The following is a 1,153,433-nucleotide window of genomic DNA, read 5'->3' on the forward strand; positions in this document are numbered from 1 at the left end:
GCTGTCAGCTAGTTCTGTACACTACATGCTGGAGGATGACAAGGGGAAAGAGCCCAAGTTGATTGAAGACTTAATTGTGTGTTGCTGTGAAATAAAACTTCAAATGTTGGTTTTCTTGACAATCAGAAATGTGTACATTATGCAGCATTCACTTTGGCAAAAGCAGCACATTTCAAAAAAGATCAGTCAAATTCTCCTTTGTGTTCTAGCCAACATTTTATCCCCCAAACAAAATCATTAGAATAGATGATTTGATCGTTATTGTACTGCGCACAGCATGTTCTTGCAAGCAGAGCAAATAACACATTTTCTACATCAGAACAGATTTACTTCAAAAGTACCTTATTGGCATTAAAGTGCTTTGGACTCCCCAAGGTACTGAAAAATGAATAAAAGTTCATTTTGAAACTCATTTTAAATACACCATAACATAAAATAAAACCATAAGACATAGGAGCAGAATTGGGCCATTTGGCCCATTGAATCTGCTACACTATTCCATCATGGGTGATTTATTATTCATCACAACCTCATTCTCCTATCTTCTCCTCATAACCTTTGACGCCCTGACTAATCAAGAACATATCAACTTCCGCCTTAAATATATTCAATGACTTGGCCTCCACCATCTGTGGCAATGAATTCTACAGATTCACTACACTTTGACTAAAGAAATTCCACCTCATCGCTGTCCTAAATCGGTGTCCCTCTATTCTGAGGCTATGCCCTCTGGTCCTGGACTCACCCACTATAAGAAACAAACTGCCTCATTCTTCTAAACATCAGTAAGTACAGGCACAGAGCCATCAAAGTTAATCCTTTCATAGCCAGTCATTCTCATTAACCACCTATGGACCCTCTCCAATGCCAGCACATCTTTTCTTACATAAAGAACCCAAAACTGCTCACAGTATTCCAAGTACGATCTGACCAATGTCTTAAAACGCCTCAGCATTACATCCTTGCTCTTATATTCTAGACCTCTCAAAGTGAATGTTAATATTGCACTTGCCCTCCTCACTACCCACTCAACCTGCAAGTTAACCTTTAAAAATTCCTGCACAGGACTCTCAAGTCCCTTTGCCCCTCTGATTTTAGAATGTTCTCCCTGCTTAGAAAACAGTCTGTGCCTTTATTCCTTCTATCAAAGTACACTTGCCTACTTTTCTCCGCCACTTTTGCCCATTTTCCCGATGTATCGAAGTCCTCTGCTGAGTCCCAGCTTCGTCAACACCACCTGCCTCTCCATCTACCTTCGTATTGTCCGCAAACTCTACCACAAACCCATCTATTCCAACATCCAAATCATTGACATACAACGTGAAAAGAAGCAGTCCCAACACTGACCTCTGCAGAACACCTCTATTCAGCAGCAGCCCACCAAAAAAGGCCTCCTTTATTCCCACTCCTTGTCTCCTGCCAGTCAGACAGTCTTCTTTCTATGCTAGTACCTTTCCTTTAATACCATGGACTCTTATCTTGTTTAGCAGCCTCATCTGTGGCACGTTTGAAAGGCCTTCTGAAAATCCAAGTAAACAACATCCACTGACTCTCCTTTGTTTATTACTTCCTCAAATTACTCCAACAAATTTGTCAGGCAGGATTTCCCCATTAAGGAAACCATGCTGACTTTGGCCTACTTTGTCCTGTGCCTCTAAGTACCGTGGAACATGATCCTTATTAATAGCCTCCAACATGTTCCCAACCACCAAAGTCGGGCTAACTGGCCTATAATTTCCTTTTGTCTGCCTCCCTCACTTCTTAAAGAGTGGAGTGACATTTGAAATTTTCCAGTCCAGAATCTAGTGATTTTTAAAAGAACATTATTCTCCACAATCACTTCAGCTACCTGCGGTGTAGTCCATATGGTCCAGAGGACTGATCTGCCTTCAGAACTTTCAACTCCCCAAGCACCTTCTCTTTAGTAATAGCAACGACACTTATTTCTGACTCTTGAAATTCTCAAATATATGGAATACTGCTTGTGTCTTCCATAGTGAAGACTGACACAAAATACTTAAGTCAGTCTGCCATTTCTTCATGCCCCAATACTACCTCTCCAGTCTCATTTTCCAGCGGTCTAATAATCACTTCTAAAGTTTCACACAATATTTTTTCTCTGTCAGCCGTGGGTGATTCAATGCACATGTAAACACATATGCAGACAATCTCGCACCAGAAATTCTTCAGTAACATTTAATGTATGCTTTGCTAAGGAATTTAATTGGAAAATGAATTGTGATATTGCCCCTACCATGAATCACTATTGGGCCCTTCATAAATATCTTGTGCTAATACATAGTGTGTAACAACAAGAGGAGAAGGCTCCAATGGTGTGGGCTAAATATGCCAAAGGACACCTTGAATGTGAATGTGAGACTTACTTTGCCATTATTTCAAGGGGTTTTACCTGCAGAGATCCCAGCCTGTGCATTTATCTCTTGCTGTGAGACTCTCTCTTCCTTTCTCATTAACCATGACAATTCAGCATCACCACCAGTGCCTTCATTTACCTCATGATATTCTAATTATTTCCCCTAAACTAAAGGGCATGGTCTCAAAATTGAGGGGTGACCTTTTAGAACAGAAGTAGGGAGAAAATCTGTTTAGCCAGAGAGTAGCGAGTTGTGGAATGCTCTGCCACAGATTGTGATGGATGCCAAGTCTGTGGGTATATATATACACACACACACAGTATTTCTCTTTTTGCACATTTTAAAAAATCTTCAATATACGTAATTGATTTACTTGTTTATTTATGTTTTATTTAATTTTTTCTCTCTCTCTGCTAGATTATGTATTGCATTGAACTGCTGCTGCTAAGTTAAATTTGACGCCACATGCTGGTGATAATAAACCTGATTCTGATTCTGATGTGTTATGATTATATGGTCTACTGCAAAGAAAGGTATTCTTGCTCAGAATCAGAATTAATATCACTGACATATGTTGTGAAATTTGTTGTTTTCTGGCAGCAGTACTTTGCAATATGTAATTATAAAAATCTATAAATTACAATAAGTATGTTTATATGTAAAAAAAAGAAAATTGAATTAATTAAGTCATGAAAAAGAGAGGAAATATATTGATGTAGTGTTCATGAGTTCATTGTCCATTCAGAAATCTGATGGCAGAGGGGAAGAAGCTGTTCCTGATACATTGAGTGTATGTCTTCCAGCTCCTGTGCCTCCTCTGTGATGATAGCAATGAGAAGAGGGCAGGCTTCTCAGAAGGGTGATGGGTTCCATAATGATGGATTTTGAGGCATCACCTGTTGATGGTGTCCTCACTGCTAGGGAGGACTAGTGCCCAGGGTGGAGCTGGCTGTGCTTGGATCTTACTGCAGCTTTTTCTGATCCTGTGTATTGGCTCCTCCATACGAGACAGTGATGCAACCAGTTAGTATGATCTTCCTGCTACACCTGTAGAAATTTGCAAGTGTTTTTGGTGACATACCAATTCTCCTCAAACTCCTCATGAAGATGTTGACACCCAGGAACTTGAAACTGCTAATCCTTTCCACTTCTGATCCCTGGATGAGAACTGGTGTGGGTTCCCCCAACTTCCCCTTCCTGAAGTCCACAATCAATCCCTTGGTCTTACTGAGGTTGAGTGCAAGGCTGTTGCTGTGGCACCACTCAACCAGCTAATCTATCTTGTTACTGTATGCCTCCTTATCACCACCTGAAATTCTGCCAACAATAGCTGTGGTGTGGACAAATTTATAGATGGCATTTGTGCTGTGTCTAGCCACATAATTATAGATGTAGAGAGCAGAGCAGTGGGCTAAGCACCAATCCCTGATGTGTGCCAGTGTTGACTATCAGTGAGGAGGAGATGTTATTTCCAATCCATACAGACTCTGGTCTCCCAGTGAGGAAGTCAAGGAAATAATTACAGGGGGAGTAACAGAGGCCCAGGATTTGGAGCTTGTTGGTTAGAACTAAGGGTATGACTGTGTCAAATGCCTGAGCAGTAGTCAATAAACAGCAGGTTGACGTAGGTATTGCTATTGTTCAGGTGACCCAAGGCTGAGAGGAGAGTCGGTGAGATTGCATTTACATTCCACAAAACTGAGTGGTGGATCTGTGATCTTTTTTTCACTCATTCTATGATGGTGAGAGGTCTTTTGAGTGGACTAGCTATAGAAGACATGTTCTATTGTAAAGGGTGTCTTGAGCATAGGGCAAATTATCATACTTTCTGTCCTATCATATACCATCCATTTTAAATGTCTTTTGAAACACTAAACAGATATGAATCTTGAATTGCATTGTGTGCTATTAATAACTATGATAATGTAAGGATTGGCAGGTTAATATTCAAAGGGCAGAGATTCAAATTAATGGATTAAAAAATGTCAAAGCTAAGTAGAGCATGTAAAGGATTTAAATTCACTGCCTCTTGAAGGGTACGTTAAACAAATATTATACCAATAGATGTGGATGTAGACATCCTTAAAGAGCTTAGATAATGGGGAACTTTATACCTGCCAAATGACTTTTGATACCCATCCCAGAAGGTGAGATTTTTGGTTAATGGTTATGATCTGGAATGCACTACATCAGCATCAGAAGCAAATTCAAATGCCTCCTCCAAAAGTGGATCAGATATACACTCACTGGCCACTTTGTTAGGTACAGGAGCGGATCCTGGTGTGATCTTCTGCTGCTGTATGCATCCACTTCGAGGTTTGATGCATTGTATGTTCAGAGATGCTCTTTGGGACACCATTGTTGTAACACATAGTTATTTAAGTTACTGTCATCTTCCTGTCAGCTTAAACCAGTCTGATCATTTTCATCTGATCTCTCTCACTAACAAGCCTTTTTTGTCCACAAAACTGCCACTCACTGGATTTCTTTTGTTTTTTGCCCTCCTCTCTGTAAAATCTAGAGACTGTTATGTGTGAAATTTCCAGCAGATCAGCAGCTTTTGAGATATGCAAGCCACCTGGTCTGGCATCAACATCATTCCATGGTCAAAGTCACTTAGATCACATTTCTTCCCCATTCTGATGTTTGGTCTGAACAACAAGTGAACCTCTTGAACATATCTGCATGTTTTTATGCATTGAGTTGCTGCTACATGATTGGCTGATTAGATATTTGTGTTAATGAGCAGGTATACCTAATAAAGTGGCCTCTAACTGTAGATGTAAAGCAGAGGGCATTGCAAGACCATGAGGAAAGTTCAGTGGCTTTTTCAAAGAACCAACACCAACACTATGGGTTGAATGGTCTCCTGTAGAAGGAATAAATAAACCTAATTTATTGGATTTTACAGTGAGGCTGCCAGAGTGGACTGCATGAACAAAATGAAACACAGGACCTTAAGCCCCCACCCCGCCGCACTATCCTTCTGGCTAAATTACAGTCTCTGGAAAATAAAATTAAAACCTCAGGACAAGATTGCAGCACCTGAGGGACATCAAGGACTGCTGCGTACTCTGCTTCACAGAAACATGGCTCACCCCCAGCATTCTAGCTCAAGGAACCTTCCACTGCATGAATTGGTTAGCATGTCAGGTAAAGGCAGAGGTGGTGGCATTTGCTTCATGATTAATTCATTATGATATACAGATGTGGCAGTCCTGTCTCAGTTCTGGTTCTCGAAGCTGAAACATCTGCCAGTCAAGTGTCATCTATTTTATCTGTTGAGGGAGTTTTCCACCATCATGCTGGTTGCAGTGGATGTTGCCCAGCTATGCATCCCATACAGGCAGGCACTGGAGGAGCTGAGTATTGTGACCAATAGTCATGATATAGCGCACCCCGATGCCTTCCCAATGATTGTGAGGGCTTCCAGCAGGCCAGCTTGAAGATGTTTCTAACAAACTACCACCAGCATATCACCTATGGAACTCAAGAAGCCAACACCCTTGAACATTGTTACACCACCAAAGTGTACTGTCACACTGCACTTTGGCAATTCCGATTGCTTGCCTACACTTCTACTCCCAGTGTATAGGCGCAGACTGAAAACCACAGCACCAATGGAAATGACCACAATGGTAAGGTTATGAGAGGTAGAAAAGCACTTACAGAACTGCTTTGAATCATTAGACTGGACCATATTCAGGTATTCATCTTTGGATCCCTATAAATATGCCACAGCTGTCAGAAACTTCATTGAGGACTGTGTGGATGAGTGTGTACCTTCAGCAACATACCGAATGTACCCAAACCCAAAGCTATGGATGAATCAGGAGATTCACATTCTGCTAAGGGCAAGATTTGTGCCATTTAAGGCCAGTGACTCAGACCCCTACAAGATAACCATGTATGATCTACAGAAGGCCATCATGAGAGCAAAAAGGAAATTCCATGTGAAGTTAGAGATACAATTGGATGCACGTCCTGTATCTAATAGAGTGGCCACTGAGTGTATCTTCATGGCCTTCTGCTGCTGTGATCCATCTGTTTTTTTTTGTAACTTCAAAACTAATTCAAAGGATAACAAGAGAGCCAAGAGATCAAGGCTTACTTCGTTCTTTAGTTTAAGCAAGGCATGCACATATCATATAGTAACATCATGACATAGGCAATTCCGATATCTTTACAAATAACCTGTAGTGAATTATTTAAACAAAGAATGCTTAATCAGCAACATACCTACAATATTACTCACATATCACTGAAATATTAAAGACACAACACTCCTTCCTGCTTAGCTATAAACTCTAATTCAATTGACAATGCATCGTAACTATATGCACAGAATACTATATTATACAACTGCAATATGCAGACATCCACAGCATTGTAAATGTTAAGTTGTCCTATTCATGCCTAGAGATTTAATCACTGTGGTGGATTTCTTACTCTTGTGGGACAACATCTTTCCTAACAAGGGGGATCACTCTACTTGGCAGGTGAGACATGGCTGTGAAACAATGTCAGGTTCTGGGTCCTCCTCCATTGTAGTTGTAGGAGTTGGCTCCGAGACTGCAGGAAGTGGTTGTGATAATTCTGGACACCTTTCTTCTCCTTCCCTTTTCTTCTTTTAGTTTATGCATCTTGATTTTGGGAAGATGCATTTAGTTCACTGGAGTATACTTTTATTAACATTCTATTGCTCCCTTTATGATCTCATCTCTCTGCTTGGTTTCCTCATCAACAACATCATCTGATGAATCTTCAGTTTTCATATCAACATTGACTCCTTTATTTTTGGTCTTCCAATCATCCAATGTACTCCACAAAATTGGTACAGTACAGGTGTCCCCCATTTTTCGAATGTTCGCTTTACGAAACCTTGCTGTTATGAAAGACCTACATTCGTTACCTGTTTTCGCTAACAGAAGGTGTTTTCACTGTTACGAGAAAAGGCAGCCAAGCTCCTCCCCCGGAACTGCATTCTAGCCGACATTGCTTAAACACGTGCCTGTGAGCAGCCGTTTGCAAGATGAGTTCTAAGGTATCGGAAAAGCCTAAAAGAGCTCTTAAGGGTGTTACACGTAGCGTAAAACTAGACATAATCAAGCATCTTGATTGTGGTGAACGAAGTAAGGACAAAGTGAGTTTGGCTTGTGGATGTTGACGAAGATGATGTTGAAGAGGTTTTGGCATTTCAGGACCAAGAGCTGATAGATGAAGCGCTGATGCAATTGGAAGAGGAAAGGATAACAATCGAAACCGAATCCAATAGTGAATGGACCGAAAGTGAGGTCGTCCAGGAACTGAACGTGAAGCAACTGTGTGAGATTTTCACTGCAATGATTGCAGAAAAGTACGACTTTAATTTTGAAAAGGTACGTCAGTTTAGGGCATATTTGCAAGATGGTTTGAGTGCTTACAAAGAACTGTACGATAGAAAAATGCGCGAGGCTAAGCAGTCAAGCATACTGTCATTTTTCAAGCCTTCCACATCAGCCACAGCAGATGACGAACCTCGACTTTTCGACATCGAGGCAGGCAGACATAGAAGAAGATGACCTGCCTGCCCTGACGGAAACAGACGACGATGAGATGACACCCCAGTGTCCCACCACCCCAACCCCCGGGCTGTGGACCAATACATTGCCGTGGAGAATGCAGCGGTAGCCGGGACGCAGCCAGCACATCTTTATGAAAAAAAGCTGAAATATACAAGCTAATTAATTAGGTGCCACCCAGCACGTAATTGTCGGCCCATATCAGAGGCGATTGCCGGTTGCGTCGCCTTTGATTTGGGCCGACATTTACATGCCGGGTGGCACCTAATTAATTAGTTTGTTTATTTCGGCTTTTTTTCTTAAAGATGTCACAGTCACAACACGCTGGAGGAACTCAGCAGGTCGGGCAGCATCCATGGAAACGATCAGTCAACATTTCAGACTGGAACCCTTTGTCAGGACTGAAGAAGGAAGGGACAGAGGCCCTATGGGTGCATCCCGGCTACCGCTGTACCACTGCATTCTTCGCAGATCGGTATCGGACGGTGGCCTGGAGGTTGGGGACCACTGCACCTCCCCAGCCTCCGACGACTCAGCCTAACACACCATCATCAGTGTGCTTGGCGCTGTCCCAATTCCAGTAAGTGATACTACACTGTACATACATTATTTCTACTTTATATAGGCTGTATATTTTTAAGCATTATTTGGTATGATTTGGCAGCTTCATAGCTTAAAGGTTACTGGAGAGAGTGTTTCTGCCCAGAGCGCTTGCGCCGTGTTTCTGCCGAGAGTGCTTGCGTGAGATTTTTGCTACGGAGAACAGTGCGGCAATGATTGTAGAGAAGTATTTCTACTTTATATAGGCCGTGTATTTATCATATCATTCCTGCTTTTACTACATGTTACTGTTATTTTAGGTTTTATGTGTTATTTGGCATGATTTGGTAGGTTATTTTTTGGGTCTGTGAAGGCTCACAAATTTTTCCCATATAAATAAATGGTAATTGCTTCTTCGCTTTACGACATTCCAGCTTACGAACCATTTCATAGGAACGCTCTACCTTCGGATGGCGGGGGAAACCTGTACTTGTTTCTCATTGCATATTTCATTTGCTTAATTACTGTTTAATTAGCTCAATATACATTCAAGCCAGTTATCTGTTGAGCAATCAAACACATTTATCTTTCCTAGGTAGCCAGCCATTTCTGTTCTTTTTTATTTATGATTATCACCCAGTACTCACTTTATATGAACCCGTGAATTCTTCCATTTTATTTCCTTGTTTTAAAAACCCAATTGTGTTTTCCCTTCTGAAGAACACATGCTGCACTGCTTTTTTGTTTGAAAACTCGTGTCTTGCTGCACTTCCACAGGTAGGTAGTCATCTCAGGTTTGTTTTAAAAATACCTCTTTGCCACTGTTATGTTTTGTAGCTCCAAAACAGTAAACTGATTTGAAAGAAAGCAAGTGAGCGGAGAGATGCGAGTCTTACTTTGCTCTTTAGGCGAAATGTGCATGCATCACGTGGTAGTGTGATGACACATGCATTTCTTGTACTGTTAGATATAACCTGTAATGAATTATTTAAACAAAGTCTGTTTAGTCAGCAACATATTTACAAGATTTCTCAAATATTTCTGAAATATTGAATACACAATGCTATCTACAAAGTTCAATAAATGGTGCATTCAAAGGTGCTCTTCTGCACACTACTGTTGTAATGAATTACTACTGCCTTTCTGTGAGTTTGAACCAGTCTGGCCATTCTCCTCTGACTCCTCTCATTATCAAGGCATTTTTGCCCATTGAACTACAACTCACTGAATGTTTTATTGTTTTTCACATCATTCGTTGTAAGCTCTAGGGTCTGTTGTGTGTGAAAATCCAAAGAGCTTAGCAGTTTCTGCGATATTTAAACCACCATGTAAGGCACCAATAATCATTCCATGGTCAAAGTCACTTAGATGACATTTCTTCCCAATTCTGATGTTTGGTCTGAGCAACAGCTGAACCTTTTGACCATGTCTGCATGCTTTTATGCATTGTGTTGCTGTCACATGTTTGGCTGATTAGATATTTGCATTAATGAGCAGGTGTACGGGTGTACCTGATAAAGGCTCTGATTATATGAGGCAAAACCTAACAGCATAATTGGCAGAGATGCTTCACTCTCTGAAGAGCTCAACACCTTTGATGCACATTTTGAAAGGGAGTATAACAATACACCAACACGAGTCCCCACAGCATCTGGCAACCCTGCGATCTCTGTCTCAGAGGCTAACGTCAGAACATCTTTCAAGTGGATGAACTCTCAAGGCGTCAGACCTCAATTGTGTACCGGGCAGGGTACTGAAAACCTGTATTAACCTACTAACTGGAGTGCTCAAGGACATCTTCAACCTCTCATTGCTGCAGTCAGAGGTTCCCACCTACTTTAAAAGGGCATCAATCATATTGGTTTTCAAGAAGAGCAGCATGAGCTGGCTCAATGTCTATAGTCTGGTAGCACTCATATCTATTGTAATGAAGTGCTTTGAGAGATGGTGATGGCCAAAATTAACTCCTGCCTGAGCAAGAGCCTGGACCACCGCATTCTACATTCCACCATGACAGGTCTCCAGTGGGTGCAGTCTCACTGTGTTTCATCTGGTCACTGGACCACTTATGTCAGACTGTTGTTTATTGATTGCAGCTGAGTGTTCAACACCATCATCACCTCAGATCTAATCAACAAGCTTCATATCCTGGGCCTCTGTACCTCCCCCTGCATCCTGATTCTTGACTTTCTCATTGGAAGTCCATATTGGTGTTAACATCATCTCATGGACAAACAACACAGGCATACCTCAAGGATGCGGGCTTAGCCCACTGCTCTGCTCCCTGAACACTCATGACTTTGTTAGCTAGGCACAGCTCAAACACCATATATAAATTCACTGATGACACCATTATGGCTGGCAGGATCTCAAATGCTGGAGGATGAGACATGGAGGAGCAAATCAGAGTGGCAACAAATATTTGCGCTCAGAGTCAGCAAGACGAAGGAATTTGATTGTAGACTTTAGGAAGGGAAATCAAAAGAATGCATATTGGTCCTCATTGACAGATTCGTGGTGGTAAGGGTGAGAATTTTTAACTTCCTGGGCACCATCAACATCTCAGAGGATCTAAGCTGAGCCTATCACAGGTCAAAATGGTGCCTGCATACAACAGTCCTTCAGTCAACATCTCTGAATAACAAAACAAATTATTTCACTTCTTTTACATCTGTTTTTCATTTTGAGAGTGTTTCTGGAACTGCTGGAGCCTGCAATTTCCAGTTTGGAGATAGATTGAGTGATCCAGCACTTTGCTGTCTCTATGAGAAGATTCTGGGAAGCAGCATGTGTGAACCTTAAAGCAAAGAAACTACAAGACAGGGTGCAAGCCAATGTTTGACAACATTTTGCCAATTAAAACTTCCATTATTCACTGATTAAAGCAACAAGGAAGATAGAAACATCGAGGCGATTGCAGAGGGTGAGCACCAATTGGTTTCTGATCGCTGGTGGGATCATTCTGCTGCCTGTGTGGCCTACCGCAGTGCTTGTCTCTCTCTTTCGACATTGCTTATGGATATTACCGAGGTTTCTGTGTATGGATTTTGGACTATAGACTATGGTCTTTTCTTCAGTCTTATGATTTTTATATTCTGTGTTTTCGCCGTTCTTTCTCATTTCTTTTTTGTGCAGGGGGAGGGGGATTGGCATCGGTGTTTTTGTTGCATTTTGTGCAGGGGAGGGCGGTTTGGGGCATTGGATGTTCTTGATGCATTTCTGTCAGTTTTTTGTGTGGAGAGAGGGGATGATTTTGGGGCTGATATTCCTGTTGCGCTTTGTGAGGGGAAGGAGGGTTTGCGGGGTTGATGAGTGTGTTGGTGGGTTTGCTGATTCTCTCTGACCTGACTTCCATGGTTCTTCTTTGTTTCTTGGTTTTCTGGAGAAGAAGAATCCGAGGTGTATATTGCATACTTACTTTGATAATAGATGAATCGTTGAACATTCATAACGAATGCTCACCAGCAGCTATACTTCGTTAGGATGATCCTTTGTTTTCAGTATCTGAAGATGACATGCGGACTGCCTTCGAGAGAGTGAATCCAAGGAAAGCACCCAGTCCAGCTGGAGTACCTGGCCAAGTACTGAAAACCTGTGCTGACCAACTGGCTGGTGTGTTCAAACTCTTGCTCTGGCAGTCTGCGATACACCCCTGCTTCAATCATACCAGTGCCCAAGGAGAGCGTGGTAAACTGCCTCAACTACTAACACACAGTGATAACATGTTTTGAGAGGCTGGTGAAGCTTATCAGCTCCTGTCTGAATGGTGACTTGATCCTCCCCATTTTGCCTACCAAAGCAACAGGTCTGTAGCAGATGCCATCCCATTGGCTCCTCACACAACCCTGGAATATCTGGATGCTCTTTATTGATGGCAGCTCAGCATTTAACACCATCATCCCATCAAAACTAATCAGTAAACTCCAAGACCTGGGCCTCAATACCCTCTTGCGCAATTGGATCCTGGATTTCCTCACTTGTAGGCCCCAGTCAGTTTGGATTGGCAAAGGTACTGCCTTCACAATCTCCACCAGCACAGGAGCACCACAGGGATGTGTACTTAGCCCCCTGTCCTACTCGCTTTACACCTATGACTGTGTGGCTAAGTACAACGCCACTACCAAACACAAGTTTGCTAATTACATCACTGTTGTGGGCTGTATCAAAGTGGTGATGAATCAATGTACAGGAGGGAAATTGAAAATTTGGCTGAGTGGTGTAATAACAATAACCTCTCACTCAATGTCCATAAAACCAAGGAACAGATTGTACACATCAGGAGTAGGAAACCAGAGATCCATGAGCCAGTACTCATCAGAAGATCAGAGATGGAGAGAGTTAAATTCCTGGGTGTCACTATCTCTGAGGACCTGTCCTGGACCAATCATATAAATATAATTGCAACAAAAGCATGACAGCACCTCTACTTCCTCAGGGGTCTGCAGAGATCCAGCATGTCATTGAAAACCTTGGCAAAGTTCTATAGATATATGGTAGACTGTGTGCTGACTGGCTGCATTACGGCCTGGTATGGGATCAACAATGCTTTTGAGTGGAAGATCCTACAGAAGGCAGTGGATTTGGCCTAGTACATCATGGGTAAAGCCCTCCCAAACATTGAACACATCTACATGAAGTTTTACCAAACAAAAGCAGCATCTATCATCAAAGATCCTCACCACCCAGCCCATGCTCTTTTCACACTGCTGCCATCAGATAGAAGGTACAGGTATCTCAGGACTTGCACCACCAGGTTGAAGAATAGTTACTACCTTCATCCATCAAGCTGTTGAACAAAAGGGGATACTACACTCACTTTATTTCTGGAGTTTCCAGAACTAATGATCTCACTTTAAGACTCTTTATCTTGTTGTTTCATACTCGTTATCTATTGCTATTTATTTATATTTGTATTTGCACAGTTTGCTGTTCATTGATTCTGTTTACAGTTACTCTTCTATAGAGTTGCTGAGTATACCAGCAGGGAAAAGAATCTCAGGGTTGTATATGGTTACACGTACGCACTCTGATAATAAATTTTACTTTGCACTTTGAACTTTGAGTTTCAGGAGATTTGGTATGTCACCAAAGACTCTAGTAACTTTCTATAGATGCACCGTGGAGAGGATGCTTTTCAATATTTTTATTAATTTTCTACATCGGAGAATACAGAGTTCAAGAAAAAAATTATATCAAATACATTATACTGAATCGCACATACAAACTCCTTACTCTATATTCATACAAATTGATTAATTCATAATATTGAAATATAGTAAATTTATTATATGGGAAAAAATCTCACCCACTACCAATACCGAAGCTGATTAGTAAAGAAGAAAAGGGAAAAAAAGTATATTAACCATCAACTGTGCTTTAATGGCAAATCAAATGTTTTGATAATAGTTCAAAAAAGGTCCCCACAATGTTTGAAAGTCTTGATTAGATTCAGAAATTGCACACCGAATCTTCTCTAAATTTAAAAATGACGTCACGTTACGCAGCCATTGAATGTGAGTGGGCGGAACCGCATCTTTCCATTTAAGCAAGAGCCATAAGATAAATAAAAGCCAAAATGTGCAACTCAGATTTCTCCAAAATAATACCCTTTCCTCCAACAATACCAAATATAGTGGTCAAAGGATTAGGCTTAAAATTTACTTTAAAAAGTACCGAGAAGGTTTGAAATACTTCTTTCCAATATTTTTCAAGACTCGGACATGTCCAAAATATATGAATGTGTGAAGTTTCTCCAATATTACACTTATCACAATAAGGAGATATATCCAAATAAAAGCGAGACAACTTATCCTTGGTCACATAGGCACAATGGACCACTTTAAACTATAGGAGAGAGTGGTGGGCACATAACAATGAAGTGTTAACCAATTTTAAAAATTCATTCCAAGTTTCCTCAGAAATTGAAGTCTGTAAGTCTTGTTCCCAAAGATTTTTAATTTTATCTAAGGGAACTCTTCTCATTCCCAGCAACATATTATAAATATTAGATATAGATCCATTATAAAAAGGTTTCAAATTGAAAATTACATCTAGTAGATTCTTATCAGGACTTTTAGGAAATGTACATTTTGAGACCGTAAGAAGTCTCTTATTTGTAGGTATCGAACATTGGGCTTCAGAGGTGGAGAGTATTCTGACCAATTGAACCGCAGTCAATACTTGCCAAAGCACAGGATTGTAAGATGCTTCAGCAATGTTCCCTCTACGGTGAATGTGTATGCATGGCACACATCTTTTGCTATTAGCGCACAAAGGAACTTAAACTGTGCACAAAATGTGGCAACCTCTAACTCATATTTCACAATCATACACAATCACATTTCCTTTTCTGGTTTCTGATCCAGACGTTGCTGACAATATGGAGTTTGCGATGATTTGTCTGCAGACTTTAAAACTGGCTTATTTATACCGTTTTTATTAAAGAAATTATTCAGTGCGCACATGTTGTCGCTGAGCGAAAAAACACACAGAATAAGATTTTTGGACACAAAGTCTTTACAAATTAGAGGGAACATTGGGCTTCAGAGGGTTTTAGATTCAGCCAGCTCCATCACAGGCATAAGCCTCCCCTCTATCAAGGAGGTCTTTGAAAGTCAATGTCTCAATAAAGCAGCACCCATCATTAAAGATCTTCACCATCTGGGACATGCACACTTCTCAGTACCACCATCAGGGAGGAGACAGAGGAACCTGAAGACCCACACTCAACGTTTTTGGAATAAAGTTCTTTCCCCTATGACATTAGATTTCTGAAAGGTCCATCACTCCGTGGACACTATTGCACCATTTCTCTTTTGTTTTATTTTATTTCTACTGCAACTTAAAGGAATTTGCTATGTCTGCACTGTACTACTGCCACAAAACAACAAATTTCATGACTTATGTCAGTGACAATAAACCTGACTCAGATTCTCTTGACCCTTTTCGCACTTGATTCAATATTATACACTCTACTGCACTAACTTCCTCGCTTATGTTCTGTTTATCTTGGGAGCTTCAAACTAATGAGTTTTATTGCCCATTGACAATTACACATATGCATATTGGTGTGAACTATTTGTCCAAATCAAACTGATGGTCTTAGAGCATTATACAGTGGCCATTTGTGACCCACATACAAGTTTTAAGACGTTTCTTCCCTGCGAGATAATACATTAGGATTAGATAACTACATGTCTTGTATTCAATCTGTTCTCCATGACAACTCCAATACCCAATATGGAAGAGGAAACTAAAATGAAGTAATCTTTTTTTAATCATAACCAGATATCTCCTGCTACACAATATGTCTCCAAATTAAAAACAAAATTAATGGACTCCACATTGAAGATCCCGTTTAATCCTGATCTAATCTGTAAACTAACAACAAACTGAAATGAAAAAGCACATCTCAGAAAAATGAATTAGTCTGATTGCTATATAATAAAAAAATTGTAAGCAAGTTTTTTTTGAATCCAGTAATAAACAATATGGATACAATTAATGACGTGTTCCCCATTTTCAAACAATAACTGGGATTTCCCACATCTCAGCCCTTTTCATACATGGTCTGCGGGTTTCCCTGGTGAATTACTTTCAAGAGTGATGGCGAGTTGTCACTTTGTAGTACTGCAGTTTATGTGAGTGAAGGTGCTTGCACAGAGCTGATTAAAGGAGAATTCCACGATTTTAGCCTATTAAAAACAGAGGTGGTCATATTTTCCCAACTCAGAAGAATGAATGACTTAGAAGAGATTTTTGGGGGCATGGAGTTTCTCTACTGTCTTTACACTTTGGAGGTCATAGGTTTAAGGTGCATTGAAGAAGCTTTGGTGAGAGACAACAATGCATTACAACCACAAAATGAGCTTGTTGCAGTCAAGAATGTGTTTCAGCTAGGGAATGAAGTGTAGGTCAAATGAGAACTTGCAGCCCCATGGCAAATCCAACCCCCACCATCCCTTTGGTGTCACAAATGCTTCTATGTGTATAAGGGCTGTCCATAAGCTGGCCAATGAACCTTCAAATCATCTTGACAATAGTTGGGCTTGAATTCATGCCAGCAAATGGAGAGTATCTACTTTGTTTCCTGATTTGTACTGTAGAAATGATGGAGAAGCTCAGGAAAGTTAGGAGCAGAGTCTGCGATCAAAAGGCACCTAGCTTCTGAGCTCATCCTAAGCATATTCCGATCGATTTTGCTCACATCCAAAATCCTCCATGTTCCAAAAATCACCCTTTGCTGGCTGACTAATGCCAGCTCCTAGGTAAACAATTTAATTTTTTTTTTAATTCTCATCTCATTGTCAGACACTTTCATGGCTTCACCTTCCCTGTACTTGTAATGTCCTCTAGCCTTATAACTTCCCATTTCCTGATCCTCCAATATATAGCTTAAATTTAACTGTTCTACTGTTATTCACTATGTACGTAGCTGCCAAGGTTTTGAACTCTGGAATTTCACCCACCAACCCTTCCTGATTCTTTTTCCCCCTATTACTTTGCATGCATATAGTCTTGTATAATAACTTCATTGGGCAGAAACTAATATATTCTTAGGCATCTGGAGCTATTTCTGGCAAGGCTTTCTATGCTTTTAAACTCGCTGGGATAGACTGTGATTAAAAGATTGCACATTTTACTTTGGCACAGTGGCTCCACTATTGCAGCTACCATCTCAGTTTCGGTGACCCAGGTTTGGTCCTGACCACTGAAGCTTGCACGTTCTCTAAGATCGTCTGGGGTTTCATCCGTATCCTCCTATACGTCAAAGATAAGCAAGGTGGTAGATTAATGGAGCAATGTAAATTGTACCTCATGTATAGTTGAGTAGAATGGGAGAGAGTTGATGGGAACATGGGGAAAATAAAATGGCATGAGTAAACAGGTGCTTAATAGTTGGCATGGACTCAGTAAAAGGGCAATGTCTCTGATCCTGATCATTCTATAAAATGTTGGTGTAACTCAGTTCAGTTGGTGTGACTGACTCGGTGTACCTCAAGAATATTCAGTCCTGAGTTGCTCATTCCTATTTGAATCTTAGTTTTATGGCATGCAAATCATGAAATGACTCCCTCAGTATGAAAATGGGACCTTGATTCCACAAGATCTGTGTAACAGATGTCCCTACCATTTTTACAGCAGGTAGATGATGAAAATGAAACAAGCTACCATTTCCCTAGTGCTGGTTCTCTCATTGGCTCCCACAAATCTAATCTGCCTTCAGGATTTAACTAACTTGGTCAGCAGTACTGTTAAGTCCTCAACTTTACAGTGTTTCCTCAAAGTAGTGGCCAACATGAAGACAAGAAGTCCTTCTCCATGTTTGACTGGTAACATGGGCATGTGGCCGTGGTTAAGGCATTCGTCTAGTGATCTGAAGGTCGCTAGTTTGAGCCTCAGCTGTGGCCACATGTTTGTGTCCTTGAGCAAGGCACTTAACCACACATTGCTCCAGTGTCTGTGCAAGGAGTGGCGCCCCACACAGACTTCCAATCTGCACCTTGTAAGGCATGAAAATGCTCGACGCAGGCCTCTCATGTTCTGAGTCGACGTTCCCTCCCTCCCGCCCCATGGAACTCAAGTTAATACTGAATATGCTCCATAACTTGATTGATAGCACAGCACTGTACCTAGATCTCTGCTTGCTCTGTCCTGACAGATAAATGGGTGGTGTCCAGCCATGAGAATAGGGCAGGACAGGGCATTGGCTGAAAGCCATGATTTTCTGAGCATCACCTTCTCCGGTGTTTGCTTATCTAGTTGTTGAAACCTTTCACTCAGTATTGGCACATACATAGAATACTGTGAAATGGCGCTTGATACGACTGAGCAGCTTGCTAGGTCCTTTAAGATGTCTGTTAAGAATCAATGACGTTGTTGGCAGTTTAGGTTGGCACAGAAAAGGCAGGGAGGAAAATCATCCCTCAGAAGGGCAAAAGTGTTTGTCGTCAATACGTAAGCTTCACAGCCATCATTACTGATACGTGAAATGGCCAGGGCTGTGTGGCCTCTGTACCCATATTTCTCCCCGCGTCCTGCCGTTTGCCTTGCTCTGTATGGAACCGTCAGTGGTACTTGCCGCATCCCTGTGTTACACTACAATCACCGGGAGTGAGGGCTGTCTCGGAACGGGGAGAGAAAATGTTTCCAGAGCAGAGTCAAGGCTAAAATCTTCATTTCCCTGGGCAGTGGCAAGTTAAAGAGACGAGTGTGTCCAGGATGAATGTTACGGGCAAAACCTTCCTTTCACTAGGCCACCGACGTTCCTAAATTCTCTGTTCAAAGCCAAGTAAAAAGTGACGTCATTTGGAATAAGGATTGTTATCACTGTTTCTTTTAGTTTGAGCTGAGGATTAATCGCCGATTAACGGGGAGAAGAGAAAAGCTGCGACTTTGATAAATCACTACTACTTACTGGGTGCGCAATGGCGCGACCTGCACCTACACTTAACCCACAACGGATGTGGGAAGGGAGCTCGCAGGAAAATATTGAACCGTAGCAACATAATTGGAAAAAGTAGCCTAACTTCTACGTTGCCTGCTGAATCCTTCCCCCACAGTTCCAACATAATGTGGTTTAGCCCAGAACAGAGGAGGCGATTCCCCAGCTCGCCCCTTGAGCGCACCGTCTCTTGCAGTTCCACTAGCTTCCGCTGGAGTGCGCTGTCCGGGCGCTCCGCGCCGACACAGGCTAGAGCCGCAGAAAAGTTTAGTAAGACCTAGTTCAAGAGTGGGAATTTTTTTAAAAAGGCTGAAGGATTCATAGCACAATTTAGCTGAGGAGGGAAAAAGAAACTGTCATGATCTTATCGAAAAGGCACATCGGACAAGAGTCGAATGATCTCAACCTGTTACTTAAGATCTTATCTTCTGACAAGTTAAAGATTGATTGAAAATTAACTCAATAAAAAATGTTTCTGGGTCCTCAAATAATCTTATAAACGAATGCATATATATTTTTCACTTTCCCCCATTCTACTATTGTCCACTCACATTGGCTCCTGCCAAAGTTGCGTGCAGTATTACTGTGCAGACACTCCAACAGGTTACAGTCTAAACAAAATGCAGGTGAAATATAATTGCCCTGTCATTCTGGGACACTGAGTGATTGTTCCCCCACCCTCTCCCCGTTTCCCTGAATAGCTCTGATTGTGTTTCCTGGAAACCTCTTCGCTTTCCGCTAGCATAGGTTTTAATTATTGCTGCGTTTGCCAAGCTCTCGCCTGTTTGGCATCTAATGGTGTGGTAGAGAGTGCATCTTCTTTTTATCAATCAATAGATCTTGCAAGAATCAGTTACAGGAATAATCAGCCGGACGCTTACAGTTTTCCAAAGAGGTGGATAAAAGTTCTTTTCCGCCGCATGTCATGGCAATACACAATTAAAATACAATATTATTGAACAACTGGGGTTTGATATATATTCTTATACGGTGTGCTTTTTACAAGAACAAATCGCTTCTCGATCGGGAGCAGAGCATATGCACAGTTTTGGCATTAAAGCGAGTTCAGTCTGATTTTAGTTCATATTACTTGACCCGAGTGCATTTCCTCAATTGAAACTACGAAATGTTGTTTGGAATATAAAGCACCATGAAATACCTACAGAGTGCTGTGGCGAAGAGGGGTCCATGCATCAAAGCAGACACTTTCAATGGGTGGTTAATTTAATCAATTGTAGCACCTGTTGTATATATTAATCCGTGATATTTTTTCGCGTGCGCTTAAGAAAGAATGAAATTATTCCAAAAATACCAGTAGAAAATTAATAACGGGACGGATATTTCATGTTTTCCAGCTCAAAAATACCACAATAAGACCTACATTCCGTGGGAAAGGTGTCCGAATTAAAGATCATTTAGCCGCAACAACAATAAAGATACATAAAGCAACCATTACTAGAACCGAAAGCTTGGCGGGAACTTCGAGGGAGAAGTTACTAAGTGTTTTCCAACACACTTCACCATCAAACTAGAAGTTATACCCCGCCCCCCAACACACACACACACCCCAAGAACCGACTTGCACGTAAACCACGTTTTTCTCTCTTTATGGATTACAAACTGTTAACCCGAGAGGCCTTGTAAACAGAGGGGTGGCCTCAAGCGCGTTAATCTTTAGGACCCACCTTTATTCAAGTTCAGTGAATGGCGACGCCTTGAGCTTCTCTGCGAGGAGAGCTCCGTGCAATCAGCCTCTCCTCCTCGGGATAAAGTGAACTGTATGACTAGCATGAATTTCACCGGAGTTGGAAATGATCATTTGCTGCTGCTATAGCTCGTTGCCAGCTCTAGGCGATAATTAGCCAATAAGTACCATTTTCACCGCTGACGGCAGAATCACAGGAACGACCCGCATAATAAAAAGAAAATAACTATTCACCACCCTCCTATGGACACTGTCCTTCCCATTTAGTTGGGCAGTAGTAATGCACAATTAACATCCACCAGATGAACCATTTCTCCCTGCTTTTGCTCCGTAATTCATTGCTATCTTATTCATTCAGTACATTCGACACTTCCAGGTTTGAAGTCGAGAACCGTTAGTTAATATTTACGCAAATAGAGCTGTCTGAAATTAATATATACGAGACAAAGGCATTTAGTATCTTTCGTTATTGTGACTTTTAACAAATGACATCTTTTTCAACAATCGTGCTTAAGGACCTACGGGGCTTTCTTTTCTCGTCTAAGTAAATATTGCATTATTTTAACATTTCTTATAAATTATTTAAATATATAATTCGACTTAATCGAGAGGTTGATCTGTGAGAATCCCTGTCTAGAAGTAAAACCACCCTGTAAGGAACTTTGTGCCTACTGTCAGTTCATTGAAGTCACTGACGTAATAGCGTTCCGAACAAGCAGCCTACAGCTTCCCTACAATAGAAAGCGGCCGATCAGCCCGCGGAGTCCATTCCAGCTCTCGGAGTGCTATCTAACTGATCCCACGTCTCGGTTCGTTCGTCGCAAATGTAAAAATCCACCGAGTCTCTCCAGTATAAAGTATCGTGTAGCTTTCTGTTTGGGCCGCTGGGCAGATAGAGATTTAATAGCAAATCGTGGCTTCATTAAAATTGTCAGTAATAAACTCTGGGTTTGCGTCAAACCAATGAAGAAAGCTGATACCTTGTATGAGGAACCAGTCATTTCAATTGTCTTGGTGTGTCCTTGTTGATGTTACAGACCACATTTTATTTACACAAACTCTTCCTATTTCTGTTAGTCCCATGAAAAAATGTAGGGGCAAAATAATTTCCCTTCTCTCGCCAAAAATTAAAATATATTTGAAGAAAGCTCGTTAAATGTTAAGTTGTTTTCTTACTGTTTAAAACTGCCTTTTAGAATATCCAACTTTTCTCACCTTAGCGCTCTGTATGTGTTGGTGTTTATACCTTCAAACGAATCGCCTCTAACCCACTTTATTCACTATTCATTTTAACTAGCGTAACACAACTGAAGAGCGAAAGGGACAGTTCGCCGCATTATTTTTGAAAAAAAGAATTTGATATAAAGTCGGTCACGCCATTCCACAGACAATATTTCTTTTTTGTTCTAAAGATTCCCACTCTCCCACCCTTCCATTCCACTCGCAGCACCAAATCTCTACCCCGCCGTTAAAACGTGCGCTTCTACTCAAGTCTGTCAGCAGCACAAAGCAAGTTGTTTAAATTTGCCATTACCACAACCACATGAAAAATGCTGGAGGTTTTTTTTCCCTCTCTTGAATTGCAATATATAGTGTCCAGCGTAACTACAGCTCAAAGCATATAGCATAACGATATTGAGAGGTGTTAGTCATAGAGGTTTACAGCCGGAAACAGGCTCTTCGGCCCATCGAGTCGGCGTCGTCCCACAAGCACATAGTTACATTAACCCTACGCTAACCAATTTTATTCCCATTACGCCAATTTGAACATAATTACTTTTGTGTAATAGGGCCGGAAGTTATATCAAGTTAACTTCTAAATTATTTCACTCATAAATCAGTTTCTCAAAACAACCAGAAACTCACAGTAACTAAAGAATTACGAGAATTTATTTGATCACCATAAGATACATCGGAGTCCCGTCGCAATGGTTTCTCTTCCTGGTCTGTATAGACCATTTTGTAGCGTAAGAAGGAAGGGAGCCGGTTACTTTTACATGGAGACAGCGAGCGAGCGATCAACTTAACAACCCAGACCCAATTTCTCCGTTTATGGCTATTGAGCGCGAATCTAATCAGCGATTAGATGAAAGTGGGAAAAAATCCAAACGGACAAAATCCATGCAGCAGCAAACGAATAGAATCCAAATAAATACATTAAACTTTTTTACATCTCTCCGAAGTTGAGATGAATTTACTTTTTGTCCCGAACTTTTCAGATAAAACTCAACAATCTCCATACATGAGTCTATATTCATTTCTGTATATAATATAATTCTGCATGCAAAGTTTTTTTTAAAGGAGTTACGGCATTTATATATGTCCGTGCATATCTGTAAGCCTCATTTCCGAGGCTGTTCATCCAATGGAAAGTCTGCGGTAGACGAACGAGATCCTGGGCCGTTATCGTGTAACTTCCTGACGTGTTTTTTCAGATCAAAGTTCCGGCAGAACCCCTTGCCACAGGTGGAGCAGGTGAAGGGTTTCTTGTCGTTGTGGGTGTGCATATGGAAGGTGAGGTTGTAGATCTGATGAAAGGCCTTGTTGCAAATGCTGCACTTGAACTGTTTCTCCCCGCTGTGAGTCAGTTTGTGGTTCTTGTAGTTACCTGCAAGATTGGGATTTAATACTGAACAAAATCCAAAGTAAGATTCTTTAACAAATATTAATACTACTTTTAGCTGCACGAAACTGAATAAATGAATAAATATATCTGTGGCTTTTTTGAAACTCACAATCTCTGAAAAATGCAATGAATTGAATTTTCATATAAGATTCACGCAATATATCTGTAAGACTGGGTATACAAATTTGTTTTAATTTATCCTGTATAAAACTCAGCATATATGCATTACTTTAGTAAGTCCAATACAGTATATCTGCTGCGTTTAAGTGCCTCCTGTTCACTTCTGGCGCGGATGCTTTGATATTCTCCCATCAGTGTGATTACCTTTTTGGTGAAATCCCTTCCCACAGAACTCGCAGACAAAGGGTTTGTAGCCGGCGTGGATTCTGGTGTGAGTGTTGAGTGTGGAACTTCGGTTGAACGCTTTGCCACACTGGTTGCACTTGTGGGGTTTTTCCTGCCAAGTGATGCAAACATAACATCAGTAAATATGCTTAGGATTTAGCTGCGGAGAACATTCGTTCGGCTCGATATTTAGAGCCCTCAAATGCTCACATCTGCCCTCAAACAAGTCCCGCGCATCTTGATATTTTCGAGTAGACCGACAGGACGGACTATCAAAACAATGTAGGGCATCAACATTGAAGTTACACGGGTGTAAAATGCCCCTCTGGGTACCCCAGCCATGTTAGGTGCAAGGTTTCTGCTAGTTTCGCACATTACCGAGTAAACGTCGGAACATGTCCCGAATCGCTCCGCGCCACTGACGCTGCTTTGAATGCGAGCGCCAGGCGGTCAGGGGTTATCGAACGGGAGAAGGGCAGAAGAGCGCGTTGGTCGAAGATGGGTGCCCCCCCTTAATGTTCTGCCGAAACTCAGATCATTTCATGTTTACTTTGCAACTGTTTCGTATTTTAACCACAATAAATTAGCTAAAGTCCAGAGTTCTCCAGCAATATCACTGATGGCCACATCACCACATCATACAATGCAAACTCAATCACGTCAGTTTTAAATCGTGGGCTCCCCTTGCTTCGGCTTTGCCGGAACACTCCAAATGGTTAATGTGTCCCGTAACGTTATCAAACCTGATTACGGGCTACGCCACTAAAGAGCTCAGCGAAAGGACCGTGCATCTGCACAGATCCGCTCCCACATTTTAAGGCCGGCACGTGAACTTATGAGTTTGCGATTAGGCGTTCAAACGGAGTAAGGGGACCAACGTACCTGGGTGTGAATGATCTTGTGTCGGCACAGGGTGCTGGCTTGACGGAAGCCTTTGCCACAGACTTTGCAAACGAATGGTCTGGCCCCCGTATGCACCGGCATGTGACGGGTTAAATTATAATGTGCGTTAAAAACCTTTAAAAACACAAAAGGTGCCGGGCAACAGAATTAGACTCGCTGAAATTGGTCGCTTTTGAAGGCAAGAGACGGAGAGTGGAAGAGAGCGAGCCACTTACCTTTCCGCACACTTCGCAGGTGAAAACTTTGGGTCTGCTGTTTGGGGAGCTGCTGTTAAGTTTGGACGAATTCTTCAGGGCCAGTTTTTCCGACAGAAAGTGCGCGTTCTCCTTCACGCAGTGCTGGAGTTGGGACGAAGTGAGGTCTTTGAAAGCCGTCGGATACCTTTCCATCCCCAGTTTGTTCTTATCGCCGAGCACGCCGAGGGGGGAGCCCAACAGATAGGAAGCCATTGGGTGCACGTTGAAGATGGTGGCGGCGGCTGGAGGAGGGCATGGACCATCGCCGCAGTTCAGATAACATAGAGCTCCCATGGCGTGAAAGGACGATTGGTTGACCACGCGTGGCCGAATGAGCCGGTACTGCTCCAGTGGCGGTGAGAGACTAGCCACGTCCCCTTTGGACGACAAGCCGCAGTTGACCAAGTGATTGCAGTCGTAGGAAGTCTCCAGGTGGCTTTTGCGGTGCTCGGCGCCGGGCAGGCCACCCTTCGAGCTGTTTTCATAAGCCAAGGACAGGAGTGGGATCATGCAAGGTACCGAAGAATTCAGGTGGAACACGTGCTTTGGTTCGCCCTTGGCCACCGCTCCTTGCAGTAGATTCGGGTAGGGGGCACACTTTGGTTCTGGAGTTCTGGCCATAATTCGCTCGATGGAGAAAGCCAGGGGTTTAGACGTGCTGATCATGCCGTCTCCGGTATGTAGGCTCTCTCTGCCAGTAGAAGTTGCTCCCAGTATCTTATCAGCACGATAACGATGGGAGTAAATGTTGTCCATATTTGTTTGTATTACTAAGGATCTACTTGCTCTTTTTATGCTGTGTATGATTTCGTGGACGCCCCTTTTTCTCCTTGTGACAGATTTGGACGGGAATACAGACACGACCGGCATGCAGCAAGTTGGTGGCAGATTCTGTGACAGCCGGTGACCATTCCTACTGGTCTTTGCCCATTAAAATGTGTTGTGCCAACAACCCTCCAAAGATCTTGCTCATGATCCCTTCTGGAGATGAGGAGATAAAGTCAATAATTCACTGGTAGTAATCGGCAATGAAGTTTTTATTTGTGTTTGGTTAGTGGGCTGGCGTTCCGTTTTGATCGTCACTGGAAATCCGACTCTCGCCCGCCTACTTAAGGGATGAAGGAACACCTTATTCGCTATCTCTTTCTTCTGCTCAGCGGTTCCCGTCAAATCAGGAGAGCGCCGCAAGCTGCTGGGTGTCTGACTGACATCAGCGAAGATCATTGGAACAAGGTGGCGAATAGTCATAGGAACAGCTCTGAGCGAAAGGGCGGCACAACTCTTCGCACGGGAGCTTTCAAAGCCCGCCAGCAGTTTATGCAATCGCCTCCCTGAGAGGCTAAATGATTTAAATCCTGGCAGTTCCTACAGGGGGAAAAAAATATCGGTCAATAATTCAGTTTCAGTGAGGAATTCGGAAAATTCAGCGAGGTGCTGGAAAAGGGCTAGGAGCATCATGAAGGATTCCGCGACCCTGATCATGGACTGTTAGTCCCACCGCTCCCCCCCCCCACCCCGCCACCCCCTCCCCATCAGAGACGAGGCTACGTAGCATCCACGCCAGGATCATCAGACTTAAAAAACAATTACTTTCCCCCAAGCAGTAAGGCTGATTAACACCTCCACCACTACTTTATTAATTCCCGTCAGAAACCTTATGTACACCCTAGCGTCAATTTATGGATACAGGATCAATATATTAACTTATATATACTTATATTTTATTGTGTGTTTTGATTATTACTGTTGAGTTATTTATGTTGCATTGCATCCGGTGTAACAATTTATTTCGTTCTCCTTACAATTGTGTACAGAAAATGATATTAAACAATCTTGAATCGTCTCTCGGTTTAGAGACGCCTCAGTTGAAGAAACACTTGTTCATAAAAGCTGCAAGCACACACTAGGCTGAATTCACCATATTTCGCACTTTAAAAAAAACAGAAACCCTTGTCGGACAAAAAATATGCTTTAGTTTTAATATGTAACCAGTAAGTAGATCTAGTTTTTACAATTTTAAATATATTTAGAAATTATCTAGACATTTTTAAAAATTGTCACTTGCTGACAAGAGCGACTACGCTCTAAAAATTCCACACACTTGGCGTATCCGGTGGTCATAAAAGGGCAAGCGAAAAAAACGTCGATATGGTGGGAAAATTCCGATGAGGCGAAGTTGGGATAGAACACACATTCAGATAGACTGGAGAAATGAAATATTTTGATCAGAGTGTCTGGATTCCCTTTTTGTTCAAAGGTGTTCAGTGTTCTAGGCTAGGAGTTTCAGTCCATTGTCTGCTCAGTAATGTGGTATTCGTTAGCGATGCGCGAATTCATTATCGGAAACATCAATTTAAACAGTGCTACAACAGACCGTTAGCAAATCATTGTGCGCTCCACTGATGAGGTTATACACTTTTTTCAAGTGCTTTTATGTAAATAATGTGTTTTTAATTGGAGGAGTGATATAATCTATTTTATCGTTTGCTAACAATTCCAATATAGTGTTATAAATAGACGTCCATTTATGCAAATTCTCTTTCAGTTCAGAGGAGAAAAGGAATTGAATCCGAATGGAGGTAAAAGAAAACGGGCGGCTGTAAAACTGAAGCCAGAACACAAGATGCAGGCACACCTGTCACACGCAAGAAAAAAATAAATTAAGATACTAGGGGAGATTTTGTGACTGAGTATGGCGTGTGATCCTCGAGCAGACTTGCTGCAATGTTGGTGAACGCGACGCGCGAAACTTCAGTATGATATTTCCCGCGGTCGATAATTTCAACAGTTAGTCACTTAAACGTCCAACTTCTCGTGGAACACGCTGTATTCCAGCGGAGCTATAAACAAGCCTCGAACTACAATCCCCATCCCCAGACTGATCAATTGTCTGTCTATTTCTCTTCATCTTTCTTTTATTCTTCGATGTAAACGAGGAATACCGTATATTTGTTCAAGATTCTGCAATCTACCAAACGCTACAGAGACAGTAATGAAAGGTGATGCTGGTATAGAATTGTGCTATTACACAGAATGGAGTCGGCGGTGGTGGGTGTCAAAGTAGAGCCTGGGGGTCAGTGTTAGACCTAACTTATTTAAGCAGAACTTAAAAGGAACTTTTAGATTGTACTCTGAAACCGAAAACTTAACCTAAACTGGGAATGCGTGAGATATGCAATCAGCAGAGGTCAATAAACATTTTTTTCCCAATTCCTCGTTGTCAATTGCACACTCTGTAAACCCGGAACATGTGCTTTATTTGTAGTTGGAAAGCTAAAGCATTGGCAACTACAGTCTGCGACCCGGTGTAATATGTACACCCAAACCAGTCCTGGTTTTGTTGCATTGCTGACTTTTATTTGCACAGTATTTAAAATCAATGGATATCATATCTAGTTTACATTCTGCTTTAAATACATATGAACATACTGTATTTGGTCACTCTGCTCATGGTCTCTACTCCGCCACGTGATAAGATCATGGCTGACTGCAGTCCAAATGCTGTTTTCTCTTTTTGTTTCAGTACACGGTACTCTCGCTGTGTTCTCAACAATACTCAGCACAACTGAAGCATAATCACCCGACTTTTGGGTTCAATTCTGCTAGAAATAAATAACTTTTCTGATGAAGGGCCTCGGCCTGAAGTTTTTTTATTTCCATAGATGCTGCCTGACCTGCAGAATTCCTGGAGCATTTTATGTGTGTTGCTCTGGATTTCCAACATCTGCAAAATCTCTAGTGCGAGTAAATAAATCCCTGTTTGCTTTCTAACTATTGTATAGTACAGTACCTGCATACTAGCTTTCTCCAAATTATTCAAGAGACACCAAGAGCTCCTGGAATCTCTCGTTATTTTGATATTTTACAATTTTTCCCTGCTAAAGTGGGCAACTTCACATTTCCCTACATTACATTCCCATTTCTCAGCTCTTTGCTCAATCATTTACTCTATATCTTAATACAGCATCATATTTCTTTATTTTCAATCTATATCTCTTAAGCAAATTTAACAATCATACTTCCTGCGTTTCTTGCATGACTGTTTATATAAATTCCAAAAAAGTTGAGGTCACAGATCGATCCTCATGGCATGCCAGCCGTTACATCTTGCCAACCAGAAAACATCCTACCAATGTTGCCTGTCTGTTTACTCGTTATCCAGCCAATCCTTGATTCATACCAATATATTTCTTCTCCAGCATGAGATTTCACGTTCCACAATGATGTGCGTGTGAAGAATGGGGATAGAATGAGAAGGCGCCCGACAACATTTTAAATATTAAGGGATTCTTCTGTGAATACACTTTATTTTTTATCTTTAGATTATCAGTCTACTAATGGAGAGCAAGGGAGATTCGGGAGAGTATGAAGTTCACTCATATAGGTCACTCTTTCGAGAGCTGAATTCGCTTTATGGTATAATAGCAGACAATTGGAAGATCATAAAACAAACTGCTGGAAGAACTCAGCTGGGTAAGCAGCATCTGTGGAAGGAAAGAAATGGTCAACCTTTCGGGTCGTGACCCGAATCGGGTCACGAGACCTGAAGTTTATTCCAGCACTTTATTTTGTTTTTGCGCCAAATTTCAGCTTCGGCCGTCCCTTGTGTCTGCAGTTGCAAGGTCAAGATGGACGTTGCCTAGGCAACAAACGTTGATGTAATTCGTTTGCGAAGTCTCCCGCCGTGCACGGTTATGGTCCTTGCAGCGTATTCAAATTCTGATATGTTTTTTTAACTGTGTACTTCCCTGTGTGTCGGACAGAAGGATGACAAATCACAGCTCGGATCATACCCGAGGGGAAAATGTAAGACCATTTTTTGAAGCCTTGTACCGCTCGAACCTCACAAATGTTGGTATAACACTAACTTCTAGTCGAAAGTATCATTTTGGAAATTCCTTGGACTCGCTGAAGATTTCAAAATAAATAAAAACAGAACATGCTGTAAATTAAAAAAAAATAAAAACAGAACAGGCAGATCAGGTAGCACTTGAGTAAAGAGAAACTGGAATTAACATTACATGTTCGAAGAACTTTCGTCTGTGTTCTTCCCGTGTGTTCGACCTGGTCTGCAGAGTATTTCCAGTACTTTCTGTTCTTTTTTTTCTACTTTGTATTTCCATCAGCAGAAGTCTTGTTTTACTTTTGCCAAAAACTTCATTAACTTTCCTTTGATCATTCAAAAATCGCGACAGCGTCCAACTCCACGGGACGGGCCATGTGTGAACGCAGTTCGCGCTCCTCTCTGCCCTGTTGCATTATAAATTCTGAAGTTTGAATGCGAAGATCTCTCCGAATCAGTTAAAAACAGTCTTAGACTTATCAGACTCACCACATCCTTTGCCACAGTCAATGCGCTTCAAAATAGTTGATTGGCAGCAAACATTTTGGCGCTGCCAAAAATCACTAACATCACTACACAAATGCGACGTTTTCATTTTCTGAGATCGGAAAACTGCCGCGAATATATTTTGCTATTTACAAATTTCCCAAGAGTGTAAACGAATGCATTCAATACATAATGCAAAATTGTGGTGTGGATCAAAATGTAGACCTCCGAAGTTGTTCTTTGCTTAGTGTGAAACACAAATCTCTGATGCAAAGAATTTTAGCAGATGCTGTCCCTTGGGTCTCCATGCAAGGTCAAGGTGGACGTTTCGGCGGGTATTTCTCAGACGTTCGCTTCATTTACTTTTGCACGTCTGTTTGATGGAATAGGATCTGCTGATGGAATAATTATAGATACATCGTCATAATACACGGAGACGGACTCTTCGACCCAGCGAGTTGGTGTCACCCATTAAGCACCCAGTCAATTGCACTAATCCCATTTTATTTCCGCTCATTTTCCCGTCAACTTTCTCCTATACACCAGGAACATTTAGATTGGCTAATCTGAGAGGAATGCGGCGTACTTGGTGGATGGGGGGGAAACCAACGCGACCACTGGGAGAACATGCAAACTCCAGGCAGAGTCCTGTATAATTGCAAACTATTTAAACTTATTATGGTAATTTGCCACTTTTTCATTCAAATAAATTCAAGTGTAATTTTGTTAGATTAAAATCAGAACAAATATGCACTTGTACGAAATTTCTCAGCGTGATGTGGGAAAATTGGTGAAATACCAATGGAACACATCCAGATGGAAATCGCACGCAGGTTAACACATGTAATTCAAATTCGGCACCCTCCCCGTTTGACAAATAAAAGCAAGAGCACCAGTGAGCATAATGATATGGTTCTATGTTCCAATTCTAACCCAGCAAAGGTAGTGTTTAGATGGCCTGATCTAGGAGGTGAGTTTGGGATGGACAGGAACAGTGAGCATTATTTACACTTGTGATAGTGTGGATTTTCCAGAAGTTGAAACTGAAGTCAATTGAACATGGTTAAATGAAAAAAAAATACTATTTTTTAGACGAGGCACATTGAACTTTGTACCTATGAATCTAAGTTGTCACATTGCTTGCTCAACGTCCAGGAGTGGATGTGTAGAATTTTTCTCTAATCGGGAAAGCTAAAATCATTGCTTTTTGCCCCTGCCATTGACTGTCTCCCTTGTAACTGACTGAGTTGGACCCGATTGTTAGATCTTTGAATCAAACTATCTGCCTGTCATAATATTACCAAGGAAGAGGTATTACAACATCACCGGACTCAGTTCAACCTCCGTTCATTTGCCGACAAACATCACTACATGCTTTACGCTGATTAAACCATACACTTCTTTCCTATCTACATAACCTCTACACCCCTCCAGATTTTGTCTCATCTCCAAATATAATCTGTCCTCTATTGATACTTATGTCTTAAAATAGCACATTCCTTCCAAGCACGAGGAAATCTGCAGATGCTGGAATTTCAAGCAACACACATAAAAGTTGCTGGTGAACGCCGCAGGCCAGGCAGCATCTCTCGGAAGAGGTACATCTCTAGGAAAACGTCGATTGTACCTCTTCCTAGAGATGCTGCCTGGCCTGCTGCATTCTCCAGCAACTTTTATGTGTGTTGCTTGAAATTCCTTCCAAGACTATTTTCTTGAACATGAGAACCTCGTGTTCGTGTGATTGACTTCAAGAATTGACTGTCACGCGGTAAGCCTGATCTCCCGTTCAGCGTTATCACGGCGGACAGTTTGGCCTCAACGCTTTCTCCTTTGTCTTCTATAATCCCAACATGTATCAACCTCAGGCTTGACCGTATTGTATAACTCAACCTCCTCAACACTCTGGGCCAAGGAATCAGAATGATTCACAACCCTGGGAGAGAAGAAATTCATCTTCAACTCTGTCTTAAATGGTTGGCCCCTTATTCTGAAACAATTCTCCCAAATTCTAAGTTTCATCATGAGAAGAAACGTTATTTCAATATTTACATAATTAATTCCTCGCTGAAGCTTATATTGAGTTAGATGTAAACTTTCAATTTTCCTGGCTCCAACAAATACAGACATAACCAGTTCAACCTCTCCTCATAAGATACCCCCTGATTTCATAAATTTACCCAGTAGACATTCCCTGAGCACATAGGACCAAAACGTTAAGCCTTTCTCCAGATGTGTTCTCACCAATTCCTCAGAATTTGCATATCTGGAATGAAAGCAAATGGTCCGCTACCCAAGGGACTGCTTAAAATAAGCGCGGCGTCCAAAAGTGAACGCGGCGATAGGACCGCGCGGAATCCCCGATGATCAAGCCGGCGAGTTGCAGCTCCACAGATCGAGGGGCGGGATATTTGTTCGGGTTTAGTGCATGCAGACAGCGCTCATTGAAAGGATCCTTTGGGTCTGCTAGCCGGGATTCCCGAGAAACCACAGTCCCGTGCAGATCTAGTAGGGTTCCGGTCAGAGAGCGCAAGGAAGTCCGGGTAAGTAGCAACACATCTTCCTTCTCCTAACCTATTGGGAGCTTTAACAGAGAAGATCATCAGCAGTCTAAGGGTCATGTTAACATCTCTATCTGTTCTTGTCAATTAAGTCTGGTAGAAGATTATGTTCTACTCGTTGGCCAGGGGAATGGGATTGAGAGTGTGGAGCAGAGACAAATCCGTTCTGTCGAGCCCTGTATGTTGTCCAGTTAAGTCGGTCGTTGGCCACCAGACCGCATCTGGAACCCCAATGGTCGATAAAACGCACAGTTGTTGTACTGTACTAGTTCATCACTTTTACTTTAATTCGTAATTGCGTTTTAAACAACTTATTTAATATGTAATTAGATTCCCTTTCCCTCCCTCCCTTTCTCACCCAACTGGCCAACATCCACCACCGGCCTGAGAATTCGGGACGGATCTCCCATCAATTCGGTCTCATATCTATATCCTCCAGCATAATCAGGGTTAAACTAGACAGAATCGACCAAAGCGAGGAAATCCAGAGATGTGCCGATTTACATTTTAAAACAACCTCTATTTTCAGAATTTACAGGTTTGTATATTAGCCTTTCTGCACTTTCCCAGTTCAAAGCCTCTACTTCGTAGGTAAATTCGACACTGATGGAGCTTCAGACGGACTATTACGGAATTCCAGCTACTTATCTTTACGTAAAGATAGGTAGAGATGTACAGTCAAGCTTTGCTCATCCCGCGTCATAAAATGTCCATTAAAAACAAGCATCATTCGAAGTACACTAAGTAAAATATTTATTTGTAATTTAAACATCCTAATGTACAATTTATATAATCGCTGCATTAAACACTAAAGGAAACTGACATGGCCTAGTTCTGAAACACGGAGTAAGTATACCTCGAAATTCCTTTCTCTGTGGCATCCCACTGATACCTACAGCCAGCCAACTATGGTTTTAAATATTTATACGGATTAATACTTTAAGAAAAAAATATTCAAGGCTCTGAGTCACCGCGGTCAAGTTTATAGGAGTACTTTGTGGATGGTTGGTCCCAGCACTGGTGGTGCTGTAGTGCGGAGAAAGGCAGCCGCAGAGCGAACAGATGGGCTTCGCTTTATTGTATTTTAATTGCAGTCATTGTGACTGGGGAGGGTGTGAAACTCCATCTTCGGTTAATGTGCGCAATGTCAATTTGCTTTAAACTGAAAAATGAAAGTGGGAGGTGCACCTTTCACTGGACTCCAATAGAGCTACGCAGTTAACCCGAGATCCTTAAGCGGCTGCAGACTAAATGCATACTTCCTATTCGATTCAGCCTTTTAAAAATAACGCAAAGCCAAACGTGCAGTAGCGAATTAAATTAAATCAAATTACCGATCTCCTCAGGATTGCGCATCACAACTGCATCGGAGCAAAACAAAATTACATCGAAAATCACCAGATACGGTTAAAAACAGAGAAAACGCCAATCGATTAAAATGAAATATATTTGAATGAAATTGTTTTTCCCAGTCACACCTCATTGCCTGATGGGATATCTGTGACCCAGTGTTGCAGAAGGTGCAAACTGTGGGCGTTGAGAACTCCCATCCGTCTGGTTTGGGTTTCTGATCCGGGCATTGCGTTAATCCTGCTGCCAAGGATACAATATCCATATTTGTCTCGATCAATCCCAGAAAGACAATCTGTTTCCAGAGTAGATTTATGATACTCAGCTACTGAAAGTGTGTGAGCAATATTGGGCTTCCGTGTGCTGGGAGATAGCTTGATTGGACACCTATACACCTCCTTCATTCGCAGTCATGCAGAACATTTTCGGAGATAGCATTAACATTTTAATCTCCAAGTAGTCGCTTCTTTTCTAGATCGGCGACAATTAGAAACAACTATGGTTGTTCTTTTAAAGGAAGAATCCTTTTAGAATATGTATCTGCATCACGATGACCAAATGGAAGTGAATGCCAACATCACGTATAGACCGTGTCATGTTATTGGCCAGTATCAAAGTTTCATGAAAATATTAATTTTAATCACTAATGCAAGGAGTATATTGGGAACAGCAGAAATTTAGTTGTTTCCAACGAGATCTAATTTAGATTTTACCGTCGGATGTCGTTTACTGCCTAGTCTGGAAGTGGCCAGGTGACGGAATACACCATGTGTTATATTAACAATATATTGAAACATTCGGTATTTTGTAACTACTCACCTCAGACTAGATAGCGGGTTAAACCTGTTCTGATTTCCCCCCAGAACAGGTCTTCTCCGTGATATTGTACGCTGGTAAACATAATCTAAATTTCTGTTTAGAATGGACCTTTGGCTCTCACGTCCATCAAAAGGCTAATTTCCCTTTAGTCAACCCCGATCAGTCCAATAAGAGTAACTTTCTTAAGTTTTGGTTATATTTATATATGTTATCAAATATGAGCAAAACGATTTCCCACCCCTTTCGGGAGATCACTATAATCCAACGTCTGTAAAAGAAAACATAAGAAGTAATACACACAAAGTGCTGGAGGAACTCAGCAGGCCAGGCAGCATCTATGGAAAAAAGTACAGTCGATGTTTCCGGCCGAGACCTTTAATTGGAAACCATAAGGAAATATGATTTAAGCTATTTTATATCGAAATGCGTGCTTCGAACCAAGCAAAAACCATGAAATTGGAGCATGTTAATTGGAAACTTGTTCTACCTGTCGCCGGCACTTATCCCGATGCACCTGCCGCCAAACACAGAGCATCTAATCTTCCCAAAGTGGTCGTAGGAATGGTGTTAATCGACGTACTTGGTCTTTAATTAAATGTGTTATCCACTACACCAGAAAATTCACACAGAGCACCACATCAATAAAACTGAGATTCATTTACGTTACATATTGTACCTAGCCACTTGAAATCTTTTATTTGTTCTTACATATTTTAGATTAAAAGTTTAAAATATGTATAAATAATCCCAATGTGAGCTGTTCTATCAGGACAACGATTCTATTGTATTTGATAAATAGCTTCAGAGATGTCCCCCGTCCAGAACAGAGTTTATAGTTTCCTTAAACTTTCACGAGGGAAACTGGCAATTTTCAACTAGTTCAAACAAGTTGAAGAACTTCAAAACAATGATACTCAATTGTCAAAGTCATTCCAATCACTGTCAAGAGAAAGCATTTTTTATGAATGCCCCAGTGGCACAGCACTATAATTTAGAGTCTGGATTTAAAAAAATACAATCGCATGCTTTTATAATTTTTCGTGACAATTCTAAAATTGAAACGTCTTGGATTCGCGTTTCATCGTTCATTTCGCGTTTCCATGTTGATCGGTATATAAGGAAAACCTCGGAAAATACAAACCTATTCTGACGTTGTTCTTCAGCGCTGTAAAGTAATTTAATCCACCAAAGCTAAAATGACATTTTTTTAATGCTCAGCCTGGAAACTCATCCCACTTTTAAGTATTTAACCTAAATGACGATTATGTCTACCCAAACAGATCATCTGGATGGATGATAATGGGGTGATAAATTCTCTTTGTGTGTATTCATTTAAATTAACACGAATGAATATTCTTTGCAAAATGCCAGGTCTCTGCGAGCGTTCAAGAGTGTGAAGGAGATGCAGCTGGCATTTACTTGATTAAACCCAGCGCTGAGCACTCGTAGCCTTCTCGGCAGGAGCACTCTGCCCATTAGTGCTTCGTTTTGCACAATTCCTAGCACTGAGAGAAATGAATCGCAAGCCCCCAGTGGTAAAAACTTCGAGGCTTTAACAAAGGGCTAAATTAGCCAGTCAGTCACCAGCAGTCTCCTGGAGCTCTGCAGACCTGCTGACTCAGGTATTAAGTTACCAAATCTATCAAGAGAACTGATGCAATTCTATTATCCCATTGGGCGGAGTGTCCTTTGGAAAATAACTCACTCTTAAGTGACTTTGAGTCAAAAAAGGACAACCACTGGTTGTGAATCCAGAAGTGAACCCCTACAGTGTTATGGTTAAAACTTTTATGTTAGTTGTTTGAAAAGAAGCTAATGATATAAACTTGGAATATACATGGTACTATATAATTTTTTCTTCCAAAACAAGGACCTTTTCAGAGGCAAGATATTTTTACTCAGAGGGTGGTGGATGTTGTAGAATGCACTACCAGAGATGGTGGCTGAGGCAGATACATTCACTACTTTTAAGAAACTCTTAGAGAGGCACATGGATGATAGGAAAATGGAGGGCTAAGTAGCATAGAAACATAGAGGAAACATGTAAGAGGAAAGGGTTATATAGATTGTAGAGGAGGTTAAAAGGCCAGCACAACATCATGGGCTGAAGGACCTCTACTGTGCTGTAATTTTATGTTCTAAATTTCATATTGAGATAGAAAAGCAGAATCAAATTACCAAAGCCACAATGGCCAAGTTAACTCCTACATTCATTGAAAGTATGTTTCTAACCCACATTCTAGGAGCTTCTTAAATAACTTTACATTGCTAATAAGTAATCTCTAATTATTTTAAATAATAACATAAAAAGCTGTTAAATTCATGACTGGGCATTTCTTTAATCTATGTGAACAAATATCAACCAGCTACTATCTGCTGTATCTTTTCCATTACCTAAGAAAATCTTCTACTAACAATTTAACACATGAAGTTGCGGGTGGACAAAGGAAATAATTAAGGATGTCATATTAAATTTAGAGGATATTTTTGGTAGCTACATGCTATTAATTTTTTTTTAATTTCCTTTATCAGTGCCACTTCTTTAATAGTAATGTTTTCAGGTTTTGATGCCACATTATATCATTGTATTTGAGAGTCCCGTTGTTTCATTTTTGTGTGAGTACCTGAAGATAAGTTAGAGCCATATCACTTTCACTTCTGGGTCTCTTGATCTATGGGCTTAGCAAATGGAGATAGGGTATATTTAAACCTCATCATAAGACATTAAGATATAGGAGCAGAATTAGGCTATTTAGCCCACCAAGACTGCTCCAGCATTTTGTCATGGCTGATCCAATTTTCCTCTCAGTCCCAATCTCCTAAGGCTCATATTTCACTTGTATACACAATAATACAAATTTTAATTTTATATTAATTCTTATTTTTTGTGTTGGGTGGAATTCTGTTGCACTGTCTATGAAACTGATGTGAGACAATTTTCTGCAAACACTGTCATCTGACCTGCTGACATGCAATGGGATTTGTACAATAGATTGTGGAAAGTAAAATGCACATCACCTGACAAAAATATTACATTGATGTCAAATGCTTGGCAGGAAAGGCAAACCAGCTCTGCCACATTATAATCAGCTCTTCGACATACTTCAATTGATGTCATCTCCAAAGACAAAGGACAAGAAAAGATATTTTAAAGGGTAAAGATTATCTTAATTTGTCACATGTATCTTAGAACATACAGTGAAATGCATCATGGTGTCAATGACCAAAATAGTCCAAGGATTATGCTGGGAGGAGCCTACAAGTTTTGCCATGTTCTGGTGCCAAAATAGTATATCCACAATTTACTAACCCTAAAATTAAATCTTTGGAATGTTGACTTCAGAAGAGAAACCTAACATAGTGTCCTTTAGACTAATAAAGTTATGGTAATTTTCCAACCCATTATTGTGAACTGAGTTAATAGGCATAACCAGGCATCACTCAGTGGGGAGTGCAGGAGACTGTAGATGCTGGAAACTGAAGCAAAAATTACAGACTGCTGGAGGATCTCAGTGGGTCAGGAACTTGTGGAGACAAAGGCATAGTTGACATTTCAGGTCCTGATGCAGGATCTAAATCCAAAATATTGATGATCCCTTTACCTCCAAAGATGCTGCCTGACACACTGAGTCTACCAGCAGTTTGCTTTCTTAATCTCTCAGTGGGAATTTTTATGTCAAATGCATTAAAACAAGTTAGAAACAGAACTGCTCATAGACACAATTAAATCATATATATAATATAATCCAATCATGAAAAACTAAATCAGAAATACAGTTATAAATTTGGAGATTAACAAAATAACAAAAGGAATAGACAAGAAAGTATTTTTACTATTAGGTATGTAAAAGATTTGGTGGAAGCAGAATTAATAAACCCCTTAACACATGGAAATATAGTCATTAAAAATAAATATATATAAATATATATATTAATGGGGTGTGGGGCAAGGGAAGCAATATGAGACAAAATGGGCCACTTTTTAAGAGACCCTTGTGCAAGCACACTGAGCCAGCTGAGCATTTGATAATTCTAAACAAGTAGCTCCAGGATGAATATGAAAATGTTACAGTGGGATTTTGCTTGTTTCGTTACTCTGAGAGGGCAGACTTCAATGGGTATGATAACATGGATGATGGTGAAAAGTTCAAAGTAATTTCATTGTCAAAGCACATATCTGTCACCATATACAGCCTTGAGATTCATTTCTCTGCAGGGATACTCCATAAATCCAAGAAGAATAATAGAATCAGTGAAAGGCCCCACCCAACAGGGCAGCCAAACAACCAATGTGCAAAAGACAATGAACCGTGCAAATACAAAAAGTAATAATAATAATAAATGAGCAATAAATATCAAGAACATGAGATGAAGAGTAGGTATGACATCTAAAACTTCGAAAAACTTCTATTGATTTGTGGTGGAGAGTATATTGACTGGTTGCATCACAGCCTGTTATGAAAATACCAATGCCCTTGAACAGAAAATCCTACAAAAAGTAACGGCTACAGCCCAGCCTATCATGGTAAAGCCCTTCCCACCCTGAGCATGTCTACACAGAACAAGGTTGCAAAAAAGCAGCATCCATCATCAAAGACCTCCACCACCCAGGTCATGCTCTCTTCTCATTGCTCCATCAGGAAGGTGGTACAGGAGCCTCAGGACTCACACCACCAGTTTCTGGAATAGTTATTATTCCTCAACCATCAGGCTCTTGAACCCGAGGGAATAGCTTCACTCAACTTCACTCACCCCATCATTGAACTGTTCCCACAACCTGTGGATTCACTTTTAAGGACTCCTCATCTCATGTTCTCAATATTCATTGCTTACTTATTCATTTACTATTACTGTTTTTCTTTCTTTTTGTATTTGCACAATCTGTTCTCTTTTGCACACAGGTTGTCTACCCTCTTGGTGTGGCAGTTCATTGATTCTATTATGGTAATAGAATTTACTGAATATGCTCATAAGAAAATAAATCTTAGTGTTGTATACGGTGATATATATGGACATAATAACATTTACTTGGAACTTTGAAAGTGGGTCAGTAGGTTGTGGGAACAGTTCAGTGATGGCGCAAATGAACTTAAGTGAAGCTATCCCCACTGGTTCAAGAGCCTGATAGTTGAGGGGTAATAACTGTTCCTGAACCAGGGGGTGTGTGTCCTGAGGCTCCTGTACCTTCTTCCTGATGGCAGCAGAGAGAAGAGAGCATGGCCTAGGTGGTAGGAGTCCTTGATGATGGATGCTGCTTTCCTGTGACAGTGTTCCATACACAGTAGATGAAATCAATGGTGGTGAGGCCTTTACCCATGATGGACTGGGCCATATTCACTACTTTTTATAGGATCTTGCATACAAAGGCATTGGTATTTCCATACCAGGCTGTGACGCAACCAGTCAATATACTCTCCACCACACATCTATAGAGCTTGTCAAAGCTTGCCATGTTATGCCAAATTTTTACAAGCTTCTCAGGAAGTAGAGGTGCTGCTGTGTTTTCTTTGTAATTGCAGTTACATGCTGGGCCCAGGACAGATCCTCTGAAATGTTAGTATCGGGCAGCAAGGTACATGTCCTTTGATTAATAACTTTATTGCAATGAACTGTTACTAATGAAGTTTTGATGCCTTGAAAATAGGTAGTTCAATGCATGTCATTTAGGTAATAATGGTGTAAATTTAGTCATTTTCCTGAGTAGAATATGCCAGTGAATATTTATAGATGTGGCCACCAGTCTCAAAATTGGACCAAGAAGGTGTCAGACATTCATCGAATGATGTCATTATTTAAGAATGATCATTTCTTTACACAAGAGAAACTTTTTATTTTTGCCAGTATTCTGTTGATATTGAATAAGCTACATGGGCAGCTGCAGAACTCATTGCAGACTGCACAAACAGCATCCAAAGTCTACAAAGTGCTTAAACTAACAGGCAGAGTTTTCTCCAGCACTTCACTACTAAGATGGCTCTCTCAGTCATGGCACAGCTGGCAATGCCCATTACTGGAAGCAATGGCCACTTAGTGGCCATCACTCATCACTCATTTCCCTTATTTTAGCATCCATCAGTTTCACCACAGTAAAACACAGTAAGCCACAGAGTGTGGATCAGGGATTATCGACAGGAGGGAATGATACGCTCAGCTCTGAAGAGTCAGCTCCTGCTCGCCATTTGAAGATGTCACAACCTGAGCCTCTCTGAGGAACAATGAACTTGCCAGTCCACATTTCGTAAATAATAACAACTGAAATATGCACCAGATTGCAGGAAGTCCTTTAGGCATCCATTCATGGCTAGACTGCTGCCTTCATGGAGGTCACTTTCACAGTGATTATGATCTTCTTTATCATAGAAGTCAAACTAAAAGTCAAATTTATTTCTGAACTATGTATATATCACTATATGTTACCTTGAGATTCATTCTTGCTGGCTTTTACAGGAAAATAAAAGAAATATAATAGAATCTATGAACACCAAGACTGACAAACAACCAATATGCAATAGAAGACAAATAGTACAACTGTATGGCTAAGCACAGCTCAAAAACATTTATAAATTTGCTGATGATGCAATTATTTTTGGCAGAATTTCAGATGGTGTGAGGAGGCATAGAGGAGTGAGGCTGATCGGCTGGCAGCAACAACTCTACACTCAATGACAGTAAGACCATAGAAATGATTCTGGGTATTGGTTTTGCATTCTATTCAGGACATTTTTCTTCATTTCTGGAGCTCTTACTATCAGACACTTGCTTATTGATGGGAAATATTTTCTTTGCTAAGTTTAATTAAATAATTGCTTTAAAAAACTCTTATGAACTATTTACAGTTGAGCTACTCCCATACCTTTGCTTCGGGGAGACATAAATGTCCTTTCTAGTGAATAGTCAATGGTATAAATAATTTTTAGTATCTCAAATAACACAGCTCTTACCAAGCAAAAATATGACTGCATTTTAATACTCAAGTTCTCACATGACCCCAAAAGCCAAACAAAACAAAGCAGCGAACAAACAATATAATAATTGGTGCAGAATAAAATCCCACAAATTTCAATCTGAAGTGGCTAGATAATTTATAACAGTGGTCTTGTTAAGCATTAGACAGCAAACTTCTTTGATTAGAGTACTGAGGTCTTTTAAATCTCTCTTAGGGTGGAGTCTAGACCTTCATCTAAAGGCACTACTCCAACAGAGAGAACAGCCTCAGTTCTGTGCTGGAATGTCAACTGACAAGTTCAAGGTTCAGGAGTGTAATCTAATGTGCTGCTTTCTGACGCAGTGTTGGGAATGATGAGATTAAGTGCATTAATTTTGTCAACTCCACATTTTGCATGCATGGAGATTCCTGCAACCCAGGCATGACATTGTTTTCCAGTACACATCTTAGCCAGAGGGTTGAAGGTTGAGATCTCAGGGTCACTCTTTCCATCTATCTGAATGACTCGCTGCTCATCAGAACAGAAAGAGAGCCTTTCACTCCCTATTCTTCTCTTCCTCCTTTTTTACCCCTTCCATCTTTTGCCTTCTGCTTACATTAGCACCCTCCCTATCCTCCCTCTGTCCCTCACCTTTTCTTCCTTATCACTCCTCAGCCTTCTTCCACCACTCCCCCATCTAATTCTCTCTTCTTTTGTGTCTCACTGTCCTCGGTGGATGCATAATGTGCAAGGTGACCTGCATTCTTTCCTTAACTTATTCCGTTCCCTTCCACCTACCCATGTTCTCTCTCCCTTCCCCACCCATTTACTCTTCCCATGAATTCTTGTTGCTCACAGTATCTCAATGCAATTAAGTTATTTAGAGGTACAGTATCATTAAATTTTATGTAATATTTGCTGCAGGTAAATTGAGGCTCTCAATTCGGCCTTCATATTTTATTCATAGACCACTGTAGAACCCTTTTGGAGCAACAGTCATGAACCTGTAGAGTCAGATAGAACAGAAACAGGTCTTTTGGCCTATCATGTTCATGCTGACCAACAAGCATCATTTACCAGCTATGTTCTGTAGTCTTCTGTGCCTCAACAATATCAAAGTGCTCATCTAAAAACTTCTTAAGCATTGTGACTGTGCCTGTCTCCACCACCCCCTCAGAGAGTGTGCTCCAGATAACAACCACGTCTGAGTAAAAGTTTCTAAGATCCCTTAATATTTTACCCCTAAGGCTCTATCCTGGTTTACCATGAAGGTAAGCTAGACAATAAAATAAAAGAGGATACCAAAAGTTGTTTTTCTTTCTGATATATAGGTAAAAGAGAGGTGAGGGTGGATATTGGATGCTGGAAAATGGCACTGGAGAGGCACCAATGAGGACAAAGGAATGATGGATGAACTTAAGTGTTCTGTGTCAGTCTTCCCTGTTGACACCGGCAGTATGCCAGAAATTTGAGAGTGTCAAGGGGGCAGAGGTGAATGTAGTTGCTATTACAAAAGAGAATGTGCTTTGGGAAGCTGAAAGGTCTGAAGGTAGACAAGTCACCTGGACCAGATTGACTATACCCTAGGGTACTGAAAGAGGTGCCTGAAGGGATTGGAGGCATTAGTAGTGACCTTTCAAGAATCATTAGACTCTGGAAGAGCTCCAGAGGACTAGAACATTGCAATTTCCAGTCCACTCCTTAAGAAGGAAGTGAGGCAAAAGGAAGGAAATTATGGGTCAGTAAGCCTGTTTCCAGCACTGAGAAGATGTTGGAGTCCATTATTAAGGATGAGATTTCAGGGTGCTTGGAGGCACATGATATAACAGGCTGAAGTCAGCGTGGTTTCCTGAAGAGGAAACCTTTCCAACCAAATCTATTGGGAATTCTTTGAGGAAATAACAGGCAGGATAGATAAAGAAATGACAGTGAAACGCCTTTGACAAGGTGCTGCATATGAGGCTGCTAAACAAGATAAAACGCAAACACGAGGAAATCTGCAGATGCTGCAATTTCAAGCAACACACATAAAAAATGCTGGTGAACGCAGCAGGCCGGGCAGCATCGCTAGGAAGAGGTACAGTCGACGTTTCGGGCTGAGACCCTTCATCAGGACTAACTGAAGGAAGAGATAGTAAGAGATTTGAAAGTGGGAGGGGGAGGGGGAGATCCAAAATGATAGGAAAAGACAGGAGGGGGAGGGATGGAGCTAAGAGCTGGAAAGTTGATTGGCAAAAAGGATATGAGAGGATCATGGGACGGAAGGCCTAGGGAGAAAGAAAGGGGGAGGGGGGAAGCCCAGAGGATGGGCAAGGAGTATAGTGAGAGGAACAGAGGGAGAAAAAGGAGAGAGAGAGAGAAAAAAATTTTTAATAATAAATAAATAAATAATGGATGGGGTACAAAGGGGAGGTGGTGCAATAACGGAAGTTAGAGAAGTCAATGTTCATGCCATCAGGTTGGAGGCTACCCAGACGGAATATAAGGTGTTGTTCCTCCAACCTGAGTGTGGCTTCATCTTTACAGTAGAGGAGGCCATGGATAGATGTATCAGAATGGGAATGGGACGTGGAATTAAAATGTGTGGCCACTGGAAGATCCTGCTTTCTCTGGCGAACAGAGTGGACGTGTTCAACGAAACGGTCTCAACAAGATAAGAGTCCATTGTATTACAGGAAAGATAATCTAGCATGGATAGAAGTTTGGCTGACTGGCAGGAGATAAGTGCGGGAAGAAAGGGTGCCTCTTCTGATTGGCTGCCAGTGGTTTTCCACAGGGTTTGGTTTTGGGACCAATTCTTTTCACATTGTATGTCAATGATTTGGATGATGGAATTGATGGCTTTCTGCCCAAGTTTGTGGACAACACAAAGGTAGTTTTGAGGAAACACGGAGTCTGCAGAAGGAGAGACAGATTAGGAGAATAGGCAAAGAAGAGGCAGATGGAATATAGTGTAGGGAAGTGTATGATCATGAACTTTGGTAAAAGGAATAAGGGCGTAGAATGTTTTCTAAACAGGGAGAAAATTCAGGTGCAAAGGGTCTTGGGATTCCTCTTGCAGGATTCCATAAAGGTTAACTTGAAGGTTGAGATGGTGGTAAAGAAGGCATATGAGCTGTTAGCATTCATTTTGGGTACTAGAATATAACAGCAAAAATGCTGAGGCTTTGTAAGGCATTGGCAGACACACTTGGAGTATTGTAAACAGTTTTGAGGCCCCCTTATCTATTAAAGGATATTCTAGCATTAGAGAAAGCCAGAAGTGGTACATCAGAATAATTCCAGGAATGAAAGAGTTAACATGAGGAGCATTTGATCGCTCTGGACCTGCACTTGTTGGAGTTCAGAAGAATGGGGCATGATCTCTTTGATACTTATTGAATATTGAAAGGCCTAGATAGAGTGCATCTGTAGAGGATGTTTCCTATGGGGTGGGAGTCTATGACCATAACAGAACAGGAGTTCTTTTGTTATGCCATGGACCAATGTCATTAAGCAAGGGTCCGTGGACCCCAGCTTCAGAACCTCTGGAATAGAAGGATATGCCTTTAGAACAGAGATGAGGAAGAATTTGTGAACCAGAAGGTAGTGAATCTGTGGAATTCATGTCCCAGATGGCTATAGAGGCCAAGACATTAGGTATATTTAAAGTGAAGGTTGATAGGTTTTTGATGAGTAATACCATCAATGGTTATGGTGAAAAGGCAAGAAAATCCATTTGAGGGGGATAATAAATCAGTCATAATGGAATGACAGAGCATGGAATGGCCTAATTCTGTTCCTAAGTCTTATGGTTTATCCTTTAATACTTTTTCAACTAAAGGTATTCTCAAACTCATTGTGTTCATATTTTTCAGATTTTGAGAAGTTTTTGAAATTGAAGAAATAGACAATTAATTAGGATATTTATGAATAAAACACCATGTTTATGCATTGCAGATTAGATGGCAGAGGTGTTTCTTGTTCTGAATTACATAGGCAGAAGGATGTAACTTATGAACAAGAAGATTCTTTGAGACATTTTAAATGTTCCTGAAAAAGACTGACTCATTTTAATGCTTACTACTACTTGATTCTTACAAATTTGTATGCAAGTCAAATGTTTATGACTAAGGGTGGAGATGTCCTATGCATTTGGACGTGAACAGGACGTACTTGTTTTGCCTGTTGAATACCTGCATACTCCTATTCCATTATAGCTTTTAAGCATCATAAGTATACTGAATCATTTTACACTACAATTATGTTGGGACCAGCATTGAATCAACCCCTAACTCTTGTAAGAGGCGCTTCCTGGAAAATGTCTCTACTGGGCCAAAATGAAATCCATCATTTTCTATGCATATAGAAAAGTGATATAGAACATTGCTTCTGTGAAATGTGTATTCACATAAAATAACAGCACAATTAAAATGGACAATGTACAGTGATTTTTATCAATTGCTGGATACTCCATAGAACTGGTACAATTAAAAATACATATTTGCTTTTATGGCATCAATGACAACAGGCATTCATTGCCCATTCTTGATTACTCCAGAGCTCTGTTGGTAGACCAAATAATGCCTTTTTATGCCACTGTAGAGAGACAGAAAGAATCCATGACTTTATGAGACTACTTACAACACTTAGATTTACTTCCTTTGAAAATGTTAGCAATTTATTTACAATGCCTAAAATAAGTATTCACCCTCCCCCCAGAAGTTTTCATGCTTTCATGTTTTATTGTTTTACAACATTGGATTTAATTTGGCTTTTTTGGCACTGACCAACAAAAAAGACTCTTCTGTGTCAAAGTGAAACAAATTTCCACAATTTGGTCTAAACTTACTACAATTATTGAACACAAAATAATTGATTGCATAATTACCCTCCCCCTTCAAGTCAGTATTTAGTAGATGCACCTTTGGCAGCAATTAAGGCCTTGAGTCTGTGTGAATAGGTCTTTATCAGCTCTACACATCTGGCCCTGCAATTTTTCCCCACTCTTATTTACAAAACTGTTCAAGCTCTGTCAGATTGCATGGTGATTTGAGTGAAAAGCCCTTTTCAACTCCAGCCACAAATTCTCAATTGGATTGAGGTCTGGACTCTGACTTCGCCACTCCAGGACATTAACTTTGTTGTTTCAAGCCATTGCTGTGTAACTTTGGCTTTGTGCTTGGGCCCATTGTTTTACCGGAAAACAAATCTTCTCTCAAGTTACAGTTCTTTTGTTAGACTGCATCAAGTTTTCCTCCAGGATTTCCCCGTATTTTGCTACATTTATTTTACCCTCTACCTTTACAAGCCTTCCAGGGCCTGCTGCAGAAAAGTATCCCCACAGCATGATGCAGCGACCACCATGCTTCACGGTAGGGATGGTGTGTTTTTGATGATTTGCCGTGTTTGGCTTATGCCAAACATAGAGTTTAGTCCAATGGCCAAAAAACTCAATTTTCATTTCATCAGACCATAGAACCTTCTTCCAACTAACTTCAGAGTCTCCCACATGCTTTCTAGCAAACTCCAGCTGAGATTCAGTGTGAGTTTTCTTTTAGCAATGGCTTTCTCTTTACTACTCTCCCATAAAGCTGCAACTGGTGAATTATCTGGGCAACAGTTATTGTAAGAGGAGTCTCTCTCATTTCAGCCACTGAAGCTTGTAACTCCTCCATAAGTCTCTTGCTAGCCTTCCTCACTAGTCCCCTTCTTGCACAGTCACTCAGTTTTTAAGCACAGCCTGCTGTAGGCAGATTTACAACTATGCCATATTCTTTCCATTTCATGATGATTGACTTAACTGTACTCCAAAGGATATTCAGTGACTTGGAAATGTTCCTGTATCCATCTCCCGACTTGTGCTTTTCATCAACCTTTTCGTGGAGTTTCTTGGAGTGTTCTTTTATCTTCATGGTATAGTTTTTGCCAGGTACTGACTCACCAGCAGTTGGACCTTCCAGATAGAATCATTTGAAACACCTTGACAACACATGGTAACCTCAATTTAACTAATTATGTGCACCAGTGATGACTTATGTGTCATTTTAAAGGGGATGAATACTTATACAACCAATTATTGTGTGTTTTATATTTGTAATTAACAGATCTTTATAGAGATCTGTTTTTACTTTGACATGAAAGTCTTTTCAGTTTATCAGTGTCAAAAAAGCCAAATTAAATCCACAGTGATTCAATGTTGTAAAACAATAAAACACGAAAATTTCTGGGTGGGGGTTGGGTAATTACTTTTTATAGGCACTGTATGTTTAAACATTTTATGACTTTTATATCACTTGCATCAATTTTTTAATTCAATAATTTGTGAAACCAATTTTAAAATTTCAAACTTCTCTGATAAGATTTGAACATGCAGTCCTTGGACTTTTAGCCTCCCAGTAACATATTCTTTTCACTTTCCCAACCACTGCTAAAATTTATAAATGTGTTAGTCTCTGAACCAAATCCCATCCACAGCAAAGTGCTAAAGCTTTGCTTCCAATAACTGCTGGTAGCAATGCTCCATCAATAGGAATTTTTATTCTTAACATTCTATTACTCAGAGTTCTTATTTTTGTGGCTTTATTGAACCATTTTGTATTCTACACCTTCGTTTGCAGTATGATCAAGTTACCTTCTATTTATCCTCACTAAATACTCATTTAGGGTAAGATGTGCAAAATTCAGCTGGGATAGTTTTACAATGCATTTAAACTGATTTGCACTCAACCCAGGCATTAAGCTGGTTTATTTCACTGTTCCTAATATGTGACCTTGGGAGTAACCCAGATATCATTTTGTGATTCCTCTATTTAACTGTTTCCAGACCTATTGATGCCCTAACAGTGATAAAATTATTCATTCCTATATAATTGGTTGACATTGGCCAATTCATATTATTCCCCACCCAACCTTTTGTACACTTCTCAATAATGCCTTCCCCTTAGCAACATCATTATCATGTGCCGTGTCATATGACATGGGCGATCACGGTCTCATGACCATGATGGTTCTTGACAAATTTTCTGCGGAAATGGTTTGCCATTGCCTTCTTTTGGGCAGTGTCTATACAAGATGAGTGATCCAGCCATTATCAATACTCTTCAAAGATTTCCTTCCTGGTGTCACTGGTTGCATAATTAGGACTGTTGATATGCACCCGCTGCTCACAAGACCATAAGATGTAGGAGTAGAATTAGGCCATTTGGCCCATCGAGTCTGCTTCGCCATTTCATCGTGGCTGATCCAATTTTCCTCTCACCTCCATCTCCAGTCTTCTCCCCACATCCCTTAGACCATCCACCACCTGCTGCTATGGCTTCACGCAACCATGATTGGGGGCTAAGCGGGTGCCACACATTGTGCAACGGTGATCTGCAGACTACCAGAGGGAAGGAGTGACTTACATCTCCTTTGGTGGAGACATATCTCCACCCTGCCATCCAATAAGAAAGCACCATACAAAATATAGTTGCAGCATCTGTGACTGTTCTCCTGACAAATTAAATCTTTAAGATTGCTGTATTACTTGTGTTTGATGTCTGCCTCTGTGCACCATTGGTCTCACAAGATGTAGATTTGCCCTAGACTGCCCCCATTTCATGGTGTCATCAACCCATCTCCAAACCTTGAAGCTGAAAACAGGCCGGAGAGTGTTTTGCAACATTAGTACAGTACAGGTCATAAAATTTTCTAGGAGATAAACAAGAAATTCTGCAGATGCTAGAAATCCAAGGTAATACACACAAAATGCTAGAGGAATTCAGCAGGTCAGGCAGCATCCATGGAAATGAATATTTAATCGACGTTTTGGGCCAAGACCCTTCTTCAGGACTGAGAATGAAGGGGGAAAAAGCCGGAATAAAAATGTGGGGGGAGGGGAAAGAGGCTTGCTAGGTGAAGCCAGGTCAAGGAAATGTCAAGGGCTGGAGAAGAAGGAATCTGATAGAAAATGAGAGTGGACCATAGGAGAAAGGAAGGAGGGGACCCAGGGGGAAGTGATAAGCAGGTGAGAAGAAGTAAAAGGTCAGAGTGTGGAATAGAGGTGGGGGGAGGGGTGGAAATTTGTTTACTGGAAGGAGAAATCGATACTCATGTTATCAGGTTGGAGAGTACCCAGACTGAAAATAAGATGTTGCTCCTCCACCATAAGACGGACCTCATCTTGGCACAAGATGAGCCCATGGACCAACACGTAGGAAAGGGAATGGAAATCGGAATGAAAATGTTTGGCCACTGGGAAGTCCTGCTTGTGGCGGATGGTGCAGAGGTGCTCGATGAAGCGATCCCCCAATTTACGAGGGGTCTCACCAATGTAGAGGAGGTCATGTTGGGAGCACCGGACACATTAGAGGACCCTATCAGATCCACAGGTAAAGTGTTGCCTCACCTGTGAGGACTGTTTGGTGCCTGAATGGAGGTGAGGGAGGAGGTGTATGGGCAGATGTAGCACTTTGGACACTTACAGCGATAAGTGTTGGGGGGGGACGAATGGACAAGGGAATCGCGGAGGGAGTGATCCCTGTGGAAAGCAGGGGGCGGGGGGTGGGTGGGAGGTAAAGATATGCTTAGTGGTACGATCCCTTTGGAGATCAGAAGTTGCGGAGGATCATGTGTTGGATGTGGAGGCAGTATCCACATCAGGACCACCAGGACCACCAGGCTCAAAAGCAGTTACTTCCCCCAAGCCACTAACTCACGCCACACACTCCAACAACATGGCTTTTCATTTCCTGTCAGAGTCACCTTATGTACAGGTGCTCCTTTATCTAGCGTCACCTCATCTACATACAACCTATGTATATCAGCTAATCTTATGTACTTATATTTACTGTGTTCTTCAGGCTTATTGTGTTTTTATTGTGCTGCATCGGATCAGGAGTAACAGTCGTTTCTTTCTCCTTTACACGTATGTACTGATGAATGACAAACAATGGTGAATCTTGAATAAAGTTACGAAATAAATAACAATAAAGATTAATAATGAGGTGGTGTTCACAGTTCATGGTCTGTCCAGAAACTTGATGGTGGAGGAGAAGAAAGTCTTTTGAGGTTTTTCTCCTAAGATTAATTGGTGATTGGATGACAATTTCAGACATTAATTTTCCCAGTTTACTCTCTTTGTTAGAGGAAAAGTATCCCATGGCATCTTATGGGTGTTATTAAACAATTGTCTACTTGTGCAGAACAGTTCAGAGAGTGAGGATTGGCTTTAAGAAGGAACTTCTGTATTGACTTTGAATGGAAAATAGAATTACACCTAAAATGCAACATATTTTATGTTGATTTCCTAATGACCATAAGATATGGGAGCAAATTGAGGACATTTGGCCCATTGTGTCTGCTCTGCCATTTCATCATGGCTGATCCAATTTTCCTCCCAGCCCCAGTCTCCTGCCTTCTCCCTGTATCCCTTCATGCCCCGACCAATCAAGAAGCTATCAACCTTGCCTTAAATATAAATAAAGACCTGACTTCCACAACTACCTGTGGCAAAGAATTCCACAGATTCACCACTCTTTGGCTAAAGAAATTCCTCCTCATTTCTGTTCTAAAAGGATATCACTGTATTCTGAGCTTGTGTCCTCCGGTCTTAAACTCTCTCACCAAAAGAAACATCCTCTCCACATCCACTCTATCAAGGCCCTTCACCATTCAATCAGGTCACCCCTCATTCTTCTGAATTCTTGTGAATAGTGGCCCAGAGCCATCAAACACATCATATGGTAAGCCGTTCAATCCTGGAATCATTTCTGTGAACTTCCTTTGAACCCTCTCCAGTTTCAGCACATCCTTTCTAAGATAAGGAGCCCAAACGTACTCACAATACTCAAAGTGAGGCCTCACCAGTGCTTTATAAAGTCTCAACATTACATCCTTGCTTTTATATTCTAGTCCTCTTGAAATGAATGCTAACATTGCATTTGCCTTCCTCACCACGGATTTAATCTTCAGGGAATCCTGCACAAGGACTCCAAAATCCCTTTGCATCTTAATTTTTTTGTATTTTCTCTCCATTTAGAAAATAGTCAACCTTTTCATTTCTTCTACCAAAGAGCATGACCATACACTTCCCAATACTGTATTCCATCTGCTATTTCTTCGACTATTCTCCTAACCTGTCCAAGTCCTTCTATCACCTCTCTACTTCCTCAAAGGTATCTGCTTCTCCACCTATGTATCTTCATATCATCTGCAAAGTTTGCAACACAGCCATCCATTCCGTGATCCAAATCATTGATATATAACGTAAAAAAAAATCGGTCCCAACACAGACCCCCTGTGGAACACTACTAGTCACTGGCAGCCAGCCTGAAAAGGCTCCTTTCATTCCCACTCTTTGCCTCCTGCAAGGTTAGCTTTATTCAACTCTGGATTAAAGAAAAGGCTGGTGCATTAAAGCTGTTGAATTGATTGAACCAGAGTATCTGTGAAACTAAACTGACTTGGTCACATGATATACTTTCCTCTCTAAGCATTACTGTTAAGAAATATAGTTTTGTTCATACACAGACAGAGAGCAATGGTTACCACGAAGCTCCAAAAAGAAAAGCCTTCCTAATGGCCACACCCAAGCTCACAGTAAATAAAATACTAATTTTGATTATGTGAATGAATGTCAAAAACATGGGAACTTTTAAGTTTCCATTATGTCGAAATTCATCGAGTTAATAGACATTATTATTCACTTGTATTTACAGGGACGAATGTCACAATTGGTGCTCACCTCCTGATATTCCTTTGCCCCAGAAGTCCATTCTGTGTTGAAGGTGAGAATTGCTCGTCCTTTGTGAGACCACTAATCTCCATATTCAACCCATAGCAGTGGAGAGGTGCAGCCATGACATTTGTGAGATTGTTATGAAAGTGTGGTGAGTTCTAAATTCTTCAAGCAGCAGATTAGCTGCTGTATTTCCCCTTTCAAATTCCCATTGAAAAGAGATTTTTCACAAATATGGATCTTTGCATCCTATGCCTCACCCAGATTTGATCTGATGAACACTCATGAAATGGTAATGAACTGCAGGTCTGCCATTTAGTATGAGCATTGTCATCTTACCAGTGGTATAACAGCTAAAGCAATCAGCTCAGCTAGTTAGTTTTACTGATTGTTATTTTGCAGTGACCACTGACTTAAGATCTCCAATTTTTACTGGTTTGCTCATGTACTTGCGATTTCAGCTCTTGGCTGCAGAGGAGAATGGTGCATTCCTACAGCTATAGAAAGCTATTACGTTTTAATTTTCCTGAAGACCCAGGTAATAACGGTTCCATTAAGAAAATGGTCGACCATGACCAACGGAGGCCACACACTCACAGTTGAATGCTTGATGTACACTCAGTGTCTACTTTATTAAATATCTTCTGTACCTTATAAAGTGGCCAGTAAGTGTACGTTCCACCCATTTTAAGGTTCAACACGTTGCACATTCTGCGATACTTTTCTGCACACCATTGTTGTAACACGTGCTTATTTGAGTTACTATTATCTTCCTGCCAGCTTGAACCAGTCTGGCCAATCTCCTCTGATCTCTCTCATTAACAAAGCATTTCACCAGTCTCTACCACTCACTGGATGTTTTTTTTTTGTTGTTGTTTTTTTACACCATTCTTTATAAACTCTAGAGATGGTTGTGTTGGAAAATCCCAGGAGATCAGCAGTTTCTGAGATACTCAGACCATGATATCTGGCACCTAGATTACATTTCTCCCCCATCTGATGTTTGGTCTGACCCACAACTGAACCTCTCAACCATGTCTGCATGCTTTTATACAATGAGATGCTTCCATATGACCAACTGAATAGATATTTACATTAATAAATTATGTACAGGTGTACCCATTAATGTGACAACTGAGTATATGGTCATAGGACTCTGAATAAAGAGTCTGACTCTGGTTAGCATAACAACTCAAAAGTTGGTGCATTTTATAATTTTAAAAAATATTTGTGATATGTTCCAATTTTGTATTTAGAAGCCAGATTAAAAAGAAACAGAGCAGTATCTGCAATAACATAAACTTTTGCTTATGTTTGACTTTATATGATCTTGGGTCCGTATATGAAAGTTAGGAGGGAACTATAAATGCGAATTTATTTTAAGCACTTTGGTGAGGATGTTACTTACTAAATTTATTTCTATTTTCTGCCTCAGTTAGAGTCAACTTTGAAGTCCAAACAACTGAATGAAATGATGTGATACAACCAATCAGAAAATCTTAGCCTGCATTTGAACAAGATGAAACCTCAGCAACAAATATCTTTTGTGGATGTACCAATGACAACCTTTTCTTCTGCAGCTGTAGTTTGATGAGTGTAAGTGCACAGAGATGATCAAGTAATATTAAAATAATGTCAGTGGGACTATGAGAAGTTTACTTGTGGAATCAGAGTAGATGGAGTTTGAATATGGAGTTAACCGCATTATCCTAAGACTAGTGAACATTTATAGGCATCTCAGGAAGTATATTAACATCTTACCTGTGGTTGGGTTGATTTACTTTCTCTAACTGTAAACTTCAATGGACTGAATTCACAAGGTATTGACTTCAGGTCCAGGGACTAGTTGAGCCAAACTTTAGAAATAGGATGGACTCTTGAGGTGAAATTGTTATTGAGCTTTTGGATTCTAATGTTGAGAGTAACTGCTGCATCCTATGGAAGTAACCACAGTCCATAAGCAGATAAACTCCAGAAACATAAAATGCCAGTGTCAAATTCAGTAGCATTAATCTAGACGGGATATTAAAGTGAATTTAATCTGATTGCTAGGCTAATTCAACAATATTTCCAGCCCAATGAGGTTGAATTATAAATAAAGTATTCCGTGGCTTAATTTGGTTGAATAGCATGATGAACTGGAACTGAGAGTTCTTTTTTGCACACTGATGAGTGTGTAAATATATTCAGAATGTACTTGATCTGGAAAATCAAAAAAAGTCTGGGACCAGTATTAGACAAATATTGGAGTGTAATGTTCAGTGAACGAATACAGTGGGCTCAACTGCATCACAGATCATGAGCTGACATTCTGTTCAACTGAAGGTTAAATTTGGTGCTGGGAAACTAATTGGAATCAATTTTAAGAAACAGTGTAAAATCTTTAAGTACAAAACCACAAAATAATTAAGGACAATCAAACTTGCTCAGGGAAGATCATGTGGATCAACTTAATTGAGCTTTTTGATGTGGTGACGAGTACGGTTGATCAGGACAATGTTTAATGTGCGTACATTTTAGTAGGATTTACACAACAGATTAGTCACAATGTGAAAGCTCCTGCAAACCAGGAGAAGGTGGCAAATTGGATTAAAAACTGGCCCAATGCAGATAACAAATAATAATGGTTAATAAACAAGAGAAAATCTACAGATGCTGGTATTCTGAGCAACACACACAAAATCCTAGAGGAACTCAGCAGGCCAGGCAGCATCTAGGCAAAAGAGTACAGTCTATGTTTTGGGCTGAAACCCTTCGGCAGGACTGGAGAAAAAAAGCTAGGGAATGGGATAGGTATTTTTCTATCTGGCATGCTGTTACTGGTTGGATTCCATTGGGCACAGTGTTCAGTCGCTTGCTTTTGCTTTAGACATAAATGCAGGAAGTATCTCCTCCACAATCTCCATTAGCACAGATGCAACACCAGGACATGTGCTTAGCCCCCTGTCCTACTCAATTTATACTTATGACTGTGGGGCTAAACACACCTCCAATGCTATTTTTGTTTGCTGATGATACCACTGTCGTTGGCCAAATCAAAGGTGGTGACGAATCAGCAAATAGGAGGAAGATTGAAAATCAGGCTGAGTGGTGCCACAACAACAACTTCTCACTCAATGTCAGCAAGATCAAGGAGCTGTTTATTGACTTCCAGAGGTCCATGAGCCAGTCTTCATCAGGGGATCAGAGGTGGAGAGGGTCACTACTTTAAATTCTTTGATGTCATCATTTCAGAGGATCTGTCCTGGGTTCAGCACATAAGTGCAATTATGAAGAAAGTATATCTACTTCCTCAGAAGTTTGCAAAGATTTGGCATGACATCTAAAACTTTGACAAACTTCCACAGATGTGTGGTGGAGAGTATATTAAGTGGCTGCATCATGGCCTGGTATAGAAACACCAATACCCGTGAATGGGAAATCCTACAAAAAGTAGTGGATATGGCCAAGTCCATCACGTGTAAAGCTCTCCCCACAAGTGAGCACATTTACACAGAATGCTGTCACAGGAAAACCACATCCATCATCAAGGATCCCACCACCCAGGCCATGCTCTCTTCTCACTGCTGACATCAGGAAAGTGGGTCAGAAGCCTCGGGGCCCACTCCACAAGGTTCAAGAACAATTATTAACCTTCAACCATCAGGCTCTTGAGCCAGTAGGGATAACTTCACTCAACCCATCGCTGAACTGTTCCCATAACCTATGGCCACAAGGTCCATTCAAGGACTCTTTATCTCATGTTCCAGATATTTATTACTTATTTACTGTTATTATTTTGTTTTTGCACAGCTTGCTGTCTTTTGCACATTGGTTGTTTATCCATCCCATTGGGTGAGGTCTTTTATTGATTCTATTATGGTTCTTGGATTTACTGAGTATGCCCGCAAGAGAACAAATCTCATGGTTGTATATGGTGTCATACATGTACTTTGATAATAAATTTACTTTCAACTTTTTAAGATAAAGTCTGCATTAAATTGGTATCTGTTTTACAATGAGGAAGGAGGTTTTATACTGCAAGAAATTAAGATGATCTGGTCAGCTGAGAAAGTGGGATTCAAACCAAAGGAATATGAAGTCATGAATCTGGGGTGTGAAACAAGGCAAGGGTATTTATACTCCCATCGCCACAGAGCTGCTTTGGATATATATTGTTTACTGTTAGTTATCAGCCTTTATGTGGACCTTGTAACATTCTTCTGGTCATTTAGTGCTGATGATGTTAAGTAATACTCGAGTGTTTATTTTTGCAATCAGCCTTGGGAACCAGGTGACTTTTGTTAGCTGAATTCAATGAAAAGATGAAATTGTAGCTTTGCGATTCTCTTAACTTGCAGGTCAGCAAACCACTTTCATTGCTTATTTAAGAAACACTTGTAGAACATCATTTGGATGAATATTTCTCATGTTGAGAAAAGGCTGTTAAAACTTAAAAACATTCAATCTTTGCTGTTTGCTTGCGAGCCAGTCTTCTTCGCATTTCCTTGTAATGCTAATTACAATTAGAAAGGGCAATGATTAAAGAGATAAGTAGATAAATAAATAAATTAGTAATCCTGTTTGTAAAAAGCTGATAACTGTGCTGTATTCCACACTTACACACAAAAAAAATCCAAACCAAAGGTAGCTGGGAAGTAAGACGCAATTGATTGCTGTTGCATAAAGCACACATAGATTTGGATGGCCTGTGTAACCTCCCTTCATACAGAACCCTATCTATAAATTTGGAAACAAAAAATGGGAAGACCTTGGAATCTATACTCACAGATTGCCAAAAGGAAGCAGCAGGACAAGCCAATATGGTGATTAGAAGCTCATATAGGTTGATTTATTTTTACCTTGTGTAGAGATGCAGAATGGTAAAAGACCCTTCTGTCCTAATGGGCCCCTGCAGCCCAATTACACCCATATGACCAGTTAACCTACTGACTCGAGTGTCTTTGGAACGTCGGAGGAAACCGTAACACCCGGAGGAAACCCACTTGGCCAAGAGAACGTACATATTCCTTACAGACAGAAGCCAGAATTGAACCCAGATCGCTGGCTCTATAAACGTTATGCCAACTGCTTGCTTCCGTGTTGGTTGTATTCTTCTGTTAGTAGGGGTTATAATTTCAGAAAGGAGGTCACACTGGAACTGAATACAGCTCTAGTTTGAGTCCACTGCACACTTCTGGTCATCACCTCTCTGAAACAGTGTGGTTTCATTGGCGAAACTGTGGGGGTGGGGGGATTTCTATTCAAAAGGCTAGAATATTTTAGTCGAGGAAAGGTTGGTAGGCAGAAGTTGTTTGCTTTGGAACACGCCAGGGGCACCTAAATAGGGTTTATTACATTATGTGGACCTAGATAAGTAGGAAGGACTCATTTCTCAGCAAAGGGGACAAAAAGTAATTGGTAGAAGGATGAGAACAGAGGTGAAAATTACACAAAGCATGGCAAGTATCTGGAACTCTCTACCTGAAGGAGTACCAAAAGTAAGAACGCTCATCACATTTAGTTTCTTTTCTGTGTATCTTAGGAGACCTGACCTACAAGGTTGTGGACATAGTGCTGAGGATCGTTTGGTGAGCCTTTTGAAAAAGCATAATAGCCGCCTTTCGTGCAGTACATGTTCTGATTCCACAGCTATACTGTGCCTTTGAATAAACCATCCATATTCCCAGTCTGTCTCTTCCCTCATAGACCTGAATTTTAAAACTTCTGGTATATATCAAATTCACCTATGAAGACTGAATTTTCCCTCACGATCCTTCCAGGTAGTACATAATAAATCTTTTTAACAAATCGATATAAGAAAAGTAACATCTGAGGGAATCTACAGGAAATTATGTGACCCATAAAGGAGTTACAATGCAAACTCTTCAATGTTGGAGTCCACTCCGAGCAGGGGAGTCGAGCTCGTTTTTTTTAAAATCAGGCACACTAGAGATTCACGAAGCCATACAGCACACAAAGGCCCTTCAGCCCACGGAATCATATGTGCATATTTTCTTGTCCTGTCACTCCCCCATCCCCATATTTCACCCCTCAGTCACCAATTACCAACGTATATCTCCTGGAATGCGCGAAGTCGGGGACGGCGTGCAAACTCAGGCACAGAGGGGCACCAGATGTCAGGGCCGAACTCGGGACTCCGGCCCCACGTGGCACCAGCTCCGCCCCAATTCTGGACTGATAATATATAATGCAATGTCCTCACCCAAAACGAATTAAGCGCACCGGCAAAGCAAAGACAGCAAAATGAACCGCTCTAGCTCAGGTTCACGCAATTATTTCCTAATCCCTCTTTCTTGTGTAATAGGATTGAATGCTCTACATTATACGGCTGCTGTTGATCTACCGAAAATAAATCCCCATTCCGTTTCAGGCTTTTAATAAACAATTTCCATACTGCTGGTTCGACTTGTTATATTTTTACATATTGTGTGCTACTCCTGAATAAACCACAATACACAGTGAGACTGCGGCGTGTGTGAAGAGACTACTGATTTGATGAAAGGAACGCTGGTATGTGGTTGATAAATTGGAGCGGTAATCCAGTCATCGCTCTACACTTTGAATCAAATTGCCTCTGCAGATCGATAATTAAATACACAATTAAAATATGAGTATCCATGTTTCATAGCATAATTTCAAGGTTAAGCTTCGAGAAGAGTTTTGTTAACATGAAATGGTAGCTGATTATTCTATAATAACGATCATGAATCGGTAACAGGAGTGGATGAGGGAAACAGACAGCAACGTCAAAATTCCAGCCCATTAGTTATAACTGAACACATGTTCTGAGTACATTGTGTTAGCTTGCCGCAGAATTGCATTTACGAGTATTTATCATTAAATATCATCACCATCTATTTGCACCTAGGAAAATGGATACATCTTCGGCATTGGGCAATCCCCGCCTTCCCTTGCATCCAGTATTTACTGGTGATCTACCTCATTAATTACATTAAAAATTGCAAAATTTAACAGATTAGTGTGCGATGGAGTGAATGTCGCTTGTAGTCCACATCTCGCCCTCGGGCAGTGTTTTCTCGGCTCATTGGCCCAGGTAACGTTTGGTAGCTTCAGTCCTCGTCATTCTGCTTGTACTGGGATGTGTTGGAAACTTCAGCACCGACCAATTTATAAGAATCAAAACAGACTCCAAAATTACAATTTGCAGGTTTGATTTGATTACTTAAAATTAAATAACGCATCAGTGTTTTCCTCGCCATTTCCCCTTTCAGACTCTACATCGAGACACAAACTATTTTCTTGATGCCCGATTCGCCCCCTTTATTCAGTGTGATGTTACACACACATCTGAAAACAGATGGCCACTAAATTGCAGAAATCTGGGAATTCCACGCTGAAAAATAGATAGATTTCCAACGTGATCCACCAATATCTTCATTATAATTGGAATAGTGTATGTTACATTCCAAACAGCGATTTTAAAACAAGACCAGACACAGCAATGCTGGACCTCTTTGCCAGTTCGATTCTTTTTATACATAGCTGTACCGATCTCTAAACCTTTCACACGCGTTCAACGTCGCCGACAGCCTATCGCTTAACACCTGGCAACTCTAACAGGACTAGAAACGCTTATTAACAAAACGAACAATCCTTAATTAAAAGCCCGTTACCATGTTTCAGCTGCAAACACAGCTTATGTGTAATTGTTTCTGTCGCGTTTTCGCAAATGTTGCATCACTGTTTTCATTTGAATTTCGTTTGTTTTGAGGGTGCAATGCATATTTAATTTATGAAATAACTATTTTCCCTTGGTACGTTCGAATTTCATTTGGATCTGTTTAACATTGTTTTTTGAAAGGATGACACCAATGGGGCAAAACTGCACATGTTGGTCTCTAGTATATAGCGACCTATATCTCCAATCAACTCAGAAGAACGTATTGCTCTCGTCTGAAATTGATCTACAGAATACACAACTGAATAATATTCACAAAAGGTTCTGCAGATGTTGGAAATCCAGAGCAAAACGCACAAAATGAAATGAATAAACAGTCGACGTTTCGGAAGGTTCTCGGCCTGAAACGTCGACTGTATTTATTTTCACAGATGCTGCCTGGCCTGCTGAGTTCCTCCAGGATTTTGTAGGTGTTGCATTGAATTACACAGTTGTGATTAATATGATTTTGAAAAATAAACAACAGCCCTTATATTAATTCACGCCCTAAATCTCTTGCTATGTACTTATGTCTTTTGGTGGAATTGAATAATGTTGAAAAGTGGAAACAATTATACACGAAAGGGTACCAATTGATATAGCACTTATTTTGCATTTAAAATGTTATCCCGTTTTATCTCGACTGAAGCGCCCCACGGCTTGCGAAAGAAAAAAACTCCATCAAAGGTTTCCTGATGTCCACTTTGGAGTTGCAGGGTGGTTTTGTCTGACTGTCCATTAATGGGTGAAATAATAATTTGGGGAAGAAACAAAACAAAATGCCTAAAATTGGTTGACTTAAGTATTGCAAAGAATGTCCCATTCAAGCACAGTGCGCAAGAAAAGACAGAGTTGAATTAGCGGTGCTAAATAAATAAAAATGGTAAATCAAATCTGCAGTAAAATAAGCTTTAACGACCCTCGAGATGAGCGGCGAGCACAAAGGTAGCGAGACAAACGGGAGAACATTACAATTCACCAAAACAAAAATCAATATGTTTGAAAAGTTTTTAGCCCTCGTTGACTAACTGGATGCATGATAAATTTCTGATGGATTCATCGCCGTTGAATGCGGTCGTCTTAAACAACCACAAAAGGGGAAGTGGGTGGACGGGAGGGGAGCGCAGTGCTAGTTAAAAGGCGATGTGTGGTTGGAGGAGCCACGGCTACTTGTTTCTTGTATTATTTGCATACTGCGCTCCCCGGGTGGTGCAGATTTTTCTTCAGTTCCTCTGTTGCTCAGCTAAACTCAGACCGCATTAAATAAATGACAGCGGCATTTCTCTAGGAACGGTTTTATTTGCATTTTCGTCAGCGGTGAACATAAAATATATCACCCCTTATAAATTCGACAACTTCACGTCAAATACACATGGTTGAAATCTGTTCGGGCTGATGAGAAAATACTGAAAATATCAGCGTGACCTGCATTTCCAGTATTTCCTATTTTCATTCTACAATTCCTTTGTGTTTGATAAAGTTAAATGACCTTAGTTTTAGTGAGATATACACGAGCCTGTATAGGATTGGTTTGCTGTGTGGGCGGATGTACTGACAATCACTTATATTAATGGCATATGTCAAGACATCACGTTCTCAAATTAACGAATTAATTATGGAAAATAAGAGAGGATCGCAAATTAAGGAGGGTAATAATGAAATAATAACAAAGAATTGTATTAAATGCGATCTTCTCATAATATTAAAATATTTTGAGCACCTTTTTCATATACGTTTTGTCTTCGTCGATTTCAACAACGCCTCTAAAAGTTCTCAAACCATTCCCTTCAATGAAACGTTTCAGCAATTCATTTACGAGTAAATTGAAAACGTATTTACCCCCAGTGAAACACCATTTCTCTGGGCAACATGCTGTGAATACAACACAATCAAACTGGTGGACCGGGATCCTCTTGCATTAAAACGCTATTATGTTTGATCTTTTAATGTAGAGTTAACACGACGTTTAACTGCTGTTTCTCCTTGTTACCAATTAAACATCTGAAGTGCTATCACGTGCACTCTGCACATTATCGGTTACTTCTCTCGAAGAATATAGACTGGAAAAGTGGGCTTTGATATGAAGTCTGACAGAAGGAATTGTTGACAGTGTCTCACAGTACGAGGCCACAGCAGAAGAAAACAAATAGGGCCTGAATCACTAAAATGTTATATATTATTGATGGCAGTCGAGAAGCAGCGCAATTACATCCGCATCAGAAAAGTCGCCAACATCAATAATACCTTCTATCTGACAACTTTTCTGCCCCAGTTTCTGAATCTATGGATTGCCCATTAGTGTCTCAAAGCATTTTAAAGCTGACAATGTAGTTGAACTGGAAGCACTTCAATTACAAAGCACTGACAAAAGAATGTACTTACTGATGGTTACTACACTCGCATCATTGTGATGTGCATTACTGCAGCGCCATTCCAAGTTGTACTATATGCGCCGTTTCAAGGCTGCATGTATACAGTTTTCTACCTCGGGACATTTATACTTAAACGTGCCTGAAGGCCTTTTGTTTATTTTTGAGAGAGAGGCACCGCGTTAAAACAAATAGATTCTTGCTCTTCTCCTTCTCCGGACACCAGCTTTCATCATTGCCATCCATAGGAAGGCAATAACTAACTTGATCAATGTCGCAAAATCGTTTAATAATTGTACAAATAACACGAACTTCTAGATAAAATTCTTTACAGTGACTTATTTTTACGGAAATAGAATCTGGCTGAGAAATTATTTCCTTTGATTTTGACACCGACATTGCAATCCTCATGCTCTTACTCCCCAAAATTATTCCATAATTATAGCTGAGATACATCACAGTAAAAATTAATATTATGAACTGGTGTGATACATTTTTTGCGTGTTTTGTAGTTTATACCAGCAAAATGACGAAACACAGGCATTTACCTGAATTTAATTTAGAACGTCATAAACCTGAGGCGAGAGCCGATTTTGGACTTAAGACATATTGGAACGAGAACTATGCAGAAATAATGGCTTATTAAAAATAAATCAGTCCGCACCATTCCCTTAATGAGGACTGACTCTGTCCCTTACTAATTTTAACCATTTTGAGCTAATCAGTCGACGATTTGGAAATCTGCCGGTGCAGTATTTCTACAATTAAGCCGTTCTCCTTTGTACAGGAGCAGTTGTGATTTTTGCAAATTTTTAACTCCGGAAACCCACATCTTTCTTTAATTTAAACTATTTATTGTATATATACACATACATATATGCTGTATTTGTGTAATATATATATTTACACAGATCAGTCTCTAGCTCTGCCGGGGCAGTCTGCGACTCTGCGTGAAACCCTCCCATAGGATTGGTGCAACCACACTGCTGCCGTTCTTTTTTTCTCTTTCATCACACTTAAAATACCGCAATGTGTGAACAAAACGGAAGAACCGAGCGAAGATACACAGTCATTTACATCTACACGTATGCGTTCTAATGGGATAATTTCTGACAGGAAGGAAGAATTGTCAGGTAATGAATCACTTTTATGGTAGGTGTGTCGGGAAGGACTGCTTATCCACCAGCATCAAATTCATCTGTTCAATTTATAGGAAGTCTCATGGACCAGATCAGAACAATTTCCGAAATAGTCCGAATGGCGATAACATTAAAAAATATGCACGGCTGCTTTTACACTATTACCCGATTCAAGGACATAGACACTTAGAGGCAATTTCATTTAGAGATCGGATCATTAGCGGTCAGCAAATTGCCGAATTCTTACTAAAACGAGCCCTGAACGCGAAGAGTTGAGAAAGTAACAGCTAAATTTAAGGGAAACCAGACCAGCACAAAGGGACGACGGAATATAAAGCCAGACCAAACGGGTAGGAGGAGGAGATGTGTGAAGAGGCTTGCATGGAGTATAAATGCAGTACCTGCAGAGACCCGTTAGGTCGAATCGCCTTTCTCAGTTATTGTAAGTTCAACCACGAACATTCCATTGACCCAAATGTCAATAACAACAAATAACCATTGATGATTAAAACGGGGCGGGGATCAGAAAAAAATATTTCGCATTATTCAAATTGTAAACAATAATCTTCGACGTCATGACATTTTGTCCCATTTTCAGTTAAGATTCTGGTTTAAAATTAAAATCGATATACTGCAGGGGCAATTCATAATTAAGGCATTAAGAGTAAGCATGGTATTGACACATAAGGAGGGTGTTGGTGCATTTTCATTTCCATCTGTTCTCACAATTATCAGTGCAAGTTCAACAGAATCATTCAGCAAATTGAAACGAGTTTGGAAAATGGGTAAAACAGGATAACCATTGGATCGGAACTCCCAATGCAATATATATCATAAAAACCTTAGTCGCAGTTTTTCCTGCGTTCAGTAAAATATGTTTATGCAATTGGGTCGTCAATTTAAATTAAACAGACCAACACCCTATTAACTTAGTTGCTCTTGATGCAACCGTTCCCACCCCGCCCCCCCCCCCCGCACCCCGTATCTGAGATTGTTCACGGGCGTGCCCAACGCAGGCTAAAGTTATTAAAATTACATATCATATTTCCATCAAAATTTTATCAGGGCTCATCGGGATTATACAATTTCTGGGGCTATTCTGCTCACTCGTTGTGTTTGAACATCAGTCAGCAGGGTTATGTTACTTTCGTCCTAAACTGGGCTAATAAAACATTAGAAATAACACATTCTTTCAGTTTAGTGGTTTCTCCACAGCGATATCCAATAGGTATGGCATCGAGATGTGAGATGATATGTGGCTTTTGATGAGCATTTGAAAGTGCAATATCGGGCGACATTCACAATGTTTTAGGCAATATATTCATTTATTTTAATAGTGGGTTTATGACTCCGACCAAACGTATCCTTATACATATCATGTCCTTGAATCAAGGATATGTACGGCATGAACTAAAATCAGAGAAAAATATGTGCAGCAGCTCCAGAAGTTTATGGGATCCGCGGTGTGTTTAAAGCTCCAATCGAACTCGCCCAGAATCTCTTGCGCATTTTCACATGTGCTGTATTTAATGTGAGATTGTACACACTTTATTCAGTTGAAATAACCAGTCGCGGCACAGCTGCAGCTAGGGAAGTGCCAAGCATTATTTTGTTCCGCTCACTGGTTGCTTGATCAAACGGATTTTGCGTTCAATCGGTAGATGTGAACACGGTGTGAATTCAGGTACAGTATACGGCACCAAAACGCTCAATTACACGACTTGGAGAAGCGAATGTCGTTCTCTTTCACCAAACAAATGCTGACTAATATTTACGCTTTGGATTAGAAACAACGCGTTTAGCGGCACTCTCACCAAAAGTCATCCACACACACCCCGACCTTTTAAACGCTATCGTGCCAAATAAAAAATCGTATCACTTCATTGCGCTGTTGTAAATGATGGCTTTCTCCCTCAGCCCCAACAGACATCCAACACACACACACTTGTTTTTTTTTTGGATTTTTTTACAGAGTAACTTCTGTGTGTGAGAAAATAATGACACCTTTACCCCAAACCTACAAACTCGCAGCCGAAGCAAGATAGCCAAATAAATATAAATTGGAAATAAAGACGAGTTTATTACAATTAAAGCTTCAATATAAACGAATATTGAAGATATATTTTTGCCGTCGTTCAGTGTTTCGGAATGCTGAAAACATTCGCGACTTGCTAGCACATTGGGAAACTTTCACCCACATTCGTAATGCTGGTTCAGATTAAACACTTCACCATCCTGGGCGTTTCATCACCCTCCCGCGGGCGGATGCAGCTCTCTGACAACTCGGGACTATGGCGCAGACAGGCTAGCGGGATAGAGGCGGCGGAAAGAGGAATTGCTGAAACGGGAATTCTACAAGCATTATTATATTTACAAAGATGCCCAGAACATTAGGCGTGAAACACATCTCAACATGACACGGCTGTATAATTCTATCAAGCCGCTTTATCTCACCAATTAAGACCACAACAGCACATTTAACATATAGCCCCGCAACGCTTCCAAAGGACAGTGACCACAGTGTTTGATGGTAGTTTCTTCGCCGAGATTGGGTACACGGTTCGTATGCCACATTATCCTGACAACTGGACTGTGGGGATCGTTTCCAACCATTAGGGACCGCTAATACGATTGTTGTTTTCTTTGCCTGGAGGAGTCAGATCCCAACTTCCTTTGCTCCCCCTCTCAGGACCAAACAGTTCCTTATGATGGCTGAGAGAAATTCACAAGGTGCTGCTGTTGCCTGGTGCGGGAACAGAGGGACAAACTCCGCAAGGTTTAGCACAGAGTCCAAACACAACCGTGCCCCTTCTTTCCTACCCACCCATCCCCCGCTCTACGGCGATGTTCTAAAGTTGGACGACTTCATTACACCTGATTGATGTTTATCATCTCTGAAGAAATGGTACTAACAATGGCTGAAAAAATAACGAAACCAAGGGACCGGCCGCGTTCCCCTTTACTTTACATCCTCGGTCTCTTCGTCACTATCTTTCATGGTGATGCCTTGGAGTCCTCCGCTCTCTGACACCGAGGCCGTGGCTTCCTCCACCGTCAGCCGCGTGTGGACAGTTTCATACGTTTTACAGTTCAACGTCCCCTCCAGGACTCCCTGCAGTCGAAAGTCTCTGTACGATTTCTAAAGCAAGGGAAGATATCTTTAGAAGACAACCTGGGGTTTTATGTTTCAGAACTGACGATTGCCGGACATGCAAACATAATAGAACATAGAATAGTACAGCACAGTACAGGCCCTTCGGCCCACAACGTTGTGCCGACCCTTAAACCTTGCCTTCCATATAACCCCCCACCTTAAATTCCTCCATATACCTGTCTAGTAGTCTCTTAAATTTCACTAGTGTACCTGCCTCCACCACTGACTCAGGCAGTGCATTCCACGCACCAACCACTCTCTGAGTAAAAAAAACCTTCCTTTAATATCCCCCTTGAACTTCCCACCCCTTACCTAAAAGCAACGTCCTCTTGTATTGAGCAGTGGTACAAGAGGCGCTGGCTGTCCACTCTATCTATTCCTCTTAATATCTTGTGTAACTCTATCATGTCTCCTCTCATCCTCCTTCTCTCCAAAGGGTAAAGCCCTAGCTCCCTTAATCTCTGATCATAATGCATACTCTCTAAACCATGCAGCATCCTGGTAAATCTCCTTTGTACCCTTTCCAATGCTTCCACATCCTTCCTATAGAGAGGCAACCAGAACTGGACACAGTACTCCAAGTGTGACCTAACCAGAGTTTTATAGAGCTGCATCATTACCTCGTGACTCTTAAACTCTATCCCTCGACTTATGAAAGCTAACATCCCATAAGCTTTCTTAACTACCCTATCTACCTGTGAGGCAACTTTCAGGGATCTGTGGACATGTACCCCCAGATCCCTCTGCTCCACCACACTACCAAGTATCCTGCCATTTACTTTGTACTCTGCCTTGGAGTTTGTCCTGCCAAAGTGTAACACCTCACACCTCTCCAGGTTGAACTCCATCTGCCACTTCTCAGCCCACTTCCGCATCCTATCAATGTCTCTCTGCAACCTTCAACAATCCTCTACACTATCCACAACACCACCAACCTTTGTGTCGTCTGCAAACTTGCCAACCCACCCTTCTACCCCCACATCCAGGTCATTAATAAAAATCACGAAAATAGAGGTCCCAGAACCGAACCTTGTGGGACACCACTAGTCACAATCCTCCAATCTGAATGTACTTCCTCCACCACGACCCTCTGCTTTCTGCAGGCTGGATCCCATGCCTTCTGACTTTCCGAATAAGCCTACTGCTGAGTTCCTCCGGCATTGAATGTATGTTGCCAAGACAGAAATGCATAGACGGCTATGCTTGCTTTTCGTGGTTAATTAAAATTGCCCCATGAAGACAAATGTAAAAAGATCCCAGAGCACTATATGGAAGAGGACAGCCTTCCAGGGCATCCTGATCAAAAGTCACCCTTCAACCAGCATCACTCTCCAGAGCTTGTCCTGCACACATTGGCTACTGCATTACAAAACCGCACCTTCACGGACTCTTGGGTGCTGGTCACTAGTCATGGAGAAGGTCTAGAAATGGAGATCACAGGTAACTTTACCCTGCCCAACTGACCACTCTCCATGTGCGAAACAGCAAAGTCAGGAGGATTTTACACTAATTCTGCACACACTTGGTGTGAACTCACTGCTACTGTCCCAGAGAGGATCCTCAAGAGCAAGTACAAGGCCCTCTTTCACAAAGTAGCTTAAAACCAACACAGAGAAATCCATTTCCATGTCAGATAGTAGGCAAAAGCAATGGATTGTGTGGGAAGTTATCGGCAGGGAATCAGGCCCTTCTGCCGACTGAGTTCATGCTGACCATCAACAATACAAATATTTCATCCCAAGTTGCCAGTTCCGATGGTGTCAGTACAAGGGGATGGTGCTGCTGTGAACAATAAATGAGTGTTCCTGCCCTTAACCTCTGTACAGACATCCTTAGTACAAGACAAACATGAAATGGCATTGAGCTCTGATAGTTCATTAATGTCATAATGATACTCACACCATGGGTTCACATGGAGTCATAGTGCTAAACAGCATGGAGACAGGGCCTTTGGCTAAAATGGTCTGTGCCAAATAAGATTCCCACTTAAGCTAGTACCTTTTTCCCACATTTGGCCCATATCCCTCTACACATTTTCTATCCATATACCTGTCTAAGTGGTTTTTGAATGTGACTGCATTAACATTTCCTGGCATCTGTGGCTCAGTGGGCTTTTGGGTGATATAGCATGGTTTGATCAAGGTGAGAGCAAAATAAGAGAAAGGAGCCATTCAGTTCTTTGTGGCTGCTCATCCATCTAATAAGATGATGACTGATTTTTACCTTACTATCACATTGCTGTATTGACCCTTGATTCCTTTAATATCCAAAGCATCTACTGTATTAATTGCTGCCTTGAACTGAGCCAACACAGCATCTTGGGGAGAATTCCAATGATTCATAATCTTCTAGCAAAGGCAACTCTTTAGTTTGAGACCGTAATCTCTGTTTCTATTCACAGCAGCTAGAGGAAACATTATACCCACATCTACCCAGAAACTTCGAAAGGGTACAAACTTTGATGCTAATCTCTTGGTTTTGCTTTCACCATACTACACCATTTGACAGTGCCAAGTGGCTTAATGACAGATAAATAAGAAGCTGTTTATACCTTCACTATTTTGATGAGTGTCTTCAGCTGGTAGAGATGGAGCTGTAAATCCATTCGGTCTGTGAGCCAGACACAGATGACTTTCATTGAGGTGGTATACCATCGCTGGGGAAAGAAAGAATATATTTCTACAGCAATAAAAGCAAAAACATTATGAATCAGAGAGCCCACATCCTTTTCACTGGTAACCTAATATTACCTTGTACAAGTTATGACCTGTTAAATACCAAATAGTTGACTCTTTATGTGCTCATATTTCCTCCTTTGCAGCAGATAGAAAATTATTTGTCAACAAATCTAGAATTTGTCATCAACTCAATTAGCACACCAACTCCTACTACAAAAGTTTCATGACATTCTTATTTGATGGTAAGTTGGCTAAAATAGAAAATTACTGTATACACTTCAGTAAAATAGATAAACACATCCACATTTAGACTTGGCATTCCCTTTTATTTTTAAAACGCTGATTGGTTAACCCTACTCATTAAACGACCAAATTCAACATGATCATAGGGAAGAGATACCATAATTTTTTTGGACAGGTCTGTTTGACTTCAACAGATAAGCTTAATGAAACAACTAAGACTTAGTGTTATTATGAACTCTAAACAATATTAATTTGTATGGACAGGTAAAATAGAACTTCAAAATTAATCTGCAATTCTGCAAAATATGTTACCACAGACTTAGATGAAATATTATGGTGCTTTCCAAGACAACTTCAACACACCATAACACACACATGACTTTGATACATCTGATATAAACAAAGTATCTATCAAATTTTCTTGAAGTCTTTCAGCTATATATAAAATTAGAAAACAATGTAAAGCAAAGGTAATTCGGAAATTAGGAATAACATTAGAGGCAGGTACGGCACACTAAAATGCTTTTCTTTAATAAATGCCAGTTCCACCATATTCTCAGACAAAATCTAATCACCTTTTCCAAACCATAACAGACACGGGTTGTCACAGGAAGTAACAGAATTTTGGTGGTGGGAATTGAACCTTGAACACAGAGTGACCTTGTACTTCCCTTGAGGCATCATGCTCTTTGACAGATGCATCAAGTATTTAACTTAAATATTTTCTCATCTCAGTTACTTTCACCATGTAAATGGAGTCATGCTTATAGTAGCAAAATCAGTTTGTATTATTGAATTGTTATTACCAAGCATTAAGGACTGATACCCGTATTTCAAACTTTCAGTCCATTGTTAGTAATACTTGCAAAAAAATCAAAATTAAAAATGCAAAGTTTTAAGTAAATGAAATATCATATCACAACAAAATAATAAAACCTGAAGGGTGCACTCAGATACAAACTGTGATACATTAAATCAAATACTGTCAATTATTAAAAACTTGTTACCGTACTGATTTCTCACTCATCATTTGTAAGGGCTTGTATCATCTACTTCATTTTTTTAAACGACATCTCTCCTGAATCATAGAAAACAAGGAAGAGTTGCTGTGTTTGACACGGTATGACCTCTGTATTTCTTCACTCCATTTGAGCATGACTCCAGGCTGGCAAGGCATATTAGCAGCCCATTTCCTCATCAAACCTCCACTCGCTTTCAGTCCAGAAAGGTTCAACAAATCAACAGGAGTGCAGAAAACAGAACATCAGTCCAATCTAACCATTTAAGATGCATTTTCAGACCTGATATGATCAAAGGTTTTTAATGGTAGTCTAGAACTGAGGCCGGAAGGATGGCTAAGAAGGTGGTTTCAACAATATCTGCTAAAATAATGCCATTTATGCATTTTTCATATAAAGGAGAATAGGAGTGCAACGTCCTCTGAGTTCATGATACTCAGTGAGTAGGAAAATTGCATTAACAGGGTCAGAAGGACTATGAGTTAATCTTTATGTCCCTCACACCCCAAACCCATCCCTGCTCTTCCCCTTCAAGGTTGCAGCCCTTTAGTCTTGAATTCATCAGCTATTTCAATGAAAGGAGGTGTGGCATGAATGTCTAGATCTGATCCCCAACTGCGTTCAGTATCACTAGAGGCACCAAAAGATTTTCCCCGCTTTTGTCAGTGAAGAGTGACAAGGCCAGCAGACTCTACTTGCCTAAATACAACAGCTAAGCCAAGCTGGGTCCCTTGCAGCTGTGGAGGTTTCACTTGCAGCCTGTGAGTTACACAATAGCAGGCATGAGCTCTTTGTCTGACCCAGACTCAGTGATTCCCCAACGAAGATTACAGGGGTTGCTGTGCACAGCATCTGAAGCAGGGGTTTAGCAACATTTTTGCTACAAGCTACACTTACCCAAGAGAAATACAACTGATCCAGCACTGAAATTAAAACTTTAGTCTTAATTTGTCTTTTAGATATATTTATTCTAGTCTTTCTTTTATTTTATAAACAATAGCGTCTATTTCAATCCGGACTATCTTTGTGTCTGTCTTTTTAAGGGCCTCTCAATACACTCTTGACAACTGCCACTCAACAACAAATTAATTACAGTGGAAGTTCATTAACGCCATTATAATATATTTAAATAACTCTTGTCACAAAATGTTGTGAGTACAGAAGCCCAGCAGCCTTTTTGCTTCCAACCATTGCTATTTAATGCAGTGGCTTCAGCAAGTGTGATGGACTGGTAAAGGGGAGTTAAGTGGACGGTGTGCTGGAAGTTGAGATTTTTCCTGCTTTAACTAACAGGGAGAGACTGCTAAATAAACAGACTGTGCTTGGCTGAGCTGTTGGACATGTGTCACCCACTATGCCAGTTATGTGGCCACTTTCCCAGACTTTTGCACGTAACATTTTCATGCTTGCTTAGGAATTTCTAGATGAAGAATAGTGAGAAAGATAGTGACTTGGAAATATGGCCATGGAGCATCAAGTTCTCTGGCACCAAACTCCTAATAGGGAAGAAAGGAGGAATACTAGCGTCGCATGCCTCACTGGACACAGATCCAGCCTTTATCCTCTAAAATCCATCGTGTGTCAGGTTATGAATTGTCTATGGTGTGTCTTCGTGATCAGTTTCTCCACAGCCTGGCTGCTCTTGGCTTTGTTGAGATAAAAAAGGACAAGGAAGGACATTTTGCAGGGAGCAGTGTGGAAGGACAAGGTAAGACAAGAGTGCAGTTGTTGGAATCTGGTGCAACGTAAAAGGTGCTCAATGGAGAAACTTGGTGGGTCAGAGGGCATCTGTGAAGAGCAATGGACAGTTGACATTTTCAGTTGAGACCCTTCATCTGGACCCTAAAAATCTAGTCCAGATTTTCAAAGCTGAGACATCAGAGTCTGAACCTTAAACATCAACTGTCCATTTACTTCCACAGATGCTGCCTAACTTATCGAGCCCCTCCAGCATCTTACTTGTTGGAAGGAAGAGGTGTCTGCTTAAGATGCTTATACCACCTGTAGTCTGGACAAGAGGTTGGTTATGGGAAGGAGAATCATCTAGGCCTTCCGTTGGTTGGGATTGACCATGGATGTTGCATCCTAGCTGTCTGCATCAAAGCTGATATGTAAGCCAGGGCAGTCCAATATGGAGAGCAGGTTGATGCCCATGTAGCAGGCTACCCCTCTCTACGCAGCTGATGAATCCAAAGGAATGGTAGATGCTGATTCAGTTTGGCACCAGCAGCGTTGCAGGAGTTGCTAGTCAATGTTGAACTGAACATAGGACTGTCTTAGGGACACCAGCACCAGAATTTTCCCTTGAGGTTTATTCCCAAAGCTTTCCCCATGAGTGGGTATAACCGCAAGGCAGCCGAGATTTGAGATCAGAGTTTTCTTTCTCCTAGATGAGCTGCAAACCATGGCTGAGGAGCTCCATCTGCCAGAAATGACTAGTTTTAAGGTACCAGTATCCTGTCTTCACCCCTTCCCTTCTCAGTAGAATCGGTTCCACTAGGCTTAGTAACTAAGCCACATGTGAAGACTAGGAGCTGGACTTAGTTGTCAGAGGCCATTTGAGACCTATGCCATTGGGAGAATGTAATAGGTAATGGGAGCTTACCTCCACTACCCCCTGTTATGACAGCCTTAGGAAACAGAGAATCATGAATGAGGATAACAAAATAATATCAGCCCATCAGCAGATCAATAAAGTCAATTACACAATCTGCCCTGGCAGTTAGAATAACACAGACACTTTTGACATCCCTTACAAAATCTTTTCCTCTTCCTCCAGACAGGCAACCCAAAGGCCATCCACCCAACACGCTATGGTTAGTTTCATCTGAGTACCACCTTCCTCTGCAAGAGTATGAGAGGTATGTGAGCATATGTAGTGCACCATGTTTCGGGCGGTGTGACTGCATTGGTAGTAATGACAGGTAACATTTGCCGCTGTGAGACGTACGACTCGCTGGGACACATAAATGTTAGCTCCAAGTCCAGATTGATTGGTTATAGTCAGAGAGTGATGTGTATGTATCTGAAAATACTGGTGCAGTATCCCCCCCCCCCAAATATACTTAATTCAGAGAACGTAGATTTATACAGACAGGGTAAGGCATGAGCTTTATTCACTTCGCACTTGTATTCTTACATGCGCTTATAATATCTACACTACATCAGTATTGTTGATACCCACATATTGCACAGTGAAATATTTGGCCCAGCCCCTCAGTTATTCAACAGTGGGAAGGCCCTATACTGAGGTTCTTCACCATAAACCTTTTGGTGGCTGTACCGAGCCTCAGTGTGTCCCTAAGCATGGATTTCTGTATCTCAGAACGTTCCAAAGGGTAGCATCTGCTGGCCGATATCTACACCTATGGGAAGACTGACAAATTATTGTCAGACCAAGGTATGCCCTTCATTGTGTGGATAAACTCCCAGCAATCACCAGGTTTATAAAGTTCACTTCAGGATGCTTTGCTGGAAACAGCTGACAAAGCAGAGTCTTGTATTGAGCAGCTGCTCGGGGCAAAGCTTGACAAAGACCCTTCTCCATGCAAACACACAATCTGCGAGGAGGTGGGCAATGGACTCATCCACAGCTGAGCCCACCTCCAAGGCAGGTTGTGACGGTGCTAAGACCTCACTAGTGTGGGTTCAATTAACTTGACCACACCTATTAGCTTTCTTATCAAAAGCCTGGCACCATGCTGTCCTAGGACAATGGACTCCTTGCAGAGGGAGCACGCGGTCACGGCGGGCACATTGGGCGATTTCCGTGAGCAGTGGTCCCCCCGCGGTATAGATGTTTTATAGACAGTAATAACCGTATAGTAACTTAAGTGTAACTACTGTTTTGTAAATATTGATTGCCTTGTGTCTATGCGTTGTAAGTAAACTTTTATAGTTTTGATACAAGTAGAGAAGGCTTGCATTAAGGAGTGTAGGCTAGTTTTAACTGCTGTCAGCTCCTCATATCTTCTATTTGCTGCTGATGCCCTCAACTAATGAACAGTATCACCAGTACTGAATGGACCCGAAAATCTCACAGTTAGTGAGTTCCCATGTTTCCATTCCTCCAGATGGGTGCAACTTAACTGCGCACTCGAAACCTTGCCCCACTTTTCAGGCTTTCCTGAATTTAACCCCAAATGACAAATTGGCAGGAAGTTTCCAATAACAGGACCCATGCTGATCAGCAGATAATATTTTGTGTAGTACACAGAGCAAAACACAAATTGCTCATGCAACTGTGGTGCTAAATAGAGACTTGACAAGCAGAAAGTGACAGGAAAAACATTTGTCTTCACTCGTGGAGCTTCCTCTGAGCTCTTCACAAACAAGCAGAGATGATGCAACAGCTACCCTGATATCAGAAATCTTTCGTAATGGCTGCATTGAAAGGTGATCTAGTTCTCTCCCCTATTTCAGTGCAATAAATCCAGCTACAGCCCATGTGCTCCTTCACTGTTCCATGGCTCCCTGCATAGTTTTCAATAGTGGGAACATTTCTCTTAATTAGTCACAGCTAATTAGTGTTCTGGCATAGAAAAGGAGGCAGAAATGTCAGAGGTACAAGGCTACATCTCCTTAATCCTTTGATAATAATTTAGCCTCCAGGGAGGAGCTCAAGCTGTGGTAAGTAGCGACTGACAATAAGGCGAAATTAGGTGGGCAGCAGACCATTAGAAGCAGAGAATGAGAAGTGCTACCAGCTCCTGCTGAGCACCAACAGGCAACTAACTACACTGGCAGATGAGGTGCCTGTTTAAGTCTGCCATATTAATTAGCTGAATTCTACCTTCCCTGCTACATATGGCCAGCTGCAACATGTGGACTTGTGTATTTTTTTTGGCTCATGCCAAATAATAGCTCTGATCCAGAGAGACATTCTCAGGTTTCAAGAATTTACCTCATCGTTTAATTTGTCCGCTTCATCTAAAAACCGTCTCATCAGCACAAGAAATATTTCCAATGAATGCAACAGGGATCAAAATAATTTCTGGCTGCAGAACAGATTGCTCCAATGCTCAGGAAAAGGAACTGGTGAATAAACAGTCATAAAAAAAACAGAAATAATTCAAAATGTAGCCTCCATCTAATTGAATATAGTGTTGTGTAAGACACGTCTGCAGTAATCAGTGCTGCCGAAAGGTTTCTTCTCATGGCCTGACAGGAATTATTGTATTAAAGACATTAAACTGGAGGATTTCAGCAGGAGTTCAAAAATCATTAATTCTTGCAGTAGGATTTTTTGCATCTCCTCTTATTTAGCCACCCTTTTCTGAAGCTGCTTAATTTATACCTCTTTGTTCAAGTATTAGTGCCCCTATCTTTGGCTTAAGCTGAAATTTTATCTGTTTGCTGATGACACCTCTTCAAACGAGTTAAAACTGTCGCATTAATTCAAGTTGATGTTGTTTTACAGAATTGCTGCATCGGTAACTGCAGCACAATACCAGCAAGAAGCCCAGTTAACCATACCCAGCATACTGAAGAGTACAATCAGAAAACCCTGCTGTTCTATTTATTGGTGCAGCAATCCTTCTGCTGTCAGCATGTGACACTTGTCTAATTATAAGATCATTATCAAGCCAAACAAACACTTCTGCCTCCACAGTATGCACATCATCCAGTGTAATAAGCTTCATACTTTTTCACTAAACTATCTTATGCTGAGAACTGCATGTTCAAGTTACGGTTGTGGCATCCCAATCAAAAGGATATCATTGTGAATGGCCTCTCAAAGTTGGCAGCACAGGATAGCCTCAACTGGCGTCAAAGAGTTCTACAACTGAATGTCTCTGCAAAGTCGAATCTATTACTGATATAGAAGAATAGCAGCTAGTAAGAAATGATTAATCAGCTTGACTCTAATCAGTCCAAAGTTCCTTCTTAAGGAGCAGGATATCATCTGGATTCTTCTGTCTGATTACTCTTTGCATCTCTTTCGCTTCCACTAAACTATATTCCTTAAAATTTCTCTGGTACTGCTGACCGTGTCCGTGTTAATTACTGAAGGACATTGACAATCCTCTGGCACCACATGAAATTTTGCTTGTGCAAGTCTGCACAGTGACTGTTGAAAACATGTTAAGATTTACGGCAAATTTAATCCTGTCCATCTTGAACATCTACACATGCTCACAGTCTAGAATAAAAAAATACAAAGTAACTTACAAACCTTCTCCAAGTATTTCACAGCTGAGACACATTTCTCACCTTGCTCTTATGGAGGCAAATAAAGTAAACAATTTTCACTTATCAAGTTCACACAAATAGTGAACAGATGAATGAATGAATAACTAGTAATTTGTTTTGCTGGCGTTGGCCAAGGGACAAATATTGACTAGCACACCTAGCCTTTCTTCAAATTGTTCGAGAACCCTGGCGAGCTCTTGCATTTACTTACACAAAAAGACTGGGTGTTGGTTTAACATTGTATCTGGAACATCTCACCCATGCTCTCACAATGAAGTTGAAAAATAACATGTGGGAACAGCACCTTGTGTAATTTTCTTTTGGTCCCCAGCTGATCATGGCAAAAAGCCAATGGCGTCTATACATGTCAGTATCTATCTGCTGGGAAATGAGTCTAGGGTTTTATTGCTCATTAGCCCAGTTCATGAAAGCCAATCTCTGGCTTAACATTTTGTTTTTAAATTATTTTTTGAATATAAAATATGGGTATCACTGACAATACCAATATTTACTGTGTCCATTCCTAAATACCCTTGACACATATCATAGGAAATCAGCAACACAGAAGGAGGGAATTCCACTCGTTACATACGTGCTGGCCAGTAAAGAGTGGCCTGTTCCCACCTTCCAGCACTGGGTTCATAGCCCTGCCTGTCCTGGCTCTTCAAACACACATTATGCACTTCTTAAGTATAATGTGGTTTTGAGTCTCCATTATTCTTATAGGTAATGGGTGCCACACTCTCTGTGTAAAAGCAGTTTTACTCATCTGCCCACTAATTTTCCATCAACTAATTACTTTAAACCTATAACTACCTCCCTGCCCACTTTTGACTCCTTCCCTAATGATAATAAATCCTTTCTATTTACTGTATTAGACCAAACATAATTTTATATACTTCCGTTAACTATCCACTCAGCCTCCTCTGTTCCTAAAAAAGTAACCTTAGTTTACTTATTTTATCCTCACAGCTCCTGGTTTCCAGCCCTTACAATATCCTTGAAAATCTCCATTGTGCCTTCTCTGGTGCAATGAGGATGTTGTTGAGATGCCTTCTTAAAGAAGATAGTCCCACAATGCTTTTGCTTAAGCAGTTCCAGGATTTCGTTAGAGGATCTTATAATAAAAAAGCAATCATAGAACAAAAACAAAACTGATATCATATTAACTCTGCATGGTGACACTTGCAGACTGCTCCCAGCACAATGCAAATGAAACATTTCACTGTATGCTTCGATTTATCTGTGATAAATAAATCTGAATCTGATCCTGAACTCTGGAACCAATATCCTGAATTTCAGGTCCGGAATTTAAACTCCAGACTAAACTCTAGATAAGAAAATCATGACTGCAGCTGTAGCGGGTTAAACTTAATGAAAATAACTTTAAGAACACACCTTTAAAACTGGACAAGAAGCTGGAACTTTATGCTTTTGATTATTTTTTCAATATTACTTGCTCAATAATTCATTGCACTTTCATGTTTAATACAAAAAGTTGGATGAAATTGAATGTGGTATAACCATATAACCATATAACAATTACAGCATGGGAACAGGCCATCTCGGCTCTTCTAGTCCATGCCGAACTCCTACTCTCACCTAGTCCCACCGACCTGCACTAGGTCCATAACCCTCCATTCCCTTCCTGTCCATATATCTATCCAATTTAACTTTAAACGACAATGTCAAACCTGCCTCATCCACTTCTGCTGGAAGCTTGTTCCACACAGCCACCACTCTCTGAGTAAAGAAGTTCCCCCTCATGTTACCCCTAAACTTTTGCCCTTTAACTCTCAACTCATGTCCTCTTGTTTGAATCTTCTACACTCTCAATGGAAAAAGCCTATCCACGTCAACTCTATCAATCCCCCTCATAATTTTAAACACCTCTATCAAGTCCCCTCTCAACCTTCTTCGCTCCAAAGAATAAAAACCTAACTTGCTCAACCTTTAAAATTTAAAGTTTAAAATTTAAAATATGAATTTCTTACTTAGTAAATTTACAAACAACACAAAAATCGATGGAATTGTGGATACAGTGGGATATAGATCAGCTGGAAATTTAGAAGAAGAAATGGCAGGACCCTTACCATAGACCCAACATCCCTATTTATATTCATGGGGATCTCAGGGTGCAAGTTTCTCTGACCATGGTGACACAGCTGGATATGGTGTAAAGAAGGCATACACATTCTTAGCTTCATGAATCAGGGCACTGAGTATAAAACTTAGAAAGTAATTTTGCAGCTGTGTAAAACTTCTATCAGGGCATATTTGGAGTGCTGTGCACAATTCTGGTTGCTACATGACAGGGAGAACATGGAGACTTTGGAAAGGGTGCAGATGGGGCTCACCCTAGGATGTGGTCTGGATTGGAGTATATATTAGTTGTATGCAGCGTCTCAAAAAACTTGTATTGTCTCTAGAGAGTCAGATGCTGAGGGGTGACCTGACAGAAATATGTAAAGTTACAAGAGGCATAGAAAGGGTGGATAGTCTTTTTGCTGGGGGGTGTCAAATTCTAGAGCTTATAGGTTTAATGTAAGGGGGGAAAGGTTTAAAGGAAATTTGTAAGGAAAGAGTTTTTGCACACAGAGGAGTATGCGTCTGGAACTTACTGCCGGGGAGGTGACAGAAGCAAATGTAATTGTGTAAGAGGCATTAAATAGATACACAAAAAGGCAAGGAATGGAAGGATATGAACCATGTGTAGGCAGATGGGATTCAGTTAGACTGGGGCAGAGATGGTAGGCTGAAGGGTTTGTTCCTGTACTGTACTGTTCTCTGTTCTGATCCCCTTCAAAGTTCAATTGCATCATGTTGAAGTTCATTTTGGTATTCACCACTTGACATTACTGAGGTAGTAGGTTGAACATGTTTTGTTGCTTTTCAGAACAAATTGGCAAGGTGGGTGAGTACTACAGGTGTCCCCTGCTTTTCGAACGTTCACTTTACGAAACCTCACTGTTACGAAAGACCTACATTAGTTCCCTGTTTTCGCTAAAAGAAGGTGTTTTCACTGTTACGAAAAAAAGCAGCGCGCAAAAAAAGGTAGTGCGCACCCCGAGCAGCCGCTCACAACCCCCCCCACCCCCGGATTCGGAACGGCATTCTCGCCAGCATTGCTTAAACACATGCATGTGAGCAGCCGTTTGCAAGACGAGTTCTAAGGTATCGGAAAAGCCTAAAAGAGCTTGTAAGGGTGTAACACTTAGTGTAAAACTACACATAATTAAGCGTTTCGATCGTGGTGAACGAAGTAAGGACAAAGTGGGTTTGGCTTGTGGAAGCCGACGAAGATGATTTTGAAGATGTTTTGGGCATCCCATGACCAAGAACTGGTAGTTGAAGAGCTGATGCAGTTGGAAGAGGAAAGGATAACAATCGAAACCGAATGAGTAATGATAAAGTATGACTTTAATTTTGAAGGGGTACATCGGTTAAGGGCATATTTGCAAGATGGTTTGAGTCCTTACAAAGAACTGTATGATCTAAAAATGCGCGAGGCTCAGCAGTCAAGCAAGTCTTCCACATCATCCACAGCAGACGACAAACCTCGTCCTTTGACATTGAGGCAGGCAGTCATAGGAGAAGATGAGCTGCCTGCCCTAATGGAAACAGATGACGATGAGATGACACCCCAGTGTCCCACCACCCCAACTCCCAGGCCGCAGACAGATACTGATTCGCGGAGAATGCAGCGGTAGCCGGGAGGCACACAGCACATCTTTAAGAAAAAAGCCGAAATAAACATGCTAATTAATTAGGTGCCGCCTGGCACGTAAATGTCGGCCCAGATCGGAGGCAAAGCAATCGGCAATCGCCTCTCATCTGGGCCGACAATTATGTGCCGGACGGCACTTAATTAATTAGCATGTTTATTTCAGCTTTTTTCTTAAAGATGTGCTGTGTGCCTCCCGGCTCCCGCTGTACCCCACATGCTTCGCAGATCGGTATCGGTCGGCGGCCCGGAGGGTGGGGGCCTTCTGCACCACCCAAACTCCGATGACTCAGCCTAACACACCATCATTAGTGTGCTCTGCGCTGTCCCAATTCTGGTAAGTGATTCTACACTGTACATACATTATTTCTACTTCATATAGGTTGTGTATTTTTACATATTATTTGGTATGATTTGGCAGCTTCATAGCTTAAAGGTTACTGGAGAGTGTTTTTGCCGTGTTTTTGCTGACGACGCTTGTGTGAGATTTTCGCTACGGAGAACAGTTCAGGCAATGATTGTGGAAAAGTATTTCTACTTTATATAAGCTGTGTATTTATCATATCATTCCTGCTTTAACTATATGTTACTGTTATTTTAGGTTTTATCTGTTATTTGGCATGATTTGGTAGGATATTTTTGGGTCTGCGAATGCTCACAAAATTTTCCCATATAAATAAATGGTAATTGCTTCTTCGCTTTACGACATTCCGGCTTACAAACCGTTTCATAGGAACGCTTTACATTCGGATGGCGGGGGAAACCTATACCAAAGGCTGTTCTGCCATTTAACTTTGGTGGCTTGAAAGTCACAGGTTTGAAGTTGTAATAGACATTTATGGAGGCATTCCCTGTTAAAGTACAGATATGGAAAAATCATTTTTCCTACAGAAGGTGATTCCTGAGTGAGGAAATATTGAAATAAAAAGTGAAACCATGATTAGTTAGTAAAAGACTGGAAAAGTCTTCCAGAATCTATGGCACGATTCTCTTAATGAACTGCAATAATTCCCCCTCTTGTCTCAATTGATGGTACAAGTGATGACATTCAGATGTTTGTACATAATTGCCACAATTCTATCACAGTTTTGCATCATGTACAGAAAAGAGCTTTAAAAATAGACAAATCCTGGATTGTTGAACTAAGACTGTGTTGTGGCTTTGGCTAACATTATCCAGATAGCAGGATGGTTAATCTTACATAGCAGATGTACATTTTTCCTTGGTATTCCTAGAGCCCAAATAGTGTTTCTTTGACTTCTGAAATTTTAAAATAAAATGGGCAGTTCACTGGCTTTCTAGGAAGGCTGCTTGTGAATAGGAATACACTAACCTGGATATTTATCACCATGTGCCTTCATGTATGAAGGAGGTCTGCATTAAGTTTCAGCACCAATATTCACATTGTTGGAGAAAAAATGTCAAATCTCAGGCTTGCCTCTGCATTCCCCAAAACTCACTGCTAACCTCACCCCAATAACACCCAGCATGGCAGAAGGGGAAATTAAGGGAATGTTTTAGTTTGGGAAGTGAGCAGAAATCATTGGTGTATGGGGACTGCTGAACTTGGCTGGATCACTCTGAGGATTACTGTACTTTGCTTTCACTTGCCAAAACACCGATAAAATGCAAAGATAATTACTGGGTTTTCTCTTCACCACAAATATTTTCCTTAAACTATATTCCTCCTTCTTCCTTTATTCCCACTTCCAAAAACAGGTGTGAGTACCTCATGGATTTTCATATCAAAACCTGAAATTATTAGCTATCTGCTTCCACCAATTCCCTTCCTTCCCCTTGGCCATCAGGCCAAACTGCCCCTTTTGCTTCTGTTCCATAATCATGGCTTTGTCTCTATTCTGGCCTAGAATTCAACAAGCCCATCTTTCCTGAGGCCTATTCACTTGATCCATTTTAGTCAAGACATTGATTATCTTGCTTTTCTTCCCACTCTGAAAATCTGATGTTTTAATGATTCTCTTTCTTCAGCTACATTTTTATTAAAAATGCCATCAGCTCCCTTCTATTTAAATACTGTGCTTGATCTTAGTGTTCTTAATATTAGTGTTCTTAATATTACAGTCCTAAAGTTTTCTAATGTATTGATAACTTTCAATGCTGAAACTATCTTTTCCTCACTTATATTTTCAGAAGCATCCAACTTGATTGCCTCCTCACCACAGTCCTAAAATAGAATTCATGCAAAATTCATAACACTGGTGGCCTTTAATTTCCTGTTCCCCTTATTATATTTCTTGACTATTTTAGCTAACTTTGAAATCTTACCACTAATGCCAAAGGTAGACTGTATTGCTTTAATTCCAGTGTATCACTTGGAATGCTTTGACTCCCAATCACACATCTTTTATGTCTTGAGCTCCTCAAAGGTCTATTTTTAGCCTCCTTCCATTTTTCAACTGTGTGCTGTTCTGGAACATCATTCAAAGATGTAATGTCATGTTTTACATGAATGCATTGTTTCCCAGATCCCTCCATGGGATGCTACATTGATTTGGATTTGATAGATCTGACATCTAACATTATATTTGTAGAAACTTTCTCAAATTCAATAGAGGTAAGACTAAAGCCATTTTTTTCTGTCCCTGCCACAAAATCAGTTCGTGCCCATCATTTTTAGAATTCTGAAGTTAAGGCATGCCACTGACAACAAAAGGCTAAATTGGATCCATTTTATGATTGACATCAATAACTGCAGGGCCCACAGAGGCAGCACTTTCCAGTTTCCACCTAGCTAACAAGAGTCACCTGCAACTTGTTTTCAACTCATCACCTGCAGCCTATTTAAACCCCGCTCTCATCCACTGTCCTTGTTCACCTATTAACTCAGCCAGCCTCAATCAGTTGATCTTAGCCTTCAGTTACTTTGTTGCCTTGACATGTTAAGTCTCCATTCTTTCCTGTTTTGTGGCCCCTCATTGCTTGTTATTTATTAAAGTGATTGCACACTGTCAAATCGCCTCTACTACTGCACGTTCGCATCAAGCCTCCTCTACATTTTCTGACCATAACTAAAACTGCTAACATTTTCTCTTTAACATTATTTTTATGTTTCATCACCGTACGACTTGCTCTTCAATCTTCTACCACGTATACATGTCCCCAACTGAAACTACCTGTATGTTAAAATCGTAGAGAACAGAAGCAGTCCCTTTGACCCACCATGTCCATGCTGGTCATTGAGTACCTATCAATACTGACCCCTTTTATGTGTACTTAGACTACTGCCTTCTATGCTTTGGCAATTTAACTTTTGTCTGGATTCTTTTTAAAATACTAGGAGTGTCTACCTCCCTTACACCTCACTCAAGGCAGATCCTGCCTTTACACATATGCTTGTCATTTAAATTGGCTCCTGATCCAACAATATCATGATTTGAAAATCATAACTCTCATGTTCTCTCTTTGTGCCTCCTTGACCTCTGGCACATTCCCCCATTTTATATCTGTAACTCACTTATTAGGTTCTTTATACATGCAGGAGATTAGTATTGGTTGTGCTGCTGGTGGCAAGCAGACTGACTGTGGTGGTGACTGAGGAAAGAAGTGAGGTTACTGGTAGCTCTGGCACCTGGAGTAAAGCCTCTTGCTTCTTCTGGGCCATAAACTGATAAGGTAATTACCTCATGGATTCAGCCTTGCTGTCTCCTTTCCTCCTTGGGAAATCTACCTTCCTCTGGTAAATAATTGAAATCAAATGGACTTCTGTTAACATATCTAATAGGCGGATTCTTGGCAAGTTTGTTCCTGTTTCAGATATTTTCCAGAGATGCAGGAGACTGCAGATGATGGAATGTGAAGGCTCAAACAGTCCACTGGAGGAACTCAGTGGAGTGAGCAGCATCTATAGGGGGACAGGAATGGTCGATGTTTTGCATTGAACCCGTCCCCATTAGTCGGAGATTGATTATTCCCTCAGATGTTTTCCATACTTCCTTATGATACAACAGTGGTCAGTTAGCTCAAGTAATTGCTGGCTCTCACACCATCCCCATGCGATCATATTGGGTTTGCTGACTGCAAAGTTCTGAACTCAAACAAAGGTATAAAGCCTTATCTGATATAGATAGTTAAAAATACCCTCACATAAAGGGAGGTTATACTCTACCTACTCTTCAAAGACTAGTTCACTTCCCTGTTTATCCTCTATGCTTGTTTAGCTATCACTGGCCATTACTTGAGTGGTGGGTCCCCTTTCCCTACCCAGGAGGAGGTACTTCCAGCTACAAAGTAACTTAAACACATTTGGTTTATTTTTAGTGGTACACATTTAAATCCAGACAAAAATTCGTAACAGATTTAAAACTTCCGGCGGTTTTCTATCTCATAAAAGATTTCCAAATTACAAATCATTTCTAAAGCACAAACGATTTCAAAAAACAGATACAATTCCTATAACCTAAAAAGACATACCAACAAGTTGCCGGTGAACAATTTATTCATCACAGAAACTGAAGGCAGAGGAATGGGTTCTCATCACTCTGGCTTTCTGCCATTCTTCGTGCTGCTCCTTGACCATTCCTAACAAGCTTGACTGGTCTTTACACTTATTCTGCTTCTCTGCCACTTGGGTGACTTCGCACATGGGATTTTTTTTTCAGATAACTTTTTACACAAATGGTCTAAAAGCTTCTGGAGACAAGAGTTCCCAGGTTCACACAATTAATGCTGTGAAACTGAGCACAGAAACCCTCCTACTATTAACAGATCAGCTATTTGATGTACTAAGTGGTAGTATTAATCTGGTCTGCAAGCTTCCTTGAACTCAACAACTCAGCCAGCATTTTCTAGTTTGAAACAAGCCAATTAACATAACTCATTGTCTAAGCTCTATAGATCAGCGGTCCCCAACCACCGAGCCACGGACTGGTACCGGGCCGCAGAGCACGCGCTACCGGGCCGCGAGGAAACAATATGATTTGGCGATATGAGTCAGCTGCACCTTTCCTCATTCCCTGTCATGGCCACTGTTGAACTTGAATGCACGCGAGGTCATTACCCGCGCGACATCCATGTCAGGGCAGGAAGGAGATCAACTCTTAGAGCTTGCAAATGACGGCAGGCTGAAAAGTATGTTTGACATAACATCTCTGCCGGCATTCTGGATCAAAGTCAAGGCTGAATATCCTGAGATAGCCACGAAAGCACTGAAAACGTTGCTTCCATTTCCAACATATCTCTGCAATGAATGCAATGAAAAGTAAATTGCGGAATAGACTGGACATAAGAAACCTCCTTCGAGTATCGCTGTCTCTCATAACCTCTCGATAGGACCGTCTTGTTGCAGGAAAACAAGCCCAGGGCTCCCACTGATTCAGCGATATTGGTGTGTTGCAATGATTTTATATGTTCATACTGGGAAAATATGCGGTGTGTTTTTAATATCCAAACGTTACTTAGACTGTTATGATCCTATTGACTTATAAGTGACTTATATAACCATATAACAATTACAGCACGGAAACAGGCAACCTCTGCCCTTCTAGTCCGTGCCAAACATTACTCTCACCTAGTCCCACCGACCTGCACTCAGCCCATAATCCTCCATTCCTTTCCTGTCCATAAACCTATCCATTTTTTCTTTAAATGATAATATCGAACCTGCCTCTACCACTTCTACTGGAAGTTCGTTCAACACTTACTTCAAGTTCCCCTGATAATTGACTTATCGCTATATTCATGCGAGGAAAATATGCTCTGTGTGTTTAATATTAAATTCGTTAGATAAACCCTTTTAGAAACAAAATTGAGTGTATTAGCCACTTATCACCTATATTCTGGTTGTGATTAACCACCCCCCCACCAAAAACGATTAGTAAAAAAAATCAGCACATACACGCATATGCAAATCACGCTTGCGCACTGGTGCCCGTGCAAGGCTTCATGGTCATTGTAGTTTTTCTCGGGGTAAATCCAACGTATTTGACTGATACTCTTGTCCGTTGGCAACCCTACCAGCCCCCCCCCCCCCCCCACCCACCGGTCGGCCGGTCCACAAGAATATTGCCAATATGAAACCGGACTGCAGTGCGAAAAAGGTTGGGGACCCCTGCTATAGATAACGATGTTTGTTTGCAAAACTGTCTTTTTAACTTCAGATTGATCACTACCTGTCATTTACATTATAAACGGAAGACTGGCTCTCGTTTATGACAAGAAGCTGAATAAAGAATATTGGTTAGAAGTTTAACTTACTCAAAAACAACTCTATGATCTTTACAACTGTCAGCTGGTATGTTAGAAAGCTGAGCTTAGCAAAAGAGAAGGCCTTGTGGTCCTGGACAGTGAATATCTATCACCACCATTTTCCTACTAGATTTCCTTGTAATTTATTTTCCTCACATTGTGCTTTGAGATTCTACTGCTATACTATGCATTGTGATCAATTTAGAGTGGCCAATTAACCTGACAACCTGCATGTCCTTGGACTGGAAGAGGGAAAACAGAGTACTCGGGGAAAAACCTATGAGATCAAAGGGAGAGCATGCAAACTCCACTCAGAGAACACTCAAAGGCAGGACTAAACCCAGGTCTCTGGACCTGTAAGGGCACCCTTTGATACTGGGTTGGAAAACTGCTGAGGATAACGGCATAAATAGCACAGGATGGTTTTGTATTATGATCTGATCTCAATTCATATGATTTCAGGGGATGAGATTCAGGCCATTGTTGCCAGCAACCTCTGCAGGATCTCTTCTGAGCTTCCATTTAATTTCTGCATTACCACCTGTTCTCTGATCTTTTTGATGAGAGATAACGCAACTTCAATGCTTGCATATACACAAACATATAACAATAGTCTCTCTCACACAACATGCCAACCAAATGACCATGAAATAAGCTGATGTCCTAATTTAAAACACAGGGAATACGTGCAACAAAACAAAGGGCTGAATATGTTATAAGGTAAGAAAATGATGTGCCAAAAGGAGGGAAAATAAGAAGACAAAAATGTGGATCACGGGCTATGTACAGAACAGGTGTGCAGGATTAAAGGATTCTCACTGGTCAAGGCTAATCAAGTGTTAATAAATACAGTGTCAATAATGGGTAATTCACAAGAAGATGAGTGTGAACAGATGAATGCATATTATCTTGTTCAGTTCATTTTATCTATGGCTGGTTTAGATGCTGTGATTATGGCTGTTAAATGAGTGCGGGTTTGGATATGAATGTCAGTCCATGGACTGAAGTGGTTTGGGAATTTTTGCATTCAATCTTAATGATTATTTAATTGTATTTTTCAGCTGGAATGGAGATTGTTCATGGCATTTAATTTCTATTGCATTTTGACAAAGGAATTAACTCCATGGACAAAGAACAACAGATAATTACTTCATCTATGAACACTTGAGAAATTTTATTCTCTACTTCAGGTTGTTCTCACAATCAAGTGACTAATTAAAATAACATATTGTTTTTTTGAAAACTGGCCTTGAACACACTGGTTGGCTCCCACACTTGAAAGAAGGGTGGATGAAGGGGTCTGTTACCATTCTGAAAGTCCTGCAAACTATACTGGATAAGTCCTGCTGCATTCATCATGTGTCCTGACCCCTGCAACCACACTATCTCCATGCTTCTGGTATTGGTTATCTGACATATCCATTCCTATGGCAAGCTTGCTTCTCACACTAATTGGAGAGAAAACAAGCTCTCTGTTGGCCAGGTCCCTGCCAGTCACCATTTGCCTTCAAAACTACCCCCGCCATCTACAACCTACAATAAATAATTTACAAAAGAATAAAAAAAAGTCCGCAAGAGTGTTCAAGATATTCAACCTGAATTCTACAAGACTTAAGTATTGTTGTTATCTATATAGTTTATAGCACTGTCAACTAGCTGTTGACATTTTGTGTTGTGTTTTTTGGTGCCTCTGGTAACTGTTCTCCATGTAAAAGAATGATTGACCTTGCCATTATTCATATTTTTGTCAACCCCGGTCAGGCTCACAAGCTGAAGGAGTCCTGGAGCAGATCAGTTTACTGGGAATAATTATAATTATAAATTATATAATGTATAATTTTCCCTAGACTTCAATGAGAGGACCATTAAGAGGAAGCTCTCTCTGCATATAATTCATTATTGTTTACTCTTTCACTTTGTTTCTGCAAGAAGTTCTGAAAAGTAATCAAGAAATTAAGGTAATGGAAAATTAAGAGAATGGATCTTAATCAAATTTTTCACACACTTTCAAACTTTGTGCCCAAATAAGAGTAATCTTCCTTGAAATAATTGGATGAGCATGTGTCCATTTGGGTCTGATGAAAAAGCACACACAATTATTGAAGCCTGAGTTTTAATCAGTCCCATGTTCAATTAACCCTGGTCTTCCTTCTACATAATTCACTATAGTTCAAAATGAAACCAATAATCATGTTCATTATTTGCCAGCCCATCTCTCCAGTATATCACCCCACCCCCACCCCCACAAAAGCCTTTCTTGTGGATCCTTGGAGTGCTGAAGAATGAGTTTAAACATCAACATTACAGTTTTCTCTGACAAGCACATATGCATTCTCTGTTACAAACTGATTAGACACTCACACAACAGTGGATGCACCACTGAGAGAGTGAGGGCCAAGATCATTGGTTGCTAGTGTTTTCCAGAATGGGATGTGTGGTTGTAAAACCATCATCCTGTTCCTATGGCCAACTACTGCAGGTAGTCCAGGTGAGGACTTATTGTGATACCCTGTAGTGGCTGGAATAAACTCCTTTGGCCAAATGGCGAAATAAACTTTGAAGTGACAAGAATCAAATATTAGATTTAAAGCCAATGAAAAGAAAAATGTATTGAATGGTATTTATGTTCTAATTCAACTTCATGCATAAAACACCTCACAGCATACTTCTATGATAATATTTTTGATCAACAGTTTAATTTGCTCAGTCAGAGTGTCAGCTGAATTTCAATCTCCTTCCAAAGTACTTTCCTATCTGGTGATTCTGTAGCTTGGCTTTTAGAACAGCAGCATTCATGTGCCAACTACATATTGTCATTGTCTTCTTTACTTCATTGGCACAATCGCTGATCCACAAAACATGGATCTATGACTTAACCACTTACCATTTAATAGTGTCATTTACAGCACAGGTCTATGGCCATTGGTCTATGAAGCCTATGATGATATTTCGGCAACTGAGTTCAAATCTAATCTCCCTTCTCTATTCACTACCACTGTCATGAGTTTTTAAGTTTACACTATTTATTCTTCATTTGTCAATGGTTTTTAACTCATTCTATGCTGAAACATTCCATGCTATTTTCTGAAACTGCCCACACAAAGTTCATTGCTAAATCTACTTGGGCACAAACTTTTCTCAAGGCATCTTAATTGACCCCTGTATTAATTAAAAATCTCAATCAAGTTTGTTTTGGCAAAAACTCTGCAATTCCTATATTCCAATCCAACTCACCTTTGAATAAACAGAGAACACATTTAGGCCTGATACTGGACCAGTAGGTGTACCTGTCCCATTTGGATAACTCTGTCAGCCTTGACATTCACTTCTGTACTCCAGGTTTGAAACATGTCATGGACTTTAGCAGATAACCTAGACAGGCATTTGGAGCAGTTGTGAAAAAGTACTGATTTGTTGAGATGGTGAAAAACGGAAAGTTAATAAGAATCCTCGTCTATTCACTCAACATAATGTGGAAGATCCCACGGCATTCGATTTTTAAAGAGGAATTGAGAATGTCTCAACCCCACCCTTATTGTACAAATGATTTATTGTAAAAATTACTTCCAATGGCATCTTGTGGAATAGCTTTTGAAAATCTATTTAATTCATTTGCATTGCCCTTATATAGGCAATGCATCATTTTTCAATAAACTAATGTATTAAAAAATCAATCAACAAATACACAGCAGCTGTTCATGATTATTCTTAGAGTTCTAAATGACAATCATTTTACCTTGAATTATTGGTGAGCATAATCTCCAAACCAATATAAACCAATAAATCTATAATTAACATTTTTTTTCCTTTCTTGAACTGAGGTACTACATTGACAACTTTCCTATCCTGAAATATCCAAGTACAAGCAAGAAATTATGCTTACAGCTTCCATTACCTCTTGTCTGATTTCTTCCAATGGCTCATGCTGCATGCATCAAGGGAGTAGTTTCAGTTATAAAAAGGCATTGAGCCCTCTCACATTTGTCACTTTCCCAGAATTCGAACTGAAGTACAATCAGACGATACTCGTTGTTGCTCAGAGGGTTGAGGTATGAGGTATTGCCAGCTTCTGCTTGGCACCCCTCCCAAAGGCAGAGCCAAGATCAAAAACTCAACATGGCAGCTTACGCATTAATTTTTAACTAGTTTTAATTCCGAGCTTATTGTTCGCTTTTGGGTCAATTCTGAGCTTGAAGTCAGACAAACACATCTTATCAGATCAGTTGATAAACAAGCTCTTTTCTCAGATGATAAAAATGCTGTCTAACAAAACAAGGTGTGATTAATCTTCTAAACGGATAACACTGTTAAGTGGATAAAACAACTTTGCACGGAAGTTATGTGCTTAACGGTTTTTGACAGTTACAATTAGGAAATGCCAATTCTATTCTAGTTTTCTTGATGTGTTTAGCCCGTCTGCCTCTTGAGGATTTGGCACTAAACAAATTGCAGCTCAGACAAAAATAAAATGCTGGGGAGATGAAGCATATGCCTGCAAGATTCAGTAAAAATACCAAACCCAAGTTTGAGCTGCTAATGTGGCTTTGGTGTCTTCTGAAGAGCCAGCTGGATGGATGCTAATTATTCTACCCCTGCAGGGCATCACCACTTCCAGAAAAATCATTGTCTTCGCACATCTTAGCAACGAGTCTGCTTGAAACAGCTGACAATATTTCCGTTACAACTGCCTAGTTCTGTCTTCAAAAAAATGTTGGCGCGAGACATCAGTTTCACTTTGGTTGCCCATATTCCAACAGAGAGAACTGTCAACAAGACTTATTTGGTACAAAACCTTGCACACAGTACAGCTAGCAAGTGGAGCTGATGACTGTGAGCCGCTGTTATCAAAATATTTGCAATGGTGCACATATTTAAATAAATTGCCATAATGAAACTGGTTAAACTGGAAAGAGCGCAGTGAAGATTTCAGGATGTTGCCAGGACTAGAGGAACTGAGTTATAGGGAGAGGTTGGACAGGTTAGGTCTTTCTTCCTTGGAATGTAGGAGAATGAGGGGCAATCTCGTAGAAATGTGCACTATGGATGACAACAGTTACCAGGCATAGATTTAGGAGGGAAGAGATTGAAAAGAATGCTGAGGAGCAAACTTTTCATGTAGAGGGTGGTGATCGTATGGAATGAGCTGAAAGAAGAAGTGGTTGAGGCAGGTACTATAGTATCATTTAAGAAGAACTTTGATAGCTGCTTGGAGGGCTGGGACATAGTGGGATATGGACTGAATGCAGGAATTTAGGACTGAATTTAGGACTAAATTTAGGCACAGTGGTTGGCAAGGACTAGTTGGCCTGAAGGGCTTGTATCTGTGATGTATTGTTCCATGACTCTATGACCAAAAAGGAAAGCTTTCATGAAGGAAACTACAATTAGAACAAATAATCTAATGGATTCAGTGCTGCACTTGGGTGGTGAGGTGGAATACGTCTCTACTAAAAGGGGTGGCAAGCACTCCTCCCCTGCGCTAGCTTGCAGGTTATCCTTGGACAAGCACCTGCTCACCCTGCCTAGTCATATGAAGCCATGAGAGCAGGTGGTGCATATCACAAGTCCAATTTGTTGGCAATTGGAAGCTTTACATTATGAGCAGGACCTTTCTGGCTAACCTTCTCTAAAAATGGAGGCACTTTGCTCCTCTAAGATTTGCATACTACTTTGCTTGGACACTGGTCACTTTCAAAGTGAAAAGTATTACAACTGAGTCCTTGTTTAACTATAGATTGCATCACATCTGATTCTTATCCTGTACTCATACACACCTGTAACTTCAGAAGCAGGTATAGTCCAGCTTTCATTCAATAAAATTTGATAAGTTATCAAGAATGGCAACAGCAAGTTGAAAGACACTTAGAAGTGAGCCTGGGATGGATATGTTCCAGGTATTAGACGATAAGGAACGATGGGAAAAAAGCGGGTTAGTCCCTGTGCAGTTAACCAGTTCAAGCTGTTTTTGATATAAGCAGCACTCACAAACTGCTGGAGGAACTCAACACATCAGGCAACATCTATGGAGAGAAATCAACAGTTGTCATTTTGATCTCAGTCCAAAACATTGACTATTTATTGCTCTCAATAGATGCAGCCTGGCCTGCTGAGTTCCTCCAGCACTTTGTGTGTGTTCCACAAGATTTCCAGCATCTGCAGAATCCCGTGTTTATGATTTGATGTTGGCAACATGTCATTTGTGCATTGCCCACCAATTTATTGGCTTCAGCATCAATTCAGTGCTCATTGCACTACTTAGCACTATCTACCTTAGCAGACTAATGCTGTGAGTGGTTACTGTGTTCAGTTCTAGTCACCTCATTACAGGAAGGATGTGGATACTATAGAGAGAGTACAGAGGAGATTTACAAGGACGTTGCCTGAATTTGAGAGCATGCCTTATGAGTATAGGTTGAGTGAACTTGTCCTTTTCCCCTTGGAGCAACGAAGGATGAGAGGTGACCTGATAGAGGTGTATAAGATGATGAGAAGTACAGTTCATGTGGATTGCCAGAGGCTTTTTCTCAGGGTTGAAATGGTTACACGAGGGGGCATAGTTTTAAGGTGCCTGGAAGTAGGTACAAGGGGGATGTCAGAGGTAAGTTTTTCACACAGAGATTGGTGGGTGCGTGGAATGCACTGCCAGTGAAGGTGGTAGAGGCGGATACAGAAGGGTCTTTTAAGAGACTCTTAGGTAGGTACAAGGAGCTTAGAAAAATAGAGGACTATGCAGTAGATGAATTGAGGCAGCTTCAGGAGTAGGTTACCAGGTTGGCAAAACGTTGTGCGCTGAGGGCCTGGGATATGCTGTAGATTTTCTATGTTTCTAATGCTTAAGGCAAGCCTGCACCATTTAAAGCCAGAATGCACCAGAAGGAGAAGTGCATTATGGCAATGTAAGGCTCTGGCAGGCAGCCTGGGATTAAAACTACACACATAAAAACTGCTGGTGAACGCAGCAGAAGAGGTACAGTCAACCGTACCACTTCCTATAGATGCTGCCTGGCCTTCTGCGTTCACCAGCAATTTTTATGTGTGTTGCTTGAAATTCCAGCATCTGCAGATTTCCTCGTGTTTGGGATTAAGACTGTTTGGGCATGAATGAAGAAGTTCTTAATGAGTTTTTTTTCTGGAACTCTTCTTGCAGGAGGAGAGAAGCCACGTTTTACACATGAATAGCCAGGAGATCTTCAGAAGACAACCATGACCATCTATGCCAGGATTCAAGTCTTAATCATCTAGATGCAGTGGACCCATGCATCATCAAGGTCAGCTAACATATCTTGAAGTGTTATGACTCCAACTGTTGCACTACGTATATCTAACAATCATGGGTACTCACCATCATCACACACTTAGCACTATTGAAGACATCATACTTCACTGTCGACACATGTTGCCATTTCATTCAACCGCACCAAATGACTTTCACTAGCACATTTTACTCTCTTTTATGGGGCAAAGCGTGTATATTCAGAGCAGGAGCCTTATCCCTGCTCAGCTTCTCCAGCATTTTCTGTGTGTTACTAAGAATTCTTATCTCCTTGTTTACCTTCATTGGAGCAGAAGATATAGCCAGCAGCACTGGAAGTGTTGCTGTCCAAAAATCTAACCACACCTTTCACTTCATATACCTCCCAATCCTACAGTCTTTCCTTGGTCATCATGTGCACATGGCATGAGACTGGATTTCTTACCTTCCCTGTTCCAACAGGACACATTTACCTTTATGGTTGTTTGGTCTTTTAGATAGCCAAGGATTGAAATACAGTCACACAACGGCAGATGATCAGGAAAACAATCTGAAGTGACATTAACATTTAAATTCACATTTACAGTCCACCAGCTCAGACACAGGCTGTGCGTTGAGATAAGTGCTTGGTGGTCGATTCAGACGCCTGGGTCAAGGGCCTGCATCTGCCCTGTATTTCTCCATGATTTATGACAGTTTCAAGGTAGGATCTGCACGTTGTGAGACACTGTTATCATGGTCCTGTAACTAATTCAGGGATTAAGGGCTGAACATTTGGAGGGAAGTCACAAGAGAGCTTGCTGCGGAGGTTTTGAATTCCTTGGTCAGTAAATGACCACGGAATTGATTGTGGACTTCAGGAAGGGCAAGTCAGTGGAACAGAAATCACTCATTGAGGGATCAGCAGTGGAAAAGGTGAGCTGTTTCGAGTTCCTGGTTGTCAACATCTTTGGAGATCAATTCTGGGCCCAAGATATTGGTGCAATTGCAAAGAAGGCATACCAGTGACTAAGTTTCATTTGGATATTCAGGAGACTTGGCATGTCGCCAAAGGCTAGAAAATTTCTGTAGATTTACCATCAAGAGCATCACCATCTGGTATGGAGGGGCCATTGCAGAGGATTGGAAAAAGCTGCAGAAAGTTGCAAACTCAACCAGCTCCATCATGGGCATTAACCACCCCAGCATCAAGGACATCTTCAAAAGGCGATGGCTCTAAAAGGTGGCATACATTTTTAAGGAGTCCCATCATTCAGGACATACCCTCTTCTTATTGCAAAAATCAAGAAAGAGGAACAGGAGCTTGAGGGCACACACTCAGTGTTTTAGGAACAGCTTCTTCCCCTCCACCATCAATCTCACTGTTTTTTTTTAATTCCTTTTCCTCTCTTTTTGCACTACTTATTTAATTCCAATTTCAATATATATTTCTTATTAGAATTTATAGTTTTTATGATTATGTATTGCACTGTACTTCTGCTGCAAAACAAAAAAAAATCCCAACATATGCCAGTGATATTAAACTGGATTTTGATTCTGATTCTGAATGAGCACTTCAACGGGGAGACTACCACAAGAAGCTGGGAATACGTACAATATGAAATGATGCACCAGACTTCATACAGAGGTTGGAATCCACCCATCCCAGCACAAAAGCATTTCATTCTTCCATTAGTCCACTCAACCAACTTACATTAAATTGATCAGCCTAATTGAGCATCTTTTATACAAGTTAATAAACAAATTGATTGAATGGCGTGTGCAATTTCAACTGGGAGCATCTGATAGACAACTCTGAAGCAACTTGTCAGAACTGAGAAATCAAAGTAGCTGGTTAGGGCCATTAGAAAAAAATAGGAAACTACCAGGGAAGTAAAAGAAACCTTTGTGAGTAAAGATAAAATCAATTAAATTATGGGAGTAAATATTAAGTAATCAGAGTGGGGAATAATGTGTAGAATTAAGAAAGAAAAACACCTTCATTGGGAATTAATTGCAGGACAAGGTGGTAACCCTTAAGCCACAGAATATATCAATACAAAAATCAGCAAGCAGTTACCACGTGCAGATTGGTTTAAATGGGAAATTTCATTCAAAATGGATGGGGCAGGCAAACAAGCTCAAGGTGGAAGGGGTGCAAATTTTTTTAGTGTGCTTCAGGATAGTTTTCCGCATACTAGATTATGAATGAAGAGCCAGATTTTTAAAAATAACCATTTTTTTGCATCAAGATTTAATGATACTTGTATATAACATGGAATATTTCAATGTACTGGCTGAAAGAGTGAACTACAGAGCATCCAGTAGTTTCTAGATTTAAATTAGGCTGACAATGATATAGATGGTATCCTTGGTGCACCACGTAAGCATACTCAGGAGCAGAACAACAAAGGTGCTCAAAAAGAATGTAATTTTTGACAGAAGTAGTTTATTTCCCTAAGGAGGGTGAATTCAACTTGCCCAAAAAAATTTTATTTATGACTATGGAGGTATGAGACAACATATTATTACAATTAAAAATAATACAAAAAGATGGAAACCAGCTTAAATTTTGGTAACTGTGAAAAATACAAAAACAACAAACAGACAGGAAGAGCTATAAAAAGGAAATTTGCAAGCAATATCAAAATCGACACGAAAAATGTTGTCAATTATAAGCAGGGAAAATTAACAATGCTAAAAGTGGGAAAAACAATAAGCATAAGTGAAAAATAAGGGAAAAATGAATATGTTGAATAATTACTTTAACGTTACAACAGAGAAAAAAGTTAGCATGCTAGATATCTCAAGGAAACTAATTCTGACTCAGAGAAGAGGGGTGCCAAATTAAATGTAAATAAAATAAAATGATTGTATAGAGTAATTGCATTAGGGAGTGACTAATTCCTGGAATTGATATTTCCATTCTAGAGGTTGAAAGGAAGTAGATGAAACATTGCAAATGCTCTGAATATAATTTTGCAGAACTCTCTCAATTCAGAATTGTTCTTTTAGATTGGAAATTATACATGTCACTCCCCCATTTATGAAAAGTGAGAAAGGGAAATTAGTAAATTATAGACCAGTTAACCTAACATTTGTTGCTGGGAAATTACTGGAGCCTATAATTAAGGACAGAATGACTGAATACCATGAATTTTTTTTGTGATTGGATAGAGCAAGCATGGCTTTTAAAAGTGTTGGAACCCTTTGATGAATCTTTTACTGAATATCTTGTAAAGGCAACTAAAGCTGTTGATAGCGGAATATTGAGGGGTTTTGTTTATATGGCCTTTCAGAAGATACTTGACAAAGTGACTCATGTGTGGAAGCTGGTTGACATTGAAGCTCATGGAAGTCTTGGTCAGAAAAACAGCTAAGAGTTAGAAGCCACAGAGTCAACAAAATGGGAGTTACTCAGACTGATTGAAGTACCACAGGAATAGGGGCCTATTTCTCACTGTACTTAGATAATAGGCAGAGATTCACACATCTAGAGTTGATAGACAAGATGTGGGAGCATAGAATTATGAAGATAATTAATAGGGTAAGCAAATGGGCAAAGTTAAGGCAAATACACTACAATGGGAAAATGTGGGGTCAGTTACTTCGAAATGAAAAGGATCTAACAAAGTATTTTTTGAATGGTGAAAAGCCAGAGTGATGGAGGTTCAAGAGGCTCAGATGTTGATGCGCATTGATCACTAAAATGTATTAGGTACGTGTAGAAAATCTTACAAGGTTTAAATGAATGGCAGATTTCATATCTAGAACATTAAAATACAAAGAAACCTCTACAAAACCCACGTTAGAATATAATTGGAATGCAGGGAGCAGTTCATATCAGAGACCTAAATTATGCAGTGACAGCTACAAACTGTTGTATTCCTGGAATTGAAAGGTTAAGAGGAAAGTAGTTTGAAGTTTTTCATGGTATTAGAGGAGCTAACGGATTTGAGAGAAAGAGGCTATTTCCACTGGTTAGTGAATCTAGAATTCGAGCGAAGCCTCTCAGGAATGAAATTAAAAAACACTCATACATAAAGGAAAAAGTAGCAAAAAGTTGGAACTCTTTTCTTCAAATGGTGCTTTATGCTTGGTCAACTGTCTGCCAAATCCAAGACAGCTGGATATTTTTATACAGGTTTATTAAGGATTCACAAAGACATTTGCAAATTTCTACAGATGTACCATGGAGATCATTTTAACTGGCTGCATCACTGTCTGCTATGGCAGATGGAGGTGGTGGGGGATACTGCACAGGATCAAAATAAACTGCAGACAGTTGTGAACTTAGTCAGCTCCATCATGAACACTAGGTTCCGTAGTACTCAGGATGTCTTGAAGGAGTGATGCCTCAAAAAGGCGGTGTCCGTCATTAAGAACCCCCATCACCCAGGTCACACCTTGTTCTCATTGCTACCATCAGGAAGGAGGTAGAGGAGTGTGAAGGCACACACTCAATGATTCAGGAACAGCTTCTTCTTCTCCACCATCTGTTTTCTGAATGGACATTGAACCCATGAACACTACTTCACTACTTTTTTATTTCTATTGTTGCACTACTTACTGTAATTCACAGTTTTTTTCCCTATTTATTGTGTTATTGCAATGTCAAAATATTTCACGACCTATGCCAATGATATTAAACCTGATTCTGATTCTGATTTTGAGGATGGTACGACAGTGGAGTAAGTGCACCCATTAGTTCAATGTATGATGGAAAATATTTAAGGAAATAAACAGCCAACTGTTCCTATCAGTTTATAATAATGCAGAAATTGACGATTGACATCTCAGCTTCATTTATCAGCTAATATCTAGGACTTTCAGTGGAAGTTAAGGCTGACGAGGAGATAGCATTGGCTTCCTGAAGTCCCCTCTAGGCACGATAGCAGCTAAACTGCCCATGCTTTTGACCGTCAACCTATGAGCCTAGAAGCAGCAGGTTTTGTCCAGATGATACAATACCTTCCTGCACAGGGGTTGCATGATTGTGTTCCAAGGCTGTCTGAAGCTTCCTCTATTGAATAGTGGCTGTGGTCTATCAGCCACATTGCAGCTACCTGGTGTGGTTCTAATTGGGACACCACAAGTAGTGACCAGTGTCATAGCAGCAGATCCTGAGACCCCACCCTCAGACTGGATTGATGGCCTTTTGATTGGTCACTGCCAACAAATGACTTTCAACTGCCTATAAATATCTCAGATAGATAATAACATTAAAAATTAGTTCCAAAAGATTTAAACAATTTAAAAACAGGATCATGAAAAGAAGTAAATTTACTTTAAGAAATTTTAGCCAATTTATTCAAGGCTTTAAAATTAATCAAAAATTGCATTTTTCTACACTTAGCTGCTCAATCAAGGTCATTAATCCCATTTAATTGAATGGTCCATATCTTGCATCACATACACACCAGACACTATTTTAGAATTCGTCATTTTTGGCACCTGAAGAAAACACATATCAATTCAATGAAGTAAAAACAGAAAACAGTGGGGAATGTTTAGCAGGTCAGTCTGATTCAATGTTATGAATCTGGGATTCCAATTCGGAACTTTTTCTTTCCATTTTCCAAGAATGTCACTTGACCTACTGAGTATTTCCAGCCATTCCTGTTTTTATTTCAAATTTGCAGCCTTTGCAGATTCTTAATTTTCATTTACTACAGAAGGAATGTTGGCCACATGTGTGAAGTGAAAGTACTGATGTGAAGCTGAAGGTTGGATCTGACTCCTCAGCGTAGGATGCCTATGGTTTATCCCTGTACTCAGCACTGACTCTTGCATTTGTTGACCTTCCACCTTCACCTGCTCAGTGAGATTACATCTGAATCAGGTTGAATATCACCGGCATGTGTTGGGAAATTTGTTAACTTAGTGGCAGCAGTACAATGCAATACATAATATCGAAAAAGAAGTAAACCAGTTCCAGTAAGTATATATGTACAAACGTATATTAAGCAGTTAAATTAAAAGTAGTGCAAAACCAGAAATAATAAAAAAAAATGTGAGGTGATGTTCATGGGTTCAATGTCTATTTAGGTATCAGAAGGCAGGGGGGAAGAAGCTGTTCCTGATTCACTGAGTGTGTGCCTTCAGGCTTCTGTAACTCCTTCCTGACAGTAACAGTGAGAAGAGGCCATGTCCTGGGTGATGGGGCTCTTAATAATGGACAACACCTTTCTGTTCAAGATACAGGTGAAGACTGTTTTCCTCCTCGCAGACCTGCTCTCTCTGTTTCTATGTATGCGCCTAGGTCGAAGGTTGCGAGAGATAAAAGGATACAGGTTGGTATCACTAGTGCACGGAGAAGTCCTGGGGTAAAATTTATGTTATATTTTTGAAAGGTATAAAAAAGGGCACCTTTTTGGTGTAAATTGGAATCATCCCTTAGGCTGGGTCATGACTGGTGTAAAGAGACAGAGAGAAGATTGCATGAAATGCTGTCAGATACCTCAGAATCCCTCCAGCGTTATATAGGTCAGTTCATTGATTGGTTGAAAAAGCATTATTTTGTTTCCTTCTGTATTTTGTTAAGAATCTTTCTTTTTTCTGTATTTTCTTCTATATATAACTCTAATAAAGCAGTTCCTGTAACTTTTAACACGTGTACAGTGCCTCCTTTGTATGCAGATACTGCTTGGTACTGAATCAGGAAAGAACATGGACCGAATTTTAAAATGCTTTTAATACAGAGAGTTGGTGAGAATGTAGGAAGAGTAAAAAATGGGATGAATGTAAGTGGGGGTTGATGGTTGCTGTATGCTCAGTGGACCAAAGTGCCTATTTCGGTTTCACACAACCCATTCAGGTGTCAAAATTTAATACAGCTACTGTATTTTCATCCATCTAGTAAAATGTCTTGATGATTTAATTTTATTCTTTCCTTAGCCAGTACATGATGCTGTCTTTTAATGCTTCATTTCTGAAGGTAAAGAATTACGCAGTGGATGTACCCTTGGTCTTTACATCACCATTTATGTCTGCAGTGCACCTTTTGACATCAGTTCTGTACAGCGATTCTAGGTATCATGAAAAGAGATTATTCTGTTCAGTGACAAACACTCTTGTCTAAGAATTAGCACATCACAATGGTTTATGAAAATAAAGGAAGCGCTCTTTCATGTAAAAACTGAAAAACAACTAAAACAGGGTAGACTAGACTACATAATTATGCAGAGAATTCACTTCTCAATTATCACATCACAAAGCAGTCTACAATAATTTAGGTTTTCATTCTATTGAAAATGGTGATACTAGTATGATGCTTCAGTTGGAGAGATTGGTATTTTGGTGAAAAGCAGAGAGATCATAAACCACGTGTATCCTCAATACGACCATCTCTCAGTTCTTTGCATTTAACATAACCCCTGAAAATTAGTTATTTTCAAGATGTGCCGATGATGTCAGTGTTGTGCACGACTTCCTAAAAAAGTCACTTCCAGTGTGGCCATTTCTACCTTGAAATTGCTGTTGAATGGTGGGTTTTCATTTCATTTAGAAAATTCAGAATTATGCTTGCTCCAATGCCCCCTATGAGAAAGAGTTACATTTATAAGTAACTGATCATTCTTCACTTAGCAATTTTATTGATATTCCTATCGTGAAATGCTATATCTTTTAGTTGGTATTACAGTTGCTGGGTGTTCCTCTATAGCACCTAGCAAAGTTACTGATAGGGTCAACAAGTACCAGAAGAGCACCTACTCGACTTTTGCTGAGAAAGAACACTAAAAATGTTTCCTTCATCTGTCAGTTTACTTTGAAACAAATAGATCAGAACCGAGGTGCTGGCACAGAGGATTATCTCAATTTCTGGAGTAAAGCAGGAGCACCCTAATACTCTACAGCTGAGATGACAGCCTGTTAGAAAGTGGCCACTCTTTTATGGAAGTTATTTAATGGAACAAGCGATAAAAACTGCAAAGAGGAACAAACGGTTTAAGTGAGCTATGATAAATTACCTTACAGTATTACTGAGACGAGAAAGGATTTTCAGAAGGTATATTCTATACCTCTCCAATGAAACAGTTTCGAAGTATAATAATCCATCACTATTTGTGATTTAATCATTTGAAATGTTTTAATCAATTGTGGATCACTTTGACCACGTAGGATAATGTCCAGCTGAATCAGAAAAGCATTTTATCTCCCTCTTCCATGTCTATTCATACCAATTTAACCAAGGTTATAAATCTAGTCAGCTCCATCTTGGGCACTGCCCTACAAAGTACCCAGGACATCTTGAGGGAGTGGTGTCTCAGAAATGCAGCGTCCATTATTAAAGACCTCCAGCACCCAGGGCATGCCCTTTTCTCACTGTTACCATCAGGTAGGAGGTACAGAAGCCTGAAGGCACACACTCAGCGATTCAGGAACAGCTTCTTCCCCTCTGCCATCCAATTCCTATATGGACATTGAAGCTTTGAACACTACCTCACATTTTTTTAATATACAGTATTTCTGTTTTTGCACATTAAAAAAAATCTATTCAATATACATAATTGATTTACTTCTTTATTTATTATTATGTTTAATTTTATTTATTTTTTTTTGTTTCTCTGCTAGATTATGTATTGCATTGAACTGCTGCTGCTAAGTTAACAAATTTCACGTCACATGCCGGTGATAATAAACCTGATTCTGATTCTGAAAAACAGAGAAAAAAATAATTGAGGTTTCTGATTCACTAAGTCCCAGTTTACACAAGTGAAAATGATCTTCTTGGATACTTTGTTGTTCCTCTTTGATATTCTCAATGGAATATAGTGGCACATACTAATTAGAATGTACAAACGCTGATAAAGGCAGATCTAAATGAAACATTAAAACTTGAAATGATAAATCAAAAGCAGTGTCTTCAATGAAATAAACAGAAACATCAGACCAACTCATTGACACAGTGAAAGCTAAAAAGCACCCATCAGATAAAAAGTCACCCACTTAACAGCTTATGTGGCAAAATCTCAATGATGAAGTGCCAATGCCATGAGGGAAAAAACACTGAAGAAAAGGCATGCGAACAAGCAGCCACACAGTAAGACATTATTTTTAGTTTTAAAAATGTTTTAGAGATACTGCACAGAATGGCCTTTCTGACCCTTCGAGCCACGCTGTCCTGCAATCCCCTGATTTAATCCTAGCCTAATCACGGGACAATTTACAATGACCAATTAACTTACCAACTGGTACGTCTTTGGACTAAAGGAGGAAACAGCAGCACCCAGGGGAAACCCGCAGGGTCATGAGGAGAAACTACAAACTCCTTACAGGCAGTGGTGGGTTATGAAACTGTGTTGCCTGTTCCGTAAAGTGTTATGCTAACCACTGTGCTACATTAGGTGCTGTCCAAAGGGACTACTTTAATGTTTTTTATTGTTTATTGAGGAAGTATTCAGTACATGCAAAGCTAAGGCAGACAAACTGGAATATATTGCTTAAATTGGTCAAGTATTATTTACAAATGCAGACTTGACTACTTAAAAACAATAGCATTGGATACCTGAAAGCCTACAACCAGGAAATCCAGGTGGAAAATGAGTCTTCTAGGTGATTAGGAGTACCAGATCAAAGACTGGCTTGTCAGAAGCTACGTCAGTTTTTCTTAAATATAGCTAAATATAAGATAAAATATACTTCTTAAAATACAGCTAAGCATTTTTTCCTATGATTGTTGAAAGCCTACTGATTAAATCCTACGTGTTATTGCAATAAAGCAAACACACACATTCTAATGGGTCCTGTTATGCAGGAGACAAAATGGTGAATGCATTGGATAGCTGAAGTACTGGATGCATAGCCTTATGATATATTCTACGTGATTGTCATCAAGACCAACAAACGTTAATCAAACAAAATATTTTTGCTCTCTATTAAGAGATTCAGAAAGGCTCATTTTCTTATACCAAACTCTTGAAATGCAGATCAAATCAACCTCCTCAATTCTAATCTCCATCAGAATAATATCTCAGCATGCAACTTGATCAGATTAAAGTGAAAGAAATGAGTGACAGAAAATAAGGAAGTAATTTACTTAAGTAGACTGAGACATATTATTTTAAAGCATTATGATTTTAGACAGGCTGGACTTGCATAAAATCATTCTTCACCATTATTACGCAAACACGACGAAATCTGCAGATGCTGGAATTTCAAGCAACACACACACACACAAAAGTGAGAGGGACAGAGGGAGAAAAAGGAGAGTGAGAGAACAAATTTAAAAAAAAAATAAAAAATAAATAAATAACGGATGGGGTACGAAGGGGAGGTGGGGCATTAACGGACGTTAGAGAAGTCAATGTTCATGCCATCAGGTTGGAGGCTGCCCAGACGGAATATAAAGTGTTGTTTCTCCAACCTGAGTGTGGCTTCATCTTTACAGTAGAGGAGGCCATGGATAGACATATCAGAATGGGAATGGGATGTGGAATTAAAATGTGTGGCCACAGGGAGACCCTGCTTTCTCTGGCGGACTGAGCATAGGTGTTCAGCGAAACGGTTTCCCAGCCTGCGTCGGGTCTCGCCAATATATAGAAGGCCGCATCGGGAGCACCGGACGCAGTATATCACCCCAGCCGCTCACAGGTGAAGTGTCGCCTCACTACCCTGAATGGTAGTGAGGGAGGAAGTGTAAGGGCTGGTGTAGCACTTGTTCCACCTACAAGGAAAAGTGCTGGGAGGGAGATTGGTGGGAATGGATGGGGGGACGAATGGACAAGGGAGTCGCATAAGGAGCGATCCCTGTGGAAAGCAGAGGGGTGGGGAGGGAAAGATGTGCTTGGTGGTGGGATCCCTTTGGAGGTGGCGGAAGTCACTGAGAATTATATGTTGGACCCGGAGGCTGGTGGGGTGGTAGGTGAGGACAAGGGGAACTCTAGTCCAAGTGGGGTGGCGGGAGGATGGAGTGAGAGCAGATGTGCGTGAAATGGGAGAGATGCGTTTGAGAGCAGAGTTGATGGTGGAGGAAGGGAAGCCCCTTTCTTTAATAAAGGAGGACATCTCCTTTGTCCTGGAATGAAAAGCCTCATCCTGAGAGCAGATGTGGCGGAGACGGAGGAATTACGGGAAGGGGATGGCATTTTTGCAAGAGACAGGGTGGGAAGAGGAATTGTCCAGGTAGCTGTGAGAGTCCGTAGGCTTACAGTAGACATCAGTAGGTAAGCTATCTCCAGAGATAGAGACAGAAAGATCAAGAAAGGGGAGGGAGGTGTTGGAAATGGACCAGGTAAACTTGAAGGCAGGGTGAAAGTTGGAGGCAAAGTTAACGAAGTCAATAAGCTCAGCATGCGTGCAGGAAGCAGCGCCAATGCAGTCGTCGATGTAGTGAAGGAAAAGTGGGGGATAGATACCAGGGGGGTGCTGTTGTAGTCTGGTGTACTGACCTCTACCTTTCTTTCTTTCTTTCCTTATTTCTTAATTAATTAATTATATATTTCTCTCTCTCTCTCTCTCTCTCTCTCTCTCTCTCTCTCTCTCTCTCTCTCTCCTTTTTCTCCCTTTGTCCCTCTCACTATACGCCTTGCCCATCCTCTGGGTTTCCCCTACCCCTTTCTTTCTCCCTAGGCCTCCTGTCCCATGATCCTATCCCTTCTCCAGCCTCGTATCCCTTTTGCCAATCAACTTTCCAGCACTTATCTCCATCCCTCCCCCTCCTGTCTTCTCCTATCATTTCAGATCTCCCCTTCCCCCTCCCACTTTCAAATCTCTTACTATCTCTTCTTTCAGTTAGTCCTAACAAAGGGTCTCAGCCCGAAATGTCGACTGTACCTCTTCCAAAAGATGCTGCCTGGCCTGCTGCGTTCACCAGCAATTTTTTTTTGTGTGTGTGTTGCTTCACCATTAATACACCAGTTTGATATCCACATTATATAAAAATAGACTTGAATTTGCTCACTGCAATGATGATTTATGAGGAGAGCATGTTTGCTTCTGATTGAAAACCAATATGAAAAGAAGTTAGTAAAGCTGCCCAATCTTTGAAATCCATGTGAACATTTAACACAATGTCGGGCACTATGTACTCGAATACTAACAGCCCTCTTAAGAAAATAGCTCTCATTTTCCTTTTTGGTACGTCTTGCAAGGGAAATACTTACATCAAACAAGTTTTCTATATACATTTCCTCATTGACCTTGTCACGGAGTATGTCCTGGTTTTGTCGTACAAACGTGATGTAAGTGTCTGCCAGGTCCATTCCAGGTTGCTGGAAAGAAATATACAAACAGAAAATCAAAATTGACACAGATGTAAATTCCCTTGGTAAATTTTGTTTCGGGTCTCTCATTTCCCTGTCCGCATTTTGCAAATTATCTTTGCAAGAAACACCAGACCAAGGTTAATCCGTAACCACCATTTTCGTAATAGACACAAATATTACAAAATGAAACCAACAATGTATGATCTGCTGCCTAAGGTAATTATTTCCCCCATTGAAACCAATGAGCGGTTAATGGTCCCATTGGAATAGAATGGAATTGTGATCCTCAGTAACGAACCTATGCTAATTCAGGTAATAGAAGTGTCTTTGAAGGGATTTTTTGCTGACTCTCTATTCAGACTTGAACAGTGAGACAAGGTCATGAAGGAAATGCTGGTCTGGAATTACCAGATCCTAATTTCCCACCCAAATAACAGAAATTTGTGATAGACATCGGAAAATGTTCAGGATCTTTACTGAAGAACAATGATCCTTTATACTCATCACTGATATTAAAATAAGTTTCTCAACTATGCTTCAAATAGATTGATTTTAAGGATGTTCCATTTCTTTAAAAAAAGAATAATGTCAACTTGAGTGTCAAACTTGCAATTTGAAACAAACCATTTCACCCATTTAGCAAGTTGAGGGAAAGGTCCAAATTTGATTGAAAATGGAAGACCAGTTCACCAGTTTGCACTCATTCATGCTTTGAAGACTCCTTGCACATCACATAAAAGAGTTTAATTGCCAAAGAAAAAAAATACTGTGGAACTGAAAATCATATTTAATTATTGGAATACTTAAAATTCCATAGATTCTCTAGACTGGAAAACAGAAAAAAAGTCATTTTTCAAGGAAGGAAAAGATGGAAAACAGAAAACTGAATAGTCCTTAATGTTATTTATTTATTTATTGAGCTAAAGCGTGGAATATGCCCTTCCTGCCCTTTGAATCACGCTGCCCAGCAACTCCTGATTTAACCCTTTAAAAGTATTACATCTAAATATTTATGCAACAATGATCTCCCTACCTAATACAGTATCAGTTCATGCTCTAATATATTTGAAATTGATTCCTTGGCAGATAGCAAAGTTCAAAGGCAGTTAAGTCATTACAGATGGAAACTATTTTAATTAGATATCTGCATAAGGCTGAAGAAGATATTTGTGAGGGATGGATGCTCATCATTGGCAATATTAGACAACATGGTTCAGCCAAGGGCACCTGCAGCTTCATTGGTTATACATCAATCTTGGGTTTAAGAATAGAGGGTAAAAATGAAAACAATACTTAGCTATTTTATAATAATAAAATACTAAATATATATTTAGAAGCAAAAGCAACTAGATGACCAACATTTCTTTGAGGAAGAGAAATCTCAAAACAGGGTTTTCCAAATTAGGTCATTGGCAATTTTTTTTTCAAATAGACATCTTGCCCTTCATTTGTTCAATCTCACCCAAACTGAATGACAGACTTGCGGTTTTTGTTTTAATAAAAGCCAACAGAATCTATTTTGTTACTGCAGCTATTTCCCTCTTCTTATTGCTCATCTACCTGTCGCAGGCTAGGAGACATATGGGAGTTTCACACCTTGAGAATAGATTTTCACATCCAGTCTGCAGTCTTGAGACAGTAACTAATTATTACAAGAACACACATAACTTGGATAGATTTACTGCAGCAGCTGGTGACATTTACCAATTAGAATTGCAGTTCTTTAAAACAATTTCTTCTATATCGCAACTTGCAAAGGGTAATTATTTATAATGAATAGGGAAGAGATATATTCCTTATTAGCACACATCTTGTACAACTGTCATGTTCTCTGGTTTGTCAGAAGGTGCTGAGTACCAAGAAAGGAAGCAAACAACTTTTTCATTATTAGCACCATTAAACTTCATAGCTCAGTTCATCAGACTGCACGGGTCATCTTTATATTAAAGTAAAATGAAGAGGAAACAAATTTCCTTCTCATGCTGAGTTAGCACTTATTAAAAAAACTACAAACAACTTGAACTTTAATTTAAAATATATCACCTATTTTTCATGTTTTATTGTCTGACTGTCCATAGGAGTACACTGTAATCAGCACAAACGTTTTTTTATATCACAGGGAATCAACACGGTGTGAAGACTCAAACTTAATATGGGATTTCAGCCTAGGGTGAAGGTTTATGTCAGATCTGATTTTTCTGTGAACCATCAACATTTCAAAGACCTCTGAGAGGATATAATGCTCTGAATTCATGACAGGCTTTTCACATAATGTTCAAGATTTCTTGGTTTTCATCCACTACTTTCCAAAAATGAGGATTCTGTTGTTTCTATTTCTTAACACTTCATTTTACAAAGTCATTCTGCCTGACCAATAAATCCAGCCAATGATATGGTAAACAAAGCCTTCAATGCCAGATCACAATGCCACTCTCCACTGTGTTCTGTGGTATCATCACTGTACGAGCAGAACTAACTGCCTAAAATTTGGCATCCATAAGGTGCTGTTTGCCATCAGCAGCAGTGGAACTAACTTCCACCACAATCTGTGCTCCCAGTCATGGCATATTCTTTACTCCAATATAAATATTAAGCTCAGACCCGATCTTCATAGGAGGAATATCGAAATACACATCAAGAATACTGAACTGCTGAGGTTGTTAGACACATGCTAAGTGGCTAAAAACATCTAAAACAATGGCACAACCAATGGATCAAATCAAAACTCCTGTAGTCCTGTCATACATGCTACAATCTTCAGACAGTAGTTACAAGTAGATCTTCATTTCCTCCTCTGGCAACTGCCATCAGAGAAGCCTTCAATCCAGTAATCTTCAATTACTACGAAGAAATAAACTGGATTCAACATAACTCTACAGCTGCAGCACTGAAGACCTATAGTTTATTAATAATGGCAACTTCTAGTACAGCTACATAAAACTGGCATCCACCCAACTTTGTGAAAATTTGTCCAAACATGACCTATCCACAAACACAACCTAGCTAGTTATCATTCCATCAGCCCACACAGAGGAAGATACTGTGGACAGTTCTTACCACCAATAACCAGCTCACTGATGCTCCCTTTGGTTTCGCCAGATCAATTCCTTCCAGTTATGGACATAATATCTCTGCTTCAAACAGGGATAAAAGAGCTGAATTCTAGATCTGGGGTGAGAGTGACTGTCACTGACCTCAGGGAAGTATTTAACAATTTAACATCAAAGGGCTCGGTTACCACTGAATTTAACGGGAATCAAAGGTAAAGTCCTCCAGAGATTTGTTACTGGATGTCATCCTGCCCAGATATTCTCAGCTTGTCCTAGACAAGCAAAAGTTACAACTAGCAATAGAAACCACCTAAACAAATTGTAATTGAAACTAAAATTAAGTAAGGCATTTCTGCACCAAAAATAGGCCCTTGGCGCACAGAATAGAAAACAATCTATATTGCAACTTTTATGACTGATCAATAAAATGCTTCTGAAATGTAGCAAAACTATGACAAGTTACCAGATATTTTAGCATTTGGTTTAATGATAACTATTGACCAGTACATCAGAGATAATGCCTAGCGCAACACACACAAAACATGGAGGAATTCAGCATTTATGAAGGTTGATCTTTCAGTCAAAGACCCTTCATCAAGACTAGAAAAGAAGGGGGGAAGAAACCAGATAAGGTGGGGAAAGGGTAAGGAGTAAGGAGGGAGGGAAGAGAAAGTTAGAAAACCTACAGCACAGTACAGGCCCTTCAGCCCACAATGTTGTGCCGAACATGTACTTGCTTTAGAAAAGTACCTAGGGTTACCCATAGCCCTCTATTTTCCTAAGCTCCATGAACCTATGCAGGAGTCTCTTGAGAGACCCTATTGTATCCACCTCCACCACCATTGTCGGCAACCCATTCCACGCACTCACCACTCTCTGCATAAAAAACTTACCCCTGACATTCCTGAAATTACCAGAAGTTAGAGACATTGATGTTCATGCCATCAGGTTGAAGGCTATGCAGACAGAATATTGCTCCTCCAACCTGAGTTTGTCCTCATTGTGGCAGTACAGGAAACCAAGGACAGACTTATCAAAATGGGAATAGGAAGTCAAATTGAAATGGGTAGCCACCAGGAGATCCTGCCTCTTGCAGCACACAGAGCAGAGGTGCTCGACAAAGACATCCCCAAATCAACATTGGGTCTCACCAACGTAGAGCAGACTGGATACAATAGATGACCCCAACAGTTTTGCAGGAAGTGTCACATTACCTGGAAGGACTGTTTGCTGGTGTGGGAGGAAATGAAGGAGCAGGTATAAAGTAATAAGTGCCAGGAGGGAGATTAGTGGGGAGGAATGTGGACAAAGGAGTCGGGGGAGGGGCAGAGGAAGAAATAACTCCTAATTCTTTTCTGAAAAATGCCATATAATCTGCCAAGGAAGTCAGCGCCTTGGTTTAAACTCTCATCTGAATTGGAAGACTTCCAACTCTGCAGCACTGACTCAGAAGGGCAAGGGCTGATAGTCTAGGTGCTGATAGTCTAGGTGTATGATAGTCTAGGTGTATGATAGTCTAGGTGTATGATAGTCTAGGTGCTGATAGTCTGGGTGTATGATAGTCTAGGTGTATGATAGTCTAGGTGTATGATAGTCTAGGTGCTGATAGTCTAGGTGTATGATAGTCTAGGTGCTGATAATCTAGGTGTATGATAGTCTAGGTGCTGATAGTCCAGGTGTATGATAGTCTAGGTGTATGATAGTCTAGGTGCTGATAGTCTAGGTGTATGATAGTCTAGGCGTATGATAGTCTCGGTGTATGATAGTCTAGGTGCTGATAGTCTAGGTGTATGATAGTCTTGGTGTATGATAGTCTAGGTGTATGATAGTCTAGGTGCTGATAGTCTGGGTGTATGATAGTCTAGGTGTATGATAGTCTAGGTGTATGATAGTCTAGGTGCTGATAATCTAGGTGTATGATAGTCTAGGTGCTGATAGTTTAGGTGTATGATAGTCTAGGTGCTGATAATCTAGGTGTATGATAGTCTAGGTGCTGATAATCTAGGTGTATGATAGTCTAGGTGCTGATAGTCTAGGTGTATGATAGTCTAGGTGTATGATAGTCTAGGTGCTGATAGTCTAGGTGTATGATAGTCTAGGTGCTGATAGTCTAGGTGTATGATAGTCTAGGTGCTGATAATCTAGGTGTATGATAGTCTAGGTGCTGATAGTCCAGGTGTATGATAGGCTAGGTGTATGATAGTCTAGGCGTATGATAGTCTCGGTGTATGATAGTCTAGGTGCTGATAGTCTAGGTGTATGATAGTCTAGGTGCTGATAGTCTAGGTGTATGATAGTCTAGGTGCTGATAGTCCAGGTGTATGATAGTCTAGGTGCTGATAATCTAGGTGTATGCTCTCCAGTTGGATGTGTAATTGTTCCCATTGAAGCAAGACTGATATTTTTTGTGCCATGGCTAATACTTACACAAACCTCAGATCGGTGAAAAGACGCACATTTAAATCTATTTAAATATCACAATCAAGCTCTCAGATGACATCTTACTATTTCAGTGTCCAATTTGAGAATTGAAGAAGTTATATTATTGGATATTTTCTATGAAGCTCATCAGCTAGTCAAGTGCTCACTGTACAGAGTGGAATATAATTTTGTTGCACATTCAGTCCTGGTGAAGTATAGTCCATTTGCTGAAAACAGTATTTCTACTGATCCTTTCCTTTGTTGAAAAAAGAAATGTATATGGATGCCCTTGACTATACATCTCAAGGCCCTCTGTACACTGCCTTAATTCACAAAGCAGCATGGTAACTGCAATATTTAGGGACATATCCTCCTCATTGTGCTGCTAACATTTCTATTAAATTCTCCCACTATCCAGATTCAAATTTGGTATGATGAAGATCCATTAACTAGGTCCCATTTTTATAATGAAGCAAAATGTTCTATATTGATGTTGGCAAGTTTCCATTTGTCTGTTCAAGCTGCGTGGTACCACTCAAGGTTTGAACTTTGGATCTGGATAAGCCCTCCTTTGAACTTCAGTTATTGCTTAACAGGACAGGCTGCAACAGAAAGAGATGCAGCCCCCTTCATTTATAGTGTTCCATCCAGTGACCCAGTCGAGTAACTTTAAAGCTAATCGCCCATGTAATAGTTGAGATGGGGTGACAGGCCATCTAAAAAAAATCTAAATTTAAGACGCTTGATACTAAGCAGTAGAGATGACTCCAACAGAGCTTGTTTCTGCAGGCACTATAAATGAAACCTCCAACTTTCATTTCACACACTAAGTGATCTGTTCACTGCAACGTACAAGCAGATTCTGCTTGCACACATTTCCAATTAATCCCTTGAATATGCTTTTAATATTCAGGAGGCTTGAGCCCCGACTGAATTCCTGTGTTGTGTTTCCTTATAATCGTGCATTGAAAAGAGACACCATGGAGACCAAAGAGCTGATTATTTATTCCTACTTAGCAAATACAATTTATGCATCATGTTGCATTATTTTTTTTGAAATATATCTAAATATATGCCATTTGAGAAAAAATAATCTGCTTCTCTGTTAAATCCCTGAAAGCCAATGTTTTCGGCATTAAGGTGCCGATGTAAAATTGGACAAGGAAAAGAACTCTAGTGATTTGGGTCACAGCTCATAAAAAAAGGTGGTTGTGATTGCTGAAGGAAGATGATTTCTGCCCCAAGGCACCAATGCAGATGTTCCTCATGGCAGTGTTTTCTGCTGCTTTATCGATAATCATCCTTCCATCATAGGGTCAGAAGTGGTGAAATTAACTGATAATTACAGCCTGTTCATCTCCATTTGCAGCTCACAAGATCATGCAACAATCCATATCTTCATTTAGGGGGACCTGAGTAATATTCACTATTTTCTTTAGATGATCTACATAGGTGTGTAGTTGCACCCCAGATGTAATATTCTACTGCTGTCTAATTTATGACATACATGCCCATGCAATATCAGCCCTTTTCAGATAACTAAGCTTCCAAAATACAAGAAAGAGACAAGTAAACATGAAAAATAAACAGAAATAAACTTGAAGGGCCAGATCTATCATCATAGAGCATTAATGCTTCCGATGTTATGAGAAGTAAGAAAGAGGTATATTGAACATACTCTGGCTGGAAGTAATTGACAAATTAACACATGGAACTTTTTCATGGCATGATGAAAGTGGTCTTTTAGTTATGTGGAGAGAAAGGTTAAAAGAATGAGTCTTAGAGCTGTTCACTGTTATGGCCAGTTTTGTTCAGGTAACAAGAAACTTCTATGGCAGCATATTAAAGATGAAACCAGAAAGAAGATGACAAACTTTTGAAGAAGGGTAACATTCTCACAGTTGGTGAACAAAATTATTGAAAACTGCTGTTATTAAGCTCTCATTCTCAGTGCAGGATATATAAGAATATTGATTGCTTACTCTGAATGCTGGAAAAGTGATTTAGCATTGTGACAAGAATACACATAGATAAGATGTTAACTGTCCTGTGTGATCAGCAGTTGGTCTGCCACCTGTCTTCAAGAGAGAGATAAGGAAAACAATGGAGCAGCATTTGGAGATGTGTAATGAAGGGACGGGAGAGAGAGCTGTCTAGAGCGGCTCCCCCTTTGAACCCTGAACTGTTTGAAGTGATGGACAGGCGATACCCCAGCAGAGGGATAAAAAGGGACAGGTTCACTAAGGCAGGACACACATGACACCCGAGGTAATGAGACCCTGGAAGCGGTGCGCCTCTCACAAGTCGGTGGGAGTCGTTTTGGAAGGCTGGTTGCGGAACCAACCTGTAGACTCACAGGGTGGAAAGGTACGATCAGCGGGAACCCGGTGTGTGTCCACCCTTGCTTGGGTGCCAGGTTCACTGCAGAGGATCGACCGCATCTGGAGGAGGGGGTCACAGTCGGTGACCTCAGGTGACATCACCAAGGACTCGCCCGAAAGCTGCTTGTGAGCAATATCGCAGGTCTGTGTGTGGAAGCCGTTTTGAATGATCATTCGTTCTTGTTCTCTCTCTCCTTCCTCCCGCATTGTCCATCGCCATGGCAACGATTACTGCGAACTGAACTAAATTGAACTGGACTTTGTGTCACTTTGAAATTGGTCATTTACCCCTAGACAACGATAGAGCTTGATTGATCCTGTTATCTTAATTCTGTGCACATGTGTGTTTATCATTGCTGAACTGTTGCATTTATTATCCTTTCGATTGCTGTGTTGCTTGTTTCTTTAATAAAACTTTCTTAGTTCTAGTAATCCGGACTGCAACTGAGTGATCCATTTCTGCTGGTTTGGCAACCCAGTTACGGGGTACGTAACATAAGTGGGGTTCTCGTCCGCGATTTTGAACGCTAAATTTGGGACGGAGTAAATTGATTGGGTTAAAATTCCCGAAAGAAAGAAAAGACAAACAGCAGAAATGGAGGCTGAGGAATTTATAAAGGCGCCGACCTTGGAGGCATTAGAGGATGCCAGGAAATCGGAATTGGTAGCTGTGGCCAAACAGTTGAATCTTGCTAAGGGGAAGTCGACAATGAGGAGAGAGGAGATACACAGAGCTATCGTAGAGCACTATGTATCTAAAGGTGTGTTTCCCCCAGGTGAGCTGGGGGTGGTGTCTATTGAAAAACCTGCTGGAGACGCGGTACAGGTGCAGCTCGAAAAACTGAGACTCGAGCACGAGTTCTGGGTACGGCAGTCGGAACGAGAAGAGAAAGAGAGGGACAGACAGTTGCAGCGAGAAGAGAAGGAGAAAGAGTTAGAAAGGCAAGAGAGAGAGAGAGAAAGGCAGCTGGACCGAGAGGAGAAACAGAGGGAAAGGGAATTAGAGCTGGAGAAATTAAAGATAAGGGCCGAGCAGGGGCTCATGCCGAACCAAGGTGGAGGGTTCCGGGCGACCCAGGAGGTTAGGCTGGTTCCCCCATCTGACGATACCGACGTGGATTGGTACTTTCTCCATTTCGAAAAAGTGGCTATAAGTCAGGACTGGCCGAGGGATAAGTGGGCTGTTTTACTTCAGAGTGTACTGAAAGGGAAAGCCCAAGAAGCTTACTCGGCTTTGTCTGCAGACGATGCCCAGAGGTATGAGGGGGTGAAAGAGGCCATCCTTGGGATTTATGAGTTGGTCCCGGAGGCATACCGGCAGAGGTTCCGGAATGCGAGGAAGCAGTGGGACCGCACGTATTTGGAGTTTGCCTGTGTGATGCAGACATATTGTGAGCGTTGGTGCGCCTCAAAGGGGGTAGAGGGGGATTATGACAGACTGCTGCAGCTGATCCTGATTGAGCAGTCTAAAGGTTGTGTCCCTGAGGGTATGAGACCCTACCTCGATGAGAAAGAGGCAGCCACATTAGCCGCAACTGCTAAGTTAGCGGATGAGTATGTGTTGACGCATAAAATGAAGTTTGCCCCGAGTAAAGGCTACCAGAAGGGTAGTCAGGACGGCAGGGAGAGTCCGCCGGAAAAGTCAGAAAGTAAGCCGGGGACTAGTGAGAAGGATAAGGTAGACCAGGAGCAGTCTGGTAGGAAGTCTCCTGGGGTCGTCTGTTATAATTGCGGGAAAGTCGGACACTTTGCGTCCAGGTGCTTTGCCCCAAAGAAGGAGACGGGAAAAGGAAAAACGGCAATTTTGACTGGCTGTATCGAGCTGGTACACGAACCGCTAGGGAAGGACAGGTCTGCCAAAGTTCAGGAAGGGCGCGAGAAGTTTATCTCGGCCGGGTTGGTGTCAGTGAAGGAGGGATTAAAACCACTTCCAGTGTGGATCTGGAGATACACGGGAGTGTGTCAGTCACTAATACTGAAGAGTGTATTAGAGTTTAGCTCAGAGACCCAGACTGGGGAGGTAAAGGTCAAAGGTGTTGGGGAAGGGACAGAGTCAGTCCCTTTGCACCAGATACACTTACAAAGCAACCTGGTCTCTGGACTAGTCACGATCGGGGTGAGGTCCAAATTACCGATGAAAGGCGTGGAAGTCTTGCTCGGTAATGATATCGCCGGGGGAATCGTGTTCTCAGTTGTGAGATTGACAGGTCAGCCTGCCAGCATTGAGGCCCCGCCCATGGACTCACAGGTTCATCACGGGACTGTGGTAGTGAATTTAGCTGAGACGTTTCTGCCAGTCTTGTATGAGACGGGGGTAGAAAGTGAAAAGAAGGAGTGTAGTGAGACAAGAGGTAGTGAGGGAGCTGGGACAGACGTAGCATTAGCCAGGAAAGAATTTGTGCAGACGCAGGAGCGAGACGAGGGGCTGATGGTTTTGGCAGAGACAGCTCTCTCTGACACAGACTTGACAAGGGAACTAGTAGGCTATTGTGTGGAGGAGGAAGTGCTAAGGAAGAAAAGGAAACCAAGTACCGTACCTGCAGATGAGGAATGGGGGGTGGTGCAAAGGAGTTATGGGGATGAGGTTTTTAACCTGGCCCACAAGGTACCCCCCGGTGGACATTTTGCAGTACTGGAGGGAACAGTTGGTGGAACCATGAAAGAGGTTTACCGGCTGCCCAGGGGGAAGGATGTTATTGATTATGACCGACGCGAACTGAGACGGTCACAGGCTTTTGATATGCTAACAAACCTTGTCGGGTTTAGCGTGGAAATCAATGAAGCTAGGGTCCCCCCGATAAGAGAGAAAAACCATTTTGAAAAGATGAGTATGATATCGACCAGATGGGAGAAGGCTATTGTTTTGGCCAGGTCTGCTGATAAGGTCTCTCCCTTAATCCCCGAACAAAGCGACTCTTTAGGAGAAGTAATTAAACGACTCGCACCCGTGTGTTTGACTGTCCCGAGGTGATGCAAAGAACTGGGACGTTGGGTGGTGTCTGTTACAACAGGTCAGTCTAGCAAACAACATCCATATAGAATGAGTAATTCAGTGACTAAAGGGCTGATGAACACAGAGGTGTGTATTGGCAATTTAATACGGCTGTCTGAAGTCAGCTTGATGGTGAACCTTGAAAAAAATGAGTTCGGCCACACGAAGGTCGCTTACCTGGGAATTGTGGTGACACAGGGGCAGCTGGCAGCGATGCAAGCTACAGTGCAGGCTATCGCTGACCTCCCAACCCCGACAGACAAGAGGGCCCTCAGAAGGCTCTTGGAGATGGTGGGGTACTGTAGGAAGTTTTGCCATAACTCTGCGGTCACTACCCCTCTCCCTCCTACTAAGCCCTTGCGAGAAAAAACTAAGTTGGAATGGGACGACCCTTGTTATTGTGGTCCGGGACAAAACCAAATGAGAGGTTACATTGATCGCAATTCATCAGTGTTTTTGGCCACTATGAAGTTTGCTAAATTGGAGCCTGGTCTAAGGGATTATTAATAACACATATAAAAGGAACAGCAAATGTGATGGCTGACTGTCTGTCAGGTGTTGACAACTTCAAACTCGCTGTATTAGCCAAATAGCTGATAAAGATGTATATTTGTGTGTGTATCAAATAATGTATTCATGTTTGTAATTTTTACCCCCGGTAAAAATCCTTAGAGGGGGGGAAGTGTGACAAGAATACACATAGATAAGATGTTAGCTGTCCTGTGTGATCAGCAGTTGGTCTGCCACCTGTCTTCAAGAGAGAGATAAGGAAAACAATGGAGCAGCATTTGGAGATGTGTAATGAAGGGACGGGAGAGAGAGCTGTCTGGAGCGGCTCCCCCTTTGAACCCTGAACTGTTTGAAGTGATGGACAGGTGATACCCCAGCAGGGGGATAAAAAGGGACAGGTTCGCTAAGGCAGGGTACACACGACACCACGAGGTAACGAGACCCTGGAAGCGGTGCACCCCCGCAAGTCGGCGGGAGTCGTTTTGGAAGGCTGGTTGCGGAACCAACCTGTAGACTCACAGGGTGGAAAGGTACGATCAGCGGGAACCCGGTGTGTGTCCACCCTTGCTTGGGTGCCAGGTTCACTGCAGAGGATCGACCGCATCTGGAGGAGGGGGTCACAGTCGGTGACCTCAGGTGACATCACAAAGGACTCGCCCGAAAGCTGCTTGTGAGCAATATCGCAGGTCTGTGAGTGGAAGCCGTTTTGAATGATCATTCGTTCTTGTTCTCTCTCTCCTTCCCCTCACATTGTCCATCGCCATGGCAATGATTACTGCGAACTGAACTAAATTGAACTGGACTTTGTGTCACTTTGAAATTGGTCATTTACCCCTAGACAACGATAGAGCTTGATTGATCTCGTTATCTTAATTCTGTGCACATGTGTGTTTATCATTGCTGAACTGTTGCATTTATTATCCTTTCGATTACTGTGTTGCTTGTTTCTTTAATAAAACTTTCTCAGTTCTAGTAATCCAGACTGCAACTGAGTGATCCATTTCTGCTGGTTTGGCAACCCAGTTACGGGTTACATAACAGCATGCTTCAGAATGAGTTAGACACGTTTATTTTATCTTTTCCTAAGTATTGTCTGGCTAAGGAAAGCTTTCTGCAACCAATATTAATATGCTTGCATTGGCATCAAGCCATCCATTCCCCTTGAGCAACTGTGTGATGTAGAATCCTTCACTTTTGTGGAGGCAACATCATGGAATTCATGAATTGTAGATCTTGAAGAAAGGGGTCCAAACTTTTATTTCATTCTAAGACAAGCATCACACTCCACTTGGATCAAACACGAGATTTTTGTGCAATATATTATTTCAGTACTTCTCACCTACACCTGTAAATCCCGGGTATTAATTAGTAATGAACTCATTCACAGATGTAGTCACTAGGAAACGGCTCTAAATAACAAGGTGGATGTACTGCCAGCATGAATGAACTTTTGTTAGTCAAAAGGGAAAAGTTTTGTTTTGTTTTATTTTTCTTAAGCAGCCTTGTTATCCAAAAAGAATGGCTTTTTACAGGTAGAAAGGCTCGTATGAATCTAATTCTGGGTGTAGACTTCAGTAGCTTTGGTGAAGGTTAATCACTCGTTAACCTGACCAGATGAACACATGGTGCAAAAGAACAAAAAATTTCCTACTTAATTATATACTGCAAATTCTCACACTTCCTGCTGTTAAACCTAATCCCACAGGTGCAGCTTCTGTATCTCAGGCTGTTTACTGTTAGGTGGGCTGGACTCTATAGCCTTTTCACAGCAACAGATTTAGCTTGAGAACTAACGGATTAACCTTTCATTGAAGGTCAAAGTACACTGTGAGATTCAACATTGTCAAGGTTTTATTTTCTAGGAAATGGGATGGAATATAAAACACACCTTCCTTATTTGATTATAATGCTCTAAACTTCACTCCTCCCTGTCATAATTTGACAATTTTAACAAAGAAAAGATAATTATTTGCTGTCGGTTCCTGGTTTATTGATAGCTCTGGAGATTTGCCGCTTAGGTTCCCTTTAATTCTAGCCATTTAGATGCCGAAAAAGAAGTCTGAAAATTCACTTTTACCCCTTTCAATTTAAAAGTTGAGATAATGCTGGCCATACCATCAAGGAAGGTGACACATACCTAGAAAGCTGACAGATGAAAGAGCTCTTATTAATGTTTAATGTGAAAAAGAATGAAAGAGAGGTTTATCATGTTATTCACCCTGCTGCTGCAAAACAAAGCAAAGAAATTGAAATTTAGATTAAAAATGCTTTAAAAAAAAGAATACAGAAATTTTTAGAGGAGAATTATGAAAATTGAAAAACCTGACTTTTATTATTATGGATGGAATAAAATCCCTTGCAAATTGTTGACTTTTACACTTTCTAAGAGTCAATTCAGCATGTTGGAAAATAATGATTAGAGCACCTTATACAAGCAGAATGAAACAGGTGCCACTGTCATTTGGTATGTGGCGATATATTAAAATCAGAACATTATTGAAGCCAGGCATAAGAAGAGATTGGAATTAAAGAATAGCATGAGTGAAGTGCACATTATTGTTTCTTTCTTCTGTGTTTACCCGAATGAATATTAAATACAAATGATCATGAACTACTGGTCTACTGCTTTTGAACCACGACAATCTATGCCAGGAGACATGGATGGCAATTTCTAGGCATTCATTTACAAATCCAAATACTACATTTATTTTATTTCACCGGCAATTGATTTGTTACTAGCTCCAGACTAACTTTCATATCATTAAAAGCAAGTCAAAATTACTACTTTTTCTCCAGCCCTTTACACTTTTCACATATCACCTCCCCACTCCACCGCCTATCACCTTCTAGATTGTACTCCGTCCACTCACTACCCGCCCCCCCCGACAATCTTTTCATTCTGGCATCTCCCTCTTCCCTTTCCAGTCCCGATGAAAAGGAAATTTCAACTGTTTATTCACTTCCACGGATGCTGCCTGACCTGCTGAATTCCTCCACCATTTTATGTGTGTTGCTTTGAATTTCCAGCATCCGTAGAATTTCTTGTGTTCTAAATTACTAGCCCTGGTGCTACAGTTTTGAAAATATATTTTACATATATTATACAACATATTACACACACACACACACACACACACACTCGGGTTAGCATATCTTGCAGGTGGACTTGAACGCAAGACAAAAGCAAATGTTAGCATAATTTTAAAAGATGTTGCTAATGCAGAAGATAAAGATAAAGATACAGTCCAAGGTGCACTGTATGTGATATTACATTATGCCATTATATTTAGTTATATCAAGGACCTTAGCCTCTACACATTATTCACCCTCTGCTGCTGCCTGATGGCAAAGGGGATAATTTCACTTTACTTTACTTCTTCACTTGCCCCATCACTGATCTGCTCCCATAACCTACCGGCTCACTTTGAAGGACTCCGAATTTCATGTTCTCAATATTTATTGCTTATTTATTTGTTACTATTTCTTTACCTTTTCTCTTTCTTTTAGTATTTGCACAGTTTGTTGGTTTCTTTTGCACATTGGTTGTTGTCCACCCTTTTCGGTGCAGTTTTTCATTTATCCTATTGTGTTTCCTGTATTAGCAGTGATTTCCCATAAGAAAATGAATCTCAGGGTCACATATATATGGTGACATATGTACTTTGAAAAGAATTTACTTTGAACGTAAATATCTTGTACGTCTGGACTTGCTATTTCATTGTGGTTGAAAGAAAAGCTCATTAAAATTGGGTCTTCAGCTGGCTCTGTGTGCCGCATTTTCACTGACATACAGCTACAATGATTCCTGCAGCGTTTTAACTATGCTACCACTTCAAGATGACAGCTCGACCACTCATCTCCTTTTCAACACATCAGATATTGGGGCGTTCTCACTCTTCACCACATGAAAAGCTTGCCCGTTCCTTGGAATGTAATCCTTTAGTTTTAAAAAAGATGTATGTTAAAAAATGGTTCAAGAAACCAGTGAAGGAGGCTTACAGCCGGGTACATTTCCATTTTGATATAAAATTGCTTAACCAGAGGCTAAGAAAACCAGTTCATCATTTGTAACATAATTAATTGGCACATTCTTATGTTGGCCCATGACAATGTTACACTTTGAACTGTGAATCTGTGAGGAGGCTCTCATAGCTTCAAATTTTCGGTCACCCTTTTGCATCAGAATCTATTTGCCTCCTGTCCAGAGGATCAAATTGTCATTGAATGATACAAGAATAGAGTGTGGACTGTGGACTCTGTTAATCCATGCTTAAGTATAGCATTTAAGTAATATGTTTTGTCAGTGCCCACCGGTAGTGACCAGTTGTGTCTTCACTGGTGGACTTGGTGGAAATCAAATGTCACGTATCTGGGGTGGGGTGGGGGGGGTACAGGTGCCCTCTTTGCATGCACTTAGGAGTAGGTAAACATAACATACAATGCCAGGAGTCAATTCCCAAAGATATGAATGTAATACTGCAGGAGCTGCAGAAATAGTGAACTTATCTTCAAATGACAGATATCAGTTAACTACATCGCTGACATCAGACACTGCTTTCAGCCCCACATTTTAACTGCTCCCTCATAATGGGCAGCTTCCTGTGAGACCACTGAATGGTTAAACATGGCCATTGCTGTCTAAACAACTCTGTAAGAGCCCTAACAACACCAGCAGTGCAGGTTTTAGGATTTCTGGTGCAGTCTGCGTACACTGCACAGACTTGTCAAATTGTTAGTGCCCACACAGCTGAAAAGAAGGCAGAGGACAGAAAATAAGTAACGAAAGAGGAAGAATGGACGCAATCCTGATGTTTCTTTTTCAGCTCGGCAAGCTCGTCTGAATGTGAATCCAACAATCACCAATTGTCTCCTTGTGCTTGCCTTCTGATGTGGATCATCACTGGTCACACCACTGGATCAAAATCAAGATACTAAATTATACTTATTAATCAAACCATGCCAAAGAATGTCCTTTTGCACACACTGGTTACCTACACTTTCAACGTCTTTGCCTGATCCTCTGCTCTGACGCAATGGATAAATTGGTCAAAGTTTGTGAACTCAAGTTCAAGTGTCACATTCCAGCAATTACACCACTAACTTCAGTAAGCAGTGTGCCACATCCCAATCACTCACTCATGCAATGAACAGCTTCTTGCAACATAAGAAGTAATAATGGAGACCAGTGCATGCTTAATCATTGACTCCGAGTGGCTGTAACATTGCTGCTGGAAGGTTGCTTACTGTCAATGGGGCAAGTGTGTGTTCTGGATAGACATGGCTGTGCCACAGTTTGAAACTATTGACTGCAAATAGTAGACATCATGCAAAAATGTAGCTTTGTAATAATGTGATGCTGTAATCACTGATAAACCTTCTTTGAAAAAGAAATAAAAAGATGAAACAGCTTGTCAGTTGGTTTTGTAGGGCGTCCATACAACCCTAACAACAGAAGGAACTTTATCTCAGTGAAGCCTCAGGGCAGAGTTGGGGATGGCCAGCCAACAAAGTAACAGGAAGCTCTGGCTATAGTGTCTATCACTACAGGACACAGCTTTTCCCATTAACATCCTTTACCGAAGGAAATGTTCTGTCCTTGGCCAGCCTATCTTATACGTGGACACAGATGAATTTTATTTATTTCCAGATACAGCATGGCAACAGGTTCTTCTGGCCCAATGAGCCTGGTTGCCCAATTACATCCATGTGATCAATTTCTCTACTAATCTGTACATCCTTGGAATGTGGGAGGAAACCGAAACACCCAGAGGAAACCCACACAGTCACAGGAAATATGTACAAAATTCTTATAGACAGCAGTGCCAATGAACCCAGTTCATTGCTACTTTAATACCCTTAAGAAATACACTCAAAAACTTCTATAGATGTACCGTGGAGAGCATTCTGACAGGCTGCATCACTGTCTGGTATGGAGGGGCTACTACACAGGACCGAAAGAATCTGCAGAAGGTTGTAAATCTAGTCAGCTCTATCTTGGGTACTATCCTACAAAATACCCAAGACATCTTTAGGAGCAGTGTCTCAGAAAGGCAGCGTCCATTAGTAAGGACCTCCAGCACCCAGGGAATGCCCTTTTCTCACTGCTACTATCAGGTAGGAGGTACAGAAGCCTGAAGGCACACACTCAGTGATTCAGGAACAGCTTCTTCCCCTCTGCCACCCGATTCCTAAATGGACATTGGATTTTTGGACATTACCTCACTTTTTTTTAATATACAGTATTTCTGTTTTTGCACGTTTTTAAAAATCTCTTCAATATATGTAAATGATTTACTTGTTTATTTTTTATTATTATTTTAATTTTATTTATTTTTATTATTTTTTTTCTTTGCTAGATTATGTATTGCATTGAACTGCTGCTGCTAAGTTAACAAATTTCAAGTCACATGCCGGTGATAATAAACCTGATTCTGATTCTGATAATAGTGCTATACTAACCGCTATGCTACAGCGGCACCCTAACTTTGATTATTGAAGTGACATACAAGCTACTTGGTTCAGGAACAATTAGATTTGATTAGCAAATGGTGGCCTGACTGGCAAGCTCATGAAAATATCAAAAAACATCACATTGTGCTCCCTAACAATGAAAATGAGACTTCAGATTGCCCAGCAAATTCTTCAAACATATACTTATCCATCAGTCTCCTCCAATGGACTGCCAGTCAATGTTGTCATCTGAGTCCTCTATGGCAGAACTCGTGCAAACTTACTCTGTATGGAGTTGGCACCTATGCTAAATTTTCTTCTAGAATTCATTACCGCTGGTGTCTGGAAGGGTTAAGTACCCTGTCAAAGGACAACACATCTAAAAGAACAGCATTTCTACTGGAGCATTAGCCATGGTTATATACCTGAAGTTGTGAATAGAGTTTCAATTAATGATCTGATTGAAAACTGAGAGCTTTACAAAGTCTTAGACTTAGTCTTAAACACCAAGCCTTAAACTTTCATCACAGAGAACGATGATGAAAGTTAGAAAGTACTCTAGAATATGATAAGAATATGACTACTTCAGATAGATATCATGCCTTCTGGAGTGGAATGGAATCACTTTTCTAAAATATAGAGTATATACAAACATACAGTGAAAGAAGGAAAATGGGTCTGAATTAGATACTTCCATTTGCAAAGCTCAGATTGATAGGGAAGTGATTGTCTGAACGGCCACTGGAGCAGCAATTTCAATCATTCTATTGTTGCCAACTAGAGTAGGAATCTTACCCAACTGATGTGTTGAAATTTTCCTATTTATCTGTTGGTTTCTGGAATTGAAACTGATACAGTGGCACGCAAGGGTTTGGGCACCTCTGGTCAAGAATTCTGTTACTATGAATAGCTAAGCGAGTAAAAGATGACCTGATTTCCAAAAGGCATAAAGTTAAAGATGAAGTAACACACATCAAAGTTGCTGGTGAACGCAGCAGGCCAGGCAGCATCTCTAGGAAGAGGTACAGTCGACGTTTCGGGCCGAGACCCTTCATCAGGACTAACTGAAAGAAGAACTAGTAAGCCTTCTTTCAGTTAGTCCTGACGAAGGGTCCCGGCCCGAAACGTCGACTGTACCTCTTCCTATAGATGCTGCCTGGCCTGCTGTGTTCACCAGCAACTTTGATGTGTGTTGCTTGAATTTCCAGCATCTGCAGATTTCCTCGTGTTTGCGAAGTTAAAGATGACACATTTCTTTAATATTTTAAGCAAGATTACTTTTTTATTTGCATCTTTTAGTTTCAAAATAACAAAGAAGGAAAAGGACCCGAAGCAAAAGTTTGGGCACCCTGCATGGTCAGTACTTAGTAACACCCCCTTCGGCAAGTATCACAGCTTGTAAACGCTTTTTGTAGCCAGCTAAAAGTCTTTCAATTCCTGTTTGGGGGATTTTCGCCCTTTCTTCCTTGCAAAAGGCTTCTAGTTCTGTGAGATTCTTGGGCCGTTTTGCATGCACTGCTCTTTTGAGGTCTATCCACAGATTTTCGATGATGTTTAGGTCGGGTGACTGTGAGGGCCATGGCAAAACCTTCGGCTTGCACCTCTTGAGGTAGTCGATTGTGGATTTTGAGGTGTGCTTAGGATCATTATCCTGTTGTAAAAGCCATCCTCTTTTCATCTTCAGCTTTTTTACAGACAGTGTGATGTTTGCTTCCTGAATTTGCTGGTATTTAATTGAATTCAGTGAAATGTTCCCCGTGCCACTAGCTGCAACACAAGCCCAAAGCATGGTCGATTCACCCCCGTGCTTAACAGTTGAAGAGGTGTTCTTTTCATGAAATTCTGCACCCTTTTTTCTCCAAACATACCTTTACTCATTGTGGCCAAAAAGTTCTATTTTAACTTCATCAGTCCACAGGACTTGTTTCCAAAATTCATCATGCTTGTTTAGATGTTTCTTTGCAAACTTCTGACACTGAATTTTATGGTGAGGATGCAGGGAAGTTTTTCTTCTGATATTTGTGCAGGTGTCGCTGCACAGTAGAACTGTGCACCACCACTCCAGAGTCTGTTAAATCTTCCTGAAGGTCTTTTGCAGTCAAACGGGGGTTTTGATTTGCCTTCTAGCAATCCTATGAGCAGTTCGCTCGGAAAGTTTTCTTGGTTTTCCAGACCTCAACTTGACCTCTACCGTTCCTGTTAACTGCCATTTCTTAATTACATTACGAACTGAGGAAACGGCTACCTGAAAGTGCTTTGCTATCTTCCTATAGCCTTCTGCTGCTTTGTGGGCATCATTTATTTTAATTTTCAGAGTGCTAGGCAGCTGCTTAGAGGAGCCCATGGCTGCTGATTGTTGGGACAAGGTTTGAGGAGTCAGGGTATTTATAAAGCTTTGAAATTTGCATCACCTGGCCTTTCCTAACAATGACTGTGAACAAGCCACAGCCCTAACCAGCTAATTAAGGTCTGAGACCTTGGTAAAAGTTATCTGAGAGTTCAAATCTCTTGGTGTGCCCAAACTTTTGCATGGTGCTCTTTTCCTTTTTTTCCACTCTAAACTTGTACAAAACAAAAATAATACACTAGTCTTACTTAAAATGTTGAAAAGAATATTTCATCTTTAACTTTATGACTTTTGGAGATCAGTTCATCTTCTACTCACTTAACTATTCACAGTAACAGAAATTTTGACCAGGGTGCCCAAACTTTTGCATGCCACTGTATATGGCATTTCGGTACTGTCTGTCCCTTTCTACAGTGTGAAATCCTCAGTACAACATTCCTATAACCTGACACAAATCAGCACTAGATGAGTAATTATATAACAGAATAGAGTGCAAGAAGTGTAAAAACTCATGCTGACTTTGGAAACCAGGCATATTGTTCATGTAATTGGAAACCTTTAGCCATTGGTCTACCTGACTCAGAGGTGCTTGACGCTGACAAGGTGCTAAGATGTTCCAAAGTAATTTAAATGGGCACAAATAAAAGGAAATGATTGGAAGCTTTAAAAAGCTTTGGTCTTTCAGTTCAACTGTGTCCAATCTCAAAATGAGGGATAAGCAGAACCGAAATCAAAGCAACTGAACTAGTCAAGGATTGAAATCCAAGTTTCTTTTACGGAAAAACTGCTGGTGAAATGTAATACTCACACTTAATTATTAGGCTCCAAATACCGGTTCACACTTGTAGTTCATGCATCAACAAAGAAAGCAAATGGGGAGGGAGATTGGGAGCAGAAATGTTTATAATGAACATTTACAGACAATATATTGGCTGATTTGTATGTAAGTTTTATTTAGATTCACTGGATATGCACCTTGGCCCTGGAGGTAATCTCAAGCACTGGAATTCACTGTTGCCCTATCAGCAACCTATCTTAAACAAAGGCAGTTCATAGTCAAATGGTTAATTAAGTAATGGCATGTAATGAGAGTAATCATCAGATGTTGAAACGCAAGCTATGTTGCTTGCCCAGTTAAGGAGAACATAGAGCATATTGGATGAATTGCTTGAATATTAGCTTGCAAATTTGAAGCAACAATAAGCTCCAGCATCCTATCTTTCATGTCCAAGATCATCTTCCTTGAATGATAAGTGCAATAATGAACCAGATAACAACAGGGAACTACAAGCCATTCTGGTGCTTTGCCAGTGCAGGAAGATGGTGATGCATGTACTTTGCTTTTAGCAATTGCTAAACACAAGGCAAAGATCCTCCACTGACCTATCCCTTTGGCACTACACTGACCTCTGATAACTGAAGTTCATGGCTACACCCTAGAAGGCATTGCTTGGAGAAGGTAGACATTGATAGAACTCACCACCCCCTTTGATGTGCTTGTTTTGCCATTGGTTAATTGATGGAAAGGGTGTTTGAGAATCAAGCCCTCACAGCTGGCACAAAACTGATAGTCTACCAGGGAGCAGTCCTTGCAGTCCTCTTGCAGTCCTTCAAGACCTGGACTGCCCTACAGCAGGTATCTCATATACTGGGATAATACCATTAATATTGTCTCTGCAAAATTCTCCAAATTCACAGAAAAGATGTACATTGTTTTCACAGGCTGGACTTTCCATTGTTGAAGCCCTCATTACTCGCAATTGAGTGGGGCAGAACACAACATCAAGTGCCCAACAGTAGGTTCTCAAAATAGACATTCTATTCTGAGCTGTCATGGAAAGAGACTACCAGATGGACAAACACAAAAGTTTCAGGTACATGTTGAAAGCCCTCTTACAGAAACACAGCATCGCTGACTTTGGAAATCTCTGACCCTGTCTGCTTAACATGGAATAGAACCCTTGGTAATCTTGAGGCTATGCATACGTGATTGAAGGAGTGGAGCATCTCTCAAACTACCAACTCTCCCATTAACTCACCCCCACCCCACTCTACTGTCCCACTGTGACAGCCACTATATGCCTCATCTGCCATTCTACTACACCGGTCTTATCAGCCACCACAGAAACCTCAAAACCAGTCAGTAAGCCAATCTGATCCAAGGAACTACTTAAGTATATGAAGATAAGATGCATTTTTATTCACGTGAATGGGATCATTGATCTTCAATGAAACTAAGATCATTTCCCCTTATTTTAATTAAAGTTAAAGTTAATGTTCTTAATTAATGAGAATTAATATTCTTATTAATTAAGAACATTAATATTAATTAAAAGGGGGAAATTTTATTTTTAATCCAACTCAAATTTTTAAATGTTAAGTACTTTAAATGTTGATACATGTCTCTGATCATCAAAGACATTTTGTGACATTGAAGAAGGTCTCCGACAGAAAGAGTTGTCCTGAGGGTAGTGCTTGTAGGGCGTCCATTTTCAATGTCTGACTGAAAATGTAAATATTCTGAAAAGTGAGGCAAGCAAGAGGCAAATATTCGGTGATGCAGGATCCAGCTATCATATCCTTGGAAAGCTTGCTCAAGGATTCCAGTGCCACTTCCACTACTGGTGACATCCTGATAGTTCATGTGATCCATAACATTCTAGTGAAGTGTTCTGGGAGTTTGTATTTTTATTAAAAGCACTCTATAAACAAATGTTGTTTTGTTAATATTTTTGTTACTTTTATCAATGCACATTATAATAGAACTAGTTTGAAATATGGAATATATCTTCTATTTGAATACTCTGTTGCAATGAGTATGCAAGGCACTCAACACATTCGCTTGGGTAAATTATTACAGGTACTGATGGCTAGCACATGGCCAAATACTACTACGCTCTAGACCAGCAACAGTCAACCTTTAGTCAGGTGGAGAGGCATTGAATTTAACCTTGATCTACTGCTTCTCAGCAGGGGTATTCAAATTTTGAAAAGGAGCTTCATTCTTTCCTTTGCTTGATGATACTGTTATCAAAATCAACCGATCTGGCACAAATCAAGGGTGATCTTGTAACTAGCTGTATATAGTTTAGTACTAAACTAGTTACCTAACTTACTTTCATACAAGTCTTCCTGTAACCCACAAATGACATGAAGATTGATAGGAAAGTAAATTGATTCCTGGTAATCTCAGGATTGCTCCCTATGCCACATGAAAGTGAGGCTGGACCCAGAGAAAATGGGTGAAGTATTAAATAAAGAACTTTGCATTGGCGTTCATCAAGAAGGAGATGGAAGGTAGTGAGATAAGGGATGGATATCCTAATGTTATAGGGCATGTTAGTCCTTTGAGTAATATGAAGGTGGTTAGGTCCCCAAGGGCTGACGGACATATCCCAGGTTATTGAGGGAGATAAAAGAGCAGATAGTTAGGGTTCTGACAGAGATCTTTGTCTCCTCTATAGCCATAGACAAGGTCCCAGGGACTGAAGAACAGACAACAATCTTTTGTTTAAACAGGATATAGGGACAAGCCTGGAAATTACTGGCTGGCTAGCTTTAACAGTGGTAGGGAAATTATTGGAGAAGATTCTTAAGGATAGAATTTACTCCCATCTGGATTTATTAGGGATAGTCAGCACTGCTTTGTGCAGAGAAGATCACTCCTTACAAACTTGCTTAAGTTGTTTGAGAACATGAAGAAGATGACTGATGGCAGGATGACAGTGAATGTTGTCTATGATATAATCGCATATAATTTGTGAAAGAAGGCTCCAAGTCAAGGGTGTACAGCGCAGGCTCACGATCAAGTATACTTTCTTCAGCCAATGATTGGTGTATCAAGGCCGACCTGGACGGGAAAGGCAGTTTCCCGGAGCAAATAGCTTTCACCACATTGCGTCCAGATATAATCGTATGGTCTGACACCAGTAGAGAAGTGGTTATTGGTGAACTCACAGTCCCCTGGGAAGACAACATTGATGAAGCCCATGAGTGCAAGTTAACCAAGTATGCAGAATAAAGATCAGAGTGCAGAGACAGAGGGTGGAAGGTCTCATGCCATCCATTCGAAGTAGGCTGCTGTGGGTTTATTGCGTTCACTTTCCAGAAGTGGCTGCATGACCTTGGCTTCACTAGAAGAGAGATCAAGTCAACCAGCAGGGCTGTAGCTGAGGCAACAGAGAAAGGATCAGCATGGGTGTGGACCAAGTGTGTCCAGAGGGCCAGATAGTCAGACAGCGTATACACCTTTTGCAAACCCTTCAGTAGTTGCATAGACAGCTGAAGAGCAGGCTATCTGTTGGATGGAGGTGACCAACAACTCTGATAGAGGCAGATGCCAAGTTTTTAAGCTCACCAGTGGGAGGTGGTGCTTTAGCACTGCTGGCCCCAGGGAGTCTTGATCATAAGCAGGCCGAAACTCCTGAAGACAGGTGGCAGATCAACTGATGATCCCACTGGTGATAGCACAGGACAGTTAACATCTTAGTCCAAGTGTATTTTCAATTCTTATGTTGACTTCAGTACAACATTCCACATGGTCTGTCATATAGGGCTGATCTAGATTAAAAGGCATGGAAGCTTGGAGGATTGGAACATGTATGATGCAGTTAGACAGGCATGTGAAAAGGCAGGAATGAAGGGATATGGAACATGTGTAGGCAGATGGGTGTAGTTTATGTTGGGATCATGGTTGGCATAGTCATTGTGGGCTGAAGGACTTATTCCTGTGCTGTAGTATTCAATGCTATATGTAAACCATCCATCATCTACGGTCACAAACAGGGAGCACACGAAATGCACGCGTGTGTACTGGGAAAACTTAATTGTCCCCTGCCTTTTCCCTCAGTTTCTCTCATGAGGTAGAACCAGTAAAGAGGGTAGACAATGTTGGTAAATACAGAGGAAGATGCCAGTGAGAGTACCTTAGATTCCAATAATATGTGGTAGCACTTCTTAACGTGAAATGAGCAGCTCAGACCATATCTGAACTAACTGGGGGAAAGAGAATTCACTCAAAGCATTCTCCTTCTACAGGAGCGGCCGGGACTGGGGGTATTTTTGCATTTTCTGTTTCTACCTTTGACTTTCAGTCTCTGCAGTTACTTTCAGGGAAGTTTACAGATCATCACTCAGCACTGCCACCTCCTACTTAACTTAAGCTTGCAAAGGAAAACTTCCAGTAATTACATTCGAATTCACCAGCAAAGTGACTGCAACTGACAATGTCACACTTCGATGCAAAGAACAATCTGCATTGAAAAAAAAAGTTAAGAAAAGAACAGCACTCAATCCAGCAGTCAAAAATGGCTCTTGAAGGAATGATTCCAGAAACACCTTTGAACACTACTTAACACTCAGTGGTCACTTGTGCACCTGCTTGTTAATGCAAACATCCAATCAGCCAATCATATGGCAGCATTTCAATGCATAAAAGCATGCAGACATGGTCAAGAGGTTCAGTTGTTGTTCAGACCAAAGATCAAAATGGGGAAGAAATGAGATCTAAGTGACCTTGACCTTCGAATGATTGTTGGTGCCAGATGGGGTGGTTTAAAACTATTGATGTCCTGGAATTTTCACCCACAACAGTCTCTGGAGAAGATGTTGCCAGACTTTTTAATACTATGGGGCCTTACCGAGGGATCAGTGCACCCCAGATTGGGAACCCCGCACTAGAGTTTATAGAGGATCGAGTGAAAAATAAAAATAAATATTCAGTGAGTGGCAGTTATGTGGGCGAAAATGCCTTGTTAATGAGAGAGGTCAGAGGAGATTCAAGCTGAGAGGAAGGCAGCAATAACTCAACTAAACAAGTGTTGCAATAGTGGTGTGCAGAAAAGTATCTCTGAATGCACAACACATTGAAGCTTGACGTGGATGGACTACAGTGGTGGAAGACACTCCTGTACCTAATAAAGTGGCCACTGAGTGTAAATACAATGTAACACTGCAGGGCAAATAGGACTTCTCATCTGTGTTCACCAACATTAAATGAATGTTGAATTGTTTGTTTAAAGTACATTCTGTATGTCTTGTGTGAAAATGATTATGGTTTCTAGTTAACCAAGTAGGAAAATCTTACTCGAAATGTTTAAACTGGAGTTGGTGATTTACATTATGGCCGTTTTCTGATTCTAGGATCCTCGTTCTTCATCTAGCCATATATGTCTCATTTCCAGGATGGTAGAGCTCGACAGGATACTTTGCCCATTCATAAGTCATCATAACTTCATTGTCTTCAGTTATATGCCACACCGATGTTGATTTCTGAAGATGTATGTGGTATTTTGCCTTTTTATCCAAAAAGCATCATTTCACAATGTTTGCTTGAATCCAACAAATGCAGCAACTCTCAATCCCTGAACAATTACATCAGAGTGTGAAGCACAGATCCTTACTATGACTTCTGCAGTTCCAGAAGACAAACCAAAAATACTTCCTTCAAGTACTACAATTCATTCTAAAGAAAATTTGCTGGTCTCATCGGTCACCTGAAGAAGATGCCAACAATTTCAGGTATTCAGCAGAAAGCATGATTTAATTATATGTTTATCAGATTATTTTCTAGTGAGTGGATCTGATGACATACCATCACACTCCAGCAGATTGATTAGCTTTGAATTTTTGTACATTCAAAGTGTAAGGCCAGAGATCCAACTGAAATGGGCAACACCTGTGCTGTCTGGCCAACTCATGACACCCAATAAAGAAAAAGCATAGTTTTGGGAAGCTGCACGCAATCTCTCTGTTGGTGCCCATGATCTAGTGAAATTTACTTCAGTACAATCTCCATCAGCCTTCTGAGGTGTTCCAGACCAAACCCCAGGCCTGAAAATACACATATATGAGCCGCATTCCCATTAATCTCCAACATAGTATTCCCAAATCCTGACAGTTTATGTATTGTCAAGATTTGTTTCAACAAATGATCTAGTGGGCAATAGCTATCAGTTCAGCTCCACTCTATGACATCAGAGTTCAGCCAATATAAAAATGGGAAAAGCCAACCTTTATCCAGCTGTTCTGTCCAAATTATGTTCCACCAGTTACCATGTTTAAATTTCTGTCCCAGGAATGTGACTGAGCGCAAGGGAGTTAGGGTTTCATATAACACCATGATTAAGCCAATTGAGTGAGTTACAGTTGTACATTGATCTTAAAATGGCAATCATTGAATGAATCTGTTCAAAGGTTTTGCTGTTGCGATATTTGATATAATCAAAATTTGAGCCTAACGTTCTGTTTTGTGATACAATTTGTGGTATCCACTTTTCGCTTAACTTCCTCTGTGATAGTATACTATAAAGAGCAAACATTCGCTAGTAGAAATAGTGCTACACATCAGAAAAGATGAATCTATTAAATACACAAACACAAATAACCCTTCACTCCTCTCAACTTTGACATTGGGCTGATATTGAATTTGCTCCTCCTTGAATTGTCAAACAAATATATAAAGCCAATTTTTAAATTAAATAACTCTGGTTCTCTATCTGGACCAATTAAATATGATTTACTTCCCATTACTTCCCCAACTAATGATAAATTACTAAACATGAAATAACAACTTAAAGAACATGATCAAACATATGAACTAGCGTGTAAAATTTTCAGCCGCAGCAAACATTTCAGCTTTCTACAAATTAATGCTAGAGTGAATATATAAAAATATTCAACTTTACCTTCTGAGTCAAGTTCCCAAGCCCCTCAGCCAGTCTACCTCCTTCCCCGTTATGAAAACATAATTCATTCATGGATTCATATTTTCCTGAAGACTTAATGTCTTAGAGCCTGGTCAATCCAGCAGTAACCAAGGAAGGGTTACACTTCATTTTCTTTCCTATTTCTTCATCAATGAAAGCCTTTATCAGCTTTCAGAGCTCTCCAATCAATCTGATTCCCCACTTATTTCCCTCTAACCTATTCTCTGTTACATGCCCGTCACCTTCCACCTAATTTCCCCATGACCCAACCACGCCATGGAATCAATACCCAATCAACATGCACGCCTTTGGTATTTGGGAAGAAACCAAAGCATCCAGGGAAACCCCATGAGGTCACCAGGTGAGCATGCAAACTCCACACCGATAGCCGTTGGAGTCCCAGAGCTGAAAGGGGGCAGCAGTGCTACCCTCCACATCACTGGGCTGCCCTGATTGGAAGCTAAAAGACATTTTAGATAATGAAGTGAATCAGCACAAAATGTATTTTCTTTCTCTACTTACTTTAACACACACTTCCAAGTCAGAGGTGTTAAGAACACAGTACTAATTTCAAGCACACCTAAATTTCAGCTCATGTATACTTAATCAGAAGTTTAATTTGTCCGATCCAAGCATTCTGCTTCATTATATTGCATGAGATCACCTTCAGACTTTTATACTGCTTTGCTTCACATATCAGTTAAAATCACTACTATTTTTGAACATGTTAACCAATGCCAGGTTTGTAAGTGGGTTTGTGTTCACCATTTCAGCCACAACTGGCTGGTTCTGGCACCTCCCAGTAGGAAAGATGTGGACTTGAGGGGGTGCAGAAGAGATTTACCATATTGATTTCAGGGCTGAGGAGTTTCAGTTGTGTTGATAAACAAGAAAACCTGGGGTTCTTCTCCTTGGAACAGGGGAGTTTGTATGAAAAACTGATAGAGAAATTTTAAATTGTGAATTGGATCATTGGAGGAAGGATAAGGAACAAGGGGTCATAGAATGAATGTGATTGGTTAAGAAACTGAAAGGGTCCTGAAAAAAAACTTGTACATAGTGAGTGATTAGGGTCTGGAATGCATAAGCAGGGGCACATGATGTATTCAATGCTGACATTCAGAAAGGAGCCACATACGTACTTGAAACTTAAAGCTTCGGGGGTCTCAGGGAAGAGAGTGGGGAGGAGGAGAAATTGAACTGGCTGGAATATGCCTGTATAGACTCAATGGATTGAATGGTCATCATCTGTCTCATGGTCCTGTAAACTGGAATAAAACTGCTCAAGCTCAAGTTGCATGGGCCCCTAAAGCCATCAGACTAAAGGCACTGAACCTGGTTGAAAATGAAACACCTGTGTATGTGTCTAACTGTAGCTGTGGTCACGTTCCCCTCTAGAGAGAAGAGATAATCAAACAGATCCACTGTGTTCAAAAATGTTGTAACATCTTTTAGGGATGGGAATTCACATTTAGATAACAGGTCTAATCAATAATCTAGAAAATGAAACTGAAATTGCAAGAAGAGCAATACTCACAGGTACATCAACGTACTTTGCTGCAGCTTTCACCTTAGGGTAGAAAAGAACAAGAATTGGCCACCGGCAAAATTTTCATGTGTAGGAGTGAAAAAAAGGTTACAGTTGCTCTGTGAAAATCAGCTGACTTCTTGAATTCTTTTCTACCAAAGTGAGCTCCCGGTTGGCAACTGCAAGATTGCATCTGCTGCAACCTTACAGTTGATCCCAGCAGCTAGACATGAACTCAGTGGTCTTGAAATACTTTGATTGTTGTTTAAAATTAATCAGTTCTACGACCAGCCAAGAAATTATTCCATCATAATGTGACAACTCCTTTAGTATAGGTCTTGTTTGCATTACAAGTCATAGTACATAAATCAATGCAGCACACACACACAACTCCTATCAAAAGGATATATTCAATGTCGTGTCCTTCCCTTGTTGGGACGTAATATGCAGCAAGATTCTGGAAAGAGTGACGGACAGGAAATGAATTTCAACTTTTTTTCCCTCCCAAAACCCTGCTGTAGCTTGCTGGAAAATGGGGTGACTCTAAGTTGGAGTGAAAATCAAGTAGTAGAGGTGAATTTCCAAGTCTGGCTCTTGCTAAGGGAACTTCATTAATCACATTTCAGAAATAATGGCCGATTGGATTTCCCCCTGTTGCTTGTAGGTGCAGAACAAGGGATGACTGATAATTTGACAGAAAAAAAAAGGTATGATCTGAAAATTGGACTGTTGGAAGAACTGCCTGTTAACCACTTCATGGGAGACTTGCAAACAGGCATTGCAAGTGCTAAATCCTTTCAAGTGAAAGGCAACATCTAATATGGAAATTATGGCAAATGCAATAGAGCTACTGAGTCGTGGAAACAGGTCCTTTGACCCTTTGACTGCATGCTAACCATCAATTAATCACTAATGCCATTTTATCCTCTACACATTCCTATTGACTTTCTACAATTTCAATCCCACGCTCCTCATATGCAGGCATCATGGAAGGGGGCGGGTCGCGAAGAGGATCTACTAGTTGGCTTGCTCCTGGGCCTGGCCAAGATGGCCATTCTTGGGTCTAGGCGGCAGAAAGTCGGGGGCTACGCTAGGGCCTCTTGTCTGAGGATACGTTTGTGCGCGGTTGTCCTCAGAGAGTGAGCGTGCGATCACGATGAGCACAGTGGCGGGGGCGGGGATTTCCAGGAGCGCCGCCCCCCCCCGGGAATTGACTGTTTTATAGTCAGCAATAATCATATTTTAATTTGAACTTATTTGATATCTTCTAAATACTGAATCTGTGTATTTGTTGTGCAAAATAAACTTTTCTAGTTTTGTGATAAAAAACCATGCAGTTGTGAACTCTACATGCACACAGTACCCAAGATCAGGACTAAACCCAGGTCACTGGGTGCTGTGAGGCAGTAACTCAGCAAGCTGTGCCACTGTGCCACGTAAAGTCATTGACCACATGAATCTGTGTGAAGAAACTAAACAAGTATTTTCTTTCAGATCTGCATTCAGTTCATTCGATTATTTACAGTGAACACAAGTGACTTAATCAGATTACTTACAGTGAATGACAGTATCGAAGAGAAGAAGGTTCCTTCATCATATCTTGACAACTTGGATAGTACACCTTCCAGTACAAACACAAACTTGGTTGGGCGTGGAGAGCAGAGAGAAAGAAGAGTAATTCAATGCTGGATTCTTCCAACACAAAAAATACACATAACATGCATGTATGTGCCAGCAATATTGCTGGGAATGAACACTGCACGCCAAAAGTTTATCTTTTCAGTAAATTGTAAAACATTACAGATAAGAATAGGCAGTGGCATATCATCCTGCACTTTCAAACAACGTTAAGTCGTAAGTTATTTCACACAGTAGAGTTTAATGCTCCACTCCGTTATGCACTGAATTCAGCAGCTATTAGTGCTGTTTGCCACAGGCTCCACTGGCCAAGGTTCAACACCAACTCTGGAGATTGCAAGTGTGAAGTTTGCATCATCTCCCTACAACCGTCTCCTTAGCTGCTGCAGTTTTCTCTCACATTCCAAGGATGCAAGATCGTAGATTTCCTTTGTGTCGGTAGTGGGGGATGAGGGGGCTGACAGGAGAGCTAGAAGCGAAATGATGGGAATGTAAAAGAGCGTTGGAAATAAGTGATGGAGTACTTCCAGAGCAGGCAGAGACACAATGAGTCAAACGGCTTCCTTCTTTCTTAGGAAAAATACATAAAAAATAGCATAGCATTGAGTCAGGAAGGAGAAGACGTGCTATTCGTTGGCTCATTGCACTCAAGCCTCATGTTAAATTTTCTTCTCTTCAGTTATATTGGGTTAGTACGTTGTCCTGAATTTTCCTTTCAGCCATTATGCTTTCTGCAGATGTCCTGACTTGGACTGAGTGGTTGGTGACTCAACACGGTCAAAGTGACATCAACCAGAAATAAACTCTCATTATTTGAGAATCAAACTAAAGAAACAGGAAGTGAAGATAGATTACAGACTGTGAAGTCATGTTTTTGCTGACAATTGCTTCCTTTCTTGCACCCCTGATCCTTACTTCTCAGTGTGCAAAACTGTTTCTTCAGTATCCAGTCCTGGAGGAGACGAGTGTCCTTCAGTCAAGTGTTGCCAAGGTATCACCTTTGGCCTCCAACCTAAAATTCTTCATGTCAGCATGCAGTCTGTCTCTGTCTACATCTACCTCACTCGTCGATATTTTATGTAGATTCAGTACTGAACCAATTCAATACAAACTAGCTTTGTGTCTGTCTATTACTAAACCTCTCCACTTCTATCTTTATTGCACCATTTGCCTCCTCCTTACTCCATATGCTACTCCAATCTTTACTTATTCCTTTGTTGTTTCCAGGCTGGATGCTGCCCTCCCATCCTTTACCCTCTGCAACTTTCAAGCCTTCTAAATCTCTACCTTTCACTCACCAAATCCTGCTTTTCCTTTCCTGCTTTCTGCCCTATGAACTCCAAATATTACACTTTACCCTCATTTGGCTGACTTCCTGGTTGATTTGATCCATTCTCTTGGATTCTCTTCCACAATGAGCTCCTCTCTTCCCATCGTTCATATTTTTTTAAGGTCCTCCTTAAAACTCACTACCCTGCCAGAGTTACTAACTGGGGGTTTGGCATTCATCTCATCAGTGCTTCATTTTAGGACAGACCTCCAATTTAAGGACCCGATATAAATGGAAGTTTCATGATGACTTTTGTTTTAGTGTGGTGCGGTGGAATATGAATGTGTGAATGGGAGGTGGTGTAATGTTGATTGTGGTGAGGAGGAATGGTTCTGTTTGTACTAGTACTGCTTTATTTACACATTTAAGTGTCCTTTTCTTCTTGTGTCAGTCTAGGCAGGAACCAATAATAAACTGCATTTTTAAAGTTAACATAATGTTGATGAAAGTTTTGCTCCTCTAACAATCCAAACACTAAAATGTTCATTGGAAAAGTTTGCCCATTTTATCTTCTATGAAATACAAGCACTGTGAGATAGATGGAGAATGGATATCGTCTTCTTGTTTCTTATATAGATTTTCTTGGTCTATATTAGAATGATCAAACTCATTCCAGGTACAAAATTCACTTGGCACCAATTTGTAATGAAACTTCTTTAAACTGATGGGAAAACAGTAGCATAACTGTTTTATAATGTCGTTCCCTCTCACAGGGTCCGAGGCCAGCATTCTAGAAGGGCAGCACTTGTACAATTCTGATCAACTTTGTAACAATTAAAGGGACATGCTGCTGCTCACAAAATGAGAAGAGATACTGTCATCTATTTCTTTAATTGAGATGGAAAATTTAAATCTCAATTAGCCCTTCAGATGCTAAGAAAAATATTTTTGTATTACTGTTGGCTGCCTTGAGCTCTCACTGCATTGAGAATCAGCTCTGTTTGATTAATGACAACTAAATGATCAAAAGCAACCTCAATTGATTGCCATTTCTGCAGATGTTGAAAAAAAACAGCAAATGACAGTATTCTTAGAATTTCCGGTTAACAATCCCAGGATTTTTATAATATTGAGTTCTAAATGAATTTGAAAGAGAGGAAATTTTAGTTCATTGTACAAAGGTTACAGGTAAAAATGTGGATACTTTAGAGGCTATAAAATTCCCCAGTGAACCACAACATGGTCACATTTTAACCCAATGCCTTGCAAATAGAGACTCTCAGCACCTTTATACTTTTTGGGTGGTAAGTGTGAAGAAACATTTTTCAATGCTCGAGGGGATATCGGCAAGTTCCTCAATCCATTTCTTACCTTTGAAACCAGAAGTGAAATCATTTCTTTGAAGGTTTCTTCAATCAAATCATCAATCTTTGAGTGATACTGCTGCTGAAATTTGAAAAAGAGAATAATTTCTTGCAACTTAGAGGAAAAAGGGGAGGACTGTGAAAACAATGTCTTGTAACACATCAAACACAATTAAAAACTATAATTGGGGGACTTCAAATAGAAAACCTTGAACACAATCTCCACACCCAAAGCTGATTTACATTCAGTACTAAAAAGCTTCCCATGTACACTGTCGAGTTAAGCGGCTAATAGGTCTATTATTTGAATGAATTGAGTTGTAGACCTCATTCAGGCAGAGGAATGTGAAGGATACTTTTTGTCGGCTTCATTGCAATTAGGACAACCATGTGCATTTTCTAAAGACCCATCTAGTTGGATGAGTGAAAGGCTAGGAGAAGATTCAACTAATGCAACATTTTATGTCTGACAACTCTCATTCATAAGTCATTTAAGCTGTTCTGTGAAAAAAAAAGAGAGGCCGATTGTTCACTGCACAAGGAACCATGCATTCAGATAGCAAACAGCAGTTCACTTGGGTTCACAGAATTCTTGCTGACAATAAATTTAGCTTAAGATGAAATTTTTTTTCTCTGACAATAAAACAGAAACAAATTAACAGGTGATAGGCAGTCAAATAAAGCATCCCCCAAGAATTATAATCTTCTTCTTTGTGAACTGTTTGGCTTCTTATTGTTCTACTTAATAAATAACCTATAAATCCTTCATTTTTTTAAATTACTGGCAGCAACGTCATTGTCTTTGTGGCCCACAGTATATTTGTGGGCAATTTTGCTTCGAAGGGCTAACCCGTCGAAACTGAAGAAATCAGAGTATCAGCTTGTAGATGGTCTGCAGGACTGCATATTGAAAAACTTAATCTGCCATTTAACTTCAGTTTCACTTTAAGTACAGAGACCCAAAACATTTAAGAGTTAACATTTAACATCAGGTCCCTTTCTACAAATTGGTCTCCTTCTCAGCAGATGTCTCTGCTTAACTGTGCATTTTCTCATCTGTCTGATCAGAGTTTGACCATTCAAATAGTATGACGCTGTGCTCTGTAATTTTCTTCCAAAACCAGTTTGCTTTCCACTGCCCCCCCGTCACTCTGCACACGCTTTCCCTCCTGCCTTCAAAAGCCTCCTGAAAACCTTTCATTTACTTTGTGCCTTTGATTTCTCCCTTGCTAATTCCTCCTTTTCAGGCCCCGTGTCCACTTTTCTGCCTTGCTGAGCACTCAGAGATGTTTCTTTTACACTTGGAGTATAATACAAATGCATGTTGTTGCCTTTAAATTCCAACAGCACAGACCTGTGCCCAGTGTTTTAAGCACATGTTACTGTGTTATAACCACATTTCGACTGAAACATAGTCAGTTTTCCTTTCTATAAAAGGGGTTCCCTATTTCTTCTTCTTCCTGTAGAACATTCAAGCAATGAAAATATAGCCCTGGACCATTTATTTTGAAGTTAACTGCAGAGAGTTGAGAATCACAAGTAAATCTTTGATTTCTGACTAGTTTCAAAATAGTGTGTAATTCTGTATAGGATTTTTGTAAGTAGATAAAACTTTCATCAGCATAAATTGTCTCCAAAAGCAATTTTTGTTCTATACCTATGGTGTGGCACTCCTGACATTTGATGATTTGCTGAACAATGGGATTCAGGGATAAAATGGCACAGATTGGCATTCTTGATACATGCACCAGCTGGTACGGTACTATGGATGACACAGAGGTGCAGCTGGTGGAGCTGCTGCCTCACATCTCCACGGGCCTTAGCTCAGCCCCTACCTTCAGTTCTGACAAAGTGGAGTTTGCACTCTCTTTCCTGCGGGCATGGGGATTCCTTTGGGTGTCCAGGTTTTCTCTCACATCCCAAAGATGTGCAGGTTGGTGGGTTAATTGGCCAGTTAAATTGCTCGTTGTGCATGGGTTAGTGGTAGATTCCTGAAGATGTTAATGGGAATGTAGGTTACAGGGAAAAATACTGAGGAATTGGACTACTCTATGAGCCGGCATAGATCTGATGGATTGAAATGGCCATCTTCTTTGTCCTGAGGAAAGAGGGGAAAAATGCACAGGGCAGAAGGTCTTGCCTGATACAACCTCAGAGTGAAAGTAAGGACATTATAATTGACCTCAAACATCTTGAAAAAAGGAATGGGAAATCAGTGCCCCAAGTACCGAACCCTACTGGAAACAAATATACATGGACACTTAATTGTAATACTTAATGCTTCAAACTTGCACCATAATCCAAACTAACGGTTCTCTGGACCAATACATTCACATTTGCATGCAGGTATATAATGGACAATACTTAATTTTCCCATTAGTCCCAATCCCAGAATCAAATGTTAACTTTTACTTTCACAGCTTTTGACCGCAGTTAACTCAGCAAGGACAAAGCAGGAATCAACAGGTGCAGAACATGAAGGAAACACTGGGAGCTTCATGGTCCTTTCCTGAGTGCAGCACATACCACTAGAATAAACACCTCTTCCCTTGTTGGTTGTAAGGTTCCCAGAAGACCCAGGAAAGTCGCACAGTATCAGTGATGAGAATTTAGAAAAATCTCAATGTCCTCAGAGTTGTAATACCAACATTGACAATATTCATGTACATACAGCATTGGAACCCGTTGAACTAAAACTAAGATATAGTATTAAATTTAATATAGGAAGCTTCAATTTCTACCTCATGTGATACAACTGGCTAACCCCAACATTGGTTGAGAAAGAAATTGATCATTAGTAATTTAACAGTGTAGGCTCTGAAACATCTGAAGTCTAAATGTAACCACACTTGCTAAGCTATTTTAAAATAATATATAGTTTTAAGTTCGATCATGGCAAGTTCATTAAAACAGCTATCAGAGCCAAAGGCTCAATATTCACTCTGAGACCTAAAACATTTTGTAGAAAGAGTAAGGAACAGGTTAGAGCAGAATGTGAACTACTGCATAACACGGATAGACATGTTATTGTATGTGAGGTGCAAAAATGCAACAACAATAGTTATTTTCAGAATAAGCTGCATAAAGGAAGTAATTTTTTGTCATGAAATATGATAATAAAATACAGTTGTACAATGCTGAATTTATCTTATTACTGTCCTATAAGCTGTACATAATTATGCACAGTTGTGATTGATTACAGAATGACAGAAACCATTGTCAAACAAAAATGAGTACCTGGGTTTGAGCACTGGCAAAGACTTGTTATTTAGGTTTTTGTGGAAGTCAGTTTTCATGAACTATCTTGATGTGAGTCATTTCTAAACAATTTCATCAGAAAAACAAACGTTTGCTTTGGCCTTTCAAAGCTGGAGTTCCCACCCTTGTTTAGAGTTAACACCCAACACCTGTAATTTTTAAGGAGGAAATTTACGTAGAAAATGTCATAGAAAATGAATTATAAAAGTTGATACTTACCCATTGCTTACTATACTGGATCCGGAGATGAGAAACATAAATGAAGAAAACAAGCCAGAACACGGAGAAAATAAAAAGGACAATGGTGAAAATCAAAATAAAATTCAAGTCAAACTGTATATGGACACATCTTGAATTAAAATACACTATGCTTAAATGATGAACTTAAGATCGCAGGGAAATGAGAACACTTTACGAAACACATTCAGGCCCACAAAATGGGAATGTGACAGAAAACAATTATGTTTCAACTTTTGTGCTGTGGAAGCAAACAATTGCTTCATTTCTTCCCAACCATGATGAAGTCCCACTCCACCAGGTTTAGGAGCAAAGTTCAAAGTAAATTTATTGTTAAAGTACATACAGTACATGTTACCATATACTACCTCGAGATTTGTTTTTTGCAGGCATTTATAGGGAAAAATACAATGGGATTCACAAAAAGCTATACATAAACAGACAAAGACTGACAGACGAACAAAGTGCAAAAGAAGACAAACTGAGCAAATAATAATTAAATCTGAGAATATAAGTTGTAAAGAGTCCTGAAGGTCAGTCCGTAGGTCATTGAATCAATTCAGAGTAGTAGTGAAAGGTGAAAAGGTTAAGGGGAATTTGAGGGGAAACTTCTTCACTTAGAGGGTCATGAGTGTGTAGAACGAGTTGCCAGTGCAAGTGGAGCATGCAAATTTGATTTCAACGTTTAAGAGAAGTTTGGATAGGTACATGGATGGTGGGAGTATGGAGGGCTATGATCCCGGTGCAGGTCGATTAGAGTAGGCGGTTTGAATGATTTAACATGGACTAGATAGGCCGAAGGGCCTGTTTCTGTGACTCTCAGCAGGTCACAGCACATCAGTGGGTAGAGAAAAAGAATTAACAATTAATGTGAAGGACCCTGCAACGGATTGTTTCTTGTCCCACAGATCCAGCCCAAGCCACTCAGAATTTTCTGCATTTTTTGCTTTTATTTTAATTTTCCAGGAGCTGCCGTTTTTATCGATTTTTAAGTATTGAGAAAATTATTGGGGCTGCAGCCGTCTGGTCTCTGAATCCCATCTTATAAGAAGTGGCCCACATATACCTGCGCATATGATATCTGGGCAATGGAAAAGTACTCTACGTTGTTATGTTGAGATCATGCTTGGCATATTTATTTACAGACAGAAGTGGAATTGAACCCCATCACTCGCACTCTAATAGCGTTATGCTAACCACTATGTTACCATGCAATCATTAATTGGAATTTTTTGAAGAAATGCAGTACAGTGCAAAAGTCTTAGGCACATATACATAGGCAGGGTTCCTAAGACTTTTGTACAGTACAGTAGTAATTCTATGCATTGCACTGTACTGCTGTCACAAAAAAAGACAAAATTTCATGACATATGTGAGTGATGATAAAGCTGATTCTGATGTGGGTCTCTATTGTGGACTGTGAGTGGAAGCAAGCAGGACGAGGGGAATCATGGGTGGGAACAGGGGAAGTGAGAGGGAAGCATCAGAGCAACATTCTGTAATGATCAATAAACCAATTGTTGGGAATCGAATAACCTTGCCTGGTGTATCAGAGCTGGGTGTGTCTCCACTCACATCAGCTCCACCACCCCGAACCCCTGGCACTCTTTCTCTGCCACCTGTCCCACACTCCACCTTGCCATTTCCAACACCCTTTGCTGCTGCCAGATTTACAAACTCGCTCTCCACTCCAGTACTGTGCAGTCCATATACAGGAACCAGTGGATGCATTACATTTAGATTTCCAGAAGATAGTTGATAACATGTTACATCAGCAATTATTATGGAAAAGAAAAGCCCCTGTTGTGGGATGTAACAAATTGGTGTGGGGAGAAGGTTGTTTGGTTAACAGAAAGTAGGTATTAATAGGTTTCTTCCTGATGTGCAAAATGTAATAAGTGACGCAGTGCGCATGGCCTCTCTGGTGAAATGATATCGTATTTGTTAAATAGGGGCCATGCACAATTCTGATTTGATGGAGACAGACGTGAGAAGCATGGAGGAACATCTGGAGAAACTTCTGAAATGCCCGGTTCACTGCCGCTGCTACTGTGCAATCGAGAACCTCTGGAGGGAAGGCCCCAAAATCCTCGGCTTTGCCTGTTGCTGGCGGCCGGGGTTGGGGTCGAAGCGCTCGGCAGAGATGGTGCTCGGTGCTCGATGGCTCGAAGTTTTCGGACGACTCAGGTCGGACTGTGGTCGGGTGCTTCCAGGATGCTGCATCGGCAAGTTTGCGTCGCTGGAAGCTCATGGCAGGGAGAGTTTTCTTCCTTCTCCCATCTGTGCGAGATGATGGGATCTTAGAGAGACTTTGAACTTTTTTTACCGTGCCCGTGGCCTGTTCTTCGTCAAGTTATGGTATTGCTTGCACTGTTGTAACTATATGTTATAATTATGTGGTTTTTGTCAGTTTTTCAGTCTTGGTCTGTCTTGTGTTTCTGTGATATCACACCGGAGGAACATTGTATCATTTCTTAATGCATGCATTACTAAATGACAATAAAAGAGGACTGTGTGTCCTTATAATCATAATCTAAGTGCTGATCAATATTGGTGTCTTGACTATTTACAATTTATATAAAAGACCTCAAGTAAAGGTTCCTAAATCTGCTGATAACAAGTATGAAACCAGGAGATCAAATTGTAGAGACAAAAATATCAAGAGACAAAAGAGGGATATATATGAGAATTAAATGTATGGACAACGGACAATGAGCACAAAGTGCCAAAATGTGAAATTGTTTACTTTGGCAGAAAAATAAAAAAAGAGATACCTAAAAGATGAGAAAATGCAGAAATCTGTAATGTAGAGGGTTTCTATTACAAAAGACTAGTATGTATGTGTAGAAAGCAATCAGAAAAATATCAGACAACACACATAAAAGTTGCTGGTGAACGCAGCAGGTTGCTGCCTGGCCTGCTGCGTTCACCAGCAACTTTTATGTGTGTTGCTTGAAATTCCAGCATCTGCAGATTTCCTCGTGTTTGCGAGAGAAGTATCAGAATCAGGTTTAATATCACCAGCATATGTCGTTAAATATGTTAACTTTACAGTAGCAATACAATGCAATACATAATAATACAGGAAAAAACTGTGAGTTACAGAAGCATATAAATGTATTAAATTGTTACACTAAATAAATGGTGCAAAAATAGAACTAACAAAGTAGTGAGTTAGTGTACATGAGCTCAATGTCCATTTAGAAATCAGATGGCAGAGGGGAAGAAGCTGTTCCTGAATCGCTGAATGTGTGCCTTCAGGCTCCTGTACCTCCCTCCTGATGGTAACCATGAGAAGAGGGCATGTTCTGGGTGATGGGTGTCATTAATGATAGACGCTGCCTTTTCGAGACATCGCTCCTTGAAGATGTCCTGGATGCTATGCAGCTTACTCTGAACCTGTGCAGTAGCAACCCCTCCCCACCCCGCCCCAACCATACCAGATGGTGATGCAGCCAGTTAGAATGCTCTCCATGGTACATCTGTAGACATTTTTTAACAGAACTTAATTGTTTATTGTGAAGAAAACAGATGACAAAAGTGAGGAGATTCTTCTTCAGTTACACTGTGCACTCTATTGGACTCATTTAGGAATGAGTTCAGATAAAATTTCCTGGACTAAGACCTGGAATGTGCAGCCATCTTATGTGGAAAGGTTAAACAATTTGAACTTGTTTCTATTCACTTTCAGAAGACTGATAGGTGACAACCAAAAGCTGTAAGATCTTTGAAGGTCTTTATAGGATAAATGTGGAGACATTGTTTCTTCTTCTGGGAGATTCTAGAACTAGAGGTTGCTCTTGAAATAAAGGATGTGTCACTTAATCTGACATAATTGTTTCTTTCTCTCTCTCTCTCTCTGGGAGAGTTGTGGGTCTTTGGAACTTCCTTCTCCAAAAGGTGGAAATAGAGTAGGGCAGAGGAAGTTAGATGTTGGAAGATGATCAGGGGTAGGGGAGATTGTGGAGTTGAAGTTACAATCATATCAGCATGATCTCATTGAGAGGAGGAGCAGACAAGAAGGGCCAATTTCCCATGATGTAATTGAAATTGTCTTAAAATCATACAATTTGTGCAACATTTGTTGAATTAAGTTCCAGTGGCAAAAGACATTTGGAAAAAACACAAAGCAAACAGAGTGAAAAACATAAACTATAACCGAGGTTGTAATGAAAATTGAAAACCTACCTCTTGTGCTCCTTCCAAAATGCAGAGTTTTGTTGATTGTTTCTTTGCATCCACAAGCACATTGAACATTGTACAGACAGGAGGAGGAACACGCAGATCTGTTGACTTGTTCAATTTTTGTAACTTGACTTCAAATGCAATCCTTGTTCTGTTTAATGTAAAGAAAGAGCAGTTATTCAGAGTGAACAAATATTAGAAACTTAAGAGTCATAAATGACCTAGATGAAGGGATAGAAGGTATGTTTGTTAAATCTGCTGATGCTAATGATAAATTTGCTTAGAAACCATAGAAAAACTATAGCACAGAAACAGGCCTTTTGGCCCTTCTTGGCTGTGCCGAACCATTTTCTGCCTAGTCCCACCGACCAGCACATGGACCATATCCCTCCATACACCTCCCATCCATATATCTGTCCAATTTATTCTTAAATGTTAAAAAAGAACCCGCATTTACCACCTCGTCTGGCAGCTCATTCCACACTCTCAACACTCTCTGTGTGAAGAAGCCCCCCCCCCGATGTTCCCTTTAAACTTTTCCCCCCTCACCCTTAACCCATGTCCTCTGGTTTTTTTCTTCCCTTGCTTCAGTGAAAAAAGCCTGCTTACGTTCACTCTATCTATACCCAACATAATTTTATATATCTCTATCAAATCTCCCCTCATTCTTCTACACTCCAGGAAATAAAGTCCTAACCTATTCAACCTTTCTCTGTAACTGAGTTTTTCATGTCCCAGCAACATCCTTGTAAACCTTCTCTGCACTCTTTCAACCTTATTAATACCCTTCCTGTAATTTGGTAACCAAAACTGAACACAATACTCCAGATTGCTTGTGACTCCTTTTGCCTTAGTTTGGAAATAGTCATGCCAAGGCCACAGATAATCAAGGAGCAGTGAATGTTGGAAGTGATAAATCAAACAACAAGAAATATACACCAAATCCAATGTGGAATGAAGGAATGCCATCACAATCACTTCCATTCGACCAGCTAAATCTCTTTTCATACAGTTGTGTAAACGTTAGGGGTCACGTCTCAATTCCAACCCACTGTCTGGATGGCACGTTTCTGCGTCTTTCACAAGTGTGACCAGGAATTGTGCTTTGCTGATGCTTGGAAGAAGTGAGCACGGGAAGAATGATTTTTCAGCTACTCTCTAAAATATTCCTCCAGCAGGTAGTCGCTACAAGAACACAATCAATAAAGGAATAAAATTTTGAGCTCAGATTTAAATAGAAAATTACTCAAAACCTACTAACCCCTGCTTGCTTTCAGTGTGCTCTAATGTATATTGTGCTGTGGTCTGGTTGTGAATTTAGTTACAGTGTGGTCTGCATTGTAGAGTGGCATATGTTGTTTTATAGTGTGAGGTGTTTTGTTACAGTGCACCCTGTGTTCTGCTGTATTGTGGCATGTGTTACAACACCATTGCATCTTATGCGTGCATTATAGCTTGAGATACATTATGGCAATATGCACATTCAGTTATTCAGTTGTGATATGGGATGCATTCCCTTATGATGTGCCAAGTAGCATGGTCTTGTGCGTTTAGTGTCATAGCGCATATTTTGACAATGGTATGTATTGTGTAATGTCCTGGTTTGCCATTTGCTGGTGTGGTTTGCCTGGTGGTGTAGTGCGAATGGTGTTGTGGCATGGATCATGCTGTGGCTTGGCATGTGTTGCTTTATAGTGCTGTGTTGTGGTCTGAAATGTACATGTAGCAGTATTGTGTGTTGTATTATAGCGCAGCAGGTACCGTGGCACGAGTTACAGCGTAATGTGTTGAGGCGTGGTGTGTATTGTATTAGGGTATGAAGCGGCTTGTGTTGGGTTTGATACGCAGATATTGCAATGTGTTTTTTGTTGTGGCATTGTGGTGAGGAGCGTGTTGTAATGTTGTGCTGTGGAGTGCTGGGTGTTATTGCAGGGTATGTGACGTGCATATGTATGTGTACTTTGCCTTGTGAAAATACTAATAAAAATATACAAAAGGTTTGACATTTAAAACTGAAGTTTTTGTTGGGATTTTCCTTTCAGAGACAAAGATCCAATACAAGTTCAAGTATACACTCATTGTCATCTGACTGTATACATACATATATATACACACACACAACCAAATAAAACAGCGTTCCTCCAGACCACGGTACACCCACAAATCATAAATCACACACAGCACATAAAACATGAATACATTAATAAAGCATAATTCAAAATGCATGTAGTACTAGCACAGGTAAAGAGTAAATAGTACATTAAACAGATTTCTGTCCTAGTGATGAGACCTCGGTGGTGGCAGGGTATTCATTAGTCTCAGAGGCTGAGGGAAGAAGCTGTTACCCTGTCTGACTGTCCTAGTCCTGATGCTTCTCTACCTCTTTTCTGATGGTAGTGAGTCAAAGAGATTTCGGAATGGGTGGTAGGGATCCTCAATAACGTTTTGGGCCCTTCATCTACAACGCTGCCAGTAAATATCAAAAATAGTGGGGAGGGAGACCCCAAAGATCCTCTTGCCAATTCTTACTGTCTTCTGAAGGGCCGTACATTCCGATGCCTTACAGCTTCTACACCACACAATGATGCAGCCAGACAGGACGTGCTCGGTGGTGCTGTTAGAATGACGGTGAGGAGCACTGCATGCCTCAGTCTCCTCAGAAAGTGTAGACGCTGCTCCGCCTTCTTGACTACCAAGGAGGTGTTGTGGATCCAGTTTAGATCACCCATTACATGCAGAGCAAAAAACTTTATGCTATTCATCCTGCCCACAGCAGAGTTATTGATGTGCAACGGAGAGTAGACAACCTGTGCCTTCCTAAAGTCCACAACCACCTCTTTTGTCTTGTCCACATTGACACACAGGTTGTTATTCCCACACTACCTGACAAGCCTCTCTACCTCCTCTCTGTATGTCAACTCATCATTCCTGATTGAAAAGGACAGAACCTGGGTCTCTGTACCTCCCTCTGCAATTGGATCCTTGACTTCCTAACCGGAGGACCACAGTCTGTGCGGATTGGTGATAACATCTCCTCCTTGCTGATGATCAACACTGGTGCACCTCAGGTATGTGTGCTTAGCCCACTGCTCTACTCTCTATATACCCATGACTGTGTGTCTAGGCATAGCTCAAATGCCATCTATAAATTTGCTGATGATACAACCATTGTTGGTAGAATCTCAGATAGTGACAAGAGGGGGTAGAGGAGCGAGATATACCAACTATTGGAATGGTGTCGTAGCAACAACCTGGTACTCAACGTCAGTAAGACGAAAGAGCTGATTGTGGACTTCAGGAAGGGTAAGATGAAGAAACACGTACCAATCCTCATAGAGGGATCAGAAGTGGAGAGAGTGAGCAGCTTCAAGTTCCTGGGTGTCAAGACCTCTGAGAATTTAACCTGGGCCCAACATATTGATGCAGTTATAAAGAAGGCAAGACAGCAATTATACTTCATTAGGAGTTTGAAGAGATTTGGTATGTCAATAAATACACTCAAAAACATCTATAGATGTACCATGGAGAGCATTTTGACGGGCTGCATCACTGTCTGGTATGGGTGGGGGGGGGGGTGGGCAGCTACTGCATAGGACTGAAAGAAGCTGCAGAGAGTTGTAAATTTAGTCGGCTCCATCTTGAGTACTAGCATACAAAGTACCGAGGACATCTTCAAAGAGCGGTGTCTCAGGAAGGCAGAGTCCATTATTAAGGACCTCCAGCACCCACAGCATGCCCTTTTTTCACTGTTACCATCAGGTAGGAGGTACAGAAGCATGAAAGTACACACTCTGTAATTCAGGAACAGCTTCTTCCCATCTGCCATCCGATTCCTAAATGGACATTGAACCCTTGAACACTACCTCACTTTTTAAATATATATTTTTACTGTTTTTTGCACGATTTTTAATCTATTCAACATACGTATACTGCAATTGATTTACTTATTTGTTATGATTATTATTTTATTTTTTTCTTCTATATTATATAATGCATTGAACTGCTGCTGCTAAGTTAACAAACTTCACGACACATGCCAGTGATAATAAACCTGATTCTGATTCTGATTCCTTGTTGCTGATGAGGCCAATGACTGTTGTATCATCAGTGAACATTATGACACGGTTTGAACTGGATCTGGCCGTGCAGTTGCGAGTCAGTATCGGGAACAGCAGTGGGCTGAGCACACAGCCCTGGGGGGCACCAGTGCTCAGCGTGATGGAGCTTAAGATGTTACTGTCAACTTGTATGTGGAAAGGTTTCTCCATACCCAGCAGATGCAAGAAGCAAACACTGTGCTTGATGACATCTACATATCTCCACATAATTTCCCATTTCAATTCCCCTTTACATAGAGAGTTAACAGAGCTTGGCTGAACGAAGACATTTACAGTAGGGATCGTGCCATTTGGAATTAATAACTGAAATTTCCACCCACCCCTCCCCCCACCATTAATACCTTCATGGTTATGAAAGGAACATCACCACAGAAAACTCAAGGCACATTCTCTGAAGGACACCAGCAGTTAATTAAGCTGTAAATGAATTTTCTAGTACACAAAATATAAGTGGGACCGGTTGGTAAAATACATTTAATTTCTGGCAATTTTGCTTTAATTATTATTTTGTTTCTCTGGTTCCTTTACAGCTGTCAGAAACCACCGCCGAGGCTCAGTGGCAACAGAGATTTCCTCAGGCTGGTGTGATGAACAGGAGTGTGGCTGACACCACAACACCTGTTACTGTCTCAGATGGGTTCCTTCAATTACAGCCAACTGTCTTTGATCAGGTTTGAATGTGGAACGGGACCCACAGCTGCTGCTGAACACCTCTGATGGATGTGGCTCCACAGCAGCACATGCAGAGGCACACTACTGATTGTCATCAAGCACACATTCAGGAGGTAATTCCCCTGAGCCCACCTCAGAGAGAGGAAGTGTGTTCGGAAACTGCTTAGGTCGCAAGGTTCCAAGAAAGTAAAGGCAAACTTTGCAGCCATAACTGTGGAGTAGGGTCAGAACCTTGCGGCCAATTGTCTCAAAGATTCAGAACCAATCAATTTACAATCTTTCCAGGCTACAACCATGGATGCCACCAATACTTCACGTTTGCTCTGCATGGGCCTGGGAGTGGAATTTTCTTCCTTTTATCTAGACAGAGAGAAGCAGAGAGAATAATTGTGGACTTCTCTTTGTGTGGGATGCCATTGATATCACCAACAACACACTGAAGGTGCCGCATTTTTATAGTGCGGTGTATCATAGTCTCCTTGAATGCAGAGCTAGTCTGTGCAGCGTGATTGTCACCGCCTTGCATGCAGCGTAGCAGTGACTTGGATGTGCCCAGCATTTGCTGTACACTATCATGCAAACAACACCAGCAAAGGACACACCATGAAACTACAGAATAAACACCATGTCAAAAGATATATCATGACACAAAACACAGAAGACCACTAAACTTGCCATATCCCTGCAGAACACATTGCAAATCGCAAATGAAGACACACAATGCTCCATGGCACACACAATGAAATGCGTTGAGGTATGGCATGCTATAACACTTGCCAAAAACTACAATGGAACTCGGGGCATACTATAACAAAACATCTCACACTATAAAACTCCATGTGCCACTCTGCAATACACACAGTGCCTATAAGAAGTATTCACACCCCCCCCTTGAAATTTTCATGTTTTATTGTTTTACTAAACTGAATCACAGTGGATTTAATTTGGCTTTTTTTGACACTCATCAACAGAAAAAGACCCTTTTGCGTCAAAGTGAAAAAAATCTCTACAAAGTGACCTAAATTAATTACAAATTTAAAACACAAAATAATTGATTGCATAAGTATTCACCCTCCTCAAGTCAGTATTTAGTTGCACTTTTGGCAGCAATTGCTCCCGTGAGTCTGCGTGGATAGGTCTCTATCAGCTCTGCAAATCTGGATACTGGAATTTTTCCCCATTCTTCTTTCCAAAACTGCTCAAGCTCTGTCAGATTCCATGGGGATTGTGAGTGAATAGCCCTTTTCAAGCCCGGCCACAAATTCTCAGTTGGATTGAGGTCTGGACTCTGGTTTGGCCACTCCAGGACATTAACTTTGTTGTTTTTAAGCCATTCCTGTGTAGCTTTGGCTTTATGCTTGGAGTCATTGTCTTGCTGGAAAACAAATCTTCTCACAAGTCGCAGTTCTCTTGCAGACTGCATCAGGTTTTCCTCCAGGATTTCTCTGGATTTTGCTGCAAATTTACCCCCTACCTTCACAAGCCTTACGGGACCTGCTGCAGTGAAGCATCCCCATAGTCTGATGCAGCCAACTCCATGCTTCAAACACAATGTACAATGTAGTGTACAGGACACTGAAAAGATTACAAGGACTATCAGCACCTGACTTCCACACACTATTCCTCACACAAGAGGATTCCCAAAATTACAAAAGCTATGCTACAACCCATAATCTCTTTGAGCAAACACAGATATGTCTGCCACATGTTGGAGGAAGTTTGCAGTGTACAGCATGGGCTTTAGAAATCAACTGCCCAACCAGGCAATCCTCCCAGCTCACCACCTCTGTCCTTGCCAGCAGCCACATTGAACAGGAGGAGGAAAATTAGGAGTGGAAAGAGAAAGGAAAGGGAGGGTGGGAGAGGGCAAGGGAGAGGAAGGAGAGGGGAGGGAGAGGTAAGGTGGGAGTCAGAGGCAAAGAGAAAGTGAGAGTGAGAATGAGAGAGAGAGAGAGAGAGAGAGAGAGAGAGAGTGTGTGTGTGTGTGTGTGTGTGTGTTTGTGTGTGTGTGTGTGTGTGTGTGTGTGTGTGTGTGTGTGTGTGTGTGTGTGTGTATGTGTATATAAAGGGCTAGGTTTTCCACTTGGTCATTCAACAAATAACTGGTCAGCCATTCCTCACTCCATCCATTATAAGGCAGTAGAATCTGGAACTACAATGCACAGGTTTAAAATGAGAGGGGAGAAATTGAAAAGGGGTATGAAGGGTAAGTTTTTTTTAACACAGAGGGCAGTTGTTAATTGGAATGAACTGCAGAGGAGATGGTAGAGGTAGATGTAATTACAATATTTAAAAAGCATTTGGAGAGATACTTAGATAGGAAAAGCATATGGGCCTAATGTAGGCAAATGGAATTTGCAAATGTACAGATTACGATCAAGTTGTATAAAATGGGTGAAAGGGCTTGTTTCTCTGCTGCACGCATTGTTTCCACAAAGTTGCGCAGCTGTGCAGTAACTTAAATGCTCCCACACACATAGTCTTTGTTGCCGGGCAACTGCAATTTTCTTTTATATTACATTAGGATCATTTTGAAATTGTGTTAACATATTTGTGAAATACCTTGTAATTAGTTATGTGTTAATGAATGTGATCCATCAATTTTCTAAATAATAAATGCATCACAACTTTTACTTTGAAATATTTTAGAGCTTCAACATATTTATATTGTCAGAGTTTCAAGTTACAACATTGTTACAAATTGTAACAATAAACACAGAATGGATGTTAATAAACCATCAACCTGCTGAATGCCAACATGTCTAAATTTTCTTTGTTGTACTGTATTTCATTATACCCTTCAACAAATACATAAAATAAAAATTGCCCTCTTCCAATTTTCATTCCAAATATTTATCATATACACATTACAAAAACAATATTTAAAATGCTGACAAGAGGAATTCTGCAGATGCTGGAAATTCAAGCAACACACATCAAAGTTGCTGGTGAACACAGCAGGCCAGGCAGCATCTCTAGGAAGAGGTACAGTCGACGTTTCAGGCCAAGACCCTTCGTCAGGACTAACTGAAGGAAGAGTTAGTAAGAGATTTGAAAGTGGGAGAGGGACGGGGAGATCCAAAATGATAGGAGAAGACAGGAGGGGGAGGGATAGAGATAAGAGCTGGACAGGTGATTGGCAAAGGGGATATGAGAGGATCACGGGACAGGAGGCCCAGGGAGAAGGAAAAGGGGGGGGGACCCAGAGGATGGGCAAGGGGTATAGTCAGAGGGACCGAGGGAGAAAAAAGAGAGTGAGAGAAAGAATGTGTGTATAAAAATAAATAACGGATGGGGTACGAGGGGGAGGTGGGGCATTAGCGGAAGTTAGAGAAGTCAATGTTCATGCCATGAGGTTGGAGGCTACTGCCCAGATGGAATATAAGGTGTTGTTCCTCCAACCTGAGTGTGGCTTCATCTTTATAGTAGAGGAGGCAGTGGATAGACATGTCAGAATGGGAATGGGATGTGGAATTAGACACGTCAGAATGGGAATGGGATGTGGAATTAGACATGTGAAAATGAGAATGGGATGTGGAATTATGTCAGAATGGGAATGGATTGTGGAATTATGTCAGAATGGGAATGGGATGTACTCACGTTGGAGGAACAACACCTTATATTCCGTCTGGGTAGCCTCCAACCTGATGGCATGAACATTGACTTCTCTAACTTCCGCTAATGCCCCACCTCCCCCTCGTACCCCATCCGTTATTTATTTTTATACATACATTCTTTCTCTCTCTCTCCTTTTTCTCCCTCTGACTATACCCTTTGCCCATCCTCTGGGTTCCGCCCCCCTACCTTTTCCTTCTCCCTGGGCCTCCTGTCCCATGATCCTCTCATATCCCCTTTGCCATTTAAAATGCTGTGCATTTTTCAGGCTGTATTAAATTTTATGCTCAGAGCAATGGTTGTACTGCATGGCTCTAAAAATCAATTAGATGGAACACTGGCTGTACAATTCCATGATTCCAAGAACAACATGTCAAAATTTGGTGCATGATACTAAATACAAAAGGCCACAACACACTTGCCACATCATAGCAGCACACATGCCATACTGCTACTGAATATACACAAGGAGCTTCGACTGCATTCCAACCATCTTTCTCAAGGTTTACCCTGAATTTGTAACATTTTGCATGCAATTAATAATCTATTACATGGAACTTGGTCCAATGCTTTTTATAGGTCTAAATAAATAATATCCCACTTCTTTGCACAATCCACTGCTTTGAAGAAGAAGAGGACATTTCTAAAAAGAATTGCTTATGAATATTGATTTTTACTTACTAGGTTATTCTCATACAGATGACCAAGTGTTTCTAATGATCAATTTGGTTACTTTCCTAAAATGGTAGTAAAAATGTCAACAACAGGAATTCTGCAGATGCTGGAAATTCAAGCAACATACATCAAAGATGCTGGTGAATGCAGCAGGCCAAGCAGCATCTGTAGGAAGAGGTGCAGTCGACGTTTCAGGCCGAGACCCTTCATCAGGACTAACTGAAGGAAGAGTGAGTAAGGGATTTGAAAGTTGGAGGGGGAGGGGGAGATCCAAAATGATAGGAGAAGACAGGAGGGGGAGGGATACAGCTGAGAGCTGGACAGGTGATAGGCAAAAGGGGATATGAGAGGATCATGGGACAGGAGGTCTGGGAAGAAAGACAAGGGGGGTGGGACCCAGAGGATGGGCAAGGGGTATATTCAGAGGGACAGAGGGAGAAAAAGGAGAGTGAGAGAAAGAATGTGTGCATAAAAATGAGTAACAGATGGGGTACGAGGGGGAGGTGGGGCCTTAGCGGAAGTTAGAGAAGTCGATGTTCATGCCATCAGGTTGGAGGCTACCCAGACGGAATATAAGGTGTTGTTCCTCCAACCTGAGTGTGGCTTCATCTTTACAGTAGAGGAGGCCGTGGATAGACATGTCAGAATGGGAATGGGATGTGGAATTAAAATGTGTGGCCACTGGGAGATCCTGCTTTCTCTGGCGGACAGAGCGTAGATGTTCAGCAAAGCAGTCTCCCAGTCTGCGTCGGGTCTCGCCAATATATAAAAGGCCACATCGGGAGCACCGGACGCAGTATATCACCCCAGCCGACTCACAGGTGAAGTGATGCCTCACCTGGAAGGACTGTTTGGGGCCCTGAATGGTGGTAGGGGAGGAAGTGTAAGGGCATGTGTAGCACTTGTTCCGCTTACATGGATAAGTGCCAGGAGGGAGATCAGTGGGGAGGGATGGGGGGGACGAATGGACAAGGGAGTTGTGTAGGCAGCGATCCCTGCGGAATGCAGGGGGGGGGGGAGGGAAAGATGTGCTTAGTGGTGGGATCCCGTTGGAGGTGGCGGAAGTTACGGAGAATAATATGTTGGACCCGGAGGCTGGTGGGGTGGTAGGTGAGGACCAGGGGAACCCTATTCCAAGTGGGGTGGTGGGAGGATGGAGTGAGAGCAGATGTACGTGAAATGGGGGAGATGCGTTTAAGAGCAGAGTTAATAGTGGAGGAAGGGAAGCCCCTTTCTTTAAAAAAGGAAGACATCTCCCTCGTCCTAGAATGAAAAGCCTCATCCTGAGAGCAGATGCGGTGGAGACGGAGGAATTGCGAGAAGGGGATGGCGTTTTTGCAAGTGACAGGGTGAGAAGAGGAATAGTCCAGATAGCTGTGAGAGTCAGTAGGGTTATAGTAGACATCAGTGGATAAGCTGTCTCCAGAGACAGAGACAGAAAGATCTAGAAAGGGGAGGGAGATGTCGGAAATGGACCAAGTAAACTTGAGGGCAGGGTGAAAGTTGGAGGCAAAGTTAATAAAGTCAACAAGTTCTGCATGCGTGCAGGAAGCAGCGCCAATGCAGTCGTCGATGTAGCGAAGGAAAAGTGGGGGACAGATACCAGAATAGGCATGGAACATAGATTGTTCCACAAACCCAACAAAAAGGCAGGCATAGCTAGGACCCATACGGGTGCCCATAGCTACACCTTTAGTTTGGAGGAAGTGGGAGGAGCCAAAGGAGAAATTATTAAGAGTAGGGGCTAATTCCGCTAGGCGGAGCAGAGTGGTGGTAGAGGGGAACTGATTAGTTCTGGAATCCAGCGTAGAGCTTTGAGACCTTCCTGATGGGGGATGGAAGTATATAAGGACTGGACATCCATGGTGAAAATAAAGCGGTGGGGGCCAGGGAACTTAAAATCATCAAAAAGTTTAAGAGCGTGAGAAGTGTCACGAACATAGGTCGGAAGGGATTGAACAAGGGGTGATAAAACAGTGTCGAGGTATGCAGAAATGAGTTCGGTGGGGCAGGAGCAAGCTGAGACAATAGGTCGGCCAGGACAGGCAGGTTTGTGGATCTTGGGTAGGAGGTAGAAACGGGAAGTGCGGGGTGTGGGAACTATAAGGTTGGTAGCAGTGGATGGGAGATTCCCTGAGCGGATAAAGTCGGTGATGGTGTGGGAGACAATGGCCTGGTGCTCCTTAGTGGGGTCACGATCGAGGGGTAAATAAGAGGAGGTATCCGCGAGTTGTCGCTGTGCCTCAGCAAGGTAGAGGTCAGTACGCCAGACTACAACAGCACCCCCCTTATCGGCGGGTTTAATAATAAGGTTAGGATTAGTGCGGAGGGAGTGGAGAGCAGAGCGTTCCGAAGGAGTGAGTAAAAATGTCAGGTCTGTTCGCAACTGCATTTGCACCTTTTTTTTAAAAAAAGGGGATACATTGAAAGCTATTTCAAGGGCGTAGACACTTTCTCATATCTGTGCCTTTTTGGCCTTCCCTTGGAAAACCAAAAACACCTCCTGGTTTTGTGCCCTTTCAGACAGCTCACTTGTAGCACATGTTGACTTGTACAAGTTCTTTACATGGATGGAATGTTGCTTCTCTTGGAAACCCAGATGGGCTTAATCATTCAGAATATATGTTTTTTTATTTTAAATTCTGTCTTTCTCGGCTATCCTGAATGCTTTTTCATGTTCCAAAAGATCTTTTTTAGATCCTTGTATTCAAAAACCTGCTTTTCTTTTTCACAATTTTTCAATTTACCTGTCCAAAATCCTGTCCTTCCCTCTACAGTCTTGATGCAGATTTTTCTTTGTTAATCTGTTTAGGATACTATGGCCTAAAAACGTGAGAATATTACTGTGGGATGTGTGATTGACTGTCGTGGTCATTGATAATGATAAATGCACTTTCCTCCTTGTGAAATGTTGCTCAAAGTCAACCTATTCCAATCCATTTGCTTCAGGCTCTCTCATTTCATTCAATTTACTGTACAACATTATGTACTTTATTCTGGATTAATGCCAAACTTGAAATTACAGTGGGCATTCCCCCAGGGCATTCCAATTTCTTAGAAGTTGACTGAGTTGCTAACTGATATTGCATCAAGATAAATCCTGAATTTGTGTTTCCTTTGACACATTGGGTTAAAGAAGCCATTTTGAATCCTGATCTAATCAATGGGACTTTTTCAGTTAAAGTTTAGCACAATAAAAGATCCCTTTAAAATATTATTCTTGCATCTACACCTCTTTACAAAATGCAAACTGTCTTCTTCCTTGTATTGACTTAAAGTTTGTCTTGCAATTCTGGCACATGTATGGAACTTCTTTTTTTTCTATGTGTGATGTGGATGGCTCTCCCTGAAGTCCACACAGACCCATTTACCCCATGCTTTCAGGATCAACTTCACCATTTATAATCCAGGCATGTTGTAATCACCTGTTGAACCTCAGCTGCTGCACCATTTGCAATCAGTTTACTCCGTAGGGGTCAAACTTGCCATTTTTTCTGATCTGAATGACCCAATGGCTCAGAGCGACAGAGAGATCTGAGTGCAAGGCCACAGATTCCTGATGATAGTAGGACAGGTGGGTAAGGTGATTATGCATGCACTCAAGATGTTTACCTATGTAATGCCCTGGTTAAGATTTCTATTACTATGCTGTGAGGCATTTTATTTTAACAGTTTTCAAAAAAAGCGGTGTGTCCTGCTGGTAAGAGTGTTTTGGCTTTGGCTAAAGATAAGGAACCATGTTGTCCAACTTCAGAATGTTTGGTCAGCCAGTTGTAACTTTCTGTCCAGTGGAAGATTCGGGAGAGCTGGACTGGATCAGATTTCTGAAGGACTGTAGACTGGTTGGGGTCTTTTGCGAGGAGCTGCAGAGTGGGCCACAAGGGAAGATGCTGCAGAATGCTGTTTGAAAGAAGAGTCCCTGTTGCAAGAGGTGCTTTGTGCAGATGAATGGCTCCAAGGGGGAAGGGCCCATACTCCTCAGAGAGCCAGTTTGTTCCAGATGGTCTTTGAGGAAAGCTTGGAATGTGAAGGGTGCTTTCACACAGACTATGCACGTGAGCAATGCAATATGCCTGACTACCCCAGAAATGAGCTCCAATGTTTATGTGTACATGGGACTGGTTTAACTGTAATGGGCCCTTTTATTTTTCTTTTCTTTTCCTGAAACTGTTAAAGTTGAAGATTCAGTAAATATACTTTATAATCTTATGCTGGTGTACGATCTGTCATTTCTGAGCTACTGATAACAGGGTATGGACAGTATTTACACAGCATTAAGGAACATCCTAACTTTCCTGTTTGGTTGAACCCCAAATCATACTGACTCTAGACGTATATTGTTTATGAAAGGTGCCTTCTTACTGCCGAGTCACGTGACTGTTAGCAGAGTTAGCAAACGAGCCAAGTTTGTATACGAGCCCCAGTGAGAGGGTTGCACCCATATCAGCTGAGGCACAGAATAGACGAACAGAGACAGCATGATAATATTTTATAAAACACTATGCCAGCCCACAGCTAGGGAGCTGTTGGTCACAATATAATCTGAAGAACATGATATTTAGGTAGACGATGGAACCAGGATTGGAGACATTTCATATTGCCAAAACTGGATTTGTTTTCTTCAAAACAAAAAAATTGATAGATAGAACTTAATTGATCTATTTGGGATTAGGACAGGGCAGGAGGAAGGGCAAATTTCTCTTGGTAGAGAGATGTAACCAAAGTAGATAAATTTAAGGTGATGGGTAGAACGATTAGCAAAGAGTTGAGGAGAATCTTCACTCAGATAATCCAAAACTCACATCTTAAATTATCAGTTGTGGTAGAAAGCTATCATGTTCACAAATTACCTGGATAAGCCCTTGATGAGCCATCATTTACAGGACTGCAGGCTGAGAGATGGGAAAAAGGATACATCAAAAAAAATCTTTATCTGATAATATGGACGTGATGGACCACATGACCTCCAATCAGCGCCAAAGTATTCTGCGGTACAATGATCATCTCATTTAGCTCTCAGGGGAGTGTACTGATCCAGCAGAACAGAAACAAACACCTTTTATACACACGTAACCAAGCCTCAGAAGCTTAATGCTTTCATTAACTTGTCAATCTAGCACCACTATTCCTTACGTACATTTATGGGAACTGCAACTGAATGGATTATATTCCAAAAAAAAACATTTCCCTTTTGTTGTCATATATGAGGGGAGAAGAAAATTTCCAATTGACTTTATAATTACAGCTTGGTTTGCAGAAACATGCTTCCTAGTGAAGGTGGATTTGTTTCAAGTTGCACATTCAGAATCATTTCTCCTACAAAATCATTCCTTCCCATGACTGTATAAATTAGAAAGGTTATAATGTATTGCTCACTGTCTGTGCTGGGGATAGTGGGGTGGTTAGATGGTTGATTAGGAAGTGGGGAATCAGGCAATGACAACATAAGAGTTTCGGAAATTAAAGGAGGCCCCCACCAGGAGGAGGATGGATATCATGTACTCCCTGACAGCTTTCCAAGCAGCTTGGGTGCCTTTAATTAATATTGAAGAAAGTCCTACCACTATGGTGAAGACCTACTTCAGGGTTCTTGAGGGACCTGTAGGACAGTAGAATTTCATGCAAATGATAGCAAACAAGTGCTGTGCGCTATTTGATGTCACAGCAAGTGCTCAAATATTTCTGGGTGCGCTATTTGATGTCACAACAAGTGCTAAAAAAATGTTTCTGGGTGCTTGTGTCTCAGGCTTACTTCAGTCCATGGTCTTCAGCGGAGGTTTGAAACTGGTTGTGCAGATATATAAGTTTGTACCCCTGGTTGCAAAGTGTGCAGCTTTTGCATTAATCTGTGATATAACTCCTGTTTGGCCAGTCACACCTACCTTTTCACACAGGCCTCAATCATGTCACTTGCCATGAGTTTGAGTCTTTGGTCCAGATGTTGGGAAAATTCGGGCTCTGGCCAGTGTAGATCATAGACGAACATCTGTAGAGCATCCAGCTTCCAGAAGAGATCTTCCGATGTGGAAGAACCATTCCTAAAGCAAAAGAGCATTGTGGCATATGAAACATTTTGTTCTGCAGACAATGCCTTCAAAACAGCGTAGCCACAAGCACACAACAGGAAAGTCACACCAGATACAAACATAGATATTCAACACAGTTACTAGCGGTCATCATGAACAGATTTACTGTTTGGTCTTTGTTATTGTCATTGTGCTGGTGATATGGGATGGAATACAAGAACATGAGAAAATCGGAGCAGGAATAGGCCTCTTGACCCTTCCAGTCTGCACTACATACAAAATAACCGTGGCTGATCTGCCTCAGGCCCCATCTCCTCTTCTGTGTCAGTTCCCCATTGGCATCAATTCCTTGATCTCTCAAAAATTTATTCACTTCCACTTCAAACACTTCCAGGAACAGTCTCCACAATTCTCCAGGAGAGAAATTTTCGAAGGTTTACTACATTCCACAAGAAGACAGTTCTGTGCAGCTAAGCTTTAAATGCCCACTTTCTTACATCTATGTTAACTCATTTTCCATCAGTGAAAATATCTCAATCTCTTCTGTCATGCTCCTGCAAAATCTTACGGGTTTCAATGAGATCATCCCTTATTCTGTTAACCTTCAAAGATCAGAGATCCAATATTTTTAGCCTCTTAGGATACGACTATTCTTTCATCCCAGGAATAAGCCCTGTGTATCTCTCTTACCTCCAGTGCTACCATATCCTTTCTTCAATACAGTTTAAACTATTCCAAATGTGGTTTGAATGCTCACTGGACTATTGCAACAATACTTCCCTGTTTCTAAGCTCCAACCCTTGCAATGAAGGTGAATGTGCTGTTTCCTTTCCTGACCATTTGTTGTAGAGACCTGTGCACATTTATGATGCACAAAAACACCCGTTTCCCGCTGTTATGCTCATTTGTAGGCACGTGGCCAAGTGGATAAGGCATTGGACTAGTGACCTGAAGGTCCTGAGTTCGAGCCCCAGCCAAGGCAACGTGTTGTGGCCTTGAGCAAGGCACTTAATCATACATTGCTCTGCGACAACACTGGTGCCAAGCTGTATGGGTCCTAATGCCCTTCCTTTGGACAACATTGGTGTCGTGGAGAGGGGAGACTTGCAGCATGGGCAACTGTTGGTCTTCCATACAACCTTGCCCAGGCCTGCGCCCTGGAGAGTGAAGACTTTCCAGGCGCAGATCCATGGTCTCGCAAGACTAATGGATGCTCATTTGTGGTCTCCCTCTATTTAGTCGACATATTGACTCATTTTACTAAAGTGCATGAAACTCGGTCACACAAGATTTGACCATTCACCTATCCATAAACTGTTAAACAATTATGAAGCCCTCAACAAGCATGAGTTACCAATATTATAGAAAGAATTATTTTCTGACACATTATTTATTACTTGTGATCATCTGGTGAATGGAAGGCTGAATCTTGAGGACAAGGAGAGGTTTAAAATGAGCAATTGTTATTTAAATTCTGAATGAAAATTTTCTGGAATGTTCATCTGTTTGGTAATTCATCATGTCATTATCATATAATGATAGCAACACAATTTTGTAGGTGTAGTCTAGTATTTGGTAACAGTCTACAGAAATTGATTAATCTAAAACTGATCTGTCAAATTTTATTTTATGAATTCTTAGAAACATAAATACATAAAAACAAAAGCCACTTTAGTAAGGTGGTTGTAAAAATTCCTTCAATAGTGTTCTGAATATTAAATAAATGAATGGACAAAAATTGTTCAAGTTGGGCAGAATCAATGGATGCTATAATCAATCACGCTGTTTGCGATTGGGAGGAAGTATTGGGCTAGGATTCACATTCAATATGATCATTTTAATGTTGCTGCCAAAGGCAAATATGGATGTCAGTTGTAGACAGGATCAAGGCCAGTTATAAAAATGCACAATGAAACATTTCTCAATCTCACTGTTTAGATTTACACAGTCTGTACAAGAACTTTGGTGAAGTTAAATCTCATGAACCATATTCAAGCAGTGAACAGGATTCATCCTTTTAAGGGGGATGGAGGCAAGTTTAGGGGAGATGTCAAAGGAAGGTTTGTTTTTACTCAGTATATGGTTGGTGCCTGCAACGCACTGCCAGCAGTAGTGTTGGAGGCTGATAAAATAGTGACATCTAAGAGACTTTTAGATTGACATTTGGATGTATGAAAAATGGAGGGTTTTGGGCTATATAGGAAGGAGAAAAGGTTAGACTGATCGAGGAGCAGATTTATATAGGTTGGCTCAACATTTTGGGCCAAAGGGTCTATGCTGTCCTTGATGTTCTGAGTTTGTAGAGAAGGTAAATAATCTTTAATCTGTTTTGCAGAAATAATGATTATTCTCAATTCTGGATTCAAACTCTAAATCAGGGCTTGGAAACGTCAGTTTCTCTGCAAATAACAACTCAAGGTTCAGAAAATATTTTGAATGACCATTTGTCTGCACAGATCCAACCATTCACCCTCAGCAATATGTGTATAGCGGCCTGATGGTTACCAAGCGAAATGGTTGATCTTAATATTGCCATATTCTGCCCTCCTTCCACTGCCTTGACTTCTCCAGTTCTAAATAACGATGATCAACAAATTATTGTTTGTCATTGTAACCCATCAGGACCAATTACTGATGATATTCAAAATCATGAGAAAAAATAAAACAAATCTGGCAAAAATAAAAGAAGTGATGGAGAGAAAGCTTAAGGGATGTTGAGAAGCAGGTGTTAAGGGATTAAAGGATTAAGTCAATGGTCAGGGTTATTCAAACACTCGCTTAATCATGGACACATCTACAGGGCAATTTACATCTTGGTTAAGAAAGGTACCTTCCTTTGAATTATGATTAAAGGGTTGGTGGTTTGATATGTGAAATGCAGTGATCCCTCAACAATATCCTGATAACATGGTATATTGGTTTATTTCTCTCAGCCAAAGTCACAAGTAGTCAGAGATACTGCACACACAACTGGCTTACATCTGCTACTTATTTAGACATCCATGTCTCTGCATATAATGTGGAAAATAATCAAAGTGATTACCAGGCAATAATTTAATCAAGTGGCTCAAACATCACAAGAGCAAAATTCTCAAGGCTTGCAACTCAAAGCATAACACAGAAATTACTCCATGGATTTGAAATCAGACATTGCTGTCTATTGCAATGATGCAATCATATAAATGGGGTGCAGCTAAAGGGTTATTTTGATTTTGGGTTGGTTCTTGGCCAGGCAATGGTTGTTAGTTTCAGTTATTTACTTATTATTTAGATATACAGCATGGAACAGACCCTTTTGGCCCAATGAGCCACACGGCCCTGCAACCCACTGATTTAACCATAGCCTAACCACAGGACAATTTACAATGGCCAATTAACATAGTAACCGATATGTCTTTGGACCGTGGGAAGAAACCAGAGTACCCAGAGGAAACCCACGGGAAAGTCATACAAACTTCTTGCAGAGGATGCCAGAACTGAACTCTGAGCTCCGACATCATAAGCTGCAGTAACATTGCATTATCCGGAAGGCTACTATGGCACAGCTGTTATATATTTTAGTCATATTCAACAGTGCACACATCATCATTTAGTAAATCTGCCACTAATTCACTTGTTGGGTGGGATTCTACATAAACATACATCTGAACTTGCTTGGAATTTAGAAGGATGAGGGTGAACCTTATTGAAACCTTTTGCATGTTGAAAGGCCTAGACAGAGTAGATGTGGAAAGGATGTTTCCCATGGAGGGGGAATCTAGGACAAGCGGGCACTGCCTCAGGATAGAGGGGAGTCTACTTAAAACAGAGATGCGGTGATATTTCTTTAGCCAGAGGGTGGAGAATTTGTGGAATTTGTTACCACAGGCAGCTGTGGAGGCCACCTTGTTGGGTGTATTTAAGGCAGAGCTTGATAGGTTCTTGATTGGACATGGCATCAAAGGCTACGGGGAGAAGGCTGGGGAGTAGGACTAAGAAGGAGAAAAAAGAATCAGCCACAATTGAATGGCAGTGCAGACCCAATGGGCCAAATGGCCTAATTCTGCTCCTATATCTTATGGTCTTTACATTGGCTGGATACCTGGAGATAAGCAGGACATCATTTGATATTTTATATTTCTGCAACAAAAAAGTGTTTCATTCCAATTAAACATTTGAAGAAAATCATATTTTAGAAATATACAAAAATAATTTGTTTAGAGAAGTAGGCACCTCCTCAACAGATCCTATGGGTCAGATTCTCACTGGATAAATCAGTGAAAGCCATTTGAGAAAAGAACATGAAACCAGAATGCTGCACCATCTGAAGTTATTATCAAAGGCGAAATACACCATCAGGAAAACAGAGACAGCAAGAACAGTTCATGAAAATGTCATCTAACTCCCATAGTGCTGATTCTTCTGTACTGAAGACTTGCTCAGTAGGTGAAAAATTCCTGATGGAAGACTGCATTGTTCTTGAGTGACTGTGTATTTTGCCATAGGGTGAAATTTTTTAAGTGCCTTAAATTTTCACTGGTCAAAGAGTCAAATACAAGGGACATAGCTATAAATAAGGAGCTGATTATTTAGGAATGAGGAGCAGAGAAATTTCTTCTCTAAGAAGGTAGTTGCTCTCTGGAATTCTCTGCCTCGGAAGGCAGGGGAGGACAGGTTATTCAATGTATCTCAAGTGGAGATAGATAACTACTTCAAGGATTGAGGAATTGTGGGTTATGCTGAATAGGGACAGAAGAGGAAGGTGAGTTGAAGTCAGTTTTGATCAGTCACAATCTTATTGAATGGCAGGGAAGGCTTGAGTGGTCTGGTGGCCTACTCCTGCTCATATTTTTATTATTTTCTTGTCATATTTATATTAGCCAAATGGTTGCTGGATGAATAAAATCAGATTTGTATGCACCTGCTTCAGTCCTGGTCCATTCACTCCACATATTCCATTTCAGTGATGCTAAAGTGCAGTCAAGACTCCCTGCTCTCCACTAAACTGGATTGTTGTTCGTCCTCTTCACCAAAACTTCCAACTGATATGCTTTGACAATGGCAATGAAAAACACTTCAATGCAAATGTACACAACCTTTTGATATTCCTTGTCATAACTGCTTCAAGAAAATTAAAAATAAGGCAATTTTTATTTCACTTGAGTCTTTAGTGTTAGGGTAAATTCACTGAAAAAGATAGATAGAATTATTTACTTTGTTGGTAGAGTCTGGAATAGGGAGCTTCACCTTAAAATCAGAGCAAGGCTATTAATGCCACCATTAAGAACACTGCTGCACAGGTAAGTGGAAATGAGGAACCCTTCCTAAAAATCTGCTGCAGATAGGACACCTGAAAAGATCAGTTAAGTCTGAGAGACAATTATTGTTCTATTATCAAATGTCCTTCACTAATCAATGAGCAAATCTGACACAAAGGATCTGTTGAGAAGATACAAGGAACTTTGTGACTTATTGTAGAGGGTGAATGGTGGTAAGAAAGTGGTGTCTCTTCTTGGGGAGAAATTATTTTTAATGATCTTGAAGGGAAGTAAATATGTCCTATATTTATAAACAAGTTATTCTTGTAATTTTCCAAATACATTTTTTCTCCAAGTGTTTGAATGGTATGATATGCTTCATAGCCTGGAAATGTATCCAAAGTGGACATACAGTATGAAGACAGAGATCAGCTGTGGTCAAAAGAAAGAAAAGGGGCTGAGTGGCTAACTTCTGTCCCTATTTCTAGATGGCTTGCACATTGCATTAGTACAAACTTCAATCCACACAAATTGTCACCTTGCGAATGAAACTGATTGACTTCAAATGAAGCAGCTGGCCCTAACATGGTGTAGGAGTGATTAGTTATTAATACCAAATATACTATATGCGAAGGAATTTTTTTAGTCAGATGGAATTATGGAATTTGTTGCCACGGGCGGCTGTGGAGGCCAGGTCATTGGGTGTATTTAAGGCAGAGATTGATAGGTATCTGAGTAGCCAGGGCATCAAAGGTTATGGTGAGAAGGTGGGGGAGTGGGACTAAATGGGAGAATGGATCAGCTCATGATAAAATGGCGGAGCAGACTCGATGAGCCAAATGGATGACTTCTGCTCCTTTGTCTTATGGTCTTACTAGAAATATGGAGGAAATAAAAAACAAAAATGTTGGAGAAACACAGCAAGTCAGGCAGCATCTATGGAGGGAAATGGACACTCAATGTTTTGGGTTGATATCTTTCATCTGGACAGGGAATATGGATTGTCTAGTAAGTTTAACAATCTAAATTCTTCACTGTGACTATCATCAGAATTAGGTTTATCCAAATATGGGAAGATTATCCCTGGTCTGAATATTTCTTTCTACAAACCGTCTACAGATATGTTATTGACATGGTGATAATTTTGTTGTTTGTGCATCACAGAAAGGGGATTTGGATAGACAGTAAAAACACCCTACCATAATACAGAAATTGGTGAGCTTTTGCAACCCTACAGCAGAGTCAAAATAAAATCTCTTCAACTTGATTTTGATATTCTTTTGCATGTAAATGACCCCAGGCAATGTTTTCATATAACCACTTGATGCACTCATATCAAGTTCCCATTTCCATTATTTTAATAGAAGCATTAAACCATTTATTTTCAATGCATATGTCCAAATAATAGACCAAGGAATTTGATACCACTACTTTAAATGCTCAGACGATTATGTTGTTCATGGTGATTTCCAGATCATATTGTTTAAATCTGCAATGTGGAGCGAGGCCAATCGAACCACCTTCACCCTGGATGATGAACTTTGGTTGATTGGGGTGCATCACAATTTAATACAGTGTAACTCTTCTTTAATATCAGATGAATGGTCTCATATTGATCATTAGAATTATTATTTTGAAATTGCAGGCTACTTCATGGACATTTCTCTTCAAAATTACAACTACTGTGTTGATAAACATTGATGCTAATCATTTCCTAATGATGATCAGCTCACATTAAAGAATGCTTTGTCAATGAACTTTTGGTTACAAGTTCACTAATCCCAATACAACTGAGAAACAGAACAGCAACACTGGCAAGCAAATTATGACTGTGCAGGTACTATTTTACATTCTAAAAATGTAAAATTTTAAATGTAGCCTTCTGTAACATTTTAAAAGGTTTGAGCCAAACTACCTACAGATGGGAAATGGCTACAGGCGAAGAACACACATGGGTTCTATTCTGGAACAGGGATTTGTGAACTAATTAGAGCATTAAGTTTTTACCCTCATATTTAATTAGCTCTTTGTCCCTCATGTCAGCATTCAGTCTTTGTGTTGACAAACATGTTAAGAGTTTGCCCAACTTTAGCAGGCTTATACACCAATGTTCATTGTGAAAACAATGGAAACCTAAATCTCCTAAAATGAACTGAAACCTATTCAGAAGGGGATCAGCAAAATACAAATGCTAACCACATGGATCCAGATTTGCGTAAGGAAATATGAAGCAATCAATTTCCTTGCAAAGACAGCGTGCAAAGAAGACAAAAGACACATACCAAACATATGCACACACATTCAGAGTCATGTTCTTCATGGTGAAAGAAGGATACTTGATAGTTCTACCTGGCAGACACTACAGATATCATGTGACAGCAGGTGATTGGCAACCTCGACTATATAGATACCAAGTGAACTTTGGTAAGTTAACCCTGTCACTCAATACAACATATGGATCTAATCATTTCAACATCTTGATTTGTGAATTAATTAAGAATTGCCTCTTTAATGTTTCCAGCATCTGTGGTACTTCAGTTTTGAATCTCTTTAATGTTGTTAGGTTTAGAGTCTGGTCTACAGAACTCAAGCCAGCAAACCAGTGAACAGGCCGTCAAGTTGTTTCAAACTATTGCATTATGCATGTTGCTGGCTGTGAGAGATAGCATCTTCTAATTGCAAGCCATCCACAGTTTTGATTAGTTATCAACTGTACAGGAAGTGTTTCCAACAACTAAATTCCTCCTTGCAATTATATCAAACATCTGTACAGAAAGGCATCGAGCCAAAATAATGATTCTTCCAGCTCACAGATTACCTACTTTTTAAATACCGTGAAATTACTGATCTTTTCATTCCACCCTGTTCTTTTTACCTCAACAAAAATACATCACCACTCTAATGCAATATTTTCAGAGTAGATTTTGAGCACCAGCCAAATGAATTGAAAACTTTTGGCTCGATTTTATTCAATTAAAAATAAAATGTGAATGAAAAAACAGAATTTGTTTCCTAAACTGTTGGAAAGACATAGTGAGAAGTAACTTGTTAGGCTGGTTGGGGCTTGTGTTTGAACTGGAAGCAACGTGCAAAGTCAGCACTGCATACTTAGATCAGTCCAAAGAGGGAACACTCATCATTTTTACTGTTTTATACATCACTATGTACAACTTCATAATGGACTTTTTCTTGCAGACTGTCTCAATGTAGATACATGTGGTTGGCACTATTAATTGGCCATTAGCAAAACTATCATGTTTCTCTGCATCAGATATGCAGTGTGTAAAATAGTAACATCACTTATCAAATGCAATTCCCTGTGCAATTCATCTATCTAGATAGGTTTTCTGTGTTCTCTTTCCTTTTGTAGTCTTCAATGCCTTATTTACTTTCTCCTTTAAATATATTCTTTGCATATTCCTGGTTCACACTCTTCATCAGTCATCTTTAAATTTTCACTGTTTGTGGTTTTTGTTTGAATTATTTTCTTAATTTGATTGCCTCAAGTGACCTCTCCCTTTCTAAGCTCTGAAGAGGACCTTTGGCTGATATCCAGGTAATTGGTAGCAGACACAGGGTCAGATAGAAGCTCCTGCCATCACACTTCTGCCACTAGTTGTAAGATGTACTGTATGCTCATGTGTGCTCTGACTATGGTATACAGCAGGATAAACTGGAATTAGAGAGAATACAATGACGCAGATTGGGAATTAGATATCATACAGAAAGCAAAGAGTGGAATAAATGGATTGTGCTCAGCTTGGCAGGTTGTGAAAAGCAGGGTACTGCAGGTGGGATGTATTGCATTTTCAGAAGTCATTTGATATGCTCCTGCACACAAAGTTGGTCAACAAGATTAGAGCACAAGGAATTTTACTGACATGGAATGTGAACTAATAGTCAGACCATAAGGGAAGAGTGTGGATAAACAGAATGTTCTCAGGTTTGCAGAGGGGTTGGTGCTTGGGTCTCAGCTTTTCACAATCTAGATCAATGATCTGGCTGAGATGAGAGATTATTATATTTCCAGGTTTTCTGCGGTCATTACAGTGGATTGTGAGTGTATAAAGAGGCTTCTTGGAAATATGCATGTTGATTAACTGGGCAAGAACATCGTAGATGAACACAATTTGGATAAATGAGACCTTATCCACCTTGGTGTACATAAAAGAAGAGCAGAGTATTAATGAAATAGTGCGACATTGGATGGCACTGATGTTCAAAAGGACCTAGGTGTGCTTGTGCCTAAGTGGTTGAAGGCCAATATACAGGTATAGCAAGCAGGAAGGACAGTAGATGCTACATTAAACTTCATTATGGCAGAATTTGAATACAGGAGTAAGGAACTCTTATTGCAATTGTATGGTGACCTGTTGAGACAACGCCTGGTACATTTCATTCAGTTTTGGCCACTTACTTAAGAGCTTGCTATTGAAAGAGTGCTGCAAACTTTCACTAGACTGATTTCAAGGATGGTGGGTCTGCCATATGAGGTGTCATTAAATACTACATATAAAATGCTTAAAGGGCTTGGAAGCTAGGTTGAAGATATTCCCTCTGGCTGAGGAATTAAGCACCTAGGATATGGTCTCACGATATGGGGGCAGGCTGGTTTGGACTGACTGAAGATTAGTTTCTTTACTTGGAAGGCTGTGAATCTTCGGTGTTTTCAAGTCCAGTGGGTTGTGAGTGCTCATTGTATTCATTCAAAATTTAGATTGATAGATTTTTGCAAATTAAAGGAATCAAAGAAAGTGGGATAGTGCAGGAAAATTATGTTTAGATAGAAGATCAGGTATGATTTAATGAATAGCAGAGAAGGCTCAAAGGTGTAAAGCTAATGTTTCTTATGTTGTTTTGTACAATTTTACTAAAAAAAATCAATTAAGTTTATGAAGCAGTAAAATCAACTAATGAGTTAAGCTGATGACTATTGCAGAGTTGGAAAACAGAAGGGAAATGAGACATATAATGCTCTAACTTTTGATTTGAACTGGATTTGTATTGAGCTCCCTGAATATTGATCTAAATCAATGCTTTGCTGCTAATCACCCATCTCCCTTGATTTGGGCTCGATATCTAAGAAAGAGGGTGCTGGCATTGAAGAGTGTCGGGGAGGTTTATGAGAATGATCCCAAGATTGAAAGGGTTAACGTATCAGCAGTGTTTGATTGCTCCAGTCCTGTACTTACTGGAATTTAGAAGAATGAGGTGGGTTTTATTGAAATCTACCAAATATTGAGAGACATAGAGTGGACCTGGACAGGATAGTTCCAATAGTGGGTGAGGGCACAGTCTCAGAATAGAAGGATATCTCTTTAGAACAGACAAGAGAAGAAATTTCTTTAGCCAGAGGGTGGTGAATCTGTTGAAATCATTGCCACACATGGCTGTGGAGGCCAAGTCATTGGGTATATTTGGAGCAGAGCTTGACAGGTTCTTGATTAGTAAGAGTGTCACAAGTTACAGGGGTGAGGGAGGGAATGGCAGGCAGATAAGTTTGAGAGGGAAAATAAATCAGCCATGATTGAGTGGCAGAGCAGACTCAAAGAGCCAAATGGCCTAATTCTGCTCCAATTTCTCTGCCTTATTAACTGAAACTCATTGTTGCTTCACATGGCTTACTCAACTGGAACAGGAAAAAGCATGCTTTCATGCAGCTCTGAATTTACTGTGTATCAAAGTAAGCTCAGCCATTTTGTTCTTTCTTCTGCTCGGCTACTTTTAAAACCAACAAAACTAATCACAATTGGAATATCCACTAAATTAAGGACATTCTACATATATAAAAAAACACTTGCTGCTAGCTTTTCAACTGTAAAGTCAGTGGCTACCAGAATCAACTCAAGGAGGAGGGTGAGGGAAAATGAAAATTGACTTGTGTGGCTCCTGCAGTTTCCTCATTTCCCAAGGCATTCAGAGACTTTGAGGGATCAGCATTTTATTTGCTTATAAAGTACAGTGGATTTCAGTTAATTGGGCCATCAGTTAATTGGGGCAGCCACTTATTTGAGACAACTCTTAGAGAACAAAAAAAAAGAGAAAATAGCCGGATTCCCTTCATTTATATGGGACACTATGGCGCTTAATTGGGCCAAGAGATTGTTGCCGAACACTTTCTAGCTCGTGTCACACATTGTGTGGCCATTAGACACTGCACTGTGCATACAGCGAAGTTTTTAAATAGCTTCTGTTGTGTGTGCTTCTATTCAAAAAGCAGTGATTTTTGTCGCTAATAGTTGCGAGTAGTGAGCAGTAAGACAATTCAAAACTCACTGTTTTGCTCACTGTGCTTTCAAGCATTCTGGCTTGGAGATTCCAGGATTGGCTGGGAGTGAAAATGAAACAATTTCTCTGCTTCAACAAGGTAGGAACTACAGAGAATTTGAAGTAATCGACAATCATCATGAATTTTCCAAGGAAAATGAAGATTTGGAGGATGCAGTTGTTGAAAGCATTTGAAGGCAATCCATTATCTGCATCAGGTGCCTGCACTGATTTTGTTCATTTACAGTCAATCAAATGCACACGGCAGTGTACACAGGATTAATTCCTCCATTGATAACTATTAGGAACTAATATACAGTTTTCTGGTTCTGGGGGAGAGTTTTGGTAGTGTTCTAATTTGTTCTTCATTTCATTTAAATACATAGATAAATGGTAGTTTATCTTTTTTATATCTTTTTAACTATTTCCATCAAATTTTGGCTAATTGGGGCAATCACTTAATTGGGCCAGAATGTGTTGGTTCCATTATGTGGCAACTAATCGGAATCCACTGTAAATAAATGTTGTAGGGCAAGGAGTTTCTCCTTGTATTCTGCAAAAAAGTTATCACTTGCTCTCACCCTCCTCCACATCACTGCCCCCCAACTCCTGTATCTGTTTCCCACAGCAGGTCTTAAATGTTGACGGGATCTTTATCCCAACAGACCAATAAACTGCTTCTATGTCCCTATTTGGCAGCTGCAGCTTACTGAGAAAATGAGCTCTGATGCTGAGAGAGCTTTGAGCTTCACGTACATCATCACAAACCGATTCTTTTTGGCAATTTCAGTATAAGAATAAGGAATCCCCTTCTTGGTAACACACTCTGAAAAAGATCAAAATTTTATCATGGCTTATTACTTTTTTGCTAAACTAAATGTCACTGATGAAAAGAAAAATGAAGCATTTGAGTCTAGTTTAAACCGCTCTAAGGTGTCATTTTGTGATGACACATAGGGTAGATTTGTCAAGTAAATACCTGTAAACTGAAAATCAGTTTTGCCCTTCGATGTGTACTTTACACATTAAATATCAATAACCGGATAATGAAGCATTGCAATTCAGTAATAAAATGGAGAACAGTTTCATTTCCTTTGCTTCTATTCCCAGTAGCATTTACATGCACAGAATCTTCAATAAACAACAAGTAATCCTCCATTTACATGCAATGCACAGGAGCCAGAGTACTATCTAAAACATAATAGCTTGCTTCATGCCTGCAACCAACCACACACACAAGACACAACAGCAAGTGTACACAAAATGTAAACTTCACAAGCAAGAGGCTATCCAATTCTACAGAATACACACGTGGAATCATATAAAGAAGCCATCCAAGATGATGGAGAGAAACTAGGCATTTGCGGAAGATTAAGAGGCAGACTTGGGACTTTTGGCAGGCTCACGCTAACAAGATTATTGGTGAGGTTCCTGTGGGAGAAAGAATCAGGACAACATCAGAGAAATCATATCGTAAAAATTAAGTAAAAATGAAGTTCATTCAATGCTGTAGAGGGGTTGTTCCCCAGCTCAAGAAACCAGCTGCTTCTTTGTGATAAAGTGACTCACAATATTTAATTTTTTTGAATTTATATGTCAGTTACAATATTTGAAAAAGAAAAGTCAAATTATCAGAAGATATCACCATACAAGAGAGGGGAAAGTCCTTATCATGATGTTTAAATTACTATTGTACCTAGTTAAGACTAATGATGTAGTATAAGCGATGAAATTGCATACTAGAGCTGACAATTAGCAATCTGAAAGCAGTAAGATTGCTGGCCACACTAATGATCACCATGATCTACAAGATTGTTTTAAGTCCAATGAGTTTACTAATGTCCCTAGGAGAGGAACACTAATAGTCTGTCTTATAAATGAGGTAATAAAATAATTATGAACTTGGTGGGTTTTGATCCCTTTTAGTAAAAATGTACACTTGCCTTTGAGGGACTGCAGTGAAGATTTAGCAGACTAGCTCCCAGAATGGTAGGTTTACTATATGAGAAGAGATTAAGTAGAATGGGCTGATATTGTTTACTGTTTAGAAAGATAAGAGGTGATGTTACTACAGCTCATTAAGCTCACTAAAATTCTCAAAGAGCCTGACCGGCTGGATGCAGGGAAGATGCATCTCTGGGTAGAACCAGGGGCATAGTTTTGAAATAAGGTGGAAACCATGTAGAACTGAGATGGAAAGAAATGTCTGCATACAAAGGTAGCAAATCTTGTGAATTCTCCAGAGGTTCAGTCACTGAAATTTTTAAAAACATAGACTGTTCAGAGTTCTGGACAAGAGGGAAATGGGAATAGGTTAGGAAAATGGAAATCTTTTTCAAATATTGTAACTGACATATTAGCCATGATCTTGCTCAAAGCTGGCCCAAAGGGCCAGACAGCAAACTCCTGCTCCTACTCTCAGGTAACACAAAATTGTGTGTGTGTGTGTGTGTGTGTGTGTGTGTGTGTGTGTGTGTGGTGAGACTACACCTTGACCTCTGAACTGTCTTAGCTTGTATCAAAAACAGCAATATTAAAACACACAGAGGAAAAGCAGGTCAAGGCAAAATAGGGATAATCTCACTGGTGACATCCTCAACCCAGAAAAGGATAAGAAAGAAAACTTAAAAGTTGATAAAAAAAATAAGGCTGACAAGAGTGTTAATATAAGGTAGTCTATAAATTTAAATTGATTCAGAGTACGTGTTGATGATCCCTTTTGTTAAATACATATTTTTAATTAATTTACTAGATGGGGAAGTTGCATTTAAAGCCAGCATTTATTGCCTGTTCCTAATTTTTAACTGAGGAGTTAACCATATTGCTGACTTTGGAGTCATGTACAGGCCAGACTGGGTGAGAGTGGCAAACTGCTTTTCAGAAGGGCTTTGGTAATCAGATTGGATTTTAGAACAATCTGTTGATTTCATGGATACTGATTTAATTGTTAAATGTTTCAGATTTATTTTAATTATTAGAATTTAAACATTTTAGTTACCATGTTATGTGCCATATGGGCCTGGTACATGGATGGTAACTCTATTTTTGACAAAGATTTAACTCTTTTTTCTCTGAACTGTGCCCTGGAGTGTTTGGCATCAACTTGAAGACACAAGCAATGTTTAAATACCATCCCAAAATTGGCATTTTGGTCAACACAGTATATTTTCAGTGATTAAATTATCAATCAAGGTTGGAAGCTTGCAAACTAGAGCTAACTTGAACTCAGAATTTTAGCAAGTGGCAAGAATTTTACCAAGTGAGGCAAAATCTCATTGGATAGAAAACACTTGCATTTCACCCTTTGGTAATTGGTTATGCCAAATATAATTGGAAAAATTAACTCTATCGATTCAATGAGGTTTTGTAATTCAATCTGTTTGTTGTAAATTTCATATTAAATGTCATTCTCTGTTACTTCCATAGATATCAATTTATTTTAAATGAATGTGTTAAGTACCACACATTGCACTTTCAAAGCAACGTAGTTCTAATGTATATCCAGGAAAGCACAGCAACATACAGAGATAATATATTTGCCTGCCAACATTTCAGTATATTACATTGACCCATGAGCTATTAATTATAATGTTACAAAGAATCAGTATCTAACCCCCCTCCCCATTCCTGTTATAATCTGTTTGCAATTCATATAATGTACAAGAAATGAAACAGTACTATGGAAATTATGAACTTTAAAGTTAAAAAGGCAGCATATTCTACAAAAAATTCTGACAGCTACCTTTTCAATTTTTTGATTTAGATTATTAAAATGAAGTTAATAGCTGCCTCTCTGTGTGAACTGCTCCACTAAACAATTTGGTTTTACAATAGGATGTTTTACATAAATATAGGAAAACATTAATCTGTGGCAATATCATTGGAAAGACAATTGAGAACCTTGTTATTTTATAATTAATACACAATGAAACAATATTCAAAAATTATGAAATTACACTTAACACTCTTTAAAATGGCACTTCTAAAACTATAAGCAAATGTTAGAAATTCTATATTCTGGCTTTGTTATCTTTTCTGTCTTAATACTGAAGAAGAGAATCTAAAACATGAAAGGATGCATTTAAGCAATAATTGCAATTCCAGTCACCTGTGTTCTTATAGTTTTTGAAAACTCATCATTGGATCTTTTGGGATTCCTCTAACAAAAATCCCCATGTAATGCACATATGCTAACTGCAAACTCATCATGATGATTACAGACCCTGTTTTTAACCTGGCACAACATATGATCTTTTAATCTTTCTCATTCTCACCAACTGAGACTGGGGCCAATGTGTATGGCGCCTTAGAAGTGAGTTTGACTGTCATTAATATTGTGAAGATGAAAATGTAATAGATTGTATTGGTGGTATGTAAACAATAAACTTTGCTACAATTGCAAAAAAAAAAATCTTAAATCTAGTTCTGAACCAGCATTAGGTATCATTAGAGGAAGGAAAATTGTTGAGTAGAAACACCTCCTGGGGACTTACTTCACAGGTTGCCATGTTTCTTGTTCAAAGCTTTTATGAATGGACTGAGCAATTGCTGACTCCATCAGGTCAATGTAACGAACCACCAAAGGAACAAATAATTCTTGCAAATGCTTGTGGTATTTCCCATTGCATAAATGAGCTTTGGAGAAAAACATTTAATTAATTATATTGCCGATTTATTAGATAAAAACACAATTATTCATTCCAGGGTTCAATGGAAAATAAAGATTTTAAATAAACACAATTGCAGAAGCAGCATATTTCTACCACTAATCATAAGGAAAATATGGCAGCCTAATTATACTTGGAATGGAAATGTGAAAACTGCTGGAGTTGAAATATTTTTGACACAAACAAGTGCAATTGATGCCATTATTGTGCCTATGGTTATATAAACTGAGCTCAAAATCCAATGATTTTTTGTGAGAGTTCTGCAACGGTGCTACTTCAATAGAGCAGAAAATTCACAACAGATTACTTTTGTTACAGCCTGTTTCTAAAACGGTTGCACTAGAATTGACAGTTGATTAAGAGTTCAAGGGTTCCACATCCAAATCTTTGGAGCTTCACATATGTCTTTTCAAAAAAAAAGTATTAGTTCTGTGAACTGAGAAAAGGGATGACATGGCTCTGACCTGCAGAGCTATTTAAGAGCATGAGCAAGAAAGTTATCAGAAGCAATCGACTGAATAAACGGATAAATAATAAGGTGGGGGAGGGGAGAAGCATACACATTCTGAGGAGTGAAAAAAGAGAAGTTACCCTGTAGTCAAGATGAAAAATGAATATGAAAACATCTAAAACAGGAGAAAAGCAGATAAGGAGACAGACAGATGACATAAACAAGTGAAGTAGGTAGGGCAAGTGTAGAACACGGAGGAAAAAACCATTGGATTCCTATATTGCAAATTCCATATAATTCAATATAAGCTACTATGTTTGCAGCAAGTTTCTCTCTTTGCTTCACTGGTAGAGAATAAGTTAGTTGGCAACTTTGTGGGGATAGTTGAGAAAAAAATTTAAGATAATCGGTTAAACACCTATACAAGTGTTATCAGGAATTTTCAGACTTTTACATCATTTATTGCTCCATATTATTTCCTCCTTTAACATCAAAATTGTCATTCAGTTGCCTTGACTCTGATGTTTATTACACGGTTCTGAACATAAATATTGTACTTGTGCTAACTCTAGACAACCAACGACCATTGCAATTTCTACTTTTCTTGCAAGAAGCAGGAAATAATCTTTCCATTTACTCCCCTCCTTTTGTATGCTTTTAATGCTTTGTCGTTCTTTCATGGCTAATAGATAACTTAGCTCCTTTCTTGGTTAGATTGTACATTTAGGTTCACTTACTCAGTGTGCTGTTTCTACAGATTTACTTCCTCCTGCCAAGCGAGTCTAACATAATGACCCAACTCATTATTAGAAATAATTGCATATAAAAATATCCTTGGGCGGTAGCTCTACAGAACAATGTCAGTATATTGTATCCACCCTATAAAATTCTTTCTATTAACTTCAATTTTGGAGATTGAACATATTACACTCAACTCTGTGTTTAGTTCTGCGAGGCAAGTACGAATTTTCACAAAAGGATATTTTTCATTGAATCGTTGGAGGGATATATATGAAACAGTGCAAAAATTAAGGCAGTTTCTTGCAATTTTGTCTATTGGCCCACAGGATTGGGCCAATAGGACAGGAGTACAGGTTGATTCACGAGAATTAAACCTGGGCTAAAACTGAAAGGACAATCTGCAGATACATAGCTTCTACTCAATCTGTGTAAAATGCTGAGGAACGACCTGATTGAGTTCTTTAGTCACAAGAAGATTTGATGGGGAGAGGTGCAATTTCCTCGATGAGACAAGGATGAGAGAAAAATTTTAAAAAACACACTCAGACTAAAAATAAGTGAAACTAGAAAGTGATACTTTGTATAGAGGATATTGGAAATAAATGCTGTCAAAACATTAGGCACGAGGTTTATGATTAGCACATTTGAATCAGTTCAGAAATTCATTGAAATAATTCACACATTGCTAAGATGTGAAATATATCAAAATAAATCACAAAACTCTTAGTTCATCATATATATTATGTTATACTCATTAGTGGCTATCTGCCTCAGATTATTAAAAATAATGATTGAAAGAGCTAGATGACTTAATTTTAAATGGATTAAAAAGAAACAAATCTTTTTCTTTAAGTACAGAAACTGCATTTATAAGGCTATTTTAATAATTATACTATGATAATTTTCTTTTATTACTGCTCTGTCAATTATTTCATGCCAAACAAAGTTTTCATTAAATTAAACAAGAGTCTGATTCATAAATTCTAATAAGCCTCACAAACAAGTGAAGGGGCTGTGAAGGTTGGAGAAATGTGGCAATACAAAAGGTAAAATACACAGTCTTTGTATTTCCTCAGGTGTTATTTTCCATTTCTAGATGCACTGGCAGCAAAAGCACACCACTTCATTGTTATAAAAACAAGGCTGCTTCTACAAAAGCACACTGTATGTGCTTTGTGTGTTTCAGCAAGCATCACTGTCATTACTGTTGCCATTGCCACCCACTGAGACATAGTGACTGCTGCACCGCCTTCACAGTTGCTCTAACTACTTATCACATCCCTTAAGACCGGGCAAAACAAGTTCTTCTGCAGAGTAGGCACACATTATTTTCCACACAGATGTTACTTCTGCTACGGTGAAGGCAAGCATGGAGTCCAATTTCTAATGTGATCTGACTGAATTAAATGCTGTGGTACCAGTCACCCCCTCTGTTTCCCTGATTGCGTATTAAGGCAGGGTGTGGAGTTGAACTTCAGGCAGTTGAAAACTAACCAGCGACTTCATGCACAACATTAAGGGTGCATGTGCTAATCACCTCTTTGATGCAGTGATCACTTCCACTAGTACACTTGGTTAGCCGGGGACAGGCTGTCAACTGAGTTTAAGATGGAGAGCTGCAGCTAATAACTTCCTAAATTACCGAAATCATAACAGGTTTCTTCATCCCTACAGCAGATTTGTATTCTTATTCAATAACATTACTGCCTGTCCTTGAGACCAGGGCTTATTGTCATGATCAAATGTTGCCGACTTGTTGGTGCTTAGCTGTGTATCTATGTATAGTCACAACACATGTATAATCTAATTAGATATCTATCCATTAAGTACTTTTGAATGACATTTGGTAAATGAGAGATCTGTATGATTTTATATTTTATTTCTCTGCCTGTAACAGTAACTGCAATGGCTAAGTGACCAAATATGTACCATGATAGATGGAGAATTACAGACTTGTTAGATAGCACCAAATGTTACAACAATTGAGTAGAAATTCTATGCGAGTGTTGAAGGTGTGATAAAGTTAGATCACCAAAGAGCAACACGATAGATTCAAAAATTTTGTCTTCACTTGCAAGTCCCTCCATTGGTTCATTGCTAAAACAAGTCTATATCCAATTCCATTCTGATGTATGCACTTGTACCCTTACCCATCCAGTGTTGTAGTCCAGTGCCCTACCATTCCATATCACTTCATGCAAGCCTAGTATTCTACTTCAGTCCCCTACGCTCATTACTACCTTTCCACATCAGGCCCGGCAAAGGTGGTGCAAATCATTCAGAACTACTTCATTCCACATCAGTCAGACAGACAAGACATGCATTCCACTGCATCTCCTGCCTTCCCTGCAGCTTGACTCTGCGCTCTGCTCATCACTCCATTCAACGCCTTTTGTAACTTTGGAACAGACAAGGTGCAGCATGGACTATCCACTTTGAATAGAATGGCAGGGCACAGAACATATTGCTCTTGTCCATGATGGAGTTACAGTACATTCCATCCTACTATGTACCTTCTCAATCCATGTCTCTCCACTTCTGCACCCAACATAGAGCCTTTCATAGTCCAAGCTCATTCCTTGAATTCTTTTCCTAAATATTCCACTGAGGTATCCTTCTTACAAATCTATCTTTTAGACTTGTTTCTGGCCAGCTTTCAGAACTCTTCTATACTCATCTGGCACCTCGGTGAAGCATCATTTAGAAATGCAAGTAATTTTTGCAGGTTTTAATTTGGGCCTCATTTAAATCACATTGAATCTACAGCAAATTTAGAAATTAATAATGCAACACATCTTACTGTATTATTGACATGTACAAAGTTCCTTGTTCAATGGAGTCCACAGGTCTAAATTTTCCTCACTAGAATTCACATCTGATAAAAATGCACCTTCTATGTGGTAAGATATCGCGATAGACTGGTGTCCTATCTGGGGGCGGGGGAGTCTCGTACTCTCAGTCACTTCACGCCACAGAAACTGGCGTGAGCACCAGCCTGATGGGCCACAAAGGCTCGGGACAACCTTTGACATTTTTTTTGGTAAGGTAGCTAGTGAAAAAAAAAGCCCCTTATGTAACAAACGGCTGGCTGGTGGTATAGTGGCATCTGCGCCGGACTTCGGAGCAAAGGCTCCCGAGTTCAAATCCAGCGGCTCCCTTGCATGCTTTCCATCCGTGCTGGGTTGAGCGTCGAGCTAGCAATTTGGCCTCGCAAAAATAAGAAAGCCTGCTAAAAAAAACACCGTCGTGATGGCGTCCCAATGACTCCACTCGGAGATAAGGGCTTTCTTCTTCTTCTTCATGTAACAAATGACAGACCTTCCCCAGAAGGCGTTTGGAAATACACCGAGACTTTGTGGGGAAGTATTGCAATCAGGAGTCCTGAAACCACTGTGCACAGAGGGTGTATTGTTCAATGAAGCCATGAGAGTGGCATTGGTGCTTTGTAATCAGAATATACTGACTTAAGAGCACAATGAATGAATTGACGTTATAGTACTATGAATGTGTTGGCTAGATGAACTATGAATGTATTGGTTTGATGAACCATGAATGCAAAGAGAGCCAGGTACTATCCTGACGAAGGGTCTCGGCCCGAAACGTCAACTGTACCTCTTCCTATAGATGCTGCCGGGCCTGTTGTGTTCCACCAGCATTTTGTGTGTGTTGCAGGTACTATTTTGTCATTTATTTGATTGAATAACATTCCTCATTTGCTTTCAAGCCAAAAGTTAAGTCAAATAGAAACTTTGCTTGCAAGATGCCTTTTCCTTCAAGATGCCCTGTGTGCAATGTCTTTCTAGTTTCCAATGATCATTTCATGAGAGGATGCACGATGCTATTCTCCACCTATTGCAGAAAATGAGGTCGCTGAACTGATCTTTGCGATCATCTTAAGTACCAGGTAATGAAGTATGAAGTGTTGAGCAGCAGTGCTCATGGTGGAACTCCAACAGAATATGTTTTGAAAGAGTCCCACAGTCTATTCAGAGACCCATCCCAAACATGTATAAGAAGTCGTAAAAGATGTTGGTGAGGCCTAATTAGGAGTATTGCATGCAGTGTTGGTCACCTATCTATAGGAAAGATGTAAATAAGATTGAAAGAGTACAGAGAAATTATATCAAGGATGTTGCTGGGTCTGGAGGACCTGAGTTATAAGGAAAGATTGAATAGGTTAGAACTTTATTCCTTGGAATGTAGAATATTGAGAGGAGAGAGAGGAGATCTGACAGAGATATACAAAATTATGAGGGGTATAGATAGGGTAAATGCAAGCAGGCTTTTTCCACTGAGGTTGGGTGGGACTACAACCAGGGTTGAGGATGAAAGGTGAGAAGCTTAAGGGGAACATGAGGGGAAACTTCTTCACTCAGAGGGTTGTGAGAGTATGGAACAAGCTGCCAAGGAAAGTGGTGCATTTGAGTTTGATTTCAAAGCTGGAGCATAGGTACATGGAAGGGAGCAGTATGAATGTCTGGTGCAGGTTGATGGGAGTAGGTAATTTAAATGGTTTTGGCATGGACTAAATGGGCCGAAGGCCTGTTTCTGGACTGTGCCTTTCTATTTCTCTATGAATGTACATTGCACTGCGACAGCATCAAATCAGTGCACCCTGGAAATTCTGCAATTATAGTTACGACTATTCTCCAAGAGTAACATGATGATAACTATTTAAATATAATGGGTGGATTCACTTCAGAATCTCAGCAATATCATATAGATAGACCAAAGTCTGTTCATTTATTTCCAGTCGTCACTGAGAATGCTTTAAGATCACAAAAAGGTAAATATCAGGAATGCAAGCAGAAGCAGCTGGTCTTATAAACTGCAAATACGAGGAAATCGGCAGATGCTGGAATTTCAAGCAACACACATAAAAGTTGCTGGTGAATGCAGCAGGCCAGGCAGCATCTATTGGAAGAAGTACAGTCGACGTTTCGGGCCGAGACCCTTCGTCAGGACTAACTGAAGGAAGAGCTAGTAAGAGATTTGAAAGTGGGAGGGGGAGGGGGAGATCCAAAATGATAGGAGAAGACAGGAGGGGGAGGGATGGAGCCAAGAGCTGGACAGTTGATTGACAAAAGGGATATGAGAGGATCATGGGACAGGAGGCCTAGGGAGAAAGAAAAGGGGGAGAGGGGGGAACCCAGAGGATGGGCAAGGGGGATAGTGAGAGGGACAGAGGGAGAAAAAGGAGAGAGAGAGAAAAAGAATGTGTGTATATAAATAAATAATGGATGGGGTACGAGGGGGAGGTGGGGCATTAGCGGAAGTTTTTTCTCCTTTTTTTCCCTCTGTCCCTCTCACTATACCCCTTGCCCATCCTCTGGGATTTTTTCCCCCCTCCCCTTTTTCTTTCTCCCTGGGCCTCCTGTCCCATGATCCTCTCATATCCTTTTTGCCAACCAGCAGTCCAGCTCTTGGTTCCATCTCTCCTCCTCTTGTCTTCTCGTATCATTTCGGATCTCGCCCTCTCCTTTTAAATCTCTTACTCGCTCTTCTTTCAGATAGTCCTGACGAAGGGTCTCGGCCTGAAACGTCGACAGTACCTCTTCCAATAGATGCAGCCTGGCCTGCTGCATTCACCAGCAACTTTTATGTGTGGTCTTGTAAACTGCATTAGATGAGCACAAAATTTTCTATCAATTAGAATGATTTAATTTTTTGTTAAATGTCAAGATTTAACCCAGATAAGTGTGAGGTGGTTCACTTTGGTAGGTCAAATATGATGCCAAAATATAGCATTAATGGTAAGACTCTTGGCAGTGTGGAGGATCAGAGGGATCTTGGGGTCTGAATCCATAGGACACTCAAAGTTGCTACATAGGTTGACTCTGTGGTTAAGAAGGCATATGGTGCATTTGCCTTCATCAGTTGTGGGATTGAGTTTAAGAGCCGAGAGGTAATGTTGCAGCTGTATAGGACCCTGGTCAGACCTCACTTGGAGTACTGTGCTCAGTTCTGGTCGCCTCACTACAGGAAAGACATGGAAACCATAGAAAGGGTGCAGAGGAGATTTACAAGGATGTTGCCTGGATTGGGGAGCATGTCTTATGAGAATAGGTTGAGTGAACCCGGCCTTTTCTCTTTGAAGCAACGGAGGATGAGAGGTGACCTGATAGAGGTGTTCAACATAATGAGAGGCATTGATTGTGTGGATAGTCGGAGGCTTTTCCCAGAGCTGAAATGGCTAGCATGAGAGGGCACAGTTTTAAGGTGCTTGCAAGTAGGTAGAGAGGAGACGTCAGGGGTAAGTTTTTTTACCCAGAGAGTAGTGAGTGTGTGGAATGGGCTGCCGGCAGCGGTGGTGGAGGCGGAAACAATAGGGTCTTTTAAGAGACTCCTGGATGGCTGCATGGAGCTCAGAAAAATAGAGGTCTATGGGTAAGGCCTAGGTTGTTCTAAGGTAGGGACACGTTCGGCACAGCTTTGTGGGCTGAAGGGCCTGTACTGTGCTGTAGGGTTTCTACGTTTCTATGTTTCTATTTACAGAAATGACAGACATATCCAGTCTACCCCCACCACTGTGAATTGATGTGCAGAGATCACAATGGAGCAAACCTGTGATTTTTTGTTACATACTTGCTGTCACCGTTTTGTATTTGTTAACTGAGTTTCATAATTTTCTGCTACATTATTTATAAAAATATAAAGCCAAAAAACTCTTCATTTTAAAAGAACCTTGTGGAGTAACGTACTTCATTGTTTTTAAACGCAAACAACAGGAATTCTGCAGATGCTGGAAATTCAAGCAACACACATAAAAGTTGCTGGTGAACGCAGCAGGCCAGGCAGCATCTCTAGGAAGAGGTGCAGTTGACGTTTCAGGCCGAGACCCTTCGTCAGGACTAACTGAAGGAAGAGTGAGTAAGGGATTTGAGAAAGTTGGAGAGGGAGGGGGAGATCCAAAATGATAGGAGAAGACAGGAGGGGGAGGGATAGAGGATACGAGAGGATCATGGGACAGGAGGTCCGGGAAGAAAGACAAGGAGGTGGGGGGGGACCCAGAGGATGGGCAAGGGGTATATTCAGAGGGACAGAGGGAGAAAAAGGAGAGTGAGAGAAAGAATGTGTGTATAAAAATAAGTAACAGATGGGGTACGAGGGGGAGGTGGGGCATTAGCGGAAGTTAGAGAAGTCAATGTTCATGCCATCAGGTTGGAGGCTACCCAGACGGAATATAAGGTGTTGTTCCTCCCACCTGAGTGTGGCTTCATCTTTACAGTAGAGGAGGCCGTGGATAGACATGTCAGAATGGGAATGGGATGTGGAATTAAAATGTGTGGCCACTGGGAGATCCTGCTTTCTCTGGGGGACAGAGCGTAGATGTTCAGCAAAGTGGTCTCCCAGTCTGCGTCAGGTCTCGCCAATATACAAAAGGCCACATCGGGAGCACCGGACGCAGTATATCACCCCAGCCGACTCACAGGTGAAGCGTTGCCTCACCTGGAAGGACTATTTGGGGCCCTGAATGGTGGTAAGGGAGGAAGTGTAAGGGCATGTGTAGCACTTGTTCCGCTTACACGGATAAGTGCCAGGAGGGAGATCAGTGGGGAGGGATGGGGGGGACGAATGGACAAGGGAGTTGCGTAGGGAGCGATCCCTGCGGAATGCAGAGAGAGGGGGGGAGGGAAAGATGTGCTTAGTGGTGGGATCCCGTTGGAGGTGGCGGAAGTTACGGAGAATAATATGTTGGACCCGGAGGCTGGTGGGGTAGTAGGTGAGGACCAGGGGAACCCTATTCCTAGTGGGGTGGCGGGAGGATGGAGTGAGAGCAGATGTACATGAAATGGCGGAGATGCGTTTAAGAGCAGAGTTGATAGTGGAGGAAGGGAAGCCCCTTTCTTTAAAAAAGGAAGACATCTCCCTCGTCCTAGAATGAAAAGCCTCATCCTGAGAGCAGATGCGGTGGAGACGGAGGAATTGCGAGAAGGGGATGGCGTTTTTGCAAGTGACAGGGTGAGAAGAGGAATAGTCCAGATAGCTGTGAGAGTCAGTAGGCTTATAGTAGACATCAGTGGATAAGCTGTCTCCAGAGACAGAGACAGAAAGATCTAGAAAGGGGAGGGAGTTGTCGGAAATGGACCAGGTAAACTTGAGGGCAGGGTGAAAGTTGGAGGCAAAGTTAATAGAGTCAACGAGTTCTGCATGCGTGCAGGAAGCAGCGCCAATGCAGTCATCGATGTAGCGAAGGAAAAGTGGGGGACAGATACCAGAATAGGCACGGAACATAGATTGTTCCACAAAGCCAACAAAAAGGCAGGCATAGCTAGGACCCATACGGGTGTCCATAGCTACACCTTTAGTTTGGAGGAAGTGGGAGGAGCCAAAGGAGAAATTATTAAGAGTAAGGACTAATTCCACTAGACGGAGCAGAGTGGTGGTAGAGGGGAACTGATTAGGTCTGGAATCCAAAAAGAAACGTAGAGCTTTGAGACCTTCCTGATGGGGGATGGAAGTATATAGGGACTGGACATCCATGGTGAAAATAAAGCGGTGGGGGCCAGGGAATTTAAAATCATCGAAAAATTTAAGAGCGTGAGAAGTGTCACGAACATAGGTCGGAAGGGATTGAACAAGGGGTGATAAAACCGTGTCGAGGTATGCAGAAATGAGTTCGGTGGGGCAGGAGCAAGCTGAGACAATAGATCTGCCAGGACAGGCAGGTTTGTGGATCTTGGGTAGGAGGTAGAAACGGGAAGTGCGGGGTGTGGGAACTATAAGGTTGGTAGCAGTGGATGGGAGATCCCCTGAGCGGATAAAGTCGGTGATGGTGTGAGAGACAATGGCCTGGTGCTCCTTAGTGGGGTCACGATCGAGGGGTAAATAAGAGGAGGTATCCGCGAGTTGTCGCTGTGCCTCTGCAAGGTAGAGGTCAGTATGCCAGACTACAACAGCACCCCCCCTTATCAGCGGGTTTAATAATAAGGTTAGGATTAGTGCGGAGGGAGTGGAGAGCAGAGCGTTCCGAAGGAGTGAGGTTGGAAATTTGTGCCACGGAATACAATAGCTGGTGGCGTAATTGTAATACAGGCTTTAAAATATAAGGAAATGCTCATGAAGGAAAAACTTTTGAAGGCAGCTGTCATCACAAGCAGAAAGACTGGACTATTGAGATCAAAAACAGAGCAGTCAAATGCAAACAGATTAGAGAAGAAAATAATCAAAGCAAGTGATAGACTGAGCTGTGCCATATTGTTCTTCTAAGGCAGACTTTTGGAATCATATGCTTGTTTTCCTTGGGTGTAAGAGTCCGGTGCCAGATTACAGGATGATGAATACAGGTTTGACAGCAATTGACAGTGGATAAATAAGAGACAGTGCCCAGCATTGGATTCCTGTGGTGCAAATTAAAAGGACACGGGATAAACTAATTTTCTTAGACACAAGAGGTACTGCAGATGCTGGAAATCTGGAGCAATACACATAACGTGCAGGAGGAGCTCAGCAAGTCAGGTAGCATGTATGTATGGGAACAAACAGTCAATGTCTTGGCCTGAAATGTTGACTGGTTATTCCCAACTAAATTTCCTAGTCTTTCTTCTGTCTGACAATTGGAAAGTATTCCAGTTTTACTTGCTGCTTTCCGTACACATCAGATGAAAAGACAGGAAAAGAAAATCTGCCAATCACTTGGACCAGCACAGGTAATGACACTGCAATCTGCTCCCACCAACAGCTGGACTCAATTACAAACAAAAAGAGTCTAGGTAAATACAAGGAAAATAACCAGGAAAACTTATTTGTTTCCCATTCCTATCCATTCCTGAATTTTAATTGAACAATTCAGGTGATCACAGACTTGCTCTTCATACTATGAATTTGTGCAATTTAATTTTTGCAGCAATGGGTTACTCATGATCAGTGTCAAAGGTCATCTGTATTTAGCCCAGTTCTCTACTTCTATGGTAACCATATGCATATCCTGATCTTGCGTGACCTGTTCAATTCAAATTACTTATTGACTCAGAGAAATTTGAACACTCAATTAACTTTCCTTATGGTCTATGTTTTCTAGAATAAATATAAAACGCCTTTAAAGCTCAGAATCAACCAAATGGCCTTCTGAAGTTTTCCAAGACTTTTAAAGTAGCAACTGTGAGAGGATCAAACTACATGAGCATCAACTGCATGCCCATGCAAAGACAGTACAGTATTCATTTTTATTATAAGTTAGCTTGCCCTTATAATACTGCCCAATGCTGCAAGTTATTGCTTATGTCCCAAGGTTCCGTGCCACAGTGATTTTCTCCCACTCATCAGTGTTAAGAGCAAAACCATATTTACATATGAATCAGAAGCAACGGTCAGTTACTGAGACCCTCGAGCCTGCTCCACCACTTAAACCACTTCATAAGATCACGGCTGATCCAATATTTAGTGTATATATCCTTGTCAATGATTCTGCCCTTATGCTTAACACTAGATTGGTCCAAATTAAATTACAGATTCTCGATGCAACCCTATTGCACTTTCGCACCGAGGCATTCTGATTTACCTTTCTTTTATCTCAGTATAAATTTTTATTCTATTATAAATGTATAGATTGTTTCCTCAACAGCTATATCACTGATATGGATAATATTGTCGTAATACATTTTGAGATTCATAGGCATTCAATAAGGCCCCACACATGGGGCGTTTACCACATGGGGCTTGGAGCCTAAAAGCTTGGACGATAGATTGCTAAAAAACTAAGAACCTGAAATGGGAGAATACATGTCATTTTGGTGTTGTAACCAGTATGATTGCTGCAGAAGATTTAGTGTGCAGACTCTGCTATTTACTACCTCTTTCAAGGACTTCTATGAGGGGACTGGGTATAGACAAAATGGTAAAGGTGAACTTTTGATCTCTCAATCTACCTGGCTGTGTCCGTTGACCTGTTTACTTACTGACACTACACTTTCTCTGTTAACTGAAACTCTGCATTCTGCACTCTGTTCTTGTATCAGTTCGACATACATACGTATGGGAGGATCTGTTTGCACGGCATACAAACAAAAGGTTTTTGCTGAATCTTAGTAAATGTGCTGACAGTAAACCAATTATCAATTTGCTGAGAAACAAGAGAGAATGGAAGAGTAAGCAGAAATGAGGAGGCAGACAAAAGACAGGCATAGATTAAGAGACTGGGAAAGCAGAGTACAACAATGGGAAATAGTACCAAGTGGGTGTTGTTCCACAAGATATATTGGTGAATGTCAGTACCTGGAAGGATTTGAATGTTTGTATAAAGAGCTAACAGAAATTTGACATTCAAGTTCAGTAAAAATTGGAAGAAAAAATGGTATGGAGAGTTTTACAAGGTTGTTAAATTATATGAACAAACAAGCTTTGCTAATATCTTGGAGTACTGCGGTCAGTTTTGATCTCTTTGATTAAGGAAAGATGCACTTGTCTCAGAGGCTATGCAATAGATGTTCACATTATTTCCGGGATGAGAATGTTGTTCTTTCAGGAAGAGGATGGCTGGAATGGGCATTTATTCTGTGGAATTAAGATGACTTCTATAAACACAATGGATTCTGGAAGTGTTTGACAGGTGCTGAGAAGTTGGTAACCTGGGTGGAAAAAAGAAGTTGAGATCAAAATCTCAAAATAGGTGCTTAGGCATTTGGAAATAAGATGAAGATATATTTTGGAATTTTTGACCCAAGGCGATGGTAGATGCCCAGTCACTAAGTATTTTCAGGATTACCATTTGGATAGATATTCACTTTCCAGGCCTTAGAGAGTTTATTGCTAATCTCAGTTTTTGAGCACACCAGCATGACCTTTCAAAAGCGTCAGAGTTGTCTGTGACAAACTCAAACTTCCAACCAATATTCTTTGCTCAGCTGGTTAAGAACCAGTCCTCAGCTCTTAATGTAAATTGCAAGCAATAAACAGTCTGAAGTTGAAAGGACAGTTTAGCAAACAAACAGCACTGTCTATAGAGCACAGGCTCCTGGCCCAGAGCATGGGGACTGGCTGCTCAAGAGATATGGTTTACATAGTGAAGTGACCATGAACGTTCAAGTCTGCATCAGCCAAAAGTAAGACAAGAGGGTTATCATAATTGGCCTACAGCAAACCAGGCAACCACAACCAAGTTAATTGCATCATTTAAGACCCAGTTTAAGATGGTGCTACCGAAGATGTGTGACAACTTACTGGTAAATCATAAGGCAAGAGAATCAACTAAAATCATTACTATTAACATCTTTCATGAAACAAATTGTGGTTAAATATTACTACGGGCAGTGAGGAGCAGGCAGAGATGAAGCTGGTTCGGGGGATGAGTTGTGCTGGGGCATTGCAAGGCAGAACACGTTCAGGCCACCAGGTTCGCGGACTGTTCATATTGCTTCTGGACATGGAGAGAGCTTTTTGGAGAGGAATCAATGTGGAAGAGTTTCACTGCCTGTCTACCTAACCCGAGTGCAAGTTTAGATTGCTCCAAGCGCTGAGCTGATTTGGTGAGATCAAGAATGGCTTCAGGTGGGGTGGCCCAGGCATATCGGGTCCTGGAATGTGGCACTACTTGGCGCTTGGGCAATTTAAACATCAGCCCAGATAGACTGGAAACCTGAGTATAGGGTACAGAGGCAAGGGTCGAGCTGATTTCGCTCACTCTCCCACAAATGTTCATTCCTTTCTCCACAGCAACTGATCCGACTGCTGCGCATTTCTGCCCCACTGGTGTGAAAACTGGGACTGAGGCCGGCCTTTGGGCCTACTCTGGCTGCTCTGGGAGTGGATCTGGGACACAGTCTGATTCAGAATGCTGTTGGTTGCTTCTACTGCTTGCACAATGTTTTTTTTTTCTCTTTATTTCTCTGCACAGTGGTTTTTGTTTTTTTTAATTTTCTTGTTTTTTAATTTTTTTAATTGGGTTATTCGAGTTTCTTGCTTTGTTGCTGTCTATAAGCAGGCAAATTTGAAGGTGTATAATTTATAAATTCTTCAATAATAAATGTGTTTTGAATTTGAATCATTGTGATAAAGATCAAGAAAGGTTCCAGATCAGATTTCTTTGGTCACTTATAACATCAAACATGGTCACAGGTAAGATTAAGCGATAATTGGGACATTTGAGTACTCAGAGAGTCAGACCTCACAACATTAATTTTGGGTGTCTGGGATTTCTGTCCCCAGAAGCTTTTGGACCATCAGTGTGAATTACTTTGTCTGAAAACATCACATGCAAATACTAGTAGCAAAACAGTGTACATGTTATGAAGCATTGGGAATTGTTTGGAATAACAAAGAGAATGACTGAAAGACAGGATGACAGAAAGAAGAATTTAAAATTGTATAAGATGCCGAGAGGCATTGATCGTATGGATAGTCAAGAGGTTTTTTCTCAGGGATGAAATGGCTAACGCAAGAGGGCATAGTTTTAAGGTGCTTGGAAGTAGGTACAGAGCAGATGACATGAGTAAGTTTTCTTACGGAGAGTGGTGAGTGGATGGAATGGGCTGCTGGCGACAGTGGTGGAGACGGACACAATAGGGTCTTTTAAGCGATATGGAGCTTAGAAAAATAGAGGGTTATGGGTAACCTTAGGTAATTTCTAAAGTAAGTAAATGTTCAGGAATTGGAATCATTTCTTATCTACATCTTCCTCTCAGTCATCTCTTCAGACTTGTTAAAGAGTATTTCAAACATGAACTATGCTCTTTTAATGTGAAGAGAGAATGAAAGCTTAGGATGGAAGACTAAGAGCCACACAAACTAATAAAGGCACGCGTGCCATATGCCTTCTTTACTAACATGCAGCCATTTTCAGGGAGCAATGGACTGGGCCAGGCTGTCTTCTGGCAAAGGTGTACTTGGTAAGTGGGAGGCCTTCTAAAAGTGAAATTTTGAAAGTACAAAGCTTGTATAGTATATACCTAAAAAATGGTAAAGATAACAGATTTAGGTAACCTTTGTTTTCAAGAGATATTGAAGCCCTGATTAAGAAAAAAAGGAGGTGCATAGCAGGTATGGACAGGTAGGAAGAAACGAGGTACTCATGGAGTATAAGAAATGCAAGAGAACACTTAAGAAAGAGGGCTAAAAGAAGGCATGAGGTTGCCATAGCGACAAGGTGAAGGAAAATCCCAAGGGCTTCCACGGATATATTAAGAGCAAAAGAATTGCAAAGGACAAAATTGGTCCTCTGGAAGATCAGAATGGTAATCCATCCGTTGACCTGTTTACTTACTGACACTACACTTTCTCTGTTAACTGAAACTCTGCATTCTGCACTCTGTTCTTGTATCAGTTCGACATACATACGTATGGGAGGATCTGTTTGCACGGCATACAAACAAAAGGTTTTTGCTGAATCTTAGTAAATGTGCTGACAGTAAACCAATTATCAATTTGCTGAGAAACAAGAGAGAATGGAAGAGTAAGCAGAAATGAGGAGGCAGACAAAAGACAGGCATAGATTAAGAGACTGGGAAAGCAGAGTACAACAATGGGAAATAGTACCAAGTGGGTGTTGTTCCACAAGATATATTGGTGAATGTCAGTACCTGGAAGGATTTGAATGTTTGTATAAAGAGCTAACAGAAATTTGACATTCAAGTTCAGTAAAAATTGGAAGAAAAAATGGTATGGAGAGTTTTACAAGGTTGTTAAATTATATGAACAAACAAGCTTTGCTAATATCTTGGAGTACTGCGGTCAGTTTTGATCTCTTTGATTAAGGAAAGATGCACTTGTCTCAGAGGCTATGCAATAGATGTTCACATTATTTCCGGGATGAGAATGTTGTTCTTTCAGGAAGAGGATGGCTGGAATGGGCATTTATTCTGTGGAATTAAGATGACTTCTATAAACACAATGGATTCTGGAAGTGTTTGACAGGTGCTGAGAAGTTGGTAACCTGGGTGGAAAAAAGAAGTTGAGATCAAAATCTCAAAATAGGTGCTTAGGCATTTGGAAATAAGATGAAGATATATTTTGGAATTTTTGACCCAAGGCGATGGTAGATGCCCAGTCACTAAGTATTTTCAGGATTACCATTTGGATAGATATTCACTTTCCAGGCCTTAGAGAGTTTATTGCTAATCTCAGTTTTTGAGCACACCAGCATGACCTTTCAAAAGCGTCAGAGTTGTCTGTGACAAACTCAAACTTCCAACCAATATTCTTTGCTCAGCTGGTTAAGAACCAGTCCTCAGCTCTTAATGTAAATTGCAAGCAATAAACAGTCTGAAGTTGAAAGGACAGTTTAGCAAACAAACAGCACTGTCTATAGAGCACAGGCTCCTGGCCCAGAGCATGGGGACTGGCTGCTCAAGAGATATGGTTTACATAGTGAAGTGACCATGAACGTTCAAGTCTGCATCAGCCAAAAGTAAGACAAGAGGGTTATCATAATTGGCCTACAGCAAACCAGGCAACCACAACCAAGTTAATTGCATCATTTAAGACCCAGTTTAAGATGGTGCTACCGAAGATGTGTGACAACTTACTGGTAAATCATAAGGCAAGAGAATCAACTAAAATCATTACTATTAACATCTTTCATGAAACAAATTGTGGTTAAATATTACTACGGGCAGTGAGGAGCAGGCAGAGATGAAGCTGGTTCGGGGGATGAGTTGTGCTGGGGCATTGCAAGGCAGAACACGTTCAGGCCACCAGGTTCGCGGACTGTTCATATTGCTTCTGGACATGGAGAGAGCTTTTTGGAGAGGAATCAATGTGGAAGAGTTTCACTGCCTGTCTACCTAACCCGAGTGCAAGTTTAGATTGCTCCAAGCGCTGAGCTGATTTGGTGAGATCAAGAATGGCTTCAGGTGGGGTGGCCCAGGCATATCGGGTCCTGGAATGTGGCACTACTTGGCGCTTGGGCAATTTAAACATCAGCCCAGATAGACTGGAAACCTGAGTATAGGGTACAGAGGCAAGGGTCGAGCTGATTTCGCTCACTCTCCCACAAATGTTCATTCCTTTCTCCACAGCAACTGATCCGACTGCTGCGCATTTCTGCCCCACTGGTGTGAAAACTGGGACTGAGGCCGGCCTTTGGGCCTACTCTGGCTGCTCTGGGAGTGGATCTGGGACACAGTCTGATTCAGAATGCTGTTGGTTGCTTCTACTGCTTGCACAATGTTTTTTTTTTCTCTTTATTTCTCTGCACAGTGGTTTTTGTTTTTTTTAATTTTCTTGTTTTTTAATTTTTTTAATTGGGTTATTCGAGTTTCTTGCTTTGTTGCTGTCTATAAGCAGGCAAATTTGAAGGTGTATAATTTATAAATTCTTCAATAATAAATGTGTTTTGAATTTGAATCATTGTGATAAAGATCAAGAAAGGTTCCAGATCAGATTTCTTTGGTCACTTATAACATCAAACATGGTCACAGGTAAGATTAAGCGATAATTGGGACATTTGAGTACTCAGAGAGTCAGACCTCACAACATTAATTTTGGGTGTCTGGGATTTCTGTCCCCAGAAGCTTTTGGACCATCAGTGTGAATTACTTTGTCTGAAAACATCACATGCAAATACTAGTAGCAAAACAGTGTACATGTTATGAAGCATTGGGAATTGTTTGGAATAACAAAGAGAATGACTGAAAGACAGGATGACAGAAAGAAGAATTTAAAATTGTATAAGATGCCGAGAGGCATTGATCGTATGGATAGTCAAGAGGTTTTTTCTCAGGGATGAAATGGCTAACGCAAGAGGGCATAGTTTTAAGGTGCTTGGAAGTAGGTACAGAGCAGATGACATGAGTAAGTTTTCTTACGGAGAGTGGTGAGTGGATGGAATGGGCTGCTGGCGACAGTGGTGGAGACGGACACAATAGGGTCTTTTAAGCGATATGGAGCTTAGAAAAATAGAGGGTTATGGGTAACCTTAGGTAATTTCTAAAGTAAGTAAATGTTCAGGAATTGGAATCATTTCTTATCTACATCTTCCTCTCAGTCATCTCTTCAGACTTGTTAAAGAGTATTTCAAACATGAACTATGCTCTTTTAATGTGAAGAGAGAATGAAAGCTTAGGATGGAAGACTAAGAGCCACACAAACTAATAAAGGCACGCGTGCCATATGCCTTCTTTACTAACATGCAGCCATTTTCAGGGAGCAATGGACTGGGCCAGGCTGTCTTCTGGCAAAGGTGTACTTGGTAAGTGGGAGGCCTTCTAAAAGTGAAATTTTGAAAGTACAAAGCTTGTATAGTATATACCTAAAAAATGGTAAAGATAACAGATTTAGGTAACCTTTGTTTTCAAGAGATATTGAAGCCCTGATTAAGAAAAAAAGGAGGTGCATAGCAGGTATGGACAGGTAGGAAGAAACGAGGTACTCATGGAGTATAAGAAATGCAAGAGAACACTTAAGAAAGAGGGCTAAAAGAAGGCATGAGGTTGCCATAGCGACAAGGTGAAGGAAAATCCCAAGGGCTTCCACGGATATATTAAGAGCAAAAGAATTGCAAAGGACAAAATTGGTCCTCTGGAAGATCAGAATGGTAATCCATGTGTGGAGCCAAAAGAGATGGGGGAGATCTTAAATGGATTTTTTGCAACTGTGTTTACTCAGGAGACAGACACAGAGTCTATAGAAGTGAGGCAAAGCAGCATCTACTTCATGAAGCCTATGGATTAGAGAGGAGGAAGAGAAGGCATTTGTTGTCTTGAGGTAAATTGGGGTGGATGCATCCCCAGGACCTGACGAAGTGTTTCCTCAGACTCTGTGGGAGGCAAGTGCAGAAATTGCAGGGGCCCTAGCAGAGATATTTAAAACATCCTTAGCAACAGGTGAGGTACCGGAGGATTCGAGGGTAGCTAATGCTGTTCTGCTGTTAAAAGGAAATTATAGGCCGGTGAGCCTGACGTTTGATGGCTCTGGGCCTGTACTCGCTGGAATTTACAAGGATCGGGGGGATCTCATTGAAACTTTTCGGACGTTGAAAGGCCTAGACAGAGTAGATGTGGAAAGGATGCTTCCCCTTGGTGGGAGAGTCTAGGATAAGAGCTCGCAGTCTCAGGATAGAGGGGCACCCTTTCAAAACAGAGATGCAGAGAAATTTGTTTAGCCAGAGCGTGGTGAATTTGTGGAATTTGTTGCCACATGCAGCTGTGGAGGCCAGGTCGTTGGGTGTATTTAAGGCAGAGATTGATAGGTTCTTGATTGGACATGGCATCAAAGGTTACGGGGTGAAGACCAGGAAATGGGGTTGAGGAGGAGAGAAAAAAAAGGATCAGTCATGATTGAATGTCAGAGCAGACTCGATGGGCTGAATGACCTAATTCTGCTCCTATGTCTTATGGTGGTGCGAAAGTTAGAAAGTTAGAAGGCATTCTAAGGAACTGGATGTATGAGTATTTGGATAGACATGGACTGATCAGGGATAGCCAGCATGGCTTCGTGTATGGTAGGTCATGTCTAACTGATCTTATACAGTTGCTGAAGGCAAGGTCATTGATATTGTCTTCATGGACTTTAGCAAGGCTTTTGACAAGATCCAGCATGGGCTTTGGTCAAGAAGGTTCTGTCGTTCAGCATTCAAGATGAGGTAGTAAATTGGATTAAACATTAGCTTGGGTGGGGGGGAGAGGAGCCAGACAGTGGTAGTCGGTGGTTGCCTCTCTGAGTGAAGACCTGTGACTAATGGACTGCTGCAGAGACTGGTGTTGGTTCTGTTACTGTTTGTCATCTATATCAATGATCTGGATGTTAATGTGATTAACTGAATCAGCAAATTTTCAAATGACACCAAAATTGGGGGTGTAGTGGACAGCGAGGAATACTAATAGAGCTTGCAGTGGGATCTAGTCCAGCCGGAAAAATGGGTTGAAAAATGGCAGATGGAGTTTAATGCAGACAAGTGTGAGATGTTGCTCTTTGCTAGGACCAAACAGGGTAGGTTTTAAACCAGGGTAGGGCACTGAGGAGTGATGTAGAATAAAATGGTCTGGGAATACAGGCCCATAATTCATTGAAAATGGTCTCACATGTAGATAGGGTTATAAAGAAAGCTTTTGGCACATTAGCTTTCATAAATCAAAGTATTGAGTACAGGAGATGGGATGTTATGTTGAAGTTGTATAAGACATTGGTGAGGCCTAATCTGCAGTATTGTGTGCAGTTTTGGTCCCCTACGTACAGGAAAGATGTAAATAAGGTTGAAAGTATACGAGGAAAATTTACAAGGATGTTGCTGGGATTGGAGAACCTGAGATACAAGGAAAGATTGAATAGGTTAGGACTTTATTCCTTGGAATGTAGAAGATTGAGGAGACATGTGATAGAGGTATACTAAATTATGTGGGGTATAGATAGGATAAATGTAAGCAGGTTTTTTCCACTGATGATGAGTGAGACTACATCTAGAGGTCATGGGTTAAAGGTGAAAGGGGAAAAGTTTAAAGGTAACATGAGGAAAAACTTCTTCACTGAGAGTGTCATAAGAGTGGAGTGAGCTGCCAGGGCAAGAGGTGCACGAAAGCTCAATTTCAATGTTTAACAATGTTTAAGAGAAGATGGGATCAGTACACGGATGGTAGGGATATGGAGGACTATGGTTCCGGTGCAGGTTGATGGTTCAGCATAGACTAGATGGGCCAAAAGGCTTGTTTCTGTGCTGTACATTTCTATGACTCTATGACTAAGTTTGATTGCTCCAACCAAACCAGTTGAAGTTAGCTTTGCTTATATCATGAACGTAATGCAGGAAAGTTTAGAACTGAAACCATTGTTGAACGCAGAACGCTTCAGGTTTCATAAATGGAATCAAAAGGAAGAGGAATCCATTTCAGCTTACGTGGCTGAACTGAAGAAATTGCCTGAGCATTGCCATTTCTGTGATGGGCTTAATGATGCTTTGAGAGATTGTTTAGCTGGTGGAAGTCTTACAAGAAAGCATTCAAAAATGGCTCCTAACTGAAGCACAACTTACGTTTAACAGCAGTTGGAATCACTGTATCAATGGAAACAGCAGACAGAGATGCAACTAAGTTGCAGTCAGGAATGAATGTGATTATGAAACAAAATTGTAATGGCTAAGCAGAAACCTGCTTGGCCAAGTAAATTGTGTTACCATTGTGGCAGGGGCTCACGTACACCAGAGCAATGCAAGTTTAAAGGCGAAACTTGCAGAAAATGCAACAGCGTAGGACACATACAAAGAGCATGTCAGGCAGATGAAAATATATGGACTACACAGGGATGAGAAAAAGATAAAAATTCAAGCTGCAGTTTCAGAAAGAGCACTAATCTGCATGCTGTTGATGAAAACTCTGACAATGATGAAAGTGATACAGGAGTGGGTAGCCTTCAGATTTGCATTATGAAAACTGACAAAAGACAAGCCATATGGCTTACACCAGAAGTAAATGCGAAATTAATTAAAATGGAATTGGACACTGACTCAGCTGTTTCAGTCATTACACAAAATGAGCTTGAAAAGCATTTCAAAGATACTGAACTGAAGCCTGCAAGAAACTAACTAAGAACTTATACTGGAGAAAAGATAACTCCTGTGGGAACGACATTCCTAACAGTGAAATACAACCATCAACATACTGTATACCACATTGGGCTTGTATGTGGTAAAGAAAAGGAGGGCCAGAATTATGGGGCCATAGATGGCTGAGACAACTGCCATATGATTGGAAATCCAATCACCATTTGCATGCCATAATCCCCTGCAATAGAGTCAACTGAAAATAAAGTAAGAAAGGTACTCGATGCTATCACAGCAGTGTTCAAGGATGGCATTGGAAAACTCAAACATATCAAGGGTAAAATAGTGTTAAATGAAAATGCTACACCCATGTTTTCCAAAGCCCGACTGGTTCCTTATACCATTCACGATAATGTAACCAATGAACTAGATTACATGGAAGCTGAAGGAATTTTTTCCAAGGTTCAGTGGAGCCCATGGGCAATGCAGTTGGTTGTAATAGCTAAGAAGGACGGGCCTGTCAGGATCCATGGTGATTTTAAGGTTATTATTAACCCAGTACTGAAAGTAGATCGATACCCACTGCTCAGGCCAGTGAGTATCTTTGCAAACCTTTCTGGAGAGATACACTTCAGCAAAGTGGAATAACTGAGGCCTACCTAAAAATGGAGATGGAATAAGGGTCTAAAGTGTTTCTCAACACAAATACCCACAAAGGGCTTTATTGCTATAATAGGCTTATTTCTGGAGTAGCATCTTCACTTGCATGCTGGCATAAGGCTGTGGACTAGGTGTTGAAAGGCTGCCCAGGTATTCAGTGTTCATTATTATTGGTGAATATGACAAGCAGCATGGCATAGGCGCAATGATGTCACATGCTACAAGCGCTGGAAGTGAATACCTCATAGCCTTTGCATCACATTCTCTGCTACAGAGAAAAGCGAGGCACAGATTGACAAAGAGGACTTGAGTCTGGTTTGGGGTGGAAAATGTTTCAACCAGTACTTCCATGGGAAAGTGTTCACCCTCAGTACTGATCGTCAACCACTAGCATCCCTTTTCGATCAACAGTAGGGTGTTCCCCTATCAGCAACAACAAAAATGCAGAGGTGTGCTCTGTTTCCTGGAGGACATAATTACAAGATCAAAATCTAGTGGACAACTAATAATGGAAATGCTGATGGATTGTCCCATTTACCCTTGGAAAAGAAAATAACTGAAAATTTAGAAAAGAGGGCACTCCTCTTTGTTGTGTATTTAATACTATAGTAATATTTGAGTAGTATTGTAAATGCATTGTTTGATTAAGTATTCTTTTGATGCTTACATAATTCATTACGGGTTATATGTAAAAGTACACGGATAGCATATGTCATCTTAAGGGCACAGGACCATAAGAATTAGGAGCAGCATTCGGCCATTCAGCCTATCGAGTCTGCTCCACCATTCCATCATAGTTGACCCTGGATCTCACTCAACCCCACACACATGCTCTCGCCATATCCTCTTGGTGCCCTGACCGATCAGGAAATGGTCCTCGTGTGTGGCACCTTATCAAGCACCTTCTGAAAATCCAAGTAAATGACATCCACTACCTCTCCTTTGTCCACCCTGCTCGTTACTTCCTCAAAGAACTCTAATAGATTTGTCAGGTAAGATTTTCCTTTACAGAAAACATGTTGACTTTGACTTATTTTATCATTAGTCTCCAAGTACCTGGAACTCTCATCCTGAATAATAGACTCCAACACTTTCCCCAACCACTGAGGGCAGGCTAACTGGCCTATAATTTCCTTTCTTTGCCTTCCTTCCTTCTTAAAGAGTGGAGTGACATTTGCAATTTTCCAATCCTCTGGAACCATGCCAGAATCAAGTGATACCTGAAAAATCATGACCAATGCATCCATTATCTCTTCAGCAACCTCAGGACTGCGATGTAGATCATCTGGGCCAGGTGACTTATCCACCTTAAGACCTTTGAGTTTACCTCGCACTTTTTCCTTTGTAATATCAATGGCACTCATTCCTGTTCCCTGACACTCATGAACCTCTGGCACACTGCTAGTGCCTTCCACAGTGAAGACAGATGCAATATACCCATTAAGTTCATCTGCCATTTCTTTGCCCCCCATCACTACCTCACCTGAAACATTTTCTATTGGTCTAATATTAACTCTCACCTCACTTTTACTCTTTATATAAATTCATACATCATGGCACCACGTCATAAATATGAATCTTGTTAAAGAAAAGAAATGAACATTCACATTTGGCCGGTCTCTCTGTATTTTGCTTTTGATTAGTTTTATGTTTTTGAGTTGCAAAATATAACATTTGTCGTATTCTCCCTAATGCAAATCAAAAGTCTCCTTATTCCGGCAAAGATGATCCAAAGGGAATCCAAAGACCCCAGACTGTTTCAGGTCCACATGGCAACCCAAAATAGTTGGAACGTGCGCAGAATTTCCAGTTACCCCATTTTTCCCAGTGCTGGGATGAACTTGCCCTTGACAGGATTTGCCTTTTGTAGGGATTGAGAGTTGTTTTACCATTCAAGCTGAGAGTTAAAGTGTCGGAGGAGCGACATGGCAGTCATCTAGGTGTGGTCAAAATAAAAGAATTGGCTCAAAGTTTTGTCTGGTAGCCTGGGATGGATCAGCAGATTGAGCAGCTTGCAATGTACTGTTCAAGAAGCCAATACATCCAGAAGGTGCCAACTATAGTGCCTCTCCATCACGCCTTGCACTGCCTTGGCAGAGGATTTGTATCGACTTCGCTGGGCCTTTCATTGGCAAATATTTCTTGGTATGGTGGATGCATCTACAAAGTGGCCAGAAGTGTTCCCAATAGTCTCCACTTAAGCCTCGCATACTATTGATGTGTTGAGAACAGCAGATACCTGGGAAAACCACCACTTGGAAATCCCCCTCTAAGTCACTCCCCATCTTGACTTGGAAGCATATCGCCGTTCCTTCATTGTCGCTGGATCAAAATCATGGAATTCCCTACCTATCAGCACTGTAGGTGTACCGACACCTCATAGACTGCAGCAATTCAAGAAGGCAGCTCGTCACTGCCCTCTCAAGGGCAGCTAGGGATAGGCAATAAATGCTGGCTTAGCTGGTAATGCCCACATCCCTTAAATGAATAAAAAAAAGGTGTGAGCAGTTTCAAGTTCCTGGATGTCAATCTCTTTTAAGATCTATTCTGGGTTAAACATATTGGTGCAATTACAAAGAAGGCACGACAGTGGTTATATTGCATTAGGAGTTTGAGGAGAATTGGTATGTCACCAAAGACTCTGGCAAATTTCTACAGGTGTACCATAGACAGCGTTCCAACTGGTTGCATCACCATCTGATATGGAGGGACCACTGCACAGGATTGGAAAAAGCTGCAGATAGTTGTAAACTCAGCCAGTTCCATCATGGTCACTAGCCTCCCCAGCATCGAGGACACCTTCAAAAAGCAACTCCTCCAGAAGGCATCATCCATCATTAGGAACTCCCATCACCTCGGGCATGCCCTTTTCTCATCGCTACTATCAAGGAGGAGGTACAGGAGACTGAAGACATACAAACAATGTTTCAGGAACAGCTTCTTCCCCTCCCCCATCAGATTTCAAAATGGACAAAGTACCTAGGAATACTTACTCACCGTTTGTTTTGGTTCTTTTTTAATTACTTAATTTAATTTTTAATATATACTTCTTTTTGAAAGTGATAGTTTTTAAATTATTATGTATTGCAATGTACTGCTGCTACAAAACAACAAATTTCATGACACACGAGATTCTACAGATACTGGAAATCCAGAGCATATTGCTGTAGGAACTCAGCAATTCAGATAGCATCTATGGAAATGAACAAACAGTCAACACTTCAGCCTGAGACCCTTCATCGGCCATTTCACGACACATGCTGGTGATATTAAGCCTGGTTCTGATGTCTCTGTTCTTCCTGCTAATGGTTTGCTTTCTCTCTCCCTGTGAATGCACTCTCCACTGTTCCATTCACTCTCCCTCTATCGTTCTCTGCTGATCATTTGTTCAGTCCCACTCCTCCTCTTTCCCCTACTATTCCCTTTATTCTTGCTTTCTCCTTCCCTTGCTCTCCTTTCATCCTCGTTCTTTGGATAGACTCTGTCCTTCTTGCTCACTTCCATTTGTAGTGATCCACTGTGAAGCTGCTCTTTCATTCAATCACCTTGAATTTTCTCTCTCTGTTTGTTCTCCATGTCAATTTCTCCTTTTCTCTCTCTCTCCCTCTCTTGACAACGCTGCACATTGTGCTCTTCTCTTTTTCTCTATACATCTCCTTATGGCATTGAAGTATATCGGTAGGTCCATCACATCTATGTTGGTTTACACAGCAATCTCGGTACTCCACAAATATTCCCTGCAACATCTCCTTCTCACATTAACTGATTCATATTCATTTTCATTCATTCTCTCCCTGTCTCTCTCTCTCTCCTCATTCTACCTAGACTCCATCTCCCTCTCGACAGATCACCTTGTTCTTTTATCCTTCCTTTTCCTACAGTCTTCTCATTCTCGGTACACCTTCCCATCACCTTTGATATTTTCTATCTCTGACCCTACTTTTTCTATTAATCCCCTCTTTCTGTTACGGTCTGTATCACCACCACTGTTCTTTCTACGAACTCCCTAGCTCTCTCTCTCTGCCAGCTGCTTCTCTGATGTCATCCTCTCTCTTGCTTTTGCACTCTATTGCTGCCACTTCTACAGTTCGTCTGTGCTCTTTCTACTGTTGCCCATGCTCATTTGTGAAGGTTCCTTGTGTTTATGTAAAGCCATCTGTTTTCTACAGGTCTCCTTATTTATTCAACCAGTGTCCTTTATCTTTCAAATGACAGTTTTACTCTTCCTATTACACACTACTTTGTTTACTTGAAGTGGCAATTAGCATATGCAGAGATAAAATAAATGAAGTGAGTTTTTAGCTAATTAAGTGAAAAATACATCAGATGATTTTTTTTCTCTACCTTAAATAATTCACAACCTCATTAGTGGCTGTCAAAAAGATTTAGTATTTGTGAAATGGGACTGGTTTATTTCATGGAGAAAATATAATTTGTTGACATATAATTTGCATTATTCTGAAACGTGACTGAAGAGTAATTGTCATCATAAAATCCATATTCTGAGCAATTTTTTTTACTCTTACACTACTGTCCATTTTAATTTCTTTAATATGCCGTGGAAGTCAAACGGCATGTGGAATATTTCTTAAATTTTATCAGATATGCTTTTTATATCATAGAGTTGTACAGGTGAAAAAACATGCTTTTCAACCAATTTGATTAACACCGTTTAACTACTGAAGCAGTCTTCAGAGCACTGAGCTGAAGAAGGAAGATTGAAAATTAATGTAATTTAAAGATACATACAGTTATCAGAGATTGTTATTAACATGATGCAAATAGCCAAGGACATCATATTATTACTCAATAAGCCTTCATGTCAAGTAGATGGACAATTTTTCTTTACTGACTATATACTCAGATTGATTCTGAAATATTTAGTAGGTTACTTCTCTCGCCATGTCTCCAACTGTAGTATCCATTTTGCCATGAGCTTCACAGTCTTAATTTGACCACTGAAAACTCATACTTATACCCCACAAGAGGGAGAACAGAAGCTGAAGAGGTCTGCTCTGAGTGTAGATACTTTTCACTTATACACTTCTCTGATTTGGAATCTTGAGTTGAATCAACTTGAAAAAGTACTATCTTTGTCACGGTTTCAACACAAAAGTAATCCATTGAGAGCATCTCTTTGTTCATTTCATAATTAGTTTCAGATAATGAGAAATGACTTTCTCAGTCACCCAGGGTTTTATTATGACTAATTTGATTCCACTTCACTTTCCTTGCTAATTATTAACATTTGCCTTTTTATTGTCATGAGACCATGTTACATCATTCGCCTATTCATATTTTAAGCATTGTATTGCAATGGAGAAGTCTGTTGGTTTTGAAATGATGCATAGAAGGGGTAAATATCTGCCCAAGTATTTTTCTTCCCTGGGGTTCAGAGTGACTCTACCTGCTTTTCTACTTTCTTTAAAAAATAATTTCTTAATTACAAAATGAGTCTTTGAGAAATAAACGTGGGAGTTGACTCCCCCAAGAATGGTCATCTCATGATTGCAAACAATGTGTTTTCACAGTTGGTACAGTAGAGTAGTTAAATGCTCTTGAATATGGGGTAAACTTCCTCCACTGCTTGCATTCTTTCCTTAGCCTAAGTACATAGTAGATTAACAGGTAATTCTAACAATGATTTCTGTCATTGTGTGGGTAAGAATAAGCACATAAGGGCTTATAATAATTTGACTACTGTACAGTTTTTTGTTTGTAAACTCCACAGAATGGAGCATATTACAAACTCGTAGCAATCCAAATTGATCTTCAGCTAACTTTTCATTTCTTGAATGAGGAAGGACGAATAAATGGAAAGCTAAAGTTACCCTGTTTAACAAAAGTACACATCCCAAGACTTCACTATGCTCCATTGTCAAGGGGTTCCAAATCAGTTGTATAAATATCTATTTGTAGCCCTGCTTTGTGAGCCTAAACAGTGCAGGAAGAAACCATACAAGTAAAATGTAACTGACTCAATTTATAAAATTCATATATACAATGCCAACTCTAATGGTAATCCAGATGTCCCTTTTCTCCATTTATTTCCCTGTAACCTGTTTTCTTTCATACCTCTATCTTCCACCCCACCCCCACATCTTCACCTAAACTAGGGATAATTCATAGTCATCAGTTCATCAGTTAACCTACCAGCAGCTGGGAGGAAACAAAAGGAACCAAGGGAAGCTCATGAGAGTGAACGTGCAAATTCCACAGACAGCACTTGAGTTATAGAGTCATAGAATCACAGAGAAGTACAATACAGAAACAGGTCTTTCAGCCCATCTAGCATATGCCAAGACTATTTAAACTGCCCACTCCCATTGACCTGCACTGGGACCACAGCTCTCCATCCCCTACTATCCATGTACCTATCCAAACCTCGCTTAAATGTTGAATCGAACTCGCATGCACCACTTGTTCTGGAGCTCATTCTACGCTCTCATGATCCTCTGGGTGAAGAAATTTCACCTCATGTTCCCCTTAAACTCTTCACCTTTCACCCTTAACCCATGATCTCTAGTGTAGTCCCAGCCAATCTGAGTGGAAAAGCCTGCTTGCATTTACTCTGTCTATACCCCTCATAATTTTTGTATACCTGTGTCAAGTCTCCTCTCAATCTTCTATATTCTAAGGAATAAGGTCCTAATCTATTGAATCTTTCCTTATAACTCAGGTCATTCAGCCTTGCAAATCTTCTCTATACTTTTTCCGCCTTATTTACATCTTTTCTGTAGGCAGGTGGCCAAAACTGCACACAATACTCTAAATTAGGTCTCACTAACGTTTTATACAACTTCAACATAACATCCCATCTCCTGTTCTCAATACATTGATTTATGAAGGCCAATGTGCCAAAAGCTTTCTTTATGACCCTATCTACGTGTGACGCTAATTTCAATGAATTATGGACCTGTAATCTCAGATCCCTTTGTTCTACCACTCTCCTCAGTGCCCTTGTTGATCATACGAAGTGTAACACCTCACACTTGTCTGCATTAAGTTCCATCTGCCATTTCCAGTCCATGCTTTCAGTTGATGTAGATCCCTCTGTAAACCATGATAGCCTTCCATGCTGTCCACCAGACCTCTAATCTTGGTGTCATGTGCAAATTTGCTGATACATTTAACCATATTATCATCCAGATCATTGATACAGATGACAACACATCAATGGAGCCAGCATTGGAGACCAGATCTGAATCCAGGTTACTGATGTTATACAGAAGCAACATTAACTGCTTTACCGCCTTCAGTTTAAAAAAATTACCATTTTAATTGTCATTAGTTGCAATTGGTAAAAGAGGTTGATAGAAAGAAAATCAAGTTAACTGGTTGAGCGGTCCAAAATGTACAACTGGATTTTCAGAAGTGATGTTAAAGAAATGTTTTCTACATTCAGAAGATGGCAACATTTCTGCACGTATCCATTAAATCCAATTAAAATAGTTAATTTTACACCCTAGGTTAATAGATCTTTGCTGGTTGCAGCTATTAAGAGATATGGAGGAAAATGTAAATGTAGGAGTTAGGCAACTTAATGGAATTTGGTGCTGGTGGTGTAGTTACAGTTCTAATCTTGTAACGTGGCAATTGGATGAAAACGCCACAGATCTTAACTATGACATCTTTGAAATTTAAATTTTAGGAAAATAAGTCATCAGTAATATATACCTATTGTTGTAAAAATACATCTGGTTCACTCATGCTATTAAATGTTCCAAGCTAAAATTCCAATTATTTGATTTTTTGTTAATGCCACAGAGTGGGTACACAATTTATGGAATATCTTCAGTTTGACCAATTACCATGTGAACTTATAGAGAACCTTAAATGCCTGAAAAGTACATCACTGAAATATAATCAGAGGAAAGACAGCAAAGACCCAAACCAGGAGGAACCAAATAATGTTTAAGTGGCAATTAAGAAGAAGGTTCAAGGAGGCTGAAGCCAAACAACCAAGAGTGGGATGAAGAAATAGGGGGAAGCATACAGGCCCAAAACTGGAAAAGCATAGAGGTGTCTTTTCAGACTGAAGAAGTTTAAGGAGATATGGAGTGGAAGCAAATGAATGTCAGTGATTAAAGAGCTACAGATGATTGGGATTTGATGCAAAGTTGGGTTTATGCCACTGAACCCCGGGTAAATTGAAGTTTATAGATACTGGAGACATAAGGCTGATTAAAAAACATCAGAATAACCAAAATTATGATGCGATGGAAGCATACAAGCTGGCGCTGGTTTCAGAAGCAAATAAGCTGATGGCATATGAAGATCCACAGTGACTGGAAGTGGAAAGGAGTGTCTTTCTGGCAGAGCAGTTATGACATCAGAAGTTCAGCTTCAGAAAAATGCGTAAGTTTGAAATACCTGGGGTATTTTCAACCACTGCTGGATAAAATTGGCATGAACAAATTCTGTCGATGGCAGGACGTTATATGGATGATTTGTATATCCCGATCTTAACATCTCAATTGATATGCTTAAATAGTTGCTTTGAAGGTTTTATCTAACATGGCATATTAACGGAACTATAAATAGGGAAAAATACCACCGACATCCAGAGTCTGAGTTCCGTGCCATCCTTGCTGTTACAGCTCTATTTTCACTCTGTTGCATACATCTCACAATTGATGAAACATTTCAACCTACTTGTGGTTATCATATATTAAAAACATCCAAAAGCCCTTGTTACAAGGATTTGGATTTATAGCAAATTCTCAAAGCAAAGTAGGAATGAAATGTAACCACAATCACACTACTAATTTTGCAGAATTCTCCAAAAGAGAAACCTCACTATTTTCAAACAGAGTAGGTTTTATGTACTGTATCTGTGCAAACAACTTGAATCTTCTACTTTAGAATATGATTTCCACTGATTCCAATGGGCAGAAATATTTAGAGCCAGCTATCTGCTAACTCTTTTCAGCTTAAAAATTCATTGTGGTCTTCCGAGAGGCAACGTCTCCTTTTACCTTTTTTTATTTGCTAGTTCTTGCTGTTTGAAATATAATTCAAGAAACTTACAGGCCAGCAGTATTTTTAAGGGGAAGTTATTCCATAAAAAATAAAATAATCAAATCAGGAACAGAGTAAAGCAAGAAAAAATCCAGTAGGTACTCACGTTCATTCCTCAGATAATTGTTGAGAAGTTGAAAAAGTGGAAAGGTGTCCCAAGAGTCTGACGGTTGTGCCTCAAGGGTCGCATCCATGTCGACAGCAAAGAGTGACCAAAAGATCTCTGCATGCTCTGCCATTAGATCAGGCCACCATGCAAAAGCCTAGGAGACAATTACTAAACATAAATGAAGGGCACAAGGTGAAGAGTCAGCATACAATTCTTCAATAGCATCTTACTGTGGTCTCTTGATAGGCTGTTTCTGCAAATAACTTTCATTAAATGACATGAGAGAATGCATAATTTACTTGTTTAAAATATTCCAATCGTAACTTCAAGTTCAAATTTATTGTCATGCAACCGTATACATGTATGCCACCAGATGTGGACAAGGGGCACAACACAGTACATAAAACATGCACAACACAAAGTAATATTACCACAAATAACTTAAAAAATAACAAAATATATTCCAGAAGAATAACCTTCTACATTTGCACTACCAAGTGCAGAACTGTACATTAGTTTTCAGATTCAGCAGCATTCTCAAGCTTTATAATATTGCAAGTGGTTTCCCATCTTCATTAGATTTGCAAAATTTTATTTCCTGGAAATTGTTTACTCTAACATTGGGACTGTTTAAAAATTAATGCATTGTGCACAGTGGCATGCTATCTATTTAAAATATGGCTAACCAGATTGAAATTTAACCAGTCATTGACTGCATCAGCAACTGAGTTGTGTCTGGCTGCTGCTCCCATAGTGTGGTCTGCTGGGTGTTGCAATTCTTTAGCTCGTAAAGGGTGTTAAAAAGGTAACAACTTTATTCCTATTGTGTTTTACTCAGATTGTTATCTGACACTTTGTGCTACATGTACTTCACTATTTTATTTATTTATTGAGATACAGCACGGAATAGGCCCTTCTTCGAGTCATACTGCCCTGATTTAATTTACAATGATTAATTAACTTACTAACTGGTATGTCTTTGGACTGTGGGAGGAAACCCACGCGGTCATGAGGAGAATGTTCAAACTCCTTACAGGCAGCGGTGGGAATTGAACCCCAGTCCCCTGTACTGTAAAGCGATGTGCTAACCACTATGCTTCCATGCTACCAATATATTAGCAAGAAGAAAAAGTGGAGTAACTTGGTTAAGAAGTGGAAGAAGACAGATGAGAATTTAAGTTTGACAGAAAAAGAGACTGCTGGGAAATTTTGGTGACCTTGTACTTAGAAACAATTCTTATGCTAACTGACACTGCATGCCTTGCTGTCATGTCTCAAAAGCTATCTTTAAGCACGTGGTGATGCAGCTAATCCAAACCCTTGAACCTCAGCTTGAACTGTAGAGGGCTACACTTCCTGATATCTTTAAGTGGGCCATTGCAAGGGTTCCTTCAGTTAGTCCTGACGAAGGGTCTCGGCCTGAAACGTCGACTGCGCCTCTTCCTATAGATGCTGCCCGGCCTGCTGCGTTCACCAGCAACTTTGATGTGTGTTGCTTGAATTTCCAGCATCTGCAGAATTCCTGTTGTTTTTGTTCATTGCAAGGGTTCACTGGCTTTTCTGACATGTCTCTGTTCAAGTGAAACAACTACCAGGGAAAACTGGTTAACATCATAGCTACTGATAAATAATGCTGCATTTTAGTATATTTCCATATAAATGATTTCACTGATCCTAATAAAAAATAAGCTCCGGAAAGTGATGTAGATTTCTGCAACAGAGGCTCTTTATCACAACAACTTCAAGGCAGACATCCAGATATACATACAACCTAGCAACAAAAATATTTAATTTTTTAGAAGCAGTCATGGCTCTCAGTGGTCATTATTGTTCAAGGCATCAAAGGGAACTGGGTGAATAAAAGGTGGCAGAAACATTTACTGAGAGAGAGAAAAAAGTGGTTTTCTTTCAGGTATGGGGAGATAATCAGAGCTAACATTTCAGGTTGAGACTTCTCATTAGATTGTCAACCTGAAATACAGATTCTAATTTTCTTTCCACAGATAGTATCTACCATTGAGAATTTTTATTACTTCTTCTCTTATCTTGCATTTCCAACATCCACAGCTCATTAGTTTGGTTCTCATACATATATTCTATTTTGGGTCCATTCAGGAAAAAATAGAGGATAAACATTTAAAAAATGAAAGGTAAGACCATAAGTTATAGGCGTAGAATTAAGCCATTCAGACCATTTATTATGGCTGCTTTATTATCCCCTTCAACTCCATTTCCCTGCCTTCTCCCCGTAACCCTTGATGCCTATACCAATCAAGAACCCATAAACCTCAGCTTTAAATGTACCCACTGACTTGGTATCCACAGCAGCCTGTGGCAATGAATTCCACAGATTCACACCCTCTGGCTAAATAAATTCCTCCTCAACTCTGTTCTAGGAAGATGTCCCTGTATTCTGAGGCTGTGCCCGCTGGTCCTAGACTCCCCCACTATAGAAAACATCCTCTCCACATCTATTCTATAGGCCTTACAATATTCAGTAGGTTTCAATGAGATCATCCCTCATTCTTGTACACTCCAGTGAGTGTAGGCCCAGAGCTATCAAATGCTCCTCATTCATTAACCCTTTCATTCCCAGAATCATTCTTGTGAACATCCTCTGGATCTTCTCCAATGACAGCACATCCTTTCTTAGATGAGGGATCCAAACTGCTCACAATACTCCAAGTGCAGTCTGACCATCTTCTGTGACTTAATCTTTTCACAACCTAATTTAAGCTGAAGAGACCTATATGTATTGGAACAAATAACAAGTTTTAAGGACAACTGGCCCTCACAAACTGCTGTGAGTTACTGAGGCACATAATTTATTTTGTATTTATACCAACAGTGTACAGGAATGGCCGGCAATAACTGGAAGAAAACTACTCAATTCTTCTCCCTCTGCTATTTATGGCTGCCCATGAATATTTCATAATGTTGGTGATACACAAAAGCAGATTATAGGGGATTATAGGGGATGGTAAAAGGAAATAAGAATAATGATTTGGAGAGAAATGGCAAATCATACTTTCAGCATATATAACTTGTAAATAGAACTAATATTGAAAATACTCAGTACACACTTGGACTAACTTGTCATTTATTACTAAAGATATAGTCAACGTAGGGAAAGTTAATTCTTCTTTATTAGTGAAGTTATTACTTATTTTAATTTAAAAATAAGCCAGGTGATATTTCAGAGAAGGGTTTTCTATTGAACACATGTTATTGAGTACAAAATGCAAATCAGATTTCCATTGCAGTGTCTATCACCCTGATATAGTAAACTTAAGAAATTGAAGAAAATGGTAGATTATCTTCCTGTTCAGATACTGCCCTTTTAAAATCAATTGTGAATCCATTGCATGCAACATTACAAATGTGATGAAATATCCAATGGTGGATAACACTACTGGTCACGTACCTCTCTTCCCTTTTATGAATCCGCACATGTAAAAGAGGTTGTAGAATAAAAGAAATCCAAACATTTATACAAATGTTAATATCTATAATTTTAGAATCACATCATACACTCCTGCAAGCATACGTCATTATACAACTGTGTATTAGAATATTAATTATATCAAAATCAAGCCATTAATCCAAAGCTTCAGGAGCTTTATTCAATGAGATCTTCCACGTGAAGTACTCTGTGAAGAAACACCTCACACTGTATGTCGTAATAATGCAATTAACCTCCGTATATATTTCCTTTATTGCTAAATCAGTTCTATTCTGTTGCAAGTATGCCTAAGATGTGTAAGCAGACATGAAAAATAATGAATATTTCTCATTAATAGCCTTGACATTTGCTGATTTTTTAAAACGAAGGTTTCAATTAATTTAATTATTTGTTTGACACTTTCAAAATGCAATCATTCTTTGCAGTGATTATTGCCTAATAGAATAACTGAAATATAGGTGGGTTCATCAATCCAAGTTTATGAGTCATGACTGATGCTTCATGTATTAATATCTGCAGTCTGCATATTTTAAATATCTCTATCTATATTATATATATAAGAGTGCAGCCTTTATATTCTGATAAAAATAAGCCACTCAGTCACATTTATTTTGCATTTATGTTTCCTTCCCCTTCAAATTTTTGTGACTCACTCTACCTGTGTACATCCAAAAATTTTAAAAATCACATTTAATACCAACACAGCTAATTGTTTTTGGAATATTAACATCATTTTGCATCAAATAAATGGCAGTGATTTCCAGATTTATGATACTGACTCAAAATGGGGATTGTGGCTACGGGGATCAGGGGGTATGGAGGGAAGACTGGTGCAGGGTTCTGAGTTGGATGATCAGCCATGATCATAATTAATGGCGGTGCAGGCTCGAAGGGCCGAATGGCCTACTCCTGCACCTATTTTCTATGTTTCTATGTTTAAAACACAAATACTGTTTGGGATGTTTTAATCACCATTATTAATTGTCTTGACATTCAGCTTTTCCACGAGCTCCATAGTTTCATTACACTGTCATTTGTAGAATGTCCAAATTTGTAATGAAAGCATAGTGAAAGTGCCTTTACTTTAAAGTTGTCATATTTCTTTCACAATGCAAATAATTCATGATTTCTGAACTTATTTAATTCAGAATATTTGCTCTTATCTCTACAAAATTATAAAGAATAATATCCAAGACCAGAACCATAAAGAAGCTTTACATAAAGTATATGTATCAGATTTCTCATAAAATTTCAATTAATTTTATAAACAACAAATTGCTCTCATTGATTTGAAATGGTATTTCCTTTTGCAAGTGTCAAGGTGAATAATCTCTATCAATGCCATCTGTTGTTAAGGGAATAAAACTGGACAGTATATCTAGAGTTTAATGAGATTTTTAATGAACATCTGAACTAATGCAAAACCAAGTGTGCTGTTCTGACCATGTAGAATCTTCTTTTGCTGAAATCACGTAACGAAATAGAAATGCACAGTAGTACTGAAATCTCCTCTAACTCCCTCACAATGCCCCTATCCCCAGTTTCATGCTGCTTACCTTCATACTGACCTTTTAAATCCACCATCATGTGATTACTCTTCTACAATTATAACCATAACTTCCTCACTGTCCATTTACAACATCTATATTATCTCCAAAATCATCAAATGTGACAGCCTTTTCACTACATTGTGATTAAATCTGCCCAATACACTGCCCTTCACTGCTTTAGTAAAGCAGGTTACCCTGACCTTGGCGGGAGGAGAAGATGGCGGTGCGCCTGCGTGGGCACAGCCCTCCGGTGAAAAATGATATCGTATCTGTTAAATAGGGACGGTGGACAATTCTGATTTGATGGAGAATGGACGTGAAAGCACAGAGGAACATCTGGAGAAATTTCTGAAACGCTCATTCGCTGCTGTCGTTACTGCGTGGTCGGGAGTCTTTTGGAGGGTAGGCCTCAAAATCCCCAGCCTTGCCTGCTTTTGGTGACCGAGAAGGAGGTCGAATCGTTCGGAAAGAGATGGCACTCAGTACTCGGTGTTGGAGAGCTGATCAGAACTCGAAGTTTTCGGATGACTTAGAGTCAGATTGTGGTCGGCATGGCAGGGAGAGTTTTTCTTCCTTCTCCCGTCTGCGAGAGATGTGGGACATTTGAGAGACTATGGACTTCTTCATCAAGTTGTGGAATTGTTGCACTTTTGTAACTATATGTTATAATTATGTGGTTTTATCAGTTTTTTTCAGTCTTGGTCTGTCCTGTGTTTTGTGATATCACACCGGAGGAAATATTGTATCACTTCTTAATGCATGCATTACTAAATGACAATAAAAGAGGACTACGTGTCTTCATAATCTAAATCATAAATGAACTTTTCTCCAGTAATTTACCCCATAAAATTCACCTCTGACCAAAACACTTCAATCTCTCTTCTACGATCCCCAATGCCTTAGCTTCCATTTTATAAGTGCCCTTTGTAAAATTGATTGGAACTTGTAGTAAGATCACTGATCACAAGAAAGTTAGCGTTGGCTTCTAGATGGATGGCACCACTTTCTGCTGTGGAGGTGAAAATAGCGTCAACTGAGCCAATCTGACAGCTGAGTGACATCTTGGAAAACAAATTTCCATTCAAAAAAAGTCATATATCAGGCCTTCAAAAGTATCCTGTTTTGACTGACTCAAATTTCAATAAATACTACAACTCCAGCTCCAAAATCAGTGTCCAACATCAACCTTCCTCAAAGTGACAAATCCCAACTTCAACCAAATTAACAAGCTAATTTAAAGTTAGGTAAACATGAAAACTGTTTAAAGATCCTGCAGTTATAAAGAAGTCATGAGAGGAAGGATGTTAAAGGTGTTCATACAGGCAGAGAGAAACTTTGATAAGAACAAAACAGCTGAATTTAACTGCAAGAATAAATAATAAATCAGCAACACACATGGAGAAGGTAAGAGCAAATGCATTAGTAACTGAAAACAGCACAGAATAATTTATGTCTTTAACTACTTCCTTTTTCAGATAGGCACGTGAATGATATACACTATCTGACAAAGAAAAATTAATAATATGTTCTAAATTAAATGAAAATTCTTCAAAGGCTATTAGGATCCAAAGTAAGCAAGTTTCATAGCCATAATGATGCTGTCACTAGATGCTTTCAAAAACTAGTAGATCAGATGCATACACATCAGCTACAATATAGAACTAATGAAATTGGTTTTCAGGATCAATCATGAAGGCAATTACTTTAAATTCAGTTGCACAATTGGACATTAGTTGGAGAAATGAATTTGAAGACTTTTCAGTACGCAAAAGAGTCAGCATTTGGAATGATTTTCCGATGAAGGGTAAAAACTGGAATTATTCAAGAAATATGAGATGCTACTGCTGGAGGCACAGGTGCTTCCGAATTGTGATTGCTACCAGTGATTGATTGATTAATTGTTGTAGAACCAAAGGCATCATGAAGGCTGAAGAACAGTTCTTCAGCCTGTCTCCCTTCGCAATGCTTGGTTCAGATTCAAGCACAATACAACAATTCAGGTGTACTTTGTGGATTGTTGTTTAATGTAATGAGGATTCCTGCATCGGCCACCTTACCAGGCAGTGAAGTCCAAAACTGCTCCCACAGAACAATACCTCACCAACTAACCTTTCTACTGTTAAATTTAAATAGAGAAAGTGGTTGTTGAGTGCAGTGAGATGGCACATTTAATGTGGGCGAGGTGTTGGAGCTAGTTGCTTGAAGATGGTTTTGGCTCCTTTGGATATATTGATAAATTTAATAGATGTACTCTCAGAAATTAATAGCATTTCTGTCATTAAAATCCTGGTTTGTGATTTGATTCACCTGTACTTTAACCATTACTTTCCATGATCCAAATCTACAGTGAAAAAAAGCATGTGATTTTCATCATAATTTGTAGGTACTGTCCAACAGTTTAGGAGCGTTATACAGTATTTTTCACTGAGGAAAAATCAAGCCTTACCTCTGAGTGATGCTCCTCGTTTTGTTGCAGAACCTCAATGCATAGCTCTGCCAGTCGAATCACATCATCCAAACGTTTGGCTGGAGTTCCTTGGCTTAATGCTTCTGTTATCATTGAATGAAAAGAAATTCAACACAGCTGTTTTATACGTTGCAAGAGTGAACAAAATCTTCAATGCATAGCAGCAGTTTATGAGCGATATTCTGCTGGAAGCCAACCTGTTCAAGCTAGCGGATGGATAAATGTGCTTGGGACTGTTCCATAGGTGTCTTGTTACTCTCAAGAGTAAGAAACAACAAAACAGAACAACCTCCTGATGGTCCAAAGGGAAACACTATGACTGGATTCCCTGTGCTGAATACACTCCTGTGGTGTATGCTTCCTCCCCTTTTCCAGCTCATGCCTACATAGTGGACTGCTGATATTAACACTCACTCCTTCCTTCCCAACAGTTAAATTAAACAGTCCCATCATCCATCACACTGGCCATCACTTGCCTGCACAATAAAGGAGGGGAAGGCTGTACACTCTACAGGAAGCTTCTCACGTGTAAGCCATCTCCTAGATCTACAGATGCTTTCCTTTTGAGCTTACATCTTCTGAAGGGAGGGGAATAACTGTAGATGACCACTGTGGATACATACACCTGTTTTCTTTCAGGCATTGCGGCTCCGCACTGGCTCCTATCCCCTATATTTTCCCTGCAGCCAGCCAATTATATTTTTTCATCCCAATCCAATTCCCTTCCGAAAGCTATGGCATTAATGTTAAAGGAGGAGGAGAAATCAACATAGCTACAGACAGGAAATTGGCTGACACCTATTTACTCTGGCTGTAAAGAGGATGAGTGACACTATCCCAATATTACAGGGTGTTGATTGTAAACTAGGATTCACAGTAAAGCAAAGCATACCAAAATCATTCTGCCTTAGTACTGCAAGCTATGCTAGTGATTACAGGGATTGTTGGCAGGACATTAGTTAGTGAAGCAAGTTTTCCCATCAATGCTATCTCATCTCTCCAGTATCTATTATTTGTTTTCCATTTGGCCCATCAAGGGTATACTGGTGCTATGCAAGAGAAATCTAACCAGTTCCACCCCCACCTCATCATTTGGTCCTACAAATCCTTCATTACAACTGAATCGACCTCACTGTTGTACCTAGCACTGCATTCCAAACCTTCACCTACACTGTGTAAACATTTCCTCTTGTGTTACCTTAGGTTTTTTGCCAATCATCTTCATCCCATATCCACTGGTTCTTGACCCTTCCGCTCCTGGGAACAGTTTGTGACCCAGAATCCCTCACATCTTCACCTCCTCCAGTTTGTCCAGCATTTTCTGTTTGTATTTTAGATTTCATCCACATTATTTAAATATTTTGATGCCAATTGTATGCTTAGAACATGGAACCGTACAGCACAGGAATACACTGTGTCTGTTTCAAACACAATGCTGAATTAAACTATATTCCTTCTGCCTGTACACAGTTCATTTCCCTCATTGCTTGTATGTTCATGTGCCTTTCCAACAGTTTCTTAAACACCATTATCACATCTGCTTCTGTAAGGTCAGGTTGGTATCCCCATTTCCCCGTCCCTACGTTACACAAGGTGTTTTGCAATTACACACAGTTCCATCTAATGGCTTGTGTGAGGCAGCAGAATCTCAGGGCCACAACCAAGATTGAGAAAGAGTTCCAAACCGTTGACCAATAGCTTTGTGATGGCTTGGTTCCACTTCATGTCACAAGGAAGAGACATAAATAACTTATTCCAGTACCACTACAACTATACAATCATTCAGTGGAGGCTTCCATGAACAAAACATTGCTGCCAAAATTATGAAGTTAATAACAATATTCAGCAATCAAAACTTGTGGCAGTGGTTCATTACTCAGTGACATTAACTACAGGCCATCTGCCGGTAATAAACAGATATCTTTATGTCAACCTGTCCAAAAATACTCAAAAAAAATTCAATATGGCAACCATACCTGCACAGTATTGAGATAAATTGGCATCAAAATCACATAATAGAAAGAACAATTCAGAAGTGGGGAGAGAGAAAGGAAACTAGATCTATTGTTCATACACTGGCCTTTGAATTTATTAAAATTACATGAGTTTGATTTTATGTAAGGGCGTCCATAAGTTGTGTACTCATGACTTATGAGGTGGCACGGTAGTTTATTGGTTAGCACCATGCTTTGCAGTACAGGCGACCCAGGTTTGATTCCTGCTGCTGCCTGTAAGAAGTTTGTAAATTCTCCCTGTGGCAGCATGGCTTTCCTCTGGGTGCTCCAGTTTCCTCTCACAGTTCAAAGACGTACCCACTGGTAAGTTAATTGGTCATTATACGTTATTCCGTGATTAGGCTCAGATTCAATCAGGGGACTAATGGGCGCCTTGGCTTGAAGGGCCGGAAGGGTCTATTCTGCATTGTATCTCGACAAATAAATAAATATAATTAACTTGGACAAACCATAATTTTTTTCACCAATGCTTTGCTGAGAAATGTCACTCACCACTATTTTTGTTCATAACCTGCAAGAAAGGTTCGGGAGTTGGCCAATAAACTCTTTGACCTTGTAAATTATTAGTACTGTATATAGATAATAAGAGCCTCAGTTTAATTTATCGACACATCTTACAAGGACCCACTATCTTAATCTTCAACAAACAAGAAATAATCCGCAGATGCTGGAAATCTGAGCAACACACATAAAATGCTGGAGGAACTCAGCAGGCCAGGCAGCACTTATGGAAAAGTGTACAGTCGGCGTTTCGGCCCGAAATGTTGACTATACTCTTTTCCATAGATGCTGCCTGGCCTGCTGAGTTCCTCCAGCATTTTGTGTGTGTTGCTCAATCTTCAAAGCCTGAATTGTCTGAGGGGTACAAATGTTTTCCAAATTCCCCCAAATGCTCTAGCAATAACCCCTCCGTCCAACGCCATCTCAATTTTTCATTCAGCTGCCAAAAGAAATAGATTTTTAATCAAATATCCCAAGTTCTTTTCAAATGTTTTGATTAGGTTTATCTGCTATACACAAGGGAAATGAATTTTAAAAGAAAATGCTTTGAAAGCTTTCAATACATTGCACTGCAAATGTTTCTGACAGGTGTTAATCGAAAACGATAGGCTAAACAAATATGGTCTCATTAAAATATCCAGCTTCAGTTATATACTGATCATTAACCTTTTGACAGTGTAAGGAATCCATCTCCGTTTGTGCTGAAGACTGTAATAGAATTAATATAATGTCCAAAAGTCTCATTTCAACATTTTGTAGTAATTAGAAAACATTTCTTAACTCTTTGGAGACTATAATTCAAACATTATGAAAAGCAAAGTATTTTTCTTCTAACTTTGGTGCCCTTCCATTGACAGAGATACAATATCTGGCAGCTCCTCGATTCTGGGAAAGGTGAGTTCACGAGGTTGGGCCAAAACAGGTTTTGCGAGGGTTCTCTATGGCAGAATCTGTTGCCTGTGAAGTCAGAAGAATTGAGCAACAGAAACCACTAAGGACTTACATTAACCAACAGATGTTATCAACACTTTATCATCATGACAACCCCTTCATAACCCTCTCAGAAAAATTCTTATTCTTACCCCATCTTCTCTATATCTAAAAGCTTTTTTTCCTGGCTGAAGGGTCTTTGACTTGAGATGTTAACTCAGTTTCTCTTTCCACAGATGGTGCCCCAACTGTTGGATGTTTCCAGTATTTTCTGTTCTTCAGTCAGAAGTATTACCACACAGCAATATAGTCATTTTGGCCCTTATTTCCAAGCTATCTAATTGGTGCCAGAAACACTCAACAGGCCAAGGGATGCTATGTTAACTTTTTTTTAAATATAAGAAATATGAAGATTACTGGTAATTTGTGAAAGCTACTAAGACTATTTCCCTGAAAAAAAATCCCTGGGAGAGAAAAACACATTCCACGTCAAACTGTTGGTGTACTGCAGTGGTTCCACAAAATGTATGAATGTACCTGCATATGCCAACATCTGGAGAGACTAAACTTTGACCCACCAAGATTGCAACCCAATCGGTAACTGAACATTTGTCATCTGAGCCCGTGACCTGAAGGAACTCAAGATTAGCTAAATTCAAACGCACCTACAGTATGTATACTAAGGGATTTACCTCTAGCTTGGAACCTTTACTGCCTATTTAGATATTTGAGAACTGCAATTTCTAATTCATGCCATGTGGACTACTGTATTAAATTTTCACATTTGTGGGGTATTCAACTTTCTTTTCAGTTAATAGATACCTGTTGTAAACGTCAAGACCATTCTGTGTTAATAACATAGAATTCAAGCAATAAATTACAAATTACGAAGAGAACTGTCACTAGAATTACGAAGAGAACTAGTATGCACCAAAAAGGAAGTTCTACAGCCTACAGTTGATTACGGCAAAGCTTTTCTTTAACTATTCCCAGTGTATAGCATTCTACCAAAGCAATGAAAGTTCAAGCGACAAGGCTGAATTATATTTGCAAAAGTAGCAGTGAGACATCAACTTTTATTTCTATAGTGAGGAATAGAATAGAATTCTGCTGTTCAACGTTGGAAGCACAGCACAAGGCTAGCTTCAGTGGGAGGCCCAAAACTACTCATGTAATCACATTGACCTGAGGTTCATGGCTTACGTTTCCTGAGTCAATGTAATTGCTAGCAATGGACTGCTTGACGCAAGTCCACAATCTTAATGCTATTATCTCTCTATTCAGCTAAATAAAATTTAAAATAACCCTATGACTACAGAAGCAATATATTACATTCAAGTATTTCTTTCTCTTCTCTATTTTAATAGCTAGCTTTTTCAAAATCTACACTTCAATATACTTAATCTGCTTTAATGTATTTAATGTTTTATTGTTCCTACTCTACTGTTATCAATTACTTTACTCCTTAATTTGCAACTTTCAAACATTTCTCTAGTGCCAATTACTATTTATCTAAGAGATTTATGCATGATTTTTGTAAAGTAGGGTGACTAAGGTGGACATGTGTTACAAGATTCTACTCCTGACATGTTGGATTCAATCTGGGATTCAGAATGCTTTCTTTTACAATTAGAGCTTGTTGCTAACTCATACTTAAGCCTAATGCAACAACATGATCATATTGACCTGCAGATCATGGCTTATGTTTCCTAATGAGAAGCACAATTTGACCAAAGCCCAGAATTTCCATACCATGGTCTCTCTATGTAGCTGAAGGCCTTTTTAAAATAAGATAAACATGATATTGATCATCATAGATGATAGAACAGTACAGCACAGAAACAGGTCCTTTGGCCCACAATGTTGTGCCGAACCAGCTAAAAATTGAATTCAAAAACCCCAGTAACTAATTGTCAATGTAATTCCTGATGCAGACAATAAACTGCTCAGATCAGCAAAGATCTGCATTTGTAATCATTTTTACGGACTGAATTTGGCTCTTAACAAGATGCTGACATGACTAAAATGTGGAAAACTGGTTTAGCTTTCACTACAACCAAGAAAAAAATCATCTTTTGGCTCTTAATCAGTCTGATCACTACTTAATCCAATACTCTTCATTCTGTAAGATGTTTAGCAATGTTATGTCCCTATCAGAGCAAGTGCTGCTTTCTATTCAGTTTTTTTTCTTATAGTTAATAGCCTTTCTACGTCTTCATAAAGGCAGTTTTAGGTCACAGACTCTCAAAACAGCTATTCCAAATCTCTGAGAGCCATTAATACTTGTAGTGCATCAACCCCACTGTTAAAGAAACACATGGAAACCATTAACACGTGTTATGAAATAAGTATTGACCTTGGTTCTGATATAACTAACGTTATGTTCCCAAATGGTACACTCTTATGAGAGCATAATAAATCTAACACTAATCTTCATTTTATCACCATTAGCAAAAGATTTAAAACCCAATTATATTTGCCTATTGCCAGCTTGTTAACACTAACTTTTAAAACATTTAGTCCCAAATAACTGCTTTTATGTGGGAATACTGCTATAGTGGAGCCCTCTTTGGTTTGAACTTTGTCGACATCAGGGAAACAAAACGACATCTCAAACAGCAATTGATTTTGAAGAGATTTCTTTGGGATATTGTGTTAAATAAGTTTAAGGAAAGAGAAAGATTAGCCTTGGCACTTGCCTTACTAAAATAAATGACTTTTCTGCTACAGAATACATTATGAGGCAAGATGAACATATTTCCAACGTGCAGAAGCCACACAAATCAACTACACTATGCATCAATTGCACTGTCAAAGGCAGCTGGAGACAAAAGGAAATGAGTACGGTACTTGTGTTTTGTTTAGAAATTCCACTTTGCTTCAGATCGGATGCGTTCGTCTGCTTTTTGGCTGGCAAAAGCTGCCATGGAGGCCGCTTAGACTTGGGTGACTGCACTGTGATATTCAGGCATGGAAGATGGGGTTTTAATATATATAAAAAAGAACAAGGGAGAGGGAACAAACCATAACCATGTAATAGAATAATGAAGAGGCTGATGCAAAGGAAAGCAATGAGGCGGAAACACACAATATCTTAAAAGAATGTATTCTGCTGAACTGCACTAAGGCCACTGGCTCCAGGCATTCACAGCAGTTCAATTAGCAGCACAGGCAATATAATGGAGTGTTGGTAAAAGGGCACTTTGAACAACTATATTAATGGAAATGTGAGTCTCAACATAGCTGTTCAATTATTGTGAATACTTCAGAAACAAGCATGGACAAAATAATAAAAAAAAAGCACTTATATGTGCAAATGGATGACCAGTGCAGAACAACAGGCCAGCTAGACCACATAACAAGGCCACAGCACCACTCAAAAGATGCAGCTGAAATGATAAATTGGAGAGAGTGAGACTCAAGTGGTTGATGCAAATGATCAACCTTGGAGTAAGTACAAAGCTAACAATACTTTTCAGTATTTCTCAATACTGTCTAAAAGACTGCAGTGTGGGTTCAATCCCACCACTGCCTGATTGGTATCTTTGAGAGGGCTGTCAATGGGGGAGTGTTATATAAATCATCCAATTCACAACACAAAAAGGAGTATGCACATACCTTACAGCGTTTTGCATCCCACCCTCATAGATTTTATAACATCTGTGCAATATTGATTGGGCACATCACTATTGAACAATGATGTGCTTCAGAAATTTTCCCCGACTGCCCCCGGATTACAACATTTGGACTCCATAAGAGGTTAGTTTTAATTGCCATTTTAAATTAGCTGTGGTATTTTGGAATAGTCTTGGAAGAATGCTTTTTAAAGTTTGCTTAAAATTTTGACCCATACTGTGACAATGGGAATAGGGGAGTAAGAGATTTTGATCTCCAGCATATGTAATTTCAAGTCAAAAAGAACAATGATATATTTGCCTGGAAATGTGTTTGCATAAACACTACTATTTTCACCATTGTGCAATTGAAAACAGATCTTTACATTTGTGTTGTTTTGCATCATTTTGAATATTTAATATCTGATGTAACTTCCCATACAACACTCTTTTTGAATCATTGTGTGGGGATTTGTCCTGTGGGTACTTTCAGTGAAAATGGTCCTCACACCACATTTACAAATTGGGAACCTTGCAATGATTATCTAAATCTCTGGCAAAGTACTCCTCTTCAAAGCTTATTTCCAGCACCATAGCTACCAACCCTGCCACTGAAATCTCCCCAACCCCAACTGAATTTTGATGTTTAGGAGGTGTTAAAATGTCTAGGCAATTATGTTCTTCAGCTTGCAGCTGGTCATGGGTTGGAAACAAAAATGGAAAATTAGCTCAGAGGTAAGTTGCTTATTCTGTGCGATGAAGAAACAATTACACTTAAAAAGTAAGTGGTAAGTTCTGATGAACTGGAGCTAACATACTATGTTTATGCTCCTAGGGCTTCCGATGTGGTGAGTTTATAATTTGGAAATTTTGAGTGTAGATTAGAAATCAGGTCCCATCATAAGTATCACAAACACACCACTATCAATGGCACTGGGTAAAAGCCTATAAAATGATCAAATGCCCATTCCTTGCGGGGTAGCTAAAAGCTGAAAAGCAACCTGAAAGGTGAGCAGAAATAAATATTAAAGGAGGAACAAACCCTGTTAGGTTTGGATCAAAAGGATGAAATGAAATTGAAAGTAAACAGAAAAATATACACTAGAAAATTTAGCTTCACGTTCAAAGGACAGGTAATTGGATTCTTTACTTCTTTGTTTTGTAAGAATAAATTCGAACAGTTGTTCAATAACATTGACCTGACTTGCTTCTGACTGTTAGTCTATTGGGTTACTCACATAAAGTCCTCGGAGTTACAGCTCAGAAATTGGCATTTTGGCCCATCGCTTCCATGCTGACCATCACACACTTATTTACATCAATCCCATTTTGTTTTACCATCTACACATTTCCACTCCACCCCCCCCCAAAAAAAAGTTCTTGTACTCACCTACACACTAGGGTCAATTTACAGTGTCCAATTAATCCACCAACTTGCATGTATTCGAGATCTGGCAGGAAAGCAGAGCACCAGGAAGAAACCGAACAGTCACAGGGAGAAAGTGCAGAGTCCTGAGGTCAGGATTGAACCCTTCACTCTGGCACAGTGAGGCAGCGACTTCACTGACCATGACATTGTGCCACCCGAGGAACTTTAAATGGACCTTTGCACTGAATTACTAGCAGCAGCAACGGAGACGGGTTCTTTCAGTTTGGGAAGAGTGGATGATGTATTAAAATCGATTACGCATTAAAGTGTAGTTCCAGAAATCTTGGTCCCATGATAGGTAGCACTGTATGAAAATTCAGTGCATTTTCAATGTTTTCAACGAAACCCAAGCCCAAAAGAGAATATATTTTCTACTATACGATACTATCTCAGCAATGTATAACTGTAAACCCTTCGTTTTCACTCATGGCTACAATGTCATATGAAAATTATCAACAGACTTCAAACAAGAGTCATTGTTTGATGAATCTTTATAAAATCAAATTGTAGATCAACCTACTTTTACTGTATGACTTAACTTTGAACTACATGTACCTTGGGAGTCATACTTCATAATAAAGAGGCCTGAATTTAGTGCCCGCAAGAAGGATCCCACTCTAGAGTTCCTGCCCTAATTGGCCTAGACTTCCGTAGCGTTTTACAAGTGGAAATTCCTCAGTTCCCTGCTAACAAAGTTAAAGCACATCAGCCCTGTCACTTCAGACATTGTTTTTAATGTAGTTCAAAGTCTGGCCAATAAAGCAATGCTAAAATAATATTAGTATTAGTGCTTCTGTGGCAAGTCCCCTCACATCACTGACATAATTAATGTGTATTACAGGTACATGCAAATGGCAGTACGCCATTAAGCGCATCGAGCTAGTTCTGCCACTCAGAGATCATGGCTAAACCATGATCCAAATCCTTAAAAATGATTATACCTCATAATCCTTCAGAACTTTCATAAACAGAAGCCTAACAATCTTAAATTCTAAGCTAGCAATTAATATAACAACAATTGTTGTTTTGAGTGAGAATTTGAATTTTTTTAAAGCCACCTTTGGCAAGTAGAAATGTTTTCCACCTGTCCTGGTTTCAATGTTTATGCTACAGGCCTATAATCGCCAATCTGCAACACCTGTTTCTGTCAATTTACTCTATCGGCCCCAATCCAAATCTTGATAATTTATTTCAAACTATCCCTTAATCCAAATTTTCAGGAGTAATATCCAGGTTTATACTGGCCTCATGCCTTGTAATTTAACATTTTTAAAAATGCACCACTTAGGATTTGACATTGACTTTTTGACTTGTTGCCTTCTCTCAGTTTTCCTCTCACAATGCGTTAGTCTAAAATCTTTTTATTTTAACCGATGTCCCTGTTTCTCTGTATATTTTGTACATTGTAATGAACACTGGGAAAAAAAGGATTTCCATGTTTTAAATCCCTTTAATTGCATTGAATTCCTCTGTGGAAAATGTTAAATGAACCTTTTTAAAATAAGCTGGATAATGAGGGAGCTGAAGGAGTGAGCAAAGTAATATTGCACAAACCTGTTAAGTAGCGAACTATTGAAAGGAAATTAAATTTATGAGTTTAATCTCACTAATGGATCAAAGTGTGAGCTAACACTCATTAATATAGTGAAGCTCTAATAATTAACATCATTTGATAACATTTTTGGCTTTAGCCAATTAGCACACCCAAGTCATTTTCGTATACCACATTATTCAACAATTTATTTTTCATTGTAGATTCACGTTTACTATATTTAGCCCCAGTGTGTTTCACCTTGTACTTCTCATGAGATGTTGTTAATATGCCCAACTGTTAAATCTCAGTAGATTTTGCTCAATTATACATGTCTTCTCAGAACATCCTGTTTACCAATGAATTATAAAGATATGCTTTAATTTCAACACCAACCTTCATGCTAATATTGGGAACAGTATCAATTCTTCAATAAGGGCCCAGACAGACCTGCTCCTCATTGCTATGCAACTGCAAGTCTTGATAAACACACACCTCAACATCTATTCATCACAAAATATACAGTTCCTTCTCAATACTATAAGCTTCTATATATTGTGAGGAAACTTGCTCTTTTCTATGATTTTTCTCATAACCCACCAATTCAATTTTATCTTCCAGATATGCCAGTGATGCTCTGGAATTCTAGAAACAAATGTTTTCAATTTTATTTGGAACTACACAAATTTACCTCTATAACTGTCAGAGGCAGCCAGGTGCTTGCCAGCTATTTTTCCTCTCTGCTACGATGCTGAGTGCAGTGATGGCCAGCCAATATGCTGCAGATTCCCAATAAATCTGCACATTTGAACCTGCACTAGGTTCAACTTGGCCCATAGAACACAGAACAGTACAGCATAGGATCAAGCTCTTCAGCCCACAGTGTTGTGCCCATCCAATTAAAGTAGTTATCAAATGGCCAACTTCTGCCTGCACAATGTTCATACCTGTCTATTTTCCTCACAGCATGTGCCTATCAAAATATCTCTTAAAAGTCCCTGGGTCGGTGACTTCACTCCATTCAATGAAAAGAACATTTGTGACGGAAATGGATAAGTTTCAAATAAATTGCTGTATTTTAATTGCATAGGTATCTTAAGCAAATTTATTCAGTAATTGTAAATCATATTTTCTTAAAGTATAAACATTACTATTTACTATTAAATAAAGAACATTAAAATAAAACACTAATCCATAAAAAGTTAATTGCAAAGCCAATAAAATATTTAAAACATATTACCTCTAATTTATTACCACTGTCACTGTTCCGGTCTACTGATACCGCTGATGGGGAAGAACAAACTTCTCTAGGTATAACCTTGCACAAGATTAATGAATGCATTGCCGAGGGCAGGTGTCAGGGAACTGCCACAGGTTGGCCATGGGGCACATAGAGTTGGGGAACAGTTGGCTAATTGCAAGTGAGGTACTGGTAAATTCAGAACTGCAGCATCCGGGTGAGTTTGTAGGGAGATCCCAAATGCTTGGAAAATTATTATGATTATTAATAGGTTATGAAAGTATGGAAAGCAGTCTTTGTTTAAATATATCCATTTTACAACCAAATGGGGCCTAGGTTAGGGCCATGTGGAAACCCACATTTGAATTATTGTACTGTAATCCTATATGCTATGACAAAAGCTTAAGATTGTTTTGATTTGATACAACAATAAATAAAATATCATGACATTGATAAAACTCCAGAAATCTCTTCAAATGAGGTTTTTTACCTGGGGGGGGGGGTAACATTTTCTGCTGTACTGATGTTAATATGGAATTTATACAAAAAGTGATTACTTACTTGATTCCGGAATAAATTCCCTACAGATCCATGTGATTATATGTGTCCTAGGGTTTTTTATTGACTTTTCCAAAATAAATAACAGACAGATATTTTTCTAAAAATGAAATGATTCACTCTACTGAAATTGGACACTGTACTGCGAGTGCCACCAATGACATAATTTTCAACATAGAATTTTAAAACAACAGTTGATGAAAAGTGCTTGGACTCAGCTGTCATTGTAACAAATTTCAATGTTGAGGGATCACTGGTGACAAAATACCACTAGGTTGAATATATATGTTGTACTTTATATTGGCCACTTTTCAGAAAATCTTATTTTAGGGTAGTGTTATAAAATGCATGATAGCAAACATAAAGCTACCACTGGTGCAACGCTATCACATATTTTCTAACTCTAGAGATGTATACCTTGCCAAAAATCACTATGGGCATTATTCCCCTCAATGGTACCGACCAACCCTACTGGCTCACAGACTAATGGCAAAAGAGCTGACAGCAATGCAAGAGGAAGATAATACTTTCCTGAAACATCCTGTCGTCTACTTCAGGGTACATCAAGGACCAAGGATGAAGGATCAGCTTTAGTTACCATATACATTTACTGATATTGGGAATGTGCTGCACTGTGTTGGGTCAACATGCAACAAAAATGACAGCATTCAACAATTATAAAGAATAGAGATTTATAAAATAATTAGTTACAGGTTAAAATGGAATAAAATATGCATAATCACATAAATACCAGCATGTATTTATAACGTAAACAATAACATAAAATGCGATTTATAGTGTTTGCAGTGCATTGCAGTGACAAAGGAGAGGGTAGGAAGGCTAACTAGAATAATTGATCAGATTAACTGCCTGGGGGAAAGAAACTTTTAAAATATCAATATGTTTTTGTTTTAATAGCCCTGCAGCACTTTCCAGAAGGGAGCTTTTGGAAAAGGCACTTTGCAGGTTGGATAATGTCCACAATGATTTATGCATCAAGGTATTAATAATAACCCTAAAGAAGTTAAAAAAAAGACTTGCTGAACTATAATTTGGGAGGAACATTGGGGAGATATTGATTGATTGAATTTGTTTAAGAGGAACAATCATCTATTGATGCATGCATCCATTTACCTGGTTCCTTTCCATTAGCTGCTTGAAGTGGCAAAAAAGGAATATAAAGGAGAGAATGTGAATTAGTTTATGATTAAAAGGAGACCACAAGTTAAGACCATGCAAAAATAATTAAACAATTTATTTAGCAAGGTTTCACAAGAGACTGGAAAAGAGAAAAGCTCTGGTGAAAGGTTTTCAGCACTAGAAGGAAATGCTGTGAGGCAGATTAAAGCCATGAATAGAAAAAGACACTGCAGTTCACCAGTTGAGATTTTAATGAGACATTTGCATTGCAGAAGGTTTGCTCAATGGGAGAAAAGATCTGTCACAAAGTGTTTACTTAATGGACCCAGTTGGCTCTCTCATCTACACAGATGATTATATTAAAAGCACCAACCTTCTATTTTGGCATATTCCGAAAGGTGAGAGTAATTGATCAAGGCAGCTTTCTCCAGACACTTCCGCACCACTTTCTTGACATCTTCAGGTGGCACTGGGGTGGCTATATCTTTCATTAGTACCTTTGTCAAAGGAAACAATCATTCTGATAAAAATTAATAAGTTGAACTCACAAGTTTATTGACATTATATGAGGATGATTCTGGGAATGAAGGGGTCAACATTTAAGGAGCGTTTGGCAGCTTTGGGCCTGTACTCACTGGAATTTAGAAAAATGCACGGGGATCTCATTGAAACTTACCGAATGTTGAAAGGACTAAATAGCATGGATGTGGAGAATTTGTTTCCTATGGTGGAAGTATCCAGAACTAGAGGGCACAGCTTCAAAATTGAGGGGCAACCCTTTAGAATATCGGTAAGGAGGAATTTTTTAGCCAGAGTCTGCGGTGGAGGCCAAGTCTGTGTGTATACTTAAGGTGGAAGTTGATCGCTTCCTGATTGGTCAGCTCATCAAAGAATATGGCAAGAAGGCAAGTGTATGGGGTTGAGTGGGATCTGGGATCAGCCATGATGAAATGACAGAGCAGGCTTGATGGGCTGAATGGCCTAATTCTGCTCCTATGTCTCATGTCCATAAGACCATAAAATAGATTCAGTTCTTAATGTTTATGTTTGCAGGCTTATAGGCACGACATCTAGTCAATCCAGCTCACCATCTGCAATATTCCTTTGCTACTTTTCCAGTAATAGCAACTCCCATTTGTTGACTCAAATCTTCTTCATTCCTTAAAGGCATGAAGGCTTCTTTATCCCCAGTCATGCTTTCAATCTTTTCCCTATATTTGTATTTGTAAACAAAAATTTCCAACTTACAATTCCTATTTCTGTTTATTAAATTTTTATTTTATTCTTTGTGAATGATTGTGAAGTAATCATTCACAAAGAGAGATTACTTGTCCTTGAATCTTGCACAAATCATAAACATAAATTCTTCCCTCATATTCTGTCTCACTCTTAGCTTGTTCACTAGCTCCTTAAACTCAGGGATCAACCAAAAAGCTTTAGGCACACATTCTGATTGAAATCTGAGAATCAAAAGTATAGTCAGTCTTCTAGATAAGCTACAACCAGGACTAAACACAGTTTTAAAATTGTTGTCATTTTTTTGTATTTCGAATAGGTGTCTAATCCAAATAGCACAAATCCAAAATTGGAAGACAAAAACTGAGACATCGTTGCTTAAGCAAATAGTCATCATCATGAATTATTTCCCTTCAGGGGTATTAAATCCAGGGCTGTGCATTTCATTCGTGTAGCTACTTGAGACAAAGGCAGCTACCACTTCTTAAATATTAGAGATCCTGGAAATCCGGAGCAACACGCGCACAAAATGCCAGAGGAACTCAGCAGGTCAGACAGCATCAATGGAGAGGAATAAAGAGCTGGCGCTTCAGGCTGAGACTCTTAATCAGGACTGGAAAGAAAGAGGAAAGATGCCGGACAAAGCAGGTAGGGGGTGAGGGGTGGGAGAGGAGTGATAACTAGTAAGTGACGGGTGAAAGCAGATTAACGGAAAGATGAGTGGGTGGGGGGGGAGATGAAGTAAGAAACTGGGAGATGTTAGGTGGAAGAGGTAAAGGGCTGAAGAAGAAGGAATCTAATAGTAGAGGACAGTCGGCCATGGGAGAAAGGAAAGAAGGAGGGCCATCAGAGGGAGGTGATGGGTAGATGAGAAGAGAAGGGGAAAGAGGGAAGCCAGAATGGGGAATTGAAAAAGATAAATGGGGGAGGTGAAAGAAATTACCAGGTTAGAGAAATTGATCTTCGTACCAACAGGTTGGAAGGCTGCCCAGTCAGAATATGAGGTGATACTCCACCAACCTGAACGTGGTCTCACTGTGGCAGTAAGTAGGTGCCATCGCCAGACGTGCGAGAATGGAAGTGGGAAGTGGAATTGAAATGTACAGCCACTGAGAAATCCCACCTTTTGTGGCGGAAGGAGCAAAGGTGCCCGGCAAAGCAATCCCCCAACCTACGTCGGATGTCAGCGATGTGCAGAAGGCCACAGCAAGAGTACTGAATGCAGTAGTTGACCCAGACAGACTCACAAGTGAAGCATCACCTCATCTAGAAGAAATGTTGTGGCGCTCAATGCTGGTGAGGGAGGAGGTGAATGGGCAGGTGTAGCATTGGTCCCACTTGCAGGAATAAGTGCCAGGAGGAAAATCAGAGGGTAAGGATGAGTGGACAAGTAAATACAGAAAATGGAGAGTGCTTGGAGGGGTGCTGGGAAAGATGTATCTAGTTATGGGAAGCAACATACATCAAAGTTGCTGGTGAACGCAGCAGGCCAAGCAGCATCTATAGGAAGAGGCGCAGTCGACGTTTGATCCAGTTTCTGTCATGATAAGCCATTTATATTGGTGACATCATCACATGCAGGAAGCACTGATGGGACATAAAACCTGTGTGCTCCTTGTCTGTTTTCCAGCTGGGTGGGATTCCAACATGAAATAGGCACAAACATTTCAAAACATCATTTTATGTACAAATAACAAAAAAAAAGATGCAAAGGGTCCAATTTCCATGTGTGTTTCTCTTACACTACCTGCTGAGTTCCACCATTTGTTAATAGTGAACACTGCACTGTTGGTCTGGGTAACCCAGGTATTTAACTGTAAGAGGGTAAGAACTCTGAAAATGTTAAACTAATTTATTGTGCTCCAAGATACAATTATTGTACTAAAAGAAGAGACTTTTCAGATTCAGATTCAATTATTTATGAAATGTACATTGAAATATGTTGCAAAAAGCATCGTTTGCATTAACAACCAACTCAACTGCAACTGGGTATGGTGACACCTGCAAATGTGGCCACACATTCCGGTACAAACTTAGCATGGGTTAACAAAGCAAGTATTTACTGGAATTAAGAGTAAAGAGGGAATTTTCATATTTAGCTGAAGTACAACTTGGTCTCATTTTGCATAACCAATAAGCAGTTTGAAGATATTCTTTAAGGTGCTCAACTCTTAGAAAGTATCTGGTCAGCCATGAAAGAAATACCTTCCACAAATGACAACCCTGAGCATTCTGGAACACCAATTATAGTTTCATAGAGTCATACAGACAGTAAAAAACAGGCCATCCGGCTCACCATGTCCACGTTGATCAGTGGAAATCCATTCACGTTAATCTATTCTTTCTGCAGTTTGCCTGCAGACTTCGATGCTAGATGATTCAGTACTGATGCAGGGTCTTAATCAACAAATCAAGCATCCTTTTCCCTCTACAATTCATCTTGATCTGCTGAGTTTTCTCAACAGCGTATTTTTTTGCTCCATGTTCCAGTATCTGCTATCCATTGTGTCTGCACTTCTTAAATGTTGAGAGCAACTCTGCTTCCACACTCTCTCAGGACAAGCATTCCATGTACTCTGGATGTACAAAGTCTTGCTCAGATCCCTCCTAAATCTCTTACTCTTGGTAAATTTATGTCCTCCAGGACACGTGGGTCCCTCTTTTCCTCAATATTTCCTCGTACTTTACCTTTCATACATATATCTTAGCCTCATTAGTATACCCAAAACACATCACTTCACATCCATCAGGATTAAACTCCATCTTCAATTCTCAGACATTTTCAGAAACACATTGATATCACACTGTAGCCTAACACTATCCTATAGTCGGTCAACCACTCCACCAAACTTTGCTTCATTTATGAACTTACTGATCTTGCCTTCTACATCCAAATCCAAATCATTCATATGTATTGCAAACAATTCTGACGTATTGCTACTAAGCTGTTTAAACTGATCTCGGCAGTACAATTATTTTTGAACTAGCTTTTGTGGCGGTAGGTATGCAATAAGAAACATGTAAAAAAAGTCGAGAATTGACATATTTCATTGCACTTACCCTTTCAAGCAATGAGAGAGTGGCTTTGAGTGCACCTTCTGGTCTTCCAAAAGGGAAGCAGTATCTAGAAGAGCAACACAGGATTGAGATGAATAAAGTTAAACAGCTACAATAACAAAGGTCCGGTCAGACTTAAGCAAGGCTGGTAACAAAACTTCCATGTAATGGGCTACACCAGCACTGAATCAACAAAGAACAGATTGTATTTGATTAAGATAAATTACATTAAATTTATGTTTGTATGTGTGCAACAGAATAGCTTTTTTACTTTGAAGAATCAAATCAATGACAATTAAAGTCTATAAGATGTACTTTAAAGCTAGTTAAGAAATTGTTAAAATAGTTAAAGGATGACATCTCAGCATCCCAGGAGACAGGATGGAAACATGGATCTAAAAATAATTCACAAATTGGAAGATTAAGTTGTATCAGATCATGCAGTTCAATGATTGCAATGATTGATCAAAGCTATGAGATCTCTTTGAAGCTCTGCTACTGAATGTTTTTTTTGTGCGTATTCAAATTTTCACTCACAGCTATTAGTCTATATCCTTGCGTTATTGGCAACCCTCACATATCAGACTTATTTCTAAATGTGAAATGTCAACACTGTTTGCTTTGTAGACAAAAATCAGTAGCCCTTCCAGGAAACACTGCAGTATTGTATTCCTATTTGTGACATGTGTTCTCACTCCTAGCTCCCTGTTGAACTATACGCCAGTATTTAATGCCTTTGCATCAATCGGCCCTTAGCACACATAATGAATAACCAAACACCTCTTGTGGTTATATGTATCAGATGAATTTAGAGAGGTAATTTAAAATATACAATATATTGTATATTAGGAGCATGAACACCAAATGAATTTGCTTGCAATTTCAGGTTGGTCAGATAAGTTGAAAAAACATTTGTTAAATATAGCAAGAATGTAATATGCAGAATAAGATGGGAATTGAATGGTGAAGATTACTTTATTTAAATTGTACTTTTAATGAATATTGCAGATCAATATGTTTAACATTATAGGATACCAGTCAATTACAGTGTCTGAAAGATATATTTTCCTGCAATGTTAAGCGCCATCATTTGAACTGAAAATATTTGCGTATGTATGACAAGAAAATTGATGTTTCTCTGACATGGTTTTTATTCATACTCCAAACCACAACTGTTGATACATCTTCATGTGATTTATATGATTATTTCTCATATTGTAATGAAGACTTCCATTGCAAGCTGTGTAGAAAGAGCCTGCCCAGGAAGAATGCACTTTTGTACACTTCATTTGTTGCTACTTAATTGAGTGATGGAAAGATATAATAAAACAGACAAAACTCAGTGCACTAGATAAGAGAAGATCTGCAGGTGCTGGAAATTCAAGCAACACACAAAATGCTGGTGGAATGCAGCAGGCCAGCCACCATCTATAGGAAGAAGTACAGTTGACGTTTCGGGCTGAGACCCTTCGTCAGGACTAACTGAAAGAAGAGATAGTAAGAGATTTGAAAGTGGGAGGGGGAGTGGGAGATCCGAAGTGATAGGAGAAGACAGGAGGGGGAGGGATGAAGCTAAGAGCTGGAAAGTTGATTGGCAAAAGGGATACAGAGCTGGAGAAGGGGGAGTATCATGGGATGGGAGGTCTAGGGAGAAAGAAAGGGGGAGGGGAGGCCAGAGGAAGATGGAGCGCATGCAAGGAGTGATTGTGAGAGGGACAGAGAGAGAAAAAAGAGAGAGGAAAAAAAAGGAGGAATAATAAATAAATAAATAAGGGATGGGGCAAAAAAGGGAGGAGGGACATTAACGGAAGTTAGGGAAATTAATGTTCATGCCATCAGGTTGGAGGCTACCCAGACAGAATATAAGATGTAGTTCCTCCAACCTGAGTGTGGCTTCATCTTGACAGTAGAGGAGGCCATGGATTGACATATCAGAATGGGAATGGGATGTGGAATTAAAACGTGTGGCCATTGGGAGATCCTGCTTTCTCTGGCAGACAGAGTGTAGGTGTTCAGCGAAATGGTCTCCCAGTCTGTGTCGGGTCTCACCAACATACAGAAGGCCACACCGGGAGCACTGGACGCAGTATATCACACCAGTGCACTAGATTTTGGCTTTATAAAATTTTTGTGCACATCCATGGGTAGAAAATAATAAAAACAAATCAGTATATATTCAAAAAAATATGTACATGAACCTGCAATTTACTGTATGTCAGAATCAATTAAATGTATGTCACGAAAAATTACTCTGCCAAAACAGATATTGAAGCATCTATTTCTATACTCAGTCATTCAATCAAGTATATACCAATGATTACTTGTGCTTTAATAGCAACCCTTGGGGTATGAGCCCATTAGTAAAATAACCTTAATCAATATCCTCCATCCTGCTCTGGTTAATCTTTCTTTATGTATCAAGCAATAAGTTTTACTGTTGGTTCCCTTCCTCCAGTTTGTTTTTGCTTTTCAGATAAGACATAATCTGTGTTTTGTTTAGCCCATTATTTGCTGCCTTTGGCCCAGGGGAGATACGATGTCAGACAGAAAGCCACAAATCCCAGGGATTACCTTTCCTACAGCAAATAAAGAAGATCCCAATGTGGATGTTCTGGAAGTTGTTCAACACCTGACGATTATGCAAGCAGCACAGATTATTTTCCGAATGGGATCAATCCTTGACCACACAAATAAAGTCGGTGTTTGGTATAGTTCAGATGCTTTTCATTTCATCCACTGATTTCCCATCGTTGCTTCAGTTTCTCCTGATCTCAGCATTTTAACACTTCTGCAAATTGGTACTGCAAATATTAAAATAATTCTGTGCATCTCACCCATAAGCAAACTGCAGGAGCATGTCCTTTTAAAACATACATTGGATGTGAGGGATTTGTTGAAATAAGGAAAATTCTGACAAGGTGACTGGCACTATATAAAGGCTGCTATTCAGTAGCGACTAACTTTCAATGTATCGTAGTTTTTTTCTGTGGCAGCGTTTTGACCTGAAGTGTTGCCAATTCCTTTCCTTCTACATATGCTGCTTGACATGCTGTGTTTCTCCAGCAGACTGTTTGCTGCACCAGGTTCCTATAACTGCACTCTCTTCTGTCTCTACCATAGAGCTTCCTCTTGGTTCTTCTTGACTCCAACACCCCAACCACCTTCGCTTCACCTCCTGCCCCTTCTAACTTTTAACTTGCTTACAAAATGTTAAATCTGTAACAACAAGTTCCCATGCAAGAAACGTATGTTTCCTTCTCTACATATGCTTTCCAGCACTTTCTGCTTGTACTTCAGATTTTGAACATCAACAATATTATACTTGTTAAACTATTACAGATTTTGTTTCAGCTTCTCATTCACTTGTAAAGGGCCCCTGTATTGTAATCTTTCCTTAAAGTGACAACTTCCCGTCATCATTCCATGCTAATGTGAAGGCTAACCTGCAACTTGCAGATCACGAATGACTACAACAAAGATTCCAGAACCTACGGATATATGTTTTTCTGGACAGAATTGAATGACTTAAACACCAACTCTTCAAGTAGATGTTGGGAGCTTCTTCTATGACTCAAGGATTATTGGCTTACATGACGGCTCTCACTTTGACAGATAGCTTGTATAGTGATGCAGAATCACAGTAAATATTTAGAAGAGAACTAGGCAAGTTTATAGAGAATGCTGCTGTTAGTGTGCAAAAATTATCACTGGAATGCTGAGGAATATTATTCTTCTTCTTGGGATGTCCCTTGGAATTTGGGTTAGCTAATTTCCATTACAAGATACCTGTGTGTGATTTATTTTAATGTGACACACCAGCTACTATAAGAGCAAGATGAGGTATTGTCCTTTACGCGAGGAAGCCCAAAACTGCTGTACTCACTGTATACCCATGATTGTGTAGCCAAGTTTCCATCAACCTCAATATATAAGTTTGCTGATGACACAACAATTGTAGGCTGTATCTTGGGTAATGATGAGTTTGAGTACAGAGAGGAAAGTAAGAACCTGGTGGCATGGTGCAAAGGCAATAACCTATCCCTCAACGTCAGCAAGACGAAGGAATTGGTTGTTGACTTCAGAAGGAGTAGCGGACCGCACAACCCGATTTACATCGGTGGTGCACAAGTGGAACAGGTCAAAAGCTTTAAGTTCCTTGGGGTCAATAGCACAAATGACCAGACTTGGTCCAACCAAGCAGAGTCCACTGCCAAAAAGGCCCACCAGCGCCTTTACTTCCTGAGAAAGCTAAAGAAATTTGGCCCGTCCCCTAAAACCCTCACTAATTTTTATAGATGCACCATAGAAAGCATTCTTCTAGGGTGCATCACAACCTGGTATGGAAGTTGTCCTGTCCAAGACCAGAACAACCTGCAAAAGATCGTGAACAAAGCTCAGTGTATCACACAAACCAATCTCCGTCCTTGGACTCACTTTACACCGCATGTTGTCGGAGCAGTGCTGCCAGGATAATCAAGGACACAACCCTCCCAGCCAACACACTTTCCAACCTTCTTCCCTCGGGGAGAAGTGTCAGGAGCTTGAAGGCTCGTACAGCCAGATTTGGGAACAGCTTCTTTCCAACTGTGATAAGACTGCTGAATGAATCCTGACCCTCCAAATATCCGGACCTGCCTCTCGGTTTTTTTTTGCAATACCTTACTTTCCCTTTTCTATTTTCTATTTATGATTTATAATTTAAATTTTTAATATTTACTATCGATTTGTAAACCAGGGAGCGCGAAGCGCAGAATCAAATATCGCTGTGATGATTGTACGCTGTAGTATCAATTGTTTGGTGACAATAAAGTAAAGTAAAGTAAAGTAAAGTAAACCTGGAAGAAAATGGTATTGATGAGTACTTTAATAGTCAGCATGGACAGGATAGGTCGCAGGGCCTATTTCCATGTTGTATGAATGTATTAATCTCTGATAATTGGTGGCCAGCTTTTGATACACTGACTTTACACGCTCTCACACATTCTGAGTACACAGAGATGTACTCTGATGACCCGCTGTACCTTATGATCATTGCTATCTCTTGGAATAGATATTGACTGTCTTTGTGGACTGTAGGGAAATATACCAGATTTTAATTTCCCATATGTTTGGTATGGATTGACTGCATTGGCCTCATTACATTGCTGCACTTTGCTGATTACGTGTATTGTACAATTGCAATATTCCTGAATGAGAAAGGATCAATTGTCCAGTTGCATTTATTTAGGTTCTCTCTCCTGGTTTAGAGCAGCCAGTTAAAAATTAATCCCTCTTCAGAATATTTTTCTAAAAACTAATGAGGCAGTGAGAGTGAATTCATTTTTTTCACTCTTGCTAATCTACCATGCCTCCAATAGCCACAGTCAACATGCTCAGCAGCAGACAGCCTTGCTACACCCAGAATGTCCTTAGATATTCCAGTACAGAGGCTCCACTCCTAACAGCTGGCAAGGCTGGGGTTTGGGGTGATGCCTTTATTGGCTATTGAAGCTGTTGTTACTTTTGCCAATTTTTTAAACATGTTTCTCATTAGGAACATTTTGAATTTCAAAAAGCTGAAAAAAAATGACTAAAATTTTAAAGGTCAAAATTAACCAAATATTATAAATGTTAAAACAAAACAAATTTATCTTTAAAAGGTAACATCCTCTCCTTTGCCTCGTTAATCTTTACTCTACAATTGGCACTGAAATCAATGGGGATTCAGACTCTACTAGAGGCAGGTAATCTGAGAGGCAATTCCTTCAAGGTTCAAAGTAAATTTATTAGCAAAGTACATACGTGTAACCAAATACTACCTTGAGATTACTTTTTTCTTCCGGGCATTCACAGGAATAAACAAATACAATAAAATCAATGAAAAACTACACACAAAGACTGACAAACAACCAGTGTGCAAAAGACAAATTGCACAAATACAAAAGAAAATCAATCAATCAGTCAATCAAATAAATAAATAACGCTAAGAAAATGTATTCTAGAGTCCTTCAAAGAGAATCCATAGGTTGTGAAATCAGTTCGGGGTTGAGGTAAGTGATATTATCCACGTTGGTTCACTATCCTGATTGGTTGAAGTGTAATAACTTTTCCTGAAATGGGTGGTGTGGGACCTAAGGTTCTTTGGCTTAAAATTGGGGAATCCCAGCAAGATTGGCTCTAGCTATCGTAGCAAAAAAAGTGACAGAGAAGCTGACTGGATTGGCCTTCAGAATTTATCTGCTATTTCTGACACCTTTGTTTCCTATTAGGATGGCAGATGATAGCCAGCAAAACCTGATCCATTAATTTAAAAGTACAAACAGTGAGTGATGGAGATGCGTGCTGTCAAGTTACATTTGTGCTTGTCTCACAGCCTGCTGCCAGGTTACTGAGGAATACAGTCATTACAATGCAAGGCATTTAGACTGAATCTGCCAGTAGCTGGTGATTTTATTGAAATAGCAAGAAGTAAAAATCCATTCATTTGACACAAAATGTTGAATTTAAAGAGGGCCCCAAACTGAAGCTCATTTTCTAAAGATTACTGAATTGCGATCAAATGAGCAGAAATTGAGAAACACACAACATTCAATCCTCTCCAATTCACACTAACTCTTTTACTTGTAACGATTGCAGAGACTGTCATTATTTTAAATTGGACAGAGAGTCTAGTGTTGGCTTAATTGCCAGGGTAAGTGCTGGAAGAGAGGCTTGTCAATTTAACAGTACACTATTAAGCTTATCATTCTTCCATGCTATGTGGCTTTGTAAAAATAGTATTTACATGAAATGACTTTGGCTGATACTTTAATATATACACTAAAAGCCTTCATTAAAATACTTAATGAAGTAATTTGTATGAATGTATTAAATGCTTGTACACTAATATTCTGCTCTCATCTCTAGGGTTACAAGCAAATCAGAGATGAACACAGTGACAATAGATAGATACATACTTTTCAGTAGAATTGTAAAGAATCAGATTAATTATCACTGACATACGTCGCATCCTTTTACAATTCTGTGCATTGGAACCTCCATACTGGGCAGTGATGCAACCAATCAGAATGTCATCATTTACTTTAATGTCAGTGAAAGTTTAAAAAAAAATGCAGGTGCTGGAAACCTAAAACAAATATCAAAAAAGGTGGAAGCACTCAGCAAATCAGGCCATCATACAATGGCTGAAAATGTGTTAAGATGCCACATGAAAGTAACTTTAATTTTTCCCGAGCCGAAGTGTATTCCATATTTTAGGCAGTAGTAAACACAGCACTTCCAATGAGATTGCTATATCTAAAGCTGGATGCAAGTGAACACAAGATTCAGAACAAGAGAGATGGCAGACGCTGGAATCTGGAGTGAAAAAGCAAACTGCAAGAGGAAGTCAGTAGGGTTAAGCAGTATCTGTGGAGACAAAGGAATTACTGGCATTTCAGGCTGAGACCCTATATCAGGACTGTGAGAGTGGAGGGCGGGTTGTCAAAATGAAGAGATGAGAGATGGGATAAGTTGGTGGCTGACACGTAATAGGTGGAATTCGGTGAGATGATAGGCAGGTGCAAGTAGAGACAGAGGTTAGAAAAGTAAACAAGAAGCTGCAGATGTTGGAATCCAATAAATAAGGAACGTGACAGGTGGAATCAGGTAAAGAAGGAGAGATGGGGAAATCAAAGCAGTTGGGAATAAGATAGGAGAACTAGAATGCAAAGGGTGTGGGTGATAGGCAGATGGAACCAGGTGGGGGAAGAGAATAAAACTCAGGTGGGAGGTGGTGGAGGGCGGGGGCTGGGGGTGTAGGGAAGTCAGAGGGGGCCAGAAGGAGAGAGAAAGGAGCACAGGGAATGGGGGGGGGGGGTACCTGAAATTGCAAAATTCAATGCTCAAACCTCAAGTAAGTCAACAGCACGCAAACAGAAAACTGGTTACCTGAAGTGAGTGATCTGATTCTCAAGAAGGTGTAGTAGTCTTTCTTTAATCTCATTAAATCTTTCCTTCTCTTCAACTGTTACTGTTCCAATTCCATCAGGCCTGAAACAGAGAAGATAACACTACAGAAAATTACACAGGATTATGTAGCATGTGCAGCACAAGCCATTTGACTCAAATTGTCCTTACTACAACTTATGCTTCACTGGATCTTCCTCTCATCTAGGTCTATCAGTATAACTCACTGTTACCTTCTCCGTCAAAAGGTTGTCAAGATATTGTCACCCGATGAAGCCCATAGAGTGAAGGATATCTATGCAAACAGCTGTTAATCCAGGGCCAGCATATAGCCTTCAATTCTGGCAATTTAACCAAAGGGATCACTACACCAGTAATAAATTGGCATAAGATAGTTTCCCTGCACATTTACATGACCAAAGGGCAGTTTGAACGTTAGCCAAAAATATTCTTCAGTGAACACAATGTACCTTTCCTGCTGAGTGTGAGCTCGTGCTGTGATAGAAAGCCAAAATGAGGGAGTCATTTCTTAATTCCAGCATCTTTAAAATGTCAATGTAAGTTGAAATTTGTCTGTTGTATATAGTTTAGTCTCACATTTCACATCGAAAAATAAAAAACAGAAACAGGAAAGACTGCCCTTGAGAATAACCTGGAGTTTTATCCATGAATCCATGCTACATTTAACTTGCTGCTGTTTTAAATGCTAACAGTTATACAATCAATGGCTATAGATTGCTAATAAACTGAGGAACCTTAAAACTAACTCAAGCGGCAGCTGTTTTCCACAGCGATAAGAAAGGAAGCTGAATCCTTATCCTTTGCTAAGTGGCTGCTATACACTGGCATTGTTTGTTAAGAGGTGAAACGTTCTTCTCATCATTGCAGAGTAAATCCCTTTTCAGGTGCCCTCAAAAAGAAAGATATGCATGCTTCATTCAGTCATCCTCCCAACTCGAAACCTGCTGAGAAACAAACTCCTCCAAACACAGAGTCACTTTACAAAGCTCAGAAACAAGAGAGGGGCAGCCAAATACATGCAGTCCGACAAAGCTCCACTTGCTTTTTTTTTTCGTTTACATGGATTATGATCTAGGATTGGAGAGCAATCTATATTTTGAATAGACAGTAAATTTTTAAAATAAAATTGATTCAATTCATGTATTTAATCCTACAGTGTAATGTTATTTCATCAGTTTGCATGGATTAGATCTTGATTAGTGGTGCTTCATTGATTAGTGGCGGAGATATGATAAAGCTGAGGGAAGCAAGAAGACAAATAGGTAAACATTAATGTAAACTTATTATGGAAATTTCAATATGTAGAATGAACAAGTGGTGCATGTATGCTTTTTCTCCTATTGTGAACCAAAATGTTTGATCACTTTCTTCTTGTAAAATCCCAGAAAGAGCCTTAAACCAAAGTACATAGCACTGTTAAAACTTCACTTACCATTGCATGTACCAGACTTTACTTTTTCTGGCATATCAAGCTGGTAATGCATGATAGGTCCCTATCATCATGGTGATTATTTTCAACACTGGTGCTCCACAAAGGTTGTGTCCTCTGCCTTCTACTTTGCTCCCCGCACACTTATGATTGCATAGCTAGATTCCGCACTGACTTCATCTATAGGTTTGCAGATGAAATCACTGTAGTGGGTTGTATATCAAATAATGATAAGTTGGAGTACAGGAAGGAGAGCTCAGTAACCTTTCCCTCAATGTCAGTAAAACATAAGAGACTGTCATTGGCTTCAGGAAGGGGTGCGGTACACATGCTTCTGTCGACATCAGTGGTGTTGAGGTTGAGAGGATTGAGAGCATCAGGCTCGTAGGAGTGAACATCATCAATAGCCTGTCTTGGTCCAATCACTAATGTCACAGCCAAGAAAGCTCACCAAGCCTTTACTTCCTCAGGAGGCTAAAGAAATTTGGCATGTCCCTGTCGACCCATATCAATTTATGTCAATGTGCCCCAGAAAGTAACTTATCTGGATGCATCACGGCTTGGTATGGCAACTGCACTGTCCGTGACTGCAAGAAACTGCCAAGAGTTATGGACACAGCTTAGCATATCAAAGAAACCAGCCTCAACTCCATGGACGTTAGCTATACTTCTCATTGCCTCAGTAAAACAGCCAGCATAATCAAAGCCCTCATCCATCCCAGCCATTCTCTCTTCTTCCTCTTCCATTGGACAGAAGATACAAAAGCCTAAAAACACATACCACCAGGCTTAATGAAGCTTCTACCCCACTGTTGTGGGACTAATGAATAGTTCACAAGTATGCTGAAATGGACTCTTGACCTCACAATCTACCTGTTATGACTTTATACCATTTTTCCTATCTCCGCTGAACCTTCTTTCTAGCCATAACACTTCATTTGGCATACAGTTATAACTTGTACTACTTCAGTGCATTCTGTAATGAACTGACCTGTATAAACAGTACGCAGGACAAGCTTTTCTCTGCATCTCAATACACGTGACAATAATAAGCCAATTCCAATTCCGATGCTTTGCAAAGATTTCCATTCCAATGCTAAGACTACTGGCCAAGTTTTGGTGAAAGTATCAGTGTAGTGCAGCTTGTGGTGAAGAGAGGCGAAACGGTCTGCAAGTTCTCAGTTTCCACTTTCAGCCATGCACGACCGTCCTTTTTAATTTGTCTGATTGTGCCATCATAATAAATTAATAACCATTCAATGTCATATGGTGCTAAGGGACATTGGGCTGATTTGGCAGTGAATTAAATATTATCAGCTTCTTAATGACAATTATATTATACAAAAGTTCCATTGTTATTTTCACTGTAAAAACCCTGACAGTCATTACTCTACCAAACAACATTTGAACACTTTTCTGGTATTTTCTATAAATGCACCAGACAGGAGCCACTGTGAAGCAGGAAAGTTACACAACAATTTCAGTCTCATTGCTCAAATAGATGGACACTTCAGTGTCCTGAAAGATTGAACATGTGGAATATCCTTCATAAGTGTAAGGCAATATATTTTATACTTTATATACAGTTGGAGTCACAGGTTTGTACAATCACAGTGAGGGGGCTCTTCAGCCCCTTATGTCCATGCTAGCCCAAAGATCAGCTCTTTAGTTAACCCCACTTCCCAGCTGTTGGCCGATAACATCTAAGGGAATTCCCTTTTCAAATGTGACGATAGATTCCGTCTCTACTATCCTTTCAGGAACTGAGTTCTAGAACCCTATTCTTAATCTTATTCCCTGTAAACTTTCACCAAATTTAATTAAATTTACATATCCTGGATATAATAATCTCTTCACTAAGAGAAATCGGTACTTACACTTTAGTTAAATCTTCCCTCAGTTCTCTTATAAAGAAATTGTTGTTGTCAGGTCAGCGTCTCCTTCTAACTTCTCATACGGGACAACAATATCACAGTCTCTCATATTTTTATATTACCTTATGACTTAGAAGACGACCTCCACTTATCACCTGGTTTGTTGTTTTCTTTCACATCAGCTCATCCTGATTCTCCTATCATTCACTACTCCCAGTGAAAATTAAAATAAAAAGACAATAACTACTATCCAGCATGTTTTTGGGATGTCAAAGGAAAGTACATCACGTGGGAAAAATATTTGTCCATGGGGAGAACCAAAAGGTCAGGATCGAATCCAGGGTACAGGAGCTGAGGGGAGGCAGCACTACCTTGCTGTACCTGTATACAGTCCCTCAGCAGTTTGTCCTCTGCAATCTGTTCACTAGGTTACATAGTCACTGAAACCATACATAGTAGTTCCACCCATAGCTGCCTAGAGTTTGATATAGTTCTAGTATGACTTGCTTGCTTTTGAATTGACAACTAATAAGGGTAAGTTTCCTGTATTCCTTAGCAACACACACACAAAATGCTGGAGGAACTCAGGCAGAACCACTGGAAATGAATAAACAGTTGTCATTTCTGGCTGAGACTTTTTTTCTGGACTGGAAAGGAAGGGGGATGACACCAGAATAAAAATGGGTGGAGGGGAAGGAGGGTAGCTAGAAGGTGATAGGTGAAGAAGGGTGGGTAGGAAAGATAAAGGGCTGGAAAGGAAGGAATCTGATAGGTGAGGAGTGTGGATCATAGGAGAACAGGAAGGAGGAGGGGATAGCAGGTGAGAAGAGGTAAGAGGCCAGAGTGAGGAATCGAAGAAGAGGGGAGTGGGAGGGAATTTTTTTTTAACTGGAAGGAGAAATCGATATTCATGCCATCAGGTTGGAGGCTACCAAGACAGAATACTAGGTGTTGCTTCTCCACCATGAGAGCAGTCTCATCATGGCACAAGAGGAGACTTACATGTCTGAACACAAATAGGAATCATAAATAAAAAGTTTGGCCACTGGAAAGTTTCGCTTTCGGCAGATGGCGTGGAGGTACTCGATGAAGCAGTACGCCAGTTTATGTTGGGTCTCACCAGTGTAGAAGAGGCTGCATTTGGAGCACCAGATACAACAGACAACCCCAGCAGATTTGCAGGAGAAGTGTTGGCTCACCTGGGAGGACTGTTTGGTGCCCTGAATGGAGGGGAGGGAGGAGGTGTATGGGCAGGTGTAGCACTCCGGCCACATACAGCGATAAGCGCTGGGAAGGACGAATGGACAAGAGAATCACAGGGAGGAAGGATCAATTTTTCCCACAGAGATTGCTCCCTCTGTAATTCCCTTGTCCATTCATCCCTCCCCTCTAATCTCCCTCCCAGCACTTATCCCTGCAAGTGGCCAAAGTGTTATACCTACCTGTTCACCTCCTCCCTCGCTTCCAGTCAGGGCCCCAAACTATTTTTACCATACCAGGTGAGGCAAATCTGCTGGGGTTGTCTATTGAGTCTGGTGCTCCCAATGTGGCCTCCTCTACATTGGTGAGACCTGTTGTAAATTGGAGGACCACTTCATCGAGCATCTCTGCTCCATCTGCCAAAAGCAGAACATCCGAGTGGCCAAACATTTTAACTCCAATTCCCATTCTCGTTCTCGTTCTGACATGTCGCTCCATGGTCTCCTCTTGTGCCAAGATGAGGCCACCCTCAGGGTGGAGGAGCAACAGCTTATATTCTGTTTGAATAGCCAGATGGCATGAATATCCATTTCTCCTTCCGGTAAATATTTCCCCTCCCACTACCTTCTTCTTCTATTCTCCATTCTGACCTCTTACTCAACAGCCTATCCGCCCCCCCCCGCCCCTGGGTCCCCTCCTCCTTCCCTTTCTCCCTTTTCTCCTATCATCCACTCTCCTCTCCTATCAGATTATTTCCTCTCTAGCCCTTTACCTTTCCCAGCCACCTGGCTTCAACCGTCACCTTCTTGCTATCCTTTTTCTTCCCCCACCCCAACATTTTTTTCTGACGTTTCCCCCTTTTCCTTTCCAGTGCTGAAAAGGGGTCTTGGCCTGAAACATTGCTTGTTTATTCATTTCCACAGAAATCTGAAATAAAAACAGAAAATGATGCAACCACTTGGACAGCATCTGTGGAAAAAGAAACATAGTTAATGCCTTCACTAATATCTGACCTGCTATTTCCAGTGATCTGTGAATATGCTCTCTGAAGCTCTACCCTGCTCTGCACCCTTCCATTTATTATCAGATTAGATTAGCTTGATTTGTCACATGGACTTTGAAACATCTGGTGAAATATGTCATTTCCGTTGATGACTAACTCGATCTAAGGATTGTGCTGGAAGTAGCCCAGGCTTCTGGTGCTAACATAATAAGCCCGCAACTCACTAACCCTACTGTGAATCTTTGGAATGTGAAAGGAAACCCACATGGACATGGGGAGAACGCATAAACTCCTTACAGGTATTGGCAGGATTTGAACCCTGATCAGAGATTGCTGCCACTGTTTGTGTATTCCTTTGCTTTCTGCCCTCCCACTTCTCCAGGCTGAATTTATTTGCCACTCTAATGATCAGTTAGCCAGGAATCTTGTATCTCCCTATACTTTTAACTTCCTGCCTTGTAATCAACTGTTTTGCAAACTTTATCAGCCTGCAGACTTCCTGAAGATGGTTCTTACACTGAAGTACAAATATGTGATTACATTGCAAAACAGGCAAAGGATTTAATTCTGACTCTATCAGAATCACATTACATACATCCTTCCTGTCACTGATCATTACCTCTTGCTTTCTCCTAAAGAGCAAAACTTTAATTGCAATTGCCACTTCATCTGAGATCCCATGGGTGTTTAATGTTCTGATCAAGTGCATGGCTAAAATCCGTGCATATCATGTCACATGTGCTGCTGTTGCCAACTCATCTTGTTAACCATCTCAAAAATTTCAACACATTTTTCAATCTTCTCAGAGCTAAACGACATGACTGTCCTTAAATTAAATATACAACTCTCCCATTCTCAATTACCATTTCTGCTCAACCTCAGGAATGTTTCCAATAATTTGCTGGCTACTGCCAGCAAATAATGGTCTATTTCTTTCTCTCATTTTAAACAATGCTATGAAATTTGCTGCCCTCCAGTTCTCTGGCAGCATAGCTGCAGTCAAAAAGGATAAGAAAATTGTAATCACAGCTTGCATTATTTCCTTCCTGAAAGTCAAAATCAACCTGCAGATGCTCAAAATCTGAAAGAAACACAGAAAATGCTGGAAAACACGCAGGCCAGGCAGCATCTGTGGATAGTAGTTCTCCTGTCTTATTTATACAGGTCTAGCTTCTGGGAAAATCCTACCACTTACTATCAACAACTCATTCCACAGACCATAAAAATTAATGTGCTGGCAACTACTATCATTAAGCTATTTTGACTCATCCTATCACAAGCATTCCCTTTATTCAACACGTCCCTCCCCCATTTTCTTTCCTATTGAAAGCTAACTTGTATTCCTTTCTTTTCCAGTTCTGACAAAGGAAGGAAGCATTTCCTTTCTTCCTTTTTTCAAAAGACTGATACATCTTTTCTGGACAGCAATTTATTCATGGAAATTATTTTGGAGCCCTTAATATTCCTCTAACTCTACATTTGTAATTAATTTTATATTTTACTGCACATTCTTTGTTCTTAATGCCATCAGCAATATCATTGTCTGTGTATATGTAACATGCATTTACAATACAAAATTTTGATTCCACATCCCTCAACACCCCTCCACCCTGTGTACTTCCTTGCAAACACGTCAATGTGAATGAGACACTGTTAATTTAACTCTTTCGAGAGAAAACATTTCAACATCAAACTGGGTCTAGAGCTTAATGAACAAAGGCATAGATGATACAATATTAGAATAAAGAGTTACTTTCATTATCTACAAAAACTTCACTGCTTTTTGATTGGCAAGAATCCATTTACTAAACCCATCAAAATAAATTTTGGAGACTTAGATTATCTAAAAATATCCCTGCAGCTGAAAATAATTAGTTTCAACAGGTCACCATGCATGATATCCATCAAAACAAAGCTTCAGAACAAAAAGTAATTATGAATTCTAAATATGTGTTTAATCTCTGGCGTTTTGTCTTGGTTCTTGGTTTTCAGCAAGTGTAGAGCAATTTGTGCTGATTTAACACACTACAGATGACAGTCACAACAGAAGTTGCAGTATATTTGAATTTCAAAGCAAATAACCAACAGTTTGGTTCACTGAAACACCCTAGTGAAGTGAAGTAAAGTTGTCTTGTCAGAATAACAGAACAAAGCACAGAGAAGGTCATGCCAGGTCAAATGGTGGCAGTGATATAAATGCTCCTTTAAGCTACAGAAGGCATTAAGCTACTGATGATACAGGTTGTCACCTCATAATGGTAAAATTGTTCACGAAATGTAAAGAGCTGGTATATATTCTGATTTGATTGACCTGCCCAGTCATCTGAAATGACAAGCTTCAAGTTAATATGCGAAAGCAGAGCAGTGATGGGTACTGCATTCAAGCAGCGAGATAAATATGACTTGAATTAGCCCTGTCCCTGTGCAGATAAGTTAAGAGCATGTCATCTCCCTTCAGCTCAATGACCAGCATAAGATGATAATCCTTGATTAATGTTTACTTTGTTTTTGAACTGTCAGAAAAAAATTGGAGTCAGTGCTAAGATGCTGGGGGATACTGTCACATTCAAGCTCATTCTAGTGGGTGACAGTTCCAAGCCAGGCCTGTCAAGAGCCAGCTAAATGGACGTAAACTGACAGGTGAGAAAGGTAAGCTAGGAAGATGTCACTAATGAAATCTTTGAACCAAGTATCACTTTGTGTCACATTGAAACAGGTATCAGAAAATTATTGAAAATCTGTCACTTCAGCCATAGACTTTGATTGTCCCTTGGACAAGCTATGTCATCTCATATAACAAAACCAAGCTTTCTGCAATGGAAGCAACAAAACACACCTGTGCTGTTTTCCTTTGATTGTCCAGAAAGGACTGTGACACTTTTAACTGGCAACCCCCCCAAAAAAAACTTAAGTAAAGATCTGCATTCATGCAACCTTTCATGAAGCCAGGTTACAGGAAAGCCTTTACAGTCAGTGGGTCATTTTCTCCCTCTCCCATTGGGCAAACAATACAAAAGCCTGAAAGCATATACCAACAGGTTCAAGAACAAATTCTATCCCATTGTTTTCAGACTCCTGAATGGACCTCTTGCCTGGTGAGATGGACTCAGGGTCTAGGAATCTATCTTGTTATGATCTTGCACTTTATCATTTACCTGCATTGTCCTTTCTGAGTAGCTTTTATATTTTATTCTTCATTGTTATTGTTTTACCTTCATAAAGCTCAATGTATTATGTATTGATTTGATCTGTGTGAACAATATGCAGGACAAGCTTTTCACTTTATCTTGGTACATGTGACAATAATAAACCAACACAAATACAGCCAACAAGGTTCATTGAACTGTTGACTCTGCCGTAATGCAAGTGAAGTATACAAATCAGCAAGTATCCTAATTTCGTTTCTGAATACACACTGGTGATAGGAAGCTGAATTTAGCAGAATGACCCAATCCTGCCAGGAATGCAAATCAGGAAGATGCAAACATGCCTGTCACATTTCTCCATCCAATAAATTAAATGGATGCAGAAGGAAAATGAATGCTCCCTCCCTTACCTGATGTCCTTTTCCATCAGCAAAGTAGACTTGGAAGGTCTCCCTCAATTTTTTCCCAACTTTCAAGTCCTTAGAAGCATAATCCATTTGGGCTGTTAGGATTGGGAGCAGGACTGTGGGGTTGGGCATTGTGGAAGTGACAGACGGAGACTGTGATATGAAATCTTCAAAACACTCCCTTTCAGACTTCCAGCCTCAGAGAACAATGCATTAGAATTGCATTTCCCACATCCTGTTCCACAGCATTGGACACAGCTTTGTTCCCCCACCAGCTCCACGATCCTCAGCGTGATAAATTGAAAACTTCAGCTCTACTATACAAAATGGTCAATGGCCTTCTCCAGCAATGGCTTCTTTAACCCAAGCGGTAACTCTCGGTGATTTGGTTCTGGTCTCCTATGCAGCTTCTTCTCCTCTATCCCCAGTTCAATAATGGTTGCTGCTGCTCACATTCTATAAAAGTATTTGTCAATCCTTAGGTCATGTGCTGAATTTAAAAGACTATTCTGACAATACTCTTAAAAGTTAGTTGGCTTTGGTCAATCATTCCCAATATTTCCATAAAAGATCATTGACTTGAGTACAAACTTCATTTTTCTCTCCATACATGCTGCCTGCCTGGCATTTTAAAATTTCTGATTTCCAGCAATTCAAGTGTTCTGCTTTTAGAGTCATAGAATAATATAAGACAGAAACAGCCCTTTGCCCCAATTCATCCATGCTGACCAAGGTGCCCACTGCATTTGGCTTATATCCCTTTAACGCTTTTCTATTTACGTATTTATCCAAATGTCTTTTAAAAGTCATTATTTAACCTGCCACGATTACTTTATCTGACAGATTATTCTTTTTTTGGTTATCTTTCCCTGGGAATGAGATCGAGTCTATTCAATCTCAATCAATGAGATTGAGTCTATTCTCCAAATCTATGCCTCTCATAATTTTATACACTTCCATAAAGTAATCCCTCAGTCTCCTACCTTCCACTGAATAAATCCTTGCCTGTTCGAACCCTCCCTATAACTCAGACCCCCGAGTCTTGGCAAATTTCTCAAAAACCTTCACACTCTTTCCAGCATAATGACATTTTTCCTAAACAGGGTGATCAAAACTGTACGTAATATGCTATGTATATACCCTAAGTTTACCACACTGTTTGAAATGCTTCTCTTAAATCTTTTCTATTGCTGAAGCAGCAAGTGAAGGCAAATTGTTCATGATTTGTAAGTTGCTACAATGTAGATTTAACCTCCAGAACTGTTGCTACCTTGAAGATCCTCCTGTGCTTTGTTTACTCAGTTCCATTTGGACCTTGTGTATTTCAGGGCTCTTTCATACAGAAAATGTTTAATTCTGATTCAAGCCAATGCAAACTATTCAGTCAGTTATAAGCTTTCACCAAGCACAATGGGCAAAACAGCAGTATTGTGCTAAATTTGAATGGAGGAAGATTTTTACAATAAAGAATTGTTCATTTGAGTATCTCCATCCCTTTCAGTTGTAAGGCACATTTTCTTACAAAGTAAATCAATTCGCAAGAATTCCACCATCTTTCACTTCAATGTATTGTTCTAAAAGTTAGGAATGTCATTTTTAATTGCTGGTGTCTTCATTGAGGAATAACATTCCACAATAAGTATTGAAACATGGTTACTACATCATTAGAAATTATGATCTAATTTTTGAACAAAAATTGCCTCTGTTAATAACCTTTTCTTTTACAGGATAAGGGACATGCTTACAATAAATTAAAACATTTCAATGATTCACAGCTATATCTCACAACTACAGTTGGAATGAAGGCAAGGTTTCTCCGAGTACCATAAGAGAGCATCAGGAGGGTTTAGGACAGGAGTGGCAAAACTTGGAACGTGTGCACTCAAACTGGCGACAATCTTCCACAAAGACCTCTCATGTGCCATGTTAATTTTGATACAGATTATCATTGATAAGTGAATTAATAACAATTGTTATGAAGTGTTTAAGGAAAAAAGATCAGTTGTGTTGCTTATTTAAGTGTATTAATTGTTTTACTGTCAATAGAAGAATAACAGAAAGAATGAAATAAACAAATTATTCCAGAAAACCTGTTCAAAAATTATGAATATTAACTTTTTAAGATGATTGCAAAATAACATTAGTTCAAAATAGAATTGTTATTTTACCTCATATAAAACACAACAAATAGAAATATGAAGTTAAAAACTTTGGTATATATTCATGAAAGATCAAGGAAATGAAAATAAGCACAATGTACTCTCAGTGGGACTTTTTCACTGCACTAATGATGACAAATATTTTATACCCAGCATATGTTTATTTGTTTTGAGAGCTAGGTAGCACTAATTTCATCAGTAAGTCTACTCCTATAATTAATCTTAACTAAGTTCATCACTGAAAACAATGACTTACATGAATATGTCAATGAAAATACAGGTAATATTTCCACTGGAATATTTCTCAGACAATTAAAAGTTTCAAGAATGGAATCCCAGAATTTCAGAACCTTATTATTTGGTTGTTTATGGTATGACCCAGTAACTAACTGATTTCTTTCAACAGTTTCTAGCTCTTAAATTAACATTTCTTTTACCTCCAAGTTGTGCAGCTTTGTAAATAAATCAAATATATTTCAAAATTATCCAAATCAATCCACTGTATCATTTCCAAATTCAGTTTGGCAAAAGTTACACTGTCTGCATACTTCATGAATTTTGCACTTTCTTCAAATGACATGAACTTAGAGAATCTTAAAGAATGTTCAGTAGTTGAATCAATGATGCTGAATAGTACACTGGTAGGCTCTGAATGTCTGCCTTTTTTCAGGAATTTCAATATCTGTCATCTGTTTCTTTAGATTTGGAAAATACTTAAAAGTGCCATTCTTGGCAACATGTTGAAGTATATTCAGTTTGATTTCAAGGCTTTTACATTATCAAATGTAACATCAAGTGTTTTGCCTGATCCATGTAATTTGTTGTTCATCACATTAATTTGAGGAGAAATCTACAAAAAAACAATCTGCAAATCCCCACAATGTTATATAATTCTTGACAAGAATCTGCTTCTGTCATCAAAAACAGATGTAATTCGTCCAATCACTAAACAAAGGTTTAAGGACGAAACCACTACTAAGACAATATTCGCTTCACTCAGTAAATTCTGAAATTATCGTTATTTTTCAGAACACACCCAGAAATAAAATTAATTACAAAAACAAAAACAACACGAATTCTGCAGATGCTGGAAATTCAAGCAACACACATCAAAGTTGCTGGTGAACGCAGCAGGCCAGGCAGCATCTATAGGAAGAGGCGCAGTCGACGTTTCAGGCCGAGACCCTTCATCAGGACTAACTGAAGGAAGAGTGAGTAAGGGATTTGAAAGCTGGAGGGGGAGGGGGAGATGCAAAATGATAGGAGAAGACAGGAGGGGGAGGGATAGAGCCGAGAGCTGGACAGGTGATAGGCAAAAGGGGATACGAGAGGATCATGGGACAGGACGTCCGGGAAGAAAGACAGGGGGGGAGGGTGACCCAGAGGATGGGCAAGAGGTATATTCAGAGGGACAGAGGGAGAAAAAGGAGAGTGAGAGAAAGAATGTGTGTATAAAAATAAGTAACAGCTGGGGTACGAGGGGGAGGTGGGGCCTAGCGGAAGTTAGAGAAGTCAATGTTCATGCCATCAGGTTGGAGGCTACCCAGACGGAATATAAGGTGTTGTTCCTCCAACCTGAGTGTGGCTTCATCTTTACAGTAGAGGAGGCCGTGGATAGACATGTCAGAATGGGAATGGGATGTGGAATTAAAATGTGTGGCCACTGGGAGATCCTGCTTTCTCTGGCGGACAGAGCGTAGATGTTCAGCAAAGCGGTCTCCCAGTCTGCGTCGGGTCTCGCCAATATATAAAAGGCCACATCGGGAGCACCGGACGCAGTATATCACCCCAGTCGACTCACAGGTGAAGTGATGCCTCACCTGGAAGGACTGTTTGGGGCCCTGAATGGTGGTAAGGGAGGAAGTGTAAGGGCATGTGTAGCACTTGTTCCGCTTACACGGATAAGTGCCAGGAGGGAGATCAGTGGGGAGGGATGGGGGGGACGAATGGACAAGGGAGTTGTGTAGGGAGCGATCCCTGCGGAATGCAGAGAGATGGGGGGAGAGAAAGATGTGCTTAGTGGTGGGATCCCGTTGGAAGTGGTGGAAGTTACGGAGAATAATATGTTGGACCCGGAGGCTGGTGGGGTGGTAGGTGAGGACCAGGGGAACCCTATTCCTAGTGGGGTGGTGGGAGGATGGAGTGAGAGCAGATGTACGTGAAATGGGGGAGATGCGTTTAAGAGCAGAGTTGATAGTGGAGGAAGGGAAGCCCCTTTCTTTAAAATTAATTACTTTGGTTCCTTAAGGCCAGCTTTTGCACACAATGTTTCCTTGTGTACTATACAATGAAAGCCTATCAGTTGATGTCCAACATACTTTACAAACAGCTTGACAAAACCTGCCTCTTTACCAATCATTCTGGGTGTACCACTAGTAGTCACGGAAATTATTTTTGAAAAGTTAACTTGTTAGCCAGACAATTCTTTTACAGCTGCCTTACATATTTCTACCCCATGTTGTATGCAGGTAATGTTATCAAGTTAACATATTTCATCACCTCTAAAAAAAAAAGGAGCAATAACAGCTACCCTTGCTTATGATGTAACATCAGTGCTCTCATCAAGACAAACTGAAAGAAATTTACATAAATTAATATTTTCTGTTAGTTGTTCTGGTTCCTTCAGGTTATTATAGCCAGGCGTGGTAATGGGGACAAGTTCTCACTATCTATTAAATGCTCCCAATGGCATGTTCCTCAAATAGCCTCCGTCAACCAAGTCCAGCTTCTGGCCTTCACCTGTGGCTTAGCTAATAAGTCCAGCAACATTTTTACTGACTGGAGAAGGGGCAAAATTTGGTTACTGGTGCCTTAAAACCAGTCTCTTCAGGCAGATGGGACTTGGCAACCATGTTGGCAGCTCAGCTAAGAGAAGAAAGGGTCTGATCTCAAACCTCTGCTGCCTTGCGGCTATACACACTCATGGGGAAGGCTTCGGGAGTAAACCCCGAGGGAAAAATCTGGAGTTGGAGTCCCTAAGGCAGTCCTACATTGAGTTCCACTGGCAACTCCTGTGACGCTGCTGGTACCAAACTGTATCGGTCTCTACCATTCCTCTTGGTTCATCAGATGCTTGGAGAGGGGGAGTTTGCTACGTGGGCAACAGCTTGCTCTCCATATTGTACTGCCCAGGCTTCTGAACAAGCTAAAAATGGTAAGCACAATTTAAAAATACCTCACTATTAAACTTAAATAACATAGTTTTACTAATTTTATTGTAAAAAAATAAATATTCATAGAGGTGCTAAACCAGATACATTGGATGTTGTTATCACTGAACATCCAATGTTCGCTCACAAACAACAGAAGAAAAATCTTAAGCAGAGTGAAGCCAGTGCCAACTGGACCAACCGTTTGCTATCCGAATGTTGATCTGTACTCCAGGTCTGCGAGGTTTTCAAAATGTATCGTGCAATGTCACATGTTCTCACAACTGTCTGGCTGGTGCCAGGCTGACGTGAGATCTTTCCTATGAAAATATGCCACTTCTCTCGCACTGTCAAAAAAACAAACTGGCTCTTCATTTAGCAGTAAAGATAATCATTGTTTATCTTTATCTTATGGGTGGGATTACTGCATGCCAACAAAATATTTGGGCGTGGCATAGGTTCGCTATTCGTCCTTATGTTGTCAATAATCAAATAACATTGGTGGTTGTCATATTTTTGAGACCTGTCTTTCAGAAAGAAACCAAGTTGCAACAGAGTACACTTTGACTTCCAAATCATGACTCAATTGCTTCTCCTCTCTAAGCTATGGCTGTAATCTGTCATTACACATTTCCTCATTAGGAAAATTTATTGCGGTTTAAGAGCTTTGAACACCTTGTGATGTTCACATAAATTTTTGACTAGAAGCCAAAAAAACTTGAATATAAGGACTGGAAAAGATCACCGTGGCTAGTCTATCAACTTGACACTTAAGGAGCTTTACAACCATGCACTCCACCCAGATAGTTATGCCTAAAGCAGGAGCTCCAGTTTCCTATCACAAGCCATTGAATGGACAATATTGTAAAATAGGCTATTTCATCTCTCTTATACTTTCTTTTTTTTTGCGTGTACGTCTGCGTGTCCGTGCGTACGTCTGTGATGATGGATTTTTCATGACTTTTTTTTACAAGGTGCAGAGTGAGAGAGAGAGACTGTGGGGCGGCCACTCCTCACACAGACATTTTCGCAGTATTTTCCCTTTGTTTTACGAAGTCGAGTTGCGATCTCGACACTCAACCCGACACGGATGGAAAGCATGCGCGAGGGCGGACCCGACTAGTTTCGAACCCGGGAACCTCTGCTCCCGGGTCCGGCGCCGATGTTGTTGCACCACCAGCTGGCCCGAATCCCTCTCTTATATTTTCATTGATTTCAACTCAGTATCACACATTTCATTCTTTCTCCCTGAAATGCCTTGGACTAAACTAGATTTTCCCAATATGTTCCATTCAGTTGCCAACTGAATCCCAAAAACATGGATTTTTCCTTACAAAAATGGCTTACTTCCATCATGAAAACATAACTTCTTGAACCCAGCCTGCCACTGATACATACACAGTGGCCACTGAGTGTTTGTTCATGGTCTTCTGCTGCTGTAGCCCATCCACTTCAAAGTTTGATGTGTTGTGCATTCAGAGATGCTCTTCTGCACACAAGTGTTGTAACACATGGTTCTCTGAGTTACTGTTGCCTTCCTGTCAGCTTGAACCAGTCTAGCCATTCTCCTCTGACCTCGCTCATTAAAAAGGCCTTTGTGCTCACTGAGTGCATTTTTGTTTTTTGCAATATTCTCTGTAAACTCTAGGGACGACTGTGAGTGAAAATCCCAGGAGATCAGCAGTTGCTGAGATACTCAAACTACATCATCAGCCACACAATCATTTCATGGTCATACTCACTTAGAAAATTTTTCTAGAGATTCCAGAGATGAGGGGGTTAGACTATGAGGAGAGATTGAGTTGTCTGGGACTGTACTCGCTGGAATTCAGAAGAATGAGAGGAGATCTTATAGAATCATATAAAATTATGAAAGGGATAGATAAGGTAAAGGCAGGAAAGTTGTTTCCACTGGTAGTTGAGACTAGAACTAGGGGACATAGCCTCAAGATTCGGGGAAGTAGATTTAGGATGGAGATGAGGAAGAACTGCTTTTCCCAGAGAGTGGTGAACCTGTGGAATTCTCTGCCCAAAAAAGCAGTGGGGGCTGTCTCAGTAAATATATTTAAGGCAAGGTTGGATAGATGTTTGCATAGTAGGGGAATTAAGGGTTATGGGGAAAAGGCAGGTAGGTGGAGATGAGTCCATGGCCAGATAAGCCATGAGCTTGTTAAATGGTGGAGAAGGCTTGACAGCCCTGATGGCCTACTCCTGCTCCAATTTATTATGTTCTTATATTCTTCCCCCTTCTGTTGTTTGGTCTGAACAACAACCGAACCTCTTGGCCATATCTGCAAGCTTTTTTGCAATGAGATGCTGACACATGACTAATGCAAATACAGATACTGTATTTGCATTAATGAGCAGATGTACAGTTGTACCCAATAAAGTGACCGCAGAGTGTATGTATAGTTTCGTTTTTGACTGGTGTAATGCAATGCTATTCTAAGTTGCTTCTTTTTGTCCAATCATCAGTTAACTATATCTTATCCAATACCTGGCTGCCCATAACCTATCCTAAGCCTACCTTTGCTTATTAGTATTGACTCTCGATATGAAAGCACTAAAAATAAATTATCCTCATGTTTCTTCTTTTTAAAATCATTTGTATCACAAGTCTTGACTTCAAGTAACCGCTATCTAGCCTCGTCATCTGTGGTTGTTTATTATTAACCTCAGTGTTTAAATATGAGTTAGTACTGTTACTTGCACTGATGCGCTGATTGTTTCAATGAGCCACTGTTAGTGTTGCACATTCTTGCTTATTTCACAATTATTATCATATATCTTACTTCCCAGGTGGTGAAACGTAGAAGGGGTTGAATGTAGAACTAGATTGTTACCTTTGTGAAGAGCAGAAACTCTAGGCTAGATTGGTCGGAAAGCTTATAGATCAACAGTTCATTAAATTTCATCAATTTAAATAGAAACAAAAATCGATACTGCAAGCCTATGGTTTCCTGACCAGCACTGTTCCACCCTGAGTACATTCTACTGGAGAAGTGGACTTGCAGAGCACAGTGAATGAACCAAGAATGCTATCTTCCAGCCAGCAGAAGGAGCAAGAGTATTAAATACTTGCACAGTTAATGCCAAAGGGGAGCCAAGACCCTCCTGCTCATGCAATTAAAAAGTCATTTCTTTGATTGTGAGCTTTGCTTTAACAGATTACCTGTTGCCATGAACATGGGAGGCACAAAAAGCAAAGCTGTAATGCAGAAGAGTTGGATCAATCATTGTGCCTCCTTCTGCACGCTCAGTCAGCTCTCTGAGATAGCAGAGATGACGATGACACCCTCGAACTCCATAGCGTGAACAGTATTCATCCAGCACAAACACCTGTCCGGGGCTAAACCAACCCTGTGGAAAACAGAAGTCCAGGTTATAAGAATGTTGCGATTTAGCATTAATCTTGTCTGCTTCAAGCTGATATTTTATCAACTTTACAGTAAGATTGAAACAACGCTATAATGAAAAAAGATATTTAATTTTTTGAATGATTCTCCAAATTACTTGTGAACTATTCCTGGATTATTAATACACTTGAAACTTTAATACAGTAACCAATGGGATCTTTGGAACATCAACACTGACATTGACCTTACTGTTTCTGCACTGTTAATTCACAGATACTGTATAATGCATCTCAGCATTACACAGGGGGTGCATTTCTAGAAAACTATCTCTATTGTGATTTTCCATAATATAAACCAAATTGGCAAGATTTGTTGTTTCTTTCACATGTTGTATTTACCTAGTTATTTTTTTCTCTCTCACACAAATTCTCTGAGAGTAAATTTTTATTCCACATCGTAAATTTTTGGTAATGGTTTCTAAGTTCCATTAAGGGAGAAATTCTATTACCCCAAATGCCAAAAATGCTGCATTTAACAAAACTGATAACAAAACCAAAGATGGAAATAATGGAACAGGTGGTCAGGGACAAGTTTTCTAGAAATGTTTCATAGACTAAATGTTGCTGATATAGTACAGATATTTAATTTTGTTGATATATTTCACCATGTGATATGACTTGGCTGTTAGGTACGATTGAAGATCCCAACATGGCATGCTGCTTCAGGATAATGTCACCCAAGTGAATTCCATTGAAGGTCTATCAGGTAGAACAGACCTCATTGCACTGTTTTCCAGAAGACCTGGTGAGCTCTCCCTGGTACCCAGAGCACAACTTATACGGGAGGAATATATGATCTCCAATACTTTATTGCTGTGGAATAATATAGCTGCCACGTTAACATTGTAGACAGTACTCTGGAGCAGGAGTTCCCAACCTTTTTTATGCCATGGACCAATACTATTAAGCAAGGGGTTTGTGGACACCTGGTTGGGAACCCCTGCTCTAGAGATTATGCAATTACAATATGTGAGAAGTGTTTTGTCCCTGCTCAGGCACACGGAGTTGTGAAGGGTGACTGCTGCAGAACCTTTAATGGATAGTCCCACACTTTACCCAAAAATTTAAGATACTATCTTTGTCATGGGTACAAAAGAATCCTTCTTGTTTGAAAATGTAAAGCACGATATTTCCATTGGAAAACTTCATATATCAGCATTGCAACAGATAATCTTTGAGTTAAGTGCATGAGTTACACAAGACTGGTGATCTATATAAAAAAAACTTCAAATATTTACCATTCTGTGGCTCACTTGGAGACTAGAAACTTCCATTTACCTGCATTCTTCACTTCAGAATATTGTGAATGTCTAGAGTACAAGGACAGATTCCCAACTCCCATTCTGCCAGTATTTTCTGTCCTTGAATATTAAAAAGGGCTGCAGAGAATTCTGAACAAAAGCCATTTCTTGGCTGTAAATGACCCATTAGAGAATAAAACTGTTCATAAACCTTTTGGCTTTGTTCAGAAATTCTCTCTGGTTCCACACTCTCTGAGGTGACCTGTGCAAAAGCCAACAGACCTTCTTTAGATTCCTCCAAAAATGGGTGCCTGATCATGAAGACTGAAGCAGGAAATGTGAAAGCAGCCCCATACAATCCATATGTGCCTGTAAATCACCGACCCCAGAGAAGATTATCAACAAACCTATCTCCTTTACCATGTACATACAACATTCAAAAAAGGAAATCTGGATTGCATCATATAAAGAAATTCCAGTACTGTATTGACAATTAACTTGTAATTCAAAATAAGTTCAAACATAAAATTTGAATCTCAAACCAAAGAAAAAAATCTGGAACTTTTTGTGCAGCAGTTTTTCTTATCTGTAAGCACAGCCTGGCTTAATGGGTATGGCCCATAATCCAGCCTTTTGCAGCTTTTCACATTCCTTTGTTTATATTCTCACTTTCTAGCTCCCTTCAGCTCAAAGTTTCTGTTCACTTTCCTTCTCTCTTTAACATACTATTGCATGGCATGACCTCTACAACAGAAATATTCCCTTGATCCAGTCCAACATTCTCTTTCACTTAAAACTGACTGACTTTCACTGTTTCCCTGTTCCAATGCTCTTTGACCCAAAACGCCAACTCTGCTTTTCTTTCCGCAAGATGCAGCCTGATTGACAGAGTTTTCCAGTACTTTCTATTTTTATTTAGATTTTCAACAATTGATTTGATTTCCCTTTACTGGGACATCATACGCCAAGCCATCTAGATAAATTCTCTGGGATAAAAAACATTAGATAAAAGGCAGAAAGATTAAATTTTCCTGAGGAAAATAAAAAGAAATTTTAAGTTTTGAGTATTTGCATAACATATACTTTTTAAAAAAGTGGTGTCCATTGTGTTCTATGTGTAAAATGTTTCCAAAGTACTCTAGACCTTCGATAATCATTTATTAATTTGAAACTGAGTCTATTTTATCCAATGAATTCCAGCCTTGACAAAACAATGACTAGCTCTTTGTCTGGGAAAAGAACACAAAGAAAAAAAATATCACAAGCATCAGAATATTTATACCAGGTACAAAAGAGACAAAGATGCAACATGTACTCATGTTATCGCTACCATTGATGCTCATGTGGGCTAAATGCCACATTTCCAATTGGACCATTAACTGTGGCATGGTAACAATTGACATTGAGTAAAAACACAATCAACACCCATATGCGACCAATAAAGCTGCCTCTGTAATTTCTTTCTCTATATGCCAAAGGCAGAAGGAGAGAAGGAAAGAATATTTTTCAGCTTTTTCAGTAGGAATGTACTGAATTAAGAACTTTCAACATTCAAGCCTTTAACAAAAGAATCAATCATTTAACCAAATGTTGTATTGCACTAGAAAATATTTTATTCAAACATGATGCAGATGTGAAACATTTGTTACAAAGTGGAGAAGTACAAGAGGCCATTGGTATGAACACCGGAAAGCTACCTCACTTGCAAAGTGGAAGTTGTGGATTAAACTTGAATCACAGCGGGATGCTCAACAGCTGCGGCAGGGCTTGAATGCCATCACATCCTATAAAGCTAAACCAAGCAACATAATGACAACAATCTTTTGCTCCCAGATGAGCTCAATGACATTTATGCTTACTTTGAGCAACAGAACATGGTGGCGCCATCAGAAATCCACACACTCCCCAACAATCATGTGATTTCAGTCTCTGAGGCCAACGTGTGAGCATCACTGCGGAGGATGAATCGACAGAAAACATCTGGTCCAGATGGTGTACCTGGTCAAGTACGCAAGACTGTGCTAATCAACTGGGTGGAGTGCTCACAGACAACGTCAACCTCTTGCTTCGGCAGTCTGAGGTACCTACCTGCTTCAAGCAGGCTTCAATCATACACCCTATTCTCGTTATATGCGGGGGATACGTTCCTAGAAGTCAACGCATAATATGAAAATGCATAATGTGAATAATTATTTAAATAGAGAAAATAGGGATACTTTCTGGAAGGTTTCCTAAATGTGTTTTATCTGTAATTTATTCACATTTTCATACCAATATGACACAAAAGCAGTACCACAAGGCAACATTCATATTACATTTCATCAATTTAAGGTAATATTCAATGTAATAAATCATAGAAAGTTCACATACTAGGGTGTACAGTACTCACCAACAGTGGATCTCCAGGAGATGAGTGGTTGTTGTGGTGTCGGACAGCTTTACATGGATGAGGTGGATGGTTGTGTGTCGTCAGGATCATCAAGGACAGCAAGGGGTGAAGGAAGACTCACGGAACTCTCAGTACTGCTGGCAGCAGGAGATGACACTGGTTTGAAGAAAGTGGTGAGGGTTGTTTGCTTGGCAGCATTTTGTTTTTCAGCATAAATTTGCTTGTAGGGAAGAAGGCTTGACTGCAGAGAATGACTGAAATGCTGACTCCGTTCTAAACTTGGGTCCATGTCCATCGCCATTTGTGCCAATTGTTCCACAGCCTTAAAAAATTCTGCCAGTTGCTTCACCATAGAATCCTTCACCTGCTACTCGACACTTTCTTCTTCATCGTTATCATCTTCAGTCTGAGTTAAACGCAGAAGGTCATCCACACTTAATTCTTCATCATGAGAATCCAGGAGTTCTACCATGTCAGCAGTCTCAAGATCTGAGAATCCTTCCCCACCAATTTTACAGCTCAGATGCACACAATCCTGGACAGCTGCAGTAAAAGCAGGAAACTCCTTGAGGGTGTGCACACACTCCACCCAAATTGATTTCCACGCCCCATTGAGAGTGGAAGACTTGACCTCTTTCTAGGGTTCATCAATGTTGTTGATGGCATGTCTGATGTTGGAGGACATCCACCATTCCCTCATCGTTGGTAAACTGGGATTTTCAAAATCGTCTGTTGCTTGAATGTGGATCTATGCCTTGAATGTGGATATCATACCTTGGTTAAGTGGTTGAATCAGCGATGTTGTGTTAGGCGGCAGGAAACGCACTGTTATGTTAGGATGAATGTTGTCCAAATGTTTAGGATGGGCTGGCGTATTGTCAAGCAATAAAAGAACTTTAAAGGCAAGATTGTGTTCCCGGCAGTAGCATTCAACCTCAACAGCAAAATGATTAGCAAACCAAACTTCAAAGATTTGACCAGTGACCCATGCTTTCTTGTTAGCTGCCCAGTGGACAGGAAGCATATTCTAACTCAAACCCTTAAGAGCACAGGGGTTTAGTGAATGATAAACTAAGAGAGGCTTCATCTGACAGTCTCCTTCGGCATTGGAACACATAAGCAAAGTCAATCTATCTTTTGCTGCCTTGAAACCTGACGCAGATTTTTCATCCTTACTTATGTAAGTGTGTTTCAGCATACGCTTCCAAAAAAGCCTGGTCTCATCTGTATTAAACACCTGCTTTGATGTGATGCCTAACTCAGCTATCATAGCCCACAACTGCACAAGGTAGCATCCCAGAGCTGTGTTACCTTCACCTGATGCCGCCCTGTTTATAATTTCCAACTTTTTTTCAAGTGTTGAAGCAGTTCTCTGCTGCTTGGCTGATGGCCCAGGAATTGACATCGGACGCTTGGGAGGCATAGTTAAATATTTCAAGCACAAAATCGCTGCACCGTAGTTAAAAACAACAAAAGTTTAAGAGCGCAAGATCACACATCCACACCTTGCCAAAACCAATGCGAGACTGGCGGGAGTGAGACTATGAGGCCCGTGCATGTGACTTGTATTGGCGAGAAAACAGTGTTTCTCGTCCCAACAGTGAGACTGTGAGGCGTGCACACGTGACTTGTATTGGTGGGAAAGCAGTGCTCTTTGCATAACTGTGAGCTTTGGACACATAAGGAGAAGTTGGTAGAAATCGGTTCCTCGCATAACTGTGAATCCACATTGTCTGAAGACGCATATAACGAGGATAGGGTGTACTGGTGCCCAAGAGGAACACGATAACTAACGCCAATGACTATCACAGAGAAGCATTTACATCCAGTGTTTTGAAGTGCTTTGAGAGGTTGGTCATAATGAGTATCAGCTCCTGCCTGAGCGGTGACTTGGACCCACTCCAATTTTACCAACCATCAAAACAGGTCAACACAAGATGCTATTTCATTGGCTCTTATCTCAGATCAGGAACATTTGAGCAAGGAAGGTACATACCTCAGGATGCTCTCCATTCAATACAGCTCAGCATTCAACACTATCGTTCCCTCAAAACTAATCACTAATCTCCAAGACCTGGGCCATGATACCTCTCTGTGCAACTGGATCCTCGATTTCCTCACTTGCAGACCGCAGTCATTTTGGATTGGCAACAACATCTCCTTCACAATCTCCACCAGCAGAGGCACACCACAGGGCTGTGTGTTTAGTCCCCAGCTCCACTTACTTTATACTTACAACTGTGTGGCTAAGTGCAGCTCCAATGCTGTATTTAAGTTTGCTGGTGACACCACAGTTGTTGGCCAAATCAAAGGTGGTGACAAATCAACGTACGAGAAGCATAACGAAAATCATGTTGGGTGGGGCCACAACATCATCGTCTCACTCAATGTCTGCAAAACCAAAGAGTTAATTGTTGGCTTCAAAAGGAAGAAGCTGGAAGTCCATGAGCCAGTCTTTATTCGGGTATTGGATGTGAAGAAGGTCAATAACTTTAAATTGCTTAGCAACACACACAAAATGCCCAGCAGGTCAGGCAGCATCCATGGAAATAAATAAGCAGTCGGTGTTTCAGGCTGAAATCCCTCTTCGGGACTGGAAAGGAAGGAGGAAGACATCAAAATAAAAAGGTGGGGGAGGGGAAGGAGGGTAGTTAGAAGGTGGTACGTGAAGCGGGGGAGAAGGAAATATAAATGACAGGAAGGGAAGGAATCTGATTGGAGAGGAGAGTGGACCATAGGAGAAAGTGGCACCAGGGGGAGGTGACTGGCAGGTGAGAAGTGGTAAGAGGCCAAAGATGGGAACAATAGAAGAGAGAAGGGGGAAGGAAAAATCTATATTTATGTCATCAGGTTGGAGGCTACCCAGATGGAATATAAGGTGTTGCTCCTCCACCCTGAGGGTGACCTCAATGTGGTACAAGAGGAGGCCGTGGACCAACATGTCGGAACAGGAACAGGAATCGGAGTTAAAATGTTTGGCCACCAGGAAGTTCTGCTTTTGGCGGATGGAGCGGAGGTGCTCACAAAGCGGTCCCTCAATTTACAATGGGTCTCACCAATGTAAAGCAGGCCAGATCGGGAGCACCGAACACAACAGATTGAACCCAGCAGATTAGCAAGTGACGTGGTGCCTCACTGGGAAGGACTGCTTGGGGTCTGACTGGAGCTGAGGGAGGAGGTGAATGGGCAGGTGTTGCACTTTGGCCACTTGCAGGGTTAAGTTCTGGGAGGGAGATTAGCGTGGTGGGTCAAATGGATAAGGGAATCACTGAGGGAGTGTTCCCTGTTGAAATTTAGGGGAAGGGGGAGAAATAAAGATAAGCCTGGTCGTAGGATCCCCTTGGAGATGGTAGAAGTTACGTAGAAACTTGTGTTGGATGTAGAGGTTCATGGGGTGACAGGTAAGGACAAGGAGTACTCTATCACTGTTAAGGCCGTGGGAAGATGGGGTGAGCACGGATGTCAGGGAAATGGAGGAGATGCGAGTGAGGACAGCATCAATGGTGGAGGAAGGGAAACACCATTCTTTGAAGAAGAACATCACTGATGTCCTGGAAAGGAAAGCTGCATCTTGGGAACAGATGCGGCAGAGATGACGGAACTGAGAAAAGGAAACAGCATTTTTACAGGAGATTGGGTGGGAAGAGGTATCGCCAAGGTAGCTGTGGGAATTGGTAGGTTCATAAAAGATTTCGGTTGACAGCTTTTTGCCAGAGAAGCAGACAGAGAAATCATGAAAGGGGAAGGAGATGATACAAATATACCAAGTGAATTTAAGGACAGGGTGAAAGGTAAAGGCAAAGTTGATGAAATTGCCAAGCTTAGCATGGGTGCATGAAGCAGCACCAATGCTGTGGATAATGCAGCAGGAGAAGAGTTGGGAAGCGTTACCTGGGAAGGCTTGGAGAATGGACTGTTATATGCAGCTAGCAAAAAGACAGGCATTGCTGGATCCCTTGCAGGTGCCTATAGCTACCCCAAGTCTAGAGAAATTGGGAGGAGCCGAGGGAAAAATTGTTGAGGGTGATCATCAGTTCTAGAGAAATGCACAAAATACTGATGACTCCAGATGAAGAGGTTTACAGAATAAGATGTGCTAAAAGATAAAAACAACAGGCCTTAAACAAGATATCAAGAAACTTCCAATTGGAAATGGAGCTTCATGATATTGTTGGGAACATTTGAAAACATCTTACAGCCAACAAAAATACTTTTTTTTTGAAGTGTGGTCACCAATATCATGTGGGAAATGCTGTCAGAAATTGGTGCACCACCTAAAGCAATGTAATACTGATTAAATTATCTGGTTTTCTACCTTAGAGGTGTGAGCTAAATATCACAGGGGAGAAATTTCCCAGTCCTCTTCAAAATTTTCCACATGATCTTTGGTGCAAACTACAGTGAGGCAAGGGTTAAAGGTAACGTCCAGGCAAGAATAGCCTGTGGTAGTTGTAGTCAAGTGAGACATTTGAAGTGAGACCACCGAGGACATCTCTGCTTACTATAGATGAGAAACATAGGGTTGTCTATGGCTGTGTGTACTCAAGCCAGATGGGTGAAGCCTCTGTACTGAGATTTTTCTATAAAGGTCTTCCAAAATAGCTTTTGGGGTGCTGGAGACAGGTGAGATAGGAATAATGGAAGGATGTGAAACACACCCAACAACTATGGGACAATTGTTTTACTAATTCAAAATTATCATCTGTTTAATATCATCATATTAAACTAATATGGCAGGGCGATGGGAACCAGTATGATCGAGCTGAGGATGAGCCAGCAGGATTACAAGTAGATGATGGTAGTAATAAGGAAGGATAAGCCAATGACTGGGTACAAATGAAGATAGAACAAAGAGTTAAGTTGCACCACAGAGGCAAAATTCATAGGGGTAAAGAATGCAGGACTGAAGGTGCTGTATTTAAATGCGTCTAGTATTCGGTATAATGTGGATGAACTCGTGGCACAATTTAGAGATTGTTCAGTATGACGTTGTGGGATTCACTGAGTCATGGCTGAAAGAAGGTCATAGTTGGGAGCCTAATATCAATGGATATACTTTGTATTGAAAGGACAGGCAAGAAGGCAGAGGCGATGGTGTGGCTTTGTTGGTAAGAGATAGAATTACATCTTTAGAAAGAGGTGACATTGGGTCAGAGAATGTCAAACCTTTGTGAGTGGAGTTAAAAAACTGCAAGGATAAATAAAAACATTATGGGAATCATACATAAGCCTCCAAATAGTTGCCAAGATGTGGGACTGAGATTGCAAAGGGAGCTAGAAAAGATATGTAATAATACAGGTGTCCCCTGCTTTTCGAATGTTCGCTTTACAAAACCTCGCTGTTACGAAAGACTTACATTATTTACCTATTTTTGCTAACAGAAGGTATTTTCACTGTTACGAGAAAAGGCAGCGCGCGAAAAAAGCAGCGCACGAGAAAAAGGCAGCGCACACCCCAAGCAGCCAAACTTCTCCCATGGAACTGCATTCTAGCCGGCATTGCTTAGACACGTGCCTGTGAGCAGCCATTAGCAAGGTGAGTTCTAAGGTATCGGAAAAGCCTAAAAGAACTCGTAAAGGTGTTACACTTAGCATAAAACTAGACATAATCAAGCGTTTTGATTGTGGTGAACGAAATAAGGACAAAGTGAGTTTGGCTTGTGGCTTATGGAAGTTGAAGAAGATGATGTTGAAGAGGTTTTGGCATCCCATGACCATGAACTGATAGATGAAGAGCTGATGCAATTGGAAGAGGAAAGGATGACAATCGAAACTGAATGCAATAGTGAAGGGACCGAAAGTGAAGACATCCAGGAACTGAACGTGAAGCAACTGCGTGAGATTTTCGCTGCAATGATTGCAGAAAAGTACGACTTTAATTTTGAAAGGGTACGTAGGTTTAGGGCATATTTGCAGGATGGTTTGAGTGCTTACAAAGAACTGTATGACAGAAAAATGCACGAGGCTAAGCAGTCAAGCATACTGTCGTTTTTCAAGCCTTCCACATCAGCCACAGCAGATGACCAACCTTGACCTTCGACATCGAGGCAGCCAGACATAGAAGAAGATGACCTGCCTGCCCTGATGGAAACAGACCACGATGAGATGACACCCCAGTATCCCACCACCCCAACCCCTGGGCTGCAGACCGATACATTGCCAATTGCGTTGCCTCTGATCTGGGCTGACATTTACATGCCGGGCAGCATCTAATTAATTAGCTTGTTTATTTCGGCTTTTTTCTTAAAGATGTGCTGGGTGCATCCCAGCTACTGCTGCATTCTCTGCAGATCGGTATCGGTTCGCTGCCCAGAGGTTGGGGACCACTGCAACACCCCAACCTCCGACGACTCAGCCTAAGACACCACCATCAGTGTGCTCGGTGCTGACTTCTCGATTCTGCTAAGTGATACTACACTGTGCAGACCATTATCTAAATGGAGAGAAAATTCAAACATCAGAGGCAGAAAGGGACTTAGGAGTCCTTGTGCAAGACTTCCAGAAGGTCAATTTATAGGTTGAGTCTGTAGTAAAGAAGGCAATTGCTATGTTGGCATTCATTTCAAGGGGAATAAAATATAAAAACAAGGCGATAATGCTGAGGCTTTATAAGACACTGGTCAGGCCGCACTTGGAGTATTGTCAACAGTCTTGGGCCCCATATCTCAGAAAACACATGTTGTCATGGAAAGAGTCAAGAGGATCTTCATGAGGATGATTCCAGGAATGAAGGGGTAACACTTGGGGAGCATTTGGCAGCTTTGGGTCTGTACTCACGGGAATTTAGTAGAATGCGGGGTGTGGGGGGGGGGGAGTGCTAATCTCATTGAAACCTACCAAATGTTGAAAGGACTAGATAATGTGGATGTGGAGATGTTTCCTATGGTGGAGGTGTCCAGAACTAGAGGACACAGCCCCAAAATTGAGGTGCAATGCTTTAGTACAGAGATAAGGAGGATTATTTTTTAACCAGAGAGTAGTGATTCTGTGGAATGCTACAGACACCTGTGGGGGCCAAGACCGTGGGTATACTTAAAGCAAAATAGATACTTCCCTGACTGGTCAGGGCATCAAGGCTATGGCGAGAAGGCAAGTGTATGGGGTTGAGTGGGATCCGGGATCAGCCATGATGGAATGACAGAGCAGACTCAATGAACCCTATGGCCTCATTCTGCAACTATGTCTCGTGGTCAGCCTGAAGTTTTGATTCACTTTTTACATCTCTGTTGTGAATGGCCAGTCCTGGGTACGTCTCTAAACTGCAACTGGTGATGAGGCTCTGACTGGGGACTTTCAGAGCTTTGGGGAAAGTGGAGTTACCCCTTAATCATTCATTGCTCCCAGGGCCGCTCTGACCTGGAATGGTAGCACCTGCAAGGGTTCCTGCTCAGGATACGAGCGAAGGCCAACAGCAGATCCGGCAGGTTCAGTAACTGAACTTATGATGGAGAAGGCGGATGAGCTATGACTTCAAATGTCAATGGCTATAGTATAGGTGGATGAACATTTGGGAATAGAAATGGTAATTTCTTTAATTCGCCCAATGGTAGGCAATAGCAAACCACCGTTGCAATTTGCTAAGAAAACCATGGCCAAACTCACAAAATGTATCACACAACAACAGTGTCAAGAGGATCTTCAAGACAATTCTGCAGATGTTTTGCTCGGTAGGGTTGATTCTGGCCAGCAGGAGATCCCTGACCATCATCAAGTTACTGCTCATAAAATTAAAGTAACACGAAAGAAAATTATTGCCACTTGGAATGTAAGAACCCTATATCAAGCAGGACGATTGGACAATGTGATAAATGAAAAGGAAAGACTAAAGATTAACATCATGGGAATTAGCGAAGTTCGTTGGAAAGGCGCTGGAACATGTCAGATTAGAAATAAAACACTAGTTTATTCTTGTGTAACATCCCATACTAATGGAGTAGGAATTCTTATGGATGAAAATATGGCAAAAAGTGTTTTAGGACATTGGGTAATATCAGAAAGAATACTCCTTGTTAGATTCAGAGGACAACCATTTGATTTAGAAATTATACAGGTATATGCACCAACATCAGATGGAACAAATGAAGATATAGGTAAATTCTATGAAGAGCTTGAACAAGCAAAGAATGGACGCAAATCTCAAGATATTGTTATTGTCACGGGAGATCTAAATGTTAAAGTAGGACAAGGTGCTGATGGAAATACCATAGGAAAATTTGGACTGGGGAAAGAAATGAAAGAGGTGAGAAATGGTGCAAGATGAATAATCAGGTCATTATGAATACCTACTTTAAAAACTATCCAAGACGCTTGTGGACCTGGAAAAGTCCAGGTGATAACACTAGAAATCAAATTGACTTTATTACTATAAACCAAAGATTTAGAAACTCAGTGACTCAATGCAAAACATATCCAGGTGCAGACTGTAATAGTGACCATAACCCAGTATTATGTTATGTTAAAGTAAAACTTTAAAAACTAAAGAGGAAAAAACTTGAATAATCCCTTGACTACATGCAGTTATTTAAAGAAGAAAACTTAAGACAAAAATTTACAATTGAAGTAAGGAACAGATTTCAAAGTCTAGAAGTAGAATCTGTTGAAGATGATAGCAATCATGTAGAAATGAAATTTAACTCTCTAAAGGATGCCTTGGTAGAATCAGCAAACTCAGTGATTCCTAAAATAGAAAAAAAGCACAAAGAATAAATGGATGACAAATGAAATCAAAAATCTAATGGAAGAAAGGAGACAGAAGAAAGCAAATCCTATAGAATATAAGTCCTTAGATAAAAAAATTAAAAGCTTATGTCAAAAAGCCAAAGAAGAATGTGAGCAAATAGAAAGAATCCCTATTACTGTTCCAAAAAGGTTACATCAACAAATCAAGATTATCACTGGTAAAAAGCTCCTCTGTTCTTCAGGTGGATGTTTGAAAGTAAAGGACGGTACCATTACCATGGAAAAAGATGAGATTATGAACAGATGGACTGGGTATATTCAGGAATTGTTTGAAGACAATCCAGGCAAAAAACCAGAAATTAAGAAAAACATTGAAGGTCCAAGTATTTTAAAATCTGAAGTTTGCAATGCAATAAGTAAAACAAAGAAAGGAAAGGCAGCAGGTCCTGATGAATTAGTAATAGAACAAATTATAGCCCTTGAAGATTATGGAATTGAAAAGCTTACTGATTTAATCAATGACATTTATGAGACTGGAATAATACCAGAAGAGATGAAAAAATCAGTATTTATCACTCTTCCTAAGAAAGCTGGAGCAATAGAATGTGAATTACATAGGACGGTAAGTTTAATGAGTCATATCACCAAGATACTTCTAAGAATTTTGATGACAAGAGCTAAAAGTAAGATACAAGCTGAAATAGGCAAAGAACAATGTGGTTTTGTGAAAGACAAAGGTACAAGAAACGCAATATTGATGTTAAGGATACTATCAGAACGAGCTATTCAAGTGCAAAAAGATTGTTTTATCGACTACACAAAAACATTTGATAAAGTGAAGCACAATAAGTTACTTGAAATATTACAGAAAACTCTAGATCTAGATTCGATGGACCTCCGCCTAATTAGAAACCTGTACTGGGAATAGTTTTCTGTGAGTGACAGGAGCTGTTTTCCCTGTGCACAAGTAAAATAAATTATATTTGAGCCATTAGAGTGTGTGTGTTCTGGACCCAGTTATCTTAGTTATTTTATTTTTGGCAATGACATCTGCCTGACTGGGAAAGGAAGTTAGGCTCTAATTGAAGATATTATTTAAAGAAACTGTACCTCTAAACAAATGCACAGGTAGCCACAGGCTAAACCATTTGCTCAAATACCTGCTATGCACCTTGAACCAAATACACTCTGAATCAAAAATGAAAATGCTATTTTTAAGTACATCTGTTTTATTTTATATTTGTAAAAAACATATTGTTGCTATCTATCTACTGTCAATGCAATTTTCTAATAAACTTGTTACTGCATATCCTTTGTATGTTAAGCTTTCAAGTGAATCACTAGATGCAACAAATTATTCATTGTCCATCCCCACAGCAAACAAATTCCTCAGAAATTACTTATATTTCCAGAACACAATAAAAAACAATTGTACAATTTTATTCTGACCATTATAAAGCAATATAAATAATTCATGTCTACTTTTGATCACCTCTGGGATCAATCAGCTCTGCATCATAAATCCAGTTTATGGATTTATTTTCTATTTGAAACATCACCCAGCAGATTTTGAGGGACTCTGTTGTTGGTGGTGCTTTCTGTCAGGAGCATATTAGAACAAGGTCCTCTCTGTTCTGTAGGGTGCTCGTAAATGATTCCATAGGATTATTTTAAAGATAAGCAATGGTGGTTGTACTGGAGGCCTGGCCAACATTCCTCCTTAATCAGTAACTGTTGAAGAAATTTCATTGTCATTATGATGCTGCCGCTGTAAAATACTGTTTACTAATTGTTTACAGCAGTTCCCACATTATAACAGTGTCCACACTTTTTTTTCTTTCTTGCCTTGCTTACTATATTGTTCTCCCTTAGTAACCTTACTTGAAGTACAATCTACATACTCAGTGATTCTACATTTTATATATAGTAGGATATTTCAAACTCAAGAAAGGATATTCTTTCAGCCTTTCAGCCCATCATACCTATACTGTGGTATTCTGTAACACAGTTCAACTCCACTCACTTCTCTCTCTCCCCCAACTCCTCTTGAAGTATTTATCTAATTTTTCTTCAAAGGTGAAATAATGTCCAATGAGTTAGACTCCATAGCTCTTCCAATGATTTACAACTATAAGAGAGAACAAATTCTTCCTCAACCCTATCTTAAATGTATGATCCCTTATTCTGAACCTACCATTCCTCATTCTAGATTCATTCACCAGAGGAAACTTCTCAGCATCCGTCCTGTCATATCTAATTAGAATCTTGTATGTTTCAATAAGATTTTTCTAAACACTAATGAGGAAGTCCAACCTTGTCAGCCTTATTTCAAAGGACAACTCTTTCATTGCCAAAATTAGCCCACTGAACTCAAACACCCTGTATTGTTGTTACAAGAATTTCATACTTTACCTCTATACCCCTTGCAATTAAGGCCTATTTTCCATTGCGTTCTAATGTAACTGCACACAAGTAAACTTGTTTCAGAAGTTTCTGCAATATAGCACCCTATATTATCTTTTCACAACTTTTGTATTCTATCTACTGAGGCTAATAAGCTCCAGTTTATACTACACCTACCAGATTTTAGCCCACTCATGTGATCTATCTATACCCAACAACAGATCTTGCTTTGCTGTAGGCATATTGAAGGTATATTTAACTCTAATACACATAGTTCCTTCACCCAAGGCCTTTATGTAGACTGTTACCCTAGCACAATTCACAATGATACCCCAGCAGTAGTCAATGTGGAAAATTATCTAAACTGTTTTATTGTCAGATAGTCAATTTGCAAATTCTACAAACTTTTATTTTTTTATTTGATATTCTATCAAACACCTTTTTAAAATGTTACTCTTCAACGAGACACCTTGAGTGGCTCAGCAACAGCCCAGGCAAGGAAGTCAAATGAAATTCGATGCACGGTCACACAAAATAATCCAACTCACTCTTACTCTTTTCTCTCCATTTTCTATTTCATGTAAGTGGATAGCGAACATAGTGCAAGAATGTCCAATTGCACATGAACTCATTTGGCCATTCAAAGGCTTCTTTTCCCCTGTTACACCTGTATGTTCAATTAAATACCTTTCTATAAGTCTTCGTACCTGAAGCTGTTGTATTTTTGCCAAGAAACTGCAGGAGATTAGCTATGAAATCATCTAAAATGTCAATGTATGTGTAATCTTTCCCTATAAATATGTTAATTTTCATAATAACATAGAATTTAAATATAATTTCAGTAAGATTAAATAGCACTGGTAAAGAATCCTGTTTAGCTATTCATAAACTTAAGTGGAATCCAAACATTCTGCACAGTAAACCGCAGAGTGTCTGCTATGACACAATCAGAGTTTTATAGAATAGTGTCAAAGGTAACCATAAGACACAGTGCCTTGAAAAAGTATTCATCCCCCAAAATAAATAGGTATTATAACCAGAGATTTTGATCATTTTAACTAAGAATGTTTTTTTATTTGTGTGTCACATGCTCTTTTTTCTCCCCACCCCCCACCCCCATAGTAGAGCCCAAAAATCAGGGGAAATTGTAAAGCACAAAGAACTAAAAATTCAAAAATTGATACGTCAGCAGATCAAAAGTGTTCATCCCCCTTTTCTCAGTACTTATCTGAATCACCTCTCATAGCTATTACAGCCGGTAGCCCTTTCCGATAAATAAGTCTCTATTAGCTTTGCCCGAAGTGATGGAGCAAGGTCTGCCCATTCCTCCTTGCAAAATTGCTTGAGTTCTGCTAGGATAGTTGGGGAGTGACAGTGGGCAGCAATTTTGAGGTCTTTCCGGATGTTCATTGGGTTAAGATCAGGACTCTGACTGGGCCACTCGACGACATCAATTATTTTCATTTAAAGCAACTCCACGATTGCTCTGGCAGTGGTTATTGTCCTGCTGAAGGACGAACTTCCTCCCCAGATTAAGCTTTCTGGCAGAGGCTGGCAGGTTTTTATCCAGGATCTCTCTATATTTAGCAGCATTCATCTTCCCTGACTCGACTTTAAGTCCCTGCTGCTGAAAAGCATCCCCATAGCATGATGCTACCTCCACCATACTTTACAGGAGGGTTGGTGCACCTGACTGATGCACAGTATTAGATTTATGCCACACGTACCACTTAGTGTTGAGGCTAAAAAGTTCCACTGCAGTCTCATCAAACGACAAGACCTTCTTCCACAGCTTTACGGTGTCTTCTAAGTGACACTTTGTAAAGTCTTTACGTGCAAGGATATGCTTTTATTTAGCCAAGGCTTCTTCCTTGCCATTCTTCCATATATACCCTTTATGTGCAAGGCCTTAGAGACTGTGGGGCCAGGAATTTCATCCCCATTTGCAGCCACTGACTTCTGCAGCTCAATCAGAGTGGTTTTTGGTGTCACAGTAGTGTCTCTTACAAGTGCCATACTTCTGTGGCAACTAAGTTAAAATGGGTGACCTGATCTCGGCAGCATGGCTGTGGTTTCATATCTTTTCCACTTTTTCATGATGCACTGAAATGAGCTCTGAGGTATGTTCAATGCCATTGAGATGGTCTTGTACCCTTCTCCAGATTTGTGCTTTACTATTATCGTTTCCCTAAATTGTCATGAATGCTCTTTTGTCTTCATTAGCGTTTGATCTGTTGAAAATCTATCATACGTATGGATCTTACAGGTAGAGGTAGTATTTACAGTAATCTTATGAATACATTGAAAACAGGTGATCCTCCAATTTTCTACATCAGCAATTTGGTTGAGTTGGTTAGGTAATATATTGCTGCTGAGGAAAGTTAGTGTAGTAGTAACAAAGATCTTGACCTACTTCTCACCTCTTGAAATTAATGCTAACATTGCATTTACCTTCCTCACCACCAACTCTACCTGCAAGTTAACCTTCAGGGTTTTCTGCACAAGGACTTGTAAGTCCCTTTACGTTTCACATTTTTGGACTTTCTTCCCATATAGAAAATAGTCTGCACATTTATTTCTACTACCAAAGTGCATGAACATGCATTTTCCAACATCGTATTTCATTTGCCACTCTCTTGCCCATTCTCCTAATTTGTCTAAGTCCTTCTGCAGCCTACCTGTCCCTCCACCGATCTTCACATCATCTGCAAACTTGGCAACAAAGCCATCTATTCCATCATCTAAATCATTGATATACAGCATAAAACGCAGTCCCAACACCCCTGTGGAACACCACTAGTCACTGGCAGACAGCTAAAAAAGGATTCTTTTATTCCCACTCACTGCCTCCTACCAATCAGCCAATGCTCTTAACCATGCCAGTAGCTTTCCTGTAATGCCATGATTTCTTAACTTGCTAAGTAGCCTCATGTGTGGCACCTCATCAAAAGCCTTCACAAAGTCCAAATATACAACATCCACAACAACCCCTTTATCTATCCTACGTGTAATCTCCTCAAAGAATTCCAACAGGTTCATCAGTCAAGAGCTTCCCTTAAGAAAACCATGTTGACTTTGTCCTATCTTGTCCCGGGTCACCAAATATTCCATAACCTCATTCTTAACAATTGACTCCAACACCTTCCCAACCACTGAGGTCAGGCTAACTGCTCTGTAATTTCCTTTATACTGCCTTCTCCTTTCTTTGTATATCTGTACACTTGTAATGCTATGGTGGCACTTTAATTTCCTTTGGGAACAGTGAAGTATCTATCTATTTAACAGAATAGACAAATAACCAATATGCAAAAGACAACAACCTGCAAATTGAAAAAGAAAAAGAAATAATAATAATAATAAATAAACAAACAATAACTATCGAGAACATGAGATGAAGGGTCCTTGAAAGTGGGTCCATAGGTGGTGGGAACAATTCAGCAAAGGGGCAACTGGTTGCGTGCAGTTATCCCCATGTGTTCAAGATCCTGATGGTGAGGGGTAATAACTGTTCCCGAACTTGGTAGTGTGAGTCCTGAGTCGCCTGTACCTGATGGCAGTAGGGAGAAGAGAGTATGACCTGGGTGGGGGAGGTCCCTGACGATGGGTGTTGCTTTCCTGCAACAGCAATCTGTGTAGGTGTGTTCAATGGTGGGAAGGCTTTATCTGTGATACACTGGGCCACGTCCACTACTCTTTGCAGGATTTTCTGTTCAAGGCCATTGGTGTTTCCCTATCAGGCTTTGATATAACCAGTCAATACACTCTCCACTACACATCTATAGAAATTTCTCAAAGTTTTAGGTGTCATGCTGAATCTTCAGAAACTTCTAAGGAAGTAAAGGTGTGGCCATACTTTCTTCGTAATTGCGTTTACATGCTGTGGTCCCAAGACAGGTCCTCTGAAATGATAACTCTGAGGAATTTAAAGTTGCTGACTCACTCCACTTCTGCTCCCCCGATGAGGACTGGTTCATGAACCTGTGGAGTTCTCCTCCTAAATCAGCACCTTGGTTTTGTTGACATTGAGTAAGAGGCTGTTGTTATGGCACCACTCAGCCAGATTTTCGATCTCCCCCCATATGCTGATTTGTCACCACTTTTGACCTGGCCAATGACAGTGCTGTCATCAGCAGACTTACATATGGCATTGGAGCTGTTCTTAGTCATACGTGTAAAGTGAGTAGACCGGTGGGGGGCGGGGAGGGGGGAGCTAAGCACATAGCCTTATGGTACACCTGTGCTGATGTAGATTGTGATCACATCTATAACAACAGAATTTAGCACTGAAGGATGTCCTTGGTCCCAGCAATTAACTTGCAGTACATCAATCTTTAGTTAGGTTGTTGGGGCCCGAAGTGAGGGATGGGCCAGTTCAGATCGCTGTTCCACCAGTGCGCTCAGAACTGAACTATGTATTAGACCATGGGACTCACTTTACAGATGCCAGTTCAGAAAGCTATTTGTTTGCAGTTATTGTTTACATGGTGTTTTTTTTTCTCTGCAAATTGGGTGTTTGATGGTCTTTTTTTTAAAGGGTTATTTTATCTTTTTATGGGTTCTTTTTTTAGCATGATGTGCTTTTATTCTTTGTACATATATGGTTTCTTTGTTTCGCGGCTGCATGTTAAAGGAGACAAATCTCAAGGACGTATAGTTGCTGTCTGGCCTGCTGTGTTCCTCCAGCATTTTATGTGTGTTGTTTTGAATTTCCAGCATCTGCAGATTTTGTGTTTGTGGTTGTCTAATGTATACATACTCTGATAATAAATGTACTTTCAATTATCCAAGGTGCCTCAGAGAGATGGCAAATCCTGCCTGGCCCAGGACTAGCAAGCGTAGCAAAGCTAATTGCGGAACAAGCTGAAGAACATATTGGCCTATATTTTTCAACCAATGCTGAAAATATTTCCACTAATCTCAAAGAAACTTGCCTGCAAAGCCCTAGCAATTCCTGATGCATGGATTTCATTTACTTTGGCATGAGTTTACCTCAGATATCATGATGAGGTGACTACCGACATCCAGCCAGTGTGATGTCATCAAATTGGCTAAACAGCTAATTACTTTCAAAAATCATCACAAACAGCAACTAAAAAGCAAAATTTTATTTAACGTTCATAATGGTCTGAAGTAAAGTTTTTAAATCCATGAAGTTAAAGTAGAAGATGAAATATCATAAATAACCTTTAAAAGTTAAAGAAATGTCTACTTGAAGAAATTACAATCCACACAAAGTTTTAATTATGATCAGAGAGAGTGATGAACTATAACTATAGCTTTGTACATCTCGTGCAATGGAGTACACTATTTTCAGAATTTAAACAATGAAATTAGTTCCCAAAGATCTTGTCAGCTCATTGAAAAATATACAGAAAATTGCACCGTGTGGAAAGCATCAGATCATTAAAGGAAACTACTGGATTTATTTGTAAAACCACACTTTTGAGTGTTCAAGATGTCATTGTCATATTTCTTCCAATGTAAAAGAGAACACTAGCAACCTTATGTTTAATTCTCTTTGCAGTTTTTTTAAAAAAAAGATTAGATTGATCTGTCACATATACATTGAAACGTGCAATAAAATTTGTCATATTGCATCAAATCCAGTCAACGAGGATTGTGTTGATAAGCCTGTAAATGTCACCACATATCTGGCACCAACATACCATGCCCACATCTGACTGAGCCTAACCCATATGCCTTTGAAATATGGGAGGATACCAGAGCATGTGGGGAAAGCCCATGCGGTCATGAAGAGGACTTACAGGCTGTGATGGGAATTGACCCCCAAACATACAGCCAATGCTGTAAAGCATTGCACTAATCATTACGTTACTGCTTTTGACAAGGTCCCACACAGGAGATTAGTGTGCAAACTTAAAGCACACGGTATTGGGGGTAAGGTATTGGTGTGGGTGGAGAATTGGTTAGCAGACAGGAAGCAAAGAGTGGGAATAAATGGGACCTTTTCAGAATGGCAGGCGGTGACTAGTGGGGTACCGCAAGGCTCAGTGCTGGGACCCCAGTTGTTTACAATATATATTAATGACTTGGATGAGGGAATTAAATGCAGCATCTCCAAGTTTGCGGATGACACGAAGCTGGGTGGCAGTGTTAGCTGTGAGGAGGATGCTAAGAGGATGCAGAGTGACTTGGATAGGTTGGGTGAGTGGGCAGATTCATGGCAGATGCAAGTTAATGTGGATAAATGTGAAGTTATCCACTTTGGTGGCAAAAATAGGAAAACAGATTATTATCTGAATGGTGGCCGATTAGGAAAAGGGGAGGTGCAACGAGACCTGGGTGTCATTATACACCAGTCATTGAAAGTGGGCATGCAGGTACAGCAGGCGGTGAAAAAGGCGAATGGTATGCGGGCATTTATAGCGAGAGGATTCGAGTACAGGAGCAGGGAGGTACTACTGCAGTTGTACAAGGCCTTGGTGAGACCACACCTGGAGTATTGTGTGCAGTTTTGGTCCCCTAATCTGAGGAAAGACATCTTTGCCATAGAGGGAGTACAAAGAAGGTTCACCAGATTGATTCCTGGGATGGCAGGACTTTCATATGAAGAAAGACTGGATGAATTGGGCTTGTACTCGTTGGAATTTAGAAGATTGAGGGGGGATCTGATTGAAACGTATAAGATCCTAAAGGGATTGGACAGGCTAGATGCAGGAAGATTGTTCCCGATGTTGGGGAAGTCCAGAACGAGGGGTCACAGTTTGAGGATAGAGGGGAAGCCTTTTAGGACCGAGATTAGGAAAAACTTCTTCACACAGAGAGTGGTGAATCTGTGGAATTCTCTGCCATAGGAAACTGTTGAGGCCAGTTCATTGGCTATATTTAAGAGGGAGTTAGATATGGCCCTTGTGGCTACGGGGGTCAGGGGGTATGGAGGGAAGGCTGGGGCGGGGTTCTGAGTTGGATGATCAGCCATGATCATAATAAATGGCGGTGCAGGCTCGAAGGGCCGAATGGCCTACTCCTGCACCTATTTTCTATGTTTCGATGTTTAATATACCGCTAATCATATCCTGCATCTGAAAGTTCAATGGATAAGCTAAGCAAAGCAAACAGCTGTACAATTGTCTAGTTGAAGTCTTGCATCAGAAAATGAGGTATAACAAGTTTCAACTGCCATGTAAACCACAAACTTTACATTATCAATTCAATGACAACAAGCATTTAAATCCTGACACACATTTTGGATGTGGGGAAGAAAGTGAAAAGGGTTCCTGTCCTGTTCGTCCATTGTTGAGAAGATTAACTTAGGAGTACAGTGTTGGGCATGTGAATGATGTGAACTTCACAACAGGTCTCCAAACAGTAGCTGGGATGTGGCCTACAGGTTACAACAAGAAATAGAAAGCTGTGTCAAAAGGGCGAAGTTATGATAGTCATGGGAGGTTTTAAGATGTGGGTAGATTGGCAAAACCAGGTTGGTAATAGATCTCAAGAGCGTGAATTTGCTGAATGCCTACAAGATGGCTTTTTAGAGCAGCTTGTCATTGAGCCTAGTAGGGGATCAACTGTACTGGATTGGGTGTTATGTAACGAATCGGAGGTGTTACATACCCCGTAACTGGGTTGCCAAACCAGCAGAAATGGAACACTCGTTGGAGTCTGGATTACTAGGAACTAATAAAGTTTTATTAAAGAAATAAGTAATACAGTACACTAATCGTAAGGATATAAATGTAACAGGTTAGCAATGATAATACACAAATATACACAGAACTAGGGTAATAGGGTCAGCCAAGCTCTATCGCAGTCTAGGGGTAAAATGATCAGTCTCAAGTGAAGCAGAGTTCAGTTCAGTTTAGTGCAGTTCGCAGTAATCGCTGTTGTCGTACCGTTGGAGAGAGAGAGAGAGAGAGATGCAATTTGGTTTCAGGCAGACCTTTTGATGTCTTCGCAGTTGGTTTCGGGCAGACCTTTTGATGTCTTCTATCCCGCTGTGACCCCTCCGTTCCGGATACGATCGTTCTTCCGTGGTGAACCCGGCACCCGGGCAAGGGCAGACACGCACCCCAGATTCTCACCGATCGTACCTTTACGCCCTGTGAGCCTCTAGTTGGTTCCCGTGAACCGGACCTCTAAACTCCCGCCACTTGTGGGGGCACACTGCTCTTTCCAGGGTCTCGTGGTGTTGCGTGCCTTAGCAAACCTGCTCCTTTTATCCCCCTGCTGGGGTATCACCTGTCCATCAAACTTCAAACAGTTTAGGTTCAAAGCAACCGGTCTGTCAATATCTGAATTGTGTTTCTTTCCCGTTAATCTCTCTCTTCTCTGTTATTAGCATTTTGAATGTTTCTCCATTGTCTTTCTTATCTCTCTCATTAGCATCATCCGTCCAGTACCTCTGCTTGGCGTCACACATGACAGAGGCGATTAGGGAGTGTAAGGTAAAGGAACCCTTAAGAGGCAGTGATCATAATATGATTGAGTTCAACTTGAAATCTGATAGCAAGAAAGTAAAGTCTGATGTAGCAGTGGAGTAAAGGAAATTACAGTGGCATGAGAGAGGAGTTGGCCAAAGAAAATTGGAAGGAATTGCTGGCAGGGATGAGTTTCTGGGAAAGTTGGGATGAGTTTCCCGGTGAGTTTCTGGGAAAGATGAGGAAGGTGCAGGATGGATGTGCTGTATTCCAAAAACAAAGAAATACTTATAATGGCAAAACAGTACAACCGTGACTGACAAGAGGAGTCAAAGCTAATGTAAAAGCAAACATGAGGGAATACAACAAAGCAAAAATCAGGGGGAAGATAGAGGATTGGGAAGCTTTTAAAAACCTACAGAAAACAACTAAAAGAATCATTAGGAGAGAAAAGATGAAATATGAAAGCAAACTGGCAAACAATATCAAGGTGAATAGCAAAAGGTTTTTCAAGTATACGAAAATAAAAGATGAGAGTGTACACAGGACTGTTAGAAAATGAGACTGGGGAAATAATAACAGGGGACCAGGAGATGGCAGATGAACTAAAGGAGTATTTTGCATCAGTCATCACTGTGGAAAATACTAGCAGTGTAACAAGTGTTGAAGGGTGTGAGGGAAGAGAAGAACTATTACAAGGTACAAGGTGCTCAAAAAGCTGAGAGACCTTAAGGTACATAAGTCACCCAGACCAGATGAACTGCACCCTAGGGTCTTGAAAGAGGTAGCGGTAGAGATTGTGGAGGCATTAGTAATGATCTATCAAGAAGCATTGGACTCTGGTAGGGTTCCGGACGACTGGAAAATTGCAAATGTCACTCTACTCTAAGAAATGAGAGAAGCAAGAGAAAGGAAATTATAGACCAGCAAGCCTGACCTCAGTGGTCGGGAAGATGTTGGGAGTCAATTGTTAAGGATGAGGTTATGGAGTACCTGGTGATACAGGACAAGATAGGATAAAGTCAGCATGGTTTCTCTAAGGAAAAGTCTTGCCTGATGAACCTGTTGGAATTGTTTGAGGGGAGTACAAGTAGGATAGATAAAAGGGATGCATTGGATGTTGTATATTTGAACTTTCAGAAGGCCTTTGACACATGAGGCTTCTTACTAAGTTAAGAGCCCATGGGATTACAGGGAAGTTATTGGCATTGTTAGAGCACATACTGATTGGTAGGAGGAAGACAGTGGGAATAAAAGGATTCTTTTCTGGTTGTCTGCCAGTGACTGGTGATGGTTCCGCAGGCATTAGTGTTGAGATTGCTTCTCTTTATGCTGTGTATCTGTGTATCAATAATTTAGATGATGGAATAGATGTCTTTGTTGCCAAGTTTGCAGATGATACAAAGATTAGTGGAGGGGCAGGTGGTGTTGAGGAAACAGGAAGGCTGCAGTAGGACTTGGACATATTAAGATCATGGGCAAGAAAGAGGCAAATTAAATACAAAGTTGGAAATACAATATCATGCACTTTGATAGTAAAAAATAAATGTACAGACTGTTTTCTATATGGGGAGAAAATCCAAAAATTTGAGATGCAAGGGGACTTGGGAGTCCTTATGCAGAACATCCTAAAGGTTAACTTGCAGATTGACTTGGTGGTGAGGAGGGAAAATGTAATGTTAGCATTCATTTCAAGAGGTCTAGAATAGAAGAGCAGGAATGTGATGCTGAGGCTTTATAAGGCACTGGTGTGGCCTTACCTTGAGTATTGTGAACAGAGTTTTGGGCTTCTTTTCTACGAATAGATGTGCTGTCATTGGAGAGGGTTCAGAGCAGGATCACAAGGAGGATTCCAGGAATGAAAGGGATATCATATGAGAAATATTTGATGGCTCTGGACCTGTACTCACTGCAACTCAGAAGGATATGGGGAGATCTTATTGAAACCATTCGAATGTTGAAAGGCCTAGACAGAGTAGAAGTGGAAAGGATGCTTCCCATGGTGGGGTAAGTCTAGGACAAGAGGGCACTGCTTCAGGATAGAGGGGCACCCATTTAAAACAGAGATATGGAGAAATTCCTTAACCACAGGGTGGTGAATTTGTGGAGGCCAGGTTGTTGGGTGCATTTAAGGCAGAGATTGATAGGTTCTTGATTGGCGTGGCATCAAAGGTTACGAGCAGAAGGCTGGGGAGTGGGGCTGTGGAGGAAGGAAAAAAGGATCAGCCATAGTTAAATGGCGGAGCAGACTCGATGGGTCAAATGGCCTAATTCTGCTCCTATGCCTTATGGTCTTAGGTCTGGTTTAAGATGAAGCTGGTGAATCTCAGTGACTTCTGGCTGGTGTCTAATGAAATAAAGAAAACAACTAAATACTTCGTTAATCACTTTTTTTCTGGTAAGCAATCATTGTGAGCAATAGCCTGTAACTTCTCTTTGGGGACTTGGAGGCAATTTAATGTGGCAGATCTGAGGTGAGTTGAGGCAGCGGCCTGTCACTGAGGGCAAGGAAGCCTCGAGCTTCGATTGATGTTAGCACCAGGCTGAATCTAGGCCCCAGAGCATATCAAAGTGACTGAACTGAGCTTTGGATGATGATTTAGGTACCGGGCCAGATTGAAAAGGTTAGGGTACTGGGGTCCAAGGTGAGGGACAGGCCAGTTCAGCTTGCTTCTCCTGAACTGAAGGTCTGAGGATGGACTGCCTTTGAGGACTTCAGTTTAGAATGCTATTTATAGTACTTGCATTTATTGTTTGCATGCTTTTTTTTCCTCTGCACATTGAGTGGTTGACAGTCTTCCTTGTTATGGGATCTTATGGGTTTCTTTGTTTCCTAGCTGCCTGTTAGAGGATGAATTTCACGGTTATATAACTGATACATTGATAATAAATGCACTTTGAAGTCTGATTTTGATCTGAATTTTGTAATGGAGTATTCATTTATTTATTCAGTGATCCAGTGCAAAGTAGGTCCTTCCAGTCCTTCGAACCACATCACCCCAGCAGCCCCTGACAAACATGATTAACTCTAACCTAAAAATGGAGTAATTAACCAATGATCAATTCACCTACACGGTATGTTTTTGGACTGTGGGAGGAAACCAGAGCACCCGGGAAAACACATGCATTCCACTGGGAGGACGCAAGTCTCCTTGCAGATGGCGCCGGAATCGAACTCCAAACTTCAGAACACCCTCAGCTGTAATAGCACTGTGCTAACCACTACACTACTGCAGCACCCAAATGGTTACATTTCATTTGTAACTGAATAAAGTTGACCAGCAAATGAAGCTACAGTTACATCAACTCAAGCTCGACCCTGTGATTTTCATGAGCTCTTCCCTATCTTCCAAAATAATATCTAATCGAAGTTTCCACTGTCATTCACTTTGTCAAGAGAACATGCAAACTGATCAAACAGCAATGACTCATTGCTTCAGTTTACTGGTGATCAGGAGGTGGTTGATTTTGGGGCAATTCAGCTGGTCTTTAATACCCTTTACCAAGATCAACCCTTTCAGCTACTTTTTAATAATGAGTCAGCTGGGAGAATTATTGATGGCAGCAACTGCTCAGTTTGGGAATGAATTCTTCGATTGCTCAGTGATGAATCCTGAAGCAACTCTGTGACCTGTAGACCAATAGGATCTTCACAGACACCGTGGATGTCTTCTAAGTGGGAGGGGTGCTTATTGGCTGGCTTTTCTTCTTTTTCTCCACTATTTTCTCAGTATTTTGTTTTGAGAGTAAAATCAATCAGGCTTGGAAAGCGCTGAAATGCCATTGCTCAATCACATCTTTTTAAAATCGGTTAAGATGCTTACAACCACTTCATACTTAATGTTCCACTCCTACGGACCAATGGTCCTTCACCTTGTTATTAGTTCACTGTCTGTACACCACTATTTTATGCCATAAAGTGGTGGTGCAGTGATGCTGCAGGTAATGCAGCTGTCACACAGTTTCATTCTGATCTCTAGTGCTATGAGTGTGGAATTTGTGTGTTCTTCCTGTGACTGTGCGGGTTGTCCCTAGTTGCACTGGTGTCAGAATCTGCTGGATGGGCAGAAGGGATAATCATGAGTTTGCACATGAGGACAGGTTGTGGGGGAAATGAAAATAAGAATGAGAATACTCTGGGGTCTGTGAAATGAGAAGCCAAATGGTATCTCCTTACATCACATAGAAATAGATGTGCTACACTGAGAAAAGAAGCTGCAGGTTAAATATTTATCAACTTTTTCATTGCTAAGAATTCAGCTGCATGATTTAACTTGAAACTATTTTCAATAGGTTAGTTTAAAAAATGTTCAGCTAGTAACTAACTTTCAACTTTATTTGCTATTCCTCAGCAAAGGAGGCGGTTCATGCAGCAAGACTGAGAAAATATTTAGGGACAAATGTGTAACTGATGGATAGCATATCCACCACAAAATGCTAGAAAATGCCAATCTCCAGCAAACCAAAACACCAAATTTTGATACATCGTTGGGTTATAATTGACCCCATCAACATACTGGGATCACCACAGATTGGAAACTCAAATGGATCAGTGTAATGAATGCTGTGGTTACAAAAGCAGTAAGTAATTCATATCCTGACACACGAAAGACATTTCACTATTAGGCACCATTCCTGGTACTCACAGAATGCCCTCCACTTGACTGAACAAGTGCAGCTCCAACAACACTCAAGAAGTTTGACATCTTCTGAGACTGAACAGCCATTAGATTGAAAGCCATCTATCACCTGAAACGTTCTTTCCATCCATCGCCATTGTGCCTTGACAGTTATTGTTACCTTTGCAAAATGCACCCCAATTATTTGCTGAGACTACCCCGAATATGCCTTTCAATCCCACAGCCTTTCCATCAAGACACAATTCACCTAAAAGTTCTCCTTCCATTTGCACAGCACACTCATATGGAAATCGATCCAGATCCCTTCATCATTGCTTGGGCTAAATTCTTGAAGTTATTTCCCCAAAACATTAGAGTCATAGAAATGTACAGCATAGAAACAGGCCCTTTGGCCCATCTAATCTGTGCTGAGCTATTTAAATTGCCTACTTCCATTGACCTGCACCGGGACCATTTCCCTCCATACTCCTACCATCCAGGTCCCTATCCAAACTTCTCTTAAACATTCAAGTCGAGCTCGCATGCACCACTGGTGCTGGCAGCTCATTCCACACTCTCATGACCCTCTGAGTGAAGACATTTCCCCTCATATATTCCTTAAACTTTTCACCTTTCACACTTAACTGGTTGTAGTCCCACCCAACCTCAGTGGAAAATGCCTGCTTGCATTTATTCTAACTATACCCCTCATCATTTTACCACTGTGAATTCTCCTCTTAATCTTGTAGATGCCAACGGATAAAGTCCTAACCTATTCAATCTTCCCATGTAACTCAGGTCCTCCAGACCAATTAACATCTTTGTAAATTTTCTCTGCACTCTTTCAACTTTATTTACATCTTTCCTGTAGGTAGGCGACCAAAACTGTACACAATACTCCAAATTAGGCATCAAGGATATCTTTTACAACTTCAACATAATATCGCATCCCCTGTACTCAATAATTTGATTTATGAAGGCCAATGTACCAAAAGCTTTCTTTACGATCCTATCCACCTGTGGCGCCACTTTCAATGAACTTTGGACATGTATGAGGGGTGATTGATAAGTTTGTGACCTAAGGTAGAAGGAGTCAATTTTAGAAAACCCAGCACATTTATTTTTCAACATAGTTCCCTCCTACATTTACACACTTAGTTCAGCGGACGTGGAGCATACGGATCCCTTCTTTGTAGAAGTCGGTGTCTTGGACCTCCAGAAAGGGGTGATTGATAAGTTCATGGCCTGAGGTAGAATTAGATGAGTTATACAGCTCTTCTTATAGGCACGTGCAGTTCAACTCTTTGAGTGATTATGCAGAAAGTTTGAAGTTAATAACTCATCTCCTTCTACCTTAGGCTACAAACTTATCAATCACCCCTGCTGTGGACCACTTTCTGGAGGTCCAAGACGCCGACTTTTACAAAGAGGGGATCCGTATGCTCCACGAATGCTGGACTAAGTGTGTAAATGTAGGAGGGGACTTTGTTGAAAAATAAATGAGCTAGATGTTCTAAAATTGACTCCTTCTACCTTAGGCCACGAACTTATCAATCACCCCTCGTATTCCCAGATCACTTTGTTCTAGTAAATTCCTCAGTGCCCTACAAAACACTGTGAAAGACCTACACTGGTTGATCCTACCAAAGTGCAACACCTCACACTTGTCTGCATTAAACTTCATCTGCCACTTTTCAGCCCATTTTTCCAGCAGATCCAGATCCCACTACAAGCCAGGCTAGCTTCTTACTGTCCACAATACCCCTCAAACTTTGTGTCATCTGCAAATCTGCTGATCCAGTTAACCACCTTATCATCCAGGTCATTGATATAGATGACAAACAACAAAGGACCCAGCACTGATCCCTGCGGTTTTCCATTAGTCACAGGCCTCCAGTCAGACAGGCAACTATCTACTACCACTCTCTGGCTTCTCCCATAAAGCCAATGTCTAATCCATTTTACTACCTCATCTTGAAAGCTGACTGAGTGAAATTGCTGGACCTTGTCAAATGTGTTGCTAAATTCCATGAAGACACAATTCACTGCCTTGGCTTCATCAACTTTCCTGGCAACTTACTCGAAAAACACTATAAGATTGGTTAGACATGATCTACCATGCATGAAGCCATCCTGACTATTCTTAATCAGTCCATGTCTATCTAAATACTCATATATCCAGTCCCTTAAATTACCTTCCAATAACTTTCCCATAACTGATGTCAGACTCACCGCCTATAATTTGTTGGTCTATTTTTAGAGCCTTTCTTAAACAGTAGAACAATACTGACTGTCCTCCAGTCCTCCGGCACCTCACCTGTTGCTAAGGATGATTTAAATATCTCTGGTAGAGCCTGTGCAACTTCTGCACTTGTCTCCCGCAGAGTCCAAGGGGACAAGCCCTGGGGATTTATCCACCCTAATTTGCCTCAAGACGGCAAACATCTCCTCCTCTGTAATCTGTATGGCGTTTGTGAAGTTGATGCTATTTTGCCTTACTTCTATAGACTCTATGTCCATCTACTGAGTAAATACAGATGCAAAAAATGTATTTAAGATCTTTCCCATCTCTTTGTCTCCACGTATGGATTACCATTCTAACCTTACAGAGGACCAATTTTGTCCTTTGCAATCCTTTTGCCCATAACATAGTCTGTAGAATCTTGAGGATTCTCCTTTACTTTGTCTGCTAAGGCAACCTCATGCCTTCTTTTACCCCTTGTGATGTCTTTCTTCTGTTTTCTCTTGCATTTCTTATATACCACAAGAACCACATTTGTTCCTACCTGCCATGCAGCTCTTTTTTTGCCCCCTTAACCAGGGGCTCAATATCTCTTGAAAACCAAGGTTCCCTACACTTGTTATCTTTACCCTTTATTCTGACAGGCACATACAAGATTTGTACTCACAAAATTTCACTTTTGAAAGCCTCTCACTTACCAAGTACACCTTTGCCAAAAAATAGCCTGTCCCAATCCACACTTACTATCAAAATTTGCCTTTCTCCAATTTAGAATCTCAACCCGTGGATCAGATCTAAATTTTTGCATTTTTACTTTGAAGCTAATGGCACTGGGATCACTATAAGACCATAAGACACAAGAGCAGAATTATGCCGTACAGCCCTTCGAGCCTGCTCTGTCATTCCACCATGGTTGATCCCAGATCCTACTCAATCCCAAAAACCTGCCTGCTCACCATATCCTTTGATGCCCTGACCGAGCAGGAAACTATCACCTTCCACCTTAAGTATGCCCATGGATTTGGCCTCTGCAGCAGTCTGTGGCAGAGCATTCCAACACTAGATGCAAAGTGTTCACCTACACAGACTTCCGTTACCTGCCTTGTTTCATTCCTTACTAGCTGATCAAGTATCGCACACTCTGTCATTAGGACTTCTATGTACCGATTAAGAAAACTTCCCTGACCCGTTTGACAAACTCTATCCCATCTAGTCCTTTTAGAATATGGGAGTCCCAGTGAATATGTGGAAAGTTAATATCACTTACTATAACAGCCTCATATTTCTTGCAACAGTCTGTAATCTCTCTGCAGATTTGTTCCTCTAAATAGACTATAAGACCAGAAGATATAGGAGCATAATTAGGCCATTTGGCCCATTGAGTCTGCTCCACCATTTCATCATGGCTGATCTAATTTTCCTCTCAGCCCTAATCTCCTGCCTTCTCCCCATATCCCTTTATGCCCTGACCATTCAGGAACCTATCAGCCTCTGCCTTAAATATACATAAAGACGTGGCCTGCACAGCGGCCTGTGGCAAAGCATTCCACAGCTTCACCACTTTCTGGTTAAAGAAATTCCTCCTCATTTCCGTTCTAAAAGGACGCCCCTCTATTCTGAGGCTGTGTCCTCCAGTCTTAGACTCTCCCACCGCTGGAAACACCCTCTCCACATCCACTCCATCAAGGCCTTTCCCCATTCGATAGCTTTCAATTAGGTCAATCCTCATTCTTTTGAGTTCCAGTGAATACAAACCTAGAGCCAACAAACACTCTTCATATGACAAGCTGTTCAAACCTAGAATCATTTTGTGAACCCCCTTTGAACCCTCTCCAGTTTCAGCACATCCTTTCTAAGATAGCCGCCCAAACTTGCTCACAATACTCCAAGTGAGGCCTCACCGGTGCTTTATAAATCCCTTGGACTGCTGGGCAGTCTGTAATGTAGCCCCGTTAATGTGGTCATAACTTCTTATTACTCAGTTCCACTCATAACACTTCACGAGACAAATTCTTCTGTTTGTCCTGACATAGCACTGCTGTGACATTTTCCTTGACCAGAAATACCACCCCTCCACCTTTAATCCCTCCTGCTCTGTCATGTCCAAAACATCAGAACCCCAGAATATTGAGCTGCCAGTCCCGCTCCTCCTGTAAACAAGTCTCACTAATGGCTAAAATATCATAATTCCAGGTGTTGATCCATGCCCTGAGCTCATCTGCCTTTCCTACGATACTTCTTGCATTGAAATGTACGCAGCTCAGGACGCTAGTTGCACTGTGCTCAATATTTACATTCCTGACTTTTTCTGAGGTCTTAACAACATCTGTCTCCACAACCTCTCCACTAACTGTTCTGGCATTCTGGCTCTCATCCCCCGGCAACTCTAGTTTAAACCACACCGCCTCCCCCACCCCTTGCAGCACTACCAAACCTTTCTGCTAGGATATTAGTCCATCTCCAGTTCAGGTGCAAACAGTCTCTTCTGTATTGGTCCTTTCACTGAAAGAGAACCCAATGATGCAAAAATCTGAAGCCCTCCCTCCTACACCAACTCCTGAGCCACATGTTAACCTGTATAATCTTCTTATTTCCTGCTTCAGTAGTGTGTGCCATGGGTAGCAATCCTGAGATCACAACCCTGCAGAGCCTGTCCTTTAACTTAGCACCTAACTACCTGAACTCGCTTTGCAGAACATCGTCACACTTCCTGTCTGTCATTGATACCTGCATGGACTACTACGTCTGGCTGTTCACCGTCCCACTTAATAATGCTGAGGACTCATTCCAAGATATCCCGGACCCCGGCACCCGGGAGGCAATACACCATCTGTGAATCTCTTATCATCTACAGAACCTCTTTTCCATTCCCCTTAACTAATGAATCCCCTATTATTCTATTATTACAGATCAGTTCTTATCCCCCTCTTCCCTTCTGAGTCATAGAGTCAGACTCTGAACACAGTGACTTTTCCCTACTATAGTGGTCACCAACCTTTTTAAGCCCAAGATCCCCTACCTCGACCTTAGTGAAAGGCAAGATCTACCTACTAAATCGTTTAAAGGAAAAACAGCTCAGATTGTACTGCCAATTTGAGGCCTTTTATTTGGGCTAATTGTATTTGAATTACACAAAATTTTGTCAAACTTTCAAACTAATTCAAACAAGAAAACACTGTAACTAGCATATCTTTCTTTAAGAATATTACAATTCCTCACACCTTTAATTCTGTTTAATTATTTAATTTTATTTCAACACAAAAAATAAATGAATAAAAATTGACTGTTGCACTCAGTGTGATGACTGGGGCTGAATACTTATTGCTAGTTCCCTGAAATTTGGCTCATAACTACAGACAGCCAGTCTGAGACAGTCTGTGAGGTGTCTGTCAGTAAGACAGCTCCTGTACTTAGATTTAATAATTTTTCATCTGTGAAAATGCAATTTCACATAGATAAGTTGACCCGAAGTAGGCACTGACTTTTATTGCCATAAAATCAACGCGTACACTGCGCATTGCTGGGGCCCCATCAGTAGTAATTGCCACCAGTTTATGAATGGGGTTGTCATTTTCACAGACATATTTTTTAAACTCATTGTAAATATCCTCACCTCTCGTTCTCTCCTTTAATTGCAATAGAGTGAGCAAGTCTTCCTTTGTTGTAAAATCCTGGAAAGCCATTCTGACAAATACAAGCTGAGCTGTTTGCATTACATCCAGAGATTCATGAATTGTAGTGAAAAATATCCACGTCCTCTGACAGTGACTCTACCCTCCTGGTCACTGTTGCAGGCCCAAGCGGTATATTATGTATTGTGGTTGTGATGTTGTTTTTGTTTATAAAGTCATTAAAAACAGTCTCTGCGGTAATGGCCATTGCTTCCTTAAATAAATTGCCATTTGTAAAAGGCTTCTTGTGTTTAGCCAAAAGGTGACTTACACAAAATGATGCTTCAATAGCAGCCTTATTTTGAGCAGCATGTTTTGTGAAAAACGATTGCTGAGCCTTCAACCCTGATTTCAGCTCCTCAACTTTCCTGGCACGAATTGTGCTCTTTGGGGGGTAGGTGTTTTTAAATTTCTGGCGGTTGGTGTTCCGGTGCTGCTGCAGATTCTCTCTTTTAGTCAGTGCTTGTGTTTGGTGGCACAACATACATAAACACTTGTCTTTCACCAAGATAAATAGAAATTCCTCTTCCCATTCTGGATTGTACAAAACAATCTCTCTTTACAAACAGCTTTGTAGCAAAAGTATTGCTATATTACCGTTATCCTAATTAGTATTACTTATTTTTATAATGCTCACATTACAACAGTATTTGTGTATTTACTTTTGATTTTTTTCGGGATCTACTGGGGAAGTCTCAAAGATCGACCAGTCGATCGCGATCAATGGGTTGGCGACCCCTACCCTACTAGGTTATTCCCCCCCCCCCCCCAGTAGTATGCAAACTGGCTTACCTGTTGTTGAGGGGGATGGCTCTGCCCTGGCTGCTTAACGGCGATATAGGACCCTGGTCAGACCCCACTTGGAGTACTGTGCTCAGTTCTGGTTGCCTCACTACAGGAAGGATGTGGAAACCATAGAAAGGGTGCAGAGGAGATTTACAAGGATGTTGCCTGGATTGGGAAGCATGCCTTATGAGAATAGGTTGAGTGAACTCAGCCTTTTCACCTTGGAACGACGGAGGATGAGAGGTGACCTGATAGAGGTGTATAAGATGATAAGAGGCATTGATCGTGTGGATAGTCAGAGGCTTTTTCCCAGGACTGAAATGGTTGCCACAAGAGGACACAGGTTTAAGGTGCTGAGGAGTAGGTACAGAGGAGATGTCAGGGGTAAGTGTCTTACTCAGAGAGTGGTGAGTGTGTGAAATGGGCTGCCGGCAACGGTGGTGGAGGCGGATACGATAGGGTCTTTTAAGAGACTTTTGGATAGGTACATGGAGTTTAGAAAAATAGAGGGCTATGGGTAAGCCTAGTAATTTCTAAGGTAGGGACATGTTTGGCACAAATTTGTGGGCCAAAGGGCCTGTATTGTGCTGTAGGTTTTCTATGTTTCTATGTTCCCCCTCCCTGACCGTCACCCAATTTCCTGCGTACCGCACCTTGGGTGTAACTTCCCTTCTGTTTGTCTTATCTATCATCACCTCAGCCTCCTGAATGACCTGGAGTTCATCCAGTTCCCGCTCCAGCTCCTTAACATGGAGTGTTAGATGCTGCAGCTGGATGCACTTCTCGCAGGTGTGGTCATCAGGGACACTAGAGGTCTCCCTGCCTTCCCACATCCCGTAGGAGGAGTACTCCACTATCCTGCCTGGCAGCTCTACGGTTCCTAACTGAGCAACTACAAAGAAGGAAAATCAAACTGTGGGGGAGATAAAAAATCTCTACCTGCAGCTCGTTTTTCCTTCTGCGACTGAAGTCTCTCCTCGCTGAAGCCTCGAAGAGCTAAAGCCCCTAAATCTGAGAACTCCAATAAAGGCTGCTCTGCAAGCAATATATTTACTATTAATTAATAAGTCAATTTAGAACTGCAGGGGATGGATTTGTAATAACTCACTTTTAGAAGAGCATTGTCTTACAATTCTATCGCTTCATTGCGGATAACTTGTTTTGTGTATATGTGAACTAAAAATGAAGTGACACTTCAGTGCTTAAAAGCACAATGAAGATAATATCAAAATACATAAGCACATGGAGAAGGTCACCGTTAGTTTAAAAATTGCTTTCAACCAACATGCCGTCACCCTTTGGAAAATACCCACTGTCCCAGGAAGAGGTGCAGTGACACCTTAAAAGGAACAAGAGTTCCAGCAGTTGCCAGGATTAACAGAGCGAAACCGCCAATCTCATCACTTTCACAATGCAAACAAAATGTACATTGGGTTTGCAGCAACTACTTTTTTTCTCCCTTTTGAAGTTAGAACAACTAAAGGATTACAGCAGATATAAGCAACAGGCACTCACAGACTGAACACTGGACATTAATACAGGCAAGCAATTGTTCATAAAGCCAACACCTGCATCTTATTGGTTTCCAGTCCTCATTCAACTCCTTCTCTAACTTGTACATCCCTTTGCTGAATTCTTTTCACCATTCACTGACACAGCAGTTGCCTTCAACGATGTAATTTTCAAGTCTGAAACCTATTGGTGAGAATCCTTTATCTTACTCCTAGCAGGAGGTTTTTAAACTACAAGTCTGGTGAGATGAGTCATTTTGTCCCTAACACCTTCTCTCTGCAGGTTACTCACCAGACAGGAATATGAATCGTTCAGTCGGTGCTCTAATGTTTTCCTTTGAAGCATTTCGAACAGGGCCGAATGGTCAAATTTGCAGGGATCAGCAGCGATGAACTCATCCATTCCATGCTTCTGAGTTCGGTCTGCATCTACAACAATAATGGTAAAGTGAAATTCAGTCTGTGACTTGCTTGCTTTATATCATTTTCAAACGGTGGCAATGACAACATTTAAATGATTTAAAACTAAGCATTTTTCGTCAAGAGAATCCTGATTTCAAATATTAAAGGTAGTATTCAAAAATCTTTTGCTCGTTTCTTTTCTTCTCCCTTTCTTTGTGTTGCTTCCTCTGCAGTGATTTAAATTTTATTTCGATTTCAATGTTTGTACTCTGTGGTCAGGGTCCTTTAGTCTATTGGATGAAGAACCACAGATCATTTCCACGGACAATGCTGTTTGTCTGAATGAGACGTCTTTTTACTCTAAATCTCTGCTGATATTCCTGTTAAAAATTCTGTGGGAAGATGAAAGGCAAGAGAGTTCCTTCATATTCTCAAGAAATTCTGGGTTTGTATAAATTGGACAACTAACTCAGACTTAATCTTTTATGGAAAAATACATAAGCACACTGTAGAGACTACGTATATAACTAACTAAACCTCAAGTACATTGATTATTGAAAGAGTAAGTACTCATGGAGCTTGTCTTCAGTAGGCTTTCAAAGTCTATCACATCTGATCTTTATAACATGGCCAAATGGCTAGAGCATGCTGCAGCAACATAACTAGGACTGCAACCTCCACACGTGTGGACATAGTCTTCATATTTTTTGGAGGCATCGTTTCTGTTTTTTCTGTGGGGATAATGTCAGAACATAAAGGCAACTCTAGATTCCACTGATGAATAAAATGAACAGCAGTATTCATCACCAAAATCCATGAATTATCTAAGTCTCAGAAGGAGACTGAGGGCTGGCATATAACAATGAACAATATGTAATTTTTAAAGTTATTTTTCTTGAAAACATCACCTCTCTAGTTTCTCTGAACTATGCAACATTTGACTTCTGGCACGATTACTATTCATGGTTGATAATTACAAAATAATAAATTGCTCATGTACATTTATTTCCAAAATAACTTGTTTTAGTTTGCTATGAATCCTTTGAATTGCCTTTCATTTCTACATAACGGTTCTGACCTACAATATCCTTTTAACCTGCAGCTGCCCAGTGTCGCTGTTCCTTCACACACATCCATTGATTTTGTGCCTTTTGAAGATGTAGTTTTGGGTGCTTTCAGCCCCTGTGGGTTTATCAAGAAAAAAAGAATCACAATAATTGCTCTGATTGGTATTACCTATTTGTCCACACTTCAAATGCGCATTAGCTGTCAACCAATTTATAAAGAAGGTAAAGCATTCCACTGCTGCTTAAAAGGGGAAGCTATTTCCAAGAAACTCATCTCTTATTGGATCTATCCTAGCATAAGGCAATTTGTCATCAGCTTTGAATTGATTTCACTGCTGAGTTGACTTCTTCCTTTAATTCCAAAGTAGGTCAATTTATGTTCATTATTTAAAATGTATAATCCTTAATGTGCTTGCGTTACTTTGGTGACTTTGGATTCCTGGATAATTGCTTAATGAAAGTGCACTGAACTACTTCTCACAAAAATATTTTTCAGAGAGGGAGACAAAAGCTTATAGATAAACCCAGAAACAGCAAATTTTGTGATAAAACTCATTATTGATCTGCAGATGTGATGTTAACATATTCAGTCACTTTCAGAAATTTAGCCCCAGATCATATTGATCCATGTCAAGTCTAACATTCAGCACTGAGTGAGGATGGAAGACATGTGTAATACAATCTGAAGGATCCTCAGTGCCACATGTTTGAAAGGACTGACAAAATAATCTATCCCACTCAGCTTTGCAGCATCAAAGCAAGAGTCAAATCTATGTGACAGATCTTTCAAAGGTGGATGTAGCATGTAAAAGCTCCTGACGGCATTAACAGCAGGGCTTAATGGGATTTCAGGTATGAGGATGATTCAGTGAGAACACAAGCCGTGCTTGTTTGACTCTGTGTCTTAGACTTAGCTGATTTAAACTAATAAACAAGGACACACTTGAAGCCAAGCAAATAGCCTGAAATGGTCTGCTGCATGTTCAGTCTTTCCCTCTGACATGGAGGGCTGTCTGTTCATTGCAGTGGGTCTTTCATGAAAAGTAGGGTGATAATTTTAAAGTTAATTCTGGTTATCCCAGTCCTGAAAGTATTTCAAGTTGCTCCTGTTTTTCCAGACTTTAACAACTATCTTCTACAAGAAAACTTCGGCTGCAAAGATTTGATCTAAAAATATGGAAGCACTGTGCAGACACAGCGAGCTGCTGTTGGTCCAAGTCACTGCACCACCCCACTAATCTCTCAGTGCAGAACATCTAGGAAACACGATGGAATTAGCAGAACTTCAAGGAACACGGACCATATCTTAATTTGGAGTTAAACTGGATAATGGCTGCATAGAAATGTTTATTATGCAACACAATTCATTGGATCTGAACAATTCTTTTATGATGTATTGAATTTATCAAAGAATCTTGGGCTATTGGACGACGGTACTCTGACAAGAATAGTCAGCATGTGGATTGTCATCAGATGACATTTTATTTTGTACTGATCTTGGGTGCAAAACATCTGAACGAACCAGAAGCAAGGCAATGAAATATGGGTGGGGTTGGGGAGAAGTACTTGCCACGATGGAGACTGCCCAATTTCCACCCATTCAATTACAGGAATGGAAGATAGATGACAGCCAAACAGAGGCATCTAATTGCCTCAGATAGATTTTCTTTCATACTGTATACTCAGGCAATTATTAAGCAATTCATAGCAAAACATTATCTGTGAGGAATTGTTCAACGTTCAAATGAACGGATCAATGTCATCCATTTGTAACAAAACAATAAATCAAAGGAAACTCTGCCCGTAGTTTTGCAGTATTACATTACTTGCAGCTCGTAATGGGGATTAGAGGTAAGAGCTGCAGTTGTGGCTAATCTGTGCAAAGGCAAAACTGAGCACTGTCAAGATCAGAAGGGATATAAACATTTGTTCACTTTGTTCATACAGCCTGCAATGTTGGAATGGATTCAAACACAAAATAGAAATAAAAAGGTGAACAGATTAGAAATAATGGTCCAGGAATTTTCAGGTACTTGGAATAAATGGTGTGCAACAAGCACATGGTTCATGAAGGTCATTCTAACAATGACCCAAATCATCAAATAGCTCTAACCCAAAAGCAAAGTACTTGAAAACTGAATAAAGACGGAGAAAATGGAAAAATACTTAAAAAGTCTGGCAGCTTCTCTGAAGAGCTACATACATAAATATGTTATAAATACATAAAATAAATATTTTTGGTTGTTAACATTTCCTCAGAACTTCTGGTGGAAGATCATCAGCCTGAAACATTAACAATCTTTTTTCTCATTTTTCCTGATCTGTAGAGTATTCTTGGTATTCTCAGTTTTATTTTGTCGGCTTTTGAACTTACTCAAAGGCTTTTTCTTCATATGCTTCACCATTGTGGAGCAAGTGAACAGAGACGGGTGGTTCCTGGGCCACATGGATAATCATGAGGCAGGGAGAAGATCAAGCGTCAAATGGGTTGGGTTTGTAACGGGGTAAAAGTATTGGAGGGTGGGGAATGCTTGTGTGCAAGTGGTCTGCTGTGTCTGTTGGCTGCATGCATGCTCAAGAATGCTGTGGATACAGAACTCAGAAAAGATGCCTCTGCACACTTGAGGTTGCTTCCAGGTATCAGTGAATCATGCACACTTGCAACTAAAAGCAAGTCATAACCAGAAAGTATACATGAAGTGCCATATGTTGGGGTATCTCATGTAATTCCATTGTGCAACTCACATAACTGATGTGCTGCACATCAGAGTTACAAGGCAAATGACTTTACAGTGATAATCTTGAAGGTAAGAGATGAGGGGGCCAAAAGCAGCTGGGAAGAATTAGAAATGGTGTGTGATGATGGGAGCACGATGGAAGAGGAGATGATGATGAATTACTTTCAGGAGAGTAAAGCAACCTTCAGACCATGGTCTTAGGAATGTTGTTCATACTTTCTGGACTGGTCTTCTGCGTGACTATGGCCCTTTTCATTAGCGTGAATGATCAGAATGAACTTGCAGATGGATCCTTGACAGCAAACCGAATCAGCACTCAACTATACTTAGTATACAATTCAAGAAGGGCTGGAGAAAGAAAATAAGGAACAACAAACTTGTCATCCTGATGAAAGGTCTTGGGAAACACTGTAAGCTTTTATTAAGAAAGTTGTGGGCATTAATTTAGAAAATAACAAAATACTTGGGCAGAGTCATGGTGGATTTATGAAAGGGAATATCACAGCAGTCTGCGTTGGGAAGCCATGTGCACGACATAATTAGAGCAAGTGTAATATAGACAGGTTTGTTAATAAATCATCCCAGGTCAGTGTGGGTTGATAGCAAGATGCAGAGATACTTCAAGGGAATATGAACAAGATGAGTGAATGGGCAAGGACATGACAAATTTCATAGAACAGGGTGAAATATGAAGTCATTCACTTGGGTAGGAAAAATACAAGAGCAGATTTTTTTTTAGTGGTGAATGATTAACAAGTTTTGGTGTTCAGAAAGATTTGAGCATCCATGCACATGAATCAATGAAAGTTCACATGCAGCTGTAACAGAGAAATATAAAGAATCATAGCCATTCAGTCCATCGAGCTTGCTCCATCATTTAGGATGATCATGGTGGATATTTCTCAATGTTATCTGGACTTTTCCTGGTTTGGTTTCTTAAATTTATAATTGCTTAAGTATGCATGAGTGGGCAAGTTCATTTATCTCCATCAGCATGGACGCTGCTGCATTCCATGTTGCATTCTCGTCTGGATATTATTATATTATTGCTTTGGGCACATGCATTTATTTTCAATCAAGTGGATTAATGGAAGTTTGTACCTGAACATCACTGTCAGGTAAGACTTGGAACTACTCTGAGCCACTTGGAATCAGTGATAATGGAATGTCTTAGCTAGAGCAGTCAGGGTCAGTTGGAGCAGGATCTCCCCCAGTCTAAAATGGAGAGTGGAAAGGCCCAGCTTAAAAGAGTTCCTGCTCGAAGTGTGAGTAGATGGCAAAAATGCTTCGAATGACATCCTCCATTTCAAATTTCCAACTGAAGAAATAAATCTATTCTAATAGAGTTTAGGAATTCTTCTTTAGAATAATTGTCCGAAAACACTGGGGCCACTTTATATTACTTTCAGATTTACTTAGTGCTGGTGCATGGTAGTCAGTTGCATACTCCGCTTTGCAGATCTACTCATTTAAATCTAATTTCCTACGACTCTAAGCTGGAACTGGAACAGTTAATTGTGCATTCTTTTATTGTTTTTTTCTTGTACTACCATGTGTACTGTACCTTGACACATGTGACAATAATAAACCCAACTTACCAATTTATTTACATCATGGATTCGCGACAGAAGAAATTAACATTTCTTGATGATAGATTCAATACAACGTCGAACAGTTTTTTGTAATTTCAATTGATAGTAGATGCCACCCTGTCTCATCTATTCTCAATCTTTGAACATGATTGCGATTTTCAGACACAGAGGGAAACATGAGCAGAAGGGTGGCTGTGCATTTGTGGTTTTCCTTACTTTTTGGATTTATTTCAAAGACCGAACATAAAGGAGGCTTGGATATAGGTTGACCTGAACCCCATGACAGATTTTCATTCAGCTGCTCAAGATTTACCTTAACATTCCTGTAGCAATTTCTGAAAAAAAAATCAACTTTAGGCTCCTACAGAACAAGTGAAATTCACAAATTTTTTAAAGTTTCTCTGGCATCAGCTATTCCAGCATTTTACAAAAGGGTGTGTTTAGACTCCTTAATTGTTAATATTCAGCAGATTTAATTCCAATTGTGGCTCTATGGAGCCTCTAATTCGTTTGATACTTATATTAGTATGAGCGGCCCTGATGTAAAAGTTCAGCCACTGAACAAAAATGAGAGATAGCAAGCGAAGCAGAGCCATGTGCTGAACTTATCCTGGAGGCATCTCAGGGCTATGCCAGTGGGAGGGTTAAGCGCATAGCCTGGTAATTCCTACACAAAATACATACTTAAAGCAGCAAGTTAATACCCTATATTGTCAGCTTTACACATGCTTATCGATTTACTTTTACTCAAGTCAATTTTAACTAGTCAAAGTGCATGCTTGTTGAAGTTTGACAGGACTGCACACTCGGAGATATGGAGACTTAATGAAAATTAGAGGAAAGTCAAACAAACGAATCTTCATATTTTCACCTGAGTTTGATTGTTGCTAATTGAAATTTTGGTTGATAGGTGCTTTTTAAAATAGATGTAACAGTTGATCAACTGATAGAATGTTGGTAATGTTATTTGACTGGATCTTGACCATAACTACTAAAAATACAAAAAGTGGTCATTTGGTCCATCAGGACAGCATTAGTTTTGAAGATGCTGTCTAACAACCTTGCACCATTTTGGATACCTTTACTTTAATTTCATTTAATTGCACAATGAGGCATTTTGCATTAATCAGGATCCAAAGAACTTTCAAGATTGTTGTAGACAGTAAGAAGAAAGCCCCCTATTATCTCAGGGCTATTCTGCTCTCATTGACCCACCTGTTTTATTTCAAACTTTCATGATTCAGAAGTTTTCAGTGTACTTCAGGCAGGATTCTATTACACAATTATTACAAATTAAAAATGTGGAAACTTTCTCCCAAATCAGTTTTGATCCCCTTATCTGGTGAACTGAATCAATATAGTATGAGCCTGAGAACTTTATTGCAAGTTTGTTCATGAGTAAGGCCAAATATTCATTTTATTTTAAAAATGAACAAACAGAATACTTGAGTAATCCTCTATTAATATTGCTGGAACCATAATATAGTTAACCTAGAATTGGCTACATCCACAAGATGATAATTGGACAATTTCCTCCAGAAATTGCATGGCAATGAAAACTGACACATAAATATTAGTGTCTTTGAGTAAAACACACTATCAGGGGGATTAAGTTGCTAACTAGTTGCTGCATGAGCGAGTTAAAAGCACAAATGTGACAAGACAGAGAGCCACAGCATGAAGACATGTAAAGGAGCATGCAGTGCTTAATAGACAGTGGTAAAGCAAGATGTTAACATAAGCCTGCAATGTTAACTCACAGAGCCCATCAGAGAGAGAGAGAGCGAGAGAGAGGGAGAAACAGTTGGCAGCTCACACCTAGCACTTACCCTTGGCTCCAGCTACATGTTAGCAAAGCAAGAAGAATAAAGCATATTGAGGTGAAACAAATCAACAGTAGATTAATACAGGGCTGTGCCGATCAGACGTGACTCAACTAATTAAAGGCTTTTCGTGCCAGTTTGAAGTAATTGGCAGAACACTTTGGCAAGTCCTTGGACAGGGGTTGCCACAATGAGCAGCATGAAACAATGATGTCCAGCTGCTGATTGTGACTGGTATCACAAAAGTAATTTTATTTTATTACTTTAAGGAAAGTCTAAGATTAAACCCCACATTCTATTAATGCAATATCATTCAAAGCAAATACCATAATTGATAACAAGGCAATGATGTGGCAGAATTGTTGATGTGGGCTTTTGCTGAGCTCATCTGGAAGTTAAGAAGCCCAAGGCTCCCTGTTGAGTGGCACGGCCCTTTTGAACATTACAGACAGAAAGAGAAACACCTAAACAATTAATTGAGTTAGTCAATGAGTTACTGATAATGACTGCATGAAATACTGTGCACACATGTGCACGCACACACACACACACACATACACTTAAAAGTTCTTACACAGGAATATACTACAATCATAACAACAATTCAAATGACTTCAAATGCATCTTGGAATTTGAATGATTTGGTGTGATATCATTGTACAGGCATTGAAAACTGATTAATACTGTGAAGACCAATAATTTAATTATTTCAAGTGAGCTTAAACTATGATAGTATACAACTAAATAGTTCATAAACTGAACCAGTATACAGTTCTGCAGTAACACTGGATTAATATGATAATTTTAATGCACTGACATACTAGCAGTAGATATAATGTCCTGGAAAGCGAGGAGGTTAAACGCAGATAAAATAAAAATATACAGCATTTTTACCAAGTCACAGCACTAGACACAGAGGTAAACATAATTTTTTCACAAAGATGTAATTTATCACATTTGGCATAAGACATTCTGGTCTCATATCAGTAGAATAAGCCTTGAATATCTCAGGTTAATACTTACCGCCCAATCGTGCTACTGATTAGTCATTACTGTTCTGCCAAGGTCTCTGCTTTCAGAGACCCAGGAGACAGCCTGAAGCAAATGGGTGGCTAATTTTAATATTTAAATCAGTGCCTGATGACATTCACAGCACCCCAGTCCATACTGAGACTGGACTGAACAGCACATGCTCAGTAATCAATTTGTCCAAGGTCAGTAGTGGTCCTGCCAAAGGGAGCTCAAAGCAAAGACCCCAACTGTGTGGCCAGGAGTTGCGTTATGCTTCCTTATACTGTGGCAGACAGAAGCCAGTAGACCTGTTTGCATCAGTGTCAACACTTTGCAAGATATATAGAATTTGCAAACATTCAGGAATAGAAGGCAACATAACTATCTCTGGTAGATCAACAAAAGTCTTCAAACTTCTTGGTATTTTTGGGTGATATCAGATGTGGGTTAATGAAACTTTAATTTTTATTTGGCCACCATCTGTATCAAAAAAAGGCATGGTACAAGATCAGACTGCAGTACATCCAGAGATTCCTCTACATCTCCAAACATAGGCAAAGCCTCATGTGATTTCCAGCAAAATTATAAATTATTTCATGATTCTGCAAACTGCTCCCCTGAGGTACTGCAAAAATTTCCATTTCTCACAACACTATTCTTGCCCTCCTCTGTGAATTCGGCTTATTTTAAGATGATAAAGTTCAACTGGTTCTACTCATGGATATTCATGTATGATTGAATACTGATTAAACTTGAACTTGAACTCTTCCCACCACTTTCACCCACCATTTCTAGTTCTCAGACACTGAACTTAAATGAGGATCGTTTCCTTTGTATGTGGTTTATTTATGAAAGCTGGATTTGATATTCATCTAAGGAAAAGGCAATTTCCTCTTAATAATTGAGAAGTACATTTAACTTTTTAAAAGGGATGTTTACATTTGCAAACAGATTTTTTGAAACAGTAGCATACAACGGATAATACTGTGGAATAAGTCATTGGTACTTATTTGGGACTTAGTCCGGTTTACGATAGTGCTGGCGAAGCACAGTGACGACTTACGGCAGCAAACAAAAGTATAAACTACTTTTTTAATCACACATTTTCTCAAAAATGACGACTGCAATCAATAGCCTTTAACATCCCTTCTGAGCTGAGATTTTGAACCGCTTGTACAACCTTATATTTTTGCAGTATGATTTCTCAAAGATGCAGGATGGTTGTGGTGTGGTTTCTTCAGGACGAATTGAGGCAGCAGGGTATGAGAGTGGGGAATAAGCCAGTGCTTGGCCATTGCTGGAGCGATCTTGGAGGCGATTTGAAGCAGCAGAACCAAGGCGAGGTGAGCCAGCCCTGAAAGTGAGGAACGACCAACTGACTGGCCGATTTAAGCACTGGGCCTGATTGGAAAGGTTGGCTACGGGTCGAATTGAAGTGGTGGGGTCCAAACCCAAGAACATATCAAAGTAGCTGGGCACAGGTCGGAGAGTGAAGCACAACCTGAAGTTTGACTGATTTAAGCGCTGGGCCATATTGAAAAGATCAGGATGTCGGGGCCAGAGAAGAGGGATGGGCTGATGTTCAGCTCACTGCTTTGCAAGATATACTCATTTCTGCACTGATCTGAGGCTGAGGCATGCAACTGATGGGCTGATGGATCACCTGAACTGATGACTGGCTTCATGGCTGTGGACTCAGTTTTGTGAACTTCATTTCTGAATACTACTTTCTTACTTTTATTGTTTGCATGATTTTGTTTTTCTTCTACACATTGGGTGTTTGACCGTCTTCTTTTTAATTGGGTTTCTTTTTTCTGTGGCTGCCTGTAAGGAAGCGAATCTCAAGGTTGTAAACAGTATATACATTAATAAATAAACATACTATTGATTTCTGTCTATCGATTTTCCATTACAAAGCAGAAGAACTTAAAATGGGAAAAAATTGGAACCATGTCTTTGGCAAGAATGTGAAAAACACTTAGCGCTAGTACAGTGACCAAGACTAGTTGCTCCAATCTTTTTTTATAAATTTGTTGTAACTATGGTTTGAGTAACCTGGACTGTGTCATCTGACAGTGTGCAGCAGAGTGACAACAGATCACAGCAGGTAAAAAAGCTTGAACCTTTTTCTTTTTAGAACATGGGTGAAAGAGATGATGAGGTATCTTTAGGAAACAAGTTAAGACTGTATGGCAATACCATTGCATTACATCAATGTTCCAAGTTTGCTTGGTTCAAAAGGTTACATGCCAGCCCATGGCTATCTGCTATGTAAGCTCTTTTCACATTCTGCTTCAATGGTGAATGAAGTTCTGCAAGGCTTGGTGCTGGGCCGGCAAATGTTCACAATATATCTTAACGATCTGGAAGAGGGGGTGGTGTATCACATTCCTAAGTTTGCTGATGATGCCAAATTGAGTGGAAAAGCAAATTATGCAGAGGATTTGAAGTTCCTGCAGAGAGATACACTGGGGGGCCACATTTTTTTTCATTTTTTTCTATACCTAATAAAGTGGCAACTGAGTGTGTGCTCGTGGTCTTCTGCTGCTGTAGCCCATGCACTTAAAGTTTGACGTGTTGTGCGTTCTGCACATCATTGTTGTAATGGTGGCTATTTGAGTTATTGTCACCTTCCTGTTAGCTTGAACCAGACTGAACACTCTCCTTTGACCTTGCTCACTAACAAGGCATTTCTGATCACTGGATGTGTTTTTGTCTTTTGCCACATTCTCTGTAAACTCCAGAGACTGTGCTGTGTGAAAATTCCACGAGATCAGCAGTTTCTGAGATACTCAAACCAACAATCATTCTTTGATCAAGGTCACTTAGATCACATTTCTTCCCCATTCTGATGTTTGGTCTGAACAACAAGTGAACCTCTTGACTATGTTTGCATGCTTTTATGTATTGAGGTGCTGCCACATGAGTGGCTGATTAGATATTTGCATTACTGAGCAAGTGTACCTAATAAAGTGGACACTGAGTGTATATTTAATGAGGTAACCACCACTACTTCCCTCGGTGGAGATTTCCAAAGATTCACTATACTTTGGGAAAAGCAGTTCTTCATCTCTTGCCTATATCTGCTCCCTTGATTCTTGATGCTACGTCTCCTAGTTCTAATCTCACCTACCAGTGAAAACAATTTTCCTTCTTCTATCTTATCTATCCCTTCCATAATTTTATAGACCTCTATATGATTTTACTGGAGTCCAGCCTATACACTGCAGCACACACAAAATGCTGGAGGAACTCAGCAGGCCAGGCAGCATCTATGGAAAAGAATACAGTCGACAGTCGACCCTGATGAAGGGTCTTGGCCCGAGATGTCGACTGTAATTCCAAAACACAAGCTCTCCTCATAGGCTAACTCCCTCATCTTTAAAATCAATCGGATGCACTTCCTCTGCACCACTTCCAACGACAATTAAGGAGACCAGATGTCACACAGTAGTCCTGGTACAGCCTCATCAATACCTTGTACATTTGCAGCATATCCTATCGGTTCTTAAATTCAATCCTTCTGGAAATTCATTGCATTTGCCTTTTTGATAGCTTGTTGCACCTGCAAACTTACCTTTTGCAATTCATGCACAAGCACTCCCAAACCCCCCCCCCCGCTTAACCACATGCTGCTATCTTTCACCATTTAAATAATAATCTCATCCTCCATTATTTCCTTCCCATGCAGATGACCTCACATTTGCCAAAGTTGTATTCCATCTGCCAGACCCTTGCTCACTCACTTATCTACACACTCAGTGGCCACTTTATTAGATACACCTGCTTGTTAATGGAAATATCAAATCCACAAATTACGTGGCAGCAAGTCAATACATAAAAGCCATTGCTTGAGTGGCCATTGTGTGATTGGGACGGTGTTAGAGTGGCAAGTTCAGGTTTTGGCTTACAAAAGCTTTGGCAAGGAGAGGTGGAAGCAGTAGGCAGATTTTTTTTTCTTTAATTTTTCTCTCTTTTTTCTTTCTTATTGCACAATTAGAGCAGTGAAGATGCCATACAGGATAGTGGAATGCTCCTCTTGCTCCTCTAGTATCCCTAACATCTACACCCAGCTGCAGCTTCCTTCAGACCATGTTAAGGAACTGGAGCGGGAGTTGCATGAACTCCGGATCATTCAGGAGTCTGTGAGGTAGACCAACAGGTCACACAGGGCACAGGTAATTGGGAAACTGTCAGGAGGGGCAAAGGGTACAAACAGCCAGGGAAGAATACCCCTTTGGCCATTCTCCTTAACATCAGGTATAGCACTTTGCATACTGTTGGGGGAACGGGTGGGTAATGACTTAGCAGAGGCAAGTCACAGCTCTCAGGTTTCCGGCACAGAGTCTGGCTTTGTGCCTCAGAAGGGAAGTGGAGAGAAGAGGTGAGCTGTTGTGACAGGGAATTCATTGGCTAGGGGAACAGACAGGAGGTTCTGTGAATGAGAACGTGATTGCTGGATGGAAAGTTCCCTCAGGAGTGCCAGAATCAGGGACATCTCGGATCAATAGCATTCTTAAGTGGGAGGGTGAGCAGCAAGAGGTTGTGGTCCACGTCAGCGCCAATGATGTGGGTGGGAAGGGTGAGAGTTCAGGGAGTTAGGTGCTAAGTAGAAGGATATTAACTATATTTAATAGTTTGGTAATATTCGAATAATATTGTAAATATATATTTTTGATTAAGCATTCTTTGTTTAAATAACTCATTATGGGTTATATTTAAAAATACATGAATTGTATATGTCATAATGCTACCATGCAATATGTGCATGCATTGTTTAAAGTAAAAACAAAACTAAGACCGATTCTCCTGGGCTCCTGTCTTTTTCTTGCAATTAAATTTACATTTTAGAGTTACAAAAGATATCAGACAGTACCACGTGCTAGTGAGGGCAGAGAAAGGAAGATCATACAGTTTAACACTTGTCTGAGGAGATGATCCAGGAGGGAGGGCTTTAGATTTTTGGATCATGGGGCTCTCTTCCAGGGAAGCTGGGACAAGGGAAGGAACGGTTTGCACCGGAACTGAAGGGAGACCAGTACATTTGCAGGAAGGTTTGCTAGCACTAAACGGGGAGGGGGGGGGCTTTAAACTAGAGTTACAGGGGGATGGGAACCAGAGCAAATAGTGGAATGGCTGAGTGGCCTGAGTGGCTGTGGCGAAAGATGTTAAGCCTACAAAGAAAGTCAGGAATCAGAAGTTTGAGCATAGTGTGACTAATGTTCTGATTTATGCAACGCTCACAACACGCTGGAGGAACTCAGCAGGTCGGGCAGCATCCGTGGAAAGGATCGGTTGACGTTTCGGGCCAGAACCCTTCGTCAGGACTGTAGAGGGAAGGGGCAGAGGCCCTATAAAGAAGGTGGGGAGAGGGTGGGAAGGACAAGGCTGGTAGGTTCCAGGTGAAAAACCAGTAAGGGGAAAGATAAAGGGATGGGGGAGGGGAGGCAGGGAGGTGATAGGCAGGAAAGGTGAAGAAGGAATAGGGGAAAACACAACGGGTAGTAGAAGGAGGCGGAACCATGAGGGAAGTGATAGGCAGCTGGGGGAGGGGGCAGAGTGACACAGGGATAGGGGAAGGGAGGGGGAGGGAATTACCGGAAGTTGGAGAATTCTATATTCATACCAAGGGGCTGGAGACTACCTAGATGGTATATGAGGTGTTGCTCCTCCAACCTGAGTTTAGCCTCATCATGGCAGTAGAGGAGGCCATGTATGGACATATCTGAATGGGAGTGGGAAGCAGAGTTGAAGTGGGTGGCTACTAGGAGATCCTGTCTGTTTTGGTGGACGGAGCGGAGGTGCTCGACGAAGTGATCTCCCAATCTGCGTCGGGTTTCACCGATGTACAGGAGGCCGCACCGGGAGCACCGGATGCAATAGATGACCCCAACAGACTCACAAGTGAAGTGTTGTCTCACCTGGAAGGACTGTTTGGGGCCCTGAATGGTGGCAAGAGAGGAGGTGTAGGGACAGGTGTAGCACTTGCGCTTACAGGGATAAGTGCCAGGTGGGAGATCTGTGGGGAGGGACGTGTGGACCAGGGAGTCGCGGAGGGACCAATCCCTGCGGAAAGCGGAGAGGGGTGGAGAGGGAAAGATGTGCTTGGTGGTGGGGTCCTGTTGAAGGTGGCGGAAGTTGCGGAGGATAACGTGCTGGATCCGGAGGCCGTTGGGGTGGTAGGTGAGGACAAGGGGAACTCTGTCCCTGTTGTGGTGGCGGGAGGATGGGGTGAGAGCCAAAGTGCGGGAAATGGAGGAGATGCGGGTGAGGGCATCATTGATGACAGCAGAAGGGAAACCATGATCCTTAAAGAAAGAGGACATTTGAGATGTCCTGGAACGGAAAACCTCATCCTCGGAGCAGATGCGGTGGAGACAGAGGAACTAGGAATAGGGAATGGCATTTTTGCATGTGGTGGGGTGGGAAGAGGTACAGTTGAGGTAGTTATGAGAGTCAGTGGGCTTGTAGAAGATGTCAGTGGACAGTCTGTCTCCAGAGTTGGAGACCGAGAGATCGAGAAAGGGGAGAGAATTTCACCTGGAGCCTTCTCCTTCCCACCCTCCCCCCACCTTATTTATAGGGCCTCTGCCCCTTCCCTCTACAGTCCTGACGAAGGACTGTGTTCTGATTTAGGTATGTTTCCATGCAAGGAGTATTGTAGGAAAGGCAAATGAGCTTAGGACATGGACCACCATGTGGAATTCTGACATTGCAGCCATTAGTGAAACTTGGTTGCAGAAGGGGCAGGTCTGGCAGCTCAGTATTCCAGGGTTCCTTTGTTTTATATGCGATAGAGTAGGAGTGATTAAAGGGGTGTAGGGGTGGGTGTATTGCTGATAAGGGAGTTAGGGAAAATTTCACAGCAGTGCTCTATTAGGACACACTGAAAAGTTCATCTAGTGAGGCTTGGTGGATAGAACGAAGGAACAGGAAAGGGATGACCACCTTAACAGTATTATATTAGAGACCAATTTATAGTCCATGGGAGTTAGAGGAGCATATTTGTAGAGAGATTGCAGACTGTTGCAAGAAACATTAGGTTATGATAGTACGCGATTTTAACTTTCCATGCATTTACTGGGACTCCCATACTGTAAAAGGGTTGGCTGGAAAAAAAGCTTATCAAATATGTTCAGGAAAGTTTCTGTAATCAGTACACACAGCTGGAATAAATGGGCTGAAAAAAGGTAGATGGAATTCAATGTAGAAAAATGTGAAAAGCTGCACTTTGGGAGGATAAACTAGGGCAGGACTGTCACATGAGTGGTAGAGCACTGAGGAATGTGGTAGAACAGAGGGATCTGGGAATACAGGTCCATGATTTATTGAATGTTGTGTCACAGATAGAGAGAAAGTCATAAACAGAGCTTTTGGCACGTTGGCCTTCATAAATCAAAACATTGAGTGAAGAGTTGGGATGTTCTGTTGAAGTTGTATGAGAAGTAGGTGCGGCCTAATTTGGACTACTGTATGTACTTCTGGTCTCCTACCTAAAGGAAAGGTATCAATAAGATTGAAAGAGTACAGAGAAAAGGATGAGGACCTGAGTTATAGGAAGAGGTTGAATAGGTTAGAACTTCATTCCCTAGAGTGAAGAAAAATGGGAGATTTGATAGACCTATACAAAATGATGTGCGATACAGATGGGGTAGATGCAAGCAGGCTTTTCCCACTGAGGTTTGGTGAGACTAGAACTAGAGGTCATGGGTTAAGATTGAAAGGTGAAATATTTAAGGGGAACATCAGGGGGAATTGTTTTACTCGGAGGGTAGTGACAGTATGGAACAAGATGCCGATGCGACTGCTGGATGTAGGTTCCATTTCAACATTTAAGAGAAATTTGAATAGGCACATGGATGGAAGGGTATAGAGGGCTATGGTCCAGGTGCAGGTCGATAGGACTAGGCAGATTAAGAGTTGGGCACAGACTAGATGGGCCAAAGGGCCCATTTCTAAGCTGTGTTGTTCTATGACTCAGAAAAACTATTCAGACATGGTCAAGAGATTCAGTTGTTCAGAACAAACATCAGAATGGGAAAGAAATGCAATCTGAGTGACTTCGACCATAGAATTATTGTTGCTGCCACACAGGATACTTCGAACATCTCAGAAAGTGCTGGTTTCCTGCGATTTTCATGCACAACAGTCTCTGGAGTTTATGGAGAATGGTGCGATGAACAAAAGCATCTGGTGAGTGGCAGTTCTGTGAATGAAAGCTCCTTGTTAATCAGAGAGTTCAGTGGAGAATGGCCACCAGTTCAAGTTGGCAAGAAGACCTATTAGCTCAATTAACTCAATTATTTATTTATTGAGATACACTGCAGAATAAACCCTTCCGGCCCTTTGAGCCGTGCAGCCCTGCTATCCTGCATTTAACACTAGCCTAATCACGGGACAATTTACAATGACCAATTAACCTACCAATCGGTAGGTGTAGGAAACTGGCGCACCTGGAGGTATCCCGTGCAGTTACGATGAAAACATACAAACGCCATACAAACGAGGTGGGAATTGAACCCAGGTCGCAGGCACTGTAAAGTGTTGTGCTAACCACTACATTACTATGCCACAGACACAGTTAAACAGATGTTTTGCATAGTGGGGACATTAAACATTATGGGTAAGGATTAACTAACGGCAGATGTGGGGAGCTGAGTCCACAGCCAGATCAGCCATGATCTTATTGAATGGTGGAGCAAGCTTGATGGGTCAGGAGGCCTAATCTCTCTCCTATTTCTTACGTTTGTCCTGAATGGTCGCAGAACGATAAGGAACTAATACAGATTGCAGAATACAACCAAAACCATAAGCACACTTGAATTTTCAGTAGGTTTTCATGTAAAATTCCTGCATACAACCTTGTTACTTCACGAATGACTAACATACAGGGTAGGGCAAATGACAACAAGTCTTTTAATTTGCTGTTTAACCCATTGACTTGAGTGAAATATATGGATTGCAGTGTGTTTTCAGAAGTAAAAATCAACATGAATGTAAATCACACATGCTTGGCATTATTTGCACCATCCTGTACCCATTATGTGACAAATAGATCCAACAATACGTTAATAATCACATTTACAACTTTATTAAAAGTAAGTAGAGGAGGAAATCTTACAGTTTGCATATTACATCACAACTAAGTGAAATTATAAGGGTGGTTTGGCTAGGTATTCGGATACAGAGGGAGAGGTTATGCGTAGAAGGGATGTGCTGTAAGAATTGTGCTGAGGGGTGTTCTTTCAGAAAGACTAAACCTTCGGACCAAGGAAGCATTTGGAGGGCTGTGATGCGGTGGAGATTAGTGCCACTATTAGTAGGTCTCTTGGGTGTTACTGACTTGAGGAACAGGCCACTCAGATGGCTGTAAAGAGGGAAATGGGCAGAGTGGGACCAGGGAATCAGAGTATTGATGGACTGAAAAGTCAGGATGACTGAAGTTTGGGGAGCTGGGCTTGGTAGGATTTGATGGTGGTAGGATTCTGGAGTTGAGGTGACGATCAAACGACTTCTCACAGAAGGAGACCAGTCTGCCCAACAGTGTACGTTAGTTCTCAACAGAGAAACCCCATCAGTTCCATTCCCCTGTAGACATGTAACACTTATGTCTTTTACTCTGTTTGTCAACCTGACCTAAGATCATGAGGCTCACAAGCCTATTAGACCATTTTTTCGATTCATAATCTATATTTGGAAGAATTTACAGCAGCCCATTAACTCAAAATTATACTTTGTATGTGGGAGGAAAGCAGAGCACCAATACATTCACGAGAAGTTTCAAGCTCCACACAGAGAGCATCAAAGGCCGAAACCGAACTTGGAGAGCTTACTGGTGTATCACCCTGTCACTCACTGAGGTGTACATGGGTGAAATTACTTTGGGTAAATCCTGACATTCTGGAGTAACATGGAAAAATCCAGAACTAATTTTTAATTGTGCTTCAAGCAAGTGAAGTCAAATTTCAATTGCCAACTCTGGACAGAATTACAGTATTATGCAATTGAGACCCAAAGGATAGCAACCAACTCCTTTCCCTCATGAAAGCCAGCAGTGTTTGTCACCAGCAGCATTCATCCAGGAGGGAGGAAACAGACCAACTAATCTCTCCCTCCTAAGCCAGAATCAAGACAGATGAACATAGCCCGTGACTGGATAATATTGGTGGATGTCAAAAAAAACTCATCTTTCCTCTGGAAATTGTTATCACCAACCTTAGGCCAGATTTGGTTGTCTGGTCCAAATCCTTACAGATCATCTACATCGTGGAACTCAGTCCCATGGGAGGACTAAAGCTTAAGAAGCACAGGAGCGCAAGAGATGACGCTATGCAGTTCTAGCAGCTGAGGCTCAGCGATGGGGTGGAAAACCAAAGTTAGTCTTGTGGAAGTGGGTTGCAGGGGATTTATAGCCACATCACCGTCAAATTGCTGAAGGAGCTAGGGATCCACGGTCAGACTGTACTGCAAACCGTCACAACCACATCAGAGTCGGTGGAAAGAAGCAGTCAATGGCTTTGGATCAAGCGAAAAGACCTCTCCTGGGCTCCAAGATAGCATCAAGAGAGTGGGAGGACACAACCGGGGTGGGGGGGGTGGTGACTCTGGGATGTCAGAAGTCATCGTCAAGCCCTCCAGAGATGTAGTGGGCAAATCGATGGAAGATCGAAAAAGGAGGGTGCCCACTTGAAAACCCCTGTGTGTCAGCCCTGTGCCACTCCCAAAATCAAAGTGGTCTTGCACAAGTGCTCACGACCTATTGGCAGGAGGGATATTAACATCTTATCCTGTATTTTTTTAGATTTTTCAAATTTTATTTTCTATGCCATAGTATTTACTGAGCTACTTACTATTGTCCTCTGAGCATCACCTCAGGAAACTTTGCTGTCTACATTTGATAATCAAGTGAAGTCTACCGACATATGCACGTATGGTGAGGTACAGGAAACTGACTTGCTGCAGCACCATAAGCACGCTGATTCAGAATGCAAACACATATAGCTTGAAATGTGCAGTGAACCATCAAACAGTACAAAAACATTGTTTCAATAACAATTGTGGCTAAAAGAGAAGACTTTTAGTATGTTTCTCCAAGAAGGTTTCTGATCTTTTAAATCGTCATTGAAGATCTGTTCAGACCTCTTTCACTGTCCTCCCATTCGAATATCCACAGTTGCTGCTAAACTAGCAAAAGCTTAAATTCCTCCCATTAGCAAAAAATATATACACAAAGAATAAAAATTAGAAACTTTAACAGTGTCAGCACATTGCAGTAGTTGAAAAGGATAATAGAGTCTCACTATCTGTTGCCTTCAGACACTTAAGCATTGTTTGATTGGAAAACAGCGTGAATGAAGCTGATTCAAAATTAGAATTGAAATGAAATGGTTTCTGGCATACTCACAGAACTGAGAGATAGGCACATCTGGTAACTGTGCACTTCCTCCCTTTGCATTCAGTTTCTGGATCTGTGACGGAGGGACGGGTTTGTAGGACTGGCCTGTAGCTCTGTACATAGCTTGAACCCACAACACTCGGTCCTGCTCATCATCGCTTGCAAACACAACAGTGTCACCTTCTTTCACTGCATTAAAGAATGCCCGACCACCATTAAGGCCTGTAAGTAAAATGCAATAATGAGGCAATGCATTAATTTTGTACATACAGCTCCTGTCTAAAACGTTAACTCTTCAAATTCTTCTGGACTTGGGATTTGTTTAATTTCCATTTCCTGCATCCTTTTTAATTCAAGAAAACATAGTAATTTAAGGATAATTTGTCCAGTGCATTGCACACCCTCAGCACATTCACTGCAAATAAGCTTTCCACTGCTTAATCCTTCATTCACAGAATGAAGCACACTCTATCTGTTCAGTTAGAAGGTTATGCAATTAACTCCCAATATGGGAACTTTAACATGAAAATCCAGGGGGATGCTTCTGTGTAGTGCTGAGGAAGAACTGCACTCCCAGAGGTGCTGTCTTTCTGAGGTGATGTTGTGAGAGAAGTCCAATCTTCACTCTTAGAGATCCAATACATCTACTCTGAAGAGGATCAGGAGATCTTTTCTCTTCAGCCACTTTGCTACTTGTAGAAGCCTGTGAAGCACGAACAGGCTACTCTGTATTCCATATTATAATGATGATGATGATGTCGACTCAGACCTGAGGCCAGCGCCGGGCATTTTCATGCCTTACAATATTATAATACTGGGGCTATAAATGTAAGTTGTTCTCCAACACAATATGTTGGCTGAAATTTCTTGAGTAGTTTTTACCTGTTTTGTCATTGTGTTAAAAATTTGATTGTGAGCAGTTTTAAGTTTACTTAAGCTTATCATAATTGTTTAAGTGAACTATGATTATTTTTCCTCACTTAGTAGGTAAAGTGACTGATTTTATTCCCTTACTCACCCTACATTTAACAGCAGAGGCCTGCTAAAACTTGGCAATGTAATCAGATAAAAAACTGATTTAACACTCAGTAGTCCAGAGAATGTTTTATTAACGGAAGGATTTAACCCCACTTTAGAAACATTTGTCATTACTATGACATTTTTATACTTTTTGACAGTGCTGTCCAACTAATGATAACTCAGCAACTGTCTCCCTACTGGCCACCTCCAACTCACACTCCCAACTACTTTAGCAATTGAAAACAATATGCAGCTTTGATGAGAAACATCACAAAATGTACCACTTATATTTCTTTGTTGTACAGAACGCAATTGTACAGATCCAAAAACAGCAGCAGCAAACAAAACGTGTGAAGCTGCTGAAGGTAGCAAATTTGCACTTTGCCACAGAAAAAGCACAGACCAACTGTGATCCACATGCCTCTTACACCAAGAAAAACACTTCAGAAAGCAGAATCTCCAGTGGATTCTACCCCCTTCTATTGCAATGAAACATTCTTATTCACAAGCACAAATTAGTCAATTGTTTTTTTCCTCTGACAGCGATACCTGGCTGTGGCTCTGTGTAGTCCACTGTGTATCCTTCCAGCTGCATTAACTCCTGGGGCTCAGATTTCTTTTCTCTGTAGCTGCACATGGCAAATGTGTATTGGCTAACCTGAAACAATAAGCAACACAAATTTAGCCTCAAGGACACCAGCTCCCTTAAGAACAGAAAACAGCACAAAAATAATACAAGAACATTTTCTCATTTGCAGTATTATACTGAATAATTACAATGTGCATGTTTATCTCCTTTGATTAAATGCTTTGATTGGCAGAGTTGAAATGCAAAGGTATTACATGTTCTTTCATTCACACAAAAGTTTTAGGAATTTCTGCATCCAGATCATCCTTTTACACAAACGATTCCCTCTCCCTCCTGATGGTATATTGTATTCCTCATACTTTATTGTGAAACAGTGAATTATTATTCCTCGGGTACTAGCGTTAATTCATGCTGATCCTCATTTCTAGCATGATGCAGAATGGCAAGATAGATTCCAAAAGTCAAAGTAAATTTGTTATCGAAGTACATATATGAAATCATATAAACCCTGGGATTCATTTTCTTGCTGGCATACTCAAAAGATCCATAGTAGAATAATAATCATAATAGAATCAATAGGCAAACAAGAGAAAACCTGCAGATGCTGGAAATCAAAGTAATACACACAAAATGCTGGAAGAACTCAGCAGGCCAGGCAGCATCCATGGAAAAGAGTAAACAGTCGATGTTTTGGGCCAAGACCCTTCATCAGAACTGCCCTGATGAAGGGTCTCAGCCCAAAACGCCAACAGTTTATTTTTTTTTTCCATAAATGCTGCCTAGGCTGCTGAGTTCCTCCAGCATTTTGTGTGTATTACATAGAATCAATGGGAGAAGTATAAGAAACTGACACTGAAGTAAAAGATCTCTCATGATCAAATGATGGATGAAACATGAAGTCTGACTAATACTCCTGATTCTACATGTTTGCATTCTTAAAAGATGAAGCACAGAGTGTCTCTCCTTCAACTCATTCTTCCCCTTGGTGCAGGGTTATCAGTGAATTGAAACAAAAGGCACTGGAACAGTCAACAGGGCAGGAAGAATCTGATATGCTCATGACTGTGTTGAAATTATTTTGTTGCTCATGAATCAAACAGAATAGAAAAAAAACACCTAATATGTTCATCTTTTCCAAAAATTCCAAGATAATTGCAAAATCATAAGACAACCTTGGAAGAAAAGATGCATTTAACTGAACAGCAGCTTACCATAATCTCTTCCAGGGTTGTTAGCGATAAGCAGTAAATATCAGCTTTGCCACCAATGCCCACATCCCAAGAATTGAATAAGAAAGCTAACCTGAACGAGGACAAAATATCTCTTCTTCCACCTCTTCCAAACCTTTTGCCCAAATGCATATAGGTATCTGCAAATTGAGAAACATGATTTACTCCATATAGACAACAACCCTTTTTGATGTGGTAAATAATAAACATTTTTTTCTCCAGGTACTTGTTTATGTCAAGGAGATGGTCAGACGGAGATTTCAGAAGATTCAAGGGATTACTCAATGATGTGAGCTACAATGGTGCCAGGCCCAGCGATCAATCTGGAAAAACCTGGTTAATCTGCATCAGGTACTGACTGCGTGCCCCAGTCATTTGGAGGCAAAGCTAATTTGCAGAGTGTTCTTACTCTGTCAAGACAATAGGAGGAAAGTCATACAATTGTCAATGAGATCGTCATTAATTTTTTTACTTTGATGTCTACTTTGTGCAAAACATGATTTTTTTCAAAGTGTTAATTTGTAAATAGGGATAGTGTTTTGCACAGAACACACAAAATAATGGGAACTAACATCTTAAGGAAAGGATGGCAGAGGAGCAAATTATGAGTCAAGAAATATTGGATGGAAGTATCACATTATCATTACATACATGGCAAAATCTTACAAAAATAGAAAAACAGAGACAAAATCATTTTAGAATGCCCTTCACACTTCCACTATCATTGCAGTACGTTATATTTCAAACCTATTATTGAAATGCTTGAAAAATACAGAGCATTACTAAATGACAATAAAAGAGGACTGCGTGTCCTCGCAATCTAAATCTAATCTAAGCTTTAATTATTGTTCCATCTCTTTTTCTGGTGGCTTCCGTTGTCTTGGCTCAAGTCAACCCACAATGGGTAAGATACTGTAAGCATGGGCAATCGACTAGTTCTTACAATGGGCTGGATTGTGCTTGTATTCAGACTTCACACTATTCCCATAACCACATGACCCTTTTAGTGCTCCTGCGGGTCATATCAAGCTACCACAGCTATCCTGCAAAGTAGCCTGATATGAGGTTTCAGGTGAATCTTGAGGCCCTGGCTTGGACCTCTTCACTAACCTTTGACAGCCTGCTGATAAAGGCCCCTTTAACTGTTCTTCAGTATGTAGGATGATCAGTGATACTGCTTTAAACTTGCTTGTTAGGGAAATTAAAGAATAAAGCATTAATATTCAATAAAATAGGGAAACAATTTTTTTTCCAATCCAGGCTGAATGAAGTTATGCTGCACAAGCCAACCATGGCTCATTTAACGACGTCGAGGCAGGTACAAAATGTATCCTATTTTGTATCAAGTTCTCCAGATCAGTATGATTGAGCTCTGCCCTTGCACTAAGTCAAGGGTAGTGGATGTCTTATCTGAGCCTTTTCTTGAGATTTTCACTATAACAGAACTTATTGCAATTCTCCCCATGTAAAATGTAAATCACTACTAATTGGTGCTCCGTTTGGAGTTTGCAAAGACTACTTTGTTACAAGCCTCATTATGATCTCGGTATAAACATGGACAAAGAAGTTGGATCCTTGGCACGATACCCGAGTTTCATGCTTTCTTGGGCAAGTTTCACATATAGGCGATTTTTTAAAATTGAGTCCAACGGAAAGCACAAGGAATACTGAGAGCTGATGCAACAAAAGTACTTGTGTTTGTGGGAGGCCAATCACTTCAGCACCAGGGCAATGCAAAGGGAGGTTATTAGGTAGTGTCCTATAACAAACCATTTTCAGTTGGCTAGTATTTTCTCTCCATCACTTAGTCAGAAGTGGGATTATTCAATAAGAACTGCAGGACATCTAGACTGTATCTCACATAATGAAGCAATCCATGTTAGGCATCAAAGGATGGAAAATATTCAACCTTGCATGACCTGGGAACACTGAGGTTACCTTTACAATCAATGTCATGGAGCTGGATATGGGTTGACTACTATTTGGCAAAAATTCAAATGTCCCAGCTTTACAAAAATACTGAAGCACACTGGAGTATCCTGTATGAGGAATTCATATCCAGCCTCTCCCACCAGGAGGGAGTGTGATGAACTACCTGCTGTCTGCTCTGGATGAGCATGGTTCCAGCAGCACTGAAGAAGCTCAACATCACAGAGGAAAAGAAAAATGCCTGCTTGATTAACACCCCATCTACCACCCTACAGCCACTGTTTCCACTACAGCTCCTTCGTGCAAGTGATATGTCCCACTTACAAATGATTTTGCAGCAATGTGTTGACTCTTCTTCAACATAGCTTTGAAGCCTTGAATTGTAGAAGCGTAACACTGGTAACTCACAAAATATCCAGGTTTGATGCAGGTAAAGGGTTCAAAATGCTGATACTCCAGACCTACCGGAATGTCCAAAATACCATGCCCACTCAGAAATGCAACCATTCAAGGATTCACACCATGACCACCTTCTTCAGTACAATTATAGGTTAGCAGTATCCATTAACATTGCCAGCAATGCCCACATGCAGGGTGCGAATTAAAAATATATTGTCAAATGAACTGACTGACAAACGTGTACATTAAGTCACAAAAGTGCACTGGAAGTGGTTTAGTTGGATTTCTGAATCACCTATGGAAATTGTGTATTTCTACTGAAATTTTAAGCTGAAAATTCACAATAATTTCATCAGAAATGACAACCTCTTACTATTTTCAGGCTATCGCTTAATCAGGATGAACATTAGGTATGAAACTGCTTGCATACAATGGGTGTTTTGGGTTTCTGTGGTTTTGCTGTAGAGGGAAGTGCAGAGAGAGAGAGAGAATATAACATGAAAATCCTCTCAAGATGTTTTATGTGATGAAAATTTGCTAAAGGTATTTCTGGAGCCTTCTCTTACATGTTTTCCCCTGTTGTCACTTAGAATTTGCATGAGTAACTACAGAAATAAGTCTATGTCGACTTTTAAAAAATCTTCATTTGAAAAACTAATTCATCAACACAAGAGTTCTGTAGATGCTGGAAACGTTGAGCAACATCCACAAAATGCTGAAGGAACACAGCAGATCAGGCAGCATCTATGGAGGGAAATAAACAGTCAATTTCTGGGCTGAGACCCTTCAACATGATTGGAAAGTGAGGGGGAAGAAGCCAGAATAAGAAGAGATTGTAAGTGTGGAGCCACAGGAGATGGGTAAAGTTTTAAATGAATGTGTTCTGTCTGTATTTACTGTGAGAAGGAAATGGAACATACTGAATTCAGGGAATAGAACAGTGCTACACCAAAACATAACTACATTCCAATGGAGGTGTATGCAGTCCAGGAGCAGGAGCCCTGACAGAGATCTTTGTTAGCCACAAGTGAAACTGTGGAAGACTGCAGGATGGCTAACATTGTGCCTTTATTTAAGAAGGGCTGTAAGGACAATCCAACAAACTACAGCCTGCTGAGGGTTAGGAATTATTTGCATCTGGGAAGGTAAGGACCAATCAGGGATAGTCAGCATGACATTGTTTGTGGGAAATCATGTTTCACAAATTTGATTAAAATTTTTGAAGCTGTGACAAAGAGGGTTGACAAGGGCAGGGCAATGGACACGGTATTTGTTCACTATAACAAGATAATTGATAAGTTCCTACATGACAGACTGGCCCAGAAGTTTAGAATACATGTAATCCAGGGTTAAGTATTAGAGTGGATACAAAATTTGCCAGAATGGTTGGAGGCAGGGGCTGGCAGTGGAGAGTTGCCTTTCGGATTAGAGGTCTGTTGACTGTTGGAATTGGTGCTGGATCTGTTACCTTTCATCGTACAAATTATGGTGAGCATTTGCTCCATAATGACAGACGAGGAAGCTTGTTAACTCAACAACCGTTTTATTGTGATAAACACAAAACAGACCGGGCACCCTGACCTAGAGAGTGAACTCAACCAGTCTCATACAGACGGGGGAAGTGACCATCACACACCCCAGTTACAGTTAGGGTGACCCACAAATACACAAGCAAATAACCGTATAACCCAAGCTACATTGTAAGAATAAATGAACTGGAACGTCCCACCATAATCCCACGAAAGCATTTAAACACAAGAACAATAAACAATAAGAAATTCAGGGGCTGGCTGTTGACCACATCCCCCCTCTACCCTCCCTCCACCCCTGAGTGTCACAATATTAATGATTTGGAAGAGACTGATTTGTAAATTTGCAAGTGACACCATTGTAAATAGTGGACAATGCATAAGGTTATCTAAGGTTACAAAAGGATCAAGATCAACAGAGAAAGTGGGTAAAGGAATGGAATTTAATTCAGACAAGTGCAAAATAATGCATTTTAGGAATTTAAACCAGGCCAGGACATACACAGTGAATGACAGGGCCTTGGGAAGTGTTACTGAACAGGGAGACATTGGCATACAAATACATAGTTCCCTGACACAGTTAGACAGAGTGATGAACAAGTCATTTGATATTGTTGCCTGTAATCAGTTGGGGCATTGAGTATAGGAGATGATACAATTTCTTACATTTGTACAAATTATTAGTGAGGAGACAAACGGAATACTGCGTGCATTTTTGCTTACCATGCTCTTGAACAGATGTGATTAAGTTAGAGAAGGTGCAGACAAGAGTCACAGGAACATTGCTTAGACTGGAGTGACTGAGGTAAAAGGAGAGATTGCAGAGGTTTTGCAGGAGAAAAGAGGGCAGAGGGGTGACCTTACAGATCTTTACAAAGTCATGAGGGGCTCACTGAGGATGACATAATAACATCCTTCAGGAGAATGAATCAATGGAAAGCATCTGGCCCAGTGACATACCTGGCTGAGGACTAAAGACCTGGACTAATCAAATGGCTGGAGTGTTTACAGAAGGCTTCAACCTCTTGCTCAGGCAATCTGAGGTACCCATCTGCTTCAAACATGGTAACCTTCCTCAATGACCATCATCCAGTAGCACTTACATCTTCTATGATGAAGTGCTTTGAGAGGCTGGTGATGAAGCATATAACTCCTGCCCTAGAAGTAATCTAGATTCACTCCAATTTGCCCACCGTAACAACAGGTTAATGCCATTTCATTGCTCTTCACTCAACTCTGGAAAACATGGACAATAAAGTTGCATATATCAGGATGTTCTTCATTGACTACAGATCAGCATTCACCACCATCATCCCCTCAAAACTCATCACAAAGCACCAAGACTGGGTCTCAATATTCCCTGGTGCATCTGGATCCTTGATCTCCTAATTGGTCGACGCCATTTGTAACAACATCAGCTGCACCAAACAGGTGCACCACAAGGCTGTGTACTTAGCCCACTGCTCTGCTCGCTTTATACTTATTATTGTGAGGCTAAGCACAGCCCCAATGCCATACTCAAGTTTGCTGACAACACCACTGTTGTAGGGCGACCCCAAGGTGGCTATGAATCAGCATATAGAAAATATCAAATATCTGGCTGAGTGGCGCCACAGCAATTCCTGCTCAATATCGGCAAGACCAAGAAGTTGATTACTGACTTCAGGAGGAGGAAACCAGAGGTCCATGAGCCAGTCCTCATTGGTGGAGAGGGTCAGCAACTTTAAACTCCTTGGTGTTATTATTTCGGAGGACTTGTCCTAGCATGTACGTGCAATTACAAAGAAAGCTCGGCAGTGCCTCTACTTCCTTAGGAGTTTGCGAAGATTCGGCATGACATCTAAAACTTCGACAAACTTCTATAGATGTGTATTGGAGAGTATATTTTCTGTCCGCATCACGGCCTGCTATGGAAACACCACTGCCCTTGAACGGAAAATCCTACAAAGTGTACTTGTTACAGCCCAGTCCATCATGGCTAAAGCCTTCCCCACCATTGAGCGCATCTACACAAAGCATTGTCGCAGGAAAACAGCATCCATCTCCTGCTTATTTCACTTTATACTTGTGTGGCTAATTTGGGAGGCTGATTGACAGAATGTACGAGGAGGCTGTTACACCCAGGGTGCAGGACACAGATAAATGGATGACCGTCAGGAGGGGGAAAGGGGATAAATAGCCACTGCACAGTACCTTTGTTGAAATTCTCCTCTACAACAGGTATAATGCTTTGGGGGGCCGGGTGGTTGACGGAGCAGAGGAAAGCCATAGACGTCATGTCTCTGACATTGAGTCTGTCTCTGTGGCTCATAAAGAAAAGGGAGAGAAGAGGTGAGCTGTAGTAATAGGGGATTCATTGGTTAGGGGAAGAGAAAGGAGGTTCTGTGGATGAGAACGAGATTCCTGGATGGTTTGTTGCCTCCCAGGTGCCAGGGTCAGGGACATCTCAGATTGAGTCTACAGCATTCTTAAGTGGGAGGGTAAGCAGCCAGAGGCTGTGTTCCACATTGGCACCAATAACATGAGTAGGACGGATGACAAGATCCTGTAAATGATTATGAAGACACGCAGTCCTCTTTTATTGTCATTTAGTAATGCATGCATTAAGAAGTGATACATTATTTCCTCTGGTGTGATATCACAAGACACAGGACAAACCAAGACTGAAAAACTGACAAAATCACATAATTATAACATATAGTTACAAACAGTGTAACAATACCATAACTTGATGAAGAAGTCTGTGAGCACAGGAAAGTCCAAAGTTTCTCAAATGTCCTAAATCTCACGCAGATGGGAGAAGGAAGAAAAACTCTCCCTGCCATACAGACCACAATCCGACTCTGAGTCATCCGAAAACTTTGAGCTCTGATCAGCTCTCCGACACCGAGTACTGAGCGCCATCTCTGTCTGAACGATTCGACCTCCTTCTCGGTCGCTAAAAGCAGGCAAGGCCGGGGATTTTGAGGCCTACCCTCCGAAAGATTCACGACCACACAGTAACGACAGCAGCAAATGGAGTTCAGAGAATTAGATGCTTAGTTAATGGATAGGACCTCCAGGGTTATGAGCTTGTGATTGCTATCCATGCCACATGCTGGTGAAGCCAGAAATAGGTAGATCATACAGTTTAACATGTGGCTATGGCAATGGTGCAGAGGACGAGGGAGGGCTTCAGACTTTTGAATCAGGGAAGGTGGGACCTGAATAGAAGGGACAGTTTGCACTTGAACAGAAAGGGAACTAAAATCCTTGCAGGAAGTGCCAGTGCTGCACAGGGGAGTTTAAACTAGAGTTTTGGGGGGGGGGGGAGTAGGAACCAAAGCGGCAGAACAGATACTGGAGTGGGTATGCGGAAAAATTTTGTTAAGCCTACACAGAAAGTTGAGAATCTAAAGGTTGAGCGTGTTGGGACTAATGTTCTGAGTTGTGTGTATATTTCAATGTGAGGAGAATTGTAGCAAAGGCAGATAAGCTAAGCTTAGAGCATAAATCAGCACACATTGTAGCATTAGTGAAACTTGGTTTCAGGAGGGGCAGGGAGTGTGAGCTCAGTGTTCCAGAGTTCCATTGTGTTAGACATGATAGAGCAGAAGCGATTAAAGGGGGAGGAGTGGCATTACTAGTGAAGGAAAATGTCACTGTAGTGCTCAGTCAGAACAGACTAGAGAGTTTATCTACTGAAGCTATACGGGTAGAATTGAGGAATAAGAAAGGGCCGACTACATTAATGGGATTATATTGTATTAACGACGCGTGGGATTTAGAGGAGCAAATTTATATAGAAATTGTAGACTGTTGCAAGAAACATTAGGTTGTGATAGTAGGTGATTTTAACTTACCACATATTGACTGGGACTCCCATCTTGCAAAAGGGCTGAATGGGATAGAGTTTGTCAAATGTGTTCAGGAAGGTTTCCTTAATCAGTACATAGAGCAAAAGGGTAGCAAGGAATAAAATTGGTCCTCTGGAAGATCAGACTGAGCATCTGTGCATGGAGCTGAAAAAGATGGGGGAGCTCTTAAATAGATTTTTTTGTGCATCTGTATTTGCTCTGGAGATGGATGCAGAGTCTATAGAAGTAAGGTAAAGCAGCACGAAGGTTATGGACTGTATACAGATTACAGAGCAGGAGGTGTTTACTGTCTTGAGGAAAATTAAGATGGATAAATCACCAGGGCCCGACAAGGCATTCCTGTGGTAAGTTAGTGCAGAGGTTGCAGGGACCCTAGCAGAGATATTAAAATCATCCTGAGGCACAGGTGAGGTGCCAGAGGATTGGAGGATAGCTATTGTTCAGATGTTTAAGAAAAGCTCAGAGAATAGGCTGGTGAGTTTAACATCAGGAGTAGCTAAGTTATTGTAAGGTATTCTAAGAGTGTATATTTAAGTATTGGATAGACAGGGACTGATTAGGGATAGTCAACATGGCTTTGTGTGTGGTAGGTTGTGTCTGACCAATCTTATGGAGTTTTTCAAGGAAATTACCAGGAAGGTCGATGACAGTAACAGTGAGGACAGTGAATGTTTTCTACATGGAATTTAGCAAGGCCTTTGACAAGGTTCCACAAGATTAATCAAAAAGTCTCAGTTGCCTGGCATTCTAGATAAGGTAGCGAATTCGATTTAGATATTGGCTTCACAGGAGAAGCCAGAGAATGTTAGTAGGTGGTTGCCTCTCTGACTGGAGGCCTGTGACCAGTGGTGCGCCAGTGGGATCAGTGCTGGGTCTGTTGTTGTTTGTCATCTGTATCAATGATCAATTAAATGTGAAGTGGACAGGGAGGATGACTATCAAAGCTTGCAGCTGGATCTGGGCCAGCTGGAAAAAATGGGCTGAAAATGGCCAGGTGGAATTTAATGCAGACAAGTGTGAGATGTTGCACTTTAGAAGGACAAACCAGGGTAGGACTTGTAGGGTGAGCAGTAGGGGTTGACGAGTCTGGTAAAACAGAGGGATCTGGAAATAAAGTGACATCACAGGTAGAGAGGGTCTTAAAGAAAGCTTTCAGTACATTCACCTTCATAAATCAAAGTATTGAATACAGAAGATGGGAGATCATTTTGAAGTTGTATAAGACAATGTTGAGGCCTAATATGGAGTATTGTGTGCAGTTTTGGCCATCTACCAACAGGTAAGATATCAGTAAGATTGAAAGAGTGCAGAAAAAACTTACAAGTGTGCTACTGGGTCTCGAGGACCTGAATTATAAAGAAATGTTGAATAGTTAGAACTTTATTCTCTGGAGTGTAGGAGATTTGATAGAGGTATGTAAAACTAAGAGGGGTGTGGATAGGATAAATGCAAATAGACTTTTTCCACTGAGTTTGGGTAAGACTAGAACTAGAGGTTATGGGTTAGGGGTGAAAGGTGAAAGTTTAAAGGGGAACATGACAGAGAATTCCTTCACTCAGAAGAAATGAGCTGCCAGTAGATGTGGTATATGTGGGTTCAATTTCAACATTTAAGAGAAATTTGGATGGATGTAAAGGTTTAGAGGGCTATGGTTGGGTGCAGATTGATGGGACCAGGCAGATTAACAGTTTGGCACAGACTAGATGGGCTGAAGGGCCTATTTCTGTGCTGTACTGTTCTACGCCTCTATGGCTGTAAGTGCAACTTCAATGTCATATTTAAGTTTGTTGACAACACTACTGTTTTTGGCTGAATCTAAAGTGATGATGAATCAGCATATAGGAGGGAGACAGATCAAGTCAAGTCTATTGACATTTAACTACATACATTAATTAACATATATAACCATGTAATGTATATAGAAATGAGACAACATTTCTCCTAACCAGATGGCTTAAGTGTCATCACCTCTATTAGTGAGTCGTTGAGGCATCAGCTGCATACCTTAATATTAATAGCCCCAGTGACTCTGTAGAAGACTCTGAATGGGCTTTGCTGGATAGCTGTTGAAACGATGATCTCTCTGGTGGACATGCCTAAAACTAGGAGACTTTGTCAGAAGCTCGAGTTGAGGAGGAACTTCCCTTAAAGGGAATATGAGTCTTTGAAATTGTCCATCCCATGGAAGGTTACATATGCTAAGTTCAAGGATAGGATGATGGGAATGTTGTGGGGAAGTTGGTTGAGGCCAACGGTTAGTTTAGCTATAACCTTATTGACAGGCGGAGCAGACTTGAGAGACTTGTTTTCTAAAGGAGGTGAGATTTAAACCATTAAGGTTAGATAAGGTTAGACAGCAAAGAATGCTTCTATTTTCTTAGAGGTTTGTGCAGATTTGGCATGTCATCTAAAGCTTTTACAAACTTCCATAGATACACAGTGCAGAATATCATAACGGGCAGCATCAAGGCCTGGTATGGAAACACCAATGCTCAGAAATGGACGAGGAGAAAGAAAGAGGTGGATACAGCCTACTCCATCACAGGCAAAGCCCTTCCTGTCACTACGCACATTTACAAGGAGTGCTGCCACAAGAAAGCATCGTCAAAGACCCCCACCATCCAGGCAATGCTCTTCTCTTGCTACTACCATCAGGCAGGAGGTACAGCAGCCTCAGGACCCACACCACTGGGTTCAGGAACAGTTGTTACTCTACAACCATGTGGCTCCTGAACTGGTGTGGATAACTTCACTCACCACAACTCTGTACTGATTCAACAACCTACAGACTCACTTTCAAGGATCCTTTACAATTAATGTTCTCAGTACTTTTTTTATTTGCACAGTTAGACTTCTTTTGCATATTTATTATCAGTTTATGTATGTTTTTCACATATGCTATTACTTTTTTATATTTTTCCTGTAAATGCCTGCAAGGAAATGAGCCCCAAGATATTCTATAGTAACACTGTGCTCTGATAATAAATTTTCTTTAATCTTTGAGCTGGTCAGTCATTTCCCCAAGTTAAGGGAGAGGAGAACTTCAGTGCCAAGGGGTTAGCATAACACTATTGCAACACCAGAGATTCAGGGCCAATTGCACAACTGTCTGTTCGGAGTTTGTACTTCCTCCCTGTAACTGTGTGTGTACACTCTGGTTTCCTCCCACATGCCAAAGACGTGCAGGTTGATAAGTCAATTGGACACATGGGTATAATTGGGCAGTTTAGGCTTGCCACCGTGCTGCATCTCTAAATAAATGAAATAAAATACAACTAGAGGGAATAGGTTTAAGGTGGGGTGGGAAAGGAATAAAGGGATTTGGAGTGGCACCTTTGTCCACACACAGTGCGGTAGATATATGGAACAAGTTGCCATAAGAGGTAGAAGAGGCAGGTATAATACCAGTAATTTGATGATATTTGGACAGGTACATGGATAGGAAAGCTTTAGAGGGATTTGGTCCAAACACAAGCAAATGGGATACCTTGGTTGGTATGGACAATTGCGCTGAAGAACTGTTTCCATGCTGTATAACTTTTCTGAATCTACAGTGGTACATGTTTATAAACATCAACCACATCCTAACTGCACATATCAACCAAAGTACCATACAGATATCATTGCATCCATCCAAGCTGCTACTATCATTTCAAGCCATCAGACGTCACACTGTTCCATCTGCTATGGGATGAGATTCAGATAGCCTCACTGTATCCTGGGCAAAGCACGTGATAATAATCACCAAATGTGGCCTCAAAAGCCCGACATCATCTTGCAGGCATGCTGCATTGTTGACTTATGAGTCTATACAAAAGCAACCAAGACTGTCCTTCACATAACCATTGGAGCAAAATCAGCCCCTTGGCTCTCTAACACTTATAGGCATCCCATTCTTCTTACTGTCTCCTTGTTTTTTTGTTGAGCCTCAGTTCCTTCTCACTTTAGCTTTATAAAAGCTTAACAAAGTTAGTAACCTGCTTTGCCCTTTTGAAAGAGAGCATGATGTATTTTCCAATAGTACTTTCTCTCAATATTTAATCCACACAATATTTTGTACTCCTATAAGCCGCTCACCAGGCTCGTATGCAAACTTGGCTCGATAGCTAATTCAGCCTACAGCCATGTGACTCAGTGGTGAGCTGGCCACCTTTCATAAACAATATACATCTAGGGTTGGTATGATTTGGGGTTCAACCAAACAGGAACATTGTGATGCTCTGATTAACAGAACCTCGATCTGAGCAAATACTGTGTAAATACTCCCCAAACTCAACTGTCAGTTGGCAGAAATAACAGATTGTACACCACATAAAAATTATAAAGAAAGTATATGTGCCAATTTCAGCTTTTTCAAACAGTTGATAGGAAAAAAGAAAAGAAAAGGGCCGATTACAGTTAAACTAGTATAATGCGCACATAACCATTGGAGCTCATGGGTTTTTGGGGGTGTTTCTCTTACTCAGGCGTTGGACCCACGGTCTGTGTGAAAACACCCGCCACATTTTCAAACTCCCCTCGAAGACCATCTCAAGCAAACTGGTTCTCTCTCTCAGGAGTATTGTCCTTCCTCTTTGGAACCATCATCTGCACAAACCATCATCTTCTCGCAACGGGACTCTCCATCCAACAGCATTCTGCAGCATCTTCCCTTCTGTCCTGCACCACGGCTCCCACCAAAAGACCCCAAACCAGACTACTGTCCAGAAAATACTTTGCCACAGCTCTCTAGAACCTTCTTTCACATCCCACAATCCTGATTGGCTGACTCACATTCCTAAGCTGGACAACCTGGGTCCTTATCTTAGCCAAAGCCAAAACACGCTTTCCAGCATGGTACACTGCTTTTACAGGAAACTGCTAATATAAGCTATCTCACAGCTTAGCAGCAGAAATCTTAACCAGGGCATTACACTCCCATTACTCTTCCCTTCACCCCTTCACTCCATCTCCCAGCCACTCCCACCATCATCACCAAACAAATCCAGACGTAACAATCAGATTAGAGCAAAATTATGACCCTGGAACTTAGTTGTTGAGTGATGGAAGTTGGTTTACTTCTCGTTAAGGTGGCGCTACCGAAACAGTGATGGGGGGCGAGCGATGGTGAGGTGAGTTTGGGGGATGAGCTGAGATGGTGTGTTACAGAATCGATGTAGATGGAGAGAGACATTCAGAGAGGAGAAGTTGGGGCAGAAGACATCTGATGTCCGTATAACTGGCCTAGGTGCGAGATTGGATCACTCCGGGCATCGAGCAGATTCGAAGACCTTGAGAGTGGCTTCAGGCTGTTCGGAGAAATCCAGGCCCGGACGAGCCACTGGGTGGCATGGTCTAGGCCCAAAAACGTCACAGTAGCCGGGGTCTTAGTTTGAGGTGCGATCTGCTGTTTAGACAATTTAAATGCCGGTCCAGTTCAGGAGCGAGCGTCGATTTCGCTTGCTCTCCACAATGTTCACTCCTCTCTCCAGGGTGCCAGAACCTTTCACTGTTCCATGCTTGGTCAACTTCAACGCTGGCTCAGCTAGACTGAAAAGACAGGGTGTCAGGATCTGAGGCAAGAGCTGATTTCGCTTGTTCTCCGCGATGGTCACTCCTCTCCCCATGGCGCTGAGGCTACAAAGACTTCGTCAGCTGCTGTACTCCATGCCCTCTAATATGATGAACTGATTTACGAGGCTTTGGGCCTCCTCCCGGCTGTTCTGGGGTTTGGATCTGAGGATTCAATTTGGTTCAGAATGCTGCTGTTCGCTTCAATTGTTTGCATGATTTTGTATTTTTTTTTTCCGTTTCTCTAGCGCATTGGGTGTTGGTCTTTCTATTTTGTTTTCTTTAATTGGGTTCTTTTGGGTTTTTGCTTTATGACTACTTGTAAGCAAACAAATCTCAAGGTTGTATAATTTATATGTTATTTGATAATAAATGTTTGAATCTTTGATGGGAAGTTGTGAATGAGATGCTTGTATTTTTGAACTGTTTTCTATTGGGAGAGTGTAGCAAATCACCTTTTGCTTGTCAAAATGGTTAACTGATGGAACCAGACTGAACATTGCAATGACGAGACATCACTGGTAGTAATATGCCTTTGCAGCTGCATTGACTATATCACATTGCCTCTCTTGCTTAATCTTCCCTGACAGTGTCCATTTGCCTTCCCTCTTCTTCTTCCTGAAGGTCCAGACATTGCTGTTGTAGAATTCTGAAGATTCTGATGGCGCACAGAAGAGACCCTCAATATTACTCTGGCAGCTGCAACATTTCTTCAGCATGCCTGTGCCATTTCAAATGAACATTGTACTCCTGTGCTTCACTGACAAGGTTTCATGGAGCTATAATCAACCATATTTAATGAGGCACTAAATGTTGCATTTAGTTTTACAGAGCAATACAGTGTGGATACAGATTTTTCAGCCCAATGAATACAGTGCTCAGGCAACTAATCCCAATTTCCTGCTTTTAGCCCATATCCTTCTAAGCCCCACTCCTCCATGCACTTATCCAAATGCTAAAACTCCCCCCCAAACAGAGGAGGTACTCATATAGTTACCTGGGAATCAGGTGTTCATCTGCTGAAAGATCTTATATCAATGACATACATATAGTCAATGACTCTTTGGTCAAATAGGAAGATTGCCAGAGAAATACAGCAGGTGGGTTTTCTCTCTCTCAAGGCCAACTTATATTTGTGTGTCAAATCAACGCTGTAGGTATGGCGTAGCCGCGTACCCTACGCCGTACCCTACACTGTAGCCTGACGCGCACCCCCCCAAAAATGTAACTACGCGTCGTGGCAACGCAGACCGCAACAGCTGTGATTGGTCCGCTTGGTAGCATCGCATTTTTTCCTACGCTGCAATAGCTTCCCATTGGGCGACTGTAGGACAGGGAAGGAACTCTGGCTGCAATGCTTTCCATAAAGCTTTACAGACCTCCGAAATTATGGAGGACCCTGTGCTTGGCGCTAGTTTGTAGCTAGCTGCTACAGCCTGTTGACTTCCACCTGAAGCTAAAACTCGAATGGTGATTGCCAGTCTCTGAGTATACTGTGCGTACACTGATGCGAAATAAATGGTTGGAGACCGATGAACCAAATCGTCAAATCTACCTGCCGACATCCAAAAATATTTGAAATGCATTTCCTTGTCTATGTCTCTCAGTGGCCGGACAAGCACAGAAAATTCACCTTCCTTCAGTTTCAGTCGCCATTGTTCGAAGTTTGAGAATCTTCGTGTTGAGATTCAACACGAAGAATCTCAACGCAGTGGCACAGAAACCCCACCACCAACTAGCGTTTTGGCGGTGAATTGCAGAGTGATGCAGACACACCAACGCACAAGTATAAATACTCACAACGACATAGGCCACTTGTGTAGGCTACGGCGTAGGCTACTACGCAGAAGTATAAATCAGCCTTAACTGGTAAAGAGAGGCACCAGGTCCAGTTGGCACCAAGAATTTAGGCTGCAAAGGTCTGGCATCAGCTAATATGAGACCCAGAGCAGCCCGAGATACCTGGTATCCAAAGATTATCCTTTACTTGCGTATGCTTCCAGTTCCCCTCATCTACTCTCTCCTGCGGAAATGCAGTCCTCTGAGGAGAAGTCTGATAATAACTGTCTGGCTCCTGCTCAAACCGGTGCTGATGCTACTAATCTTGTGGTTGGCGTACCTGCAAGCAAACCCTTGTCCCTTTACTGCTGCTTCTATCAGATATCATCCAAAGCAAATTAACACAGTGCCAGTAGCACTGTACTGATCTTATGGGTCAGAGGTCCAAAATAGAAATGGAATGATACACCCCATCCCCACCCCACCTCAGAGTTATCAAAGCAACCTCTCACATTGACACAATAACAGATCCCTTCCAACCTGTTGACCAGAAGCAACTGAGAATTCTCTGGCGATTTTACTTACTTATCAGTCAAGTGTTCTATCCCTTCAACATACTGAGTTCCAGGCAGACCCAGAAACTGTCGAGATTTGAAAAAGTCTTTAACATTTAAGTTTAATGTCTAATTGTCTCAAACGTTTGTGTGCAATAGTTTTTTCTGATGTAGTTAATTTCACTAATTTTAACCATCCATCCTACTTGCCTCCCCCAACTTCCAATCTCTAACCGAATTCATGCGCTTATTGATATAGGGAGGGAGGAGAAGATGGCGGCGCGACACAGCGCACGTGGCCGTTCCGAATGATATCGATATGTGTAAATAGGGGGCCGTGCACAATCCAGATTTGATGGAGACAGCCGTGAGAAGCGTAGAGGAACATCTGGAGAAACTTCTGAAATGCCTGCTTCACTGCCGCTGCTACTGTGCGATTGAGAATCTCCGGAGATGAAGGCCCCAAATTCTCGGCTTTGCGTACCGCCTGTTGCTGGGGCCGGGGTCAAAACGCTTGGCAGAAATGGTGCTCGGTGTCGAAGGGGTGGTTGGAGGCTTGGAGTTTTTGGACGGACTCAGAGTCGGACTGCGGTCGGATGCTTCCGGAATGCTGCATAGGCAAGTTGGCAGCGCTGGAGGTTTACCGTCTGCGTGAGATGATGGGACTTTCGAGAAACTTTGAGACTTTTACTGTGCCATGGTCTGTTCTTATCAAATTACGGTATTGCTTTGCACTGTTGTAACTATGTTATAATTATGTGGTTTTTGTTAGTTTTTAAGTTGGTTTGTCATGTGTTTTCATGATACCATTCTGGAAAAACATTTTATCATTTCTTAATGCATGCATTACTAAATGACAATAAAAGGGGACTGCGTGTCCTCATAATCATTAATCATAATATTGAACTTCTCATTGTGACTGCCACTATTCTGGATCGATATGCTCCATTTCACAGCACAGGAACCTGAAAACCCCTGTGAAATGTTTTAGGAAAAGTTTTTTTCCTTCCATCATCAGATTTCCAAAAGCTCCATGAACACTACCTAGTTGTTACTCTTCTGCACTATTTATTCCTTTTTATAGCTTATTGTGTTTTTTTTAATGTTTTGCTCTGTACTGCTGCAATAAAATAACAAACTTCAATACACATGTTAGTATATGATGTGGTAGTACGGCAGCGTAAGGGTTAGCGTAATGTTATTACAGTGTCAGCGACCCAGGCTCAACATTTTCTGCTGTTTTTAAGGAGTTTGTACGTTCTCCCCATGACTGCGTGGGCTTCCTTTGGGTGTCCCTGTGTCCTCCCACATTCAAAGACGGAAAGGGTTAGTAGATTCATTGGTCACATTGGTGTAATTGGGCGGTGTGGGTTCGTTGAGCTGGAAGGATCTGGTACCATGCTGTATCGCTAAATAAAATAAAGTAATAAAGTGATTCTGATTCAGTAACAGTGCCTGAATCTAGCACAATAAATGCTATCTCGGACACCCAGAATGGCCTATGGTATTTGGGGATTTCACCAGTGTATGGCTAGCAATGCAAATGGGACAGAAGAGTGTAACAATTATCTTCCTGTCACAGATACTTTCCGTTTCATGGAAGGCAATATAAGCTGAAAGATCTGCTTTTAGAAAGTAAACATTGATTAATGAGCTGTGTAAGTAAGGTAGCAGCCAGATGGAGAGATATATAGAAATAAACTAAATCAGATCACCATTACTACAACATGTGTAGCCTGGGTCCAGGTAAGCAAATGTGCACTGACCATTTTTTATTTGTATCAAATAGCATTCATTGGGTTACACGATCACTATAAGGAACAATTGCCATGTTAAATTTGCTCCTGATATACTGTTACTCACCCAGACAGCTTCTGTATAAACTGGTCTTGACATCCTGTCAGAAAATGTGACTATTTCAATATCTAAACTGCATGTATTACAAGTGTACACAGTGACAGGACAGACTGGGTGCCAAGCCTCAAGCTTACCTTGAACACAATTGTTATTAGCTCATTTGAGGGCAGGTCATCTTTGTCACCGGAAGAACTAAATGTGTCTGATACCTTTGCTGAAACTTAAATTCAATGAACCTATATTTTGAGTGTCGCTTCACAACTACATTTTACCTCCAAGTTTCTACTTCCAGAATTTATTCAGTATGTAGAGCTCAGAAGCTGTTTCTTATACCTGCCACAAGTAAAACAGACAAAGCGCACAATTCCAACCAGTCCTTTGTTTGCCAGTAGGATTAAGATAACTGGTCTCAAGTGCCCATTTATTCCTCATGGCAGTCTGCCTAAAGCCTGCAATCTGCTTACTTTACACAGGATTAGCTAACAAAGAAATTAGCACCATCCACACAAAACTGGGATTTAACACGGCTCACAGTTTTACAGCTCAAGGATTTTCAAATTTAGTATCAATATAGCAAGATAATCCCAGGGCTCAAATCCTTTCTCACACTCTCACAATTTACATGGGGTGGACAAAGTTTCCCTGACAGTGCAGAGTCTTCTAAAGTTATGTACACAGTGTTTTTCTTGATGTTCTAGGAAAGAGAAGCTCAGATGGAGTGATATAGTTTACTTAGATAACTGTGAAAAAAATTAGTTATCAAATACCAAATTATTTAGTTATCTCAGCAACTATTTAAAACAAAGACTTCACTTAACTATATTTTTGCTGAGTATGTTATGTTTTATAGAAATTTGCTTGTGAAGCAAATAATTATGATTAATCCATTACAGTTCAGAAGAACATAATTTCTCATATAAAGTATATCTGGAAAGTTGCATCACATATCTGGGTTTGCTTGTGTAGTGCTGTGAGCAGTTCTTGCCAGTAGAGTACCAACGTCAGGGATGGCCTAGTCTCGACCTGAAACATCGACTGTACCTCCTCCTATAGATGCTGCCTGGCCTGCTGCGTTCACCAGCATTTTTTATCTGTGTTGCTTGAATTTCCAGTATCTGCAGATTTCCTCGTGTTAGTGTTTTTAAATTCACTACTACGAAGCCTCTTCCAGTGATGCCTGTACTGAAGAAGTTTAAATCTTCTCTTCGACAGGAGTTTAGAGAAACCCTCTCTCACTGCTCCCCATCTGTAAGTTCTTTGGCCCTTCAACTTTTATCCTCTCCCTTCTCCAGCCTCGTAACCCTTTTGCCAATCAACTTTCCAGCTCTAAACTCCATCCCTCCCCCTCCTGTCTTCTCCTACCATTTTGGATCTCCCACTCCCCCTCCCACTTTCAAATCTCTTACTATCTCTTCTTTCAGTTAGTCCTGACGAAGCGTCTCGGCCCAAAACGTCGACTATACCTCTTCCTATAGATGCTGCCTGGCCTGCTGCGTTCACCAGCATTTTTTATGTGTGTTGCTTGAATTTCCAGCATCTGCAGATTTCCTCGTGTTTACTTAGAAAGAACTATAACTTCAAACAGACTTTTGCAGGTTCAGACATTATGTTGAGGTTCTACATGAAGAAATATATCCTCTCCTTAGAGTAATCTTAAGTTTAATATAAAAAAAAACTATTAAAATTTGGGATATGTAAAACCGCACAAATTGAAGAGCGATCAGGTTGAACCTTTTCCCCCCTATATTTTCTATTACATAAAGACCATGCCTGGCTTTTCTCCCAGTAACTGGATAGAACATTAATTCCTTTTATAACCAAATTATACCCCCAAATACTTCAAAGTAAAAAAAATGTACTCTATAATTGTACAGACAATTGTTTTTTGCCAAAATCAAAATAAATTTGTTTTGCAGTGCAGGATAAAACAGGAAATAAGGTAACAACACACAGGTAATGAAAATTTTACACTTAATATTAAGAAATTAATTTTGGTCAGATCTTTGTTTTGAAATAGTATTATGAATTTTTTATATATCCACTAAAATATCCACTTAGCACTGAGTTACTGGTTCACCCAGAATACATTGCCCCCAGTTGTCCACCTAGAGAGCTTTCACAAATGTGCCTTAGGTTTTGAATCCACATCTGACTAAGTGAATGACAACAGTACTAACCGGTGCATCAATCACTCCACAGTGTAGGAAAAGGATCTCAACCCAAATGATTTATTGTTTATTCCACTCCATAGATGCTGCCTGACTTGCTGCGATCCCCCAGCACTTTATGTGCATGATTCAAGATTTCCAGCATTGGTGGAATCTATTGTGTTTATGGTGCATCAATCATTCCCTCCAGACCACTCACTCTCGCTAATCACTATCTGTTATCCTTCATTTCAAGACTTGTAATTGAACAGCATTCCCTGCAGGATAGGGTTTATTGAACACACAAACTTGCCACCTAATTGCAATGTCTATTTCAAAATTCTTGCCTTTGTTTTAAAAATAACCATATAAATGAACTTCTTGCTATGATTTTAGACCATAACACATAAGAGCAGAATTGGGCCATTCAGCCCATCAAGTCTGCTCTGCCGTTTGTTCATGGGTGATTTATTATCCTTCTCAAACCCATTCTTCTGCTTTCTCCCCTGTAACCTTTGGCACCCTGACTAATCAAAAACCTTCAACCCCCGCTTTAAGTTTACCAATGACTTGGCCTCCACAGCTGTCCATGGCAATGAATACAGGTGCACTATCCTCTGCCTAAAGAAATTCCTCTTCATCTTTGTTTGAAGTGGACATCATTCTATTCTAAGGCTATGTGCTCTGGTCCTGGACTCCCCACTACAGGAAATATCTTCACCACATCCTCTTTACCAAGGCCTTTCAATGTTCATCAAAGTTGCTGGTGAACGCAGCAGGCCAGGCAGCATCTCTAGGAAGAGGTACAGTCGACGTTTTGGGCTGAGACGCTTCGTCAGGACTAACTGAAGGAAGAGCTAGTAAGAGATTTGAAAGTGGGAGGGGGAGGGGGAGATCCAAAATGATAGGAGAAGACAGGAGGGGGAGGGATGGAGCCAAGAGCTGGACAGGTGATTGGCAAAAGGGATACGAGAGGATCATGGCACAGGAGGCCCAGGGAGAAAAAAAAGGGGGAGGGGGAGAAAAAAACAGAGGATGGGCAAGGGGTATAGTGAGGGGGACAGAGGGAGAAAAAGGAGAGAGAGAAAAAGAATGTGTGTATATAAATAAATAACGGATGGGGTACGAAAGGGAGGCGGGGCATTAGCGGAAGTTTCAGAAGTCAATGTTCATGCCATCAGGTTGGAGGCTACCCAGATGGAATATAAGGAACACTGACTTCTCAAACTTCTGCTAATGCCCCACCTCCCCCTCGTACACCAGTGAGTACAGGCCCAGAGCCATCAAACACCTCTCATACATTAACCTTTTCATTCGCAGAATTGTTCTCATGAACCTCCTCTGGACCCTCTCCAAAGCCAGTCAATATCTCTTCTTAGATAAGGGACTGAAAGCTGCTCACAATACTCCAAGTATGGTCTGGCAATGGCCTACAAAGCTTCAGCATCATATATTTGCTTTTATATTCTAGTCCTCTTGAAATTAACGCTAACATTGCATTTACCTTCTTACCATTGGCCTATCCTGCAAGTTAACCTTTAGAGAATCTAGCAAAAGGAGGCCCAAGACCCTTTACACCTGAATTTTGAATTTCCTCCCCATTTCGAAGATAGTATATGCTTTTATTTTTTCTACCAAAGTGCATAACCAAACACTTTTCTACACTATATTCCACCTGCCACTTCTTTGCCTAGTCTCCCAATCGGCCTAATCCTTCTGCAGACTCCTTGCTTCCTAAACAGTTCTGCCCCTCCACCCATCTCCATATTGTTCACAAATTTGATGACAAAGCCATCAATTCTGTCATACAAATCACTGACGGTGGTCCCAAACCAAACCCTGTGGAGTACCACTAGTCACTGGCAGCCAATCAGAAATGGTCTGTTTTATTCCCATTTTTTGCCTCTTGCCAGTCAACTTCTATTCATGCTTGTACAGTGGCATGCAAAAATTTGGGCACCCCTGATCAAAATTTCTGTTATTGTGAATAGTTAAGAGAGTAGAGGATGAACTGATCTCCAAAAGTCATAAAGTTACAGATGAAACATTCTTTTCAACATTTTAAGCAAGATTAGTGTATTATTTTTGTTTTGTACAATTTTGGAGTGAAAAAAAAGGAGCACTATGCAAAAGTTTGGGCACCCCAAGAGATTTGAGCTCTCAGATAACTTTTACCAAGGTCTCAGAACTTAAATAGATTGTTAGGACTATGGCTTGTTCACAGTCATTGTTAGGACAGGCCAGGTGATGCAAATTTCAAAGCTTTATAAGTACCCTGACTCCTCAAACCTTGTCCCAACAATCAACAACCTTGGGCTCCTCTGAGCAGCTTCCTAGCACTCTGAAAATTAAAATAAATTTTGCCCACAAAGCAGGAGAAAGCTATAAGAAGCTAGCAAAGCATTTTCAGGTAGCCGTTTCCTCAGTTCATAATGTAATTAAGAAAAGGCAGTTAACAGGAACAGTGGAGGTCAAGCTGAGGTCTGGAAGACCAAGAAAAATTTCTGAGAGAACTGCTCGTAGGATTGCTAGAAAGGCAAATCAAAACCCCCATTTGACTGCAAAAGACCTTCAGGAAGATTTAGCAGACTCTGGAGTGGTGGTGCACTGTTCTACTGTGCAGTGACACCTGCACAAATATGACCTTCATGGAAGAGTCATCAGAAGAAAACCTTTCCTGCATCCTCACCACAAAATTCAGCATCAGAAGTTTGCAAAGGAACATCTAAACAAGCCTGATGCATTTTGGAAACAAGTCCTGTGGACTGATGAAGTTAAAATAGAACTTTTTGGCCGCAATGAGCAACGGTATGTTTGGAGAAAAAAGGGTGCAGAATTTCATGAAGAGAACACCTCTCCAACTGTTAAGCACGGGGGTGAATCGATTATGCTTTGGGCTTGTGTTGCAGCCAGTGGCATGGGGAACATTTCACTGGTGGAGGGAAGAATGAATTCAATTAAATACCAGCAAATTCTGGAAGCAAACATCATACAGTCTGTAAAAAAGCTGAAGATAAAAAGAGGATGACTTTTACAACAGGATAATGATCCTAAACACACCTCAGAATCCACAATGGACTACCTCAAGAGGCGCAAGCTGAAGGTTTTGCCATGGCCCTCACAGTCCCCCAACCTAAACATCATCGAGAATCTGTGGATAGACCTCAAAAGAGCAGTGCATGCAAGACGGCCTAAGAATCTCTCAGAACCAGAAGCCTTTTGCAAGGACGAAGGGGCGAAAATCCCCCAAACAAGAATTGTAAGACTCTTAGTTGGCTACAGAAAGCGCTTACAAGTTCTGATACTTGCGAAAGAGTGTGTTATTAAGTACCGACCATGCAGGGTGCCCAAACTTTTGCTTTGGGCCCTTTTTCTTTTTTTGTTATTTTGAAACTGTAAAAGAGGGAAATAAAAAAGTAATCTTGCTTAAAATATTAGAGAAATGTGTCATCTTTAACTTTATGCCTTTTGGAAATCAGGTCATCTTTTACTCAATTAGCTATTCACAGTAACAGAAATTTTGACCAGGGTGCCCAAACTTTTACATACCACTGTATCTTTTCTGTAATACAATGGGCTCTTACCTTGTTAAGCAGCCTCATGTGCGGCACCTTGTCAAGGCTTTCTGAAATTCCAAGTAAATAACATACACTGACTCTCCTTTGTCTATCCTGCTTGCATTTCTTCAAATAATTCCTTAAGATTTGTCAGGCAAGATTTCCCCTGAAAGAAACCATGCTGATATTGGCCTAATTGATCATGTGCCTCCAAGTATCCTAAAACCTCATCCTTAATAATGGACTCAAACATCTTCCCAACCTCTGAATTCAGGATAACTGGCTTCTAAATTCTTTTTTTTTCCTGTCTCTCCCGCTTCTTAAAGAGTGGAGTGGCATTTTCAATTTTCCAATCCTATGGAACAATTCCAGAATTAGAGATTCTTGAAAGATCATTACTAATGACTCCACAATCTTTTCAGCTACCTCTTTCAGAACTCTGGGGTGTAGACCATCAGATCCAGGTCCAGACCTTTCAGCTTCCCAAGCACCTTCTCCTTAGTAATAGCAACTACATTCACTTCTTCCCCCGACATTCTTGAATTTGACTGGCATGTTGTTAATGTCTTCCACAGTGAAGGCTGATGCAATATACTAACTAAGTTCATCTGCCATTTCTCTGTCCTCCATTACTATCTGTCCATTGGTCCGATATCTACTTTCACCTCTCCTTTACTCTTTATATATCTGAAAAAACTTTTGATGTCCACTTTTATGTTATCATACTTAATCTTTTCTTTCCATATGGCTTTCTTAGTTGCCCTCTGTCTCTTTTTAAAACTTTCTAATCCTCTAACATCTCACTAATTTTTGTTCTATCATATGCCCCTTCTTTTGCTTTTATACTCTCTTTGACTTCCCTTGTCAGCCACAGTCACGTCATCTTCCCTTTAAAATGTTTCTTCATCTTTGTGTTCTTTCTATCCTGCACCTTCCATATTGCTCTCAGAAACTTCACCCATTGCTGTTCTACTGTCATCCTGCTAGTATACCTCTCCAATCAATTTTGGCCAACTCCTGTCTTATGCCTTTACAATGTCCTTTACTCTCCTCTCAAACTGCAGGGTGAAGTTTATTTTACTACAATCACTGTTTCATAAGGGTTCCTTTGCCTTAAGCTCTCTAATCAAATCCGGTTCATTACCAAACACCCAAGGCATAACTGCCTTTCCCCTAGGGGGTTCAACCATAAGTTGTTCTAAAACGTCATCATGTAAACATTCTACAGATTCCCTCTCTTGGGATCCAGCATCATCCTGATTTTCCCAATCTACCCACATATTGAAATCCCCCTTGACTATTGTAGCATTGCCTTTTGAAAATACCTTTTCTGTTCCCAATGTAATTTGTATCCCCCATTGTGGCTTTAGTTCAAAGGCCTGATATAACTCCCATCAGGGTCTTTTTACCCTTGTAGTTTTTACCCACAGGGATTCTACACCTTCTGACCCTATGTCACCTTTTTCTTAGGATTTGATTTGATTTTTTTAATATCAGAGTCACCCCACCCACTTTGCCTACCTGTCTGTCCTTTTTGATACAAAGTGTATCCTTGGATGTTAAGCTCCCAACTGTGATCTTCTTTCAGCCACGATTCAGTGATGCCCACAATGTCATACCTGCTAATCTCTAACTGTGCTACGAGATCACCTACCTTATTCCTTATACTGTGTAATTCAAATACAGAACCTTCTTACTACACACTCTGCATCTACTTGTATACCAATTACCCCATCCTCCACCTTATCATTCCAGTTCCCAATGATCCTATTCTTACCCTCACTGGTGCTTAGCACAGGCAGCAATCCAGAGATTACCACCCTGGAGGTCCTGCTTTTCAGTATTTTTTTTTACCTAATTCTCTATATTATCTCTTCAGGACCTCCCCCCTTTTCCTACCTACGTCGTTGAGATCAACGTGTAACTCAACTTCCAGATTCTCACTCTCCCCCTTTAGAAAGCTGTGGACCCGATCTGAGACATCCCTGACCTTGGCACCTGGAAGGCAACATATCATCTAGGTGTCTCTTTCACATCGACAGAATCTCCTGTCTGCTTCTCCAACTACGGAATCTTCTATCACTGCTGCACTCTTCTCCCCCTCACCTCCTTCCCTTCGGAGCCACAGAGTCAGAGGCCCAGTCTCTGCAGCTTCCCCTTTGTAGGTTGTTCCCCGCACCCCTCCCCCCACCACCAGTATCCAAAATGGTGTACTTATCATTGAAGGGAATGTCCACAGGGGTATTCTGCACTGGTTTCCTATTCCCTTATCCTCTCTTGACAATCCCCTAGGTACCCTCCTCCTGCAAATTAGGGTGACAACCTCCCAGTAGCTCCTACCTATCACCTCCTCATTCTCCCATATGAGCCCAAAGTCATCCAGCAGCCACTTCAGTTCCTTACTCCAAGGAGCTGCTGCTGATGCACTTCATGCAGATGTTGTTCTCAAGGACAGTGGAGGGAGACTCTGGAGGTCTCCCAGTATTCCCACATCCCATGTGAAAAACATACTTCCAAACCTGAAGCATTCTCATTACATTAGATACATACTAGCAGACAAAAAAGAGGGAAAAAAAAGCTAACTAGAAGGTTACTTATAACTTCCACCTGTTCTTGTCCAAGCCTCTTGAGCCAAAGCCTGACCATTACAGCACTACCTAAAATGGCCGCTCTGCTTACACCTCGCTTCTTTTTATTAGCCTTTGCCGAGTGCCTAATAGATTATTGATTGCAGTCTGCCAAAAAGTCCCAAAAGGCCCAGACACAAGAACATACAACGTAACAGAGTACTGCAGGACCTTCATTCAATGATGTTGTGCCGAGCTTTTAACTATTCTACGATCAATCTAACCCTTCCCCTCCCATAGCTCTCCATTTTTCCTTCATCCATATGTTTATATTTAGAGTCTCTTAAAAGTCCCTAATATATCTGCCTCTACTACCACTTCAATTTCTCCCACAGACCAAAGAAGTACTGGTTAGTTGGCTAATTGGTCATTGTAAATTAAACTATGATTAGGCTGTAGTTAAATTGGAGGGTTGCTGGGTGGTGTGAGTAGTTGGACCGGAAGGGCCTGTTTCACGCTGTATCTCTATATAAATAAATAGTCCAGGCAACATCCTTGTAAATCTCCTCTATACATTCTCTAAAGCTTCCTTATCCTTTCTACAATAAGGCAACACAATAGAACGGAACACAACGTTCTAAGTCTGGTCTAGCCAGAATTTTTTAGAGCTACAACATTACCTCAAGGCTCTTACACTGCATTCAAACCCCTGACTAATGAAGGGCAACACTCCACATGCCTTTTTTAACATCCCATCAACTTGGGTGGCAATTTTGAGGGATCTATGGACATGCATCCCAAGATCTGTCCCTTTTTCCACACTGCTAAGAATCTTGCTATTAACCCTGTATTCTGCCTTCAAGTTCAACCTTCCAAGGTATATCACTTCAAACTTTTCCTTATTAAACTCTATTTACCTCTTCTCAGCACAGCTCTGTATCCTATCAATATGCTGATGTAAACTAACACAACCTCCTACACCATCCAAACCACCAACCACCTTCATGTCATCGGCAAACTTACTAACTCACCCTTCCACTTCCTCATCCAAGTCACCTATATATAAAAAAAATCACTAAGAGTAAAGGTCTCAAAACAGATCCCTACAGAACATCACTGGTCACTAATCTCCAGGCAGAATACACTCCACCTACTACCATCCTCTGCCTTCTGGGGCAAGCCAATTCTGAATCCACACTGCCAAGTTTCTGTGGATACTATGCTTCCTAACTTTCTGAATAAACCTACTGCGGAAAACCTGACACCACTTCCTCTGCTCTGCCTTCATCAATTTGGTTTTTTCGCACTTTCTCAAAGGATTCAATCAGGGTCTTGAGGCATGACCTGCCCCACACAAAGCTATGCTGACATCTTAATAAGACTATGCTTCTTCGAATGCTTGTAAATCCTACCTCTAGGAATCCTCTCCAATAGTTTGCCCATCACTGACTTAAGACTCACTGGCCTATAAATCCATGGTATCCTTGTTAATTTTCTTGAATAAAAGAATAACATTTGCCAACCTCCAATCTTCTGTTACTAATCCTGTGGCCAGTGAGAACACAAAGATCATCATCAAAGATGCAACAATCTCTTTCCTCACGTCCTGTAGTAACCTGGGGCACATACTGTCCGGACTGGATCTCAGTCTGAAGCATTGACTGTTTATTGACTGTATTTCATGGACTGTTTATTGACTGTATTTCATTGCAGAGATGCTGCCTGACTTGCTGAGCTCCTCCAACAATTTTGTATGTTGACTCACACCATAATGGAGCAAGGCTACATTCACTAAGAGGAAATAAAAGTGTTGGAAGTGTAAAATTTCTTTTCACATTCACATTTAAAAAAGGGTTTTTACATTTATTTATATCTGAGCTTTTTTTTTACTGAGGAATGCAGAATCTAATTTGAATTACTGGCTCATTGTTTGCACAACACTTCATAAACTCAAATGATGAAAGAAAGAAATGTACTGAAAAATCAATGCATGTAGAAATCAATACAGATAACAATTTCACTTTGATAAGAGTACCCACCCTTATAGAAAATTTCTCAGTCAAGGTCCAAAGAGCAATTAATGCAGTCTAAGAAATCTAGGACATTCTGATCGAGTTCAGTTAACAGCTGGCAAAAGTAATCATCCACTTGTGAAAATGATTTTCAGTTCATTCTCAAACACCTTTCAGACGCTCATGATTCCATTTAGCTGATAACAATGCAGGATATCTCTGGGTATTGCAGCATTCAGTGTTGGAACCAATGGGGACTGAATGCCTGGAGGCACTTTCAGTCCTCACTGCACATTCTATACTCGGTGCATGAAAGGACCCGTCCGAATACTGCATTGCTTCTATTATTTTGCTGTCGCAAAAGTAAGCATAAGAGAGCTTGAAATAGATTCACAGAATAAACAAAGCCAGGACACTGAATAATCAATGCTCAAATAATTTCACCATGTTTAAAAATTCAAAATGCTGTTTGAAATAAGGTTGAGACAAACTTTCAGGTAGAATATACTTTGTTCTGGCACCAGCCATCTGAACTGATACTCAGAGGTCAGGATAACTAGTTACCACAATTCTACTGGGATTGAGAGGAAAAAAGTTTTAAAAATGTATCTCTTAGTGTTGAGCCTCCTTTGATGAACTGTTCTTCCACTGTTTCCTAGCAACCAATGACAAAATGACAGAAGGGACATAATAGGCCGATGCACACTCATGTCCTTGCTTAAATTGGACAAGCCAATTGTCATACTTTATAACAAATTTAAATACATGTATTTAATTTGCTAATCCTGAAACTCTTACTATAAATCAAGATACAGTGCTTTAGAGCCCTAAGGCTAAGGATGTTGGTTGTCTAGGGCAGCAAAATCATGCCTTTCACTTGTGTTTCAACAAATCTGTCCCTTCTATGTCTCCTTCCTATATGTTCCATATTGGAGCTGTTATTGCTGAACATAAAGCAAGCAGGACAGGTCTCTTAACCAGTCAGGGGTGAAGGATGTCAAATTTAGATAGTGAAAACAGTGGTTTTGGAAGAGATGCTACGCTTGATATATTGCAAATGAGTCGGCCTTTTTCTCTGATAAAGATTCAGACTAACAGAAGCTACCAATCTTCCAATGCGGCACAAATCAACGACAGTAGCCCAGTTACAGAGTGTACGTTTCTGCTACACATCTATATTTAATCTTAAAAAAAATCCAAAGTAAACACAATGTGACAACTCCAAAAGCATTTAAATGAATGCAGAGAAAACTTCCATTTAAATAAAGAAAAGCAATTCAATTATATATATTATGAATTAGAATATAGTATATTTATTATAAATATAAAATTATATTTTAACTGTTTAGTTTAATGATCAATTTGATTGGATCAATGTTAAGAATGATCGATTAATACTTGAAAATGCCTTCCTTTCCAAGGTAAAATTCCATTTATGTAGTGCCTTCAATGTGGAAAACATCCCAAAGATGTGAGAAAAAAATTGCCAATGTACATATGGAAAGGTTAGGAAGCAGGTCAACTGCCTTAAACTCTCTCATTTCTGAGCCTTCAGGTTTCGGCAGAAGCTTCACCTTTTCCCAGTCCTTTAACACTTGAATGCTGAATATATTGGAAAAGAACCAAAATCTCATCTCATGTTAGCAAAAGTGATGTAAGACTGAAAAATTCCACACTCATGTTTGCTGATACTTTACATCAAAGACTGGCTGAAAAGTCATCCAGTCAATACAGTAAATTAATCTTCCATTTCCTTTTAAATCAATAAACATTAAATAGCATAATAAGTAGATAGCAGCAGTGTAACCATTTTCTGTTGAGTTCCAAAGATATAACTTTGTAATTTATTCTATTTGAATCAAATATTTTTAAATTATTTATTATCTTTTCATTTTACTGATAATCCAGTTTTGTGAAAACAAGAAGTCTTTGGACTTTACTCTGGCCTTTCCTAATTTTTCTTGAATGTAGGAAACTTGATTGTTTGGTTTACATGCCAAACATGCTGCCAAATCTACCATTCTAAACCAAAATAGTCTTTTGTGTATTGTTACACTGGAGGTGAATCCTCTCTAAATCCTTTGTCAACAAAGTAGTTTTATTTCATCCATTACTGGAATGTGAGAGATAGAGCACTTGTCACAATTTCATCGTTTGTATCAGAATGGAACTTAGTTTCCATCACCAACTTTTATAAGCCTAAATTTGCATGAATTCTCTGAATTTACTCACTGGAGTAATTGTTTAGAATATCAAAGTGGTATCATGGAGTCTGAACATATTAGCTCAGACAGGCTAGATTTGCATCACTGTATGATTCTAAGAGATGCAACTTGATTGGAACTGTAAAAATCTTAAGTGGTTTTCAGTGGGCAGAAGTACACTATTTCTTCTTCTGGGGGAATCTGGAACCATTGCTACACAGGAGGGTTGCCCATTTGGGACAGAAATGAGGCACATATTTTTCTCTCTGAGGGTCTTGAGTCTTTAGAGTTTACTTCCCTAAAAGGCAACGATAGAATAGTCTTCAAAATATTTAAGGCAGAGCTGCATAGATTCTTGATAAGCAAGGAGGTAAAAGGTTTGTCATATGTCACAGAAAATATCAGTGTACCACAGTCAGAGTTGATTTCATGAGACAAGTTCTGAGATTATTTGGGAAAACTTACTAAATCTTTTCTTACTCCTGGTAGCACTGAACTGTATTTGAACATGTCAGTAATTTTTCTTGTTTGCTTGCACCTGCCTATAGCCCTCGTTTTGGTAAATGCAAAAAAAGTTGAATCTTAATGGCACCTCTCATAACCTCCAAGCATGAATATTTTTTCAATGTGGAAAACAGGATGCCCAAATTTTAAATATTAATGCATGACAAGCTATAATGAAATAGTGTTTGATTGTTGGTGGTTTAGTGTTAAAAGATGGCTAGACAATGTATAGAGCTCTTCAGAATGTATTTGAGCCCCCATCCTTTCGATGAAGATCACTTCAAACAAACCTTCAAATCCACAGATTATGCAGAAATAATGAAAAATTAGTTTGAAGGAATAATGGTATTGTAACTGATTCAACAGTTGGACATAGATTCAGGAGCTCAGAGGGAATAGGTTAGTCAGAAGACAGACAAGTAGGAAGTGTGTCCCTGGCTAAATAAGCGCTGAGAGCTGATCCAATTCACCACTAGAGCCTGTTAAAAGACCTCGTGATGTGGCCCAAGAAGTGCCAATGCAATAACATACTCCCCTATTTAAAACTTTGCACTCAGTTCTTGATATAGCGCAGATGCCAATTACTTTTGCCACAAACATGAAAAGACAGCTGCAATTATTAAACAATTCCTGCATACACTGGAAAGCAAAATTCTTGTTCGGAAACCAATATTCCCTTTGGATTTGGATGCAGCAGGAAGATACATCTGTTGAAGAAATACAAGCTACAGGGGAGGCTTTGTTCATAGAATGCTGACTTTCTGTCTTTAAAGGTTAGTCCCGCCTAGGTCATGACAATATACAGTATTAAAACAAAACAGATTTTATGACTTTGTCCCAGGACAAAAAGGAATTAGGTTCCTTCTCTTGTGAGTTTAATTTATTCATTAATTTGGGCAAAGAAACCAACTGCTGGATCTTGGTATAAATGATGAATGTGTCTGTCTGTCTGTCTAGGTACCATATCCGATGCGGACTTTGGTGACCATGGTTTCCCATATAGACCTATCCTTCGTTTTTTGGATGACTTCCATTTCCTCAATGTGTAGCCACCTGGCTATGCTTTTGATGTACGTAAGCCGAGGTCTTCCTCTAGGTTTACTCCCCTCAATCTTTCCAGAGAGTATGAATTTTTCTAGTCCATCTTTCTGCATGGTGTCCTAGGAATCTGAGTTGTCTTTCTTTTATTGTTAGTATGAGTGATCGAGCTGCTTGGGCTCTTCTGAGCACTTCTTCATTTGATGTGTGTGTGGTCCATGATATTTTTAACGTTCTCCTGTAGAATGTGTCTGCTATGCACAAAAGAGCTTCCTAAAAGAGTATCAGAAACAAGATCTGGTTTATGGTGAAAAGAAGGATTTTAAAGGCTATTTGAGACACAGAACTTGGCCAAGATCTGGAACACACTGCCAAAGGAGGTGGTGGAATCAGATACAATTGCTTCATTATGAGGCAATTAGACAGGCACTTAAATAGATAAAGCATAGGAGGATACGTTCCTAATGTGGGCAAATAGGATTAGTGCAGGTGTGTATAAAGGTCAGCATGCACATGATGGGCCGAAAGACCTGTTTCTGTTCTGCATACTCCTATACTTCATGATTTTAGTTTAATGGTAATATCCTGCTCATGATCTGCTGACAATCCACTTGCAATCTGAAGAAAAATGATAAAGAGCCATCTATTGGCCTACTTTAATTACTACAAGGAAATATCCACAACATTGATGTCACTGAGCTAAACGGGTGGGCAGCAATGCAAAGGCTAAACTGAAAAATGAAGCTGAACTAACCATGCAAGTTAATTTCCCTAACTTAACTGTTCGAGGTTCATTCTTCAAGCCTTTAATAGGCCGATTCATTTTATGGTCACTGTGGACCTTTTTTCACATCCTGTTGATGTTTCTCTTTTGCTTGTAAAGGTTAAGGAGATAGATGAAGAAGCTGCAAAACAACTCTGTCCTGCATTGCCAAGTTCTACATTCAGCTTTCTTCTGCAGGACTACCTGAACCTTTACACACCTGAAGCAAAATGAAAGGAAAGCCCAGCAAAAATAAAATGCTATTCCACAACAGTGCCATTGAGAACACTGACAAATATTAAACTCAGCACCCGAAAACAACTGTGACATTTTGGTGTGTAATGAAGAATAGAAATGTGAATGTTTTTGATAAGTGTTATTATAAGTTAGTGTTAAGTTGTATTTGGGAACATTAAAATTAACTTAGAAACATGTGACAATGCAGAACAAAGTGCTTAAAACAATAATTCACCACAATTTTTAAACTAAACTGTTTAAATAGCAATCACTTTGGCATAATATATGCAGGAAGCGAAAAGGACACTAATGATTCCATTTCTATATCTAATTTAGCATTTTGTGGCAACAGTTCAGCTGCCAGGCTGCATTCTCACTGATCTGCATTAATGCTCTAATGAAGCACAAAATGAGGTTATTAATTTCTCCTGTGGACCAACGCTACAGACAATTGCATTTGTCCTCATATTTTCACAATCACTTTTGACAGTTAGCATTCTTGCAGTTTCAATACAAAGCTGCAAAGTATTTTACTATTTAGTACTCCACAACCACATTTTATTTGCTTTCTTTATGGGGTACCTTTCATGTGTAAATTGATTATTCCCTTTCCATCCACCCACTCTGGGTAATTGTTTCTTGCGTGGATACATGATTTGGCCAGGACACCAGACAGAAATGGTGGACATGATCCAGACTGTTACCAATGATACAAGCCTACACAGAGATGGTTCCTTGACCTTGGACATCCTTCTGTGGGAAAGGCAGGAGCCTCCATAGCAACACACACAAAATGCTGCAGGAAAATTCAGCAGGTCAGGCAGCATCTACGGAAATGAATAAACAGTCGACATTTCAGGCTGAGACCCTTCATCAGGGCTGGAAAGGAAGGGGGAAATTGCCAGAATAAAAAGGTGGGCGAAGGGGAAGATAGCTAGCTGGAGGGTGTTAGGTGAAGCCAGGTGGGTGGGAAAGGTCATGGGCTGGAGAAGAAAGAATGTGATAGGAGAGGAGAGTGGACCACAGGAGAAAAGGAAGGAGGAAGGGACCCAGGGAGAAGTGTTAGGCAGGTGGGAAGAGATAAAAGGCCAGAGTGGGGAATAGAGAAAGTGGGGGGGGGGGAGGAGATTTTTTTTAATGGGAAGGAGAGATCAGTATTCAGGTTAGAGGTTACCCAGTTGGAATATGAGGTGTTGCTCCTCCACCCTGAGACTTCAAAGCTTGTTATGACTGAAGTAAAGGTCAATCAGTTAACAAGGAAGAACACAAAAAGGAAAAACATGGAGTGTTTAGGTTTGTCAAATTTGTAGCCTTAATTTTTTTTCTGAAAATTACTGAAAATTTACTACTTTATTGAAAAACAAAAAAATTACATGCGTAGAGTTTTCTTCCTGAAATGCAGTAATTTATCACCAAGGCGATTATCTGCATGTGGTCGGCAGAGATTTATGTGCACAGGGAACTCCAGTGTCCCAATCCTGTGGTTTGGCACCTTGTTGCAAGTTCACCTTCTCCTTCTCTTCCAGACACAGAGTGCATGACCTTGACATAGAGTAGAGAGATGGGAATGCCAGGCATCAACCACTACTCCAGCTCCTCAATGAAGGGCTTGCAATGTGTTGGACTATGTTCCCCCCGCACGTATTTGTCTCTTGATGACCATAAACAGAAAGCTAAAAAGATCCAAAAGTGGATCATGCAAAGGGAGGTTCAAGTATGAGGTGCACCTGCTCTTCAGCACTCTTTTGGAATAAATACCCTCTATCTTATGTCACTCCGACGTGCTCATTGATTGGAACTTTATTTCAGCTCTAGGCACCACTTTAGCATGGTTGATGGGTGATTTGGAGAACGTATACGAAGAAATGGAGCTCAGTAGTTCAGGCCATGGGCATTTGTGTCCACTTATGAGCATATCATCCATTGGAATGGTGGCATAGTGGTTAAGGTACTGAACAAATCCGCAAATAATAATCCTGTTTGGATCTCTCGATGATGCTGGAAAGTTAAACTGAAAATTTAGTCATCTCAACTTTCAGAAAATTTAGCCTCAGAAGTATTACTGCCACTGTGTGTCATTCTACATTTGATGTTGTATGACACACAGTAGCAACTTGGGGTGCCACAGTCGCAGAGCAGATAGCACGGCACTATTACATCTCGGCATGTCCAAGTTCAGAGTTCAAAGTTCAATCCCGGCATGCATTGTAAATTGTCCTTTGATTAGGTTGGGGGTTGTTGGGGCTTGCTGGGCAAGGTGGCTGATGGGAAGTGGCTGTCTCTCTAAATAAAATAAATACAGTAAATTATACATCTGTGCTGTTGGTTCACTGATTTCCTATAGGAAAGGAAAACTGCTGCCCTTATCCAGTCTGGCCAATATATGAATCCTCTCTTTTCACCGTCTACTGAGATGTCCTAACAAACTTTTCAGCTGTATTAAAATGGATATGCTGAAACATAATGAGTATCAAACTAGACAATATAGCATCTGCCAGACATTGCCTTTGAACAAGGCAGTGTTACTTACAGCAGAGTTCAGACCATAAAATTTTCCTCACAAAAATCTGGAGACTAGCTCATCAATTTGGAGAGCTTTCACAAAGACAAGGCAGTGAAGTCTGATTCAGCAAGACGAGCATTTTTTAAACTTGACATCTTTCCCACCAATATTAACAGTTAACTGAAACAGGATTCCCTCCAACTCTGGAGAGGAGGTTCACCAGGCTGATTCCAGAGATGAAGGGGTTAACCTATGAGGAGCGATTGAGTCGCGTGGGACTATACTCTCTGGAATTCAGAAGAATGAAAGGGGATCTTATAGAAATTTATACAACATTTTGAAAGGAGCAGATAAGAAAGAAGTAGGAAAGTTGTTTCCGTTGGTAGGTGAGACTAGAACTAGGGGGCATTGCCTTAAGATACAGCCTCAAGATTCAGGGGAGAAGATTTAGGATGGAGATGAGGAGAAACTGTTTTTCCTAGAGGGTGGTGAATCTGTGGAATTCTCTGCCCAGGGAAGCAGTTGAGGCTTCTTCACTAAATATATTTAAGATACGGTTAGATAGATTTTTACATAGCAGGGGAATTAAGGGTTATGGGGAAAAGGCAGGTAGATGGAGCTGAGTTTACGGACAGATCAGCCATGATCTTATTGAATGGCGGGGCAGGCTTGATGGCCTGGATGGCCTATTCCTGCTCCTATTTCTTATGTTCTTATGTTCTTATATACTGATAGAAGGATACAAGATCACAAAGAGCATAGACAGGACGAAAATGCATAATCTTATTCCTGGAGAGGGGATACTAAAAACAAGAGGGCATAGATTAAATAAAAGAGGCAAGAGATTTAAGAGAGACATCGAGGGGAGCTTCTTCACCCAAAGGGTGGAATATTTTGAATGAACTGCCAGAATTAGTGGTTGAGGCAGGCACAGTAGCAATATTTAAAAGCCATCATGGTTAGGAATAGCTTAGAAAAGTTTGGGCCACTTGCAGCAGACTTGGGACTAGCTTTCTGGGTAACACAGACAGTATAGGTGAGTTAGGTCGAAGGACCTGTTTCAATGCTGTCTGACTCTCACTTACACATCGGAGGCAATTCACAGTGGTTGATTAACCTACATGTCAATGGGATATGGGAAAAATCTGGAACACTGCAGGGAGAATGTGCTAGCTCCATGCAAACAGCACACCAGGTGAGAGTTGAACCTGGATCTCTGTCACTGTAAGGCACTTGCTCTATACACGATGGGGTGGCCTGGTAGTGCAGTGGTTAGCACAATACCAGCGACCCGGATTTATTTCCTTCCGCTCTATGTTCCCCCTGTGACTGCATGGGCTTCCTCTGGGTGTCCCGGTTTCCCCCCACAGTCTAAACGTGTACCGGTTGGTAGGTTAGTTGGTCTTTGTGAACTGTCCCATGATTAGGCTCGGGATATATCAGTGGTTGCTGGGCGACAGAGCTTGAAGAGTCAGGAGGGCCTACTCCACACTGTATCTCAAAAAATAAATTTAAAAAATCTTCAGTAAGTCTTTTTGGCAACAGTGGCTGCAGTGACTTGACACCTTAAGGAATTAGAGATGAGCACTAAATGTTGGTTTTGTTGTCAGTGTCTTTATCTGTGTATAAAATAATGATAGTGTTGGCGTGTGGCCAAGTGGGTAAGGCGTTTGTCTAGTGATTCAAAGGTCGCTAGTTCGAGCCTTGGCTGAGGCAGCGTGTGTGTCCTTGAGTAAGGCACTTAACCACACATTGCTCTGCGACGACACTGGTGCCAAGCCGTATAGATCCTAATGCCCTTCCCTTGGACAACATTGGTGGCGTGAAGAGGGGAGACTTTCAGCATGGGCAACTGCTGGTCTTCCATACAACCTTGCCCAGGCCTGCGCTCTGGAAACTTTCCAAGGCGCAAATCCATGGTATCATGAGACTAATGGATGTGTATTAAAATAATGATACTACCTAGTATTAAAATTTTGTTACTGTAGGTATTAAACTTTAGCAGATATATGCTGGAAATGCCAGTATTAGATTGCATTACACAACATACTTTTCTGGATTGTGTCTGCCTTCAGCCAGACAAATCAATGATCATTAGTTGCAGTCTGTCTACACCTGCCCTTAGCTGGACCTAATGTGGATGGCTGAACTCTTTGGGTCTTTCCACCTTGGACTGTAGTGACAAATTCTAGACAAGGCCACTGGCATTACAGTGCCAAAGCTCATTACAGCAAATCACATGGTGACCCTTTGCCAGCCGTGAAAATTATTACCACATACATGCCTCTGATAAAGACATTTACAAGCTATTAAAATTGAAATAATTAACTAAAAATGTAATAAATTGAATTACAAGGACATATGCATACTTGTACACAGTTCCCTTTGAATCAGTTGGGTCTTGAATCTTGTGTCAGGTCTGGTGAGCATGGACATACTATACGACTATAAGAAGCATCATGTCAGATGCAGCCCTTTGAATCAGCCAGGGAGTGCTGGCTTGTTGGATTTTACAGCACAGACACAGAAAACAAGGACTTCAGTGTCACTGCTGCGATCTGCTGGCAAAAGTCGGCATGATTCAGTAATCCATCTGTATCAGGTGCTTCTCTCACTATTTCAAAATTAGGGCTGCCTGGCATGCAGAAAAATTCTACATTACCTATGCAGACGAGAGCACGATAGCAGGTTACTTTATTTTGACATATTATGACTTAGAAAGTAATTTCTTGCTGAGAGTTATTAATACAAACTGCTTTAGCACCAGAATGCAGTTTGATTTTATTGATGGCAATGTGTAGGTGCACATCAAAACTTTCTCATCATATCCCACTACCTCCAACCTGGCAACATAATGAGACAGAATGATAGCTAATTAGTATCAAGCAGTTTCCTGAGCATTTGTCAAGGTCCTGGTGTTACCTTATTTGCAATTAGCAGAAGATGAAAGAACTGTCTTTGGTTCTATTATAGTGTTGATTTCTTTGCACAATTTGGATTAATGAGTCTTTTCAGGCTATTAGTTATTTCAAACACAGGCCTGAGACTGAACCCTCATTTACAAGGTCCTTCATACTGTCTGAATTACTTTATGCAATTCATAACTCCAATCCTTGCACTTAATAACTATGTAATCAAAATTCTCAAAGTCAAAACTTCTGATAAAATGATTTAAGCATAGTTGTAAGTACTGTTTAGCTGGGAATTTTCATATAATTCTAACTTCACTATAAAACTTAGGAATGATGAGAAAAAGGGCTGCTTTGTTCTCAATATTTTCTGCAGTTTCATTGCATTTTCCTTTCGCAGTCCTCTTTCCCCATGGATGCATATACTTTTCAAATGGTGTGGTATGAAATCTCAATAAATCGATTCCTGAAAGGAAATGTTGATTGGGCCAACTTGTACTTTCTGAATTCTGGAAGAATGCAAGATAGTCTCTGCTAAAAAAAATAATTTATCGCAGAGGGTTTGGAGCGAGTATTCAGTTGATAAGGGCTGCAAGGATGTTTCCTGTTCAGAGCGATCAGAGATGTTGGCCATCATCAAAATATAAATACTCATTTACGACTGAGGATACCTCTGTGGAATAAAGGATTGCTGATCTCTAGGTATGGAAGGCCAGGGTTGGTGTGCATTATACAAGATCTGCCAGAATTATATTAAAGGGTAGAATGGGTTCCAGAAGTCTCCTCCTGCTCATCTATCTGATGTTCTTTTATGTAGATTCCTCTGTGGGTTGTGGGTTAAAGTACAGAGCGAAGCACAATAATCAGGAATTTCTTTGGATATGGAGGAATTCCTTTAGCCAGAGGCTGGTGAATCTGTGGAATTCTTTGCCATGGATGGCTGTGGAGGCCAAGTCATTGGGTATATTTAAAACTGAGGTTGATAGCTTTTTGATCAGCAAGGGTGTGAACGATTACGGAGAGAAGGCGAGAGAATGGGGTTGAGAGGTATAATAAACCAGTCACGATGTAATGGTGGAGCAGACCCAATGGACCGAATGGCATAATTCAGCTCCTGTGCCTTGTGGACAATCCTGCATGGTCGCAATTACACTGACAGGTGAGATAACATTGAAAACTTAAATTTGAGGCCTTGCCTGCTTTCGCAAATGGGGCATCATCTGAACAAAGGCACATCAACATCTCATTCAGCATTCTGAACCTCTGATCATTATCACTTTGTTGCAAACTGCACAGTTGTTACACATTAGCAACATTCCACTGGTTGCCAGCAGTTTTGTAACTTCTGAAGGATGCTGTATTAATGTAAGACTTGTCTCAAAACTGTACGTGCCTTTGCGGGTACCCAATTTACCCATCTTTTTAGTGCATACCTATAAATGGTATGGAAAAAAAAATTCACACAATTCTGCCCATGATAAGAATTGGCAGCAATAGTTCTAATGTAAACAGATGAGATTTCTTTTCATTGCTGCAGTGCACCTGTGTTTGCTGCACATTGCCTCTGAGAAAACCAGCAACTTTAACAGAAATTAAAGAAGAAAAACTGCAGAGCAAACATATGTTTCAGGATGTTTTTCTATTGAGTCAAATTGCCAGGGAAGGCAATAGGTTTGAGTTCCATTCCTTCTTGAGTTGGCTGCTGAGCTATAGTTGGCAATGGTGTGGGTTCACCACGGTTCACACTGAGCCCGGGAAAGGGTCAATATATGAGGAGTGTCTGATGGCTCTCGGCCTGTACTTGCTGCATTTTAGAAGAATGAAGGCCAATATCATCGAAACCTATCGAACATTGAAAGGCTTGGACAGAGTGAACGTAGAGAAGATTGGTCTGTTTTGTCATTCTATCATGGCATTGCTTTCCCCTCTCAAGCCCATTATTCTGTCTTTTTCATAATCTTTGACACGCTTACTAATCAAGAACTCATCAGGTTTGCTTTAAATATAGCCAATGGTTTGGCCTACACAGCCACCTGTGTCAATTAATTCCATAGATTCATCATTCTCTGGAAAAAACAAATTCCTCCTCAACTCGGTTCTAAGAGGACATATGATCACTTATATTTTATTCAAATCACTCAAGTCCCTACCATTAGGAAGTGGCAGGGCCATGATGAGCTGTGGTGAGATCCTTGGTGGACTTACACCAGTGCCAACTTTGGGTCAGCAGCTAACTCACAAAGAGTGGAAATTAAACCCGTTACCTTGTTGGGTAGAGGGGCTCATTAGAGAAATATTTGAATAAATCACTTACCACTTATTATGTGGAGTTTTGGTGTCTGTACCAAGAAAAGATATACTGTGGATTCCAGTTAATTGAGGCACATCGGGACCAATACATTTTGGCCCAATTAAACAGCTACCTCAATTAGCCAAAGTTTCATGGAAATAGTTAAAAAGGTATAAAAAAGGACAAAGTGATTAACAAATAATGAGTTTAAATAGAATTAGATTATATTATGAGAACACTCAGCCCTCTTTTTATTGTCATTTAGAAATGCATACATGCATTAAGAAATGATACAATGTTTCTCCAGAGTGATATCACAGAAAGCAGGACAAACCAAAGACGAACACTGACAGAACCACATAATTATAACATATAGTTATAGCAGTGCAAAGCAATACCACAATTTGATGAAGAACAGACCATGGGCACAGTAAAAAAAAAGTCTCAAGGTCCCGAGTTGATCGACTCCCGAGTCCCCGATAGCAGGTGGCAAAAGGGAGAAACTCCCTGCCATAAACCTCCAGGCACCGTCAACTTGCCAATACCTTGGAAGCAGCTGACCACAGCTGACATTGAATAAATAACAAATTAGAACACTACCAATACTATTACAGTATTATAAAACTGTGTATTAGTTCCTAATAGTTATCGACAGAGGAATTCATCCAGTGTACACAATGAACAAGATCAGCGCAGACATCTAGCACAGATAATTCATACAATGTTATCAACGATTACATCCTCCAGATCTTCATTTTCATTATAAAATTCAAGGTAGTTGTCGATACCTTTAAATTCTTCGTAGCTCCTAACTTATTGAAGTTGTGAAATCATTCCATTTTCACTTCTGGCTTATTCTGGCATCTCCAAGCCTGAATGCTTGAACCCACGGTGAGCAAAACAGTTCAGAATTGTCTTACTGCTTACTTCTCACCAACTGTCAGTGATAAAAATTACAGCTTTTTGAACACAAACAATCACAACTGATGCTATTTAAAAACTGTTCGCTCTCAGCATGGTGTAGCATCTTAACAGCACGACTGACTCCAGTTAGAAACTGTTCGGCAACAGTCTCCTGCCCAAACTAAGCAGCATTGTGTCCCAAATAACCAGAGGAAATCCTGGTATTTTTCTGCTTTAGTTAGAGTTGTCCCAAGTAAGTGGCTGCCCTGATTAACTGATGGCCCAATTAACCATAATCAGCTGTATTTGACAATAATTACAGTGAAGATTTACCATGAATGGTAAGTTTGCCATATGTGAAGACAGTAAGTAGATCCTGATAATATTATCTTGAGCAGTAGCTCTCAATGGGAGAGGGTCCAACCTCTCAAGGAGGTGGTTATGTGTTCTAAGGGGGCTTTAGGGGAAATAGAAGTCATTAGGGACTGTTCCAGATTCTTGAAGGGGAGGTGGTAAGTGGCACCTTAACTTGAAGCAGGAACCTGACTGACCATGTCAACTCTCTGCTGACATCAACATCTGATAGAGGTTCCCAGCTTACGTTAAATTTTTATTTTAATTTAGGCCTGTTAACAATGGATAAATACATACGGCATGATCCTTGAGTCTGAGGGCAGCGAAGCCTTGAATTCTAATCCTGCTAAGAAATGGAAACTACAGAATGTGTATAAATACAATGTTACCTACCAGGAGTATGGTTTTATTCCATTTCCACCAGATCAGTGACGCCCCATGTGTCTTATTTGTAATACTGCACTGTATAATAAAGCCGTGAAACCATCAAGATTATGAGAACACTTCTGTAAAAGACACCTTGAAAAGGCTACTTATGGTATTACTCAGTTCCAGAAAAAGAAACGAGCATTCGAAAAGCATTGTACACTCAGGTCATTTGCCAAGAAAGCTAAAAATAACCTTTTCAAATCTTTTTATTGTTATATTATATAGGAAAAATAACATGAGTACATTGAAGTAACAACACTTACAATGCCTCAAAAAAAATTATCTTAAAGTTTGAAAAAAAATTTTGTGATAACAAAAAAAACCTAAGCAGAAAAGTGAGAGAAAAAAAAGTAACAACACTTACATTGTCTCAAAAAAAACATTATCTTGAAGATTGAAAAAAAAATTTTGTGATAACAAAAAAAAATCTACTAAGCAGAAAAGTGAGAGAAAACAAAAAGAACTCATTAGGTGTACAACCCTGGAGTCATGCATCATAGAAAAAGCTTCTAAAAATAAACATCAAACTGCCAGCAAGAAAAGAAAATATACTAAAAAATTTACAATTAGATCATGGAAAAATTATATCAATTAACTCAAATGATAATAACGAGCAAATGAGCCCCATCTTTTCTCAAAATCAAATAAAGGTTCAAAGGTTCAACTTCTAACTTTCTCCAAACTAAGACATAGCATCACTTGAGAGAACCATTGTGACAAAGTGGAAGCTGATGTATCCTTCCTCTTCAACAAAATGGCCCTCCTAGCTATCAATGTAACAAATGCAATAACATGTTGGCGTGACTGCCAGTGACGGCTGGGTATGGGCCCGACACTCCAGTGCCATCCATTTTCAGGGCTAGTTGATTCGGCAGGTGAGTTGTTACACACTCCTTAGCGGATTCTGACTTCCATGGCCACCGTCCTGCTATAAAAATAACCTTGATGGTGGTCTCATTGCTTCTTATAACATTTCCAAAATAACAGCAAAGTGTGGAAATCTCATACAATTGGTGAAAGGTTAATAATACCTGCTGTATCAGAAGTATTCAGCACTGTTCACAAAATGGAGACCAGTATTTTAAAATTAATTCATGTGAGTAATAACTCTGTAGCTTGTCACATTGATGAAATGAGTGAAGACATTATGTATCAACTATACACAGAGTTACAAAAAACAGAATTTGGGATACAGCTGGATGAGTCAACTGCGCAAGACAATGAGGCATTGCTAATGGCATATGTACAATATATCAAAAATGGAAAAGTTTATTAAGTGATTCTCTTCCGTATGAAGTTAAAAACAAATATCAAAAGAGAATCAAGCTACAACAAGCTCAAAATGTATAGCGAGGATAAAATTATTCCAATTAGGAACATGATCTCTTGTGTAACGGACGGTGCATCAGATATGACAGGTCATCACACTGGTTTAGTGGCATTTATGAAAAATGAAATTCCAAGTCTGTTTACAATCCATTATGTAATTCATTGTCAACATCTTGCAACCAAAAACCTCAGCCAGTGACTTTTGTAAAGCATGACTGTTGTAATATCTGCTATCAACAAAATTAAAGCTCATCCATTAAATAGCGGAAAATTTCACCAGTTATGCCAAGACAACGATGAAGAGTTTGAATGCTTGCTTCTTCACACTGAAGTGTGTTGACTGTCAAAAGACTCTTGCTTAAAATGCTTCTTTGATCTTTTTGACACTGTGGTTAATTTTTTGCTCAAAGTCAACAAGAGCTTGGGAAACAAGACTGAATTTCTATCTGGAGATGAGTCATACCTTGCCGATCTCTAGGACAAAATGAACATTCTAAATATGAAACTGCAGGGTGAGAATTCCAATTTAATCCAGACAAAAAGTATAGTGTCCAATTTTATTGGAAAATTGAAAATATATAAGCAAAACATTGGGAGAATGTTCTCAGTTTCCCTGCATAGAAAGTACCCCCTTTCACAGAGGGTAACTTGCAAGAGTACTGCTTACACCTGCAGTCACTGAAGAAGGATTTTCAGAATTGTTTCAAGGATTTGAATGATCTGGAAATTCCGACCTGGGTGATTAACCCATTTCTTTGCAAGGTGGAAGAACAGGAAGAGAGCTTGCAAGAAAAAAAATTACTGTAATTCAGAATGATAAAGAAGCAAAAATGCTTTTCTAAAATGTTGGCTTTTGTAGTATGTGGCTACACTGTCAAACAAAGATGGCGGTGCTTGCGGACACAGCAGCGGCTCGGCTCACTCTCGGCCTTGTAATTTTCTTAGTTCTGCTAAGTACCCTAAGAATAGTAGCAGCTCTCACCAGTTACGATCAATCCCAGCTACTGTCCATTGGAGAACACTACGCAGATCCCAGAGTTAACACAACTCTCTTCCCACCAGAGATTCTACGCACCCCGAAGCCCTTCGGAATTACCATCCCACCGGCGAGGCGGTGCAGGCGTCAGAGGGAGAGGAAACAGAAGCAGGGAAAGCGGGCCGGGCTACGGGCTAGGCTAAAGGCTAACCCGTACAGACCAGCACTACCAAGCCTGTTTCTCACTAACGCCAGATCCCTCACCAACAAGGTGGATGAGATCAGAGTGAGAACCATTCCTCACTGTGCGACTATCATCACGGAGACCTGGCTGAACCCAAACGTACCTGACGCTGTTATTGAGCTGGCCAGCTGCTCTGTTCACAGGGCCGACTGCACGAAGGACTCCGGGAAGAGCAGGAGAGGAGGACTATGTGTCTATGTCTATGTAAACAATAATTGGTGCACAGCTGTGAACATTGTGGATGAACACTGCTGCACGGACTTGGAGCTCCTCGCGCTAAGGTGTAGACCGTTCTTTCTCCGAGGGAATTCACGACGATAATAATTATGGCTGTATAGGTTCCCCCGCAAGCTAAAGCTAAGTTAGCATTGGAAAAGCTACATGATAGCGCCAACAAACAGCTCATGGCTCACCTGGACGGAGTGATCATTGTAGCAGGGGACTTCAATCACACAGATCTTAAACTGGTCGTGCCCAAATTTTACACAAATGTGAAGTTCCTGACAAGAAAATAACATACCAGACCAAGTCTACACAAATATTCCAGGAGCATTCAAAGCGACCCCATCTGCACACCTAGGACAATCAGACCATATCTCCCTCACCCTGACCCCAGCTTATAGACCACAGATCTGCAGAGTAAAACCAACTATCAAGACAGTACATGTGTGGTCTGAGGAAGCCACCTCAATGCTACAGGACTGTTTTGACAACACAGATTGGGTCTTGTCTGCAAAGGGAGCAGACCTGGAGGAATATGCTGGTTCAGTCCTACGATATATTAAGTTTTGCACAGAAAATGTAATAACACAAAAGACAATTAAGGTGTTTCTCAATCAAGAGCCATGTGAGGGCACTACTCAGGGAGCGCAATGCAGCCTTCAGGTTAGGAGACAAACAAGCCTACAGTGAAGCACGGGGGAATCTCCGTCGGGGGAATCAGGGATGCAAAGCGCAATTACAAATTGCGCATTGAAAATCAGTTTGATAACAACAACTCCTGCAGTACGTGGAAAAGCATCAAGGCGCTGACAGACTACAAAACCAATAATCTGCTGCCAGATGATGATGCCACACTGCCTGATGTCCTAAACCAGTTCTTTGCCCGCGTTGATACTCAGAGGGAGGAGGCTCCTCCACTCCTCAACCCACCTGACGATGAGTCTACACTGGTCCTTAAGCAACATCAGGTGAGATCCACCCTGAGGAAAGTGAATGCGAGTAAGGCAGCTGGCCCAGACGGAGTGCCCGGCCGGGTACTGAAAGCATGTGCCGACCAGCTTGCTGAGGTGTTTACAAGTATATTTAACCTATCACTGCAACAAACTGTTGTTCCAACATGCCTTAAAACCTCCACCATCATCCCAGTGCCCAAAAAAGTCAACACAAGATAATCTGCAGATGCTGGGGTCAAAGCAACACTCACAACACACTGGAGGAACTCAGCAGGTCGGGCAGCATCCGTGGAAAAGATCGGACGACGTTTCAGGCTGGAACCCTTCGTCAGGACTGTAGGGGGAAGGGGCAGAGGCCCTATATAAGTCAGCTGTGAAGTGCCTGAATGACTATCGCCCTGTAGCGCTGACACCCATAGCCATGAAGTGCTTTGAGAGACTTGTGCTGTCACACATTAAGGCTATAATCCCACCTGATCTGGACAAACACCAGTTTGCCTACCAGGCAAACTGCTCCACAGAGGATGCAATCACAACAGCCCTCCATATTGCTCTGACTCACTTAGAGGAACCGAACACTTATGTGAGGATGTTATTTGTGGATTTCAGTTCTGCATTTAACACAGTCACCCCCCATAAACTGGTCAGCAAACTGAACACTCTTGGCCTTGGTTCCTCCCTGCACTCATGGGTCATGGACTTTCTCACAGACCGACCACAGCAAGTCAGAATTGGTCAGCACACCTCCACCACCCTCATCATAAAAATAGGCACCCCACAAGGCTGTGTGCTGAGCCCTATGCTCTACACACTCTTCACACATGACTGCACCCCCATCTATACCTCCAACTCCATAATTAATTTTGCAGACAATACCACAGTGGTTGGCCTGCTCTCGAATGAGGATGAAACAGCCTACAGGCTTGAGGTGGATCATCTGCTGGAGTGGTGTAGGGATAATGACCTGGTCCTTAACATTTCTAAAACAAAAGAGATGATCATTGACTTCAGAAGGTCAAGGCACAGAGTAAACACCCCCCTCCATATACATGGAGAGGTAGTGAAAAGTGTGGAAAACCTAAAGTTCCTTGGAGTTATGTTGTCAAAACAGCTGACATGGACCACCAACACCTTGCTGCTTGTACAAAAGGCACAACAAAGACTTCCTCAGAAAGCTGAAACAGGCCAAACTCCCACAAAAGCTGTTGCTTAACTTCTATAGAAGCACAATTGAAACCATCCTGACCAACAGTGCCACTGCGTGGTGTGTGGTATGTCAGCCGCACAGCCGCTGAGCGACAAGTCCTGCATCATGTGGTGAAGGCGGCCCAGCGAATTGTCAGGATGGAACTCCCAGGACTGGACACCATCTATTCCAGCAGACTCAGGAGAGCAATCAGCATAACCAGAGACACCACACACCCCGGCCACTCCCTGTTTGACCCGCTGCCGTCCAGCAAAAGGTTCAGGACACTAAAAGCCAGAACAAGTAGACTGAGGAACAGCTTCTGTCCCAGAGCTGTGGCCTCCATCGCACCACTCCCACAGCACAATGACTGAAACTGTGAGCACACACATGCACACACACGAGGACTCAAATACTTGCACTAACGGCACTTTGTGCATTACTGTGATATTCTGGCGCTGCTGCAACTTATTTTCTGCTACTTATCCATTTAATACTGTTTTTCTATTGCTGTCTTGTTTTTATCTACCGCTTCATTTAATTGCCTGAGAGGAAGCCAAAGAGCGTTTCATTGTACCTATGTATAATGACAATAAAGATCATTCAATTCAAAGTTTCCTGGTCTTTGGACAAGAGCCAAACTGCTCTCCTTTGCATTTCCATTTTCCTACCAAGTTGAAAGAGGCTTTAGTGTAGTGAACCACATACTCACAAAAAACAGAAACCACTAGGACGTTGTTACACGTGGGGACTTAAGGTTTTTGCTGTCACAACTTGAACCAGAAATTTCAACTCTTGCTAAAAACCACCAAGCTCAAGGATCACATTGATATTGAAGCCGCTGTACAGTGCACAGGCACAGTGTAAGCTAGGTTTAAACACAAATAAAAATTTAAAGCAGAATCGTTTTTCTCATGTTAGCATATAGTAACATGTTTTTACACTATGGGGGTGCCTGAAAGTATATTGTGCCTAAGAGGCACGTTGGCAAGTATGAAGGTGATTTGGGGGGGCGTTGGGTTAAAAAAGGTTGGGAAACACTGATCTAGAGTTTAGAAGAATAAGAGGAGACTTAATCAAAACTTCAAAAATGTCTTAAGATGTTAGAATCTAAAAGGATGTTTCCTTAACAGAGGAGTCTAGTGCTGAGGGTGGGGATGACACAGTTTAAGAATAAAGCATAAGGCTGGGATAAGAAAACATTTCTTCACTCAGAGGGTAACAAACCCGTGAAGGAGAATCAAAATAAAACATTATCAGTGTGTTGTTGATGGACTGAGAATGTCTGGGCAGAAGTATTTTCCTTAGTTCTGTTATCTGCTATCTATTATAAATTTCTCTTTTTGTAATAAAATATAATTTTTACACACTTTTACAAGCACTCCATTGTTAAGAATTATTTCCAAATCATTCATAAAGATCTGTTAATTTTATATGTGATGACTTCCAACGAGTAAGAAAGGCAAATGCCATGTGAGAATTCATTTCAAGAGGTCTAGAATACAAGAACAAGGACGTGATGCTGAGGCTTTATAAGGAACCGCTGAGGCCTCACCTTGAGTATTGTGGACAGCTTTGGGCCGCTCATCTTAGAAAAGACGTGCTGGCATTGGAGAGGGTCCAGAGGAGGTTCACAAAGATGATTTCAGGAATGAAAGGGTTATCATACGAGGAACTTTTGATGGCTCTGGGTCTGTACTCGCTGAAATTCAGAAGGATGGGGGGATTCTCATTGAAATCTTTCGAATGTCGAAAGACCTAGACAGAGTAGATGTGGAAAGGATGTTTCCCATGGTGGGAGAGTCTAGGACAAGAGGGCACAGCCTCAGGATAGTGGGGGGGGGGGGGGGTGCTCTTTCAAAACAGATATGTGGAGAAATTTCTTTAGCCAAAGGGTAGTGAACTTGTGGAGGCCGGGTCGTTGGGTGTATTTAAGGCAGAGATTGATAGGTTCTTGATTGGACATGGCATCAAAGGTTACGGGGAGAAGGCTGGGAACTGGGGTTCAGGAGGAGATAGAAAAAGGGATCGGCCGTGATTGAATGGCAGAGCAATCTTGATGGGCCAAATGGCCTAATTCTGTTCCTATGTCTTTGGTCTTATGGACTTAAAAAATTGTTCAAATCTTCCAAACATCCAGATCAGACGATGGGCCGAATGACTTTCCCCAAAGCCTCACATAATGATACAATATAATTTCATATTGCAATAAACTCTGCAATTCCCTGAAGAGTGGAGACACAGTACTGATGTTAAGGTTGATCTAGACCTGGTAAATGTGTGAGTGCCTGCATCTACAAGGGGAGGTGAGGCAGAATTCTATACAGGAATCCAAAAGGATGAATCTTTACTTTAATGGGGAATACAGGAAGTCCAGGTAGGATAAGAAGTGGGAACAACTTGTTTTCTACTTTCCTGAGTCACCAATTCTTGCTTTGATGGGGGAATGCAATGCTCCAGTTGGGATGCCTACCTGCTTGTATCAGTGCTAGGTCTTCTGGAAGAAATTCAGGATGACTGAAGGTGTTCCTGAGGTTTTCAACATAGCAAATATACTAAAACTAAATTTCCAGATCATCAAAACTGACATTGATGTCATAAACCTCTAACAACTTCTGGCTGACATTGTGGTAGCTGTAAACAGGTTACTTAAGGCTGTCATAGCTGGCAGGAGGCGGGGGGGGGGGTGGTTGGTTAGTGGGGATAAGCTCCCACTAACTATTAAATGCTCTCAATGGTGTGCGTCTCAAATAACCTCTGACAACCAAGTCCAGCTCCTGGCCTCCATGTGTAGTTTAGGTACTGAGCTCAGCGGAGCCATTTCTACTGACAGAAGGGGCAAAGGTAGGTTACTGGAGCCTTAAAGCCAGTCACTTCGGGGAGATGGGGTCATCAGCCTTTGTTCGCAGCTCATCCAGAAGGAAAATTCTGATCTCTAACCTCCTTTGCCTTGCGGCTATACCCACTCATGGGAAAGGCCTCCAGAGGAAGCCAGGAAAAATCCATTGCTGGAGCCCCTACGGCAGTCCCATGTTGAGTTCAGCACTCACTGGCAAATCCTGCGATGCTGCTGCTGCCAACCTCTATTGGTCGGTGCTGTTCCTTCGGATTCATCAGCTGCATGGAACAGGGGAGCCTGCTGTATGGGCAACAGCTTGCTCTCCATATCGTACTGCCCTGGCTTGCGTATGGACACATAAGGCAATTAGGATGCAACGTCTGTGGTCAACCCTGATCAATGGAGGGCCTTGGAAACTGTAAGTACCAGTTAAAAATGTTTTGCCAGAGAGTAAACCATGTCATTGGAAAAGGAGGCATTTGTACTGAGAAGGCAGCAGATACACCCTAGATGGTGCTGTTGTTCCAGCATTAAACACTTAGCTGAACGTTCCTCAATAAAATCACAATGCAGGATTGAGATTTAAATTGGGAATTGAAACTCTAGGTTCACTTTCTGTATTTATCAGTCACTATGCCCCTCTCCTTGCACATTAATCTCCTCTGCTTACTGCAAATAGGCTTCATTTCTCTTAACCCGATCCAGATCCAGACATCTTCAAGGAGTAATGCCCCAGAAAGGCAGCAAACGTTATTGAGGACCGCACCCCCCCATCACCCAGGACCCCCCCCCAATCATCTTCTCATTGTAACCATCATGAAAAAGGTACAGAAGCCTGAAGGCACACACTCAGGGTTTCAGGAACAGCTTCTTCCTCTCTGCCATCCAATTCCTAAATGTGCATTGAACCCATGAACACTACTACCTCACTTTTTTATATTATTTTTGTTGTTGCACTATTTTTAATTAAACTGTTTAATATACATACATATATTCACTGTAATTGATTACTCATTTTTTTCTCTATATTATCACGTATTGCATTGTACTGCTGCCACTAAGTTAACAAATTTCATGACATATGCCGGTGATATTAAATCTGATTCTGATTATATGTATTTTAATGATTGTTCAATATTAACATTTTCCACTTGATTAACTTGTATTTGACAGCTTTTCTGTAAGTTATACCATATATTATTCAATCCTTCTGATTCTGCCATATAAAAAATGAGACTGACATTTAGGTTATCTGTACTTAGTCATCCTTAATTCTTTCTTTGACTTTTCTTCCAACAGTCTGCTATCTACAACAAAGGGAATGCCAGAGACATACACTACAAACTGATAGGTATTAAATACATACCTTGTTTCTCATAAAAGTTCCATTTACACCTCTCAACTGACTCTGAACCACTTCTAATTAGATTGCTTAACGTGGCACATTTTATGAGATCTTTCAATCCTTCCCTCCTGAAATTTTCATTGAGTTATGTTGACTAGAGAGTATCACTGGCTCTGCTTCACTTTCTATTAATGTCCTTCCTATAACAATGAAAGGGTGCCTCCAAAGGGTTAATCCATGCCCCACAGTTCTCTGACAATTATTCACCACAATCATCAAGACCTCATAACCAAAAATTTCCTTTTCTTGCTTTGCAGAAGGCCTATTCCTTCCTGGATGCTTCTATCCCTCTTTTCATGATCCATCTTCTGATTTCTCCTCTTCCAGAACTTTTTGAAGAAATCTAAGCAGATGCTATGTTTATCCGTTCTCCACCTCCCACTCACTATAGCGCAAACAATCCCAGTGCTGAATACAGCAACCGATATGAACTTTCCCCAGTTCAGACATCGCTACAAAGGAGGATGCAAATTTCCCTCTAATGGAGAGACCACAGGAGAGTCAAGTGTCCAATTGTTAGTAATCTCTATCCTGATCAGAAGTTTGATCTTCATTTCTGATGGACATTTCCAGTTTGTCATCACACCCCATCTAACCTTTTCAACTCTGACCACTTACTTTGTTGGAAATAAGCACAAAGTAAGTACAATATAAGCTGCAGAAGCAACCAAAGGACTAATGCAGATTACAGGGGTGTAAAGCACTACAGCTCCTTTCAATTACTGTACTTCATTGCTTCACAGATATTTATTATGTATCATGTTCTAATGTAGAGACTTATCAAGCCCCTAGCTGCTGTTCATTGAACCAGGTAACCTGTTTAATTTGATAATACTCAGCAATTGTGACTAGATATTTCCTTGTTGTTCTCTTGGTCATCTTTCAACCAATTTTTTGAAAAAATTAATTTTGTCTTTCAAATTTCATAATCTGCATTTACTGCTTTCATTTGCATTTGCACACAGTTTATATCAGTCTGTAACATTTGCAAATCATCTCTTCTACCAGACATAAATCTGACAATTGCTTGATAGTTTGGCACTAGTTACCTTTAAAAAGAAGAAATTTATTACATACAGTATTCTGGAAAAATTCTGTTTTTGCTACATGATCACAATAATGTCTTAGGCAGCATGTCTCAGGAATGCAAATAAGGGATATTAACACCTAGTCCTACACAACATAACTTTACAACATCTAATCATTAGGTGGTGTCAACACTTCATTAAAATTTCCTTTCAACTTGCTTATCAAAACAACATTGGTGCAACTCAGATTATACCTGCATCAACATCATTTTCCCTGAATTTGTTGAATGAAAAGCAATTAATAATTATCTTTCACCATAAATGAAATACTCGCTATTTACCCGACTGGCATTATAGACATTCCAGAAAGAACTGTCTTACCAATAACTGACTTTAAAGGTGAGAGTGAGGAGAAGAAGAGTGTGAAAGGAAGCACACAAGATAGTTCAAAAAACAGAGAAAAAAAGAGCATCTGAGTGCCAAGCAGAGGGACAGAATGAGAATGACTGATTAAAGACAGTTAAAATCTTAAAGTCAGATTAGTTGGACCCTGGCAAATAGGAATATCAAAGATACAGTTGATATAATGGATTCTAAGCTACAGGGATAATGATCAGGTTACCTGGATACTTTGTTTCAGGAGGCAATAAGAGTAGTTAGATTATAAAGCTTCCAGCTACATTGGACCCTTTCCAGTTCACCTATCGCTCAAATTCGGTTCACTCATGATACCATAGCCTCAGCCCTCCACTCCGTCCTGTCCCACCTAGAAAAGGATTCTTCATACGCCACGATGTTGTTCATTGATTTCAGCTCAGCATTTAACCTGATCATCCTGCAGAGTCTGATCGCTAACCGGTCCTTTTGGAACTCATTACCCCTCTCTGTAAATGAATCTTGGACTCCTAGACAGAAAAACACCCATCAGTCCGAGTTGGCAGTAACAGCGCAAGTTCCAAAGTTCTGTCACGCAGAGCGCTGGTGCCCCACTGGGCTGTGCGCTTAGCCTGCTGTCATTCACACTGCTGACTCATCATTGCACTGCCAGTTCACTGATGATACTCCTGTGTTTGACCTCATCAGCAAGGATGATGAATTGGCATGCAGAAAGGAAATAGAGAGGCTTGTCAAATGCTTTGAGAACAACAACCCGAGTCTCAACATGATCAAGACAATTGAGATGATAGTGGACTTCAGGAAGGCACAGGTCAATCGCTCTCCATTGTACCTCAATGGCTCTTCTGTTGAGGGAGTATAGAGCAACCGTTGAGAGCATCCTGCCTGTCCTGTGTGGTACAGAAGCTGCATGGCATCAGACCACAAGACCCTACAGAGGATAGTAAAAGCCACTGAAAGGATCACCGGTGTCTTCCTCCCCGCTCTTTGTGATATTTACCAGGAGTATTGTACAAGAACGGCTTGAAGCATTGTTGAGGATCTTTAACACCCATCCCACAATACTTTTGACCCACTACTGCCAGGAACTACTGGGACCAGACAGCATCCATCAGAATAGAAGGAGAAGTGAGTGAGTATGTGAATATCATGAGAGGAGTCAGGCAAGGTTGTGTCTTTTCGCCAGACTTATTCAACCTGTATAGTGAAAATATCTTGTATCAAAGATATCAAAGGATTCACAATTGGAGGCCATAATATAAATAACATCAGATATGCTGATGACATCATACTAATAGCTGACTCAGAAACAAAACTTCAAGAACTACTCACTATCGTGGCAGCAGAAAGTAATTGCAGAGGCCTCTCAATCAACACCAAGAAGACAGAAAGCATGATCATCTCCAGAAAGACAAACATCCCACAATGTGTGATCAAGATCGGAAATACAAACATCAAACAAGTCAACAAATTCAAATATCTTGGCAGCCTATTAACAAGTAATGGCAGGTGCGACACAGATATCAAATACAGAATAGCAATGGCGAAAGAAGCTTTCCAAAAAATAAAGACTATATTAACAGACAGAAAGATGAGCACGTACACTAAAAACAGAATACTGCAGTGCTACATTTATTCTATCCTGACTTATGGAAGTGAATGCTGGACCATTTCTCCAGCAATTGAAAAGAGGCTAGAAGCAGCTGAGTTATGGTTCTACAGGAGAACGTTAAAAATATCATGGACCACACACACATCAAATGAAGAAGTTCTCAGAAGAGCCCAAGCAGTTCGATCACTCATACCAACAATAAGAGAAAGACAACTCAGATTCCTAGGACACATCATGCGGAAAGATGAACTAGAAAACCTCATACTCTCTGGAAAGATTGAGGGAAGCAAACCTAGAGGAAGACCTCGGCTTATGTACATCAAAAGCATAGCCAGGTGGCTACACATCGAGGAAATGGAAGTCATCCAAAAAACGAAGGATAGGTCTATATGGAAAACCATGGTCACCAAAGTCCGCATCGGATATGGTACCTAGACAGACAGACTGCCAGGAAGGAGGTACAGAAGCATTGAAACTCCTACTTCTAGACTGTAACAGCTTCATCCCTCAGGCTATAAGGTTAATGAATACTCTGCCACCATCGCGGTTTTGTCACTCTGACAGCAAGCTCCTTACTGTACTGTTTATCTGTGCTGCACACTATATGCACTTTGAATTATATTTTATTAACTTATTTATGGTAATATTTTGGTTTGAGTGTAATATATGTTTTGTAGGTGCACTGTGGTCCTGAGGACATTGATTTGTTTGGTTGTACATGGGAACAGTCAGATGTCAATAAACTTGTCAATAGTTAATCTAATAGCACTTGCATTAGAATTTATCAGTGATCGAAGACATAAGGACATGTATTGATCTACTGCAAGAATCTCAGCCTTTGCACTTATCAAGCAGGTAGAAGGGACTTGCAGCCTACTTGGACGAGTATGGACTGGAGGACAAATGAAGAAGCTGTCCTTTATGCCACGATAGAAGGGGGTCATTTAGTTGTGTGATATTAAAAGTAGTCATCGTCATACTTTATTGATCCCGGCAGGAAATTGGTTTTCATTACAGTTGCACCATAAATAATTAAATAGCAATAAAACCATAAATAGTTAAATAGTAATATGTAAATTATGCCAGGAAATAAGTCCAGGACCAGCCTATTGGCTCAGGGTGTCTGACCTTCCTAGGGAGGAGTTGTAAAGTTTGATGGCCACAGGCAGGAATGACTTCCTATGACGCTCCGTGTTGCATCTCAGTGGAATGAGTCTCTGGCTGAATGTACTCCTGTGCCCACCCAGTACATTATGTAGTGGATGGGAGACATTGTCCAAGATGGCGTGCAACTTGGACAGCATCCTCTTTTCAGACACCACCGTCAGAGAGTCCAGTGTGGTAGATGTTGGGAATTGTGGATTCAGCCACATGTGTGGATCCCAAGGTGGGCACTGCCTGTCTGCTTCCTGGATCAAGGTCAATAGTCCCAGGGTGGAGAGGAATGTGTAGTGGGAAGGGAATCTTCATATTGAAAATCACGATCAAGGTAGCATTAAGAAAGAGATTCAACTGGGAATGATGAGGAACTAGGGCCAGCATTAATATGCAGAAAAACAGATCTCTGAAATTAAACTGAGCTACCAGAAACTTAACATCAGATCAAATAAATTAGACAGTCACACAAAGAAAATCAAGAGCTTCAATTCACAGAGCACTGAACCAGCAGGGAGGAACATGAAAGTTCTTCTCCAGAGAAGGAATTCATTTGAGTTCAGCTAGGACCAGTGGCCTGGCAAATCAGATAACCAGGACTATAGACGGATCTCTGTAGTAATGGGGGTGATTGGAGGAAGCAGCAACGGGTAGCAGGGGTCAGAAAATTTTAGAAAAAATTCAAGGTCATAGCAGACTGTTGCAATATGGTGATAAATGGAGACACGGACAAATAATGGAAAAATTTTAAAAATCAAACTAGAAAAAAATCATGAATAATAAGTGATTTCTTTATCAATTCCTTATACATCTGACAAATGACAGGACACAAATGGGTTTGATTAAAAAGTCATGAATGGGGAAGTGGCTATGAGGTAACCAAGGCTTGGAAGTGAATGAAGGATTGTGAAAGGATAGGCCGAATAGAAGAGGTGTGGGGACTGGAAACAAAATAAGAAATAAGGATGATAGTGAGGAAGAGCCTTGGCTGGGAAGATCAGGGTGTGGGCCATACTGGATCTGGGTATGCGTGCTAAAATATGATTCATATGTAATTGCACTGTAAAAGTCTCCATAAAGAAGAATGAATGTAGTGTAGCAAAATTTCACATTTAATTTGAGGATCAGTAATAGTGAACTCAAAGTTTTGGACTTCAATAAACATCACCATAAACACAAGAGATTCTGCAGGTGCTGGAAATCCCAAGTAACACATATCAAATGCTGAAGGAACTCAACAATCAGACAATATCTATGGAAAGGAGTAAGTCGTCAATGTTGAATTGAGACACTTCATCAGGACTGGCAAGGAATGGTCCCCAGCCATGCCTGCCTTTTTGTTGGCTACGTGGAACCAGCCTACGTGCAACATACTTGTAAATTTTCTCTGCACTCTTTCAATCGTAGAGACACCTTTCCTGTAGGTTAGTGAACGCAATACTCCAAGTTAGGCCTCACCAAAGTCTTATACAATTTCAACATAACATCCTAACTCCTGTACTCAATACATTGATTTATGACGGCCAATGTGCCAAAAGCTGTCTTTATCACACTATCTACCTGTGATGCCACTTTCAACGAATTATGGATCTGTATTCCCAGATCCTCTGTTGTATCGGACTTCTCTGTGCTCTACCGCTCACCATGCAAGACCTATCCGAGCTGGTCCTCCTAAAGTGCAATACCTCACACTTGCTCACATTGAAATCCAGCTACCATTTTTCAGCCAATTTTACTATCTAGTCCAAATCCAGCTGCAAGCTTTGATAATTTTCTTCACTACACCACCAATCTTGGCATAAACTGCAAATTTACTGATCCAGTTTGCCACATTAGCATTGAGATCATTGATATAGATGAGAAACAACAACAGACCCAGCCCCCCTAGTCACAGGCCTCCATTCAGATATGCTACCATCTACAACCACCCTCTAGCTTCTTCCCCAAAGCCAGATTCTAAGTCAATTCACGACCTCATCTTAAATGTTAAAAAACTGCATCTTCTTGCCCAACCTCCCATACTGGACCTTGTGAAAAGTCTTGCTGAAGTACATGCAGACAACATCCACAACCTTGGCTCCATCACCTTTCTTTACAAATGGAAGAACATTAGCCATCCTCCAATCCTCCAGCATCTCTCCCGTGGCTAAGGATATTTTAAATATCTCTGCTAGGGCCCCTGCAATCTCTGAACTATTCTCTCACAATGTCAGGTGCTGGGGATTTATCCACCCTAATTTGCCTCAAGACAGCAGACACCTCCGCCTCGGTATTGTGTATAGGGGTCCAAGAACTCGCTGCTGTTTTGCCTCACATCTATTGAGTCTGTGTCCATTTTGTCAGTAAAATCCACAAGACCTATCCCAACTCTTTAGGCTCTGCACATACATTACCACTCGGATCTTCTAGAAGACCAATTTTGTCCCTTGCTATCCTTTTACTTTCAATATATCTGTAGAAGCCCTTGGGATTCTCCTTCATATTATCTGTTAGAGTAACCTGATGTATTCTCTTAAGACTCAGGTTGGAGGAACAACACCTTATATTCCGTCTGGGTAGCCTCCAACCTGATGGCATGAACATTGACTTCTCTAACTTCCGCTAATGCCCCACCTCCCCCTTGTACCCCATCCATTATTTATTTTTATACACACATTCTTTCTCTCTCACTCTCCTTTTTCTCTCTCTGTCCCTCTGACTATAGCCCTTGCCCATCCTCTGGTCCCCCCCCCCCCCGTCTTTCTCCCCGGACCTCCTGTCCCATGATCCTCTCATATCCCTTTTGCCAATCACCTGTCCAGCTCTTGGCTCATCCCTCCCCCTCCTGTCTTCTCCTATCATTTTGGATCTCCCCCTCCCCCTCCCCCTCCCACTTTCAAATCTCTTACTCACTCTTCCTTCAGTTAGTCCTGACGAAGGGTCTCGGCCTGAAACGTCGACTGTACCTCTTCCTAGAGATGCCGCCTGGCCTGCTGCGTTCACCAGCAACTTTGATGTGTGTTGCTTGAATTTCCAGCATCTGCAGTATTCCTGTTGTTTGCGTCTTCTTTTAAGCCCTTCTTTAATATTCTCTTGCATTTCTTATACTCCTTAACTGCCCCATTTGTTCCTGCATGCCTATGCCTGTTATACACACCCTCCTTTTGCTTCACCAGGGCCACAATAGCTCTTGAAAACCAAGGCTCACTAAACTTTCTATCTTTGCCTTTTATTCTGACAGGAACATACAAAATTTGTACTCTCAAAATTTCACTTTTGATGGCCTCCCACTTACCTAGTACACATTTGCCAGAAAACAAGCTATCCAATCTACATTTGCCAGATCCTTTTTGATACCATCAAAATTGGCTTTAAATATTCTTCTGTTGTGTGCCCTGTCTCATTCCTTAATAGGAGATCTAGTATCTTACTCTCTTTAGTGAGGTCTTCTACCTACTGATTAAGGCAGTGGTCCCCAACCACCGGGCCACAAAGCATGTGCTACCAGGCCGCAAAGAAACAATATGATTTGGTGATATGAGTCAGCTGCACCTTGCCTCATTCCCTGTCACACCCTCTGTTGAACTTGTACGCACGCAAGGTTATTACACACGCATCATCCGTGTCAGCGTGGAAAGAAGATCAACTCCTCGAGCTTGCAAGTGATGGTGGGCTAAAAAGTATGTTTGACATAGCATCTCTGCCGGCATTCTGGATCAAAGGCAAGGCTAAGTATCCTGAGATAGCCACAAAAGCACCGAAAATGTTGCTTCCACTTCCAACACATCTCTGCGAAGCGGGGTTTTCTACAGTGAACGCAGCGAAAACTAATTTGCAGAATAGACTGGACATAAGGAACCCTCTTCGAGTATCGCTGTTTCCCATCACCCCTCGATAGGACTGTCATGTTGCAGGGAAACAAGCCCAGGGCTCCCACTGATTCAGCGATATTGGTGTGTTGCAATGATTTTATATGTTCATACAAGGAAAATATGTGCTGTGTGTTTAATATACAAATGTTACTTAAAATGTTATGATGCTATTGACTTATAAGTGATTTATAATTGACTTATCACTATATTCATGTGAGGAAAATATGTGCTGTGTGTTTAATATTAAATTCGTTAGATAAACCCTTTTAGAAACAAAATTGCGTGTATTAGCCACTTATCAGTGACTTATAGTTGACTTATCACCTATATTCCGGTCGTGATTAACACCCCCCCTCCCCGCCCAGGGTTGCCAACTGTCCCGTATTAGCCGGGACATCCCGTATATTGGGCTTGGTTTGTCCCATACGGGACCGCCCTTGTCCCGTATTTCCCCCGCTAAGGTAGAGCATTCCTGTGAAACCTTTCGTGCCGAAATGGTGTAAAGCAAAGAAGCAATCACCATTAATTTATACGGGAAAAATTTTTGAGCGTTCCCAGACCCAAAAAACCTACTAAATCATACCAAATAACACACAAAACCTAAAATAACACTAACATATAGTAAAAGCAGGAATGATATGATAAATATACAGCCTATATAAAGTAGAAATAATGTATGTACAGTGTAGTTTCACTGAACAGAATCGCCAAAAACGATTTGTAGAAAAAAAATCGACATGTACACGCACGCACACAGGTGCCTGCGCAAGGCTTCATGGTCATGGTAGTCTTTCTCGGGGTAAACACAAATGTCCCCTATTTGATTGCTACACTTGTCCATTGGCAACCTTACACCCCCCCCCCCCCACAACCCTGCTCGGCCGGTCCGCAAGAATATTGTCAATATTAAACCGATCTGCGGTGCGAAAAAGGTTGGGGACCCCTGGATTAAGGAAGCTTTCCTGAACACATTTGACAAACTCTTTCCCATTCAGCTCTTTTACAACATGAGAGGTCCAGTCAATATGAGGAAAGTTAAAATCACCTACTATCAGAACCTTATGTTTCATGCAACAGTCTGTGATCCCTCGAAAGTTTACTCCCCTAAATCTTGTGGATTGTCAGGTGGTCTATAATATAATCCCATTAACGTGGTCGTACCTTTCTTATTCCTCAATTCTACCCATAAAATCTTACTAAATGAGCCCACCGGTCTATCCTCATTGAGCACCGTTGTGACATTTTCCGAGTAGTAATGCCACCCCTCTCCTTTTAATCCCTCCCGCACTATCACAATTAAAACAACAGAACCCGGAACATTGAGCTGCCAGCCCTGCTCCTCCTGCAAACAGGTCTCTCTGATGGCTACAATTTAATAATTCCATGTGCTGATCCATGTCCTAAGCTTGTCCCCTTTTGCTACAATACTCCTTGTATTGAAATTTATGCAGCCCAGAACATTAGTCCCTCCATGCTCAACATTTTGATTCCTGACTTTGTATGTAGCTTAACAACATCTTTCTTCACAACCGCTCCACTATCTGTTCTGGCGTTCTAGTTCCCATCCCCCTGAAACTCTACTTTAAACTCCGCTCTGTAGCACTACCAAACCTTCGTGTTAGGATATTAATCCCACTCCTGTACAGGTGCAAACAATCCCTTCTTCCCTAGAAGAAAGACTAATGCTCCAAAAATGTGAAGCCCTCCCTTCTGCATCAACACCTTAGCCATGCATTAAACCATGAAATCTCCCTATTTCTGGTCTCATCAGCGTGTGGTATGGGTAGCAATCCTGAGGTCACAACCCTGGAGGTCCTGTCCTTTAACATAGCACCTAAGTCCCTGAACTTACATTGCCGGACCTCGTTACACTACCTATCTATGTCATTGGTACGTGTGTGGACCACAGCCTCCGGCTGTTCACCCTCCCACTGAAGAATGCTGAGGACTCAATCTGAGGTATTCCTAGCCCTGGCACCCAGGAATCCTGTTCTTGTCCACAGAACCTCCTTTCTGTCCCCTTAACCAATGAATACTCAATCACTACAGCTCACCTCTTCTCCCTCCCAACCCCACCTTCCTTTCTGAGTGTCAGAGTCAGACTTAGTACCAAAGCCCTGACTACTGTTGCTTTCCTTTGCTAGGCCATTCTCGCCAACAGTAAAAAAAGTGGTATGCATATTTGGAACTGCCACAGGGGTACTCTGAACTGGCTGCCTATCTCCATTCACCCTCCTGACAGTCACCCAGTTACCTATGTGTGTCCTGCACCTTGGGTGTGACTACAACCCTCTATGTTCTGTCTATCAACCCCTCAGCTTCCTGAATGATCCGGAGCTCATCCAGTACCAACTCATTAGCACGGTCTGTTAGAAGCTGTAGCTGGATGCACTTCTTGCTTGTAGTCATCCGGGATACTAGAGGTCTCCCTAACTTCCTACAAGAGGAGCATTCCAGTATCTTGTCTGGCATCCTACTGCTCTACATGTGCAAAAAAGAATAAAGAAGGAATAAATAACATAAAATAAAAATGACTTTGACAAGTGCTTAATTATGCACAATCCAATGTCTCCTTAGGACTGTGGCATGCAAAATATGCTGACTGCCCCTGCTCGCTTCCTTTAAATGCTCTCTCTCTCTCTCTCCAAATATCCAGTTTCTCCTCAGGACTGTGGTGTGCAAAAATGGGATAGAATTCCTCTTGTCCTACCTACCACCCGATGAGCCTCTGCATCTAAAGTTCAAAAGTTCAAAGTTCAAAGTAAAATTTATTATCAGAGTACATACATGACACCACATACAGCATGAGATCCTTTTTCCTGTGGGCTTACTCAGCTAGTCTATAGAACAGTAACTGTAAACAGGATCAAAGAACAACAAACTACAAATGCAAATATAAATAAATAGCAATAAGTAACAACATGAAATAACAAGATAAAGAGTCCTTAAAGTGAGATCATCAGTTGTGGGAACACTAGAAATAGAATGAGTGTAGTTATCCTCTTTTGTTCAAAAGCCTGATGGTTGAGGGTTAGTAACTGTTCTTGAACCTGGTGGTGCGAGTCCTGAGGCATTTGTACCTTCCACCTGATGGCAGCAGCGAGAAAAAAGCATGGCCTGGATAGTGAGGATCTTTTTAATGATGGATGCTGATGTTCTCTGACAACATTTCATATAGATGTACTCAATGGTTGGGATGGCTTTACCCGTGATGTACTGGGCCCATTAATATTTCCATACCAGGCCAAACTGCAGCCAGTCAATAGACTTTCTACCACACACCTACAGATGTTTGTCAAGGTTTTTGATAACATGCCAAATCTCCACAGCCACCTACGGAAGTAAATACATTGTTGTGCTTTCTTTGCAATTACATTTATATGATGAGTCCAGGACAGGTCCTCTGAGATACTGACACCTCGGAGTTTAGAGTTATTGACCCACTCCACCTCTGCTCCTCTGATGAGTTTTGGCTCATGGATCTCTGGTTTCCCTTTCTTGAAGTCTGCAATCAGTTCCTTGGTTTTGCTGAGATTAAGTGAGAGGTTGTTGTTGTGACACCCCTCAGCCAAATTTTCTGTCTCCCTGCTGTATCCTGATTCATCACCACTTTTGACATGGTCCATAACAGTGGTGTCATCAGCGAACATGAATGTGGTATTGGAGTTGTACTTAGCCACAGAGTTATAGGTGTAAAGTGAGTAGAGCAAGGGGTAAACACACATCCCTGTGGTGCACCTGTGCTGATGGAGATTGTGGAGGAGATGTATTTGCCAAGCTGAACTGACTGGGGTCTGTAAATGAGGTAATCCAGGATCCAATTGCACAAGGGGGTACTGAAGCCCAGGTCTTGGAATTTACTGATTAGTTTTGAGGTGATGAAGGTATTAAATGTTGAGCTGTAATTGATAGAGGCCATCCCGATGTATACATCTTTGGTATCCAGATGTTCAGGGTTGTGTGAAGAGCCAATAAGATAGCATCTGCTATAGAGCTGTTGCTTCAGTGGGCAAATTGGCATTGATCCAAGTCATCACTCAGACAGGAGCTGATTTATTACAACACCAGCATTTCAAACACTTCATCATTGTGGATGTAAGTGCCGCTGGGCAATAGTCATTGAGGCAGGTCACCATGCTCATCCTGGGCACTGGGGTGATTGAAGCACATGGGTACCACACACTACCGAAGCAAGAGGTTGACAATATCAGTGAACATCTAGCCTACTATTCTCCACAACTTTCACCATCTTCAATAGGATCTTACCGCCAAACACATCCTTACCTACCCCGAACTCTTCACTTCCTGTGGGATTGTCCTCTCCGTGATTCCCTTGTCCATTCGTCCCTCCCTACTAAACTCCAAACTGGCACCTATCTCTGCAAGTGGAAGAAGTCCTACATCTGCCCATTCTCCTCCTCCCTCGCCTTCATTTAGGGCCCCAACAGTCCTTCTAGGTAAGGCAAAACTTCACCTGCAAATCTGTTGGGGTTGTGTACTGTATCTGGCGCTCATAATATGGTCTCCTCTACATTGGTGAGACCCGATGTAACTTGGAGGACTGCTTTGGCAAGTATGTTTGCTCTACCTGTAACAAGCAGAATTTCCTGCTGAGCAACCTTTTTAATTCGTATCCCCACTTTCTTTCTGAAATTTTGGCCAGTGGCCCCCTCTTCTGCCACTATAAGGTCACTCTCAGGTTGGAGGAGCAAATCCTCATATTCTGTCTGGGTAGCCTTCAACCTGATGTTATGAACGTCAATTTCTCTAACTTCCAGGAATTTCCCCCTCCCACCCCTTTCCCCCTATTTTCACCCCCATCTCTGGCTCCCCTCTTACGTCTTCTCATCTCCTCATCTGCCTATCACCTCACCCTGGTGCCCCTCCTCCTTCCCTTTCTCCCATGGTCACCGCTCCTCTCCTATCAGATTCCTTTATCTTCAGTCCTTTACATTTTCCATCTATTACCTTCCTGTTTCTCATTTCATTCCCTGTTCCTCACCCACTTGGCTTCACCTATCTCCTTCTCGCTTGTATACCATTCTCACCTCACCTTCTTCTTATAACGTTAACTGCTTATTTCTTTCCATAGATGCTGTCTGACATGATGATTTCCAATAAACACCATCATGTAGTTATGAAGGGCCAATTCACTAAAATAGATTGAAAATTACTCAAGGGGTAGTAATGAAAGATATTTTAAAATATATTTTATAAACCACAGCAATTATGTATTCCACTGACAAGCTTAAACTCCATGGGGTGAATCGTACATCTGTGATTAGCTAAGGAAATGAACAATTGCATTAGATCAAAAGAAAACATTGCAACGGTTTTTCTGTTTTCATATTTCAGAATCAGGGCATGACTGGGAAGAGCAGCATTTATTATCTGTGTCTAACTGTCCTCCACACGGTGGTGGCAAGTTGCTGCAGTCACCTGGGTGAAGATATTCCCATAATGCTCTGGATAAGGAGTTCCAGGATTCTGACCTGGTGACCATATTTTCCTATTTTCCTGCATTAATTCCATATTCTTCTTTGCCATGCTCATTTAAGTATCTGTCTTAAATGTTGTTACTGGTTCTGTCTTCACTTTTTCTTCTGGCACCCCATTCTAGATACAAACTACTCTGTGTAAATATTTTACCTTTCAGATCTCATATAATCCTCATCTCTCTCACTTAAGTCTATGCCCTCTAGTTTTAAATGCCCCTACCATTGGAAAAGTGATTAGCTATTTAACCTATCATTATCTAATCTATCATAACGTTGCCTAACCTCACATAATTGTGTGTACCGCTATATCATCTCTCAGCCACCTTCTCGTTGGGTGTAAAAAAAATCTCAGAGCCTATTCAATCTCTCTTGAGGACTCCAGCTCTCATACTTCCTCTATGGATCAACTGGATTAAAACCAAACTGATGGCCTGTATCTGGAATTCCACAAAGGCAGCTGTTGACATTGTTCTCTGTAGCTTTCCAAAATTCACTAGATTTTCAAGGGATCTCAGTGGATTGGAAAGCAGTAAAATTAATATCACTCTTTTAAAGAAAGAAAGGAGAGAAAACTGGGATTTACAGGCTAGTTAGGAGGTGTAGCAAAATATTCCCCTTTATTGATGCTGACTGACCTACTGAGTTCCTTCAGTATTCTGTGTTGCTCTATATAAACTTCAATCTATTTTCAATGCTTTGTCTAACATTGTTGATCTCTCAATGGCCTAGAAAATTTTATCATAAAAAATAATTCTAAATTTTCATAAATTCAACATAATAATATTAATCTTTATTGAAGAAACCACTTAATTTTGAATTATCATAGCCTATCCGAATAGACTTATGTTTTGTGTATGTTGATACAAAGCTAAGACAAGAAACGTCACTGAATATTTTTGCCATCAACTACGGTACTTAGTCAATTCCTTGGTGAGGAGCTTAGGTGAAAGGTTGAGGATTTGTCTATTATTCATTGGTATCTACACTCAGTGGCCACTTCATAAGGTACACCTGTAGACCTGCTCATTAATGCAAATACTTAATCAGCCAATCAAACGGCAGCAACTCAATACATAAAAGGTGCTGACATTCTCAAGAGGTTCATTTGTTGTTCAAGGCAAACATTAGAATGAGAAAGACACGTGATCTAAGTGACTTTGACTATGGAACAATTGTTAGTGCCAGATGGGGTGGTTTGAGTATCTCAGAAACTGTTGATCCCCTGGGATTTTCACACACAGCGATCTCTAGAGTTTACAGAGAATTGTCGAAAAACGAAAAAAAAAACATCCAGTAAGTGGCTGGTCTGTGGACAAAAATGCCTTGTTAATGGGAAAGGTCAGAGGAGAATGGCTAGACTGGCTCAAACTGACAGGAAGGTGACAGTAACTCAAATAACCACACGTTTCTTCTGGTGTGCAGAAGAACATCTCTGAGTGAACAACACATGTAACATTGAGGTGGATGGGTACAGCAGCAGAAGATCATGAACATACACTCGGTGGCCACTTTATTAGTTACAGGAGGTACTTAATAAAGTGGCTACTGTTATATCTTTCTCACAGTACTGATTCCAGTATTCTTAAAAAAACAGTAAGAACAACCCCATTGTAAAACGTGAGAGTTTATCTGTATCCCGATCCCATTATTGCCACTCAATCTTTGCCATTATGATCACTAATGAAAAGATTCATGTCTGATGGACACAGAAGTGGGAAGTGTTCTCACAGTATAGATTTGGTTTGGCTCCAGATATCTCATTAAAATCCCTAGTGAACACTGATTCAAAGTAGAGACCTTTCCGCAATCCTTAAGAGATTACATTATGATGTTTGTCATTCTACATCGTCCATTATTTAATGTAATATGCTGCTTGGCGCAAATCAGGACAATTAGGGGGGGGATCTCATAGAAACATTACAAATGTTAAAAGGCCTGATTAGATATGGCAAAGTTATTTTTCATGGTAGGGGAGTCTAGGACAAGAGGGCATGATGTCAGGATTGAAGGACGTCCATATAGAACAGAGATGCGGAGAAATTACTTTAGTCGGAGGGTGGTAAATCTGTGGAATCTGTTGCCACGAGTGGCTGTGGAGGCCAAGACATTGGGTGTATTTAAGACAGAGGTAGATAGGTTGTTGATTAACCAGAGCATCAAAGGGTATAGGGAGAAGCCAGGGGAGTGGGGATGACTGGAAGAATTGGATCAGCCCAATGGCAGACTCAATGGGCCAAATGGCCTACTTATGCTCCTATATCTTATGGTCTTAATCTCAAGAGCTTGTCTCTTACTTTCATTAATAGCAATCATATAAGGAAGAAAAGTGACCTAACTCACTCATTGCAATATTCCAGGGATTTTTTTATCAATTTATGTATAGCCACATTTTATTTAATTTCTTGAGAGGATTGCTGAATTGTACTGAACTGGAGGTCAGCTACTACTTCCAGTGTTAACAACACCTTGAGCTATCTCTAAATATCACATTAATCTACTAAATATCCTAGAAGTGTTACTGATAAAATTCAAGACTGATTATTTTCAAAATTGGTATCAAAGGTTCCATGAATGATAAGCAAGGATCAATGGCTGTCAGGAAGCCATATGGATGGGTGATGAACTGAACAGTGATGGAGAATGTCTAACCATCACACAGTCGTGATCAAAAACTTCTGCCAAATGACCTTCCAAGTTGCAGTTCTGTTTTGGCAAAAAATCTCAACCCATTTTTCTGGACTAACTTATAGATCCCATTCATAACCATTAAAGTTCCTGTCTTCCAATAACAAGTCCTCTTATTAATTTCTTTTATTTAGAGATACCGTGCAGAATAGGACCTTCCAGCCCAATGAGCCGCATAGCCCAGCAACCCGCTGACTTAACCCTAGCTTAATCACAGGAAAATTTACAATGACCAATTAGCCTATTAATTGGTATGTCTTTGGACTGTAGGAGGAAACTGGAGCATCCAGAAGAAACCCATGTACTCACAGGAAGGAATGTGCAAACTTCTTACAGAGTACACCGGAACTACAATAGGATTGCACTAACTACTACGCTACGGTGATGCTCCAAGCACTTCAGAAAATTCTTACACCAGCACATTTTTCAAATCTGTTGCATTTAACAAAAAGTATTGTGAGAGTCAATCTGGCAGTGATTCTGAATGTGTAATAGCTTTTCACTGTTTCAATTTCTTTGCATTCAGTGTACAATTCCTTAATGGCTTTTTAAAATGCAGATGGCAGCAGTAAAAGCTGGCAAGCTGTTGGGCAATTGCTTGTGTGAAGATGATTGTGGCGAGGCGTAGCTCAAATAACATCTATAAATTTGCTGACGATACAACCATTGTTGGTAGAATCTCAGATGGTGACGAGAGGGCATACAGGAGCGAGATATGCTAACTAGTGGAGTGGTGTCGCAGCAGCAACCTGGCACTCAACGTCAGTAAGACAAAAGAGCTGATTGTGGACTTCAGGAAGGGTAAGACGAAGATACACATACCAATCCTCATAGAGGGATCAGAAGTGGAGAGAGTGAGCAGCTTCAATTTCCTGGGTGTCAAGATCTCTGAGGATATAACCTAGTCCCAACATATCAATGCAGTTACAAAGAAGGCAAGATAGCAGCTGTATTTCATTAGCAGTTTGAAGAGATTTGGTATGTCAACAAAAACACTCATAAACTTCTATAGATGTACTGTGGAGAGCATTCTGACAGGCTGCATCACTGTCTGGTATGGAGGAGCTATTGCACAGGACTGAAAGAAGCTGCAGAGGGTTGTAAATTTAGTCAGCTCCATCCTGGGTACCAGCCTACAATGTACCCAGGACACCCTCAAGGAGCGGTGTCTCAGAAAGGCAGCGTCCATTACTAAGGATCTCCAGCATCCAGGTCATGCCCTTTTCTCGCTGTTAAAACCAGGTAGGAGGTACAGAAGCCAGAAGACACACACTCAGCCATTCAGGAACAGCTTCTTCCCCTCTGTTATCCAATTCCTAAATGGACATTGAACCCATGAACACTACCTCACTTTTTTAATATATGTTATTTCTGTTTTTGCATGATTTTTATATCTATTCAATATATGTATACTGTAATTTATTTATATATTTATTTATTATTATTATTTTCTTCTATATTATGTATTGCATTGAACTGCTGCTGCTAAGTTAACAGATTTCATGACACATGCCGGTGATAATAAACCTGCTTTTGATTCTGATTGATTTATTAACATGTTGCAACTGCTGCAGTGCAAATAAATTTAAACCAATCAATAACTGCTGTAGAAGCAAAAAGACTATCAAGTCACTTACTATGCAAGCCAACCATCTGCAAGTCAAGAAACTTTGATAGTGAAAATTTTGGTACATTCCTAGGGCCTTATTTATATTATATTTCTCACTCTTAACAGAGTAGATGGAGAGATGGTAGAAGTGTTCTGGGAACATTGTGCATTACGGAGCTTGTTTGACTTTCTACCTATTTACATTAATGGATCACAAGTGGGTGGATGCTCTGCCTAATTTTCCTCTCAACACTCCAACCAGATGATTTACACCCAAGTAAACTCAACCATGCAGTAACAAACAGTGTACTGGTACACAATGAGTTGTGAAGTTTATAGTTTCACCTCTCGATACGCATTAGACTTGTGTCTGCAATTTCCCAGACCGTTTGTGTCCATGATTTGCACTTAAGAATACTCAAGCTATCCCAAAAATTTCAAGTACTCTCAGTCCCCTAATAACCAAATAGTACTACCTGCATAACGTCCAAATGGTTTCACACCATTGTGACTATATCAGAATCATACACATGATGACCAAATTGATCCGCGCCCCTGATAACCCAACAAATTTAAGTCTATGATACTTCTGCTTGCTGTGCTCTCATTCCTGGATAATTTGTATCCAGGAAAGACACAAATTAAAGTAATTCAGTACAGACTGGTACAGCTTAAAGCATCAACCATTTGCTGCATGTTGTCAGAGTATTCTGAAAATAGATCACAAGTGACGAAAGTTAGTGGCACTGAAAAAAATGGTGATAGGTAGTAAAATGTGATGACGAAAAATTATCAAGAGCAATGTAGGCTATTGTTTAAGAGGATTTAATATGAACTACTATGGTTTCTTCTTTCTGCAGTGCTTAATCCTTCTTTGAGTCAGATTTCCAAGTCATTTTCAGTTTAAAAATCAATCATGTCATAACAGAGTTAATGGTTGTGGGAGGAAGAAGGGAAAACATATGTTTACTTATAGTATTTTGAATATCCTCAAAGTGGCACACACAATCACCACCAGTATTTTCTTTACCATATAAATACAGTATATTCGAAGACAGCAATTTGTATTTATACACTTAACATAGCATGTGGCAGCATTGAATATCAGTAAACTAAATTGGAACTCAAGGCAGATATTAGCGAAGAATGTGTGTAGAATTAAGTGATTAGGATTGGTGTAAATGGGTGGTTGTCATTCAGTAAGGATTCAGTGGCTTGAAAGGTCTGTTTCTTGTGCTGTACTCAGAATTTAAATCCTTCGCAACTGAATATGTGGCTGCCATTGGTGGAAGGATTGAAATCAAAGATGAGCAAAAGGCTAAAATCTGAGCACCACAGATGTCATGGAGAATTATAAAATGAGAAAATATGGCACAGAAGAGCATGGAAAGATGAGAGGGGTGTGGAGATGATGGGATTGTAAAACTAAGACTTTAGTTTTGAAATTAAGGCATTGACTGACTGTGAGTCAATGTAGACCAATAGACAGAACAAGGTTTTCTGAATGGGGACCGTATTTTCTGAGTTTGGTTTGTGTCCATGAGGTAAACAATGGCAAGTTCCTTTTCCTGCTATTCAACGTATTTCAATGGAGAGCTAGATGCTACTTTTAAGACCTTGACAGATGAAAATTAATCAAGTTGTTGAGAAGGTCACTAATTTGACCTTACCTGATGCTTCATATCTAGGGAAATAGATAGTGGTTCTATTTCTGAACAAAACTACTTCATGGTTTTATTGAAATTTACATTTGAGGGAACTTCAATAAACTTCTACAAATGTCCATTGGAGAGTATATTGACTGGTTGCATCATGGCCTGATCAGGAAGCAGCAATGCCCTTGAACAGAAAAAAGGCAACAGATACAGCCCAGTCTATATTGGTAAAACACTCCCCACTGTTAAGCACACCTGCTAGGAGTGCTGTCGCAGAAAAGCAGCATCCATCATCAGGTATCTCACCACCCAGGGCATGCTCTCTTCTCATAGTAAGGAGATACAGGAACCTCAGGACCCATACCACCAGGTTCAGGAATAGTTATTACCCCTCAACCAACAGGCTCTTGAACCAGAGGGGATTACTTCATTCAACTTCACTGATGTTCCACGATCTGTGGACTCACTTTCAAGGACTGTCATGTTCTTGATATCTAAAGCTTATTGATTTATTGTTGCTAGTTTGTTTTTTTAATTTTTGTATGACACAGTTACAGACATTTTATTTTTTGTTTACACAATTTGTCTTCTTTTGCACATTGGTTGTTTGTCTGTCTTATTGAATGTGATTTTTCATCGACCCTATTGTGTTACTTTGTATTTCCTGTGAATGCCCGCAAAAATAAGAATCTCAGGGTAGTATGTGGTAACACGTTTGTATATGTACTTTGATAATAAATTTACTTTCAACTTTGCATACCAACTGTACATATCAAGAGACCAAATGTGTCACCTACGTTTATAACTCTAAAAGGACGGACATCTACAACAGCCTTCTGACGTTCTTAAAGAGCAATGTTGAGAAGTGAAGCTTTTCTGCTCTTTTGCTGTCTTAGACACTGCACCTTAGCTTCCACTATAGCCGGAGCTCTCTTGAGAAGAGGACAGGAAGTGCTACTGTATGGCAAAAACCCTCTAAGCTTTACTCTATGTACCTTACTAAAATATTCAATCATGAATATTCTGTCCAAGTGTTTCATTAGTAACTGCATAATAATCAAGAAGATCCAACTGCAGTGTTGTGCCTAATACAGCTTATACTAAGTATTATTAGAATAGATACAAAGCTGTATTTAACTCAGTGTCTAGGAAACTCAGTATTATGATATAGGAGAAATCTAGTAAAAGCAAGCAACACAGTGCCATTGCACAGTTTCTTAACAAAGGCCTTTAAAATTGCTGTATGCCATAGTACTTTAGAGATACAACATCAGTTCCTTTTAGTTGGCAGTCAAATAAGCACTAGAAGGTTGTTTATATTCTTATATTGTGACAATCTTTTAATAAACTTATCTCCCAATAATATAGCCCTGAGCATTGCTACAATTTCAAGATGTCCTTTCAACATGCAATGATTCCAATTTTGATATCAAAGTTGCTCAAATTTAATTGATTTGATAAAGCACTTAAATGCATGATCTTCCCCAGACCACAGCACAGAATAAGTTAATATTCTTGCCTGATGAACAATCTTAAATTATTTGCTCAGTTCAAACACTGTGCTCAAAACAAAAGATATTAGAGATTGTTACCTAATATCTTTGTTATCTAATATACAGTATGTTATCACTAAATAACAAAAGAGAGAAAAAAACACAAATGGCTTTAGAATTACAATGTGCTAGGAACATTAAGTAGCACAAGATTGACAAATTAGGAAAAATAAGTAGCACAGGACTGACAAATGAAGCAATCCCGCTGATGCTTGATGCACGAATCAACGTTTTGCTCAACTAATCAGTTAATTCCATGCAGTCCTTTCAGTCTCAGTGGAAACGAGATCTGTGGCTGGACTAAAAGACTAATCAGTTTACTGACTGTGCTTTCACCAAGCATCTGGCAATATTAAGCTATTAATCAACACACAAAAGGATAGCCTAATAGACATTTCCCACAGCACAAAAGGGGCGGCATTATTTCAATGATTTTAACATAGATATCATTTATATTAATAATTAACTAAAACTAAGTTAATTTTACTATTTAGAAACATACAAAGAAATATTTTCTGCTAAACCATTTTAAAACTCAATTACAATAAGTTTAGTAACTTTAAACATTTGCTCTACTCCATTCCTTCTGTTTGTCACACATATCAACATTAAACTTTGCAGTGTTGATGTTTTTGAGTGCTTCCGTTTGCACTAGTTAAGCCTCTATCAGGGGAGATCTGATACAGGTTTATAAGATTATGAGAGGCGTAGATAGATTAGACAGACAGTATCTTTTTCCCAGGATTGGAATGTCTTACACCAGAGGGCATACGTTTAAGGTGAGAGAGGGTAATTTCAAAGGAGATGTGAAGGACAAGTTTTTTTTTACACAGACGGGTGGGTGCCAGGAATACACTGCCGAGGGTGGTGGAAGACGTAGAAACATTGCGGTCTTTTAAGAGACAATTAGAATGTGAGGAAAATGGAAGGACATGGACGTTGTGAAGGCAGAAGAGATTAGTTAGTCAATTGATTACTAATCTAATTAGTTCAGCACCGTAGTGTGGGCCAAAGGGCCTGTTCCTTTACTATACTGTTCTATGTTGCATCATGTTATCATGGTTCCTTGGGAACCAGGCATGACTTGCTGGCATTCTAGTTGAGATTTCTGAGGCTAATAGGGGAGGATTTAACTCTGCCACAGACCCACCTGGGACATGAAGCATTTGAGAGGGAGAATGCTGAATAGCTAGTGTGCTCCTCCGTCCATTTACACAGAACTTCTTTGAGTCCTTTAAGTACCACTCAAGGTTTTCATTGTCACCCTGAATGCTCCTCCTGCGCTCTGAGTGGACAAGGGCCATGCGTTCCTAGAGATCAGTGAGAATGCTGCAATTTCAGGGAGGCTTTGAGGATGTGTTTAAATACTTTTGGACTGGAGTGTCTGTTTTGTGAATCTAGTGTTGGGCAAGTGCACAATGTGGTCCAACCAATGATTGACTGACTGTAATTAGGGCTCAGTGTTAGGATTTTTGGGAATGAATCTATGTCCTGAGCTCACTTGAATTTCCTACGATACTTCTGCATTGAAATATATGCAGCTGAGGACACTAGTCACACCATGCTCAACCTTTTGATTCCTAACTTTGTCTGGGGTCTTAACAACATGTTTCCACAACCTCTTCACTAACTGTTCTGGCTCTCTGGTCCCCATCTCCCTGCAACTCTTGTTTAAACCACACCATACAGCAGTAACAAATCTGCCCACTAGGACATTAGTTCCCCTCCAGTTCAGGTGCAAACAGTCTCTTCCGTACAGGTCCCACCTTCCCTCGAACAGAGTCCAATGATCCAAAAATCTGAAGCCCTTCCTCCTACACCAACTGCTTAGCCAAGTGTTGAACCGTACAATCTTCCTGTTTCTGTCCTCATTAGCACGAGGCACAGGCAGTGATCCTGAGATCACAACCCTGGAGGTCCTGCCCTTCAACTTATCACTTAACTCCCTGAAATCACTTTGCAGGATCTCGTCAATCTTCCTACCTATGTCTTGGGTACCCGCATGGACCATGAACTCTGGCTGTTCACTCTCTCACTTAAGAATGCCAAGGACTCAATCCAAAATGTCCTGGACGCTGGCACAAAGGAAACAACATACCATCTGGCAGTCTCATTCACAGAGCCTTTCTGTTTCCTGAACTAACAAATCCCCGATAACCACCGATCAGCTCTTCCCCACTTCCCTACTGAGTTGGCAGAGCCAGACTCAGTACCAGAAACCAACCGCTGTGACTTTCCTCTGCTATACCTGTTGTTGAAGGGGATGGCCACAGGGGTAATCTGCATTGGTGGCTTAACCCCCCTTTTCCCTTCTTAACTGTCACCCAGTTTCCTGTATTCTGCACCCTGCCCTGGGTGTAACTACCACTCACTATGTCCTACCTATCACCCCCCAGCCTCTAGAATGTTCCAGAGTTCATCCAGTTCCAGGTCCAATTCCTTCACGTGGATTGCTAGAAGCTACAACTGGGTGCACTTTTCGTAGATGTCGTCGTCAGGGATACTGGAGGTCTCCCAGCCTTCCCACATCCCGCAAGAGGAGCATTTCACTATCCTGCCTGGCATCTCTACTGTTCTAACTGAGCGACTATAAACTGTGCAAGTAAAAAAAATCTACCTACAGCTTTTATTATCTTCTCTGACTGAAGCCTTTTCTTGCTGGAGCCTCGAAGAGTTAAATCCTAAAAAATCTCCTCTTTAACTCTGACCACTCCAATGATGGCAGCTCTGTTTGCTCCTGCCTTACTTTAGTTTGTTCTTACCAATCAATCTTGAATGTTGATTGGCTGCTGCTCAAAGCACCAAACTGCCACGAGGTGCTGTCCTTTTGACTCAGTCGGCGAACTTGAGTGAGCTATGTCTTCTAAGGCTTACGATTAGGCAATGATCAAATTTAGAGAAAATTCCATCCTCTCCAGCAGGGGATACTGAATATGGTGTCAGAGAAGGGAGAAACAATAAAGGATGTAAGGGAACTGGTGAGACATATGTCAACTGTGTCAACATGAAAACTGACAGCACATTTTCTAATAATGTTGCCCAAAAGGGTTAAGAATAGATCACCTGAGGACATTATATTCAATGGGAGCAGGAGCTGTAAAATAATTAGTACCATTGATACTTAAGAATAGAATCACAGAGAGAGAAGGTCAACTGAGTGTAAAATTTATCTTTGCTGTTGAGTAGTTTATTAAAATGACTCATGAATCTTTGCCTTTGATTATAAGGTTAAAATTCAAATTCCTGCATATTCAGTGAAATCAAAATTGTGAAGGGAACATGAACCACAGACTGTAACACATTCCTTTTTCAGAAAAGCTTCAGCTGCTAGAGCACAAACCCAGGGCTGATCGAACTAAATGATCTACACACAGGCTCTGCTGTAAATAAGAAAACAACAGTCATATCCTTCACCCCACCCCCTGTAATATGTCAATTGACTCATTTTATGGGCTGGACAAATGACTTTTTAATTCACAACCATATTCAGAAAAATAAAGAAGCTACAACACCTTCCTACAACATTTACAAGCGTTAATTCAAAACAACTGAAAATCTTGTTATGCTAAAGATAATCTATTGATTATAATATACAAGATTCAAAGTATATTTATTATCAAAGAACGTTTAAATTATACAACCTTGAGATTTGTTTGCTTACAAGTAGCCACAAAGCAAGAAACCCAAAAGATCCCAATTAAAGAAAAGGGAACAACACCCGATGCGCGAGAGAAAGGAAAAAAACACAAATTATGTCAACAATTGAAGCAACAACAACATTGCAAGCAAAATTGAAACCTCAGATCCATACCCTGGAGTAGGCCCAAAGCCTCCCTTATCAGTTCATCATATTAGGGGTACCGAGGACAGCAGCCTTCATAGACTTAGCACCATATTCACAGATATATTTAAGACTGTTATTGAAGCTTTCATCCTACCCTTACTAATTTCAATTACCATATTCTAATCAAACATCTCTGTACATTGTTGTTTATTATTAGACACTTATGTGCTTTACATTTCTAGTGATGCCTCCTACAGCTTATATGTATTCATTAGCCCAGATAAAAACTGAACCACAATATACCAGAAACTGTACCATACAGAGACTTAGAAATTACCACCTTTTAATGGTGTTAAAACAGCATTATAGGTTATCATAATGCTGTTTGTAAAAGTCACATAAGGAATAATAGATTAAAATTATTTGCTTCACAGTATTACACAGTGTAATATATGAATCTGTTTCTTTCATGATAGCGCCTCTAGACTTGAAGAGTGGTATCAGGTTTGGTAGATGTCTTATCTAAGACAATGTTCTCGGTTTCCTGTGTCATGTTGCTGCCAGTAACGCCATCACTGAGAGGCAAGACTGGTGGCTGTAATGTGGCCGTCTTGTTGGATACAGTCGACTCTGGTGTGTTCTTAGGTTGAGCATGCAGTATCTGGTCCACATGACATCTCCAGTTCTGATCTCCAACAGTCACTGTGTACACTGAATCCAGTTCTTGTTGCTATCCTACTGGGAGTCCACTTATCTTCTCGGTAATCAAGCGCTAGGACTTTCTGCCCAATCTTGAAGCTCCTTGCTGCTTCACCTGGCAACTGGTTGAACTGTTTCTTCTGTACTTCCCTCTGTAGATCTGACTTCAGGAGCTCTATGCAAGATCTCAGATTCTTGTTCATGAACAGCATTGCAGGAGTTTGATTTGCCGTCGCATGAACAGAGTTCTGATACACGGAAAGGAAGTTGTCCACCTTCCTTTAGAGAAATGACCTCCTTGTCCATTGCTTTAATGGATGTCCACCTTTAGAACTGTGAAGTTAGTTATGGGCTGTAATTGTGAAAGCATATTTATTTGGAATATGTGTTTATGAAAGGGAAATTGTATGTTTTGTACATATACAGTTTTATGTTGCATTAACCTAAAGGTGGAGGAAGTGTAATGTATGGATCTATTTATTTTAGAGCAGTGACCCCCCCCCCTTAGCCCTACGTATTGATCTGTTGTCTGTACATGTGCTGTTGTTTATGCATGTGCATTATCCTCTCTCTCGCTGTGCAAAACTATCTCCCCAGTGCATGTTTTTACTTAATATATATGTAGTTGTGCACAGACACAACACACAGTATCAGTTTCAGCACAACAGTACTCTACTGATCTACAGCAAGTTTTCTGTGGTCACTTCTTTAAACGATATCACACAGTACAAGCTATATCCTTCCCAGCGGGGTTTGCTGCTGAATGAATGGATGCTGCAATGATGGGCAGAGTGGGAGAGTGCTGCCTAGGGGTCAGATGATTTGGGCAGGCTGGTGAAGAACAGTGTCATCAGCTGGAATGTCCTTTGTGCGAGAGAGGCATACAGCCATAGTCTAACACAACATGGAAACGGGTTCTGTAGCCCAACTCAACCATGCCAATCATGATGCCCAACTCATCCATGACAACCACGATGCCCATCTAAGCTACTCCCATTTGCTTACAATTAGCTAACATCAGTCTAAACCAGGGGTTCCCAACCTTTTTTATGCCATGGACCCCTACCATTAACTCAAGAGTCCGTGGTTCCCATTTTGGGGACCCTTGCTCTAAACCTGCTCTAACCTTTGTACCTGCCCCAATATATTCTAAATATCATTATTGTACTGGCCTCAACCACATCCTCTATAGCAGCTTGTTCTGTATACCCACCACCTTCTGTATGAAGAAGTTGCCCTTTTAAATCTTTCCACTCTAACCTCAAAACTATACCCTCTAAGTTTTCCAGCATCTGCAGATTTTCTCTTGTTTGTGATTGGACACTTTAAGTTTTGATTCTTGGGGAAAAGGCTGAGTGCATTCACCCTTTCTTTGCCTGTATGATTATATATACTTCTGTTCGGTCACCCCCTCAGTCATAATCAAGCTTCTGAATGATTATGGGTAATCCATGTTGAACTTAATCATGTTGGACCACCTGCTTGGATTGTCTGTTTCACTGGGTCTTTTACAAATTTCACAACTCCATCATCACAAAAATACTCAGGCAATCAGAACAGATCAAAAGTTGTACACAGAAGATAGAAGAAATAATATAGGATGATCTGACTATCATTACAGAGTCAGTGCCTGGTGTTAGGTGGATTCTTAAGGGGCTGGAAAGGTTGATGAGGTGGGCAAAGATGTCCTTTAAGCCTGCAAAATCAAGATCTGTAGTAACTCATAGAGAGTACAGGAGAAATTTTGTTTCTCTATTGAGGACATTCCAATTCCTACCATCACAGAGAACCCTGTTAAAAGTCTTGGGAAGATGTTTGATACAACACTCAGAGATAAGGTGGCAATAAGAAACACCTGTGGGGAGTTTGAACAACGGTTGCAAGAGGTTGACAGGACTGGCCTTCCAGGGCGGTTTAAGGCATGGATTTACCGCACGGTATACGACCAAGAATCCCCTGGCCACTGCTTCTCTATGAGTTTCCAATTTCCACTGTTGCTGAATTAGAGAGGGTAGTCAGCCGGTTCCTGCAAAGATGGCTGCGTTTACCAAGGAACATCAGCAGCATCGCTCTGTGCGGGAATAACTGTAAACTGAGGCTCCCCCTGAAATCCATTGAGGAAGAGTTCAAGGTTTTGCAAGCAAGAGAGGTGCTGCTGTTCCGGGAATCTTCAGATCCAAAGGTTGCCGGAGCGAGAGTGGTGGTGAGAACTGGAAGAAAGCGGAGAGCAGAAGCCGCAGTGGAAGAAGCTGAGGCACAACTGCGCCACAAAGTGCTGGTGGGGGCAGTCGCCAAGGGAAGAGCTGGACTTGGAAGCCTTGAAGTCCCCCATTTTGACAAAGTACAAGGGAAAGAGTGACGAGAACTGGTCCAGAATGAAGTAAGGGCAGCTGTGGAGGAGGAGAGAGCCAGCAGAGCAGTGGCAATGAAACAGCAAGGAGCCTGGACCAAATGGGAGCAGGTGATCGAGCGAAAGATCACGTGGAACGATCTCTGGAGGGTGGATCCACACCACATCAAGTTCCTTATCCAGGCTGTTTATGACGTCCTTCTTAGCCCATCCAACCTGCACTGCTGGGGCCTTGCAGAACGACCAGCTTGCCCCCTCTGTAAAAGGACCGGTATGCTAGAGCATATTCTGAGCTGCTGTCCCAGAGCTCTTGCCGATGGCCGTTATCGGTGGTGGAATGATCAGGTCCTCCGGACAATTGCTGAGACAATCTGCAGCACCCTTAACATCTGCCAGAAAACAAGCCCTGTCAAGAATACCATCTGCTTTGTCAAAGACGGGGAAAGACTAACAGAACACCAGAAAGCAACCAGGTTGCTCTTCACTGCACAGGACTGGAAGCTAAAAGCAGACCTGGGAAAACAGCTGCAGTTTCCTCCCCACATCACAGAGACTACATCGCGGCCCAACATTGTGTTGTGGTCCGACTCATCAAAGCACATTCTTATGTTTGAGCTTACCGTGCCGTGGGAAGAACGTATGAGGAGGCCTATGAATGGAAAAGAGCCGAGTGTGAAGATCTGAAGAACAACTGCCAAAGAAGAGGCCAGAGAGCAAAGCGTTGGCCTGTGGAGGTTTGGTGTCGTGGCTTTGCAGGCCAGTCACTCTGCAAAGTATACACTGCACTTGGAATCAGAGAGAAGAAGGAGAGCCATTTCTACCACCATAGATGCAGCAGAGAAAGCGTCAAGATGGCTCTGGATAAAGACGCCAGATCCATGGGTTGCTGCTAAGACACAGGCCGGGGTCTGATCAACCCCGGTCGGGTCGCCTGGGCGAGGGTGTATGATGTTGAAAGACCTGAAACACCTGACGAACCCAGGTAACATCACTGATGATGTGCCCTAGCTTAGCATCATGCAGATAGAAAGATAGAAACAGAAAACCTACAGCACAATACAGGCCCTCCAGCCTACAAAGTTGCGCTGGACATATCCCTAACTTAGAAATTACTAGGCTTACCTATAGCCTTCTACTTTTCCAAGCTCCATGTACCTATCCAAAAGACCCTATTGTATTCACCTTCACCACTGTTGCTGGCACCAATGCCACACACTCACTACTCTCTGAGTAAAAAACTTACCCCTGACATCTCCTCTGTACTTACTCCCCAGCACCTTAAACCTGTGTCCTCTTGTGGCAACCAGTTCAGCCCCGGGAAAAAGCCTCTGACTATCCACACGATCAATGCCTCTCATCATCTTATACACCTCTATCAGGTCACCTCTCATCCTCCGTCGCTCTAAGGAGAAAAGACTGAGTTCACTCAACCTGTTTTCATAAGGCATGCTCCCCAATCCAGGCAACATCCTTGTAAATCTCCTCTGCACCCTTTCTATGGCTTCCACATCCTTCCTGTAGTGAGTCGACCAGAACTGAGCACAGTACTCCAAGTGGGGTCTGACCAGGGTCCTATATTGCTGCAATATTACCTCTTGGCTCCTGCAGTTACTCTCCTAAGCTACTCTAGCAGCATCTTCCAGACTCACAACCTCTGTCACCAAATATTACAAGGGCTTCAGATAAAACACCACCACCTGCAGTTTTCACCTCCACCTCTCCATCCATTAAAGTTGAGCACTATCTGGACTTGGAAAAAAAATTGCTCTTCCTTCATCTTCACCTTGAATAATTCTAGCACTTAACAACCAACAGTATGTGGAGTTGTTCACCAGTAGTCTGCAGTGATTCAAGAAGATAATTCACCATTCACCTCCTCAATGGTAACTAACATAAATTCTGGCCTGGATGGTAATGCCCACATCCTTGGACACAGAAGAAAGACTGCAGAGGCTGGAGTGGACTATTGTACAAAAGGTGCTAGTGGAACTCAGCAGATCAGACAGTGTCTGTGGAGGGAAATAAAAAGTGGATGTTTTGGGCCAAGATCTTGGATGGGAAGTGGAATTAAAATGGCTGGCTATGGAGGAATCTGGGGTGTTATGATGGGTGGAGCAAAAATGCTTAAAGAAAAGATCCTCCAATCTGCGTCAGGTCTCATGACGTAGAGGAAACCATACCATGAGCATCTGATGCAATAAGTGATCCAAATGGATTCAAATGTGAAGTGATGCCTCACCTGGAATAATTGGTTAGGGCCTTGAATGGTGGTGATGGTGGAGGTGTAAAGGCAGGTGTAATATTTGGGACCATTGCAGGGATAAGTGCCTGGGGGTGATTGGAAGGGAAGGGTGAGTGGATAAGGGAGTTGCAGAGAGACTGATCCCTGTGGAAAGTGAAGAGCGGAACAGAGGGGGTAGGTGTGCCTGGTGGTGCAATTTATGGAGAATTATGTGTTGGATGCGAAAGCTCACGTAGATGATGACAAGGACTGCTATGCTGGTGGTGGGGAAGGGGTGGAGATAAAATGTAGGGAGATGTGCAAAAAAAGGAGGAGATATGGGTGAAGCAACACACGTCAAAGTTGCTGGTGAACGCAGGAGGCCAGGCAGCATCTCTAGGAAGAGGTACAGTCGACGTTTCAGGCCGAGACCTTTCGTCAGGACTTCGTCAGAGTGAAGGCAGCATAGACAGTGGTGCAGGAGAAACCCCATTTTCTGAAAAAAGGGAACATCTAACATATCCTTGAATCAAAGCCACATCATGAGAAGAGACAGAGTGGAGATGAAGTAACTGAGAAAAGAGAATAGCATCCTTGCAAGTGACAAGGTGGGAAGAGGTGTAGTCAAGGTAACTGTGGGAGTGAGTACATTTGTAAAAGATGTTGGTACATAACTGGAGACAAAGAGTTCAAGGAATGAGAAGGAGGTGTTGGAGATGGACCAAGTAAATTTGAGGGTGGGGTGGAAGTTGATGGTGAAATTGATAAAATTGACCAGCTCTGCTAGGCACTAGAAGCAGCACCAAAAGTGTTTGCCAATGTAATGGAGAAAGAGCTGTGATGTGTTACTGGTGTGGGGTTGGAACACAGACTGTTCCGCATAGCCAACAAAAAGGGAGGCATAGCTGGGCCCATGGCAATACCTTTGCTCTGCAGTAAGTGGGAGGAGCTGAAAGAGATGTTGTTGGGGGGGGTGTAAAAGAGATGTTGTTAAGGGGGGGGGGTGTACCAGTTCTGCCAGATGGAGGAAAGGCCTGATGAAGGATCTTGGGCTAAAATGTTGACTGTTTGTTTCCCTCCACAGATGCAGCCTGACTTACTGTGTTTCTCCAGCACTTTCTAGGGCGATATAAAGATAGGGTCATTAAGTGAGGAAAAGTTTTTCCTCAAATAGCAAACAAAGGAAACGTTGGTGATGTATGTTTTAAGTAATTTAACACATCAATGTTAAATTAATTACAGCATGTTGGCCTTTCATTTGTTGAGTCAATATCGAGAGGTCAGGATCAAGCAGTCTCAATAGAGGATGTCCCATCATTTCTAACATTAAGAGTAAGGCAGTATTTATGAAAAGAATCTGCAATGTCTCTCACCAGGTACATTATGTACAACCTAAATACTTCTAAGAGTTCTCTGACTTCCTAAATCTGGTGCAATTGAATGTGATACTATGAACTTCTGCGAATGGCAAGAACTATTTCCCTCTAATACCCCCAGATTTCATGTGTACCAGAAAGCAGCAGTAAAAAGGTCATTACTATTGCAGACTTACCCACAATGCTTCATGTTTGGAGGTTTATCCATCCTTACTGCTAGCCGTATTTTCAGATCTGAATCTTGGCTATTTTTTGGAGTAACCATCTTGTGCAATTCGGGTGCCTTTGGACTATTGGAAGTCGGGTAAAGAATTACCTGAAAAACAGTGACAAGCTTCATATCAGCAGAATGATAAAAGACACTCACGTCTTCAAGAAGTAAGAAGTTGAGTGCAGAACTGGAGAGTCCCCTTGACATTCCATTCTGATCAGCCCAGCTTCTCTCAGCTGCTGTTGATACCCCCTGCAGCAGATCTGACTTCAAACTACATATTAACATTGCAGCAGCTTCCTATGATGCCCTCAGGTGTAAAAGCCCGTATCAAAAGTGAAAGAAATGTCAATTCCATGGAAAAAGATTTTTAAAAATTAGTTTTATTTGTCACATGTACATCGATAAATTGAAACATACAGTGAAATGTGTCATTTTGCGTTGACCAACACGGTATGAGGATTATGCCTGCAAGTGTCACCATGCTTCCAGTACCAACACAGTATACAGACAGTGGTGGGTATTGAACCCTAATTGGTGATTGCTGGTGCTGTAAAGTGATTTCACTTATCACTATGCTGTCCTAGGGTCTGTGGAAGGTTTTTTGAAAACTGTGATAAGGCAATGTTGCTGTGTTGTTACTGAAAACCAATTGATCCATAGAAATTTGCCACTGTCAAAATAAGATTTGGTGTAAAGTCAAATCAAATCAATCAAATCAAGTTTAATTATCATTCAAACCATACATAGATACAGCTGAATGAGACAGCATTCCTCTGGGATCAAGATGTAAAACATTCAAAATAGCAAGCAAACATTCAAAAATGGCAAGTAACATAATTCAAAATAGCAACCAAAGAAGCATATTCACTCAAAAGAAAAACATAAATATGGTCCAAGACCCTGAGTGACAGTGTCCAGCAATCGATGCTATAGTCTCACAGCAAGTGTACAGATGCACACAATCCAGCCTGTCGTTCCACCGCTCAAACGTGGGAGGGCAGCACCGAAGGGAGAGGCCAGGCCCCAGCCGAGTTCAGATGCCATGCTGTAAACACTTCCATGTCTCTCACCTGGTCTGCAGCAGTAGGCAAGCCTGAGGCTTGAGGCCTACAACCGAGGCTACATAGCTCCCATGTCATCTGTCCCTCCACCAGACAAGGGAATAGGCCTGCTGCAACTTGCATTATCGCTGTCCAACAGAGTCTTGTATATCAAGTGATATGTCTGAGATAATCTCCCACAGTTATACTGCACCAAGTTCGATACATCTGAGTAGCGGGCAACAACACAGTCTGCAGCCAGGTCAGCTCTTCCGAATCCACCAGCTCCTCTGACACACCGGCGGAATCCTCCGATTTTCCAAAGGGCTCCTCAACACCACAGCCAGCTCTCTTCCAACATCCCGGCCCTCTCGCTCTCCAACATCCGACACTAGTCCAGTTACTCTGACCAACGAGCAGCTCACTGATGGAGTAGTACTGTGGTACCTGATATTTTTGGAGTACAATTGTCTTTGAATTGTAAAAACTAAGTTTACAAAGAATAAAAGCACCTTTGATTGGCCCCAGAGAGGAGCTGCATTCATACACTCTGCCATCTTACCAGAAGGGAGAGAAACAGAACCAGAGGTCATGTACGTAGCCTTGGAAGGATTAAATCTGTCCTCTGGAGAAGAAACTAGTTCAGATCAACAAGATTAGAAATGAAGGAAGTACTGAATTTAGTGGAGATTACATTATCACATAAGCATATCTGAATGATATCAAGTGATCACTTGTGTCCTAGGGTACATTATGATTGTGACCAATGGGGTCACTATTGGCTGTCAGGTGAATGTAATGGATGAAAAGACAGAACAAACAATGCAACTTCATTGATTTTATAAAGCTGTCTGGCAAAGTGAACTACAAAGAGATGAAGTCTGCAAAGGAGGATAGACAGAGCAAGAAGAAGACAACTGGTGTACAATGTGAGAAAATGGGGAGAAGAACAGGCAAACAGTATACTTTACAATGGTAAGAAGCTTGTAAATGTTGGTATGAAGGGGATTTTCACATGGCTAGTTCATGAGATCTGAAAGTGAATATGTAGGAACAGCAAGCAATTAGGAAGGCAAATGGTATGCTCACCTTTACTGTAAATGTCTTGCTGTGATCGTACATGGCTTGGGTGAGACTGCATTTTAAGAAATGAATGGCCTCTTTACTAAAAGATCTATTTAGCTTGGAAATTAAAAAAAACAGTGGCAAAGAGTGGAAATGTAGAATGAAAGCAGAAAATGCTGAAAATCCTTGGTAGGTCAGGTTAATCATGTGGAGAGAATTAATGTTCAGGTTGAAGACCTTCATCAGAACTAGGAAAGAGAGATTTGCAGTTTGCTAAACTCTAAGGAATCAGGGGGATTAGAGACATCTCTGGGCTGACAATGGGATACATTTCTAAGAATAGGGTTTCTGGTTAAAGAGTGAATGGGAACTGTTTATTTATTGATTGGGTGCAGAATAGACTCTTCTGGTCCTTCGAGCCACCACACCCAGCAATTCCCCAGTGTAAATTTAGCCTAATCATGGGGCAGTTTACAATGATCAATTAACCTACCAACTGGTATGTAGGTCTTTGGATTATGGGAGGAAACCGGAGCACCCAGAAGAAACATTTGCGGTCATGGGGAGAAGGTACAAACTCCTTACAGTCAGTGGAGGGAATTGAACCCTGGTCACTAGTACCGTAAAGAGACATCCCATTTAGATTCTATTCCATTTAGATGTGGCAATCTACAGACCATATTCTGGGTGCAGCAAACAAAACTTGAAAATGCTGAAAATATTCCGGTCAAGCCAGATCTGTGGGAAGAGACAGAGTCAATAATTTGAGTTGGAGGGTCTTCTGACCTGATGAGTCTTTTCTTTTCTTATTATACCCAGAGTTAGATAAATTCACGAGACTGATTACTACAACGAAGGAGTAGTCCATTAGAGAAAGTACGAGAAAGTGTTAGAATAGGATGTGATTGCATTGAAAAATAAAAGATTCATCAAAGGTTGCAGAGAGATTGTTTCCTCTGGTTAGGTCCAGAAATGAGTGATGGCAAGTTCAGTGGGAGATATGGCAATGAAGATAGTCTGAAGTTGTCTTGAGTTTCTAAAGTGGCACTTGAGTAGCATTGGATAAGGAGTAACAGAATTATCCATTATGACTTCACATTTTCAAGCATACACAAGGACAAGTGAACTGGCTGTTAAAGTGGCTGCTCAGAGTCAGAGAGTGACTCAACATAGAAACCAGCCCATTTAGTCCATTTGGTCTCTGCTGACCATCAATCACACATTTTACACGAATCCCCTTTCTTATTTTCCCCACATTCCCATCATCATCCCCCTCTCCAACAGATTGTATTCCATAACTGCATCCTCGAGGCAATTTGCAGTGGATAATTAACCTCAAAGAAGAGAAAATCTGCAGATGCTGTAAATCTGAGCAACACACACAAAATACTGGAGGAACTCAGCAGTCAAGGCAGCATCTATGGAGAAAAGTACAGTCGGCCCAAAATGTTGTCTGGCCTGGCCTGCTGGGTTCCTTCAGCATCTTTCTTGTATGTGTTGCTTGGATAATTAACCTATCAGTTCGCACATCTTTGAAATATGGGAGGAAATGAGAATGGTCAGAAGAAACTCGTACAGTCACACAGAGAACATGGCAACTCCACACAAACAGCATCTGAGCCAAGGGTTGAAGCCAGGTCTCTGGCATTATGAACCAGCAACTCTATTACTCTGTCATGAGAGGAGATTGCTAGATGGACAGAGAGAAAGTTTCATGGATATATTCAAATCTTTCTTGAAGAAGTGTAACATCTCTGTTGTCTTGTGGGAACATCTGGTCCTCAGTCACTCAAATTTGAGAAGATTTGGGATGGATTTGAGAACATCGAGACTATTCACTGGATGTTCACAAAAGCTTATATAAGTCATAGAAACAGCCATTCAACCTCTCAAGTAGCTCCTGACCTATCTGTTGAAGTGTCTTCTGTCCCCAAACTGGCTCTTCATACAACCTCAGAATCTAAAAAAGGGCATTGGAAGCAAGTAACCTTCGATTCTGTGGACTGACTAAGACCACTCACGCCAAAGCCTGCAACAGTCTTCCAGGCAGAGGAGTGCATTAGGAAGACTGTTTGGTCTGAGTGCAAACATCTGTTCTGTGCATCAATGATCAGGGATTACAGTTACCTGGATAGAATGACAGAGCTGAGATCAATGGCCTTCAATCTGGTTAAAAGGAAATTGTGGTGTTAAAAAACTTGGTTCACGCAGAGTGAATAATGGGGAACTGATGCTATTGGCACAAAGCTAAGATCCGCTAGAGACAAAATGGCCAAAGATAACATGAGATGCTCTTTTACACAATAAGTGGTTAGGACATGGGATGTACTGTCTGATAGGACAATGGTTATTAATAGGAAACTTTGGAAGTGAAATTGGATGAAAACATAGAGGTGAGAAAAGAATGCAACAATGTTAGGAAAAGGACCACATTGCTGGCGAGAAAGAACGACAGACTACAAATCAGTGAATTTGAATGACAGTGGAAACAGACAGACAGACAAATTGTCTTTGTTCTTGCCACGTGCGTAGGGATGGAGACTGCCATTTTGTGAAGACACTTTGTTCTCCTTTTTGCGAGTTTGAAGTGCTTGGCTTGATCAATGTTTCACTTGATCACTTCCAAATAAGAGGTTATTTGTGAGATGTTCTTTGTTTGGATATAACATGCAGGTTTGTCAATGTTGGGGATGGTGCTCGCCTGGAGTGACTCGAGTTGGTTGCTGATTAGGAACAAAGAGCGATAATTTATTGACTGTCGCAATGGGAAGAGGGCAATAAATGGATGCTATCTTGCAGCATAGCCAATAACATGGTGTAAAAGTCAGACACATGACCTGTGGCCAATGACACTGGAATGCATATCTGAATTGATAAAAACGGATATAAAAATGGATACTTCATGTGTGCTGGTGGCAGTAATTTTGAAGAATAACCATCACATACTAACCTTCCTTTTAAAATAGTAAGAAATCAATTTACCTATTTGGGTGTAACAATTACTAAGGATTATAAACACCTACTCAAATAAAATTTTCTTACCCTACTGAATTATGCTAAAAGGGCACTATCAAACTGGCCGCCCCTTTCGTTATCGTTAGTTGGCCGAATTAATTCTATTAAAATGAATATCTTACCTAAATTTATATACCTTTTCCAGCCTTACCCGTTTTCATTTCTAAATCTTTTTTTGATTCTCTTGATTCTATTCTATCTTCTTATATATGGAAAAATAAACATTCTAGATTAAATAAAGTTCACCTTCAAAAAGCTAAAAAGAATGGAGGTTTAGCTTTACCCAATTTTAGGTTTTATTACTAGGCAGTCAATATACGAAACCTTACGTTTTGGTCATAATATTTTAATTGTGAGGACTGTCCGGTATGGGTTGTTTTAGAAGCTAACTCTGTTAATACATTTTCTATCATTTCTTTTCTTGGATCCTCACTTCCTTTATCTTTAAGTAAACTAACTGACAATTTGGTAGTTAAACATACTTTGAGGATCTGGGTACAATTTAGAAAATAACTTGGTTTATTGAGATTTTCTCTTTCTAGTCCCACTTTTTCTAATTTTTTTTTAAACCTTCTATGACTGATCTAGTTTTTAAAGAATGGGATAGATTGGGTATTAAATGCTTCCAGGATTTGTTTGTTGGAGGAAGTCTCTTTTCGTTTGAGCAATTGTCAGCTAAGTATAGCTTATCAAAAACACACTTTTTTCAATATCTACAAATTGGAGACTTTCTGCGATCTCAATTATATACATTTCCTAAAAATCCCAATAAGAACTTATTAGATGTAAGTTTTAATTTGAAACCATTTCATAATGGTTCAATATCTAATATTTACAGTATGTTGCTGGGAATGAGAAATGCTCCTTTAGAGAAAATTCAAAATCTTTGGAAACAAGAATCACAGACTTCAATTTCTGAGGAAACTTGGAATGAAATTTTTAAATTGGTTAACACTTCATCGTTATGTGCCCGCCACTGGCTCTTACAATTTAAAGTGGGCCATAGGGCCCACATGACCAAGAATAAGCTATCTCATTTTTAATCAGATATATATCCCTTTTGTGATAGAAATAATATTGGAGAAGCTTCACTAATTCATATGTTTTGGACATGTCCGAGTCTTGGGAAATACGGGAAGGAAGTATTTCAAAATTTCTCTGTACCTTTCAAAGTAAATTTTAAGCCTAACCCTTTGACTGCTTTATTCGGTATTGTTGGAGAAAAAGATAATATTCTGGAGACATCTGATTTGCACATTTTGGCTTTTATAGCTAGGTGGACACTCTTGCTTAAATGGAAGGATGTGGTTCCGCCTACTCATACTCAATGGTTACGCAATGTTATGTCATGTTTAAATTTAGAAAAGATCCGTTGTTCAATTTCTGAACCTAGTCAAGACTTTCACACATTGTGGGGACCATTTTTGAACTATTTTCAAAATCTTTTGATTTGTTGTTAAAGTACCGATGTTGGCTAATAACATATTTCACTATAAGGATTTTTTTCCTTCTTTCTTTCTTTAACAATCAGCTTCGATCTTGGTAGTGGGTTTAGATTTTTTTTCTGTATAATAATAAAATTATCATATTTCAATATTACAATTTAATTTAATTTACATGAATATAGAGTAATGAGGTTGCAAGTGTGATTCAAATATGTACTGCTATTTTTTTTCTTATAATATATACTTCTTGTACTCTGTATTCTTTTATGTAGAAGTTACTAAGAAAATTATTGAAAGAGAAAGAAGAAGTCTAACCATCACAGATACAAGAGAGAGCGACCCAATGTGAAATACGTGGTGAGTGAATCGGGACTATGAGGAATGCCTGGCCAGTGTAGACTTCTTTGCCCAGGTTCTCCTCTGGAGAGGAGAAGATGGCGGCGCGACGCAGCGCGTAGAGGCCACTCCTGGGATGAATATCTGTTATTTGTCAAGTAGGGTGCCATGCACAATCCTGATTTGATGGAGGCAGACGTGAGAGTACGGAGGAACATCTGGAGAAACTTCTAAAATGCCTTATTTGCTGCCGCTGCCACTGTGTGATCCAGAATCTCTGGAAGGGAAGGCCCCGAGTCCTCGGCTTTGCTTGTTGCTCGGCAGCCGGGGCGGGGTCGAAGCACTCGGCAGAGATGGTGCTCGGTGTCGGAGGCTCGAAGTTTTCGGACGGACTCAGAGTCGGCTGTGGTCAGGTGCTTCCAAGGTGCTGCATCGGCAAGTTTGCGGCGCTGGAGGTTCATGGCAGGGAGAGTTTCTCCCTTCTACCGTCTGCGTGATATGATGGGGCTATCGGGACTTTGAGACTTTTTTTTAGCGTGCCCATGGTCTGCTCTTTATCAAATTACGGGTATTGCTTTGCACTGTTGTAACTATATGTTATAATTATGTGGTTTTTGTCAGTTTTAGTCTTGGTATGCCTGTGTTTCTGTGATATTATACTGCAGGAACATTGTATCCTTTCTTAATGCATGCATTTCTAAATGACAATAAACGAGGACTGAGTGTCCTCATAATCTAAAATCTAAATACCTTTGCTATTCTTTGACTGTTCAGGAGAGTCAGGGATATTTAGCGGGTGTGCACACAAGGTATGTACTGTATGAGTTCACGTACTTGATAGTTTAGACAATAAAGGTACTTGTTGGTAAATACTCTTTGTGTCTCACTAATCACTGTTATAAGGGGTGATTCTTATAACAGGGACGGAGTTGGGATTAATTTCATCACCCCTCAAATAAGACAGGTGGTTTTCAAGGATCACCTCTGCATTATAGATAAAAGTCATGAGCTTAGGAATATCCAGGTCAGAACTTGTGATTACGTCATCTGCGAATGGAGAGGTTAGTGAACTGTGCAAACATCTATTTTAAAAAGCTTCTAAACAATATTTACTTATCAATATTCTCAACAATCATGCAGTTAAGAAGTCTTTTAAACTTTTGAACTAATATCCAGATATACAGAATATAATTGCAAAGATTCTAACAATACCCAGAAATTCCCTTAGAAATAGTACATTTCCACTCAATGACCACTTTGTGAGGTACACTTGCTCATTAATGCAAATATATAATCAGCCAATCATGAGACAGCAACTCAATGCAAAAGGCATGCAGACATGGTCAAAGGTTCAGTTGTTCAGCCCAAACCTGAGAATGGGGAATAAATGTGGCCTAAGTGACTTTTACTGTGGAATGATCCGGTGGCAGACAGGGTGCCTTGAATATCTCAGAAACCCCTAATCTCCTGGGATTTTCACGCACAACAGTCTCTGGTTTACACAGAGTGGTGTGAAAACCAAAGAAAAAATATCCAGAGTTGCAGTTCCATGGACAAAAATACCTTGTTAATGAGGGAGGTCTCAGGAGAATAGCCAGACTGGTTCAAGTTGACAGAAAAGCAACAAATAACTCAAACAGTCAGGCATTACAACAGTGGCGTACAGAAGAAAATCTCTGAACGTGCAACACGTTGAACCTTGCAGAGGATGGGCTACAGCAGCAGAAGACCATAAACATACACTCAGTACCCACTTTATTAGGTACCTCTTGTGCAGGAGATACCTCATAAAATGGATACTGAGAGTATATTTAGACACTGCTCATTCCAAAAGAAGTACAAATGGTGAACCTCTGTAAATTGTAGATTAAAGTTTACATTTGCAGGTCAACCATTCATAAAGAAACAATGAATACTTTTACTTTGATATTCAGAGAACTAAATTAAATTCATGATCTACCTGGCAATAAAGTCCTTGTATTTTAGATTTACACAAAAGTGATCTCTTCCACTGCTGTTAAGATGTAACTACAGTAAACAAGGGATTAAGGTATCAAAAATGTATTTACTCAGTTTGTGTTTATGCATTAAAGAATGTGTTTAGTAGTGTGTTTTTATGATAGTTCAAAGAACCTCTCATGCCTGAAGATATGGAAAATTCTGAAAGTATTTTTCTCAGTACCATGGAGTTCTAGTGTACTGTTTGTTAAGTTTGTTTGATAAGTTTCCTTTGCAGATCTTTGTACAGGGACTCAATTAGCCATTGTTAATGTACTGGAAGATATACTCATCATTTAATGTAATTGTTAAAGTCAGAAAAGGTATATCTCTGTTAAGCTCACCCTGAAACTACTCAACAATTGCAATGCAATATGCAGTGCCAAATCTAAAGAACACTATATCATTGATTTCTAAAACATAAATATTCATTAAACCAGATGATCTTCTGAGGACGATGCACACATCATTTCTTCTTCATCATCGACCTTTGCAACATACAAGAAAGGCAGCTGCCTTATTATTTCATGTCACGTGCCGGTGATAATAAATCTAATTCTGATATGATATGCGGCTGAAATTAAGCTCCTCACATAAATCTCACTACCTAATACAGCGGATTCCAGTGAATTGGATACATCATATGTTTGGATTATCCCATTGACCACCTGGATACATTAGTGTCTTACTTCATCTCCCTTAGTCAAGCTATTGTCCCCAGATGCTTCAAAACCTCCACAATCATCCCTGTAGCAAAGAAATCAGTTGTAGCCTGTCTGAATGATTACCGTCCCGTTGCCTTGACCCCCACAGTGATGAAATGTTTTGAACGGCTTGTCAAGCCTCATATCACAGCCAGCTTCTCCTCATCACTAGATCCTCTGCAGTTTGCTTATCGTCCAAATCGCTCTACGGAGGACACAATATCCACCACATTGCACACAGTTCCCTCTCACTTGGACAACAAAGACACTTATGCCAGAATCCTGCACATTGATTTCAGTTCAGTGTTCAATACTATCATCCCGCAGAGACTAGTGGAGAAACTGTCGCTGCTTGGTCTTAGCACTGCCATGTGTCGCTGGATTCTGGATTTCTTGACAGAGTGACCACAGTCAGTCCGTGTTGCCGGGAACATCTCTGACTCCATCACACTGAGCACTGGATCCCCACAAGGTTGTGTGCTTAGCCCATTGCTGTTTACGCCGCTAACACATGACTGTGCAGCCAGATTCAAGGAGAATCTGATCATTAAATTTGCAGACGATACCACAGTGGTGGGGCTCATCAGCAAAAATGATGAAACAATGTACAGGGAGGAGGTCAAACACCTAGAGAGCTGGTACAGGGATAACAACTTGATGCTTAATGTCACCAAAACCAAGGAGATGATCGTTGATTTCAGACTGTCTCAGCCTGAGCACACACCCCTCAGCATCAGCGGCTCCACAGTGGACAGAGTGGAAAACATCAAGTTCCTTGGGGTGCAGATCTCGGACAATCTCACCTGGTCCAAGAACACAACTGGGATTGTGAAACCGGCCCAGCAGAGATTGTACTTTCTGAGGAAGCTTAAACAAGCATCACTCCCCACTAACATCTTAACTACATTCTACAGAGGCGTGGTTGAGAGTGTGCTGACCTTTTGCATCACAACCTGGTACTCCAGCTGCAGTGCTGTCGACAAAAAAGCCTTGCAGAGGGTGGTTAGGGGAGCAGAGAAGGTTATTGGGGTCTCCCTACCTTCTGTCCAAGACCTCTTTCAGCATCAATGCCTCCAGAAGACACGGTACATCACTAAAGACCCCTCACACCCTCTCCATGAACTGTTTGTTCTTCTGCCATCAGGCAAACGTTACAGGAGCATCAAAACTAAAACCACAAGGCTACTAAACATCTTCCTCCCACAGGCAGTCAGACTGCTAAATAGCTGCTCTGCTTTGGACACTTTTAACTTGCACTGGACACTTGTAACTGATTTAACTGACATGTGGCTGTTGTGTTTTACTATTTATTGTTATGTTTATTATTTAGTGTTGCATTTGTTATGTTATGAATGCACTGCCCCTGAGGAATGCTGTCTCATTCTGCCCTGCAGAGCTGATGTATGGTTAGAATGACAATAAAGTTTTTTGAATCTTGAATCTTTGAATCATTTATATCATGCCTGTAAATGTGATGAGCAAACTGCAAGGTGACAATAGACTCTAACTTTACCAATGGGTAGCAGATGTGTTCTTAATGTGAGCTCATTTATTTTCTGAAAAATGGGTGTTTGGCTGTTTTATGCTAACAAGACCTCTTTTGACACATCATACTGAATTAATAGCACAGCAGGGATCAACATATTTGATAGTTGCAAGATGTATGATGGAACAAGTACGCTGAATCTCAATAGATCTCTTCAGTTCATAGAGAGCAAGATTATACGACTCAGCTATTAGGAGGAATGTCAATTCTACCAACAAACTAATCACAGCATGCAGTAGTTACCTCAGGTGACTTACTGCATAATTATATTTCATTATCCTGATGCAAATTGAAAAAGGCAACATCCTAAACTCCTATCATTTTAATGCACTTTTAGAGATTAAATATGCTACTCTCCAAAGAAGATATTTTCCAAGCATGGGTTGATTTTTGTTCATTTTTAATCATAACGTATGTTAGACTGCAGGAAGTATTATTTTTAAAGACATCCTTGATAGTTAACAAGTTGCTGGAGTTAGACAGCATGCAAAAGAGTGAACAAATTGTTCTAAATATGCTTGGTAATTGGACAAACTGTTGAACATCCCAGAAGCAGCAAATTATTTCAACCTATTGTATTCTGACTTCATTATGTACAGCATATCAACTGGTTTGTTGATGCGAGGAAGGATTATGTCTGGGCAGATATCCAGCTTTTTAAGATGTGAATAATTCTGAATAGGCATGCTAAATAAGTTGTTGAAGCAATCTATGCAAGATAACTTTATTTCAAATATGCTACATTGTTAATGTGCTGAGAATAGTGTGAAGTGAAAAACAATTTCCCATTACATTATCGTACATGGACTAGAACTATGTAAGAAGGCTGCAAATTCAGGAGCAGATGTGCAGTTAAATGCAGATATCTAACAGCATCTATCCAAGTTCTGTTCCTCTACTGTTAGATTCACAGAGGGTGGCAACTTTTGTACAATCGACTCACGAATGACATGCAATGAATAGCGTGAAGTGCTGTGTTTGCATGGAAGGTCAAACTAAATTTGGAATAAACAGCTGACATTTCAGGTCGACTCTTTTACCAGGACCATGCAGAGTTTGTGGTTGAGTGATCCGTTGCTGAAAATTCTTTACAATTACATTTTTTGTTTATTTTCTCCCCTTTCTGACTTCATCCCATTAATACAATTTCAAGTTTCCTTTCTTATTTTTTGGTAATTTAATTTAGCGTTGAAATTAACCACACACATTTGCATCCTTCTTTGTACTTTCATATTATTATATTTTGAGGTTCGTTTCATAATCTTTCAATTAGATTACCTGAACTGTGGGTACAGTTAGTCTATTTTGCTCCTTAATATATTAGCAATTTCCTTAGCAAAAGCCTAAATATTTTTGAATTGGAGCCTTTATAAACCCTTGAATACCCAATTACCCAAATAAAATTTTGCAAGTAGGACACTGCACTGTGGCAAATGTGGAAAATGAAAATTACCCCGATTCTTTCAGACTCCACATACTCGGAAGAGCGTAATCTGACTGTTTAATTGACCTCATTATTGCAGGGTTCTCTGACGGAGTCAGGAAGAGATGAGGTTTTGCCACTTGATATGTACTGGCAGAATGTGGCCTTTAAAGTACCCAGGACTCTGTGCTCACTTGTGCTCATTTAACTAAGGATCCCCGGAGCTGTATATCGAGAAATATCCCACAGCCACAGAATATTATCTGCCTTTATACAACTAACCTCTCACCTTCCATCCTCATTACATGCTTTTTAGAGATCTCTCTTATTCCTTTCACTTGCATTCCTCCTTTGCTTTTTGCTTTCATTTGTTCTGTTTTCTGACGAGTATCTTACCTCTCTTTACTGCAGCAGAACTTTTGTCTACCGTATGACCATGAGAAACATGAGCAGAATTTATGCATTCAGCCAGGGATTGCTCCGCCATTCTATCCTGCCTGATTTATAATTCCTCTCAACCCCAATCTCCTGCCACCTTCCTGTTAGCTTTAACACCCTTACTAATCAAACAGAAACAATCAACCTCCGCCTTAAATATACCCAAGACAGCCTCTATTACCATCTGAGGGAATGAATTCCACAGATTCACTACCCTCAAGCCAAATAAATTCTCTCTCATCTCTGTTCTAAATGGATGCCCCTGTATCCTAAGGCTGAGCCTTCTGCTCCTAAACTCCCCCACTATAGGAAACATCCTCTCCATGTCTATTCTATTTAGGACTTTCAATATTCAATAGGTTTCAGTGAGATCTCCCTCATTCTTCTATCTTCCAGGGAGTACAGGCCCAGAGCTATCAAATGCTTCTCATAAGTTAATCCTTTCATTCCCAGAATCATTCTCATGAACCGCCTCTGGACCCACTTTTTTCTTAGATGAGGAGCTCACAAATCTCCAGGTGCATTCTGACCAATGCCTTATAAAGCCTCAGCATTACAGCCTTGCTTTTATACTCTAGTCCTCTTGAAATTAATGCTAACGTTGCATTTGCCTTCCTTGCCACCAACTCGACCTGCAAGTTAACCTTTCGGGAATCCTGCACAAGGACTCCCAAGTCCCTTTGCACCCCTGATTTATTCACTTATTTATTTATTTATTTATTGCGATACACTGCGACATAGGCCTTTCCGGCCCTTTGAGCCACACTATTCAGGAAACCCTGATTAAACCCTAGCCTAACCATGGGCCAAGTTACAATGATGAATTAACCTACCAACCAGTGTGTCTTTGGACTGTGTGAAGAAACAGGAGCAGCAAGAGGAAACACACACAGCCACAGGGAGAACGCCCAAACTCCTTAAGGACAGCAGTGGGAATTGAACCTGGGTCGCAGGTCACTGTAAAGTGTTATGCTAATCACGATGCTACTATGCTGCCCCATTTAGAATTGGAATATGCTCCCCATTTAGAAAATAGTTTATGCCTTTATTCCTTCTACCAATGTGCATGACCATACACTTCACTACACTGAATTCCATCTGTCAATTGTTTGCCCATTCTCCTAATCTGTCTAAGACCTTCAACAGACACCCTGCTTCCTCAACACTATGTATCCCTCCATCTATCTTTGTACCATCTGCAAACTTGCAGACAAAGTCATCAAATCCATCATCCAAATCATTAGCAGTTGCAGTAATATAGACAAAATGCTGGAGGAACCCAGCAGGCCAGGCCTCCAGAGCCACTCCAGAATCTAGAGATTCTTGAAAGATCATTTCTGGTGCATCCACAATCTTTTCAGCTACCTTGTTCAGAACCCTGGGATGTAGTCCATCCGGTTGAGGTGAGTTATTTAACTTCAGAACTTTCAGTTTCCCAAGCACCTTTGCCTGAGTAATGGTAACTACTCTCATTTCTGTCCCCTGATGCTCTTGAATATCTGGCATACTGTTGGTGTCTTCCACAGTGAAGACTGACAAAATACTTATTAAGTTCATCCACCATTCTTTGCCCCCAAAACTAACTCTCCAGCATAACTTTCCAGCAGTCCGATATTCACTCTCACCTCTCTTTTACTCTTTATATATCTGTAAATACTGCTGGGGTTCTATTTTATATTAGTGAATAGCTTACCTTCATATTTCATCTTTACTCTCCTTGTTGCTTTTTAAGTTGCCCTTCACTGGTTTTTAAATGCTTCCCAGTCGCCTAGCTTCCCACTAATTTTCGTTACATTTTATGCCCTCCTTTTTGCTTTTAAGCAATCTTTGACTTCCTTTGTCAGCCATGGTTGTCTCATGCTCCCTTTAGAAAACTTCTTTGGGATGAATCTATCTTGTGCCTTCCAAAATTGTTCGCCTTTCTGCTGGCATCCTTGCTATTGTCCCCTCCCAACCAACTTTGGCCAGCTCATAACTCCATAGTTCCTCAATTCACCTGTAATTCTGATACATCTGAATTCAGCTTCTCCTTCTCAGATTGCAGGGTGGATTCTATCATATCATGATCACTGTCTCTTAAAGGTTCCTTTATCATAAGCTGCTAATCAAATCTGGTTTATTACACAACACCCAATCCAGAATTGCCTTTTCCCTAGTGGGCTCAAGCTTTTCTGAACTATTTGGCCCTGTTACCTAAAATTCATTCTCACATCACATCTTTGCTCTCTTTAAGACACACTTTGGGCTAAGTACTTGCCATGCTTTTAACCATCTCAACTAATCTGCCTTGTAGGTTGTCATTCTTTCCTCTCTATGCAGTGTATTTGGATATATATTCCTTTGAAGATGCTTATCTTTTCTTCAATACCTTATGTTCTTAAGAATTTTTCTCTCTGATTCCTCTTATTTCATTTTCCAATTAATGCCTAATTTGAACTCATATGGCAAAATGTCAAGAAGTGCTCAGAAGAGTGCCTTTAGACCATAAGACCTGAGATAATAGGAGCAGATTAAGGATCTTTAAACCACTGAGTCTGCTCCGTCATTTCATCATGGCTAATACATTTCCCTCTCCGTCCCAACCTCCTGCCTCCCCCCGTATCCCTTCATGCTCTGAACATCAACATCAACATCAGCCTTAAATAAACCCAATGACTTGGACTCCACAGCTGCCCGTGGCAACAAATTCCACAGAATCACCACTCTCTAGCTAAAGAAATTCCTCCTCATCTCCATTCTAAATAGACGTCCCTCTATTCTGAGGCTCTGTCCTCTAGTCTTAGACTTCCCCACCATAGGAAACATCTCTCCACATCCACTCTATCGAGGCCTTTCAACATACGATACATTTCACTGAGATTCACCCCCCCCCACCTTCTGAATTCCAATTTGATGGCCCAGAGCCATTAAACACTTCTGATATGATAAGCCTTTCAATCCAGAATCATTTTCGTGGAGATGGTTCAAATCAGATTCAATGTCAGCACATCCGTTCTCAGAAAAGGGGCCCAAAACTGCTCACAATACCCCAAGTGAGGCCTCTCCAGTACCTTATAAATCCTCAACATTACATCCTTGTTTTTATATTCTAGTCCACATTAAATGTACGCTAACACTGCATTTGCCTTCCTCACCACTGACTCAGCTTGCAAATTAACCTTTAGGAAATCCTGCAAGAGGACTTCCAATTCCTTTTGCATCTCAGATTTTTGAATTTTCTCTCCATTTAGAAAATAGTCTATCCTTTTACTTCTTCTATCAAAGTGCATGATCATACACTTCCCAACACGGTATTCCATCTGCCATTTCTTTGCCCATTCTCCTAATCTGTCCAAGTCTTTCTGTAGCCTTTCTGTTTCCTCAACACTACTTACCCCTTCACCTATCTGCATATCATCCAGAAACCTTAGCCAGAAAGCCATCAATTCCATCATCCAAATCAGTGACATATAACATAAAAAGAAGCAGCCCCAACACAGACCCCTGAGGAACACCACTAGTTATTAGCAGCCAACCAGAAGAGGTTCCCTTTATTCCCACTCTTTGCCTCCTGCCAATCAGTCAATTCTCTATCCATGTTGTGTACCTTAGTGTAATACCATGTGCTTTTAACTTGTTAAGCAGCTTCATGTGTGGCACCTTGTCAAAAACCTTCCAAATACTGAAGTAAACAACATTCACCAATTTTCCTTTGTCTATCCTGTTTGTTATTTCTTCAAGGAATTCCAACAAATTTGTCAGACAAGATTTTTCCTTAAGGAAACCATGCTGACTTTGGCCTATTTTATCATGCGCTTCCACGTAACACAAAACCACATCCTTAAAAATCGACTCCAACATCTTCCCGACCACTGAGGTCAGACTAACTGGCCTATAATTTCCTTTCTTTTGTCTCTCTCCCTTCTTGAAGAGTGAAGTGACATTTGCAATTTTCCAGTACTCCAGAACCATGCCAGAATCCATTGATTCTTGAAAGCTTTATGCCACAATATCTTCAGCTACCTCCTTCCGAATCCTGGTGTGTAGACCATCTGGTCAAAGTGACTTATCTACCTTCAAACTTTCAGTAACTCAAGCACCTTCTTCCTAGTAATGGAAACTTCACTCACACCTGCCCCTGACACTCTGGAACTTTCATCATGCTGCTCATCTCTTCCACAGTGAAGACTGATGAAAAATACTTATTCAATCTGTCCATCATTTCATTGTCCCCAATTACTATCTCTCCAGCATCATCTTCCAACATTCTGATATCAACTCTCACTTCTCTTTTACACTTTATATACCTGAATTTATTTTTGATACCCTCTTTAATATAATTGACTCGCTTATCTTGGTATTCTATTTTCGTTTATTACTTTTTTTAGTCGCCTTCTGTTGGTTTTTAAAAGCTTCCCAATTCTCTAACTTCCCACTAATTTTTGCTCTCTCTTTGGCTTTTATGTTGGCTTTGATTTCTCTAGTCAGCCATGGTTGTATCATCTTGCCTTTAGAATACTTCTTTTTCCTTGGGATCTATCTATCCTGCGCCTTCTGAATTGCTCCCAGCAACTCCAACCACTACTGCTCAGCCGCCATCCCTGCTGGAGTTCCCTTCCAATCAATTTTAGAGAGTGCATCTATCATGCCTCTGTAATTCTTTTTACTCCTCTGTAACACTAATACATCTGACTTTAAGCTGCTCCTTCTCAAATTGCAGGGTGAATTCTATCATATTATGATCACTGGGCACCTAAGGGTTCCTTTACCTTCAGCTCTCTAATCAATTCTGGTTCACTGCACCCAGTCCAGAATAGTTGATCCACTAGTGGGTTTAACCACGAGTTGCTCTAAAGAGACATCTTGTTGGCATTCTACAAATAACCCCTCTTGGGATCCAGCACCAACTTGATTTTCCCAAACTAACTGCATATTGAAATCCCCCATTGCCCTTATGATATGCATTTTCTTTCTCCCATTGTAATTTGTAGATCACATATTTGCTACTGTTCAGAAGTCTGCATATTACTCCCTTAGCACTACCCACAGCATGCTGCACCATCCGATCATATGTCACCTCTTTCTAATGAACTGATTTCCTTTTGTACCCCTAACCACCACACCTTTGTGCTTAACTGTCCTTCCGATACAATGTGTTATCTTGGACCTTAAGCTTCCAGCTACAATCTTCTTTCAGCCATGATTCAGTGACGCCCACAATGTCATAATTCCAATCTGTAACTGTACTAAATGTTCACCAACCTTATTTTGTGTACAGTGTGAATTCAAGTATAACATCTTCAATTCTGTATTCAATACCCTTTTCGATTTTGTCCCCCTCTTACATTGCAACTCATCCCATTGACTGCGAACTTGTCATCATCCTCTCCTTGGTAGCAATCTCACTACACACTGCCTCCATTTGTAAACCAACTACTCCATTCTCAGCCCTATGACTCCAATGCCCATCGACCTGCCAAATTAGTTTAAACCCTCTCAAAAAGTTCTAGCAAATCTGCCCACAAGGATATTGATCCCCATTGGGTTCAGGTGTAACCTGTCCCTTTTATACAGATCAGACCTTCCCCAGAACAGATCCCAATAATCGTGAAACATGACTCCCTGCCCTCTGCACCAGTTCCTTAGCCACACAATCATCTACCAGATCATCCTATTCTTATCCTCACTGGTGTGTGGCACAGGGAGCAATCCTTATATTATACCATGGAGCTCCTGCATTTCAGCTTTCTGCCTAGTTCCCAAAAATCTCTCTTCAGGACCTCCTCACCTTTCCTAGGTCACTGGTGCCGATATGTACCAAGATTTCTAGCTGTTCATCCTCCCTGTTTAGAATGCCATGGACCTAATCTGAGACATCCTTGACCATGGCACCTGGCAGACAACATACCAACCGGGTGTCTCTATCACGTCCGCAGAATCCCGTCTCTATTCCTCTAACGATGGCATCTCCTGTCAGCAGAAAATCTGCAGATGCTAGAAATCCAAGCAGCATACACAAAATGCTGGAGGTCTTAATGATGAGTCTCGGCCCCAAACGTCGACTGCACTCTTTTCCAGAGATGTTGCCTGGCCTGCTGAGTTCCTCCAGCATTTTCTGTGTGTTGAGGTTCCACACAGTAGGCTTATTCAGGAAGTCAGAAGGCATGGGATCCAGGGAAGTTTGGCCAGGTGGATTCAGAATTGGTTTGCCTGCAGAAGGCAGAGGGTGGTGGTGGAGGGAGTACATTCAGATTGGAGGATTGTGACTAGTGGTGTCCCACAAGGATCTGTTCTGGGATCTCTACTTTTCGTGATTTTTATTAACAACCTGGATGTGGGGGTAGAAGGGTGGGTTGATAAGTTTGCAGACGACACAAAGGTTGGTGGTGTTGTAGAATGTGTAGAGGATTGTCAAAGATTGCAGAGAGACATTGATAGGATGCAGAAGTGGGCTGAGAAGTGGCAGATGGAGTTCAACCCAGAGAAGTGTGAGGTGGTACACTTTGGAAGGACAAACTCCAAGGCAGAGTACAAAGTAAATGGCAGGATACTTGGTAGTGTAGAGCAGCAGAGGGATCTGGGGGTACATATACACAGATCCCTGAAAGTTACCCCACAGGTAGATAGGGTAGTTAAGAAAGCTTATGGGGTATTAGCTTTCATAAGTCGAGGGATAGAGTTTAAGAGTCGTGATGTAATGATGCAGCTCTATGAAACTCTGGTTAGGCCACACTTGGAGTACTGTGTCCATTTCTGGTTGCCTCACTATAGGAAGGGTGTGGAAGCATTGGAAAGGGTACAGAGGAGATTAACCAGGATGCTGCCTGGTTTAGAGAGTATGCATTACGATCAGAGATTAAGGGAGCTAGACCTTTAGTCTTTGGAGAGAAGGAGGATGAAAGGAGACATGATAGAGGTGTATAAGATAATAAGAATAGATAGAGTGGGTAGACAGTGCCTCTTCCCCAGGGCACCACTGCTCAATACAAGAGGACATGGCTTTAAGGTAAGGGGTGGGAAGTTCAAGGGGGATATTAGAGGAAGGTTTTTTACTCAGAGAGTGGTTGGTGCGTGGAATGCACTGCCTGAGTCAGTGGTGGAGGCAGATACACTCGTGAAGTTTAAGACACTACTAGACAGGTATATGGAGGAATTTAAGGTGGGGGTTATATGGGAGGCAGGATTTGAGGGTCGGCACAACATTGTGGGCCGAAGGGCCTGTAATGTGCTGTACTATTCTATGTTATGTTCTACGTTCTAAATAGTTAACGTGGTATGAAGGTTGAGAAGATCTGACTTTCCAAATGTTACTTCAATTCTAATGTTGGTCACTTAGGGTAAATTATATATACCTGGAGGCAACATTATTAGGTACAGGAGTCACTTAATAAAGTGGCCACTGAGTGTACTTCTGTATGTTCACGGCCTTCTGCTGCTGTAGCCCATCCAATTCAAGGTTCAACGTGTTATGGGTTCAGAGATGCTCTTACGTACACCACTGTTGTCGCATGTGGTGATTTGAGTTACTGTTGCCTTCCTGTTAGCTTGAACCAATCTGGCCATTTTCCTCTGATCTCTCTCATTAACATCCACTCATTGGATGTAAACACAAAATACTCTGCAGATGCTGGGGTCAAAGCAACACTCACAGCACGCTGATCGTTTCCACGGATCCTGCCCGACCTGCTGAGTTCCTCCAGCATGTTGTGAGTGTCGCTCATTGGATGTGTTGTTTTTTGCACCATTATCTATAAATTCTAAAGACTGCTGTGTGTGAAAATCCCAAGAGATCAGCAGCTTCTGAGATGGTCAAATGACTCTATCTGGCACCAATCATCATTCCACAGACAAAGTCACTTAGATCACATTTCTCCCCCATTCTGATGTTTGGTCTGAACATCAACTGAACCTCTGGACCATGCAACACACACAAAATGCTGGAGGAACTTAGCAGGCCAGGCACCATCTATGGAAAAGGGTATAGTTGATGTTTTGGGCTGAGACCCTTTGGCAGGACTGGAGAAAAAAATCTGAGGAGCAGATTTAAAAGGTGGGGGAGGGGAGAGAGAAACACAAGGTGATAGGTGAAACCTGAAGGGGGATGGATGAAATAAAGAGCTGGTTAGTTGATTGGTGAAACAGATACAGGGCTGGAGAAGCGGGAGTCTGATACAAGAGGACAGAAAGACATGGACATATCTGAATGGGAAGGGGAAATAGAACTAAAATGGGTGGCCACTGGGAGATCCTGCTTTTTTGTCAGATAGAATGTAAGTGTTTGGCAAAGTGGTCTGCCAATCAATGTTGGGTTTCACCGATATACAGGAGGCCACACTGGGCAGCCACCCATTTTAATTCCACTTCCCATTCCCATTCTGATATGTCTATTCATGGCCTCCTCCACTGTCATGATGGGGCTACACTTAGGTTGGAGAAACAACACCTTATATTCCATCTGGGTAGCCTCCAACCTGATGGCATGAAGATCAATTTCTCGAACTTCTGGTAATGCCCCTCCCCCTCACCATTCCCCATCCCCCTTTCCCTCTGTCACCTTAACTCCTTTCCCGCCTATCATCTCCCTTTGGTGCTCGTACCCCCTTTTCTTTCTTCCATGATATTTTGTCCTCTTATATCAGACTCCACATTCTCCAGCTCTGTATCTCTTTCACCAATCAACGTCCCAGCTCTTTACTTCATCCCTCCCTCTTCAGGTTTCACCTATCACCTGGTGTTTCTCTTTCCCCTCCCCCCACTTTTTAAATCCACTTCTCAGCTTTCTTACCTCGTCCAGCTGCAGGGTCTCAGCCTGAAATGTTGACTGTGCTCTTTTCCATAGATACTGCCTGGCCTGCTGAGTTCCTTCAGCATATTGTGTGTGTTGCTTGGATTTTCGGCATCTGCAGATATTCTTTTGCTTGTGCATCTCTTGCCCATGTCTGCATGCTTTTATGCATTGAATTGCTGCTGCATGATTGGCTGATTTGATATTTGCATTATTGAGCAGATGTAGAGGTATACTAGTTAAAATAGAAGTGGGGAGAAAAAGCCAGAGAATGTAAGCCAGTTAGTTACAACTACAGCTTTTGACAAGTCTCCAATGACAAACTGATTTTCCATTAAGTAGTTTCTATTCCACTGGGCATGTGAAGTATTTATCAAAAGAAACTGTTGTTGGATCAGGGTTCAATTTGTCATATTTTTCAGGTCTGTCAAGAGAAATGTACATTCACACATCCCAGCTTGTTGACACAGTAGCTACCATAGGATCCTCAGATGCCTTCCATTCAAGTATGAGTTCTGATTAAAAGACGTGTGTAATGCCAAAGGGATTTTGTGTCCTTCATTTCATAAACAGAAATGAAGCATGCACTGTGCAGTCAATTTAATTATTGATCAAGAGAATAACCAGACCATGAAGACTCCAGGCAGGATTCAGAATCCTAAATACAAAAGTTAGCCTTACCTTCCCCAGCTCTTTATCTTCCAAGGCAAGAACTCCTGTGCTCTCTGTGAAGAATTTAATCTTGACAACTGGGCGAGGATGAGTGGTAGTAAAATCTCCCTGCGTTCCCCATCTGAAATAGAGAGGGTGGAATAATCTTCCATCATTTTGTTGGTAGAAGGTGAATGTGGGTAGAATTTTATATTGTAAATTAATCACCCAGACACAAAGAATACCTCAACATATGCATGGAGAATCAAATGCACAGACAATTGACGCTGCTGAGCGAAGATATCTATAAACCAATTTTTCTTATTTGGCACCCAGCAAACCCCACCCACAAGTCTGCCAGCTGTCAAAGCTGTAACTGATCTTCAATAGTTTGTAAAGATCTCTGACATCAAGATACATAAAAAAACTGTTAAAATTGAAAGAAACATTTTAATACAATATTTTTTTAACATAGATTGTTATGGATTATTTAAAAAATTAAATATAAGCAAAATAACTTAAAAAATCATTGCATTTGCCTTTAATCCATGGTCCTGCAATTCCAAATTAAAATCGATGACATTATTGATTATGTTCCACATGCCCCACACAATCATGCATCTTGCTAAAGACTTTCAGGAGTGTTTTGGCGATGGGATTCTCCACATGATGCTACCTGACATCCAGATGCCATTCAGTTCTTGCAACATCAGGTTCTCTTCTTCTAAACAAAATAAATTGGTGATTATGTGTAGCGGGTCTGGCCCTTTACTTCCAACCAATATCAAAGTTAATGTTTCAATATAAATAATTCAAAGTAAGCAGAATTTCAGTAATAGAGTACCAATGCTGAACATCCAGCCACTAATCTTAGCTTGTTCATCATAACTACATATTCATCTAAAAGATACTGCAATTGCTTCAGTATAGAGAATGAGATATTTCTTCAAAACTGTCCCTATATTTTCATGACAAATAAAATGAAGTTAAATTCTTCAATTCAGTTAAAGGAAATTTAAAGAAATACACAAACAGAATCAGAATCAGATATGGCATATGTTGTGAAATGTGTTGTTTTGTAGCAGCATTACATTGCAATACATAATAATAAATTAAAATGAGAATATATTAAAAAAATAAATTAAATAAATAGTCCGAAAAGAGAGAATACTGAGGTCGTGTTCCTGGGGTCATTGTCCATTCAGAAATTTGATGGTGGAGAGGAAGAAGCTGTTCCTGAAACGTTGAATTCATCTCTTCAGGCTCCTGTACCTCCACCTTGATGGTATCACGATAAAATTGTATTACTAAGAGGAAGGCTTTGATTTTATTATAAACACTCTTGCCATTTGGAGACAGTTGAGCTAAGTAACCAAGTGGTTCTGATCTATGTTCTGAATGGAGGGGAAGAGAGATGCCCACCCTGCCCCCTTGATGTGTGACATATGCAGTACCCAGATGTGATACCCCAATGACACTATCAGGGTACGTACCAGCACTGGCAAATGTCAAGCTGCCACTGGAGGAGCTGAGCACTGTGATCAGCAGCATATCCTGATGCCTTTCTGAGTATAAAGAACAGCAGCCTAAAGAAGTCTCCGACAAGCTACCACTAATATGTCACCTGTGGAACCAGAGATGCCAACACACTCAATCACTGTTACACATCCATCAAGAATGTTTACTGTGCCACCCTGTGCCTATACATTGGCAAGGCCAACCACATGGCTGTACTTCCACTTCTGCCACATAGGGGGAGACTGAGGACGGCAACACCAATGGTAGGGACCATGCAGGAATGTTTGGAGAACTTGTCTGAATGGGTGGACTGGATCGTATTCAGGGATTAATCTTTGGACATGAATGAATATGCCACAGCTATCACCGACTTCAGCAAGATCCACGTGAGTGAGTGTATGTATGCCTTTGAGAGTTTTCCCAAACCAGAAGCCCTGAATGAACCAAGAGATTTACAGTCTGCTGAGGACCCAGTCTGTAACATTCAAGACAGCTGATCTAGAATCCTACAGGAGGTCCAGTTATGACCTCCTGAAGGTCATCATGAGAGCTAAAAGGCAGCTCCACGTGGAATTAGAGACACTTTTGGACGCATGACAGCTGTGGCGGAGTTTGCAGACCACTACTTCCTATAAGGTGAAAACTAACAGGATAATTGGCAGCGATGCTTCACTTCCCAGTAAGCTCAACATCTTTTATGCAAGCTTTAAAAGGGAGAGTAACACTACACCTATACGAATCCCCAGCACCCTGTGATCTTGGTCTCGGAGGCTTATGTGAGAACATCTTTCAAGACGGTGAACTCTTGCAAGGTTTCAGGCACTAAAGGTATTTCTGGTCGGGTATAGTTGCCTCAATGTTTATTGCCCAACAATACTCACATCTACTGTAATGGAGTGCTTTGGGAGATTGGTTATGGCTAGAATTAACTCATGCCTAAGCATGGCTGTGGGCCTGCTACAATTCAGCTACCACAACAGGTCTACAGGGACACAACCTCATGGCTCTCCACTCTGCTTTGGAGCACCTAGACAACAGAAAAACATACATCAAGCTACTGTTTATCAATAACACCTTGATGTTCAACACCATCATCCCCTCAGTACTAATCAACATACTTCAAAACCTTGGTGTCTCTACCTTCCTTTACAACTGGATCCTCAGTTTCCCTTTTGGAAGGCCACAGACAGTGCAGATTAGTAATAAAATCTCCACCTTGCTGATAATCAGACAGGCACATCATAAGCCAACTGCTCTACTCTCTCTAAAATCATGTCTGTGTGGCTCAGCACAGCTCAAATGCTAACTATACATTTGCTAATGACACCGCTGTGTTTGTGAATTCTCACGTGGCAACCAGGAGACTCACAGTTCAAAGTAAGTTTATTAACAGACGCAGGGTGGCAAGAGGCTGCAAGGGACGTAGAATCAGCCAGCTTCATCACAGGCACAACCATCCCCACTATCGATGGCATGTTCAAAAGGTGGTGCCCCAGAAAGCTGGCATCATCATTAAGGACCCTTAGCATCTAGACATGTCCTCGTCTCATCACTACCAACAGGGAGAAGATGCAGAAGTCTGAAGACTCACGTGCAATGATTCAGGAGCAGCCTCTTCATCTCCATCAGATTTCTTAGTGGTCCACGAACCCCTTGGCATTCATCAACCGTGGAAATGAGTTCAAGAGCCGTAAAATAATGTTACAGCTATATAAGACCTTGGTCAGCCCCCACTTGGAGTACTGAGTTCAGTTCTGGTCACTTCAATACAGGAAAGAAGTGGATACTATAGAGAGAGTGCAGAGGAGATTTACAAGGATATTGCCTGGTTTGGAGGGGGTACCTTATGAGAATAGGTTAAGTGAACTTGGCCTTTGCTTCTTGGAGCGATGGAGGATGAGGGGTGACCTGATAGAGGTGCCTAAGATGATGAGGGGCATTGATAACATAGATAGCCAGAGGTTTTTTCCCCAGGGTTGAAATGGCCAACACGAGAGGGCACAGTTTTAAGGTGCTTGGAAAAAGGGGATGTCAGGGTAAGTTTTTCACACAGAGAGTGGTAGGTGCGTGGAATACACTGCCAGCGGCAGTGGTGGAAGTGGATACAATAGGGTCCTTTAAGAGCCTCTTAGATAGGTACATGGAGCTTGGAAGAATACAGGGCTGTGTGCTAGTGAAATCTTAGGCAGTTTCTAGAGTAGGTTACATGGTCAGCACAACCTTGTGGGCTGAAAGGCCTGTAATACACTGTAGATTTCTATGTTTCATGTAACCCATAAGTATTCCTTTCAATTTTACATTTTTTATTTGTTCTGTAATTGATAGAAATTTTATGTCTTTCAACAATACTGCTGCCACCAGCTAACAAATTTCACATCATATAAGTATAATGAAACCTGATTCAGATTCTGACATGCATCATAAATGATTACCGGCTTCAATTAAACCCATACTAACCTATGGCAGGAAGCAAACTTGTTAGTTTACAAATATACACATACAGTATATGCTGCAAAAGTATAAAGCCGTTGTGACAGAAAGAAGCTATGTTCAAAATTTTGCATGCCAGAGGGAGTATTTTACCAGTCTAGGAAATGCTGAGAAGATTCCTTATGACAGAATGGTGAACTGTACCATTAAATCCACAGATATTGTAGTTATGTTGGTAGTCTTCCCAGGTCATAGGTACAAGTCCCATTTCAGAGATGTTGTAATATAATACAATCTGATGCTTTAGAAGCAATATCGCTTCTCCAGATTGTAATTAACATTACTGTGAGCAGGCCTGTTGTAACTATCGTATGTAAGATCCTCATTGGCTGTAAGATACATTAGGATGTTATGATGTCAAATAATATTAATGTAAATGGAATAATTTTAAGTTACAGGCCTGACACTTTCATGTCAAACCGAGTCAAGAAAAAGGCACGAGGGAAATAATTACAACCTGAAAACAGTATTAAAACTGGTAAAAAAAAACTACTCTGCATTTCCAGCATCTCTTGTGTTTATGATACCATCAGGAGAATGTTGACATAGGTTCTGACAAATTCAGGTTCTTCAGTAATGAAAGGAGATGAGTTGAAAAGAAGCATGCAGAAAGAAGCAGAATATTAAGTATAAAATTTGATCTTGGCACTGTTTTATGTTTCTTTGTATCAAACAGTAATTTGTGCATAATATGCCACAAAACAACAAATTTCATGACATATGTGATAATAAACCTGATTCTGACCTGGTGAAATGGAAGTTCAACAGGAAGGAGCCACACTTTCATACAAGTGTACAGTTACTTTACTCACTAGGTCTTCTACATAGGACTCCAATGAAAAAAGCTCTGGGATAATCAAAGTGTAAGTGGATACTATGATGAAGAGCAGTAGGATTTTATGGAAGGATGAACACACTGGACTGCTTCTGCAAAATTAGTTTGCTGAAAAACATTGAGTATTGTGGCAATCACAAATGACAGCTAATCTTCCTTCCTGCTCCAGATTTTTTGACTTTACCCCATCTCACTCAAGAGAGATTGCGGAAAATGCATGGTTATGCTCTACATGACTGTGGAGAAAACCATGGGGGCCGATCGCTGTGGAGGACCTGTGGCTACTGGTAGCCATGGAGGACCCATGGGTCCTCCAGAATGATCGGTATCCATGGTTTTCTCCACTCGGTGGTGAGTGGGATGCCGCAGGGGTCGGTGCTGGGTTCGCAGCTGTTTACCATTTACGTTGATGATTTGGAAGAGGGGACTGAGTGTAGCGTAGCAAAATTTGCTGATGACACTAAACTGAGTGGAAAAGCAAATTGTACAGAGGATGTGGAGAGTCTGCAGAGGCAGACATCCCACCCTGCAAAAACTCAATTCAGGGAGGTAGCACCCGCCCCCGCCGCAACCCCATATTCCCCCCCTAACCCTATATTCTGCCCTCCCCCACCCCGTCAACCTCCAAGGGTGTATGTAATACTTTGTTTAGTGATTTTGTCTAATCTGTAAACCAAGTTGGGTATATGCAGCAAATCTGACATTAAAATATGTACTTATATTATATTATATTATCATGTTTATTCTATTATAACTTTAAGCAAGTCTACAGGGAGTTTGGCCTCATCACGTAGGACATCAATAGCGTAGCTCCTTAGCAGCTAGCCAGCTAGTTTAAATAACGTTAGCTGTGCTGTAATGACACCTGTTAAACTCACCTCAACATGTCTTTTACATTTTAACCCACTATGGGCAATAGAAAAGTCACTGTTGCAAACAGTGCAGCGAGCAACACTGTTATTATTTTTGAGGTTGACTGTAAAGCCCGCCCACAGAGAAAACTGATAGGTTTACTTAGCAGGGGTCCCCAACATTTTTTGCACCGCAGACCGGTTTAATATTGACAATATTCTTGCGGACTGGCCGACCGGGGGTGGGGTGGCGGGTGTTAATCATGACCGGAATATAGGTGATAAGTCAATAGCATCATAACATTTTAAGTAACGTTTGGATATTAAACACACAGCGCATATTTTCCCCGTATGAACATATAAAATCATTGCAACACACTAATATCGCTGCATTAGTGCGAGCCCTGGGCTTGTTTTCCTGCAACAAGATGGTCCCATCGAGGGGTGATGAGAGACAGTGATACTCGAAGGGGGTCCCCTATGTCCAGTCTATTCTGCAATTTAGTTTTCGTTGCATTCATTGCAGAAAATTCCGCTTCTCAGCGGATGTTGGAAATGGAAGCAACGTTTCCAGTGCTTTCGTGGCTATCTCAGGATATTTAGCCTTGACTTTGATCCAGAATGCTGGCAGAGATGTTATATCAAACATACTTTTCAGCCCACTGTCATTTACAAGCTCGAGGAGTTGATCTTCCTGCGCTGACATAGATGACGCGCGGGAAATGACCTCGCGTGCGTTCAAGTTCAACAGTGGGCGTGACAGGGAATGAGGAAAGGTGCAAATGACTCATATCGTTTCATATCGCCAAATCATATTGTTTCCTTATGGCCCGGTGGTTGGGGACCACTCTTAGCACAAAGAGAGACCAATCAGGATGCTTGCTCTCCCTCTCAAAAAAATCTATTTCCGGGATATTGTATATAATTTCCGGGCGTCAGGGAGCAACTATCGATATGCGGGAGACTCCCGGATCTTCCAGGAGAGGTGGGATGTCTGCAGAGGGATACAGATAGGTTAAGTGAGAAGGCCAAGGTCTGGCAGATGGAATACAATGTTGGTAAATGCAAGATCATCCACTTTGGAAGGAATAATAGAAAAGCAGATTATTATTTAAATGGTGAAAGATTGCAGCATACTCTTGTGCAGAGGGACTTGGGAGTGCTTGTTCATGAATCACAAAAATTTGGCTTGCAGGTACAACAGGTTATTAAGAAGGCAAACGGAATGTTGGCCTTTATTGCTAGAGGGATTAAATTTAAGAGCAAGGAGGTCATGCTGCAACTATACAGGGTACTGGTGAGGCCACACCTGGAGTACTATGTGCAGCCCTGGTCCCCATACTTGAGAAAGGATACACTGGCTTTGGAGCTTTGGAGGCAGTGCAGAGGAGGTTCACCAGGTTGATGCCAGGGATGAAGGGGTTAACCAATGAGGAGAGATTGAGTTGCCTGGGACTATACTCTCTGGAATTCAGAAGAATGAGAGGGATCATACAAAATTTTGAAAGGGATAGATAAGATAGAAGTAGAAAAGTTGTTTCTATTGGTAGGTGAGACTAGAACTAGGGGACATTGCCTCAAGATCCAGGGGAGAAGATTTAGGACTGAGATAAGGAGAAACTGTTTTTCCTGGAGAGTGGTGAATCTGTGGAATTTTCTGCCCAGGGAAGCAGCTGAGGCTGCTTTACTAAATATAATTAAGATACAGTTAGAAATATTTTTTACATAGTAGGGGAATTAAGGGTTATGGGGAAAAGGCAGGTAGATGGAGTAAAGTTTACAGACAGATCAGCCATGATCTTGTTGAATGGCAGGGCGGGCTCGATGGGCCGGATGGCCTACTCCTGCTCCTATTTCTTATGTTCTATGTTCTCATGTAAAGATAACCTGGGACTCAGGTCGGCTGGAGTTTACAGGTTTCCCTGTATTGGCTAAATGAGACACATGGTGGAAACCTGCATCAAGGAGCACAGGAGGTGTATCTATTTGGTTTACTCAGAGAATTTGGTGGTAATTCGCAATGGCCAAAGGTTTGCCTTCAACAGCATAAAACTACTGTGCTGCACCAATGGCTTTTGGGACCACCTGGTAAAGGAAGCAATTGAAATAAAACTAGAGGAAAAGAATTTTAACAAAGATGAAGGTCTCACTTTAAGTAAGAATTGGAATTCGATTGTAAACAAGGTGAGAGAACGGACACCTAATTGGATGAGGACTAACTAATCAGGAGGGACAGACCACCGGGGTACATATGCCACTGGACTAGACATGCCCAGACATCATCCCTGAACAGAATGGCAGAGTTTGTCATAAAAACATCAGTTATAATTGACACCTGTACCCAGCTGGAAACCTGAGAAGACTGTATTCATCATATACACAGGAAAAGCACTAGATCCAGTTTCTCATCAGGTTTATAAGGAGTATTCTTTAACTGGGGATTTATATGACTTACAATATACAATTACAATGGCATGTCAAAGAGAGAGAAAGCTAAATGTAGATTATCCCAGCACCCTATTGAGAGAAGCGGATTTTGTTCGTAATGAGTGCAATTAGATCAGGATCCAATTGTAGTCCAAAGCCTGATGGGTGTTCTGATTGTACTGTGATGTCACTGCACAAGCTGGGAAATAAGTTGTTGGTACTGATAGGTTCCAGGCACGTTTAGGCTTCAAAGACCATTGATGTAGCTTATTGTACTGATTTAGCAACTTAAGAGCCATTAAATGTGCAGGTTTTCCTGCTGCTATGTGTCACCTTGTATGTTTCCCATATCATAACCGTCAAAAAGTAATCAATCCCAGCAAATTTTCTAAACACTAAACCACGTTGGAGACAAAAAGCCTGAAAGACCCAAACAGTTGCTCCACCACAGAGCTCTGTTGTTAATTCCTGTGATCATGCTGATAACTACCGGAATAGGGAAATTATTCTCTTCAAGTTTGTCAAGGAACCACTGATAACAGCTGCTCATGAACCTGCAACCAACAGACACGCTACATTGTGTGCAACTGAAAAAACTAACAGACCAATGCTTTCATTTTCAAACAATACATGATGTAGGCCTTGATACACAGATGCAAACAATTCTCTGGTGGCTTAGCTTAGTGGCTATTCCTTTTCTGCATGGACAGTAGTGTACTATTCAACTGCATTTGTAACTTGCTTTTCTTCAAATCTTCTTTTCAAGTGGCCAGTGTTATGGAATCCTAGGTGCAAACTTATTAAGCTGCCTTCCACTTTCTCTTCTATATTATTTATAAAATTACAAAGAGCAGGGGCCCCAGAGCAGACCCCTGTAGATCACCACGAGTCACTGACCTCTCAGTATAAAATGCGTCATCTCCTACCATCCTCTGCCTCCTGAGGGCAAGCCGATTCCGAACCCACACAGCAAGGTTACCCTGGATTCCATGCCTCCTGATTTTCTGAATGAGCAGACCATGGAGTAACTTTTCAAATGCCTTACTAAAATCCATAGACATCACATCTTCTGCTGTAGTTTTGTCACTGCCTCGAAGAAGTCAATCAAGCTTGTGAGGCATGAACTGCCTCCACAAAACCATGCTGACTATTCCTAATCAGTCTATGCTTCTGAAAATGCTCATAAATACTATCTCTAAGAATCCTCTCCAATAGTACGGTCACCAGTGATGTAGGACTCACCGGTCGATAATTCCCAGGATTATCTCTATTACCTTTCTTGAACAAAATATGACCAATCTTCTGATACTCATCCTGTGACAAGTGGGGATGCAAAGATCATTGCCAAAGGCACAGCAATCTCTTCCCTTTCTTCCTGTGGTAACTGGGGTATATCCCATTTGAACCCCCAGGACTTAACTATCTTAATGTTTTTCAAAAGTTCCAGCACACCCTCTTTCTTGGCATGTTACACCATATTAGCCTATTCTGCGATGACCCCACATTTGTCAAGGTCCCTCCCATTGGTGAATACTGATGCAATGCATTCATTAAGGACTTCCTTTACCTCCTCCGACTCCAGGCACACTTCCTCTTTTATCCCTGATCAGTGCTACCCTTACTCTAGCCATCCTCCTGTTCTTCACATACCTGTAGAAAACTTTGGGTGTTTTCTTAATCCTACTTGCCAAGGCCTTTGCACGTCCCCTTCTAGCTCTCCCAAATCCCTTCTAGCTCTCTCAAGTCCCTTCTTAAACTCCTGGCTACTTTCTCTCAAGAGCCCTGTCTGATCCTGTGGCTTCCCAAATCTTAAATAGGCTTCCTTTTCCCTTTTGATTAGAGGTTCCATTTCTCTTGTCAACCACAGTTCAACCATTTCTTCCCTTCCTTAGTGGGATAAATCCTATCCAGAAATCCCATGCAGGTGCTCCCAAAACCTGCATGGTGCTCACCACATTTATATTGTACACTTCCCTGAGTACATCTGTTGCCAATTTATGCTCTCAAGTTCCTGTCTAACAGCATCATAACTCACCTTCCTCCATTTAAATACTTTCCTATACCATCTGCTTCAATTCTTGTCCAAAGCTATACTAAAGGTCAGGGAGTTGTCAGTAACTCCACCGAGACCTGACACCTGACGATATTCATTGTCCAGTACTAGATTCAGTATGGTCTCTCCTCTAGTCGGCCTGTCCACATAGTGTATCCAGAATCCTTCCCAGAAACAACAAATAAATCCTATCCTGCTGAAGCCAAGGAGGTGCCAAGCAATATCAGGGAAGTTGAAGTCACCAATGACAACAACTGTGTTATATTTGCAACGTTCCTAAGTGTGTTCACCTCTCTGCTCCTCAGTGTCTCTGTTGCTATTGGAGGGTTCATTGGAGGGTGATTGCTCCTCTCTTGTTTCTGGCTCTCCGCCCCCCCACACTAACCCAGTAGGCAATCCTTGCACAAAGTCCTCACTTTTTTTCAGCTGCGATACTATCCCTGATTAGAAATGCCAGTCCCCAAAACTTTTTACTTCCTTCCCTGTCCCCTTTGAAACATCTAAACACCAGAACATCCAGCAGCTATTCTTGCACCTGAGACAGTCAAGTTTGTGTAATGGTCACAACATCAGAGTTCCACATACTGTTCCATGCTCCAACTTCAGCACCTTTGATCCTGACACTTCTCACATTCACGTTGATACATTTCAACCCATCCAACTGACTGCATTTGTGCCCTGTTCACTGCTTATCCTTCCTCACAGATTCTTAAGAAGCATCTTTTTGTCCCTTTCCCAGTTCTGATGAGGGTCGTTGACTTGAAATATTAACTCAGCTTCTCTTCCCACAGATGCAGCCTGATCTCGAGTATTTCCAGCATCTGTAGTTTTTTGATTTACACATATGGGGGGGGGGAGGAGCAACTGGAGAACACCTCCATTCGGATAAAAAGGAGGATCCTGAACATTCAGTTGCTTGTCAGTTCAATTCTCCAACCCACTCCTATTCTGATCTCTCTGCCTCTAGTCTCCAACATTGGAATAAGAAAGCAATACAGAACAAATCACCTTTTGGTCCAACAAATCACACCCAGCTAATCCCAGTTTCCTGTGTTCAGCCCAGTGAAATATCAAGTTTGGCTCAAATTTTAAACTCGATTAATTTAAGTTATTAAGTCAATTTTGCCTTCAAATGCAATTTTCTTTCACTCACAGATGCTCAACACAGGATTGCTGAATGGTTGGTGCTCCATTAGTCAGTGAAACTTCCTCCCTGGAGCTTGTTTCCTCTCCAACTCAACAGCTAGTGCACCTGTACAAGCTTTTGACGTAACTGTGAAAATGTATGATATTGAAATATCTATTAATCGCATGGCTTCCTGTAGGCAATAGCTCTGACTGTCCATCAGAGAATAGTTTGATGCCAAAAAATAAATGTGATTGGATCTGCAGATGCACATTTTGGCCGAGGTCATCAGCTGTAATTAAATTAAAGGGAGGATTTTGGTTGTGTACACATTGAATTCAATGCCTTAATACACTCATTAGCTTACAGCCCTACATTGTCTAGCCCTGATACTACTGATTCTTATCTTTTAAATTATCTCAAGAACAGTACATTCATTTGTTTTTTATGTTTTGTTAACTGTAAACAGTTTTGTTTTACAATGCCAAGTAGCAATTGAAAAAAAAGGATGGTTAGATTAAAGCCAACAGTTTCAGAAATTGAGAGCTCAAGGAATGAATTATTTTTGGACAGTCACACTATGCAAGCCTTCGTATAGAATACAGGAGAGTGAGACCGAGAAATATGACTGTATTAATCCTCCTTAATGTCATTCTAAAAAGCACTACAGAATTCTGAAAAGCACTACAAAAGAAGGAAAATCTCTGAGACCCCTGATCACTAAAAAAAAATGCAAATTCTTATACCAAAGTGATCATCCTTTTTGCTGTTACCTCAGCATGTGTGCACCAAAGTGATTAACACATTATTTGTCTTGCAATAATAGCTTTTGCCTGTTACATGAATTTCCAGACCACGGTCTGTGTCGTATTTGACAGTTTTCTAATATTGCTTGGCATTAGCATCTCAGAAAAACCTGATAAGAAGGGTGAGCCCAACAATTACAGGCTAATTAGTTTAACCTTGGCAGTGAAGACAGTCTTAGAAATGACAAATAGGGACAGAATTAGCAGGAGCTTGAGCAAATGTGAATTGATTAGAGAAAGCCAGCACTGATTGGTTAAAGAAAAATCATAATTAACTCAATTTATGGTATTTTTTGATGCGGTAACAGTATGCTAATGAGGTAAATGGTATTAATGGACTTTCAAAAGGAATTTGATGAAGGGCCACATCATACGCCTGTCATGAAGATTGAAGCCCATGAAATAAAAGAGACAGCAGCAGCTTGGGTAGAAAATTGGCTAAATGATAGGAAATGCAGTATAGACAAGGTTGTCTTTTTCAGAAAGGAGGGGAGTGTGGAGTGAAATTCCTCAAAGGTCATACCGCCATGGCTTCTCTTAGGAAACACCAGTCTCAGAAGAAAAAGGCATAATTTCCAATTTGCAAACATAGATGGATAGATAGATAGATAGACATACTTTATTGATCCCGAGGGAAATTGGGTTTCATTACAGCTGCACAAACCAACAACAGAGTACAAACATAGCAATACAAAACCAGAAACAATCAAATAATAATATGTAAACTATGCTAGATGAAAATAAGTCCAGGACCAGCCCATTGAAAAACTTTGAAGTATACTGACTGATGTGGAACATAATAGTCCAAGAAAATATGGGGAGGCTAATGAAATATGCAGACAAAAGGCAGTTAAAATGCAAAATGTAAAATTATTTCAAGCATCCTGAGTTTTTTGATTTTGATTTACTGTTGGGTATACTACTTTGCTTGCAAGAATGTCAAACTCGAAGCAGTTCTTCTCCATTCTCCTGTAGGATTTCCACTTGGCTCTTTTGCCTTGTGCATCCTCTGTGATTTTAATTTTTCTTCTTTTCTTTAACCATGTTTTCAAATCCACACCCCTTTTCTTAGCAAATCGTCGTCATCGTGGCTATCCTTCGAGGTTGAGGTTGATGGTCTTCGTTCCGTTGATATATTCATGGGCTCTCAAGTGGCTTATGAGTCCAATCTTGGCTTTGAAAGTTCTTCCGCATTCAGGACAGGTAGTTCCAGATGGCAGATTGTGCTTTGGTTGCTGCTGCCTCTCTTTTCATTTTCTTCTCTTTTCTTCTAATTCTGCACATCTGTTGGCTTCGAAAATTGCTGTTCCTTCTCGATGATGGCTTGCCAGAGTTTCCTGTCCTTAGCTTTGGTTTCCCAATTGTTGATATTGATGCTACATTTCTTCATGTTGGCTTTTAAGATGTCTTTGCACCTCTTCTGTTGTCCGCCTCTTTTACGTTTGCCTTCTTTAAGCTGGGAGTAGATTTATTTCGGCAGACGTTCGTCTTTCATCTGAACAACATGACCACTCCATCTTAGTTGGTTCTTGATGACATAGGCTTCAATGCTTGTTGTTTTTGCTTCATTTAGCACACTGACATTGGTTCTTCTATCTTCCCAGCTGATATTTAAGATGTTTTGAAGACAGCGTTGATGGAACTTTTTTTTTTGGCGCGTGCCTGCATGTGTGCATCTGTGTGTGTGTGCGTGCGCATCTGTGCATGTGCGTGCGTCCCTGATGATGTCTTTTTCATGGCTTTTACAAGGTGCAGAGCGAGAGAGAGACTGCGTGACACGCCACGTCTCACACAGACATTTTCACAGTATTTTTCCCTTTATTTTACCAGGTCGATTTACGATCTCGACACTCAACCCGGCACGGATGGAAAGCGTACTCGAGAGTGGACCTGACTGGTTTCGAACCCAGGAACCTCTGCTCCCGGGTCAGGTGCCATTGTCATTGCGCCACCAGCCGGCCCTTGATGGAACTTTTCAAGTGTCTTCAGATGTCGTCGGTATGTTGTCCAGGTTTCTGATGCATACAGGAGCGTTGGGATCACCACTGCTTTGTACACTAACATTTTGGTGTCTATTCGAATGTCATGATCATGAAAGACTTTTGTTTGGAGACATCCAAAAGCTGCTCCAGCGCATTTAAGAAGATGTTAGATCTCGTCATTAAGGTCGACATTGGAGGAGAGGTGACTTCCAAGATACGGACAGTGGTCCACGTTTTCCAGGGTTGTTTCAAATACCTGCAACTTCTACTTATTCCCATTGGAATCTGGAGGAAAATAATAGGAATGTGGGAAGACTTAAATGTTATTAGTGTAAATGGGTATTTAATGTCAGTATGAAATTAGTGGGCAAAATGACCATAAACTACTCCTGTTGTGGTTGAACCAAGTTTTATTAAGCTTCATCATAACTTTTATGTCTTTTACATTTTTTTTTCTCTTGAATGTGATTTTGGAACTGTTGGAGCCTATAATTTGCAGTTTGGGAATTGTCTGGGTGTTTCAGCACTCTGCAGTCTCTGAGAAAATTCCAGGAGTCAAAGGCAGTATGCGCGAACCTCATGGCGAGATGACAGTGGGACAGGCATGAGCCAATGTTCGACTCCATTTCATTGATTAAAGCTTCCATTGTTCGCCGATTAAAGTGACGAGGGAGATTGAAACATTGAGGCGAATGCAAAAGGTGAGCACCTGCTGCCTGCCTTTTGATCGCTGGTGAGATCGCTCTGATACTGGAGATGGGAGACTGCCTTTAGATCGCTGGTGAGATCGCTCTGATACTGGAGATGGGAAACTGCCTGTAGATCGCTGGTGAGATCGCTCTGATACTGGAGATGGGAAACTGCCTTTAGATCGCTGGTGAGATCGCTCTGCTACTGGAGATGGGAGACTGCCTTTTGATCACCGGTGAGATCGCTCTGCTGCCGGAGAGGGAAGAGCCTGCTACAATGCCTGGAGAATGTTATCCAGGTTTTCTGTGTTTTGGATACGGACTTTTTTTTCCCAGTGTTATAATTTTTTATAGTCTGCGCCTTTCACCTGATCTTTCTCATTTTTTTGTGTGTGCTGGGGAGGGGGTTTTGGGGGGAGCTGTGCCCTTTCAATTTTTGTTCATTTTTTGTGTGGGGGTGGGATTTGGGAGTTGAAGATAGCGCTGCTGTTCTTTTCTTTCTTGGGTGTGTGGCTATTTGGCAAAGCAGAATTTCAGAGTTTTACACCAATAATAAATGAAATTTTGAACTTCCTTGCTCTTCTGATCAGTGCCACTATTTTTAGTCCTGGTTCTAACTAACTTGATTTTCCTGTGTTCCAGATCTAACAAAGCATTTTCAACCTTCTGCTTCTCCTTCCACAGACACACTTCTGTTAATAATGCAAAATGTTGTATTTGTGTTTTTTATACTCTACTGCAACAGAGAGATCAGAGAAAACATACGTGTTTTAAGTTGCAATGGAGGTTGGAGAGAAGAGAGGGAATGACTCTAATGGGGTGCAGGCCAAAATTGTCAAAACAATATATTTAAAAACGGGCTTAAGAAAGAGGCAATAACATCTTGTTTTTGTTCCGTAGTCAACACAGATTTCTGCTCCTTGATTTTAAGGTTCAATTTTGCTGATCCCTCCACGGCCTCACCCATTCCTTTTCAATATCCACTTCTGGCCCTCCAGTCAGCAAGTTGTTTTTGCCTTTGCCTATAACTTTTTCTCCATTCCTGAGTGACTCTGGTATTCCATCTACAAATCCCCAGGCACTCCAACCCCTTTTAAGACATGCAAAAATAAGCATTATTTTTGTACAAGTGTTTAACCAGCTGTAATGACACATAATTATAGAGCTCAATGTCCCGGTTTGCTTGTTGGTAGTCCTGAACCATTGCACCATGCTCAGGAAGCATTGTAAATGCTTGTTGTTACTGGGCATGGCAGCACACTTAATCTAGCTGATGCTGTCAGCCGTGGATTGGAATAAGTTGATAGATGAAAGTTGTTGTAGACCATAACTTCCATTAAGTGGCAGAGCTTGGCTAGTAGTTAGTTGCCAATGAAGGCCACATTCCAAAAATGTACAGTTAGAGTTGGTGAGTTGTGGGCACGCTATGTTGGCACAGGAAGTGAGGTGACACTTGCAGCCTGCCTAGAACAATTCTCACTGATTTGACGCAAATGGTGCATTTCACTTTACATTTCAATATACATGTGACAAACGAAGCTAATCTAATCTAAACATATTAGCTTACACTATACATGTCATGTCCAGCAATTAAAAATAAAGTTCAAAGTACATCATTGTTCTAAGAGGGCGCCGGTAACTGGAAACTCTGCGCGTGCAGTCCCGAGCAAACTGCCCTCTCCATTATCCTATACCCGAGAAACCCTTCTAAACCTCCAATCTGCTACATCTAGCAAGATCAACAACACCCTGATGAAGCTACTGACCCAGCTGGAGACCACCACACCAGAACTGCTTCTTAAACTCTAGACCGCACCCAGACCCAACCAGCAAGGCCCACCACGTTCCCGGAGACCCGCAGTCTGCTACTGTGCCAGAGCGTTAGGAGACACGGCCCATTCCGACCAGCACCTCTCCGGAGCAGACGACCACACAGAAGTGACGACGGAGACCTCAAGGTGCCCTAGACGCTTCCCCGGAGCGACCACTGTAAAGCCCCGTTGGTGGTCATCCACAGCTGCCAGAAGTGAGGCCTCCGGCGCTGACCTCGGAAATCGAGCCCGAGGCTCGGCTGGAGCAGAGGCCTCCGCAGCCGTGGCTCAGTTTACGGACTTGTTTCAGCCAGGAGCCCGGCCAACCGGGATTAAGTGTCGGCTTCGGGGCCCGACCCAATCGACAGCCCAGGCCCCCGGCAGCTGGAAGTGGCAGCGGAGCCTCCTCCGTCACTCGGCCAGTCCCGGAGCACCTGACGACACGACCCACCAAGCAATCCCCGCGGGATGCATCCACCAACCTCAAAGGGCTGACAACAACACACTGCATCGAAGGAAACCTGGAAAGATGCATTATTTACCGAGGAAGCGTGGGAAAAGAGCTGGGCTGTTGGTCAGATTGAAGCTGAGGGGCTTCAGGGTCCATATGCCCACCATCCTACTAGCTAATGTGCAAGCCATAGAGAACTAGGTGGATGATCTTAAAGGGAGACTCACTTACTGCAGGGAGATGCAGAACTGCTGTATATTCTGCTTCACTGAGACCTGGCTCTCCCCTCCCACCCCCGACTGTGCCATCCGACCGGAGGGATTTTCGATCCATCAGATGGACCGCACAGCGTCTTTGGGCAAGATGAGGGGAGGTGGTGTCTGTCTACTGATCAACACTGCATGGTGCTCGGACACAGTGGCACTGACAAGCTCCTGCAGCCCGGACCTGGAACAACTGTCGGTGAAGTGTCATCCCTATTATCTGCCATGGGAATTCACCTCGACCATACTGACAGTGGTCTACATTCCCCCCCAGGTGGACGTTGAGTGTGCTCTGAACATACTGTATGCCAACATCAGTGAACGTGAGACCAGGAATCCGGAGGCTTTGCTCATTACAGCTGGGGACTTTAACCAGGCCAACCTCAGAAAGGCGCTGCCAAAGTTATACCAACTTATCTCCTGCCCCACTAGAGGCCTGAATATACTTGACCACTGCTACACAGCAGTCAAGGATGCCTACCGTTCCGCCCACGGCCTCACTTCGGAAAATCGGACCATCAGGCCATACTCCTCCTCCCGGCTTACAAACAGAAACTGAAGCGGGAGGTCATGGTGTCAAAAGTAGTGTTGCGTTGGACGGAGGAAACGGATGAGGTCCGCCGTGAATGCTTTGAATCGGTGCACTGGTTAGTATTCAAAGACTCAGCAGCTAACCTCGTTGCGTATGCCTCAGCTGTCATGGACTTTATTTGGAAATGCACGGAGGACTGTGTGTCTCGCAAGATGATCCGGGTATTCCCTAACCGGAATCCTTGGATGAATTATGAGGTCAAGTCCCTTTTAAAGGCTAGAGCTGCAGCTTTTAGGTCCGGGGATACCAGTCGCTACACGGAATCCAGGCGTGAACTCTGGAAAGCCATTAAGGGCGCCAAGAGGCAATATCGAGCCAAGTTGGAAGCCCAGGCTAACCAGAGGGATGGCAGTAGACTATTGCAGGGTCTAAGTGAGATCACTGGGCGCAAAGTAAAGGCTGGGAATATCAATAACTGTGGCGCTTCTCTTCCTGACGAACTTAACGTATTCTACGCAAGATTCGAACAGAAGAGGAGTGTCCCGCTTCCTCCGGATGAACCAGACCTGGTGGCATCGAGATTCATCATCACCGAGGAGAACGTTAGAAGGGCCTTCCTGAAGATAAATCCAAGGAAGGCGACGGGCCCAGATGGCGTCCCAGGACAGGTTCTCTAGGCCTGTGCAAGCGAGTTAGCTGGAGTTTTTGCTGACATCTTCAACTGCTCCTTGCTTCAGTCTAAGATCCCCTCGTGTTTTAAGAAGTGCCGAAGAAGAGCAAAGTGGCATGCCTGAATGACTATCGACCTGTGGCTCTAACACTGAGAGCGGTAAGCGTAAAGGAGTTGGGGGATTACTGTTCTGGTTAACAATGGATGGTGCAATCCTGGTCATATTACAATCAAGGAATGTGTTTGTAGACCGGATATTGAACTTTTTGCTGTTGGACTCTGGCCATATTCCACCGAGATACAACACTGGGCGTCACAGGAGGTTGTTCCTGCCTGTGGCCATTGAACTTTGCAGCTCCTCCCGTGGAGGGTCAGACACCCTGAGCTAATAGGCTGGTCCTGGACTTATTTCCATCTGGCATAGTTTGCATATTGTTGTTTGATTGTTTGTGGTTTTTGTATTGCTATATTTATGCTCTATTCTTGGTTGGTGTGGCTGTAACGAAACCCAATTTCCCTCGGGATCAATAAAGTATATCTATCTATCTATCTATCTATCTAACTGCTACGAAGTGCTTTGAGTGATTGGTTATGGCACACATCAACCACAGCCTACCAGTCAACCTCGACGCTTTGCAATTCGCATACCGGAGCAACAGGTCAACGGCAGATGCCATCTCTCTGGCCCTACATTCCTCCTTAGAACACCTGGAGAATAAAGATGCATGCGTAAGGCTCCTTTTCATTGACTACAGCTCTGCCTTTAATACCATCATTCCAAATAAACTGATTCCTAAGCTCCAGATCCTGGGCCTCAACACTCAGATCTGCAGCTGGATCTTCAACTTCCTCACAGACAGGACCCAGGCTGTAAAAATAGGGGACAAGCTCTCCTCTACAATCACTCTGAGCACCGGTGCCCCACAAGGCTGTGTACTCAGCCCTCTGCTGTACTCACTGTACACCCATGTTTGTGTAGCCAAGTTTCCATCAAACTCAATATATAAGTTTGCTGATGACACAACAATTGTAGGCTGTATCTCAAGTAATGATGAGTTTGAGTACAGAGAGGAAATTAAGAACCTGGTGGCATGGTGCGAAGACAATAACCTATCCCTCAACATCAGCAAGACGAAGGAATTGGTTGTTGACTTCAGAGGGAGTAGTGGACCGCACGACCCAATTTACATCGATGGTGCGCAAGTGGAACAGGTCAAAAGCTTTAAATTCCTTGGGGTCAATATCACAAATGACTTGACTTGGTCCAATCAAGCAGAGTTCACTGCCAAGAAGGCCCACCAATGCCTTTACTTCCTGAGAAAACTAAAGAAATTTGACCTGTCCCCTAAAACGCTCACTAGTTTTTATAGATGCACTGTAGAAAGCATTCTTCTAGGGTGCATCACAACCTGGTATGGAAGTTGTCCTGTCCAAGACCGAAAGAAGCTGCAGAAGTTAATGAACACGGCGCAGCACATCACACAATCCAATCTTCCGTCCTTGGACTCACTTTATGCTGTCGGAGCAGTGCTGCCAGGATAATCAAGGACACCACCCACCCAGCCAACACATTTTTCGTCCCTCTTCCCTCCGGGAGAAGGCTCAGGAGCTTGAAGACTCGTACGGCCAGATTTGGGAACAGCTTCTTTCCAACTGTGATAAGACTGCTGAACAGATCCTGACCCGGATCTGGGCCGTCCCCTCCAAATATCTGGACCTGCCTCTCGGTTTTTTTTGCACTATCTTACTTTCCATTTTTCTATTTTCTATTTATGATTTATAATTTAAATTTTTAATATTTACTAATTTTTACTATTTTAAATATTTAATATTTGTAATACAGGGAGCGGAAAGTGCAGAATCAAATATTGCTGTGATGATTGTACATTCTAGTATCAATTGTTTGGCGACAATAAAGTATGAAGTATCTACAAACGTTTGTATTTTCAAGGTATGAATACATCATACAACCTTGACATTCATTTCCTTACAGGGAGCCATAAAACCCCAGAAGATCCCAACAATACACTGATTGGTAGGTTAACTACTCACTATAAATTATCTTTAATGTTGAACCTATTAATGGGAATGACAGGGGAAAAAATGGGAGTAACACACAAAATGCTGGAGGAACTCAACGGGTTACGGAGCATTTGTAAAGGGAAACGGACAGTCACTACTTCAGGTCAAGCTCTTCATCAGAACTGCCCATTTTCCTCCATAGATGCTGCCCGACCTGCTGAGTTCCTCCAGCATTTTGTATGTTACTCCAGACTTCTAGCATCTGTAGAATCTCTTGTGTTCAGAATTAGCATTGATGGGTCAGTGCAGCCTCGGTGGACTGGTGAGCCTGCTTCTCAGCTGTATGAACACAGAACTTAACTTTTCTAGTGTCAGACTGACAGCCTGACTTTCATTCTAAGGGATATTTGAACAAAGGCAGAAGTCAAACCTGTTGAGAGGTGCTTGTGGTTGTCATTCTGACTGCATCCAGCATTGAACAGGAGTCAGCACCAGAGCCTGATCTTCCTGACGTCCCCCAGCAATTACACTGGGAAATCCTCCTTTCCTCTCTGCAGCTCCGACAATATCAATAGATTCACTAGACACGGACAGCTCCAATGTTGGCAAGTTACAGGCAATTTACTTCTGCTAAACCAATTAATTTATGTTTACTTAATTGTTAATTATACCTATGTAATTGTTTTAAGGGCTTACTAGTTATTTTAAGTGTTCTTGAGTATTTTAAACAAATTTGCTGTGTGATTAAAAGAAATTTGACATGATTACTTCCAATTATAATATTTTTGAATAGTCCAAAGCAGAAAGCTACGGCTTTGAGAAGATGAGAGAGTGAAGATTGGGGACGGGTGGAGGTGGGGGGTATTGAAAGATAGAGAAAAAATAGAGTTAGCAAGAGATACAGTAATAGAGGGCAGTTGTGAGAGAAGGGTGACACTGAGGAGGGGAAGGAAAAGTAGAGAAGAACAGAGAGACATGGGGAGACAGAGAGGTGGAAGATGAGAAGAAATAATTTTGAGAGGATGAACAAGAATCTTGCCCCACGTTAGATGCTAAAGAAGCTCCAATTTTCAGTCAAAGATTCCCTTTCACCGTTTCCCCTTTCCCTCTGTACATAATTCAGCACAGGAACAGGCCCTTCAGCCGACTATGGGAATGCTGACCATGACGCCAACTTACACTGATCTCTCTGCCTGCATATGGCCTATATGCCTCCTTTTTGTTTTACCTGTTTACATGTTGTCTACAAACCTCCTAAACATTGCCACTTTTTCTGCATGCACCACCTCCCTGATGCGCATTCACTGTCAGAGTAAAAATACTTGCCTCATAAATCTCCTTTAAATTTTCTCCTCCCACCTTAAATCCATGCCATTTTGTGTTTGACATCCCACTCTAGAAAAAAGACTTGACTATCTAGCTCTTTCATAGAGTTTAGATACTTCTGTCAGATCACCTCTCAGACTCCTGTGCTCCAGGGAAGACAATCCAAACCTTTCCTTATAATTAATACTCTCTTGTCCAGTTATCATCCTCAGCATCCTGGTGAACCTTTCTGTTACCCTCTCCAAAGCCTCCACATCCTTCTGGTAATGTGGCAAAGAGAACTACACACATTACTCCAAAGGAGGCAGAAGAGTGCAGATGTAGCATCTGGAGCTGGTGGAATTCAGTGGGCTGAGCAGAACCTGTGTGAGGAAAGGAATTGTTGACATCAGGACTGATGCAGGGTTTTGACCTGAAAAGCTGACAATGCTATTCCTCTCACAGAAGCTGCTCGACCTGCTGAGTTCCTTCAGCAGACTGCACGTTGGGCAATGCTCCAAATGGGGCCTAACCAACATTTTACCCAATTGCAACATGTCTTTCCTGCTTTTATACTGACCTGTGAAGGTAAGCATGTGTTTTTAATATATACATAAAATGCCTTGGGATTTTCATTAAACCTACTTGCCAAAGATATTTCATGGCCCCTTTTAGCTCTCCTGGTTCTTTGTTTATTTGTTCCTGCTTCTTTTCTATTCCTCAACGACCTTGTCAACCTTACCTATGTTTCCTTCTTCTTTCTGACAATTAAGAACCTTGCCATCCTTGACTTTCTTTTTCATAGGAACAAGTTGGTCCATAATTATGGGCTGAGTGCAGGTCCGTGGGACTAGGTGAGAGTAAGAGTTCGGCACGGACTAGAAGGGTCGAGATGGCCTGTTTCCGTGTTGTGATTGTTATATGGTTATATAATGCTTACCTGCTGGTCTTTAAATGACTCCCATATGTCGACTTACCCGGTAAGAGCCTCTCTCAATCCATTCTCCCAAGTTCCTGCTAAACACTGTTGTAATTAGTCTTCCCCCAAGTGAACACTCTCTCCTGTGATCTTTACCTACCCTTATATTAAAACATACGGAGTTATGAAAATTATTCCCAAAATGCTCTCCCATCTGGCTGGCTCATTTCTCGATACAAGATTAGTATGGCCCCTTCCCTACTTGGACTATTCATAAATAGCTCCAAGAAACCCTCCTGGATGCACCTAACAGATTCTACCCCATCCAATCCTTTGGCCATGAGGAAGTTGCAGTCCATACTGGAGAAATTAAAGTCATCTCCTACATCAACCTTGTTGGTTTTTGCACCTTTCCAAAATTTGCCCAGGTAGCTGTACTTCTACCTCCCCCTAGCTGTTGTGAAGCTGTAGTATAACCTCATTACAGTGAGTGCACCTTTCCTATTTCTAAGCTCCATTCAAATTACTTCACTGGATGAACCCTCCTGTCTGTCCACACTAGGTGCAGCTATAACATTCTGCCTGATCTGTATTGCATCTCCATTACCTCTTTCATATCCCTCTCCATCACAGCTGTCATGTCACTCTTTCTCTCCTTCCTCCCTCCCAACTCTTTCTATTATATTCTCCCTCACCCTCTTCCTCCCACCACTCTCCCTCATTGCCTGGGAGCAGGAAACAGGGCCAAGACTTGCTTCCTGTTCAGCCAGGTTTTGCTATTACTCCTATACCCAAGACCAACTCGGGCAGTTGAAGCACATACGTCAGGGCAGACAGTTCTGGAAACAGGAGTTGGGGTCCAGTTGTAGGCATTGCAGGGAATAATGGAGGAGGGATATCAGATGCCATTCGGTGGAAGTTTGCCTGTTTTCTGGAAATTTAAGTATCATTACTTTTCCCGTCAGTATGTGCACTTAATTTTCCATTGTGTTAACCACCCACAGCAATACAGATTAATTGACTGTCCTAGCTATAATTAATTTCAACTCTTCCTAAATGCTGTTAATGACTGAAGAGTGAGATTAACTTTTAAAGCTTTTGAATATATCTTGATATTTATAAATGATAGAAACATTAGACATCTTTTAATTAGAAAGTAGAAGAATTGCAATTGCCAAAAATCTGAGTAAGAAATAAAAGATGCTGCAAATGCCAAGCCAATTCTGATGAAAAGGTGAATATGATATATTATCTCTGCAATAGATCATGCAATATTACCTCTGTACTTCTCTCCAGTGTTACTGTCTGACCTGCAAAGAATTTCTAAACTTTGGAGTGGAGGAGGAGGAGAAGATGGCGGCGCGACGCAGCGTGCAGCAGCCACTCCGGTGAATGATATCCATAATCTGTCAAGTAGGGTGCCGTGCACAATCCTGATTTGATGGAGACAGACGTGAGAGAACGGAGGAACATCTGGAGAAAATTCTGAAATGCTTTCTTTGCTGCCGCTGCTACTTTGTGATCCAGAATCTCTGGAGGAGAAGGCCCCAAGTCCTCGGCTTTGCTTGTTACTCGGCGGCCGGGGTGGGGTCGAAGCGCTCGGCAGAGATGGTACTCAGTGCTCGGTGTCAGAGGCTTGAAGTTTTCGGACGGACTCGGAGTCGGCTGTGGTCAGGTGCTTCCAATGCATCAGCAGTTGTCAGCACCTGGAGGTTTATAGCAGGGAGTTTCTTCCTTTTGCCGCCTGCTATTGGGAGTCGATTGGAACTTTGAGACTGTTTTTACCGTGCCCATGGTCTGCTCTTTATCAAATTATGGTATTGCTTTGCACTGTTGTAACTATGTGTTATGATTATGTGGTCTTGTCAGTGTAAGTCTTTGGTTTGTCCTGTTTTTTTTTGTGATATCACTCTGGAGGAACATTGTATCATTTCTTAATGCATGCATGCATTTCTAAATGACAATAAACGAGGACTGAGTGTCCTCATAATCTAATCTAAAACTTTTCTGTTTTAATTTATGATGATGTCAGCATTTATTATTTTTCCCTAATTCCTGAAATGAGGAGACTGATAAGAATCATTCACACTGATGGGCCTGGGGTCATATATGGACCAGATTAGTAAGCATGGCAGATTTCTATCCTTGAAGAACATCAGTGAACTAGAAAGATACTTATAATGACTTAGCACTTCTGAGTATTAGTGGGTTACTAATTCTAGCTTTCTTTTGAAACAGTGCAGATTGATTTAATTTCTTGAACTTGAATTACATAGCCATTGGTGGGCATTTAAACTCATATCAATGAATCAACCCTTCAGATCTTTGGTAGCAAGTTAATTAAGTTACCCAGTACTAGACCATTCCATATCTTTCTAATAAAGAAGGTTTGAACTCGTTAATCAGGAGAAAGATTTACGGTCTAACTTGGGTCTGTAGGTACGTGTGCAGAAGGAGTAATGAACAGGGAAAGCTCAAAGTTTCCAAAGGCAGGCCAGAGTAACCTGTCCTCCTGGCCATGTTGTATAACATGCTGACTGATATTTGTACTGGATTTCTTCCTCTTTGCCAACCATATCATTTGCTCAACCATCAAAGAAATGGAAAATTTACTCTTGGGTGTCTCAAACACATAAGTGTAGCATTGAGAGCACTTTTCTCTATCATCTTGATGAGCAAGTATGCATTTTATGTGATGAAAATAATTTCTAGTTAATTACTTTGTCTACATTACAAGTGTTTTTTTTCTTATCTAGATGACCCATTCCTTAACGTATTTACAACTGGCAGAATCAGGTGTAATAAATACAAAATCCTTCTCCCTTACATTATGCAGAAACCCACACATGATTAATTTGGATTCTGCGGTGAAGCAATGATATTAAAAGCTAATTTGTACAAGAAATTACCAAACATGTTTATTTGCAATTGAGCTGCAGACTGATGTTGTATTCTAAATTTAGTTTGTAAAATTAAGCCATGCCTTTTTGCTTTATCATAATGTCTTATCCTCTATATTAACCTCTTTATTTCTAAACTGATTTTTTTTGTAAATTCCTTGGGATTGACAATGATTTACCACCAGTCTAGTTTTCTGAGTTCTGAGGTGACTAACGAGGCCAATATGGGGGCCTCGGACTTTTCCACAGATGAGGCAGGTTCGTAGGTGGCTAGCTAGTGAAAAGATGCAGACCTTCTGCCCATTTTGTAGGGCATCTGTGTGTTCCCAATGCTTGAACTCAATACGTTCCTGAATACCCCTTCACCATTTGAGTGGTTACGGTCCAGAGATTTCCCAGAAGGCCTTGATGAACAAATACATTATGCATGGGGGGGGGGGGGAGAATAGTCTTGTCATTTTTGGCATCTTTATTTTCTAGTTAAAGATTTCTGCAATCCTGAGAAGAAATGGGCAATTCCTCACAGCAACAAGAGTTTAGAAAGTAGCTGCAAGATGCTAGAGCAAAACATAATAGTGGTTTAGTATTGCTGGGGAAGGCTATCCATGAGGAGATAAGAAAGGAGACTGGGTGTGGATCATATCAGGATGGAGAATATTGTGGAGCTCTGACTGATTATGTAATGGAGGAGCACTTACTCAGGAGCTGGGCTGGGGATGATTGGGTATAATCCACAAGTGAGCTTTGCTTGGGGATACAGTAAGAAAGGCCTTTTGCCACAAGGCGTTACAATTTTTAGTCAGTAAAGCCACTGTAGCATTTCCATAGACATGCCAGAGAATTATAGACTCCCTTAAATTTTAGTTATAAAAGAAATGAAACAAGATAAAGAAAATGAATCACTTAAGCTATTTTTCAATGCAGCAAAGGCTTAAATGTAGCATATTAAAATATGACATATTATTGTCTCAGCTTCTGAATAAGTTGCCCCTCATTTTATTTTTCAATCCAGTGCATTTTTCCCTTTCGTATTTTTCCCATCTATTTTTGGAGACTTATAAAGTAAGGGGAGGAAAGCAGTGCATATTTCATAGCTCTGATATTGTTTTGTTAGGAGACAGAAGTGACCCCTTTGAGCTCTTGCATCTCTGAAACCTGCAGTCTGCACAGCCAGCCATGAATCCCTCCTGGAGAGTGCAGGTTATTAGGCACCTCTTACTGGGAAGCAACCTTTAGAATAAAAGACAACCTCAATGGTGTTACCTTATAGACTCTGTGCTCATGGGACCTTAGTAGAAAAATTATCGGTACATTGCCTGATTAGTTGTGAGAGGATGTTTTATTAACGTTGGAGCAGATTGATACTGTGGTCCTGTTTTCAGAACCACTGGCCGAAATAAATGACATTTCATTTCATTTGTTTCTGTGATGTTGTCATTTCAGAAACCAGTGAGCTATTTTGAGCCACTATTAGATTAATCTAAAAGGATCTGCATTAATTTTTTAGCTGGGCATTTTTACTTGTAGCACTTGGTGTTTCCACAGCAACTCTTGACTCTACCGTCAGCCGCCGCAATGTTTAATTTACTTCATACCGGGTAAAGCTTTATTACTGGGGTTTTGAGTTAATCCACGTCCATTGACAAATTTAATTTACAAAGTCAAAGTAATCTTTTGAGAGAAGGGACACGCACACTTTTAAGTGAAACAAAGAGAATTAGCACAATTTATGTTACTAGAATGAATATCGAGAATCAACTCTTCTCAGGCTTCCAGCTAGATACAGGTATCCATTTTAGCCAACATTTCGATGACATACTCTGCCATCTTCATCAGGGATGATGCCTGAGCCTGTCTAGTCCAGAGGTATTTATATCCCTGTCGTCTGTCCCACTTGATTGGTTAGTCCCCATCTAATCATGTTTCTGCTCTCCCACCTTGTTTACAATCGAATTCTAGTTCTTACTTAGAGCGAGACCCCCACCTCTGTTCAAATTCTTTTTCTCTAGAGCATTTCAATGGCTTCCTTTACCAGGCAGTCGCAGAAGCCAGTGGTGCAGCACAGTATTTTTGTGCTGTCAAAGTCAATCCTATGGCCATTGTGAATGCAAGGTTCTGCTACCACCAAATTGTCTGGAATTAGCTTGGGGCCTTTGCCTATTTCAGGCAAGAAATAGGAGCAACTTTCTGGAGAACATCAGCTGCAAATGCATTACATGCTCAGTGATTCCCAGAGTTTGTTGTCAACTTTGTAAGGCATGATACAATTTGATTAATTGGTTTATTACGGTCACATGTACTGACATACAATCAAAAACTAATGTTTTGCATGCCTTCATAAAACATCATTTTATTTTATCAGTGCATCAAAGTAGTACAATGGAAAACAATAACAGAAAGCAAAATAAAGTGTTACACTTATAGAGAAAGTACGGTGTAGACAGATTATAAGCTGCAATTTCTACAGATCTACGGTGGAGAGCATTCTAACTGGATGCATCACCTTCTAGAACGGAGAGGCCACTGCACAGGATCGGAAGAAACTGCAGGAAGTTGTAAAGTCAGCCAGCGTCATCGTAGCCTGCCCAGCAGACAGGACACTTTCAAAAGTCGATGCCTCAAAAAGCATCCATCGTTAAGGATCCCCATCACCAAGCACATGCCCCCTTCTCATTGCTACTATTAAGGAGGAGGTACAGGAACCTGAAGATGTACACTCAGCATTCCGGAGTAGCTTCCTCTGCCCCCCTCCCACCATCAGATTTCTGAATGGACACTGAACCCATGAAAACTCTTCTTGCACTTGTCACATACCCCGTGACGGGGATAAAGAACCAGCAGAGATGGAAAACACTTTGGAGTCTCGTATTGCTATAAACTAATAATATTTATTAGTAACTACACAATACAGTAATATAAATGTAAATAAATCAAACAGGTGAGCAATGATTATATATAAAAGTAAGTGTGGAATATATATGTATGAAAAAACCAAGCTTCTTTAAGTCTAAGGGTAAAAAGATACAGTCTTACGATGTTGAGTAAAGTTCAGTTCAGTTCAGTTCTTCGTGGTATTTAGTTGAGTAGTGATGGAGAGAGAGAGAGAGTTGAGTCTTCAGGTGAGCTGATGCCGTCGATCTTCTTGTCGTCCTCTGAAAACCTTTACAAATCACCGACTGTGACTTTAACCGGGGGACTGGTCTTCTGTGGTGGAGCTATCACCCAGGAGAGGGTGGACACATAGACAACTCCCCACCAGTCAACTCCTTCTCCTCCGATGGAATAGCAATTTGGATCGATCCGCCTGATCGATCCTCCAAAACCCACTTTCTCTGCGGGCACAACAATGCTCATTCAGTGTCCAGATCATGTGTCCTGAGGTCTGTATCATCTGACCTCTCATTTATTTCACCAGGCTGAGCATCACCTGTCATTCAAAGAGTCCCTCCTTCCTTTGTCTGCAAAGAAGTACACAAGCAGGCAACATGTCCTTGAAAGTAACATCAACAACCAGCTGAACATCTTAACATCGAGTGTCCACCGCCTTCGGTCACCATAGCAACTTACGAGCCGCTCGGTGCTGTCTCCAACTCCAAACTCAGTAGAAATCCAAAGTTACTTCCAATGCCTTAAAGTGACAGTCCAACCGTTAATCTTCGTGTCTCTCTCTCTCTCTCTTTTCAAAAGCAACATATCAGTGGTAAATAACTCTGTCTCTCTCTCCTTTCCAAACAAACCATCAATGATGAATGTCTCTCTCCAAACAGTTAATAGGGGCACTCCAGGATCCCCTCACACACTACTTAATGGAACTTTTCTTTTACAGATATTTCTTACTGTAATTTAGTTTTTATTATTATGTATTGCAATGTAGCGCTGCCGCAAAACAACCAATTTCAGAACACATATTAAACCTGATTCTGAAGGTCATGACAAGGTAAGATTTTGAGGTCAAGAGTCTATCTTATCACATAAGAGGCCCTATAAGAACAGGATGAAAGCAGTCCTTGAGCCTGGTGGTATATACTTGCAGGATTTTGTTTTACCTTGTGTCCAATGAGGAGGGTAAATAAAAGAGAATGTCTGCGGTGAGAGAGGTCTTTGGCTGCATAACTGAGGCAGCAAGTAGTATAGACAGTCTATGGAGGAAGGCTGAGCTGTGTACACAACTCTGCATTTACATGCTGTAACATCCCCTAACTAGAAATATTAGTGGAGCACAAGAACAATACGTCAAAGGATGGCAAATCAGTGGGGTGCTGCTTATTTTGATTTTCAGTCTGACCTCAATCCTGGCACAAGAGTTCCTGCTTGATAAAGCCGAGAGCATCACAAGAAAACAGCAGGAGCAGAAGTAGCCCACCAGGCCCTCAGGCCTGTCCCATCATTCAATTTGAACATGGCTGATTGCCATTGGCCTCAACTCCTCTTCTGTGCTAGTTCGTCACATTTCTCAATTCCCCAGTCCTTACAATAATTTATTTGCCTCCCCTTTAAATGTTTTAAATGATCTGGTCTCCACAGCCCCTTGGAATAGAGAATTCCAGAGATCTACTAGACTCTATGAAAAGCACCTGCTGCACAAGTAAAGGGAAAGATTTGGGAAAGGGATAAAAAAAAAATGAAAAAATTAAGTAAATAAGTACATAGGGATTGGATAATTATGTCTGCGGGCAGGAACAAGCATGAACAAATTGGGATATAAACACCTACAATGGTTGGTATATAGGCTTGTATGCAACATTTTGGACCAGTGGAAATGGTCCAGAAGGGTTGTATGGAAACTATTATTACCATTTTTCTTAACAACTAATTTCATTACTTAGCCTAATAGGTTAGATTTACCAAAGTACATAATTATCTATTTAAATGTTTATTTTCCATTTATATCATCTCAATGTGTACTTAAGAATGTATAAATAATTGTAGTTTTATACATATAAAAAAATGGAAAAGGTGATATGTGTGAAAAAAGTACATGATAATTGTGAATTCCTTATCCAAATAAAGATAAAATTAAAAAAAAAGAAAAGCACCTGCTGGGAAGAAGAGTAGAGGGTCAAATGCTACATGGAACAGAATTCTCAATGGCAAACTTTACCAACTCCTTCAAATGAGGGCAAAGGTGAAAAAAGGTATAGAACCCATACTAATCACGAACTGAGATATCCTTGTAATAGCTGTTTTTTTCTCATTCCCCAAATTCGTTCAAAATACAGTTGAAACTTTGTACATATAAAAGGATCTATGTGGGCTCCACTGGGAGGGACAGCTATGTAAACCAGGATAACAGCTCCTGTCCCTGAACAACAGAAGCTTTCAATTACTTTGAAATTTCATGACCAGCCCCGTTATATAGGGAGAATTACATGACTTTATCAACGCCATTCTTTAATATCTCACACCCCATCACTGTCTGAGCCGAAGAAACCACAGAGATATTTGTCACCCCAGCCTCCTGCAAATGATGTGCCTTCTCTCCAATCCTGCAATTTTAGGCCAGCAATGACAAACACTAAATCCCCCTGCAATGATGGCCTGTGCAATTTTAAGGTCTGCACATGCATGGTCTCCTGTTGTGAAAACATGCCCTACCCAGGGTAGAACTCACGTAGCATAATACTGGTCCAGGTATAACATTTTAAAAACGCAAACAACAGGAATACTGCAGATGCTGGAAATTCAAGCAACACACATCAAAGTTGCTGGTGAACGCAGCAGGCCAGGCAGCATCTCTAGGAAGAGGTACAGTCGACATTTCAGGCTGAGACCCTTCGTCAGGACTAACTGAAGGAAGAGTTAGGGATCTCCCCCTCTCCCTCCCACTTTCAAATCTCTTACTAACTCTTCCTTCAGTTAGTCCTGATGAAGGGTCTCGGCCTGAAATGTTGACTGTACCTCTTCCTAGAGATGCTGCCTGGCCTGCTGCGTTCACCAGCAACTTTGATGTGTGTTGCTAGGTATAACATTTGTTTCTTCCTCATTAACCAAAACATCATGACTTATTAAATCATGAACTAACAGGCTTTATTTTCCCTCTTTCATGAATGGTAACAATCAAAGATGTCCCTTGTGAAGACATCACTATGTAGATGACTCTGATCTGCACTCTAAAATGGCCTGGTAAATAAGTCAGCTAATGCAGGCCAGTGATAGCCATATTGTCTGAATGACATTTTATAATTTCACATGACACCTCCATCACCAAATTTACATTGATTATTTTACACTTGTTTTAACATACACTCAGGAGGGGCAGGGTTTTAAAAAAAAGCAAACCACAGACTTTCTTGTACTTGGAAGCTCTTAACAGTCTTCGCACCACAAAATGTGTCATATCAATTTCAAATAATAATCCGCAATATATTATATACCTTTGACGGAAGGAGAAGATGGCGGTGCGACGCAGCTCGCAGCAGCCACTCCGGTGGTGATGTCTGTTATTTGTCAGGTAGGGTGCCGTGCACAATCCTGATTTGATGGAGACAGACGTGAGAGCACGGAGGAACATCTGGTGAAACTTCTGAAATGCCTGTTTCACTGCTGCTGCTGCTACTGTGTGGTCCAGAATCTCCGGAGGAGAAGGCCCCGGGTCCTCGGCTTTGCTTGTTGCTCGGTGGCTGGGGCACGGTTGAAGCGCTCGGCAGAGGATGGTGCTCAGAGAGGCTGTGTCGGAGGGGCTGGTCAGAGGCTTGAAGTTTTCGGATGGACTCAAGAGTCGGCTGCAGTCAGGTGCTTCCTATGCATCGGCAAGTTGTCGGTGCTTGGAGGTTCATGACAGGGAGGTTTTCTCCATTCTGCCGCCTGCGTTAGATGATGAGTCTATCAGGACTTTGAGACTTTTTTTTACCGTGCCCATGGTCTGCTGTTTATCAAATTATGGTATTGCTTTGCATTGTTGTAACTATATGTTATAATTATGTGGTTTTGTCAGTTTTAGTCTTGGTTTGTCCTGTTTTTTTATGATATCATTCTGGCGGAACACTGTATCATTTTTTAATGCATGCATTTCTAAATGACAATAAGTGAGGACTGAGTGTCCTCATAATCTAATCTAATCTAAATATATGAAATTTCCTTACACAGTCATTTCTTCATAATGAATAGATCACACTAAATCCACATGTTGTGTATCTGCACTGAAACTAACTCCTGTAGTTTAGAAAAGCTTAATTTCCTCAAACAGTTTAGCATATTTAGCACTTAAACTACCTATGGCTGTTGTGTCTGACTATGCATCGCACTAGGAGCCACCTAACTAACAAAGTGGGGCAGAAAGGATCAAAAGAACAAAGAAATTAAATGAGAAGCAAGGTGCAGTGATTATATTATCATGTCTTTACAGCTGTAATAACCCCACATTTTACATTCAATGGTGTTTAATTCCTCTCATCCATCACTCTAACCACACAACTTTCAATTCTAATTAGCAGAGCAAGTGTTTATTGAAAAAAGAGCTTTTAAAAGATTGTAGTTTCCATGAAATCCATGAATTTTCTTCCACTAACTACAAATAACTACAGCAATTGAGCCTAATACCAATAGTGCGATAATTACTAAGCGGATTCTGAGGGGCAGGATCTACCTGCATTTGGAAAGGTGAGGGCTGATTATGGATAATCAGTATGGCTTTGTGTGTGGGAACTTGCCTCTCAAGTTGTTTAAGGTGAAAAAATAATGATACACAAATATATGCATACTTGCTCCACTTAAAATTGAGGCATTGTTAGTGAAAAAGAACTTAAATAGACCCGATGTAATGAGGAAAATATGTAGCAGTAGCTGCTATTGATAGAAGCAAAGTGTTTATGCTATGTTATGAATCAATATTATAGTCAGTTCTTAATGAAGATAGCTGACATTTAACTCAATATTCTATTTCTTACTAAACATTAAGCACAAGTGAAATACATTTGAAGCATTTAGGGAGTACTCGGTTATTATATAAGAATCCTATGTACTGTTTTAATGGGAAAAAGTTTATAATGTTTAAAACAATAAATATAAACCACAAATGACTCATGGGGGTCTCATCTTAACCAAAGGAAGATTGTTGTTTTGTATTGATGTCCCACTTATAATATTATTAAGATGAATTGAGATGATGTGGCTAATCATTCTAATTGGAAACACAAGCTTCAGGCTGTGACCTTTCTTCACGACCTGAAAAGAAGAGGGAAGATGCCAGAATAAAAAGGTGGGTGGTGGGGAAAGGAAAGCGGGATACGTAGATGATAGGTGAAGCTAGGAGGGTGGGAAAGATAAAGGGCTGGAGTTGAAAGAATCTGATAGGAGAGAATAGTGTACCACAGGAGAAACAGGAGGAGGAGGGGACTGGCAGGTGAGAATTAGTATGAAGCCAGAGTAGAGAATAGAAGAAGAGGGGAGGCAAGGGATTTTTTTTACTGGAAGGAGGAATCGATATTTATGCCATCAAGTTGGAGGCTTCCCAGACTGAATATAAGGTATTGTTACTCCACCCTGAGGGTAGTCTTAACGTGGCACAAGAGGAGTTCCTTACACTCAGCCATTGAAATTGCATTTATCCATAGATCTGGATCTTTACAGGCATGCAATGAAATGTATGACTGCAGGATTTATAGAGAAGTTCTTCATGGAAAGTAATATTTTTGTAAATTATGCAGTGAAATTTTACCTTGAACCCAATTGCTCAATATTGTATGTGGCTCACGCAACTTGTCAATCTTGCTGTTGTTCCTCTCTCTGTACGATGTGCATAAGCACAAAAGAAGTGCAGTGACATCAAACATGGCTTTCATTTTGATATATTCAGGATTTATTTCAGCATCCATAGCCTCAATCATGGGGAGCTATTCAACAAAAGTTTTTACACACCCTTTTCTGCACTAGTCAAAGTCAACCAGTCTTACCAACGTGATCCTCCTCAAAATTTTCTTAAAGGTCAAAAAGATTGATGAGGTCAATGCTGTAAACATTATGCACGTTGTACTTCGAAAAGTTCAAAATAAACACACACAATATGCTCATTAACAAATACACATAAGATTAAAAGGACATTTGAAGAGAGATTATGAACTCCAATTGCAATTAAGTTGGAGTTTAGAATCAGCATTGCTACTCTATACAAAACCCTTGTGAGGTCACACCTGGTCTACTGTTCACAGTTTTGCTTCCCTTATTTAAAGGATATTGTGGCATTAGAGATTGTCCTAAAGAGATTCACAATGCTAGGTTCTGTAATGAGGGTATTCTTCTATCATGAGTACTACATAAATCAGATCTATATTCTTCAGGCATAGAAGAACGTAGGATGGCATTATTTAAAGGTACAAAATCCTAAACAAGCATAACTGCACTGATGTGAAGATGTTTCCATTCACGAGAAAATCTGCAAAGAACGGGGACAGCTTCAAGGTTAAGGGACAGTTATTTACAACTGAGGTGCATTGAAACTTCTTCTCCCAGAGGGAGATGAACCTCTACTCTGGAGTGGAATTTTCTAGTCTTGAGTGCTGTGGAGATAGATTATTGGCAGTATTTAATGAAACAATATATTTTTTGAAAGATTGGGAAACCGAAGGCTGGAACATTGATATTTGATGTCCGAAGATCAGCCATAAGAGGATTGAATAGAACCAAGTAGCATATTCCTGTTTCAGTGTTACATTCATATGATTTTGGCATGTGAATACAAAATTGGCTCAGGGACAGAAAGGAGAGATGAGGTGAACGATTGCTTTACAGACTGAAGGTAAGAATACAGCAATGTCTCACAGGGCCTGTATTAGAACCCCTGCTCTCTTTGATAATCATTAATGATTTGGACATTGGTATCCAGGGAATGTTTCCATATCTCAAAAAAAAACAAAGCCTGCAAACATAATACGTGGAGAATAGCAACAGACCTTGGAAGGGCATCAAGAAACTGAAAAATTGTTCAGACACATAGCTAGTGAATTTCAATACAGAGAGATATGAAATGATTCATTTTTGTAAGACCAATGAGGGGAGACAATATGGACCTAGTACCCAAGGCATCAGCCAACTTATTTAACGGTATATTCTCTAAAGAGTCAACCAGAAAGAACAATGATTTTTCTCACTGATGTCAGTCTACAAATACATATAGGTCACCGCCTCCAGAAATTAAAACCAATTCTAATGTCCGGTGGGCAGACATCCCACCCTGCAAAAACTCATTTCAGGGAGGTATCACCACCATTTTAGGGAGGTAGAACCCCCACCCCCCCTGCAACCCCATATAACCACCCCTCCCCCCCCACCCCCTGTCGACCTCCAAGGGTGTATGTAATACTTTGTTTAGTGATCTTGTCTAATCTGTAAACCAAGTTGGGTATATGCAGCAAATCTGACATTAAAATATGTACTTATATTATATTATATTATCATGTTTATTCTATTACAACTTTAAGCAAGTCTACAGGGAGTTTGGCCTCATCACGTAGGACATCAATAGCGTAGCTCCTTAGCAGCTAGCCAACTAGTTTAAATAACGTTAGCTGTGCTAATGAACGAATGACACCTGTTAAACTCACCTCAACGTCTTTTACATTTTAACCCACCATGGGCAATAGAAAAGTCACTATTGCAAACAGTGCAGCGAGCAACACTGTCATTATTTTTGAGGTTGACTGTAAAGCCCGCCCACAGAGAAAACTGATAGGTCTACTTAGTAAGGGTCCCCAACATTTCTTGCACCGCAGACAGCTTTAATATTGACAATTTTAAAGGGTGAGGGGAGACAGCGATACTCGAAGGGGGTTCCTTATGTCCAGTCTATTCCGCGATTTAGTTTTTTTTGCATTCATTGCAGAAAACTCCGCTTCGCAGCGATAGGATGTTGGAAATGGAAGCAACGTTTTCAGTGCTTTCATGGCTATCTCAGGATATTTAGCCTTGACTTTGATCCAGAATGCCGGCAGAGGTGTTATGTCAACATACTTTTCAGCCCACCGTCATTTGCAAGCTGGAGGAGTTGATCTTTTTCCCGCGCTGACATGGATGACGCGCGGGTAATGACCTCGCATGCGTTCAAGTTCAACAATGCGTGACAGGGAATGAGGAAAGGTGCAAATGACTCATATCATTTCATATCGCCAAATCATATTGTTTCCTCACGGCCCGGTGGTTTGGGACCACTCTTAGCACAAAGAGAGACCAATCAGGATGCTCGCTCTCCCTCTCCCTCTCAAAAAAATCTATTTCCGGGATATTGTATATAATTTCCGGGCATCAGGGAGCCACTATCGATATGCGGGAGACTCCCGGATCTTCCGGGAGAGGTGGGATGTCTGGTTGGGTTGCTGTTTAAGTTGATAAACCTAATACTAGACTGCAAATTCAATTATCCTTGCAACAAAGCTTTCAAAAATGGGCTGGCATGTTAAATACATACCAAAAGTATGTATTCAACAACTGCCCCCCCGCCCCCCCCGCCAACCTTACAAACATTTGAGACACATTTTTCACCCTGTCAGTGCCCTCATGTTACCAGGCAATTAGGTGTACGGAATAAGCAAATACTTTCTTTGCTACTAATGTGCCGAATTACTATCAGTTAAAAGGACCATCTTTGAACAGTGGACGCTTTGTTTAACATTAATCTAAAGTCAGTGGTTCATTAGTATTTTCATTTCTGTGTCTGGTGTAAAGAACTCCCATTCCAAACATTGCTTCAAAGATGCCAGGCAGCAATACAACCCAAATGTTTAAAAATGTGTATATTTTCCTTAATTTTTATTTTTGCCCCTTGTGTCAAGTGAAACCTTACATTATAATTTAGTTTTGTTTTAGCACCATAAGCTACATAAGCTAAGACACTGTCTACAAAACGCATCAATGGGCTGATGCTAGATAGGTTAGGCACCATAAAGGATGCTTTGCTCCCTACCAGATGATAGACATGCACATACGCTAAAAGAGACTAAATGCAAAAACGTTTGGGAGACCTGATGCATTACAGGGACAGACTGTCCAAAGCGCATTGCATTCATAGGCCCAGACATAGGATATGTATTTGTCTGGTTGGCCATAATAAAGTCAGAGTTATACAGCACAGAAACACGTCTATGCTGAAGTACTCAACTACCCTAATCCCGTTTCCCAACACCTGGATCATAGCCCTTTCTGCCTATGCGATTCAAATGCCCATCCAAATGCTTCTGTAATCTTGTGAGAGCATCTGCTTCCCGTCTTCTCAAGCAGTCAATCCAAACTGCAACCACCCTTGGGGTGAATAAATTCTTCCTCCGATCCTCTCTAAGCTTCTTACTCATCAGAATCAGGTTTATTATCACTGTCTGACAGGACTTGAAATTCATTGTTTGGTAGTAGCAGTTCAGCACAGAGACATTTTTTTTTATAAGTAAAAATACAAATAAATTGTTCCCATTACTTTGTACTGTCAGGTAAAATTACAGTGCACTCAAACACAATGGCCTCTACGGGGCCAACCAGAGGTGTTATTGTTTTTCTTAGACATATATTTGCACTTGCAAGACCCTGCTGGACATTAAGAACTTAAGTACTACAGGTCTATCGCATCAGTGAGTTGCTCATCAGTGGAGGAAGGAGCCGGACGGTGCAGACTGTGATGCTGCCTGTGACAGAGAGGCATTGGAGCGGGTGTCTGAAGAAGCTGTGGATTCTAACGGCGAGTGATAATCTTAGTCACATTTCTTGTGATCGCAAGACCCTGTTGGACATTGTTAATGTGGAATGCCTCAAGCTTGATTCACTGGTTTATTGGTGGACAGCAGGGGAGCTACACGGTTGCAGTGAGGACCAGCCCTCAAGCAGTCGTGCTGCCCGCTTGCAGCCACCTAGAGGGAGACATCAGAGTCGGACATTCCAGCAGAGTGTCCATGCTGGAGTTGGTGCTGCTCTCCAGTGCTCACTCAGCAGAAGACAAGCTGTATTGTGTTCAACTGCAGACTGTTGCAACATTCGTGGACTCAGCAACTTGGGTTATATATATTTTTGTATAACTGTATTTTACTGCTATCCTTATGCTATATGTGCCTTGTGCTACGTATGACTGTTGATATTGTATTTTGCACCTTGATCCTGGAGTAACACTGTTTCTTTTGGCTGTATTCATGTATGGTTGAATGACAACTAAACTTGAACTTGGACAATGAAGTACTGTTTAAGGATCAATCATATATCTGATGGTGTAGAGGAAGAAGCTGTTCCTAAAACATTGAGTGTAATCCTTCAGACTCCAGGATCCCCCGCATGATAGCAATGAGGAGAGGGCACGTCCTGGATGGTGACCGTCTTTAATAAAAGATGCTGCCTTCTTCCGGTGCTGTCTCTTGACTATGTCCTTAAACCTGTGCCCTCTGGTCCTGGACAGCTTTGCCTCATAAATGAAACATTTCAGCCCTGACAAGATCTCAGTAAATCAGCACTGCACCCTCTCAAATGAGATAGTTCCTTGAAAATTGCCCAATAACAACAATGCCATGCTTTCAAAGACTCTATGAAATCAGGCACATCAGGATGATTGATATCCAGTGTTATTTAATTGCCAAACATATTCCTACAGGTTCTGGCATTTGTAACTATCTTTCAAGGTTATGCATCTGGAAAGGTGCACAGGCAGTATTGTGATTGGTGCTCTTATGACCCACAGTATTATCAAAAGCCAGGGCTGCCTCACCAACCAAATCATCTTGCAATCAGAGGACACAACTTTATTGCCCCATCAGGAGCTACCCATCAAGTGACTGGCCAAATCTGCAAAACCTTTTTGATGTTTTCCTGAGGCGTTATCTGCTTCATTCTCTCAAAACTGACAAATTCCAATTTTCACTTTCATTATCTATTTTCTTATTTTTTTCCCAGACCTGCACTTGCCATGCTAATTATGTCTTAGGGATCATTATGTTCCGCCACCTCCAACGGGATCCCACCACTAAGCATATCTTTCCCTCCCCCCCTCTCTCTGCATTCCACAGGGATCGCTCCCTACACAACTCCCTTGTCCATTCGTCCCCCCCATCCCTCCCCACTGATCTCTCTCCTGGCACTTATCCGTGTAAGCGGAACAAGTGCTACACATGCCCTTACACTTCCTCCCTTACCACCATTCAGGGCCCCAAACAGTCCTTCCAGGTGAGGCATCACTTCACCTGTGAGTCGACTGGGGTGATATACTGCGTCCGGTGCTCCCGATGTGGCCTTTTATATATTGGTGAGACCCGACGCAGACTGGGAGATCGCTTTGCTGAACATCTACGCTCTGTCCGCCAGAGAAAGCAGGATCTCCCAGTGGCCACACATTTTAATTCCACATCCCATTCCCATTCTGACATGTCTATCCACGGCCTCCTCTACTGTAAAGATGAAGCCACACTCAGGTTGGAGGAACAAAACCTTATATTCCGTATGGGTAGCCTCCAACCTGATGGCATGAACATTGACTTCTCTAACTTCCGCTAGGCCCCACCTCCCCCTTGTACCCCATCTGTTACTCTTTTTTATGCACACATTCTTTCTCTCACTCTCCTTTTTCTCCCTCTGTCCCTCTGAATATACCTCTTGCCCATCCTCTGGGTCACCCCCCCCACCCCCCGTCTTTCTTCCCGGACCTCCTGTCCCATGATCCTCTCGTATCCCCTTCTGCCTATCACCTGTCCAGCTCTCGGCTCCATCCCTCCCCCTCCTGTCTTCTCCTATCATTTTGCATCTCCCCCTCCCCCTTTCAAATCCCTTACTCACTCTTCCTTCAGTTAGTCCTGACGAAGGGTCTCGGCCTGAAACGTCGACTGCGCCTCTTCCTATAGATGCTGCCTGGCCTGCTGCGTTCACCAGCAACTTTGATGTGTGTTGCTTGAATTTCCAGCATCTGCAGAATTCCTGTTGTTTATGTCTTAGGGATATTGCATCTAAAAAGCTCACCACTGTTTTTGCCGTAAGTAGCCAACATGTGGACAATTATGGCAAAAGAGCAAAGCTTCAACATTAATTTTTCTCCAGTCTACTATCCTCCACTGGCCACTGGAAAGAAGTAGTTTTATTGACCTCTATTATAAGTGTCAGTTGAAGAGCCTACTCAGATTTTTTTTTTGTCTGTGATTCTCGCACAGCATAAAACTGCTAACTACTTTTGCCTAAAGCTAAAGGCAAGGTAAAAAAGAAGAATTCAGTTCAAGTCTGAAGAACATCCAGCACAGGTAAAGTGAGTAAATATTTTTAAGACACAATAGAGTGCAGCTGAAGGAATCAAGAGCAAAAAGCAAGCTGTTGGAAGATCTCAACACATCTGTGGAGACGAAGTGCTAGTTGATGCTTCAGGTCATGACCCTACATTGAGATTAGGATTGGAGAAGTGAGGGGGAGGAGTGAGAAAGGAGCTGGCAGGTGATAGGGGTTGGGGGGGGGAGGGAAGGGTGGAACAGCAAAAGAAGCTGCATGGTTTTCTTGCTGTGTAATTTTCAGTCTTAGGGCAATCTCCATGACTTCTGATCCCAAGGCCAAATGCATCCCATCACAACCCTACAGCCTGATTTCATCAAATGCTCAGTTATCAGGGCATAGCATTGCCAATCAAATACAAAAACAAAGCCAGATTTGTGAAAGCCTTAATGATTTTAAATGCTCAAAAGAAACACCATAGAAATCCACCTCTAGTCTCTTGTTTGTCAGTGACAATGAACTATTGGTGGCATGTATTCAATTGCTAAGGCCTTACACTGCAAAGTTTCCTTCACAAAACCCTTTGAGATGCTCTGTCTCCAGGACCCATGCTAAAACTTACATTTCCTAACATCTTTACAGTCCACTATCGAATTTTGTTTGATAATAATTTTGGTAAGCACGTTAAGATGCTTTAATATTTAATGGTGCTTTATAAAAGTGAGTTGTTAAGTCCCCTTCTGGAGTACACTTATCCAAATCCAATTTTTCATTCATGCACCATGTCTATCTAAATCCCAGGAGAGAAGACTATTACACAAAGTGAAACAGAATGAAAATTCAATATTGATGAATCTCTTTATCTTCCCCTGCATTGTACAGACCTCCAGACGTTGAAACACAGAACTGATGTCACAAAACTGCTATTTGTTGAGCTTCTTCATCTTCTGCCTTTTAGACTTTGAGGAAAAACTGCCTTAATCTTTTTCCTGGGCTTCTCAATAAAATGAAATGCATCTTTTTTTTTACAAAGAAAATGAATGCAACTCAGGTTGTGTTTAAAGGAACTTCAAAACAACGAGCCTGTTCATAATGACTTCTTATCTTTCCATCAAATCTGGAGTTAATTTAAGACTTCACATCAAAAATTCTAAATGCACTCAGGTTTTCCCCTCATGATTATACGCCATTCAGTCTATGCATTGCAGTGGACAATGTCATGGTTTGTAATTAAAAGAAATAAACTAACGTCAGATGCAGAATTGAAAACAAATTTAGGTTGTGACCGTATTGCGTTCGACAAAGGAAAATTTCAGCCAAGTTAAAATAAGAATTCTCTGCCTCTGTGTCTACTGTTAGATCCCACAAACAGGAATATAAAAGTAGTCCCTGGTTACTATGATGTATTGTTAACTTGACTGTGAAAGATAGCACACTAGAAACAATTTCACAATCTCTTCATCCAATAGTGCCTGTTATTGGTGCAATAAATACATCCTGTTTTAATTCTAATAAATCTCTCAATTATAATGGCACCAAGAAAATGAAGTCAGTGCACTGAGTTCACAGAAGTAATTGCTTCAAAAGGGCTCAATTCTATATTTACTGAGATAAAAAAGGGAAAATAACAAGCACTTTAAATAATAATCAGTGTCACTTTCCAGGCTCAGGACTGGAATGAAAGTAAAAAATATTGGAACAGGAAAGGGTCTCTCAGTCAGCAAAACTCTTTCTACTATTCAGTAGATAAATGTTGATTCTAAACTTCAGTCCAACTGAAACTGGAGGATGGTAGCAACGTCTCTGATTAAGCTTGACACTTATGTTGCCAGTCATCGTAGCTTGAAATTGCTACGGTAACTCTCCATCTTTTCATATGAGAGTAATGCATAGAAAGAACGGATGCAATAGCTGGGCTCAGCTGATTCACAATGGAGGCTTTAAAGAATTGCCACATTTCACTTGTAATGATACAAGCCATTGAAGTTTCAGGCAAATCGAGACAATGGAGACTGTGTCTTGCCATCATGGAAGGATTCACCTATTTGGTGGTTAGTAGCCCACATTTTGGTTCAGAAACCATTTGAAAAGAGAGCTCCTGAGAGATTACCAAGGAGGACATTAGAGCTTTCAAGGAAGTGCCGTTTTTCCTTGGGGATATTTCCTGAAGGCTTAGAAATGATTGACTGGCAAGTCTCAGGACTGAATTGTGGGTTGGCTTGACCTGGCATCAGACACCAATGTAATAGATGTCGAGTTGAAGCTATTACATAAAAGCATTGTTTGGTGGTACAAAGAAAACTGGACTTTACATCATTGTCTGCCAAACACATTATGAAGCATAAACAAAACTGCAAATCTGCCTGGCCTGCTGAGTTCCACAGCATTTTGTACGTGTTGCTCCAAATCTTGCTGGAATCTGATTGCTTGGTACCTAGCTAATACTGTAGGTATAAATTTTTAAAGAATCTTCTGACTATAAAGCATATGGAAATATTGAAAATGCACTATGAATGAATTTTATTTCTTCTTCTTTCCACATGCTCACGAAACAGTGCTCTAAAGCTATCATCATACCCTACTTATGCATGGCATGGCTCCAAACAGTTTGTAAGCTTCACAGAGAAGCAGACAAAATCACAGGGACAAAAAAAAACAGCAATCCCTCAGGTGTACCACATTGTGGCAAAGGAGATGGTGTTCACCTCAAACAACACTGTCCATTAAGTCACAAGTGACTGCAGATGCTGGAATCCGGATCAACATACAATCTGCTGGAAGAACTCAGAACGCCAAGCAGCATTGGTAGGAGGAATAAAAATGCCAAGGTTTCTGGTTGAAACCCTGCACTGGGGCTGAGAATGGAGATGTAAGTGGCCAATATGGAAAGGGGAAGAGGAGTGCCAAGAAAGGATTCCAGGGCAATTGGTGGACTGAGGAAGGGTGCAAGGGGTCAGGCCGTAAGTGCCAGGTAGGGGAGGTGAGCAGGTATGGAGCTGACAGACCATGACTGGTGTTAGATGGAGGCAAAGAAAGGGGGGGGGGGGGGAGAACAAAAACCAATAGGTGGAACAAAATGTGAAAGAAGATTGGAGCCAGCTACTAAGATAAGCAGGAATTTCACTGCTGAATTCTGATAAGTTCTGAATTCTGAAACCATTAGAAGAAAATGGAAAGTGAACGAAAATTGGATAAGAGGTGTTGCGGGGATGGGAGCCTGTGCATGGAATGGATGAACGGAGGGAGGGGCAAAGGGATCAGAGGAGGTGGAAGGGAACGAAAGGATGGCAGGGCCAGCAGAACAGAAGGAGTTAGAAAGGGAGGGGTGGAAAGAGGAAAAAGGAAAAAGAGTGGAGAGTTACCCAAACTTGGAATAATTAGTGTTCATGCCACTGATTTGCTGACTCCAGGCGGTAAATAAGATATAGTTCCTCCAGTTTGCATTTCTCCATTAAAGTATAAGGATGGACAGGCCAGAATGAGATTGAGGGGGGGGGGGAGTTGAAATGTTTCTCAGCTAGGAACTCAGGATGGCCGCGGTGGGCTGAGTGTAGGTGTTCTGCGGAATAGTTACCGAGTCTGCACTTGGTCTTGCTGAAATAGAAGAGGCCGCATCGGGAGAACCGAATGCAGCAGACAAGGTCGGAGGAGGTGCGTGTGAACCTTTCCCTCACCTGGACAGACAGTTTAGGTCCCCGGATGGCGGTGAGGGAAGCGGTGTAAGGACAAATGTTATAGCTAATGCAAAAGCAGGGTAAAGTGCCGGATAAGAGAGGGAATGGTGTGGAGGAATGAGTGAACCTGGGCATCACTGAAAAAGTGGTCCCTGTGGAAGGTGGAAAGGGGTGGAATGAAGATTAGATTGCTGGTGCGATCACATTGCAGCTGACAGAAATGCTAAAGGATAATATGCTGAATGTGGAGAGTGAAAATGTAAGGACAAGAGGATCTCTCTTACCATTCTGTCTGGAAGAAGGTGGGATCAGAGTAGAAGTACAAAGAAGATATGAGATCGGGCTGAAGATTATAAAGCGTCAGACCATATAGAGGAGCAAAGAATCACCAACAGCGGCCTCTGACTTAGGAGTCATAGAACATGGAAATATGCCTTTTATCCTTTTCATGACATGACAACTATTATGCACCCATTTACACTACCCTTGTACAATTTTATTCGCCAATATTTGGACCAACACCACCAGACTCTGAGCTAATCACCTACACATTAGGGGCCAATTATAGTGGCAGTTAACCACTGTTCCCTCTAAGTTGTATGGGTACATGGCCACACAGTAACTGAAATGCTCCTGTGCACATAGCCTTTGTTACCATGCAGCTGGAATTTTCTTTCATATAATGATAATGTAATTTTAAAATTATGCTAACATAATTTTGAAATTATGCTAATATAATTGTGAAATATCCTGTAATTAATGTTAATGAATATAATCTATAAATTTTCTAAATAGTAAATGTACTACACCTTTACTTTGAAACATTTTAGAGCTTTAACGTATTTACACGGTTAATGTTTCAAGTTATAACACTTACAAACTGTAACAATAAACTCAGAATGGAAGTCAGTAGCTCATTGTTAATAAACCAGCAGCCTGCTGAACACCAACACTGCAATATGCAGATTACAAAAATAGATTATATTGCTGTGCAGTTCTCAGGCCGTGTAAAAATTTCCTGCTCAGAGCAATGGCTGGTCCGCACAGCTGTGCAAAATAAATTAGAGGAAATATTGCAGTTAACCTACCTACCCACATGTAGGTGGAAATTAGAGCACCTGGACACCCAGTGTCACAGGAAAATCATGTACTCACTTCAGCCATTCTCCCTTCTCTCCTCTTTCATCGGGCTGAAAATACAAAAGCCTGAAAGTGCAAGCACCAGACTCAAGGACAGCTTCTACCAGGCTGTTATAAAACTATTAAATAATTCCCTAGTACAATAAGATTCATTCTTGACCCACAATCTATAGTGACTACAATCTACTTGACTTCTCCAGTGCGTTCAACACCATCCACCCTGCTCTGCTGGGGGAGAAGCTGACAGCGATGCAGATGGGTGCTTCCGTGGTATCATGGATTCTTGATTACCTGACTGGCAGACCACAGTACGTGTGCTTGCAACACTGTGTGTCCGACAGAGTGATCAGCAGCACTGGGGCTCCATAGGGGACTGTCTTGTCTCTCTTTCTCTTCACCATTTACACCTCGGACTTCAACTACTGCACAGAGTCTTGTCATCTTCAGAAGTTTTTGGATGACTCTGCCATAGTTGGATGCATCAGCAAGGGAGATGAGGTTGAGTACAGGTCTACGGTAGGAAATTTTGTCACATGGTGTGAGCAGAATTATCTGCAGCTTAATGTGAAAAAGACTAAGGAGCTGGTGGTAGACCTGAGGAGACCTAAGGTATCGGTGACCCCTGTTTCCATCCAGGGGGTCAGTGTGGACATGGTGGAGGATTACAAATACCTGGGGATACGAATTGACAATAAACTGGACTGGTCTAAGAACACTGAGGCTGTCTACAAGAAGGGTCAGAGCCGTCTCTATTTCCTGAGGAGACTGAGGTCCTTTAACATCTGCCGGATGATGCTGAGGATATTCTACGAGTCTGTGGTAGCCAGTGCTATCATGTTTGCTGCTGTGTGCTGGGGCAGCAGGCTGAGGGTAGCAGACACCAACAGGATCAACAAACTCATTCGTAAGGCCAGTGATGTTATGGGGATGGAACTGGACTCTCTCACGGTGGTGTCTGAAAAGAGGATGCTGTCTAAGTTGCACGCCATCTTGGTCAATGTCTCCCATCCACTACATAATGTACTGGGTGGGCACAGGAGTACCTTCAGCCAGAGACTCATTCCTCCGAGATGCAGCACAGAGAGTCATAGGAAGTCATTCCTGCCTGTGGCCATCAAACTTTACAATTCCTCCCCTGGAGGGTCAGACACCCTGAGCCGATAAGCTGGTCCTGGACTTATTTCATAATTTACTGGCATAATTTACATATTACTATTTAACTATTTATGGTTCTATTACTATTTATTATTTCTGGTGCAACTGTAACGAAAACCAATTTCCCCCGGGATCAATAAAGTATGACTATGACTATGACTACACTACATCTTCATTCTGGAGTGTTATTGCTTTATATTTTTGGCCTCAATGTACAGTGTAATGATTTGATTTGTATGAACAGTATGCAAGACAAGGTTTTCATTTTATCTTGGTAGATGTGTCCATAGTAACTAATTCCAAAGTCCACGCACATAGCATCATGTCAGGAACATGCCTGGTTGTTGGAACAGTTCATCGAGCTGCACCACTGTGTGAATCCCGTGTTTAACTGCATACTTACATATTCCAAAAGATGCATTAGTTTTCCCCCAATGAGTACTGACAATATCACTGTAATTTTTCATTGCAAATTCTGGGTCATCAACCTAAAATCCTTCAGGATATTATGATAAAATATTACTAAGCAAAACTTTCATGAAGCAAGATTAAATCACTCAGTATCCAAAGGAACTGAACTAGATTTCACAAGCATCCAATGATCATGGAGAAGGTAAAGCAACTGTAGTAGAGATGGCTCATTAAAGCCTTTTATAAATGAAAATAATTTCCTAAAAGTTTTTAACCCTGTTCCAAAGAGAAGGCAGTTGATCTGAAGGAATTGAAATAATGGAATCAATTATAATTATTAAACAAGAGTTTCTGCAGCAATCCTCTACTTATGGCTGTAGCACTTAACGCAAATCATCCATGATATGCTGTCTTCTCGCTGTTCAGGAACAGTTACTACCCCTCAACTGTCAGGCTCTTGAACCAAAGGAGATAACTTCACTCAACTTCTTGCCCATCATCGAAATTTTCACACAACCAATGGACTCACTTTCAAAGACACTTCATCTTATGTTCTCAATATTTATTATTTATTTATTATTATTATTTCTTCTTTTCATATTTGCAGTTTGTTGTCTTCTGTAATTTGGCTGCATACCCTAGTTGGTCAGTCTTTCATTGATTCTATTATGGTTATTATTCTGCAGATTTATTGATTATGCCCAGAAAACAATGAATCTCAGGGTTGTATATGGTGACATATATGTACTTTGACAATAAATTTACTTTGAACTTTCAAGTCCTTAGCCTCAGACACTATGAGCATTCTGGAGTTGTGTCTCTTGTGAAGAACTGAATAACAAAAAAGGAGGGTCTTTACTCTGATAACTAATTGTTAATAGAAATAACGATTAGATAAATAAATATTGATCGAGCACCTCTGCTCCATCCAGCAACAGCAGACTTCCTGGTGGCCAACCATTTTAATTTCAACTCCCAATCCTGTTCTGACATGTCAGTCCATGGCCTTCTCTTGTGCCAAGGTGAGACCAACTTCAGGGTGGAGGAGTAACACCTTATATTCCATTTGGGGAGCCAACCTGATTTCTTTTTCCCTTTAAATTTTTCCCCTCCTCCTCTTCTCTTCTTCTGTTACCTACCTTGGCTCCTTACCTCTTCTCACCTGCCTATCACTACCTCCTGAGTCACCTCCTCCTTCCCTTTTTCCCTATGGTCCACTCTCCTCTCCCATCAAATACCTTCTTCTCCAGCCATTTATCTTTCCAACCCACCTGGCTGCACCTACCACCTTCAAACTATCCTCCTTCCCCCCCGCCACCTTCATATCCTGGCGCCTTCCCCTTCTTTCCAGTCCTGAGGAAGGGTCGCGGCCCAGAACGTCAACTGTTTATTCATTTCCATAGATGCTGCCTGACCTGCTGAGTTCCTCCAGCAATTTGAGTATGTTGCTTTGAATTTCCAGCATTTGCAGACTTGCTCATGTTATAAATATTTATTGATGTTTTCCTTTCCCAGTCGTTGGAATTGGTTTGTGCAATGAAATAAAGAATGATGCATATATAATACATCATTCTGAAAAACCACGGTTATATAAATCATTGACATAAAAAAGAAAATTTACATTTAAAACTGAACTTCAACATGTTCCAGCTGACTTCTTTGCACTAATTTCTGTTTCTATTCAACACAGACATTAAAAGTACAATACCTTTTGTTTAAGTAGTGAGCAGTGTAAACTAATCCAATGTGCATTGGGACACCTGCATGCTCTTCCGTCCAGATAACATAATTAATAGTTCTAAATTAAACAGTTTGAATGCTATGTTTAACAAAGGGTAACTGCTCTTTACAACTGCCTTGACTATGCCATCGTAATACTCCAGGGCTTATTAACACTTTGCTGTCTAAGAATTTGGGAATCATTTGATGCGAGATTTCACAAATCTCTCTCTCTCTCTCTCTCTCACACACACACACACACACACACACACGATGGTTCAGCAAGTTTATACAGTGAATAGTGATGCTAATTCAATTAGTCTGGACCCAGAAGAAATTTTTACTGTGGAACCTGATCTTGGTTGGTGCCACAGACATGCTGCTACAATTAGGCTAAGGGTACTTGAAATTTCCATGGCAGCGGGAGGAAGAAAAAGAGGAAAAGAAGAGAAAGAGGGGATTAAAAAAAGGGAAGAGGGATGAGGGAGGTGGAGGAGAGAGTGAGGGTGGGAGTTTGGATGGGGGGTTCAGGGATGGGGGAGGCAGGGAGTGGGGGCGAAGAGGGGGCAAGGAGAGTGGGGAGAGATAGAGTGTGGGGGGAGAGATTGTGGGGAGAGAGTGTGGGGAGAGAGAATGAAATAGAGAAAGAGCGATAGAGGCTGATGGAGAAAACAAGCAAAATGCTTGTTCAATTAGCCTAATCTGAAAAGAACCACCATCAAGTTACCAGAGGATATTCATGAAATTATGTTAAAACAAAGAAATTACACTTCTAATACAAAAAAAAAGGCTGAACTGAAATCTGCAAAGCAAACGGGGAAATCCAAGATAAAAATGTTCATGGAACTGAAGGTAAGGACCAGTAACAGGCACCACGTGGCTTCAAGTTCCAGCCTATTTGTTGAAGGAGGAGATTTCAAGTTTAAGTTGTTGTCATAGACAAGCATTCACAAAGTACAAGTGCCATTAAAGTTAGTTTTTTTTTGCAGCACCTCAGTACAGTACAAAATCAGGGAAAAAATTGACATTAATATTGATTATAGATGTTTTGTACATCACAACTGCAAGAATATTACAACTTGTAGAGTAAGTCATGCCCCACTTGAGTGTAAAATGTATTAATACTGATGAAACATTTATAACATCATATTGGGCTTTATGCAGTGAGAATTAATGGTCAATGATGGTGACATCAGAGAAGATGCAGATGCTTGTCGTCCCGGAGCAACACATAAAATGTTGGCCTAACTTGATGGTTTAGGAGCATCAAAGGACAATAATGAACAGGCTACATTTCACATTGATACCCTTCATCGGGATTGGAAAGTGGGGAGATAGCCAAGTATAGAAACGTGTGCGGGACGGATGGAGCAAGAGCTGACTTGACAAAGCAATTCCCGCCACCTGTGTTAGGCTTCACCGATGTAGAAGAGGCTGCATTGGATGCGAAAAATGACACCTGTGTATTCACATGTGAAGTACTACCTCACCTGGAAGGGCTGTTTAAGGCCCTCAGTAGTGGTGAGGGAGGAGATGGAGGGGCAAGTGCAGCACTTAGCACAATTGCAGGGATATACAAGTGCCTGGAGGAGATCAGCTGTGAGGGATGAGTAGACAAAGAAGTCACAGAGAGACTCCCCTGTCTGCTCGTCTGGTGGGAGGATCCTTCTGAAGATGGGAAAATGATGTATTGCATGCGGAGGCTTGTGCGGTGGGACAAGCAGGGAAGGGAGTCCCTGGGGAAAGTGGAGAGGGGAAGGGAGGGAGGGAAGATGTACTTGGTGGTCAGATCCTGGTTGGAGATGGTGTAGGTCATGGAGATGAAATGTTGGATGTGGAGACCTATGAGGTGGGACGAGCGGACAAGGAAGGCAGTCATGGCTCCCCACCTCCCCACCCCCCGCCACCGCTTTGAAGCCTTCATGCACATCTTTTCTATTTCCCACAAATTGGTACTCATGTAATTCAACAATCCCCACTCTCTCCAGACATAACAAGGGTTTCCCTTGTCCTTACTTACCACCTCACGAGCCTCTCCAGCCAACATATCATTCTCAATAACTTCTGCAAACTCCAACAGGATCCTGGCATCATGCACATCTTCCCTTCTCTGCTTTCTGCAGGTATCACTTTCTCCATGATTTCCTGCCAGCTCAGCAATGCCCACCGATCCAACTTAAGGAACTTATCACTGCAACCATGTTAAGCACCATACTTGTGCCTGCACCTCCTCCCTCACCACCTCAGAAAGGCCTGCAAACCCGTCAGTGTCATTCATTGCATCCGGCACGGCCTCCTCTGTGTCAGTGAGGCCCAAGTGAGATTGGGGAAAATCACTTTGTCACCCCACCACTGCTGTCCACCAAAATAGCCAGGAATTCCTAATGGCCAGCCTCAAGTGGTCATCCACATCCCATTCCCACACTGTCATATCTGTCTTTGGCCTCCTCTATTGCCAAGTTGAGGCTAGATACAGATTTAGAGGAAAAGTGTCTCATATTCCATCTTGGTAGTCTCTAACCTGACAGCATGAACATCAATTTCTACGATATTCAGTTACCACCTTCCTCTGTCATGCTCTTTGTTTTTTCTTATCTCCCTGGCCCCTTTACCCGTTCTCTTTCCCCTCCCCTACTCTCTCTATTTGCCAACAACCCACACGTTCCTCCCTCTGGTTCCCCATCCCATCTCCTTCCCTTTATTCCACGATCCACGTTCTATCAGAGTCCATCTTCTTCAGCTCTTTGTCTTTTCCACCTATCACCTTCCAGCTTCTTATATCATTCCCACTCACCCCTTCTTCATCTGCCTGTCATCCCCCTGCTCAGCTGATTCCACATATCCAATGCCAGCATTTCTTCCCTCATTCTCCTACCTTTTTTATTGTAGGTTCTCCCCTCTTTCTTTCCAATCCTGATGAAAGGTCTTGATCTATATTACTGACTGCCCTTTTCCCCTCTATGGATGCAGTCTGACCCGTCGAGCTCCTCCAGCATTGTGAGTATTGGGTCAGTAGTCACCATGGATAAAATTAAGTGTGCAAGACAAACACCACATTACTTACTGTGGCCTTGAAGCTTCTGCTTGGTCAGTCTGAAGCTTTTCCCCACCTTCCACTTCCATAGTGCAATACACAATGCGATTCGGGGCCACTGATCTCAGCCCTTGTACTTCCATTATAACAATCTGAAAATGCAAGAAGGAAACTTCAGGCTTGGCAAGAATTTTGAAAATGCAGACATTTCTTCATTCTTTAAGACAATTTGCCTGGACATAATGGAACTGATGCTTTCACCAGTGATGTTTCCCTGTACTTGATTTGAAGAACTGCTGAGAGTGGAGGTCAGAGGGATGCTAAGAGAGGAAGTTAGAGGGATGCTAACTCTGATTTCTCTGGACTAAACATCCCATGAGGAACCAAAGCAAGCAAGCGCAGAAACAACAAGGGAGCAGCCAGTGGACACAGGTATCAAGTTTATAGACTGATCTTCAGAGAAATATTTCAACTGAACTTTGCATTCTACTTCAAATATCCTAAACTATTTTCCTTCATTGGAAATATAATGCATCAGGATTTGTACTTAACCATGATATTCCTCAGACCAGTTCAGAACAAATTGCTGATTGTGCTTGCAAACATACAGGTAGGGGCAACAACAGACTAAATCAGTTTTACATCAGCTTCAGATGAAAACTACTCGACAGAAGCAAAAGGTAAAGTTAATTACTCTGCTTCTCAATAATTTCTCTCCTAGAGGCATATATTGATTCTTAATTTGTAAAAGTGACCATGGGTGGAAATCCATCCTTCCTAAGTAAACAACACAGGGATTGATTCTACATGAGCATCAAATATTGGTTTCTTCTGCAAAATTATTCATTACATATACATAGCTTGAAGCATTGAAATATACAGTAAAATGTGTCATTTGCATCAATAACAAACAAAGTCTGAGGATGAGCTGGGGGCAGCCTGCAAATGTCACCATTCTGTCAGTGCTACATGGTCATGGGTAGAACATACAAACTGCCTTACAGACAGCAGCAGGAACTGAACCCTGATTGCAGGAGCTGTGAAGCGTTATGCTAGCAACTCCACTGCAGTGCTACACTATGATATATAATCAATATTCCCAATCTTCAGATATGGACCTAGGTTATTCAACAGAACGCAAGTGGTCCTGGACGGGTGATGGTCTTGCAGAACGTATAGGAGCAATGATGGATAGCGCGAAGGGGCAACTGACCAAGCGATATACAAGAGTAACTGGGCGCAGCATGATCAGAGTGTGAAGCATGAACAGCTAAAGATAGCAAGATGACGCACAATCGTACCACTTGGGACACAGAGGCAGCAGACAGTGTAGGGCAAACAGGATTATATGTGGACAGGGTGACGGGCAACTAATCTGAGAATTCACAAAAAGACTCGGCCGCAGGGTGATAATAAACGGACTGCAAAGTGTGGAAAGGTGCAGGGTGAAGGAGTTAGCACCCCAGGGAGGATGAAGTATTAGTAGTCTGTGTGCACGTGGGCCCAGTAGTGTGGAGCTCAAGCGGACCAGAAAGGGTGAAGGACAAGTGGAGCATGTCAGGATGGATTCAACATTCAAGACAGCTTAATGTCATTTCTTTCTTTCTTTTTCTTTTTAAATCTTTTTATTGAGTAAGTATACAAAAAAGGTAAGCCATATAAACATTAATACAATGTTAAAGTACAATAAAATTCCAAAAGATAACAATACCAAAATGTCATTTCCAGTACACAAGTGTAACGGAGAATGAAATAATTGTTACTCTGGATCCGAGGCAGCACAAAAAGAAATGTGACAACATAAAGAACACAATAGTAATAACACACAATAAATATAAATACATAAGATAGTTTGTATACATGGATAGATTGTGTATCCCAAAAGTGATACTAGGCACAGGAATGTCTGTACATAAGGTGAATCTGACAGGACATGATGAAGTAGTGGATGACACTAGGGGGTAAATTAGCAAAGCTTTCTTACAGCAATTGGCCACGGGGGAAGAAGGACAATTGGACCTCATTTTGTAAAGAGGGTGTTGACATGGAAGTAAACATGGATAGGTAAAAGGGTGGCATGAAAAACAGCCGGCAAGCTGGAACTCAAGCTGTCCTGAAAGAGTGTAGCCCTGGTGGATTATGTAGGGTGCACCAGGAATAGATGGACAGGGTGAAAGGCATCTCATCAGAGAATACGTGACACCAAAGGGCCACAGGGGTTTGGAAGTAGAATGCAAAATATGAAGAGTTGACGAGCCATCTCACCAGGGAAAGTGAAGTCAGATCAGGCAGAGAAAGTGAAAGAATCACGTGGGAGTGTGCAGCGGGGAGAAGTGCAGAGGCAGAAGGATGACCTGGAATGGATCTGGCAAATGGAAAAGATATAAAAACCAATGCACCACACTATTTTCCCGTGGAAATGCACCCAGGTTGTTTGAGTTGGTCTATGCACAATTAGACAATCCAGTAGAAGGCAGTAGATGAAAAGGTTAAAATTCAATGTGAGATGGACAGCAAACACACTGGATACTCAGTACCCGGAGATCGGGCACGGAAGTGTGCTCCATTCTCAAGAACAGGCCACTCTTAGTGACTGTGCAAACCTGTACATAGAGTCTATTGGTCCTCCAAGATATCCAAATTGTGTGACACTTTCACATGAACTTGTACAGCTCTCTGGCAGAACAAAATAATTAAAGGGCACCATCCTGAAATTTCTACCTACACCCTCCGCCCTGTCACTGTATCTAACATCATCAACAAACTCCATGTGTCCTTTACTGCCTCTCCCAGAAATTACTTCTGCTCAGCACCTCGGGTTCTGTCAATAGCAAATCGATCTTTGAACTTTTTGTTCTGGGGAACATTTGATCTGTGGGCTTTGGAATCAAGTGCGGTTTGGTCTCAAACCTTCGAGTGAGGGAAGCTGCTGAGATAGCTGCTACTGGTAAAAGTGTGCAAATATAGCAGTAATGACAATTATACGCATATTTCTATTTCAACTGATTGAGTAAAGGCTCAAATCATCCCAGAAATACAAGCAGCTATACTGAGTACTTTTATTTATCTACAGTTTAACAAATCTCAATTTTAATGCTGCAATTCATGGGAAAACTGTTAAGCGTTAATCAGGATTTAGCAGCACTTCAGTTACTATGGTAATATCCGCCTTGCTGTTCAATCCATGTAATTACATATCTCTGCTCTTCGCTCTGGCCTCAAACATTTCCTTTTCTGTCAAGGAAAGCAAATTGACAGACCTGAACAGCCTGCTGCTCCACAGCATCATCTGTGTGATGGGCCAGCTGTCTAAAGGTATGAAACTGCAGTTAATCTACAAGAAAATAATGGACCTGATACCTTACTTAATTTTAATTTTTGAACAATTCCTTCCCATTTCTAGGTTTCAAGAAATTGTTATTCACTCCAGTCAGTTCCTTAAAGGAGCAAATATCTAAGACAAAACTTGCTCCTCTTCATTCAGCATACCCTTCTTGCTACAATTAGCTCTTGGGCCAATGAATTGACTGAAAAGACTGAAATGGTTACATATGGCAGAAAAGCATACATTACTGCCAACATGGCATGAGTTTTGGTGAATGAAGAGTAGACTCATCAGCAGGGGGCACGTTAGATACTGCATTACTTCATCATATTCTTCTGATTTTCTGAGGAGAATAAAGTGGTGCAGTATGTCTCAAAGGACTGGAACGTGAGCCCTTCTATCCAGAACCACAGATTCGGATCCTCCTGGTATTTGAATAATTATGGAAAACATTGGAAGTACAAAACTACACAAAACGCTGGATGAACTCAGCCAGTCAGGTAGCATCGTTGGAAATGAATAAAAAGTCAATGTTTCACTCTGAGACCCTTTGTCAAGCAACTTGATGCCTGCCTAAAGACAAAGAGACACTTGGCAGACCAAAGTACTCCTTTCATCGCCACCAATTCCAAGAAGAACTGCAAAAAGGGCATGGCATTCTCTTGCGTCAATGTTATGAACAATACAATGTACTTTTGGTAACAATACGGGAAAAGTGTAAGTGACATTTCTCGGCCAGCCCAATTATGTTAAAAAAAAATGTTGTCTTCAAAAGGCTTAAAGCGAATCTCCAAGTGCGATGACCTAAGCAGACTGTGTGGGGTGAACCAGGAGCAGGGATGGACAGAGCAAAAAAGTGAGGAATAACTACAAAATGTACAACAGGAATCAGCTGCAAGGTGAAGTACGGCACTAGGAAGATGATTGCAAACTGTGAAAAGGATGTGGACACAAGAGCAAACAGGGCTAGTACAGATAGACGTAATGTGTGGCCTGGACATGGTGGGCTGACGGGACTGTTTCAATTCTGACTGATACCATGACTATATAATTTACCTTTCAATGCAAAAACGTAATTCACACCTAACAGTCTTCTAATAAATAACCTTTTCCTGTCCAAAGGGAACAGGAATGACCATGAAAATGTGATAAGGATGAAATGATAATAAGGAGAACCCACTCTGCTGAGCTGATCTATTACCATAGAAAATATTCTGCTCACATTTATTAATGAATTAAAACCCTGTTTGTTTCAGGAAAAGCCTGGTTATGAATGAGCTTCAAAAAATAGTAGATTCTGATTACTTGCACTCTGGATTCTATAGAAGAGTGATCACGACAAAAGACAGTGAGCATCAACACTGAACTTCCCCACTAACCCATGTGATGATCCACACAGATGCCTTTATTGAAGTTCTTCTTGGGCTTTACGAGTCACTACCCCAATAATCATCACTGAGGAATCTCAAAACTTACGGGGTTTGACCAATTGCTATTGTTCTTGAAGAAACCTTTCCATCAGAGATGTGCAAATTTAATAGAGGTTCCATTCCCTCCCCCACCTCCACAGTGATTTAGATTCTATTTGCAGCTTCTTATATGTTGCAATTACACAAAACTGAGGGCAACAGTGAGCAAGTCAAGTTTTATCTATTTCATGATATGGCTTCAAGCTAATGACAACAATGCACACAGTTACTACACAATTAACTTAAGAGATAGAAGTTGAGGACCCTTTCTCATCTTTACTGAACCTCATCCCAGTTGGAGGTCAACGATGAAGGCCTGAATATCTTAAGTTATGTACATCTTTATTACTGTGTTCCTCTCTCCAACAACCCATTGGAATTCTGCTTTAAGAACATTGGGAAAGAGTAATCCTGCAATTTAACAGCCACTGACTGTGTTTGTCTTTTACTCTGCTGGTAATTTACCTCAATTCAACGCATTTCCAAATGGCCAAACAAAAAATGACACTTCCATTCTCCACACTCTCAATTCCAATAGTTCAACTATCAAATTAGCACTAAAAATGTCAAATCTGTCACTCTGCACCAAAAGAAATGGATTCTGACTAATCACTTGCTTCATTTGCGCCCAGTAAACCAAATCAAGATCCACATTGGTCTCAATTCTATTCAGTCACAGCTGTCAGCAGCTCGTAGCAAAAACTCCAAAGCAAACACATTCATTCTTGTCCTTGATACAAATGTCAACAAGATAACAAATCATTTAACAATTTGGCAGCACCTAATTAAAAATTATAACAGTATATGGATTCCCAATGGCTCCATAATTTTCTCACCTCTAACGTGAATGACAGCACGACATCCGACTTAGAGAGCTGAATTTCATTTTCGTCGCCAATATCCAGAAAGGAGGAGTTCTGAGACCGCTTCAGCTTCTGCAGTTTAAACTCTGGGCCTCCCTTTGCCACTGGAAGACTCTCTAGGTTAGCCATGAGCAGGTTGACAGACGATTTTAGTTCTTCTATATACATGCTTTCCATGTCCTTTTGTACGAACTTTAGGAATTTTCGTTCCTTGAAAAAGATTGAGTTGTTACAGTAAATGTATAGCTAATGTTAGAAGAGTTACCAGTTTAAAAGAAGGTTAAAGGGCTCGTCATGATTGGATATTTCCCAGAGTTAACTCAGAGTGAGCCTGGAAGAATCTGGCTTGAATTTTGCCCTAATTTGTGACTTTAATTGATTATCTAAAATCCAATTCCAAACAGATGCAGGCACAAAACTGGAAATGGGGCATAGAAGCAGTACAAAAATAAACAAAGACCTAAGATTTGTAGCAGAACTTACGGACATTAACTTTGATATAATCTTAGCTAACCTTCTCAATTTATCAAATCCTTGGGACCTCAAAATAAATCCTCATGATACAGCAACCCAGGAGAATATTCAGGAGCATCCATAAAATATTTATTTACTTCATTTCTTTGAATAGTTTTACAAATTAATTAAAAAAACACTATTGATGAATGGGGGGGAGGTAAAGAAGGGCCATTGACTGACCATCAAAACTCATCTGATGAGGTTACTCAGGATCTGCTGAGTTCATCTTTGATGAGGGTATTGGTGGGCAAGTCAACCAGCCAATGCCAATGCTGGAGCTTGGGCCAAAGAGACTGTAAAGATAGTGCTCATCCACAGCTTGAGCAAGAAAAAGAAATTTGTGTTATTTCAATCCCTGACTACCCTTCCTCACATTCACCACTCAGAGACTTGCCCCTGATAGATTCCTTTTCCCTCTGAGTGACTCCAGAATTAGCATTTTTCCAGGACAACTTGAATCTCCCACCTGTTTAAACTTCTAAGCATACGCTGCAATTTTTGTTTATTTCAAATTTGAATTTTATTCATAATAACAATACTTACAATAGAATAAACAGTACAAAACCTTTCACATTTCTTGTTCAATACATTCAGTAGTGTTAACTTTGTTTAAACTATAGCACATTGTGGCCCCAGAGGTTACCATTTCGATATTTGAGAGGCTGCTCTACACGGCTCAGTCCCTTTGTGTGTGGTAGCAGAAGCAGCCTAGACTTCAGGCCTTCCCCCTCAGAGCCTTTATGTTGGTTGCACCGAGCTTCAGTGCATCTCTCAGCTCATCCTCCTGCAGCCCAGAACATGCCAACTGCAGCATTCCTTTACAGTCATCTTGCTCTGCTGGAAGTTTCGGGCAGCAAGGGACGTCCTTCACTGAGTTGAAAATCTGATGCCTGTCTCAGTGTGTTTCCCTGGGAACAGCCCACAGATCAGAGATTGTTGTAATCAGTTTCTAACAATTTACAAACTGCGCATTGCAAGTATAAAAGAAAGCTCACTAGACTTTTCCTAGCTGGCTCTGTTTCTGATTTTAGTCAACAGTGCAAAATATTTTGAAGGATACGATGGTTGTGGACTGAGGATTGTGCCCTGTGCAAGACCTTAAGTGACATTTAGAAATATCCTGTCACCTCAGTGCAAGTGCCTAAAATTACTCTACCTATTTTATCTCATATCTCAAGCAGTCCAGGGAGAATGCAAGTAGAATAAGCAATTAGGAAAGCTGACAGAATTTTATTGTCTATCTGTAGATAACAGGAGGGCATCATGTATATAATATTGGTCTCCTTACTTGTGAAGAACATAAACATACGGAAAAGTTTTACTCATTTAATACCTATAACATGTAGGTTGCTGAACGAGGAAAGATTGGATCAGAGAGGCTTGTATTTGCCTGCATTTGGAAGAGGGATATTTTTGCAGAAATGTATATTATCCCAAGTGGTCTCAACCAGGTGAGGATATTTTCTTTCTTGGGTGAATCTGAAATGTGGGGTCTGCAGTTAAAAATGAGGCGCAATTTAAGACAAAGATAAAGCATTTTTTTTCTTTACGGTGTGAGTCTTTGGAAATCGCCTTAAAAGGTTGAGGAATCTTTGAGTATTTTTAAGGTGGAGATAACACAGTATTTGATAAGTGAGAGAGTTAAGTATTATTGTGTGTAGACGGGTTAAGGTTACAATCAGACCAGGCGTGGTTGTACTTAACAATGGATCAGGCTTAAGAGGCTGAATTATTTGCCATGTCTAATTTGTATGTTTGTGGTCATTTTAAAATGAGCCCAATGTTTTAACAATCCTAAGTATAAGCATAACTCGACAGAGAACACTTACCTTTGCGAGCTGCTCAGCCATTTGCAACCTCCCGTCCAGTTCTCGGCGAATCTGAGCCGCTTGTTCATCAGCATTGTCCAGCTAAAGTCAGAACACATGACAGAAATTAGTGTAGGGTAGGGCAAAACAACCTGGCTACTGGAAACTGGAACTAAAGTGAGATGATGCTGAAAATATCCAGACGGCCAGTCATCATCTGTGGAGACTCATGTGACACAATTTTCCGTCTCCCACTGTTCCACCCATAAAGCTGCTAGCATCTCTCACCAAGGCTGCACACAGTGCTTCTCAGGAGCTTAGTCCAGAATTCCTGGAAAATCTAGCGTCAATGGAAGGGCTGCAAGAATTAGTGGTTTGACAACTAAAGGTACCATTTCATGAAGTACCTTCTAAATATTGTCAGGTAAAAATAAAATAGCTGTACATTCATAAACACATGGAAATATTTTATACTTCACATTCTTATTCTTAAAACAAGCATATTTGAGCAAAGTAATAGAGTTGGATAGCACCAAACCAAGTCTTTCAGCCCATCGTGACCTGCTGACCACTGGACTTATTTATACTACCTCCATTTATCCATATTTGGTCCATATGGATTCTACATGCCGATGATGCAAGTGCTTGCCTTAGATGCTTCTTAAATGTTGAGAATGCCTGCCTCTACCACCTCCTAAAGTAGAATGCTCCAGATTCCAAGCACACCCTCAAGACACCACACGCCCTCTTAATCCTCACCTTAAACCTATGCCCTCTTGTTTTTGACACTCTCACTAAAATTCTCATTATCTAATCCAGCAGTCCCCAACAACCGGGCCGCGGACTGGTACTGGGCCACAAAGCATGTGCTACCGGGCCGCGAGGTAATGATATGAGTCAGCTGCACCTTTCCTCATTCCCTGTCACGCCTACTGTTGAGCTTGAACGCACCCGAGGTCATCACCCACGCGTCATTCATGTCAGCGCGGGAAGGAGATCAACTCCTCGAGCTTGCAAATGACGGCGGGCTGAAAAGTATGTTTGACATAACATCTCTGCCGGCATTCTGGATCAAAGTCAAGGCCAAATATCCTGAGATAGCCACGAAAGCACTGAAAACGTTGCTTCCATTTCCAACATATCTCTGCAATGAATGCAACGAAAACTAAATTGCGGAATAGACTGGACATAAGGAACCTCCTTCGAGTATCGCCGTCTCCTATCACCCCTCGATGGCACAGTCTCATTGCAGGGAAACAAGCCTTTCCTGTCCATATACCTATCTAATTTTTCTTTAGATGATAATATCGAGCCTGCCTCTACCATTTCTACTGGAAGTTTGTTCAACACTTACTTCAAGCTCCCCTGTCCTCCCCTGATAATTGACGTATCACTATATTCATGCGAGGAAAATATGCGCTGTGTGTTTAATATTAAATTCGTTATATAAACCCTTTTAGAAACAAAATTGAGTGTATTTGCCACTTATCACCTATATTCCAGTCGAGATTAACAGCACCCTGCCACACCCCCCCCCCGAACAGAATCGCCAAAAGCGATTTGTAGAAAAAAATCAGCATGGACACACATGCACACACAGGTGCCCGCGCAAGGCTTCATGGTCATGGTAGTCTTTCTCGGGGTAAACCCAACGTATTTGACTGCTACTCTTGTCCGTTGGCAACCCTACCCCCCCCCCCATCCCCTGTCGGCTGGTCCGCAAGAATATTGTCAATAATAAACTGGTCTGCGGTGCAAAAAACGTTGGGGGCCCCTGATCTAATCCAATCTATTTTCCATTATTTTTCTATTATTATGCATTGCACTGTACTGCTGCCACAGAGACACCAAATTTCATGAAAATTGCCAGTGATATTAAACCTGATTCTGATTCTATTTCTATCATAATTCTGTAGTCAGGCCTTTTTTGTCTGTAAACACAATTCTTCTGCATTCCATGTACAAAGCACAAGTCTGCAAAGTTCTCACCCAGAAACAACTGCAGTATTATTTTACACATTGAAGACAAAAGCAGGAATGTTTTTTTAAGCATGCCTTTTATTCATATTCATTAAGTTAACACAGAGGAGGTGATAAATACTATGCATTTTTTTAAAAATACACCACTCAGTTCAAACCAAAATTGAACCAAGTGAAGATGATGATTTGACTACTGAGAAGAAACATTTAGGAAGTAATGCGTAATAAGAAATTGATTTAAAGGACACTGACAAAAGCATGGGCATAGATTAGAACTGAGATATCAGTTGGGACCACCAGTAGTCATGTAGGGTTGATGGATGAAATCATTTCCTTCTGAGCTGAAATTTTCACAGTTCTGCCTTTGTTATCCCAACATAAATAAAACTGAAGCCATGTTTAACAATATTCATCATGAATGAAAAATAAATGAAAAGACAAATATTATTTTATATTTCACATTCTTTCACTAAAGCAATATGGATTTTTCTTCTTTTTTCCTGATCTAACTTGAGAAAACATAGTTTTTGCATAAATACCTAACCTGCCTGAAATAAAGTTGTACTATTTACTTAGCACCTTTTATGATTCCATTTATCGCAGATGTTTCAGCTAAGTGTAACCACTGTGGCGGTCTGGAAAGTTTGTGGATCTTATGGAGAAAGACTCAGTAGAAGAGTCCAAACTAAAGCCATCCAACATTGCAAAGGTCTGCAGATGACCACAACAAAGCTTGTCTTCTGCTGAGCGAACACTGGGTTGGGAGCGGTGTGGAGCAACACCAACTCCAGCCTGGAAGCCGCGCTACACCATCCCTGGTGGAGTGCACTGGCTCTGACGCCTCTCTCCTGGCAGCTGTAAACAGGTGACATTGTGGCTTGAGGCCTAGTCCTCACACACAGAAGATGGCAAGCACATCATGCATGTATTTGGGCATCTTTGTGCCATTTAGAGAATCTGACTCCTGATTTCACAGCAGAGTTTAATTTATTCTCGTATTCTTTATCCCCTCCCTCCCCCCCCCCAGTAAAACTTCTTGCAACTGCTATCAACAGCAATACAACATGCAAACTTTATCTCCACTGAGATTTCAATCTTATGGCTTAAGAAATGACTTATTTATTTGATGAGCAGCCAAACTTCAGTGAATCAATTTTTCTCTATTATGTGTTATCTACAGGGCAAACACACAAACTGTATATCTTGTAACCTCATAAGACTTGATGTTTAGCCTCAAAGGTTTAATTGCATTACCCTTGGAGAAAACAAGTCACGTATGACCTCTAATCTATATCTTATGCACACTCAGTGGAAAAAGTCACGGCATTTTCAGCTCCCTTGATTTTGGGTCATTCCAGGTTCCTGGCTCACAGTCTGCTGTTCATTACTGCATTGGGCAGGTTATCCCAACCCCCTGCTCAAGAAGAGACAACAATTTTAGCGTGTAGAAGCAGGCAGAGTGGATACGGGTTTAATCTGCATTTCAGTCCTGCTCAATGTGCCCATGTTCATTTGTGTTTTGATAGAGAACTCCCTGGAAACCTGTACCTCCAGATGGTCTCCATAATCTGTGTGCACAAGGAACAAGCCTGCTGAAGGCACTGTTCGTCACCACCATGTTTATGCCCCTCTAACCACCTGGATTCATTCTTCCAGTCGCAACACTCCCCTGTGTGGCAGAGCAGGTCTACCATAAGTAATTTCTTCCTCCCTCTCCCCACCGTAGACCTGTAATTCTGATTACCGCTGTCTGGCAGTGCTGACATTATGCTTATTGGGTAGAAGGCCCTAGGCTAACGTGCAGCATGGACACTTTTGTTTGTACTTGAACTGTAAATACTTTTGCATTTTTTCTAAAAGTCTTCCAGCTCTGGCACACCACAAACACACTTGCACTGAACGTGATATTTTGCGGCCTGCCATCTGATTTTTTAAATGTACACCTTCATAAGAGCACGTGACCTTCCCCAAAGCCACGGTGTGACACCCTGTAACTGGAAGGGCTACAACATTGTGCGATGCCCTTTTAAGAGCTGCAGCAGAGATAACACCTGTTGCAGCTGCCAGAACTTGGAACAGATCAACAGAGAAAACTGACATTGACCTGGTGTGGTGGTAACCCAACAACATTGACCTCTCAGCCTCACAACTGGAAATGTCAGTTCTGACAAGGACTTCTCCAGTGTCAAAGTGACTCATTATGTTACTTTAACATTGTTAAAGCAATTTTTGGCAATTTAATGTCTCATCTTAATGAATTTCAAGTACTCCTTCGACACTGCACTGGAAAGTTAGCCTCTATTATGGGAACTACCTTGAATTATCAACCTGCTGACTTCCGTAAGAACATCACTATTGTGCCAAATAGGACAAAATGCAGCCCCACTCCTAAACCAAAGCACATCAGATATCTCTTGGCAGAATCAATGCACGTCCTGACTCCTACACAAGAATTTGGATTGTTAAATCGGTACGGTTCTCTGATTGGCAAATTAATAAGAATTAGCTGTTTATAATATTAAGGTACATGAATATTTCTGAAATAGATTTGTAAGTTCAAGTACTAATCATTCTTAATGATAATGATCACAAAGCAAGCATAAATATATTATTCCATCAATAAGCAGGCCTGGAACTTCCTGATCTTTCCAAAGCCTGTGGATTAATGAGTTAGGAATCTATTTGTACATAATGCCTAACTTCTGGCTAAGAATAGCAAAACATGGATTGACAGCATTGGTGCCTCAGATAATTAACTACATGTCTACCTAAAATACAGTTACCCTTTACTTACAGGCCCATGGAATCCACTTACACTGTGGGAATACTTCAAGTAAGCCATTACATGTAGTGACCCTCTTCCAAGAAGTGTCGTGTTACCAACCATGGAACTCCTAAGTACTGCAAAGTGAAAGCTTTCTGTCCCCCGCCCCAAGAACAAAGGCCTGTATTGGACATCTAGCAGCTGCTTCAACTTAAATTCACTCTGGACATGGGTTGGCATACTTGACAGCAATGACAGCATAGACAAGTCTGCTCTACTGTCATCAGGAAGCACACTCTGCCAATCCACTTTGGCTCTCTATAGGACACAAAGGTACCACATTAGTTAAAGGAAATTGCTGGAATGTGTGGCAAAAACAAACAAAGTCAAAAGAACAATATGTCCCAGTTTCTCCTAAAGGCAGTCTTGCACAGATTGTTGGATCGTAACGCTGCAGTTTCCTTTTTCTGTGTAAACTTTAGCAGTAAAACAAGGTTCGGTGGTTGAAATGAAGTCATAGTGTTGCTAATCCTCCCTCAGAAATCAAAGAAGAATGTTGCTTTCTGTTTATTGCTATTTAAACTCCTGTGCCATTTAAAAAATGCAGATTCAAGTTGGTGAATGGGTGTCTGGAGAAAGTACACAATATTGAAAGCAGTACATTTTTATTCTTAATCACCGATGACATTGTTATTATTTAAAAAAAAACATGTTCAGCAAATGTTAGCTGGTAACAGATGTGCCATTACAATTAAAGGGACACTGAGTCCTTTACAAAACTATCAAATTTCCATAGACCAGTGTAAAACGTAGTTGGGCTCCATAAAACAAATGTGCAATAACTGTCCATAATTAATTTCTAATCATCTTCTTTGGGATATACTGGAGTAATTTAAAATCTTCATTCTCATTTTCAAATTCTTCTACAGCTTCATCTACTGAGAAATGGCATACAATCTCCAACCTCTGAGGTATCTCCACTTCTCCACCACTGACTCAGTATCTACCAAAGTTCAATAATTGTTTCACTTGGAATTATTGGCTCAGATATTACGGTGACATCTCAGAAGGACACTTCCTGGAATAACTGACTACAATGTTGTGTGTCATCCACCTGTAATGTCTCTCTCTCTCTCTCTCTCTCCCCACAGACGCTGACTGTTAGCACTGATGTCACTGTCCGCTAATTACAGTAAAGATGCTGACTGCACTCTGACATCATCATTGCACAGATCTCACTATGACAGATGCAGCAAACCTATATCAGACATCACACCCTGCACAAACTGATTTCAGGGAGGTAGCACCCCCCCCCCCCAGTCGACCTCAAGGGTGTATGTAATACTTAGTTTAGTGATTTTGTCTAATCTGTAAAACAAGTTGGGTATATACAGAAAATATGACATTAAAATATGTACATATTATATTATCACGTTTATTCTATTACAACTTTAAGCAAGTCTACAGGGAGTTTGGCCTCATCACGTATGACATCAATAGGGTAGCTCCTTAGCAGCTAGCCAGCTAATTTAAATCACGTTAGCTATGCTAATGAACGAATGACACCTGTTAAACTCACCTCAACATGTCTTTTACATTTTAACCCACCATGAGCAATAGAAAAGTCACTGTTGCAAACAGTGCAGCGAGCAACACTGTCATTATTTTTGTGGTCGACTGTAAAGCCTGCCAAAGAGAAAACTGATAGGTCTACTTAGCACTAAGAGAGACCAATCAGGATGCTCGATCTCCCTCTCCCTCTCAAAAAGGTCGATTTGCGGGATATTGTATATAATTTCCGGGCGTCAGGGAGCCGCTATCAATATGCGGGGAAACACCTGGAACTTCTGGGAGAGGTGGGATGTCTGCTATGTAAGCTAGTTTGCAATCGGGCGTCCATGTGACACATGCTTTTACTTTGATCTCATCAGTGGCTGACTGCAAATTCTAGCTCATTTAATACCTCAACATCACACTTATTAACCTGTGCATACAGAATTACTGCAAACCAAACATTAACACAAGTCGAGAGGAATCATCCATACAATATTTGAAATAATGTAACAGCTTCTGGGCTCCCAAATGTGTACAATGTCAGAAGTTCTGTTCCATATAGTTTAGTAGTATCAGGGCTGAGTACTGGTAGAATCGGTCAAATGTGTATCTGTTAGCTTTCTCAAATGCTTTACCATAAGAAAGATAATTTTTTGAAAGATGACTGGGTGAGCAAGTATTCCCTGATGTGTTGCCATCAAAGATTCTTTCCCTTGAACCAAGTACATTTAATAGTTCAAAGGTTCCAATTAACATCAGAGAATGCATACAATATAAAACCTGAAATTCTTACTCTCTGCAAACGTCCTCAAAACAGAAGAAAAGCCCCAGAGAATGAATGAGAGAAAGAAGTAGGAACCTCAAAGTCCCTATACCCTCCCATGCACGTTCCTCCTTCCCCTGCTTAGTCCAGCGGAAATCATCAGCACTCCAACCACCTACCATGCAAGCAACAGCAAAGCCCCAAAGAGAGGCTATAGTCTACAGCCCATCAAAAACTATCTGTTCATCCCAACAGTTCGATATCTCCACCTATGTGAAATTCTACTAATGTTTAATAGAGATCAGGGGCACCTCAGTTTAATCTGATACATGTTGTAAAAGCCAACATTGGAACATTGCCTTGAATATTGACAGCAACCACTCATGCACAACCCAAAATAATCAGAGAGAAAATGGAGACTAAGTTGGAAAAGGTAACTAAATGATTGGAATGTGGGGGTTGGGGGAAGAGGGGGGGAGAGGGGTGTTGAGAAGGGCTCTGAAGGAATAAGGAAGGGGGCAAGTGTTTTGCATCCTGAGGTCTGTGTGTGAGTGCTGTTAGAAAGATGAAGAGCCATGTCCTGATTTTCTCTATCCTTAAGCTCACAGACAGCAACACTGGAAACATCTGACATGTCTGAGAGCACCCGCAGAGAGTGAAAAAGAACAAAATTAACTTTGCGTCATGATCTGAAAGATTACATATGTTTCTCTCCCCACTTGCCTCTCCTACTGAGTATTCCCGATATTTTCTGCTTCTACTTGAACTACATCATGCTTTTCAGATAGGATCACTTTTAGCTGATCCTTCTTCTTTAACTTGGGCTCCCCTTGATCTGTGCATTATCAAGGTCATCATCCCCTCAGATCCCTTACCTCATCATAAAGTGTTGCTGAGGTCTGCTTTGAATTGTCCACATGCTCCTGCCCCTGCTTTATCTGCTAGTGTGTCTCTACACTTCAGTGCAATGACTCTGAGACAGAGATTTCAGCAAAGACATTTACTTCCTCATGCATATTTGCTAAAATTAGGATTGTTATCCACAAACTCCATGTAATGCAGTCCAATTTCACCCCCTCTCTGCTGTAATTTAATCTAAGTCACTTCTGTTTACTTACGGATCTGTTACAAGATATCCTTCTTTACAGGTTGACTTATTCTAGGGGCTAAAACACCAAATATCTTTTTTTTTAAATGTCAAATGTCTTAAACTTACAGAAACTATACAGATATTAGATGCAAAGAACTATATCTCTTGCCAGTTTACATCTAACCCCCAATCACCAACCACTTGGCTTATACCTTAAGGGAAAAATATTTCAAAGAAGCTTTGAAATTAGACTAAAAGTTGAAATTCCAGTTAAAATTTATCATTTATACTATTCCATTTCTCTTGAGATATTTCTTTTGAAGATTTCCTCAATGCTGCAGCCAGGTTCTTTTTTCATTGAACTGTTTGAGAGATCAAGGTCAATACCAGCTGTTATAAAAGTGCAAAGGGAACTGTGAATACATTTTAGAATAAATAGCCAATTACATTAGATTAGATTAGATTCAACTTTATTGTCATTGTGCCGAGTACAGATACAAAGCCATTTAGCATCTGACCAGAAATGCAAAGAATAGTGTTACTTACGGAATAACTGTGAATAAAAGAAGTGCTACAGCACACAAATATAAAAGTACTGAGACAGTACAATACGGATGCAATACTGCTTGGCGCTGTGATGAGAGGTTCAGCAGCGTCACAGCCTCAGGGAAGAAGCTCTTCCTGTGCCTGCTGATGCGGGAGCGGAGGCTCCTGTAGCGCCTACCGGATGGGAGGAGAGTAAAAAGTCCAGGGTTAGGGTGAGATGCATCTTATTTATGTGAGTGAGGAAGCTATAAGCGAAGTTTGTTAAAATGAATAGGATACGACAGCAGCTCACTTAGGCTGTTTGCAAGGGAGATTTCTGGATCAACATTAGCACTGCATTTTCTGATTACTGGTAACTGTTTCCAACTAAACCCTTCCATAATTGTACTGGACATGCTAAAAACATTGTATTAATGGCTTGTCAATCTCATTCTCTATTCCTTTTAATCACAACCAAAGGCATGGTGACTTACAATTGCACATTTGAATAAAATATTGACATAAAATATCATTGTTTAACTGCACTGACTGAATGAATGAGATTTGGCTGTATCTTTGTAGTAACGTGATGCCCACAGTTGTAAGGGTACTTTTCATATAACAGTGCATGTAAAACTTACATGAATCTGTTCCTGAATATTCTACATTGAAAATCAACATAAGCACATCCAAAACTGGAGAGAGCTCAGGTATACTGCTGTCAGTTGCTTTGTTAAAACTTGCAGGTTAGAGTACAAGAACAAGACCAAACAAAATAGAAGTAAAAATGGGCTATTTATCCCTTGTATCTGCTCTACCATTCACTAAGGGTATGGCCAAATCATTTACTAAAGTGCTACTTTCCTCCACTAACTTTATATCCTTTAATTTTCCTCAATATCCAAAAATCTATTGATCACTGTCTTGAATATATTCAGCAACAGTCTTTACAGGCCTATACGGTAGAGAATCCTAAACAAAACACTATTCTTCAGGCAGACATCCCACCTCTCCCGGAAGTTCTGGGAGTCTCCCGCATATTAAGAGTGGCTCCCTGATGCCCGCAAATTATATATAATATCACGGAAATCAATTTTTTTGAGAGCTAGCGAGAGCACGCAAGTGAGAGCGTGAGAGCGACCACGAGAGAGAGCAAGAGCAAGCAAGAGGGAGCAAGAGAGAAAGCAAGCGAGAGAGCTTGAGAGCGCGCGAGCGACCACGAGAGAGCGTGTGCGCAAGACAGAGTGAGAGAGAAAGCAAGCCAGAGCACGCGAGCGAGAGAGAAAGCGAGCGAAAGCACTTGAGAGCATGTGAGCGACCACGAGAGAGACAGAGCGCGCGAGCGAGAGCGCGCCACGGCAGAGTGCTCCAAAAAAAATATAAAACGTACGTCACCCCAGACTACACTAGAGAGTATCCCTGCCTAATAGAGGTCAAAATAATGACAGTGTTGCTCACTGCACTGTTTGCAACAGTGACTTTTCTATTGCCCATGGTGGGTTAAGACTGTAAAAGACATGTTGAGGTGAGTTTAACAGGTGTCATTCATTCATTAGCATAGCTAACGTTATTTAAACTAGCTGGCTAGCTGCTAAGGAGCTACTCTATTGCAGACATCCCACCACTCCCGGAAGTCTCCCTCAAATTGATGGTGCTACCTCCCTGAAATAAGTTTTTGCAGGGTGGGGTGTCTGTTCAGGTGAAGAAACTCTTCTGTCTGTCTAACTTGAATGAGCAAATCCTTACTTTGAGAGCCTGATTCCTGGTTCTTGGCACAACAGCTAAGGGGACTATCCCTGTATCTATTCTGTTAAGCCCTTGGGGTATTTTGCACCTTTCAATAAGATCACCTCTCTTTCTTCTAAACTCTTGACTGCACAGCGCCACTCCTCTTAACTTCTCCTCATTCAAATCAAAGAATCCATCTCTTGAATGAACACAAGAAAATCTGCTGATGCTGGAAATCCAAGCAACACACATAAAATGTGGGAGGAACTCAGCAGGCCAGGCAGCATCTATAGAAAAGAGTAAAGAGTTGGCATTTTTGGTCAAGACCCTTCATCAGCACTGCGTTGTGTTGCATCTATTCGGAGAATCTCTCTTGTACTTCCTGCATCACAAGTATATTCTTCCTTAGACAACAGTTATACTGCACACCATACACCAGATGCACTATCAGCAGAGCCTTGACATTGCAGTAAGGTATCTATACTCTTGTACTTAAACATTTTTGTGATAAAAGCAAAATAATTCTTGTTGCCTTCTGAGTTATTTGCTGTGTCCTCGTATTAATTTTCGGTAATCTGTGAAAAAGAGACTTCTGAACAATGGCACTATTCAATCTTTCACTACTTTAAAAATACTTGGCTTTTTTTATATTTTTCTACTGAAGTGAATGACCTCACACTCTTCCACATTATATTCCATCTGCCTTGTCCTTGCCTATTCTCTTAGCCTGTTTCCATCCTATTAAATTTCTCTGCATCGATGTTAATCCTCACATTGTTATTAAATATAATTGTTCACATGGTGCACATTATTCTCCAATTTTCATTATTGTACATGCATTTCTTTAGGCAAAAACTTTAGTTTGGAGTTGGGATATCCATGTGACTTTTGAAATCAGATGTACAAAATTTCAAATTTCATTGCAAATTTTGAAGTACATATACTACCTTGAGATTCACTTTCTTGGAGATGTTCATAGTAAAACAAAGGAACACAATAGAATCAATGAAAAACTACCCACAATGATGGATAACAATCAATGTGCAAAAGAAGACAAATGGTGTAATACAAAAAAAATCAAACAAATAAATAAATGCTATAGGAACATGTGTTATAGACTGCTTGAAAGTAATTTCATAGGTTGTGGTATCAGTTCAGTGTTGAATGAAGTTATTCACTCTGTTTCAGGAGCATGATGGTTGAAGGGCATTAACTATTCTTGAACGTGATAGTGTGGGACCTATTCTTCTTCCTGTTGGCAGTAGCAAGAAGAAAGCATGGCCTGGATGGTGGGGGACCTTGATGATGGATGTTGCTTTCTTCTGGTAATGCTTCTTGTAGATGTGCTCAATGGTGAGGAGGGTTTTTTTTCCTATAATGGACTGGGCTGTATCCACTACTTTCTGTGGGCTTTTTCATTCTTGGGCATTGATGCTTGCATATTAGACTGTGACGCAACCAGTCAGGATATTCTCAACTGTGTATCTACAGCGGTTTGTCCGGGTTTGAGAAGACGTGCCAAATCAGCGTAAACATCTGAATAAGTAGTGGCACTGCTGTGCTTTCTTCATGCTGGATCCAGGATAGGTCCTCTGAAATGATAATGCCGAGGGATTTAAAGTTACTGACCCTCTCCACCTCTGATTCCCTAATGAGAACTGGCTCACGGACCTTTGGTTTCCTTCTCCTGTAGTCAAAAATCAACTCTTTGGTTTTGCCAACATTGAGAAAGTGGTTGTTATTGTGGCACCATTCGACCAGATTTTCAATCTCCTTCCACCCCTCCACACCCCCACCACCTTTAACATTTCCTTTCAGGGTCACCTTATGTACAAACACTCCTGTGCCTAGCATCACTTTACGCACATATAATTAATCTATGCATACAAACGACATGATATACTTATATTTATTGTGTTTTTTAAATTATTTTTTCCTTTATCTTGTGTTTTCTTGTGCTATGTTGGATCTGGAGTAACCATTATTTCATACTCCTTTACATTTGCCTTTGCGAAATGACATGAAACAACCTTGAATCTTGAAGATGCTGATTCATCACCACCTTTGATTCAGCCAAGAACAGAGACGTCATCAGCAACTTGAAATCTGCCATTGGAACTGTACTTAGCTTCACAGTCATAAGTATAATGTAAGTAGACAGGGGGCTAAGCACACAAGCTTGTAGCGCTCCTGTGTTGACGGTGATCATGGAGGAGATGCTGTCGCCAATCCAAACTGACTTGTGTCTGCAAGTGAGGAAATAAAGTTCGCACAAGGAAGTATCGAGTCCCAGGTCTTGGAATTTATTGATTAGTTTCAAGAGGATGATAGTGTTGAATACTGTGCTATAGCCAATGAAGAGCATTCTGATGAATACATCTTCACTGTCCAGATATTCCAAAAGAATACATGTAGTCTTTCCATTTTATGATTTCATCCAGCTCCTTTCTTTTCCTTTGTGCTTCTAGAATGATAATCCATTATTAGTCTACTGAATATCTTCCCACTAAAAAGGCATGTTGGATACCTTGACAAGTCTGACTAAAAAGGCACATTAATTATGTGTAATTCTTTCTTTCAGCGTTATTATTGATGGCAAAACAAACAACCATCACTGCTCTGAGCAAAATCTCTCTCCCAAGCTGCTGCATCTTGCCACATTTTGCACTGACTTTAAAAATATTATTGACCTTGTATACACTTGTTCTTCATTTGGTCCCAAGTCACTATTCAGTGTTGCTTCACTCATCCAGTAACCTGTGGCTACTTTAATAATGATGTTTATTTGCAAAATCTTGCAGAAGTAAACAACAGCACAGTTGCAAACCAGCAGGTTACTGAGCCTCAAGGATCTACTATGGCCTGATGATCATCGCATTCCCATTCCCTCGCAGCAATTAAGGTTTAAAAAAGATGCTCACTTCCTGGACATTAAATGCATGTCAAAGGAATTAGAATCAGGTTTATTATCACCATCTTTCATGACATGAAATTTGTTCTTTTGTGGCAGTGGTACAGTGCAAAGTCACAAAATTACTATAAGTTACAACATTAAATAAACAATGCAGCAAAAATAAATAATGAAGCAGTGTTCATGGACCATTCAGGGATCCGATGGCAGAGAGAAAGAAGCTATTTATGAAATATTGAGGGTAGGTCTTCAGGCTCCTGCACCTCTTCCCTGATGGTAGAAATGAGAAGAGGGCATGTCATGGGATGTTGAGGGCCCTAAGTGATGGAAGCCACCTTTTCAAGGCACTGCCTCTTGTAGATGTCCTCATTGGTGAGGAGGGTTGTGCCTGTGATGGCACTGGCCAATTCTACAACCCCTCTGGCCTCTTTCGATAACGTTATTGGATTCTGATGTTTTTAAATCCAAGGTTTTTTCAAAAAGCAGGAAAGAGGCATGAAACTTGCTGCTTCACAGTCATTCTATTAAGCACTAATAGAACAAAGAAAGTTGAGCAGCAGGCAGTGATAAAGGTCTAGTAAGTGAAGAGAGGGAGAGGCAAAGTCAAAAGGAAAAGGAGATAGTGCTGCTTCATGGTCAGCTTTTTATATACATATAGATAAGAAACATCCCTTTCAGATTTGCAGGTGAGAGGTGAGAGTCAGCCAATGACATACCCACTATCAAATAATGCAATACCATGAGAGGCTTCCAGAGGGTTCCAGAACCATTCAAATGTAAACACTATGGGACATACTAAATGAGATAGATAGATTAGATACTTTATTGATCCCAAAGGAAATTACAGTATCATAGTAGCATTATAAGTGCACAGATATACAAACAAACAAATATTAGTAGAGAGGCAAGAAAGAATAAAACATAAGTTACCTCAAACAGTCTATCAGGAGGGACATCACTTCCCTGGCTATAGGTTGACTCATTATAGAGCCTAATGGCTGAGGGTAAGAATGACCTCTTGTAGTGCTCTTTGGAGCAGTGCAGTTATCTTAGTCTATTACTAGATGTGCTCCTCTGTTCAGCCAAGGTGGCATGCAGAGGGGGAGAAATATTGTCCACAATTGCCAGGATTTTCCATGGGGATCTTTGTTCTACCACAGCCTGGATTCGGTCCAGTTTGACTCTTATAACAGAGCCAGCCTTTCTAAACAGTTTATTGAGCCTGTTGGTATCGTCCGTGTTGATGCTATTGCTGCGATATTCATACTGTGACCACTAGGAAATATACTAATCAGGAGACAATTAATTATAAAACTGCAAAAAAGTTAAATTGCTGGATCCAACACTGTCCATTGGAACATCTGTACAAGTGGTGATGCAACCAGTCAGAATGTTCTCCACCATACACCTGTACAAATTTGCAAGAGCCTTTGGTGACATACCAAATCCCCTCAAACTCCAAATACTGTAGAGTAGAGGCATGCCTTCCTCATGATTGCATCAATGTGTTGCGTCCAGGATCGGACACTGACACCTAGAAACTTGAAGCTCCTTACCCTTTCCTCTACTGATGATTCAAGGCAGACTGCCATGTGTTCTCCCAACTTCCCATCCTGACACCTACAATCAGTTTTCTTGGACTTGCTGATACTGAGTGCAAGGTTGTTGCTGCGATACCACTCAACCAGCCGATCTATCTCACTCCTCTACACCTCCTCATCACTACCTGAGATTTTATCAATAACAGTGTTGCATCTGAACATTTATAGATGCCATTTGAGTTGTGCTTTGCCACACAGCCATGAGTGTAGAGAGATAGAGCAGTGAGCTAGGCATGCATCCTTGAGGTCTGCCTGTGCTCACCATCAGCATGGAGATGTTTTCACCAATCTGTAGTAACTATTTCCATCCATCATAGAAATTAATTGGAAAGACTTGAACTCCATTTCTCTTCTCAAGTTCCATACACTTTCTGTCAGTAGAGCTACTTGGACTTGATGTTTCAATCCCCATGGTAAATTGGCACTCTCGATGTTGGCAGTGAGCTTGGAGTTCTGACAAGGAGGGGAGGGTAGGTACGTCATTAGGGTCATCAGGTGGGCTCATTGATAAACCCACAATGTTTCCAGAGGGCTCAACGGTGCTACCTGGCGTCCCAGATACACCTCCTCAGTTCCATACCCTCCTGTCTGCATCTTGCAGCCCAGTTGTTGTCTTTCCTTTTAATCCAAATCCAATTGCTGCTTTCTTCTGCTGCATTTGACAAGGACTTGATTGCTTGTTGGAGGGAGTGACCCCTCACCCCATCTTCTTCAATAGACTGGTTGTAGATGTAGCAACAAATCCCCTGCGTCCCACTTCTACAGGGAAAATCTTGATCTTCCAGCCATTCTGGGCAGCTTCAGTTGCCAGTTCAGAGTACTTGTTCTTTTTCCTCTCATAAGCTTCTTTGACACCATCTTCCCATAGTACTGTCAATTTCACAACATATGCTAGCTTAGCTGTTGTGGACTACAGGACTATGTCTGGCCGGAGTGTTATAGCCACAACATCTGGAGGAAACACAAGCTTTTTTTCCAAGTCCACGTCCATTTTCCAATCCTGAGCAACCTGCAGAATGCTTACATCTTTTGATGTTATACGGTGCTCTGGAGGTTGGCCTGCTGGTACAAATCGTGTGATGTGGACATTTCCTGCCGATCTTTGTGGGAGAGCATTTGTGATGATTCGCCTCTGTTCCAAGATTGATGCCAGCTTTCTGAGAACTTGGTTATGCCGCCAAGTGTACCACCCCTGGGTGAGGCTCGTGGTGCATCCTGTTAAAATGTGCCTTAATGATGTAGGTGCTTGACAAAGAAAGCAAGCGGGGTCTTCTCCCCACCACTGGTTCAAGTTCTGGGGTGTGGGTAGGAGGTCATAAGTGGCTCTGATGACAAAACTTAGCCGAGATCCCTCCAACTCCCAGATGTCATGCCAGCTAAGTTTCCTCTCTTTTGTGCTCTCCCAATTAGTCCATTGGCCCTGTTTGGCCATTGAGATGGCCCTGGCATGTTGCTCACCTCCCCCAGCACAAGCCATCTCTTCTGCACTGATGTTGCCTTGTGCCATTGAGGAGCTTTTGGGACGAGCCCGAGCCCGGCTCTTCCATGTTGTACTTGGCCAACCACATCCCTGAAGCGAAGAGCAGACTTAGCACTCTGAACAGCTTCAGTTAGGTCCACTTCCTCCCCGTTGCCACACAGGGGGCCGCTGTTCGAATAACAGTATCTTCCGATTCAGTGAGGTTCATGACCAACCTTGCTTTGGTGCATTTGAATTCTTCCAGGTATTACCTTTCTTCCTCAAATTTCTTTTATTATGCTTTTTTTGGTTATTCTAGGGATTAGAGATACCCTTGGCAACATTCTTTGTCATTTGTGAACTATATTTAACTTCACTTACTAAACACTACACCACTGTGAAATATTTAGTTATTTTTAAAGTCTGCACTTTGTACAGAATCTAGTGTCACCTGTTTGCTCAAAGATAAACCTACATTTATGTGAGTGAAGGTGTTAAATATTTAGTGCCGTATCAATCAAACACTAGACTTAAGTGACAAACAATTTGTTTCAGAATAAGGTTGTTATTCAGGTATATGAAATGATAATTTCAGTTTCGCTCTGATACATACAGAATGCAGCTGTCATCTAAATGTCTTCCAAGTGACTAGTTCAATTTATCAATGAATTTAAAACCTGTACAAATTTTTGAAACATTCCGTACGTGGTAGGAAGACTGTCAACAATGTATCAGAGATGGAGAATAGCATCTCACATATGTTTGAAATGTAGCCAAAATAAATCTAGTTTATGTTGCACTGCTTCAGTTATGAGGACAGATTCACAATCTTATCAACATTAACCAGAATATTAATTGTTTTCAAGCACACACATCCTTGATCTATTAAAATAGCAAAACTTTATGCAAACAGTAACATCCATACTTTACAATTTCAAGGCCTTTCATTTTCTGTGTAGTTGTCTAACTCTATACTGCACAGTCCTTTCACATATACTTGTGTGATTGAGTGCAACCAAAGCCAACAAAAGGGATTTTTAAAGTTTTTTTATTCTTTGAAGCTGACATTTTGCAGATTCATGCGGCAACATGGGGTATAAAAGGCAATTCAACCTATCACATCTACTTCAACACATTGAACTAATAAAAATTACTCCCTGTTGGTCCTCCCTTGCTCTGCAAAATTTCCCTTTCAAATAGTCATGTGCAATTTCACACCCCAACAATCTTTACCCCTAGGAGTACGAACCAACACCATCTGCAAGAAAATTCATCTGCTGGAGGAAACACAAGGTGAATCTGTGCCATTTATAATTCTGATATGAAAAACTGAGGTTTGTCACCAGAGTCTTTTAGAAACCTCATCGGAAAATGGAAGCATAGCAACGATCATTAGTATGGTGGCATCCCCTGCATTTTGTGTCTTCATTTCACCTCTCCAGCCTCTGTGGTGTATTTTTTATTTCCATTCTCTGCCAACAGTCTCCCTTTGAGAGCGTAAGATTAAATTTAGGGCCATAGGGCCTTCTAGTTTCACATTCATATAAATTTGATGATTCTCCAGGTCAGAAATAATACTGAATGATATTAACGGACACATGCTCTGGACTTCACATCCCCAATCAATAGAATTGTAATCCAATAATCTACATAGAGAAGTTACAGCATAGAAACATACCGTTCAGTCCCAAAAGGTGACTGTCAATTATGTTTTATGTGGGAGCTACCTTTCTGAGAATATGGGAAGAGTAGGTTTTCTTGGTGCTTTCTGATCCCTTGGTAGAATGATAAAGTCCACTGAAAAGCAGATCATGACCTAAGTGGCACATGTCTCTTTCCTAACAATCAAGTGCTTGAAACATTTCCATAAAGGGAATAAGACACAGTTGAATGGCTAGTTCATACCACAAGCATCATCTATGTGTGGACTACATATAATTTGTGTTTTAAGTTGCCAATGAGTAAAAAGTCCATTGAAACAAACAGCTGGTGGCTTGTGTTTGCAAAGCAAAAAAAAAAGGCTTCTGAAAATCTATGTAGAATAGTGTCACAAATGGTGACATTTCAACAGGTTTTTGTTAGCATCACCACCGTGTGAACATGCTGTGTGTTGGCAAGGATCACTGGAAGCATGGCCCAATATCAAGAAGAGTCAGAGTGTTCATCTAGTCAGTTTAAATCCAAGCTTGGAAACCTTTGATTTTGCTAAAAACAGCAAATTCAAAACAGTGTCTTATCGAATATATTTGACCATATATTTTTCTGAATCATTCAATAAAGTACCCAATGCAATTCAAAACTCTTTGCAGATCAATATTACAAGTATCGGATCACACTTTCATGCATTGATACTTGCTTTTCCTCATCATTTGAGAGGACATGATTGGTATATAGTACTGATTGCTTTTCCTTCCTGAGTAATACTCAATGAAGCAAAGGTGCTTTCAGCTATTCTGGGCCATGTGTGGATGCATTCAGTGCCTTTGGTTATCTGGCATTGAAGTATTGCAGTACCATCTATACAATCAAACAAGGGGAATAAAAGGAACAATAGATTTGGTCTCAAACTTCATCCTCGTCTTTAACTACGATCTGTAACTGATTAATCTGAATGGTTTTTATAAACAACAATGTTTTTTTAAATAAAGATACTGTTTTTGGAAAAGGTGCAGGAGCATATTAGGAAAGCTCCATAAATAAATCCTGATCATAAATTTTGGCTCACTTATTTCCTTCTTCACTTCACTGACATGGTTCTTTGGACTTAACTGGCCTATAAATTCAGTTTACTATTTATTTACTTAGAGCTACCTCGTGGAACAAGTTCCTCTGGCCAAGCAAGTCACACCACCCAGAAAACATCCTGCTTAACCGCACCCTAATCACTGGACAATTCATAATGATCAATTAACCTACTTACAGATGATGCCAGAAATGAACTCCAAAATACAATGCCCCGAAGTGCAATAGTGTTGAGCCAACTGTTACACGTTAGGAATCTGATTACATCATAACCTTTTTCAGTAATGGGATGAAACCAGCTCAGTTTTATCACGTTAAAACTAGAGCAAATCCATGACAATACAATCATACTCTCATTTTTAATCAACAAGCATCAAATCCTGGGTCTCTGTACCTCCCTCTGCAACTGGATCCTTGACTTCCTCACCAGAGACCACAGCAGTGGAAAGAGTGAGCAGTTTCAACGTCCTGGGTGTCAACATCTCTGGAGATCGATCCTGTGCCCAAGATATTGAGGCAATTACAAAGAAGGCACAATAGCAACTATATTTCATTAAGAATTTGAGGAAACTTGGTATGTTACCAAAGACTCGCACAACTCTCTACAGATGTACGGTGGAGAACATTCAAACCTGGTGGCATCAGCTTCTGGTATGGAGGCGCCACTGCACCCGCTCAGAAAAACAGCCGCAAAAAGTTGTAAACTCAGCCCTCACCATCATGGGCACCAGCCTCCCCAGCATCGAGGACACCTTCAAAATGTGATGCCTCAGAAAGGTGGCATCCATCTTTCAGGATACCCCATCACCCAAGACTTGCTACAATCAATGAGAAGACAGAGATGTCTGAAAACACACTCTCAAAGTTTCAGAAACAGCTGCATCCGATCCACCATCAGATTACTGAATGGACAATGAACTCATGAACATTACCTCACTATGTTTTAGAAACACAGAAAACCTACAGCACAATACAGGACCTTCGGCCCACAAAGTTGTGCCGAATATGTCCCTACCTGAGAAATGACTAGGCTTACGCATAGCCCTCTATTTATCTAAGCTCCATGTACCTATCCAAAAGTCTCTTAAAAGACCCTATTGTATCCGCCTCCACCACCGTTGCCAGTAGCCCATTCCACGTACTCAACACTCTCTGAGTAAAAAACTTACCCCTGACATCTCCTCTGTACCTACCCCCCAGCACCTTAAACCTGTGTCCTCTTGCAGCAACCACTTCAGACCTGGGAAAAAGCCTCTGACTATCCACATGATCAATGCCTCTCATCATCTATACACCTCTATCAGGTCACCTCTCATCCTCTGTCGCTTCAAGGAGAAAAGGCCGAGTTCACTCAACCTGTTTTCATAAGGCATGCTCCCCAATGCAGGCAACATCTTTGTAAATCTCCTCTGCACCCTTTCTATGGCTTCCACATCCTTCCAGTAGTGAGGCGACTAGAACTGAGCACAGTACTCCAAGTAGGTTCTGACCAGGGTCCTATATAGCTGTAACATTACCTCTTGGCTACTAAATTCAATTCCACAATTAATGAAGGCCAATACATCTTGTGCCTTCTTAACCACAGAGTCAACCTGCGCAGCTGCTTTGAGCATCCTATAGACTCGGACCTCAAGATCCCTCGGATCCTCCACACTGCCAAGAGTCTTACCATTAATACTATATTCTGCCATCATATTTGACCTACCAAAATGAACCACTTCACACTTCTCTGGGTTGAACTCCATCTGCCACTTCTCAGCCCAGTTTTGCATCCTATCAATGTCCTGCTGTAACCTCTGACAGCCCTCCACACCATCCACAACACCCCCAACCTTTGTGTCATCAGCAAATTTACTAACCCATCCCTCCACTTCCTCATCCAGGTCATTTATAAAAATCACAAAGAGTAAGGGTCCAAAAACAGATCCCTGAGGCACACCACTGGTGACCAACCGTCATGCAGAATATGATCCATCTACAACCACTCTTTGCCTCCTGTGGGCAAGCCATTTCTGGATCCACAAAGCAATGTCCCCTTGGATCCCATGCCTTCTTACTTTCTCAATAAGCGTTGCATGGGGTACTTTAATCAAGTGGCTTGCTGAAATCCATATACACTACATCTACTGCTCTTCTTTCATCAATGTGTTTAGTCACATCCTCAAAAAATTCAGTCAGGCTCATAAGGCACAACCTGCCTTTGACAAAGCCATGCTGACTGTTCCTAATCATATTATACCTCTCCAAATGTTCATAAATCCTGCCTCTCAGGATCTTCTCCATCAACTTACCAACCACTGAAGTAAGACTCACTGGTCTATAATTTCCTTGACCATCTCTACTCCCTTTCTTGAAGAAAGGAACAACATCCGCAACCCTCCAATCCTCTGGAACCTCTCCCGTCCCCATTAATGATTCAAAGATTATGGCCAGAGGCTCAGCAATCTCCTCCCTCACCTCCCACAGTAGCCTGGGGTACATCTCATCCCGTCCCGGCAACTTATCCAACTTGATGCTTTCCAAAAGCTCCAGCACATCCTCTTTCTTAATATCTACATGCTCAAGCTTTTCAGTCTGCTGCAAGTCATCACTACAATCACCAAGATTCTTTTCCATAGTGAATACTGAAGTAAAGTATTCATTAAGTACCTCTGCTATTTCCTCCGGTTCTATACACATTTTTCCACTGTCACACTTGATAGGTCCTATTCTTTCACGTCTTATCCTCTTGCTCTTCACATACTTGTAGAAGGCCTTGGGGTTTTCCTTAATCCTGCCTGCCAAGGCCTTCTCATGGCCCCTTCTGGCTCTCCTAATTTCCTTTTTAAGCTCCTTCCTGTTAGCCTTATAATCTTCTAGATCTCTAACATTACCTAGCTCTCTGAACCTTTTGTAAGCTTTTCTTTTCTTCTTGACTAGATTTATTACAGCCTTTGTACACCACGGTTCCTGTACCCTACCATAACTTCCCTGTCTCATTGGAACGTACTGATGCAGAACTCCACACAAATATTCCCGGAACATTTGCCGCATTTCTTCCTTACTTTTCCCTGAGCACATCTGTTTCCAATTTAAGCTTCCAATTTCCTGCATGATAGCCTCATAATTCCCCTTACTCCAATTAAACGCTTTTCTAGCAACACACATCAAAGTTGCTGGTGAACACAGCAGGCCAGGCAGCATCTCTAGGAAGAGGTACAGTCGACGTTTCAGGCCCAGACCTTTCGTCAGGACACTTTTCTAACCTGTCTGTTCCTATCTCTCTCCAATGCTATTGTAAAGGAGATAGAATTATGATCACTACCTCCAAAATGCTCTCCCACTGAGAGATCTGACACCCGACCAGACTCATTTCCCAATACCAAATCAAGTACAGTCTCTCCTCTTGTAGGCTTATCTACATATTGTGTCAAGAAACCTTCCTGAACACACCTAACAAACTCCACCCTATCTAAACCCCCTGCTTCAGGGAGATGCCAATCGATATTTGGGAAATTAAATTCTCCCATCATGACAATTCTGTTATTATTACACCTTTCCAGGATCTGTTTCCCTATCTGCTCCTCGATATCCCTGTTCTTATTGGGCAGCCTATAAAAACACACACAGTAAAGTTATTGACCCCTTTCCTGTTCATAACCTCCACCCGTAAAGACTCTGTAGACAATCTCTCTATGACGTCCACCTTTTCTGCAGCTGTGACACTATCTCTGATCAACAGTGCCATGCCCTCACCTCTTTTGCCTCCCTCCCTGTCCTTTCTGAAACAAATAAAAACCTGGCACTTAAAGTAACCATTCCTGTCCCTGAGCCAACCAAGTCTCTGTAATGGCCACCACATCATAGCTCCAGGTACTGATCCACACTCTAAGCTCATCTGCTTTGTTCACAATACTCCTTGCGTTAATATAGAACATAGAATAGTACAGCATAGTATAGGCCCTTTGGCTCACTTTGTTGTGCCGACCCTTAAACCATGCCTCCCATATAACCCCCCACCTTAAATTCCTCCATATACCTGTCTAGTAAAATAGACACATCTCAAACCGTTGGTCTGAGCGCGTCCCTTCTCTATCACCTGCCTATCCTCCCTCACACACTGTCTCCAAGCTTTCTCTATTTGTGAGCCAACTGCCTCTTTCCCAGTCTCAAGTTCGGTTCCCACCCCCAACAATTCTAGTTTAAACTCTCCCCAGTAGCCTTAGCAAACCTCCCCACCAGGATATTGGTCCCCCTGGAATTCAAGTGCAACCTGTCCTTTTTGTACAGGTCACACCTGCCCCAAGAGAGGTCCCAATGATCCAGAAATCTGAATCCCTGCCCCCTGCTCCAATCCCTCAGCCACGCATTTATCCTCCACCTCATTCTATTCCTATACTCACTGTCACGTGGCACAGGCAGTAACCCCAAGATTACTACCTTTGTGGTCCTGCTTCTCAATTTCCTTCCTAACTCCCTGTAGTCTGTTTTCAGGACTTCTTCCCTTTTCCTACCTATGTCGTTGGTACCAATATGTACCATGACCTCTGGTTGTTCTCTCTCCACCTCAGGATATCGTGGACGCGATCAGAAACATCCCGGATCCTGGCACCTGGGAGGCAAACTAAGATCCGAGTTTCTTTCCTGCATAAACAGAATCGCCTGTCTGACCCCCTAACTATAGAGTCCCCTATCAGTACTGCCTTCCTCTTCCTTTCCCTACCCTTCTGAGCCACATGGCCAGACTCTATGCCAGAGGCACAGCCACTGCTGCTTCCCCCAGGTAGGCTGCCCCCCACCAACAGTACTCAAATAGGACTACTTATTGTCAAGCGGTACAGCCACAGGGGTACTCTCTAGTAATCTGAATCTTCCCCTTCCCTCTTCTGACTGTTACCCACTTGTCTGTCTCCTGTGGCCCTGGTGTAACCACCTACCTATTACTCCTTTCTGTCATCTCTTCGGTCTCCCTGACTAGACGAAGGTCATCGGGCTGCATCTCCAGTTCCCTAATGCGGTCCCCTAGGAGCTGCAGCTCGACACATCGGGTGCAGATATGGCTGTCCGGGAGGCTGGGTGACTCCAGGACTTCCCACATCTGACACTGAGCACAGAAAACCGGCCCCACACACATACTTCCTTTCCGCAATTAACCTACCTTGCCTCGTTACCACTTAATCCCATTGAGCCAAAGCCCTATCACTCTGCCACCTCTCACTCCACTGCCCGCTCCGAACGCTGCCTGCTGGATATGGTGGTCTTCTTTTTAAATTTTTCCCGCTCTACTGGCTGACATTACACGCCTGCACAGTCTTGCTTGTCTTTTAACCTGAGGAGTAAAATGCCTTCGCCCCGGAAATCCTTAGCCATTCCACTCGCAGCCTTCTTGCTCTTTTTAATCTTCTTAAAAAGATTTTAAAATCTTCTTTTTTGCTCTCTTTATGCAAAACTTATTTAATTTAATTTTCAATATACATTTTTTATTGCAATTTATAATTTGTTTAGTACATGTTGAGTACCCTTTATCTAAAATGTTTGGGGCCAGAAGTGTTTTGGAGTTTTTTGGATTTTGCAATATAATGCGATCACCATCATTCCCAACTCTGAATTTATTTGCTACTGGCAAGTAGTCTTTGTCTACACTTGCTCATCACACATCTACTGATGCAGGCATTCAGCATGTTAGATTTTCATCAGCGATGATCTTGGTGAACTCATCAATGACTTCCTCTGCTGTTTCACGATCAGCAGGCGGGTTATCACCACACAGCTTTAAAAATGTAGTGTTGTACCTTTTCCTAAATTTCTGCAACCAGCTTGCTGAATATTCAATTTTCAGATTGTCATGATATATCCAACGATGACATCTCTTTCAATACACCAGTGATTCCCAACGAGGGGCAGTTATGTGTCCTAAGGGAACAGAAGTCATCGGGGGGCATTCAAGATTCTTGGGGGTGGTGGTAAGTGGCACCCTAACTTGAGGCGTAAGACCTGACCGACTGTGTCAACAAACACACTTATGGGCACTAGTCTTCCCAGCATTGAGGACCCCTTCAAAAGGCGATTCCTCAAAAGAGCAGTATCCATCACCCAGGACGTGCCCTCTTCTCATTACCACCTTCAAAGAGGAGGCATAGGACCCTGAGGACACACAATCAATGTTTCAGGAACAGCTTTTTCCGCTCTGACATCATTCAGATTTCTGAATGGACAATGAACCCATCAATAATACCTCACTATTTGTTTCCCCTCTGATTGCACTACATATTATTTTATTTTATTACATATATAGTGCAGAGAGGAATAAAATATTCTAATTCTGTATATTCAAATTCTAATTAAAATTATATCTATACAAATATAAAAATATGGATTTATATAAATCTTGAATCCATCCCACAATGTAAGGGAGTAAAAATCTTTGCATTATGACTCCATCGTAATGTATAGACATGTCAATTAATAAGTCTAATGGCTTGTAGAAAGAAGCTCTCCCATAGCCTGTTGGTCCTAGCTTTAATGGTGTGGTATGGTACTGTTGGCCAAATGGAAGCAGCTGAAACAGTTTATGGTTGGGCTATGCATGTATCTTTATAGATATAAATAACTGATCTAGATCATATATATCTGTAACTGATCTATACTCAGTGTATCCTTCGGTAAACTTCTGCATTATTTATAACTATAATTTTTGTATAATCAGCACACTCAATAACCCACCCATCTATATTTTCATCCGAGTCATGTGTATCACAGACAGCTAAGGTTCTAGTATGGACCCTGTGGAACACCACTAGTCACAGACCTCCAGCAAGAAAATTACTCTTTGTTCACTGCTCTGTCATCAATGGGAAAACCAATTCTGATCCAAGTAGCCAAGTCACTGTGAATCCCAGGCATCTTAATCTTCTGGGTGAACCTTCAGGGGGAACCTTGCCAAATGCCTTACCAAAATCCACACGGACATCAACAGCTCTCCTGTCATCAATCACCTTCGTCACCTCCTCAAAAAATTCAATCAAATCTTATGATCTGCCCACACAAAGCCATGCTGACCAGCCCTAATAAAGACATGCTTTTCCAAACACTCATAAGTCCCATCCAGAATCAGAATCAGGTTTATTATCATTGACATATGTCATGAAATTTATTGTTTTGCAGCAGCAATTAAGTGCAAGAATATCAAAAAAATTCAAAAATAAATAAATAGTGCAAAAGATGAATAATGAGGCAGTTATTGTTCATGGATTGTTCATAAATTTGATGGTGGAGATGAAGGAGCTATTCTTAAAGCTTTGTGTGTTACCAAGAATCCCCTTCAAAAATATCCCTGTCACTGATGCAGGACTTACCAGTCTATGATTTCCAGTATTGTCCCCAATCATCTTTTTGAATAAAGAAGCAATATTAACTGGCTGCATCCCAAGAGTTGTAAGGCACCAAGCACTGATTGGTGCACTAGTACAATGTTTACAACCATCTTCAAGCTAAATCTAATTGTAACAATTGCAGGGGGATCTCCTAGCTACCTGCCACAGGGAACACCGTTGAAAAGATCTTTTCCAACAGTGGCAATAGGGCTCCTCCTGGTGTTGCAATGAAACCCGCCTATCAAGAGCTACCATGAACATAACCTTCATGAAGTGACACATACAGGAAAAACAGAGGGTTCTGCATCAACCTCATTCCAACAAATTCCAACAAGCGGTATTGATCTGCAGGAGAAATATAACACCTTCTAATCAGAACACTGATCACCCAACTTCAGTCTGTGATTTGACAGTGGTTGATCTGGGCTCATTCGAAAAGTGAACTCCACACATCATTGACTCTGCCACTGAAGAGCATGGGATTTACAGCAATCACCAGACAACAGAAGTCCTCTACTGGTCTGTTGCTCTTGCTCAAAACCATCCACCCTGAACCAACAATCTAAGATCCTGAAAACCTTTAAAATCTTTGTCCCAGTTAATGCAGATGTTGAGGACAAAACTCACCTGCACTTTCAATATGCTAGCTGCAGTAAACATTGCTCAAAGCCAAGACATCAGGCTGTGCAAAAAAAAAACACTCACAATTTGATAATCAGCAGTTGTTTCAGATCCTTTCCCTCCTTGTGCTTCAGAAATATGGCCAATCCACAGGAAGCACCCCAAAGCATTGGAAATATATATAAAATCACTGTAATTAACAGCTTTGATTTTCTCTCTCTATTATCATGTGTGGCATTGTACTGCTGCTGCAAAGTTAACAAACTCTGATTTTGATTTTCCTGGCAAGAATTTCCAGGTGAACAAAACAACTCCTTGAGGACGTTCTCAATATCTTCTTGAAAAAGAGTGCCTCGAGGACTTCCGGGTCAGCAAGGGAATGGCGGCGTAAGGAAAAGGTCTCTCGACAAAAAAGAAGGTAAACTGCCCCAAATTCGAATTTAGACAAATACTTAATATTGCATAACTATATTAATAAAAGGGGCAAGGATGATGTCTAAGAACAAGAATAAAAAGTCCGCTTCGAAGGCTGATAAACATAAAGAGATGCAGCAAGGCGATGGGCCTAGCTCCCCCACGGCAAGCCAGAACGGAGATAATGAGGGGGAATCGGTGACTCTGTCTTTGATTCTCGGAGAGATTCGCGAGTTCCGACAAGATAACAGCAAACAGCTGTAAGATATTAAAGGAGAAATAGTAAAAACTAACTCGCGGATAGATGAAGCCGAAGCGAGGATTGTTGGAATTGAAGAGAAGCTACAAAACGCCGAGGAAGTGATAGCAGAAATGCTGAAGCTACAAGACCAGCTCCAGTGGAAACTAAAAGATCAAGACGACCGCTCGAGAAGGGAAAATGTGAGGATCTACGGAGTTCCCGAAGGAACCGAAGGTAAACCCGGATTGATGATTCCCTTCATGGAGAAGCTGCTTAGAGAGAACCTTGATATACCGGCCGCAAAAGACCTACAGATAGAAAGGGCTCACCGCGCGTTGGCACCACAGCCTCCGGCAGGCGCCCAGCCCAGATCGATTCTGATCAGATTTCTCAGTTACAGAACGAAGGAAGAGGTGCTTAAAAGAGCATGGCAAAAGAAAGGTTTCATGTGGAACAACTGCAAAATCAGTTTAGACCACGACTACGCACCGGGGATTCTTGCCAGATGGAAGGAATATACGGAAACACGGAGAGTCCTGAAGGAAAACAACATCAGATTCCAGACCCTGTATCCAGCTCGGCTGAGAGTCTTTTACGACGAAGGGACAAAAACTTACGCTACAGTGGAGGAGGCAACGTCGGACCTAGCGGACCGGGGACTACCTATTAAAGTTATCACCCAACCGGAGTCGCTACTGGAGAGGATTCGGCAGAAGTCGTGGCAGTTAGTGGGGCGAGAATGCTCCACTCGAACCAGAGTGTCAAACTACAAGGAAAAGCTGCAAATATTCAGACGCGAATGTACAGAGAATACAGATTAATTAAGAGAAATGACTGAAAAGAGTAAATCGGACTTAAAAGTAAAATGAAAACTGGTAACTGAAAATAAACTAGGCGGAATAACTTGAATGATAGCAATATGGTCGAGACATAAATAGGAGAAAATTCTCTATGATTATTCAAACTGCTGAGGGCCCTCTAACACAGGGTGAAGATAGAGGTTATCCCTCTGAACTGAGGCGGGTCGGTGCTCAGGCCTCACTGTGGGAAGTCGGGAAAAATTTTCAAATGTTATACGTTCAGAAATGTCTAGGGTGTGGTTATATGTCTTGGTTTACTGTTGAGAAGGGATTGCTTACTGTTTGGTTAGAAAAGGAGAGTGCTTTTTTTCTAAATGCAAACTGAATTGGTAAAAATAATTTCCTATAATGTTAATGGGGTTTTGAATCCAATTAAAAGAAATAAGATTATGTCTAAATTGAAAAAAGAGAGGGCACAAATAGCTTTCCTCCAGGAAACACATATGAGCCAATCTGAACATGGAAAATTAAAAAGAATGGGCTTTAAGCATGTATTTTATTCATCATATAAATTGAGTCACAAAAGAGGGGTAGCTACTTTAATATCAAGTATTCTTAATTATGAACATATTTCAGAGACTAGAGACAAAGAAGGACGGTTTGTAAAAATCACAGGAAGAATAGCAGGTACAGAAATAACATTGCTGAATGTTTATGCTCCTCCAGGTAGTGAATGGTCATTTTATAGACACATTTTTGACCTAATGGTCAGTTCTCGAGGGGTAGTAATTTGTGGAGGGGATTTTAATATTAGATTAAATCCTATTCTTCAAGAATAGTTACTCAGAATAAACCTCTGACTCGGAAAGTGAATTCATTGATGGAGGAGTTGGGAATTATAGATGTCTGGAGGGAATTACACCCTACTAGTAAAGATTATACATATTACTCTTTCCCTCATTCAGCCTATTCAAGGATAGACTATTTCTTTATCTTTAATACAGATAGACTCAGGATAAAAAACTGTAATATTGCAACAATTGATCTGTCGGATCATAGCCCAGTCTCTATGTCTCTAATCCTGGAAAGGAAAATGAGGAAAACACTATGGAGGCTAAACTCACATATACTCAATAACCCGAAAGTAATGGAGAGATTAAGGGGAGAAATCAAAGAATATCTAGACCTTAATGACACGGGAGAAACATCACTAGTGATTTTATGGGATACATTGAAAGCTGTACTGAGAGGGAAAATTATTTCCATTACTACTCACATGAAAAAAATCAATGCACAAAAATTAGCAGACCTTCAAGGAAAATTAAAACAACTTCAAGTTGTAGATAGCAACAAAAGTAATTCAAATCGAAAACAGGAAATTAGGAAATTGCAAAGTGAAATTGATGATATTTATACGTTGGAAACTCAAAGAAATTTTCTTTACCTGAGACAAAAGAATTATGAAGTAGGAGGTAAATCAGCTAGATTATTAGCATGTAAATTAAGAAAACAACAAGCAGACAATACAATTCATAAAATAAAGAATCCAAAGACAAAGCTTGTGGAGTGTACAATAGGGAAAATTCAAGAGAGTTTTGAAACGTATTATCGAGAGCTGTACTCCCAACCCCGGGCCCCCAATGAGCCCTATATAGACAGTGTATTGAATTTTTTAGATCTACCTAAACTTACAGATTTACAAAACGAAAGTTTATTAGAACCAGTAACTTTCAAAGAACTGAACGTGGCCATCTCTAGGTTAAAGGCTGGAAAGTCCCCGGGTTCTGATGGGTTTAGCTCAGAGTGGTACAAGTCCCTGAAGACACAGTTAGCCCCATTACTACTTAACATCTTTAATTGGATCTTGCAGCGAGGAGAAATTCCACCTTCCTGGAGAGAAGCGATTATTTCAGTTATTCCTAAAGAGGGTAAAGATAAACTAGAATGTGGCAATTATCGGCCAATTAGTGTTCTTAATTTAGATTACAAACTATTTACATCTATATTAGCGCGCAGATTGGAAATGCTTTTACCTGGCCTAATCCATTTAGACCAGACTGGATTTATTCAACAAAGACAAACACAGGACAACATAAGGAGAACTCTGCACATATTAGAACAGGTTAATAAGAACGAGACAGAGACAATGGTAGTAGGATTGGACGCTGAGAAAGCTTTTGATTCGGTTAGTTGGGCATTCCTATACAGAGTGTTAGGAAGATTCGGCTTTCAAGAAAGGTTTATTAAAGTAATTCAGACTTTATATGACAGCCCTACAGCCCGAATTAAGATAAATGGGGACCTCTCTGACTCCTTCATTTTAGAGAGAGGCACTAGACAGGGATGCCCAATTTCTCCTCTCCTTTTTGCGCTATATATTGAACGACTTGCCCAACTAATAAGACAGAGCGAAATCGTAAAAGGTATCAAGGTGGCAGGGATTGAACAGAAAGTGGTGTTATTCGCAGATGATGTTTTGGTCTATCTGAGTGAACCAGAAAAATCATTTATAGGATTGTTTACACTGTTGGATGACTTTGAGAAAATATCAGGTTGTAAAATAAATGTAAAGAAAACGCAGGTTATGTCCCTAAATTATACACCATCCAAAAAATTGCAGGATACATACGATCTTAAGTGGGAAGCTAAATCATTAAAATATTTAGGAATAACCCTGTCGAAGGATCTTTCAACACTGTCACAGGTAAATTATGGGCCATTAATCTCAGAGATAAAAGCAGATATGCATAGATGGAATCTTATCCCCTTTTTAAGTTTAAATTCAAGGATAAATACTATAAAAATGAATATTCTTCCTCGGTTATTATATCTTTTCCGTACTTTAGCAGTGGAGGTGGATGATAATCAATTCAGGGAATGGGACAAATGGATTTCCCGCTTCATTTGGCAAGGGAGGAAACCTAGAATTCGATATAACACCTTACAGTTAGGGAAGGAAGGAGGAGGTATGGTTCTTCCTTGCCTGAGAAATTATTTTTATGCCTCACAGATAACCCCTCTGTTATATTGGTGTAATAGGGAATATAAGGCTAGATGGAAGGAAATAGAATTTGGATTAGTTGACAGTTTTCCTCTTCAGGCCTCAATAGCTGACAAAGGATTGATGGCCCAGTTGGAAAAATTTAATAATGCTTGGATAAATCTTACATTAAAAGTATGGCAGAAGGTGGTTAATTCATGTGGAATTAATAACATGTTAAAACTCTTTAGATGGTGTGCATATGATACCGAATTCCTTCCCAACAGAGGAGATAAAAGATTTGAGCTATGGATAAAGAAAGGTCTTACAACCTACCTCTCATTTATAGATAAAAGAGTATTACAAAGTTTCCAAATCCTGCAGGACAAACATGGCCTAGAACATAATGACTTTTTTAGGTACCTTCAAATGCGAAACTATGTTAACCAGAGTTGTAGATATACAGACCTATCAACAGTAGAATTAGAATTTTTCAAGATTCTGAATTCGGCTTGCAGTTCAATACCTAGTAAATCAGTTTCTCGCCTATATAATGCACTCTCCCATGCTAAAAATGTAAATACACTGTATATTAAAGAGAAGTGGGAGAGAGAAGTGGGAGAAAGAAGCGGGGTTTGTACTTTCAGAGGAGGCTTGGGGGAAAATCTGCAGCTTTCAATGGTCCTCGACTAATTCTTTGACCTGGAGAGAACATTGTTGGAAAAACATTATAAGATACTTCAAGACCCCATATCAGGAAAAATATAAAGATACAAATGTGATGTGTTGGAGAAGGTGCGGCTCCAAGGAGGCAAATCATTTTCATATTTTCTGGGATTGCCCTAAATTAAGTCTATTTTGGGAAGGTATTCATAGAACATTAGTTAAGGTACTTAGGTCGCAGATACCTCTGAACTTTGAGACGCTCTATTTGGGGCATGTATTGTTCCTTGAACAGAAGGAAGATATAAAGTTGCTGCAGGCCCTCTTAGCGGCAAGTAAGAAATCAATCACTAGAAAATGGCTAAATCCAATACCACCTACATTAGAAGATTGGTACGAAATTATCTTGGAAATATTTAAAATGGAAAAGTTGACTTACTCCCTGAGAACTCAAAAAGAAACATTTGATCAAATCTGGAATAAATGGATTGAATATATAACCCCAATGCGAGCAGACTTTAGATGACTCTCCTAATGATTTATATTGCTCTTCTCATCAACACAGTAATATTGCAAACGTAAGCACCCCTAGTCTAAATGTTTGTTTTTTTTTTGGAAAATAGAGAATTAACACAAGTAAAGGGAAAGATTTGGGAAAGGGATAAAAAAAAATGAAAAAATTAAGTAAATAAGTACATAGGGATTGGATAATTATGTCTGCGGGCAGGAACAAGCACGATCAAATTGGGATATAAACACCTACAATGGTTGGTATATAGGCTTGTATGCAACATTTTGGACCAGTGGAAATGGTCCAGAAGAGTTGTATGGAAACTATTATTACCATTTTTAACTAATTTCATTACTTAGCCTAATAGGTTAGATTTACCACAGTACATAATTATCTATTTTAATGTTTATTTTCCTTTTATATAATCTCAATGTGTACTTAAGAATGTATAAATAATTGTAGTTTTATACATATAAAAAAATGGAAAAGGTTATATGTGTGAAAAAAGTACATGATAATTGTGAATTCCTTATCCAAATAAAAATAAAATTAAAAAAAAAAGAAAAAGAGTGCCTCACTGAAAATCCTGGCCAGTCACCACCCAAAAAGGAGAAGGGGTGTCTTGGAAAGCCTCTATAATAGACATGAGTAGGCCAAATACAAATGAGGGGTGAATGACATCTGATTGTACGTTACTTTTCCTCAATCACCATAGACTCCATCAACCCCGTGGCAATGTATAGACATTCTGAAGCATCTTCAACTGCCTTCGAATCCATAGACCTGGACTGGAAACTCAGAGGGTGATGAATCTGTGGAATTCATTGCCACAGGCAGCTGTGGAGGTCAAGTTATTGGGTCTATTTAAAGAGGAGATTGATAGGTTCTTGATTATTCAGGGCATGGGATTGAGAGGGGTAATGAATTAGCCATGATGGAATGATGAAGCAGACTCAATGGGCCGAATGGCATAAATTTGCTCCTTTGACTTATAGAAACAGTCTAGCCTATATCCCAGCATACAAGTAGCATTCGCAATTATGGATCCATTGAGATCAACAAAGGACAATATTTATATATTGAGATACAGTGCAGACAAGGAGGGAGGAGAAGATGGCGGCACAACGCGGCGCGCGCGGCTATTCCGAATTGATATCGATATGTGTTAACTAGGAGGCTGTGCACAATCCGGATTTGATGGAGGCAGGCGTGAGAAGCGTAGAGGAACATCTGGAGTAACTTCTGAAGTGCCTGCTTCGCTGCCGCTGCTACTGTGCGATCGAAAATCTCCGGAGATGAAGGCCCCAAATCCTCGACTTTGCGTATCACCTGTTGCTGGGGCCGGGGTTGAAGCGCTCGGCAGAGATGGTGCCCGGTGCTCGGTGTCAAAGAGGTGGGTCGGAGGTTTGGAGTTTTTCGGACGAACTCGGAGTTGGACTGTGGTCGGATGCTTCCAGTATGCTGCACCAGCAAGTTGGCGGCGCTGGAGGTTCACCGTCTGCGTGAGATGATGGGACTTTCGAGAGACTTTGAGACTTTTACTGTGCCATGGTCTGTTCTTATCAATTTACGGTATTGCTTTGCACTGTTGTATCTATATGGTATAATTATGTGGGTTTTGTTAGTTTTTAAGCCGGTTTGTCATGTGTTTTCATGATATGATTCTGGAAAAACATTTTATCATTTCATAATGCATGCGTTACTAAATGACAATAAAAGGGTCCTCATAATCATAATAGACCCTTCCAGTCATGCTGCCCAGCAATCCTCTGGTTTAATCCTAGCCTATTCAATTTGCAATTACCAATCAACCTACCAACTGGTACGCTTTTGGAATGTGGGAGGGAATCAGTGCACCCAGAGAAAACCCAAGCAATCACAGGGAGAAAATACAAACACCTTACAAGCAGTGGCAGGAATTGAACTCGGGCTGCTGGTACCATAGAGCGTTGTGCTAATCACTTTGTTACTGTGCCACCCCACAGCTCATACAATATCACAGCTCACAAAATGAAAGCCCCATTGTAATACAATTGTGTTACAAGAGAAGACAAAGAAAACAATGGCAGAAAGCTATATTTTCTATGGAAGTGCTAATCTACAGGTAAAAGTTGCACTGGGTTGAAATTATTTTGTTCGTCCTATCTAAAAGCGATTTATACAGGCAAGATGTAAAACATAATATAGAAATCATTCAACCATTTGCAGAAGGCTGTGGCTAATAAGAAATAGGAGGAATAATTGGATTTGCAGCTTTCAGCCTTGCTACTTGCAAAGAAATGCACAATTTAGAAGAAGGATTGTGTTGCCTCTCGATATCAGGTTCATTGCTTGTACTTTACATCCACAAAACCTTAAGCCCAGGCAATAAATTACACATTTCTTAAATCAACACAGGAATCCACAGAAATCATGAACCAAGATACAGGAATCAAAATTTATGAACATGTTAAACTAATGCTCAGAACTCAAAACTAACAAGGACCTTGCACAAATCAGGCAAACTCCACCGAGGAACTTATTAGACTGAGACATTGGCATCAGACCATACCTCATGGCAATCAAATCTACAAAATATTAAACTAAGATATGGAAATCAAATGCATTAAACTGAAGCATTAATAACCTCCGCACATCATAGTTACTTCTGTATTTTTTGCTCAACTTATTTGATCTTGGACTTCTGCGGATAAATTTACATGTCATTTGCAACGAAGAGATACCCTGCTGGATACAGTCTTTCATTTATCCTATTATGATTCAATGAATACTCAGTAAATCCAAGGAAGAAAACAAATCTCAGTGTTGTATATGGTGACATACATGTACTTCGATAATAAATTTATTTTAAACTTAGAACACTAAAATATCCATTGTTATGATGGATAGGTTTGCTAAGATTTGTGCAACACACATCAAAGTTGCTGGTGAACGCAGCAAGCCAGGCAGCATCTCTAGGAAGAGGTACAGTCGACGTTTCAGGCCGAGAGCCTTCGTCAGGACTAACTGAAGGAAGAGTTAGTAAGAGATTTGAAAGTGGGAGGGGGAGGGGGAGATGCAAAATGATAGGAGAAGACAGGAGGGGGAGGGATGGAGCCAAGAGCTGGACAGGTGATTGGCAAAGGGGATATGAGAGGATCATGGGACAGGAGGCCTGGGGAGAAAGACGGGGGGGGTACCCAGAGGATGGGCAAGGGGTATAGTCAGAGGGACACAGGGAGAAAAAGGAGAGAGGGAGAAAGAATGTGCGTATATAAATAAATAAATAACAGATGGGGTACGAAGGGGAGGTGGGCATTAGTGGAAGTTAGAGAAGTCAATGTTCATGCCATCAGGTTGGAGGCTACCCAGACGGAATATGAGGTGTTGTTCCTCCAACCTGAGTGTGGCTTCAGCTTTACAATAGAGGAGGCTGGGGATAGACATGTCAGAATGGGAATGGGATGTGGAATTAAAATGTGTGGCCACTGGGAGATCCTGCTTTCTCTGGTGGACAGAGCGTAGGTGTTCAGCAAAGCGGTCTCCCAGTCTGCGTCGTGTCTCACCAATATATAGAAGGCCACATCAGGAGCACCGGACGCAGTATATCACCCCAGCCAACTCACAGGTGAAGTGTCGCCTCACCTGGAAGGACTGTCTGGGGCCCTGAATGGTGGTAAGGGAGGAAGTGTAAGGGCATGTGCAGCACTTGTTCCGCTTACAAGGATAAGTGCCAGGAGAGAGATCAGTGGGGAGGGATGGGGGGGGAAGAATGGACAAGGGAGTCGCGTAGGGAGCGATCGCTGCAGAAAGCGGGGGGGGGGGTTCAGTGGTTGGATCCCATTGGAGGTGGAATTTTAATTCCACATCCCATTCCCATTCTGACATGTCTATCCACGGCCTCCTCTACTGGAAAGATGAAGCCACACTCAGGTTGGAGGAACAACACCTTATATTCCATCTGGGTAGCCTCCAACCTGATGGCATGAACATTGACTTCTCTAACTTCCGCTAATGCCCCACCTCCCCCTTGTACCCCATCCGTTATTTATTTTTATAGACACATTCTTTCTCTCTCTCTACTTTTTCTCCCTCTGTCCTCCTGACTATACCCCTTGCCCATCCTCTGGGTTCTCCCCCCCCACCCCCGCCTTTCTCCCTGGGCCTCCTGTCCCATGATCCTCTCATATCCCCTTTGCCAATCACCTGTCCAGCTCTTGGCTCTATCCCTCCCCCTCCTGTCTTCTCCTATCATTTTGCATCTCCCCCTCCCCCTCCCACTTTCAAATCTCTTACTAGCTCTTCCTTCAGTTAGTCCTGATGAAGGGTCTCGGCCTGAAACGTCGACTGTACCTCTTCCTAGAGATGCTGCCTGGCCTGCTGCGTTCACCAGCAACTTTGATGTGTGTTGCTTGAATTTCCAGCATCTGCAGAATTCCTGTTGTTTGCTAAGATTTGTAATTCTTTTAGGAAGTGTCTATTTCTGCATCTTCCCATTACTGGGATGGCAGTGACAAACTTACTAGGATTGCGACTACACTTGAAAATATGGTCGATTTTATTTCAGAAGGTATACTGAGGACGTTCTTCAGCTTCTCCAGAACCTGTCTCTTTTTTTTGCAAGGACATCGTGCTTTGAAACATAGGCTATAATTCTCAGTAGAGCTTGGACAATACCCTGCCATCCTGTGGATAACTTGCTGTGCAATGTGTGCTTGCACATTTGAAGCACAATATCATGGTTGCTGTCCTATCGGGAAGAGGGCAGGTGTGTGCAGATTAGGGTAGGCAGATTATGACACCAAAGAGTGAGCACCACCGACTTAACAGCAGCACTGTTAAACTGGCCCACAGTAATGTTGATAATGCCATCTGTACAATAAACACAGAGATTCAAACATTTGGCAGCAGGGAGATCTCCGCCTCTTCCAATACCATCTCTGCAATAATGCTACTTAAAAATATCCTAAATTAAATTCAATTGACTTGCTGATTTTGAGCTGTGGATAGGAGTAAAGCAGTTAAGTCTATGGGACGAGTGTTCCAGCAGCTTACTGAGTCTGTGTTAACTTCAAACTCTCTGTAACAACAGAATGTTGGCAGATGTGGATGCATCCTGCCTATGATGGCAGAATTTGATAAGTGAAAGAAAAAAAACAGCTGAAATGAAAAGGGGGAAAAAGAGAACAAAGAGATCTCGAGAGGTAATGTCCACCAAGAGTATGTCCACTTCAGGGAGAAAAACTGCATGAGATTCCTACAACACAGCAAGGATATTTCACTGAAAGTCAATAAGATCCAGTTGCAACTACACAGTTAATTGAGGACCACTTTGTAAGAGGCTATCAATGTCACAGCTACATAATACTCTCAACAGAACCATAAAACCATAACTAAATCAGACTGCAGCATCACTCATTTTTACTTTGAACTTATAGGGAATGTAACCTGGACTTGGAAATTTGCATTAATTGGACAGCTTTCCAAAAACTGACCAGAAACCTGGAAGTTAAAAGACTAAGGGGAATGTGACTGACGTGTGTAAGAAGAGCAAACTTACTTACCAGTCAGGGAGTCTGGTAGCAGGGGTAGAGTTTAAAACTTTGAACCGGTTATTCAGGGGTGAAGTTAGAAAATACTTCTACACCTAAAGAGGTAGAGGGGTGAATGAAGACTGTAGTTATGCTCATAAGAAGGCAGACAATAATTTGTCTGGTTCCTGCACCAGTAACAAATAGTTTGAATTAATTGCCAAATGCAAATTCTCATACACATTTTTCAGAAGCATCCAATTTATTCCCAGGGATTGATGGGACATTTCAAAATGCGAAGACACGTTCAAACTTGGCAATGTTTGAGGGGGCCAACAGCTGGCCAATTTTGTCACAGACAGTACTAATTCTCTTGACATCAGGGTGAACAGGGAGTACAAGGGCCTTGGTCTTGTAGTTGCCATTCCAATTTCTAATTTCACAGTGCTTTCAACTTCAAAGGAACTAAAATCTGTCAGTAAAGCACATTTCTCTCAAAGAATCAGATGGCTTCTAAAGATATGATGATGAACTTTGCAACATTTGGCTAAATTTTATGTCCTTTGTTATGCTACTCTGTGAGCGGTCCTGAGATCAATGACAAAAAATCATATCTAGACTCACACACAGAAACACTAGTCTAAGTTTCAGCATGAGACCTACTGTATATAAGTTTCATCCTATGCTAGGAGGTACTGGAGAACTAAACCAACATTAGATACCCTCCAACACGAGGAAATCTGTAGATGCTGGAATTTCAAGCAACACACATAAGAAGTGCAGGTGAACGCAGCAGGTCAGGTAGCATCTATAGGAAGATGTACAGTCGACGTTTCAGGCTAAAAAGAGGGAAGCCTTCATCCATCCCACATTCTGTATATTATTCCCTCTACGAGTGATCTTATACAGTCCACATTATTAGATACCCTCCAGCTTTGAGTTCAGCAGCAAGTGAGAATGGGACATGCCTTGCAATACCACCCCTTTTGCATTAATGCACATCCAAGAATCTGATGCATCAATACATAATTAGAACTAAAAGACCACTGTCTGAAATAAAACTCAGGCAAAACTGGCAACAAATAATTCTTCAACATGGAAAAAACTTGCTCTCATCTGGCTCAAACAAATTATACTACATATGTAACTTAGTTCAGGTAACAATTTGTTAGTAATTTCATAAAATTGTATCAAACTTTCTTCAGTGTGCCTGACTGCATGACTTCGATGGGAATTACAACTGCACTAATAGTATCACATAAAAAGAGGGAAGCCTTCATCCATCCCGGATTCTGTATATTATTCCCTCTAGGAGTGATCTTATACAGTCCACATTATTAGATCATAAGACTGCACGTAATTTATCAGACTACATTTCTTAAAATTAAAAACAATCACTTGTTAAGACTTTTAGATCAACAAAAGAATGTCTTGAACCTGTCTTCACAGAAGAACTGATTGCATTGCTTTTGACTGTAGGGTTAAAAAAATATTAAATATTTGAGATAATAACTTGGACAAAGAGCAGAAATAGAAAAGATAGGATAAAATATAGATGAGGTTCTAAAAAGAAGCCAGGGAGGAAATAGCAAAGGTTCTAAGCAGTATCATCCAATCATCTTTGGCCTCAAGCATGGTGGGAGAGGACTGGAAGATGACTAATCTGCTGGTATTGTTTAGAAAATGAGAAAGAGATAGATTGAGTCAATCAGAAAAAAACATAGCTGGTGGATAAATTACTGAAACAAATTTGGAGGGAAAAACATAAATCAGCATTGAAAGCTGCAGAGGTTAGTCAAGGGCAGAGAGCATGGATTTGTTAACAGCAAGTCATGTCTGACTAACGACTGGGTTTTTTCAAGAGGTAGCAAGAAGAGATGATGAAGGTAGCATATTGCATGTGAAATTACAGCAAGACATTTGACAAAATGCCCATGGAAAATCGATCAGGAGAGTAAGAGGCCAGGGACCAAAAGTACAGTGGCAAATAGTGATTTGTCTCAGTGGAAGAGAACAAATGGAATGTTTCATGGGAGCCTTAGTGACAAGGGGAGATATTCATGCAGTGCAATTCCTCGGGGTCCCTTGTTTATCCAGATTTTGCATGAATGATTTGGACAAGCGCAAGAGCTACAATTAAGCATTTTCCCAATGACACCAAATTTGATAGTGGTGTTATTTGGGAAGAAGCAAGCTCTGGGGAGCAGGAAAACATCAATGGACTGGTTGAGCTACACACAAGTGGCAAATGGAACTCAATCTGAAGAAACAGGAGGTAATACATTTAGGGAGAATAAATAATGCAAGAAATTATGCATGTACTAAATACCCGTTGAATGGTAGAATACTAAAATACAAAAAGGAAGAAAGGGATCATGGATTGCATGCCCGCAGATCCCTGAAGGCAGTGGGGCAGGTGGATCAATTAAATTGGGGCCATAGCCCAGACACAATACAAGAGTAGAGAGATTATGCTCAAGCTGTGCGAAATCTAATTAGGCTACAACCAGAATATTATGTACAGTTTTGGACACCCAGATACAGCAAAGAAGTGATAGCACATGGATGAGTGGGGTTGAAGGGCCTTTTTCTATGGGGTATAACTCTGAGTCTATGACATAGAGAAGATTTATGAATAGAGATGGGGAATCATGGTAAAATAGAAGAATGATTGGATACAAAATAAAATGACCTGAAGAAAGGATAATGATATGAAAAGCAGAGGAGATCAGCAATGACCCAATAGCAAGAACTCAGTGTTGTAAACTCCAAGCAGTCAACCAACCATCACTAACAGCTTAGATCGATTCAAATTTTGTGAAAATAGTCAGCACCTGCTAAAAAGAGCTACTTGAAAATCTCCTTAACCGATGCTTTGTTTTTAATTCAATGCCTATCGACCCCCTTCTATGACATAATATCCACCGGAAAGTCAGCCCTAACCCTAAGAAGCTAAAGTCGCAAAGCAGCCAGACTTCTGGAATGGAGAGCGTCTCAGCAAAGCTACTAATCTTTGCCAGGCAAGTACATCTGGTAGAAATTCATGAGTTTATCTGCAACAAATAGGAAGATGAGAACACGCCAGTGGACCTCAATGACATTATGCTCATGACCACTGCCAGGAAGGCAGATGCCCATTTGCAACAATTAAATCTCTGGCTAAGCCACAGGAAATGTCTTTGTAAAAATCCTCAACTGTCAGTATAATTTCCCAGGACACCATTTACAGAATGAATGCTTTGATTATGCCCAGGGCAGTAACTGAGCCCTTTTTCCTGTGTGCCCAACCTGGAATCCTGAGACAAGCATCTTACTCAGAGAAATAAATCAATTGCTGATATTCCCTCCCATCCTGAAACACCATCTGCCCTCAATATGGCAGTGACTGCGCATCCCATAAAGGACTCTTCAGCCACCATAGTACTGCAAAAGAAGAAAATAATCTTCAACTCTTGCTCTTGCCTTACTAAAAGAAGCATCTTAGGAATGTGTTATCCTCAATGATGTTTTATTCTTACCCTCTCCATTTTGCTTAATTGCAGCTGCCCATGTTGTTTGTATCTGGCTTCATATTCCATGGTGATTCAATCTGTACCAGCATATAAACTCATCACTTTGATTGCACAATCTTTTCCCTTGTTTCATTTGTGTCCAAAGACTTCTCCTCTTAAAGAATAGGGCTTCTAAACTGATTAGATTGTTGCAGATCACAGAAATGTAGAACATTACAACTCTTTGTCGGATTTCCCTGCAGTTTCTCTTTCATCCAATTTCCTTTAAGTTACTATTAAATTTGTGCCCACCTCCTGATCAGACAGTCAGTTCCAAATCTCATCCATTCTTCACTTAGAAATGTTTCTCTGCCTGTCACTTTTCATTCTTTTGCCAATAAATCTGTGGTTATTGGCACTTCAGCCATCACAGTTTTTTCTTATTTATTCGACCTAATCCCTTTCTTCATGATTTGGAGCAGCCCTATCCTCTTAAGCCCTCTCCACTCCAAGTGAAGCAAACCTAACTTCTGCAGTCTATTCCACATTCCAGTAATTTGCTTATTTTGTTAGTAACTTTCCACCCTTCATACACTCGGTGGCCACTTTATTAGTTACACCTGTACAGCTGCTTGTTAACCCAAATATCCAATCAGTCTGTCACGAGGCAGCAACTCAGTACACAAAAGCATGCGCACAAGAACAAGACGTCCAGTTGTTGTTCAGACCAAACATCAGAAATGGGGAAGAAATGTGATCTAAGTGACTTTGACCATGGAATGATTGTTGGTGCCAGATGGGTGGTTTATGCATCTCAGAAACGGCTGATCTCCTGGGATTTTTATGCACAACAGTCTCTAGAGTTTACAGAGAATGGTGCGATAAACAAAAAAAAGTCCACTAAGTGGCAGTTCTGTGGGCAAAAATGCCTTTTTAATTCGGGAGATCAGGAGGGGATCGTCAGACTGGTTCGAGCTGACAGTCATTCAAGTGACCGTGTGTGTGTGTGTGTGTGTGTGTGCAGAAGAGCATCTCTCCATGCACAAGACCTTGAACCCTGAAATGTATAGGCTACAGCAGCAGAAGACCACTTTATTAGGTACAGGAGGCAAGCATAGTGTACAAGGCCAAATTTGATTTTAATGCAGACGAAGCAAAATGTGATTTTTAGACAAGAGATTTCATGGTGCTATGAGAGGCCATTTGATGGATCTGTGTGTAGTAGGCTAATAAATACTTTGATGGAGGGCCCATTTGTAGTAGCTTCATTTACTATTAACAGGAGTTACTCTATCAGAGGTCTATTCTTCACCAATTTTTGGGGTGGAAATAGCAGTTCAGATGCATCCTCAAGTCTTAAGGATCTGGATGCTACAGGGATCAATAAGTGTGTTCATACAATGATGGGGCATGTGGTTTGGGGGGTTGGGCTAACAGATCAATGTTACAAGGGGAGAACTGACAGCAGATGGGTACCCATGAGTTGTGAGCTGGGAGAATTGCCGTTTGACGAATGCATGAAGCAATTTCAAAGGGTTTCCTCTGGCATTCCCAGACAAGAACACAAGAAAATCAGAGCAAGCAACCCTCAAGCCTTTTCTGCCACTTAATATGATCTTATCTGATCTTTACTGGCCTCAATACCTCTTCTGCACCAATTTCCCCAAGCCAGAAATTCCACCTTAAATATATCTAATGATCTGGCCTCCACAAGCTTCTAATCTACGCACTCACTTTAATTTCCCACTTGAATTGTCCGCAAGAAAAAGAATCTCAGGGAAGGGACATATATGGTGACATGTACATATGTGCTTTGATAATAAATTCATTTTGAACTTTGAACTAAATATCTCAGTAGCTACCAGTCAAGCCCTTTTAGGATCTTATATGTTTGGTTCGGTCACCATTATTTTAACCTCTACAGAATATAGACCAAAAATGCCTTGCCTATTTGTACAACTTATGAAGTTGTATTTCTTAGCTGCTCTTCTTTCTTTTCAATTTTGTCACCAATATACATCACAACCAAAGTTAATTTCAATATTATGTTCAGTGCAATTTAAAATTGTGCTCTAAGCTTCCAATGCCTCTCATTAATTTAAGCCTAAAACACAGTGGTTTGAGGCTACTGATATAGACATCCAAATGATGATGGCCACCAGCCATCTGCCTAAGATCAGTAGGTTGTACTATTTTATTGCTCCGGTGCAGGAATTTACTTTGGTTGTGTCCTCAACATATCTAAGGCATTGAACTTCATTTTTAGGGTGGCCATTGAGGACAGCGTGCATAGGTTCTATAAATGATAGCCCAATCTGCACTCAGTCTCAACAATGTAGTGGAGCCCATAGCGAGAGCACTGAACAAAGTGGACAAGAATGAAGGAGGTGCACATGAATCCTTGCATCACCTGTAAGGTGATCAACAAGAGAACTGAGGAATCATTCTTATGCTTTAAATATTTAAATTTACTTCCTGTCAGAAGACAATGCAGAATCTTTTCATTCGGGTGAAAGGATTAGCAAGAAGCCATTGTTATTTGTCAGTGTCTCATTTTGTAAATTATTTCACCCCTGAAGGTGCTGTGTAGATAAACAAAGAATGATTTCTACTTGAAGTGTATACTGTTCCTAGAATCATATCAGTAAAATTATGGGTCAGATTTAGCTAAGAATATAATGGGAAATAAGCAACATGTGCCCTTCTTAATGCACAGATCTTGTGGTGAGGAAGTTATATCCCATGGTTTGTGAATTGCTACAAATTCCTGATGGATTTAGACCATCTGCTGTTAGATTCACAGATACGGAATGGGCACATAACCTCACCATGATTATCTCTATGATTTCACTTTAATTGAAGCAAAATGTTTTATAATTGACAGAACAATTACCTTTCTAGCAATGTACCAACCTCACATGACTGACATTCTTCAGGGCTCCAGGGATCCATACACATTTCTGTGATATTCATAAATGGTTACTATTCCCACTTTGCCCATTCACAATTTTCAGGAAAAACTTCAGTTAGTTCTTAAGAAATCAACCTCCTTTGGCCAAGGTGGAGTCTCATTCCTTCAGATTGTAAATTATTTCAAGGGATTGCACAATTAAAAAACAATTCTTTCTTTTTCCTTTCCCTCTCTCACTCAAAACTTGCTTTCCCGGTTTTCTCTCTGTAATTGATTCGACCATGAATTAACTCGAGTTATTGTACACACAAGAGATTCTGCAGGTGCTAGAAAACCAGAGCAACACACACAAAATGAAGAAATAAGATGAAAACAGCAAGCCAGTTAGCACCTATGGAGAAGAATACAGAACCATTTCAGGCCAAGGCCATTTGTCAGGACTGAAGGAGTCCTGATGAAGGGTCTCAGTCTGAAACATTGATTCTTTCTTCCTCTTCATATGTGTTGAATGTGCTGCTGAGTTGCCCCAGCAGTTTGTCGAAGTTATTGTTCACTCCACTTTAGAATCTCCACCATTTGCATATTACTGAAGTCTCATTGTGTAAGAAATACTTTGTTCTGCTGTTCATTGTGGTCCCAAGAACCCCAAGGACATTATGTCCATTTACATCTCACACTTGTGGTAAATTTGTTAGCAAGGATTTTCAAAACCCACATGTGCATGAACAAATCTGTTAGTGAAGGGTATTCCAAGTAAATTGGGAGAATTAAACACTCTCATAGGTTTATGTAGGTTTGAATCATTTGGCATGACAGAGACATGGTTATATGAGGACCAAGGATGGGAAGAGAAGTATCAGGGCTGTTCAGTGTTTTGGAAAGACAGACAAAAAGGAAGAGGTGAAGTAGTGCTGGTTATTAAAGAGGAGGCTAACATAATAGTGAGGAAGGATATTAGTTTGGACTATGTGGACTCCGAATGGGTAAAGTTAAGAAATGCCCTTTTTAAGAAAAGGTCCATTGAGCAGAAATGACTATAATATAGTAGAATTCTTCACTAAGGTAGTGACTGATGCAGATGAGGTTGAGACAAGAGTCGTTATTCCAAATGCAGGAAACGATGATGGTGTGAGGCACCCATTGACGCGATAGGTTGGGGAACATTACCTTTGGGACAAATGGTAGACTGGCAGTTGAATAGCATTCATTACAGTTCAGGAGAATGAAGAGACCTCACCACATGGTCTGGTACGGTAGCCTAGCTGTTAGCACAATCACTTTAGAGCGCCAGCTGTAAGATCGGAGTTTGATTACTGCCACTGTCTGTAAGGAGTTTGTATGTTCTCCCCGTGAGATTGTGGGTGCTTCAGTTTCCACCCACATTCCAAAGACATATGGTTACAGTTAGTATGTTGGCACTGAAAGCATGGCGAATTATTGTTGACGACCCCTACCACCCATCCAACAATGTCTTTGACCCACAGGGGCATCAGGACTAGGTCTGCCAGACTGGGTAACAGCTTCTTTCCTCAGGCTGTGAGACTAATAAATACCCTGCCACCACCAAGGTCTCATCAATAGGACAGTGAGCTGTTTACTGCTTACTTGTTTACCTGTGCTGCGCGCTGCACACATTTTTGAATTATATTTTATTACCTTATTTATGATAACATGTTATTTGATGTGCTGTATGTGACATCTGTTTTGTGGGTGCACATGGTCCGGAGAAACAGTTTCATTTGGTTTTATATATGTACAATCTGATGACAATAAGCTTGAACGTGAGCTTGACATTTGTGGGCTGCTTTGCAGAACCATCACTGATTTGATCTGAAGGAAAACGACACATTTCACTGTATGATTTGACGTGTGCAAAGGACTTAGGCACGTGTAAAAAAATCTGTAAAGTGAAGATGCTTTCAAAAATAATGAAATGGAAGGTTTCTAAATATGAAAGAAATTACTATAGAGAACAATAAACAGTAAAAAGCTAAATCAAATCAATATCTGGTGTAACTGCACTGTGCCTTTAGAACAGCATCAAATCTCTTAGATACACTGTCATGCAGTTTTATAAGGAAATCGGCTGGTAGGTTGTTCCAAGGATCTTGAAGAACTTGCCGTGGTTCCTCTGCAGACTTTCGCTACCCTGTTTGCTTCTGTCTCTCCAGGTAATCCCAGACAGCCTTGATGATATTGAGATCAGGGCCCTGTGGAGGCCCTAGCATCTGAAACTATTTAAATAATCTAGGATGTCTAAGACTTTTGTACAATATGTGTGACAAATAAAATCTTATCTCTATAAATTAACATCTGTCAGGACTGAACAGTTTACTTGCAAGAATGATGTTCTCCTTGGTGGGAAAGTCCAGAGCCATGGGCCACAACCGAAGGAAATTGGCTAAGTCAGTTAGGACTGACATGAGCAGACATATCTTCATCCAAATGCTGTAGAATGCTGCTGTACCAAATCATTAAGTGCAATGAAGGAGTAAAGGGATTATGGGATATGGGGAGAGAGGAGGAAGAGAATAAAAATTTGGATGATCATATTTGAAAAGCACAGTGGGTTCAGAGAGCTGAATAACATATTCCTGTATTCTTTGTTTTCATTGTGATGTTACACACCAGCTAAATGATAACTTCATGATGAATTTGTTCAATAGATTTCACATTCTGCACAAACAGTACATGTGAAGCCTTGAAAAATCAAAAGAAATGCCTTCGTAGAACTACATTAAGGCATGTATTTTTCTATTAAATATCAGACGCTGCAAGTCTGAACTAAAACAGAAAGCAGGTCTGTCAGCATCCCTGGAGAGAGAAACAGAATTATTTTTCATAATGGGATTCTGACATATTTCATTGCAAGTTCTGGTGAAATATTATCAAAAAACCTAAAACATTATTAATGTCTAATTCTGTTTCTTTTCCCTGAGATGCTGCCTGGTTTGCTGAGCAGCTGTTGTTTACAGTCCTTCATTGAAAACAGGCAGATGTTTTTCAACAGAAATTATGTATCCACAAGTTTATTACGGTCCTACATTCACACTCCTGTTAATGCCCAAGAAAAGTCATGCTCAGAACATTTTTCTAGTGCATTCTCTCTGAATCGATAGTCAACTAATTTTTTGCTCTCGTCCTATTCTGCATTGTCAGGTGTTAACCAACAACTTGCTTCAGGAAACAGTATCCTTTAAGAAAAATTCTTTCTCCACAGAAGAACCAATGTACGAAAGGTTACATTTTCATTTGTTTTTGAAGTTGAAATTGAGCAGGAGTAGCCCAGTGCTGCCTCTTCTTTCATCCACTTTTCATTTCAAACATGACCCCATGCCCCTTTTCCCACTCCCTGGAAACTGAAGATTCTCTTCAGTGTGCATATAGAGCTGAAAACCAATTTAGTCAGTGAATTCATAAAATTTTCCTGCGACCATAACCCCTGCGACAAACCTGACAGATGTGATTCACTCTTTCAGCGACTTCAAAATAAAAATATTTCTAGTTGTACCGACTTCCCATATATTACCCTTAGTCATCTGATGCTTATGACCTCTTTTAACACCAGAAGTCCACATACACAAGGTCCAGTTATCAATGTAGACACATTTAACAACTATCAAAGCATCATTGAAAGCTGACAGAAAGGAATTGGTCTTAAAGGCATTGTTCTGCAAAACTTTTAAGAGGCCACCACAGTCCTCACTGTGGTTCCCTGCACATAATATGGCCTAGACAACTCGACACTGCCATCAGCACTTGCGTCCTCACCTTACTGTTACAATCTTAGCAGATACAGTTAACAGTCAGTGGATTGATATGAATTTCACGTTTTTTTTTGTGTTAGGTTCTTCCTGCACAACCCTAATTCAAGAGATTAGACCTGGTGGATTGATGTACTGGTGGCCTGACAACTAATTTTAAATCCTTGGATTGCTTTTCAGGATAATAATTGAAAATATTATGATTTGAAGAACTAAAATCTATGCGTCAATGACTATTGTGACATTTTAGCCAGAACATTGATTCTTAACATGCCTGACAAAATCGCAGTATGATGTTTAGACGGTCATCTAAATAATGCTCTTTACTTTGCGTGTGTTACTTGGATTTTATCTTGTCAATGCTCTTTATTTCCTGGTTTACAGTGAGTATTGATTAGTAGTTCAACCAAACTGCTGACACCACATTTAGAAAAGAAATGGAAGCAGGAGTGGATCATTCATTAACAGGATAGTTGGTTACCTCAATGCCTTTTCTTTTTGCATTAACTCCATATTCCCCTATTGTCTTGATATCCAGGTGTTGAATACAATCAGTGACCAAGTCTCCACAGCCCTTGTGGGTAGAAAATTACAATGATTCAATACTCTGGGTAAAGCCCATAAAAATGTTCTGATGAGAGCACTATTCATTCTTCTAAGCTGAGAGGAAAGATGAATTTTCTTAATTTCTCCTCAAAGATCAACACCCCATTTCAATAATCAATCTGATAATTCTTCATTGCACTCCCTCAATCACAAGCGTAGGCTTCCTTAAGTCAGGAAACTAGACCAGTACATAGCCAGCTGAAGTCGCGCCAGTGTACAAAAAGTAGCAGTAAAATGTACTCAGGCCACCTTTTAACAAATTGTCTCCCTAATTACTTGCTGTAATTACATATGAACTTCTACTGATTCGTGAACTACAACAATTACAGAATGCCATTCATACATGTATATTTTAAATGTTGCTTATTCATTCTTTAATCTTTTGTTTTAGTTTTCTAGTCTACCATAGCAAATTCCTTCTTGTACCTTTATACTTTAGTTTGTTAAGATTTAAGATCCTGGTTTCAGTTCGTACCAAATACGTTTCAATCTTCAAATACAATTCTGTCATATTATGACTTTCAAAGGTCCCTAACTATATGACTATTGTTTCTCATTGAGCTTCTTATGCTGTTACTACTCACTTGTTTTGTCAAGTCTCCTGTCTTAATCCATCTATTGGCCCACTGTTTCATCCTCTTTCCCTCCCGTATTTGTACCGACAACCTTCCATCTCCACTCACTCCTGATGCAGGGTTTTGACTGGAAATGTAGACAATTCATTCCCCTTACTCACATAGACCTCCCTTGGCTCTGCTTTTCAATGTGACCATCAGCTACACATTCTCTTTCAGAAAAACTTCGGTTTTCAAAGTTCAAAGAAAATTTATTATCAAAATAATATGTCACCATGACTCTGAGATTCATTTTCTTGCAGGCATTCACAGTAAATACAAAGAAACACTAATAGGATCAATGAAGAACTGCACACAACAGAATTGGACAGACAACCAACATGCAAAAGACAACAAATTGTGCAGATGCAATAAAAAAAGAAAAATAAGTAAGTATTATCGAGAACATGAGTTGTAGAGCCCTCAAAAGAGTGTTCATAGATTGTGAAATCAATTCAGTGTTGGGGTGAGTGAAGTTACCCACTCTGAGTTCAAGAGCCTGATGGTTGTAGGGTGATGCTCCTGAACCTGGTGGTGTGGGTCCTTTACCTCCTTCCTGATGGCGACAGCGAGAAGGGAGAATGGCCTGGGATGTGGGGGTCCTTGAACATGGATGCTGCTTTCCTGTGATGATGATCCTTGTAGATGCTTTACCTGTGATGGACCGGACTGTATCCACTACTTTTTGTATCCTATCTGCAACGTGGATTCACAAATGATCCACAGATACTGGACCTTTCCACTCCCACTCCAGTTTCCTCTCCAGAAATGAAGCAATGTCCCCGCTCCTGCACAAGGAACATAAACTTCTCTACTCGTTTTCACTCCTGCTAGTTGAATGCCCCCCACTCCTGCACCACTGTGCTGTGGTCAGTTTGTTTACCCTACATCTCAGCTTTTGTCGACGTGGATAATTTCGATCCAGTTGAACAAATTCAAGACCCAAGATCCTCCAGTACTATCTTTGGGATCCACACCTCTCCTCACATGTAGTCAATTTTTTTCCCCCTGTCCCTACTGAGTGTTGAGTTCTATGGCATTTAACCTGACATATGTTTCCAGAGGCAATGACAAAGTGTGCAGAGAGAGTTACACCTTCCTGATGCATCTCAGTATTTCAAACTGTGGGCTCCAACTCATCGACTTTGCAGGGAACTCAAAATCAAGGTCAAGTTTATTACCTTATGCAGAAGTATATGCATACAGAGGCGCATGGAAAAACTAATGGAATAGCATCAGAGGCATGTAGCAGTTGATATTGTTTCTTAATCTGTAGCCCTGGAGCATCTGACTGCAAAGAACCTGCATTAGACTATTGTTTATTAACATCTCTACGTTCAGTAGAAGGAAACTCATCTTCAAGCTTTTCCTGGAATTCAACAATTCCCTTTGCAACTAGATCCTTGACTTCCTGGCCAACAAATCAAAATCAAAAAGGATAGGCAGCAATACCTCAGCCATAATTATTTTCATCATTGGTGCACCACAAGGCTGCGCCCTCAGACCTCAGCTTCCTCCATCCACGAGTTTGCAGGTGGCACTGCTTCAATGGGTTGCATCTGAAATAACGATGCGTTAGAGCACAGGAAGGAGATACAGAGTCAGGTGCCATGATGTCATGACAACAACCTTTCCTTCAATGTCAGGAAAACACAGAAGCTAATCATCGACTTCAGGAAGAAGCAGAAGTGGTAGAGGCAGGTTCAATATTCTCATTTGAAGTAATTGGATAGCCATATGGACAGGAAAGGAATGGAGGGTTATGGGCTGAGTGCAGGTTGGTGGGACTAGGTGAGAGTAAGCGTTCGGCACGGACTAGAAGGGCTGAGGTGGCTTGTTTCCGTGTTGTAATTGTTATATGGTTAAGAGGTATGGTCCACGTGCTCCTTTTTACATTAAGGGTGCTGAGGTTGAGCTAGTGAATGCTGTTGGTTCTGAAAAGTAAACATCACTGATTGCACATCCCAGTCCAACTATGAAGTCACCACATCCAAAAAAACACACAGCAATACTTCTACCTTTCAGGATGCTTCAACCAGCTTTTACAGATGGTACCAGGGAATGCATCCTACCCAGATGCATCATTGTTTAATAAGGCAACTGCTCTGCTCTAGTACACTAAGATGAACTCTCGTTCTTGTTATGGCCTTCACCTTAATGTTTACCGGCACTTTCACTGCAATGGTAACATTTTACTCTATTATTCTGCCATCTCAATGCACTGAAGTAATGAAATGATATATATGAATAGAATGTAAAGCAAAGTTTTTCCACTGTACCTCTGTACAATTGACAATAATAAACCGATGTACACCTACTGCTGATGTGATCAGAATGGCTCACTTTGGTGCCTATCATTTCCCACTTAATACAAATGGACACATCATCTGCCCTGCCACACTACAACTGAATTAATTTAAGTAACGTATCATTCTATGAACTTAATTCTTTAAATATAAAGCTGCATCTTTTCTTTTGTTACACTGAACCCTTACTCAAAGCACTCTCCCCATGCCTAATATCAGAAGGCATGAAAGGGGATAAGCTCAAAGGAGGCATGAGGGGCAAGTTTTTTTTTAAAAACAGAGCAGTGGTGCCCAAAATACACAGCCTTGGGGTTGGGGTAGAGGCAGATACACTGAGGATTTTTAAGAGATGTTTAAGTAGGCATGTGAATGTGAGTGAAGTGCAAGGACATGGACATCGTGTAAGCAGAAGAGATTAGCTTAACTGGCCATTTGATTACTAATTTAAATGGTTCAGCAAACTTCATGGGCCAAAGGGCCTGTTGCTTCTATTCTACATTCAATATTCCATTGACACTGCATGCTTGGGTTCAAGAGGACCTTCAGACGTAAATGGAACTCACTGTGAAGAATCAATGCTGAACATCCAAGACTACTAAATTTTAGCACAGAGCTTTTTCTCCCCCACCCCCCCAGATTGGAAGTAGTAAGGTATTTACTCAGCACTGCCCACAACTTTTGAATCAGAATCAGGTTTATTATTGCGACATGTATTGTGAAATTTGTTGTTTTGCAGCAGCGGTATAATTGCAGTAGAGAAAAACGATCTTATAAATTACAAAAATAAATATAGATAAAGAATAAATAGTGCTAAAAGAGAGCAAATATAGTGAGGTAGTATTCATGGACTGCTCAGAACCCGTATGGCGAGGGCGAAGCAGCAGTTCCTAAAACATTTGCGTATGCGTCTTCAGGCTCCTCCTCCATGATGGTAGTAATGAGAAAAGGCCAGGCCCTGGGTGGTGGGGGTCCTTAATGATGGATACCGCCTTTTTAAGACATTGCCTTTTGAAGATGTCCCCAACATTGTGGAGGCTACTGTCTATGATGGAGCTGGTGGAGTTTACTACCCTCTGTAGCTTCTTCCAATCCTCTGAAGTGGCACTGAGTAGAAGGTTGGGGTGCATACAGATGATGCTGTCACAACCACAGCTACACTAACACATTACTCTGATCAAGGAGAATGAGTTGCACATTTTATTTCACTCCCTAGGGGAAATAGAGATTGGTGAACCATCACAATGCATGGAAATGAATGATGTAACTTTCAGTGCTCAAAATGTCAGCTATTTGAAGATAGTTGTGATTGTGATGACTCTAAAAGATTTATGCTGTTGCTTCAAATGATCCCTTCTAGGAATCATTCAACAACACCCTCATTATTCTGCCCATAATGATGATCTAAAACATGGATTATTGAAAACCTGCTTAAATGATCTGTGAGAATCAGTAATGGCAGGCTTGAATTTAATTAGGGATTGTCATCATCATTTCACTACAACAGCATTACTTAACTTTTGATGTACAAGATGCTGATCATTCATCCTTATGATTGCTATTTGTAGTCACTCAACTAAATTTCCATCTCCCACACCGTACCAACTCACCTCCTCACTCTAAGAAATGGCATTCAGCCCAAAGCCTTTTGATAAATTTTTGCAGTGTCAAATTGCCTTGTTTTCAACTCGGTTAATGATGAAAAGCTGACTGATTTGGCAAATATTAGTGTTCCAGCAGCAGGTAATCACTGTCACAAGCAGTCACTACTGATCACCGCATTTTGTACTTTCAGTTCTAATACAGAATACAGAGGCTTCATGTTTCACTCCAAGTAACTGACAAGTGAACAGTAAATCCAAGATGGCACATTGGTGTCGTACTGAAGGAGTGTAACCTCTGAAGTCAAAGTACATCTCCACAGCTGAAAATCACAGTGAATAATCCATGTTCTATCACCTTCTCTGTAACTGTGACAACATCCTGTTTCCTTTTTACTATCTTGATGTATTTATTTTTGGTTGTACACAAAAACTTCTCACTGCATTTCAGTACCCGCAGTACTAATAAACAAATTTAATTCCCAGTCCCTTTAAGACATTGAAGTTATCGACAAGTGCAGTTGTACATTCACCACTACCTTTAAGATATTTTCACCAAGTTATTTTCTGATACATTATTCATTAGCCAGAGCATTGACTATACGAACTGGGAAGTCACATTGCAGTTATATAAGATGTTGGTGGGGCTGCACTTGTGTATACTTTTGGTAACCATACACAACCGTACATTTAGGGAAAGATGGTCCTAAAATAGAAAGCGCACAGAAAAAAAAATTACTGGGACCTCAGGGCCTGAGTTACATAGACAGATAGAATCGACTAGGACTTTATTTTCTAGAACGTAAGTCATTGAGGGGTGATCAGAGAGATATACAAGATCATGAGGGGCATAGATAGGGGTTGCTGAAAATCAGAGACTTAAAAAAAGAAGTGCAGCTTCTTCATGCAAAAGGTGGTGCATATTTGGAATGAGCTGCCAGAAATGGTGGTTGAGGCAGGCACATGAACAATATTGAAAACCCGTCGAGGTAAGTACATGGTTTAAAGGGTAGTGGGCCAAACACGGGCAGATGCGACGAGTTCGCTGGGCCTCACAGTTGGCATGGATGAGTTGGCCTGAAGGGCCTGCACACATACTGTACGACTCTGTGACTCTTATTTAGACACAAATTTGCACCTCGCCCGGTCCTCAGGTTAAACCCCAAGTCCCCAGATGTTGAAGGGTCTGAGTGCAGCTACTATTACAAGAGAGAAGGTGCTCAAAAAGCTGAAAGACCTAAAGCTACATCAGCCACCCAGACCATATGAGCTGCACCCCATGGGTCTGAAAGAGGTAGCAGTAGAGATTGTGGAGACATTAGTAAAGATCTTTCAAAAATCATTGGACTCTGGTATGGTTCAACTTGAAATTTGAAAGGGAGAAAGTAAAGTCTGATGTAGCAGCATGTCAGTGGATTAAGGGAAATTACAGTTGTATGAGAGAGGAGCTGGCCAAAGTAAATTGGAAGGAGATGCTGGCAGGGATGACAGCAGAGTAGCAATGGCTTGAGTTTCTGGGGAAAATGAGGAAGGTACAGGATAGATGTATTCCAAATACAAAGAAATACTCAAATGGCAAAATAGTACAACTGTGGCTGACAAGGGAAGTCAAAGCCAAGGTAAAATAAAAAGAGGGCAAATAACAAAGCAAAAAAAGTAGCAGGAACATACAGGATTGGGAAGTTTTTAAAAACTTACAGAGAGCAAATAAAAATCATTAGGAGGTGAAAAATCAAAAGATGAAATATGAAAACAAGCTAGCAAACAGTATCAAGGTGAATAGTAAAATCTTTTTCAAGTATGTAAAAAATAAAGAGACATGAGTGTGGATACTGTATAGGACTGCTAGAAAAAGTGTCTGGATAGATAATAACGAGGGACAAGGAGATGGCAGATGAAATAAATGAGTTTCCTGCATCAGTTTTCACTGTGGAAGACACCAGCAGTGTGTCAGTTTTGAAGGGTGTAAGGGAAGAGAAGTTAATGCAGTTACTATTACAAGGGAGAAAGTGCTCAAAAAGTTGAAAGACCTAAGGGAAAATCTTGCCTGACGAACTTGTTGGAATCCTTTGAGGAGATTACAAGTCGGATAGATAACAGGGATACAGTGAGTGTTGTATATTTGGACTTTCAGAATGCCTTTGACAAGGTGCCACACATGAGGCAGCTTACAAAGTTAAGAGCCCATGGTGTTATAGAAATGTTACTGGCATGCTTAGAGTGTTGGCTGATTGGAAGGAGGTAGTGAGTAGGAATAAAAGGATCTGTTTTTGGTTGGCTGCCAGTGACTAGTGGTGTTCCACAGGGTTTGGAGTTGGGGCTGCTTCTGTAGGCTGCAGAAGAACTTAGACAGATTAGGAGAATGGGCAGGAAAGTGGCAAATGAAATACAATGTTCAAAAATGCATGGTCATGCACTTTGGTGGAAGAAATAAATGTGCAGACTATTTTCTAAACGGGGAGAAAATCCACACATCTGAGATGCAAAGTGATTTGGGAGTCCTTGTGCAGGACACCCTAAAGGTTAACTTGCAGGTTGAGTCGGTGGTGAGGAAGGCAAATGCAATGTTAGCATTCATTTCAAGAGGTCTAGGATACAAGAGGAGGGATGTGATGCCTAGACTTTATAAGGCACTGGTGAGGCCTCACCTTGAGTATTGTGAACAGTTTTGGGCCCCTCATCTAAGAAAAAATGTGCTGGCATTGGAGCGGGTCCAGAGGAAGTTCACAAAGATGGTTCCAGGAATGAAAGGGTTATAATATGAGGAATGTTTGATGGCTCTGGGTCTGCACTCGCTGGAATTTAGAAGGGCAGGGGGGAACTCATTGAAACCTTTCGAATGTTGAAAGGCCTAGACAGAGTAGATGTGGAAAGGATGTTTCCCATGGTGGGAAAGTCAGGACAAGAAGGCACAGCCTCAGGATAGAGGGGCGTCCATTTAAAACAGGAATGCAGAGACATTTCTTTAGCCAGAGGTTGGTGAGTTTGTGGAATTTGTTACCACAGGCAGCTGTGAAGGTCAGGGCGTTGAACATAGAACATAAAATAGTACAGCACAGTACAGACCTTTCAGCCCACAATGTTGTGCCGACCCTCAGACCCTGCCTCCCATATAACCCCCCACCTTAAATTCCTCCGTATACCTGTCTAGTAATCTCTTAAACTTCACTAGTGTATCTGCCTCCACCATTGACTCAGGCAGTGCATTCCACGCACCAACCACTCTCTAATATTCCCCTTGAACTTCCCACCCCTTACCTTAAAGCCATGTCCTCTTGTATTGAGCAGTGGTGCCCTGGGGAAGAGGTGCTGGCTATCCACTCTATCTATTCCTCTTATTATCTTGTACACCTCTATCATGTCTCCTCTCATCCTCCTTCTCTCTGAAGAGTAAAGCCCTAGCTCCTTTAATCTCTGATCATAATGCATAATGCATACTGAGCATATTTAAAGCAGAGATTGATAGGTTCTTCATTGGACACGACATCCAAGGTAATGGGGAAAATACCGGGGAGTGGGGCTGAGAAGGGGATAAAAGGATCAGCCATGATTGGGCCAATGGCCTAATTCTGCTCCTGTGTATTATGGTCTTAAACAAACTAAAGATAAGAGAATGATTTTGTCAGTATCACAGTTTCCTCCATCACTGCGCAGGTGCACGGCCGCACAGCAACTGAAATGCTCCCGTGCACATAGCCTTTGTTGCATGCAGCTGGAATTTTCTTTTATATCATGTTCTATTAGAGGGCTGCACAGTTTTCAGGCCATGTAAAAGTTTCCTGCTCAGAACAATGGTTGGTCTGCGCAACTGTAAAAAAAAAGTAGAGGGAACTCTGGTCAGCACTGAGAATTAACGGCACAAAATTGACTTTTAAACCTTCAGAGCATGTACCCAATTATCAGCCAGTCTTGTAGCATCCATGGGAAATAGAAACAGGGTTACCAATTCAAGTTGATGCCCCTTTCATCTAAACTGTTTTGGACCTAAAATATTAACCCCGCTGCGTTCTCCATAAGAGCAGCCTGCTCTGCCAAGGGTTTCCAGTATTTTGTTGGAAATTTAGATTACTAGCATTTGCAGCAATGTGCTTTTGAATTAAAACCTAAATAACTCAGTCTCAGTAAAATGGTTCTGTTTATATATTGAATCATCCTCTTAAATGCAAAACAAATCTGACAATAAGCCAGAGAGTTTTGTAATATTATTTAAATAATTTAAGATAATTTAAAACCTTCTCAATTATTCTAGCAATCTCCACACTTTATGCAATTTATTTGACTGCAATATACAGCTATATGTGCTTATTCTACTCTGCGATATCCATTTAAAACAGCTTCAATTACACTGTCATACAAAGAAAATCATATTATTTAGGGAAGTCTTTGAGACAGTGTGTCTGAATCTCCTCTGCAGAGATTGGAAGCTTTCTACTTCACTAACTCACATAACCGCATACACGAGCAACAGCAAATTCTTTGTTGTGCACCAGAGATATTTAACGTTAATTAAAAAAAATCTGTGGAGTTCTACAGTGAATTTATCTATAACATTCTGAAAGTTACTGAAATAGGTATTGGCAAGAAAAAAGAAGATGTGCATCTTACAGGGTGAACAAGGAAGATACAATGGCATGGCGTCAGAATAACAAACTGATGAAATTATCAGATTCAGGCTTGTGTCTGAACCGAATATCAGATGTGGGAGTGACCACTACCAGCTGAGATAACACATGGACAGGCACTTGGAGGTGACAAATTTAGAGAACTGATTGAGAAAATACAGGATGGAACAAAGTTGTAGAGATGCTGGACTTCTAGGCAAGAAGCCTGTTTTAAGAAGGGTTAAATAAGGATGATAGAATACTGAGCTATCCAATTGAAAAAGAGTGTGATTTGCAATTGCCTTATTTTGAACATCAAGTAAATTCTAGTTGAAATTGTGTGCAAAAGTCAGTAATCTAGAACTTTGACAATGATCACTGAGCATTTATACAAACAACATCTTCTTCTTCTTCTTCTTCTCTGCCTTGTTTTACAGCGGTTGGCACCCAGCTTAATGGTGCATTACCGCCACCTTCTGCTCCAGAGTGTGCAACAGACTTACATTCCAAATCTCTTCACCCAATCACTCACACACACATACCCTAACCTACACTTTATCCTTCCATATTTGGCCATCCTAGTACCCAATTCCTGCTTACCCGTCATATCCTATAAAAAACCCTGTACCTCTTAAGAAAGCTAAAAAAGTACCCTGACCTGTGCTCTCTCACCATGCCCAGCAACCCTTTTAATGTGAATTCCTGCATCCCCAATTCCCTTAGATTAATTCTCATCATCTCTCTCTGTCTCTCATACTTCCTGCAACACAAAATTATATGTTCTACTGACTCCTCTTCCTGTCATTCCTCACACAATCCTGTCTGGTGTTTCCCTATCATTTTCAATGTTTTGTTTAATGTACAGTGCCCCAGCCTTAACTTTGTCCACATAGTTTCCTCTATTCTATACCTACCCTAGTACCTGCAACACTTTTTTTGTATTTGATATAAATGCCTCCCTTTCCCCTCCCTGTCCCATCTTTCTTGCCACATTTGGTTCACTTTTTCCCAGATTACACACTTAACCTCTGCTTTACTGATACTAATGTGCATTTCCATATTTTCTTTCTTTAACGCCCTCTTTGCCAATTCATCCACCTTCTCATTCCTCTTCACCCCTACATGTGCTGGAACCCATAGAAATTTTACCTGACCTCCCTGATTTGCAATTCTTGTGACTGACTGAAGGACTTCATAAAGTACATCTTGCCGACTGTTTGTGTGAAAAGACCTTAAACTTGCTAGAACTGAGGATGAATCTGAGCATGTCAACACTTCGACTTGTCTGGCTTTCTCCACCCATCGCAACGCAACCAACACTGCCAGCATCTCCACTGTATACACGCCTAACTTATTAGATGTCCTTCTGCTGATTCCAATTTCTTTTGCTGGTATAGCCACCCCAAACCCTGTCACTCCTGTTTCAGGTTCCTTAGCACCATCCATATAAATCTGAGTATAATCACTATACTTTTCCATCACATGACAGTTAAATGCACTTACCAAATCAATTTTATATTTTCCTTTTCTTTTTACTTCTAACAAATGCCAGTCTATAGCAGGCCATACAAGCTTCCATGGAGCTACATCCGGATAAACTACTGAAGGACTTATCCTTAGATCAAACATTCCACATTCTTTAGCAATATCATTCCCTACCCAACTAAAGTTATCCCTCTGAAACCTCCTATTTTCCCAGCACTCCTGCAACACTCCTTTTGCAGGGTGAGAATCATTGTGCCCCTGCAAATTAGCCCAGTAATTTGCCATCAATTGCATCCTTCTTAGTTCCAAAGGCATTACTCCCATTTCTACCTGTAGGGCTGATACTGGTGATGTTTTAAAAGCCCCACTGCACACTCTCAAAGCCTGAGCATGAATCACATCCAGTTTCCTTATAAAGGACCTAGCTGCTGATCCGTATGCTATATTTCCATAGTCCAACACAGATCTTACTGAAGCCATGTACGTTCTCTTCAACGCTGAACAACTTGCTCCCCATTCCCTACCAGTCAAACATCTCATCACATTTATTACTTTTTTTTACATTTCTCCTCAACTTTCCTGATATGGTCTGCCCATGTTAATCGTGAATCAAATATAACTCTCAGAAATTTAGATGATCCAACCCTTTTTAATTCAATCCCATACATCCTTAACTTCTTCCCTACCACAATTCTTCTCCTGGTGAAAAATACAGTGAGTTTTTCCGACTGAAAATCTACATCCCCAATCATAACCCCACTCCACCACTTCATCAATTGCTCCTTGTAGTTTCCTGATCATATGCTCCACGTTCCTGCCTCTTTTCCACAAGGCCCCATCATCCGCAAACAGAGACCTACCTATATCAACTGATACCTTTGTGAAGACATCATTGATCATAATGATGAAAAGTAACGGGCTAATCACACTACCTTGAGGTGTGCCATTTTCCACTATGTACTGTTTTGATAATTCTGATCCAATCCGAACTTGAATTTTTCTACCAAACAGAAAATCTTTAACCCAATTAAAAACTCTCCCACCAACCCCCATCTTGTGCAGTTTAATTAATAATCCTTCCTTCCACATCATATCATAGGAACAACATTTTTAACAGTTCAATGACTAAGTACTTTTAACTGCATGCCTTGGAATTACTGTATACCAACAATAGTGATCCCACGCTAAGCCCCTTGACTACTCTAAGTTAGTCCATCGAGCCAATCTGGCCATGCTATCAGTATATGTGGAATCCAACAGAGAAGAGGAGAAAAGTCATGTCCCTTCAGGAAGAACTACAGGTACAGCTACCCTAAGACAGATGTATATGAGGTACTTGAGGGTGTAGGTATCATACAAGCATGTATAACTGTCTTGATAAATAACTGCCAAAGCCATAACTCTCCACCCAAGGCCACCTCTAACCTCGGTGTTAGATATATGCTGTTTATACCACAGAAAATGGAATCATTGCTACTATGGAGGTTCTATAAAGTAAACATGATGAAGAAAGCTACCCCAAGCTTTCTTGATAGCATGGCGGGTAAACTGAGTGAACCTTTAGTTCCTCCAGTTTAGCGTTTCAGAATACTCAGTGCTGATGGTCGCCCAGTGTGACTGACAATGTCAGAAAACCTGCACGGTAAAGTTTTTAAACTGGAAAAGCCATTGCACTGGGGAAGTTCCATTCCCTCAAACTCACAGGTCTGAATCCAGTGGTACAAACAACTGTAACAAACTGGGGTCTTCCTTGGTTGTCGTGGATGACCATGAGGTCTTCTGTGCCTTCCCACGCCCATTGCTCTCCACAGAGCATTGCAGTACCACTTTCCTGGCTGTTGGACCTCACAGTAGATCTCATCTGCCCAGTTGATCAGATATACAGATTATACAGTCTCACACTCGGTTTCCTCAGAGATTCAGACAGCATGGAAACAGGCCAATTGGCCCATTGAATCCATTCATTCATTCATAGAGTACAGTGGAAAGGTCTTAGGTATGTACCTAGTGTGCCTAAGACTTTTGCACAGTACTGTAATAATTTTACGTATTGCACTGTATTCATGCTGTAAAAAAAAATTCATGGCAAATGTAAGTGATGATAAACCTGATTCTAATAAGGGTCTCTATTGTGGACTGAGAGTGGGAAAAGGGCAGGGAGAGGGGAATCATGGTTGGGGAATAAAGAAGGGAGAGGGAAGGGAGTGGGAAGCACCAGAGAGATGCTCCGTAATAATCAATAAACCAATAATTTTGAATCAAATCACCTTGCCTGGTGTCTCAGGGCTGGGTATGCCAATATCTGTGCCACCCCCGCCCTGGCAATCCTTCTCTGCCACCTGTCCCACACCCCTCCTGCAGCGCTCGATCCTTACCATTCTCAATATCCTTTGCCCCCGCCAGATTTACAAACTTGTTCTCTGCTCCATATTAACAAATACATATGGGCCACCCTCCACTCATCTCCCCCCGCACCCCCCACAAGATTTTACTACCAGATAACTTTGGAGCCAATTAAGCAATGCACTCACCCATCTTTGGGACTTGAGAGGCAACAGGAGTAGCCATAGGAAATCGATGTAGTCAGAGGAAGAACATGCAAGTTCCACACACAGCACTGGCGGTCAGGAATGAAGGCACACCTTCATTAGTGCCGTGTGTGTGTGTGTGTGTGTGTGTATAACAGTTCTGCAAGGTGTGCCACTTGCTCCCCTCAAAGATGTTAATTAGACTAGGAATGCAACAACTGCATTTCCTGGAACAAGAGAAAACAATCTTGGTGATGGACTCTATTCCTAGTCTGTACCCAGAGTAGTTACAAGTAGGACTTGATTCTGTTAAGGCATCTACAACTATTAAATACCCTTTGATAATGGACACTTGGGCAAACAACAAGTGCCTATTATCAAAGGATACTTAACAGTTGTTAGAGGGCGATAAACAGACATTTGAAAATGTTGATGTTAGTACTTTGCATTGTCTTCTTGAAGAATTAGTGTGTTTGGCAGAGTGAAATTATTCATCTGGATCAATGGGTAGATATGATGACTGTAATAGGATATGCGTTAACAATTGGGGGCAATCTACCAGCATGGCAATGCACGCTAAGCATCTCTGTGATGGAGGAATTTCTTTAAATGACACAAATCAGTTGTTCTCCAGAAGATTATAGCTTTCGGTCTCAGTGCAGGGAGCTGAGATGCGGTGCCTCCTTCCAGAAAATATTTTGAGAAAAAGACTAGATTAACAGGTTTTGTAACTGAATGCATAAAAATCATAACAAAATAAATGAACAGTGAATAGAGAGAACACAAAAAAGCTGACAGATATGATCCAATAGCTGATATACAGACATCTCTGCACGATTTTCAAGGTCACAGTTAAATATTCTTGGATACTTAACATCTAAACTGATCAGGTTATATGGAAAAGTAGGTAGAGGTTGGGTTAGGGTACTTAATAATAAAGGATGATTTAAGGAAGTACTGAGAATTAGTTTTGGCTAAGGAGAAAGCAGATTCAGGATGAGTGGAGATGAGAGATAACGAGTGCTAGAATAGTTTACAAGTCCCTTAAACAATGCTGATGTCGGGAAAATTAATCATCTAATAAGAAAAGCTTAAGCAGTGGTAATACCTTAATTTTGAAATACATTAATCTTCATATTGACTGAATAAATCAAACGGGAAAAAGCCGTTTGGAAGATAAATTCACACAAGGCATTTGGGGCAGTATTCTGCAGAAACATGTCACAGATCCAAGCAAAGAATAGATCATTTTAGATTTTATCTTGTGTAACGTGATAAGGTTAACTAAGAATTTCATGCTAAGGAATCCTCTGGGAAAAGTGATCGTAGTATGATAGAAGTTTGTATGCAGTTCAAGGGAGACCATGATGATTCAGGATCCAAAACGCTGAATTGAAATAAATGCAATTCTAAAGGAACGAAAGCTGCACTAACTAAAATACATTGGAAAATTAGATTTGTGGATGTTATGGTAGATGAACAATGGCAACCGTTTAAAGACCGGCAAATTTTTCTTCACAAATTTCAATGGGAAATAAAAGCTCTTCTGGAAAAATTATCCATTCATGGCTAATTATGGAGGATAATATAATGTTTGATTAAGTGTCTGGTAGAGCTTTAGAAAGCTGAATGACAAAAAATGAATTAAAAAGGAAAAGACAGCGTACAAGAAAAAAATTTGCAGGAAATAAAAATAAAGTCACAGTAGTAAAAAGAAAATGGATCCCAGAAAACCAATGGAAGGGTCTGACAAGACTGAGAGTAATATATTAAAATGGAAAGAGAATTAGTTAAAAAAATAGTTAAAATCAGAAATTAGAAATGAATGGCCAAATGATATCTATCACAATAGTCAGCACTGGGGTTCTAACACTTCAAGACATATTATAATGCAACTAAATCTGGTCATGATATAAATCTAGTTGGGGAAGTGAGCCATGAGGAAGAGGTGAAAAGTCTGTGAAGGAACACAAACAAGCTAACCAGCTGGGCAGACAGGAGGCAGATGGAGTATGAGGTGGGAAATTGTGAGTCTGTACTTTGGAGAGAAGAATAGTAAAACAGTATATTTTTAAACTGTGAGGAGCTAGCAAATGTTGCTGTGCTGGTTCATCAGATTCAGAAAGTTAATACACAAGAGCAGCCATGACGTAGAAAGGCATGTTAGTCTTTGTGGTAGGGTGGCCGGAGTGCCAAACAAAGAAAATCTTGCTGAAATTTACAGACCTTGCGGGATTCCATTTGGAACGCAATATGCATCTTTAGGAAAATTTCCTTAAAATAAAGTTGGACTTGCATTAAAATCAGTAGGTTTTACGTTAACTTACTTGAGTACTGTTTGAAGAGTTTGTCCATCTGGATAGATTGAGGAAGATCAGTCAGAATGAAGTTTAGGACCATAAGAGAAAATCTCATTCAGACACTAAGAACTAATTAATGGTCAATGCCAAATAACAGTTTGCTCTAGATGAGGGTCAAAAGGTAGAGGGTAATTCTCTAATGGACACTTAAGACTGAGCTGAGGAAAAACATCTGCATACACCGAATTAGAAATCTTTTGGAATCCTCTTCCTTAGAGAATTGTGAATGCTCAACCAAGTTAAGAATGTGATCGGTATTTGGAAATTCTGGGAACTGTGATTTAGAGGGACCAATTGAAGCTCTGCATTAGTCATGACTACATTAAATTGCAGGGAAGACTTAAGGAGCTGCATGGTCTCCTCCCAGGATGATCCTCTTAAGCTACACTCCAATTTGCTTACTTAGGTATTAATAATCGTTCATTCAGTATTCTGACAAACACAGAAGAACTATTCTTGATCTCCTAGTCAATACTTAGCTCTTGAGAAATACTTGAAAACATGTCCTATAATTATGTTTTTTTTTTGCTTTCTTGTGAAACCATTCTGTAGGCAGACTGGATGGCTGCAGAGAATCCTGCATGAGAAGGGTGAACAACAACAAACATTGGCACCACCTTCAGTGGCTAGAAACAAAAATGGATTAAGGTCCTGGAGTTCAGAGATACATAAGCAAGACCTCAAAAGTCTCACATGAATACTCCCATGATAACATTTCAAGTACAGGTTAAAACAAATGGAATTATATGAAAGTATAATTGGAGAAATGATGCCTGGGGAAAGGCTTTAGTTTTCTGGGTCCTTGGGACTATTTCTGAGGCAAATGGTATCTATGCCTAACAGATTAATTTCAGCTCTGCAGAAACCAGGATCAATTTCAAAGAGGCATAGCGAGATACAGCAGAGAAACAAACTCACTGAGCCTGTGCTGCCCATCAGCCAGTCATTCACTTAAATCACACTGATCCCCATTGAAAAAATATGTTTGCAGGGAATCTCACTGGGATGTTAGGAAGGGACTCTAATAACGTGATCTGGGAATAGGAACTCCAAAGAGAATCGGGAAGGAAAGAAACAAAACAAGAAGGAAAAGCTGAAAAACCAGTAAGCAAAATATATAGACAGAGGGGAGGAGCAAATAGGTCAAAAAGTGAAAAAAAAATTGAATATTCAAAATCAACGGTACTACATCCGAGGGCATGCAGCAAAAGGTAGATGGAGTACTGGCACAAATAGAAGCAATTAGCTATGATTTAATTGCCACGAGAGGGAAGCGGTTGCAGGGAACTGAACGTGTAAGGTATTTGACCTTTTAGTGCTAGAAGTTAAAAAAAGTAAAGGGAGTGTGATAGTTCTTCTAATGAGAAATGAGATTAGTACAGAGGTGAAAAGCCTTCTTGTCTCAGCAGGTCACTTTATAGAAGTAGAACCAGTATGGGTCACCCTTAGAAAGGGCAACAAGCACTAATCATTGGCGGGAATAAAGTACTACGAAATAGTAACTGAAATATCGAGCATGACATAAGCAGAATATTAGAGATTCGTGTAGAAAGGTATCATGAGAGATACCATTGAGATGGAGCCTGAACAAATTAAATTAGTGATAGTAAAGCTGACAATGTATTTGTGGAATGTTGACAGACTATCTGGGGGAAAAGGGCAACTTTAGAGCTATGCAGTGCAATGAAAAGGGGTTCATTAATATCCCAGCAACTAATATTGGTTTTCCAGAATCTGCAGAATCTCTTGTGGTTATAATTAATGCTCTCTTGCAAAGTAGATCTTTAGGAAAAAGTGACTTTTACCTGACCACATCTTGAGCTTAAATGCAGTTGAGGTCTTAGGTTTAAACAAAAGAAATATTGAATGAATGCTTAAGGGCAGAATGGCTATAGTTAACTGGGAACATTGAGAGGTATGACAGTATACAGGCAATGGTCAAACCTAACAGAATTAATGTATGAATTGCAAAAAAAAAATTTCAACACAGAAATCCACCAGGAAAAGTGTTTTGGCTGTGGGCTATGCGAGGAATTTGGAGTAGTATTAAAGGAAAAGAAGAAGCTTATAAAGTTGTCAGAAATAGCAGGAGGCCCGAGGACTAGAAGAATTTTAGAACTCAGCAGATGAGATCTTGAAAATTAAGAAAGAAAGAGACTACAGACTGAGAAGGAAAATTGCTGAGAACCATGAAACACAACATGAGTCACAGATCATGTGTAAAAAAGAAAAGCGGAGCGAGGGCAAATGTTGGTGGCCTCCAGAGACATGAGCATTTATTAACGGGTATAAGGAATTATCAGTGAAACTCAAGAAATACTTTCTATCTATCATAGAAACATAGAAAACCTACAGCACAATACAAGCCCTTCAGCCCACAAAGCCGTGCCGAACGTGTCCTTACCTTAGAAATTACCTAGTGTTACCCATAGCCCTCTATTTTGCTAAGCTCCATGTACCTGTCCTGGAGTCTCTTAAAAGACCCTATCGTATCCACCTCCACCATTATCGCCGGCAGCCCATTCCACGTACTCACCACTCTCTGCATAAAAAACTTATCATCATGCTACAGAACATTGAAAAAACAGCTAGAAGTAGTAGAGAACTATGGGTTTACTGGGAATGCGGAATTAAAGGGAATTAGTATTGGTAAAAACAATGCTCTAGAAATATTTGTGAAATTGAAAGCTGATAAATCACAAGATTCAACAATTGATATTCCATAACTTTAAAAAAGATCCCTATTGAGTTACAGAATGCATTATTTATCATCTTTCAAAGTATATTAGGCCCCGAAGTGCCATTTGATTACTAGTTTAATTGGCTTGGCTCAACATTGTGGGCCAAAGGGCATGTTTCCGTGTTGTACTGTTCAATGTTCTAAGTGGTTCTTGCTGATTAGAGAGTAGCTAATGTGACCCTATCATTTAAGAAAGGAGGAAGAGAGAAATCACAGAGCTACTGATTTGTTAGCCCACATCAGTATTGGAAAGGAGTTGAAATCTATGATGAAAGGTATAATTCCAGAACACCTGTAATGCAACAGTAGGACTGAGCCGCATAACCATAGGTTTATAAAGGAGAAACTCATGTTTTATTAACCAACTGTAATTCTTTGAGCAAATTGATCAGACAGAATCAGTGAATATGGTACACTTCAATTTTCATAAAGCTTTTGAAAATCTCCCAAGCAAGGTCATAGTCAATGTGGCTAGAAGACAAAGAATTGAAGATAAGATACAGGTATAATTGGAGACTGATTAACAGACAGAAATCAAGCAGTGAGAATAAACATACTTTAATAAGGAGAATAGTGGGATGGTTCTGTGGCAGGAAAGATGAGACTTTGTAGAGCTGGTACTGTACAGATATAGATTGAAACAGTTCAAGTCAACCCGATTTGATCAACTGGGCTGGCGGTCGCTCTTTACAGAAGGACTAAGCTTGTGTGGCTGCTCTCCTCATATGCAGCGAAAAGACATTCCCATATTCTGAGATTTATAAGATTATTGGACTGTACTTTACATTGGTTTCTTTCAGTTTTTCAGTGTTTTCTTTCTTGTGGTTGATTTGTGGGTGGGTGATACGTTAATTTTTTTATGTGGGGGGGTGGGGATTTGGTGCTACTGCTGCTGTTCTTTTCTGCGAGTTGGGGGTGGGCGTGGGTTGGGGATTTTTATGTGTAGAGGATCTTTGATCATTTTTGTGGCCGTGTTTTGCTCTGGGCAAGGGGGAGGGGATGTATTTTAGGGTCTGCGAGTTTTGTTCCTTTTCTTTTTCATGCAGATGGTGGGGGGGCAGTTGATGTCTTTTCTTTCATCAGCAGTCATGGCCTTTCTATGTTTATCAAAGGTGTACTATATATGCATACTTTGACAATAAAATTAACCTTTGAACCTTTCTTTTGAACCACAAGTTGCAAGCTATGAAGAACTATAGTAAACCTATGCCTAGTTACCAACATAGCAACCATCCCATAAACTACTGAGCAGAAGTTTACCATTGCACATATAAGACAAAGACAAAACCAATACAGCTCATGTAATCAAAGGTTAACATTGCAAAAGGCTTACCACACTGTGTATACACAGGCCACCAGGTTCGAGATAAGGGAGAAAAAGGTAAATAAGAAATAATAGGAATAGTGGAAACTTTTGATCGGAGAGCAGGGGTACATTCTTTCCTGGATGACCAACTCCCCTGTTGTGCCAGCTTATAGTGAAGTTTGTTCTGAAGTTAAACCTTGGACTCTGGGTGAATTCTTTCCGTCTACAACATTTTTCTCAGGTTGGCAGGTTTTGATTAATCGGGCAATGCAGGAATCAGAATTTGGGCCCTATCAATGACTTAACTAAAGGAACTAAATATCATTTTCAAAGTTTTCTGATGATAGAAAGCTAGGGGAAATTGGGAGTAGGGAGGAAGATGTAGAAGAGGTTGGAAGAGGACACATACAAGCTAAAAGAGTGCATGAGAATATGGCTGATGAAATATAAAGTGGGAAATTGTGAGGTCATCCACTCAGTATAAAAGCCAGGAAAGCCAAGTATATTTTAAGTGGTCACAGAATTGGAAATGATGAACAACATTGAAATATAGATGTCGTTGTCAGCATGTCACTGAAAACTTAACTGCATTTGCAGAAAACAATTAGAAAGGCAAATACAAAGTTAGCCTTCATAATGAGAGGATTTAGTGTAGTTGAACAGCCCTTGCCTTAATTATGTAGGGCCTTGGCAAGACATCTGGAATATTGCATACAGTTTTGGTCTCCTCACCCAGAAAAGTGCATAGTTGTTTGCCACAGAGAGAATGCAACAAAAAAAATTATGAGAATGATTCAATCAATGGCAGGTTTGCCATAGAAGGAGAAACTACACTTGTACTCTGTTTCTAGATTTCTCAACCAGCAGAGGTGTTCTCCCCGAATCCACCCTTTTTATCCATTTCCCCACAACGATTATAGTCTCAAAATAATGAGTCAGCTACTTAGGGCTAAGATGATAAATTCCTTCACTCAGAGAGTGGCGAACGGTTGGAATTCTGCACCCCAGGTGGTTTTAAAAGCTCAGTCGTTGAGTTCATTCCAAACGGAGTTTGATAGATTTCTGAATAATATATGGAGTTAGTGCGAGAAAATGGCACTAGTGTAAAAGGTCAACCATGAACTTCATTAGCAGAATGGGCTTGAAGGGCCAGGCGATCTATGGCAGGTTTTCATTCCTATTCCATAAATCAAAACTATTGAGTATAGGAGTTGGGATGTTATGGGGAGGTTGTATAAGACATTGGTGAGGCCAAATTTGGAGTATTGTGTACAGTTCTGGTCACCTAACTATAGGAAGGATATCAGTAAGTTTGAAAGAGTGCAGAGAAGATTTACCAGGATGTTGCCGGATCTTCAGGAGTTGAGTTACACGGAAAGACAGAACAGGTTAGGACCTTATTCCTTGGAGCGAGAAGAATGAGGGGAGATTTGATAGAGGTTTACAAAATTATGAGGGGTATAGACAGAGTAAATGTGAATAGGCTCTTTCCACTTAGATTAGGAGAGATAAATATGAGAGGACATGGCTTTAGGGTGAAAGGGGAAAGGTTTAGGGGGAACATTAGGGGGAACTTCTTCACTCAGAGAGCGGTGGGAGTGTGGAACGAGCTGCCATCTGACGTGGTAAATGCGGGCTCACTCTTAAGTTTTAAGATTAAATTGAACAGGTACATGGATGGGAGAGGTCTGGAGAGTTATGGACTGGATGCAGGTCAATGGGACTAGCGGAATAATATTTCAGCATAGACTAGGAGGGCTGAATGGCCTGTTTTCTGTGCTGTAGTGTTCTATGGTTCTATTTAACATAGCATTAACGAGGATGCTGCCAGTTATTGGGCGTGAGGCAGAAAGGTTAGAGGATCAATGCACTCAAGTAATTGCTGCTTTCTCAAGGGAGCAAGAAGCATTTTCACTCATCTGATGAAACCCAGCAGTAGTTATAGAGCCTAGTGCGTGTGACATTTTGTGGCCTTTAAGAAAGTCTTTTAGAAAGATAATCAGTGCCCGTTTGGACAACTATTCATTTATTAAAGATGATCAGCATCAATAGTCTCACATGGCAACAGTGCTCATTAGTAGTAATAATTAAATTGGTACCTCTGGCAACATAAGTGATATCACTGCCCATTTTAACCCAAGCCAAAGCTACAATCACCAGTCTGCTTCAACTGTTTCAGGATGTTTAGTCTTGGAAGTTTTGAATCTAACAGAAATCAAACAAAATACAGTAGCAAAGGAAGGAAATGAGATCTATCATTTATAAACTGCCTTCCAAACTCACAAATGTTTGAAAGCACTGCACAGCTAACAACTTACTATGAAGCACAGTGAATATTGTGACATCGAGACATATCTGCATTGACACTGTTTCAGTGCCCCCAGTTATTTTAATCCTCCTTACCACAAAGTTGCAACTAACCTCAAACGAGCTATTTGCTGATACAGAGGCAATCTGCAGAATGGATCTTACATCTAACGTCCATGGAACAAAGGTCCTGTGCCAACCTGTCAGTACTGCTCTCTGACAGTAAACATCCATGACAGGATTTTGGATAACACTAACCAATTCCCATTATGTCGGGAGCAATTTCTCAGTGAAGACAGATGTCAATGATGAAATTTAACAGAGTCTTCAATGTGCCAGCAGTGTTTCTGGGCATCTGAGGAAAAAATATTTGAAGATTAAGATACCCAATTGAACACAGAGCTCCAAATATTTCTGCCTTTCCATAAGGTTCTGATACATAGTCTAGCACAACAACCACCTCCAATAATGATAGGTACCATCAATTCTGTCTCCACAAAATCCCTAGCAGGATAAGCAAACCAACCCCAGCATCTTTTCCCAGGCCAATCCAAGCTATGAGGGCCTAATTATACTCTGAAGATCAGGTCACATTGCTGGCATGCCCACCAGTTGCCTCTCAGCTCTGAACTCTCAAAAAAAGATCACTAAATGGACAGAGGTAATGGTTCTTGAATGTCCTTTAAGCTTCCAAGAAAGGTGGGAGGAGAAGAAGGCGGCGCTACGTAGCGTGCGTGGCCTCTCCGGTGATGAATATCTGTTATCTGTCAAGTAGGAGGCCGTGCAAAATTCTGATTTGATGGAGGCAGACGTGAGAGCACGGAGGAACATCTGGTGAAATTTCTGAAATGCCTGTTTCACTGCTGCCGCTACTGTGTGATTCGAAATCTCCAGAGGGGAAAGCCCCGAATCCTCGGCTTTGCCTGTTGCTTGGCAGCCGGGGCCGGGGTCGAAGCGCTTGGCAGAGATGGTGCTCGGTGTCGGAGGGCTGATCGGAGGCTTGAAGTTTTCGGACGGATTCAGAGTTGGACTGTGGTCGGGTGCTTCCAGGATGCTGCATCGGCAAGTTTGCAGCGCTGGAAGCTCATGGCAGGGAGGGTTTCTCCCTTCTACCGTCTGCGTGAGATGTTGGGGCTATCGGGACTTTGAGACTTTTTATTACCGTGCCCATGGTCTGCTCTTATCAAATTACGGTATTGCTTTTCACTGTTGTAACTATATGTTATAATTATGTGGTTCTTGTCAGTTTTAGTCTTGTGTTTCTGTGATATCATACTGGAGGAACATTGTATCATTTTTTAATGCATGCATTTCTAAATGACAATAAACGAGGACTGAGTGTCCTCATAATCTAATCCGATCTTAAAAAAAAACAAGTAACATTCTTTTTGGCTCATGGAAATTCCTAACATGACATGGCTCAGAATTTGAGAGCACATTTTGTAGTTCCAATCCATGTGTTGGGAGTATGAAGAAGGCCAGCATACTGCTGGATGGAGTACACCACACTCCCAAACTACCAGCTGTGTGCCCCATCACCCACTTCCGGTCCCACCTGGAGCCAAGTCTGAAGATCCCTGTTTGGCATCATTAACCCCAGGACATACACAGCTCAGGAAAAGGCCTTGTGGCCTATGATATCTGTACCAACAATGATGCCAAACGAAACTAACCCCATCTGCATGCACATGGTCTATATTCTTTCCACTTCCCCCCGCCCCCCGCATTCCCTCATTCCCTGCCTGTTCATGTGCTTATCTAAATAACTCTTTCATATCTATTTACTACTTATCTAAACAAATCACGCTTGTATATCTTCTTTAAAACTTCCTCCCTTTCACTTTTGAATTATGCCCTCACCTATTTGACATCCCATCCTTGGAAAAAGACTGTGACTATCTATCCTATCCTTGCAACTCATGGTTTTAAATACTTCCATCAGATCACTAGTCAGTCTCTGATGTTCCAGAGAAAGCAATCAAGTTCCTGTACTTCCTTATAGCTAATATCCTCTAATCCAGGGCTTCCTAACCATTTTTTATACCATGGACTAATATCATTAAGCAAGAGGTCTAGGGACCCCAGGTAGGGAACTTCAATCTATGCAGCCTCCAAGTAAACCTCTTCAGAAACCTCTCCAAGGCCTCCACAACCTTCCTGTAATTTGTTCACCAGAGATGCACACAACACTCCAAATATGGCCTAACCAAACTTTTATACAGCTGCAACATGATGTCCCAACATCTATGCTCGATGTCCCAATTGATGAAGTCTAGTCTGTTAACCTACTTTATTTACTTTATTTTATTGTCACCAAACAACTGATACTAGAGCGTACAATCATCACAGCGATATTTGATTCTGCACTTTGCGCTCCCTGGAGTACAAATCATAGTAAATATTAAAAATTTAAATTATTTATCATAAATAGAAAATAGAAAAGGGAAAGTAAGGTAGTGCAAAAATACGGAGAGGCAGGTCCGGATATTTGGAGGATACAGCCCAGATCCGGGTCAGGATCCGTTCAGCAGTTTACCAACCCTGTATGGGGAGAGACCTCAAACGCAAGGGACCTCTAAAAGAGTATGAGGGAGACATCTTGGTTGATGTATGCATAACAAGATTCCAAAATGAAATGGTGATAAAAGGAATAAATTATGCTGGAACTCTTAGACATTTTTTTTCCAAACAGGAGCAAGGGATCTCTAAAATTTATCTGAAAGTATGTGAAAGGATTCAGTTTAATATTTAATTCAAAATACAGCAGTCCCAAAAGTTTAGCTCTCTCTTAAAATTTAAGGATATATCTACACAATGTATCCAAGTCCCTAATGACATCAGCAAGTTCAAGAAGGACATGCAAACTAAATAATCTTATAGGAAGCAATTCCAGCTTCCCACTTGATAGCATCAACAGGAAAAATAGACTTTCAATAAACATAAATGGAAATGTCTCTTCAGCATCAATTAAACAAGCTAGGACTGTGAAGAGATTATTCATTTCTGCTGCAGGCCACTTATAATCCAATGCATCATCTACATCTTCCCTTCTGTTGCTAATTCTTCCTGCGAGTACCAAACCAGGTAAACCTTATCTTTAATTCATTTGTTCCATCACTTCCTTTCAACTTTTCTTGACTCACAGGCACCAGATGGAGAGAACACATCCAGGACACGTCATCAATCCAATCTTTTTTTCCCCAGTCTCAAATTCTGATCAAGTTCTTTGGAACAGTCATGAACCTGAAGGGTTAGTGTTGTCATTCTCGTGTTCATGTTTTTCTCTTTCTCTCTCTCCCTCACACACACTCTCTCTCTCTCTCTCACACACACTCTCCCCACAGATTACTGCTAGCACAATCTGCTCCCTTAATCTAAATTGCACTTTAGCACAGCGACTTGAGAGACTCCCAGATTTGAATTTGAGTCTCAAATATGGGTGATTACAAACAAATGAAAATACAAATTTCTATCAGGAGTAGGTCAATCATTGTTTGTTTCTTAGCTTGTCATCTCTTGTTTGAGGTAATCACTGTCTGACACTGGCATGGAATGAATATGGCGAGAACTCCCCAGGTTCTCTGTCCCCTGGAAAAAGCAGTTTCTCCTCATCTCCATCCCAATTCAGTTACCTTGAAACCAGTGGAAACAACTTTCCTGCCACAACCTCAGTCATTGTGTTCATTCAAGGCAGATCATGATATTCTGAAGAGTAAGTGAAAGAAAGGGTTTTGAGATTCATGAGACATTACTGAACATGTTCGATTTAAGATATTGGTCTAGCCTTGTTTTGTTCTGTTTGCTTTTTTGGGTTTAGTATTTAGTTCTCTTTTTTTGGTTTATTTTGGGGGTTTTTTCTTTGTATTTATTTCTTTTTATTTCTTTTTTTCTATGATTAATTACATCATGAGTTTGGAAGTCTATTATACATGTGTTATCTGAAATCTTTTCTGTATATGTTCATTAACAATAAGATTATTCCAATCCCTTTGTATCAACATTGTTATTTTGCTTATAACTTCAGAAAAATTTAATAAAAAGATTTAAAAAGAAAGAAAAAAGATTCATGTTGGAAAGTGGAGCTGAGGGAGAAGATCAGACATGACTTTGATCATTGGCAGAACAAGATGACCTACTCTTGCTCTTAAAAGTATGACTCCAGTCCATGAAATGTCTTGTTCCTGACATTTGTGGTTTTAATTTTACTAAGGGCCTTGGTGTCACACTCAGTCAAATAATACTTTAATGTTTAAGGCAGTCAGCCTTCCCTACCTTCGGAAATTCAACTTTTTGCTCCCTATTTGGACCCAGGTTGTGAGAAGGGCTAGAGCCAAGTGGCCCTGAAGCAGTTCAAAATGAACATTAATCAGCAAGGCATTGGTGAGTGTGCTCTTTGGTGGCACTGCTTTCCACACTGTAGACTGCACGAAATGACAACACGTCAAAGTAGTGCAGACCAACCTTTGAAACCAATGGATATGGAAGATAACAAGGTGCAGAAGGCAACAAAGCATGGAAGAAGATTTGTAGTAGGAGATTCAATTGTTAGGGAGTATACAGGCTTTTTTTTCCATCACTACCCTGAGGCTTGCTTGGTGCTGATTCCCTGACAGGGCAAACAACACTGGGAAGACACAAAATATTCTGTAATGGGAAGGGAATAGCCTAGAATTTGTCAATAATGATGACATAGACAGAGCATATATTTACATCCTGTAATCTGATATGAAGTCAAAAAAATAGATGAAATCCAAAAAAATATTCAGATGTTTGAAGTATGAAATAAAAACAGAAAATGCTGGAAAATTAAGCAGATGAAAGTTCTTAGTCCCAAAATGTTGACCATTTCTCTTCTCACACATGCTGAGTTTTTCCAATAATTTCTGTTTTATTCCTTGATAACTCATGCAGAGTGTGCTGTTATAAAAGCAGTTCCATTACTCCAATGGTGGGTTAATTGGCTAAGCAATTCATTTTCCATTTTGATACTAATACTGTCTTAATGGAGGCTCCCCACTTAGATGCAAAATCTGCAAAATGAAAATTTAATTGAGATAAATGAGCTGGGTAGCCTGCAAATGAAAAAAATTGGAAAATATTTTAATCAGTCAGAAATTAAACTGGAATCAATAAATTCACGCAGAAAGGTAAGAAAGCTGAAATGGGTGCCACTTCACCATTATGTAGCTAACAATGACTTAATGTTAGATGAATTACATTCTGAGAGTGTGAAGGAGAGAGAAGAGGGAGCAAAAATAGATAAGTATGTGATATTAAGTCTTATTCTATCTCTAAAGAATTCAAAAGTTTTCAAAGATATGCTCCCCAGGTAATATTAAACGTGAGAGCTGGGAAGGAAGGCACTTACCCCTTGAAATCTGTGGGGTGCTAACTCTTCAAGTAGATATTTAGGTTAAGGCTATTCTCACTGCATTTTATGTTCATAATTTTGTTGTAGATTTTGTTTAGTTCCTTGTATGTGACATCCCCACCTCAGTAACTTTGTAGGTTCCAATGACTGATTCCCTGGAAGGATGATGAGCAGTTACCAATTTACCAACTGTCATAATCAAACTTATGCCACCCACGCCAGGGAAACTACAACAGCCCTAGTGAATTATATTTCAATCCTTATAAACTTTACTGCGTCACCTGGAGGATGAAGAGTGCCCATGTGACTGTGTAAAACTACCTGCAATTCAGCGCTGTAGTTAGCGACCTCAGTCTGACAGGCTGCAGCAACGTCAGGGGTGGAATTAGTTTGCAATGACACAGTTAGAGATGCTCACATGATACTAAATCAGAGCACTTCAAATTCAACCTCCAGCATCTTGTCACCCTGTGGTGAATTGCGTTAACTTCCACTGTTAGCAAAACAAAATTGTAAAACGAAAGAACACTGACATCCGAGCTCCATGACCTGACCCAAGGAGACGAGCCTGGAGTTTTGGGCCTCAACAGCAATGTCTTTGCAAGCTTACTTTGAACTGGGGTCAAGGAAGGCAGCAACTTATTGTAGGGCTTCGGCATCTGTGAAAGGCGGGAAAAAGAAACTGCAAGGAAGCTGCTGCCGTGAACGAGCTGTGCCTTTGCTGCAGTCGCTGTCTCAAAGAATATTACCAAATGCTGGAGTAACTTCTTCTGCCACCCTACCTACAAGATGGAAAGCAGCACCTCCCCACACACAAAGTTGAAAGAACTAACTTGGGTTAGTCTAAACAGTACAGCTGCTATGTCAGTACATTTTCAATAGCCTTCACAAGTTACCAACATGACTACTCTCCTGATCTATGTCTTGGCTATCGAGTCTCATCTTTACAGCTGACACAGAAAACACAAACTGCTGTGTTTGCTCACATCTGCGCTCTTCAGTGACCATAACAGATCCCTCAAGCATTGCCTTGATGTCGAGCTGAGAATTTCATCAGCTTCCCCGACCTATGCTTTTCTTTCATCCAGCAAAGTGATAATAATCATTTCACCATTGATAATATCTGAAGCTTGCAAGCTCTTGCTCTGCACACTCTTCTCTTCTGTCCCTAAGTTCAAGAATGTTCTGAGCAGTGGAAAAGTCTTGCCCATGATCTTTTTTTTAAATGTTAAATGGACTTTACCATAGAGATTTTGACAGACGTCCTCTTGGTCCAATGGCAAAGAGGTTCAAGGCTATTGGAGACCAAGCTCTACAGACTTTGCATTTACATGGATGTGGGCATTCAAAAATCACAAAGACTGTTTTATATATAAACTATCAGACCTCTTGATTAGATTCCAGCCCATACCAGCTATCAGTTTTTTTTATATAACTCCTAAACCCCTTAACTGGATTGCAGCCCGTAATTCCACCCTGGGTATCTATTATTTGACATACCTCCTTGTACTTACTCCCAGCTGGTGTAACCTCTCCTGCCATATGTAGTGGTTTCACACAGAACCAGGGCTCTGCAGCCAAAGATTTGACCAAGCAACACCTTAAAGTCATTTAATTGGTTATGTATCATTTGTGTTCGATTGGGGCCTGTAAGGATGCATAGTTATAAATCCTTCCTTTACTTTAACTACACCTTAAAGAATTTCACAATAAACAATCTGACTGATAAATGTTAAAAACTGTGTATTTTACAATCAGTATAAAAACCTGATATAGCTGCTTACCTGACATGCATTATAAAGCAACTGGTGTTCAATTTTCTTAATCCCAAGGATCTGCTGGAACATTTCATACAATTGCTCTTTGCTAAGAATGAGCTCAGACACTGCACTCAAGGGCATCCGGGCAGGCTTACTACGCAGGTCCTCTTCACCTCTGTAAATCGCATCAAACTTGGCCATCCAGGAACTGAGCACCGTTTCCTTGCTAAGCCCATCGATTTCTGGTAAACTTCGAACCCGCTTCTCAATATTCTTTTTGAAGACATCTCGAAAATCGTTTGCCGAGCACCCTCCACTATTAACCATCCTGGACACACGATCACTTCTGAGAAAAATCTGGTGCATGAAAACAAAAGGAAAATGTCAGCAAATTGGAATCTAGTAATATGCAGCTTTTGTGACCCAATTCAGTCTCTTCCCATCCACCATCCAAACCTTCAGCAGAGCAAGACAAATAAAATTACAAACACTGAAATTTGAAACAGAAATAGGAGTACTAGAATAACTCATTCAGTCAAGCAGCAGCTGTGGTGAAAGAAATCAGTTATTGTTTCAGGAACCCTTCCTCCCAAATAAGGAGGGAGCAGAATGTACAGTTTTCAAAGTAGAGTTGGTGGAAGAAGTGAACTATATAAACGGAAGACTTTACCATATTTTATGTATCAAGATCAAATTCTCTTCATCTGGCTTAAAACTAAAATAAGGTACAAACATGAAATTCTATCATTTGTCAAGCCAGTAGCGACAATCAGATAAGTCTTTCTCTTCATTATTCTGAACACATTGCTGAAAGCTTGCCCAATCATTTAGAGATTGTGTTCATTATTATAACAAAGTTAACGTTCTAAGAATCTATTTTGACTGCAAAATCAGTAGCATAGGACAGCGGTCCCCAACTACCGGGCCGCAAAGCATGAGCTACCGGGCCGCGAGTGGCGCCCACTGTTGAGCCATTCTGCATGCGAGGTCATTCCCCGCGCGTCACCCACGTCAACGCGGGAAGGAGATCAACTCCTGGAGCTTGCAAATGACGGTGGGCTGAAAAGTATGTTTGACATAACATCTCTGCCGGCATTCTGGATGAAAGTCAAGGCTAAATATCCTGAGATAGCCACGAAAGCACTGAAAACGTTGCTTCCATTTCCAACATATCTCTGCAATGAATGCAACGAAAACTAAATTGCGGAATAGACTGGACATAAGGAACCTCCTTCAGCCGGTCCGCAAGAATATTGTCAATACTAAACCGGTCCGCAGTGCAAAAATGGTTGGGGACCACTGGCATAGGAGAATGAAAGTATGTAACTTTGGACATAAAATGAAAAGCTTTAAAATGTTTTTTTTAAAAATCAACTTTCACCTTGATAGATTCCTTCTGTTTTGATTGATAAATGGCATGTGCTTCTTATGAAATATAAGCTTGCTTTTATTCTTAACCTGTAACTATTGCTGAAATGTTTGCTAAACATTTACAGGTTTCCAACATTTGGACCTTCTTTTCCTTGTCCTGTTAAAAGACTGAAGGATCAAAGTTTATGAGGAGTACAATGCTCACGTAAGGTAAGATTAAAGATTCTGGGATAATTTTAATAAAGAAAGCCATTGATGAAGCAGCTGAGGATGGTTGGGGCCAGGTCACTGGCCTGAAGAATTCTTGCACTGATATCATAAATCTGGAATGGTTGCCTACAAAGACGTTTCGCTCTGTGAGGCAAACCTTCTACTTTTAAGTCTTTTCCCCTTGACGCCATTGGATTTCAGTTTTATCAGACTATCTTGACACCACATTCAGTCAAATGCAACTTTGATATCTAGAAATGTTTCCCTCAATTCAGCTCTTTAGTCCAGGATTGTGATAAGGTCTGGAGCTGGGAAGCAGTTTGTCAGCACATGACTCTAGGCAGCACTGTTGATAAATACCTTCAGTCATGTGCTCATGAGTGAGTTTGTAAGTATCCAAATTGGATTTGTCTTTCTTTTTGTGAACAGGATAAAATGAACAATTTTGAACACTGCCAGGTGTCTGCCTGTGTTGGAATATGGCAGTTTAGCTGCAACAGTATCAGCTGTGAAGCAAGGCCTTCAGTACTACAGCTGCGATGTTGTCTGGTCCCATAGCCTCTGCTGAATTCAGTGCTCTCAGCTGTTTCTTGATACCATGTGGAGTGAATCAATTTGGTAAAGACTGGCTTCTACCACAGCGGGGATCTCAGGAAGAAAGAGGTCAATCACCTGCTTGACATTTCGGGCTGAACCAGTGACAAGTGCTTCAGCTTTGCTTTTGCACACAGCTCTTGGGCCCCGCCAGTGCATATTTCCTTCTACTGTTTAGTATTATGAATTCCTGTGTTGCAGCTTTAAGAGAATAGATAAAGCACTACTGCTCCCAGCATGCCATTCAGTTTATACTGAGCCATGGATCCTGCTAAAGATGATGGTCCACAGCGCCTCATGGATGCCCGGTTCACCAGATCTGTTCTGAGTCGACACTTCTCAGAAACAGATGACCCCAGTGTGAAGGCAAGACCCTGTTCCCCATGAGTTCTTTTCTACCAGTTCTACTGTGAACAGATGCATCTGCTGCAGGTTCATCAATGAGAATGGGGTCATTTTAGTTCGCAGCCTGGCAGCTCTGCCCATTATGAGCCACTAAGTTACCAAGCCCCTGTTGGTCATGGACCTTGAAGCTCCCCACCAACTTTCAATACTTTTCCAAAGAGCTGTCGAACATGGAAGAGCATTGGTTCACTGGCTGAGGACAGCAGTAAGTTGAGGGGGGGGGATGGAGATTAACATATCCATGTCTGAGCTGGTACCATTAGTTGTCATAGGATCTGAATCAATATTGAGGGTTTCCAGAATCATGCCCTCCCATTTATATACGTACCAATGTGTTACCATAGTCCTGACGAAGGGTCTCGGCCTGAAACGTCGACTGCACCTCTTCCTACAGATGCTGCTTGGCCTGCTGCGTTCACCAGCAACTTTGATGTGTGTTGCTTGAATTTCCAGCATCTGCAGAATTCCTGTTGTTTAATGTGTTACCACATTAGGTGAGCCCGTTCGTCCCAAGGGACAGAATGCACCCAGGATTGTAACAGAGGAAATTAGCAGGTTGTTCCCTCTGAATGATTCTGTGACTACAGTAACATAAGCCTGTTACTTGACCAATCTGTGATACACCATGCTTGGGGAATTGAGTATAAGAGGAAGGAAGTCATTTTGCAGCTATATAAAACTTTTGTGTACAATTCTGGTTCCCCATTACGAGAAAGGTGTGCAGATTTTGGAAAGGGTGCAAGAGAGGTTTACCAGGATGCAGCCTGGATTAGACAGTATGAGCCATAAGAAGCTGAAGAAACTTATTTTGTTTTCTTTGGAGTCTCGGAGACCTGATAGAAGTATATAAAATTCAGAGAGGCATAGATAAGGTATTCAGGTCCTTACTCGTATAGTAAAAATGTGAAATACTAGAGGATGTGCATTTGAGGTGAGAGGAGAAGAGTTGATAGCAGGCGTACAAGGCAAGTTTTTCTTTGCATAGAGAGTGGTAGATCCCTGGGACTAGATTCTGGGCATGATGGTGGCACAGGAAACAATAGCGGTACTTGTGGCTTTTTGATAAAAGCATAAAATGCAGAGAATAGCCGGTTATGGATCATGTGCAGGAAGGAGAAATTTTGTTTAATTTTGCATCGTGTTTGGCACAGACATCATGAGCTAAGGGGAAGTTCCTGTGTTGTACAGTTCTATGTCCCATGACAGCTCACCCAATTTTGACCCCAGTCCCCAGCTGTTTGCAAGGAAGTCCTTGCCTTGGTTGACTGCAAGTGGTCATTTGCTTCCGTTCCCCATTTCAATGTCAGGTCATGTATTACAGAGTGGCTTGTTATACAGAGTGAAACACATTGGTGACTCTGTAATTATGTATAGGCTATATCGGTTGAGAATAGCAGATTTCCTCTGCGAAGGGCACAAATGAAACAGATTAAGTTTTACAGCATTCTGGTAGTTTTATGGTCATTACTAATGCCTAACTTCTGTTTTAAATTCCACAGATGTCATGGTGGGATTTGAACTTGGGTCTCTGGGTAAGTAGCTTGATAAATTAGCTGCACTATAATGCTTCACAAATGATTGTAAGAACATCCAATGCATAAAAGTGGATGAAAAATATGAAAAACTGTAAGGTTCTGTAAACAGTTTTTTAAAATTATGTTTTTGTTGTACATTACTGTATACAGTATAAGTGTAATGACAGTTCAGCTCCTTACTGGACAGCCAATTGGATGGTGACAATTATTTGATTCAATAGCTTAATTATAACAACTGTGACGAGAATACACATAAATTAAGATGTTTGCTGGCCTGGGATAGCACCAGTGGCATCAGCAGTTGGTCTGCCACCTGTCCTCAGGAGAGGGAGAGATAAGGCACACAATGAAGCAGCACTTGGAGGTGTTAATGAAGGAGCCATCAGTCTGGGTATTGTCAAGATCGGCTCCCCCTTTGAACCCTGAACTGTTTGAAGTGATGGACAGGCGATACCCCAGCAGGGGGATAAAAAGGGACAGGTTCGCTAAGGCAGGACATGACACCCGAGGTAACGAGACCCTGGAAGCGGTGCGCCTCTCACAAGTCGGTGGGAAGTATCGGGCCTTAAACGCACAGGGTGCAAAGGTACGATCAGCGGGAACCCGGTGTGTGTCCACCCTCGCTTGGGTGCCGGGTTCACTGCAGAGGATCGACCGCATCTGGAGGAGGGGTCACAGTCGGTGATCTCAGGTGACATCACAAAGGACTCGCCCGAAAGCTGCTTGTGAGCAATATTGCCGATCTGTGAGTGAAGCCGTGTCTGAATGACCATTCGTTCTCGTTCTCTCTCTCCTTCCCCCCACATTGTCCATCGCCATGGCAACGATTACTGCGAACTGAACTAAATTGAACTGGACTTTGTGTCACTTTGAAATTGGTCATTTACCCCTAGACAACGATAGAGCTTGATTGATCCTGTTATCTTAATTCTGTGCACATGTGTGTTTATCATTGCTGAACTGTTGCATTTATTATCCTTTCGATTACTGTGTTGCTTGTTTCTTTTATAAAACTTTCTTAGTTCTAGTAATCCAGACTCCAACTGAGTGATCCATTTCTGCTGGTTTGGGAACCCAGTTACGGGGTACGTAACACAACCCAGACTGAGTAGAGAATTAGCATAGCCATTATATCACCATCAGACTGTTGTATGAAAAATAGTCTGCATAATAAGTTGTCATACTTTAAAAGTAGTTCACTGTGTGACATGTTTGAATTATTTTAAATTCTGGCTGTTCAAATATTATTAAAATAGTGATAGCTAGCTTTTAGAAAGGGAAGGATACTTCCATGGCCATTGCATTATGAATGAAAAGTCTGAACAAGCACATACCATTCAGAATACTTCCTCAAGGCTCTCTGTATTAAATGCTGTATATATTTATTCAGTTCAATGCCTGCAGACATATTGAATTGATAAGGGGCAAAAACAATTCTCCAGTCTGAGCTCAGTTATTATCAAAAAATTGAACATTTTCTGCCTATTAAGAGGAAAATCTATTCTCCCCAGACACTAATGTGTATTTACAACACAGTTATTTAAGAAGTATTTTCTCCCAACCAATCTGAGCACTAGCATTAAATTTCCTTTTCAGTGGGGTCCTGCCTGGATCATTCCTGGTCCCACTATGATAGCTCAAAGGATGCCATGCCCGGCTGCTTGGCACATTGCGTTTCCATAGCAACACTTCAGTAGCAAACACAAGACAGCCAGTGAAATAGCTGTGCCTGAAGAGCACAAGATTGCCTAGTCTGTAGGGTGGACCATACAGTAAACAGAAGGATATTCTCAAAATGAGGTCTCCTGCAATAATTCTGCATTTACAACCCAATACTACAATTTCCATTCAAACGCACAACAAATTACTTTCTTAAGGGTAATTTCAGTGTGTACTGGTATATTGAAAATAAAATACACTTGTTGCCTTTCCTATTAATAAACATAACTTATCTGTTTAAATTAGAGCAACTACTGTATCTATTCCTACTGTGATGCCACAGGCTAAAATAATTCCAACAAGTTCAGATTTTATAACAACTACCTAAGATTCAATTTGTTTTTGGAGGTAAGTTTTTTTAAATTAATGCTTGTAGCTCCATGACGTCTAAATGAACAAAATTATCCAAATCTGGTTTAATATCGCTGGTATATGTTGTGAAATGTGTTAACTTTGTGGCAGCAGTACGATGCAATACATGATAATAGAGAGAAAAAACTGGATTACAGTAATTATGTAAATATATCTTAAATAGTTCAGTAAAAATAAGTAGTGCCAAAACATAAAGTATTAAGATAGGTTCATGGGTTCAATGTCCATTTAGAAATCAGATGATAGAAGGGAAAATGCTATTCCTGAATTACTGAGTGTGTGTCTTCAGGCTCCTGTACCTCCTTCCTGATGGTAACAATCAGAAGAGGGTATAGTCTGTCTGGGTGGTGGGGATCCTTAATGATGGAAGATTCCTTTCTGAGACACCGCTCCTTGAAGATGTCTTGGATACTATGGAAGCTAGTGCTCATAATGGACTTTATACTTTACACTTTATTGTCGCCAAACAATTAATACTAGAACGTACAATCATCACAGCGATATTTGATTCTGCGCTCCACGCTCCCTGGAACTGACTATTTCACAATTTTCTGCAACTTACTTCGATCCTGTGCATTGCTCCCTCCCCCCTCGATACCAGACAGTGATGCAGCCTGACAGAATGCTCTCCACAGTACATCTGTAGAAATTAGAGTGTTTTAGGTTACAAACCAAATCTCCTCAAACTCCTAATGAAGTATAACAGCTGTCTTGCCTTCTTTATAGTTGCATCAATATGTTGTGACCCAATTAGGTCCTCAAAGACATTAACACCCAAAAAATTGAAATTCATACAGTATTTTGAAAAAAGAATTCCATAGGACACTCAAAGCTGCTGCGCAGGTTGACTGTGTGGTTAAGAAGGCATATGGTGCATTGGCCTTCATCAACCGTGGGATTGAGTTCAAGAGCTAAGAGGTAATGTTACAGCTATATAGGACCCTGGTCAGACCCCACTTGGAGTACTGTGCTCAGTTCTGGTCACCTCACTACAGGAAGGATGTGGAAACTATAGAAAGGGTGCAGAGGAGATTTATAAGGATGTTGCCTGTTGCCCTACGAGAATAGTTTGAGTGAACTTGGCCTTTTCTGCTTGGAGCGACGGAGGATGAGAGGTGACCTGATAGAGGTGTATAAGATGATGAGAGGCATTGATTGTGTGGATAGTCAGAGGCTTTTTCCCAGGGCTGAAATGGCTAGTAAAAGAGGGCATAGTTTTAAGGTGCTTGGAAGTAGGTACAGAGGGGATGTCAGGGGTAAGTTTTTTTATGCAGAGAATGGCGAGTGCGTGGAATGGGTTGCCGGCGACTATGATGGAGGTGGATACGATAGGGTCTTTTAAGAGACTCCTGGATAGGTACATGGAGCTTAGAAAAATAGAGGGCTAGGTAATTTCTAAAATAGATGTTTGGCACAGCATTGTGGGCCGAAAGGCCTGTATTGTGCTGTAGTTTTCTATGTGTCTACTTGCATTATTACGACTAATTTATATGGATATAATTTCTATTGCAAGCTTGCTGGAAAACTTATGAGGATAGCTTTTTATGCATAGTTGGGGCAAACAGCATCAATGGAGGACAAAGGGCAGTCAATATTTTGGGTAGATACTCTTCATCGGGATTGAAAGAGATATTCAGTATAAAGAGATGAGGAGATGGAATAGTGCAAGAGCTGGCAGGCAGCAAGTGGATCCAGGTGTGGAGGGATGATAGGCAGGTGGAGAAGGAAAGTGTGGAACTAGCAACAGCGTTCTGAGAGGTGATTTGTGGATGTGAAAAGAGGACTGCAGATGATGGAATCTGAAAGGAAAGGATGGTGGTGAATGGAAACAAATAAGTAAGGTGGGAAAATGGGAATAGGCGGTGGAGAAATGTGTGGGTGATGAGCAGACAGAGTGTCTGGACAAGGAGAAAGAAAAAGATGCATGATAATGGGAGGGGAGCGTTGTAGAAACTGGCCTGGGTACAAGAGGAATTGGGTTGATCAGAAGGAACCGAGAGGGAAAAGAGACAAAGGGGCAGCAGATTGCCTGAAATATAAAGGATAAAGTATAAATAGGAGAACTCAATATTTATCCCATCGGGATGCAGAATATCTAAAAGGAATATGATGTGCTGCTCCTCTAGTTTGCAATTGGCTTCAACCTGGCAGCACAGGAAGCCAAGAACTGTTGTTGCCCAACCTGCCTGCTGCCAACCACAAAAGAATTTGATAACTTTATCTAGCTCTGAAAGTCAACAATTGTATTGAGAGGAGAAGATGGCGATGTGACGCAGCTTGCAGTGGCCACTCCGGTGAATGATATCTGTTATCTGTCAAGTAGGAGGCCGTGCACAATCCTAATTTGATGGAGACCGACGTGAGAGCACGGAGGAACATCTGGTGAAACTTCTGAAATGCCTGTTTCACTGCCGCTGCTACTGTGTGATCCAGAATCTCAGGAGGGGAAGGTCCCGAGTCCTCGGCTTTGCTTGTTGCTTGGTGACCGGGGCGGAGTTGAAGCGCTCGGCAGAGATGGTGCTCGGTGCTCGGTGTCGGAGGGCTGGTTGGAGGCTCGAAGTTTTCGGACGGACTCAGAGTCGGCTGCGGTTGGGTGCTTCCAATGCATCGGCAAGTTTGCGGCGCTTGGGGGTTCATGGCAGGGAGAGTTTCTCCCTTCTACCGTCTGCGTGAGATGATGGGGCTATCGGGACTTGAGACTTTTTTTTAGCGTGCCCATGGTCTGCTCTTTATCAAATTACGGGTATTGCTTTGCACTGTTGTAACTATATGTTATAATTATGTGGTTTTGTCAGTTTTAGTCTTGGTTTTGTCCTGTGTTTCTGTGATATCTTTCTGGAGGAACATCGTATCATTTTTTAATGCACGCATTTCTAAATGACAATAAATGAGGACTGAGTGTCCTCATAATCTAAAATCTAAAAAAAAATTTGATGCTCATGGATGAAAACCCACTTTTAAAAAAAACATAAAGACCCTAAATGTGAGGACCGGGTAGAAACTTGATCAGTGATGACTGTATTAGTTATCAAAATGAACCTTACTGAATCATTTTAACCATATTTAAACCTATTTAATGTCAATTTCAAATCTGGATGCATGTGGTAGGAGTAACAGTAATCCACCAAGCCAGCAATAAAGGGTTTAATTTAGAATCCATTTGCAGAAGTATCTATTCAGGGGATATTTTTATATTTTCTCTGATATAAAATGAGGCATTTGGCCCAATGAACCTACACTGGCTCTTGGGGTATTCCCATCAATCCTACTCTTGCAACATATTGTTTCTCATCTGTCCTTCCAGTCCTCTATGATTCTCTTGTCAGCCACCCACTTGGGGGGTGGGGGGGTGTGTAAGTTATAACAGCCAGTTAAGATTTTAGCTTTGATAGAGGATGAGAATCCTCAATTCAATCACAGGTGGTGAATGAAAAACTGCTAGTTGAAAAGTGGCCTGAAGATTGAGTTATGCTCTGCAGCTCTTACATGGACCAGTGCTAATAAACTGGATGCATGCAGTCTAATTGAAGGAATGCACAATTCGATTTTCTTTCAAATATGGCAGACTACATCATTCTGTTGGAGTGTGAAACAGAGAACTAACCGTATATTTCTTTTAAACCAAGCAAATAATAAACCAGGAAATAGACATAAATTGTAATGAAGTTTGAGTGGTAAATTAGATGAAGAAAATTCCAGCAGGAATTTATTGCTCGATCAAATATGCAATACACTCGGCCTCTAATTGCTTGCTAGAAAACAGTGATTTTGCACTATATCCATTTGCAATTTTTATGAATAAACTGCATTAGGGGTCCAAAAAAAAGTAGGCACCTGTCTTATAACTCCTTTTAACTGAAGGAAAAAAATTACAGCTCCACAAAGGAAAGAACAAGCCAAAGGCTAACATACATCTCTGTCAACTTGCCAGTACTGGCATTAGAGGTTGACTAAACTCCTTGTGTTCGGTATCATTCAAATATCATTTAAAGTACAGCTTAAGAACTGTAGTCGAATAGTGACAGGGAAATCATAAATACTTAACCTTGTTTTGATGAAATATCCAGCAAATAGGAAGTGTTTTCTGAAGACAGAGAGAGCTCACTAGTTTAAAGCCAAAATAGACTGCAGATGTTGGAATCGCTCCTGAAGCAAGGTCTTGACCTGAAGAGTTAACTTACACCTTTTGCCTCCACAGATGCTGCTTGACCCATTGAGTTTTTCCAGGGTTCTATACTTTATTCCAGAGCTCATTAGTTCATTATATTTAATTCAATTTTCTCTCTGACAAGGACATCAGTGCCCTGGATCCATTGGCTGAAGTACTACTTGCAGCCTATACACTCCTATAAAATATTCCAAAAGTGACCCCTTTGACTTGAGAACTTCACAATATATTAGCCATATTTAAAGTTTCTTTGCAACTTTCCACACTGTGTGTACAATTATAACGACTACAGGCAACAAAAGTGGTTGCTCTCAAAGGGAGGATCTCAGCCCAAAACATCAACTGTTTATTCATTGCCATAGATGCTACTTGGCCTGCTGAGTTCTTTCAGCATTTTGTGTGTGTTGCTTTGGATTTCCAGCATCTGTAGAATCTCTTGTGTATAAAAACATAAGATATAGGAGCAGAATGAGGCAATTTGGTCCATTGAGTCTGTTCTGCCATGTCATCATGGCTGACTCATTGTTTTCTCTCAGCCCCAATCTCCTGCCTTCTTCATATCCTGGCTAATCAAGGATCTATCAACCTCTGCCTTAAATATACCCAATGACTTGGTTTCCACAGCTACCTGTGGCAATGAATTCCACAGAATCTCCACTCTCTGGCTAAAGAAATTCCCTGTCTTCTCCATTCTAAAAGGACACCCCTCTATTCTAAGGCTGTGTCCTCTGGTCTTAGACTCTCCTACCATAGGAAACATCCTCTCCACATGCATTTTATTGAGGCCTTTCAACATTTGATATGTTTCAATGAGGTCACCCCTTATTCTTCCAAATTCCAGTGAGCAGAGGTTCAGAGGCATCAAACGTCCTCATATGACAAGCCTTTTAATCCTGGAATCATTTTCATGAACCTTCTTTGAACCCTCTCCAATGTCCTTGCTAAAATAATGGGCTCAAAACGGCTCACAATACTCCAAGTGAGACCACATCAGTGCTTCATAAAGCCCCAAATTTACATCCTTGCTTTTATATTCTAGCCCTCTCAAAATGAATGCCAACATGGCATTTGCCTTCCTCACCACAAACTCAACCTGTAAATTAACCTTCAGGGAATCCTACACAAGGACTCCTAAGCCCCATTTGCATCTCAGATTTTTGAATTTTCTCTCCATTTAGAAAATAGTCCACACTTCTATTTCCACTCTCTGCGCATGACTATACACTTCCTGACACTGTATTCCATCTGCCACTTCTTTGCCCATTCTCCTAATTGGTCTACATCCTTCTGTAGGCTCTCTGCTTCATCAAAACCACCTGCCCCTCCAGCTATCTTCATACTGTCTGCAAATTTAGTCACAGAGCCAGGGGAGTATGACAGTATTCCCATGTATGTTTCAATTTCATTCACTGTACTAACATTCAAGTCAGCACATATGCACGTGAGCAGGCTACTGAGCAAATTTTGCAAGCTCTGGATTTCTCATTACATTCCTGTCTACCAAACGTAATTTTCTGTTAGTGTTCAGCTTTGACCCAGTAAAGCCACCTGCTCCCAGCAAAAACAAGATTTGGGAACTAAGCAGCCTGTCAGTTGACCACTGTAGACCTTGAAAGCTAAGAAGGTAAATTACAAATTACAAAAACAACACTTGGAAAATAGATGTTCAACAAACAAATTTATCCCATTATGCACTTTTTCATTTTAATAGATGTCAGTTGGCTTTTTATGGCTCAGGAAACACTGCAGGTGAAAACAAATAAGAATGAGTTAGCTCATAAGCTAATTACAATTACAGCAGGGGTTATAGGCCACGAGTGTTTTCTTCAAGGAAACTCTTCTCAGACACAGAGAATTATGAATTAATAGCTTTCCATATTCTTGCAGTATTCCCATTGCATCCAACAATCTAACCCCATACACCCTACCAATTCCCACCTATTCCCCCCAAGAACACCAATCATCACACTGATGTCTCTAGTTTCCCTTCTCTGCTCCAGCTACAATTTCCTGTGGCTTTCCAGACAAACAGCAGGCTAGTCCTTCTGGCAGACAGTAAGAATGGAGAAGTAAATTATCACTTAAATTGAATGAGGCTATAAAGCTTTGTGTTCAGAGAAACCTCGGTACAAGACAGTTAACGGACAGGTAGAATAAGTCATTAATACATGAATGGAATGCAACAACAGTATGGAATTTTGACAAGATTACACCTGCAGGAATGCATGTAGCAGTATTTGTGAAAAGATATGCTTGTTCAGAGGTAATAAGGGAAGATACACAAGGTCAGACCTGTGGAGTTGAGGAAAGATTGAGTAAGGTGGGTCAGTCTGTGCTCTCTGGAGTTTAGATGAATGGCAGAAAGGTCGGGGAAACACGGAATTCTGAGCTGTTCAATGTAGTGAGCACGTCTTCCCAAGAGAAATCCACAACTAGGGGTAACCTAGAACCAGGGTGGCACGGAAACATAATGGTCAGCACAGTGCTTTGCAGTATAGGTGACCCAGGTTCAATTCCTGCTGCTGGCTGAAAGGAGTTTGTATGTTCTCACATGACCACATGGGATTCCTCCAAGTGCGCCAGCTTCCGGCCACCTTCCAAAGGCAAACTGGTTAGAAATTATTGTAAATTATCCTGTGATTAGGCTAGGATTAAATCAGGGGATTGCTGGGTGGCATGGCTTGAAGTGCCAAAATGGTCTATTCTGCACTGTATTTCAATAAATAAATTAAAACGTGCTGACCATTTTAAACCTGAGACCTGGAGGATTTAGAACCTTTAGAATTCTCTATGTAGGAATTGAGTTATTGAATACACTCAAAGCTGGCATGAATTATTGAACTGGAAGAAAATACAGTCTTGAGATTGAGCAGGAAGATACCGAGCTCAAAGCTCTGGTCGAACGTGATGAATGATGGAAGAGCAGATAGGATACGACATATGACCTGTGCCTCTCCCTACTTCTAACACATTAAGGTGTAATATTTGTTTTAATATAAAAAAGGCTCTCTTTGCTATATAACTGATTCATGCTATACTTAGTTCTCTTAGTTCTCTGTGGCAATCCTACCTGCTTCACAGCTTTATATTACCCAATCTCCACAGCAAATGCTAAAATCAACGTGCAAGGAAGCAAAATGCATTGCATTATAATGAGCCACAATAATTAAGACATTCTAAAATCACTCAGATTGTTGAATACTGAATGCTTGATTTTGGAATTGCAGCAGTTTGTGAATGGTATTTCAGTATGCATTGGTAGGAGAGAAGCTAACTGGGATCTTAAAGGTAAAGTTCTTATCTATTCTTTCAGTTTCTTTTTTTTTATTTAGAAAAGGGATCAATACTAATTATTCATTACAGGTGTCATTACCAGCAGCATGAAGACTTCATGCCAACTGAATGAATGTGTCTATCGTTCTGCACATGCATTAAAATCTGTTGAGAAAGTATTTCTCAGGAAGTTTGAAAGTCAAGTTTTCCCTGGAATACTTAGCTGTCATACTCAGAGCAACAGACACAAACAAGGTAGCATTTCAAATTACAAAAGCAATACCATAAAAAGTTGTCATTAAAAAGACTCATATGAAGTGTGAGATTATTCCCACCGTGTAGCCCAGTTGGAAGCCCTCATCCAAGCATTGATTTTAGTTATAGTTTTGGGCAAAACTGCTGGGAGTCTTACGTTCCCTTTGGCCATACTTTGTCTGGCATAGACAGGTCACAGAAGTGAAGTGAAGATAATCCACTTTTTAATCACAATGATGTTTCCCTAGTTGAAGAAGTAGTCAACACAGACATATTTTCCATAAATCCAAAATGAAAAGTATAAGTGTTTGTGGTCACAATTTACAGCCCATTAATAAAATTGCTTCAGTGCACTACTCTCAGTTAGCTAGCAGCCTATCACAACACATCAGCTATAATATTCCTCTTAACACTTCTCAAATAGCTAATGAGCCAATTGCTCAGTTTGTGTCAGAAAATTCATTAACAGAGCAGCAGCAGAGATAAATGAGGATAATGGCTCAACGGTTGAGAAAACCCAATGGTTGCAGAAGACCTTGCTTGCCCTCTGCATCTCAACAGTAGGCTATTACTTTGAGAGACACGGAACACTCGATAGATGAACAGGTCCTGAATCAACAAGTAATTCATGATGCACCAGCTTGTTAGTGTAATATAAAATTCACCCGTTGATTGAAACAGTTGTACTTTAAAAGCCAGTTAACAAAAAAGGTTCTTACCATGATTTAAGAACAGAAAGCTCAATAGCATGAGGTCAAGGTATAACAATTTGGCAATTATCGCTGCAAAAAGAGTCCAGAATAAAAAGGACGATGCAAGTAGAACTATAGGAATGTTTGAAAGTGAGAACAGTGCTGATAATTTCATAAACACAACAGATTCTGCAGATTCTGGAAATCCAGAGCAACACACACAAAATGCTGAAGGAACTCAGCAGGTCAGGCAGCATCTATGGAGGGGAATAAACAGTCAGTGTTTCATTCCGAGACCCTTCATCACGACTGGAAAGGAAATGAGCAGAAACCAGAATAAGAAGATAAGGGGACGAGAAGGAGTACATGCTTTCAGGTGATGGGGAAGGTGGCTGGGTGAGGGAGAGAGGATGCAGTAAGAAGCTGGGAGGTGATAGGTGGAACAGGTAAAGGGCTGAAGGAGGATTCTGAAGGGGAGGAGTGTGCACCACAGGAGAAAGGAAAGGAGGAGGGGTAAGAGGGGATCCAGAATGGGAAATGGAAAAAGAGAGAAGGGGGAGGGTGGAGAATTTCCTGGAAGTTAGAGAATTCAATATTCTTGCTGTCAGGTTGCTGGCTTCCCAGATGGAATAGGAGTTGTTGCTCCTCCAATCTGAGAGTTGCCTCATACTTCACTCCTCTCACCTTCCTATTCTGCTTTCTTCCCTCTTCCTTTCCAGTCTTGATGAAGGGTCTTGGCCTGAAACGTTAACTGTCACTCTATCACCTCTTATAAAGTGAAATCAAGCAACATAGGCAAGAACAGGGGAACCATCACGAACTCCAACAGCCCCTTGCGATTCTGTGATTTCAGTCTCTCAGTCTGACATGCAAGCAGCCTGCAGGAAGGTGAACCCATGAAAAGCTTTGAGCTCAGACAGAATACCTGGCCAGGTACTAAACACCTGTGTAGATCAACTGGCTGGAATGTTCACTGATATCCTTAACCTCTTGCTTGGACAGTCTGAAGTACCCGCCTACTTCAGGCCACACTTAGATCCCCTCCAGTTCGCCTAACAGCCCCGACTAGGAGTTGAGGATGCCATCGTCTACCTGCTGAACCGTGTCTACGCCCACCTGGACAAGCCTGCAGGCACTGTGAGGGTCATGTTTTTTGACTTCTCCAGTGCGTTCAACACCATCCGTCCCGCTCTGCTGGGGGAGAAGCTGACAGCGATGCAGGTGGATGCTTTCCTGGTATCATGGATTCTTGATTACCTGACTGGAAGACCACAGTAGGTGTGTTTGCAACACTGTGTGTCTGATAGAGTGATCAGCAGCACTGGGGCTCCACAGGGGACTGTCTTGTCTCCCTTTCTCTTCACCATTTACACCTCGGACTTCAACTACTGCACAGAGTCTTGTCACCTTCAGAAGTTTTCGGATGACTCTGCCATAGTTGGATGCATCAGCAAAGGAGATGAGGCTGAGTACAGGGCTACAGTAGGAAACTTTGTCACATGGTGTGAGCAGAATTATCTGCAGCTTAATGTGAAAAAGACTAAGGAGCTGGTGGTAGACCTGAGGAAAGCTAAGGTACCGGTGACCCCTGTTTCCATCCAGGGGGTCAGTATGGACATGGTGGAGGATTACAAATACCTGGGGATACGAATTGACAATAAACTGGACTGGTCAAAGAATACTGAGGCTGTCTACAAGAAGGGTCAGAGCCATCTCTATTTCCTGAGGAGACTGAGGTCCTTTAACATCTGCTGGACGATGCTGAGGATGTTCTACGAGTCTGTGGTGGCCAGTGCTATCATGTTTGCTGTTGTATGCTGGGGCAGCAGGCTGAGGGTAGCAGACACCAACAGGATCAACAAACTCATTCGTAAAGCCAGTGATGTTGTGGGGATGGAACTGGACTCTCTCACGGTGGTGTCTGAAAAGAAGGTGCTGTCCAAGTTGCGTGCCATCTTGGACAATGTCTCCCATCCACTACATAATGTACTGGTTGGGCACAGGAGTACATTCAGCCAGAGACTCATTCCACTGAGATGTAACACAGAGCATCACAGGAAGTCATTCCTGCCTGTGGCCATCAAACTTTACAACTCCTCCCTTGGAGGGTCAGACACCCTGAGCCAATAGGCTTTGGTCCTGGACTTATTTCCTGGCATAATTTACATATTACTATTTAACTATTTATGGTTTTATTACTATTTATTATTTATGGTGCAACTGTAACGAGAACCAATTTCCCCCGGGATCAATAAAGTATGACTATGACTATGACTACTTCATGCAGGCGTCAATTATACTGCTGCCTAAGGAGAACGTGGCAACCTGTCTTGATGACAATTATCCACTGGCACTGACATGCAGAGTGATGAAGTGTTTTGAGAATTCAGTGATGAAGCATGTCAACTTCTGCCTGAAGTGACTTGCATTCACTCCAATTTGCCTACTTGAGCAACAGATCCACAGCAAATGCCATTTCATTATCTCTTCACTGAACCCTGGAACTTATGGACAGCAAAGATGCATATATCGGGATGCTCTTTATTGACTACAACTCAGCGTTCAATATCACCTTCACCTCTAAACTAATCAAAAAGGTTCATGACCTTGGCCTCAATATCTCCTTGTGCAATTGGATCCTGGATTTCCTCACTTGCAGAGTTTTCAGATTAGCAATAACATCACCTCCACAATCTCCATCAGCACAGTTGCCCCACAAGGCTGTGCGCTTGACCTACGCACGCGCCCCCCCCCCCCCCACTGTTGTAGGCCAAATCAAAGGTGGGGACAAATCAACATATAGGAAGGAGATTGAAATTCTGGTGCCATAAGGACAACCTCTCACTCAATGTCAGCAAGACCAAGGGGCTGATTATTGAATTCTGGAGGAGGAAGCTGGAGGTCCATGAGCCAGTCCTCATCAGAGGATCAGAAGTGGAGATGGTCAGCAACTTTAAATTCCTCGGGGTTATTACTTCAGAGGTCCTGTCATGGTCCAGCACGTAAGTGCAATTATGAAGGAAGCACAGCAGCACCTTTACTTCATTAGGCATGAAGTTCTTTCGGGATGACATGTAAAACTTCAACAAACTTCTGTAGATGTGTAGTGGAGGCTATATTGACTGATTGCATCACAGCCTGGTACAGAAATACCAATGCCCTTGAACGGAAAATCCTGTACAAACTAGTTGGTACAGCCCGGTCATTCATGGGCAAAGCCCTTCCCACCCTTGAGCACATCTACATGGAGCAGCATCGATCATCAGGGACACCCACCACCGAGGACATGTTCTCTTCTCACTGCTGCCACCAGGAATAAGGTACAAGAGCCTCAGGACTCACGCCACCAGGTTCAGGAACAGTTATTACCCATCAACCATCAGGGTCTTGCCCCATAATTTCACTTGCCCTATCATTGAAATGCTCCCACAACCTATGGACTCACTTTCAAGACCACCAACTCATGTTCTTTATATTTATTGCTTATTCATTATTATATTTTTTCCTATTTGCACAGCTTGTTGTCTTTTGCACACTAGTTGAACACCCAAGTTGGCATTATCTTTCATTGATTCTTTTACAGTTATTATGCTATTATGGATTTGTTGAGTATGCCCACAAGAAATTGAATCTCAGGATTGTATATTGAGACAGATAGGTACTTTGGTATTAACTTTGGAATTAGTTCATTCTTCTCCATAGATGCTGCCTGAAATGCTGATAAATTGCTGGTGATCAGAATTAGAGATGGTGGCTAAGACCCAGTGGTCTTAGCATGAAATCACAGGCGCAAGGACACTTTTCCTCCCTGTGTTACATTGATACAGCGACAGACATCCCGCCTCTCCCGGAAGTTCTGGGAGTCTCCCGCATACTGATAGCGGCTCCCTGACGCCCGCAAATTATATACAATATCCCGGAAATCGATTTTTTTGAGAGTGAGCGAGAGAGAGATAGCGAGACAGAGAGAGCGAGTGACAGACGTAGTGAGAGAGTAACAGAGAGCATCCTGATTGGTCTCTCTTTGTGCTAAGTAGATCTCAGTTTTCTCTGTGGGTGGGCTTTACAGTCGACCCCTCTCTTTCATTGTCCATCAGTTCAGTTTAGTGCCCTGCAGTGCATGGCAGAGTGTTCCAAAAAAAGAAAATATAAAACGTACTTCACCCCAGACTACACTAAAATGTACCCCTGCCTAATAGGGCTCAAAATAATGACAGTGTTGCTCGCTGCACTGTTTGCAACAGTGACTTTTCTATTGCCCATGGTGGGTTAAATGACTGTAAAAGACATGTTGAGATGAGTTTAACAGGTGTCATTCGTTCATTAGCATAGCTAACATTATTTAAACTAGCTGGCTAGCTGCTAAGGAGCTACTCTATTGATGTCCTACGTGATGAGGCCAAACTCCCTGTAGACTTGCTTAAAGTTGTAATAGAGTAAAAAACTCCATGATCATGTAACATAATATATAACATGATATAATATAATATAATTGTGAATCTTGTGAATCTGATGTCTTGCAAAATTAACAAATTCACTGACACAGACTGCTATGAGGTTGAGACTTCTGGCAAAATGCTCAAATCTGCCAAGCAAGCCACATCACAGTACATATGTGTGTGTGTGTGTGTGTGTGTGTGTGTAAAATAGATTCAATATGTGATCAAATAGATTGTTGTGTTCTTTCATAATCTCATAATCAAATGCTCTGTATACATACACCCTTGGAGGTTGACGGGGGTGGGGGGCAGTGGGATATGGTGTTGCAAGGGGTAGGGGTGGTGGTACTGTCTCCTTGAAATGTGTTTTTTCAGGGTGGGATGTCTGCAGCTAGGTTCAAAAACCACATTGACAATGCTACAAGCACAAACCATCAACTGCCTCTTTACCGCATCAGTTCCAATTCAAATGCCAGCTTGATGCTAAGTGTCACAGAAAGCCGATTTGCAATGGCTTCTTCCCACATTTCCTTCAGCATTCTGCAGCTGTCTTCAGCTCTTAGAGGAAAGTATCTGTCGGGAACAATACTGCCCACAGCCACAACAAAAAAACATTGTCCTCTTAAAAGCTTCACTGAGTGCCCATTTCAGAAAGCCTCTTCGCCGATTTGAAGACAACTGTCAGCTATTGTCAGAGCTAATGGAACAGACAAATAGTGTTGTATGCTTAGGTGCCAATGGTCACAAAGTAGTGGACATTCAGAATATTAGACAATCTTTTCCCCGAGGTGGCAAAACTTCAGCAAACTCTGACAATGCGACTGCCATCTCAAAATGTTTCCCAGGATGTACGGACTGGCGTCGAGCTGACGGACTAACTGGAGAACGCTTAGTTAAAACTCTTTACTGACAGCTGGATGGTAACGTGGAAAAAGATAGGAAACAATATGACTGGGGCAGAAAAGGGTACTTTTTGATAGCAGGATCTGTGTAAGATACAGCTACTGCTTGAAAATTAGTCAGCCCACTAATTACCCCTAAAATTGGTTCACAGTCTTTTGGGTAGCTAGGAAACAATAATTAGCTTTCCCCTTTAATGTTCAAAGTGATTAGGGGTTTTTTTTTTGGAGTGTCACTATTAGCTATACCTGGCTAGATCATTGCTAGCTGCAAGATCTGAGTAAATCACCGTTCACAGAAAATTGTGTGGTACTTGTGTCGTATGGCAAATGCACACAAATATAAGTAGTTTTTACATAGTTAGATAATTTAGATCATAGATATGTTTTTATGTGAAATTCAAGGATATGTAAATAAAACTCCACAGTTTGTTACAGACACTCATGTGTTACCCCACACTGAAAAAAGGTGGTTCTCCCCCTTGGCAAATCCAAGTAAGTAATCTGTAAAACAGGGATGGTGGCTGCTGAGTAGTAGTTCAATGTTTAGTTCAATCAGTGGTTGTAGCAAGACCAGCTAATGCTGTTTCATTTCAATGGTGTAATATCATGTCCAGTTTACAACACTTACAGTTGGGAGACCTCTTCAGGAGTTCAAATCCAGTCCTGATGAGACTTGATGTAAAGTCTGAAAATCTGTTATTTATAGTGATGATTGCATGTTTCATGGAAGAAAACCAAGTTGTACTGTTTTCAATTATTTGCATTTTGCATTAGATATAATTGCTTCAAGCATCTTCAATTGCTTTCTGTTAACTTTATAACTTTAAAGCAGTGCACAGCAACATTGATGACAGGAAAACACATACAGTATTTGGACTTCGCTGACTATCAAAGAATTACGAAGAGATTTTGTAGGCAAGGATTGTTCTGGCTTTCTAAATTACAGAATCAAAGTCAGATGTCTTCCTGAAGCTTTGAGCTTGTTGTTTGGATCTGTGACCATCTGAGACTAGGCAATTGGCAGTCCAGATTCAGGAATCTAGGGGAAAGCGGAGCTAAGAAAGGAGGAAGGCAAAAGAAAGGAAATTATAGGCCATTTAGCCTAACCTCAATGGTTGGGAAAGTGTGGAGTCTATCATTAAGGATGAGGTTTCAGGGTACTTGGAGACTAATGATAAAATAAGTCAAAGTCAGCATGGTTTCTGCAAAGGGAAATCTTGCCTGACAAATCTATTAAGAGTTCTTCGAGGAATTAACAAGCAGGGTGGACAAAGGAGACGTAGTGATGTCATTTACTTGGATTTTCAGAAGGCATTTCATAAGGGTGCCACACGAGGCTGCCTAACAAGATAAAATCCTGTGGCGTTACAGGAAAGATACTGGTAGGGATAGAGGAATAACTGACAGGCAGGAAGCAGTGAGTAGGAATAAAAGGGGCCTTTTCTGGTTGTGTGCCAGTAACTAGTGGTGTTCCTCAGGAGTCAGTATTGGGATCGCTACTTTTCACATTGTTTGTCAATAATTTAGATAATGGAATTGATGGCTTTATGGCAAAGTATGCAGATGATACAAAGATAGGAGGAGGGGTAGGTAGTGCTGAGGAAGCAATGCGATTGCAGCAGGACTTAGACAAATTGGAAGAATGGGCAAAAGAAGTGGCAGATGGAATACAGTGTTGCAAAATGAATGATAATGTATTTTGATAAAAGGAACAATAGTGCAGACTATAATCTAAATGGGGAGAAAGTTCAAACATCAGATGTACAAAGGGACATAGGAGTCCTCGTGCAAGACTCCCCCCAGAAGATTAATTCACAGGTTGAGTCTATGGTAGAGAAGGCAAATACAATGTTGGCACTTATTTAAAGGGGAATAGAATATAAAAGCAAGAAAATATTGCTGAGGCTTCATAAGACACTGGTCAGGCTACACTTGGAGTATTGTCAACAGTTTTGGGCCCCATATCTCAGAAAGGATGCATTGTCATTGGAGAGAGTCCAGAGGAGGTTCATGAGGATGATTCTGGGAATGAAGGAGTTAACATATGAGGAGCATTTGGCAGCTTTGGGCCTGTACTCACTGGAAATTAGAAGAATGCAGAGGGATCTCAATGAAACCTACCGAATGTTGAAAGGACTAGATAAAGTGGATGTGGAGAGGATGTTTCCCACGGTGGTGGTATCCAGAACTAAACGGCACAGACTCAGAATTGAGGGGTGACCTTTCAGAACAGAGGCAAGGTGTAAATTTTGATGGTCAGGGCATCAAAGGATATGGCAAGAAGGCAGGTGTATAGGATTGAGTGGGACTGAGGCATCAGCCATGATGGAATCACAGAGCAAACATAATGGGCTGAATGGCCTAATTCTGCTCCTATATCCTATGGTCTAAGTAGCAATTAGAAGCATTGAACATTAGCTTCAACCATGAAAGAGTATTCCCAAATGCTTGTATGTACTGCTTGTACTTGCATATAAAACTGCAATTAGATTTGGTGCTATTAATTTACATATTTGGTGGGGCAAATTCTATTCTCTGCTATTCTACTTGATGCAGTAACACAGATTAATATATACAAGCTAGCATCAATTACATATTGTGAGCATCAGTATTATCTTCTTCAAATGCCTTCTAAATCCACAATATTCAAGACTTCTTTTAATCCTTCAAAGGACATGTCAGCTAAATCTAAAAATTACAAAGTTATGGAGCAGAAGACTACCTTTTCCAGTTAATATGGGAGTAATTCCATTAGAAATAATTACAGTTCTGTGATGACAATTTAACTTGATCAATTAGCAGAAAAGCTGACTTTGTCTTGTTTAAGTCATGGTCAGTTATGATCAGGAAGAGACCAAGCAGACATTCAGGTCCACTAAATCCCCACTGACTGTTAACAACCTATTCTACACTCATTTTATTCTCTTCCCATTCCTAACAACTCTGCCCCAATGGAAATCAATGGAAATCACAATGGAAATCATTTACAGCAGCTAATTAACACTAATCTACATGGGGGGGGGGGGTGTTCTTAAACGATTTAGCTTTCAGCAGTTCAGACAAAAAAATAAAAAGGTTGATAGATCTTTCTTATTTAGTGGAACATAAGGACACAGTATCAAGGTGTGTAGATGGACTGAACTATGATTAGACATGAACGAGCAGAATGGTGGAACGGGAAGTGGAGGGTGATAGTTACACTTGGTAGGAATATGGAACATGCTATTTCATCCAGAAGTGTGATGGGTAATCTACTGCAGGTTCTAAATTAAGGAAAAGTAGGACAGATATGAAGAAGATATTTTCACTTGTGAACATGACCAGAATCTGGAAACAAATACTGGATCAGAGGCCATCAAAATAGTTACATTAATACATCCAGAGAGACTTCAGATGAGATTTTCCACCTAGAGTGCTCAAAAAAAATCAAAGGAACAATGTACTTAATCTAGACAAGAGGGAGAAAGGAATCAAAGATTTTAGTGAAGGAAGGTGGCAGAAAAATCTTGTGTGGGATAAACATCAGCATGCACCTGACACATGCCCAGTGCCTTGTCCTGAGTTACAAACACATTTTGTGGGTGAACCATTCCCAAAGCAACCTTCACTTCAAGATCTGCAGGCTGCATCTACACTGAGAACACTACAAAGCTAACCAGCATGAAGGCACTTTCCCTGATGTGTTTAAAATTGCTGTAAATGGAGCAAATAGCTGGCAGGAAGCTGGGCACCACTAAAGGTTAATGTATTTGAACTTTGAAGCAATTTTGAAAGTGGAGAGGGATGGGAGATACGAGAGGTTAGCGGAATCATTTCAGAGGATTGCGTTGAGAAATTAAGCCATGGTAAGTGATGTGTAACTGGCCCTGCTAACATTTGCCTTGGGTGGCTATTTTTCACCAGAGGTGGTTTTAATTAATCAGCTACCCACAACTGTGATAATCAGCCTTCTGTTGCCATGGTGCTGAATAAAATGTTTAACTGTTTACTTGGATCCTACTCTTCCTTCACTTGCGTTGGTCAATTTTAGCTCCAGCAATTAATTCTCACAAATTTACTGAATTCAATGCAAAATATTCCAAATTAATTTCAATGTATAGCTAATAATTTTAAAAGACTATTCCTTCAGTGAAAGGGCACAGTGATTTCTAATCAAAGCATAATGAATTCCCTTCTCTAATAAACAAAGACAGAAAGGCAGAGTTAGGCCATTCGGCCCATTGAGTCTTGTCCACCATTCTATCATGGCTGATCTGTTTTCCCTCTCAACCTCATTCTCTTGCCTTCCGTCTGTAACCTTTAACACCCTTGCTTATAAAGAACCTATCAAACTCCACTTTAAATATACCCAATGACTTACTCGGTCATCAGACTGAATAATAAATGTGAACTGCATCCACATCCAATCTTAGGAATCCAATATGTATTCAGTTTAGATCAGAAAGTAGTATTTTTCTTTTAAAAAATATGATCTTCATGAAAAAAAAGCCTGATATTTTTGACTAAAAGAAGTGGGAAACTTAAGGAGTTATCATGCATTTAATTTTCTATATATGAATATTACTGGTATTACCTGCATTTACTGTACGGATCAAGTTCTCCTCCTGAAGAGAAAGTTAAGAATCAGACATATTGATGAACCTGAAGTTGTGCATAGGTCTGCCCACTTAAAAGCTGCAGATTATCTTTCCAAAAGCACATTAGTGAGGCAGATATTTTTGTTTCTATGGCATTCCAGTGGTTCCATAGTTACCACTTCTGGGGTTAGCTTTTATTTTAAAATCCAGATTTATTTAACTAGTTGAATTAAAACCAGTTGATTTGCACCCAGGTCTCTGCTACCCAGTTGATTTGCACCCAGTGCCTGCTATGACCTTATTTTGTAATGATAGCTTCACTTAAATAAATGATAAATCCCTGAAATCGCTTATGTTTTTAAGTAGTTCTCATTTCAGTTATTCATTCTCTTCTACATTTTTGTTAGTTCTTCACCTTCAAGAATTTCCCTGTGAAAGTAATACACATTAATAGATCTTTTTAGGTTCTGAATAGCCGGGGGAAAGAATCTCTTCAGAAGCACAAACAAAGCAATATTTATTCCTCTTGATAAAAATAACTTAGGAACTATGGTGACTTTTTAAAAATAGAACATATTATGATCTGGAAAGCACAAGTGTGGCGGAAGAAAAGAATTCGGAAGGATGAAAATTATAAAAAGAGAATCACAATGAGACCAATGAATGGCTTATTCAAACAGCCGGTGCAGACATGATAGGCAAAATGGCTCTCTTCTTCACTGTTAAAATTATTTTAACATTAAAAATTGGGTGATCCAGAAATTTTGTTTACAGCCTCAAAGAGGCTTCTGTATAATATAACTAAATTCTAATCACTTTCACGGCATTAAAACTTTGTGAAATTTATCTGAAGTCTCTGGTTACTTATGCTAAGTGTTGGGACTCTGGGAATTTCCTGTGAAATTGAAAACCCGGAGTCCTCCTTGCCTATACTTGTTTCTCTTCCTTGCAGTAAACCCCAGTGTTTTCTTTTTGTCTACTTTTCAACGGGCAGTACAACATTCACCTCTCACAGATGACCTGCAACTGCTTGTGAGTGGTCCTCTGAGTGTTCAGTAATAAAAAGAAAAATAATTGTTTCAGATGTCTTTGTTTCGTACTGCATGCATTCTTATTAAAGAAGAATACATTAAGAATGGACTAATTAAACTGGTTGAAATCAAGCTACAATATGGCTTAATAAGACAATTAAGCACACAGGTCCTGAAATTTTTACTTTGGAGCATGAACAAGGTGATAGGCCAGGTCAAAGAACACTTTTGAGGAAGAAATTTCCTAATCAAAAGGGTGAATGCATTCGTTATTTTTTTTTACTGGTTTGCATTCACCTCTGCACATTAACTCCCTTAAGACCAAAAGTGCAGAGGTTATTATATCTGGCTACCATCACCCTTGCAAAAGTTTAACACTGGCAGCTGAAGGTATATTTCTCTCAATATCCATTGTACATGATTCCTGAGAAACCTTTTGCTTTTGTCCAACTTGTTATGATCCCTCTGTAAATGAAAGCTGCTGTTATTGTCACTGAGCATATGACCTGAAGGATTTGAGGATCAGCTAAATGCAAAGTATGAAAATGGGTGCTTGGGAAAACTTAAAGAGGAAAAAAAATTCCTGGGCTAGTGAAAATCTGCAGTTATTGTATTTGAGCCCTGCTTTGAGCAAGGAAATTTCATCACATGAAGTCCACATGGATGAGTAGCTTATATTATTTATGCCCAGAAAAGGAGCAATAAGATTATATTCAAATTTAATTTGAGACCAAGACACGACAGAAACATTAGAACAAGTGACCGAAAGATTAATCAGTGAGAAACACTTTAAGGGACGGTCTTGAAAGAAGGAGAGGGTTGAAGAGGTGTGTGAACACTAGAACCCACACAAGACTGAAACTGGAAGAGAACAGGTGCAGTAGGACTGGAAATCAATGGAAAATGCAGCAGCCAAATCATTGTGGGACTTCTAAACTAGGATCATGGTGGTGCATCAACCATCAGCAAGTGTTGGTCATTCTGCAGAGAGATGATGGTGAAAAACAGTCTGCCTGTACAACAGTTTTTAATGAGCTTGTTTAGGGAGGATAAGGCATAATACAATTGGTCGAACTGATACTGTTACTTTCCTAAGTAGAGGAGGACAAAATTTTCCCTTGAGGTTAACTGCTCATTCTCTGTCCTTGTTGTAGGAGCCATTTTTCTTATGATTCTTCCTGTGTGCAGACCTGTCTTTCTTCCCTGATAAATTTCATTTTTCCCCCGCAGGGATTGCGAGACGTGCAATAAGTTCCTGTAGCAAATCTCTGCCTGCAATTCTAACTGATGCATTCAACCATTTTAACTAGAAAATCTGCTATTGCATTACACACAGAAAAAAATGTTTCTTTCTCCCTTTCTGCCTTAATTATCATTGTATCTTTATTGTTCCCATCTCATCTTCCACCGTCTCTCTTCTGTTCTCCCAACCTCTCTCCCTCTGTGCTGTTCTATATTGTATTCAAATCTTTCCTATTTTGCACCCCCAGTGGAAGATGCTGCATTCTGTTGTGGAGTTCAAAATCAGCAATTACCCTCCCTTATGACAGATGCTTCCCATCACAGTGCCCTAAAACCATTTATCTTTCCCAATAATCCAGATATTTGCTATTGTTATCTTCCAACAACATCCCAACATCAGCTCAGAGGGTTCACAGGGATGATTCATTTGTGAGCACAAAAGAACCTTGTATTAGTTTTGAGAAAGTACTACTCTGCGTCGATCTCTCAATCATTACTGGCTTAGTTGGCCACAGCACAATGATCAGAGACTCTTTAAGATACTATGATCCGAACCTTCATCCCCTTCTTTAGCTCACACCAACTGAACTCACTATCTTTGCACCAATGCCACTACATTTCCATGCACAACTTCAATGAACCAGTCTCCTCATTTAAAACCCATCCACATGTTCCCTTCATCTATCTCCCTCAAATACTTTTTTTTCTTGTTCTCAGTGTAAAGTTGTCAAATTTGGATGAAAAGTAGGCAGTTTTCATTTGGCTAACAAATACACTTTCCAAAATTTGTGCATACGACTACTAGAGCAGCTTTGCCCGGTACAGGTGGTTAACAATTATTTCAGTTTGGATTTTCGTGTGATACATTTTGTCTGGGGCTTTTGTGCGAGGCTTGCAGAGTTTCCAAAACTTTATTCTGAGTTGTCTGTGCACATGATGAGTCCACACACCTGGCATATGCAGTGGCCAAACAAGAATGCATTGCGCACTTTGACATCAGTTTCACTATTATGTGATGCTTCAAATAGTACTTAACTCATTCCCATGCATGTAAGTGGAAAATACTCCACTGTACCCTTGTCGTGTCCTTTGCAACAAATGAAAAGGTTTGAGGACTCAAACGACATATCATTCACCCCAGATTATCCAACTTCCTGAGCTTCTGACAAGATTTTGATGCCACATGGTTTAACTGAATGGCACTGGCAGTCTTCATCCCACCATTCTGCCCCTCCAAATTGGGAACATGTCATAGGAAGATGGTCATTGCCTTACACTTCTGTGGTATGAACATGACTTGCCACTTAACAGGCCAAGCCCGAACATTCTCAGATCTAGTTACAAGAAATCTATCTTGCTGATTACAGTATTTGTAAAGAAAATAGGTTGCCTATCCTTTGAAGACAATCCTGGCTAAATATAATACAAATTGCACATCATATTTGCTCATTTTGCAACTTAATGGCATTATTTGAGAACTTTTCAGCATCATCTTTCCAATCATCTATACAGAAACTCGGCTTAATCAGCTAATCAAAAGTGATGCACAGTATCTGCATTCCTCAAGACTTTATAAGACTTTCCATTCCCCACTGATGCAGTTAATTTTGAGAATGTTCTGTCTCATCCGTAGTTCACTAAATCTATTTGAAGTAAAATTATTTCAGAGATGCAATGGCCACTGCCTCTACTTCCTCAGGAAGCAAAAGAAATTTGGCACGCTCACATCAAACCTTACTAAATTTTACTGATGCAGAATAGAAAGCATTCCATCTGAATGCACGATGGCTTGGTATGGCAATTGCGCTGCCCATGACCACAAGAAACTACAAAGAGTAGTGGTCACAGCTTCGCATATCAATGAAACCAACCTCCCCTCTATGGACTCTCTGTATACTTCTCGCTGCCTTGATAAAGCAGCCAGTTTAATCAACCTATCTCAGGCATTTTACCTTCTCTCCATCCCATCAGGAAGAAGATACAAAAGCCTGAAAGTATATACCATCAAGCTGAAGGACAACTTCTATCCCACTGTTTTACAGTAATACCATTGAATGATTCTCTAATACAGTAAGATGGTCTCCACTTCTCAATCTACCTTGATATGTCTTACACATTATTATCTAACTGTAGTGCACTTACTCTGTAACGTTAACAGTTTATTCTTCACTCTGTTATTGTGTTACCTTGTACTACCTCAATGCTCTGTTGTTATAAACTGATCTGTGTGAGGCATGAAAAACAAGTTTTCACTATACCTAAATACTTGACAATAATAAACCAATGGAGAAGTGCCTTTTTTAGCTTTTGATATACAAAATATTCAGTTATTGTGCATTCTCGCAGCACATTAACCCCATAACACCCCATTACGGCCTAACTTTTAGAAAAGCTATCTTGTTGGAATACTCTTTTGGGTCCATTCTGTGACGTAGATACCACTGCCACCTCTAAACTCCACAAAACATCTTTTCAATCAGAACTGTAGAAGCAGAATGGTGGTTGGGGTGGGGAGGGCAGAAGGAGGAAAGGTGGGGTAAATAAAACCTTCAACTTACACATAACTCCTCTCCCCAGCCAATATGGGCCATGTTATAACATTCGTTGGCTGCTACATTTCCTTCTGCAAAAGTAATTGAAAGTGCAAATCTCTTACTATCTCTTCTTTCATTTAGTCCTGACGAAGGGTCTCGGCCCGAAACGTCGACTGTACCTCTTCCTGTAGATGCTGCCTGGCCTGCTGCGTTTCACCAGCATTTTGTGTGTGTTGCTTGAAAGTGCAACATGTAGTGAAGTAAAAATGACAGGTATGTGCACCAGCCTGCCAATGTCCCTTCCAATCGCATACATTGACATCTCCACAATGTCTAGCCACAATTTCAGATTTAGATTCATTTATTTATCACACGTGCATTGAAACATACAGGGAAATGTGGCATTTGCATCAACAACCAACACAACCCAAGGCTGTTCTCAGGGCAGCCCACAAGTGTCACACATTCCAGTGGCAACACAAATGCCCACAATGCTTAACAGAACAATAGCATTCAAACAACAGTAAAACAAGCCCAGTTCCTCCTTTCCTCTCTCCCTCACACACACACACACACACTCTCACTCCTCCAACCCTAGGACAGAACACCTCTTGGCCTTCAGCCTGGTAATGTTGTCCCTGTCCCTGTGTGGCTGTGGTATACTGAAGTATCACTAAAGTTTTGACCACAAATGTGATATCTGCGTGACAGAATAACATGCAGTGTTACTTGTGAATAATGGTGAGGTTTGTTACAGTTGGGCCCACAGCAAAAATAAAAAGTTTCCATGGAACATCCAAGATGTGACATGCATGAATAGAAGTTAGATTGGGATAGTTTCAGATATTCCAAAAGGTTTCAGATGATAATTGCACTTCCGGTCCAGAACAAGGCATGTTATATCTGTGTTAAAGTGCACATGCTGCCTTATACAGAACAACCAATTTACACTGATCTTGACGCTGTTTTGCTATTAAAGAGCTCTGAAGCTCACTCATTGTGCTTACTTGCTCTGCCACCTCTCTCCACATAGCTTGGTCAGTTTACTATTCCAAGCCTCCAGCACAAGGCTGTGGCATTCCTTTCATCATTACTCTGAGGAGAATCTCAATCCGACAAGGAAGCAACCCTTTGTCTTCAAGCCCCAAGCAAACTCCACAACAACTTTCCATGTGCAGAGAAACAAATTGCACTCAGAATCCCTCTAAAGCAATTGTGCAGGTACACTAAAACCAAAGCAGTATAATGGAAACTCCATTCCCTCTTCCGACATCAACCGGAACATTGGGTGGAACTTCGGCAGATGAAATTTAACCACAATGAGTGTGAGATGGTGCATTTTAGGAAGTCATTTAGGGGTAGGACATATCCAGCAAGTGGTAGAGGACTAAGAGATGTTGATGAGTAGTGAAGCCTTGGGGTTCACGGCCATAGGTCTGTGAAAGTGGCCACACAGATCAATAGGGTAGTAAAGAATGAATATGGCATCTTTGCCTTCATAAATTAGTGCTTAGAATGTAATAATTGGGATGGACGTTGCATATTTACAAATAACCTGTTAAGTCACACTGGGGGTAGAATGCGCTGTTCTAGTTGCCACTACATAGGAAGGATGTAGTTGCACAGAAGAATGCAGAGGAGATTCAAATAGATATGTGCTTGTGAAACACAGCTATGCTTTGCGGGCAGCTGGCATCATTTTGAAATAGACTTCTTCTGAACAACTGTCACTGCAGTCTGCAACCTCTAATTTTCCTTTAAGTGATGTACTTTTGAGCCACCTTAATGAATTAATGATTTTAGGACCTTCTGAAGGACAGCAGACTTAAGGCATGTAGGAATGGTCCCTTTAAACTGATGAAGGTACATCACCATGGCCAGAAGAGAGGGAAAAGGGGAGGACTCCAAGCCAAACTTAAATGCCAGCGTGTAGAATTTCCCCCATCCAGTATCTTGTTAGAAAATGTACAGTCACTGGAGAACAAGATTGAGGACCTAAGGGCATGATTGTTGCATTGGAAGGAAATGAGGGATTGCTGTGTTCTGTGTTCATGGAGACATGGCTCACTCAGAGCATGCTGGATACAATGATAAGACACAAAGGCTTCTTGATACAGTGGATAGACCAGACTGCTGATTCGAAGAGGGCAAAACATGAGGGTCTGGGTTTCATGATAAACACTTTATGGTGCTTAGAATTAGCGGTCTTGTTGCACTCTTGTTCCCCTGACCTGGAACATCTAATGATTAAGTGCTGACCATTCTACTTACCAGGAATGTTCTCCTCCGTGATGCTGACCACAGTTTACGTACTGCTAAAGGCCGATGTTAGTCAGGCGCTTGATGTACTGAGAGCAGCCTACCCTGACACCTTTGTAATCACTGTCAATCAGGATGGTTTGAAAAAATCTCTGCTCAACATTATCAATATGTTACCTGCAGCACAAGGGGTCCCAAAACACTTGGCCACCCTTATACTACAATAGGGAATGCCTAGCAATCCATTCCTGGACCACATTTCAGAAAATCTGACCAACTGGCTGCCCTCCTTCTAACTGCATACAGGTAGAGGCTAAAGAACAAGAAGCCAGAGATAAAGTCAACAAAGACATGGTTGCGGGAGGCAGAAAAACGGCTACTGGGTTGCTTTGAGTTGCTGGACTGGGTGATGATCAAAGACTCAGAAGATCTGAAGAAATACAGAATGCTGTGGATTTGATAAAAAAAAAGTTATAGATGAGTGTGTCCCCACAAAATCATTCAGTCTTTGCAACCAGAAGCCCTGGCTGAATCAAGAGAACCACAGTCTGCTGAGTGTGGCAACCAAGTACAATCTTCAGCAAGCCATCCTACATGTGAAAAGATATTCTGGACCAAACTTGAATCATTCTATGCTCAACAGCTGTGGCAGGGCTTGAATGCTGTCACTTCCTACAAAGTGAAACCAAGTGACATAGGTGACGACAAGGATTCAGTCTCCCACAGCCCTCGATGACTCTGTGATTTCGGTCACTGAGGTCGACGTGAGGAGGGTGAATCCACAGAAAACAAAGCCCAGACGGGATACCTGGCTGCGTACTGAAGACCTGCACTGACCAACTGGCTGGAGTGTTTACTGATATCATTAACCTCTGGCTTTGGCTGTCTGAGGTACCCACCTGCTTCAAGCAGGCTTCAATTATACCCAGCACCTAAGTAGTAACCTGCTTCAATGACCATCATCCAGTAGCATTGACAACCACTGTGAAGAAGTGCTTTGAAAAGGTTGGTGATGAAACGTATCAACTCCTGCCTAAGGAGCGACTTGGATTTACTCTAATTTGCCACCGTCACAACAGGTCAATATCAGATGCCATTACATTCGCTCTTCGTTCAACACTGGACATCTGGACAGTGAAGGTGCGTTCATCAGAATGCTCTTCATTCGCTCAGAATTCAACACTATCACCCCCTCAAAATTAATCAATAAGCTCTAAGACCTAGTCCTCAATACCTCCCTGTGCAACTGGATCCTCGATTTCCTCAAATGCAGATCCCAGTCAGTTCAGATTGGCAACATCTCCTCCACAATCACCATCAGCACAGGTGCGCTACAAGGCTGTGTGCTTAGCCCCCAGCTCTACTCACTTTATACTTATGAGCTCCAAAGCCATATTTAAGTCTGTCATTGGCCGAATCAGTATATAGGAGGAAGGTTGACAATCTGGCTGAGTGGTGCCACAACAACAACCTCTCTCTCAATAGCAGCAAGATGAAGGAGCAGATTATTGACTTCAGGAGGAGGAAACCAGAGATCCATGAGCCACTCCTCATTGAGGAATCAGAGGTCAGCAACTTTAAATTCCTCAGTGTTATCATTTCTGAGGACCTGTCCCTGGCACAGAACGTAAGTTTAATTACAAAGAAAGCACAACATTACTTCTACTTTATTATGAGCTTGCAACATAACATCTAAAACTTTGACTACCTTCTATAGATGTGTGGTGGAGAATATATTGACTGGCTACATCACAGCCTGGCATGGAAACACTAATGCCCTAAAACAAATGATCCTACAAAGACGGCTGGATATGGCCCAGTCCATTACAGGTAAAGCCCTCCCCATCACCGAGCACATTTACATGGAGCACTGTTGGAGGAAAGCAACATCCATCATAAGAGACCTTCACAATCCAGGCCATGCTCTCTTCTCACTGCTGCCATTAGGAACAAGGTATAGGGGCCTCAGGACCCACACCTGGTGGTCAAGGTTCAAGATTGTTTAATATCATTTCCAGTACACAAGTGTAAAGTAGAAGGAAATAATTGTTACTCCAGATCAGATGCAACACAAAAAAAACACAAGAAACACAATAATAATTAAATGAACACAATAAATACTAATACATGAGAGCCTAGAGACATAAATTGATTGTAGGTCCATAAAGTGACACTAGGTCGTGAGTGTCCTCACGAAGGGTCTCGGCCCAAATCGTCGACTGCTTCCTCTTCTCCATAGATGCTGCCTGGCCTGCTGAGTCCCTCCAGTATTTGTATGTGCTGCTTGGATTTCAGCACCTGCAGATTTTCCTAATTCTGTACATAAGGTGACTGACAGGATACGATGAATCAGTGGTGGTTAGGGATGTGGAATGGTTGGTTGGTGAGCAGAGGTTTTGATCAGACTTACTGCTTGGGGAAAGTAACCGTTTTTGAGTTTGGCGGTCCTGGCCTGGTTGCTACGTAGGCTCCTCCCTGATGGGAGTGGGGCCAAGAGTCGATGAGCAGGGTGGGTGGCATCCTTCATGAAGTTACTGACCCTCTTCTGGCATCTTTCTGTATACATGTTCTTGATGGCAGATAGGCTGGTGCCACTGATACGCAGGACAGTTTTTTGACTATCTGTCGTAGAGAACTTCCCGTCCGCCGCAGAGCAGTTTCCGTACCATACGGCGATGCAGCTTGTTAGGATGATCTGCACATCTGTGAGTATGGCTGTCATAGACCAGCTCTCTTCAGCATCCTCAGAAAATAGACGTGTTTGTGAGCTTTCCTGATTGTGTATGAAGTGTTCTGGGACCATGAGAGGTTGTGCTAGATGTGCACCTCCAAAAGTTTTAAATTGTGTACTCATAATTCAATGACTCTTCATGTCAACTTCTTGATATTTGTTGCTTATTTATTTATTCTTATTATTTTGCTTTTTTGTTGTTTATTTGTATTTACTGTGAATGCCCAAAAGAAAATGAAGCTCAGGACTGTATATGATGATATATATGTACTTTGATAATAAATCTATCTCGAACTTTGAGATGTTGCCTGAATTGGACGACATTAGTCATGGGCGGGTAGAGGTGAGGGGGAGATTGTTTAAGCTGAACTTGTTTTCCAATGAGCAGAGGAGACTAATGATGACTTGATAGAAGTATACTATATAAGATTATGAGAAGCATAGATAAGATAGATGCTCAAAAACTTTTCCTGGGGTAGAAGCATCAAAAAAAAGGGCATAAGTATCATGTGCAAGGTTGAAGCCATAAAGCAGAGCACGGAAGCACTTATTTTTTTATTTACAGAGATTGGGTGATATTTTAAACACACGTCTAGAGGAGGTTCTGAAATCAGATATAATTACAACATTTAGGAGGCATTTAGACAAGCACACGTATGCAAGGCATAGAAGGATATGGTCCTAATTTGGGCAAATGGGATGAGCACAGATGGGCAAAATGATCAGAGTGTTTCTCTGCTATACCACTCAATAAGAAGCAAAAAGTTATTGGCTAAATGATGACAGAGTACAGAAGAAAAGACCATTCTATCATCTCTCTGCACTTGCAACAGTTATAATGCTCCTATCCAGCAAAAGGCCAGTTACAAAACGTAAGGACTGAACAAATATTCTAGTACCAGAAACCGTACAACACGGAAATATCTATTTACAGCTGCTACAGAAACTGCTTGTTATGTTCTTCAGATGACATAATTACTGCAAATAAAAAAATTGTAATAGACTTCAGAAGATCTATGCTGTAGAAAGCTCTGAATTTATTTTAAGTGTTACCCACTATCATTTTACTTCAGATCAATGAAAAGCATTGTTTACTTCTGTCATGAAACAGCATCACTCCAGAAATATATGTGGAATATTTTAATGAATGGATAATTACTTTGAGACACACTCCATCAGCTTACAACCGTAAAGACCAGCACGTCATTATTTCAAAATAAGTGCCTTCTGCACACGGGGGTAGCTGCTTTTTCTCGAACGCACTCTGCTTCCAAACAATCACAGGTATTCAGAAAATCCAGAGTTTTAAGAAAAGTTTGTTTATAGGCACTTTACACAAACCCAGTAAATGAATCAGAATCAGATCTAGGTTTATTATCACTGACACATGTGCAATTTATTGTTTTGCAGTTCTGTTGTTTATATGTAAAATTAAGCAAGTAGTGCGAAGAAGGAGCAAAAAAAATAGCGAGGTAGCATTTATGGGATCATTATCTGTTCATAAATCTGATGATGGAGAAGAAATTGTTCCCTAAAATATCGATTGTGTGTTTTCATGCACCTGTTCCTCCACTAGTGATGTGGAAAGCAATCTGTACATATCATTGAGGAATGAGTTTTAGCCAGGACACCAATTTTAAAATAGGGCATCATGTTTTTTTTCTTTTTTGGAGGAAAGATTAATGAGGAAGATCTGCCAATAACCAGGCTATTCCAAGATGTTGCCTAGTTGCTTCTTTCTGCTGGGCACAGTACCAGCACCGGGGCAGCTGCACACGGACAGGGAGCTTCACCAACAAGCTGGTGTCAACCAGCTGATTGCTCAAGTCTCAGGCAGTGACAAACACCCTCTAGACCTCCACCAGATAGAGTCCTGCTGAAGTGCAGCAGCCAATTACAATGAATGAACCGGCTGCAGAGAGAGAGGGAAGCATTGTTGTTATTTGATATGTGCAGGCAGATGGGATTAGTTAGACTGGTGGCAGGGTCAGCACAGACAAGGCCTGTTCTACATTCTGTGGCAAATTCATGACATCATTTTCTTCATCTTGTCCCCCGTCACAAGGAAAGTAACTGTTGGAATCCTTTACAACTGTCTCATTCCTGTGGCCAAAGAATTCCTTCTATAATTGCAATAAGGGTTCTGTCCTATGGGCATTCATTATAGAAAGTGCAGAGGAGATTTACAGGGACGTTGCCTTGATTGGAGAGCATGCCTTATGAGAATAGAGTGAACTTGGCTTTTTCTTCTTGGAGCGATAGAGGATGAGAGGCATTGATCGTATGGATAGCCAGAGACTTTTTCCCAGGGTTGAAATGACTAACACAAGGGGACATAGTTTTAAGGTGCTTGGAAATGGATACAAGGGGGATGTCAGAGGTAAGTTTTTCACACGAAGAGTGATGGGTACGTGGAATGCACTTCCAGTGAAGGTGGCAGAGGCGGATACAATAGGGTCTTTTAAAAGACTCTTAAAAGCCTAGAAAAATAGAGGGCTATGTGGTAAGGATATTCTAGGCAGTTTCTAGATTGGGTTGAAGGGTCTGTAATGTGCTGTAGGTTTCTATGTTCTATACCACAAAGATTAGAAATAAACATACCTTATAAAAAACATTCTACACCATCATATAGGATGGATTATGAAGAGTGGCTCCAAAAGTTAGCTGTCTGAAGTAATTCACCTTCATTCTTCATCAACTGAAGAATGAAATACAAATTATGATCCCCATAACAGAGCTAGTCCCAGTGTAAACTGGAGTAAAACTGTATTGCTACATTGATCATTTTTATCTTTTTGTTGCACTTTCCATCCAATAAGATTCCCACAGAACAAAGGAGAAACCATACAACCTTCAGTGTCTCACTCCAGAACCAAGACCATCTCACATTAAATCAATTTGCAACATTTGCTGATATGTACGCTTGGAGGCTTTGATCCATCAATATCTGCTGCTTTATCTTCACTTACACTTACAAGATTATGGAACTTACATAAAGGATACACACCCACCCTTATGAGCCGCATAACCCAGCCCTGCCCAAAAACAAAGATGTCAACCAAAGCTCTTGGAATCCATAATTTCAGGAGCCATATTTCAGCCAAGACAGACTTTACTAACCAAATTCACCACTGACTCTAATGTTTCAATGTAGTCTTCAGCCAAATGAAGAGTGAAGACCAAGGCCTCATACCACCTTATTTGTAGTCTGATAGTCAGCAGAGATTCACACCCTCCTCCACATTCATAGGCACTGACAATATCTTGTAAGCATCTCAAAGAAATAGAGCAGTACTACCAACAACATCCTTCAAACGCATTGTTAGAATAGGGAATAAACATTATCTAGTTCACCTCCCAAGCACTGGAGGTGTGATCATGCTCAGCTAGATTATATTGTTTTCAACACTGCCAGCCGGGTCTTGAAACAAGCTATTTGCTCCAAGCTCTGTCTGGACAAAGATTTCCAGTGTGACAGAGGAAGCAATTCAATAAAGTCTTCCCGAGAAATTTTAACTTTCTCTCCTTCTTGTGGAAATCCCTGGTCAATGAATACTCAAAATGCAGACAAAGAATGTGAGAGCCCATCCAAGAAGAGCATGTGGAGGCTACGTGTGTTATGTTTTGTAATTCCAAAACACAAATCTAATTGAAAGAAAAACAAAGGGAGACCAGGTGAATGTGCACACTTTATTTCTTACTTTTTAAGTGAGGCACGCACTTATGATGAGATGGCGTGATGATGTACTCTATGCCATTCATGTACTTTTACATATAACCCTTAATGATTTCTTAATCAAATTATGTATTTACAATATTACTCAAATATTAGTGAAATATTAAATATACACAACACTCCTCTCTGCCTAGCTATAAATTCTAACTTAATCAAGATTGCACACAGTATACTTTACAATACAACTACTATAGACATCCACAACATGTCAAAGACAATCACAAATAAGAGAAAATATGCAGATGCTGGAAATCCAGCCAGAAACATTGACTGTACTCTTTTCCATAGATGCTGCCTGGCCTGCTGAGTTCCTCCAGCAATTAGTATGTGTTGCTAAAGATTTAATCGCTGTGGAGGATTTCTTAATCTTGTGGCATAACATGTTTCCTGACAAAAGGGGATCACTTTCGTTGGCAGGAAAGACTTATGGCTGTGAGACAATCTCAGTTCCTGGGGCCGCCTTCGCTGTGGTTGTAGGGTTCACTCAGGGACTGCAGGAAGTGATCCTGTCAGCTCTAGACACATTTCTTCTGAATGTGCTAGCATCCTGAACAGTGCATGGCACACTGCTTGATCTGCTGATCTATCCCAAGCCATCAAAGCTTTGAACCAAGGCTTTCATTATGACCACAACTAGATGACCAGCATGTAGTTTCTCCAACACTTTGGCTCTCAGCTTTGAAGGTACACCACCATGAGGCCAATACCATCAAGGGCAAGTTCATCCCAGCACTAGTAAAAATGATGGTACTGAGATTTCTGCTGTAGATTCCAGCCATTTTGGGTTATCATGTAGACCAGATAAAGAGTGGGGTCTTCTAGTTTCTCTTTGGATCATTTCTGCCTTAATGGGGAGACTTTTGCATTAAGGAGAATACGTCAATGCTCACTTTTGTAAATTTTTCAGATATTTCCATTTCCAAGGGTAAATAGGACAATCCACCAGCATTTCCATGATTAGTTGTTCTCTTAAATTTGGGTTAAAGTCCATCTCAGCATTCATGCTTCTGTTGTTAGTGGAACACCCTTCTGTGGATTGAAAATGAACACTAGTAGTCGAAGATCAGTTATGAGGGTAAAGTCTCTTTGTCAATTTGTGTGTAATTTTGCAGCGCTTGGAGGTTCATGGCAGGGAGAGTTTCTCCTTTCTATCATTTGCGTGAGATAATGGGGCTATTGGGACTTGAGACTTTTTTTACCGTGCCCATGGTCTGCTCTTTATCAAATTATGGTATTGCTTTGCACTGTTGTAACTATATGTTATAATTATGTGGTTTTGTCAGTTTTAGTCTTGGTTTGTCCTGTGTTTCTGTGATATCTTTCTGGAGGAACATTGTATCATTTTTTAAATGCATGCATCTCTAAATGACAGTAAACGAGGACTGACTGTCCTCATAATCTAATCTAACTTTTCTCTGTAGCAGTAAGGGGCTGTCATGCAAAGGTTATTGGGTGTTCACTTCCATCACTCATAACAAGTGACATGATTGCACCTATACCATAAGGTGAGGTTTCACAGGCAAGCTTCACTGGATGATGTGAATCAAAATGTATGAGTAGTGTCTGACATGACCATTTCCTTTACTCTTTGGAAAGCCACCTCACATTCCTTTGTCCATTGTCATTTCTTCCTGATCTGTAGTAATGAGTTCAAGGGGTGGACAGTAGCCAGATTTGGCAGGAATCTGTTATAATAATTGACAAATCCTAAAAAAGGACCACAACTGTGACATGTACGTTGGCTTTGGGGCACCCACAACTGCTTGAATTGGCTCATCATACTTGTGTAAATCTTGTGCATCAATGGTGTGACCACAGTAAGTGATGCTCATTTCAAAGAATTCACACTTGTTGCATTGTGTTCAGAGCCCATGAACTTCAAATCTTTTTAACACCGTCTTAAGATTTTGAGTATGATTCCCACAGGAGTTATCTTTTCAGCATTACAAGTTCTTAGTTTGATCACAGCAGGATTCAGTTCTTTGATCTTTGAGATGCTGTTCAAACTAATTTTGTGGAATGACGTAAATAGTCAAGCCAGTGTCCAATTCCATTTTAATTAATTTGCTAACTTTTGGTGTAAACTATATTGCTTGTCTCTTGGTAGGTTTCACATAAATGTCAAGGCCATACAGTCTTGTGTCAATCTCATCACTATCAGATTTTTCATCAATAGCATGCAGATTAGTGCTCTTTTTGAAACTGCAGCTTGACTTGATCTTTTTCTCTTCCCTGTGCTGTCCTTTTGTTTTGACTGCCTGACATGCTCTTTGTATGTATCTTACTTTGTTGCATTTTCTACAAATTTAACCTTGAAAACTGTATCGGCCTCATGTATGTGAGCCCCTGCTACAACGGTAGCACAATTTGTTCATTTAGACAGACTTTCATCTAGACGTTGCCAGTTTGTTCATGCTCACTTTCTTTCCTGACGGCAACTTAATTGCATGCCTGTTTGATGCCTCCGTTAATATAGAAATATCTACTACTCTTTCAAATTTGAGTTATGCTTCAGTTAGGAGCCATTTTTGATTGCTTCCATGTAAGTTTCTGCAAACTAAATGATGTCTCAGTGCATCATTATGCCCATCACTGAAATGTCTCTTCTCAGACAATTTCTTTAGTCCAGCTACTTGATTCTGCTTATGAAAACTAAAGCATTCTGCAATCAACAATATATTTACAATATTACTGAAATATTACATACATAACAATGTGAAAGGAGAAAGAGTGCACAATGCTCCAAAGACCCCAGATAGGATTCTTCAGAATCCACAGAAATAGAGTGGAATAATTCTCCTCAGCCATAAAAGACTGCCCAAGAAGGAAGAGTAGTTATCCTGAGAAAGGCCCTGTTTTGCACTTTGCCTCACTAGGCCACACCATTGTGCTGAGGTGCTGGCCTCTTAAACAGGGCTCTGCCCCCCCCCCCACCCCCCAGGTAATACTGACTGGAAATGTCCAGGACAGGAGGTCAATATCTCAGATTCCTCCCACTGTGGCTCTAACACTTCTATTAGCATTACTCTGAAATGTCAACATGCTTAAATCTTTGCTGTGGGATTTGAATCCAAAGCCTTAGATTGCTACATATTATCAGATTAGCATTAAATAAAAAATAATAAACTTAGCAAGGAATCCTTTAATATCTCAACCACTTAACAGCATACAAAATTCCAGGTGATGCAGTGGGTACAGTTTTACTTTCCACAGAATGTGATGAATATCCATTTTTAAATTCATGATTCCATTTATACCGCTCTCATAAATTAAGTAGGCTTTATATTCTGGAGTTAATTCTTAACAAAAAATAACCATAGCCAAGGGTATTCAACCTTAAACGCTAACTCTGTTTCTCTTTCCAGATGCCACTTGCTGATTTTCCCAACATTTTCCATTTATATTTCAATCTGATTTTCTTTCATGGTCAGTATTTCTTTGAGTTAAGACACATCAAATGTGCAACATATTTAACAGATCAATTGTAGAACTGGTTCATGCTACTAAATTAATTTCATCAACATTTTCTTCTGTTCTTTGCTGCTCTGTGGAAAAGAGTGAACAGTCGACTTCTCATGTCAAGAGCCCTCATCAGGACTAGTGAAGGAAGTCGGCCGAAATGTCAGTTGTTTACTCCTTTCCATACATGTTGCCTGGCCTGTTGAGTTCCTCCAGCATTTTGTGTGTGTTATTTTGATTTCCAGCATCTGCAGATTTTCTTTTCTTTGTTTCTCTATGTTTCTTTAGCTTTCCTTTTTACACACCTGGGCAAATCCTCTGTTTTTTGCATTATTAGTTTTGATCTTCTGTCTGATGCTCTTGACTTAATCAGCCTCACAAGAAGAAATGTTTTCCCAGTTATTGCAGTCTTCTTAAAACCTATATACATATATTGACACTGTCACTTGGGACAGGGATGTTTTTTCTGTCCAGCAGTAAAACATTCCCTTGTGCAAGTGTGAGCCAAGTAATCTTTCAGATGCTGTAGAAAACAAGAAAACTTACATAAATTGTGCCTGCAAGCCTCTTTTGCCTCACAATCTATGCATCATAGCACACTGAACTGAAGCTATGCTGATACATACAAATGAGCTCTATTTAGAACCCATTGCAGAAAATAGACTGTAACACAGGCTCTATCCCTGCATAGCCTTCCTGCTTGCACCTGAATTTAGTCTCCAGGCAATTGCAGATTTAAGCCCAAAGCTCTTCTCTTAAAGATTAAGATTTCTGGTACTACATAGAACCAAGAGTGGCACAAATACAAAACAACTACATGTAGTATTTAGCAGGTGTCCCCTTTCAATTAACTTTGGCCAGCTCCTCTCTCATGCCTCTGCAATTCCCTTTACTCCACTGTAATACTGACATTTCTGACTTTATCTTCTGCCTCTCAAACTGCAGGATGAATTATGATCACTGCCTCATAAAGAAACTTTTACCTTTTAACTCCCTAATCAAATCTAGTTCATCATACAACACCCAAACCAGAACTGCCTTTCCCCCAGTGGGCTCAACTGCTCCAAAAAACCATCTCGTAGGCATTCTGCAAATTCCCTGTCTTGGGATCCAGCACCAACCGGATTCTCCCAATCTACCTACATATTCAAATCCCCCATGACTACTGCAACATTGTCCTTTTGATATGCCTTTTCTATCTCCCATTGTAATTTGTATCCCACATCCTGGCTAATATTTGGAGAACTGGATATAACTCCCATTAGTGACTTTTTACCCTTGCTGAATCTTAAGTCTACTGACAAGGATTCTACATCTTCAGATCCAATATCACCACTTTATAAGGATTTGATTTCAATTTTTACCAGCAGAGTCCCCCACTACCTCTGCCCTTTTGATACAACGTGTACCCCTGGATGTTAAGCTCTCACTATGATCTTCTTTTATCCATGACTCAGTGATACTCACAACGTTTTACCCACCAATCTCAACCTGTGCTACAGGATCACATTTTTTTTAACCTTTTCTATCCCTGTACCTGTCCAAGAGCTTTTTAGATATCACTAATGTCTCAGCCACTTTCTCTGGCAGATCATTCCACATACAGATAAATATCTCGTAAGCCACACATTACCCAAGAACCATTAAGTTAACTGAAGGTGTAAACTTACAACCGGTGATTAAGCTTTCTAAAGGACATCAAGGCTGTGTACCTGCGAGCAATAAACCTTGAAGTGCTAACACAGTCTTTTCTTTAATGAAGCCTGTTAATGCCAATAGATTTCCGTTTTTAAATCTGGAAAAAAATTGCTAAAGAAACTAACTTTTAATGTGTCCAGTCCAACATTACACTCCTGGGGTGGATAAATCACATTTTCCCTGCTGGCTTAAGTTCACCAAGTACAAGGTATGACAGAATCCCAAGTTTCAATGAAATGGCCGACAGAAATAGGAAAAGAACAATACACCAGGGAATTCTCTTTTATATAAATTACAAGAAATATTTTTGAATTGTAGTCACTATTTTAAATAAAGGACGCATGGGAGCAAATTTAGAAACAGCAACAAATAGATAGAGAACAAATAATCTGCTTTTATGTGTTGGTTGGAGATAAATACTGTCCAGGACTGAAAATAATTCTCCAATTATTCTGAAAGACAGCCCAGAACACGGAAATCTAAATGTCTGATACAAGTGGGTTTTTTTGTTCTTCTCAGCTGTTGTCAATCTCATCAAATAATCCACCCTTGACAATGGAGGGATGCCAATATATTCCCAAATCAGTGTGATATGCAGCTCAGAGGGCAGCCTCTTAGTGGTGGTGTTCCATGTTCTTGCTGCTCTGGTAGGGGCAGAAGACATGGATTGGTAGACGTTGGTAGAATATCCTAGGTTAGTAGCTGCAATGGTAAGACTCCAGAAAGTTCCAATTGGCCAGGTCATGCTGGTGGCTGGTTAGTGAGTCTGTTCAAAAGCCCCAGCTAGATGCAATGTACATTGCCAAAGGACTCTCGGTCTCCAGTTCCAAGTGCCGCAAGATGGAAGTTGGGAACAAGGGGGAAGGTCTAAAGCACAAACACCTGACCTCATACTCTGCCCTGCTCACTGTTGGGGAATTCTATAGATCAGTAAGTAGAAGACCCGTTACACTCTGTGCTTTTTTGAACGGGTCATCATTCATTTAAAAGCTGGGTTTTATTTGTTTACACAAAAGATTCTGCAGATGCTGGAAATCTTGATCAACACAATATGATGGAGAAACTCAGCAGGTCAGGCAGCATCTATGGAGGGAAATGAATAATGAACAGTTGGTATTTCAGGCCCAGACCCTTTGTGAAGAAATTTTTATTTATGCTCCTTTAATTGAATATATATTCATGTTTTTAATTGTTTAATGTTTGTTTACTTTTAAATAACCTTCTTAAACATTCATTTTTTTAATCAGCAGTTTTCAAACACCTCTGATCACAAAAATAGTGAGAAGCCTTCAGACAGTACAAGCTGTCTGGTCCAAAAGATTGGTCTGTGGGTGGGATCCCGTTCTCCATCATTTGATATCCAATCTTAACTCAAGGCACGTTCCACCTACACCAGTAGTATCTTGGGCCTCAAATGATTTGTTAGGTGACAGCTGATAGGGATGGCAATAATAAGATATAAGCCAGGATCTGCCCTATCTGGGTCAGTAAGCCACAGGTCAAGACTTAGTCAATGCATTGCATCATTTATTCCAACCACTCTGGAAATTGAACTGTAATTTTTCCAATGTCCTGGGTTTTTAATTGGTAACATTCACCAGATGTTCTGTTGTCTCCTGAAATGGCATCTATAGATATTGTTATCTGGGGTGGCTGAGATGCCCTTTTCCATAATTCTTACCATTGAGACAGATGTATGCATTGCATTGAACAGAAAGCAACGTTTCGCATATTTAATCACATTTCTCAGCAAGAAATCAACACTCTCAGAAGGAAGGGAACGAAGAAACTGGTATTTATGTCATCAGCTCAGCGAGACCACTGGAGTGTCATGATTCACAGCAGGAAGGCAGCACAAGGGAATTTGTCTTCTGATCTATAGCAGGATTACTTAAAGCACAATTGTATTACAATGCTGCTAAAGGACACACATAATAAAAATTGAATATTTATCTGCCTTTCAAAAGTGGTCACATCATTCCAAAATGGCTTCTTTCAAAATCTCTGTCAGCTTTTGCCTCTTACTTTTCCTGTATATTTACCATGGAAACTATGTCATACTACTCTGAATTTCCCATCCGAATCAAACCATTCCTAACTGTCACTTCAAAATATTTCTTGTTCACAGATGTTTGTAAACTATGATTCTAATCTCAAAGCAACCAAGGCTGACTTCAACAATAACTATTGACACAACCTTGAATGACAGCTGTCACAACGTACAAAAAGATGCACCAAGATCATGAGTGACCACATGTTATACACTCTGAATCCTACCTATTGGATTCCTGACAAAACCAGCAGCATCGCACAGCTGAAAAATGTAGAGGGAGTGGGAGGACAACTGTGTTTGCAGTTGATATCTTTTTTCAAAGAGAAACAAGGAATCTATGAATAAAACATGGATACATTAAGTTGAGGAAAAACATCATGTTCTTTATACAAGTATATAAAGCAAAGGAAAATGTTTCTGAACTGTAGATACAAACTGTTTTTGCAGTTTTTTGCTCCAGTTACTTGAACTAGCTTTTTGATCAGACGTTGCCATGTTCTTGCACTTGTAAATCACAGTCCAGGTTGAAATGTGTGGGTAATCTTTGTACACTTTATGATGATTCACATATTACCAATGAAGAGATTTAAAATGGGGATTAATACAACTAGTTGGCTCTGGTTTCTAAACAAGGAAGATAAATAAGCTGTAGTCAATTGATGTTCTTGGCAATAAAGCTCCTGAAGACAGATTTGTACGTGAGACTGAGCAAGCCTCAAGTGTACATAATTTTCACTGCATCAATACACACAAAATCCAACAACAGCATCCAAGCAAGTCTCCCAACCACAATGTTGCACAAGGGATTTACGAACGTTCATTGGAAGTTTTTGATATCCACTGGTCTTTGCAGGTTTTTTCATTGACTATGCACGCTTGCTGAAGGTAATTTAATTCCTTCAAAATTTCTTAAAGTGTGCAAAAGGTCTTTCATCACACCAAAGCAGTAAAGAATACAAATAATGTCTCAAAGAGTAAATATATTCAAAAGTATTACTGTTATGTTGCCTCAGTGAATGTTTTGTTTTATTCATCCATAGTATTTGGGTCTCAGAGGATTTCAGCCTTGCTGGCAAAGCCTGCTTTTTCTTGTCCATCCTTACTGCAGTTGGCACAGTGGTGCTCAGCCACCTTGCTGAACTGTTAATGTTTGTGTGGCGAATCAATTCCTAAATGTTTATGGCTTCCAAGACCATCTAATTTTAATGTAGTAACAGCACGACATTTCCAAGTGAGAGTGGTGTTGGATTTGGATGCAAATTTGCTTGTGGTGGAGCTCCCATGCGAGACCAGGCCTTCTCTATCTAGATCAGGGGTTCCCAACCTGAGGTCCACAGACCCCTTACTTACACTTGCTTAATGGTATTGGCACATGGCACAAGCAAAAGGTTGGGAACCCCTGATCTGGATGGTGAATATCATGGATCTGAGAGACGCTGTAATAGAAACCTTGACTCATTATGATGAGATTTTATTAGCAGTTTGAAGAGATTTGGTTTGTCAACTAAATCACTCAAAAACTTCTACAAATATACCATGGAGATCATTCTGACAGGCTGCATCACTGTCTGGTATGGTGCCGGGGGGGGGGGGGGGTGTGGCTACTGCACAAGATCGAAGTAAGTTGCATAAACTTGTAAAATTATTCAGCCTCCATCATGGGTACCAGCCTCCGAAGTATCCAAGACATCTTCAAGGAGCAGTGCCTTTGGAAAGCGGCATCCATCATTAAGGATCCCCACCACCCAGGACATGCCCTCTTCTCATTGTTACCATCAAGGAGGAGGTACAGAAGCCTGAAGTCACACACTCAGCGATTCAGGAACAGCTTCTTCCCCTCTGCCATCTGATTTCTAAAAAGACATTGAACCCACGAACACAACCTCACTACTTCTTTTATTTCTTTTTTTTTGCACAAATTATTTAAACTTAGACCATAAAACATAGGAGCAGAAGTAGGCTATTCGGCCCATCAAGTATGCTCTGCCATTCAATCATGGGCTGATCCAATTCTTCCAGTCATCTCCACTCCCTGGCCTGCTCCTCATACCCTTTGATGCCCTGGCTAATCAAGAACCTATCTATCTCTACCTATAATACACTCAATGACTTGGCCTCCACAGCCACTCGTGGCACGAATTCCACAGATTTACCACCCTCTGACTAAAGTAATTTCTCTGCATCTCTGTTCTAAATGGATGTCCTTCAATCCTGAAGTCATGCCCGCTTGTCCTAGACTCCCCTAACATGGGAAATAACTTTGCCATATTTAATCTCTTCAGGCCTTTTAACATTTGGAATGCTGATGGTAGCCATTTATGCAACCAGGTGACCAATGAATTTTTTTTATTGTTAAAGTATACTTGTGTATTCACCTTGGTAATGCTAAAATAGCTGCCTGTGCCTTTAAGAGAAAACAGTGATGTCATTTTGCATGGGTGGAGTAGAATGAAGAGTTGCCATGTTCTAGAAAGGACGACTTTCAAATGCTTTTTGCAGGTTTGGTGAGGAAAGGAGAACAATATTTGATGATATCCATGTAAATTTGATAATGCTTGTTTGAAAATCTAGAATCAGTAATTTGACATGTTTCACATGTGGATGCTTTAGATTTTTGCGAGTAAATTGATCAGCGCTAAACAGTGTGATTGTGAAGTTCCGTAATCGTCCTAATAGGTTCGTCTTTTTAGTAATTCTACTACAAGGCTACATATTGTAAAAGTTTATTTGGCTTTCTTTATTGTTTCATGACTGAATGTGAATGGAACTTAATCTCTGTTCACGTAGCGTGAGTGAGGAGAACTGATTTCAAGGTCTAGCCTATATGTGTTTGGAAGTTAAGCACATGTGTGCCAAATGTGAGTATATCTCTTAGTTAAGAAACATAGAAAACCTACAACACAATACAGGCCCTTCGGCCCACAATACTATGCTGAACATGTACTTTAGAAATTACCTAGGGTTACCCATAGCCCTCTATTTTTCTAAGCTCTATGTACCTGTCCAGGAGTCTCTTATAAGACCTTATCATAACAGCCTCCACCACTGCCGCCGGTAGCCTATTCCGTGCACTCACCACTTTCTGTGTAAAAAAACTTATCCCTGACATCTCCTCTGTACCTACTTCCAAGCATATTAAAACTGTGCCCTCTCGTGCTAGCCATTTCAGCCCTGGGAAAAAGGCTCTGACTATCCACACGATCAATGCCTCTCATCATCTTATACACCTCTATCAGGTCACTTCTCATCCTCCATCGCTCCAAGGAATAAAGGCAGAGTTCACTCAACCTATACTCAGAAGGCATGCTCCCCAATCCAGGCAACATTCTTGTAAATCTCCTTTGCATCCTTTCTATGGTTTCCACATCCTTCCTGTAGTGAGGTGACCTGAACTGAGCACAACATTACCTCTTGGCTCCTAAACTCAATCCCACAATTGATGAAGGCCAATGCACTGTATGCTTTCTTAACCACAGAGTCAACCTGCGCAGTGCCCCATAGACTCAGACCCCAAGATCCCTCTGATCCTCCACACTGCCAAGAGTCTTACCATTAATGTTATATTCTGCAATCATATTTGACCTACCAAAATGAACCACCTCACCTATCTAAGTTGATCTCCATCTGCCACTTCTCAGCTCAGTTTTGTTTCGTATCAATGTCCCGCTGTAAACTCTGACAGCTCTCGACACTATCCACAACACCCCCAAACTTTGTGTCATCAGCAAATTTACTAACACATCCCTCCACTTCCTCATCCAGAACACTTATAAAAATCACGAAGAGTAGGGGGTCCCAGAACAGATCCCTGAGGCACACCACTGGTGACCAACCTACATGCAGAATATGACCCCTCTACAACCACTCTTTGCCTTCTGTGGGCAAGCCAGTTCTGGATCCACAAAGCAATGTCCTCTTGGATCCCATGCCTCCTTACTTTCTCAATAAGCCTTGCATGGGGTACCTTGTCAAATGCCTTGCTGAAATCCCTATACACTACATCTACTGCTCTTCATCAATATGTTTAGTCACATCCTCAAAAAAATTCAATCAGGCTCAGAAGGCACGACCCGCCTTTCATAAAGTAATGCTGACTACTCCTAATCATTTTATGCCTCTCCAAATGTTCATAAATCCTGCCTCTCAGGATCTTCTCCGTCAACTTACCAACCACTGAAGTAAGACTCACTGGTCTATAATTTCCCGGGCTATCTCTACTCCCTTCCTTGAATAATGGAACAACATCCTCAACCCTCTAATCCTCCGGAACCTCTCCCATCCTCATTAATGATACAAAGATCATTGCCAGAGGCTCAGCAATCTCCTTCCTTGCCTCCCACAGTAGCCTAGGGTACATCTCGTCCGGTTCCAGTGACTTATCCAATTTGATGCTTTCCAAAAGCTCCAGCACATCCTCTTTCTTAATTTCTACATGCTCAGTGTGCTGTAAGTCATCCCTACAACCGCCAAGATCCTTCTCCATAGTGAATACTGAAGCAAAGTACTCATTAAGTACCTCTGCTATCTCCTCCAGTTCCATACACACTTTTCCACTGTCACACTTGATTAATCCTATTCTCTCACATCTTATCCTCTTGCTCTTCACATACTTCTAGAATGCCTTGGAGTTTTCCTTAATCCTGTCTGCCAAGGCCTTCTCATGGCCCCTTCTGGCTCTCCTAATTCATTCTTAAGCTCCTTCCTGCTAGTCTTATATTTTTCTAGATCTCTATCATTACCTAGCTTTTTGAACCTGTCATAAGCTCTTCTTTTCTTCTTGACTAAATTTACAACAGCCTTTGTACTCCACAGTTCCTGTACCCTACCATCCTTTCCCTGTCTCACTGGAACATACCTATGCAGAACTCCACACAAATATCCCCTGAACATTTGCCACATTTTTTCTGTACATTTCCCTGAGAACATCTGTTTCCAATTTATGCTTCAAAGTTCCTGCCTGATAGCTTCATATTTCCCCTTACTCCAACTAAACTCTTTCCTAACTTCTCTGTTTCTAGCCTCTCCAATGTTATGGTAAAGGAGATAGAATTGTGATCACTATCTCCAAAATGCTCTCACAGAGAGGTCTGACACCTGACCAGGTTCATTTCCCAATACCAGATCAAGTACAGCCTCTCCTCTTGTAGGCTTATCTACATACTGTGTCAGGAAACCTTTCTGAACACACCTAACAAACTCCAACCCATCTAAACCCCTCACTCTAGGGACATGCCAATCGATATTTGGGAAATTAAAATCTCCCACCACAACAACCCTGTTAATATTACACCTTTCCAGAATCTGTCTCCCTATCTGCTCCTCGATGTCCCTGTTACTATTGGGTGGTCTACAAAAATCACCCAGTAGAGTTATTGCCGGCTTCCTGTTCCTAACTTCCACCCACAGACACTCCATAGACAATCCCTCCATGTTTTCCACCTTTTCTGCAGCTGTGACACCAACTCTGATCAACAGTGCCATGCCCCCACCTCTTTTGCCTCCCTCCCTGTCCTTTCTGAAACATCTAAAGCCTGGCACTTGAAGTAGCCATTCCCGCCCCTACACCATCCAAGTCTCTGTAGTGGCCACAACATCATGCTTCAAGTACTGATCCACACTCCAAGCTCATCCGCTTTATCATTATACTCCTTGCATTAAAATAGACACATCTCAAACCATCGGTCTGAGCATGTCCCTTCTCTATCACCTGCCTATCCTCCCTCTTGCACTGTCTCCATGCTTTCGCTATTTGTGAGCCAACTGCCTCTTCCTCTGTCTCTTCAGTTTGGTTCCCCCCCGCAATCCTAGTTTAAACTCTCCCCAATAGCCTTAGCAAACTTCCCTGCCAGGATCTTGGTCACCTAGGATTCAAGTGCAACCTATCCTTTTTGTACAAGTCACTCCTGCCAGAAGAGAGGTCCCAATGATCCAGAAATCTGAATCCCTGCCCCCTGCTCCAATCCTCCAGCTACGCATGTATCCTCCACCTCACTCTTTTCCTATACTCACTGTCACGTGGCACAGACAGTAATCCCGAGATTACTACCTTTGTGGTCCTGCTTCTCAACTTCCTTCCTAACTCCCTGTAGTCTGTTTTCAGGACCTCCTCCCTTTTCCTGCCTATGTCATTGGTACCAATATGTATCATGACCTCTGGCTGTTCTCCTTCCCACTTCAGGATATCGTGGACGCGATCAGAAACATCCTGGACCCTGGCACCTGGGAGGCAAACTACCATCCGTGTTTCTTTCCTGCGTCCACAGAATCACCTGTCTGCACCCCTAACTAATAGAGCCCCTATCACTGCTGCCGTCCTCTTCCTTTCCCTACCCTTCTGAGCCACAGGGCCAGACTCTGTGCCAGAGGCGCAGCCACTGTTGCTTCCCCCAGGTAGGCCGTCCCCCTCAACAGTACTCAAGCAGGAGTACATATTGTCAATGGGTACAGCCACAGGGGTGCTCGCTAGCCTCTGACTCCTGCCCTTCCCTCTCCTGAGATGAGATGTATTTATTCATATTGTTGATGTTGTGTATAACATACAGGGTTGGTGGGATTCTAACATTGTATTTTTTTTGAATTGCCACTACTGTATTGGTTTTGTATATTTTGTTTTAGTCATTTTCATGCTGCATACGTAACAAGGCTGTGGTCCGAAGTTAAGCTGAGATTGTAATAGCGGGAACTATTTAAAAAAAAATTGTCATTTTTATTTTGATACCCTCTTTCTGCAATAAAACATCTAAAACAGATAAAGGAAGTTAAGACCCGAAAAAGTGTTTGTTGTCCTGCGTGTGTATTTTTCCCCAGGCTACATTTAATAGACATATACTGCATGTATTTAATGTAAGTCAGTGTTTTCTCTCCATACCTGCATTGTACTGCTACTGTAAATTTAACAAATTTCACAATATATGCCAGTGATATTAAACCTGAGTCTTTGTACAGTGCAACATGCTGCTGGAAACTGCACCAACAGTGCCCTGCTGACAGGGTTACTGGATGCTCAGGATGCTGAATGTTGTGCTAAGCACGTGTCTTCTCCACTGATGAGCATTGCAAATGTTACTGGAGCTTCCAATTTCATGCCTTGGAGGAGGAAAAGCATTTGGGTTTTAAGAGCAGAGCCATTCACTTCAGGGCATCCTACTCCTGACATGCTCTTGGAATCACATTATTTATGTGAGTGATCCAGTTATTGTTCTGCTTAATGGTGCCTCCCCACTTCGGGGTTTCGATGATGGCAATTCCTTTGCATGTCAACGAGATAGCGATTAGATATGCTTTTTGTGCAGATAGCTGTTGCAAGTAATTTTACTGCTCATCAGGCCAGATGTCATCTGGGACATTCTGCATGCAGGCACAGACTTCGTTACCCAAGTTCCAAACGGGACGTCACTTTCTGCAATTACGATGAATATCGCTACATCTCGTCTTTGATGGCAAGAACATTTTTGAATAGAATGCCGAGGAAGTCCATAGCTAGGTATGGCTTCAGTCAGAGAATTTTCCTCAAATTCTTAATTACCTTCAGTTTTGCTCCTTAACAACACACTTGGTCAGACGTACTCACATCAGCTGCATTATTCAGCTCTTTCCAAGGACGCAATGAGACCAGAAGCAATATAATCTTGTCAATACCAAAACTTTGAACTGGAAATCTGTCCTCAGGTAAAAGGCTCAACTTGTTCACACTGTTAATCAGTACTCCTTGCTGTTGATTATATGCACACTGACTGGCTGATGATTTCTCCTAATTTTTGCTGCTACGACTATTTTCTACTATATTATTTATTACAACAACTGTACTGGAGTGGTTCAGCTGTTAGCACAGCTATTTCTGCTGCTTAAGTCTTAAGAATTACAGTTAGGTTGTTGTCAAGGGCCAAAGACTTTGTTGCAATAATTGCACTCAGTTATAAATCAAAACAGAAAATGCTGTAAATACTCAGGTGGTCAGGTGGCATCTGTGGGAAGAGTAACAGAGTCTCATACTAGTTCAAGAAGTGCATCAAATTAGCTATTAACTGGCTTCTTTAATGATAGGAAATCTTGATGAATCAAGTAAAGGATCATGCATTCAGTACCTCAGACTGAAGATGGGAGGCAAATGCTTTACCCTCCTCTTTTGCTCTATCAAGGACGAGGAAAAGCCAAGAACTGCCTCCCTCATTTAGGGGTTTAATTGTCTGCCATATTCACAACTAAATTTGGCAGTGCTCTGTAGGCTTCATGTGAACCCCTGTTTGCAAGATGATAGCGCACATTCTAAAGAAGCTTCTTCTGTGTCTCAACATGGATGTGGAGCTGTACTGTAGCTTCACCATAGGCAAATACATCTATATTGGACAGATTGGTGAGGGTGATCAAGTTGGATTTTCCTTTATATCGGTTCTCTTATCTCCTACCGTGGGTCCATTCTGGCAGCCACAACCTCACTCAGACATTTCATTAAACATTGTTAATACTAAGTTACTCCTAGTAAAGGACAATCAAGCCCTTTACCTATGCTGAATGTAAAGCAGAGACAGCAGGTTCAGAGCACTTGCTGTCTGTGCTTTACATAGATGACTAGTTATTCATTAGATAGGAAAGGAATGGACAAAAATGAAGACGGGCTTCCTCGCATTCTGACTGGTTGCATCACGGTCTGGTATGGAGCTGCCAATGCACGGGATCATAGGAGGTTGTAGATTCGGCTGGTTTCATCACAGGCACACGCTCCCCACCAAAGACATCTTCAAGGGGACAGTGTCCCAAGAGGTGGCATCACAGATTTCTGTATGGTCCATGAACACCACCGTGTTATTCCCCTTTTGCACTTAGTTTTGAAACTTCTAGCAGTTTTAATGCCTTGTACAGTACTACAGCTGCAAACAATGAAATTCATGACACGTTTTCAATAACAACAACTCTGAGTCTGGTTCTGATTCTGTTTACTTTTAATTTGACACCCAGGGACCAGAGCCAACGTTGAGGAATTCCAGGGCCACTTTTGTGCTGCTGTGTACCACTGCATTTGATGGCTCTCTGCCTCTGGTAGGACGGGAGATACTCAGGGTTAGTCTCACACGCAAAGTCTTAGAAATGAGCTGAATTGTATAATTCTTGTTCGATTAGTCTGTGGATAGCTCTCGTAAATACTGACATGGCCCTAAATACTATTAATGAGAATTTTGCTGAATTGACTTGCCTATGGGTCTTTGAATCCAATGAATAGTTATATTCCACATGGTTTCGCTACTTACAACACGCTGGAGGAACTCAACAGGTCGGGCAGCATCCGTGGAAAAGATCGGTTGACGAGTCGGGCCGGAACCCTTCGTCAGGACTGAAGAGGGAAGGGGCAGAGGCCCTATAAAGAAGGTGGGGGGAGGGTGGGAAGGAGAAGGCTGGTAGGTTCCAGGTGAAAAACCAGTAAGGGGAAAGATAAAGGGGTGGGGGAGGGGAGGCAGGGAGGTGATAGGCAGAAAAGGTGAAGAAAGAATAGGGGAAAACACAATGGGTAGTAGAAGGAGGCGGAACCATGAGGGAGGAGGTAGGCAGCTGGGGGAGGGGGCAGAGTGACATAGGGATAGGGGAAGAGAGGGGGAGGGAATTACTGGAAGTTGGAGAATTCTATGTTCATACCAAGGGGCTGGAGACTACCTAGACAGTATATGAGGTATTGCTCCTCCAACCCGAGTTTAGCCTCATCATGGCAGTAGAGGAGGCCATGTATGGACACATCTGAATGGGAGTGGGAAGCAGAGTTGAAGTGGGTGGCTACTGGGAGATCCTGTCTGTTGTGACAGATGGAGCGGAGGTGCTCGACAAAGCGGTCCCCCAATCTGCGTCGGGTTTCACTGATGTAGAAGAGGCTGCACCGGGAGCACCAGATGCAATAGATGACCCCAACAGACTCACAAGTGTTGCCTCACTTGGAAGGACTGTTTGGGGCCCTGAATGGTGGCAAGAGAGGAGGTGTAGGGACAGGTGTAGCACTTGCGCTTACAGGGATAAGTGCCAGGTGGGAGATTCGTGGGGAGGGAAGTGTGGACCAGGGAGTCGCAGAGGGACCGATCTCTGCGGAAAGCAGAGAGGGGTGGAGAGGGAAAGATGTGCTTAGTGGTGGGGTCCTGTTGAAGGTGGCGGAAGTTGCGGAGGATAACGTGCTTTATCCGGAGGCTGGTGGGGTGGTAGGTGAGGATAAGGGGAACTCTGTCCCTGTGGTGGTGGTGGGAGGATGGGGTGAGGGCCGAAGTGCAGGAAATGGAGGAGATGCAGGTGAGGGCATCATTGATGACAGCAGAAGGGAAACCATGATCCTTAAAGAAAGAGGACATTTGAGATGTCCTGGAATGGAAAACCTCATCCTCGAAGCAGATGCGGTGGAGACGGAGGAACTGGGAATAGGGAATGGCATTTTTGCATGTGGCGGGGTGGGAATAGGTATAGTTGAGGTAGTTATGAGAGTCAGTGGGTTTGTAGAAGATGTCAGTGGACAGTCTGTCTCCAGAGATGAAGACCGAGAGATTGAGAAAGGGGAGAGAAGTGTCCGAGATAGACCAAGTGAATTTGAGGGATGGGTGGAAGTTAGAAGTAAAGTCGATGAAATTGACGAGCTCAGCATGGGTGCAGGAAGCAGCCCCAATGCAGTCGTCAATGTACCGAAGGAAAAGTTGGGGAACAGTACCAGAATAGGTTTGGAGCACAGACTGTTCCAGATAACCAACAAAGAAGCAGGCATAGCTAGGGCCCATGCGAGTTCCCATAGCTACACCCTTAGCCTGAAGAAAGTGGGGAGAGCCAAAAAAGAAGTTATTGAGTGTGAGAACCAGTTCCGCCAACCAGAGGAGGGTAGTGGTGGTGGGGAACTGGTGAGGTCTATTATCCAGAAAGTAGCGGAGGGCTTTGAGGCCTTCTTGATGGGGAATGGAGGTGTATAGGGATTGGACATCCATAGCGAAAATGAAGCAGTTGGGACCGGGGAACTGGAAGTTATTGAAGAGGTGGAGGGCATGGGATGTATCCCGGATGTAGGCGGGGAGGGACTGAACTATGGGTGACAAAATGGAGTCCAGGTAGGCAGATACAAGTTCGGTGGGACAGGAGCAGGCAGAAACTATGGGTCTACCGGGACAGTCAAGCTTGTGGATCTTGGGGAGGAGGTAAAACTGAGCTGTGTGGGGTGTGGGAATTATGAGTTTAGCGGTTGAGGATGGAAGGTCTCCGGAGTTGATAAGGACGGTGATGGTACGGGAGACAATGGGTTGACGGTTTTTGGTGGGGTCCTGTTCCAGGGGTAAGTAAGAGGTGTTGTCAGAGAGCTGCCGTTTGGCCTCAGTGAGGTAGAGGTCCATCCGCCAGACTACTACAGCACCACCTTTGTCAGTGGGTTTGATGGTGAGGTTGGGATTAGTGCGGACAGAGTGGAGGGCAGTGCGTTCAGAGGGAGTGAGGTTGGAACAGGAGAGAGGAGTGGTGAAGTTGAGACGGTTGATGTCTCGGCGACAGTTGGAGATGAAGAGATCGAGTGCAGGCAGAAGGCCTGGGTGGGGTGTCCAGGAGGAGGAGGAGGGTTGAAGACAGGAGAAGGGGGTCATCAGTAGGGGGAGGGGAATCCTTGCCAAAGAAGTAGGCTCAGAGACGTAGGCGACGGAAGAAGAGTTCAGCGTCATGGCGGGCACGGAACTCACTGAGGTGTGGACGGAGGGGGACAAAAGTGAGGCCCTTGATAAGAACAGAACGTTCTGCCTCAGAGAGGGGAAGGTCAGAGGGGATGGTGAAGACACGGCAAGGGTTGGGGCTGGGGTTGGAGAAGGGTGAAGGGCGGGAGGTGGGTGGTTTCGCTACTTTACTGTCATTATACTTGGCTAGTTTGGTAAGCCTGTCAAAGGATAGCCATGAAGTAGTCACATTGTTGTGGGTCTACAATCACATTAGACCATAAGACATAGGAGCAGAATTAGGCCTGCAGACTCACTGTCTAAGTAAATTCCTCCTCATCTGTGTTCTAAAAGGACACCCTTCTAACCTTGACTCTCCCACTATTGAAAATATCTTCTCCACATCCACTCTTTTAGTAGATTTTAATGAGATCCCTCCTCATTCTTCTAAACTCTAGCTAGTATAGGCTCAGAGTCATCAAATGTTCTTCACATGTCAACTGATTCATTCCCAGAATCATTCTCATAAACCTCCTCTGAACCTTCTCCAAAGCCCACACATCCTTCCTTTGATATGGGACCCAAAAATGCCTACAATACTCCAAATATGGTCTGACCAACACCTTCTAAAGCCTCAGCATTACCTCCTTGTTTTTACGTATATTCTAGTCCTCTCAAAATGAATGCATTGTATTTGCCTTCCTTATTAAGAACTTAGCCCGCTAGTTAACCTTTAGGGAATCCTGCACGAGGACTCCCAAGTCCGTTTGCTCCTCTGATTTCTGAATATAATAGTCCATGCCTTTATTTCTTCAACCAAAATTCATGACCACACACTGTAATGAAGTGTATTCCCTCTGCCACTTTACCCATTCTCCCAATTTCTCCAAGTGCTTCTGCAAACTCCCTGCTTCCTGAATACTATATTCCCCTCCACCTATCATTGTATCATCTGACAACTTGGCCATAAAATCATCAATTTTGTCATCTAGATTATTAATCTATAATGTGAAAAATAGCCATTACTCCTTGAGTTAACCAGAAAAGGCCCCTTTTATTCCCACTTTCGCCTTCTGCCCGCCAATAAATCCTCTGCCATTGTTAGTATCTTTCCTGTAATACCATGGGCTCTTATCTTGTTTAGCAAATTCATATGCAGCACCTTATCAAAGGTGTTCTGAAAATCCAAGCAAATAACATCCACTGCTGTCCTTCATCTATCCTTGTCTATTAGTCAGGCATGGTCACAATTGGATTCTATTGATTAACTTAGATTTATTTAATGGACTGTAAGTTACCCTACTCTTCTGGTGTGTCCAGGTTATAAGTGCAGTCCATGGGAATTGCTGTAACATTCTTATAAGCTCCCATTCCCAATAAACTTTACTTTGAAAATGTCGAAAGCAAACAGCCTGGCTGTCTGACTGCTCACTATTTTATGAAAAGTTGATCCTGAAATGCTGAACAACACAGTTTCATTTTTATTAACTGTATACTCAGTAGCACAATATGAAATACAACCAGCAATGCAAGCCATTAACTGATGTTTGATAAATAGTACACAATAAAAGAGCCAATTAGATCAACTGTAAGATACATTTCCAACAAAGGAAAAGTGAAGCCATTAGTTAAGTTACCTTCCCTTACCAAGATACTTCAAGTACAAGTACAACACAGCACGTCTGAACTCACAAAGAGATCCAAGTCTAAACTGACAGACACTTCACATTATAATCCTTGGCACATCAGTTGCTTTCCCCTCTAGTGGTCACTTCTCCTGCATAAGCATTTAAACCCTAGAAGACTCCTCACAGGAGCTTCATCTGATGTTTGACTGACACTACGCACAAATAGTTTGGCTATTGAGCAAGAGATTATTTCCTTTGAAGACACAGATACACCTCCATATTTAATGTCCCAACAGTCTTAAGTAAACATTCCCTCTCATACTAATTATTCCATTAATCACAATCTTCACCTTCACTCACTTAAGCTTAAAGGATGTGCCTTGGAATATGGAGGTATTCACCAGCTGACATGCCTAGACTGCATAAGCACCATGAAGCCTTGTTCTTGTCTGCAAAAAGCACCGTCTACTCCAGCACTGAGTTTTATATTCAGCCTGACTAAATTTCTCTGCTGTGACTATTTTACTAAATGCAATTTAAGTGGAAGCTCTGGTCCATACAGAATCTGCAGAGCACACGGCACTGCATCTTGTGCATGAGCTTCTGCGCACCGCACTGCACAGCAGAAGTCAGGAATGCGCTGAAGGCTAGATGCAGATGCTTCTGACCAATTATACTGCCTCGGGCTCATCATTGGACTTTATTAGTTACTGAGCCAATTGATAGAGTAGAGTTTGTACCTGGACCTCCATTTTTTCTTGCCAGTACAGGAGATGCATCCATCACATGAAAGGGGGTCACAATTCCTTATTTATAATCAAAGATTTTGGAAGTTAGGTTGTCTATTATTGTTTAATTCAATGTATATTGAAAATACATAAACATGATTTCATGTATTTTTAAACTAGTGTTTCATTTTATAATTACCTTACTTCAACTCTGCCACCCATGGTCCACTCACTACACTAGACCCACAGAAAGGGCCACACAAGCCGTGCAATGCACCCACAGGACAGACATTAGTGGTGACTGTGGGATGCAACCAGGATTTGCACAATCCAGTTCACCAAATCACATTGGGTTATTTTCAGATTGTTAATGGGCAAACTATGGCAATGGAGTTTCAAAACAGAGAAATGTTAAGTCCTAAACACAAGAGATTCCGCAGATTCAGGAAATCCAGAACAACAGACACAAAATCCAGATGCAAAGGGACTAGGGCATCCGCGTGCAGGATTCCCAAAAGACTAATTTACAGATTGAGTTGGTGGTAAGGAAGGTATATGCAATGTTAGCATTCATTTCAAGAGGCCTAGAATATAAAAGAAAGGCTGTAATGCTGAGTCTTCATAAGGCAATGGTGAGGCGGGTCACTTGGAGTTCTGTGAGCAATTTTAGGCCCCTTATTTAAGGAAGGATGTGCTGACATTGGAGAGGGTTTAGAGGAGGTTCATGAAAATTATTCCTGGAGTGAAAGGGTTATTATATGAACAACAGTTGAAGACTTTGAGCCTGTACTCACTGGAGTTCAGAAGAATGAAGGGGGATTTCATTGAAACATATCGAATGTTGACAGAGTGGATGTGGAGAGGAAGTTTCCTACTGTGAGGGAGTCAAGGACCAGAGGGCACAGCTTCAGAATAGAGGGACGTCCATTTAGAATGGAGATGAAGAAATTCTTTAGCTAGAGGATGGTGAATCTGTGGAACTCACTGCTACAGACAGCTGTGGAAGCCAAGTCATTGGTTGTATTTAAAGTGGAGGTTGATAGGTTCTGGATTAGTCAGGGCATGAAGGGATATAGGGAGAAGGTAGGAGAACGGGGTTGAGAGGAAAATAAATCAGCCATGATGAAATGGTGAAGCAGTCTCAATGGGCTGAATGGCCTAATTCTGCTCCTATGTCTCTATGGTCTTGTGGTCTTAAAATGCTGGAGGAACTTAGCAGGTCAGACAGTATCAGTCAACATTTCAAGCCAAGACCCTTCATCAGGACTGGAAAGGATGGGGAAGAAGCCCAATGTTAAGACCTATATTTTAGCTCTAAAAGTGATAGAATAAATCACTTCCTAAATGGTGAAGTTTTCTTTTTAAATTAGTGGCAGTTCACACAGATGTAAAGACCCATATACAGCATTCATTAAACCATTAAAGACAGAAGCAGAAAATAATCAAATATGCTGGTAGAACATGTGGCAGAGCAAACTACATTCACTGAGCTCCATTAACTTCAATGAAACCCAATTTTAGAACAGGATTCAACATGCTTATATTGCTGCAATGCACTCTTAGCCAATATAAGGACCTATTTCTACCCTCTGCAGTTCTGTTTTAAGCTTGATAAGTACCAGTTCCATTAATTATATCCACCTTCATGTATTCATTAACCAGTCATTTTCTAATCCACTTTAATAAGATTCACTACCTATAATTTTGCACTGAAATCCATCAGATGATACTTAAAAAATTCCCTGAAGCAACACTAACTGACTTCAAATTGCATTTACATTTTTCGGAAGAAATCGGTCATGCAATTGTCCGAACTTTATATACGAGTTGCCCACATTTTCCCTTCTCCCAGTAAACTCACTGAACACCATTGGAGAAACCAGCCTCAAACTGTTCAACGAACTTGCCACAGCAGAGAGTATCCCAAATGCAAATCCCCTTTGAAGCAGTTAGAGAATCATCTTTCAGCAGAATTAGCTGTCAAAATACTTGATTATTCATGAATATCTCTAACATCCCCAAATAGTAAAGACCTATTAATAATGCTAATTTAAAAAAATAAATATTTTAAAACCTTTAAAATAGGAAGAGAGAATTAAATTCATTTCATTAAATCAAAAAAGATAAATTAGCTATGGTTCTTCCTCCTTGTAGTCATTTTCCAATCAAGTGAATTCCTTCACTTCACTCTGCTTGTACCCGATCAAATCCACAGCGGGTCCAGGTAGCAGATTCCTCAGTTTATTTCTGGCTTCCATTGAACGCACAAGCAGAAAATCAGTGATCAGTTCTGTAGAAATTCAAATTTTGCATGTGCATACTCAAATCCTAAACTTCCACCCAATCATGGATGCAAACATTGCATTTCCACGGAGAACATTCCTTGGATAATATTTCTGTGGAAGATCTGGGCCAACTTGCTGTTAAGGTGAATTTACGGAAGCAAAGTGGGACTTAGTAATCACAATATTAATTGCAGTCATTTCATTTTAATATTGTGATATTGTGATTCAATCAACAGTAAATTCACACAGCCAGGAATGCATCTGGCAATATTATTGTGGTCATAGTGGAAATGCAACACTACCTTGTGTTATCCAGTTTAGCTCGGGTAAATGGGTCATAATTCCTACAACTGATTGGTGTAAGGAAACCACAACATGAAATGTAAAAATGAAAAAAAGAACAATTTTTAAGCAAGTACTAAAATTTAATATTTATAAGTTGAAATGCACAGATGAATTGCTTGAAAATTATAAGAGAAACCAAATACAAAATCAAAAACAATAAGGATGAATACAAAATATTCTGCAAATGCTGGAGGAACACAGCAGGTCAGGTAGCATCTATGGAAATTAGCTGAGAGCCTTTGTCGGGACTGGAAAAGAAGGGGAAAGATGCCAGAATAAGAAGGTGGAGAGACGGGAAAGAGGACAAGCTAGAAGGTGATATGTAGGGCCAGATGGGTGGGGGAAGGGGGATAAAGTAAAAGGCTGGGAAGTTTTAATTGGAAAAGGCAAAAGGCTAGAGAAGGAATCAGATAGGAGAGAAGAGTGGACATAGGAGAAATGAAAGCAGGAGGGGCACCAGGGAGAGGAGATATACAGGTGAGGAGAAGAGGTAATATGCCAGATTGGGGAAAGGAATAAGAGGAAAGGGGGAGGGTAAAAAATTACCAGAAGGAGAAATTGATATTCATGCCATCAGGTTGGAGGCTACCCAGAAAGAATGTGAGGAGTTGCTCATCCAACTTGACAGTGGCTTCATCGTGGCAGAAGAGGAAGTCATGGATTGACATGTCAGAACAGAAATGAGGATAGGATTTAAAATGGTTAGTCACGGGGAAATTCCACTTTCTACAGATGAAGCAGAGGTGCTTGACAAAGCAGTCGCCCACTTTACTTCAGATTTGTCCAATGTAGAGGGGACTGCATCAGGAGCACCGGACACAGTAGGTGACCCCAACAGATTCGCAGGTGAAGTGTTACCTCATCTGTAAGAACTCTTCTGAGGCCCTGAATGGTTTCATGAGAGAGGAGGGAAGGTGACCAAAGAGTCAATTTGAGAGGTTTTTCCACATACCTCATAATAGCTTTGAATTGCATTCCAAAATGCTTCATCTGCAATAATCTGTGTTTCACCATTCAGGAAAGCCTGAAATCGTTCCTTAACTGTCTGGAGCTGTTGCTTGTTCATCTGCAAAAGAGAAGTGAAGGTTCTTGATTTTATCAAGGAAAATTATTTTAGATCTGAAATAATGTCAAATTAATTATTAGAAATCTTATATATAAAGTTACATTATCTAACGGAGATCTGAGTGAATGTCAACACGACTCTTGCATGCCCAGCAACACAGAAATTTAAAAAAGTGTTGGACTAGAAATATAATCTCCCAACTCAAAAGGTTCTGTGCATTTGAAAATTTGGTTAAACTTATATTCAACATTTTTTCACATACCTATATATGATACAGCAGTCATCAGGGCATTTATCTCTTGTTTTGTTGGTTATAAGGCCACAAGGCCATAAGATATAGGAACAGAATTAGGCTATTTGGCCCAAGGAGTCTGCTTTACCATTTCATCGTGGCTGGTCTATTTTTCCTCTCAGCCCTAATCTCCTGCCGTCTCCCCATATCCCTTCATGCCCTAGACCAATCAAGAATCTATCACCTTTTTGCCTTAAGTACAAAAGACTTGGCCTCCACAGCTGCCTGAGGCAATGAATTCCACAGATTTGCCACTCTGTGGCTTAAGAAATATCTCCTCATCTCCATTCTAAAAGGATGCCCCTCTATTCTGAGGATGTGTCCTCTGGTCTTAGACTCTTCCACCACAGGGAACATCCTTTTCACATCCACTCTATCAAAGGCCTTTTACCGTTCGATAGGTTTCAATTATATCACCCCCTCATTCTTCTGAAGTCTAGTGAATACAGGCCTAGAGCCATAAAACACTCTTCATATGACAAGTCGATCAATCCTGGAATCATTTTTGTGAACCTCTTTTGAACATTCTCCAATGTCAGCACAAACTTTCTAAAATAAGGGACCTCAAACGGCCTCACCAGTGCTTCATAAAGCCTCAAAATTCCATCATTGCTTTTATATTCTAGTCTTCTTGAAATGAGTGCTAACATCAGATTTGCCTTTCTCACCACCAACTCAACCTGCAAAAAAAACAACTTTAGGGAGTCCTGCACAAGGACTCCGAAGTCCCTTTGTACCTCAGCTTTATGTTTTTTTTCTCCATTTAGAAAATAGTCTATCCTTTTGTTTCTTCTACCCAAGTGCATGACTATCCACTTCTCAACACTGTAATTCCCTTTACTCTACTGTAATACTGATCTACCCGACTTTGGAACTCCTCAGATTTCAGGGTGAATTCAATCAGATTATGATCACTTACCCCTAAGGGTGCTTTTACCTTAAGCTCTAATCAATTCCAGTTCCATAGAAAACCATAGAAACCATAGAAAAACTACAGCACAGAAACAGGCCTTTTGGCCCTTCTTGGCTGTGCTGAACCATTTTCTGCCTAGTCCCACCGACCTGCATACAGACCATTATCCCTCCATACACCTCCCATCCACGTATCTGTCCAATTTATTCTTAAATGTTAAAAAAGAACCTGCATTTACCACCTCATCTGGCAGCTCATTCCATACTCCCACCACTCTCTGTGTGAAGAAGCCCCCCCAATGTTCCCTTTAAACTATTCCCCCCTCACCCTTAACCCATGTCCTCTGTTTTTTTTCTCCTCTTGCCTCAGTGGAAAAAGCCTGCTTGCATTCACTCTATCTATACCCATCATAATTTTATATACCTCTATCAAATCTCCCCTCATTCTTCTATGCTCCAGGGAATAAAGTCCCAACCTATTCAACCTTTCTCTGTAACTGAGTTTCTCAAGTCCCGGCAACATCCTTGTAAACCTTCTCTGCACTCTTTCAACCTTATTTATATCCTTCCTGTAATTTGGTGACCAAAACTGAACACAATACTCCAGATTCGGCCTCACCAATGCCTTATACAACCTCATCATAACATTCCAACTCTTATACTCAATACTTTGATTAATAAAGGCCAATGTACCAAAAGCTCTCTTTACGACCCTGTCTACCTGTGATGCCAGTTTTAGGGAATGTTGTATCTGTATTCCCAGATCCCTCTGTTCTAAGGCACTCCTCAGTGCCTTACCATTAACCCTGTTTGTTCTACCTTGGTTTGTCCTTCCAACGTGCAATACCTCACACTTGTCTGTATTAAACTCCATCTGCCATTTTTCAGCCCATTTTTCCAGCTGGTCCAAGTCCCTCTGCAGGCTTTGAAAACCTTCCTCATTGTCTACTACACCTCCAATCTTTGCAACATCAGCAAATTTGCTGATCCAATTTACCACATTATGATCCAGATCATTGATATAGATGACAAATAACAATGGACACTGTGGCACACCACTAGTTACAGGCCTCCACTTGGAGAAGCAATTCTCTACTACCACTCTTTGGCTTCTTCCATTGAGCCCATGTCTAATCCAATTTACCACTTCTCCATGTATACCTAGCGACTGAATTTTCTTAACTAACCTCCCATGCTGGACCTTGTCAAAGGCCTTACTGAAGTACATGTAGACAATATCCACTGCCTTCCCTTCATCCACTTTCCTGGTAACTTCCTCGAAAAACTCCAATAGATTGGTCAAACATTGCACAACACCCTATGCTGAATAGCTAATCCCCTAGGGGGCTCAACCAGGAGCTGCTCCAAAATGCCATTTCACAGGCATTCTAGAAGATCCTCCTCTTGATATGCAGCACCGACTGGATTTTCTCCAATCTACCTGCATCAATTGTTACAATAGTCTTGGGGTAGATTGGAGATTGGATTTTCTCCAATCTACCCCAAGACTATTGTAACAATAGTTACAAAGTTTATGGTTTTCTTCCACGTTCAATCGCCCCTAACTGAGCCTAAAACAGCAATCTGTACAGAAATTTACAACTTCACTGATCTAAGAAATAAATGTTCTTGGCCATTCACTGAGCAACCATGTTTTACTAATCTCTGTCACATTTGATTATAGGCATCCGTTAGTCTCATGAGACCATGGATTTGCGCCTTGGAAGGTTTCCAGGGCGCAGGCCTGGGCAAGGTTGTATGGAAGACCAGCAGTTGCCCATGCTGCAAGTCTTCCCTCTCCATGTCACCAATATTGTCCAAGGGAAGAGCATTAGGACCCATACAGCTTGGCACCGGTGTCGTCGCAGAGCAATGTGTGGTTAAGTGCCTTGCTCAAGGACACACACGCTGCCTCAGCCAAGGCTTGAACTAGTGACCTTCAATTCAATAGATGAAAGCCTTAACCACTTAGCCACACGCCAACATATTTGATACCCTCTGACTTGAAAGGACCAGCACTCAAGCTGCCCATCCTGAAATATGTGACCTCAAATCATTTCAAATGCATCTTCACATTCATAAATTAATTTCCATATGGAGGTTAGGGTCATGACTACTATTACGTGGAGTCTGCACATTCTCTTTCTGACAGCCCAAAAGGTATGAGGGTAGGTACATTCATTGAACACTGTACACTAACCTCAGTACATGTAGTTGGTAATATCTGGAGGTAATGTTGATGGGATCAGGGGGAGAATAAATTTGGATTAACATAAATAGGTGCTTGACAGTTGGCATAGACTCAATGGACTGAGAGCTATTTTTCTGTACTGTAGAACTCTACGACTCAGGGAGAGAAAACATCGCCTAATATTCCAAAAGCCCACAGTGTGGACATGGACATTTGTCCGGACTTCAGGCTTGCAACACTAGCAAGGCGTGCCTGGTTTTAGCCCTAGAGGAGCTCCATGGTCTCCAAGCGCTAAGAACAATTCCTCTGCGGGTACAATCCTTCACCCATCTGTTCAAGAGTGCTGAGCAGCTTCTGCTGACTCTCAAGTGCTCCTGCACCAATTGTATCCACTGAGCTTCTTGCTAAGTGCAAGAGCGTGCAACACGTCAAAAGGAACAATGTCAGTTTTAGCATGGCATCGCGCAGGGAAAATTGGCTATATAATTCAGTGAATTCATTACAGCAGGTAGATCTGGAAGATCCTACAGTTTTATGGTGAACTGCTATGCTTTTTTATTTACAGAAAATGTTAGTATGGGACAATCTCCACACCTTGGTCTCTCTTTCCTAAAAGTCATCCCTTCTGTTCATCACTCATGACAAGTATTTTGCATGCATGCCACCTCAGTTACATGTCTTCACATTCTTCACACTTGATCAGCTATGACTAACTACATGAACTTCCTCTCTGAATTTCTATTACATCACTATCTTGCTAATTTTAGAAGGCTCAAAGTATCACCCTTGAACCATGAACCTTAACTTTCTGACCCTGACATCTATCTTTTTCATTAATTCCACATTGCTTACTCTCTCCAATCTTTGAAATGCTTTGGAATATCACTCTCTATTAAAAGCCCAGAAAGAATCAGGAAGTGGTGGGGGGGGGGGGGGAGGTTGGAAGAAGAGAAAGTTGTAGCAAAGAAGCACATTTACTTCTTCACATATACATTTTGTTGGTCAGCAAAGCTTACAACTCAATGCCTTATCTTCATCTGACAAAATTCCCACACCTCTAATACAACAAGGAGTAGCAGTCATTCTGACTGGTAACATCACAGCCTGGTATAGAGGCTCCAGTGTATAGGATTGAAATAGGCTGCAGGCTCAGCCAGCTCTATCACAGTCATCCATCACTAGGGATACTCACCATCTGGGACCATGCCCTCTTCGTGTTAGAGAAGGTGGTACAGATGTCTGAAGACCTACGGTCAACAATTTAGGAACTACTTCTTCCTGTTCACTGTCAGATTTCTGAACGGTACATGAATTCATGAACACCATCTCATTACTCCTGTTTATGCACGATTCGCTTTATAATTTATAGTCATTTTTATGATTTTGCACTCTACCACTGCAGTTTTATAAACAGATTTTATTAGGAACTTAATTCTGATACTAATGATTGTGTTTTCAGGATCATTAATTATGTTAAAATATCATCAGAACTAAAGTATCAGACTAACTAAAATATTTTGAAAGGCCAAAAATAGTAAGAGATATTTGAACAAATCAGCAAGAGATTTACAGAGATGTCCAAGAGATGTATTGGTGATAGAGTGACATGCATGGACATACAGTATGTGTCCCCATAGGTTAATACAGTCTTCCCAATCAGAAGCCCAAGATGAATCAAAAGATCACAATCTGCTGAGGGCTAGATTGCTGGTGCTTAAGACTGATGACCTGGGAAAGAACAAAGAGGATCATGTATCGTATCCAGATGGCCATTTCATGTTCAAAATGGCAATTCCAGACTAAACTTGAATCCCAGAGGGATGCTTGACAACTGTAACGATACTTAAATGCCATCAACTCCTCAAACAACATAAAGGGCAATGAGGTGTCACTCTCAGATGAGCTCAATATCTTTAATGCTCACTTTGACTAACAGAACATGGAGATGCCTTCACACTCCTGCACCCCCAATGACCCTTTAATCTCAATCTCTGAGGCCAAAGTGAGGGCATCCTTCAGGAGGGTGAATTTACAAAAAGCATTGGGTCTAGACAAAGTACCTGTCTGAGTATTGAAGACCTGTGCTAATCAACTGGCTGGCATGGTTAATGTCATCTTCACTCACTCGCTTTGGCAGTTTCAGGTACCCATCTGCTTCATGCAGGTTTCAATCATACCAGTATCCAAGAAGAACATGGTAACCTACCTCAATGATTATCATCCAGTAGCACCTACACCCACTGTGACGAAGTGCTTCAAGACAATGGTCTTAAAGAATAGTAACTCCTGGCTGAAGAGTGGCCTGAATCTGCTCCAGTTTGACTACCATCACAACAGGTCAACAGTAAATTCCATTTCATTGCTGTTTCTGGATTTCAGTTTGGTATTCAACACTTTGTTCCACAGACCATGGTGAACAAACTCCTACTCCTCAGTCTGTTACAAGGATTTAACACTCAATAACAATAATCCTTGTTGCATAGAGAAAATCTGTATTTACTGACAAGAACCTTTATTGGCTCATTTCACAAGCATGTGAATTTACACAACTGAGTACCTATTTCCCAGAACCTCCATGGACAGTCAAAGAAGAAAAAAAAACGTAATGCCGATGAAGAGTAGCCTTCGCCGGCCAGGCATTCTTCTTGATCCCAATGTACTCGTCATGTTTCCAAAATGGGGGTCATCCAGTTCCGCAAGGTTTGGTCACCACAGAGTTGTTGCTGCCTGTGCTCCCAAAATCCTCCAGACTTATTCTTTTCCTTATCAGATCAATTTATGATGTTTCAATTTCATTGGTTCAAGGTCATCTGCTGACTTGTGTCAGTCTTTCATTGGATGTGCCCCAAGGCTACAAGCAGTATCGCTTTATGGCTCTCCCTTCAGCCCTGTGATCTAGGTAATACTTTTAGTTCTATCCTACCTGAACGGTTTAAACCAGACTAAGCAGAACAGCCAAACACGTGGTCCAGATGACCAAATTACAGGCTGTCCGTTCTGCACACCTGCCATTTTATATAATAGACAGCTTCTTATCAGAGAATGGTCTCAGGTTTAGCAGATCATTAGCTGAAACTTCTTGTGTCCCTGTTCAACTGCTCTGATTAAATTATCTCAGAGCAAGAACCAGTTCACCAAACTGTTCACAAAATGGTGGCTGCAAGGACAGTCTCACAAAATGGCCACATCCTTTACTGCAATGACATGGCAAGAACAAAGACTTCCGTTTTTGGCAGTTTCCACTGCCCTTGCCTCAGCCCTGATCACTGATCATTTCTGTCCAGCTGGTCTAAATACACTCCTGTACAAATGGGTGTTAAGACTTCCCAACCAACAGACCTCAGATAGTGAGAATGCACAACTGCTCCTCCTTACCCATCATCCTCAGAATAGGACACCGCGCTGGCTGTATTGATGTATGCTCTGTTCACAAATGACTGCACAGCCAAACACCTGAGCAATCACATTGTCAAGTTTGATGATCACACAACAGTGGTGGGGGTCACCACCAACGATAATAAGATAGCCTACAGAGAGGAGTAGCCTTAAAAAGAGGAATAGGAAGAGCTAGAGGTCTGCTGCCAGGCAAATAACCTCTTCCTCAATGTCCACAGAGCAAAGGAGATTATCAGCATCAGGAGAATTGCACCACTCACACCTGTTTACAGTGGTGGCATAGCAGTAGAAACTACAAGCAGCTACAAACTCCTGGGAGTGGACATCTCAAACAACCTCTCATGGTCCCAGAATGATTCCGGTAAGATGGTGATGCGCTCAGACGCAGCGGCCTTTTTTAAGCATCTATTTTAATATAATCGCAGGACACTGCTGAACATCAAGAACTTCAAGGGCTGCAGATTTACCCCATCAGTGAGCTGTTCCTTAGTGGAGGAGCTGGACTTGGTACGGATTGCGGTGCTAACTTTTACAGAGAGGTGGAGTCCGTGCACGAAGGCAGTATGCAGTCTAACAGCGAGGAATTCTCTTAATTGTTTTTCTTGTGATCGTAGGACCCTGTTGGACATTAGCAATGTGGAGTGCTGCAAGTCCACCCACCAATGACATACGGTATATACAGAAAGGAGCCAGTAACACCATGAAGGATCCTACCCACTCTGCTCACTGACTGTTTGTCCCACTCCTATCAGGGTGAAGTTCATGCTAAGACCACCAGACTCAAAAACAGTTTCTTTCTCCAAGCAGCAAGGGTGATCAACACCTCCACCCATTAACCCACCTCTCGACAACTCCAAACATCACTATGTTATCATTTCCTGTCACACACCTTATGCACTTATACTCCAGTGTCTAACATTATTTTATGGACAAAAAATGTATATAGGTTATCTTATGTATTTATATTTAGTGATTCTTCTTAATATCAGGATTAGAATCAGGTTTATTATCACCGGCATGTGACATGAAATTAGTTAACTTAACAGCAGCAGTTAAATGCAATACATAATATAGAAGAGAAAAAATAAAATAAAAACCATAATAAGTACATCAATTATAGTATACGTATATTGAATAGATTTTAAAAAGTGCAAAAACAGAAATACTGTATATTAAAAAAGTGAGGTAGTGTCCAAGGGTTCAATGTTAAATTAGGAATCGGATGGCAGAGGGGAAGAAACTGTTCCTGAATCGCTGAGTGTGTGCCTTCAGGCTTCTGTACCTCCTAGCTGATGGTAACAGTGAGAAAAGGGCATGCCCTGGGTGCTGGAGGTCCTTAATAATGTATGCTGTCTTTCTGAGACACCGCTCGCTGAAGATGTCCTCGGTACTTTGTAGGCTAGTACCTGATTAGATTGACAACCTTCTGCATTTTCTTTCAGTCCTGTGCAGTAGCAATCCCCTGAAAGAGTAATGCAACCTGTCACAATGCTGTCCACAGTACATCTATAGAAGTTTTTAAGCGTATTTGTTGACATGTCAAATCTCTTCAAACTCCTAATAAAGTTTAGCGGCTGTCTTGCCTTCTTTATAACCACATCGATATGTTGGGACCAGGTTATATCCTCAGATCTTAACACCCAGGAACTTGAAACTGCTCACTCTCTCCGCTTCTGATCCCTCTATGAGGATTGGTATGTGTTCCTTCGCCTTACCCTTCCTGAAGTCCACAATCAGCTCTTCCGTTTTACTGACATTGAGTGCCAGGTTGTTGCTGCAGCACCACTCCACTAGTTGGCATATCTCACTCCTGTACGCCCTCTCGTCACCACCTGAGATTCTACCAACAATGGTTGTATCGTCAGCAAATTTATAGATGATATTTGAGCTATGCCTTGCCACACAGTCATGGGTATAGAGAGAGTAGAGCAGTGGGCTAAGCACACATCCCGGGGTTCACCAGTGTTGATCATCAGCGAGGAGGAGATGTTATCTTCAATCTGCACAGATTGGGGTCTTCCAGTTAGGAAATTGAGGATCCAATTGCAGAGGGAGGTACAGAGGCCCAGGTTCAGCAACTTATCAATCAGGATTGTGGGAATGTTGGTATTGAATGCTGAATTATAGTCAATGAACACCATCCTGACATAGGTGTTTGTGTTTTCCAGATGATCTAAAGCCATGTGGAGAGCCATTGAGATTGCATCTGTCATTGACCTACTGTGATGATAGGCAAATTGCAATGGGTAAAGGCCCTTGCTGAGGCAGGAGTTCAGTCGAGTCATGACTAACCACTTAAAACATTTCAGCACTGTCGAAGTGAGTGCTACCAGGCAATAGTCATTAAGGCAGCTCACATTATTATTATTATTATTATTATTGGGCTTTTTAATGTTTTTATATGCTGCATGGGAGCCAGAGTGACAATTATTTTATTTTCCTTTACAATCCTGCACTGGAAAAGACACTGAACGATCTTGAATCTATTCACTCGGCTTTGGAACACCTTGGCAATGAAGCTGCGTGCATTAGGGTGCCCTTCATTGACGATACCTCAACACTATCATCCCCTCAAAACTCAGTGAGCTTCAAGACCTGGGCCTTAATGCTACCTTGTGCAGATGAATTCTCTTATTTCCTCACTTGCAGAGCCCAGTTAGCATGGATTGGCAATAATATTTCATCCATACTCATCGCCACAGGTGGACCACAGGGTTTTGTGCTTAGCCCCTGCTCAACTCACTTTATAACAGTGTGGCTAAGTGCAGCTCCAAAGCCATACTTAACTTTGCTGAAAACAGTACCTTTTTTGGCTGCATCAAAGGAGGTGACAAATCGGCATAAAGAAGGGACACTAGAAATCTCATTAAGTGATGCCACAACAACCTCTCACGCAACGTCAGCAGAACTACAGAGCTGATTATAGACTACAGAATGAAGCTGGAGGTCTGTGAGCCAGGCTACACTAGGGGACCAGAAGAGGAAAGGGCCAGTCACTTTAATATACTTTATGTTACTGTATCAGAGAATCTGATACAAGACCATAAGACACAGGAGCAGAATTCAACCATTTGGCACATTGAGTCTGCTCCACCATTCATTCACGCCTGAACCTTTTCTCCCCTCCTCAACCCCATTTCCAAGCCTTCTCCCCATAACCTTTGCTACCGTGTCCAATCAAGAATCTCTGCTTTAAGAATATCCAACGACCTGACTCCACAGCTGCCTGTGGAAACAAATTCCACAAATTCACCACCCTCTGGCTAAAGAAATTTCTCCACATCTCTTTTTAAATGGACACCCCTCTATCCTGAGGTTGTGGCCTGTTGTCCTAGACTCCCCCAATATCAGAAACATCCATTCCACATCTACTCTGTCTAGTCTTTTGAACATTCAAAAAGTTTCAATGAGATTGCTCCTCATCCTCCTAAATTCCAGTGAGTACAGACCCAGAGTCATCAAATGTTCCTTGAGAGATAACCCTTTCATTCCTGCAATCATCCTTGTGACCTGCCTCTGGACACTTTTGAAGGCCAGGATATCTTTTCTTTGATGAGGAGCCCAAAACAGTTCACAATACTCAAGGTGAGGCCTCACCAGTGCCTTATGAAGCCTTAGCATCACTTCCCTGCTCCTGCATTCTAGACCTCTTGAAATGAATGCTAAAATTGCATTTGCCTTCCTCACCACCTGCAAGTTAACCTTTAGTGTGTTCTGCACAAGGGCTCACAAGTCCTTTTGCATCTCAGATTTATGGATTTTCTCTCCATTTAGAAAATAATCCACACATTTATTTCTACTACCAAAGTGCATGACCATGCATTTCCAACATTGTATTTCATTTGCCACTTTCTTGCCCACTTTCCTAATCTGTCTAAGTCCTTCTGCAGCCTGTCCATTTCCTCAACACTATCTGCTCCTCCACCAATCTTTGTATAATCTCCAAACTTGGCAACAAAGCCATCTATACCATCATCTAAATTGATAAAAAAGTAGCAGTCCCAACATTGATCCCTGTGGAACACCACTAGTTACTGGCAGCCAATCAGACAAGGATCCTTTTATTCTCACTCACTGCCTCCTACCCATCAGCCAATGCTCGAACCATATTAGTAACTTTCCTGTAATACCTTGGGATCTTAACTTGCTAAGCAGCCTCATGAGTGGCACCTAGTCAAAGGCCTTCTGGAAGTCTACATATGCAACATCCACTGCATCCCCTTCATCTATCCTGCTTGCAATCCCCTCAAAGAATTCCAACAAGTTCATCAGGCTAGATTTTCCCTTAAGGAAACCATGCTGACTTTATCCTATCTTGCCCTGTGTCACCAAGTACTCTATAACCTCACCCTTACCAATTGACTCCAACACCTTCCCAACCACTGATTGTTGGTCTATAATTTCATTTCTGCTGCCTTCCTCCTTTCTTCAAGGTAGGAGTGGCATTTGAAATTTTCTGGTCCTCTGGCACCAAGCTCAAGTCCAATGTTTTTTTGAAAGATCATTGCTAATGCCTCCACAATCTCCAACGGTACCTCTTTCAGAACCCTAGGGTGCATTTCCTCTGGTCCAGGTGACTCATGTACCTTTAGGTCTTTCAGCCTTTTGAGCACCTTTTCCCTTGTAATAGTAACTAATATTCACTTCTCTTTCTTCACACCCTTCAACACCTGGCACACAGCTGGTGTCTTCCACAGTGAGGACCAATGCCAAATACTCATTTCATTCATCTGCCATCTCCTTGTCCCCCTTGATATTTCTCTGGCCTCATTTTGTAGCAGTCCTACATGCATGCTCATCTCTCTTACGTGGTTAAGTGCCATCACAAAGGCGGCATGACAGCATCTCTACTTACTTACAAATTTGTGTGGATTTGCCGTGTCTCCGAAAACTTTTACTATAGATGCACAGTGGAGAGTGCCCTAATTGATTGCATCACAGCCTGCTCAGGACACACCAATGCCTACTAATGGAAAAGGCTGCAGAAAGTGATGGATAGTGCCCAGTCCATCACAGGCAAAACCTCCCCTGCCATTAAGTACATTTACATGGCGAGCTACCACAAGAAAACAGTATCTATCATTAAGCACACCCACTATCCAGGCTATGCCCCCTTGCTTCTAACATCAGGAAGAGAAATAGGAGCCACAGGTCCCACAACAAAAGACTCAGGACAGTTACTACATTACAGATATCGGGATCATGAACTGGTGTGGATACCTTCGATCATCACTATTTTGAAATGATTTTATAATCTACCGATTTTACAATTTGTGGGAATAAAGGGATCCTATTCTGGTTGGCTGCCGGTTACCAATGGCGTTCCACAGGGGTCCATGTTGGGGCCGCTTCTTTTTACATTGTACATGAATGATTGGGATTATGGAATAGATGGCTTTGTGGCTATGTTTGCTGATGATACAAAGATAGGTGGAGGGCTGGTAGTGCTGAGGAAACAGAGTCTGCAGAATGAATTGGATAGATTGGAAGAATGGGCAAAGAAGTGGCAAATGACATATAATGTTGGAAAGTGTATGGTTATGCACTTTGGCAGAAGAAATAAACGGGCAGATTATTATTTAAATGGGGAGAGAATTCAAAGTTCTAAGATGCAACAGGACTTGGGAGTCCTTGTGCAGGATACCCTTAAGGTTAACCTCCAGGTTGAGTCCGTGGTAAAGAAGGCAAATGCAACGTTGGCATTCACTTCTAGAGGAATAGGGTATAGGAGCAGGGATGTGATGTTGAGGGTCTATAAGGCACTGGTAAGACCTCACTTGGAGTACTGTGGGCAGTTTTGGTCTCCTTATTTAAGAAAGGATGTGCTGACATTGGAGAGGGTACAGAAAAGATTCACTAGAATGATTCTGGGAACGAGAGGGTTAACATATGAGAAACATTTGTCTGCTCTTGGACTGTATTCCTTGGAGTTTAGAAGAATGAGGGGGGACCTCATAGAAACATTTTGAATGTTGAAAGGCACGGACAGAGTGGATGTGGCAAAGTTGTTTCCCATGATGGGGGAGTCTAGTACGAGAGGGCATGACTTAAGGATTGTCATAGTCATAGGCATACTTTATTGATCCCAGGGGAAATTGGTTTTCGTTACAGTTGCACCATAAATAATAAATAATAATAGAACCATAAATAGTTAAATAGTAATATGTAAATTATGCCAGTAAATTATGAATAAGTCCAGGACCAGCCTATTTGCTCAGGGTGTCTGACCCTCCAAGGAAGGAGTTGTAAAGTTTGATGGCCACAGGCAGAAATGATTTCCTATGACACTCTGTGCTGCATCTCGGTGGAATGAGTCTCTGGCTGAATGTATTCCTGTGCCCACCCAGTACATTATGTAGTGGATGGGAGACATTGACTAAGATGGCATGCAACTTAGACAGCATCCTCTTTTCAGACACCACCGTGAGAGAGTCCAGTTCCATCCCCACAACATCACTGGCCTTACGAATGAGTTTGTTGATTCTATTGGTGTCTGCTACCCTCAGCCTGCTGCCCCAGCACACAACAGCAAACATGATAGCACTGGCCACCACAGACTCGTAGAACATCCTCAGCATCGTCCGGCAGATGTTAAAGGACCTCAGTCTACTCAGGAAATAGAGACGGCTCTGACCCTTCTTGTAGACAGCCTCAGTGTTCTTTGACCAGTCCAGTTTATTGTCAATTCATATCCCCAGGTATTTGTAATCCTCCACCATGTCCACACTGACCCCCTGGATGGAAACAGGGGTCACCGGTACCTTAGCTCGCCTCAGGTCCACCACCAGCTCCTTAGTCTTTTGAAGGGCGCCCATTCAGAACAGAGATGCTAAGAAATTTTTTTAGCCAGAGGGTGGTGAATCTATGGAATTTGTTGCCATGGGCAGCAGTGAAGGCCAAGTCATTGGGTGTATTTAAGGCAGAGATTGATAGGTATCTGAGAAGCCAGGGCATCAAAGGTTATGGTGAGAAGGCTGCGGAGTGGGACTAAATGGGAGAATGGATCAGCTCATGATAAAATGGCGGAGCAGACTCAATGGGCTGAATGGCCGACTTCGGCTCCTTTGTCTTATGGTCTTACAGACTTGATTTTGACAGCTCTTTACACCTCATATTCTAAATCTTATTTTTATTTTCACAGTTTGTCTTCATTTTGAACCTTGGCTGTTCATCAGTCTTTCTTTATGCATGGAACACCACTGCTTACATGTTGCTCTCCAGGTCATATTCCATCATAACCTGAAAAAAAACCAGTATTTCTTTATTATTGTTGATATAAATTATGATTTCCTACTCAGCAGTACAGTATAATTGGAGTACCTTCACCGGAGAGACGGCAGCAGTTTTGAGCAGAGGCTCAATGGCCACCTTTCAAAGGGCAGTCAGGGATGGACCATAAATGTTAGGCTTGCCAAGGAAGTAGCAGCTGCAGCAAGGAGTGTGGAAGCAATTTTATTCACCACAAAGCCAGCTGGTTATCTAGTTCACAATTTTAACTACAGTTCAATCTGCAATTTGGCAGCCATATCCATAGGATGACAGAAAAAAAATCTAGCTCTTAAATTTATTGAAGGATATGTGAAAAATTTAATGGCATTTAGCTTTTTTCATGCTTTTAGTACCTACGCAATGGAACAAGACCAGAATAAATAATGTGATAGTTCACTAGCAATGAATCTAATCTCACATATAGAACGACTGCAATTTTGTCATTCAAGAAACAGTACTCCAAAATAAATGGTGATGTCAGGAAATTAATCTGTGCCCAACTACAAAAGTATCTGAATCTTGGATTAACATTTCAACTGTAAGACTCTAAGATATAGGAGCAGAATTAGGCCATTTCATTATGATTGGCCCATTTCCCTCTCAGCCCCAAACTCCCGCCTTCTCCCCATATCCCTATATGCCCTGATCATTCAACAATCTATCAGCCTCTGCCTTAAATATACCCGATGGCTTGGCCTCCACAGCCACCTCTCACATTTTCCACCTCTTGCAGCTACGGGAGGAAGTTCCCACTTGCTTCAAAAAGGCAACAATTATACCAGTGCCTAAGAAGAATACTGCCTTAATGACTACCGCCCAGTAGCACTCACATCTACAGCGACGAAATGCTACGAGAGGTTGGTCATGACTAGGATGAGCTCCTGCCTCAGCAAGGACCTGGACCCAGTGCAATTTGTCTGTCGCCACAATAGGTCAACGACAGATGCAATCTCAAAGGCTGTTCACATGGCTTTAGATCACCTAGACAACACAAACATCTATGTCAGGATGCTGTTCATTGACTATAGCTCAGCATTGAATACCATCATTCCCACAATCCTGATTGAGAAGTTGCAGAACCTGGGCCTCTGTACCTCCCTCTGTAATTGGACCCTCTACTTCCTAACCAGAAGACCACAATCTGTGCAGATTGGTGATATCGTCTCCCCCTCGCTGATGATCAACACTGGCGCACCTCAGAGGTGTACGCTTAGCCCACAGCCCACTGCTCTACTCTCTGTATACACATGACTGTATGGCTAGGAATAGCTCAAATACCATCTATAAATTTGCTGATGATACAACCATTGTTGGTAGAATTTCAGGTGGTGATCAGAGGGTGCACAGGAGTGAGATATGTCAACTAGTGGAGTGGTGCTGCAACAACAACCTGACACTGAACGTCAGTAAGACAAAAGAACCGATTGTGGACTTCAGGAAGGGCAAGATGGAGGAACACTTACCAATCCTCATAGAGGGATCAGAAGTGGAGAGAGTGAGCAGATCTCTGAGGGTCTAAGCTGGTCCCAATATATCGATGTAGTTATAAAGAAGGCAAGACAGCGGCTATACTTCACGAAGAGTTTGAAGAGATTTGGTATGTCAACAAATACACTCAAAAACTTCTACAGATGTACCGTGCATCACTGTCCGGTATGGGGGTGGGGGGAGGGGGGTTGTGCTACTGCACAGGACCGAAAGAAACTGCAGAGGATTGTAAGTTTAGTCAGCTCCATCTTGGGTACTAGCCTACAAATCACCCAGGACATCTTCAAGGAGCGGTGTGTCAGAAAGGCAGCATCCATTAAGTACCTGCAGCACCCAGGGCATGCCCTTTTTTTCAGGTAGGAGATACAGAAGCCTAAAAACACACACTCAGCGATTCAGGAACATCTTCCCCTCTGCCATCCGATTCCTAAATGGACATTGAACGCTTGGACACTACCTCACTTTTTTAAAAAAGGGAAAGTACTTTTGTTTTCTGCACAATTATTAATCTATTTAATATGCTGTAATTTATTTATTTGTTATTGTTATATTTTATGTTTCTTTTCTTATATATTAGGTATTGCATTGTACTGCTGCTGCTAAGTTAACAAATTCCACATTACATGCCAGTAATAATAAACCTGATTCTGATTAATGGCAACAAATTCCACAGATTCTCCACTCTCTAGCGATATGCCTAAAAGCTGTATGCCTAGTACAATATGCACAAAGCTGGGATCAGAGGTGTGTGGTGTGCAAATAAAGTTAGATATAGAAATATTTGATATTTATATGCAGAACCTATTCCCAATGCTAAAAAGCCAAATGAATGAAGTTTTGAATTTAAATTTATTCTCTTTGTTGAAGTTTATCTGTGACTGCATCTTAAAACATCTTTAAATGCAACATTCACTGAAATATTAGATCCCGTATTGCATTAAGTTATCTTAAGATTCAGTTAAGATTGAAATCAAACTCTACTTAAAGCTACAGAAAAAATGCATAACTGGATCAACCTGTGGGTAGGCAATGACAGACTTTTTCCCTGAATCGCCAGTCACACTTCATTACCACGTAAACCATGAAGAGCAGCATAAGTTCTTTATTTCGCTGATTCCATTATGTGTTAAGGTAATTAAGTCAGGAAAAAAATGAATTTTTCATGTTAATATCTCTCAGGTACAGTGGTAGGATTTATAAAGAATAAAACTTGAGACATTTTGTAGATGAATAGCTTACTTGTAAATTTTTTACCCAAGAGCAATTTTGATTGTGTCACAGTTGCTCATTATTCAGTGCAGCATTTCAGTATCATTGCTGGCACTGGGAACTCCCAGAAAGTACTTCAAACGGAAGGTGGTGTGGAATGAGGCAACAGGTACTTTTCCTGTTTGTGGTGGTAACAAGATACAATCCAAAACAAACCAAAAAAAAACACACATTATAGTTTAAAGAAGGAAGATTGCTCCCATCTCCATCCTCCAGACCAACAAATTAGGTGATCTGAGGAGTTTCAGATAATTTCAGAATACTAGATGTAACAATGCAGCAAGAGGGGCAACACTTAAAGTGATGCTAATACCATAGTCCACGGGAAGCAACAGATTTGACTTCACAAGTGGCTCAAGGATTGAAGCATCAGGAGATATCGGGACAAGTGGGCTAAAGGACTTCACAAGTCGGGATTTCAAACTAAGTAGGGAAGACTTGAAATTCTGGTCTAGAAGTTCGCAAAATCTAATTGGTGACAAAGGCAAGCTGTGATTCCTGACATTGAAATAGGAATCGGAGTGGGAGAACTATCTGGATCCTCACTCATATTGCTCTAAAGTGCACTATATTAGGATATTCTACCTAATTCCTGGCAGAGGCAAGATTATTAAGGTTTTAGACAAGAATTAATATTATTTTCAATACAAACAATGGCTTAAAATGAGTAATAAGAATAAGAAAATTATCAAAGAATGGAAATTAAAAATCTTCTTTGCTAAAACTCAGAATTTCATCCGATGAGGCTTCGAAAAAATGAATGTGAGATTCAATCTCCAAAGCTGCTACAAGTAGCATGATTGAGAAACTGAAGTTTGGCTTAAACAATAAAGGGTAATGTTGTATATGCTGGAATAAACACGTAGCTGGGAGGATCTTAATACTTTCTCACTGATTGACAAATATTTTTTGTAAACTCTATAAATACTCCATTGACAATTCTGTTTTCATTTTTAAGTTAACCATTTTTTAAAAAGCAGAATGATACAAGTTCCCACAACTATAAAGACAACTTTTCCTTATATTCGGTGTCAATTAGTTAGCTGAAAAAAGGCAAAATGTCATTGAATTTTTTTTAATTTAGTGTACTTTATTCAGCTCTGTGTTACACTAAATGCTGCTAACCGACTAAGCAGTGACACTACACTACCCCCACAGTGCACCTAATGAAGGAACAAATGTTTAGGTCAGTTGTGGGTGCCAGCCTTGCAGGTTGCTTTGTCTGAATGACAACAGAGAAAAATATGGAAGCATTTCGTAGGTTGGGTGGCATCTGTGGAAGGAGAAACAGTTATTGTTAGACGTCATTTGACAAAAGGTCCAGACTTAAAAGTGTAACCGTGTTTCTCTTTCACCAGATGCTGCATGTTGTGAAAGTAATACTTCCACAATAGTTGAATATAGTTATATATTGTATAATATATTATTATATAGTTATATATTGTATAATATATTATTATATCATATAATATTGCAGTATTATTTGATTAAGCATACTATGTTCTTTGAATAATTACGGGTTATATGTAACTGTATGTGAATGGTATACATCATTATGCCACTATATCAGTAGGTGCGCATCTCACTAAAATAAAAGCAAAACTAAAAAACACATGCGCGGCTCCATGTTTCCTTTCAATTAGTTCTATGCTTAGGAGTTGAAAAACCTAACAGTAGTGATGAGGAAGTTTCGAACAAATCAGCGATGGCTACTACTTGTTGAAGCATAGTGAGGTGTTTTGAGTTAATAAAAAACAGCACAGCACGTGCTTCTTTGGGAAGGGACAGAGACATTCAAGTAAAAAAAAAAAGAAATAGCAGAAAATAGACAAATTCACAGGTTCATAAACAGTGAGTACTGGGTGATAATTATAATTTTTTTTTAAAAGCTGAAATGGCTGCTTACATCGGAAGACAGATATGTTCAATTGCACAAGAGATTACTAGAATATGTTTACTGTGCAAACCGAGCTGTATTCTGAAGCAAATGAAATTGCCAATGAGAAGCAAGTGCCAACTTTGCTGAGTGCATTGGGGTTAGAAAGCATACAGTTTGCTTAGAAGTTTGACTGCTCTGACCAAACCAGTTGAAATGATCTTTGTTAATATGTGAAAGTAATACAGGAATATTTAGAACCAAAACGGTTTTGTTTGCAGAATGCTTTAGGTTTCATAAACATTGTATCAAAAGGACAGGCAGGAAGGCATTGCTCTGTTGGTAAAAAATGAAATCAAGTCATTAGAAAGAGGTGACACTGGGTCCGAAGGTGTTGATAGAGGTAAGAAACTGCAAGGGTAAAAAGACCCTGATAGGAATTGTATACAGATCCCAAACAGTAGTAAGGAAATGGTCTATAATTTACAATGGGAGATAATAAATGCATACCAAAAGGGTAGTGTTACAGTAGTCATAGGAGATTTCAATATGCAGGTCGATTTGGAAAATCAGGTTGGTGCTAGATTCCAAGAGGGGGAATTGTTGGAATGCCTATGAGATGGGTTTTTAGAGAAGCTTGTGGTTGAGCCCAATAGGGGATCAGCCATTCTGGATTGTGTGTTGTTCAGTGAAACAATTGATTAGAGACCTTAAGGTAAAGGAACCCTCAGGGATAAAAGATAAGAATATGATTGAATTCACCCTGAATTTTGAGAAGGAGAAGCTAAAGTCAGAAGTATCAGTATTACAGTGGAGTAAAGGGAATTACAGAGGCATGAGAGAGGAGTTGGCCAGAATTTATTGGAAAAGAACACTGGCAGGGATGATAGTGGAACAGCTATGGCTGGAATTTCTGGAAGCAACTCAGAAGGCACAGGATATACATCCCAAAAAGGAAGTATTCTAAAGGCGAGATGACACAACCATGGCTAACAAGAGAAGTCAAAGCAAACATAAAAGCCAAAAAGAGAGCATGTAATACAGTAAAAATGAGTGGGAAGTTCGAGGACTGGGAAGCTTTCAAATACCAAGAGAAGGCAACTAAAAACATCATTAAGGTAAAGGTGGAATACGAAAGTACACTAGCTACTAACGTTAAAGAGGTTATCAAAAGTTTCTTCAGATACATGGTGTAAAAGAGAGGCAAGAGTTAATATCAGACCGCTGGAAAATGATGCTGAAAAGGTTGTAATGGGGAGTGGGGGGGGGGGACAAGGAAATAGCAGACAAACTGATTAAGTGTTTGGCTGTCTTCATTATGGAAGATTCTAGCAGTACGGGGGAAGTTCCAAGTATCAGGGGTCATGAACTGTGTTTGAAGTTACCATCACTAAGGAGAAGGTTCTTGGGAATTTAAAAGTTCTGATGGTAGATGAATCAACTGGACCAGATGGTGTACACCAGATAAATCACCTGGACCAGAAGTAGCTGAAGAGATTGTGGAGGTATTAGTAATGATCTTTCAAGAATCACTAGATACTGGAATGGTTCTGGAAGACTGGAATTGATGGCTTTGTTGCAAAGTTTGCAGATGATACAAAGATATGTGGAGGGGTAGGTAGTTTTGAGGAATTAAAGAGGCTACAGAAGGATTGAGATGGATTAGGAGATTAGGCAAAGACGTGGCAGATGGAATATAGTGCCAGGAAGTGTACAGTCAATTACTTTCATAGAAGAAGTGAAAGTGTTGACTGTTGTCTAAATGGAGAGAAAATACAGAAAAAAACTGAGGTGCAAAGAGACTTGGGAATCCTTGTGCAGGATCACTAAAGGTTAATTTGCAGGTTGAGTCTGTGGTGAGGAAGGCAAATGCGATCTTAGCTTTCATTTCAAGAGGACTAGAATATAAAAGCAAGTATGTAATGTTGAGACTTTATAAAGCACTTGGAATATTGTGAGCAGTTTTGGGCTCCTCATCTCAGAAAGGATGTGCTGAAACTGGAGAGGGTTCAAAAGAGGTTCACAAAAATGATTCCAGGTTTGAAACCTATTGAATGGTGAAATGCCTTGATAGAGTGGATGTGGAGAGGATGTTTCTGATGGTCAGAGGGTCTAAGACCAGAGGACACAGCATCAGGATAGAGGGGTATCTGTTTAGAATGGAGATGCGGAGGAATTTCTTTAACCAGAGAGTGGCGAATCTGTGGACTTCATTGCCACAGACAGCTGTGGAGGCCAAGCCTTTATGTATTTAAAGCAAAAGGGTGATAAGATTCTTGATTGGTCAGAGCATGTAGGGATACGGGGAGAAGGCAGGAGATTGGGACTAAGAGGAGAGATGGATCAGCCATGATGAAATGGAGAAGCAGGGCCAAATGGCCTACTTCAGCTCCTATGTCTTACAGTCTGATAAATGGAATCAAAAGGAAGGGGAGTCCATTTCAGCATACATGACTGAATTGAAGAGATTGCTCGCGCATTTTCAGTTCAGTGATGGGCAAAATGATGCACTGAGACATTGTTCAGTTTGTGGAATCTTACAAGAAAGCATTCAAAAAAATGGTTCCTATTTGAAGCACTACTTACATTTAAAAGAGCAGCTGAAATAGCCATATCAGTGAAAACAGCCGACAGAGACACGATTGAGTTGCAGTGACTAAAGAAAGTGAGCATGAACAAATTTGCAGGGTCGAGAAGCCTGCCTACCTGAACAAATTGTGTTACCGTTCTGGCAGGAACTCACATACCTCAGACCAACGCAGGTTTAAAGATGAAACTTGCAACAAAGTACAATACAAGTTAAGTGCATGGTGGGCAGACAAAAATAAACGGACTGCACAGGGAAGAGAAAAAGATAAAAAGTCAAGTGTCAGTTTTGAAAAGTGCACTGATCTGTATGCTGTTGACAAAAAAAAATTGATCCTGATGAGATTAGAAATTTGACTGCTCCAACCAAACCAGCCAAAAAGAGCTGTGCTGATATTGTGAAAGAAATGCAGGACTGAGTAGCCTTGAGATGTAGAATGTGAAAACTAGACAAGCAATAAGGCTTACACAGGAAGTGAATGACAAATTAATTAAAATGGAATTGGACACATACTTGCCTGTTTTAGACATTCCACAAAATGAGTATGAATGGCCTTTCAAAGATACTGAACTGAAGCCTGCAGATATCCAACTAAGAATTTGTACAGGAGAAAAGACATCTCCTGTGGAAATAACATTCGTAACAGTGAAATACAACAACTAAGAAGCCACATTGGGCTTGTAGGTGGTAAAAATAGGAGAGCCAGCACTGAAGTCTGTGATTGGCTGAGACAACTACAATTTTATTGGAGATCCTTCCACTATTTGCACACCACAACCTTACAATAGTCAACTGAAAATGAATTAAGAAACATACTGGATGATGCCACAGTAGTGCTCAAGAATGCTCTTGGAAAACTTAAACATATCAAGGGAAGAATGAAAATACCACACTGAAGTTTTACAAAGATGACTCAGTTCTTTATACTATCTGTGGTAAAGCAGCCAGTGAATTAAATTGCACGGAGACTGAAGGAATTTCTTCCAAAGTTGAGTGGAGGCCATGGGCAATGCCAATAGGCTCAATATCCAAGAAATATGGGGTCCGTCAGGATCTGACCTGAGTTTAAGGTCACCATCAATCTAGTACTAAAATAGATCAATATCCCCTGCCAAGGATAGAGGATATTTTTGCAAAGCTTTGAGAAAAACACTTCAGTGAAGTGGACTAAGCTGAGGCCTACCTACAGATGAAGATGAAAGAAGAGTCCAGAGTATTTCTCATCATAAACACGCACAAAGGGCTTAATCACTATAATAGGCTTGCTTGCTTTTTGTCAGTAGCATCTGCACCTGCAGTCTGTCTGAAAGCCGTGGACCAGGTGCTGCAAAGCTAACCAGGCGCTCAGTGTTAACTGGATGACATCATTTATTGTTCCTGGTTAGGATGACAAGAAACAGCTCCAAAATCTCAAAACAGTGATAAAAAGACTAGAAGATTATTTGTTCAGAGCAAAATGTAACAAGTATGAATTCTTTACACCAAGCATCACTAATTGTTGCTACACTGTTGACACACAATGATTAAAAATGTGCTGAGAAATTTCAAGGAGTGGTGGATACCCCAAGGGCAAAGGGCATGTCACAGTTGATATCTTTTTTAGGATTTGTCAATTACTATAACAGGTTTCTGCCAAACCTGGCTACTGTGCTCCACCCCTTCAACGCATTACTACAGATTGAGAAGAAATGGCAATCGTCAGGAAAGATATCATCACAGAAGAACAAGAAATCCTCCACAGTGATTAAATCTTTAGGCCTGAATGGGACAATTTAAGATTTACTATGCTGTGGACGTCTAAATAGTAGTTGTATTATATAGTCTACTATGTATAGAGTTGAGATGCATTCTATATTGAGTTGGAGTTTATAGCTAAGCAGGAAGTGGTGCTGTGTATTTAATGTTTCAGTATTAGTTGAGTTAGGTTGGAAATATATTGTTTGATTAAACATTTGTTTAAATAATTACGAGCCATATGTAAAAGCACAAGTGATTATGTCACTACCTCACAAGTGTGCACCGCACTAAAGTAAAACCAAACCTAAGACAGGCATTCACGGCTCTGTTTCCTTTCAATTAGTTTTCTGTTTTGAATTGACAAAGCATAACACTGCTCAGTTAGCCCTGTGTTTTCACCATTTTCTATTTCTATTCTAGAGTTCAGCACCTGCAGTAATTTTTTTTTATTTCAGTATCTGAATGTTGTTGAGCTAATTTTATATTACATGAGCTGCTCCCATACAAGTCAAATGGAACATTTTCTACCATATCATATTCAATCACCCTGTAGACAGTGGAAATGTATGATATATTAAATGGAGTGAAATTCATTCGAAGTTGAGAGGGGATGTGTCAGTACCTCCAGTTAACTCTGCCTCTAGCTGTCAAGTCTGTGGTTTTGTATTGTCAATGTGCACCTGTCCCCGCTCCTGATCTACTCCAGCCCCTGTATGACTGAGTACTCCATCTCTCATCTGTTTCTCATTATTACCTGTACTGCTGCCACCTGTGTCTCACTGTGCTCCACCTATCATCTGCCCCTCTGTTTATTGCTCAGTGTGTTTCAGTCCTGTGTTTTCACCTGTTTGTTGCCAGATTGTGTCAGTGAATTTTCCTGAGCCTTTCCAGCATTCGTGTCTGTACTCTGTCTGTCTAAATATCGACTCTGCCTATTTCCCGATTCTGATTTTTGGATTTCCCTGGATGTTTTGATCTCTGCCTGAACTTTGATGAGGACTTTGCTTGCACTTCGGGATTTGTTACCCAATTAATTCACTGTGTGCACAGTACTGGGTCTGCGATTGGATCCCTGCTCCAGTGCCCTGACAGGATGAGTAGACGCCCACTTATTTATAAATTGTTGTAATGTGAGCATTATTAAAAGTATGTTAATAATAATTAGGATAATGGGGGGGGGTTTTACTTCTGTTCTAAGCTAGCCAGATGCTCCACCTCTGTAGCCCCCGTGATCAAAATATCATCAAGGTACACTACTACGTGCGGAATCCCCCGCAGCAAAGTGTCCATTGTCCTTTGGAAAATAGCAGGGTTGGACGCTACTCCAACCACCAGGCAACTGTACTTGAATAATCCTTTTTGCATATTAATTGTGACGTACTCCTTTGAATCCTCGTCGAGCAGCAGATGTTGGTAGGTGTGACTCATGTCCAGCTTTGTGAATAGCTTACCCCCTTACAGAGTTGCAAACAGGTCATCCACCCGTGGCAATGGGTACTCCATTTTTTGTGAGAGACACCCCATGCGAGAGAGACAGTTAAAACCGGATGACAATGTCTATGTGAGAAACAATCAGCAATGGCTGCCTAGGGTTATTCTTAAGCAGAGTGGTCCCATCTCCTATGTTGTTAAGCTGACTGATGGGTGTGTTTTCCACAGACATCAGGACCATGTATGCCTGCATCATGATATCGGCTCAGAGGCAGACAATTCCATGGAGTTTCCATTAGTGAGACAGACTACGGTGGAAGCATGTCCACCAGTGACTTTGCCAGAGGGCGAGATGCTGGCAGAGGGGTCGGGGTCCCCTGAGGAGGATGGACATTCTCACGCAGACACACAGACCCCTCTCATGCCCCCAAAACCAGATCCATCCAAAACACTCTCACTAGCAGTGCCTGCTGGGTCACCGGGGGTAGTGCGCAGATCACAGCGCATTCGTAAACCTCCTGACAGACTGAATCTCTAATGGGACAGTTTTTTTTGTTGTTGTGAGATTAAATGTTCAATCTGTCACATTTTCCAGATGTTTTGTATCGATAAACTGTTGCTGAGATACTAGTATTAGTTTTCAGGGGTACGCAAGTTAATAACACCACTTTTTTTAATTTCCAAGTTTTTTTTATATTTGGGGATGTTGGATTTTAAAGGGGGAGAAGTGTTGTGATGTGAGCATTATTAAAAGTAAGTTAATACTAATTAGGATAATGGTGGGGGGGGGGTTTACTTCTGTTCTTTTTACTTCCGGTAGGCTTTGTATATAGTGTTCCTGCCATGCCGTAACAGTTGTGAAAGCCTCTGTATTTACATAACGGTTTTGAAGTTCGACATAAAGTTGTTTCTTTGGCATGCAGGTGTCAAGTGTGCCTTTTCAAAGTAGAAGCTACTACATAAATGGCTACTGCCTGGCACATATTGCACTTGCCACATATCAGACCATATATCCCAATCATGCTTCAAGGAAGCATAAACTGCTTTTATATCTGGGGGTGGGGAGGGAGGTTGCAAATAAAACTAAATATTGCATAGTGAACATTCCACTTCTGCTCTGAGATGCAAGATTGGGCAAAGAGGAAGCAATTGAAGATGTGTTGAGGACACCCTTATAGGAACTCATGGAACATTGCCCTGGACCTAAGATTATTGAAATCCAACAACCATAACAATTATCTTTTTGGTGAAATATGGCTCTAACCATGGGATTTTCTTTCTGATGCCCAACTTCAGTTTTATTTGAGTTTCTGATACCACATGTAGCTGAATGCTACCTTGATGTCAAGTGCATTGTACTGGATTTACAGTAGGACTAAAACCAATGAGGTTTAGAGCCAAGTTGCCCTGCTGAATCCCAAAGTGGGCATTGGTGGGCAAGGTATTGGCAAGTGCTGATGAATGACAATAAGCTACAGGATAATGAATCGACTGGATTTAGCTGTTCCTGAACAATTCAGATATGCTGGTAATTTTCCATACTATTGGTTATTTTTTTGCCTGTTTGTAACTTCATTGGATTAGCAAGATGAGGCACATGGTGAGTTCGTTAGAATGTATCTTCAAGACTTGTGTTGCATCTAGTGTTCTCAGTAATGTTCTTCTTTAAACAAAGAACTGCATCATCTGGACCTGCTGAAGGGTCTCAGCCCAAAATGGCAACTATACTCTTCCATAGATGCTGCCCGGCCCGTTGAGTTCCTCCAGCATTTTGTGCGCACTGCTTGGATTTCTAGCATTTGCAGATTTTATTTTGCATCATCTGGACTATGTGATCTACGAAGAGAGCAGCCTCCAGATAAAGATGAAGTATACTATCTTCTTTAGCCCTTTCACCTACAGATAGCCATGATTCTTTGTTGTGTTTGTTAATGTCCTATTGTTAAGATTGGGAATTTTCTTGAAAGCGCCTCCTCCCATTGGTGAGGTTGAGGGCACATCAGTTGTATCTCCTCATCTATCACAAGCAAATTCCTTTTGGATTAGACCAGCTTTGTCATTAATGCTACTGTGCCATTCCCAGAAATACACGGAAATCCCTCAATTGTTTTGCCCAGTGGATCGTTGCTGTGCTGTAGAAAGTGTGCATGCATGATCTTGCTACAACCCCATGCTTTGTCTAACTATTATCATTAGCTGTTAGAGTGTGATTGGTGGCAATTGTATTTATGCTATTGATTTCATCCCCAAGGTCTTCCAAGGGATTTGTCTCCTATGTAATATGTTCATTTAATTAGTGTATTCGGTGCTTTGGTGTGCTAACAATTCAGCTGCTGCGAATGTCTTACCTTACTTTGGTATGGGCAGTTGTCCACAAATTAAATATTTGCCCAATATGAGTCATACATTTGTTAAAAATCAACTTCACCAATACATTCTGGATCTCATGTCTCAAAGCAACTCAAGTCATTAAAATGGGGCAAGTAGCCTCCAGCACTAATGCATTCTAAATTTCAAAACAAGCTACAATAGCATCAATAAGTTCTGCAGAACCAAGAACATGGAGACAGAGAACAAATCCTATCTATTAAATATGCCTTGAAGCCATCAATGAGACCTTCAAAATCACAACTATGAAACTAGAAAGATAAAACATGCCACAAGTATCTTTCAAGTAGCTTTATCGTCAGAGTGCCAGGCCCCTAGGTTCTTATTCCAGACCACTCAAAAATCACTTGGGTAGCTAGAAGCCTGTCTGGAGCCTCGGGTGTGGTTTAAACTGGCCGGGTTAGATTAGCTTTGAATCAGGCTTAATTTTGTACGTAAGATGAATGGACATTTGAAGCACTAGGACATTTTGCATTTGCACCAAGATTAAGGATACTCATAATGCATTCCCATTTCAGGCACCTCTATCTCAGCATCCAAGTATACAAAATACTGATGAAAAGGAAATCTATTTTAGCCTTTTTTTAAAAAAAAAAGTGTGGCTTCTTAACTTCACTGCAAAATCTTCCAGGAATATCAGAGAAGAGGAATGAAAATGACATTATATTATATAAAGGAACTATTCCAGATTCAAGAATGATTTTATACTGGTCTGATGCCCATAAGGAACAGTTTAAACCACTTTGAACAACCCCCACAATTAGTGGACATAGAAGACTCCCATCCCTGCATTCCGGGTGGACATGACAACACACTATAAGACCATAAGACATAGGAGCAGATTTAGGCCACCTGGCCGTCTCCACCATTCAATTATGGCTGATCCTTTCTTCTATCTCCTCTTCAACTCAAGTTATCAGACAGGTCAATGATAGCACAGGTTAATAAGTACTTTTAAAACCGTAAGAATAGGAGCAGAATTAGGCCATCTGGCCCATCGAGTCTGCTCCACCACTTAATTATGGCTAATCCTTTTTTCCTATTTCCTCTTCAACCCCAGTTCCCAGCCTTCTCCCCATAACCTTTGATGCCATGTACAGTCAAGAACCTATTAACCTTTGCCTTAAATACACCCAACAACCTGGCCTCTACAGCCACACATGGCAGCAAATTGCACACATTCACCACCCTTTGGCAAAAGAAATTTCTCCGCATCTGTTTTGAAAGGGCACCCATCTATCCTGAGGCTGTGCCCTCTTGTCCTAGACTCCCCCACCATGGGAAACATCCTTTCCACATCTACTGTGTAGGTCTTTCAACATTCGAAAGATTTCATACTGTGAATGTCAACCTTCAGACTGGTGGTCCAAGAAAAATTTAGTGATATTGTTCTTCCTTCCTAATGAGGGTTGGATGTCAAAAGACAGGGCACGATGGTAGGCAGATCTAATTTCCACTCACCGCTCCCATTTCATGATAAACATGAGGCAATGATTTCCCAGCATAGGAATTCCATTGCAACCTGGCACAGCAACTGTGAAGTCCACACCTGCAGAGCTAGCAAATGCCTTCAAATTAGGTTAAGAATAAATGAACAGCTAAAGTCCTCAGTACAAGAGCCAACATACAATGATTACAAGTCTGTGCTTGCAAACTGAGTCACTGCATTTTAGAGTGAACAGTTCTCCACTTTGTTCCCGCTTGGTTCCACTACTTATAATTACTATTACTGTAAGAATGGCCAATCACAGACACAGCAGGAAACAACTTTGGAGAGCACAACCATGCCTTTTCTTAATTTCCATAATTATGATCTCCATCTTCCCCTACTACAGCAAGCAGCAAGGTTTTTAAGCAAGCTCTACAATACGTTCAAAACAGTTATGCCACACACTTTCAAAACACCTTGATGCGTATTTGCCCTTAATTTGACAAAGGCACTAGAGCAGTGGTTCCCAACATTTATTTATGCTATGGACCCCTACCATTAACCGAGAAGTCTGTGGATCCCAGGGTGGGAGCCCTTGCTCTGAAGGCATTGAACAGACTGTGAGAGAGAAAACAAAATAGATTTCCCTTACATGGCTGGTACACAGCTCATTGGGTAGAATGAATAGCACCAGCTGAAGAGTATAGGCACTCAAACAGTAACAGAACCCAGATGAAAACAAAATACGTAATGAAGGCCTCTGGAGCCTAGAACATGTGGATTGAAGATGGTCACAGATTCTCAACACTAGTTCTATATAACAAAATAAATCAGCAAAAGCCAATTGAAATTATGAGCTAATGACAAGGTCTGGCAGTATATTCAAATTGACTGCAGGATAGTGGATAAATGTAATATCTATGCATTTCCTTATCTATTAAACAGTTATGCTGTGTTTCTTCTTTTGGGAGATGCTGTGGGAGAGTGGAGAGAAAATTAAATCAACATATGATGTGTTCAGTTCTGAGCAAGGTTTCACAAGATGGCAAATGGAGACAAATCAGTATTCATATGTAAACATGCTCTGACACCAGCAGGTGTCAATGTAAAAGAGAACTGAGTTGATAACGTGACTAATTCACGGCATGGCCACATACTGATAATCAACGCAGATAATTCTGGAAAAAATATTCTGCATTATATGCCATGTCATATGACATGGGTGATCATAGTCTTATGACCATGATTGTTCTTGGCAATTTTTCTACAGAAGTGGTTTGCCATTGTCTTCTTCTGGGCAGTGTCTTTACAAGACAGGTGATCCTAGCCATTATCAATACTTGTCAGAGATTGTTTGTCTGCCATCAGAAGGTGCATAACCAGGACTTGTGATATGCACCAGCTGTTCACACAAGCATCCACCATTTGCTTTCATGGCTTCATGTAATGTTGATCCCGGGACTAGATAGGTACCACAACCAGCTCAAGGGTGACCTGCAAGTTAGCAGAGGGAAGTAGCTCACCTGCTTTGGTAGAAATGCATTTCCACTCGGCCACCTGAAAAAAAGACGTTGCACCTTTGGAAACATGCATGTAGTAAAGGACATTATAATAATTAGGGGAGTTTCATCCTCTTGGGCAACTGGGCAAACCAAATCAGCAGCAATAGAGTGGAGAAAGAATTCACAGAAGGGATGGTTTTCTAAATCAGCACATTGGTAACCAAAGAGATAAGCTCTTCTAGATAGGACCCTGTGGAGTGGGAAAAGGTTAATAAATAATCTGAAAACAGAAAATACTGAAAACACTCAGCAGATCATGCAACCTCTGTGGACAGAGAAACAGAACATTTCAGATCGTTAACCTTTTATCCGACCCTTTATTTCAGAATGTCAGCGTCTGCAGCTCTTCTTATAATTGAGGTTTTTTTTAAAATAAGTAACTTGGTTAACAATTCTGAGTGGAGGAATGATCATAAATACAAAGATTGAAAGTGAATGGGTACAATATGAAACTGGGACACTCATTTAAACAGCAAATTCCAATTAAGGTTATGATAGGTAGGAAATCTGCCTTATAAAATGGTATAGCAGAATTAAATAATTAATGGATGGCTTACATCAAACTGGAAAAGCTATTCTGCCATGGGTAAAAGGGGAGCTGAAAATAGCATTAGATTAAAAGCCTTCCAATGTTGTTACAAACAATTAAACCAGAGGTATAAGACTTTTAACTTCAGCAAAGAACCAAGAAATTAGTAAAGAAAGAGAAAGTAAGAGGATCATCTAGCAAGCACAAAACCAGACGACTGTAAAATGTTAAGAGGGTTCCTTACAGAATGAGACAGTGGGAATTATACTGGAGAATAAGCAAATTACAGTTTTGTCAGTCTTCATGAAAGAAAACAAGAAACTTTTCAGATTAGCTGAACAAAAAGCCTAAGGTGAATGAGCTGAGAGGAATTATATTTGATTTTAAAAAGTAATGGAGAAATTAATAAAGCAGAAAACTGATAAAAACTCCAAGAGCTGATAACATGCAAAGAGATGGTTATAGAGGCTGTGGGTGTGCTGGTCATTATCATCATCATTACCACAGACTCTAATATGATTCCCACAGGTTGGAAGAAAACAATTTTAATGTTAATATTTAAAATAAAAAGGAGAGAAAGAAAACTAGTAACTGTAGGCAGCTTGGCATTAGTAGTAAGGGAGAAAATCTTAGAATCTATCATTAAAGTGACAACAGGGTACGTAGTAAATAATAATTGCATTGAACAAATCTTAAATTTCTTTTGAGTTTGTAATGAACAAAACAGATAAAATTGAAACAAAAATATTAAGTAAAGAAAGGCTAGGAGTAAAAATAGGCCTCCTGAGGACAGAAGCAAATGATCCAAAAACTGGAAATCAGAAAATGGAGTTTTACCCAATAGGCCTTTTGTATCAATTGTTGCAGTGAAGCAAGAAACAAAACAAAAAAAAAAAAGATTTTTTTGGGGGGAAAAAGGGAAAAAAATGAGTAGATACAGTATAGATAAATTTTAGAGAAAATGAGGTTGGTAAAAATGGGAAAATCTCTTAGGCTGAATTATCTCACCTCAGGATATTAAAACAAGAGAATTGTGTTTGTCGTGTTCTTACAAATGTCACCTGATCTAGGAATTGCTACCTTAGACTGGAAAAGTTCAAATGGCTCCAATTATTTAAGAATGTACAAAGAAATAACACTATTAGCTAACTAGTTTATTGCGAAAGATAGCTAATTTTTGCTTGTTGATTCAGTTGCAGATAAACCAAAAGGAAATGTCAGCTCAAACTGAGGGATTTTTTATTAGATAATGATATTAAGGGTTATGAGGGTGGCAGGTTGGAGATACTGCTCTACCCAAGGAGGTGTAAGGCTCTCCTTCCTCCTACTAGCCTGCAGGTCACCCTTCGGCAAGATGTAGCACCTACTTAGCTCCACCTCCACACCACACCCCTTGACCGATCAAGGTCACGTGACACCATGGGAGCAGGTGGTGGAAGGTCATATGAGCAACTGGTGCCCATTACAAGTTCTGGTAGTGCAACCACTGGCACCAGAATATTGATAACAGCTAGGGTCACCTGTATTGTAAAGACACTGCCCAGAAGATGACAATGGCAAACCACTCCTGAAAAAAAACATTGCTTAGAAAATCGTGGTCTTGGATAGACCATGACTGCCCATATCATACAACATGGCACATAATGATGATGATGATCATTCAAAATAGAGGCAAATGGATGAAGGTAGGCTTGTAAGCTTCCAATTTTTTTAAAATTGGAAACATCAATTAACCTGGAAAGTAGGAGCAGAATGCTACTTGACCCTTCAAATTTGCTTCTCCTTTCAAGATGGTTAAGGCTAACCATCCTTTTCAATACTGTATTCCCCTCCCCCTACCTTCATCTCTGGCTTCTTCCTGCTTCCTTTCCATCCCTGATGAAGAGTCTTGGCCCAATACTTCAACCATTTATTTCTCTATGTGGATGCTACCTTGCCTGCTGAGTTACTCCAGCATTTTTTGTGTGTTGCTCTGGATTTCCAACATCTCAGAATCGGAATCATATTGATTATTACCAGCATGTGTTGTGAAACATGTCTACTTAGCAGTAGCAGCAGTACAATGCAATACATGATAACAGAAAGAAAAAAAGTAAAACGATTATGGTAAGAAAAAAAAATAGGTAAATCAATTACATCTGCTGTGAATCTTGCATTTAAAACAGGCTGCCCCACTGCAAAGTCTCTTTGAGGTATGCCTACCCTGAAGAAGAGAAGATTTAAACTTTGACCAGAGTTCAGTGAGACCCTCTGTAGTCTCTACTGCTCTGACTCTTCGACCAGGTGCTCACCTAGACTTGCCACCACAGCCAGGTGTCCTTCCTGGGAACTCATCTCAGTTGCCATCTTGTTCCACTGGCTTTCCCTCCCTCCCACCTTTTTGTTCTGGCTTCTGCCTCCTTCTTTCCCAATCATGATGAAGGGTTTCAATCTGAAACGTCAACTGGTTATTCCATTTCATGGATGCTGTCTGACCTGCTGAGTTCTTCCAATGTTTTGGGTGTTGCACCACATTCCCATTCTGTTCCCAGACCCTTTCTCATCAAACATATTCAATGGCTTGGCGTCTGTAATGCTCTACACCAATGCAATACACAGCTTCATCCCTCTCAAAGTGAAAATTTGCTCATCTAACTCTTGAATTTCTTGCTCACTGAGCTGAGACTGTAACCCCTTTTTCCCCCTTCCAGATCCAGTTTATGTATCCCTGTCAGAAGTTTTAAATACATCCCCTCGCATTCTTCCCAATTGCAGTGAATATAGAACTCATCATTTTGATCTCTCTTCATAAACAGTCCCACCTTACAATCAAAAGTATATCATTTCTTAGACAAGAAGATCAAAACTGAAATATCAGCTTCACAGAATGACAAAAAATTATTTCCATTGTCCATGATCAGAATCATTTTTAATGTACTTACTCTTACAAAAGACTGAAGATTTTTTTTATTTTGAATATTGCTTTCATCAACAAATACCTCATGTACACATGGTTACTTTATTTATAGACAGGTGATTATATATATTTTAAAGAAAAACATTGTATTTTGTCATGGCTAATTAGCAGTTTCCCCCCACTCCTTTAATTCTGTACAATCCATACAATGCAAATAATGAAAATTGAAGTAAGATTTCTAAAATAAAAATCAAAAATACAAATTCTCTATTTACTTGTGGATAGACTAACTGAATAGCAGAAGTTCAGAGTAGCTGACTGACCTTTGAATCTTTATGTCCCTATATTTTCTGAGGTTTGCGGCTACCGGCACAGTGCAGCAAATAATTGAGCTGGTTATGTAACATCACCAATGCAGACAGCAGACATCTAGCTCACTATAAATTTTTTACATATCAAGGATTTGATTAAAGTGCTAGAATGCAGAGTACTATGCCAACAATATATATTGTCATTACAGTAACCTGTCCAAGGATCTGAAAATCTCCTTCAATTTTAGGCTTGACGAGAGGGCTTACACTCTAAAACGTAATGCTGATTAAAAATTTAATTGCCTGGAAAAGCACTCCTGTATGCACAATGTATGATCTGACATTACCAGAAGCCACATTAAATTCACTAATATGTAAAAGATTTATTCCAAAATATAATATTTATGATATTACCAAATGATTTTCTTTTAATAGATAATGGTGTCTGGTTCAGACAGGTCAATGTTAATAGGCACTTTTAAAACCATAAGACATAGGAGCAGAATTAGGCCATCTGGCCCAGCGAGTCTGCTCCACCATTTAATCATGGCTGAACGTTTTTTCCTATTTCCTCCTCAACACCAGTTCCCAGCCTTCTCCCCGTAACCTTTGATGCCATGTACAGTCAAGAACCTATCATTCTCTGCCTTAAATACACCCAACAACCTGCCCTCCACAGCTGCATGTGGCAACAAATAACACAAATTCAACACTCTTTGGCTAAAGAAATTTCTCCACATCTGTTTTGAAGGGGCACACCTCTATCCTGAGGCTGTGCCCTCTTGTCCTAGATTCTCCCACCATGGGAAACATCCTTTCCACATCTACTCTGTCTAGGCCTTTCAACATTCGAAAGGTTTCAATGAGATCCCCGTTCATCCTTCTGAATTCCAGCGATTACAGACCCAGAGCCATCAAACGTTCCTCGTATGATAACCCTTTCATTCCTGGAATCATCCTTGTGAACCTCTTCTAGAGCACTGGCTGATTGAATCTCCTCTCCAACACCAGCATATATTTTCTAAGATGAGGGGCCCAAATGTGTTCACAATACCCAAGGCCTCACCAGTGCCTTATAAAGCCTCAGCATCACATCCTTGTTCTTGTATTCTATACCTCTTGAAACGAATGCCAACAAGGCATTTGCCTTCCTCACCACCGACTCAACCTGCAAGTTAATCTTCAGGGTGTTTTGCACAAGGGCTCCCAAGTCTCTTTGCATCTTAGATTCCTAGATTTTCTCCCCGTTTAGAAAATAGTCTGCACATTTATTTCTATTACCAAAGTACATGACCATGCGTTTTCCAACATTGTATTTCATTTGCCAATGTCTTGCCCATTCTCCTAATCTGTCCAAGTCCTTCTACATCTTACTCGGTTCCTCAACACTACCTGCCCCTCTACCAATCTTCTTATCATCTGCAAACTTGGCAATAAAGCCATCTATTCCATCATCTAAATCATTTATATACAGCATAAAAAGAAGTGGTCCCAACGCCAACCGCTGCGGAACACCACTAGTCACTGGAAGCCAACCAGAAAAGGATCCTTTTTTCCCCCCACTCGCTGCTTCTGATCAATCAGCTAATACTCTAACCATGTTAGTAACTTTCCTGTAATACCGTGGGCCCTTAATTGGTAAGCAGCTTCACCTGTGGTACCTTGTCAAAGGTCTTCTGAAAGTCCAAATATACAACATCCACTGCATCCCCTTGACCTATTCTACTTGCAATCTCCTCAAAGAATTCAAACAAGTTCGTCAGGCAGGATTTTCCCTGAAAGAAATTACACTAACTTTGGACCATCTTGTCCTGTGTCACCAAATACTCCATCAACTCATCCTTAAAAATTGACTCTAACTTTCAAGTATTTAGCTTTACTATATGATATATAATGAGTATACTCTAGATATACTTTGATGGCCAGCATGGATTTTGTGGTTCAAACTGCCTGTTTTTCTGTGCCGTGTGACTCAAGAGCATTACCTTGAGAACTTAACCAGGAATTAGATTATGAGGACATGCAGTCCTCTTTTATTGTCATTTAGTAATGCATGCATTAAGAAATGATACAATGTTCCTCCAGTGTGATATCACAGAAACACAAGACAGACCAAGACTGAAAAACTGACAAAAACCACATAATTGTAACGTATAGTTACAACAGTGCAAGCAATACCATAATTTGATAGAAGAACAGACCATGGGCATGGTAAAAAAAAAAGGTCTCAAAGTCTCTCCAAAGTCCCAACATCTCACGCAGACGGTAGAAGGAAGAAAACTCTCCCTGCCATGAGCTTCCAGCGCCGCAAACTTGCCAATACAACATCCTGCCACTCAATTTTAGTTAGTCCCCTCATCCAACAATAACCATAGAGACACTGACATTGTCTGTGGATATAGTAGACAAACACTGGCAATATTAGTACATTAGTCAGATTACTGGGCTAGTATACAAATAGCCTGGGCAATTGATAATGTTCAAATCCCATCACAGAATTTGGGAAACATGAATTCCAATCATTGAACAACACTCAGCATGAAAAGCCAGCAAGAGTAGCAAAGGCTACAAAACTATAGAATTGTCAGACCTCGATGACTTGGATCTAACAGTTTGTCAACTCCTGTCAAAAATCTGGGAAATAAGTTTAAAAACAAAGGGAAGAGGGGACAAAGAGAGGTCTGTGCTATCAGAGACACCAGGAGAATTTGAGTGACACCAATGGTCATAGTGCTGGTTGAAATGAGCATAGCAAAAGAGATCATTGATGTCTGATATAACGAAGAGGAGAAGTAAAATAAAGTGTGTAATTGCAAGTCTGGACTGACAGAGGATTTAAAACTGGTGAACAGTATAGTCTGAAGGACTCTAATAAGCTCAAAAGTCAAAAGATTAAATGCTGTTCCTTAAGCTTTGCTAAATCTGTGTAGTTAAAGGAAGATCAGGTTCAAAGAGCTCTACTTTCAGATAATATATAATGGGAATCAGGCTCAATTCATAATCCAACATCCCACAAGAGTGTATAATATATATATATATATAAATATTCTTTTCAAATACCATAGCATATTGATTTTATTCCAAGTACTGTACAATACAATCTCATGATCACTTTAAATAGGCAGTGTTCACTTGGAAGCTTTATGTGTTTGTATTTGCAACAGCGCAGTACTGGTGAGGGAAACATAACTTCATTATATTTTCATATCATGTGCTTCTGAGAAATACGGATACAAGATTCCAGTATTTTTACGGCATGAATGTGAGAAAGCAACAGGATATGTTAAAGCATTTTTTCTCCTGACAATTACTTTTTGCTGCTGTTTTAAGTCACAAGACAAACTGAAAGCACTTCAACGAGATACATAATAAAGATTTTGCAGCCACTTCAGACTCGATCTTATCATTTCAACTACAGCACTCCAAACTGCCAAAACAAAGGTCTGAATAAGATGGAAGCACGAGAGAAAATCTTCACATTGTTCCAGAAGGCTCGCTTTCATTGGAGGATTTCATGACATTGAAGCACAAACACAAGGATCAATTTAGAATCAGTGAACATTCCTCTACATTAAGACATAATGGAATCTTTAGCACATAATCTTGTTTGTCTCTCCAGTGCTGCATTGTCACAATCCTTCTAAGTTTGTTAAACCTTATGCTAGAAGTGCAAATCACTGGCAAGTGTTCAGCATGGATACAGGCTTAACCTGCAACTCTGTTAGCAGTACAGTAAATACGAAGAACTAACGCACCAAATGGTGAGCATTCTCCTCACATACTTCCCATGCCCACATTCTACCAGGTACAAAATAACGCACACAACCCTTTCAATATCAAAAATTAATAACACAAATCAAACAGCCAGATAGTTTGAAATATACAATCTTCTGATACTATTGTAGGGTTCTCAGTAATGTTAACTGCTAAGGCTAATGAAATGGCTCCTCTGTAATGCTAACTGCTGATGTAATGGTTTCTCTGTAGCTGCAATGTTTGGGTTATAACTACAGATAACAGGTAGCTAACCAATGGGAGACATGTTATTCTTTTTTGTATGTCTGGGAACCGGGCTTTTCGCGGGCTTTCGGTCGAGGAGGAATGAAAGGAAGGATGTGTGTGGAGAGCGGGCAGACTACCGGACGGTGGAGACGGGAATCCGAGGGTCCAAGTGTCGGCAGCATTTTCAGCAGAGGTTGTTGGTGGAAGAATACCCGCTGCATGAACTCCAACGATTTATTGTGCACGATTTTATTTAAAGTGGTGCCTTTTTCTATGCTTCTCTACTAACCACATAGCCAAAGTAAGAGTTATAAAGTGTAATCATTTAATCACATATTGTGTACTGTCTGATATTTTACATTGTGGGTTTGTATTGGGGTGCATTACATAGCATCCTCACAAATGTGATTATACTATTTGGCGGGGCAGACGGCAGCTCCCCCTAGACGAACGTGAGTTAATCAAGCCTGAGTATTACACTATTAAGAGGAATTGATAACGAAAAGCAATCACAGCAGTTTGTATACAGTCACTGGATAGCATTTATGACACATTCAGCTGGTCAAACATGACTTCCCATCATAACTGTACAGAATATGCTGCAATGTTATTTTCTAACTTAATCAATATCATCTGACCCAAATTAGCACATTCCATTGTCAGGAAAACAATCAAGCCCAGCATTTTCATCACTATTGTGTCAAAGCTTCTAACGATCTGGCTTCCAGATTAACCTGCAAATTCTGATTTTTTTTTTAAAAAATGCCTGCATAGCACAGATGGGTAGTGATAGAATGTGCCAAACATTGTCAAGTAATCGTAACCCAGTACAAACCCGTTGATGCAAAAAAAGGGTAAATAAAAACCCGATAATCTACTGCAAGTCTTCAGGTGATATAATTCTTTTCTCCTAAAAGGGATAAGCAAGGAATTTGATGGACAGATGCCAAATTTTTGAATGACTTACGATTGTCAGAATCTCTGCATATTTGCTGAATAAATATCAATCAGTTATAAAATCAGAGTACAACAGCACAGAAAGAGGCACTTTAACCCATCTAGAGAGTGGCAAACTATTATTCTGTTTACTCCCATTGAACTGCACCCATACTATAGCCCTCCATACCCATCCCATCTGTCTTTTTGTGAACCTGCATCCTCTACTTCTGCTGGCAGATTGTTCCACACTTTCACTACCCTCTGAGTGAAGTTCTCCCTTTTGTTCCTCTTAAACATTTCATCATCACCCTTAACCCATGACCTATAGTTCTAGTCTCACCCAACTTCAGTGGAAAAATCCTACTTGCATTTACCCTATCTATACCCCTCATCCCTTTGTATAGCTCCACCAAATTTCCCCCCATTCTTCTACTCTCAGGAATAAAGTCCTAACCTATTCAGCCTTTCCCTATAACCCAGGTTCTCAAATCCTGATGATGTGCTTGTAAATTTTCTCTGCACTTTTTCATTCTTATTGATATCCTTCCTGTATGTAGGTGACCAAAACTGCACACAATACTCCAAATTAGGCCTCACCAACATCTTATACAAGTTCAACTCCTGTACTGTACAAAATACTTTGATTTATGAAGGCCAATGTGACAAAAGCATTCTTTATGACTATTTACCTGTTACACCACTTTCAAGGAACTCTACATCTCTATTCCCAAATCCCCCTGTTCTACTACACTCTTCAGTGCCCCGCTGCTCACTGTGCAAGTCCTACCATGTTTGTCCTCAAAGTTCCACACCTCACACTTGCCTGATTAAATTCCATCTGCTATTTTTCAGCCTCATTTTCTTCCTGGTATAGATCCTGCCACAAGCTTTGATAACCATACTCTTTGTCCACTACCCCCTCAATCCTGGTGTTGTCTGCAAATTTTTTAATCCCGTTTACCACATTATCATTCAGATCATTGATATAGATTACAAGAAACAATGGGCCCATCCCTAATGGTTTGTTACGAAATAAAAATACCCATGGTTTGAGGATTACCTGCAGTAAGAGGTGCAGGAACCTGCAAAACTTAGTTGTCAGGTCTCTTTGGGATGAGACCTCTCCAGTAGGGGAAATGTACAATTGCAGTTGCATGAGATTCAGTCCTTAGAGGACAAGTAGAAACCCATGTCATTTTGCCAGGCAGAGGACACCTTGAATCAGGTTGGAAGGAATGCGGATGAAATCTGCCATTGTGGTTTATGCTGGTCACATTATGGAGTAGAGTAGCTGAGAGATCTTTTCAGACACTACCTGGATCTGGAAGACCAAACATAGGAAACCAATGGATGCAATCACTATCCCTGCCAAGCATAAAATATGGATATGCAATTTAGGAACAGGAGCATTTAGCTGAAAGACTGACGGGGGGATTTTATTTTAATATATATTCGGGTTGCTGGGATCTGGACATCATTGGAAGGCCAGTATTTGTTGCCCTTGTGAAGGCAATAAAGAGTAATCTTGAACCACTGAGGTCCTTCTGAAGAGAGGACTCAAACTGCTGTCGGGTAGGATATTCCACTAAGTCACAAACACGGAAAAATTCTGTAGATGCTGGAAATCCAAAGCAACGCACACACTAAGTGCTGGAGGAACTCAGCAGGTCAGGTCGCATCTATAGAAACGAATAAACAGTCGACGTTTCAGGCAGAGACCCTTCTTCAGAACTAGAAAGGAAGGGGGAAGATGCCAGAATAATAAGGTGGGGGAGGGAAAGGAGTATAGCTGGAAGGTGATAGGTGAAGCCAGGTTAGTAGGAAAAGTAAGTGGCTGAAGAGGAAAGAATCGCCCACTTCCTTTTCTCCTATGGTCCACTCTCCTCTCCTATCAGATCCCTTCCTGTGGTGCATTCCAAAATCAGGATCCATTTGGGGCTGCTCCCATGCACCATCTGCTGCTTCACCCTTCCGGTTGGAAGTGCTTTGGTCTTCAGAGGGTGCTGCTGGAGGAGTCTGGGTGAGCACTAGCATGGAGTTATGTACCAGTGCCACCATCTGCAGGAGACAGAGGGACTGAATGGTTAGGGTGGCGAGTGATTGCCAAACAAGTGAGCTGTTTTTTCATGGACAGCATCAAGTTACTTGAATATCGTATTTAACCACTCTCCTGACTAGGATGGAACACCGCTCCAAACGAAAATGAAAGCTGTGTTAGAATCAGATAATCATATGGGATAAAATGAAGCCAAGTCAGTAGCTGTTCAGCTACGTGTGTCACTGGAAGGAACTGCCACTATAAAATCTGCATGAACACAAGGCCCGAGGCATTATGTGCTGTTTGTAAGGGCTTTACACAAGGAAACCCATGAGGACAGCCTATTTGGCTTAATGGTTTATGCATAAAGGGAATAATTGACAGTTCTGAGGTGGCAGAACAGGATGTGGAAGGCAAATTGGGACATTAGAAGTGTGAGCTGTGATTCCAGTGCATGCCTGTGGGCACAATCAGGTGACTGTCACAGCTTCAAAGTAGGGTATGGGCCACACCTGTTGTACAGCAACACCAAAGTCACTCCAGACCTGCTAAACAAGTTATTCCATGCACATTTTCTGTTTCAACTCAGCCATGCACTCCACCCAACTCTTAGTGCATGCCCTAGCTTGGCTGAACCACATTCACAGCACATCAGTGCGAACAGAGGATCAGTCAGTTGATGTGAAGTTGTCCTAACCCCTGATTGGGGTGCCTACACCAGATGTCTCAGCAAAGTAGTTGAGGCCATTCAGGATAATCACAAGGCGGCATTTCTTTGAAGGGTGAGAAATCATTGCAATTCAGTGATCAAGGGGTGTTTCGGAGCTCAGGACACAGAACAGTCAAAACAAATTGATGGATTCTGATTAGACAGCAAGGATATCAGGGATGTGTTGATTTCGTAGGAAAGTAGCACGGGGTAAAAGATCAGCTACCATCTTATTTAATAGCAGTAGCAGTGCAGCAAAGGGGCACAAGATGACCTACAGAGAGAAGGTGGAAGTGCTTGAGGCCTGGTGCCAGACAAATAACCCCGTCCTCAAGTGTCAAGAGGACAAAGATGGTTATTGACTTCAGGAGAACTCAAACCACTCACACCCGTTTACATTGGTGGCACAGCTGTGGAACCTGAGTAGTTCCTAGCTCCTGGGAGCACACATCTCACACAACCACTCATGGCCCCAGAACAGCGGATTGGAGGGTTATGACTAGGGTGTCCCACAAGGATCTGTTCTGGGACCTCCACTTTTCGTGATTTTATATTAACGACCTGGATGTGGGGGTAGAGGGGTGGTTTGGCAAGTTTGAAGACGACACAAAGGTTGGTGGTGTGGTGGATAGTGTAGAGGATTGTCGAAGATTGCAAGGAAACATTGATAGGTTGCAGAAGTGGGCTGAAAAGTGGAAGATGGAGTTCAACCCGGAAAAGTTTGAGGTGGTACACTTTGGAAGGACAAACTCCAAGGCAGAGTACAAAGTAAATGGCAAGATACTTGGTAGTGTGGAGGAGCAGAGGGATCTGGGGGTACACGTCCACAGATCCCTGAAAATTGCCTCACAGGTAGATAGGGTAGTTAAGAAAGCTTATGGGGTGTTAGCTTTCATAGGTCGAGGGATAGGGTTTAAGAGTCGCAATGTAATGATGCAGCTCTATGAAACTCTGGTTAGGCCACGCTTGGAGTGCTGTGTCCAGTTCTGGTCACCTCACTATAGGAAGGATGTGGAAGCATTGGAAAGGGTACAGAGGAGATTTACCAGGATGCTGCCTGGTTTAGAGAGTATGGATTATGATCAGAGATTAAGGGAGCTAGTGCTTTACTCTTTGGAGAGGAGGATGAGAGGAGACATGATAGAGGTATACAAGATATTAAGAGGAATAGATAGAGTGGATAGCCAGTGCCTCTTCCCCAGGGCACCACTGCTCAATACAAGGGGATATGGCTTTAAAGTAAGGAGTGAGAAGTTCAAGGGGGAAATTAGAGGAAGGTTTTTTTACTCAGAGAGTGGTTGGTGCATGGAATACACTGCCTGAGTCAGTGGTGGAGGCAGATACACTAGTGTAATTTAAGAGACTACTAGACAGGTATATGGAGGAATTTAAGGTTGGGGGTTATATGGGAGGCAGGGTTTGAGGGTCGGCACAACATTGTGGGCCGAAGGGCCTGTACTGTGCTGTACTATTCTATGTAACACATTCTAGACGATTAAGCTCAGCAACTCCTCTCCATCTGAGGAGGCTGAAGTGAGCTGGACTGTACACATCAATACTCGCAACCTTCTGCAGATGCACTGTGGACAGCATCCTTACAAGCTGTATCACTGCATGGCATAGAAACTGCAACGCAGCAGATCGGAAGGCTCGAAAGGTAGCCAAAACTGCCCGACTCATCACTAGCACAAGCCTACCTGCCATCAAGGACATAGTGCATTTACAGAAAGGTGCCAGAAGGGTAGCAACATCATTCAGGACATCACCGACCTGCTCATGGACTGTTCGTCCCACTCTCATCAGGGAGGAGGTTATGTAGCATCCACCAGACTCACAAACAGTTACTTTCCACAAGCAACAAGGCTGAGCAACACCTCCACCCACTAATCCACCCCAGCCACCCCTACTTTATCGTTCCCTGTCAGATTCTTACAATCAGTGTATTTATATTTATTATGTTTTTATTATTGTGTTCTTTATTGTTTTTTGTGCTGCATCAGATTTGGAGCAACAATTATTTCATTCTCCTTACCCTTGTGTACAGGAAATGCTGAACGAAGAATTAGTAATGTTTATGACAAAACTCAGTTGACTAGGGCTCTGTGACAGAATGTTTAGTCCAATGTCTTTGCTTGGTTTTCAAAATATTATAAGTCACATAGTAATATGTGTATCATAGATACTGAATTTCGATCCAGAGACCTGAGTACCAAAAATGACATTAAGCAATCTTGAATTTAAACAGCTGCCTTCAAGTATTGAGAGCTTCTCAGCAATTTACTGTTGCATCGCTGTGCACTCCTGCATCAAAGCACACCTCCTACAGGCAAGTTCTTCTCTGCCAGTCTGTGACCTGGGAGAACTTTCCCACACATTTCCATCAAGGTAGCATCCAGTCACTCAGCAGCAGTAGATTCCTGCAGCTGGAAGTGTGCCATTTACATTATAGAACGTCCTTTCAAAAACGTCAAGTTTTCAGGTTGCATCTGCAAGGTTTAGCACTGGTAGCTGTGAGATCTTGCAACATAGAAATGGACAACACTGAACTGAAAATGATACAACATAGCATTACACAGGGAAGCTTGACACCATTCTGAGAATTCTGGAATTTAAGATTGCCACACATACGGGATGAAAAACACAAAGTATTTTGTATTACGCATTTTAAGTTTCTGGGTACCAATTTTCTGCACCATTTAGTTCATGGAGTACATCCTGAGAATTACTACACAGAATGCAATTACCAATATCTCAACCTCAACAATGAAAACTGAGTCAAAAGGGTGAAAGTTTAATAGTCATCAGCACACATGCCAACTAAAGGATGCAGATTAATCAATGGTTGGAAGGAACAGATACAATATTGGTGGGAACCTCAAAGATTTACACGAGACTGATGGAACAGTGTTACTGAAATAGTTTAGTATGGAACTTGGCAGAGAGTCAGTCTGTCTATGGAAGATCACACAGCAAGAAGTATACAGTTTTCTCACTACAAGCTGAGTAGGTTTCCAGTGGCTTAAATATTGAGAGAAGAAAGCAGCAAAGATGCCAAATCGTGAAATGCCCTCTGATGAGGTCAGCGTTAAATTGTGACTGCTGGGACAGGCCGCGCAGCTCAAAGAGTTGGAGGAGCATATTCCTCACTGTATCGCTGAATAAATAAATACACTGACATCCTCTGCTCAGATGGAAAGACAGCTGTTCACCGTCCTCAGTGTGACAATTGCTTCAGCATCTTTTCTTGACAATGCAAAACTCCCTCTCCCATACCCAAATAGCCTCCCTAAAACCTACTTCTTCAAATGTGTTTTTGGTCATCTCCTCTGTCTTCTCCTCATTTAATTTAGACTCGGACAATGAGACTCCTTGGACATGTACTGCTCTACTAAGAGATGCTACAGAATTTGCAATAGAAGTCCAAGAGCCCACGTGCTTGCCTTCTCTCCTGTAATTGTTCCAGTCTTCCTCTTGTCCAAGCTTCAGTATAAACTCTGACTAAAGAATAAAAAGTAAAATTTCAAAAAGATCCAATGCCATATCTTGATTTAATCTCCACCCTGCTGTAAATCCAATAATACTCTTCACCCTTCACAAACATTTTCAAGTAAAGTTTGCATCTGCAAAGAAACACTACCCCTTTTGTAGTAATTAATCACTTCAGTGACGCAAATGTTTATAATCCCAGTCATATCACACATGTAATTTTATGCACAGCATGGGCTCAATTATCCCATTTGTAACATCACCCAACACCAGCTCAACAAATTAATTGACAGTCAAATGAGCACTAATGTTTTCTGACATCTCCATGCAAATTAGTCCGGACATGTGAATGTATGCCCTGTAGTATTCTAAAATCAGTGCTTCAACATACTGAAAACAATGCAAGAAATCCACACTTTCACAACAAAACATCATCTCCATTCATTATGGCAGCTTCAAGTTCCTGGGTGTCAAGATCTCTGAGGATCTATCCTAGTCCCAAAATATCGATGTAGTTATAAAGAAGGCAAGACGGTGGTTATACCTTATTAGGAGTTTGAAGAGATTTGGCATGTCAACAAATACACTCGAAAACTTCTATAGTTGTACCATGGAGAGCATTCTGACAGGCTGCATCACTGTCTGGTATGGAGGGGCTACTGAACAGGGCTGAAAGAAGCTGCAGAGGGTTGTAAATCTAGTCAGCTCCATCTTGGGTACTAGCCTATAAAGTACCCAGGATATCTTTAGGGAGCACAGTCTCAGAAAGGCAGCGTCCATTATTAAGGACTTCCAGCACCCAGGGCATGGCCTTTTCTCACTGTTACCATCAAGTAGGAGGTACAGAAGCCTGAAGGCACACACTCAGTGATTCAGGAACAGCTTCTTCCCCTCTGCCATCCGATTCCTATATGGACATTGAATCTTTGGACACTACCTCACTGTTTTTAAAAATATACAGTATTTCTGTTCTTGCACTTTTTAAAAAAAAAATCTATTCAATATACACAATTGATTTACTTGTTTATTATTTTTATCTTATTATTATTTTTCTCTCTGCTAGATTATGTATTGCATTGAACTGCTGCTGCTAAGTTAACAAATTTCATGTCACATGCCAGTGATAATACACCTGATTCTGATACTGGTAAATGAACAAACCCTTAGATAAGGAAAATTACAGCAAAGCGGATGCTATTTCCAGCAACTGCATCAGCATTGCTAGATTTGGGGCAGAGCAGGAAAGAAGCTTTAAGGTAACTTTAAGCATATCCCAGCCCTGCCATCAGTTTTGTTTTAAACAAGAAACTTGTAGCTAAATGCAAACTATGAAATAAACTGATTTTGTTATATCTTTTCATCTCTCAGGATGAACTCCAATGAAATCAAGCCCACAGTTTGTCAGAGGATCCAAGGTTTTCATAAAGAACACCGAGCTATTTATTTTTGGCAAGTTTTATACATTGTAACTAGACCAGTTAAGGTTTTTAATTCTGTGGCATGCATTTCTGGGCATTTCCTAGCTCTCAGTGGCATCATAGGATCCCCCAATTATTGGTTGCCTTTCAGATCACCAAATGGAGAATGAACAGTCTTCCATAACCAACAGAATGAGCCTTGAACCAGGTTCAATCCAGACTTCCATTCCTGCTTTTGTGAAGTGTGCATGCTCTGCCGAAGACCACGTGGCTCTGATTTCCACACACATCCTAAAGATATCAGTTGGTCAGTTAATTGATACTTGAAATCAACTCTAATGTTTAACCCAGTGCAAGAATTTGGGTGCAAGTGTTATAGGGGAAAATTGAGGGGGTTGGGATGAGATTGGTGAGAACTGGCATGGACTCAATGGGCTTAATGGCCCCCATATGGAACGTGGCATTTCCTTCACGGCCAATCTTTTTCCAAGCACGTGGGGCAGATCTTCTGTTACCCTTGTGCTGACCATCTGCTGTATGTGTCCCACCTTAGCGTCAAGCGTAGTCTTCAACTGGGAGCCTTACTCCCAGCACTTCAGCACAGCCTTGCTGGAGTGGCAGATGATCAGACTCCAATCCTACCCCCACTTGCTGACAAAGCTGTCGGTACGGTGCAATCAGACAAGTTTAAAGTCTGATGCACGAAAGCATTCACCAACACTCCAAATACCCAAGGAAGATAAAAAGCAAGTCAACTTATGTTTAACGCTCTCTTGGGAGCCAATATTGTCCATTTATCTGAAGAGAAAGGATTGCTTCTGATGGCTTAACCTAGCACAGAGTCAGGGCAACTTCTCCAACCTATAAACTGAAAAGACTTTGGCAGATGGTGTTTTCACTGGTCAGCACCATGAAAGTGCCAGCCGAGCAGATTAGAGAGCTTTTCATTTTACTTGTACAAAGAGTAACTGGCAGCTGAAAGAAACTACCAGAAGTGGTGGAGGAGGCAGGAAGCATAACAACATTTAGGAGGTGTCTGGACAGATACTTGAATGAGCAAATTCTAGCCAGATATTAGAATCAGTTTTATTATGCTGTGAAATGTGCTGCTTTGTGACAGCAGTACAGTACAAGACAGGAATTATTACAAGTTACAATAAAAATAAATAAATTGTGCAAAAAAGGTAGAGTGATGGAGTGTTCGTGTACTGTTCAGAAACTAGATGGCAGTGGAGAAGAAGCTGTTTTAACAATGCTGCAAGCACATCTTCATACTGGAGTACACCCTTTCTGATGGTTGGATCAAGAAGGTATCTCCCAGGAGGTGAGGTCCATTAATAATGGATGCCATCTTCTTTAGGCACCAATTTTTGAAGATGTTCGCGTTGATGTAGACTAAACTTTGTACTTTTTTCTACCAGGAGAAAACATGCTTATGATGGCTTCAGAAGACACCAAATTGCTTTCCATCCTCTCTTCCAATAAATGGATACTATTACTGTATTCTAATTGTTGCATAAATACTTTATCCCTCAAATTCTGAGACAGGAAATTGTGTGTTTTCTTTAATTCACTCTGAAAACAATAAATATCTCAGTTTTCCTGTCAAACTTTACCTTAAAAGGATGATAAAATTCATGGCTTAGCTTGTTCCGAGATCAAATGAAACATGAACTCATAATTACAGCTCAATTTGCTGTACAGATCAAATATTAACTGTACAAAGTATCAGATTCACCATAGTGCACACACAGCAGTATCCATAGCTGATTAAATAGTTCAAGAAAGAATATACTTTTCAGAGAGGATGTAAAGCCTAATTAAATACAGTAAAGAGGGTACACAGAGATAAATTCAACTTTACTGTGAATGTGGCTCTGCTATGCAAATACAAATACATGAAGACACAGAGACATACAAGCACGCCCGCACACACATACACACTAGGTTCAATTTTCAAGAAAACACAGGACAATACTCAATAAATGCATCAGCCTACTCTCCAATCAGAAGCAGAAGAAAGTCCTAAAGTATGATTATGTTGTGCTTGAGCACTGCTAAACTGCTAACTCTTGCAAACTGCTCCAAGAAAATAAATCATTTGGTACTGAGTCACAAGAATATTAGAACATATGACAAGGAAACTGAGGTGAACACAAGTACAACAGACAGGAAAGACAGCTTTAATGAGGGAATTCCTCGCCCTGAGACACGGAAACAGAAGGTACAGCTGCCAATAGTGGAGTGACAAAGTTCAGGAATGTGCACTTGGAGCACTAAAATGTGAAAAGGAAGTAGAATTAGATCACTTGCAGTGGCTTCAGTTCTTGCAGCCCCTCTACTATCTCACATTCACATAATGACCCTTAGAAACAGCGCCCTGAAACATAGCATCAACTGAAGGCTGCAGATGGCTCTCAGCTTCATCTCACTCCCATGTCTCCTGACTCCACCATCATGTAAAATTATCAAACTACTTTACCAAAGAACACCATTAGATGAGCAATAATGTCTTTAGTATCTGCAAGATTTTACCCTTAACTCAGTCCCTGTCACAAACTCCATTCTCATCGACTCCACCCCTCACTTGTTACAAGTCTAAAAAGAACCAGACCACTCACAACCTTGGGTCATATTTTAACCCAAGATAAATCCCAGCCTGTCTAATGACACCACCACTGAGACCATCCATCCCCAATCCTGTAAATCCACTCCTTTGCACATCTGCTGAAGCCGTCCTCTATGTTATCCGAGACTGACTACTTCAACACATCTAGTTAACTTCTCTCCTCACAAGGACATCAAACTCAGTTGCCAATATTCTATAACACCAACTTCAGATATTGTCAGCCCTTCCTACAAAAATCAAAATCAGAAGCAAAAATCAGAACTATAAAATACCACCTTTCACCTCAACTGGTCTCACATATCACCTGCCAGCTTGTACTCCCTTCCCCTCCCTTCTGCACGTTCTCATTCCGTTTTCTGCCCCGTCTTTTCAGTCCTGATAAAGGGTCTCAACCCAAAATGTCAGCAGTTTATTCCCCTCCATAAATGCTGTCTGACTTGCTGAATCCCTCTGGCATTTTTGGGTGTTACTCAAGATGTCCAGCATCTACAGAATCTCTTGTATTTAACATCAGGAGTTAAGCCTCTACCTCTGTCCTTCCCCTTCTACATGGAATTCTACCTAAAACAAAAATTCTGCAAACATGAGGAAATCTGCAGATGCTGGAATTTCAAGCAACACACGTAAAAGTTGCTGGTGAACACAGCAGGCCAGGCAGCATCTCTAGCAAGAGGTACAGTTGACGTTTCGGCCCGAAACGTCGACTGTACCTCTTGCTAGAGATGCTGCCTGGCCTGCTGCGTTCACCAGCAACTACTATTAAAAAAAATTCTGGTTTAGTTTAGCTCACCTCTACTTCAATGGAACAGTATATAATTTTGTATGACAATGCATACATACATATTGTAAGGCTAGATAGATGCCAAATTTTTTTGCTGCATAAACGCTCATGCACCTTATGCTTCTACACAAGAGTGTTCTAGGTTGCTGGCCAATAGAGATTTTCATTTTGCAAAATCAGATAAAACAATTGATCAACTTTCATTATTCTGACAGTACTCCTTCAAAAAGGGAAAGGAATGCAAGTAGCAATAAGCGGGTACCCTCATGAATAATGTGATAATTATTGGATGACCTCTCAGTTGATTAAGCTATTATCTCACACACTTGCTGTCAATTAAACAACTACAAACCAACATGAAGCAATCTACATTACAAGCAATCTACATAAATTGCTTTCTGCATTTATACTTTCAGGCAAAAAGAAACGATAAATAAACTCACAAGAGGCATGTTGTGTGTAAAAAAAAAAGTTAAAATTAGGAGTGGGTGGTCACAATATGCGATGGAGTTCAATTTTGATCTCTCTTGTGGAAATGCAGAATGAAAAGCGAAGTGCAGTGCAGCAATCACAAAGCACTTCAGCATACAGAGAACAATAATTGCACGGTGAATAAATGCAGCAGCCTCTCTAACTTTGTAGCCACATGCAAGAGCATCTATTTAAGTCAGCTGAAGCCACGTTTCTCCCTGACTGTCAAAAAAAAAGGGTTTGGCAAGTGAAAAAGAACTGCAGGTGACAGAAATATGAAACAGCAGAACATACTGGTAGCATTCAGCATCAGTGGAGAGAGAAACAGTTAAACATTTCAGGTCCTTTATCAGAACCTGAAGATTTTACATTTGCAAGCGTTTTGAGCAAATGCTTATTTGGGCTATGCCTGAGCTGTAAGCAATGTGTTCAGGAATGACTTCCAGTCATCATGATTACCAATTTTGTGAATATCTACATGTCAATACGTGCTGTCAGCTAATTATTGATTGTGACCAGGTCCATGGGTTCTCATATGTAGCATTAGGAAAAACAGGCACCCTTACCTCTATATGCATTTTCATTATAGGGAAGGTGGCCAACATTTCCTATAGATGCTGCTTGGCCTGCTGCATTCACCAGCAACTTTGATGTGTGTAACATAAATAATTTAATATTTTTGTATATACAACAGCCAGTGCCAAGCAGAGGCAGCAAATATTAAGCAGACTGATGAACTAGTCACATTAACCTACTTATTCAAGAAGCTTGCTCAAGATTTGCATTGCAAAAATATTCGTTTCCAATCTGTCCTCGTGCCTTTAACATGCCAGAGTCTCATGCAGAAGGAAAATGACAACAGCATAGTCTGAAAGAAAGATATCTACACTCAACAAGCATATCAAGCAAGCAGCAGTGCCACAAGGAACAGGAAGATCACAGAGGTCTTATTGAATTAATTGGTGTCAACCAGACCCACTTTAATTGGTGTTGTTAAGTCTCAACTTCAAATCGTTAAACTATTCCAAAGAAAAACACGGGAGTCTGAAACTTGAGCCATTGAGAGGCATGCACGTGGTAGCATACCGGTGTATGCAATTCATGCATTTATAATGAGCCATTTCAATACTGCTGTTTCTGGGAGTAATTCAGAAAGCAAAGTATCAGTTCATCCCAATGCAGCAGCAGCATTGCAAAAGGGAGAATGAGGCAATCGTGGTTGACTAAAGTCAAAGGAAGTATAAAAGCAAAAGAGAGGGCATACAATATGGCAAAAACTAATGGAAAGCTATAGGATTGGGCCTGCTTTTAAAAACCAACACAAGAAGCAGGAGCAGGAACAGGCCATCTGGCCCGTTAAGCCTGCTCCACCATTCATTAAGATCATGGCTGATCTGACTGTGGACTCAACTCCACCTACCTGCCTTTTCCCCAGAACCCTGAATTCCCCTACTGTGCAAAAATCTATCCAACCTTGTCTTAAATATATTTACTGAGGACAACTAAAAGACAAGAAGACAACTAAAAAAAAGAAATGAGAAAAAAGGTGAAACTTGAAGGTAAGCTTGCAAATAATAAGGAAGAGGTTAGCAAAAGCTTTTCTTTCTCAAATAGAAAGAGCAAAAGGTGCAAGAATGGAAATCAGACCGCTGGAAAATGATGCTGGAGAGGTAGTAATGGGGGCCAAAAAATTGGTGCATAAACTCAATAAGTGATCGTCTTTACTGTGGAAGACACAAGAATTATGCCAGAAATTCAACAGTTTTGGGGCAGAAGAAAGTGTTGTTGCTAAGACTAAAGTTAAAGTGCTTGGGAAGCTGAATGGTCTGAAGGTAGGCCAGACCAGACAGATTACACTCCAAGGTTCTAAAAGAAGTAGCTGAAGAGATTGTGGAGGTATTATCAGTGATCTTTCAAGAATCACTATAAACTGGAATGATTCCAGAGCACTAGAAAATTGCAAGGGGTCACTTCATACTTTAAGGGAGGGAAGCAGGAGAAAGGAAATAATAGGCCTGTTAGCCTGAAATCAGTGATTGGCAAGGTGTTGGAGTCCATTATTAACGACGAATTTTCAGGCTACTTGGATGATTGTTAAAATAGACTGAAGACAACATGGCTTCCGAAAGAGAAATCTTGCTTGACAAATATGCTGGAGGAAATAACAAGCAGGATAGAAAAGGAGTGAGTCAGTGGATGTTGTTTATTTGAAATTTCTAAAGGCCTTTGACAAGATGCCATACACAAGGCTGTTTAACTAGATCCCATATGGTATTACAGGAAATATAATAGCATGGATAGAAGATTGGATGACTGAAAGAAGGCAAAGAGTGGGATAAAGGGGGACCTTTTCTGTTTTTTCTGCCAGGTGTTCCGCAGGGGGCAGCATTAAGACTGCTTGTTTTCATGTTATATGTTAATGATTCGGACAACGGAACTGATGGCTTTGTGGCCAAGTTTATGGACAGTACAAAGGTAGGTGGGGCAGGTAGTGTTAAGGAAGCAGGGAGTCTGCAAAAGGACTTGGACAGATTAGGAGAGTGGGTAAAGAAGTGGTAGATGATACAGTGTAGGCAAGTACTTTGGTAGAAGGAATAAAGGTGTGGACTATTTTCTGAGTGGCAGCAAATTACAAAATCAGGTACAAAGGGACTTAGGAGCCCTTGTACAGGATCGCATCAAGATTAGCTTGCAGGTTTTGTCGGTAGTGAGGAAGGCAAATGAAATGTTAACATTCGAGAAGACTAGAATAAGAAAGGTAGTAGTGTTTAGGCTTTATATGGCATTGGTGAGACCACATTTGGAGTATTGTGAGCAGTATTAGGCCCCTTATCTGGGAGATAATGTGTTGGCATCTGAGAGGAGGTTAACAAGAATGATACCAGAAATGAAAGGGATAACATGACAACCGATTGATTGCTCTAGGCTTGTACTGGCTGGAGTTCAGGTGAACTGGCAGGGGGAGGGAAAGAATATCATTGAAACCTATCGAACATTGAAAAGCATAGATAGAGAGGACTTGGAGAGGATTTTCCAATAATTTGGGAGTATAGGACCAGAGGGAACAGCCTCAGAATAGAAGGCCGGCTCTCTTGGAATAGCAATGAGGAGAATTTTTTAGCCAAAGTGTGGTGAATTTGTGAATTCCATTGTCACAGACAGCTGTGGAGGCCAAGTCATGGGGTACATTAAAAGCAGAGGTTAATATGTTCTTGATTAGTAGGGGTATCAAAGGTTATGGAGAGAAGGCAAGAGAACAAGGTTCGGAGGGAAAATAAATAAGCAATGGTTGAATGGCCAAACAGACTCAATGGACTGAATGGCCTATTTCCACTTCTATATCTTAAGCTCACACCTTTAATGCCACAAATAACATAGCAAGTCTTGAATGAGTTAATACAGGCAATTGCCACCAATAAAATGGTACCTTTTTAGCTTCAGTTACAAAAAGTACAAGACAATACAACTAACTTTTTAAAACATGCTTTTTCTTTATTCTCGTCGAGCAGACAATATTTTGTTCTCAGATAAAAGTAATATCAAAAAATCTCCTCTCTTATTAGAGAAGATTCTGGCTCCACGGAATTTTTAAATATATCTAATACTCATTTTTTCTTTATTGGCATCACTGCACCTCATTTCCTGTTAATATCATCTGTCCTTCACTCTAGAAGTTGTATCCTCTGTGTCCAACACAGACAGGCAGAGTTTTCAATCCAGATCAACAATTCTATGTTACACATACATTACTGTTCCTTCATCATACCTGGATCTAAATTCTGGATGTTCCTCACTATATCGATGGCATCAATTCAAGATAATAATTCACCAGCAACTTCAAGGACAAAACAATAAGTGAACAACCACCACATCCTGCGAATGAAGAAATGAAATCTCCCCAGGCCAAATTAAACAGTGCAAGTAGAGACAAGAAACTGCTGGAGGAGCTTAGCAGGATGAGGTGATGAATTTGCAGAGCACCTGTACTTTACCCCAGTGGTTATACAAAGTTCTACTTATCTGCCATGCAGAGCCCCTTCCCATTCCCACCCTTACCTGTTTGTCCTCAACCTTCTTCACTACAAGGGTGAGTCCAAGACAAACCAGAAAAAACATCACATATTCAACCTGGGTAGTCCATAACCTAATGATAAAAATATTATCTTTTCCCCCAACTTACTGCAACACTCATCTCCTTCTTTTCTTTCTTCTTCCAATACACTTCCAATATAATATTCTAGCATCATATATTCTATCCCTAAGAATATGTTATAAATGTAATTTATGATAGGATTTGAGCATTTGGAAAACCATATCCTAATTAGGGAGATCCAGCATGGATTTGTATGGGTCAAGTCATGACCTACTGACTTGATTGAGATTTTTGATGACAGTATAAGGGTGACTGAAGAAGGTTGAGCTGCAGATGTTGTCTACATGGATTTTAGTAAGGTGCTTGCCCATGGGAGGCTCATTGAGAAGATTCATTGAGATGCATAGGATCAGTGTTGAACAGGTCATTTGGATTCAGAACTGGCTTGTCTGTAGAAGACAGAGGGTTATGGTCAAAGGGACTGGTTCTAACTGAAGGTCTGTGATCAGTGGTGTTCTGCAGAGACCTGTACTGGGGCCTCTGCTGTTTGAGATGTATACAAATGACCTGGATGAAAATGTGTAGGGCAGGCGTGTGTTAATAAGTTCGCAGATGGTACAAAGATTGGTGGTGTAGTGGATAGCATAGAAGAGTGGCAAAGAATACAGAGGGATTTAGATAGATTGAAAATATGGGCAGAAAAATGGCAGATAAAGTTTAACCCAGACAAATATGTAGGGTTGGCCTAGGCAGGTCAAATGTAAAGAGACAATACACTAAAGGCAAACCCTTTACTGTGATCATGAGTCAGACATCCCACCCTGCAAAAACTCATTTCAGGGAGGTAGCACCATCAATTTGCAGGAAACTTCCGGGAGAGTTAGGATGTTTGCAATAGAGTAGCTCCTTAGCAGCTGGCCAGCTAGTTTAAATAACGTTAGCTATGCTAATGAACGAATGACACCTGTTAAACTCACCTCAACATGTCTTTTGCAGTCTTAACCCACCATGGGCAATAGAAAAGTCACTGTTGCAAACAGTGCAGCGAGCAACACTGTCATTATTTTGAGCCCTATTAGGCAGGGGTACACGTTAGGGTAGTCTGGGGTGACGCACATTTTATATTTTCTTTTTTTGGAACACTCTCGCTCTCTCTCGTTCGTGGTTGCTCTCACTCGCTCTCTCGCCGTCGATCTCACTCATGCTCGCTCTCTCGCTCTCTCTCTCACTTGCTCTCGCTCTCTCTCTCTCTCTCTCGCGGTCGCTCTCACTCGCGCTTGCTTTCTTGCTCTTGCGCTCGCTCTCAAAAAAAATCAATTTCCGGGACATTGTATATAATTTGCCGGCATCAGGGAGCCACTATTAATATGCAGGAGACTCCCGGAAGTTCTGGGAGAGGTGGGATGTCTGATGAGTAGAGGGACCCTGGGGTCCAAGTTCATATCTCCCTGAAAGAGGCTACACAGGTTGATAGGGTGGTTAAGAAGACATATGATATGCTTGAGAGGGTGCAAGTTTAAAAGAGATGTAACAGGCAAGTTTTCTTTTAAACACAGTGGTTTGTGCCATGAATGCACTGGCTGGGGTGGTGGTAGAGGCAGCTACATTAGGGACTTTTAAAGGGATGCTTAGGTAGGTACATGAATTGAGAAAAATGGAAGGATATGGACATTGTGCAGGCACAAGGGAGTAGTTCAGTTGGTCATTCGATTACTAATTTATTTGATTTGGCACACTTATGGGCTAAAAGGCCTGTCCCTCTGCTGTACTGCTCTGTTTCAGTTCTCCCCCTACCTATATTTGTTCCTGCTGCTATACCCCCTCTCCAGTCCCCTGATTACCAACTTTTGTCTCTTTTCCCTCTACTGGTTCTATACACGAGAATATTTCATCCACTGAATCCCCCATCTTCATCTAGTTCCCTTCATCTCCCCTAGATGGTTCTATTATCATCTTCCTTACCAGATTCTAGCACTGACAGCCTTAGTTTTCTTGTTTATCAGCCTCCAACAGCTTCTCCATCTTCAAACACTGCTCCCCTCCACCACAGTGCACTTGCTCTGTTTTAAAAAATTATAAATATCTTTTTTGCTTCCACCCATCACCCATGCCTCCTCAACATCTGCTCTTCATCCTTCACTCCTTAGTTCACCTATCGCCTGCAACCCCTACCTCACCTCTCCCTCTTCCTCTTTATAATAGGCATTTTCCCTCTCCACTCTCAATCCTGAGACAGGTCTCGACCAGAGCTGTCAATAACTCCTTCCCCCACCCCACAGTTGCTGCTCGATCCATTCAGTTCCTCCGGCTCTGTCATTTTCAAAGAGGCACAAGTACCCAATGCTTTTCTACCATAATGATATCCATCTCATGTTAATTAAGGGGAGACATCACACTGGTTAAACCAGCTGCTATTATGAGCACTACACAAAATGAATAGAAACAGATTTGCCTGATTGCCACAGCTCAGCCCTCTGACTAAAATGATCTACACGCATCCAGTAGTCTGAAGAAATATTGTCAATAACAGTTCCCTTGGCGAGGTAATTGGAAATGTATTATTTAACAATTTTTCAGGCTGAGGTGATAACGTATATGATAGGATATCTACGTGACTTCTTGATGCAGAAACAGACAGTTACAGCTTTTGTAAACAAGTGCTACTCTGGAAAGAAAGAACTACAATTAGTGGCTCCTGAATGTGTTGTATTTGGAATAGAACAGTATAGTAGCACAGCCAGCATCACCCATTAAGATATTGCAGCTAATGAAACACTCAACGTAACTACATTTTGATAATAGAAATTGGAAAATTCAATGAAGTGGTTCAGGGAGTAATTGTTTCACCCAGGTCTGAGCTGCCTATGGGACACATTCAATACAGCTGGAGATAATTTCTTTCAAAGTCCAATGACAAGTGCTCCTGGAATAATTCTGCAGCCAAACAATTAGCACAAAGACATTTCAGCTTTTGTCATTTTGAAACTGATACACCTGGCCTTTATTCAGAAATCAAATAATATGGTATGTGATGATATGCCTCCAGCTTATTTATATTCAGCCCATTCTAAACTGATTGCAGGATATAATGCAAGAGGAATTAGCTACTTGGCATATTATTAGTTTGGCAGCTCTAATTAAAGTGTCAAGCCAAACCCCCTAAATGAACTTCCTCATGTTCTGGAGTGTCACCTTGAATGAACTGACAGCCAAACATCTTTCATCTGACACATGAAATTACACACCTTCACACACAAAATTAAATATAGCTTGTATTTTGAAATTACAGATGGAGATTATGAATTAGTTATTACTTATCCAAAAAGCTGTCAGTCTAATCAATTCAATTCCTATTAGTAAACATTTCACAGGAGGTGGCAATAGCTTGTTTAATTTCTCCAACCCATACATCAGTCCCCAATATTCAGAAGATTTTCTGAGAGTTCAAGCACCAGATATTTGCCCATTAAACAAATGTTTTTGTGTATCTAAAATCAATTATTCAAAGCAACAGAAAAGATTCTCCTCATCTTAGTTAAGTTCCATATCAGACTGAGTGCATAAAATAAGATTTCTTCAGCAGTAGAATGAAAATGTTTTTGAATCAACTTTATTTGTATTGCTCCAAGAGGAACAAACTTTGTCATGACTTAGAGGCTTGCGTATTTCAACGACCCAGAGAGCTATGTTGGCTGGAGTCAGGACTTTATGCTTTGGCTCTTGGTAGGGTCACCCATACCAAACAGGTCAAAGGGTAGAGGCCAGGATAAGAGTGGTCCATTGGTCCTCCAGATTCAGGGGTTTAACTCAGGGCTAACAACATTGACTGGTCAAAAAAATTGTTACGGAAACAGCAATGGAGAATCCTTCTATATCTGTGTGCAATAGTATGGACAGACAGATGGAGGACCTCTATTACTGCCCTAAACACCAGCAGCATAATCGAGTAGCAAGTTTCTTTGTAAAAAACAAGCACCATAGCGGGCAATAAGTTAATTACACAATGTCGTGCACATTTTGTTATCTTTTGATTGAAATATGTTTTGCCGTTTTAGTCTCATCTCTGTTACTCAAAGAGAGAATGACTGATTTAGTCTTCTGGTCTTCCCTATTCTCTGGGAAATATCTGTACAGCTGAACCAAAACCAGACAATTGATAATAATGGATAAAAGGAGCCACTATTTGTGACAGAGGTACAGGTTTAAGGAAATCTTGCTTAATGTTCAATATTCTCTTTCTACAAGTCACAAAATGTCACTTTAACCATCACGAACGCCTGCCAATTAAATGATATTCAATAGACTCCACTGTCATACAGCACAGAAACAGACCTTGGGTGTACCATGTCCATGCCAATCTTTTTGGCCATTGACGGTAATTCCATTTGATCTGTTACCAAGTTTCAAACAAGATAATTCCAGGCTTCATTTTGAGAACCTAAAAGAGCACGAAACAATTTTCTGTACAGTATTTTCATTTGAAATGTATTACTCAAGTAAAGTTGAGAAAAGGTCAGGATAAAAACTAAAGCACTTTCCACAGAAGCTCCTGGTCAGCAATAAGACTCCAGCATTTTTGCTTTTTACTTCCAATTTCCTTCACTTGTAGATTTATGACTTTTATTTGTTATTGCTCAAGTGTTGCAGAGACAAACATCTCCCAGATCCAAAAAATGAAATGGGGTCTCAAGGTTCCATCTTCACAACCAAACAACAGATCTTGAACACAGTCAAATGGTATAACCTGTTCTTGTCAAGAGTTCAAAACTAACTCACGAAAAATATTTCAGAAAGCTTGAGTCATATATGGAACAGGCTTCCAACATGGAGTATTTAGTGTTGATTTAATGAAATATACACTGAATAAACTTTTTATAAGATAACACTTTGATAAGCAATATAATTAACTTGACACATGACAAATATAAACTGCTAGCTGCTCAAGAGGGAAAACACAGCTATAAACCTCAGTACCTATCACCCCGTTTCTCCCCCCCCCCCAACCCCGCCCCACCAAAAACACATTTGTGCTTTTGGTCATGTCCTTTCTGGATCTGTTCAGGTTAATTGGTAACTACAAGTCAGTAATATTATTATTATTGCATCATGTTACCAGAGAAGCAGACATGAACTAAACGGATGATCATCAAATAGGCATTGCTGCATTCCTGTTCTCATATCACTTCCAATAAATGCATGTCAAAAATCAATAATATAAATATGCCGCTTCTATCCATAGAAAATTACGACATCCAAGAGTCAGGGGGAGCATCCTCCATTTTTATTAAGCTGACAAAAACTATTAAATGGGTACCAGCCTCCATAGTATCCAAAACTATGTCAAGGATCGGTACCTTAGGAAGGCGGCGTCCATCATTAAGGACCCCCATCATCCAGGATATGCCTTCCATCGGAAAGGAGGTACAGGTGCCTGAAGGCTCACACTTAGCAATTCAGGAACAGCTTCTTCCCCTCTGCCATTTGAATCCGAAATGGATATTGAACCCATGAACACTACCCAAATTGTTTATTTGTTATGTTGCACTACTTACTATGTTGTATACACATACACTTAAAACAACTCCTTTTTTTTGTGTCTGCTGTATTTATCATACACTTCATGGAACTGCTGCTGTAAAGTTAACAAATTTAATGATATATGCCAGAGATATTAAACCAGATTCTGAAATAAAGTGTTGTTTATATTTAGAAGCTGAGGAAGGTGAAGTACTGTGATAAAATTCATTTATTATCTTACAATTCCACGAAAAACATTGTGATGTTGCCCAGCTTCAATAAACAAAATTTCAAATTAATTTCACACTCTCCATTCTGCTTATCAGCACTTAATGTAAATGCAGCTAAAAGGCTCAGTCTTGATTCACACCTTAATACTTCAATACTAGAGTCATCCCATCTTAATTTCTTCTCTATGTGCAATAGATGTGTTAAGAAATATTACAAGAATCAACAGCTGGCATGTAGAAACGTGGAAGGTCAATATTTGACAGACAAATCTTTGATTCAAATCTCATACTAGAATGCAATATTAAATCTATTCAGTTATTATGCTACAGTGAAGGAGTGAAGTTTTTTTTAAGAAGGTCTACTCATCATGTGAAATGACTCCAACTGGTTCAGCTAATCTTAAGTTCCAAGATATGATTGTTGGAAAAGAGCAGAGAATCTTTCTGACAGCTTGATCAACAAAATTCTCAAAGATTGCAGTCGAACACAAACTGGTCACAGCGACCTAGACTATACCTTTTCACACCCTGTCACTTATAAGAATACCATCTCCTTTTCTCAGATCCTCTGTCTCTACCACATCTGCCCTCAGGATGAGGCTTTTTATTCCAGAACTAATGAGATGTCCTTGTTCTTCAAAGAAAGGAACTTTCCTTACACCAGCATCAATGCTGCCCTCACTTCCATCTTCTCTATTTCATACGTCTGCTCTCACCCCATCCTCCTGCCACCCCACCAGGAATAGGGTCTCTCTAACCACACTACCACCCCACCAGCTTCTGCATCCAGCACATAGTTCTCCTAACTTCCACCATCTCCAATTGGATCCCACTACCAAGCACATCTTTCCCTCCATATCCCCCACACTTTTCACATGGATGGCTCCCTACACAACTCCCTTGTACACTTGTCCCTCCCCACTGAAACTTATCCTTGTAAGCAGAACAAGTGCCCCACCTGCCCCTACACCTCCTCCCCTCATTACCATTCAGGGCCCTTAAACAGTCTTTCCAAGTGAGGCAACATTTCACCTGTGAGTCTGTTGGGGTTATCTACAACATCCAATGTCCACAGTGTGGCCTCCTCCCAATCTGCATCAGGTCTTGCCAATATACAGACCACTCACTGAGCACCTACCTACGCTCCATCTGCCAGAAAAAAGGGATCTCTTGGTGGCCACCTATTTTAATTTTACTTCCCATTCCGACTTGTCAGTCTATGGCCTCCTCTACTGCCATGAAGATACCACACTCAGGTTGGAGGAAAATCACCTTATATTCCCTCTGGGTCACCTCCAATCTGATGGCATGAAAATCAATTTCTCTAACTTCTAGTAATTGCCATCCACCTCTTTCACCATTCCGGTTTCCCTCTCAGACCTCGTCTCCTTACCTGTCCAGTAGCTCCCTCTGGTGCTCTGCCCCCTTCCCTTTCTTCCATTGTTTTCTACCCCCTCCTATTAGATTCCCCCTTCTCAGCCCTGCATCTCTTTTACCAATCTCCTTCCCAACTCTTCGCTTCACTGCTCTCACCCTTCCTGGTTTGAGCATCACCTACCACTTTGCACAGCTTTCTCCTCTCCCGCCATCTTCCAACTCTCCCCCAATCCTGATGAAGGGTCTCAGCTCAAAACATCAACGGTTTACTCTTTTCCACAGATGCTGCCTGTCCTGCTGAGTTCCTCCAGCATTTTGTGTGTGTTGCTTGGATTTCTAGCATTTGCAGGTTTTCTTGTGTCTGTGATTTGATTACTACACTGCCAAGTCTCTTCCAGGGATGCCTATCCAGAAGTTTAAAATCTTCCTTTCGACAGGAATTCAGTGAAAGCCTCTCTCACCACTCCCCGTGATCTCTGCCGCCCTCCAACTCTTTGACCATGTGCTCGCTCAGACTCCCTACCACAGCCATGCATCTTTCCTGGGAACATTCCTTTGCCGCCATCTTGTGCCACATGACTTCCGAATCCATTTTCAAGCTTCTTGATTCAGGCCCTCTGAGGACCCGAGGTACTCACTGCATCTCCTGCTGCGTCCTACACATCACGCTTTCTGCCATGAGGAGGTACCTGGTGTCCCTATCCCAGTTGCTTCCACAACTCCAGGATTCTCTTTCAACCGCCTTGTTACGTCCCCCGTAACTGGGTTGCCAAACCAGCAGAAATGGTTCACTCAGTTGGAGTCTGGAGTACTAGAACTAAGAAAGTTTTATCAAAGAAACAAGCAACACAGTAATCGAAAGGATAATAAATGCAACAGTTCAGCGATGATAAACACACATGTGCACAGAATTAAGATAACAGCATCAATCAAGCTCTATCGTTGTCTAGGGGTAAATGACCAAATTTAAAAGTGACTCAAAGTTCAGTCCAGTTTAGTAGTTCAGTTCGCAGTAATCGTTGCCCTGGCGATGGACAACGTGGGGGGGGGAAGAGAGAGATAGAACAGGAACAACTGATCATTCAGAACGGCTTCACTCACAGACCGGCGAGATAGCTCACAAGCAACTTTTGGGCGGGTCCTTGGTGATGTCACCTGAGGTCACCGACTGTGACCCCTCCTCCAGATGCGGTCGATCCTCTGCAGTGAACCCGGCACCCAGGCAAGGGCGGACACACACCGGGTTCCCGCTGATCGTACCTTTCCACCCTGGTTGTTGTCTGGTACTTCTCACCCACTCGTGAGAGGCGCACTGCTTCCAGGGTCTCGTTACCTCGGGTGGCGTGTGTGTCGCCTTAGCGAACCTGTCCCTTTTTATCCCCCTGCTGGGGTATCGCCTGTCCATCACTTCAAACAGTTCAGGGTTCAAAGGGGGAGCCGCTCCAGACAGCTGTCTCTCTCCCACGTCCCTTCATTACACATCTCCAGACGCTGCTCCATTGTTCCTTATCTCTCCTTCCCCTGAGGGCAGGTGGCAGACCACTTGCTGATGTCACTGATGCTAACCCAGGCCAGCAAACATCTTAATTTTTATGTGTATTCTCGTAACAGCCTGCAGTGGACTTGTCCCATACTTTAATCCTCTGCCGGATCCACAATGCGTAACCTCAACTGACTCCAGCCTGGGCCTTGACCTTCAGAACCTCCTAGCCAGGACTTTGTGCGCTGCTACTGGAACCCGTCTCCCCTCCCTCCCACCACCACTCCGCAATCCTGTGGCTCTCGGGTCCCACCGTCAGCTCTTGGGTCCTTGGAGACTCCCTCTTCCTGCCACCCCCACCTTCCCTGAAAACCCCAACCCTCCCTTCTCCTCAGACACTACCAATCCTCTTCCCCACCCTGATCCCAGCTCTCATCATGCCAGGTCTTCACTATTCCCCCTGACTTTCCCCTTTGAGGGTGAAATTTCTGTCTTCAGTAAGGGCCTCACCTTTGTCCTTTGCACCCACACCTCAGTGAGTTCCACACCCGCCATGACACTGAGCTCTTCTTCTGTCACCTCCATCTCTGTGCCTACTTCTTTGGCAAGGACACTCCAGCTGCACCGATGTGCCCTTCTCCCATCTTCAATCCTCCTCCTCTTCCTGGATACCTTCACCCTGTACTGGTCTTCTGCCTGCTCTGGATCTTTCCGTTGATAACAGCTGATGGGACATCAACTGCTTCAACTTTACCACTCCTCTCTCCAATTCTAACCTCATTCCTTCTGAATGCTCTGCTCTCCACTCCCTCCACACTAATCCTAACCTCACCATGAAACCTGCAGATGGCAGGGGGGGGTGGTTGCTGTAGTAGTCTGGCAGACTGATCTTTATCTTGCTGAGGACCAGCACCAACTCTCAGACACCTCCTCTTACTTGCCCCTCAAACACTAAGCAGCACCAGGCCATCACTGACCTTATTAACTCTGGGGATCTCCCATCAATTGCCACCAACCTTACCGCTGCTTTACCCCACACTTCCCATTTCTACCTCCCACCCAAGATCCACAAACACACCTGTCCAGGTAGCTCCAATGTTTCTTCTTGTTCCTGCCCCATCAAACTTATATATGCATACCCCAAGTTTCTGGAATTAAATATGGTGTCAGGTAAATAAAATTCTTAAATTATTTCCTTAATGCACCTGTTGAATGGGTCTTCAGCCTCATCACAAGGGCCATATCTAACTCCCTCTCAAATATAGCCAATGAACTGGCCTCAACTGTTTCCTGTGGCAGAGAATTCCACAGATTCACCACTCTCTGTGCGAAGAACTTTATCCTCATCTCGGTCCTAAAAGGCTTCCCCTTTATCCTCAAACTGCGACCCCTCGTTTTGGACTTCCCCAACATTGGGAACAATCTTCCTGCATCTAGCCTGTCCAATCCCTTTAGGATTTTATATGTTTCAATAAGATCCCCCCTCAATCTTCTAAATTCCAACGAATATAAGCCTAGTCAATCCAGTCTTTCATCATATGAAAGTCCTGCCATCCCAGGAATCAACCTGGTGAACCTTCTTTGTACTCCCTCTATGGCAAGAATGTCTTTCCTCAGATTAGGGGACCAAAACCGTACACAATATTCCAGGTGTGGTCTCACCAAGGCCTTGTACAACTGCAGTAGAACCTCCCTGATCCTGTACTTGAATCCTCTTGCTATGAATGCCAGCATACCATTCGCTTTTTCACCGCCTGCTGTACCTGCATGCCCACTTTCAATGACTGGTGTACAATGACACCCAGCTCTCGTTGCACCTCCCCTTTTCCTAATCGACCACCATTCAGATAATAATCTGTTTTCCTGTTCTTGCTATCAAAGTGGATAACTTCACATTTATCCACATTAAATTACATCTGCCATGAATTTGCCCACTCTCCTAACCTATCCAAGTCACCCTGCATCCTCTTAGCATTTTCCTCACAGCTAACACTGCTGCCCCGATTCGTGTCATCCACAAACTTGGAGATGCTGCATTTAATTCCCTCATCTAAGTCATTAATATATATTGTAAACAACTGGGGTCCCAGCACTGAGCTTTGCAGTACCCCACTAGTCACTGCCTGCCATTCTGAAAAGGTCCTGTTTATTCCCACTCTTTGCTTCCTGTCTGTCAACCAATTCTCTATCCACATCAATACCATACCCCCAGTACCGTGTGCTTTAAGTTTGCACACTAATCCCCTGTGTGGGACCTTGTCAAAAGCCTTTTGAAAATCCAAATATACCACATCCACTGGTTCTCCCCTATCTACTTTATTAGTTACATCCTCAAAAAATTCTATGAGATTTGTTAGACATGATTTTCCTTTCACAAATCCATGCTGACTTTGTCCAATGATTTCACCGCTTTCCAAATGTGCTGTTATCACATCTTTGATAACTGACTCTAGCATTTTCCCCACCACCAATGTCAGGCTAACTGATCTATAATTCGCCGGTTTCTCTCTTGCTCCTTTTTTAAAAAGCAGGGTTACATTAGCCACTCTTCAATCCTCAGGAACTAATCCAGAATCTGAAGAGTTTTGAAAAGTTATCACTAATGCATCCACTATTTCTTGGGCTACTTCCTTAAGCACTCTGGGATGCAGACCATCTGGCCCTGGGGATTTATCTGCCTTTAATCCCTTCAATTTACCTAACACTACTTCCCTACTAATATGCATTTCCCTCAGTTCCTCCATCTCACTAGACCCTCGGTCCCCTACTGTTTCCAGAAGATTATTTATGTCCTCCTTAGTGAAGACAGAACCAAAGTAGTTTTTCAATTGGTCTACCATGTCCTTGGTACCCATGATCAATTCACCTATTTCTGACCGTAAGGGACCTACATTAAAGCTCTTAAAAATCCAAAAGATCATTTAGTTTGTTCACTATATCTTTGCAATTAATAAAATTTAACGATTATCAGAATAAAGTACAAGCTAACACACACACACACTCTTTCTAAAAGGTGATGGCAGTTAGATTTGAGAGAGTGTTAAAGCAACTGTCAAGATAACAAGGAGTTTGGGGGTGCATCTTGAAATTTCTCAAATGGAAAGTTCAGTTTAATAACACCTACTTCTATTGTAACACAGTTATTGAATTGTCTTCAAATGAACAAATTATGGGCAGTGAGGTAGCACAGCAGTAAGCGCAACACTTTACAGCACCAGCTTCAGTAATCAGGGTTCAATTCTCGCTTCGCTCTGTAAGGAGCCTGTACAGTCTCCCCATGACCATATCTTTCCTTTGGGTGCTCCAGTTTCCTCACACATTCCAAAGACGTATGGGTTAGGGTTGGCAAGTTGTGAGCATACTACATTGGTGCCGGAATCATTGTGACACCTGTAGGCTCATCTTCTGACTCAAATGACACATTCACTGTATGTTTCACTTTCTGTGTGACAAATAAAGCTAACTTTTATCTTACAGATATTATATATCACTCAATGAAAAGGAAACTGACCAACCAATGCATAGAATTATCATAATTTTTTTAATACTAGATTGCCTCTGAAACTAAAAGTCTCAAGACACAGGTGTAAAAAAAAACCATCTCAACAAAATGGTTTATAAAACCAAAGGTTTTAAATTTCTCCCACGAAGCAGATAGGGAAAGACTGGTGCTCAGCAGATGTGCCTGTATCTCTGGAGAACTGGCTAAGAGGTACCTGGTCACCCCACCCCACCCCCCAAACTATTACTTTGCAGATTGTGGCATTTCAAGTATTCAGAGGACTGAAGTACTTTCAAGTACTTTTAAGTGCAAGGAGGATTTCACAAAAGAATTCCATTTGGATAAAAATCCTAATGCAAATTCCTGTGGCCTTAATTTTATGTCCCGTGTACGTGTCCAGCAGGTGAAATGGGTCCTTTCTATTCACCTCATCCAGCCAGCTCGGCATTTTATACAAGTCCAGTCCTAATTTCCATGAAGCAGTTTCTATGCAATCGAACAACTGTGCAGGAGCAATCTCAATATGCACACATCATTATTTCCCTTAAGCCAAGTTTGAGGATCAAACAAGTTGAGCATGCTAAGTGCTCAGTTTCAGCTTTGGCGAAAAATAAATTCTCTTTCAGTACTTCAGTGCAAAAGCTCAACAAACCAGAGTAGTTCTAGTTTATGGGATGTGGTAAACTGGGCCACTGGCTGTTTTGGCTTCACTCGGCATAAATTTTCCGCAAACAATCTTGGGAATAAAGTCAGTCTACAAATTTCATCTTATGTACAAGGCAGGATATTGGAATACAAGTTTGTCTCTGAACTGCAGACAGCCAGTCAACAACCTAATTGAAACAGAAGTGTGCGTGGAATTTGTTTCTCGTACCAAGAAAAATTACATTCCTGACTGTTTGTTGGAAAGCTGAATGTGTAATTAAATTCTATTTGCTAATGTAAATACAATCAAAAATTGCAGGTATCCAGCAAGCTAATTTCAGCCTAGTGTCAGGATTTCGGCTTACATACAACACAATTGCAAGCTTGAAAAAATAAAGACCATTTCTTCCTCCCTGCATCACACCAGTGACAAGAAGCTAATAAAGAAGGGGAATGATAAAGCAGGTGATATTTCTGGGTTATAGAGAGCTTCAAGTGACAACAATAGCAGTAGACTGAGGCCAGGGAGCAGGAAGTACTAGTGATCATACTCTGGGCCAACTTAACAAGTTTGAAACGAAGAACATGTTTCAAGACTCCTATTGCTGTTCTCCAAGTTAACCCCCAAAAGTAGTTTCTTTTCCGCCCTATTTTTAAATCCTAGCTTCCACCACCTCTTCTCCGCACCTGAAGATGTTACCTTGCTCCTTTACAAAGCTGCCATTCTCCCCAGTATCTTGTTCAAAATGTATACCGCTGGTCTTGACAGTCACCATCACCAGGGTGCTTTGACGCCATACCATAAATACCATTATTCAGGCTGGCTGGCCCTGGCTTTAAATAACTTCCAATCAAACAATTGTGAGTGACAGGCAATGGGCAACACATTCAATGCTTCCCTCACCAGTCAAGGGCAGATGAGTTAAGCTGGACAATAATGGCTGCCTTCAGATTTCTATGCATAGGCAAGTAATCAAACCTGAAGCCAGATCAGACGAGGTCTTCTGAGGGGAAATTTGGAGACTTTCCTTTTGGGTGCCAGGTCTAATGTCTCCTTTGTCCTGGAATCCACCTCTATAAATCACTGACATCTTTCCACATTTACCTTGGGGAGAACAGAACACTTTCAGATTGCCTGACTTTCTATTGCTTCCAGCTGTCTGTGTTGAGCAAGACACCAAGACCTTCTGCTAACCCTACCCGCTTCTCATTAGTAGTCAGGAGTTAAAATACCCCATTTTTGTCTCATGCAGCTCCCTTCTGAAAACAGCAATACAGTACAATGAAAATAACATCAATTCTTCTGATGTCTTGTAAAGGTACACTATTGTCAGGTTAAACGTACTTTTCTCATTTTTCTATACAATCAACTGAAGATGTACAATCACCCAAGAGTTTTCAAAAGCTTAGATCAGAGATGACGCCTATTCTTCCCTGTAGATTAGCTCAATTCTTTTTCCATCAAAATTCTTAAAAGGATCCACAGAATTTTTCACAGCTCAAAAACAGTCGAGTATTATGTCCCATGTCCCATTTCTGGCATAGCAAGAAAATCATAACCTCCTCACAATAAAGTATTTCTCCTTCATTGCAGCTTCAAGAGTACCAGCACCTAAATTGCCAGTTGTTAATGAACAAAGTGGTTAAACATAATAAATTCAATTGGCACCAGGTACGAGCTCGACTGGAAACTGGAGTGGATTTCTTGGCAACACTCAACACATTGCTATATTTGCCCCTGTAACAGGTGTGGGCCCTGTAAGTAACAGCAGGCATCAACGAACTGTTCTGATCCTCAAATTAATCTATGATTCAGTATTGAACAATTTATGATCAAGACACACTATATTAATTTGATATAATTGAAATCAAAGGAACACATATGGGAAAGATTTGGATTACTATTAATCTACAGTAATAAAACAGGATGACATCAGAACTGTTCTATTAGTTTACCTTCAGCAGGCAGACCAGGCTGTGAGTATTTTATTTCCTTAGGACAAGCCTTCTGCAGAATCGATTACATTGCAAGTTGACCATGTGTAATTTGCACTTAAAGAGGCAAAGCAACTTATGTTAAAAGGCACCATACTTTTGATAAAACATTCCAAAAAAATGAACAGTCCCTAACTCAGTAACTACCAAGTCAAGGTGAGGCACAAGTGCAACTTCAAAGGCATCCTCAATATAACCTGTGCTGATAAGACAGGAGGTCGAGATACAAATGCCAATCACAAGCTATCAGCACCAACAACCACATTTTGACATTAAGTAAACACTTACTAACACATGTGAGGCCCTATTTTGCCCCACCAAACAGACTGCTTGCCTTGTTTGACCACAAACCCTTTCACACCCGATTATGAAGCAATGGACATTATTCTCCCAGTCCACCAACTCCCAGTACTAAATTCCAACTCTATCCACTGAACACAGGAAGCCTTGACAACAGGCAGTAAACTGGTGGAAATTAGTACCAGCTAGCTCACTTCATGTTTATGTGAACAGTGAATGTACCAAATTAGGAAGTATACCAACAGGAACTGAAATGGACAACAGAGTTGAGCTGAGAAAAAAAATGGACAGCTATAACGAGCAAGATTGCACAGATGCTGGAAATTTTGAGCAAAACACAAAATGCTAGAGAAACTCAGCTGATCAGGCAGCATCTATGGAGGGAAGTGACTTTCCCTTCAACTGGTAACCACCAATCACCTCCTAGTTTCTCACATCAACCTCCCTCCCCCCCCGGCCCCACACCCACCCACCTTCCCCCTCACCTGGTCCCATCTATAATTTGCTAATTTATACTCTTTCCCTGAACACCATCTTCCTACTATGGCTTCCTTTCCAGCGCTGACAAAGGGTCTCAGCCCAAAACATTGACATTTCCCTCCACAGATGCTGCCTGACCTGCAGAGACCCTCCAGTATTTTGTGTGCTTTGCTAAGCAGATGAACACATCACCCTCTATTCCATTCAGCCATTTTACCACCGAGTCAGAAGATGATGGGCTCTAATCCCACTTCAGAACCAGAGCACATAAGCTAAGAGCAACACTTTTAAGTTTGTTTTGTTGGATGAAAAAAAAATCCTGTCTTTGTTGCAATAAAGGGAATGATAAATGGAGTTCTCCCGATGCCCTGTCCAATGTTCATTACTCAACTCGCAAAATATGAGGGATTACATCACAACCTCTCCCACTGATGCTCATCTGCAAATTTATTGTCATGTTCATTCGTTATGTGCCGTGTTGAATGGCTCAGATCGAGGTCTTTCTACGACCACAATTGATCTGGGCAAATTTTTCTTCAGAAGTGGTTTGCCTTTGCCTTCTTCCGGACAGTGTCTTTACAATACAAGTGACCCCAGCCATTATCAATACTCTTCAGAGATTGTTGCCTGGCATCAGTGGTCACAGAACCAGGACTTGTGATATACACCACCTGCTCTCATAGCTTCACGTAATCCTGAAATCGGGGTGGGGGTGGGGTTGGGCTACACCTTGCCCAAGGGTTCCCTTGCCTCATGGCTATATAAACTTCAAAATGAACCATTGACCATAAAACATGTTAATAACGTGCAAGAAATGTTTCTCATTGTGATAAGTCATTCCAATCATTCAAGAGCTAATACACTATCCAAGTGTCACCATGCTCTAATTTTTTTTCAGATTAACATGCACAATTCAGTAAACGCTCTTACAAAATAATTGGAAGCAAAGTCTACTTGATATGAATGATCAACTTAACATATTTTAATGCAAAACCAATGTGCCCTGAATATATTTGTGTAGGTGCGGTAACCAATCAATCTGTAAGAAATTATCTACACCAAATTCTGTCCAAGAAGGTCACCTTCAGTTTGAACAACACCAAAGAACAAGTCAGTTGTCGATAATCCCGGGTTCAAAAAATAAATCTGCCACAGGAAAATGTGTTAAAAAGTTTTCAAATTGCATCTGCAACCTGATGAAAAATAGATGAAAACAGTTTCGTTTGTCATATGCAGTGATCATCTCCGCAAATGAATAGTGCTGGAGTTTCCAAATGTAGTTCAAAAGAGCAGGAAATTGGCTTTCACATAAACAAATGAAAGCAACAGCCTCAAAATCAGAACACATCTGAAAGCTTATAGGTCCTTCACTGAAAACGCCATTTGGCACCTCACAACCAGGCTTTTGATTTGTATATTTTAAAAAACGTATCATCTGATGTGGCATATGAGAGTGGGAAGAAAGGTAATCAAGATGGCGTGGAGGTCACATGGAATCGCAGAACACAGAAATAAGCCTCTTGGCTCACCATGCCCATGCCTCCTATCTAGAGCATAGAAAACCTACAGCACAATACAGGCTCTTTGGCCCACAATGCTGTGCCCAACATGTTCTTACTTTAGAAATTACCTTGGGTTACCAATAGCCCTCTATTTTTCTGAGCTTCATGTACTTATCCAGGAGTCTCTTAAAAGACCCTATTGTATCCGCCTCCACCACCATTGCCGGCAGCCCAACACTCACCACTCTCTGCGTAAAAAACTTACCTCTGACATCTCCTCCATACCTACTTCCAAGCACCTTAATACTGTGCCCTCTCGTGTTAGTCATTTCAGCTGAGGAAAAAGCCTCTGACTATCCACACAATCAATGCCTCTCGTCAACTTATACACCTCTATCAGGTCACCTCTCATCCTCCGTCACTCCAAGGAGAAAGGCCAAGTTCACTCAACCTATTCTCATAAGGCATGCTCCCCAATCCAGGCAACATTCTTGTAAATCTCCTCTGCATCCTTTCTACAGTTTCCACATCCTTCCTGTAATGAGGCGACCAGAACTGAGCACAGTCCTCCAAGTGGGGTCTGACCAGGGTCCTATATAGCTGTAATATTACCTCTTGGCTCTTAAACTCAATCCCATGGCTGATGAAGGCCAATGCACTGTATGCCTTCTTAACCACACAGTTATCCTACGCAGCAGCTTTGAGTGTCGTATGGTCTTGGACCCCAAAATCCCTCTGATCCTCCACACTGCCAAGAGTCTTACCATTAATACTATATTCTGCCATCATATTTGACCTACCAAAATGAACCACCTCACACTTATCTAAGTTGTTCTCCATCTGCCACTTCTCAGCCCAGTTTTGTATCCTATCGATATCCCGCTGTAACTTCTGACAGCCCTCCACACTATCCATAACACCCCCAACCTTTGTGTCATCAGCAAATTTACTAATCCATCCCTCCACTTCTTCATCCAGGTCATTTATAAAAATCACAAAAAGTAAGGGTCCCAGAACAGATCCCTGAGGCACACCACTGGTCACCAACCTCCATGCAGAATGTGACCCATCTACAACCACTCTCTGCCTTCTGTGTGCAAGCCAATTCTGGATCCACAAAGCAATGACCCCTTGGATCCCATGCCTCCTTACTTTCTCAATAAACCTTGCATGGGTTACCTTATCAAATGTATTGCTAAAATCCATATACACTACATCTACTGCTCTACCTTCAATGTGTTTAGTCAAAAAATTCAATCAGGCTCGTAAGGCACGACCTGTCTTTGACATAGCTATGCTGACTATTCCTAATCATACTATACCTCTCCAAATGTTCATAAATCCTGTCCCTCAGGATCTTCTCCATCAACTTACCAAACACTGAATAAGACTCACTGGTCTATAATTTTCTGGGCTCTCTACACTCCCTTTCTTGAATAATGGAACAACATCTGCAATGCTCCAATTCTCCGGAACCTCTCCCATCCCCATTGATGGTGCAAAGATCATTGCCAGAGGCTCATTAATCTCCTCCCTCACCTCCCACAATAGCCTGGGGTATATCTCATCCGATCCTGGGATATATTAACACTAGCTATATTGACACCTTTTACCAGTACCTTGATACTGGCTGCACTTGCTTAGGCAATTCCAATGCTCATCCAAATACTTATGAATTAGAGGGAAGTGGACCAGTGGATCTGTTTCCAAGTCCACACTAACCAATAAGCACCTGTGCCATGATGATCAGAGGGGAAAGAGATTGTGCCCAAATTAAGACATTTGTCAGGTATGTCAGCTAATTGAGAGGTCAGGAACAAGAGATTAGGGCCCCAGGACTGAGACCAGGAGGGAATAGGGCATCAGATTCAAATGCAGCAATCACTAGTCATCTACTGCAAGATCGTGCAGCGGCCATCCCTACCTTGCATTCCCAACTGCAGGAGCCAGCCTTTAAACAGGACACATCACAATGCAGCCTGACCTATTGGGTCACATTAGCATTTAATGAATGGAAGTTACAATGGTGGCAGTGAATGGGGGAAGAGCTTCCAGAAGCCATATTTGGGTTGGTCAGAAATAGCTAGTTTGCTTTTTGTGTTAGGGAAAACGGTCAGGCCCTGTTGGCAGGAGGTTTCTGGAGTATCTCAACATAATTGTACAAGGCAATAAGCTATCTACTCTGAAATTCAACACAATTATCTCTGATCATTTACCTGAACACCACAATTACACAACAACCCTTAAATCCCAATTTTTTTTCCTTTAAATATCTACAAATCTATCAACCTCTATGTTGGACATATTCCACATTTCCACCTCCAGAGATGTCTTGGAGAGTGAACTTCAAGGAGTCACCACTCTCTGCCTAAAGAAACTTATCATCATCTCTGCCCTGAATAACCAAACCTTTCCTGTCTGAGATTACAAGACTCAGAGTGGGAAGCACATATGAAAACGTTTCAATATGCCAATGTTCCCATACCTTAGGAACGCTTTCTACTGCAGGCAATCAGCAACTTCTCTTTAATAGGTGTAAGATGAGATCTTTCAACATACAGTGCCTATAAAAAGTATTCACCCCCTTTAGAAGCTTTCATGTTTTATTGTCTTACAACATTGAATCTCAGTGGATCTAATTTGGCTTTTTTTTGATACTGATCAACAAAAAAAGACTCTTCCATGTTAAAGTGAAAACAGATCTCCACAAAGTGATCTAAATTAATTAGAAATATAAGACGGAATCATTGATTGCACAAATATTCACCTCCTCTGCTTCAAGATAGTATTAAGTACATGTACCTTTGGCAGCAATTACAGCCTTGAGTCTGTGTGGTACGTCTCTATCAGCTTTGCACATTTGGACACAGAGATTTTTCTCCACTCTTTTTCAAACTCTGTCAGATTGCATGGGGGTTATGAGTGAACAGCCCTTTTCAAGTCCAGCCACAAATGCTCAGTTGGATTGAGGTCTGGACTCTGATTTGGCCACTCCAGGACATTAGCTTTGTTGTTTTTAAGCCATTCCTGTGCTGCTTTGGTTTTATGGTTGGCGTCATTGTCTTGCTGGAAAACAAACCTCCCAAGTCGCAGTTCTCTTGCAGACTGCATCAGGATTTCCCCCAGGATTTCTCTGTATTTTGCTGCATTCATTTTACCCTTTACCTTCACAAGCCTTCCGGAGCCTGCTGCAGTGAAGCATTCCCACAGCCTGATGCAGCCATACCATGTTTCACAGCAGGAATAGTCTGTTTTTGATTATGTGAGGTGTTTGGCTTACACCAAACAGTGTTTAGTCTGATGGCCAAAAAGCTCAATTTTGATTTCATTAGATCTTCTTCTAGCTGACTTCAGTCTCTCACATGCATTTGGGCAAACTAGCTGAGATTTCATGTGCGTTTCACCCTGCCCCCCGCAACAGTGGGGCACTCTCCCATAAATCTGTCACTGATGAAGCACCTGGGCAACAGTTGTTGTATGTGCAGTCTCTCCTATCTCAGTCACCGAAGCTTGTAACTCCTCCAGAGTTGTCATAGGTCTCTTGGTGTCCTCCCTCACTAGTCCCCTTCTTGCACAGTACTCAGTTTTTGAGGATAGCCTGCTCTAGGCAGATTTACAGCTGTGCCATATTCTTTCCATTTCTTGATGATTGACCTATCTGTATTTCAAGGGATATTCAGTGACTTGGAAATTTTCTTTCATCTATCTCTTGACGATGCTTTCAATAACCTTCTTGTGGAGTTGCTTAGAGTGTTCGTTTGTCTTCATGGTGTAGTTTTTGCCAGGATATTGACTCACCAGCAGTTTTTTTAAAATTTCAAAATATACTTTATTCAAAAATAAAATTATATACAACAAACCATTCAATAACTTTCCATCCTTTACATACGTTCCCATTATAGTCTGTACATATCCGTATTTATGGCCACCCACATGGCACTCCAGTTGTTCACCTTACCATATCATTGTTGAGGGGTATACTCCCCGCCACCTGATCCCTGCCACTCCCATGGGTGGAGAAACCTATACCGTGGTCCTTCCCCACCGGGCCCTTGCAGTGGCTGCACCGAGTTTCAGTGCGTCCCTCAGCACGTACTCCTGCAGCCGAAAATGTGCCAGTTGGCAGCATTCTCCCATGGACATCTCCATGTGCTGGTAGATCATCAAGTTTCGGGCGACCAAAGAGTGTCTTTCACCGAGTTGATGATCTGCCAGCAGCACCGGATGTTGGTCTCCGTGTGCGTCCCGGGAACAGCCCGTAGATCAGAGAGTCCTCTGTTACGCAGCTGCTGGGGATAAAACGTGACACTAGCCCATCCATCCCCCTCCACACCCTCTCTGCGAACTGACAGTGTGCAAAGAGGTGGATCACAGACTCCTCCTCACTGCAGTCCTCCCGTGGGTAGTGGGGTGTGGAGACGATGTTCCGGGCGTACAGGAGGGCTCTGACTGGGAGGGCCCCTCTCACCGCCAGCCAGGCGAGGTCTTGGTGCCTGTTGGTGAGATCTGGTGATGCGGCATTTTGCCAGATGAACTGGACGGTCTGCTCAGGGAACCACCCCACTGTGTCCATCACGTCCTTCTCCTGCAGTGCCTGCAGGACATTATGTGCTGACCACTGCCTGATGGCCCTGTGGTCAAAGGCGTTCTCCTAGAAGAACTTTGCTACGTAGGACAGGTATGCCGGCAACAACCAGCTGACTGGGGCGTTGCACGTGAGTGGGGCCAGACCCATCCTTTGTAGCCAGGGCGACAGGTAGAACCTGGGCACATTGTGGTACTTGGTGCCCACATACCTGGGTTCTACACACAACCTGATGCAGCCACATACGAAGCTGGCCATCAGGGTGAGGGCGACACTGGGGACGTTCTTGACCCCATTGTCCAGGGACTTGTGCATGACAGTCCGTCTCACCCGCTCCATCTTGGATCCCCAGACGAATCTGAAGATAGCTCGGGTGATTGAACCTTCCCAGTACAAGTGTACTTTTTACTACAATCAATTGAAATGCTTTGACTGCACACAGGTCAACAAAAACAGATCCCCTTTTAACTAATAATGTGACTTCTAAAATCAATTGGCTACACCAGTGATTTGGTGTGTCATATTAAAGGGGGTGAATACTTGCGCAATCAATTTTTTTTTATATATTTGTAATTAATTCAGATCATTTTGTTGAGATCTGTTGTTTTCAACAAAAAGATTTAAAAAGAAAAAAGAGATCTGTTGTTATTTTGACACAAAAGAGTCTTTTTCTGTTGATCAGTGTGGAAAAAGCCAAATTAAATCCAGTGATTGAATGATTGAAAACAATAAAACATGAAAACTTCTGGGGGGTGGAGGGTGATACTTTTTTTTAAATATAGGCACTGTAACTACAAATAATGCAAGGCAATTAAAGCTGAATAGCATGTCAATTGGCAAATACACATTTTTTAAATTTTTAATGACATACAGCATGGAGTAGGTTCTTCCAGCCCTTCGAGACGCACCGCCCAACAATCACCCAATTAAATCCTAGCCTAATCTCAGGACAATTTATAATGACCAATTAACATACCAACCTGCTGAAGGGTTTCGACCCGAAACTCTTTACCAGAGGTGCTGCCTGGCCTGCTGAGTTCCCCCAGCATTCTGTGTCTGTCACTTTGATTTCAAGCCGCTACAGATCTTCTCTCGTTTGTACCTACAACCGATAAATCTTTACATGTGGAGGGAAAACAGGAGCACCTGGAAGAAACCTACACTCATGGGGAGAATGTACAAACTCCTCACAGGCAGTGGCAGGAATTGAACCCGTGTCACCTGTACTATAGAGCAATGCACTACAGTGCCACCAAGGCTAGATATAACCACTCAGCAATTAATGAAATACTCACTCCTTGGACATGACAGTTTTTAATCATGGTCACTGGAAACTTGGCTGGATAATAATTATTTCTTCCCCCCCACCCCACCGCAAATATCATTCTCAAGATAAAGTTAACACAGAATCAAGGCCTTCAGCCCACCAAGTTGACACAGACTACCTTTTTCAAAGGCTTCAAAATAAAAAAAAGTGAGATAAATTCAAACTTTGCCTTAAGATCACCTCATTTTCTTAGACATCATCAGCTGAACCTCTCCCACAGATGATTTAATCAGACCCCTCATGCTCATTAACTACCAAATTGCCAAGATGACAAGGAACACATGCAAATGTTCTCACAGTAAATATCTCTGCTTCAGCCCAAAAGAAAAATTCTGGAGTGAAATTGATGGATTAAAAGGGACACGTAGTAAACCTCTTGTTTAATTCCTTGTTTTAGATCCACAGTTCCTGGCTCAGTTTCTTCCTACTCCTGTTTTTCTTCCATCTCGACATCAGACAGCAGTAACTAAAAAGACCCAGTTGAGAAATGGCCTGAAACAAATGCAAGCAATAGTAGTCAGAATGTTGAATCTAAATAAGATACCAATAGGACACCTGATAATAGGCACAAGAAATGAAGTCACGGGAAAGATAATGTATTAGATTAGTAGCAGCTGCCAGTTTTATGAGGCAATCTCAACCTAATGCCACAGCAAGCCTGAAGACACAAGTTGGCAGCCATACGAAAAAAGGCCCAACTGGGACAAGGCTGAAGATTTACACCATTCAATTGACGAGTGACTTGAAAGGGAGAAGCAGGGTCACACAAGCTGAAAATGACTGGATCATTACCTCACTTAAGAGGTGCTAAGTGTCAAATCTAGAGTCCTTAAATCATATGTTTCAATGAAGTAATTTCCATTATGGAAAAAAAATCAATAAATTGTGATTGAAAGTGAGAACAGAATACAAAGCAAATGACAGTCAATAGCCTATGGCAGTGTCTGTGCCTCAGAGTCTGTGCATTCATCACATGCATACAAAATATACACAATGTGCACTTTCATTAATAAAAGCCCTATTAGCTTGAAATGTTTTACACACGGAATGCAAAATGTTTTGAAGGAAGCTTACGCCAGTGATAGAGGCAAAATAGATGATTCAGGCTGTCAAGAAGTAGAAAGAGCTGTTTATTTGACTGGGGATTATGAAATAGTGTTGAATGCCATTTAAAAAAAAAGGCTGCACATCTTAACTATGCCATTGTAAATTTTTTTTGGAAAACAAGCATGATAAAGAAACACTTTCCTAATAACTGTATGACAGTGACATTATAAACACCGCACGGAGATGCTCTGCTTTTATTTACAGTGCAGAAGGTGGCAATTGATTCCTCTGTTCATCGCTCCCCAGAGATTTTTTTTAATATGACGCCACTTCAACTATTACTTATTCCACTCCCTTTTAGAATTCTGCCTCAGCTACTCCTTGTGGAATATGCTTCATCTTTCACTGTAATAAACCAGATGAGGATTACAGTGCCTACCAGGAGGAAATCACTCCCTGCTACGAGTCATCGGAACAAAGCAAGATCCATTAACAGGCCTTTCAGGACCAACAAACCTACGCAGCCCAAATACACCCAACGTGACCAATTAACCCACTAACCCTCACATCTTTGGAATGTGAGAGGAGACCGGATAGAGACCTGCACTATAAATGCAACTTTGCTGGATCAAATAACGACAGCACAAAAAGATCGTTAATCATCTTTTCACCCATTTATTTCTTCGAGCTCAGCTGGCGAGTGAACTTGGACCCGACATCAGGGAGAGACCCTTTCTCATCTTCCCGGCGGTTTTACAAGTTCACTGCCCGATGTCAGAATTGTCAGAAGTTTTAAGGCCACCGATACAAAAGAACAATCAGTTTGATAACCATTCCGGTCAAGTCAATGGACTATTGATACAAAAGTACAATCAATTTGTTAGACACTTCAGCCACCTTAATTAAAGAAAAGAATGTCCTACCTGGTTTGCTGGAGCCACAACTTAATTACAAATATAAGAACATCCGTCAAATTTGTGCTGTAATTAAGAAAGGAATGTTCTATCTAATTTCCATCAGGTACTGCTTTTTGTCAAAATCAAAGGTGTGAAAAGCCCAGAGACATCTATGCAGATCTGGAAAAAATTTAATCATCTTGCTCCAAATAAAGCAGCTGTGAGACATTATTCAAACACACTGCAGTCACAGACATAGTACTTAATTGATTGTTTACAGGGATCTTGAGAATCCCCCATTCCCTTAAATTTTATCGGCAGAGTCATGGGGAGAATGTGCAGGCTCCTTACAGGTGGCAGCGGGAACTGAACCCCGGTTGTTGGTACTAAAATGGCATAACACAAACCGCTGCCCTAAGATGTAGTAGCTTGCAATACCAGTACACATGAAGTAGAAATTGATCATAAACTTTCAGTGCAGATATCCAATGCTCACTTATTAATGGTGAAGAGCATTCAAACCCCACCCCAAGATTCAGTGTCTTCCTGCTCCTGGGAAGTCATTCCTGCTGTTAAGTGCACACAATAGTTGGATGCATCAGCGAGGGAGATGAGGCTGAGTACAGGGCTACGGTAGGAAACTTTGTCACGTGGTGTGAGCAGAATTATCTGCAGCTTAATGTGAAAAACACTAAGGAGCTGGTGGTAGACCTGAGGAGAGCTAAGGTACCGGTGACCCCTGTTTCCATCCGGGGGTCAGTGTGGACATGGTGGAGGATTACAAATACCTGGGGATACGAATTGACAATAAACTGGACTGGTCAAAGAACACTGAGGCTGTCTACAAGAAGGGTCAGAGCCATCTCTATTTCCTGAGGAGACTGAGGTGCTTTAACATCTGCCAGATGATGCTGAGGATGTTCTACGAGTCTGTGGTGGCCAGTGCAATCATGTTTGCTGCTATATGCTGGGGCAGCAGGCTGAGGGTAGCAGACACCAACAGAATCAACAAACTCGTAAAGCCAGTGATGTTGTGGGGATGGAACTGGACTCTCTCACGGTGGTGTCTGAAAAGAGGATGCTGTCCAAGTTGCATGCCATCTTGGACAATGTCTCCCATCCACTACATAATGTACTGGTTGAGCACAGGAGTACATTCAGCCAGAGACTCATTCCACCGAGATGCAACACAGAGCGTCATAGGAAGTCATTCCTGCCTGTGGCCATCAAACTTTACAACTCCTCCCTTGGAGGGTCAGACACCCTGAGCCAATAGGCTGGTCCTGGACTTATTTCCTGGCATAACTTACATATTACTATTTAACTATTTATGGATTTATTACTAATTATTTATGGTGCAACTGTAAGAAAAACCAATTTCCCCCAGGATCAATAAAGTATGACTATGACAATAGTGCATTCGCTTTAAAAGACAAACCTCAGAAATACACACAAGGTGAAGATGACCAGGAAAGCATAAGACCATAGGAGCAGAATTAGGCTATTCAGCCCATCAAGTCTGCTCTAGAATTTCTTCACGGCTGATCCATTTCCCTCTCAATCCCATTCCCATGCCTTCTTCCCATAAGCTTTTACACCCTGACTAATCAACTTCAATCTTAAATGCACCCTATGACCTAGCATCCACAGCCACCTGTGGCAATGAATTCCACAGGTTCATCACCCACTGGCTAAAGAAATTCCTCTTCATCTATTCTAAATGGACATCCCTCCATCTTGAGGCTGTGCCCTCTGGTCCTCGACTCCCCCACCAAAGGAAACACCCTTCTCACATCCACTTGGTATCCACAGCCTTTCAATATCCAATAGGCTTCAATGAAAGGCAGAGCTTAGATGGCACCTAATGGCAACTCCTTTGCTTGCATCTTTGGAATTTCTATCTTTAATATCTCTTTCCCCTTTTCAGGGTTCTTTGAAAGAGCCCGACCTGGAGTTACATGCCAACTTCGATTCTTTGCAGAAACAGGACCTGCCGTCAGGACCTCATGACCAGCCGCTTTTCGATACGCCAAGGATGCGGCCTGGAAGACTAGCACGCCTTCAGGGTGCTGGATTTTCAAGGCCCTGGAGGTCGGTGCCGCCACCTGATGTGTCATGGGAGTACACAGAAGATCGAAGGCATCAGCTGGCTGTTTGCCCAGATACCAGAGTTCTTTGAGCACAGAACTCAGAAAAAGTAATGCAGCAGACTTTTAACACCACAAATGAACAAGTTGTGTTGTTATGTCTCCCCACTCATTGTAAAACGGCGACATTAGTGAGAGAGAGAGCCTGTGGTATGTCAAATTACTGGGTGAACAAGTAGTCTGTGGGGTACTGCAAGTCTGCATCTTTATTGATGCTTTGCTGCACGTTTCTTTGCTTGGTGGAAGGTGCAGATTCTTTTTTGCTGATGGGGGAGGGGGACCGTTGCTTGGCTGTTGCTTATGCGGGGAAGGGGGAGCTGGCAGGGGTCTTTGGGGTTCTAACATTTAACTGTCATTCATTCTTTGGGGCAGTCTTCTGTTTTCATGGATGTTTGCGAAGAAAAATAATTTCAGGATGTATATTGTATACATTTGACTTTAAATGCACCTATTAAAACCTATTGAAATCGCCCCTCATTCTTATAAATTCCAGCACCTTCAGACCAAGAACCATTAATCGCTGCCCATATGATAGCCCTTTCATTCTCAGAATCATTCTCGTGAATCTCCTCTGAACCTTCTCCAATGTCAGCACATCCTTTCACAAAAAATAACAGGTCCAAAACTGCTCACAATGCTCAATAATCCAAATGAGGCCTCACCAGTGCTTTATACAGTCTAAGCATTACGTCCTTGCTTTTATAGTCTAGTCCTCTTGAAAGAAATGTTTACATTGCATTTGCCTTCCTCACCACTGACTCAGCCTGCAAACTAATCTCTAGGAAATCCTGCATGAAGACTCTCAAATCCCTTTGCACCTCAGATTTTTTAATTTTCTCCCCATTTACAAAATAGTCTACGCTTTTACATCTTCTTCCAAAGTGCATGACCATACACTTCCCCACACTATATTCCATCTGCGTCCTCTTTGCCCATTCTTCTAATCTGATTATATCCTTCTGTAGTCTCTCTGCTTCCTCACTAACTGCCCCTCCACCCATCTTCGTAGTGTCCACAAACTTGCTCACAAAGCCATCAATTTCGTCATCCAAATCATTCAGATACAAAGTAGAAAGTAGTCCCAACACAGACCCTTGTGGAACACCACTAGTCACTGGTAGCCAATCCGAAAAGCATCCCTTTATTCTCAATCTTTGCCTTCTGCCAATCAGCTAATGCTCTATCCATGTTAGTATCTTTCATATAACACTCCGAGCTCTCCTCTTCTTTAGCAGCCTCATGTGCAGCACCTTGTCAAAGGCCTTCTGAATATCCAAGTACATAACATCCACTGGTTCTCCTTTGTCCATCTGGGCTGTTGTTTCTTCAAAGAATTCCAAGAGATTGGTCAGACAAGATTTTCTCTCAAGGAACCCATGCTGACTGCAGCCTATTTTGTCATGTGCCTCCAAGTACCCTAAAACCACATCCTTAATAATCAACTCCAACATCTTCCCAGTCACTGTGGTCTGGCTAATTGGCCTATAACTTCCTTTCTACTGCTCCCTTCCATCTTGAAGAGTGGAATGACATTTACAATTTTCCAGTCCCCCAGAACTATGCCAGAATCTAATGATTCTTGAAAGATCATTACTAATGCCTTCACAAACTCTCCAGCTACCATTTTTAGAACCCTGGGGTATAGTCCGTCGGGTCCAGGTGATTTATTTACCTTCAGACTTTTCAGTTTATCAAGCACCATGTTCCTCGTAATAACAACTACACTCACTTCTGCCTCTTAACACTCTTGAACCTCCAGAATATTACTAGTGTCTTCCACAGTGAAAACTGACATAAAATACTTATTCAGTTTGTCCACGATTTCCTTGTCCCCCGTTACTACCTCTCCAGCATCATTTTCTAGCGGTCCAATTCAATTCTCACCACTCTTACTCTTTATATACTGCATCTGAAAAAAATGTTGGTGTCACTTGAGAATTTTGGCTACTTATTTAATCTTTTGCCCACTTATGGGTTTTTTTCTGTTAGTTTAAAAAATTCCCTTTCATCTGACTTCTCACCGATTTTGCTCTATTATAGGTTTTCTCTTTTGCTTTTCTGTTGGGTCTGACTTCCCTTGTCAGCCATGGTTATGTCATCCTGCCTTTAGAATATTTCCTCTTCCTTAGGATTTATCCATCCTGTGTCTTCTAAATTGCTCCCAGAAGCTCCAACCATTGCTGATCTACAGTCATCCCTGCCGATGTCCCCTTCCAATCAACTTTGGCCAGCTCCTCTCTCATGCCTCTGTAAATTCCCTTTACTCCACTATAATACAGATACATCTGACTTTAGCTACTACCTCTCAAATTACAGGGTGAACTCTACCATATTATGATCACCATTTCCTTAGGGTTTCTTTACCTTAAGCTCCTTGATCATATCTGTTTCATTATACAATAGCCAATCTAGAATTACTAATCCCCTAGTGTACTCAACCACAAGCTGCTCTTAAAAAGCTATCTCAGAAGCATTCCACAAATTCTCTATTGGATCCAGCATCAATTTGATTTTCCCCAATCTGCATTTTGAAATCCTTTCATGACTAATGTAACATAGCCTTTTGACTTTATTTTGAAGTATGAGGGTGGGTATCTAGTTAAGAGCTTGTGGCACAAGATGGTTATACTTAGAGGCCTAAAGAAATATTTATAGACACGTTGTTCCATACATGGAGCATTTAGTTAATTAAACAAAAGGATGATTAGTACAGAAGCCCATGTGTCATTTACAAATCTGGCACAGGCTCATTAGCAGCTTCAAACAAACAGAACTCAGTAACTGAGGGGAATCCCTGAATTGCAAAAATAACTTATGAACCAAATACTTTGAACCGATTGTAGATATATTCATGATTTTATTCCATACTGTTCCCAGAGCAAATCCTTTCCAAATGTCTGAGAAGAAAGTCATTGTTTTACTAAATAATAACCAGGTACTAAAAATAACACCATGGCTCCTTGCATTAGTCCTTGAAGTTATGATTCCTGCAAGGTTACCATGGAGCTTCTCACATAATGTCAATGAATTTCTATGCATTGTGAAGAAGGTAATTTGCTTACACTGATTGTACAGGAATCAAATACACAGTGTAGTGTCTTGATTCTTGTATTTAAAGAGATGTATTAAAAATGTTGACACAAGAGAATGCAGGTGCTGGCATCTGGATTAACATTGGAAGCAGTCCAGTGGTAGTCCATTAGTCTAATCTTTAAGATCAGTGGGCCAAATAAGTTAGATCAATTTTTTTTTGGAGTTTAAATTAATGCGGAGTGATCTTATTGAAACAATGTTGTGCACCCTCAGGATCTTCAATGTTGATATGTTTCTACTAGAGTCTCCAACAAGAGGGACATAGTTTTAATGTTATGTCTTGTCTTGTAACTAAAGTGCATAGAAATTTCTTCATACCGGATGGGGAATGCCTTCATTTCTCTACTCTACAGGGTTGTGTGGGCAAGATCACCGCAAGGTATTTGAAAAAGAAGGGAGATGAATTTTTGATAGATCCGTGAATTGGCATTTAAGAGGAACTGACATAGAAAAGGAATTTACCTCTGGAGCTAATCAGTACTGGTCCTGTTAAATGACTGGGCCTGGCGGCTGACTAATACTCCAAATTCCTTGTGACTTGAACAGAAGCTCCAGAAATCCCTTTTTTGACTTAATCCTCATGAATCAGAATGGCAAATGCTTCCCTTTCAGGAAAAATAAGAAGTCTTGAGACACTGATTAAACAGAGATCACAAACTTAGTTGGATCTTGTAGTTGTGGAACTTGTCAAACTCAGAAACCAATACCGAAGAGCTTTAGTACTTACCATATCATTTTCACTTGGTTCCTTCTTTACTGCTATTCTTCAGCTTTTGCTCAGGAGAGTTCCAAAATCCTCGGGCATGATATAAAGGCCAGCTGGTCATATTCTGTGCTACTACCTTGTAAAAGATTGCAACACTTGAAGTCCCAAACGGACAGAGAATATTTGTGACATTTAAAATCCCCCAAGAAAGCAATAAATTGAATATCAACTGCAATCACCCTAAATCATCTATCCTCATCTTAGCCATGTCACTGTGGAACACCAAGCACAAGGGAAGAAAGCAGCTGCCGTACATTGGACATTCTGATACTATTCCTCACTGCAGAGTTGCAACTGACTATGCCCCTGGCCATGGACCACATCTGGCATTGAGACTGGTGACCAATGGGTGAAGAACAGTGAGATCATACACAGTCAGTGCTACTGATTAGTAAATTGATGCCAAATTTCCATATCAAATTCACTTAGATTAGATTAGATTATGAGGACACTCAGTCCTCATTTATTGTCATTTAGAAATGCATGCATTAAGAAATGATACAAAGTTCTTCCAGAGTGATATCACCAAAAAAAAACAGGACAAACCAAAGACTAACACTGACAAGACCACATAATTATAAACATATAGTTACAGCAGTGCAAAGTGTGATGAAAGTACACATAGACTAAGATGTTAACTGTCCTCTGCTGGCACCAGTGGGATCAGCAGTTGGTCTGCCACCTGTCTTCAGGAGAAAGAGAGATAAGGAAAACAATGGAGCAGCATTTGGAGATGTTAATGAAGGTTCGGGAGAGTTTAACGGAAGGAGACACGGTCTGAGAGCTGTCAAGATCAGCTCCTCTTTGAACCTTGAATTGTTTGAAGTGATGGACAGGCGATACCCCAGCAGGGGGATAAAAAGGGACAGGTTCGCTAAGGCAAGACACACGACACCATGAGGTAACGAGACCCTGGAAGCAGTGCACCTCCCACAAGTCGGTGGGAGTCTTTGGAGGGCTGGTCGTGGGACCAAGCCATAGACGCACAGGGTGGAAAGGTACGATCGGCGGGAACCTGGTGTGTGTCCGCCCTTGCCTGGGTGCCAGGTTCACTGCAGAGAAACGATAGTATCTGAAACGGAGGGGTCACAGTCGGTGACCTCAGAAGACATTACAAAGGGCTCGCCCGAAAGCTGACTGCGAAGAATATCGAAGGTCTGTGTGGAAGCCGTTTGAATATTCATTCGCTTTTGCTCTCTCTCTCCTTCACCCACCCCCCCCCCACCCCCTGTCCATCGCCACGGCAGTGATTACTGTGAACTGAACTGAACTCCATTGAACAGAACTTTGCGTCACTTTGAAACTGGTCATTTACACCTAGACGACAATAGAGCTTGATTGATCCTGTTATCCTAATTCTGTGTACATGTGTGTTTATCATTGCTGAACTGTTGCATTTACTATCCTTTTGATTAGAGTACTGCATTGCTTATTTCTTTAATAAAACTTTCTTAGTTCCAGTAATCCAGACTCCAACTGAGTGATCCATTTCTGCTGGTTTGGCAACCCAGTTACGGGGTACGTAACAAAAGCAATACCATAATTTGATGAAGAGCAGACCATCTAACCCCTACATTCCTCAATTTCTATAGCCCATAAATCTGTCAATCTTCAAATAAGCATCTACAACCTTCCTGTCAGAGAATTCCAGATATTTAGCGTTGTTTCTTCTCAGGTCAGTGCCCGTTGGACGACACCTTGGCCCATGATTAGAGAAGTTAAATTTGATTGCCCAGGAAAAGAAAAAAAAAAATGGGAAGGGTATTTGATAAGAACCCGGCACATGGCATGGTTCCGTTGTCTGCATGGTGTCAAGATTTCTATGTGCAGCTAGACGTTAGCCACTCTTAACTGACTAGATATACTGGTAGGAGTATGACAACTAATACTTGCTAGTTCTAGCAAAGCTAGCATGCACTTTCTGAAGTGTGCAGTTCTTAAAATAAGCACTGCAATATAGTTGAAAAAGGCTTTGAAAGAATGGAGCTTAACTTGACTTTGGAGAGAGAGCAAATAGCTAACAAGGGATTTAACAGGACCTACACATTCGGATTTTGTTATCAAGGTTTTGGTGTCAGAGGACAAGATAACCAAGAAAGACACTCAGATGGTAGTATGAATAACAATGCTCCCTGAAAACATGAACACAATGCCATCAGAATTCGAACAACCCCAAAAAAAAACAACAGGTTGGTGAATGCAACTTCAAATGCCATATTCCACCATCTACTCCAGAATCTACTACTACTACTCAACTTGTCACACACCCAACATTTTACAATACTTCACCAATCTGGGCCATATAGTCAAACATGAGGCACCGTGACAACTAAATTGCTCTTTGAAATAATCAGTACATGGGATGATTATATCACAAGCATCTCAACTCCAGTCCCTTTAATTTTCATCCATCTATTCAATCTAGTCTCAACTGCCATCTTGAAGGCCAATAGAGATTCACTGCACATTGAACAGAGAATTGGATGGGTTTCTGACAAGAGAAGAGATCTCACCACAATTTTACATCTGTCTTGTGTCCATCAAATGTGAGATTGCACAGGAATTTTCCATCAACTGTGCTCCTAAACTGTAGAGGTCTTTGAATGACCTTTACAACTCTATACTATGCAGGAGTCTCTTAACAACTATAACCAATTGTATAAGAGAAAAAAGTACATGGAACCACTGAACTCAGCATGAATCTTTAGGAGTGAAAAATGCTACAATCTGTAATAAAAGATCTGACTGGAAATCTGTCAAAAAAAATTGATACTCGGACATTTATTGCTGCTGTCCAGAAAATTAAGGCAGAAGTAATCCAAGGTTGCAAAATGAACACAAACTTGGCTTGGTGTTTGAACACAGAGGGTGGTGGTGGTACCAGATGTGGCTCACCCCTTTCACCTGTACTGCAGCAATGAGGGAGGGCACTACAGTGTAGTAGTGGTGAAGAACCATGGGGACACAAGGTCAGTCAGAGGCTTTTTATTCAAGGAAACACACACCCATTACCATAGTTGATGAAAACACATCTGCAGGAAATGCAAAGGCAGAAGGCACCAAGAGCTTAACAGAAACTCATGAATAGCATGCTAAGGTTTGATGCTGACGGTACTCTGTAATGAAGACTGGATGCTGAAGGTAGAAAATTAGTTTAATACCATTGAATAGAAAAGATACAGAGGAAAAAAAAGCTGGGAGGGATTTAAGTTAAAGCAGAGACAGCAGGTTCCGCAACTTCAATATTATGGTGGACCGAGAAAGAGACCCTCAATTACAACTAAACTCCACAGAATACTGGCCCAGTCATCCCAATTTCTTCTCACACCACCATTCCAGGAGTCCATCTGTACTCTTTTCATGGCAATTACATCTTTACTCAGGGTGGGAGATAAAGAGAGACCAAAATCTGCACTTATTATCCCAGAGTGCATAGTAGCAAATGACAAGATAATGATAATGTGGTAATTTTAATATTGTGGCCGTTGCTTATTGAGACTCTTTTCAGAGCTGGTTTACCTCTAAGGCATTTGGTGCCAGCTGCACTGAGGGAAGTTAGGCCTATACACAATCTCCAATGAAAGCCCATGTACTAAATTACTGCGTTTTCATGTGTTTAAAAGAGCACAACTGTTCACCCTAATACTGGTGTGGTTGTCCCATAAGGATTGAGATCTTTAATTGCAGGGCAGCTCTCTACAGCAAGAGCCATTGCATCACTACTTTGGTAAATGCTGGAAAGGAAGTCAGCTCTTAAAGAGCTCTCCCCTGTGAATCACACGCAGACACATCCAGGCCAATTTCACTACGGTTAATACTAGACCCCGAAATAATCATGGGCACAATCTACAGTAATGTCTGCAAAGTGGCTCTTAAAACAAAAATTTCAGCCATTTTAAAAATTTCTTCCCCCCAGGCAGTTAATCTGATCATCCATTCTAATTTGCCTGTCACTGCACTGCAGGCACTTTAAACCAGTTTTTATAAAGCTGGTTACATTGTAAATACATGCTGGTTTTTAAGCACATTTTACTCCCCAGCTGCCCTTTAGCTTCTAACTTTACATTTTATAAAGTTCTTTATAATTGTTGAATGTTGTTTTTTTTTGTTGCATGTTACACCCTGATCAACACAACAGAGCAAATGTTTAATTCACGTAAACGTGTATGGCGGTTAAAGTTGAACCATGATTCTTGTCAACAAATCATGCAGTGCATCAATTGCTATCTCATTTTCCTACACATCACCATACCCCAACATCCCCCCCCCCCCCAGTGCCCAGAGAGCTATTCATCACCATACTGAATAGCCATACTGAGTTTTCATATCTGGAGTACACACTTCCAAAGTTCACCATCTGCTGAATAAATACTTCAAATTGGTCTTTAACTGCCTTCCCGTCAATCTAAGAGACTATGGTCCCATAGCTGTGGACTCTTTGATCAGGGATGGGGTTGGTGGAGGGCGGGGGGCGGGGGTTGGAATATCTTTCCTGCATTCAGACTTTAAAGTACTTTCACAATTTGGCAAATGTCAACAAGATCTTCTCTCAATTCTCCAGAGTTTAGAGGAATACGTCCAGTCCTTTGAACCCGTCAAGGCACATTACACAAAGGACTGGGCTCTGTGACAGGAATGCTAAACAGCATTAATACAGGAAATCTAAAATGTAAACAGCAAACAAAACAAGCTGGAAAGACGCAGCAGGTCAGCCAACATTTCTTTCACTTTTACGCCAAATTGTTTTCACCATCTCATCCAGAACAGATGGTGTTCAGCTGGAAATCTAACTAGGCTACGTAAACCTCTCTGAAAGAACAGCAGAAAAGGGAAAGTTAGTCAGCAGGTTAAGTGGCATCAATGAAGAGAACAGAATAATTTACAGTTTTCCAGGGACTTATTTTCCAAGACTGGGTGTTTTGGACAGAGTATAAAAGACGGAGAAGCACAAAAGAAACGAGTCAGGCCCAGTGTTCCTACGGATGATACTACCAACCCATCCAATCCATACACCAAACCTCATTTTTCCCAGCCTTCCCCATTCCCAGAAACTCTTGGCACATTTACTTGATACAACCAACGATTTCTGTCAAAAAGTGCTGAAGGCTGATGGCTTGAAGGCAGTGTTAAAGCCCAATTATGGCAGAGTTTCAAGAGTTGTAGTTAACATTATTATGTAGAGGAAGCACAAGGTAAAAGACTTGCATTGACACCATGCCCTTCAGACTCTTTGTAAATTGTCTTGAGCAAGTTTACAAATCAACAGAATACTTGTTAAAATTCAGAAAACAGTGGCTAATTTGCACACAATGTCAAAAGCAACATGGTAATTGTTGGTGATCGACATCAATCAGAAATAATTTTCTTTAAATACAGTTTCTTCTGATTGCTCCTGAGAGAATAAGGCTGAGATTCAGCTCAACGTCTCCTCTGGCAGATAGCACTCCCACAATCATTCACTGAAGTACCAGACAAGAAGACTCACATTCAATATCCGCAAGGTCTTCTTCTAATCTGCAGCACACTACCCACTGTTATACTGAACCACTACCATAACTGAGGATCAAACTTTTGATGAAGACAGACATCAGTGACACACAAAATGCTGGATGAACTCAGCAGGCCAGGCAGCATCTCTGGAGAAGAATGCAGTTGATGTTTTGGACAGAGATTCATCAGGACTGGGGGAAAAACAAATGAGTCAGAGTTAGAAAGTGGTGGGGAAGGGAGGAAGAAACAGCTGATAGGTGAAACTTGGAAGGGGGGGAGTGAAAAGGGATGAAGTAAAGAGCTGGGAAGTTGATTGGTAGAAGAGATAAGGGAGATAAAGAGCTGAAGAAGGGGGAATTTGATAGAGGACAGAGGCATGGGGGGGGGGGTGGGGAAGCACCAGAGGGAAGTGATGGGCAGGTAAGCAGATAAGGTGAGAGAGGGAAATGGGAATGGAGAATGATGAAGAAGACGGGGTGGGACATAACCGGCAGTTCAAAAAAATCAATGTTCATGCCATGAGGTCGTAGGCTACGCACACGGAATCCAAGGTGTTGATCCTCCAACCTGCGTGTAGAATGGAAGTGGGAATTAAAATGGGTGGCCACTGCAAGATCCCACCTTTTTCTGGCAGATGGAGCATAGGTGCTCAGCAAATCTACACGCGATTTGTTTTTTGTGCATGGGAGGGGGGTGCTGATGCTCTTGTTGTGTTTCTCTTTGAACCACTTCCATGGTTATGTTTCAGCACATTATCCTCCAGAACTTCCACCACCTTCAACAGGACCCCACCACTAAGCACAATCTTTCCCTCTCCACCCCTCTCTGCCTTCCGCAGGGATCAATCCCTCCGCAACTCCCTGGTCCACACGTCCCTCCCCACGGATCTCCCACCTGGCACTTATCCCTGTAAACGCAAGTGCTACACCTGTCCCTACACCTCCTCTTGCCACCATTCAGGGCCCCAAACAGTCCTTCCAGGTGAGACAACACTTCACTTGTGAGTCTGTTGGGGTCATCTATTGCATCCGGTGCTCCCGGTGCAGCCTCCACTACATCAGTGAAACCCGACGCAGATTGGGGGACCGCTTCGTTGAGCACCTCCGCTCCGTCTGCCACAACAGACAGGATCTCCCAGTAGCCACCCACTTCAACTCTGCTTCCCACTCCCATTCAGATATGTCCATACATGGCCTCCTCTACTGCCATGATGAGCAACACCTCACATACCATCTAGCTAGTCTCCAGCACCTTGGTATGAACATAGAATTCTCCAACTTCAGGTAATTCCCTCCTCCTCCCTTCCCTTATCCCTATGTCACTCTGCCCCCTCCCCCAGCTGCCTATCACCTCCCTCATGGTTCCGCCTCCTTCTACTACCCATTGTTTTCCCTATTCTTTCTTCACCTTTCCTGCCTATCACCTCCCTGCCTCCCCTCCCCCACCCCCACCCCTTTATCTTTCCCCTTACTGGTTTTTCACCTGGAACCTATCAGCCTTCTCCTTCCCACCCTCCCCCAGCTTCTTTATAGGGCCTCTGCCTCTTCCCTCTACAGTCCTGACGAAGGGTTCCGGCCCAAAACGTCGACTCATCGTTTCCACAGATGCTGCCTGACCTGCTGAGTTCCTCCAGCGTGTTGTGAGTGTTGCTTTGACCCCAGCATCTGCAGATTATTTTGTCTTTATGGTTATGTTTCATGGCTGTCTGGAGAAGACGAATCTCAGTTGTATACCACATACGTACCTCGACAATAAATGTACTTTGACATGTAACTTGGAGTATTCAGGGTGGTGTGGAAAAACTCAGTCATACATCAGGTAGAAGAAGCAATTTACTTCATTAAATACTCCTTTGCTTACCACATCAGTTCACTCCCTGTCCCACCTACTGTTCCTACATTACCCTCCGCCATTAGCCACCTCGCAAAGCAAAGAATTGGAATGGAAGTCATCCTCAATCCACAGCTGGATCCAGAAACACTATTACATAGGGAGAGTGTGATACCGACACAGGGTCAACTAAAAAGGTAAAATTCACAAATTCTTAATTATTGCAGTACAAAACTCATTTAAATGCTGGGTGTTCATATCAGTGAAGTTATTTGTCAAATAGCTTTCACAAATATTATTAGTCTATCCAAAGAGCAGTACTAAAAGATGAAACTGAACTGTACATTCTTCCAGTTTGCCATTTCAAAATTCAGAAGCTAACACTGCATCATCAGAATTTATCTGCCATCATGAATTACTTCGCAAATCCTCAATATTTTGCAAATGAAAAGCTGTTCAACTGTTAGCAATTTACAATCAGTGCACACAATGCAGAACAAATAAGGCACGACAGTCCAGTGAATTTGGCCTTAAACTTTCATATGACATTGTATTGGGCTGTAGTAGTTAAATACAGTAGATTCCAGTTAATTGGGCCATGGGTTAATTGAGGCAGCCCCTTATTTGGGACAACTCTTAAAGAACAAAAACTAATTGAGAAAATAGTTGGGATTCCTTTTGCTTATTTGGGACACAATGCTGCTTAATTGGGGCAGGACATGTTGCCAAGCAGCTTCTAGCGAGCATCAGCCGCATGCACCTGTGAAGTTGTTAGACACTACACCATCCTTAGAGAAAACAGTTCTTAAAACAGCATTAGCTGCATGTGCTTGTGTTATGTTATCTGTTTGGACCAATGAACAGAGACTCAAAAAGCAGCGATTTTTCACAATTTTACCTTTTATTTTGAGCACAAATCATTTCTTACCCTTGCCAAGATACCATGAAAAAATCTGACACTTGCCAAAAAAAATTTAGTTTACTGAACAAATTAAGAGCCATCCACCTAATACCATTCATCATCAGCTGAAGAGATAACTAGAGGTGATGATGAATCAGCACACAGGAGGGAGATTGAGTTAGAGGTTGCTGTTATGACACCAATCATCCAAATTTCAATGTCAGCAGAACCAAAGAATTGATTGTAGAATTCATGAGAGGAAAACCAGGGGTTCATGAGCCAGTCCTCATCAGAGTTGGAGAGGGTTGACAACCTTAAATTACTAGGTGTATTTCATAGAATCTGTCCTGGACCCAGCATGTAAGTGTATTTGTGAAGAAAGCACAGTAGCACCTCTACTTCCTTAGGAGTCTGTGGAAATTAGGCATGACATCTAAAACTTTGACAAACTTCCATCTAAGTGTAGTAGACAGTGCATTGATTGGCTGCATCACGGCCTGGTATGGAAACACCCATGGGTTTGAACTGAAAATCCTAGAAAAGGTAGTAAATTCAGCCCAGTACATCACGGATAAAGCCCCCTGCAACTGCTGAGCACATCGACATAAAACACTGTTGTAGGAAAGCAGCATCCACCATCTCAAAGCTCTACGCTTCCTTTTGGATTCCAGACCTAATCAGTTCCCCTCTACCACCACTCTGCTCCGTCTAGCGGAATTAGTCCTTACTCTTAATAATTTCTCCTTTGGCTCCTCCCACTTCCTCCAAACTAAAGGTGTAGCTATGGGCACCCATATGGGTCCTTGCTATGCCTGCCTTTTTGTTGGGTTTGTGGAACAATCTATGTTCCGTGCCTATTCTGGTATCTGTCCCCCACTTTTCCTTCGCTACATCGACGACTGCATTGGCGCTGCTTCCTGCACGCATGCAGTACTCGTTGACTTTATTAACTTTGCCTCCAACTTTCACCCTGCCCTCAAGTTTACCTGGTCCATTTCCGACACCTCTCTCCCCTTTCTAGATCTTTCTGTCTCTGTCTCTGGAGACAGCTTATCCACTGATGTCTACTATAAGCCTACTGACTCTCACAGCTATCTGGACTATTCCTCTTCTCACCCTGTCTCTTGCAAAAACGCCATCCCCTTCTCGCAATTCCTCCGTCTCCGCCGCATCTGCTCTCAGGATGAGGCTTTTCATTCTAGGACGAGGGAGATGTCTTCCTTTTTTAAAGAAAGGGGCTTCCCTTCCTCCACTATCAACTCTGCTCTTAAACGCATCTCTCCCATTTCACGTACATCTGCTCTCACTCCATCCTCCCGCCACCCCACTAGGAATAGGGTTCCCCTGGTCCTCACCTACCACCCCACCAGCCTCCGGGTCCAACATATTCCAACATATTATTCTCCGTAACTTCTGCCACCTCTAACGGGATCCCACCACTAAGCACATCTTTCCCTCCCCACCCCCCCCCGCATTCCGCAGGGATCGCTCCCTACACAACTCCCTTGTCCATTCGCCCCCCCCATCCCTCCCCACTGATCTCCCTCCTGGCACTTATCCGTGTAAGCGGAACAAGTGCTACACATGCCCTTACACTTCCTCCCTTACCATTCAGGGCCCCAAACAGTCCTTCCAGGTGAGGCATCACTTCACCTGTGAGTCGACTGGGGTGATATACTGCGTCCGGTGCTCCCGATGTAGCCTTTTATATATTGGCGAGACCCAACACAGACTGGGAGACCACTTTGCTGAACATCTACGCTCTGTCCGCCAGAGAAAGCAGGATCTCCCAGTGGCCACACATTTTAATTCCACATCCCATTCCCATTCTGACATGTCTATCCACGGCCTCCTCTACTGTAAAGATGAAGCCACACTCAGGTTGGAGGAACAACACCTTATATACCGTCTGGGTAGTCTCCAACCTGATGGCATGAACATCGACTTCTCTAACTTCCGCTAAGGCCCCACCTCCCTCTCGTACCCCATCTGTTACTTATTTTTATGCACACATTCTTTCTCTCACTCTCCTTTTTCTCCCTCTGTCCCTCTGAAAATATACCTCTTGCCCATCCTTTGGGCCCCCCCCCCTTGTCTTTCTTCCCGGACCTCCTGTCCCATGATCCTCTTGTATCCCCTTTTGCCTATCACCTGTCCAGCTCTTGGCTCTATCCCTCCCCCTCCTGTCTTCTCCTATCATTTTGGATCTCCCCCTCCCCCTCCAACTTTCAAATTCCTTACTCACTCTTCCTTCAGTTAGTCCTGACGAAGGGTCTCAGCCTGAAACGTCGACTGCACCTCTTCCTACAGATGCTGCTTGGCCTGCTGCGTTCACCAGCAACTTTGATGTGTGTTGCTTGAATTTCCAACATCTGCAGAATTCCTGTTGTTATCCACCATCTAAGATCCCCATCACCCAGGCCATGCTCTTTCCACACTTCCGCCATCAGGTCGAAGGTATAAGAGCCTCAGGACTTGCATCACCAGGTTCAAGAACAGTAAGCCATCAGTCTCTTGAATAAAAGGGGGATAACTACACTTACTTACCCATTGACTGAGATGTTCCCACAACCAATTATCTCACTTTAAGGACCATCTTGCTATCTCATGTTCTCATTATTTATTGCTATTTATTTATATATGCGTTTGCACTGTTTCTTATCTTCTACACTCTGGTTGATTTTTCATTGATCCTGTTATAGTTACTATTCTATAGAGTTGCTAAGTATACCCCCAGGAAAATAATCTCAGGGTTGTATATGGTGACCTATAGGTAATGAAATTTACTATGAACTTCTCAGTGCCGAAATCAACAATTGCACACTTGATAAATCTACAAGGTAAGCTGAGAAAAATGGGCATTATGCAGGGAAGAACATAGAACATCCCAAAAATAAAAGTGCAAAGGTAATAAGGATCCAGATGTTGAAGGTGACTTCAATCAATGGTTTTCTATTGTAACTAAACTAGGTTTGCGTGTCAGTGGACCAATGTTTAAAAAAAAAGGGTAAGTCAGAGGAGCTAGCAAAGAAGCTGGTCATGAAGATTTTAAAGCATCAGATGGCTGGTTGGCTGTCTTGATGAAAATGTTTGCACCATATTAGATTGCAGAAAGCACACGACGAGAAAGATAGTGCTGATACCATAAGCGTAGAAACATGGAAATCTACAAAACTCAGCAACTTGCTTCAAAAATGTTGTGTAGATGCTATCTACAATGCTGATGAAACAGCCCTTTTTTTTAAAAGAAAGATACTGAGAGATGGCAAATAGTCCCCTTGGTTACATATACGCAACACTATCAGGTTCAAAGGCAATGGATAATTTTCATTTACAGTTAATCAAAAGAACACGCATTAACTGAATGAATTCCTCCATCAAGAATTTTAGGAACTACAGTTTTATAGTACTATGGTAGTACTGTTGGTGTTCCAATTTTCCAGCATTTCATTTAAATACATAATTTGCAGACGTCCCACCTCTCCCGGAACTTCCAGGAGTCTCCCGCGTATTAATAGTGGCTCCCTGATGCCCGCAAATTATATACAATATCACAGAAATCAATTTTTTTTGAGAGCGAGCTAGAGAAAAGCAAGAGAGAGCACAAGAGCGACCACGAGAGAGAGTGCACGTGAGAGAGCAAGAGAAAGCAAGCAAGAGCGCGCGAGCGAGAGCGAAGGTGACCGAGCGAGAAAGCGAGAGGGAGAGAGAGTGAGCGAGAGAAAGCAAGCGAGAGCGCTTGAGAGCGCGCGAGCAACCAAGAGAGAGCGTGAGCAAGAGCACGCCATGGCAGAGTGTTCCAAAAAAAATAAAACGTACGTCACCCCAGACTACACTAAAGTGTACCCCTGCCTAATAGGGCTCAAAATAATGACAGTGTTGCTCGCTGCACTGTTTGCAACAGTGACTTTTCTATTGCCCATGGTGGGTTAAAATGTAAAAGACATGTTGAGGTGAGTTTAACAGGTGTCATTCATTCATTAGCATAGCTAACGTTATTTAAACTAGCTGGTCAGCTGCTAAGGAGCTACTCTATTGCAGACATCCCACCTCTCCTGGAAGTCTCCCACAAATTGATGATGCTACCTCCCTGAAATGAGTTTTTGCAGGGTGGGATGTCTGAATTTGTTCAACCAACACACAAAGTTGCTGGTGAACGCAGCAGGCCAGGCAGTGTCTCTAGGAAGAGGTACAGTCAACGTTCCAGGCCGAGACCCTTCGTCAGGACTAACTTGTTACTCAGTTATTTGTTACTCAGTTAAATGGCAATTTCTCTTTTTTATACCTTTTCAAACTATTTCCATGAAACTCCAACTAATTGGGGCAGATGCTCATTTGGACCAAAATGCATTGGTCCCAATATATCCTGATTAATGGAATCCACTGTATTTTAAAATTACTGTAAATATATAAATAGCATCAATATTTTATGTTAGGTAATATCAAATCAATGTTCATTTGAAGATGCTCAGTGGAAAGTTACACATAACCATTTACAAAAAGGACCTTCTCAAGCATTGTACATTTGTCCCTTAATATTCAACAGCATTTTGCAAGTGTTTAACAGTCATATACCAGAGTCTTTATCCAAGAGACCACTTTGGTGTTTTCGTTCAATCTTTTTTCAAGACAGCGATGGGAGACTAAAATACCAGACATAGAGTGTAAATCCTGTTCACAAAGAGTGAAGACTGCCACCAAATATGACTGCCTTCAGTCAGTAGATTAACATCAACAGGACGACAAAAGATGAAGACATGGAAGGGAGACAGCAGTGTATTCTGATGGATGGCTAAATAGATACGAGGACATACGAGGTAGATACAATAAATAGCTGAACTAATCATAGACCACTCCAACACAGAAACAGCCCTTCGGCCTATCTTGTCCATGCCAAGCTATTATTTTGCCTTGTCCAATTGACCCGCACCTGCACCATATTCTTCTATACCCACTCTATCTATATACTTAGCCGAATTCCTCTTAAATGCTGAAATCAATCCTGTGTCCTGCTCAGCTACCAGCACATTCCACACTCTCACCATCCTTTGAGTTAAGATCCCTTCATGTCCCTCATAAATATTTCAGTTTTCACCCTTAACCTATGACCTCTTGTTCTAGTCTCACTCAACCTCAGTGGAAAAAGCCTGCTTGCATTTACACAAGCTACATCCCTCAATTTTGACAGGACACAAACATACATCCCTCTGATAACTTTGCATTAAGCATAGAAGTCTGACGCTTTATACTTTAGGTGATGCAGTCCCATATCAACTACTTTAAACTTCACTCCATTGTCCAGAGTGATCACCAATACTTTATCCCTGGCAGCATTTAATATACTGTAGCTTTGCCATGCATTATAAACAAGAGTGATAGTATGTGGTGAACACAATGTTCAGACAACCTAACCATACAGTTTATCACAGATGGCATGTCGCTGAGTGTTCACATTTCCTGCATCACTTGTTCACATTCATTGCATCTTATGCATTCTGTTCCCAGTGACAAATACAATCATAAATCACAAGGTCCCGCTTTATAAACTTCACAGCTTCTGCTAAACAACCAATGGAAACCCACACTCAGCTACCAAGACTGCACCTAGATTATGGCAATTTCAGTCTTTACCACTTAATACGATGCAAGTTCTATATAATTCACATTGAGACCCTCTCTGAAACTCCTTCTCCCAAAAAAAAAGTACTTGGAGGAACATGATAAAAAGTAAGCCAAAGTAAGCTTGGTTTCCTCAAGGGGAAACCTTGCCTGACAAATATGTTGGAACACTTTGTGTCTATTCTGCCTGTTATTTCCTCAGAGTCAATGGATGCTGTTTACTTGGATTTTCAGGAGGCCTTTGACAAGGTGCCACACAAGGCTGCTTAACATGGTAAGAGCACATGGTATTACAGGAAAGATACTAGCATGGATATTGGCTGACTGCCAGTAGGCAAAGAGTGGGAATAAAGGGAGCCTTCACACGTAAAAGTTGCTGATGAACGCAGCAGGCCAGGCAGCACCTCTAGGAAGAGGTACAGTTGACATTTCGGGCCGAGACCCTTCATCAGGACTAACTGAAAGAAGAGCTAGTAAGAGATTTGAAAGTGGGAGGGGACGGGGGAGATCCAAAATGATAGGAGAAGACAGGAAGGGGAGGGATGGAGCCAAGAGCTGGACAGGTGATTGGCAAAAGGGATATGAGAGGGTCATGGGACAGGAGGCCCAGGGGGAAAGAAAAGGGGGAGGGGGGGAACCCGAGGATGGGCAGGGGGTATAGAGGGGGACAGAGGGAGAAAAAGGAGAGAGAGGAAAAGAATGTGTGTATATAAATAAGTAACAGATGGGGTACGAGGGAGCCTTTTCTGGTTGGCTGCCAGTGACTAATTGTGTTACGCCAGGGTCGGTGTTGTTACCGCTTCTTTTCATGTTATATGTCAATGATTTGGATGCCGGAATTGATAGCTTTGTGGCCAAGTTTGGGGACATTACAAAGATAGGTGGGGGGGGGGGGGTAGCAAGTGTTGAGAAGACAGGAAGTCTGCAGAAGGACAAGATAGAGGGAGAATGGGCAAACTGGCAGATGGAGTATAGTGTTGGGGATTGTATGATCATGTAGAAGGAATAAAGACACAGACTAGTTTCAAAATGGGAAGAAAATTGGGAGTCCTGTTTCAGGATTCCCTAAAGGTTAAGTTGCAGGGTGAGTCAGTGGTAAGAAAAGCAAATGCAATGTTAGCATTCATTTTGAGAGGTCTTGAATGTAAGAACAAGGATGCAGTTCTGAGGCTTTATAAGACATTGGACCATGGGAGAATTTTTTCCCCTTCCCATTCTTCTCCTGTTCCCTAATCTGGCCTCTTACCTCTTCTCCTCATTCACCTATCACCTCTCCCTTGTGTTCCTCCTTCCTCCCTTTCTCCAATGGTTCACTCTCCTCTCCTATCAAGTTCCTTCTTCTCCAGCCCTTCACTTTTCCCACCAACCTGACTTTACTATATCACCTTCTAAGCTAGTCCTCCTTCTGTGATGAAAAACCAAGTTATCAGAAGATTGATGCTAATGAGAGAGATAAGTGAGACAACGGAGAAACATTCAGAGAGAAGAGAGAGATTAATGAGAAAGAAACACATTTCAGAATATTGACAGACCGATTGCTTTGAACCTGAACTGTTTGAAGTTTGATGGACAAGCGATACCCCAGCGGGGGATAAAAAGAACAGGTTCGCTAAGGCACGACACACACTACGAGATAACGAGACCCTGGAAGAGCGGTGTGCCCCACAAGTTGGTGGGAGTTTGGAGGTCTGGTCGCGGGAACCGACCATAGATGCACAGGGTGAAAGGGTACAATCGGCGGAAACCTGGTGTGTGTGTGTCCGCCCTTGCCTGGGTGCCGGGTTCACCGTGGAAGAATGGTCGTATCCGGAGTGGAGGGGTCACAGTCGGTGACCACAAAAGACATACCAAAGGGTCCGCCCGAGCACTAACTGCGAAGAACATCAAAGGTCTGCTGAATCAGATTTGAATATCTCCATCTCTCTCTCTCTCTCCCCCCAACAGCACAACAGCAATTACTGCGAACTGTACTAAGCTGAACTGAACTCTGCGTCACTTAAGACTGATCATTTTACCCCTAGACTGCAATAGAGCTTGGTTGATTCCTATTACCCTAGTTCTGTGTACATGTGTGTTTTATCATTGCTAACCTGATGCATTTATATCCTTACGATTAGAGTACTGTGTTACTTATTTCTTTAATAAAACTTTATTAGCTTCTGTTAAACCAGACTCCAACTAAGTGGTCCATTTCTGCTGGTTTGGCAACCCAGTTACGGGGTATGTAACACTTCCCATCTTCAAATCTTTTTATTCTGGCATCTTCCTTCTTCCTTTCCAATCCTGAAGTCTTGGCCTGAAATGTCAACTGTTTATTCATTTCTATGGATGCTGTCTGACCTGCTGAGTTCCTCCAGCATTTTGTGTATATTGCTTCAAATTTCCAGCATCTGCAGAATCCCGTGTATTCATTGAGGGGTCTACCATTAAATGTACATTTTCTCCTTCCATTTGACCACAAAGTGCAACATCTCATACTTGCCTGGATCAAATTCACTCTGCCACATTTCTACCCATTACTAAAACTGATCAAAACTCCTCTATTCTTGGTAGTCATTTACACTCTCCACAACTCCATGTACCTTATTGTCGTTTACAAGCTTCCTAATCCACCCATCTATATATTCATACAAATCATTGAAATATATATCAGAAGCAGAATTCCCAGCATCAATCTTTAAGGAACACCGCTGGTCAGGTGCCTTCAGTCAGAATAAAAGCCTTCGACCCTTACTGTCTTTAGGGGCAAGTCAGTTCTGAACCCAAACTTGCAATTTACCCTGGGTCCCATCAATCTTTATTTTCTGGACGTATCTACCATGACAGACCTTTTCAATTGCTTTGAAGTCTACACTGATAACATCCACTGCCTCACACTCATCAAGCTCCATTTTACCTCAGATAAAAACTCAAATAAGCTTGTAAAGGTTTGACCTGCCCTGCACAAAGCCATGTTCACAGCCATTAAGCAAGTCAAGCCTTTCAAAGTGCCTGTGCAATAGTTTCCCTGCCACTGATGCGAGACTCACTTTATCTACAAATTATCTGAATTATCCTTAGTCCTCTGAGTAAAGGCACATTTGCTTCCCTACAGTCCAATAGGTCCTCTGGCCTGTTGCCAGTAAGGTACGACGTTCTTTTTAAAAAAAAAGGACTCCACACACTCCTTTTAATAATCTGGGATATACGCCTTCAGATACTATGCAGTTATCTTGAAGCTTTTCAAAACACTCAGCACCATCTCCTCCTCAATTGTCTTCTGTCCCATTTTGGAAACAGAGTCCTTGCTGAGGAGACACAACTAAGTGCAGTAACAGCTCTTGCCAATCCATTTTCACGTGCAGGGGCTGGAATGCAAATATTAGCACACTACGGTTGCATTAATTCAACCACAAATTAAGCCTATAGTCCTACCCACTGACATTGAGATCACTTAAAAATCCAACTGCTTTCACCTCCATCTTCATATCACCATTCTAACACTGCTCAATCTGACACAATCAAACTCCCAATTGTGTATGCAGAGCTGTTGTACTATCTGCATCCAATTCCTTCAAATCTATTAATTCTATAGTTTTGAGTAATGAATTCATTTAAAATATCCAGACACAGAATCCACATCTCCAAATCCAATATTCAATTGTTTTCAAGTGAACACTAGAAATTTTCTTAATACTGCCACTTGCCTGAGGTTGAGTGTTCTCCAGGATTTGCTACCACATCCCCTCCCCATATACATCTCCGATAATAGAAGCACAAACAAGGGATTTGCAATTAGGATACACCATCCCCCCCCCACCCCAAGAATTTAATAGCACTTGTGCTGAATTCACTTTCCCTACAAATCCATCGGATTACCAAAATCATTATCTTCCATTCCTCAATACAATGATAAGTATAAAGAGAAAAAAGTTTTTTTAAGCAATTGGAACAGGAAAGTAAACAAAATTCTGTATTGTTAACTTTATGTAATTGAAGCCCTAACTATGAATTCTCTAGCAATACTGTATACGTTTTACCAGCCTGCACAATGAAGGAATCCCTATGGATGAAGCTTATTTTAGTGGATGTGGGTGTTGCTGCAAAGTTAGCATTTGATAATCAATTTCTAATTGCCCTCAAGGTGGCAAGCTGTCTTCTTGAACTGCTGCCTTTAACACACAGTATACTATATGGTAAATTTTAAATTGCCCCCTTCAGGATTAAAATTTTTATCTCTGTGGATGAGTTCTTGCTCACATGGGATATAATCTTTCCTTACATGCTGGAGGGGAGGAGGGATGAGGGGCTGATCGCTCTACTTGGCAGGAGAGACTTGTGGTTGTCAAAACAATCTTCTGTTCTGAGTCCTCCTCTGTACGAGTGGACTCTGGGACTGCAGGAAGTGGTTCTGACATCTATGGACACCTTTCTTCTGAGCCGGTTAGCATCCTGAACAGTACATGGCAAGCATCACCGGGCAACATGGATCATAATATGAGTACAGTGTCTGACGCCACCATTTCCTTTACCTTTCAGAAACCACTTCACACTCCTTTGTTCATTGCCATTTCTTCAGGATCTGCAATAACGAGTTCAAGGGGTGGAGCTCAGTAGCCTGGTTTGGCATGATCCTGCTACGATAATTGACAAATTCTAAAAAGGACTGCAACTGTGACATGTCTTTTGGCCCTGGGACATCCACCACTGTTTGAATTTTCTCAGCACACTTGTACAATCCTTATATGGTGACGGTGTGACCACCATACATGACAAAAGGTTTAAAGAATTCACACTTCTTGTGTCGTGCTCTGAGCACATAAGCTTTTAATACTGTCTTGAGATTTTGGATGATGTTCCTTGTCATCCTTACCAGTAAGAATAATGTCATCCAGGTGATACTGAGTGCCAGGCCAACCTTACAGCACCTGGTCCATAGCTTACTGCCAGAGTGCAGAGGGAGATGCTGCTCCAAAGATAAGCTGAATATAGTGATAAAGCCCTTTGTGAGCGTTTATGGTGTGAAATACCATAAATGGACTTTATTATTAATCACTGTTTATAAATGGAGTTCATCTGTAGGTAGGCCTCAGCCAAGTCCACCTTTCTGAAGTGCTTCCCTCCAGAATGGTTTGCAAGATATTTCCCTCCATCCTGGGCAGAGGGTATTGATCTACAGTACTTTTGGTATTGGGTTGATGGTGACCTTAAAAGTCACCACAGATCCTGACAGACCCATTCTTCTTGGCTACTGGGAGCCACTGGCATTGCCAATTGACCCCACTCAGTCTTGGAAAGAATGCCTCCATGCAATCATGCTCACTGACTATTTAATCATGGACAGTATAAGAAACAGGACAGGGTTATCAAAACTTGGGTGCAGCATTTTCATTTAATAGCATTTTACCCTTGATACATTTGAGTTTTCCATTGCCATCCCATTCTGTTGCAGAGGATATGGTAAGAAAATAGTGGATGGATCTCCAATCAGGTTGTAGTTATCTCAGCCACTCATGATCCCACAATGCTGGCTCTCCTGTTTTTAAACCACATGAGACCAATGTGGCATGTTGGTTGTTGTATTTCACTCTTACGAATGCTATTTCCACGAGTTATCTTTTCTCCAATACATGTTGTTAGCTGCACATCCTCAGGCTTCAGTTCAGCATCTTTGAAATGCCTTACAAACTCATTTTGTAAAATATGGAAACAGCGTTGCCAAAGTCCAGTTCCATTTTAATTAATTTGCAATTCACTTCTAGTGTAAGCTATATTGCTCATCTTCTGTGGTTTTCACTTTATAAATCTGAAGGCTATCCAGTTCTGTTGTCACTCTCATCATCAGATTTTTCATCCAACAGCATACAGAATAGTGTTATTTTTGAAACTGCAACTTGACATTGTTTTTTTTTTAAATCTTAGTTTTCTCTGCCCGACATGCTCTCAATAGAATGCGTTTTCTAACTTTGTTGCATTTCCTTCGGGCTTCACCTTTAAACATGCATTTGTCTACTGAATGAGAGCCCCTGCCACTATAACAACACAGTTTGTTTGGCCTGGTTTGTTTCTAATTAGACACTGCAATTTTGTTCATGATCATTTTCATTCCTGACTACAACTCAGTTGCATCTCTGTCTGCTGTTTCCATTGATACAGCTATTTCAACTGTTCTTTTAAACAAGAGTTCCACTTCAGATAGGAGCCAATTTTGAACGTTTCCTTGTTCAATTTGTGGAATGTTACAATCTCTCAGTGCCTTATTAAGCCCATTACCAAACTAAAAGTGTTCAGGCAACTTCAATTCCACCATGACACTGAAATGGACTCCTCTCTCCTTTCGATTCTACTTATGAAATTTAAAGCTTTCCTACAGTCAACAATTGCTTTAGTTCTATATGTTCCTGCATTACTCTCACAACACCTACAAACACATTCCTGCTGACTTGGCTGCAGCAGCGTATCTGCAAAACAAATAGTATGCCTTTAAACCCACTGCACTCAGCAAAACAGCCACTTGCTTCTCAACGGCTAATTTATTTGCTTCAACATACTGCTCAATTCACCTGGTGCAATTATTCGGTGTGCAATTAAATGAGTATCTTTCCAATGTAGCCAGCTATTACTGCTTTTTCTAAAATTTATTATTTTTAATCACCAAGTAATTACTGTTTATAAGCCCGTGAATTTGTCCATTTCCTGCATTTTATTTTGAACTCAAAACATCTTCTCCTCTTGCAAAGAAAACACGCTGCGCTTTTTTAAAAAACTCAAATATCTCAATGCACTATTTTTCCGTTAAACTCAAATGTGTCGCTGCACTTCAATAGGTTGGTAATTGACTTGGATTCATTTACAACTTCCTCAACACTACTGTTTAACTGCAAAACACTAAATTAATCAAAAGCCAAGAGATGTGTGTCTTAGTTCACTTTTTTAAAACTTTAATCAAGGCATACATGTACGACCTGGTGGCTATTCACATACACATATATATACACATATACATATACACACACACACACATATATATATATACACACATATATATATACATATACACACACACACACATATATATACACATATACACACACACACACACATATATATACACATATACAGACACACACATATATATACACATATACAGACACACACACACATACATATACAGACACACACACACACATATATATACAGACACACACACACACATATATATACAGACACACACACACACATATATACATATACAGACACACACACACACATATACATATACAGACACACACACACACATACATACATAGACACACACACACACATACATACATACAGACACACACACATACACACATACATATATACATACATATATATCAGATATGTATATATACATCCGTTAGTCTCATGAGACCATGGATTTGCGCCTTGGAAGGTTTCCAGGGCGCAGGTCTGGGCAGGGTTGTATGAAAGACCAGCAGTTGTCCATGCTGCAAGTCTACTCTCTCCACGGCACCAAGGGAAGGGCATTAGGACCCATACAGCTTGGCACTGGTGTCGTCACAGAGCAACGTGTGGTTAAGCGCCTTGCTCAAAGACACAACACGTTGCCTCAGCCAAGGCTCGTACTAGTGACCTTCAGATCACTAGACGAACACCTTGACCACTTGGCCACGCACCAACACACTATTATGTATAACCCATAATGAATTAGTTAAACGAAGAATGCTTAATCAATATATTAAAATATTTCTCAAATATTACTGAAATATTAAACACACAACTTTAAATGGTCTTTGTATCCTCTAGTACAAGTGCAAATGTGTGTTTTTTTTTGCAATTCACTTGCAAAGCCAGAAATTCTTGCCCATCCTGAAATGCATTTAAATTGAATGCCCTTTTGTGAGCATTTAAAAGTCACATTTGGTCCTTCCCTGATCTTGGATATCCTACCCTTTCTTTCATAATTGAATGAAAAATGTTTTAAAAACTTGTAGCTTTGTGGCTGCTACTGATGATTTTTAGTGTTCTGATAAACAGATTATGAATCCAAGTTTAAATTCCATGCTGTCACAGAGTTTGTGCACAGATCACTACTTTGCTAGTCTAGAAACTTAATCAAATTGCCACCACATTAGGTTACAGGGCAGATGGACCAAACCCCGTCTTTGCTCTTTACATTGCCTGGGCTCTTGTCTTCAAAAAGAGTACATGACCTCATTATTCATACCAATATCCACAACTTTGGATTTAACTACATTGAAATTAATTTGCCAGTTATTCACCTCTTAGAACTGATTTTACATCTTTGTGTACTCTGTCACAAACTAACTCATTAAATGTAACTCTCAGTTTGCTGCTGCTAACATTTTGGAAATTATATTTATTGATTCAACAGTCTAAGCCATTATTATTAGTGGCTCAATACAGTAATTCAGACTTGTATTGGTGGAATGTAACAACAGTATATTAATACCAATGTCACCCTTCAGATTCAGACTCTTGAGCTAATTATAGTGGATTCGTTAATGGAGACACAGTAAACCTAACCTGCTATTGAAATTCAGCAACATTGAACTAAATGGGAAGAAATTCTTCAATCTAAAATCTGCCAATAAAAATCTGAAGTCAAAACTTTAAATTTCCTTTAACTTTATTGCACTGAAAAACATTCCTAGAGGTTTCTTTTCAGACTGTTAACAATCTGTTTAAACTTACTGATTGTCACAAAGACTCTTTTTAAATGGCCTCTTAAACCAGTGTTGCTTTTCAATGATTTGTGTATTTGTATCTCAAAATCTCTTTGCTTCTGTACCCAGTTTGAACTTACTTTCTACAAGGGATAATTAGTACGTTCGTGGCCTAAGGTAGGAGTCGATTTTAGAAAACCTAGCACATTTATTTTTCAACATGATCCCCTCCTACATGTACACACTATGGATCCCTTCTTTGTAGAAGTGGTCCACAGCAGGGGTGATTGATAAGTTTGTGGCCTAAGGTAGAAGGTGATGAGTTATACATCTCTTGTTACATGCACACATAGTTCAACTCTGAGTGAAAATGCAGAAAGGTTGAAGTTAATAACTCATCTTTCTACCTTAGGCCACAAACTTATCAATCACCCCTGCTGTGGACCACTTTCTGGAGTTCCGAGATGCCAATTTCTACAAAGAAGGGATCCGAATGCCCCAACACCACTGGAATAAGTGTGTAAATGTAGGAAAAATACATGTGCTAGGCTTTCTAAAATTGACTCCTTCTACCTTAGGCCACAAACTTCTCAATCAGCCCTCGTAGAGAATCAATATCCTCTTTATTCTCAAGCAACACACAAAGCAGCAACTCAGCAGGTCAGCTACCATCTATGGAGTGAAATGGGACCTCAGTATTTATTTTTGCACAATATATTTTTGTAATTTATACTAATTTCATGTCTTTGTATTGTATTTCTGATGCAAAGCAACAAATTCTATGTCAAATAAGATATTGATAAGAAACCCGATTCTGATTCCAAGGAGAAAATGACAAACAGAAACAGAAAGGTTCCCAAGCAGAAAGGCAGTTCAGCTTCCTTACACAGAGAGCAACTTTGCCACTTCTGACTCTGCTCAGCAACAAGTTAATTATCTGGAGCCATGCCATGATCTTTTTGGAATATTATCAAGACACTGCTGTAATGGAATCAACAGGGGGTTGGAGGTGCCATGTTTCTACTGCCTAACTGTCGCCTTTAATACAAACAGTCTATGATTTCAAATCATGTTTTTTTGTTTGAGAATAATCATACAAGTGACTGGTTTCTAGCCAATTTTTTTGACAACTCCATGGTAAATATTTCCTGCTAGAATAGTTTTTTTTAAATCTGCATTTCTAAGCCACTTTAGATCAGTGGGTAGCTATAGGAAGGTGCCGATTGCTTTTACTCATGTTCACTGGATAAAATGGACTCCTCATTCTGACTGTGCACTGAACCACCAAACATCACAGATTCCACCCTCCACCCACTTCATTGTGATCGATTAGTTTGATCTCAGCTGGGGCCTCAAGAAAACATGATGCAGTTGGCCTTAGGAACACAAGTATGAAGGTACAAAATGCATCCAATCAGGTTGCCAATTCCATCAGTAACATCCTAGCAGTCAATAACATCCTAGCAGTCAATAACAAACGCAACAGGACATGCCACAAATCAGACACGAGAGCAGAATATCATGTTAATACTCACTCTCCTCCTAATATCAACCCCAGGCCACCAATGAAGGCAAATTAGGGGAGTGATAGAACTTTAATTCCCTGCACGAGCGTAGCTGTAACGCCACACAATATGCTCAATCCCATCCAGGACGTAACAGTCCACTGGATTGGCAACTAACGTAACGTGTTAGACATTCACTCTTTTTACCACAGGAATGCCAATGTTGCAGGATGCATAAATACATTAGGCAAGATAGTAGTAGAACAAGTGGTACTGCTGCTTCACAGCTCCAGCCACCAAGGTTCAATATTGAACTAAGATTTGGTCTGGTCTGTTCTCCATGTGACCATATGGGATTCTCCACACACCCGCCCCCCCACCCCCCGTGCTTTAGTTTCCTCTCACATACAAGAAAATGCTGTATGGTTGACAAATTGGTTACTGCAAATTGGGGGATGGAGCAAGTTGACACATTTGCAAGACTAGATGACAGGGAAATAAGCAGAATAACAGAGCTAATGGAATGATCTAGGAGCTAGCATCAACTTGATGGACCAAATGACCTTTTACATCACAAGAAACATCTGGCAAATTCCCATGGCTTCTCTGACATACCAATAAAATCTATTTGATTATTTATAATGTTATATGGTACAGGTGAAAAACCTTGGTGTATCCTGCAAAGAGCATGTTGTACTGTAGGAAGCAAAGCCATGATCTAGATCATGGCTTTGCAGCCAACTTTCTGAATAATACAAAATAGTTGGACAGGCAGGGTCATCACACCCTAAAGAACAAAGCTTAGAATAGTTCTGGCACCAGGAATAGTGCTTTATGTTGTCAGTGCTTAGCAAATCAAAGAAACACTTCTTTAGAGTCATTACTGCTACAAATTCTTTAGTGCACTGCACAAATCACAAAACCTTAGACCATTTGCACAAAGTTATTTCCTCCACGCTCATTGACCTAGCTGGCATTCCATGGGTCCAACTTGCGGGTCAAAGAAGGGATGGGGAGAGAAGAGGTTCAGGAAAAGAGTTAAAAATTGAGAAACTGGACTTCAAAGGATCATATCATTGGCAGGTGGGGAGGATGAGGTGTGCTTGCAAATGAGCTGTCAGGAATGGTAAGTGGATAAAAAGAATTCTTGGGGGTCAGGTTGCAATGATGGGAAATCCTAAGGGAGAACTACTCCAAAAAGACATAGGAGCAGAATTACATCATTTGGCCCATTGATTCTACTCAGCTATTCCTTGAAAGTGAGTCAATAGGTTGTGGAATCAGCTCAGTGTTGAGGTGAGTGAATTTATGCAAACTGGTTCAGTAGCCCACCATCACCAGCCGCCATCCAGGAAAAGCCACCTGTATTCCCACTCTTTGCCTTCTGCCAGTCAGCCATTTTCTGTCCATGCTAGTATCTTTCCTGTAATACCATGGGCTCCTGTCCTTCTCCTATCCTATCCATTCCAAGCTCACAACATCCACTGACTTGTCCTTCCTGACTGTTATTTCCTCAGGAATTCCAACAGATTTGTCAGGCAATAAATCCTCTTAAGGAAACCATGCTAATTTCACCCTATTTTACCTTGTGCTTCCAAGCACCCTGAAACCTCATCCTTAATAATGGACTTTCCTAGCTGACAATTAACATTGACACACCTCAGATGTGTGCTGAGCCCACTGCTCTTCTTTTGCTACACCCATCACTGTAGCTAGGCACAGCTCGAATGCTATCTATCAAGTTCCTGATGACAACTATTGTTGGCAGATGTATAGATGGCGACGAGAAGATGTACAGGACCAAGACAGATCACCTGGTTGAGTGCTGTTGCCACAACATCAGTAAGACTAAAGAATTGATTGTAGACTTCAGAAAGGATAAGGACGGGGACACACACACACACACACACTCACTCACAATTCCCCAGAGGGACCGGCAGTGGAAAGAGTGAGCAACTTCAAGTTCCTGGGTGTCAGCATCTATGAGGATCTGTCCTGGACCCAACATATCAATGCATTCACAAAGAATGCATGATAGCAGCTAAATTTCATTAGGAGTTTGAAGAGATTTTGTACGTCACCGAGACGCTATACATCTACAGACATTTATGTGGAGAGCATTCTGACTGGCTCCATCACCATCTGATATGGGGTGGGGGGGGTGTTGGAGGGCACTGCACAGGATCAAAACAAGCGCACAGAATAGTGAACTCAGTCAGCTGCATCATGGGAACTAGCCTCCCCAGCAAATCTTCAAGGAGTGATGCATTAAAAAAAATGGCATCCATCATTAAGGACCCCCATCACCCCAGGGCATGCCTCTTCTCATTGTTGTCAGGAAGGAGGTACAGAAGCCTGAAGGCACACACTGATTCAGGGACAGCTTCTTCTCCTCCTCTGCCATCTGATTTCTAAATGGACTTTGAACTGATGAACACTACCTCACTACCCCCCCCCCCCCCTTTTTACACTATGTATTTAATTGTCTAATACTAGAAGGCATGATTTAAGGCAAGAGGGGGTAAACTCAAAAGGAGATGTCCAGGGCAAGTTTAAAAAAAAGTGATTGGTATGTCAAAGACAAATACAAATTTCTTCATATGTACCATGGAGAGCATTCTAACTGGCTGCATCACCTTCTGGTATAAGGGGACGACTGCACAGGATTGAAAGAAGCTGCAGAAAGTTGTGACTTTGGTTAGCTCCACCATGTGCACTAGCCTCTGTCGTATCTAGGACATTGTCAAGGAGAATTCCCTCCAAAAGGCTGTGTCCATCATTAAGGACACCCACCTCCTAGGATATGCCCTCTTCTCATTGCTACCACCAGGAAGGAGGTACAGAAGCCTGAAGGCACACACTGAACAATTCAGGAACAGCTTCTTCCCCTCTACCATCCAATCTAATTTCTGAATGGACATTGAGCCCATGAACACTATCTCATTACTGTTTTTCTTCCTTTTTGCACTATTTAATTTAACTTTTTCAATATACTATACAAAGTAATATACATACTTACTGTAAGTTACACTTTATGTATTGCAATGTACTGCTGTCACATTGACAAATTTCAAGACATACGCCAGTGATATTAATCATGATCGGGAACTCTTAACTTCTGGACAACCACTGATGTCAGTCTAACTGGTCTAATATCCTATCTTCTGCCTCCCTCATTTTTTAAAGAGTGGATTGACATTTGCAATTCTCCAGTCCTCCAGAGTCTACTGATTCTTGAAATATTACTAATAATGTCTCCACAATCTCTTCAGCCACCCCTTTCAGAACCCTCGGTGTAGTCTATCTGGTCCAGGAGACACATCTACTTTCAGCTTCCTAAGCACCTTCTTCTTAGTAATAGCAGGTACATTCATTTCTGCCCCCCAACTCTCAAATTCCTGGCGTATTGTCTGTGTCTTTCTCAGTGAATACCGATGCAAAATACCTTTTCAATCCCTCTGCCATTTCATTGCTTCCCATTACTACATCTCCAATGTCACTTTCCAGTGGTCCGGTATCCACTCTAGCCCCTTTCTACTCTTTATACATCAAAAAAAAAAATACTTTCAGTATCCTCTTACATTATTGACTAACTCATCTTCATATTTTTCATCTCATCTTTCTATGGCTGTTTATTGCCTTTGTTTCTAAAATATCAATCCTCAAACTTCCCACTAATTTTTGCTCTATTATATACCAACTCTTTTGCTTTTATGCTGTCTTAGTCTTCCCTTGTCAGTCACAGTTGCCTTATCCTCCTTTTAGAATGTTTCATGTTTGGGATGAAGCAATCCTGTATTTTCCAGGTTACTCCTAGAAACTCCAGTCCTTGTTGTTCTGCCATCATCCTTGCTAGTGTGGCTTTTCAATCAACTTCAGCTAGCACCACTTTCATACCCCTGTAGTACCTTTTACCACACTGTAATAACAATACATTTGATTTTAACTTCTCCCTCTCAAACTGCAGGTGAATTCTATCATATTATGATGACTCCTTTACCTTAAGCTCCTATTCAAATCTGGTTCAATGCACAATAGCCTTTTCCTAATAGGCTTAACCATAAACTGTAGTAAAAATCTATCTTGTAGGCATTCTACATGTTCCTTCTCTTGGGATCCAGCTCCAATGTGATTTTCCCAAACTTCCTATATACCAAAATCCCCATGTCCATTGTAACATTCAAGACACTGGAAATCCAAGCAACACACAAAATGCTGGAGGAGCGCAGCAGGCCAGGCAGCATTCATGGAGAAAAGTACAGTCAACATTTTAGGCAGACACTCTTGGGTCTCGGCCCAGAATGCCGACTGTACTTTGTACCATTGTAACATTGCCCATTTTACATGCCTTTTCTATATCCCATTATAATCTGAATCCCACTTCCTGTCTACTGTTCAAAGGCCTGTATGTAACTGCCACCAAGGCCTTTCTGCCATTGCAGTTTCTTAACCCTACCCACAAGGACTTGATCTCACTTTATTTTTTAAAAAAAACGTTAAAGCCACCCAAGTTCCACCAAGAGATAAGTTTTATGATGAGCAAGTGCTTCAGACAGCAAGTCCTGAGAATTCTGAGTTAAGACCCCTTTAAACAATTGATGTCTCACTGTATTCAACTGCTGGCACATCAGTTAGAAAACCTGAAAGGGTAAATTATCCCACCTAACTTTTGTACACTTTAAATAGGTATTTAGGTGATATAACGCACATAAATGCTGTCCAGTGGTATAGTGGAATCCACAGCAGACTTTGAGGTGGGTGGTCCCAGGTTCAAACCCGGCCAGTTCCTTCCATGTTCTCCATCACTGCTGGATCGAGCATCAAGCTAGCATGTTGGCCTCAAAAAAGAAACAGACAAATGCTAAAGAAACGGCAAGGTTGCCATCCAACATGCCACAAGGCATGAAAAGAACAATCACGCACATAAATATTGTGCTATGCAATTGAACATGTGGGTCCCATCACCCCTCACCCAATGATATGATCCATTACTAACCCCCAGCTGACACTTTGAAGCAAAGTCCCTGCATGAGCCTGGAGTAACACTATACTACAATGATACAATGTGAGTTGGATTTCTTCATTGTTGCTAAGAATGTGACATCCATTTCCGAATTAACAACTACAGGAGAATAATAAATGAAATGCCAGGACACGAGTAAAGCACCAATGAATAAAAGAACAAACAGGACAGAATTTGTTGAGATCTCCTGTGCTTGGAGTAGGCAAAGGGGAGTTTAATAATTAAAAGCAGAAATCATTACAGAAGTTAAATACATAATGGTGTGTTCAGATCAAGGGCTATAATAGTTATAAATATGTAAATGTATTACAAGGAAAATTACTGAAATAACATGAAGTCAAAGCTTCCATCTAAAATTTGGATAACAATGCTGTTTCCTGAAGTTTGCACAGATTGTAACCAGACCATTATGATAGGAGAAGGCAATCATTTATGAATCATTTCCATATAAAGGGCAATGTCCCAGCAACCAGCTTCTAGCGAGTATGAACAATTATGCATCCAATGGCAAAAAGTTCATATTGCTTGTAGGTAATGCTTAAACTCTAATATATCTTAGAAATTGAAACAAAACATTCCAGAATAACAACTGCCATTGTTTCACGTTCATCTCAAGAAGGGACCTGATTTCGTGATCGATTGGGTAAGTAAGCGACCAGTGCCCAATCACTTATGTGAAGTCATCCTTTAGTGAGGGGCTACTCAAGAGGAAGAAACGTTGCCACTATCTGAGAACCAAACAACACTAGCAAATGCAAGGTTGAATATTCAAAGTACATTTATTAAAGTATGTTCGCAGTATATAGCCTTGAGATTTGTTTTCCCTACAGATAGCCATGAAACCACAGAACCTTTCAAAGGAAAAAAAACACGAAACCCAAACTCCTTCCCCACCCCCATGCGCAAGAAAAAAAATACACAAACACCATGGAAGTTCCAGTCTCGAAACCATCATGGTTATTTTAATAAAAAGCTCCCAGATGACACAAGGATAGATTTTGCACAGTGGCCATCTGCTACCAGGTCTTGGAGTTGTAGGAGGGAGAGAAATTGGTGTTCCACAACTTTAGTTGTGCTTGCAAATGAGTTAGTTGCAAGCAACTAAAGCAGGTAAGAAGGTTTGCATCATAGTTTCTGTCAAAGTGGCCCATGGAGATTTAGTGATAATCCTAAAACACATTATTCTGTACTAGACAGAAAAGTTAATAGGTAAACATTTAAGCAGTGTGACTACCTAGGAATTTAACACAAATGATTTGAATGCAAGCTCATGTAAAACTGCTTGCCTGGGTATTTCTATTTTTAAATTGCTTACCTGAACTACAATGAATTCTTGTAGGTGCTACTGAAGTTTCAGTGCAGGTTCCCAATTCATGAAAGGAAAGGTGAAACAAAATACTCACAGCGCATTGAAAGAAAACCAGTAACCAGGAAATTGCAGTGACTACACTTTTAACTGTAGAAACTCAACTTCACAATTTGTATCACACTGTGCTTTGAAAGATTATTTTAAATGTTAATAACTTGGGAGAAGAATAAAAGGTTCAATACCAAAATAGTCTGTTAGACATTTCTCTTAATTATCAAAGTGAAGAAGCTCACCCATTAGTCCACAGGTTGGCACAATTTTAGGAAGCTAGCTGGGCTCAGCTGGCAACAAGCATGGCCTGAGCCAAAGCTTCCGCACTCAGGCATCACAGAAATATCTGAGAATTCAGCCTGGAATCAGAACAGACAGCGAGGAGTTTGCATTGCTACTTGTTTACGTAGCAAGGTCAAACCAATCAATTCAATTCTTCCCCACCCCCCCAACCCACTTTTCCTATAAACATAATTTATCTCCAGTTATTTATCTGTGAAGGTGCCAATGACAATTAGCACAACCCATGTTTATCTTCATCTCAGTCTCCATCCAGATTCACTTTCGATCCCACACTCTTCCCAAAACATTCAACACTCAAAAATCTCTCCTCAACTTCTGCCCCTCCATTTGCTATAACATTCCTGTAATTGTTAACCTCAGCAACACTTCCAAAAGCAATGGGGCACTCAGAATTATTACATCCTGCTCACTTGACTGCTTTCCAAGCATGAGCAACATGGATTTGTATTATCATGGTCTAGACATTCACTACAGAGATGAAGGTACACGTGACTGTTGCCCTATTCTTCAGCTGGAAAACCAGCTCATTATTCTAGGGAGATCATGGTGAACTACAAGGAATAAATAACTCCCATTTCTTTATTCTTTGGGAAACAACTCCATTTTCATTCACAACAACATGCAAGGATTTCCTTTGCTGTGACCATGCAAACAGTGAACCATGCTGCTCCTCACACTTTCCTCTGGGTTAATATAACTGATCGCCACCCTACCACCATAATTATGACCTTTAAGTGCCTTCTCAATGCTCACTTTGTGCACGATACCTATCATTTTTCATCTTCAACTCTATGACTGCAAAACGTTGACAATCCAACATCCCGGATAGGTCCTTACATTAGTAAGTATGAACTTCTCTCAAGTACCTCAACCCACTGCTCTGAATCATCCTCTACACCCCCCTCCCTCAACAAATAACACTTCTACCTCCTCAAAAAGAGAGGGAATTGTAGTGTCTCAAATACTTTTAAAAGGGCTCATCTGCCTTATTCTGTGGGCAGGGAGTTTTCATCGTATCCTGACTGATGACACCAAACAGCCATTGAATCTTTCTGTTGTTAACTTATCTAGGGGAAAAAACTGAAAACAAAAGACACCACTTCAGGAATTCTGGGGTAAGAGAGGATACAAGATTTAATCTCCAAGTTACTGAAGGCAAGTGCTTAATTGCAAAGCACCAAGAACCAAGATGAGCCTAAAGAAATTTAATTAAAAACCCATAAAAATCAGCAAGAGGCTATGCAGGTCCTTTTCACCCAGAAGCATCCTATCATTCTCATCACTCACACACTTTAATTACCTCTCAGCACAAATTGAAGCAAGAGACAGAGGATTCTATTCAAACTTCATGACCACTTTAAATCACTTTCAAACTTCAACTATATTAACAGAGGAAACAATAAATCATTAAAAATATCCAAAACCCCCAAGTAAGTCCTGAATACAATGTCTGTGTCTCTACCCACTCTATGACACTGAAGAGGAAATCCAAGACTGCAACCATTTCCTTCAATTGTTTCAAAGAAAGTCTGAAATGCAGAGCTTTCTTGACATTGCCTTTAAAGATCTATGCAATAACTTAAGTGGGCCAGATCACACAACAGCTCGCCAATGATTCAGTGGAGAACTGCCGTCCAGCTGCAATAAGCATAGTTTGGGCTTCCCCACCCAAGCACTGTACAGAAACACAGATAGGGCTGAAGGTCAGATGTAGGTGTATGCAAAGCTTGGGTCATTGCTTCATCTCATGAAGAGCCTCAAGAAGCAAGGCCAAGAACATTCGGAGTGCCATATGGCGGCAAAGCATTACCTCATCCACAAGTGAACCAAAGGCACAGACCTCTCCATCATGCACAGTATCTGCAAGAATCTGCCAAGAAACGAGAGCCATCTTCATATGTACTGCACTCAGACAAGAAATTGGCCCAAACTCCATATCATCTTTGTCCAACTCTTACTCTAAGCAGTCATTTACCAACTAGCATCTACAATAACCACTTTTTTAAAATGTCTACCGATTAAGTAGACACATTATAGAAAACAAACACCTGCTGCTTGTTGCTGTAATCACATTTCCCTTCATGAAAGGTGGCCAAAAACAATGGGCATGAAGAGTCGTCACACACAGAGACAACAAATAAAGCAACACCTGACCAGCAACAACATTTCCTGCAGTTGCAGACACAGAGGAAAGGAGAACACACACATAATTGATGAATGCTCTCTTTATAGGATGAAATCACCAGCCAGTCTGTGGCCAGACTACAAATTTCAATTTATTTCCACAAGTGAAACACATGGGAGAAATCTTCAATTTCCAGCAATACATGGGCTGTGATACTGAGCTTAATTAATTTCAAGTACATTGGCCTTCCTATACTTTTAGAAACATAGAAAACCTACAGCACAATACAGGCCCTTCAGCCCAAAGCTGTGCTGAACATGTCCTTACATTAGAAATTACCTAGGCTTACCCATAGCCATCTATTTTTCTAAGCTCCATGTATCTATCCAAAAGTCTCTTAAAAGACCCTACCGTATTCGCCTCCACCACTGTCGCTGGCAGCCCATTCCACGCACTCACCACTGTAAAATAAAACTTACCCCTGACACCTCCTCTGTACCCGCTTCCAAGCACCTTAAAACGGTGCCCTCTCATGCTAACACGAGGAAATCTGCGGATGCTGGAAATTCAAGCAACACACATCAAAGTTGCAGGTGAACGCAACAGGCCAAGCGGCATCTCTAGGAAGAGGTACAGTCGACGTTTCGGGCCGACACCCTTCGTCATCAGACCGAAACATTCGACTGTACCTCTTCCTAGAGATGCTGCCTGGCCTGCTACCTCTCATGCTAGCCCTTTCAGCCCTGGGGAAAAAAGCCTCTGACTATCCACATGATCAATGCCTCTCATCATCTTATACACCTCTTCTGTGAAACTTTGCCTTACACAATGTAGAAAAATCATCTTTTTCTGGACGATACTCGGTAGATTCTAGTGAACAGTTTATATTTTCTTTGCTGCTACAGTATTGCAGTGTGACAGCACGTGTGCCAGCATTAAAAACACACCAGTTTACAATGATACTATTACACCTTTGTTGGTTACTCTTATAGATTCGCAGAAAAAGTATCAAAATGAGATTGTGAAACAAAATAAAAATCTTAGTCAACTTAAAAGCAAAATGGCAGGATTTTGTATCCTGCCATGGAAAATTCTGATTTACAAGGAATTCCAGTACAATTTAGAGGCCATTCATTTGATTCATTTTCGCAAACTCCAGACAGGTGGATTTGTTTCTGCTACTAGGATGAAAAGTAAATCTTACCTGATTTCAGATAAACATTACAAATGAATTGAAATGGTCTATGACTTAATTCAAATCCCTTGATAAGATTACATGCAGCTAATCACTGCAGAAGGTCCATTGGGCTTCTTTTATTTTTAAAAAAAATGTACAAATAGACTTGAGAGACTAATTACTTCAGTTTTCCATTGAAACACTTTTTAATCCGATCTGAATTATAAGGACCTGCATAAAGCTGTGGTGATGACATTGTAACTGAGGGATTTGATATTGTCAAAACAAAAACAATTGTGATATTAACAAATGTATTCAGTCTATCATAAACAAGAGAAAATTTGCAGGTGTTGGAACATGCAACTATCTACCTGGCAGAACTCAGCAGGCCAGGCAGCATCTATGGAAAAGACTACAGTTCACATTTCAGGCAGAGACCCTTCAGCTGTCTCAAGGAATTTCTGTTGCAGATTTGCATCCTGTAATTCCACACTGTTTAAATATAAATGAAGCATTTACAAAATTTGACATGACGCAATTAGGTTCATAAACTGTGCACTTTGCTCATAAAAGATAGTGTGTGTAATTTCACTGAATGCACTTGCCCAGCATGCTATCTTGGCCCAGATTCCTCTCCTTTATCCTGAGTGAGGGTGGGGGTGAGGGGTGCTGGCCCACACCAAGTTTTCACAGGTGCTCATGACCATCTGGCAGACTACTTGAACATAATCCTCCTTCATACGACCAGCTAGGCAGGGCAAGGTATTGACAATTCAGTGCTATGTCAGAATATCATAGCATGCCAGATGCATCACCAAAATCAAATTTAGTTCACCTCAGTCAGAGAACAGCACCCACATTTTTGATGTTGATGTTCAAGCTTCACAGAATAATTTTCCCCGGTTAGCTAGATCAAACACCTTCAAGGGGGATGGAGAAATATTATATTAATGATTTGGCAAATTAATTAATACAACTAAATACAATACTTATTGTACCCCAATCTGGCCACAAGTTATTGCTGCCAAATACAGCGAGATTAGAAGAAACATTTTTAAGGACTAAACAACTGCTCTAATAGGTGATTTTGTGCTCAAGTAGTACATGTTCCATGAGCACATTGATAAGAATGAACGTAACTTCATATAGTTCCCATTTTAGCTCTCAGCTTAACATTAATTTTACATCAAGAACATTGCAACTGTTTCTATTCTGTAATCACAGTACAAGCTTCCATATAGCTGCCTGGTTCATATACAGACAGCTGGAATGTTGTCTATATACCAGTACAAATACTGGTACAGCCTTGTGCCTAATTTGCAGACTACAGAAAGGTCTTTTTACCATCTGCAAGGCACAAGTGCTAGAATAGTCTCCCCATGTTAATTATATTTTATGCAATATGGAGAAAAGCTACAGTATTTGGACTAATTAACTCCTGTCAAAGTATAATCCAGCTCAGTGCCTTTTGAGATAAGATTCCCAAAATGGGAAACAGCAGACTCTGCCCATGAAACAAATTCTGCCCCTTTGTGTGAGGGCACTGATAAAAATACAAAAGAATTCCAGCATTCTTTTAGATTACTTTATGCACGACAAGTTAAAAGGTTTATGTTCACACACATGCAGATCACTTTGACCCTTAAAGGTTCCGAGTTCATCACCATTAGGAAAACATCTCAGCTTGCCTTTGCTGGGAAGAAAGTGGATGATGATCTCATCAGCTCTCCCTCTGAACCGCTCCAATCAGATATATCCAGTCCCCTAGTCTGCCCTCGTCTCTCGATGATCAATTTTAATCATTATTTCCATTCCCTCAAATAAACATTCAAAGGAAGACCAGAAACAATGGTTGGATAAATCTTAATCCCATAGATAAAGGCTATCGCTGAATGAATTGTTTACAGTTCTGATTGTCAAACCCACCAGGAAAAATTATTCTCTTTTCTAAAGGAGGAGGCAGAACCTTTGTTACTAAGTATTTGCTTTGGAGTTGCTTTTCAACAAGCTGGCTTTAAGGGGAAAGAAATCATCAATTATTTGCAATAAATGGAGCCATGAATACAGCCTCACTTTATTATTTCTACTATTTTTAATTGAACTATAAGATACACATATACTTACTGTAATTGTTTTTTTTTGATATTTATCATGTATTGCATTGTACTGCTGCTCCTGCCAAGTTAACAAAGTTCACTTATGCCGGTGATATTAGACCAGATTCTGAATTACCAGCTAATCCAGAAGTGGTTACACCATAAACATCAGAATTGTTAACAAAGATAGTACAAACAAAAGGTTTTATTTATACAAGATACCAGCACCAATTGTACATTCAGCTAAATGGACATACAACGTTAAAATAAAATTGATAATTAATGAGGCTTTCAAACTAGTAGCGGAAAATATCAGTAATATCTATGTTTATCTACTATTTAACAAAATTTAATATCCATTTATTTTAACTTCTAGAAATAACCAACTATAGACAAACAAATCAGGCATCATGATTAGTATTCATGGTCCAATTTCAGGAACTATTATTTAAATAGCAGCTCAAAATCATAAAAAGCATCGGACTGGTAGAATCAAAAACAAAATGCGGGAGGATCCCTGTAAGTTAATCTTCATCTGTGGAGGCCAAAGGTCTACATCGGCGTTTTGGGTCAAAGCCCTGTATCAGAGTTGAGAGGGAAGGGGAAAGATTGCCAACGATAGCATTACAAGGGAGGAGAGATGGAAACCAGTAGTGATAAATGGAACCAGATAAGGACGGAGTGTTAGACAAGTGGGAGGAGAAGAAATCATGGGAAAGGTGAACAAAGGAAAAAAGTTGGGTGGATGCACAAGTGGGAAAAGAACAATGGGAGTGCGGGTTTGTTGAAATTGGTCTCTCAGCACAAACTGATAACGTGATAGAGTTGCTTCAGTGAACAAAAAGCAGCTGCAACCTCAACACCCAATAACATAGCAATGATGTTGAGGAATTGAGGCATAGCTGGTGGCCCTCACATTGCAGGCTTATCGCCAGTGCTTGATCAAAACAACCGGTAACCTCCGTACAGAAAAACCAAAAATCAAATTGTAATCCTGCTGAAGGGTCTCAGTCCAAAACTTCGACTGTACTCTTTTCCGTAGGTGCTGCCTGACCTGCTGAGTTCCTCCAGCATTTTGTCTACCATCAAAATGGTAGAACTAAATTTACCCTTCAAACACAATTTCAAATGGATAGCTGTAAGAATATCATTGAAGATGTTTCTAGCTTGTAGGGAACAAATAATCACTGAATTTTAATACACACCTTGCCTAGATAAAATAACTTCACTACACGACAATCCAGTATTTCTGTACTTGTTAATTCTAGATCTTAGTTCCATTACTTGCATCTGAATTGCTACATAATGTATCAAACCTTCATACTTTTTCTTATTATAACCCCGAGATTAATAATAGCTAACTGAATTTACGAAGTACACCATTTTAACCCAGGTTACCAGATGTTTTAGCGTATTGGAGCCACTTCAAGCACATCTCAGGGATGGAAATTTCCTCCACAATTTTGCCAACTCAAAAATAATAATTCGTAGCCAGAATTCTCAGAATTCTGTTGTTGTTAAACCATTTTCTACAATAATGTAGAAATACTGTAGAAATTCAAGGAAAGAACCCTCCTTCCCCTTGCTGTTATTCACTTAGAACATAACAGCACAGAATAGGCCCTTTGGCCCACAATGTCATGCTGACCTTTGAGCCTACTCCAAGCTCAATCTAACCCTTCCACTTCTACACAGCTGCCCATTTTTCTGTCATCCATGTGCCTATCCAAGAGCTTCATAAATGTCCCTAATGTATCTCCTTCTTCCAGGTATGATCATCAAGCCTTTTCCACCCTGCCTCTGGTGGCATCAACTTCACGAGTCCTTGGGCTTCATGTGATCTCAGCACCTTTACGTTCACATCCTTTGTTCTTTTCACCACCAGCCCTTGCTACAAATTAAGACATACACTTTTCACGCTTGGTAAGCCAAAATAGCAACATTCCCTGACCTACTGAGTGTCTCCAGCATTTCTTGCTGATATTTTATCAAGCATCCTGTCCTGTCGACTCCTTTTAAATTAACGTTGCTTTCCCCAGCACTTCAGGCAACACCATCAAGTTATGACAGCACACATCAAGTTTGATGGAAAACAAAAGGAAAACATATTCATTTTAAATAAAACTATGTATTACTGAGCCAGACCAAGAGTCACAGAATCATTTAACAAACATGCTATTCACATCAAACATCAAGCACTGACTTACACTAATCCTGTTCATCTCCCCACATTTCTATTAATTGCACCCAATTCTACCCCTATCATTTTATCTCATCGGGTAATTTAGTTGCCAATTTACATTTATCAATCCACATTTTGGAATGTGTAAGGAAACCCAGTCACAGAGAAAACATACAAACAACACTGGTGTCAGGATTAAAACTGCATTACTAGACAAGTCACCACACAAGTTTCTCAATCCGAATCAATGCTGTAAAGAGCTCTTCAATGTTAGAGTTCAGATCTTTCCCACATCATGTGCACCGTGCCTCGATCAGAGGACCTTAAAGAATAGTAGAGATATATAAAGCTGAAAAAGGCTACAAAAGCATTTCTAAAAACCCGAGTGTTCATCAGTCCACAGTAAGAGAAATTGTCTACAAATAGAGGACTTTCAGTACTGTTGCTACTCTCTAGGAGTGGGCATCCTGTCAAGATCACACTAAGAGCACAACGTGCATTGATGAAGTAGGTGAAAAAGAACTCAGGTGTAACAGCAAAAGACCTGTAGACGTCTCTTGAACTTAAAGTCTCTGTTTATTTGGCCACTACAAGAAAAACACTGAACATGAATGGCATTTATGAAAGGACACCATGAAACCACTGATCTCCAAAAAAAAAAAAAATTGCTGCACATTTCAAGTTTGCAGAACCTGGATGTTCTACAACCCTTCTGGGACAATGTTCTGTGGACAGATGAGACAAAAGTTAGATAGATAGGATACCTTAATGATCCCAAAGGAAATTACAGTTTCACAGGAGCATAACAAGTGCACAGATATACATATTAAAAAAGTAGAAAGGATAAAAAATAAGTTACCTCAAACAGCATCACAGGAGGGGGTCATCACTTCCCCACATATAGGTTGGCTCATTATAGAGCCTAATGGCCAAGGGAAAGAATGACCTCATCACTCTGAAGCAGTGCAGTTGTCTTAGTCTATTACTAAAAGTGCTCCTCTGTTCAACCAAGGTGACATGTAGAGGGTGGGAAACATTGTCGGGAATTGCCAGGATTTTCCCTAGAGTGCTTTGTTCTACCACAGCTTCCAGTGTGTCCAGTTTGACGCCTATAACAGAGCCAGCCTTTCTAATCAGTTGAACTTTTTTCAGAAATGCACGTTTCTACATTTAGAGGGAAAGGAGCACTGTACACCAACAGCAAAACCTCATCCCAACTGTGAAGCATGGTGGAGGAGCATCATGGTTTGGGGCTCTTTGCTGCCTCAGGGCCTGGACAGCTTGCAATCGTTGAGGGAACAATGAATTCAAAATTGTATCAAGACATTTTACAGGAGAATGTCAGGGTAGCAGTCCGTCACCTGAAGATTAGTAGAAGTTGAATAATACAACAAGATAATGATATGAAAGGCAAGAGTAAATCAACAACAGAATGGTTTAAGAAAGTTTGTGTTTTGGGATGGCCAAGTTAAAATCCTGACCTTAATCCTATAGAAATGTTGTGGAAGGACCAGACGCAAGTAGTTCATGCAAGAAAGCCCACCAACATCCCAGAGTTGAAGCAGTTTTGTAAGGAGAAATAGACTATAATTCTTGCAAGCCGATGTGCAGGACTGATCAACAGTTATTGGAAATGTTTAGCTGAAGTTTTTGCTGTAAAAGAGGGTCAGACCAGTTAATGGAAGTTTTTTTTTCCAACAAATACATGTAATATTGGAAAATTTCTCTCAATAAACAAGCAAGCACAATGTTTTTTGTGTTATTTATTTAGGGTTCTTATTTCGTTTTAGGACGTGTGAAGATCTGATCACATTTTAGGTCATATTTATGCAGAAATAGAGAAAATTCTACAGGGTTCACAACTTTCTAGCACCACTGTATATCATACTGGCATCTAAAATTAGTTCTGACACATTAACAATCTTTCACAGTCCAGATTACAATGGCGTGACTCGTAAATGATGCAACTGTTTTAGTTTTACACCAAACACAAGCATCTAATATATGTAACATTTAGTGATAATATGCAAATCATGCAGATATTAAATTATTATGCTGTGAACACTTTTGGGGAGGGGGTTGTTAAGAGAGGATAGTTATTCAAAGAGCCGTGAACCTTGTTCAGTATTCACATCACATAGAAAAGGGAAGTTGGAACCACACAGGCAGTTTGCACATCAGCTTCAATAGTCAACAACAGCAAGATATGCGGCCCAGAAATACACACAATACTTCAAATGTAGTCTGACCAACTTCTTACAAAACCTCAGCATTACATCTTTGCTTTTATATTACAGACCTCAAAATGAATGCCAACATTGCATTTACCTTCCTTTCTACTGAATCAACCTACAAGTTAACCTTTAGGGAATTCTGCACTAGGGCTCCCAAATACCTTTGCACATTGATATAAGAATTCACTTCCCGATTTAAGAAAACAGTCTATGCCTGTATTCCTTCTACAGGTCCACAATCCCTTATCTGAAATCCTTGGGGCCAGTTGCATTGCGGAATTCAGAAATTTTTCAGATTTCAGACCCCTCCCCCCGATACCAAAAAACACATACACTATTTAACTTGTCTCAGTGTGGTGGACTTTAGGACCCGGCGGCACACCAAACATACGCACATCCTCCCGTATACTTTAAATCATCTCTAGATTACTTATAATACCTAATACAATGTAAATGTTATGTAAGTAATTGTTATACTGTACTGTTTAGGGAATAATGACGAAGAAATTTTATTTCCAACAAAAACATTCAATAAAACAAAAATATACAGCTTCAAACGAACCAAATCAAACACATGGTAAATGACTTATTGGAGTAGATGTAGAACATCACTGTCACTATAAAACTTAAGCAATTTGTCTTTCTTTAAATCACAGTGATTCTGACCCTATTTTCTTCAGTAAGATGCCGCACAGACACACCACGATCAAGCTTCTGCAATAACTCCACTTTCTGCGTTATTGATAGAGAAGATTCCTTCTCTTTTTCTCATCGTTACCCATAGAGGTATCTGCAGCTCTTTTTGACATTTTCACAGTGAAATTAAATACTAAGTCAACAGAGAACACAAAATATCAGCGAATAGCAAATGCACGTGTAACCAGTACGAGTGCTGAGCCACAACTGATGCCTGGCGGCCTCTGCTAGTGCTGCCATGTCACACCTGAGTGACGTCGGCTGTGGGCAAAAAAACTTCGGTTTTCTGAGCTTTTTGGATTTCAGAATTTCAGATAAAGGAATGTGCACCTGTATTAAAGGGTATGAACAAACAATTTCTTAACCTGCTCTTCTCTGTCCATTCTCCTAATCTGTCCAAGTTCTGATGACTCTGCTTCCTCAACACTGCCTGGCCCTCCATATATTTTGTATGATCTGCAAACTTGGCCACAAAGTCATTAATTCCATCATCCAAATCATTAACATATACAGTGGCCCAACACCGACCCATGTGGAACACTAGTCACTGACAACCAGAGAAGGCTCCCTTTATTCCCACTCTGCCAGTCAGCCCATTTTCTGTCCATGCTTGTGCGTTTCCTGTAATACCATAGTCTCCCATCTTTTTTAGCAGCCTCAAGTTTGGCACCTTGTCAACAGCCTTCTAAAAATCCAAATAAACAACATCTACTAACTCTGTCTATCCTGCCTATTACTTCTTCAAAGAATTCCAACAGATTTGCCCCACAAGGAAACCATGTCCTTCAGCCTATTTCATCATGTGCCTCCATTTACCTCAGAATGTCATCCTTAATATTTCTACCAACCACTGAAGTCAGACTAACTGGCCTATAATTTCCTGTCTTTTGCCCTTTTCCCTTCTTAAAGAGTGGAGTGACATTTGCAATTTTCCAGTCTTCCAGAACTATTCCAGTATCTAGTGATTCTTGAAAGATCACTACTAATGCCTCAATAATCTCTTCAGCCAACTTTTTCAAAATCCTGGGCTGCAGTCCATCTGGTCCAATCTATCCAAGTTCAGACTTTTCAGCTTCCCAAGCATCTTCGCCTTAGGAACAGCGACTAAACTTACTTCTGCAATACGCCTCTTTAGGAGGAGTTTTATTGATATGAGCTCATTTCCCAATCAATAGACATGGACCAGCTTCCCTCCCAGTGTACGTGGGTGTACAGTTACCTAGCGACTGCCATAAATAAGGAGCAGGCTCTGTTGCCATGGAATTTCTCCCACTTAAGTTCACAAGTCCACTGTAACCAACATCCACAGATGAGGGAAGTGGGGATATCATTCAGCTACAGCTCAAAATTCTCTTATGGTTGGTGCCAAGTTCATTTTTGTCTGTTTTGCAAGTGAGAAGAACTACGAGAATGTACACAGCCAACATCAACTGCAGAGTGCTCCGTGGTCACTCTGATTAGCAAGGTGAGAGCCATCAGAATCTCCTGCACAGCACAATAAATGGGTAACATAGCACAGGGTACAAATGTTACACTGAACAGTGCCTACCTTTCACCAAACCTTGCTCCATTTCTTGAATTCAAAATTTTTACCCTGCTCTGGGTTTTGTATTAGAAAAAAAAATCTTTACACACAATAACTTAAACAGGAAACAAGAGGCAATAGTTTAAAACTCAACTCTGCAAGTGGTCACTGCACTGATCTTCGATATTAAAATTCTTGTTCTAGCTTTCTTTTTTTTTAAAAGAAGAAAATCTATTCCAATCCTACAACTGACCAAGATATTTTACCTCATCTATTTCTGGCTGTTGTGGCTGAGTAATATTTAAACAGAAAGTGCTTAATCAAACAATTCATTAGGGGTTCTATACAAGAGTACGTGAATGGCATACATTATTATGTCACTAAGTCACCACTAAAGTAAAATCAAAATATGCACGCATTATCTCCTGGCTCCATGTTTTTCTATCAATTAGCTTTATGTTTTAAGAGTTGCAAAAAACATTGGTCATCTGCTCCCTCCAGACTCAAAATTTGATCAGACAAAAGAGCTCCAACCTGAAAGACTTTCTCTCGATCTTGATATCATGCACACTTCCTGAACTGCTGTATGCTTCCAGATTCTTTGGGATTTTAATGTCACCATGCCTTCTGTAAGTAAGACCCATAACTCCTCTACTGCTTTGTGATACTTCTGGCAATCTACTTGCATTCTTGGGATAGAAGACCATCTCAGAATTAATTTTTGCACAAATTGCCAACATACTCTTAGGGAAACCAATACAATAAGTTGTGTACTTTTGTAAATAATCCATACTTCTAAACTTTAGGCTGTGCAACTCAGGCTCAGCTAGTATAGCAGCGGGGCTTTGCACAAGTTCATCTCCGTCTGGTTTGAAAGTGAGAAGAACTATAAAGACAAAAAGTTAAAATGCTGATTTAGCTTAAACTATTTAAAAACTACTGTTTTTTCCACAAGGACAATTCTCCCATTCTTATTCTTAGATCAATACAATGCAAATTCAACTAGCTGTCACTGGCTTTGCAAAGGTCTTAAAATTGCCATACAGATGGCAGATTGGAATATGGCAGATACAGGAAGAGAAACAACTTGCAACCTTTTAGCATTTCTGACCTGACACATTAATGGTTACTCTTTCCACAGATGTTTCACCTGCCGAGTTTTCTGCTTTTCTTTTAGCTTTGAATTAGAACACTACACAAGTAGTTAAAGATTGGAATCAAAACCAGTCTGCTGTCTCCTGGTCAGAGAACTACTAGGGATGTAGATCATTATGTCACAGTTACGCAACAATCTTAATTCAGAAAGGGGTATTCAATGTTTGTAATCTACTGTATGTCTAAGGGGCAGAGAGTTAAATTCTTGGAAAAGGTACACTATACCTATTTGGAAAACTTGGGTGGAAAGCTGATGGTGAAGAGTTGTACGGGGTGTGTTCTTCGCAAAGGAGGTAGGTGACAAGAGAAGCAGCAAACATGTTAAATTAGAAAATGATCATCTGGATTAACACAGTTGCAGGCAGTTTGGAAGACATACAGTGTACAAGTCCATAAATATTTAGGTTAGGAGGGCTGAATTGTGGAGGGAGATTTTCAAAAACTACACTCAACTTCTCTTGAATATAGGAACAAAATGAACTGATTAAAAACTTTAGTTTCAGTCTGGCCAATTCATTCACATAAAGATGTAGCTATTAACATTTAGTTAAGTAGTAATTCCAGAAACAGAAATACATACATCTTCCATCACAGCTTATTTTACTGAAAAGGCACATCAAAAATAAGGCCACAAAAATCATAAATTGCAAATTTATGTGTGAATCAGAAATAGAGACACTTCATGCTTTTAAATTAAATTTAACAGCTTTGGAATCCAGATCATCTGTGTTACCTCAACCCCCAATGGCCTCATACCAGAGCCATTTTCAGTCTCTTACTTGGAAGCTCAAGGCAAAAAAAACTTCAGCACTTATAATGAACAGTTAAAAAAATAAAAGTGCAGTTGGTGTGGAATTAAAGTATTAATGAAAGGAAAAAACTGAATGGCAATTTAGCGAATTGAATGGCCACATTGAAATACCACCCCTCCAACTTTTCAAATTCCCTGTAGCATAGTGGTGATCAAATAATCCCCCAGCAATACATGGCTAATTTTCATTTTTACCCAAGTCAGTGCAAAGATGAACCAATTGACACGAAAGCAACAAACCCCACGATAAAAATGTTATAGAACACTGTTACAATAAAACAGATTCTGAATGAGACACCAAGCCACAGAAAGAAAGAGGATGACAGGTGACTGAAACCTTGGACACAGGAATGCCTTTCAAGAAAGAAAGAAAGGAAGGTAAACTTGGTTCCAGGAGGAAACTTGAGAGCCAAGGATTTTGTCCTGGCCACCACTATTGTAATGCTGAAGACCAGGAACACAGATTTGGAGCAAAGCGACCTAGGGCATTCTAGGGTGGAGTGTTTACAAAGGTGAGAACAAAGTACTGTAATTTAAAAACAAAGGGGGAAAAAAAAGACGCGTTTGGAGAGCACTTTTTCCACTACAGTAGTTGAAATATTGTAGGTCAAGGAACAGCAGTGATGACTCGCAAGATTTGGAATGAAAGCCACAGGGTTTTGGATAACCAAGTTATTTACTGATACAGTACAGTAACAAGCCTGACAGCCCAGTGATCCTGTGCCACCCTTGTAACCAATTCTACTAGAGTCATACACATTTGGATTGTGGGAGGAAACTGGAGCACCTGGAGGAAACCGGAGCACCTGGAGGAAACCGGAGCACCTGGAGGAAACCCATGCGGTCAAGAGTTGAACGTACTAAGTCCTCACAGACAGCAGTGAAATTGAACCCAGTTCACTGGTAATGCAATAGCTGCCAATGCCGTGATGCCCAGGTCAAGGATGTGCTGTTAGGTTTGGAGTGAGGTGATTTGTTATGGCTGTGGACAAGGCATTCAGGGTTACAGAAAACCATATTGATGATTAAGCATGTAGGGTCAAAAAATTGGCTTAAAAGTTGAATGAACAGGAATCTAGAAATTATTTATCATTTCAACAACATATGACCTCTACACAATTAGGGAAATCCATTTCTGTTTACAAGAAGCTGCTAATAAGCAGGATTTAATTCGAAGCCTTTGGCTATACATTGGCCAGATGGAGGGCAGTGTGACAGTGCAGCAGTTAGTGCCGCTGCCTCAGCTCCAGGAATGAAGACCGAATCCCAGTCTCTCTTACAGTGCCTGCGTTTTGCACTGTCTCAGAAACCGATTTCCTCCAACATCGCAAGAATGGCTGATAGATTAATGGAAATCATCCTTTTCTTGCACATCAAAAGAATGGAAGGGAAGTTGATGGACATCCCTCAGAGAATATGTTACAGGGGCACAGAGAAATGAGGGGTTTAGAATAAATGGGATTAAATGGACTGACAGGCTTTATTCTGCGCTGATTTTCTTTCTTTTTCCTTGATGTGGAGATACAACACAAAGTGTCCAATTCATTAATTTTCCCCATAAGAGGCCAAAAATTAAACTGCATGAAACATGAAGTTTCTTTTTACCAGAATTAGAATCAGATTTAATGTCATAGGTATATGCTGTGAAATTGGTTGTTTTGCAGCAGCAGTAAATTGCAATACATACTAATAAACCTATAAAAACTGAAGACAATTAGTACATATTAAAAAATGAAATCAATTAAGTAGTGCAAAGAAGGGAAAAAAGTGACAGTCTTCATGGATTCATTGTCTATTCAGAAATCCGATGGCAGAGGAGACTCGCTGGTTGCAGTTCAATTCCTGTACAGATCCCCTGGTTCATCCACAGCTTTTAGTTTGAGTATGTCAGGTATGTTCTCTAAGGCACACATACTCATCCACAGGTGTTGAGAACTCTGACAACTGTGGTGTATTTATTCAGATACAAAGATGATTTCCCAAATAACATACAGTCGCACAACTTAGAGCAGTCCTGAAAGCACTCGTCCACTTCCCTTGACCTTCTTGGTCCTCACCATTGGTGCTGTGGCCTTTAGTCTTTGTAAAGGTGATCAGACTGTTTTTGATGGTAGTATAACAGTCAGTAGTCAAGTGTGTTGGCCTCTCCGGTTCCTCAATTGATATGTTGGTGGTAGTCGTTCAGAGACTTGAAGTTGGTCTGGTTGAAATCCACCGCAATGATAGGGAAGGCATCAGGATCCTCTATTTCATGCCTGATGATTACAGTGCCTGTTTGAGATTGACCTGAGGTGAAATGTACACCACCACCAGGATGATGGCAGAAAACTCACTGGACAAATTAACAGGATGACAATTATCTACTAGATGTTCCAAGTTGGGTGAGCAGGACTGAGACAGAACCCCTATGTCAGTGCACCATGATTCATCAATCATAAGGCCCACGCTTCTTACTCTTCCTTTAAAAGATAGAGTTGTCCTGTCTTTGTAGAGAATTGGGAAGCCGTCTCAAATATCCATGTTTCTGTCAAGCAAAATACATAGCAGTTGCCGATGTCCCTCTGCTACAGCAATCTTGCTCAAAGGTCTTCAATTTTATTTTCCCCAGAAACTACATTCCCCAGCAGGGTAGTCAAGAATGGAGGTCTAATGTCTTGGTGTTTCAATCGTACATGTAAATGAGCACACTGTCCTAGTTTCCGTTTTCTTAAAGGGATAACTGCACTTGCAAACCAAGTCTGCAGTCTGGGATCAGATTTCAAATATCAATAGATTTTTTAAAACTTAAAAGAATGCTGCTTACTGAAGCAAGCATGACTGTGACTGGATTTCAGCTGCAGTAATATGAAATGCAAAAATTTAATAATTCCCATTGGAACTACATGCAGAGTTGCTACTTATCAACATCATCTTTACCATTGTTTTAAATCTTATTTTATTTTGGAAAAAACACTTGTTTTACACGCACCCAATCCCAATATTAGAATAGGTATTCACAATTACAACATTCAAGATTTTCATTGCTCAATTGCATAACAGCCAAGGTGGAATTTACCCATGGTTTACATTGCTCTAGTCTCTGCAAAACTTGGTGGCAAGGAAAATTCCAAATTTGTCATTTGAAGTTTCAAATTCACATCTGCAGCACTAATTCAATAAAGTTAGCTGGTGGTGGTGGGTTTTTTTAAATTACCATGGTGGCTTCTCCAGTAACTAGCTAAGCTACATCCTGGACACCTACCACTGCAGGAAAAGCTGGTCTCACACCTCTCCTTTAAACCACCGCCCCGCCCCCCCCCCCATAGCTCCCACCCACTTTAAAGCTGTGCCTTATAGTATCTGTCATTTGCACCCTAGAAAAGAGATGGACTATCCTATCTATGAACATCTGTTTTGTAAACTGCCATGAGGTCCCACCTCCTCACCATCACCTCCCCCCCCCCATCCCCACAGCCCGCAGAGACAGCAATGCAAGTCCCTCCAACCGCTCCTTACAGACAATACTCTCTAATTTAGGCGAGCACCCTGGTGAAACTCCTCTACATCCTCTCTAAAATCCCCTTTCTGTAATGGGGGATGACCGAAAATGAACAAGACTCCAGATGCAGCCTAACCAGAGGCAACACAATTTACTGACTCCTAGGGCAGTATAGCAAAAATCGTAACTATAGCAGGGCCAGCAACCCATGGTCAACTCCATCACTGTCTGGAAGGAGTGTGTACATTTTCCCTGTGTTCGCATGGTTTCTCCAGGTGTTCCAGTCTCTCCCCTCCCCCCCCCCTGCCCCCCACATTCAATGAGGCAAGAGTTAGCTAGTTAATTGGTACATTGGGAGATGTGGGCTTTTTGGGCCCGGGGGATCCTTTTCTGTGCTATACAGATTTCCCCTACATTTGGCTTCCCTGCAACGACATTAAACTCCATCTATTATTTCTCTGCCCATATCCAAAACTGATCAATATGCACTGTAGTCTTTAGCAACCTACTTTGCCAACCACAACTCTGCCAATTTTTGTGTCACCTGCAAACTTTCTAATATAGACTGATCCCTGCAGAACACCACCACTGCTGCCTTCTATGACCAACCCAATTCTGAACCCATGTTAGAAAGCAAATGGTGATGGGCTCAACTCTCATGAACTAGGCAATGACCCCACTAGGCAGATTAAAACAGGATCGGGAAACGTCCAAGTTCAGGATTTTATTTGAAATCAATGTAAAAAGGTTTGATTCAGCCCACACAGTGTTAATTACTTTGGACATTTGTGAATAGAGCCAACTTGGATGCCTATTCATAAACAACAGGGAGTTACCACTTCTATCTAATCCCATATGGACTCTAATGACATTATCTTTCCAGGTGCAACGTCAGATAGGTCAACCATGAGGGACAGATTGCTTGTGTTCACACCACATTAATTTATGACAGTGGGGGTCATTTGCAAGGTGGTCTTGAACTTTTCTTACCACCACAAAACACAGATTTTGTATATTGCGGTTGAGGACTTGGCCATGAGAAACAAGACAGGTGGCTGGAATGGTTCACTCCAAGGAGGAAGAATTTCACACCACAAGAAATAGGACTGAGCAGATGGAACAGAACAAGGAATAGCCCATATGGAACCCAGAGACTGCAGCAGTAACATTAATTTACAGCTAAATTTGTCTAATCTCATTTCCCAGAATCAAGTCAAATCATCTCTCACTAAATCAAGTACATTAAGTTTCATACAAGGTGCTATCAAAGCATGTAACATGGTTTAATTGTGAATACACAGCTGCTTCCACATGTCATTCATTGAAACTTTATGTAGATTAGCGGTTAAACAAAACAAATTCTTGAGTTTTTTTTATATTGGTTTTAATGTTGACAATCATTACAGCATCAAAGTCTCTTCAATATTCACATTAAAACAAACTTTGTTCTGTCAACACATGGCAGAGCAAAGCTTATTGGTTAATACCGTTCATTTTGATAGGCAAATCCAACATGTCCTGTTCTCTTGTAATTAGTTCCTTGCAACCACCTGTGTCTCAGGTGTGCCACATAAAAGCTTTCAAAGTGAAAAACACAAGAGACACAGTTGCGTGCAAACTGCTGTTGCAAAGGAAAATGGGCTGGGATTTGTTTGACTGCAAGGAGGACATTCTCTTGGGACTGGCATAACAGCCACCGCTGCAGTGAGAAAACACATGCCCCATCTGGCAGCACCTTGCAGTCGGATTCAGCTAGCCTGACCGCATCTGTATCACCTCAGCCACCGAGGGAGGACCACATCAGGTGGTTATTTTAACTGGTTAGGTTTAAACTTAAGCAGTAAAAAACTATTTTTCAGAAACATCATGAAAAATGGTTTAACAAAAAGCTGTGCTGTTTAAAAAAAACACTTCCATCGATGTGGGGAAGAATTATTCCTGTAACCAACTTCTTCCTCAAGCATCATGTTTGAAAATACAAAAGCAAATTTCAGTGATTGCTGGAAGCCTGAAAAACACAATGGTGGAAAAAAAATTCCACCAGCCCAGCCAGGCAGTATTTTTGTAGTGAGAAATATAGTGCTCAAGGTGAATACTGGCACTTGTTCTACATCCAGGAAATCTCACCAGAAAGTCAAAATTGGATTCAAATACCAAGAGCGAGGAAAAAAAATAAAAACACAATCCAAGAGTTCCACCTGGAAGAAAAACTAACCTGGGATTCCTAGCAAAGCATACACTTCCTGAGTAGCAATACATCTGCAGATCCAAACAGGCTCCAGTTAAACACTGAGCACAATGTTGCCCCTGAAGTTTTAACTTGTTAACTCCTGCATATGAAACTCATATTCATATGATGACTTCATTAAATTTGACAAAAATTTAGTGATTGAAAAGGTAGTCAATCCTGGTGAAGGCGGCGCCAGCAAACAACATTACCAACAGCGACATCCTGCTGACAGTTCACAAAACTACTATTACCTCTTACTACATTTTAAATACGATTCTACTACTAAAGCGAACACGACTGGAAGCTGTGATTTGCATTTTGAGCAATCTGGCACATTGCCGTCTCCGAGGAAGTCATATGAGGTTTGGAGCCAAGTGTGTGGCCTGGATTTGGGGTGCAAGCCCATGACAGACTCCATTGCTTCTCTCCAATTGAAGCTACAAGGGCCCCGAGCCTGTGATCAACTCTATTGCTTCCCTCCAACTGAGGCGTCAAGGAAGTTTGAAGTCAACAAGGACACGAACGGAGGATAGATGGATGGTTAGTTCTGTCTACCTGGTGTTCCTCTCTTGCTAGCTGTTGTCAGAGGAAAAGTACAGGGATTTTGGGATCCACATTGCCGGGTTTTATTCAGCGAGTCTGTGGACATATTTTGGGGGACTTTGAGGTTCACATTACATGTGTTCCTGGATTCTGGTTACTCATTGTTGCTGTTTTTGAGCAGTTTGATTGGGGCAGTCAATATGGACTGGGACACTCTGGCAAAGAATGACCCTGCGGCCTGCATTGGTTCCCAGCACAGCAATCTGAACTAAACTGAACACTGCTGGACACCTGGTTTGATGCTTGACATACCACGTGCTCTTCACTTGCTTTTTGCCATTTGCACAATTTGTTTCTTTTTGCAGATTGGGCATTTGATATTTTCCCCAAATGTGTCCCATGGTGTTTCTTTGTTTCTGTCTGCTTGTGGGAACATACATACATAGCTGCTGCTTATAAAGCAAGTATCATTCTCGCATCTTACCTAAAGAAAACAGGCTCAAAGTAAGAATACACCATTACCGTGCAATTAAGTCACACATTTCTGTTTTCCTTCTTTTACTGTGTCATTACTTGGGCAGCAGAGAAAGTTGCAAATGAGGGCTTTAAGAAATCCAGTCAGCATCAGAACCGGGTTTATCATTGATATATGTTGTGAAATACATCGCTATTATCACCAGGCAATAGGCAGACATTCGATTGCACATCACACTGATCAATCACCATGAAACTTCAAACTAGAAATTGTAAAAGGTTTGTGCCAGTTGATACAATTATTCTACTCTTGTTCAGTTTGAAGTTAGTCCAGAACTTCCCACTTACAGGATGCTATCCATACTTTCCATGTACTTATCTGTACAAGGTACTGGTGAGGCCACATTTGGAACATTGTGGCACTGTTTTGAGCTATTATGCTAAAAGAGTAGAGGAAGTTATTTTTGAGGATGCTGCCGGAACTCAAGAGACTGAGTGGTGGAGAGAGGCTGAGCAGATCAGAACTTCCTTCCAATCATAGGAGGGGGGGCCGATTTAAGAGATATCCACAATCATGAGGGGCATAAATAGGGTAAATGCACAGTTTCTCAGGGTTGGGGAAAATCAAGAACTAGAGGACATAGGTTGAGGGTGAAAGGGGAGAATTTAATAGGAATCTGAGGGATAGCTTTTTTTTTCCATCTGGGGTGGTCTGTATATGGAAAGAGCAGCTATAGGAAATGGTTGAGACAGCTACATCAACTTTTAAAAGGCACGGACAGGAGAAGGTTTAGAGTTCAGACCATTACATGTACATGGGCCAAATGGGACCAACTCTGATTGGCATCTTATTTGGTACAGAAGAATTAGGCTGAAGGGCCCATTTCCAAGCTGTACAACTCAATGACTCACCCATTTAGTTTGTGAGAAATTTACTTTGGTGGATACCGTCCATTCTAACAAAAGCTACTCCAATTCTCATCGCAGAGGCTCTGCACAGCACCCTGTCTTGTGCCACAATATCAAATTCTGCCCAGAGATCAATGACAGGTAGTGGAGCTTGCCACTGACTTAGCTGGCCATCACCCAGTCCAAAGACTTTGAAATACTTCTGAATATCTCTAGCACTCCAATATAAAAAAAAACAAATTAGTAGAAAATAACAAACTAACAAGGATGACATGGAGAGGACATTTCCTCCTTGGTGGAATAAAAAGGTAATCTCACCTCTTGCCTCTCCCAATAACCTGGGTATATCCTAGGAGCCTCTGGGGACTATCCACTTTAATATTTTTCAAGAGACCGAACACCATCCTTTATTTTTTTTTAAACTCAAAATGCCTTAGCATACCCACACTGATCTTCCACTTCCTTCTCCTTGGTGAATGTCAATGACAAGTACTCATTTCAGACCTGTCCACATCTTCCACCTCAAAGCACACATGCCCTCCTCGATCCTTGAGTGGAACTACCCTCTCTCTATTTATCCTCTTCCTCTTGATGCAAATATAGAATGCCTTGTGATTATTTTTAATCCTGCTAGCCAAAGACTTTCATGGCCTCTCCTGGCTTTCCCACCCCATTCTTCATTTCTTTCATAGTTTATGTTCTTCAAGGGGGCCCTGTTCAATTTCAGCTCCTTACCCTTTGCATACACTTACCTTTTCTCTTTGACTAAATTCACTATCATTCTCCTCAAAGATTCCCTTCCCTTAGCATCCTTGTCCTTCCTCTTCACTGGAACACACTTCCTGTACTCCTGCAGCTGGTCTCTGCATATGATGAAGACTCATCCAAAAGCAGCTGCTCATATTTGACTCTCTCTAATACTCTCATAATTTGTCTATCCAAAATTTAACACTTTCATCACAAAGTCCATATTTAACCTATGCTTAAAACTAAAGGGTAGGACCCCAGGGTTGTGATCTCAGGATTGCTACCTGTGCCCTATGCTAGTAAGGCCAGAAATAGGAAAATTGTACAGTTAAACACATGGCTAAGAAATTGGAGTAGAAGAGAGGACATAAGATTTCTGGATCATTGGGCTCTCTTCCAGGAAAGGTGGGACCTGTACAGAAGAGACAGATTGCATCTGAACTGGAAGGGGACTAATATCCTAGCGATAATGTTTGCTAGTGCAGCACAGGGTGGGGAGGGGGGTTTAACTAGAGCTGTGGGGGATGGGAACCAGAGTGCCAGAGTAGATATTGGAGAAGATGTGGAGACATATGTTGTTTCGACCTCAAAGTCGAAAATCAAAAGGTTCATCATGGTGCAACTAATGTCCTGAGCTGCGTATATTTCAATGCAAGTAGTATCGTAGGAAAGGCAGATGAGCTCAGGGATTGGATCAACACTTGGAATTAAGATATTGTAGCCATTAGTGAGACTTGGTTGCAGGAGGGATAGGACTGACAGCTCAATATTCAGGGGTTCTGTTTTAAATACGACAGAGCAGAAGGGATTAAAGGATGAAGGGTGGTGTTACTTGTCAGGGAAAATATCACAGCAGTGCTCAGTCAGGAGAACTCATTTTGAGAGGCATTATGAGTGAAACTGAGGAATACGAAAGGTATGACCACGTTGATAGGGCTATATTACAGACTACCCAACAATCCATGGGATTTAGAGGACCAAATTTGTAGAGAGATCACAGACTATTGCAAGAAACACAAGGTTGTTATAGGTGATTTTAAACTTTCCACATATTGACTGGCACTCCCATACTGTAAAGGGAGTAGATGGTATAGAGTTCGTCAAATGTGTTCAGGAAAGTTTTGTTAATCTTTACATAGAAGTCCCAGTGAAAGAGTATGTGATACTTGATCTGCTATTAGGAAATGAGACAAGGCAGGTGACAGAAGTTGGTGTAAGGGAACACTTTGCATTTAGTGAAAGGCTCTGAAAAAAAAAAACAGGAAATTATGGGCCAGTGAGCCTGACATCAGTAGTGGGAAAGTTATTTGATGGTATTATAAGAGACTGGTACATGGCTCCTTGCATAGTAGGTCAGTTCTAACCAGTCTTACGAGTTTTTAATGAGGAAGTTACCAGGAAAGTTGAAGATATGGCAGTGGATGCTGTTTACATGGACCTTAGCAAGGCATTTGACAAGATTCCACAAAAGAGGTTGGTCAAGAAGGTTCAGTTGCTTGGCATTCAAGAGGAGGTAGAAAACTGGATTAGGCATTGGTTTGTGGGAAAAGACAGAGGGTGGTGCTCGATGGTTGACTTGCTGACTGGAGTGCCACATGGATTGTTGTTAGTCATCTATACAGTATTTACAATCTGAATGATAGCATGGTTAACAAGATCAACGAATTTGTGGATGACACCAAGATTGGGGCTATAGTGGACAATGAGGAAGACTATCATGGGTTGCAGTGGGATCTGAATCAGCCGGAAAAATGGCAGATGGAAATTAATACAGACAAGTACAAGGTGTTGCAGTTCAGTAGGAAATCCAAGATAGGTGAGCGGTAGGGCACTGAAGAGCATGACAGAACAAAAGGGATCTGGGAATATAGGTCCATAATTCCTTGAAAATGGCATCACAGGTAGATAGGGAGGTAAAGAGAGCTTTCAGCACATTAGCCTTCATAAATCACTTAGTAGAGGAGATGGGATGATATGTTGAAGTTGTACAAGACATTGGAGTCTTGTACTACTAATTTGGAGTGCTCTGTGCAGTTTTGGTCACCTACGTACAGAAAGATATAACCAAAAGAGTACTGAGAAAATTTACAAGGATGTCACTGGGATTGGAGGACCCGAGTTATATTGACTAGGTTAGGACTTTATTCCTTTGAACATAGAAAATTGAGAGCAGATTTAATAGAGGTATACAAAATTATAGGGGTATGCAGTAGATAGGGTAAATGCAAGCAGGCTTGTTCCATGGAGGATGGGTGGGACTGTAACTAGAGGTCATGGGTTAAGGGTAAAAGGTGAAAAGCTTAAGGTGACATAAGAGGAATCTTCTTCACTCAGAGTCACGTGAGTGTGGAACAAGCTGCCAGCGCAAGTGGTGCATGTGAGCTTGATTTCAAAGTTTGAGAGGTTTGGATTGGTACATGGATGGTAGGGGTATAGAGGGCTATGGTCTCTGTTCAGGTTGATGGGAGTAGGCAACTTAAATGGTTCAGCATGGACTAGGTTGGCCGAAGGGGCAGTTTCCTGTGCTGTACTTTTGTACGACTATGACTAAAGGAGTTGTGATCACTGTTCCCTCAATGCTCCCGCCTCTTAAAGTCTATAAAGTACAGTGTAACCACTCCTAGAGTTGAACTATCCTCATCCTGTTTCAAGAAGTGCTCTTGGATGCCCCTAAGATATCTTATTTAGTGTAAGCCCCTTGCACAATGTCGTCCTAGTCTATATAAGGGCAGTTGAAGTTACCTACTACCTTCCCCAATATGCCTGCATATTTATTGCACATTTGTAAATTGATTCAATTCTTTTTTTGCCTCCAGTCCTGACAAAGGATCTCAGCTCAAAACCTCAACTGTGCTCTTTTCCATAGATGCTACCTGGCCTGCTGAATTCCTCCAGCATTTTGTGTGTATTACTTCGATTTCCAGCACCTGTGGATTTCCTCATTTGTAATTCAATTGATTGTTGTCTTAATTTTTAAAAACAGCAAATAATCTTACATTTGACTTTGTCTTCTGTACCCATTAGCCTTCACTAAAGCGTTTGAATTGGTTGTTCTTTTACCAGAACCAAACTGGCACTTTGCCTATTGAGTGGCTTTCCCAGATGGAAAATTAACAAGTTTTTCCTCATAACACAGAGTGTAAAAGTCTGGCAAAGTGCAGCCTGCAATTTCAGAACACCCACTTCACACAGGATTCCAGGCTGATTTGTATAGTCCACGGGAGTCAAAGTTACCATTTGCTGACAACTGGTAACATGAATTTGAGAACCAAATCCACTGAAGTTTTGCTTTCTTGGACTGCACAAATACATTGCAAAGCTTAAGCTTCAAAATCCTTTTCCATGTTTCTGTCAAAAGTCATTACATTAAAACATCTAGAATTTGACAATTGTTGATGAGCACCACCCTTGAAAGAGGCAAGATATGCAGAGCCACAAGAGAAGAACCCAGGGTCCAGTCACTGTTGAGTAGTGACAGGTAACACATTCAAAAGGCAATTATACTGGTAGTCAAATACAAAAGGATAAAGCAAACTAAACTGCCCATTACTATATGTTTAATGTGTTCATATCACTTGTGCAGCCTTAAAACCATTATGGACATTGAACAGTGTATAGCAAAGGAACAGACCGTCAGCCCATGATGTCAATACCAAACACAATACCAATTTGAACCTACCTACCTACAACTGATCAATAATCCCTCCATTCCCTGTTTGTTCATGTTCTTGTCTAAATGCCCATTAAACATTGCTATTTTATGTCCTTCCTCCACCTCTCCTGGTAACACATTCCAGGCTTTTCCCAATCTCATCTTGAAGCCATGCCATCTAATACTTGGCATTTCCATTCCAAACATCTAGTCCCTCTCTCAGAATTGCACAAGTCTGTCAGGTGTCCATTCAGCCTCCAAGGCTCAATCCAGTTTTGTCCAATTCTTCCTTGTAGTTTATCCTTTCTAGTACAGGCAGCATTCTGCAAATCTGTTCTAGACCTTCTGCAAAGCCTCCATATCTTTCCTGTAATGGTACAACAAGACTGCTTTGAACATGTCCTAACCAAAGTTTTATCCAGCTGCAATGTGACATCCTAACATACCGAGCTCCACAAACAATGAATGCAAACACGCGACACAACTTCTTTACCACCTTATCCAATTGTGTTACCATTTCCAAGGAGCTATGGATTTGGACCCCAAGATCCCTTTGTATATCAGTGTTCCTGAAATGGAGCAACAATTTGCTGTAAATATTCCCCTCATATTTGACCAAGCTGCAAAGTTTGGCCTTGGCAACCACACTATCACATGCATTCTGGTTTAAATTGACAACTTATGTGAATATTGTACATCTATAACAGCAGATTAACATTTATTTATTTTTACTTATTGACATACAGCTCTGAATAGGCCCCTCCTGCCGCACTGTCCAAACACAAGAAAATCTGCAGATGCTGGAAATCCTCCGATTTAATCTAAGCCTTATCGCAGGACAACTTTACAATGACCAGTTAACTTAACTGGCAGGTCTCTGGAGGAAACCCACGGGGTCACAGGGAGATCGTACAAACTCCTTTCAGGCAGCAGCGGGAGTTGAGCATAGGTCGCTGGTACTGCAGAGTGTTGTGCTAACCACTATATTACCAAGAGCTTGGGCGGCACATAGTTACAAGCAATACCACCATTAGAAATGGTGGAGAACTTTAGAAAAATATATAAAGCACACAATATTGCACAGATTACCAAAAGCTTTGTGATAATTATTTCATGGTCCTGGTGATTCCTCCTTTAGACTGAGAATATGTTGAAACCCCCTGTCATTGCAGTTAAGTGCTGTTCCAAAAAAGCACTTTCCTGATAGCAAATGAACATTTTAGAAATTGTGATACAGTTGAAATACCTGATAAGAGAGGACTAAAGAGCTGTCATAACTTCCAGTTGCTTTCATTGCAAACATCAGTCCTTCCATTCACTGTAAGGGCATCTGCCTGAACTGTTGAATTATTTGAAATGTGAGATTACTATTGCAATGTCCACCCAAATGCTATAATTAGGCCAACTGTTCAAGTACAAATTAAGCTCAATTGACATCACCATCACAAATTCTATTTAAGCTCCAGCAGAAAGAAAATTACAATGTTCAAATAAAAATTGAAATATTAAATGCCAGTCTTACATCAGCAAACAGAGCTTTGAACTGAATGCCGAGAACTGTAAAAGAGCAATTGTCGACCTAATGGTCAGTGAATGATTATCCACTGAGAAGGATGGAGATTGATGTACAAAGCATCTACTCCTGATTTCCCCAAAGAAAGCCAAGGACAGACCAGTGAATACACAATCATGGCCTTGAGCTGTACTCAGTTTTAAGCTCAACTCCCAGTGGAATTGCTAAATTCACCTTCTCTACCACTGTAAAACAAGTTTCAAATGGAAAATGAAAACACCATAAGCTTACTCGTCCAGAAATTCAGCTCAAGAATCATTCTGCATCACTTTGAAGGTTGACCTTGTCATTATTAGTGACCTGATACAGTCTCTCATTTGGGATGACGTCACTCCTCACAAAACAATCCCTTTCGACAATGAGAAACTTACACAGCACAGCCCAAGGGAAACCTATTGTTAAACCTTCCAAACCAAACATGGATTCCAAACCACTGCAAACTGGGTGGCTTTCACAGCAAGCCCACCCCTGCACCTAAACATTCAATGACCCCACTTTCAACGACTACACCCACCATTGAACTCTAACATCCTGCACCATGCTTTCCCAACGTTTTGCAAATCCTACCCCTGCAAGCAACAACCACATTATGTATCTCACTTAGTCTCTGCCCTCTCTCAAACACTGCTGGGTTGCACTGTAGCCAGGTTCCCAAGAAAGGGATCCAACACAGTGTATTTTCAGCCCCTAGAATGTGCAGTGCCCCCTCGGATACCCCAAGGTCTGAATCATCAGGAGCAACTGAAGTGGTTTCAGGAAATCAGCTAATGAACAAAACAGGTACTAATACCAAATTATCTATCCTGGCTCATTTAGTAAGCTTCAGACTTTCTGGGCAATTGTGTTGCACATTATCACATGAACATTTAATGTGTTTATGTAATGCACTTGTGACAAGTTTAATGATGACAATTGTTATACGTGGGTTATGATCTACTCAGCACCCTTCAACCCCCATGCTCTGCCATTTTACACTTACTCTCCATACCTCATATCTACCTTGACAGTCATTGTCGTGCTGTTTTCATACATTCTGCTGCTACCTAAAAAAGCTTCTCGTCAGGAGTCCCTGTTACATTATTATTTCCTCTCCGAGTTACCTTACGTTCAGATTCTCCTGCACCTATCATCACTACATAAGCATACAAATTATGTAGACAAGCTAATCATATGCATTGTATACAAGATCACATTCAGAACACTTTTATATTTATTGTTCCTCTGGATCTGATGCAATCATTTTGTTCTCCTTTACGTTCATGTACTGAAAAATAACAATTAATGCTCTTGAACCTTGAATTTTGATGACAAAAGGGAAAGCATGCATTAGTATCTTGTATTATATATTGTAGTTTATCTGCCAACATTTCATCAGGGTCTTACAGAGCAAAATTAGAGGCAATCCCTTTCTCGCAATTCCTCCGCCAAAATGCCATCCCCTTCTCGCAATTCCTCTGTCTCCGCCGCATCTACTCTCAGGATGAGGCTTTTCATTCCAGGACGAAGGGGATGTCATCCTTTTTTTTTAAAAAAAAGGGGCTTCCCTTCCTCCGCCATCAACTCTGCTCTCAAACGCATCTCTCCCATTTCACGCACATCTGCTCTCACCCCATCCTACTGCCACCCCGCTAGGGATAGGGTTCCCCCTGGTCCTCACCTACCACCCCACCAGCCTCCATGTCCAACATACAATTCTCCGTAACTTCCGCCACCTCCAACGGGATCCCACCACCAAGCACGTCTTTCCCTTCCCCCCCCTTCTGCTTTCCACAGGGATTGCTCCCTACGCGACTCCCTTGTCCATTCGTCACTCCCATCCCTTCCCACCGATCTCCCTCCCAGCACTTATCCTTGTAAGCGGAACAAGTGCTACGCATGCCCTTACACTTCCTCCCTTACCACCATTCAGGGCCCTAGACAGTCCTTCCAGGTGAGGCGACACTTCACCTGTGAGTCGGCTGGGGTGATATATTGCGTGCGGTGCTCCTGGTGTGGCCTTCTATATATTGGTGAGACCTGACGCAGACTGGGAGACTGTTTCGCTGAACACCTATGCTCTGTTCGCCAGAGAAAGCAGGATCTTCCAGTGGCCACCCATTTTAATTCCACGTCCTATTCTGACATGTCTATCCACGGCCTCCTCTACTGTAAAGATGAAGCCACACTCAGGTTGGGGGAACAACACCTTATATTCCGTCTGGGTAGCCTCCAACCTGAAGGCATGAACATCAACTTCTCTAACTTCCGTTAATGCCCCTCCTCCTGTTCTTACCCCATCCTTATTTATTTTCCCCCTTTTTTCCCCTCTGTCCCTCTCACAATAACTCCTTGCCTCCTCTCCATCTTCCTCTGATGCTCCCCTCCCCCTTTCTTTCTCCCTAGACCTCCCATTCCATGATCCTCTCCCTTCTCCAGCCTTGTATCCCTTTTGCCAATCAACTTTCCAGCTCTTAGCTCCATCCCTCCCCCTCCTGTCTTCTCCAATCATTTCAGATCTCCACCTGCCCCACTCAAATCTCTTATTATCTCTTTGTTCAGTTAGTCCTGACGAAGGGTCTCGGCCCGAAACATCGACTGTGCTTCTTCCTATAGATGCTGCCTGGCCTGCTACATTCCACCAGCGTTTTGTGTATGTTGTGGCAATCCCTTTCTATTTACTTAGTCCTTTTGGTCAATATAATTGGAACGTATTACTAAAAATATAGATAAAACGTACAATTCTATTTTTCAAAACTGGATTTAACTCTCAGAATCACCTTTTACAGGAATCATGGTAAATGTTACATCAAAAGTAGTCACTGATAGGCAAAATTTGGTAAGAGTCATCAGCCCATATGCAAACGTTTGAGGCTATTTGTCCTATAGTGATTAAAGTTAATAAATTTATCTCAGTTAATTGTGCTGCTATTAAATGAATTATTTTAATTTAAATACTTCATTTGTCCCAAAATGCTTTTTTTTTAAAAAAAGACATACGAGCAAAATTAGGCCACTCAATTCATCGGTCTGCTCTACCATTCCATCATGGCCAATTTATTATCCCCCTCAACCCCATTCTCCTCCCTTCTCCCCATACCTTCAAATCCCTGATTAATCAAGAAACCATCAACCTCTGCCTTAAACATAGCCAATGACATGCATAGCCAACCATGGCAATAAAATCTACTGATGCACCACTCTCTTGCTAAAGAAATGTTTTTTCCTCGTCTCTTTTCTAAATGGACATACCTCAACTTGGAGGCAGTGCCCTCTGGTCTGAAACTCCAGTACAAGAGACATCCTCTCCACATCCACCTTATCCAGACCTTTCAATATTCAATAGGTTGTAATGAGGTTTCCCCATCATTCTTTTAAACTCCAGGCGAGTACAGGCCCAGAGCTATCAAACCCTTCTTATGTTAACCCTTTCGTTCCAGAGATCATTCTTGTGAACCTCGTCTGTACTCTCTCCAATGTCAGCACATCTTTTCCTTAGACAAGGGGCCCAAAACTGGTCACAATATTTCAAGTGTGACCTGACCAATACCTGATAGAGCTCAAGCATTACATCCATGCTTTTGTATTATAGTCCTTGAAATGAATGCTAACATTACATTTGCCTTCCTTACCACCAATTCAACCTGCAAGTTGACCTTTAGGGAATCCTACAGAAGGATTTCCAAGTCCCTTATACATTTGATTTGAATTTTTGTCCCATTTAGAAAATAGTCCACACCTTTATTCCTTGTGCCGAAGTGCATGACCATGCACTTCACTACATTATATTCCACCTGCCACTTTCTTGCCCATTTTCCTAATCTAGCTAAGTCCTTCTGCAGCCTCCCTGCTTCCTCAACACTACGTGGCCCTCCACCTATCATTATATTGTCTGCAAACTTGGTCACAGAGCCATTAATTCCGTCATCTAAATCACTGATGTACAATGCAAGAAGAAGCGGTCCCCACACTGACCCCTGTGGCATGGTACCAGCCACTAGGGTTGCCAACTTTCTCACTCCCAAATAAGGGACAACATTAGCAGTCAAATACGGGACTCTTGTGTTTACTCCGAGAAAGACTACCATGACCATGAAACCTTGCGCAGGCACCTGTGTACACCTGCATGACGTGCGCATGTATGTACATGCCAATTTTTTTTTCTCTACAAGTCGGTTCCGGCGATTCTGTTCAGTGAAACTACACCGTACATACATTATTTCTACTTTATATAGGCTGTGTATTTATCATATCATTCCTGCTTTTACAATATGTTAGTGTTATTTTAGGTTTTATGTGTTACTTGGTAGGTTATTTTTTGGGTCTGGGAACGCTCAAATTTTTCACATATAAATTAGTGATAATTGCTTCTTTGATTTACGCCATTTCAGCATGAAACGTTTCATAGGAACGCTCTACCTTAGCAGGGGAAATACAGGACAAGGGCGGTCCCGTATGGGACAAACCAAATTAGCCCAATATACAGGACGTCCCGGCAAATACGGGACAGTTGGCAACTCTACCAGCCACTAGCAGCCAACCAGAAAATGCTCCCTTTATTCCCACTCTTTGCCTCCTGCCAATCAGCCAATCTTCTATCCATGTTAACATCTTTCTTGTAATACTTGTTACGCAGCCTCAAGTGCAGCACCTTTTGAAAATCCAAGTAAATAACATCTAATGACGTTGAGCTAAAAGTTGGTCATGGGACATCATGGCAGCGCAGTCCAAAACTCAGTTGGACTCACCGGACAGCCAAAGGTTAGTGCAGCTTGTGGGAGCCAAAGAAGAATTGCAGCCCACCCAATACTGAAGCACAAGATTTATTACTGCATGAAATCACATTTCTGGAGAGAGTTATTTTTAAGGTTCTAGGTTTAGTTGTTAGAAAACTCCCACATTCAGCGATGCCATGTTGTGCACCACTTGCATCTTAAAAATGGCTTGCATCATTTGTTAAGACAAGAGGAAGAAACCACTGCATGTTAATTAGGAGCTAATAAGTAGTTGCCTCAGATTTAAATATAGTTTAAGTGTTTTTTTAAAATATCTTCAAAGCTGAAGTGCTCTATTTATTTTTGCAGAACTTGTTTAATTCTATGAATAAGAGAGGTATTTTCCCGTTAATTATCTGGTATACAAACACCGTTCTCAACATGGATAAATACCAACCAGCTAATGGATCTTCTATTTAACTGCTGTAAACATCACATTCTAAACTCTGAAAATAGCCTTGAATTGGAAAATATTTTTGTTATACTCAACATAATGAGTTCAGTTAAGAGTATCCTCCCAATAAAGTGCACACTAATTATAACTTATCAGTTGAACACTTAACAGGAGCAGACAATACCACAAGGCTGCATATATTGCACTTCGATTTGTGCATCAAGGTGAACTCGACACAGCTCAGATGTAACTAATCTTACGTAAACACCACTGAAGCACGAACTCCAGATTCACTACTGAGCAGATCCGTGTGGCTGGAATGACATTATCTCCAAATTCCATACTATGCAAACAGACTTCAACAACATTCAAAACAAAACTGCTTGTACACTAGGGAGCAGCAGGCCACCAACACTATGATATTTCTTTGGCTTAATACAGCGACCTTCAACTTGGGAGCCACCAGGACAGACAATTCAATATGCAGGCAAATGGAGTTTTAATTTGCAAAATAGAAAAGAAAAATTCCTGGCACTCTTCCCCCGCTTCTGGCCAAAATCACATTTTTATTGAGAGACAGACAGACGGACACAGAGAAGGGACAAAAAAAAAGTTCACTTTTCCATTCCCTCTCCTGGAAGGAACAAAAGAAGAATTTTTTTCCATGGAAGATCTAAAATTGTAGAAAATAATAGAATACTTACAAAAATCAAAACAAGCCATTAATTCTCCATCTACTCCAATCTTATTTATTACTTTCTATAATATTTCTTTTAGTGAGAATGAAATTGCAAGAACTTATAGATTCTGCTACAAAGATAACTCCTGACTGCATCCTTGCCATTTTTTAAAATAATGTCTTGCCCTTCCAATCTCCACCACCCCCCCCACCCACCAAAGCAATCTGATCTTCATCTGTTTGATTTGACTGCAAGTTATCCATGACCACTTGCTTGACAGCTTACCCACAAATGTCTCATCTCAGTGGGATATGAAAAAATTCTTCCTTTTGAAGATCAAGTTACATTTCATCTCAGGAGGAGAGTTTAATATCTGTGTTACAAGGTAATTGCATTGTTATTTCAAGCAAAGATATTTCAGATGAGATTTAAGAGCTCTGTCGAAGATAACAATTCCTTACACAAAGATGAATGAGATGTGAACCCATCAGGCTCAGTATGGGCTCCTTGTACTGACAAATTAGAAAACTCTTCCTTACTGGCTGAAATATCCATCATTGGTCCAATTTAAATAATCAAGTTTTCCAAGAATATGTCGCTTAAAAAAAACACGAAAGAATGAACAAAGTTCAAAGTAAATTTTATATCAATTATATGTCACGAAATACAACCCCTGACATACATTTCACTCCAGATATGGAACTTACATGGCTGATATGAGATTTGATCCTTACTTGGTAATAAATTTGCTTCATCACATCCATGCTTAACATCAAATACTTATCTTTGTGAATCGCATTTACTAGCACTTGGTCGTTAACCTTTCATGCTTGGGACTTCAATTGCTTGTCTAGATACTTAGAGGAAATATTGTGGGAACATGTCTTAAGGCAGTGTGATCTGGATGTCAAAGGTACATTTAACATCAGAGAAATGTATGCAACGTACATTCTGAAATTCTTTTTCTTCACAAATATTCACAAAAACAGAGGAGTGCCCCAAAGAATGAATGACAGTTAAATGTTAGAACCCCAAAGCCCCCCACCTCCCCCTCCCATATACAAGCAGCAAAGCAATGATCCCCCCTTCCCCCACCAGCAAAAAAAAGCATCAGCACCCCCCCCACTAAACACTCAAACATGCAGCAAAGCAGCAATAAAGACAGACTTTCAGTACCACAAAGACTACTTGTTCACCCAGTAATTCAACATACCGCTGGCTCTCTCCCTCATTGATGTGTTTGCAAAATAAAAAAAATCTCCTTTGAACATTTTTGCCCCAAATCTGTGCCCTCCAGTGTTGGATACTTCTGCAATGGGGAGGTGGATTTCCCAAGTATCATCTTATTATTTTATGCAACTTTTATCATGTTTGCCCCACCCCCTCATCTTCTCTAAGCTAAACTAGGTAGTCTTTCCTCACAACTGAAATGCTCCACGCCACACAATATCCTGGTGAATCTCCTCTGCACCCTCTCCAGAACAATATCACCTTTCCTATGAAGTGGCAGCCAGAACATACTGTATTCTAGCTGTGGCCCTAATACAACTATTGCCAGGGATCATAATGTCATCCGGTTATTTTTTTCCTTTCCATTAACCTTCACTAAATGCAGTTATTTGCCAACTGAACTGCTGCCAGTCAAGCTCACACAAGAGCAGAAGGAACATTTGAAAAGTAAAAGGCAGAGCTGTCCATCAAATCAGACCAGAAGAAAATCCAAAGACAGGAAGGGGATAAGTACTTATTTTATGACTCAGAGGTGGTTTATTAATGGTGAAGCCACAGCAGCAGCATACACGTCATGGTACAACACAATCACACCCTCAGTTCTAATCAACAAGCTTCAAAACCTGGTCCTCTGAACCTCCCTCTGCAACTGGATCCTTGACTTTCTCACCAGGAGACCACAGTATGTGGATTAGAAAAAGACATCTCCTCCTCACTGCCTGTCAATATGTTGCACCTAAAGGATGTGTGCTTAGCCCACTGCTCTAGTCTCTCTACACCCATGACTGTGGCAAGGCACACCTCAAACGCCATCTATAAACTTGCTGAATACAGAACTATTGTTGGCAGAATTTCGGACGGTGACAAGGAGGCGTACAGGAGCGAGATAAATCAGCTGCTTGAGTAGTGTCACAGCAAAAGCCCTGCACTCAACTTCAGCAAGACCAAGGAATCAATTGTGAACTTCAGGAAGGGGAAAGTTGAGGGAACACACTCTAGTCATCATCGAGAGATCAAAAGTGGAAAAGGTGAGCAGCTTCAAATTCCTGAAGAGACACACTGTTTCAGGAATAGCTTCTTGCCCTCTGCCATTAGATTACTGAATGGACAATGAACCCATGAACACTACCTCAGAATCCCCCTCCCTCTCATTTTGCACTACTTAATATACTGTACATACATTTACTATAATTTATATTATATATTACAACATACTGCTGCAAAACACAAATTTCACAACACATGCCAGTGATATATTAAACCTGATTCTAAAATCAATCTCCCAAAACACTAATCACCACTCCAGTTTAGGAGCACCATGACTACTTTAATGACTTTGCACCAAAAATAGGCTCCCCCACCACCATCCTCATACAGTTGTACAAATTATTTTTAATTCACATTATTCTTTGAATGCTGCTTTTGTGATGCTCTGCCGGTGAAGCTGCTGTAAGTAAGTTTTTCACTACACCTGTGCGCACATCTACATGTGCATTTGACAGTAACCTTGATTTTGACCCAGTCCCTTTGTGTCAGCAAGCGAAAGAATGCGACCAGTGTGAATGGATTCAGGAAAGGAATGGTGACAAATCAAACCTTTGCAAAGTAATGGCACCATATGAAGCAATGGTCCAATTGACTCCATTGCCCCAGGACTGCCAGAGAAACCAGCAGAGTTATTCAAAGAATTTTAGTTGTGCACCTTTCAACAGAGGAATATATAAGCTGCTTAGTGAGGGAGATACAGCATAGTAACAGGCCCTTCCGGCCCAGTGAGTCCATGCTGACCAATTACAGCCATGTGACCAATTAGCCTATTAAATCATAGATCTTTAGAACGTGGACGGAAACTGGAGCACCCAGAGGAAGCCCATGTGGTCATGGGAGAATGTACAAACTCCTTTCATACAGCGCAGGAATTGAACTATATTACAGCTAGCACTGTAAGAACATTACAGTGTGCTCCCCTGCTACCCTGATTCTGATCAGATAGAATTCTCACTGTCAGAACACTGCACCCCCAAATATTTTTAAAAAATGATGTTCATGATAGAGGATAAAAATCACACTTAATAAAATTGAGCACCGATGAATTGCTGCTTGAGGTGAAGAAAAACAACTCACTTCTGACCTTTAGGGGGACGTCGACTCAGACCATGAGAGGCCTGCATCGGGCATTTTCATGCCTTACAAGGCGCAGATTGGAAGTCTGTGTGGGGCACCACTCCTCGGACAGACTCTAGAGCAATGTGTGGTTAAGTACCTTGCTTAAGGACACAAACACACTGCCATAGCTGAGACCCCAACTAGCAACCTTCAGATCACTAGAAAAACGCCTTAACCACTTGGCCACATGCCCAACACAGGACCTTTAAGTGAACTGACACCATTGCATTTTGGTATCAAAACAGAACCAGATCAGCATGGAGTTTCACAGCTGGAGAAGGAAGGAGAATCTGTCCATTTTTTTGACGGCCATTCTGAGGCAGTTTCTGCTGATTGCTTGGATGGCTTGCAGTAAACGATTAAATGTTAGTAAAGTAATCAGAGGGGACGTAGGTACAGAATGCAAACAGACTGGATGCAATCGGCATTAAGCAGGTGTTAACACATCCAAGCAGCAGACTGCTCTGCCAGTCTTGCCGACTGAATGCCAGTTGAATAAACAGCAATTCCACGTAGACAGCACAATTACAATATTACAATCTCAATTTGCAACTTTAATCTAAATCTTAAAAATGCACAATACATCGACCAACATCAACCAACCATCACACTCTAGTTATTTACATCAAGCACTCAGTGGGTAATAAACCAGAGACTTGGACAAACAACTTGGAATCAAATTCCACCGCAACAGATGGTTGACTTAAATAATGTGAGATTAGTATTATTCAGTGCCCAAACTATAACTAGTTTACCAATTCCTTCAGAGATGAGAATCCCTTTTTCTTTACCCAATGAGGTCTCAGTATTGGAAATACTGAAGCCAATCACCAAATTTGACCTTTGTCCACCCGCTCCATCATTCTCTTAAACAATTGTCTAAGACTGAACCAGACACTTCAAAATCATGGTGATACGCACTGACCAAAAATAAGCTCCTTATTCATGCTCTGGCCTCCATTACAGCAACAGATTTCCACCCATGTTGTTGTGAAAAAGTTTGATTTTATTTATAGTTAATCTCTCAGGATTAAGGAAAACTTGGTTGCACTCCAGTTCCCCCGCCCTCTGGCTATGAATGATGAGGCAAATACTGGAACTACAGATTCTTCCACAGATGGAGGAGGTGGTGTTTAATGGGGCAGACAGGTGCTCCTGTTGTTCACAGGGTGTCTGCAAATGCCAAATGCATCAACTTCCATTTCCCCATTTGTGCATTAATTTTAATTTTGAATGATCATGGGCCAGAGTTGCCATGAGTAGAATGTTATATATCTTTGGAAGGAGACTTTGAGAACATGCTTTAATTGTTTCTTCTGGAAGTCCAATAATCTCTTCTCATAATAGATTTCAGAATAGTGACTCTATACTGGGAATTTGGTGTCAGACATTGTGGTCCAGGGCCACAGGGCCTTAGGTTTTTGCCAAATTCAGTTGTTTGATTTTCTTTTAAATAACTGCTGACATTTCTGGAGATCAAAGAATTGTTTTTTGATCAAGATAAATTTCCAACTGATATTCTTGTTTAGCCTCTTGTTGTAAACAGGAGCCAGTCTTGAGTTCTTAATGCAAATGGCAAGCGATAGTCTGAAGTTAAAGGACAACTTTGCAAACCAACAGCATTGTCAATATAGCACAGAGTGCCAGCCAATAGCATGGAGCTTACTGCTTGAGATGCAGTGTATGACAAAGGGGTATGTTAATCCCATGATCTGGCAAACAGACTGGGTAGCGCTTGCTTAAAGTTTTCTGGGAAAACAAATGTGAGGAAGATGTATCAATGATTCTCAGTTAGGCCTAATCTTTAACAATTATACCAAGTGTCTGGAATCACCAAAAATTGAAAGAAACATATGCAGATGGTGTGGTTGGTATCAGAATGCCAAGCTATAGTATACCAATGGGAACTCACTCCCATGGCAGGAACATGACCAACTCCTATGTTCTGCCATCCTTTTTTGGTCACCCAGAATTTAGTACAGACGGAATCCTCAACTGGAGAGCAGTACTTTTCCTTATGTCACTACATAAATAAAGGTAATTTATCTCTATAAACAGGTTTCACTCTGTATGTTATTATATTGTGAAATCATGTAACTGATGAATACGATTTTCTATAACTGAAATGCAAGCTTACCAATCCTTAGACAAAAGACACAGTAATTTGACTATAAGACTCATTTTCAGAAAACCTGAAAAATTCATGCACTATAATCGAAAACAATGTGAACACCCCTGAAAGAAATGAGCCATCTTCAACTCAATGAAAGATATTACCAACCGACCTGATGAATGAACAGAGGCGAAGATAGTGATCCAAACTTGCATGAAAGAAACGGCAAGAACTTTGTGAGCAAGGAAATCTTAAAGATGGATTAAGATGGACTGTAATATGCACATTATACATCATTGCCATGTGTTTATGGAAAAATTATCAATGTAATTGCCCTTTGAGATTTCAGAAATGTACACCTGAGATAAAGGAAGTGAATACTCTACAGAGAAAAACACACACTCCTACAATGGGAAGTGTTCTTTAAGCATCTGATCAAGAATTCTACTGACACTGGTAACTTACTGGAACAGTTGGTGGAGTTATAGACGGTCCCCAAGAGGAGTCTTCGCAAGAGTCTGATCTCAAAACTGATTTCCATGTGGTTGCAAACAAACAGCACTGCCTATATAGCACAAGGTGTAGACCCATAGCACAGGGCTTACTGTTCAAGAGACAGTGTATGTTAATTAGGCTTGTACCAAACCAGACAATGCTAGCCAAGTTATTTACTTCAATGAAGCTTACAGATCAGATTGATACAATCACTTAGCATATCAAATAGTATGAATAGCTGGAAGGTTTGTGTGCTCAAAAAGGCAGTTCCACAGCAGTAATTGAGGGTGTTTGGGTTCTCTGTCTTAGAAGCTTTTAGACCACCTGTGTAAAAAATTATCTGAAAGATCATCACATGTGTGAAGTCACCCAACTCGCAGAAAACAGTAAAAGTGTAGAGAGCAGTCAGGCTTTTAAGGAATGGTTAAGGAATATCAAGAAGCACACCAGAAAGAAGGGCAGAACTAGAATTCATTCCTCAGACAATTTGTTCGCTGCAACTCATTGGTAAATATTTATAGCTTATAGGAATTACACATTGTTTTGGAACTCCTTTGTGTTTTAGAAATAATTTGGAATTTGGAAACCTTTCATAAGATAGAAAACCCAAGTTATAAATTTTAAATGTGTAGCATTAAAGACAAGTGAACTGTGGTGAAATTACTTTGCTAATTGCTAACATCGCCTCCTTGATAGGGAGGGGGTCCCACCACTCAAATAGTGAGTATTGGCAGATTCCAGTTATTTATCACTTTAATACACAATCCCACATTGCCTTGCATCTTTAACCCCCTGCACTGCTCAAGCACCTTTGGCATATTCCATCTCTAGAGACCTAGATAATTATCTTTTCTCCCTTCTCCACAGATGATTGTACATTTGTTTCAATCTTCCATTTTAAAACTAGCAGTTACAGGAGTGCTCATCATCTTGACAACCTTGATCTGCATCCTGTGATTAGCATTCTCATTGTTCCCCCCTTCACCTTCTTTGCAACTAAAACTCACTTTCTCACTGAGTTCCGCTGAAGGGTCCTTAACATGGAGGCAGCTCAACCTCGAGTGTGTTTTCAGCATCTCCCTTGTCATACATTTGAAAGTATTATTATTGCTTAAATCCAGTCCTCATTAGAGCTTTGGTGCACACATGGAACAAAGAACTAGATTCCAGAGGGGAATTTAATGAGCGCCCGCTCAAGGCACTATTTATCCAAATAAGGCATCAAGAAGCCTTGTAAAACTAAAGTTAGTTGTAATCAAGGAGAAAAAGCTCCATAGATTGACTTCTCTCTGGTATGAGGAGTGAGGTTGTTAACAATCAGTGATCAGAATCCCCAGTCAAAATAACATGAGATGCTCCAGAAAGTGTCCAAGCATTCGCCCCCGTCCCCTCCATGCACAGCTCCGGTGTGGAAATGTTTTACAGTAATCACATGTTCTGTTCTGCTTGCTTCACATTACATAATGAAGCTGTTCATGCAACAATAAATGACCAACAAACCCGAACGTCCTCAGAAATGGCATGCACCATTCATTCATCGCAAGTGTCAGACAACAACCATCACAGCCCCACGAGGAAGTCTCACTACCAAATCTTTACATTAAATGGAGTCAGAGTGTCCTATCATTAACATTCTGAGGTTACAATTAAACCAACCTCGGAAATATCAAATTACCGAGGTTGCTGGAAATTTTCAGGATTTACATCACCACCTGTGGAGTGAGGATGCTCAGGACTGAGTACATGAAACAAGTTTTTACATTGCAGAGAAACATTACAATTGGGCAGGTAAAAGTAATTAAAGGGAATAACAATGCAAGACGTAAGATAGCATTGCAGTGATAAGAAACACAAGGTAGTTTTAGTGGTCATACAAATGGGAATAGGGGAACTGTCACCCGAAAAATCTCTGAACTCCACTTTGTCCAGAACGCTGAAAGGCATCCCATGGAATGATATACTGTTGCTGCTCAAGCTTACATTAAGCATCACAGAAGGCTAGAGCAGAGAGGTCAAATTCGGAATAGGTTGGATAATTAATGTACCAGGAAACCAAATGGTCAGAGTTCAATTGTAGATTACCATTTTACTCTCCATTGCAGGGGAGGCAGGATTTCAAATAGCAAATGCAGTCCACTAAACTGAAACTAATGCAGGTCACTGCTTCACGTGAAAATTCAGGAGCAACAATCTTCACACTTGCATAATGAGCTCCACATTTGCAAAGCGAGCACCCTGGGAAAGGGGTGGATAACAGTGGAGTAACCTTTGGCACGCTGGAGTCAAGAACACCGAAACAAGACAATCGGGCAAGATGCATTGTTTGTGGATTCGTGTCATAGCGGAGGATCTTTGAATGTAGATACAACAGGGTGGAAAGGAAGATAAGGGGAACTGCCTTGTGGTTCTCTGGGGGGAGACAGTGTAGTCACAGTGCACACTGCTGTCAACTATGGACAAGGGGATCCATCAGCTGAGTGAAAAAGGCAACATGTCAGAACAGCAACAGTTTAGTACTAGAAATGCAGCAGTACAAACAAGTGGCATCTTTAAGGCAATAAGAATCTCTTGAGTTCTGCCCATACTGGAAATCAAGTGCAATATATTAAAATGCCAGAGGAATTCAGCAGGTCAGACAAAATCACTGGAAATGAATAAAGAGTCAATGTTTTGGGCTGGGACCCCTCATCAAGACTGGAAAGAAACTGGAAATAAGGCAGGCGAGATGGGGGCAGGGCAGGACTATAACTCATGGTGTAAACTGTGAAAGTATTGTGCCTTCTCTCTGTGTGATTTTATAGGAAGGGCAGGATAAATCTAATCCAACCAATTATTTCTTATTATAGGCCAAGTGATGGAAGGTTTCAGGGACAGGTTATCAAAGAACATTTACAAATGCTCATTTTGTGTTACCCAGATAGCTGAATTCTAGGAATGAACCAAAATGTGACTGCCTTTTTGAAAACAATGTGACTAAACCTGCCAAAAACTTCCGGAAGGAACTTTCTATTGACTAGCAGTACACTCTGCACTAAGGAAGATGACGATTTAAGCAAGAGGCAAAACATCCCAGACCCAGCACATTATGGCAAAGTTCCTTAGGTCAAAGCACAGAACTCAGTCAACTTCAGCTATTTCAGTAAGTTTCCTTTCAACATACTATCAAAACATTGTTCATAATTTCAATGTCCAGCTCCACTCGGGAATCCTCAGCTCATGAAAGCAATATTCTCACAAATCCATAGCTATAGAATTATTATGTTAAAATTATAGTTAGGCTAGGATAATTGTCTTTGGGGAAAAAACAAAACTGAGACAGCAGATTAAGAAGCAAACTGATCAAATGCAAATAACTTTTTCTTGGCAGAGTAGATCAAAACTAGTGATCTAAATTAATTAGAAATATAGAACACAAAATAATTGATTGCACAAGTATTCATCCCCTTTAATAAGACACACCAAATCATCACTGGTGCAGCCAACTAGTTTTAGAAGTCACATAATTAGTTAAATGGAGATCTGTTTTTGGAGACCTGTGTGCAGTCAAGGCGTTTCAATTGATTGCAGTAAAAATACACCTGGATCTGAATAGTCCAACTGCAGGTGAGTCAGTATCCTGGCAAAAGCTACACCATGAAGACAAAAGTACATGCTAAGCAACTCCACGAAAAGGTTATTGAAAGCCAGAAGTCAGGATGTGGAGACAAGAAAATTTCCAAGTCACTAAATACCTGTTGGAGTACAGTTAAGTCAATCATCAATAAATGGAAAGAATATGGCAGAGCTGTAATTCTGCCTAAAGCAGGCCGTCCTCAAAAACTGAGTGATGTGCAAGGGGACTAGTGAGCGAGGCCACCAAGATACAGTTGTATTTTTATGGCAATCAGTTGAAACACCTTAACTGCACACAGGTCTCCAAATAACAGATTTAACTAGTTATGTGACTTCTAAAACTCCGGAGGAGTTACAAGCTTCAGTCACTGAGATGGAAGAGAATGCGTATAAAACAACTGTTGCCCAGGTGCTTCAAGAGTTGCAGCTTTATGGAGAGTGGCAAAAAGAAAGCCACTGTTGAAAAAAAAATCACATGAAATCTTGGCTAGTGTTTGGTAGAAGGCATGTCGGAGACTTTGAAGTCAGCTGGAAGAAGGTTCTATGGTCTGATGAAACCAAAATTGAATTTTTTTTTGGCCATCAGACCAAATGCCATGTTTGGCATAAGCCAAACAAAAATTGCACATCATCAACAACTCACCATCCCTACTGTGAATGTTGGTGGTGGCTGCATCATGCTGTGGGGATGATTCACTGCAGCAGGCCCCAGGCTTGTGAAGGTAGAGGGCAAAATGAATGCAGCAAATTACAGGGAAATCCCGGAGGAAATCCTGATGCAGTCTGCAAGAGAACTGTGACTTGGGAGAAGATTTGTTTTCCAGCAAGATAATGGCCCCAAGCATAAAGCCAAAGCTACACAGGAATGACTTAAACACAACAAAGCTAATGTCCTGGAGTGGCCAAGTCAGAGTTCAGACCTCAATCCAATTGAGAATTTGCGACTGGATTTGAAAAGGGCTGTTCACTCACAATCCCTGTGCAATCCGACAGAGTTTGAGCAGTTTTATAAAGAATGGGGAAAAATTGCAGTGTCCAGATGTGCAAAGCTGTTAGAAACCTATCCACACAAACTCAAGGCTGTAATTGCTGCCAAAGGTGCATCTACTAAATACTGACTTGAAAGGGGTGAATACTTATGCAATCATTAATTTGTGTTTTATATTTGTTATTAACTTAAATCACTTTGTAGAGATCTCTTTCACTTTGACATGAAAGGGTCTTTCTCTGTCGATCAGTGTCAAAAAAAGCCAAATTAATATCCAGTGTGACTCAATGTTGTAAAACAAAATATGAAAAACTCCAAGTGGGTGAATACTTTCTCTGGGCATTGTATATAATGACTGCCTCCTCAGTAATCTGTGGCAATGAATTCCACAGATTCAACACTGTCTAAAGAGATTCCTCCTCATCTCCATTCTAAAAGGACAGCCCTCTCTTCTAATGCTGTGTCCTCTGGTCCTAGACTCTCCCATCATAGGAAACATCCTCTGCACATCCACTCTATCGAAGCCTTTCAACATTCGATGGGATTCAATTAGGTCACCCCTCATTTTTCTGAATTCTAGTGAATACAGGCCGAGAGCTTTCACATGCTTTTCATATGACAAGCCATTACATCCTGGAATCAAATTAGTGCTGGCCAACTTGAGGTTGTCTATCTCCTTTGAATAAATTTTAAAATGCTAAAAGCTGAAAAAATATTTGCTCTTAGTGGAGAGGAATAAAGTCAATACACGTGACTTGCAGTGATTCCTTCTGTGAAGACAGCTGGGAATCATACAGACAAACCTCACTGAGCAAATACCTCAGTGACAATAAACTGGTGCAGATAGACACAGAACTGACACGTTTGAGTAACCAAAAATACACAATTACACTTAATTTACAGTTTTCATAAATTGAGTTGAATATTAGTCACAAGTATACAAATTGTATCCAATGCATACATTACACACACACACACAATAGATACCCAAGTACAAAGCTGTTCATTTATTTTAAAGTTATCCTAAACTTAAACTTACTAAAATAGGTTGATGCAATGTACTAATAAGAATCTGGTCATTGCAATCAGTAAGCGGGTTAAAAGGTACAATATTGATATAACCATACTGGTAAGAAAATTAACACAAGCAGTTTCTCAGTGATAGAGTTCCCTCACCAACAATATCACCACGTCTCTGCCTACTTAATTTTGACAGGCCTGCAGTTACAGGTCTCTTATATCAGCTAAATAAATACATCGTACATTAAATGGTATGGTGCTTCAATTCTTATAAAGCTTTGTTGTAACAAGCATATAGCAATTGTTAAAAAGCATTCAAATGACATTGATATTAGGAGGGTAAACTTGTCATTTTGACATCAAAACTTCACCAAAAAGAAAAATATACTGATATCATCATGACAACTGTGTGTGGGCTAAAATTACAGCTTCACTTAACCAGACTGTATTTTCCAGACATCATTCAGTGTCATGTCAAATGCGATTGCGAGCACATTGCGTCTCATTAATTCAGGTAATTTACAGGAGGGCAAATTGGTGAATAGTGGGAGCCCTTCATCACAAATTTAATACAAGACAATAAACACCACATCTGGAGCTGCATTATGGAGAAGTGACACTGCTCAGCAAGGAACAGAGGATTAAAAGTGATGTGCTGTGACAGGCAGCCTTTCCCCGCCTCTTCACTTTGATGTTAATGAGTTTAAAATATTGCTGCGTTTAAAGATAATCCTTGGAGTGGAGCTTTCTTTCTAAAAGTGGTGTTAACATGGAGTGCAGTAGTTACACTGAAGACAACTGTTCAGATGTTTACTGAGAGCAAACATTTTACTATGGATTGAGTGTTTTGTAAAGAAAATAGTGACTTGAACAGAAACTAAATACCATGATAATATGGGGGGGGGGGCAATATTTTCTGAGCTATAATAAGGAACAATTTCATGCACACAGAATCAGTGCACACCAGATTGTAACATCTAAAAAGGTTGTAGGACACACTTAGGCTGTCAATTTCACAGAATACCAATTACAGTAATGCAGGGCAAAGAAGAATGGAAGAATTTAACTATTTAGATTGTTCTTTCAAGTACTGGCATTGGACCAAATGATCCCCTTTGATACTCCAAGGCTCAGTGACAGGCTTGGTGGCACTCTGATTTGCACTCACAAGGGTTTTCTTCGTCCTGTGGATCTGCCTGGTAAGCCTTGCTTATTTGGTGATTTTGTCAGTCTCTTCACAACTATGCAATACAATGAGTAGCTACCTAAACGCTGGCCCATTGGATCTAGATAAACTGGGAAAGTGAGCAAACAGAAGCAATGGCAGATGGAATTTAATTCACAGAAGTGTGAAGAGCTTCACTTTAGGAAGTTAAATCAAGCCAAGACATACATCGTGTACGGCAGAGCCCTGGGAGGTGCTGTTGAAGAAAAGGACCTAGGAGTACAAGCACAGGTCCCAGAAAGCAGCAACATGGATAGACAGGGTGATGAAGGCAACAGATGGCAAGCTTGTCTTCATCACTGAGTGCAGGAATGGGATGTCAGGTTACTGTATAGCTGTTCAGGGGCGCCATGACAGTGTAGCCATTAACATGACGCTATCACAGCTCTGGGCTTCGGAGATCAGAGTTCAATGCCAGCACCCTTTATAAGGAGCTTTATGTTCTCCCTGTGACTGCCTGGTTTTCCTCTAGGTGCTTCGGTTTCCTACCACAGTCCAAAGACGTCCCGGTTAGCATGTTAATTGGTCAGTGTATATTCGTCCTGTGATCAGGCTAGCGTGAACTAGGTGGGTTGCTGGGCAGTACAGCTCATTGGGACAATTTTAAGGGGATATCAGGCAAATAGGACTAGTTCAGGAAGGGATTTGAATCAGCATGGTTGAGTTGGAGCAAAGGGCCTGTTCTCTTGCTAGACAACTGTTTCTGTGACATACAGGATCTTCAGCTTATCACTAGAGGGATGAAAACAAGTAAAGTTATAATAAACCATGAAATTGCGTCAAGAATAGTGTTAAATTCTTCATACTATACTTTCAGCATAAAGGGACATAGAGATGTACAACAGAGTTACTATTGTAAAACAAAACCATATATGCTACAACTCTGAAAGAAAATAGAAAATACCATAAATATCAGGCTGGTCATACTGCACCAGGTAGGAGGGGAAATAAGGTTAATGTTAATGAAACAAGATTTTCTTTACAGAACAGAATTACCACTGTGATACCGAGGAAGCAGGACTCGAGTTATGTGAAGAGATTGGACAGAAGGTTTCTGTCTTTCCATGAAAAGATCTCATTAGTATATTTGATAAAGCCATAAGGGATTTTCAATAGAATAAATAATGTTTCCAGGAGGACTATAGGCAGAGACTCGACAGACTGAAGACAACTGGTAAGTGAACCAGAGGGAAAGAGAGGAAAAATTATAGAGCAACTTATAATAAACCAAAGTGTACTCCCTGACAAGATTTAGAAAAGATTTCAGAAGCAGATTCAATTGTACTTCCAAAACGAAGGGGAACTGCTAAATATTTCAGAGGATTAATAATACAAGACTGAAAAGGAAAGATTGAACGATAAATTGAATAGCTTTTCTAAACAGCTGTCAGGGACAGGATGCAGAGCTTCGCTCTATGCTGTGCTATAGTTCTCAGTTGACAGGAAACACTGCAGTTCAAGTTGGCAAGTGATGTTTATCACAAGATCTCAAAAGCAGAAAAGTCCTGTAACATTTAGCTGGTCAACCAAAGCCACGTTCTGCTGAAACCTCATTCAACAAGCCAGGTAACTTCTGACTGAGAAAGAAACAGGGCTCACGTTTGGAGTCAACGACCTTTACTCCGAATAGATCACTTGCCTTGTTTCTCTTGTCAATGACTAGTTCTGATGAAAGATTGCTAACCTGAAACATTAACCCGGCTTCTCTCTCCACAGCCTGCCACTTCACACGTCCTTTCCAGTATTTGTTCAGCGTCGGTCTTGATTAGATTAACCCTGCAGAAATCCTACAGCACAGGGGACAGTGCTCAGACTACAAGCGCAGCCAACTTTATTTTTGAAATTTTAATTGTTCCATTGTTGATGTCTGCAAGCGTGTTGGAGACTTTGTATTGACCGGCTGCAGCACCGGTTACCCCGGATCCAACAGGGGACAGCTCGCTGGGCTGGAGGGGAAGTGGAGCGGAGAGGAGGGGAAGAGGGAGCCCGGCACACTCACCTTCTGCTGCCTCCTGGCCATGTCGGTGGGCTGCTTGGCATTGAAAGGGTACGCGATGCATCTCAGCAGAAAAACATAGAGCTGCAGCGCCTTCCTTTTCTTGGCGTCTTCCTCCTTCTCTCGCTGGAGCCTCTCCTGCTCCTCCTTCTCCTTCTCGCTGGTCAGCGACGGGCTGGGACTGACCGAGCGGGCGCTGCCGGAGCGGCCCGAGTCACTGCCCCGGCTCGGGGGCAACGAGAGTCCGCTGGCATTGCTACCACCACCGCCGCCGCCGCCTCCACCGCTCCCCCCGGCCAGCGACGGCTCCTTGGAGAGATCTCCTGCCACCAAGTCATCCGACTCCTCTTCGCTAGAGGACGGGTCCAACATCGCGCCCTCGACCCAGACCCTAAGGGAAAACTGTGATAGGGGCAGCAAAAGACACCAGGTGAGCCAAGCCCTTAAAGGGCACCTCACACTAGTCTGTGAAGGTAAAGCACACTGACAATCAACACACACTGCCTTTCCCCTTCTATCTTCTTGCCCGTTTGCGCCTCCTTAATAAAGTGGAGCCTGAGATAGGGCGGAGTTGGTGCTCCGAGAGTCCCTTGCACAGACCTATCAGAGCTGGAGCTCCACCAGGAAGCAGCAGAAACTCACAGGTAGCCAACCTGTAGCTTTAGTAAGCACGCAACACGTGGGGGTTCGGAGCTCGCTCACTCTCCGCTGGCCTTAAACTTCGCAGTACCAGCCCTCTCTCTCTTTCTCTCTCTCTGCTCATCTCCCTCGCTCTGGGAGTAAAATCAAAACAAACAAAAAAAAAACAACCGCTTATGTCTTTCCCATATAGTCTCTAATAATAAAATCATGTCACTGAAACACATCTTGCAACCAAAAGCAGAACACCAGACTCAGTGAGCACCCTCCAAGATAAAATTAATCCACCTTTACTTATACAGTATGCCCCCGCCTTTCCCCCAAATGCAAAGCATTGGAAAACACGCATATTAACCCTTTGAGTCTCAATGATCGCAAACACTGAATACCTTTAAAAATCTCACCAAAACCCACATGGGTTATTTCTTTTCTCTTTATTATTTAAAAGCGTAAGTTAATTAAACGGGTAGCAACGTGTAAATAAAATTACGTTCACAATCGAAGTGTGTCGCCCCGAAGAAGGAAAAGGAATCGGGGGGAGGGGGGCGTAAACGCTTTGTTTATATTCAATGTATTTCGATGCTGGAAGCAGTGTTACAGACCAACGCTGGCCGTCACCGCCAAAATTTAGGGACCCTGTAACGGACAAGCAGACCAACAGAGACCCCGTTCAGCTTGCGATGACAAACAGAAATGGCAAGCATCTGCTGATTGGAAACGTTCTTGCTATGCATTATTACCTTCAGTTAGGGGGTGAGCCAAAGCCAGCAAAATGCCTGAAAATAAATTCTGAAAAGTGTGCAGAGGGCTCTGGGATATTAGCCTAGAAATGTAGGGTAGAAAACCATACAATCATTCACAACACAGGAGGTCACAGACTGGTAGTAACTCTTTCAAGGAAGTTTGGACGTCACATTTCCCTGTTTGTTTCCCTCAGCACCCAAGGATGATACAGTATATAGACAAGGCTCTCAGTTCTTATTGTTATCTGGTGACCACCTTCAGTTGCATGTTGGATGGCATCCACTGATACTAATTTTCTCACTTCCACACACACTCTGAAATACTGACTACTCAGGTAGATTGTCTGCAAACACCAATGTTGTTTTGTAACTCCAGAAACTAATTGAAAGGAAAAGGAAGGCCCGGATGCAGGTGTACTTAGTTTCTCTCTTAGTGAGGTGCGCACACATAACGTGCTGGCATTATAACGTATGCCATTTGCATACTTTTTACATATAACCCATAATCAATTATGTATACAAACAGAGAATGCTTAATCAAACAATATATTTACAACATTACTCAAATATTACTGAAATATTAAGTACACTACACTCCTCCCTACTTAGCTATAAACTCCAGTATGGAATGCAACTCAACTCAAATCCATAACATACGAGGGGTGATTGATAAGTTTGTGGCCTAAGGTAGAAGGAGTCAATTTTAGAAAACCTAGCACATTTATTTTTCAACGGAGTCCCCTCCTGCATGTACACACTTAGTCCAGCGGTCACGGAGCATACGGATCCCTTCTTTGTAGACGTGGTCCACAGCATGGGTGATTGATAAGTTTGTGGCCTAAGGTAGAAGGAGATGTGTTATACAGCTCTCGTTACATGCATGTGCAGTTCAACTCCTTGAGTGATTATGCAGAAAGGTTGAAGTTAATAACTCATCTCCTTCAACCTTAGGCCACGAACTTATCAATCAGTCCTGCTGTGGACCACTTTCTGGAGGTCCAAGACGCTGACATCTACAAAGAAGGGATCCGTATGCTCCATGACCGCTGGACTAAGTGTGTAAATGTAGGAAAAATAAATGTGCTAGGTTTTCTAAAATTGACTCCATGTACCTTAGGCCACAAACTTATCAATCACCCCTCGTATTGCGCTCGCTCTCTCTCTCTCTCTCTCTATTATATATATACACACACACGCACATATATAGACATTCACAACATAACCAATTTTAAATTGTCTCATTTAGGCCTAAGGATTTAATTACTGTGGAGGATTTTCTAATCTTGTGGGGTAACGTGCTTCCTGACAGGAGGGGTTATTCTGCTGGGCAGGTGAGACTTACGGCTGTAAAACAATCTCGGGCTCTGTGGCCTCCTCCGTGGTGGATGTAGGAGTTGACTCTGGGACTGCAGGAAGTGGTTCTGACAGCTCAGGCCAACTTCCTTCTCTGACAATTCACTCTGCTCTCCTCAACTGATCAACGTGTCATCTCCAAATGACATCAGACACAATCTCCACTGTATAAGAGAGTGGTGCCGTTCCGTCCTTAATCTTTCCAAGTACCCACTTTTGATCATCTCTGTAGTTCCTCCCCAGGACTGCTTGTCCAGGAGTGAAACATCGAACCTGCTTCTTTGAGAGCCCTCAGTGTGTCTCAGCTGTTTGTTCTGCATACTCCTCCTGAGATTGGGTTTGAGGAGATCCAAGTGTGAGTGCGAGGGACAACCCCGGAACAGCGCAGCTGGTGAGTCGTTGGTTGTGGAGCGTGCTGCACTGCGACATGCAAGGAGGAAATTGGTGAGGTTCTGATTCAGTGTCAGTGTAGTCTGTTCACTGACATTACTCGCAGTGTCTTCTTTAGACTCTGGACAAAGCTTTCCACCAAGCCATTTGTATATGGTGCAGATGTAATCTGTCTTATTCCATTTACCTCCAGGAATGACTGAAAACTGTTCTGCAACAAACCGTTACAGCACACACTTGACCATGTCAGCCTCCCGGATTTAGACGTTCCGATTCACTGAAGTATGGATAGCTGGTGCGGTCCTTTTAAAGATTCTGGCCTGCTCCACTTGGTGGCCATGATTTGGTGCCAAGATTTGGATATTTAAAGAGCACCTGGACTCAGGTTCGGTGCTCAATCATCAAATCATCAGCTCAACTTCGGTCAGTCTGCAGTTGTGTTTAGGATGCCTGTCTCATTTGGATTCACATCTAGTCTCGTCAGGATCTCGTCTCGCATCTAGTCAAGAAACTTATACTCGTCTCATTCTCAAAATCTTGTCTCAATTCTAGCCTCGGATACTCCACCACTTGGGTCTTCATCATCCTCGCCTAGGACTCTCATCACGGTACGATTGCACCAACATTGACCCAGTGGGGTATCGGAGTCTCTTGTCAGCTGTGGCCAGCCACAGCAAGAAGATCTGAAGACGGGCTTGGAGATGCATGACCTCCAGATTGCTGTGTGCCAGCTGTTGCGAGGAGGCAGCCAGAATCGCTCGGGTGAGGTCGTCAGTCGTGCTGTGGAGTCTGTCCATCTTCCAACCCCGGAGAGGTTCAACAGTGACCCGGATCCTTGGCACGGCTTCATCACACAGCGCTCATTAGTTTTTAAACTCCAGGCATTCCAATTTCCTATACAGCATGGAAAGGCGGCCTTCATGATTTCTCTCCTGACCAGGAGATTTATAGCCTGAGCCACCACACATTGGAAGCAGAGGTCAGAGATTTGCTCTGATTCAGAAAAATTTATGAGCACCATGAAGAGGTGTCTCATCATCCCTCCAGAGCTAACAGATACTTGGCCCATCTGATGAAGGTTTGTCAAGGTAGTTGGTGAGCTGCTGACTATGCAATTGAGTTTTGAACCCTGGCCAAGGAGTGTGGCTGGAATGGGGAGGCCTTGGCCACTCTGTACCACCAGGATTCTGAGGCAAATTAAAGGGTGCCTTTGCTTTGGGAGAGCCAGTATATGACTTATTGGCTCTGATTGATCAGTCCATCTGCCTTGATAATCGCCTGGTAGAGTGGAAGTGGGACTACCTCAAGAGGTCGAAGCAGGCTAGCCCAGCCCTGGCCTCATTGTGCCATAGTTCCATTTCCTGACCTTGGACAATGACCAGCCCAAGACCCAGTTGAGCCGATGCAAATCGGCTGCACAAGATTCTCCACAGATGAGAGACCCTGGCATTGGAGTCAAGGTTGCTACTACTACTGCAGGGAGCAGGTCACCGAGAATGTCCAAAGCTGCAGCCACTGGGAAACAGCTACAACTATGCAGTGTTGGGAGGACTGTGACAATAGCAGCCATTACACTCAATGCTACAGATTCTGGTGTCATGCAGAAGACCGAGATCTCCTGGTGAAAGAACTGGAGAAGGTGAATACCTTTTTGGACTCTGGGGCAGCTAATAATTTTCTGTACTTGGGAGCAGCCCATCGACCTAACATACCACTACAGGAGTTGAGCCAGCACATAACCACAACTACCTTGGACAGACGTCTTCTTGGTTCCAAAAGATCCTGCAGCAGACATTGGTTTTGTGAATGAGGATGCAGAGGACATTTGCTTTCCTATCATAGTTTCCCTCACATATTTCTGATCCTTGGGTACCTATGGCTGTCCAAGCATAACCCTTCTGTGAACTGGGAGGAGGGGAGAATCAATGCAAGGTCATGTTTTGGCAAGAAGAAATGTTTTTGGTTTGATGTTCCAACTCCCAGACTTTCCCGAGACTGGCAGCTATTGAGGAGGCAGACCATTGCTTGGAGTAACCTGAGGCCTTCAGGAGACCCAGTCATGCCTTCAAAGGTGGACAAGCCAGCCCAGTCAACAGGCCCGTGCAAGGCCTGACCCTGACTAGTCGGAGGCATGCTGGAACTGGAGAGAAAGGGTCAGTGGTTCAGGAATAAGCTGAAAAGCCCACCAAGGAGGTGCTCAAGAATTCTGAAGCCCTATCAGCCAAGCCTGAGGGAACTAGTCATCCAGTCCTGTCTAACGGAAAGGCTCTTAAATGTAGATCCTCAGAGCCTAGTCGCAGGAGGACAAAGACTATTTGTAATGCCTCGTTGCTGTTATGCAAGGATATGGATGATGATTGGGCTCTGATTACATCAAGTCTCTGGAGTTGGTTAAAGACTCCAATTTGGACTCTGTTTTGACAAAGGGTTATAGTGAACCTATGGAGGAGACTCTGAAGTCTGCCAAATTACCCCTGGCACCTAAGGAGCCTCAGGAGTTGTCCTCAGAGAAATGTTTGGGGGTGGTTACAGCACCCAACCTGGTTGAAATTCCCTCTGTCTACAAGGATTTGGAAGAGGTTTTCAGCAAAGGAAGGGCCTCGGCTCTTCCAGTGGACCAACCCTACAACTGCGCAATAGAACTACTGCCCTGGTACTTGTCCTCTAAGGGGTCAGTTGTATGCGCTGTTTGGCCTGGGGAGATGTGCTTTGCAGGAGTACATAAAAGAGGCACTTGCTATGGGATTCATTCAGGTCTTCACCTCACCAGCCAGGACAGGCTTCTTCTTCCTACAAAAAATGAATGGGAGCCTGTGGCCATCCACTGATTATAGAGGACTGAATCACATAACAGCCAAGAATCATTACCCCTTTCCACTCATGAACAATGCCTTTGAAATACTCTAAGGGGCAAGAGTATTCTCGAAGCAAGACTTGCAGGTGCGTACAATCTGGTCCATATAAAGGAGGGTGATGAATGGACGATTGCATTCAACACACCGACAGGGCACTATGAGTACCTGGTCATGCCCTTCGGCCTCGCTAACATGCCAGTGGTTTTCCAGACCTTCATAAACAATGTGTTTCAGGATAATCTCCATAATTATACCTTTGTCTATTTAGATGACATGGTAATTTTCTCTAAGTCCATGGAGGAGCACGTCACTCATGTCAGAGATATCTTAAAGAGGCTTCCAGATCATGGACTCTATGTCAAGCTTGAAAAATCTGAATTGCATGTGACCACAGCTTCATTTTTGGGTTTTGTCATCTCTAGTGGTGATCTCAAGATGAACCCTACTAAGACACAGGCAATCAGATTGGCCACAGCCATCCAGTGTGAAACAAATCCAATGATATCTGTGATTTGACAACTTTTGCAGAAAGTTCAGCAGGAACTTCAGCTCAGCGGTAGCTCTGCAGATGGTACTAAGAGATCTACGGCCCTTCGTGAAGAGGAGGCTGCTTTTGTCGAACTCAAACAGTGGTACACGGCAGCTCCCATTTTGGTCTCGCCATTTATCATGGAAAGGGATGCCTCGGATGTTGGAGCGGGTGCAGTATTGTCTCAACAGACATCCTCAGGCAATCAGCTGTGTGTTCTTCTCCAGGCATCTATCCCTAGCAGAGGTGAACTATGAATTTGGAAATAGGGAGGTGCTTGCCGTCAGGTAGGCTTAGGAGGAGTGGTGTCACTGGCTTAAGGGTGCCAAGAGCCCTTTTATTGTGTAGACAGACCACAAAAACATGGCTTATATTCTGGAGTCCAAAAGACTAAATTCCAGGCAGGGTAAGTGGTGTCTTTTCTTTAACTGTTCAATTTTGTTCTGACCTATTGACCAGGGTCAAAGAATCAAAAACCAGGTGACTTGTCTCATCAGTTCAACAAACCTGAAAAAGAGGAGCAGCTTAGCACTATTTTGCCCGAAACTAAGGTGACAGTGCTCATTCTTTGGGGAATGATGTGGTTGTACACAAGGCCCTGGTGCAAGGGGAGATTCCCAAGAACAATCTTCCAATTGTCTAATGTTCCAAGTTCCATCAGGTCTATGGTTCTTCAATGGGGACACGCATCTAGAATGCCCACTCACACAATGGTTGCCAGAACCCTTGAGTTTATTAAGAGGAGATACTGGTGGCCTGGGATGGTTAAGTAGTCCTGCAATATGTGCAAGAATGCAAGGTGTGCATCTAGAACAAGGAGCCCCACACCCAACCTCAGGGGCTCCATCAACAAGTTCCAGACAGACCATGGGTGCACATCTCCAAGGGGAAGACCATCTGGATTTCACCAGCAGTTCAACGGTCAGACAGAGCACATGAACTCTGAGATGCCTGGCCTCAGAAAAACCAAATAAGCGGTGTGATCATTTGAAGTGGGCAGAGATTACTCACAACATACTACTGCATTCTGCACACAGGATGTCCCCAGTTGAGTGTCAGTTTGGGTATCCTCCACCACTCTTCCCTGAGCAGGGGGCCAAGGTTGGCATTCCTGTTGCCGAGAATCTTGTAAAGCACAGCAAGGAGAAGTGGACTATGGCCTCTACCCATGGAGCCGAAATGAAGCCCAACTGTAAGAGAAGACAGGTACTAGCTTTGCAGCTTGAGCAAAAAGTTTGGTTGTCAACTCAAGATTTGCCTCTCCATGTGGAGTCAAGAAAATTGGCATCCAAATTCATTGTGACTTTTAAGTTCCTTAAGAAAGTGAACCCGGTGGCTTACACTTTGCAGCTCCCCAAGACCATTAAGCTTACTCCCACCTTCCATGTATCCAAGTTGAAACCTGTGGGTACCCAGTCCTTTAGCCCCACCACTATCTACCTCGCCATCACCCAGATTTGTTAATGGGGAACAGGTCTTCACTGTAAAGAAACTTCTGGATTTGTGAACTGTTCACGGTGTTCGGCAGTTCCTCGTTGACTGGGTAGGGTTTGGACCTGAAGAACATTGCTGGGTTCCAGAAAGGGACAACCTGGATTCAGCAATGATCCATGATTACCATCAACATCACCCGAATAATCAGACCCTTTAAAGATTCTGGCCTGCTTTGCTAAGTGGTGGTCATGTGTTAGTGCCAAGATTTGGATATTTAAAGAGAACCTGAACTGGTGCTCAATGTCGGTTCAGTCTGCGATTGTGTTTAGAATTTACGGCTTATTTAGATTTTCATCTAGTCTCATCATGTTCTCATCTAGCATCTAGACAAGAACCTTGTTCTCATCTCAGTCCCAAAATCATGTTTTGATACCAGTCTCAGATACTCCAGAACTTGGGTCCTCACCATTCTCGCCTTGGCCTCTTACCACAGTTCCATTGTCACTGGCTAAATGTTCTGGAGCACTGCTTCTTGAGAAGACACTTCTCAACACATCAGTTGTGTGTAAAGCTATAGTGGAGGTTATTGGAAACATGTCTGGCCACTTTGTAGCTGCTGCTACTACTACCAAGAAATATGTGCCCATGAATGGTTCAGCAAAATCCACATGAATCCCCTGCCAGGGCAATGCAGGCCATCCCCAGGGATAGAGAGATGCTGCTCTTGGCATCTTCTGAATGTGTTGGCATCGCAAACAGTGCAAACTGCTCGATCTGCTGATCTATCCCAGGCCATCAGACAAAGCTTTGATCACCTGTTCATTTTCACCACACCTAGAATGCTGACATTTAGCTCCTCCATTGCTTTATCTCTCAGCTTGGATGGTACAACAACTCTCAATTCCCACATCAGGCAACCCACATCAAGGGCAAGTTCATCCCAGTACTAGTAAAAATGGGGGAATTGAAATTTCTGTTGCATTTTCCAGTGATTTTAGATTCCTATGTAGACCTGAGACAGTATGGGGTCTTTACTCACTTCCCTTTGGATCATATCTGCCAAAATAAGGGGAGTTCCTATTTGCATTAGGGAGAATATATCAAGCAGAATGACCTCCTCTGTAAATTTTGCAGATATTTCATTTTCCAAGGACAAATAGAACAATGCATTAGTATTTCCATCATTAGTCGTCCTCTTGAATTTGATCTTGTGATTGTGTCCTCCAAGAAACAGCCCATCTCTGCATTTGTGCTGCTGCTGTTCACGGAACACTTTCTGTAGATTGATGCTGATGGTTGAAGATCAGAATGTTAGGGTAAAATCTTTTTGAAGTGTTTTACACCCCAAACCAGACTCAAGATCGGTCTGCCAATCTGTGTGTAATTTTATTTCTCCGCAGCAGTAAGGGAATCTGGTGCATAGGTTATGGGCCATTCAGTTCCATGCCTCATAACATATCACATGCACCTGTACCATAAGGGGAGGCATTATGGTCAAGCTTCACTTGACAATGTGGATCATAACAAGGGATAACAGTGTCTGATATCACCATTTCTTTTGACTTTTTGAAAGCCACCTCACACTGCTTTGTCTACTGCCATTTCTTTATGATCTGCAGTAATGAGTTCAAGGGGCCAGATTTGGCAGGAACCTGTTACAGTAATTGACAAATCCTAAAAAGAACCACAACTGTGACACATCATGAACATCCACCACTGCTTGAACTTACTCCGCACACTTGTGTAGTCCTTGTGCGTCAATTGTGTGAGAACAATAAGTGATACTTTGTTAAAGAATTCACACTTGCCACATTGTGCTCTGAGCCCGTAATCTAATTTTTTTAACACTGTCTTGAGGTTTTGGAGATAGTCCATGTCATCCTCACTGGTAACAATGATGTTATCTAGGTAACACTGAGTGCCTGGGCAGCCTTGTAGCACCTGGTCCATAGTGTTTTGCCAGAGTGCTGGTGCAGATGCTACTCCAGAAGTATACCTATTACAGTGATAAACCCCTTTGCATCTGTTCATGGTGAGACACACTTTGGACTCTTCTTTCATTTCTATCTGTAGGTAGGCTTCACCTAAGTTCACGTTACTGAAGTATTTTTCTCCAGGAAGGTTTGCAAAGATATCCTCTATCCTGTGTAGAGGGTATTGACCTATTTTCAGTGCAAGATTGATAGTGACCCTAAAATTACCACAGATCCTGGCCGACCCACTCTTCTTGGCTGTTGGGACCACTGTTTTGTAACTGCAAAACTTGGAAGTAGGTACAGAGGAGATGTCAGGGGTACGTCTTTTATGCAGAGAATGGGGAGTGCGTGGAATGGGCTTTCGGCGACAGTGGTTGAGGTGGATGTGATAGGGTCTCTCTCTTGGATAGGTACATGGAGCTTAGAAAAATAGAAGGCTAAGGGTAACCCTAGGTAATTTCTAAGGTGAGGACATATTCGGCACAGCTTTGTGGGCTGAAGGGCCTGAATTGTGCTGTAAGTTTTCTATGTTTCTGTGTTTCTAAAACATTAAACTAACTGAAAGGAAAACAAGAGAGCTGAGAAAGTGAGTCTTCGTTCGTGTTTACTTTAACTGAGCTGCACAAATAGCATATGGTAGCTTCTTGACGTTTCCAATTCTCTACTCAAATTTATCAGCCCAAAACGACGACTGCTTATTCATTTCCATAGACACAGCCTGACCTGCTAGGTTCCTCCTGCTTTTTGAGTGTGTTACCTTATGCATGGTTGTTAATGGGTTAATCCTATGCCACTCAGCAAGCTACTCTTACATGGGAGGAGTTCACATACTGTACAAGCAGTGTTGTTAATAAAGTTCAGTTGAAAAGCCTGCATGCCGCAGTCCAGGTATCTCACTCGTTCTGCACTCTCCCTCATATCAAGCACAACATGGTGTCAGAAGTGGTTGACTTCTGAATTTGCAGTAAGTCACCATCACACCTCCCAAAGTAGTGCAATTCTTTCTACTATGATTAAATATGTGAAAGCTATTTCGGACCGAAGAGTTTCCCCGAGGAAATAAGACGGTTATGCATGATGTTCCTACAGAATGGCTACAAGGTGAAGGAAATCAATCAGACCTTTAAAAGGGCCGACAGAAAACACAGAAAACTAACAATGAGGAAGAGGCTGTCATTACTGCCTGTCTTCCCTATATTTCCACAATTTCTGCAAGGATGGCCAGGATCCTGAAGACATACCGGATTAATACCATCCACAAACCCATAAGCAAGCTTAAATCAGGTGGGTCAAAGTTGACCTGGGACTAAATTCAACTAGCATTGACAGGATTCCCTGTGAATGGAGGGCAAGTTATATTGGCCACCTCGTAGCCATTCTGTAGGACGCACAGTGGAAACCCGCATCAAGAAGCTCAGGAGGTGTATCCATTTGGGTTACTGGGAGAAATAGGCGGTAGCAGAACATTGAATTCACAATGACCTTCGTCAGCACAAAACTACAATGCTGCACCAATGGCTTTTGGGACAACCTGGTAAAGGAAGCCATTGAAATAAAACTAGAGAAAAAGAATTTTAACAAAGATGAAGGCCTCGCTCGAAGTAAGAACTGGAGTTCGATTGTAAACAAGCTGGGAGAGCAGAAATGTGATTGGATGAAGTGAATCAGGAGGGATAGACTACAGGGGTATAAATACCACTGGATTAGACATGACGAGGCATCATCCCTGATGAAGATGGCAGAGTATGTCATCGAAATGTCGGTTATAATTGATACTTGCACCTGGCTGAAAACCCAAGAGATCAATCTTCATATAAGCCAGGAAAATACTAGATCCCTTTTCAAGTCTGTTCTTGTTTACATATATCTGTGGGAGGTGTCCAGGGACTTAATAGTCTGGACTGACTATGCTAATTGCTAAATGTACGTACATGAGACATGATCAGGTTTGCTGGGCAATATCTTTGAGCTGCAACCAAAAGTGTAATAATCATAATAATCTGTGGGTCACTAGCCTGGGAAAGTGCACAGAGACACTGACACAGCAGAGAAGTCAGTCAAACTCTCAGGGAGACAGAGCAAAAGAAGCCTTTTATAGTCCAATTAAATAAAATACTAAACAACAAATAGGAAAATGAAGCAAATACCTTCTGTGCCTACATCTACTTACCTATTAAACCCCCCAAGACATTTGATTTCTCTAAACCAGGGAACTTTGTGAGATGGCTCAGAGACTTTGAGAGATTTAGGGTTGCAAGCAATCTCACTCAGCTTTCAGAAGATCATCAAGCAAGCACACTGATATGCTGCATGGATTACAAAGCAGATGACATCATGGGTGGATTAGGACTGACAGATGCTCAGGAAAAGTAGTACAAAACAGCGCAGGACAAATCCAAAGAATATTTCCCAGGAAAGCGAAATGCAATATATGAGAGCAAACAAGGTGCAGTCATAAAGACTGCAGAAAGAGGTGACAGTAGAACTCAGCTTAAACAAAACAGACAAGTGAAACAAAGAGCAGATAAAATGCCCAAGAGCAGGAGATGCAGCAAGTCTCCATTCCACATCAAAGACCTCTGTTTGGCAAAAGAAGTGAAATGCCACCAATGCAATGGAGTTGACCACTATAAAAGCCTTTGACACTCAAAAACTGTTCTTCAGGAGGTCAAAGATGACCATAATACAAACAAAGAGAGTGTTACAAGGGGGCTCTGGGAGCAGACCCAAATGCAAGACAGAGACACTGCAGTTCTAGGAACAGGACTAGGTTTGGCAAGGAAGCAAAGGGAGTTAGGAAGAAATGACACTGGACATTGACACAGGCCCTGGACGAGACTAGGATTCAGGGCCTGGGCTAGGACTTGGATGAGAAGCATGGGACCCAGACGTGGAACGAGGAACAGGGAGCCTGGACTAGGAACTAGGAACTCCGGAACCAGAGTCTGGACAAGGACCCAGAACCTTGGTCTTTGTTGGGACTTGGAACCTGGGACTTGACTTGGAACTGGAACCCAGGTCTAGGCTAGGACTCAGGACTAGGATCTTGGCAAGGACAGGACGTGGAACTCCTGCACAGGATGAGGCACATGGACAAGACGAGAACACAAAGCCATGGCTTGGACAGGACGAGGTTCTTGGACGTGACTTGGACAGGACGAGGGAACTCCAGCATCGGGCTGAGCGAGGTACTCCTGGGCTGGGCGAGGAATCTCCAGCACAGGATATAGCTCTTGAACTAGATTTGGCTCGGCTCTTGGACTCGCCTTGGTTAGGCTCTTGGGTACAGTGCCAGGACTCCTCCTTGGAGTGCAGGGCCGGGACCCTTCCTAGGACGCAGGGCCAGGATGACTGCTGAGGATTCGGATGGGGACAATCCGGCACAGGACGAGCAATCTCCAGCACAGGACGAGGAATCTCCAGCACCAGGCTGGGCGAGGCACCCCTAGGCTGGGTGAAGACACTAAGCTCAGATTTGGACAGGGCTGGAACATGGCACCTGGACTTGGTCTTGGAACACAGGAACACAGAGCCTTGAACTTGAAACACAGGAACATGGAACACAGAGCCAGGACACCTCCTTGGGAAGCACAGGACGTAGAGCCAGGAATTGTACACAGAACATGGGCACTAAACATGGGGACACAAAGAGACAGTTCCAAACTCAATGATAGATAGTTCCTTCTCTTGGCATGGCAAGGCAAGGCTCCGGTTTCACTCCGGCAGTAGAACTTGACAGGGATGCAGGCGAGACTTCAGAAGAAAAGGGAAGGGAACAGTGCAGTCAGGAATCCTTGGTTTGCGAGGTATTTATGTGCTAGTCCACAATGAGAATCAGCTGCCTCAATTAAGGCATCCAATGGAACAAGGGAGAAAACAGGTATACCCGGAAGGAGGATCGATGAACCAGACCGCGAACCGGAATGCGAACTTCACGGACCGGACCATGACAGAGAGAGCTTTCATTGGGGCTCTAGATTCAAATAGACAAGGCTGGTCTACTGCAGTTCAGTGGTAAAATAAGGCAGTGATGTTCAAAATGAAAACTGGGGCAGATGTCACAGCCATCCCAAATATCTGTTCAGAAAACTGGTGAAGAAAAATAAGATTATACTAAATCCATCATGCATCCAGGGAAACATAATCTCAGTGTGAAAGGAATATTTATTACTTCCATTCATAAAAATGAGTTACAGTTAAAAGCAGATGTGTATATCGTTCAGAATCTCTTCTCACCACTACTCGGACAGCCATCGAGAAGCCGAACCTCATTGCAAGGTTAGATTCGTAGTCAAGTTTCAGTGGCGAGGGAAGTACACAGACCTGGAGGTATTGAAAGAAGTGTTCCTTATCCTACTGAGGCCAGGGGGGGTGCTCTACCCTCTGACCACAGTGAGGGGTATACCAGTCCCATCAATGAACAAAGTGAAAGCTGAACTTTGGGGAATGGATGCATTTCACAACATAACTGGAGTGAATGGACCTATTAGCTGGTATTCCCAAGCCAGATGGCTTATTTAGAATCCATGTTGATATAACAAAGTTGAGTACTGCAGTGGGGTGGAAGAAGTTTATTCTGCCCACTGTGGAGCACACATTGGGTATGCTGGGTGGAGCAAAGTTCTTCACCAAACTAGATGCAAATTCAAGGTTTTGGCAGATACCGGTTTCCCCGCCATCTGAAGGTAGAGCGTTCCTATGAAACGGTTCGTAAGCCGAAATGTCGTAAAGTGAAGAAGCAATTACCATTTATTTATATGGGAAAATTTTGTGATCGTTCGCAGACCCAAAAATAACCTACTAAATCATGCCAGATAACACATAAAACCTAAAATAACAGTAACATATAGTAAAAGCAGGAATGATATGATAAATACACAGCATATATAAAGTAGAAATACTTCTCTACAACAATTGCCTGCACAGATCTCCATAGCGAAATCTGACGCAAGCGCTCTCGGCAGAAAATCTCACACAAGCGCTGTTGGCATAAACGCGCTCTTCAGTAACCTTTAAACTATGAAGCTGCCAAATCTACCAAATAACACGTAAAAATACACAGTCTATATAAAGTAGAAATAATGTATCACAGTGTAGTATCACTTACCGGAATTGGGAAAACAGCACCGAGCACACTGATGATGGTGCGTTAGACTGAGTCGTCGCAGGCTGGGGTGGTGCAGTGGCCCCCACCCTCCGGGCTGCCGACCGATACATTGCCGCGAAGAACGCAGCAGTAGCCGGGAGGCACCCAGCACGCCTTTAAGGAAAAAGCCGAAATAAACATGCTAATTAATTAGGTGCTGCCCGGCACGTAATTGTTGGCGCAGACCAGAGGCGATTGCCGATTGCATCGCCTTTGATCTGGGCCGACAATTACGTGCTAGGCGGCCCCTAATTAATTAGCATGTTTATTTCGGCTTTTTTCTTAAAGATGTGCTGTTTGCCTCCCGGCCACTGCTGCATTCTCCGTGGATCGGTACAGTATCTGTCCGGGGCCCGGGTGTTGGGGTGGTGGGACTCGGGGGTGTCATTTCATCGTCGATCAGGCAGCTCATCTTCTCCTATGACTGTCCACCTTGATGTCGAAGGTCGAGGTTCGTCGTCTGCTGTGGCTGATGTGGAAGGCTTGCTTGACTGCTGAGCCTCGCGCATTTTTCTATCATACAGTTGTTTGTAAGCACTCAAACCATCCTGAAAATATCCCCTAAACCTACGTACCTTTTCAAAATTAAAGTTGTGCTTTATCATTGCAGTGAAAATCTGACGCAGTTGCTTCACTTTCTGCATTCGGTTGCATTCGGTTTCGAATGTTATCCTTTCCTCTTCCAATTGCATCAGCTCTTCATCTATCAGTTCTTGGTCATGGGATGCCAAAACCTCTTCAATATCATCTTTGTCAACTTCCACAAGCCAAACTCACTTTGTCCTTGCCTTGTTCACCACGATCGAAATGCTTAATTATGTCCAGTTTTACGCTAAGTGTAACACACTTACTCTTTCAGGCTTTTCCGACACCTTAGAACTCATCTTGCTAACGGCTGCTCAATGCAACGTGTTAAAGCAATGCCGTTCCGAATCCGGGGGAGAGCGGCTGCTCGGGGTGCGCTCTGCCTTTTATCGAGTGCTGATTTTTTCGCGCACTAATTTTTTATCGCGCGCTGCCTTTCTTCGTAACAGTGAAAACACCTTCTGTTAGTGAAAACAGAGTACTAATCTAGGTTTTTCGTAACAGTGAGGTTTCGTAGAGCGAACATTTGAAAAGCGGGGGACACCTGTACGTTTAGCTCCTGAGTCACAGAAGTTCACAACCGTTATCACACCATATGGACGGTAAGCCTAAGGGACTCACTTTTGGCATCTCATCAGGCCCTGAACTCTTTCAGATGAGGATGAACCAAATTTTGGAGGGACTAGCACATGGGTGATATATTCATCTTCAGACGCTCAAATGAGGAACATGACAAAAGAGCGGAAGCTGCCTTGGAGAAACTGAAACAGGCTGGAATCTCCCTGAACAAAAGGAAATGTGAATTTGTATATTTGGAGGTGAAATTCTTAGGCCACTAAATGTCCTCAGAGGGAGAGCAGTCAGATTCAGCCAAACTGGCAGGATTTCAGAACATGGAACAACCTACAAATGTATCAGAGATCTGCATTTTCTTTGGCATGGTAAACCGGTTGGGAAGTGCATTCCATTCCTGATTTATCAGAGGAAACAAAGCCACTATGAGTCTCTCTCCCTAAGAGAAACGTTTGGACCTGGGATGCACCACAGGAGAAGTCATGCTCATCACTTAAGGCAGAACTTTCCTTTCTGCCAATGTCTCTTCCTTTGGCCTGGGGGGAGTGCTCATGTAAAGCTGCAGGAGTGTATGGAAACCAGTGGCATTATGCATCAAGAGCACTGACTCTTACTGAACAGCATTATGCCCAAACTGAAAAAGAGATGCTGGATCTCATGTAGGTTTGTGAATGCTTCAACTGTTACTTGATAGGCAATAAATTCCTATTTGAAATAGACCCCAAGCCACTTGTCAGCCTCTTCATGTCACAACCATGGATTCCGCAGCGAGGTAGATACAGCAATTACGCTTGTGAATTTGCACATGTCAGCTAATTATTTAACCATCATAGTATTTAACTCCATACTTGTCATCGTAGTGCTTGTCAAGACTTGAACAGAGCACAGCAACGCTTCACTGTCCGTTTGCTTTCGGCCTTCCATAAGAAATTGGACTTTTGAGTCAACCGACTTCGAAGACGAGCGATATTTGTTGAATGTTTATATTTCTTTTCAGCCGCAGTATAGGCTTCGTTTCCCATTTGAGAGTTTTAGTTAATGGCCCTATTTGGCCTAGTGTTAATTATTTATTTTCCTTTTAACACTGTTCGCAATAAAGTTTGTGAACTATCAACCTGCTTCAGTGTCCCTCACTCCACACTTGGGCCATATCCGAACCTGGTAACAATTCAGCTTGAGACATTTGGATGACTTGCCTCCATGTTTGCAAAGATTTGAAATAAAGCTTACTGTTATACATTGAGAATACACCTGGCAAATCTTTCACAACACCAGACACTGTTGAGGATGCCATGCAAAAGTGAGTGGACGGAAGCTGGCTCCAATCTCTTTGAAGATACCAACATCTACTTAGCTCAGGCACGTGAATGTTTTCCTGCTTCGCTGAGTAAATTGGGTGAAATTCATGCTGAGTTGAAAAAGGACCAAATCTGCAACAAGAACATGCAATACTGTGAGCATGGATGGCCAGATGTTCCAAAAGGAGCTCCTGAACTGAGACACACTCACCCCATTCTTAATGGTTTGCTGCAAAAGGACTCCAGACTCATCATTCCTACTTCTATTCACTCCAAAATTGGCAGTCCAATCCACCAAGGACATCAAGGTATTAAAAAAATGTCACCTTGGAGCAAGGCAATCTGCATGGTGGCCTGGTCTGAGCATACCGCTGGGAGATTATGTAAAGCAGTGTGAAACATGCAGAAAACACAAAAATTATGCTGAACCTCCCTGACCCACAGAATTCCCAGATTTCCCATGGAAAATTGCAGGCACAGATACTTTTGAGCTGAAAAGGGACAAATATCTTCTCCCTGTGGATTACTACTCACAGAATGCTGTGGAGTTCAAACTGACCTCTACATCCTCAGCAGCAGTTGTACAGCATCTGAAAGCTGTATTCACTCAGCATGGAATACCAGAGATGCTTGTGTCAGACAATGGTCCACAATTTAGCTGCTCAGAATTCAAAGCCTTTGCTGGGACTATGAGTTCAAACACCAGACAAGCAGTCCACGGTACCCACAGGCAAATGGAGAAACAGAAAGAGAAATGCCAACTGTTAAGAATCTCCTACTGAAGGCAAAAACAACAAAGCACTCCTAGTTTATCGCTCCACACCTCTTGCAAATGGCTACAGTCCATCCGAGCCGTCAATGGGCCAGAGACTGAGAACAAGCCTGCCCATTCTTCCTTCCCTTTGCCAACCTCACTTACTGGACTGAGACAAAGTGAGGAATTTTGAGAAAACACAGTGTGAGAAAATGAAGAACATGCATGATCTCAGACTCAGAACAAATCTTGGTCACCACTGAGGAGTAGTGATGCCATTTGGGTTCGAGACCAATCCACCAAAGGAACAATAGCCCAGCAGCATGCACCATGATCATTTGTGATCAGAACATCACCAGATGAAATCAGGCAGAACAAGCATGTCCTCATGCACCTTCAAAATCCGCAAAGGGGCGAGGAAGGAATAGAGTGGCTGGATTCTTATAATGAGGACCACTAACTGGATGCACCGGTTCAAGAATCTCCATCTGCTCCAACTCTTCCAGGAACCTATACCAAATATGGTCATATATCTGTCCCACCACAGAGGTATATACTTCATAGGTTGATAGCTTAGGGCAAGTGACTAAAGAGGCAGAATAATCCTCTAACTTTGTCAGAGTGTTAAGGTAGTCTACCCTGACCCCCACTAGATTTAATAGTTTTTAGAAAGTGTTCTAATGAGACCATTCTTCATAAAAAAAAGGAAAAACTGAGGGAAAACAAAGAGAATGACCATTATTATGTTAATAATTGTTCTAATATACAAAGAGAATGAGAGACCACTAAGAACAAAGAGAACGACTGTTATAATAGTGGCAATATTTTTTGTTTATGTAAGGAGTTTAAATTACATGCTATGTGTAAAGTGAACTGAATCGCTCAAGTTCCGTGACTGTGATTTCAATGTAGTTCTATAGATGAGAAGTACATATCAAGATTTTCCATTTTTTCAAGACGGGGAGCTGTTGTGATGTTAATGGGTTAATCCTATGCCACTCAGGTAGCCATTCCCACATGGGAGGAGTTCACATACTGCACAAGCAGTGTTGTCAATGAAGTTCAGTTGTCCAGGTGTCTCTCTCTCTGCACTCTCCCTCATATCAAACAAAACACTATATAGACATACACAGCATAGTAAATTTTAAATTGTCCCATTCAGGCCTAGATATCTCATTGCTGTCAAGATTTCTTCCTCTTAACAAGCAGGGTGGACGGGCACTCTGCTTGGCAGGAGAGGCGTACAGCTGTGAACAATCTCAGGATCTGGGGCCTTCTCCTTGGTGGTTGTAGGAGCTGACTCTGAGACTGCAGGAAATGGTTCTGACAGTCCTGGATACTTTCTTCTCGTTTTCTCGGCTTTTCCCTCTGGATCTACTTCAATCCTCTCTTCTCTACTTTTCAACTTCTTGTCTTTCTTTTTCTTGGCTTACTTTCTATTCTAGTTTCTTGTGAATTTCTCTGAATTTGCTAACTTCTAAGAAATTAGGTCTCTTCTATCTGGCTCCATTTCCATAGCATTGACATCATCCTTACCTTCCTTTTCCTTTTTCTAGTTTGTGCATTTTGATCTTGGGAAGCTGCTTTTAGTTCACTGGAGTTTGCTCTTCTATTGATCCCATGATGATTTGATCTCTCCTTGTAGTTTCCTCATCCACAACATCATCTGATGAATCTTTTATTTTTGTATCTCCATTGTCTCTTTTATTTTTGGTCTTCCATTCATCCAGCTGGGCTTTGGTCCTGGCATCCACTATTACAAGGAGCTTTTTGTCTCCCACTTGAAGTTCATGCAATAACCCTGATGCATGCAGAGAAGATTCAGGTTTTATTTATTCACAAAAGCCGAATGTTTGCACCTTCCCTGAAGCTCCTTGAACTCTCTTCCAGCTTAAAACCAAGCCATATTTCACAAGTAACTGACTGACTAACATATCAGAGAGGCTTTCTCAGATATGCTGCCTACAAAAACTGTTTGTAGTTGGACTACTGCTTACATCACTTTCCTGCTGCTCTAAGCAGTATCGTACTTCCTTGGTTTAATATGCTTTCAAACCACAGGCACAGAGGTTGGCACCAACACATGTTTGCCCTCTGTTGGGCAAAAGTTCATGGAATACAGCATGGAGACAGTTGTGGCATCATCCAGTACCTTTCTTAATTCACTCTCAGTTGACTTTATTACAGGGGATGTGGCATGTACATAGTGGATGGATCTCCAATCAAGTTGTAGTTGTCTCAGCCAAAATGCCCCCACAATGATTGCAACCTGTTTTAACCACCTACAAGCCCAATGTGGTTTGTTAGTTGTTATATCTCTCTGTTACAAATGCCATTCCCACAGGAGTTACTCTTTCTCCAGTATAAGTTCTTACCTGGATATCTGCAAGCTTCAGTTCAGTACATTTTAAAATGCCATTCAAACTCATTTTATGGAATGACTGAAACAGCTGAGCTAGTGTCCAATTCCATTTCAATTAATTTGCCACTCACTTCCGGTGTAAGCTATATTGCTTGTCTATTGTTAGTTTTCACACATCAAATCTCAAGGCTACTCAGTACTGTGTCACTCTGTTCATTATCAGATTTGCCAACAAAAGCATGCATAGTGGTCTTTTTGAAATTGCAACTGGATTTTTTATCTTTTTCTCTGCCCTGTGCAATCCAGTTACTTTTTTCTGCCCGATCTGCTCTTTATATATATGTATATATATATATCCTACTTTGTTGCATTTTCTGCAAGTTTCACCTTTAAATCTGTGTAGGTCTAGTGTATGTGAGCCCCTGCCAAAACAGTAACACAATTTGTTCAGCGAGTGTGGTTTGTGTTAGAAATTGTAATTTAGCTCATGCTCACCTTCATTCTTGACTTCAACTCAATTGTGTCCCTGTCTGCTCTTTCCATTGATACAGTGATTTCAACTCCTCTTTTAAGTGTGAGTTGTACTTCAGTTAAGAGCCACTTCTGAATGCTTTCTTGAAAGATTCTATGAACTAAATGATCTTTCAGTTCATCATTAAGCCCATTACTGAACTGACAATGCTTGGACAATTTCTTCAGTTTAGTAATGGGCTCACAAAAACTGGCATGTATACCCCTTCCTTTTGATTCCGCTTATGAAGCATAAAGCATTCTGCAATCGACAGTAGATACAGTTCTAAATGCTCCTATATTACCTTCACAATTACACTAAAGCTCAGTTCAGCTGATTAAGTTGGAGCAGTCAAACTTCTAAGCAAACTATATGCTCTTCCATTAATAGCAGTCGGTCACATTGGCACTCAGTTTTCATTGGCTATTTTATTTGCTTCAAAATACTGGTCAATTCATTCAATATACAGCACACGATTATCTTTTCTATCTTTCCAATTTAGCCAAGCCATTCATGTACTTCTTACATATAACCCACAATGAATTATGTAAACAAAGAATGCTTAATCAAACAATATATTTACAATATTACTCAAATATTACTGAAATATTGCATACACAACAAATAAGGGCACAGCACTTCTCCCAAGAAGGACAACGGGACCTTATTGAATTTATCTTTTCTACCTGCTTTTGCTACTCATTGGAAAGATAATCGCTGGATATCAGGTTTGTGTGCCAGTTTTCCCATCTAAAGGCCTCCTGAGATCCTTCCAGCTGAGGAATTATGGACTAAATTGATTCATATTTTGTAGGATTCACATTTTAATATCCCACCAACTGACACGTTCATTTTTTGCTCTAAACTGAAGTAAAGTGTTGCCACATAGATGCACAGTCTCAGCACTGTTATTTATGTTTCTCATCCCAATAAAAACAAATGTGGATATCTAGGGAGCATTATACAAAAATAAGATTTGTGTAAATAAGTTCTTCATCATTAGCATGGACCCAATGGACTGAAGAGTGTTTCTTTGCTAATTGATTCTGACTGTAACTGCATTTGCATTGTGTTGTTAATATAGTAAAATATTACAAAGCATTTCATTGGAATTTTGTTAAAGAATATTTGATCACAAAAAAAGAGAAAATCTGCAGATGCTGGAAATCCGAGTGACACACACAAAATCCTGGAGGAACTCAGCAGGCCAGGCAGCATCTATGGAAAAATGTATAGTCGATGTTTCGGGCCAAAACTTCTGAGAATCTTTTCTCTATTGTTCTAACGTTGAAATTTATTTAAAGAAGGCAAAACACACAGGATCATCCGTATTGATTCAGAATCCATATTGGACCAGAATTGATTAGAGAGCTTAAGGTAAAAGAACCATTAGGGGAAAGTGATCATAATATGATCAAATTCACCATGAAATTTGAGAAGGAGAAGCTAAAGTCAGACGTATTAGTATTACAGTAGAGTAAATGGAATTACAGAGGCATGAGAGAGGAGGTAGCCAGAATTCACTGGCAGGGATGGTGATAGTGCAGCAATGGCTGGAATTTCTGGAAGCAATTCGGAAGGCACAGGATATATACATCCCAAAGTGGAAGAGGCATTCTAAAGTAAAGATGACACAGCAGTTGCTAACAAGAGAAGTCAAAGCCAACACTAAAGCAAAAGAGAGGTCATATAATAGAGCAAAAATTAGTGGGAAATTAGAGAACTGGGAAGCTTTTAAAAGCAAATAGTCTTTTACTCAGCGAGCAGATAAATTTGATTTATCCATTGTACACTTTCTTAGATATTTACAAATTAGGAATTTTTTATGTACTTGCTTCCAAATTATCCCTCCACTTATCCATCTAATATAATAGATACCCTCTTCCAGGTTAAACCACTCCAAAAAGGATTAATTGCTACAATTTATAAATGGTTATTGAATTTACGAATGATATCTAATGATAAAATTAAAGCTGCTTGAGAATTGGAATTTGAAGAGGTACTTTCAGATAATCAATGGAGTAAAATTTTACATCTGGTAAATACTTCATCTATTTGTGCCCGTCGTTCCTTGTTACAGTTCAGGGTAATGCATTGGGCGCGTATATCAAAGGATAAATTAGCCTGTATTTTTCCTGGTATTAATCCTATTTGTGATAGGTGTAATACTCAGGTGGCCACTTTAACTCACATGTTTTGGTCTTGCATAAAGTTGGAGAATTTTTGGAAAGATGTTTTAAAAACCTTATCAAAAGTGCTGGATCTGGATTTACAACCAAACTTATTTACAGCTATTTTTGCGATTATTCCATCGGAAGCAGGATATACTCCTGCTTCTGCTCAGCGGATGATAGCCTTTTCAACCATATTGGCTAGGAAAGCCATTTTACTTAAATAGAAGGACCCTAACCCTCCTACTGCCTTTTATTGGCTTTACTCTATCATGTCCTGTTTAAGTCCAGAGAAAGTAAGAAGTTGGACATTGGATAGATCCTTTAAATTTGAAGAAATCTGGTGACCTTTTATTCAATGTTTTCATATGATCTGATTTTTGTACTGATTCTCTTCCAGCTATTTTTTCAGAACCTTGGATTTGATCAGAGAGTCTCTCTTCTCCTGGTTTTTCTCTCAGGATAGACTGCCCAGTCCTTTATTTTTCTGTTTAGAATAGTGGTTTTTTATATATATAAATTTCTAATAGTCCTTCCTTTCTTCATAAATTGATAAGGAGAATGAATTCATACTTTTTTCTGTATTATACATTCTATATCAAATTTATACTTTGTAGATCAACACTATGTGTGATTCTGATATTATTTATTTTACCTTCTGTATGTACTGCTACTGACATATATACCAGAGATATTCTCCTCTTGTTTGTATACACACATTTTTAAAATCAATAAAAAGGTTGAAAAAAGAAAGAAAAGCAAACAGAAGGCAACTAAAAAGTCATTAAGATGGAATATGAAAGTAAGCTAGCCAATAATATAAAAGAGGCAAGAGTCTCTTCAGATACATAAAGTGTGAAAGAGAGTGTATCGAGAGTGGATATCAGACTGCTGGAAAACGATGCTGATGAGGTGATGAAGTAGTGGGGTGGGGCAACAAAATGGCAGATGAACTGAATAAGTATTTTCCATCAGCTTTCACTGTGAAAGACACTAGCGGTACAGTGGAAGTTCCTGGTGTCAAGGGTCATGAAGTGTGTGAAGTTACCATAACTAAAGAGAGGTTCTTGGGATATTGAAAGGTCTGAAGGTAGTTAAGTTACCTGGACCAGATGGTGTACACTCTCTGAAAGAGGTGGCTGAAGAGATCGTGGAGGCATTGGTAAAGATCTTTCAAGAATCACTAGATTCCAGAATGGTTCTAAGAAACTGGAAAGTTCTAAATGTCACTCCACTCTTCAAGAAGGGAGAGAGGCTGAAGAAAGGAAACTGCAGGCCAGTTAGTCTGACCTCAGTGGTTGGGAACATGTTGGAGTTGATTATTAAGGATAAGGTCTCAGGGTACCTGGAGGCACATGATAAAATAGGACGAGGTCAAAATGGTTTCCTCAAGGGAAAATCTTGCCTGACAAATCTCTTGGGATTCTTTGAAGAAACAGCAAGCAGGATAGACAAAGGAGAATCTGTTGATGTTGTGTACTTAAATTTTCAGAACGCCTTTGATAAGGTGCCACACATGAGGCTGCTTATCAAGCTACAAGCCCATGGTATTGCAGGAAAGATTCTTGCATGGATAAAGCAGTGGCAGATCGGCAGGAGGCAAAGAGTGGGAATAAAGGGGGCCTTTTCAGGCTGGCTGCCAGTGACTAGTGGTGTTCCACAGGGATCTGTGTTGGAACCAATTCTTTTTACATTATATGTCAATAATTGGAATGACGGAATTGATGGCTTTGTTGCAAATTTGCAGACAATATGAAGCTAGGTGGAGGGGCAGGTAGTTTTGAGGAAATAGAGACGCTACTGAAGGACTCTCACAGATTAGGAGAATGGGTAAAGAAATGATAGAAGGAATACAATGTCAGGAAGTGTATGGTCTTGCACTTTGGTAGAAGAAATGAAATGGTTGACTATTTTCTAAATGGGGAGAAAATACTAAAAAACTGAAGCACAAGGGGACTTGGGAGTCCTTGTGCAGGGTTCCCTGGAGGTTAATTTGCAGGTGGAGTTTGTGGTGAGAAAGGTAAATACAATGTTAGCATTCATTTCAAGAGGACTAGAATATAAAGGCAAGGATATAACATTGAGACTTTATAAAGCACTGATAAGGCCTCACTTGGGGTATTCTGAGCAGGTTTGTGCCCCTTATCTTAGAAAGGATGTACTGAAACTGGAGAAGGTTCAAAGGAGTTTCATGAAAATTATTCCAGGATTGAATGGCTTGTCATATAATGTGTTTGATGGCTCTGGGCTTGTATTCACTAGAATTCAGAAGAATATGGGGTGACCTCATTGAAACCTATCAAACAGTGATAGATTGGATGTGAAGAGGATGTTTCCTACGGAGGGAAAGGCTAAGCCCAGAGGACACAACCTCAGAATAGAGAGGCGACCTTTTAGAACAGAGATAAGGAGGAATTTCTTCGGACAGAGAGTGGTGAATCTGTGGAATTTTTTGTTACAGGCAGCTGTTGAGGCCAAGTCTGTATGTATATTTAAGGCAATGATTGATAGGTTCTTGATTGGTGTGGGTATGAAGGAATACGGGGGGAAGGCAGGAGATTGGGGCAGAAAAGAAAATTGGATCAGCCATGATGAAATTGCAAAGCAGACTCGATGGGCTAAGTGGCTTGATTCTGCTCCTATATCTTATGTTCTTACTACTAATTCATTGGTATTCACTAGTCAGTGCATCAATGACTGACAATGGTAATGTAAAATAGGATTGCCTAGACTTTAGATTTCCATTATTTTGTGAGAGTTCAGTCTATGGTTTGCTGCCCAGTCTATGAGAAAGTATCAGTCACAAGTAATCCTGTTGAAGCTTTTTTATTGTTAGTGTCTTCTAAAAGGATGTATTCCAAATGTTCAAACTTTTCTACAGTTGTTTGTCCTTTCATGTGTGAACTCCAGATATGGATTCCTAAACAGTTACTGTTGCTTTAGTGATTACGATGTCACAGAAAATGAAATCTAAATTATCTCATAGAAAACTAGAGCCATTACTGCACCTGCACAGCCAATGAAAAATAAACATACTTCCAGCAAAATAATTTTTGAATACAATAAAATAATCTTCAGAGTTTCAAGTAGAAATATTGTACGGTGTCCTTGATGCGACTTCTAGACTCCATTCAACTGCAAATTATTTGGTTCAGCTTCCAGCCAACTCCCTGATCGACCATACAGCTGAATGCCAGTTGAGAAACGATGAGACTTCCGTAGCAGATGGTCATTATAAATTGTGATAGAGAGGAGTTTAAGTAAAAAATTTAGAGCACTGAGGAAAGGAAGATGTACTAAAGAACCACCAAGGCGCCATAATCACAGAGATCTTCAAGGAAGGAGACATTCAATGCTGATAACTAGAGAGGGTCTCCATGCTGCCTGACAACATAAATGTCATCAAAAAAGTTCTCTTCAATTATCTCCTCAAAGAGGTTGAAGAACCTATCACTGAACTGAAGTGTGCATTCCATCCATGACGAGGCACAAAGAACATGATCATATTGCATGGTCATGCCAGGAGCATTTCAGGATGTGGCATCAACAGCTATACAGGGATCTTGTTTAAGCCTCATAAAAACCTTGAACTGCATCAGTCAATAGAGACTTAAAGAATTCTTCTTTAAGTTCATCTTCCTATAGAAATTTGATTGCTTATTATGGTTGCTAGTTGATAGGATTCAAGCTGTGATCTTAACCAGATTCCACAATATTCCCAATCTCGACATAGGCTGGTGTTAAGTAAGAAATCATACGCCTCATCCAGTGCTTTTCTTTGCATCATGGTGCGCTGTGCCTCAGCTCATCAAATTTCCCAATGGAACTGAATGAATTGACAGGATATATGGGAAAATATCAAACTTGCATTGCCTCCACTCCAGAAAAAAGGTCGCCACAGCTTCAGACAATGAGAATGTGCAGTCAATGCCTATATATGTGCATGTTTAGAAACCAAGTTTCAAGTCAGCATTAACTTATCGATTAAGAAGAGTTAAGGGAATAGGCAACGCAAAAAATCTGCCCCTGCTGTATAACACCCTCCTTCAGCAATAAGGATCCAATATGTGATTCAGGGAATGTGGGCCACTTCCCAGATCTGCGGAATATAATCAGAACTCATCAATATTCACTTGAGGAACTCAGTATTCTAATTCTAAATTTAATTTTATTTCAAACTTTTAATGTAATGTGTATCATATAATTCATTTATCTTTCCAACATCCAATTTTTGAATGTCAGATTTATTAGATGGTGTTAACATATGCACTCTGTCATCTTGCCTAAAATATTTCCCTCTACAGACTGACTAATAATTAGTTTTCTGCCTCAATGTTTCTGTTCCACTTGCCCCCTGGAGGTTTGGCTGAACTCAGCTCTATTGTGTTCCAAGTCTTCGTTGCATTAGTAACTTAGCAGAAGCATCACAATGTTGCAGATTGTATCATCATTCTGTAGTTTAGGAAAATGTTAGCTAACTGTTGCTTCACTGTTGAACTTGAGCATTCCTGTTTCTTCAGCTTGTACTTAAACTAATTTACTTTTTTTTAATGCCTAAAATAAAAATCAACGAAATTGAAGATGTTTGTTCTAAGCCTGGTGTGCCAGGACCTGAGAAAACAAATTTTCGTTCTTGGAAAGAACACCTTTATTCTAGGGGATCCAACATTGTATCTATCTGTAATTATTGAGAAGTTATCCATCCTCTTGTCATGTCAATGTTTACCTTTTGGATATATCTCATTTAGAGCGCAGTCAAATACTTCTTTGCTGTCTTGACTCTACGGTCTTAACAGACAATACATTTATCTACCACGCTTCAAGATCATTACCTAATACAGTAAACATAATTTCTGGTAACTGCATTCCGTCAGAAGTGTGAAGTTCTTTAAAAATCTGTCTTCTCAGCAGTAGAGCCTTTTTCTGGGCTGGCTGACTTACAGCATTTACAGTTTTGATGTAGAAAAAATATTATAAAACATTTCACTGGAATGTTATTACCTGCCATCACCACCTACTCACAATGCGTTCCAAGATGCAATCACCCTCTGGTTGATTCTGTTTTCTTCCCCTGTTCTAACATTCTTGCTGCTCATCTTAAATCAATGCTCATTGGCCTTGAGATATGTCTGAAAAGCTTCTCTCTATCTATCCTATTGACATAATTTGTGCAATAAAGAAAGTCATGGGATCAGGAAGAGGAACAGATTACATACAGGTGGAAGAAGTTTGTAAGGTAAGGCTATGACTAAACAGAGCCTTGTTCCATCTATTACTCATCTCAGGTGTACTTCCCTATTCCTTATTTGGAAACTTGTCTGATCATCCATCCTTCTAAAATGTCTTGCCATACCCATTTGTGAACAATGTCTTTTCTCAGCTGTCTCCAGAGCTGCAACTAAATTTCATCATTTGCTCTTTTTTTGTATGAAGATCATACTTTTACACAATGTCTGAAGCTTCGTAGGGTCTCATTGAAAATATATCTACAACTGTATCTATTGAGAATTGCTCATCTTTCCATTCTTGATCTTGTCATTGTTGGTATTGCCAATGTGTTATCAAAAAATGCCAAGAAAGGTAGAAGGATTTTCCAAAATGGTTAATGAAACTTTTTTTTTTACCCCAAAGAGAATTCCTCATGCATACTGTATATTCCAATCTAAGCACAGTATTTTAATCATCCTCACCGTATATGATGCAAAAGATATTTTTATTAACCTTCATTCATATGTATATGTGAGGCCAGCTGTTTCATTCTAATTGTCGAAGATTTTCTCACTTAGTGCTTCTGACTATTCATACATCATTTTGATCTAAATCGTATAATGTCTATGGTCCATTATTTTTTTCAGTGACAAGCTCACGCCTTACATCAACAGTAGAGCTACTAGGACTTGAAGTTTCAATCCCTATGGAAAGTTGGCACTCTCGATGTTGGCAGTGGGTTTGGAGTGGTGGCAAGGAGGGAGGGTAGGTACGTCATCGGGGTCATCAGGTGGACACCCTCCTTCTTTGACGGTTTGTTGATAAGCCCACGACGTCTCTAGAGGGCTCAACGGTGCTACCTGGCATCCCAGATATACCCCCCCTCAGTTCCATATCCTCCTGTCTTCATCTTGCAGCCCAGTTGTTGTCTTTCCTTTTAATCCAAATCCAATTGCTGCTTTCTTTTGCTGCATTTGACAAGGACTTGATTGCTTGTTGGAGGGAGTGACCCCTCACCCCCATCTTCTTCAATAGACTGGTCATAGATGTAGCAACGAATCCCCTGCATCCCACTTCTACTGGGAAAATCTTGGTCTCCCAGCCCACAGTTAAACACCTTGTTGAATTTGTTGTTGATTATCTTTAACCACATTGAACTGAGAATATACATGTAACAGATCCAGTTTTTGCTAACTTTGCATATAAATCCCATAATCCCATAAAGGGTATTTTTCATCATAACTTGTCTGTTCAATATCACCTTGTAATCACCAGTCACCTCTGGCCACTTTAAGACTTATTGCTGTTGTTCGTTGCCCAGTCACTCTGACTCATCTTTGCTTAATTTTGTTCTATTTTATGCAATAAATCAATTGTTACTATAGGTTAGTTTTGCACCTGACATGATACATATATAAGCACCATAATAGCCCTGTAAATATCTTCAAAGATCTCTACATAATTCCTTCCAAGTCCATCTTAGACTTTCTAAACATGGTCAATTAAGTTTAATCAGTTCCCTTTGCTGACGGTTACAACACACCAACTATTTCATCTGATCTAAAATCTTAAGTACTTCATCTGAATGTACTTTCAAGCTTATTTACTATGCACTGACCACTTGACCATTACTGTCAGTGGCATCCATGACACATAGGCACAAGTCTTCATTGTTCTCACTTTATGTAGACTTGCTTCCAATATTGTGCCATTATTCTCCATTCTGTGAGAAGAAATTATACCACAGACGCTGTTTTAGTTAACTTCCTCGCTTCAGAATTGTATGCTGAGAAGGATATGTGCAGATTTTCTCTTGTTTGTGATTGAGTTTAAATGGATATTTTAATTACTGCATCCTCTGACTCATTAATGACAGTACATTTCCTGTTGACACTCCCATATTGTTAGACCCACTGGTAACTAGCATATTCCAGTGCACACAACACACATCAAAGTTGCTGGTGAACGCAGCAGGCCAGGCAGCATCTCTGGGAAGAGGTGCAGTCGACGTTTCAGGCCGAGACCCTTCGTCAGGACTAACTGAAGGAAGAGTGAGTAAGTAAATCCCTTACTCACTCTTCCTTCAGTTAGTCCTGATGAAGGCTCTCAGCCTGAAACGTCGACTGCACCTCTTCCTACAGATGCTGCCTGGCCTGCTGCGTTCACCAGCAACTTTGATGTGTGTTGCTTGAATTTCCAGCATCTGCAGAATTCCTGTTGTTTGTCCAGTGCACACAAACTCAGTTTCCCCTCTGGCCACATTATATATGTATAACTTAACTCTTTTGTGCAGGATTTGTGCCAGTCCTACCCCAGGAAACTCCCAAGTCGTACTGATCCCTCTTCTTCTGCAGAGTATGGCCAGAACTCTCTTTCATGACCTACCCTGCCAATGCTCATTTAGAATTAATCTCTGTAGCAGTACCTTAGACTGCCGGTGTTGTTGCAAATGTTGCTGGCTCACAAGTATGTTTTGTAACTTGTTTCAGTATTCCCTGCCTGTTAGCAGTTTTGCTGTTTTAATTCTAACTGTATGTAGTGTCAGAAATGTAAAGAGATATAGAGAACTGTTAAAATAATTATTCCACCAATCACACTGAGCATGCATGCATACTTCATCATATAATAAAAAATGGCAAGTGTTGCGATTATCTGGCTTGCAAAAAAATTATGCATTTCCAAATTTCCTCTGCAAGTGAGAGCCTCATAAATGTTATAATGCACAGTGATTTGGTGCTCATTAGGTGGGAAGTACAGAATGATAACATACAAGTACAGCAAGTAATTAATATATTAGTGTTTAATGCAAAGAGTGAGGAAGTTTCAATGCATTTACATAGCACTTTTGTGAGATCACACTTCACCAGATCATGGTGTGCTATGTATTGTGGCTACCTGATTGCCCAGAAAATATCTCTAGGTTTACCTTTGGTATTGTTAGCTACATCTGACTCATTGGGAGCACTTTGAATCAGAAAGGTGTTTGCTCAAGTCCCAGTTCTGAGTAATTGTGATAAAGCACTATACTGTTGTTTTTTTGTGTGCGTGTTAAATGATGATATGTTAAATCATGCCAGCAGAAGCTCCTGAAGGCAATGTGATAGATCATGTGGCATTATTCTGTAGAAGAGTATGAGAATTGTCTTTGTGCCATGGCCAATATTTGGCTCTTAACTGACGTCAATAAAACATGTTGACTTTGATGTTTTGTGGGGTCATGCTGAATATGGAATGGCTGCCTCATAACTATACAGATCATGCCTCAAAAGTCACGCGTAGGCTACAGCTTGTTTTGGGATACTCTGCAATCACAAAAAAAGTACATGAAAAGAAAGTCTTCTTTTCCTCTTTGCATTAATAACAAAATAACTCCAGAGGTATCAGCAGTCTGTCTTATCGAATTACATAGAGAAATGTTGTGCCATCACTTTATCAGGTATTTAATGATATTATGCACTTATTCATTACTGAACAGATTTTAATAATCAGGATGCAGTGTTTGTCCCAGCCTCTTTCTAGTATTTCTCATGCACTAAAATACACAATAGATTATGTTAAAAAGATCAAACATGTTTTCAAGATGGTTTGTAAAACAAAATTGCATTATTATTCTAAAATAGATTGTATCAACAAACACCTCAAGCTAGATGGTTTCAGCGTGAAAGAGACACTTCAATGATATCAATTTCTTGTACTACTTTGATCCTCAGACCTTTCAAAAAAGTTGTGATATTGGTCAGATTTAATATCTAGGTATTATGGGACCATTTCCACACTGAATATTCACCTTTGTTTGGAAAAACCTGATTAAGAATACATTTAAAGAAAATAAATCCCTTAACTAATATAGCATGCCCAGAGTATCAAACATAAATTTTGGCATGAAATAACACCAAAAAAAAATCTCAGAAGACACAGATTGTGTACAGGATATCTAAATTAGCCAGGTGTCATTCAGAATTTTCTTGGGTGGTATATTCAGTGTTAGAAAACACTTGGAGGATTGCAGCAGTTATGCAGACATCAATCACACAGCTCCCTCAATACTGAAGCTTCCCTTATTATTCAGCCATATGTACAGTATGGGCAGCTTAATCTACTGTGCAGCTGGACCTTGTTCAATATAAAACCAGTCAGTAGCATTATATGTCCCAATCTTCTTAATTAGATATTCCTAACCAGGCTTCTGAACTGCAGGCTGCAAGTTCAGCCTTACAATCTGTCCATCTATTTCCTGGCATTTCCCCATACTTTGCCTTCTGTGGCAAAAAAAATATATAACACTGCGGTTCGACATCAGAATACAGAACCAGCTTTTACTGACCATTATTCCAGACAGATAAAAGAGTATTTAATATTAAATAGTTATTAAATCTGCAATGTCCTTTGATGAGCTTCTCTAGAACTCCTTGGAGGTTAGGATACCTAAGGCAGTGTTCACCTACACCCAAGTGTTCATCTTTTAGACATGAGCCACACATGGAGAAGAAGCCTGTTTGATCACAGAGCACTGCAGATTGTGCTTCGTTCGACTCTCATCCACAGGTTTAGGCTCAAGCTCCTCTATCTCTTTGCAAGGCAAAGTGAGAGCTCAGAAACCCAACAGACACTGCATCATTTCTCCCTCTGACAGAGATGTCTTAACTCTGTATCTCTGTTGTTTTAATAATACATGCATCATACCTGCTCTTAGGTTTGTATGTGGTATGATCAAAAAGATCAGTCATACAGCATAGAAATGTCTTCAGGCCAACTTGATCATGCCGATCATGGTGCCTGCATGAGTTCATCCCAATGGTTTGTGTTTGATCAATATTTGATCTAAGCCTTTCCTAAACATGAACCTGTCCAAGAAGATATGCCCTTATGTGACATTATGTTGGACCAGACAGAAAATTTATTAGGTTACCGAGTCCAACTCCAGTCACTTATTCATAGAATGCCCCTGTTCAATTTACCCATCATTTAAGTTAATTCAGATAACTTTGATTTGTTGATGCATTGGGACCAAAAATGCTGGGAATTCCCAGCAAGTCAAGCAGCATTCTGGGACAAGCAATGGAGTTACCAATAAGTCAACGGCCCTTCATCAGAACTAGTGAAATGAGAAAACAAGTGTGTTTTAATTTGCAAAGAGGAGGAGAGATGGAAAGAGCAAAAAAAAAGTGTCTTTGCTTGGGTGGAAACCAAAGCTGACACTGTTACTTTTGGTGCCATTTATGTAAGGAAAATGAATGCTTGCTAATCAAAGATGATATGTCTGGTCTTTTAAAAACAAAACATGTTACACATGGAGTCAAATAGCACATTGACGGGCCCTTTTGGATGCATGCTGATCAGGGTGTTCACCTAAGCTAAGTGTAGTCACCTGATACATTTTTCATTGAACCTGTAATGTTAATAAAGGGAGATAGAAGCAGAAACCAGTGAGCTGTATCGCACAAGTTTCAGCAGGTATGTCTCAGATTGTTCCTCAATGTTCCTGATTCAACTACACACCCTTTCACATTTCAGATCCTTGGTCCACACTTTTGACTAATGAGTGATCCAGATGCCAAGCTATCAGGATTTCTGAATGGCCAGATGCTGGATTGCTGGATGTTACTGTAAGTGCTGCCTCTCGTAACAAGCTTGGTATGGTATGAAGCGTTCCTGCCCTCTGTGTAATAAGAATCAGGTTTACTATCCCTGGCATATGTCAAGAAGTTTGTCATTTTACGACAGCAGTACACTGCAATAGGCAATGAGGGGGCAGATGGAACATAGTGCAGAGAAGGGAATGCACCTTGGTAAAAGAAACAGAAGTACAGATGATTTACCAAACAGGGAGAAAATTCAAAAATCAGGATTCCCTAAAAATTAACTTACCTATGATCATGGCACTTCTCATGCTCTGAAACTTTTCGATGATTTTAAGTTCCCTGGCCCCCACCGCTTTATTTTCACCATGGATGTCCAGTCCCTATATACCTCCATCCCCTACCAGGAAGGTCTCAAGGCTCTCCGCTTCTTTTTGGATTCCAGACCTAATCAGTTCCCCTCTACCACCACTCTGCTCCATCTAGCGGAATTAGTCCTTACTCTTAATAATTTCTCCTTTGGCTCCTCCCACTTCCTCCAAACTAAAGGTGTAGCTATGGGCACCCGTATGGGTCCTAGTTATGCCTGCCTTTTTGTTGGCTTTGTGGAACAATCTATGTTCCAAACCTATTCTGGTATCTGTCCCCCACTTTTCCTTTGCTACATCGACAACTGCATTGACGCTGCTTCCTGCACACATGCTGAGCTTGTTGACTTCATTAACTTTGCCTCCAACTTTCACCCTGCCCTCAAGTTTACCTGGTCCATTTCCGACACCTCCCTCCCCTTTCTAGATCTTTCTGTCTCTATCTCTGGAGGCAGCTTATCTACTGATGTCTACTATAAGCCGACTGACTCTCACAGCTATCTGCACTATTTCTTTTCTCACCCTGTCTCTTGCAAAAATCCCATCCCCTTCTCGCAATTCCTCCGTCTCCACCACAGGATGAGGCTTTCCATTCCAGGATGAAGGAAATTTCCTCCTTTTTTAAAGAAAGGGGCTTCCCTTCCTCCACCATCAACTCTGCTCTCAAATGCATCTCCCCCATTTCACTCACATCTACTCTCACTACATCCTTTCGCCACCCCACCAGCAATAGGGTTCCCCCTGTCCTCACCTACCACCCCACCAGTCTCCGGGTCCAACATATAATTCTCCGTAACTTCCGCCACCTCCAAGGGGATCCCACCACTAAGCACATCTTTCCCTCTCTGCTTTCTGCAGGGATCGCTCCCTATATGACTCCCTTGTCCATTCGTCCCCCCCGCATTCCTCCCCTCCGATCTCCCTCCTGGCACTTATCCTTGTAAGCGGAACAAGTGCTACACATGCCCTTACACTTCCTTCCTCACTACCATTCAAGTATGAGAGCAAGATAAGAGCAAGGATGTGATGCAGAGGCTTTAATGGCCAGACCAGATTTGGTGTATTGTGTGCCATTTTGGGTGCTTTATCTAAGAAAAGATGTACTGGCATTGGAGACGGTCTCGAGGATGTTCGTGAGAATGATTCTGGGAATGAAAGGGTTAACTTTTATAAATAACACTATTCTTTGCATTTCTGGTAAGATGCTAGCTACATTTCATTGGCTTTGTATCCGTACTTGGCACAATGACAATAAAGTTGAATCTAATCTCATGTTGCAGCCAGCTTTCACCCTCGTGGCACACACAATCACTGCAGAGTCAAATTTAGCATTCACATATTCATCTAGTATGAAACTTCGGTTATTGCATTGTTGCTTCCAAATAATTATTACTCAGATCTGTAGGCCATATTATGTTTATTTTCTGTTCTATAATGGTCAGTACAGGTCGGCACAGGCTTAAAGAGTGTAATGGCATGTTGCTGTGTGGTCCAACACTTTGCTTCCTTGATGCATTATTAATCCTATACAATGGTATTAAATACCATTTGTGGCAATACCAACTGCTATTTATTGTTGTAATGTTATGATAGTCTTCACCTACAGCACCACTCCCTTGCTCACCTGTCTCTACCACTTCCCTTTTATTATTATGTTGAATGATGACTACTCTCTTAGACTATTGCGCTGCTTGTCTTGAAGGTACAGGTTCAGTTATTAGCTTATCTTGTAACTTAGTAGAAGAGGGTTTCCAAGCCAAGCTGGATAACAGCAGAGTTCTGCAGCAAGGCAGTATGTGACTAGAGTGGCATGGATTTTTTGTGGCTAAAGTAGTAATCTTATTGGGTGCTGTAGTGAGTAGTGACAGAGATCAATTGATTGCAAGATAGAAAGGATGTTAGAGGATACGCTTTTTTTTTTAAAGCATTCAAGGTATTGTACAGAGGAAGCATCAAGAAGAATCCAACTACAGCTGTTTGTATAAAATGATTGATATCAAAGATCTCAAGAATAAGGCATGTGGTCGTTAGTACAGGGCAAGCATATGACATAATAGCAAGTTGGAGAGGCCAAATAGGTGTCACAACAACGGACTCAGCAGCGCAGCAGATTCAGCAATTGCGCTCATGAATATGCACGTGTCAGCTAATTATTATTATTATGGCAGTATTTAACTCCCTTCTTTTCGCTGTAGCACTTGTTGAGACTTGAGCAAAGCACAGCAACGTTATGCTGCCTGCTTGCATTTGGCCTTGCCTGAGAAAGTGGACTATCGAGTCGACTGACACTGAAGACTAGCAGTATTTGTTTTATATTTGGATATTCCTTTTAGCCACAGTGTTGGCGTCTAGTTTTCCATTTGAGAGTTTTAGTTAATGGCCCTATTTGGCCTAGCACTTATTGTTTTCTTTTCCCTCAAAATACTGTTTGCATTAAAGTCTGTGAACTGTTGATCCACTGTAGTATTTCTCTCTCCACACCTGGGCCATAATCGAATGCCCCGACAATAGATACAGAAATCAGACCTGAAAACTTAACTTTCCACAGGTTCTGAAAAAATGCTGTTTCAAGCATTTTTTGTTTTTATTTCAGATTTCTTACAGCAGCAGTTCTTTTTAAGGTTTACAAGAACTGGTTCTTCTCCAAGTAGTTAGGCATATCACCTGTGCAATGGAAGATTAAAGTCTGTTCCATTTTCTTCAATGTCAGTAGTCCTTCCTGATGCAATGACACAAACAATTAGTGTTTTTTTTTGCATGGATTGGAGTTATGCAAGTAAGTGGACGATGCAGAAGTTATCACTGAAATTCTGTATTAATACCTTCAGTTAAAACTGAGGTACATCAGTTACATATAATTTTATTTGGGAAAACATACAGAAGTACTGCTAACAGATAGTTATGATGAAAAATCCAACCTATGGTCATTAACTCATGAAATAACATTGAAGCATATTTACAGTATCGATTTGGTTTTACACAATCACATTCAGAACAACAAAATATCCCAGAACACTTCAAAGGATGTCAATGAAACAAATCTACGGAGGAAATTAGAAGGAAAATAACAAAGGATTTGGACAAAGATAGGTTTATAAATTTCAAAAGCATATATGACCATTTATCTCTGTGTTGTTTGTTTGATCTAATGTGCTGAAATTGGGTGCTAAGTTTCTCTTGCTTTCAAAATGGCTGATCTTCAGAAGCTTAAACTGTGAGCTTTGGATGTCTACGTCATGAAAGATGCTGTTTAATTGTGAGTGCATTATCAAAAAGAGGACTTTTAATTAAAATTAAGAGGAAATGAAATGTATGCAAGGGAAAGCAGAAAATATGGATATACATTGGGCGCCACGACATTAAATAACGTGGTAGTGACTCAAACCATTATCACTGGAATGGACCCATTTCTGGGATGGAAATATTTACAATTTTTCTTCTTCATGATAGAAGCAACAGAACACTTTGGTTGAACTTTTAGCTAACTACCTGAATATGTTCCATTTGCAGGCTGTCAAGTAATTCAGCACTAAAATTCTCTCTTGTGTAGATAAATGTTTTCCTTCCAAGAAATACAGAGAACACTGGAAATTAGGACATGGCAATATAAAGCAGGTATAAATGTTCTAAATATTTGAGTGTACCTGATAAGCAACAGAGCTGTTTATTGTAGGAAATGTATACCTATTAATGGTATCTTTTACTGCACTGCATGGTTGAAAGCTTGGATAAGGCATTGCACTGTGAAACAACTTCCATTAACCAGAGGAGACTCAATGGGAAAATACTACACAGTCAACACAGATCCACAGTGGATCTATTATACTGAAAATGGCAGTCAGAATATTATGAGAGTTTGAACCGAAGGAAAGAGAAATAGCTCAACAAAAGCATATAAGAAATAAAAACAAATATAGCAAATATGAAAGAAACAATGATTTAGCTAGCTGATAGGTATAATTTCACTCTGGAAACATCTCCCATTTGCAATGCATGGATAGTTTACAAATAAATACTTCTCTTTTCACACACACTTACCAAATCAATTTTTTTGCAGCTACTGCTTATTTGGGACAACCCTTAAGGAACAAAAACTAATCAAGAAAGTAGCTGAGATTCCCTTTGCTTATTTTGGACACTATTCTGCTTAATTTTGACAGGAAACTGTTGACGAACATTTTCTAACTAACATCAGTCTTGTTCACTTGTGTGGCTGTTGGACACCATACGGTGCTTAGAGCGAACATGTTTTAAATAGTGTCATTGCGTGTGTTTGTGTTCAGAAAGCAGTGACTTTTTTATTGATAGTAGTTGAGAAATAAGTAGAAAAACAATTTAGAACCGTTTTGCTCACTGTGGTTTCAAGCATTCTAGCTTCATAGTTAGGAACTATGAAAAATTTGAAGGTACCTGCAATCAACTTGAATGTTACAATGAAAATGAAGATTTGGAGGATACAATCCTTGAACACATTGTAGGAAGGCACTCTCTGATTTACATGAGATGTTTGTATTGATTTTGTTCATTTACCGTCAATCTGGACAGTAAATTAACACTGGATGAATTCCGTTGATAACTACTTGGAACTAATACACAGTTTATAGCACTGTAGTAGTATTGGAAGTGTTCTAATTTGTTCTGTATTTAATTTAAGTATATAATTTGTTTCTCAGTTAAATGGCAGTTTGGCTTCTTTATACCTTTGATCCATTTCAGTGAACTTTGACTATTTGGAGCAGCCACTTAATTGGGCCAAAATATATTGGTCCAATGTATCCCAATTAACTGGAATCCACTGTATTTCAAATTATACATAAGGATTGGTTTTAAACAAACTGCACAGGCCACTGTAAATCCTTTATGCGGCATCTCTCTAACAGCAAAAGGACTAAATTGAATGTCAGTGCGAGGATAAAAAAATGTAAGTGTACACACTGTTTGCTCTTATATTGCTGAAAAAACGCCCACGTCATAGTTTAGCTTGCCCTACTTTTGGCATTGCACAAGGTGAGTATAATGAATCTTAGAAACAGTATGATACACTAATTCACTGTACAATCCATTCAGCACTGATTGGGGATATTTCCTTTTTAGGCAGCTGCCTCCGAGTAATAAAACAGATTAGCCTCAGTGTTGTTACCCAGGCTTCTTCCGTTTCTGATGAAAATGGTTGGTAAATTTTTCATGCAATTGGTATAAAGCAAAAATGGATTGAGTTGCCACTATTGAGATGAGTTATAAATTCAACCATACAGTACTTTTTAAAAGTTCAGGGTATCTCAAATAGCTTAACTATTGCCGTACTATCAGCATATGGTTACAGTTGCAGTACAGGGATCATGATAACTAATTTGTGCGTAGCTAGGTAACACATAGGATCAGTGAAACAAATCAATAATCTATTTTTGGTGCTGGTTGAGGAATGTGTGGGGAAAATAGTGGAAGAAACTTCTGTTTCTATTCAAATATTATTATGCAAAAGCAAATAAAGTGAAATCAAATATAATCAATATCTCACATTCTCTTCATTTATGGTCATATGTGGGAATTCCGCAATGTGCACAATTTTGGCAGGGTAATGAAAGAGAGAGGAAATGCCAGCTCTCTACACTGGCTCCAAGTTTGTGATTTGAATACACTTTCTATTTTAGGTATGTTACTTCCTGTGTAGTGCAATTCAAACCTTCTAAAGAGGAATTTCAAATTCTTTCTTTTATAATTAAAGAGCATTGCATCCAAGTTAACAAAGGGAAGACTTTGTAGGTGGGGTAATTTGAAACTATAGACTAATGCTCGGCATTTACATCCAGTGGCCGCTTTATTGGGTACACCTGTACACCTGCTCGATAATGCAAATATCTAATCAGCCAATTGTGTGGCAGCAACTCAATGCATATAAATTTGCAGATGTGGTCAAGGGACTCAATTGTTGTTCAGACCAAACATCAGAATGGGGAAAATATGTGGTTTACGTTACTTTGACTATGGAATAATTGTTGGTGCCAAACATGCTTTTTGAGTACCTCAGAACTGTTGTTCTCCTGGGATTTTCATGCACAGTCTCTACAGTTTACAGAGAATGGTGTGAAATAAAAACAAAACAAGCATCCAGTGAGTGACAGTTCTGTGGACAAAAATACCTTAGTAATGAGAGGGCTAAGAGGAGAATGACCAGACTGGTTTAAGCTGACAGGAAGATGACAGTAACTCAAATAACCATGAGTTACAACAGTGGTATACAGAAGAGCATCTCTGAATGCACAACATATTGAACCTTGAAGTGGATGGGCTGCAGCAGCAGAACACCACATTGGGTTCCACTCCTATCCCAATTAATTGGCCACTGAGTATATTATCTCAGAACCAAATGACAGGACACAACCAACCATCTTCTACTACTTAAAACAACAAATCCTTTGAAAACAAAGTAGCTGTGTAATGCATATGTGAAATTATATTGGTCATGCACAAGGGTCTTTAACTTATTACCAGAAATTTAATGCCGTCTGCTACATTGGAAGAGATTAATGAAGAAATAGAAATTGATGTTAGATGTCTTCCTCATGTACCCTGGCAAGACATGCTCTCAGAGCAACTAGTCAGTCCATTCTGGCAAGTATTTGTACTTTTAACACACCTAATGATATATTATAAATATTTTAATACTGCAGTTCATTCAGCATACTTTCAAAGTGCAATCAGAATCAGAATCAGGTTTATTATCACTGGCATGTGATAAGAAATTTGTTAACTTAGCAGCAACAGTTCAATGCAATACATGACCTAGCAGAGAAAAAAAAACAAATAAGTCAATTACGTATATTGAATAGATTTAAAAATACGTACAAAAATAGAAATACTGTAATAAAAGTGAGGTAGTGTCCAAAGATTCAATGCCCATTTAGGAATCGATGGCAGAGAGGAAGGACCTGTTCCTGAATTGCTGAGTGTGTGCCTTCAGGCTTCTGTATCTCCTACCTGTTGGTAACAGTGAGAAAAGGGCATGCCCTGGGTGCTGGAGGTCCTTAATAATGGACGCTGCCTATCTGAGACAATGCTCCCTAAAGATGTCTTGCATACTTTGTGGGCTAGTATCCAAGATAGAACTGACTAGATCTGCAACCTTCTGCAGCTTCTTTCAGTCCTGTGCTGTAGCCCCTCCATACCAGACAGTGATGCAGCTTGTCAGAGTGCTCGCTACGGTACAGTTATAGAAGTTTTTGAGTGTATTTGTTGACATGCCAAATCTCTTCAAACTCCCAATAAAGTATAGCCGCTGTCTTGCCTTCTTTATAACTACATCAATATGTTGGGACCAGGTTAGATCCTCAGAGATCTTGACACCCAGGAACTTGAAGCTGCTCACTCTCTCCACTTCTGATCCCTCTATGAGGATTGGTGTGTGTTCCTTCGTCTTACCCTTCCTGAAGTCCACAATCGTCTTACTAACATTGAGTACCAGGTTGTTGGTGCAGCACCACTCTATTAGTTGGCGAATCTCACTCCTGTACGCCCTCTCGTCATCACCTGAGATTCTACCTACAATACCAACAATCTCATCAATACTTACAAACAAAACTCAAAACTGCAGGTGCTGAAAATCTGAAAGAAAAATATAAAATGCAGAAAACACACAGCAGTTTGGACAACATCCATAGATAGAGAACACTGAAACCTTCACTACCTAAGACCCTTTGTCAGAAACCTACTCAATACTGATAAGTCTACAAACGTAAATATTAGCATTGTTTCTTTTTTCCACGGACACTGGCCAAACCGCTGAGTGTTTCCAAAATTTTCACTTGTTTCAGTACTAAGTTTAAAAAATGAAATAATTGTTACAATAATTTATGTGACACATTTTGAAGTATGATGTAAACATTTCACAATACCTCACATGCAACAGGTTTCTCTAAAGTGCAAGTGGATTTGCAGTGAATGCAAGAGACCATAAGAGACTTAAGACCATAAGATCATAAGATATAGGAGCAGAATTAGGCCATTCACCCTATCGAGTCTGCTCTGCCCTTTCATCATGGCTGATCACAGATCCCATTCAACGTCTCACACCTGCCCTCTTACCATATCCCTTGATGCCTCGACCAATCAGGAATCTATCAAATTCTGCTTTGAATATACCCATGGACTTGGCATCCATCACAGTCTGTGGCAGAGCATTCTACAGATTCACCATTCTTTGGCTAAAAAAAATTCCTCCTTATTTCTGTTCTAAAAGGTTGCCCCTCAATTTTGAGACTGTGCACTCTAGTTCTGGATATCCCCACCAGAAGAAACACCCTCTCCACATCAACCTTATGTAGTCCTTTAAACATTCAGTAGGTTTCAATGAAATCCTCATGCATTCTTCTAAATTCCAGTGAGTACAGGCCCAAAGCTGCAAACGCTCCTCATATGTTCACCCCTTCATTCCCAGAATCATCCTTGTGAAGCTCTTCTGGACTCTCTTCAATAACAATACATCCTTTCTGAGATATGGGGCCCAAAACTGTTGACAATACTCCAAGTGCAGCCTGAATAGTGCCTTTTCAAGCTTCAGCATTATCTCCTTGCTTTTATATTCTATTCCCCTTGAAATAAATGCCAACATTGCATTTGCCTTCTTTACCACAGTCTCAACCTGTGAATTTAAACCTGGGAGTCTTGCACAAGGACTCCTAAGTCCTTTGCACCTCTGATGTTGGAATTTTCTCCCCATTTATATAATAGTCTGCACTATTATTCCTTTCACCAAAATGCATAATCATACATTTCCCAACATTGTATTCCATTTTGTCCATTCTTCCAATTTGTCTGTCCTGCTGCAATCGCATTACTTCCTCACCACTACCTATCCCTCCATCAATCTTCATATCATCTGCAAACTTTGTCACAACACCATCATTTCTATTACCTAAATCATTGACAAACAGTGTGAAAAGTAGTTGTCCCAGTACTGACCCCTGATGAACACCACTAGCCTCTGGCAGCCAACTAGAAAAAGCCCCCTTTATTCCCACTCACTGTCTCCTCCCTGACAGCTATTCCTCTATCCAAGCCAGTATATTTTGTGTAACACCACATGATTTTATCTTGTTAAGCAGCTTCATGTGAGGCATCTTATCCAATGCCTTCTGTAAATCAAAGTAAATCAGATTCATGGCCTCTCCTTTGTCCACTCTGCTTGTTACTTCCTTGAAGAATTCTAACAGATTGTCAGGCAAGATTTCCCTTCACAGAAACAATGCTGAATTTGACCAAGTACCCCAAAACATTGTCCTTGGTAATGGACTCTAACACTTTCCCAGCCACTAAGGTTAGTCTAACTGGCCTATAATTTCCTCTCTTTTGTCTTCCTCCCTTCTTAAAGAGTGGAGTGACATTTTCAATTTTCCAGTCCTCAGGACCATGCCAGAATCAAGTGACTCTTGAAAGATCATGACCAATGCATCAGTTATCTCTTTAGCAACCTCTCTCAGGACTCTGGGATGTAGTCCATCTGGTCCAGGTGACTTATCCACCTTAAGACTTTGCCCTTTGCAGGAATTTCCAATAATACAATCAGATGTCATACTCAGGGTCTGTTTACTCTGTGCACTTTCAATATGCACTCTCCATTTAGAAATGACTTGTATTGAGTCATTGCCCAATCATTGTTATTAAAACATTGGCGATACAAAACAATTGCCCTTAAAGACTTTCCTTGAGCTTGTTCTGCCATTCAATAAATCATCTAGCCTTGGTTTCTTCTCCAATTTCCTGCCCATTGCTTAAAACTAATGCCATTAGTTTAAAGCATTGAGTAGGAAATAACCCTTAAAGCTAATGCTATTCTTACAGTTCTCCGTATTCAAACCATTGTGATGAGCAAAACCTGAAGTGTATATATCATGTGTCTGGACTATATTGGAGCATTGTTTTAAAATACAGTACAATCTGAACTGCATCCCTTGAATAACTGATACCAAAATGGACAAGGCATAGTTACTTTGTCAATTGCCTCGTGGGAAGGCATTTGGAAATTGACTGTGGTCAGGGCACAAGTGAATTGTATGCCTCCCGTAGTTGCATCTTGTCAGTGATGTGCCATTCATTCTAATTTAGGCATTTAATCAGCACGTAACATTAAATGACTTATTGGGGCTGTAACTAGACTAGCAAATTGATAATGGCAACAAATGTCAAATCACAGCTGTGTAGAGTTAGGATAGTCCAGAGGTGACATTTGTCAGGCTGATGTTTTCACTGGCAGTGCCTGATAACAACTTTCCTACATCACCCATAAGCGTTTAAATGAATGAGCATGTTAATAGAGTATCTAAAGTGTTCGGATTCTCTACTTAGACGCATGAAGTTGCTCTGATGGAATGCTCACAGTGCCATGAATGCTATTTCATCAAAGCAAGATAGAAGCTAATGTCTTCCTGGCCAAGCCCAGTCATATAAAACAGTTTTCAGGCTGACATGACAAGACAGGGCAAGTTGATGTTAGCTGCTGTTCTCCTGGAGTGTCAGGGCAGCTGCTGCTGGCGTCTCCTCTAAAAGAGCTCAGCAATCTCACTGACAAGTTCACAAGAGGACTAATGTCACCCTGTCAACCAGAACTGTCACTGGTCCCACCTATGCCAATGGTAGACATGAAATTAGCTTCAAACGTGAAGGAAGGTTGTGAGGAATTTTCTCACATTTCTTTAACCAAAACATTTTACTTAACATTATTCAATAAGAACCTTTTACACAATCCTACAAAGTGATTGATTCACATTTCTCACAGTTAACAGTAAAATGCTCATTACAGAACAAAACTTTAACAGTAAAGCGCTGTCTCTCAATTCAAATAACAATTCTAAATTTGTAACTATATATATTTTGATGAATAATACGAAGTATATTGTATTAAGTATTTCACATGGCTAAATTTTAATATATAATAGAATAGTACATTGCAAATAAGAACAGAAAATTCCAGAAACTCATCAGGCAGCAAACACAGAGAGATAGAATTAATATTTCAGGTTGAAAACCATTCATCAAAACTGGCTAAACAAGTTTAAGTTGCAGAAAGAGTTGGGAAAGGAAGGGATAGCGCAAAGGGGATACATTTTTTGGTGAGGTCAGAATTGATTAAGTGATCCCACTATATACAGAGCTGCCTCCTAGTAACTTAAATAAGGAGAAAACAAGTAAAGCATCCTCATTAATCTGATAAACAGATGAAAGGTCTTCCATCTGAATTCATAACTCTGATTCTTTTTCTACAGATTCTGCCTGACCTGTTGAGTGTATACAGTATTTTGTGATTTTATTTCAGAAACCAGCATCTGCATTTTTTTTTCTTTTTTGATTTTACACTTCTTTTTGAATGAGAATGTCTGAAATGCTCAGGCACATACCAAAGACAAAATATGACTTCAGCCAATTAACTGAACATTTATAGTTCCCCAGCAGCTGGCAATGTATTCAACTGACAAGCTGCTAGAATCAGATTACTCAAGATAGCAGATTGCAAGGTAAAGTTTCTAAGTGGACAGTGCTTAAAACATTATTAAAATTATTAACGTTGCACTTCAGTAAGCACTGACACAAAAACTAACTCAGATTCTAATATATTAAATTTAGTTTGGGCTGCTCATAGCTACTTTTCATATGGTATTTGATAATGTCTAGGTGCCCAAGGCTGATATTACAATATGCAGCTTCTTGCCGCAAAGCTCACTGAACGCTCACCAGTCTCCGACTAAAAATGATAACACCCGCTACTGCAGCTTCATATCTTTGCTACCCCAGAGGGATAGTTTCCTAAATCTGTTTATTTTGAAAAACATAATATAACTGCAATTTATTTTCAGTTTTTAATTAAAAAAGACGATGCCCTGTTCATGGATGCAAGCAGCATTTGACATGGGGACAGATGACTATATACTTCAAATCCAATTGAATTCTGAATGGAAATATTAGAATGCAAATAGTGATTTCAGCTTGCAGACAGATAGCATCGCTTAAAAAATAATGAAACATGTCTCTTTACCAAAAGAAACAGAGGGTTATAATAGTTCTAAAATATCCATGTTCTTTCTATTCGTTTTCCTGTTTTGATCTCTTCTTGGCACCTGCCCTTCTTTTTGACATACATTCATTCTGCCTTACAAGATCTTTCATCCTTCTGCAATGAAAATAATAGCTCACATGGCCCCATCTAAATTTAATCAAGATCTTTTACCCTTACAACTGATTTGTGAATGAGCCTACAGGCATTAGCATTGGTAATGCACTTTCTGCTGCAGTAAAGTGATTAAGAAAAATAAACTAATCAACTTCTACATTGCCATAATTAATGCTTTCAGCCCTATAAAATATAATGTCTTTAACTGAAGCCAATGCCACCTAACTTATCCTCTTACACAGAACATTCCAGCACAGTACAGGACTTCAGCCCACAACGTCATGCTGAGTTTTCACCCTACTCTATGATCAATCTAACTCATCCCACCTACATAACCTTACATATTTTTCTATCATTCATGTGCCTATGTAAGAGTTTCTTCAATGCCCCTAATATATCTGCCTTTTCCTTCACCCCGGTAAGCTGTTCCATGCACACACCACACATGTTTTTTAAAAAATTGTACCTCTGACATCTGCCCTATATTTCCCCCCAGTCACCTTAATAATGCCTCCTCATATGAGCCATTTCTGGCCTGGGGAAAAGTCTCTGTCTATCCACTCAGTCTATGTCTCTGATCCGAGTCTATCGAGTCATCTCTCACCTCCATTGCTACAGAGAGAAAAGCCTGAGCTTGCTGAACTAGCTTAACTTGACTACCTTAGCTAAATCATGGAAGTTTGCCACCAAATCCCAAACTACATATCATAAATGTGAAGTAGCCTACTTTGCTTCTTTGATTTTGTACATTATCCCAAGGCAGTTGCTTATGAAACAAAATATGATACCCACTAAAGGATACACACTCAGTTGTCACTTTATTAAGTACACCTGCAGACCTGTTTGTTAATACAAATCTCTAATCAGCCAATCATTGCATAAAATCATTGAGTTGGCAGCAACTCAATGCATAAAAGCATGCAGACATGGTCAAGAGGTTGAGTTGTTGTTCAGACAAAACATCAGAATGGGAATGAAATGTGATCTAAGTGACTGACTGTGGGATGGTTGTTGGGGACAACCGGGGTGGTTTGAGTATCTCCTAACTGAAGTGGTCACTGAGTGTATCTTCGTAGTCTTCTGCAGTTGTTGTTGTTGTTGAGGTTCAGTTGATGTTCAGACCAAACATCAGAATGGGGGTGAAATGTGATCTAAGTGACTGGGATTACTAACATGGTTAGAGCAATGGCTGATTAGTAGGAGGCAGCCAGTGGGAATAAAAGGATCCTTTTCTGGTTGGCTGCCAGTGACTAGTGGTGGTCCGCAGGGGTTGGTGTTGGGACTGCTTCTTTTTATGCTGTATATAAATGAGTTAGATGATGCAATAGATGACTTTGGTGCCAAGTTTGCAGATGATACGAAGATTGGTGGAGCGGCAGATGGTGTTGAGGAAACTGGTAGGATGCAGAAGGACTTAGACAGATTGGGAGAATGGGCAAGAAAGTGGCAAATGAAATACAGTGTTGGAAAATGCATGGTCATGCACTTTGGTAGTAGAAATAAATGTGCGGACTATTTTCTGAACGGTGAGAAAATCCAGGAATCTGAGATGCAGAGAGACTTGGGAGTCCTTGTGCAGAATATCCTGAAGGTTAACTTGCAGGTTGAGTCAGTGGTGAGGAAGGCAAATGCCACGTTAACATTCATTTCAAGAGGTCTAGAATACAAGAGCAAGGAGGTGATACTGAGGCTTTATAAGGCACTGGTGAAGCTTCACCTTGAGCATTGTGAACTCTTTTGGGTCCTTCATCTTAAAAAGGATGTGCTGTCATTGGAGAGGGTCCAGAGGAGGTTCACAAAGATGATTCCAGGAATGAAAGGGTAATCATATGAGGAACGTTTGATGGCTCTGGGTCTGCACTCGCTGGAATTCAGAAGGATGAGGGAGGAATCTCGTTGAAACATTTCAAATGTTGAAAGTCCTGCACAGAGTAGATGTGGAAAGGATATTTCCCATGGTGGGAGAGTCTAGGACAAGAAGGCACAGCCTCAGGACAGAGGGGCACTCTTTCAAAACAGAGATGTGGAGAAATTTCTTTTGCCAAAGGGTGTCGAATTTGTGGAATTTGTTGCCACATGCAGCTGTGAGGGCTAGGTCATTGGGTGATTTTAAGGCAGAGATTGATAATTTCTTGATTGGACATGGCATCAAAGGTTACAGGGAGAAGGCCGGGTACTGGGGTTGAGGAGGAGAGTGAAAAATGGATCAGCCATGATTGAATGGCAGAGCAGACTCGATGGACCAGATGGCCTAATACTGCTCCAATGTCTTATGGTCTTATGGTCTTATGATTGTTGGTGCTAGACATAGTGGTTTGAAACTGCTGATCTCCTGGGATTTTCACACAAAACAGTCTCTAGATTTTATAGAGAACAGTGTGAAATATAAAAGCATCCAGTGAGCAGCAGTTCTGTGGGCAAAAACACTTCGTTAATTACAGAATTCAAAGGAGATTGGCCAGACTGGTTCAAACTGACAGGAAAGCTACAGTAACTCAAATCACCGGTGGTGTGCAGGAGAGTATTTCTAAACACAAAACACGTTGAAGCTAAAGTGGATGTGCGACAGCAGCAGAAGACCACGAACATATACTCAGTGACCACTTTGTTAGGAATACCTAATAAAGTAGCCCCTGAGCGTATGAATATGGATGATTAAAACCTTGGTTAAAAGAGCTAGGATTTAAAGATCAACTCTGAAGCTGGAGAGATAGGCAAAGTTGCATAGTAGAAGACTCTAGAACTGAAGACATCCACAGCTGACAACAATAAATATCATCTATGCCAAAAAGGCTTCATGAAACAAAGATCATAGAGTATCATGGAACTAATGCACTGTCATATCTGTGTAAATCAACAAGCAGCAGGCCCTGATTCCAAATGATGCATGACTTCCAGTGAAGTGATCTCACGTTGCATGGCTTAACTTCTCTATCTACTCGGGGCGATTTTCAAAATCCATGCAATTACCAACAGAGTGTCTTTGGGATGTGGGGGGAACCAAAGCTTCAGGAGAGAAATGCAGACAGATTATGGAAATTCTACAAAGACAGCACCCCATGTCAGGAGCGAATGTAGGCCACTGAAGCTTTGGGCAACAGCATCAATTGCTTGTTGCATTATCTACCTGTTGCACAAAAGCATTTTGGCAAGGCAATTTCATGGTAAATGATCCTGAAAACTATACCAAGTACCATGATGGGCAACTGTAGCATTATAATGAAAGCATTCCCTCTGTGGTAACCTCTTTATCAGGCATCAAACTAAATTGGATATTTATCAAATCTCCATCGAAGTTCACAGTACATTTATTACCGAAGTATGTATACTCTACACAACCTTGAGATTGGTCTCCTTACAGGCAGCCACAAAACAAAGAAACCGAGAAGAACCCATTACAAAAAGAAGAAGGAAGTTGAGCACCCATCACCCGGTCAAAATGTGCCCCCCCAGCCTCACCCAATGATAATGCAAAAAGCAAGTGCAAAATAATGAGAGACAAAATAGATTAGATTATGAGGACACGTAGTCCTCTTTTATTGTCATTTAGTAATGCATGCATTAAGAAATGATACAATGTTTTTCCAGAATGATATCACGGAAACACATGACAAACCGACTTAAAAACTAGCAAAAACCACATAATTATACCATATAGTTACAACAGTGCAAAGCAATACCATAATTTGATAAGAACAGACCATGTCATGGTAAAAGTCTCAAAGTCTGTCGAAAGTCCCATCATCTCACACAGACGGTGAACCTCCAGCACCGCCAACTTGCCGATACAGCATACTGGAAGCATCCGACCACAGTCCGACTCCGAGTCCGTCCGAAAACTCCGAGCCTCTGACCAGCTCTCCGACCCCGAGCACCGAGCACCATTTCTGCCGAGTGCTTCGACCCCGGCCCCGGCAACAGGCAATAGGCAAAGCCGAGGATTTGGGGCCTTCGTCTCTGGAGATTCTCGATTGCACTGTAGCAGCGGCAGCGAAGCAGGCATTTCAGAAGTTACTCCAGGTGTTCCTCCATGCTTCTCACGGCTGTCTCCATCAAATCCGGATTGTGCACGGCCCCCTACTTACACATACGATATTCATTCGGAACGGCCGCACGCGCTGCGTCGCGCCGCCATCTTCTCCTCCCTCCTAGCTTGTAAACTATTGGTTTCTTGGGAGTTTAGAGCACATGGATAATGGGAGGTCAACAAATGTAATATTGGAATAGGTACTGGGAGATACTGTTAATATTGTTCCTGAGCTGTTGGTCAGCCAAAAATGGAAACAAGCTAGGGAAAAATACAGTTGTGGAGGTGATGGAGGAGTGATGGGATTAGGATATCGAATATGATCTCAAAGTTGTTTTGTTTCATTTGTATTGTGAAATCTTTTCAGCTTCTGGGCCACCTGAGTCATTGAAATAGAATCCACGTAGTTGTGATGAAATTCAGTGTTTTCATCTGTAACGACAAATAGCATTTAAAAATGAGAGGGGAAAATATAAACTGCAGTAAATGGGCTTGCAATGATGTTTTGACAGTGGGCTGCATTGGGAATCAGAACATCTTTGAGATGGATGTACAAGCGTGTCATTTACTGAGTATTTACCAAACATAATGTGACAGAGCAAGGTCAGAAATACTGCACAGCATGCTCGAGTAATCTGCCGTATGACAACAAGAATTTATAGTTCTGCAGCACTTTTAACATGGTGGAAGTCCCAGTCACAGAAGCTGACATTTAGCCAGAGAAGATGGTTGCAGGACAGATTGAGTTATGTTTTAAAGAATAGGTGAGTGAGGTAGACAAGCAAGCTACTAAGCACATCTATGAAAGTCAATTAACACACATCAAAGTTGCTGGTGAACGCAGCAGGCCAGGCAGCATCTCTAGGAAAAGGTGCGGTCGATGTTTCAGGCCGAGACTCTTCAGTCCTGATGAAGGGTCTCGGCCTGAAACGTCGACTGCACCTCTTCCTAGAGATGCTGCCTGGCCTGCTGCATTCACCAGCAACTTTGATGTGTGTCGCTTGAATTTCCAGCATCTGCAGAATTCCTGTTGTTTATGAAAGTCAATTGCCACATTTGCATAGAATATTTGGTATTCTGTCTGATTTTGATAATAAAGGGACCGAGGTAGGCATTGAGACTACAACAACAGTGAAGGAAATTACTCACTCTCTCAAAGAGTATAAAACTGTGATACAACATTGGTACTTTTCCTGTTCGACAGCACCTGACCCTGCCTAAACCCCAAAAAAAAAGAGGAAATGCTAGAAATATTCATACTTAGGTGCATCTGTGGACAAGGAAACAGAGTCAACATTTCAAGTCAAAGAACCTCTGTCGGATCTGACAAAAGGTCTTCGAACCGAAACATTAACTGTTTCTCTTCTCACCTGTTGCATATTCCTGGCATTTTCAGATCTTTTAAAATCTTTCACCTGCCAACGTCCTGCTTCATTTCTCTAAATGAAAGGTCATGTTGCTAAAAAACATCCTGACAGAGTTTCCATTCTTTGTTGTTTTCTATACACCGTCATCCACCCGTATTCCGACCAAACCACCCCAACCCAGACATTGCAAAAATATTAAAAACTCTTTTTCAATCTTTGTAATCCGCTGAAGTAAAAGTTGAATCTGTACTGGGCTCATCGTGAATGTATAATTCAATTATTTTTTTCCCCTGCAGTGACTGGAGTACTGATTTCAATCTTACCAGAATTAACCATGAATGAAATAAATTTCCCTACAGCTTTTGTTAGGTTAATTACGAACTGTAAATAATTCATCCCCCTTTCAATAATGGAAGAGTGTAATATTTATAAATCAACAAAGCAAGTTTTTGATGGTCACTGCTGAGTAATTCTTCCAATTCAGTTTCTCTCAAAGTTGACAGTGCATAAAATAAAAATTCTTTCATATTTAGTAATAACATATTCTATGATAAGGTGACCAATTTATTACCCTGTTTATTTCAAGACTCCAGTTGTGTGGGGCCATCCATGAGGTAACAACTCATGGCTGTAAATATTGGACTATCAAGGTACTACTACTAATAGCACTGTTGATGATCAATATCTTGTTCCATCAGTTAAAGGTCCATGCGAGGAGAAGTTTGAAAGAATTTTTTTGATGCTTAACTTTTAACATTTTAGACAAGTTCTGTTTCAACACCTCAAAAAAGCCTTTTACAAACTATTCACAGCAACACTTAAAGATGCTCTTGACATTCTACTGTGTGGGAAGTTTATACATTATTGCAGGATATGGCAATCTAATTTAAATTGATTGCCTAGATTCACATTATTTACAGTGATATTTAATATAAGTGAAACGTCTCAAAGGATTTCACAAAAAATAGCTTCTAATGTATTTCATCAATATGAATAAAAGAGCAGCTGAACAGATTAATATCTTGAAAAGTAAATTTTACAGTATCAACTAATATACATGAAATTTCAAACTTTGTGGGAAAAGAGGTGACTTGAGGTGCACAATGTGCAGAGTTTATAGAAAATTATTAGTTTAGGGTTAAATTGGGGGTTGCTGGGCGGTGTGTCTTGAAGGGCCAAATGAGCTTATTCCACGTTGTATTTCAATAAATAAATATGTGAAAGGAATGCACTCAGTAATTCAAATTTTAAAAGCAAATGCTTCATAAAGATTTCACATTATTCCAATATTATTAGTAGCAGGTCGGCTGGTGGTGCAGTGAGATCAGCGCCGGGCTCGAGAACGGAGGTTCCCAAAGTTCGATCCAGTGACAGACCACTACCGTGCATGCTTTCCATCCGCGCCGGGTTGATGTCGAGCTCGCAACTCGGCCTCGCAAAATAATACTGCAAAATGTCTGTGTGAGGAGTGGTGCCCCACACAGCCTTTCGAATTGCGCCTTGTAAGGCATGAAAATGCCCGACGCTGGCCTCTCAGGTCTGAGTCGACATCATCATCATCATCATTAGTAGCTTCCTTTATGTATTGTTCACTGCATGATAAATTATGCTCTCTTTTGGGACAACAGCATCACTGAAACGTAAGCACAGAAAAATAGAATGTTTGAATGTTATTTCTCCACAGTGCACTCCCACATGTTATGGGGATTAGTTGGGCAACTCACCTGCTCAACATTCAGCCAACCACTTAATATCTTAAAGTTACATGTTTCAAATTTCAGCCAGATTTAAGTGTTTAAGACCTGTAGATGCACATTTTCTAGACCTTGGAGCTCATCTTGGTTTCAGAGGAAGCAAGAGTGTTTCATGTCTCAGTCCCGCATAGTAACCAATTCCATCCAGCCCATCTGAACTGCAATTGGCAATCCCTTTGCCTGGATGACTTGTCCCTCCTCCAACATTGTATTCCAGGCCTTTCCTGCTGACAGTCAATGACTTCATAATCTGACCAGTTGCTGGCTAACGGAAGAGGATAAAATATTTGAATTGAGTTTTGCCAAAAAAGTCTGCAGGATTCTCACATTGCCAAATAAAAGATTAACGTGCAGGTTGAGTCAGTGATAAGGAAGGCAAATGCAAAGTTAGCATTCATTTCAAGAGGACTAGAATATAGAAGCTAGACTGTGATGCTCAGACTGCACTGACCAATGGTCAGTATTATGAGCAGTTTTGGGTCCCTTAACTACAAAATTATGTCTGGGCAATAGAGAGGATTCAGAGGAGGTTCAGGAGAATCATCCCAGGAATAAAAGGGTTAATGTATGAGGAGCATTAATGGCTTTGAGTCTGGACTCACTAGAGTTTAGAAAAATGAGGGAGGATCCCATTGAAATCTATCAAATATTGAAAGGGGCCCTAGATAGAGTGGACATGGAGAGATGTTGGAGAGTCTAGGACCAGAAAGCACAGACTCACAATAGAATGATGTCTCTTTAGAATAGAGATGAGGAGGAATTTCTTCAGCCAGAAGGTAGTGAATCTGTGGAATTCATTGCCACAGGTGGTTGTGGAGGCCAAGTCATTTGGTATATTTAAAGTGAAGTTAGTTAGATTCTTGATTATTAAGGCACCAAAGGTAATGGGGAGAAGGCAGAAGAATGGGATTGAGAAGGATAATATATGAGCCATCGTAGAATGGTGGAGCAGACTCAATGGGCTGAATGGCTTAATTCAGCTCCTGTGTCTTATGGTCGTATGGTCATAAGACAACAGTCACCCAATCTTCACAAATATTTGACTCCAGGAGTCCAATTCTTAGCATAGCAGTTTGACAATTTGAATGCAGTTATTTAGAAATAAAGTAAAAATTATCATACGCTGTCAAAGATTAAAAAAAATATACCTAGTTTGTTTTGCTGTTACTTCAGCCTTCACTTGGTTGATTATGTGCCATCTAATACGACACAAGATATAGATTACATCATGGATGGACACAAATACTGAGTTTGGCATCAATATCCACAAAGAATGAAAGATATCTTTCAAAATCAGGTGCTGTCAATTAGCAATGATGGTTTCTTATCCTCTGACACCTTTACAAAAACATCACTAAATCATCTAGAGTAATTTATAGAAACAGAAAAGACATATATAAGGGCAGTGCAAAAAATTAAAGCATGAGAAGTAAAGCACAAAGATTTTGTGAACAGTTTTCAAACCTACTCAGATTCTGCAGATACAGGCACCACATACCTTGGTCAAATATGAACGTTATATTAATGACTCTCTTTTATCTCAAAATTTTAAAGATCTGCTGTTTAAAATACAAGCACAAGGCACTCTCATCAGACAATTTTCACTTCAGCAAATGCAATTTTGAATTGGTATTCAGTTTTTAACTGCTACTTTTCTTACTTCTGCACCTAAACTTCATTGATGTTTGGCTACAAAGCAATGGATGTCACAGAAATGTGATTCATACTCTATTACACAGGCAAAGTATTTAGTGAGTGAGGTGCTCCATTTACAATACTTCAGTGTGCTTTGCCTCAATTGTGCAAAGCTTTAGAATCCAAATTGGATATAAATAATTACCATATCTGTTCAGATATTCATGTTTTGTCAGCAAATAAATGAAATGAAGCATTGCTACATTTAATTTGCATTCTTTTGATAAGGCTGCTACAAACATCTCTGTTATTTGGTTTTAATGATCAGCCTTGTCTTAAATTGTTTATCATGAATATACAGTGCAGTCAGTGACAGTACCTCCTGTGTCTAATAAAGTGGCCACAGAGTGTATGTCCGTGGTCTTCTGTTGCTGTAGCCTATCCACTTTAAGGTTCAATGTGTTGTGCGATCAGAGATGCTGTTCTGCACACCACTGTTATAATGTGTGGTTATTTGAGTTACTGTCACCTTCCTGTCTGGCCATTCTCCTCTAACCTTTCTCATTAGCAAGGCATTTTCACCCACAGGACTGCCGCTCACGAGATGTTTTTTTTATTTTTCTCATTATTCTCTATAAACTCTAGAGACTGTTGTGCATGAAAATCACAGGAGATCAGTTGTTTCTGAGATACTCAAACCACCCTGTCTGGCCCAGCAATCATTCCAGAGTCAAAAACCACTTAGATCACATTTCTTCCCCATTCTGAGGTTTGGTCTGAAGAACAACTGAACCTCCTGCCTATGTCTGCATCTTTCATGCAATAAGTTGCTGCCCCATGATTGGCTGATTAGATACTTGTATGAATGAGCAGGTGTACTGAATAAAGTGAATACTAAGTTTAGATCAGCCAGAATTCCTGCTCCTGATCACTATTGAACGACGTGTGCAGAAACTGCATTGTTAGGAGAGCATGGCGGTATATTAACATTTAATCCTTCACTCTGATCATTCTAATTGCGTAGCCTCCTAAATTAAAGCCAAGCCTTAAACACATGCCTCAATATGTATTAACGCTCTCATTAAATCTAACCGTTTGGAAGGAATGGTATAAATCATTCAGTGGCAAAGTGCCAGAGGCAAACTATAGTCTTGAGCCAACATTTTCAGGAAGAAAAGAACTGATGAGAGAAAAAAAATCCATAACATTCCATTCAGCATTAGCTAATGCTTCAAACATTTACATAATGAAAGAATGACATCACACAAGAGAATCTGATGGAGTCAAACCGGTAATCACAGGGGATTGAGACGTTTGGGGATAATAGACAAAATCTGCAGAGAAATTTGATGAGTCAGCTTGAAGTGTTCCAACTGGACAAGGTAAGATCGTGCACCTCTCATAACATGACAGACTTGTCTGGTTTTATCAACTTGATTGAAGAATTGACTTAGAAGTGTTTCCGCAGTAGCTAATAACATCAAGGTACTATTTTGACAATGGACAGAGGGCTAAATATTCAGCACACTTAGTGGATATCTCTAATTTTTATTTTATGCACTTTGGATTGCAAATTCTCAGTTCCTTTCCCTTATTTATGCATTAAAGTTAACTCTTTATACTTATTTGAGGTGAATCCTCATGTCAATAAACTCATTAATTACATCGACCCACTCAGGGATCGATACCCATGTACAGGACACATCTCACTCTGCCCCCGATCCTGGACGCTCAACATCGGTAAGACCAAGGAACTTATTGTGGGTTTCAGGAAGGGGAAATTGAAGGAACACACATCACTCCTTATCGAGCCACCAAGGGTGGAAAGGGTGAGTAGTTTCAATTTCCTGGGTGTCGCCATCTTTGAGGATTTATCCTGGGCCCAACATATTGATGCAATTACAAAGAAGGCATGACAGTGGCTATATTTCATTAGGAGTTTGAGGGGAATTGGTATGTCGCTATGGACACTTGCAAATGTTCTCAGATGTTCTGTGTAGAACATTGTAACTGGTTGCATCCTGGAGGAGCCAATGCACAAAGTCAGGCTGCGGAAAGTTGTAATCTCAGCCAGCTCCACCATGGACACTAGCCTCCGAAGCATCCAGGATTTATTCAAAATGTGCTGCCTCTGCTTTGCTTTTAGTTAGTTGCACGGTGGGTTTTTTTGGGGTTTTTTTTTTCCTTTTCTCTATTGATATATATATAAAATTACTATACTATTATGTTACCTTGGTATGTTATGTTCAATTCTGTGCCAAAGTCTTAGGCACCCTAGTTTTATGTACGTGCCTGAGACATTTGCATAGTACTGTCTAAATATATCTCCATATATATGCTTATTGTAATTTATTGTTTTTATTATTATCTATTGTAATGTGCTGCTGCCACAAAACTTAATGACATATGCCATAGATACTAAACCTGATTCTATTTCTGATTCTGAGGCTCAGCCTTTTCTTTCCCTCCTGCATTCAGATAACACTTCCCCTATTTAATTATTCCAGGTCTAGTTTTCAAGTGGCTTTGTAGGTTTCAAGTCTGGAATGACCAGGGTTAATAATGCTGGAGACCTCAATTGTGGCTTTCAAGTTAGTGCAGGATAAGTACCTGAAAGGAGTCATCTTACAGGGCGAATGGGAAAGAGCGTGGGCGTGAGACTAGTTGGATCCCTCTTACACTGGAGCAGCTGCTGACTCAAGGGGCCAAATGGTGCACCTATTCTGTGATTCTGTTTTAACATAGCTCAGCCAAACAGGCTTCCTGCAGTCTGCCTGTGACAGCAGATGTCGGTTCAGCTTCACAATCTTCCAAGGATATGACGACAAAATGCTAGATGACACATCGAGTATTAGCCAGATCAATGTTCGTTGTTAGGTGGTTTTAACCCAGATTTATGCACATTTGGTAATTTTTAACTCTTTCCCTCACCCAAGGTTAGATAGCAGAACACCACATACTGTAATAGTAAACATGTTCTGATCTCATCCATGAGGTTATAATTCTATGTAAGGGATAAAAGGCTAATTATAACCTCGTTAAGATACCATTAACCTGTTTACAGTCACAGAAAACTCTATTCTCTCAAAGGATAGTGAATCTCTGGAATTGCCTGCCCTTGAGAATGTTGGAGGCCAGATCATTAAGGGGAACGTCAACTCAGACCACGAGAGGCCTGCTTCGGGCATTTTCATGCCTTACAAGGTGCAGATTGGAAGTCTGTGTGGGGCACCACTCCTCGCACAGACACTGGAGCAATGTGTGGTTAAGTGCCTTGATCAAGGACACAAACACGCTGCCACAGCTGAGGCTTGAACTAGCGACCTTGTGATCACTAGACGAACGCCTTAACCAATTGGCAATGTGCCCACATTATCATTATCATTAGATCATTAGAAGTATTGAAAGTGGAGGTAGATAAATATTTGAAAGACTGAGGAAGTGAGGATTAGGTGAAAGTGGCAGAGAAGAAGAGTTGAGGGCAGCACAGGTCAGCCATGGTCATACTGAATGGCAGTTCTGGCATGAGAGACTGAGTACCTTACACCAGCTCCTAATTTCATACTTTCTTGTGCAACTTGGCACGTAACAGAAGGGGTATTTAGATTTTGTATCTTTTGGCTTGGAGACTTGCAGGCTGTGGCAACTAAGAGGACTCATTCAGATAATCTTTTACTTAAAAAGCCAATGAGAGTTTCAATTTGCACAGTCCTTGCAGTAAGTTTTCAAACTCTCCTTTGCCACATAACTATGAAACATTTCTCTCAACCTCCTTCTCTTGCTACTTCCAATTACCCACAATACTATGCACTCTACTGTTATCCTTGCTGCCAAGGGAAATTTGCCCTGTCTGAGTTAATTGTGTGGCCTATCACAGCTCCAATGTTATATTCACATTTGCTGACAACTCCTGTGTTGTAGGCTGAATCAATGGTAGTGACAAATTGGTATATAGGAGAAAGTTTGAAAATCTGGCTGATTGTTGCCACAACAACAACTTCATACTCAACGTCAGTAAGAGCAAGGTGCTGATTTTTGATTTCAGGAGGTGGAAACCAGAGGTCCATGAACCAGTCTTTATTGGAGGATCAGAGATGGGGAGGATCAGCAACTTTAAATTCCTCAGTGTTATTATTTCAAGGACCTGCCCTGGGCCCAGCACATAAGCGCAATTACAAAGAAAGCACAGCAGTCCCCCTACTTACTTAAGAGTTTGTGAAGATTCAGCATGACATCTAAAACTTTGACTAACTTCTACAGATGTGTAGTGTAGAGTATATTGACAGGCCGCATCTCATTCTAGTATGGAAGCACCAATACCGTTGAACACAAAATCCTATAATAAGCAGTGGATACGGCCCAGACCATCACAAGTAAAGCCCTCCCCGCTATTGAGCACATCTACATGATGTGTTGTCGCTAGAGAGCAACATCTATCATCAGGGTCTCCCACCACCCAGGTCATGCTCTTTTCTCGCTGCTGCCATCAAGAAGAAGGTTCAGGAGCCTCAGGACTCACACCATCAGGTTCAGCAACAGTTATTACTCCTCAATCATCAGGGTCTTGAACCAAGGGGATGACCTCACTGAGCTTCACTTGTACCATCATTCAAATGCTCCCACAGCCTGTGGACTCACTTTTAAGGACTGTTCATCTCATGTTCTCAATATTTTTTACTTAATTATTCACTATGATATTTCTTTCTTTTTCTATTTGCAGTTTGTTGTCTTTTGCACACTGGTTAAACATGCAAGTTGGTGCAGTCTTTCATTGATTATATAATGGTTATTATTCTATTATGGACTTATTTATTATGCCAGCAAGAAAATGAATCTCAGGGTTATATATGGTGACATACATGCACTTTGATAATAAATTTGCTTTGAATTTTGAACATTCTCCTTTTTTTACACTTTTATTAAATTTTCACTCAGCCTCCATTATCTCCAGGAAACGACCACAGACCAAACCAATTTTTCCTAAGCTATTAATCTTCAATGTGACAACATTGTTATAAATCTCCTGTCAGACTGTCTAGTGCTCTCGTTCCTACTTGTACTGCATTGGCTTGAACTGTACACAGTGCTCTCTCTATAGCCTGACTATACATAAGGAGGTACAGGAGCCTTAGGTATCACCAGGTACAGAAGCAGTTCGTATCCTTAAAGTATCAGGCCCCCGAACCAGCATGGATAACTTCAAGGACTCACTTTCAAGGGAGTTACAACTCATTTTCTTTGTACCTATCTATCTATCTATCTATTTGTTTGTTTACTTGTTAGTTTGTTTGTTAATTTATTCATTGTTTCTTTATCTACCCATCTGGTTGTTTGTTTGTCTATTTATTTATTCTATATTACTTTCTCAACTCAAGCTGATAAAACCTGAGGTACACGTCTAGCCAATCACACTCATTTCTCAATTGCTAGGAACTTTCATACATTTCTAGTGATGTTCAGTACTGTGGCTTTCTGGAGATGTACATAAATATTGCAGTGTAGGCCTAATTGGTTAATGCTCTCTCAGAGGACCCGTCCTGGACTCATCATATAAATATAATTACGATGAAAGCACGGCAACGCATCTGCTTCCTCAGGAGTCTGCGGAGATTCGGCATGTCATCAAAAACCTTGGCACACTTCTATAGATTTGTGGTGGAAAGTGTGCTGACTGGCTGCATTCCGGCCTGGTATGGGAGCACCAATGCCCTTGAGAGGAAAATTCTTCGAAAGGTAGTGGATTTGGCCCAGTAAAACCCTCCCAGCCATTCAGCACATCTACATGAAATGTTGCCATAGAAAAATGGCATCCATCATCAAAGATCCTCACCACCCAAGCCATGCCCTTTTCTCGCTGCTGCCATCAGGTAGAAGGTACAACTGCCTCAGGATCAAACCAGCAGGTTCAAGAACAGCTACTACACCTCAACCATCAGGCTCTTGAACAAAAGGGGATCACTACACTCATTTAAGGACCCTTTTATCTTGTTATTTCACGCTTGTTATTGTTATTTATTTATTATCTGAATTTGAACAGTTTGTTTACAGTTCCTGATGTTTACGGTTTACAGATCCTGTTCACAGTTGCTGTTCTATAGATTTGCTAAATATGCCTGCAAAAAAAAAGTATCTCAGGCTTGTATGCGGTGACATGTATGTACTCTGATAATAAATTTGTCATATTGTGTCATAACTTTGGGATAATCTATATCTATTAAGCAAGTTGTTCTTGCTTGGTTATCGTGGAATATTATATACAGACACATTATAGATTGTCTTATCTGTAATAATGGATCAGTCATAATATAATTTGTAGAACTCTGACTCTAAAACTGGATCAGACTTGTATTTATGGTCAGGTATGGTGTCTTTCATGAGTTTGTATTTTAAAACAAGATTTTGGTGAATGATGTTTGCCACTTGATTGTGCCTGTGTAAGTAATCAGATTGAGTTAAACTGCAGCAGGATCCTGTAATGTGTTGGATTGTCTCTAGTTTCTCTTGGAATTTTCTGCACTGATCATCTTGGTCTTTTATGATGTTCTTTTTTCGAATTTTTTTTTTGTGTTAACCACCTGGTCTTCTACTGCCACAAGGATCCCCTCTGTTTCTGGGAAGAAGTCTCCAATTCTGCACCAGGCATTCAACCCTTCCTTGTCAACATCCAGTCTGCTCAGTTTGTGAGGATGTCTTCCATGGAGGAGCTTGCTCTTCCATTGGTTGACTTTTTCTTCTCTGGTGATAATTTCTTCATTTTTCTGGGTTGTGCTTTCATTTAAGTTCTTTTTATTACATTTTATTATTTTTATATTTGCACAGTTACTTCTTTTTATTATTTTTATATTTGCATGTTTAGTCTTCTTTTGCACATTGGCTTCTTGTCAGTGTTGGGACTCGATGTAACAGCATGGGTGTACACAGCCAGAGGTCAGTGTGAGACTGGGATGGAAAATGGTTTTCTCTCTTTCTCAGTCCTGATGAAGGTCTTGGACCTCAAACATTAAGGCTACATCCACACTAGACCAGCTAAATCAGTAACCAAAGATTTTTCTCTATGATTTGACCCTCCGTCCACACTGAAATGGCATTCTCCTCCCCCGAAAACAGAGCTTTTCTTAAACGCCCTCCAGAGTTTTCAAATCTGAAAACGCCGGTTGGGCGTTGTAGTGTGTACGGGGTAACCAGAGGTTTTAAAAACCTGACGTCCCTTTCATCCGTGAAGAGACTATGGCCATAGGAAATGTTTCCAGGGTGACCCCTCTGTGGGAGTGGAGAAGATGTTGGTGGGGCCACCCGGGGGTCTGTGTGTCCGTATGTGTAGCTATTGTAGTGGCTGTGAGGCTGGTATTGTGGCGGTGATAAGTACTGGGGGGGAGCCATCATATTCCTCATCATTGCAAATCCCTCTACAACAGTGTTAGTCAGTTTTTCAATGTTCATCGCCAGCCAGGACATACTGTCCGTGAACTCCCTGTCGGTTGCCTCCATACGCTCCAGTATTTGTTGTTTTTTTTTTAATCTTAAGTCCTCCTGCGCGAGAGCCAATGGCTGTCCATCATTTGGCAATTTCCTTTTAAGTTTTTCTAGTCTGTAACTGGACAAACGCGCACCAAGTATACCGTTTCCTCTTCGCTTGTTTCCTGTAGATGTGTCCTGCGCATGCCCAGTAGGAGGAGATTCGCCCAAATACCCATTTTAATGTGGACGGAGGTATTTTCAAAAACGCCTGGTGTGGACACCTATCGTTTTTACGCGAAACCAGCATTTTCAAAATTATCTGGTCTAGTGTGGATGTAGCCTAACTCTTTCTCTTTCTACAGATGCTACCTGTCCTGCTGAGTTTATCCAACATTTTCTGTATTTGCAGCTTTGATTTTTGATTTTCATTTATAAAATAATACCACATGGAACCCACCATACCCGTGCTGGTTGCTGAGACAGTTGTCCAATATTTCTACATGCCCTCTCTTTCTCAGCTGTATTATGAACATTTCTCTCTTTCAGTATTGTTCACTCCCTTTGGAAAGCTACTATTGATTCAATGTGATTTCAGACAGCACTCCCCATATTACAATAACTCACTGCTTAAGACATCTTACTATGGGTCACCTTTGGTTCTTTTGCCAATATTATTAGGTCAGTATCCCCCTGCCACTGATACCAGCTTCTCCAGATTTACTTCATCAAAACCATAAAGCTCTAACATCAAAGATTAATTGCAAACCTTCGCCTATCACTTTCTAAGGAAACATACTTCTTTAAAATGTTTAATAAGGGCAGTTGTTTTGAAGTATAATTTTACAATTGTATGTATGAAAGTGCAAATGTTAATTCCTTAGCTGTTCATCAATTGACTTCTAGTGGATATAAATAAAATCAAAGCTCCTCAGCTATTTCTACAAGAAGCCACCAGTTTGCCAAATGTATTAGTATTTGTCCGCTAGTCTCACAGAATCTCACAGCCTGGATTACAAGTAAAGAAAGTAACAGGAGCTATTTTGGTACTTCAGTGTGTAGACTTTTGGAATGACTGCAAGCCTAGCTACATGACACCATCTATTGGTAAAATTAGAAAGTGCAAATTAAACCCTGCCTTCTGCTCCTAAAAGACTTCTGCTCTGCATTAACTATTAATTAATCCGTGGCTTCACTCAGCCTGATAATTGACCTTCAAGTGCATGCACATGCCCTGTTACGTTCATGCTGATGTCTTATCTCATCTCAGAGCATCTCTCAAATTTCCATTGACAATAGTCTCCAAACAAAAAGTCAGATGAACCCAGAGGCGATTCCTAGCATTAGAGTTACTAAAACTAGAATTACCAGACATAAATCTTTGTGCTAGCAGTGGATGGAATAAAACTGTCCTGACTATTGATTTCTGATCACACAATCTATGCTTCAGTGACCTTGGTGGAGGAAATAACTTTACACTCCTCATGCAATGGCCAAAATTAATGTTGAAAGCCACAGTTGGCAAGAAGAAGGGGGAAAGTTTTACAGCTATGAAAAAGGGGTGAATGTTTCTCAACAGCTTCATGGCTGGAAATAGATTTTAACAGAATACAAACCAGTTATTAAGCCATGTCTTCTGCTGGCATTCCTAATTCTAGTTTGGGAGAGCCACAGAGGCACATTTATCTCACTGCTCAGACCCATAAAAATGATAGAGGAAGCTGCTGTGGCAAATTCCAGTTGTTTGCTATGTTTGATCAAAGACTAAAAAATATGTACTGTTCCACAAATTCTCAGAAGCTGTGTAAGGCTGAAGTTGATGGCCCTTGGCATTATAGAAGCCAAAAGCCCAGTGGTCTGAATTTTGACTTTATCAAGTAAAGGAACAAGGGATGGCTTTTATCTGTAACCTACAGACCAGAACACCATTGCAATGCCTTTGGGCAGTTGCAGTTTCTCTTGAAGATTCTGACAAGAAGTGCTTCAGTTACTCTATGTAATATTGGGGCAGCTTTTCTCAGTCAGCTTAAGCAAGATTTCAATCTTTACTAAACTGAACTGGCAACATTTATGACCTTGGGGTAAATAGGAAATGTTTGTTACAAGAGTCATTGACTAACGCAGAACACAGTGATTTCTACAGCTGATGATACCTTTCTGTTCCTTCAAATTACTCTGTTGTCAGCAAAAGAATTTAGCTTTGAGGAGCCTAATAATTAATAAATGTAGAGAGGAAAGAGATTAGGAACCACTGTACTTCGACAACACAGAATGCTAAAAGCATCTTATAATCAATTACAATTGTGAATGGCATCTGAATATCATATTCAATTCTGTAATTTCAAGTAACTTGATTTCTCCTGCCTCCATCAGTTATTCATTTGTGATATTAGCTCAGCTTGTTTTTACGAAAGATGCGGGGAAGCTTTTGGGTTTTGGACAGGCTAGGGGTATGGGCAAGGACAGAAGAGATGGAATGCAACATGGAAAACTGTGAGATTTGCCACTTGTGTAAGAGAAAAGGCTGAGTATTGAGTGGTTGAATATTGCATAGGACCTGGAAGTCCTTGAACATGAAGCACTGAAAATTAAATACAGGTTCACCTAGGAGCTAAGAAGTCAAAGGGTATATTGGCCTTTCTTGTGAAAGGATTTGTGTTGAAGTGTAACGGTGACTTGCTTTAATTATGTAGAACACTGCTGAGAATAAACCTGGTGTAAATCTCACTAGGGCAGGTCACATAGAGTGTACAGGTCCCATCCACAGAAGGATATAAAGTGTAATACAGTGCAGAAAAGGAACAGGCCCATTGGCACAAACTGTGCCAATCAGGATACCAATTTGAAGTAATCCCATCTGCCTCCAATAGGTCTTTATCCCTCCATTCTCTGCTGGTTCATGTGCCTGTCTAAATGCCTGTTAAACTTTGTTTCCACTTCTTCCTCAACTTATCTATTCCAGGTTCTCTCTGTGTAAAAACACTACCTCATAAATTTCCTTTAAACTTTCTCCCTCTCACATTAAAGCTACGCCCTCTCATATTCGACATTTCCACTCTGGGAGAAAAAGACCATTTCTGCCTCTCATCCTTCAATGTACTTCAATTAGGTCACCTCTCAGCTTCTGTCACTCCAGAAAAAAACTATCCAAATTGGTCCAATCTCTCCTTGCAACTAATACTCTCTAATCCAGGCAGCATCCTGGTAAACCTCTGTTGCAACACCTCCACATCTTTTTTATAATGTGGGGACCAGAACCGTGCACAGTTCCCTAAATTGGCCTAAACAAAGTCTTATACAGCTACAGTGTGACTTGCTATGCTCAGTATATACCTATGAGAGAGGAGGAGTTCTAGAGAGCTTTATTAGACTGATGCACCACACACAAAGTACTGCAGAAACTCAGCAGGCCAGGCAGCACCTATTGAAAAGAGTAAACAGTTGATGTTTCAGGCCGAGAGCCTTCATCAGGACTGGAAAGGAAGGAGGAAGAAGTCAGAATAAGAATGTGGGGGAAGGGAAGGAAGAAGTACAAGGTGGCAGGTAATAGGTGAAACTGGCAGAGGGGGAGTGGGTGAAGTAAACAGCTAGGAAGTCACCCTCCCCACCGATCTCCCTCCTGGCACTTATCCTTCCAAGCAGAACAAATGCCACACCTGCCTCCCTCACTACCATTCAGGGCCCCAAAAATTCCTTCTAGGTGAGCCGACCCTTCACCTGTGAGTCTGTTGGGGTCATCTGCTGTATCCAGTGCTCGCAGTGTGACCTCCTGTATGTCAGTGAGACCTGAAATAGACTGGGAGACCGCTTCGTTGAGCACCTTCTCTCCGTCCGCCACAAAAAGCAGGATTTCCCGGTGGCCACCCACTTCAATTCTACTTCCCATTTCCATTCTGACATGTCAGTCCATGGCCTCCTCTACTGTCACGATAAGGCCTCACTCAGGTTGGAGGAGCAACACTTTATATTCCATCTGGGTAGTCTCTAACCTGATTGCATGAACATCAATTTCTGGTAATTGTCCCCCTCCTCTCCTACACCATTCCACATTCTTGTGACTTTCTCTTCTTACCTGCCATCCTCTCCCTCTGATTCTTCTCCCCCTTCCTTTTCTTCCTTGGTCTTCTGTCCTTTCCTTTCAGATTCCCTCTTCTCTGGTCCTTTATCTCTTTCACCAGTCAACTTCCTAGATCCTTACTTCACCCCCTCCCCCTCTCCTGGTTTTTCCAATCATCTGCCACATTGTAATTCTTCCTCCCTTCCCCACACCTTATTCTGACTTCTACCCTTCCTTTCCAGCTCTGATAAAGGATCTCGGCCCCAAACTGTTTACCATCTTCCATAGATGCTGCCTGGCCTGCTGAGTTCCTCCAGCATTTTGTCCGTGTTGCTTTGGATTTCCAGCATCTGCAGATTTTCCCGTGTTTGTGATTTATTAGGTCGATTGCTGTGATGACAGAATTTGCCCTCTGGGACCATGTTCTTGAGTTTAGAAAATTTAAAGGTTCCACGTAATTGGAAATTTAATCAGCAATTGTTTTGAATTCTAATCTTCCAACTTGCTTTAATCAATGCATCCAAAATATGCATTTGCATGATGATCAATCAGAAAGAATTCTTCTGTCCTCTAATACAAGTGCAGTTGCAGTTTCATTGAGAATTGTATGTCTACATACAGAAGGACTAATGTGGCAAGTCTCTTTATGTGAAGATTGTGGACACTAATAACATTACAGTTAGTAAATTATATCGAGTAGCATCGCTCATGGTTCCATTAACATTTAATTTTCATTGCCACAATTGGTTTGATGTTATTTGGTAAACTTAGGGACACAAAGCAATCTCAGTGTGCTTGTATTCGTTAATAACACAGCAAATAACAACACGTTTTATTAGTACATTAAGTCAATGAAGGAAATTATTCTTCTGTTTCATATCTGTGCTCAACAACCAGTCTTACCTTCTGGGCCACTGTGTAAGTTTTATCTTATATTAGAGCTTCCCAACCTTTTTTTATGCCATGGACCAATGCCATTGAGCAAGGGGTCCGTGGATCCCAGGTTGAAAACTTCTGTCTTACATGGACCAAGTTTAACCATCCAAGAACCTCCTAATCGATTTAAGTAATTTCCTGACCCTGATCTGATTCATAAATACCAAATCCATCTCACATTTAAAATCAGGGTCATTTTTGACATAAGACAAACACGTGCTATGACATACAGAATTCTGGCTCAGGCTAGACACCACAATGTCATATATGCTCCACCTGAGACCTCCAGCCTTGTGAAGTATCTCATTCCAAACTTAACTGAACCGCTGGTACTTGTGGAAGCCGCCTTTGCACAAATATGCTACTGCATTTCACATTTCGCAATGGAATTCACAAAAATTCTTCATTGGCTTCAAAGGGCTTTGGGGTATCCTAAGAAATTATTAGTGTATTTTAGAATGTTTCTGAGAATGTAATCTGACCCCTGGTGGTACAGATACCACAATATTGTTTAAGGAACATTTCATTTTAAAAGCTTCCCATGTACAGCCTCAGAGTGTGTAAATTATGGTAAGGCCAAACTGTATAAATATGATCAAGCCAAATAGCCTTATGTTTATAAGAATACTGTGAAGAAATTAGTCCATAGCTCTTTTGCTTTTGAAAACTGAATGTTGCTAAACTTTTTATAATGACATTACGGGAAATACAGTCAAATGTTATAGCTGTCATTCATAAAAGCTGATTTCTTTTCATGAGAAATATATTTTAAAAAACAACATGTAATATAAATCTAAAGAACAAATTAATTATACACTGACATGAGAAGTAGGAAGAAAGTGAAAAATGAGGAACTTGAAATCTTCTTCTCTCTGTTTCCAGTCCTGACAGTCCAAAATATTGACTGTTTATTCCTTTCCATCAATGCTACCAACTTGCTGAATTCCTCCAGCATTTTGTGTGTGTTACTTCAGATTTCCAGCATCTGCAGAATCTTTTGTGTATAAGAAAATTCTTCTTTCTCTTCTAGAATTACCTTTTGGCACTTTAATGGTGTCTATCATGATCTCAAGGCACCCCAAAGTAATTAATTACCAAAGAAAAAGAGAAGTGTATTTTGAAGTCTAGTAAATATTATAGTATCATAATCTAAATATGAAAAATGCAATGAATATTGGAAGTGATTGAGATTGTTTTACCTCATGTGGTGATGCATAATGAAAAGGAAACATTCACACTTTTAATCCATTTAGAACTAGGCACAGAGTCACAAAACTTGTTTGGTTTGCTCAGGAAAGGGAAGTAAATCACCAGCCTGGGAGAAAATTTTGTGGTTAAGGCAGGCTCTTTTTTTGTGCTGATGATTGGAAGAGTTTAGTTTGATCAATGTCTTGTAAATGCAATTCATTCGCAATGAGCATCATTCTCCCACACAAAGAAGAAAAGGCCTTAAAAGACTAGATCTCCCATTCCAGCTTCAATCACATGAATGAGTACTTTGTATATAAAATGTATTACACCGGTCTACAAGTTAATTAGTTTATAATGACTTGCTCTAATTACTTAATTTCAAATAAATCAATCAGCCATGACTTGTGATATTATCTACTGAGCACCTGTTATCAAACCCTGTAGAGTTTAATATATTTACCTTCTATCTTCTGACAATAAACATCCCATGTTATTTTCTATGTAAAAAGGCAAAACAAAACTTACTGTACATGTATCACAAGATTTTGCATTTATTTCTTAAAATTCACACAACAGCGCATAGCTAACACCCCAGGTATCTTTCTTCCACTGAGATATACAGCTGTCATAGAAAATGCTTCATGTTGCATCAATAATACCTTTCAGTTGACTTTCATCTCACTCTCAAAATGCCCCTGATGGGAGGCCCAATGGTACAACCTATTGAGACATAAGCCTAGAAATTCCTCTCATATTGGCCCTGAAACTACATTGTGCAAGATGTTGAAGTCTACAAAGATTGCAATCTTCCATTGCAAAGTTCCCTGAGCACCATTGTTAGCTTTCTCCATGAATCATGGCACTTCATCAGCTTAGAATGTTGTATTATTTTGATCATTTACCAGATTTCACTGCTGCTAATACATAAACTCACAGCTGCAGCCTCAGGAGCCTGCTGTTGATGGTTAAAAAAAAAAGGGTATTAAACCTACACTGTGCAGGTCAACGTGGTCCAGATTTGTGATGTCCATCAATATCGTGGCTCATACTTAGTTGTTGGTATGGTTCTGGGGACAAGGCAGGGAGAGTTGAAGCTCAGGGCAGGAGACGGTGTTCAGGTCAAGATGGCGCTGACCTGTAATGACTGATCTTGTCATGGCTCAGACTTGATTGTGTTTTCTTTTTAGGTTCATAAGGATGGTTTTGGGCACAGTATGGTGAGTTGGGGTCAGACTAGGGTTTAGGGACAGAGATGAAGGAGTATGAATAGAGAGGGGTAGGACCTGGTGTTTGGCATCCAAGTCAGAGTGACCCACAGTCGAAGACCAGCAATCCTAAAAATCAGGTTGGTAGACACTGAGGAGACGAGCAGCTTCCGGGCCTCCAGTCCTTGGCCGCGACTACTCAGACTTGACATTCAGGCCTCTATCTCCTGACTTGCCTCCATCTCGTGCCCACTCTACCTGCTTCTGTGGAATGTAGGAAAGTGGTTGAAATCTTCCCTTCTAAATTGTGGAGCAAGGAAGCATTAATCCGCGGGATATGTCATGGCACGTGCACACATATGTGGGCACGTGGTCAAGTGGTTAAGGCATTCGACTAGTGATCTGAAGGTCGTGAGTTCGAGCCCAAGCCGAGGCAACGTGTTGTGTCTTTGAGCAAGGCACTTAATCACACATTGCTCTGCAACAACACTGGTGCCAAGCTGTATGGGTCCTAATGCCCTTCCCTTGGACAACATCAGTGGTGTGGAGGGGGGAGACTTGCAGCTGGGGGCTGTCTGTCTTCCATACAACCTTGCCCAGGCCTGTGCCCTGGAGTGTGAAGACTTTCCAGGTGCAGATCCATGGTCTCGCAAGACTACTGGATGTCCCCTCGCTATGTCATGGCATAGAAGCAGCAGCCTGGCATGATGCTGGAATGGGAAGCTGAGAGTAATTACAACCATTACATGCAAGGGAAAAGCAATTCAGCCTGATGGATGAGGCTGTATTTGAGATCAAAGAAGTTCAAAGACCAAAGTAAATTTATTACTAAATTACATATATGTCACCATATACAACCCTGAGATTCATTTCCTTGCGGGCAATCACAAGGAACACAATAGAATCAATAAAAGACCGCACTCAACAGGATGGACAACAACCAATGAGAAAAAAAACAAACTGTACAAATACAAAAAGAAATTTGAAGAAAATAATAACAATAAATAAATATGCAATGATATTGAGAACATGGGATGAAGAGTCCTTGAATGTGAGCCCCGAGATTGTGGGAACAGTTCAGGGATGGGGTGAGTAAAGTTGAGTGAAGTTATCCCCTCTGGTTCAGGAACCTGATGGTTGAGGGATGATAACTGTTCCTGAACCTGGTGGTCCATGTCAGTGAGAAGAGGCCATGGCTTGGATGGTGGGGGTCCTTGATGATTTATGCTGCTTCCCTGTGTCAGTGCTCCATGTAGATGTGCTCAATGGTGGGTTTGGCTTAACACACAACAGACACCCAATGAAGACTGCTTCATGGGTCTCCAATTTCCTCCTTCTGAAGTCAATAATCATCTCCTTGGTCTTGCTGACGTGGAGTGAGAGGTTGCTGTTGTGGCACCACTCAGTAAGATGTTCAATCTCCCTCCTATATGCTGATTCCTCACCACTTTTGATTTGGTCAATGCCAGTGGTGTCATCAGCAAATTTAAATATGGCTTTGGAGCTATAACTAGCCTCATAAGTAAAAAGAAAGTGGAGTAAACAGCTAAGCACGCAGCCTTGTGCTGAACATATGCTGAGGGAGATTGTGGACATGTTGGTGCCAATTTGAACTGACTGGGGTCTGCAAGTGAGGAAATTGAGGATCCAGTTGCATGAGGAGGTATTAAGGCCTAGGACAAAGCTTTGAGGGTGTGTTAGCATTGAATGCCAAGCTGTAATCAACTAAGTGCAACCTGATTGAGTAAAGAGCTAATGAAATGGCATCTGCTATTAACATTGGACAGCAGGCAAATTGGAGTGGATCCAAGTCACTTCTCAAGGAGAGTTGGTATGTTGATATGGAGTTGATATGTTTCATCACCACCCTCTCAAGGAACTTCATCACTGTGGATGTAAGTGCTACTGGATGATAGTCACTGAAGCAGTACTGGAGAATAGTCAAGGAGTTCAATGATACCACCGTGATAACACAATATCTTTGATCTTGGAAATGTCTAGATTTTAGCATGATTCCTGTAATCCTTAGCTGGAAGAGATTTTGGGTCTTTTCTAAGATTCCTGCTACCTGGTGCCCTATGTGATGTCATGGACACCAAAGTTGCATGTGATAGATGTAGACAATTCTCTACTAGAATTCGGACTGAAGTGGGGAAAAGTAATTGAAGGTGCATATGCTTCTGCATATAGACAATGAGGCTACACTGCAGAATGGCCAGAGAAAATGTAGTTTGAGGCCCTCACCAGCATCACTGTAGATAATTTATTGTTAGAGAAAATTGGTTGTTCTGAGTAAACAAGAAATGGCATTTTTACAGAGACAAACAAGAGACAGAAAATTAGACCAAATTTAGTCTCGATGCAAGGTTTTGATCTGAAACATTAACAATTTCTTCTTCCTCCTCCACAAATTTTGCATGACCTTGAGTTCCTCAAGATGATTGTTTTTGTTCTGTAATTTTTTGGACCAGAGGGAGTGAAAGACAGGCACCAATATTGATATTATTTGGTTAATTTTACACTGAAGCAATGTTTGCACTAGAAAATCAGGGGTCAAAATTTCCTATCAGTTTCTAAAGACTGCAAAATAGGTGTAGTCTTGCTCATCTTGGGGTTGAGTCTATTTTCAACTGCACTATATTGTTATGGTATGATATTCCATGTTTGCTGTACCCATCCTATTTTTATTTCTTTACAGATTCTTTTTGACCGATTCACTAGCTATGCTTATTTATATGCCAGTTGACACTCATTAAACAAGAGTAAACCACCCCCCACTATCTTCAACCTTACATTAAACTCTCTACATTTGCCAATGACTTTCTCACTGCACATAAATGGCTCCTCCGTGGAGAGAGCTAGGAGCACCAAGTTTCTGGGAGTGCATAATAATGGACAATCTCACCTGATCCCTCAACACCACCTTTTTAGTCAAGAATACACACCAATGTCCCCACTTCCTGAGGAAATTGAGCCGAGTGAGACTCCACCCCCCCCCCCCCCCCACCGCCATCACCTCCCTATTCGAAGCAATTCTTACAGGAGCACCACCAAGAGTATTCTGACCTTCTGCATCACTGTCTGGTATGGGAAATGCAATAGCTGTTGTGGCACGTCCAGTGTGGTAGCATAGCGCGTAGTGCTTGTCGCTCTCACTTTCAGCTTTCACTGTTGGCTACCAGTCTTGTGAAACGGAGAGCCAAATGTGAGCCTCTCCCTACCAGTACATAGCCTCTACAACAGCAAGCCTCATGTAGTGCCTCCTCGCTGGCGACACACAGAAACCGAACGCCTTTCAGACTCAGGCTGAACTACACAGCATGGGGAGGAGGTCTGTCCCCTGTGCACGTAGCACGCAGGCCCACTGGTGTGTATACACACCCTGGTGCTCGTGAACCAGATCCCCAACTATGAGTAAATAGCCCCACTGCCTTGTGGGCAGCCTCGGGAGAGATGAAGGCTACGGGAGTAAACCCAGACAGCAAATCCGGAGTGGAGCCCCGAAGGTGACTGGACATCATTGAACATCCTTCTGGCAGCTCCTGCGACTGAGCTGGTGCCAAACATATTGTTTCATAAGCCTTCCTTTGGACCACACTGGTGAGGCCGAGAGAGGAATCTTGACAACTGGGCATCTCAGGATCTCTATACCTTCCACCCAGGCTTCGAGGCAGACGGATGCCAACAGTGGCCACCAAGAGTGCCCTGAGGAGCTGCATCACTGTCTGGTGCGGGAATTGCATGCATGTGACTGCAAGATTCTACAAACACTTGCGAGGACTGCTGAGAGGATCATCGGGGTCTCTCTTCCACCCAACTGAGATATTTATTCAGAGTGCTGCATATGCAGGGATCCTTAGCATTGTCCATGATCTCTCCCATCCGTCCAGCAATCTCTTTGACCCCTATCATCAGGCAGGAGGTACCACAGCTTTATGACAAGGACCAATAGAATGGAAAACAGCTTCTTCCCCCAAGCCCTGAAACTACTGAACTCCCTGCCACCACCCACGTCTCATCACATATGAAGCGTCTGTAGCATTATACTGTTTACTTTTTGACTTGTGTCATAAATGCACCTTATTTTTTGTTAATTTATTTGTGGTAATATTAACTTTATGTTGCTTGTGCATTATATGTTCTGTGTTGTGCACCGTAGTCTGGAGGAATATTGTTCCATTGGGTGGTACACAGCTATATAGCTGAATGACAATAACTTGAACGTTCTCTCCAGATTTAACTGAACTAAATTATTCATAATCTTATCATCCTTTTCAATCCCTTTATTTAAAGCATTTTGTGGCTTTACTACTCCTCCCCATATCTGCATCTACTCCAATCTCACCATCTTCTGAGAAATTGTCTTGTTGTGCATCCCTCATTTTCTGCTCTGTCTGGTTTGGCAGCTGCACCTGGAGTTACACTCTGCACTGTGGATTTCCCAAAGTACTTACACATCATGGATTTCATCTCTCTTCTAAAACCTATCCCTTTGACGCTGCTGAATCTAACCACATCCTCTGATCCAATTCACATTTCTGTATGAACCTCTCACTAAGGGATGCCAACTCCACTGAGGGTGGAGATTCCTCTGAGCATTTGTCTGGTAAGCTGGATATGACTCAATTTGTTCTTATTATCATTCCATTTCTAAGCACCCAATCAGTGTGAAGATGACAGAAAATTCACTCTCTTATGAGCCAAAGTATAGGACGAAAGGGAATGCCAACTAAGTAGAGACCAAAGTCGATGCAATTCATCTTCTGCCAGCCACATAGTTCTTTAGTACAATAATAATTGAGTTATTGGCTAATTTCAACAAAACACCACACAGTGGCTTGAAGAAAAGGAGAAGGAGCATTCCTAAGATTTAGGTTCAATTATTTATCACATTTATTACATCAAAACATTCAGTGGAATGTGTTGCTTTCATTAACAACCCTCACAACTGATGTTCTAGGGGCAGCTCACAAGTGCCACCACACATAGCATATGCTTACCATGTATTACATCACAAATTGCCCATTTATTAAAACCTCATATACTACAGGGAATCAGTCTGGACATAATTGAACAAAACAATATGGATTGCCTTCACTGGAACCTGCCAAATGGATTGGCCCCTCTTTGGTTTCTGCTGATTAGCTTTGAATTTACCTACCCAGCAAGAAATCATGTTCAGCCAATCAAAGATTTCTAAATATCAGTAGAATATTTCAGAGTCGAACTAAATGGGGACCAACTACTCAGAGAAGCCAGAAGAAAAATGCCCACTGAGGACTTTTAAGTTGAAATCAATATATCAAGTTTAATGGTTTCATGTGCTGGATAATGCCCCTCCCTATATTACAGAATGAACTTTGAAAATTTGCAGACACACAAGAGATTCTGTAGATGCTAGAGACAGTATTTGCTGTTATCTCCAAAAAGTGCTCCTACAAATATTTAATGGGTTTTTGATTTTTAGACTTTTTATTATGCACACAAGAGATTCTGCAGATGCTGGAGACTTTGAGCAACACTCACAAAATGCTGGAGGAAATCAGCACTTCAGACAGCATCTATGAAGGGAACTAAACAGTCAACAATTGAGGCTGAGGCCCTTCACCAAGACTGGAAAGGAAGAGGGCAGAAGCCAGAATAAGAATGTTGGAAGTTGGGGAGGGGTAGGCTGAAAAGAGATAGGTGGGGCCAGATGAGGTGGAGTGTGAGTGGATAGGGGAGGGGTATTGATGTGAGAAGCTGGGAGAGGATAGGTGGAAGAGGTAAAAGACTGAAGAAAGAATTTTATAGGAGAGGGCAGTGGACCAAAAATTTGCAGCTAAGTTGTAAGTAAGACAGACAAAATTGCAATAAAATGAAAATTAGCATTTTATTAACAGGGTTCTTTGCAAAAGTCAGTAGAATAGATTTTGGGATTAGGAAGTGGCGGGGGGGGGTAAAGGAAAGTTCGCTGAAATTATACAAATACTTTGTTTGCTTGTTTAAATATTTGTATGCCTGCTGGGCCTCCGTACCTCCCTCTGCAATTGGATCCTCGACTTCCTAACCGGAAGACCACAATCTGTGCGGACTGGTTATAGCATCTCCTCCTTGCTGACAATCAACACTGGTGCACCTCAGGGGTGTGTGTTTAGCCCACTACTCCACTCTCTATATACACATAACTGTGTGGCTAGACATAGCTCAAATACCATCTATAAATTTTCTGATGATACAACCATTGTACAGAAGCCTGCAGGTATAAAGGCGGCAAGACAGTGACTAAACTTCATTTGGAGTTTGAAGAAATTCGGTAGGTCAACAAAAAACATTCAAAAACTTCTATAGTTGTACCGGTGGGAACATTCTGACAGGCTGCATCACTGTCTGGTATAGGGGTGGGGGGCTACTGCACAGGACCAAAAGAAGCTGCAGAGGGTCGTAAATTTATTCGGCTCCATCTTGGGTACTAGCCTGCAAAGTACACAGGACATCTTCAAGAGCGGTGTCTCAGAAAGGCAGTGTCCCATTATTAAAGAACCCCGACACCCAGGGCATGCTCTTTTCTCACTGTTACCATCAGGTAGGAGGTATAGAAGCCTGAAGGCACACACTCAGTGACTCAGGAACAGCTTCTTCCCCACTGCGATCCGATTCTTAAATAGACATTGAACCCGTGAACACTACCTCACTTTTTAATATATACTATTTCTGTTTTTGCACTATTTTTAATCTGTTCAATATATATAGTAATTGATTGATTGATTTATTTATGTTTTCCTTCTATATTATGTATTGCATTGAACAGCTGCTGCTAAGTTAACAAATTTCACAATACATGCCAGTGATAATAAACCTGATTCTGATTTTATTGATTTCTCATGGCTATTGAGAACTAGCTTTTGTCTTTCCTCAGCTGGTGAAATGGTGAGGCAACATAGAACACAGAACAGTATAGCACAGTACAGGCCTTTCAGCCCATTTAAGGTTGTACCAATCTCATAATTTACTCCAAGATCAATCTAACTCTTCTCTCCCACATAGACATCCATGTGCCTCTCTAAGAATAACCTAAAAGCTCCTAATGTATCTGCCTCTACTACCAGCCCTGGCAGCGCACTCCATGCACCCAGCAATCTCTGTGCAAAAACCTTACCTCCGACCCCACCCCCCATGCGTTCCTACAATCACCTTAAAATAATTTCCTGTCATATCAGCCATTTCTGCCCTGTGGAAAAAGGCACTGGATGTCCACTCTATCTATACCTGTCATCACCATAAACTCCTGTATGAAGTCATCTCTCATCCTTTGGTCTAACGAGAAAAGCCCTAGCTTGCTCAACCTTTCCTCATGAGATGTGCTCTCTAATCCAGGCCACATCCTGGTAAATCTCCTCTGCACTCTCTCTAAAGCTTCCTCATCCTCTCTATAATGAAGAGACCAAAACTGAAATCAATGCTCCACTTGACCAGAGATTGGGGCTGCTTAGCCCCCTCTCACTCTGCTAGAGAAGGCACATCTCTGGTATTTGGCGAGCTCTGGTGCCAGCTTGCTGAACTCAGGAGACAAAACATCACTTCCACCATATAAATCCTCTGATGAAAACATACTGATTCTCCTGCAATCCTGTCCTTCGCCAATAGCATTCAGCTCAGACAAAGCAAGGTAGCATGTGAGGGGGTGGGGTGGGGAGGAGGGCTGTGTTCAGCTCTTGTGGTTGGCTACAAAGAATTGTGGTGGAGAACTGGTATCACAAAATCTCTAACTTCACCAAATCATAATTTAGCTGGGGCCTTATCTAATATCTATTTTCTGTTCTGTGTCTTCAGACAAATCATGCCAAACTGTGGTCACACCGACTGTTGTTCACTTCTCTTACACATATTTACCTTTGAATATCCAGCTGTTAACTTACATCTCCAAGGAAAAGGTAGACTCTTTCATGGTGCTTTCATCCCTTTGCTTTCCTTAGACAGAAGGGAAGAGGGTCAGGAAGAATAAACAGACATTGATGAAAAGCAGGTATGAAAAATAGGATGAACACTCATGAAGTCATTGTGTCAGACAGAACAGACGCAGGACCTTTGGCCCAACTTGTCCTACCAACCAACATGACATACTGAGCCCATATCCTTCCAAACCATGAGTCTCTCCAAATATCTCTTAAAAATTGTATTTATACCTGCCTCTACTACTATCTGCAGCATGATCCCCCTCTTTCCTTAAACCTGTGCCCTCAGGTTTTAGACTCTGGAATAAGGGAGTGGGTGGCGAGGTGACGGGATGGAGATTCGTCTCTATCAAAGGAGGTGTAAGGCGCTCCTTCCCTCTGCTAGCCCATTTTGGGGCACGTGAACCCATGGGACCAAGTGTTGGTTGGTAGCATGAGCAGCTAGTGCATATCGTAAGTTTTGGTTTTGCAGCCAGTGACTCTAGGCAGACAATCTCCGTAAGAGTACTGACAATGGCTGGGGTCACCTGCCTTGTAAAGACACTGCCCAGAAGAAGTCAATGGCAAACCACTTCTGTGGAAAAATTTGCCAAAAACAATCATGATCATAAAGACCATGATTGCCCATGTCATGTGACATGGCACATACTGATGACGAGGACTCTGGAATAAAGTCTGTAGCCATCTCCTTATCTCTCTCCCTCATGATGTTACAAATAGCTATAACCCTCAAGCTCCTTCACTCCAGTGAAAACAGTTCAGTCCATCCAGTCTTCTCATGACTCAAGCCCAGTACCAACTTTATGTACTTTTTTCTGCAAGCTCACATCCTTCCTGTATCAGAACTGCACACAATACTCCAGGTGTGGCAGTCTCACCAATTTCACAAATGAAAAGTAAGGAAAAGAACAGCAGAGTAGAGAGGAACAACGTCGAAGAGATGAATAGAAAACAAGATTATGAGAGATGACTTTTAGTGAGCAATGTCAGCTGAGATATATTTACCTCAAATTGTCACCTGCACTCATCCTACTCATTCAGCAGGCTCCCTGCTTATCATTCGCTGCTCACTTGACATTCCCCCATTTTAAGTAAACATCATTATACAATTCCTTCCACTAACATCATAAAAAGATTAACATAAACAGTTTTTCTGTGCAATCTGTTGAAAGCAATAGTTATTAATTTGCTTCCACTAATGAAACTCAGAGTAAGTGCCCTTTAAAGAATTTTATTGTGTAACAAGCAGATTACTACATCTTTGAGAGACATGATAATATGGCAGGAAGCCAATTAAGAATGGTATTCTATAATTTTAACTCTGGTGCCATCCAGCAGTTATTTCTTGATTTGTTCTGTCTCCCTCTCTCTCTCTCTCTCTCTCTGATTCATTTCAACTTTTGATGGCTGGAACATTGTAAGCTTGCATTAATTTTCTCAGTTAAATATAAAATTGTAACCCCATGTCATCATAACTATCATATCTGCACTGCTCTTTGCAGCACTGTTATCAGCCTTTAAACCTTTTATGCAAGTATGACGAACAGCTTTTGATCAGACTTTGAAATTTAACTTATTAGGTTTAAAAGGTGGCATATTTGACCTGATGCTACTATTATTTTTGTATTTGAATGTGCTTGAGCCTGGTATCTAATGACAAAATAGCCTGTTTCAGAAGGGGCACCTCCCTGGAGTTCCAATTTCTACAACATGCTGTCAGACATTTTTTCCTTCTATATTTTGAATGTTTCTCTCTGCTTTTGTTTTTCAAGGTTCCTACCAGAATGTTGGTTTGTTCTGTTTCAATGGTTACCTTGTGTTTTGTTGGATGTCGGACTTCTTTTGAGACCCGACAAGCCACTGACAGCATTGTGATTTGTGAAACCAATAATATTGTTTCAGGAAAGACATACGTTATTTGATTATGTGTTAATTGGCCTATAATTGTGAGAGAATGCTGTAAGCCTAGAGTGACTGGCCTCATTTGACTTCTTTTCTGTGAAGTAGGTAAAGTGCCATATTCAAATAGTTTACATGGTTCCATTTGTTTATCAGAGAATGTGTACTATACACATCCTGAAATTCCTACTCTTCACAGACATCCATGAAAAACAGAAGCCCAAAAGAATTGATGATAGAACCCTAAAGCCCTTCTCCTGCTCCCCCATGTAAGCAGCAGCAAAGCATTAACCTCACCCCTCCCTCCCCACCCATTTCAGCAGAAAGCATTAGTACCCACCACCTACCAAGCAACAGCAAAGCTCCCAAAGATAGACCATGACCTACCTGCAGTCAACAAAAACTATTGCTTTCCCGACAGTTCAATCTCAATCTCTTTCTCTCTCTCACACACTCTCACTAAAAAGGCACAGAGAGATGTCACCCATTTCACAGTGAAAGGGGAGACCAACAAATAGTCACTGTTACGATGTTACAGTCTGCCGCATTGCTTTTTATTCTGAGATTCTTCGACTCGAGATTCGGCCATGAACTCTTCCCAACATTGTGGGAAAGAGAGAGAGAACACGATCTCTCCACAACAGAGACAGCCATCTGCCATCCGGCACTGGAAAATCCTGATGCTTCTTCTCTCATGACACCTCAGTTGGCAGCACCAACCTGGAACTGGTCATCCACAGGGCTGCACACTGATGCCTTCCATGCCACATTTGGAGAATTTCAGAAAACAGCCATTCGGGGGGTGAGCTCCAACAGTCATTGCCATGAAAAAAAGGCAGTCTGAGTGCTTTTGCAGATCAGGGTCCTTGATAAAACCCCAACAACCTTGTAAAGGAAATAAGAGACATTAAAGAGAGGAATTTCAGCTGTTTCCACAGATGAGCTTGAACAGGCAGCCATTTGGAGCCATTGAAATTTGATTGATTGCAATGGAAAAGCAGTAACTACTAAAGTGCCTAATTGATTTATGAGGGTATGCTAAACACTGTGTTGAAGAGCACATATATTGTTTGAATGAAAGAAACCAGGCTGAGTTCATGGCATGAGACAAAAGATCAAATAGTTTGTATGTCTCTGTGTCTCTCCACACATGCCTCCTGAGACAGGCAATGGTGTAATGGGCTGGTTTGATCAGACCCAAATAACTCGAGTGTCCAGGAGATGTGGTAATAAGAGTATAAACACAACAAAGTAAATTAAATCTAATCTATTTCTATAAAAATAGAAAGCACACAAGATATTGTGCAGTAAGTCACAAAGATTTCAGGGCTCACGATTCATAGTCACCACTTGATTGTTGCTGTTGTCCCGGGAACTCTGAATTCCCACTCACTCTCAAAACCACCTTGGGCCCTAGACACGGATTGCGATTCTCCAGTCCAGGTGAAGTCCAAAGAACCAATACCCCAATAAATATGTGTTCCACACTTACAGGGAAGTTCCAGTTCCTACAACATAGGAATTTAAGCTATTTTCCCTGTGAATGTTTTCTCAAGCCCTCCAGATTACCCTAATAAGTGAGTTTATGTTTTATATGCTTTCTTTATTTCAAACATTTTGATAGGGATAATTGATGGTTTGTTCTCTGCTTTTTTTCCTCTCAAAACATCGCTGCCTCTTTTCAATCTCATGTCCTAACAGTATATAAAGACCTATATGATACTGGATTAAAGTGGGGCTCTTTTTTTTACCAGCACCAGGAATGAGAATAGTAAACAGTCACAGAGTCAAACAGCACAAAACAGACTCTTCAGTCCTGATGAAGGGTCTTGTTCCAAGACGTTGACTGTTTATTTCTCTCCATAGATACTGCCTGACCTGCTGATTTCCTCCAGCATTTAGGGTGTGCTTTCTTCAGCCCATTTTGTCCATGCCAGCCACAAGCTACCCATCTATGCCAAACCTGTTTTTCAACATTATGCCATCAGCTTTCCAGGCCAAGAATTTTCAGAATAGTAAATACTTATAAAATGTGAGAATACCTGCCTCAGTGAAGTTCAAATTTGAGGAAAGTTCCTACTTGTTTTGAAGTGCAAACATGACCAAATACTTTCCTGTTTTAACTCGAAGCTGGTTAACAGGTCACCTATTCTATAACGAAGAAGTAGACAGCCTCAAACTCTGTCATCACCACTCAAGGTGCAACGAAATCTGCCTCAAACCCTCGGCCAACTGGCAATAACAAAATGTATGGGCAGTCATTAATCAATGTTTCCAACATAACGGCGAGGTTCGTGACCAGATTATTTGCAACTGGTGGGGCAAATTGGGACCTTGTTTTGTATGTAGGATGTGAAAAACTGGAAGTAGCCATCTGAATAGCACAATTCCCGATGCATTATCACTTACCGTACATTATTTTATGAACATATCCTGCATTAAAAACATTTTCTAAAAAGAAAGGGGTAATTATTTTCATTTCTTCTTTTGGAATAAATATGCAGCAAATGAATCCTGCTGTGATTTACGCAATGAGTCACACCCTCACAGCTACATGTTTTTTTATCATTTGATGATTGGTCAATCTAACACACAATGAATCATAAAACCTTTATTCTAAAATCATCTGTTTTGTTCGAAGTAGTGAATGTGTGCTTCTAAATTGTCAGTAGGCCTAAACACTTACACACTTATGGATCTAGCTGTTTAATTACTCTCTCACAAGCACTCAATCAGATGAAACAAAAACAAATATATTTCATTTCATTTTGCATTTCTGTAAACTCTTAGCAACACACACAAAATGCTGGAGGAACTCAGCGGGCCAGGCAGCATCTATGAAGAAAAGTATAGTCAATGTATCAGGCCAAAACCCTTCAGGACTAGAGAAAAAATGCTGAGGAGCAGATTTGAAAAGGTGAGGGGAGGGGAGAGAGAAACACCAGGCGATAGGTGAAATTTGGAGGGAGAAGGATGAAGCAAAGAGCTAGGAAGTTGATTGGTGAAAGAGACAGAAGGTCATGGGAGAAAGACTAAAAGGGGGGGAGGAGGAGGAGCACCAGAGGGAGGCGATGGGTGGGCAAGGAGATAACATGAGAGAGAGAAAAGGGGATGGGAAATGGTGATGGGCGGGGAGGCATTACTGAAAGTTTGGGAAATCAATGTTCATGCCATCAGGTTGGAGTCTACACATTAGGAATATAAGGTGTGGTTCCTCTTGTCCGAGTAAAATCTTGTTGACATATAGTTTGCTATCCTGAAGTGACTAATCCCAGCAGATGCACAGATCCAGGCCAAGAAGATGGAGCATACGTTGTCTCTGATAAATAAATGTTCGAGTTAAGATTCGTATACCTGTTAGGTAGTTTCTCACACACTAGAGGCCCAGAAAGCTTCGCTCTTTTAGTTCCTTCAAATTGCGTATCTTACATCAATATACGAAAAGGATGAGTGGAAGACCCTACCCATCCTAAAATACATCTCCTTCTCCAATAAAAAACAAGTTTATTTTCCCTGTTTTGCTCATTGACACAAGGTTGACCAATGGTTATTATTACCTTGTCAGCTTTCATCCTTGAATTTTACACTCTGTTGTAATACAATTTAACAAAGTGTTGAATTTTTATACTGTGTGTATTTTCTATTGTGTATAATGCAACTTAATAGAACAACATGTTTCCAAAAAGGAATGAAGTGATATAAATCAGAGGAGAAGTGTTGCAACTACCTTTAGCAAAGAGTTCTTGCAAGGGAAGTAAGTTGTTTCTCATAGGTTTCCCGGTTCCATTTCTTGAGGACACGTTAATTGTACCAAGCTTCCTGCCTACCTGCTCCTGGTGACAACACTGAGGCTAGAAGTTCAATTTAGAGGAAAACTCATGTCCTGTCATTAGAGAGTGCAGCACCACTGTACAGACTCATGCTAACAATCAAACTTATGATTAAACTTGCAGCACCTGCCACCTCCGGCGAGAAATTGCACTGCATCTTAGGGTTAGCTTGCATATTATGTCTAGTAGAGGTGCCAGGGAGGTCAGTGGCACAGCTTGTGGAGATCCTGGCTCACAGCTCCAACGATCCAGGTTCAATCATGACATCTGGTGCACTTAGCGTAGAGTTTGAATGTTCTCCACGTCAATCATTTTTCTATGTGTCTCTCTCCTGCTACTCTGGTTTCCACCTGTAACACAGGGATATGTGGGTTTGTAGTTTTCCCTGTAAATGCCCCTTGGTGTGAAATGAGTAGCTGAATCTGGGGGAGTTAATGGGAATGCGGGTTACAGGGAGTATTAGTGGGAACATGGGTTGGTTCTTTCAGCTGGCTTTCTTATCTCCTAATGAAATATCCAAGGGATCCTCTGCCAGTCTAGTGCGAAGTTCAAGGTTTTATAAAATACCAACATCCAACATGTTCCAACTGGCATCCTACCCCTAACCCTGCATATGCATTCAGTTACCCAATGCACACAGCAATAGGCACTTGAATATGGGGAGATTGGAGGCATAGTAGGAGAGAACATTGTGGGGAAAGATCTTGAGGGAATGATTGTGGCAGGAGAGCTAAGCAGGGAAAAAAAATCAGAATGGAATATGGCTGGTAAAGGGAAAGGTTGGTACAGGGAGAAGGCAGTTGATGAAGTAGATTGCAAGAGGAGAATAAAGTTGATGCAAGAATGATATTGTGGTGACAGGAAAGATTAGAATGAGTTAGGGGGAAGCTGGAGTGAAAATGAGTAAAAGATTAGGAGCTGTGGGGAAAATTCGGCATTCCAGACGAAAGATTCCTGAGGGGTAGATTGATATAAGTGGAATGATTGGAAACACAAAGGATGGCAGAAGCTGGAATCTGGAGTCACACACAATCTGCTGGAGGAACTCAGCAGGTCAAGCAAGATCTATGGGAGGAGATAAACTGTCGCCATTTCGGATCAAAACCCCACATTAGGACTGAGAGTGGAGAGGTGAAATGGTCAGCATAGAGAGGAGAAAGGGAATGGTGAGAAAGGATCCCAAAGTGATTGATAGAGTGGGAGGGGTGACAGTCAAGTAGTGCCAGATAGATGAAGTGAGTGTGGATGGAGTTGGAAGTCTGTGGCAGGTGAATGATAGATGGAGGCAGACAGAGCAAAGGTAGGCAGAGAAGAATGTGAATATGGGAGACAGCTGCTGGATGGTAATGAGCAGGAACACAAAGAGTGACCACACGGATGACGGTAGGATGGGGCGAGGGTGGGGAAGGGCACAAAAGTGGCCCAGAATATCGGAATGAGAGGGGGTAATGGGCCCATCCAATTTCCCACCACTTCTCCATTCCATTCCCACTTTGATGTTTGTTTGACCTCTTACATTGTTTCAACAAAACCACACGGTATGTTCGCAGAAGAGCATCTCATCATACCATAAGCCCTTGGGACTCAACACAAAATTCAACCATTCCGGATAAATGGATCCTGAATTTGTCATCAAATTGTGATGTTAACTCCAGTTTTCATTTGCCACAGATTCTGCCTGACATGCTGAGGATTTCCAATATTGTCTGATTGGTTTCAGCCTTTCAGTACTTGAAATGCTTTATCTTAGTTCCAGCATTATTTCTTTCTCTCCTCCGTTTCCATTTATCTCCTTCTACTTGTATGTCCACTAGAATTAAAAAAGCCTAAACTACATCTCTCTGCCAACACCACCACCAGTTGTGTTACTCAATCTGTCCTGCACCCCACCATACAATGGACACTCTCTTGATCCCTACCCTCTCTCTACAACAGAAAACATGTTTCCCTTCTAAGTTTTCCTAATTCCAAAACGTTATCTCCATTTCTGTCTCTGCAGTTGCTCCCTGAATATCTGATCGTCACAGCCATGTGGTACCCAGGGTGTAACACTCACCCCAAGCTAACTGAATTCATACAGGATCCTTCCAGTCTGTGGAGGAAAGTCAGACTCAAAGTCAAAGAAATACCCAGTGAGGAGAGGTGGCACAAACCAGCAGCTGCTATCTCAAACGGACTAAAGTTCTTTGAATGTGATCTTAGTTCTAATTTCATCAATGCTGTCTGACTTGCTGAGTTTTCCAGCATTTTGTGTGTGTGTTGTCCTAGAATAAATACCCATATTGCCAAGAAATTACTTAATAGTTGTAAGAATCCAACATCCTACTGGGAAGGATATTTATTTATTTAGAGATGCAGCATAAAACAGGCCCTTCCAGCCCAATGAGCTGCATTGCCCAGCAACTCCCCAGCAAATTCATGGGACAATTTACAAAGACCAATTAACCTACTAACTGGAAGGTGTTTGGACTATGGGAGGAAATCAGAGCCCCCATAGGAAACCCATAAAGTCATGGGAAGCATGTACAAGCCTTCTTAAAATGGACGTAGTAATTGAACTCCAAAATCTGACACACCAATCTGTAACAACGTCATGCTAACTGTCTACGCTACACAGTGTCACAATGCGTTGCCCTTCTCTAACATGGGGAATTTGTGACTTCAGACCCTCTTAAGAAGTGACTTTGCAAACCACTAAAGACAAGGGAAAATTAGGAATGGATAATAAATACAGGTTTCAGCAGTGAATGAACAAATATATTACTTGGTACTTCTCCCTCAGAAAGACTGGAAGCAGATCCTTATAACCTTGAAAACATCTTCAGACTATTATCCTCTGAAAGCACATTCCTGTTCGATTTCTGGTTTCATGTGTGTTGCTGATGTCCATCACTCCATCATTGGCACTTTTGTGTTTGGAATATTTGGTATTTTTTACACTAAACATTTCCGCATCTCCTTCTCTCCCTTCTCTTGATGACTACTCTTTGACCTGAAATGTGAACTGTTTCTCTTTCCACATGCATTCATTGATCTGCCAAGTGTTTCTGGCAGTTTCTATTTTTATTTAAGATTTCCAGCATCCACATTTTTCAATGTACAGCCAAAATTTTTCTGATAAATAACAACCATGTTTAGTTTGCATTTACTGTTTAATAATTCTCTTCTTTTGGTATTTACTATTTTGTTATTTAGTTCAAAGTATACATATATTGTGAGTGAATTATTGAATAAGAGGAACAAACTGCTAAATAAGGAAACATTTCTTCTTTGCTCTATGACAAATATGTAACTTATTCTGATGAGATGTTACAATGAATCAAAAAGGGAAACAGCTTTATTAGAAATGTAGAGAGGCAGCTATTCCAAAGAAAATTTGTAAGTTCTCATTTGTTACCGCATTGATGAATGATGCAGCAGGAACATTAAACTGATGAAGAAAAGTTGTTTGATATCCTGTCATGAACAATTCTATCACAAACAGGCTTGTAAATTAGGCCTTCATTTCTCTCTCGGAAAAGTTAGACAAACAGAAAACAGGTTTTATCTAATTCCCACTAGAATGTTGAAATTGAAATTATTTCTAAATACTTCATAAATAAACAGTAATGATTTCCTCCAGTGAGCTTAGTTACAGTCACATTGACAAACATATCAGGAAGGAAATGGAATACAAATAAAATGCTAAAATTAGATCAAAGGTCACTCTGATATTTAAATTACATTAATATCACAGTGAATAGCTTACGGCATTGCCCATGGGCATGTGCCAGATGTAATTGTTTCTAATGTACTTATAAAATAGGGATGGTTTTGAGTGAAGGAATTCACACTAACTCTTCTCCAAGGAGCCATTAAGCAACCAAGCAAAGTAATTAAATCAAAGCAATTGACCAAAACTGAAGTGAGGAAGATTCGAGAAGTGCCTTTGTAGGATAGGAGTGGGACAGGGGGGTGGTACTACAATTTATTTCCATTAGTTCAGGGAGGTACCTTCTGGGAAGGAATAGGAAGGAAGAAGATATGTGGTTGGTGAGACTGAGGTTTGGACACCCGGGTTCCACTTTGGGACCTATTGGTAAGCATGGGAATGGATGATGTGAGTTTTGTAAAGTCGCAGAGACAGTGGAACATATGATCATGGTATGCCACAGATACTCGTTGGAATGTAGGAAGCTGTTCAGGGTAGGTCTGGGTACCTAGGTTGCTGGATATTCTGGCACCTGAGGCAGCGACAGTTAAGTCATGTAGGGCCCTGGTGAACTTTTTAATTGAAACAGGTTTGGGAGGCAGGATCTGATCCTTGTCATGGTTCCTCTCATACTCCATGACAGTAGGTGGCGGTATTGAACCTTCCTGCTCGGTGCAAACCCCCATTTGCACAAAACAAGAAGGTGTCTTTGTAATTTACCAGACAGAAAAGAAACATTAGTATCCTTTCCAGTGCCATTCATTACAGTATATACAATATTGTGGAAAATTTCTGTAAACATGTGTTAATCTGAGAATTACAGTCATTCTAATACTGTTTGTTGAAACACAACAGATGCTATAGTGCCAATCTTCTAAAAGCAAGAAAATATTTGCATTTTAATAGTATCCTAATTTACTGGCAATGCCACAAATTTGAAAAACCTTATCAAATTATGTCTCCTTCCAATAAGTATCTTCACCAAAAGAAAAAAAAAGGTAACCTCAAAAGAAATGGTGCAATATAATGTAGTCAGGAGAAGGATTTTGTATAAAAGTTGAATATAAGCTCAGTGGCCACTTCATTAGATATATCTGTACATTTGTTCATTAATGCAAATATCTAATCAGTCAATCATGTGGCAGCAGCTCAATATATAAAAGCACACAGACATGGTCAAAAGAAGTTCAGCTTTTGTTCTGACCAAACATCAGAATGCGGAAGAAATGTGACCTAAGTGATTTTGACCATGGAATGGCTGGCTGGTGGTGCAATGGCATCAGCGCCAGACTCCGGAACAAAGGCTCCCAAGTTCGAATCCAAGTCAGGCCACCCCCTGAGCACGCTTTCCATCCGTGCCGGGTTCAGCATCGAGCTGGCCACTCAGCCTCATTTAAAAAAAGGGTCGAGTCAGAAACGTTCATATCGTGACCCGGTTAATCCGAAAGGAGACCAATCCTGACACCACGTGCCAGACAAGAATAGCTGATTGTCTGGTGCAACACACTATAAAAAAAACACAACCATGGAATGATTGTTGGGATTTGACAGGATAGTTTGAGTATCTCAGAAACTGCTGATCTCCTGGGGTTTTCACACACAACAGTCTCTCGAGTTTACAGAGAGTTGTGCAATAAACAAAAAACTCTGGAGCGCAGCAGTTCTGTGGCTGAAAATGCCTTATTAATGAGACAGGTCAGAGGATAATCGCCAAGCTGGTTCAAGCTGACAGAAAAGCAACAGTAACTCATATAACTTCATGTTACAACGGCGTGGTGCAGAAGAACATCTCTGAATGCACAAATTTTGAACCTTGAAGTGGACGAGCTATAATAGCAGTAGACCATGAACATGTACCTAAGTGACCACTTTATTAGGTATAGGAGGCACCTAGTATAGTCGCCACTGAATGTATAGAAACTTAATTGTAAACCATATATTGATAATTTTCACTAAAATCAACATCTTCACTTCCTTAGTGCAAAAGGTATAGATGGGCTGGAATTTGTTAGGTGTGTCCAGGAAGAACAACTAGAGGAGAGGCCATCCTGGATCTGGTACTAGGCATTGAACCTGGGCAGGTGTCAGATCTCCTTAACCTTTACTATAGCTTTGGAGAGGGTTAGGATCAGACAGTATGGGAAAGTATTCAATTGAAAAGGGAATTATGATGCTATTAGGCAGGAACTTGGGAGCAAAACCTGGGAACAGATGGACTCAGAGAAATAGACAACAGAAAGGTGAAGGGTGTTTTAGGAGTACTTGCAAGAGATTCTGGATAGGTTTGTCTAGAACTGATGCAGGGAAACAATGGTAGGATGAAGGAACTATGATTGACAAGAAATGTAGAATCTCTAGTCAAGAGGAAGAAAGATGCTTACTTGAAGTTTAGAAAGCAAGGATCAGACAGGGCGCTAGAGAGTTACAAGGTAGCCAGGAAGGAGCATAAGAATGGACTTGGGAGAACTAGTGGGAGGCATGACAAGGCCTTGGAGAGTAGGATTAAGGAAAACTTGAAAACATTCTAGATGTATGTGAAGAACAGGAGGATAACTAGAGTGAAGACCAAACAGAGATACAAGAAGAAACATGTGCTTGGAGTCAGGAGGTCCTTAATGCATACTTCGCTTCAGGACAGCATAAACAGGCTGATATGCAAGGGCATGTCAATGTTAACAAAGACAGTATGCTGGAACTCTTGAACATTAGGATAGATAACTCCTTTTTTTTTATCCCTTTCCCAAATCTTTCCCTTTACTTGTGTTAATTCTCTATTTTCCAAAAAAAAACAACAACAAACATTTAGACTAGGGGTGCTTACGTTAGCAATATTACTGTGTTGATGAGAAGAGCAATATAAATCATTAGGAGAGTCATCTAAAGTCTGCTCGCATTGGGGTTATATATTCAATCCATTTATTCCAGATTCGATAAAATGTTTCTTTTTGAGTTCTCAGGGAGTAGGTCAACTTTTCCATTTTAAATATTTCCAAGATAATTTCGTACCAATCTTCTAATGTATAAAAAAAAATGAAAAAATTAAGTAAATAAGTACATAGGGATTGGATAATTATGTCTGCGGGCAGGAACAAGCATGAACAAATTGGGATATAAACACCTATAATGGTTGGTATATAGGCTTGTATGCAACATTTTGGACCAGTGGAAATGGTCCAGAAGGGTTGTATGGAAACTATTATTACCATTTTTCTTAACAACTAATTTCATTACTTAGCCTAATAGGTTAGATTTACCACAGTACATAATTATCTATTTAAATGTTTATTTTGCTTTTATATCATCTCAATGTGTACTTAAGAATGTATAAATAATTGTAGTTTTATACATATAAAAAAATGGAAAAGGTTATATGTGTGAAAAAAGTACATGATAATTGTGAACTCCTTATCCAAATAAAAATAAAATTTAAAAAAAAAGGATAGATAACTCCTCAAGGCCAGACAGAATATATCCTAGCAACACACATCAAAGTTGCTGGTGAACGCAGCAGGCCAAGCAGCATCTATAGGAAGAGGCGCAGTCGACGTTTCAGGCCGAGACCCTTCGTCAGGAGTCCTGACGAAGGGTCTCGGCCTGAAACGTCGACTGCGCCTCTTCCTATAGATGCTGCTTGGCCTGCTGCGTTCACCAGCAACTTTGATGTGTGTTGCTTGAATTTCCAGCATCTGCAGAATTCCTGTTGTTTGCGAGAATATATCCTAGGTTACTTGTCAGGACGCTGGAGCAGGGATCCAATCACAGTCCTAGTACTGTGCACACAGTGATATTAATTGAGTAACAAATCCCAAGGTGCAAACAAAGTCGGCATCAGAGTTCAGGCAGAGATCAAAACATCCAGAGAAATCCAAAAACCAGAATCGGGAAACAGGCAGAGTCAGTATTCGGATGGACAGAGTACAGATACAAATGCTGGAAAGGCTCAGGAAAATTCACTGGCACAATCTGGCAACAAACAGGTGAAAACACAGGACTGAAACACACTGAGCAATAAACAGAGAGGCAGATGATAGGTGGAGCACAATGAGACACAGGTGGCAGCAATACAGGTAGTAATGAGAAACAGAAGAGAGATGGAGTACTCAGTAATACAGGGGCCAGAGTAGAGCAGGAGCACGTGGCAATACAAAACCATAGGCTGACATCCAGGGGGAAACACACAAAAAGTCAGAGTTCAACTGGAGGTACTGATAGTTTCTACTGGAAGTGAGGGAGGAGCTTGTTGCTATTTGTGTCTTCACTGGCCACTGTAGTCCTAACAGATGATGTAAGGTGGCAAATGTTATTCCTTTGTTCAAGAAAGGGAGCTGGGAAACCCTGGGAATTATAAACCAGTGAGTCTTACTTCACCGGTGGGCAAATTATTGGAGAAGATTCCTAGGCGCAAGATTTATGAGCATTTGGAGAAGCATAGATTGATTGGGAATAGTCAGCATAGCCTTGTGAGGAGCAGATCATGCTTCACGAGCCTAATTTAATTCTTTCAGGATGTGACAAAACACACTGATAAAGGTAGAGTGGTGGATGTGGTGTATATGGATTTCAGTAAGGCATTTGTTAAGGATCTCCACAGTAACCTCATTCAGACAGTCAAAAGGTATGGAATCCAGGGAAACTTAGTTGTATGGATTCAGAATTGGTTTCCCCATAGAAGGTCAGAGGGTAGTTGAAGATGGAGCATTATCTGCCTGGAGGTCAGTGACCAGTAGAGTTCCATAGGGATCTGATCTGGGATCCCTGCCCTTGTCATTTTTATAAATGGCTTGGATGATGAAGTAGAAGGATGGGTTAGTAAGCTAGCAGATAAGACTAAGCTTGGCAATTTTGTAGATGGCATTGAAGGTTCTCATAGCCTACAAGAGGACATCAGTACGATGCACAGCTGGGCTGTGAAGTGGAAAATGGAGTTCAACCTGAAAAACTGTGAAGTGATTCACTTTGGAAGACTGAATTTGAAGGTGGAACATGGGGTTAATGGCAGAATTCTTACCAGTGGGGAGGAAGGGAGTGATCTTGGGTCCTGTGTCTATAAATCCTTCAATATTATGACGTAGCTTGATTGGGTTGTTAAGAAGGTGTATGGTGTAATGGCCTTCATTAGTCAGGGGATTGCGTTTAAGAGCCACAAAATAATGTTGTAGGTCTATAAAACCCTGGTGTGATCATACTTGGAGTATTGTCCTGATGAAGGGTCTTGGCCCAAAATGTCAATTTTTCCATAGATTCTGCCTGGGCTACTGAGTTCCTCCAGCATTTTGTGTGTGTTGCTCTGGATTTCCAGCATCTGCAGACTTCCTTGTGCTTGGAATATTGTGTTCCGTTCTGGTCAGCTCATTACAGTGGAGGCTTTAGAAAGAATGGAAAGACCAGGATGTTGCCTGGACTGGAGAGCATGTCTAATGGGGTCACAATAAGCAAGCTAGGGCTTTTCTCTTGGAAGCAAAGGAAAGTGAGAGGTGACTTGATAGAGATGTACAAGATAAAAGGCATAGATTAGATAGACAGCCAGAAACTTTTTCCACCAGGGCAGAAGGCTGATATGAAGGGGCGTAGTTTTAAGGAAAGTATAGGAGGGGTGTCAGAGGTAGGCTTTTTTTTTTACACGGAGATTGGTGGGTGCAAGGAAAGTGGTGCTAGTGGTGGTGGTAGAGGGAGATACATTAGGGACATTTAAGAGGTTCTTAGAGAGGCAATTGGACGATAGAAAATGGAAAGCTATGTAGGGGGGAAGGGTTAGATTGAACATAGGAGGTTAAAAGGTCAGTACATCATCGTAAGCCAAAGGGCCCGTACTGTGCTGTAATGTTCTAAATTTCATCTCAAATTAAATATTGCACAGTGTGAAGTACCTATAATCTTCTCAAATGGATACAGAATTCCAGTTATAATTCCCATTACATTCTTTGCTGTAGTTTGGCTCTTTCATTGGAACATGGCCCTGAATTGAACAGCCAGAAATTCTTATTGTATAGATTGTTGCTTTAGACAGTCTCACCGTAAGACATTGCCTTCTTACTTCATATTAATAACAATAGGATTCTCTGTCAAGTTTGGCTTGTTCATTTACATTTTAGGTGCTATGGAGCTGTTGTATTTTTGAAGTCTTGCGCCCATGAAGGATATGTTTTGAGGTCCATTAATGGAACAGCCCAAGTTGATATTGCAATCATCACAGCTACAATGCTGAACAGCTTAACAACCAATCCAGCTTTTACCTAAGGAAGAAAACATATGTTAGAAGTGTGCTTCCATATGGAGTTTGAACATTCTTTTCTGTTACTATTGGAAAACTTTGCTTCGCGATTGCTAAATGGATACGGATTTAGACATGTATGTCTGTTTATCTAACTAGGAAAATAAAATAATATTTTAATCCTATTATTCACCTTTACCTCTTTCATAAACAGTGTCAAAGACCAAAGATTAAATATAATTTCTGATTTTGGTTCAGAGTATCACTATATTGGCTACAGCTGTTTTGATTACATGTACTGTTAGCATACGACAGCTGTTGTGTTTGTTACTGAGGGAACGTGCAGAGCACACCAGCACAGTAGCATGCAGGCTATTCAAATGAACTTTATTGATAACTCTGTTAATACAGTATGGGAACTCCTCCCGTGTGGGAGTGGCTAACTGAGTGGCGTAGGAATAACCCATTAACTACCACTACATCTCCCCTTCTTAAAAAAAAAGAAAAACTAGGTATGTACTTATTGTCCATAGAATTGCTTTGAAGTTATAGTCACTGAAACTGAGCCACTCAGTTCACTTTACCCATAGCACTTATGCTCCTTACATAAACATAGAAAAGAATTGCCAACATTGTAACTCTCCTCCCCTTTGTTTTTAACAGTCTCTCAATCTTTATTTTCCTCCATTTTCACCAATTCCTGTTTTTTAAGAAAAGTCTCATTTTCTGAAATGTTTTCCACATTAGAACTCTTTTTAAAAAACTTTAAATCTAATGGAGATCAAGGTAGACAACCTGAACACACCGGCAAAATGGGAGGATTATGCTGCCCCTTTAGTCACTTGCCCTAAGCTATTAGGCTTGCAGTATATCTCTGTGGTGGGACAGATACATGACCATATTTGATAGAGATTCCTGAACATTTTGGAGCGGATGGAGATTCTTGAACCGGTGCATCCACCTCAGGTAAGTGGTCCTCGTCATAAGAATCAGGGCACTCTATTTCTTCATTTACCTTTCATGGACTTTGAAGGCGCACAAATGCACGCCTGTTCCACCTGATTTCACCTGGTGATGTTCTGATCACAAACGATGGTGGTGTATGCTGCCTCACTATTGCTCCTTTGTTGAATTGGTCAGAAACCCAAACAGCTTCACCACTCCTGAGCAGCAACAACGATTTTGCTCTTGAGTCTGAGATCATGTGTGCTCTTCGTTTTCTCTCACTGTGGTGTCTCAAAATTTCTCACTTTGTCTCAGTCCAGTAAGTAAGGTTGGCGAAGGGAAGGAAGAATGGACAGGCTTGTTCTACAGCCTGTTGACAGCTCTGATGGACTGCAGACATTCATAAGAGGTGTGGAGCAATAAGCTAGCAGTGCTTTGTTGGGATCTTTTGCCTTCAGTAGGAGATTCTTAACAGTTTGCTCTGCACTTTCTGCTTCTCCATCTGCCTGCGGGTACCGTGGACTGCTTGTCTGGTGTTTGAACTCACAGTCCCAGCAAAGGCTTTGAATTCTGTGTAGGTAAGTTGTGGACCGTTGTTTGACACAAGCGTCTCTGGTATTCCATGATGAGTGAATACCGCTTTCAGATGCTGCACAACTGCTGCTCAGGATGTAGAGGTCAGCTTGAACTCCACAGCATTCCATGAGTAGTAATCCACAGGGAGAAGATATTTGTCCCTTTTCAGCTCAAAAATGTCTGTGCCTGCAATTTGCCATGGGAAATCTAGGAATTCTGTGGGACAGAGAGGTCCAGCATAACTTTTGTTCTTTCTGCATGCTTCACATTACTTTACATAATCTCCCAGCTGTGTGCTCAGACCAGGCAGATTGTTTTGCTCAAAGGTGACATTTTTTGATGCCTTGATGTCCTTGGTGGATTTGACTCATGATTTTGGCATGCATAGAAATGAGGATGATGAGTCTAGAGCCCTTTAGCAACAAACCATCAAGAAAGGAGAGTGTGTCTCTTTCAAGCCAGTAAGGTCTGAGTTTGTGATCTCCTTTTGGAACAGCTGGCCATCCATGCTCACAGTATTGCATGATCTTGCTGCAGATTTGGTCCTTTTTCAACTCAGTATGAATTTCATCCAGTTTACTCTTTGAAGCAGGAAAGCTTTCACGTACCTGAGTTAAGTAGATGTTGGTAACTTCCATCAGGGAGGAGTCAGTTTTTGTCTACTCACTTTTGCATGGCATCCTCGACAGAGTGTCCGGTGTTGTGAAAGATTTGTCAGGTACATGTTCAACGTCATAACGGTATCGTATAAGCCTCATTCTGAATCTTTGTAGATGTGGAGGCAAGTCTTCCAAGTGATTTGAGCTGAGGAGGTTGACAAGTGGCTTGTGGTCTGTTTCAAGTAGGAATATATTGCTTATCAAGTAGCAGCTGAAGCACTCACACACCCACAAGAGATCCTGCGCCACCTTTTCAATTTGGGCAAAACGTTGTTCAGTAGGTGTCTGTGCTCTTGATGCATACGTCACCGGTTTCGATACACCACTGCAGTATTGTCTGCTGAGACCATGGTTGCTTTGTTCAGCTCTAAGAACGCCAGTTAGCAGAGAGATAAGTTCGGCTTTAAGTGATGAGAATGACTACTCCTGTGGTGAATCCAGGTCCAAACGTTTCTCTGCGAGAGGAGGTCACATCGTGGCTTTGTTTTCTCTGCCACATCTGGAATGAACTTTCCCAGCTGGTTAACCATGCCAAGTAAACTCAAAGCATTTGAATAATCTCTCAAAGTCCCCTGGTTTAGAGAAATAAAATGTCTTGGGAGGGCTTTATTAGGCACACAGATGCAGGTACTGCAACTATTTGCTCCTTTCCTGTTTGTTTGTTCATTTATTTTATTTAATTGGACCACAAATGTTTTCTTTTCTCTCCCTGAGAGTTTGACTGACTTCTCTGCCGTGTCTGTGTCTCTGTACTTCACCAGGCTAGTGGTCCACAGATTATTACAATGTATCCACTTCTGGACGTAGCTCGAAGGCATTGCCTAGCAAACCTAGCCAACTCTCAGCTGCTGCACATACAGATATTAACTAGCATAGGCAGTGTAGGTAGAGAAGTCTTTGGATGTTTTACAAAGATACATAAGAACAAGAACAGTCTTACTATAAATTCTTTCTTGTTGGGGATCTCCTTTGGTCTGTTGCCCGAATTCAACGATGATCAATCACTTCTGACATCATGTTGTGTTTGTTACCGAGGGAGAGTACAGAGCACACCAGCATTGCAGTATGCAGGCTGTTCAACTCAACTTTATTGATAACTTTGCTTGTACAGTATGTGAACTCCTCCCATTTGGGATTGGTTGGGTGGCACAGGAGTAACCCATTAACTGCCACTAATCTGTTTATTTATTTTCTACATGCCTTTGCTCCGGGGAGTGGTTGACAGCTCACCCCAGAATTCCTAGCAGCCAGTGCTACTTATTGTTTTTAAAATGTGTTTGTGGTATGCATGTTCAGTAGAATTATGGTTCATTTATTGTTACATTTTACCTTGGGTTATACAGTTGTTCACTTGTGTGTTTGTATGCCACCTTGAATGTAACCGAGGTGTGTAGTAATCACCCCTCCTGTCCGTATGTGACTGAGTTAGTTCTCACTGAGCTATTGCGCTCTGTTTGTTATTGTGCTTACCACAATAAAAACAGCTGTTGAGATAAACAAGCTTTTCGCGTCTGTCATCATAGACTGAACGCTCGCCACATTGGTGTCAGGAGAGGGATTAGAAATTGATGGTGAGATTGAAGTGTTATGATGTAAGATGGAGTGTCTTAAGACCCAGGGACTAGATCAATAGACCGAATGGTAGGCCTCCCCCACACCTCTGGGCTGGGCTCCTGAAGACAGAACGCCGACCGGGAGGGAGAACCTGGCAATCAAGTGTTGTGCCATACCAGGGAACCCCAGTGGGGGCGAATGTACCTGGGCTCTCCAGCCCTGGGTACACAGTGGAGCTCATCACCCACCTCTCTCACGGCCCTTGCCGGGGAACCAAAGATACTGCAGCCATGTGAGGATGGGCAACGCAGCAGGCACCGCCAATGCCAATGCAGAAAGAGGAGAGCCAACGGGCCTCAGCAATTCACGCCACAAGATCCACCCTGACGGTACCCAGGTACATCCACCTGGAGCCTTACCTGGCGCAAGTCAAACTCGCTGCATGGCACAGTGGGTGGAGCCTCACCAAGATGGTGGTGCACCTTGCCCTGGCACTGGTTGGGTATGCCCTGCGGACCCTCCTCGACCTAATGCCAGCTGAGTGGGGTGACTGCAGGGCCTTTGTAGTGGTGCTGGAGCAACGTTTCAAGGAGAAGCCATTGGAGCCTTCGACACTGAGCACCGAGCACCATCTCTGCTGAGCACTTCGACCCCGTCCCAGCTGTCGAGCAACAAGCGAAGCCGAGGACTTGAGGACTTCCCCTCCGGAGATCCTGGATCACACAGTAACAGCGGCAGTGAAAAATACATTTCAGAAGTTTCTCCAGATGTTCCTCCGTTCTCTCACGTCTGTCTCCATCAAATCAGGATTGTGCACAGCACCCTACTTGACAGATTATGGATATCATTCACCGGAGTGGCCGCTGCGAGCTGCGTCACGCTGCCATCTTCTCCTCCTCTTCTCCTATGATGCCCTGGACTGTATGGTGGGTTTGACCAAGTTTAGCTCTCTCTGTCTCTGCAGTGGCTACTGGCAGATTGAACTGCCCAGGACAGCCTTCACCGCTGGTCAGTGGCTGTGGCACTTACGCGTAATGCCCTTTGGCCTGTGTAACATCCCAGCCATATTTGCGAGACTGCTGGACAGGGCGATGTTGCTGTGTCACCTATTTTGGTGCGTGCCACCGTTTTTAATCATGCTTCGCGGAAGCTGGAAGAGGTCTACAGTCGCTGCTTCAGGGAGTTATCTGTCGGTGACAGTCACCTCTTGCAACTATAGTCCCTCGGGGGCTCCGCGCCACAGTGCTGAGGTCGATGCACAGGCTGGTGGGGGCCGGCCATTTCAGGGTTGCAAGGGCGTTGGGCAAACCGTGCAAATGCTTCTTTTAGCCTGGGGGCAGGCAGGACGTGGAGCTGTTCCTGCACTGCTGCGACACTTGCACGTCCCAGAAGGGGCTGGGCTGCCAGTCTAGGATGTCAATGCGGCAGTACCTGATGGGGGCCCCTGTGGAGCATATAGGGATGGACACCTGAGCCCCTTCCCTCGTACTGATGCTGGGAACCGCTATGTTCTCATGGCCATAGACTACTTCAAAAAGTGGCTGGACGCATACGTGGTCCTAGACCAGAGAGCTGCCACCACCACAGAGAGACTTGTGGAGGAGACTTCTCCCACTGTACCCTGCCTACGCAGCTCATTATCCTCGTTAGCAGGTACGAGCATGATCGTGATCGCCACCTACCCGTAGTATTATGGGAACACCAGACAGCAGTTCAGGAGAGCACTAGGTGTACGCCGACTGTGCTGGTGTTCAGGTGAGAGCTGTGCACCCCAGTGGATCTGATGTTTGGCCCCCATACCGAGCCAGAGGTTCCTGGGGAGGCCAGGTTGGAGTACCTGCAGCATCTCAGGGGGCCCCTGCGGGCTGTTCACAATGCAATTTGGCAGAACCAAAGCGGAGCTAGCGGCCGCCAAAAATGAGCTTATGATGCCCGCAGCCAGGGACATGACTTTACTGTGGGGCCCAATATTGGGTCTACTGTTCCTCCTGGAAGAAGGAACTATCTGGAAGCTGGGAAGCCACTGAAAGGGGCCGGGAGAGGTGATTGACTGCATCTGCGGTAAAAGACAGTCATGCTGCACTGGGACCAGCTGGCACTGTATCGGCCCTTAGCAACCGCTGACCCAGCAAGGCTGAGGGAAGGAGGTGACTCTCTGGGTGCACTGCCTGGGAGGTTACAGACATTCCCGGCACCCCAGGCTGCAGTGCAACCACCACCGGGACTTGTGGACTATGTTGTAGACTCCGGGCTTGCCGGGGACGGCTGACCCCTTAGATAGGGGCAGTGTGACGCTCTGAGGGAAATGGTCGACAACTTGCCCAGCATTCCTAGCAGCCAGTACTACTTATTGTTCTTGGTTTTAAAATGTTCATGGTGTGTGTGTGTGTGTGTGTTCATTAGAACTACTGTGAGATGTTCAAATTGATTTATTGTTACAATTTAGCTCGGGATATACAGTTGTTCACTTGTGTGCCACCCTGAATGTACCCAATGTGTGTAATAATCACCTTGCCCATCTGTGTGTGACTAAGTTAGTTCTCTCCAAGCTATTGCGTTGGCTGCTATTGTGCTTGTCACAACAAAGACAGCAGTTGAGATAAAGGAGCTTTTCTCTTCTGTCTTCATTCACCGAATGCTCACCACTGTATATGTTAAATAAATAGAGTAAAAAGAGAAAAAAAAGTGAGGTAGTTTTCACAGGTTCAAATTCCATTCTGAAATCTGATGGCAGATGGGAAGAAGCGATTCCTGAGTCATTGAGTGTGTGCCTTCAGGCTCCTGTACCTCCTCTCTGATGGTAGCACTGAGAGGATGATAGGTGATGTGAGTCCTTAATGAAGGATGCCATCTTTTTGAGGCATTGTTCCATGAAGAGATCCTGGATGCAGGGGAGACTCGTGCCCATGCTGGAGCTGACCGAGTTTACAGTTTCCTGTAGCTTATTTCAATCCTGTGCAGCGCCCCCACCCATGCCAAACAGTGAGGGAGCCAGTTAGAAAGCTCTTCATGGTACAGCTTTGGTGATATGCCAGTTTTCCTCAAATTCCTAATGAAATATAGCCACTGTCATGCCTTCTTTGTAACTGCATCGATATGTTGGTCCCATGATAGATCCTCAGAGATGTTGACACCCAGAAACTTAAAATTGCTCCCCCTTTAGACTTTTAATTCCTCTAAAGGCACTGGTGTCTGTGTCCTAGTCTTACTCTTTCAGAAGTCCACAGTCAATTATTTGGTCTTATTGACGCTGAATGCAAGGTTGTTTCTGTGACACCACTCAACCAGCTGAGCTATTTCACTCCTGTATGCCTTCTCATCACCATCGAAATTTCTATCAACAGCAGCTATGTCATCAGCAAATTTATAGATGGCATTTCAGCTGTGTCTAGCTACACAGTCATTGATGTAGAGAGAGTAGAGCAGTGGGCTGGGTATACATCCCTGAGGAATGCCAGTGTTGATTCTCAGCAAGGAGGAGATGTTACTTCTGATCCGCACAGACTGCGGTATTCCGATGAGGAAGTAGAGTTGCAGAGGCCCAGATTTTGGAGCTTTTTTGATAAGAACTGTAGAAGTGATGGTGTTAAACGCTGGGCTGTAATCTATAAACAGCAGCCTGGCATAAGTATTAGTGTTCTCCAGGTGATACAAGGCTGCATGTAGAACCAATGAGGTCACATATGTTGTAGATCTATTGTGGTGATAGGCAAAATAGCTGTGGCTCCATGTACTTGCTTAGGCAGCAGTTGATTCTAGCCATGACCAACCTCTCTAAGCATCTCATTGCCATAGACATGAGTGCTACTGGACGATAACTGTTGAGGAAAATCACCCTGTGCTTCTTGGGCACCAGTATAATTGTTACCCTTTTGAAGCAGGTGGGGACTTTTGACTGTAGCAATGAGAGATTGAAAATGTCTTTGGACGCACCTGCCAGCTGGTTGGCAGAGGTTTTCAGAGCCCTACCAGGTACACCATTGGAGCCTGTTGCCTTGCGATGAGTCACCCTGTTGAAAGATGATCTGACATCAGCTTCTGAGATAGAGATTACAGGGTCACCAGATGCTGTCCTGACGAAGGGTCTTGGCCCAAAACGTCGACTGTACCTCTTCCTAGAGATGCTGCCCGACCTGCTGTGTTCACCAGCAACTTTTATGTGTGTTGCTTGAAATTCCAGCATCTGCAGATTTCCTTGTGTTTGCTGTAGTTTTATTCTCCCTTTCAAAGTGAGCGTAAAAGGCTTTGAGCTCATCTGGCAGAGAAGCATCACTACCATTCATGATGTTAGATTCCGCTTTGTAGGAAGTAATGACATGTGAACCCTGCCAGAGTTGACAAGCGAACCCTGCCAGAGTTGACACACATCCGTTTCCGCCTCTGACCTCAATCAAAATTACTCTCTTGTTGTCCCTAAGTCATGCTTGCCTTCTTGTATAGTCCTGGATCACCAGAATTAAATGTCACAGATCAAGTCCTCGGAAGACTGCAAATGTCCTGGTTCATCCATGGCTTTTGATTCAGGAATATGCAGTATATTCTCATAAGCACACACTCAACCACATAGGTTTTAATGAACTCAGTGACAACTCCATTGATATATCAACACATCACCAAGAACTTTCCTAAGCCTATCTCTCCAACTCTGGCCACTTCCTTAAATTTAATCTGAATTCCTCTCTTGCCCCATCCAATCTTGTGAAGCACTTCCTTCTTTTAAAAGGACCTCAGTAATTGCTATAATAAACCAAAAGGTTAACTTTAACTGCAATGATGTGACATAAAATGATCATAAGAGGTCACAATTAATAATGTCTATTTAAAACAGGTGACATATTGTTCATGGTAAACATAGATTTTAGAGGTTAAAGTAACAAACTGAAATTGTTGACATTCAGCAAGATCATATTAAAATTCCAGACAATTATTTCCCGGCTGATAGAACACTGACATTTAAGAATTGTTACACCAGCCCCCAGCTTAGCACTCAAGGTGTTTTCCAGGGTCAAGAGCGGCACTGTGTGGAAGTCAAATTAAGAAAATGATCTGCATTCCTTCCTGAGAACTTCTTTTTGCACAACGAAAGCACCATAACTATACTTAAATACATTAATTACTTTACTTTACAGATTGCAATTGGTTAAGCTATGACCACTATGACCTCTTTTTACATATCTTTATCAGAGCTGAGTCAAATGACATTTAAGGAAAATGCCTTACCATGTCCAAGACTGTGAGGTGGCCGTACCCAAAGACAATGGCATTTGGAGGATTGGACACTGGCAAGAGGAATGCAAATGAGGTGCAAAGAGTTGCGGGTATTAATAAGTAAAGTGGATTTATATGAACGGCTTCAGACTGTAAAAGAAGACAAAAAGTATAGATTATTTAGTCATACAAAAGAAAAGAAATTAAATGTTTGAAATGACAACATATTATTATGTTAATGTCATTAAGAATGAAATCATGAGACAGCTTTGATGATCATAATTGGAAATAAGATTCGTTATTAAAGACTATTAATCAACAGCCTTTTTACAGAACTATTAATTATATCAATTCAAAATCCAAAGATAGCAGAGAGAATTAATAGTGCTTTCTGTTGACCTCAAAGAAAGCTTCCTACAAGGATCCAGCAATCCCCATGGTTAAACCTTCCCCTTTTCTGCTACCTGCTGTTGTCAGGTGTCATTTCAAAGAGTTTCCTACATTCCAGTAGCTCTGACTTCATCAAACTCACTTAGCAACCAGACACATTGAAAAATTGTGAGGCAGTATATCCAGAAACAGGAAGTATAATTTTGAATTATCTTTTATATATCGAACAATGTGCTGAATAAATTCCAGAAAATGGATATGCAATTAGAATAGACGATTAAATGTCATAAATATCCTAGCAGGAAAATTTGCCTTTGTTTTGGTTATGTGTGGCAACCAAAACCTGTCAGCCTAGCAATCAGGATAGCCATGTTTTGAGATTTCAGTTTTCCCAGTATTGAATAGTTCACCCAGAGTGAAAAGGGCCTGGATGGGGCGGAATTTGTGCAGTGCATCCAAGACATGCAATATACAGAGGAACCTACTTAGGAAGGAGCAGTACTGATGTCCTCTTAGGGAACAAAGCAGGTTAAAATCCTAAACTGGAGCAGGGCCAACTTGGAGGACATTAAGCAGGACCTAACTGGGGTTGACTAGATAACTCTATTTAAAGGCAAAGCAACAGTTGGCAAGTGAGCGGCTTTTAGAAGAGTCATATCAAGAGTCAGGGAACTACAGGCCAGTGAGCCTGATTTCATTTATGGAATGTCACTGGAGGGACAACAGACATCCCACCTCTCCCGGAAGTTCCGGAAGTCTCCGGCATATTGATAGTAGCTCCCTGATGCCCGGAAATTATATACAATATCCCGCAAATCGATTTTTTTTGAGAGGGAGAGGGAGAGCGAGAGCAAGCATCCTGATTGGTCTCTCTTCGTGCTAGGTAGACCTATCAGTTTTCTCTGTGGGCAGGCTTTACAGTCGACCTCAAAAATAATGACAGTGTTGCTCACTGCACTGTTTGCAATAGTGACTTTTCTATTGCCCATGGTGGGTTAAAATGTAAAAGACATGTTGAGATGAGTTTAACAGGAGTCATTCGTTCATTAGCGTAGCTAATGTTATGTAAACTAGCTGGCTAGCTGCTAAGGAGCTACTCTATTGATGTCCTACGTGATGAGGCCAAACTCCCTGTAGACTTGCTTAAAGTTGTAATAGAATAAACATGATTATATAATATAATATAACAGATGTACATATTTTAATGTCACATTTTCTGCATATACCCAACTTGGTTTATAAATGAGACAAAATCACTAAACAAAGTATTACATACACCCTTGGAGGTCGACGGGGGGTGGGGGGGGCGGGAGCTGCTACCTCCCTGAAATGGTGGTGCTACCTCCCTGAAGTGAGTTTTTGCAGGGTGGGATGTCTGGGACAATACCTACCATCACTTGGTTAGTCGATGCCTAATCAGGAAGAGTCAATATGGTTTAGTGTCTGGGAAATCATGTCTTTCAAACATTTTGCAGTTTTTCAAAGAGGCAACCAATGAAGTTGGGGAGGTAGATGTTGCCTATATGGACCTTAGTAAGCCCTTTGACATGCAGATCTGCAAGATAAGGTTGCATCCGATTCAGGGGTGCGGGTGAGGTGAATTCAGAGTTCACTCAATGATAGAAAACAGAGAGTAGTGGTTGAAGGTTAATTCTCTGACTGGCGGCCAGTGATTAGTGGGGTGCCCTAGGGGTCAGTGTTAGGAACTCCGTTAGTCATTATGTATGCAGATGATTTGGATGTGAATTTACATGGAACGTTTAGCTTGTATGCTCATGATAGTAAGTTAGGGGGTCTTGTTCATAGTGAAGCAAGTTACAATGAATTATGAAGAGATCTTGATCAGTTAGGGAGGTGTACTGAGGAACAACAAAGAGATTTCAACTTAGGTAAGTGTGAGGTGATGCATTTTGGACATTTACCTGTACTTTGAATGCTAAGATAGTGACGAGTGTTATGGAACAAAGGGGCCTGGGAGTATAAGTGCACATTTCATTGAACCTGGCCACTCAAGTAGACACTGTAATGAAAAAGGCATTTAACATGCTGCCTATCATCAGTCAGGGCACTCAGCTTAGGAGTAGGGATATTATGTTGCAGTTATATACTGTCAGTGGCCACTTTAGTAGGTACACCTGCATGTTAATGCAAATATCTAATTAGCTAATCACATGCAAGCATAAAAGCATGCAGACTTGGTCAAGCAGTTCAGTAGTTGTTCAGATTAAAAGTCAGAATGCGGAAGAAGTATAATCTAAGTGACTAACTGTGGAATGATTGTTGGTGCCAGATGGGGTGGTTGAAGTCAGCGGTCCCCAACCACCAGGCCGCGAGGAAACGATATGAGTCAGCTGCACCTTTCCTCATTCCCCGTCACGCACCGTGAATTTGAATATAGGATTGCCAACTGTCCTGTATTTGCCAGGACATCCCATATATTGGGCAAAATTGGATTGTCCCATTCGGGACCGCCCTTGGCCTGTATTTCCCCTGCTAAGGTAGAGTGTTCCTATGAAACCTTTCGTGCTGAAATGGCGTAAAGCGAAGAAGCAATTACCATTAATTTATATGGGAAAAATTTTAGCGTTCCCATACCCAAAAAAAACCTACCAAATCATACCAAATAACACATAAAACCGAAAATTAACACTAACATATAGTAAAAGCAGGAATAATATGATAAATACACAGCCTATATAAAGTAGAAATAATGTATGTACAGTGTAGTCAGGAAGATTAAGCCAAAACCAATTTGTGGGAAAAAAATCGGCACGTATGCGCATGCGCACGTCACATATGCACACATCACACATGCGCACACAGGTGCCCGCGCAAGGCTTCATGGTCATGGTCGTTTTTCCTGGGGTAAACGTAAGTGTCCCGGGATTTGACTGCTACTTTTGTCCCTTATTTGGGAGTGAGAAAGTTGGCAATCCTAACTGTAAAAGACATGTGGAGGTGTTGAGGTGAGTTTAACCCTACTTGAACACCGCCCCCCCCCCCCCGGTCGGCCAGTCCGCAAGAATATTGTCAATATTAAACCGGTCCGTGGTGCAAAAATGGTTGGGGACCCCTGCTTTAGAGTATAGGAGAAAGAGAGGTGACCTTATAGAGGTTTATAAAGTCAGGAGGGATATAGATGAGGTGAGCTGTCTTAGTCTTTTCCCCAACATTGAGGAATCCACAACTAGATACATATCTACATTTTAAAAGAGAGCTGAGATGTAACTACTTTACGTAGAGAGTAGTGAGCCCCTAGAGTCAGCTAGAAGAGCAAGTGTTTCAAGACAGTTACAATAGCAACATTTAAGAGACAGTTGGATAGACTAAACAGAGAGGAGGTTCTTGGAAGGTTATGGGCTGAATGCAGGTAATTGGGACAAGCAGCGAAGATGCTGTAGTTGATATGCACAAGTTGGGCCTAAGAGCTTGTTTCTGTACGATAATACTCTATGAGAGTATGACTCTATAGTGTTTAAATTTTAAAATATATTGTTTTCAACATTCACATGACATGATTACAATACTTTTTCAGACATTAAGTTAGCAAATGAAGTGCTAAATATTTGTATGTGTGATTTCTGAGTATGCCATTAAATCTACCCACCACAGCAAAGTATATTTCAGGTACACGTTCATGAAAACCCAAGCTTCCTTGCAGTTCATGGATTTCCTCTGATGTCACTGGAGTAGACAGCAAACAGCACAGCCAATCAGGCCGTGCTGAACTCACTGAAAATTTGTGATATCTGTGTTTAACCACACCCACATATTTGGGTAAATCCCTAAATTTTGAAATTCACAGGGTAATACAAATAGAATATCAGCAATTCACTGTAAGTTGAGCCACAAAATCTGGCCTTCTGTTTACAACTTTTATTATATAAAAACTATGAATAAATTATCCATCAGGAATGGTGAATTACATTGGCAGTCTAGCAAGGGTAACAACACGAGAAAATCTGCAGATGCTGGAAATCCAGGCAACACACACAAAATGCTGGAGGAACTCAGCAGGCCAGGCAGCATCTATGGGAAAAAAGTACAGTCAACGTTCCGGGCCAAGACATTTGTCCTATGGGGAGTGTGGCTTATTCTGATTGTCAAAAGTTGCTTCCATTGTGATTGGTTAGTTTAGAAACTGCAGCTGTTTTCCCATTGGTTAGCTGCCTGGAGTCCATTTTCAGATATCCTGGGTATAAAGAACTCATGTGGCAGGTTCATTCTCTCCCTTTGCTTAAGGCAAACTGTGCCTCAGTCCTGATAATGGGTCTCGGCCCGAAACGTTGACTGTTTATTCTTTTCCATAGATGCTGCCTGGCCTGCTGAGCTCCTCCAGCATTTTGTGTGTATAGCAAGGGTAACAACTAGATTTATTTAGGCATATTAATAATATTTAAAGAACTTTACCATTTCTGCATCATAGAAGCAAGAATCAGCTTGACTTTGTATCCTTATTGACCAGGTTCCTTACTGGGTGGCATTCAGTGACCCCAAGCAAAGAGAGACTATGGATTGGAGTACTCACCAAGGCCACTAGAATTGGAAAGAAGAATGTCATGGTGGCTGGGTTACTAGCCACCTCGGTGACACTTGTGACAATCAGAGAGGACACCAGTACGATCAGCCAGGCTGGCAAATTGCCGAGAGGTTCCAGCTTGCTTCCCACCCATAAGGAAAGCCCAGATACCTGGAACAAAAGCATATGTTTGTTCTGTTAGACTTATCAAATATGTAGTCACTTCTGCATTGGAATGACAGTATTTTAGGCACTCACATATAAAACTGAGACTGTGAACAAAATTCCCATGCTTCTTAACTGAAAATGGCTGAGGCAAATAATTGCACAGTATACAGCATTTAAAAGTTTGTTAAGGTTCTTCCAATTGGCTTGAATTTGTTTAAAATTGAGAAACATTAGACGCAGATTTGTCACAAGAGATGCAGATTTGTAATCTGCAGCAAAACAAAAGCTGCTGGAGGAAATCAGCAGGTCAGGCATCATCTATAGTTGCTGAGAACTGGGTGATGCTTTGAGTTTGTTGCATCAGGTCTGATAGATGTATCAGGTACGTTCACTAATAGTCACTTACAGTGCAAATGGACATAAATAGCCGGAGTTATTCAACAGCATGCTTGTCGATGAGATACACAAGGGCCAGGAACTAACAAGGATATACAACTGAAAAGGGAAAGGATTCAACAGATCAAGCATTTGTGTGGAGCAAGAATCATTCAGTTGAACTTTAGCTTCCTGAATGTTGCTGGGTTTGGGTTGAAAATGATATAAAGAGGAGGATACGACCAATCCACAACATTAATGCTTACAAAGAGGTTGTAGGCAACTGCCTTGAGAATGAGTGGCATGACATTGGATGCTTTTGCAATCATATCTTAATCCATTGAGTGGACACCTGGAAGTATTACATGAGTACCAGTGTGTTGATTGGTCTGCCGCACAACCATTCAGTGTCCATTCATTTGCAATAGATTTCCTGGCTGCTGATGGCTGGCAGACTAGTGCAGGAGAGAACAGAGAGATAAGGTATATGGAAGTAGAGGCCTTGATCAGAATATCTTCATTTCTCACCTTACCATTCCAGTTGGCATCTGCTACCCTACTCAACATCCTGATGGCTGATTTTGTCCTATCTAGATCTAGGTGAGACTGATCATGGAGATGAACCTTGGCCCGCCATGATATAGGCTGAAAACAGCACAGTCAGAGAGGGTGTTAAGCAAGAACAACATTTGCTGGGCAGGAGCAAGGAGTGCAGCAATCTCTCTCATTCCCTGCTGGTGTTGCAGGAGCTCCACTACCGAGAAAAGCAAAGGATTTAAAACTATTTAACTCTGTATAGTTAAATAATTATATAGAGCTATGTATACCACCCAGATTCTAGCACTCACTTACACATTTAGGGCAATACAGAGTTTACATTTAGCCCTTCTACCTGAGCATCAATGGGATGTGGGATGAAACTGAAGTACCCAAAGGAAACCCAGCTGTCACAGGGAGAGAGTGCAAACTTGATACAGATACCAACTGAGATCAGGATTGAACCTGACTCTTTGGTGCTGTAAGGCAGTGGCTCTTCTGTCTGCAGCACTGTGCTGAAGTGCATCTCCAGGACAATTTCAGAATGCGAGGACAATTTTTGTTGATCAGTGGGTTTGGTCTTACTGCCCCAGTGCTCCTTGCTTGAGCTTCTCACAGTTATCATCAGCCATTTTTGTGACAAACTCTCTGATGCACCATATCCTCTCCCACTCCAAGTTTGCTGGGAGCTCCAAGGTGGTCATCAGAAATGAGTTCTCACATGGCAAATCCATTAAGGTAGGTGCTAGAGACCAGAGCATCACCTGCCTAGAACAGGGGTCCCCAACCTTTTTTGCACTGCGGACCGGTTTAATATTGACAATATTGTTGCGGACCGGCCGATGGTGGGGGGAGGGGGTGTGTTCAAGTAGGGCTGCCAACTTTCTCATGCCCAAATAAGAGACAAAAGTAGCAGACAAATACAGGACACCCCAAGAAAGACTACCATGACCATGAAGCCTTGCACGGGTACCTGTGTGCACATGCGTGACATGCGCATACATGACGTGCGCATGCATGACGTACTACCAACCAGTATGTCTTTGGACTGTGGGAAGAAGCTAGGAAGAAACATACAATAGACAATAGATGCAGGAGTAGGCCATTCGGCCCTTCAAGCCAGCACCGCCATTCACTGTGATCATGGCTGATCATCCACAATCAGTACCCCGTTCCTGCTTTCTTCCCGTATCCCTTGACTCCGCTATCATTAAGAGCTCTATCTAACTCTTTCTTGAAAGCATCCAGAGAATTGGACTCCACTGCCTTCTGAGGCAGAGCATTCCACAGATCCGCAACTCTCTGGGTGAAAAAGTTTTTCCTCAACTCCGTTCTAAATGGCCTACCCCTTATTCTCAAATTGTGGCCTCAGGTTCTGGACTCCCCCAACATCGGGAACATGTTTCCTGCCTGTAGCGTGTCCAATCCCTTAATACTCTTATATGTTTCAATCAGATCCCCTCTCATCCTTCTAAATTCTAGTGTATACAAGCCCAGTCGCTCCAATCTTTCAACGTATGACAGTCCCGCCATCCCGGGAAATAACCTCGTGAACCTCCGTTGCACTCGTTCAATAGCAAGAATGCCCTTCCTCAAGTTTGGAGACCAAAACTGTACACAATACTCCAGGTGTGGTCTCATCAGGGCCCTGTACCACTGCAGAAGGACCTCTTTGCTCCTATACTCAACTCCTCTTGTTATGAAGGTCAACATGTAATTAGCTTTCTTTACTGCCTGCTGTACCTGCATGCTTACTTTCAGTGACTGATGAACAAGGATGCCTAGATCTCATTGTACTTCCCCTTTTCCTAACTTGACACCATTCAAATAGTAATCTGCCTTCCTGTTTTTGCCACCAAAGTGCATGACCTTACATTTATCCACATTAAACTGCATCTGCCATGCATCGGCCCACTCACCCAACCTATCCAAATCATCCTGCATTATCTCAACATCCTCCGCACATTTCACACTGCCACCCAACTTTGTGTCATCTGAAAATTTGCTAATGTTACTTTTAATCCCTTCATCTAAATCATTAATGTATATTGTAAATAGCTGCAGTTCCAGCACCGAGCCTTGTGGTACCCCACTAGTCACCGCCTGCCATTCTGAATGTGACCCGTTAATCCCTACTCTTTGTTTCCTGTCTGCCAACCAATTTTCTGTCCATGTCTGTACCCTACCCCCAATACCATGTGCCTTAATTTTGCCCACTAATCTTCTATGCGGGACCTTATCAAAGGCTTTCTGAAAGTCCAGGTACACTACATCCACTGGCTCTCCCTTGTCCATTTTCATAGTTACATCCTCAAAAAATTCCAGAAGATTAGTCAAGCATGATTTCCCCTTCGTAAATCCATGCTGACTCGGACTGATCCTGTTACTGCTATCCAAATGTGCCACTATTTCATCCTTTATAATTGACCCCAGCATCTTCCCCACCACTGATGCCAGGCTAACTGGTCTATAATTGCCTGTTTTCGCTCTCCTTCCTTTCTTAAAAAGTGGGATAACATTAGCTACCCTCCAGTCCTCAGGAACTGATCCTGAATCTATAGAACAACGGAAAATAATTACCAATGCATCCACGATTCCTAGAGCCACCTCCTTAAGTACCCTGGGGTGCAGACCATCAGGCCCTGGGGATTTAACAGCCTTCAGTCCTATCAGTCTATCCAACACCATTTTCTGCCTAACGTGAATCTCCTTCAGTTCCTCCATTACCCTAGGTCCTCCGGCCACTATTACATCTGGGATATTGTTTGCGTCTTCCCTAGTGAAGACAGATCCAAAGTACCTGTTCAACTCGTCTGCCATTTCCTTGCTCCCCATAATAAACTCACCCGTTTCTGTCTTTAAGGGCCCAACTTTGGTCTTAACTAATTTTTTCCTCTTCACATACCTAAAGAAGCTTTTACTATCCTCCTTTGTATTCTTGGCTAGCTTGCCTTCATATCTCATCTTTTCTCCCTGTACTGCATTTTTAGTTACCCTCTGTTGCTCTTTAAAAGTTTCTCAATCCTCTGGCTTCCTGTTCATCCTTGCTATGTTAGTACTTATTTGCTTTTATTTCCATACTGTCCTTGACTTCCCTTGTCAGCCATGGTCGCCCCTTACTCCCCTTAGAATCTTTCTTCTTCTTTGGAAGGAACTGGTCCTGCACCTTCTGTATTATTCCCAGAAATACCTGCCATTGTTGTTCCACTGTCATCCCTGCTAGGGTATCTTTCCAGTCAACTTTGGCCAGCTCCTCCCTCATGGCTCCATAGTCCCCTTTGTTCAACTGCAATACTGACACTTCTGATTTTCCCTTCTCTCTCTCAAATTGTAGATTAAAATTATCATATTATGGTCACTACCTCCTAATGGCTCCTTTACTTCGAGTTCCCTTATCAAATCCGGTTCATTACACAACACTAGATCCAGAATTGCCTTCTCCCTGGTAGGTTCCAGTACAAGCTGTTCTAAGAATCCATCTCGGAGGGACTCCACAAACTCCCTTTCTTGGGGTCCAGTATCAACCTGATTTTCCCAGTCTACCTGAATGTTAAAATCCCCCATAACAACTGTAGCATTACCTTTGCGACATGCCAATTTTAACTCTTGATTCAACTTGCACCCTACATCCAGGCTAGTGTTTGGGGGCCTGTAGATAACTCCTATCAGGGCCTTTTTGCCTTTACAATTTCTCAGTTCTATCCATGCTGACTCTAATCTCCTGATTCTATGTCGCCCCTTGCAAGGGATTGAATTTCATTCCTCACCAACAGAGCCACCCCACCCCCTCTGCCCACCTGTCTGTCTGTCCCCAACACATGGTCATGGGGAGAATGTATGAAGTCCCTCCAGGCAGTGGTGGAAATTGAATCTCTACTAAGGCGTTTTGCTAATCACTACGTTACCGTTAACTAATTATAGCTGATCTACCATTAGAAAATGCAAATGAAAAGATGTGAATGAGAACAGGGAGGAGACAAAAAAAGGCTGCAACTCTGAGATACAAAACACTGCAAATTTGGAATAAAAGAGAATAGTGGAAATAATGAGTTCAAAGCAAAATGAATCTTACAGATTGACGATCTCTCATCACTACTAGCCATTTCTGATACAAACTGGAAAATTTGGTTGCCTGGAACTGTGGGCTTTGATATTGAATCATGAGACTGTCAGAAGATGAGGTTCTGTTCTTTGATCTTATATTGAGTTCAAAGCAGAAAGATCATATTTAGACCGTAAGACATAGGAGCAGAATTAGGCTATTTGGTCCATCGAGTCTTTTCCACCACTCAATCACGGCTGATCCTTTTTTTCCCCTCCTCAGCCCCACTCCCTGGCCTTCTCCCCATAACCTTTGATGTCATGTCCAATCAAGAACCTAACAAGCTCTGCCTTAAATACACAGAACGACCTGGCCTCCACAGCTGCCTATGGCAACAAATACCACAAATTCACCACACTTCTCCAATGCCAGCACAAGTTTTCTTAGATGAGGGGCCCAAAACTGTTCACAATACTCAAGGTGAGGACTCACCAGTGCCTTATAAAGCCTCAGCATCACTGTTCACATCCCTGTCCATGTATTCAAGAGCTCTTGAAATGAATGCTAGCATGGCATTTGTTTCTTCACCACCGACACTATCTGCAAGTTAACCTTTAGGATGTTCTGCACGTGGACTACAAGTCCCTTTGCTCATCAGATTTTAGGATCTTCTCCCCATTTAGAAAATAGCTTCCACATTTATTTCTACTACCAAAGTGCATGAACATGCATTTTCCAACATTGTATTTCATTTCCCACTTTCTTGCCCATTCTTCTAATCTGTCTAAGCCCTTCTGCAGCCTTCCTGTTTCCTCAACACAACCTGCCCTCCACCAATCTTCATATCATCTGCAAACTTGGCAACAAAGCCATCTAATCCATCATCTAGATCATTGACATACAGCCTAAAAAGTGGTCCCAACACCACTGTGGAACACCACTAGTCACTGGCGGGCAACTAGACAAGGATCCTTTTATTCTCACTCGCTGCTTCCTACCATCAGATAACGCTTTAACCATGCCAGTAATGTTCCTGTAATACAACTCAACTAGGTAAGCAGCCTCATGCATGGCATATTGTCAAAGGCCTTCTGTAAGTCTAAATATACAACGTCTACTACATCCCCTTTATCTATCCTACTTGTAATCTCCTCAAAGAATTCCAACAGGTTTGTCGGACAAGGCTTTCCATTAAGGAAACCATGCTGACTTTGTCCTATCTTGTCCTGTCTCACCAAGTACTCCATAGCCTCATCCTGAACAATTGACTCCAACATCTTCCCAACCACTGAGATCAGCCTAACTGGTCTATAATTTCCTTTCTGCTGCCTTCCTCGTTTCTTAAGGAGTGGAGTGACATTTGCAATTTTCCAGTCCTCTGGCACTAGGCCAGAGACCAATAATTTTTGAAAGATCAGCACTAATGCCTCCACAATATCCACTGCTACCTTTTTCAGAACCCTAGGCTGCAATTCATCTGGTCCAGGTGACAAATGTACCCTCAGGTCTTTCAGCTTTTTGAGCACATTCTCCTTTGTAATAGTAACTGCACTCTCTTCTCTTTCCTCAGACCCTTCAGCATCTGGCACACTGCGAGTGTCTTCCACAGTGAAGACTGATGCAAAATACTCATTTAGTTCATCTGCCATCTCCTTTTTTCTCGTTATTATTTCTCCGTCTTCATTAACTAGCGGTCCTATATCCACTCTCATCTCTCTTTTATTTTTTTACATACTTGAGAAAGCTTTCACTATCCACTTTGATATTGTTTGCTAGCTTTAATTGCTCTCTGTAGGTTTTTAAAAGCTTCCTGATCCTCCATCTTCCTGCTAATATTTTCTTTGTTGTATGCCTTCTCTTTTGCTTTTACATTAGCCTTGACTTCCCTTGTCGGCCACGGTTGTACTATTTTGCCATTTGAGTATTTCTTCATTTTTGGAATACATCTATCCTGTCCCTTCCTCATTTTCCCCAGAAACTCACACCGTTACTGCTCTGCTGTCATCCCTGCCAGCATATTCTTCCAATTTACTTTGGCCAACTCCTCACTCACCGACCCCACCAGTCTCCACGTCCAGCACACGTCCAGCTCTGAAACTTCTGCCACCTCCAATAGGATCCCATCACCAAGCACATCTTTCCCTCACACCGCTCCCCCCTCCCCGCATCTTTCTGCATTCTCCCTACACAACTCCCTTGTCTATTCACCCCTCCCCACTGGTCTCCCTCCTGGCACTTACCCTTGCAAGTGGAACAAGTGCTACACCTGCCCCTACACCTCCTCCCTCACTACCATTCAGGGCCCTAAACAGTCCTTTCAGGTGAAGCGACACTTTACCTATGAGTCTTTTGGGGTCATATACTGTGCCTGGTGCTCCCAGTGTAGTCTCCTGTATATCAGTGAGACCTGACGTAGATTGGGAGACTACTTCGCTGAGCACCTATGCTCCATCCGCCAGAAAAAGGAGGATCTCCCAGTGGCCACCCATTTTAATTCCACTTCCCACTCCCATATATCCATCCATGGCCTCTTCCACTGTCATGATGAGACCAAACTTAGGTTGGAGGAACAACACCCTATATTCCATTTGGGTAGCCTCCAACCCGATGGCATGAACACTGATTTCTCGAACTTTCAGTAACATCCCCCACTCTCCTTCACCATTTCCCATTCCCTTTTCCCTCTCTCACTTTATCTCCTTGCCCACCCATCACCTCCCTCTGGTGCTCCTCCCCGCTTTTCTTTCTTCCATGGTTTCTGTCTTTCTCCAATCAACTTCCCAGCTCTTTACTTCATCCTTTCCTTCAGATTTCCCCTATCACCTTGTGTTTCTCTCGCCCCTCCCCCCACCTTTTAAATCTACTCCTCAGATTTTTTCTCCAGTCCCGCTGAGGCTTTCAGCTCAAAACGTCGACTGTACTCTTTTCCTCAATGCTGCTGGCCTGCTGAGTTCCTCCAGCATTGTGTGCGTGTGTGTCTCTCATACTATTGTAATTGCCTTTACTCCACTGAAATACTGTTATGCCAGACTTTACTTTCTCTCTATCAAATTTCAAGTTGAAATCAAATATATTGTGATCACTGCCTCCGAAGGGTTCTTTTACCTTAAGCTCTTGAATCACCACCAGTTCATGACCTAACACTCAATCCAGTATAGCTGATCCCCTAGCAGGCTCTATGACAAACTGCTCCAGATCCCTAACACGGTCTTCAAGGAGGTTCAGCTGGATGCACTTCATGCAGATGTAGTTACCTTGGAGAATCTGGCATGAAGAACAGACAATGGCCATTTACTACACTAGGTACAGTAAGAGAAACAAAAAGGAAACCTTGACAGAAACTTACCCAGAGCTGGCGCCTCTTTTGAGCCGAAGCCGCCTTTGAGCCAAAGTCTGACACTCCTACTCTCACCACTGGCCTACTCCTACGCTGCCCCGCTTGTCCCTTCTGTACTTTTAAACAAGCGTCGAGGACCTGCAAGAAACCTCGTCACTGTGGCCTGCTCCTGGAGAATGAGCCAAACACCTGCGAAGTTCTCCTTTTAAACAAATGTTTAGGAGTAAGATGGCCACAACTCCTGGTGCTTGCAGGCCTGCTGCATGTTGATAGTGCAGAAACTTCTCTGAATTTGGACACTACTGGATGAATGGCAATTGCTGACAGTCACAGGGATGAGGGCAGTGACATCATCACCCATGAATGCCAGCCAGAGTTACAAGCCTGAGAAGTTCTCCTAGGTATTACCAGTCACAAAGTTTGTCTGATAACTGCCCAGAAAACATGCCAGCCACCTGCCCTGTGCACAGAAAAACTACAATGTTTTGTACGCGTCTCCAGCAGACCTGGCAGGAACCTGTAGCAATGAATTCATAAATGGTGTCAACTTTGACACCTAATAGCAGCCAAGTCCAACGGGGTACAAATAATCTTGATTCATCATGCTGAAAATACTGCAGCACAAATGATTTTCTCCCCTAGTTAAATAAGAGTTACAGATAAATTTGTTTTTTTTTGTGAGGTTTTCTGTCATTATTTCAAAAAAGAAGAATAGACCATATTACCTCAGAACCCTTCGCCAGGGCAAAGCCGCCACCAACTAGTAATAATATTTCCCAAGGCATGCACGACTGGAACTCTTTCCAGGTAATAAGTGTTGTGTACTCCTCCCCCACTGTAGGAGAACCAAAAGCAGGTACCAAAAGTCATCATCAAATCTTGATATCACTGCTTGCATTATAATTCTGTGACAAGATAAGACTCAAAGTTGCAAATTGGATAAATTATACGCTGTCATCTATTTTAATTTTATTTTTATTTATCACACTGACTCCCTTACTAACCATTCAGATCCAATGTAACAGATTACAAAGGGTTGCCATCTTGCTCCCAGTAACAGAGATTTTGTCTTTGATGTTCACAGACAAAATAAGATGCTGCAGTTGTTGGAACCTGGAAATACTCAGCAGGTCAAGCAGCATCTGTGGAGACCAAAGGTGTAAGCTGATGTCTCGAGTTGCAACCCTGCTTCAGCACTTTTTCCTCCACAGATGCTGCAAGTCCTGCTGAGTTATTCCAGCATTCTGTGTTCTGACTTTGACACTAATCAGATTGTATACAAAAAGTGAGCCACAACTCAAGTGTAAACAATTCCTTGGAGTCTTTCAGTGTTCTCTTTGGTTTTTAATTCCAGGAATGCTAGATGCTAATTAAATAAGAAAATATACTGAAAGAATACATTGATAGAAAATCAGATGCTACTGGCACAGTAGTTCCCAGAACATTCTGTGTTGTGATGGGGTGGAGGTAATTGTGGTGAGTGTGGAGAAGAATGATAAAAAAAGAGTATTCTTTTACAAGTATTCCTGGTACTTCACCCAGTGCCGACAGCACTAGACCTGTTGCAAGTCATAGGTCTTAGACCAACATTAGTTTAAAAAAAAACTCATAAAAGGGTTTATAAAATCAGTAATGCCACAAAATCTATGAATAAGTTCATCATTGATAAGTTACTAACAACTAAACTGATACTGTATAATTTTCAGCAATCATAATGATAATCTTTCTAGTTAAACAGAATACAAGAAAAATTACAGAGCTCTTACTTACCCTGAATTTTTACTTATTCATTACCTTCAACATTATGATCTGGAGCACGCATAGATATGCAAAAAGATAAAAATGTCCTCACTCACTTATCTCTTCCTCTACAGTGCCTTCTTAACAATGTTCAATAACTTCCATCTTCTGAAACAAGCCATGCATAAGGAACTTCTTGCATTAAACATTTTAAAATGTTCAATCTGCTCAAAGGATTTTAAAATTGTTTCTATCTTATGTCAAGATAATAATAGTTAATAAGTGTTGTAGACAAACTGTATACTGGCAAATTTTAGAATGACTTGGTTCCTGGAATCATAAAATAATACAGTAGGTACATGAGAGGGCATACAGTCTAGCTTATCAGTACAAGCCTTTCAAAAAGCCAACTGATTAGTTCTGCTCCATTGCTCTTTTCCTTTTGCCTTGTATGTCTTTCAGTCTCAGACTCGGCTTCCTAGGTTATTACAGCAAGCTGCATAAGTAAAATTCTGTTCAGCTTCCCTTAATCTTTGATCCAAACTGGATTGTAAGAAGAGTGCTTGTAGCAAAGTGGAAATGTACATGCCTTGGATACATGTCCCAGGTCAAATTTGCTCCACAACAGTCCAGATGCATTGTGTGCTCAATGCTTTTCTATTCTGCAGACCACCTTAGACGCACATGTGTGACACGTATCAAATAGTGCTTGGTTGAATTTATTTCATGTATTGAAAGAGAACATACTGTATAGGGATGGTGGCCCTTCACCATCAGTTTGTGACCTCAATGAAAACTAACTGCTTAGTGGCATTCTCTTTCAATTTACCAGCTATTTTTGGAAAGTGAAAAGTAATGGTGACATTTGCCAGCCTGTTGCAACTACAGATTTTAAAAAAGCATAAAAGTATTTTGTAAGAACTCAACTCTTTTTAAAACCTGAAGCAGGATTCTCAGCAGGCAAGATGAAAAATAGAATTCCCAGCAAGAGGGCTACTGTGGAATCGGTGGCAAAACCTTTGCACCTGCAAATTAAAGATTTACATTCATTTTGCATTAGTGTTTTCTAATTGACAGAAAAAAAGCCTTCTACATCTATCAATGGTAGCATCAGTCTTTCATGACTTATTATAAAGTAACGCACATGTAGAGAAAAAAAGATAAAGGTGACCTGATTCTGAATCAAATAACACAATCATCAAAATATCCCATAGCATAAAGTGTTGTCCCTTTAAAACTGAGTTGAGGAGGAATTACTTCATCCAGTAAGGTGGTGAATCTGTGAATTTCGTTACCACAGAGAGTTGTGGATGTCAAGTCATTGGTGTATTTAAGGCAGGGATTGATAGGCTCTTGATCAGTAAGAAGGTTAGAGGTTACTGGGAGAAATGGGAGAATGAAGGGACCTGGGAATATAGATCCATAATTCCTTGAAAGTGCAATCACAAGTAGATAACTTTGTAAAGAGAACTTTTGGCATACTGGCCATCATAAATCAGAGCACTGAGTACAAGAGTTGGGTGTTATGTTGACATTGTATAAGTTATCAATAAGATTGAGAAAGTGCAGAGAAAATTTACAGGCATATTGCTGGGACTTCAGGACCTGAGTTATAGGAAAATAATGTCTAGATTAAGACATTATTCATTGGAGCACAGAAGAGCAAGGGGTGTTCTTATAAAGACATATAAAATTATGAGGGGTATAAATAAGCATGAAGCTAGAACTAGAGGTTATAGGTCAAGGTTGAAAGGTGAGATATTTCAGAGGAATCTAAGCAGAAGCTTCGTCACTCAGAGGTCAGTGCAAGTGAGGAATGAGTGCCAGCAGAAGCAATATGTGCAAGTTCATTGTAACATTTCAGAGAAGTTGAAAGGTACATAGTTGGAAAGGATTTGGAGGGATATGGTCTGGACCCAAGTTGATGGGAAAAGGCAGGAAAAAAAAAGTCAGCAAAGACTAGATGGGCTGAAGGGCAAATTTCAGTTCCGTAGTGCTCTATGACTCTAATAGGGCTGATAAAATAAATCAGACATGGTTGAATCATAGCATAGAGTGTATAGGGTGTCAGGGAGGGATAGCACCTCTGGTGGGGGAATATGTCGCATCCCTTTCAAGGTGGTTAGTCCACTTTTGGACCCTACCTGGCACTCAGCTTTCACCTGCGGCTCCCTGTAGCTGTTTGCATGCGACAGCGGCCACACCCCAGGCAACGGCTTCGACAAGCCGGCTAAACCAGGTGAGGGTAGCTGACAGGTCTCAAACCCTCGGTGAGATAGGGAGTTGTCTATCCCTGCATGTGAAGACAGACTCCGGCGGATTCAGCGGATGAGACCAATGGAAGGTCCAATGGTCAAGAAGGAGGTCTCTGCAAGTGTCGTGGAACGTGTAGAGCAGGACAAGACACAGAAGACGTCCTGGTCATCCACTGCGCCTAGTCCCATCTCCAGAGTTCTCCACTCTTGTCTTGCCACTGGATCCAGATGGGAATTGGGAAGAGAGAGTGAGGCAGACGCTGCACAACTCTCCCTCACTTAAATCCAAATCACGCTGTAGTCTCAACATCATCATACTGGTGTCGAGGTCCTCATCGACGCTGATGGACCAGATGCCCTAACTCTGCTCTGGAGATGAGACGAGGCCCTCATTGGTCAGGGTCAACCATGGATGCTGTGTCCTGACTGTCTAGAAACGCAAACCAGGGCAGTACAAGATAGAGAGCAAGCTGTTTCCCATGTAGCAGGCTACCCCTCTCCACACATCTGATGAACCCAAAGGAATGGCAGAGGCCGATATAGTTTGGCACCAGCAGTGTCACAGGAGATGCCAGTCAGCATTGAACTCCTGTTGGACTGTCTTAAGGACTCCAGCTCCAGATTTCTTCGTTGAGGTATATTCCTGAAGCCTTCCCTATGAGTGTGTATAGGCACAAGACAGCAGAGATTTGAGATCAGAGTTTCCCTTCTCCCAGATATCTTATGGCCTGATGATCATGTAAGCCATAGTGCAGTAATTCAGTGTGTAGGAATATTATCACTAAGCTAAAAGATCAAGGGTTCAAGTCCTACTGCAGACTCTATTTTCCCACAGAAACTACCTAACACTGAATACTTCAGCAGTTTTTTTTGTTTTTATTTATCATTAAATTTCTCATTTTCAATTCACTTCATTAGCTTTGTCCTTTCTCTAAAAATTTCTGCTTCTACAAGGCTACTCGTGGCAGACCATGAGACAGATCAATAGATCATCCTTATCACACAGAGAAGGATGTTTCGTTGTCATAGTATGATGACTTCTATATGACAGACATTATTGTGACATCTATGATGAAGCCAGATTACTCATTTGATCCATTAATCCTGCAGCATGCTCCCTTAGATTAAATAATGTTTTCCTGAGGTTGTTTATGTTTTTGATCGTGTCTGATGACACCTCAGTGCCTGAGTCTGTGATGGTTCCAACTATAGAGAGGGCTGCTGTGAGGATAAGTTACCTTAATTGAGCTTCAAGCAGTGTGGAAGGCTTGAGCAAGTAGGTTTACTGACGTAACTGAAAGAAGGCAGCATGTTGTATCACCGTGCATCATTAATGACCTTCTAGTTTAATAGTTCATTCAGTCTTCAGAGTAATCAACTGCAGGAGTAAGCCCTTGGAAAAATTTGATCCATAAACCTCCTCAAAGCGGTTTCTATTGTCTGAATGGCAAATGTTCCAGTTTCCATCCAAGTATGTGAACGGACTTCAAAGGCAAAAGATCTGAAGGAAGTTAGCTCCACAGTACTGAACAAAATAATGACGTAGTGTTAAATGACACCACAGATGCTGGATGAAGACATTCCTGTGGCCATGATGGCAAAAAATACACACACACAAACTGCTGGAGGAACTTAGCAGGCCAGGCAGTATCTGTGGAGAAGAAAATGCAGTTAACATCTCAGCCCAAAATATTGACTGCTTATTTCTCTCCATAGATGCTGCCTGAGTCGCTGAGTTCCTCAGCATTTTGTGCGTGCCTCTTTGGATTTCCAGAGCCTGCAGAATCTCTTGTGTTTGAGGCAAAACAGTTTATAACCTTTCAATGTGTTGTATAAATACAGGAGATAAATGAATTTCTTTCAAAATTTTGACCCCTAAAGCTCAAATCTCATTGTCCTCACTAGAACGGGAAGAAGACCTCCCTACTTCTGCTCCTCATTTTGGATGTGAAAAGTCCTGCAACACTTTTGATAATCTACCCAGTACACCAGAGACTGTTTTGATATCTGGGAGCAATGGCAAACTTAATGGCGGCTCTTTGAGAAGCCTTTCCCTGAAAGACCTTGCTGCTGCTAGGGATCTAGAAGATAACGAAAGGGAAGAGGATCAGCTCCTACTGACACACGACTCATTGACAAATAACAGGCGACAGAATTAGATATGATGTCGTCAAATTGGCTGAATACGTGTCATTCTGACATACAACATATGGTGCACTAGTTGTACATCCTGGTGGATAAGACCCAAAATTAAACTCTCCAATGCAGTAACCTGCTGCATTTTGAGATGAGTCCAAGATGTCCAAGATTAATGCAGATCAGTCCTGCTATGCACCGCGTAATATTTCTCTCCTATTAACAGAGACGTCAAAGGTGCCAGGAAAGGATAAAGTTCAAGAGTGGAGTTTCCGTTATAGACATGCAGGGAAACAGAGGAAATAAGATGCTTGGACAATAGGTAACTGCTGAAGGGAATGTTTGAGTCTGATGTGTGAAGTGAGCCATAAGTAGGGCTACATATCCAGTGGGACTCTTGGAGAAATTGCTATGATGTCAAACAACAAGAGCTGTACGTATATCTGGAAGGAGAATGAGAAGTGGTTAGGTGCAACCTCATGCTACGTGTGGTGTAGGGTAGTACATGTAAAGAATGCTGGAATAGTGACATTGGACTGTTGCCAGATAACATTGCAAGCAATGGAAAATTCCATTTTACATCCCCACTGCTACTGTTGCGCCAAGTATTGGCCGTTGGTTGTATTCACCTCAGTTTCATTGATCTACACACATCTTGTTATTAAGATGTATTTCCCTCCCAAGTGTGAACAGTCACTGAAAAAAAAGATTTCCACCTCATTCAGGTGCTGGGTGATGGACCCACAGCTGCTAATCTTTGCCATCTTTCCTAGTCTTTGCAATCTTGCAGTATGACCTACATACAAGGTAGAGGCCTAGAGAGCTCCCAAATCATTTATTCAGAAAATCTTACTGCAGATTTTTGGCACGGACTAGAAGGGCCGAGATGGCCTATTTCCGTGCTGTAATTGTTACATGTTATATGAGAAGTAACAGATCAAAGTGCCAGGAGGGAAAGCTACTTCCCTCTAGGAAATGCAATTCCAGTTTAAACAGGGCCTGAAAGTTAAACTGAAAGTTACATCCAGAATTTAGACGTTTCCATAATTAGTCTCAACCTGTCCCTGATTAATTCAAGTATACTTGATAGCTGAGTGGTTGAGGGAACAAACGGCACTGGTTTCATCATTTCTGTTCAATTGCTACTTCAACTATGAGTTTTGATCTCAAATGCAGAAAAGGCTTTCACTTACTGTGGAAAAAGATTGGACCAGCCAGGGAAAAATCCAGGATCGCGCATAAACCACAATATTGCCATGAAGCAAAATATAACAAGGGTAACAATCTCCTGATACCTGAGACACAAAAAGGTTTGCATTTATTTCAGTACGGTAGAACATTCAAGGATAGTTCATGAAATGTAAGACAAAGAATATAGAACAAGTTGGTGAGAGATTAAAGAAGCATGAGGGAGGTAGAGGGAGGGAATTCCATTTACCAGTTATTGTGATTTATCTACTTACCATCAGCAACACCCTACTCTGGTCTCTGCAACCCACCTCAAGGATTCTGACCCAAAATATATTCCCCACTCCATTACACTTGCAATCTAAATTAGTTTGATGTTCCACTGGTTGGTCTCTCATTCTTCGTCAATGACTATCCAAGTCTTTCTTGCCTTTGTTTTGCATCATGTCCTCCCTCACATTCATTCATGTCTTAACTGCTCTCTTCGTCTGACAATCTATCAAGAAAGGGTGCCAGCAAGAACTTCCCATCAGCCTCCACCTTATCTTCAATCGGAATTAATTACATTAAGGATATATCCATATACATCTGCAGCTTTTTAAAGGCCCACCTTTCAGTGGTCAATTTTAAATTCCAGGACCTAAAACCTACCATCCTATTCAAATCCAATATGGCTTTATCTCACAGCATTCACAAAACTGCAATGCCACAACTCATTATTTTTACAATATCATTATTCCTTTTGGCATATGAAGTGGACAATAAGTTTACTGCACTCATCGAAATAAAAGTTCTCCATCTCCAGCCATATGGCAACCTCTATTCCTTCACTTTATATTGCAACTGTGAAAGACTCTTGAAGAATATTAATACCGGTAGTGGGAAATGAAAGTTGATAGTAGATACAAAAAAAGAACATTTTGTGATATGAATGAAACCATGCTTGCAGAGAACTTCTCTTGACAAAAGTGAAAAGCCCTGTGGTCAAAATTGTCCCAGCCGAAGACTTCAATTCCAAATATGCTGGGTGTTGTCCATAATTTGGCTAGTTGTGTGGTGGGTTAAATACAGTTAATGTTTCACATTCATAATCTTTGATCAGATCTAGGAAAAGCTAGAGATCAAATATGATTTAAATCGCAGAGAAGAGGACATGGTGAGGAGAACAAAGACAGTTCCTGTGATAGTTGAGGACCAAGAGGGATTAAATAATGCAAGTAGTGATTGTACCAGTTGAGAGTAGGTACCGCAAGCTTGATTTAACTGCAGGTGATGAGGCCTTGAAAAGAAGTATTTGCCTCCCACAATTATTTTCACATTTTACTGTCTCATTTTCTATATTTAAAATATGTATTAAAGTATGATTTTTGAACTAATCTACAAAACATTTTGCATCATGTCAAATCAAAAGAAACATTCCAAAACTTGTCAACAACTTATTGAAAATTAACAACCAAAGCGTTGAGGCTGAAAATTTGTAATTACGATGCGAACTTTCCTCAGGTGCAATACAGTGTATCAACCTACTAACTCGCCAATTTGTTGATGTAGAAAACTGGAGGATTGCCTGTTTTCAATGGATTCATAAGAATAAATACCCCCTCTCTCTGTAAGGTCCAATAGCATGGTAGATTTTCAACAGACCAAACCAAAATGAGGACAAAAGAGCATTCAAGACAAGTCAGGGAAATGATAATGGAGAGGCACAAACCTAGGGAAAGGTGCAAGATCACCTCAAAGCCACTGAACATACCTTGGAGCTCAGTGCAGTCCATCATGAAAAAGTGGAGAAAATATGAAACCACAGTTACAGTGCCAAGGTCAGGCCACCTTTCTAAATTTAGTCGCCGGAGAAGAATGGCACTTGTAAGAGAAGCTACTATTATGCCAACAGTCACTCTGAGGGAGCTGCAGGAGTCAGTGACTGCAACTGGAGATGAAGTTCATAGCCCCATAATCTAAGGCCTTGCACAAAAAGGGTGTTTACAGAACAGTGGCAAGGAAGAAAAGAAAAGAAAAGAGAAAGCATACCCTTGCCCGTAAAGGCATTCAGAGAATAACTTAGAAGATACTATAAAGATCTGGAAAAAGATCTTGTGGTTGGATGAAAATAACAGGAATTCTGCAGATGCTGGAAATTCAAGCAACACACATCAAAGTTGCTGGTGAACGAAGGGTCTCAGCCTGAAACGTCGACTGCACCTCTTCCTACAGATGCTGCCTGGCCTGCTGTGTTCACCAGCAACTTTGATGTGTGTTGCTTGTGGTTGGATGAGACTGAAGTGGAATTTTTTGGCCTCAATGTTAGGTGGTGCATGTGGTATAAATCTAATACTGTGCATCAGCCGGGCTAACACCGTCCCTAGTGGCTGCGCATGAAGTCCCGACCTGGAGGTCAAGGTTAGAGTCAGAGTTGGAGGTTAATACTTATGAAGTGCTGACATTACAGTTTTTTTCATTTTTAGCCTTTCGTACTTCACAATTTTCTCTATTTTTTGGGGGCTCTACTGTGAAAAACAAATCAAATCAAGTTTAATTATCATTCAAACTATACATAGATACAGTCAAATGAGACAGTGTCCCTCTGGGGCCCAGGTGCACAACATACACTCTGGAGCACCAGCTTCTCCTTCTTCAAGCTGAGTGCCAGCTTCTCCTTCCCTGACTCGTCTGCTGGCCCCTTTGACACCCCGGCTGGCAGCACTGAACAACGAACAGATCACTGGTGTGGTAGACTTGCTGTATCTGTTGTTCTTGGAGTCCGGTATAGTCTTACAAATATAAAGAACAAATTTTCAAAAGAAAAATCCTCCTTTTAGTTAGCACCCAAAAGGTTGTTGCAACTGAACGCACCACCATCTTACCAGAATAAAAGGAGCATGTGATTCACAAATAAAAAATTTCAATTAAATTGAGTAAAATTGCTGGTTGTAATACTCATTTATGTGAACAAATATTTAGAGGCTGAATACCTTTACAAGGCACTGTAAGGGCATATCAGAAGACAAAGGAGAGAGGAAGCATTACTGGAAATGTGTGATACAGGAAACTGCAGTTGCTGAAAATCTGAAATAAAGAAGGATGTTGAAAAGACTTTGCTGGTCGGGCAGCATCCATGGAGAAGTAAAGCTGGAATAGTTATTACAAACTTTCATTAAAACTAGCCAGTGTTCCTGGAAGTTACATTGAGTATGGTGAAATGGAGAGAGAAAGGGAGTAGATAGAGAAGGAAATATAGAAGAAATGGGAACGGGAGGGGAGGGAAGGGAAAAGGAAATGGACAGGGAAGGGGAGAGGTATCCCAACTGATTTATTTTCCTCATGAATATTGAATCTGCACCTCTATCCAACACCAGGATAGACTAAGGGCCCTTATCTTCCTCCTTGAATAGAGACCAATCAGTCGGTTACAATACCACCCAATTTTGCCTGGCTTATCTACTTCTCACATCAACGAGTTCCCCTTCCACTGCTGGTTTCCATTTCTTAAGCATAACTGTGAGAATTATTTTATGCCATAACTTTGGAAAGTTGTGAGGATTACACCTTGTGATTGTCTTTGACTTCTGTTTTCTTAACTGCATTTTTATGTTGCTGCAAATTCCTTTCCACTCCCCTTTCTTTCACCAGTATATTGATAACTTTCCACCTTGTCGCAGACATTCCCTTTGTACTCTCCATCCCTTCCCATTCTCTGCAGTCTGAAATATTTGATTGCCACTCTCTCATTCTGAAGAAAGGGCAAAAACTTGAAACATTAACTTTATTGTTCTCCCCACAGATGCTGCCTAACCCGATGAACATTTCAAGCATCTAATGTCATATGGATTTTATGCACGTAATGTTCAGCTGTTCTTTGCGTCCTCTATTTATGTGTTGAGTTCTACGAGTTACAGCATCTACAGTCTTTTGGACTAGAGATGTTTTGGTTCTAAAAATAAATTATAATCATGCAGTTTCCAATATACAGATTAATATAGCTTGCCTTTTTGTAAATCATTTGCTCAGCAACTCTTTTTCCACTACCTCCTGAAAATTTCAGTGGCAGTCAGAATTGTGATTAATTATAACTTTGACTAATCCTTATTCTGAGTTAGGAAGCAGGAACTCTGCCATCTGAGCTAAAAAAAAATAAGCCATCATGTGCAATTGTTACCAATAGCATTTCCAGCAGAACAAATTTAATAAATACACATTTCAGTTTACTAATGATAATTTCGATTGGCTTACAATTTTTGCTAAACCATAAACAAAACAAAATGCATTGAAAAGAGAAGTTAGATCTTGGATACTGGAAGCATCAGCTTTTACTATTAATAATTGATCACTTATACTGTTTCCACTAATGAGAGAGCTTAGGAAACTTAATTCATTCATTACATTTGTCAAGTTCACTAGTATTTCTTTCCAGTATTTAATTGGTGGTGGTCGTGATGAGATTCTAAATAGCACTGAAATAGATTGGAATCTGACAGCATCAGTGCATGCATTATTTTATTTTTTTAATATTTTTGTGACATGGGGGAGTCTCTCCTTTTATAGTTCTGTAGCATGTCGCAGAAGGAATTCAACATTCACAAAAATATGTTGTATCAGGCTAAGTAAAAATGCAACTCAAACATCTGGGAAAATGCTATAAACAAGAGAGCATGGATCATGTGGAAGCCAATAGCTTAGCTTGCAAAGATAAAGAGATATCAACATTAACATCCAAAATGTATGAGTTAAGCTTTACTAATTTTTCATTATTTCAGAACATAAACTTTTAGTCAGTATTTATACAGTAATGTGTCTCACCCCATGGGTCCAAGCTTCCTGTATTCCTCTTCAATCAAGTTTATCAATGCTTTTTCTTGGTTGCTTTTTTCTTTGCGAAATTCAAATGTCTTTGAAAAGCTACATTGTTTTAAAGAAGCCTGACATTATAAGTTTGAAACCATATCAAATCCAAACAAGTGAACTACTTTTGACATTACTAATTGCTAAGTGTTCAGGGCACACAAACATTCAATTGTTCATCTTAGCAAAAAAGGGAAATAAATTGATTATCTACCAACTTAAAAAAGCCGGTACGTGTTAGTTTTAGAATATCTGTGCATGTGTTGTTTAACGTGGAGGTCCTGAATTGTTCTCAATTTTCTGCTTGGTTTCCAACCTTCTCCATTGCAATCAGAAAATTTTATATAGGCATCCGTTAGTCTCATGAGGCCTGGGCAAGGTTGTATGGAAGACTAGCAGTTACCTATACTGCAAGTCTCCCCTCTCCACACCACTGATGTTGTCCAAGGGAAGGGCATTAGGACCCATACAGCTTGGCACCGGTGTCATCGTAGAGCAACGTGTGGTTAAATGCCTTGCTCAAGGACACACACGCTGCCTCAGTCAAGGCTCGAACTAGCGACCTTCAAATCACTAGACGAACGCCTTAACCACTTGGCCACAAGCCAACACAATCAGAAAATATCACTTGAATTGACAAAGGTTTTTCTTACTTTCTAACTGGAGCCAATGTGATTACCTCAAGAACAATGGGAATTTTATTTGGACATTCAACTATTGGTGCCTATCACAAATACAAAACAAATGTAATCAAACGTGGGGCCCTGTGTACACTCAGCAGTTGAAGCACTTGTGGTAACCACATCCACCAAAAATAACTTTCCCTTTGTAACTTGTGACATTTGAAATTGCTTAGAAAAATAGAGTGGAAAGTAATTTTCATGGCAGAGATACACTATGAATTGGTATTAAAACAAAGTATATAAATCTAGTCAGCTCCATCTTGGGTACCAGCCTACAAAGTATCCAGGACATCATTAGGAAGCAGTGTCTCAAAAAGGCAGCGTCCATTATTAAGGACCTCCAGCACCCAGGGCATGCCCTTTTCTCACTGTTACCATCAGGTAGGAGATACAGAAGCCTGAAGGCACACACTCAGCGATTCTGGAACAGCTTCTTCCCCTCTGCCATCTGATTCCTAAATGGACTTTGAAGCTTTGGACACTACCTCACTTTTTTTTAAAATACTGTATACAGTATTTCTGTTTTTGCACATTTTTAAAATAATCTACTCAATATACGTAATTGATTTACTTGTTTATTTATTATGTCTTATTTTATTTATTTTTCTCTCTCTCTCTCTGCTAGATTATGTATTGCATTGAACTGCCGCTACTAAGTTAACAAATTTCACGTCACATGCCGTTGATAATAAACCTGATTTTGATTCTGATATAATCAATGTTGACGAGCATTCACTTATGTTAAAAGTGTGATTAGAGTTTCTTCACTCCTCATTCAATGAACATAAAAAAAAATCATGAGCAGATTTTGACTTCATGGATACTGAAGGTAAAAATTAAAGTTTAAACTTACTTGAAACCAAAGTAAAGGATATGCAGCCAGACCCAAGATAAAACCATAATGATCACAGTCACGGGGAGCACCAGTATGAACCAAGACCCAAAATTTACACAGTGACATTCTGGGTAGTGCCTAAATGAAAAATTACATTATTGAAAAAGAAAATCAGACAAAATTCTGATAAATGTAAATGACTCACTTGGTTTAACGATTACTGGTACAATTATAAAACCCAATAATGTTTACCCATTAAAAAAAACAGATGAACAAAACCTAATGTGTGCCACTTGCAGACAGAGATAAGAGAATTTAAGGGGACTGATAATGAAAGGAGAACAGAAAGTGCTGGAGGCTATCAGCAAGTCAGATGTCATCCGTAGAAAAAGAAGCAAAGTTTTGTGGAAAAAGAAGCCAACTTAACATTACCTCAAAAAGGTCAACGAGTTCAAGCTGAAATGTTAACTGCTTTTTTCCCCACTGATGTTGCCTGGTATGCTAAGTGCTCCCAGCACTTTCTGTTTATATATATATATGAATGCATTGGCCAAAAATCTTCCAAAATTCCACTGATTCTTGAATAATTCTGGAAAGTTGTCAAATGCATTATTTAAAAAAAAAATAAAGAAGAGAGAAAACAGAACTGTGAACCAGCTTGCTTGATGTCAGTGGTAGGGAAACTGCTGGAAAGCATTATTTTTTTTTCGCAGCTGAAGCTGCTAACCTGAGGTACGGGCATAGCCAAACATGCTCATTTCTCTATTGCTAGGAAATTTCACACAGTTCTAGTGGTGTTTAGTATTGTGGCTTTCTGAAGACTTACATAGATATTACTGTGTAGCCCTAATTGTTTAATGCTATTGAGACGTACCTTTGGGATGATGCCAGTTGTAGATATTACTATCAGGACAATGCATATCCTGTACATGTTCCAAAATATTTAAATTTCATCTTTTACTTCAGCATATTTCTGGTGTTTTTCACTTACTCATTTCTGTAAATTATGTGTGTTTGGAATGGTTCTATCCATTAAATAAGTTGTTCTTGTTTGTTTATCCTGTATTATTACATCCAGATGATTATTATGGATAGCCCTATCTACAATAACAGATCAGTCATAAAATAATTTGTGGGATTTAACTCTAGAACTGGATCCGGCTTGTATTTATAGTAATTTTATGAATTTGTATCTTAAAGCAAGATTTTGGTGAATGATGTTTATCACTTGATTGAACTTGTGTAAGTGAACAGATTGAGTTAAACTGCTACGGGATCCTGTTATGTGTTGCATGATTTCTGTTTACTCTTGGCATTTTCTACATTGATCATCTTGAATTTGTTTGTTTTTTATATGTACTTTTCATAATTTTTTGCATTAACCACCTGGTCCTGTATTGCCACATGGAATCCTTCTGTTTCTGGGAAAAGGTCTCCAACTCTGAGCCGGGCTTTTAACACTTCCTTGTTGACATCTGGTCTGCTCAGATCATGGGGATGTCTTCCATGGAGCATCATGCTCTTCCCTTAGTTAACTTTTTCATCAATAGTGATAATTTCTTCATTTTTCTGGTTTGTTCTCTCACTTAAGTTTAGTGGTATATACTTCTTATCAGATTTGCATTTGCTCACATGGAGTACTGAATCCTGTTTTCATTGATGAAAATATATCCTAGAAGTTTTACCTGATTGTTGTGTAACTTATTAATGTCTGTTATTCCTCTTTCCCCTTCTGTCCTAGGTAGTGTTAATCTAAGTGTATTCGAGTATACATTATATTTTCTGGAGGGTACATAATGTTTACTGAAATTTTTCATTTCAATTCTTATTTCTTGTTGAAAATTTTCCAGATGGGTTTTGGACCAAGATATTATGACAAAAGAATACTTGAATATGGGTATAGCAAAAGTGTTTATTGCCTTTGTTATGTTTTTACTATTGAGCTCTGTTTGGCAGATTTTCTTAAGCCGTGAATTAAATTCTGTCAAAAGTTTTTCCTTTATCGTGCTATGATCTATATTCTTTCCTTGTTGATATCCCAGATACTTACCGTATATGTGTCATATTCATTCAATAGTGATATTGTATCCTGCTCTGTTTTGTATTCTATCAGCTGCATTGCACTACATATTCTGTCTATATAGATCTTTCTAACTTAATAACCAAGAGGTCAGAAGAGGCTCAGTTGCTGAGCATGTTCAAAAGAAAACCTGATAGATCCTCAGATGTTTGGAAATCAAGGGATATAGAACTTGTTCAAGAAGAGGCACTACGGTCTAAGATCAACCATGATCTTATTGTCTGGTGGAGCAGATGCAAGGAACCATATATGCTGTTCCTGCTTCTGTTCTCATGTTCTTAAGAACATCTTCAGACCAGATATATCCACACCTTACACTAGATCATTATCATTGCTACTAGATCATTATCTTATATGGGAAATATGCCGCATCACTTTAAAACCTTGCCACAATAACTTTCAAAGATATGGGCCCCAGTTTTCTCAGTAATGGACCTATTGGTCTCATATGAGTCCTACTTGTCTGAGAGAAGTTCCCATTCCTCAGACATTCCCTTGACACCATTTTGTCAAATAGTTCTCAGTCTGGTTTAGCTACCTATGCTTGATTTGGGGAGCTATCCAGAGAATCCCATTCACTTGCTGGGACAACATGGAAACTCCTTAGAGATGAATCCTGGGGACCTGTGAGGCAGCAATACTAATCACCATACCACCATGCCATCCATGGCAACAAACACAAGATTGGTGACTACTGTTTCAATCCACTAACTACATTGTGATGAGCTTTACCAAGCGTGAGTATGAAAGGAAACAGAATTTACCGGCCAGGGTCAATTAAAATGTATAAAATTATATACTCACATGTAAAGTTGCTCAGCAAAAATAAGGTTGGTTGAGGTGCCTGTAATAGTAGTTAATCCTCCAATTGTGGTAGAATAAGCAATGCAAAGACATATTCCTTTACAGAAGTTACGATCTTTCTCACTTTTGTATTTGCCGACAGCTTCTTCTTTCAAAGCCTATCAGAAACAAAGTTACAGAATCACAAGGAATTACTCTGATGATTTTACACAGCCTCTGGGTCTTGGATGTGAAAGTCCATAGCAGACAATTACAGATGATTGCAATGATAATAATAATCAGAAAAAAAATGCAGAGTGTGTTTTTAATTAAGGAAAAAATGTGGCACAGTAGCATAGTGATTAGCCTAGCGCCATTACCATGCCAGAAGTCACCACGGGGTTCAAATCCCTCTGCTGCATATAAGGAGTTTCTACATTCTTCTGTGACTGCTTGGGTTTGCTCCAGATGCTCCAGTTTCCTCCCATAATCCAAAGATGTACAGTTAGGGTTGGTAAGTTGTAGATAGGCTATGTTGGTGCCAGAAATGCAATCCTCACTGATTTGATTTGATGCAAGCAATGCATTTCACTGCATGTTTCGACGCTTCGATGTACACATGATAAATAAAGCTCATCTTTTTAAAAAAACAATATTTTAATATTTGAAACCCAGATAATACATAATTTCTGAAATTCAGAGTGAAGATTATGAGCCAAAAAGAAAAAAACTGATCATCATCAATAATCAAACCACTTACAAAAGAGTTCAATTACCCCACAAGGTAACCAACACATCTATCTCATAATTTTTGCATTTGAAAATATTTTCAATCGCTATCTCTAACAAATTCACATGCTTACCAAGGTGTCACCACCAGTCACAAGTCTCCTTGATTAGGAAATATTAGCCAAGATGCTGCTCTAAAACCAAGGTAAAATCAGGTTTTAATTAGAAGCTAAGGGATAATATGTGATATCTCGCACCCGGAAATAGTTACTATATTCAAATCGAAAAATTTACAGTGTGTACTTTATGGACTAAAATTGATGCGATTTCTAAGAAACATTTGGTTTATATGCAAAGTATTAATATCAAGTCTTCTCAAGTCTGTATTCTAAAACTAAAATTCTCTGGGTAATGCATTCCTACAATTCTGGCTCTGATAAGTTCCTTCATTCTTTTACATCTTTGCCGTGCCCTTTTAGATGTTTTGCTATATTTCTGGCATTATATAAATACCATCAAAGAAGGTGCTTCAGGGATAGAGCAGATGATTACAAAACAACAGGCACAAAATGCAAAAGGAAGGAGGCCAGAACAAGAAGGTGGGCACTAGGGTGGTGGAGCAGGTTGGAGGAGCAGCACCTCATAAAGAAATTAAACTAACAAGATTACAGCTGAACAGCGTCTCCTAACTTTTTTTGAGAATGACAACAAAATAGTTATTTTTAGGGTTGTATGTTAAGTTAAGTACTCTGTTAATAATACAGTGAAAGGATTTACCTCATCTGGCTCTGTATTGCTTGCTTGAACATCTACATCAAAGCCACATCTGCATGGATAAAAAAGGTAAAATTTGTCAACTGTCATTCAACTACATACATGTATACTTAAACAAGACACGTTTCTCAGAACCAGGGTGTAAGGCACATTAGACACATAACACACGATAACTTATGAAAGTAAGGATAAAATCTATAGATGAATAACAAACTAAAGTGCATTAATATCAGATATTGAAAGGTATGGAACAGATTAACCAGTAACACCTTGAATACAGTGCAGTCGGGATTTCAGGAGCCCAATATCCCGGGAGAAGAAACTGTTTCTCACCCTGCCCATTCTTGTTCTTATGCATTGCAGTTTCCAGCGTGATGGTAGAAAGTCAAAGAGGATGCTGGATGGATGGGTGGGGGCCTTACTAATATTAAGGGCCCTGTGTGTGTAACACTCCTGATAAATGTCCCTGATAGATGGTAGGGAGACCCCTATGATCCTCTCAGCTGTTCTCACAGTCCTTTGTAGGGACTACTAGTCCGATGTTCGACTGCTTCAATACCAGATGGAGATGCAACTTGTTAGGATGCTTTCAATGGTGCTCCTGTGAAACACACTTACGATGGGAGATGGAGTCTTGCTTGCCTCAATCTTCTTAGGAAGTGAAGGTGCTGCAGTGCCTTCTGGTTCAGGGAGGTGATATTGAGGGACCAGGTGAAGTTATCTGTGATGTGAACTCCCAGGAACTTGCTGCATTTAACTCTCTCTACAGAGGAAATATGTATTTGCAGAGAGGGATGGTCCATCTGCACCTTCCTGAAGTCCACAATGATTTCCTTTGTCTTCTCCATATTCGGGCTTAGGTTGTTCTTCTCACACCAATCCACCAGTCGCTCCACTTCCTCTCTATACTCCATCTCATCATTGTTCTTGATAAGGCCAATAACTGCTGCGTCATTCGCAAACTTGATGACACGGTTTGAGCTGGATCCTGTGACACAGTCATGCGTCAGCAGTGTGAACAGCAGCGGACTGAGCACGCAGCCTTGGGGAGTGCCAGTGCTCAGCGTAGTGGGATAAGAGACATTGCTGCACTGTGGCCTTACTGTTAAGAAGATATCTGATGCAAATATATACTTTAGCAGAATGTTTAAGACAAAATCGGGAATTCAAAAAACGTTCAGCAGGTCAGATGGCATTGGAGGAGAGAGAAAACTCAGTAAATATTTCACATTAACACGAGGAAATTTCAAGCAACACACACAAAAATTGCTGGTGAATGCAGCAGGCCAGGCAGCATCTATAGGAAGAGGTACAGTCAACGTTTCGGGCCGAGTATTTCATGTTTTTCGCCTATCTGCAAAGCTTTTGAAAAAGTGTTTAAACTTATGTGATAGTTCAAATGACAGATTGTTCTGACAGATATTGCTCAATAATTTGAGGTTAGGGTCTGAATCCCAGCCTTTGGGTAAAACAAACAATGAATTTACAATATGTAGCTCCCAAGTGGGCTCTTTGAGAAACTTGCAAGCAACAGTAACTGTAAAAAAAATTGCTATCTAACCTGAGAGTGTAATATTCATATTCATAATGCACATTTCTTCTGAATAAAGTTACACCACTGTATGAAAAGGGATAATGCAAGCATTATCGTCAAGCTATAATATGCAAATATCTTGTCCCTTTACATTTTTTTTCTTAGTGTATTGCTTTATGGCTCACACTAAAAGCGAAATATAAAGAACATAATGTGAATTCCACATGTAATTTTCTGTGGCATGCAACTAAAACCTGAACCATCAAGTCAAACGGGAATTTTAAAATATGAACTGCTAATGGGTTGGCTTGCAGATTAGTTACAATGAACCACTGCAAACTATTTTCTCCTCACTGTGATCATTGCTTTTGAATATGATATTATATGACAAATAAAATTCAGGGTGATAATATTGTCAAAGTTCAAAGTAAATTTGTTATCAAAGTGCATAAAAATCACCATTTTCAACCCTGAGATTCTTTTTCAATAAATCCAATAACCATAATAGAATCAATGAAAGACCACACCAACAGGGTGGGCAACCAGTCTGCAAAACACAACAAACTGTGCCAATACAAAAAGAAAGAAAAAAAATACTAATAAATAAATAAGCAATAAATATCAAGAACATGAGATGAAGAGTTCTTGAAAGTTAGTACATAGATTGTGGGAACAGTTCAGTGACGGGGTATGTAAGAGCCATGTATGTATTTTCTGTCTGTCTGTATTGTATTTTGTGCTGTGTGTTTATTAACGGTAGTTTGTCACATGTGGTAAGATGTGATAGGTCTATAATTACAAGTTCATGCTTTGGCTTAGTTAGTTAGGTTTAGTCTTGTTCAGAGTTAGAAGCAACCAGGGAATTATATTTCTTTTTGTTGACCACATAGCTTTGCTAACTTTGCTTAGTTACGCTTAATTCGTTATTTTGCTTATTTCTAATATTACTATAAAATTGCTGGTCTTTGCTAGTTCGAATGTACTTTTCTTGACTTGGAAGTTACTTATTTTGGAAGTGCATCACAGTATCAACTCCCATACTCAGTTTCTCAAATAACCCTAGAGGGTGAGTGAAATTATCCCCGTTGCTACAAGAGCCTGATGGTTGAGGGTTAATAATTGTTCCTGAGCCTGATGATGTGAGTCCTGAGGTTCCTGTACCTTCTTCCTGATGGCAGCAGCGAGAAGAGAGCATGACCTACGTGAAGGGGGTCCTTAATAATGGATGCTGTTTTCCCGTGTCAATGCTCTACATCATGTAGGATATCAATTTACAAGGATAGCAATAGGTAAGCTCACTTGTGTTTTGCAGTATTGACAGATATAGTGAACACTCATAGCAGCATTGAAGGCACTCGTTAGCACAACCTATCTTATCCTCTGAAATGGTTTGCATCACAGGTCATCAACATGAACTTGTCCATACTGAGCCTGTTAGAGGAAAAACTTATCAAATATGATTTAATCCAAATTCTTATTGGTTGTTCATAGAACCCCATGAATATCCAAGATGGTGGTTCCTTAACTAGGAAAAATGTTAATTCTGGCAAGTAAAAGTTACTTTGAGGGAGGAAAAGTTATTTCAAAAAAGGTACATTTTATGTTTGTAACATTTCTGGCAAAAATAAGTGGGATGGGAAAAATGTTAATTTATGTTTTATAAATATGATACAAGCAAATTTGACTCTGATTTGAAAGAGTAGGTTTACACCTCTAATGCTACTTAGGAAAGAAAGAAAGGAAATGAAAGCACTTAACTTTCTGTCTTGTCTTTAAAACAAGTATTGCATTGGGCTTCATTTTTCATATTTTGTATAAATTCCATTTATTCAATACAATCAAGTCCAATTACATTTGGACACACAAAGGATTATAGAACATCTCCAATGCACCTGGAGGAGCCGAGCCAGGAAGTCAAGACATAGATAAAATATTGGTCTAATTCTCCCAAAATTTAAGTACTTTATGCATTTTATTTGACTGTAAAGAAAAATCCTACCTTTAAAAAATTAGAAAAAAAATTGTCACTTTAGTGTGTTTCTTTATATTAAGTATTGCTTGAGTAGAAAGAGTTCAAACTTTGTTTTAGTTATTCAGTGTTGTCTTGGGTACCAAAAGGTGAATTCAATGGGAAGGAATTTAATGATAAGTGAACATTCTGAACCACAATCGGAGCAATTGTACTACACTCATGTTATGTACACCAATACTGAACAAAGGGCCAACATTGATCTTATCTTTCAGTACCAAAGGGAAAGTTTCAGTCATATATTAACAAAAGTGACAAACATAATGATAAAATCCCACTCTAAAGTAGAATCATATTACAAAATGAAACTGCTGAACAATTTCAACAAACTAATTACCTACCCATGCAATAGTATCAACTGGGGTGAACATCAGAGACTTAATCACTTTTTTGCTAGCACATTCTATAAACCACTTTGGTTGAACTGAGTGAAGCTATTCAGAAACAACATAAAGCAGTAATAAATTAACTGAAAAACAATGCTCTAGCAAACAACAGGAATTCTGCAGATGCTGGAAATTCAAGCAACACACATCAAAGTTGCTGGTGAACGCAGCAGGCCAGGCAGCGTCTATAGGAAGAGGCGCAGTCGACGTTTCAGGCCGAGACCTAATGCTCTAGCAGCTAGTTTACAGGCTAGAGGTGCTGAATCATCTATTCAAAATTACCTTCAGAATTCAGTTAAAATGCTCTTCAAAGTACTGGAACTGCATTAACAATCACTTGGGGTTACCCAAAAAACTTGCATTACAAATAAGGAAATTAACTGTGTCACATCAAATATAGCCCATAGCACAGTGATAGTCTTTGAAAATTACATTACCCATACCCATTCATTTGCTTGTATTTTTGTTTCACTTCTTCTTTTTCCTCTTCCTTTACTATTTCCTCCTTTTCTTCCAACTTCTTCATTACAGATCCCTCCTCTTTGGTTTGAAAGGTAGCAAAGGAAGTGTAAATAAAACTAGTTAACTGAAGGAAATAAGGTTGTTTGAGCACAAAAATGAGTCTGCGCATTGTGTATTACCATTCAGTTCCAAAGCTTGGTTGGTGAATCCAGACAAAGGATTCTGAGTGACATTAGCCGCTGCTTCTGCATTCATAATCTGCTGAAGAAGAGCCTCAACTATTGGCATTACCATGGCCGCTGTGGAGGTGTTACTGAGCCACATTGAGAGGAAGACACAACTGAGCATAAACCCCATCATTAACCTGTGAAACACAGAACATTGTGAACAAAAACCAGAAAGGCTCTACAGAAATATTCATCTAAAATTAGCAATGTTGGTCATAACCTATCTTAGGTTCCATAGCTCTGCTATGGAAGAACAGTCACAAATGTTCAACACAATCTTCTCAAGAACAAGCAGGACCAAGTGACTTTCTCCCATTTTGTAATGAATACAAACAATCCTCCCTTCAGCAAGTACTGAGCTGTATGTTCAGGTTTTTGCTTAAATTCTTTTGCACAACACACAGAAAAGTGCATTTCAAGATTTGGACTAATAATAAACTGGTTCAAGTTCAGTTACACTATTCTTATTAAATTCGACTTGTCAAAATGCTATTATGTTAATTTCTGTAGAAATGTTTACCGTCCAGGATTGACTCCCATCACTATCACCATCCTCAGGGCTATTCTCTTGTGTAGATTCCATTTTTCAATGGAAGTAGCCAAGCAAATAATGCCGATTAACAGAACATGAAAATCTTTGAAGTAGGCAGTTGCAACCTGAAAATGTTTATTAAATAGTTAATTAAATAGTTGGGTTAGAATTTACAGTTGCAATGACAGTGAAGTTCCCCACAAGTGGCTTCCACCATTCTGAGGAGGGACAACTAAACAAAACAAATTTGCAAGTTACCTTCTACCTCCAGTGTGTATATATAGAGGCAACCTTTAAACATCTAACTAACACAGATTCAGTGAATGACATGAACCTCAACTTTGGAACACTATTCTCAATGTAAAAACCATTCAACACATTAGTGCTTATTGAATGAAGTGTAAGAGGTTTTAATGGCTTCAGCAGTCATAGATATTTATCAACACTCCCTATTGCCCTGAAACAAAGTTTCAAAATGTGGAGTCGCAATCCCACAGATCATTAAATATCAATGATTATTAAAATCTTGAAATCTTGTTTTTTTTTCTTTAGTTAGCATTTAAGTTTCTGCTTTTTTCACATCCATGCCTGACTTAATTTTGCCTTCTGTTAGATGGTTAAATGTAAATTATTAACAGTTTTTTTCACCCTGTTAAGGTGCGTGTTAAAACCAGTCAGTCTGACTGACTGATCAACCTGCCTTGTGCCTGCAAAGATGTGTAATGCCACACAAGGCACCAAATCAAGTCACATAATAGCAAGTGAGAAATGCCCATGGAACAGTCAGGCACCATCTATGGCGGGAATAAACAGTTGACGTTTCAGGCAGACACTCTTTATCAGCTCTGGAAAGGAAGGTGACAGAAGCCAGAATAAGAAAATGAGGGAAGAGGAAGGAATACAAGGCCGCAGGTGATAGGTGAGACCAGGTGAGTGTGAGAGTGACACACATAGAAGTTGCTGGTGAATGCAGCAGGCCAGGCAGCATCTCTAGGAAGAGGTGCAGTCGACGTTTCAGGCCGAGACCCTTCGTCAGGACTAACTGAAGGAAGAGTGAGTAAGGGATTTGAAAGTTGGAGGGGGATGGGGGAGATGCAAAATGATAGGAGAAGACAGGAGGGGGAGGGATGGAGCCAAGAGCTGGACAGGTGATAGGCAAAAGGGATATGAGAGGATCATGGGACAGGAGGCCCAGGGAGCGGGGGGAACCCAAAGGATGGGCAAGGGGTATAGTCAGAGGGACAGAGGGAGAAAAAGGAGAGTGAGAGAAAGAATGTGTGTATAAAAATAAGTAACAGATGGGGTACGAGGGGGAGGTGGGGCATTAGCGGAAGTTAGAGAAGTTGATGTTCATGCCATCAGGTTGGAGGCTACCCAGACGGAATATAAGGTGTTGTTCCTCCAACCTGAGTGTGGCTTCATCTTTACAGTAGAGGAGGCCGTGGATAGACATGTCAGAATGGGAATGGGATGTGGAATTAAAATGTGTGGCCACTGGGAGATCCTGCTTTCTCTGGCGGACAGAGCGTAGATGTTCAGCAAAGTGGTCTCCCAGTCTGCGTCAGGTCTCGCCAATATATAAAAGGCCACATCGGGAGCACCGGACACAGTATATCACCCCAGCCGACTCACAGGTGAAGTGTTGCCTCACCTGGAAGGACTGTTTGGGGCCCTGAATGCTGGTAAGGGAGGAGGTGTGAGGGCATGTGTAGCACTTGTTCCACTTACACGGATAAGTGCCAGGACGGAGATCAGTGGGGAGGGATGGGGGGGACGAATGGACAAGGGAGTTGCGTAGGGAGCGATCCCTGCGGCATGCAGAGAGAGGCGGGGAGGGAAAGACGTGCTTAGTGGTGGGATCCCGTTGGAGGTGGCGGAAGTTACGGAGAATAATATGTTGGACCCAGAGGCTGGTGGGGTGGTAGGTGAGGACCAGGGGAACCCTATTCCTAGTGGGGTGGCAGGAGGATGGAGTGAGAGCAGATGTATATGAAATGGGGGAGATGCGTTTAAGAGCAGAGTTGATAGTGGAGGAAGGGAAGCCCCTGTCTTTAAAAAAGGAAGACATCTCCCTCATCCTAGAATGAAAAGCCTCATCCTGAGAGCAGATGCGCGGAGACGGAGGAATTGCGAGAAGGGGATGGCGTTTTTGCAAGAGACAGGGTGAGAAGAGGAATAGTCCAGATAGCTGTGAGAGTCAGTAGGCTTATAGTAGACATCAGTGGATAAGCTGTCTCCAGAGACAGAGACAGAAAGATCTAGAAAGGGGAGGGAGGTGTCGGAAATGGACCAGGTAAACTTGAGGGCAGGGTGAAAGTTGGAGGCAAAGTTAATAAAGTCAATGAGTTCTGCATGCGTGCAGGAAGCAGCACCAATGCAGTCATCGATGTAGCAAAGGAAAAGTGGGGGACAGATAACAGAATAGGCATGGAACATAGATTGTTCCACAAAGCCAACAAAAAGGCAGGCATAGCTAGGACCCATACGGGTGCCCATAGCTACACCTTTAGTTTGGAGGAAGTGGGAGGAGCCAAAGGAGAAATTATTAAGAGTAAGGACTAATTCTGCTAGACGGAGCAGAGTGGTGGTAGAGGGGAACTGATTAGGTCTGGAATCCAAAAAGAAGCATAGAGCTTTGAGACCTTCCTGATGGGGGATGAAAGTATATAGGGACTGGACATCCATGGTGAAAATAAAGCGGTGGGGGCCAGGGAACTTAAAATCATCGAAAAGTTTAAGAGCATGAGAAGTGTGAGAGTGGGTGGATGAGGGAGCGGGGGAATGATGTGAGAAGCTGGAAGGTGATAGGTGGATGAGTAAAGGTCTGAAGAAGAAAGAATCTAATAGGAGAGGGAAGTGGACTGTGGAATAAAGGGAAGGATGTGTGGTGACCAGAGACAGGTGATGGGTGAGTTATGAGAGGGAGGAAGGAGAAGAGAAGGAGAGAGATGGTAACCAGAATGGTGAATGGGGAAAAAAACAGAAGTTGCAGAGGGTAAAATGGATGGGGGAAAGTAATTGCTAGAACTTAGAGAAATCATATTTCATGCCATCAGATTGGAGGCTATTCAGATGGAATATAAATGTTGCTCCTCCAATCTGGCAATTGATGAAGCCATGGATAGACATGTCAGTATGGGAATGCGAAGTTGAATTGAAATAGTGATCCTGCATTTTGTGGTGGGGAGAGTGATTGCCATTCCCCCAATCTCCATTGGGTCTCATCAATGAGGAGGAGGTGGTGCCGGGAACACCACATGCAGTCGATGACCCCAACAGACTTGCAGGTGGAGCATCACCTCACCTGGAAGCACTGTCTGGGGCCCTGAATAGTGACGGACGAGGAGGTGTAAGGGCAGGAGGCGCACTTGTTATGTTTGCAGGATTAAGTGCCAGGAGGCAGAGAGGGGTATGTGTAGGGAAAAGTGTGCATAATGGTAGCATCCGTGGAGAGGAAAGAATTGGTGGAAAATAATGTACTTGCTACAGAATTCCATGTGGTGGTAAGGACAAGGAGAGCCCTATGCACATTGATATGGGGTGAGAGTAACGTGAAGAAAATGGAGGAGATGCAGATGAGGGCAGCTTCACATGCAAAATGTGGTCAATGGCAAAACCCATCTTAGGAAATGGAAAACCTCATCCTGGGAACTGGTACGGTGAGGCAGAGATACTGAGAGAAGGAGAAAGCATTTGTTCAAGCAGTAGGGCGAGAAAAGGTATAGTCAAGATAACTGAGAGAGTCAGTGGGTTTGTAAGAAGATTACAGTCCATCTCTGGAGACAGTGACAGAGAGATCACAAAAGGGGAGAGAGGCGTCAGGGAATTTGAGGGCAGGGTGGATGTTGGAGGCCAAATTGATGAAAATTGATGAGCTCAGCTTTGGTGCAAGAAGTAGCACAAATGCAGTCATCAATGTAGCAGAGCTGGAGAGTGTTATTGGTGTAGGGTTGGACCTCCTATTGTTCCACATGGCCAATGAAAATCAGGCATAGCTGGGGCCCATGTGACTGCCCATGACTACACCTTTAGCTTACAGAGAGCGGGAAGGGCTGGAAGAGAAATTGTTGAGGGTAAAAGCCATTTCTGCCAGATGGAGGAGGGAACTGGTTGGGCCTGTTGTCCAGAAAGAAGTGGAGAGGCTTAAGGACTTTGTGATGTGGGATAGAAGTGTTCAGGGACTGAACCAAGGGAGCCAAAATTGAGTTAAGACATGCAGACACAATTCAGCAGGAGCAAGCAGAAACAATGGGCCTATCTGAACAGTCGGATTTGTGGATCTTAAGCAGGAGGCAGGAGTGAGCAGTGCGGGGTAAAGCAACTATGAAGCTGGTGGTAGTGGACAGGACATCTCCAGAGTCAATGAGGTTGGTGATGATGTGGGAGGTTATGGCCTGATGCTTCTTAGTGGGGTGCTTTTTAAGATGTAATTAAGAGGACATGTCTGAGAGATGCCATCTTGCCTCAGCACCCCCCTCATCTGTGAATTTGGTGGTAAGGTTAGGATTGGTGTGGAGAAAGAGAGGAGGCAGTGAGGTTGGAATAGGTGAATGAAGTGGAAAAGTTGACACTATTGATAAATCGTCAGCAGTTAAAAATCAACAGAGCCACAAGCGGGCAGAAGATCAGAGTGGGATGTCCAAGAAGAGGAGAGTTCAAGATGGGAGAAGGGTTCATCATTTGAGGGGGGGAGGGTGTTGGAGGCAGAAACCATTGACAAATAAGTAGGTTTTCAGACAGAGGCGATGGAAGAAGAGCTTGGCATTATGGTAGGCACAGACTTAAATGCAGTGTGGACAAAGGGGGACAAAGCCAATGCTCTTGCTGAGGACAGCATGTTTCACCTCACAGAGGGAATAGTCAGATGGGATGGTGAAGACAGAGCTACCCCTTCCCAGCTTCTTACATCATTGACCCTACCTTACCAACCTACCTTCTCCCTCAGCTGGTCTCACCTATCACCTGCCAGCTTGTATTCTTTCTCTTCCCTTCACCTTCGTATTCCATCTTCTGCCTGCTTCATATTCAGTCATGATGAAATGTCAACCGTTTGTTTCCCTCCATAGCTGCTGCCTACCCTTCTGAGTCCCTCCAGCATTGTATGTGCATTGCCAAAGACTTCCAGCACCTGTAGGGTTGTATGTGCATTTTATGTGCATTGCTAAAGACTTCCAGTATCTGCAGGATTTCTTGTATACAAAATAACGAAGTCTACAATCAACACTAAATAGTTGTGGGAGCACTGTTTAGAGTTAACAGACAACACAGTTCCTTTGCTCCTGACTACAAGATGTGGGGCAATCTTGCAGTAAGATGATTTATTCTTTGGTGAGAAGTGCACCCAAGTGCCTTGTTATTTTGATATATTGCCAACATTCCCCTATGAATTGTACAGCTCTAATTTTTAATAATAAAAACTGTTAGCGGAGTGCTCAGTTTCATGAAAGTTGTACCATTACTTACTTCTGAGGATTTCATGATGCCAAAGAGTGGAAACGTGAGAGCTGGGAGTAAAGCCGTTACAGAAAGAGGCATCACTTCTGTTAACCAATATATTGCCACCAGAAGCAGCGTAAAAGCACATTCCGATTCCTTTTCAATAGAAGAGAAAGTAAATACAGAATAAACAATTGCACTTGTAAATTCAAAGCAGACAAGGAGATAAAGAAGACTTTTTCCTTATTCCTTACCGTTACTGGCCATTTCCTCAATGGATCTAAACATTGCCCACAGTAAGGTCAAAAGAATCGCAAACAAGAGAAAATCTGCAGATGCTGGTAATCCGAGCAACACACACAAAATACTGGAGGAGCTCAGCAGGCCAGGCAGCATCGATGGAAAAGAGTAAACAGTCCATGTTTCGAGTCGAAACCTCGACTGTATTTTTTCCACAGACGCTGCCTGGCCTGCTGAATTCCTCCAGTATCTTGTGTGTAAAGGTCAAAAGAACCCCTTCTTCTCTGGAGTTTAACTTTCCAAGAATTGTTTTCAAATTAAGCTTCCTCCCCCCACCCCACATGAAATTCTGTGCACTCTTGATTTCTTAAATTTGCTGAGGTCCTTTCAGCCTATCAGCAGCAAACAAATTCCTGATACTCAAATGCAAACCAAAAGTTTTCACATGTAAAGCTGGTCCTAAATCATTCACTGAAATTCATTTTCATTATTTTGGTGAGAGAAGGCAAATTCATATATGGTAGGCTCAGATTTCACTCCATTTCTATTTGTGTCATGGTCTGGTCTGTGAAGTCCGTATTCCAGTTCATGATCCAGTCCATCGATTCTTTATTCTGGGTTTTCCTGTTTTCCTTTGTTCCATCGGGTGCCTTAATTGAGGCACCTGATTCTTGTTTTGGGCTGGTACGTAAATACCTCTCAAACCAAGGATTCCCTGCTGGATTGTTTCCTTCCCTTCCCATGAGATCTTTGCCTGTAACCTTGTCAAGTTCAACTGCCGAAGTGAGACCGGAGCCTTGACACGCCAAGAGAAGGAATTATCTATTGTTGAGCTTGGATCTCTCTCTGTGTCCCCGTGTTTAGCGTCTATGTTCTGTATACGAGTCCTGGCCCTACGTCCTGTGCTTCCCAAAGAGGGGTCCTGACTGCATGTAAAGCCCTGGCCCTAAGTCCTGTTCCCAAGGAGGGGTCCCAGCTCTGTGTTCCTGTTTTCCAAGTTCCAGTCCTGTCCAAGTCAAGGCTTCGTGTTCTCACCCAGCCCAGGTGTACCCTGCCCAGGCTGGTCCTGGAGATTCCTGGTCCTGTGCTCGATTGTCCCCATCCGATTCCTCGGCAGTTTACCTTGGCAGTCATCCGGGCCCCGCACTCCAAGGAAGGGTCCGGGCCCCGCGCTCCAAGTGCCTAACCAAGCGGAGTCCAAAAGCCAAGCCAAATCTAGTTCAAGAGCCTCGCCCAGTCCTGGAGTTCCCTCGCCCAGCCCTGGAGTTCCTCCCTCGTCCTGTCCAAGCCAAGGCTTTGTGTTCTTATCCTGTCCATGTGCCTTGTCCTGTGCAGGGTTTCCACGTCCAGTCCTGTAGCCACATCCAGTCCTCGCCTAGATCTGGGGTCCAAGCCCAAGTCAAGACCTAGGTTCCAGGTCCCTGTCCAGTCTCTGGCTCGGAGTCCTAGTCCAGGCTCCTTGTTCCTAGTTCCACATCCGGGTCCCATGCTTCTAGCCCAAGTCCTAGCCCAGGCCTTGAATCCTAGTCTTGTCCAGGGCCTGTGTCAATGTCCAGCATTGTTTCTTCCTGACTCACCTTGCTGTCTCGATAAACCTAGTCCTGTTCCTCGTACTTCAGTGTCTGTGTCTTGCATTTGGGTTCGCTCCCATTGCCCCCTTGTAACAATTTCAAAATTTCCTTAAATAACAAATGTATCTTTTCATGTTATTCCAAAATGTCCAGATTATAAAAGTCAAATAATTTTTACAATTTGGATTGGGCCCTTGAAGTTTGCTGAATTATAAATACTTCATCTTTCCTTCAGTTTCTTCTTCTTCCAAACTAACCCACTTTTCTTTCAAATTCTGAAACAGTTTTGTCTGGAGCATGGACCAGTTCAAAACTGCTATCAATACTACCAATATATCAGGTAGTGACTAGCTCTGCCTGAGTTTCATCTCTTCCGCATCTTCTTGCTATAATAAACTAACCTCCATAACCCAGACTTAATTTAATTATCTGTGTCTATATATAACGTCTTTTAATACCAGCAATAGTAGTTCCGTACCTACATTCACTTCATCCATGGTTAAATGACAGCACACATATAAAATGTACCAAACTTTAAGCCACCAGTTCAAAAAAGGATTGCTTTCTTTGGTTGCAAATGGGTTCAGTGTCTACTTGATCGTTATAATCCCCTGAATTAGGAATTCAAAGCTGTATAAATTGGTTTTCATTCATCTTGCAGTTAATTAAAACTTCAGAACCTTGGATAAAGAAAGACTCCCTTGAAAAGACAACTGAATATCAATTTCTTGGAATGCAAAATTCTTCGCTTCAAAACACTTTCCTTGGTGTCACATCAAATCAAAAAATGCTTCGGTTTTGTGAATATTGCTAGTTGAAAGAGCTTTCTTAAAGAGTGGTATACATTTACCAGCCCAACCACAGCACACAGACACAACAGCTACCAATACCCAGTACTCCAGTCACCACCAATCCAATGGCAATATTGACACCTCAACCCGAAAAGTTGACATTTTGCAGCATTTGATAAGAATCAGTCATCTAGCTTACATTGATTTTTGAGCTGGTAGGATGAATGAAACTCAATGTATAATAACATTTAGAAATTGTGATTGTTGAGAAGAGACAGGTTGCAGTGAAAGAGCACATAGGCAATTAGAGAAACAACTCAACCAAATAAAGACATTCTTATTGGCAATATGCCTCTCAAACTTATTAAATACATTTTAATACAAATTCCAATATAATACTTGTTATTGAACTCAAACTTATGTATTAGTAAATTAGAAATTCCAGTAAAGAACAATACCTTCTACAGCATTTGGTTTTGATTTCATTGGTTTAATCTTAAGGCAAATTTGCATTAAATCTAACAGCATGACAGCAGAAATCTTCCTTTAAACATTTTTCTCAAACCGGGAACAGGGGATATGATGGGAGCAAAGGGTGCCAAAATTAGGGGGAAAAAAACGAACTTTAAAGTAAATTATATAAATTCCCAACAGAGAAAGTAGGCTATTGACTAGTGGGCTTTATGTAGAAAAAATATCAATGCAACACATTGCAGACAAAATTAAAATAGCATAAGCCCAAAGTTTGAAAATCAATGCGAGTCTATTGAAACAGTAAGTACATGGACACCAAATGCCTTACTTTAGTCTTGATGATGAGAGGCAGTGGCAGCAATAGCAATGGACAGAATACAATAATTATCAACTTCCGATACTGCCAAGCGTGCCTTGGAAAATTCATAGCTTAAGGTGAATTGACAACTCCAACTTCCCCAACCTGATGGCTCTGCAAATGCTTAAATAGTACTCCATGAGTTAATCTCTGAGACACACCTCACCTTCAGCTGGTTCAGCAACAAATAACAGAACTCGATTCTTTAGGCAGTTAAAAATTAACCATTGCTATTTAGGATGCCTGTTCACTAATTTCCCGGGGGAAAGCAATTTCTCGGTTCCTTATTATAGCACTGTAGAATTGCACAATTGTAAAATATATTGCACATTGTGCTAAGTCTGTCTGACTGAAATAACACTAATCAATCTCTGAAAAAGATAATGCTCCAACATTTGTTTTGCTGCAAAAACAAGTCTGCAGTTTGGTAATTTGTTCACTTTACCATGTAGGTGTAGGGAAGACAGGAAGAGTGAAACGGGTTACCTCGGATTGTTCCTTCTCTCCCACTGCAATACATGCCACTGATCACTGTGCAGATAATTCTTGAATATAACAGTTATATTATTTCAGATTACTTGTGGGAGATAATCCTTGAACATACACAGGTATAAGCTCACATACTGCCACCAGTATATAGTAGAAATACATTTTTGTTTAACCACTCACTACATGTTAGCTTCTTTGCTCGTTTTAATCCTATGCCTCAGTGTTCAGTATGACAACTGCCAAATTTAAGTTAAATCTTAATTTCAAGTCCTACATCCTAACCATCAATAAGTATGCCTATGCCTTCTATAATAACACTGCACACCGGTGCTTCTAACATTCAACACCCATCCCCTGCTCACCCACCCCATTGCTTAAAGCAATATTCCTGCTTTTATTAGATTCAGTCATAGAAAAGTACAGCACAGTAACAGGCCCTTCAGCCCATCTAGTCCATGCCGAAACTATTTAAACTGTCTACTCCCATTGACTGCACCCAGACCATAGCCCTCCATATCCCTACTATCCAAACTTCTCTTAAACGTGGAAATCGAGCTCCCATGCATCTCTAAATCCGCATTCTCATGACCCTCTGAGTGAAGAGGTTTCCTTCATGTTTCCCTTAAACTTATCATATTTCACCCTTAACCCACGATCTCTAGTTGTAGTCTCACCCAACCTCAGTCGAAAAAGCCTGCTTGCATTTATCCACTCTATACCCCTCTTAATTTTGTATATCTCTATTAAATCCTCCCTCTGTCTTCTACAGTCCAAGTAATAAAGTCATTGTCTATTTAATATTTCCTGATAACTCAGGTCCTCCAGACCTGACAACATCCTTGTAAATTTTCTCTGCACTCTTTCAACTGTATTGGCATCTTTCCTGTGGGTCAGTGACCAAAACTCTACACAATACTCCATATTAGGCCTCACCAACATCTTATACAACTTCAACATAACATCCTATCTCCTGCACTCAATACTTTGATTTATGAAGGCAGTGTGCCAAAAGCTTTCTTTATAACCATGTCTACCTGTGCCATTACTTCTAATGAATTCTGGATCTGTATTCCCAGATCCCTTTGTTCCACCGCACTCCTCAGTGCCCTGCCGTTCACATGCAAGACATAACCTGGTTGGTCCCAGCAAAGTGCAATATCTCAAATTTATCTGCATTAAATTCCATCTGCCATTTTTCAGCCCATTTTTCCAGCTGGTCCAGATCCCACTGCAAGCTCTCATAGTCCTCCTTGCTGTTCACCACACCCCCAATCTTGGTGTCATCCACAAATTTGCTGATCCTTTTAACCACATTATCATACAGATCACTGATATAGATGATTAACAGTGGATCCCTGTGGTACTTCACCAGTCACAGGTCTCCAGTCAGAGAGGCAACCATCTACTGGCTTCTCCCACAAAAACAATGTCTAATACAATTTCTACCTCACCTCAAATGCCAAGTGACTGAACCTTCTTGACAAAACTCCCATGCGTGGGACCTTGTCAAATGCTTTGTTAAAGTCCATGAAGATAGCATCCACTGCCTTGCCTTCATCAACTTTCCTGGTAACTTCCTCAAAAAACTTTACAGAATTGGTTAGATATGATCTACCATGCACAAAGCCATGCTGATTATCCCTAATCACTCCCTGTATATACAAAAACTTATATATTATCTGGTTCCTTAGAATACCTTCCAATAACTTTCCCACAACAGATGTCAGAGTCACTGGCCAATAAACTCCTGGTATATTTTTAGAGCCTTTCTTAAACAGTGGAACAACATTAGCCCTCCTCCAATCCTCCAGTGCCCACCTGTCACTAAGAACAATATAAGTATCTCTGCTGGAGCCCCTGCAATTGCTGCACTTGCCTCCCACGGGATCCGAGGGAATACCTTGTCAGGCCCTGGGGATTTATCCAACCTAATTTGCCTCAAGACAGCAAACACCTCCTACAATGTAATCTGTATAGGGTCCATGTCTTGCTGCTGGTTTGCCTCATTGCTATAGACTCTGTGTCAGTCTCCTGAGTAAATACAGATGCAGAAAAGTTATTTAAGATCTCCCTCATCTCTTTTGGCTCCATGCATAGATTACCATTCTGATCTTCCAGAGGATCAATCTTGTCACCTGCATCCTATGCTCTCAACATATTGCTAGAATTCCTTAGGTTTCTCCTTCATCTTGTCTGGTAATTTCATGCCTTCTTTAAGCCTCCTGATTTCATTCTTAAGTGTTTTCTTGCATTTCTTATGCTCCTTAAGTACCTCATTTGCTCCTAGCAGCCTGTACCTGTAATGCACCTTTTTTTTCTTAACCAAAGCCTCAATATATCTTGAAAACCAAGGTTCCTTAATAATGTTATCTTTACCTTTTATTCTGACAGGCACATACAAGCTTTGTTCTCTCAAAATTTCATTTCTGAAGGATTCCCACTTATCAAGTACACCTGCGCACAAAACAGCCTATCCCAATCCACACTTGCCAGATCCTTTCTGATACCATCAAAATTGACCTTTGCCAATTTAGAAACTCAACCCGCGAACCAGACCTATCTTTTCCATATTTACTTTGAAACTAATGGCATTGTGATCACCAAGTGCAAAGTGTTCCCTTATACAAACTTCTGTCACCTGCCCTGTCTCATTCCTTAATAGCAAATCATGTATCGCTCACTCTCTCATTGAGAATTCTATGTACTGATTAAGGAAACTTTCTTGAACACGTCTGGCAAACTTTATCGCATCTAGTCCTTTTACAGTATGGGAGTCCCAGTCAGTATGTGGAGAGTTAAAATCACCTACTATAATAACGTTATGTTTCTTGCAACAGAATGTGATCTCTCCACAAATTTCTTCTAAATCCCGCAGACTGTTGGGTGGTCTGTAATGAATGCGGTCATACATTTCTTATTCCTCAGTTCAAACCATAAGCCTCACTAGACGAGCACCCCAGTCTATCCTGACCAAGCACTGCTGTGATGTTTTCCCTGACTGGTATTGCCACCCCCTCCTCTATAATCTTTCCTGCTCTGTCGCGTCTAAAACATTAGAACCCTGAAACATTGAGCTGCCAGTCCTGCCCCTCCAGCAACCAAGTCTCACTAATAGTTACAATATCATAATTCCATGTTTTGATCCATGCCCTGAACTCATCTGTCTTCTTGCATTGAAATATATGCAGCTCCGAACATTAAGAGTTTGACTCCATTACTTCATCCTTCCCAAGATCCTTAAATCTTATTCTACATTAATTCCTGTCCGGTCAAAGCTGCACTTCCCACGCCAACCCTGTATTCATTTTCATCGCACTATTATCGCCACTTTCACCAATAAGCGTTGGCTCCTTGTTCAATTTTACATTTTTCTTACCTACTAGCTGTCCCAAAGCCTTGTTCTTTTTTTCCCTCCAACACCCTCATCTAGCAGTAGGTTCTCAAACGTTCTTCAGCTGTCTCTCAGATTCTCTGACAGCAGTTTTATTTGTTGGTTTCATGCATGAAGTAATTAACTGTAATGGTCCCCACTTCTTTAACCATAACTTACAAGATTGTCCAATGCCTTCCTCTACAACCTACAGTTAAGCTTTTGTTACTATTCAGCATTCAGTTTTGGTTTTATAAAGGATCCTAAAATGTTTTGTTATCTAAAAGACATAACATACAGGTGGGGATCTATAGTGGCACAGCTGATGGGAGTTGCTGATGTTAGAGATGTGATCATCTGGCTTCTCCCTTACATAGTTTGCTTCGTCAAGGTGCTCTGGTTTCCTCTCATATGATAGAGGCATGCAGGTCGGTACGTTAATTGACTAAGTGAATTGCTCCTGGTGTGGTAGAACCTGTGTTGACTTGATTGTAATGTGGAGAGAATTAAAAAATAGGATGAATGTAGGAATGGTAGAAATGAGCACTTAATCATTGGTGCAGAATCAGTGAGCAAATAGACTGTTTCCTGTGACTCCATCGTTCCATAAGATAGCTACTGAGACTATTTTGATGTCAGCTTTGTGGTTTCAAACGTGCAGATCTGTAGCTCAACTGAGCCCGACAATACAGTCCTTAAAGCACAGTTGTGCAAAGGAAGAGAGTAAAGAAAGAATTGGTGCTACCTTGATTAGCATTTCACTTTTTATAGCTACATGTGAAGAAATTTAAACCAAATGGAATTTAACGCATTTAAGTTAATTGTACTGAGTTAATTGATCTCAGAAGAGTTGGTGGTAAACAAGAGAAAATCTGCAGGGGAGTCTTGCTGAAAGGTTTTGGCCCAAAACATCGATTGTACTTTTTGGCTTGCTGAATTCCTCCAGCATTTTGTGTGTCGTGAGAGTTGGTGGTAAAAGCACTTAGTGTCGCAACATTCCCCTGTTACACAAGAAAAGCAATCTTTTGGGTTCCCAGCACTTAATTGTGAAATCAATTGGCTTCAGATGAATCAGGAGAATTAGAATCGGTTAATATCACTGGCACATGGCATGGAATTTTTGTTTTGCGGCAGCAGTACAGTGCAATACGTAATAAAAAACTGTAAGTTACAATAAGAAATAGATATGTATATATAAAATTTATAATTCAATAAGTAGTAGTGCTAAAAGAGAGCAAATAGAGTGAGGTAGTGTACATGGATTCATTGTTCGTTCAGAAATCTGATAGTGGAGGGAAGAAGCATTTGCTAAGACATTGAGTGTTTGTCTTCAGGCTCCTGTACCTCCTCCTCGTTGCCTTAAAATGTCTGACTGAGTGGAATGATATCCTGAACACAACTTGGCAATGGGTGTGTCATGTGGAATCAGCACACAAAGAAACAGAAAGCATCATTTACGGCGCATGCTCAGAAAATAACTCTCATTCAGGACTTCAGGTGACTGAATATATGACTTTTTGTCCCGAGATGGTATTTTTGGATTCTGAGTGATACTTTGTTCTTCCATAATCATGATTCCTAAACTGCAAATCGGTGATCACACGGGGAGCCACTCCATAACCATGCATGAATAATCTGTTCAATGTCAAATGGCAAATTCAAATGATAATCTCTGGGCTAGGAAATAGTCATTGATACTTACCTAGAGCGGCAAAATCAAGGAATTATCATCCACCTTCTTTCCTTTGTTACAAGCCAGTGGCATAAGTCTAGATGCCACAACGAACACAGAAAGAGCACATTAAGGCTTTGTAAAACAAAGAACAGTCTTCATTTTGCTGCAATACAATCTTGTGTTACTTTAACCACTCCTAAGAGATACATCGATGGGCCAAATGGGATTTCTTCCAAGAACTTTTCATCACCTGACCTAGTGTTGCAAGATTTAATGAAAACTCCCTTCCCAAATGTTTTTTTGCATTTTACAGTAGAAAGGATTTTAATTCGGAGGAATCTGTAGGCTTAAAAGATAAGCTTGCAAAACATTTCAAAATTTGCCAGAATTTCTTAATCTGTGGAACAGTTTGAACCAGGTCTGCATGCCTGAAACAAATCATGTTCTGAGAATAAAGGGAGCGATTTAGTGATACAAGTGTGTACTAATATAACTCCAAAAGAATGCTTTCTGTCTCCTTTCTAAATTACTCAAAGTGATTTCTCTTATCATAAAACATCTTGGGGCTGCTGAAAACTGAGGGATAATGTCCACAAACAATTAGTGAGTTACAGATAGTTCCAGAACAGTCATGGGAAAGTCACATCTGAACGACTCGAAGGCACACTCTCATCCACGCTGGTCTTGATGAAGTCGGTGATTGCTGTGGCATATTCATTCAGATCTAAGGATGAATGTATGATGGTCAAGTCCACTAATTCAAAGCAGTTATATAAATGTTCCTCTGCATCTCTTGACTATACCTTCACAGTTCCTCACCACTGGTGTTGCCGCCCTCAGTCCCTGCTAAAACACCAGGCAAAGTTCAGTGGTATAGCCAAAGTTCAGTGTTCAAAGTACATTTATCATCAAGATACATATACATCATCATATACAACCCTGTGATTAATTTTCTTTTTGACATACAACACCCAGCAGGACAGGCAAACAGCCAATGTGCATAAGACAATAAATTGTACAAATACAAAAAGAAAACAAGATGTAATAATAAATAAATAAGGAATAAATATCAAGACCATGAGGTGAAGAGTCCTTGAAAGTTCAAGAGCCTGATGGTTCAGGAGTAATGATTATTCCTGAACCTGGTGGTGTTCAGGTACATCTGCTAAGAAGGAACCTTCTTCCTGATGGTAGCAGCAAGAAGAGAGCATGACCTAGATGGTGGGGATCTGATGGTGATAGATGCTGCTTTCCTGTGACAGCTCTCTGTCTAGATGTTCTCGGTGGATGGGAGGGCTTTACCTGTGATGGACTTGGCCATATCCACTACTTTTTGCAGGCTTTTCATACGAGGGCATTGATGTTTCCATGCCAGGTTGTGTTGCAACCAGTCAATATATTTTCAACCACACATTTATAGGAGTTTGTCAAAGTTTTAGATGACATGCCGAATCTTTGTAAACTGCTAAGGAAGTACAGGGGCGGACATGTATTTTTTGTAATGCACTTATGTGATGGACCAAGGACAGGTTCTCTAAAATGATAACACCAAGGTGTTTAAAGTTTCTGACCCTCTCCACCTCTGATCTCCAATGAGAAATGGCTCATAGACCTCTGGTTTTGTCTTCCTATAGTCAATAATCTGCTCCTTGATCTTGCTGACATTGAGTAAGAGATTGTTGTTGTGTTACCACTCAGCCAGATTTTCAATCTCCCTCCTATATGCTGATTTGTCACCACCTTTGATTCAGCTAACAACAGTGGTATCATTAGCAACTTAAATATGGCACTGGAGCTCTACTTTACCCCTCAATTGTAAGAATAAAGTGAGTAGAACAGGGGGTTAAGCACACAGCTTTGCAGTATACCTGTGATGATGGAGATTGTGGAGGAGATGTTTCTGCCAATCTGAACAGATTGGGGTCTACAAGGGAGGAAATCCAGGATCCAATTGCACAAGGAGGTATTGAGGCCAAGGCTGAAGGTTATTGATTAGTTTTGACAGGATGATTGAATTGAATGCCAAGCTGTCGGTGAAGTGCATCCTGATGTATGCATCTTTGTTGTCCAGATGTTCTGAGGTTGAGTGAAGAGGCAATGAAGTGGCATCTGTTGTGGACCTGTTGTGACAGTAGGCAAATTGGACAGGGTCCAACTTGCTTCTCAGACGGGAGTTGATATATTTCATCACCAGCCTCTTAAAGCACTTCATCACAGAGGATAAAATGCGACCGGATTATAGTCATTGAGGCAGGTTCCTAGGCTATTCTTGTGAAATGAAGCCTGCTTGAAGCAGGTGGGTACCTTGGACGGCCGAATTGACAGGTTACAGATATTGGTGAACACTTCAGCCAGTTGATCAGTACCAGTCTTTAGTACTCAACCAGGTACCCCACTAGTTGGATGTTTTTCGTCGATTCACCGTCTTGAGAGATGCTCTTACGTAGTTCGGAGGCTTGCGTGCCTCAGTGACTCGGAGAGTTATATTGGCTGGAGACAGGGCTCCATACTTTGGCTCTTCCTAGGGTCACCCATGCTAAACAGTTCAAAGAGTAGAGGGCAGACAAAGAGTAGTACACCTGTCCTCCAGGTTTAGGCGATCAGTTCAGGGCTAACAACCCTGACTGATAAAATAAAATTGTTACAGTAATAGCAGTGAAGATGCCTTCTGCATCGGAGTGCAATGGTATTCCTGAGTTTCCACCTGGGACTTGCATGACTGACAGTAGTGAAAACTGAGTGGAAGCTACTGACATGATGAAGGAAGCCCTGACCCTGAACACTGCCAGAGGTGGAATTTCAAGCAACACACATAAAAATTGCTGGTGAACACAGCAGGCCAGGCAGCATCTATAGGAAGAGATACAGTAGATATTTCGGAACAAGACCCTTCGTCGGGACTAACTGAGAAAAGAGATAGTAAGAGATTTGAAAGTGGGAGGGGGAGGGGGAGGGGGAGATCTGAAATGATAGGAGAAGACAGGAGGGGGAGGAATGGAGCCAAGAGCTGGACAGTTAATTGGCAAAAGGGATGTGAGAACATCATGGGACAGGAGGCCTAGGGAGAAAGAAAGGGGGAGGGAGGAAGCCCCAGAAGATGGGCAAGTTGTGTAGTGAGAGGGAGAAAAAGAGAGGGAGAGAGATAATTAATAATAATAAATAGTCATTGTCATAGTCATACTTTATTGATCCTGAGGGAAATTGTTTTGCTACAGTTGCACCATAAATAAATAAATAGTAATAAAGTCATAAATAAGTAATATGTAAATTATGCCAGGAAATAAATAGTAATATGTAAATTATGCCAGGAAATAAGTCCAGGACCAGCCTATTGGCTCAGAGTGTCTGACCCTCTAAGGGAGGAGTTGTAAAGTTTGATGGCCACAGGCAGGAATGACTTCCTATGATGCTCTGTGTTGCATCTCGGTGGAATGAGTCTCTGGCTGAATGTACTCCTGTGCCCACCCAGTACATTATGTAGTGGATGGGAGACATTGTCCAAGATGGCATGCAACTTGGACAGCATTCTCTTTTCAGACACCACCGTGAGAGAGTCCAGTTCCATCCCCACAACATCACTGGCCTTACGAATGAGTTTGTTGATTCTGTTGGTGTCTGCTACCCTCAGCCTGCTGCCCCAGCACACAACAGCAAACATGATAGCACTGGCCACCACAGACTCGTAGAACATCCTCAGCATCGTCAGACAGTTGTGAAAGGACAGATGTTAAAATAAATAAATAACGGATGGGGTACAAAGGGGAGCTGGGGCATTAACAGAAGTTAGAGGAGTCAATGTTCATGCCATCAGGTTGGAGGCTATGGAAGTTCTTCATTGCTGCCCTAGTTGCCAGCAGTGTAATGAGCAGTAAGCAAGTAATTGGCCAGAGACTTCTACAAGCTGGCCTGGTTGATGTCCCCACAATGATTAGGTAGACATCAGGTATGCTGTCTCATGACTGTTGATCACGGTGCTCAGCTCTTCCAGTGCCAGCTTGATGAATGTACAGCAGCCCTGCCAGGATGAAAACAGAACAGTTTCTCTGCAGATAGAACAAATGATATGTGGCTGCCAGAAGTCTGAGGTTGGGGGAGCAGGACTGAGAATGAACTTCCATGAGCTAATCACAATGCAAATGTTGCTCCTCCATCATTTTGTACGTTTTGCTCTGCATTCCCAGCATCTGCAGAATCTCTTGTGTATAGCAAACCCTACAGCCTCTGCCTTTACCTGTTGCTATTGTCTGGTCCATAACGTGAATGGTGAACCCCTCAGGCTGGAGTGTTGTGTCTGGAGTTCTGGTGTGAGCCATGTCTCCCTGAAGCAGAGTGCACGACAATCCCTGATATTCCCTAATAACCCTCTGGTACTGCAGGCTTGTTCTGAGGTCTTCAGTTATATTTTCTAGAGACTATACACTAACCAGTAGGATGATAAGGAGGTGGGGGTGCCTTCAGGCCCTGTATTTCAGTTTTACCCGGAGTCCTCTCTGGCACTCATATTTCCTGAGACAACAAAGACTTCCCTTGAACTTCCATCTGCTGCACTCACTCCCTGGGTGGTCTGGAGTCCCAAGTTTGTCCTTCTGAAGATTGTTACTTCCTTCAAGTAAACTGAAACAATGTTATTTACCATGGTTTCCATGGCTGCAGATTTCAGCTGCAGTTCAAAAATGGGAGCATTTGATGATTCCCTTGAGAGATTCATACAAAGGGAGTCGGTCCTCTGCTGTGCCATTTTGGATCAAGGATGTGTGCATAGCCCATTGCTCTATTCTCTCTACACTCATGACAGTGTGGTTAAGCACAGCTCAAATACCATATATAAGTTTGTAGATGACACCACTGTTGGTGGTAAAATCTCAGATGGCAATGAGAAGGTGCTGTATAGGTGTGAAATAGTTCAGTAGTTTGAGTGGTGTCATAATAACCTTGCACTCAGTGTCAGCAAGACCAAGTAGCTGATGGTGGACTTCAAGAAGGAGAAGTTGGGAGAACGAATCTTCATTGAGGGATCAGTAGTGGAAAGGATGTGCAGCTTCAAATCCTGGATGTCAATATCCCGAGGATCTGTCCTGGGGCCAACATATGATGCAGTCAATAAGAAGGCAGCTCTACTTTGTTAGGAGCATGAAGAGATTTAGTACATTACCTAATACTCCTGCAAATTTCTCTCAATGTTTGGTGCAGAGCATTCTAACTGACTGATCACAGCCTGGTAAAGGGGTTCAATGCACAGGATCACAAGAGACTGCAGAGAGCTGTAGACTCAACCAGCTTCACCACAGGGCACAACCCTCCCTGATACAATGGATATCTTCAAGTGGCAGTGCCCCAAGAAGATGGCATCCATATTAAGGGCCCTGGCCACCCAGGACATGCCTTCTTCTTGTTACTCCGATCGGGGAGGAGGTCCAGAATGCTGAAGGTGCACAGTCAACAATCCTGAAACAGCTTTTTTCCCTCCATCATCAGCTCCCCAACCTGCCCAGGAACTTTTGAATCCTGCCTCACAATTTTGCTCCCTTTTTTGCAAAGTACGGTATATTTTTATTGTAAATAAGGTAGTTTTTTGCATTGCACTGTACTGCCGCTGCTGCAAAACAACCAAATTCACAATAGTAATAGTAAAACTAATTGTGATTCTACAACATCACTATTCAGGAAAGGAGAGGGGAGAATGGATTGGTGTCTTTAATAGCTATTACATTGGACATAGAACATTATAGAATAGGAACAGGCCCTTTGGGACACAATGTCTGTACTGAACATGATGCCAACTTAATCTAAATCTCTTCTTGTACATGATTCATATCCCTCCTTTCCCTGCATATGCATGTGCCTGCTTAAAAGCCTCTTAAACAAAACTGTAATAGTCACTTCCACCACTACTCCAGCCAGCCCTGTCCAGGTACCTACCATTCTCTGTCGGGCATTGCCCTGCACATCCCCTTTAAACTTCTCCCCTTCACCTTAAATGCAAGTCCAGTATGTCAAGTATTAGAGGATATTTCGACCTGAGGAAAAGATATTAACTGTTTACTCTATCTATACCTCCCGTAATTTTATGAACATCTATTAGTTCTCCCTCAGCCTCCAAAATCGTGAAGAAAATAACCTGAGTTGGTTCCAGCCTCTCCTCATAGCTCATACCCTCCAATCCAGGCAGTATCCTGAAACCTCTTCTTTACTCTCTTCAAAGCCACCACATCCTTCCTGTAATGGGGTGACCAGAATTGCACACACTACCCCGTGTGGCCTATCCAAAGTTTTATATAGTGGCAACGTAGTTTCCTGATTCTAATAATCAACACCCTGACAAATAAGAACAAGCATTCCATATGCTTTCTTCACTAACATTTCTTTTTGCGTGGCCACTTTCAGAGAGCTATGGACTTGAACCCTAAGATCTTCCTGCACATGAATGCTGTCGAGGGTCCTACCACTTACTATGTGCATTAATTTAACATTTGAGTTCTTTTAAGTGCAACAGCTTACACTTGCTGAATTAATCTCAAATACTGGCAAATGAAATAGAGTATAAAAGAAGGGATGTCATGTTGTAGGTATGAAAATCTTTGGTGAGGTCATAACTAGGGTTCTCAGTACACTTTTGGTTTCTGCAGTGTTGATACGTGTAATGTACCTTTACTAGGGAGTACTCTAGTTGATCTGATTTGAACATATATTGGAATACAAGTGTTTGACTGAGCCTTCAACTGAGTATAGTCTGTGTTAGCTCCATGTCTGTTTGATTGCCTAAGATTAGAACGTAGAAGGTTGAGGGGGGACTTGACAGAGGTATTTAAAATTGTGAGGGGGATAGATAGAGTTGACATGGATAGGCTTTTTCCATTGAGAGTGGGGGAGATTCAAACAAGAGGACATGCGTTGAGAGTTAAAGGGCACAAGTTTAGGGTTAACATGAGGGGGAACTTCTTTACTCAGAGAGTGGTAACTGTGTGGAACGAGCTTCCAGCAGAAGTGGTTGAGGCAGGTTCGATGTTGTCATTTAAAGTTAAACTGGACAGATATATGGACAGGAAAGGAATGGAGGGTTGTGGGCTGAGTGCAGATCGATGGGACTAGTCATAGTCATACTTTATTGATCCCGGGGAAATTGGTTTTCGTTACAGTTGCACCATAAATAATAAATAGTAATAGAACCATAAATAGTTAAATAGTAATATGTAAATCATGTCGGTAAATTATGAGAAAAGTCCAGGAACAGCCTATCGGCTCAGGGTGTCTGACCCTCCAAGGGAGGAGTTGTAAAGTTTGATGGCCACAGGCAGGAATGACTTCCTATGACGCTTTGTGCTGCATCTCGGAAGAATGAGTCTCTGGCTGAATGTACTCCTGTGCCCACCCAGTACATTATGTAGTGGATGGGAGACATTGACCAAGATGACATACAACTTGGTCAGCATCCTCTTTTCAGACACCACCCTGAGAGAGTCCAGTTCCATCCCCACAACATCACTGGCCTTACGAATGAGTTTGTTGATTCTGTTGGTGTCTGCTACCCTCAGCCTGCTGCCCCAGCACACAACAGCAAACATGATAGCACTGGCCACCACAGACTCGTAGAACATCCTCAGCATCATCCGGCAGATGCTAAAGGACCTCAGTCTCCTCAGGAAATAGAGAAGGCTCTGACCCTTCTTGTAGACAGCATCAGTGTTCTTAGACCAGTCCAGTTTATTGTCAATTCGTATCCCCAGGTACTTGTAATCCTCCACCATGTCCACACTGACCCCCTGGATGGAAACAGAGGTCACCGGTACCTTAGCTCTCCTCAGGTCTACCACCAGCTCCTTAGTCTTTTTCACATTAAGCTGCAGATAATTCTGCTCACACCATGTGACAAAGTTTCCTACCGTAGCCCTGTACTCGCCTCATCTCCCTTGCTGATGCATCCAACTATGGCAGAGTCATCCGAAAACTTCTGAAGATGACAAGACTCTGTGCAATAGTTGAAGTCCGAGGTGCAAATGGTGAAGAGAAAAGGAGACAAGACAGTCCCCTGTGGAGCCCCAGTGCTGCTGATCACTCCGTCGGACACACAGTGTTGCAAGCACACTAGGTGAGAGTAAGACTTCGGCATGGACTAGATGGGCCGAGATGGCCTGTTTCCGTGCTGTAATTGTTATATGGTTATATGGTTATTAAAGTAACATCATGGAGAACCAAGGTCCCTCCACTGGAAATGAAGAAGGGATGTTTCTGCTTATGAGAATAGCAGGACAGCAATGTAGTGGCTGGAGTCTTCTGAACCGGAGCACACGTGGAGATGATAATATGCAGCGGATGTTTTGAATATAATGGGAAACTCTAGAAGGATGAATGGCTTTAGACATTCATTTTGCACATGGATCTTGGAAATGCTTCTTAAGGATGACAACATTGTCAAGCTTCTTAGTGAAACTGAAGAAGCAAGAGGAAAGCAAGACAATTTTGCTGCTGTCAAGGAGACTGCGGACATATGAAACTCTAGTGACTCTGCTGGCTCCATGAAGTATTATTGACGTATCTAACATGCAAGGGATATTTCATTCCAGCTTCAAAGTCTTTTGAGAGTTATAGTGGAACTGAGGACAACAGAAGATAGTTAAGAAATATATAGTCATGCAAAAGGCACTGGGGACAAGGTATAACTTTTAGATTTTCTGAGATTGCTTGGTGTTGATAGAATCCATTGAGACTATTGAAGACAGTGCATATAATATTAGAGGGAACATGCAGATTTGACACCAGGATGCAGATGGGACTTAATAGTGCGAGGCACTTCCAAGCAGTGCACTTTTCTAGGGTATGAGGACTGAGCAGGTGAAAAAGGACACTGCTGGCTGCATATTCTTTCCCAACGGTGCTGGGTCATGGGGTTACAAGAATAATCATAAGTGGGAAACTTTTAGGTGATGAGGTTCCTGAAAAGTGTGTAAAGTTGACATTGCCAACATGGGTTGCAGACAGAATGGGGTGCCCAACAGAGCAGACAAGAATCAACAGCATATTCTCCATCATGGAACAGGGCCCAGAGCGCTACAGAGAGCTACAAGGTCATTGTCACAACCAATGGTTGTCATGTGCAGATGAGATTCAATATTGGTGCAGATCACTTGATGGTTGTTGTGACACTTACCGCCAGCCCAACAGTGCCACTCTATTAGTAAACTGCTATTCTGTGGGAATAGTCAGGGGAAGTTTTGCAGGTCATCATCTTCGTGCCTGCTTTGAAGATTCGGTGAAGGCTTGCTCAGTGTGTCAAGACCTCAAGGAAGAGTCACCTACTACTTTCATACAAACACTGAAGTTCATCCCTTCAACGTGGTGTATATTTATTTTCTTTTTCAGTTGGAAAAGGAATACTTCCTCCTTTTGCTCAAATGTCAGTCAGGGAGCTTGGAGTTCTCGTTCGGGTCATGCAGCTCTGTAGAAGGGACCATACAGGTTTGCGGTCAGTTTGTGCTACCCAGAATTCGCTTTCAGAACTGGGTTCATGGTTTGCACTTTCTTCCCCTCCACTATGAACACTCCATTATATTCAACAACTGAAGGAGAGGCTGGCTGGAGGAAAAATGAGGAGACAGCTGCTGGAGAAATGGTTCATGCAGTTCACGTTTGTATGTTTCTCCCTATATACCAGCCTAACCCTCATTCCTCACATGATCTCTGCTGTCTGAAATGCTAAAGAGGTAAGAACTGGGGGACACAGTGAATTTCGAAAGACTGTAGAGGCAAAGAGATCATTAGAGACATGTTTGGGTAGGTGGTATACTGAGAGTATTTGAATTCATACCAACGTGTTGGCAAGTTAAAAGGATGTGGTGGAGATATTATGGAGGCATAATTATACAAATATTATACAATTAAATTGAGTAGCAGCGAAAAGGACATGGAGATTAGATAGTACATGCATATGACCTTCGTGGTGATTATGAACATGAGGCATAGGAGAAACAAAGATTCAAGGTACATTGCAAATACTAACATCCAACATTTGCTGGGGGTATGTAAGACCCATAGCAAGATGGAAGCTATACAACTTGAAGGATGGTCCATGGAAATTACAGGAAACTTGAGCTGATACTTGAGAGATGAGAAACAGACCTCTTCTCTCAGAAGACTGAAATCTTTAGCATTCTGTGTAGACCATAAGACCTTAAGAGTAGAATTAGGCCTTTTGGCCCATCGAGGCTGTTCTGCCATTTTATCATGGCTGATCCAATTTTCCTCTTAGCCCTAATCTCCTGCATTCTCCCCGTATCCCTTCATACCCTGCCCAATCAAGAATTTATCAACCTCTGCCTTAAATATACATAAACCCTTGGTCTCCACAGATGCCTGTGGCAAAGAATTCCACAGATTCATCACTCTCCAAAGAAATTCCTCCCCGTCTCTGCTCTAAAAAGGCACCCTTCTATTCTGAGACTGTCAACTGGTCTTAGAGTCTCCCACCATAGGAAACATCCAGTCCACATCCACTCTATCAAGGCTTTTCACCATTTGAGAGGTTTCAATGAGGTAACAACTCCATCTTCGGAACTGTAGTGAATACGGGCCCAAAGCCATCAATCACTCTTCATACAACAAGCTATTCAAGATATAGAAGCTGTAGCTGAATGCACTTCTTGCAATTGTGGTCGTCAGGGATCCTGGAGGCCTCCCTGCCTTTCCACATCCCACAAGAGGAGCATTTCACTACTCTACCTAGCATCTCTACTGTCCTAGCTGAGCAGATATAAAAAGGAAAAATCTTGAGCTTTTCTTTCCTTTGCTTTCTCTGAGTGAAGCCTCTCTTTGTTGAAGCCTCGAAGAGCTAAAACCCTAAGATTGCCACTCTGACTATAGCTGCTGCATTTTCCCCTGCCTTCCTTTAATTTTATTATTTATTCTTTATCCCAGGGGAATCTGATTCATTGAATATACATATGGCAAAAATACAGTAGATTTTTGGAATAGAAGGATCAGACAAGAAAGTGAAGTTGATACTAACAGTCCAACACCAACACAATGTAATTAAATTACAGTGCTAGCTGGGGATTGTAGACTATACTTGCTCCTATTTATTTCGTTCTTAGTAGATACATACAGCACTATGAAGGGATAAACTATTTGTGAGGAGAGACGAAGCAATGAGTCAAAATTATCAGGTGATTATGTTGTTAAGATTTTTGATTACCTCAAAGGTTATTTTACCTTAATGGAGTTATTCAGATGAATACTATTGGTGCATTTAAAGAGTTCGATTTTCTTCATTAAAGAGATTAAGAAGCAATATAGACCAAATGGGGTGAATGGCAAATGTAATTGTTTAAGGGTAGCAGTAGGAAAAGAAATTTGTGTGCAAGTGTGAATGAGAATAAATCAGCTGCACCCTGGATGGTGTAATTTCCAATTTCACCACTGCCCCTTCACAAAGGTCTTTACTATTGCATTTTGGGTGACTGGCACATTTCCAGAAATGATTCACTCTGAGGTCAAATCTCCTGGGTTTAGAGCTGCAAGAGGCAATTCTGGAAGAACACTTGCAGCTTTCTAACAGCCATCAGAGGGGCCCACTGTCGGAGAGCAATAGGGCAGGACAAGGCACAACAATGGCAGACACCATGGGATAAACAGCAACGATTGGATTGAAGTTGTACATGTTGTGTTTGGTATTATTATTTAGTTACTATGGCCAAGTAGACACTGTTGATCACATCAGAATAAAGGTTGTGGGCACGTGGCCAAGTGGTTAAGGCACTGGACTAGCGACCTGAAGGTTGTGAGTTCGAGCCCCAGCTGAGGCAACGTGTCTTGTGTCCTTGAGCAAAGCACTTAATCACACATTGCTCTGTGACGACACTAGTACCAAGCTGTATGGGTCCTAATGCCCTTCCCTTGGACAACGTTGGTGTTGTGGAGAGGGGAGACTTGCAGCATGTGCAACTGCTGGTCTTCCATACAACCTTGCCCAGGCCTGCGCCCTGGAGAGTGAAGACTTTCCAGGCTCAGTTCCATGGTCTCGCAAGACTAACGGATGCCTTTATAAAGGTTGAAACAGAATTCAACTGGTGATTGCTTGTCAGGCAAGTTGCCTCTGACAACCAAGCTATAAAGGTGTTCCTGACATAGGCCCTTCTCTTCTTCCCTTCATTTTCAATTACTGGTGAGGGTTCATGCAATAGATTACCATAAATTTGGAGACCCCCTCTATAGCTTACTGCAGGCTGTGTCGGGAAAATCCCATGATGCAGAAGCATGTTTAGAATTTTCCAGTCATCTGTTTGATCAGGCTTTAGGTGGTAGGATGCCATTTGTTTAGGATTTGTTCTATTCCTGGAACTCAGGTTCCAGGCAGTAATCAAGAGCTGATAGTCCTGGACTATCATTAGGCCTACCTTGGTCTAGCAAGGGAGTCAGGTAAAAGGTGAAAGGATGGCTTTTAGTAGCCACCATTGACCAAGGGAAGAAAGAGTAAGGGAGGGGGAGGAGCATGAACTGGCAGGTTGATAGGTGAATCCAGGTGAGGGGAGGAAGAAAGATTTTTTTCCCAATTCCAATTAAAGGTCTTGGCCCAAAATATGGGCTGTTCATTTCCCTCCATAGATGCTGCCTGTCCTGCTGAGTTCCTCCGACACTTTGTGCATGTTGCTTCAGACTTCCAAATTCTGCAGTTTCACTTGTATTTCTCTTTGCTATATTCTCTCTACAATGCTGCATATGTAAACGTCTCCTGTGTCCACGTGTCTTGGAGGAATAGTGTTCAGCTGAAACTTGAAATCAACACACACTTCCTTCTGCAAAGCAAATTAACATAGACTATCCAAATTGGCACTGCCTAGGAAGGAAAAAAAATCATAACTTATTCCAACCAGCCTCTACAAATTAATCAGCAATAAACCTGCAAATAATTGATAGTCCCTTTAGCAGCTCAGTGTAGTTTCCATCCTACTGCTAAACATCTGTTCCTCTTAATGAATTGAACATGTAATATAGGCTCTACCACTGAGATCCCAATTAGCACTGCTAACATCACAATGATAGCATAATATGCTGAACAGCCCTCCAGACACTAAACTACCAATCAACCACTATTTTCTGCGACTGACCCAATTTTTAATCCTACTTACCACTTTCACTTGGATCCTGTAAGCCTTAGCAATTCTGATCACATTCCCATGTGAGACCTTTGTCAATTACTTGGTAAAAAGAACTATTGCATCAATTTATCTATGTTCCTTGTTGCTACCACAAAATACTGACTTTAAGTTAGTCACCGCATTTATTCACATTTATTAAAAAGTTGCAGATTGTCCAGCATTTACCTGTGTGCTTCTAAAACGATGAGTTACATTGTCACACAAATACTTTTTTTTCAAATATTAACTTACATTATATATACTGTGCTGTAATTTCTTGATCTGTTCATTTTTCTCTTTTTAACCAATGTTACTGTGTTAACATTTTTTTAGTCTTCCGGCACCACATATAGAGAGATTTGGAAACTGATGATCTGGGCCTCCACTGTTTCCTACTTTACTTCTTTTAACAGTCAAGAATGTATTTTATCTGGGTCAGGTGATTTATCTACTTATAAAGAACTTGTTCCCCTTATTACTTATTTGCAATTCTAATCATAGTCAACCTTACATTTTGCTGCATCAATCTAACCATCAGCCCATAACCCTCCATTCCTTTCCTGTCCATATAGCTATCCAAGTTGACTTTAAATGACAATATCGAACCTGCCTCTACCACTTCTGCTGGAAGCTCATTCCACACAGCTACCACTCTCTGAGTAAAGAAGTTCCCCCCTCATGTTACCCCTAAACTTTTGCCCCCTAACTCTCAACTCATGTCCTCTTGTTTGAATCTCCCCTACTCTCAATGGAAAAATCTTATCCACGTCAACTCTATCTATCCCCCTCATAATTTTAAATACCTCTATTAAGTCCCCCCCTCAACCTTCTATGCTCCAAAGAATAAAGACACAACTTGTTCAACCTTTCTCTGTAACTTAGGTGCTGAAATCCAGGTAACATTCTAGTAAATCTTCTCTGTACTCTCTCTATTTTGTTGACATCTTTCCTATAATTTGGTGACCAGAACTGTACACATACTCCAAATTTGGCCTTACCAATGCCTTGTACAATTTTAGCATTACATCCCAACTCCTATATTCAATGTTCTGACTTATAAAAGCCAGCATACCAAAAGCTTTCTTCACCACTCTATCCACATGAGATTCCACCTTCAGGAAAGTATGCACCATTATTCCTAGATCCGTCTGTTCTACTGCATTCTTCAATGTCCTACCATTTACCATGTATGTCCTATTTTGATTAGTCCTACCAAAATGTAGCACCTCACATTTATCAGCATTAAACTCCATCTGCCATCTTTCAGCCCACTCTTTTAACTGGCCTAAATCTCTCTGCAAGCTTTGAAAACCTACTTCATTATCCACAACACCACCTACCTTAGTATCATCTGCATATTTACTAATCCAATTTACCACCCCATCATCCAGATCATTAATGTATATGACAAACAACTTTGGACCCAGTACAGGTCCCTGAGGCACACCACAAGTAACTGGCCTCCAATCTGACAGACAGTTATCCACCACTACTCTCTGGTGTCTCCCATCCAGCCACTGTTGAATCCATTTTACTACTTCAATATTAATACCTAACGATTGAATCTTCCTAACTAACCTCACATCCATATTTTCCATTTCCAGACACATTTTCTACAGACCCTACATTTTCCTTTGAGATTTTCTTGCCTTTTTATATAATCCTCATTGCCAAAACTATTGGACTTTGTATTTGTTTTTGCATTATTGAAAAAGGATGGTCTTGCTAGTACTGGAAATTAGTGAAAAGAACTGACATGATTACACCCAGCTGTGAAAGACTGACACTGATATAACCTGTATTTGAAGGAGGAGCTATCATGTTGGTGACATTGGCCTGGTTGGTGAGATAGCAGTCAGTTGGACAGGAACACTTTTAAAGGGAACACAAGATGACTCTTTATCCTATACGCCAACATGACTGAAAATGTTCATTTGTGGTTTGTGGATAATAATAGACATCAATGAAAAAAACAATCTAAAGACAAATTTGAACCAGTATGTGAGATAAGCAATCTCTTAAAATTTTTAAAAGTTTGATTGCCTGAGTGCTTATGTGAGACATTCTCTTAAACTAAAAGTGTTTTGACAGCTAATAGAACTAGTAAGCCTGGAAGTATAGTTCTGTTATCTGGGGACAGTTCTTGCTATTTTCAGCAAGCACAATCAATAATTCAAAGGTCCAATAATTTAATCACTGTGCTACACATCCACAGACTCAGCAGAATATACAGTACATCCAATCATGATATCCATTTTTAATAACATATATGTACTGTTTGTTGCAGCGCTTTCTGGGGGAACTAGTCTCTGTGATTATGTATTATGTTAGAGAGTTGTTGGCCCTCTCAAAATAAATCTGTAAAAGATTAGTTGCACAGACTTAATACAAGGTTGCATTTAATATTTCAAAGAATGGAGACAGCACTGAAAATTATATTTTTATTTTATGAGTAATTACAGAAACAATTTGGTCTTGTAGTGCTCCAAATATTTTTAATTGTGATTTTAAAATTTGTGCAAAGATTCCTAAGTCATAAAAATAATCCAGTTCTATTTTTGATGCAGCATTTCATCTACACTCTATATGGTACTCCCTGTTTACATTGAAGGAATAATAATAACTGCTTGATTAAATTTTGTCTTCAATTAGGTATTTCAAATTTAAATCAGTATATGAAATTAATCAGTCAGCTCATTATATATGTTTCACTTTCTCAATGGTGCAATATAGAGTGTCAGAAACATTAAGGAAAATATATACTCTTTAAAAAAACTCTTGCAATGCTTCAAAAATAAGAACACTGTGTAAGGATCCAGATGCTTGGATTGACTATTATCTAGTAATTATGAAATATTATCTACAAATTTCTGGAAATCCATTTTCCGTACTGGAAGTTGGTGAAGTAGTCACCTGTCTTGCACGAATGCAGCAGATGCAGAAAGCCCTTGAGTTTACTGACCAATAGTGCTAAAGACCTTTGGAAAATGCAATTCTGATTTTCCCTTTGGTGTATTGGATGCAAACACCACAGGAAAATGTGCAAAGATGATTTCAGCAGTGTATCTGTGAATGCTTGTGATTAAATCATACACATTGTATGTGGATGACTGATTTAAGGCTCCACTGGAATTTATTTAATTAGCTAATCTGTATTCAGAGCTTCAATGTTTAGATTCAATTTTTATTTCAAATGAATCTTTCCTTTGACTTCAGCCATTTTACGTATCTTCTCTGTGTTTACCTTGACAAAATGGAAAATTTAAGCGAATTTAACTTGTAACAGCAAAATGCTGAGGTCAATCACTTACATAAAATGTGCCATTCATGTTACAATTACCCAGGCTCATTTGTGTTTAAGTGCTTTCTCATCTCTTATTCACGGATTAAGCAGAATAATATTTCAGAAAGTCTCCTTTATTAAACATTAAAATTAGCATCAACAGGAAATAATTTGTCCACATTTGTTCTTGCAATCTTCCCCCTCCCCCACTTTCCCTCATCTTCCTGTATCAAAATTACTTAGTCAGTCAAATTCATGATTAAGCAATCTGCACATTGTCCTTTCCGGCCAACTTTATCTACAAGGTGCTAAAAGCTCCAGTATTGATTAACATTCAAACTATAATCTGTAAATACATCAAAGTTATAGCTAACTGCATCCCCTGTAACCTTTTGTATAAATTCAGTTTAGTTAACATAAAGATAGGTAATTAAGTTCAAGTAGACTTAATCAGTCTGGGGAACTGATAGAGCTTGGCCTTTGGGATCGTCAAAGCGATCATTTGTTGTCAAGTGCATGATCATGTGTATGCCATAGGTCAGAATGCACAAAAGAATCAGCGATGTCACCAGGGCCATCCAAATTGCATTAGTAAAGAATGAAGTGCAGTCACTTGCATAAGCAAATATGTTGTTCTTCACATTGAAACCCTGAATCTGTTGAGGCAAGAAAAGAGAAAAAGTACAATTAATCAAGACTAAACTAAGTTTATGAAGAAGTCACTTTTGGTTTGAACAGAGCATTACAACAATGCTTGCCTGTGTCTTTTATAAATGGGTTTGGAATCTTAATTCAAGAGATAAAGCATAAAATTAGTTTCTAGGTGAGACATTCATCTTATATTGCACACTCAGATCCAATGACATAGTAACAATTGACAGTTAACAGGGACCAATCAATGTCATTAATATGCCATTCACTTTAGACAGAAACAATTTGTGCTACCTTTGCTATTGGTGTCTGTGCCATAATTAAGATGTTTACATACCAATGCCAAATGTGATTACCATTTTGCTTGTGCTGACCAATGTTAATTAAGGAAAGTAACAGTTGTGAGCTGGTCTATCATAGACTTAGTTGAAATGATCCTCTTTCAATTTTGATATTTTGAAATGAGCTTTGATTCAGTGGGTGCCAGATAATAGTGGGTTCAAATCTTATTCTAGAGACACAAGCACACAATTAAGGCCAACATCTCATTATTGGGAGTACAATTTGCTGTGGCTCTATTGCCATGCCAAACGATGTAAAAGACTCTTTTGGTACTATTCCAACACTCATTTGCCAAACAAGATCACAAAGAAACAAAACACCTAGCTTTTCACATCATGCTACTAGTGGGAGCAACTCTGAATAATTGACTGATGTATTTTCCAACATTACAATGCTAATTACTTTTCATTAGGTACCTGTGAAATGCTTTGAGACATCCTGGGTTATTAATCAAGTTAAATTATGAAGAGGTACTTCAACTTTTCTCAATCTGAAGAAGCTAACTGCAGACAGATGCCCGCAAGGTATGCAGTTTACTCGTGTGTAAGAGTGATCTTTCTTCCATTCCTGCTCCACAGTGGAAGTGTAATGGCAGCTTCTGTTCATATTATTGTGAAAACATCAGTAAAACATCAAGAGGTACATGATTTCATCTTTCATTGAAGCTGAATGATATCATCATGTAGGACAACTTCTTCACAGTTTCATAAGGAAACAAAGGTACTGAATGCTGAACTCCAATCTGTTTAGTTACTGGTAGAAAAATAACCTGATCTCAACTGCTTTTTTATTTCAGATAAAATCAAAACATGAAAAATGTAAAACATAGAAGCAGAAGTAGACCATTCATCTCCTTGGTCTGCTCTGCCTATCTTAACCACTGTGTCACTTTCTACCAGCAATCTCTTATCCTTTGATTTACTTGGTATCAAAAAACCTATTATATCTTTTATGAAACAACACACATCAAAGTTTGCTGGTGAGCACAAAAGGCCAGGCAGCATCTCTAGGAAGAGGTACCGTCGACATTTCAGGCCGAGACCCTTCGTCAGGACTAACTGAAGGAAGAGCCAGTAAGAGAATTGAAAGTGGGAGGGGGAGGGGGAGATCCAAAATGATAGGAGAAGACAGGAGGGGGAGGGCCCTCCCACTCCCACTCCTGTCTTCCCCTATCATTTTGGATGGCTCTTTAAAATCTTTAACCTCTCGCTTCAGCGGTCTGAGGTACCCAACTGCTTCAAACAGGCTGCAATTATACAGGGGCCTAAGAAGAACCTGATAATCTGCCTTCTGACTATCGTCTAGTAGCACTTACATCCACTGTGATGAAATGCTTTGAGAGGTTAGTGATAAAAAAAAGATAACAATTCCGGCATGAAAAGTGACTTGGCTGCACTCTAATTTGCCTACCATCACAACAGGTCAAGAGCAGATGCCATTTCATTGGCTTGTCCACTCAATCCTAGAATATCTGTACAGTGATGATGCATGCATCAGGATGCTCTTCATTGTCTACAGCTCAGCATTCAGTCCTATCATCACCTCAGAACTAATCACAAGCTTCAAGTACTAGGCCGCAATACCTGCTAGTGCAACTGGATCCTCACTTCCTCACTTGCAGACCCCAGTCATTTCGGATTGGCAACAACACCTCCTCCACAATCTCCCTCAGTACAGGTGCACCACAAGGCTGTGTGTTTAGCCCCCTGCTTAACTTGCATTGTACTTATGACTGAGAAGCTAAGCACAGCTCCAATCATATTTACGTTTGCTGACTGCACTACTGCCCACTGGCCGAATCTAGAGTGGTAATGAATCAGCATATAGGAGGGAGTTGAAAACCTGGCTGAGTGGTGCCACAGCAACTTCTCACTCAGTGTCAACAAGACCAAGGAGATGATTATTGACTTTAGGAGGAGGAAACCGGAGGTTGATAAGCCAGTCCTCATTGAGGGATCAGAGGTGGAGAGGGTCAACAAATTTAAATTCCTCAGTGTCATCATTTAAAAGGATCTGCCCTGGGTCCAACACATTATTGTCATTATGAAGAAAGCACAGCAGCACCTCTACTTTCTTAGAAGTTTGCGAAGATTCAGCATGCCATCTAAAACTCTGACAAACCTCTACAGATGTGTGATGGAGAATGTTTTGGCTGGTTGCATCATGGTCTCTTATACCCTTGTATGAAAAAGCCTACAAAAAAGTAGTGGATACTGCCCAGTCCATCACAGTTAAAGCCCTAACCACCATTTTGTACATCTACACAGAGCATTATTACAGGAAAGCAGCATACATCTTCAATGACCCACACCATCCGGGACATGATCCCTTCTCGCTGCCATCAGGATGAAGATACAGGAGCCTCAGGACCTGCACCACCGGGTTCTGGAACAGTTATTACCCCTCAACCATCAGAGTGAAGTTATACTCTCTAAACTCAGCTTCACTCGCCTCATTGCTGAACTGGACTCACTTTCAAGGACTCTTCATCTCATGTTCTCAAAATGTATTGCTTATTTATTATTATTATTATTATTATCATTATTATTATTATTTCTTTTCCCTTTTTTTTTGCACATGTTGTCCCCTCTGTTGGGTGTGGTCTTTCATTGATTCTATGGTATTTCTTCTATTTACTGTGATTGCTTGCAAGAAAATTAATCTCAGGGTTGTATGTGTTGATATATAAATACTGCACTTTGTTAATCAATTTACTTTTAACTTTGGAAAGTGGAAGACCTCTTATTTTCTGTATTCCCAATAGGCCTTTTTGCATACTCCTTACCGTCCACAATGCCACCTGATGCTGTATCATCAGCATATGTGGATAGTTTACACTGATTCCCTCAATCAGAAGCTTGATATAGACTGAACAGCAGGAGTCCCAGCACCAATCTTTGCTGGATTCTTATAATCACAAGTTTCTGAGTCTTAGCTGCAAAGGGTCCCAAATTTGTGGAAAACACCATGCGTGGTCCCAGTACCCAAGAAGGGCCAACTGAAAGTCTTGAATGACCACTGTGCAGTGACCCTGACCTTACACATCATGAAGACCCTAGACAGGCTGGTCCTGACTCACCTCAGACCCCTGGTCAGATCAGCACTCAATCCCCTGCAGTTTGAAAATGCTGTCATCTACCTGCTGAACAGAGCCTACTCCCAATTGGATAAGCAGGGTAGAACTGTGAGGATCATGTTTTTTGATTTCTCAAGTGCCCTCAGTACCATTCAGCCCTCACTGATGGGGACTTTGTCAAACTGTGCAAGCTGAATCAACATCAGTAAGACAAAGCAGCTCAACATCAGTAAGACAAAGTTGATGGTGATGGACTTTAGGAAGCCTGCATTAGTCCCTATTACTATTGATGGTGAGGATATGGATGTGGTGAGGACCTACAATTGTGCACCTGGGTGTTCATCTGGATGACAGACTTGAGTGGAAAACCAACACAGAGGCTGTGTACAATAAGGGCCAGAGTCGCCTCCACTTCCTGAAGAGACTGAGGTCCTTTGGAGTATGCAGGCCTCTCCTTCACCTGTTCTACCAGTCTGTTGTCACCAGTATAATCTTCTATGTGGTGTGCTGGGGCAATGACATCAACATGGACTAGAATGGCTGGCTCTGTTATAGGATTCAGACTAGACTCTCTGGAGGCATTGGTAGAATAAAGGGCTTTATGGTAAATCCTGGCAATTCTGGACAATCTTTCTCACCCTCTGCATGCCACCTTGGCTGAGCAGAGAAGCACATTCAATAATAGACTAAGACAAATGTGCTGCTCCAAAGAGTGCTATATGAGGTCATTCTTACCCTCAGCCATTAGGCTCTATAATGAGTCAACCTATAGCCTGGGAAGTGATGGTCCCCTCCTGTTAGACTATTTGAGGTAACTTATTTTTTATTCTTTTTCACTTCTCTTCTAATATTTGTATATTTGTGCACTTGTAATGCTACTGTGACACTGTAATTGCCTTTGGGATCAATGAAGTATCAATCTATCTATTAATTTTTCAATCACAAAATTATTTTAATGATACTTATTTCTTTCTGCTCAGATTATCTTTCAAGGGAACTTGTAGTTATAGATCACTCAATACTGGGCATGCAGTATAAAGGATTTATCTTTACCTCCAGTTACAAATGACAGTGTGAATTAAACATAGTTTCCACTGATGGGATTTGTCTACTAGGTGCCATTTTGTTGCTTGTCACGTGCACTGATTTGTGAACATTAACAGAACAAAATAACATTTCTATTTTTGTGAAATTTATCCCAAGTTTAAGCATAGCAGATGGGTCAAGAATCATGATTGCCATTCCTTCCAGATAGTCCTGTGATTTCTCTGGGTTTATTCCTAGGCATAGCAGAAAGCAGTGCTGGAGAATGGAGCAAAATCTTGGAAAACTTCATTGCTTGGATAAGGGGGACACTGCTGGGATGAGATCTCAGCAGTTGTGATGTGATGCATGTGATGCCAACGTGTAGGTGTGCTAATTTTCTAGGGCAATTGGAATTTAGCATTCAAGCCGTCACTGGTAAAACAAAGGAGCAGTTCCTGTCTATATATCAGAAGTTGGTTGCTGTCCTATCAAGAGAGGCCAGTCAACTTAAGTCTGTATTCCTTTGAGTTTCAAAGAATGAGAGGTGACCTTAATTAAACATATAAGATCACAAGCGGCTTGAAGGGCAATGTTTTCACTACTGGGAGAGTCTTAAATAATGGGACATTGCTAAAGATACAAAAAACAGAGGAGCACAGATTTTTTTTCTTACAGAGGGAAGTAAGTTTCTGGAATTCTCATCCTCTGAGGTGGTGGAGGCCACATCAATAGATATTTTTAACAGTGAAATGGATAAATATTTGGACAATGGATGAATTGAGGGTTATAGGAATTGGCATCAAAGAGGAATTTAATCTGATTGATTGACTTGAGGGGCCTGGTAGTTTACTCCTATTCTCACTTTTTTGTGTCCTTCTTGATATCCTGAAGGCCCATTCATTTAAACAAAAGTACCATTGCCTTCGCCTGATGGATAGGTTTTGCTTCCTAAATATACTTGTGTACAATGGAACTTAGCTAAAAATATATTTTTTTTCTTCAATGACACTTAACAGGAAATAAAGACTAATTAAACCAAGGAAAAAGAGTCAAAAAGTGGACATTAACAAACTAAAATTCCATCACTATGCTTTAAAATAGCAAGTTTGACAAGCAGAAATGTCAAATCTGTAGCCATTGGTATAACAGGGATAAGAATTTAATTGTTATGATTGTAGATCATAAAGATCTTATTTTCTTCTGAAAATGGATGTAGATTTTACAACTATTCCATTTCTAGTATATATCACCAAATTAACAATAATACTTTCTAACAATAATCGAGGTCATGCAAATTTTTGTTTAATTTTACCAATTTACCTGAAACTCAGAAATAGTGATAGTCCAGGCTTGGGCATTCTTGTTAGCTGGAATAAATTCTACACCATTAAGCGCACTAGTTCCTACCAACTGACAGTGGAAGGAGTACTCCTGTGGTGCTGAGATGCTGGACACATTAAACCTTCCAACATCTACTTCATCTTGCACAATTTCAATAAAATCTAAGGTGAACCAGTGCCGGGCAGATCCAGTGTAGAAAGTGTTCCTCATGAGAAGCCTTTGAAGGAAAGCAAAATCAGTAAATCGTGTTTGCAAAAGGTTTCTTGGTAAATTATTATAAGCTCAAAGCAAGTCATGTTGATTAACTTCACAACAAAAATAAGTGACGATTAATTCAGACTCAGAATTGATGGATGATAATCTCTTGGAATATTTAATAAACAAAGGTAAACCAACTCTTTAGGGTGAAAGGTGGTGGTCAGAGAGCACAGGTTTAATGTGATTGTATGCAACACAAGGGGGCCACGCAGCTTACTAAGTCTCTTCCAGCTTTATTGAAGAGCAGTCCAGTTTATTGAACTAAAAGAACATCTATGACATTTTGGCCACACACACAAAATGCTGGAGGAACTCAGCAGACCAGACAGCATCTATGGAAAAGAGTACAGTCAACATTTTGGGTCAAGACCTTTCATCGGAATTGGAGAGAAAAAGGTGAGGAGTCAGAGTAAGAAGGTTGGGGGGGGGTGGGGGAAGAAGAAACACAAGGTGATAGGGGTGAAACAAAGGGCTGGGAAGTTGATTGGTGAAAGAGATATAGGGCTGGAGAAGGCTTTCCAGCTTTTTATTTCACCCCTCTTCCTCTCCTGTTTCACCTATCACCTTTTTCTTCCCCTCCCCCCACCTTCTTACTCTGACTCCTCATTTTTTTTTTCAGGGTTCAATTCCACCGCTGCCTGTAAAGAGTTTGTATGTTCACCTCATGTCCACGTGGGTTTTCTCCAAGTACACCAATTTCCTCCTACATTCCAAAGATGTATGGGTTAGGAGATTAATCGGTCACACCTGTGTAATTGGGTTGTGTGGGCCTGTTCGTCAGGAAGGGACTGGTACCATATGCATCTCTAAATAAACAATGACTTACCTGATTTCTAGTGTCTTAATATTAATTTTTAAACTTTGTTGGAGTGAATACTTGAGTGATAACCTAATGAAAAGAATATAAAAGATGTGAATAAAGCATATTTATTAAAACAAGTGTAGAACAGAATTTAACATATTGGGCAGAATAGTAAAATAGTTACATTATTGTTCAAATAATCACTCTATACTGGCCTGAAGAAACACACCCAAATATCACATGATAATTCGAGAATTTGAACACACTTCATTAAATAGAACTAGAATTAAGAGCGGATTTTGTTAAAATAAACATTCTAGTTGACTGATGTTCTTTTGGGAAAAGAAATCCAGCATCTGCCCTTTGACTTAATAAGTGGATAAACTATCCACTTGTTAAAAAAAAACTGCATACATTGGACTATCAGAATACCTGAGAACACAAGCAGCAGCAGCTGAATCGACTCTGCCATTCAGTTAGATTACTGCTTATCTGATCCTGACCTTTGGCCTCCTGACTGCTTCCCAAAACCCTGGAGACCACAGATCTGTCTATCTTGGCCTTGAATTAATTCAACACACAATTGAAGAATTTATAAGATTCTGGACCCTAAGAAATAAAATTTCTTCTCAACTCTATTTTAAATGGGTGAACATTTATTCTTTTTAATTATTCTTTTACAGGTACTGGATGCCATTAACAGGGATTACATTGCCTTTGAGGAAACATAGAAACATAGAAACATAGAAAATAGGTGCAGGAGTAGGCCATTTGGCCCTTCGAGCCTGCACCGCCATTTATTATGATCATGGCTGATCATCCAACTCAGAACCCAGCCTTCCCTCCATACCCCCTGACCCCTGTAGCCACAAGGGCCATATCTAACTTCCTTTTAAACATAGCTAATGAACTGGCCTCAACAGTTTGCTGTGGCAGAGAATTCCACAGATTCACCACTCTCTGTGTGAAGTAGTTTTTCCTAACCTCGGTCCTAAAAGGCTTCCCCTCTATCCTCAAACTGTGACCCCTCGTTCTAGACCTCCCCAACATCGGGAACAATCTTCCTGCATCTAGCCTGTCCAATCCCTTTAGGATCTTATACGTTTCAATCAGATCCCCCCTCAATCTTCTAAATTCCAACGAGTACAAGCCCAGTTCATCCAGTCTTTCTTCATATGAAAGACCTGCCATCCCAGGAATCAATCTGGTGAACCTTCTTTGTACTCCCTCTATGGCAAAGATGTCTTTCCTCAGATTAGGGGACCAAAACTGCACACAATACTCCAGGTGTGGTCTCACCAAGGCCTTGTACAACTGCAGTAGTACCTCCCTGCTCCTGTACTCGAATCCTCTCGCTATAAATGCCAGCATACCGTTCGCCTTTTTCACCGCCTGCTGTACCTGCATGCCCACTTTCAATGACTGGTGTATAATGACACCCAGGTCTCGTTGCACCTCCCCTTTTCCTAATCGGCCACCATTCAGATAATAATCTGTTTTCCTATTTTTGCCACCAAAGTGGATAACTTCACATTTATCCACATTAAATTGCATCTGCCATGAGTTTGCCCACTCACCCAACCTATCCAAGTCACCCTGCATCCTCTTAGCATCCTCCTCACTGCTAACACTGCCACCCAGCTTCGTGTCATCCGCAAACTTGGAGATGCTGCATTTAATTCCCTCATCCAAGTCATTAATATATATTGTAAACAACTGGGGTCCCAGCACTGAGCCTTGCGGTACCCCACTAGTCACCGCCTGCCATTCTGAAAAGGTCCCGTTTATTCCCACTCTTTGCTTCCTGTCTGCTAACCAATTCTCCACCCACACCAATACCTTACCCCCAATACCGTGTGCTTTAAGTTTGCACACTAATCTCCTATGTGGGACCTTGTCAAAAGCCTTTTGAAAATCCAAATATACCACATCCACTGGTTCTCCCCTATCCACTCTACTAGTTACATCCTCAAAAAATTCTATGAGATTCGTCAGACATGATTTTCCTTTCACAAATCCATGCTGACTTTGTCCGATCATTTCACCGCTTTCCAAATGTGCTGTTATCACATCCTTGATAACTGACTCCAGCAGTTTCCCCACCACCGACGTTAGGCTAACCGGCCTATAATTCCCCGGTTTCTCTCTCCCTCCTTTTTTAAAAAGTGGGGTTACATTAGCCACCCTCCAATCCTCAGGAACTAGTCCAGAATCTAACGAGTTTTGAAAAATTATCACTAATGCATCCACTATTTCTTGGGCCACTTCCTTAAGCACTCTGGGATGCAGACCATCTGGCCCTGGGGATTTATCTGCCTTCAATCCCTTCAATTTACCTAACACCACTTCCCTACTAACATGTATTTCGCTCAGTTCCTCCATCTCACTGGACCCTCTGTCCCTTACTATTTCTGGAAGATTATTTATGTCCTCCTTAGTGAAGACAGAACCAAAGTAATTATTCAATTGGTCTGCCATGTCCTTGCTCCCCATAATCAATTCACCTGTTTCTGTTTGCAGGGGACCTACATTTGTCTTTATCAGTCTTTTCCTTTTTACATATCTATAAAAGCTTTTACAGTCCGTTTTTATGTTCTCTGCCAGTTTTCTCTCATAATCTTTTTTCCCCTTCCTAATTAAGCCCTTTGTCCTCCTCTGCTGAACTCTGAATTTCTCCCAGTCCTCAGGTGAGCCACTTTCTCTGGCTAATTTGTATGCTACTTCTTTGGAATTGATGCTATCCCTAATTTCTCTTGTCAGCCACGGGTGCACTACCTTCCTTGATTTATTCTTTTGCCAAACTGGGATGAACAATTGTTGTAGTTCATCCATGCAACCTTTAAATGCCTGCCATTGCATATCCACCGTCAATCCTTGAAGTGTCATTTGCCAGTCTATCTTAGCTAATTCATGTCTCATACCTTCAAAGTTACCCCTCTTTAAGTTCAGAACCTTTGTTTCTGAATTAACTACGTCACTCTCCATGTTAATGAAGAATTCCACCATATTATGGTCACTCTTACCCAAGGGGCCTCTCACGACAAGATCGCTAATTAACCCTTCCTCATTGCTCAAAACCCAGTCCAGAATAGCCTGCTCTCTAGTCGGTTCCTCGACATGTTGGTTCAAAAAACCATCCCGCATACATTCCAAGAAATCCTCTTCCTCAGCACCTTTACCAATTTGGTTCACCCAGTCTACATGTAGATTGAAGTCACCCATTATAACTGCTGTTCCTTTATTGCACACATTTCTAATTTCCTGTTTAATACCATCTCCGACCTCACTACTACTGTTAGGTGGCCTGTACACAACTCCCACCAGCGTCTTCTGCCCCTTAGTGTTACGCAGCTCTACCCATATCGATTCCACATCTTCCCGGCTTATGTCCTTCCTTTCTATTGCGTTAATCTCTTTTTTAACCAGCAACGCCACCCCACCTCCCCTTCCTTCGTGTCTATCCCTCCTGAATATTGAATATCCCTGAACGTTGAGCTCCCATCCCTGGTCACCCTGGAGCCATGTCTCTGTGATCCCAACTATATCATAATCATTAATAACAATCTGCACTTTCAATTCATCCACCTTATTACGAATGCTCCTTGCATTGACACATAAAGCCTTCAGGCACTCTTTTACAACTCTCTTAGCCCTTTTTAATGCTTGCCCTGGATTTGTCGGCCTGCCACTTTTACTTTTCCCCTTTGTACTTTTTGCTTCTACGCTCACTTTACACCCCTCTGTCTCTCTGCACTGGTTCCCATCCCTCTGTTGTGAACTAACCTCCTCACACCTAGCCGCTTTAATTTGAGGAGGTGGTGTTGAGCTGCCTTCTTGAACCATCACAGTTATTATGGAAGAATTCCGATTATGCTGTTAGAAAAAGAATTTGAGGATTTAGACCATATGACTATCAAGGACCAATGAGATATTTCCAAATGAAGACTTTCAAATGGTAGTTTTCATATATGCCCGCTGTGCTCATCCTCTTCAGCAGTATAATTTCAGATTTTAATGGTAATGTTGGAGTAGCTTGGGTGAGTCTGCAATGAATTTTGAAGCTGGTACACAATACTGCCACACTGCAGCAGTGGTGGAAGCAATTACTGTTTTGGGTCTCCAATCAGATACCAATCAAATGAGCTGCATGGTACAAAGCTTCGAGAGAGTTGTGCTGAACTCATTCAGACAAGCAGAAAGCATTTCATCAGACTTGTGTAGACAGTAGAAACACCTTAAGGTGTTTGGAGATGAGTAACTTGCCACAGGATACCTAATCTCTAATTTGCTCTGTTATCCATGGGATTTTCACTACTTTGACCATTTCAGTATCTGGTCATAGCGACCCCCAGGATTTTGATGATGGGAGACTGAGCAAGATAAATTCCTTTCAATCACCTAGATTATTTACAGGAAACATCATCTCATAATCTTCAATGCTTCTTTAATATTACTTTCAATAAACACTAACAATTATAGGCCCATCCCATTCAGGATTATTGAACTGAAGGGCCTGTGTTAGAGCCTAAACTTGCCAATAAAGATTACTTTGGTCATGCAATAGAAAGCACCATACCTTAGAAAAGGTATGCCATTTCGGCTTTTAAGATGGCGTGCATAGGTTCTGAATAATAGGGCTCTAAAGTTTAAATTATGAGGACTTTTAATACAAACTAAGGCTTCATTCCGTAGAACTCAGAAAATAAGAAAGCAATTTAATCAAATTTTTCAAAGGAAACATAGATTTAAAAAAAACAAATATACTACCTGGTGGTGTAACTTTTGAAACTAAATCTAAGCTTTTTAAGAGTGTTCAGGTAACAAAGTAAGAAAGATTAGAAATCTCTGTGTCAACTATTAATTTTAGATCTCTAATTTTTTTTTCAACCAAAAGAATATTGCATCAATTTTTTAACAGAAAATTGGGTTATATATCATTTACCATTTCCATGAGGTGTAGAACAGGTTTAAAGAATTAAGTGGCTCATAGTTTCTCCTATCTTCCTACTGGAATAGCAGCATGCATTTAATCACATTTAGCTTGGCAAGAAAGCAGACAATGCAATTTGTTCCTCATTTATCCATTGATTCTGAGATCAGGTTAGGCAGTATCTTTTGTTTTCTCAATTCCTTGTGTCTGCTTTGTAGTTGCTTCTCATTGCAAGGTGGTGTTCATTCCAAAACCATCATCTCACCCATACAACACACAAAATGTTGCAGGAACTCATCAGGCCCGACAGCATCAATGGAAAAAAGTAAACAGTCGATGCCTGGCCTGCTGAGCTCCTCCAGCATTTTGTGTATGTTGCTTTGGATTTCCAGCACCTGCAGACCTTCCTGTGTTTGTGATCTCACGCATACAGTGTGAAATCAGACTCCCAAACATAACCATTGAGTATTTCACTATTCAATCATTGACCACTAAAATTGCTCCTACCACCCATTGATTAAAAGTCTGTTAAACAATGCCAGTGCCTGATATTTTGCGCATCTGAAGTAACTACCTCTTGAGGCTCCATCACACAACATACCGCTTTTGTGCACAATATAATCAATTTTCCAAAAAGACTCTATTATTCATAGCATAAGGTATTCAGTTTAACACAGACTGCTAAATTTTTTCTGAATACTCCAAGAAAATGGATGTACGAAATGGATCCCAATACAAGCTCTTCATGAGGGATCCTGCCTGATCATATTCTGATCTCTAAATTCAGAGTTTGGTACTATTTACCGGTTGATTCATTTGAGTTCTTTCTCCTTCCTACAGGTCTCATCAGAGCTACCAACTCCATACAACTTTGTACCACAACACCGACCTCAACAATCACCTTTAAATGTCGACCTTGAAGCCCCCAACAATCTCAACCTAAACCAGCACTCCCCAACACCTGAAGTTCAGGATCAACCATCACACATTGAATCTCCTCACCCCACAACTGTCCATCCGATTGTTATCCATTCTGCTAATCACTCTCCAGCCTGTAAAGCTCACCTGTGGTCTACAAGCTACGTGCTGACTTCCACTCAATCCTTATGAACTGTTCCCTTGTGTATGATGTATACAATGTAGAGCGCATATATTAGCCCAGCACATAATGCCAGCTTAATATGTCCATTACAGCACAGAAAGTTTAGGGCTCCAGTACATATCTTTCACATTAAGGTAGAAGGTGAACCTGTTGCTCATCTCCCCCACAGGTTTCAGAAATGCACCATCCATGTCTAGATAAATAATCACTACACCTCATCTAATAGTTATCATCACCATTTGATAACATAGCCCCTATGATTAATTTAGAGAAACTAAGCTTTGGCCTTCTCTTAAGATCACAACAGAAACATCTCACTTACAGAACAACCACTAAACATTGAGAATTTTCTATAGGAGAAAAATATGAATCAACGAACCTACAATTTTACAATGACCCTGGTTAGAGAGTTTAGAGTTGAAAAGGTATGGCATCTAAACCATATATAACCTATATCACTTCTTTTAAAGAAAACTATTTAGCCTAAGAGAGCTGATTTAGCTTTAGTATTGCAATTTCCTCCACTTACGTGGCATTGGTGGTTGAACACATAGAATTACTGGTGTTCACTGAATGGGAAATAAAGGTTTCATTGGTGAGCTCAATTAATGTTCCATTGACCTTTAGCTGCAGACTGGTAGCATAAAAGAGAATGCAGGTGTCTGTGCCATTTGTCACATTCAGTGGTGGGTATGAAACAGAACTATCTGTATCCATGGCTTTCAATCGCCGTCCAGTGTGAATCATTCTCTCAGTATGGCTGCTAATAACCTGAAAGATTGAAAGGAGGATGTTAGACAAAGCAGCTAAAGACAAGCACAATTTGTTAATGCAACCGATGACTCATTCATTGATATTCCAAAATTGTGCAAGTAATTCTAAAATAAAGTAAACCCTACATGGTCCATGTGCTTGATTCAGAAAAAATAATAAAACATCATTTTATTGTAATTACCTTAATGTGGCCAATTTAAGACAGTCTTACAGCAATACAAGGCATTTTATTTTGATCCCAGTTATGCTGTTAAGCATTCAGTGTAAATGCTTCACTACCAGGAGGAACAAATGAGGTTAATATCTGTTGTGCATTAGTGTCTGCTTTGGGGATGGAGGTGGCACTATTTTCCCTGTGGCAAATTTAAATCAGTTGATGGCCTTGCAACTGCAGCTAAGACAGTACATGACAGTTACACAGAAATTTAAGGGAGGTAACTCAGTCTTGCAGTTGCTGGCATCAAGAAGACATCTACATCATCTGTGCCAGCCCCTAACAATGGCATGGCCATGGATTTAAGTGGCAATATTTTTAACATATCTTGATTTTCAAGAGGCCTTAATAAGCTTATTCAATAAGGGTGAGCCGTATTCTGGATAACAAGTTCACCATAAGATCAAGAACAGGGATTGGAAATGGTTCCTCAGTCTGAGTAATTCCAACAGATATATGCAGTGACCAATATTCTTCATTGCTTTGCTTACATGAATATTTGGTTTCTGGTGTTGAAAAGTAAGATTTACAAACTTGCAAATGATACCAGAGCAGCAGGATATAGTTAAAACAGAAGGAAGACCACAACCAAGGAAATATCCTTAGTTGATGATCTGAGACTTCATCCCTGCAATGAAGAACATATACAGTGCACAGTGCCTATAAAAAATATTGACCCCCTGCCCCCGGAAGTTTTCATGTTTTATTGTTTTATAACATTGAGTCACAATGGATTTAATTTGGCTTTTTTAATACTGATCAATACTGAAAAAACTCGTTCATGTCAAAGTGAAAATAGATTTCTACTGTTACGAGAATACACATAAAATTAAGATGTTTGCTGGCCTGGGCTAGCATCAGTGGCATCAGCAGTTGGTCTGCCACCTGCCCTCAGGGGAAGGAGAGATAAGGAACAATGGAGCAGCGTCTGGAGATGTGTAATGAAGGGATGTGGGAGGGAGAGCTGTCTGGAGCGGCTCCCCCCTTTGAACCCTGAACTGTTTGAAGTGATGGACAGGCGATGCCCCAGCAGGGGGATAAAAAGGGACAGGTTCGCTAAGGCGACACACACGCCACCCGAGGTAACGAGACCCTGGAAGCGGTGCGCCTCTCACGAGTGGTGAGAAGTACCGGACAACGCCCAGGGTGGAAAGGTACGATCAGCGGGAACCCGGTGTGTGTCCGCCCTTGCCTGGGTGCCGGGTTCACTGCAGAGGATCGACCGCATCTGGAGGAGGGGTCACAGTCGGTGACCTCAGGTGACATCACCAAGGACCCGCCCAAATGCTGTTTGTGAGCCATCCCGCTGGTCTGTGAGTGAAGCAGTGTTCTGAATGATCAGTTGTTCCTATTCTATCTCTGTCTCTCTTCCCCCACCTTGTCCATCGCCATGGCAACGATTACTGCGAACTGAACTACAAACTGGACTGAACTTTGAGTCATTTTGAAATTGGTCATTTACCCCTAGACAACGATAGAGCTTGATTGATGCTGTTATCTTAATTCTGTGCACATGTGTGGTTATCATTGTTGAATTGTTGCATTTATTATCCTTTCGATTACTGTGTTGCTTGTTTCTTTAATAAAACTTTCTTAGTTCTAGTACTCCAGACTCCAACTGAGTGATCCATTTCTGCTGGTTTGGCAACCCAGTTACGGGGTACGTAACATAAGTGGGGTTCTCGTCCGCGATTTTGAACGCTAAATTTGGGACGGAGTAAATTGATTGGGTTAAAATTCCCGAAAGAAAGAAAAGACAAACAGCAGAAATGGAGGTTGAGGAATTTATAAAGGCGCCGACCTTGGAGGCATTAGAGGATGCCAGGAAATCGGAATTGATAGCTGTGGCAAAACGGGTGAATCTTGCTAAGGTGAAGTCGACAATGAGGAGAGAGGAGATACACAGAGCTATTGTAGAGCACTATGTATCTAAAGGTGTGTTTCCCCAAGGTGAGCTGGGGGAGGTGTCTATTGAAAAACCTGCTGGAGACGCGGTACAGGTACAGCTTGAAAAACTGAGACTCGAGCACGAGTTCCGGGTACGGCAGTTAGAACACGAAGAGAAGCAGTTAGAAAGGCAGAAGAAAGAGAGAGAGTTAGAAAGGCAGGAGAAAGAGAGAGAGTTAGAAAGGCAGGAGAAAGAGAGAGAGTTAGAAAGGCGGGAGAAAGAGAGAGAGTTAGAAAGGCGGGAGAGAGAGAAAGAGGTAGAAAGGCAAGAGAGAGAGAAAGACAGTTGGAGAGAGAAGAGAGAGAGAGGGACAGACAGTTGGAGAGAGAGGAGAAACAGAGGGAAAGGGAATTTGAGCTGGAGAAGTTAAAGATAAGGGCCGAGCAGGGGCTCGTGCCGAACTAAGGTGGAGGGTTCCGGGCGACCCAGGAGGTTAGGCTGGTTCCCCCATTTGACGATACCGATGTGGATCGGTACTTTCTCCACTTCGAAAAAGTAGCTATAAGTCAGGACTGGCCGAGGGATAAGTGGGTTGTTTTACTTCAGAGTGTACTGAAAGGGAAGGCCCAACAAGCTTACTCCGCCTTATCCCCGGAAGATGCCCAGAAGTATGAGGTGGTGAAGGAGGCCATCCTCAGGATTTATGAGTTGGTCCCGGAGGCATACCGGCAGAGGTTTCGGAATGCGAGGAAGCGGTGGGACCGCACGTATTTGGAGTTTGCTCGCGAGATGCAAACATATTGTGAGCGTTGGTGCGCCTCGAAAGGGGTAGAGGGGGATTATGACAGACTGCTGCAGCTGATTCTGATTGAGCAGTTTAAAGGTTGTGTCCCTGAGGGTATGAGACCCTACCTCGATGAGAAAGAGGCAGCCACGTTAGCCGCAACTGCTAAGTTAGCGGATGAGTATGCGTTGACGCATAAAATGAAGGTTGCCCCGAGTAAAGGCTACCAGAAGGGTAGTCAGGACGGCGGGGAGAGTCCGCCGGAAAAGTCAGAAAGTAAGCCGGGGACTAGTGAAAAGGATAAGGTAGACCGGGAGCAGTCTGGTCGGAAGTCTCCTGGGGTCGTCTGTTATAATTGTGGGAAAGTCGGACACTTTGCGTCCAGGTGCTTTGCCCCAAGGAAGGAGACGGGGAAAGGAAAAGCGGAAATTTTGAATGGCTGTATTGAGCTGTTAAGCGAACCGCTAGGGAAGGACAGGTCTGAAAAAGTCCAGGAAGGGCGCGAGAGGTTTATCTCGGCCGGACTGGTGTCAGTGAAAAAGAGGTTAAAACCAGTTCCAGTGCGGATCTGGAGAGACACGGGAGCGTGTCAGTCACTAATACTGAAGAGTGTATTAGAGTTTAGCTCAGAGACCCAGACTGGGGAGGTAGAGGTCAAAGGTGTTGGGGAAGGGACAGAGTCAGTCCCTTTGCACCAGATACATTTACAGAGCAACCTGGTCTCTGGACTAGTCACGATCGGGGTGAGGTCCGAATTACCGATGAAAGACGTGGAAGTCTTGCTCGGTAATGACATCGCCGGAGGAATCGTGTTCCCAGTCGTGAGATTGACGGGTCAGCCTGCCAGCATGGAGGCCCCGCCCGCGATGGTGAATTTGGCTGAAACATTTCTGCCAACCTTGTATGAGACAGGGTGTAGTGAGATAAGAGGTAGTGAGGGAGCTGGGACGGACGTAGCAGTAGCCAGGAAAGAATTTGTGCAGACGCAGGAGCGAGACGAGGGGCTGATGGTTTTGGCAGAGACCGCTCTCTCTGACACAGCCTTGACAAGCTATTGTGCGGACGAGGAAGTGCTAAGGAAGAAAGGGAAATCAAGTACAGCATCCGCAGATGAGGAGTGGGGGGTGGTGCAAAAGAGTTATGGGGATGAGGTTTTTAACATGGCCCACGAGGTACCCCCCGGTGGACATTTTGCGGTGCTGGAGGAAACAGTTGGTGGAATCATGAAAGAGAGTTACCGGCTGCCCAGGGGGAAAAATGTTATTGATCATGACCGACGCGAACTGAGACGGTCACCGGCTTTTGATATGCTAACAAACCTAGTCGGTGTTAGCGTGGAAATCAATGAAGCTAGGGGCCCCTTGATAAGAGAAAAAAAAACATTTTGAAAAGATTAGGATGGGATCGGTCAGATGGGAGAAGGCTATTGTTTTGGCCAGGTCTACTGATAAGGTCTCTCCCTTAATCCCCGAAGGAGTAATTAAACGACTCGCACCCATGTGTTTGATTGTCCCGAGGAAATGCAAAGAACTGGGACGTTGGGTTATGTCTGTTACAATAGGGCAGCCAAGCAAACAACACCCATATTTTTTGAGTAATTCAGTGACTAAAGGGCTGATGAACACAGAGGTGTGTATTGGCAATTTAATACGGCTGTCTGAAGCCAGCTTGATAGTGAACCTTGGAAAAAAATGAATTCGGCCACGCGAATGTCACTTACCTGGGAATTGTGGTGACACAGGGGCAGCTGGCAGTGATGCAAGCTACAGTGCAGGCTATCGCTGACCTCCCAACCCCGACAGACAAGAGGGCCCTCAGAAGGCTTTTGGAGATGGTGGGGTACTGCAGGAAGTTTTGCAATAACTCTGCGGTCAATACCCGTCCCCCTCCTACTAAGCCCTTGCGAGGGAAAATTGAGTCGGAATGGGACGACCCTTGTTGTTGTGGTCCGGGACAAAACCAAATGAGAGGTTACATTGGTCGCAATTCATCAGTGTTTTTGGCCACTATGAAGTTTGCTGAGTTGGAGCCTGGTCTAAGGGATTATTAATAACACGTGTAAAAGGAACAGAAAATGTGATGACTGTCTGTCAAGGTGTTGACAGCTTCAAATTCTCTGTATTAGCTAAATAACTGTTAAAGATGTATATTGTGTATGTATCAGATAATGTAGTCATGTTTGTAATTTTTACCTCCCGGTAAAAATCCTTAAAGGGGGGAAGTGTTACGAGAATACACATAAAATTAAGATGTTTGCTGGCCTGGGCTAGCATCAGTGGCATCAGCAGTTGGTCTGCCACCTGCCCTCAGGGGAAGGAGAGATAAGGAACAATGGAGCAGCGTCTGGAGATGTGTAATGAAGGGATGTGGGAGGGAGAGCTGTCTGGAGCGGCTCCCCCCTTTGAACCCTGAACTGTTTGAAGTGATGGACAGGCGATACCCCAGCAGGGGGATAAAAAGGGACAGGTTCGCTAAGACAGACACACACGCCACCCGAGGTAACGAGACCCTGGAAGCGGTGCGCCTCTCACGAGTGGTGAGAAGTACCGGACAACGCCCAGGGTGGAAAGGTACGATCAGCGGGAACCCGGTGTGTGTCCGCCCTTGCCTGGGTGCCGGGTTCACTGCAGAGGATCGACCGCATCTGGAGGAGGGGTCACAGTCGGTGACCTCAGGTGACATCACCAAGGACCCGCCCAAATGCTGTTTGTGAGCCATCCCGCTGGTCTGTGAGTGAAGCAGTGTTCTGAATGATCAGTTGTTCCTATTCTATCTCTGTCTCTCTTCCCCCACCTTGTCCATCGCCATGGCAACGATTACTGCGAACTGAACTACAAACTGGACTGAACTTTGAGTCATTTTGAAATTGGTCATTTACCCCTAGACAACGATAGAGCTTGATTGATGCTGTTATCTTAATTCTGTGCACATGTGTGGTTATCATTGTTGAATTGTTGCATTTATTATCCTTTCGATTACTGTGTTGCTTGTTTCTTTAATAAAACTTTCTTAGTTCTAGTACTCCAGACTCCAACTGAGTGATCCATTTCTGCTGGTTTGGCGACCCAGTTACGGGGTACGTAACACTACAAATTGATCTAAATTAATTACAAATATAACAGACAAAATAATTGATTGCATAAGTATTCACCTCCCGATAATATGACATACCAAATCATCACTGGTGCAGCCAATTGGTTTTAGAAGTCACATAATTAGTCAAATGGAGATCTGTTTTTAGAGACCTGTGTGCAGTCAAGGTGTTTCTCTTGATTGTAGTGAAAATACACCTGTATCTGAAAGGTCCAACTGCTAGTGAGTCAATATCCTGGCAAAAAACTACACCATGAAGACAAAAGAACACTCCAATCAACTCTGCGAAAAGTTTACTGAAAAGCACTAGTCAAGAGAAGGATACAATAAAATTTCCAAGTCACAGAGTATCCCTTGCAGTACAGTTAAGTCAGTCATGAAGAAATGGAAAGAATATGGAACAGCTGTAAATCTGACTAGAACAGGCCGTCCTCAAAAACTGAGTGACCGTGAAGGAAGGGGACTAGTGACGGAGGCCACCAAGAGACCTATGACAACTCTGGAGGAGTTACAAGCTTCAGTGGCTAAGATGGACAACTCAGCAGACAACTGTTACCCAGGTGCTTCACAAGTCACAGCTTTATGGGAGAGCGGCAAATAGAAAGTCACTGTTGAAAAAAACTCACATGAAATCTTGGCTAGAGTTTGCCAGAAGGCATGTGGGAGATTCTGAAGTCAGCTGGAAGAAAGTTCTATGATATGATGAAACCAAAATTGAGCTTTCTGGCATCAGACTAAACGCTATGTTTGGCATAAACTAAACACCACACATCATCAAAAACACACCATGAAACATGATGGTGGCTGCATCATGCTGTGGGGATGCTTCACTGCAGCAGGCCCTGGAAGGCTTGTGAAGGTAGGGAGTAAAATGAATGCAACAAAATATAGGGCCTTTGACAAGGTGCCACACATGAGGCTGCTTAACAAGTTAAGAGCCCATGGAATTACGGGAAAGTTACATACGTGGATAGAGCGTTGGCTGATTGGCAGGAAACAGAGATTGGGAATAAAGGGATCCTATTCTGGTTGGCTGCCGGTTACCAATGGTGTTCCACAGGGGTCCGTGTTGGGGCCGCTCCTTTTTACATTGTACATCAACGATTTGGATTATGGAATAGATGGCTTTGCGACTAAGTTCGCTGATGATACAAAGATAGGTGGAGGGGCCGGTAGTGCTGAGGGAACAGAGAGTCTGCAGAGAGAATTGGATAGATTAGGAGAATGGGCAAAGAAGTGACAAATGAAATACAATGTTGGAAAGTGTATAGTTATGCACTTTGGCATAAGAAATAAACGGGCAGACTATTATTTAACTGGGGAGAGAATTCAAAGTTCTGAGAAGCAATGGGACTTGGGAGTCCTCGTGCAGGATACCCCTAAGGTTAACCTCCAGGTTGAGTCGGTGGTGAAGAAGGCGAATGCAATGTTGACATTCATTTCTAGAGGAATAGAGTATCGGAGCAGGGATGTGATGTTGAGGCTCTATATGACACTGATAAGACCTCACTTGGAGTACTGTGGGCAGTTTTGGTCTCCTTATTTAAGAAAGGATGTGCTGACATTGGAGAGGGTTCAGAGAAGATTCACTAGAATGATTCCAGGAGTGAGAGGGTTAACATATGAGGAACGTTTGTCCACTCTTGGACTGTATTCCTTGGAGTTTAGAAGAATGAGGGGGGACCTCATAGAAACATTCCGAATGGTGAAAGGCATGGACAGAGTGGATGTGGTAAAATTGTTTCTCATGGTAGGGGAGTCTAGTACGAGAGGGCATGACTTAAGGATTGAAAGGCGCCCATTCAGAACAGAGATGCGAAGGAATTTTTTTAGCCAGAGGGTGGTGAATCTATGGAACTTGTTGCCACAGGCAGCAGTGGAGGCCAAGTCACTGGGTGTATTTAAGGCAGAGATTGATAGGTATCTGAGTAGCCAGGGCATCAAAGGTTATGGTGAGAAGGCAGGGGAGTGAGACTAACTGGGAGAATGGATCAGCTCATGATAAAATGGCGGAGCAGACTTGATGGGCCGAATGGCTGACTTCTGCTCCTTTGTCTTATGGTCTTATGGAAATCCTGGAGGAAAACCTGATTAAGTCTGAAAGAGAACTGCATCTTCAGAGAAGATTTGTTTTCCCCTTACAACAGGTCTTTTGCCTTCACATTATCCAGGGACCAAAAAGCCCTTCCACATGAAACCCTTATATTTCTTCTAGTCTAGCGCACTGTGCACAGCGTTCACTGGAGAAACAAAATGCAAATTAAGTGATTGCTTTGTTGAGCACCTATATTTAGTCTGCATGGGTGACTCTGAGCTTTCTGCTACCTGCCATTTTTAACTTTCCATCCAACTCTGGCCTATTATTGGCCCCTAGCCTTCTACACTTTTAATGGAGCCCACATATACTTGAGGAATATCACCACATCATCTGCCTGGGAGTGCTGCTATTTCCATACTCTACAACTTTAAGTAACTTCCTTTCCCTATTTGTATCATATCCGGCCAGTACTGCAGCAGGTCTTCCATTTGTAATGAGTCCTGGTGAAGGTCTCCGTCCAAAACGTCGACTGTACACTTTTCCATAAATGTCTCCTGCCCTGCTGAGATCCTCCAGCATTTTGTGTGTGTTGCTTGGATTTCCAGCATCTGCAGATTTTCTTTTGTTTGTGATTGGTCTCCATCTGAAATACTGGCTCAGTGGTTCTCTCTCCAATGGCACTACTTGTCCTTCTGGGAATTTCCTGCTCCTCTGCATTTCACAACTTTCATTATCCTTTGTTTATCTTCCCATTATTGCTAACCTCCTTATTTGAGCTCTCACACTTATGTCTCCCATGACACCTTATCCCCATGGTAACCCTCACTTCAGCTTTTCAAAGATAGTTCCTTTGTCTTATCCACCCCTTCCTCACCCTCACTGCTATAGAAACCTATTTTTTCTCTATTCTCCACTTCTGTCAAAATGACAATAACCAGAAACATCAAATCCAATTCCCATTACTGCCTTACCAGCTGTGTTTCTAACATGTTATGTTTTAAATTCATTTATGTTAATTTGTCTGCCAGTTTTAATGTTTGATTAAGATAAATGACCAACTTCAAATTCCCTCTGTAATAAGAAATCCTGTCTGCATTAAATCCTGTCAAAATATTTTAACATATTCATTCTCATCTTTAGTTCATAAGAAACACAACTGATGTAACAGCAGAATTACTAACTGCAGTCAAAATACTTTACAAGAAAGTGTTACTTCAGCCAATGGTTAACCTAGGTTTAAATAACATTAACCAAGGGTTTAGTTGCTTGATACAGAACAAAAACAGATGTTAGGAACTTAGCCAAGAAGAGTTGCCAGACTCTGAAACTACTAGATTTTCGAATTCAGTAGCAGGAATTAGAATGTGATGGTGAACAGGAAATGGCCACTAACAGTGCAAACCGATTTCAGAGAACTGTAAAAGCCTGTTATATAATCATAAAAATGCTTCATCGAGACAACTGAAAAATGTAATGACTCTACGAAGATTTGGGATTGCTACAAAGCAGATCTACAATATTAAGAGGGTGCTGTTAAATGAAACTGATGGACTGATGAACAGTGGGTGGGCTTCAATGTAGATAAATGCAAAATAATACAAAGTAAGGAAGTAAATTTTAAATGTATTCAGAATGAACAGACTACTACCATCAAGCCCTTTGAGTCAGAACTGGTCATTTACTGGCATTTTTCAGTCATTGTAAAGTTATTATTTAGCAAGGCCATGTGCACATCTTCAAAGGCATTAATTGAAAGTCAAACTGTACTGTCCTATATAGCTCATTGACAAGAACAAACTTTTAGATTATTATATGCCAATTGTACACCCCATCATTAAAAGATCCTTAACATATTGGACACTTCATATAGCAATGGCAAGTGTATTTATAATTTGTAGGCTTTGAAGAAAAGCTCATAATATTGTAGTGTTTGTCCTTTAGAACAAATTTTGCGAGCCACATTGTCCCAGCTTCTTAAAATACCAACATGCTTGAATAACATCATTTTTAACAGGTAACTTAATAGGCTGGAAAAGCTTAAAGAAACAAAAACAACATTAACAATTTTAAAAGCCAATTGGTAAAAATAAAATGGGGTACCAATGGAGTGGGAAGAATAATTAACGTCAATCACTTTTAATTAGAAAATTTCCAACATTTATTGTACTTTGTTATTCAAAAATTATAAAACATTAATTTCTGTTGCAAGGATAAAATGGAAATTTAACAGCTGGTGCCACATAGATAAATTCCTTTATCAATTGGATGAACGTTTTGTGCAAACCTTAGTAACAGTTGCAAGTTCCACCAAGGGTGACATAATACTGTGTAGAACAGTGCTACTTTACTGGATGAGTGTTTCTAGTAATTTCTGTTTAGATTTTTTGCATATTCTTTTTCGTTGTCTCTGGCAGAAAGATCTGTTTTACCATGTCAACTCTTGATAGTTTCAATTTCTTTTCTTGTCTTTGATGAGGTGATGACAAAAGCTCACTTCCACAACCACATCGCTTTCCTTCACAATATCTCAGATTGAAACTCATTCCACTTGGATTTAAACTGAAATACCACTCATCACATTTCAGATTCATTTACAGGTATATTTGAACTATCAAAAATATTTTTCAAACCACCCTGTAATCCATGCAGAGTTTCATGTCCCACCATATGCATACTCCTACCTTCTTATTGACTCCCTCTGTTTAAGGGCTGTCCTATTTCGCAGAGCTACTTCATCTTTCATCACATTAGATATTTGAATAAAAACTTCCTTCCCCTTTTTCAGACTTCAAACATTGCAGGTTTCAGCAGCTCTTCAATTCAAATTACACTCTTCACAAGCTTCCTCCTCTTTACTTGCCTCCAGCGTTATCTGTCCTCAAATTTCCATCCTTTGTTGTATTTTTCATTATTGCTCTCAATCCTCCCTTCTCTGATCCTAGCCTAAACAATTAGTGTTCAAAACAGACCTCAGTCAGTCAGTGAGTGGGTGCCGTCCCGAATCTGGGGTTGGTGGCTACGCAGCTCCATCTTCTTCGATCTTGCACGCTTTTTCTGGCCTCAGCATAACTCAACCCAGTCCATTGCCTCAGATTATCATACCAAGTGGTTCACTGCCTTCCTCTTTCCCTCTTTCCTCCTATCATCCCTTCCAATAACAATTTCTGCAAGCCACTACCTCTTAACAAGTGCCCTAAACAGACCTAAACGGCAAATTAAAGAAATGTGTAAAGCTAATGGTGATAGGACAACTGACCATTTAGAAATAAGTGATACCTTCAGAGAATTTTATTCTAAACTTTATAGTTCTGACCCTCCTAAAGATAATACTGTAATCAATATTTTTTAGACCAATTAAACATTCCTACACTTTCTGTTGATAACCGAAAACAGTTGGATCAACCTATTTCTTATGAGGAAATTATCGAGGATGCACGTTCATTGCACTTGGGGAAGGCTCTAGTCCTGATGGATTTTCTGGAGAATTTTATAAGCCTTTTTCCTCACTGCTTATACCCCTTTTTGGATTCCTTTTAAGTTGGGTAGGTTGCCACAATCTTTTTATGGAGCTTCTATTTTGCTTATCCTTAAAAAGAATAACAGCCCAACTGAATGCTCTTCATATAGACCAATTTCCTTACTTAATGTTGATACTAAAATCCTATCCAAAGTTCTGGCTCGTAGGATTGAAAATATTTTACCATCTATCATTTCTGATGATCAGACTGGATTTATTAAAAATCGATACTCCCCTTTCAATATTCGTCGTTTATTAGACACCGAGAAGACTTTCAATCGGGTTGAATGGAATTATTTATTTAAAACATTAGAAAAATTTAATTTGGGGCCTGATTTCATTCAATGGATTAAATTACTTTATTTATCTCCCTCTGCTCGGGTTCTTACTAATTTTCAAAGTTCGAAACCATTTAAACTTCAACATGGAACCAGACAAGGCTGTTCGTTGAGCCCTTTGCTCTTTGATCTGGCCTTAGAAGCCTTAGCCATTGCTTTCTGAGAATCTAGAGATATCACTGGTATTTTTAGGAGAGGTACTACCCACAATGTTTTGCTCTATGCTGATGACCTATTGCTTTCTATCTCTAATGTCGAAACTTCGTTATCTCCTGTGCTTACTTTACTCTCCTGTTTCAGCCAGTTTTCAGGATATAAACTGAATTTTCATAAGAGTGAACTTTTTCCTTTGAATAATTTGGTATTGTGACGAGAATACACATAAAATTAAGATGTTTGCTGGCCTGGGTTAGCATCAGTGACATCAGCAAGTGGTCTGCCACCTGCCCTCAGGGGAAGGAGAGATAAGGAACAATGGAGCAGCGTCTGGAGATGTGTAATGAAGGGACGGGAGAGAGAGCTGTCTGGAGCGGCTCCCCCTTTGAACCCTGAACTGTTTGAAGTGGTGGACAGGCGATGCCCCAGCAGGGGGATAAAAAGGGACAGGTTCGCTAAGGCAGGACACACGCCACCCGAGGTAACGAGACCCTGGAAGCGGTACGCCTCTCACGAGTCGGTGGGAAGTATCAGACAACGGCCAGGGTGGAAAGGTACGATCAGTGGGAACCCGGTGTGTGTCCGCCCTTGCTTGGGTGCCGGGTTCACTGCAGGGGATCGACCGCATCTGGAGGACGGGTCACAGTCGGTGACCTCAGGTGACATCACCAAGGACCTGCCCAAAAGCTGCTTGTGAGCCATATCGCCGGTCTGTGAGTGAAGCCGTGTCTGAATGATCAGTTGTTCCTGTTCTCTCCCTCTCTCCCCAACGTTGTCCATCGCCATGGCAACGATTACTGCGAACTGAACTACTAAACTGGACAGAACTTAGAGTCACTTTGAAATTTGGTCATTTACCCCTAGACAACGATAGAGCTTGATTGATGCTGTTATCTTAATTCTGTGCACATATGTGTTTATCATCGCTGAACTGTTGCATTTATTATCCTTTCGATTACTGTGTTGCTCGTTTCTTTAATAAAACTTTCTTAGTTCTAGTACTCCAGACTCCAACTGAGTGATCCATTTCTGCTGGTTTGGCAACCCAGTTACGGGGTACGTAACAGTATCAATTAATACTAATCTTCCATTTAAAATTGTAAGAAATCAATTTGCCTATTTGGGTGTAACAATTACTAAGAATTATAAACACCTATTTAAAGAAAATTTTCTTACCCTACTGAATTATGTAAAAAGGGCACTATCAAACTGGTCACCCCCTTCATTATCGTTGATTGGCTGAATTAATTCTATTAAAATGAATATCTTACCTAAATGTTTATATTCTTTTTTCAGGCCTTGCCTGCTTTTATTCCTAAATCCTTTTTTGATTCTCTTGATTCTATTCTATCTTCTTATATATGGAAAAGCAAACATTCTCGACTAAATAAAGTGCATCTGCAAATGCAAAAAGCTAAAAAGAATGGAGGTCTTGCTTTACCAAATACTAGGTTTTATTACTGGGCAGTCAATATACGAAATTTTACTTTTTGGTCATATTATATTAACCATGAGGACTGTCTGGTATGGGTTTCTTTAGAAGCTAACTGTTAATAAATTTTCTATCATTTCTCTTCTTGGATCCTCACTTCCTTTATCTTTAAGTAAATTAACTGACAATTTGGTAGTTAAACATACTCTGAGGATCTGGGTACAATTTAGAAAATAGATTTTCTCTTTCAAGTCCCATTTTTTCTAAATTTTTTTTAACCTTCTAAGACCGATCTAGTTTTTAAAGAATGGGATAGATTGGGTATTAAATGCTTCTAGGATTTGTTTGTTGGAGGAAGTCTCTTTTTGTTTGTGCAATTGTCAGCTAAATATAGCTTGCCAAAAACCCACTTTTTTCGTTATCTACAAATTAGAGACTTTCTGCGAAATCAATTATATACATTTCCTGAAAGTCCCGATAAGAACTTATTAGATGTAATTTCTAATTTGACACCTTTTCATAATGGTTCAATATCCAATATTTATGGCATGTTGCTGGGAATGAGAAATGCTCCTTTAGACAAAATTAAAAATCTCTGGGAACAAGATTTACAGACTTCTATTTCTGAGGAAACTTGGAATGAAATTTTTAAATTGGTTAACACTTCATTGTTATGTGCCCGTCACTCCCTCCTACAACTTAAAGTGATCCATAGGCCCCACATGACAAAGGATAAGTTATCTCATTTTTATTCAGATATATCTCCCTATTGTGATAGATATAATAATGGAGAAGCTTCACTAATTCATATGCTTTGGACATGACCGAGTCTTGAAAAATATTGGAAGGAAGTATTTCAAACTTTCTCTGTACTTTTCAAAGTAAATTTTAAGCCTAACCCTTTGACTGCCTTATTCAGTATTGTTGGTGAAAAAGATATTATTTTCAAGATATCTGATTTGCACATTTTGTCTTTTATTTCTCTTACAGCTAGGAGGACACTCTTGCTTAAATGGAAGGATGACGTTCCACCTACTCATGCTCAATGGTTACGTCATGTTATGTCATGTTTAAATTTAGAAAAGATCTGTTGTTCAATTTCTGAATCTAGCCAAGACTTTCAAACATTGTGTGGATTATTTTTGAACTATTTTCAAAACCTTTGATTTGTTGTTAAGTACAGATGTTGGCTAATAACATATTTCACTATATGATAAAGATTTTTTTCCCTTTTTTCTTTCTTTACCAAACAGCTTCGATCTTGGTAGTGGGTTTAGATTCTTTTTTTGTATAATAAAATTATCACATTTCAATATTACAATTTAATTTAATTTACATGAATATAGGGTAATGAGATTGCAAGTGTGACTCAAATATAATGTATTTAGTATTATTTTTTTACTTATAATATGTACTTCTTGTACTCTGTATTCTTCTATGTAGAAATTAATAAAAATATTGAAAAAGAAAACAGACCTTAGTTTCATCCCACTACTTCATTGCCTTAATGAATTCTAAGATATGATACTGACCTTTTCTTCACCTTTGTCTTCATCTCTATTTCTTTGGCCTTGAATCCTCACCCCACATTGTGGAACTTATATCTAGTCACTGCTAATTACCGGAGGATATTGATTGTCTCAATTTTTCCACTACCCTCTTTCACTCAAATCTACTACTCTCTGAACTTGTAGCATTTCACACAGTAAAGACTAACACCAATACTATCATCAGATCTACTGTCAAGAGTGATGCTGTTTGACAAACTGACCTCCAGCTCACAAAATCTAACTATCTCCTCTCAGATACCTTTTCACATCACCCTCTGAACCTTGATCCTCACACTGACCTCACTTTCTCAGGAGATCTTCCCTCTACGGCTGTTAGCCTCACAGTACTCCAATTCCACCATCACACTTTTACCTTCTCCCCAAGCATGATTATCCTGACAGGCTCATTCTTTCACACATTCTCATCCCACAGATCTTATTTCTTCCTACCCTGTATCTATTGTTTCTCTCTCAGTCCAGTCTCTTCACACTTTCATGCATGACACCCCTAATGTACTTTGTTATTTGGCCATTTCCATTTTACAGGCCCCAGTCTGGAACATTCTCACCATAGATGGCCTGAGGAGCTTTAAAAACCTTTAAAAGAAACCAAGATGTGGGTTGTGAGTCTTTGGAATTCTATACCTAAAAGGGTAGTGGAGGCTAAGTAACTATATATTATTCAAGACAAATATTGATAGAGTTCTAGATATTAAGAAGTCAAGGAATATAGGAAAACTACAAGAGAATACTGTTGAAGAAGAAAAGGTAGGCAAGATCTTATTGAATGGCAGAACAAGCATTTGATGAATTTCTGTTGCATCTATTTTTAATGTTGTGGTTATTTTTCCATAAAGAATAATTAGCATGTGTAAAGGCTGCTCGGTTTAGTAGTGGAATCAATATCTTGGAGTCATAAGACAAAGCTAGCTGTTGTTATGAAGCTTTTGTAATCTTCTTCGAGATCTAAAGTAATCAAAGGTGGATTGAATAACTTTTATTATTCTTAAAAACAGGAATACAAGTCATTTTATGCTGTTGCTTTGCCACCAATTAGTCATTTGTTTCAATGTCACTTTTCTGAGATTCTTAAACAGGTTACCAACGAATATGATGTTTGCAAGGAAAACAAGCAAGTAACAGTGTTAATAAGGCAATAATAACATTTGCCATTGGATAAAATTTGTAAATTGACTGTAAGAAAAAAACTTTTCATGTAATAAAGAACATATAAACTACAAATAGCCAAATGGTCAGATGCAAGTCGTGGCATAAGAAGAACTCAGAATCTGGGTTTAGTTTTTTCACTCACCACAGAAGGTCTCAAAGCTGTGTAAATGGCAGAAAATTGAAGTCCTTTCCTTTTCAGAGTATTAATTGTCATCCCAATTACTCTATCTAGATTGAAATAATATGAGGGTCAAAACATGCACATTTTAAAATAACAAAATCAGCTGATCACAGCACATTCAAAATACATTTAGCTCAGCAACATGAGGGAAATAAATTCTGGTTTGGTTATTGAATGAATATGCACTCAAATGAGATTTACTACTGTTTTAACTGGATGATTGAATGTTAGCACAGGCCCAAGATAAATTTTGAACTTGAGAAATAGCTGATTAAAATATGCTATGTTGCACTAGAAGCCTTATATTAGTACCTTTATTTAAATTTTAAATGGTTTTGTTATGTATTGTTCAGATGTTTTTTTAATGACCATAATGTAGTAACAATTATTCCCTTTATACACTGTACTCTTACAATGCAATCTCTTCTTTCATGGGAAGAAACATTGAACTTTCGTTACCAGATCCTAGGGATTAACTGAAACACTGCCATTGGGACACCAGAGTTGAGCAATATAAGTGTTTGATATGTGATTTTAGTATTTATTATCCTAGGGGAGGTGCAATTTATGAGTAGGAAGATGGCAGATCAATGTGGATGACTTGCCTAGAAGTATTATTCAAATTTCTTTACAGAATGCAAACAAGAGGAAGCAAACACTCGCCCTTCAATCACTCTGGAAGACGCATAATCTACAAAAGGTGTATTGCAAGGGGGCAGAGCTCTGTACAGTATACAGGGGGGAGAGAGCTGTTGATGGCCAGCATTGGCTCAGTGGGATGAAGAGCCTGTTTCCATGCCCTATCTCTCTGACTCGACAACCCTATCACTTCAACTGAAAATGCAAACAAAAATGCAACTTAACCAGTGGCAACCAGTTGAAACCAGTGGGTGCTCTAGTCTTTTTTACAATGTCCATATAAGAGCAAAACACATTCCAAAGGCAACAAGTGGAACAATAATATCTATTTTCTAGTTATTTATAAACATAAGATACAATCAGATAATTTAATCTTTGGCAGAAAATAGTTTACCCATTTAACTCCAGAGTGGAAGACGTTACTAAGGGTTTCCATTGTGAACAAAGAGTTATGTCAGTAAGTAACTAACCATAAAATAATTTGTATTGCTTTAAACACATTTCTGCACTTACTTCTTTCCATTAGAAAGAACTGAGAAATGCAGCAAATTTTACCATAGACCATATTAAAACTGACAAGTTTCAGAAAATATACAGTACAGCTTCATTTCTATCCAAAACCTTCCGGGTCAATTTTATTATAGCTCACCTTATCTTTGATGTAAACATTAACACCTAATGATTGGTTTTCTAAATCATCTGCATACAAGTCAGAGCAATCGGCCTTCACCCTGCCTTGTGTAGCTGGATCCTAGACTTCCTGTCAGATCGCCGGCAGGTGGTAAGAGTGGACTCCCTCACCTCTGCCACTCTAACTCTCAACAGAAGTGCATCTCAGGGCTATGTCCTAAGCCCCCTCCTTTACTCTCTGTATACCGATGACCGTGTCACCACCCGCAGCTCCAATCTGCTCATTAAATTTGCTGACAATACTACACTGATCAGCCTAATTTCAAATAATAATGAGGCAGCCTACAGGGAAGAAGTCATTACCTTGACACAGTGGTGTCAAGAAAAGAACCTCTCCCTCATTGTCACAAAAACAAAGGAGCTGGTTGTGGACTACAGGATGAATGGAGACAGGCTAACCCCTATTGACATCAATGGATCTGGGGTTGAGAGGGTGAACAGCTTTAAGTTCCTTGGCATACGCATCAACGAGGATCTCACATGGTCTGTACATACTGGCTGTGTGGTGAAAAAAAGCACAATGCCTCTTTCACCTCAGATGGTTGAAGAAGTTTGGTATGGACCCCCAAATCCTAAGAACTTTCTACAGGGGCACAAATGAGAGCATCCTGACTGACTGCATCACTGCCTGGTATGGGAACAGTACTTCCCTCAATCGCAGGATTCTGCAAAGACAGCCCAGCACATCTGTAGATGTGAACTTCCCAATATTCAGGACATTTACAAAGACAGGTGTGTAAAAAGGGCCCGAAGGGTCATTGTACACCCGAGTCACCCTAACCACAAACTTCTACGATCTGGGAAACAGTACCGCAGCATAAAAGCCAGGACCAACAGGCTCCGGGACAGCTTCTTCCACCAGGCCATCAGACCGATTAATTCATGCTGATACAATTGTATTTCTATGTTATATTGACTGTCCTGTTCTACATATTATTTGTTATAAATTACAATAAACTGCACATTGTACATTGACGGAGACTTAACATAAAGATTTTTACTACTCATGTATATGAAGGATGTAAGAAATAAAGTCAATTTAATTCAATTCAACTCAGTTGCCAAACAGGAGCGTTTTAAAAACATTACTTAGTTTGTTTTTAGTGGGCATCTTAACGGGATGAAGGCAATAAAAAAGTAAGGTGTAAGTGGGAAACTGAAGACACCGCTATAACATAATAAAGCATTTCAAACCTGCTGTTTCCATCATTTACATTATTGACACTCATATCTTCTACAGACAAGAATCTACTCTCTAGTAAACAAAGGGCACCTCAAAGGGATATTAAATGGTTGGTACATAGGAACCAACAAGTGCTTTGCTCACAGATGACCTATCACAAGGTTGAGCAGCACAACTGGTTCAAGGCATCATCTACCTCAGAGGAGGAGGATCAGGGGTGTTTTGGTGTGCCAAATGAGAGGAAAGGGGCTATGAGAGAAAGAGAGACAGAATGTAGGTAAGAATAAGAATTGGAATCAGTCAGGGGGATGTGGATCCAGAGGTGAAATGCAGATGAGAATCAAACAGCAGATTGGGAGATAGGTGTTGGATTGGGAAGGGACTCGGACAGACTTTCGTATAGGGATGAATATCAACTAAGCTGGAAATTTTAAATAAAAACAGAAAATGTTGGACACATTCGGCAGGTCAGGCAGAATCTGTGCCAAGAGAAACAGAGTAAGCATTTAAGAGCAAAGATTTTCTGTCACAAAATCAAGTTGAAGCCTTTTTGACATTAGTTTGTGAGATAGGTAACCAGTGAGCAAACAGGTGGAGGGAAAGACAAGCAGCATCTCGCTGGATGGAACATACAAGAGGTTGGTCGAATGAGGGAGCAAGAAGGAAGTGCACATGACTATCAGGTGGGGATGAGCAAATGAAATGTGGTCATGACTAGGTTGGAAGGTTTGAAGGACAATAAGACAGAAATATCAGTACAGTTAAATATTCCCCCATAAGATGACCTGCCCTGAATGGGCTCCTAAGCATTAGATTCAATGTTCCATTTAAGCAATATCAGAACAGATCTCAAATGCAATGAATGCTTTTGTGATCTGATCTATACATGGGCCACAAATACATGATACAAAAATGGAATCACATGTAGCATCCAGGCACATGTATACACTAAAGGCATCATGCACTGGACAACAAATGCATGGAAGGTCTTGAAAAAAGTTCACAAACTTCATGGAATTCATTTTGAATTCAATTTTTCTTCACAAATAATTCTTATTTAAGCATGCAGTATGGAAAAATATGGTGGTACATAATCCAATTTCTAGACCAATCCATTCCATTTAATGTCAAATACACAATGTTTATAGTGTCCAGTTGAATTTTGACCTACCAAACCTACTAGATCAGCAATAACAAAACGTTTAGTCTTAGCCAAGAGAAAATAACAAAATCAAAGTTGGTCTTACCATTGCTGGTTAGAGTCTGTGCCGTTTTCAAGTTATTCAACCTATCCGTTAAGACAGAGAAAATAACTTTTGTCACAATAATCATAATTAATTATCAATTAGTATCAATCATTGAATTGCACTTTTTTGTTATATGTTTAAAGCAATAACTAATTTTTTTTGAATCAAACCATGGAAACTGTAGATACCAAATTATAAACGTAAACACGAGGATTTCTGCAGATGCTGGAAATTCAAGCAACACACAACAAAGTTGCTGGTGAACGCAGCAGACCAGGCAGCATCTCTAGGAAGAGGTACAGTCGACGTTTCGGGCTGAGACCCTTCATCAGGACTAACTGAAGGAAGATCTAGTAAGAGATTTGAAAGTGGGAGGGGGAGGGGGAGATCCAAAATGATAGGAGAAGACAGGAGGGGGAGGGATGGAGCCAAGAGCTGGACAGGTGATTGGCAAAAGGGATATGAGAGGATCATGGGACAGGAGGCCCAGGGAGAAGGAAAAGCGGGAGGGGGGGATAAACCCAGAGGATGGGCAAAGGGTATAGTCAGAGGGACAGTGGGAGAAAAAGGAGAGAGAGAGAGAGAAAGAATGTGTGTATATAAATAAATAATGGATGGGGTACGAGGGGGAGGTGGGGCATTAGTGGAAGTTAGAGAAGTCAGTGTTCATGCCATCAGGTTGGAGGCTACCCAGACGGCCTCCTCTACTGTACAGATACGTCTATCCACGGCCTCCTCTACTGTAAAGATGAAGCCACACTCAGACTGGAGGAACAACACCTTATATTCCGTCAGGGTAGCCTCCAACCTGATGGCATGAACATTGACTTCTCTAACTTCCGCTAATGCCCCACCTCCGCCTCGTACCCCATCCGTTATTTATTTATCTGCACACATTCTTTCTCTCTCTCTCCTTTTTCTCCCTCTGTCCCTCTGACTATACCCCTTGCCCATCCTCTAGGTTCCCCCCCTCCCCCTTTTCCTTCTCCCTGGGCCTCCTGTCCCATGATCCTCTCATATCCCTTTTGCTAATCACCTGTCCAGCTCTTGGCTCCATCCCTCCCCCTCCTGTCTTCTCCTATCATTTTGGATCTCCCCCTCCCCCTAACACTTTCAAATCTCTTACAGTACTAGCTCTTCCTTCAGTTGGTCCTGACGAAGGGTCTCAGCCCGAAACGTCGACTGTACCTCTTCCTAGAGATGCTGCCTAGCCTGCTGCGTTCACCAGCAACTTTGATGTGTGATACCAAATTATGTCATTTTGTTATTAGTCATTCAGTATCATAGTGAAGAATTCATTCAAGAGTGCTACAAGCTGAGTTTTCAAAGAATTTGTGAGATCCCTGTGCTCTTTCCAACAATAGAATCATGAAAAATAAATAATTTTGATATGAAGTTCCCTATTATTTTTTTACTCTTCACCTAAATAAAATAGTATTTTTGAAAAATCTCCATGGAAATCCTTATGGTCAGTCAGAATTATGATTTTCTGTGGAGGTAGATAAGCGTTTGGAAATATATCTTGGAAAAAAATCATGAAAGAAGTTTTTACTCTTTCTCCCTAAAGCAAAAGAAGTGAATTTTTGCCACAGGTTCCAAAATAAATTTTTCTTTTGAGTGGTATAAATATTTTTGTCATGTCATGTTGGATACTCCATTGAACGATGACTTATTATTGTATATGATACCTGCAACTTAACAACAAAGGCAAATAATTCAGTTGATTATAGAAAGAGAATGCATTGATATAGCATATAGATTTATGTTCTTTTAATGAAAATAAATAGGTTGGAGTTCAATGGATTTCCATCTATCATTTCAAGCAGGTTGCATTTTGCAGATCCCACCATACCAGTCTGGTAATTCCTGGCACACATCAAGACTATTCGTAAATCTCATTTTCTCCATTGCCAATATAATTTTCTCATTAACAGTAGATCTTGTATCGAAATGTATCTATTAATTATAATTATCTATTAATTATATATATATATATATATCAATTATATATATTAATGTATCTATTAATTACATTTGTATGAACATATGACACATTTTCAAAGTAAAGCATTTCAAATACAGACACATGACTCAAATGAAATGTAATGGATGTGGAATGAAGTATTCTTTATGATTATAACAAAAGAACTGCTTATATTTGCATTTTCAGAACTTAAAGAAATTAATTGTTTATATAAGTACAAATATTAGAAAGATTCCAGTATTATTCCAGATCAGAGGAATATTCTGAATAAGATCTTTATTTACTATAGTACTAGTGCACAATTAACATTAATATTAGTTAGAATTATACTTGTAACAGTCCTTCTTAGAGATATGTATATTTGCCTAATATGCTTTGATGCTGAATGAGTACATAGATACTATTGCTAGTGTTAATAAAGAAACTGTTCAGCCATTTAATTTGTCAAATGATGATGAGTAACATTCTAGTTAGTGTGTTGACTGGGGATTATACAATTAACACAAAATCAATTGCATTTAAAGGAATGTGACTAAATCGCAGAATGTGGATGAAGAAAGGAAAATATATGATTCATGGGCTGTTTAAAGGATGTAGTAGCTCAGAAAAGCCCAGCAGGTTATCACATGAGTACATTAGCAAATTGTAATCATTGAGAGAAATCTGCACAGAAGGCCCTCATTACTCTTATCAGGCAGTATGAAAGCCCAAAGGCAGCAGCATCTATACTGTAACTTCAAATAAGAAAACACACCAGCAAAGAAGAAACCTATCAACTTGAAATATGGAAAAGAACAGTGATAAGTTTATTTTTGATGTGGGGTCAATGATGGTGAATGGTAGCAATGCTTGAAAATCGCATATCTTTCAATTTTAGATATATATTGTGAGTATTTTAGGACAGACATTGACAACTAAAAAATTATGTTGCCTGTAGACAATCTGATCTGGTTGAGGTAGATAAGTCACTGGACCAGATGGACTATACCACAGGGTTCTGAAAGAGGTTGTGGGGGCATTAGTAATTATTTTTTAAAAATCACCTGATTCTGACATGGTTCAGAGGACTGGAAAATTGCAAATGTCACTCCACTCTTCATGAAGGGAGGGAAGCAGAAGAAAGAAAACTATAGGCCAGTTAGCTTGACCTCAGCGGTTGGGAAGGTGTTGTAGTTGATTGTTAATTAAGGATAAGGTTTCAGGGTACTTAGAGACACATGGTAAAATAGGTCAAAGTCAGCACGGTTTCCTTAAAGGAAAATCTTGCCTGACAAATCTGTTGTAATTCTTTGAGGAAATAAAAAGCATGATCAACAAAGGGGAATCAGTAGATGTTGTGTACTTTCCCTCAAAGGAGGGAAAGTAATGAATGTTCAAAGACTGAAAACAACAAAGGAGGGAGTGAAAAAGGAAAGTGAATCTGTATTGATTGAACTTGAAGAAGAAAGAGTGCCAAGGAAGCTGTTCCTGGGTTTCATGAGTTACCCAGTAAGGGTGTATGTGCCAAAGCCATTGAGGCGCTATAATTGTCAAAGGTTTGGACATGTGGCTAAAAACTGTAAAAGGCAGAGGAGATGTGCTAGATGTGGGGGTGATCATGAATATGGAAAGTGCGGAACAGGAGTTCAACCAAAATGCTGCAATTGTGGTGGAGCTCATAATGTTGCATATAGTGGGTGTGAGGTTGTGAGACGGGAGACTAAAATTCAAGAAATAAGAGTGAAAAGAAAGATCACTTATGCAGAAGCTGTAAGAATGTCAAGAGAACAAAATAATGCCCCTAATGAACAGGGAGCAATAGGGATACGAGAGATGCAGCAAAGAACAAATGTCAGGATTTATGTAGACAAGAAGGCTCTAGTAACATTCATTGCAGGAGTGATTAATAGTACGGCTGAGGTAAAGTCAAAAAGTGACAAAATTCAGCTGGTGGTAAAAGCAGCAGTAAACCATTTAGGGTTAGTAGGACTGACATGGGAGGAAGTGAGGGAGAACCTCAGTAATCAGTCAAGCTGGGAAGTGTCATGTGTTGGTTAATACTAATTATGGTGATTCTTTTACAATGGAATGCAAGGAGCTTACTGGCCAATAGCCAGGAATTCAAGCACTTTATGAAAGAAATGGTTGTAAAACCGGATGTAGTGTGTATTCAGGAAACTTGGTTGAAACCAACTTTAGACTTTGTGGTATATGGGTATACAATGATAAGGAAAGATAGAAATCTAGGGGGAGGAGGGGGTTGTGCTATGTTAATCAAGCAAGGTATACCATATAGCGTACTGGAAAAAGGAGATGATCAGGAATACATAGTGGTGGAAGTGTGGGAGAGAGGGGAGGGAGTGGTTATAATTAACTACTACAATCCATGTAAAAAGTTGGATTTGGACAGCCTATTAAAGATACAAGGACAAAACAGACATAAAGTAGTGTGGTGTGCAGATTTCAATGCTCATAGCACAATATGGGGGGATCAGATTACAGATCCAAATGGAAAGGTAATTGAAGATTTGATGGAAGAAAGGGATTTGGTGTGTATGAATGATGGTAGCGGCACAAGGATAGATATAACAACAGGAACTGAGTCAGTGTTAGATATTACATTAGTGTCTAATACCTTGGCTGGCATTAGTAACTGGGGAGTTTGGACTGCTTCAACAGTAGGCAGTGATCCCTACCCAGTTTTGTGTTCAGTGGGTGAAAGAGTTGAAGTAAGACCAGGTGGCGGAACCCCAAAGTGGGTGTTTGAAAAAGCTGATTGGGGTAAGTTCCAGAAGTTGAGTGAAGAAGGGTTGACAAAGATTGATATTTCTGGAAATGTAGATGAATTAAACAGTCAGGTGACTTCAGCAATTATCATGGCAGCAGAAGGATCTATACCTAGGAGTAAAAATAGGATGAATAAAAAACTGGTACCATGGTGGACAGAGAAATGTTGTCAGGCTGTAAAAAACAGAAATAGAGCATTCAGGCTAGTTAAAAGAACCCATAATATGCAGCATTTGGTTCAATATAAGAAAGCACAGGCAGTGGTGAGAAGAACTATACGTCAAGCTAAAAGGGCAAGTTGGAGGAGTTTTTGAGACAAGGTAGGAAGAACAACACCTGTGGGAGAGATAGATAGAAGGGAATGGGAATATCCAGTAATGATATCTGAGGAGGAAACTGCAGTCTCCAGTAGAGATAAGGCTGAGGTCATGGCCAAGTCATTTGTACTGATACACAGTTCAGAAAATTTGTCTAAAGAAGGGAGAAGAAGGGAAAGAATAATGAGCCAACACCCAGGTGTGTTCAGCAGAAGGGAAGGAACGGATGATATAATTGATGATCCATTTACATTAGCAGAAATGGTGAGAGCAATAAAGAGATCGAGACCAACCTCCCCAGGGAAAGATCTGATATGCTCTGTGATGCTAAAAAATCTAGGAGAAGGAGCGCTCTTGAAGTTGCTGCATTTTTATAACAGAGTGTGGGAGGAGGGAAGATTACCAAATGCATGGAAAGAAGCAGTAGTAATTCCAATAAGGAAGCCTGGCAAGGATCTGTCAAAACCCACTAGCTACAGACCAATTGCATTAACATCAAGTATATGTAAGATAATGGAAAGGATGATAACAGAAAGGTTATCATATGAGCTTGAGAAAAGGGGAATGCTGGCATGTTATCAGAGTGGTTTTAGAAAGGGAAGGAATTCCATGGACTCAGTGATTATGTTAGAGACTGAAATAAGGAAGGCCCAGGCAAATAGAGAGTCAGTAGTGGCAGTGTTCTTTGACATTGAAAAAGCCTATGATATGATGTGGAAGGAAGGATTATTAATTAAACTGCACAAGATGGGGGTTGGTGGGAGAGTTTTTAATTGGATTAAAGATTTTTTGTTTGGTAGAAAAATTCAAGTTCGGATTGGATCAGAATTATGAAAACAGTACATAGTGGAAAATGACACACCTCAAGGTAGTGTGATTAGCCCGTTACTTTTCATCATTATGATCAATGATGTCTTCACAAAGGTACCAGTGGATAGAGGTAGGTCACTGTTTGCGGATGATGGGGCCTTGTGGAAAAGAGGCAGGAACATGGACCATATAATCAGGAAACTACAAGAAGCAATTGATGAAGTAGTGGAGTGGGGTTATGATTGGGGATGTAGATTTTCAGTAGATAAAACTCAAACTGTATTTTTTTACCAGGAAAAGGGTTGAGGTAGGGAAGAAGTTAAGAATGTATGGGGTTGAATTAGAAAGGGTTGCATCATTTAAATTTCTGGGAGTTATATTTGATTCACGATTAACATGGGCAGACCATATCAGGAAAGTTGAGGAGAAATGTGAAAAAGTAATAAATGTGATGAGATGTTTGACTGGTGGGGAATGGGGAGCAAGTTGTTCAGCTTTGAAGAGAATGTATGTGGCTTTAGTGAGATCTGTATTGGATTATGGAAATATAGTATATGGATCAGCAGCTAGGTCTCTTATAAGGAAACTGGATGTGATTCAGGCTCAGGCCTTGAGAGTGTGCAGTGGGGCTTTTAAAACATCACCAGTGTCAGCCCTACGGGTAGAAATGGGAATAATGCCTTTGGAACTAAGAAGGATGCAACTGATGGCAAACTACTGGGCTAACTTGCAGGGGCACAATGATTCTCACCCTACTAAAGGAGTGTTGCAGGAGTGCTGGGAAAATGGGAGGTTTCAGAGGGATACCTTTAGTCAGGTAGGGAATGATATTGCGAAAGAATGTGGAGTATTTGGTCTGAGGATAAATCCTTCAGTAGTTTATCCGGTTGTAGCTCCATGGAAGCTTGTATGGCCTGACACAGACTGGCATTTGTTAGAGGTAAAAAGGAAAGAAAGATATAAAACAGATTTGGTAAATGCATTTAACTGTCATGTGATGGAAAAGTATAGTGATTATACTCACATTTATACGGATGGTGCGAAGGAACCTGGAACAGGAGTGACAGGGTTTGGGGTGGTAATATCAGCAAAAGAAATTGGAATCAGCAGAAGAACATCTAATAAGTTAGGGGTGTTTACAGTGGAAATGCTGGCAGTGTTGGTTGCGTTGTAATGGGTGCAGAAAGCCAGACAAGCCAAAGCATTGATATGTTCAGATTCATCCTCAGTTCTAGCAAGTTTAAGGTCTTTTCACACAAACAGTCGGCAAGATGTACTTTATGAAGTCCTTCAGTTAGTTACAAGAATTGCAAATCCGGGAGGTCAGGTAAAATTTCTATGGGTTCCAGCGCATGTAGGGGTGAAGGGGAATGAGAGGGTGGATGAGTTGGCAAAGAGAGCGTTAAAGAAAGAAAATGTGGAAATGCACATTAGTATCAGTAAAGCAGAGGTTAAGTGTGTAATCTGGGAAAAAGTCAACCGAATGTGGCAAGAAAGATGGGACAGGGAGGGGAAAGGGAGGCATTTATATCAAATACAAAAGAGTGTTGCAGTTACTAGGGTAGGTAATGGAAACAGAAGAGAGGAAATTGTGTGGACTAGGTTAAGGCTGGGGCATTGTGCATTAAACAAAACATTGAAAATGATAGGGAAACACCAGACAGGATTGTGTGAGGAATGTCAGGAAGAGGAGTCAGTAGAACATGTAGTTCTGAGTTGCAGGAAGTATGGGATACAGAGAGAAATGATGAGAAATAAATTAAGGGAGTTGGGGATGCAGGAATTCACATTAAAAGGGTTGCTGGACATGGGTGAGAGAGCACAAGTCCGGGTATTTTTAGCGTTTTTAAGGGGTACAGGGGTTTTTTATAGAATATGACGAATAAACAGGAATAGGATACTAGGATGGTCAAAGATGGGAGGGTGAAGTGTAGGTTTGTATATATGTGTATGTGTGTGTGTGTGTGTGTGTGTGTGTGTGTGCGTATGTGTGCGTGTGTGTGTGCACGCGCGCGCGCGCGATTGGGTGAAGGGATTTAGAATGCATGTCTAGTGCACATTCTGGAGCAGAGGGTGGCGGTAATGAACCATTAAACTGGATGCCAACCGCCGTAAAACAAGATACAGACAGACAGGATAGAGCTTTGATTGATTTGCAGGAGGCAGAAGAGCCTTTTCTGATTGGCTGCCAGTGACTAGTCGTGTTCCACAGGGGTTAGTATTGGGACAGCTTCTTTTTACATTATATGTCAATGATTTGGATAAAGGAATTGATGGCTCTGTGGCCAAATTTGTAGACAATATGAAGATAGGTAGAGGGCCAGGTACTGTTGAGGAAGCAGGAAGGCTGCAGAAGGATTTAGACAGATTAACAGGATGGACAAGAAAGAGCAGATGGAATACAGTGCCAGGAAGTGTATGCTCATGCACGCTGGTAGGAGGAATAAAAGCATAGACTATTGTCTAAACAGGGAGAATATTCAAAAATCCAAGTCGCAAAAGGACTAGAGAGTCCTTGTGCAGAATTCCCTAGAGGTTAACTTGCAGACTGAGTAGGTGGTGAAAAAGGTAAATGCAATGTTAGCATTCATTTCGAGAGGACTAGAATGTTAAGACAAGGATGTAATGCTGAGGCTTTATAAGGCACTGTTGAGCCTCACCTGGAGTACTGAAAACCTTTGGACCCCTTATCTAAGAGAGAATGTGTTGACATTGGAGATGATTCAAAGGAGGCTCAAGAAAATGATTCTGGGACTGAAAGACTTAATATACAAGGAGCATTTGATGGCTCTGGGCCAGTACTCTCTGGAATGCAGAAGAATGAGGGGTGATTTCAATAAAAACAATCAAATATCAAAAGGCCTAGATACAGTCGATGTGGAGAGGAGGTTTCCTTCTGTGGGGGAGTCTAGGACCAGAGGGCACAACCTCAGAATAAAGGGGTGTCCATTTCTGGTGAACCTGTGGAATTCATTGCCACAGGCAGCTGTAGAGGCCAGGTAATTGGGAGTATTTAAGGTGGGGGTTGATAGATTTTTGATGTCAAAGCATGAAAGGTTATGCAGAGAAGGCAGGAGAAAGGGGTTTAGAGGGAAATGGTTCAGTCATGATCAAATGGTGGAACAAACTCATTGGGCTGAATGGCCTAATTCTGTTCCTATGTCATATGTCTTATGGTAATGATATCTTCAGAATCAAGTGTTAGAAGATTAAATTTTTGAAGATTAAAATTTTAGGAGATTAAGGAACTAAAAATTTATGTAAATATTGTGAATTCTATCAAATTTTGGACTGCTTTATTCTATCTCTAAGTTTACCATTGTTATCTATTGATGGTCATGAATCGGAAGCAGATTTTAAAAAAACTATGTTCATTTGGTTCATCATCTCAGAATTCAGCATGTACAAATTTATTCAAATTCAACATTTCGTTTCAGTAATAATGGACCCCCAGCATCCACTCTAAGCCATACACTCTTCTCACTGCTGCCATTAGGAAGAAGGTACAGGAGCCTCAGACCCATATCACTAGGTTCAGAAACAGTTATTACCCCTCAACCATCAGACTCTCAAACTAGAGGGTATAACTTCACTCAACTTCACTATACCCATCACTGAATTGATCCCATTGGTCTCACTTTCAAGGACTCTTCATCTCATGTTCTAAATAATTATTGCTTATTTATTACGTTATTACTTCTTTTGTATTTGCACAATTCAAAATTGGGTATGGTTTTGTATTGATTTTATTGAGTTTCTTGGATTTATTGTGTATGCCTGCAAGAAAATGAATCTCAGTATTGTATATGGTGACATATATGTATTTTTAATGACAAAATTTATTTTGATCTTTGAACGATGATTGAATTTATGAAATGGATATATTATAATACAGTCAGATGTTTCATTAAGTTAAAATATTAATACCAATGAAAAATTCATATAAGTTTAATTATTATAACACATACCTGTCAACTGGTTCTAAGTTTATTACAATCAGATTTTGCTTTGAAGGATCCACTTTCAGTTCTTTCTCCTGATCATGGCCAATTTGAACTTCGGTCCAATTTAAATTTTCCTTTAGATGTTTTATCGCCCTCCAGTCAACTGCTGGTAGAACCAAGGATGAGTCTGAGGTGTCAAGGAATTGCTGGAAAGAAAATAAATTTTACTGATCAAGTTTATAAAATAAACTTGACACGCGCATTGACTGTAAAACAGAGTGATACTGAAGTAATCCTAAAACACTTAATAATTCATTCAGAGAGATTTTTGTCTACAATAAAGCATGACTTCTTTCTCAGTTCACCTGGAAACATGAGGAAAACATACAATTAAACAAACATTTATTACTTGATCCTATTTTAACATAGGTGTAAGAAATGGAGTGAAGTGAACCTAGCACGTCAATATCTGAAAGTGGTATTTGTTCAGAAATGCTTGGTTTTATACTTGTAAGGAAAACAAAAAACATGGAAGATATCTTGAAATTCCATTAAAATGTAAACACATCAATTTCAAAGATGGACAAGTTAGATTTTGTTTTGTTCAGCTGACCAATGGGATTATTATCAGGAGCAAAGGTGATGAACTGAGAGCTTGGATACATACATGGAGTTATGATGTAGTGGCCATTACAGAGACTTGGCTGGCACCAGGGTAGGAATGGATTCTCAATATTCCTGGATTTCAGTGCTTTAAAAGGGATAGAGAGGGTGGAAAAAGGGGAGGAGGGGTGGCATTACTGGTCAGAGATACTATTACAGCTACAGAAAGGGTGGGTAATGTAGCAGGATCCTCTTTTGAGTCAATATGGGTAGAAGTCAGGAACAGGAAGGAAGCAGTTACTCTACTGGGGGTATTCTATAGGCCCCCTGGTAGCAGCAGAGATACAGAGGAGCAGATTGGGAGGCAGATTTTGGAAAGGTGCAAAAATAACAGGGTTGTTATCATGGGTGACTTTAACTTCCCTAATATTGATTGACACCTGATTAGTTCCAAGGGTTTAGATGGGGCAGAATTTGTTAAGTGTGTCCAGGATGGATTCCTGTCACAGTATGTGGACAGGCCGACCGGGGGAATGCCATACTAGATCTAGTACTAGGTAATGAACCAGGTCAGGTCACAGATCTCTCAGTGGGTGAGCATCTGGGGGACAGTGACCACCGCTCCCTGGCCTTTATAATTATCATGGAAAAGGATAGAATCAAGAGGACAGGAAAATTTTTAATTGGGGAAACTATGAGGCTATAAGGCTAGAACTTGCGGGTGTGAATTGGGATGATGTTTTTGCAGGGAAATATACTATGGACATGTGGTCGATGTTTAGAGATCTCTTGCGGGATGTAAGGGATAAATTTGTCCCAGTGAGGAAGATAAAGAATGGTAGGGTGAAGGAACCATGGGTGACAAGTGAGGTGGAAAATCTAGTCAGGTGGAAGAAGGCAGCATACATGAGGTTTAGGAAGCAAGGATCAGATGGGTCTATTGAGGAATATAGGGAAGCAAGAAAGGAGCTTAAGAAGGGGCTGAGAAGAGCAAGAAGGGGGCATGAGAAGGCCTTGGCGAGTAGGGTAAAGGAAAACCCCAAGGCATTCTTCAATTATGTGAAGAAAAAAAGGATGACAGGAGTGAAGGTAGGACCAATTAGAGATAAAGGTGGGAAGATGTGCCTGGAGGCTGTGGAAGTGAGTGAGGTCCTCAATGAATACTTCTCTTCGGTATTCACCAATGAGAGGGAACTTGATAACGGTCAGGACAATATGAGTGAGGTTGATGTTCTGGAGCATGCTGATATTAAGGGAGAGGAGGTGTTGGAGTTGTTAAAATACATTAGGACAGTTAAGTCCCCGGGGCCTGACGGAATATTCCCCAGGCTGCTCCACAAGGCCAGAGAAGTGATTGCAGAGCCTCTGGCTAGGATCTTTATGTCCTCGTTGTCCACGAGAATGGTACCGGAGGACTGGAGGGAGGAGAATGTTGTTCCCTTGCTCAAAAAAGGTAGTAGGGATAGTCCGGGTAATTATAGACCAGTGAGCCTTACGTCTGTGGTGGGAAAGCTGTTGGAAAAGATTCTTAGAGATAGGATCTATAGGCATTTAGAGAATCATGGTCTGATCAGGGACAGTCAGCATGGCTTTGTGAAGGGCAGATCGTGTCTAACAAGCCTGATAGAGTTCTTTGAGGAGGTGACCAGGCATATAGATGAGGGTAGTGCAGTGGATGTGATCTATATGGATTTTAGTAAGGCATTTGACAAGGTTCCACATGGTAGGCTTATTCAGAAAGTTAGAAGGCATGGGATCCAGGGAAGTTTGGCCAGGTGGATTCAGAATTGGCTTGCCTGCAGAAGGCAGAGGGTGGTGGTGGAGGGAGTACATTCAGATTGGAGGATTGTGACTAGTGGTGTCCCACAAGGATCTGTTCTGGGACCTCTACTTTTCATGATTTTTATTAACGACCTGGATGTGGGGGTAGAAGGGTGGGTTGGCAAGTTTGCAGACAACACAAAGGTTGGTGGTGTTGTAGGTAGTGTAGAGGATTGTCAAAGATTGCAGAGAGACATTGATAGGATGCAGAAGTGGGCTGAGAAGTGGCAGATGGAGTTCAACCCAGAGAAGTGTGAGGTGGTACACTTTGGAAGGACAAACTCCAAGGCAGAGTACAAAGTAAATGGCAGGATACTTGGTAGTGTGGAGGAGCAGAGGGATCTCGGGGTACATGTCCACAGATCCCTGAAAGTTGCCTCACAGGTGGATAGGGTAGTTAAGAAAGCTTATGGGGTGTTATCATAAGTCGAGGGATAGAGTTTAAGAGTTGCGAGGTAATGATGCAGCTCTATAAAACTCTGGTTAGGCCATACTTGGGAGTATTGTGTCCAGTTCTGGTCACCTCACTATAGGAAGGATGTGGAAGCATTGGAAAGGGTACAGAGGAGATTTACCAGGATGCTGCCTGGTTTAGAAAGTATGCATTATGATCAGAAATTAAGGGAGCTAGGGCTTTACTCTTTGGAGAGAAGGAGGATGAGAGGAGACATGATAGAGGTGTACAAGATAATAAGAGGAATAGATAGAGTGGATAGCCAGCGCCTCTTCCCCAGGGCACCACTGCTCAATACAAGAGGACATGGCTTTAAGGTAAGGGGTTGGAAGTTCAAGGGGGATATTAGAGGAAGGTTTTTTACTCAGAGAGTGGTTGGTGCGTGGAATGCACTGCCTGAGTCAGTGGTGGAGGCAGATACACTAGTGAAGTTTAAGAGACTACTAGACAAGTATATGGAGGAATCTAAGGTGGGGGCTTATATGGGAGGCAGGGTTTGAGGGTTGGCACAACATTGTGGGTTGAAGGGCCTGTACTGTGCTGTACTATTCTATGTTCTATGTTTGTTCTGTATTATTATAAATGTTTGTGCATTATACATACTGTATGTAGGTCATGCCAAATTTAGTGAAAGAAAGTGGAACTCAGGCTAATAAATTAAGGTTATGAAATGGGGCAATTCAATATAGACAGTAATCTGATGCATCTTCATCTGGTGGTTCATCCAAACTCATTCATGTGTAGTAGCTAGTTAGGGCTGCATATTAGAATAGGCATTACAGAAAGCATGATCTATTTAGAAGAATGATAATAAAATAATTAGTTGTAATTCTCATTTAGTAATTTCTTCATTAAGAAAAAATAGAGTAAGAATAGAAAACCAAAGATAAGAAACAGTGCAAAGCATAATCAAGGGGTCTTAGGGTAAATAGCTAACTAAAATAAACTTTCAGAAAGAAAATAAAGGTGTTATATTTCACTTTTCACATGCCTTTCAGGATCAAGATGTTTTACAGCCAATGAAATACTTCTGAAGAATTGATATTTTTGGAATTGTAAGAAATATAGCACCATCTAATGCTATTTTGTAGTAGTACAATCATAAGCATGAAGCACTGAAATTGTGTGTCAGGTGGAGCACAACAACATTGCAAGCTTATAAACTGAACATACATGAAAAAATGGTACAACAAAGGAACAGGAAATGTGGATGTTCACAAACCCATGTAGATGACAGGACAAGTTGGGCTTGTAAATAGGCAGAATGAATACAAAAAAAAATACTGCTTTTGGCAGTCTGCAATCACCGTGAGCAGCCGCTCGTCTGGTTGAGACACAGTGAGGTTTAAAATGAGCTCGGGGCCTTTTGGGACTTTTTGGTGGGCTGCAATAATCGCAAGCAAACGCTTGTTGGGCTGAGGTGGTATGACATTTTAAAAGAGCTTGGGGTATTTTGGGAGTTTTCAATAGGCTGTAATCATAATGATGATTAGGCACTCAGCACAGGCCATTAAAAAGGAATGAGGTGTAAGTAGCCCAGCTATTGTTGGAATGGGCCAGGGTTAGAGCTTTGGTTCAAAAGGCTAGGTGAGAACAGGTGGAGAGTCCAAGTAAGTTTCTGGTAAGTTTTTTAAATCTTTCTTTGTCTATTAGTACGTAGCTAGAGCAGTCAGAATGGGTCCATGGTTAATGGTATGTTCTTCATGCGAAATGTGGGAACTCTGGGAGACCTCCAATCTCCCTGGTAACATACAATGCATGAGGTGCATTGAGCTGCAGCTCCTTAGAGATCATGTTAAGGAACAGGAACTGGAACTGCATCAGGATGATCTTCGGCTCATGTGGGAGAACAAGGAGGTGATACATAGGAGCTATAGGGAAGTAGTCAGCCCTAAAAGCTCCAGGAAGAACTACCTGGGTGACTGTCAGGAGAGGAAAGGGCAATAGGCAGCCAGTACAGGGTACCCCTGTGGCTGTTCCCCTCAATAGTAAGTATATCGCTTTGGATAGAGGTGTGGGGTGGGGGGGGGGGGGGAAGATGACCTACCAGGGGAAGCTGCAGTGACCGAGTCTCTGGCACTAAGTTTGGCTCTGCGGCTCAGAAGGAAATGGGACAAAGCAAAAGTGCAGTAGTGATAAAGGATTCCATAGTTAGAAGAGCAGACAAGAAATTCTGTGGATATGAAAGAGACACCCAGATGATATGTTGCATCCCAGGTGCCAGGGTCAGGATGTCTGGGATTGGATCCATGGCAGGCATTCTAAATGGAAAAGATGAACAGCCAGAAGTTGTGGTACATATTGGTACCAATGACATAGGTAGGAAAAGGGAGGAGATCCTGAACAGAGAATATAAGGAGGTAGGTAGAAAGCTAAAAACCGGACTTTCAGGATAGTAATCTCTGGATTGATGCCTGTGCCATGCACAAGTGAAGATAAGAATAGGATGATTTGGCAGATGAATATGTGGCTGGGTAATTGGTAAAGTAAGCAGGATTTCAGATTTCTGGATCATTGGCATGTCTTCTGGGGAAGGTATGATGTGTACAAATAGGATGGGTTACACCTGAACCCAAGGGGAGCCAATATCCTTGTGGGCTTTTGGGGAGGGTTTAAACTCGGGGATGGCAACCAGAATAATTGGGCTAAGGATGGGGCAGTTGGTAGACAAGCAGATGCAGTGTGTAGTGAGACTGTAAGGAAGGACAGGTAGATGATAGGGCAAAATTACTGTCAATGGGATGAGTTGAAGTGTAACATGGGGACAAAATCAAAAAGGTTGATGAATACAGGACTAAAGGTGTCATATTTGAATGCAAGCAGTACAAAGAATAAGGTAGATGATCTTGTAGTGCAATTAGAGATTGGCAGGTATGACCTCACCTACCACCCCACCAGCCTCTGGATCCAGCACATTATCCTCCGCAACTTCCGCCACCTTCAACAGGACCCCCACCACTAAGCACGTCTTTCCCTCTCCACCCCTCTCCGCTTTCCGCAGGGATCGGTCCCTCCACGACTCCCTTATCCACACGTCCCTCCCCACGGATCTCCCACGCAGCACTTATCCCTGTAAGTGTAAGTGCTACACCTGTCCCTACACCTCCTCTCTTGCCACCATTCAGGGCCCCAAACAGACCTTCCAGGTGAGGCTTGTGAATCTGTTGGGGTCATCTATTGCATCCGGTGCTCCTGGTGCGGCCTCCTCTACATCGGTGAAACCCGACGCAGGTTGGGGGACTGTTTTGTCGAGCACCTCCGCTCCGTCCACCACAACAGACAGGATCTCCCAGTAGCCACCCACTTCAACTCTGCTTCCCATTCCCATTCAGATATGACCATACATGACCTCCTCTACTGCCATGATGAGGCTAAACTCAGGTTGGAGGAGCAACACCTCATATACCATCTAGGTAGTCTCCAGCCCTTTGGTATGAACATAGAATTCTCCAACTTCCGGTAATTCCCTTCCCTTCTATCTCTATTTCACTCTGCCCCCTCCCCCAGCTACCTATCACCTCCCTCATGGTTCTGCCTCCTTCTACTACCCATTGTGTTTTCCCCTATTCCTTCTTCACCTTTCCTGCCTATCACCTCCCTGCCTCCCCTCCCCCACCCCTTTATCTTTCCCCTTACTGGTTTTTCACCTCGAACCTACCAGCCTTCTCCTTCCCACCCTTCCCCCATCTTCTTTATAGGGCCTCTACCCCTTCCCTCTACAGTCCTGATGAAGGGTTCCGGCCCGAAACGTCGACTCATCATTTCCACGGATGCTGCCCAACCTGCTGAGCTCCTCCAGCGTGCTGTGAGTGTTGCTTTGACCCCAGCATCTGCAGATTATTTAGTGGCAGGTATGACATCGTGGGCATCACTGAGTCTTGGTTGAAAGAAGATCATAGCTAAGAGCTTAGCATCCAAGGATACACATTGCAGAAAGAGGTGACATAGGATCAGAAGATGTAGAATCTTTGTGTTAAGAAACTGTAAGGGTAAAAATACCCCAATTGGAGTTATATGTAGTCCTCTGAACAGTAACCAGGATGTGGGATAAAAATTGCAATGAAGGTAGAAAAGGCATGTTAAAAGGACAATGTTATAATGGTCATGAGGGATTTTAATAAGAAGATAGATTGGGAAAATCAAGTTGATGCTGGATCCCAAGAGCAGGAATTTGTGGATTGCCTACAAGATGCCTTTTTAGAGCAGCTTATGGTTGAGCGCACTAGGGAAAGGCATTTCTGGATTGGGTGTTGTGTAACAGACCAGATTTAATGTGGGAGCTTAAGATAAAGAAATCCTCAGGAGGCAGAGATCATAATATGATAGAATTCACCCTGCAGTTTGAGAGGGAGAGGCTAACGTCATTTGTATCAGCATTATGGTGGAGTAAAGGGAACAATAGAGACATGAGAGATGAGTTGGCCAAAGTTGATTAGAAGGAGGCACTAGCAGGGATGAAGGCAGAACGGCAATGACTGGAGTTTTGGGGAACAAATTGTAAGATGCGGGATCGATCCTTCCCAAAGATGGACAAACATTCTAAAGGGAGGATGACACAAGCATGGCTGACAAGGGAAGTCAAAAGACAGATAAAAGCAAAAGTTAGTGGAAAGTTAGATGATTGTGAAGCTCTTAAAAACCAACAGATGGCAACTAAAGAAACCACAAGGAGAGAAAATACGAAATAAAAGTTAAGCTATCTAGTAATACAAAAGAGGATAGCAAAAATTTTTTTCAGATATATGAAGTATAATATAGATGTGAAATTGAGTATCAGGCAGCTAGAAAATGATGCTGGAAAGGTAGTAATTGGGGCCAAAGAAACGGCAGATGAACTTAAGTACTTTGTGTCAGTCTTCACTGTGGAAGATATTGGCAGATTGCCAGAATTTGACTGTCAGGGAGCAGAAGTGAGTGTAGTTGATAGTAATAAGGAGAAGGTGCTTGCGAAGTTGAAAGGTCTGAAGGTAGATAAGTCAGGTGGACCAGATGAACTATATCCCAGGGTTCAAAAAAAGATAGCTGAAGAGAGGTGAAGGCATTAGTGATGATCTTTCAAAAATCAGTAGATTCTGGAATTGTTCAGGAGGACTGGAAAATTGCAAATGTCACTCCACTTTTTTAGAAAGGAGAGAGGCAGAAGGAAGGAAATTATAGACCAGGTAGTCTGACTTCAGTGGCTGGGAAGGTGCTGGAGTCCATTATTAAGGATAAGGTTTCAAGTACTTAGAGAAACATGATAAAGTAGGTCAAAGTCAGCATAGTTTCCTTTAGGAGAAATCTTGCCTGACAAATCTTTTGGAATTATTTGAGGAAATAACAAGCAGAATAGACAAGGGAGAGTAGGTGGATGTTATTTACTTGAATTTTCAGAAGTCATTTGGCAAGGTGCCACACATTAGGCAGCTTAACAGGTTAAAAGCCATGGTACTACAAGAAAGATGCTATCATGTATAAAAGATTGGCTGAATGGCAGGGGGCAAAGCATTCAAATCTAAGCAGTTGAACTTGCTTAGATTAGTGGTGTTCAACATAATGTTGTGCCAAACAAGCACATGATTCACATCCCATTTATCACTTTAGTTCCCTCCATCACCAGGGCCCAATGGCCGCAGACTGTTCTACAAAATGCAAAGCAGCAACTTTCATAGGCTTCTTCAGTTGTACCTTCCAAAGTGATAACCTTCAGCATTTGAAAGTACCGAATCAGGAGAGGTAAGGGATTATTAGTGTCTCTAAGTCACTCGCCAAGTTACACAATATCCCTGCTTAGAAAACTGTCATTGTTTCATCAATGGTTTTGAGAAAGACCATCATCTCAAGGCTGATTAAGAACACATAATAAATGCTAACCTTGCCAGCAAAGTTAACATATATCAGAATAAAAGAAATTTAAATTAATTACGTTATGCCATTAGTTTAATCAGATTCCCAGACTTTACATTTTTTCCAGTAGATTTCTGCTACTCGGGTGCATTGTGATCGTTTTTTCCATTGCTGTAATTGAATCTGTGCATCACAAATTCTATTGCAATGAAGTCATTGCCATTGTGATTGCCCCGTATTACATTATTACTTTAAAAATATACCTTAATAGAGTTTTCTTTTACTTACCTTCAAAACAAGTCAGTTGTTTTAATCTAAGTAAAGGCCCGGTCTGTAGATAAATCATAATAATCATAAAAAGCCGTCAAATAAATTTTATTAGGAAGGAACAGTTGAAAAACCTTCCTGTAGTAATAATGAGAAATATTTTTGAATCTTCTCCCTGTTTTCCATTTGCAGTAAGGAGATCCAATCTAATTGACTAAATGGTATGCAATAATGCACAGACCAACTTATTCCTGACTTCTGCGCATGTGCATTGTAACACAGAAATCAGAGATGAGCTGAAGGTCAGAGGCTGGAACATTTGACCTCTCAGTTCACTCTGCACTATGTCTGGGAGCTTAGCTTAGAGTGCTAATCACCCTTGAAATAATGGTGATGGGCATCTTTTTTTGATCCTCTTCAGAAAGGTAGAGAGTTGTTGGATCTCTTCTCAAAGCCAATGATGAAACAACTACATTTTTCTAAATGGGTGGTGTGTAAATTGCAGAGTGACTTAGAGGCCCTTATCTCTTCTGATTTTGTACTTCCAGGTGATAAAGTTAGTACTTTGGGAGGTACAGCCAAAGCCTAGGCAATTTGTTGCTTTGAATTTTGCCAAAAGCAATTCACCTCTAGCTTCTCAACTGCTTGCCAGCAAATCCAGGCATATACTGAACTACCTTACTCACTTTAAAATTTGTCTGTTGAGCAGTCCAGGGGCATAATAATGGTATGAAGTTGGGGTCGCAGGATCCATCACCAGCAGCGTCAGTTACTGCTCATAGACTATATTGCTTTGCAACACAGCTGTGGCAACAAGACTTCAAAATATTTGGCCCCATCAGATCAGAAGTAAATGTGGCTGTGAGAATATTAGAGGAGCAAGCAGGCAGAATCTAGTATGAACTAGCCCACTGCTATTTTGTGATTCGTTGCAAGTCATTATGTAAAGTGGTCACCCTGAAGTGAAGACTTCCGTCACACCTCATTACCCAAGTGGAACTTGACCCAAGCAGAGGTACATCCAATTACTTGTACCACCACTGTCAACAGTATGTATTTACTACAGTAGCTGATTTAATGATTTGTGGTAGATTAGAAGGTTAACCGATAAAACATTTAACAATTTATGAATAACCTCTACAGTCTCTTGAAGGTTAGGTTTAAGCATAGCTTCATTGTGATATCCCATTCATCTTAACCCATGTTATCAATGACATCTGGCATATCAATAACCAGAAACTTATGTTGAGAAAGCAGTATACTCATTACTCATTGTTATTTAAATGCTTAATTCATGGTGGTTATATTCTGCTTTGAATAATATCTTTAAGCATCATAGACTTAGTTGATGGATACTCAGAAAAAGTTAGTGATTGCAACATAATCCTCAGGAATGATTTAGATATGTAGTTACTCTCTCCTGCAGAGCAGCTCTCACTCCTCTGTGAAGAAATTTACAGAGCTGTTAGACCAAAATTTGTTTCATATAAACAAAAAAAGCAGCTCTTATATTTTCACAATCATCTTTATTCCTACTGTATATATTCTCCCTCCTATCATTTCCCTAACGTTCTGTTCTTACACTTTCTGAGGAATAATAAATAAACTGTGGTAAACCGTATATATGTTGTAACTGGGTTACCTGTCTGGACACGCCCCTCTGCTGACTGCTCCTGTGGCTCCTCCCACAGACCCCTAAATAAAGGCGATTGTGCCACTGCTCCTCCCACTGTCCAGGAAAGATACTCAGCATGGACAAGGTCCCATTTTACTGTTAATAAAAGCCTTTCAGTATTTACTCTACTTCCAGTCTTTTGGAGTAATTGATAGTGCCTCAATTTTATTAACAGTAATTTTAAAGTGTGGAACATGTTCTGAGACCCGACAAATTAGACCTCAACCTGCAAACACCTGAAGCCGGAAACGCTTTCGAACTCTGGCTGGTTTGCTTTGAATCATACCTAGAGGAGATTGCAGTGACCGAGTCCGCCACGAAGCTCAAGTTCTCCTCTCCAGGATCAGTCCACGGGTCTACTCAATGATTAGAGACCAGCTGAGCTACGACGGCGTGATCAGTGCCCTCAGAAGACAATACCTGCGGCCGGTAAACACCGTCTATGTGCGACATCGCTTAGCGATGCGGCAGCAGCAGCTCGGAGAGTCGAGCACTGAGTTTGTCCGGGCCCTACAGACACTCGTGCAGGCCTGCGATTGCCGGGGGCTGACGGCCGAAGAGCATGCGGAGCTCCTAGTAAGAGACGCCTTTGTCACGGGGACCAGGTCAGTGTACATGCACCAGCGGCTGCTGGAACAAGCCGATCTTACTTTACGTTCGGTGATTGAGCTGGCCAATACGCTGGAGGCCGCTCTGCACAACTCTGATGCTCTCCAGGCACGCGATCTCCCGACGGCCTCGTGGTCACCGCAGACCCCGCAACCCACTGGCGAATCGACCAATGGCTGCTGCCAGTCGCAAGCCCGCGAAGTGCTACTTCTGTGGACTCGAGAATCACCCCCGGAAATGCTGCCCGGCCCAAGAAGCTACCTGCTCCAGCTGCGGAAAGAAGGGCCACTTCGCCAAGGCCCGTAAGTCCAAACCGCGAGCAGGATCGAGCAGCGCCACGTGCAAGGCATGAGGGTCGCCATTTTGCCTGCTGCCATTTTGCCTGCACACCGCCACCAGGTGCGAGACATGGGGCGGCCATCTTGGTCGGCGCCACCTCGCACCGCCTATGATCCACGGGTGCTCACGAGGCATCCCACCACGCCAGACCAGGACAGCGACTCAACTCTGGCCTCCATGACCCTCGACCAAAGCGCTCCCCACCAACTCGCAAGGTCAATGATGGACATCCTGGCAGAGGGGCGCAGGACAAGCTGCCTGTTTGACACGGGCAGCACGGAGAGTTTTATCCACCCGGACACGGTGCAGCATTGCGGACTCGTGATACGGCCGGTAAGTCAGAGGGTTGTCATGGCTTCCGGGTCGCATACAACAGACATCCGGTGGGGGGGGCATTGTGTAGCAACGCTAGTGGTGCAGGGCACAGAATATCGAGATTTTACATTACTGGTCATGCCTCAACTGCGTTTCCCCTGTGCTATTGGGGCTCGACTTCCAGAGCCACCTGAAAAGCATGACAATGGAGTATGATGGGCCCCTCCCACCAATCACTGTTGGAAATCCTCAGATTTGTAGGGATACGTCACATACCCCACTACTGACCACCTCCACACACTGACCCGCACATTCCACCCAACACCATGTCAACAGCTGCACTACAGACACCACTTTGGCCTCTCCACCCTCAAGATCCCTCCCCCACCACTGTTCACCAACCTGACCCCCGACTGTAAACCTGTGGCAACTAAAAGCAGGAGGTACTGCGCGGGAGAGAGAGCCTTCATTAAGTCGGAGGTGCAGCGGCTGTTCAGGGAGGGGGTCATTGAGGCAAGCACAAGTCCTTGGAGGGCGCAGGTGGTCGTTGTTCGGAACGGGGAGAAAAATGGGATGGTCGTGGACTATAGCCAGACCATCAATAGGTTCACGCAGCTCGACATGTACCCTCTACACCGCATCGCGGTTATGGTCAATTAGATAGCACAGTACAAGGTGTACTCAACCATAGACCTAAAATCTGCTTACCATCAGCTCCCCATCTGCCGGGAGGACCGCCCTTACACTGCCTTCGAGGCGGATGGCAGGCTTTATCACTTCCTGTGCATCTCCTTCAGTGTCACGAATGGTGTACCTGTCTTCCAGAGGGAAATGGACCGGATGGTGGACCGGTGCCAACTGAAGGCCACGTTTCCATATCTGGATAATATCACCATCTGCAGTCATGACCGGCAGGATCACGACAACAACCTCCAAAAACTTTTCCAAGCTTCCCTCCACCGACCGCAATGTGTACTTTCTTAACGTTATCGGCAAGTAATCGCAGTTCCCCTTCGCCATCCCCTGCCCCGACACCACTACCACGTCAGTTATAAAAGCCCTACGCAAGCTCTTCACTCTGTTCGGATACCCATGCTATATCCACAGTGACAGAGGGTCCTCGTTTATGAGTGACGAGCTGCGCCAATACCTGCTGGCTAGGGGAATTGCAACTAGTAGGACCACGAGCTATAATCCCCGGGGGAATGGACAGGTGGAGAAGGAGAATGCCACAGTGTGGAAAGCCACACTTTTAGCCCTCAGCCCAAAGGGACTGTCAGTTTCTCGCTGGCAGGAGGTCCTTCCCTAGGCACTCCACTCCATCCGCTCCCTGTTATGCACGTCCACTAATGCCACCCCTCATGAGCGGCTCTTTTCTTTTCGCAGCAAGTCGACCACTGGGACCACCCTACCAACTTGGCTGACATCCCCGGGGCCAGTGCTGCTCCGGAAACATGTGAGGAGCAATAAATAATCCCCGATGGTCGAGAGGGTTCACTTACTTCATGCGAACCCCCAGTATGCCTATGTGGTTTTATCCGATAGGTGGGAGGACATGGTCTCCATCCGCGACCTGGCGCCCGCAGGAGCACCGGGCCCCTACCCTGAACACTCCATGGTGACTATTAACCCCGTACCCACTAATATATATACCCACGAGACACCGCGCACTCCAAGCCCTACACAGACACCACATGGCACTCCCATACCGGGCGCGATGCACACGCATGAGGGATTACCGACGCCTAACGTGCTGACACCTCAAGTCAGGCCGGAGCCAGCACAACCGCCGTCGCCTGTGCAATCACCGCCGGTGCTACGTAGATCACAGCGACGGACTCGACCGCCTGATAGACTTAACCTGTAAATATACTTCTTGTAAATATTGTCAGTCACTTCATCCCGCGGGACTCCTTGTAAAAAGGAGGGATGAATGTGGTAAACCATATATATGTTGTAACTGGGTTACCTGTCTGGACACGCCCCTCTGCTGACTGCTCCTGTGGCTCCTCCCACAGACCCCTAAATAAAGGCGATTGTGCCACTGCTCCTCCCACTGTCCAGGACAGATACTCAGCATGGACAAGGTCCCATTTTACTGTTAATAAAAGCCTTTCAGTATTTACTCTACTTCCAGTCTTTTGGAGTAATTGATAGTGCATCATAAACCCCTAAATCTATTGTATAAACATAAGGAAAAGAAGCAGACCTGTTGGAAATGCTGGGTATTTTTAAAGGCTAATGGCATTGAAAGATTTCTAGTTTTAGAAACATAGAAAACCTACAGCACAATACAGGCCCTTTGGCTCACAATGCTGTGCGAAACATGTCCTTACTTTTGGAATTACCTAGGGTTACTAATAGTCCTCTACTTTTCTACGCTCCATGTACCTATCCAAGAGTCTCTTAAAAGAGTTTTTTTTTAATTTAAGAGTGTAGCAAAATGGAAGAAACACTTATAATTGAAGTTCTAAACAGGGAGAGTTACTTTTCTCCGCTCAGTAGTTACACTCTCATTTCACAGTCAAAAATCTGTAGGATGAAGGGCTAGTCTACAGGCTTGAGCACAAACAAAACTGACCAATGCATTTGTGCAGTATCTCATGAGTAAGTTTTTGTCTTCTGGAATGAGATGTTTGATCAATAGCCCTCAATTCTCACAAGAAGATGTCACAGCATGGAGCAGAGAAGTTATCCCAAATATCCTGGCCAACAATTTTCCCTCAGATGTTTTTATTAAAATACAAAGTCTGTAGATAATTTGATCCTTTATCTCAATGCTACTTGAAATAACCTCTTGTATAGAAATTGACAACTGTATTGTCAGATTAATTAAAAATTGGGTTATGCTGAGGTTATGAAAAAGTCTATATAAATGCAGTTTTATCATTTTTTAATGCTTTGTTACAGTTTAATGGAATTTCGTAGCATAGAAAATATTTTGTTGTTATTCCAGGTGGCTGAGGTTGTAAGTGTTAAATTCAATGCCACACCTACATTATTTTATTTTTAAATACAATCAAGTACTAGTGGCATGGCTGTATTTACCTGTATATTGTAGAACACTTCATTGTCTCCATTATGAGGACCATAACATGTAAAGTCTTCAACACTAAGCTATGAAGCAAACAAAAAAGTCAATGAGTGCATATCACAAAATGTTTACTAAGAAATGCGGTATAAACTTTAATGTCATAAAAAGCTATCACTAACCTCATTCTGAAGAAATAGAATAACATTCTGGGAACCTTGGTTAAAAATTGGTTTCAGGAATGTATGTAGCTCTTCATTTTCAATGATATGACCTTCATGAGTTGCATTTTTCAAATTCCATAAAGAGCTATAAGTGATCAAAAACATTTCAAAAAGGCTTTGTGCTTCATATAGGTATTATAAAGATCATATTTAAAATATAATTGAATGTACTGGAGAAGCAAATTTTCCTACTTCACTACGATCAGTATAATCAGTTAATATTTTACTGAAAAAATGCATGCATAAAAGAAAATTGAAACATTTAACATCAATATATGCATTCATTTCTGGATATTTTCTTTAATTCTAGCTAAATTGCAATATTAGCTGTAGAAAACATGTGGTCTTAAAATTGACATGAAAATTAAATATGCTTGTAATTTAGTGCTGCTACAGTACTGAAGACCTACAAAAAGGTCATTATTCCTTCCTTTAAATATATAAGGTCCTTCTTGATTTTTCCCCTCACTCATAGGTTTAACAACTGCAACCTAATAAAACACCAAAAACAATGTCCTTTTAAAAGTTAATGATCACATGAAAACCATTGTTAAAACATAATGAATACTTGCTTCTCAAACATTCCTCTTTTATTTATGATTTGGAAACAGATTTCTCCTTGTATAGATATTTGTATAGATATTTAATTTTGGGTATCCAGAGGCTTCTGTGACAGCACCTACCAAACAAATAACCTGGGTCACTTAGGATGATAGTTAGACATGAGCATTATCACCTGGAAGTTCGTCTCTAAATAGCATCCTATCCTGTGTATGCATTGTTCTTCTTTCATTTAACTCAATATAATGGTGTAGTTAGGTACCTAAATATTGCTCATGCAGCAAACATGCTAGAAAAAGTTAAATCAAAGAAGTGAATATTTAATGATAGGTTAAGAACAATTACTGCAAAGTCAATTCTCTGGCTCTAAAAGATTTATTTTGTAGATATAATCACATACTTTTAAGGATTTTTAAGCACTTACCTCTCTTTCAATTCCATTGCCCTTTCCCAGTATTTATTTCAGATTCTGTATAATTCTACTCTCTCTTTTTTGGTTTAGAATCTCTGTGTCCCAGTGAGATTTCTTCAGTCTAATTCATTGAAAAGTGCCATATCTTGTCCAGCTCTCACACATTATAAATTCAATACAGAGGGTGCAACATTGGATTACAGACAAGCAAATCTGTGTTCAAAATCCTGCAAATACTCCATGGGCAGGCACATCATTCCATCCATCATTAAAAATGCTGTTCAAAATCGTACAGGATAATGTAATAAAATTGCTTAAAAATCAATAAAATATCAAAAAATTATTAATTCTGATCCTAAAATTCTGGGTTTTATAGTGCATGCACTTCAAAGACAAACAATTGCAAGATACTGAAGATCATTTGGTTCTGGATGGTGCCATTATAAATTTGCCAAGATGTACTCATTGTAAAAATTAATAGACCAGTTTAAAAAAAGCAAGTGAGTTCATCATAATGTAATTATGTGCATAACATATATGTTAGGGCATACTCTGAAGCTAGGGTATAGCAAATATTAATTTCAACAGCAGCCATTCTTCAGATTTGAATGTGGGTTGCAGATGGAAATTAAAACGCAGCTCTGAAGAATGGACTTCCTGGAGCTACAGGTTTGGTCATTCACAAACAAAGAAACACTCCACTTCGACCTCAGATGTCTGCATATGCATTAATGCGGCCTAGAGTCAGTGGGGAATAATAATCATTCTGGGTGTCTGGAGTGTGGGTGCGAAGGAGGTGTTTGAAAGCTATACGTAATTCAAAGAAAGTATTGTAGATACAGTACATTGTAGAATTGTCCAGCTGTTAGCTTTGATCTTTAGCATATAAAAATGTCATGAAGTATTGGCTGACCAGGCCTCTACTTCTAAGAGAGTCACAAATGCTGAATAAAACACTTCCATATCCACTAGCTTCAGTGTCTCTCCAGGGATGTTGTTCATAATTATAACAACATACATTTGAATTTCTTTAACTGTTTTAATCAGACATCTGTTTTACATCGAATTAAAAAGGTCTCTGGACACAAACATATATTCAAATTAATTAGATCTTGTTATAGTACTGTACTGGGTGGCAGAATGGAGATAATTCTCTACCAAAGGAGGTGTAAGATGTTCCTTCCCTCTGCTGGCCTGTAGTTCACCCTTGAGCAAGGTCTGGCAACTGCTTAGCGCTTGATTAGGGTCACATGAAGCTGTGGGAGCAGGTGGTGTATGGTCATATGAGTAGCTGATGCATATCCTAGTTATGCAACCACTGATGCCAGAGAGACAATCTTTGAAGAGTATTGGTAATGACTGAGGTCTTGTAAAGACACTGGCCAGAAGAAGGTAATGGCAAACCATTTCTGTAGAAAAATGTGCCAAGAACAATCATAATACTGAGACCATGACTGCCTTCATCATACAACATGACACATAATGATGTTGATGATAATTGTACTGCAAGATGAATCCACTGCAAAAGCAGCAATCAAGTTATCCTGAATATGTGATTCTCGCTATTGGAACTTTTCTTTGCCAGAGACTGCCTACTTTCACTTCCAATAAAATCTCCATCAATGATATTTCTACCTTGATACTTAACCATTCATAAACAGCTCCACATAGAAACACATCTTTCATTTGAAAATTGTATTCATCAATTATTTTAGCATTTCATTATCTATACTGAATTTCTATTTCTCAGTATCACAAATTTTAAACCTCATCCTTCTGTTGAAACTTCATCATGGATTTCCATTGCCTTATTTCCGTTCCTCAAAATTACCCTCAGGGTAATCCATTCTTCTGGCTTTAGCTCTTTGTGTGTGCATCTCTCTCCCTTTTGTATCATTAACCACATACACACTATGTTGTGTGTCAGTGGCATACAAAAGGCACCTCAAAGAAACAATAAAGAAAAGTTTTGAATGTGCCCAAGTTTATTGTGGAGAGATCAGGGAGAAGCAGACAGAAGTGCAACAGAAAAGCTAAGCCCAGATCTAATGATAGCTTACACACAGAGGCCACTTTATTAGGTACCTCTGGTGCCTATACATGATATTCTGCTGCTGTAGCCAATCCACTTCAAGATTGACATGCTGTGTGTTCAGAGATGTTCTTCTGCACATCACTGTTGTAACATGAGGTTATTTGAATTACAGTCAACTTCCTGTCAGCTTGAACCAGTCTGGCAATTCTCCTCTGATCTCTCTCATTAACAAGGAGTTTTGGCCCACAGAACTGGATTTTAGACCATTGAATTTTGTTTTGGACTGTTCCTTGTAAATTCTAGAGATTGCTATGTGTGAAAATCCCAGAAAGTCAGCAGTTTCTGAGATACACAAATCACCCCATCTGGTTTCAACAACCGTTCTATGGTCAAAGTTACTTAGGTCACATTTCTTCCCCATTCTAATGTTTGATCTGAACAACAACGGAACCTCTTGACCAAGTCTAAATGTTTTTATGCATTGAGTTGCTGCCACATGATTTACTGATAAGCTATTTGCATTAGTGAGCTGGCATACCTAATAAAGTGCTATTGACTGTATAGGATGCTTCAGCAGCATTTCACTTGAGGCATGGGTAGAGACAAGCAATGCCACATGCGTAGTGATTGCCTAGATATACGGCATGAAACACATTTCACAGTCATACCTGATACCCATTGTTGCAATCAATCTGCTTCGCTTTTGAACAAAGAACAGGGTGGAGCTAGTGGGAACAGACAAGAGTTTGTAGTAGAGATTGCAGGCAACACATTCTGGTATATGTTCAGACACATTCTGGAATTTCCTTATAACTTCTCCACCAAGTTCTTCCTTTAAGGGGTATGTAGGATAAGCAGGCTACATGCTCACTAAAGATGAAGTGGGATAAAGGATCTCAGGTTGATGACACAAATTAGTGAACATTATAGAATAAAGAAAACAAAATATTCAGATTTTCATTTCCAGCAGCATATAAATAAGAAGAGCTATCATGTTAAACTTGCTGAGAATTTTGCTAAATAACACAGCAGAGCATTGATCACAGTATTATATAAAGTTACACACATCGAAGTAGCTGGTGAACGCAGCAGGCCAGGCAGCATCTCTAGGAAGAGGTACAGTCGACATTTCAGGCCGAGACCCTTCGTCAGGACTTCCTTCGTTAGTCCTGACAAAGGGTCTCGGCCTGAAACGTCGACTGTACCTCTTCCTAGAGTTGCTGCCTGGCCTGCTGTGTTCACCAGCTACTTCGATGTGTGTTGCTTGAATTTCCAGCATTGCAGAATTCCTGTTGTTTGCATTATATAAAGTTTACAGTTTATCGAAGAACTGAAAAAAAGATCCAAGCAAAGAGAGGGGATAATGATCAAAAATGATTGAACAGGTTGGGAATGTTTCTCCGAAAAAGAAAAGGCTGCAGGTTGGATGAATACAGGTCTTCATGAGTAAGCCTGCCTTAAAAAAACTAGATATATGGATTGGCAGAAGGCTGGGAGTTGTGAATTGGCTGCAAGTCCAAAATTGAGGATCATAAATGGGAAATCATTCTTACTTTACTTTGGTAATCAGACTTCATTGTATCTGCTTCAGCTCAATGTCTAGTTTATTAATTATACTGCTGTGAAGTGCTTTACTGATTAAGCTGTTGTGATATTTTCTACATTGAAGCAATTTTCTAAATTAAGCTGCAGCTGGCAGCCAAAGGTATTTAGTTCTCTTTTAATTTTTATAATTTATGAACTTTGCTTAAGGTTGCTTGCCAACAGCTTAAAAGCACTATAAAAGTTTGGCTAAGTTGTGAAGTTTATTTCTCTGCAGATGTACTGCAAAATTATTAAACTGTGGGGAACCTTGTTCTGTTAATGCCTTCTGTTTCTGACAATAGCCAGGTGTGTCTGTTTTGGAATTTTGGGTTAGGTATGCAGAATATCTGAAAAATGGGATTAGGAAAGTGAGTATAATAGTGACTCATTTGCTCCATCAAAGGAGCTTTATCCTGTTGAATTCAAAACTCAGAACATGGTAATTTTGGTTACAATGTTCAAAAAGTTCATTTACATAATTGCACAATCTTTGGTTTGCTATAACAGATTTCACCAAGACTGTCCTGGGATAACTAATAATAAGTAAAAACTCTATCTCATAATTTTGATATTTATAGTTATTACATTTGCAAAGTAATTAATTTTGTGAAACCATTTGAGACTTTTAAAGTTTGTGATAAAATGGAATATAATCTGAGTATTTAATTCCTATTGTTTTCTCCTTTCCCTAAATATCAAACACAACTTGCAAATTGTGGAAATCTTACAAGCTGCAAACCACAGGCTGATTTTGATAAATTACTACATTAAACACCAACTCCCAGAACTGTAAAAAAAAATAAATTTCAGTAAGGAAACCAACATCCTAGAAGTTCATTGAACTGCTGGAGCTAATGCAGTGGAACTTAGTTACTAACCCAAATTTATATATACAAACAATATCTCCACCAAGAGTTCCAAAAAAATTCGGACCAGCAATTGTTGTAACATACAGTAGGTCCACATTTTCACGCAGCTTTTTGGACAATACATGCAGCTTTAATATGCAGAGTAGACTATAGAACACTAGATGGTGCTTCTAAAAATTAGGGAGAACTTGAAAGGAAGGGCTCAGACCAAAGAGGAAGGGTGAAAATATTTTAGCAACAAGATACTTGCTAAAGAGAAATGAAACAAAAGTAATAATGATGACTAATGTAAGAAAAGGAAGTGGGCAGTTGTCTTTTCAGTCTTTTCCAGTAAATCATGTCTGCCTTTATATTTCTTTAGTTATTTTATTATGAACTCACCCAAGTATTCTAATGAAGGTCATAGGAATCTTTCATCACATTTCTTATGTTCCGCTTTTTGAATTGGTTTTAGGAAATGAAAGCAGATACTGTACACAGTTACTGCCTGTTACCAGTTAATCAGGTGTATGTGCAGAAACAGCCACACTGAACAGGGAAGAATCATGTTACTGAATACCAAGAAGTTTACAGTTCAAACAGAACTCTGGTATTAACTTTTTTTCTGTAGAATCCTTTTAAACAAGAGAGAAAGTATAATTTTGAATAGCTTTCTACTAGTTTTGCAAGGATCAATATTAATACCATTGTCAAAACCTGTGAATTCCACAAATGAAAAACAATGAAAGAAATCCTGTATTGTTATTTTTGATTGCATTTTGTTTTCTGTGAAATGTATTGTTGAACCTCTGGAAAAAAATTACTTACAGGCACATCTCAGTGAAGCAGGAATAATGGATCATTTATGCCTATTAACTAAATATTGTAAAATGGTAGGCTTTCATCAATTATGATTTGATTGAAAGGTAAAAAATTCTCAAAATACTAAATGTCCTACATGTCTATTCCAAATTTCAGATTCCATTCCTCACCTCATTGATATGTGTTACAATGAAATCACTGGGCCAACCCTTAGAGGATGATCGTCAGATTCACAGGCATTCTCCACTAACTCACGAAAAGAGCAGGGAGTGCACTTTCAATGCCCTTTATCACTCAAGTTACAGCAATGAATATGAGCAACCATGTGGGAGTCTGGGACCTAGTACCTCCAGCCCACACATAAAAAAATACTGTTGATATTCGCCAAAGTTGACAAAAGCTGCTGAATTGCAATAGTTTAAAAGCTTATTGCAATGATTTTAAACCTTATTACATATAAGTAGTTCAAAGTGGTCTGCAAGCTATATATTTTTAAAATCATATTCCATCAGTAGATCACAACAGTTTTGTTTACTACTGGTTTTGCTCAAACCAGTGTTGTTTCAGTTCTAATTGTAATACTCTATTGTACAATGTATTTCAACAGAATACTTTGATTTCTTTTTTTATCAGCCTCTTCTTACAGTCATTGGGTCTTGAGGTTCGCTTATGTTACCACCATTGCATTTGGATTGAAATCAGTGAGCTTACTGATCCTGCATCATTTCTGACCTAACACAGAATTCTTGAGGAGATTTCATAATGTATTTGCACAGCTAAGTCCATGCTTTCCAATGGAGTCCACATGGAGCCCAGCCGTAGAGTTAATTTACAGAATCAGTTTTACAAATCTATTAGAAAGTTTAGGACTTTTCCATGCAAGTACATGTGACATCTCAATTTCCCTGACATTTAAATAGGGTCAACATTGGCAGTTTGCCACACAAGTATATGCACATGATCAGGCCATATGGAACAGTTACAATGGACCAGGGCATGATCGCTGCCGACACTCAGCCCTTCCAATAATTCCCAGGCACACATACTAGCTGTGACACCCACAGGACAGATTATCCTAGAGATCTCCACTTCACAGCCCCAGTAATGCCCTGATGGCCTCCCACTTTCCTTAGATGTGGAAAGCACTATTCCATTGTTCTAAATGACTTTGTATTTTAAAATACACTGCACCACTTAAACATGCCTGTTGTATCTGCCTCCATCACCACCCCTGGCAGCACATTCCAGATACCTACAACTCTGAGTGAAAAAAAAACTTGATCTGCACATCTTGTTTTAACTTTCTCCCTTACTTATTAGATGCAAGCCCTCTGTAGTATTTGACATTTTGACTCTGGGAAAAGAAGATACTGGATATTTATTCATGCCTCTCTTAAATTTATAAACTTCTATCAGGTCTCTTCTCAGTCTCTGCTGCTCCAGAGAAAGCAACCTTAGTTTGTTCAACAACTTCTTGTGTCACATGCCCTCTAATCCAGGCAGCATCCTGGTAAAATTCTTCTGCACCATCTTTAAAGCCTCCACATACTCCAGAAAACTGGATGCAGCCTAACTAGATTTCAACAAAGCTGCAACATAGCTTCCTGGCTCTTGAATTCAATACCTCAACTAATAAAGGTAAGCATGCTATTTGCTTTCTTTACCACCCAATCAACTTGTGCAGCCCTTTTTATGAACTATGGACTTGGACCCCAAGATTCCCTGTACATCAACACCTGTTAGGCTCCTGCCATTAACTGTATACTTTCCCTTTATGTGGCTTGCTGCCTCTTTTTCCTGTGGCATTGCAATATGACATACAAACAAAGTTGTTGGAGATATATAATGAGTCAGTATTGCCACAAGAGTGCTATTTTGAAGCAGAAATTGGCAACTTTTCCGAAGAAAGTCAAGATTTACACAGACTTCTGTTAAAATAGATTTGGGATTTCTTTCCTGACACCATCCAAAATTAACTATTTCTGTTTAACTATGACTTTCCCTTAGCTTCTGAATTTCTTTTACAGCAGCTATAGGGCAATAATACATTGTTATGGATATAAGGAAGTTGCAACTTTGTAACTTTCTAGATTGAAAAGCACCAATTGTATTAAATATATACTGTTCAAAAACTCACCTAAATGTTGACCACACCAGGACAGGAACATGATCCACGGCAGAAGTACCCTGAAAGAGGTGAATTAAAGTGCACCATAGTAGTGGCTGCAAACACCAACGATCTGAAGCCATGGAACTTTCAACAGGACTTGCCTCCGATCAAAGCACACTGGAAGTGAAAATGTGTATGCGCTTAAAATAAAACAAGCCCTGCTGATCACATCTGTAACTTACAGATTTAACTTGTTTTTTCTGGTGCCTTCTTGCTTTGATATAAACATTACTGAACATGGACAGAGAAAGAAAATTTAATTAAATAGCAAACTGGAGAATACAAAAGATGAAAAATAATTTGGAAATTTCTACTGAGCTGTGAACAATGTCAGACAAAAGGCGCGTGAATGATGTTGCAATCAGCAATGAGATCATTTACTGATTAACTTGTTCACCACCAAAATAAACTTACTTAAAGAATGCCTTCCCCTTTCCCATTTGGGTTTAATTTTTAACTTTTCAGCAATCCTGCAACAAAGAATAGAGAAATAAAAATTCTCCTTTAATTTAAAGAATATAATAAATTTAGAGAAGTAAAGAATTGAGAAAAAAGACAAATGTATACATTTTTAAAAATATATTTAAACAAAATCTTTTGGTGAATATTTCCTCTGGGTCATATATTATAAAAATATAAGTTTGTATTTCATAAATTGTCCATAATCTTATTAGAACACATACATAAAATTATTGGTTATGTTTTTAATAAAAGTACTTCTTTGCGTAAATACCTCTAAATTTAGGATTCCCATATAAGCATGTCCCAAGCTTAGTAGCTACTTAGTGTGAATTTGCAGCAGTATGCCATCACTTAAACTTGCTATTCTTTCTACTGGAACTGTGCCAGATTGAAGGATCAAAGAATTTTTTGTAGACAGAAAAAATTGTACTGAGCAGTGTTTACCTTCAGAACTCACTACAAGCTGACATCAAAAGGGGAGTGACTCACACTAAAATGAATGCCCATCAATCCAAAGTTGCTGGTGATTGTATATTGCTTTGTATCTATTTTTCGCCCCTTAACTCTGCCAAACATGCTGAATGCATAAAGAGCAAAGGATTTACAACATCAAGCTTCAATGCCCATGACACCATAGGGGCTGGATGCATTTCTACTTGTGTTCTACTCTATGTCCAAAGGTCATTGGCTTTCCTGGAGGTTATGGGCTTGTTGTTATGCAGAACCCAAGTAGGGTGATATTATACCAGGAGTGATTGATAAGTTCGTGACCTAAGGCAGAAGGAGTCAATTTTAGAAAACCTAGCACATTTATTTTTCAGCACAGTTCCCTCCTACAGGTACACACTTTGCCCAGCGCTCATAGAGCATACGGATCTTGGACCTCCAGAAAGTGTCCACAGCAGGGGTGATTGATAAGCTCATGGCCTAAGGTAGAAGGAAATGAGTTATACAGCTCTCGTTACATGCACATGCAGTTCAATTCTGAGTGATTATGCAGAAAGTTTGAAGTTAATAACTCATCAGTTAATAACACAACAGGGGTGATTGATAAGTTTGTGGCCTAAGGTAGAGAGCGATGATTTATTAACCAAACTTTCTGCATAATCACAAAAATAGTTGAACTGCATGTGCATGTTACAAGAGCTGTATAACTCAAGGAAGAGGTACAATCGATGTTTCAGGCCGAGACCCTTCGTCAGGACTAACTGAAGAAAGAGCTAGTAAGAGATTTAAAAGTGGGAGGGGGAGGGGGAGATCCAAAATGATAGGAGAAGACAGGAGGGGGAGGGATGGAGCCAAGAGCTGGACTGGTGATTGGCAAAAGGAGTATGAGAGGATCATGGGTCAGGAGGTCCAGGGAGAAGGAAAAGGGGGAGGGGGGGAAAAAGCCCAGAGGATGGGCAAGGGGTATAGTCAGAGGGACAGAGGGAGAAAAAGAAGTGAGAGAGAGAAAGAATGTGTGTATATAAATAACGGATGGGGTACGAGGGGGAGGTGGGGCATTAGCGGAAGTTAGAGAAGTCAATATTTATGCCATCAGGTTGGAGGCTACCCAGACGGAATATAAGGTGTTGTTCCACCCACCTGAGTGTGGCTTCATCTTTACAGTAGAGGAGGCTGTGGATAGACATGTCAGAATGGGAAGGGGATGTGGAATTAAAATGTGTGGCCACTGGGAGATCCTGCTTTCTCTGGCAGACAGAACATAGGTGTTCAGCAAAACGATCTCCCAGTCTGCGTCGGGTCTTGCCAATATATAGAAGGCCACATCGGGAGCACCGGACGCAGTATATCACCCCAGCCAACTCACAGGTGAAGTGTCGCCTCACCTGGAAGGACTGTCTGGGGCCCTGAATGGTGGTATGGGAGGAAGTGTAAGGGCATGTGTAGCACTTGTTCCGCTTACAAGGATAAGTGCCAGGAGGGAGATCAGTGGGGAGGGATGGGGGGGGACAAATGGACAAGGGAATCGCGTAGGGAGTGATCCTTGCGGAAAGTGGGGGGTGGGGGAGGGAAAGATGTGCTTAGTGGTGGGATCCCGTTGGAGGTGGCAGAAATTATGGAGAATAATATGTTGGACCCGGAGGCTGGTGGGGTGGTAGGTGAGGACCAGGGGAACCCTATTCCTAGTGGGGTGGCGGGAGGAGGGAGTGAGAGCAGATGTGCGTGAAATGGGGGAGATGCGTTTGAGAGCAGAGTTGATGGTGGAGGAAGGGAAGCCCCTTTCTTTAAAAAAGCAGGACATCTCCCTCGTCTTGGAATGAAAAGCCTCATCCTGCGAGCAGATGCGGCGGAGACGGAGGAATTGCGAGAAGGGGATGGCATTTTTGCAAGAGACAGGGTGAGAAGAGGAATAGTCCAGATAGCTGTGGGAGTCAGTAGGCTTATAGTAGACATCAGTAGATAAGCTGTCTCCAGAGACAGAGACAGAAAGATCTAGAAAGGGGAGGGAGGTGTCGGAAATGGACCAGGTAAACTTGAGGGCACGGTGAAAGTTGGAGGCAAAGTTAATAAAGTCAACGAGCTCAGCATGCGTGCAGGAAGCAGCGCCAATGCAGTCGTCGATGTAGCGAAGGAAAAGTGGGGGACAGATACCAGAATAGGTACGGAACATAGATTGTTCCACAAAGCCAACAAAAAGGCAGGCATAGCTCGGACCCATGCGGGTGACCATAGCTACACCTTTAGTTCGGAGAAAGTGGGAGGAGCCAAAGGAGAAATTATTAAGAGTAGGGACTAATTCCGCCGGACGGAACAGAGTGCTGGTAGAAGGGAACTGATTAGGTCTGGAATCCAAAAAGAAGCGGAGAGCTTTGGAATCTTCCTGATGGAGGATGGAAGTAAATAGGGACTGGACATCCATGGTGAAAATAAAGCGGTGGGGGCCAGGGAACTTAAAATCATTGAAAAGTTTAGGAGCGTGAGATGTGTCACGAACATAGGTAGGAAGGGATTAAACAAGGGGGGATAAAACCGTGTCCAGGTATGCAGAAATGAGTTCGGTGGGGCAGGAGAAAGCTGAGACAATAGGTCTGCCAGGACAGGCAGGTTTGTGGATCTTAGGTAGGAGGTAGAAACGGGAAGTGCGAGGTGTGGGAACTATAAGTTTGGTAGCAGTGGATGGGAGATCCCCTGAGCAGATAAAGTCGGTGATGGTGTGGGAGACAATGGCCTGGTGCTCCTTGGTAGGGTCACGATCGAGGGGTAAATAAGAGGAGGTATCCGCGAGTTGTCGCTGTGCCTCGGCAAGGTAGAGGTCAGTACGCCAGACTACAACAGCACCCCCCTTATCGGCGCATTGATCCTCTACTGTAAAGATGAAGCTACACTCAGGTTGGAGGAACAACACCTTATATTCCGTCTGGGTAGCCTCCAACCTGATGGCATGAACATTGACTTCTCTAACTTCCGCTAATGCCCCACCTCCCCCTCGTACCCCATCCGTTATTTATTTTTATACACACATTCTTTCTGTCACTCTCCTTTTTCTCCCTCTGTCCCTCTGACTATACCCCTTGCCCATCCTCTGGGTTCTCCCCCCCCCTTTGTCTTTCTCCTTGGGCCTCCTGTCCCATGATCCTCTCATATCCCCTTTGCCAATCACCTGTCCAGCTCTTGGCTCCATTCCTCCCCCTCCTGTCTTCTCCTATCATTTTGGATCTCCCCCTCCCCCTCCCACTTTTAAATCTCTTACTAGCTCTTTCTTCAGTTAGTCCTGACGAAGGGTCTTGGCCTGAAACGTCAACTGTACCTCTTCCTAGAGATGCTGCCTGGCCTGCTGCGTTCACCAGCAACTTTGATGTGTGTTGCTTGAATTTCCAGCATCTGCAGAATTCCTCGTGTTTGCTGTATAACTCATCTTCTTCTACCTTAGGCCAGGAACTTATCGATCACCCATGCTGTGGACACTTGCTGGAGGTCCAAGATCCGTATGCTCCACAACCTCTGGACTAAGTGTGTAAATGTAGTAGGGGACTATGTTGAAAAATAAATGTGCTAGGTTTTCTAAAATTGACTTCTTCTACCTTAGGCCATGAACTTATCAATCACCCCTTGTCTGTAGGCTGCTGGAGCCACATAGTTGAGGTCAATCTGAACAGGTTCCAGCCAGCCCACCATTCGGTTCTCTCCTTTGACTCTCTGCTACACCATTCATTTCAATGCAGACGACCAGCTGGTATGGACTTAGGAAATTTTCAGGTTAGAATTTTAAAATTATTTGAATTTACCTTCATGTTTTTGTTTAATTAATATTGCCAAGTCAAGTCAAGTCAAATTTATTTATAAAGCACATTTAAAAACAACCCATGTTGACCAAAGTGCTGTACAAACCATAAGGTAGCTAAAATCACAAATACAAGAAACACAGATACAGTATAAACAACAAGGCACACAGCTTACAGGCAGAAAATAACCAACACATGAGCCAAGGCACAAGCCAAAAATCAGTCACAGCAGGAAGATTCAAACGCTAGTAAATGAAGGTAAGTTTTGAGCCTGGACTTAAAAGAGTCAATGGAGGGGGCAGATCTGATAGGGAGGAGAATGCTATTCCACAGTCTAGGGGCTACAACAGCAAAGGCGCTGAAAAATTTAGATTGCGGGACAGCCAGGAGCCCCAGGTCAGCCGACCTGAGGGACCTGGAAGCAGAATAAGGGGTTAGACGGTCTGCGATATAGGAGGGGGGCAGCCCATTTAGGGCTTTATAAACAAACAGGAGAACCGTAAAATCAATTCTAAAATCAATTAAAAGCTTTCTAAATTATTAATAATACATAAGTTGTCTTAAATGTGCATTTTGTAACAGCTTTTAAAAGTCAGAGGCATTCATAAACATTATGCTGTACTGCATAGGTCCAGGACTGCAGTTTGGATCTGCCATTTTTAAAAGAACAATGCTGTCTCATACCATCTGGAAAGTATCAGGGAGTTGTGACTTGTTCCAGTTGCAACTGGAAGCACTTGGCAGTTTTCAGTCCTAAATTTCCAACATTGAACTTGAGTGATAATGTGGAGCATGCGGGGACTAGTACAGAAGTCGTGTGGGAGCTGCCAACAAAAAATGACAGATAGCCATGGCATTCCTCAAACACAGTCAGAAATGAGCAGCTGTACTTTAAAAGCACTCAGTAATAGCTTCAAACCTTAAAGAGTTTTAAAACTTTTCAAACACTTTGTTTTGTTGTATAACATCATTATTATATACTTAATAGCTGGGAGGATACACCTTGTATTACAAGGAGAGACAGGAAGGCAGAGGGGACAGCATTGCTCTGTTGGTAAAAATGAAATCAAATCATTAGAAAGAGGTGGCATAGGGTCAGAAGGTGCTAAATCATTGTGGATAGAACTAAGGAACTGAAAGGGTAAAAAGACCCTGATGGGAGTTGTATACAGACCCCCAAACAGTTGTAAGGATGTGGCCTACAAATTACAGTGGGAGATGGAAAATGCATGCCAAAGGGCAAAATTACGATAGTCATGGGGGACTTCAATATGCAGGTAGATAGTGAAAATCAGGTTGGTGCTGGATTACAGGAGGGGGAATTTCTAGAGTGCCTACAAAATGGCTTTTTAGAGCAGCTTACGGTTGAACCCACTAGAGGATCAGCTATTCTGGATTGGGTGTTGTGCAATGAACCAGAATTCATCAGAGAGCTTAAGGTGAAAGAACCCTATGGGAGACAGTGATCATAATATGATTGAAATCACCCTGAAATCTGAGAAGGAGAAGCTAAAGTCAGATGCATCAGTATCACAGTGGAATAAAGGGAATTATAGAGGCATGAGAGAGGAGTTGGGCAGAATTGATTGGAAAAGAAACTGGCAGTGATGATGGCAGAGCAGCCATGGCTGGAATTTCTGGAAGCAACGTGGAAGCCACAGGATATATACATTCCAAATAGGAAGAAGTATACTACAGAAAATATGACACAAACGTGGCTCACAAGGTAAGTCAAAGCCAACATAATAGCCAAAGTGAGAGCAAAGTTAGTGGGAAGTTAGAGGATTGTGAACCTTTTAAAAATCATCAGAATGAATCTAAAAAAGTCATTAAGAAGGTAAAGATGGAATATGAAAGCAAGCTAGCCAATAATAGTAAAGAGCATACCAAAAATTTCCTTACATACATATAGTGTAAAAGAGAGGCAAGGGTGGATATTGGGCTGCTGGAACATGATGTTGGATAGGTAGTAATGGGGGAAAATGAAATGGCAGATGAACTAAATGAGTATTTTGCATCAGTATACTGGAAGTTCCAGGTGTCAGGTGGGATGAAGTGTGTGAAGTTACCAGAACTAGAGAGAAGGTTCTTGGGAAACTGAAGGGTCTGAAAGTAGATAAATCACCTGGACCGGTTGGTGTACACCCCAGAGTTCTGAAAGATGTGGTTGAAGAGATTGTGGAGGCATTAGTAATGATCTTTCAAGCATCACTAGGTTCTGGAATAGTTCCAGAAGACTTGAAAATTGCAAATGTCACTCCACTCTTCAAGAAAGGAGAGAGGCAGAAGAAAGGAAACTTTAGGCTAATTAGTCTGACCTCAACTGTTGGGAAGATCTTGGAATTGATTATTAAGGATAAGGCATATAATAAAATCGGATCTAATCAGCATGGTTTCTTCAAGGGAAAATCTTACCTGACAAACCTGTTGGAATTCTTTGAAGAAATAGCAAGCAGGATAGACCAAGGAGAATCGGTTGATGTTGTGTATTTAAATTTTCAGAAGGCCTTTGATAAGGTGCCACACATGAGGCTGTTTATCAAGCTACAAGCCCATGGTATTACAGGAAAGATCCTAGCATGGATAAAGCAATGGATGATTGGCAAGTGGCAAAGAGTGGGAATAAAGGGAGCCTTTTCTGGCCAGCTGCCAGTCACTAGTGGTATTCCACAGTGTTGGGACTGATTATTTTTACATTATATGTTAATGATTTGGATGATGGAATTGATGGATTTGTTGTAAAGTTTGCAAACACTATGAAGATAGGTGGATGGATAGGTTGTTTTGAGAAGCAGATAGGCTACAGAAGGACTTAAACAGATTAGGAGAATGGACAAAAAAATGACAGATGGAATAAAGTGTTAGGACGTGTTTGGTCATGCACTTTGGTAGAAAAAAATGAAAGGGTTGACTATTTTCAAAATGGAGAGAAAATACAAAAAACTGAGGTGTAAAGATACTTGGGAGTCCCTGTGTAGGATTCCCTAAAGGTTAATATATAGGTTGAGTTTGTGACGAGAAAGGCAAATGCAATGTTCGCATTCATTTCAAGAGGACTAAAATATAAAAGCAAGGATGTTATGTGGAGACTTTATAAAGCACTGGTGAGGCCTGACTTGGAGTATTGTGAGCAGGTTTGACTCCTTATCTTAGAGGGATGTGCCAAAACTTGGAGAGAGATTAAAGAAGGTTCATGAAAATGAATTCAGGATTGAATGGCTTGTCATATGAAGAGCATTTGCTGGCTCCGGGCCTGAATTCGGAAGAATGAGGGGTGACCTCATTGAAACCTATCGAATGGTGAAAGGTCTGATAGAGTAGATGTGGAGAGGAGGGATGTTTCTTATGGTGGGCGCGTCCAAATCCAGAGGACACAGCTTCAGAATAGAAGGGCATCCTTTTAGAATGGAGATGAGGAGGAATTTCTTTAGCCAAAGAGTGGTGAACCTGTGGAATTCTTTGCCACAGGCAGCTGTGGAGGCCAAATTTTTATGTATATTTAAGGCAGAGGTTGATAGAATCTTGATTGGTCGGGGCATGAAGTTGTACGGAGAGAAGGCAGGAGATTGGAAGTCGGAGGAAAATCAGATCAGCCATGATGAAATGGTGGAGCAGATGCGATGGGCAAAATGGCCTAATTCTGCTGCTATATCTTATAGTCTTATATAGACCATAAGACACAGGAGAAGAATTAGGCCATTCAGCTCATCGAGTCTGTTCCACCATTCCATCACGGCTGATTTATTATCTTCTCAACCCCACTCCCCTGCTAGTAAAAGCTATTAAAGTGACAATTTAAAAATGCGTCAGGTTTGGAAATAATTTGAAAGGTTTTAAAGACTGTAAATAATTAGTAGATTATTGCAGTAAAAAGTTAACTGAAGATTGTCAATACCTGTAACACCTCTGTTATGTGATTTTCTTTTAACTAAACTCCTTTAACTTCCTCTTCCCAATTCTTCCTTGGTGTTCACTGAAGCCTGCTAATTCACAGGATTTCTTTCTGGGTAGTTCTTGAAGAATCTCAGAGAATCACTGGACCATTGTTGAAGTCCACATGGAGTGGCAGAGCAATCTGACAGATGTAGTTTCCTGGATTTCTAATAATGTTTGGGCCTCTCCAAGTTCTAAATGTCCCAATACAAACAGGTATAAATCAACCATTTGGCAAAGAATTATACACATTTACCAGCAAGTTCTTCTGTCTGAAGGCTGAGCCAGGAACACGGGTTACCAGCCGTCTAAATTTGTTGCTGCAATTTTTCGTATGGTTTCTCCTAGCCTCAGCATTCAGGATTCATAAAATACATAGCAGCAAATCGTCAAAAATGTGTCTGTAGAAGGCAATTATTTAATTTACATGTGCAGCAGCAGCCAATGCTCATAGCTTAATGCTGGCAGTAAATTCTGACTGATATAAAAATAGAAAAGCTGAAAAATTCCTCTCCAAAAGGTAAAGAATGAAACATGGAGTTCACAATGACATCAATACGTATTATTCCATTTTGTTTCACCTACCTTTACTAGTATTTCTGTGATTCTTTCCCAGCTGAAGTCATGCTATGAACCAAGTCAATAGATGACTACAATATCTGGGAAATGGGTCACCGGATATCAAACCAAGATTTATCCATACTTCACGTGACTCCTAAGAGTTTGTTTTCAAATACTTATTCTCTGCAGAATATAATCTCAATCTCAAACACCTTCAGTCAATGCTTCTCCAAAGTAATTAGATTCCGATGTGGAAATTCATCATGATAACAGAGATATTTTAAACACTGTAACAAACTTAACTCCTCCTGTTAACTTCACCCAAATTTTCAATATCACCAACAAAGGGAGACCGCTCCAGTTCTAAACAAGATGTTTTTTGGCTTTACATTGAATAAGCTCGTCAATACACAGACATTCCACCTCTCCCGGAAGTTCCGGGAGTCTCCCGCATATCGATAGTGGCTCCCTGATGCCCGGAAATTATATACAATATCTCGGAAATAGATTTTTTTTTTGAGCGGAAGGAGAGGGAGAGCGAGCATCCTGGTTGGTCTCTCTTCATGCTAAGAGTGGTCCCCAACCACCGGGCCACAAGGAAACGATATGATTTGGCGATATGAAACGACATGAGTCAGCTGCACTTTTCCTCATTCCCTGTCACGCCCACTGTTGAATTTGAACACACGCGAGGTCATCAGTGACCCAAGACATGCAAAAGAATGGGTCCGTGACCCATTTGTGAATGTCCCCAGTGAATCATCCATGTCAGCGCGGGAAAAAGATCAACTCCTGGAGCTTGCAAATGACGACGGGCTGAGAAGTATGTTTGACATAACATCTCTGCCAGCATTCTGGATCAAAGTCAAGGCTGAATATCCTGAGATGGCCAAACATCGCTTCCATTTCTAACATATCTCTGTGAAGCGGAGTTTTCTGCAATGAATGCAACGAAAACTAAATTGCGGAATAGACTGGACATAGGGAACCCCCTTCAAGTAATCGCTGTCTCCTATCACCCCTCGATAGGACCGTATTGTTGCAGGAAAACAAGCCCAGGGCTCCCACTGATTCAGCAATATTGGTGTGTCGCAATGATTTTATATGTTCATACGGGGAAAATATGCGCTGTGTGTTTAGTATCCAAACGTCACTTAAAATGTTATGATGCGATTGACTTATCACCTATACTCCGGTTGCGATTAACACCCCCGCCCCTGGTCGGCCGGTCCGCAAGAATATTGTCAATATTAAACCGGTCTGTGGTGCAAAAACGATTACAGACCCCTGCTAAGTAGATCTGTCAGTTTTCTCTGTGGCCGGGCTTTACAGTCGACCTCAAAAATAATGACTGTGTTGCTCGCTGCACTGTTTGCATCAGTGACTTTTCTATTGCCCATGGTGGGTTAAAATGTAAAAGACATGTTGACGTGAGTTTAACAGGTGTCATTCATTCACTAGCACAGCTAACATTATTTAAACTAGCTGGCTAGCTGCTAAGGAGCTACGCTATTGATGTCCTACGTGATGAGGCCAAACTCCCTGTAGACTTGCTTAAAGTTGTAATAGAATAAACATGATGATATAATATAAGTACATATTTTAATGTCACATTTTCTGCATATACCCAACTTGGTTTACAGATTAGACAAAATCACTAAACAAAGTACTACATATACCCTTGGAGGTCGACTGTGGAGGGGGTGGGATATGGGGTTGTGGGGGGCAGGGGTGCTACCTCCCTGAAATGAGCTTTTGCAGGGTGGGATGTCTGAATACAGCATTATGCTTCTTAGGTTTTGGCTGATGTTTTGTGACATTGGTTCATTGTAAACTTTAAGAAAATGGTTATTTTAATATGTTATACATGTTTCTGGAATATTTCCTATTGCTTGAAGCTGTACAAATATTATACCGCTATTTAAGAAGGGAGAGAGAAAATGGGCAACTGCCAACTTATAAACGTAACATTGATAGTTGGAAAAATACAGAAACTAATGATAAAATATGTAATATTAAGGTACTTAGAAATAAGAATAGAGTCACCATAGATTGATAAAAGGGATATCACATTTGACCAAATCTTGGATTTTTTTAAAGCATGCTTTGAGGAAGAACCAGTCTATGGAATATGTTTGGATTTTTGATACGGTCCTACAAAGATTGATGAACAAGGTTAGAGCACATTTAACTCAGGGTCTACTATTGGCATGGGTTGAGAGATGGATAACAGATAGGAACCAAGGCTGTAACTATTGGAATACAAGTGGGCAACTATTCACAAACTAGCTGAGGGGAATCAGATGTAACATTTCCAAGTTTGGTGAATGTCAGAAATGATTAGATAAAGTGTAGTAGAATGTAGAAAAAAAACAGAAGTTATAGGTATTTTTTTAATGTAGGGTGAGACTGAGTTCTATTGATGTTTCAAACTTCCTTATGCACAAGTCATTGAAAGTTGTGTTTAGGTACAGCAGGCAACTACAATGATAAACGTTATCTTGCGCTTTATGGCTAGAGCATTTGACTACGGGAGCAAAGATAACTTTTAATAGTTATATTAGACCACAACTGGAGTTTTATAGACTATTCTAGTGAGGTATCTGCTACAGAGGGAGTGCACCAAATGTTCACCAGACTGGCTCCTGTGAAGGGAAAGAGTAAGCTAGACCTCTATTCACTAGAGTTTAGAAGAGATGACCTTCCATATAATTACAAAATTCTTAGAGTGCTCAGTGTGAAAGATGTGGAGAGAATTTTTCCCTTGGCTGAAGAATTTAGAGCTAGGGATCACAGTTTTGAAACATTGATAGGTCATTTACGAGACAGTGGAGGAAAAATTTCTTCATTCAGAACACGGTCAATCTTTGAGTGTTGTGGAGACTCGGTCATTGATTGTATTCATAATATGTATTTTTGTGAATATTAAGGGATCATAAAGATATGGGATAGAGAAAGAGCAGAAAAGTGATGTTGAGGTAGATAATCACGATCTTGTTAGTGAGAAGGGAGATTAGTGTTGAAAAGCGTGTTAATGAGACCTGTAATTTTCCCACTTTATGCCAATGCTGCAGAAAGAAAAGAATATTTAGCAATTATGTACTTCACTGAATTTCTTACCTTTTATTTGTAAATTTGAATAGAGCCACAATGATTAAAAACTGTTATCAATTAGTAAAATGATAAACTGACCAAAGGAATATATCAATAAGTGTATCATTTAAAGTAAAGATACAATTTGAATAGAGAACAGAGAACATAAATACAATATAAGATCTTGACAGATCTTTATGCAAAAAGTGAGTTCACATCCATAGTTTAGAACAAATGTGTTCTATCATTTGATTCTCATTTACGTATTTTAAATGCAAGAAATACTGTATATTTTATTTTAAATCTAAAATGCTGTGGAAAAATGACTGCACAACATCTATGGATTTTTACTCAATTATTCAAAGGATAACAGAATATTTTACATTAATAATGTAATTTCAACAATATGATGAACATGTTATCTGTATAGAATAGCATCCTGGTTGAAATTAGTGTATTGCAATGTTATTCTTTTTAGATTTATCTTCTTTACTGGAACTAATTCCTGTAGTCAACCTAAATAACAAAGGGTTTTGTTATTTGAAAAAAAAGAGCACACAAGATGAACAACCTATTAAAATTAATAAATGAAAAATAACAGCTGCACACTCACACTTTCACAAGTAGTGCTTTCAGCTAGAATCTTGCTTTGAATTCTTTTTCTGAACAAGTTAGTTTGAAAACGAATTCAGCTTTTCTGAGACTACCGATTAGAACTTTGCCAGCTAAATTTTCACAGAACCAGTTCTTTTGCATACTAACAGGATAAGCTTTGTATCCCTGATTTAATCACTAACTGATGCCTCTGCATTAGACTTGCATCCACCTGGGAGATAGGATAAGCTCATATTTTTGCTTTAATACATTTCAGAGGTCCAGCATTTGTGCAAGTAGTTCCAGGGAGGTATGATTTTGTCTTAAGTGCACAAGATTAAAATCATATTGATATTTTTCCCTTTAGTATTATCTTACTTTTCAATAACATTTTCATCTTTTTAAACCAAGCTGAGGTTTTATGACTTTCACCAGTCTGGAAAGATCAAATTACGTGTGCGATAGCTGAGACTATTTTGTAGAACGTAGTAAAGTCTTTCCTACTTAAAGACTATGTCAGATATTTTATGCAACAGATCAAATTTCATTTCAAGTACCCATTGAATTGGCTACTGTAATGGGAAAATGTCAGAAAAATGTTCAAATTTATGGGATTACATTCAAAATTTTAAAGAGGAATTCAAACCAAATCCATTTACTTCATTTACTGTCTGTGGCTATAAACTAAAGATATTTCAATTAGTTTTTGTTTCACTTATAATCTCTGATCAAGGAATAACATTGTACCATTTTATTCAACAAAGCTGTAATTTTAATCGAAATTGAGCATTATAGTATACTTCAGTCCAACGTTGTCCAATGATGTAACTTTCATTTAGCACGAAGTAAATTAGTAATTACGAGATCATTTGTGGAAGTTGAGTCTTTCATCAAGCAGGTGCGTGCATAATTCATTATTTCAGGAATCCGAGAAAAGTAACTCTTTCCCAAAGTATGTCGGTGCTTGATCTTGCGAATAAACATGGCCTCATAATCCTGTGTGTGAACAACATAAATCTGAATAAATCACCATGAGGATTTAAAATTGGAGGGAAATAGTTGAAGTTGTCTTCAACATATTTCATGTACCTATCAGTACTTTTCCTTTATACCATGGATGTTAAAAGTTTTGATCTCTCAAACTGATAATAAGAGGTTGAAGACATATGATAGAATGGAAGAGTAATGAGTGCATGAAATTTTTATATAAATAGGGTTGAGGTGAATAATGTAATGAGCCCTTAACTTTGAATGGGTAAATAAATGAGCAAACTTGATCTGAGGGAGCAACAGTTAGGAATTATTGAGGAACAATAATGAACAAATGCTAAAACATAGTAAAAAATGCATGTTTACACTGAGAGGAAATGAATTTACATACTTTTTCGATATCACCAAGTTTAAGATGAGCCGCAGCTTCCTCTTCTGTAAGGAGGATACAGTTCCATGGTGACCACTCAGACCTTTTATCCCACCTTATCATTATCAGATCCTTCAGACTTGCATTGGCACTCAATGCAGACTGTGTACCCCAAATACTGTCAATGAGGTATTTCATATCTTCTTCCTGCCAATAGAATACCAGTTTGTAAATTCATACAAAATAAAAGTCTGATTGTAATAATAAATCAAAATATTAAATTCACTTAAAAAGATACTTCAATAATTAACTTCAATATCAGGTCATCAGTGAAAAATATTTTCTGGACTAAACATTTTGCTCTTTTGGTGAAAACCATAAAAAACAACTGGCCATTCATCTCTGTTTTTTGCATAATCTTTTTTTTGTCCAATATATAAAGAAAGGCCTAGTGTTAACTTTCATGACAAAAACTATTCTAATGTAACTGTGTCTAAAACATTTGAGGAATAGTGCGATGGAGGTTCTACAGGAGATATGACTTAGGAGCAGACAATAATGGATAACATTAGTAGACTGATGGGCAATTACCCAAGTTGCTGAGTGCATTAGGTATGATTTTAGATTTTCATCATCATCAATATTTTGATTATTGGGATCAACATTTACAGTTTACCGTTACTGTTCTATATAGATTTGCTAAGCAAGCCCGCAGAAAAAGAATTTCAGAGTTGTATGTGGTGACATGTATGTAGTCTGATAATAAATTTTACTGTGAACTTTGCTTTGAACTTTGAAAAGTATTAAAACAGCATGGATTAGAAACTCTCACAAAGCACCATATTTTCATAGGCTTATGTAATAGAAATTTTACTAAAATGTCAATTACCAGAAATGATCAAATACAGAGTAGACTTATAAACACTTGTTTACTTTAGGTGTATTTCCTCTTTTAATAATGCATATATATTCAGGGGTTGGTGCATGGCCAAGTGGTTAAGGCGATTCTTGTTCTCTCCCTTTCCTTGCCGCTTCCTGATGTCATCTCTTGACCATAATGTCACCCTTCCCTTTCCACGTGGCATAATCAGGCAGACCATTTTTTTTTAACCTAATGCTGGATAGAAGATATGAAGCAGTAACACCAAAGGATGCTGATTATTCTTGATGATGTGGTTGGCGCTCTCCTAAGTGGACGTGATATAGTCACCACTCTCCTTTGACTGCAGCAAAGGGTTTTATGAGTGTCTCGAAGTATGTCATTACAATAAGATTTAATTATCTCGTATTGATGGGTGGCAGTTAGAGTCAGGACAAAAAAAAGATGAGCGAAGAAGAGACAGAGGAGCAGAGGCATGCACGTCTCCAGGATCAGAGAGAAAGAATAAACAGCAGAAGAGATGAAGAGACGGGGGATGAAAGGGCTGCACGTCTCCAGAATGACAACGAGAGGCACAAGGGTGGCAGATAAACCAGAAATGATGCCATCAAAAGTGTCCTTCATTAAATGGGGAGCAGCTATATTTGCTTTGCTACGCGTCGTTCTTCTTTAATAAACTGAGGTTTTCTACTTCAGCTTCCAAAGCAAAGCGATACCAATAACATTCAGTATAATTTAATGTTCATTCTGGTCACATCAGACTGCACCACCCTTCTCTCAAAGGGTGCCCCAACAGGTCACCCTGTTGTCTAGTTTTCCACTAATATTCAGAGCAAAAAATCAGATACAGCAGTGATTGCTTAAAGCTTTTTGCAGTAAAAATCACATATTCATATCATACCCGCAGCAAGAATGCTATTTGGGCTCCATCTCCGAAATCTGCCTCAGTTTTTCTCAGTTGCTTCATGATCAGTTTGTACTGGCTTGACGCTTCACGATGACAAGCTTCATTATTCTGCTTAATGCATTGTTGACACACACGGAGATTCCGTGAAGTCAGTGACAGAGGGAACTCTGTGGAAGGTAAGTAACTCCCACAACTTGAACAGAAATAAATGTTTTTGCGCAATTCCATTGGATCCTGTGGAACCTATAAAAGGTATACAGGGCTCACGTCATTTTGAGTTTCACTTTAAAGAATATCTTCCCCAGGTCTTAGAGTCTCCAAACAAGATAAATGAGCTTATTCTGCATTAGTACTTTCTAACTAGCAACATCAAAGAAATCGGTCAAATCTACCTGGCATCATTACAAAAGCTAAATTTATGAGTCTCCAGTACCAACTGAAGTTAATTTGGCATTTTCATTCTTTATGTATATCCTGTAATAAAACACTGTGGAAATCGTATTATTCAACAACAAAGCTGTTATTTTGTTGGCTCCCCAGTCAATATATTCCAGTGTAATATCATAATACTGACTGAATCCATTAACTAAGAAATTGAGATTGGGTGATACCATCAACAAAAAGCAACATAACCCAAAACTTTTATGATTTTTCCAAAACCTCTGTACGTAAAAGCTGTATAGTGGGACAGATGATAGAGCCGCTGTCTCAAAGTTCCAACAACTTGGGATCAATCCTGGCCTTCAGTGCTGACTGTATGGAGTTAACAAGTTCTCCTTGTGACTGTGTGTGTTTCTCTAAGATAGTTTTGTTTCTTCCTATGTCCCAAAGACATGTGGGTCAATAGGTTAAAATTGTATAGGTGAGTGGTAGAATCAGAGAGGAGATGGTGGACAATCAGTGCTTGGTGGTCATTATAGACTTAATAGACCCGCTAGATCTCAAGTATAATTTTCTGCCCTTTATAATCCAGGTCACTTAGTCAAATAAAGACATTAATTTAGCCTCTTCAGCTTTTTTGTACACGTACACTTATTTTTATCGTTGTTGTGTATGTCTTTTCATCCAGATACTTATTTTATACCATTAAATCCAACTATTTGCCTTTCTTGGGTACAATATGGCCAACAGCACAGTGAAATCATTTATCTGCTAACAGTATATCCACCCATGTACTCTGTCTATATCCATTGCAGTTTCTTGCTCCATCTAACTCTTATATTATCTTTTTTTTCCTATAAATCATTGGTATACATGCCAAAAAGCAGAGATTCAATAAAAACTCTCAGGGAGCACCTGCAATTAGAAATGCTTTGTTTATCCCTGTACACCTCGCAAACAATTAACAACCTATTTCCCAAGTTCATCTACAATTCTGTATAATTTTATTTTGGTCAATAGTCTCCGAAGGAAATATACTCAGTAGCTAAAATAGACAATAACTAGCATATTAACAGTAGCTCAAATAGACCGATTGTCTAGGCAGAACCTATCCTACTCTGATCAGCCATGTCTAACCTGACTAGATTCAAGACAGCCATATAGTTCGGTACAAATCCAACGAGTGTAATTCTAAATGATAAATATTGGAATGTGAAACATTTCTGATCATATTTCTATCATTAAAAGTGGAAAGTGTATAAAGTTACTCATCTGAATGACCCCTGCACATTACAAGTAACTTGCTTACTTTGTACCTTAAGAAATCTGGCAACCTCTGGGTTAAACATTGGTGTTTTGATGTACTGAAGAAAGAGTGTTGATATTCTCTGTCTGAGTCCATCCAGGTAAGTTTCCTTTACTTGCCTCATAATTAGATCTGCTTCTCGGTCGATCAAATCCACAATTTCCTGTGTTAACTTACAGTCATGTTCCTATACAGAAAGAGCTATTGATATTAGAGATTTCAAACCGATCAGAACATATGAACAAAAACACACAGCTTTTACAGACAGGAACAAGCTTTTCATATTTTAATTCAATATGTGTTTTGGGAAACTATTTAAGAAGATGAGGATAAAGCAGATATGCATTTAGACTGCAGAAAATGTTTTCACATATCAAGGTACAAAAAACTAGAAGACAAAAATTTAGGATAAGGAGGAAGAGATTCAGAGAGAATATGAAAGGGGCATTCTTCACCAGAGAGTGGCAAGTATCTGGGATGCATTGACTGTGAGAGTGGTTGAAGCTGGGTCAACTAACAGCATATAAGAAGTGACTAAATAAATACTTAAATCTCTCAGGTGCAGAGGTCTATGGACTGAATACTGGGTGATGAGGTTAATGCCGTTGGCCAATATCAACGATATGGGTCATAGAATGAATGATTCAAGAATAAACACAAGGATCTGATTGACCTGAAGCCTGAAGCTTCATTAGCTGAAGATATGCCAATAGTGAGTTGATTTAAAATCAAGATCACTCAGAAGACAATACCTGGAGGTGTGCATACGTCCGTGGAGGTTATCGGACAAGAAGGTATGAAGAAGAAGAAGGAGGCAAGACTACGGAAGAATCCAAAAACAAAGAAGAAAAGTTAAGCATAAGCCAAAATACATCAGAAGCACAGGAATGAAAAAAGAACAGGATGCAAGAATTTAGGACAGACAGCAGAGTTTTTGAAAGAGGCTATTAGCCTAGAAATACAATCTAGACAGTAGAAAGGTCAGAATATATTGAAGGAAGGTTGAGTTAGGTACTATCAGTGTAGATAAAGAAATCAACACTTGTTTTTTGGATATTGTGGCCCTAAGGCAGCAGATATGTGAGAAATATAAGGTGGCCAAGGATAGAACCTCGAGTAACACTCAAGGTAATGATGTGGGGGTAGGAAAGAACCCAGTAGAGCTCCCTGTATTTCTTTGGCTACAATTCCATATACATGAAAAGAATCAGAGAAGTACAGTCCTTCCCACCTGGATCAGAATGGAGTGGTGACAGACAGGGAGCAAGAGACAAGTTGGAATAGTTATAATCTGATGCCATTGGTGACTATGACTGAAGCCAGTGTGATACTTTAGCAGATTCAGAAGGCTGATTGAAGGCATTCAACTATGAAGTTCATTAAAAGTCTACAACACATTCAGAGATTTCAGAAGAAAGTAATCAGAAACTTACTAGGAAAAATGGACAGAGTTTTTTTGAGACAGGTTTGAAGGGGACAATTGTAATTCGGACATCAATGTTACTAGCTCTACTATGATTTTAAACACTTTCATACCTTGACTGTGTGCTTTAGTGTTAAAAGAGCATCCAGTCTCTCATCTGTGGTCAGGTATTTCATATTAATACTGTTGTAAATATCACGCAGCTCTCTTGCCCGAATAGTGAACTGTGTGTCCATTTCAGTGATTCTCCCATCAAACGCTTTCCATCTTATGGGGTCTGCACACTATAATGGTTAAAATGTAAGTTAGTTCCACAATTCAATTTTTTAAATTTATTTTAAAATATATAAATGCACTTGTAATTAGTATGTCAACTTGGATAAAGTCAATTTGGTGACATTTGGTGATAATTAAAATGCACAACATTTCATTTGACATAACTGAAACTTACCAGGAAATGACAGCAATGAACCTTTGGCATCTATTTACCGAGAAGTGCTAAGCTCATAGACTATAGTTAGTTGAGCACTGTTAGTAGTTTCCTAGCTGAACTCTGACTTTAGACTCCATGTGAAATTCAGAATTGGAGAATGAACTGGTTGCATCTGTGCAGTGGTTATGCTCGGTAATATGCTCAATGGGGCTGTACCAATTTTAGGAAAGACAAGTCTATTCATTTGAATACAGAGAAACAGCTCAAGGCAGAAAAGTAACATAATAATTCACATATTTTAATTAACTGAGTTTGTTCTAATGGCTCAATAATTTTGCTATCATTCCCAGAGTTCATATAGCAGATCATGTACCTACTAAACTTGCCGAGCGAGTGAATCTTTAAAGTAACACCAAACTGATTGCTGAGGCCCTGGCCAGATCAGAGCCTTGTCAATCACAAGCCCAAGAAAAATGCTTCAACAGATGATGAAGCAGTGCAAGTTTTAATTGTAAGTTTTAGAAATTATATAATACTTTAAAAAATTAAAAGATAATTAATATATTTGAGGTAGTTCAACAAATATCAAAAAACTGCTTGAAACACACTTCTGCTATTTACTTTAAGGGAGGATTAGCTGCAAGGAATTGCTGAATCTTTCACAAGGTTTAACTTATAATATCTTGCACAACTGCAGGGAAACTACATAATTTTACATTCAAATGCTGGACCCCAATATAGTCATTATGACAACAGAATCTCCTGTGTCTGGAAGTTCAGGACTTCTGTATGCATGCACACCTGAATATCAATAGTATATTTCCTCAAAGGTGAAAAGTGAGAGTTTCTTTTCAACAAAAATTTTGGGCCAATGTTATTAATCAGTTAAATATATCTTAAGTGACTTAATTTTCATTTTATATGTTTAATACTTATAAAACATATTAATTGTTCAATTGATTTTAGTAGTTTTCACCCTTTCTTAGCCTTGATAACAGTTAGAGGGATGTGAAGTTACAGATAGATGTCAAAGCCTGAGTCCTGACTTGGGCAATTGTTTGTTATTTTCAAGCACTTTAGGGGTGGAGCTTCTTTCATATCCCCCTATGAAATGGCATCATGTTTCACGAGCTCTTGCTGCTGTGTGGGATATCAGCATTTTAAGTAGGAAAAAAAGAAAAACTTGCAAGCACTGTACTGGGAAGTCAATGAAGAAAGTATTGGCCTGAACTTTCCTGTGAAATGCCTAAACTTCTTTCTCAAACTTCCCAATACGTCTTGGACAATTTGATTTCAACTGTACTGTCATGTTGATGGAAAGCTGTAGTGAAATAGCAGAATTCTGCAACGTCCCAGTAGTTATTACTGAGCAATCTGTCCCATTGTAACTTGGCTCTATTTCAGTCATTCCAATGAAAAATGGCAGCAAAAGGGAAAAGCTACAGATAATTCACATTTTTTACTTAATTAACTTAAATTCAATTTATTAAGCATGTTATTTTTCAATTTTTAATTTATAAATAAAAATAGCTCAGTTTTCATAGCAAACTTATTTGCAAAAATTCTACTTCTTTGGCACTTCTGAGTGTCAGTGCAGCCTGGAGGTAAGGCACATCCAAGATTAGGTGACATTTACCACATTCCATAAAGCTTTACCAATCAAATCAGAGTTTGGGATTTGTGGTCAGGAATCTTGGGTAGCTTGCCACACCCAGAAAATTCCAGGCCAGAGTTTGTTCATTGATTAAAATAGGTTTAATTATATTAACTTATCAACCTATAATAGACCCCAAATTTAAACTACTACAATCAAATATGAGTTCCCAAAGAAAATGAGAACTCAAATGTTCACTCAGGGAACATTTACTTGTGTAGTTTGCCTTTTCATGTGCTTCACCAGATTTTGGATTTCTGTGCAGCAATATCAGACAAATAACTCACAACTTTAGATGATTAACAAGTCAAATAAGATGTGGTTTTGCAGAAATATTTTTAAACACAATACTATATTAGTTTGTTAACCTTATTCAAAAGATTCTTAATTAACTTTGGTCCAGTTTCCTTAGTAGCATCAACTCTATGCCTTCCAATAGATGCAATGAGCTTTGCTTCTTGTTCCAGGAGTGTGCAAAGAGCTGCTTTTCTCTCTGGCCCAGTAAGATTCTGGTTTATGTTGTTGAGCTCATCCTGTTTCCATTCTAAATATTCACAGAGGGCACACAAACATAATTACATTATTCATTTTAATAGCAACCACGTAGATGTTTGTGCTACTATCATAAGGAACCAGTGTTCAAATAAGACAATCAGAAATGCATTTCCAAAGTTAAACCTTGCTTCCTGTGGGGAGTTGGGCCACTGTCTCTGGGCAATTCTATTCACCCTGAGTGAAAAGTTTTGGTCACACTCACTAAACGTCCTTCACTTGAGAACATGACTACCTAAATATCTTCCCCTGTCATCAGAAATTTAACAGAATTTGAATTTTCCCACCCAATTGGAAAAAATTGTAATTTAAAACATTTAATAGCATTTATAACAAAAGAAGCTGGCTGGTGGCGTAGTGGCATCAGCACTGGACTTCGGGGCAGAAGTTCCAATCCAGCCGGCTTCCATGCACACTTTCCATCCATGCTGGGTTGAGTGTCGAGCTAGCAACTTGACGTCGTAAAAAAGAAATTGCCTGCTACAGAAATATCAACAGCAAAAAGTTGATGGCCTATGCTCTCTCGTGAGTTTAAAGGCAATTTCTATAACAAAAGAGATTGCACCGGTCAGAAATGGAGAGGCCACAGGGAAACAACTGAGAAGCCAAAATGTACCTTCCAGTGCATGAAAGAGTAAGTCAAAATCTTCTTTTGTCTTAGGGTTCATTCTCCTTTCATATTGTTTCTTTATATAATCAGTTCTTTCTTTTTTAAATTTCACTTCCTGCTCCTGTTCCCATTGTAGCCTCCGGTCCCTCTGCATTCTCAGCTGGCGAACATAATTCTTAGCAGACCACCGTCTGAAGTAAGTCTGTATTATAATCACCTGAAATATGAGAAACAAATTGTTACAACTAAATAACAAAATAAAATTACAAAACTGTTGTAAATTATTAACACAAGAGATTCTGCAGATGCTAGGAATCCAGAGTAACACATAATAAATGCTAGAAAATAGTCAATCCTTTCATTTCTTCTACTAAAGTGCATGACCGTATGCTTCCCGACACTATTCCATCTGCAACATTTTTGCGCATTCTCCTGATCTGTCTAAGCTCTTCTGTAGCCTCTGTGCTTCCTCAACATTATGTGCCCCTCCACATATCTTTGTATCATCTGCAAACTTGGCCACAAAGCCATCAATTCTGTGATCTAAATTACAGGCAAATAATGTAAAAAGAAGCGGTCCCAAAACAGACCCCTGTGGAACACTAGTCACTAGCAGCCAAACAGAAAATGCTTCCTTTATCCAATGCTCCATCCATGCTAGTGTCTTTTCTGTAATACCACGGGCTCTTAACTTGTTAAGCAGCCTCATGTGTGGCACCTTGTCAAAGCCTTCTGAAAATCCAAGTACACGACATCCTTTATTTGTCGTGTTTGTTATTTCTTCAAAGAATTTCAACATATTTGTCAGGCAAGATTTTCCCTCAAGGAAACCATGCTGACTATGGCCTGCTTTATCATGTTCCTCCAAATACCCTGAAGCCACATCCTTAATAATCGATTCTAACATCTTCCCAACCACTGAGGTCAGACAAACTGACCCTATAATATCCTTTCTTCTGCCTCTCTCCCTTCTTGAAGAGTGATATTTGCCCGTCTTGCCAGAATGATGCCAGAATCAAATGATTCTTGAAACAGCATTACAAATGCCTCCACAATCTCTTCAGCCACCTCTTTTAAAACCCTGAGATGTAAACCATCTGATCCAGGTGACTTATCTACCTTCAGACCTTTCAGTTTCCCAAGCATCTAACCGGAAGACCATACACTGTGTGGATCAGAAATAACATCTCCATCTCGCTGACAATGAACACTGGCACACCTCATGGATGTGTGCTTAGCGTATTGCTCTACTTTCTCCACTCCTTTGACTGTGTGGCTAGGCACAGCTCTAATGCCATCTATAAATTTGCTAACAAGACAACTACTGTTGGCAGAATTTCAGAGAGGCCATTCAGGAGCAAGATATATCAGCTAGTTGATTGGTGTAGCAGCAACAACCTTGTATTCAGCATAAGACCAAAGAAAGGCTTCAGAAAGGCTAAGATGAGGGAACACACACCAGTCCTCACAGAGGGATCAGAAGTGGAAAGAGTGAGCAATTTCAAGTTCCTAGATGTCAATATCTCTGAGGACCTAACCTGGACCCAACGTATCAATGCCGCTACAAAGAAGGCATGACAGCAGCTATATTTCATTAGGAGTTTGAGGAGGTTTGGTATCTCACCAAAAACATTAGCAAATTTTGACAGATGTACTGTGGAGAGCATTCTAACTGGCTACATCACCACCTAATTTGGGCGGGGGTTGGGGGGGTGCTACTGCACAGGATCAAAATAAGCTGCAGAGAGTTGTAAACTTAGCTCCATCATGGGTACTAGCCCTTGTAGTATCCAGGACATCTTCAAGAAGCGATACCTCAAAAAGCTGGCATCCATTATTAAGGACCCCTACCCCCCCCCCCACGAAGGTCATGCCTTGTCCTCATTGCTACCTTCAGGAAGGAGGGACAGGAGCCCGAAGGCACACACTCAATGAATCAAGAACAGCTTCTTCCCCTCTTCCATCTGATTTCTAGATAGACACTGAACCTATGAACACTACCTCACTACTTTTTTTATTTCAATTTTTGCACTAATTCAGTTAATCTATATATATCATGTATTGCATTGTACTACTGCCACAAAGACAATAAATTTCATAACATATACCCACAATATTAAACCTGTTGCTGATTCTGATTCTGACATTCTCCCTTGTAATAGCAACTTCACATATTTCAACCCCACGACACTCTCGAACTTCTGGCATACTGCTACAGTGAAGACTAATGCAAAATATTTATTCAGTTTGTCTGCCATTTCCTTGTCCCCCATTACTATCTCTCCAGCATCATTTTCCAGAGTTCGATATCTACTCTCACATCTCCTTTATACTGTATAACTGAAGAAACTTTTTGTATCCTCTTTATTATTATCGGCTAGCTTACCTTCATATTCCATCTTTTCCTTCGTTATCGCTTTTTTAGTTGCCTTTGTTGGTTTTTAAAAGTATCCCAATCCTCTAACATCCTACTAATTTTTGCTCTATTATATGCCCTGACTTTGGCTTTTGTGTTGGCTTTGAATTCTGTCGTCAGCCACAGTTGCATCATTTTGCTTTTAGAATACTTCTTCTTCTTTGGGATGTACAGTATCTATCCTGCACTTCCAAATTTTTCCTAGAAATTTCAGCTATTGCTGCTCTGCTATCATCCCTGCCAGTGTTCCCTTCCAATTGATTTTGGCCAGCTCCTCTCTCATGCCTCTGTAATTCCTTTTACTCCACTGTAATACTGATATATCTGATTTTTGCTTCTCCTTTTCAAATTGTAAGGTGAATATTATGATCACTGACCCCTAAAGGTTCCTTTACCTTAAGCTCTCTAATCAATTCCGGTTCATTACACAACACCCAATCCAGAATAGTTGATCCCCTAGTGGGCTCAACCACAAGCTGCTCCAAAAAGCCATCTCATGGGCGTTCTATAAAATTCCCCCTCCTGGGATTCAGCCCTAACCTGGTTTTCCCAATCTACCTGCATACTGTATCCCCATGACTATTTTAACATTGCCCTTTTGACATGCATTTTTTATCTCCCATTGTAATTTGTAGACCATATCTTTACTACTCTTTGGAGGTCTGTATATAACATCTGTTAGGGTCTTTTCACCCATGCAGTGTCTCAGCTCTACCAGAACAATTCTATACCTTCTAGTTCTATGTCACTTCTTTCTAAAGATTTGATTTCATTTTTTACCCTCAGAGCCACTCCACCCCCTCAGCCTACTTGCCTGTCTTTTTTTATCCTTGGATGTTAAGCTCCCAGCGATCATTTTCTTTCAGTTACTATTTAGTGATGCTGAGAATGTCACACATGCCAATCTGTAACTGTGCTACAAGTTCATCCATCTTATTCCATATACTGTGCGCATTCAAATATAATACTTTCAGTCCTGTATTCATCACCCTTTTCGATTTTGTCCCCTTTCTACATTGCAGCTCATCCCCTCGACTGCCATTTTCCTCTATCATCAGCCTCTCCCTGCTAGCAGTCTCACTACACATCGCCTCTGTTTGTAAACCAACTACCTCATCCTCAGCCCTATCACTCCAGGTCCCATCCTCCACCGAATTAATTCAAACCTTCCTGAAGTAAGGCAAATAAGGTAGATAATAAATCCATTTAGAACAAGGTGCCATTTGCTTATTAAGTAAGTGATTTGACTAAGTAAATCACTAAGTAAGGAAGTGACTGAGGTTTTCATAATGAAATGAGACAAGCAAATGAGAAAAAAAGGTGGTTGAAAAGGTACTGAAGGCATAAGTGAGGAAAACCGAATGGTGATGACTCTCCATAGTATAGAATTGGGGGTTAATATTAAATCCATGATGAAATTGGTTAAAATATACTATGAATAGTTTCCATAGCACTGAAGTACACTGGAGGAAGTGAAACTAATTTACCAAAATTATACCAGAATTTTGCCTTCAGGTCCTGGACTATTTAGTTCAATAAAAATTATATAGGTTTTTATTCTTCATCTAGAATAGAAAGGACTAGACAGATGACCCAATGGATGTCTTCAAGATAATGGGAGGGATTAGCGGTGCAGTAATTTTTTTAAAAAATTATTCTGTTCTTGGCAATATCATGAAATTGGGTTTATAAATATAATAAAGTGCTACTTATCAATACAATCTGTATTTCAGGAGGCAGTTCTTTACTTAGAGAATTTAGAATGTCAGACTCATGATCACAGAATAAGCCTGAGGTGGCAAGCGGTAAATACATCTGGGGGAAGCCGAGAATGGGGAGGGATAAGAAGCATTTAGTTCAATTAAACAAGGAAGAGTCGAAGAAATTTTGGGTGGCATGTAAACATTAATAGGGATGTATTGTCTTGATAGGTCTATTGCTTCGGTGCAAGTAAAAATACAAGTATCAGCAAGGGCAAAAGGACGGAATGGCTTAAACCTACACTGCATGTTCTCTGTAATGAACAGGAGTGAATAATTTGGCTTTGACTTTGTTCTGTTATTCAATTAAGTGGGGATGATCTACACCCCATCTTCAATTATCCATTATTTCCGAAGAACCATTTTAATGAAAATTAATAAATTCAAGAGCTACTACGGCTAGACATCAAGCTCTAATTACTAAGCATGAAGTACAATGTTTAAGTAAATTTATGCAAACAAAATTCTGTAAAGCCTTATATTTTTAGCCCAACAGGCCGTTCTTTCAAAAGTCTGAAATAACACATATTTTAATACAAATTATTTAGTGATTTGCTGGATGTTTATTCTGCATGTTCACTCCTGTACATTTGGGTAAGGACATGAGTAGGTTGCAACAAAATTTACTTGAGGAACTCAGTGGGTCAAGCAGTATCTTTGGGAGAAAGGAATTCTCGATATTTCAGGTCGAAACACTGCATCAGGACTTTGAAAGGGTAGGTTGTTGGATATATTAAGCCTTCCTAGGGTGTGATCACTTAAAACTATTGTCTGTAGATTTCAAAATCACAGTACAGAATAAATAGTCTGCTTGGAGACACAAAAGACCACAGGTGTTAGAATCTGGAACAATCTGCTGGAGGAACTTAGCAGGTCAAGCAGCATCTGTGGCAAGGATTTGTCACTGTTTTGGGTTGAAACACTGCATCAGGACTAAGAGCAGAGAGTGGCAATAGTCAGTATAAAGAGGACAGGAAGAACAGTGAGACAGAGGCCAGTAGGTGATTGCTGGACTGATGAGGGTTGAATGATGATGGGCAAAGTAAGCTAACCATGGGGAATGAAAGGGGGAGAGGTAGAGGTTGAGTTGTGAGAAAGAGCAGGTGCATGATAGATGGAGGCAGACTAATAAGGGCAGATAGAGGCAGATTGGGGCGGGAAGAGGGAAGGTGGAGACAACTAGGTGGTTGATAAACAAGAACAAATAAATCTGCCTGAATTGCTAACTCACACCAATTATGAAGATCATATCATGAACCATTTAGTCACAAGGTAAGTAAATTCAGTTTGTTAACCTGCTTTAGAAAGTAAGTTCTGAAGTGTACATAACATTTTCAAAAATGGTTTTACAAATGATTTATAACATATTTTAAACAATTTGTGTTGCACTATGCGAAAAGAAATTTCCCAGATATGCACTAATGTCAAGGAAACCTTGGCACAGGAAAATATCATCTAACAGTTCCAGAAACTTATTCAGCTTAACATATGTAACGTTACAAAGAAACATTCTGAAATCCAGTCGTTAGCATTTTGATATGACCTGCCACTTCTAAATTGTACCCCCTGTTGCTCTAAAGTACACTGGCTATACTCAATAAAATTTCTGCTAACCATGAATCATTCAATCTCAGCTCAGGCAGTGTAAATATTATTCTATTTGGACCATAGTTTACAATCTCATCTTCAGATATTTAACACCTACGCCCTAAAACAACTTCAACAACACAAATCGTTCCATATTATTCTTTATTCTTCATCGTTTTAATAAGTTCCACAGAAGTATCACATTATACATGCATGTATATACATGTTTTCATAATTATTAGCTGCAACTTCAAAAGTATCCCTAGTGGTTATTTTTAAGTTAACTCACATTCCCACAGTTGAAGTTACAGATTTTACAATAAGATCAAGTGTATGAGAAATTATATTAATGTGCATCTTTAGATGTTCTGCACACAATTTCTGCAATTAAGGATAAATGGATAACCTCCCACAGTTTGGTAAACCACTACAGAGTGTCTGATAAAATCAGAAGGGTTGCGTTAAATTTTAGGTTTAATACAACCATTCTGATGTTATCATACCATTCCCATTACTAGCTCTCTAACTTATAATAAAAATCAAAGTTCCAAGGCAACAAATATGAAAAAAAGGAGAAAAAGCAGAAATTAGAAGGTTACAAACAGATGAAAATCTTCAACTCTAAACAAGGAGATGCACAAAAGTGGCTCCTCTTGAACTTCCCTTTAATTTTCCTCTATTGTGAGACTGTTTGCCATTTGTTTTGTGTAAAGTGTTACGTACCCCGTAACTGGGTTGCCAAACCAGCAGAAATGGATCACTCAGTTGGAGTCTGGATTACTAGAACTAAGAAAGTTTTATTAAAGAAACAAGCAACACAGTAATCGAAAGGATAATAAATGCAACAATTCAACAATGATAACCACACATGTGCACAGAATTAAGATAACAGCATCAATCAAGCTCTATCGTTGTCTAGGGGTAAATGACCAATTTCAAAATGACTCAAAGTTCAGTCCAGTTAGTAGTTCAGTTCGCAGTAATCGTTGCCATGGCGGTGGACAACGTGGGGGGAGAGAGAGATAGAATAGGAACAACTCATCATTCAGAACACTGCTTCACTCACAGACCAGCGAGATGGCTCACAAACAGCATTTGGGCGGGTCCTTGGTGATGTCACCTGAGGTCACCGACTGTGACCCCTCCTCCAGATGCGGTCGATCCTCTGCAGTGAACCCGGCACCCAGGCAAGGGCGGACACACACCGGGTTCCCGCTGATCGTACCCTTCCACCCTTGTCGTTGTCTGGTACTTCTCATCCACTCGTGAGAGGCGCACCGCTTCCAGGGTCTCGTTACCTCGGGTGGCGTGTGTGTCGCCTTAGCGAACCTGTCCCTTTTTATCCCCCTGCTGGGGTATCGCCTGTCCATCACTTCAAACAGTTCAAGGTTCAAAGGGGGGAGCCGCTCCAGACAGCTCTCTCTCCCACATCCCTTCATTACACATCTCCAGACGCTGCTCCATTGTTCCTTATCTCTCCTTCCCCTGAGGGCAGGTGGCAGACCAACTGCTGATGCCACTGATGCTAGCCCAGGCCAGCAAACATCTTAATTTTATGTGTATTCTCGTAACACTTCCCCCCTTTAAGGATTTTTACCGGGAGGTAAAAATTACAAACATGACTACATTATTTGATACACACACAATGTACATCTTTATCAGTTATTTAGCTAATACAGAGAATTTGAAGCTGTCAACACCTTGACAGACAGTCATCACATTTTCTGTTCCTTTTACACGTGTTATTAATAATCCCTTAGACCAGGCTCCAACTCAGCAAACTTCATAGTGGCCAAAAACACTGATGAATTGCGACCAATGTAACCTCTCATTTGGTTTTGTCCCGGACCACAATAACAAGGGTCGTCCCATTCCGACTCAATTTTCTCTCGCAAGGGCTTAGTAGGAGGGGGACGGGTATTGACCGCAGAGTTATTGCAAAACTTCCTGCAGTACCCCACCATCTCCAAAAGCCTTCTGAGGGCCCTCTTGTCTGTCGGGGTTGGGAGGTCAGCGATAGCCTGCACTGTAGCTTGCATCACTGCCAGCTGCCCCTGTGTCACCACAATTCCCAGGTAAGTGACCTTCGTGTGGCCGAATTCATTTTTTTCAAGGTTCACTATCAAGCTGGCTTCAGACAGCCGTGTTAAATTGCCAATACACACCTCTGTGTTCATCAGCCCTTTAGTCACTGAATTACTCAAAAAATATGGGTGTTGTTTACTTGGCTGCCCTATTGTAACCACAATCACCCAACGTCCCAGTTCTTTGCATTTCCTCGGGACAATCAAACACATGGGTGCGAGTCGTTTAATTACTCCTTCGGGGATTAAGGGAGAGACCTTATCAGTAGACCTGGCCAAAACAATAGCCTTCTCCCATCTGACCGATCCCATCCTAATCTTTTCAAAATGGTTTTTTCCTCTTATCAGGGGGCCCCTAGCTTCATTGATTTCCACGCTAACACCAACTAGGTTTGTTAGCATATCAAAAGCCGGTGACCGTCTCAGTTCGCGTCGGTCATGATCAATAACATTTTTCCCCCTGGGCAGCCGGTAAATCTCTTTCATGATTCCACCAACTGTTTCCTCCAGCACCGCAAAATGTCCACTGGGGGGTACCTCGTGGGCCATGTTAAAAACCTCATCCCCATAACTCTTTTGCACCACCCCCCACTCCTCATCTGCGGATGCTGTACTTGATTTCCCTTTCTTCCTTAGCACTTCCTCATCCGCACAATAGCTTGTCAAGGCTGTGTCAGAGAGAGCGGTCTCTGCCAAAACCATCAGCCCCTCGTCTCGCTCCTGCGTCTGCACAAGTTCTTTCCTGGCTACTGCTACGTCCGTCCCAGCTCCCTCACTACCTCTTATCTCACTACACCCTGTCTCATACAAGGTTGGCAGAAATGTTTCAGCCAAATTCACCATCGCGGGCGGGGCCTCCATGCTGGCAGGCTGACCCGTCAATCTCACGACTGGGAACACGATTCCTCCGGCGATGTCATTACCGAGCAAGACTTCCACGTCTTTCATCGGTAATTCGGACCTCACCCCGATCGTGACTAGTCCAGAGACCAGGTTGCTCTGTAAATGTATCTGGTGCAAAGGGACTGACTCTGTCCCTTCCCCAACACCTTTGACCTCTACCTCCCCAGTCTGGGTCTCTGAGCTAAACTCTAATACACTCTTCAGTATTAGTGACTGACACGCTCCCGTGTCTCTCCAGATCCGCACTGGAACTGGTTTTAACCTCTCCTTCACTGACACCAGTCCGGCCGAGATAAACCTCTCGCGCCCTTCCTGGACTTTTTCAGACCTGTCCTTCCCTAGCGGTTCGCTTAACAGCTCAATACAGCCATTCAAAATTTCCGCTTTTCCTTTCCCCGTCTCCTTCCTTGGGGCAAAGCACCTGGACGCAAAGTGTCCGACTTTCCCACAATTAAAACAGACGACCCCAGGAGACTTCCTACCAGACTGCTCCCGGTCTACCTTATCCTTTTCACTAGTCCCCGGCTTACTTTCTGACTTTTCCGGTGGACTCTCCCCTCCGTCCTGACTACCCTTCTGGTAGCCTTTACTCGGGGCAAACTTCATTTTATGCGTCAACGCATACTCATCCGCTAACTTAGCAGTTGCGGCTAAAGTGGCTGCCTCTTTCTCATCGAGGTAGGGTCTCATACCCTCAGGGACACAACCTTTAAACTGCTCAATCAGAATCAGTTGCAGCAGTCTGTCATAATCCCCCTCTACCCCTTTCGAGGCGCACCAACGCTCACAATATGTTTGCATCTCGCGAGCAAACTCCAAATACGTGCGGTCCCACCGCTTCCTCGCATTCCGGAACCTCTGCCGGTATGCCTCCGGGACCAACTCATAAATCCTGAGGATGGCCTCCTTCACCACCTCATACTTCTGGGCATCTTCCGCGGATAAAGCTGAGTAAGCTTGTTGGGCTTTCCCTTTCAGTACACTCTGAAGTAAAACAACCCACTTATCCCTCGGCCATTCCTGACTTATAGCCACCTTTTCGAAGTGGAGAAAGTACCGATCCACGTCGGTATCGTCAAAAGGGGGAACCAGCCTTACCTCCTGGGTCGCCCGGAACCCTCCACCTTGGTTCGGCACGAGCCCCTGCTCGGCCCTTATCTTTAACTTCTCCAGCTCAAATTCCCTTTCCCTCTGTTTCTCCTCTCTCTCCAACTGTCTGTCCCTCTCTCTCTCTTTCTCCCGCCTTTCTAACTCTCTCTCTTTCTCTTCGTGTTCTAACTGCCGTACCCGGAACTCGTGCTCGAGTCTCAGTTTTTCAAGCTGTACCTGTACCGCGTCTCCAGCAGGTTTTTCAATAGACACCTCCCCCAGCTCACCTTGGGGAAACACACCTTTAGATACATAGTGCTCTACAATAGCTCTGTGTATCTCCTCTCTCCTCATTGTCGACTTCACCTTAGCAAGATTCACCCGTTTGGCCACAGCTATCAATTCCGATTTCCTGGCATCCTCTAATGCCTCCAAGGTCGGCGCCTTTATAAATTCCTCAACCTCCATTTCTGCTGTTTGTCTTTTCTTTCTTTCGGGAATTTTAACCCAATCAATTTACTCCGTCCCAAATTTAGCGTTCAAAATCGCGGACGAGAACCCCACTTATGTTACGTACCCCGTAACTGGGTTGCCAAACCAGCAGAAATGGATCACTCAGTTGGAGTCTGGATTACTAGAACTAAGAAAGTTTTATTAAAGAAACAAGCAACACAGTAATCGAAAGGATAATAAATGCAACAATTCAACAATGATAACCACACATGTGCACAGAATTAAGATAACAGCATCAATCAAGCTCTATCGTTGTCTAGGGGTAAATGACCAATTTCAAAATGACTCAAAGTTCAGTCCAGTTAGTAGTTCAGTTCGCAGTAATCGTTGCCATGGCGGTGGACAATGTGGGGGGAGAGAGAGATAGAATAGGAACAACTCATCATTCAGAACACTGCTTCACTCACAGACCAGCGAGATGGCTCACAAACAGCATTTGGGCGGGTCCTTGGTGATGTCACCTGAGGTCACCGACTGTGACCCCTCCTCCAGATGCGGTCGATCCTCTGCAGTGAACCCGGCACCCAGGCAAGGGCGGACACACACCGGGTTCCCGCTGATCGTACCCTTCCACCCTTGTCGTTGTCTGGTACTTCTCATCCACTCGTGAGAGGCGCACCACTTCCAGGGTCTCGTTACCTCGGGTGGCGTGTGTGTCGCCTTAGCGAACCTGTCCCTTTTTATCCCCCTGCTGGGGTATCGCCTGTCCATCACTTCAAACAGTTCAAGGTTCAAAGGGGGGAGCCGCTCCAGACAGCTCTCTCTCCCACATCCCTTCATTACACATCTCCAGACGCTGCTCCAGTTCCTTATCTCTCCTTCCCCTGAGGGCAGGTGGCAGACCAACTGCTGATGCCACTGATGCTAGCCCAGGCCAGCAAACATCTTAATTTTATGTGTATTCTCGTAACAAAAGAAACTCATAGCTAAAATTTGGAATTTATCACATGGAAAACCACTATCATAAATTCTCAACCAATGCGCTGCACAGGACTGCAAGACCATAAAATCCTTTCAGTATTATTTCCAAAAATATTACAAATAAGACTGCTATAATAACTAAATCAAATTGATATTTGACATATGATCCATAGGAATATAATATTATGTCAGAACTTTGCAGTCATGTGTCCGGCTTAGTAATTAAATGTTCTATTGTCAAAGTAGTCTAAAATAAAACCAATAACCTAAAATTATATCTTACCGCATTCAACCTGCAGGCATGATATTCTTCAGCAGTGAAGTACCTTCTTGGAGTAAGCAACTTATCTGTGATGCTGGACACATAACAGCCAATTTTGGTCATCTGTGTTGAGGTATTATTTGTTGTTTGTTGATACTGATTTCTTTCAGAAACCGTCTACAGAAAAATAGTATATTTGTTATGTTAATTTATCAAATATGGGTTACATTTATTCAGGTACAATTTTTTTTTATCTAATATATAGAAGTAATGTAGCAATCTCATCATTTTATTATCTAAAATTTTAATAACTTACTGTACTAATAGCAGTCTGTGACAAAAGGGCCACATTCTGCTAAGTGCGGTAAGCAGGTGGCATTAAAATTCACATTGTTACTTTCTTACAGTCACCTGCAGGGAATTTACTTGATGGCTATAAATAAAATTCACATTTTTACTGAATATTAATGGGGTATGATAAGGTGAAGGAACTGTATTCTCTAAGAAAGGTGTCTAGCTCACTACAAGTATAGTCCTAGTAACATCCAGTTGTGTTTTAAGATCCTTCTAACTCCAATTCTCATGTGTTTTGCATTAAAGAATCAAGGTAATACAAGAGCTTCCTATCAGTTTAAATGCCTTTATTTTAGCAGTTAGTAATCAGGGATGGGCAATAAATACTGGGCTTGTCAGTGACAGCAACATGCAGAAGAAGAGTTATAAAAAATAAAGGACACAGTCCTCTTAACATGTTGTCTGCCAGATTGCTTCAAAGAAACACTGCATTAGTATCCAGGGGATGGAAATTTATTCCTTTCAATGTCTGATTTACAGTTTCTGCCACTGTTCAGCATGGATGTGATAAAAGTGGCAGTGAAAATGAATGCAATTCCTGAAAAAAAGATTGATAAGAAGAAACATATGTAATGTATAATTTGTATAAAATTTACAACAAAATAATGCAACAAATTTGCAGTTACAGTTTTATTCAAGTATCCTCTTTTACCTGTGTCTCTCGGCAGAACCTTTCCACACAAATATAATTCCTTTTTGCTGGAGTTTGTGTCCCTGCATGGTGGAATTCTGTTCCTGTAAGCTTGTGTCTATAGCCACCCAAATAAGGCTTATGATATGGAAGTCTTTCGATCTCCACCACCACAGAGCAACTTGTCTCATTATCTACAAGAAATCAGTGTTATGATTTTATTTAAAAAAAAACATTTTCACTTCATCTAATTTTTATTGCAGGTGCAAAACTCTGCAGATGCTGTAAGTCTGAAATAAAAACAAAAAAAAACAGAAAATGCTGGACATTTGGAATAGGTTAGTCAGCATCTGTGGTCAGAGAAACATAGTTGATATTTTGTCTCTCTTTAAAAGAACCTTTTGTCAAGTCTGATTTGCCCTAATAAATGAAATCATAAAATATTCTGCTACATAAATGCAACAGTGAAGAATTAATGGAGCAAAATCCCTTGCTAGTCATGCAGTCTAGGATGTGGGACAGCAGTCCAAGGCCATTCTGTTTTGTGCTCCACTTCAGGAATAACTTTGAAGATGCTCACACCTCCACAAGGAACATGATGTTATCCTATTTACATTGGCATGTATTTCCTAACTGCACCACCACTCTCTACCTCCCTATGGTGAGCAAAACACACAGTATTGTTCATATTTTACCCAAGTTCTCTAAAATAAAACAGATTCAATATTTTTCATTTAATCAGTTGCATCAGCTAACTACCAGGTTTGCAATTATTGTGTTTCTCAAAAACTTAGTACCCAAAATACTTGAATAGATTAGAAAACTTAACTTTGATTTTCTTTCACCATTTTTCTACTCTAAGAAGGAAAAAGAAAACTGTTAATGACTTTCCTCTACTGGAAGTTTATAGAGGGAGAATGAGTAAGTATGGATCTATGTAGAATCAGAATCAGGTTTAATATTACAGGTATACATCATGGAATTTGTTGTAATGGAGTAACATAGGTTCAATGTCCATTCAGAAATCTGATTGCAGAGGGGAAGAAGCCACTCCTGGATCATTGAGTGGGTGCCTTGGGCTCATGTACCTCCTTCCTGATTGTAATAATGAGAAGAGGGCATGTCATGAGTGTTGGGCGTCCTAAATGATGGATGCCATCTTTTTCAGGTATCCCTTCTTGAAGATGTCCTGAATACTGGGGAGGTTAGTACCCATGATTGAGATGACAGTATATAACAATCCTCAGTGCAACAAGTAAGCATACCACCTCAGCATATCATTGGTTACTCGGAGTTTTAGATGTCACTTGAGACTTACCATGTTCTACCTTCCAATGACCAACAAGCTGTCCGAATTCACTGATTGTAGGCCCTTCAGAACACATTTTATTTATGTACCACATTCCACTGAAAGGAAATCAATACAATACCTTTCCAACCACAATAGGCTAGCTGTCTTAGAAGCAATGTGTTACACCAAGACTGTGGTCTGCTAAGTGTTGCTCATGGACAATTAATAATGAATTATTGTTCATTTTACAACTTAAAAAAACCTTTTACTGATGAGTTTTTTAGAAATCTCAAGCCCCATCCCCAACACCCATTATCCTCCTCCCCAGCCACCCAGGAAAACTAAGTGTTTTCGGCAAGCCATAGTCAACTATGTTGGTTCAAAACAAAGAAATTTCAGCTGACAGATCATGTTATCCCTAGTTGTCAGTGATTAATGGCTTTATCTTCAAGGCTCTGTAGTGACTGAAACCTTTTCAGAGAGAGCAGACAATAAGTGTAATACTATGGCAAGCATTCTCGTGCGTCACTTGAATCTGAAATTCAGAGACATTTTGCTGAGTTTGTAAACTAAACCATCTGTAGGTGCTAATGGGGGAAACAGAAACACTGGAAATTCTGCAGATGCTGGAAATCCAAAGTAACACACACAAAATCCTGGAGGAACTCAGCAAGTCATGTAGCGTCTAAGGAAATGAATAAACAGTCAATGTTTTGGGCTGACACCCTTCTTCAGGTCTTGGATCCTATTTCATTATCATAGCCCTCCCTGCCTATTTTATCAATGCTCTACCTGCCTACCGGATTTGCCAGCATCATTTGGTGTATAACTGATGGGAATAGGGTTTCAAATGGAAGCAAGAAGCCAAATTAGTATTGCAAATTTGAGATCCAGATCTAGGTCTCTATCAAATTCAATCTAAGCTGGAAGTAAATTTCCCGGTAGAGAAGCCAGTAAATGTATCAATCATGAATGTTATACCTGTCTTGACTTTGAAGGCCTAAGGTATTTGAACAGCTATAACTCTGTGACTGTTGTTATTGACATGCATTTTTCTTGCACCTGCTCCGATAACTCTACAGAAAGCAATGGGGTTTCTTCATATCTTCAATGGAAATGGAGTCAACAATCATTATAGTGATAATTTTCAAATTTTTAAAAGGGTACTGTGTGAAAATATAACCATCTATTGTGCTTAAAATGCGGTATGAGTCCATAGTTATTCTTTCTACAGATTGAGACCAATAGAAATTTAGGAATTAATCCTTGGACCCCATCACTAACATTTTTTAAAATGACAAATGGATAAAACTCAAAAATATTTTGTTTGCTTTACTTTTGTAACTACATCTAGAATCACACATTTCCCATTACACCATTAATCAGACTTTAGGGTATGTATTCTTATAAAATATCTCCAGGGATGCAGGTTTTGCACTACCTTTCTCAATTTTGACCATTATCACATCAGATGTGGTAGCTTCCTGCTGTGTTCTGATTCGCTTGATTGGACAGTTTTCAGGGTCAGTTGATGACAATTCTAGCTGGATAGCACCATGTGGTCTGACATCTAAATCTACCAGTGTTTCAGAATCCTTTACCATTCTACCTACAATGCAAGAGGAGATTATTAGTTCATCATTGTTCTGGAAGCCATTGGAGCATGTAATGGGCTGAAGTTCAACAACTTCATTCGTCGATTCATGCAAATACAACATACTAAAATACAAAATACCATTCATAATCCAAGAAAAATTGTAAAACATAATTCTATACAATATAGTTTCAATATTTTTGAAAAAGAAGTGCTTTGGATGCAATTTTGATGTTATCTCCAAATAATCTAGTGTCAAAATGTCAAAGTTGTCCTCAGCAGGGCCTTCTCTCTGAAGATGCTATCCCCAATACCCCATGCACTCCTACATCAGTTGAATGTAGAGGAACTTTGCATCTTTTAATCAAGTAGCAAAAATGACGGAGTCACGGATGCCATGATTGTAGGATTCTTAATTGCAGATAGAAGGCAAATCAAAGGGTGGACTTTTGCATTCCTTCAAAGCCGTCACAATTATTAACATATTTTAATCTCTTTAATGTTGAGGTATTGATAATAAAAACTGAAGTAATGATTTTTTAAAAATAAAACATAGTTAAGCATAAAACATAGAGCATAGATATCTGCAGCACATTACAGGCCCTTCGGCACACAATGTTGTGCCGACCATGTAACCTACTCAAGAAACTGCCTAGAATTTCCCTACCACATAGCCCACTATTTTTCTAAGCTCTATGTACCTATCTAAGAGTCTCTTAAAAGACCCTATTGTATCTGCCTCTACCACTGTCATTGGTAGTGCATTCCATGCACCCACTATTCTCGGTGTGAAAAAATTATACCCACTTCGAAGCACCTTAAAAGTATGACTAGTATTAGCCTTTTCAGCCCTGGAAAAAAGCCTCTGGCTATCTACACAATCAATGCCTCTCATCATCTTATACTCCTTTATCAGGTCACCTCTCATCCTCTGTCGCTCCAAGGAGAAAAGGCCAAGTTCGCCCAGCCTATTCTCATAAGGCATGCTCTCTAATCCAGGCAACATCCTTGTAAATCTCCTGTGCACTCTTTCTATAGTATCCACATCCTTCCTATAATGAGGTGACCAAAACTGAAGACAATACTCCAAGAGCGGTCTAATTAGGTCTTATATAGCTTTAACATCACCTCACAGCTCTTGAACTCAGTCCCACAGTTGATGAAGGCTAGCACACCATAGGCCTTCTTAACAACACTCTTAACCTGCACAGCAGCTTTGCGTGTCCAGTGGACAAAGACTCCAAAATCTCGCTGATCTTCCACACTGACAAGGGTCTTACCATTAATATTATATTCTGTCTTCAAATTTGACGTACCATAATGAACCCCATACTTATCTCAGTTGTACCCCATCTGCAAATTCTCAGCCCAGTTCTACATCCTATCAATCTCCCACTGTAACCTCTGACAACCCCCCAGACATAACACAACACTCCCAACTTTTGTGTCATCAGCAAACTTACTAACCCACCCTTCTACTTCCTCATCCAGGTCATTTATAAAAGTCACAAAGAGGAGGGGTCCCAGAACAGATCCCTGTGGAACACCACTGGTCACCATCCTCCATGCAGAATACATTTTAAAGTTAGAATTAAAAACATTAAACTAAAGCAAAATTATTTTAATAACGTATCTTACCTTTTGCTTCTGAATCCACTGACCTAGAATACCCACTGAATTCAATTGGGTCTGAGATCCTGCAATAGGTCTGTTGACAGAGGCTTTGAGAGGGGGCTTTCCTATTGCAATGCTAGAGAATCCTAGCTAGACCAGACTTTCCTGGAGTAAAATGTCAAAATATAGCAACAGATTGACCACCCTCCTTTCCACTCCTAAACCTGTAGGGAAGTATATGCAGTACATGCACATAATTCTGAGACTTACTACACTTGGAACTGCTGAATGAGCTGAAAGCTTCAGTCAAAAATTAAGCTTTATTAAGCACAGTTTTGTTTTCTGGGTATCATGACAAATATTACCATTTCTCTGCTGGGTACAATCGTCACCTAGAGAATGAAAATATGCTCCACCTTGTTCCAGATATTATTGGTTTCTGGGACAATTTTTTTGCCTTTAATCAATATGTATCCAGTGTCAAGCCATACAAGAATAAACTCAAGGGTTTCAAATCTCTAAACTGCAAATCAAGTGTAGTCACCCCAAATTTGAGCAAATAATTATTTTGAATTCTATCTCATCATAAATCAGCACAGATTATGCATAGAAGTGTTGCCTAGCCAGCAGCCCTCCAGTATCTTTGCAACTAAAATTAGTTGGCTTAGAAAGGGATTTGTCCTGGAATAATGTGCACTGCCACCAGTCCAATACTTTCTGACATACATGGGGTACCGAATCTGTAATTATATTCTGATGCCATTCCGGACAAGGCTTAGTCTTGTTAGAATTTCCCAGAATTATGCTGCGAAATCAGCTCTCAGATCCTTGCTTGTAACGGCATTCCGAGTCTGTCAATTGGTCTGGGACTTCTGCATTAGATGGCAATATAGTCTTTGATGGAGACACAAGAAATTGCAGATGCTAGAATCTGGAGCTAAAAAACAAGCTACCACTCAGTGGGTCAAAGAGAGGCCAAGGAATGGTTGACTATTCAGGTTAATACCCTTCATTAGGACTCCTGTAGTTTCAATGGCTGAGTGTCGGCAGTAGCCAGCAAGATCAGACCCAATAAAATTGCAGTTCTTTATCCCGGTAAGATAGTGGTGCATCCGATTGCAGCGGCTTCTACAGAGTCAACAAAGGGTCCTTTTTAAATGTATTTTTTATGATCGCAAGATCCTAATAGATATTAAGAACTTAAAGTACTGCAGGTCTACTCCATCAGTGAGTTGCTCGTTGGTACAGAAACATAAGGAGCTGGACTTGATGCAGATCATGTGGCTGCTTGCAACAGAGAGGCTTCAGAAGAGCTGATGTGCTAAGGAGGCATGCAGTCTAATATAGAATGACCGCCTTAGGCACTTTTTTTTGTGATCGTAAGACCCTTTCGGACATTGTTAATGTAGAATGCTGCAAGTCCGATTCACTGATTTATTAGTGTACAGCAGGGGAGCTGCATAGCCTCAGTCATAGCGAGGAGTAGGCCTCAAGCCACACTTCGCCTATTACAGACATCACACCCTGCAAAAACTTACTTCAGGGAGGTAGCACCATCAATTTGCGGGAGACTCCCAGAACTTCCAGGAGAGATGGGATGTCTGCAATAGAATAGCTCCTTAGCAGCTAGCCAGCTAGTTTAAATAACGTTAGCTATGCTAATGAACAAATGACACCTGTTAAACTCACCTCAACATGTCCTTTACAGTCTTAACCCACCATGGGCAATAGAAAAGTCACTGTTGCAAACAGTGCAGCGAGCAACACTGTCATTATTTTTGACCCCTATTAGGCAGGGGTACACTTTAGGGTGGTCTGGAGTGACGTATGTTTGATATTTTCTTTTTTTGGAACACTCTGGCATGGCGCGTGCGCTCTCTCTCTCACGTGCACGCTCTCACTCTCTCTCACGCTCTCTCTTGCGCTCTCTCTCTCTCTCTCTCTCTCTCTCTCTCACTCTCAAAAAAATTGATTTCCAGGATATTGTATATAATTTGCGAGCATCAGGGAGTCACTATTAGTATGCAGGAGACTCCCGGAACTTCCGGGAGAGGTGGGATTTCTGCTATTAACAACTGCTAGGACAGAGGCTTTGAAGCCAGTGCACTCTACTGGGGGTGGTGTGGCACAGCATCCAGACTGCTGTTGGTGCTGCCCCCCCCCACCCCCCCACCAGTATTTGCCTGGCAGAAGACAAGCTGTATTGTGGTTGACTGCAGATTTCTACAGCATTCATGAACTCAGCATCTGGACTATTTTTTTTTGTGTGGCTGTATTTTACTGATATCTTACATGTGCTTGACACCTTGTATGTGCTATGTGTACATTATGCTGTGTGTGACTGTTGGTACTGTGCTTTGCAACTTGGTCCCAGAATAATGCTATCTCATTTGGTTGTATTCATGAGTATTCATGTATGATTGAATGATAATTAAACTTGAATTGAGATCCGATCCCTAAAGAGAAATTCCAAGTTTAAATGGAGAGAAATGACCATTAGGAAGTGAGGAAAGCTTCATATAATTTATCGGAAATATTAAAAATTTATCTGAAATATGAAACTTTAAAATATTAGTCTTTTTAAGTTTTATTTTTTAACAATTTTAATTACTAGGATTTGTTTTAATTTTGAATGTCTGTGAATCTGTCAAGGATGTGCACAAATAATCGAGCTATTTAACAGTGGGTACACAAGAAATTGTTCAGGATTGACAGTAAATAGGAACCTGGTTAGAAAGTCAATGGATGGTTGACAAGTTACCACAAGGAAATTCTGGGTCATTATTAGTACTGTCAAACATCTAACATAACTGTGTCACCAGGATCTGAACTGTTAGCTGATGTCCTTTCTTCAAAAGGCATCCATCTGCAAAACAGGGCTTTTAATTTGACAGGTGTGATTTTAATTTCTTTTTTCAGGAATGTGCCATCAAGCAATAAGTATTCAAATAGGGGAAAGTTGATATTTTGAAACAACATTTTAGCAGGACTTTAAGTTTTTAAAACATTCAGGTTTTCTTCACCAGTACAACAATAACACAGCAAAGGCCATCAAGAAAATGAAAGGTTTGGATTCAAGTGAGGTTGTGATGAGAGGACATATTGCTGCAAAGCCAATGGAAACTCTCAAAAATGGTAGTACTTGCAAAGATTGACAGCGACTGAATGGAGTAGGATTAAACTAGCTGATGAAAATAAGCATTAAAACAGACAGGCAAAAGATGTAATTACTATATAAATTTACTATATAAATTACTATATATAATACTTCGGGCTGACCGGAAGTGCACTGAGAGCGGTGAGCGTAAAGGAGTTGGGGGCTTGCTGTTCTGGTTGACAATGGATGGTGCAATCCTGGTCATATTACGATCGAGGAACGTGTTTGTAGCCCGGATATTGAATTTTTTGCTACTGGACTCTGGCCATATTCCACCGAGATACAACACTGGGCACCATCGGAGGTTGTTCCTGCCTGCGGCCACCGAACTTTGCAGCTCCTCCCCTGGAGGGTCAGACACCCTGAGCCACTAGGCTGGTCCTGGACTTATTTCTATCTGGCATAGTTTGCATATTGTTGTTTGATTGATTGTGGTTTTTGTATTTCTATATTTATGCTCTATTCTTGGTTGGTGCAGCTGTAACGAAACTCAATTTCCCTCGGGATCAATAAAGTATGTCTATGTCTATGTCTATAAAAAAAAGGTTCTATATATTTTATAGAACAGCTTTTCACCAAATGACAAAGATACATAATTGTTTTTACACATATTATCACAGGAATATTTTATTGTTTCAGTCTTACCATCACATGTTACTTGCAACACCTGTGTAGGTAATTTCAATTGTCTTCCAAATCGTGATTTTAGCTTCCCTATTGTAAGGCAGATCGGTAATGCCACTGTCATCACATCATCAGAAGGGAGCAAAGCAACTTTAACTGAATTAAAAAGCAATACAATAAATTAGTTTTCACAGTAGTTGAATGACAGAACAGTATTGAATTAGATATAGTAATGCATTCTTTAAAGACAAAAAAATTAAATTATCAGCTGGTATATCATGTTAAAATAAACCCCTTCCAAAATGTTGTCAAGTATAACAAAAGATTTTATGCCAGAATTAAATTAACCAAAAGTGTGCATTTGTAGAATCCAATATTCTTAATGCTTCCCTACAGTTTTGACTACTACAAAAACACGTTGCTACTGTGTAGTATCATTAATATACAAATATCCAGAAACAACATGCATATTATAAATAATTACATACCATGCAAATGCCTTGCATAATACTGGTTAAAGTTCTGAAAGAAAACTTTAATTCTCCTGACAAGTTAGTTGAACTGCACTCAGTAACAAAGACTCAACTGAAAATTATTAAGTGTAACATGTTACCTGTGGCTGTACTACTGGCAAAGTCTGGTGATGGGGTCTTTGGTGGAGCAGGATATGACTTTAATGTGGATCTTTTTTTTATGTCTCTATCAGCAACAGTCCCAGGTGTTTGTAAAAGCAAACATTCAGTAGCTAAATGAGGAAAAAAAATAAATGAAAAGTAAATCATTAAGTTTCCATTGGCCTCTTTCTGATTTACAGCACCTTTTTGATAGACTCTTCATAACAATTCTAAGATTTGGTTCTACAAGTATAAATAAATATTACTGATGATAACAAGCAATGCCTTATTGTTAATATTTATTTCTTAATTGAGACCAGGAACATGAGTGTCATGGCAAGGCCAGAATCTCTTTCAAATTCTTAGTTGACTCTGAGAAGATACTGGTGAGGCAAGCTCTTGAGTAATAGCAGTTTTCCTAATCTTGTTGCTGAATAGGGTGTTCCTAAATTGTACCTGGTGACAATGAAGAAATGGCAATACACTGTATTGCCTTCAAGATGCTGTTATCACACATTTGAAAGGTGCACTTGGAGAGGCCTTGGCAAATAACCACTGGGCATTTTTGCAGATAATACACACTACAGCCAGGATGGGTAGATTGGATGATTAAGGGTGGCAATCAAGTTCGTTAGAATAAGGCAGGAGGAGAAGATGGTGGCGCGACGCAGCTTGCGGCAGCCACTCCGGTGAATGATATCTGTTATCTGTCAAGTAGGGTGCCATGCACAATCCAGATTTGATGGAGGCAGACGTGAGAGCACGGAGGAACATTTGTGAAACTTCTGAAATGCCTGCTTTGCTGCCGCTGCTACTGTGTGATCCAGAATCTCCAGAGGGGAAGGCTCCAAGTCCTTGGCTTTGCTTGTTGCTCGGCAGCCGGGGCGGGGTCGAAGCGCTTGGCAGAGATGGTGCTCGGTGCTCGGTGTTGGAGAGCTGGTCGGAGGCTCGAAGTTTTCGGACAGACTCAGAGTCGGCTGCGGTCAGGTGCTTCCAATGCATCGGCAAGTTTGCGGCGCTTGGAGTTCATGGCAGGGAGAGTTTCTCCCTTCTACCATCTGCGTGAGATAATGGGGCTATCGGGACTTGAGACTTTTTTTTACCGTGCCCATGATCTGCTCTTTATCAAATTACGGTATTGCTCTGCACTGTTGTAACTACATGTTATAATTATGTGGTTTTGTCAGTTTTAGTCTTGGTTTGTCCTGTGTGTCTGTGATATCTTTCTGGAGGAACATTGCATCATTTTTCAATGAATGCATTTCTAAATGACAATAAATGAGGACTGAGGGTCCTCATAATCCAATCTAATCATTTTTGCTCAAGATGGTATCAAGTCCCTTTGACTAGCCATTGCATTTTAAATATCTTACACATTTGTTACCCATGTGCCAAATCAAAGGCAACAAGACAAGAGCAAAAGTATGACATCGTTACTTTAAGGCAGGGTTTCTCAACCGGGGTTCCGTGAGAGGTTGCTGGTATTCTACAAGAGATGGTGATAGAAATAAATCACCATTTTTTTAAACTTTGCATGACACTAGCAATCACAGTGGTGGGCAGTGACCAACCAGTCCCATTAGCAATCTCATTAGAGGTCTCTCAGCATGGTATGGCAGTGTGCAGTAGGACTATGTTTATCCTCAGTGTATATTGCGAGATAGAGGAGGGCATTGATAACTGGTGAGCACTGCATTGCATGGAGGGGAGGATAGTAGGCTGATGATGAGCACTGCATTGCATGGAGGGAAGTGCGTTAGGCTTATGAGGACTGTGGTGCCTCTTCCAAGCATTGAATGGACTTGTCAACCTGGGCTGTGATGTTTCTCCCGAATTATCTCCCCCAACTGCCCTTTATGTGCCGACACCAAACTTATGGGAGTGAACAAACTCTACCAGTACAGTAGAAAATTTGAAGGAAATTTTGATTCTAAAGAAAGATTTTTTACACGCCATGACTCAGCTGTTGGCCTGCCGTTTTGGTGGATTGCATAGGTTAGATGTCAATTGTATTCTGAAGTGTTCGTATTTTTTGTGGTTTTCTCATTTAGTTATTTATTATACCATTTAAAAAAAAATTATTAACCCTTATTTCAGTGCATCTAGTCTGTGGTAAACAAATTACAAATACAACAATGGCTCTAGCAAAATTGAAAAGACACTTAAACTACAAATCACAGCCATATGACACATAATAGTGCTGATTATTTTAAACGGCTGTTGGAATCTCAGTAAAGCTTTTAATTAAAATCAATTTACAACCTTAATTTAAATTATATCTACTGAGCCTACCGTTAGAAAAATTAAGCTAGTTGGCATAAGCTAGTTAGTTAGCAGAAATTTATTATGTTTGCCTTATGAGTTTCTAAAATTTATGAAACAGAAAGAGATTAATTTCAAGAAAGGTAAGCTAAGCTTAACTACCCGTTAGTTTTTTTCAAGAAAGGTTGGCTAAAAAATCATTCTCTACTCAGAAGAGCATTGACAATTATTTTTAGATTATTATATCTACAGCTACATGCTACATGCTACATACTGTGAGCTGTAGATGTAATAATTTCTACACAGGGGTTCCCTGAAACCTGAACATTATTTCAAGGGTTCATCGAAGGCAGAAAAGTTGAGAAAGACTACCTTAAGGAATCATTGCTCTGATTAACTTCCGTCAAGACAGGAGTTCCCAAAGTTAATGGTAAGGTTCTATGATATTAAAAAAGTTGGGAACCACTGCTTTAAGAAGAGATAAGGCCCAACATGCTTTCACAGGAAGTGGATGTAGAAAGCTACTGTTCCTCTGTGCACTGCCACTAAGAACCAAATTGCTACTTGTAAATCAATAAAATGGGGTACAGTGGGAAAGGTGAGAATAGAGCATAAGAAGATATATTGGGGTGAGAGTGGAATTAATAATGCACTGATTAGACTGATATAGCAATGATCAGGACTACACTGCTTCTTGTCAGTAAATAAGAGAAAATACACACCATGGCTGTTATATTTTGTAACTTCAAAACATTAAACTAATTCAAAGGAAGACACGGGAGTCTGAAATATGAGTCTAACTTTGTGTTTACTTTGAGTTAGGTGTGCATATATCACGTAGTAGCTTGATAACATATGTATTTCATGTTTTTATACATATAACCCATAATGAATTATTTTAATGAACAAGAAAGCATAATCTATATATATATATATATATATATATATAGATATATATATATACACACACTGAAATACATCACTCAAATATCACTGAAGTATTAAATACACAACACTTCTCCCTGCTTAGCTATATACTCCAGCTCAACAGAGAATGCATCTCAACTATATACACTGTATCCTATACTGTGTAATTAAATTATTATACACTGACATCGACAGCATAGTAAATTTTTAAATCATCCCATTCGGGCCTAAAGATTTAATTGCTGTGCAGGATTTCTTACTCTTGTTGGGTAATATTTTTCCTGACGAGGAGAATCACTCTGCTTGGCAGGTGAGACTTCCGGTTGTGAAACCATCTCAGGTTCTGAGGCCTCCTCTATGGTGGTTGTAGGAGTTAACTCTGAGACTGCAGGAAGTGGTTCTGACAGTAGTAGCCACCTTTCTTGTCTAACAATTGGGTCAGCCCTCCTCCAATGATTGATCTGTCATTTCCAGGTGGTATCAGGTGTAATCTCCAGTCTGTGGGCGAATGCTCCCGTTCTGTCCTTAATCTTTCTGAGCACCCACTTCTGATCACCTCTGTAGTCCTTTGCCAGGACTGTTTGTCCAGGAGTGAAACATCAAACCTCCTTGTTTGAGGAGCCTTGAATTTGTCTTAGCTGTTTGTCCTGCACACTCCTTCTGCGATTGGGTTTGAGCAAATCCAAGCGTGAATGCAAGGGACAACCCAGGAACAGCATGGCTGATGAATTGTTGGTTGTGGAGTGTGCTGCATTGTGATATGCAAGGAGGAAATTGGCGAGCTTTTGATTCAGTGTCAGTGCAGTGTTCTGCTGACATTGCTCGCAGTGCGTTCTGTAGACTCCGGATAAACCTTTATGCCAGGCCATTTGTAGCTGGGTGGTAAGGTGCGGATATAACATGCCTTATTCTATTCATTTTTAAGAATGACCAAAACTGTTCTGCCACACACCAAGGTCCATTGTCACTGACTAAGTGATCTAGAACACCATTCCTTGCAAAGACACTTCTTAACACATCAAAAGTGTGCAAGACTGTAGAGGAGGCCACTGGGGACCCTTCTGGCCATTTTGTAGCTGCATCCACCATCACCAAGAAATTTGTGGCCATGAATGGTCCAGAAAAATTCACATAAGTCCTCTGACAATGCAAGGCAAGCCAAGCCATTCCCAGGTATAGAGAGGCACTGCTCTTGGTATCTTTTGGACGTGTTGGCATCCCACATAGTGCATGCAAACTGCTCAATCTGCTGATCTATCCCAAGCCACCCAACAAAGCGTCAAGCCAACACTTTCATTTTGACCATGCCTTGATGACAGGCATGGAGCTCCTCCAATACTTCAGCTCTCAGCTTGGATGAGGCAACTCTCAATCCCCACATAAGGTAATCTCCATCAAGAGCAAGTTCATCTCTGTCCTGACAAAAAATGGGGGAAGTAGAGTTTCTGCTGCATATTCAAGCCATTTTGCATGGCAATGTAGATCTGAGACAGTTTGGGGTCCTTCCTGGTTTCCCTTTGCATTGTCACTGCTGTAATATGGAGACTTTTGATTTGAGTTAGTGAGAATACGGCAAGAGGAGCATCTTTTCTCAGTAAATTTTTCCAGTATTTCCTTTTCCAAGGGTAAACAGAACACTCCATCAACATTTCCATGATTTGTCCTTTTGAATTCAATCTTGTAATTGTGTCCTCCAAGAAACAGAGCCCATCCCTTTCTGTGGATTAAAAATGGACACTAGTAGTTGATGATCAGTATATAATGATCTCCAATACAAGTACTGATCAAAATGTATTACACCCCAAACTGGACTCAAGGACTCTCTGGCAATTTCTATGTGATTTTTCTCTGCAATTCCATCACTCATCACATGTGACATGACTGCATCTATACCATAAGGCAAGCTTTACTGGCCAAATATGGTTCATAATGTGTGAGTACAGTATCTGAGTACATTTCCTTTACTTTTTTGAATACCATTCGCACTGCTTTGTCCACTGCCATTTCTTTCCGATCTTCAGTGATGAGTTCAAGGGGTGTAGCACACAGTATCCAGGTTTGGCAAGAACCTGTTATAGTAGCAGACAAATCCTAAAAAGATTGCAACTGTGACATGTCCTTTGGCCTTGGGACATCCAGCGCTGCTGAATTTTCTCAGCACACTTGCGCAATCCTTGTGTGTCAACAGTGTAACCACAGTTAAGTGGTGCATGGTTTAAAGAATTCACACTTGTTGCATCATGCTCTGAGCCCATAATTTTCTAATCTTTTTAACACTGTCTTGAGGTTTTGGAGAAGTTCGTTGTCATCCTTAATGGTACAATGATGTAATCCAGGTAACACTGAGTGCTTGGGCAGCCTTGAAGCACCTGGTCCATAGTTTTCAGCCAGAGTGCAGATGCAGATGCACATGCTGCTCCAAAAATAAGCCTATTATTTTTTGCAAAGCCCTTTGTAAGTGCTTATAGTGTGAAACACTTCGGACCCTCCAGAAATGTTTGCAAAGATTACCTCTATCCTGGCAGAGGGTGTTCATCTACTTTCAGCACTGGGTTGATGGTGAGCTCTATATCGCCACAGGTGCTGACATACCGATTCTTCTAGGCTATTGGGGCCACTGGCATTACCCGTGAGCTCCTTTCAAGCTTGGAATGAATTCCTTCAGTCTACATGCGATCGAGCTCCCTAGCCACTTTATCACAGATGGTATAAGGAAACAGATGTGCTTTGCAAAACCTTGGTATGGCATTTTCATTTAACACTATTTTACCCTTGATATGTTTGAGTGTTCCAATGTCATCATTGAACTCTGCTGTGACATCATCCAGTACCATTCTTAATTCGCTTTCTTATAGGGGATGTGGCCTGCAAATAGTGGGTGGATCTCCAATCAAGTTGTAGTTGTTTCAGACAATCTTGATTCCACAATACTGGTCCTCGTGCTTGTACCACTTACAAGCTCAATGTGGCTTGTTGGTTGTTGTATTTCACTGTTATAAATATCATTTCCATAGGAGTTATCTTTTCTCCAGTATAAATTCTGAGTTGGATATCTGCAGGCTTCAGTTCAGTATCTTTGAAATGCTGTTCAATCTCTTTTTCTGGAATGACTGAAACAATGCAGCCAGTGTCCAATTCTATTTTAATTAATTTGCCATTTACTTCTGCTGTAAGCCATATTGCTTGTCTGTTGTTAGCTTTCACATTGTAAATCTTAAAACTATCCAGCTCTGTGTCACTCATCATTATCAGATTTTTTCATCCCCGGCATGCAGATTAGTATTCTTTTTGAAACTGCAACTTGACTTTTTAATCTTTGTCTCTTCTCACTGCAGACCATATAGTTTTGTCTGCCTGACATGTTCTTTGTATGTTTCTTACTTTGTTGCATTTTCTGCAAGTTTCACCTTTACATCTGCATTGGTCTGGTGAATGTGAGCCCCTGTCATAATGGTAATACCATTTGTTCGGCCAGGCTGATTTCTCTTTAGACGTTGCCATTTTGTTCATGCTCAATTTCATTCCTGACTGCAACTCAATTATGTCTCTGCAAGTTGTTTCCATTGATACAGCAATTTCAACTGTTCTTTTTAATGTGAGTTGTGCTTCCATTAGGAGCTCTTTTTGAATGCTTTCTTGTAAGATTCCACAAACTAAACAATCTCTCAGTGCATCAATAAGCTCATCATGGAAGTGACCATGACAATCTCTTCAATTCAGCCACACACCCTGGAATGGACTCCCCTTTCTTTTGATTCCACTTGTGAAACCTAAAGTGTTCTGCAGTCAACAATGGCTTCAATTCTAAATATTGTTGCATTACTTTCACAATAGTCAGCAAAGCTTACTTCTGCTGGTTTGGTTGGAGCAGTCAAACTTTAAAGCTATCTGTATGCCTTTGAACCCAATACACTCAACAAAATGGGTACTTGATTATCATTGGCTATTTCATTTCCGCCAAAATACTGTACAATTAGCTCAGTATACATGAGCCAATTACAGGTTATGTAGTCAAACACATTAATCTTTCCCATGTGACCAGCCATTCCTGTTCTTTTTATTTACAATTATTATTACCTGGCACTCACTGTTTACGAACCCTGAATTCTTCCATTTTCTGCCTTTTGTTTTAAAGTCAACTGTCTCTGCACAAGCTGTGCTCTACTGTTTTTTACTCACCATTTCTCACTGCACTTTTTTTTACTCCAACATCTCCCTGCCTTTCAACAGGTCGGTAGCCATCTCAGGTTTGTTTTAAAAATACCTTATCACCACTATTATGTTTTGTAACTTCAGTGGAAGACAAGGGAGTCCAAAATATGTGTGTAACTTTGTGTCTATTTTAAGTGAGCCATGCATGTATCAGGTGGTAGCATGATGATATATGCAGTTCACGTATTTATACGTATAACCCGTAATGAATTATTAAATCGAACAAGAATACTTAATCAAACAATATACATACAAGATTATTCAAATATCAAATACACAAGAATGGATTTTTTAATTAGGTTCCTCCTGGACCTAATAAAGCAACCACTAACATATGTTTGTGGTTTTCTGCTGCTGTAGCTCATCCACTTCAAGATGCAATAAGTTGTGCATTAAGAGATGCTGCTCTACACACCACTGTTCTAACACATGGTTATTTGAAATAGTGTCACCTTCCTGTCAGCTTGAAGCAGTATGGTCATTCTCCTCCTCTCCTTTCTCATTAACAAAGTGTTTTCATCCCTAGAACTGCCACTCGCTGGCTGTTTCTTTTTGACTTTTTGCACCACTTTCTGTAAATTTGAAATACTGTTGTGCATGAAATTCTCAGGAGATCAGCAGTTTCAGAGATACCCACACCAGCCATTCTGGCAGCCACAATCATTCCATGGTCAAAGACACTTAGATCAGGTTTCAACAACTGAAACTCTTCACCATGTCTGCATGCTTTTATGCATTGAGTTCCTGCCACATGACTGGCAGATTAGATATCTGCATCAGCAAACAGGTGTACCTAACAAAGTGGCCACTGAGTCCACATTGCCTCACTAACTCAAACTCAGCTCACTTATTCCTTAAATAGTCGTGACCTGAGACTTTAGTGCAACTCCAAGACACTAGCAATCATCAGAATGCAACTTAGCCTTGGGGACAGATCACCAATTCACTTATACTTGAAAACATCCTTTTCAATAGGCATTTCAGAAAATTATTTGATTCATGCCCAATGATTTTGCTAATATCAAAAACGCTTGTTCATAGATTCTGGAAAGGTGTAATAATAACAGGGTTGTAATTTCCCAAATATCGATTGGCATCTCCCTAGAGCAAGGGGTTTAGATGGGATGGAGTTTGTTAGGTGTGTTCAAGAAAGCTTCATGACACAATATGTAGATAAGCCTACAAGAGGAGAGGCTGTACTTGATCTGGTATAGTGAAATGAATCTGGTCAGGTGTCAGATCTCTCAGTGGGAGAGTATTTCAGAGATAGTAATCACAATTCTATCTCCTTTACCATAGCATTGAAGAGGGATAGGAACAGACAAGTTAGGGAAATATTTAATCAGAGTAAGGGGAAATATGAGGCTATCAGGCAGGAACTTGGAAGCATAAATTGGAAACAGATGTTCTCAAGGAAATATACGGAAGAAATATGGTAAATGTTCAGGGGATATTTACGTGGAGTTCTGCACAGGTACGTTCCAATGAGACAGGGAAAGGATGGTAAGGTACAGGAACCATGGCGTACAAAGGCTGTTGTAAATCAAGTCAAGAAGAATAGCAAAGCTTACAAAAGGTTCAGAGAGCTAGGTAATGTTAGAGATCTAGAAGATTATAAGGCTAGCAGGAAGGAGCCTAAGAATGAAATTAGGAGAGTCAGATGGGGCCATGAGAAGACCTTGGTGGAGAGGATTCAGGAAAATCTCAAGGCATTCTACAAGTATGTGAAGAGAAAGAGGATAAGACATGAGAGAATAGGACCAATCAAGTGTGACAGTGGAAAAGTCTGTATGGAACCAGAGGAAATAGCAGAGGTACTTAATGAGTACTTTGCTTCAGTATTCACTATGGAAAAGGATCCTGGCGATTGTAGGGATGACTTGCAGTGGACTGAAAAGCTTGAGCATGTAGATATTAAGAAAGAGGATGCACTGGAGCTTTTGGAAAGCACCAAGTTGGATAAGTCACCGGGACCGAACGAGATGAACCCCGGGTTACTGTGGGAGGTGAGGGAGGAGATTGCTTAGCCTCCAGCGATGATCTTTGCATCAATGGGGGCGGGAGAGGTTTCGGAGGATTGGAGGGTTGCAGATGTTGTTCCCTTATTCAAGAAAGCGAATAGAGATAGCCCAGGAAATTATAGACCAGTGAGTCTTACTTCAGTGGTTGGTAAGTTGATGGAGAAGATCCTGAGAGGCAGGATTTATGAATGTTTGGAGAGATATAATATGATTAGGAATAGTCAGCATGGCTTTGTCAAAGGTAGGTCATGCCTTATGAGCCTGATTGAATTTTTTGAGGATGTGACTAAACACATTGGTGAAGGTAGAGCAGTAGATGTAGTGTATATGGATTTCAGCAAGGCATTTTATAAGGTACTCCATGCAAGGATTATTGAAAAAGTAAGGATGCATGGGATCCAAGGGGATATTGCTTTGTGGATCCAGAACTGGCTTGCCCATAGAAAGCAAAGAGTGGTTGTAGACGGGTCATATTCTGCATGGAGGTTGGTGACCAGTGGTGTGCCTCAGGGTTCTGTTCTGGGACCCCTATTCTTCATGATTTTTATAAACGATCTGGATGAGGAAGTGGAGAGATGGGTTAGTAAATTTGCTGATAACACAAAGGTTGGGGGTGTTGTGGATGGTGTGGAGGGCTGTCAGAGGTTACAGTGGGACATTAATAGGATGCAAAACTGGGCTGAGAAGTGGCAGATGGAGTTCAACCCAGATTAGTGTGAAGTGATTCATTTTGATATGTCATATATGATGACAAAATATAATATTAATGGTAAAACTCTTGGCAGTGTGGAGGATCAGAGGGATCTTGGGGTCCAAGTCGATAGGACACTCCAAGCTGCTGCGCAGGTTGACTCTGTGGTTAAGGCGGCATATGCTGCATTGGGCTTCGTCAATCGTGGGATTGAGTTTAGGAGTCGAGAGGTAATGTTGCAGCTGTACAGGACCCTGGTCAGACCCCAATTGGAGTACTGTGCTTTCAGAAGGATGTGGAAACCATAGAAAGGATGCAGAGGAGATTTACTAGGATGTTACCTGGATTGGGGAGCATGCCTTAAGAGAATAGGTTGAGTGAACAAGGACATTTCTCCTTGGAGGGACGGAGGATGAGAGGTGTACAAGATGATGAGAGGCATTGATCATGTGGATAGACTGAGGCTTTCTCCCTGGGCTGAAATGGCTAGATGAGAGGGCACAGTTTTAAGGTGCGTGGAAGTAGGTACAGAGGAGATGTCAGGGGTAAGTATTTTTACGCACAGAGTGGTGAGTGCGTGGAATGGGCTGCCAGCGACTGTGGTGGAGGTGGATATGATAGGGTCTTTTCAGAGACTCCTGGATAGGTACATGGAGATTAGAAAAATAGAGGGCTATGTGTAACTTTTGGTAACTTCTAAGGTAAGGACAAGTTTGGCATAACTTTGTGGGCTGAAGGGCCTGTATTGTGCTGTAGGTTTTCTATATTTCTATATTTCTATAAATGAACTATAAATTCAAACTTGCATTTATCAACTTTACAACACACACAAAATGCTGGAGGAACTCAGTAGGTCAGGCAACATCAATGGATGGAAATCAACAGTCAATGTTTTGTGCCAAAGCCCAATATAAGGATCAGCTTTACCTTTTGTTTTGGAAACTGGTGACTCGCTCACTGCTGGTTCAATTTTACCATGCACTTCTTCAATAGCTTGGATCTGTGCTTCTAATTTTTTCTTCAGTTCCTCACAAGTTAAAGAAGGTTCAATTGCTGGGCACATCACAATGTAAAATGAGTGAGAAAATAATAATTTTAATAAAAATTAACAAAGAAAAATAAACCTCATTGTTGCTGGTGTAATTTATTTGTGTAATATGAACAAAAACAGTAAACCAAGATACAATGCTTTTCTGTGCTCATACCAATAAATAAATTCATAATTCATTAAAAACTAAACTAAAACCCATCAGAGCCCATCAAGTCACAATTCAGGTAAAATCTTCTTCCATCATCACTATTTGTCTCAAATAAATAAGTAAGGGTGGAACAATGACACAAAATTTAAAGCTGTTGCTGCACATGTAACCTCCGATGCTGTGGAGTTTCACATCCTCCCTGTGACCCTTTCAGTTTCCCCTTGGTGTTCCAGATTCCTCCCATGTCTCAAAAACACGCTGGTAAGTTAACTATCAATTGCAAAATACTTCTGGTGTATGTGGGTGACAGGAAAATCGGTGGACAATATGTGAGACAGACAGGTTGTGGAGAAATGACTGGGGGAGAGCACTGAGAGGCAGCATGGACTCAGTTCAAATGGCTTCCGTCTGTGCCATTTGGAAACTACTGTATAAAACTTGCAGTATTGTATAAGCTTCAACCATACCTGCATTTCTCTAAGTATTTAAAGTGCTTATTTGAATGAATGCCAAGGCTCAATCTGCTCATTCCCTCTGTACCTTCTCCAGTGCTTCAATTTCCATATATCATCTAGCTATTATCATATTTTGAGCAAACTGCGGACAGCCAATAAGAGAAAGCTTTTTCTGGAAATTGTGCCCAGGAAGGTAAAAATTAAAGTTCCAACCTATGCCACTGAAGAGCTTTAGTGAATTTTCCAGTAAATACTTGCATGGTGGTACAGAGCTTCAGGCAAAACTGATTCGACATCTTTAGCCTCCAAGATAAGAACATTTACTATTACTATATCAATCCCACCTTTTATTAATAGCGCTATCACACCTCATTTGCCTTTCTGCTTATCGTTCCCAAATGTTAAGTACTTCAGAATATTTATTTCTCAGAATTGTTTAGCTTGAGGCCACATCTCTGTAATGGCTACAAAAAAAACATTTATTTCTATCAATTCATTAATCTTGCTACCAATAATTTGAGCTACAAGTAAACATCAGAAAATATATGTAAGAATATACCTCCTGACCGCTCATTTGATTGATCAGGGGCAATTGAAGCAGTAAATTTAGTAGGGTCCAAACTTGCAGTACCTTCCATACCTCTACTGCTGCCATCTGTAACTGTAGGTCCTCCTGCTCTTGCATCATTTGTATTCATTGGTTTGAGAGAAATTCAAAAGAAAAGAGATATAAAAACATTGATAATGTTAAGTTTTTAAAAGATACAATGCTATTTGAATGCAGTAGATATTGATAGCAAACAATTCCAGTAAAATGGTGGTGCACTTGGACACAAAAGCCACTCTGGGTCCAATCAAAGATGTCTTTCTTCATCTTTTATGTCTTTTTTATAATCGCAAGTCACTGCTGGATGCTAAGAACATCAAATACTGCATGTCTATTCCATCAGAGTTGCAAGATAGCAATGAAGCTGGACTTACTGCGTATCGTTACGTTGTCGCTTGGATTTGTTGTGTACTGTTATTGTGTTGAGGTTGTGTGCAGTCTGAGTGATTGACTGGATGTTTTTATTGTGATCACAAAACCCTGTTGGTCATTGGTAACATGGAATACTGTAAGTCCAGTTCACAGGTTTGGTGGCGAGATTGATGGCGGGGAGCTGCACTGGTTTGGTTGTAGTGAGAACTAGGGCCTTACCGCAGGGTTGCCTGTTGCAGTCGCTCAGGGGAGGAGATACTGAGGCAGTGTAGCAGTGAGCAGTGGCCTCTGTAGGCATCCTGTAGTCTGTACTGGGTTGGGGCTGACCCCGCTCGTCGGTGCCACCCTCCAGTGTTTGCTTAGTGGAAGAACAAACTGAAGCAGGTCAACTTACTATTAACATGAAATTATGCCACTTAGGAAATTGGGTTATATATATATATTTTCTTTGTAACTATGCTTTCCTGCATTTGTAACGATATATGCTATTTCTGCTATGTGCGGTGTGTTGTGTGCTTTTGGTAATGTGTTTTGCACCTTGGCCTCAGAGGAACGCTGTTTCATTTGGCCATATTCATGTATGTTTAAATAATAGTTAAACATGAACTTGAACTGACATGTAATTCCACAGATAACTGTGTCAATATTCTGTGCTGCCAATTGTTTATGATAGGATTTTTGCAACTACTTGTCTTTTCATATGATACAGTTTCTCTGTAAAAGCTACTATCATGTATTAAAAAATAGAGCAGAAATATTAGGCATGGTCCTATTACAGAATATAGAAATATACAAATAGCTGAAGACTTAAACCAATATTTTGCGTTTGTATTAACTACTGAAGATAAATAAAGCCAATATAGTAAGTTATCAGGTGTCTAATGGTTTTAACTAATTTAAAATAATTCACACCAATAAAGATAAAGTACCAAACTAAAAACTGAGAAAATATCAAGAGCTGAGAGGTTGCATCTTTGAGCTAAAAGAAATGAATGCTGAGATGGTGAATACAATAATAATGAGTTTTAAAATTTACTATATTCTGGAATATTTCCAGCAGAATAAAAGATAACAAATGTAAGACTGCTCAAGATGGATCAATTAATTAAGCCAGAGGCATGAGAGAATCATAATATGTCTGCATCCTAGAGTGCTTAAGGAAGTAGCCCAAGAAATAGTGGATGCATTAGTGATAATTTTTCAAAACTCGTTAGATTCTGGGCTAGTTCCTGAGGATTGGAGGGCGGCTAATGTAACTCCACTTTTTAAAAAAGGAGGGAGAGAGAAACCGGGGAATTATAGACCGGTTAGCCTAACGTCGGTGGTGGGGAAACTGCTGGAGTCAGTTATCAAGGATGTGATAACAGCACATTTGGAAAGCGGTGAAATGATCGGACAAAGTCAGCATGGATTTGTGAAAGGAAAATCATGTCTGACGAATCTCATAGAATTTTTTGAGGATGTAACTAGTAGAGTGGATAGGGGAGAACCAGTGGATGTGGTATATTTGGATTTTCAAAAGGCTTTTGACAAGGTCCCACACAGCAGATTAGTGTGTAAACTTAAAGCACACGGTATTGGGGGTAAGGTATTGGTGTGGGTGGAGAATTGGTTAGCAGACAGGAAGCTAAGAGTGGGAATAAACGGGACCTTTTCAGAATGGCAGGCGGTGACTAGTGGGGTACCGCAAGGCTCAGTGCTGGGACCCCAGTTGTTTAAAATATATATTAATGACTTGGATGAGGGAATTAAATGCAGCATCTCCAAGTTTGCGGATGACACGAAGCTGGGTGGCAGTGTTAGCAGAGAGGAGGATGCTAAGAGGATGCAGGGTGACTTGGATAGGTTGGGTGAGTGGGCAAATTCATGGCAGATGCAATTTAATGTGGATAAATGTGAAGTTATCCACTTTGGTGGCAAAAATAGGAAAACAGATTATTATCTGAATGGTGGCCGATTAGGAAAAGGGGAGGTGCAACGAGACCTGGGTGTCATTATACACCAATCATTGAAAGTGGGCATGCAGGTACAGCAGGCGGTGAAAAAGGCAAATGGTATGCTGGCATTTATAGCGAGAGGATTCGAGTACAGGAGCAGGGAGGTACTACTGCAGTTGTACAAGGCCTTGGTGAGACCACACCTGGAGTATTGTGTGCAGTTTTGGTCCCCTAATCTGAGGAAAGACATCTTTGCCATAGAGGGAGTACAAAGAAGGTTCACCAGATTGATTCCTGGGATGGCAGGACTTTCATATGAAGAAAGACTGGATGAACTGGGCTTGTACTCATTGGAATTTAGAAGATTGAGGGGGGATCTGATTGAAACGTATAAGATCCTAAAGGGATTGGACAGGCTAGATGCAGGAAGATTGTTCCCGATGTTGGGGAAGTCCAGAACGAGGGGCCACCGTTTGAGGATAGAGGGGAAGCCTTTTAGGACCGAGATTAGGAAAAACTTCTTCACACAGAGAGTGGTGAATCTGTGGAATTCTCTGCCACAGGAAACAGTTGAGGCCAGTTCATTGGCTATATTTAAGAGGGAGTTAGATATGGCCCTTGTGGCTACGGGGGTCAGGGGGTATGGAGGGAAGGCTGGGGCGGGGTTCTGAGTTGGATGATCAGCCATGATCATAATAAATGGTGGTGCAGGCTCGAAGGGCCGAATGGCCTACTCCTGCACCTATTTTCTATGTTTCTATGTTTCTATAATATGCTTAGGCCAAATCAACATGGCTTTATGAAAAGGCGAATGAGTATGATAAATCTAAATGAGTGTTTTGAACATGGGATTATCAAAATAGGTAAGGGAAAAAGGTGCAAGCATTATTTTTAGATTTTCTGGAGGGATCACACAAAGAAAAATTTTGAAGTTGGGAATACTGTAATAGCATGAACAAGTGGTTAATTGAAGAATACTAAGCAAATTAGAAAATATCAAATTGCTTTCAGCTCATTTGGCTGCTAATAACAGGATGCCACAAGTATCAGTAATGGGCCCCCAGGTATTTCAAATATAGATGAAAGCTGCCTTGTCCTCTTCTCATGGACTTTAGCTGGCCTAACTACTCTCAACACAGAAGTCATCTTTCCTGCTTCGACTTCATCCACACAGAACTTAAGGTCTGTGAACTGCCTTGTCTCAAGTGTCTCCCGGTTAGCCATGTATGTAAAAAGACAAAAACACAAAACACTTCCAATAGTGTTGAAACAATATGGGGGTGACTGTATTTATCCTGACTTGAATTAGTATACTAAATTCATATAATAATTGCCAACATCAATGCAGACTGGCATCAAATATGATGTATTTTCCCTATAGACCCCTGCCTAAGCCATACTGGCATGAAGAGGCATGAGTTAAGGGAGCTAGGGCCTTACTCTTTGGAGAGAAGGAGGGTGAGAGGAGAGATGATAGAGGTATACAAGATATTAAGAGCAATAGATAGAGTGGACTGCCAGCGCCTCTTCCCCAGGGCACCACTGCTCAATACAAGAGGACATGGCTTTAAGGTAAGGGGTGGGAAGTTCAAGGGGGATATTAGAGGAAGGTTTTTCACTCAGAGAGTCGTTGGTGCCTGGATGCACTGCCTGAGTCAGTGGTGGAGGCAGATACACTACTGAAATTTAACAGACTACTAGACAGGTATATGGAGGAATTTAAGGTGGGGGCTTATATGGGAGGCAGGGTTTAAGGGTCAGCACAACATTGTGGGCCGAAGGACCTGTACTGTGCTGCACTATTCTATGTTCTATGTTAACTAGATTAGTACTCCTGTTTAGAAAATATTCCATTTTCCAAGCAACTGTATCTTCACTTTGTGGTACTGATTCACTAGACTGAATCCTCAAGTTAGGGGATTGACATATGATGAGATATTGTGTAGGATTTGCTTGTACAGTATTCCTTAGAAGCACAGACAGGGAGCTGTTGAAAGGCAGTTTCCTCTGGCTAAACAGTTTACCTAGAGAGCAGACATAATGTTAGGATGAACAGATTTACTGATGAATTGATAATACATCTCCCTATTTTGAGGAAAGTGAATCTTGTGTTCTCTAACTTAAGAGGGCTCTGGATGCTAATCCATTCAATGTACATAGGGCTGAGATCAATAAATTGATGGGCACCAAGCAAATCAAGTGATTTTTGGGCAGAAAATTCCTTGGAGCAATACTCAGTATTAAAAAGGAAAAGGCATTCATTCCCTCACAGGAATAGGAAGAACAGGAAATTCTGCACCTCATACTTGAACCATCATGATTATTTTTTCACTCATGTGGCACTTCCCTGTACTAATCCCATATCCCTTGATTCCCTCAATATCCAAACATCTACTGATCTCGTTCTTAATCTTAATTAGTGACAAATTCTCCATACTGCTGAAGACTAAAAAGAATCCAAAAGACTTAATATTCCTGATGGGTAAATATAGTCTTATCTCAGTCCTGAATAGCCAACACATTATTTTGAGAATGTTCTTGATTCCCAACCTGGTGAAATATCATCCCTGTATTTCCATATAAGAGTATTGTCTGATTCAATAACACCACTTCACTTTCTAACTCCAGACGGTATAGGCCTAGTCTACTTCATTTCTCTTCTTAGGACAATCTCCTATCACGAGAAGCTCCTTCTATTCTAAGACAATGTTTCATTAGGTACCGGAAGAAGATGTGTACACAATATCCCATGTGTACTTTCATCAAAGTCATACACAATTGGAATATGACATTTTACTCTTGGATTCAAATCCTTTACCTGGAAGACATTTGTCCATTTGTCTTCTGCGTTGCTTATTTTATTTGCTTAGTAATTGTCACTGATTGATACACAAGGATACATCAATCACCCTTAATATTAATATTCTCAGCATTTTAAAAATGTAATGCTTTTCTACCAGAGTGGATGACATCATATCATTCCTCTTTTCCACCAACCAGATTTTTCACCTACAAAAGAATCTGCTTCCATTAAAAAAGGTAACTTGAAGTTGGGGTCATGTTTCTCTGTTTTGAATTTTGAACCCATCTGCACTTTGCCACTCAGTATTTCAGCCATTTTGAGCGATAAATTGAATGATCAAAATGCCAAAAAAAAAACAGCAGTTGGTGAAAATTTGAAGAGAAACGATCAAAAGCTGGAAATACTCAGCGGATCCAGTGTCACATGTACAAGTGAATGATCAATTATTCTGTCATTTTGATGCTTTAGTTTAAGGGAAGAACAGTGGCATACTCACTGCAAAATAAACAACCTTTCAGATAGTACAATAGTCAAAGAAAAGGAAATGTAAAGCACCATCTTCTGAGTTCAATAAATCAGAAAATACCTGTCAAGTTGTGACAGAGTACATGGTGCTACTGCAGACAAAAACTCACAATTATTGCTTACAAATGTCAGCTAGTACTTTGAGTAGAGTAAAACTAAATAATTCTAAGGCATCTTGCTAACAAGTTAAATTGTACATTACCTTCTGGCATCTCATGTGATGGACCAGATGTAGAGCTTTCTGTAGTAGTACATTTGAAACAGTCCAAAATTATTGCAGCTTCACCCATATGAATTTTGCTACAGTCTATAATTAGAGATTCTGCTGCTGTTAGGCCTTTACTCATATTTATCGATTCAAGAATATTCAACAGAAGAGAGAAGAAAAGTGAAAATATTAATTAAAATACATCCTAAATCTTTCAATGCCATTGATTTTTATAGACCTAGAAGTCTACAGGAAATCAACAAAATGTAGTGACACTAACAGTAAATGCTCTAACACAGTCAATACTTACAAATCTCTCTTTACCTTCCCTACCCGTGTTTCTCCAAAGTTTTTATTCTTATCTGCACTCATTTCATTGGTTGTCACTTGGAAAGCAAACCTGTCTATGCAGGAATGTGGTAAAAATCAACAAGTCAATGAGTCTTGCACATCCCTTCAGTGAATTAGTCAGCTCCATTTTGGGTACTAGCCTCCATAGTATCAAAGACATCTTCAAGGAACGGTGCCTCAGAAAGGCAGTATCCATTATTAAGGACCCCCTATCACCCAGGACATACCCTCTTCTCATTGTTACTGTCAGGACAGGGATACAGAAGCCTAATGACAGACACTCAGTGATTCATGAACAGCTTATTCCCCTCTGCCATACAATTGCTAAATGGACATTGAACCCATGAACTCTACCTCACGTTTTTATATATATTATTTCTGTTTTGCACTATTTTTAATCTAACTATCTAATATACATATATACTTAATTATCTACATATCTATTTTTTCTTTCTATATTATCACGTGTTGCGTTGTACTGCTACTGCTAAGTAAACAACTTTCACGACACATGCCAGTGATAATAATCCTAATTCTGATAGTTCTATGGCTCTGATTTTAGACACCTAACAAAGTGCTGCAGAAAATTGTACTACTTATGGGGAATTACAAAAATAAATAAAAAAGAAACTCAGAAGGAAGTTTGGTATTTGCTGCCAACTTATGATACCATTAATTTAAATAAAAGTTTATATTACAAACCTTTTGAGGAGTTTGACAGGTTCAAGTCAATGTTTCCCCTGACTGGAATATTAGAAACTATGCGGTATCAGTCATTCAGAGCAGAGATACGAGAAGGAATTATTTTCACCAGTGAGTGGTGAATCCTTGGAATTCACAATCAGTAAGATTGTAAATCAAGGGTCTGAGAGTTACTACAGGAGGCTGTGTTGAGGTAAATGATCTAACTGATAACAAAACAGGCATAAGAAGATGAATGATTTATTCCTGCTTTTATTTCTTATATATTTTCAATTAATAAAAATTAGTTCAATACTAATTTTAGATTCAAGTACGTAAATGTCAAATTGTAACCATTTAGTTCTCCTGACTAATGCTGATGAAAAGTCTCAGCCCAAAATTTCAACACTTTATTCCTTTCCACAGATGTTGCCTGATCTGCTGAATTCCTTCAGCATTCTGTCTGTGTTATTACTTCTACAGAATATTTTGTGTTTACCATTTACTAATTCGCATTGTGCAAATTTGATTTTTTGTCCAAGTTAGGAATGTATGAAAAGAAACAGGCCATCCAGTCCCTCAGCCTTGTTCTGCCATTTAATCAGATTGTGGACAATATGTATCTGAACTTAATTTAGCTATATTTGTTTCACACTTATTCACTACATTTAACAGAGGTCTCTAACTTAAAATTCACCACCTTATGTGAGAGGGAGGTTCAGATTTCCACTATGAGATATGCTTTCTATTTTTCATATTGCAGCACAACTTTCATCTAAGATCACAGCTTGTTCCAAATTCCCTCACTGGAAGAAATAACTTCTTTGTATTCACCTTAAAGAATCTAATAGCTTTTTAACCAACACCCCTAAATATTCTAAACTCAAGAGACAAAAATAAGTTTATACAATTCATCCATATGGTTTAATGGTTAATACACAGTAAAATGGGGAATTTGAACCAACTCTCCTTCAATCCAAATACAATTTTCATGAACTTTATGGATCAGAATACTAGCCTATAATTATGCAATAGCGCAAGCATGCAAATTCCACTCATTTCCTTCCACAGCACCTAATCCCAGCCTACAACAGATATATTTTGTATGGTGTTTCTCATGTCCAAGGGCTCAATCTGCAACGATATTTTCTTATTCCTTCACCAGGTATCAGCATCATAAGCAAAAGCATAATCCAAGGTACATGACTATGTTTTACCAAAAAAATGTACAGTCACCAATGCTTGTGTCCGCCATTCATTCCAGAATTTACTTATTTACCTTAATTTAAATTCTGTAGCTAATATAGCGGGATTTAATTTCATGTTACAGTTGCTCACTCTATGCCTCTGAATTACTATTCTCTAGCCTAGTGATTCCCAATCTGGCATCCACGGAGCCCTAGGTTAATGGGAAGGCTCCTTGGCATAAAAACGTTTGGGAACCCCTGCTCTAGCCATATTTCTCTGTTCTGTGAGCTTACAAGAATGAACTTGCTTACCCTAGAGAACAGACAGTGCCAGCAGGAATTTTCATTCTTTGAAGATTCTTGGCTAAATTATACTTTAAATGGAAAATGTACAACTGGAATATAAATTGCAAGTTGCACCATTTAGTTGGAGATGAACTCTAAGTAACCATCTGATAGCAGCATTTTGATCAGTTTAAGTTTAGAGATACAGTACAACTTCCACACTCTTCCTTCAGTTCATACTGAATAGCCGAGGCTCCAGTACAAATGATCAAGAAGCCATGCTGTCACATCATGCTGGGACAACTATTTACACAACAAAATAGACAAAACATGAAATATGTTTTCAGTCATAATGCATAACTAGTATTTCTGAAGTACTGCTCACTGCAAAATCACCCTGCAATTATAAAGTGAAATGTTTTAACGTTAGAGTAAAATGTGCAGTGGCTGATGCTGAATCTAATTTTGAAGTTTCTGCAATAGTATATTATAATAATTCTATCCCATTATTAAATTATGTTAACAACATAATTGTGGTCTTTATTAAAACATTAATAGTATAAGCATGAAAAATACAAATTATTGTTCGTTGTCATTTATGTCTTGTTATTTTTCTTAACTTTTGTTTGTTCTACTGTGTTTTAACGTTGTTCAAACAAAATTAGGTGTTAATGCAACTAATTTTAAAGGTAATGTACACCAGGATATATCCAGATATAAATAACAAGTTAAATAGTTTGAAATGTCAACATTACCTGTTTTTGTTACATCAGCTAAATTTGCCTCTGGTGTTGCAATTGGACTTTTTCCCACTGTTTCATCCATTATGACTTCAGCAGTTGGACCTTCCCCAACACCATGATTTATGATTTCAGAATCAACTATTCCATCAAACGAATGAACAAAAATGAGTTTGCAGCCAACACAAATATAATAAATGCCTACTGTAGCTTTTGAAAATCATTGCTGATCATAATCTAACCACATAATCCAGCATGATTGATTGCTAAAATGATTACTGTGCACGCTGTCAAAGAAGCTGATCAATTATATGCAGCATGATTGATTGTCATGCTGTTCACTGTCAAAGAAACCAACAAGTTTATTTTTCTGCTCTATTGCATATGTTCATAAATTTTGTGTATTGATATGCTGATTTCAGCAAAAGTGTTGGAGAAGGAAATATCAGTTACGCTTTCACAAAACAAAACATGGGAAAGTTATGCCTTTTGGTCTATATCAGTATGCATTTTTGTTCCTGGCAGCTGTAAAAAGGAAGAAATGTCCTTTTGTTTATTAAATAGGTGAATACTCCATTCCCCTTCTTTCCAATAACCATTAACTCAATTGGCATCCCCTCCCCATTCTTATCCATTGTGCTCCCTGAACAAAATAATCCCATGAAACGGAACATCCGTCTTGATAGTCAATGGCCATACTGTCCTACACTCCTGCATATCAATTCTTCAATCATTTTTCTCACTAGCCTTACTTATTCTTCATAAATTTCCACAAATATTGAACTCCCAAAAAGCAAAAAAAAATACAATTACAGATATTGGAAGTCTAAAATATTAAAAAAAAACAGAAAATGTTAGAAATATTCAGGAAGTCAGACAGCATCCATGGGGACAGAAATCTTTCAGGTCAATGATCTTTTATCAGAACTAGGCAAAGTTTAAAAAAGGCACGTCATTTTAAGTTGCAGAAAATGGGGAGGGGTGAAAAGAACAAAGGGAACATCAGTGATAGGTTGAAGATCAAAAGGGAGGCTGAGTGAAATACACTCAGTGGCTATTTCATTGGGCACCTCCTGTACCTAATAAAGAGGCCACTGTGTGTATGTTTGTGGTCCTCTGCTGTTGCAGCCCATCCATTTCGCTTTGAGATGTTGTGCGTTCAAATGCTCTTGTACACACCACTGTTATAACAGGAGATTATTTGAGTTACTGTTGTTTTCCTACCAGCGGGCCATTACCCTCTGATCTCTCTTATTAACAAGGCATTTTTGCCCACAGAGCTGCCACTCACTGCTTGTTTTTCGCACCACTCTCTGCAAATTCTAGAAACCACTGTGCGTGAAAATTTCAGGAGATCAGCAATTTCTGAGATACTCAAACCAATCCGTCTCACACCAACAATTATTCCATAGTCAAAGTCATCTTCAGAAGTTTTCTGATGACTCTGCCATAGTTCATCAGCAAGGGAGATGAGGCTGAGTACAGGGCTACGGTAGGAAACCTTGTCACATGGTGTGAGCAGAATTATCTGCAGCATAATGTGAAAAAGACTAAGGAGCTGGTGGTGGACCTGAGGAGGGCTAAGGCACCGATGACCCCTGTTTCCATCCAGAGGGTCAGTGTGAACATGGTGGAGGATTACAGATACCTGGGGATACGAATTGACAATAAACTGGACTGGTCAAAGAACCCTGAGGCTGCCAACAAGAAGGGCCAGAGCCGTCTCTATTTCCTGAGGAGACTGAGGTCCTTTAACATCTGCCGGATGATGCTGAGGATGTTCTACGAGTCTGTGGTGGCCAGTGCTATCATGTTTGCTGTTGTGTGCTGGGGCAGCAGGCTGAGGGTAGCAGACACCAACAGAATCAACAAACTCATTTGTAAGGCCAGCGATGTTGTGGGGATGGAACTAGACTCTCTGACGGTGGTGTCCAAAAAGAGGATGCTGTCCAAGTTGCGTGCCATCTTGGACAATGTCTCCCATCCACTACATAATGTACTGGTTGGGCACAGGAGTATATTCAGCCAGAGACACATTCCACCGAGATGCAACACTGAGCGTCATAAGAAGTCATTCCTGCCTGTGGCCATCAAACTTTACAACTCCTCCCTTGGAGGGTCAGACATCCTGAGCCAATAGGCTGGTCCTGGACTTACTTCCTGGCATAATTTACATATTACTGTTTAATTATTTATGGTTTTATATTGCTATATTTATACTCTATTCTTAGTTGGTGCAACTGTAACAAAAACCAATTTCCCTCGGGATCAATGAAGTATGACTATGACTAAAGTCACTTGGACCACATTTCTTCCCCATTCTGATGTTTGGTCTGAACAACAACTGAACCGCTTGACAATATCTGCATGTTTTTATGCATTGACTACAAGATTGGTTGATAAGATATTTGCATAAATGAGCAGTATACGGGTACACCTAATAAAGTAACCACTGAGGTTAGATGCTGTTGATGTCAGCTGAAGGTGAAGGCTTGTTAGTTGCCATCTTGTGTGTCTGGACAACATGTAAATAGAGAGAGATGAATGAGAACACAAGGGAGATGAAAAACACAACAACGTTATAATACTGAGATTAAGAATAACACATTTATCAGAAAATTAAAATAAACAGAAGACTGGAAATACTCAGCCAATCAGGCAACATTGGTGGAGAGAGGAAAACTGGATTAGCATTACAGATTAATTACCTTAATGATAGGCTATTATCTGAAATCATTGAATTCTGTTAGGTCACAGGAAATATGATGTGCCCAGATGAAAGGTAAAATACTGTTCCTCTATCTTATATTGAGGTTAAGTGGAATATTAAAAGAGGTCAAAGACAGAGTGATCAGAGTAAGTAGAATGCACAATTGCTGTGACAGTTCACAGATCCAGATATTTTCTACTGCACTAAATCTCTTCCACACACACACTCACTCACCAAGGTCCCCATGTACATCATTTTTTCCATATTTGAACAGAATTAAAGTTATATTATGTGAACTTATCAACATTACCTGGCTTGGAATCCTCAGCATGATCTGGTGTTACCACATGCTTTGTTTCTACTGTTTCATCTGTTGTGATTTCCTCTTGTGTCATGACTCCTTCAGCTGTACCATCTTCCACATGGTCTGAACTTTCAGGTTCTTCTATTCCACCAAATTAATATAAATAATATTAGTTTGTGGTACAAATAGAAAAATGCTTGGGTTCTGAAAGATATAGAACCACATAACCTAACCACATAAAATCAAAATAATTGATCATAAGGCTAGCTGTTTTAAACATTGTCACAAAAGCAAGTGTAAATACCTTCCTATCAAATTGTTGGACATCAATGTGCACCTCCATACCTTTTCACAATGACTGGAGAAAGGCAAGCAACCTTTCCACAAATAAAGTCTAGTTTTTAGAGCATTAGAAAGTTTTTGACAAGAACAGGCCATTCGGCCCAACAAAGCTTGCCAAATTCCTATTCACATAGTGTGTTGAAATAATTATTGAGCTAAGATTTAAAAGTCTCTAAGGTACTACTTTCAACTACACAACTAGGTAGTTTGTTCTGCATGTCCACTACTCGCTGTGTAAAGAAATGCTTCCCGATGTTAGTCTGAAATCTCCCCTTAACAAGTCTCCACCTATGGCCCCATACCCTTGATGATGGATTAATTTTGAAGTAGCAGCTGGCATTCACTTCACTTGTACCCTTAATGACTTTGAGCACTTCTATCATGTCTCCTCTCATTCTACGTCTGTATAGACTAAAATACATAATTATTTCAAACTTTCTTTATAGCTCATACCCTGCAGACCTGAAGTCTAGCCATCCTTCTCTGGACTCTCTCCAGTGCCTTCACATCCCTCACACAATATGGGGACCAAAATTGTATGCATTATTCAAGGCATGGCCTCACAAGTGCATTGTACAGCTTAAGGAAAATATCTCTTGACTTGAACTCCACTGAGCACATTATATAGCCCAACGTTCTATTAGCCTTCCTAATCGCTTCTGTGCATTGTCTAGATGTTGATAGTGATGAGTCTACCAGGATGTCCAAATCCTTCTCATACACAGCAATTCCAACTCAAGACCCCCCATTGTATAGTTATATCTAATATTTCCCCTTCCTATATTTAATACTTTACTTACATAAACCTTCATCTGCCATTTATCTGCCCACATCTGGGTTTTGTTTAGGTCTAACTGTATTGATTCTGTTGCCTAAATGTTATCAACCCATCCCTCTAATTACGTGTTCCCAGCAAACTTAACTTGTTTACTTGTTATGTGTTTATCCAAACCATTAATGTAAATTAAAAATAGCAGCAGCCCCAAAACCAATCTCTGCAGAACCCCACTTTTAACATTTTCTAGGTGTAAAAATGATCCCCTCAACCTTAACTCGTTGTATTCTGTTTTTGAGCCAATTCTGTACCCATTCGCACACCTTACCCTGAATCCCTACCTCCTGTAATTTGATTATTAACGTCACGTTGGGTACCTTGTCAAAAACCTTCTGGAAGTCCAAGTAGATGATATCAACTACTCTAATGTTATCATAAACTTTAGTTGTCTCCTCATAGGACTCCTGCATATTAGTAAAACATGATTTCCCCTTTCTGAACCCATGCTGGCTTTCTGCTAACATGCCTGTACTTATCAGCTGCTTTTCCATCTCATTCTTTATTATTGTTTACATTACCTTGCCTTTGATACATGTTAAGCTTACTGGTTTATAGTTACCAGGGTCAGTGTGGTCACGATTCTTATACACTGGACAACATAGCCCATTTCCAGTCCTTAGGATTTCACCAGTCTTCAATGACTTTTGAAAAATATATGTTAGGGGTTTGTATATATAATCACAGACCTCTTTAAGTAGCCTTGAATATATGTTCTCTGGTCCTGGAGATTTATTAACTTTCAGCCTTTTCAGCTGAAGCAGGATCTCACTTTCTAAGTTCTCTAAGTCACTTAAAACTATCTTATTTTTCTCTACACATACTGGCATATTGCTGACATCTTCACAGGTGAATAGTTTAGCAAAATATGAATTAAGAATATCTGCTATGTCCTTCTCTGTATAATTTAATACCCCACTATTATTCCTAATACACTTAACTTCCTCCTTGACTTTTCTGACTTTTCTTTTACTACTAAAATATTGAAAAAAATTGCTTAGGGTCAATCTTAGCATTATCAGCAATATCCTTATCAACCTGCCTCTTAGCAATCCAAATTTCCCTCTTGATTATAGCTCTCATATTTTCATATGTCCTATGATTAACATCATTTTTATTTTTTCTGTATTCCTTATATAGTTGTCTTTTCAATATTTTTGATGTATATCTATATTCATCCATGTAGTTGAACTATTTTTTTTATTGCTTCTTCCGATCTTGGGTATGAACATTTCCTGCACTACATGTATTACCTCTTTAAATCAACCCTACAGTTCTTCAACCGGCTCAACATCAAGCAGATCCTTCCAGTTTACCTTCTGAAGTCTTTGCCACATCTGCACAAACTTTGCCTTTCTGAAATCCAACTTAATGGCTTTGGTTTTACTGATATACTCTCCCAAAGACTTGGAGACTAACAATGTTATGATCACTTGTTCCTAAATGCTCAACAACTTCCATACTCAAAATTCTATTCTGATTGTTACAGAATATCAAATCTAGATAGGCCTCCCCTCTTGTTGGTGTATTAACATACTGGGTCAAAAAACAATCAATCAATATCACAATTAATTCAATTTCCTGTAATCCATTAGTCACTGGGTTCTCCCACTCAATATTTGGGAAGTTAAAGTCATACATCACTATAACATTACCCTCAGAACTTGTTTCTTTTTAATATTCTGATGGAGTTATTTACTAAAATCATGACCAGCATTGGGGGGTGTATAAAGTACACCCAGTATTATTCTTTTATCCTTATAGCTTTCAATTCTCACCCAGCTATGTTCACTAAGTCTCGATTCATCTCCTATCGTAAGCAGCATCACATTTAAGTTCTCTCTTATGCATACAGCTACTCCTCCACCTTCACGATCTCGCCTATCTTTCCTAAGTAAAGTATATCATTTAATACTATATTTATCACCATCTTTTGAGGTCAGTCAGGTTTCAGTTATTGCTATTACATCAAATTTATATGCACTTGTACATTATTCTAGCTCACTTATTTTATTTCTTAATACTTCCTGCATTTATACAGGCCATCCGTAGTCTATTACTGATGTATTTCATCCTATTCCGACCCACTTGTATACTTTTGAAGCCTGTAACTGGTTTACGTCCTAATATGTTATTCTCCACTAAGGTGTTTATAATTGTGTCTGGCCTGTTCTGAGTTCCCTGTACCCCATTCCCTAGTTTAAACAGTCCTCAACCAACTGAAGCATACGCCTGCCCAGTACATTAGTGCCCCTCCAGTTGAAATGCAACCCGTCCAGCGGTACAGCTTCCATGTCCCCCAAAAGGCATCCCAATGTCCCATAAACCCATGCCCCTCCAATCTACACCATGATTTGAGCCATGCGTTAAATCTTCTAATCCCCTCTATCTTATCTAGACTGGCATGTGGCACAGGCAGAACTTCTGAGAAGACTATCTTGTCAGTTCTATTCCGAAGCTTCCCACCTAACTCTTTAAATTTGTCTTGAAGAACAGGCAGCCTGCCCTTACCGATGTCATTTGTTCTGATGTGGACAATGATTACTAGATCCACCCCAGCTCTGGCCAGTAGCTTATCTATTCATCCAGGGACATTTCCTACTTGTGCTCCTGGTAGGCAACACACTGTATAAGATTCCTTGTCAGTACTGACCTGATTCTCAAACCCCCTTCCTCCCCCACCCCCCGATAATCGAGTCCCCTACTATAACTACTTTTTTTTTTACAGCGTTTAGGGATAGGATTAGAGGGTCCTGCGGGGCTCCTCTGTACTGCCTACCATCTCAGAGTACTTCACCAATTATCAAACAAAAAGGAGGAAGCCATCTTGTTGACTTGCCAACTATGAGATGTCACCTATCCTAATTTCCCTTCCACCAATCATCAAACTCTAATGCTTCCCTCTGTCATGTCTCTCACTGAGCTGTTGGCGCACTGCTTATTTGTGGAGGGCCAGGAAATGTATGTGGCAGATTGTACAAAGTGTAGCGGAGCCAAACATCTGAGAAGAGTATCTTTTAAAAAAGATGTCAAAGCATTAGAGCATAATGTGAAATAGATGCCAATGCCAAAGCAAAAATATTGCTTTGTGTATTTGAGTCAAAGAATCTAAGCAAGAAGGTAATGCTAGACTTGTGTACAAGACCACTCTGGCCATAGCTAGCGATCTGGTCACTACATTAAGGAAATGTGTGACAATAATAGACAAGGTTCAGAGGAGGCTTACATGGATGCTGTCAGGTGTGGAAAAGCTGAGTTATGAGAAAAGTCGCTTTATGAGAGTTAAGTTGAGTTCCTCGGTACAGGATAGCTGAAGGGTGATTTAATCAAGGTGTAAAAAATTGGGCCAAAAGTTGATGATATGAAAAAAAAATTCTCTTAGAAGAGAAATTAATAACTAGGAGATACATTTTATATAATAGGCAGAATGATTTAAAAAATTTACTGAAACACACTGGCTAAATTGGTGGAAGAAGCAGAAAGCCTGAGCATATTTAAACACTTGCAAGACTACAGACTAAGAGAGAAAATCCTCATGGTAATAAAGATAAAACTTTTAGAGCTTGATTCACCTGAATGTAACATAGCAGTATTATCAGTTTTGGTTGATGCATCAACCATCCCATCTGCTGGTTTGTCAGAAGGATACTCCCGTGACACTTCATCAGTGTGTGTGTGCTGATCGGAAGGGCTTTCCTCTACTTCAGGATCATCACTTGGTTCTTGTGTTGCATGGGTAAAGTCTTCCTTCTCCAGTGAATCACCTTGCTCCTGAGTTTCCAGCATATGCTTTTCATTTTCTGCCATTTCTCATAACAAAACAGAAAGGTTAAGTCCTTCTGACAACTATTCCAAGACATAAGAGCAGCCTGGTTTCTTAAATCTAGATGTTTGCAATAACCTCATCAATCCTTCTAACAGCATAGTACCTTTTAAATGTAGAAAGCAAAACTAATTTGCACCAATTCAAAATGTTTAATCACTTATTTCCATTGGAATGAAATTATGATAGATATATGCCAGGATATAAATCTTCTTCCTCTCTATATTTCAATAGTGATTACATTTCAAAGTGCATTCTTCAAGTAATGATTTCAATTTGGTAAAACACTTTGGATTGTCCTGAGTTTGAAAAATATGATATACAAATGTAAGTTCTCTAATCTCTGATTTGCTGTTCCCATCTGAAACTAATGGAATAGGATTTCTTAGCAGCACTGCCACCTTGATTTTGTGTACCATTGTGTCTGATGGTACAGAAGGGATTATGGAATATTTGACCAGGCTAACATGCCTACTGCATGCGCAAAGTTGTTTTAGTTCTGAACTTCACCTTTAAAATTCATTCTGTTGCTTCAGGTGCCTTCCCTACCTAAGTGTCTCAATAGTGGGCTCATCTTACTTTTACAAAGACAAGGGAAGATACGTTTTAATTCAGGGATTAACAGTAATCATAAAGGACCAAAGCATAAGAGATTTGTTTTATGAAATATAGAAAAGGGCTGCTGTTAAGCTAAGCTTCCTGTCCACCTTCCCATTGAATAATTTGCCCTTTCAAAGCCATTTCTTAGAAAATTCATGCTGAACCACTTATAGCTACTAGTCTCACAAAAACAAAATTAACAAACTTCTGCTTTCCTGCTGGACCTATGCCTGCTGTAAACACAAATCCAGTTCCATGTTTTAGAGAAAGCAAGGCAAAGTGATAGAGACTCCCTGGCACGGGATTCCTCATCCCTTACTCCAAGGGAAAAGGTATGGACTCAGTGGCAAAAAAAATTGGGAAAATGATTAGGAACATTCTCTTCCATATGGAAAACAATACCAAGCGACACAAATCTCTCCACATAATTTGAAGTACCATATCCCTGGCACAATTTCGGTAAATCTTTCCCAAGCCCCTTACAGCTTCCCAAAAGTGTCTCCCAATAATTTGGCAAAATATATCAGTTGTGGTATAGCTATAATTTATTCTTTTTTTTTGTTCTCTATGGTGGCACATAACATGAAGAATTCCATGTGTAAAGTTATGACCCTCAACTTTTCTGCAATTTATAAAGATCTAAGCATAATTCATCTTCTCATTTAACCGATAAGCACACACAGAGTGCCATTCTCTACTCACTCATTTTAAAGAGCGGTGTGGAGAGCTCATACAGCTATAGAGCTATGGCTTGGCGGCTCTCAGGAAGCCACCTCAAGGACTGGTCATGTACAAGGATAATATACACCATCATTGCTGTACTTTTTAAATTACTTTGCCTCACATTACCTTTTTCCTCTGACTAATATGTATCACAACATTCCTCCCCACATTTAATCCTCTTTGATACAAATCTGTCCATTTCACCATTATTTCCATTCTCCTGAAATTTTTTGTATCCCCCTTCATTGTTTTCGTGTTAAGCTACCTACATATTGATAAATAATGTGGGCACACCCACAATTAGATCATTAATTTATATCTTGAAGAGCAAATGTACAAATACTGTCTCCTGAAAAACATTCACACTGGACTGATAAAAATAATTATCAATATTTTGGGTAACCTCACACCACTTTGGAATGCGAAGGATTTTTTAAGCTTTGTAATATCTCTGTATTATAAGCATCACTACCGTACCAGGGAACACTTCCAAGGATTCAGTCCCAAGAATTCGGGCTTCAGGTTCTTTTGTCATGAGTAGTCACCAATGTTTGGTGTGCATGGAGCTTGTCACTACCAACTATTGTAAGACTGCATGCAGATTCATGTTTCCAAGGCACCGTGGTTTACCCCAGGCTAATTGCTTTAACATTCATGGATGTTCAGCTTTAAAATCTTTAATTAAAGTTTACTACTAAATATGCAACTCAGGAACAAGTCATTATGTCACCTTCTAAACAAATGTTGTTTGATATAACTTTGTTGCTTCACTATCAAAAACAGTAACCTATTTTCACACTCTCCCTTTGATCTCACGCAAAAAAGTTTTATCATCTCACAGAAAAAAAGTTTTACATTTAACATGCATTTCAGAGATTTAACTTTTTCTACCACTTTAGCTTGCAACCATAGAGTCTTTACAGAGTCTACAATGTTCTTAAGACACAATTCTGTCTTTTTTGAAACTTCTCCAGTTTTACTTGTCAAATAAATTGCTTCCTAAATGTGCTGCTGGATTGCTGTTATATTAAACATAAGTAACAGGCTAATAATCAGACCCAATTCCTTGCAGGCCTGGGAGAAGTGATCCATCAAGCTCTGGAGGTGCTGCGAATTGTGGTTGCGACTGCTGTATCATCAGCAAATAGTATGCCTCTGATCATATCCTCATGCACTTTGGTTTTGGCTCTTAGGCAGGCAAGGTTAAAAACCCTGTTATCTCTTTCCAACATTATTATTAATTTATATATATAAGAATACACAGTACAGGAAAAAAATATCTATATGTCAATACATTAAACTAAATTGCATATAAAGACTCTTTACCTCATATTCGTACAAGTCAATTAGTTCGTAACACTGAAAAATAATCTTATTATATAAAAAAAATCTAACCCACTACCAAGTCCGAAGCTGATTAGTAGAAAAAAAAGAAAAGATTGTTAGTCATCATCTGTGCTTTAACAGCTGTGACGAAAAACCAAGTTATCAGAAGATTGATGCTAATGAGAGAGAGATAAGAGAGACAAAGAGAGAAGCGTTCAAAATGTTAATGAGAGAGAAGAGAGATTAACGAAAAGAGACACAGTTCCGAGTATTGACAGACCGGTTGCTTTGAACCTGAACTGTTTGAAGTTTGATGGACAGGCGATACCCCAGCAGGGGGATAAAAAGAACAGGTTCGCTAAGGCACGACACACCATGAGATCACGAGATAACGAGACCCTGGAAGAGCGGTGTGCCCCACAAGTTGGTGAGAGTTTGGAGGTCTGGTTCGAGGGAACCAACCATAGACTCACAGGGTGAAAAGGTACAATCGGCGGGAACCTGGGGTGTGTGTCCGCCCTTGCCTGGGTGCCGGGTTCACCGCGGAAGAACAGTCGTATCCGGAACGGAGGGGTCACAGTCGGTGACCACAGCGGGATAGAAGACATAAAAGGGTCCACCCGAAAGCCAACTGCGAAGAACATCAAAGGTCTGCTGAATCAAAATTTGCATCTCTCTCTCTCTCTCTCCAACAGCACAACAGCGATTACTGCGAACTGTACTAAGCTGAACTGAACTCTGCATCACTTGAGACTGATCATTTTACCCCTAGACTGCGATAGAGCTTGGTTGATTCCTATTACCCTAGTTCTGTGTACATGTGTGTTTTATCATTGCTAACCTGTTGCATTTATATCCTTGCGATTAGAGTACTGTGTTACTTATTTCTTTAATAAAACTTTATTAGTTTCCAGTAATCCAGACTCCAACTAGTGGTCCATTTCTGCTGGTTTGGCAACCCAGTTACGGGGTACGCAACACAGCAAATCAAAGGTTTTGAAAATAATTCAGAAAAGGTCCCCACAATGTTTGAAAGTCTTGATTAGATTCAAAGATTGAACATTGAATCTTCTCTAAATTTAAACATGACATCACATCACGTAACCACTGGGTATAAAACCCTGCTATCTGATCTAGTGTGGAGATAGATCCCCTCTGCTGCAGTGCCAAATGTGTGTCCCAGAAGAAGGACAAAGAAGATCCTGAAGACTGCTGGGGTGAGAACACAGCCTTGCATAACACCGTTGCTCATGTCAAAGGGCTCCAAAGAGCTGCCATTGTACTGCACAGTCCCCTTCTTCACTCTGCTGTCGTGGTGGACAGCCCATCTTAGAGAGGATCTGAAAGAGCCAGTCTCTGCTGACTAACTCAGTTATGTTAGTGAGATCAATAAACTCAACGTAGAGGTGCTTCTTTTGTTTTCCGCACTTCTCTTGGAGTTAGGACAAGATGAGGAGACACCACCAGTCATTGCCATTGTTAACGACAAAGTGGATGTTGTTCATCAGTTCACGTACCTTGGATCCATGATCAGTGACAACCCATCCTTGGATACAGAAATTGACAAGTGCATTGGGAAGGCTGCAACAACACTTGCCTGCCTCACTACACGAGTCAGGGAGAACTCCAAGCTCTCAATCAAAATAAAGATGACAGTGTACAACACATGTGCCACCAGCACACTGCTGTACAGCAGTGAAGCCTGGACAACATATTCTAAGTAGGAGAGAAAGCTCAACATCTTCCATTTAAGATGTCTTTATTGTAGCTTGGGCATCTCCTGGAGAGACAGAGTACCCAATGTTGAGGTTCTCTCCTGTGCCGGCCTCCTAAGTGTGTACACCCTGCTCAGGCAGCATAGGCTGGGCTGGCTGGGCCATTTCTGCCGCATGCAGGATGGCCGCATCCTAGAGGACATCCTCTATGGTGAGCTGACTTCAGGCAAGAGAACGGTGGGCCACCTGCCACTGCACTACAAGTATGTCTGCAAGCAGGACATGAAGGCGCTGGACATCAACACTGAGTCCTGGGAGGAATTTGCAGCTGACTGCACCAAGCGGAGAAGCACCCTGAAATCTTAAGTCAAGTGAGGAAAAATTCCTGACCAATGGCCCCATAGAAAGAAAAACTAAATCTCCAGCAAAGTTGAGAACAGTTATAGATGCAACAACCTTTGCAACAGAGACCGCCACTCTCACATTGATCTCCTCACCCACAGCCAGGATGTAACATCCACTATCGACCTCAACCAATAGAGGGCCACTAAACATAAGTAACAGGTCACAAGAACTTCAAACAAATGTGCTTACTTCATTCTAATAACTGCAAGGATTTTGCTATATTGTGCTAATCCATCTCTCCCTCCCTCCCTCCCTCCCTCATGGCAGAATATGATGTAAGGAAGTACATGATGCAAGAATGAATAAAGGCGAGGACTATTTTCGAAATGGGCAGAAAATTCAAAAAAATCAGAGGTGCAGAGGGACTTGGGAGTGTTCATGGGATTCCCTACAGTTTAACTTGTAGGTTGAGTCAGTGGTAAGGAAGGCAAAGGCAATGTTAGCATTGATCTTGAGAGGACTAGAATATAAGAGCAAGAATGGCATGCTGAGTCTTTATAATGCATTGGTCAGACTGCACTTGGAGTATTGTGAGAGCAGTTTTGAGCCCCTTTCTAAGAAAAGATGTGCTGCCATTGGAGAGGGTCCAGAGGAGCTTCACGAGAATGATGTCCAGAATGAGGAGTTAACCCACGAGCAGAATTTGATATCTCTAGGCCTAAACTCGCTGGAGCTTAGAAGAATGGGGGGGGGGGAGAGGCGGGAATCTTATTACAACCTATTAACCAATGGACTCTTGAAAGGTCTATATAAAGTAGATGTGGAGAGAGGATGTTTTGAATAGTAGGAGCATCTGGGACCAGAGGACACAGCCTCAGAACTGAGGGACATTCAGCTAGAACTAAGAAAATGAAATTTTTCTTTAGCAGAATATGGTAAATCTGTGGAATTCACTGCCACAGATGGCTGTGAAGGCCTCATCATTGGGTATACTTAAGGTTGAGATTGATAGATTCTTGATTAATAAGGGCATCAGAAGTTATGGGGAGAAGGCAGGAAAATGGGATTGAGAGGGACAATAACTCAACCAGAATGGCAGAGCAGACTTATGGTCTAATTCTGCTCCTATGTCTTATGGTCTTATGATGGAGAATTAAAATGACAAGCATCTTGAAACTCAAGGTCACCTATACAAACTACACAGGGGTGTCTGCAAAACAGTCACCTGATTGACTATTGCAGAGAATGACCACATCATGCATATGAAGGCAGTACATTAACTTGGAAGTTTGACAATTAAATGGCTGCTTAACTCAGAAGTAATGTTTAAGATGCTGGAAGATGAAGCAAAACGATAAAAAGGCAAGTATCACATTTCCAGCAGTTGTATGTGAAGGTGCCTTAAGAAAAGGTGTTAGTGAAAATAGTTGAGTGGACCAGAGGTTTGAGGAGAGAATGATACTTTCAAACTACTTGAAGGAGGAGATAAACAGAACAATTTTTAAAAATATATTTTTAGAGATATAGCATGGTAACAGGAAATCCAGAGCACCAGGAAGAAACCTACTTGATCACAGGGAGAACATATAAACTCCTTACAGACAATGCTGGGAATAGGTCCAGTGGTGGCATTGCATTGCTTGCCAGGCAAACTGACTTAATAAGAACAGCAATGCTTGTTGGGGTCTCCAGTCTACAGCATTGAAGGTTCTTGTGAGTCTGCTTTCCCATGCTCGTGGCAAGGTCTCTTCTGCCTTAGATTGAAAGTACAACAGTACGACATAGGGACAGGCCCTTCAGCCCACAATGTCCGTACTAACGATAGCACCTGCCCAAACTAATCCCATCTGCTTGTGTATAGTCCATGGACCTGCCTAAATGCCTCTTAAAGACAGCTACTGTATCTGCTTCCACACTTCTGCTGGCTGTGCTTTCCAGAGGCTTACTCCTCGTGTAAAAAAAATTGCTCTGTAAATCCCCTGTAAACTTTTCCCTTCCCACCTAAAACTATGATTTCTTGTATTTGACTTTCCATCCCTGGAAAAAGACTCTGTGACTATCCACCTAATCTATGTCTGTCACTTCATTTTCTTCTTTTAGTGAGACAACAATCCAGGTTTGAATGCTGCCCCAAAACAAACAATCCAAGTTTGTCCAGCATCACCTTTAAAACAAATACTCACTAATCCAAGCAACATCCTGGTAAACAAACCTCTTCTGCACCCTTTCCAAAAGCTCCACATCCTTCCTGTAACCAGAAACGCACACAATACTCCAAATTCCTAAATGGACATTGAATCTTTGGACACTACCTCACTTTTTAAAAAATATACAGTATTTTTGTTTTTGCACGTTTTTTAATCTACTCAATATAAGTAATTGATTTACTTGTTTATTATTATTTTTTTCTCTGCTATATTATGTATTGCATCGAACTGCTGCTGCTAAGTTAACAAATTTCACGTCACATGCCGGTGATAATTCTGATTCTGATGTGGCCTAATCAAAATTTTAAACATCTGCAGCTTGACGCCCGACTTTTATACTCAACATCTCGACTAAAAAGAATAATGTGCCAAACCCCATTTTAATCACTTTTGGCTCCCTCTGTCCAGCAAACAAACCCCGAGGTAGCACAATCAAATACTCAAGTGTGCAGAGGGATGTCATCACCCCCTTCTTCATCACGTTGTTTACTGCCATCCTCCAACTCCTACCTGGCCTGCTCCAAGTCCCAGACCCAATCGCCGAAAACCTTCCAGAAAGTTGTTATTAGTGATACCATAGCAACTGTCGCATCCGAAAAATGGGCATGCGCTGTGCCGACATTATGGTGTTAGGCATGCGTACATCGGTAGTATCGGAAGCAGAGACTAGGCATGCGCAGTGCTAATATGTTCGTTGGATCTTTCTGAAATGCTGTCCATTTTTGCAGTCTCAGAAGTTACAAACGTTTGCGCCCATTCTACTGAGAAAACTTCAGTTTAAATTTTCAGAGAATATCCAGCTGATAGGATGAATAAACCTGTTTTTGTTTGGGCTTTCACACCTGTTGCTGGCTTTGTAACGGCCGTGCTAACAGAAGGTCCGGGATGTGAAATTTTAATTGTTTCTCTGCACGGAAGGTGCCTGACCGTCTGAGTACTTCCAGCATTTCTGTTTCCACTTTGGAAGAGTTGTCCGGTTTAGTGCTGCAGTCTATGACCTGTAACTTTGCTTCATCACATTCATATCCGTTTGCTTTTGGAAAGTACCTACGGAGTTGATCTCATCACCTCACCTGGTTTAAAAGTAAACTTACCCTTTAATTCCTTTAATGATTATTTTAAAATTATTTGTTATTAGCGATCTCTAACCAAAGGAAATCTTTTCTCCACTTCATTAAAATCTCTCAATTATATATGTAGAGGAATTTGAGAATTAAAACATAGATGGCAAGAGATAACCTATTAATTTTTAATTAATTAACCAATCTTAATTCCATTTAATTTGTACATCCCTTGCTTTCTGCAGTACCCAGAAATTTATCAAACTTTAAAAAGGAAGACTAAGCCACCACTGCCCTACTTAAAAGATTCTGTGAAGAGGAAGAACTTTTCCTCACGTCAGTCCTGAATGGTCTACCCGTAATTTTAAAAATGTGAGCGCTAAGGAAACATAGCCCAACCTTTTTTTTTGAAGTCTGGTGCCCTCGGTATTTGGGAGATGTAACCAATTTACATACCACAGCTCTTATAAGGAGACTGCCAGTGGACATTGACTGAAGAAAATTTCCACCCCACCCCTTTCCTCCATTCATTCTGGTCCCAATTTCCCCATCTGACTAGAGTTCAATTGTAACAGCCCAATTACTAGGCCAAACCATGTTAACTCTGGATCTTACTTACTGTATTTCTCTTCAATACTTTCACTTAATGTGAGCTATGTGGAATCTTGAATTATTTGTATTAAATGATTTCAGACACATAAAAACAGTACTTCTCCAACAAAGGCATCATGAGTGATAGGACACAGGTTCATGCTAATCGTGAAGATGTAGTGAACTATACAGAGATTTCAAAGAGATATAAACTGGTAGAATGAACAGACCGAGATGCTTATATTCCGTCTGGGTAGCCTCCAACCTGATGGCATGAACATTGACTTCTCAAACTTCCGCTAACGCCCATCTGCTACTGTCGTTACTGTGTGGTCGGGAATCTTTCGGAGGGTAGGCCTCAAAATCCCCGGCCTTGCCTGCTTTTGGCGACCGAGAAGGAGGTCGAATCATTCGGACAGAGATGGTGCTCAGTACTCGGTGTCGGACAGCTGATCAGAGCTTGAAGTTTTCCGAACACTCAAGAGTCAGATTGTGGTCGGCATGGCAGGGAGAGTTTTTCTTCCTTCTCCCATCTGCATGAGATGTGGGACATTTGAGAATCTTTGAACTTTACTGTGCTCATGGACTTCTTCAAGTTATGGTATTGTTGCACTGTTGTAACTATATGTTATAATTATGAGGTTTTGTCAGTTTTTTCAGTCTTGGTCTGTCCTGTGTTTTGTGATATCACACCAGAGGAAATAATGTATCATTTCTTAATGCATGCATTACTAAATGACAGTAAAAGAGGACTACATGTCTTTATAATATAATGCCACACCTCCCCCTCATACCCCATCCATTATTTATTCATATACCCACATTCTTTTTCTCCCTCTGTCCCTCTCACTATACCCCTTGCCCATCCTCTGGGTTTCCCCCCTCCCCCTTTACTTGGGCCTCCTGTCCCATGATCCTCTCATACTCCTTTTGCCAATCACCTGTCCAGCTCTTGGCTCCATCCCTCCCCCTCCCGTCTTCTCCTATCATTTTGGATCTCCCCTCCCCCTCCCACTTTCAAATCTCTTACTAGGTCTTCTTTCAGTTAGTCCTGACGCAAGGGTCTCAGCCCGAAATGTCGACTGTACCTCTTCATAGAGCTGCTGCCTGGCCTGCTGCGTTCACCGGCAACTTTTGTTTGTGTTGCCTGAAAAATATGACTTTTTTTGTAGGATGAATGAAAAGAGACAATATAAACTGGAAAGCATAATTTGAAAAGTAACACAAGAGCTGAGTTCCGTGAGGATACATCTGAATACATTGTTGGAGGCTTTGGTACAGACTGAAAAGTCATCAAAATATTAAAAGGTTTTGTATAAGGGGAGGGAATACAAATGTTCATGTTGAAGTTCTGTGTAAACAATTGGAGTGTTCTGGTCAATATACTTAAGGAATGGGAAAAGGTTTTGAAACGTATACAGATGAGTTTTAACAAAATGATTCCAGGCATGAGGGACTTCAGCTATGCAAATGTACTGGAGTTGTTCTCCTTGATAAGAGGTGATCAGATACAGATTTTAAAATTATGAAGGATACTAAATACCAATGATTTCTCTTGGATAGAGAAGACTGTGTTTTATATAGCACCACATTTTTTGGGATATTCAGTGTTTTAATCAATGATGCATCTTGTGCCAATACATATGAATACAAATCTACATATTAAGATCCATGTAGAGTGGATTCCAGTTAATTGGGCCATCAGTTAATCAGGTCAGCCACTTATTTGGGACACTAAGCCACTTAATTATCAGTTTCTAACTAGCATCAGTTGTGCGCACTTCTGTGGCCATTGGACACTACACCATGCTTAGAGTGAACACTTTTAAACAGTGTCAGTGGCATGTGTTTCTGTTCAAGTAGTTACTTTTGTCACTGATAGTTGGGGAGAAGTAAGCAGTAGACAATTCAGAACTGTTTTACTCACTGCAGTTTCAAGCATTCAGGCTTGGAGATGGCAGAAATGGCCAGAAGTTAGCAACTACAAAAAATTTGAAGGTATCAACAATCATCTTGAATGTTACACGAAAATGAAGATTTGGAGGATGCAATTGTCGAAAGCACTGTTTGAAGGCAGTCCACTGTCTGCATGAGGTATCTGCACTGATTTTGTTTACTTACAGTCAATCAACGCAGCAGCATACACTGGATGAATTTCTCCATCATTAAATATCAGGAACAGTTTTATAATACTGTAGTAGTATTGGTAGGGTTCTAATTTGTTCTATATTTCATTTAAATACATAACTTATTACTTAGTTAAATGGTAGTTTGTTATTTTCATGAAACTTAAGCTAACTGGGGCAGCCACTTAATTGGGTCAAAAGGTATTCATCCCAATGTGTCCCAATTAATTGGAACCACTGTTTATTTAGATTGTACTACAGCAATGGAAGTGAATTTTTTGTTTCACAATTAATGTACACATCATCTGCTTTATAGGTGTATATTAGGGAATCACCCAAATTTAAAGTGTCATGAGGTTATGTACAATTTCTAAATTTTCCACCACAAAGACTTTTGGATTATGTTTTCTCCCCCTGCTTATACCTGCAACCTTTAGCTAGAATTTAAAATAAGATACATGCAAAATCTATCTACATCCTTCTTATTCACAAAACCAAAAATGTACTGCTGATGCCCAATTTCTGTCACTCTTTTCCAGGAGGCAATTAATAATACTTGGCAAGGCATCATATGGTAGGATTAAGTCTATCTGCAATGGTTAATGATAGTAACTGACAGGGCAGTAACTCATAGAACAACAATTACCTGGACAAAACAAAAGGGAACTATTTGTATTCATTACTGAACAAGAGACCGATAGCATTAAGGGAGGGCACAGCATAAAAAAAAATGTTGGAGTGACATTAAACAACTGGAAACAACAGGAATTCTGCAGATGCTGGAAATTCAAGCAACATACATCAAAGTTGCTGGTGAACGCAGCAGGCCAGGCAGCATCTATAGGAAGAAGCGCAGTCGACGTTTCAGGCCGAGACCCTTCGTCAGGACTAACTGAAGGAAGAGTGAGTAAGGGATATTAAACAACTGGTTCACAATAAAAGGTTATTGTCATGCAAGTAGCACTAAAAATTGTACAATCAATTATAATCACAGCAACATTTAAAACAATGTCGATGTTTGTAGGGAACCATTTTAATGACATTTATACAGCACAAAATTAACTACTATAGTTTACAGAACAAAAAAAAATACAGAGTTTAAATTGGCCATTTCCATTGGTTGTGAGGGGCTTCTTCTATTAATGGCTCCCAAGGTTTCCACTTGGCCATTTTCTTTGCGAGAGAAAGTTCACTCTCAGCCTACAATTCAAACATAACAATAAGTACACAAAGGCATTTACATACTGCAAAAGCACCATCAACTCTAATCAAAATTAAGAGTCTGTCAGCAAAGGTATTAAGAATCCTGACTGAAGTATTTGATACTGCTCTCTGAAATACTTTCCATTAACATTTTAGCCATTGTAGAGGTTCAGTTCAAAACTGCCTTAAGAATGGTCCCAAACTCTTTTCTGTACTACATTGACGACAGAATTCGTACTGCTTCATGCACCCATGCTGAGCTCGCCAATTTTTATCAATTTTGCATCCAACTTCCATCCTGCCCTTACACTCACTTGGTCCATTTCTGTTGTCACACCTCTCTCCCCTTTCTCAATCTTTGTCTCCATATCTGGAGACAAATTGTCGTCACTTGTCTTTTATAAACCTACCGATTCCCACCCAGGCTCCTGTAAAAATGCCCTTCTCTTCTCAGTTCCTTCACCTCTGCTGCATCTGTTCCCAAGATGAGGCATCCTTTGCAGGAATTCAGAGATGTCCTCCTTCTTCAAAGAACAGGATTCCCTTCCTCCACCACTAACATCTGCGCTCACCCCATCAGAGTGAGTTTTTCTAATCAGTTTATTGAGCCTGTGGGCATCATCCGTGTGGATGCTATTGCCCCAGCACACCACTGCACAGAAGATTGTACTGGCAACAACAGACTGGTAGAACATGTGAAGGAGAGGCCAGAATTTATATAATCCAGCAGCGACATACCTGTGAAATAATTTCTTCTATCTGGCCACAGTTGATTTTGTCTTCTATTTTTTGAGTATTATGCTCCTGCAATAAGTGATACAAAAGCGGTGACTTGAAATTGCTAACTGCATGCAAGGCCTCACCCCAACACCATCAAGTATCAGTATTCAGACAATTAAATCAGATGTATCTGCCAAGAAAAGCTAGTTCTACAATTCTTTTCAAAGAAAATTTATATTTTCAGTAGTCACCACTTATTTTATTGTAACTGCTAATAACAAATATGTGTAAGTAATTTTACATAGTGATTTTAGATTTAGACATTTAGAGATCAGAGTTAATATAAGGGACAAAATCATGCAGAATTCAAGGCATCTTTTCAGTTTTGTCCAAGAACCTGAAGTGCTTAAATACAAATCAGGCAACACTGGATACAGAGAGCAAATCAGCCAGCATCAGTGGAGAGAAAAAATTTTGACATTTCAAAAGGAGGACCCTTCAGCAGAACTGGGAAAAGCGAACAAGTAAATACGCATAGCTGCACGTGGGAGAGAGGCAGAGAAGAAACAATATAGAATAGAGACCGAGCAACACACATAACAATTACTGGTGAACGCAGCAGGCCAGGCAGCATATCTAGTAAGAGGTACAGTCGGCGTTTCAGGCCGAGACCCTTCGTCAGGACTAACTGAAAGAAGAGCTAGTAAGAGATTTGAAAGTGGGAGGGGGAGATCCGAAATGATAGGAGAAGACAGGAGGGGGAGGGATGGAGACAAGAGCTAGACAGTTGATTGGCAAAAGGGATATGAGAGGATCATGGGACAGGAGGCCTAGAGAAAGAAAGGGGGGGGAAGCCCAGAGGATGGGCAAGGGGTATAGTGAGAGGGACAGAGGGAGAAAAAGGAAATTGAGAAAAAAATGTGTGTATATAAATAAATAACGGATGGGGTACGAGGAGGAGGTGGGGCATTAGCGGAAGTTTGAGAAGTCTATGTTCATGCTATTAGGTTGGAGGCTACCCAGACGGAATATAAGGTGGTGTTCCTCCAACCTGAGTGTGGCTTCATCTTGACAGTAGAGGAGGCTGTGGATAGACATATCAAAAAGAAGCCTTAAAACAGGGAAATGGTAGTCAACTTACTGTTTTGATCATGTTAAATCTTTCATTGATGATCTGCTCAGTGTACTTCCTATATGCTGCTTCTGGAGGGATTGACTCAAGTACTGTGAGGACTCTTGTGTACAAAATTTTCAATTGCTGTAAAAAAAAAATATATTTGAAGCATAAACTCTTATGGTATACTACTTTTAATCTCTCCATAGTTCATATTTCAGGATGTTAGTTCCTCTAGTAAGAAGCTATAAAGAGTAGATGCTACAATGCCCTTTCAGTGCCTCAGAATGGCTGTACTAGTTTAAAATTAGGAAACATAGAAAATGAGATGCTGTAATTAAATCTTTAAGGAGAATCTCTTCCTGACATTGTTTTTGGTATCAACGTAAAATCTGGTTTAACAATAAAATATTAAGTGTCAAAAAATACTTATTTTGAAAGAAAGTCAACACTTTCCAAATGTGGTATGTATGGACCCAGTAGAAAAAAGGAGCTGGACAAAAATTTCATATCTGATCATGTCTCTAGTTATACAAAGGGTACTGTGATAATTGATAGCAGGATGCTTATTTGGCTATTAGAATGCAATTAATCTTGTCTTTAGCAATAGTACTTTAAATGTATTAGAACAAATACATACTAGAGGGTGAGAAGAAAATACTATTATGTGAAAATCAGTCATCCATTGTTTACACTAGCATTAGAGAATCAAATGATCAGAATTTTCTTTGATTAAAAAGTATGCACATTTTTGAATAACAATAAACCTCTCATATTCTGCATCTATGTATAGCTTCTTGTGATTCCACCATGAATCATCTCCTAGAGTGGAGACAGGTTAGAGAATCAGTCCTTGATTTTAGACAGAAATATGAATTTGAACTTTGAACTATAATTCCACTATCAATGTTTCCTTTTGGATATTCTAATCAGTCAAATGATAAGCTTACAAAAAGGACAGCAGGCTTCCTTTTCGCTCACCCTTTGTTCTGCAAAAGCCGCTGCCTGAATTCCAGCCACACATTTCAAGCATGGGAGTTTAGAAAAAAAACATTCACTAATCACATATATTGAACTTATTTTGCAGCTCAGTCATTTTTACACATTACAGCACTAAAATAAATTTACAAGGACTATACCTCAAGAGGATTCTGGGCCACAGCAAGACCCACCAGTCCAGTGGTCTGCAGAAAAGAAAGTGGATTATTTTATGTTCTAAGTGTACTCATGGACATTCCATCATTTTCTCGTCCCCTCCTTATAATACACCTTTTTTCTGTCACTTGTTCTTTTTCATTTACCACCTTGATTCTATGACCTACAGACCCAGTTTCAGAGACTCTTGACAACTCATGTTCTTAGTATTATTTTTAGTTTCACAGTTTGTGTTCTTTTGCACATCAGTGTTTGCCAGTTTATGTATATGTTCCATAAATTCAATTTCACTTATTTATACTTAACTCTGATAATAAATTTGCTTTAAATTTTGACCCTCTCCCCGTCATTTTCTCTCCATTTTAATATAATTTTCTCCAATTCTCCACGGTCCCCCTGTGTCTCGTTTTCCCATTTACTCAAGCCCATACATACTTCCTCACTCACCTTTTACAGTATTTCCCTTTCATCCTTCTTATCATCTCCCTTTCCCATCTGTCTTCTGCACTTCGTCCCCTTAAATGACTTCCTGGATCCCTTAAATTATCCCTTATACTTTATTTCTCTGCCTGTCCTCCATCTCTTCCACGTCTCCCTCCTCTCCTACATTTGATTCTCAGTGTGATCAGCTCCGTCCCATCTGTTTACCCTCTACTGACTGCCCTCCGCCTTCCCTAACCTTTTCCTCCCTCTCAATCCCCGCCACGCTCACCACCTTTGTCCAACCATTTCCTTCTCTTCTTACATATTTACACCCATCCCAATACAATTGCCCTGCTCCTTGCACATTTATCCCCTCCCTCTAAATTCACTACCTCCTCCCTGACCTCCACTCACCTTCTTAAGGACTCCGGCCATGGTTGCAGCGGTGGATTGTGGGACCGCCTCCAGCCCGGTTAAACGAACGCCGAGCTGCCGCCGGTTCCAGACTCGATGAGTGGAGTGCCGAGAGCTGGGAGACCGGAGGCCGACCAGCTAGTGGGTTGGTGCCTGGATTTGGACGTCAGCTGCCGACCTTGAATCCGCCACAGGCCCGGCGGGTTCTGGACAGGGGAGGGTGCAGCTGCTGCTGTTTCTGCGGGTGGGAGTGTGCGAAGTGGGGATCGCGGGGTGGTAACTTCATCGGAGGCTGTTCGGCCCTACAAGTGAGTGCTGGCCCCTTGAGTAGTCCCATTACACGAAAGCACTGATTGATTATCTTCCCCGCCCTGAGTTACAGATGTCGAGTGTTTCGGCCTGTCACTGTCTCCCTGGCCCTCCAACCATCAGATCATGGCTCAGATGCTCTCTGTTTTAAAACAGCCGTGAATCTGTATGTTTTTTATCATACGGTTGACATAAAATGTTAATATTCGTTTACTTCTTAGATGCTGTCTGAGCTACTGCGCCATTTTAAAGGGAAGTTTTTTCTTTGTTTTAGATCTTCTGTCAACTTTTGCTGCTCCAACGAAATCCGTTCCCCCTCCTTTCAAACTCTTGGAACTATTTCAATAAGTCTGTCCCATGCCCTGCTTTGAATGTTCACGTCTTTTTTAAAGTGTGGTGACCAGGATTGGACATAAAACTTCACCTGTGGCCTCACCAGTGCTTTGTACAGGTCCAACGTAACTTCCCTGTTTTGTGATGCCATAAGCTTTACAAAATATCTTTCTCAGTATTTCTTAGAGAGACAGAGAGAGTTTATGTGTGTTTATATATTAATGCAATAAACACCATGTGTTTTACTTGGAGACACATAAAGATATTCAACTTTTGGGGGGGAAATGTGCATGTACAGTGTTCCAGTGCATGAATAAACATCTTTATATGCATGAATTAAGCTGAAAAATTATGGGCATGCATTGGGGTACAAGAATGGGATTTTGTTTTTGCAGAATTAGTATACCTGCCCTAAAGTTAATAATATACTTACCCTTGCGTCTTTTGATGACAAGAACTTGTAGAGCCAATTGTAACTTGTAAGAAGTCCTATAAAAATATCTGCAATCTTCCAAAATAAAGCACTTTTGCCTACACGACCTGAATGGTAACAAAGAAAACCTGTATTACGATAGTGCTTTTCACAATCTCAAGGTATTCAAATTACTCCATAGTCATTTGAGCACATTTGAATTTGAGAATAAAAAACAACATATAATAAGTACCATAACAGAACAGAAGAGCCCTCACAGCACATTGTCCATATGAATTGCACAGAACCTACAGTGGTGAAATTCACATAGACAGTTGCTCCTGTTCAAAATGTGAGTTTGTTGTCACATGAGCAGGTACAATGAAAAACTTACTTGCCATGCAGCACAGGCACGTAGCATCAGATAGAAAATGTTCACAAGGGAAACAAGTTAAACAAGAGAGGACACAATTAGAACAAAAAGAAACAAAGTCCATTGTGGTGCAAAGTAATCACAGTGTTGCTGTACTAGGGTAGAGATTAAGGTTGTGGAGATTGATTCAGCCTAATGTAGCTGATATTGAACCTGGTGGTGTGGGATTTAAGGCCTCTGTTAAAGTTAAACTTTAAGCAAATATTCTTAGCTTTCTGTTGGAAACTAAAACCAGTCTCCAGTTCTTAATGTAAGTTGCAAGCAGCAATCATTTTGAAGTTGGAGGCACAGCTTTGCAAAGTGAAGTAACCAGAAGACTTTTGTCTGCATTGGCCAAACACGGGACAATGGGGTTATGTCACTATCTATATCAAACATGATTATAAATTGGGTTGTTTGTGTACTAAGACGGTGAACCCTCACAGCAGCAGTTGTAGATATTTAGGATCTCTGTCAACAGAAGTTTTTAAGACCATTTGTGTGAGTTACCTTGTTCCTTCAAAGTATCTGGAAAACATCAGATGCAGATTATATAATCTAATAGAAAATAGTATAAATATCAGGAGCATTGATAGGAATAGCAAAGAGAATGTCAGAAAGATAGGGTTATAGAAAGAAGAACTAGAATTCAGTCCCCAACATTCAGTTTCTGTGATGGGCAACTCATTTGTCTGCAACTCATTGATATGTTCTTCTAGTTTGTAAAATTGTACCTGTGTTTTGAAATATTTTGTAGTTTGTAAACCTTTTGTAATTCAGAAATCTTTTATAAATTAGGAATCCTCTGAGTGTTAAGTGTGTGTTAAGACATATTTTTCTACACTTAAATGTGTTTCCTTAGAAATAAAGTATACTGTTATAAACTACTTCATTTGCTGGAAATATTTCATCCTTGGTAAGCTCAGGATACCACCATTCATGCAGAGACTTTTGCCAGGTAAACATTGCTGTAGAAATTAGACAAGGAAGTAATCTAGTCCTTGAAGAGTAGGTGGATACGGTATAACCCTCCTGTAGTGAGGGTTCCCATGGATGCTTAGCGCCCTGCTCTACTCACGTTACACTTACGATTGTGTGGCTAAGCACAGCTCTAATGCCGTGTTCAAGTTTGCTGACAACATCAATGTTGGAGGGAGATTGAAAATCTGGTTAAGTGGTGCTATAACAACAACCTTTTATTCGATGTCAGCAAGAACAAGCTACTGATTATTGACTTCAGGAGGAGGAAGTTTACTTTAAACTTTGAGCTTTCTGCTGCCAATTCACTGATTTAGACTGTCATATATTTGCCCTCCTTACCCTCCTTGAAGTTGCTACAATACTAATGTACAAAATTTACAGTATTAATAATCAGTAATGCAAAACAGACCTCAGCTTTTAGCACTGTTAGCTAGGCTCTAGTTCAACCTAAAAACTGGATTTGTATTATATATAAATTTCTTTAATTTTTTTTACATAGGATATATTGTTTTTTCTAAGGAAATACTAATTAAGACAACTTTCTGAATTAATACCAATCCTACTTCTGTCAGCTTTGATTATTAATAAATTATTATCAAAACACTTATGGAACTTTAAAATTAACATTCAAATAATACAATGCAGGGGAATTGTTCACAATGTATGCTTCAGTAGTTTTGATTTTCTGTATTGGTCATCAGTTGGTCTTAAAATAATTTATTGCCCTTTTAATTAAATTCCACCACAGTAACATTCTCGAAATCTAAAGTTTGTCTCAACCAACTTCCTCCCATATGATAATTGTTCATTTCTTTTTCCCTAGATTTCCCACCCATTGTTCAAAATGGAACTACTTGAAAAAATAATTTCATTCTTTTGAAGTTATTACATTGAATATTTATGTTACTGCCCTATTTATATTTAATCTGGCTACCAAACAGATATCTTGATCTTATATTTTGAAAGCCTTTAGATCTTCAATATTAAACTCTTATTACTTGCTTTCTTTAGTTTTGTCTTGGACAGCATAAATTTCAACTGTACAGATATTCCTTTAATTTCCATTTTGCAGTTGTCATACCCAATATCTAACAAAGCAATCTAATTTTTATAGGTTCAAGGTTTGCAATTTTGAAGAATGATATTTTTGTGCCACTTTAATCTCACAATTCTTCCAATTTCAATAAAGTGCAATGAGTAAGTAAACAGTTTTATATCTTCTCCAAACTGTAGTGTTCAATATAAAATATAATTTTAAGTTCTATGATGATCAATAGCCATTTGAAACATAAATAGGTAGGTAAAATATTGAAATTGGAGACTAGGAAGAAAAACAAAAATGTTGTCAGAGAGGTGTGTTTTGAAGTAATCTCGCAAGGGGAGAGGAAATACAATGACAAAATTAAAATAGCGTGGAAGCTGAATTGGATTTTTGGCAAGATCATATTCTTTCTAGTAAAATATTGTAGTTCTTTCAAGACTGGATATGGACAACCATCCACTTACAGATATGCAGTGGAGAACTCTGGACAGATGACAAAGTGAGAATTCATTATTGTTATCGTACAAATGGAAGCAGGCCTGCAGCTGTAAATGAAATGGACAAGAGCCAGTTTCTGCTTTAAGGGAGAAGCAAAAGATAGGTCCTTGAGGAGCTTTCATCATGCAGGGTTTGGAAGAGCTCAAGATATTCTGGATAACATTCACTTGCTAAGTATGGAATTAAGCAAGGGCTTACTCAGTGCAAACTGGATTTCACAGATGCAGCAAAGGAGGACGATGGTGTGATTATGTATATCAAATGTGAAGCTGAAGAGGAATAATGCAATATTACAATCACAGAGATTTGAAAAGAGTGTTTTTGGCAGAAACCGACCCTGATTAGAGATCTTAATCTGGAAGCCATGAAAAAAGATGGACGTTAGACAACAGATTTTGGAACTTTGGAGCAATTACACAGGATGACTGTTAGCTGAAAATGGAATGGTTAAAGTTGATTTTCTGTGAAGTGGATAATTTTGCCAGTTTTAAAATGAGAAGCCATTTACAAAATCTACAATCATGGGATATTGGAGGAAGGTTGGATGGAATATGGTCCAAGAGCAGATACTGGCTTAGGCATAAAATAAGCTTGAGGAAGAGCAAATTGTTGCAAACAATGGGAACAATTTGAGAGGGGCATGCAGATTTAAAGCTATGGAAATCCAGAGCCTTGGAGAATTTTTCATTTGATGGAAAAGGAGGCGGAAAGGTAGTTGAACAGGTGGTTTCTAATTTAGTATGGAAAAAGTCTTTCACTGATTGTGGAAGGGACTGCAACAGTACTCAATTACTTAACATCCCTCATTCAAAAGTCTTTTCAAACTCTGACTAATTTTTCAAACTCTTCCTAAATTCCTCCTCTATTGTTATTTCATGCTGATCCTTTTCATCTTTTTCAATGGCATGCTTTGCAACCATAAAAAAATTCAGATAGAACTTTTTAAAATAAATACATTTTAAATTGAACACTCATGGCTTCATCTGGAAAGAATATGTGGTGAGATTCTGGATCAGTGATGAAAACTGGGAACCAAGTGATCTTTTGTAAAAATCTGTTATTCCAAATTAGCATTTTCAATGTAATAGATCTTCTCACTTTCCTTATAATCACGTCCCTCACTTGTAGTCTATTGTTATCCTATACATATTAATCATTGCTCTTATTTTATCCTCTTCCTGTTAGCATTTAGTGCAGATTACTTTAACCTCAAGATAATGGATATGAACACTAACTTGACCAATGATCATCTGACTCAGTATGCAATCCAGCTGAGTTTACAAGAAGCCAGTAATCAGTCAACTCAGTATTATGAAAGGTAACTCTTTTGCAGAATGGAATCTAAATTTGTAACAAAAAGATTTATTCTCATATTCAATGTATTAATTTTGAAAAGAGCCAGCATTAATTAGTGGTAAAGGGAAACCTTTTAGATTAGGGGAAGTCCACAGCGCTGTTCCACAAGGTTTAGAGCGGGTCTTGTGATGTTCATAATTTACATGGGATTAAATAACTCTGTATGGAAATCTGCAGATGAATTTGAAGACTGCAGAATGTAGCCAATGTATAAAGGTAAACTTTAGATCAAACACTAGGCTAAATGTCTGAGCATTATCAGCACCTTAGACATAAGAATTTGTCTGAGATAAAATTCCAGAGAAATGTAGACTTAGAGGTAAATAAATTATTTCTAAAGGTAGAGTATTAATCTCAGTGAAGACAGATGAATGTATACAGGACCATGGACAGCCTGCACCTGGAGTACCACTCACATTCCAGTCTCTAAAGTGTAACAAGGACATGGGTGTACAGGTGGGGGATGCAGAAAACATAATTACAGAAATGAACTATAGGTATAGTGAAAGGTTGAATAAGTTGTGTAGAAAAAATTCCCAGAGAAGATATTAATGTTATTATTAAAATTATGAATGAGTTGGACAGGAGGGAATGTTTGCACTTGTGAAAATTCATCCAAGGTTATTATTAATCTTGAATACTAATTTATTACTAATAAATTCAATAGAGAATTTATTTTCTCAGTGAATATTTAGAATGTGGCACTCACTGCCACTGCAAATGGTTGAGGCAGATAACTTTAATGGTTTATTTCAGAAGCTAGATCAGCACAAGAGAAAGAATACTGAAAAGATGAAAGAAATACAGTGAATGGATTGAGAGAGATATGGAGGGTAAACACCAGGGAGAATAGATGGGCCAAGTGGCCCATTTCTGCACTGTTGGAATGGAATAATTTCAAGTGATCCAGAATAAAACTTTTGTCCATGTTGTGATTCTTTTTATAGCATTTTACCACCCAGCCAAGAAAACAGACAGATCGTGAAAGCAATCAGGCAAGGTATGCAGACTGGCTTTCATGTGATGTGGTTTATGATGCTGCAGCTCGCAATGAATAGTCATTTTGTTTCTTTTTATTCTAGGAGATATTCTTGAGCTACAGCGACTGATTAAACATAAGTTTGCCTTGGATGAAGCAGACGAGAAGGGGTGGTTTCCATTGCATGAAGCTGCTGTTCAGCCCATTCAACAAGTGCTTGAGATTATATTAGATGGTGAGTAGATAATTAGGCTGTAGTGCAGTAAAATATTACCTCTGACTTGGTATTCACAAAACTGTAAAACTTCTCATTTCAGAACAAAGGCATATTCAGATAACATCTTTAATATGACAAAGATATTTCACAGGAAGAAAATTTGGTTCAAAACAGAGGGGTAAATTATGAAGTTTAGGAAGGAGGTCCTTGAGGTTCCATTGGTAGCTAAAAACACAAACAGCAGAGGTGAAGTAATTGAGACTGGGAACGATCAAAAGGTCGGAAATGGATGAGGGCATTATCATAGGTTGTTTAGTGTGGGAGAGATGTCTGATTCTGAAGATAAGAAGGGATGAAGCTTTAGAGAGATTTGACAGAATTTACAATTGAGGCATTAAGCTTGACAAGGAACCGGCATACGTCAGCAAACAGATGGGAGTTTGAATGTCTTAAAGCAGTGAGCATGATTCATGAGCAGATGTCACTCTAATCCTTTATTTGATTCTCCATTATTTCTTTGTGAACCTCAACTACAAGTAATAACAAGGTATCATAGTTCAGAAACCATTTTAGTCGAATTCAATCCTGGCTTCAATAGATGTTGACCTATTTGCATTTCAAACAAGGAATTATGGATAGCAGTATGGAATGAACTCTCACTTCAGGTTTTCCAGGAGAAGTTGAGCTTCATCAGCTGCCCTAATTCAGATAAAGCCACTCAGCACAAAATCACCGACTATATTTATGACTTCCCGGCTCAGTGAAGCTTAGGGATAATATTTCATCCCTGGAGCTCAATTATATTTTAATTGAAGTGCACCATTTCCCAAAGTGATTAGGGTAAAATTATTTTCCAACAGTGAATTGGATATTTTGGTAACCATTATGTCATCATATACTGTGCTTATAACGAACAGCATGGTGTCTTTTCAGCTGGTGTAGCAGTTACTGTCAAACCATTGTACCTATGCTTGTTCTGCAAATAATCTTTTATAAAAGAGTAGTTCCCAATTTCAAACTAAGTATTCTATTTACAATGTAATTGTGGAGGTGAGTGGAAGTAAAAGGGAGTTTAGTATATAAACGGGTCCTTCTGTGTTCCACATTGTTAATTTTAGCATCATATAAAACAATCTGGCAACAAAAGACTGAAGATGGGGAAACTCCACTTACTTTGGCTGCTGCAGCTGGCATACTGGGGAATGTGCAGGCTCTTTTGGAGAAGCGGATTTGTCCCAATATTACTAACAACAAAGGAGAAACACCCCTATTGATTGGTGAGTAGATTTTTTTGAATATGATTCTCCTCCACCCCATCCCTTTCTTTCCTAACCTTTTTTTTACTGGATAGAAACATAGAAACATAGAAAATAGGTGCAGGAGTAGGCCATTCGGCCCTTCGAGCCTGCACCGCCATTTATTATGATCATGGCTGATCATCCAACTCAGAACCCCGCCCCAGCCTTCCCTCCATACCCCCTGACCCCTGTAGCCACAAGGGCCATATCTAACTCCCTCTTAAATATAGCCAATGAACTGGCCTCAACTGTTTCCTGTGGCAGAGAATTCCACAGATTCACCACTCTCTGTGTGAAGAAGTTTTTCCTAATCTCGGTCCTAAAAGGCTTCCCCTCTATTCTCAAACTGTGGCCCCTCGTTCTGGACTTCCCCAACATCGGGAACAATCTTCCTGCATCTAGCCTGTCCAATCCCTTTAGGATCTTATACGTTTCAATCAGATCCCCCCTCAATCTTCTGAATTCCAATGAGTACAAGCCCAGTTCATCCAGTCTTTCTTCATATGAAAGTCCTGCCATCCCAGGAATCAATCTGGTGAACCTTCTTTGTACTCCCTCTATGGCAAGGATGTCTTTCCTCAGATTAGGAGACCAAAACTGCACACAATACTCCAGGTGTTGTCTCACCAAGGCCTTGTACAACTGCAGTGGTACCTCCCTGCTCCTGTACTCGAATCCTCTCGCTATAAATGCCAGCATACCATTCATCTTTTTCACCGCCTGCTGTACCTGCATGCCCACTTTCAATGACTGGTGTATAAGGACACCCAGGTCTCGTTGCACCTCCCCTTTTCCTAATCAACCACCATTCAGATAATAATCTGTTTTCCTATTTTTGCCACCAAAGTGGATAACTTCACATTTATCCACATTAAATTGCATCTGCCATGAATTTGCCCACTCACCCAACCTATCCAAGTCACCCTGCATCCTCTTAGCATCCTCCTCACAGCTGACACTGCCACCCAGCTTCGTGTCATCCGCAAACTTGGAGATGCTGCATTTAATTCCCTCATCCAAGTCATTAATATATATTTTAAACAACTGGGGTCCCAGCACTGAGCCTTGCGGTACCCCACTAGTCACCGCCTGCCATTCTGAAAAGGTCCCGTTTATTCCCACTCTTTGCTTCCTGTCTGCTAACCAATTCTCCACCCACACCAATACCTTACCCCCAATACTGTGTGCTTTTAGTTTGCACACTAATCTCCTGTGTGGGACCTTGTCAAAAGCCTTTTGAAAATCCAAATATACCACATCCACTGGTTCTCCCCTATCCACTCTACTAGTCACATCCTCAAAAGATTCTATGAGATTCGTCAGACATGATTTTCTTTTCACAAATCCATGCTGACTTTGTCCGATCATTTCACCGCTTTCCAAATGTGCTGTTATCACATCCTTGATAACTGACTCCAGCAGTTTCCCCACCACTGACGTTAGGCTAACCGGTCTATAATTCCCCGGTTTCTCTCTCCCTCCTTTTTTAAAAAGTGGAGTTACATTAGCCACCCTCCAATCCTCAGGAACTAGTCCAGAATCTAACGAGTTTTGAAAAATTATCACTAATGCATCCACTATTTCTTGGGCTACTTCCTTAAGCACTCTAGGATGCAGACCATCTGGCCCTGGGGATTTATCTGCCTTCAATCCCTTCAATTTACCTAACACCACTTCCCTACTAACATGTATTTCGCTCAGTTCCTCCATCTCACTGGACCCTCTGTCCCCTACTATTTCTGGAAGATTATTTATGTCCTCCTTAGTGAAGACAGAACCAAAGTAATTATTCAATTGGTCTGCCATGTCCTTGCTCCCCATAATCAATTCACCTGTTTCTGTCTGCAGGGGACCTACATTTGTCTTTACCAGTCTTTTCCTTTTTACATATCTATAAAAGCTTTTACAGTCCGTTTTTATGTTCCCTGCCAGTTTTCTCTCATAATCTTTTTTCCCCATCCTAATTAAGCCCTTTGTCCTCCTCTGCTGAACTCTGAATTTCTCCCAGTCCTCAGGTGAGCCACTTTCTCTGGCTAATTTGTATGCTTCTTCTTTGGAATTGATACTATCCCTAATTTCTCTTGTCAGCCACGGGTGCACTACCTTCCTTGATTTACTCTTTTGCCAAACTGGGATGAACAATTGTTGTAGTTCATCCACGCAACCTTTAAATGCTTGCCGTTGCATATCCACCGTCAATCCTTTAAGTGTCATTTGCCAGTCTATCTTAGCTAATTCACGTCTCATACCTTCAAAGTTACCCCTCTTTAAGTTCAGAACCTTTGTTTCTGAATTAACTATGTCACTCTCCATCTTAATGAAGAATTCCACCATATTATGGTCACTCTTACCCAAGGGGCCTCTCACGACAAGATTGCTAATTAACCCTTCCTCATTGCTCAAAACCCAGTCCAGAATAGCCTGCTCTCTAGTTTGTTCCTCGACATGTTGGTTCAAAAAACCATCCCGCATACATTCCAAGAAATCCTCTTCCTCAGCACCTTTACCAATTTGGTTCACCCAATCTACATGTAGATTGAAGTCACCCATTATAACTGCTATATGGATCAAATGCTAGAAGAGTGGAGCTGTCATTATCAAATCTGATCATGTTCACATACAACATAAACTTGTGCATCCTTCTAGCAGGGATCCCTAGCTGGCTTTGTTTCTCCATTAACTCTTCTTTAAAAGATCTATGCCTAGAAATCTAGTAGTATTTTGATACTGACATCTCCAGATTCTGCAGACCTGCAATATTCAGAAAAAAAAATCAAAGCACAATTTAGGAAGGTATTCTGGCATAGTGTGTAAATTTCTTTGCACACCACTAAAGAATAATATGAGAATTTTCACTTTAACAGTGATCAACAACTAGCTGGTCACTGGATTAAAAAAGAACCAGATATGATGATTTATTTTTAGAGGCCTCATTTTCAATAAACCCATCAGAATCTCAATAACATTTGCAAATTGGGGAAGCAAAATGTCAGTTGTTTTACTAGAAGAACTAAAACAGAGCAACTTGTGCTTTACTTTGGTTTAGAGATGTACAGCATGGGAATAGGACATTCAGCCTGCCTCATCCCACTGTCCAACGGGAACCCAGCAATACTAATCTCATTTTCCAGCACTTAGCCTATGATTCAAGTGCTCAACTATAGATTTCTTAAATGCTGTTAGAAGCCCAACTTCAAACACCCTTTAGTCCAAGTACTCACCAGTCTGGGTGGAAAATGTTCCCATATTATCCCCTGTGAATTTCTAAATCTATGTCCTCTTGTCCCTTCTAATTTTCATGTTTCTATATTTCAATAATTTGTGTGATTTCAAAGCAAAATGAGATGGGACTGTTCTTTTTTGAGTTCGCACTCTTATTCTTGATTGACCATGTCAGCGTAGCACTGGTGTGGAGCTAAAATCATGTCAGGCTGATGCTAAATATGCACTTAATTCATTCCTAATATTTGAAATAAATTCTGGTGTCAACTTGCTATATTTGAAAGTGTTATTGCAATCAGGACACCTTTCATCTGAAGACATGCAATAACCATCCAACAAAAGAATTAAGAAATAAAATAGTTATGGATTTATCTTGAGAAACAAAGCAACACATTTCAATGTGATTCTGTAACCTCCCCACCCCTCTCTCCACCCTAATAGATATACTGCACATTGTAAAATAATACCATTAGCAATTGCTGTGCTTATAATTTGTTCCATCAGCTGTGCTACAAGGTCTCATGGGATTTAGTTGCAGCTGGTAGTCTTTGAATAAAGACCCTTTTCTAAAGATGCACACTGTTGAGTCATTGCACCTGTCCACAACAGAAAGTTATGCAGAAAAGAGAATGACAACAGTGAAATATAATTGCCGAACAATAACAGTCGTGGGAAGTCCAAGGTTAATATTCTGTACTGACACAATTTTAGATCTGTCTGTATCCTGGGAAAGCCTGTAGTCAAATTGTGGCTACAGGAAAACGTTGCAATGCAAATTTCCAAATTTTGCATTTGCTACTGATCCTGGTTAAAATTTGCCTTGGATATTTTTCCATTTTCATATTGCTTTTAAAAGTCAAGATAATCAGATAGCATCAGTGATGCAATCCTCAGTGCACACCATTTCTAGCATTGCTGTGTATAGAAGCTTTTGGAGTACAGTGGATTCTGGTTAATTAGGACACATTGGGACCAGTACATTTTGGCCCAATTAAGCAGCTGTCCCAATTAGCCAAAGTTTCATGGAAATAGTTAAGAAGATATTTAAAAAAGACAAAACGTTGTTTAACTGATTAACAAATTATGTAACAAATTATGTATTTAAATGAAGCACAGAACAAATTAAAATATTATCAATACTAATACAGTACTATAAAACTGTATATTAGCTTCTAATAGGTGTCAACGGAGGAATTTATCGCTGCTATGTTCTGATTGACTGTAAATGAACAAAATCAGTGCAGACACCTAGTGTACTTAATGGACTGCCTTCATACAATGCTTTAAACAATTGCATCCTCCAAATTTTCATTTTCATTGTAACACTCAAGGTGATTGTTGATACCTTCAAATTCTTTATAATTCTTAACTTGTTGAAGTAATCAAATCATTTCATTCTCACTTCTGGCCATTTCTGGCATCTCCAAGCCTCGACGCTTGAAACCATAGTGATCAAAATAGTTCTGAATGCTCTTAATGCTTATTTCTTGACAACTATCAGTGAGAAAAATTACTGCTGTTTAAACACAAACACATGTAACTCACACTATTTAAAAACTATTTGCTCTAAGCATGCTGTAATGTATAATAGCCACATAAGTGTGTGCGACTGACGCTAATTAGAAACTGTTCGGCAGCAGTCTCCTGTCCCACTTAAGCAGCATAGTGTCCCAAATAAATGAAGGAGATCCCGGCTATTTTCTCAGTTAGTTTTTTGTTACTTAAGAGTTGTCCCAAATAAGTGGCTGCCCCGAATAACTGATGATCCAATTAACCAGGATTCACTGTATTTCAGATTGAATGTTCTTTCATATGGCTGGTCATTTCAGCATGTCATTTGCAGGTAAAGTTCTCATGATACCATGGAGAATAGTGGAAAACTATTTGAGGACAATCATTAAGTTCATTGGAAGACCAAAGTAACATAAATTACTATCAATGCAAAGCTTAGTTCTTATCCAGAACAAAGTTTGATTGTATAAGAAACTGCATCGTTCTGCAATTTGCCATTCCCTGTCCCGTGAAAACTCCCCTTCTTTCTAATGCACTGATCCTTGATATAGGAAAATATATAGCCTGTATTACAGGGGCTAACTGGTAATTATATTTGGCCTTTGTACCTGGACACCACATAACAGAACAAGAATCATCAAACAGCATCATTATCTTTTATCCCTGGAGTGTTAAAAGACAATGAATTATTTATCATGGCTTGTTTGAGGTCTTGTGCTTTCTACTGAAAATATGGCCTACGGTTTAAAATTATCATTAATAATTTTGTAATCATTAAATTGGAACCAAGTTTTCAGAGAATGCAAGACACTGGAAACCCCCATTCTTTCAGAATGAATCTCCAACTAACAGAATAAGCACTTGAGTGAAAAAAAATCATTCATCTTATTCAACTACTCTAGCCCATGCTTAGCTTCTTCAAGCTATGCTCTCTCATTTGTTCACAGCAGTTCCTAAAACCCGATATTCACAATGGAGACATAGTGGTTGACCGGTGAGGGTGAATTTGTAAACTAGCCATTAGAGGGCGCCTAGTACTGAATATTTGTATGCATCTTTCCACTGTTTGATTATGCGTAGCACAGTCCCACTAAACAGGAGCTGTCAGTACTTCATCATATAAGGAGCCCAGTTCTCCATTTTATCTTGTAAATTACAGGCTGACCAGCCTTATAATTTTTTTCCCCATGTCTAAAGTTTTTAAGTGACTTAGCAACCCAATTTCACAACTACCACAAATCTGCCTTTCCCGATTAGGTAACAATCAACAGCCTAATTCTGGAGACTGTAAACTTTGCATACCTAGGATAACAAATACAAAAGGTAGTGTCACACTGGCATCAGGAATGCTGGCAGAAATTTGAAGTGTGGATATTTGGTTGTATTTAGACTTAAACTAGAAGCTCCAGAAATATGTATGATTATTCCATTTAACATGTTGAACTCCTTATTAAAGATGACCAAGGCACAGTTAAGTGCTGTTGTCACTAAACGTCAGTTGAGGTTATTTCTGACCAGCATTAGCTGGTCCCTTTAAAATTAGTGAGCTCATGAAGCATGTGCTTTGCAAGCATATATGTAGGTTTATTTAAAAGAGTCAGCACATATGTAAAAGAAAGCAATCTTGCTGAGCTTGTTTGAGCATGACACATTCTTGGTCATTACCATTCAGGTGTGGTGCTGTTCTTTCCATTATCATCTCTCCCCTTCATAAAGTTTTGTATTACTTTGAGCAATCATAGAGACGTGCAGCATGGAGGCAGCCATTCAGCCCAATCTGTTCGTGCAGCCCTCTTCTTGATTCGGTTTTATTTTGCATTTCAAAAAATCGTGTGTTTTTTTTTAATCTTTCTATTTCTTGCCCTTGTGACCCTCTCCTGCAAGCTGTGAGACAGAATGCCTATAAAATGGTATCGGTGTTGCTCCAGCATGGGGCGCTTATTAACCGGCCTTGTGTCAGGCGATGGACAGCGATGCACGAAGCAGCAAAGCAAGGAGAAGACGATATGGTAGCATTGTTGCTAAGGAACGATGGGAATATTAATCAGAAAGATGGGTACGGAGTAACTCCTGTTGCCACGGCTGCTGCCTTTGGACACTGCAGTGTTCTGGAGTATCTCATTCATAAAGGTAACATTAAAAAAAAATCTTCCCCAGTCCAAGGCTAAAGATGAGTGAGGGAAATGGGGCTAGAAATGGGCCAAATGCCTCCTTAAATGTTGTTCTATCCTCCAAAATCCAGATCTCCTGGTTCAACTCTGCTTTCCTGTCTCATCCCCATATCTCTTGGAGGCTGACTCCAGGTTATGTACAGGTTCTGTTTTTACGGACATTCATAAGTTGATTTTGTCCATAAGTCAGAAAATAACGATCACTGGATACAACCACCATTACACCAGAGTGTTGTAATGAATTGTACTGATGAGAGCCAATTAACATCAACATAAATGTAACCAACACACATCAAAGTAGCTGGTGAACGCAGCAGGCCAGACAGCATCTCTAGGAAGAGGTACAGTCGACGTTTCAGGCCGAGACCCTTCGTCAGGACTAACTGAAGGAAGAGTTAGTAAGATTTGAAAGTTGGAGGGGGAGGAGGAGATCCAAAATAATAGGAAAAGACAGGAGGGGGAGGGATGGAGTCAAGAGCTGGACAGATGATTGGCAAAGGGGATATGAGAGGATCATGGGACAGGAGGTCCGGGGAGAAAGACAAGGGTGGGGGGGAAACCCAGAGGATGGGCAAGGGGTATAGTCAGAGGGACAGACGGAGAAAAAGGAGAATGAGAGAAAGAAAGAATGTGTGTATAAAAATAAATAACGGATGGGGTACGAGGGGGAGGTGGGGCAGTAGCGGAAGTTAGAGAAGTCGATGTTCATGCCATCAGGTTGGAGGCTACCCAGACAGAATATAAGGTGTTGTTCCTCCAACCTGAGTGTGGCTTCATCTTTACAGTAGAGGAGGCCGTGGATAGACGTGTCAGAATGGGAATGGGATGTGGAATTAAAATGTGTGGCCACTGGGAGATCCTGCTTTCTCTGGCGGACAGAGCGTAGGTGTTCAGCAAAGCAGTCTCCCAGTCTGCGTCGGGTCTCACCAATATATAGAAGGCCACATCGGGAGCACCGGACACAGTATATCACCCCAGCCGACTCACAGGTGAAGTGTCGCCTCACCTGGAAGGACTCTCTGGGGCCCTGAATGGTGGTAAGGGAGGAAGTGTAAGGACATGTGTAGCACTTGTTCCACTTACAAGGATAAGTGCCAGGAGGGAGATCAGTGGGGAGGGATGGGGGGGACGAGTGAACAAGGGAGTCGCATAGGGAGCGATCCCTGCGGAAAGTGGGAGGGGGAGGGGAGGGAAAGATGTGCTTAGTGGTGGGATCCCGTTGGAGGTGGTGGAAGTTACGGAGAATAATATGTTGGACCCGGTGGCTGGTGGGGTGGTAGGTGAGGACCTGGAGAACCCTATTCCTAGTGGGGTGGCGGGAGGATGGAGTGAGAGCAGATGTGCGTGAAATGGGGGAGATGTGTTTGAGAGCAGAGTTGATGGTGGCGGAAGGGAAACCCCTTTCTTTAAAAAAGGAGGACATCTCCCTCGTCCTGGAATGAAAAGCCTCATCCTGAGAGCAGATGCGGCGGAGACGGAGGAATTGTGAGAAGGGGATGGCATTTTTGCAAGAGACAGGGTGAGAAGAGGAATAGTCCAGATAGCTGTGAGAGTCAGTAGTCTTATAGTAGACATCAGTAAATAAGCTGTCTCCAGAGATAGAGACAGAAAGATCTAGAAAGGGGAGGGAGGTGTCGGAAATGGACCAGGTAAACTTGAGGGCAGGGTGAAAGTTGGAGGCAAAGTTAATAAAGTCAACGAGCTCAGCATGCGTGCAGGAAGCAGCGCCAATGCAGTCATCGATGTAGCGAAGGAAAAGTGGGGGACAGATACCAGAATAGGCACGGAACATAGATTGTTCCACAAAGCCAACAAAAAGGCAGGCATAGCTAGGACCCATACGGATGCCCATAGCTACACCTTTAGTTTGGAGGAAGTGGGAGGAACCAAAGGAGAAATTATTAAGAGTAAGGACTAATTCCGCTAAACGGAGCAGATTGGTGGTAGAGGGGAACTGATTAGGTCTGGAATCCAAAAAGAAGCAGAGAGCTTTGAGACCTTCCTGATGGGGGATGGAAGTATATAGGGACTGGACATCCATGGTGAAAATAAAGCGGTGGGGGCCAGGGAACTTAAAATCATCGAAAAGTTTAAGAGCGTGAGATGTGTCACGAACATAGGTAGGAAGGGATTGAACAAGGAGGGATAAAACCGTGTTGAGGTATGCAGAAACGAGTTCGGTGGGGCAGGAGCAAGCTGAGACAATAGGTTTGCCAGGACAGGCAGGTTTGTGGATCTTGGGTCGGAGGTAGAAATGGGAAGTGCGAGGTGTGGGAACTGTAAAGTTGGTAACAGTGGATGGGAGATCCCCTCAGCGGATAAAGTCGGTGATGGTGTGGGAGACAATGGCCTGGTGCTCCTTAGTGGGGTCACGATCGAGGGGTAAATAAGAGGAGGTATCTGTGAGTTGCCGCTGTGCCTCAGCAAGGTAGAGGTCAGTACACCAGACTACAACAGCACCCCCCTTATCAGCGGGTTTAATAATAAGGTTAGGATTAGTGCGGAGGGAGTGGAGAGCAGAGCGTTCCAAAGGAGTGAGGTTGGAATGGGAACAAGGTACGGTGAAGTCGAGACGGTTGATGTCCCGTCGGCAGTTAGCGATAAAGAGATCCAGAGCAGGCAGAAGACCAGAGCGGGGTGTCCATGAAGAAGAGGAGGGTTAAAGACGGGAGAAGGGGCCAGAGGTGGGGGTGGAAGTGTCCTTGCTGAAGAAGTAGGCTCGGAGACGGAGACAGCGGAAGAACAGTTCCGCATCATGGCGAACACGGAACTCAGTGAGTTGTGGGCGAAGGGGGACAAAGGTGAGGCCCTTACTGAGGACAGAGCGTTCTGCCTCAGACAGTTGAAGGTCGGAGGGGATGGTAAAGACCCGGCACAGATGAGAGCTGCGATCAGAGGGGGGAGGGGGGAGGCTGGGGGTGTCAGTGGAGAGGGGAGGGTTGGTGTGAGAGGAAAATGGAGCCTCTGAGTATCCAGGAGCTGACGATGGGATCTGAGGGAGACGGGATTGCAGAGTATTGGTGGGAGAAGGGGAGACAGGAGTCACAATAGCAGCACATAAAGACCCAGCCTGGAGTTCAAACATAAATGTATTGTCTTCTGCTTAGTTACAATGTACAGAATTAGGATATCACACGCTCAGTTGCTGGTTTTGATGGGCTTGAAGTAGCAGTGCGTGTTATGTTCCTTAATAGAGTATCAATGCACAAGTATCAATATAAGTGATTGCTTGTCAATTTACAAAGCAGCTCACTTAAGTGGCCTCCTTCAGTGAAACTGGCACTGAACAATGGTTAGGGTATTGTCATTTGAATTTAATAATATTTATGGACCCCTCTCATATGTATCGAGTGTCTATAAGACATGCATTTGTAACCCAGGGAAGGCTAGTAATTATTTCACATTCCAAATATCTATCAGTATCAGCCTTGAAGATATGACTGAACATCAACAGCCTTCACGGGGATGATTTCCAAATCTTTGTTCCAAAGAGCTGACCCCATATCCTGAGATGCTGACCTCAGATCGAGACTCTCCAACTAAAGGAAACCACTTTGCCAAAATTTCTAAGAATTTTATAGATTTTTTTCTCAGAACTTGTTATTCTCATAGCCTCCAGATAGCAAGGGTACAATCTACTCATTTTCTCCTGGTAGAAGAAACCAGTTCAATTCAAGCATTTCTCAGCGAGTGAGTGTGTAGGATACATGCCGTTTATCCAGACCATTGATCCTAGTGTGCAATGCTTTGCCCACAGGAGGTGATATTCATGCCCAAGCAGATGACGGTGCTTCAGTGCTCCTTGAAGCAGCTGAAGGAGGGAACCCAGACTGTATCACAGTGCTGCTTGAATATGGAGCCAGTCCCAACATACCAGACAATGCAGGTCACCTTCCAATTCACAGAGCAGCACAAGAGGGACATTACTTGTGAGTGGTGAAACAGTGCATTTACCCAGGTCGTTTTTCCTATTGGAGGTCATCTACTAACTGGTTTTGTTGCATGCAAGTTGAACATTTTCTTGATAGTGTAATGAGAACACCACGAGACACTACCGGTTTGGGTGATGGTTCACCTATCTTTGCCATGTACCTTTAAAAGTGCTTTTAGTTGAAGTCTTCCCAAAACCTGTCACCAGCTTGCATTTGTGAGAGTGAATCGTTAAGCAGAAGGCAGCTCTGCAGGTTATAATCCTCTGACAGTGGGTGCTGTCAGGTGACATCAGGCAAGGACCTCAGAGAGTAGGACATGCACAGATCAACATGCACATCTATCACTGATCCTGGTGTAAACATAATCATTTATATCATTCACCAATTTATGTCCACATTACATAGCATATGTACAGATTGTATTACAGATCGTTGATTACCTGCAGCAGGCATATCAAAGTACCAACTCCAGTTCCAAAATATCGTCCAAATTCACTGGAAGGTCAAGGAAACAAACATCAGCATCCTCTGCCAGGTTGACACACGCAACATGCTGGGGAAGCCCTGCAGATCAGGCAGCATCTACTGTATGGAAATGAATAAACAGTCTACATTTCAGGCCAAGACCCTTCATCAGGACTGGAAAAGAAGGAGGAAGAATACAGAATAAGAAGGTGGGGGGTGGAGAAGGAGTACAAACTGGAAGGTGATGGGTGAAACCAGCTGAGGGGGGAGGTCAGTGGGTGGGGGAGGAGGGATGAAGTGAAAAGCTGGGAGGTGAAGGGGGAGCAGGTAAAGGGCTGAACAAGAGGAATCTGATAGGAGAGGACATTGGGCCATGGGAGAAAGGAAACAAGGAAAAACACGAAGGAGGTGATAGGAGAGGAGAGCCAGAATGTGGAATGGAAAAGGGGGGGGGGGGGGGAAATTGCTGAAATTGATTTTCATGCTGTCAGGTTAGAGGCTATCCAGATAGAAGATGAGGTGTTGCTCCTTCAATCTGAGAGTGGTCTCTTCATGGCAGTAGAGGAGGCCATTGACTGGTGTGTTAGAATGGGAATGGAGAGTGGAATTAAAATGGTTGGTACCAGGAAATCCTGTTGCAAAAATGTCAACATACCCAGGACCATGGCCCCGGTTATACTCAGTCAGCTGGAACGGTGAGATACCAATAGATTGCAGTTGCTAGAAATCTGAAATCATAGAGAATGCTGGTAATGCTTAGCAGATCAGGCAGCATATACACAGATAGAAATGTTACAGATTAATGACAACCTTTCATCAGAGTTGACCAGTTCTGATACAAACAGGAGAGTCTGGTTATCTGATTTTGTTTTGAGTTCCAAGAGTGGTAACAACAGAAGATCATGCTGGGTGTTGTTCAGTCAAAAATGTCAGAACGAAAGTGGGCTGCTGTATTCAATTGACAGCAAGAGGAAGCTCCGGATTACCCAGGGCTGCTGAATGGGGATGTTCTGCAAAATGATCAATCTATGTTTAGATTTCTACAGTGTTGAGGAGACCAAGGGCAGATCACTAGACTGGAGAGGGTACAGCTGATTCACTGCTTCATCTGGAAGGAATTCTTGTTTTAGACGTTATCTACATATTGCAAAGAGAGGAAAATAGGCTATCAACCTCATCCCTTTCATGAAACTCAGTAACCAGGCAGAATCAGATTCAGATTCAGATTCAGATTTATTTGCATTGAAACATACAGTGAAACATGTCATTTTCATTAAAAACCAAAGCACCCAAGGATGTGCTGAAAATCCGGTTCCAACATAGCTTGTCCACAATGTTCAGTGGCGCAACGCAAGCAGCAACAATAACAACAAAATAAAACAACTGCAACAAAACAAGCCCCTTTCCTGAACTCCCACATACCAACTCACACATAGGCTTCCAACCTGAGGTCAGACCACTACCAGGCCTTCAGTCCCTGGCTCTGGACTCTCAGACTGCAAACATCTGATCCAGGGGCTTCAACCTGATTAGATTTGAGTATCCCTTTTTATGGATGTTGTATCTCTTTTGATAAAGGTTTTATTTATTGATTACCTTCTTCACTAACAGTGGCATTAGAGTGATGATGGAATGTGTGAGACGCATGTTACTAGTGAACAGCAAATTAGTTTTAAATGATCGATGACTGTGCCTTTTATATATCATAGTATGAGAATTCTATTCTTAAAGGAATGGTGGTTATCATAAATCCTTCCTGCGAATCCTAACTTCAAAGACATCTATAAATGTGTATTTAACACCATATTATTTGCAGGGCCTTGAAGCTTCTTATTCCAGTCACCCGGAAGTCAGCAATTAAGAGAAGTGGGATAAGTCCAATCCATTTGGCTGCTGACAGTGGCAGTACCCAATGTCTGGAATTACTGCTGGAAAGTGGATTTGATGTTAATGCAGTTATAAATGAAGAGATAGCTGCAACCTATGATGATAAGCGGAGGACAGCCCTGTTTATTGCTGTATCTAATAACGATATTGCCTGCTCTGAACTCCTGCTGAAAGAGGGTGCACTACAAAACCAAGATCCACTCTCCTGCCTCCTTGTCGCAGTGAGAGAAGGGAATCACGAACTTGTACATTTACTTCTACATCATGGCGCCAATGTCAACTGCTACTTTACCCTCATTAACGATACTCTCTTTCCTACTGCCATGCAGTATGCTGTAAAAGATGAAATGATGCTGAGACTCCTGCTCAATAATGGCTACAATGTATCAATGTGCTTTGACTGCATACACACAGAAGGCCTTGGACGGTTTCGTCTCCATCCTATGATTGAATCAAACTCCTATATGACCTCAGTAAGTGACCTGTTTCTGTCTACAGCTTGTGCATTGAATTGACTCTGAAGTATAACAATCATTGGTTGTCAAAGTAATTCAGTAATTCCTTTCATAGAAACATAGAAAATAGGTGCAGGAGTAGGCCATTCGGCCCTTCGAGCCTGCACCGCCATTCAGTATGATCATGGCTGATCATCCAACTCAGAACCCTGTACCTGCCTTCTCTCCATACCCCCTGATCCCTTTAGCCACAAGGGCCATATCTAACTCCCTCTTAAATATAGCCAATTAACTGGCCTCAACTGTTTCCTGTGGCAGAGAATTCCACAGATTCACCACTCTCTGTGTGAAGAAGTTTTTCCTAATCTCGGTCCTAAAAGGCTTCCCCTTTATCCTCAAACTGTGACCCCTCATTCTGGACTTCCCCAACATCGGGAACAATCTTCCTACATCTAGCCTGTCCAATCCCTTTAGGATTTTATACGTTTCAATAAGATCCCCCCTCAATCTTCTAAATTCCAACGAGTATAAGCCTAGTTGATCCAGTCTTTCATCATATGAAAGTCCTGCCATCCCAGGAATCAATCTGGTGAACCTTCTTTGTACTTCCTCTATGGCAAGGATGTCTTTCCTCAGATTAGGGGACCAAAACTGCACACAATACTCCAGGTATTGTGTTTCCGTTTATATTTAACTGCTTTGTGGTTTCAATTGGCAAGGGCAACAATCTGCCCATCCCTGAAAAGAAACTGAGTGGCCTCCTAGGCCGCTGCAAAGACATCATATTATTGTGGGTGATGTATGGGGCCAACCTGACAATGTTGGTCAATTTTCATCCGAAAGGACATTAATGACCAGAATATTACAAATGGTAACTTTTGGGTCATTATTTCCAAAACCATCTCTTTAATTAAATTTAAATCTCCCAGCTATAGTGGTGGGATTTTGAATGTCTAGATCATTCATTCAGTCCTTTTATCTACTGGCCCACTGATGCAACCACTATGCAAATAATTCCCAGTGGCCAAACATTTTAGTTCCGATTCCCATTACCGTTCTGACGTGTCAGTCCATGGCCTCCTGTTTTGCCAAGATGAGGCCACCCTTTGGGTGGAGGAGCAACACCTTACATTCAGTCTGGGTACCCTCCAACCTGATAACATGAGTGTCAATTTCTCCCTCCAGTAACCAAACTACCCCCCCCCCACCCTCTATTTCCCACTCTGACCTTTTACTTCTGCTCACCTGCCTATTACTTCCCACTGGGTCCACTCCTAGTCTACTCTTCTATCCTATCAAATTCTTTCTTCTCCAGCCCTTGACCTTTCCCACCCATTTGGCTTCACGTATCACCTTCAAACTAGCCTCCTCCCCCACCCGGCTCCTTTTAATTCTGGTGGTTTCCCTCTTCCTTCTTAGTCCTGAAGAAGGGTCTTGGCACAAAACATTGGCTGTTTATTCATTTCTATAGCTTCTGCCTGACCTGCTGGGACCCTCCAGCATTTTGTGTGTGTTGCTTTGGATTTCCAGCATCTGCAGACTTTCTTGTGTTAATAATAGCTCAAATTTATACTGGTGACTTAAGTGGACACATTTCATTCACGCCCTTCCTTTTCAACTTAACAGAAAAAGTGAATTCAGAGGTCTGGCAGAAAGCAAAGAGTGGGAATACAAGGTGCCTCTTTTGGTTAGCTGATGGGGTCAGTGTAGTGGCTGCTTCTTCTCATATGTTAATAATCTGGATGATAGAACTATTAACTGGGGCACGAGATTTGTGGAGGGACAGGTAGTGATGAGAAAACAGGGAATCTGCAGAAAGACGGACAGATTAGGGGAATGGGCAGAGAAAATATCAGTTGGAATATTGTGTAGGGAAGTGTATGATCATGCACTTTGGTAGAAAGAATAAAGGCATGGGGTGCAGATTCAGAAATTGGAAGTGCAAAGGAAGTTGGGAGTCCTAAAGGTTTTCTTAAAGTGCAGGATTCCCTAAAGGTTAACTTGCAAGTTGATTTGGTATTAAGGAAGGCAAGTGTAACGTTAGCATTCATTTTGAGAGGACCAGAATATAAAAGCAAGGATGTAATGTTGATGTTTTATAAGGCATTGGTCAGACTATATTTGGAGTATTGCGAGCAGTTTTGGGCCCCATAACTAAGAACAGAGATGAGGAGAAATTTATTTAGCCAGAGGATGGTGAGTCATTGCCACACACAGCTGTGGAGGCCAAGTCATTGAGTAGACTTAAAGTGGAGGTTGAGGTTGATAAGTTCGTGATTGGTAAGCGTGTTAAATGTTATGGGGAGAAGGCAGGAGAATGGGGTTGAGGGGGGAAATAAATCAGCTATAATCAAATGGCAAAGCAGACTGGGTGTGCTGAATGGCCTCATTTTTCTCCAGTCTTGTAGAATTGCAGTGATGATAAACTTCACCAGCAAAACCCTGATATAGAACACAAAGCTGTTCTAAAAAGATAAGGAATAATAAAGAAATGAAGAAAAAAGGAACAGTGATTATCACTCAGCCATCAGGCTCTTGAACCAGAGGGGATAGCTTCACTCAACTTCATCTCCCACAACTCACTTTCAAGGACTCTTTATCTCATGATCTCAGTACTTATTGTGGGCTTTCATTGATTCTGTTATGGTTACTATTCTATTATGGATTTATTGAGTATACCCTCAAGGAAATGAATGTCAGGGTGACATATATGTACTTTGATAATAAATTTAATTTGAACTTTGGACTTTGAAATATTGAAAGTTCAGTTGATGTAAACTTCCTTAATTTATATAAAATGATCATAATCAAATGTGCCCCATGCTCAGCTCTGGACATGTCTCATTCTAATTAGCCTTGTATCAATTTCCACTTGATTTGTATTGTTTTGCTATATGAATCCTATGCTTTTGGAAATGATACTGGACCCTTATCAGAAACACTTGGCCTTTGTGTTTGACTGCAACAACTTCCAGCATTTGAGTTCAGTGATTCCCACACTTGATCCACATCATGAGGAATGTGCACATGCATGCTCACAGGATAAGTCACATGAGTTACCGAGTTGGTAAGGCTTTTAGTACAGGTGCTATAAAGCCTACGAGAGATATGCAGCACAGGAAAATAATAATCTCAATTAAAGACTTGACGTCAAAGCTGCCAAAAGGGAGCAGCATGCTCCACCTATCACTCCTTCCTAACACTAGTTGAACAGAAGAAAGGACACAGACACAAACCCATCTGGTGATTGATTTCTGCTGGTTACTGCTACAATTCTACAAGGGTTTGATGCCTTTAAGAATTATTTTGCATAGCTAAGGTCTAACAAATGAAAAAAATGACTTCTTCCTCCCTCTCTTCTTGCTGTTCTGCAGCTGACCGGCTGAATTTCAGTTTTTGTCTCTTAGGAAAGAGAAAGGATTAAGGGTAGGATTTTATTTCAGATACTGGGTCATGCTGGGATTGGGATGAGTGGGGGTAGGGTGTGGGAAGGTGTAATGACAAAATAATAAGAGGTGCATACTAGCAGCATCTTACCATTTGTAAAATCATAAGAAATTTTGGGATGCGCAGCTAATTGCATATGAGAAGGTGATTTGGTATGAGGATACTCTCATTTAAAATTACAACCCTATCACTGACTGCAGACCAAATAATGGCCATTCAAGTTAAAGTGATCACTGTATCTTTGTTATATTATGGCAGTGTAGTGCCAGTCATCTTGTTGATTATCTACTGCTGCCTATAATAACTTGCCATCGTTTCTCCAAAAGAGAAGAAAGTGTGTCAATGAATGTTACCCAAGTGTTTTGGTTGTGTGCCAGAATATTTGGGGTTGTGTGTGGATGATATGCGAAATGGACGGCTCCTGGCAGCATCTGCAGCTACAAGACCCTACTCTTACTTTGCACCACCTCCACTAACAACACAGTGTGGAAAAACCCCGAGCGTCCTTTCTCCATTGGGCTGTCATCTTTGCAAAGTCCACAGGTCAGAATAATTTTCAGAATTGCTCGCAGCATCTGCTGCAGCTATGACACACCCCTTATGCAAGAGGTTTAAGCCAGTTTAAGCAGAGCAGCTTTGGCATTAACTGGTGCTAGCCCCTTTTACAGAATCAAGCCTCCCACTGAAGTGGCAAGATGATCAGTGTGGGTAACAATGGCTCCACACAACTATTATATAAATGGGCAGGTATTGCTGCCTCCACAACTTGTACATTGTGATCCTCCACAACTATTTACAGGGGCTTTTTGATTTAACACCTCTAGCCTTTGTCCTCAGCATATTTTGGCCCCTCACTGACAATTCTATTCCTTGTTCACTCTCTCAGTTTGAACCACATTGGGCACTACAGTAGCATAGTGGTTAGTGTAATGATTTCATAGTGCCAGAAATCAGGTTTCAATTCTTACCACTGCCTGTAAGGAGCTTGTACATTCTCCCTGTGACCACATGAGTTTCCTCCGAGTGCTTCAGTTTCCTCCCACATTCCAAAGACGTACGAGTTAGTAGGTCAGTAAGTTGTGGGCATGTTTTGGAAGCACGATGACACCTATTGCCCCCAGCACATCCTCAGACTGTGTTGGTTGTTGATGCATGTGACATACTTCACTATAAATTTCGATGTATATGTGGTAGATTAAGCTAATCTTTATCTTTACAACAGTGGTGCTCCAAGCTAAACTACATAGTTTCTCCAGTGCACGACCATATTAGGGAAAGAGTCGCCATCTCAGTGTCAGCTATTCTGCTTCCAATTCTCCACCCATGCTTCTGATAACTCTGATTCCAGGCTGGCCTCCCACTTTGCACACCAGCCAAACCTGAGCTCATCTAATATCACACCCATGTTCTACCTTGCATAAGGTTTCAATAGATCATTTATGATTGCTCAGAGTTCCTTGACATCTCAGTTGTGAGATTGTAACCCTTATGTTCATAATGTTCTATGCCTTCACCCCTTTCCTAATTACCACCCCCCTGCCCTACAACCTTACAAGAACCTTCTGTTAACTACCATTGCACTCAGTCTTTTCTGAAATTGCACCTCTCTCATTCTTCATGTTTAATGGATTCCTTAAAACGTTTTACCAGGCTTTGATACACTTTTCCTAACATGTCCATCGTTAGCTCAGTGATCAGTTTTTGTCTGACTAAGTTTGAAAACACCATTGACATTAACTGTACTTTGATTTTATTTGTAGTTCTGCGAGTTCATTACTGTTCCATGGATGAGCCATTTGGTCGGCAGGGTTGTGCGTGTACTGATAGATTACGTGGATTACATTTCGTTCTGTAGGAAATTAATGCCTGTACTTGAGAAGCAGAAGGAATGGCCTGAGATCTGCCACATAATGGGTAATTCCATTATTTTCATTCCTTGCTCAGTAAGCAAACTATGAAGATTTAGAAAGAACAGTGATGGGGGGTGGTGGGCAGACGGGGGGAATAGTTTGCTGAAGTGTGACATAGATACAGACGATTGTGAAAGAGAGCAGCATGTTTAAAATGAATGAAGTATTTTTTCCAGAAACAGTTCTTTATGAAATGGCCCCACCTGAAATAGTTTCTGATACTGATTGGATATTAGTCTTGTCCAGTATTTTCTCCACTAGTTTAGCCTTTTGTGTATTTGTGACTTTTTTTTAAAGACTATTTCTCACGTTTGTGGTTATGAGTAATTTTAAAACTCAGGTGGTTTTGTATAATTTTACTGTGAGAATAATAGTTCCTTGAGCAAAAAATGAGCTGCTGCAGATCTCAGCTCTGTGGTATCTCCTGTATCCATAATAGTTCCTTGATTCTGTTCTATATCACTTAAATATTAAATGTATAATTCATTCAGTACATGCTTAACAATAACAAACACAGGAAGTTTATTTTTCCTCAGAGTTATCACTCAACTATAATATAAATATATTCAGCTCACTGTTTCCAAGCTATACAGTATTTGAGTCCTGAAGAAGGGTCTTAGCCCAAAACATCAACTGTTTATTAACTTCCATGGATGCTGCCTCACCTGCTGGGTTCCTCCAGCATTTTGGGTGCACTAATCTGATTCTCTTTTTGAAGATCCATTGTTAGATAAAAGTAAACAGCAAAGTAGGGTCTTAAACTTAATAGGGCAGATTTATCATTGTGGTAGTCGAGTTTCCAAACAAATCATGAAAGCATTTCAATAGGCACTTGTGTTTTTTGGGGCTTGTACCCCCCTCATTCAACCACTGGTTTGTTCCAAGTTCAGACCCACACTTTAAGTTGACTTGCAGAATGCTGCCACCATGTTTAAAATGCTTCTGTCATTATATTTTTATTAATACAGTGCCAGAGTGATGGATTCACACCTGCAGCACCAGGTGACCATCAGGCAGTATTGAAGGGAAGTTTTAAGAGGTATCCTTTTAAAAACATTCTGGCAATTTGCTTCCTCCCCCATTCATATCTATGAAATTTGAAAATAAATCTTTGCTCTTCTTGTCTTACACTTCCACAGTCCATGTCATCACCAAGATATATCTTTCTTTCTTTAATATCACGAAAATTATTAGAGACATTTTAGAATCTCTTAGATCGGCACATGGATGATAGAAAAATGGAGGACTATGTAGGGAGGTGGGGTAAAATTAATCTTAGGGTAGGTTAAAAGGCCAGCACAGCATCACGAGCCAAAAAGCCTCTACTGTACTATAGTGTTCTATGTTTTATGTTCACTATTTTTACTAGTAAGGTGAAGATACAAGGGTAAAATTCCATTCAAGAACAAGAATAATTTACCAAATGGAGAAAGGATGAACAATCTGTAAAACCAATGACTTTCGAAAGACTGGAGTTACTCCCCATCTCACTGCTGACAGTGTATTCATTAAACTTGAGAGTTCAAGTCAGAAGCTTATCCATTAAACCATTTTTCAAATTGCCATTATCAGTGACATTACTTTTATAGTTCAATTTGAATAAACATTCAGTGGCCATTTTATTAGGTAACTCCTATACGTAATAAAATGGCCACTGAGTATATGTTCTTGGTCCTCCTGTTGCTTTAGCCCATCTGCTTCAAGCTGTGACATGCTGTGCATTTCAAGTTGCTTTCCTGATCTCCTGCATGAGGTTATATGAGTTACTGTTCCTTCCTGTCAGCTTGAACCAGTCTGGCCATTCTCCTCTGACTTCTCTCATTACAAGACTTTTTTGCCCACAGAACTGCTACTCACTGCATGTTTTTTTCTTGCTTTTTTTCATCATTCTCTGTATAATCTAGAGACTGTTGTGCGTGAAAATCAGAGGTGATGAGCAGTTTCTGAAATATTGAAACCACCTTGTCTGGCACCAACAATCATTCCACAGTCAAAGTCATTTAGATCACATTTCTTACCCCTTCTGATGTTTGATCTGAACAACAACTGAATTTTGACCATGTTTGCATGCTTTTATGCATTGAGTTGCTGCCATATAATTGGCTGATTAGATGTTTGCATTAACAAGCAGGTGTATAGGTGTACCTAATAAAGTGGCCACTTGGTCTATTTTTATCTGGTCAATATCCAATAATATACCTTGAGAATTGAGTCCAGCAGATTACTGTGATGGGTCTGAGTTTACAGCTGAACAAAACTCAGGCTTATAACTGTTTCAGACTGCTTTCAAATTATTGCAATGATTAACTCTTTCAGGACACATTTGCAGCAGTTAAGGGGTGATAGATGTAACATTAAATCCAAGAAATTTCGGACAGAGAGCTAGAGAAGCAATCCCTTTTATGCATGGAGTGGGAGACTGTGGAATGCATTAGCAGAGTTAATGACTTGAAGCAGAGACCATTGAGAATGTTGGAAGAGGATAAAAGGGATGTGGTCACGTGACACCTGGGATTGGGATAACAATTGCTGTGAACTAATTGAGCCAGACAGCCACATTCTTTGACGACTGCGTGCGTAACTCAATGTTGTTTCCATTTCTACTGTCATCACTGTGTTTAAATCATTCTGCAGAAGTAAACATTCCCATCATATTATTACCGATTCCAGATGCCCTGCATGTGTCTTACTCTAAAGGCAGCTCTACCTTCATCCTCAGACAGCTGGAGTTTTTGTTTCTGCAAGAAATCTTCAGAGGAGGCTGCTATTCAATACAGTACTTGAGAACTGACAGCTTTTCAGCATAGCAGTTTCTGCCTCCTGTGACAGCCAGGTGACCACAAGTGCTTGCATTTGAACAGGAAATATTGTTCCAGGCTTCCTGGAATTGGCCCAAGTTCCTTGATTCGGCCACTTGCTAACCTTAGTCCTGCTGCTGAAAGTCTTTTATCAGCCCACTACTGGCCAAGAGTGATCATGCTGCAAAGAGAGAAGCCTCTTGTACAAGGATTATCCTGACAATATGTTACTGTCCTACCCTATCATATTTTTTGCATTTCCACCAATCAAATGCAGAAATAAACTTCTAATAAACTGTGACAAAGCACAGAGTGATTTCAACACCCAAATGATCATCTGTTGACCAGATCATCTCATTGATCTCCCTCAAGCAAACAGGACCACTCAGTTCTAATTACAGACTTATTCCAAACTTCAATGAAGGAGGTGTGGTACTCTGACTGTCATTTTTATTGAAGTAACCTTTGATCGACTGTAGCATCAAGGAGACCTGGGGAAACGGAAGTTAATTGGCAGCAAGGGGAAAGACTCCAGTAGTCCAAAGTTCAAAGTATATTCGTCATCAAAGCATGCATATGCATATGATATACTATCTTGAGATTCATTTTCCTGCACACATTTCTTGGATTATGATTATTGAAAGCTAATCATTCCAGCTCCAAAATGTTGTTGCAGAAGTTCCTCAGGGCAGTATCCCAAAGCCAACCATTTTTAATTATTTCATCAATGACCGATTCTGTCCCATTATCTAAGTATGGTGCTTACTTATCATTGGGCAACGTTTACTTCTATTTTCACTATGAAAATGAAACCATGTGTGCCTACATACAGCAAGACTTTGATAATATTTAGTCATGAATTGATACCTGGCAAATAATATTTGCACTTCTCAAATGCTATGCATTCCCTATAAGAGTGAGTCTAACCATCAACCCTAGATATTCAATGACATCATCATTCCCAAATCCCATTGACTAAAAAAGCAATTGAACCAGGTGCATTAACAGGGAGGCTACAAAGGCAGGTCAGAGAATGAGTATCTTGTTGAAATAACTCACCTCCTGACACCCCATAGATTTAGCACTATCTACAAGACAGAAGTCAGTAATGTGATGGTGCACCCTCCATCTTTCTGCATAGGTGTGGCTCCAACAACACTGGAAAAGCTGAACTTCCAGGTGTAAACCTATATACCTGCTTGTTAATGCAAACATCTAATCCAAGCAGCCTTCTTGATTGACAACCCATCAAACCCTTGAAACATTCATTTTCTCTTTGATGGCCAAATCATGACGGCATTGTTTAGAATCTGCAATATCCAAAGCATTCACCTGGACCATTCAGCCATCACCTCCCGGTACCTCTCCCTCTACCACTAAGAAGGGCGACAGCAGAAGGTGCTTGGGTCCATGCCCTCCTGCTCTAAGCGTCATCATCCTGACTTACAGCACACAGTTTTGTCATTCATTGCTGCAGGATTGAAATTCTGAAATTTTGTATGTGGTAAAATTGTGAAAGTTCCTCCAAATGAAGGCAATTTCTCATTATCATCTGCTTAAGGGCAATGAAAGATGACACAAAGTGATAGCCTTGTCTGTGACTCCCATCTCCTGTAAATGAATTTAGAAGACAAATAAACATCCAAGGTACATACACCAACAATATCAAGTTGAACTGCAAGTCTGGCAGACTTCCCTTCCCCAATCTCCTTTCCTATCATCTCAAGAGTCATCAGGAATTTAATTAGCAACCCCAGCATTGACCTTGCCAAGACACACAACTTCAACATATTGCAGGAACTAAATGTAGAACCAAAGTCAAAACCACTGCTTTGTATTTAAAGGAATTTTAAATCATGTTTGTATCTATTTGCGTCTTTTTGGCTGCTCTGAGAGAAAAAGAACTGAAAATCTCTCCTCAAATTCGCGTTCAAAAATATGCAAAGAGCATCGTGTTATTATAATGCCATGCTAACAGCAAACCTGCCGGGTCAGATTCTGATCTATGGAATCAGAATCTTGGTTGTATTTTTTCTAGTGTATAAAGTAATGCTGACCTAATTAAAGTCCATACATTTGAAAAACAACTTTTGCTTTACTCGCAGAAAACCCTCGTCATTTGAAGCATTTGTGCCGACTGAAAATACGGAAACTTATGGGGCAAAGGCGACTGCAAGATCCTACATGTTTAGCATTGCTTCTTCTCCCTCCTATGCTTGTGGATTACCTCTTGTATAAGGAATATGATCTGTATGGAAAAAGTCTTAATGCACTGCATTAGTATGTGAACTGTAATCATCATGTACCATAATTGTAGTTATAGTATCTTATAATTCATATTCTTAAATTGGTCATAAAACCGTTGAATTACCACCTACAGGGAGCCACCATTTTGCTGAATTGTTCTGTGCAGTTAGTGTAACAAGTGACAAGTCTGTAGCATTAAGCATTGGTTGAACTATTCTGAAATTACAATATTTGCAAATCACAAAAATGTTAAAAATGCATAATAACACACAAAATGTTGGATGAACTCAGCAGGTCATCAGGCAGTATTTGTGGAAAGCTATGAACAGTCATCGTTTTGGTCCAAAATATCAATTGTTCATTCCTTTCTATAGATGCTGCCTGACCTGCTGAGTTCCTCCGGCATTTTGTGTGTGGGTACTCTGGATTTCCAGCAGCTATGGAATACCTTGTGTTAGTTAAAAGTACAGAGCTTTTCAAACATAAAACTAAACCAACCAGAAGCCTTTATTTTGAAATAATCTCCTGTAGGTCCAACATAATAAGGGATGGCTGTATTTCACAGCTTATACTTCATGCTTTTTCATAAACCCAACTTTGCCATACACAAACTCTTCAAGATCTTGTGCATGTCTATACATTTCTATACAGTTTTCAAAGGCAGCCAATTGTGCAGCAGCTCAAGTACTTTTTAGCATATTTCTTCTCACCTTGTGTAATGTAGTTTCCATCTCTTCTCTGCGGAAAGCAGTATTATTCCTGCTGCATAGCAGTTTGTACTCCTTTAATACCAGCTCCATTTAGATCTTTGATAGTGAGTGTTGACACTTTTAAACGGTCATGATCAAAATCAATGTGATGAATGTAACTATGGTAAGTTTGCATTCATATTAAGTGTTAACTTTGGAGTTAATTCAGGTCCTCTGTATCAGTACAATGAGGCCCTATACTGAGTAGCTGGTAATGATGAATGAATTGTTAATAAATTTCTCCATGCTTGAAAGCCATTTCTTAAGCTGACGCAGAACCATAATATTAAACGTTTTCGGCTCCTCCAACAGTAATTGAACCCTACCCACTGGATGAATGAGCTTAAGTAAGCAAGCCAAGTACTTCACTGATGTGTACATTTCAGTGCCAATCTGAAACTATATAGTTAGGTATAATTAATTTCCTCATTCAGCAGGTCCTATAATAGCAGGTCAATTATAGTCCAAAACAAATTACTCTTCACTTTGTCATTTGCATCATGCTGACAGACTAGTAGTTTACAGGGATTGCTGATCACTTCTATTCCGGACATTCACCTTATTTGATGAAATACTTCAAAATATAAACCTGTTCATTAAACTATACAGGCATGCTTCTGGATTCGAGTTGTTATTGCTTAAAATAAACTGGTTTATTTTATTAAAATAATTAGCATTAAGTACACTGCAATGTTTCCCCATAATTTTAGGTGATTCACATCATTCTTTATGCTGTACTCAAGAAGACTAGTGAGAAAATCTGCTGAAATTAAAGTATTTATGCTATAAACTATGTTTTCTCATTTGTGATTTTATTTCCTTCACTGTTTTCCTCCACTGAGTTGTTACCTCTAGCAGCAAACAGTAAAAGAAACTTACCCCTCACATCCCCTTTGAACCTACCCCTCTCACCTTCATTGTATGCCCTCTGGTATTAGGCATTTCTACTGTGAGAAACAGATACTCCCTTTCTACTTTATCTATGCCTCTCAAAATCTTATAAACTTCGATCAGATCTCCTCTCTGCCTCCACCGAGTAAGAATGACTTACCGTGGTTTTTTAAAAACTGGTTTGCTATTTCTAACAATCATTGCGCATCACAACATGGAAATGGTACAAAATCAGTCACAAGCTGGGCTCAGTCTTCATTATGCAGTAATTGTTATTTTAATAAAATACATAATCTGATTCAGATCTCTTCCTGACACTGCGCCTACTAACACTTCTGAAATCAACTTTCTCTACTAATATATCCTATCATGCAATTCACACATACAAAATGGGAGAAGTTCCTCAAGATTTATCCCACTCCATCACTGGAACATTGATGGAAATGTGATAGGATTGCCATTCCTTCATGGAAATTACCTGTGGTGGTTCAATAGTTAACACTGCTGCCTCACAGTTCTAGGGATCAATATTTGATACTGACCTCGGTTGTCTCTGTCAACAGTTTACACATTCAACCCGTGTGTTTCTAGGAGGTACCCCAGATAGCTATCACACCTTAAGCACATGATAGTAGGTTAATTGCCCGTTGTAATTTACTCTTTTGTGTGAATAGACAGCAAAAAAACGAGGAAGAATTGATGGGCATCTAAGGAAAATAAATTGCAGTCAAAGGGAAATAAAAGAAGATGGAACTAATGGGGTTGGGAGATAGAATAGATCAGATGGGTTGAATAGTATCTATCTGTGTCAGAATTATTAAATAAAATACATATATTGTTAGGTTAGGTATTCAGAATTCATTCCATTTTTATCATTTATGTTGGTACACCCTTCCAATTAGTATTATCCAATAAATCTCAACCTGATGTCCAACCTTTGCAGGTCCAGCCTCCCAGCTTAAGTTCTGATATGAGGATTGAAGTGTCAGCATCCTCTTCTTTAACTGAGCCCCATTAAATCCAGTAAAATTGTGCTCAAAATGTGACCCTAAATGGAAACACTGATGCTGATCACCTAATGTTAATCAATAATGGTATCCATTAAGAGCCAGCATTTTGTTAGAAGTTGTATCATTATTACTTGCTTTACTAAACTTTAAAGCAGAGGGGAATGTCAATATGCTATATTGCTCCCAACCTGATTTCTAATGGTTCTCAAGGATAAAAATTAATTGTAAATGTTTTATAAGCAATGTTTAATTCTTACATTCACGGGTTTAAATGGCATTTAAAGCAGATACCAGTCAATTAACATATAACTGACATGTATGTATACAATGATTTTGTTCATTATGTTTCTGATGACACTTGCCTGTTTTATTCTAAATTCTGTGATTAATCTAGCAATACATACATTTACCAGAATCTACTGTATATTGGTTTTCCAACTGCAGCAGTGCAAGTTGAAGGCATCAATGGTTGTTTCAAACTCATGAAGCTATTTGGCTAAGGCTTGTCCTTCAAAATTAAGGCCAAATATATTTTATCGGCATCATCCCTTTAAGCAGGAGAACCACAGATAATCTTCATCCTATTTATTTATAGCTAGAGGAGTATCCATTACAAAATATTTAGTTCAAAATACCAAAGTACAAAATACCTTGCCATCTTATTCTGTTTATCCTCTGACAGTTGAACATTGATGACACCAGTATTGTCCTGTTGTCTGGGATACAGTGGACAACAAAATAATCTCAACATTTCCCAGAGCCGTACATTGACCTGTCCAATGAAGTCAAAATATCTGTCCCTCAATTTGGAAATTCCAAATATGCAGCCTTTGGCTATTCCCATGTTGTTGTGTCTTCTGTGCCAAATGGGAAACTATTTTAGTTCCCAGAATCTCTTTTCAACTTGCTTTTGATTTTTACTAGTGAGTGAAAAATCCATTTAGATGAAAACTGAGAATTATTCAGCCAGTATATTTGTTCGGAACTTTAAAAGAAGGGGAATAGTTCCCAACTGATGCACATACCCATATCACACAAATCTTCCCCAGTTAGCCCTGCCATACAAAGTTACATTCCCACAGAGGAGTTACATATTAAAGGAGCAGCAGGACAACGTGTTTCACTGTGTTTATTTATCCATACTTTACCAGTTCACTTAGTTTGTTTCTATTTCTGAGCAGGAATTTCCACGATAAATTCTCTTGTACACAGATTCACAGCATTTCAATGAGAAATTAGTGGTTAAAGGCTAGGCCTTTGTTGCCTATCAAAAAAGGCCTCAAAATTTGTTTGCCAGTGTGGATCATTCACTTCATAAAAGGGCACCACTTTAAAACTTCGATTGCACTAATATAGTACAAGTAGAGGCTAGCTCTCTGCATATAGGACAGATCCAGCATGATCTGGAAGTTTCAGAATTTGTCTTACAAGGAGATTTTCTCTAGTTGATGGCATATTTGCGGAGCAGAGTGGAGCTGTTTGGAAAATTGCCCTGTCATTGAAGGTTGATATCTACACTGCTTGTGATTAATTTATATTTAACTGCTCATCACCTAGTCTAGCCCTGATGCTGATTTTGACCCAAACCATTGGCAATTCCTTGAGCAACGCACACAAAATGCTGGAGGAACACAGCAAGAGTCTCAGCCCAAAATGCTGACAATTTACTCCTCTCCATAGATGCTGACTGACTTACCGAGTTCCTTCAGCATTTTGTGTGTGCTGCTTAATATACCTGGCATACGCAGAATCTCTTGTGTTTTAACAGTTCCTTTCTATCCATAGATGCTGCTCAACCTACTGAATTCTTCTGCCAGATTGTTAGCTGCTCCAGTTTGCAGCATCTGCAGTCTCTTGTGACTGCCTTCCATTGATTGCACTTTTTCTGGAGAAATTACACTGCCTTTATTGGGAGATGTGGCTGTTGTTTCTGGTTCTTCCACGTTTTCTGAATACATTGACTTTGCACGCTGTGCAATAGGTTCTTTTCTACCAGTCAAATGTCCCACCCTGACAACTCTTGACTGCTGTGGTGCTGTCAATAACTACTCAAAATCATAAATAGAATGCCACTGTGCCTTACCCAAAGCAGGCAGGGAAGAGACACAAACAGAGCGCATTGCAGGAAGGATAAAGGAAATTTAGTTAAATGAACACACGGGAACCTTGCAGAGTTCTCAATGTTCAGAACTGCTTGAATTGCTTCCCCCATCTCCTGAATACAATAAACTTCAACAAATGGATTTCTTGAGATCTTGGTGCCAGAGTAGCCAATTTTCCAAACTATTGGATGTTACTCTGACTAGTACCCCCAAAATACTTTTACTTTGCTTTTCTTTAACGTGCTGATAGGGTGGGCAATGAACTTGATTGGTGTAAAGAGAGCGGGGAAACATCCTGGACCCCTGTTTTGGCTGCTTACCCCTGTTGTTCAAGACCCCAGCCCAGCTCCAGC

The 1,153,433-nt window shown here is 40.9% G+C and overlaps 7 protein-coding genes across 26 annotated transcripts; 1 reads left to right on the forward strand and 6 right to left on the reverse strand.

The window, feature by feature from the left end:
* Window positions 1–22,967: 22,967 nt before the first annotated feature.
* On the reverse strand, window positions 22,968–25,401 carry fezf1 (FEZ family zinc finger 1). The gene is made up of 4 exons (XM_063059527.1): window positions 24,715–25,401; window positions 24,479–24,613; window positions 23,576–23,708; window positions 22,968–23,233 (listed from the first exon to the last, which is right to left on the reverse strand). The coding sequence occupies exons 1-4, from the start codon at window positions 25,399–25,401 to the stop codon at window positions 22,968–22,970; spliced, it is 1,221 nt and encodes a 406-aa protein (XP_062915597.1).
* A 39,405-nt stretch (window positions 25,402–64,806) lies between these two features.
* On the reverse strand, window positions 64,807–789,983 carry cadps2 (Ca++-dependent secretion activator 2). Of its 10 annotated transcripts, none has more exons than XM_063058138.1 (30): window positions 789,459–789,983; window positions 625,344–625,457; window positions 562,530–562,862; window positions 484,570–484,650; window positions 482,198–482,434; window positions 476,598–476,719; window positions 424,671–424,782; window positions 402,178–402,317; window positions 319,578–319,644; window positions 318,236–318,344; window positions 316,676–316,888; window positions 296,931–297,067; window positions 260,474–260,661; window positions 242,896–242,997; window positions 234,991–235,054; window positions 231,068–231,191; window positions 230,689–230,706; window positions 217,716–217,819; window positions 210,254–210,410; window positions 178,697–178,838; window positions 175,515–175,634; window positions 162,556–162,711; window positions 147,597–147,744; window positions 143,391–143,405; window positions 139,921–139,995; window positions 137,198–137,281; window positions 135,651–135,683; window positions 106,155–106,262; window positions 69,311–69,415; window positions 64,807–66,744 (listed from the first exon to the last, which is right to left on the reverse strand). In XM_063058138.1, the coding sequence occupies exons 1-30, from the start codon at window positions 789,825–789,827 to the stop codon at window positions 66,565–66,567; spliced, it is 3,957 nt and encodes a 1,318-aa protein (XP_062914208.1). In that variant the 5' UTR covers window positions 789,828–789,983; the 3' UTR covers window positions 64,807–66,564. The 10 variants fall into 10 exon arrangements, with proteins under 10 accessions (XP_062914208.1, XP_062914207.1, XP_062914211.1 ...); XM_063058137.1 differs by having other exon boundaries at window positions 230,689–230,709; XM_063058141.1 differs by lacking the exon at window positions 230,689–230,706.
* A 79,914-nt stretch (window positions 789,984–869,897) lies between these two features.
* Window positions 869,898–943,398, reverse strand: slc13a1 (solute carrier family 13 member 1). Of its 8 annotated transcripts, none has more exons than XR_010019230.1 (16): window positions 937,644–937,775; window positions 934,267–934,395; window positions 928,792–928,928; window positions 928,224–928,408; window positions 928,026–928,122; window positions 923,637–923,685; window positions 922,152–922,309; window positions 919,286–919,405; window positions 917,708–917,806; window positions 912,916–913,017; window positions 908,259–908,356; window positions 906,317–906,426; window positions 897,142–897,303; window positions 892,236–892,373; window positions 883,105–883,303; window positions 869,898–870,434 (listed from the first exon to the last, which is right to left on the reverse strand). XR_010019230.1 is itself a non-coding variant. In XM_063058134.1 (16 exons), the coding sequence occupies exons 1-15, from the start codon at window positions 937,740–937,742 to the stop codon at window positions 883,166–883,168; spliced, it is 1,821 nt and encodes a 606-aa protein (XP_062914204.1). In that variant the 5' UTR covers window positions 937,743–937,775; the 3' UTR covers window positions 869,898–870,434; window positions 883,156–883,165. The 8 variants fall into 8 exon arrangements, 6 of the variants coding, with proteins under 6 accessions (XP_062914204.1, XP_062914203.1, XP_062914202.1 ...); XM_063058134.1 differs by having other exon boundaries at window positions 883,156–883,303; XM_063058133.1 differs by lacking the exon at window positions 869,898–870,434 and adding an exon at window positions 873,277–873,729 and having other exon boundaries at window positions 883,156–883,303.
* Window positions 943,399–959,719: 16,321 nt separating this feature from the next.
* Window positions 959,720–1,028,262, reverse strand: LOC134351670 (V-type proton ATPase subunit S1-like). 2 transcript variants are annotated; one of them, XM_063058149.1, is made up of 12 exons: window positions 1,028,190–1,028,262; window positions 1,027,871–1,027,926; window positions 1,027,424–1,027,573; window positions 1,018,983–1,019,109; window positions 1,018,818–1,018,886; window positions 1,003,885–1,004,066; window positions 994,040–994,080; window positions 990,242–990,327; window positions 973,675–973,916; window positions 967,138–967,200; window positions 966,033–966,270; window positions 959,720–960,273 (listed from the first exon to the last, which is right to left on the reverse strand). In XM_063058149.1, the coding sequence occupies exons 3-12, from the start codon at window positions 1,027,534–1,027,536 to the stop codon at window positions 960,064–960,066; spliced, it is 1,371 nt and encodes a 456-aa protein (XP_062914219.1). In that variant the 5' UTR covers window positions 1,027,537–1,027,573; window positions 1,027,871–1,027,926; window positions 1,028,190–1,028,262; the 3' UTR covers window positions 959,720–960,063. The 2 variants fall into 2 exon arrangements, with proteins under 2 accessions (XP_062914219.1, XP_062914218.1); XM_063058148.1 differs by lacking the exons at window positions 1,027,871–1,027,926; window positions 1,028,190–1,028,262 and having other exon boundaries at window positions 1,027,424–1,027,811.
* Window positions 1,028,263–1,039,758: 11,496 nt separating this feature from the next.
* iqub (IQ motif and ubiquitin domain containing) lies at window positions 1,039,759–1,108,190 on the reverse strand. Its single transcript, XM_063058147.1, has 19 exons — window positions 1,108,149–1,108,190; window positions 1,100,472–1,100,708; window positions 1,095,732–1,095,866; window positions 1,092,727–1,092,852; window positions 1,089,462–1,089,596; window positions 1,083,647–1,083,688; window positions 1,082,289–1,082,414; window positions 1,071,248–1,071,379; window positions 1,070,656–1,070,790; window positions 1,065,087–1,065,254; window positions 1,062,376–1,062,548; window positions 1,061,391–1,061,546; window positions 1,049,841–1,050,051; window positions 1,049,041–1,049,216; window positions 1,046,699–1,046,869; window positions 1,045,173–1,045,349; window positions 1,043,470–1,043,718; window positions 1,041,710–1,041,895; window positions 1,039,759–1,041,324 (listed from the first exon to the last, which is right to left on the reverse strand). Exons 2-19 carry the CDS (start codon window positions 1,100,704–1,100,706, stop codon window positions 1,041,160–1,041,162), a joined length of 2,898 nt encoding a protein of 965 aa, XP_062914217.1. The 5' UTR covers window positions 1,100,707–1,100,708; window positions 1,108,149–1,108,190; the 3' UTR covers window positions 1,039,759–1,041,159.
* A 4,237-nt stretch (window positions 1,108,191–1,112,427) lies between these two features.
* ndufa5 (NADH:ubiquinone oxidoreductase subunit A5) lies at window positions 1,112,428–1,116,581 on the reverse strand. Its single transcript, XM_063058153.1, has 5 exons — window positions 1,116,446–1,116,581; window positions 1,115,593–1,115,637; window positions 1,114,481–1,114,597; window positions 1,113,358–1,113,423; window positions 1,112,428–1,112,616 (listed from the first exon to the last, which is right to left on the reverse strand). Exons 1-5 carry the CDS (start codon window positions 1,116,464–1,116,466, stop codon window positions 1,112,515–1,112,517), a joined length of 351 nt encoding a protein of 116 aa, XP_062914223.1. The 5' UTR covers window positions 1,116,467–1,116,581; the 3' UTR covers window positions 1,112,428–1,112,514.
* A 117-nt stretch (window positions 1,116,582–1,116,698) lies between these two features.
* On the forward strand, window positions 1,116,699–1,149,851 carry LOC134351671 (ankyrin repeat and SOCS box protein 15-like). Of its 3 annotated transcripts, XM_063058150.1 has the most exons (11): window positions 1,116,699–1,116,753; window positions 1,120,007–1,120,089; window positions 1,121,618–1,121,750; window positions 1,122,736–1,122,788; window positions 1,122,871–1,123,002; window positions 1,124,103–1,124,261; window positions 1,130,901–1,131,146; window positions 1,134,945–1,135,116; window positions 1,137,401–1,137,944; window positions 1,143,134–1,143,287; window positions 1,148,187–1,149,851. In XM_063058150.1, the coding sequence occupies exons 2-11, from the start codon at window positions 1,120,086–1,120,088 to the stop codon at window positions 1,148,360–1,148,362; spliced, it is 1,773 nt and encodes a 590-aa protein (XP_062914220.1). In that variant the 5' UTR covers window positions 1,116,699–1,116,753; window positions 1,120,007–1,120,085; the 3' UTR covers window positions 1,148,363–1,149,851. The 3 variants fall into 3 exon arrangements, with proteins under 3 accessions (XP_062914220.1, XP_062914222.1, XP_062914221.1); XM_063058152.1 differs by lacking the exon at window positions 1,143,134–1,143,287 and having other exon boundaries at window positions 1,148,187–1,148,337; XM_063058151.1 differs by lacking the exon at window positions 1,120,007–1,120,089 and having other exon boundaries at window positions 1,116,700–1,116,753.
* The last annotated feature ends 3,582 nt before the right edge of the window (window positions 1,149,852–1,153,433 follow it).

This window comes from Mobula hypostoma, chromosome 9, assembly GCF_963921235.1.
Source record: "Mobula hypostoma chromosome 9, sMobHyp1.1, whole genome shotgun sequence".
In the NCBI taxonomy this organism is placed as follows: Eukaryota; Metazoa; Chordata; class Chondrichthyes; order Myliobatiformes; family Myliobatidae; genus Mobula; species Mobula hypostoma.

Excerpts from the sequence above, each read along its gene's own strand:
- fezf1 (XM_063059527.1), bottom strand. The coding sequence starts at position 25,401 with ATGATCAGCACGTCTAAACCCCTGGCTTTCTCCATCGAGCGAATTATG. Across the intron at positions 24,614-24,714 it reads CCTGCGAAGTGTGCGGAAAG|GTTTTTAACGCACATTATAA; the intron begins GTAAGTGGCTCG and ends GTGTTTTTAAAG. Across the intron at positions 23,234-23,575 it reads GAAGGGATTTCACCAAAAAG|GTAACTACAAGAACCACAAA; the intron begins GTAATCACACTG and ends CCAATCTTGCAG.
- cadps2 (XM_063058137.1), bottom strand. The coding sequence starts at position 789,827 with ATGTTGGACCCGTCCTCTAGCGAAGAGGAGTCGGATGACTTGGTGGCA. Across the intron at positions 562,863-625,343 it reads CAATTCAAAGCTATTATGAG|ATTTTTCTCAGAAGTGATCG; the intron begins GTATGTGGAAAA and ends TTCATGCACCAG. Across the intron at positions 319,645-402,177 it reads CCAAACATGAAGCATTGTGG|ATACCTATATGCATTTGGGC; the intron begins GTAAGTCTGCAA and ends CTCAATTTGCAG.
- slc13a1 (XM_063058134.1), bottom strand. The coding sequence starts at position 937,742 with ATGAATTTTCCAAGGCACGCTTGGCAGTATCGGAAGTTGATAATTATT. Across the intron at positions 928,409-928,791 it reads ATGGGAGTCAATCCTGGACG|GTTAATGATGGGGTTTATGC; the intron begins GTAAACATTTCT and ends TGTGTTTCACAG. Across the intron at positions 917,807-919,285 it reads ATCCTTTACTTTGGTTTCAA|CTTTTCAAAGACATTTGAAT; the intron begins GTAAGTTTAAAC and ends AAAACAATGTAG.
- LOC134351670 (XM_063058149.1), bottom strand. The coding sequence starts at position 1,027,536 with ATGGCTTCAGATCGTTGGTGTTTGCAGCCACTACTATGGTGCACTTTA. Across the intron at positions 1,004,067-1,018,817 it reads AAGTGTTCTACAATATACAG|CAATTCCTTGACACCTCAGA; the intron begins GTAAATACAGCC and ends TTTTCTTTCCAG. Across the intron at positions 994,081-1,003,884 it reads AACTTAGAACCAGTTGACAG|GTTGAATAACTTGAAAACGG; the intron begins GTATGTGTTATA and ends CTTAACGGATAG.
- iqub (XM_063058147.1), bottom strand. The coding sequence starts at position 1,100,706 with ATGGCAGAAAATGAAAAGCATATGCTGGAAACTCAGGAGCAAGGTGAT. Across the intron at positions 1,082,415-1,083,646 it reads CAGCAGTAGAGGTATGGAAG|CAATTGAACCTTCTTTAACT; the intron begins GTACTGCAAGTT and ends TGATGTGCCCAG. Across the intron at positions 1,061,547-1,062,375 it reads GGTTCTGCCGAGAGACACAG|ACGGTTTCTGAAAGAAATCA; the intron begins GTAAAAGAGGAT and ends ATTTTTCTGTAG.
- ndufa5 (XM_063058153.1), bottom strand. The coding sequence starts at position 1,116,466 with ATGGCCGGAGTCCTTAAGAAG. Across the intron at positions 1,114,598-1,115,592 it reads TGGCCCAGAATCCTCTTGAG|CAATTGAAAATTTTGTACAC; the intron begins GTATAGTCCTTG and ends TTTTTTTTACAG. Across the intron at positions 1,113,424-1,114,480 it reads GATTTAACATGATCAAAACA|GAGCATAATACTCAAAAAAT; the intron begins GTAAGTTGACTA and ends CACTTATTGCAG.
- LOC134351671 (XM_063058150.1), top strand. Across the intron at positions 1,122,789-1,122,870 it reads CGTGAAAGCAATCAGGCAAG|GAGATATTCTTGAGCTACAG; the intron begins GTATGCAGACTG and ends TTTTTATTCTAG. Across the intron at positions 1,131,147-1,134,944 it reads GGAGTATCTCATTCATAAAG|GAGGTGATATTCATGCCCAA; the intron begins GTAACATTAAAA and ends CTTTGCCCACAG.